General features: G+C 33.1%; 11 protein-coding genes across 23 annotated transcripts; 4 read left to right on the forward strand and 7 right to left on the reverse strand.

The window, feature by feature from the left end:
- Positions 1 to 2,434: 2,434 nt before the first annotated feature.
- On the reverse strand, positions 2,435 to 16,482 carry LOC140432307 (charged multivesicular body protein 7). Its single transcript, XM_072520134.1, has 5 exons — positions 16,150 to 16,482; positions 15,769 to 15,925; positions 7,762 to 8,180; positions 5,070 to 5,294; positions 2,435 to 3,190 (listed from the first exon to the last, which is right to left on the reverse strand). The coding sequence occupies exons 1-5, from the start codon at positions 16,387 to 16,389 to the stop codon at positions 2,936 to 2,938; spliced, it is 1,296 nt and encodes a 431-aa protein (XP_072376235.1). The 5' UTR covers positions 16,390 to 16,482; the 3' UTR covers positions 2,435 to 2,935.
- Positions 16,483 to 18,497: 2,015 nt separating this feature from the next.
- Positions 18,498 to 140,173, reverse strand: fbl (pantothenate kinase 3 fbl). 5 transcript variants are annotated; one of them, XM_072520137.1, is made up of 9 exons: positions 115,947 to 116,073; positions 113,332 to 113,651; positions 105,875 to 106,016; positions 77,033 to 77,211; positions 47,180 to 47,353; positions 37,847 to 38,091; positions 35,867 to 36,043; positions 32,056 to 32,209; positions 18,498 to 27,341 (listed from the first exon to the last, which is right to left on the reverse strand). In XM_072520137.1, exons 3-9 carry the CDS (start codon positions 105,996 to 105,998, stop codon positions 27,171 to 27,173), a joined length of 1,224 nt encoding a protein of 407 aa, XP_072376238.1. In that variant the 5' UTR covers positions 105,999 to 106,016; positions 113,332 to 113,651; positions 115,947 to 116,073; the 3' UTR covers positions 18,498 to 27,170. The 5 variants fall into 5 exon arrangements, with proteins under 5 accessions (XP_072376238.1, XP_072376237.1, XP_072376239.1 ...); XM_072520136.1 differs by lacking the exons at positions 113,332 to 113,651; positions 115,947 to 116,073 and adding an exon at positions 140,002 to 140,173; XM_072520138.1 differs by lacking the exon at positions 113,332 to 113,651 and having other exon boundaries at positions 32,056 to 32,191; positions 115,947 to 116,095.
- Positions 140,174 to 140,702: 529 nt separating this feature from the next.
- On the forward strand, positions 140,703 to 145,689 carry Naxe (NAD(P)HX epimerase). Of its 3 annotated transcripts, none has more exons than XM_072520142.1 (4): positions 140,703 to 140,843; positions 140,931 to 141,123; positions 141,348 to 141,655; positions 145,362 to 145,689. In XM_072520142.1, exons 2-4 carry the CDS (start codon positions 140,959 to 140,961, stop codon positions 145,615 to 145,617), a joined length of 729 nt encoding a protein of 242 aa, XP_072376243.1. In that variant the 5' UTR covers positions 140,703 to 140,843; positions 140,931 to 140,958; the 3' UTR covers positions 145,618 to 145,689. The 3 variants fall into 3 exon arrangements, with proteins under 3 accessions (XP_072376243.1, XP_072376241.1, XP_072376242.1); XM_072520141.1 differs by having other exon boundaries at positions 140,775 to 140,843; positions 140,916 to 141,123; XM_072520140.1 differs by having other exon boundaries at positions 140,773 to 141,123.
- A 10,574-nt stretch (positions 145,690 to 156,263) lies between these two features.
- LOC140440458 (uncharacterized) lies at positions 156,264 to 168,715 on the reverse strand. Of its 3 annotated transcripts, none has more exons than XM_072530877.1 (3): positions 168,567 to 168,715; positions 160,315 to 160,741; positions 156,264 to 156,883 (listed from the first exon to the last, which is right to left on the reverse strand). In XM_072530877.1, the coding sequence occupies exons 1-3, from the start codon at positions 168,655 to 168,657 to the stop codon at positions 156,565 to 156,567; spliced, it is 837 nt and encodes a 278-aa protein (XP_072386978.1). In that variant the 5' UTR covers positions 168,658 to 168,715; the 3' UTR covers positions 156,264 to 156,564. The 3 variants fall into 3 exon arrangements, with proteins under 3 accessions (XP_072386978.1, XP_072386979.1, XP_072386980.1); XM_072530878.1 differs by lacking the exon at positions 168,567 to 168,715 and adding an exon at positions 166,104 to 166,223; XM_072530879.1 differs by lacking the exon at positions 168,567 to 168,715 and adding an exon at positions 165,884 to 165,980.
- A 6,583-nt stretch (positions 168,716 to 175,298) lies between these two features.
- On the forward strand, positions 175,299 to 255,535 carry LOC140432311 (polycystin-2-like protein 1). The gene is made up of 14 exons (XM_072520146.1): positions 175,299 to 175,474; positions 179,632 to 179,742; positions 183,199 to 183,338; positions 185,835 to 185,963; positions 186,536 to 186,660; positions 208,758 to 208,978; positions 214,409 to 214,641; positions 221,858 to 222,088; positions 225,939 to 226,028; positions 227,546 to 227,698; positions 232,017 to 232,222; positions 243,394 to 243,512; positions 246,486 to 246,528; positions 249,886 to 255,535. The coding sequence occupies exons 1-14, from the start codon at positions 175,363 to 175,365 to the stop codon at positions 250,001 to 250,003; spliced, it is 2,031 nt and encodes a 676-aa protein (XP_072376247.1). The 5' UTR covers positions 175,299 to 175,362; the 3' UTR covers positions 250,004 to 255,535.
- Positions 255,536 to 255,691: 156 nt separating this feature from the next.
- On the reverse strand, positions 255,692 to 795,659 carry jvl (javelin-like). 4 transcript variants are annotated; one of them, XM_072520143.1, is made up of 8 exons: positions 795,264 to 795,659; positions 376,110 to 376,533; positions 374,569 to 374,943; positions 368,275 to 368,564; positions 350,029 to 350,127; positions 331,799 to 332,192; positions 311,556 to 311,869; positions 255,692 to 260,740 (listed from the first exon to the last, which is right to left on the reverse strand). In XM_072520143.1, exons 1-8 carry the CDS (start codon positions 795,312 to 795,314, stop codon positions 260,402 to 260,404), a joined length of 2,286 nt encoding a protein of 761 aa, XP_072376244.1. In that variant the 5' UTR covers positions 795,315 to 795,659; the 3' UTR covers positions 255,692 to 260,401. The 4 variants fall into 4 exon arrangements, 3 of the variants coding, with proteins under 3 accessions (XP_072376244.1, XP_072376246.1, XP_072376245.1); XM_072520145.1 differs by having other exon boundaries at positions 331,838 to 332,192; positions 795,264 to 795,656; XM_072520144.1 differs by lacking the exon at positions 795,264 to 795,659 and adding an exon at positions 505,882 to 506,128.
- A 22,082-nt stretch (positions 795,660 to 817,741) lies between these two features.
- LOC140432315 (nucleoside diphosphate kinase homolog 5-like) lies at positions 817,742 to 871,399 on the forward strand. Of its 2 annotated transcripts, none has more exons than XM_072520150.1 (5): positions 817,742 to 817,961; positions 821,031 to 821,297; positions 821,840 to 822,149; positions 823,863 to 824,077; positions 871,150 to 871,399. In XM_072520150.1, exons 1-4 carry the CDS (start codon positions 817,761 to 817,763, stop codon positions 824,063 to 824,065), a joined length of 981 nt encoding a protein of 326 aa, XP_072376251.1. In that variant the 5' UTR covers positions 817,742 to 817,760; the 3' UTR covers positions 824,066 to 824,077; positions 871,150 to 871,399. The 2 variants fall into 2 exon arrangements, with proteins under 2 accessions (XP_072376251.1, XP_072376250.1); XM_072520149.1 differs by lacking the exon at positions 871,150 to 871,399 and adding an exon at positions 839,461 to 839,596 and having other exon boundaries at positions 817,743 to 817,961.
- LOC140432312 (prosaposin-like) lies at positions 829,898 to 918,051 on the reverse strand. Its single transcript, XM_072520147.1, has 14 exons — positions 917,826 to 918,051; positions 888,417 to 888,522; positions 876,424 to 876,571; positions 871,972 to 872,301; positions 867,917 to 868,119; positions 862,455 to 862,713; positions 856,785 to 857,030; positions 851,709 to 851,984; positions 847,252 to 847,474; positions 847,035 to 847,186; positions 845,888 to 846,074; positions 839,492 to 839,631; positions 833,596 to 833,765; positions 829,898 to 830,103 (listed from the first exon to the last, which is right to left on the reverse strand). The coding sequence occupies exons 1-13, from the start codon at positions 917,866 to 917,868 to the stop codon at positions 833,640 to 833,642; spliced, it is 2,439 nt and encodes an 812-aa protein (XP_072376248.1). The 5' UTR covers positions 917,869 to 918,051; the 3' UTR covers positions 829,898 to 830,103; positions 833,596 to 833,639.
- Positions 918,052 to 918,166: 115 nt separating this feature from the next.
- Positions 918,167 to 944,551, forward strand: mTerf5 (mitochondrial transcription termination factor 5). Its single transcript, XM_072520148.1, has 7 exons — positions 918,167 to 918,376; positions 918,443 to 918,671; positions 923,109 to 923,302; positions 931,450 to 931,751; positions 934,530 to 934,755; positions 935,521 to 935,773; positions 944,355 to 944,551. Exons 1-7 carry the CDS (start codon positions 918,271 to 918,273, stop codon positions 944,542 to 944,544), a joined length of 1,500 nt encoding a protein of 499 aa, XP_072376249.1. The 5' UTR covers positions 918,167 to 918,270; the 3' UTR covers positions 944,545 to 944,551.
- Positions 944,552 to 949,168: 4,617 nt separating this feature from the next.
- On the reverse strand, positions 949,169 to 963,767 carry IleRS (Isoleucyl-tRNA synthetase). Its single transcript, XM_072520151.1, has 7 exons — positions 963,487 to 963,767; positions 963,118 to 963,425; positions 957,776 to 958,000; positions 957,200 to 957,720; positions 956,145 to 956,350; positions 953,946 to 954,103; positions 949,169 to 951,359 (listed from the first exon to the last, which is right to left on the reverse strand). Exons 1-7 carry the CDS (start codon positions 963,624 to 963,626, stop codon positions 949,291 to 949,293), a joined length of 3,627 nt encoding a protein of 1,208 aa, XP_072376252.1. The 5' UTR covers positions 963,627 to 963,767; the 3' UTR covers positions 949,169 to 949,290.
- An 8,584-nt stretch (positions 963,768 to 972,351) lies between these two features.
- Positions 972,352 to 1,003,492, reverse strand: LOC140432317 (uncharacterized). Its single transcript, XM_072520152.1, has 7 exons — positions 1,003,333 to 1,003,492; positions 998,338 to 998,444; positions 996,790 to 996,850; positions 980,743 to 980,916; positions 975,331 to 975,439; positions 975,140 to 975,274; positions 972,352 to 972,528 (listed from the first exon to the last, which is right to left on the reverse strand). Coding segments are annotated over exons 1-7 (687 nt in total). The 5' UTR covers positions 1,003,335 to 1,003,492; the 3' UTR covers positions 972,352 to 972,429.
- Positions 1,003,493 to 1,044,564: the final 41,072 nt, after the last annotated feature.

The following is a 1,044,564-nucleotide window of genomic DNA, read 5'->3' on the forward strand; positions in this document are numbered from 1 at the left end:
GCCGATACGGTGTCGGTGATAAGTTCGGCCTCTTTAAGAATACAGATAGCTGGCAGTGACGTGTTTTTTTTAACATGTTACCCTGATCTGTGCAGGTTTGAAGTAGCTGATGAAATAGTTTTTATAAGTAAACAGTTTTTAATTAATTAATAGTTTGAGCTCTTAGTGTGTGGAATTCCATTACATAAAATAATACTCTCGACACCTTCAAAATTCCAGTTTATTATAAATTAACTCTCTCTCTCTCCCGATACCCATTGCAATAATGACTTGTGGCATTGTTCTTGAATGAGCTGGCTAATAGGTTTATAATTGTAGCAATTACCATTGATATTTTATGTTGTTTTAGTCGATTTTAGTCATTGTTGGAATTTGTTCCGAACAGTTTTACTTATTATTTTTTGTTGTGAATAACTAATTGTTCTATTTAATAAAAAAAATGCAGGGAAAAACGATAACAGGAGAAATGCGACAATGTGTAGTTCATTTATTGGAGTATTTTAAAAAAGAAAAAGAAAACAACGGACCTTTGCTTTCGTTATCACCGGTACATGAACGAGTAGCGGACGCTTTGAAAATCAGTCTTCGCACAGTGACAAGAATAAAGAGTGAATACAAGACAGGGGCAGCTCTTACTACACCAGGAGAGTCACGTAATGTACAAAAAAAAGACTAATGATGTCAGCGATACTATAAAAGGAGAGATTAGAAATGTACTGTATGGCATGAAAGCAAAAGGAGAGCACATTACAATTAAAGTTCTAAATACACAATTAAGAAACGAGCATGTCTATGACGGTTCTGATACAAGTTTGTGGCGTCTTATGAAAAATTGTGGGTTTTAATACAAACTAGAAAATAGTAGACGAGTGCTATGTGAGAAACCATGTATTGTCTCCAAACGACTGTATTTTTTGAGGCATTATATGAGAAATTTTTTAAGTCCAAGCCCACTTCAGTTCGTTTTTTTAGATGAAACATGGATATTCCTAAAAGGGGCATATAAACGTACTTGGCAAGATGACTGTGTGAAAAGCATCAGAAAAGGACACGAAAATACAGGTAAACGCTTTGTTGTTTTACATGCCGGAAGTGGGCAAGGATTTGTTAAAGATGTTGGATTACTGTTTTCTACGAAATCGAAGAGTGCAGACTATCATGATTCTATGGATAAAGAGTCTTTTAAAAAGTGGGTCTCCGAAAAGCTGATACCAATGTTGGAGGAACCATCTCTAATTATTATGGATAATGCCTCATACCATAGCTCTTTAATAGAAAAGTTACCGAATGCCAGTTGGAAAAAATCGGACTTACAAGAATGGTTGCGAGCGAAAAAAATAATTTTTAACGACGATTCGGGCAAGACAGAGCTATTGAGTCTTTGTCGCCAGAATAAACCACAAAATACCAGGTACGTTATAGACGAGCTACTCCAAGAACATGGGCATCAGGTTTTGACATTGCCTCCATATCACTGTCAATATAATCAGATTGAGTTGGTCTGGGGCATTTCTAAACAATACTATGATCGTCATATTGGAGAACATGGATGTGGAGATGAAACAGTGAAAAAAGTTTGGGGCGATGCATTAGCTGAGGCAACACCTGCAGTGTGGGTGAGTTGTGTTAACCATATTGAAAAATTAATTCAGGACGACTGGACAAAAATGGTCACATATGATGAAAATGAAAGTAGGATTATCATAGATTTGGCGGAAGATTCCAATGATGAAGACAGTTCCAGTGAAGACGCTGACTGATTAGCTAATTAATCAAAGTCAGTACGTTGTAACAGTTCAGAATTCGCTACAGTGCTTAAAACTTAAAAAATCTGTATTATTTTTTAATTAAAGTGGGTTAAATAATTAACACTTTTTTGGGTATATTTCAAAATCCTTTTAAAATGTACTTTTCGTTTTTCTGTCCTATTGTACTGCAAGCTAGAAAAATACTTCTTCGCAATTTATACGTATATTCCGTTATTAGAAATTTAATGAAAAATAATTTATAATTTTCTTTTATAACTATTATTTCGTTTGACATGCTACATTTTGTTCCGCCACTGGAGGGGGTAAACGAATCGAGCTTAGACAAGGAAAGACAGATGAAACAACTTATTGCAAGTGTTTTTACACGCACACGCCAAGAACGATGAAAACGATTATAAACAAGTTGGTGTTTAAATAAAGTTATTTTAAAGCGGTGTAACGATAGTGTTAGAGATTCCGACATAAACCTAAGGGACACAATTTTAGGAGAAAACTGCAAATTTATTATAATGATTAGATGCTAACAAAGGCTGAATATTTCATTACTTACAACTACAAGAGTAGAAATTTAAATTTTTTTGTAACATATCTGGCTGACATTGATTTACGTTGACATTTCTGACGTTGTTCTATCAGATAACTACGACCAGGTAATCTATGAAACGTAGGTAGACAAATATTTTTACTTGCATTTTGACAATTTTATATATAACAATTTCAACATAAAATCACAAATTCATTATACGAAAATATTAATTAATAGGAAAATTAACTTTATTACCATTTCATTTAAAACGAAACACTTTTTGAGAAAGTCTTTTTTTATTAAACTTGAATGTTTATATATTAAATATGATCACAAAAATGTGCGTTTATGCGTTTTTGGCAATCCACTCCCTCCATAGTCTCACAACGAACGAGCCCAGAAAATAATGTGTCATTACCAAACTCTCTAAAAAATATTCTGAATCTCTTATGTCAACACAGTGTAAGGACAATTAATAAAAGTTTCAATAAAAAAAAAACACGACTCTCAAGTACCGATAAAAGTCAGTCATGTTCAAAATCGTCGAAGGATATTGTATTCCCATATTCAAATTCCAGCTGCCATGATTCATTTTCCTCTAGGAACTTTTTCGTATAAACCACTCCGCATTCTAAATATTTCATTGAATTTGCAGATTACTTGCGTCAATTTCTCTTGACACATTTGGACTATCATCAGGAATTTCTGGTAAACTAATATTTAAATTCGCTAATTTATCCTCTAAATCGCTAGTGTTCACACCACCATCCGGAGGACCGCCTTCAGATTCATCTTCTTTTAATAAATCTGCTAATTCTTCTTCTAGTTCTGCTTCGTCAAATTCGTGGGTGGGTCTTGATAGAGCAGATTGTATGTCCTCGTTTTTATCCAACACCTAGAAGATAAAAATGTATTGAGAATTATTTGATAACAAATTCAAGGTGTGCAGAAAGGAATAATTGTGAATAAAATGTTTGCTACCCATTTTTTTTTCATTAAGTACGATGAGGGTTACTTCTTTGATTTTCCTCTTTTTGCTATCTGTTTCTTTCATGAGTCTTGATGCATCTTTCCATTGGACTCTGAGTTCATTATCCCAAGCATGTTTGCATATCTGAGATCTATCAAAGTCTCTGTTTTTAATGTATTATTCATGGTATAATTCATAAATGTTGTTTTTGAGGTGATGTATTTATATCCTATCATTTTTAATTTTTCTGATAAGCCTTTTACATATGGTATTATTGTTCTCTTCACATCCCTACTTGTGTGAGTATTTGATAGATCTCAGATGTGTAAACATACTTGGTATACTGAATAAAGAGTCTAATAGAAAGATGCATCAATAGTTACGAAAGAAACATATATCAAAACGAGACAAATCAAAGAAGCAGTCCTCATCCTACTAAATGAAGAGAAAAGCAGCAAAATCTGGTTACCAATGCTGAAAGAAGAAACCAACAATAAGAATATACCAACACTAACGAGTTAATAGCAGTTCATAGCCACATCATGTAGAATTAAATATATCAAGCTAAACGTAAAGATCAGAATTGAATATCAATTTGAGGGTACAACACCTTACAGAATTTTTACCTCACAACATGGCCGATGCCTATAAGATTCAGGCCAAGTAAGTCAACTGTCAAATTGGTATAGGAATTTTCATCAAAAAATAGTGTCAGCCATTTTTTTCGAACATGTTTTGGTGCCTGTACGTTGCCCATACTACCTCTCGCAGGTTTACCAGATCTACTGATTTTTCAGTAGATCTACTGATTTACTGAAACACTATATCGATCTACTAAAAAATATGTAATGATAAAATCATGTTCAAAAAGTGATCATTATGTCAGTGTTCAATTATAAATTTTGAAAAAATCTATTTATTGATATATATCCACTACCATATTAATCTACCGAAGAAATAAAATTGGACCATCAACATTTCTGGTGCCGGTTTTTCTTCAGTCAAGTCTTGTCTAAGATATAAATAATATAGATAATTAATATAAAAAATACCAAAGAAAGATATTGAAAAAAATAAAGTGCCACAATTAGCAAATCAATTTTTTTAATCGCCTATATCATGATACTTGTATGAAAAGGAACAACGGAGCGGTATTGTTATGGAATATGTAAGAGTGATACACGCTCTAAATCATTTAAATACAATACGTTATTTTATAAATTTTCTAAAGCCTTTATTTCTTTATAAACAATGCTATTTCTTTATTAAATAAAAAATATTTATTTACTAAATATTTCTTTATAAATTTATAAACTAGTACGTATAAGTCATTCAGTCATTGTAAATCTGTCTGTACGAAAAATATGGCGGCTGATGAAAAGTCCTATTACCACCTATAAAGCAATTATAAACATTTACAAGTTAAGATCATTCATCTTTTATTTCAGAATTTTTTTAAAATGATTTCCGGATCGGAAGTCGAAGAGTTAAATCAAATATATAATGTAATGTTCATTACAATTCATGTGTAAAAACAGTTTGAGAACATCGCAAAGATGAACAAAAATAAGTTACATAAGAAACTTGTGAAAGCTAAAAGAAAACGCAAAAGAAAAAGCGGATCAAGGAAAAGCTCTTGGAGCTATAAATGAAATGTTGGTGAAGAATCGTAAATACATGAATCTAACACCTTTAATGAGTAATAATAAAACGAATAATATCATATTGTCTGTCATCCAAATATCAAATAATATTAAATAATTATCAATAAATACAGTTTGCATATTATTTCGAAGCAACTTACCTCTCCTAATTTAATCATAGTATCATCTATAGTCTCTTCTGACAGTCCAGTTTCTTTGAAAGTATAATTAAAGGCTGATAGTACATTTTTATAAGATTCCCAAACATGGGCATTGCTATGAGTTTCGTGAATTTGATGCAGTAGAGTTTGGATATTGTGTAAGGCATTAGCTTTCTTTTCAAGAGATTTTTCTAGTCCATGTTTTTTCCGTAAACAACTTTTAGCCTAGAACAAAACAATACTGTAATTCAAATTTCTATTTATTTCCAAGGCAATTATCGAGTATACTTGTACACAGTACTGATCTAAATGGTTACTGGTGGATTGAACAAACTTTTACAACGTCATGTCTATTTACTTTTTTCGTTTCGCTTAACTTGAGAAAATATGATGATATTGTAAGAAAGCTCGTAAAAGCAGTTTTATTTTCATATAGAAACAGTTATATATACTGAACTATACTATATACCATAAGCTATCAACTTTTATTAGTTGTATATGGAGTATTTTAAAAAATGTAATTTTTACTCGAGAGTAAAATATTTTTATTTTTACCCGAATTATTTATGTTTAGAATTAAAAATAATTTTAAAATGTTTAACATTATTTATTTACAATAAAAAAACTATTTTTCAACATTTCCTCTGCAATAAAGTAAAAAGTTTAAGTTTTTGCATTAATTCAATATTAAAATTAAAAATTAAAAATAGTAAATTCTACTTAGATGATAATTTATTTGCAGTCGTTGCAATATTAAAATATCAAATTCAAAGCAATGATTCGAAATGAATTTCATTATTTATTGAAAATCAATCAACACTGTTTTGTGATTTTATTATTTTTGTTCATTTGATCAATACTTTATATGGTGTAAATAAATAAATTTTTATTGGCGGTAATTCGATTAATAATTAATTGACAATGTTGTTAATGAAAACGAAGCCGTAAATTATCCAACAGAGTTTTTAAATTGTCTGAATATACTAGGGATGCCACCACACAATCTTCAGTTGAAGATTAGTTCAACAATTATTCTGCTACGCAATTTGAACCCATCCAGAATATAAGTAATACGTCACAAATCACAACTACCGGTTCAATATATAACAAATCTGTGCAAATCCTAGCATATGCTGATGATATCAATATTGTTTTAAGAACGGAAAACGCAGCACGAGAGGCGTACGTAGCACTAAAGGCAGCGGCTACAAAAATGGGTTTAATAATAAACACCGATAAAACGAAATCCATGAAAATAGGTACGCAACCACAAATACTACGGTCACTTGTTATAGAAAGCGACGTCATCGAAGCACTTAACGAATTTGTATACCTGGGAACGCTCGTCAATACTGAAAATGACACTACCGCAGAATTTGCACGGCTAATAGATGCTATTTTGGGCTTAATCTCCTTTTTAAATCTACAGTTATATCAAGAAATACAAAAGTAAAACTCTACAAAACAATAATACGCCCAGTCTTAACATATGGTTCAGAAACCTGGACTTTAACAAAAATCAATGAAAACATGGTGTCTGGAGAAGACGATACAACTTCGAACTCTATAGAATATACCAGGAACCAGATATCGTAAAACACATTAAGATAGGACGTCTGAGGTGGGTAGGCCATGTAATGCGGATGGAACAAACCGACCCAGCTAGAAAAACGCTCCTTGATATACCTATTGGTCAAAAAAGAAGAGGAAGACCCAGAACAAGATTCCAAATAACATAGATCAAGATATGAGAAATATGGAAATACGTGCTTGGCAAAGGAAGGCGATGGATAGGGACGACTGGAAAAAAATTCTTGGGGAGGCTAGGACCCACACAGGGTAAAGCCAAAATGATGATGATGATACTCACATATACCACAATATCATTCAAAAGGCTTCAATTCCCTATTCGATTAGCATTTGTGATGACCATTAACAAATCTCAAGGCCAGAAAATGTCTGTTTGCGGCTTGGATTTAGAGAATCCATGTTTATCACATGGTCAATTATATGTTGCATGTTCACGTGTTACTAAAACATCAAATTTATTTAAGTATAATTAGCAAAAAACAAGTTCGAAAAATATTGTGCACCAATTAGCGGTTAATTGAATGTTAATTAATAGGTATAATTTCAGTGGTATGAACATAATATCAGTGGTATAATAACCAAGCCACTAGTATATATATATATATATATATATATATATATATATATATATATATATATATATATAAACCCATTTGCTTAGCTCGGGCACATTTTGACAGATTCATTGTCGAGACCTACAACACAACAATTCCTAGTTCTCAGTATTAATAGCTCAAGTATGCTACTATTGCAGACTTCTTTCTTTAAAAAAAAGAAGTTTATTCTAAATAGTGGAAGTGTATACTAAAGCCATCAAATTTTGGGTAGTATATATTTAAAAAATATATTTTAGTTGTTATAATTTAACATAACTATTTATTATATGGTGCAGATAAATAAATATTGATTGTCAGTAATTCGCAAAGTTCTATTTTATTTACTATTTAGTTTGTTTACTATTAATAATCACGACCAGACAACGGTATGTTAAGATATATTTGATCCAATGCCTATTTAGTCTTAATCTATATCCTAAGAGTTAAGTCACCCTATATAATTATAAAAAATAATTTTATATTTCAACTCACTGTTACTCACTTACCATTTGTCTATGATTTTTAGCTAAATGCATCTTTGCTTCTTGGGTGCATTTTTCAATGGTATCTTCCATTTCCTCTATACCTTTAAGGACCACTTTTTCATTTTGTTCTAAAGTATAGATTCCAATATCAAGTTCACTAATACTATTGTTTTTTGAACCATCGGTGAATTTGATTAAAGTGGTTTCTAACTCGTTTTCATTCTTACTTGTTAAATGTGTGATGTCAACTAAATTATTATTAGACATGTAATGGAGAATGAGTTTAACATCATCAATATATGTAGGCGATTTGTTCAAAATGTCTAATATGTCCTTTAAACTAATTAATTTGTTTTTGAAGTTGTCAGGTACAGATTTTAACAACTGATCACATTTTGATTTAATTACTTCTAGAATAACCATGGATTGCTGAGACTTATCTGAAAATAGATAACAGTAGAAATAGATAACAATAGAAAAACTTTCAAATGTATGATACCACTTGCTGGGTGTGTTACTAACAACTAAGTTATTCATTTATAATAATTAATTAAACTAGAACGAAAACATACTGTTCAGTCCTGACCTAAAGTTCCATGTGACCCATATAGTTATATATAATGCTGGTGGCATATACTGACTGAGATCAGAATGACCTGGTGTTCCCCACAACTCACTAGGATCTATCTGTTTTGATATAAAAGATCAGTTTATTTCATGTAAGGGACAGTAATTATTAGGAATAGTTGTAAGATCATAACATTTGTACAACTTAAAAAAAAATTAGTACAAATAATTCAATAATTTGAACAATGTTATAATGTGTCTATCAGGCCATCTGCTTTAAGCAGTAGTTGTCAACACTGTTGTTGTTAAATAGTTGTCGCAAATATGTTGGGATGCGTATTTATCCTTTTATTATATTTAATTCTGTAATATGTTATCACTTCTTTTATTGAACTTGACATATTTTTGATTGACGAGGATGTAACCTACCATGGAACTTAACACTTCATTCTGAAAGCGTCTGACCAATCAGCCAGTACATTCTCCTATATGTAATACCAAGTTATTTTCTTTGAATGAAGATGTGCTTCTATCAGGTTAGTCATCTATCAAGATGGGTGCCTGAATCACATTTTACATTTATTTGACAAGGGATGAATACATGGATGTTAATCCAATAATTAATTAATTTGGATGAAGACTCTATTGATCAAGGTAAATCTGAGTGGCTTTCTGAGAATGAAGGTTTTAAGAAATGTTTTCTATATAAGTTAAATGCATTCTACCAGAGGGTTAGTATCTATGATATGGAAATCATGATACCTATAAGCTATTTTCTCTAGCATGGAAATAGTGAAACCTACTAACAGATTAAGCACAATTGAGGGTTGAAGAATGAGCAGTGTTCGGAATTTATGAGAACATACATACACAAAATGTAGACGTAAGAAGGAGAAACGTGGAAGTGTAATTGGTATAACCATGACAAGACAAATACAGGACAAGATAAACGTGAGAATGAGTCGAAATGGGGACCAACTAGCACAGAAAAGGCTGTAAAGTTTAAAGGGAGAACTATATCAAGGACTGGATGTAACTAGATAAATAAGTATTGAAAAAAAAAAGAAAACAAAAATAAATAAAGTAAAAAAAAAACAATGGATGCGGAACTGAATAATACTGGAAAAACATAACCACTGGATGCATGGATATGAAACTGGATACTATTAGAAAATTGTATATGAAAAGGGATATATGATTTTTAAGTTTACCAATTAATAGAGAATTTAGGAAAGAGGTCACTGATGTCAGAGTTAAAAGAGGACCGGAAATCTATAGTGACCACTATATGGTAATGGCAAAGATAAGATTATCTCAAAAAACCCCTAAAACCACTAAACAAAGAACGAAAAATAATAAAGTGAACGAGAATATTAAAAACTATAAACTAAATGACCAAAAAGTCGCGGCCATATTCAAAAGTAAAATAGAAGAAAAACTAGCCAAATTAACGAATGCACATAGTACTGACAACTTACAGGAAACTTGGCAACAATTTAAAGAAACCATCGTGACGACAGCAAAAGAAACATGTGGAATAAACCATGTAAACAGAAATAAGAAGCAAACACGATGGTGGGACGATGAATTAAAAGCTCAAATAAAATATAAAAAACAGAAATGGAAAATATACTTAAACAAGAAAACAGAAAATAGTTACGAAGAATATAAACGACAAAGAAAGGTGGTGAAGGAAATGGTACTGAAGAAGAAGAAGAAAGCCTGGGATGAGTTTGGAATGAAGATGGAGGCAGATAGTCGTGGTAACCAAAAATTGTTTTACAAGGCACTAAAGACGCTAAGAAAAGGTAAAGAAACAACGATGAAACAGGTGAAACGTAAAGACGGCACACTGATTATCAGACCAAATGAGATTATGGAAAGATGGAGACAATACTTCAGCGAACTCCTAACAGCAAGACAACCGAAAGAGGAAACTGTAATGATAGAAGTAGAAGGAGAATATGGACAAGAAAATGATATTGAAATAGATGAAGTCAAAGAAGCAATTAATAATACAAAGAGAGGTAAATCAGCTGGTCATGACAAAATCACTGCTGAAATGTTAAAGACAATGGGACCGAAAGGAGTTGAATTTTTAACCAAAATTATGAACATGGCTTGGAACCGATGTACAGTGCCCGAAGATTGGAGAATTGGCATAATACTACCAATCTTTAAGAAAGGAGACCCAAGTTCTTGCGAAAATTATAGAGGAATTAATCTACTCAGTATCGTCTCCAAAATATATGAAAGCATCCTAGAAAAGAAATTAAGACACATCGTTGAACCACATCTGGATGAAGTACAAAGTGGGTTTAGGAAGGGACACAGTACGCAAGACGATATATTTACATTGAAACAAATAATTGAGAAAGCTAGAATAAAGAACACAGAAATATATATGGCATTTCTAGATATTGAGAAAGCATTTGACAGAGTGTCCCAGGAAGCAGTTTGGAAAAGTCTGCAAAATAGAAATATTGACCATCAACTAACAGGTGCTATCAAAAGTATGTATCAAAATAACAAGAGTTATGTGCGTAAGGATAACTTGGAATCAGAGATGTTTGCAATAAACGAGGGTCTAAGACAAGGAGGTGTTATGAGCCCCACACTGTTCATATTGATTATTGACGACATAATTAAGGAAACAAAAGCAAGTATACACAAAGTACATATCGGATATAGTAAACTACGACCGGTTGGTATAGCTGAGTGTGCATTCGCAGATGATCTCATGTTATGCGCTTCCAACGAGAGAGACCTCCAGAAAAATATAGATAGATGGAATAATGAGCTGGCAATTAGAAACATGAAGATTAATGTTAAGAAAACCAAGGTGATGCTAATAGCGAAAACTAACCGAAATGTTAACATAGAAATTAACCAACAACGCATAGAACAAGTAGATGCATTCAAATACCTAGGGGTTACAATAGACAGAGAAGGTACCATGCAGAATGAAATAACAGAAATAATAAGTAGGGCTTCAAAAGTGTACCATAATCTTAGAAGAGCATTCATAGGTAAACCTGAAATCAACAGAAGAACCAAAATGACAGTTTATAAGACAGTATTCCGACCAATCTTGATATATGGAAGCGAGAGCTGGGTTTTAACAAAGCAATTAAAAAGCAAGATACAAGCCATTGATATGAAATATCTAAGACGAGTCAAAGGAATAACACAACGAGACAAAATAAGAAATGAAGATGTTAAAGAGGAACTGGGCATAGAATCTGTACTACACGCTATTGAAATACAACAAATAAAATGGTTTGGTCATCTGTGCCGAATGAGCGACAACCGACCCGTTAAGCAAGTCTGAAAGGCTAAAGTGAAAAAGTTTAAAACCAGAGGCAGACCACGGAAAACCTGGGATGACGAAGTAGGGCAGATTTTGAAAAGTAGGGGAATGGAATGGTCAGAAGCTCAAAATAAGGCAAAAAACAAGAAAGAATGGACAAAATTCGTGCACAGAATAGAATAGAAAAAAAAAAAATTCTGTATTTTCATTGGATTTGAGATGTAATGTATATCTGTAACCTGTATTTGTATTTACCTCACACCTTAGGGTAGAGAGGTGTTCGATTATATATATATATATATATATATATATATATATATATATATATATATATATATATATAAGTTTACCAATTGTATAATGTAGAATTTTTTAACGTAGAATACTAATAATAGTAATTTCAATAATATTAATAGACTTTTTTGAATGTTTGTCTTAAGAATCAAAGTCAAATATGATTAGGCTTGGTTTCGCAGTCAACATCCCAACTACACACATACAAGGACAGGATATAAGCAGAATATGCATATATGCATGAATGTATTAAATTTCTGTAATCATATTATAACTGAACAATTTTCTAACAATATTTCTCAACAAAATGTTTTTCATTTATATGATTCATCTTTCTGGCAAGAATAAATTTAAACAAATATAAATTATGAATATAAATATTGTAAAATTAAAATAAGTTTAATTTCACAATATTAATTAAATTAATATGTGTTAAATTACAACTAATTTATATTGTATTATAATTGTATCACATAGTTAAGATTAGTCAAATTTTGATTTTATATAATTTTCAAGTTAGCATATCTCCTACTCAAGTGTTTTTTGCCATCTGCTCATATAGAATAAGGTCCGAAAAAACATGTTTTGTGCTGTTTATTTATTAAGTGGTTACATAAGACGTGTATTTTCCAAAAATCAAAAAAAAATTGACTCCATATTAAAATTTAGTACTTTAAGAGTATTCACACCAAATTTGAAGTAAATTCGAGCAATATTACCGCAGTTATAGACATTTGAATACCAGTCAGTTTAAAAACTTTTAAACACGTTTTTCTCGAAACTTTGTTTTTCCATCAGATAAGCATAATTTCTTGAGAATGAATCGACTGATATTGCTAAAACTTTACACAGTTCATATTTATACTATTTTTTTGTGATTTCTTTGATTTTTTTTCGAAGCAATTTTCAATCGGTCAACTTGTTCTTATTGTATATAAAAAAAAATCGGTTGCCTGTAAAGTCGGTTTTACGGGCGAAGATTTTACGTGACAACGTCTTTTTCTCGGTAGAATATTTATTGATATGAATATTATTAAATTGCACAATAGGAACAAGGAATTGAATGAAAATAAGAATTGCACAAATTTTAACTATAGAAATATATTTTGTTTACTAAAACATTGTACATGTAAACTTAAACTTAACTAATTTCTATTTGAGTGATTTTGTTGAGGATAGGACGATGATAGGAGAAATATGAAATAAAAGGAAGTGTTTCTGCTGTAATGTGTTTTGAACGCCAAGAACGCTCGAGAAAGACAGAGACACAAGCACGGAAGCACGCACCGATTCAACGCGCCTAATTCTCTAGTGCTGCGCGCGCAGCGGACCGATCATGTTTGAGTGGGAGAGAGACGCAAGGCATTCGCCGGTCCGGCGGGCCTCTCTCTCGTTCGGTGACTCACTGTAACAGACGTGAGCGGGCGTTACACTTTTTCATGGATGACTCCGAGCCACAACCTAATTTAAGACGTTGTCACGTCAAAAACATGTTTTAAAAACGATGAGAATCGGTAAAATGCTAAAAAATATGAGACAAAAATTTATTCAAACTTATTTCAAAACCTTAAAATTAATTTTTTTCTCAATTCCTTGGTTCAATCACGAGTCAAGGGCATAAACTATAAGAAAATTTTTGAATTCAGATGAATTTGCACCGAAATTGTCTGCATACAGCAAAAAAAGGCTGGACAAGGAACACTACAGAAAAAAATTAACAATTTTCAATATTTTTAGCTGAAATTTTTTTTACAACTTATTCAAATTTTACAATTTTCTCTGTGGAAGTTTTAAATAAAATAGATTTTTGGTTTTTAAACTAAGACAATTTTCTTTTCAAGTTACTGTTAGGTAATGGTTTTAACATAAATGTACTAATAATAACAGTAGCCAAAATGTAAATAATTTATTTTATATTTTCATGAAAGTATTTAAGATAATAAATATAAACTATACAGTCCCTGGCCAAATTATTAGATGCACTTTAAGATTTTATAAAAAATGTTAATTATGAGGTGATATTAAATAGGTTTTTTGAATGTACCAGAAACAATGTATGTTGTTTGGTTGTCCATTTAGTTGTCTATATTTTATTACAAAAAACATCATTATTAATAAAGAAATATGTATTTATTGACTCTTGAAAGAAAACAGAGATAATGACAATTAAATGTTAGTATTTTGTTGAGGCACCTTTAGCCGCTATTAGTGCTTTAATTCTGTGCAGCATACTGTCAATGCAAACCTGTACCGTCTCCTACATTTGAGGATGATGATTCCACTTGTAAATTATTTTTTTTAAGACCTGCGTTTTGTTTGTGATAATATCTTTAGCCATTTTCCTTTTCATCAACTCCCAATAATTTTCTATGAGGTTCATATCAGAGCTATTACCCGGCCAATTCAACAAAAGGATGTTTTCTTTTACCAAAAAAGCTTTGACAGACCATGCTGTATGGCAGGAAGCTCAATCTTGCATAAAAATTAATGGTTCCCCATTTGGAAACCAGTCTGGGAGCTGCACAATCAACAGCCTTTGCAAGACATCTTGTTGTCGTTGTTTGTTTGGGTTCATATGACTGTGGACACTGAATCCATTCGCCAATCTCACAAGACATCTTTGTACTGATCTGGCCACATCATTCCTTTTACCACATACAGACGTCCAGTACTCTTGCCTCTAATGACTGACCAAATTATCACTTTTGTAGGGCGCTTCACAGTCTGAACAACACAGTCAGGATGAAACTTGTCTTTATGACGACAACACACAAACTGAGCTTTGTTCTGCAAAATTTCAAATGTGCTTTCACCATTGAAGCAGTCCTTTCAACAATAGAAAAAAAATTGTGTGCTGGTCTTTCTGTTGGTTAAATTGCAATTTTATTAATTGTGTGGTAGTAAATCTGTTTTCCAGGCAAATTTTCTTTAAAGACCTTTCTGACCTCTGAGTGAAAATAGGTTTCTGCAGCATTTTTTCTTTTGTTCTGGGCTCAATTCTTCCCCTAATTTAATCTTCTCCTTTATGAGTCATACACTAGCTTCAGAAACCTTAAATCTTCGTGATATTTTGCAGTTTGAAAATAATTTAGCATTCACAATGACCTTTACTTTAGCTTTTTTACATGGTGAAAGATCATGTTTTTTATCCACGATGAAAGCGTACAAAATGGTTATTTAAACTCTGCACACGAAACAAACCAATAACTGCTAATATAAAACTGCTAAATAAACAAACACAACACATAAAGCGATAAAGACACATCTGCAATTGAAGTACCCAAGAACAAGATGGGAGCAGGTTTAGACTTGTTTATGTTCAAGCAAGAATTGATTAACACAGTGTTGCCATATGTGACAAATAAATACAAATACTAAATATATAATAAATTTCCTGAATAAAAATAGATTTCATATTTTGTATGTGAAAGTACTGCATATAAACTCATATAAAACAATAAATTATTAAACAACAGAAGTGCATGTAATAATTTGGCTGGGGGTTGTATTTGTACATGTTAGATATAAATGATATATTTCCAGCTCTGATAAATTATTTAATTATGTAAAAATATAAAAAGTATAACCTTGCTACTGTTCACCTCTATCCACCACCACATATAACAAAACTTTACATTGACAATACAAATTCATAAATGTCATGCCATTCAGGAAAATATTGGTGGTTGACTCTATTACAGACCTTCCATTATTTAAAGGTCAAATTCATATCTCCATATAATATGATCTTATCTATATATGATTAATCAATGATTATGTACTTAGTAATATAAAAAATGTCTGTAATTTTAAGTTTATTGTATAATCTGAAAATGTGTGTTCATGGTATACATTACCTTGTGTAAACATAGATGATTTTACTTTATTAAAGGACCAAATGAATGGACGTTTTACTAATAAATCTGTGGCCCAACCTGTCCATGAATGATTATTCTTTTTTAAAAATACTTCTAAAGGCTGAATATCACCAATTCTCTCCATCTCAGATAACACCTACAATATTAATAAGTACTAAATAAGTTAAAGCCAAATAAGTGTATCATTTATTAAAAACAGAATACATATGAAGGTAGGTATATAAATACAAAAGTCAATGATGACAACTTATATATTCACCTCTGGTGAACAAATTTTTCACTTCTTTGTACAATTTTTACCCCTACTAATTAAAGCCTTTACTTTACATTTATATATTTTACTAAATAAATAATAAATACCTCTGATAGACAGGAGGGTGGTCTGCCATTTCTAACAAAAACTGCATTCAAAGAAGAGAGTGTAAAAGTATAAATATCATTTGAATCACAATATGCTTTAATAATGGTCTTCCATGAAGATATTTTATTATCCCAATCTTTTGGATTGACACTTCTGTTTCTAATTGGTGCAAAAAGCACATTTAATCTGTTTTCATCTTGTAGACATTCTGGAAGATTTTCTTCGGATATATTAAACATTTTTGTAATATTTTTAGTCGTCAAACGCAATATAAATAGACATAGACATGATCAACATAACCGTCATAATGGTCATAACCTTGACTTTAAGGTTAGTTTTTTCAACAACAACAAGTCATGTTAGTTGTCATCGTATTTATAATATAATCGATTATCGAAACGAATACCTACAACTCGAAATTTCAAATAATGCTGTTTATATTTTATTACTTTAAGTTTGAACCGAGGTAACAGGTTGAGAATTTGTATAAAATGGAATTTTATCTATGTCGAGTAAATGTTTCAGTACTATATTATGTAAAGTCGGATTCACTGTGCTGTGGCTTATATTCGAACAACTAGGTGCTGCATAACCTGTAAAAACTTAGAAATTTAGTATCCGAGTTATATCAGATTAGAAAATTACTTTAAATATTTTGGGAAGATGAATTATATCCTGGCTTAAGAACTTGAGGGAATGGTTTGAATGCAGTAGTGCAGAACTATTTAGAGCGGCCTCAAACAGGGTCCGCATAGCCATGATGATATCCAACCTTCGATAGATGAAACTGATGGTTGATATCATTGATATAGTCACTTCTGTCAAACGGTCTCTTGTCGATCTTCATGTTTGGTCTGATTTGATAAGATTAGAGCTCTTGGCAGCCGTATTGCTGGCTGATCTAGTTACTTTTGTCAAAGAGTCTCGTCCAATCTTCATCTTTAAGAACTGCATACCACTACATATAAGAACTGATACCACGCTCTTCTCGGCATTATGTGCCTTCTAATCAAAACCCCTACGATTGTGCTTGTCGTGTTTTAACACCGGCATAGTTGTTACAATTTTCACCAAACTGGCATTTTCCTACCGTGGAGCTCGTCAAACTATCATGACTCCCCGGCTGTCGTCGAAGAATTTCGACGCTGCTCTTCTTGTATTTCACACCCCACGGAATTCTTATAAGAAAAGGGGCCAACGGTATTCTATTTGACACAGTGACCTCTCTAGTTGAGTAGGTTGAAAAATTCTACTGATTCGATCATATCTTCTCTTAGATTAACTCTGTGCATTTGTATCACCTTCTATTGTCACTCTCTACTCTGATTTTGAGTATTTTACTGTATCTACTTATAACTTGTGAATTCTCTTTCATTTGTTTAACAGCAATTATACCAACTTTATTTCTAGTGAAACTGTTCCCACATAACATAATTTCTTCACCTAGTTCTTTCGGCCTTTGTCCGCTTCGTCCCTTGAATCGTAGCAATTTGTACTCTCCTTCCGGAAGATCTTTCACAAGAGATATCACCATTTCAGTATAATTTTTGTTATGTTGGAGAAGGTGATTTCATTATTATTGACTGAAATTTTTTTCGAACATATTGAACTGAGTTTATTTGTCTAATTTATTAACTTTATTTATTATAAAATATTCTAACACTTAGTTTATTAAAGTCTTTATTTATACAATATTACACTAATTTATTTTACACTATAATTATATAATTTATTTACAACATTTATTATAATTTATATTCCCGACAATTCGCGCGTTACATTTCAAAACTCGAATCGATATTATTATTCAGACTAACTAACACAATAAAAATTCCTCTAATATATTTATCAACCGTTGTTCTGAAGTCCCTTCGAAGCGGGCGGATGTTGACCTGTGCTGACCCCTGAACTCTCTCGAACGGCATGGAAAGAAGACCGGTTTTATCGTAGGGGAAACTACTAGAAAATCCTTATTAGGATAATAACATGTTTACAGGTTAAATATGAGTAATATTTATCGTAACAATATGATGCCTGAATGTCTTTTCCATCAGCATCATATTCAGCACGATTTGTCAAAATACGGCTGCTACCAAAATACAGTATTACCCCGTACCTGCTTAAATTTGTCTTTAATGCCTATTCCAAGGACTGCCCTATCAGCCAATGTACTGTTGCCCGTATTCCGTCACTAGCAGGCACATGCTTTATATGAGATACACAATTGAGATATGCTTGAATAAATATTCAGCGTAATTCCTGGATCACAATGAGAAAGTAGTCGAGAAAATAGAGAAGAAATGATGTTATACTTTCAAGGGACAAAAGAGTGATAAATAACAACATATTTAGCATAAAAACATTTATTAAAGCTATTTTCCTATTCGTATAAAATCGTATAAATATGATAGTAAATACATATAACTCTTTTTCAATAAATAATAAACATTGCTAATAATCTAAAATAAAAATATACCAACATTTCAAAAATAGTGGGTACCTGATAATTAATGTGCATTTCAGAAATCTTTCAAGAGCAGTACTTCTTAAACAATATCCTATTATTTTATAAAAAGTAGTTGCGCGTTTAATCTTATCCTTTAATTTTTTATTAATGCCATAAAAAAACGAAATTGATTCATACAATACATGGAGTAATCTAAATATACACCGGAGATGATGACAAAGAATCTTTCTCGTAAGAAATTTATTCTAGGCAACTACTTCTGTTCAATGTGTATTTGAATATAAGAAACAATTAAAATTGTTTAAGTTGTAAGTAAATTTGTGCTAGAAAAAAGTTGTACTAATATTGCTATTGTTAACCATAATGTAAATACATATGAAATGTCTTTAAACCAGTACTATGGGTAAAATAATTGAGGATTTCAAGATGTGGGCTTACCGCAGAATGTTAAAGATATTATAGACGGACAGAGTGCTGAATCAAGCAGTCTCACAATGTCTAAACAAAGAAAGAGAGGTTCTGAATACCACAAAAAGAAGAAAATTTTCTTTGCCCACGTCATGATATATTCGAAATATGAAGTAGGTTGGTTCTATTAATGTAATGTACTTATTCAGGAAAAAAATAGAAGGTCGCCAATGTTATTGGAAGACATGACACATAAAGAAGAAGTAAGTTTTCCCGAATATCACAATCTTTGAAAACTAAAAAGGACTATGCAATCAAAAAATAAAAAGAGACAAAATAGAAACACCATGAGTTGAGTTGTAGGGTAGCGAAGTATTCCCCTTAATTAATGACAATAATAAAAAACTAATTAGATTTTACTAATTCACCAAATTCAATTACAGTTATGGCTGTTAGCTGATTTGAATCTGATCTTTACAGAAACATTTTATAATATTAAAAATGTTCAACATGTTATGTACATATAACAATTTAAAAATTGCTTTACAAAATTATTTAATATAACATGTATTTTAAAAGTTCCACTTTGTACAATGCGAACATGAGTTATATGTATAGGAATTGATACAGGTATTCTTGGTCCATAAATAGCAAACAAACTTTGAGTCTAACGATGTAAATATTACATGAAAAATACGTCAATTTAAACAAAAATATCTCTGGGTGTTATAGTGACGAAAATTACGTGATTTAGGGACGAAAAATCAACGTACATATAGTAATTTTGTCTATGTCTATATATTAGCTGTTAGGTTAATAAAGTAATCTGTTTTTCAGGTATAAAAATGTAAAAATATATTATTATGGAAATATCTGATAACATTCACATAAAGTTTTGAATTAAAAAGCAACCGTTATGTTTGCCGAATGGACAATCAATAGAGTTTGTTTGTCGCTGTCTCTTGATATCATCTGATGACCAAAAATATTTACATCAGCCCTGTTTAATATTGTAAAGTAATTTATAAATTGAAACTACAAAGCTTGGATATTTACAGACATTGAACTCCGAATTTCTCGCTTATAAAGCGAGTAAGGGGAGGTGTGTCAATCGTTACAGCAAGGTAATTGTTACATATTGTTACATTGCTATCACCATGCTATCACAGGGCCATCTATGATTCACAGAAAAAAGAATTGTACATCAACTGACGACCAGTGCGATTCTGTTTTACCTACAGAGTCGCTGGGTGTGTCGCACACAAGTTGGGTCAGTCATATCACAAGAAAGAGGGACTCTGGCCACAGTTCGTTTAGCTGTTAATGCTGTACCTCCTTTCTTTGCCTTTCCCAGAAAAAAAATTCAATAGCATTTTATAAGAATTGCTCCAATCCTACTGGTTGTAACGGTTCTGCTAATAAAAGTGGCTAGATGCAGCCAGCAGATTTCTTGTTAATTATTTTACAAAGTTTGCAAAACCAACTGAAGAAAATCGTGTTTTGGTAGTAATGGATAATCATAACTATCATATTATTATGAGCTTGTTTGTGATCAATTTCTGCAGGGAAAACTTTTTGTTATATTATTATTCTCCCCACACACGTCGCACAAGCTCCAAACGCTCGACAGATCTGTATTTGGACCCTTTCAGACGAAATTTAATATTGCAGTCGATATTTGGATGCGAAACCATCAACGAATGACAATCTATGATTTACCAGAACTGGTTGAAACAGACTTATTGTCAGCTGTCATAGCATCTAACATAATTGCTGGATTTGAATGGACAGGAATATGTCCAGTTGACGATCAGATTTTCCACGATATTGGCCTCAATTGTTTATCCGAATGATAATTTTCATAATTGATTTATACGTTCAAACTTTTCTTATTTTGTGTTTTGTTCTGTTCATTAGAATTCTTTAATATATTCTAAATTTTATAACGATTTTTATTTAGTATCACTTCATTTATTGTGTAACAATGAACACTGGGAAGTGCAACAATCGACACCCTCGGTGGGACCATATTCATTCTGATTTGTTTAGTAAAATTGCAATTGTAAAAATACCTTAAAGTTATTTTATTTTTGTTTTGTTTAAGTATACCTTATTAGTATAGCTATTTTGTGCCAAAAAATGATCATTTCTTGATGAGTCAATAAAAAGTTATGTTGGTTTGAGTTTTTTTTGTAAGTATTGACACACCTCTCCCCTTCCTTTCATAGTCAGCTATCGGAATAGACTACGCTGGAATATAATTTTGTAGTAATTTTTCGTCTTATTTTCGGAATAAATACAAAGATTTAAAAATATCACCTAGTTCTCATTTTTTTCATGAGTAATTGGAAGAATTGTGGAAAACTGAAATAATTTACAAAAAAAAACAATGTAAGTTGATATGCACTTCTCCAATACTATGTAAATTAAACACTGTTAATAAATTATGAAGCAATTTCTGAAACTTGGTGATATTTTTATGTTTGGTACATAAAAACAGGCAATAGAGTTGTCTTAATTTTATTCATTTATTTTATGACTCAGGACAGTTTTAGGATAGGTAACCAACCCTCGGAGTCGTTTGAAATGAAACAGTGGCCCAAAACAGGGAGGCACACTGTTACCTCTCCTCTTTAATATATTCCTGAGAAAAGGAGTAAGAACAGCATAAATTAGAACAGATCTGTTAATCAAAAATCAGGATATGAGATGTGGACGCTGACATATACAATGGTTGAGAGAAAAATCGTCAGAAGAATCTTCGGATCTTCAGTCAGCAAAGCCTTACCTCGGGTTGTAGTGCTGGGTATATCACGAAGACATCAATGCACTATGCTTTCTGTCTAAAAGTTTCACCTTTATGGGCCTCACCAGATAGTGATAGGTTGAAAACAAACTCCAAATCAGATATGCAGGCATCTCACCCAAATTCCTCAGTCACTGAGTGAACAAAGATCGTCGGAGCCATCTACCTTGGATGGTAGAAAATAGGAACAATCCTGTGTCGCTGAACTACATACCGATCGTTAAAATTTAAAATACTGAGTGTCTAATCTTGCAAAAAGTCATGTACTTTCTGTCTAAAAGTTTGTGCTAAATCAACTGTACTACTAAATAAATAAATAAATTCTTTCAAAGGTTCTTCAAAACATAGCCTATATAACCATTTACACTTAAAAAAATGTACTAAATAACGATTTTGATTACTAATCTCCAAAAATTTAAAGAAAAAATAAAAACTGTTACAGAATTGTGTCTACAATTAAATTATTTCAAACATAAATTAATGCTTTAACACAGCAGATGAATAGCGAGGCATTTATTGATCGAATAAAAGGACTCCGGTCATTGGTTGGTACGTTCTTACTGATAAAAAACTCTTTGATCTAAAGTAGAAGTAATTTGACGATAATTATTTTCTTTGAAATAATATTATTGTATCTGCTGCATCGACTGTATATGAAAGCAGTGCTTTGCAGCCACTGTATGTGTCCAATTCACAAAATACTAAAAAAATTAAGCGTTTGTTGGTTATCGACACGTGTTCTGTTAGAAAAAGGTAGCTTTGTTGTTAGTATAAAACTTTGAAGTTATATTATTGTTTTTATTTTAAAAATATAAGATAACAACGATGCTAGACTCAAAGCTAAATTTCTAAGAGAACAGAGCTCTACAATCCAGCACATAATGATTATAGGGATGTAAATAAGAGCGGCAACGTGTGGATCAACCAAGTACATTTGGATCGTGTCAACCTGCCTTTAAAGGAAATTTAACTGCATAAAAATAGTTACAGCAACATATTGTTAACTGTAATAATTGATCACGATCGTTTCTTTCTTTGTCAAAAGTTTTGACAAATTTGATAGTATTTACATTTCTTTTTAAATTAACATGTAAAAAATTATTTTCAAAAATATAGTTTACAGAACACTGTATATTTTAGAAAGTTTTTGGTTATTATGCAACTCAAGCTCGGTTTGTTATTAAACAAACTGATAACTAAATAAACTATTAAATATCAAATTAGACATTGAACAAAAATATGTTAGATGTCCTCTATATCTTGAAGCACTTTTAGGAATGTTAATATTCTAACAACACAAAATATTTTTTAAAACTTCTTCCATAAACAAGTTCATATACCTTATCATTAATCTCTTAAGTACATCTCCTACTTACTTCGTTTAGATATTTTATTAAACAGCTAACGGTATCCAGTAGGGCACCTATCATACAAGGTTTTTTCTACATACACCCAGTATTCAATATTCGGTACCTTAATTTTTCTGTATGGCATGTCCAAAAAACTGATTGAAATATTACCGATCGTGGGACAATAAACTCTAAATAAACAAAAGACGTTTAATTGTATACAGCAGTTTACTCCTTTATCGATAACTAGATTTGTTTTCATACACATACAATTTACAGTGTAAGTCTTCGCTAAATTGAGAACATGCCAGACAGAAGAAAAGTAAGCAATTTATACACATTATAAAGTTTAGAAAAACAATTTTAACATAAAAACATTTAACAGTATCGATATTATATCGATAGAGGTACTTATTCGTTTTAAGGCAATTTTAATAAAAATTTGTTATTTTTTAAGCATAAGGCAGAGCATAGTGATATATTTTGTAACAAAAGTGATCGATATCACACTGCAGACAAAAGTAAAATTAGCAGTGTTTATATTTGGATATTCAATAAATTTAAGCTAACTGCTCTACGCCACATGCATTAAAAGTCCTTAGACTTGCTTGTTTTTGAAACAATGTGTTGAAGTATAATTCCTTAATAACATAGACAGAAATTTTTCTGAGAGATGATGAAAGTGTTTATACATTATTTTCTTTTTTCTAAGTTTTAAGTCCGCTGCACGCCATAAGTGACATTTCTACATCGTAACTTTACAATCAATTGTTTAAACATTCTCTAACGATAAATTTTTTGACTTATATAGCTGACATTCTTAATAAAACAAAAACAAAAGTTTGGTACTCAAAAAAACAATAAATATACTTTATTCACTGAACTCAGTCCCAAATGTTTAGTAAATTTAGTAATTAATTTTGCGCTAAATGCTATTTTACGTACAGGTATCAATTAAAACAAAGGTTTAGATGTTTATTTTTGAAATTTTATAGTCGTTTAATATTAATATTTACAAATAAAAAGTTTTTAATCAAAATTAATACACCTACACATCCATCATTATTCTTCTGTTTTCAATTTTTTTTTTATTTCTTGAAGTCAACAACATTAAATTGTATTCGGCTATCCAGAGTCACTATAAATTGTAACTAAAAAACAAAAAAATATTGACATGCAGTTTATAAACAAAATAAAACTGCATCAATTAAAACTAAAATTGAAATGGTTACTTTTGAATTTTTTAGCCGTTTATAGATTGGTATTTACAAATGGAAAGTTTTTAACGAAAATTAATGAATATACACTCCCAATATTCATGACTATTCATCTTTTCCAAATGAAAAAAATCTGCAACAGTAAGTTCATTTGGGTTATAGGACTATTCATCACAAAATGATGTCAGCCATTTTTTTCGTACAGTTTTTTTGTACACAAATACGTTGGTTTAGTAATATAAATAACAATAAAGTACATGTGAACACATAATTAATATTTTTGGTAATATCGTCTTTAAAATAAAATTTTGTCAAACTTCTGTGTTCCTCCTTGTACCTATAAACAAAACAACGTGTTGATGTTTTGGGGTTAGAAACAGTCAGAAACGTCCGGAAATCGTTCGCGGAGAATTGACTGTTAAAAACTAGTAACTAATCGCGCCAGCGCACCACATTAATCCCGAATCGGTCAGGGACTGTAAGTGAACAAAACTATTATACGTCATTGATAAAAAAGTATAGGAAAAAAATGGCGGGTGATGAAAAGGCCTATTAATACTGAGAAGTAGGAATTTTTGTGTTGTATGTTTCCGACAATAAATCTGTCAAAATATTCCCGAGCTGAGCTAACGGACCATATCATTGAACGCTTCAGCTACAAATGTAGCACGTGTCTTAACTCAGTCCGGCAAACTCTATATGACCCAGAGCCAGATTTCATTGAAGACGCCTCTATATTGGGCTGTTAAGTCGCATTGTAGAGGAGCCAGTAATGCAAACAACGCAAATATTGAAAAAACAGTAAGCCAACTGACCTTCCATTTATGATGTGCAAATTACAGTTAGACACTACTGAACAGAGTTTGTTGTTTATGTACTTTTATTAATATCACAAAGTTCCATATAATAAGTACCTATTGTGAATAAGCAATTATTGTATTTATATCAACAAAGTGTCAAAACAACTAAATAGTTCTGGTAAGAAACTGTGTCTTAACTAACTTAATTTTTTTTTCAAACGAGAGTGACAACGTAAGGCCTCTGATACCAGTGACTGGTGAGATAGATAAGCAGCAATACAGTCATGTTATATCAGTTTTATTATATCTTCTGGCGTTATTAGATTTGTAAATGCCACATTTTCAACAATATTTTTTTGTATCTTATTTATTATAAATGGCAATTAAACTTCCTTTATATTATTATACAACTTTTAAAGATTATATACATTTTTTTTTTATTTTTTTCCATTCTTCGTGTATTTTAGATTGTGCCAAAAATTTTTCGACCAAAAAAGAATTGACCTAGTAAGGTCCATTCGCTCAACTCGGGCATCTTTTGACAGATTCATAGCTGGAAACCTACAGCACAAAAGTTCCTAGCTCACAGTATTAACAGCTTAAATAAACTTCTATTACAGACTCCTTTCATTGAAGAAAGAAGAAATATTATAAATAGTGGAAGTGTATACTAAATATTATATATTTAAAAAATATATTTCAGTTGTTATAATTTAACATAACTATTTATTATACAGTGCAAATAAATAAATATTGATTGTCGGTTGTATAGTAATTTCCAGCCACTTCTAGTCTGTCAAAAAGTAACTAACTTCGCAAAAAAATAATTATTAAATTCACTAGACAGTTAGGACTGGGAGTAGCGAACCGACTATATGATAGCTTACCAGAAAAATAGAAAATTTTTAAAATAAAACAAAATGGCGGACATTAAAAAAAATTCTTCAAAAATTTACCTTTTTTCGGCTTTTTTCAGTCACAAAAATTAATAAAAGCCTTGATGCATTTTGTTTGTCTTGGTTTTCTCTACGATAGTGTACTACAATTTAACCAAAAAAAAAATTTTGTGACTAAAAAAAGTCGGCGATTTTGTTTCTTTTTAAGAATTTAAAATTTTTCTGGTAAACTATCACGTAAGGGCACTTCTTTTTTTAAAACCCTTGTCGAATTTTATATTTCAGTTCTGGAGATTAAATGTCCGCCATGAAGCAATAATTATTGGACGAACAATTTTTGGCGTCATCTTTAAAATACTGAACAATGAGAAAAAAAATTTGTAATCTTCAAAAGTTAAAGTATAATATAAAAAAAAGTTTGCCATATATAATAGATAAGATACAAAAAAAATTGTTGAAAATATGTCATTTTTTAGCATTCTAGACGGTAAGTTAAACCTTAAGTTTAATTCTAAAAATTCACTGTCGAAAAACTATCAATAATTTGAGAATCTGACAAATGCGGAAATGTCAACTTCAAATTGGATGACGTACAACGGATTTATAAGGAAATGGTCAATAGCTAAAAATGCAATTTACAGAAATAAATACACTTTTTTATTACTATAATATTTATACAGTATGGTTTAATATAAAATTATGATTTCAACTAATCTCATGTACTCTCAGAGATGAACACTGTCGAGCTCTATATATTGATAAATTTTTTAAATTTTTACGATGATGGGATAATGACGAATATTAACTGTAAACGTCATCACGTCGTCACTAAATATCGATAGTATTCGATTATCGATAATATATCAAAGAATCGATGTTTAAAGCAAGATTCCTGTTAGGATTATTTGTGAATTTTTTTTATACAAACAAATAGTAAACGGAATATACTTTCGACAATCTAACAATCATTACCCTCTATAACTTCCTTTCGCGAAAGAGATACATGTTATCTCACAGAAACTAATTTAAGTATTCGCATATAATTATATAATATATGTGCACAGATGATTTTGTCATTTAACTTTTTAATTCTTCATGGAACTGCAGAAGGCATCCTACTGCTCCAAAATATCCTTCGTGTTCCAAGAAAAGTGCCTTCATTGTACCGTCGGACCAGTAATCCATAGCATAAGCAAGTAGTTTCATTGCTATTGGATTTACTCTTAAAAAGTTGCCGATGAAGACCACCTAAAAATAAAAAGACTTGCTTTTAATATACAAACGTATCAATCAGTTAGTATGAAATGACTAAAAAGTAGAAATGAAAATGTCTACGTGGATGAGTGCAGTGTCAAAAAACTATGTGGAACGAAAGGGATAAAGAAATTTTTATTTTATACTTTTTGATGAAATATATAACACACTGAAAATGTATCCTACATTTTGAAATAATTTATTATAATTTATGAAATGATATATAAGTACAGATTCAGAAAAAACTTATGATTACTATTACAAAATTAGCAAGATCTTTAACAAAGATACTGAAATTATGTTTACACAAGATCACAATCATATTTTCTCCTATTTTCCCTTCCACATTGTGCATGAACGCCCATCATAGCGTTACACCGAACAATAAACTCGATTGTTTCCGATCCAATTAAACTCTTTAAAGTAAGATCTCTCATTTATTTCAGAACTAGCTAGGTGTGACAATAAAGATTCAATATGCCGACTGTTTAAACAAATGCAGAAAGAGTACAAATGATAAAATGGTACTTTGGAGGCCATTATGTACAAGAAACTATTAATTTATTCAGTACAGCTTTTGAAAGTAGGCCAATACTTGTAGAATAACTGTATTGTCCATTACTCATCAATTTGAAAAGTTTGGCTGTATTAATGTCTTCTTCTTCCTTCTTGTATGTAGTCTTTAAAGTATATTTCTTCTTCAATATTAGCCTCCTAAATTGTTTAAATTGTCGCACCATATTTTTCTTTCTTATTTGGGGATTTATCTCGTGCTATTCGTACTATCCTATCCACTATTGTTTCCGTTTTGTCACCCATCCATCTATGTCTTCTATATTGCATGCTCTTCTTATGTTTTCGCTGCTCTCCCTATCCAACAGACTTTTCTCTGATATTCGTCGGAGTATTTTCATCTCTGTTGTTTCTAATAATCGTCTGGTTTTAGATGTGTCAGGCCTTGTCTCCGCCGTGTATGTTAATATAGGTCTATTTGCTGCTTTATAGATTCTTGTTTTTGTGTCTTGTCTTAGGTGTTTGTTCTTCCAGATTGTGTCATTAAGAGATCCCGCCGCTTTACTTGCTTTGAAGCTTTGTTGTCGTACTTCTTCTACAACATCTCCGTAACTAGTTATATCTGTTTCCAGATATCTAAACCTTGTTGGCAGATGTAAAAACGGCTGCCCATCAGATCCACCTCGGGAAAAGAAAATTAGTCAAGTACGAGAAATTAGAAACCCAGGTCTGTGCATTGTCTGAGTATGAACAGTGGGGAATATTTTGAAAAAAGAACTACCATAGTTATAAAGTGCAGATCACTAAAAAAATAGTTCCTAATGATCATTTTAAACAGAAGGAATTCTGTGAAATTATGATTGAGAAATCCAATGAAAATAATAATTTTTTGAAGAATATTTTGTTTACAGACGAGTCCTCTTTCACATAATCTATCCGTTGTACGTTATTGGTCTCAGGAAAATAAGCATTTGAGTGCCTCTGTGCTTAAGAAGTATACACAAAAGTTGAATGTTTGGATTGGAATTTTGGGAGATCATATTATTTTTTTATCAAAGGAAATCTAAACGCAGTAAAATATCTTCAATTACAGCGAAATCAAATTATTCCTGCACTTCAACATCTTTAAATCAACTTAAACGAAATTTGGTTTCAACAAGACTGCTATCCTTCACATAATGCACAGACCGTTATGAGATTATTTAACATTAATTTTTCGTGAACGTGTGGTTAGTATACAAGGTACAGTAAAATGGCTCCCTTGATCACTCGACTTAACTCCCCTAGATTTATATTTTTGGGGGATGCTAAACACCAAATTGTACAGGCAAGAATTCAAGCGAGCCATCAACTTGGAACAACTGAGACAACAGATAATCGACTTAGCCAAAACATATCAGCAAAAAAAAACTGAGCGCCTTACGGAATATTAATATAATAAATAAATTATACGGAATAAATTATAATAGAAAGAATTCATAATTAATATAAAGAGAAATATGTTTAAAATTTAATCCATTAACCCGAGTTGAAAGTACGTATTGGTGGCATAGACAGTGTCTTCAGTTCATAAACAATAACATCTAAGCTGACATTGAAAATACACAACTATTTAGATATTTATAGGTATAAATACGATACATATCGGATCGTAGAGATATTATATTAGGATATTGATTCACAACTGTTAGCGTAGGTTGATTTTGTTATTTTTTATACGTTACGGCTGATATCGTAAACAATCGTTAACCTAATGTATAGAAATAAACTCAGTGTTAAAATGTAAAGTATTGGCAAAAAGGTGATAAACCCTCTAAAATCCATTCTATACCATATGGCGATCTTTTTATAATACACATTTAATAATAGATTTGGTTTCTCTTTGGCACAAGGTAGTGGTTTGCTTGACCATTTAATTCGCTAAGAATTTTATTTGGATTAGAATTTCTAACTGTTTGGAATTATTTTTAATTTAAGCAGAATTAATTTTCTTTTCACACCTACTACTTCCAAAATACTAAACAAAAACATGGATTCAAAGATATAATTTGGAAAATACCAAATACCTTAAAATATCTTATTTTTAATTAAAATACGTAATTTTTCGCTCATTTTATTCCTAACTGAGTACATCCTACCGTAAATGATAAGTTTATACGGAATTAAAATTCACTTTAGATATATACACTATATATATATATATATATATATATATATATATATATATATATATATATATATATAATATACTTTTTAGATATATACACTATAAATGGCAACAATGCGCGCCGTCGACTTTCCACGAACCTCTGTTAATCCGTCGCCAATAATTTGTCATTATACAGTGGTTGTTTAAAGCAATAACATGTCTGTTTATACGCTCGCAGAAAAGGTTCAAATAATAATGGTTTTATGGAGGTAATTCTGCATAACAGTGTGTAGATTTATTTTCTGTGTTTTTTGAGGGGAGACCAATTCCTTGCGGACAGTCAATTCATACTATTGTTAAAAATTTTGAGTGGTTTTATTGCCTCAAAAATTGCAGAAAATGTCACGCTCAATAAGTGTCACCAGAAAAAGTTGAAGAAAGAAAATCCAACAAACGAGATATGTAGATTCAACACGTTCAAGTAGAAAGATAGATGTTAGCAATGTTACTGTAACGCAAGTATGGAAAAAGCAAGGTTACAAGAATTTTAAATATTCGAAAACGCAGCAGCTTTATCCAATCCTTCCATAACGAGATATTGGGCGCGGGAAAACCAGCAAAGAAGTGTTGTTTACCGAACTCAACGTCCTCAAAAAGTTAACTTCTGGCTGGCATTTTATGAGACCACATAATAGGTCCATTTTTGATTGAGGGCAACTTGAATGGTAGAGTATATCTCGATTTGTTACAGAATCATGCTCTTCCCGATATTCTCAATCTTCCTGATGTAAATCTGGAGAATGTTTGGTTTCATCAAGACGGCTGTTCAGTTCACAACGCTCGAATAATTAGAGAGTACTTAAACAATACTTTCCCGAATCGAATTATCAGTGGAACAGGCGAAATTAAGTGGGCTGTGCGATCTCCAGATCTTACACCCATGGACTTTTTTTTTGGGGACATTTAAAAAGCAGAAACTCTTACATCTGTCCGCAGAGTTTTTATGACAGATTGGGATACTGTTCAGCCGTAAGAAGTAAAATATTTGAATCATTTTTGTAGGGCATAAAGAATTATTTCTTATTTTATTAGGAATTATTTTTTATTTTCAATAAGAGTATATTTTTTGTTTTATCTTTTTAAAGTGTCTCCGTCTCCCACCGTACGCTCTGCTCTAGGTTATTTCGTGAATTCGGTGTGCGGAACACCCTAGGCACTTATCCCTTTCTCACGTTGGGACGTTGAGAATTGTTTTCGAAGGATAATAAAATAAAACTAATTTGTATAAGACGAATACAAAGCTTCAGAGTCTAAAGTAGGTAGAGCAGAGCCCCGCTAGTCGGCTCCCTAGAGTTTAGGGCTCTAGGAGAGACCGAGGTAGACTGTCCTTTGGTTTGGAAATCAACTAATATTTATACATAATATTTTACAAGATTAAAACCAAAAGACCAATAAGAAAATAGGAAAAAGAAGGAAGGCGGCGCGATGCGCGCCAAGAGTGCTCATTGGTCACTCTGACCGAGCACTTGGTGACAAAAGAAATGCGCTTTTATTTTTATTTCAACCACAAAATTGTTCACATTATTAAAAACCCATACATATGCACCGATTTATAAAGGTCAGTGTATTTTTATCGAATTAATGATATAAAAAATGAGAGGGTATGCGTAATGAAAACAAAAATCGACAGACAGAGATGCATACCCCATGCGTTGTTATGTGTTACTAAACGGTTTTCTCGTTTTCTGTCTAGGCATCGAAGAATTACAATTAACTCGTACGAGGCAATGTTGTCGATTTTAGCGCTTTAGGTAGTGTACAATATATAATTCAAAACCTAACGTAGTATATATATATATATATATATATATATATATATATATATATATATATATATATATATATATATATATATATATATAGTTTCCAAACGAGTCACAAGTACTTCTTTTTTCTTATATATATATATATATATATATATATATATATATATATATATATATATATATATATATATATATATTATAAGTAAATAAAATTTCTTACCCTTTCAATTTTTTCCTGTATCGCACACATCCTCGCTATAGATCCGATATTGTTAGTGATCGTTACCAACGTCGCTCTGGCCAGATCCTGTTTGGAGACGTTGCTGCGCCTCTCTCTCGAATTCATTTGTCCAAAGCTACACAAGGCGGAGAAACTTCAGAGTGTGCACCAATTACGCAAAAAAGCAGAAAAAAAGAGAGAAAGACGAAAGAAAATTACAAAGCAAGCAACAGACTACTAGCAACTAAAATTAGTAAGAAAAGATTTATGACTACGGTTGCAATGTTTAAAGGGTTGTCTCTATATACATAGGTGTCAAGTGTCGAGTAAATAAACTACATTTTTATCTATAATCTAAAATAATATTTCATGCATTCACTATTGAGTTACAATCAGAGAGAAATAACTACAACGCCGCATTGAGCTAACCTGAAGAATGATAAAACGGTCGCTTATGCCGCGTTAGAAAATCAATATTTTAGAGTTTTGCTGTCACCAGTCATTAATATATTATAGTTATTTTTTCCTCTTCTTTTTTTTTCAACGTTGCTTCTTATGTTATTGAAATATTAGCCTTCTCCTCTTTCTAGGTAAACCCGTGATTCTTCTTAAGACTGGTGACTTGACTTGGGATATTCTAGCTATTATGTTTTTTGCCATAGTATTAATGTGCCTTTTCCATTCTTCCTTTCTATCTTGCACCCACTTATTTACGTGGTATATCTTTCGCATGTATCTGATCTGATTACTCCTTGTTTTGTCCATCGAAGTATCTTTGCATTATGCTAGTTTCACGTATTTTTGTTCCTAGCATATTCGCCATGGCAGGTCAGATTATATATTTGTATATGGTTCCATTTTCAGGTGTTCGTTTCACCATATTGTGCCAGTAAAGCATCCCGCGACTTTTGTTACTTGTTCCTTAACTTTATCCACAGTAGAGTTTTTGATCACCTGATATCTGAATTCTAAGGTATTTAAATTTCATTACTTGTTCTACCATTTGGTTTTCAATATCAAGGTTGCACTTTATTGGTTGGTTCTTTTGATACTACTAGACTTATTGTTTTTTTCGTGGCGTTATTTTCATGTTGAATTCCTTAGCCTTGGTATGTAACTGATTATTATTTGTAGATCGTTTCCATCTTCCACTATCAGAACTTCTTTCTTTTCTTGCGTAAATTTGAAAACAGAATGTATAGTTTTATGAGCTTGGGCACTCAGAAACAATTTCTCATGGTATATTATTCATTTTTATAAAAAAGTCATTAAGCTTATTAGATTTTGCACTTTATGAGAACGATATATTCGTAAGCTATAGAAAGCTTCAGCTTTCTAAGAAAATATTTACAATATTTACAAGATACAAATAAAACCTATATTGGCTAATAGTCAGAAGATCTCAATTAATACAACTAAATATGCTGCTAGTATAAAAAAGTGCTGAGAATTTTACAGATATGGGGAATGGAACTATAATTTCAACATACAAACCATCTAAAGGGGCTAGTGAAAAATATTAATGATTCTCAAAGTTGAAGGCTTTGAAATAACCCTCATCAAGTAAGCATTTAAGAAGCGTACAAAAAATAAAAAAAAAACACCTAGAAAAGCAGTCAGAGAAGAATACAAAAAAGGCACAAATTATACACACACCAGAGTTTTGTAGCTGGTCTAACTGTTCTTCAAAACGTATTGTCTAGTGGAGGCCAAGACAAGAAGCACTATGAAGCAAAGGACGTCCACCAACCAGATGGACTGACGACTTGAAGTGTGTTAGTTGAAAGGGCTGAGGAAGAGTCAGTATTCTGTTTTGCTACATCGATGTGCGAATTTTCTTTTTTGTGCCCATGTGTTAACTGGATCCAATGTTTTCATATAAAGTTGTGCCTGTTATTCTACTTGGTATTTTCATCTCTGTTGGGGTCATTGTTCTACGTTTATCAGACCTTGTTCCTGCAGTGCAAGACCTAATGGGATGTATTGTCTTGTATATTTTAGTTGTGATGTCAATATCAATATGTTTATTCCTAAATATTATTAGTTTTCAAGGCAATGCAAGTATGTTTGGAATATTTACAAGAGCAAGGATGTTGCCTGTCTATCATCTTCGTTAATATTTATCTAAATTCGGTCATGAAACATTTGTACAATAAATATAGCAAGCTATGAGTCTCAGTTGGGGAAGAATGTACTTCAACAATTATGTGCAGATGGCTAGTTCTACCTGAAGAAATTACTATATATTTGGTACGAAACTTAATGGAAGAATCCAACAAATGGGGACTGGAAATAAATACTAAGTAATATCCTACGTGACAATAAGCTACGTAGGATTAGATTTAAACATTGATCGGAGCGTAACAAAAAATACTACAAATACATATACCTGGAACTAGCACTGAGTGAAGACAAAAACAATGAAAAAAAAAAACACGTGGTAGATACATATGATTACAAAGATCAAGAAGCAAATAAGATACGATGGAGGAAAGATATGAAAAAAGATATAAGAAGATACAAACATGGAAAGAATCTTAAAGGTAAGAAAGAAAAAAACCATAAATTGTAAAAGAAAATTGGGAATTGACCTCCACAGGCAAATGATTTTCAAGTGAAACTATCTACCGCCTCCTCAAAAATATATAGTTTATACGACGATTATACGTGATAACGTATTTTATTCGTATTATAACTTCTACTTGACTTGTTTATAACTTTCAAGACAACCCTTTACTTAACAATAAAACACTACTATGATACATGTATTTGGTATTGCTACAGTTAAGATCTGAATTTGGAATATTTACCACATATAATCAACAAAACTAGAGTTTCTTTTAACAATATTACGAGTCAGCGAGTACAGCTAATCGATAAGATATCTAGATAAATAATTTAACCGTTTGAGAGTGTAGATCTTATAGTGTAGATAATCCAATTCTTTCTCCATTAGAGACCCTACTCCCTACACATGAAACCTGATCGAAAGCAGTCACCTTCCTTCAGGTAGTATCTTTCACCACGCTTAACCGTTTTGCTAGACGAATTTGATGGATTGATGAATGAGATGTGTTTGCTATATTCGCGTATTCATATTTGGTCTCGCTCTAACTTTTTGGCCTGCCAACATCCTTGAGTTTTTCTCCACTACTACACCAACTGGACCTGTTTATACTCTTTCAGATCTGTCTGAAGAAGCGCCTTAAAAATCCAAACGATGGTTTCGATCACATTAACGGCAGTTTGGCATCCTGCCATTGGTTAACCAGGACTCGGGAATCACCAGCATCCAGTAGAGCTAGTCGTTTTAGTAGATACTACTTTAGTTCTGAACCACGCAGAAGTTAAACGTCCCTCCAGTGCGTTGTAGGCTGTCTGGCAGGTACAGGTCCTTGGCATCATCACCATTTTTAGCGTAGAGGTCAGTGCCAGAGTGACGAATATCTCTGCTTGGAAAATCGTGGTTATTATGCTCACGTAAAAGATATCTAGTTCATTCTTCCTTAGAATGTCAATACCAGATGACCAGGTTTTTGAATAAAAACCACCAACACAAAAAGCCTCTACTCTAAATAAGATAAAATTATAAGTAGACATGATTTGTCATAGAATTTGTCAGATATATGGAGAAGGAGCAGCGGCTATATTGGTACATATACTATAAAAATTTCCAATTTCAGGTCTTAAGCGTGTTATTTATTACTGCAGATTTATTGTGTCAATGTTAAAAGAAAATTATATAGAGGAGATAGTGCAACATAACAAAAGAAAATAACATTAGAAAACATCGTACACATTTTCTACTTACCTACTAGCTACTAAATCTCCTGGAAGTCCGAATCTTGCGTAGTCACCGCCGTATATATCCCTAACGAGTTTGTCTACGTTTCGATTGTCACCTTCAGCAGCTAAACCTATTGCTTCTTCGAATGTATTACAGCCAGTTAAAAGACAACAAAGTCCTAAGAATGTACCTCCTCCTATACTGTAAGTTAAGAATATAATAGTAGTGATTAGAAAAGTGTTTGAAATTCACCAAACGTTGTATATATACAGTGCCGAAAGTAGAAGAACTGAACATGTGCGACTTAACAATACATTTAGTGATTACGTTTGCCAGCTTTTCGTCTACAATCTGTGGTAGGATTTATATAGTATTTTATTTATGGAAAACAGACGAAAATAGACCAATGAAAACACTGCAAAAAGACTACAACAAAATCAATAAAGAAATCAGAAGGTAAAAAGGGAAGAAAAAGAAGAATGCTACAGCAGCAAATGTCTTGAAATAAAAGAACTACAGAAAAGAATGACACGTTTAATATGTACCAAAAGGTGCAAGAAATAACTGGACTAAATAGGTCAACTGCAAGTAGTCTATTTAACAAACAAGGACATATTATAGTCAATGAACAACACAAAGTAGAGGTGCTGTTTGATGATGAAACAACAGAAATTAAAATGAAAAATATATCGATTGGGTCAAACATAACCTTAGATGAAATGGAAAGAACTATAAAACTTGAAAAGAATAGGCAAGCAATCGTATCAGATGAAATTGCCGAAATAATCAAACTACACGACGATAAAGGTAAATATTCTCTTCCAAACCTCTCAATTAAAAAAACTCAACCGGTTGAGGCTCAACTACTCAACTCAAAGGCTTCAAAAAGGCCTTTGACCAAGTTCCCAAGGACAAACTGATAGGTGTCTTGCAACAGGTGAGAATTGATGACCAAGACCTCCGTATTCAATCTCAGATATGCACACGACACAGTACTGATTGCTTTCAATTAAAAAGAGTTGCAACGACTTATAAACAGGTGATGAATATGAGTTAAAACTGAATACTTCAAAGACAAAACTTATGGTTTTCAGCAAAACGGAGCTACAACCAATGATCATCAGAGCAAATCGAATAAAGTTATAAAGAGTAAACATATCTACTATTTGGGTGCTAACGTTAACGATAATTGGGATAGGAGCAGGGAAATAAAAACAGGCATTAAAAAAGCCCGATCCGCCTTCTATAAACTAAAAAAAAAAGTAAAGTTCGTGTAACCTTCTGGCTAAGGTCTAGTGTTAAGGTTTTCAGGTGGCCCAAGCGCCCCTAACATGACTTAACGACTACTTTCGTAGCCGGGACTGACTGCTTTACATGTCCTCCGAAGCACGGTGGCAGCTCAGTTAAATTAGAAATTGTTTTGTCGGTGCCGGGGTTCGAATCCGGGCCCTCCAGCTTGTTAAGCCAGTAACATAACATTGCTGAATGACATGGAGAGCTGGAGCCTTACAGAGATACTAATGAAAAACTTGGAGGACTTTGAGATTCGGCTGTACCGAAGAACATTACGGATCAGTTGTGTTGATAGAAATTACATAGTTTTACGCCGAATGAAAAAGAACACAGAAATACCGAAAACGATAAAAATTCAAAAGTTGCAATATTTCAGCCATGTAATGAGATATCCAGAGAGGTATAATCTTCTACACATAATACAATATCGCCGGAAGAAGAGACCCAGGTCGAACAAGAACAGCATGGCTCCGAAATCTCGGAGACTGGTATCAAGAGACATACACTAATCTGTTTTGAGTTGCCGTAAACAAAGTTATTATTGTCAATATGATCGTCAACGTTCGATAATCGGACAGGGTACTGAAAGAAGAAGAAATAAATAAAGAAATGTAGATTACATGTAGGCAGAGACAAGTTATCCCATTTAGTTTTTGGGATTTCTCAAATTTAGTTTCCAAATCAAGAAAATATAAAAATTTTGATACCTACCTAGTACCTGAAATACGTTTATAGTTGGTTTCCGAATATACTGCTAAAACGCTAACTCCAGAACCTATATTTACAATGAGGAAGGGATAAGGCCTTGAAAAATCGTAATTCACTTTACTACACCTTTCTTCATCTGTGGAGTTCGCCCAGTAATAACACTCTGAGGGATTATTTCGATCTATGTAATGTAACCCTGCTAATAGTGAGTCAAATTCGTCGAATTTGGCAAGTTTTAAATTCACTTCCTACAAAAATAAAAATGAATAATCATTAAATCGTTAATAACAAAAAGTTGTAAAAGGAAAAAAAATCGGTAATTGTAAATCAAATAGAAAACTTAATAGTCCTCAGCGAATACATTCGGAAATTGCAATAAAAATTAAGAGGGAAATGATTTGGCTAAAGTTTGTCCAAACCTCGAATAATCCATACACATACGATAATATCAGAAGATTGAAAAACTGCAAGCAAAATGTGGGATCTATTTTAACTTTTGCCAGTTTTTGTTAACGAATATCACCGACCCCATTGACTAACCTGCGTAAATAGTATTATCAGAGATCTGAGAGTGGTATGATCTTTAGCCTGCCTGCTGTATGTTTTTCACCACGTCCATGACTGTTAGTTAAAATTACATCCTGGGTAATTGAATGCCACTTTCCAGTTTAAGCGATTCGGTATACGACTTGGTAAAACTGTTAGTCCACTGTACGTATACGAATCCTTTTATTAAAAAAATACATCTCGATCGATGAAGTCATACCAGATATTATGTACAATGCGTTTTAACTATTCAATACGCGTGCCGTATGTTCTTTACTTGGAACCTATTTAATCGTACTAGACTACAAACCCATGGGAAATTTTTAACGGATCATTTGACCTAGCATGAATCACATTTAAAACAATACTACAATATGTAATAACAACTTTAGAAATTTAGAAACTATGCCGTCAATTCTTATCGGTGAAGGTGAGTCACAGGTAAGATAAACTTACCACTTAAATGGGGGGCCGGGGGGGGGGGGGGGGACTTTTTGGTCAAAATATATTTGTACGGCACGTATAACTTGGGTAGGTAAAACAAAAATAAGTACAAAAATATTGGCACCAGGAGCAGGGAAATTTTTTATTTTCGGAAAACTTTCCAAATTTTCGTTAATTTGACATTCATACCCTTCGGCTGGAACAGAGATGAGAAATTTAATGCGCAATCCTTAATTTGAAGCTCGATGCTTTGAGTACCGATTAAAATAATTTTAATCGGTACTGTTATTATCGGTACAATACAATTATTGGAGGCATAGTTTTTAAGTTAATATTACATATTGTAGTATTGATTCATATGTGATTCATGTTGGCTCAAATGACCCCCTAAAAGTGTCCCATGGGCTTGTAGTCTATAATGTAAGCGCGTGTTTTACGTTTGTTTGTTGCGAAATTGATTGCTTGACTTATTTTAAACGCATTGTTTCTGTATAGGAAGCCACAACTTGCATTTTATTTTTGGTTTTTGACAAGTAATAAATATTATCAAATATAGATGATTCGATCCTTAATTCTTCCAAAGCTAGCGCTAAGTTTAAAACTTCTATAGCATAATAAATATGTATGTCTGGTGATTGAAGTAATTGGCTAATTTTGACAACCATTTGCAAAATTGGATGTATTTATTTCCAAGCACATAATAAAATCAAGGGATTTTATTTGACGTAGCCCTTTAAACTGATTTTTGACCAGAGCAACTGACTCAGCACAACAAGCCCAACGTGTTTCCGACAAAGATTTCAAAGATTTTAACTTATTATTTACGACCTTCACAATCTCTTCAAAAACAGCGTGCCTTTTTGGAATGCCATCAATATAAGAATAAACCAAGTGTATTACACCAAAAAAATCGAAATTTTTTGGATTTTTAATATGATTAGCGCAAGAGGCTACCAATGCTAAAGTAAGGCAATGAGCATAGCAATTAATATAGAAAAATTTTTTATCTTTACATCTTTTTTGTAAACCAATAAAGTTTCCTGACACCGCTGAAGCTCCGTCAAAGCATACAGCTACAACATCATCCCAGAATCATTCATATCATGCAATTTTGAATGTAGTTGCTAAGATAAGTGCAGTTTTTTGGGGCTGATTCTAAGTATACCTTAAATGTAAAGTCATACTTTTTGAGAAGTTGCACAATTTCGAGAAACAATCCAGTTTGTAACGATGCTTTAATCGTTTAACAGTTCGAACCGTGGGAGTGTCAATATTTGCGCATCCACTTCTACAACCTGACGGTGAAGTGGGATTCAAACGGCTATTTAAGGCGTGTGAATAGCGGAATTAGACAGTCTTGTAGCTAGCGCTCTAGGCTCCCTGACTCGCCGGTGTAGTGAACCAGCGAGACATTCTGGACAGAGATAGTTCCGTATTGAGGATCATACTCTGTCCCTAATCAAGCGGAACCCATCGGTATTGCGTATTGAGCATTACCGTGGATCTGCACAGAACCAACCGGGACAGAGATTTCCGTATTGAGGATCATACTCTGTCCTTAGCCAAGCGGAACCCGTCGGCATTGTGTATTGAACATTGCCGTGGGTCTGCACAGCTAAATATTTTGTTTGCGAGCATATACGGAGCTTTCTCTGAATTGAAGCGAAAGCGAGTATATTAGTAGTACTAATTAGTTTCTTTTTCTTTTATAGACGTTTGCCGGGGAATATTCATTCATCGCGGGACCCAGACGGAAACGCAGAATTCATTTTATTTTTGTTTTATAAATATACAACGTAGAATTTCTTTTTTTAGTTTTTTTTATTTATTGTATATATATATAATAGATTTATTTTTATTTCAAACCTGTGTTTTACTGAGTCTGTCGCCCCGAAAGAGCTACCCATCACAAACTGGCGCCCGAGCAAAAATTAATAAAATGCCGACAGATAAAGACACAGACTCAGTAACAGGTACGTCGTGGATAAACCGACTTTGCAAAGAGGAATTGCAGAGCGAGGCCGAAAAATACGGCCTAGATCCCAAGGGAACCGTCGACGAATTGAGAGCACGACTCAGAACCTATTTTAAAAATCGCGAGGAAGCTACAGGAACAATCCCAAAAGAAAAAACTTCCAAGGGAACAGAATCCGACACACTGGCCCAGGAAATTTCGGGCATTCGAAGACAATTACAGGAATTAACAATAACGAAACAAATGGGGCAACCAGAATTGCTAAATCAAGTACGAAAGTGGAACACACACTTCGATAAGAAACATTCGGATGCAATAGAATTCTTAGAGAGGATAGACGAATTAAGCTTGGCCTACGAGATCGATAAACAAGATCTACTAAGAGCATTACCAGAATTATTAGGAGACCACGCCTTGTTATGGTACAGAAACAATAACAAAAATTGGAAGTCATGGACAGATTTCAGCGAAGATTTTAAAAAAGCTTTCTATCCCAGGGGATATTTGCTACAACTAGAAGAGGAAATCCGAAACAGAAAACAGAGACAGAACGAACCAGTAGATAGATATATCACGGAGATTCAAACATTAATCAGACGAGAAGGATCTTTTTCTAAAAACCAAGAACTCGAAAGGATATACAAAAATTTGTTACCAGAATATAAGCTTTATGCTCGCCGCCGGGATTTCGGAAACTTAGCCGAATTACAGGATTTAGCCCAAGAATACGAAGCTCTAGAAGACGAAAAGACCCGAGCAAATCAGATTTGCCGTGGAAACTGGAGACGCACGGAGCAAGCAGAGTACGATGCGAAAACGGCATGCTTTAGATGCAAGATGCCAGGTCACAGCCGTAAAAACTGCAAAAACCCATGGAAAAAGTTTTGTTCGCGTTGCGGCAGAGAAGGGGTTTACAGCAGCGACTGCTGTTTCAGGCGTCAGGGAAACGAATTACAGACTGGAGAAACAAGGAGTCGTCCCAGTCTGTAAAACAAGATTCGACTCCATTCGTTTTCGCCGTTACACAGCCAGCAAGCAATGACATTCGACTGTTCGCATCACTAAAAATAGGGCAAAGAACATACAGAGCGCTCATAGACACAGGAACTACTAAAAATTACGTCGGGGATAGAATAGCTCAGATATACAAGGACTCTCTAGATAGCTACAGCGGGAGAACAAGACTAGCAAATGGAGCGTCGATTGAGCTTAACCAGAAGTTGACAATTGAATGCGAGATCGATAAGTTACAAACCCGACAAACATTCATAGTAATGCCAGGGTTGACGGAAGATGCATTAATAGGAGTGGAATTCCTCAGAAACCATTCTATCGAACTTAAATTCGATAAACATACGACCAAACAATACATAAAACATCAAGAAGAGACTTGTAACACTTTAAAAGACTCCACTCAAAATACGGAGTTAGAAAGGTTCCTAAGAAAAGAACTAAGGGAGTTTGAGAACATAACAGGACCCACCAACTTAATAAGACACGAAATAAAATTGAAGAAAAAGTGCGATCCAGTCAAGCAGCCTTACAGGCGGCACAATCCCGCAATGCTACAGATCATCAACCAAGAAGTGGACAAGATGTTAAAAGAAGGAACCATCGAACCCTCCACAAGTGGTTGGAGTTCACCGATTGTACTAGTTAGGAAAAAGGATAACTCGTACAGATTTTGCATTGACTTTAGAAAAGTCAACGAACTATCAGATAAGGACGCATATCCGTTACCCAGAATATCGGAAATTCTGGATAGACTTAAGGAAGCAAATTTTATATCGACCCTCGATTTGAAACAGGGATATTTTCAAATACCCCTAGAAGAAACAAGCCGCCCAGTAACAGCATTCAGCGTACCCGGAAAAGGCCATTTTCAGTTCAAAACCACCCCATTCGGACTGCATTCCGCAGGAGCCACTTTCCAACGCCTACTGGATAAGGTAATACCTCCCGATATGGAGTTCGCGTTTGCCTACTTGGATGATATCGTAGTAATATCTAAAACGCTCCAAGAGCATTTAAATCACCTACATGAAGTTTTCCGAAGACTGAAAGAAGCCAGATTACAGCTGAACTTCGAGAAATGCACGTTTTGCCAGTCAGAACTCAGATACTTAGGACATGTGGTTGGAGCAGAAGGAATAAAAACCGACCCGGAGAAAACCAACGCTATAACCGGACTTACAGCACCGAGAAATGTGCGTCAACTCCGCCGGTTCCTAGGAATAACATCATGGTACCGCCGATTCATAGAGAACTATTCGACAATAGCAGGACCGCTAAACATGCTTCTGAAGAAGAAGATAAGATGGAAATGGACCAATAAGCAGGAAAACGCGTTTGAAGAGCTAAAATCAAAACTTACATCGGCCCCAGTATTAGCATGCCCCGATTTTTCGAAAACATTTTACCTGCAAACAGATGCGTCGAACTGTGGACTTGGAGTTGCACTAACACAGAAATACGACGGCCAGGATAAAGTAATTGCATATGCTAGTCGAACCCTCACACCAGCCGAGACAAAATATTCCACAACGGAAAAAGAATGTCTATCCATCGTGTACGGGATAAAGCAAATGAGGCCGTATATAGAAGGATACAATTTTAAGGTCATATCAGACCATCAGTCCCTCAAATGGCTAAAGAACCTTAAAAACCCGTCAGGTCGGTTAGCCAGGTGGAGTTTAGAACTGCAACAGTACGATTTCGAGGTAATATATAGAAAGGGAGTCCTCAACAAGGTAGCAGATGCTTTGTCACGACAACCACAAGAAAACCAGAGCGAAGAACCAGAGTCGGAATTATTAGCATCAGAACTGGAATCATGCAGTTGGTACGATAATTTATATAGGAATGTACTCCAGAACCCAGACGATTTCCCGGATTTACAAATATCAAACGGGAAATTATATAAACACGTTTGGAGCAGCCGTAATTTAGCCGACCCAGAGTTTAATAACCCATGGAAATTATGCGTACCAAGATATAAAAGGAAAGATATTTTGGAGGAAAATCATGACTCGACCACAGCAGGCCACTTAGGGATTGCAAAAACAATTTGCCGAATAGCGCAAAAGTACTATTGGCCTAAGATGTTTAAACAAATTGCAGACTACGTTAGAGCCTGTACGAAGTGCCTCCAATATAAACCGTCTCAAATGCAACCAGCCGGGAAAATGCAACCGTCCACTGTAGAAAAGCCTTGGCATACTGTCTCAGTTGATTTAATGGGACCATTCCCAAGATCTGCAAAAGGAAACATTTTCTTAATAGTCGTGCAAGACCGGTTTACCAAATGGGTCGTCGCTCAGCCAATAAGAGCAGCATCTACGAACTCAATCATCGACACTCTACGATCAAAGGTAGTCATGCAATTCGGTATTCCGAAGAAAATCATCTCGGACAACGGCGCGCAATTTACAAGCGGAAATTTTAAGGCGTTCCTAAAATCCTATAACATAAATCACATTCTAACACCGCCGTACTCACCTCAATGCAATCCAGTAGAACGAATGAACAAAGTACTGAAAACGATGATAGCTACTTACGTGGAGGATAACCATAAAGACTGGGACAAATTCATACCAGAATTCTGCTACGCCATAAATTCGTCAAGACACGATTCAACAGGATTTTCACCAGCGCTTCTTAATTTCGGAAGGGAATTAGACATAACAGAGGCAACAAATGGACAAGATATACAGGGGTATGCAGAAAACTTAAACAAGTTAGAAGCGTTAAGAGAACTAGCAAAAGTGCACATGGAACACGCTTTCGAGGACCAAAAGAAACATTACGATCTAAGACGAAGAGACTGGCAGCCACATCCAGGAGATCGAGTCATGAAAAAGGAACACCATCTATCATCAGCTAGTGCAGCTTTCACCAGCAAACTAGCGCCGAAGTACTCAGGACCGTACATAGTAACGTCAGTAATATCACCAGTAATAGTAAAACTGAAATTGGCCGATAGTAGTAGCCGCAAGCAGATGACGGCGCATGTAAAAGATTTAAAACCATGGGAGGGGGGAAATGTTACTACAGAAATCCAATCCCCATCACAGCCAAACGGTATTTAAGTGGCAATGCTAGCAAGCAGAATTCAGTTCATCAACATCAAACATGGAAGACATATTAGAGATACCGGAAGAGATGACCCCTCTGGGAACGCCAGAGAGACCCGAACTACCCGTGACACCAGGAAAAGACGCGGAGAGGATCATGAAAAGGTTCCACGAACTTTTTGGGACACCACCAACCCCACCGAAGAAGAAGAGCGTACCTGATACCAAAACGGGACAAGAAGCCCAATCCGCATCCACTCCAGGAGAACCGGAACCCGGGAAACACGCCGACCTTATAGAGATCGTCCCAAAACACCTGGTCGAGAGGGGGACCAAAAGATACAGGATATGCTGTAACAATGGGAGGAAGATTGTAATAAAGATACCGAGAGGGATAGATGGCATCACGAGGCTGTAGACACCATCTACACAAAAAAAAAGGTATGTTACTTTTTTTTTTTTCTCAAAGAGAAGGGGGTGTAACGATGCTTTAATCGTTTAACAGTTCGAACCGTGGGAGTGTCAATATTTGCGCATCCACTTCTACAACCTGACGGTGAAGTGGGATTCAAACGGCTATTTAAGGCGTGTGAATAGCGGAATTAGACAGTCTTGTAGCTAGCGCTCTAGGCTCCCTGACTCGCCGGTGTAGTGAACCAGCGAGACATTCTGGACAGAGATAGTTCCGTATTGAGGATCATACTCTGTCCCTAATCAAGCGGAACCCATCGGTATTGCGTATTGAGCATTACCGTGGATCTGCACAGAACCAACCGGGACAGAGATTTCCGTATTGAGGATCATACTCTGTCCTTAGCCAAGCGGAACCCGTCGGCATTGTGTATTGAACATTGCCGTGGGTCTGCACAGCTAAATATTTTGTTTGCGAGCATATACGGAGCTTTCTCTGAATTGAAGCGAAAGCGAGTATATTAGTAGTACTAATTAGTTTCTTTTTCTTTTATAGACGTTTGCCGGGGAATATTCATTCATCGCGGGACCCAGACGGAAACGCAGAATTCATTTTATTTTTGTTTTATAAATATACAACGTAGAATTTCTTTTTTTAGTTTTTTTTATTTATTGTATATATATATAATAGATTTATTTTTATTTCAAACCTGTGTTTTACTGAGTCTGTCGCCCCGAAAGAGCTACCCATCACAAGTTTTCCACCTTTTACTAGAACTATAATTACATCTCTGCGTGTAACTGACTTATTCACGTTATAACTTGAAGTTTCTGTGGCAAATTCATGGCAATTTGTATTTTGATGCATTTTAAATCGTTCTGTAGCTTTACTCCGTGATGAAAATCCACTAAAAATAAACGCAGTCTCTATCATTTCAGGCTTAGTACTGTCGTTCATGCCAAAACATCTGCACAAAAAACAGAAAGTTGCATCTTTTGTTGTTCCAACCATTTGAAGTTGGAATACCAAGTGGGTAAAAACGACCGACTTCTAATGTTTTCCCTTTGCCTGTTATTTTGGCTGGAAACTGTTCTAGTTACGATTGGTAAATATCTCTTACTATTCTAGAAGATCTTTCTAATCTTTCTTTTGGTAATTCTAAGCAAGAGTTATCGGGTACAGTATGAGGGTTTTCAATCTTGTTTAAACGATGTTCTCTATCATTTTTTAACTTATATATGCCTATCTAATATAAATATCTGATTATAAAACACTAAATCATAAATAAATCCACAATAAAAACATTTAAAATATATTTTCTTTAAAATATATTTTCTTCGAGCAAAATTGTGTATCATTGCGTTCAATTTTAAAATACCAACGGTGGCCCGTATTACTATTAGATATATTTACCATATTTATAATTTTTAACTTATTTTTTATTACAACAGTTTTACTTTTTAGTATAACATCCCGTTTATTTATTACTTAAATTACTCAAAATGTTCACAGTTTAGTTGTTTCTAAAAGTAAATGATTCCAATTTTTGCGCCCATCGAAAGTTAATGTGGGTCCCCACGGCACCCACAGAACCCGTTGTGGCCACACCTATGTGGGCCGACAGATTTTTTATACAGATAGACGAATAAAGTTGATCATTTTTTTTGCAGCGGGCAGAAAATTGTAATAACCGTTTTGCTTGCCTGTGGCATGGAATATTTTCCACATTTTATCCAATTTTACCTCGTCATTTGTTTAAGTAACTATTAACTGATAAACATCGAAAGAAAAGTTTAACTGTATACAAAAGAAAATGTAAAGTTTTCTCAAATATTTGTTACACACTATCACTCAAAACATTTTTTCTATTATACAAACAAACTTACCCGCCTGAAATCTTCCTCAAATTTGTACGCCCCTCCACCGGTGGCCGATACTGTGGTTACTAGTTTCGCCATACCTTTGTATTTCGCCAAACTAAGAAAATTTTTCATTCCACTCGTTGGGAACCTAATAAAATGTAATGTGCCTAATATTCCTCTTATTTTTACGTTTTCCATCTAAAATAAAAAAAAACATATTTAGCCTACGTTTCAGTTTAATATAAGTATAGGTTTGCATATATAATATAAGATCTCCCAAGTAAAAAGTAAATAAATAGTTAACTGACTATTTAAGGAAAAAAAGTGCCAAAATAAAATATTTGATAATGTGATTATTATCACTTCCGACATATCAAATTAGTTGGCATTTACCATTCCTACAGTTGGCATTTAACATTCTTACAGTTGGCCTTTAACATTCCTAAAACTGTTTCGAGTAGGGACTTATGACTTATGTTCCCTGTAGGTAATCTAAGTCCATCGGCATATTGCCAGATAATTTAATAATTTCAAGGATGCTTTAATCCATTTAAATCCAACCACTGTTTGGTTTTGAGGATATTTTGCAAGTAGTACAAAGTTCGCTGAAGATGGACGGATTAGTCCGAAAACGTTTTGAACTTAATACTTTTGGATTTTTAAATTTAATTAAATATACCACTTACAACAGAAGTGTTTTATTCGATGTTCGAGTTTTTTAACTATAGTCCGACAATTTTCAAAGGTGACTAATCTACAAATTGAACTAAGAGCTAACAGCAACCATGCGAAATCTCAGAAGTAAATTCTTACCGGGGTCATTTTTATTATTGTGTATGATTCGCCCATGTAAATAAGTGAAAAAGTAAGTTAGTCCCATAAAATTTGCCCCCGTAACAATATAAATTGGTGCGATTCACGAGCGTATAGTTAGACAAGTTCATTGAATAGTTTGAAACATCGGTAAACTTATCAACATTTCGCTGGTCTATATATATTTACGTTCTTAGAAAGAATGGGAATGAGAGAAATATGATATTTTAGTTTATTCGTTCCACATTTAATATGTGCATAGGCGTAGTATGTTCTATTTCTTGGGAATATATTTATTGAATAGACTTTATTATTAACTTTAAAATAGTATTAAGGTAAGTAAAGTAAATTTGGGGTAAGTTTGTTCTTTTTATAGTATTAATCCATTAGGGCGATACAATAAACAAAGAGACAACATTTCAAAACATTCGGGGTGTAGATGCACTCTACACCTTTTACATAAATAAATAGTATTACTTTTGCACATCCGACATTCTTGCAAATTATTCATTGCAAACCAGATAATATACATATGCCAATAAATTTTTTAAATCTATGTCATTCATTTCAAAATCGTGACGGTTATTCTGCGATGCATAAATAGTTGTAAAATATAGAATGCTCTCAATTACTTGTTTATCAAAAAAGAGTGAAAAAACTTCAATATATGACTTGCCTCCATGGTTGGCTTTTATTCGCAGTCCGTTGACTGACGCGACATCTACCGCCTTCATCTTACAGTTTTGGACCTCCCAATTTGAGGTTAAACATATGTTAAATAGATACGAAATTGACAAGTATTAATAATTAGTTTTTTAATTATATTTTTTCAGTTTATGTAAAAGCCTATAAAAAACCTATAAAAGCTACACTCACTATTTTTGCTATTATTAGCACAATTAAATACGCAACATGTATTTGCACCCATTTTTGATAAAATTTATGCGTAAAAAGGTCCAAAATGTCAAATTTTGTCATATTTCGCCGCTACGCACGCTGGCATCGTTTCAAGGTACCCCTACCATGGTCACGCACGGAGCGAATATTGTCTAACTAAATATCAATCAGACTGATGTTGAATTACTACTGAATATAAAGTATAATAACTTGAGACAAATTTGTATTTACTATTTTTGCCTGGGCTGTTCTTTGGCCACGATATCATAATAGCCCTACAGCAGCTTATAAAAGAAATATGGATACAGAAGTCCCTTCCCAATGATTGGAATATTGGAATACTTTGCACCATACACAAAAAGGGTGATATCTTTGAATGCTCTAACTATCGAGGAATTACGCTCCTAAATGCAGCGTATAAAATATTCTCCAATATACTATGCCATCGTATGGCACCATATGCAGAGCGAATAATAGGACAATACCAGGCTGGTTTCAGAGGTGGTAAATCAACAATTCATCAGATTTCAACCCTAAGACAAATTCTAGAGAAAACACTGGAATACGGTGTAGACACGCACCACATATTTATAGACTACAAGGCAGCCTACGACTCTGTAAATAGAAGAGAATTGTTTAGAGCAATGATAGACCTAGGAGTACCAAATCAGTTGGTAAGTTTAACCAAACTAACCCTTGAAAAAGTTGAATGCAAAGTACGAATCCAGGGGGAACTCTCTGAACCTTTTAAAACAAATAACGGGCTACGTCAGGGAGACCCACTCTCCTGTATACTATTCAATCTAGCTCTGGAAAAAGTAATACGTACGTCACAAATCACAACTACCGGTTCAATATATAACAAATCTGTGCAAATCTTAGCATATGCTGATGATATCAATATTGTTGGGAGAACGGAAAACGCAGCACGAGAGGCGTACGTAGCATTAAAGGAAGCGGCTACAAAAATGGGTTTAATAATAAACACCAACAAAACAAAATACATGAAAATAGGTACGCAACCACAAACACTACGGCCACTTGTTATAGAAAATGACGTCATCGAAGCAGTTAACGAATTTGTATACCTGGGAACACTCGTCAATACTGAAAATGACACTACCGCAGAGATAAACCACAGAATTTGCACGGCTAATAGATGCTATTTTGGGCTTAATCTCCTTTTTAAATCTACAGTTATATCAAGAAATACAAAAGTAAAACTCTACAAAACAATAATACGCCCAGTCCTAACATATGGTTCAGAAACCTGGACTTTAACAAAAAGCAATGAAAACATGTTAGGATGTTTCGAAAGAAAAATACTAAGGCGCATCTATGGAGCGGTAAATGAAAATGGTGTCTGAAGAAGACGATACAACTTCGAACTCTATAGGATATACCAGGAACCAGATATCGTAAAACACATAAAGATAGGACGTCTGAGGTGGGTAGGCCATGTAATGCGGATGGAGCAAACTGACCCAGCTAGAAAAACGCTCCTTGATAGACCTATTGGTCAAAGAAGAAGAGGAAGACCCAGAACAAGATTCCTAGATAACATAGACCAAGATATGAGAAATATGGAAATACGTGCTTGGCGGAGGAAGGCGATGGATAGGGACGACTGGAGAAAAATTCTTGGGGAGGCTAGGACCCACACAGGGTTGTAAAGCCAAAATGATGATGATTGTTCTTTGGGCGTTTTATCTGTGGTTCAGAGGAATATCATAATCAGAATCGTCAATCACTTGTATTTCATATGTACCTGCAATATCCGATTTTATTGATTATTTACAAATAATATTATCATCAATGTCTTCTACATAGGAAACTTCATCTAATTCCGACGGCAAATAACCCACTTTAAGTGAGTCAGCATTTTCACAATCTGAGTCTTCTTCTAACAAAGCTATTAACTCTTTAGTAGTTAGTGCCATCTTCATTTCATATTTCAAAAATTTACTCAAATAAACAAATGCACTACTATATACACGCATTCACATGATAATAGTTTAGCTTACTTCATTTTAATTTATATGGAATATAAAACAAATAAACAAAAGGAAACTTTCAAATCAAGTAAAAAAAAGAACAAATTTAATGTTTACAGCACCCAGAAATTCTATAAATAGAGAATGAAGTGTAACGACAAGATCGTATGTTAAAATTTCTGATTTAGTCTAATTAAAAACTAAGTATTTTGCAAAGGTTTCTGTTTTTTTGAAGTACTGTATTAGGTACTCTATAATAACAATAAAATTTTACTTTATTTTGTTAGACAACTATAAGATACCTATCAAAGTATACATGATAATTTAATAATTATATCGGTCTTAGATTTAATTTTTACGTAATTACTTATGTGTTTAAATAAATACTTAAAATTTTTTTGGTACGCCTCTGTAAAATTGATAAGTGGAATATGATTTCGTTGCTAAGTTATCGTTAAGTGCTTCGTTAAGTGCGATGTTGCTAATTAATCGCCTTCAATTAAAAATTGTTTTAGTATATATATATATATATGGTATATACTCGTAGTATATAGCCAAACTCCTGGGAATAATCCCTTTTTAAGATTGATGATGTCTTCTTTGATCTTCATTTCCTCTTCCTTCCGGGAACAGAGATTTTACTTACTGTACAAACCTTATCATTTGTTATACTGTCATAACAATCCTCCAGACTTTCTAATTTTGATATTAATTGGTGCTACATCTAGATTTGCTCTAGTATATTAATTTTTTATTTATTTTTTTCACTTCTTTCATTCTCTTAGACGTCTTATACTAACCCTACTGCAATCAATTCCATATTTCCCATCAGTCTGTAATACCGAATTATTTTTCAAAATAATTTGATAATCGAATGTTATTTATTACTTATAAAAGTTAGTGATACAGAATTGTTTCCTATCATGAAATAATAGGAAAGAATTCCCTCTTTTTTATATAACAATATAACATTTCATAGCAATTTAGGCGACCTAGTTTTGCACTCTCGCTAGATATTTTTGCTTACATACATAGTCTTGTTATCTATAAATATGTAAAAGTGCCGCTTTTTTGTTTATTGCGAATTTTGTTTTTATAATAATGGCGTTTTATAACATCATTATTGACAGGGGATCTGCTCACATTTCCAGAGATAACGACCATAAATTTCCAGAGATATAAGGTTACATTTACTGATTATACAGTTATTTTATTACAATACACATATTCCAGGCAAATCTAAACCGTATATAAAATTGGTTAAATAAATACAAATCCCGAATAAATGGGACCAAGACTGCTTCACTAGAGGTAGAGGTAGAAGAAGTCTTAAAAAATATATATTGATCACAGATTAGTTATTTACTTTACTACTTATTCCGTGAGTTTAGACTGCATATTCTCTTTTTGCCGTTTACCACATCCCAATCGCCATTTCTTCTTGTCGTATATATTTTCTTCAGTGAGGACTCTTTTTCCATTGCTCTTTTTATTTGTCCGTTCCACTGTAACCAAATCATGTCTACTTCACATTCATTAGTCCTCTTATTGGTTCATTTCGCATTTTGTCTGTTAGTGTTAATCTTCACCAAAACATAATTTTCATTACATTTATTCGGATTTCGATTCCTTTATTTGCACCCACGTTTCTGAGCCATAAATTGAGCTTTTTCCACTATTGTTTTAAAGGTGTTTAGTTTCACTTGTAATATCGTCGCTCCATATCTTCTTAGACTTCTATCGTCAAATGTGGGAATTATGACAGTTTTATACAAAAAACAGTCATTACTTTGAAACTATTTATTATTAACTTGGGGAAGACGACAGTTCATCAGATTCTTTCTCTTTAGATGAAAATATTTATTAAAACTTTATCACGTAAGTGTTTATATCTGAATATAAATATACAATACAAAATATAGAAATATGTATTTTGTAAATATGCTTGAAATAAAAATATACTGATAATCTTCAATTGTTTTTCCATGCATTATTTAAAGATATATCGCTAATCAATCATATGGCTCGAAGGTACACAAATGTCTACCAAAAACAATACATTTATAACTGTTTATATTGTACTATGACCTTTTACATAGTGGGGAAGGCAAATAGAGAAAGCTTGGGTCGAATTGCAATGTACCTAAATGTTTATAGAAAATGTTAAAATATTTTTTCCACTATGTAAGCGTTTTGAATACATGATTGGAATTTGGTTTCAATAGCAAATAAAAAATAAAGTGTAAATAGTATACAATACGTTGAAACTGATACTTGATATGCCTGAGAATTATGGACTTTAAACAAACCAAAGATAATAAACTATATTACAGTAGTGGATATCAAAAATATAAGTATTACAATAATCTATAAAGGAAAAAGTTAACATTGTGGCAGAGGTGGCTCGTATCACTTTAGAAGGTAGTGCCACAATTCGGGCAGCTACCTAAATTTTTAGTGATGGGTTCACGATATTGCCAAAAACGGTATAAAATAGAAATTAAAAAAAAAATGGCGCGGATACTTCTACATTATGTAGGTATCTACTATTTCTGAAGTGTCAATAAGTTGTCCAAAATTTATCAAAACAGTTCAGTAAATTAATTAACAATAAAAAACCCAACTTACCACCTGCAGTATTTACTGCCGATAGCACTTGAAGTTTGTTATTACGATTGAGTCTCAAGAGTCTATTTACAAAATTATAAAATAACACTATTTCAATATGTACACACACGCACAAAGTTGTTTAATATCACGTTTGAAGTTTCCGATATATGAAGTCCATCCTTCTTTCTTTTTTGGTTGTAAAGTTTTCAATGACTTTAATATTAAAATGATCAATTTTCTGCATATAGCATACCTAAAGCACTAAATCGTTCTTCGTTCATGGTATTTTGAAGGAATGTTTAAATTCGTTTTAGGATCGATAAACATCGTTCCGCTTCAGATGCTGACATAGTAATTAAAATACTTAAGAGTTAAATAGTTTCTTCAAATGTACATTTTAAACCTTCCTCAGCTAATAAAACTGAAAGTGAAACAGCCCCAGATGTAGTACTTAATTCGTCTCTCTGATACAGTACTTGTAATTCAGTTCTAAGCCGAGTGTTACTTAAAAATTGTCTGCATTAAGAAATGATTAGGGGAACTGATACTTATCAGCAGAAAACTTCTCCGACGTAAACAAATTAGAGCCAACTAAATTTCCGGTAAACCTTGTATTTATTTGCAACAAAACTGCATCGCATATCTCTAAGGCTTCCCGTTTTCTGCTGGGCCTGTCCTCTTCAATTCGCGCTTTTTTATTGGTTCATCATTATCCGTTTCGCTCGGTGACATGTTTATTTCTGCTTGAATATTGCCAATAATAACGTCCATTTGCTCCCTTATACCTTGAATTGCTGCTTCAAAATTCTCCAAATCTTTTTTCACCTTAACAGAATCTGTGCATACTTTTTGCAATTGATGAAAAATAATTTCTACATGAGGCATTATTTTATAAAAAATAAATAACCAAAATACAAAATGTTTTTCTTGAAGCTTTACTTTATAACCATTTTCTTGATTAATGGACGACAAATCCTTGAAGTACTTTGTATTGTATAATGTCCATAACTGCATTGAGGTCTTTTCTATTTTCATAAACAGTATAAACAACCCGTGATCGAAAATTCCTACGTGTTTGGGAAGATTTTGGCAACCTGCGATTAACCATCTCATCCCAAATGTTTGTTCTTTGAGGAGACGTAGAAATGAATGAGCACAAACCAGAAAAATTAGAAAAAAATATCCTAGCCTGCGTATTGATTCATTTGGTGTGCATAGCAATGAACGTAATTTGCAAAGAGGATATGATTTCTTAATAATTTTTTGCATAACATTCAATCCACCACTCATAACAGATGGGCTATCATAACATTGAACAATTAATTTGTTCGGAGTATGTTTTAATAAGGGATTTAAAACATTTAACATGCATTCAGCGATTGATTTGCTTTATATAGCTCGATTAAACTTTATTTTTGATTATAACTCCACATATTTAAAAACAAAATATAAACATACGTAACATAACCTCATTTTTAATCTCATTTTAATATTTGATCATTTTTAGTACAAGAAATTAGAACATGCTCTAATTTTTAGTACTGAATTGGCGTGCGCATCTAATTTGTACATACAATATTTTTAGTACTAAATTCAGTACTGAATTTAGCATAATAGCAAGCAGACCTTAGACGAATAAAAGCGAAAAAGCGACAGCGAGCGCGTAAAGAAACACGAAATAAAAAATAGATTCTTGAGCTAGGCACAAATAACCTCATTTAACGTATTATTAAAAGTCCAATACAGCTCTATATGTGTCACTTACACAGAATACTCGTAAAATCTTTCTCTTTTCATCCGCGCGAGTATAATAAAGATTATCCCGTAAAATACATCACTGTGCCAGATTTTATACAATTTATGAAGATAAAAAGAAATACGCACAAAAAAATTAACAGGCATTAAGACGTTTTAAAGATAAAAAAATCTGTTTCTGTATAAAAATATGGTAGTGCCATGGCTCTATGGCACTACCTCATGGACCGTCAAGGCATTGTGGGGCTGTATGGGTAACGGATGTGGGTAAATAGTTCGATAGATGAAACATCTAGAAAGACTGGCTCAGAACAGAATGACAAAAATAGGATTTCAAAGTAAATGGCTAATTTCCGGAGAATCCTACCTAAAACTATTTTAAAGAATAAGAAAAGTTAAGAGAAAAACGCGATCTAGGACAATTATATACATTAGGAGTCCCAATTAAATTTTCAGACAAACGAAAATTGATTAGTTATGTTAATTTACACAAATCAGATACTTAAATTAAAGAACTACATTAACAATCCACTACCAATGTTGACACATATTGTCAACACAAAAACAAAATGCCAGTAAACAAAATTATTGCAAAATATCGTGACAACCAAATGTTCGCATTTATCGATTAGTGTATAAAATAAATACTTACGACATTTCATTAACATAAATTGTTAGTTACTTAGCGGTAACTTCAGTGAGTGAATTTGCCAAAAATTCTGATAAATTACATAGAATGCAGAGAAAGTACGCAAAATCTAAAAATTCGTGATAGTCCAAGATTCCACTGCAAGATCACTACGTTAATAACGTAGTGATCTTGCAATAAAACTGACATTTTTACGTACATTAGGAGAATACATTGATCCTCCTCCTAAGTGCCTTCTCTGTTGAGGTTGGCGATCAATATAGCAAATTTCTCTCTATTCTGGGCTTGATGAATTAATTCATTTCCTTCTGTGTGGGTCCAATCTCTAATGTTTCTGATATTTTTTTTTCCGTCCTATGCCCCTAAGCTTGCCTTCTAATATTACCTGGAGCTGCTCAAATTCCCTATGGCGCATTATGTGTCCTAGATATGACGTCTTTCTAATTTTGATAGTATGGACCAGATGAGGGCGTGTGTTCATTGCTCTCAGTACTTCTTCATTCGTAGTTCTGCTGGTCCAGCTTATTCCTAGCATTCGGCGGTACATCCACATTTCAAATGAATTTAATTTGTTGACGTCATACTGTTTTAATATCCAGGTCTCACAGGTATATAGTAATAGAGACCACACATAACAGTTACAGAGCATTTTACGCATATTCATGAAACCAGATCTTGCTATTTCAATGCGTCTTCTAATTTCTTTTGAGTGGTCTAGTTGACTATTTAGTTCTCTGCCCAGGTATATGAAGCTTTGGGAACTCTGAAGGGTGATACCATATTATTTGTATGTTAGGTGTAACTTGTTCATGGGGGTTTTTGTAGTAGTAGATAATAATTTTATTTCGTTCATTTATTTTTTAACTAAAATACGCTGCTCATGACGTATATCCATGCTTTTTTTATATCAAATTAAAGATATCTTTTTTTAATATGACGATATAAGGTTGCCCGAGAAAAAATGGTTGCAAATTAGGGTTGCTAGCCGTTAAAAACGCGAGATGTCAAAGATAACGTAAAATAGAGATAGCGCGCAACGCCACTGGTTTGAAGTGTCAGTTGTGTGACAAAACATTTTTAAAGCATGCGTCGATAGATAGTGTAATAATATACATATTATCACTTATCAAACCAATGTCGTTGCGCGCTACCTCTCTTTTACTTTATCTTTGATACCTCGAGCTTTTAACAGCTGGAAACCCTAATTTGCGACAGTTTTTTCTCAGGCAACCTTTTATCATCATATAAAAAAAATAGCTTTAATTTAATAAAAAAAAAACATGCATATACGTCCTGAGCGGCGTATTTTATTTAAAAAATAAATAAACGAAATAAAATTTTTGTTCAACAATTAATTACAATAATTGAATTAAAAATATTTGCGACCACTTTTTGACTGGCAACATATTTATCAATGGATTCTGCTAACTTTAAATGCATGAAAAAATGTGAGTTTGATTAACTATGTTATGAACGTAGTGATCATGCACTGGGATCTTCTACTATGAATTGGTGATTAAAAAAATATGATGAAAAGATCTCAATCTCAATGAAATTAAAATTCAAATTTTCACGTTCAGATAGAAAAAGGCGAGCAACATCCAATTGGATGGCTAAAGCAGATAGGAACCAATGGGACTCTTTTGGTGGAAGAACCAAGGATTTGGTTAACGTCATAACAATAGAAAACCACCTACGTCTCTTTTGCACATCACGCCTAAAAATCAGAAAACAGAAAATAATACACCTTGGGATCCGATTACAACCGCAATATCGGTTCCAGACCGATTAGTGTGAAATGTGGGAATGATCGCGCATGCTAGAGACCAGTTAACCCTGGAAGTATCTGTAACCGGAAGAGATCAGCTTAAACTTTGAAATCAAATACACATAGGAACATGGAATATATGAGCCCTTCTTTAATCTAGAAAATTACATATCTTGAAGAAAGATATCGATACAAAACATGACAGTGTGCAAGATCGTAGAAACACATTAGGAAAGCCACTTTCCCACACAATATAGGTTCCAGAATCTTGGAATGGGTATCATGAGAAATGAAAGATGTACAATAAGCCAACTAGTTGAGGTACGACCGGTATACAACAGGCGGATTCCAAGAAAAAAAATATCATTAACTCCAGGCTCTCCAAACTATCATTGTTAAAATATAGATGACAACTATAAGCCACTCAGATGACAAGCTGGAAACATGAACAACTAGAAAGGGTCAGCTCCAACATACTACATAAAGATATCTTAATAGTTATGGAGCCTTTAACATTAAAATAAAAAACATCAAAATGATGACCAGATACGTAATGTTCTCAGCAAACATGGTTTTGGCGAAAAAAAAAAATCAATGGTATGAACGACTCATTCAATTTTGAAGAGACAATAAAATGACTAATACAATCTTCAAACATCATCCTCGCTGTCTCTCAATATATACAACACTATCACGCCTATATAAAAACTAGATAAATTATACACAAATGAAAATTAGTTGGCTAACATATGTAACCAACACCTGTGCCCGACTGAGTGTGATATGCATTTCCGATCATAATCTACTTAAGTTTTGCCTTGCCATAATACTAAGGATAGTAAATATATCCAATAAAACAGTTTTCCAACAAAGACTACATGCCACTAGTCTATCACCAATTGAAAATGAATGCTGCGAATAAGTGTTACATGATATTTATGGAACCGTGAATCACAATCTAGAATATATTCAAACCGATATGGAACCTTCAATTCTAACAGTGGAAGTAGAAAGGGCTGTGTGGTCTAAAACCAATAAATCAGCCGGGGAAGACGGTATAGTTACGAACCGTACCAGGAAGCCTGGGTAGCTTAGTCCTCCAGAGCACACAGTTTAATGTCAGATTTTAAAAGACGGATACGGTTTGCACGAGTACTTCCAACTTACTGACAAAACCGCCATTTCACCCCCTTACCGGTTACACCAGTGCTCTGCTCACCCAAATAAGATAGCTGGATGAAGGGCATTGGAAGGCGGCATCACCACTTGGATTGTATTTCCTTGAGCAACTAAGACTCTTAAACACTACGTGATCTCATGGCCTAAGCGCACACCCGTCGCACGCATCCCGCGTTACACGTTGATAGGACGCACATGCGCAGCGGGTGGGATTCGAAGCCTGGGGAACCCAATAAAACACAGACCCCATCAAGGAATCCGTGTCAAAATGAATGAATTTTGACGCAGATTCCACCCTCTGATGTGTAAAGGCTCGGGGACCCCTAAACTCTGACAACCCAACAAATCCCGACCCCCCTGGGGTAGAGCAAGGTGTGTGAAGCGTATAGCCAATATCCAAGGGGAAGTTTATCATATTCTGGCAGAACCAATGCTCCTACGAGTCCGTCTCCCGATGAGGGTGGCACTCTGGTCATAGCGTGGGGCACCCTCCCCGCTTTATATATTGAGGATATACCATGAGAAAAGTATTGGTTAGTAAAGGAATCACGAACCTTAGATATGCGGACACAAATAATAAGCAAGCTGGACACGATGAGCAGGGAATATGGTATTACGATCACCAAGCAAAGAAAAATAGATAAATAAATGTCTTAGAGATGTGGGATGACAGAAATGCGTTGAAAATATCATACACAGAGTGATCGAAATAAATTTGTATTGAGACTTGGACATTTTTTTTAGGTGTTGTTGAGTCCAAACATAAATTATTTGTGTACGGACTTGCTTAGACGTATCTGTCTAGCCTAGCCTAGCCAATCTCATTTTTACTCTTGAAACTTGTAGAAATTGTAAATTGTAATTTAGGTGTATATTTTTCGAAGTGTTGTATCATCTCATATTTATCATCTGGGATTACTTTATCTCTACATGTTTTACATTTATTTAAGGAACTTAAAGAAAAAACAACGTACCAAATCTAAAAGTTTATTTATACAAGATCATATAATTCATAATACTGGTAAATTGTTATGTCGCTTTATAAGTTCGTTCAGAGTTTAACCTCCATCCAATACGGCCCCGTCACCTGATTAACGTACTTTGCCCAAATCAATGCATTTCTGTGCAGTAGATGGTCATCTGGTATTTGGGTATTGTAATTACATCCATACTTAAAATCTTCATCTGACAAAGTGTCTTCTTTTATTTGAAGTACACCCATACCAGAAGCTGGTATTGGTAGGTTGTAGGTTGATACCTTCTCCTCCTTCAACCCATCCTGTAAATAGAACAACAGCTGAAAACAAGGTGTCAGGTACAACACCAACAAGAACAACTGAAAATTAGTGTAGGTACACATGAAGCTCGCTAATTAATAAAACTAATATTTAATATAACAAGTTTTTTATTTATTTTAATAAGATTTAATTATTATATTATATCATTATGTTATTATATTTTAAATTTTTTATTACCATAGTCAGCATCATCATCATTATTGTCTCGTTTTCTTTTTTGGATATTGTTCAATGTTTTATTTAAATTAATTTTTTGCTTTGTTTAATTCTTTATTACAACTTTTTGTTACAGATTTATAATTAGTAGAACCTATACCCAATTTTACTTTTGCTTTCATTGCACCAGCTAACCAAGTGCAGCCAACTTTTCAGAAAATGCTGTATTTTTTGATCGAAACTGTTTAAGAGCTTTTTCAGTTAGAATCTTATCAGCCTTATGTCTTCCTGATAGATCTTTATTTTGAGAATATATAATATCATGTTCACGACACGCCTCATCTAATCCACTTATTCCCCTATCTCCTCTTGCTAGTCGTTTCTGTAATTTGTTTCCGGGTCCACAAAACCTATAACCTCCAGGGATGTGCATTTCAAACGGTAAAGTATTAATGGCAGCGTTTAACAGCTTGAGAGTGTATTTGTAGACGGTTTACAAATTACATTATTCTAAATATAAGTTCTTATATATTTTTTTCTATTCCTTAAACAATTCCACCTCAAAGTTTCGTTGATGTTGTTGTTTATTATTTTAAAAACACGATACACTGATTCTACAAACTCATAAGCAGGACTATATATTTTGTTCCACAAAGAATCTAAGTTCCTGTAGTTGGCTGTATACCATATATAACAAAAAATTTTATTAAAAATCCTTTATAAAAGGTATATAATTTAAAAACCCAATCGGGCTATATCACAAAACGTTTTCGGAATCCATATTCCATCATCAGTGCACTAGGTGGGTATACATGTATTGAGCCACTAAATATGTGGGTAAAAACCCGTTAAAAATTGTTTTTAAATTTAATTTACATTATATGGTGGTTAATGTTATGATGTTAAAGTTACCAGTGGATTTAGTAACATGGCGACGTATGACTCCACGTGAAGTTGCTGCTCCTGAGACGATGTATCTACGAGGACTTGATGAAAGCAACTCTTTCAGTTGCAATGAATATAATAATTACGCTTCTAAATGCAGCGTATAAAATATTTTCCACATTACTATGTCATCGTATGGCACCATATGCAGAACGGATAGTAGGAAAATACCAGGTTGGTTTTATAGGTGGTAAATCGATAATTCATCAGATTACAACCCTGAAACAAATTTTGGAAAAAAACTCTGGAATATAGCATTGATACTCACCAAATATTTATAGACTACAAAGTAGCCTACGACTCTGTGAATAGAAGAGAAATATTCAAAGTAATGAAAGAGTTAGGAATACCAAATCAGTTGGTAAATTTAACAAAATTAACTCTTGAAAAAGTTGAATGTAGAGTACGAATTCAGGGGGAACTGTCTGTCAAAACATTATACATGTAAACTTAAACTTAACTAATTTCTATATTTTAAAACAAATAACGGGCTGCGCCAGGGAGACTCTCTCTCCTGTATACTGTTCAATTTGACTCTGGAAAAAGTAATACGTATGTCACAAATCACAACCACTGGTTCAATATATAATAAATCAGTGCAAATCCTGGTATATGCTGATGATATCAATATTGTTGTAAGAACGGAAAACGCTGTATGAGAGGCGTATGTAGCATTAAAAGAATCAGCTACAAAAATGGGTTTAATAATAAACACCAACAAAACGAAGTATATAAAAATAAGCACGCAACCACAAAAACTGCAACCACTTGTTATACAAAACGACGTCATCGAAGCAGTGAACGAATTTGTTTACCTGGGAGTGCTCCTTAACACTGAAAATAATACTACCGCATAGATAACCGCAGAATTTGCACAGCTAACAGATGCTATTTTGGGTTCAATCTCCCCCTTAAATCCACAATTATATCGAGAAATACAAAAATTCTACAAAACAATAATACGCCCAGTCCTAACATATGGTTCAGAGACCTGGACTCTACTTAACAAAAAATAATGAAAACATGTTAGGATGTTTCGAAAGAAAAGTACTAAGGCAAATCTATGGAGCAGTGAATGACAATGAAGTGTAGAAAAGACGATACAACTTCGAACTTTATAGAATATACCAGGAACCTGATATCGTAAAACATATTAAGATAGGACGTCTGAGGTGGATAGGGCATGTAATGCGGATGGAACAAAATTACCCAGCTAGAAAAACGCTCCTTGATAGACCCATTGGTCACAGAAGAAGAGGAAGACCTAGAACAAGGTTCCTTGATAACATCGATGAAGAGATGAGGAATACGGGAATACGTGCTTGGCGGAGAAAGGCGATGGATAGGGACGACTGGAGAAAAATTCTTGAGGAAGCTAGGACCCACGTAGGGTTTTAAAGCCAGAATGATGATGATGATCTTTATTTATTTTGTAAATATGAATATTTTTAATCTGAATTTTCGAGAGTTATGAACCGAAATTATTCATCGAAAAATCCTGTATAAATGAAAGTCTGTTTTTAGTTGTAAACAAGATTTTTAGACACGAAACTTCTAGAATACAATATTAAAGGTTTTAATTTATTCGAAATTAAGTCAAGTCATAATAAATAATGTTTATTGTATATTAATTATGAGATAGACAGTAGTAATAAAACACGTGGAGATAGATTTCGTTAAAAAAAGTTGCATTTTATTTTGGTGGTAAAATATGATAATTTATTCGTAAATTAAGTTTACAATGCCATTTTTTAATGGGGCATCAGTTGACGAATTAAGTGGTTTCAATTAAGTTATACGAGTCCATTATCTTGTTATGTAAATAATATGGTGGCTTGCAAATACCTCATAGTACTAATTGAAGCCATGTGCGTTAGCGAAGCCCAGAAGTCTCTCTACCGAACCGCCGAAGTATTCCACGAGCTGATTCTATGAGAAATGACCTTTCTTATAGAATTTACAGAGTTCTCGTCGCCTGGTAAGCTGTTTTCGAGAGCATTTCGTTTTCATTATGTAATGCAGCAGAGGAGGGCTTTGATTTTATAGTATTGATATTCTACGTACGAATTGTTTTCTAAGCGATAAATATTAATGTAATTAGTAATTATTGTGATATTTAAAATTAAGTGAGTTTTTTAGTTAGTTAAACCATGTTAGTTAAACCATAAAGTTAGTTAAACCATGTCGTGCTTCACTTAATCTCTGAACCTCATAGCACAACATAATAACAAGTGTCAGAAGTTGGCATAAATGAAATAAGTTATTTTCGAGAATTTGTATGGTCAAAACGAGATCAAGATGGAGGAAATTCGTAGTATGATTGCCGCAATGGAAGAACGGCAAGAAAAAAAAAAAAAGAAATACGTAGTAAGGAAAAAAAGAAGCTAAAGAGAGATGTCGTCAGGAAGACAGAGAGTCTTATATAAAAAAAAAATCGGTTGCCTGTAAAGTCGGTTTTACGGGCGAATATTTTACGTGACAACGTCTTTTTCTCGGTAGAATATTTATTGATATGAATATTATTAAATTGCACAATAGGAACAAGGAATTGAATGAAAATAAGAATTGCACAAATTTTAACTATAGAAATATATTTTGTTTACTAAAACATTGTACATGTAAACTTAAACTTAACTAATTTCTATTTGAGTGATTTTGTTGAGGATAGGACGATGATAGGAGAAATATGAAATGAAAGGAAGTGTTTCTGCTGTAATGTGTCTTGAACGCCAAGAACGCTCGAGAAAGACAGAGACACAAGCACGGAAGCACGCACCGATTCAACGCGCCTAATTCTCTAGTGCTGCGCGCGCAGCGGACCGATCATGTTTGAGTGGGAGAGAGACGCAAGGCATTCGCCGGTCCGGCGGGCCTCTCTCTCGTTCGGTGACTCACTGTAACAGACATGAGCGAGTGTTACACTTTTTCATGAATGACTCCGAGCCACAACCTAATTTAAGACGTTGTCACGTCAATAGAGGCTTTAAAATTGAGTAAAGAAGAAAGGAAAAGAGAAATCGAAAAGATAAAAGAAGAAACGAAAAAAGAAAATGAAGAAACAAAAGAAGATATGAAAAGAGAAACCAAAGAAAAAACAAGGCTTGATTAAAAAAATTGAAGTAACAAGAGGTCTACTGAGGTAAACTGAAATGAAGGTAAACCTTCTTCTTCTTCGGGTTTCCCATTATGAGTTCGCCATTTTCGTCCTCCACAGCACTCTATTTTCCCAGTCATCTTCTCTGAGGTTTCTATCTATCATAGCATTTCCTATATATGTTTTCCATCTTGTAGCAGGTCTTCCACTCCGTCTTCTTCCCGGCGGGTCCCAGTGCAATATTATTTTCGGCCACCTGTGCTCTGGCATTCTTTATTCTTTGCTGTACCACTGCAGGGCTCTGTTTTCCAGCTTTTTTGTAATTGAGCATGCTCCCCTTTCAAAAAAACTAAGGTTTTGGCCTCCTCAAAACTATGTCGCCAACGATCTTCTTCAGATTCTCATGTCTAGCAAATTTTGCGCGTCCGCTGCTACTCATCCCACCTTTTCCATGTCCTTCCTTTTGGTATTGAGCCCTGGATTATATTATCTAAGACTCTTTTCGAAAATCTTTCGGTCTTCATTCTCACTACTTGACCAACCATCGAAGTCTCTGAGGTTTAACCAATTCTGAGATCGGTGCCTCTTTGAACAGTTGGTAGAGTTCATGGTTGTACCTGGATCTTCATACTCCGTTTTCGTTAATAGGTCCAACTATTTTCCTTGGGACTTTCCTTTCGAAGACTTCCAGCCGTTTTGTGTCTTCTGTCATCACCCATGTCTCTCATCCATAACATACTATTGGTATGATACTAGTTTTGTAGATCTTGATTTTCGATCTTCAGTATGTGTTTTTGGAGCGGAGCACATGGATGAGTGAAATATAAGCTTTGTTTCCCTTTACTTTTCTTTTTTGAATTTCTGGTTCTTCTGTTCAATCCGTGTTTAATGCAATTCCCAAATATATAAAACTTTCTACAGTTTTAATATCGTCCTTTACTTCAACTGTGCCTCTGTGTTCCTTAGCTGTTGCCTGTGTTAGCTTTTTTGTCTTTTGAATATTTATTTCTAGTCCGATCTCTTTTGTCTCTGTTTTAATTTTGAATATATTTCAGCCGCATCTTCTCTTCTACGAGATATAATACTGATGTCATCGGCATACGCGGCAATCTGTATAGGTTTATTTGTTAGAAGATTACCTCTTCCTATATTCAGCTGTCTATCACATATTCGAGAGTCAAGTTGAATCAACCTTTGCCTATCATCATCTCAATCTCCTATCAATATCCTATCTGAATCATCAACCTTTGCCTATCGAAAATTTGCCAGTGAGCTCATTTGATATTTTGATAGTTTCAAGAAGATTTTTATTACCAATAGGTAATATATTTAAAATCCACCTGGTCTATGGGCTGATAAAATTCCAATTTATTTTCCAATCGTATAGTAATTATTTTTGTAAATAGATGAAAATCACAACTGTTCTGCGACCATTATGGAGCTATGGTATCCAACTCTGGGGCAATACGAGCAATAGAAACATCGACATTCTGCAACGTTTCCAGAATAAGGCAATGCGTATCCTAGTCAACGCAACCAATTATGTTTCAAATAAAGTTATCCAGCATGATATTTCAATTGCCTCCATTAAAGAAGTAATTTCGGAAGTTGATCAGTTAACGGAAACGTGTATCAAGACATGTGACAGCTAACAAGTGTTTGTTATGAGTAATAAAATTAGAAGATTCAAGAAACGCACACCGTTGGACCTAATTAACTGTTAGTTTTATTATTAATATAGTGTTTATCAACTTAGGTTGCATTAGATAGGTGATTCATTGGATTCACTCTATACATGACAAACATTTGACAGATTTGTGAATAAAGGGATTTAAAAAAACTATAATAGACCACCATTTCTGTGTCTGAATGAGCTTAAAAAAAGCGTTTGACAGAGTAAGACTCAAAGATGTAATCCATCTTCTGTATAATAGAGAAGTTCCCCTAAATATTATAAAAATTATCGAAAACATCTACCAAAACAACAAAATGAAAGTCAGAATAGATGGACAACTTACAGAACCTATAGAAATAGGCAGCGGAATAAGACAAGGGGATTCATTGAGCCCCAATGCTCTTCAATTTTAATCATGGATGAAATAATGAAAAGCGTTAACAAAGAAGAGGATACAGAATGGGAAACAAAGAAATAAAAATACTCTGTTACGCAGACGACGCAATATTGATAGTCCAAGATGAAGATCGTCTGCAAAGACTGGTCCACAGATTTAACGTAAGAGCAAAAAAATTTAAAGACAATCTCATCTCAGAAAACTACAACAATAGTAGTCAGCAAAGAACCAACCAGATGTAAAATAGAAATTGATGGCATCAGTATTGAACAAGTAATGGAAATAAAATATTTGGGAATTACTAGTCTAGCTATGGAAACCTGGACAAAGAAGTAAGAGATCAAGTACAAAAAGCAAATGGATTGGCAGGATGCCTTAATAACACTATATGGCGAAACAGGCTCATTAACACTGAGATGAAGTCAAGAATTTATAAAGCCAGTGTAAGACCAATAATGACATATGTCTCAGAAACAAGACCAGACGCAGCCACAACGCAAAGGCTACTGGAAACATCAGAGATGAGAGTACTGAGAAGAATTACAGGAAATACGCAGAGATCGAAAGAGAAGTGAAGACATTAGAAGAAAATGTAACGTACAGTGTATAAATGAATGGACACAAAATAGAATAACCACTTAAGCAGAATGGAGGAGACCCGCGTCGTCAAAATAGCAAGAGATAAGTCACCAATCGGCGAATGAACTATCGGCCGACCAAGCAAAAGATGGAGTGAAAACCTTCCATAGAGGTATTAATCCGCTAATGAACAAGCAGAATAGCTTATACAAAGGAAGAAGCAGAATTGCTTATACAGAAGAAGCAGAAGAAAAAAAAAACTATGGCGCATTAAATATCCAAGGTCCACTGGTTTTCTAATTTTAATGCTTTTAACTTGATGCAAGCGTGTATTCATTGTGTTTAATACCTCCTTATTAGTGGTATTGTTGTCGGTACATCCACATGTCGAATGTGTTTAATGATTGCATAATCTTGGTTCAGTGTTCTTGTTTCACATCCGCATTGTTCTAGAGACCATAGCATTCTAGCACAGTTTAACTAACCTATATTCAAAAGTGCACCTATAAAACTTGCAGGGTGTTACCGAGATTCATTAATATTCATTACTGAGATTCGTGTAACTTTGCGTCTATTGATACAGGATTTTACTAATTTTGAGTTATTTTTGTCAAACTTCCGGTCAAAACTTTTTACATCCGGTTGCAACTCTAGAACCGGAAGTCCAAAGTCAAATTTCTCGCATTGAATAACATTATTTGGGGTATAAGCTCTCATTCGACACATTATTTGTCATTTTATATGTTATAATAACGAAGGAGTCGTGTTCACGGACAGACAAACATTTGCATAAAAAACTCGTGTATTGTAGACCTACTCGGTATTTCGCATTCATCAAGAAGATCTTAAGCGGCCACTACACTACTCGCGAAGTTGATCGAAGTTCAGCGAGTATGAGAGTGTAGACAGGTACTTCATGCGACTTCGCATCGCCTCATCCTACTTCCGTTCTGTGTCGGTTTTTCGCGTTCGAGTCAAAGGTTCCGAAGTTCGAATATGGACTGTCACACAGTCACACTACAATACTAGACTTCGTATGTAGAGTGTCACCTTGCCTCGATTAACTTCACTTCGACACTTCGTCCAAAGGACTTCGATCGAGAGTGTAGACGGCGTTTTACACATATGAATTAGATGACTGAAACAATGTGTTATAAATGGCAGGAAAAACATTTTCCACCATTCAAACGACACGTTTGCATTGTTAAATATATTTTAAAGGATTTAAAAAAACTGATCGACAGTATGTATCTCAATGTCAAATGTAACTCTAGTTAAAATTTATTAACATAAACGTATACACAAAAAATTTAACAAAACACCGAACAACTTATTTACGTCTTTGCAATTTAAACTAAGTACAATCTATCGAAGTAAATCTTCATGTTCTCAGAGGTCACGGTTGGATTCTAATCGTGTCTTGCAGTTCACGTGTAGCTCAAATGGTAGCATTCAAAATGATAATGAGAGACATTATTAAATGGAAATTAACACATAAAGCAATCGCATAGAATAATCACTTATGTTTAACAGTATTTTGACGTTATTCGTAGTTATTATGAAGTTATGGTTTTCCAGCGGTAAACTTGCATTATTGAAATAATAATAATTGAATTGTTTGTTGTGTTTCCTGTAATACTCATGTTTCTAGTTAACTTTAAGATAGAAATAAAAAAAAATTATCATCGAAAATAGAATTGTTTTGAAAGAGATACCACAAAAAATAAATAATTACCACTGATATACTTTAGATGGGGTTAAACCAAAATAGTACAAGATCCCACTGCAAGATCACTACGTTCAAAACGTAGTTAATAAAACTCACACTTACATACATTAAAAATTAGAAGAATACATTGATAGGTTGCCAGTCAAAAAGTGGCCGTAAATATTTTTAATTCAATTAATAGTAATTAATTTTTGAACACAAATTTTATTTCGTTCATTTATTTTTTAAATAAAATACGCTGCTCATAAAATAAAATACAGGCGGATAAGATAAGAAGTATTGATACCACACATATGCATGCTCCTCAAAACCAGTTTAGCATGGCGGGTCGTACCGGAAATATGACAAAAGGCCTAAGGTACTTAAAGTATCAGACCTAACACCAATGTCATATAGACCAATAAGTCTATTGTTTTTTCTATTAAAAGCACTGGAAAGGCTTCTGGATAGGTAAATGGATATAGCAATTGCCGCTTTTTTAGATATTGAAGGGGCATTTAATAATGTTACTACCAACTCTTTGATAAAGACAATGAGTACACAAGGCAAACCTGCAGTAATATGCAGATGTATTAGGAGAATAGAATAGTAATGTCCACTTTGGGTAAAGTAACCATCCAAGCAAGAGCAGGTAGAGGCTACCACAAGGAGGAGTTCTCTCACCTCTACCTGGGTAGATTATCTTCTCAAAAAATTTACCCAGGTGATGTCCCTAAGCAACCCTAAATATAGTTGATAATTGGTATAAACAAGATAGTCAATACACAAAAACACAAATCGCCAACTTAAAAAAAAAGAAAGCATTGCAAGGATAGGATTAAACCATCAGTGAAAGAAGTAATTCAAGCCTAGGGCTTCCCAGAGAAAAACAATTGTATCATTACAAGATACCAGTCGTGAAAGCCACTTCTTGTTCTAAGTTGTTCTAATGCTATGATGGCAATATATCCGGTTTTTGCCAGGTATCATGTGACGATCTGATTAGAAATGCTTTGTTCATGAGCGATTTTTGTTGGATTTGGTTTTGAAAGATCCTTACAATCGACTAATATTTTGTTTAGTGCTCTATATATATATATATATATATATATATATATATATATATGTCCCTATATCCATGATTCGTAATCTACGAAAGTCTGCTTCTTTGGATTTGCATGGTCTGTTGCTCTCCAGTTACTATAAACCAAGTATAAAACATTTTCCTTACATTTTCTTTGTCAGAATTGTAAAATTATGTATAATTTTTTTTTATAGTAGTCGTTTTTACTAATCCTTTATATTGTAAAATATTTTTGCAACTCGAGTGAAACTAATGCTTAAGCATACCTCAATATACAAGTAAGTCACATGATGACCTTCATGAAATTAGCACTGGTGTGAATGATTACTACGATTAAATTTGAAAAACAAGCGAAACATGACCGTACTTCGCTGTTTTTGTAAATAAAGAAGATCATAAAAAAATTATCGCATAAACAAGTTAATTCTATCACTTGGATGAGATTTGCAGTATAAACAACTCAACTAGCATCAATATGACAGAACAATCTGACATATCATTAAAATGTCAAACTTTATGATAATGGTATTTATTGTATTCTACGTCTCTACACCGCTTTCTTCTCACAAAACTTATGTAGTAGCGCTCGTAAATTTGTTATCAGTTCGCAATATTGATAAATTAATATTAAAAAGTTATTTTTAAAAATACAATGCAAACATATATATTCTATTTATGTAAGTACAATTTCACAAACGTGATAGCTAAAGATACTGTTTAAAACCTTACCGATTAAGTAGAAATTTTTATATTTGATATCTAACGCGTAATTTGATTTTTATCACACTAATAATTCTACCAATTAAGTATTTAGAAAGCTATAAATAATTCGTTATTCAGTAGATATTTGCTTTTTATATTATTAGTATGGTCTTTTTCCATTACTACTGAAAGATTTGTATTAGCAAAAAAAAAATATTTCGATAAAGTATGTTACATTTTAAACATTTTTACTTTATTTTGAACAGATTACTTGTAATAATACCTGTAATCCACTACTTGTGGATTACTACTTTGACACTAATGATGTCAAAGAATATTTCTACACTGAATTAAAAAGAACAATCGAAAGTATACCCAGATGATATAAAAATTATTCTAGGCGACGCAAATGCCAAAATAGGGAAGCACATATTTCGAAAGAAAAGAAATACACAAGGAAACATGGATATCGCCAGATAGAAAGACTAAAAACCAAATAGACCACATGCTCATCGAAAAAGAAGAACAGCAATGTATAAAGAAGATAAGAATATACAGAGGACCAGACGCTGACTCAGATCATTACATGGTGGGCATCAAAATTAAGCAACTGATACCAAAAAACAAAAACAAAATAAAAAAAAGAAATGTATACATAACTCAATTCCATTAGCAACAAAGAAAGAGTAAAAAATATACGAGGAAACAATGGAAAGAGAACTAAAAAAGATACAAATAGAAGAGCAAACTGAGAACAAATGGGAAAACATAAAGCAAATAATGAACAAAGCAGCAAAAGGCTGTAATAAACAAGAGAATAAAAAGAGGAAAGACTGGCTCGACATAGAGTGCCAAAAAGAAATAGAACTAAGAAAATCATTAAGGATGGAAATGATCACGAAAGAAACAACAGAGAAAAAGAATAGATATTGGGAGCAAAGACAAAAAGTAAAGAGGGTGCCGAAAGAAAAGAAGAGAAAACACATAGAAAATAAGCTAAAAGAAATAGAAGAGAATTACAAAAATAAAAAACCTATATCAAGGTGCTAGAAATGAAAAAAAAAGGTTTCCAACAAAAACCACCCATATTCGTTAAAAACAAAGCAGGAAATAATATAAGCGGGGAAGCAGAAATAGTCGAAAGATGGAAAGAGTATTTTGATGAATTACTAAATGGCAATAATAAGTCAAACCAAAGAGAATGTGTGGAAGCAGAAGCAAGAATCGAACACTTAGAAGACATAGAAGATAATTCACCCAGCAAAGAACAAATCGAGGAAATCATAAAAAATCTGAAAAACAACAAATCACCTGGAAGCGATAACATAACAGCAGAGATGATGAAATTTGGTGGAAAACTGTTAAATAATTGGATATACAAGATCATACAGGAGATATGGATAAAAGAACGAATATCAGAAGATTGGAAGGAAGCCATTATTTGCCCATTACACAAAAAAGGAGACAAAACAGAATGCAGTAATTACAGAGGAGTAGCGTTACTAAATACCGTATATAAAATCCTATCAAAATCCATAAAAGATAAGCTAGAAAAAGAAGTTGAAAATATAATAGGCGAATATCAGTGCGGATTTAGACGAGGGAGAAGCACAACGGACCAAGTATTCATAATCAGAGAATTACAAGCAGAAAGCTATGAACGCAACTTACCAACGATAGCGCTATTCATCGACTTCCTACCTAACATAATAGGAGTCATAAAGGCACAGAGACTAAGATGGCGAGGTCACCTAGAAAGGATGCCGAACACGAGGACTGCAAAAAGGGTACTAAACTACACTATAACTTTAAACAAGAGAAAAGGAAGGCCAAAAAATAGATGGAATCAGGAGGTAGAAAAAGATATGGAAGAAATTGGACTAGAAGGCCAGAAAAGAAAAATGAATAACAAGAAGGAATGGACAAAAATCACATATCGAGCCAGAAAAGATCTCAGTACATAAAGGAAAGCGAAAATGAAGAAAGAATAAACTTTTTATGGGCCTCTAAGGCCTTTAGTGCTATTGTATATATATATATATATATATATATATATATATATATATATATATATATATATATATATATATATATATATAATCCACTACTTTCTGGGGGCTCTTGTTAATCTCTTCAGAGACAGTTTTTTCCTGTCCGGATCTGCCGGGTTTGTGTATAAAAGCTACCATTATGAGGGTGACAATTCCATTAGAGGGAGGGATAAAAGTCACAGTTAATATAAGAAAGGGGTAAAACTGATTTTCCTTTTGTAGATGTATTCCCGTCTGGATACGGTGATGTATATGTCTTCTCCACGATTGTGTTTTTGCCCTGCTCAGTTCTTCATTATATTCAGTCAGAGCTTTACGATAATCGCTCCACTCACCTGATCTTTTGGCGAAATTAAAGTTTCGTCCGGATTCTGTCCTTTGATATGCAAAGTTGTCATTTCACCAGGAAACTTTCCTGTTGTAATTAAGATTACCTACTATTAAATTGGAATACTCCTAGTTTCTTTTAAATATGCACAGTCTATGTTGTAAATGTGTTTTATTTATGTAGAAGTGAAAAAAATGAAAATTGTTTGAAAATTGTTTCGAAACTATCTTACCGATGTTTTATGTAGAAGTATTGAGGACAAAAAAATTTTATAAACTAAAAATTAAAAAAAAAATTATTGAAAAAAACCTTTAAAAAGGTTTATTTATTTAAAAAAGTAACTCTTTCGAGCTACATCACTAAAAGTCCATCATCAGTGCTGTTACCTAAACATGTGAAGCTTTAAACATATTTACTTCATGGCAACGTAAGACTGCCAATTGCGGTTGCTGGATCTGAAACGTAGCCCTTCTCTTCTCCTCTCTTCTCTTTGGAAACTCTTCTTCGGAATATATATTGTTACGTTTTTCTGTGGGTTCAGAGAGTAAGTAAAGGAAACGGAGTATCGCGTTCAATCACACAAGTATAGTTTTACAAAAACTAGACTCGCTAAGACTAATGATCAAAGGTCGGCTCAGCACCTTAAAGAATAAAACATCTGTTCTAGAAAGAGCTAGCAGATGACGATGTGTGATAACACAAAATTCCAAAAATAACCGATAAAGAGGTTCTCGAACGTTGCTGACAAAGAGAGATTTCGGCTTCTCGAATTACTGTTACGCCAAGGCCGCAATTAGGGCGTTGTAACTCATAACAATATCATAGCGCAACAACTGCAGTAAGAATGTACTATGGCGACACACCCTCCCCTGGGAGAAGGGGATTAGGCAAGGAGATACCATCTTTCCTAAACTTCTTCAAGACCTTCAGAGCTCTTGTGCACAAGTTGGCCGTAAAATTAACTTTTTTAAAACACAATACATGACCAACTTTGTACTGGCCAAAAACGTTTCAATATATGGCACGCAAATTGAATAAGTCTATACCTATAAGTATGTGGGCCACGAGATTAAATTAGCCAACATGGGAAGATGACGGAAAACTGAGGGAAGTCTTTAAATCAGATATTCCCATGTGCTTGAAACGGAAGGTTTTTGATCAGTGTGTGCTAGCGGTTATAAAGTACGAAGCAGAATCACTTACCCTTACTAGAAAAGTAATACATAAAATACAAGTAGCACAAAGTGCAATGGGGAGTTTATGTCAATGTTTAATATATCCCTCAGAGACAGAGTTTCAAATAAAATAGGAAAAAACTGGTGTTACGGACGCAGGTAAAAGAATTACAATGCTGAAATGGAATTGTACAGGTCATGTTTTCGAATGAAGACCGAGACGCCATACTTTTCGTAATGGAGGACGCCCTCCAACAAGATAGTCGGACAAGCAATCAAGCGCATCCAACACAACTGGATTCAACGTGCTTAAGAGTGGAAGCAATGGAACTATTTACTGGAGGCTTATGTTCAGCAGTGGATTCAAAATGGCTAATGATGATGAATGATGAAGTAATTTTGCAATATTTCGTTCTTTACAAAATAAAAAATCTTTATATAGTTATTCATTTCAATAAAGAAACTGCTGAAAGCAAGAAACACGTAAATTTTCTGGATCTGGAACTCGATGGAATACTCTCCTAAGAACTTCAATGCTAAAATCTTTTCTCCAAATTAAATAGTTACTACGTATAGCAAATTATGCAATATAGATAGGAGTTCGCCGGGAAGCTCATGTAGGCCTCTGTTAAAAACGTAATCGAAACATTTTGAAGGTTATCTTTGAGCGTGTCAAATAAATTTAACATTAATTTACACAAAAAACTAAGATCTTTATAATTACAACTTAAGAAATAAATTGCAATATCTTGGAGAGAAAAGGCTTGAAACCTCACTTTACTCGTGTGGGCGTTAATATTTGTTTAGTTCTGACTATATATTACTTTATTCTTAATCCTTTCCGACTATTTTCACAAGAAACAGTAATTAAACAATCGCAAACTTATACAGTCCAGCTAAATACATTTTTGTATACACTAAAAGCTCCTTATCCGCGTTTTCACTATTTGCGGATTGAAAAAATGCGATCCAATTCCTAAATCCGCGGCCTAAGATTTCTTTATTCGCGGATCAAATCGTTATATACATATACCCAAATAAAAAACATTCGGTATCCTTTGTCAACGTGTCGGCAAGTGGACTAACAAAAAAATAAAATTGACCTTATTACAACTACGCCTAGATTGTGTTTTCTGAAGCTATCGGCGTTGTTTAGGTAAAATAAAGGTATTACTCAAAACATAAAGTATTAAATTCTGCCAATGCGTGTTTTATTGTTTTACTTTTCCATTCCACTAAAAAAAATGAAAAACGAGTTTCGATGCGAACAAATCAGTGTTACAGCTTAGAGTGAAAATAGAAATGCTTGATCGTTTACGTCTTGGAGAAAGAATGGAAGTGGCGTTATCATTATGGATCAAAGACCGCAACCAAAAAAGGGTGTCTCTAAGTGGTCCAATGGTTCGGGAGAAGGCAAAGCGTCTTTACGCCCATTAAAGAACCTGGTAGTAGTGGTGGTGGTGAATGTATAGATGGGCGATTTCAAGCATCGGAAGGTTAATTAAATAAATTTAAAGTGCAACAATAATTGCATAGCATTAAAATCGTTGGAGAGGCTGCACCAGAAAGATATCCAGAAGAATTTGCGAACCTGATAGATGGTGAAGTATATACACCTGAGCAAGTATTTAATGCAGACGAAACTGCACTGTTTTGGAAGATAATGCCAATTAAAACATTCATTTCTAAAAGCGAAAAGTGTGCCCCTGGATTTAAGACAGCAAAGGATAGAGACACTGCTGCTTTGCTCTAATACATTTGTAGATTGTGTTATTAAACCATTGATGGTTTACAGATCTTTAAATCCTCGTGCGTTAAAAAATCAAAACAAGGGCGACCTGCGAGTGTTTTGGCGTGCTAATAAGAAAGCGTGGGTTACAAGCGCTATATTTTGTGACTGGTTCCGGAATTGTTTTGTTTCTGAAGTTAAAACTTATTTGAAATTAAAGAATTTAGACTTTAAACCAGTTCTAGATTTGGACAATGCACCAGGTCATCTTCGCGAAATATAAACTATGCATCCAAATATAAGTGACATTTTTACCTCCCAATACGACGGCTTTGACTCAACCTATGGAAAAAGGAATAATCCAGGTCTTTAAGCTCTATTACATAAGATGAAAAAGAATACTGAATAATATGGAATGTGATCCTGATATGAATGTTATGGAATGTTGGAAGAAATTTGACATAGCAAAATGCATACTAAACATAAAAGAATCATTGCACGAACTGAAGCCATACACATTAAAATCGTGCTGGAAAAACCTGTTCTAATTGCGGAAAATGAGGAAGAATCTGTGCAGGTTCAAACTTAACTCAAACATTGCCGAAATTGCGAGAGAAATAGGACGAGATGGGTTCGAGCAGATAGAATGAAGTGACGTTCAGGAGTTGCTTGAATCACAAGATGAAGATTTGACTGAAACCGACTTGGAGGAAATTTTAAATTCACAACCCATTGAAGAAGAGGCTTCGAGATGCACTTGAAACGTAACATTTAATTTGAAAGTTGACCTCTTGATGGAGGTTTAAGAATGGCAAATGGGCTTTTTGATGTCTTTATGAAAACTGATCCATCTATGGAACCAAGTCTTATTTTTAAGAGGCAAATTGCTAATGCCACTGCCGAATATCGGATGGAATTGAAGGCGTATTTAAAAATTGCCAAAAAAGAGAAAATTAATAAATTCTTTAAATCATTGTGTAAACCTGAAGATAATATGTAATTAATCAACATTTATGGTCAAAAATTCAATTAAACTGATTTTTTTATGCATTTACTTTTTATTTCATCATCTAGGAACGTATACGCTATGTACGTAACCCCCTGTGAAGGTAACTTCATATAAATTACCATTCCATATTCACGGTTGCTGTATTCACAACATATTTACGGAACATAATACTCCGTGAATAAAGAGTTTCTACTGTACTATATTTGCAAACATTTAAATAATTTCACATTGAAAATAAGCGTTTTCAAACTTTTCACAAAATAATTAGAAATAACAACCTACCTGTAAATGCATGTCTCGATGACCAGTCTTTCCATATGCAGAATTCTTTGTAAGGTACCTCCTAATATTCATTAGAGTCTCTACTTGGGAAGCTGCTTCTTCCCTGGGAAGTTCCTTAGGTTCAAAATACACCAATTTGCATAGTGAGCCACCTATGTCCATACCAAACCATGGCATTGCTGTAAAAGTAACAGTGGGATAAGTAATTTAATACTAAATAATTCGTAGTGTTGGATAATGTACAATAATATTTGAATATTCATAACTTGGTGATGTATTACTCAAGGTAATAATTAACAATATTTTTGTTTTAATGAAATTAAATATTTGCGTAATGGGACAAGGAAACTTAGATAAGACTTTGTAAAAAATAAATTTTAAAAAGATTTTAGGAAACTACAAATGAGACATATAAAATAAAATCAAGAAAGCTGTATATATGCCAACCGAAAATAAAAAGATCTACTATTTATGATGATTATGATGAAAAAACTTTTGCGAAATGCATTGGGAGCGGTACGAGCGGAAGTATTTTCAGAAACTTTAGGGAATGCTAATGAAGGTTTTAGAGGTCATTAATGAAGAATTTTTTAAAAACATTTTATCTACTGATAATCGTACATTTATACATTAAATAACGAATCAAATATTGAAAATGATACAAGCTTGTTTGACAAGAAAGCTTGATTGAAGACCCAAAATAAATGTATGATACGCAATATTCAGATAATACATTACTGAATCCTCATTCTACGAGGAACGTTTAAATTCAACGAATGATAAAAAAAAATATGAATAAAAATGACCAAAACTTCTAAACGAGCCGCGTATTAATACAATTTAAAAAACACGTATTCACTCTAAACGATTGGTTACATTCCACTAACGAAGAATATAGAATGCTGGTACTTGTAGTATTGGACTCCCGCTACATTAGCCCAACTAAATTTTCATGTTGACTTCGCCCCAAAAGAAAAACGTATTGTACTTTTAATTTATTATATGACTTAAAATACGTATAACTAACCCAGGTCGGGTCTCGAAATACATTACGAATGGCGTCAGAAATACTACTAATTGAATTGTAAAATGAATCGTGTCCATTAACTTTCTTCGCTTTTAAATATGTGACTTGCGTTCCTTATACAAGGTAAGACTGAACAATTACTGGGCTTGGAGATAGGGTAAGCAAATAAATTGAAACGTTTGCGAACGGCTACTCGTGTTTTGGTTGGAGAGCTGAGTCGTGAATAAGGAATCATTTATTTGGGGAGGGCTGGAGGGCTTACTACAAAAAAGAAACACTGGGTAAACAATGTCCTGGGCAACACTACATAAGAAGATTCCTAAACCATTTAAAATAGGACGCCGTTTAAAAGATTCCTCTTGTTGGTTGGAAAGAAAATTTTTTCTCTCCTTTGGAATTGCAAAATGCACTGTTCCATACAAATTTCAAGCGATCTGGATCCATGGGAAACACAAGATGCAGGCTGACGAGCACCAAAACTGAGCCTCAGGTTATCATGGATGATAACTATATGATTCTTCAAAACTCAGCTGTTTATTTTTTACTCAAAACAATGTAGGCTCACTTAGCCCTCAGAAACGTTGTTATCAAATTCCGTGACACGGAATACAGCAACAAACCGATGATTATCTCACTTACAAAGATTGCCAAATATCATTTTGAAATTAAATCACCTCCTTCTAACGAAAACTTGCCAGTTTTTAAAACTCTCTGCGATGTTCACCGCTTAGACCCAAATTTGTTCTCGTTGACTGCTACACAAACGAATTTCCGATGACAAAAAAATCCGAACTTAAACAATGAAATCGACTGCTCTGGCAGCAGGTCCACTGAGTAATAATATCATCCTTCCAAATCAGTATAAACATAAGCGGAAAGATTCCTGTTTATTTCCTGCCTAATATCTAAGCGGAACAAAGATTAAAAGAAAAAGCAATTTGTGTTATTATAAACAGACTAAAAATGTTTATATATAGACTTAAAAATTATCTATTTCAGAGACGCAAAAAGATTAAGAATCTTTTTCGGTGTTTTATTATATAAGCGGTGAAACGAAAATGCTACAACGATAACATTTACATTTTCTTGTTTACCAATTATATTTTAATATCACGTTTAGAATTGAACTAAATTCAAATCGAACACATGTAAAATGAGTTTATTTTCAATTTCTAATATTTCTGTGTGTCATTATGTCACACACTTAAACGACAACATGTTTGAAGATATTTGAATTAAACACCGATGTTAGGGCGCCATATTTAAAGATCTTTAGCTCCCTTAGAAAGCATTTTTGGATAAGGTGATTTATTTTGTGTTTGTCATAAATTTTTCATATAAAAATGCGTGCACGTCATTCAAGATTTACGACGTCAGAACCCCACAGTGTTGCCAAAACATCAGAATAGTTAGTAAGTGAGAAATTTTTAAAATGTCAACTATTTGTCAAACTATTATATTAATAGTATTAACAGTTTTAAGATTACTGCAACACACTAAAATACATAAGAAAACATTTTAATACAAAATATTCTAAATTATTCTATATTAATAATAAAAACGTCCCGTCATTATTTCTTGTTCAAAATAATCTATGTCATATGAAAGCTTATTCGCTTTCTACAGACTATTTGGTTGTTTTGGTATAGCACACATATAATGATGAAGTTTGTAAGAAATCAAAACATACACAAAATTCTTACTCTAAAAAAGCGGAAACACTTTTCAACAATTTTACCACACGCTGAACTGTCAAAAAATTTGAAGTATTCCCATATCAGTTGCGTACAATTGTCTAATATATTTAATTAAAATTATTATTTTGTGGAATATTAGACTTAAAGAGTTATTTCATAAAATTTATATTAGTAATAATAACAAATGTTTTTGGTTATTTAATCAATATAACTCTAAAATTCCCAATATAATGATGATAACATATTATTATACCATGTTGACGCCTATGAAAGATCGAGCAGTTCCGTATGGCTTTCGTATTATTAGCTGTGTTAGGAAAATTTGAACTCTAAGGTTGACGTTCTGGAAATTTTAAATATAAGTGACGTCACTTTATATAAATTGTGACGTGCACGCATTTTTATATGAAAAATACTATACGTGGAAAATATTTGACAAATGGCTCTGGAAGGAGAAAGTAAAGGAATTAAAATTAACTGAATTCCAAAGATAATATACGATACGAAGACGAGACTGCAATTCTAGAATCAACTTTAGATGGTCTTCAGCACATATTGGACATGATTGATACCATGGGTAAACGATTTGGACTAGAGATCAACGCTACTAAGACTAAATTTATGATAGGTCGACAGTCTATCAATAAAATATTGACAGTCGACGGAAATACTATAGAGCGGGTATAACCATTTAAATATCTGAACGTCACGATCAACGAAAAATGGGACTGCGATATAGAAAATAAACTTATAACCAATTACTCAAGAACAACATTTGCGAAACTTAAAAATTCCCTAGTAGCCTGAAGCGTCCCACTTGCACTTATAACATGTTGTGAAGTACTACATTGAAGCGTAAAATGCATTGAAGCATTTGAAATGATGAGTTTATGGGGACTCTTATGAGTTACTTGGACCACACAGGCCTCGAATAAAGCAATTTTAAGAACTGCAGGCTGCGAACGAGAACTACTTAACATCGTTAAGGAAAGGACAATTTCGTACCAAAGGTCCAGGAAGAAAACAACGTTCGTGGCTAAGAAACACAAGGGACTGGTTTAACTTACAAAGACGTATCCACCATATTACAAAGAACCGAAAAAAACGGCACTCTAATCTATGACTAAGCACAAGGCACAGAAGAAGAAGTAGGTTTATAGGCGAGGAAACGAAGCACACTAAATCTACCAATTTTCCACAGCAAGATGAATCGCTGTGAAACTTTTTCCATTTAATTCGGGAAAGTGGCGGGAAAGTTTATGAACACAATTCAGGATGGTAAAATGAATATTGCATTTTGTGCATAAAAAAATGCATTTCCAAAGTGCAATTACAATTTGCAACTCAGAAAATATCGACAGGAATGAGTTTAATTTTGTCAGTCGGGAGTTTTCGAGGTCGAGGTAGTTATATGTCATTTTTATTCGAAATTAGTCAAAAGTCATTACTCGTGGGATTTTTTGATTGCTAAACACGAATATTACAACGGTGATGATCTCCAGGGTATCTGGTGGCCAGCGTAGATCTAGCCTCTTGAAGTTGTTTGTTAATTTATTATTTAAGATTTTTATTAACATAATACTCCAGCAGACTCGGTCACCCCGGGCACCAAATACCTTGGAGACCATCGATGGCGTAAAATTCGCGTTTCTTTCTTCTTCAAGTGCCGTCTCCATCAATGGAGGTTAGCGGTTATGGTGGCAAACGTTTGTCTATCTTCAGCTGTTCTTAAGAGTTCCTCAAATCCAAGTCCTGTCCAGTTTCTGATATTACGTAACCAGGACAATTTTTTTCTTCCAATTCCTCGCTTTCCTTCTTTCCAATTCGCGTTTAACGACCTGAAAACCCCCAGAATAATGACTTTTGACTGATTTCGAATGGAAATAAAATAAAACTACAGGAGACGAAGCCCACACTGGGCACCAGGAAGCTCGCGGACCATCGTCGTTATCATATTCGTATTCACCGACCTTGAAAACACCCGAATAATAAAATCGAACTCATTCCTGTCAATACTTTCTGAGTTGTAAATTTTTCATTTTCTGTGTACTTTGGAAATGCATTTTTCCTGTGCACAAAATGCAATTTTCATTATACCACCATGAATTTTGTTCACAAACTTTCCTGACCCTTTCCCGAATCCAATGCAAAAAGTTGCATAGCGATTCATCTTACTGCAGAAAATTGGTAAGTTTAGTGCTTTTTCGTGCTTTATTTACTCGCCTATTAAGAAACAATTGTAATGTAAATTAAAGTTGTAAATAAATAGGGTACATATAAAGGTTAATGTTAAATCACTATAATTAATACACTCTAAAAAATATTAAAATAAAATATACGTTACGTAACTGGAAGTACTTTACGTTGAACACTTTTTGCTGGAAGTAAATTTGATTTAGTAATTACGATTAAAATAAAATCTAGATAATCACTGTTTTTTTGGTTAAATAGTTGTATTAAGTGGTTTTTATACACCATTAAGAAAAGGTTCAATAAATAAACATTATCAAGCAATTTCAACGAGAGCCGAGATAAAAAAATATGATAATCATTTTGTAAACAATCTCTTTGAAGGCCCAAGGCAAAACGGTGCAGTTATAATAAATAATATATATTATGTGTAAATCGGAATTAAGGAGAACTTAAAGATAATATAAGGATCCTATAAGAGTTTGTCAGATAAAATAGAGAATAAAAGAAGTTTAAGAAACATGGATATTCATTAAATGACAAGAAATTGAGAAATTACAAGCATTTACATTGATAATACTTTCAAAGTTCACAAGAAGATTAAAGCATTTATCACAGGAAAGCGTAAAAAGAATTACGTGTTGTTGAAAAATGCAAGCCGAAGAAACAAAGGTAAAAAAAGAAGGAAATAATATATATAGAGTAACTAAACACTAAAAATGTTTAAGTAACACAAGTTTTTTTCTCCTATATTCATCAATTTTGCAATTTTGATTGATTTTTAAATAGTGACATACCGTTATTATAATGCCTAATTAGTCAGCAATAAATTCATCTTGATTTCAGTGTAATATGATTTATCTATGATAAAATAATTAAACAAAAGTTAAGAAGTGCACTAACTTATTTGAAATTTTTAACACAAAAATCTAACAATAAATGTGTTTAATATAATCTGTGTTTCCTCCACCAGCATTAATTATAGCTTTACATCGCCTTGGCATGCTTAAAATTAAATTATCACTTTCGTTTTGAGGCAATAGGACCCATTCTTATGTAGAAAGATCTTGAAGACCTTGTCTAGTATGAACATTGTGCAGATACGCGCCAATATCTGTCTGAAGCATATCTCATACATGTTCGATGTCATTAAGATCTGGCAACTGTACTGGCCACGATAAAAGTATAATATCCCCATTTTGAAACCACTGTATTACTGTTGCTGCAGTTTGTGTTCTTGCATTATTCTGCATGTAACGCAAATCAGGACCTGCAGCAGTGGCAAATGGAAGGACAAAAGGTTCCAAGATACGATCAATATATTGATATTGATTCAAAGTGGCTTTCACAAAAACGGGAACAGTTCGCTAATGAAAAATGTAGACCTTTATATGGACGAACACCCTGTACATGCCTGAGTCTCCCTTGTCGACCAGATCCTCTTAAAACTCTCACTCTTCTTGAATCCGGGTAGAAACAAAACCTAGCTTCATCTATAAAAAACAAAGAACTCCATTCTTGTAATTCCCGATGCACATGTAATTGTACCAACCTTAACCCTCTCAGACCCTCGGGTCGTAATTATACACAGTTATTTCAGCTAGCTCCATCTTTAAGAAATCTTGAATATTAATGTGAGAAACTTACGTAGATCACTTGTAGAAGCCTTTATTTTAAAACTGAATCATAATCGCGACGCAACAGTAGTTGTAACGAGAACTTATTTTATTGTTTATTTGCAATGGCGGACGTCGAAAACTTCCCCATGGTAAGTAAATACAAATTCAAGAAAATCCGTTTGCTTTTATATAATTTTTAACATTTTATAATTTCATTGTGTGGTAAAACGATAAAAGAATTTATGTTCATATGTATTTTGTAGAAAAAAATATTTATACCAATAAAAAATCGGTTTTTTTATTTGTTGGACATAATTATGAACATTAGAACTGGACTGAAATGGAAATGAATATATGTTCATATATAATTTTTATGAGCTAGGTGCAATAAATATACATGCACATTTCCTAAATAAAATAAAAGTTCGTGTAGGTGTCGATAAATTGGGACCTACACTTGATGAGTTATCTGACTCATACTGGAATGAGGAGAAAGATAAAGCTGAAATTTCAGAGCCCTCGTCAGGCAAGAAAAAAGAAGTTCGTGTAGGGGCTGATCACGCACAGGGCCCAGAGTCAAATCCGTGAGTCACACGAAGATGACGATAATGAATCTGGGTCACATGAGGCTGATGAAAACGATTTACCATTTGATGGACCATCTAAGTCAAAAGAAGGCAATTTTTGCTTTGTAACAACCAGAACCTCCAGATTTGGTTTGGAATAAGGAACAACAACCTACTCTTACAACGCCCCCAAGTGAAGAGCCTCATGATCCTTGTATAAATTTTTTTCTAAATATATAGACGAACAGCAGTTTGACCAAATGGCCACTTTTACCAATATGTATGCTTTTCATAACAAAAAAACTTAATATTATTCTGAAGCTATTGTCTTGTGGCATGTTAAAGTGATTACTACATCGTGTTAATACTTTGGCAATCCTCAATAACTGTACCGATAAGTTCTATAGAGCACGTCTTTTGTATGATGGTATCAGGAAACGACGTTTGAGTTAAAGTTAGAAGAAAACCTATGTATTGATGAACAAATGGTACCATTTAGGGGCCATTTTGCTGTAATTCAATACTCAAAGGGTAAACCTACACCCTGTGGGTAAAATTTTTTTCCTATGCGGAAAGTATCTTTTATGATTTGGTTTTATATCAAGGCGCTTCTACTGGCTTAGATGCTCAGTTGCTAAAACGGTTTGGATTTGGTGCTATAATAATTCTTTACCTTACAGAAAGAATAAATAATGAAGGGCACAAGTTATATTGCAATAATTACTTTTCCTCGTATCAACTTCTTCAAGTCTTAAAGTAAAAAAAAATAGCCGCTGGAACAATTCGAGGCAATATGTTCAACAATCCTCCTGTGAAAACCCATAAAGAAATGTTGAAAATGGTAGAGGAACTACAGATCAAGTAACAAGTAAAGACGGATGGATAATTGGAGTGTGCTTCTGGCTTCTAATTTTGTTAATTTACTTTGGAAATACTGATGTAGTTAAGCGGTGGGACAAGAAAGAAAAAAAGTATATGGATGTAGAAATACAGTATGACTGGTAAAATAAGTATTATCATGACAAATTCGTAAACTACATATAAGGAAGTTTTGGACTTTTATGATGAGTACAGTATTTTCTTGATGAAGGTGGATGGAAGGAAAGGATTTGGTACACAAAGGTCTCTCACCTAAATACTAGAAATATATTATTTTTTTCTTCGGTAGTAGAACTCTTCAAGAGTATCCAGTTAAAATTTGAGAGTGATTGGAGCAAAATTGATGGAGTTATAGGTATTTAGGAGTGAGTGAGGTGAGTGCGTTAGGTGTGTGAGTGGAGTGAGTGAGGTTAGTGAGTGGAGAGATTGAGTTGAGTGAGTGAGTGAGGTGAGTGATGAAGTGAGTGAATAAGTGACTGATATGAGTGAGTAAAGTGAGTGACTGTGATGAATCAGTGAGATGAGTGAGTGCGATAAGTGAGTGAAGTGGGTGAGCAATCACATGAAAATTGGAATAAGTACAGTGTCAAGTTCTCATAATGATGCACTCGCAGCAGATAACAATCAAATTACTAGATCGGTACGTCGGTATATGGTCCTGGAATGGACGATACTGTGCGAGTATGAAAAAATATGCTTTTTTAAACGCGTTTTTCTCGGAATAATTTTTTTACAAGTCGGTGTTCACTGTATCTCAAAAACTACTTGGTCGATCGGATTTTTTAACTCTTTTGAAAAAAAAAAACAATAAAATCAACAATATTTCTACGCAATAAGTTGCACTTATATAATTCATAAACTCCCTCGAAAATCTCGAAATCTTTTTGGTTAATAAAACTTGGAAAATAAAACTGTTACTAGCTGTGAAATAATGTCTGGCTAATAGGTTCTAACCAAAGCCATCAATAACATCAAAGCTATCAAGAAGAAGACTGTGAAATATCCGGAACTGGATTAACATGTTTGAGAGAATTTTATGATCAAGAAACTTTATTTAATCCAATTTTCAATTCCGTTGTACCAAGTAGAAAAACACGTCTAACTAAAATAAAAAATACTACAACTCTTACAAATCAACAACACCGTTTTTAATAAACAACTCCTTAAAAATATAAAGCTCACTTGTATTTGAATCACTCATCTTATAGTACACGCTAATGAACAACCAAACGCACAAACACTATTGAATAACACTTAAAAACACAGGTGTGTCGATATATTGCAACTAATTGAAAACACGAAAGTGCTACAATTTTATTAACCGTTAAAGGTTATTGATAAGATGAATATCAGATCAGTCAAAATGATGTCAAAATGTGATAACTTCGTTTTTAGATTAGATATATATATTTCGATGACATAATTGTATGATACCCAGTTAAGTGACAATCATATTATTCATGTTGGTAACAAGATGGCATGACAGGAGGTGACAAGACAGATTATTAGGTTAGACAGAGTTGTTAGGTTAGGTTACTGGCATGTAAAGTTAATATACTTGTTGCTTATACAATTACTCAATCTAGTATTTGTTTTATTTATTACACCTTCCATCAGACTTATACATGGTGTCAGGTGTGATAATCTGTGTGTGGTGAAACCATTTCTTGTTTGGATAGGTACTCAACTGTAACCTTGTAACACGTGAGTATCATTTTTTGGTATCATCATGGAATCCACGTTTAAGCCACCTGAATCTCTAGTATTAGATGGGAATATATCTGAAAACTGGCGCAAATTTAGCCAAAAGTTTGATCTATTTATGATAGCTACGGACCTAACCTGCAAACCAGAAAGTAAAAAGCTGGCAGTTTTCTTAAGTCTGGTGGGTGACGAGGCATTAGAGCTGTACAACACCTTCACATTTGACGAAAATGAAGACAGAACAGTAACTTGCGTAAAAAAGAAGTTTGAAGAATATTGTTCACCAAAGAAAAATGTCATTTTTGAAAGATTTAAGTTTAATAGTATTAGCCAGCAAGAAGGGCAACCATTTGACTCGTTTGTGACAGAACTACGGAAAGCCATTAAAACAACAGAGTATAGCCAACAAGACCAGATGATCAGAGATAGAATAGTAATAGGCATACAAAACAAAGCAACACAAGAAAAACTGCTCAGAGAATCAGAGTTAACGTTAATGAAAGCAGTTGACATATATGTCGAGCGATAGAAATAAGTAACGACCAGTCTAAAATGTTACAAAATGAGTCATTTATAAATGTAGTTCAAAGAAGAGAACCAAGATGTGATCGTGTGTGTACCAGACATGGATACAATGAGTTGAGAGATAATCGATGTCCTGCTTGGGGTAAAACAAGTGTCAAGGTCATAACCATTTTGCAAAAGTTTGTAGAGAAGACCATAAACCTAGTGGGAGCAATGTGAGAAGGAAACCAGAAATTCCAAGAAAGGCGATGAAAGAGCAGAAGAAGAAAGTGCATCAAGTAACAGGAGTTTTAATCCCTGATAATAATCATATACTTGAAACATCAAATCATAATAATACTTACTGCATAAGGTCAGGGAGACAAATTAAAAAACATTGTAAGCTGAACTTATAAATAAAAAGAAAAGAGGATGTATGATACCCAGTTAAGTGACAATCATATTATTCATGTTGGTAACAAGATGGCATGACAGGAGGTGACAAGACAGATTATTAGGTTAGACAGAGTTGTTAGGTTAGGTTACTGGCATGTGAAGTTAATATACTTGTTGCTTATACAATTACTCAATCTAATATTTGTTTTATTTATTACACCTTCCATCAGGCTTATACAATAATTGTTTTCCGGGCTTATAGGACGTAATCTGCAATTAGGTTTTTCCTAAGGTTTCACCTGCATTAATCACAGACAAAATAATCAACGTTGGTTTTACTTGAACATGTAGCAATTTAGTTTTGACTTTATATAAGGACAACTTTACTTAGATTAAAATAGAAAGCACGATCTCAAGCGGTTTTTAAATAAAGAAAGGATTAAGTTGCCCTTTCATGCTTATTTAAAATCTATAGTTAGCAAGTAAATACTATACACTTGGAAGTCTACAAGTAGATGACTGGAACGATCGCAAGTGTTGGAAGCTAGGTTGCGAGAAACGGCGGCAGCTGTAATAAACTCGTTATATATACATATATATATATATATATATATATATATATATATATATATATATATATATATATATATATATATATATATAGTTTTCTTTCCAAAAAGGCATCATATTGTACCGTGGATTTCTTGAAACACATGGATTATGAACTCAAACTTTATTAAAATAGTTATTTACGTAACAAGTTCCTAAAGTGATATTTTACGAGACGAGTAGGAAATTTCCAGGGCGAGCCGTAGGCGAGTCCTGGAATCCTGCGAGTCTCGTAAAATTACTTTTGGATCGTGTTACGAACAATATTTTTCATACAGCTGTTTTGTATGTTAAAAAGAATATATGGATAAACTTTACTTATGAACTTTTAATAAACATCTTAAAGTTACTCTCGTGAATTCAACATTAGAAAAATCTACTTATGAATATTAATAACACAATTGTAACAATAATTTACATTGATATTGTTAGGAATATTAACAGAAGTGGCAGTATTGAAATAAGTGTTACACACGAAAAACTGAGCGAAAATACACGAATCTTAAATGACAATCGTTGTCATAATAAAATCCAAAGTTGATGTTATTGTCAAAGCCGTTACCTAGCTACCCAAAATCGTTCCGAAAGTGAAAAAATTAGTCCCGAAAGTAGCTACTTTCGATATGAGTTGTGTAAAATGGTACTTTCGATTTAATAAATCATACCGAAAGTTTTATTTTCGGGTAGGCTGCAGAAAAATGTATAAAATACTGAACTAACTGACATTGAAAAATTAATTAATTTGACAAACCCATCGATCCTCAACTGTCCTCGTGTATATTCTATATAAATGTCATCCTATGACACTTCTCGTTTAAGGGTGATTCCAAATACCAACAGCTGCCACTTGATTATCAGTCCTAACATTGCCCCCTCCTTTAGACTGGCAACCCTGCCAGTCCACTGTCTCCTCGACACTGCGCCAAAGGTATGATCAAAGAATATAGACGCTTAAGCGTCTATATTCTTTGGTATGATACTCCCGAGTGCGAAATTGGGACGAGTTCGCGCTTGACGTCACAATGAGAGTGATTTTAAATTCCCCGTAAGAACATCGGCGCTCACAATTAATTTTTAATTGGCAACCTTGCACAAGGCCAACCGATGCAGATATACGATCTTCATTTTTGTTCTCGGTCGTTTGATTCGGTAGACAACATCATTGATTCGGGCTACCACGGAATACGGACCTTCCCATGACTTCTGTAGCTTTGGACTTCGCCCCTTATAACGTACTGGATTATATAATCACACCACATATCATTCCTTGAACCCGGTAGAGTTAGCTCGTCTGTCATATAGAGCTTTGATCCTATCGCTCTCCATTCTCAAATGTTCTCGAACCTTCACATGAACATCGTCAATTCTTTCAGTTAAGTTTTGGGTGTAGCTATCGTTATATTCGTCACGGGGTTCAGTAGTTCCAAATAATAGATCAGCAAGAAGCCTTTACTCTTTCCCAAATAAAACTTTCACTGGTGTTTCGCTTGTCGACTCATGGATGGAATTTTGATATACAAGAAGGAAGAGCTGGATATAGTTGTCCCAGTTATCTTGATGTTTATTAACAACAATTCGAGTTAAATTTAGTATTTTTCCACAAATAAGATCCCTCTTTAGTAGTGATGCTTTTTAAAAACTTGACTACAGCTCTGAGGATGGCTTTGTAAGCCAAAAGCGCTCAGCTAGGAATTAAAAAAAAATTGCACACTTCAAAAATAATTTTCTTTTTCATTAAAGTTTTGTCCAATGGCACATTTGTAAATAAACTAGTTTATCATTATCATCACACGCCTGTAGCGTGCACTGTTGAACATAAGCCTCCCTCAGTTGTCTCTTTTATTTCCGACCCTTTGCTGTGTAAATTCTGTTCGTTGTAACCCTCACCATAGTTGTAATAATTGGTCTACCATATCGGAGGTCTACCTCTACCTACCACGCCATTATATGTTTAGTCTATTTAGCGTCATTAATTCTCGCCACATGTCCGGCCTAGTTACAATTCATATTTGCTACATTTTACCACTTGCTAAACATTTATTAAATAGGACTGTGAGAGCGTAAATTAATTTTTCTTCATTTCTTTTTGAGCTCTGATTGAAAATATTGGAATATTTGTTACATTATTGTTAGTACTTGTACTTCTGTAAAAGAGGTTGTAGAAATCTTTCCCTATTTGGATTATTTATTTTTTCTTTATCGGATGTTACTGTACCTTCTGAGTCATGGAGTTTATGAATATTTTGTTCCTTTTGCTAGATTTCTCCTTAATGATTTTAAGCTTGTATTATGCTCTATTACTTCCGAAATAGTTCTTGTATTGTATTTTCTTTTTTGCTTATTCATCTCTATTCTGCTGTGTCTTTCTGTTCCGTTTTTTAATAAGATCTTTTGTGCATTTATTTATTTTGTTTACACCAATATGTTTCTACAGCGTCTCTCAAAGCACTTAGTGTTTGGTTGTATTTTTGCTCCAGGTCTGTGCACTCTAAATTTTGAAGACCGTTCTTCACATATTCATCTAATTCTTTAGCTTCTTCCTTGTTACAAGTTTGGTTCTTTCGCTATTGATATTTATTACTACTTTTACTCTTATAGCACCATGGCCACTAGCTACTAAAAACTTATTCAAGACACTCTAGGCATGTACTATATCTTTGTGATTAGATAATATGTAGCCTATTTTATTTCTAATGGCACCGTCTGGACTTATCCATGTTGATTTTATTCTTCTTCTTATTGTGCAAACCCTATAGGAGATTGGATATCACCAAGGCTATTTTGATCTTATTTAAAGCTGATCTTAAGAACTCATTCATGGTGCAACCAAACCACTATCTCAAATTTTGTAACCATGACATTCTTCTACGCCCTGGATTTCTTTTTCCTTCTATTTTTTACGGGAATATATTTTGAAGTAATGCGTATTTTTGTGCTCGGATTCTTCTTCTCTGTGTGCCATCTCCGCGACGGATGTTGGCAATCATCATGGCTATTCTGATCTTAGATGCTGCCGCTCTGAATAGTTCAATTGATGTGCATCCATACCATTCCCTCAAGTTACACAACCATGAGATTCTTCTCCTTCCTACACTTTTCTTGCCCTGGATTTTCCCTTGTATAATTAATTGAAGTATGTTGTATCTTTCATTACGTATAACATGCCCCAAGTATTGCAGCTTTCGTGTCTTAATGGTTTCCAATATTTCCATTCTTTTGTTGACTCTTCTCATGACTTCGTTTTTTGTTACATACTCGCTTCATGATATCTTCAGGAGTCTTCTATACACCCACAGTTCAAAGACTGCCAACTTTTTAGTAGTCGACGAGTTAAGTGTCCATGCTTCTATCCCGTAAAGCAGAGACGAGAAAATATAACACCTTGCCAGTCTAATTCTCATAATTTCAGTTCTCTGGCCCAAAGTACCTTTCTCATTTTATTGAAGTTTGTTCGTGTTTTCTCTCTTCGAACTTTGGTTTCTTTTGAGTAATCGTTTGTGTGATTAATTATTGTGCCAAGATAATTGTAGTTTTCAACTTGTTCTAAAGTTTTACCGTTAATTGTCAGGCTTCATCATTATTTTGGGTTTTGATATACTCAACAATTTAGTTTTCTTGATGTTTATTGATAATCCATATTCTTCTCCATACTTAACTATCTTGTTCATTGGCTTTTGAAGGTCTTGGAGATTGCCTTCTATTATGATAGTATCGTCCAAATATCTAATGTTGTTAATTGGTGCAAGAGCTCTTTTTATAATTTCTTGAGAGTATACATTGAATAGTAGTGGTGACAATACACACCCCTGTCGCACTCCCCTTTTAATTTCGAACTCTTCTAATGTGTGTTCATTAATGCGTATGTGTGCTTGCTGTTTATATTATAATAATTCGAAGGTCATTGTGTTGTAATTGTTTTGCTTTGAGGACGTTATTAGCTCTTTGTGGCGGACTTTATCGAAAGCCTTGTTGTAATCTATGAAACAGACGTACATATCTTGGTTCACATCCAAGCATCTCTGGATTAGTACGTTGAATTGCAAAGAGAGCTTCACGGGTACCTACGGTTCTATGGAATCCAAATTGGGTTTCTTCAATATCCATATCAAGTATTTGGTAAATACGTATGATCTTTAAAAACATTTTAAGTGTGTGAGACATCAGGCTTATGGTGCGGTGGTCGGTGTATTCTCTAGCATTTTTCTTTTTTGGGAGACAAATAAATGTTGAGATCAACCATTCATTGGGTTTGTCACACGACTGATAAATTTCACTAAAGAGCTTTAAGAGGACATGCATGTACTCATTTTCTATTGAATGCTCGGATTAGGAGGTCCAAATATTCGAATTTTCTTCGATCTATAGTTACCAGAACCTCCGGTTCTTTTCCTATACAACGTAGCAATTCCACGTTTGTGACTCCATCAATCCAACTTGTTTTTAGTATTGTACGGTAGCACTACATCTCGAAGTTTTCAATATATTTTATGTTGTTCTAAGAGTCCAAGTCTTTACTCCGTATAATAGGTATTTTAGATACACAACCTCTTAACATTATAAATCGTAAAGAGATACTTATGTCTCTATTGCAGAAGAATTTTTTTATCTTAGTGAAAGTGGCCAGGGCAATTTTGATACTTGCAAACCTATTTTACAATTTTTAACATAAGTTTTTTAATCGCTAAATGATTTAATTTGATAAAATAAGCCTTGTCTTCAATTTGGTGCTTTCAGAATTCACGTAGACCTAACAGTTTATGCATAATAACGTTGTAGATAAAAGCTTTCTAGGATAAACAATTTCATTTTTGCAATAAATGTTAAGGACACTTCTTGAAATTTTTATAACTGAATACATGTGATAATTTCCCTATGTCCCCATTATAACGTTAAATTAAAGTATTTTGTGCATTTTTTAAATAAGTTATTACACATTTTCAAAAAAATAGACTTTTGAAGCTATTTTTGCAATACTCAAGCAACAAATTAACAAAATAATTTCACAATCTCTTTTTATAAAGAATTTTCTATGCTTTTTCAGAAAAATATTGTCACTTTTCTCACCATTAGTATCACCTTGTAGCATTTTATATTGAAGTCCCCTCATATACGTTTGAGAGATCTAAGAATGTTTTTGATGTAATTTGTTCCTATCGTACGTGTTGGAACCCAAATATTTTCAATTCTTTCTTAGCGTCGAAAAGTGATATAAATCATTTTAGAGTTGTTTATTATTTTAAAGATGTGTACTTTCTCAGCATTTTCTTTTAATGTTTTATTTGAAGTCGCCTTATAATTTTGGTACGTCGTAGAAATAGAATCTTCTGCGTTTTAATTCCTGTCAAGTGTTTGTTTATTTTCAACTTATATGAACGAATTTTTAAATTCGTCATCGGCATTCATGCTTGGGTCGCTGTAGGTGCAAGTGTAGATCAAATTCTTACTTGGTTCGCTGTGTGGATCACAAGTATGGATCCGCAAATTCACCGTCGAATTTGTGTTTTCCTGTTTTTGGCCCCTTTTTGTAGAAGTATGGAGCAGTGAAGCCTTAAATAGTTAGTGTATCCTAATAGTTGGGGGATTTGTGCAGTACACTGATGAAATTTTGAAGCAGTATATAGGATGTCCCACCAGTTTTGTTGTCATTTTCCTGTTTGATCCAACTCCATCTACGTCAGATCTTCGTTCCAGATTATGGAAATCGTTTCCCGTTGTTCCAGTAAGTTCCTGTTTGATTTTCAGAAGTTTGAGTGCAAAATTACTAGTGAAAAATCAAGGTAACATTTAATGTTTTAAATTTTAAAATAAAGACAGACATTTTTTTGCTAAAGTAATAATTGCTTTCATTGTTTAAAAGGATAATTTTTTTATTTGTAAAAATTTTTATATTTACCACAGTTTATACGTCAGTATTATTAGTAAGTTTTTGTAGCATCTCCTAAATTTGTAAATCAGTAGAACGCATGTAGGTTTTTTGTATTTTGCGACTATTGTGGTAATATTTTGTATTTTTTTGAGCATTCTTGTGTCCTCCATGTTTTGTAACTGTTTGTGGTAAGACACAATAAATGTTAAATTTTGTTTTTTAACATTTTGTCTATTCCTTTTTAACTAACCCTTTTTGAGTTTTATTTGAAAAAGATATGTTTTTTATGTTTAATAATTATATCTCCAGTTACAACGTGATGGTTATAATTAGGCACCTCAAAGTGGCGCTCTATATAAATTACTAGAGGTGTTTCCTGTTTCTTTCTGTTTTGTTTGTCCCAAGAGATTTGTATAAGTACCCCTTTATTTCATTTTTTTGTAGTTGCCCCAATCCAACCCCCTTGTCTTTTACTTATCCACGACCCCAGCTCTCCTACCAAAACCTGAGTGCCGTTCGCATATGTTTCGATTATTTTGCTTGCCCTTCTCCACCCCCAGTAGTTTCTTCCCCCAATTTTCTACCCCTTGTATTAATGCCCCGTGTGGTAGGCAAAATATTTCGTTACAACCTTTAGTATTTAAAATTAAATAGCAATCTTACATTGTTTATATATTGTTTATAAGTAAAAAATGCCGTTTAATCTTCTGCATATTTTTTATTACACATGTTGTTATCACTAAATTTATCAAAAGCAGTTGTTAGATACCTGTATCAAAGAATGTGACGAAAAAGACTTTTTATTTTCTAATTTCTCTAGTCTAATACGTGCTTAAATCTTAATACATAGGATTTCAGTGTTCCTGCTTATTATTCTCTCTTCACAAGGTTTTTTAAAATGAAGTAGCCGCTGTTAGTACTATCTGTCATTGGATATCATTATTTACTTTATTTTTTAAAATTCTGTGTATTTGAAAAATCAAAAGATGGATATTGACGAAGAGTTTAATTTAACTCCACCAGAAGTGGCAGAAACTGCAAATGAAATATCTTTAAGTTTACTGCCTGAAAAAAGCAGACTGTTGTACAAAAAAACATACGCTGAATTTATTGCATGGTGTGACGAGAGAATATTTTTCAAACATTGCAGAAAAAGGACTAATAGCAAGTTTGTGTTCCAAATATTCGATGCTAAAATCAACCTTAAGTTTAAAATCAAACATTGATATATCTAAATATAATAAGTTAATTATGTTTATCAAGAATAAAAGAACAGGTTATGTACCAAAGAAATCAAAAACACTTGAAAAAGAACAAGTCCAGAAATTCATCTCTGATGCTCCTAACGACGTGTTTCTAATGATAAAGGTAAACCAGTAAATTAAGTTTATATATTTAATACTCGTATTTCATAACATTTCATTTTGTAGGTTGCATTGATTTTTGGAGTGGCTGGTGCGTTAAGAAAGGACGAACTATTGAAATTAGAAACAAATAACGTTCAAGACTTGGGGTCAAAGTTTCTTGTCACAATAAAAGTATCAAAAACACACACAAATAGAATATTTACCATAGTAGATAACGAAGCAAATACCATTCTCAATGCGATCAAAAACTATATTTCCTTAAGACCGGCACACACACCACATAAACGATTTTTCATTTTTTATAAAAATAAAAAATGTTCCACACAGCCAGTTGGCAGAAATACGTTTTCCAAAATTCCTTCCGTTATCGCTAAATTCTTAAAATTAGAGCACCCGCATTTCTACACTGGGCATTGTTTTAGACGTTCCTCTGCCTCAATACTGTGTGACAGTGGTGCAGACTTTTCAGATATTAACTAGGTGGCTGGAAATCGACTGCTGTAGCAGAAGGTTATATAGATAATTCTATGCAGAATAAACTTGGGATGGCTGAAAAACTATTGGGACAAAATACCACTAAACCTTGTCAAGGCACTTCCTTCAGCAACACCGCTTCTTCTTCTATCACAGAATTTACAGAGGTCCAAGAAGACTTAAATACAAATTTGTCAAAATGCTATACAGCAGATAATCATTTATCAATACCTTCCTTTAATTTCAGTAATTCTACTATTTCCAATACTAATGTTTACAATAATAAAACTACCACTAAGGAAAATTAAACTTTGAATAAAGATAGTGAAAGCTGAAAAAATTGCTCTTTATTGATAAGTAAATAAAAATTTAAACTAAGATTTTTATTTCTGAAAAGTACGGTCGACGGAAAAGTTTTGTAACGAACTCGTGAATTAAAATGGCGTCGAAGATTAACGCGCTCGCTCCGCTCACGCGATAAAATATCTCCATTGTTAATCGCCCATATTAATACACTTGTTAGTTAAATAACTATTAACCACTAACCACTGCTGTCTGTAGCTGTCTGTATCTCCAAAAAATCTAATTTACACACTTCACAATAATTTGACCTGTTTTGACTAATCCTGCATCTCGCTATTTGCATTTACATCTACATGGAACAGATATTCGATAATTTTTAGTTTTAGCTGTGTTGAATACAATTTTTAATTACTCTCTCAAAAAGCTTGTTACAAAAATATATTTAACCAAAGTTTGACAATGTCAAGCCATACGTTTGACGTCATTCAACGTAGTGACTACATTAATGTGTTATAAACAAGAGAAGCTACAGCCAACCGTATTACATTTTTTTAAAGGCTCTATATTTTACGTCTTTAAAAATTGTATGTAATTAAAGTGTCTTTGACCAGCAATATATATTGATATTTTTCCAGAACATTTTAAAAAAGTTTTTTAACTTGTCAAACTTTCATTGCCTCCTGACAAAGGCATTTCTATAGTTTCTAACTATTTCTAACGAATTTCCACTGCATTTATCGTGACAGCAAAAATAGGGAGTATGGCGGCATATCATATCACGTCAGGAAAAATGGGTATTTTGTTATATTAGTTTAAAAAAAAAAAACGATATGTGGCACTCTGGGAGTGACCGAGGAGGGAAAGCATAACTTTCTTATCGTCTACGCACAGAGCGATGGTTTTTAATTCAATTTAATTCGATTTGATTATTTTATTTTAGTTTATTATATTAAGAAACACGCATGGGACTGCGTTTGCTACTCCACGTGGTGTCTGGTCGCGCGATCTGTCGTTACATTGCGTTTACATTGTATCAATCAATACATTCCATGCGTAGCCCGCGTTAAGAAAGATATGCTTCTAAAAATCTATCAATAAAGGTTCGCAAATGGCTTTTGTTATTTTTTTGCTACTTATTACTTACGAGCATTACTTAATCCGGAGAAAGGAAATCCGAAATAAAAGAAAAAATATTAGCAGCGAATAAAGCTTATTTTGCAAACAAAAGATTACTTAAAAGCAAAACACTGACTAAGAAAATTAAGATGAGCATTTATAACACCATAATTAGGCCAATATTATTATATGCAGGAGAAACAATGACGATGGTTAAAAAAGATGAAGAAGACTTAAGAATAGCAGAGAGAAAGATTATGAGAACTATACTAGGACCAATTAGAACAGAGCTAAATGAATATAGAAGCAGAACAAATGCAGAGATTAAGGAAGAACTTAAGGAAGACACCGTAACTAAAATAAAGAAATGCAGAGTTAGATGGTTAGGTCACATTTGGCGAGCAGGCGATGAGGCAGTGACATACGCAATGATAGAATGGAATCCAGGAGGAAGAAAGGGAAAGGGAAGACCGAGATCAAAGTGGCTGCAAGAAGTTGAAGAAGACCTCCAAAGGGCAGGAGTCAGAGGATGGAGAGGAAGAACTAGAGACAGGAAAAAATGGAGAGATATTGTCAAGAAGATAAGATAAACAAAAGAGACTGATCCACTCAAGAAATAAGATCTAGAAAGCATTCGCGGTTTAACCCCACCCTGGGGTGTACAGCCATTATATATATATATATATATATATATATATATATATATATATATATACCTGGGGTGTACAGCCATTATATATATATATATATATATATATATATATATATATATATATATATATAAATATTACTTACGAGCAAATGAGAAGAGGTGGAAAATAAAATACCCAAATAATAACTTCGAGCATTGCTCTCTATCGTTACTTTGAAGATTTAGAAATAGCTCGTCCTAAGACTTTTTTGCGTTTTTTAACTCTGCCTGTGTTGGTTGTAGGAATAAATTGAGTATCTCTACTCCCGATGTAACCGGTCGTAAGTCCATATAAAAGAGGAGGGATAGAGGAGTACAACCTCTATAAAAACCAGGATTCAGCTGTCCCGGCTGATAGAACCTTGTAAGGGACCTTTACGTAGGGTTACACATGAAGACCACAACGGCGATGAAGGTGGATGAGAAGACCAATCACAACGGCAAATTCGGCGGAAGTGGCAGCCCAATTCTGGACGTAGTAGAGAATCGTTAACCGAAAGATTACCGGTATAGGTAATCCGTAGAAGAGCTAAATTAGGCAACAGCATTGAGATGTAGAAAGTCAAGGGATGACTACCACATTAAAGATCCGTAAGGATATCCCCAGGGTACCACAATAGCTGAAAATCCAAAAGAAACGAACATACAAACAAACGACAATCCAAAAGAAAGTTCCGGGTACCCCCTAAGTGGAGAGAGAGCGCTAAGAATCCCCCGGTAAGCCAATAATGTACCAACAGTGAAAAGGATTGGTAAGGCAGGAAATATTATTCAAAAAATGACACGCTTGAACATAGATATTTTAAGGTGCAGTGAATTTCGATGACCAAATTCTGGAGTAATGAACACCATATCTATTATTTGGGAAATGGCACAACAAAAAAACAGAAGCGTAGCGATAGGTCTACTAAAAAAAACATGAACTGTTATCATGGTCGATTTTAACGCCTAAATAGGACAAGGCACAGTCGGGGATGTTCTGGGGACATGTGGTCATGACACAAGAAACGAAAGAGGACAAATGCTGATATAATTCTGTCAAGAAACGGATACGGTTCTAACGAATACATTTTTTAAATTACATCCAAGACGGCTTTATACATGAAAAGCATCCAGTGATAGAAGAAACCAAATTGATTTTAACAACATAAACAAAAGGTTTCGTAATTCTATCACTTCAGAAAAAACACATCCAGGCGCAGATGTCTTCTCTGATCACAATCAATTAGTTGCAAATATCAACATACGACTCAAAATAATTGATAATAAAACGAGGCCCAAAATAGATATGAAACTACTAAAAGATAACAACACTCAGGAAAAAGTAAAAACAGAGATTAATAAGAATTTTGCTAAAATTGTTGAAAGCACTATTAGCGGAATAGAACAGCATTGGAACGAAATGAAGACACCTATTACCATACTTTCGCATGAAAATCTTAAAACAAAAAAAAAGAAGAGCAAGAATGGATGACAAATAAAATATTGCAGATGATGGAAGAGAGAAGGAATGTAAAAGGTAGAAATGTCAATCTACGGGAAATAAAAAGAGCAAAAGAAATATGGCTAATAGAAAAATGTACGGAAATTGAAACATTACAATGCAAACATGACGATTTCCATATGCACAAAAAGATTAAAGGGGTACAGAACACCAGAAAACAATACAATATAGGCATAGTTGTAGACATCGAAGGCCAGATTTTGACTAGGATTGAAGACAAATTAAGAAGATGGAAAGAATACATGCAAGAATTATTCGAGGATACCAAAGATGGGAAATCACCAGGACTTAAAGAAGTGCATGGTGAAATTTTAAAGCTATTAGAGGCACACCAAATCACAAATTCAAACAATAATTCACAAATACTAAGCTATTCAACAACATATATGAGACTGGTCACTTACCAAAAGACTGGCTACTTAAGTTCCACTTTCCAAAATAGCTAACGCTAGGAAATGTGCAGAACATGATTAATTAGTGTGATGAGCCATGTACTTAAAGTACTCCTTACTATCATTTACTGGCGCATATACACCAAATTAGAAGAACATCAAGTGAAGTTCAATTTGGATTCAGAGCACTACTCGGAACGAGGGAAGCACTTTTCAGTTTGCAAGTTTACAGAGAGCCAGGGATGTCAACTGCGATGTATATGCATTTTTCATCGATTTCGAGAAGGCATTTGACAAAGTACCACATGGTAAATTAATCGGTATCCTAAAAACATCAGGACTCGGTGATAAGGATATAAACTAATATCAAACTTGTATCTTGAACAAAAAGCAACAGTGCGATTCGAAAATGAATTTTACGAGATCTTCATAGTTAGAAAAGAAATTCGACAAGGTTGTCTACTGTCACCAGCACTATTTAACGTAATATACTCTGAAAATATCTTTAGAGAAGCCTTGGACGAAACAGAAGATAATATTACAGTAAATGGCCAACTTATATAAACAATATTAGAAATGCAGACGATACCGTATTGCTGGCACATAGTTCACAGCGGCTCCTAAGGATGATAGATAATGTTGTAGAAACATGTTATCAATAAGGCCTAAAACTAAATTTTAAAAAGACAATAATAATGATCATTAGTAAGAAAACCAACATAAACGCCCAAATTACAATTAACGATACACCGTTAAAAAAAGTGGAGAAAACAAGCTATCTGGGCTGCAATATTAAGGATACCTAGGATCATAGATGCGAAATAAGAACTCGTATTGAAAAAAACTAGAAGCTTTTTTAATGGTCTTAGGAAGATCCTGTGCAACTTATCTGTCCTCCTCTACGGAGAAGAAAGCTGGAGTCTTACAGAAGATGCCGTAAAACCGTTCGAGGCATTTGAAATATTAAGGGTCTCATATATACACACAACTACTCTTCAGAGGCTAATAAAAGACAAGGAAATTATTAACACCGTAAAGAAGAGAAAATTGGCTGGCTTCGGCCACATTATGCGTTATAATAAATACTGACTTCTACAGTTGATTCTATCAAAATTGAGGGCAAGAGAGACAATGGACTTAGACGTACATCCTGGTTAGCCAATCTTAGGAAATTTCAACTGATATATTTCGAGCTGCTGTGAATAGAATAAGATGAGTTAATGAGGTTGCCAACATCACTAGAGAGGTACCTTTAGAAGAAGAGGACTTTTATAATACCTAATATACTAGTATAAATTTTATATATCAAATATATTGATCATTATCGTAATAAATTACTAAATACTAGTTGACAACTGAGTCAGTATTTAAAAATGAATAGTTCCATATGGAGTTTCTAATTTGTATGAAATTAAATACCAATAAACGCATATGGTTAATTTCAGATTAGAAAAATATGGTAAATTGTCGACAATTACTAATTATGTTCGCTATACCTGTTATCTTAATTGTATAATTTACCTCACAGTTAAAAACGTTTTTTATAGCACATATACGTCTTTTTTTTAACAATAACACTGTAATTGTATTTTCATAAAAACAATCACTTAGTTTTTTGTTTTATTTTTTAATAGAAATCTTTCTAAATCGTTACTTAGTCGGGTAAGGTTTTTTCTTGTTTTTCGTCTATGTATTGTTATCAAAATTGTTCCAGCAGATTTGTTAAGATAGTCATTCCACCATGTCATTTGCGGCCTTCCTCTTCCTTCCTTGTATTGTCATAGTCACCAAAATATTACCTGTTTATTCAACTTCTCACCATTTTGACGAATGAATGTATGTCCTACAAACGTCTATTTACTCTATAATATCTTCCATTTTGGTTACTGTTCTAAGCCATTCTTATCTTTTTTAAAGTTTAGTTATGTATGCAAAATTTGTCATTCTATTAATATTTGCAGCATTCCGAAGAGTTATTAATAACCAACACCTTTTTACTACATTTTAATGAACAACCACTCAGAAGTTTGTTAACATTGGTAAAAAAACATACTATGGCGCGGATATCAAGTCAGATAAAAAATCCTCGTCGGCAATATTTTATATTATAATTCAAGGGAATCCACAAACCGAAATCAATAAAATACGATCTAAAACAACTAAGACATAACGACACAAAACCGGAAGTAAAAGAATATCTAAAAAACAACATATTCCTACTAGAACCAACTCATGACGTAGAAGCAGAAATACCCTAAACCAATATCTCTGACCAAAAAGAACATTGGGAAAAACAATGGATGAACGACAGTATATTAAAGTTGATAGAACTGTTTAACCCAAAAGCTCAGCAAATTAACAAAGAAATTGAAACTGCAACCAGGAAAGCTAAAAACAAAATGATGAAAAAACTAAAAAAAATGTGACGAAATCAAGATACTAGAACGTAAACACGACTCATTTAACCTACACAAAAAGATCAAAGAAGCAGCCATGTTAAAGAAACCAAAACCGTCGGACTATTTAAAAGACATTCGAGAGAATCAGATAGATACTATAGGCACTTGAGAGGCGACTTTTGTAATACAGGTACTCTTGTAAACAGTATAAACAGCAAAGAGCGTCGTCTAATCAGCAGCATATTTCGAGCAAACTGCAACTGCCAGCGTGGGGTATCAGCTCACAGAAAATATAAAGATGAAAGTGCTATGCTTATTAAGGGTTTGTAGGCAGAGTTGTGAATGAAGAGATTCTATAAAGAATGGGAAAAGATTGCCAAATAACCATACTAATAAAATGATATAAACTTGAATATCTAGGCCATCTAGGTATCATGCGCAATAATCAACGATATAACCTGATTCAAATCCTAATAAAAGGAAATAATGTATAACGAAGAAGGGATCTTGTCATGATAATTATGGACAAAAATGTAAAGCATTCAGTCGTAGTCAGCTTAACAAACAAGGCAGTGATAGTCTATTTAGAAAACATGCAAGGTGAATCTTGCATATTAAAATTGATTTCTGGTCGAAATTTGGTAGTAATCTTAGATAAGAACTTATCCCTGAATAGACAACTACTTAAAAACAATTTCAAACGTAACTACAGCTTTATAACTTCAATAAAGCATAAATTACACCATTCTTCTTCTTCTCCTTAGCCTTCTGTCGTCCATGTTTGGACATAGGCCTCTCCCAACTCCTTCCATCAGTCTCTATCCTGAGCAACATATTTCCAATTTGTTCCGGCTATTCTTTTAATGTCATCAACCCATCTCATCTGTGGTCTTCCTCTTGGTCGTTTACTTTCGTAAGGTCTCCAATGTTGTATTGTAGTATTCCAACGTTGGTCCTTTTGTCTAGCAGTGTGGCCTGCGAACTCCATTTAAGTTTGGCAATTTTTGTTGCTATGTCCTCGACTTTTGTTTTGGATCTTACCCAGTCGTTCCTCTTTTTATCTGACACTCGTATACCTAACATTGCTCTTTCCGTTGTTCTTTCTGCTGTGGCTAGTTTATTCATGTTTGCCTTGGTTAGGGTCCAGGTTTGACATCCATATGTCATGATAGGAAGGATGCATTGGTTGAACACGTTGCTCCTCAAGTATTGGGGTATTTTGCGGTTCTTAAGTATACAACTAAGTTTTCCTCCAAATCCTGCCCATGCTAGTCTTGCTCTTCTAATAATTTCCGCACTTTGGCTCTCTTTGTCAAGTCTAAGGATTTGGCCTAGGTAGATATATTCCTAGATTTGTTCTATCTCACTGCCATTTATAGTTATACGTCTGCGGTCATCTTTGTTTGTCATTATTTTTGTTTTTTTTTTACATTCATTTTCAGGCCGACGTATTGTGAGCTGGCTGCTAGTTCCCCCATCATAATTTGCAGTTTCTCGAATGTGCCCTCTATAATCACTATATCGTCAGCGAATCTGAGGTGGTTTAACTTGTTGCCATTAACGTTAATGCGAAAGGTTGACCAATAATTAACCACCCACCTGTATTATGCATCACCCTGTTTGTTTACATTAACTATAGCTTATCAACTGTTTCATATTCTGTCAAGTAGGTACGCTGGCAATTAATCAAACACTATACCCTTGTTTCCTAAATTTGTGTCACCGAAGAGTTTTTGGAATGTTTTTGCGATTGTGTTACCGCGTTAACATTTCCTGTTATTTTATGTAATAGTGTGCGAATGACGTTTAATTTGAGATTTTAGTGTTTAATTATTGTTTGTGACTAAAGAATGCCACTTGAGTTGCAAAGGGCAGTAGCTTTAGCTGATGCTGGGTACAGCCAACGTCGTATCGATGTACCCCGAACTGCGGTAGAGGATGCTATCAGATGATTTCGGGAGACAGGTTCACCCGCAGGCCAGGTCAAGGCTGACATCGAGGCACTGCAATTATAGATAACCGCTTCATCGGTAGCACCGTGTTGAGAAATTGCTTTTGCACTGCTCCTGAAGCTCGTCGGCAAGGCGAGAAATAGTAGTATAGTAAACGTACCATTGGAAGAAGACTGGCAGAAAAAAAATTGAGGGTTTTCCGTCCAGCTAGCCCCCCACAACTGTCCCCACAACACCGTACAGCTAGACTGGAAGAACATATTATTCTCAGATGAGAGCAGAATAGTTCTAAGACGTCCAGATGGACGTCAGCGTGTCTACAGACGTCAAAATGAAAGGTTTTCTCCATGCACTATAACCGAAACATTAAGACACTAATGGGCTAATCTTGCAGTATGGCAACGTGCATTTTCATGCATTAATCTAAAGTTTTCACCAATGAACGGCATGACATGGCCTTGGAGAACTTCTTCCACGTCTCTTAGAACATTCACACTGCCTCTATCGAACACAACAATATCAATACGAGCTTTGTAAGAGATACCTCCCCAAGGAGGTATCTCTTATAAAGCTCGGCTCTCTATACCTCGGCTTACCGAGCAGGGTCAATAATGATTTGAGTTATCTCTTACAAAGCTCGTAGTTGTTGTATTGTTGTGTTCGATAGGGGCAGTGTAAATGTTCAAAGAGACGTGGAAGAAGTTCTCCAAGGCCATGTCATGCCGTTCATTGGTGAAAACTTTAGATTAATGCATGAACATGCACGTTGCCATACTGCAAGATTAGCCCATTAGTATCTTAATCAGGTCAGGATTCAAGTTTTACCATGGCTGGCACACAGTCCTGACCGAAACCCGATTGAATAAATTTGGGACAAGATACTCTCCTACGGAGAGCTCAAGACGGCTGAGGTAGAGAAGTGGCATAATATCCCCCAATCACATATCCATGATATCATGAATGGATTGCCGAACCGGCTCTAGAAGTCCTAAGGGCAACACCCATTATTAATTCTCATAATTTTTTTAATTAGGCTATGAATTTCAAAATTATATTTTTGAATTTTCTTCGAACATTGGATTGTTGCTAAGCATCGCTTGATAAACGACTTTTTTTCAATAATTTTATTGTTTTCTTTTTATCAAAGGTAGTTTTCTCCGTATTTGTCATAAAATGTGGTCCAAGATTGACAATTTCTGCAAACTGAAAGAAATACAAGGTGTGCGGTTAATTGTGCCGGTGAGTGTATACTAATGCGCGACTTTGTATAAACAACGCAAGCCCATATTTAAAGCAAAAAGGTAGATAGAAAAAAATCAATTAGTCTCGCTGATACAGTTTATAATGTAGTAGCAACACGACCTGGGCCAACTTATACATATATACATATTAAGTTATAAAATGAATTAAAAAGTACAATCCGTCTTTTATTTGAAAAAGTCTACATGGAAAATCCGTTAGGCTAATGCAGCGGGAGACCGACACTACATGGCGACCCTGCCATCCCAACACCACAATTTTATGTTATATAAAGAGTAATAGTGTACTGAAAACGAGTTAGCAACCAGTGAAAGAAAGCCTACTTACACAAATTGTGGACTGTATGAGCTTCATCGACACCGTTAACTTCCATTGGTGGATCCGTGTTTTTCTTAGACATTCTAGCTGCTATTACACCTTTTAAACAACCTTTACAACTGTGTGGCGCCATTGAAAAATGTCGAAGAAACTGTAACAAAAAAAACATTGTCAATTACAAAGACTTTTGATTACCATTTACATATTTTCAACTAAACAATGAAACATGTAGTAGGTAGTATTACTAAATACAGAATATTATAATTACTCGAACAACATCGCGTCGTAATCTTTTATCACATTCGCTGCTTTTTTCTAAACATGCATTTATACGTCTTGTGTGTGTCCTAGATGTTGACTTAAGTGCAAGCCCACTTGCCACAGCTGTTTTTAATTATAAACATTTATAATTTTATGTGATCGATTACCTTTAAGAAATCGTACTCTTTGGTGCAATATGTTTATATCCGAATTGTAAGTTAAGGGAAATAAAATCTTAAGAAATTTAATAAATCCTAATAAACTAAAAGCAAATTGTTTTACATGCGTTCGAATTGAAACGAGGTTAATGCCGAACGTGATATTGGCAAAACAATCAATAAACAAATGTGAGAAATGTTATTGTAAATAGTCAAATATTTATTATAATCGGCCTTGTAAGCCACACATTTAAAAGTGACGAATTTAAATACAAAGCGTTCATATTGCAACCCAGTGAATGCTATCGCTGACCGTCGTAATAGTCGCAACCGCGACCTATATGAATTGTGTACACGTTGAAGTTTGCCATAAACAGAAATTTCAACCTAACCTCAGTAAGACCAGTGTAGTGGAAGCCCAACGCCAGAGTATTATATACAATATTATGGATATAATGCGGAGGAAAATAATTCTTTTGATTCTTTTCGATTTAAGTCGCCAAAAGATAAATTTATAAATGAAATGGCTTAATTTAAAACAAGAAGAATCTGGTAATTTCGGTTGAGTATAAAAGTATTGATAAGATAAAGTATATGGATAGGTGACTTAGGTTGGTTAGGTGGTTAAAATTAATCACATAATATCTATCGATACATGACAATATGTTGCCTTTATAATTTCCAGTTTTGCCAACTGATCGGCTTTTTAATTTTTTATCATTCTTATATGCCTTCTATCCAAACAAAAGTAATATCTATATTATTTAGGAAGTTTTTATTTAATGCCGTATATTTTGGATATTTCATCCCCTCATATTTGGTGCTCTGACGAGAAATTAATGCAATTTGCGAATTTGAAAAAAAAATTGCATTTTTAATATTTTTTTTATATCAAAATGTTAGCTTTTTGGATATCAAATAATTGTCGATACACTAGAAACACATATTTTGGGAGTTTATAAAACATGATGCAACTGACTCCATATAAATCAATATCATATCAATCGTAAATCAATCAGTGTAGTTTTTTTGCGAAAGCCGTATGCTATAAGCCGGTGGCGCTGCAGCCAATTGACTTATTTACCTGTACATCTTAGATTTATTCATGATACCCACTGCATAAGTCTGGTATTCTATACAAACTCGTAAAGGTCTAGTGGTTGGGTGCCAAATGTTTTTGGAATTTTTTGGTAAGCCCCCAAGTTTAGTCTTTATGAAATAGTCTCATTGTGTATAGGTGGTACTGACTAGCGAACATCCAGTATGGAAGCCTGTGTTTAAATCTAGGCTTTTTCCGGTCACAGATGGTGCTTTTTGGCACTTTTAAGGCCGACTCTGGACCGAATTATAGTGTAGTTAATCCTCTTCCGGCAAGCTTATCAGCTCTTTCATTGCTGTGTATTCCCCGATAACCTGGTACCCATACCAGTGTGCAACAGTGTTATGTTCCAGCACTCTATTGAGTCCTTTTTGGCATTCTTACACCAGCCTATCATTTACTTCATGAGAGAAGCTGAGAGCCCCATAGCCGTTTGACTAATGTAAATAGTAGTTATGTGCAGTGCAGACTTTGGCCTTTGTGTATCGTTTCCCAAGCTTTTTTTCGTCTGTATAGAGGGGTTCTGGAATCTTCTAAAGTTTAATACTGACCTTAGTGCAGGATTCGTTCTTCGTAGTCCTGGCGATAGTTTCCGAGGTACTTTAAAACGACCGCTCGTCGCCGAGTCTACGCCGAACGCCTACCTGCTAAACCAGACCCTCCTCTGTCATCCTCCTCAGGCCGAGCATCAGCTTCCGAAGCATTATCCACAGACTGTCAGCAAGGAGGCTCCCTGCCTCTGTTTCCCCTTTTTTTTGCTCCTAAAAACTGGCTTTTTTTTGCACGTAGAAGACCATCATCGCTCCTAGTACGGCATACCTCCCAGCCGAGCATTTTCTCCTTCCCCACAGTCTAACTCACTACATGGATATACTTGTGTACACTAGTCCAACCTGATTTATTTTCAATCATTTCTTTCACTATAACAAAATTGACACTTGTCTCTGTTTCCATTCTGTTCCTTTCTACTTTCCATCTGTTGCACTCTAAACATCGTATATGTCACAGTGTCACTCAGTATAGGCATTCATCCGTGCCATCCTTTCCGAACCTAGAGAGGTAGACTCTAAAACACCCTTGTTTTGTTAGCACCTGCATTAGGAAATAATCCAGTCGCCTGTGACCACAGTCCAGACATGTGCAGTGCAGACTAGTTCTCCAAAATCGTCTTGTTTAATTAATTATTTCGAACTCTGTGTATTATTATGGCTTTGTATTTCAATTAATTGCTTATAACCCATGCGAAACATCATTTATTTCAATCAAAGCTTCTGCAAGTAGTGAATTCTTCTTAATCCTAGAACTACACAGTGGGATCTGAGAAACCCAGACGCATAAATCGCTCAACATAAGTGGCGCATGTGTGCATTTTTTAACAATCCGTTCCACGTAATTTTAGTTTTGAGCCGACTTGGTTAAGATACACGAGCTACGCAGAATTTGGTAATTCTACACTTTGTTTTACGATTTGAGTGGAGCTATGAATACTTTAGATCCAGTGTGCAGTTAACGGTTGTTAAATTTTCTAAGTGTTTTTTTTTGTTATTTGTTAGGCTATGGCTCCACGAGCGACAGATTGTCGCTAGTAGTAGCAGTAAAATTACGGCGGCAGTAAAGCAGTAAAATCATGGCTCCACGAGCGACAGTTTACAGCGGGCATATCGCCGCGTTTTGGTCTTGTAGTGGCTCCATGAGCGTTAATATGACGCAGCTACAATCAGTGGCATCTTGTCCGTTTATATAGTGCCCGTGTATATAGCAGATAAAATAAATAAATAAATAAGTAAAATAAATTTAGACCAATAATACAATAATATAGTATGGATAATCTATCATTTCAACAAAAAGTTGTTTTAATATTGGCATTGCGCCGTCGACGTAGGGTTAAAAAAAAGGAAATGGTGGATTCACCCTGTTCTAGTGCCTAGACAGACAGAGGGAAATTTTTTTCTTTTACACAACAAATTAAAAGAATATCCTGACAAGTCTTTTGAATATCACAGGATGTCAGTGTCTTCTTTTAATTTTTTATTATGTGAAATAGAAGATATACGAAAACAGGATACATCAATGCGTGATAGCCTAAGGCCAGAAGAAAAATTAGCAATTACCTTAAAGTAAGATTTCAAATTACATATTTTATAATCCTATACGTATCTACCTAAAAATAAAATATTTAACTATTTAACTTTCATTAGAATAAAAAGGGGCCGCCACCACTTCTTACCTCTGCGTATTCTGTAATTCGCTACTGAATTATCAAGTAGATCGACGGCTCCCATATATGTCTAGTATATTAATTTATCATATTGGGTTGATGTAATGAATCTTTCTTTTCCAATATCTAACCTGCTTTTTTATGTTACAATAATTATCGTTATATTATTATGAATCACGCCAAGCTATCGAAAACGAACATTAGTACTGTAGAATAATAAAATTTTACTATAAACAATAATTATTAAAATTTTATTTATATGCCATGATTAGACAACCACTTATATAGAAATGAATCACCAGTTCGAAGAAGGAAATCCAAAAAATAGATTTTCGGGAAATCAATAAAATCTGTTTATTCTCTCTATTCAATTTTTTCTTGTTTAATAATGGCATCTACTATAAAGTACAGTTTGATACGGTTAATTGGGATCGAAAAAAAAAAACTATCCATTGATTTTTGTTATCTAGAATACCGATAAAGAAAATATTGGATTTATTTCTTCCTTAGAACTTATAATTTTTTGTTATTATTTGAGACAAAAAATTGTATGAAAAAACTGTAAAGTAATTTATAAAAACAAAGAAACAACTTAACAAACACAGAGAAATAAAAAAAACAAGAACAAAAATATCCGATTAAATGAAAATTACCGCTACAAGCGACAAATTATTGCTAGTGAAGCCACAAACGCGCTGCAAATTACTGCTAAAAAATAGGTCCGGATCTATTCGAACGCGACATGACATTGATGACGCCTCTCGGTCTCGAAACGAAGCGACAATCTACAGCGGGTGGAGCCACTCAGTATCACTGCTGTTGTTTTCATTTATCAAGCTACATTTTACTGCTACTGCTAGCGACAATCTGTCGCTCGTGGAGCCATAGCCTTAGTGTGACAAAGTTCAAGAAAGACAAATATCGTCCACTGATGGAAAAAGAGTTACAAGGGGAAGTTTTTGGAGACTCATCAGATGAAGATGATAACTATATTCCTAAAGAACATTCCAGACACTGATAATGAACTGTGTAAAGAAGATGAAGAAGGAAAAAGACACTTCTGTATCTCACAAAGAAATGTAGCCAGTATATTGGGAAAGAATAGACATCGTTGGACCATACAGGACCAGAGTGCCAAGACGCCAGGACTTTTACATTTGTCTGATTCAAGAAAAGAAGCAGGATATGTTAAAAACCCTTTTGATTTTGGACACTACTGCGCTACATAGAAATCAAGAAATTATTCGGAAAGTCAGAGTAGCTTGCCTATAGAAATCCAAGCATTTATTGTTTTGCTGTATCTCGCTGGTACATTGCGAGTTGTAATTTAGGTGAACTTAGGTCAATAAAATACGGCAGTGGACTATTTTAGCAACCAAGCCCCAACAAAGATTTCAGTTCATAGCTATGTGTTTAAGATTTGACGATAAAAAAACAGAAATGCTAGAAAATTAGTGGACAAGTTTACTCATATTCGCCAAATATGAGACATTTTTATAAATACCTGCAAGTGATGCTACACACCCTATGAACACTGTATCTATCTGCCTTTTTTCCAACAAAAACAAAAACCTAAATTATAAATTTTTTTCATAAAGTTAAATATTATTCAGCAATTTTTGAACTTATACTTCTATACGTGAAATCTGTGAAATCATTACATATGTAAGATAATGAGTAAGAGAGAGAGAGACATAAGATATATTTTCTCTCTCTTCCTCGCTCGAATATAAAAATGTTCCTTTTGTATATATATTTAATATTATATATATATGTGTTATATATATTTAATATTATATATATATAATTTAATATTTATTAATATTATTATTTATGTGATATGTTTTGTATTATTTATTAAATGTTTATAATTATATTAGTCTTTTGTATTTCAAAATATTAATCTCAATAAATCACTGTATGACCCAGAACTGTCAATTTTGAAATACGTTTGTGTCATGTCCTCGGTAGTATAGTAGTCAGTATCCCCGCCTGTCACGCGGGAGACCGGGGTTCGATTCCCAGTCGGGGAGGACATTTTTATTAATATTATTACATGGTAAATTAAACATATGCGTAAATAGAAAAGTTATGTATATTATTGTCATTTTTAAATACTTATGAATATTGCATTTTAATTTGTATTGTATTATTATATTGAATTATGTTGCAGTGTATATAAAAATATACATTTTCATCAAAATATTGATTCAATCCTTCATTTACTCTACTCCTATTACAGGTCAAATGTTGTTTATTTATTAATTGTTAGTAAGTTGTTATTAATTCTGTTATGTCTCACCTATAGCATTACATATGTAATGATTGTGCAGATTGACTCCCAAATAAATTTGTAACGGCGAATGCGTGTATAGAAGTGTAACTTCTACCGGCAGTCCCACTGGACTGCCACACCCGTTTTTTTTTTTTGACGTAAGCAATCAACTGATGGTGATATTGTATCAGTCATGTGAAAATTAATCATAGTTCGTCGAAGTAAACTCTCATCAAATGGGTCCATTGAAAAGTTAAATTAGGTTTGCAGTTTAGAAAGGAAGTAATTTTATTTTTTTTTTGATGTGATGGGGGTCGGCGGAGGGGTAAAAATAAGCTTAAATTCAAGTTTGTGGGGTCGAAACCATTGTCTCCTGGCCACCATCTTGGAAAAAGGGGTGCAAAAGGTTTTCGCACCGTATCTCGTAAACTAGCAACCCCACAGAAAATTTTATCAGCAATTATTTATTGCAAATTAAATTGTCTACAAATTTATTTAATCGTAAAATAGAAAATACCAAAGTTATAAACAAAAATAATTAAAAATTTTTGAACACATTTTCTATTGGGCTTTTTACCTTTTTTGTGGCCATTAAGGCTTAATTTGAACTTAGACTATTAGGCTTAGTTTTCTATTATATATATTTTTTATTCATATAATTTATCATTTTGTTAACATTCTTATGTTATTTTATTATTAGTTTATTATCTACCTTTTTCCCGACCACCGATGAGGTAGAGTCACTGACAATTTTCAGGTGAGATAATATTGAGCATTATATATTTAAAAAATTTTCCAGCTATTGTTTTTTCATTTTCTTTGATGGTCCAGGCTGCGGTTTAAGATCTAATTCAGTATCGAAGGTTAATGTTTACAGGAATGAAGAACGGGAGTTAGAATGGGCGTCATTGTGGGTACTAATTCATCTTTGCATTTTCCGAGTAATTTTGATATTTCCATGATGTTACTGCAGGTTTCACCAGAACAATATTGAGGCACACTGCAGAGCATTTGAGGCCTACTTTTCAGTAACCACACATACTTCCACAGTTTTCCTTGCATCTGCAGAAAATTAATTTAAGAAGTTCGGGGAGTGCTGGAGTTTTGATTGGCATTAAAATTTGTCCATGCTTTTTCCAGCCCCGATCTTCAAGGTCGCAGTGTTTCCTGGCGATAAACCCTAAGACAGTCGAAACCCATCAATCTTCAACCGGATGAGTGCCTTCTTCAAGAGCCCTAACCTTTCTCTTGGTATAAAAGTAAGAATGATGCGATGCTACGTCTTCTCTGTCCTTTTGTATGATGTTAAATCTTGGACCTTGAACGAAGATATATGCAGAAGATTGGAAGCATTTGAGATGAGGCTATATCGGAGTCCCGGAATACATTATTATATACAATACGGATACATTATGCGAAATGAATTCAGATATACCCTCCCACAAACCATCTTACCAAAAAATATTTGGAAACCTATCGGTTTCCATCGACAGATCGGCAAATCTCGAGACAGTCGTACTACAACTGGCTCGTCATTCAAGGTGAGCTTTGTGCTACGTCTACTCTGCTCCCAAATCCTGAAGTGTACCCACCACTGTATCCATGTGATGCATGTTATACGGGAAGTGGTGCCTAACCGAATTTTTAGAGATGATTTTGCAAAATCTGGAGGATTATAGACGTGGCAAGTTATGAGCGCACTGCGATGCCTGGACGTAAGGAAAAAGGTCCAGATGCTCCAGAAGAGATCTCAGAAATTAGTGAGTTTTCTCAGTCTACAAAGTAAAAGGTTTATGGTAATTTACACAAAATCTTAATGAGCTTGTAATCAGGGATCTCAATTTAAAACTGATTACTTTTAAACTTTTTCATAATTTTTGGGCGAAAACAAGTTTCTTATCACCATAAAGAATTTATGTACAAACAATAATTATCTTCTATAAGACAGCCTTATAGAAGCAATGAATGACAGCAGAATTGACCGTAGGTATAGTGAACTTTACAATATTTACACAAATGTCACTATGACTGTTAAGATACACGATAAAACCCGACCAATTAAAATAAAACAAGGGATAAGACAAGGAGATACATTGTCACCGAAATTTTTCATAAGGGCATTAGAGTATGCCTTAGGAGTAACAATAGACATTGTCCTTATCACAGATAATTTAGGAGAAGCCACATATATGTTAAATGAATTGGATTTTGCATGTTCGAAGGTGGGTCTCAGAATGAACTTGACCAAAACTAAGTTTATGACAAATATGATCCCCAATAACCATTTAACTATGCAAGATAAAGTGGTAGAACTGGTGGAGAAATATACGTATTTGGGTCATAAATAAGAATCAGCAGGGATAACCAAACATGCGAAATCCAAAGACGAATTACTTTAGCATGGGCAGCCTTTGAAAAACTGCGAGACACACTTAGGGCCAAGATACCAATTAGCGTTAAAAGAAAAGTATTTGACCAATGCGTATTACCGGTCTTGACCTATGGGGCGGAAACTATGACTCTAATAAAGACTACGGATTCGAAATTGAGAATGGCACAGAGGCGAATGGAACGGTCTATGCTGGGAGTGACGTTACGGGACCGAATAAGAAACGAAGATCTGCGAAGAAGGATGAGTATTGCTAATGTTGTGGAATGCATAGCCGAACTAAAATGGAACTGGGCAGGCCATGTAGCGAGAATGCATGACTCACTATGGACGAGCAAAATTACAAATTGGAGGCCAAGAGCAGACAAACGTAGTAGAAGAAGACCATCTCTCAGGAGTATCACCAAAAATTGGCAAAAAAGAGGAAAAGATCGTAAAGAATGGACGGGTTTACGGGGGGCTTATGTCCAGCAGTGGACATGATAAATGAAGACTTGATGATGATGACTAAGTAAAAATTAACAGGAAGCAAGATTTTCGCAAGTGTGTAAGAGTGTATTTGCGGCAATTATAAAAAGTAAGGTTTTTAAGATTTGTCAGTATAAATAGAGTGGATGAAAAACCGAGATATGCAACAATTTAATAGTAAATTAGACGAAAGAGTTAAGAAATCTAATACTCGGACGAAAGTCTACTGGCAGCACCTCCTGTTTACAATTTTTTTTCAGTTTCAGCCGCGCTTGTGACAAATAGAAAAACAAACAAAGAAAAACTGCCGGTATAGTTTCAACAACGAATATAAATTGGATTGAGCTAATAATAATAGAATAAAGAAAAAAATAATAATTAATTGAAACTTAAAAAGGCTCAAAAAGGCATAAAAGAGTATAGCATAGAAATAGATTAAGAAAAAAAAACAAAATACATTATTTGAGAAAAGCACAACAACCAATAAATGCACAGATACTCGTTGCTACAGATTCAACTTTACAACAAGCTTTTCCAATTTCACTTGAGTCCAAAACTGAATATATTTTGGAGACCAGGGACAAATGCATGAAAAAGGCTCGAAGATAAACAAATTAAACATGCAGTAAGACAAGAGCAAAAAAAAAACCAATAAATCTGGAAGAATTAAGGAGTTAATAAAATAAAAGTAAAAGTGAAAAACGATACAGCCATTTATAAAATCATCTTGAGACACTATTATATGGAACCTACTATAGTACCTTGCTAACAACTCAATTGCGATGGCTGAAACATACACGTGAATCTACATGAAAAATGAAATGTCTCAAATTGACCTAACAGAAAGGTTTAGATGCTGAAAGAAGGAAGGGAGAAGCTTCAATCATTTGATCTTTACATATACGTCTAGAGGAATTCTGGAAGCAAAGACAACATAATTAATATTAATTGTTTTGGGCAATACGTGAAGTCAAATCAAAAGAATAAGCTTTGTACATGTACATATAATAAAAAATGACAATAAATATGAAGAGATAAATAATCCTTCAAGGACAGATTCTTGAAACGAAAGGATATACAAAAATATCTTGGTTAACACTGCACAATAGTCAAAATAAGATACTTATTTATATGCTAATCATCCAGGCAATCTATGTAATCAGATTTTATGCACATCTCAAACTAGTTATACCAACAAAAATCCAAAACTTACTTGACTTCTACACGTTTTAAATGTAAGCAGCTAGTAATCCAAAATGCAGCACCTATCAATAAATTTTTATCCAAGGATAATCTACAATCACGAAAGGAAGTATAACATGTACATGACTGAGGAGTAAAAAGTTACTAAAGTCCAATATACTATTTGTCCTTATTTAAAACTTTGAAAAGCAATAATTACTGTTGCCACTTTCGACCTTGACCTTAACAATCATGTAATAAAAATGTGGCAGTTAGGCCAGGAGCTGGACAGGGAGTAATCGAGGCAAGGCAACAGCGCTGTTTTCAACCGGCGACAAATTTTTACAATTAATTTGACGATTGATTTTTACCGGGATTATTTTTATCACGGCTATTAAAAAGTTATCTTAATTAAAATTTTAGTACAGGAAGAATTTTTTACTTTCTGCTAATAAATATAATTCTAGAACAATAACTATGGAAATTTATGTTTATCGGTAGGCGTACCCTCGTAGAGTTAACCTTTCGATACTGTTGCCGTAAAAGTACGATTTTCATTTGCAGCTTTGATGAGCGAGCGCCGTACTATTACGCAAATTAATCTCCGTCGTTCAGGTTCGGTCACCGTACATTTTTAAGTATTTACATCTTTGAAGAGCTATAATCGTAATAGTACGTTCTACATTGTCCATCTTGCTTACTAGTATCGTTCATATACGTTAAGATCCACAAATACACCAGACTGATGCCGTACATACGCGGCAGCACATCACCCACCCTAGCGTCGTACTTTCTGAATACCGTTTTTTACGAAAACAAATTCCATTACTTCAATAAAACGAATATAAACAAACTGCCGACAAACGAAAAACCACTTCAATATAAAGAATGTAAACTACTGAGGGACAGTCTCAATCGCGAAGTGCAAAATTTTCCCGGCGCCGTATATGAGCAACACGCAACCGATACTTGGCCCGTAGCGAAAGGGTTAAGGCAGAAATTAGAAGCAATTTTGTATCTGACAACTATCTATATTCGATGTAATCACAATCTTTGTGTTAACAGATTTAGATTAATTATAGTGACGGTTGCTGTCTTATTCCTTTTATGCCTGGCTGTATAACAGAAAGTCTAAGCAAAAAACTACATTATATAGTTTAACTGTCCAGAAAAGTGGACCAAAAACAATTACACGTGAACAGATACCCACTTTTCCTTATTGAGACCAGGTATCACTCGCCTCCTAGGCTCGCTATCGCGATTGAACGGTACCACGGCTAATGAACATGCTGTCGGAAGATAGAAAGATGATCATGCACTTCGTATGCTATTTCTTAACTGTCAATACATTCTCTACCATCATCTGATGAGACGTAAGTAAAGCAAAACATGTCAGAGTATGTCCCGAGCACAAAACATCAGACAGAACTTTTTCTTCTTTTACATCTTAAATTTTTTGTCAACGTCTCGTATTCTCCTGGAACGCTCAATATCAAATCAGTTTATCCACGATTAAAATCGCGACAAAAACTGAGTGTCGTTCGCATGAGGTATCCTTCTGATAACTATTCGTTCCAGCTTTTAGCAGCTCCAGAAAAAGTTAGTAACAGCAGTTTTAGCTTCAAAATCTTTGTTTTGTAAATCTTATCATTATGAGCTTTAAGTTGCAATATCTGGTATATTTTCTTTAATTTATTCATTACTTGCTTATCGTACATTCATTACAGACGGACCCTAAGTTTCTTCTGTTTATTAATCTTTTCACTAAATGATATTTGTTCTTAGGAGGTTTATTTTATATCTTCTCAATATGTATTCAGACCTTACCATCTATACTTTTATTACTCTGACAACGTAGTAATTTTTCATCTAGTTTTATAATATATCACTAGAAGTTTGAGATTGTAAATAAATTAATATATCTATGGTCCATTGTGATCAATGGTATAATAACTCTACACAACGGAGGGAATATAAAAAGGGATTCTACTAGCGGACGAGTGTTTCTCGGAAACATTAAATATTTCTACTAACAGGTTCAAATAATCTAATAATCTTCGAAAAAAGAACAACATGCAACATTGTACAACATGCCACAACGCTATTTGGAGAACACGATATAACTTTAAAGTCTATAAGAAATATAAACAAATAGTAGATAGCATGTAATATCCTTCATAAAATAAATAGGCTAGGATGTACAAGACTTGTCACGAACGAATGAAAACTATCCTTTCAGACGAAACCTGTTATATTATATCTCACAATATATCTCACATTATTTCTCACAATATAACCATATTGTGAGAAATAGAAGTAGGTGCAGGCCAAGACTGAGGTCAAAGGATGGTGTATACGAAAACTTGAGCAAGATTGGCGTAACCAATTGACAATAGTTGAAAATGCACAGAAACCACTGACGAAAGAGGTCCAGGCCAACTAGAGCTATAGTATGTTATAGTATTACGGCCTAAACGGCCCAAATCTTAGTAATATAATGTAATAATAGCTATGCTATTTGTGGCCGATACCATCGAGTAAAGCTGAGAAAACACTAAGATATAAAAAAAGAAAACCCCATGGTTTAGCGAGGAACTGAAGAAAAGAAGAAAGCCTTTTTACAATATAGAACACAACAAACATAACAAGCATATAACCACTATAAACGAATCAGAAATGAAACGAATACTTTAGTCAGGCAAATAAAAAGGAAACACTGGCAGAGCTTCTCAAAACGGGATCGAACATGACTTCTGCGGAACACAAAAAGAAGTACGGAGACTGATCGGAGGATACAGAAAAGAGATAAATGAACTAATAAAAACTAAACCAATTCAGAAGGAAACATGGGCAGACTACTCTCGATCCCCATTTGCTAAAGGTGTCGATAATAAACTAGCAGCACCAGAAGTGACGACAACGAAGAAATAAACATTGAGGAGGAAGAGGCAAAGGAAGCTCTAAGGAAATTAAAAAATAGAAAATCACCAGGGGAGGTCAGAATGCCGAATGAACTCCTAAAGTACGGAGCACCAGATCTGTCAACAACTATTAGAACTGATCCAAAAAATAATAGTACAAAACAGTATACCACAAGAATCGAGATCAAGCATTCTAATACCTCTCTTCAAAAAGGGAGACAAATCGGACCCGGATAATTACAGAGCAATTAATTTATTAAACTCAAGACTAAAATTAACAACCAAAGTGATAACAAATAAAATATAATGAAATTATAACACTAGCAGAAGAACAACAGGGTTTTAAGTTGGGAAAATCATGCACCGACGCTATATTTATAATGAGGCAAGTGCAAGAGAAATCATTAAAATACAAAAAACCGGCATATTTATGTTTCGTGAACCTTAAGAAGGCATTGGACAAGGTCAAATTAAAGGACGTTAATACGAGATATACCACGAGAGATACCTCTAGGAATAATCAAAAAGGTTGGAAATATCTACCAGAACAACACAATAAAAGTAAAAGTAGTACAAGAACTAACTGACCCAATTAAAGCTAGCAATGGGATAAAACAGGGGGATTCCCTAAGTCCTCTATGGTTCAACCTGAACATGGATGAAATAATAACAAAGTAAGAACTGACAAATTATACTAAATTGGAGAAAAACAACTTAAAATAATCTGCTATGCAGATGATGCCATTATTATCTCAAAGTGAAGATGATATGAAATATACTAAGATGTAAATTAGAGCTGGAGGGTCAGCTAATAGAACAAGTGATGGAGTTTAAATATCTAGGTATCACACTATCTAGCTACGGAAAGCTCAAAACAGAAGTGAAAGATCAAGTGAATATAGCACAGAGCCGCAGGCTGCCCGAATAAAACAATATGGAGAAATAAAAATATCGGGAAAGAAATGAAAGGCAGAATTTACAAACCAATCATTAGACCAATAATGGCATACGCGGCAGAAACACGACCTGATACAGAGAGGACAACAAGGATGTTAGAAACAGCAGAAATGAAAACATTTAGAAAAATTGATTTGATTTGAATGAAAGGCATTGCTTTACAGAAAAAAATTTTTACGTTTTCTCTTCAAAATGACGTTTGGTAAAAGTATTTAGGATTTACAGTATCCAGATCCTATTTTTCAAAGTTCGCCACTCACACCATTTTTTGGCTATTTTCCCCATATTTTCGCAAACATTGTTCTATAACTTTTTTCAAAGCGGTTTTAAGTATATGCAGCGGTACATTTAATTGAAAGAAAAATCAACTAATTACCTTTAAAATAGTTTATAGTAGAAGGTTCTAGGACTAATCTTAAGCAAGATACGGTTATTCAAATTTTTCTACTTTTAACGTTTTTGTTGAATTTCACGGCTATTTTTTAAATTTCTCATAACTTTTTTTTCTTGTACATTTAGGTATAATATGTATTACTAAATAAAAAAGAATTCTTATTATAGTATATTGTAAAATATTCTAGGACTAACGGGAACCAAGGTATGGTTCGTCAAATTGTGATACTTGCAACGATTTTTACATCTATATCTAAATGTACAACGAAATAATGCTCCAGTCGCAGTCGTCATAGACCAAATTGCCACTGAACCTCTAAAAATCCCTACGCTTCCCTTAAAACAGCCCATCGAAGGGGGAGGAGAAACGGAAAACATCGATTTACCAAGAATTTGTACGCAGTAGAAAAAAATGTTTAAACAAGAAATGTAGCTGATATAACGTAGAATAAAATTGTTTATTAGCACTTTTTCTGTAGAATAAACCGTTCTCTCAGAAACAACGCTTGAAGCGACCGGCAATTTTAAATGTGTTACGCATGCGAAATCAATTTTTTAAACAAAAATTGGATATTATTTTTTCTTTCTATTTAATGTACCATTGCATATACCTAAAATTGCTCTGAAAAGAGTTATAGAACAATTTTTGCGAAAAAATATCAAAAATGGTCCAAAAATGGTGGGAGTGTTCAAAACTTTAAAGACTTCTACCAATGTAATTTTCAAGAGGAAGGATACAAGTTTTTTTTTTTGTAAAGCAATGCCTATACCTATGCTCCCGTGGAAAAGTTATGGGACAAATAAGAAAAATCGCGTGTTCCTGTTTGCTTTGTTTTTTGAATATATTTTGCCAACAAAAATTATTTTTAACTTTAAAAGGTTAACTTCGATAGGAAATTTAATTTTGAGCAACTTTTTTGTGCATAGGGACTAATTCACCCCTTTCCCAAAAACGTACCGCTTTAAATGGTAGCACCCCTATGAAACAATAAAACCCCTTTAACGTTGTAGTTCCTTTCTAAAGTAGATAATCAATAGCCTATTAAGTACGACTAGCATAAATGTGTTACTTTCAGAAAAATTTAGATATTGTAAAACCGGTGGTTATGACAACTTCATAACGAATTGATACTGTTAATCTGTTTTTATTTTTTCAGGATCTAGCTTCACTCCCTCGGCGGAAAGTGTATGGTCTAGATATAGTATCTTTTCTTAAAAAATCGCATTATTGGGATTGAACTTAAAGTATACTTTTTATTTACATACAATCCTCTTTTTGTTTTTGCCTTCGATCAAAGGTGTCAAGTTTTTCTGAAATTTCGTAATTTAACCACATACACGTGATTAGTATTTGTTAACATTAGTGTTGACACAGTACACAATCGAAGCAAGTTCATTAGTCTATTACGAAACATTTAACTAAATAAAGCATATCATAACTTAACTCAATTTACTATCATCAGACTACTGATGGTGATGATTATATTTCAGTTATTATTTATTATCTCGTTCTATATTTGTTAGATATCTTCGATGCAATTTTTCTTCTTTTTTTTTGAATATTATTAATTGTTCTACATTGAATCTGTGAGAGTGTTGTCTTTGACGTACATATTATAATGGCCGCACTCACATTGTTGTCTTGAAGGATAATAAAATTAGTTATTCTCTTACCAAGTTACTCATATTATATTTTTTAAGGCGCGTAGGTCTTGAATGAGGAAAAATAAGAAAAACGAAATAAGGTCTCAAAACTCAATTTAAAAAAATTCTTAATTATCTAATAAATGAAGTTTGAAAAAAAAACAATAATATTCAGAGTAACCTCTTCTGTTTTCGAGGCATGAATTGACTCATCTTGGCATTTAGATGATAATATTATCAATCGCTTCTTAAGGAATATTATCCCACTCTTCCTGCACCGCCACAATCAGCTCATGGAGGGTTATCGGTAGATTTGGTCTTCCGAAAACAGCTCGTTAATCCATATTCCACAGCCGGCCAGTTCATTATCTGGATATTGGTTTCAGTAAATGCATTTTCAATCCTTCTAGTGCGATGTGGACGAGCGTTGTCATCAATAGAGATAAAATTTGACCTAAATTCTTAATTCCGGGGCAAAAAATTGGCCTGGTAACATTTTTCCAGATAAATGTTTTCCGTCAGTGTAGGTACGTAAATAAGGGGAGTGCCAAATGTGTGAGTAAAACTATCCCTGAACAACTTGATGAAAGGGTAAACAACCTGACTCTATCCATACTCTTGTACGGTAGATGTCACTTACTAATAATACAAATCGAGACATTTCATTCCGAAAAAAGGACATTTCTCAGTTGGGGTTAAAGCTGTTGTAAAGTTTCTATGATTACGGCACCATGCTAAACCACCGCACTATGTTCTCTAGTGAGCCTAGGCACTCTTAAAGGTCTTCTCGATCGCAAATTGGCACGAACCAGCCTTTGCCGAATCGTAGGCCTTAAAATGAGTCTACCGTATCTTCTTATCAGTGACAGTTCTAATAACAGACGTTTTAGATGATGTGGAGTTGTTCTTCTTTTCCAACATAAGCAGGGAACCAATCTCTAAGACAGTTTGGATATGTTGGATTCTCTTCGGTAGAATTAATCAATCTTTACCGAAGCAAGGTATAATTCGATGTTGAAGAAATAGTAGACTGCGATTTAAGATTTTATTTTATTTTAGCACTGTTGATTTTAATATTTACCTTTAATATAAAGAATTTTTGTTGAAATAACTGAGTTTTAAAAAACTACTTTGAAATGTCGACGTATGTATATTTAATGCGTAGAGAGCGTTTTAGTTGTGTGTTAACTGAGAAGCACGATAAGGTTTTGTCTTGTTGCAGGAAAAGAACTGTCGTCTCGGGATAATAAGTAAGGGTCTTAAACACCTTCAGATCCTCAGACGCTCTGTAGAGGGCTTCGAATAACACTGTCGAATGCTCCTCTACCCAAGTCCATTTACTGGGTATGGACTCGTAAAAGTTTTCTTCTGGTATTTTGTCTTGAGAAAGATAAGATATTTCTTACATTGACAAGTATTAAGGCGAAATAAAAATACCAGGTTGCAGTATGAAAAATGGAGTATGGAAAACAAGTAGGAAGCAGAGCCTATAGTCAGCAGTGGCTGACTATAAATAAAAATTGCTGGGCAACGTTTATTGCCCTAATAATAATTAACATTGCACACTTAAAGCTAACTTAAGATATAATCTTAGCTAACTTAGCTTAAGCTAACTTAAGGTATAATCTTTTACGACGTCCCGCTCTTGCACCGCCTGATGTTAACTTTTTCTTCCTCTCGGATTCCTGATTTTTTGTTGTTGTCGTCATGGCTTCTTCTTTTGTAGGTACTTATTTGTGGCATCGTACCTACTTTCCTGTTTAGTTGTCTTCTGCAACCACCCGGCTAGACCCTGATCAGATGTTCGATCAGTTTGTGGATTTGTCTAATCCTCTGGACCCTGTTTTTCGCGAGGATGTCCCTGGTCTTTAGGAGTCTTCTTGTGGCTTGGTGGAAGCAGTACCTGGTCCTTTTCTCAGCCACCTCCCTCAGTGGTGTATACTGGAGCCTTTCTTTGATGGTTGCATTGATTATTCTTTCTTCCCATGTTGATCCGTCTACGATCCTGTAGCATGATGTTTCTGTGGCTTCAAGTCTCCTCCAGTTGCTCTCCGCTATTGAACTCCAAACTGGGACTGCACTTGGCTGACCTGAAAATCGCCTATATTTATACGTGCTGTTCGAACTATAAATATGGATTTCCAGGTCAATAGCCAATGGGAAAATTCGAGGAGAAGTGATGCTCATCGGAGTGCGTACTAGGCCACAAACTATTGCACTCGATGACAGAACCAGTTTTTATACCGATTATTGGGCGAGGGGTCATTTTACGACCTTTTTATGGCTTCTTAGTTTTGTAAGTTCGAAAAGCAATAAAATGTTTTACGATCGACTATTAAAATACCCCTTTAGTGAGAAGTCGTAAAATAGAACCATAGAACCAGATATGTAGAAAGATTGGTTTTTTAGAACGATAAAAGAAGCTCTGACCTAGTTTTAGTGATACCTCAGATATTATGTAAATAATATTTCGTGGAATATATCTAAAAGGGTCTGATTTATGAGGTTTAAAGTTTTTAAAAAACATTTCACGAAACTTGAATTTTTTGTGATAAGTAAACTATGTTACAGAGCCGTAACACTGGGAATGTTAAGACTTGCTGAAATCACATGATTTAATCAGTTGTGTTGATGTAAAGCGATTATTCTGGTTTATCAAAATTGGAAATTGAATGGTCAGGCATATTTGAACAATTGGAAATAAAATATAGGTTTCGATATTTACACGAAACCGACAATTTTTAATAAATGCTACAGTTTCATGACAAAACCGGTATTCTAGACGAGATTAATTTTTTAAAAGAATTATTTTAATAGATGTTTTAGATTTGGTTTTATACAGGTGATAAATTTTTTTGACGATGTATGAATTTAAAACATTCAATATCTACGAATTTTTCTTTTTCTACCGACATGTATTTGGTTGATTTTTCCTTCATTTATTTTGTGTCCCAATTTCGCTTCAGATTCAATTTCTAGTAATACTATTTTTAATGCGCTACCCACGGATGTAATTATGGAATCCTTGTTTATCGTTCCTGTATTAACCAGAAAACTGTTTTTACTATATGATTTAGCGAAACGAAAGGTTTCTTCGTTAAAACTACCTGTAGACCTTGCTGGATCCACAGCTCCATTGCCAGTTCTAAGCAATGAAGGGCTTATGTCAAGCGAAAAACATATCCCTCTTGCATATAAAAAAATTACGTATACCAATACTAACAATAATTGTAATCTACACAGTCCTGCAGAGAAGTGAACAGAACTGTAACCTAACGAGCTCTTCGCTTGTTGGAATCCCGCTGAACATGGTGTTATATTAAATAAAAGGAGAAATTCTCATCGCATCGGAATCGGATCGTTACTCGTCCGAGATGTACCGTCGCATGGTTCAGATATAATACGCAACTCTTTATAAAAACGATGAGATTTTAGTAATAAGTTATTTACTCAACACGCTTCACAAAACACAGAAGGGTTGAGGAATACGCATAGAGGACATCGATACCCTTAGAAGAATATAATATTAATTCCTAAGCAACATATTCATGCATATTTTTCCTTTATATTATTTTTACAATATATCCAATGTGATATAAAGTATTATTATTTCGAACCGCCACTGTATATCACTTAATTAAACATTAGTTAATGTACAGCAATTATTTTCCTAATTTGTTTATTAAATTTTTGTCTCCATTTTGTAAATTATTCATTAGTAGTCATTTATTATTAAAATAATTTGTATTTTAGACATTCCAGTTTGTAATTCTATAAATTCTAGACTCATCTTTATTTTTACTTTTATTCTAAGTATAGTCTGCTTAATCTCTAATACGAGTAGTACATTTGAATAGCGAACACAAGAATGCAACAAACTTTTTATTTGGCTTTGACTTGTAATATTTTCACAGTAGGCTATACTAAATTAATTTTCCCATTTCGGGCCATTTTCCACTATGTCTTTTTGGTATACAGCAGCAGAATAATTCAGGTGCGATAAAAGAAGTCTTAGCTTCATGGTACTATAATAAATTCTTGTAAAGATTAACAGTTGTTTATACAGAGTGTGTCATTAGTTTATGTATAAAATTAAATTGAATAATAGGTCTGTTCTTTTGCTTTCTAGTGTAGCACTTTCTAGTGTAGTTGAGTGTTAGCTACACTGGCTAGTGTCACACGAAAATCATGACTGTGACACTAAACAAAGGAACGTTCTAGTGTAGTTAACCTTTGAGTTGCGATTCAAGTCAGGTTATTTTATGACATAGACATAGAATACAAGATAGATCCTTGCAATACAAGTCCGTTCCCCCAGTGCGACAGAGAAAACTGACGCAAAGCAGTCCCTGCGTCTCTTTCTAATTTGCCAGGTTTATCGATCACGTTACCTAAATAATCAATGAGAAGGTCACGTGTTCGATAAATCCGGCCCATCAGACAGAGATGCATGGACTGATTTGCGTCAGTTTTCTGTCGCACTTGAGGAAGCAGGTGTAGATTTATCGACACTGGTGGTACACTTTTTTTGCTATGCTTTTCAATGGAACAGAGTGGTGTAGCACTACACCTTGCAAAGCAACGACTTAGTGTAGCATTTCTTCACTTTTCTGGAACTAGTACTACACCAGAAAACAAAGGAACATACCAGTTGAATCCCTAATAAAGTGTTATTTTTTAATTATTAATATTTAATTTCTTTTATTTTCGTGTTGTATATACGTTTATACGTATATATACATGGGGATGTTCTCAACCCCAACACAGTGCGTTCCACTGGCTGATAGGAAACGTCCTATGGATAAATAGGGCAGGTGTGAACAAGGTATAACCAAATAAACACCCACGGATCAACTGAGAACATGGTATAGGGGCTGCAGCCATATCATTAATGTTTGTCAATTGAACATGACCAACGCACACACATACACACACACACGCGCATACACACACACACACACACACACACACACACACACACACACTTTTTTACACCATGTTCAATGAGCAAATCACAGACAACTGCACCACAATTAGATCATCATATGGTCAGATTTGTTCTGCAACTACTGCGCTCCCTAATCTCTAGATGTAATACCATCGTGCCCAGGGGATGCATGAGACAGGGAAAAAAGTTGGGATGTATGCCTTAAGATAACAATTTTACAACAATTAATAAGAGCTAAATCCTATTTTAAAAAAGACTTTGGGAGAATACCATTACCTCTCCCCCGCGTTGCAACAGACGTGATGATCGACAAACTGAAACAAGTGGTGGTTGAGGCTCCAATCGTAAGTCAGAATCAATTTCTGCAATTCCATAAAACATCGTTTAGCCCAGGGGCCCAGTGAGTAAACTGTACTGACGATTATACAAAAAAATGGACTACAGGTGGTGGTGAGGAGGTGGGGAGGACTATGGAGGGTCTGTGGGAGGGAGCAGACTTAAATGTAGTCGATCGTATATGCGTCTCATAGTCCTCACCCGCGTCCCCGACAAAGGGGCTGATGAAGCAATTATCAGGACCCGTCTAAGAAAAAAAATAGAGATTAATACGGAAAACTAGTTGTTAAAAAATAGGAAAATCGGGGAGGGCGTACGAATCTACACGATCGACAAGGTCTCCCACAAAGCATGGAGGGCTGCTCATTTTAAGGCATATTACTGACTTGAAAAGGTATCCTTAAATCAATGAGAGGCCTCAATGGGTCCAATCAGAGTCGTGCAGGCAAACCTCCAACATAGTAGGCCAGCTTCGGTAGTACTTACTGTTGCTGTGAGAAGGTTGGATGTAGCTTTGATACAAGAGCCCTGGGTCTACAAGTGTAAGATAAGAGGTCTATCGGGCATTGGTTTAGAGTTTATATAGCCGATCTGCCGAAGTCCCGAGGAACTGCATAATAGTTAAACGACATATCAAAATACTGCCGTTGATAAATCTTTGTTCCAGGGATTTACTGGCGGTAAATATAAAAATCATACAGAAAGGAAGTATGAAGGAGGAACTTAACTGCAGTTGGTTAATCTCTGTTCCAGGGATTTAACGACGGTAAAGATAAAGATCATAGAGGGAGGAAGTAAGAAGGAAATAATTATCGGAGCAGTATACCTCCCATATAATGACCCCGAAAAATCACTACCAAGGGAGTTGAAACGGCTAGTGTGAGATTGCTAGGAAAAATGGACGGCAACTGAACATCGGCTGTAATGCGAATGAGCACCATCTGATCTGAGACAGTACAAACACCAATGAAAGAGGTGAGTCATTACTAGAGTTTTGTTATATAGGCATAATAAAGGTAGGAAACTAACTAGCTTTCGTAACTTCACAACGAAAGGATGTAATTGATATAACAGCAACTTAAGTATTGCAACACTCACCTCATCGGATTGAATGCTTTTCCTTTTTTTTGCCATTTGTATTGCCAGTGTAACTTTGCTGTCTGTTATTGATGGACCTGTTATGGCAATAGTTGTAAAGTGTTCTATTGTTACATCTTCAAATCTTTCAAAAATGCAGTTTTTCCATATTATCAACTGTTCCTTGATATCTAGTGACCGGTTTTTGTGTTTTTGTCTTCTAGACTTTGGGGTAGCTTTTTTCGTAGCGAGCGATCTCGTTTAATTTCTTGTGCAGGAGAAAGATATAATGTTTTTCTCATTGTTTGCAATTTCGTTGCATTCTTTTCTATGAAATTGTGTTTTCTCACATCTTGTCTTCTATCTGATTATTTCATGGAGTCTCTTGAACTTCTCTTCTTTGGCCCATGAGCTTCAGCATTTCCTCTCATCCACCCTTGTTTTCTTGTTTTTACTACACCCAATCTTGTTTTCTGCTTTAATACATATTTCATTTCTAGTTTGGCTCAATATTTTTTTTCTAACATGCTGGTTATTTTGTACTTTATCAATAGTAACTGTTTGCTTTTTCATCCTTATAACCTCTTTTACTCACAGTCAGATTTTTTTTTAACAAAATATTGTGGACTGTCGGTATAACTACACTTAGATAGGTTTGCACTTGCACTGCTATTACTGAATTTCTGTACCTTTTGTTTATACCTATGTAGTGTATTTGGTTACGGACCACTCTTCAGATATATCTGCTGGGAATTTCCACATGTACTGTCGATGATTCGGGAGTTTAAAAATTGTATTTGTGATTACTGTTGATTCTTTAAACAGAAATGCGCCAACATACCTGCTCTTTCGTTTCGTAGTCTCAGACACTCTCAGACCATGTTTTCCTATTATATCTTCCTGTTCTTCTTCACCAATTTTCGTATTAAAGTCTCCAATGACAGGGAGGCTGTTAAGGCCTTAGTTGAACACAACTCCTGCAAAATTTATATTGCAAAACCTTAAAAAGTTTTGATGAACTTTTTTTTGGAAATTAAAATTAACGTCATAATTTTATAACATAATTTTATGACATTCTTTGAATCAAGAATATTTCAAGACGTGTCTTAATTTCTTTGGTTTGGTCTACATTTAATGTTATCCACGTTCTTCTTAAGTATTTGTAGGTATCCACACTCTCAATTACAGTATCTTCAATAATTAATTTGATGTTTGCATCTGCTAATTTAATCATGATCATGCATTTAGTTTTCTTAAAATTCATCTTCTGCTCGTATTCATGACAGCATTCGTTAAGATGTTCTCTCTTCGAGATGTTTCGAATTCGTTCGATTGATAGATATACCCTCTATTGAATCTGCCAGCGCTTCTTTAAATGCCGATTCACTGTAGACATTAAAGAGCAGTGGGGACAGCATACAATCCTCGCGGACTCCTTTCTGTAGTTGGATATCTCGGGTATTCTGGTTGTTTACTGATAACTCTTAACTTGGCAGTTTAATTCCAATATAGATTAGATAATAAATGATTTTCACATCACGGTTGTCAATAATTTTGCTTTTTACAATATCTACAAGCTTTTTATGTTGAACCTTATCAAATGACTAATATTTATATTATATTTTATATGTAATCTATTTTATATCTAACAAAATCTGAATAAAAATGTTCTTCCTCTTTTTTGATCCGCATTTTTCATACGCCCGTTCTTCCATTGCCAAACCATTTGTGCATGTGTGTACTTAAACGCTGAAAAATATCTGTATACTTCGTTCAATTTCAAGATAAGCTCGAGGTAAACAGTTTCAGACACGTGATCGGTGGGTGTGTCGTGTCGTCACAGATTGTCTGAACAACCACCAGTCTGAAACTGTTTTCCTCGAGCTTATCTTTAAATTGAACGAAGTATAGTAGTACAGGAATTGCTAGTAACCTGAACCGCCAACGTACAAAATTTATCTGCACACAGCTCTTCTCTTGTATGGTGGCGCTTAGATGGCATGAATAAAATATAGTCACTTTGACGCCGATGGTACAGAATGTTTTTTTTTTCGATATTTAAAAATTACACGCGACAGCAAGAATGTTAAGGATATTAAATGTAATCCTACGGCGGGTGTAGAAATATATTTTTTTCCAAAGTCTACGCTTCTGCCGATATGTTCATTCTATTGAATTTTTTTTTTAATTCCTCAATGTTTCTTTCTAAATTATTCATTATATCACAGCGATAAATTCATAATTTTCCGAGATAATAGACATTGAAAATAGCGTTGTTCACTAATATAGCCGTAAAAAATGTAATCAGTTCAACCTGAAGTCATTATTTTAATGTAGTAGGCTAACAACAGTCGATATTATTTGTTTGCTGTAAAAATGTTATCCAGTAAACGTTCTATGTCATTATATTGTTTCATATATTATAAAATAACCGTATATACTGAGCACTCTGCACTTATCAGCAATTGGTGGGGTAAACAATGGTTCTGCAACATTTCACACAGTTTGTCACCGGTAGAAATAATCAAAATAATAATTTTGTAAAGCTAACAGTCGGGACACTAAAAATCAACATTTAGTCAGTGAGATATACAGCGAACATGAAATTAGAACAACCTAATGTGTGATGCGGATTTTTTGAGATAATTTATTGGACACATACGAGTTACCAACAGATTTGAATGGGGGAGCTTGTAACCCATAGCGAGCGCGTTTCCAAGTGGCGAATAGGACAATGAAAAATTATCCGCAAATTTACAAGCAGAGCGGATGATGTTCCTAAACTGCAGTAAAGCAACTTGTATAGACGAAATCATGCACTAAATAATGGTTCTCCAAACCATTAATCGGAACAGGGATTAAAATGTTGCAAAACCCAACAAATCGCCTAGGTATAAACTGAACAACAAAAGACGAAGTAAGTTATGAAAAAGGATCACGATTTTAACTTAAAATGTATAATACGTAAGAACTATAAGATAAGAAGACACTATTTTGTATGCGCGTTCTCTTACAAAAAGTTGTGACTTCCTAAAAAACGTTTATGTTTTTTTCATCGACTTCGAGAAGGCACTCGACCGAGACAACACGCTACACTTTTCGACTGCTGAAACACTTATATTACAATCAAGTAGCCTCTATCCAAATTGGAGATAGTCGTACTTAAAGACTACCCATCAAACATGTAGTACGACAAGGTTACGTTTTGTCACCCAGTATTTTAAGTTAAACTCTGAAGAAATCTTTAGGGAGGCTTTAGCTGACAGACAAGAGGGAGTAAGTCTGGGCGGAGAAGTAATAAACAATATCAGACATGCTGACGATACAGCCGTTCTTGCAGAAAATTTACAAGATGCCTTAAAATTAATATTTCAGAGACAAAGTGAATGGCAGTTGGAAACATTAATATATATATCAAGGTCTGCTTTCTCTTAATGGAGAGAAGATAGTACTAGTAAACAATTTTAAATACCTTGGCATCTGGTTAAACTCAATCGAGAACGCTGAGCTGAACAATTCGCCCTCTCATTCGTTAAGAGGCTATTAAATATAATTTATTGCCTTAAGCCAGACGGATTCTCATTTTACAGGTCCAACTTGTCAGTTTGTTTAAATTCAAATTGTAGCGTGTCGGTTTTTAAGTTAATATATTGTGTGTTATACGTTATAGTTATTGTTAAGTTATTTACTGGTCGTATTATTTTTTAGAGTTTAGTTTAAGTAAACTTTTAGTAAATAAAAACACGTTTTTGGACGGTTTTCCACAAATAGCTCAAAAAGTAAGTATTTTATCGAAAAACATATTCTTAGCAAAAATATAGCTTATAAAAAAGTTTAAAAAAAAATGATGTAGTTATACCTACCTATATGAAGTCTGTAGACTCAGTAAAAGCAGAGTTGTAGCTAATGAAAAGTAATTCAAATTTCAAATCGAATATTTCAACGAGAAATATCAAAAAAAAAATAAGCACTTTTCGGGGAAAACTCGCTGTCGGGGAAAGTAAAGTGCTTGTTTTTTTATTCTTTCACTTTGAAATATTCAATTTGGAATTTGACGAATAAGAACCTACTTTTCATTAGCTACAAATGTGCTTCTGGCTTTATACGTACACCATTTATTTTTGCTATTTTATAAGCTATATTTTTGCTAAGAATATTTTTTCGATAAAATACTTACTTTTTGAGTTATTTGCAAAAACCGTCTAAAACCCTTGTTTTTTTGTTGTTGAAAAATGAACATATTCACTCGCAAATAACTCAAAAAGTATTGACTCAGTGAAAAAACTCTATAGAACAAAGGTTGCTTAGAATTAGTCAGTTTATCCAATTCCTGACTTATTTTGAAAGTATGTTTTTTCACTCCTGAGAATGGGTGATATTCACCCCTAGGGCAAAAACACACATCGGCACAATATAACTTTTTTTATTTAACATGTTAGCTATGTTTATGCCAAATGTCATGTTAATCCAAGCTGTTGTTTGGGGAGGTTTTATCATGAGTGAATGGAATATTTCTGGACTTGAAAAAGTATACAGAATGCAGTTTCATAACGTTACCGATATTTGCGATGATGCTGGTTTTATTAAAATACATATTATTTTTCTCTAGGCTATTTTGACGTTCTCTCAATCAACTAAGTACATTAAGTAATTGAAGATAAATAGAATAACAAAAATGTCAAGCACTGATACAGCCGATGAACTCCTTGATATTGATTTAACCCTCACTCCACCTAAAAAAGACCAGTAAAGGGACATTTTGACGTTAAAACGAAGAAAATGATTATAAATGTATTTAAAACGGAAATGCAGGAGAACCCTACAATGTCGAAAAGTGCGATTTCTATTAGAGTAGCAGATAAAACAGGTACTGATATTGTTTCTCCATTATTTATTTTAGAGTGCGCATTTTCACTTTATTTAACAAATATTGTTACTTTTTATCTATTACAGGCGTGTGTAGCCATAGTGTACGCAATGTAGTTCATGAATATGAAATTACGGAAACATTGTCGACACCAAAATCAGTTGAGCATCGTAAAAGTATTGTTAACTCGCTGGATGAATTTGACAGAGAAACAATAAGAACAATAATCCATCAATTCTTTTTTCGAAATGAAATACCCACAATATACAAAGTTCTGAAGGTTGTTAATAAAGATCCGGTTTTGCCTAACTTCAAAAAAACTACGTTTTTAAATTATTGAAAGAAATAAATTTTAAGTTTCAACGTCGTCAGCGAAACAGCATTTTGATGGACAGGGACGAAATTGTCTTGTGGAAACGATAATTTCTGATAAAAATTAAGTCCTACAGAAATGAAAACCGCAAAATTTACTACTGAGACGAGACTTGTCACACCAAATCTAAAGTATGGATCGACAATTCGGTAACGTCTTACAAAAAAGCGTTTTTAGATGGACTTTCTATGGGATTAAAAAGTCCTGCAGGTAAATGATTATGTGCTTTTTCACTTCAAGTAAATTTTAAAATAATAAAATTTTCAAAAAAAGGAAAAAGACTAATAATCTGTCACATTGGCAGTGAACATGGGTTTGTTCCAGAAGGGCTGTGGGTGTTTGAATCAAAAAAAAAAAGTGGGACTACCATGAAGAGATGGACGAGAAATCTTTCTAAAATTGGTTCAAAAATATACTGCCCCGATTAGAAGACAACTCCATCATCGTATTGGACAACGCGTCTTATCATTCCAGAAAATTGGAAAAAATTCCAACTACTGCTTCTAGAAAAGCTGACATCCAAGAGTGGCTGAAATAAAAAAATATGGGGTTTGAGGACTCCATGTTAAAAGTGCAACTGCTGGTTATCGTTAAGGAACATAAGGGGCAATATAATAAATATATCATTGATGAGATGGCAAAAAGCCAAAACAACGTAGTGTTAAGAAGGCTGCCACCATACCATTGCGAGCTCAATCCGATTGAGCTCATCTGGGCAGAAGTAAAAAATTATGTAGCAGCCAAAAACACTACTTTTAAATTTACAATAAATAATATTAGTCCAACTATGTGGCAAAAATGTGTGCAACACGTTCAACAAAAAGTCGAGTCCAAAATGTGAAAGTTGGACAATATAATAAAGAACCATATCGAACCCATAATAATAAATCCAGCCGAAGACAGCAGCACATGAAGCTCCTCAGACTGTGAATAATTTAAATGGTATGTTTTTATGCTTTGATAAACTTATGACAATGCTACTTTATTCAAAATGTTCAATTTGTTATGTATCTCTCAGTTAACGAATATTTTCTTTTAGCACATTTTTCTTCAATGGAACATTAAATTTTGATCACAATGATTAAATTTGAAGAAATTCTTACACTAATAGTTTCAAAAGTAAATATTTTTAAAAATCATATGATACACCTCAGTACGACCCTGTTTGGTTTTCACGTGCGTTTGTTTACAGTTGGGAATTTGTAAAATGAATGTAGTTTAGTTTGTCTCCACGCTGAAACATCATTAAAATTCGTTACAGTCAATACCAATACCAATACAGTTCTGTTTGTAGTGTTAAAAATGAAAAACCATTTAAAGCACTTTAAACATGAAAATGTTAGAATTTCGACCACTTAGCGTCTGATACGTGAATGAAATGAAGAAACGGTGAAGCAAACAAAACAATCCGCAGGAAGGGTTAAAAAACTTACCAAAGAAATTCTCAATTAATCGAAAAAGATGAAATTATCTGTTGGAGGCGAAATTATTTTCGAAAAACAAGTGAATTCCACAATCAAAATAAGAAATATTATTTGGTAAATATTTAAGCCTAATTATTACTAATATTATTATTGATAAACAGCGAATATTTGAATATTAATGAAAAATCCTCTGAGCAAATGATACGAGATAATTCCCACAGATTCCGTAACTAACTTCATTTACGGAAAAATGCAAAAACTGCATACGAAAGCTGCACTCTTCACGTTAAATTCCATTTTAATTTTTGTTGCTAGTTCACTCTGATAAAAAGATATCGAATTTTTACCGTCGAGTTGATACAGATTTTATTTAAAAAATTGATCACACGCGTAATTGACTGACGTGCGTTAGTGGCAAACTTTTTTGCATCTTTTTGTCCTTTTTTTTTATCAAAATTGATATTCTCAGAAAGATTCAGCTTGTTCGCATGATTTTTAGAAGTCAAATGTCTGACGACTGGACTATAGCGCGACAAAAATAAAGAAAACTCGAAATGCATTAAAAAAATCTGTTCACTTGCAAACGTTTTGCTTATTGAGACTCTCTCTCAATATCAAATAAAGTGTGGTATTTAAATTGTGTCTAATTGGCGAATCAGTTCATTTTGAATATGTTTCAATAAAACATGCAATTTCAAACATCCCGGTAAATCATTGATATCGAAACTGAAGTAATTGAGCAATCAGTTTATTGTGAGTCATATATTTTAATAAATATCATGCAACTTCAAATTATCAGAAAATCATTGTTTTATCGCTATGATGTAAGAGTGATTTGATTTCATAAAAAACGTTGAGGTTTTTGAAAAACTAGTCAGAATGAATGAAGATGTAGTCAGAGGCGTAGAAGTAGAGGGTAGCAATTATATTTATACAACTGTCGCTATACCTATGGTAACAATAAAATATAGTTTTAACGCCATATGAGTACAGGTGAGTCCTGTAAAAAGATGAGTGAAAAAAGACACTTCACGCATGTTTCATAAATATTTTTTGTACAGTCCTATGCAAATAAAGTCAAAATTAGATTTGTGAACATTTCAATTAAAACCTTCAAAAAATTAGCAATAACGAAATTTGATTGAAAGATAATTAAATTGGAAAGTATAGGAAATCAAAAAGTAAATTACATATTTCTGTTTTATTGTGAAACACAATTTTTTTGTTAATTAATATGCATTTTGTTTTAATCATCTTAGTTTGTCATTGATTCATAGTTAATGGTTCTTTAAAATGTTCATATGTGGAATACTCAAATTCAATTTTTATATGATCTCGAAAGATAAATGCTGATAGTAGCATTGACTTTGTAAAATATATGAAAAATAGCTGTTCTTGATTTCAAGATAATTATTCAGGTAAGTTGCTCTGACAGTGATGGATTTCCACCCTCCATCTTGCTTTATACACATACCAATTTAGTTGTGTAAATTCAGTTGTGTATTTTAAGATTGGTGATGGAATTTTTGAAAAATGGAACTTGGAAAAATGGAAATTTCAACACTTGGAATTATCTCTTGCTCATGCAGATTAGGATATGAAAGATTGGAAAAACGTTCTGTTTATAGATAAGTCTCGTTTTATGAGATATTTATCTGATAGTCACCAAAGAGTGTGGAGAAGAACTGTGGCCAATGTTGCTTCCCATTTAGAGTACAGTTTGATGGTGGATGTATGGGACAGCATTTCTTTGTGAGTATATACAGATCTTCTTGTGTTAGGGGGGTGGTCTAACGTTGAGAGGTACATTAGGGAATGTCTGGAAGAACATGTGCATTTTATAGGTGAAAATTTTCTCCTAATGCAGGATAACGCTCTGTCGCACATAGTCAGGGTAACAATGCAATACTTTACAGATGTTGGTATTTAGGTACTAAGCTGGCCTCCTAGAAGCCCAAACCTTAACCACATAGATCATTTGTGGGACAACTTGGAAGAATAGTTAGACAAAATTATGGCAAGTTTAAAACTATGGTAGTGTTAGAACAGGTGCTGGTAAATGAGTGGATAAAAACACCGCAAAATGGGATTGCTGCTTTAATCCAGTCTACGCCAAAAATGATAAGAGCTGTTTTTAGTTTGAGAGTTTAATATCCACATTTTTTTCAAAAATATCTTAAATTGATAACTCAAGAATAAAAAAAATTGTGAATTTTTATTTGTTGCTAAATTAATCAACATTTTGGAACTATTTTATGGTTTGTCACTGAACACACAATAAAAAAAATTATTGGAATTTAAGTTTTTCTAATACTTTCTAATTTTACTTAAAACAGACTTAGTGTCTGGTTAATTTTGTAGGGCGTTGTATTAATAGGGCCTAAGAATGTTAGAGAAGTAATTGAAAAGCAAAGAAATACTTAAAATATTAAATTGCCTTAAACATTAAAATTGTCATCTTGAACATTCGATAAGCACTTGCCAATTTCAGGGCTTGAAAATGTTTTGAACTTGTATTCAACCCATTATCATTTTGGAAATGCTCTCAGTTTAGACTATATACAGTCTATATTATTATTGACAAGTAAAGTTTGTTTTTAATTTAGAGTAATTGGTCCACAATGTAAAAGATTTGAAGTTCTTTTATCAATGGTATCCTTATGATAAAAGAGAGAAAAAGTAGATAGCTTTATCTATTTAGGAGTCAACAACACAAAGGACAACATTCACAATGCAGAACTTAGCAGAAGAATCATCATAGCCAATATGGCATACTTTGCTATGAGTCTAATACTTAAATCATGAGACTTAAATCAAAGAACTAAGATACAAATCTATAAGACCATAATCTGACAGATAGTGAGCTATGGATGTGAAACTTGGATGTTGACTAAAAAATCTGCAAACCGAATAAACATATTTGAAAGAAAGGTACTGAAACAATATATATATATATATATATATATATATATATATATATATATATATATATATATATATATATATATATATATATATATATATATATATATATGAAGAACCACCTTTATCTCAATATGTCCACCTACAGCACCTTCAATTAGCAGGCCATGTATTTAGGATGAAAGAAAACAGACTCATAAAACAACTGTTGAATGCAAGGATGCAGGGTAAGGGACCTATTGGAAGACGGAGAAAGCAATAGGAGGATGATGAGGATGCCAGAAATCTTGGTAGTCCATCGTGGAGGAGAATGGCTTAACTGTAATTAGTGGAGAGGTTTGCTGATGGAGGCAAGGGCTCAAATTAAGCTAGAGTACAATTCCTGTAGAATCTATAATTTAATTAACTAGTAGTTTATAATAGTTAATTACCATAGTTTATTGTTTAATTTGGTAATTTTCTTTTGTTTTGTTGAACTGTTTCCATACATGTTTCTCAGAAAACTCTAGCAACTTATTTTACTGCTATTTTTGTATTTCCCCACAATTTATGCATCTTTGAAACAGTTTTCTAGATGTAATGCCTCTAATATTGTAAAATAAACAAAAAATAGGAAATCCAATTCAGTAGAAACCTTCAAACACACTTGGTAGTAATGTTTATAAATAAAAATAGATAATTTAAAATCTCAAACAGATGAATCCATGTAACCTTGATTAATTTTTATCAATAGTATTAGTTTAATGTTGAATTTATGAACAAAATTAGGTGTAACATTAGATTTGTTCCTTATCTTAATAAAATTGTTGTTACAGCATACACTATTTATTATTATTAAGAAGTACTTCTTTTATCATATTTTTAAGCAGATGTTATATCTCTCTGCAACATCTTTAAGCTATTTAAGCAGGATAAATATTTTAAATGATGGTCTGTAGGTAAAAAGTTAAATTGTGTTCTATATGAAACTGTTCTTTCCTCCTCTTTACTATGTGCTTCGGTAAATTATCAAGTTATAAATGCAACTCTTCTAGTCTTATTACCTTTAGGAGACTTAAGATATTGTGTGTCTTTGCATGCTAGAGATCTTAGTCTACCTTATGCGCCTTGTAGTACTAAAAGACAGACAAATACAGAAATAAAAATATTTTGATGTTCATAAGTTCATATTTTTTATGTTCATAAGTTCTACCTAACATTCCTTTACCTAGTTTTGTGATCAGTTTAAATATTCCTGTTTAAACTAATTTATGAATATTTTCTGTTTGTGGTTTCTAAGCACAAACAGAATTTTGATCCATTTTGTTTTTTGTATCACAAGTAAAACCAAAATGATAGGTATCAAAAGGGTTCCAGTTTACAGGAAGGAGTATTTTTGTATCTTTTTGCATTAGTTAATTATCTTTTGTGTCTAATAAGGATTATATCCCTGACCTTCCAATTAAAAAAGGAAGAAAATAGAAGTAATACTTCTTTATATAAATTAAATAAAGGATACTTCTATTAAAATGATATAAAATATATAAAAATTTGGGAATATTGTATTTTTTAAACACATTGGATGTTGGAAAACTAAATATATGTTGAAACTTAATAAACAAAGCAGTAAGTAGTTGATATTTTATGTAATGAAGCACCCAAGATTCTGAAAAAAGAGAAGGCAATAGGCAATATTTTTTTCTATTACACAAGTATAAGTAGGTCAAGACAGATAAGCTCTAAAAATGAAGTTGCTAATTTTGTTTTCAGAAAACTCAGTTCCTATTATTTTGAAAAATTTACAAATTATGTTACTTAGTTTGTTTTATTCATATAGTCTACTCATTGCTTCAGATATTGACTGCTGTAACATTTCTTGTTAATTGCTGCTAAGGTTTGTTGCATATGTCTTTAAACCAATTATCAAAAATATTATTCCAAACCACTACCAAAAAAACATGTTTGCATGTGAAAAAATCAAAAAACCTTTTTCTACCAATGCTCATTCCATAAAAGATATAGTAATGATTAAATGTTGTGTAAATGTTTTTTATAGCGTTAATTTTAATTTTTGCGGATGTGTAGTTCACAGTAAGAAAAACATAAACAAATTAAAATAACAAGTGACAACCATTGTTTATATTTTTAAAGTCAAGAAACCGGTCTAAATTATTAAAAAAACTGATTTCATTGTTTTCAACTACCTTATAATCAGTGATATTAGTAATACAAGATAACCTATTACCTTTAACCATGATGATCAGATTAGGATGAAGGAATGAATTTCGTCAAACGTTTTAGATATGACAGTCTAATAACCTTTAATCACTTGAGATTATAAGAATGTTCCACACTTATAAAACTAATTATCGCGAATGCATATATTTCAGTATTACAGAAAAACAGAGGTTTAAGTAGGTGAGTTAATCAAGGACAAGATATAACGGGAGCACTTTGAACCTTGTAGCTTATGACGTACAATCGTACGATTTTTAAACTTTGAATAATAACGAATTATTAGATATGAAATTAAACCTTTAGAAACGCAAAAGGTATTATAGGTAAAGTAACTTCAATGATTAGAATGTTCCATTTTTAGCAAAAGACATTGTGCACGTGGCTTAATAATAAAGACAAATCCCTTACTAAAAAATATTGCCAATAAAAACCAACTATTTTTTTATTCTCTATTTTAAAATAGACCTAGACAAATTTATAATCAGAAACTGACCTAATATTATTAAAAAGAATATCATTAATTTGAACTAATCGATTCAAAAACAAAATTTAGCTTATTTGAAGAAATAAATTTTTGTTTGCGACAGTAGCACAGGATTTTAAATTCCATATTTTACCGAATACTGGGAAGCTTGGCATCGGCGTGCAAAATACATCTTCCAAATCGTAGAATCGATTATGCTGGAAATCGATTGTGTGAGATATTCTTTAGATTAATCAATACCGGTAAATTAACTGTTAACCGGTAAATGACGTAAATGTGACATCTGTAACTTTGACATTAAGTAATTTGAATGTCATGTATTTGTGATTAGTTTCTGGAAATATTTTGTTTATTTTTTACATCATGTACGTTAAATGATTTTACCCAAAATGTTTTAAAATGCAATTTATGAATATTAAGCTATTGAATGTAATTAGGACAACATTTTTTAGATCTTTTAATAGTAGTCAAACATTAAGAATGGTTAAATTACTTGGACAGAAAGAAGCTCAGTCAATTGATTTGGAACTTTTTAATGACTATTCATTTTCTGTTGATCAGTTAATGGAATTAGCTGGCTTAAGCTGTGCTTCAGCTATTGCTAAGAGTTATCAACACACTGATATTGGTAGCAAGTCTATATTGGTAAGTTTAATTTACTATGATATAAAAATAAATTTAGTTTCATTATTAACAAAGTTTATACATACCTGATGCACAAACAAATTTAAGTGTCTTCTACAAACAAACTTTAACACAAAAAACATTTAAAAAATGACAATACAGTCATGTATATTGTATTAATTTTGTAATGACATAACTGGTCTAGACCAGTTGATGAAAATATCTAGTACAGACTTTTATTTTAGGTTTGTTGTGGCCCTGGTAACAATGGTGGAGATGGTTTAGTATGTGCAAGACATTTAGTACTTTTTGGATATAAACCAATTGTATACTATCCCAAAGAAACAAAAAATGATCTCTACAATAATCTTATCAGACAGTGTCAGTTAATGAATATATCCATAATTAAGAGTTTACCTGATAAATCCAGCATTGAATGTGAATTTGGTATTATAGTTGATGCTTTATTTGGATTTAGCTTTAAGCCACCTGTAAGAGAAGAATTTATACCAGTTATTAGTCTGATGAAGGAAACAAAAGTACCTATAGCAAGGTAATAATTAAAATTGACCAAGTAATAGGTTAATAATGCATTGAGAATCATTGAAATACTTTCAGTGATATTTCTATTTGACAATAACAAATATATAATATAATAAATAATAATAGGGTTCTGAAACTGTTTTCTTGTGGCATGTCTAAGTATTATGTTTATATGGGATTAAGCCAAAATTAATTGTAATGAAAATAACCTTTTTTTTTCTTGACTCTTGTGATTCCCTATAGGATGCTTTGTGCATTAACTTCAACACACAAATGTTTCTTCCTTAGAGAAATATTCTAAAATATCCAGATACTCTTATTCCAAGAACATATCCCATCAATTTTACTGAAGCAGTTGTACTTATATGGCAGCATCCCTTTTCACCACACAGTGCTAAAATAATTGCTAATTATCTTCTTACTCTCTTCAACATATATGAGGGGTGTAAAATCAAAGTCGGCAATCTCCATTTCCATAATTTTGGGAAACTGCGAAAAACTGTAGAAACTAACAAACTTAAATTAAAACAATAAAACTGATGATGAATCATATAAAATTTGGTTTGTGGTCGGATGTACACAAATAGACGCTTAAAAAATTATTTATTTTCCTTTTTTTTTTAATATTTTAGTTTGGAGATTGCTGTTTTTGTTTGCAATGCTTGGAGATTGACGGATATGAAAATGATCTATAAGGATATTGCCAGTTTTGAAACTAATAAAACGTCACTGTGCGAGTTAGATAATAAAAATATATTTTGATATTGAAAAATAATACAATATGTAAAAGTAATTTATATGCATATCACTTAAACTAAAATATCCGGAAGTTCAGGTATATATTCACAGATTTCGACAGACTCTAACTCTGAAACATGATTCTCCAGGTTCTCGTTTCCTTCTTGTTCATAATGTTGAAAAAGCTCTTTATAATAGTTAAGCTGATCAAGTTGGATCCAGTCTAAACCAAAATGTTTGGTCAAAAGATTTCGCACATCACGCAGTTTTAAATTATTTAATTTGTGAGCATCGGAGATAACTTTTTCTGGATTAATCATGCTAATCTGTTTGCCTTTTCGTGCAATACTGGCAATAGTTCCGAAATCATTTTTTAATGAAGTTCACCTCGTATTAAAAGATTTTCTGTCCTTCATCGTTTTAAAATGTGCCTTTTACAGTTGTTAAATTGAAAACCCCATGTTCCTACTGGTTTAAGAACCTCCTGAACAGCAGACTTCCAATCGTAAATACAGCTTTGCTTCATATCAACGATAGTAGAAGATTCGGAAATAATTTCCTTGTATTCGTCAGGTGCCGTTATTACTTCTCTTTTTCGTAAATTCTTCTCAATTTGACTGAAAACTCTATCAGATGGCAAGAAAGAGTAGCCAACTACAGGAAAAACTAACTCAAGTAATTTAACATTTGGTGGCGCGCTCTCGGCTAGCCATTTGCAGCACATACCAATCATGATCGAGTTTTTATTTTGACCACTGCATCCATCGGCGACCAATCGTACCATATTTGACATGTTGCCAAAATCAGTGTTATTAAGTCGATGAAAGACTGCAGAGGAAATTTCATTTGATCCTTTGCCAAAGATGTCCTCAGTCCAACAGTATGAAAATACATTTTCCTTTAAAAGTGGAGACTTTGAAGAACCTTCAACAACACTAAAGTTATAACAATAAAGCTGCCTCGAATAATAAGCACTCTGATCAGGAACTTTGGGGAGGACCAAATTTTTTTGGCAGTCAAACGACAAAGTAACTAGGTCTTCTCTGTTTTCTTGAAGAAATTGGAAAAATGCTTTGGCTCGAAGTTTGTGAAACCGTTTTTCAATCATGAGTTTAATTTTAGATTGCTTATTTTTCTCGTATTTAATGCGTTCCCTTAGCTCTAAACACTTTGAACAAACATCTGTTCTTGGGGTTTTAAAGCTCAAATTGTATTTTCTGTTAAATATATAGCGAAAATACGATCTCTTTACAGTCTCCGATGGAATTGTCTGAGCAGTGTACATTGAATACAATTTAGAGACGCTGAGTTCAGATGGAAGGTACATTTTTTTCGTCACTGAACGGCAATAATGGGATTCAGTACATTTTAAATGGTTTATAAACTCGTGCACTCCTTCCAGCTTGTCCTGATATTTCCTGATATTTTCGATCACCACCTCTGTGTTCAATCGGTATTTGGCCTGTTTCAGTAAATCGTTTTGTCACGTAGGAAGGCCTGTGTTTTGTTATCCCTAGCTCGTTCAAAAAAGCTGATTGGCACACTGGAATTTTCTCCTTGGATAAAAAATTACGGATGAAACATTTTACCTGGTGCTTCTTTGGAGAATGCTTTTCATTTTTCGGCCGACGCCGGACAGTACAATTCACAGTGCAGTACAATTCAAAATAAGGGCATCTTGAGTCGCTTTATCTTTGGTCTCATAGAATAGGCTATGAAATTTCTGTATATCGTTCATTTTCAGCAAGCAGCACTTATATGTTTTTGAATTGTACCCACATGTTGGGTATTCTGGCATATTCTTCGCAGAATATCTACAACAAAAAATAGTTATGAACATAAGTACTGAAATGGGTTTAAATCTTAACAAATTTTTAAGAAAAATGAAAAAAAAAACAAAATTCACAACGGCTTGGAAATGGAATCATAACATTCACAAAAGTACTGACCCTAGACGTTTTGCAACATTTTTCTTCCATTTTTCAGGTTGTCTTATCCGCTTCCGTGCCTTTGTTGGTGTGACAGGAGATGCATTAACTTCCATGATAAAAAATTAATACGTTTTTTGTATGTAAAACTAATTTCTTAGACACAATATAGTTTAGGAAAAGCACAAAAACAATGTAACGTCTCCCAAAACCAAAACAAACTATAATATCACGAGCACGATATTACGGCTACTCTAACCATGTGTTGATCATGTGCGAGCGCTACGTGGTTCTTATTGGCCGAAGCGGAGATTGCCGTGTTTGGTACGCACTCACTATTGCCACTTTTGATCCCAACACGAATTTTTCACTGCGATTTGTATAAAGATAAGACCGATTTTGGTTCTTACAAATAGTTTTACCTAACAGGTAATAAAAAACGCAACAGATGGCGTTCCTAACTCAAAACAAGAAAGAGTGGAGATTGCCGCCTTTGATTTTACACCCCTCATATGTTTATAATAGTTTGTTCCTAAAATAAGACTGGAGCATTTTAGTATAGTCTGGGATCCGAGGCCCATTTTCATCATTTATTACTAACAAGCTAATTTTTCTTGAGTAGCTTGATTTTGATGAGACACCCAACTTTTCTCCTTACAGCAATTTGCGTTTGTGGTAGCTAACGGGGTATCAGAGATGAAAAATGTTGATTTGCTGATTCTCAAAAATTTATTACTAACAGGGTTTTTACTTTTTTATTCTCAAGATAATTATCTAAATTAGCCTAAAAAATATTTTTTATACAAAATGCAAGTCATTAACGAGGTCATAAAAAATAATTACTAACCACCTGATATTTTTTCTCTTGGTTAGTCAATATTTATAGAATTCAACAGGGCAAAAGTTGTTGTAAGGGCAAAAGTTGGGCGTCTTGTCAAAATGAAACTACTTACGAAAAATTAGCTTCTTAGTAATAAGTTAATTAATTCTAATTTGTCATTCTACCGATGTGTTTACTTTACTCTTTTTTATTTACTATTTATATTTAAGCATTGACATACCTAGTGGATGGGATGTAAATTCGGGTCCTCCTGAAGATGGTATCAAACCAGAAATGTTGATTTCTCTTACTGCTCCCAAATTGTGTGCCAAATTTTTTAAGGGAAAATATCATTACTTAGGAGGAAGGTTTGTACCTCCAGCCTTAGAAGAAAAGTACAATCTACAGCTACCTAAATATCCTGGTACAGAATGCTGTGTATTGCTGCCAGCAGTATATGAATCTAAAGAATGTGGTAAAAACTAGGAAGTAGAAATAAGAAAAATATTTTTGTTTATTTTGTATCTCATTTTTAAATAAATAAATAAATATTAGGAATATGATCGTTTAATTTAATATAAAAAAAAGTGCACTCGTAAGTGAATGGGGTGTTTTCGGCCAATTTGGAGATAAAAAAGACAAGAGTTGTGCTACTTTATCTATTTAATGAAGACGTTTCGCCCACTGTTTAATGAGCATCATCAGTTCATCTAAAAGAGTGTTATTAGCGATACATCTAATATGAGAAACAATTAAGTAAATGATCTTACCTTTAAAAGATCTGTAGCGTTAAAATGGTGTTAATGTGAAGAAACATCAAAAAGGCAAACATCAAAAATTAATCTAATAAATACATCAGCAAATATATATATATATATATATATATATATATATATATATATATATATATATATATATATATATATATATACAGTATACTCCCTTTATAAAGAACACGGTTATTACGAGGTTTCGCTTATAACGAGGTACATTAGATGTCCCGTGAAATTTCTATTGAACTATAATCCTTTATAGCGAGGTAAATTTGCTTATAACGAGAGAAAATAAGATTGCAAAACGTGTTTTTTACGTTTTGGCCCGGCCGTAGCTATAAATAAATACCCTTTTTAACTGCGAGCCGCCCGCAATAAACTTCTTACAATTTATGATTCTTAGTCGGAAATGTAAAATTTATGATTCACAAGTGTCATTGTATTGGGTTGACCATTCACACCTAATAATATGGGTCCTAATAGATAAGATGTGGAAAGTGTTTTAAAGGTTGTCAGAAACTTTATCCAAGGACAAAACGCAAATGAAGAAGCATAAAACTGTTTCACATCTTTAGAAAATATGATAGATAGAATACTGGACAATTTAAAGCGGTCAAAAATGACAAAATAACTTTATACGCTTTATACATATTTACAGAATACAGATTTTTTGTTTTAACATATATCATTGACAGTAAAAGTAAACAACTCTTTTTTGTTTTAATGCATTTCATTGATAATAAAAGTAAACAACTTTGTTTTAAAAACGCCATTCAAACAATATTTATTAGCATCTTATATTGCTCCGAATGGCTTCACTATAGAAAGTTAATGTTTTAGAAAACTACATATTCATATGTATGCACAATATTATTGTTGTTGGATATAACGAGATCCGCTTATAACGAGGTAATTAGTCTGCCATTTCAGTTCTCGTTATAGAGAGAGTCTACTGTATATATATATATATATATATATATATATATATATATATATATATATATATATATATATATATAGTTTTGCATATTTTCAATTATTTATTGAATATTATCTCCATGTCTTATATATAAATATTTAGAAAATAGAATAAGATTAAAGATGTGATACATTCAGCCAAAATTACAGTAACAAGTTCTTAACTTACAAACAACAGGAGCAGGCAGTATATATTACAATTTCTGACGAATTTAACCCTATCAATACACCTCTCAGCAAAAGAGTTTCTACTCCAAATTTTTAATATTGTTTGGTCACAAAAATCACTTCCAAAAATCTGGAATTGTTATTCCTGTTATTAAACCAAATAAAGATAAAAACAACCAGAATCATATCGTCCTATGGTATTAACATGTTCATGTAAACTTATGGAAAAAATAGTCAACAAAAGATTAATGTGGAACCTAGAACATAATGATCAACTTACCATCGAACAAGCTGGCTTTAGACCAGGCAGATCTACAAACGACAACATTATAGATTTAGAAAACGCTATTAACGAAGCTTTTAAAAATAATCAAAAATGTATGGCAATTTTTGTAAAAAAATGGGATATCAAGGAAATATTTTGGCCTACATAAACAATTTTTTAACTCAAAGAACATTTTAAGTCCCAGCGAATGGTGCTATATCCTCTCTTAGAGAACAACAAAACGGAATTTCACAAGGATCGATTATCAGTCCTACTCTATTTTTATTAGCAATACACGATATAATAAAAATCATTGCGAAATCTGTTCGGGCAAGACTATATGCTGATGACCTAATTATTTACATGAAAGGCAAGAACGTTAATCGTATGGCGTCAATATTACAAGAACACTTAAATAAACTAGTAAATTGATCCCTAAGTACCTACCGGTTTCAGGTTTTGTTCTAATAAAACAAAATGTATAATATGTCAAAAAGACATATCGAGGATAAACCGAACCTAATACTTGAAAACTAAAATCTTTTCTACACAAACGAAATTAAATTTCTAGGTGAGATATTTGATTAACAGTTAAATTAGAAAATTGATATCCAGCAGTTAGTTCTTTTATGTCGAAATGGTCTTAATTTGTTAAAGTATCTAGCTCACAAAACTGGCGGTGCCTATGGTAAAACACTACTCATGTTATACAGATCCTTAATTCGTTCCAAAATTGATTACGGATGTGTTGCATATGCATCTTCCAACACAGTAACGTTAAAACCTTTGGATACGTTACATAACACCTCACTAAGGATTATACTTGGAGTGTACAGAACAACTCCGATAAATAGCATACAAGCTAAAATAGGTAAGTAAACACACGCTAGAGCTTTGTAATCAGCTATTAACCCTTAATTACACTTCTAGCATAACTAAATAAAAGAGTTTCAATAAATAACATTTTAGACATATCCATGGCTAACCACTCTTCGAAGTTCAATCTCCCATGTTCCCGCAAAAATTATGCAATGAACTTACTTAACTGGGAGCAATTTCCACCCTTATAACAATACAAAAACATATCTTCATCTTGGATTGTAAAAATTCCAACACTCAATTGCAGTCTATTACAATTCCAAAAAAATAGTACCAATACTAATCTTATCATACAACTCTTCAGAGATTTAATTAACTGCCATTCCGCTACCTAAAACTAAAAATGGGGTCGGAGTGGCAATAATTAACAGCACAGAGATTCTCAAACATAGAATTCCAGATTTGGGCATAATAGGAGCTTGCTCCTCTGCCCTTATTTGTAATATAATAATAATAATAATAATAATACTTCAACTATATTAACAGGAGAACTCTATGCAATTTACCAAGCGATACTACACGCAAATGCAAATAAGATGAACAAAATATTAATCGTGACAGATTATATGTTATCAATACAAATAATCAGGAAAATATACAGGCAGTATACATTAGCTTTACTAATAAATTTACAAAAATGCCAAAGAAGCTATAAAAACAGTATCCCCATATCACTCCAATCTGTAAGTATGAATCTAAACAGCTATTTCATAAAGCAGCTGTTCGAGAACTGGAACAATAAATGGAAATCCACACCATCAGAGCTTCAGGAGATAAAAAATAAGATTGGACCATGGCAACCACCCGAGGTATTCCATCGAAAGCAAATAATTATTTCCCGTTTACGACTTGGACATATAGCCCAGTCTGGTTAAAAAAGGTCGAAAAATGTTTCGCAGATATCTGAAGCTTTTAAGACATAGGTGGGGGTTATTAGATGGCGAATATATGAAAAGGTACTCGTATTTTTACCTTGCCTTTTTTTAAACAATAATTTATGGTAACATTTTGATTTTTTGTCTATAAGTTTTTTCCCTTATATTTTAAATAAACAATATTTATATCATTTTTTATATCAAGAATATCTTTATTTTTTCGTTTTTTCAATTGATAAATAATTTACGGAGATATTTGCAAACAAGCAGTTTTTTTTGCACTAATTTATAAATTTTATTAATTTTTTTATTAACAAAATAAAATGTTATTAATACATTTAAACATCGAGGAATTACCGTCTTTTAAATTTGTGCGAAATTTCGCCCCGATCAGTCAAATAGTTTAAAAGTTATTTAATTTATTTATCCCTGAGGCTAATTATTTAAACTATTGAACTTGCCCTATGAATGATGCTAGACACATTTAGCAAATTTCATAGGATTCTTTAAGACTTAAACTATCTCAGAAGTTAAATGCATATTGCGTTTTCATCGAAATTGTTTACAAAATAAACGTTTGAAAAAGGGGTATGTTTTTTACTTATAAACAATTCTAATAACTTTTATATTTTTCAAGCTACAGACTTGTACGTACAACCATTGGATAGCTGGTAGAAAATTCACATTAAAAAAAAACCTTTTATGACCAATAGGAACGAAGTTAGCGACTATTTAAAAAAAAATCGTATCTCCATTGTTTATATTAAACAGTAAGTAAAATTTGCACAAATTTTGAATGGATATCTAAACTTTATATAGAAACTTATAGCTAGCTATAAAATTCATCCAATTTTTCGAAATTTACAGCCCTTAGAAACGAAGGTACTTTCGAAAGATCGACATAGCAAAGTGGAGAGGATAACTGTTTCAGCTCCGTTTTTTTTTTGGCCATTGGAACTTCAAATTGAAACAGGTAGGAAAAATTTACATTATCTCAGCTTCTATTGCAGCTGGAAGCCTCTTTTTTATTCTGGGGTAGCTCGTCGAAATATGAATAACTACATAGTTTTCACTGGCCGGAAAATATGGGAAACCTCGGAAAAATTGAGTCCATTTGAAATTCACCGTAAAAACTTACTTTGTTTTAGTCTGTCGCAGTATTAATAATGATGACATTCCCTCCTCCACCCCGGAAATCTCGGAAAATCCCGGAAAATCAACATATATTTTTTTTCATTTTATAGCAATGATGTAATAATATATTTTATAAATTAAATTTCAGGTAATTTTTTACACATTATATTATTATATTTCTTGTATTAATTATAATTGTTTGTATTTTTATAATTAACAATATTAATTTTTATTCTATTTTTCGTACAAATATGATATACAATAGTAATCTAATCTGGGTTACTGCTTTGATAAAATAAGTCGATTTTTTCATCACCTCTCTTATTAAATTTTGCAATGTTTATTGAACTTTACTTTTTTTATTTTCTTTACATACATTGGTTTAAAAGTTAAAATTTGGTTAATTCATTCGACTTCACTGTCAACTCTGAACCTTTTTGTTGCAGGTTGTTTGTCTTCACTTATTAAATCAGTCTCTAAATATACATTTTCAGAATCACTGTCGTCGTCAAACGTAACTGTACCGAGGTTGCAGCATATTTTCTCCTCTACTTCTTCCTCAGTACAATTTATGCACAAGTTCGTACAATTCAAACCATGTTTTCTGCACCCACATCTAGTAGTTTTGCAAACTGTGGTGCATTTGCATGTAATGTGCTTTAATGTCTCTTCGTGAATTAAATTATCTAGAGAATAAATTGGTTCAAAACCAGTGGCACTTTGTCTCCAACCATAAGGACAAGCATCTAACTTATTACCTAACCACATTTGTAATTGATAGTAAACCCGAAGAACATGCTGTTTGGCTGCACCTTGAGTTGGTGGCAGAATTTTTAGTTTAAAAGATATTTACCGATATTTCTGCTGAATTGTAAGTATCTTAAATCATTTAAGGAAAATGTATCGTGTTTTTTTTTTATAATTATTTATTATAATTAATTATTCATTCAATATTTTTAAATATTACTTACAATTTTCAACCAAAAAGTAATTAAATACGTTTAGTTAAAACTTTTTTATTCAAAATACACAAAATATTTTACTCAAAGAAGTATAAGTAGGTATATTGCTTTCTGAAGCCACTACAATGAGACTGACGAAATTTTGGAGCGTGGAGCAGTTTCCCCTCCACTTTCCTATGTCGATCTTTCGAAAGTACCTTCGTTTCGAAAGGCTGTAAGTTTCGAAAAATTGGATGAATTTAATAGATATAAGTTTCAATATAAAGTTTAGATTTTCATTCAAAATTTGTGCAAATTTTACTTCTTAATGTTTATTAAGCATATTAACAATGGAGATATGATTTTTTAAAAAATAGTCGCCAACTTCGTTCCTATTGGTCATAGAAGGTTTTTTTTAATGTGAGTTTTTTTACCAGCTATCCAATTGTTGTACGTACAAGTCAGTAGCTTGAAAAATATAGAAGTTATTACAATTGTTTATAAGTAAAAAAATAAACCCTTTTTCAAACGTTTATTTTGTAAATAATTTCGATGAAAACGCAATATGCATTTAACTTCTGAGATAGTTTAAGTCTTAAAGAATCCTATGAAATTTGCTAAATGTGTCTAGCATCATTCATAGGGCAAGTTCAATAGTTTAAATAATTAGCCTCAGGGATAAATAAATTAAATGACTCTTGAAAAATAATAAAATTTATAAATTAGTGCAAAAAAAACTGCTTATTTTCAAATATCTCCGTAAATTATTTGTCAATTTTAATTGAAAAAATCGGGAAAATAAAGATATTCTTGATATAAAAAAATGATATAAATATTGTTTATTTAACATATAAGGGAAAAAAATTATAGACAAAAAATTAAATTATGACCATAAATTATTGTTTAAAAAAAAACGCAAGGTAAAAATACGAGTACCTTTTTATCTATTCGTCATCTAGTAACCCCTACCCATGTCTTAAAAGCTTCAGATATCTGCGAAAAATTTTGCCGTGAAATCGATGATTTTTGCATAACCAGACTGGGCTAATACCCAGTTTCGCCCTTACGGTAAAACATGTGCAACTGGAAAAGTGCGAAAAGTTTAATCGTCACAGAATTAAATAGCATTTACCAAACAACCTTAAAGACATTTTAAATTCAGAAAACACTATAGATAATCTACTTTTGTTTTTAAAAGACTTTAATTTACTAAGCAAAGTGTAACTTCCGTTTCGCTAATAACCTTATTAGGTTAAAATAATCAATTATATTGAAATTTAGAAGGGTAATTAGATAATAAATGAGTGAAAAACAAAATCATGTTAATAACAAAGAATAGAAGTAACCACAAGAACAGTGCAAGTTAAAAAAGTAGGTGTTTCAGGTATGTGACCATTTTTTATGTGCCTTTTGGTCTTCTGTCCTGCATTCTACCATCTGTCATCTGCAAACTTCACTATATCACCAGCCCATCGAAGTTTCTGGAGTGTATTGCATTCTGATATAAGTTTAACAGTTGGAAAAGTTCACGAATATATCTAGATCTCTATATCCCATTTTCAATGATTGGTCTTTTCTGGTTTATCTTATCAGTCTGATCTTCCTTAGAATTATTTTTTTGAAAACTATCAATCTTCTTTTTGTGTTTTCTGTCATCGCCCATCTCATATTCATAACATACTATTGCTCTCATGATGGTTTTATCGACCTTAATCTTCAATTTCCGATGTACCTTTTTGGAGAGGTATATGTCAGCCAATGTAAGACTTCAATTTTGAAAGAGTCAGAAAATTTAAATATTTTGGAGCAATATTAACAGACGATAATGACATGCAACTTTCGTATTCTGTAATAAACAGCCTTAGATCGAAATACAATTCTAGAAAAACTAAAATAAACATTTATAAAACTATCATAAGACCGATAATATTGTACGGATGCAAAACCTGGACACTAATAAAAGCTACAAAAGAAACATTACGGTGCTTCAACGGAAAGAAAAATATGTGGTTCAATAATTGATGAATGTACACAAAGACACCGGATAAGAACAAATATAGAACTTAAGGAACTATACAACCACCCAGACATTGTAAAAGGGGCCAAGGTGCAGAAGTTAAGGTGGGCCGGTCACATACAACGCGAATCAGATGGCCGAAATTAGCATGGCAGTCTAACCCAGAAGGAAGAATATAACCAAGACGACCATGCACCAGATGAGAGACAACATCACTAAAGATCTCAATACCATGGGCTTAGAGATGGAAAAAGACCTTATTATGAACTGGAAGAAATGGAGGCAGTCAGTCAAGATCCACGATGGGTTGTGGAGTTACAGAGTAAGTAAGTAAGTACATGTCAGTAAGTGAGAAATAGGATTTGTTGCCTTTCATTATTCTTGTTTGAATTTCTTCTTCTGCTCCTTTTATCATCGTCCTCTACTCTAATTTTATTTTAGTTCTCTTTGGTCTTGTCTGTGTTAAGTGTTTTTGTCCTTTGTATGTTTATTTCTAGTCTAGTCTGCTTGGTCGCTCTTTTCAATTATGAACACGTTTTTGTCGCCTCCTTCAATATACGGGACATGATGTTAATGTCATTGGCGCTTCCGTCATTCAGCTGTTTTATGGCATATTCAAGAAACAGGGGACCCATTACCTTGTTTAGGACTTTGAAAAGGAACAAGTTAAAGAGAAGTTGGAGGAGTGAAGTTTTAAATAAGTGCGAGCAACTATCACCATCAAAACGATCCGACTCATTAGGAGTAATTAGCTAGAATTAACGAAGGAAATCGTTTTCCAGCTTGTTATATCTCAATTTCTGTGATATCTCATTTGGGGTGGTAAACTATCTTTAGATAAATTATGTATGCCATCGAAAAATCGGTAACAGCTCAAAAGAGTGAAACTGTTTCAAAAATTTAAGGACAGATAATACTAACGCGCCTAAGGAAAAAAAGTACATTCTTTCCGAAAGTGAAGTATAGAGGAGAACAAATGTAGACATATTTCGGCTGTACAATTATCCAAGCATCTTGGGTACGTGAAAAGGGCAGCAAAACTTACAAAAAAAGACGGAAGTTAGAAGACCGCAGCAAAAGCGGCTTAGATATTTTTCGCCGTTCAAAGGTTACTGGACGATATGGAGCAATGTCTGTCTCTAATGTATGCGCATGAAGGGGATTGTCATGGTTGAGGTGAGTCATATCATCATCATCATCAACAACCTGTATGCGTCCACTGCTGGACATAGGTCTCCCTCAGCTCTTTCCATCTGTTTCTGTCTTGTGCGGCTTGCATCCAGTTATTCAAGTCGTCAGTCCATCTAGTTGGTGGGCGTTCTCTGCTCCGTATTGCTTCTTGTCTTGGTCTCTACTCGAAAATACGCTTTGTCCCTCAGTTGTTTGATAATCTGGCGACGTGTCCTATCCAATTCCATTTTACCGACGCGATTTTTTCGATGGACTCTGTTGTTTTTGTTCTACGACGTATTTCTTCGTTTGGGATTCGGTCTCTCAGAGAGACACGTCGCTCTTACTCACTTGTGACTGTTAATGTTTCCGCTCCATAAGTGAGTACACGTAACACACATTGGTCAAAGATTTTCCTTTTAAGGCATAGGGGTAGATCTGATTGAAATACATAGTTTAATTTACCAAACGCTGCCCAGGCTAATCCTATACGACGTGGGAGCTCATAGGTCTGGTTATCTCTGTCCAACCGAATTTCATGTCCTAAGTACCTATATGATGTAGTCTGTACAATATCCCTTCCATCAACAGCAATATTTCGATTTAGCGCCAGATTAGTCATTATTTGCGTCTTGTTCATATTAATCTTTAGTCCGACCTCCAAGGAAGCGTGATATAATGTTTCAAACATTATTATTGCATCATCCATACGATCGGCTATAGGAACGATGTCATCTGCAAATCTCAAATGACTAAGCTTCTCTCCATTTATGTTGATACCGCTAGCTGTGGCATTTTGGTAGATATATTTGATTATGTTAGTGTAGTGATGGTCTATTCGGCATTCTGTCAATGCTTTTAACATTTTCTGATGGCTTATGGTATCGAATGCTTTCTTGTAGTCGACAAATATCAGTACCACTGGAGTCATATTATAGTAAGAAGCAAAAGCTTAAATGGCTTAAGAGCGTAGGCGTAAAATTTCGGGCCAATGCTTTTTAAATGCATTAATTTTTTTCGAATCCTGAGAAAACTAATCAGTATTTTTAAAAAATTTAAACGCAGAATGAAAGAATACATTATTACTGAGGGCCGAATGTCCCTGAAAAGTTCTATAATGTTTATTTTAATAAGTTACAGGGGTGAAAAAGAAGAGAAAATTTAGTGTGATTTTTAATTTCAAATATCTTATTAAAAAAAACTTTTTGTTTATTCTAAGAGACTTTCGGCCCTCGGTAATAATGTAATCTTTCAAAAGCATTGGCCCGAAACTTGGCGCCTACGCTCTTAACAATTCTAGAGACATTTTTATCTACATCTACAATCGCAATTATTTTAATTTATAATTAATCAGAATATTTCAGCAGACAATTCGAAGGTTGGAAAATAAGGTTGCGTACATGACATTCTGAAGAAAAAGTGTACTACATATTTGAGGATACAATATTCATATTTAGTGAATCGCCAGCCAACTGGAATTCAGTTCCCAATCCATCAAGACTCCAACAAATTATACTGTGTGGTTAATAAAACAATTTGTGGCGTAGGTTTAGTTATGATTACAAAATACTACAATATTTTGGATCTTGGAACTAAAAATATAGTTTTTATTATGGTGCTGAAACGTATTGCCAAATCCTTGATGTTATCAAGAAGAATTGATAATATATTGGTCACGTTTTCTATAAATTAAAAATGGTCACCCAAAAATGGTTTTAAAGAAAACAACCAAATATTGTCATTATTATTTTCCGATTATAAAGAGTGAGTTTTCTTTCACCTTTTATTTGAGAATTTAGTGTGGTAATTAGAAAGAGTCAGTTGGAAAGATGTTGAAAATATGCACATTTCATAAAAGTTATGTTTTCAAAGCTAAAGTTTTGAAAAAGTTTTCTTCAAACGCAAGAAATAAGATAATCAGAATAAAAGTCAAAATTTTTGCAAGCAAATCATTGTAATTACTAATAAATCATTGATATAATAATAGGTATACATTTTTTATAAATTTGGGTTTTGTCCACCACTTATGTCCTAAAATATTTAACAGGAACGCTTATGGCTTGTCGCTTTAGTTTTGACGCTGCGTACGCCTGTGTAGCGAATGCATCGGTTTCATAATTAAAAAATATGAAGTAGAATACATAGCAGAAGTATTAAATAAAAGTCGAAATATACATCACTATTGATATAATTTAAAATCATGGCCCTATCAATTACTACCACACTATCAGTACTACCACACTATCATGCCCCATATTTTACTTATTATTCGAGCCACTAAAAGGTACACAGGCATAAAAATTAAGCCAATTATTAGAAAAATAATAAATAATATAACGATAATTTCTCCAGCAAAAATGGCCATTTTCATGATTTTTTCTTTCGAATCTTGTGTTTCGAATATGTTTATGAGTTTGTCGACTGCAAAACGGGCAAAGTAGACGAAACCATCAAGCAGCGGTACTAAATTCCACAACATTACTAGAATCGTAATGATTGCTGTGTAGGCGTGTGTGCAAAGGGAGGTGATGAGGTTTATGAATGATATTTGTCTGAAAAAAAAATAAGATATATTAGTATGTTTATATTTATATTTTCCTACTTAGATACATCACTGCATATTTGCACTATCTATCTATATAAAAGGCTATGATGATAGTGACAGGTCACACTGTAAGTCCAGTCAACTAACGGCGCCATCTACGAAAGAAATATGAACTACCATATTTCAATCATATTTTGTTTTTGATACGTTTAATTAATAATACTGTATTAATTATATATTAATATAATTAATAATTAATTTAAATGATATTTTTAAAGTAGAATTTAATACAAAATAATTTAAAGAAATCTCTTTAATTAATTTTTTCGAAAATTGCTTAAAATATAGGTTACTATAATTGACGTATAATATATATATTGATTATAGGTCACTGGGTAAGATAAACATACACGTACTATAAAAATAAAATGACGTTTGACAAACGTCAACGCTTTACCAAAATAAAATAAAACCAAAACTAAATAAGATTAAATAAAATTAAATTAAGGTAAATAGAACTAAATAAAATTTAATCAAGTTAAACAGGATTATGTAGAATTAAATATTTTTTTGAAAGTTTTGTGATGAGGATAGAATAGTTCGTCGGATCGTGACGTATGATACATCATTGGAAAGGAGAGGCGGTAGCGAATATGTTGTGTTTGGTCTGATTGTTGCGTGTGATACGTTAAATGAAAGGGAAGGATATCACGAATATATTAAGATAGAAAAAACAAACAAAGCGACTACCAAAAGGGCATTACACATTGTCTTCATTAATAATGAACATATAGTTACTTACGAGATGTATTAGGGCACTATGTATAAAAATAGTTTAACTAAAAGACAAATTTTGATTTATTGACTTAAAAAAAGGCCTCTGGCTGAGTACAAAATAAACAACTGAACGAATCCTAACGTGCGACATAGCAAATGAAAGGGGAGGATATAACGAATATATTTAGATAGAAAAATAAACACGGCGACTACCAAAAGGCCACTACACAGTATATTCATTATTAATGAACGTATAGCGACATACGAGATATCATGTAGGTAATATGGATAAAAATAGATTTACCAAACAAAAAGACCGCCAAAAGGGCACTACACATCGTCTTCATTTTATTTTCACATCGTAGATTTACTGTAAAACAAATTTTGATTTATTGACTTAAAGAAAGTCTCTGGCTGTATACAAAATTAACAACTCATCAAATTCTAACATGCGACATGTCAAATGAAAGGGGCGGATATGAAGAATATATTTAGATAGAAAAAATAAACAAGGCGACTATCTAAAGGCCCCCACACAGTATCTTCATTATTAATGAACGTATAGCAACATACAAGATATAGGGCACTATAGATAAAAATAGATTTACTATAAAACAAATTTTGATTTATTGACTTCAAGGCGGCCTCTAGCTGAATACAAAATAAATACCTGATCGAATCCTAACATGCGACTTAGCAAATGAAAGAAGAGGATATAACGAATATATTCAGATACAAAAAGCAAACAAGGCGACTATCAAAAGTTCACTACACAGTATCTTCATTATAAATGAACATATAGCAACATACGAGATATCATAGGGCACTATAGATAAAAATAGATTTACTATAAAAATTTTGATTTATTGACTTAAAAAAGGACTCTGGGTGTATATAAAATAAACAACTAATGGAATCCTAACATGGCAAAAAAAAACAAACAAGGCAACTACTAAAAGGGCACTACACAGTATCTTCATTATTAATGAATGTAAAGCGACATAGGAGATATAATAGGGCACTATGTATAAAAATAGATTTACCATTAGACAAATTTTGATTTATTGACTTAGAGAAGTCCTCAAACTGAGGACAAAATAAACAACTGATCTAATCCTAACATGTGACGTAGCAAATAAAAGGGGAGAATATAATGAATATATTTAGAAGGAAAAAACAATGAAATATACTACCAAAAGGGCACTACACATAGTCTTCGTTATTATTGAACGTATAGCGACATATCACATGACACTATGTATGATAATAGACATGTTTGCATTATATATAAAGCATAAGGTAAATATAAGGTAAATTCATTTTATTAACCTGAAAACGGCATCTGACTGATTAAAAATTAACAACTAGCCTAATACTAGCATGCAAATGGTATTCTTATATAATTTACGACCGTCGAAATAGTGCTATAAGGAAATTTGATAATGACGTATTACATTCAGTCAGTGACCATGGCAGGAGCACAGGAGAAACGCGTTCTAATAGAGCTATTAGAAACGCTGCCGATATCAGTGACATATTTTGCAGAAAACATAAATCGAAAGTTGTTTTACCGGGGAAATGAATTACATGTGATATCTGTTATCATCCCAGTTGTGCTAAAAGATTGGAATTACAAGTTTTTCACAAAGTTTTTATTAAAAGCTGCGAAAAAACCGTAGATAAAGCGACCGACTGTATTATATTGTGATGATAAATTTTTCAATGCCGTCGAAAAACTGCTATGACAGAAAATAAGGTAGATATACAAATCTTTAGATATATTATCAAACAAAAAGATCTCTTAAGATCTGAATTAAAAGGAAAAACATTACAATTACAATCACAAATTGACTCATTGAAACAAGTAGAACCTAACGAAGTTCCAGAAAAAACTGAGGATTCTATATTCAAAAAATCTAAACACATAACTGTGCGTGTGGATAAACAAGTCTTCAATTTACCAAATTCAAATGTAATATAACCCAAATGATTTAATTACTGCTAACGATGTCAGCAAAGCTATAAACCGAGTACAAAACATTACCTTCATCTAGTCGATCGGGAAAGACTGTAGACTTAAAATTATACAGTTAAATACAGTGTCAATCAGAAACAAACTTGAAAGATTGGAAATTCTACTTGGACAAGAAAATCTAATCGTCGTTAGTATTGCAGAACACTGGTGTAAGTAGGATGTAATATCTCTAATGGTATCTATCTCCGGGTTACGATCTGGTAACTAGTTATTGTCGATCTATCCATGAGCATGGCGGATCTGTTCTGTATGTAAAATGTGGGTATAAATCTCAAATTATCAATGTGTGTCAACTTGTTGTGGAGATGCATTATAAGTGTAGTGCGGCGAAAATAATCTTTTGTGAAAAAAAAATTGGACCTGAGACAACGCTTATTCCATAACATGACGAGAAACTTGGAACATCGGTGTGAAGTCTGTCTTGAGCGAGGAGGAGCACATTTAGAACATGTAATAAAGTGTCAATAATATGTTTTTCTTACAACAATAAAATAATTATTGTTTATACCGGGCTATTTTATTTGTAAATGTTTTAAAACATGTTAGTGTGTTTTTCTCTAGTATTTTTTGTTAACAATTTAAATAGTTTTTTTCGATCAAATGCTTATATACTTGTTAATACTTACTCATTTCTAGGAACTCCCCGACTTTCTTGATAATTAACAATAGGCGACCTCACAGAACGTAATGTATGCAAAATGGCTGATTCAGTCATGTTTAAACCTATTGTATTTCTAGTAGGATTAGAAGCTGGCTCTAAGTGTCGGGGACGATCTATAATCTGGAAATCTCGCTGATGCTGTTCACTATTAGGATTTCTTTGCTTTACGAAGCTATCGAAAGTGTTTATGTTATTATTGGAAGTTGGATTCTGCGTCGACGAAATAGGATTTCTTTGTGAATTGTGTATGGGATTGTCTAAAACGTTTTGTTGGGTGTTATAATTTCGCTGTGAAATGTTTCTGCTTCCTCTTGTAAAGTCGTCCAGATTATTGTAACTTGATGAAAATTTTTTGCAAATTCGTTCTTCGTGTTTGACTTGTGGGTTGCAACCTACAATTGTGACTGGTTAATTAAAACAAGGAAGTTAAAAATTGGAATAATAGGAAAAGCGTATTGAAGAAGTATAATAGCCTAAATTAGACAAACAGTGCACACAATGTACGAAAATGTCTTCTAATTTTTAATAAAAGCAATTTACACTCTCATTACATAGTCTTGCGTCTTCTTTTTAATACTCTGCTACCGAGAAGAAAACTTACTACTCAGTAAAGTCTTCGCTTTTTTGAGACCATTGATAATAGGTATAATTTGCTAAGGCATCCTTAAGTTTATTTATTGTTCGGATTATTAGCGTCAAGATATATGTACTTATAAAATAGTTCAAAGTACGCTTTACAACAACTATACCCTTGACGACCTTTTTTGATATTTTGTGTTTTCAATCCGCTAGAAGCTTTCTAATGTTGCTAACAACATATATCTAAATTTAAAGGGTGGTTTTCTTAGAGGTATAGAAATTAGAGGTAAGTTGGCAACACTTTTTTAACTTGCGACCATTTTGACAGCTGTCAAGTGATTTATGTTTAGTTTGGTTTGGAATTTCAGCATGAATAGACTAAAGTCCGAACAACGCTTCCAAATTGTGTAAATTTATTTTGAAAATCATGGTTCTGTTTAAAATACGTATCGTGCACTACGTCCATTTTATGGTCAACATATTGGTCCATCAGAACAATTAATTCGATTAACCATAGAACGTTTTCGCACCATGTTTACTCTAAATGATAATGCGCATCCACAGAGACATCGTACAGTGCGTATAGAAGAAGTTGTTGCTGATATAGAGCGTAGCATAAGCAAGACCAGAATCAGTCTATCTGCCATCGTGAACAGCAGTTGGATATGTGTCTATCTACTTTATAGAAGATTTTGCGGACATATCTTGGTTTGCGCGCTTACAAAATCCAACTTGTGCAAAAATTAAAGCTACACTATCATCTAGCAAGGCGTAGATTTTGTGAATGGGCCCAAAACGAGATTGGCGTTGATCCTGATTTTTATAAGCGAATTTTTTTTTAGCTATGAAGCTTACTTTTGGTTGAATGGCTATGCCAACAAACAAATCTACCTTATTTAGAACGAAGATAATCCTCAAGTGTATGTTGTGACACCATTACATCCAGAAAAACTGACTGTTTGGTGTGCTTTGTGGGCTGGTGGAATCATTGGTATGTACTTCTTAAAAAACGATGCTAACCAGAACGTTACAGTCAATGTATACAGTATACAGTGACCGCTATAGAGCTACGATTACTGACGTTGTCATTCCTCAATTGAACAACCATGATGTGCAGGAGATGTGGTTTCAAAAGATGGCGCAACATGTCACACAGCTCGTACCATAATTGCTTTATTGAAACAAACATAAAAAAAAATAAAAAATGATCACTGGGAACACTTTTTGAAAGAAATGGAATATGATTTTTACGGTCTGCAAAAGGAAATATGGCGCTTCATAAGAGGTCAAGGAACGGAGGTAAAGGAACTAATAGAACCAAAATACATAGAAAAGGATACGTATATAGGATACTATATGCAGAGTACGAACAAACGACGCTAGAGCCGGAAACATCAGAAATTACCACAAATGAAGAACTTAATACAAATGTACAGGAAGTTCGGAAAATACTTGAAAACCTGAAGAACAGAAAAGCAGGAGGTAAAGACGGGATACCAAACGAGTTACTAAAATATTGTGGAGTAGCAATGATAGAACAATTAACAACATTAATTAATAAAATTATAAAACAAAATAAAATACCGGAAGAATGGAGAACAAGCTAACTAATTCTACTATCCAAAAAAAGGAGATAAAAAACAGCCAGAAAACTACAGAGGTATAAACTTGTTAAATACTACGCTAAAACTTACAACTAAAATTTTACGAGTGCTAATAAATCAGCGGAGAAGTTTAGCAGATGAACAACATGGTTTTTGTAGTGAAAAATCGTGTACAGATGCAATATTCGTTATAAAGCAAATTACTGAGAAATCAGTAGAGTATAATAGACCAGCATATCTGTGAATGATTGACCTAAAGAAAACGTTTGACAGAGTAAGATTCAAAGATGTAATCCATCTTCTGTATAATAGAGAAGCTCCCCTAAATATTATAAAAACTATTGAAAACATCTACCAAAACAACAAAACGGAAGTCAGAATAGATGGACAACTTACATAACGTATAGAAATAGGCAGCGGAATAAGACAAGGGGATTCATTGAGCCCCATGCTCTTCAATTTGATCATGGATGAAATCATCAAAAGCGTTAACAAAGGAAAAGGATACAGAATGGGAAACAAAGAAATCAAAATACTCTGTTACGCAGACGACGCAATATTGATAGCCCAAGATGAAGATAGTCTGCAAAGACTGGTCCACAGAAGTTCCATAAGAGCAAAAGAATTTAATATGACAATCCCATCTCAGAAAACTAAAACAATAGTAGTCAGCAAAGAACCAACCAGATGTAAAATAAAAATTGATAATATCAGTATTGAACAAGTAATGGAAATCAAATACCTGGGAATTACACTGTCTAGCTATGGAGACCTGGACAAAGAAGTGAGAGATCAAGTACAAAAAGCAAATAGACTGGCCGGATGCCTTAATAACACTATATGGCGAAACAGACACATTAACACTGAGATGAAATCAAGAATTTATAAAGCCGGTATAACCGGAACTGGCATGTGCGTCAAAGTTCGTCTTTAAGCTTGTAATGTCCATAAGCTCGTTGTGAAACACCCTGTATGTCGAATTCCGTTGTTTGATCGTTGAGATGTGAACAGTGGTAACTCTGACATTTAAAAGCTTCTCTGGTTTCTTCCAATGATGTTGTCAGCGTAATGTGCCAGTCATTCGTGCAGTATTAGGGACAAAACCTTGTGTGCGATATTAAAAAGGAAAATCCTCTAAATTTTAAACAGTCGAGCACGTTTACTTCCTTGTGTATGGAGCTTATAATCCCTGTAATTAATTCTTCAGACAGAGTGCATTTTTGCCATACCTGCCTCAGTATCTTATGGAAAAGGGCTACAAACGTTTGACCGCCAAATTTAAGCAGCTTCTTTATTTAGATATTAAAACATTAAAAAAAAATTAACCTCACATGGCCATCCTGTGGTGTTTTGTTAAGTAGTTATTAACAATGTTTAATGTTAAAGGAAATAAGAATAAGAGAAACTTAAGTTGGAAAAAGTTAATCAAATTTAAAGTAAAATAATGGGAACGAAAGAATTAGAGTTGGGAAGTACCAGTGGCCAGAGGAAAAAACAACCGACTTAACATAAATCGAGAAGACGACGAATTGCAGGAAACAAACTTGCAAATTTTGTGTTTTAGTGCCCTAGAAATCATCAGGGTCTTCTAACTCTAATGCCACAAATTGGTCGCATTGCTCCTGTAGTAATCCTTTTCCAAGTTAACATGCTCCTTTTCTAACTTGGCTACACCGTACTGAACACGACTAATAGTCAGAAATACGTATACAGGGATGAGTGCCTTAAGAACTGGCAAAATAACGCAAAAGATAGAAAACATAATACGTTGTGAAATAAAAAGAGATGCAAGTAGTAGAGGTGAGAAATTATCGATATAAACCTATAATTTACTTTACATTACATTAGATCTATCGAAAGTTTCCCACCTTTAGACGTTAGCTTATGAGCTGGTTGACTTCAGTCATAGTAATACGTATCACGTAATGTAAGTAAAAACAGTTCAAGTACGAGTATGTTTTTATCCAAAATTAAAGTATTGATCAATAATAAACTGTGATTTGAGACGTCGCATACACTCTTCTCAATACAGAATTATCATAGCTTGTTATTCTGTATTCGTCAACACAGAATTAATTATCAAATTACTACTAATTAAACTGTTTACTTACATTTGCTTTATTGCCTTCAATCAGTTTTTACTTTATGCGAAATTTAAAAAATGTTAATGTTCGATGTCATACTTGTAATATTATGACTGAAGTCAACTAGCTCATAAGCTAACGTCTAAAGGTGGGAAACTATCGATAGTCCTAATGTAATGTAATGTTAATTAGAGGTTTCTATCGATAATTTCCCACCTCTACTACTTTCATCTCTTTTTATTTCACAACGTATTATGTTTTCTATCTTTTGCGTTATTTTGCCGGTTCTTAAGGCACTCATCACTGTATACGGTTGCCTTCCATCGATATACCTATTTTGTTTTCGTGTTTTGCGAGACATGCCATTACATTTTACTTTTATGTATATATATATATATATATATATATATATTTATATATATATATATATATATATATATATATATATATATACATTTAAAAAATCATCAGAGATAGTAGATATTCGTAACCACTTCATCAAAGATATCGTTGCCAAATAAATAATTGTGTGTTGTGAGTAAAATATACGTGGCCTAAAGAAAACGAAGACTGAAGTCGCTGTCAGTCATCAAGCAGAATATTTCGAGAAGAAAATTGAATTTAGAAGTTTCAATAGTTATAATTGTTACGTTAAGTATTCAAATCCGAAAATTAAGAAAGAATGATGAGATTTTGATAGGTACAATTGTATTGTCATTGTATTTTGTAACTAATAAACGTCATAAGAAGTTATTTTGAATAATATTTCGATACAATTCTAAAATTGAAACTGTTCGATGATGCTACCTCTATAATAATAGTAATTTGAGATCTAAACTATAATATATTATGAGGAGAGGCTTACAGATCACTGATAGAAAGTTAAAGTTTTTATAAAGAGTCTACATAATCTTACTGAAAGAGATTTAGAAGAGAGCTTCGAGAAAAATAAAATTTATCATATTTTGGCCTGGTGTTTGGCACATTTTCCGATGTCTTTGGATAATCTTGCTACAGAGGCGACGACGTAATCGATTCCATCGTCAACGGGTTAAGTATGTTGCAGAATAATGCTTAGGGCTAATCGATCAGGTGACAAGGATGAGACGGAAGAAACCTTACCATAGGAAACAGTATTCGTGAAATGTATGAGGGGATAAGTAAAAACAACGAATAACTTTAAGCAAAATACAATATTTAGCAATTTAAAAACTGAAATGATTATTATAATATGAATATAAATTTAAACAATATTAACATTGCTCACATGGTCTCATTTTGTTTAGCGCAGCATAATAGCATTTTTTATTGTTTTATTAATATTATATTAAATCTGTTTATATCCTTTACCGCGGCTTCCAAATCTTCTACAACAATAATAATTAGATGAGCAAAAATATGTAACCTTTGATTTTATCTATAAACTGGCGAAACCTTAAAATAAAATTATGCACCCATAGCATTATGTAAAATATATGAGTACTTACTAGCCCTGCAATTCATTCTTCTCACATACTACAAACAGTGTTCCAGGAAAAATACTACACATTTCTATTTTGAAAGGACATATTTTGACATTTATCAGAAATTTCAAAATGAACGGTAACAATTGAAAGTAAAATGTAATTAAGGCTCCTTCACATAATTTTTATGAACTATCGTTAATTTGTTCAGTAGAAATCAGCTGGATTTCAGAATTTTGAAAGCAAGTACATACTAACGTCATACAATCTATTATACAAAATAACCAATTTATTGACTTTTATATATCCATCTCTTTACTATCATATATCTATACATAAGTATTGCTAATAACACGCCATGACAATAAATTAAGCCATAATTTTTCCATCTTCCGTGCGGAAGCCATAGCAATTTATAAGGTAAAATTTGACTACAATATTTTAAAGAATTACGCCAGTAAATGACTCTTTTGGAGTGTAATTTTCCTCATCACAATGGATTTGCTTGAAAATTTGAATTAAGGTTCCTGTTACCCTCTACTTCACTTTTGACTTAAATCTAAGGTTGCTTTTCCTTGGGGTGTGAAAGGCACCTCTTCTTGGGAGTGAAAAAACATAATATGTTCAAAATAAGTCCGGAAATAGATAAATTGATTAATTCTAAGCAACTTTTGTCTTATAAAGTTTTTTCAAACAGTCAATACTTTTTGAGTTATTTGCGAGTGAAAATGTTTATTTTTCAAATTAAAAACCACGTTTTCAGTCGATTTTTTACAAATAACTCAAAAAGTAAGTACTTTATCGAAAAAATATTATTAAAAAAAAAAACTTATAGAAAAATAAAAAAAAATGGTGTACCTACTTACGAAGTCTGTAGACCCAGTAGAAGCAGAGTTGTAGCTCATGAAAAGGAGGTTTTTATTTATCAAATTCCAAATAGAATATTAAAATAGAATATTATAAAAGTGTATTCTTGTTTTGAAGTTATACTTCTATACGCGCGCTCCACGTTGGAAATTTGTATGGGAGTGAATCTGTGAAATCATTACATATGTAGGATAATGAGTAAGAGAGAGACAGAAGATATATTTTCTCTCTCTTCCTCTCTCGAATATAAAAATGTTCCTTTTGTATATATAATTTAATATTATATATATTATATAAAGATATATATACATATAATATTATACAGATAATAAAATATTTATTAATATCATTATTTATGTGATATGTTTTGTATTATTTATTAAATGTTCATAATTATATTAGTCTTTTGTATTTCAAAATAATAATCTCAATAAATCACTGTATGATCCAGAACTGTTAATTTTGAAATACGTTTGTGTGATGTCCTCGGTAGTATAGTAGTCAGTATCCCCGCCTGTCACGCGGGAGACCGGGGTTCGATTCCCAGTCGGGGAGGACTTTTTTATTAATATTATTACATTATTGTCATTATTGTCATACTTATGGATATTGCATTTTAATTTGTATTGTATTATTATATGGAATTATGTTGCACCGTATTGTAGTGTATTTTTTTTATGTATATTATTGTCATTTTTAAATATTTATGAATATTGCAGTTTAATTTGTATTGTATTATTATATTAATAACAAAATAAACAATGAATTTTACTGCAGAGTATGTGTAAAAAAAATTTTGCATTCAACTCCTTTGATACATATATAAAAATAAACATATACATTTTCATCAAAATATTGATTCAATCCTTCATTGTTAGTAAGTTGTTATTAATTCTGTTTCTCTTTCTGCTATGTCTTACCTATAAAATTACATATGTAATGATTGTGCAGATTGACTCCCAAATCAATTTGTAACGGCGAATGCGTGTATAGAAGTGTAACTTCCACCGGCAGTCCCACTGGACTGCCACACCCGTTTTTTTTTAAGTTTCTAGCATCAACACTAACCAAGTTACGCTCAAAATAAAGTTGGTCCTTTTTTTTACTTTTGGAAAAAACAAAGTTATTAACATTTATAAATTACTGTAAAATTAAGGGTTTTTTGCAACTATCCTGCTGAATTCTTTATGTATTTTAATTTGGAAACTCGCATATTGAAGAACATTTTAAGATCTACCATTTTTATTTGAATTATTTTTTTCTAAACTGCATAAGAAACGTTTTATAGGTAAAAAATGATTTTTCTCCTTTTAATATTGTTTAAAACAAAAACAAAACAAAATCAGCTATGCGTCTTCAGGGATTTTAATCTGTATAAGATTTTTATGTGAAATCAATGATTTTTTTTTACAGATAGACTGGTGTATAATAGTTGTTGTTAGTAACGACGGATTTGCTCAATTCTGGTTTCTGGATTAGTCTACCAGCAGCATCACACAAGCGTAGCATACAAATTATAACATTAAATATAGGTATTTATTATATATATATATATATATATATATATATATATATATATATATATATATATATATATATATATATATATATATATCTAACCTGCAGTTTTATTATTGTCGAGCTGTTTTTGTATACTTTTTTGTTCCTCTTCACTTTCATTTTCAATATTTTTGTTCGATGCACTGTACATTTTAATAATATTCTAAACAAATCTACTTATCACTTAAATATAGACAATTATTAAGAAAAAAAAGAAGTTTGGAAAGGAACAGTACTGCAAAGTTTTTTATCTGATAACATAGATAATGATGTCATAATGTCAATCGTTAAAATTTTTAAAACACTTATCATCAGTAAAAGTATATTATTCCTAAGGTCTGGTAGTGATAATTGATAATATGAAATTAATAACTGTATTAAAATATTCACCACACAATTTGTACGCTGCTATGTAAACTGTATATATTTGAACTCGAAAAATATTCCTTTTTTTTAATTTTAAAATTTCTGGTGTGATGTATTTTTCACTAGTTTATCCAATTTTTTCTTTCGTTCTCTCTCTTTATTACCTACTCTATCGTTTTTTCTAATCATGTTTTCAATATCCAGGTTTTTCTTCTTATGGTGCATATCCGTTACGGATGTTGGACACTAAAATGGCTATTCTGACTTTGTTGACTGCTGCTCTGAAAAGTCCGGCAGTGGTTAAGTTAAACCATTTTCGCAGGTTATGCAGCTAGGACATTCTTCGTCCTGGACCTCTTTTCCCATGCACTTTACCTAGAAGTATGGTCCGAAGTAGGTCATACCGTTGTTCATTGCGCATTATATGGCCCAGGTATTCTAGTTTGCGACGTTTTATGGTTACGACTAGTTCGCGCTCTTTACCCATTCTATGTAGTATTTCTTCGTTGGTAACTCTGTCTATGCAGGAAATCCTCAACATGCGTCTATAGCACCACATCTCAAATGCTTCGAGTCTTTTCAGTGATGCTTCAGTTAAGGTCCATGACTCCACGCCATATAAAAGAACGGAGAATACGTAGTATTTCAGTAAACGAACTTTTATTTCCAATTTTATATCGTGGCTGTTAAAGATTTTTTTCATTTTGACGAAAGCTGATCTTGCCTTCTCGATCCTTATCTTAATTTCCGTCGATTGGTCCCACTGTTTATTTAAGTTTGCACCCAAATAACAAAAGTTGGTGATTAGTGTTATAGGTTGTTGGATAACTAGTAATTGACCAGGTGATATCCTATTTTTGCTGATAACCATGTATTTGGTTTTTTTGATGTTAAAAGCCCAAACCTGCTACTTACTTCTGCCACCCTCGAGACAAGTGTCTGTAGACCTTCAAGACTGTCTGCAAAAATGACAGTACATCAGCGTATCTTATGTTGTTCAATTGTTCTCCGTTTATAAGTATTCCCTCGTCTATGTCCGTTAGCGCTAGGTTCATAATGTGCTCTTAATATGTATTGAACAATAATGGGGACAATATACATCCTTGTCGCACACCTCTTTTTATCTTTATGTTGTCTGTTAACTGATCCCCAACTCTAACAGCTGCAGTTTGTTCGTAATAGATATTGTTTATTATACGGCGATCTCTGCTGTCTAGCCCAATTGAATTTAATATTTTCATGAGTTCGTCATGTTTTATTCTATCGAACGCTTTCTGGTAATCAACAAAACACACATATATATCACAATTCACGTCTCTACATCTTTGAAAGAGAACTTGTATTGCAAAAAGTGCATGTCGAGTACCCAATGCATCCCTGAAGCCGAATTGTGTGTTTGTCATGTGTTCTTCACACTTTTTATATATTCTTTTATGTATGATTTTTAAAAAAGTTTTCAGAAGATGGCTCATAAGGCTTATTATTCGATAATCTTCACATGTTTTGGCATTGGGTTTTTTAGGGATTGTTATAAAAGTTCATCTTAGCCACCGTTGGGGTATTTTTCCACTTTGGTATATATTGTTGAAGATCAAAGTAAGTCTTTTTACTTCGTCTTTATTCATAATTTTCAAAAATTCTGAGTAAAACTCGTCTAGTCCTGCAGCTTTTCCCTCCTTAATGTTATTTATAGCAGCTTCTACTTCCTCTTCGAGAATAGGTGGTCCGGTATCGTCACTTTTATTTTGTGTGATGGTGACATACCTATCGTCTTCAAATGTTGTTGTCACATAGTTCATCCATGTTGTTTTTGTTTCTTCAATATCAACTATTGGATTTCCTTGAGCGTCTGTTAAGTGTCCCGGCCTTTTTGGTTTATAGATGCCTGCTGCCTCTTTGATCTTTTTGTGGAGGTTGAAGGAATCGTGTTTACATTCCAATCTCTCGATTTCGTCACACTGTTCTTCCAAATTTCTATTTTTAGCTTCTCGGACAGCTTTTTTTATCTCTTTGTCTAGAAATTGATATGCAACGTAGTCTTTCCGCTTGGATTCTCTTCTTCTGTCCATCATCTGTAATATACCGTCGGCCATCCATGGTTTTTTCTTTTCTGTCTTTTTTGGTCGCAGGTATTGGTCTAATATTTCCTTCCCAATGTTTTCTAAGTGGTTTATTTCTGTGTCAACATCATTAACTACTTCTGACTTATTTTGTTCTTCAGATATTCCCGTACTTCTTGCTTTATGTCATCATCTCTTAGTTGTTTGAGATCGTATTTTATAGGATTTTTTTTTAAATTTTAGACGGAACTTAGCGACAAGTGTGTTATGGTCCGACTTAATATCTGCACCAGGGTAGGCTTTCACTGATGTTATTGAGTTTTTGAATCTTTTATTTATTAAAATATAGTCAATCTGGTTTCTTATGAGATTTTCTGGCGTGTCACCGGGTGAGCGCCATGTAGACAACCTTCTGTGTGGTAATTTGAAGAGTGTAAGAGGTGATTACCAACTCTTCTTCCGTAGCAAATGTGAGTAGGCGTTTTTACGTCTTCCTGTGCTTCTTCCGGTTACTATCTGTCTGAGGCAGCACACCACGCCCAGGAGAGGGAAGAATGGATAGCAACCATTCGTCAAATACCATACATCACCACATCCTTACGAAGGCTAAAGGATAGAGGAGGAGGATGCTTCTTCCCCCCCTCATATCTTTTATCTACCTCTTGATTATATGATGATCTTCATTTATACCCACTGGTTTTGAGTCCCTTATCTCTCTTACGGATTATGTTTAATTCCTTTCTAATATGTACTTACCTATACTATAATATGTCCTTTACCTTTAATAATTAATTTTTCATTTTATCATTCATCTAATATTTCATGGGTCATTTAATGTTTTTTAATATTTTTGATACCTTTGATCTTGCAATTTTTTTTTACCTTGTACTTTACATGTAGATCTTTCCACATTACGACATGTAAGGTCCTTTATATATACCCTACATCTAAATTCAGTGACATATATCTAGCCTTCTAAGAATGCCTATTATCCGCTTAGGAAAGATATTTGTTACCTTGAAAGGATCTAAAAATGGTTCAGGTTGCAAAGGTTATAACATTGTTGCTTACCTTTCAGACCAGAGAAATTAGTAAATAAAAAGCCTTTTTCGTGACACTCTTTGATACAGATATATAACAACTGCTTTTGATAAATTTGCTGATAACAATGTAATAAACAAATATTAAACGTCACTTTTTACTTATAAACAATATATAAAAAATATAAGATCGCTATTTAATTTTAAATACTGAAGACGAAGACCGCCAAATTATATGAAAGAGTGTCACAGCTTTAATGAATAAGCATAAAAAATGCTTTAAAATGAGAGTTTGTAATTATTTTTGGTAATTTGTTGCTTAAATATTGCAAAAATAGTTGCAAAACTAGATTTTTTGAAAATTAATAATAACTTTTTTTACAAAATTCACAAAAAACTTTAATTTCGCGTGGTAATAGGGACAATATTACATGTTTAGAGGAGGAAGATATAGCACTACCTTTAATGCTGCAGAGATAAGATCTAATTACTATTTTAATGGGAATAAGCCGCAATTGAAGGTTAAAATAAGTTTATTGACGTTTGAATGTTTGATCTTTGATCTTGCACTGATAACTTGTTTATACTCCATCAATTAATAGAAAAAAGAATAGTAGTTGGTACCAAAGTACATCTAGCCTTCATAGACCTAGAAAAGGCGTATGATACAGTTCCAAGACTTAAATTGTGGCAAGCTTTACAACAACTCGATATTAGTCCATACCTTTTAGGAATAATCACAGAAGTATATAGGGATAACACTACTTACCTAAAAATCGGAAATAGACTATCAGAGCCAATAAAAGTAACTAAAGGACTAAAACAAGGATGCAGTATGTCACCCTTACTGTTTAATTTATATATTGAGGCAGCCCTCCAAAATTGGATAAACCACTGCCAGGGAATGGGAATCCCCATAGGAAATGACGTACTGTTCTCCCTGAACTTTGCGGATGACCAAGTCGTCCTAGCTCAAGATTCTTATGATCTAGAATTTATGAAGAAGCGTCTATACAGAGAATATGTAAAATGGGGGTTACAAGTCAGCATGAAGAAAACAGAATATGTAGTTATCAAATCAGATGCAAGTTTTGAAGTGTTGATCGACGAGGACGTGGAAATCATCTTTGCATTTGCAGTTAATTTGTCTCAAACTATGCATAGGTACCTTTGATCATGCTGATAAAAAGTTCTTATTGCCACAAGTCTCGGAAATCAATTGTTTCATAACAATGTATCAATCAATCAATTATATCAGTTGTTGATAAGTTATAGAGCCTTAAAATGTTGCTTTTAAGTCTATTTTTCAAAATCATTAATTTGGAAACGTACCGTCTCACTCATTCAATATACTATATTCCTATAGTTACAGTTCCAATATATTTGTACTAAAAGTGAGCTGATTTTTTCCTCTATGTATTTAAGCATAATAGTTAAAGCATATGGAATAGGTTAATTAATCAAATAATGAGAGGAACTGTAGATAACCTCTGGTTTTTTTAACGTTGAAGGCTAGTTACTTTAAAGAAGTCAGATCGTAGGTATAACGTTTTATTTTGTTAAAGAGTAAATAAGAAAGAAAGAGGCACACTTCTAAAAACGCGTTTGATACCATACAAAGCAAGAACAGAACGTAATACTTCCCAAAGTCATAAGATGTTATAAGGTCATTCTTATTCAGAAGTCGAAAATGCTTCGAATACTCGTCCGACACTTTGAAGCTCTGTAACTTAGAATTTTTTTGGTACTGTAGGATTCGATACTTGCGCAAAAATGCTTCAGCGGGGTGTACACATGCACAATAGGTATCTGTAAAACATCCACCTGCATAGAGCCTACACATGAGTACAATATTTCAGCGAGGTGTACACATGTGCATTACGTATCAGTGAAACGTATACTTCGCAGAATGCTTCATCGGGTGTACATATGCCCGTGGGGTACAGTCTGCGTCGGAAGACGATTCATGGACACCAACCTAGAGTATCGTCTGCATAGGTGTACGTTTCCGCGTATATGTCAGTTCCTACAGCGCAAGTGCACATTGCTCTGATACACTTTGGCGTCAAGCACTGAAAAGTTCTGCGTATGCATCGGTTCCTTTTGTGACTTCTGTGGATAATGGCATTGTTTTGAAAGCTTCTGCGCATATTTAGTCTTCCACGAAATTAGCTAGATGTCTATGTAGAAAAATGGGATATTTCTGTAGCACTGTCCCCGTTATTATGTGCTACATAATGGTACAGTGGGATATCATAGCCAGATATCCCACTTTTTTGACAAGAAAACAATAAGAAATGTCATTCCAATACTATATTCGTGTCTCTTGAAATCCAGATACCGTATAGTGACAAGCTATCACTTTGTGACCAAAAGATAAATCGCAAACTAAAAAAACCATAATAGATTTTTTAAAAAAGCACAAAAACTTCCAGACAACCATATCAGGCTAAGTTGCACTCGAGAAACTAAGCGTCTCTCGTACCGGTATGGTAAGGTATGAATTAACAGTGCGCAGAATTCAATTTTTAGAGGTTTATCCCAAACGAACACTTATATTTTGCTAGCGACATTTATCAATGTAAATAAATATTTGAGCCATGTTCATTATCTTCGAAGATTTTGAGATGCAATTCTAAGTGTTTTCCTTTCGAAGATTTGTAAGACGAAAATTAAAATCTTTTAGCAATTTTTTAAGATACACAGAGTGGGAAACAATGCTACATAATTACAGATTAGCAGTCTAGGAAATTATAAATAATCAATCATAAAATAAAAAATAAAGAATAGTCAAAAATACGTCAAATCATGCAATTCAAGGATAAACAAGCTGATATAATGAATAGATAGTTAGCCAGAAAGTCGTCATCTGTAATATATGACGGATTTTTATTGGATTAGGTAGGGGTAAGTGAATACTGACATATGGTAGTTTTGGTTTTATGGTAGTTCAATCATTCCAATTATGACATTCCACATACATATATCAGAGTATGCTTATACCACATATAACTTGAGCTAATTCTATACCTATTTCCTACATCGCTGTAGATTTATTCATGGTACTTTTCTCCTCAGCTATTATTGTAGAGTTATTGTAGAATCTAAAATAGTTTCTATTTAATAATTTTAAATATTCTTTAAAAGTTTAATCCTACTTTTCAGCTATAGCAAAACAGTTTCCTAATCTCATCTTTTCTTTCAACACAGACACATACACACACCGTTGAAATCTGCTCACAGTTGCAAAAAAACCTTTAAACTAATTAATATGTTTAACTCTTAACCTTTATGCTTTGTAACCATGAACAAAATGTATGTATCTGCTTGTTTTTAAACGTCACTTTCAAAACGGTGTGTCACTTTAAAATAAGTTAATCAAACTTGAAAATGGTGAATAATATAAACGGTTTAAAAAATGAAGAAAATGGTTCTATACATGAGACTGCGTTTATTGATGATGTTAAAGAGAAGAAGCATAGAACAAACAATAAAAAGAAACGTAAGTTAAATTTTTTTAACCCTGTGTCATCGTGTCAAACAAATCAATAAATTTCTTAGGATTAGAATAAGTTGTGGTATACAAGCTACCCTTATCAAGATTGAGAATACATAAATATGTATTCGATAATGATTATACAGTGGTTTGTATTTTTTTATTGATACATTAATACAGTTAATTTTTTGAAAAAGAACTAGAGGAAAGAGCAATCCCTCCAGGCCTATGGTTAAATAGAGAAGAATGGCGGTTAGGAGTCGGAAGGCGTCGGTGAACGCTGTAAACCGATAGTAGTAGTAGTATACAGTTAATTTCAATGATACTGTAAGCTAGCTTATAGTATCATTGAAATTAACTGTATAATGTATCAAAAAAAAAAAAAATACAAAACACTGTATTTAATCCGAAAATGATTAATTCACTAAATACAATATATAACATACAGTTGAGTCCATGGCTCTTTACCCGTGTGTCATTAATACTTAGCGAGATAAAACAAACAGTTGTTTTCACAACTAATTTATATTGGAGTTTGAAATTTTATGGTAAGTATATTTTATTTTGCGGGGGTTCCACGGGAGCTTTACTGAGAGAGAAAACCTTTCCTGAATTTCAGCCGCAGGTCGTCGTGTGAGTGCTCTTTCGCACCGTACATCACATGTCTGTCGTCAAACGACTGCCTGAAGCGGTCGGTGTACTTCGTGGATCGTCTTCGCAGGTTCGGTGGGTCGATTCCTGCACACTGATATAGTTTCTCTAGCGGCGTTGCTTTTAGGCACCCTGTTGCTATTCGGCGTGCTTCGTTTAGAGCCACGTCCACTTTTTTAACTTGTGCCGATCTACCCCAGACAGGACATGCATACTCGCTCGTGGGAAGCTGAGAGCCTTGGCTGTAGTTAGAAGGACGTTCGGCTGGGCACCCCATTTAGAGTAGCGAAGTTTGAGAAGTACGTTGTTACGGGATGCTACCTTCAGAGCGGTCTTTTGGCAGTGTGCTTTATATATGATTGTTCTGTCCAGCTTTGCTTCAAGGTATATTGGATGCTCCGCGTGTGTTCCAGTTGGTATCCGTACAATCTTATCTTCATCTTTCCATTGCCTATTTCGATATTAGGTGGAATGAGCAGACTTGGGTTCTGGTGAGGTTAGGCTTTGAAAAGTTCCTATCATAGTAAATTGTAAGGTCTCGAGTCTGGTTTCGACTTCTTCGAAGCGGCTTCGCCAGCGGCTTTTCTTTCCCTTAAAAGACACATAGAACTCGACGATTATAAATTATAAATGTTTCATCTTATATTAATGCTCCGACCTTTTCAACGAGTTGTCTATAACTGACAATGTCATACGCTGCGGTTCTATGTGTTCAGTGAGTTGCATAACTTGGCTGGTACAGTTCTTTCCCGGTCTAAACCCAGTGTGTTCAGGAATCAGACGAGGCTCAAGAATTTACTTCACCTTCTCTAGTAAAATTCTTTCATAAAGTTTGTACAGGTGGCATAATAAAGATATTGGCGTATAACTACTGGCTCATCGGAAGGTTTACCTAGTTTCAGCAAGGCAATATTTTTTGTTTTCCTTCAGATTTTGGGTATGTGGAGTGACGACACACATTGGTTCTTCATGCTTTCGATACCAACGTTTAGTTCTTTCAATGTGAAAGGGCAAGCAAGTACACTTTGAGGGCTAGTTGTTAGCACGGCAGCATTTTTGGTGTTCCTAGACATGATCTCCGGCTGGGTTTTTCATTGATTAGTATTTGATGGGCGATTTGGTCTTATGTCACTTAATTAGAGGTTGTCACAGCTTTTTTATCGCAGTTTAATTTCGTGACAAGATTTTACGTGATCTTACTACTATGTAACATATCCATCTTCTCCAATGCCTCTATCCACTTTCGCTGTCTCCTCTCACTCATAATCTTTATAAGTTCTTCTCCGCAATCTATTGTTTCCTCGCTAAAGGAGTCGGTTTCGAACAGTCTATGATATTTACTTAGTAGGTTACGTCCTTCGCCGTTAAGGACTTTCGGAAGAATTTTCGTACTATTTAGAAGAAACCATCGCAATTTGCTGGGGTAGCTTCGAAGTCTTCTAGTTCGCGGTCTATCTCGGCAACGTATTTGTCGTATTTGGCTTTTTTAAAATTGAACCTACATCGAAACGGGATTTCTGTCCATGGGAATTATAAACTGTCCAGCTATCGTTTTGGGTCGCCCAAAAGTCTTTCATCATCATCATCATCAATCAGCCCTGAGTTGTCCATTGTTGAACATAGGCCTCCTCTAGACTTTTCCATCTGCTTCTGTTCTGCGCCTCTGCTATCCAATTGGTCACAATTCTTTTGAGGTCGTCGGTCCATCGAGTTGGGAGTCTTCCTCGGCCGAGGAAGACCCCCAAAAGTCTTTAACGTGTTGTAATTATGTTGAAAATTGTATCTGTGGCGATTCTGCTCATATGCTGTTTTTATTGTCTTTAACTTTTTCTTATCAATCTCATTATGTCATTGGTTTAGAACTTGTATTTTTTGTATATTTCTGTTTTTGTCTGTCTTTATTTTTATGTCATTATTGGTTTTATAAATTCTAGACTTACGACGTATACTAAGTCGTATATTTTTTCAGATAGACTGATAGGCTGCTTAAGATGTTATCATATTGTAGCAGCTTTATTTGGTTATCTTCACGCACTTTGTGTCCAAAGCACTCCTGTTAGTCTTCTTTTCCAATCTTTTGGTATTTTTCTGTATTAAATTATAATGTTAAACCTTTTGTATGTTCCTCTATGAATAGCGTACGTTTTTTAGCACATTTAATTAGCTCATAATATAATATGTTATCTTAAATTTGGGGTTTTCCATTTGTAAGCTTTATTTATTACCTGTCCATCTATTGTGACATTTTAAATGACTTCTATCTTGGAATGATTGTTCTTGGTTTTCTGTGTTAGTGTAAAGATTTTTCAATATTTTTCCATGCTTATTTGGCAATTAATTGGAATTTTAGTTGTATGCTTTCATTCGTGTCCCTTTTGATGTGACTTATAAATTTTCAAATTCGTTTTTGTTTGTCATATCTACATATCTTTTCTCATTTGGTTACTAAATCTGTCAGTACATATTTAATTTATTTGTTCAATGGTGTTCAGTTTTAGGTATTTTATTTTCATGCATTTCTAAGTCGATTTTTTTACTTTTATGGCTAATTCTGTAATGAGGTAAAATGGGGTAATAATAATTCTATAACGAGGTAAAAATTTGCACTTTTTCTAGCACAAGCTTGGTTATCGTTCTAGGTTAAAATAAGTTCATGATATTGATGATAAAGTTGTTTATATGTACATGTTTTTCAAACTTTTTGAATCAGTCATAGAAAATTGTATTATAATCCAGTCGTTAGAGATTCGATCTCTAAAAATCATACAAACAAGCTGAATTTTGCTAAGAATGTCAATTTAGGCTTCCCCCTTACAATCATCGTATGAAGAAAACCAGAGAAATTGATTTACAATTAATCTGTACGCTGTAGAAAAAATTGTTTCAAATAAAAAATGTAATTGAGATAATTTTTATAAGTACTTTTTGTGTCGAATGAATCGTTCTCTCAGAAACAACGCTAGAACAGACCGGTGATTTTCAATGTCAGATACGCGCGCGAAATCAATTTTGAATAAAAAATTTTTTAACTAGACGGTAAAAATTCGATATTTTTTGATAGGATTGTCCTAACGACAAAAATCAAAATGCGTTTTAAAGGTGAAAAGAGCAGCTTTATTATAAAATTTTTACCATTTTTTACGATTCTCATGAGGTTAATAAAATTTATCACTTCCATTGACCAGTCAATATGGAATTTTCATTATAGCCTGAAATTACGGCTTTGAGTTTTGACAACAAATGTGAGGCAATTGAAATATACCCAAAAAAACGCAAAAATCACAAACGATCGCACGCCACAGGAAATGTTTCCGCGTAAAGGTTATTAGGTGGAATTTGTAGTTAAAGTTGTGTCGTTTTGAAATACGTACTTGTGTAATAAAAAAAGCAGTTTAAGACGTTTTAGATCGTTTGTATCAGCGAAATTCAGCTTGTTTGTATGATATTAGAGGTTCAGTGGCATTTTCGTCTCTAAGTAGTAGTTGACTTACTAACAATATATATTATTTTAGCTAAATGGATAACCAGATCAATTGCAGAAGAAGTAGGAAGAGAAGAAGTATTGAAGAGAACGCTTTTTGAACTATTACTCTATGTAATATTTACAATTTTTGTAACAATATGTAAGTTAGGAAACAATTGTGTTATAAAAAGTATAGTTAATTATCCTTATATCAAAATTTCTGTCGAAAGATGAAAAAATATTGTGAAAATTACAGTTATCTATCGACGATAAATTTTAATATTGTTTAATTTTTGCGAAAGAAGGAAATTTCAAGATTATTGTTCAGTGAGCACTTAAGTAGCAACGTGTAAGCTTCCCTCAACATTAGATGTGGTATACTTTCAATGCTGTGAATAAGCTGTTCTATTAATTTTTAATTATAGTATAATATAATTTTTTTGAACTTGTCTTGAAGCGGATTTAGCATTTTCAAAATTTATAACTAAATGACAAACAATTAAAACATATGAGGACCCTCGAAGTAAAGGGGTATAAGTGACATTTTTGTAAATATTGAGAAAACTGCATCACTGAACTGTAAATCTTTCATTCTGTTTGGAGGTAAAGATATCTAAACGATAAGTCAAACAGGTGCTGCTTTTCAGCGACAAATTACTTAGCCTCCAAGCCAACTATGAGTAGGGCTTGGAAGAGAAGATATACAAGTGCACTGGTACCCCTTTTCCACTGTGTCAGACTGTTGGTTGAGTTTGTTATCATTTTGGATGGGTAGTGGTATAGCTCCTCTAAAGCAATATTATTTTGTTGTTAAAGTAATACTTTAATGTAAACTGTAGCGTTTTAGTTATTATAAACTACATTGTTGTTAAGAAGAGTTCGTTTCGGATTCGGAGGCCAGATAAGTGACAAAAAAATAGGGCTAAAATAGCAAGAAATTCAGGTAAGCTTATATGGTCAAAAAATACAATATTCATAAAGCAAATAAGTTACGATAACTTAAAAATCATCATTGTAGGAATAATATTTCCAATGTAGCAATAATATTTCACAAGAACAAAGACTTTCAATTTTAAAGAGTATTGAGCATTGCGCACTGGAATCTCAAAACAGCTTTTCTAAATAGATCCATACAGACTGAGCCTATAAAAAGAAAACACTAAAAATGCAGTTAGCAACCAATGTCTCCTTAGGCGTGTCATGTCTAGACAAAAGAGGAAAGAAATCACCCCGAACAAAATTTCTGAAAGGGCAATTGAAATCATAAAAGAGCATATTAATAACTTCCCTAGATACACAAGTCAGTACACTAGAAATAAGATTCCGAATAGAAGGTATCTTCCTCAGGAGTGGAATTTGAAAATAATGTACAAACTTCGTGATTTCGCGAGGAAAACAGGAAGAAGAACTGGTAAAGGAAAGCTTTTACAGGAATATTTTTAATACTCAGTTCAACCTTAGTTTCAAAAGGGCAAGTCCAGACAACTGTGATAAATGTAACAAATTTTAGATAAAAATAAATCATGGTTAGGCAGAAGAAAACGCTTTAGCTCAGACAGAAATAGACTTTTGCTTGCGCAAGGCGGAAGGCTAGCTCATGACCTAAAGGATGCTAGCAAAGTTGCGATCATTTTTCACTTGCTAAAAACTATGCCAAGTCCTGGTGTGTCAATTCTAAAGCATATTATCCAAGGCAGCTATGGACGTATAACCTAGGGGTCCATAACCTACAGATTAAAACTTCTTATTTCTTAATGTGTCACGAAGGTCAGGCGTCACGTGGATGTCAGAAAATGTCATCTTGTCTCCTAAAATATATTAGAAGCCTTCCGCCGTCTGTAAAACACATAACTGCATTTAGCAACAATTGTGGAGGCAAAGTCATCTGACAGTCAAATTTTAGTTCTACATTGTCAGAAACACTAATATTCAAACAGTAGATCATCGCTCCTTTATTTATAAGTGGTCATTCTTATAATGAGTGTGGCCAAGACTTTGGTTTGATAGAGCTAAACAAAAGAACCAAAAAAATTTGTTTTCAAAATAGACATAGAACATCTTCAGCGAAAAGTACGAACATACCTCACAAAGGCACAAAAACACCATATACGAAGTGCAGTAAAAAGAACGACATTACCGCGGTATTTAGGAGGACGAGGACTTATGGATATTAGTGAGCAACTAGAAAAACAAATTACTAATTTAAGAACTTTTTTTCAGGTGGAGGCTGAGACATCTACTCTACATCGCGCGATTTGTGCAGTAGATGATACAACACCTATCAAACTGAGGGAACCAGAAATGCGCATAAACCATCTTACTAAGGACGAAAAAATGCGCACCTGGATGGGTGAACCTCTGCACGGGCGACATCCCAATGAGGCCAGTCAAGACCATGTCGACAATATAGCGTCGAACTATTGGCTGACATCAGGAAAAATGTTCCCTGAAACAAAAGGTTCACTACTGGCCATTCAGGATCAGGTTATACCAACCAAAAATTACCTGAAATATATCGTCAAATACCCTCAGGTCCAAAATGACAAATGCCGATATGGATGTCAAGCTCACGAAACCATCCAACATCTTACCGAGGGCTGTCAGGCATTTGATGCAACTGAATATAAGGAACGGCTCCTTCATCAAGAGATAGCTATCAAACTGGGACTTCTTCAAACAGAACAATCTTTCATATTATCAATACGTTCCTGAAAGTATACTTGAGAATGACAACTACAAGCTATACTGGGACCGCACTGTGCTCACAGACCAAACAGTGGCACATAATAGAACAGATCTCATACTAGTTAATAAACTAAAGAGATAAACAATATTAATTGATGTGGCGATACCCAACAACAATAATCTTCGTCTTCTACTGGAGTCATTCCAAAGAACCTTCTAGAAAACATAAAAAAGCTAGGTCGGAATGAACATCTTTACAAGACCATGCAGAAAGCTGTACTACTCTCAACGTCCAGATGTGTACAAAAATTTTCGGGGTACACTCCAACATACCAAGTCACCTAGGGCTCGATAACACGGAAAGTGTCCCACCAGAGCTCAATCCTTTTGATACCGTATGTATCTGGGATGAGTGAATTTTTCCCTTAGAGGGAGTGTGAGCCGTATGGCTAAATCTGAATAATAACAAGGAAACTAAATTCCTGTAGCTGGCTGTATACCATGTATTACAAAAAAATTATTTAAAAATTCCTTTATAAAAGGAATTTTCTTTTAATATTATACCCTTTTTAAAAGAATTTTTAAATAATTTTTTTTAAAACCAAATTTGTTTAATTTATTAATGTTTTGTATGTTAAAAACGATTTCCGAAGTGGAAATCGAAAAGTCAAAAATAAACTTATTTTAAATTTAAATTGTGGGTTATTCTCAACAAAGATGGTAATTACATTAAGACGCCACAAGAAATAGCTTCAGAACAGTATATAGTAGAGGACATAGGAGACATTTTATGCTTTTTATTATGTTTTTCTTCACTAAGTCATACATAAATATTCCTTCGTCCGAATATAATGAGTTAAGATCATATCCTTCATGTTGCATCAAAACATTATACTAATAAATCTATAATATAGAGTTATATATTTTTTAGATGTTATTGGATTTAACAGTACATCGATGTATTATATGACTAGAGGTTTGAGAGAACAGTTTTTGGAACACGAATTCAGTACCTCGAATGATGAAACTATTACGTTCGACAAGATAAGAACTGCAGCAGATTTTTGGTCTGTAAGTACCATTTAGTTTCATCCTTTCTTATTTATTACACAAATATAGAAGTAAATTGACATTTCTAAGGTTATGGCCTTGACACAGTCAATCATAGACATATAATACAAGATAGGCTGACTGCTGCCATACTTTCCACCAGTGTGACAGAGAAAACTGACGCAAAACAGTTCCTGCATCTATGTCTAATGGGCCAGGTTTATTGAACACGTGACCTTCTCATTGGATTTAGGTGTCGTGGTCGATAAACCTGGTAAATTAGAAAGAGATGCAGGGACTGCTATACGTCAGTTTTCACTGTCGCACTGGGGGGAATGGGCTTGTATTCTAACGATCAGTCTATCTTGTATTATATTATGTCTATGTAGCCAATAGACCACACTACTTTTGTGTTTTTTGTTCACAGAACAACATTTAGGGTTTGTGTTAGTGTAAAATGTTTAACTTTTTATTTGTTTTTGTTTTAATATATTTTTATTTAGTTATTTTTTGAATTTTTGGCGTTAATTTCTTTATTTAATGTTTTTTTTAGTTTTTAATGTTTTTTTTAATTATTTTTATTTGCTTATTTTTTCTTTAAAACACAAATTATAGTGATGGATTCGACCGGTACTTGATGGAAATTTATTTTATATACTAATAAAACACTGAAAACTTTGTTTTCAAAACTTTCACAAAATTTATTATATCTTATCACTACAGCTGTTTTGGCAGAGTGCCTTTCTCAAGTGATCTATTTTTGGTATGCGTTTACACTTACACAGCCTTTGACTGAATAGGTTGACTAAGGGAGAACTGTTTGTCTCAAGTTGGTCATTCAGAATTATATCTGTGTTTTTTAATTGGTTAATTTCCATAGATTCTAATAAAGATAACTTAAGGCCTTTATTTTGGATGTGAAGAATTTGAAATTCGTCAAAAAGAATGATTATGATCTAGAAGGTGAAGTGCGTATGTATAATCTGATTTTCTATTATTGAAAGCCCTTTTATATTCTGCTATACGTTTGTTAAAAGTTCTACCGGTTTGAACGATGTAAGTTTTTAGGCAGTCGCCACATTTAAGTTTGTATACACCACTGTGTGCTTTTTTTTTATCTCATGTTGTTTTTAATATATTTGCATAAGTTGTTGTTTGTTCTAGAAGCTGGTGTTATTCCTTTCTTTTTTATGTGTTTGGCTATTTTTGTTGATATCTTGCCTGTATATGTAATCCAGCAGAAGGTACTGGGTTTTTTCTGTGGTAGTGGATATACTAATTTCAGGGCTTTCTTATGTAGTTTTTGATTTAAAATTTTATTAATTGTTTGTTTGTTGTACACATTGTTTACTGATATTTGCTTAATGATATTTAGTTCCATCTGAAAGTTGTATTTTGTCTTGTCAGTATGGGTAGGTTTATGAAATATGGAGACCTCATGTTTGTTTTTAAGTGTGATAATTTTTAAATCTAAAAAATTTATGGATTGATTTTAGTCTGTTTCTATTGTAAATTCAATATGACTACGGAATGAAATTAACATACGATAAAAATTGGTCAAGGTGTCCACCAATATAAAAGCTGTTTGAATGCGGGATGTTTTGAACTATTTGTCTCTAGATGATCCATAAAAATATCTGATACCAATGAATCTAGAGGATTACCCATTATAAGTCCTGTACTGTTATTTGTATATATTTGATTATTAAATTCAAAGTAGTTCTGGCTTATGCAAATTTCAAGAAAATGTAACATTTCAGATGTAATGATTGGATTTGTAATATTATTAAAAAAAATCTAAATAATCTAATTTGCAATAGTAAAAAACCAAATGTTTTTATACAAAAAGTTTTTCGAACCACAATTTTTTTAATAGATTTACAAATTTTTACAGATACTAAATTCAGTAATAGTTATTCCAGTCTTCAGTTGACACCTGCAAAATCGCCGTTTTAAAGGCAGCGATGGCTTCTTCTGGTGACTGGAATCGCTGTCCACGCATTGAATTCCTGATCTTTGGGAACGTGAAAAAGTCGCTGGGACTTGGGTCTGGGTTGTACGGTGGATGTTTTAACAATTCAATGTTTTGTAGCTCCAAAAATCCTATTGTCTTTTGGGCAGCGTGAGCATTTGAATTGTCCTGATGTAGAATGATTCGCCGTTGTATGTTGCTTGTTAAAGCTTCGCGATAACTGATGGTAAACAAACAGTTATATACCAATCAGAAGTAACCGTTCTTCGATCTTCTAAAGCAACTGTTGCCACGTGACCAGATTTTGACATAAAAGTTGCGACCATTTTCTTTGACACACTTTCAGAACGGATCACTTTTGTTGGTTTTTCCTTATGATGCAACACCCACACGTCGGATTGGCGTTTATTTTCTAGTTTTTAGGAGTAAATCCAATATTCATCACCACTAACAATACTATAATATTGTAAAATCAGATCAAAATGAGAACTAAATTCTCTATAAGTATTATTATATTTCTAAACAAACTTCTCTTATTTTATTAGTATGCAGAAGGCCATATGATCAACAGTTTCTTTTGGGAGTCAACATTTGGCGCTGGTGAAGCAAAGGATCCAGATGCTATGAATATTCTTCACGAAAACAAAGTTTTAGGAGTACCAAGAATCAGACAGGTATATTAGTCAGAGTCCCCATCGACCAAAAAGGTTATGAAAATACTCTCTCCATACTTTGGGTATCGCTTCATTAGGCTGAGTCTGGTATGATTTACCTGACTTTTTTTTGGTTCTGGGGCGTTTTCCTCTAATTTTCCCGAAAATTTTCACCCGTTAGACAGGAAAATCGGAAAATAATTTTCGTCAGACAATATGAAAAGTTGTTTTTGCTACTGTTTGAATATATTCTGAAAAAATTACCTGCTTATCTATAAATTTTGTCAAAGAAGTTTTTCCGACCGACATGTTCGAGCCGTCAGACGCGTTGAATGACCTATATTTATCATCAGACAATTTTATTTTTATGCTTTTCTTAATTAATTTTTAATCTATTTAATTAAAAGATAATATTGTCTGACGGAACTTGTTTTCCAATTTTCCTGTCTGACGGGTGAAAATTTTTGGGAAAATTAGAGGAAAAACGCCGCAAAACCATAAAAGAGGGAAACCGTGTCAGACTCGGCCAAAGTTTCTAGATAGTGTCTATCATAAACTTTAAACTGTAAACTGTAATATTTTTCATTCATTAGGTTAAAGTACGTAATGACTCATGTGTTGTTCACGAATATTTTCTGAAATTTTTTCTTGAGTGTTATAACGAATACTCAGAGGATGCAGAAGACAAAGAAACGTTTGGACTAGGAAGAATAATAGCGTAAGGTTTTTATTTAAAAATTATTAGTGCTTTTTGATTAATCGTACCGTTCGCGTCATAAAAAACTGGTACAACTCTTATAACCAAAAACCGTGTTTTTTAAGTTGTGTACGTTGGTCTTGTCACATGTGTGATTCTAATTTCTAGGACACCGTTGCCAGTTCAACGAAAATATTATATGAAACCAGCTAAAAGCAGGGCTGTGCGACAGACCGCCAGTTTTGAGTATACTAAAAACTAAAACATTATCGAACATTCTCTATCAGTCAGTCACATTTATTTAAACATGCATCCTAAAAAATTCTCCTATTACTATTGTAATTTTCCATAATCTCAATTGAGTACCCACCCATTGATTTGTGTTTTATTATAATTTATGAAAATATTTCAATTCAAAAATAATGATAGATAATCAATCTAGACATAACTTTAAATTACAGTAGACTCCCTCTATAACGAGAACTGAAATGACAGACTAATTACATCGTTATAAGCCGATCTCGTTATATCAGACAATCACAATACTGTCCATACATATGAATCTGTAGTTTTCTAAACCATTAACTTCCTATAGTGAAGCCATTCGGAGCAATATAAGATGCTAATAAATATTGTTTGAATGGCGTTTTTGAAAAAAAGTTATTTACTTTTATTGTCAATGAAATATATTAAAACATAAAAGAGTTGTTTACTTTTATTATCAATGATATACGTTAAAACAAAAAAGCTGTACATATTTTTTTCCAACTACATTATGTATAAATCGTATTTTCAAGGATAACATAAACTATTGCTTCTGCAATTTTAAGAACTCTGTTATTTTTAACTGCTTTAAATGGTCCAGTCTCATTCTATCATATATTTTCTAAAGATGTGAAACAGTCGTATTTATTCATTGTAAAGAAGTTTATTGCGGGCTGCAGTTAAGTTTATTGAGGGGCTGTTTGAAAAGGTATTTATTTGTACCCACGACCGGACTAAAAACGTAAAAATCACGTTTTTGGATCTTATTTTCTCTCGTTATAACCAAATTTGCCTCGCTATAGACGGTTATAGTTCAATAGAAATTTCACGGGACATCTAATGTATCTCGTTATAAGCGAAACCTCGTAATAACCGTGTTCGTTATAGAGGGAGTATACTGTATTATAATAAAACATTACAGTGAGATATTGGATTGTAAATTGTAACTGTCACGTTTTGAAAAGCGTTTTTTCGTCCCGGATATTTTATAGTTAATAATACGTAGGATAAAGTATAATGTTAGTTTTTCACATTTATTGTTCTTGTAATAAATAATAATTTAATTTTTGGTAGTTTGCCAGTTACTAAACTTATTGACACAAAATACAATTCGTGTTCGGTAGGTAATTGAACTATAAAATTACAGTATATGCATTCCAATGTTCCCTGTGCCAATACCATAGGTTTAAAGATCCTTCAAACATTTTGGATATTAGCTCAACCCTATCTCTGGTTTTTAAATTTATTAGATACAGTTTTTTGTTGTTAATGATAAAAATAATACCTATCTAAAAACTTTATACATTTTTGAACGTTATTGTTTATATATTTAGATTTTGTGCAATTCCGTTATCTGTGATGGCAACAACGAATTGATTCACGGACCATTGTTTCCAGTCTGAGAGTCACAGTCTGAGTGTCACAGGTTTACATTGGGAAAAAAAGTGTACCAGTTTTATATGACGAGAAGTGTACAATGGATATAGGAGAAGCCTGCTTAAATTCATTGAAAAGGAAACAAATTTTTTTTATTTCAATTTTAACCCATTTGATCCCACGACATTTTTTTTTGATAATGTAAGATTTTTTGAATTTCCTTGTTGGATCTGGGTTAAATAGTAACAATTCATTATTATTTGACATAAAAAGTTAAACTTTTAGCAAAATGGGCTGACCGGGAGTCAAAAATATAAAACATTGTGTAAAAATGAAAATATTTTATTTTCTTACAATATAGGTACATACTAGAAGAAAAAGAACAATTTTATGAATAACTGGAAAATATCATACAACATTGTCCTAGAAATGACGTAAAGGTCTTAATAGGAGATTTTAATGCAAAGATAGGTAAGGAGAGGGAATACACGCCAACCATTGGAATTCACAGTTTGCATTAAGAGTTAAACAACAACGGAACTCGACTAATACACTTAGCCTCCTCAATGAACATGGTGATTGTCAGCACATGTTTCAGGCACAAAGATATACATAAGGGAACATGGAGAAGTCCAGATGGGGATACAGTAAACCAAATCGACCATGTGGTGGCTGATTCAGCGACGTGATAGACGTACGTGCAAGACGCGGGGCGAACATAGACACGGACCATTACCTCCTACAAGCTAAACTAAGAGCTAGAATCTCAAATGCAAAGAAAGAAAAAGGAGTTGAAGAGGAAAGGTTTAAAGTAGAAGCGTTGAAGAAACCTGAGATAGCTAAGAGATTCGAGGAAAGTCTTGAAAGCAAGCTGGACGGCTGCACGGATGATATAGTTGAAGATATTAACACCTATCGGAGGCAGTGTAGAGCCATATTGGAAGAAGTGGCAACTGAAGTTATCGGAAAACAAAAATGTAAAAAATTAAGGTCAGACTGGTACGATGAGGAATGCGCACAAGCAACGCAAAGAAAAAATCAGGCATATAGAAGACTTCAAGACTCCAAGACTCCAAGAACGAGACAAACAGAGGAAGAGTATAGGCAGCTGAGACGAGAAGAAAAACGAATACTTAAAAAAAAAGAAGAGCATATAGAGAGCTAACTAAAAGAACTAGAGAGCTATAAGGCACAAGCAGAAACGCGAAAGTTCTACAAGAGGATTAACCAGAACAGGAAAGAATTCAAACCAAGATTATCAATCGTTAGAAATAGAACAGGGGAGATCATTGGTGATCAGGACCAGATACTAGAAAGGTGGGCAGAAAACTTCGAGGAAAGGTTAAATATAAGAGGTGAGACAGGGCTCCACGAATCAGAAATTCAACTCGAGGACATTGACGACGAAAGAGAGAAAGATAACATCCCAACAGAGGTAGAAGTCATCCAAGCTATACAAAAATTGAAAGAAAACAAAGCTCCTGGGGTAGATGGCATTCCTTCAGAACTTTTAAAGTATGGAAAAAACCTGACATACTGTATATGTAGACAGGTAGAACTGATCTGGAAGCAGATAAAGTTGCCAGAAGACTGGAATATAGGTATAATTGTACCTATCCACAAGAAAGGAGATCAAACAATATGTGACAACTACAGAGGAATAACCCTCCTAAACGTAACATACAAAATATTGGCATATATTCTTTACGACCGACTATCGGGATATTGTGAAGACATAATAGGTAAATATCAGTGTGGGTTTCTTAAAGAAAGATCAACGACCGATCAAATATTCCTTCTAAGGCAAGCTCTGGAAAAAACATATGAGTATGGCATTGATACTCATCACCTGTTTATTGATTTTAGATGCGCCTATGATAGTGTTGAAAGAAACGCACTGTACAAGGCCATGATAGAATTCAGCATACCAGTACACTTAGTAAAATTGGTGAAAGCGACCCTCTCAAGAGTCGAGTGTAAAGTTGGAGTGCAGAACGGAGTTTCCAGAAAGTTTCAGTCTCAGATAGGACTTAGACAAGGAGACAGCTTATCATGCCTTCTATTTAATATTGCACTAGAGAAAACGATAAGGGAATCTGGAATAACAATCAGATGAACTATAATTAATCGCAGTGTACAACTACTAGCGTACGCCGATGACATCGACATTATTGCAAGAAGAAAGGCGGACGTGGTCGAATCAAAAAGAATGGGACTAGATTTTAACACTAGTAAGACGAAGTATATGAAAATATCAAATTATATACAAGCAGCACAACCCGAAGGTCTAACGATCGGAACATATACTTTCGAAGGAGTAAGAGAATTTATATACCTAGGCTCACAAATTAATCAGAATAATGCAGTAAGTGCAGAAATTAACTGACGGATATATCTGGCAAATAGAGTCTATTATGGATTAAAAAATTTTTTTAACAACAAGCCTAGTTACAAAAAGAACGAAACTAGTGATATGCAGAACTCTTATCATTGGTGACTATATGTGACAGCCGTTCGAGTATTCTACTCTCGGAATCTTTTGGAACCTTTATTGCGAGCTTATTGGGCTTTCTCAGAAAGCTGCCCAATTGGTGGAAGAGCCGATTGAATAACATCTACACTGTGCACCAGAATGGTTTGCTTAGTAACAGACATATAGTACCATGAATACAGACTCAAATACAATTCTGATGATTGGTTGCTGATACTTGTGCAACAACCACTAACTCCGTTATACCACGCTCTTTAACTACGTCATCAACTCGTCTCTTTTTATTTTTGTCGCTGAACTCGTCAAACTGTTTCCGTAGCCGCTCGGGGTGGTAAGCATACCAGATATAGATGACTCAGAATGGTAAAAGGAGATACCCAAGTGTAAATCTCCTGACATCCAATCTGAATTATTTGACAGGAAGCGTTCTAGGCTCTTTCCCGAATTTGCTCATTTTTTGGACAAATTTGATAAAAATCTGCAAATAGAATTTTTTGTTTCTCTCAGTAATGCCTCCGTGATGCCCAAGAAATAATTCTTTGATAACAACAACTTGTATAACATGCAGTTTCGCTCAACGTTTTTTTCCACGTTTAAGCTCAACTTTTGAAAAAGAGTACATTTATGCTGAAAAATATTAAAAAAAAATAGTTGTACAAAAATGTGCTAATAAAAGGTCAGCATCACATGAATAAATTGGTCAGCATCACATTGAATCAATAACTGACCAGTGTATATATATATATATATATATATATATATATATATATATATATTTTGTTATGATATGCAAAATCGAGAAAAATATTGGGTTGATTAAAATATTTCAAAGTTCAAAAACATTAAAATAATTCAGATAAGTAGGATAATATCCAACAAACATTTCTAAGAAGGAAAGTTATTAAATTCTTGGATTACCTGTACTAAACAAAATGTAAGCTTTATGTTATACTTGCTTCAAAGACAATTGAAATACATTAATGCAGTGATTAAAGACAATAGAAGGGATTATAGAAAGAGGTTTTTGTTAGTTTTTAAGAATTATAGAAAAATATTATTTGTAAATAAGTTTTAGGAAATTTATAATTATAGGTAAAAATTTGTTTGTTATCGAAATGAAAAAATGGGGGAATTGTGACGAGTTTTGATTGGCGGAGATTGAAAAAGGGGGGATAAGTATGTAGGAAAAAGTTTAGCGAGATTGAGGAGAGAGAAGGGAGAATGAGTTGGTTTCCAAGTCTGTAAGACGAACGGTGATTGTTCTCTGGCGGTTCGTGAAATGTAGCAAGCAGTAGTGTTGAATGTTAGTGAGTTTTTGTGGAGTTAGTGTATCTGACAGAAGCTGAAGCAGCAAAATATTGTAAGTCATATTTCTCTACTTATATTCCAAGAGTCACTGTTCAGGCCAACGAGAGATTCAGTTTATCGTAAAGAGAAGATATTCCAAGAGTCATTTTTCACTCGGGCCAACGAGAGATTCAGTTTATCGAGAGGAGAAAGGCTATCATAATTTGAATGATTTGTGCTTTTGAAGGAGATCATTAAGGACGATATACTTGCAACAATCTGTGTAAGATTGCTGATTACATAGGGAGCGGTTGAGAGGAGATAATATAGTCTACAAGGAACAAGGATTTGGACCACTCATCATCAGAGAGAGATATTTTTGTTTTCTGCAGTTTTTTTTTTCTTTTATTGATAACACAATTTTTACACGTAATTTAGAAAGGATATAAATATTTTGATTAGGAGAGTTAGAATAGTTTGGGATTTTGAGTTTTCAATGAATATTGTTTGTACCATTAATTTTGATTGTTCACGTACGGAGAACAAAATTTTGAGAATCCTTATATGAGATTTGTTTATTGAAAACTTTTGAGTGTGAATTATTTCATTATTTTTATTTCAATATATAGTGTTAGATCATCTGTGTTTTTTATTATTCCGGTATTCTCTGGACCTTACCTTTCACATGTAATAGCTTGGATATTGAAGCACGAATTTAACCCTGAGATAAAAGAATTAAAAATTGTGATAGAGTCATAGTCATATCATTTAAATAATTTTAATTATTCAAAAAAATTAATTAGCTAATTATTGCTTGGCGCACCAAGACTTTAAATATCACAATAATATATATATATATATATATATATATATATATATATATATATATATATATATATATATATATATATATATATATATATATATATATATATATTGTGACGATTAGGGTTTATAGAAAATAATTTATAAGTTATATACTACATAATATTAGATATTTGGTTGTTTTAAATAAGTTATATACTAGAGAATTTAATAAAAATATATTTATGTGAGGGCATTTTTAATAAATTAGCATATAATAATTATAAAAAGTTGTATTTTAATATTGTAAATATATATAAGTGAGCCATGTGCCTAGGCAACCAACTATACATACTCCAAGTGTCAAATTAAGAATCATAATACGAATATAAGTGGGGTTATTATAATAATATATTGTTTGAAATGTGTATTTTATTAAATTAGAGTGTTAGTTACTAATTTAATTATATATTCTGATCTGAAAAGCCTAAATGTCAACAAAATTATTAATAGAAAAGAATGGAATTCTCTGGATCTCCGGAGATGGCCATGTTTGCGAAATGGTTTGTTCCAGAAAATTCAGACATGTATTAAATAGAACTGAATAGAACATGATATCTTACGAGATGGTTCTAGAATGTCCAAAAGATATAAATACCCGTGATTTGGATTCAAGATGGCAGTTTTTGGCAGTTTTTAGTTAGAAGTCAAGCAGTTTATTATGAAAGGCAGTTTTTAGAAGTTTTTAGTTAGAAGTCAAGCAGTTTATTATGAAAGTTAGTAGAAGATAGACACAATTAATTAGTGAAGTCAATTGTTCACAGTTTTAGTAAATCAGTCAAGCAGTTTTATAAGAAATATGAAAGTTAGTTGGAGATAGTCCAATTGTTTAATATAGTGAGTTAAATGAAGATTAAAAATTATGCATATAATTTAATGCACATTTATAATTATACACAAATAATTATTGAAGATTAAAAAAAGTATATTGGAAGAAATTAAATTATATTATGGTTGGAGATTAGTATAAATCAACTTATAATAATTGGATATTGGTATATTGAAAAGAAGAATAAATATAAATGGTGTTTGCTGGTTTGGTTGGTGGTATATAAATGCTGGTGAAGAAAAATATATCTTAAATTGGTAGAAGCTGATAATTAAAAAAAGAAATTTCACAAAAACAAGGATAACCGAAGTACAAAGACTTTCAGTGGTGATTAGAATATATATAGTGGAAAACAGTTCATTTAGGCATTCAGTGAAAGAAAGGTACAAAATTTTGTTAATATAATTTAGTTAGTGTCATAACAATTTCAATTTTGAAGATAGTTTTGTTTAAATTTTAGATTGTCTATAGAATTTAATTAGTTTTATAAGAGTATCAATTTAAAGATAGTTTATTTTAAATTTACATTGGCTAGGTTAGATATATATGTGTGTTTCATAATAGTTATAATAAAGATAATTTAAAAAAGTACTTACAAGCTAATTCTTTGAGAACCGCGATAAAAACCCTATATTATTAAAAATACTCATTGCTCATCATTCAAAACAAAAAACACATCATAACAATTTGGCACCCAACGCGGTGGCTCTCTATTTAAAAGAATTAGTTTGGGAAGATAAGTGCTCTCATATAACTAAATTAATTATCAGTAGAAAGGAAAAATAATAGATTTTATTATTAATTATATTTGAACAAGTAAAGTCTCAAAATGTCTCAAGGAAAGAAAGGTACAAGAAGCAAAAAGAATGAAGAAGATGTGGAAGTAGAAACACAACCTATACAAGAGGAGAGTTTAGTTCAAGTTCCACAAGATACTGCAGAAATGAATCCAGAAAGAGAGGAAAATGTCAATATGGCAGCTTTGATGTCATTAATGATGCAGATGAACAAGACAATAGAAGAGAATTCAAAAGAAATCAAAGAAGACATAAAAAAATTGGAAGAGAATTCAAAAGAAGTCAAAGAAGACATAAAAAAATTGGAAGAGAATTCAAAAGAAGTCAAAGAAGACATGAAAAAAATAGAACAAAAAATGGAACAGAATTCACAAGAAGTCAAAGAAGACATGAAAAAAATGGAACAGAAATTGGAAGAGAATTATAGAAAATTAGAAAAGAAAATAGAAGATAATAATAATAAAATTGTAAAACAAATGGAAAAACAAATGGATAAAAAACTTGAAGCTGCAGAGAAAAAAGTAGCAAATGAAATAAAAAGTATACGGAATGACTACAAGAAAAGGATAGACAATGAGAGGACAGAAGTAAAGAGGATTATTCAAGATAATAAAATAGATATAGAACAGAAAATAGAGTTACAGAAATGTAACTTAGAAGTAAAAATTAACGAAGACAGGAGAAACACAGAAGAAAAATTAGACGATATACAACAAAATATCCAAATAAATAGTAATCAAATAAGAAATGTGGAACAGAGAATAGATGATATTTCACAAATGAGAGACATAGGGAGACCTTACTTAAATTTAACAAATGAGACTGGGATTAAATTCTCTGGTAATATAAAAAATTTGCATCCTAGAGTATACATAAATAGTTTAAAACATAAATTAAGATTTGTGAATAATATTAATGATATTAAAGATTATATTAGAGTGACATTAAATGACAATGCAGCAACTTGGTTTGCTAGTATTGAAAATGATTTAGATAACTTTCAAACATTTGAAAATAAATTTTTAAATTATTATTGGGGTGAATTAGAGCAAGCAAAGTTTAGAGAAATTCTATATTTTGGAAAGTATAATCAAAATTTAAAATCAAATATGGTAGATTATGCATTGAAATTGATAACAGTTGCAAAATATTTAGAACCACCACTTAGAGAGGATGAAACAGTCTTAAATGTATCTAGACATTTTGATGCTGATGTTGTGCAAACGGTAACTGTACAAAATATTCAAACAATAGATAGTTTTATTAATTTTATTCAAAGAATACAAAGAGGCAATATGACAAGTAATAATAACAACAGAAAAAACAATAATAACTTTCAATATAATAAAAATGATATTCAACAATATAGACAATCATATAACATTAATACTAGGTATGGTAATAATTTACAAAATTTTAATAATAATAACAGTAATCCAAATAGACAGAACTTTAATAATAATACTAGTTATAATAGACAAAATTTTAATAATAATACTAATTATAATAGACAACATTTTAATGACAGTACTAATAATAATAGACAAGATTTTAATAATAGAAGAAATACAGAGCGACCTAACTATAACAGACAGGTAAATTGTGTTCGAAGGAATAGAAGCTGCGAAGACAGGGAACGAAATAGTACAAGGCAAGAAAATGTGAGTAGAAGTCATAGTAGGGAAAGACATAGGACATCAGATCCAAGTGGTCAGATACAATCTGACAATTCTAATAATCAAAATTTTGTGCAGTAAACTTTCTGAATTACAAGTTAGGCCATTGCTATTATGAAAAACCTTCTGAATTTATTTCTTTAGATGAAGAGAAAATTATTGAATCTATTAATTTAATTTATATAAATGCTTTGGCCAAAAATAAAATGATTAAGATTATGATAGATACTGGTTCAGAAAGTACTTTAGTCTCGGAGAATTTTATTTTTAATACATTAAAACTATCAGATATAATAAAGATTCCAAAAATTAAAATTATTGGTGCAAATAATAAGAAGTTGGGTGAAATTGATAAACTAGCCAATTTTAAAATTAATATTCTTAATAAAGAAATTAATATGCAAGGATTTATTGTCAAGGATTTATGTGTTGATATATTAATGGGAAATGATGAATTGGAAAAGAAGAAAGTAAAGATAGATTTTGAAGAAAAAATGGTAACTTTGGAAGGGCAAATAATTAAATTTATGCAGAAAGATGAGGTAGAAGAAGGAATAAGAGTTGATAGGATATTATTAAAAGAAAATAATGATGTTTATGAAGAAGAAATGTATTTTGATGATAGGGAAATGTCCCAAAAGAATGTAAAGAATAATTATTGTAGTGAATATTTAAGGAATGGAAATTTTAAGCAGATGGATGCCTACGAGGCGGAGTGCGTAAAATTGGAAGCAAGGAATAATGAGTACATAATGAAGAATAATGTTATTTGTAAAGAAGAAGATATGATGAAAGTTTTAAATTGCCCTGAAGAATATAAATCAATAGTCATTTCCATATTGCAGCAACACAAGGGACTTGTCAATAAAGAAAATAGAATTGCACAAAATTATATCCATAGTATAAAAGTTAAAGAAGAAAAAGATTTTAAAACAAAATCATACCCAATACCATATAAATACAGAGAAGAAGTAAACAAAACAATTAATAATATGTTAGAAGATGGGATCATTGAGAAGGCAGACACACGTTTTATTAACCCCATAGTAGTAGTACGAAAAAGATCAGGTGAAATCAGGTTATGTTTGGATGCAAGGAATATTAACAAGATTACTGAAAAGCAATTTGAAGCACCAATGAGTATAGATGGAATATTAGGAAGAATTACAGGAATGTCATTTTTCACTAAAATCGATTTACAGCATAGTTTCTGGTTAATACCTCTAGAAAGAAAAAGTAGACAGTATACAGGATTTCAGATAGATGGAGTAGTATATCAATTCAAAGTAGTACCATTTGGACTTCAATCATCTTGCAGTGCTCTATGTAGATGTCTTCATGATATTTTGGATCAATATGAACATTTTGTAATTCACTACATTGATGATATATTAATTTTTTCTAAAACGGCTGAAGATCATGAGAAACACCTAAAAATTATAATAAATAGATTAGACAAAGTTGGACTAAAAATAAATCAAGAAAAATGTACATTTTTTCAAAAAGAAGTCATATATCTAGGTTATAAACTTAACACTAAGGGAATCGAAATGGATCCAGAACGGACACAAGTCATTCAGGAATATAAAACACCACACAATTTAAGAACTTTAAGAGGATTTATTGGAATAATTAATTATTATAAAAGGATGATACCAGATCTAAGTATAAAAGAAATTCCATTACTTGAACTACTGAGAAAAGGTGTAAAATGGAGATGGGATCAGAGAAGAGAACTAGCATTCCAAGAAATTAAAAACATTTTTCTGTCAAATTTGAAAATATACTATCCTGACTATACACAGCCATTCATACTAAGAACAGATGCATCAATAGAGAGATTATCAGGGGTATTATTACAAATACATGATGGGGTCGAATACCCAATACAATTCATTTCAAGAATCACAAAGCCACATGAAAAGGGTTACTCAGTTTCAGAATTAGAACTAGCAAGTATAATACACTGTGTCACAAAATTAAGATTTTATTTGTTGGGTAATGAATTTACAATAGAAACAGATCACCAAGCTTTAACGTCTATATTAAATAACAAATATGGAAACAGTAGAATACATCGGTGGAGTCTAATATTGAGTGAATACTCATTTGAAATCAAATACATTTCTGGAAAATCCAATATAGTGGCAGATGCTTTATCAAGGTTAGAAAATATATCACAAAAAGGGCAGCGAACAATAAAAATTGGATTAAATCAATTAGTAGACAGTACTGGATTATATTCTAAAGAAGAAATTATAAGAGATCAGATCAATTTGAGTGAAGAAAAAAAAGTCCTTAGGAAAGATGGGGTATATTATAAAATAATAAATGGCATAGAAGTATATGTAATAACTAGAACTTTAGCAAAGAAAATATTGAAAAATTTACATAACAACTATATGCATATTGGTTCAAGAAAGCTATGGATGCTATTTAGGGACAATTATTTTGCAAAGAATGACATAAGTATAGCAAAAGAAATTACTACCCAATGCCCAATATGTCAACTAAACAAAGAATTTCAAAAAAAAAAAAAACTTACTGATAGATCCATTTCATAGATAGATGGTAGATTTCTTTGTTGTGAATAAATTTGACATCATACTTGTTGAATTTTGTACATATGGAAATTGTTTGGTACCCTAAAAATCATAATTTGGGGTTAGATACAGAATTGATTATGTAAATGTCTTTATAAAAAGTGTAAAACTTACCAATTTATATTGATGAAAGTTATTTTGAATGGAAATAATTCCTAGATTTTGTCTATAAACAAACAGAACACAATATAGATTATATTTTTAATTAAGGTTATATTTTATTCTCTGATAAAATCCATTCTCCAATTGACATGACAGTTTGACCATAGAATAGCCGAACTGTGCAGCGTTGTTCTCTGTTTTGACATAGACAGCGAACAGGGATGTATTTAACACATTTTAAATAAATAAAAAAAAATTTGATTTATTAAATTTAATAAGGTATGAGAAAATTAATATTTAAAAAAATAATAAGTAAATTATTTATTTTAAATATTATTTTTGGGGTATTGTGACGATTAGGGTTTATAGAAAATAATTTATAAGTTATATACTACATAATATTAGATATTTGGTTGTTTTAAATAAGTTATATACTAGAGAATTTAATAAAAATATATTTATGTGAGGGCATTTTTAATAAATTAGCATATAATAATTATAAAAAGTTGTATTTTAATATTGTAAATATATATAAGTGAGCCATGTGCCTAGGCAACCAACTATACATACTCCAAGTGTCAAATTAAGAATCATAATACGAATATAAGTGGGGTTATTATAATAATATATTGTTTGAAATGTGTATTTTATTAAATTAGAGTGTTAGTTACTAATTTAATTATATATTCTGATCTGAAAAGCCTAAATGTCAACAAAATTATTAATAGAAAAGAATGGAATTCTCTGGATCTCCGGAGATGGCCATGTTTGCGAAATGGTTTGTTCCAGAAAATTCAGACATGTATTAAATAGAACTGAATAGAACATGATATCTTACGAGATGGTTCTAGAATGTCCAAAAGATATAAATACCCGTGATTTGGATTCAAGATGGCAGTTTTTGGCAGTTTTTAGTTAGAAGTCAAGCAGTTTATTATGAAAGGCAGTTTTTAGAAGTTTTTAGTTAGAAGTCAAGCAGTTTATTATGAAAGTTAGTAGAAGATAGACACAATTAATTAGTGAAGTCAATTGTTCACAGTTTTAGTAAATCAGTCAAGCAGTTTTATAAGAAATATGAAAGTTAGTTGGAGATAGTCCAATTGTTTAATATAGTGAGTTAAATGAAGATTAAAAATTATGCATATAATTTAATGCACATTTATAATTATACACAAATAATTATTGAAGATTAAAAAAAGTATATTGGAAGAAATTAAATTATATTATGGTTGGAGATTAGTATAAATCAACTTATAATAATTGGATATTGGTATATTGAAAAGAAGAATAAATATAAATGGTGTTTGCTGGTTTGGTTGGTGGTATATAAATGCTGGTGAAGAAAAATATATCTTAAATTGGTAGAAGCTGATAATTAAAAAAAGAAATTTCACAAAAACAAGGATAACCGAAGTACAAAGACTTTCAGTGGTGATTAGAATATATATAGTGGAAAACAGTTCATTTAGGCATTCAGTGAAAGAAAGGTACAAAATTTTGTTAATATAATTTAGTTAGTGTCATAACAATTTCAATTTTGAAGATAGTTTTGTTTAAATTTTAGATTGTCTATAGAATTTAATTAGTTTTATAAGAGTATCAATTTAAAGATAGTTTATTTTAAATTTACATTGGCTAGGTTAGATATATATGTGTGTTTCATAATAGTTATAATAAAGATAATTTAAAAAAGTACTTACAAGCTAATTCTTTGAGAACCGCGATAAAAACCCTATATTATTAAAAATACTCATTGCTCATCATTCAAAACAAAAAACACATCATAACAATATATATATATATATATATATATATATATATATATATATATATATATATATATATATATATCGTCGGTATACTGCGAAAACCAGATAAATGACAAATTTTAAAATATTGAGTTAAGTATACCAAAATTCTCAGCTTTTTCCGCTCTACATAATACAGGTAAAACCCAATAAATGATACGACTTACCATTCAGCAGATAATTTGTGTAATAAACAAATAAGTTACACCTAATCAACTTTTCATTTTCAAATAAAACAATATATCGCTACTTACTTCCATAAAATTAAAGTTCTGTTGCATGTAAAACAAAGTAAGCCCACATATATTATTATGCCGGACAACAATATATTTCTACTACTTCAAACCATATTCAGTAAAAAGGTGATAAGTGTCATTAATACATTTTACGTGTATGATTTATTAAAATTTCTCTTTCATATCGACTAGTAAAAACCTTTAAGTACACTTACTTCATTCTACCTGAAAACGGGTTGAGTTAAAATTTAGAAATGGTTACTAAGCTAAACCCATAAATGATCTTTATAACACATACACAGATAGAATAACTGAAGACAGCAGCTCAATTCTTGATGATTCTGAGAACAATATAGTTTCTATAGTTTTCTATAGTTTCTATAGTTTTCTATAGTTTCTATAGTTTTTACAAAGTATGGAAAGACGTACGTCCACTAAAACGTTGGAGAAAAGTTAACCCCAAAGATTGGGTAATAAAGGTCGCAAAAAGGAGGCGTGCTGAGGGTTTGCCTTATGAGATAAAAAAATACCATAGACCAGCAAAATTGCCAAAACCAGTTAATTGTTCTGAGTGCTTTTACATATGTGCCAGTTATTTCAGCGAAGATTACAGACAAAGACTATGTCGTGATTATTGAAAGTTAGAATATGTAGGCCTGAAACATTTTCTTATTGCACGTATTAAAACGGAGCCACCAAAGAGAGTCGTTGCAGTTCGTTGAAGTTTAAAAAACCACGTGCATTTTCCAAAAAGTGTTACTTTTCTTTGAATGGTCAAGACATACAGGTAAGTGAGAAATTTTTTTGTAAGACACTTTGTATATCAGCGTCTTTAATACAGGATGTTGTAGGAAAAACTGATATTCTAAGCTGTTATGCAGATACGGATAAAAGAGGCAAGCATACACCGCCAAATAAAACAAGCAGTAAAACCCGAAAAATCGTGAAGGCTCATATTGAGTCTTTTCCAACCATGGGCCCACATTATATTCGCCAAAGTTCAAAGCGTAGATATTTGGACAAAAATTTAAGTATAAGAAAAATGTACCAACTTTTTATAAATGTTTGTGAGCAGAAGAAACTGGAAGGTGTTAGCGAAATTACATATCAAAGAATATTTTCTAACGACTATAATTTAAGCTTTTTGTTGCTAAAAAAAATCAATGTTTAGTTTGTAATACATATGATAGGGCTAATCCAATTGACAAATCGGATTTAGAATACAGTTACAGAGAACATCAGAGAAGAAAAGAAGTATGTAATCTTAAAAAACAAAATGATAAGAAAAGATCTAATGAACAACGGGATTTTGTTTCAATTACTTTCGATCTACAGGCCGTACTACAGATTCCAAGTGGATTGACTGGAAAACTATATTATTCTCGAAAATTATGTGTCTACAATTTGTGTGTATATGAAGCCGCATTACCAAATGCAGCTTACTGTTTTGACTGGTCAGAAATTAACGGTAGACAAGGAAGTTCTGAAATAGGAAGCATTATACTCCACTACTTATCAAAATGTGTTCCAGAATATGTAAGTGAAATAAGTTTATTTTCTGATACCTGCAGAAGACAGAATCGTAATCAGCATATTGCAGCCTTACTATTATGGGATGTTCAAAACATAGACCATTTAAATATTATTGAACACAAATTTTTAGAGTCTGGACATTCCTATATGGAAGTTGACTTTATGCAGAGTAATATCGAAACCGCTAAAAAACACAGATCTATCTATGTGATGCCAGATTACTTGTCTGTTTTTCAAAATGCAAGAGGAACTAAAAATATCAAGGTTGATGATAAAAAAGTATGTATAGAACCATACAAATGTAAAGAAGTTAAATACTACGACTTTTATGATTTAAAAAATTTGTCACACACTTTAATTAAAAACCGGACAAAAGACCAAAACAGCGAAAAAATAATGTGGTTGAAGATAGAAATAATGAGATGCGTGAAAGGAGGGACAAACAGAATCTATTTTAATTATGACATGTCAACAAGCTTCAATTATTTCCTTACTGATACTGCACGGCAGTCAAAAAGAAAAAAGCACGCCAAGTTATGAACTAATACAAGCAATCTTGAAGAACTTAAACGACTTTATGATGCACATTTGCCAATTGGCATAGCAAAAAAGAGAGATTTGGTACAGCTATGGGATAAGGGAGTGATACCAGAGGAATATCACGGGTGATATCGTAATTTGACAACTGGAAATGATGTAACAGACATCTTGCCAGAGCCTGCTTTTAGTGACGAATCGGACGAGGAAGCCTCATAATAATAATATTGTTATTATTATATTCGAAATAAATTTGATTTTTTCTATAAAACTGCCTATCATTCATATAAATAATAACTATAACTACACACAGATGTTAACAAAATTTTCAGGGAAAACCAGTTAAATGTCATAAATATCGACTAATATTTGTGTTAAATATGTTATTTGAAGAGTAATTGATTTATTTAGATTTACAGGTAAAACCAGGTAAATGATAGCATTTCCAACTTAAATTTATAATTAGTCAGATAGGTGCCTTAACTTTTTCAAACTAATGATAGAATATCATTTCAGATATATGCATCTTTCACTAGAATACCTAATATCAAAAACAGGCTGACTGCTTAATTCACAATAAAAAACTAAACTTTAAAAACGTTTTTTCTCGATTTCGGTATTCCGACATTTACCTGGTTTTCGCAGTATACCGACGATATATACTATATACATATAGTAAGGTCTCGTTTTATGTGGATGATACGTTACATAGAAAAGCAGATATAAAAAAATCGCATAAAAAAAAGACATTACTTGCCTTGAAAAAGTAAGGATACGTTCCCTAGCCTTCTAAAATTACATAAAACCAAGACAAAAAATAAAAAATTTTGCAGAAAAAAAAGTAATAGGCTGCATGATAAATTACTTCGAATATCTGAAAGAAATTCATACAAAAGCTTAAAAAACTTAAAACTTTTATTTTATTATTAATAAAATTGATTTTATTTTATGGGAAAGTAATAGGTACGTACAGTTTTACATTTACATTTTTAATCATTATCGCTATCTGATAATGGTTTGCACCGTCTCATCTTCATCGTTAGAAGAAACTGTCTCTTCAATAGATATTTGTGGTAAAGGCGATGGATTTTCACAAACTTCATTCTCGTTCTATGTAGCTCTTCCTTTTCTGACAATGTAATCAGTAATTAAACTTTGCGATGAGGATGCGATATATTTCTTATGCAGCTTACGATATCCTGACATGCATGTTCTACAGCTCACGTTGTAATTTAAAGGCTCGGTCAGAATTGGGGTCATTAATAAAAAAATGATTTTCTAATTTACTGCAAAGTTAAAGACTTTCTCTAATTAATTTGGCAGAGAGGGGATTGTTTTATCTTCCTCATCATTATCATCTTCTAGACTCACGACGCCATCTAAAGTTAGTTCCAATGATTGATAAATTATATCATGGTCACTTAATACGTCATTCACAAGCAATTAATCTACGTGGTTGAATGTATTAAAACCATCTCCGCCAATTTCATGTGCCAAATTAATTATTTCATCTGATAGTGTCGATGTTTGAATGGTTGCATTGACTGTTACACATGCTGGCCAAACCTTTTTCCAACAGGCATTTAAAGTTCTTGGTCTTATTTGAGCGAAAGCAGATGTAACATGAATCCAACAATCAAAAATAGAATATGGCTTCCTCACGTCTTTTACTATTAAGGGCTCACTTTCTAGTTTACTCACGATGTATTTCGAAGTTACCTTTATGTAATATTTTTTAAACGTTTCAATTACGATTTGATCTAATGGCTAAATAAAACTTGTTGTATTGGGCGGAAGAAATACTATTTGAACGTTTGGATGTTCTAAGTGTGGATAACCTGCTGCATTGTCAGTAATTAATAAAACTTAAAAAACGAGAGATTTTTTCTTCATATAGGCTTCTACTTCTGGCACGAAGCAATTATTGAACCGTTCTGTGAAGATAGCTGTTGTCACCCAGGCTATCTTATTAGCCATTCAATGCACTGGCAGTTGTTTTAAATCTTTGCCTTTTAAAGCAGGTGGTCTGAGAGATTTGTTTATTAAGAGTGGTTTCAACATCCGATCTCCTGATGCATTGCTCCAAAGTAATACTGTTACCCGATCTTTACTTGCTTTATGTCTACTTATAGTTTTTTCATCCTTTGCGATCTAAGTACGGTTAGCAGTCCCGTTTCATCAGCGTTAAATACTTGATTGGCACAATAGTCCCCATATTCAATAATTTTCGCTAGCTCCTGTAGAAATATTTTTGTTGCTGTAGCACTCTCTCCTCTAATTTTGATATTATGAAACGCATTTCTTTTTATAAACCCGGTTAGCCATCATTTGCTATCTGAAAATTCTTTACCAGCTTGGGAAGTGGAAGTTGGTGGCTCTGACTGTTACATTAACTCATAAAACTGAAGAGCTTTTTCCTGGATTAAATAACCACTTACAGGAATTCTTCTTTGAATTAGTTCCTCAATCCGAATTGCGATGGCTCTTTCTGTTCTTTCTAATAATACATCCCTTGAGTAAGATGAAAATTTCGCGCTTAATTTTTCTTCTTCTTCTACTTTATAAATAGACTTAATGCCTGTTTTACTTCGGTTTTTAGCCTCAATTGACGTTGTCTGACCATGTTTTCCTCGGTCGTCCCAATGATTTTCTTCCATTTGGCGATTTGTCTCTTGCTATTTGTACTATTCTATTTTCTGTCATTCTTTCGATGTGTTGATTCCATTCCACTTTTCTTCTTCTGGTCCACGCGTTTATTTCCTCTATACCACATCTCGCTCATATTTCCTCACTTCTTACTCTGTCTCTTAGAGTTTGGTTTGTTATTTTTCGTAAGACTTTCATTTCTGTTGTTTCCAGTAGTCTTTGTGTTTTCGCCGTATCTGCTCTTGTTTCCGCTGTGTACGTCATTATCGGTCTTAATGTTGATTTATATATCCTGGTTTTCGTTTCCGTTGTGAAGTATTTGTTTCTCCAGATTGTGTTGTTGAGACATCCTGCTGCTCTGTTTGCCATGTTCACTTGTTTTTGTACTTCTTCCACTTTTCCGTAGCTTGACAGTTTTATTCCCAAGTATTCAGTTTCCATTACTTGTTCTATTATTTTGTTATTTATGACTAGTTTACATCGTCTCGGTTCCGCTGATATCACTATCGGTTTAGTTTTTTCTGTTGAGATCTCCATGTTGTATATGAGCGCCTTATCTTCGAATTCTTTAATTAATCTTTGTAGGTCATCTTCATTTTCGGCTGTTATTATGGCGTCGTCGGCGTAGCATATTATCCTTATTTCCTTTTCTCCCATTCCATACCCTCTTCTTTTTTTTAACTTTCTTTATGATTTTATCCATTATCAGATTAAATATTAATGGGCTCAGCGAATCTCCTTGTCTAATGCCAGTGTCATATTTGATAGGTTGCGATAGTTTTCCTTTACATCTTACCATAGCTATGTTATCTTTATATATATTCTCAATGGTTGTTACTAAATCCAGTGATATTCCCTTTTCATATAATAAATGTATCGCGTCCCGAATTCTCACTCTATCAAACGCTTTCTTCAAATCTATCAGACACATATATGCTGGTTTGTTGTTTTCCAGCGACTTTTCTTTTATTTGTCTTATTACAAAAACTGCATCCGTGCATGATCTTCCTGACCGAAATCCTTGCTGTTTCTCTTGCAGAGATATTTGTTCGTTTATTTTTGTCGCTATTATTCTTGTTGTCAATCTGAGTGTTGTATTTTTTAGATTTATTGCTCGATAATTATTGGGGTCTTTCTTATCTCCTTTTTTGAAGAACATCACCATGATCGCTCTTCTCCATTCATCTGGTATTCTGTTCGTGGTGATTATTTTATTATTAAGAAGTTGCAGTTGTTGTACAAGGTGATAACTTCCATATTTTAAGAGTTCATTTGGTATTTGATCTTCTCCTGGTGACTTTCTGTTTTTTAATTTGTTTATTCCTTCTTTCACATCGTTTCGGGAGATTTCGGTCTTTTCCTCTATTATTATATTTGGCGTTTCTGGTAAAGGTTCTTCGTTTTGTTTTTTAAACATTTCTGCCAGGAAGGCCATCCATGTATCCTCTTCTATGTGTTCTATTTCAACTAGTTCTTTCATTTCGCTTCTTTGTTGTCTTATGAAGCGCCATACTTGTTTCTGTTGTCCATAGAAATCCATCTCTAGTCCTTTTGTGAATCTTTCCCAGTAATATGTTTTTGTTTTTCTTACCATTTGATGAGTTTCAGTTCTTATTCTTTTATATTCTTCATATCATATGATTCATTCGTTTTTTCTTACTTATATTTTAGGAAAGCTTTCTTTTTTTGGTGACATTTTTGTTTAACCTCTAGTGTAAACCATGGTGTTTTCGTTGACCACTTTTTGTTTATTAATTTCGTTCCAAGTGCTTCTCGGCAGCATCCAGAATATTTTTCTTGAGTTATCTCCAGCTAGTCTCTACATTTCTTTCATTTTCGATATTCTCCATTTGTTTTTTCTGTTTTAGCCTTTTTTGATATAATGATTTTATGGAGTCATCTCTATTTTCTATTTTTATTATTTCCTCTGAATTGGTTTGTTTAAGCTTCTCTTTCCATCTTTCATTGAATCTAATTTTACCAAGTACCAAATAGTGATCGCTTCCCACATTGGGTGACGTCAAACTTCTCACATCCACTATCTGTTTATGGTGAATATTTCTGTTTGTGACCACATAATCTATCATTGATCTATGTCCTCTTGTATTTTCAAACGTATATTTGTGTTGAATTTTATCATCAAAAAATGTGTTGGTTAGCCTTAGTTCGTTTGATGTGCAGAATTCCACCATTCTCTTTCCGTTTTCATTAATAACTCTTTCATTATACCTTTGTTTTATTCCTGGTATTACTTCGTCTCCTAATCTGGCATTAAAATCTCCCAATAATATAAGTAGTTCATTTTGCTTCACTTCTCTTTCCACTAATGTTTGTAGCTCATCATAGAATTCTTCTTTATCGCTGTCTGGTTTTCAGTCTTCTAATGCATATATCCCTGGCGCTTAATTTTGTACCAGAAATTATAGATTTTCTTATAGCAACTTCATTCTTCTTAATTGCTCTTCAGTTGATTCGTCTATACTAAAATATTTTCCAATTTGCCGTAGATCCTTCTCCTTTTTCTAAGCGATCTAAAATTTCAATTTTTTTGTTTCCAACGAAAATAATTGTCTTTGGTGTTTTTTTTTTTCTCCATTCGGCCAAATAAAATCTTAAAAAAAGAAATAAAAAAAATAGACTTACGATATTGAGATGACAAAAACCTAATAAAAAATAAAACTTTACGACACTCACTTGAAACGTTTTAATCCGAAAACCGTGCTGACTCAAAAGTAGTCACCTTTTAGTTCAAAATCCATCATCAAAATATATTAGGCACAGATATCGCAAGAATAGCCAAATTACAATTATTTTCAAATGCCTTTACTCATTTCCTTTTATACTAACTTTAATAATACATTATAAATTAATTTAAGGAAAAACAATTTTTGAATTAGGACACAGAAGGGGTTTTTTACACTTATAGAAAATATTTCCCAGAAAATAATTCCTGCTTTTTGTCCACCTACCGTCTTATGATGGCACACTGTGCATTTGTATACAAAATATTGTATTTATGTTTCTTATAATATTAACTCCAAGTCTTCTCTTATTCTATCTATATATAGGTGGACCTACAAGAGTGATACGGTAACAAAAAGTTTAAAATATCGGGGTAAAATCGCTACTTATGGTGGAGGCGGCTTTTACACCGATTTAGCAACTTCGAAATTTGAAACACAGGCAACAATAAAAAAGTTGAAGGATAATCTTTGGATCAGAAGAGGGACGAGAGCAGTATTTGTGGATTTTAGCGTATATAACGCAAATTTAAATATTTTTGGAGTTGGTGAGTATAGGCATATTATATTAGCATATATAAGAATGGATCTATCTATCTTATCATTTGGGAAGTAATAATTTAATAATTTATTTATTTTTATTTATTTGTCAACGAGCAATTGTTCAATTTAAATACAATATTATCATACTAAAATATAAAATTTTCAAATCCTAATTTATTACATGTCAAAAAATTTTAAAATAACATAGACAAGAAAGAAAAAAAACAAAACAAAACAAAAACCAGGTCACAATTTAAAATCGATTAAGGCTACGGCTCCACGAGCGACAGATTGTCGCTAGCAGTTGCAGTAAAATGTAGCTTGATAAATGAAAACAACAGCAGTGATACTGAGTGCTGAGTGGCTCCACGCGCTGCAGATTGTCGCTTTGTTTCGAGACCGAGACGCGTCGTCAAGGTCGTGTCGCGTTCGAATAGATCCGGACCTATTTTTTAGCAGTAATTTGTAGCGCGTTCATGGCTCCACTAGCAGTAATTTGTCGCTTGTAGCGGTAATTTCCATTTAATCGGATATTTTTGTTCTTGTTTGTTTATTTCTTTGTGTTTGTTAAGTTGTTTCTTTGTTTTTATAAATTACTTTAAAGTTTTTTCATACAGTTTTGTGTCTCAAATCGTAACAAAAAATTATAAGTTCTAAGAAAGAAATAAATCCAATATTTTCTTTAATTTGTTGTTGTTGTTTTTTCAATCCCAATTAACCTTATCAAACTGTACTTAATAATAGATGCCATTATTAAACAAGAAAAAGTTGAATAGAGAGAATAAACAGTTTTTATTGATTTCCCGAAAATCTATTTTTTGGATTTCCTTCTTCGAACTGGTGATTCATTTCTATATAAGTGGTTGTCTAATCATGTCATATAAATAAAATTTTAATAATTATTGTTTATGCGCGCTGTAAACTGTCGCTCGTGGAGCCATGACTTTACTGCTTTACTGCCGCCGTAATTTTACAGCTACTGCTAGTGACAATCTCTCGCTCGTGGAGCCGTAGCCTAAACTAAATTATACAGCTAGTAGCATCAAAGAACCACGTGTAAGGCTATGGCTCCATTGTCGCTAGCAGTTGCAGTAAAATGTAGCTTGATAAATGAAAACAACAGCAGTGATACTGAGTGGCTCCACCCGCTGTAGATTGTCGCTTCGTTTCGAGACCGAGACACTTGGATCTAGGGATCCCACCTTAAATTTTTACCTTTACCATGCGATCTGCGCGATGCTCCATTACGCATATTAGGATTTTAAAATTTTGGCCTGTGATTTCAAGAAATAATCAATTGACAATTTATTTGAAAACTAGATTTAAGCTAGATATTTAATTAACCAATTATAATCTTTTATTTATGTAGTCTTATCGAAATTATGATTAAAATGATGACTAGCAAATCTCATAAATAAAAAACTTACAACTAATTCTTAATTTAAAAGAAAATTTTATCCTTCATATCATTCATAATATATTATCTTAATTTCCAAAATTCTTTCTTTCCTCTTTCAAAAAGCCTATTTCTTGTTTTATTTGACAAACATTGAGTACTTCTCCTGGTGTTTTGTATGTTTCTTTACATTTTATTCCCACTACTAAATAGCAAAATCTTTTACAAAGAAACTTTTTTAAACTTCTTTTTTAATTTAAATATTATGTTTATATGGGATTAAGCCACAATTTATTGGTTGTAACGAAAATCACATTTTTTAACTAACCAAAGTTTGACGTTTTGAAATCGTTCTCAAAATATTTATAGAAATTTTGAACAATCTAAGAAAACGGCCAAGGATGGACCAAGGTTATCTTTATTGGTTATAATTATGATGAGCATTGATCTCCTTTTTTAATCGGTAAAAGATACAGGTTAGGTTAGGAGAAACAAAAATGTCAAAGTCTTAAAATCATCTGCGCAATGGTGCATGGCGCATCTCGCATGGTAAAGGTGAAAATTTAAGGTGGGATCCCTAGATCCTTGTGACCGAGACGCGTCGTCAAGGCCGTGTCGCGTTCGAATAGATCCGGACCTATTTTTTAACAGTAATTTGTAGCGCGTTTGTGGCTCCACTAGCAGTAATTTGTCGCTTGTAGCGGTAATTGCCATTTAATCGGATATTTTTGTTCTTGTTTGTTTATTTCTCTGTGTTTGTTAAGTTGTTTCTTTGTTTTTATAAATTACTTTAAAGTTTTTTCATACAATTTTGTGTCTCAAATCGTAACAAAAAATTATAAGTTCTAAGAAAGAAATAAATCCAATATTTTCTTTATCGATATTCTAGATAACAAAAATCAATGGATGGTTTTTTTTCAATCCCAATTAACCTTATCAAAGTGTACTTAATAATAGATGCCATTATTAAACAAGAAAAAGTTGAATAGACAGAATAAACAGTTTTTATTGATTTCCCGAAAATCTATTTTTTGGATTTCCTTCTTCGAACTGGTGATTCATTTCTATATAAGTGGTTGTCTAATCATGGCATATAAATAAACTTTTAATAATTATTGTTTATAGTAAAATTTTATTATCCTTTAGTACTAATGTTTCGTTTTCGATAGCTTGGCGTGATTCATAAATAAAAGAATGCAACAAAGCAGATTTTATGTCGCATCAGAATTTTTTAAATTATTGTAACATATTAAAGGCGCGTACACATATGCGAGCAGAACCGTTCGCGAACCGTTTGTGAACGCTCTATTTGTACGACGGGACGAACCGCTTGCGAGCTGTTCGTTCGTTGCTCGTCAGGAACCACGGCCTGTCGGTTTTTATGACAAACCCAAAGAATGTTCGCAGTTAAATTTCTACGGTGTTCGAGACTATAAATTGTTTCTGCTAAGTGTGCGATGAGATCATTCGGTTAAACAAAATTGCTGAACGAGCGCGGCTTATTCAAAAGTAACTAGAGAAATTAATAACAGATAATGTAAACAAAATACCGAAATATTTAGAATAACGAAGTAAATTAATTCTCGGTGTTATTAGATACTTAGGGTATTTTTAGGTAGATACATGTATAGGATTATAAAATATGTAATTTGAAATCTTACTTTAAGGTAGGTAATTGCTAATTTTTCTTCTGAGCTTAGGCTACATCTTCTATTTCACATAATAAAAAATTAAAAGAAGACACTGACATCCTGTAATATTCAAAAAACTTGTCAGGATATTCTTTTAATTTGTTGTGTAAAAGAAAACATTTTCCCTCTGTCTGTTTAGGCACTAGAACAGGGTGAATCTACCATTTCCGTTGTTTTTTAACCCTACGCCGACGGCACAATGCCAATATTAAAGCAACTTTTTGTTGAAATGATAGATTATCTATACTATATTATTGTATTATCGGTGTGAATTTATTTTACTTATTTATTTATTTATTTTATCTGCTATATACACGGACATTATATAAACGGACAAGATACCACTGATTGTAGCTGCGTCATATTAACGCTCATGGTGCCACTACAAGACCATAAAGCGGCGATATGCGCGCTGTAAACTGTCGCTCGTGGAGCCATGATTTTACTGCTTTACTGCCGCCGTAATTTTACTGCTACTGCTAGCGACAGTCTGTCGCTTGTGGAGCCATAGATTAAGACTGCACTTTAAACAAAGTATGGGACTGCAATAAATTGTACAGTATAGTTACATCCTTGTGCATGCGTCTGGCCTGAAGAGTTGTGATGTTGGTGATCCAACAGTATGTTGATTCTTAAATGAAATAAATCTTAGCAATTTATGTTGAATTATAATGGGTAACTTTAGGTTACCTTATGGGTTTAATAATGGGTAATTTTACGTAGATATAAAAATTTGACTTCCTTTTTTGTTTTTTACCTTAATCACTGGACACTAATTTGACAGTTCTTCTCTCTCTTTTCTACACCAAAATTCGTTGATATATATATATATATATATATATATATATATATATATATATATATATACACTTTATAGATAACTGGAGTCTTGTAATTTCAGATATATATTTTGTTCTTAGAATATTTGGCCTTCAACTTGGCTACCATTTTTTTATTGATTTCTACTCACTTCCTATATTTACCAATATGACACTTAGATATTCTTCTTTTTGATTGCCTTCTTCATTTCAAAGCTTGGTTATCATCATAAATAGATGATTTTGGATACAGCTGCACACAATCAGATCTATTCTGTAACTTTTAACAAATCAAATAGAAATGACTAAGTCGAATCGTAATTACCCGAAATCGGAATGTTGGATATCTATCGCGTCGTTTTTGTGTTTGGATTGGAATTCTGTAACTCACATCGTAATCGGTGCAAATCGAAAGCGCCAGCTTCTACTTGACGCGCTCAGAAGTTGGTGGCAACCCCGCACTAAAAAGAGATATAAGTGTTCTGTGACGTTATGTTACTGGAAAGGCTTCATCAAAAAATTCATAAAAAAAGAAGATTATATTTCAAGCTTGTCGTCAAGTAGTTTTGATTTGTTTTGGTTAAGTTAAAAAAGTAAGTTCGTTACAAGAATACAAAACGGCAAGCGGAAAACCGAAGAAAAAGACATCTGCTGAGCAGTTAAATTATTTAGTAAACTTTATTTAAATAAATCTACATAAATAACACCACAGACTAAAAAATGAAGCAGCTACAAAAATGAATCAACCGCTAATTTATATCAACAAGTCAAAAAATAGGAATGTCAATGTCAAAACAATAATGATACCAATGCGCAAGCGTCAAGACCAATTTCGATGTCGAAACTTGATCTCGACAGAGCTTGTCAAGTCGAAATCAATTTCTACACAACATTCCGAGAGTAGAGGTCGAGATGAGTTACAGAATACCGATTCCTACAATTCCGATCCGACTTGCTGACCTCTATTCGATTTGACTCATTTCTATTCGATTTGTCGTTACAGAATAGGGCTGAATATGTGATTAGAGCTACAATTTAACTGTCTTTTAAGTTTTGAAATTATGACAATTTATTTTTTGCCAACAACCTTTCTTAATCATTAACAGTAATTTCCTCTTTTTTTTTTCATTTTATTAAGGCAATAGCAGCTTTTGCTAAAAGATTTAACTTTTGGCACATTTCCTATAGCCCAGAGGACAGAAAACAATTTTAGTACATCGTTTTAATATTTTACCAAATCGTTTTCGTTCATGGCCATCAAAGTAGATGGCACCTCTGTACGCTAACCACTGGAGTGGCAAATATTCAGAAGACATTCGTTGGACTTTCCGAGTTAGAATTTGTATCAGCCCAAGTGTCTGACGAAGCAGAGATGCTAGTTCCGTGACCTGCACCTCATCGTTTTACTGTAGAGAAAAAAGTAATACGACGCCAATATAGAAGCTTCGCTTCAAAAAATTAAGTTAATACTATTAAATTAAAAAAAAAATACTTCAAATATTGCAACTAATTTAGCTTTAATACTTTTAGCAAAACTTGTTTTTGAGTTTCCCTCAACAGGAGGAGTCATTCCGTCAGATCATATACGGACTATTAGCCTTATACAATTCCAAACAAAATGGGACTTAGTCATTTTGATATGCAAAGTGTTTTCTTATATATTTATATTTTATTATATTTTGGAGGAAATACGGGAGATGATGTATTTTCGAAGACGTTACTTTTTTAAATTCTGGAATTACGTGGATCTAGCAATTATAGCCGTAAGTATCCAAACATTAAGCCATACAAAAAAAATACATTATTTGGCATATTTAGCATTTAAAACAAGATATCTTTAGATACTTTACCCTGTTCTCTTTTCATCTGTAGTTCATAATTAGTTTTTGCCACTGTACCTCACTGATTATTCTTTCTACATAATAGCTGTTATTTTTCTAGTTATTTAAACAAAACTAAACTAAAAAATGTTTTTACAGAAATAGCATTTAGCTAAGAACGATAAAGTATAATTATTAATGAAGTTCTCTAGAAAAGCCAAATTCCGCCCTACTACGGTGAAATGACAAAAACACTATTTTCCAGAAAGGTTAAAATATGTTACTTAAACTCATATTGGCTCCCAAATATGATTAATATTATAGATATGATGATGGATATGAAAGAATAATGGACAAATTATCAGTACATCTTTGCTAATCGGTCAAAAGATGCAAATGGAACGGACCGTGCAGAAAATAAAAATTACCATGACCAGTATAGCTTATCCAGTGAATGCTCAATATACACAGCAAAAATGATGGCAGTAATGTTTGCTCTTCAGTATGTACTACTGAATCCGACTAAAACTAGTCGACTTTTAGCAACTATGTTATATTTACTGATAGTAAAAGCGTGGTCCACAGATTAAACAGTCAAACACATAAACCACATTGAACTGAAAATTATTAAAATTCTTTTTGAATCTATATAATTAGGATTAAATATAACAATTACATGGCTCAAGGGCCATTTGAAAGTAAAAGGCAATGAAATCGTTGACAATTTGACTAAATCAGCATGTATGCAAGTATGCGAAGAAAAAGTAAACAAAAATTTAATTCCAGCCACAGATATTAATACTGTTAGTAGATAAAATTTTAACAATAATTGGCATTCACATTACAGAAAATGTAAGATTGGCATAACCTTCTATCATTGTAACCCCAGAATACCCTCAAGAATATTATTTTACAGATAATCTAATCGACATTTTATACAGACCATTAATCGGCTGAGAGCAAATCATGCTCTTACGCCATCTTACATGCATGTAATCGGCTTATCAAATACTCCCAATTGTACTTGTGACAAAATAGGCAATCTAACACATATATTAGAATAAGTTTTACAAATTAATAATATAAACGAACTTAATAAGGAATTAATAAATTCTTCTTCTTCTTCTTCTACTTCTTGGAGATCTTTCGATCTGTTTAATTCTGAAGCTGCCTCTGGTTAATTTCCTGGAAGAGAGATTGCCAACTATCCCTCCATCTTTTAGGTGGTCTTCCGGGAGGTCTTGAACCGGGCGAGTTGTTTTCTAAGGCAATTTTTGGAAGTCTATTCTCATTTATTCGTCTTACATGATTGTACCACATCCTCTTACGCTGCGTTCCCCATCTTACAATATCTTGAATTTTGCACTTCTCTCTGACGTATGTATTTCTCACCCTGTCTCTTCTTGTTTTGCCCATTATTGTTCTTAGGGTTTTTATTTCGGCAACTCTTAGCATCTGTTTCATATTACGAAACATATTATGAGACAAACACCAGTAGGAAGAAGGTCAAAGGGAAGACCCAAACTTAGATACATGGAACAAGTGGAGCAAGATCTGAAAACACTTAAGATTACCAACTGGAAAAACAAAGCAAGGAACAGAACAGAATGGCGGAAAATCCTAGAACAAGCCAGGACCCATAAAGGGTTGTCGAGCTACTGATGATGATGATGATGATTTGACAGAGTAAAACATGACAAATTAATGACTCTAATGCAAGAAATTGGAATTGACAACAAAGATCTTAGAATTATCAGAAACATTTACTACAATCAAACGGCCAAAATCAAAATAGAAGACCAGTTAACTGATAAAATTGTAATAGAACGTGGAGTACGACAGGGCTGTATTTTGTCTCCATTGTTGTTCAACATTTATTCTGAATGGGTATTTAAGGAAGCTTTAGACGGTTGTGCGAAAGGAATACTAATAAACGGTGAATGGTTGAATAACATTAGATATGCAGATGACACTATAGTTTTTGCCGATAATCTGAATGACTTACAGATATTAACAAATCGCATAACAGAAGTCAGCAACAGATACGGACTAGCTCTTAACATAAAGAAAACCAAATTTATGACAATTAGTAAAAAACCAATACTAAACGCTCATCTTACAATCAACCAACAGAATATCGAAAGAGTCGAGCAATATACATATCTAGGCACCAATTTAAATAGCCAATGGGACCACTCAACAGAAATTAAACAGCGAATAATAAAAGCAAAAGCAGCATTCGTTAGAATGAGAACCATTTTCAACAGTCGAGACATATCATTAAAAACAAAATGCCGTCTATTGAACTGCTACATATTCACAGTTCTGCTCTACGGAATGGAAGCATGGACACTGACTGTTGCATCTATGAATCGGCTCGAAGCTTTCGAAATGTGGTGTTATAGGCGCATCTTACGTATATCCTGGGTTGACAAAGTTACTAATGTGGAGGTCCTGCGTAGAATGGGGAAAGAATGTGAAATTCTCATGACCGTCAAAACTAAAAAGTTAGAATATCTAGGACATGTAATGAGAAATCAAGAACGTTACGGCCTTCTCCAGCTGATTCTCCAAGGGAAAGTAAATGGTAAGAGAGGACCCGGAAGAAGACGCATTTCCTGGCTTCAAAATTTACGAAAGTGGTATAACACGACTACCACTGAACTGTTCCGCGCTGCAATAAATAAAGTAAAGATAGCCGTGATGATCGCCAACATCCGGAACGGATAGGCACTTTAAGAAGAAGAAGATTCCTCTGTAGTTTTATGGGCAAGTTTTTTGTCCTTTTTTAAATATGGGGATTGTGATGCTCTTATGCCGTTACTCTGGTGTTTCTGTGTCGTTTAAGATTTTGTTGTAAATAGTTGTAACAGTTTACTTGCAAGTATACTGTATACCATCTGTTCCAGGTGATTTTCTGCTTTTTAGCTTCTTGATCTTTGCTTCTACCTCTTCGTCATTGATTTTAGCACTTATATCTGCTTCGTATTCGTTTATATTCAGCGTTTCTTCAGCATCATATAGCTCCTCCACCTAATAAATTCCAAGTGTTGTTTTCCAATAAACCTTAGTCTTTTAATATTTTCAAATATGGAAATTCTTCATTGCCTTTACGTACTTATTAAAATATGTAAATACAAGTTATAAATAGTACATAGGCATAATCTGTTAATATGGTTTGAAAATATAAAAAAATATACCACAAATTAATAGACAAAATAAGATATAAAGGAGTTAAAAACAAAATAAAAAAATTAAAAAAGAACAAAACAAAAATAAAAAAATATATAACCCAAATTAATATATTAAAAAAAAAGATCTACAAATCTAATGACATCACGGACGAGGACAAAATTCAGATAAGCTTGGAAACATATGTCACCATATGGAAACATATATTCCAGGCTAAAATTGCCACTATACAAAGGTGTACTAAGGAACTAATAGGTCGAAAGTAGGAGAATGATTGCATCGTGATCTACTCCAATATACAAGCTACTTGAAAGACCCTCAGTTCTATTATGAGGTTAATAATAATATTTTAAAGCAGGGTAATTAAATCTTGTGTGGAACTATTTGTTTTCTAACTTTACAAGGTTAGATCCTAAAATATATTGACACTAGCCTGTATTTCAGGGTATAAGAACTAGAAGATCTATTAATCTTTATAATGGTAAAGAAATGCACCAGAATAAAGATAAGCTAAAAAGTTCATTATGGAACATTCAACCAAACTCACAGTCGACTTACTAACTCAAAATCGAAGGATTATCAGGATGATATTAGTACTGCTGACTGGACATTGTAGGCTTAATAAGCATTTGAATCGTATGAGCTTGACAGAAGAAAGTACTTGTCTGTTCTGTACGGTAGAAGAGGAGACACATATTAAAATAAGAAAACAATTAAAAAACAAAATAAAACAAAACAAAATTTATGTAGCTATAAAAACAATATATGTGTAGTAATATATATTGTTTTGCCCTATTTGCTGATAATAAGAAAATTTTGACTATGAATCTGCAATCAATAATAATTAGAATTCAGTTGACTTTAAAAACAAACAAAAATAAGTCTGGCTGATTGGCTCTGCCAAAGCCATTTTTCAGGAAACAAAATCAATTATCTAATAATAACATGTTAAGCTTAAATATAAAGATGGAAATTTACAAATGACATTAAGGTCAATAGTCAACTTCTCGTAAAGAAAGTGGCTATATGAGAGAGAGTGAGATTACAGAAATAACAAAACACGGGTCTAAAACCTACATTAGGTTAGGTTAGGTTGGTAAGGTTAGGTTAGGCTATATGAGTGGACGCTTAACCACCCTTCCACTCGACCTCAGAGGTCTACTGTGCCTCATCTCTAGGTTAAAGTGGGTCTAAAACCTAAAATGATTTATTGATTATATATACCGTCTGTCAGATCCACAAATATTTATGTCGCTTTGATTTGGTGGAAGAAAACACCGCAACAAAAGACAATATCAACTTTGCAAAAAGTTTAAAGTCATACCATCTCTCTATAAATCTACAATAAGAACAATTAATGGGATCGAATGATAATGATAAGTCACATTTCCACAATTATTCAGAAACAGAACTTAAAAGTTTACCTATTACATACTGTACTGCAATTACATTTCTCAGAGCAGGAGAATGGATTTAAGTTTTACAAGTAAAATGATAATTATAATAAAAATACTATAGTTTGAAATACAAATAAAGTGTAAAAATAAAACAAATTTGTTAAAGATCATTATTAGACGCAAACACAACCAAAATAATAGAAACAAGGCATACATTACCTGGAATTATCAAAATAATGACCTGTAAAACTCCATTCCAATGTGCTGGGAATCCATTCCAACATGAAAGTACATGCTCCAAGTTTATTAGGTTCAATACCAAGCCCTGTAGTATATTTTTCCAAAGATTTCGAATAAAGTTTTCTTTTTATTTTAATATGTTTAAAGTTCTCAGCAGAGAAGTGCATTTGCACAACATTTCTAATATTACATGAATTAACAGGTGTAGACTTGGGTAGTACAAAATGGTTTCTCATTTTAGAAGCTTTTACAAAATCTTCTTGATTCTTCTTGCAAACGAAGAATGAATTTTTCTTTTAGCATGTTCTCAGCATGTTTTCCCAGTTACCTGGGGAATATACATATTGATATTGAGTGTCCAATCTGTGGAAATATATGTATTATTTCCTTAAAATTTCCTAGAGCTAGTAAACGAAGCCACACTTCATTTAAACACCAGTTTTTATTTTTCCCTATTGATGTATGTTCTTTAAAGACATACATCAATCGCTAATAGACAGATATTGCAAGAAAAAAGTTTCTTTTTGTAAAAAGTAGGACCAGTATAGACTTTGGGGATTGGAAGTGCTTCTTCCTCTTATTTTAGTACCCTGTCCGATTATCGAATGTTGGCGATCATATTGACAATAATAATTTTGTTTAGGCAGAAGAGATTTCCGAGATTTCGAAGCCAGGATGTTCTTCTTCGGCCTTATTCCATACGCTCTTTTGTTCATTGGTTGTAACTCTGTTTTGCTATGTAACTGTTTATAAGTATTTGCAACTCTTTTTATTGGATTCAATCAGTACCGTGTCGTCTGTGTATCTGAGATTTTTTATATTAATCCGGTTGAATTTAATGCCAGCATCTTCATCTAAGGCTTCTTTGAAAATAAATTCGGAGTAGATATTAAAAAGTAGAGGCGATAAAATACTCGCTTGCCTCACTCCACGTCTTATTTCCACTCCTTCCGCCGTATTCTGACTAATTCGTTTGCACATTGATGTTAATACAAATTTTTAATAATACGTAGGTCTTGGTCATCAATTCCCACCTTTTTCACAACACCTATCAGTTTGCCGTGTGCAACCCGGTCAAAGGCTTTTTTGAAGTCGATAAAACATATATACCGGTTGTTATGTATCCCTACATCTTTGAACCAGGACCTTCAAACTTAATAATGTTTTTCTGGTTCCCAGGGTGTTTCTGAAACCAAACTGTCTTTCGCTTAGTTATACTTCTATTTTGTTGTAAATTCTCGAGTGCAGTATTCTTAAGAAAATTTTCAGTACATGGCTCCTTAGACTAATAGTGCGATGATCGCTACATTTTTTTAGTATGATTACAAATGTTGACAGTAGCCAGTCTGTTAGTATATGCCCTATTTCGTATATTTTATTGAAGAGGTTTAAAAGAAAATATTTGCCTTTATTGTGAAGTAGTTTGATTATTTCGCTGGGAATTTCATCTGGACCAGTTGCTTTCCTATTCTTTAATCGTTGTATAGCTGTTTCCATTTCATCGAAGGTTATGCTTGGACCAGTCAATCTATTTTCGATTTGTATTTATATTCTTTCATCACCAAACAATTCCTTAATATATTCCCTCCACCTCTCCAGTTTGTCTTGTTCATTGACTATGATACTTCCTTGTTGACTACTTGAAGTTTACCTATATGGTCCAGTTATCTCTTGCATCTTTTTGTACATATTAAACGTGTCATTATTTTTCTGTAGTTCTTCTATTTTAATACATATGCTGCTGTATCATTTTTCTTAGAAAGGCTGGAGATAAAGTTAAAAAGTGGAAGTGTAATTAAACGCCTACTAATATTAAACCTAACCTGACCTAACCTAAAGTCCAAACAGTGCTGATGATTACCAAGTTCGATAGGAGATGGTATGCTAAAAAGAAGAAATTTATGAATATGGAAGGACATAAAGATATAAGAAAAATAAGTAGAAAATATGCCTGATTGGATATTAAATAAAAAAATGGAATTAGAATAAAAGACATAAAGGTGATCAAGGCCAAGAGGAGACAAATCTTTAAAAAGCCGAAGAAGCATTGGACGTCTGCGGAAAATGTGGACATTTTCCGCAGACAACAACGCAAAACAACCGTAACATTGCTTATTACAAAAAAAGGAAGGAGAAAATAATTTTTATCTACATAATTTGTTGTTACATGTCGTTTACCTACTAATTTGTTTTTATTATTTTATTAATTTACTTTTAAATTATTTTTATAAATTTTATTTAAAAAAAGGAAATACTTAATCCTACATAGTTTTGTTACATGACATGATTTAAAAAATATTTATTTTTGTAATAAATATGTTTTATTCCAGCTAATGCTTATTGGATTAATTTTATATCTAATTATTATGTTGAAAGTACCTTCTGCTATTGAAAAAATCAAAAAAAGTCCTAAGGAGTACGGTAACTTGGAGTTTGTCAACGATCTTGAACAAAAACGGACCAACATTCTTGCTATTGCCTTATGTTTAATATATTTAAAGGCGTTTAAATTTTTGAACTTTAACAGAACTATGGGACAGCTAAATAATACATTGAACAGGGTAAGTAATTGTTTATATTTTTTAAAATAGGAAGCTATAGGTATTCGACTTGTTGTGTGTTGTGGTAATTTCGATTTCCAATAGTGTTTGTAAACCTTATAATTTCTAGATACTTATATAAAATTGGTTAGTTTTTGTTTGTAACAAGCGCCGCCACAAATAAAATTATTGATAACAGCTCTAAATAGTGATGTAGTCGATTTTCCGTACCAATGTCTTAGATTTTTCAGCCATGATGTTCTTCTTCTACCAGGACCACGTTTACCTTGGATCTTTCCCTGAATGATCAGATGTAAAAGTTCATATTTTTCAGCTTGTCTCACAATATGACCGAAGTATTCCAACTTGCGTCTCTTTATTATATTTACCAGTTGTGTTGTTTGGTTCAGGCGTCTAAGGACCTCCTCAGTTCTAACTATGTCGATCCAGTTTATTCGTATTAGTCGTCTATATAACCATATCTCAAAGGCTTGCAGGCGTTTAAGCATCGCCTCACTTCGGGTCCACGCTTCCACTTCATACTGAAAAAATATAGCAATATGTCATTCGAACGCGAAGGTCAATACTAAGATCGTGACTGTAAAGTACGTTCCTTATTTTTACAAGAGTGCCTCGGGCTTATTCTATGCCACTTGTAATTTCTACGGTTGAATCCCAACTGACATTGATATTACTGCCGAGATACATGAGTTTATCTACTCTGTCCAGTACGGCATCTCCGACTTTTATACCGTCATACTGTATATAGTTTTGTTTGCTAACTCTCATATATTTAGTCTTTTTAACATTGAGTTTTAATCCATACTGATCACATGTTTGTTTTATTTTGTTCATTAGATGTTGAATGCCTTCTTCGCAATTAGTCAACACTAAGGTATCGTCGTCATATCTTATATTGTTTACGGTTACATATTTAACAATAATACCTTCTGTTGTCTCCATTAGGGCTTCCTTAAATATTTCTTCAAAATACAAGTTACAGAGTAAAGGCGATAGTATACAGCCTTGTCCCACTCCTCTTTTTATATTTATTTCATCTGATAGTTCTTGTTCAAATTTTATTCTTATCAATTTATTTTTACTTTATCGTCCAATACAGCTGTTTTCAATATTTCTAGCATTTATAAAATGGTTCGTATAATATAATGTCGCCTAAAATCGACACCTATCGAAAATATCTACTCCATAGTTGGAATCGCTCCACCACCTATCAAAAGACAGGTAACGTCAGAGGTAGAAAAAGACAAGCAGGAGACGGATACAAGACACCCCTTGTATGACCACCTGACTTCGCCAAGTAGACTAATATCGCAGAAAAGCTTTTTGAAAAAATCAATATCTATACCCGAAGCGAAAAAGATGCACCAAATACACCTAAGGCAAGCACAACACATTTTGTTCCCTCAGAGGAAATGGCTGATGGATACAATTTGCCGTATTCGACATGAAAAGTGCTAAACAGACTAAGAACCGGCGTTTCACGTTATGCTAGTAACCTGAAAAATTGAAGATATCAGAAGGACGATACCTGCGACTGTGGCTCAGTTCAGGATAGTCATCATCTACTATGCTGCACAGAGATAAGAGGGACGTGCACAAGAGAAGAAATAATTTAAGAAAATGACAGAGCCACCTATGGGGCCAGCCAGTGGAAGTACAGAATTTAAAATTGTTGGTGTGTAGCATTTCCGTTTCACCCCGTATATAATAAAAACCAAAAATGATTTTTAATTATTTCAATTAAACATTTTGTATTCTGTTTATAATAAACAAATTGCTCTTTTGTTTGATCTTGGTTCCGCCTAGATAATTGCTAATTAAGCAGTTAATATTGAAGCAGATTTATTAATAAGCTTTGTATAAATAATGAAGGTTTCATCTTCTCGTTGGAGACTGGAGATCAATGTAGCAATTTTGATCTGATTTGTAACAGGTCGAAATAGTTAAATTAATGAAAATCCAAACCAGTCTCTAGTTTGTGCAGTTTTTTCTTCACAAAATGTCCAATATATTTTTTTGGTGTTAAGGGTATTATTTTTTTATCTAATTATGCATGGTTGCCATAAATTGCAGCGATTATTTGACAAGGTTAGCAAAAATTCAGTAGGCTTAAGATTACCATTAACAGTGGCTGCATAATGTTCCTTATTTTTTGTAGTAATCTTTTTTTGTAATATTAAGGTTTTTATTTGTCACAGTAGTAGTTCAGAAAGGCATATGAAGAACTCAGAAAAGATGCAAAGAAAATATGCAGAAGGAAAAAGAGAGAAATGTTGAATAGAAAAATACAACAAATTACAGATTATAATAACAGAAGAGAGACTAGAAAATTTTACAAGGAAGCCAAGCAATGCACCCAAGGATACATGACAAGATCAACAGTTTGCAAGGACAAAAACGGGGCAATTATCAGCAAGAAAGAGGAAATATTGAAAAGGTGGAAAGTGCATTTTCAAGAGCTGTTATTAAACCCAGAAAAATAACAACACGAAGATGAAGAGATAATTCACCACACAGCAGAACAACTAGTTGAGCAACCAACATTGGAAGAAACGATAAATGTCATAAAACATCTAAAAAATAACAAAGCACCTGGCACAGATGGAATAACTGCAGAACTGATAAAGAATGGTGGACATGCGCTATGGAGGCGTATCCATAAACTAATCGACCGCAAAAGATGTTAAAGCAACTATCTATATTAGGGATACCCAATAAGTTGGTTAAACTTATACGAATGACTCTGGAGGGTTTCAAAGCTAGCTATGGTGAGAATAGATGGAGATATGACGCAGGCCTTTGATATTGAAAATGGAGTTAGACAAGGGGATGCCTTATCAACAACACTTTTTAATCTAATTTTAGAAGCTGTTATTGAAAACTGGATATAAACGGCTGTATTAATACAAGATCTATGCAAATATGCGCATATGCGGATGATGTTGCCATAATAAGCCGCAACAAAAGGGTATTAAGCGAAAAAGTTATAGAACTGAATGAAAGCAAAACAAAATATATGGAGTACACAAAATCGAATGAACATGAGAATCTGAAGGTAGACAACCATACCTACAAATATGCCTCCACTTTTCCCTACCTAGGCTCAATAATAAATGACAACAACATCAGTCAAGAAATACAAGCACGGATTCTTAGTGGTAATAAGTGCTTTTATGCATACAAAGACTTAATGAAAACTTAAGTTACTGAATCATGAGTCTAAGCTGAGAATCTACAAAACAGTAATTAGACGAGTGGTCACATATGGATGTGAAACGTGGACCCTCTCAACCACTGATGAAAATCAACTGAGAATATTTGAGCGCAAAATACTAAGGAAAATATTTGGACCAACCCAATGCAGCGATGGTTCGTGGAGAATTAAAATGAACCACGAGCTGGATGAACTAATGCAGAGCGCAGATATTGTCAGATTTGTAAAGTCACAAAGACTAAACTGGCTTGGTCACCTAGAAAGAATGCCAGATACTCGAGCTGTAAAAGTAGTCCAGAGATGGAAGCCCCAAGGAAACAGAACAAGAGGAAGGCCCCGTAAAAGATGGATAGACGACGTAGAGAGGGATCTTAAAACCATGAACATCAGGCAGTGGCGAAGGAAAGTATCCGACAGGGCAGAATGGAAGAACATTGTTAAGCAGGCCAAGACTCACAAAGGGTTGTAGCGCCATTAGAAGAAGAAGAAGTAGTTCAGTCTACTGACTCAATTAACTACCAACGTTCATTAAATTCTTACCATTCAATTCTTTTTTAACACAAAATGTTTTTAAAACATTTGTTAAATAATTGTTTCCATTCTAACTATTTAACTAATGAACAATTTATTTTTTAGTGCGCTTTGGATATTCTAGGATTTTCAATGATGTTTTTTATTATATTTTTTGCTTATGCCGAACTTGGATATTTACTATTTGGACATCAGGTATGCAATCATTAGTACGTCTCTGTACTATATATTTTTTTTTTGTAAATATATTTACTTAACCGCAAAAAAGGTCTGGTTAAATGTCTTCTTCTCATACATTACAGACCTTTTCATATATATAAGAAAGATTATTTACATAATATCTGTAGCACTTAAATATTATTAAGAGGCGTAAACTAGAATATCTTGGACATATAATCAGAGGACCAAGATATGAGTTCCTTCGGCTAATTCTCAACGGTAAAATCGAAGGAAAGAAATGGATAGGACGGAAGAAACTCTCTTGGTTGAGGAATTTGCGGCAGTGGACAGGTTTGACAGCGGACCAATTGCTACACGTAGCGCAAGACCGAGATCTGTATAAAAATATTATAAGCATGGTAGTCGCCGACGTTCCGTAGGAATATGGCACTCTAAGAAGAAGATCTGTAGCACCGACCCGTTGCTACAATACAACCAATTTAAATAGACCCTTCTTTACACCTGCATATAAATCAGACCCTTATTATTTACGTAATACCCAAAGTGCTAATTTTAGGCGTCAGTAATTGAACAGAAAACATTGTCCCACAAACTTCAAACAATCAAAACCTGACCTTTGAAAGAAACAAAATGGAGGCTGGACAAATCCTGGGAGAAATCAAATCAAATACCAAAACTGAACTTCTGGTTATCCTGGATGTTTACATTATGTGATCCTTCAAACTCGGCTGCTATCAAATCGCTTGTCACAAGATACAGCTTACAAAAAGCGGAGATTAGCTCACTTTAAAAAGATTGCCATACTGCATTTTAAGCTCAAATTACCTTCTTCTCACACACACACACACACATGGAATTTGCCGTGAAAACTTTGCCAGTTTTTCCAAAACTCCACGAAAACGAATTTCACTACTCAGTCGCTGCCGTTGCTCTTCTTTGACTGCTAACATCGAAGCCCCGATGACCAAATTCGGACTTCTACAATGAAAGCGTCCGTTTCTTACAGCGCTCCACCGCGAAGTGACCTCATTCTCAAAAATCGGTAGTCGAAAATTTGTGAATACACTATAAAATGAAAATAAGTGCAGCCTGATACATCCAGTAGAACGTTCGAGATAGTTATTTTTTAAAACCCAACGGCCTTGTAGGTTTGATTGAATAGGGTACAATTCGTCATTTCTTGCGCGTTGCTATTGTCTTGATACCCCGACAGCAGTTTTTTCGGATTAAGGTACTGTGAACGTAATGAACAGTTGTGCATCTTAAGTGAAGCAAAAACAAAGAGACTGGAGGTTTTTCGAGATGTATGGAGAGATATAATATCAAATAACAGAATACTTCAAGAATGAATAGATACGTTATTAGAAAAACGTAAATTATTTGAGATTTAAAATCGCCATTGCCAGAATGATTGATAATATTCAGTAACAAATAGACCCAAAGAAGAGGACAGTGATAGTACACGAAACACACATTTATGTGTCTATATTTTATTCACAAAACCATAATCATAATGCATTTTTCAATTTTAGGTTGAAAACTTCAGCACATTCTCTATTTCAATGTTTACTTTACTTCGAACAATTTTGGGCGACTTCAATTATCCAGAAATCGAAGAAGCTAATAGGATTTTAGCACCGATATATTTTGTAACTTATATATTTCTAGTTTTCTTTGTGTTATTGGTAAGTATATCTTTTAACTTTGCTTATTTATTTATTTGGCGTACGGGGGTATGGGATACCTACAATAAGAATACATAATTAAAAATAACAGAAAACGTTAAATGGAGCCGCTTTCGGGGGCATTCTTTAGTAATGTGACGGACAGTCTGTCGTTGTGCACCACAGTCACGTTCAGGAGTAAGGGCTTTCCCCATCTGTGTTAGCTGTCAACACATCTACCGCTGTTTGTTCTTATTCTGTTAAGCGTTGTTTACGTATTACAGACCATTTGGTATACTTCCTATGTTAAGTCGCTCTCCCAATGTCTTCTCTAGATGTTGGTAAGGCTATTTATTTCGATATTAAGCGTGTCATGGTGGATGGGTAGTTGATGGCTAGTCTGGATTTTTCTATATTCAAGAGAAAATAATAACTTTTTCGTAGTTTTGGCGGTGGGATGTGACTCAGAATAGGAAGCCAATAGTTCGGCGTTGGTCTAATTGTACCTGAGATCATTCGCATTGTCTGGTTTAATTAGGTATTAACAATCTTCGTGTGTTTACTATTGAGCTATACCATAGAAACATATTGAGCTACCGAGATTGAGATACAAGTCCGAGAGCGGATAATCTGAGTACGGAGGTTGAGGAACCCCATGTGGTGCATAGCTCTTGAATAATATTATTTCGCGGTTTTAGCTTTGCTGCCATTCTGTATAGGTGTTCTTTAAAAAAACAGATTCTCCAAGATATTTTGGTGTTGAGTTATGAGCCAGTAGTGTATTTTCAAAGTAAACGGAGAGTTTTTTGTTAGTTTGGGTATTATTTAGATGGAAACAGCACACTTTGGTTGTGGTTGCATTAGGCCTTAGCCTCCATTTGCGGAAATATTCTCCTATACTGTCAAGATTATGCGATAGTACTGTTTCTATAATATCCATGTTATTGTGTCTTGCTGCATGGCCCCGTCATCAGCGTAGCCAAATTTCTGGAAAGTTTTTGTAGGCAGGTCCACGATATATAAATTAAACAGTAAGATTACCAAAACATATTCCTGCGACAGTCCAGTACTAAGTTTTATTTTGAGATTTAAAATTGCCCATTATGACTTGAAAGAGCCTGTCGGTGAGCATGCTATCAATGAGTTTAGTCATTTTTTGACATGGAATGTATCTAGAAGGTATCGTATGCAGCTGATAAGTCAGTAAAAGCAACGAATGTCTTAAGCTTTATTTGAAAACTTGTCTGATCTGTTTAACTGCGGTTAAGTTTGAACCCTGCTTGCTCAACGGGTACTAATTTAAATTTTTCTACCAATTATTTTGTGGTTAAATCTTTGTAAATGGGTATATTTAAAAAACCCTTAAAAGGGCTACATCAAATAACACGAACGTTTTCGGAACAACAGTTCCATCATCAGGTTAAAAATACAGGTTAATATGCCTGAGCCACCAAAATATTGGGGTAAAAACCCTTTAAAATATATAAAGTTACCAAAGATTGTACATAAGTAACTTTTGGCTGTAGTAATGCTATGTTTAACTAATATTGTTTCATGGTACATTGAGATTTTGTTCATGACACCGTTCATGGGTATCTTGTCAATCAGTTACCAGCTGAAGTCCGTTTGAAGAGGTTTACTCTCCGGACGCTGGAACTCACTTAAGGCATGGGTGTATGTTACCTGAAGTAAAATTTAATTAAATATTAAACATCAAATAATAATAATAACATTATGTACAATCTTTGTTAACTTTATATATTTTAAAGGGTTTTTACCCTAATATTTTGGTGGCTCAGGCATGTTAACCTGTAAGTATAACCATTTTGCTTTTTTAACCTTAGTCAAAATTTTAAACCACGTTTGCTTTAATTAAATGGTTTATACTTATTTTAGGTATTTTTAACCTGATGATGGAACTGTTGTTCCGAAAACGTTCGTGTTATTTGATGTAACCCTTTTAAGGGTTTTTTAAATATACCCATTTATAAAGATTTAACCTCTTTTTTGTGATACGTGGTATACAGCCAGCTGCAGGAATTATTTTCCTTGTGGATTTTAATTCTTTTGTAGATTAGGCGTTTCAACAGCATGTAGATACAGCTTAGCAGTGCAATCGGTCGGTAGTTTTGAAGCTGATGTCATTGAAACCATTGTTTTAAATATTCGAATGAACTATGTAAACTAACGGACCACATCAAACCAAAAACTTCTGCCTATCATATCCCATACATGTTCAATGGGAGAAAGATCTGGTAATCTTGCTAACGAATAAATATAAGACTTTTGTATCAAACCTTGTTTTTTTTTTCATTAGACTCCAATAAGTCCTGTGGTCCCACCAAAGGTCAATAGTTGTCTCATTGGTAGTTTAAGAATCTCTTCTAGTTCAAGCCTCAGATCACAAGTGAATTACTGCAATTCATATCACTTAAGCACGTTACAATTGCACAGGATGTGTATGGTCGTCTTTTCTTCCATTTCGCATTTTCTGGACCACGGTTTATTTACCTTAGTCTATTTGGTATAGGTTTTGCCTTTAATGACAATGTCCAGTCATCATTTCGGTATTTGGTGACAATTTAATCTCTCGTTATTGAGGTTTATCAAATTATCCAAGAGTTTATCTATGTTTTTCATTATTTTCTTAATTTTAATTTACCTTACAGTAAACTCTTCTTCTGAACCTCGTTTCTTGCAGCATCTTTCATGATGCCACATAATGGTCCTAGGCCTACAAAGGTAACGGGTTTAAAGCTATTATAAATGTAACCAGAGCGTTAGTTTATTTTCAGAAATATCAGAGGTTTACTCGTACCATGTTATAGCACAGCATCTGAGTTCCACGCAAAAGTCAATGTCTCGCCTTTTTTCGCGTTTTCGGCGAACTCGTCTTCGGCTATCGTTGACTTATAAACAGGATCGAGATTTATCCTGAAATACAACCCGGTTACATTCTTGATCCTACCTGTCCCGTTCTTGGTACCCCTACAGTCTTTCTTACCCATGTCTTTCGCTTAACGACAACATAACGTATGGTTTGAAGAGCAAAACAGTTTATTCTCCGGTAAGATTCTATTGATTTAGTAATGCTGAAGCGGTTCCTTTTGGGAGCATCTGTTTTTAGTACACATAGAAACACGCGGTCACCGTCTCTATTAGTGATTTTCCGACGAATAATTCCAGTTTCTTGTATTCCTATTAGATTAGTCGTCCTGTCAGATTCACCTAATTTAAAAAAAAATATAGCGTTGACATGCATAAGACTTTTAACGCAGTATCAAGAATATAACTCACCATAAAAGTTAAACTTTAAAATAAAAGGAATAATAAACAGTAATTATTTTTTAATTAACAGCAGCTACTAAATTCCTTTTCAGATTATTATGAAACTATTTTTCCTTGTTGATTCAACGCCGCGGCCGTCGGATTTCTAATCTCCTTACGTTATCCTGCACACCATCTATCTATCTAAGTCGGGGTCTTTCTCTACTCCTTCTTCCTTCCTGAGCCACCCAGAAAAATTTTCTTTCTGATTCTTTACTCCTCCGCTCTCTGTACGTGACCAGCTCAACTTAGTCGTTCTGTCTTTATTTCAGTCACCAAGTCTGGTTTTTTCCTTACGCCCTTGACCAATTTTTTAGTTCATCGGCCTTTAGGACCAGTTTCCCAACCCCTGGACAAAAGAGTACACTTCCACGTACTAAATCACTCATCCGTCCGAAGCTGTTGGTCAGTAAGTGGGGGATTGCTTATACCGGCAATCATCGGTGAATTACCTGTTGGTCCACGGGAGGTATTTTATTTCCCCCTTACCTACCGGTTAACAGGATCGGACATCCCTCTATCCGCCACCTGAGAACGCGCTCTCCAGGGGTTACAGGTTCCCCTGAGATGACCTAATATACATCCCTTTAAATATTAGCATTTTGCTCAATAAAACTGTTAATATTTCGAAAAGTTTTAACTTTATATTGCTTTAATATACAGGGTGTTCGATTTAAAAACACAACTTTGGTTCATTCTGTTGTTTGGACTGACCCTATATAATATATAATAATGTATAATCGAAAATAATTTTAAATTATAGACGTCTTTGATATACATCAGTTTCGTTATAAACATTTTTTATATACTCCATAATTTAGCCGTAATAAAAGAAAGCCGGAGGTTTGGCGCACTCTGTATATATAATACCCATTTTCAAGCTGGAAGTCGAAACGTTAAATAAAATATTTCTAATTACATCTGTGGTTAATTTCCATAAATATAAATTTTTAATAATAATATGAAATGCCACAAGACACTAGTTTCAGAATAGCATTATTTTATTTTTCAGAATATGTTTTTGGCTATTATCAACGACACTTACTCCGATGTTAAAACAGAAATAGCTTTAGCACCAGATGAGCTTCAAATGACAGAATATGTAGGAGAAAAACTCGGAAAATTTATGAGAAAATTGGGCTTCGAACGATACTTTCCAAAGAAGCCCTCAAGAGGAATTAAAACAACGTTGAGAGAAATCAGAGAAGTTTTAAAAAAGTAATTATACATAAACTAGCTATACTCCATTCCACGAATATACGACTGTTTTAAATTCGGTTTAAGGTATCGACTTAAATGGTCCAATGTGCTGAATTGTATAATAGTAAATTCTCCCCATTTTTAAAATACTTTTATGGTAGATATTTTATAAACCTTAGATTTAAATATGAAGTCATGATATAAATATAGAGTTGATAGTTTATAGAACAGTTGTAATTCAGATTTTGAATTTTATAATTACTATCATTGAGTTTAGTATTGTAAACAAGTTAGTTTTTGAATTAAATGATTTAAACGAAGTGTAACAATACTTAAGTGATTAAATAGTGTACTTTATTTAGTCGAATATTCAATTAGTATTAAAAAAAAACAAAAAACTTACTTATTCTCTTATTCTCCCAATCTCCTAAAACTATCATCAACTATCAGATTCACAGCCATAATCACTGTCGTCGCTATCCTCATTTGGATGGTAAATTATAACAGGATTAACTGCTTCGATGTGACCTTCACGGATCCATCATTCTTCAATTAAGTCTTCACATTTTTTTACACTTTTTGCCCAAATTTCAGGAGTGGCAATATCCAATGCTTGTTGCCATGTTTCCAAGACTGCCTCGTCACTGTAACCCTTGTATCCGATATGGTTATCATAATATGTTTTGCATATCCCCCAAATATATTCAATTGGATAGAATTGGCAATGATAGTCTTAACACACGATGTCCAAAGCTATGTATAATTTCGTCTACTATATATATTTTTGGTTGTGCATGACTTTTAGCTAACGTTAGTAATTGAGGGTTAAAACAGTATTAAGGAAATGTAATATTTTTATTCGTTAACTATTCTTTTATTTTATCTACGGTCCAGGTGTTTGTTGGTTGCTTATTTAAAATTTCCGAATGGTACGGAGCATTATCCAGTACTATAGCGGATGGTTCATGTAAACTTGGCAACAGTTTTTCTTTCAACCATTTCACAAACATCTCCGTATTCATATTGTCATGATAATCGGCTGATTTTGATTTTGATGAAAACACAAGATCTGCTCCCTCAATAAAACCATGTTTTCCACCTGCATGCACTATAATATATCTCTTTCCCTCGTTATCGATGTGTTTTATGGATTTTATGCTCTCGTCCTGCCAAATTCGTTTGATACCGCCTTTAGCAAAAATCCATGTTTCGTCTAAATAAACGAAGGAAGAACATTATTTTTTAAATTTGTTATAATTTCTTAAAAATTTTATTCTTTTGTGAACGACACTAGCTCTTTCACACAAAGCCTTTCTATTGTCTTCCTTTTTGAACTTAAAGCCAGTTTGTCTTAAAACTCTCCAGAGACTTGTCCTGGAAATTTCAAATATATTTCTGTCTTTTAATTTTTGTAGCACTGAATCTAAAGAAACATGTTCTTTCTTTTCGCGCATTTTATATATTGTCTCACGGATTTCAAATTTGTAACCTTCGGGAAGATCTATAGTCTTTGGTTGTCGGCGAGATTTATATTGTGCGACATTTTGTTCACTTTGTCCACTTTTTTTTGTTTTTTGCAAAACCGACTTTAGTTTTGTTTCACTAATACAGAGTGCATCACACACACGTTTATGTATGGACTGAACAGGTCGCAAAGGGCCCCCGTTTGATTTCTCAGCAGTAAAATAAGAAAGTACATTAAATATAAAGTTGCCTACATCTAAAACACGTCTCGGCATTTTTGACTTCAATAAACAAATACACTACACTAAACTCTCTCTTAACGGACACCTCTCTTCACCGGAAACCTCTATACGGACGGTTTTTAAAATAAAATCAGTCGGCGATATATGAAACTGTATGCAAATTTTCGTTACTTTTTAATATCCGTAACGACTCGGTACTTTAACTATCAATAGCCGGTATGTTATACCCGTTACTTCCGGAACTTTTAAGAGTACATCCACTCAAAGCAAACAAATATTTAAAACTAACAAAGTGAAATATTATAAAGATTCTTTTTCTGGTTTCTGAACCATCGTTCTGCCAATTTATTTTCATTTATATTAAAAATAGTACATTTATTTTTATTACAGTTGTAGTACCTTCTTCTTCTTCTTCTTTTGGCATCATAACCCTGGATGGGTCTTTGCCTGTCTGGCTATGTCCTTCCATTCAGATCTCTCTTGTGCCCTTCTTCTCCATTGTCTTATGTTCATTGTTTTCAGGTCGTCTTCCACGTCATCCAACCATCTCGTTCTGGGCCTTCCTTTTTTTCGCCTTCCTATGGGCTTCCATTGCAACATTTTCTTTGTTGTTTTTTCATCGTTTTGTCTCTGCACATGTCCCAGCCATGACAGTCTTTGACTTTTCACAAATCTTACAATGTCATAAGTGTCATAACCTTCATTTAACTCATTAACCTCGTCGTTTCTCCTGATTCTCCATGTGCCATCTTCCTCTTGTACCGGGCCATATACTTTCCTCAGTATTTTTCTCTCGAATCTCCTGAGTTGGGCTTCATCTTTTTTCGTCATTACCCAAGTTTCACATCCATAGGTTAGTACGGGTCTAATCAGTGTTCTGTAGATAGTCATTTTGGTTCTTTTGTCTAATAATTTCGATGTCATCAATCTTTTATTAGCATAGAATGTACGATTCCCGCTGGAAATACGTGCATTAATTTCGCTACTTACGGAGTTATTCTGATTGATTTCTGTGCCGAGATATGTAAAGGCATCCACTCGTTCGATAGTATAGTTGTCTATTGTGATATTATTTTCATTGTCAGTTATTCTTTTGACTGTCATATACTTCGTTTTTGCTTCGTTTATTTTGAGACCTCTTTTTCTTGCTACAGGATCAATTTGTTTGAACACTTCCATTAGTCGTGGCTTATTCCTACTAATGATGGCTACATCGTCTGCATATGCAGTAATTTGTACTGATTTGGTGTTTATATGGCCGGTTATATTGGTTTTTCTGATGACTGCCTCAAGAACTAGGTTGAATAGCATGGTTGATAGGGCATCTCCCTGTCTTACTCCCATGTTGATGTTAAACAAGGGAGTCAGTTCTCCATCTACTCTGACTGCGCCTTTTGAACCTTGCTAAGTTGTAGTACCTAAAGTAATAAAATAGTGTAATATCAAAGAAACCCGGTACGCCTCTTTGGTGTATACATTTCACCGAAATCCAACCCAAATGTCTGATGAACACATTTGCGTAAAAATGAGCGTTTGCGTAAAAATTTTTGTTATTTTCGGATTATATTTCACAATAAATTTTGCGTCTATCTGAACATCTATTAACTGAAATAATGTTAGTTCATATGTCATACTAACAGTAGACCCTTTTTATTGGAATAATAATTAGACCAATTTACTTTCATACTTCTACTTGCACAGTAAAATATTTGTTGTCGCAATAATCCCAAACAGTCGTATATTCGTGGAATAACCTATATATACATCTTTTTCTAAAGGTGCCTATCTTCTAGTGATGTTGGCGATCACATTGACCTATCTTATTCTATTCACAGCAGCTCGAAAGAGATCACTTGAGGTTAGATCAGTCCATGTCCTAAAATTGGCCAGTCAGATATACGACTGCGTCCAGGCTACATATTGTCCACAATCTTGCCTTGTAGAATCAACTGTAGAAGTCAGTATTTATTATTACGTCAAATATGGCCACAGTAAGCCAATTTTCTGTTCTTTAATATGTGTTATATTTTAATATGTATTAATATTTTCTTTGTCTTTTCTTAGTCTCTGGAGAATAGTTATTTTAGTTGAGTGGTGTATATATGAGACCCTTATAATATGCCAGTAGCACTATATTTCAAATGACTCTAACTTTCTACTTCGTAGTTATGATCCAAATATCCTTAATATTGCAGCCCAGATAGCATTTTTTCCAATTTCTAAAGGTGTATGGTTTATTGTAATTTGGGCGTTTATGTTCGTGTTCTGTCGAACTCCCTCTTCGACTGTAAAGATCTCGGATTTTCGAATCGCATTGCTATTTTTTGTTGGAAATATAAGTTTGGAATTAATCTTATATTGTTACCATCGAGTCCTGATGTTTTTAGGTTTAGTTCCCCATGTGGTACTTTGTCAAATGCCTTCTCGAAATCAATGAAGCATTATTGTACATAGCAGTTGACATCCTCGACTCTTTGTATTACGTACTTGTATGTAGCATAATAAACGCCACTTAATTGGGTAACAATGGAAGTAGTTACTACGGTTGGGCTGGGGAGAAGTGTGCATAAGGGAATATGGAAAATGCTCTGATCATTGGCAACATGGCTACACAAATAAGAATACTACTTCCGGGCTTCAGTCTGGTAGAGGTGTCTTGGTCGGGGTTCGACAGAGCCAGACTACAAGAGATTTGCAAGTGAGGTAAATAAGGCAACACGTAAGAGAAGAAAATTTTGGGCACCTAGAGGCGAAACAGGGACCCTCTCAGCTTGCTGGGGGCCCCAATATATCAGCGGCCTCATCTTGTCGTCTAAAAGATGTAAAAATGTGTTATTGTTATATTATTTTATGCATGCATACGCAACGTTTTTTAAGCGGTGCCTGAAAATCTTCAAAAACTTCCCTCGATTTATCAAAAACGCGCACCGTTCTCGTAACCCTAGCACTTTTTTGTCATACAATAGCTGTAAGCTTAAATGACGGTTATAAACTATAATGCTTTGTACGTGACTATTGAAAGGTTTGAGAATTGTAATTTTTAGAATTGTAGAACAATATTTTAAGATCTAGAAATGCGTTTAGAATTTCGATAGGATATTTGGTAGTAGTTTCTTATATCCTTACATTGTTTGGTTGTTTACATTTTGTGTAATTTGTGTTGTTTTACGCTCACAGTTGAATCAATTTGATACGCACTTATTTATCAATTATTGACGACTTTTCTTGTGTAATCATTGGACAATCTCTTAACAGATAAACGGTAAGATAAGGGAATTATAACACACCCTTGTAATAACGCCCTCATTGTAATATATTTGCAGGAGACAGAATGAGTTCTAAGGAGGAATGTAAAAGTGGTTCAGAAAAGCGAAAGCTACGTGTTAAAAATTTGAACAAAAACAAAAATTACCAAAAATTTTTTAATTTTTTGTGACAACTGCTGAATTAAAACAGCAGTCTAATGAAGCTGGTGAAGCATCAATAGATATAGTTGGTCTTAGTCAAGAAACAATAATTACTATCCTTACTTAATCCTACTCAAAATAAAAAAAATGACAACCTAGAAGTAGAGTTGAACTTCGAGCAGATTAATTAGGCCCATTGTAATTCCAGATAACGTTTTATTTTTATTTGGATATATAGACTAATTTAAAATATGCTTTTTAATTCCCATTAAGTTTATCACTGTTCCGATAAGGAGTTGTATAATGACAATATTGAAGATTTTGCTATAAAATAAAAACAAATACTACAGCAAGGACCATCTAAACCTAAAAGGCCATTCCCAAAACACGCAAATAAACGTTCTTTTTCGGAAAATTTTTATTGTTTAAATCTCCTACTGGAACTGAATTACCGCGTTATTGGTTCTGCTACTCGCAAAAAACTGATGTTGCATATTCCCAGCCTTGCTGGCTTTTTTTCCATAGAACAGCACAGTCATCTAATTCCGCATGGATTAAAGGAGTGAACGATTGGCAGGGTCTTAAAAAATTAAGGTTCATGAAAAATTTTTAATTCACCTCAACGCCTCGGTTGCTTCTTATGACATGAACAAAAATAGCAAATCTTATTTATATAATAGAGTATTGTACGAAGAGTCAATTTAGAAGAAAAAAATCTTTTTGGAGAAACATTATAATTAGGATAGAAGATATAATTTTAAATTTAGCGCTTATGAATATACCATTTAGAGAACATTGGGAAATAGTAATGCAAATAGTGGCAATTTTCTAGGAATAGTTAATTTATTGTCTAAATACGACAATTTCTTAGGCGAATTAAGACAAAAACCGAAATATCAAAAAATATATTTAAGTCAAAAAATTTAAAATGAATTATTAACTTTATTAGGAAAAGTAATATTCAAAAGAGCTTATTTTTTTTCTATGTTATTGGATATAACACAGGACATTTCTAAAACAGACCAATTATCAATCATAGTTAGGTACGTTTCTATTGAAAGAGATCCAATTACTGATGTTCCTAGTAATATAAAAATTATTGAATCATTCTTAGGTTTTTGTGATATACATAGCCAAACTGGAGAAGATATTTCAAGTTTAATTTTATCCTTCTAAAAGGAACATACATAGTACCTATATCAGTTGTAAAGTGTCGCGGACAAGGTTATGACGGTGCAGCAACTATGAGTGGCAATGACTCCGGAGTGCAAAAGAAAATTAAAACCGTCCAACCCCAGACTTTCGTTCACCTTTACACATCCATTGTGCATCTCATAATTTAAATTTGGTGTTGCAGGACGCAAGCAATAATATATTAGAAGTCAGCGATAATTACGATACCATACAAAGTATTTATAATTTTTTCAGCAAAAGCTTTAAAAGATGGGATCATTTGCTAGCAATGCAAAAAAACGTCCAACCAAAATCGCTTACTCTAAAAACGTTATCGGTGATTTTGTGCTCATTCAGATTTCAAACTGTGGTTGGTGTAAACTAGAACTACATGACAATTTTAAAAACACTGTCTAAAATAATATTAAGTACTACAGATTCGTGAGGGTAGAATGACAGCTAATAATTTAAAAAGTAAAATGGATCAGTTTGAATTTGTCTTTTAAAGTACTTACTGACAGTACTTTTACATAACTGTAAAGAATTTTTATCAAATCTTGGGCAAAACTATACGTCATTTTCACAAGAATCCAAGTATTTTGCTACTAATTTTGGCTTGCACTGTACTTTTAAAATTAAATGGTTTGGTACAGTTAAGAAGCATTTTGATGAACTATTACAAGATCAACGCATCTCAAACTCTAAAGAAAGATATAGAGTAGACGTGTTTTTTATAAATCTCGATGCAATTATTCAACAAATTCAAGTAATAAAGTGAACGACGATTTGGAAGTCTTATATTCTTAGAAGCGGATATCTTTTCAAATCGGATCCAGAATTTTTTTCAGAAGCCAGGAAATTAGTCGCTGCATACCCGTCAGATTTAAGTAATTACTTTTTGAAGCAACTGCAATTTGTTAGAAAATCGTTAGGGACACAGTTGGCGAGCTCTACATATGATGCAGCCAAAATTATTCTTATACCTAGATTTTCATTGCACTAGTACTAGCATACCAGAATTGTGTCATGAGTACATCTTGTTTGTAACTTTACCCTTCATGACCGCTAGTTCAGAGAGATATTTTTCTTAACATAAATTCTAGCAAATTGATGCTAAATTAAACCTAAATTCTAGCTAAACAAATATTGATGAAGTTGCCTGTCAGATAGATAGATATTAATAAAATTGTATATATATTCGCTGATAGTAATGCACGAAGAAAGTTGTTCATCTCATAGCATAATACTATGTAATAATGTAATCATTTATTAATTTTTGTCCTATTCTATTCTATACCAATAAAGATAAAATATGTAAGCTGTTATAAACAGTGCATGAATACAGTAGCATATATAAGTTATTGTTACACAACTCGCATTTAGTATTTTTTTAAAGGGGGCCCCATTTCTAATTCTGGAGGGGAGCGACATAGTTTTTAATGCCGCTGTGGGCACCACCCTATTTTTGAAGGAATAGAGAACCCTATTAAATAGGAGAATGGAAAGAAAATAAGATAAGAACGATAACGGGAAAGACAATGCCAAATACGGTAAAACAACTAATTAACTACCTATGTTTTGAAATAAAAGAATAAATATTTGCTCTAACAGAGTTGTATTGATAACAAAAAAAAAAAAAATAAGATTGAACAAAGTTAATTATAAATTATATGTTGTATGTCCACAAGAAGTAATATACGTAAATAGATTATATAACAAAATTTATGACATAAATGAAGATATTGAAAAGCAATATTTGAAAATTAATTAAGTGAATGGTTACTTTAAAAAATTTTCTGATAATTTTTCGACTGTTCTAACAACTATTCAAATTTCGTCATTTTGTGTCATGTGGAACAATTTCACCCAATCATGTCAACATTAGACTGATAATTGCATTCAGTGCAATTTTCAATCCCTATGACAACACGATCGAGTTTGGCACGTTTCGGCAATGAGAATATTCAAAGTATAAATTTTAATAATTGTACTTTCACTAACTGTACTTTTAATAAATAAATGCTTCGTTATGTTGAGTTATGATTTTTTTTTTTTTTTCGAAAAATTATCCGCCGAATATCCCTCGGACATTGATGAATGCCTCATAATTTCATGACAAATTTCTCAAGCTCGTTGCTTGGTAACAGCACTCAGCCTTCGGCTTCGTGCTGTTACCAAGGAACGAGCTTTCGATTGTCATGAAATTATCTCATCTGTTATCAATGTCCTAGGGATATTACTACTGAAAATGAATTACTAATAAGTTATTGAAATTAATAAATTTAAAAATTGTTGCACTTGATTACATGTAATAAAATTTAGTAATCACTATATATTCTTTTAAAACAATAAACGCTAATGGTATTTAAATACAAGTAAAGTTTGTTTAGCAGTAAATGGTTAACTTCAATTAGTACCGACTACAAACATCCTGGGTTAACTGACAATAGTATAAAAGGACCGGTTTCAGGTAAACTTTAAATATGTTTCCTGGTAAAATTTGTCATTCTTCATTTCTTAATGTTGATTTAATTGCGTACAATCCAAACTCATTATAATTTCATTAATACAGATATGGCTTATATTGACGAAACTGTACTGAAAAGAGGGTGTTTCGAATTCAATGGTAGTGCTCGACGGGTTTGCTAATCACCTGTTAAGTGGCTTTCAGGTATTTATACAATAAGTTTATGGAACTGAACACCAACCAGTATTTAAATACGAGTTCTTGGTAAAATTTGTTTGTCTTTATGTATCACGGGAAGTGTTAAGTAGTATTACTCATTTTATTCATTACGTTTTCTATCATTATGTGGCGTCCGTGGGATAATAATAATGGGGCTTCTTCTAGTGTTCCGGTAAAGAAGAAACATTTATCTGTAGATGCAAAACAAATTGTAAAAACTATATACAGTACCTTACTTTTTGAAGAATGGTTCAAAAATAATCTTATGCCAAATATTCCTCAGAATAGCGTGATAGTAATGGACAATGCAAGCTAGCACAGTGGCCAACTAAGTAAGGCTCCAAACTCGAATAATACTAAATTGGAAATTCAAAATTACATGGAGACGAATGATATGTATTTTGAAGAATGTTACACCAAACAAGAGCTTTTAGAAGTTTTAAAGGCATTTTCTATAAAAAAAAGTATATGTTTGTGATACATTGGCAGAGGAAATGGAACATACAGTGCTGCGGCTTCCACCCTATTATTGTATGTTTAATCCCATAGAACATATGTGGCACGAATTGAAGTCTAAGGTTAAGTCACAAAATATTTCTCCAACGTTAAGTAGTACTGTTGTAGAGTTAATAAGAAAATGTGTCAATGATATTCTTCCAAGTAGTTGGAGAAATTTAGTCTGACACGTAATAAGTAGAGAAAATTCATATGTTCATGTAGATCATAATATAATTGAACCGATCATAATTAATTTAAATGAGGATAGCGATAGCGAAACAGAACTATGTGTGAAGTGATACTGTCATCAAATCTACAAATCTTACGATTAAAAAAAAACCACAAATTATTATTAATATTTGTCTTTCTATAATCTTGGCAAATAAAATAGATTTAATTTATTTTAAAACTCATTTGAAAACATTAATTTCGGGTATATAAAGCAAAACAATATATTTTACATCCGTTTTTTGTTTTTTTCGTCTTAATTATTGTAAAATTTGTGGATCCTTTGCTTTATTATAGGAGTACCGTCGAGTCAGTGTTAATTGTCAAAAGACCAACTCTGTCTACCTCGTTTGCTTATCGCTCCGGACCGGTCTTACCAATGGGCCAAGTCTGATAAATTTAATAATATTTACGACTGCACTAATTAAAGTGCACATATAAACTATTCAGAAATATTTTGACCGTACTTATAATTTGAATTGTCCTTGGTCATAAAGAAAAATAAGATATTGCAAAGTGATCAATCACTCTGGTTGTAAAAGGTTAAGCCTTACTTACAGTTTCACTATGCCACCCTTCACCATTTCACATCAGCACGAGTTAGAGAGGTGTGCACGTGTAGAGATGCTGCCATGGTAATGTGGAGGATTGGCCAATAACCAAATGGAGGTTGTGTTAACCTTAACACACTGCATGGCATAGTCCAAAGATAATATAGCGGCAAAATTTAACTAATCACCGAAAGAATGTAGGATGCAAGATGCAATGGCAAACAGAAGTGACGTCCAAGTCTATAATTAATAATAAAGAACCGGCATTAGTGGGACAGTTACGCGAAATGATTTGAATAAACGACTTATCGCCAAGTTGATCTGCTTCACTCGAAGGCTGGTACATAAGTAAAGTAACACTTTGCGATATTCATATGAGAGCTTAAATTTTCTCTAAAGAGGTGATTTTTTTTTCTAGCCCTAATTATACTTTAGGAGAGAGGACCGATTCGGGTAAAAAGAACTTTTTCTTAGGAATTTGGTATCTGGGCTAGAGAACGCGGCATGTGATTGGGCTTAGGGAATGTCTTCCTAAATGACCAAAAGCTCAAAAGGTCATTAAAAGCGAAGGTTTGGTAAGTCAACAAAATACACAAGCTACTGAGTTATTTCTAAGGAGAAAAAGCTCGTGTGAACACAATGACTTCTCCTCTATATCTCCATTAATTCGTTTAATGGCCATAGTTACTTCTTCGTTTGTTATTTCTGGGCCGTAGGGATTGTCTATTTATTCATTTATTCGCTAATAGTCTATTTGATCTGATATAGAACGCAAACCATTGCAATATTCATTATAAATTATACGACTTTTAATCGATTATTAATGTACTATTTTAACTTATTATAAGTTAGTTTATATAAATTAACATTTCGAATAAATTTTTATTTATTCGAACAGTCAATCGTTAGAACTGGTATTTTTGAAAATTTTATCTTTTAGATGCGGTTTTACCGATGTGGAGATAGAAATGTTTTTCGTGAGATTTAACATAGATCCGTTTACAAATATGGACCTGAATGATTCTGAACAGTTTCTCCAAGAACTAAATGTAGTTTTAAGTAAGTATATGATAGGAAAATAGGGAACTGAGGTGACATTTCTATTATACAAAAGTCTTCTAACTGTTTTGCTTGACAATGTTGTAATTTTAATAAAATGTACCTTTGTAATTTTCCTCTCTTTCCCTTTCTATCGCGTTTGTTGCAAAACTATACAAATTGATGATTTTTCTCTTTGATATATTCAACATGTTTCTTAAGAAACTTTCTTTTCAAATATTACCAGGAAAATTCTTGGGAGCTCAAGTTATATTGGGCAAGTAGAAAATTACAGTAACAAAAAGTGCAAGCACAATATGCACAGTTGTATTTTCTGTAGCATTTGCTAGTATGCACAATTGCATAGAATATTCTGGTTCATTATTTCCCACCATGTTAAATATTTTATTCCTATTTATAGAAATATGTCTACTCAAAGTATTTACAATGGTTTTGCTCGAACCTTCTTTCTCATCCATATTATTTCGATAGCTTTAGTTATATGTCCTCGTGTTGCTCTTGGTTTTCTTTTGTTTATTTTGTTTAATGTCAATTATAATATCCGAATGTTATAATATCCGGATCCTGGTATATTTTGTATAGTTCAGAGTTGTATCGTCTTCGCCATATTCCGTTTTCTTTTGTACCCTTATATATGTGTCGCAAGATTTTTCTTTCGAAGGTGGCTAACAACGTTTCCTTTCTTTTAGTAAGTGTCCAGGTTTCTGAGCCATATGTGAGTACCGGTCTTATTAGGGTTTTATATATTTGGCATTTTGTCTTTCTTGCGACGTTATCTGATCTTAGGTGTCTAATTAAGCCATGGTAACATTTATTTGTAATAAATATTCGCCTCTTCACTTCCTCCGTAACGTTATTATCAGACGTGACTAGGGATCCCAAGTATATAAAGTTTTTTACCTCCTCTATGTTGTATTCTCCTATTGTTATATTTTGTGGCTGCCTTATTTCTGCGTTTTTTCTTACCTGCATATATTTTGTTTTGGTCTGATTGATTTTAAGACCACTATTTTGTGCAGCTCGTTCTATTTGGTTGTATGCCTCTATCATTTCTCTTCTTGATCTTGCGATTATGTCAACATCATCTGCAAATGCTAGTATTTGCACGCTTTTATTAATGATTGTTCCTCGTGTATTGACTGTTGTGTCCCTCAGTATTTTCTCGAGCACGATGTTGAACAAGATGCATGATAGAGCGTCTCCCTGGCGTAGTCCCTTTTTCACATCTATTGTTTCCGTTAATTCATTTTGTATCCGGATTCTACTTTCTACTTTTAGAGATTCTTTTATCAGTTCTATTAGTTGTGTTGGTATATTAAATTCTTTCATTGCTTTTATTAAGAATTCTCGGTTTATATTGTCATATGCGCTTTCAAAGTCTATGAAGAGATGATGGGTGTCGATGTTATATTCACTTGTTTTTTCGAGGATCTGTCGCAGAACAAATATCTGGTCTATTGTTGACTTCTGTCTACAGAAGCCACTTTGGTATTTGCCAACTATTTTTTCAGCGTGTGGTCTAAGTCTTTCATAAATGACATTGGACATTATTTTTTATGCTGCATTCAGTAGCGTGATTCCACGGTAGTTTCCACATTCTAACTGATTTCCTTTTTTATGTAGTGGTACAATAATACCGCTATTCCACTCCGTTGGTAGCTATTTATTCGACCATATCTTTGTTATCAATTCATGTATTGTTTTTTTGTAGTGCGTCTCCTCCTTCCTTTAGTAACTCCGATGCTATTTGATCCGATCCCGGTGCTTTATTGTTCTTTAATTTTTCTACTGCTGCTCTAATCTCGGCTATTGTTGGTGAAGTCTTTTCTCTGTTGTCTGCTTGGTCTAATGGTATGTCAGGGGTCGTCTCTCTCCGATCTCCTTCAAACTTTTCCATAAAATGTTCTGTCCATCTACTTAGTATCTCTTGCTGTTCTGTCAATATATTACCTTCCTTATCTCTACACATCGTTGTTCTCGGTTTGAAGTCTTTTCTGCTTTTGTTTAGTCTCTGATAAAATTTTTTTGTCTCTGTTGATTTACTTAGTTCTTGTAGTTCTTGAAGTTCTTTGTTCATATATTCTCTCTTTTTTCTTCGGTGAGTTTTCTTTTCTTCTTTGCGTAGTCGTTTATATTCTTCCTCTGCTTGTCGGGTTCTGTGCCCCTGTTGCATCAGTAAATATGTTCTGTTTTTTTTTGTCTGTGATGATCTGACATTCTTCGTCAAACCAGTCATTCGTTCTTGTTTTTCTTTCTCTACCTTTTATGCCTAGTACTTCTTTAGCTGCCTCTTTTATGATGTCTCTGCATTCTTCCCACTCTTTATTTAGGTTTTCATGTGTTATTCTGTTTTCTAGTTTGTTGTTTATCTTTTCTTTATACTCTTTATTTTTGTTTGTTTCTTTGAGTCTTTCTACCTTGTATCGTTCATGTTTAGAGCCTCTTTCCTTTTTGATGTTTGAAATTCTAGCCCTTACCCTACTTTCGACCAGGTAGTGATCAGAATCCGCATTTGCCCCTCTTCTAGTGCGGACGTTTATTATATTCGATTGGTGTCTCGAGTCTACAATAACATGATCCCGTTTTTCATTCTACCTTCTGTTTAAGTTTAAGTATCCAACCCATCTCCATTTTAACGTAATTATTCGATTCCTTATATTTGTCATATTACGAATCTACATGTTTATTTACTTGTTTGTAACTAGTCCAAAAAAATTATTGGCAAATATATCTGAAAATAATTACCACTACAATAAGGCATAGTTATTTTGTGTTGTTTGTTTTTTTTTGTTATCTTAGTAAATGGTTAGTTTAAATAAATAAAGATGTTTGTTCGATTTTTATTTATAAATAAAACTCTACTTAAGTACACATTAATATTAAAAAAACGTTCTTTTAAAAAAAGTGATCAAAACAGTTCACAGATTAATTTTTTATATCCTTAAAAAAATACTTAAATAGAAATATTTTTAGGTTGTGAAAGTAATAATGGTGTACGTTTGGAGGACTTTATAAGGTAATAGTTTTTAACGATATGTTTCTTCCTTCTGAAAATGTTATATCCATTTTCTATACAAACCTACCATATATCATGACAAAATTAATAATTTATCATTAATCGTCATTTAATCAAACGAAACGGTGTGATCATTTACTTTCGATGTTTATAATTTAAAAATGGTTAGTAATTCGACCGTGATTGTAAAGAAACCACGATGAAATAATATTACTTAATACAAATTTTATAAAAATACAGCCGATATTCTTTTAACCTACACCTGAATCAGAAATATTCTTGGGATTCCAAAGCATATTTTTTTAATTAACTACTTGTTAAGATGAAACAATTAATGGAGAAATTAGAGAGAAAAGGCAGTTTTCAGAAAAATATAAGTTTCAAAATAGACATACTCTTTTACTAGGGCATTGTGTCAGCACACCATTGTAAATATTTTTGAAATAGTTTTCAGAATACAAAATTAAAGTAAATTTTCAAAACGATTTTGGAAGGAAAATCTGCATATAGACACCTGTGACTCACTCAGGTAGTGTTGGGTTCCTAATATTTAATAATTCCCTGTACAGCCTGGAAATTTGCATCTTGTCATAGTGCTCTCATCCTAATAGGGAAAATGATCAAACCCATGTTTGCGGATGTCTTCTTTAAGTATTTCTTTAATTGGCCTTTTTTCGTATATACTCGTACATCTGCTGAAGGCTACTACTCGGCAGTCTTCCTACTGTTCTTGTAGTTGGTTTTCTTGCTTTACACAGAGCATTGGCTATTGCCAGTTTGGTATCCAAAAGGAGTCAATCAAATTTCTTCGCTGTTCTGGCTTATAACCAACAGTTTACGGCTATCATATCAATGAAATAAAAAAAATCGTAAATAATATTTCTCCGACCTGATTTTTATACGATAAAATCCTAATATTGTTCTGAAGCTATTTTCTTGTGGCATTTTAAATTAATTACTATTTAACTGGGAATAAGCCACAATTAAAGGTTAAAATACGTTTATTGACGTTTCAATTTCCACTTCGGAAATCGTTCTCAAAATACAAACATTAGTAAATTACACAAAATTTGTTTAATTTACTAATGTTTGTATTTTGAGAACGATTTCCGAAGTGGAAATTGAAACGTCAATAAACGTATTTTAACCTTTAATTGTGGCTTATTCCCAGTTAAATAGTAATTAAGATAAAATCCTAACATGGAATCAAGGAGATCTACACCTCCCATGTAGTTGTTGTAGGTAAGGACACTCTTAGGACAAGCTATCATTTTATGTGTACTTTCTTGTTTGAAAAATATTCTTTTTTCTCCCTTTGGTTTACTTCCAGCATATATTGACATTGTAGTAACTATTTCAATATCAAACCAGGACACGATATTGACATCCACATTGTCTATATTAGTTACTTTCTTTACCATATGACCTCTGCCGCGATTCTTTATTTCTTTCTTAGCTGGCATCACAACTCCAGAAAGACGATTTAGTCTTACTGTTCCCAAAGGTAAAATGCCCTATTTGGTCAGATATATCATAAGAGGTATGCTGGTAAACCAATTGTCAAAAAACAACTTGTTATGTTGATGTTTTGGTATCGAAGCTGCTAATTTGACAACCACATTGCTGCTCATACTAAGATTTGGTGCTCCTGGAGGTACAATATTACTTTGGAAACCAGCAAACAAATCAAAGTCATAGTTGAATCCCGAAATACCACTTAGTACAACGTTTTTGAAGCCTCACTTACGTGTTTTTTTTTGGGTTATACTGCTTTAGCTGACTTCACGCTTTTGTTGGTAAAATCTGTTCATCTACCGCTAGAAATTGTTCTTTCGAAACCATGAGTAGCTGTTCTTTGATTTGGCTCAGAATAGGTATGATTTTGAATAATCTGTCATCAGGCTGATCATTTTCAATCATGTCATCCTTGATATTAAAGTGCTAGAAACATTGTATTTCTTCGAATCTGTTACTGCTTATCACATCGCTAACGGCTCGGTGACCAATATTGGCATTTCAATAGTGTCTTGTTGATGGAAGTTGATTTATCGACATGTAAATAGTAATTCCTAGAAAACTGTTCTATTTCGTATTTTTTTCTATTAGCTCGTTTATCTGGACGTTGTTGCACTTAGAAAAATTTGATTGTTCTGTGATATGCTCTAATCAGACTATCAGGTAAGAGAAATTTAAAAAATTGGACCGCAGTTCCAATTTTAAAATCGAGGAAGGAAAATTTTCAGAACCAGTAAATTTTGTATCATTTTCTGATATTCTCAGAAATTATGAAATTTCTCACGAAATTATGAAATTTCTTCCTTTTATATCGCAGTCTTTCAGACAAGGGGGCATCATCATCTGAAGAATCTGAGGATGTGGCAGGAATAACAGTGACATTTCCTTGACATTGCTTCACACAATATCATCCCATTTGTGCCATCTTCATCCGATTCTTCACTATTAGTACTATCTGATATTCGAACTGCGCTAATTGTATCATAAAAGAGTTTCGGATTCATTTCTACAAAAACAATCAATAGTGTACCATATATAGGACAAACCCTTTTTGGTGTTTTCGAGAAACTTTCAACATTCATAGTTTTTAGTACTCACCTAAGAAGACATCACAATAAAATTAATTACAATTTTTTCTCGCCGTAAAAAACGTTTTTTTTTTCATGGAAAATAACCACTTCGAACACTGTTTCACGTGGTTCAGAATTCAACAGGAATGAACTTGAAACTGCACACGGCTGCCTATCTTGCACTCAGAACTATACCACATATCTCGCGTATACTATTAGTACGTGCCAGATATGGGCTGCCATAGAGCTACGACAAAAATTGAGTTAAAACAGTAAAATTTTTTTTTTATTTGTGCCAGTTAAACGCCATTACATTTTACTTTTATTATTCACTCGCATTAACATTTTCTATTTGTTTTAAACGTTTGGCATTCCTTTCCTCAGGTAGCTGTAGCTTCCTCCGTGGTTTCTGTTAGTTGCCCTGGAAACCATCAGGGTCTTCTCACTCTAATGCCACAAATTGGTCGTATTGCTCCTGTAGTGATCCTTTTCCAAGTTAACCTGCTTCTTTTCTAACATCTGCACCGTACTGAAGACGATCAATAGTCAGAAATACGTATATACGGTTGCCTTCCATCAATATACCTATTTTATTTTTTGTTTTTCTGTTTTTCGAGAAACGCCATTACATTTTACATTTATTATTCACTCGCGTTAACCTTTGCTATATATAACCTTTGTTTTTTTGTCGATTTTTTGAGGGTATATATATATTTTTTAAATGTGTTATTGCTACTTTGGACTTTGATCAATAACTGTATCAACATTTCAGACAACAAGAAAGACTACAACAAATCGAAAATGCAATCGGTCGATTGGTTGATCAAGTAAAAACATTATTACAAAGACTAGAATTAATGGAAAACGTAATTAAAGAAAGGAGACGTTAACAAAGAAAGTTCATAAAATGTAACATTGTATTTATTTATAATAAGTGATTTTTTTATAATATATAATACAAACAGAAAATATGTACAAATATTTTTCTAATTCAACAGATTTATAAAACGTTTTCAGTCAAGAAATTCTTAAAAATAATAACAAATTAGGTATTAGTTTTATAAATCTGTCTTACTCATACAGAGTGGTCCATAAATAATTAAATAGTAAAGAAAGTGTGACAATTTATTTACCGTTTCTTTGGAACACAATATGTTGCTTGCTTCTCTTCTAGAGGTGTAAAGATTGTATCATCTGGTGGCAGATATGAGATGATGGGACAGTGCTACTTATAGGAAGTATCGGATGACATCTGAAGATAGATCTAAAAATTTAAGATGCACGCTATATATTGTTTACTACTATAGATGACTTTTAGATGAGATTTACATACAAAAAGTTTATCATTTCTATTGTTCTGATACTGGGATACTTATAAGAGGGTTGTTGGTCACAATTCGGAAGAAAAAGAAATTGACACTTGCTACTTCATCCTTTATTGAAGACGTTTCGTATATGAATCCATGGAAGTGAAGCAAAAATTTAACTCAGAAACCAAGAAAATTAAAAGTTTCTTTTTATTTATAAGATAAAACAGAACTAAAGGTCGAGGGATATTATCATGCACGTTGCGTTTCCAGCACGTAACGTTTAGTTTGCGAAAAATACAATTTAAATGGTTTTAAATATAAACAATTCACACTGTCAGGAACGTAGCGTATCAGACACCTTATGTATCCGTTCAGTATATTCGAAAACAATATTTTACGGATGCTAACGGCTACGTAACGAGTCGTAACCTGTTGGTACGGATAATGTGACTTAAAAGTCCGTCGTTTTCCCCTCGATGTTTATTTAGGTATTTGTTTGATTTTAATACAGAGTATTGAAAAAAAAATAATAATTTTCGAGTTTATCATTTATGCATGTGTTTTCATTGCTTTGTGACAATTAAACACGGAAGTGATAAACAATTAGGACTTTTGCACGGAAGTGATACCTCTTCTTTTTTTTTTAATCTTTGTTTTGATATTTACAGTTTGATAGTACAAGTTAAAATGGATTTCGAAAGATTAATTGAACTCGTACGCGTTGAAGAAATTATATATAACTACAATGATAAATGCTGCAAATAAAAAAGAAAATATTTGGAGGAAAATCGCATGCAAATTAGGTCAAAATGGTAAGTAGGTATCAAATAATACCACAAATATTTAATCCGTCTAAAATGTATTAATTACACGAAATACATAGGAATTATTGTTGCGTCAAGTTTTCCAGCAGCAGATTGAAAAAATGTTTTAAAGTTCTCACTTATTGTGAATACTAATAAGGAATTTTTGTCGCGAAAAGCGAGAACACAGCTTCACCGCACCATACTGAAATGTTCTATGTATGAAAATGTGAACGGGCAGTCCGATTGCTGGACTGGAAACGCTACGTGCCGGAAACTATACGTGCATGATAATATGCCGCGACCTTAAGTCAGTTTTATATAAAATATGCCAAGAACTGAAGTTATAAAAAGTTGTGTAATAAAACAGAATACTTTTTAACATGAAGGGCAAACAGAATACCAAAACCATTGATATTCATTATGTTGAATAAGCTTTATATTTCATTATAGGTAGCATTATTTGGCCATGTGGTTTTAAATTAAATAAAGGAGAATCTTTTTTACCAACGAAATCACCAATCTAACACTTGAAAGGGCTACCAACCTCTTTCGTTGACAGCAATTTAAATTCACAAGATTCCTAAGGATGTTGTTGGTCACAATTCGGAAGAAAAAGAAATTGATACTTGCTACTTCATCCTTTATTGAAGACGTTTCGTATATGAATCCATGGAAGTGAAGCAACTTTCACAAGTGAAGTTTGGCTTTGAACGTAAATACCATGAATAAAGTGGGTTCATTCGAAATGAGGTTGTATTGAAAAATACTCCAAATACCATTGACCAGCAGAACCAAAAACGAAGAAGTTCTTTGAAGAATACGTAAACTGGAATATCTTGGACATATAATAAGAGGATCAAGATGAGTTCCTTCAGCTAATTCTCAACATTAAAAATCAAGGAAAGAATAAAATTAGGGCAGAAGAAACTCTCCTGGTTGAGAAATTTACGACAGTAGACATGATAGTTACACGTAGCCCAAGACTTTTTAACAGATCAATATAAAAATATTATATGCATAGTAGTCGCCAACGTTCCCTAGGAACATGGAACCCTAAGAAAAGAAGACCATACAAAAGCAAAATACGCAATATAATGCAAGGTATCCGTTCTTGTCTGTCCAATCAATTATAAAACACTCTGTATAAATGGTAAATTCCTATATTGTTGCCTAATAATTACATAGTGAAAAAAGTTCATAATTTATAGTTGATATATTCAAGTTCACGAAAATCTCAATTGAGTTAAAAGAGAATATACATGTGATGAGCATTTCAATACATATCACAAAGTTTGTGGCAATTGGTGGACAAACATAAAAATGCGTGCATTTTCGTCAAAGAAATTATTAAAATTCAAAAAATATACGATTTGCAAAAATGTAATATCCATTATTGGTTTAAAACCAAGCAAAAAATAAAAATATAAAAACTAAATTTGTCTTAAAAGTAAAATTTAAAATGTGTACACTAGAGATCGTATATCTTTACCTGCATGTCATTAATACACGACGAGATACAATACATACTGATAATATACCATCACTGCTCCTCAGAGATAAAAAGTTAAGACAATATAGTATACTTCAAAGAAAATAAATATTTTTTATGAACATTTGCGACTCAGTACATCGAAAAACTATATATAAAAGACACTCGTATACGAAAACATTTTATTTCAACATTAAAACACATAACACAATTTTAAACTCGATGGAAGAGCTTAAGAACAGATTTGTGAAACATTAAGTAATAGTTAAAAAAAAAACAAAATCTGATGGCGATGAAAATTGTAGAAATTTTTTATATAGGTATAGCAAATAATTGAAAATAAACTTTAGTTTGAGTTTCCGAACTTTAAGTTGTATGAATTTCGTTAATAAATATTGTGTTTATACAATTTTGGGTCATAACTACTTGCGAGACATTCTGTATCCAAGCAATTTTTTAATAAAAATCCCAGCAATAAAATTTTTTTAATTTTAGATTACGAAAAAGTACCGTAGTATGGCTTGGAATATGTAATTAATATTCTAAGGGTTGTCCAGCAGTTTGTTTTTTTACTTAATACTAATAATTTTAAATAATTATATCTTAATCTGTTAATAATTTTACAGGGACGTTTTAATCTAAATAGATTACATTGTATATAATAAATTTGATAAAAAGGATAAAAATTGACACAATATAAAACGAGATTAACAGAAACCATTACAAAAAACTTACAATAATAAAAAGAAATAATTTGAATTCAAATATTAAAAGCATAATTTCTTTAAGAAAATGCACCAAAAATTGTTGACAGATATGCAGCAGTTAAATTTAATGGAGAAAAAATATAGACTCACACCTTTTCTACAACTGTTTTATACATTTAGTAAATACTTAATGTGTAAGAATTTAGGAATAGCTTGGCTCCATAGACAGAATATGAATAGACTAGGAAGGTATGGGTCGCTCTGTGAATAGAGGTGAAACACTAATAATCACTTTGAGTAGTCTAGGTATCTTTGTCTGTCTGTCATACGCGCCTGTTCTAGCAAACTAATATTCTAGACATAATGGACATAATAAGAATTTTCTTACTATGTATATGACTAAAATTCGTAATAAGCTTTGACTCTAGCGGTAGAAAACTTGAAATAGCCGGTGAACCTATAGTACGGGAGGTAGTGTTTTCGCAAAAATTTGATACTGAATAAATTTTATGTGTTGCAGTTGAATAGTGTTGTATAGTCAGCAAAAAGGGCATACCTTCGGTGAAGTTAGAGGTGACAGCATCTAAAAGTCGTACATAAAATTTTGTCTTAATAGTCCAGTTGGGATGGCAAGGTCAACACCTTGCATAGTGGGTTACCCTAAATTTTACTATTCTAACCTTTAGGGGGTGGGGAGGGGTCAATAATAGTGTAAATTTAAAATCGCGGCTGAATTCCGACGTTGGGGTAGCCGCCATCTTAAATTTAAAGGAGAACCGTTTTTGTTCAGTATTTACGCTATTTTCAACTTTTTGACTAAAATGGTAGGTACTGAAATTATTACCAATGCGATTTTGCTGAACGAACACTATTCAACTGCTACAAATAAAATTTATTGGGTATACAATTCCTAAGAACACACAACGCTACCTCCCGTACTATTATATATTTGAACAGAGTACAGCAGCATATGCGTAATGTGCAAGCGTTGCTAAAGAGAGATAGAGAGACTACCGATAGAGTGCTCCGCATTTCACTATAGTCTATATCTATGTTTGGTTCATACTGGTATAGAGTGGACTTTTAAAAAAAATATATAATTATATTATTATAAATATAATTCAAATTATACCAAATATTATTATTGATATTTGCTTCTGTATATAATTATACATTCTTATAACCTAACCTAATCTGTGCAAGGCGAAATATGTATGTTTACAATTTTTTGCAAAAACACCAATTATTTTAAAAAGTTTGATTACGTGTAACTTTGGCAACAAACCTGCTAAAAACTATGTTCAAATATTTCCTTGTATATATTTTTATCTATTTTTAAGTACCACTCTATTTATTTTTACTGTTGGCTGTGCTGCTACAACGACTACAATCACCGTCAACTTGTTTCGACTCTCCAGCAATTGAAGTATTTATACTGCTGAACTGTATGGAATACTACAAGCGGTGAAAACTCCACTCAACGATGATAAAACTATAGCAATCTGTACGGACTCTCTGTCCTCCATGCAGTCCATAAGAAACGTACATTCTATCCACCCAATAGTTCAAGAAATCCAGAGTATATGTAATCGCCTTCAAACTAATGGAATTACAGTAACAATATTGTGGGTCCCATCACACGTTGGTATTCCAGGTAACGAAAAAGCCGATCAAGCAGCAAAACAAGCATGTTCTCTTAACGTAACAACAGACATTCAAATATCATCAGAATTAAAAAGAATAATCAAACATAAAATAATGGACCTTTGGAATGATCATTGGAAAAGAAACAATACCAAGTTAAGCGTTCTACAACCAAATATTTTCTACCACCAGCTCCCACCAATGAAAAGAAAGGACAAATCTATCATTCGAAGATTGAGAATAGGGCACACACGCCTTACACATGGACACCTAATGAATTCCAGTAATCAGATTTTGTGCCAGTACTGCAAGAGCACGACTTCCGTAACACATGTACTTCTTGACTGTCAACACTACCTAGCGGCCAGAAGAAAATACAATCTTGGTAACAACCTAAAAGACATACTTATCTCAAACAGCAGCAACTATGAAAATGTATTAACCGTTTTAAAAAACACACAGTTATACAATTTAATATAAAACAAAATGTATTATAAAAAATGTATTGTAACTAATTTGTACCCAATGTAAAGTATTAACCATGTAAACGTGAATGTAAATTGTACCTGTGTCAATAACTATTAGCAAGCTGTCGAGACACATATTTTTCGAAATAAAAAAAAAGTACCACTCAGAGCCGATTTTTTTTTTTGGAAAAAATAGAACATCCTTGGCAATTTTTTTGGACGGTCATATCTCCTTTTGCATAGAAGTTAAAGTTTTAGAAATGCCTATTTATATCATCCATCAATTTTGATAGATGCATCAGAAATGGATAATCTAATGTAAATTTACAAAGCTCTCCTATGCAAACAATGAATGGTCAAAAAAATGAGGCTTTGATTTTCCTCTGTAGTGCGCCACCTCATGAAAAAAAATTAGCTCTGACTGGTTATTAAAACTAGATAAACTAATATAAAAAAAGATCCTATTTATTGTCAAAGTTACCGGTAATAATTTTTTTTAAAATAACTTTTTTGCAAAAAACTGTGCGAAAGAAGAGAATTAGGTTAGATCATTAAACATAAATATTTCTATACAGTTACAAATCTCAATATTAATATTGGGATAAATATAAACAACTCGCATTTAGTATAATAAAACCTTTTCGTTGCGCGCTACTTTATTTGAACCAGGAGCAAGTTTTTGATTTTATAACACATCTCTCTTATAGAAAATGTTTATTTCATATTTTAAAAATACTATTTTTCCCTAAAATCAATAGTTTTCGTGATAAATGACAACATAAGAGAACAACGTGGTTTCTGTTCCTTTTGGTTTCTATACTACAAAGGGGTGTGTACACAATAAATTCTTGACAAGATTACTCCCTTATTATTGTTCTAAATATGTATGACATGCAGCATTAAAACCGCACGCACGAATTATTTTTTGATATCGTTATTTTTGAGTATTAATAGTGTTAAGAAAAATATTGATGAGTAAAATACGTGTAAATAGATTGTAACATAGTACGTTAAACAGAATTTTAGTCTTATGGAAATATGATACATACAGTGACCAAACGTCCTAGACAACCAATTCTTAAAAACTGATGCAGCGATCCCTTAGATAAATTCAAAATGTGGAAGGATAAGAAAGTCGCCTCGCACTACTTGGGCAGGTTTGAATAATTTCAGTGAGTATAACAGATGCTTCGCGATGACATAAATGATAATTAATGCATATATACAAAAAGATCCGTAAAGAAAAAAGAAATAATATCCTTTATAACAACTAAAATGATAAATCGGTAAGGTGGCGTTGCAGCGTATTATTGGTTGCATAATTAATAAGAAAAAATTTACAATTAATATGGAGAATTTTAATTTTTAAAGAAATATATATTTCGAAATTGTATTTAATATCTGATATCATTTTTTAACACCTACTATACAGGGATAAAACGTTTTTAACTGACTAAATATTTAAAAACATCTAGGATATGATGCTCCTATGCGACTCTACACAGTTTGTTGCCAAGGGATGTGAATTAATTACTGACGTTGAAAATATAATATGTCAGACAAAAATACAAATGTAAACAGGTATAAACAATAGGAAAATATTTTTGTTATCTGAATTGTTCAATAATAGATTGTAATTTTGAAATGCTGTCATTTATCGTAATTCATAAAATTATCTTATAATTTATTTTATAACTTCTGAATCTTGGCCTCATGTCCAGCGCGTAAGAACTGTAGATGTCTATTGCCAGTGTGATGATATACATTGTGTATATTGTATATTATATACCTTGTATATAATATACACAAAGCCAAAGAACGTAATGTTTAACAGTTGTAGAAAGGATTAATACTGCTATTATAATCTAATTTAATAAAGCTTGCCACTCGGAGACATCCACATCTGCATATTACTTATCACAGTTCTACACAGCAAACAAAACAAAATTGATTTTTTATATTTTCAATGGACACATAAACACCTTGAATAGCTAAGTAAATACTGATAGAGTAAGTAGTGAAATATAAATCCATATAAAACGTAAAATCCAAATCTAAGTAAAATATAAATAATCAATGTGATTTAAAATTCAATATGTCATTGTTAAAAGTGCTGAAAAAAATGGTGAGAATGAGAAATATATCAATTCGCACTAGACTTTTTAGACCATAAATTAAATTATAGATAGAAAAAATAAATAAGAAACAATAAGATACATAATTATTTTCATACTTATCAAAAAGTAGACATTTTTTGCCATAAAAAGTTTACAACTTGGTCTACTTCTTGCCAAATGTGTTTAAAATTACCGATTACCTACATAATATCTTACAAAAAAGTTATATACTTTTAAATGGTATTAGTGACATATTACATGCTATAATACAAGTCAAAATATCAGTTCAGTGATATATACAAGCACCAAATCTATAAATTCATTCTTGAAATCGCCATATTATTGTTGACGTCACACTCTCATGTTATGTTGAGGTTAGATACAATTGTTTTTCACTACATTAAATTGCCGAGGTTATAACCTTAGCTGATTATTTTAAACCAATTTTGTAAATTTATTTGAAATATTTTATTAAGAAAAATAAGATTTAGAATCGAAACTAAATAATTTCTTAATCAAAGTTCTTTGGAAATAATTGCAAGCTATATAACAGCTCTCAGATTATTTATACCTCACAGTGAATTACTAACTAGATAAAATGTGAATAAATAGTTTGAAATGAATAGAAATGGAAATAATCTCACAAAAACTGATGTGCCACGTCATCTTAATGTAGCGTATATTTTCATTTCACCGTATTAAAAATACAACAAGTGGAATGTTTGTTGCCTCGTAATCGTACACAAATTTGTATGCTATTTAAGTAAAAAATGGATTTTTTTTATATACTTGTCTAAGGAACAACCTCCTGCATAAAATTTCATCTACAAACACGTTAAAGGATGTCACTGGATATCAAATTTGAATTAGGTCGCACAAAAGTGTATAACTCTTTAAATTCCATACCATTACTCAATGATATGGTATCTTTATACTGTTATTACTGTTGGGTGATGTATTGCCTTAACTTTTAATAACTACTGGCCCATTACACATGACACAAATCGAATAAAAATGTTTAGTGCAACTAAAAATTGATTTTAATAGAACACCAGCCCTTGATGGCAACATTAACTAAATTAGTCTACAAGTTTATGCAATGGGTTGTACTTGTTGGGCGTATTTCAGTCAACGTTTAGAGTTCGCTAAAGTTACTACATAAGTTATTTTACCTTGTTATAAAATATCAAATTCATAGTCCATGCATGTTTTAGTTAAATATACTGATCAAAAATTTAACTAGGTGTACATTTACTACGTAATATGTAATATTTTAAGTACTTGTTTTAAAAAATACTTCAATATAAACCAGTCAGGTAGAAGTGAAAATTAAAACTTTTCTGTGTGGAATTACATTATAAATATTGAAAAATCGGCCTAGCTAGTGATCAAAGTAATTATTTATAATTAATAAAAAGTAAAAAGATAAAAAAATGCGACACCTTTTACCATTCGAGACTTTAAAGCTGAAGTAGACAAACGAGTTATTGACACTACTGTAGGACAGTTTGGGACTACTGTAGGACTGTGAATAAAAATTTCAAGAGAAGATCGAATTACTCAGTTGCTACCAAGAAGTAGACACTGTGTTAATGAATACCTTTATCCAGTTGCCTCCGGGAAGAATTTATATCTGGCCATCGGACTGTCCCCAAAAAGTTATCACAAACAAAACTAAACAGATAAAAGAGTCTAAAATTCCGTAATATCTATAAAACATACCACGAAGCGAATGTTGCTTCATGCGATAATCTTTTAAGAATGGTTTAAGCTACATATGAAAAACGTCTGCAAACAAAAGGACGAAAAACGACCGGACATACAGAGATCAAAAAATATCTGTAAATTTAGTAACAGACAGTAAAAGCAGGAAAAAATGTATTAACCAGAAACCGTGAATGAGAAGAAATAATGCAAAATCGAAGAAAATACACAAACACAAATGAAGGAACCTATAAAGACAAACAGAATCAATAAAGAGATCAAAGAAGCAATAGAGTTGAGGCTGATTAACGAATACATAGAAATAACGTCTGTAGAACAGCAAGAAAAAAGAATAATTTTAATCTACATACAAAGATAACAGCCTTAGCGAAAAAAACTCTCGAAGAAATAATGCAATAAATAAAATAAAACGACTACAGAATAAAACGGCTGGGCCAATAACCTAAGCTCTTAGCAAGTCTGCTTAATAAAATTTGTGAAACAGTTGAGTTGCCTGAGTACTGATAATGAAACACACCTACTCAAAATTCACGATGCTTTAAGGATGGATGCTATTAATTACCATAACTGATTGGCTTATGATTCATTATTATCCGGTGAAAATAAATAAATTTAACCATGGCTTTCTGTTTGCAGTATTTTTAAAAGTTATAAAATAGTTTTAGGATATTTCAAATTTGTTATCACTAGTCAAATAGATTGTCTGAAGTTGATGCCTCGATAACTAATGTTTACATTATCATATTTGTTGCTAGTTCTACAATTACAATAAACTTTAATATTTTGTAAGTTCTATACTGGACTAATTCATTGATAAAATTCTTAGTCTTTTCTCATGAGTCATGGAACTGGTTTAAGAGGAACATCAATTTAATCTTAAAGTTAAATTGCCCAAAACCAACTAAATATTTCGCATATTCAACATTGCTGGACAGAATTCTACTTAATGGTTTTAGATAAACCAATACCATTTTGTCTATTCTTGTAGCGACAAAAAGCAAATAAAAAAAATCCATAAATAAATTAGTTTTTTCCTAAAAAATCCGAGAGCTGCCTTTCAAGTGAGTCACATTCGGCCATATCTTCTCCGTTGTGGAACATGCTGGAAGCCATGTTGGTGTCTATGCTATCGTAGAATTCGTCGTCGCCCCGAGCACGGCCTGTATTCCACATAAAGGTATTGGCGGTGTGGAAGCGGAAGCTCGTGGAACTATCGGTGACGGACTGTTGAACGTAATTGTTTTTGTCCAATGAGTCCGGGAACGCTATTTCGAGATCTGGATCTAGGCCCGGGTCACTACTATATGAAGAGAGAATCCATTGAGACGGAGATTTTTCTTTTGCTAGGTTTGAGTCTTGAATCTGCAAAAATACAATTTCGAGTTATACTTTAATATTTATTGTAATTATTGGAAACTATAGACTACAGGAAATCTAATTTTCGATAACTTTTAATTAAATCGCTTAGCTGAAGAGTGACCCAACCCATAAAAATGTAAGAATGCACACAAATCTAAATTTTTATTATTTAAATGATAGAAATATCTTCAAGTGTTTAATTAATATTATTTATTACATATACTATTGAAGTGACAAACGAGAACAAGTAAAAACACAAATAACCACAGACTTCAGTTTTAGGACAAAATATTTAAGAAACATGAATTATTGATATCACTCTGGTCCTTACAGTCATTAACACTGCTTTTGTATTTATTCGTTTCTAAATATTGCCGGACACAGTGCGTTAATATCATAATTAGGAATTAGCCATTGAAATGAAACGTTGTTTGACTCGTGCCGCCAATGTGAGTAAGAATACGTTTAAGATGGGCGTGCATTAAGATGGGCGTGCATATGAATATTTTAAAAATTATTTTCTAATAATTATTTTGAATATTACGAGACAAAAAAATTTAAACATATTAACCACTGTCAAAGGTACAAAATTTTACGCGTAATAGACAATAGATCAATTATTATGTACAATCGCTATCAGACTTCGTCACTCTTGTGAGTGTTACCGACTTTATCATTTATATACAATGTGCTTTGCCTAATTAAAAAATTAACGCCATATATATCGTATATAAGATAAAACTTTATAGATTTTCCTATACTAGATATTAGACTATAACGATTAAAAAATCTTAGTTTTAATTTACGTATTTGAAACTTCATTTAATTCAGAAAGCAGTAACTTTTATGCTACCCTGTATAAGGTTATAATATGCGTTTTAAAAAATCTTGCGTCTCTTGAAATGAAATAAACATACAATGTTTGTTTTACTCAGCCCAAATTGCGTATATCGAAGTTGTCCATTAAGACCGGCCTAAGAATAGAAGAAATAAAGCGCTGATCAAGGATTCTGCGTTCAGTTTCTTAGCCCGCGGGGAATGTTTTCGACTGAAATTGCGATGATGTGTAAGAAATATTGATCATTCCCGAATCAAACCGCTAGCGGCGGTACCAGCTTTTTAGCCAGTATGGGCTATTGTTTATTGTTTGAGTATTTGAAAATATCTTTGGAGATCAAGTAATCTTTGGCAGTAGTGTTGTTTGGTCATAGTAAGCAGTAAATGTAATAGTATGAGGCAAGTGAGTATTTGCCGGCAAGTTATTTTTCAGAGGTCTTAGTTACAGTAATCCTCTTAAAAAGTGTTTTTACTGTCTACGAAGTTTTTGGTGAAAGGAGGACAATCTATAATATTCTTTTGTCCCGTTTTTCTTTTTGATGAAACAAATTAATAGAAGCTGAATATTTCCGTATTGTGGTCAATATAAAAAAGAAAATATACCAGTCTATTTTTAAATTTTTTTCTATATTGTATATATTGTATATATTACATATATTGTATATATTGTATATATTCTATATATTTACCAATTGCAGTGTAGTGTTACAGTGTTTTTGAATGGTCGGCATAAGCCAGGCAACAAATTTGAATTAAGACAAAAATGCATCGTCAAAATGAATTTATTCAAAGAAATTACAAACGGGTTTCATAAGGGTTACTATAAGTGTCCAAATTGATGGTGCACTGCAGATGTGTACTGTGATCTGCACTGCAGATTGGTTCGGGTGCTCAAAAAACGCCAGCGCACTTGTTTCCATATTTTCGTTAGTTGTCGTCTAGTAGAACATGTCGGTATAAAAATTTCTTGTACAATCTTTTTCGACAGCGTTGCCAGACTTATGAGCGTTGCCGGACTTATGCCGATTTTTCGAGAGCGTTTCCTGACTTATGGCGACCCCCATATGTAGAGTAAGACAGTAATAAGAGAAAAAATTTCTACATACATAGCATGATATGACAATGACTGAGGTAAATTCTAATTTTTTAATTGTTTTTAAATAACATTCAATATTATTCTTTATTTATCAGGTCATCGATAGATATATTTTAAACTTTTTATAAAGACGTAAGGAGGTATTAATTTGTAATTGACATTCCTCTTGTAAGATCTAAATTAATATGTCCAGCCAAATCTACGTTTTGGTTAATAATAAATATGGCTTGTACGTGACAATATTATATTTTTTATTTCTTTTAACAATCTTCTTTTCTATTGAAGCACAAATAAATAATTGCTAACAGGTTTGCTGAACGAACATACGAGGTAAGTGTGATTGTTTCCTATCCACAAGGAAAATAAAATTCCTGTAGTTGGCTATATATCATCAATAACAAAAGTTTATTTAAAATCCTTTATAAAAGTTATATAATTTAAAATCCCTTTCGGGCTACATCACAGAACGTTTTCGGGCTAAAAAGCGCAATCATGAGTGTTTTGTTACTAGGTGCACATGTTTAGTTTATTTAAAAAGAAGTGATGTTTGAGTATTTCTCAGTCACGATAATAATATATATACTCAAACATCACAACATATTTTTAAATAAAATGTAATAAGACATATTAAATTTTGTACCATCTAAAGGGTTTTTACCCAGATATTTAGTATGTTGACTCATGTGCAACTTGTAGCAAAACACAGATGATGCTCTTTTTAGCCCGAAAACGTTCTGTGATATAGTCCGAAAGGGGTTTTAAATTATTTACCGTTTATAAAGGATTTTAAATAAACCTTTGTGATTGTTTCCTGTCATTTGGCTATTTATGTATTTTGGTGATTGCTTGCTATTTGATTGTACTTTGGCGCCAATTTGTCAAAGACAAAGTGGCACCCTTTGTGGCAACTTATTTATGATGTTTGTTTGTATTGTTTATCCAATATTTCTGGTTTAGCTCTAGTAGCTATCATCTAATTTTTCTTCTATGCAATTTATCTTTTGATTATGTGCTAGAAAAATGATCCAAAGAACAACGGCCAAATCTCTTATCCGATTCTAAGCAACGCAGCCCCGTTCGTTTTGTGTGCCTTAAACACTCTCCATCGTTTGTTGTGTTAGGGACTTACATCAAATCTATTCAATTTTTATTGACGTTTCTTTATGTTTGTCAATTTCAATTTTAAAATTTATAAACGTTCTTTGTACAAAAAATTTGGAATAATATTTATGTTAGCAAGCTCCTGATTTTTTGTTATCTAGTTTATATATTTTTTTACTCAGTTTTACAAAACATATAACTATATTCCTTTACTTTCTTACTAATATCTTTACTACATTTAAACAAGTTTGTGTCAATCAGTAAAACACTTTGTAATAAATATTTAATATCATTTATTATTCCTAACGACGTTGCCGATCGATTTATAGAATTGCAAATAAAACATTTACTGTCGCTAAGAAAATTGGTAAATATGATAGAAATTAGTGATCAGCAGCAGAGAAAACTCCTGACTTTTCGGACCATATATTGGAATAAATTGTCATCTGCCCCAAGATATGTAACTGATTTTTTAAACAAGTGAAAACACTGATTTTTAGTTGTCCCCGCACCCTTGCCGGACTTAAAACACTTCATCAAATTATGCGAGCGTCGAACCCTCAAAAAGTGCTTTAAATTATAAATTAACTCGATAAAGCCATAACTCGCTGGCAACCGGGCAAGGGGCATATTCGGATAAGAATGTCAAAATTGCTCCAGAGGCAACTTGACCCCAAATTTTGAGGTATTGTTCGGCATCACAAAAGACGAAGATTTACCCAATTTTAGCACAAAATATTAACACACAACCTCAATATTCCATAAAACGTCAAAAATCGTGTTTTGGTCATAACTTTCTTAATTTTTTACCAAAATAGATCTCTTTTTTTAATTAAATGTTTTTTTGTATTGTTTGTACAAAAATAAGTATTGGCAGGAAATTCAAATTGATTTTAGCGTTTGAAAATTTTAAATGCCTTGATATGATGTATGATCACCAAAACTATGTTTCAGAAATTTTGAGGGCGTACAAGGCAGTTTAAAATCGAAAAAACCGGATTTTGCCGTTTATTGAGTTATATTTTTAGTAAGAGATGCTCTACTCTTTTGAAAGTTATTTTAGTAAATAGCTGACATAAAATATCTTTAATTTGTAACCCCATATAAACCATTTTGGTCTCTTAGAACCAGAGTTATGTTCATTTAAAAGACAAAAATTTGATTAGAAATATTGCGTCGGTTCACCGGCGTTTTCACTGTTTTTTCGCCGTTTTTGAGTTATACCTTTAGTTAGAGAGACGCTAATCTTTTGAAAATTATTTGAGCCATCAGTTGACATCAATATCTACTCCGAATGAACCATTTGACTCTCATAATAAGAGTTATGACAATTAAAAGACGAAAATCTGGTTAAAATGTTCGGTTTTCGGGATATTTCGCTAATTGATATTCAACTAACTTTTTTCAAAAACTGAAATTAAGACCTTAAGTTGAACCCTAGATTTGGCCCTGTGAACCTCTTATGCTAAGCAAAATATATCAAAAATTGATAATTAAATAAATTAATAAAAAGGTTTTGCCATTTTTTTTGCATTTTTCATGGCATTTAAAGTCTGAAATATATTTATCATATGGAGATTATATGAAAATATTTTCGATTTTTCGCTAAAGACTTTCAGTTCCGAGGCAGTAGTCTTTAGTAGTCAAAAAACATAAGCGTTGATGAGGTATCTAAAAGAAACACACACAAGTGCCTATTCCTAAAGGTAATTTCCAGACTTCATTTCAGACACAGTTTTTAATTTAAAAATATTTTTAAGCAATGTTAAAGTGAGAAATAGCAATGTTAAAAGAGAGAGAAAGATAAGACCTTTCATGTTAGTATTCATTAAGTGATAAATTCATATGTAGGAATACTATAGTAAATATCGTACATTACAGATGTTGAAAAATGTAATATTATTTATTAAGTATTAAGTATATTATTATTTATTAAGTAGAGCAAGTATCGATAAAGGTATACTGCGCATGAGCGTTCAATGTATATGTATAATACTGTATGTGTGAGTAAGCGCTTGTGCGAGACAAGAGCAAAGATTTGTGAGACGCTGTAAGAGTAGCACAGCACCGTAGTATGTAATTATAATTATGTATTTTTGAAGACAATAAACATCTTTATTATTTTAAATATATAAGGTCTTCTCGTTTTACTTCAAACCTTAACAACAGATAAAGTGTTACTTGGTGACAATATTCTTATTATTTTAGCGAAAATACCTACAATGTATTTAAGCCTTATTACTTTATGATTTAATTGATAAACCCATCGAAGATGTTGATCTAGTAATTTGCCTAGATATTTAAATCTAATGAATGACTAGAATAAACTCATGAAATGCTTCTTTTTAATATTTTTTTTTTTTCATTTTTTTATTAAAACTACATATTTTAGGGTAAGAAAAATAAATTTATTATTTATTAATGTATCTTGCATAGTATATTTTATAAAGGTTTACTCTTAATTGTTTTAATGCTAATTTTAGATTTCCGCTGCATTTGATTTATGTAAACATGTTTCATTGCAGACTCACAATAATCATAACTAAAGATATTGATGTCAACTGATGCTCAAATAATTTTAAAAATACTAGTGTCTTTCTAACTAAAGGTATAACTCAAAAACTGCAAAAAAAAACGGTTAAAACGCCGGAAAACCGACGCCACGGTTCTAATTAGATTTTTGTCTTTTAAATCACTATAACTCTGGTTCCAAGAGTCCAAAATGGTTTATCCGGTGTCCAAATTAAAGGTATTGATCTCAGCTATTTACTAAAATAACTTTTGAAAGATTAGCGCATCTTTAACTAAAAATGTAACTTAATAAACAGCGAAAAACGGAAAAAAATGGAGCTTTCAATTTTTAACTGCCTTGTACTACTTTAAAAGGAAGTCATATTTACGATCAAAAAACGAAAACTGCAATACTTGGGACACATTACAAGAGGCGAAAGATATGAACTGCTTCGAATAATTATGCAAGGGAAAATAGCAGGAAAAAGGTCCATAGGAAGAAGACGAAGCTCCTGTCTAAAGAATCTACGGGAATGGTATAGCTGTAGCAGCAACGAATTGTTTCGGTCAGCAGTTTCGAAAATACGTATAGCCCTGATGATCGCCAACCTTCGGAACGAAGATGGCCCTTGAAGAAGAAGACTACTTTAAAAACTCTAAAAGAAAGAAAAACTGTGAAACATAGTTTTGGTGATCGTACATCATAAATATATTTTTTTTGAGCGATCGATATTTTTTGTTATTTTTTTATAGGCGTTTACAATATTTTCAAACGCTCACATTAATTTGAATTTCCCATCAACTCTCATTTTCGTTTAAATAATTTTGTAGAGCATAAAAAAGCCTTTAATTGCAAAAAAAATCCATTTTGGTAAAAATTAAGCGAGTTACGACCAAAAAACGTTTTTTGACGTTTTATGAAATTCTGAGGTTATGTGTCAATATTTTGGGCTGAAATTTGGAGAATTTTCATTTTTTGTAATGCCGAATTTTACCTTAAAATTTGGGGTTGTTTCCGTTGAAAAAATTTTGACATTCTTATCCGGCTATGCCTTTTGGTACCACAATGTCCGTAACAAAAATCTGCAAAATTTTTCTACTTAAATAATTTTTTTAGTTGGTGTAAAGAAAATTTAAATATTTTAACATCGACCTCATGTCGCTTTAATTTTAATTTTTAAGACATTTAATATTATACCAATATGTAACCTTTTTTATTTTGGTGTAGATAGAAAGGTCACCGCTTTGATATAATGCCACCAACAGTTAGATGGTTGGTGAAGAGCGAGTCGTGGGTTTGGAACTAGCTTTTAAAATTGGTATCTGGTTCAACAGAACAAATTACCACAGATAAAAAGAAAAATATAGAAAAAGGGCGCCACATAACTTTTTGTAAAGTAATTCATCAGGTGAACAAAGATATGATCTTGAATTTGCCAAAGATCCAGCAACTCTCAAGCTTGTCTAGGTAACATAAAGGTGTAATATAACATAACTTACAGTAGTTAATGGTGTGCATCTTGAAAATTCAAACACTGATGTATTTACCTTTGAGATTGATATTATATTATTACGATCATATATTTCTTAATAGAAATACTTGTAGTAAGATTGCTGCACTTTGCTCGCAAACGACCCACACAGTGCTCTTTTCTCTTCAGAAAGTTACCAGCTCGAACACATGCCAACTTTCTAGCCCCATCGATACCCATTAATTTTTAAAAAGGCACTAAGATTTATGGGAGAAAGTCGTGTATGTCTAATCGGGAGTTAACTCCCGTCATTTTTAAAGATGCACTTTTCTATAGTTCTGACCCTGGACGGAGGCATGTGATGCTCTTAAAAGTTAGCAAATAAGCAGTAAAAATATCTCAAAGTGCCATGGACACTCAGTAGTATGTTGGAGAATAAAATAAAAAAAATGTTTAATATGCAATGTAGAAAATATTAAAGATATTACACCTTTTCAAGTTACTAGTCTCAAGATGCAAGTGCTCTTTCAAGTGCCTAGTTTCAAAAGATTTGTAATACAATTTGTAATACAATTAATATTTAATAATACAATTTGTAATGCAATTAATATTTGTAATACAATTAATTGATTAAGTTATTTTGTTTCTAATAAATTAAGAGTTTGGACATATTTCATTTTTTTGCGAAATGTTTACAGTATATTGTGTCAAAATTAGAAATTGCAATATCTTAATTGAGCCGAGATAACGCGACAATATAAAATTTCATTAAAATTATAAAATAAAAATGTTTGCATTTTGCTTGGTTATTAACTTGTTCCCCCACCCCAATCAAAATATTTTATTTAAAAACGTGTCAACGAGCTATAGATCACGGTCATCTTTTTGGGGATTCGCTGTTCGCCAAAATCTAGCACATATTTTGGAGATTTTATATCAAAATTTTCAGCTTTACAAAATTTTAAACACAAGCTGCTCTATAAAAAATTGGCAGTCATAAGTCATATATGGAGTTTCCATCAAATCTATTTTGTAATTCATAATAAATTAGTACAGTACCCTAAAATTGATTAAGCTCCTTATTACTCTTGAACCACTCTTCTACTAAGCTACGTTTTAACAGTAGTAAAAATTACTCTAAAAAATAAAGAAAATATTCGTGTTTCATGTTGCTATTTTTCCAATACTGAGTTAAATATTGCAAAAATGTTCTAGCTTACAGTGCTGCTACAAGACAACATAATATAAACAGTACAAGCTAACAATCGAAAAATATTTTCAATATATACAATGTTTTAAACAGATATTTCCCATTGTCCAACATACAAAATAACCTGTTTCGAAAACTTTGGTAGTTCTTAATCACAAAATAAGTAATGGTTTTAGCTTCCGAGAATAAAAAGCTATCAAATATTACGAAATGTAAAAAAATGGGGAATAGATATTATTTGGATTGACGGCGTCACGAAAAAAAACATACTTATGTAAATTATAATAAATACCTTGACCTCATACTAACATATTTTTTGCAATGCCACTACTACTGTTAATAGATATTAATATAGAAAAATATTTCTTTTACTTTTACAAATTTTCTCAGATCTCAAAAAGAATACTAAATATAAAATTGCTAGGGACAACCAAACTGCTGAACTGCAAAGAAGAATCACTTTAGCATAGGTCGCATATGGAGCTTTATCAGACATCATCAATAGCTACATGTCAAATTATTTGAAAAAGAAGACGTTCGAACAATCTGTACTTTCAGACATGACTTGGACGTCGAAACACTTTCCTTAACCCAGGCTACAGCAACCAAACTCAGAGTAGCCCAAAGACGAATGTAACGCTCGCTAGGTGGACTGACTTTCCGAGACAGAGTTAGAAACGAAGAAACAAGAAAGACTGGCGTCACAGATGTCATAGAGCGTATAGCATGGCTGAAGTGGAACTGGGCAGACCATATGGCCAGCATGAATGATGGGAGGATCCAAAAAATTACAGTGTGGAGACCACAAACAGGCAGAAGAAGCAGATGTAGACCACCTGCACGATGGACAAACGACGTCAAAAGAATCTAGGAATTGGCTGCAGGCATGTCAAGGCCGACAAAACTGCAAAAATTAGGGGAGACATATGTTCAACTTTGGACGCAGAAGGCTAGATGATGACATAATGTTGCTCTTTTTTATGTTAATAAAAACGTGTCTCAAATATACATAAAAAATGTTGGCTTATATTTAATTAATTCTTCTATCTAATTAAGTCTAAAGACCTAGCACGAAATCGATATCGGAAAAGTACTTTTCGATATTAATTTTCTTTCTAATTATTTTGATTGCTACTTTTAAAATGAGCAGGTTATTTGATACAATACTACTTGTAGATCTATAACTGCATTATTATTAATAATTTTTTACTAATTTAATTAGTTTTTTTCTTAAGAAGTGTACCAAAAACACCATTTTTAATTTGGCTGTTCCTGTTAAAACCAACAATCTGATTTAAATAAAACCAACTAACCAACTGTTTGTTCTATAATTAAAAATATTAAGTATGCAAGGCATACAAACAAATTACCGATATATTTGTGCCCGTGACCGTAACGTATATGATTTTCATGAAGCAATACAGCGGGCAATTTGGACATGCGATCATTAATTACTAATAATTTATTTAATCCATACAATGATCAGTAAATTAACTATCTTCTAGTTCTAGAATATAGAATACTTAGTTGGTTAGAGTTGGTTAAATCTTAAGTATTATATAAAAATAATGCATATTGAAACACACGCGAACTGTTAATGTTTATTTATGTTTTTCGACCAAAGTTGAAAAAGTGGTTAAAGAAGCGAAAGAATAGGGATGTTCACTAATTTTTAAATATTGTTAAATTCAATAGGTTATAATATATATAAAAGCATTGCAAACATATAATTGTTTAAAAATATATATTTCTTAAGATAAATCAATTCTTAATTTCAATTCTGATGGAGGCTAGAAAAACGGCTCCTCGCAGCGAGGCTACGGTGTGTGACGTCAGCAGTCGTATCGACAACTTGTTTTGTATACGTATTTACGAAGTGTGACCAGTTCTTTAAGTATTTAATCACTCATAATGAAGCCAAATAAGTGGTGTTTTGTTCCTGGGTGTCTAAATACATCTAAAAACAATTCTGAGAAGATTTTTATTACAGTTCCAAACAATTTAACACCATATTCACTTAAAATTGTCAAACCACAGGTTTTTATATCTGTACCTCGGAGGGATACAACACTATGTCCATTTTTTCAATTTTGACCCTTTTATAGACTAATAATTAAATCGGTAAGATAGTTTCGAAACAAATTCAGATTTCTGCTTTAATCTGGAGCCTTCTAAAACTTGCAAGACATGACCAGACGATGATAAAAGATGTTAAAGAAGACATGGGGAATCTAAAATTTGCATTCCACGACATGTCTATTCATCTAGGCAGAAATCCTAACGAATTTGTTTCTCGTACTCACACAGAGTAGATCCGAAGAAAATGAAAAAGACAGAAAAGATTTTATTTCACGTCCAAAGCGTCTATGTATCTATTGATACGTATTTCGCTTTAATAAAGCTCATCAGAATAGTTATTCATAGCCGTTCTTAACGTGAAAAATAAAATTCTCTGTCTTATTAGAAGTAACAATAACATGACTTCGTTATGGACGCAATAGCGACATCTGATAGAAAAATCGGTAAGATAGTTTCGAAACAAATTCAGATTTCTGCTTTAATCTGGAGCCTTCTAAAACTTGCAAGACATGACCAGACGATGATAAAAGATGTTAAAGAAGACATGGGGAATCTAAAATTTGCATTCCACGACATGTCTATTCATCTAGGCAGAAATCCTAACGAATTTGTTTCTCGTACTCACACAGAGTAGATCCGAAGAAAATGAAAAAGACAGAAAAGATTTTATTTCACGTCCAAAGCGTCTATGTATCTATTGATACGTATTTCGCTTTAATAAAGCTCATCAGAATAGTTATTCATAGCCGTTCTTAACGTGAAAAATAAAATTCTCTGTCTTATTAGAAGTAACAATAACATGACTTCGTTATGGACGCAATAGCGACATCTGATAGAAAAATCGGTAAGATAGTTTCGAAACAAATTCAGATTTCTGCTTTAATCTGGAGCCTTCTAAAACTTGCAAGACATGACCAGACGATGATAAAAGATGTTAAAGAAGACATGGGGAATCTAAAATTTGCATTCCACGACATGTCTATTCATCTAGGCAGAAATCCTAACGAATTTGTTTCTCGTACTCACACAGAGTAGATCCGAAGAAAATGAAAAAGACAGAAAAGATTTTATTTCACGTCCAAAGCGTCTATGTATCTATTGATACGTATTTCGCTTTAATAAAGCTCATCAGAATAGTTATTCATAGCCGTTCTTAACGTGAAAAATAAAATAAATAAAAAAAAATAAAACTTATTAAAGCGAAATACGTATCAATAGATACATAGACGCTTTGGACGTGAAATAAAATCTTTTCTGTCTTTTTCATTTTCTTCGGATCTACTCTGTGTGAGTACGAGAAACAAATTCGTTAGGATTTCTGCCTAGATGAATAGACATGTCGTGGAATGCAAATTTTAGATTCCCCATGTCTTCTTTAACATCTTTTATCATCGTCTGGTCATGTCTTGCAAGTTTTAGAAGGCTCCAGATTAAAGCAGAAATCTGAATTTGTTTCGAAACTATCTTACCGATTTTTCTATCAGATGTCGCTATTGCGTCCATAACGAAGTCATGTTATTGTTACTTCTAATAAGACAGAGAATTTTATTTTTCACGTTAAGAACGGCTATGAATAACTATTCTGATGAGCTTTATTAAAGCGAAATACGTATCAATAGATACATAGACGCTTTGGACGTGAAATAAAATCTTTTCTGTCTTTTTCATCAACTAATAATTAACTTTTATAACTTTATTTAAAGAAATAGAGCACTAGATCCTAAACCATTTGCTGATAAAGAAAGTGACCTTTAAAAGAACACCAAGTCCATTTTTACTTAGAGGGATAAAACACCATGTGGACTTAATGGTTTGTCCCTCTACGCATGTGAATTACCGCCGCGCATATCTCTATGCTGAGAAGTAGACTGTTAGTGATCTAATAATAATACTTTTGCTATTTATGGTGTGTTTACAGTAGTTTGTTACTAATAATAAGAACAATGAACCACAATTCTCGTAGGAGAAAGATTCTTGAAGTACCTACTAAAAAGTTCTGCGAATTCTTCTACTGCATTTACAGGTAAGCTACCTTTTTGCTCATTATTTGTAAATTATTAAAAAACATAACCTCAAAAGGATAATGTAGTGATTTGATACCAACCTTATGACTAGCAATATTATTAAATTTTTTACAACCAATATTATACGCCTTGTTTAATTTCAGAATCAAATAATACACCAAGCAATGATGTTTTAAATGAAATGCATATTATTAGAGATGCCTTGAGTTTTGATAACGAAGATCAGTCTGATATAGACAAAAGTTCTGATAAACTATTCGTAGTGGAAATGAAATAAGATCTGCATTACTAAAATGGGCAGATACCTTCATTCCTGACAGTAACATAGAAGAAATCATACTATGGTCTTACAAATGTTACAGCCAGAATAAAAATGTTAGCATTAATACTTGTTTAAACAAGTAAAAATTATCATCCGGAAGTTTCTACTAAAGAGTAATACCCACAGGGAGGCGGACACTGTTCATGCGCTGATAGAGCGAAAGAGAAAAAACTTAACATTTCTATTTACACGCCCTGGGACTGGCAGCACTTAGTCAGACAAACCTCAATGAAATATACCGTAGATAATATGGAACTAGAAGATTTTAAAAATTTAAGGTCTTTGTATGATGTCAAAACATCTTAAAATCCGCTTTTGATTAATAGAAAAGAGACGTTAACAAACAACAAGTTCTGCTGTCAAACTGTGTTTAACTGCAAGTTAAACAAAATAGCAAAAATAGCATTGGAACTCTGTTTTTAAAAAGTAATTTTCATGACGAAAACCAGGAGATTGACCTTGTTAGGTTTCGAAGCGACACCTTACATTGCCAAAAGATTTGCAACTGGTATCACAAAGTCCAATACTTATATCACAACAAAAGTATAACGATCTATTGGCATTACTGTCATATGTTTCTACATTTTGCCATGATTTTTATCAAAACTTAAAGCATACCTACTAGTAATACTAATAGTGACTATCCAGAAGGAGACTTACTTGGGGATGACTGAGTGGTTTGTACCTAAAATGCCATTTTGGTTAAATACATAGATGTATTATTTGTATTTGTAAAGGTAAATTGTATGGTTAAATAAATTTTGTCAGTAAAAGTCAAATATGATTGTAGTTGTTATTGAATACCCCATACTAATTCTTACAGTACAATAACTTTATTAGATGGATACAACACCATGTCCGTTAAAAGGGTTAAAAAACACAGGAACAAATTTGTTTTTAATTATAACAAAATGTATTATGTAAATAACAATAAACAGAATGTTCTATTAAAATATTGTTTCGATATCTCAATAAATAGCTGCAGCAATAATACTTTTTGGTGAAAAAAAGTTTAAAACTGCTCTCCTGTAAAGTTTTAAAAATGAACATAGTGTTGATTCCTTCCGAGGTACATTTCTATATTTGCATTTATTTTTTTTCTAAATTGCATAATAACTGCCTTTTCTAGTTTTTCCCTCTCTTTGTAGCAAACACCACTTATTTGGCTTCATTATCACTGTATAAATACTTAAAGAACTGGTTACACTTCGTAAATACGTATACACAACAAGTTGTTGATACGACTGCTGACGTCACACACCGTAGCCTCACTGCGAGGAGCCGTTTTTCTAGCCTCCATCAAAATTTAAATTGAGAATTGATTTATCTTAAAAAATATATATTTTTAAACAATTTCATGTTTACTATATTTTTATATATTTTATAATCTATTGAGTTTAATTGAATTTAACTATATTTAAAAATTAGTGAACATCCCTATTGACAAAACTCAACAGATAAGCAGCATGATTTATATGAAGGGCAGGAAAGGTGTGTGGAAATGTTACTGACACAGCAAAAAAGCAGTAAATGTAAAGATACAAAGCAATAAGATATCAAATATACAAAGCGTCACATTAAGAATCGGACATAGAATAACTAAAGACTTCAAAATAAGACGTTTCAATAGCAAATGTTTAGGTAAAACTGCTTGTTTTCGAAATAAAAGGTGTCAAACTGGAAAATTAAAAAAATATTGATTGAAAATATCATATTTTTTTGATTATACGGTATAACCTTTCTAAATTTGATAAATGTTTTTTGTTAGACAGAAAAATAGCTATTATTCTACAGTGCACATGAAACGAATGCTATTTTATTGAAAAATAATCAATTAAAATATCAATGTGTCCACCACTCACTTCTACACGCTCTTTTAGACGTTTAAGTAAAAATTGCATAATAAATGCGAGAAGAGAAGAAGTAAATATTGTCTTATTCTAAAATCTAAACAACTGAAGAGCTTGTAATAATTTAAAAAGAGCCATATTGGGACTTCGAAAGAATTCTGGTATTTCGCGGTATCGAAAGTTTTTGGACATCCTACAAAATAGTGCATATAGCTTCGAATAGTAGTGAATATAGCTTCGAATTAACCTCCACGGAACAAAATATTGGTATTTGGCAGTTTTGTTATGTTCTTATAATGTATATGATGTATGCTTCAAATATATTCAAAATCTAGGAAGAGCCTGTGATATATTCACATGTCTTATGTGGTATATTAATTAATTAATTAAAACGCAAATTATGTGGACAAGCACGCTGCCAAACTGCAAGTTACTAAGAGTACAATTGCAGGTGCATTCCAAAATCACAGAATAAGAAAGGAAGAAATTCTTATTTGTTTTGTGCCAAAATGATGGACAAAGAAATTGCCATAAAATTTTCATCTACTGAACATCTGTTGCGATCTGGCAACTGGTGGTTTGAGACTTATGACTCGATTGCCAAATCTATCCCCTAATTTATCCAAGAGGAATTGCCAAAAAAATTTCTAATAATTAACTGAAATTAATCTCGAAAGAAACTAAATAATATAAATTAAACAATTGCAAAATCGATAAAATAATATAATAAAAATGACTTTAAAGCTTTCCCTCTTTATATATATATATATATATATATATATATATATATATATATATATATATATATATATACAGTGTGCCCGTAAAGTATGGAATAAATTCGATATTTCCTAAATGAAAAGCCTTTTTAAAAAAATCTAAGACACGACAATTTTTAAATTAAATGTTCTACATTTTACAATAAAATTTAATTATACGAGGTGATACACATTACAGTGATGACGTCATCGGCTCTTTTTTAAATGTAACACCCTGTATTTTGGGACATTTTTAGATCGATAAAAAAAAGCTAATTTCAAAAAAGTATAATACTGGGGGGTCTAACGTATATAATTTGAAAGATATGCGCTTAGAAAATTAATTTTTATTGATTTATAATATTAATAAATTATAAATAAATTATAATAAATAACTTGAAAGTAATCCAGTAATTAATACATGACTTAATCTTAAATGTTCGAATTGTAGCGCTTGTTGTATTTGACAGTAACCCAAACGTTGTACAAATTCTTGTAGAACCTTGTTTATGCTTTCTTGAGAAATACTGATTATTTCTTTACGAATTCTTGTTTTTAAGTCTCCAATATTTGCAGGTTCGTTTTATAAACAACGGATTGAGGTCTGGCGACCTCGCTGGCCATTCAATATGTCCACGTCTTCCAATCCACCTGTTGAAAAATTTCGTTTAGGTACCTTCGAACATTTAAAGCATAATGCGGAGGCGCACCATCCGGTTGAAACCATAAACTTTTATCAAAACCTCCTAGATTTATTGTACTGGGGAATAAATTGACTAAAGTAGGTACGAGATACCCACTTAAAAACTGAAGGTATGCTGGCCCGTTTAAATTACCTTCGAAATAGTAGGGTCCAATGATTTTATTTCTTACAATGCCAGCCCATACGTTTACCTTTTGCGGGTATTGTGTATGATGTCCCGCATCCGTTTGGAGTTTTGTTTTGCCCAGTATCTACAATTCTGACCGTTGACCTTGCCATTTAATTTGAATGTAGCCTCATCAGAAAAAATAATATTTTGAACCAAGAGAGGGTTTCGGTGGCTGTTATCCATCATTATTTCGCAAAATTTTATTCTTATATCTGGATCATCCTCGTTTAATTCTTGTACAACTGTGCATTTTACTTACTTTACTTACTTTTACGTACCGTTGTTTTGCAAACATCGAGATCACTACTAACCTTACGAACAGAAGTGTGGGCATCTTCTTCAAAAGCAAGTAGAACATCTAATGTTGTAACATAATTTACAGAGGGACGACCTGATTTGCGTGCATTTTCAACCGTACCAGTTTCTCGAAATTTCTGTTCAATCTTACTTACTGTTGACTTCGTGATGGGTATTTCTGGATATTTATCATTAAATAAATTACACACTTCCATCTGAGTTCGCGATTTGTCTCCATACCCAATCATCATGAGTATTTCAATTCTTTGATTTACACTCAAATTCATTTGTACTTAAAATTAATTCTAAGCAATAATACAGAACATTTACGAATTAATACAATTATTGTACTACTTAATTATTATTGAACGTTACTAAAAATAATTACAGTTTACCAAAAACTAGAAGTAGGCTGCTAAATGGTACACAACCATCTGTTTGCCAAAAATGATTGAATATCTCCGCAAAAATAGCCGGAATCGTTGTATCCTCTTAAATCAGGACAATGTCAAATCTAACAAGGCTTGTAAACACTAGATTATTTGAAAACAAAAGACATCGATTGGGTGACCATTCTGCATACAGTCTTAACTTGGTATTGTGTGATTTCATCGAATTCCCGAGAATTAACAACAAAGAATGCAGTAAACGTTTTAAGATGCCAGATGAGACGATCGAATCATACAAAAATCTCATTTCTGGGATACCTATTTTTGGCTGGCGTACTTGCTTTGACGATTGGGTTCTGCGAATTGCAAAAGTATATTTATTGATCAAATACTTTGAAAAACAATAAAGCTAATTTTTTGCAAAACTTCGTTTTCCTTCTATTATTTTTACAAAACTTTTAGTGTACACCTTGTAATATGTGCAGGTTACAATTAAAAAAAAATGTATATTTTCTCAGATTTTTATTTTTAGTTGTACTGGTTTCTGTTTGTGGAAATTTTTTTAACACCCCCAGAGTATAAAATAGTTTATTGATGTACATAACTAAACAAAAAATCTATAGTCGTCTCTTTTAACTGACTTATATAATACTAATCTTCTTTACTCGTAGTCTCATTTATCTGCAGCACTATAATTTAATCGAGAAATGCCCGAGTTATCGATTTGTTGCATATGTGTATTCACCTACTTTTTACGACGTTATGAAATGCCTTGCTTAATTTTTTAAATGGAATCATTCCGAACCGTAACGCTCGATGCTTTACAGAAAAAAATTAGAAAGTGGCTAGATTGCAGCAAAACATAGAGGAAGAAGCAATTGCTGCATATTATTGTTGTAATAAAGAGACTTTTTATATTATGTCATTAGTTAATTAATTAGTAATCGTGAATCTTTGGAAATCAATAAAAACAAATACTCGTACAGAACATGAACCAACAGACAATACTAGAATGGAGAAGAAAACCTGAAATAAAAATGAACGAGGCCAAAGTGAACTACTACTCGTGGATAATTGAAGAAATATTAGATTAAAAACATAGCAACACCAACAATCATAAAGCAGTATTCTTCTACTTTAATTAAAGACAATATGTGTAGCATTTATTTCAAACCTACCTGATTGGAGATAATCTTATCGTTTTGTATAAATAGTATAGTACTTATTGCAAATAACTAATTTTATCACTCAATCGCAAACTTATTAGCCGATACGTGTGTATATTAGTAGAGTTAAACATTTTGCACGATAACAAATCATGCAAAGGAACTCTTCTGTTCTATCTTTTTGTATATCTTATACAGATTTTTGAAAGTTCTGAAAGATATATGAGGGATAGCTGATGAAAAGCTGAGAAGACGTACAGTTGATATTGCTTTGTTTTGTTTTAAACAATCTTAAAAACTGAAAAAGTTATTTTTTTACCTATAAAACGTTTCTTATGCAGTCTCGTGAAAAATAGTTCAAATAAAAATTGTAGATCTTAAAATTTTCTTCAATTTGCGAATTTCTAAATTAAAATACATAAAGAATTCTCCAAGATGCAAAAAACCCTTAATTTTGCAGTAATTTATAAATGTTAATAACTTTGTTTTTTTTTGCATCATGACATGTAATAAAACTATTTAAAATTGTGGCTGCTAAAAGTCTGCTAAATTTCAAATAGATCGATCGAATAGTTTATCAGTTATTCAATCTGTTTATCGCCGAGTGTGTTAAACAACTATTCTTGCCTAGACACTCACTCTAGAGTGCAACTGCACTCCAAAAAAAACTGCAACATTTTATTAAATTTGTTATTAAAAGATAGTTTGAAAAAGGACTGACTTTCAGCTTATAAACAATTGTAATACCTTTGACATTTTTTATGTCACACGCTTGTTATTAAGCTCTCCCCCCTTAACTTTTCCGTGGCGGTATTTTACGAGTACAACTTTTTACTCTTTCACTGTACATGTACATGCCATCTATAAGTTGGATCACAAAATTTAGATCTTCCTTTAGAATCCTTTCAATTTTAGGCTCTTAATGTTAATAAACAATGGAAGTATAATTTTAAGGACAAAATTTTGGGAAAATGTATTTTTTCACCAGCTTTTGATTAAGCCTACATATAAGCGTGTGGCATAAACAATATCAAAGTTATTATAAATGTTTATAAAATAAAAAGACAACCTTTTTTCAAACTATTTTTTAATAAAAAATTTAATAAAATGTTTTAATATACCCTTAAACTGCAGATACAAAATACCTATAGAGTCCTAAATTAAATATCTTATAAACTATTTGCTCTGTATAACTCAATAATTGCCGTAATTTCAAGTAGCTATATTAGGTACATGTCATTATGTAAAAAAAACAAAGTTATTAATTTATAAATTCCTGCAAAAATAATGTTTTTTTTTTCAATTATATCGGTCAATTGTTTATGTATTTTAATTTTTATACTCTCGAAATTACATAACTTTTTATGGTCTACAACTTTTATTTAAACCATTTTACTCTAAAATGTATATATTTTGTATATGTTTTATAGGCAAACAATATTTTTTCACTTTTTAAGTAAAAAAAACACAAGCAGTACCAACTGTACGTCTCCACGGATTTCTGATCAGCTACCCCTGATATACCTTTTAAAACCTTCTAATATCTGTATAAGATTTTTACGTGAAATCAGTGATTTTTTCACAGTTTTTCACATTAGGCTGGTCTACCTTTGTCAAAAAAAAAAAGCTGATAAAATCTCATACAGGTATTTAAATGATTCTAAAAGGTACATGAGGGATAGCTCACAACAGAGAGAAAACAAAACACCAGAGATAAAACACTTAAAAAAACAACAACAACGCACAATAAAGATAGTTTGTAGCTCATAAAACTCGTGGACAATCGCTAAATACAACGTGGGCCCAGTTGCCTTAAGTGGACAAACTCTATATTGTTATGTTGTCACATATTTGTATATATTTTTCAATGTTATAATATAGATATTGTACTAATTATGACTTTTTGTTTCAGGGCTACCTACAGAAAAAATCAAAAAACACACAAAAAACGGCCTCGGCCACCAACAAAATTAAAAAATACTAACAAAAACCGGCGCAAGCCAACAAAAAAAAAACTAACAAAAAACCCCAAAAACCCGAGCACGTAGGGCCCAACCCCTTGGGCACCAAGTTGCCGAACTGAGCCTAGCTCAGAGCGGAGACTTGAGGCCCGAGTAAGCGATTTTAGTTCGCGGATAAGCCATAGTAAGATAACAGTAAGATAACTGAGTTTTGAATTCGGTTAGGAAACCATGTTGGGGTTCTATTACCCAGGTCTCCCACATGAAGAGCACTTGGGTGATAGTTGTGCCCCTATCGCGCATCAGAGTGCTATAGGGGAGAAAGGTACACCTCGCTCCAATGAATTGTTACACCCGAACGTAATTCTTAGGGGTGAACATATCTCACAGGCTGGGTTTAATTAAATTGCTTGCTTGCTTGATGAGGGGTAGCTAATGACAATTATGTGACGTACTGCTAACTTTACTGTGTTTTTTTTTTAATAAACAATCGAAAAAAAGTAAAAAAAAAATAGTTTTGGCGTAAAAAACGTTTCTTATACATTTTAGAATGTATAAAAATGGTTCAAATGAAAGTTATAGATCAGAAGAAGTTCTTTAATGTCGAGAGTTTCAAAATTCAAATACATAAACAATTGGCCGAGATAATTTCAAAAAAACTCTTATTTTAGCAGTCAATTATAAATGTTAATAACTTTGTTTTTTGCATAATGAAATGTAATATAACTATTGAACATTATGACAGTCAATGAGTTAATAAAGTGTGCTAAATTTCAAACGGATCAACTAAATAGCTTTTAAGTTATTCAATTTGTTTATCCCAGAGAGCGATTATTTAAACAACTGTACTAGCCCAAACAGTCACTCTACAGGTATTTGGCAAATAGCAATCGATTCTTTAAGGCTTCTATTTGAAGCAATATTTAAAAAATCTCATGATTTTATTTATTTTGTTATTAAAAAACAGTTTGAAAAAGGAATGACTTTTTGGCTTATAAACTTTTATAATAATTCTGACATTTTTTATGTCATACACTTGTATGCAGGCTCAATGAAAAGCTGGTGAAAAACAACACTTAAAAGAAACAGAACGTTCTATGACCAATAGGAAACCAGATAGTATTTTTTTTTAAAACCATATTTCCATTGTTTATTAACATTAAGAGCTAAAACTTAAACAAATCGTAAAAGGGGATCTAAATTTTATGATCCAACTGATAGATGGCATACACAGTGAAGAAATAAAAAGTTATAAGCCGTTAAAATGATGGTACTCGTAAAATACCGTCACCGAAAAGTGGAGTTGGTTAAATAATCGCACAGTTGTTTAAATAATCGCTCTCCAGGATAAACAATTTGAATAACATAAACTATTTTGTCGATCTGTTTGAAATTTGGGATACTTTAATAATTCACGAACTGCCACAATTGTGCCGACTGCCGACCATATTACCTCTATTTGTAAACGTGCGAACTTCAGACTGTATCTTATTCGGAGGTGTTTTTCGAGAGTTTCAATGCAATCATTCTGTAAACTTTACACTCTTTACGTAAGACCCATACTTGAATACGCTGAACCAACGTGGTATCCTGATCTGGTTCGAGACAAGACTATGTTGGAAAACGTCCAAAGAAAAGCCACCCGAATTTCTTTGGGACCGAGAAGACCTTCCTATGCAGAAAGACTTAGTATGGCTAACCTAACTTCCTTTGAACTTCGCCGACAACGTGGAGACTCAATTACAACTTTTAAAATATTAAAATTCAATTTTGGAAATCTCGATGAAATTTTTATCATTAATCAAGATGAACGCCTCAGAGGTCATCAGTTCAAACTGAAGAAAGAAAATTTTTCTACAAGATCAAGGCATAACTTTTTACCAAATAGAGTTTTTGAGTGCTGGAATAACCTTAACGATAACATTGTCTCTGCTCCCTCTACCAATTCGTTCAAAAACAGACTTGACCGTTTTACATTATAGTTAAAATATTGTTTTTCCTTTAAACCAAAAATTGTAATTTCATTTCTTTTATTTGTAATTTTTGTTTTTTTTACTAGTAGGTCATTAATGAAATTTCTTTGTTTTTGGGCATAATAGGGACTTAGTTCCTCTGCCCTCGCTTATGTATAATAATAATAATAATAATTTTTAGTATTTATATTACTACTACATCTGGTTATGCAAAAAACAAAGTGATTAACATTTATAAATTACTACAAAAATGACGAGTAACGTAATGGTTAGATCACGATCCATTATCATCGCACACAAAATTAGAGATACCCTGTGGATAATTACTTCTGACTATATGGTAGCGGTATGGGGGCTCTCAGACGCCTTAAGGTACACTCTCGACTCATATGAAAATGCCGACAAGAACTCGAGAGACTGGCGGAATATGACAGTGTCACACTAGTATAGGAGCCAGATTATCTGGAAATACATGGCAATGATTGAGCCGATGAAATTGCCAAAAGAGGATCAACTACAAAATACTTTGTTCCAGAGCTCGCCTTAGGAGTAAGAAAGCTTGAATTTGAACAAAACATAATTCTCACTGAGAAAATCTACCGGTCGAGCATATGGCAAAATTTATATTGGACGGACGTGCGCTAAGAGGGCTAAAGTACTGCGGAAAACAAGTAGTAACCACAATTATTCAAAATTTGTAACCGTTTCAAAAGATTTAAAAGAAAATCATTATAAATTTCAATAATTTTTTTTAAATAAAACTTCTAACCCCATCTATCTGTCAAGTACCTACTTGTAGCCGACTATCAAGGATTCTTCTGTAATTCCTAAATATCTCCGGTAGATGAGCCTATTCATCAACTTGTCACTCACGCCCAATTTCCAGAGAGCGCAAGAATAGCGTTTCGCTCTTTTCTGTTAAGACCGTCCAACCGTTAAGACGTGTTTCCAAAGTGGGTCTCAATTCAGAGGTGAGCTAATAAATCCTTTTCTTGTCCATATTTCAGATAGATATTTATTTTTTTAGACCCTTATTGGAGAGACTATAATGCTGATATTATATTTCTAATACTCGTCGCAAGATAGTATTGCTATGGAGTTATTCCAGATCATGGCCCAGTAGCAGTATCTTTTTATGGAATCCCTAACCCCTCTTATCTAGGATGGTGGTGATTTGATATAGTACGTAGCTGAATCAATGGTTTATTTGGTGACTGATTAAATAAGAAGAGAAACAGAGCAGATTAAGGTTGTACCAATTTTTATTATACCTACTTTCAAGACAACAGAAATGATTATGAACTCAAAAAAAATGAAAATATAGTGAAGTGTTCTAATTTAATTTAAAGGTTTATTTTCTTCATTGTTCCTAGTTGATAAATAACTATATTATTTTCAATGTAAACAAATTTCGAAATTTGGGGTTAATATATATACAGTGTGGCGCACCGAAAACGAAACAGAGGCATTTACTGGAAGATGATTCCTTTTTTGAAAAAACGCTCGGACCCGTCGATTTTGTTTTCGAGGGGGACACAAAATTGGCATAAAATCACTTTAACATTTGCAGCCCCTTAAGTGGGGGTGGCATCATCCCTAAAATCTTAAATGAAAATGGGGGTCGAATGATCGATTATTTGAAAGGTCTTCCAACTTTTTTTATAATGATGTAAAATTCATGTATTCAATTCAGTAGTTTTGGAGATTTATTGATTTAAAGTTTAAAGTAGACTTTAATAGGTACATCAAATTAGTTTGTTCTTCTTTCAGAAAAAATTTGAGTAAAAGCATTTTCTTGATAAGTAAATGCTTTTATTTACTATGCCCATGGTTTATTAATAATAAAAATAGCAATTGAAGTGTCCTTTGTGACAAAAAAAGTTGTTTCTTGAAGAAAGATAAGTAGAGAATGCCACGTACTTATTTTAAATAGGAAATAGTACATTAGCTTGCGATTGATTTGACCAATCTTTGTTGTTAAAATATCATTTATTGCTTTATACATAAATTAACCATGGTTTATTCCACGGCAGAAAGGGTTGAAATTATTGAAATATTTTTCGGAAATAATCAGTGCGCTAATAGAACAGCACAAATTTTTAATGAGCGACATGAGAACAATAATGTGCACCGAAAATATGTTCTAGAACTTGTAGCTAAATTTCGGGAAACTGGATCAGTCGCCAATAAAAAACGTAATATTGAAAATCCTATAAGGAACGAAGCAACAGAAGTGGGGGTTTTAGGGCAAGTTATTGTAGATCCTACATTAAGTACCCGCAAATTGCAAACTTCGTGTGGTGTTAGTCGACGTACTATCCAACGGATTCTAAAGGCCCATAATCATCATCCGTATAAAATTCACCTTGTACAAGAACTTAATGAAGACGATTTTGATAAGCGATTAGAATTTTGTGAAGTTATGAGTGAACGAATTATCAACGATGAACAATTTTTATTTAACATTTGCTTTTCCGACGAATGTTCCTTTTTTTTAAATGGCGAAGTAAATCGTCATAATTGTCGATATTGGTCGGACTCCTATCCCAGAATTTACCATGAGGTACACACACAGCAGCCACAAAAATTAAATGTTTGGGCTGGCATTTTTGGCCATCATTTGGTTGGTCCTTTTTTCTTACCTGGAAATTTGACTGGTGAAATGTATTTGGAATTACTGCAAAATACCATAGATCCTGCGCTAACAGATATAATTGAAAATCAGAATGATGGTCGATACGTTGAGAATATGTTGATGTTCCAACAGGATGGTGCCCCACCACATTACGCATTAAGAGTTCGGCATTATTTAGATCAGACCTTTCGAGGTCAATGGATTGGTAGAAGAGGTGCCGTTGAATGGCCCCCAAGATCGCCAGATTTATCACCTTTGGATATCTTTTTGTGGGGTTACTTAAAAAGCAAAATCTATGCTACTCAGCCAACATCCTTAGAAGATTTACGACAAAGAATTGTGAATGAGTGCCATCAAATTACTCCTCAAATATTGCAAAATGTCCGGCAACGTTTTCAGCAAAATCTTTATTATTGCATGGAAAGTAATGGTGGTCATTTTCAACATTTACTCGGCTGATAGGTCAGTTCATTCTTTATTTTTTAACAACTTTGCTGCTATGTATTGATCTCCTCTTACGATGATGTATTTAAACTTTAAATCAATAAATCTCCAAAACTACTGAATTGAAGTACATGAATTTTACATCATTGTTAAGGGAGTTGAAAGACCTTTTAAATGATGGATCATTCGACCCCCCTTTCCATTTAAGATTTTAGGAATGGTGCCCCCCCGCTTAGGGGGCTGTAAATGGTAATGTGATCTTATGCCAATTTTGTTTCCCCCTCGATAACAAAATCGACGGGTCCAAGCGTTTTTTTTTTTAAAAGGAATCATCTGCCAGTAAATGCATCTGTTTCGTTTTCGGTGCGCCACCCTGTATATATATATATATATATATATATATATATATATATATACATTCATTTTCTTTATAACCAATTCTTAATTTAATACGATACAAAGATTTTTTGTTTATGATAATGTTAACATAAAATAATATTTTGGAATCCCTTTGGGATGACGTAACTTTTAATGTTTTCTTTTTGTTCATTACTAAGAAATAATAAAGAATAGTTTTCTTGTAAACTTTCAATAAATCTTAACTTTTTTTTTTGCTCTTCCCCTTCGAGGATAAACCAGGGGTGGCGTCCAATAATAAATTATAATTTCATATTATCTAATTGTGCTTGAATTTAAGATACGATATAGTTTCTATATGTTTAAGAAAACCCCGCCCAATTCTCTTCGACAGTGAGCGATTCAGGCCTTGTATATATTATTGTAGCACGGCAAGTGTTACAAATTATATCAGGTTTCCTTACTGGACAGTCAAGATACACCTGCATACAATGGGTCTGTTTCATGGAGACTTAAACTGCACCTAGCAGAGAACCTAAAACAGTCAACCACGGCTGCATGACTGCGAGGTACTAGATCGCAGATGACCAAGCCTATTTGGAGACTACCAAGTGACTCCAAAAACATATTGAACCCATTTATTAGATCTGTGCAAGCTGGTGCAGAATTCCAGAATAGCGAAATGGGTATAATAAATAAAAGGAAGATGTAGAATTAGCCAATTGGCTGTACTACGACAGGATTATTATACAGCTTCCGAAAAAAATTATAGAAGCAGAGTTTTTAAATCAAACCCCTAAATGCTATTCATATATTTTTATAACACAGTTGATTGCTAACAAGCAGTGACCTGGTATACACAATAAAAAGCGTTGGGCTAAAGATGAAACTTACAACACATGTGACGGTTAATTTGTAAGTCTCCCAGAGGAAGGCGTAAAAAGGAGGAGAGTGGAGCAGACCTTCTTTGATAAATATGGGATAAACTTTTTTATCATGTGTTTTCACCTAGAAGTAAAAGAACTGATTACTAAGTGAAACCACTGAATGCAAGTCAAAAATCGTGTGCGCTTATGCGAGAGGCATTGGACTAGTTACTCGAGCTCTAGTATCGCTAAAACAAACGCTATTTGAGATTGATTAATGTAAAGCTATCCTAAAGTTTACATTGCTATTCACAGAAACTAAAACTAATTTGTACAAGACTTTCATAAGCGCAGTTGTCACTTTATGTAGAGTACAATGTACAAAAGAATGGCAAGGAGCAGATGTAGACCAAAGATACAATGGCCAGACTGATGCAGGTCAGGCAGTGGAGAGATTTGACGTAGAAAAGAGCAAACTGGCGACGGATTTAGTTCAAGACCCACCATGGGTCATAGAAGAGGATGATGATGAATTATTAAGGAATGTACATAGTTAATAAAATAAATATGCAATACAATTCGGGCTCAACCGCCTCTGATTAAAATAATTACGAATCTAGAACTGCAGAAATCACGAAACTTTCGAATCATTTATGAACGCACAAGGATTAAAAAATAAATAATTAAATATTATGGTTTTACGGCTGTTTCACAAAATTGGAAAATTATTCAGACGTTACCGTTAGCTTCTTTTAAAGAGAAATGTTTATTTCTTTATTTAAATTGGAGAAACTCTAATGCACATCTCGAGAATTATAATCTCGTAAAAATTTGTATGCGTGAAATATTATTTTTTGGTATATTTTGTTTTGTTTTGTATTGCTACGGAATGTTTAAAAAATAAAAAAATAGACTTAAAAGCTGGCTTTACACAAAAAAGTTTTGTGTAAAATTTAAAAAGATTTACTTTTAAGTCACTAGATACTGCAGTAATTTATTTTTATCAACGTGTCATCATCAGGTCACATATATGTACAAAAAACTAAAATTCCGCTTTTTTATTTATATTTTATTAAATTTCAGTTAAAATATATAAATTATGTATTACAACGAGCCATCAAAAAAAGTAATCTAACAAATTATGGCTCATTTGAGTAGCAACCTCCAGCAGAGAGTTTAAGTTTCAAGAATTATTTTTACATAAAAATTGTACACCCTCGATATAAACACCGACCGGATTTTGAATTTTTGCCAAAATATTTATTTTTCCGAGTTTTAGGGAATATATAGTTTCGTTGAGACGCGGTGTATATATTTGCAAAGTGATGTACGATATCTTTAATCTTTAGATCGAGAATAAAAAACAACGCTGTCGCTGTCAACTCTCAAAACTTAACCTAACAATAATCGTCGATCCTAATGAGAACTGAATTTATGTTTAAACTTAAATAATACAGTTCTATGGCTTGTTTTCTAATTTAATTCAAATTTAGTAAATTTTAAAATTCAAAATTTAGTGTTAAGACAATAATAAGGATTCAATGCCAAGTAATAGTGGTAATTATCCTTCTCCACCTAAAAAACGCCGAGTAGATTTGAGTCATTTATCATCAAATGAAAAACAATGCATTATAAACATGTACAAACAAATAACAATTGATAATCCTGGAATGAAAATAAAAGCCATGGTAGCAAAAATAAAACATGCAACAGGTCAGTTTTGCAGAATAGTTATTATTAAAATCAAGACTTACTAAAGTAATTTGCTAATTTTAGGTGTTGCGAATTTTTTAACTATTTACAGAACGATTAAGGAATATAAGAAGACTGGAACAGTAAGATGTCCTAAAAATATGGCGGTCGCCTTTCTATCCTTGCAACATACGATGAAAGAGTTAAAACATCTATACGCCAGATAGTACACAGCTTCTTTTTCAAGAATGAAATGCCCACTTTTAAAATTTTAAGTGAAATTAACAACCGCCCAGATCTTCCAAATATTTGTCGTTCATTATTATATAAATTCTTGAAGCAAATCAATTTTAGGTAAGTCAATATGGCTTAGCCACAATTATATGGTAAATTATATTATATATTAAATATGGTTATATTCCTATAGCAGCATACTTGTTCATATTTGTTGTTTAAGTTAATGCGCTGATGAAATATTGTAAAATTCTATTGGATTTTAGATACATTTTATCACGAATATATCGCTTTCGTATACGTTCCGGACGATTTTCTTCTACAATGTGATAAATAAACTCTAAAAATTCTTCAACTTCTTCATAATAATTCAACATTTTTTTATTGCAATCAGAAAAACGAAAAAAATATATATTGGAAGTGAATTAGAAAAAATTATTAGTCAAACATAAACAAACAAGAATCGATGTGTGAGGTTGTCCGATACTGATTACTGGATTACCGCAAGGCCGAGATAATCAACCTAAAAAGTAGATGTATTTGGTGACTTTCTAGTAACTTTCTTGGGTGTGAATCTGTCTTTTTAGTTTACTCCTCCTGGTCAAAAAACAAACCGTAGTAATAGTAACTTAGTTTATAAAAATATTAAAAACGAGAATAAAAAAAGCAAAATAAAATTGGCGGTATAATTTCAATAAGGGCCTAAATTTTCAATAAAAAATGGTTAAGTAAGGGCAATAAAGCTAAGACATATTGAGACCAGTAGAAGACTCCTTCAGGAACCTGTAGTCCTCAACACAAGGAGTTCCAAGAGTCGAAGGGCTCAAAACAATGTGACTTTTGTAAGCAATTATTGGAGTTTGTTATGATTGTACAGACGAATATGAGTATTATAATATTTTTGATGTTGCCAAAGCTTAGGGATTCATCTTGTCGGTTAGATGAATCACCTGGTATATATTTAACAATAAAGCCTAGTAATATATGTACCTCTGTACATGGCATTCGTATATTTCGAGAAAGCGTTCGATACAGTGAAAACGTGGCGACTTTTTGAATGATTTTATGAAATTTTGCGATATGCAAATTAATTTTTGTAATAAATATTATTTCTTGCACATCAAACCATCTTATCCATATATGAACTGAAAACGAAAAGGCCACTTTTCATCTAATTACATTGTTATTCCATTCAGTTTCAAGCTATTTTTTTAACATATGAACACTGTAATTTTCTTCACGGTTGCGTCAATAGTTGCGGTCTGGTTACACTCTAATTTTGAATTTTCTACGCGTTTACATTGTTATTACTTACAATCAGTGGTGGTGCGTGAAAATTCACTTACAGTATAATATTTAAAAATATTACTTTTTGAACGATTTGAAGCGAAATAAGTAAAACTGAAATAATAAATAAGCGGGCATACTTAATTAGATGAACGCGCAGAACGTAGTTATAACCCTCAACTGGTTAAGTAAAAACTTCATTGCATAACTGGTAAGGTGGGGTCTCCAATGCCCATTATACAAATTTCTGCACATTAACATCATTCTCCTGTTTTTTTCCAAATTAGCAAAGACTAGAATTCAGGTTAGTTAAAAACAATGTGCAAAGAGGCGAATGAGGTCAAATATCTAAGAGAAATACTAGATAATCGCTTACATGGAACGCCCATCTGGAAAGAATATCCAACAAAGCAAAGCTTTCCCTTTGGACATGTCGAAGGATGTGTGGGAAATCATGGGGTATGGAACCCAAACAGATATATTGGCTATATGGGATTGTAGTCAGACCTATTATTACGAATGGGGTACTAAAATGGTGGTCTAAACGCAAAGAAAATACCACCAGAGAGGAGCTGGATAAGGACATGGAAGTCATACTTTACCTTCATCACTACATATTGGATGAAGTAGCAGCTGAAGGAAGACGCATACGGAAGGCAGATAAGACACCAGGAAGCAGGGCGGAAGGATACCGGGATCAAATCTAGATAGATATTATAATTAATAAACTTCCAGAGTTGGAAATGATACCTAATGTAATGCAACCTAAATATAATTTCAAAAAGCCATTTACTATCGTCTTTTCAGGAAGGGAAGAATGGAAGTAGAATAAAACGAATCTCATAATACTGGAATACTGATCACGGTAGATCAATACTGGTATACCGACGGCTCCAAAACCGATGAAGGTGTTAGAGCTGGACTATACGGACGAAAACCAAGGCTACGCCTTAGTGAAAGCCTAGGCAATCAATCACTCCACTATCTTCCAAGCAGAAATTTATGTTATAAATATGTGGCTGCAGGAACTAATAAAGAGGAACTGTAGGAACAGAGGAATCGAATCGGATTGACTCCAAGTTAGTTTAAAACTGTCTTCAGAATTAGATTCGGATCGGAAAAGGTAACAAAGGAAGATTATTTTAGGTGCCTGGACATACTGGTATTGAAGGGAACCTACTTGCCAGGGTAGACGCAAAAGAAATTTTCATATATCTAGAACCTTTCGTTGGCATAGCTAGGAGCACAGTCAAAAGAACGATATAGAACTGGGTGGAAAGGATGACACGATCACGCAAATTCAATAAAAAGTTAGCGTATATCAGGACCGAACTTTCTGGAGCCTTGCAAATACCAATAGCGACGTACTAGAACAGCAAATTTTGCAAATGTCTTTATAAATAAAGCATCGCCAAACCTCCTTTTTTCAGTCTCAATATTATATGTTAAATTGTAACTTAAACCTTTGCTACTGTAAATAAAAGTTTATTTTGAGTGTTTCTGCTTTTTAAAAAACTGTTTTCCAAAAGAACAGAGGCAGTAAGGAAGTGAAAAAGTCTTTGAAGATCCTGGCTACTTTTAAGTGTTTGTCCACTATTCCAATTCAGGACTGTAAGCACTATGGCGGGATAAAGTTATTGCAGCACACAATGAAAATTGGAGGGAAGGTTAAGAAGGTAGACAGCGATAGCAGAAGAATAGTTTGGGTTTATACCAGGGAGTAGGACAACACATGACTTGTTTGCTTTGAGACAGTTGATAGAGAAATACGACAAGAAAAAAAGAGAGCTACACTTAGTATTTATATATATATATCTTAAGATGACGTACGACAAAGTTTCTAAATAAGAGCGGTGGAGATGTATGAGAGAGAAATGGGTTCCTGAGAAGTACGTAAGGCTTATGAAGGATATTTATAAGGGTGCGTGCACCAAAGTAAGGACTTGTGTCGGACTGATCCATTGGTTTGTATCAGGGATCTTCAGTGAGCCCCTACCTTAATAGTGAAGGAGTATATGTGGTTGGAAGGAAAAGAAATCGTTGGGCACATTGAATTGCTTGGGAGAAAACTAGGACGAGTAGGAGAATTTAAATAATTTAACTCCTAAATAACGAAAAATGGGACACTAGATCGAGAAATTGCCCACAGGATACAGGCTGGTTGGTTTAACTGGAAGCGAATGAGCAGGGTTCTTTGTGATAAAAGAAATCGGCGAAGGGTTTAAAGGAAAGATATAAAAGAGTGTGGTGAGGCTTGCGTTGGTGTACAGTGGTGAACTGTGGCAAGTAGACGTAAAGAGGATTCAGGAAAAGACGATAGAGGTAACCGAAATAAAAATGTCATGGTGGATGTTGGGTAAAACTAGAAGAGACAAGATCGGAAACGGCGTGATTACCGAAAGAGCCGGGGTGACTACAGTCTCCAAAAAGGTACAAGAACAAAAATTACAATGGTTTAGTCACGTCAGACGAAGAAATGAGAACTATGTGGGAAGAAGGAGAGAGCTGTTAGAAGTTGAGAGAAAGAGAGGTAGAGGATAACTGAGGAGAAGATGAAAGAACTGCGTGGCAGAGGACTTAGAGAGAAAGCTTTAAATGAAGAAGACACGGTTTAGAGGAATGAGTGGCGAAGAAGATTAAGTACCGAAAAGGGAAAAGCTGAGAACGAAAAAGAAGTAGACAGTATAATAGGCCCAGTAATTCTGACAAGACAAAGTAGAATTATGTAAAATATGTTTGATTTCTATGGCTGTCTTACGTAAGCATTTGTATACGTTTTTGACGAAATGAATAAAAGTGAATACGCTTAGTTGAATTTTTTTCGATCTGGATGATTTATTGCTAACTAAAATTCATCCGGTTGATGACAGAGTAAAAAAAGTCTACAACTTCATTATTGTCAAAAAATAAGCAGCGGTTTTTAAAAGGTAGTCTTAGACGTATACGATGGCCAAAAGAGCAACTACTGGAAACATCGAAAAGACACAAAATACGACTCTAGCTAATCAAGGATCCAAAATCTATGAGTACAATTTGCGAAGAAAAGAAATGAAAGATTTGGAAAGGTTATGCTAGTGTCTTTTTTATTCTAATGGGATCCTTTTAATTGCCTACTGGTCAAACAGTTATTGAATAATACTAATCACGCTTTCCTAGTCAGCTAAATAAAACAGTGCATGGTTTACAACAGAAAGAATACTCTTTGCATCCGTGCATAAATGTCTCGTTCATTTAGTGATGTACTGCATGTTTTTACAGCATTCGGTCATATCATATAAATAATGGTACATCTATTCTTTACATGAGGCTTTTCCTACAAAAAACACGACGCACTTGAACTTGTCAAGTAAATTGAATTAACTGTAACCTGTTCGGTTTACAACAGCCTATATAGTATTACATGATCTGAACGATCATCTAGTATTGATCACTGTTCAGAGGAACTACATGTGCCAATTTTATTATAACAAAATGACAGACGAAACTTTAACTAGATTTATTCTTTAGTGAATCAAAAGCCCGTTTTGTAGGAAAAAACTATGGTTAAGTACAAAAACCTTATTATTTCTTCCTTTCTTAGCTTTTCGTAAAAATGTTTGCAAGTACTGGCTTCACGATTTATTGCATGAAACTATAATATTTAGTTATATCTGAAAAGAAGTCGTTGGCATTTTCGATTACAAAAAAAAAGTTCAATAGTACGTGGATCCTTCACATATGTCTATATTAATTTTTTGTCCAAATGAAGGATGCGTGAACACTGATTTTTTAAGAGTAAAAAATCGCGCAGTTGTACAGTGTCATGTAAACGTGACCCAAGGAACTTTTGTATTAATATAATTGAGATGTTTCAAGTATGAGTTATTGGAGTTATTATTCTCCAGAATACGAGCTTCATCGATTTTCTTTTTAAAAAATATCCCTCTAACAATATTTGTCATTAAAACTGTACCTACCGAGAATTACAATACAGTAATAACCTAGTCCGAGCAACAATAAATACGTACATTCTGTTCTGATCGAATCGGATGTACAAATTACCTACCGGATGTAACCGTGGGAATTCTAATTCAGATATATACAGCTGAAAACAAAAGTGTTCTACCATATTTCCTACAGGAAATAGTTTAACATACACCCAATGTTTGTAGTTTGAGCAAGATTTTGATTTAACTGTACTTAATTTTAATTGACATTCAAAGATATAAATTGACTACAAAATTTAATATGAAGAGCTTAAATACGGACTTAAAGTAATATTTGTATCAGAAATATAACGCCAAATGAAAGTATCTATTGAAAAATAACCAAATGCATCGCTTTTTTATGAACGGGGACTTGTTATTATTGAAAGCGCGCAAGCTCTACTTTTTAGAAACTTTTGAATCAAATCCCAACAATATTGTGCATTTCTCCACAGCTAAGCTCTGGTCAATATAACTAGAATATCATAAAGAAAATCATAAACAATTTTAAAGAGTAAATCTTTTTACCTAAACCTTTACCTGTACTTTTTTCTACATAGAAAACGAAGAAAAAAAGGAGGAATAAACATTATCAACCGCACAGCAGGTAGATATAAGTCAAAGATGATGTCGACCTCATCGAAGATCCAAATATACAGAACAGTGATTGGACGAGTCGTACCATACGCCTCAGAAACAAGGACGATTACAAAACAAAATGAACCATTGTTAAGGCGTTTTTAACGCAAAATACCACAAAAAATATATGGCGCCACAGTTGGTAGGAAATTTAACATGTTAATTTCCCCAAAAAAGACAAAATGCATGGTTACAACAGCAAATTTACTAAGATGTAAATTGGAGCTAGAAGGTCAGATAATAGAACAAGTGATTGAGTTTAAATATCTAGGCATCATATTATCTAGCTACGGAAACTCGAAACTGAAGTGGAAGTGAAGAGAGCAAGTGAAAGGTAGAATTTATAAAACAGTCATCAGACTAACAATGACATACGCGGCAGAAACACGACCTGACACAGAGAGGACAAAAAGGATGTTAGAAATAGCAGAGATGAAAACACTTAAAAAAATTGATGGTAAGACGCTAAGGGAAAGAGCTAGAAGTACAGATATACGACGTAGATGCAAGGTGGAGAACATCATGAACTGGGTAAGAAATAGAAAAGTAGAATGGAATGATCATATAAGTCGAATGATAACAAATAGAGTAGTAAAGACGGCAAGAGACGGTTCACCAATAGAAAGACGATCAGTAGGAAGACCACGAAAACGATGGAACGACAACTTACAGGAGGCACATTAAAAAACAGACAGAGTCATGTCTACATAAAAAAAGAGGAAGAGAGTTGATAGGATAACCGGACACTATATAATTAGAAAAAATGAAGAACTGGAAACCGTGTATAACCAACCAAACTTTATCAACGAGATAAAAGCCAAGAGACTGAGGTGAACATGACATGCGTATAAAGCCAATGAAGAACGGCTCATCAAACAGATATGGGAGAAAAATCCATAGGCAGACCTAGACTCAGGTAGAGGGATGACATTCTGAGTCACAGCTTGCTCCACACTTTCTTTTTACATCTACTTTACTTTTCACTATTATTTTCACCCAATACATGTAGACCAATCAAGTTATTTGACAGTTTAATCTAGGGATTCATAATATTCACATTTTATTTTATTATTATTATTATTTAATAAAGGATATGTACAATAATAATACAAATACGGTGAGAACCAACAACGAGGAATCCGAAGAATTTACTACAAGTCAAGGCGTCAAAGAGGGATGCGTGTTGAGCCCACTGCTGTTGTCAGTGGTACTGGATGAAGCAATAAAGAAAGCCAAGAAAAGAATGAGAAAACTAACATTAGGATATTGGCAAATGAAACAGACTCAACTATCAGAGCATCTATTTGCAGACGACATGGTTTTGATAGCAGAAAACAGAGAAGACCTACGGAACAACCTTAAAATCCTAGAAGAAGAATTGTTAAACATAAATATGAAAATATACAGAGAAAACAAAAACAATGATAATTTCAAATAAAAAGACACACGCAATACAATTAAACGGAAAACAACTAGAACAAGTGGAACATTTTAAATACCTAGGAGTAATAATTGAAGCAAATGGTAAACAAGATATGGAAATAAATGAGAGAATGGGACGAACAGGAAGCTTATTTAACACTATGAAAACAACATTTTTGGGGAAAAAAGAAATACTGGAGAAGGTAAAAACGGCAGTGGTTAAATCAGTAGTGAGACCTACAATCATATATAATAGCGAGTCATGGACATTGACTGGGAGACAAAAATCTCGAGTCAATGCTATGGAAATGAGGTTCCTGAGGAAAATAGCAAACAGAAAGAGGACAGACAAAATACGTAACGAAACAATCAGACAAAACCTAAAACTAGAACCAATAAACGAAAAAATAGTAGAGGGGCAACTAAGATGGTTCAGGCACGTGTGTAGAATGTCGAATGACAGATTAACAAAACGAGTGTTTGAAACGAGAGTGCAAGAGAAAAACAAACGAGGAAGACCAAGAGTTAGGTGGGTAGACGAAATCAGAAAAGAAGTTGAGAAGAAAAAATTGACATGGGAAAGTGCACGAAATCTAACACAAGACCGGAGAGCATGGAGACAACAGTGCAAAACTTAACTCCACCTGCCTTACACCTAACGGTAGAAAGGCTTAGGACTAAGTAAGTTATTATTATTTAAATTGTTTAAAAAAAATTATGAATCCCTAGATAAAATTCATTTTGTAATTTCTCATACTACACATTTCAACTGTCAAACCTATCTATACAGTTGTATCGAGTAAAAATTTAACTCAATTGGCCTAATGGTATATTTGGTGGAGTGTGTTTCCGTCAGGCGATATCCAAGTGCCCTTATGAATGTCCCGATTTGAAAAGCATCTCGAACTGATATTCCCAGTTTCAAACCATATTCTCACCAGCTGCGAAGTCTATTAGAAACTGACCATTCTCATTGGTCTCTCTGCACATACTGTTTTCCTATTACCTCTAGATACTCTTCCTCTTGTCAGATTTGGATGTTTGAGTTAAATATCACTATTAATCTCACTAATTAATTAATCACAATTAATTGTGATTAATTAATTAGTGAGAGCTCTGTCTGGGCTAAAGAATTGTGGGATGAATATAAAACACATTATATTATAATCGTTTCCAAACGCATGCTTATTTGTACAGTCACTTCCAGTTCATGTCAAAATATATAAAACAAAAATAAATACTAGTGGACGATACACTTCCGAAAAAATCAACTAACCATATAGCTTATAATTAAGTTCTTGTATTACAACACACTTAACTGAGGGTTAAACATTTTGCTCTTTGAACGCTTCTTTCTTTCAAAAACTCGGATTAAAACGATGAATGCGTTAAAAATACATCAAAATTGGTATACAAATCACAGACGTTTTACACAAAAATACCATCACTAAAGTGATAAAACATGTTAAATCTATGGTTTAATGTTAGTTCTACGTATTTTATACAAGGCGTAAAAAGAATATTTTAACTTTAAAACATTGATTTTATTCAGTTTGTTAATGTAGGCAAATAAATTCGTAAAGCAAAAAATCAAGACATTAGAAAAAAGGGACAGGAACAATTCAGAAAACAGAAGAAAAACAATACACAGTAGACAGGAAGGAACATATCCGGTAATTTCTGCCTGCTTCTGCAATGTCCGATTATTTCTTTGATATTCTTATGTATATCAAAATAATATATATTATTAACTATAACATATATTGTCTGACAGTCAAGCGGCACTGAAGGCACTGGCGTATCTGGAAGTGACGTCTAGGTTGGTGTGGGACTGCATCAAAGAACTGAATGAATTTGGAGACCGGAACAAGGTTGAGCTTGTCTGCAAAAAACTTGCAAAGAGAGGATTGAACGAATCAAACAAACCGGTTGTAACTCTGGGAATACCAAAGACTACAGTTAGCGGGACTGTAGAGGACTGGATCAGAGGGAGTTATGAGCCATATTGGGGGAGTCCCAAAACAAACACATGTAAAAATCTTCATTGGTGGACCACGTAGAAAATGACCAGAGTAAGTGTTTCATATAGGCAGGAACAAATAGAGAACAGTAACAGGAATGGCGACCGGGCATGCACCAATATGAGAATTCCTGAATAAAAGAGGCATTTACAATGGAGACTTTAACTGCAGAATCTGTGATAAGGAATTGGAAACTGTAAAACATGTATTATGTAAAAGACAAAAACTGTATGGACAACCAAGAGGAGACCCTGATATATTTAGAAAACACCAAGCAAAAGACCTATACAAACTTCTACAGGGTACAAAAATTCTGGGTGCACAAGGGTCTACAAGACTGGGTGTAGGAAACAACAATGGGTAGCAAACATAATAAGCTTCAGCTTCAGTGATAACGGAGATGATTTTTTTTTATCAAACGGATCGAGGCAGAAAAAAAAATGTATATGAAAGGAGTCGTATAATTCCTGTGTTTCAATTTCAAAGCAATTTTTCATTCAGCTCATTTTCTGTTGCTTCTACAATGTGGAGAATATCAAGGACTGGGTAAAAAATAGAAGAGTAGAATGGAACGATCATATAAGCAAAATGACATAAAAATAGAGTAGTAAAGACGGCAAGAGACGGTTGCCCAATAGGAAGACGAATGAAAGCATTTTGAAAAACAGATAGATAATGTCTACATAACAAGAAGATTTTTGCTGTTTACTCGTATTATGGCTTTCCGATATCGGTATAAATTGATAATTATTCTCACATTCTGATTATCTACTTCTGAACTAGACATAGGAATACGTCAGGGTTGACATTTCGACACCGTTCTATGAGTGTTCTTCTTCTTCTTCTGCACTACAAGTATTACGCTTTCAGCTTATTCCGTCTTCTTTCTAGCCATATTCTTCTCGTTTGATTAATATGTATTCGTTCATTCTTTCAATGTATTATTTTCATTTTCTTTTCATATATGAGTGTGTACAGTAAATAATGCCTATTTAGTGCCAAAGCCTTTTCTAAATTCCAGTTGGTTTCCTCTTATTCTATCGTCTAGGTTTTTGTAGATACATTCATGTATCACTCGCCACATTTCATTGCCTTGGGTTTCTTGGATATTAGAATGAACACATATATTAGCCATTCTTTCGGAGTTCCTCCGGTATCATAGATTTCATTGAATAATGCTACTAGTATATCAATGTGTTTCACTGTTAGTAGTCTTAAGATTTCTGTAGGTATTTCATCCAGTCCCATGGCTTTATCATTGTTATACGTTTAAGTGCTTTTTGAACTTCGCCTTTTTTAATTGCAGTTCCATTTCTTCCTCTTGGTTCTATTATCTCCATTTTTCGTCGTGTTCAAAAAGTTCTTTTATATATTCTTCCTCTCTATTTATTTTCTCTGGACTTTCAATTAAGATTTTGTTATTTTTGTCCATTATGTTTCCAATACCTTTTTTCTGGCAAATGCCAGTTACTTCATTAATTTTCCTGTATGTATATCTCTGTATATATTATAGCTGGCATGTTGTCGTTATAATTTTTCTATTTCTGCACATTTTTCTAATAGCCAAAGTATGCAAAAAAAGATCTAACAGTTGCTGCTGAAAATCTGAACGGATTCGTATTTGACATGAAAAGCACGATCCAAAACTTTGAGAGTTACTTTAAATGGTTTACGGAAAAACTCTAAATAAATTTACCTATAAACATTTTGACAATATTACCCACATAACGCACGTGTCATAATAACTACACGCACCATGTCATGGAAAATAAAAAAAATTCATAACATCTAGAAAAGCAAATATCCAAATGTGACTTAAGGAGAGAAAACAGGATAAAATCAATGAAGAAATGCTTAAAGCTAAATATAGTTAATCATATTATTAGAAGTATTGGACAGGTGGTATCAGGATCACATTTTCGTTTAGATCTAAATCCAATTAAATCGGTTTGTGCTGCAGCTAAATAGGTTTTGTTAGTGTAATAAATATCAGCTTCAAATTACATGAGCCCATTTAATTTGAAACCCAAACCAGAAACCCAAACAGATGTACTGACTATATGTGACTGTAGTCAGACCTATGATTACGTATGGTGCACTAATTTCCACTTCTAAATGCCAACAAAAGACCACCAAAAGAAGCTGAATAAGCTTCAACAATCATGTTTAATCATAACATGTCGAATATCCTAACCGCCTCCATTGAGGTCATGCTTGACCTCCGTCCATTACATATATGGATGGGGAAGGAGCAGAAGGTAGGACTATACAGAAGGTGGATAAGAAGGTGTCAGGAAAAGCAGAGCAAAAGGATACTGGATATAATACAAAGGATATAATATATATGTCCGAATTGTCAACATAAATGAGTACCTAAGATAAAATTAAGGTAGAAGAATTTTTTACCAAGTAACAAAAACAAAATTTGTTTAATTTATTAATGTTTTGTATGTTGATTTCCGAAGTGAAATAAACTTATTTTAAAGTAAAATTGTAACTTATTCACAGCTAAGAACAATGTCGGACTAGGTGGAACCGATGAAACGTAACCACTGGTATGAAGAAACCGGTCTCAAATATTAGAAGACTTTTGTAGCTAAATCTTCAAAGAGATCCAAAGATTTACTAGATATAAATATGAATTATGTACGAATTATCATGGGTCTCCTAACAGGATACGGTCGCCTCAAAGGATACATGAACAAAATCGGACTCACAGAAAGTGCGTATTGCAGATTCTGTCAAGCTGATGACAAGACGGCGGAACACGTTCTGTGCAACTGCTCAGGGTTGGATAAGATAAGACTCAATACATTTGAGCATTATCAACTAGAGCCCTACTACTTCGTAGAAGTGACACCAAAATGCATAATAGACTATTAAAAAGGATGGACTGAAGAGAGAACTTTAACCTAGGGATGAACCATAATAGCGAGTGGAAGGGTGACATTTTTGACACATTTCCTTTGTATCCCAGGTGGTATCCCAGCTATTTGTATCTGGTTAGGGTTGGTTGATGTGAGTCAAACCTTAAATTTAATTGAGTTTTAATTGAAATATACTCGTTATGTTATATATATATATATATATATATATATATATATATATATATATATATATATATATATATATATATATATATATTATATATAACATAAAATTTTAATTGAAATATACTCGAAAATAGAAAAAAAAAGGAGAAAACATTTTAGAAATAAAAATAGAGTTACAGACCCGATTTTTCATTCTTTCATTCTGAATATCGCGATAAGTATCACAACAGCGACAAAAGGGGATGTAAGTCAATTTATTCGCAATTAGGTAGTAAACAAAATTGTAAGCACATGAAAGTTTTTAAAGGGGCTGTTAAAGTATTTTTTTATTTGATCAAATTTGTTTGTACGACCAAATAATTCATCATTTAAAATAATAATTGTCTATAGAAACATTGATACAAAATATTTAGTGTAGGGGCAAACGGGGGGGTTTCGTGTCAGATTGAGGTCCATGAGATTTTATAAGTGATTTTTATGTATTTTGATCTGCTAAATCCGAATATTCAACACGATAGTCGGTAATTGTGAGCAGGAATTTGTAATAACCCCTACACCACTATGTGGTATAAGGATTTATATATATATATATATATATATATATATATATATATATATATATATATATATATATATATATGTATATATATATATAGACATATATATATATATATATATATATATATATATATATATATATATATAGACATATATATATATATATATATAATTTTTTATTAACGAATTTAATTGTTTAAATTCTTATGACTTATAAACTATATAAACTAATGAAAACATACCCTTTTTTCAAATCTCGTTTTGTTTCTTTTAAAGAAACAAACTTTGAAAAATTAAAATCGGTCAACTAGAAGCTGAGATGTTGTAAATTTATTATTAAAAAATAACAAACTATGGAGTATATCAGACATTTTTCTTATAACTTTGCTTTTGTTCACGTAAAAAGATTTAAAGCACCTCATTTTGATATGATCATAAGCTTTAAAATGAATTTTGAAAAATTAAATTTTATCAGTTTTTGACGAAAGTATGTAAGTTTAAAGTATACAATTTAGGTGTAAAAATACAATCGAATAGGTTTGTAACGATTTGTCGGTGGTATGAGATCAAAAAATTTACAATCATGTTAATGAGGACTTGAGTAGTACAATGTAAAACGAACATTTTGAGCTTTACAAAACTCATTTTGATGCAGTTTTCATTAAAATACAGTAACTTGAAATTGCATTAAAATTTTCATTAAAATACAGTAACTTGAGCGCAAGTGTACTCGCACTTTGTAGTATTAATATCTTTACAAAAAAAAAATAACTTCTGCGTTCTCGTAACTCTGAAATTGTTGTATTGTTTCTAGAATAATAATTAAATATTTCATTTATTTATCATTAATAACAAAACTATACATCATCATTTCCTTCATCTTCATCATCATCACTTGCATTGTAAATGTTTTTGCATATATTTCTTGTTGCGTTTGAAAAAGGAGCAATATTTAACTCCTGTAGAAATGCACATACCTACCTACAAGCATTTGTTGTACATCCAGTATTTGTACAATATGGGACCAATTCATACACTGGCGGTAAAAGTATTTCAACTTTCTTGGGCATTATTATTATTTAAAGTTAAATGTAAACTATATTATTTGTAATTTATATTATATTACCATGAAAACTGTTACAGTTTGAGATTTACGAGATGAGTTATTTTTTTTGTAGATATATTAATATTACAAAGTGCGAGTACAGTTGCGCTCGAGCGACGCATCGGGTGCGAGTTAAGCGCATCAGCTTGGTCAATTTCAAATTACTGTATTTTAGCGAATACTGCAAAAAAATAAGTTTAGTAAAGCTCAAAATGTTCGTTTTCCATTGTACTATAGTCCTCATTAATATGAAAGTAAATTTTTTGATCTCATACCATCAAAAAATCGTTATAAACAAATTCGATTGTTTTTTACACCTAAATTTTTTACTTTAAACCTACATACTCCCAATTGTACTTGTGGCAAAATAGGCGATCTAACACATATTATATTAGAATGTGATTTACAAATTAATAATATAAACGAACTTTATAAGGAATTAATAAATTCTAAGTGTCGTTTTCCACTAAACTTTAATCTTTTAATATTTTCAAATAATATGGAAATTCTTCATTGCATTTACAAACATGTTAAAATATGTAAATACAAGTTGTAAATAGTATATAGGCATAATCTGTTAATATTGTTTGAAAAAAAAAAATAAAAAAAAACAAAAAAATAGTATACCACAAATTAATAAAAAAAAGACATAAAAGAATTAAGAAAATAGAAATAGAACTAAAAACAAAAAAAAAAATAAATACAAAAAAAAAACAAAAAAAAAACAAAAAAAAAACAAAAAACAAAAAAAAGCAACAAAACAAAAAAAAAACAAAAAAAAAACAAAAAAAAACACGAAGATATTAAAAGAATAAAAAAACAAAATAAAAATATATCAAAACAAAATTTATGTATCCATAAAAATATTAGGTGTATGTAGTACTAACATTAATAACTGATAACCAGAAAATTTTGAATATGAATCTACAATCAATAATAATTAAAATTCAGTCAATTTTAACAATAAATACAAGCAAGTCTGGCTAATTGGCTCTGCCAAAGCCATTTTTTAGGAAAAAAAAAACCTACATATACCTTCGTCAAAAACTGATCAAATTTAATTTTTCAAGGGTGCTTTAAATATTTTTACGTTAAGCAAAAGCAAAGGTTTATGCAAAAATGTCTGATATAGTTATTTGTATAGGTATTTGCAATATCTCGGCTTCTAATGGACCGACTTTAATTTAAAAAGTTTTTTTGGTTCGTTTTTTAAAAGCAACAAAACATGATTTGACAAATGGTATATCTTCATTAGTTTATTAATTATACTTATTTAAACAATTATATTGTTAATAACAAATTCCTGCCCAAAAAATTCGGATTATCATCTTGAGGATTCGAATTCAGTGGGTCGAAATAAATAAAAATCAGTTGTAAAATCTCATGGACTTCAGTCGGCCAAGAAACCTGAGTTCTTTTTCCCCAGACTATATAGAAAAACGGCCATTAATTTATATTATATGAATTTTTTAAAATGAAAAACGATTATTTTTGATTTCTATTGCGATACAACCCAAAATTATAATTTAACAATAAACCAATAATTGTCTTTAAATGTATGTATATGTACTCCAAAAAAAATCATTATAATAAAAAAATACATAATCAAAAGTGCAAATACAGTTTTGTTGAAATAAGTTTTAAACAAAGAAAATTAGTGTATATGCAGAGCTGCAATTATTATTTAAACTTAATCAAGCGCTTTTTACTGCATAATATTTGCAACTTAAAAATATATTGGACAGTATATCTGAAAAATTATTCTTAAGCTGCCAAAACAATTCAACGATAGCATGAACAATTGGATAGTCACATAATCCATTTTTTATACATACCGACTATCAACAAATATCTCGCTGAGAATAAACATGAGTTATAAAATAAGCTTTTTCTGATGTTTACAAAATTGGGTCGGTCAAATCCTATGGTAAGACCCGAGGTCTCATGTCTTGATGACCCTTATTCATTGTCCCTATCGAAAATGTGCAAGACGCTAAAACACCGTTTAATAATGCTTTTTTAATTTGGCGTTTATTCCCACAGGGGTATTAAACCAAGCTGAGATGTCACAAAGAAACAATTTAATAGTAATATTATTAGATCTACTGGTCAGTTTAAAATATTGTAAACTTAATATTTTTTAAAGCTGTAAGATAACATTACGACCATATTAAGACGTTGCCGAAAGCAAAATATTAGTACTTATACTTCAAGATGTAAACAGAGACATAAAGTCTAAACATTGACAATGAACAGGATGAGACAACATCCTACATAATACAATAGCATAAAACCTTAGTTATCAAGCAATGAAAAAAAAATAACAAAACTAAAGTCATAAGGACCCATAGAATTACAGGAATACCAAAAGAATCCATTATCGAATGACACCTATGTGGACAAAAAAGAGTTACAGCCGGTTTCCGAAAGGCTGATCATTATCAAAATTAGGTAATCTACTGTTAACAGTCGATTAAATGCATTTTGAGTTGCAGAAACATCGATCAAACTTCAATCACATAACACACATTAACTAATCTAACAAGCAAATAATCGATGATTAACAGCCTGTCAGAAGTATTTTAAACTTTTGTCATACTAGCTTGTCAGGTAATCTGAGATTTTTGACGATTAATCTTATAATCTTTGGTTATGTACCAATGGTTGTAAGTAAATAAAATTAAATCTTTGGTTACGTTGTAAGATACATAAACCTAAGATGTTTTATAAAAAGCTGTTGTTTAGAAAGAACCCAAAAATATTGTTACAAAGGTTCAGTTTAAGAATTAAAGATGATAAATGACAAATTGGTAAACATTAACGAACGACACAAAATTATTAGTTAGTTAGGTTATGTTTGTTTGTTGATTTTCAGAATGCAGATTACACATAAACAGGAATGATGGTAAAGTGAAACAGCAACATTACTTTCTTAATTTAGAGCAAGATAAAGAACAATTCGTACAGAAATAATAAACGATTACAATCGATTCTACTGTTTCCATGTAAAATCGTATGTCAAATAATCTATAATCGGTGATCACGTAATTTTACCATAATTTTCGTTTCGGAAACCTGTCGCTTGTTAACAATTGATCAAATTTGATACTTGCTTACATGATTGGAGATTTGAATAACGTTTCGGAAACCGGCCGTTAATGCCACATAAACAGGTTATTAGCATTACTAAGAAATTTATATAAAGAAAGGAGATAAGATTCAATGCTAGATCAACAGATAAATTGCTAAATGTCTCAATATCCATTCATGTAACATGTTGGTTCCATTTCCGTCTTCTCTATGCTCCTCATCATACAATATTCTGTATTTTACAGAGATGCCTCTGTCTCTGTATCTGCTCTCGTTTCTATCGCATACGTCATTTTTGGTCTTATACATGATTTATATAAACGTACTTCATCTAATCTCACATCCTTATTTAGCCATATGAGATCCTTTAGAAATCTCGATATACAGGGTGTTTCAAGACGACTTTATACTATGTATATATCGGAAACTACTAACAAGATATTTATGAACATTGGTTTATGGAGATTTCAAGTTATGACGAACTTAAGGAAAATATTTTGACAGACATGCCACTTTGAGAAGCAACTTTGGTATTTTAAATGGAACGCCCTGTATATTATTGTATTTTTAGATTTTACGTAAGATTCTAGATAACATTTATACAAGGTAGTTCATAACTTCATATTTTTTAAGTTATTCATCTTTTTTAAAAATTTTGACAGACAAACTTGAAAGTTAATATCTCATCCATTTACAATCATAATATTTTGAAAACCTTTGCACACAAAGAATAGGTAACGCTACTTCAGGCATTTAAATCGAAATAGAATTTCTAAATACAGGGTGTTCAAAAATGATAAGCCATTTCTTGAAACTTCAAGCTACAGTCAATAATTTTAAACGAAACACTATATTTTATAATTTTAATGAAAGAAAAAATAAATTGTCTCTCAAATAGTATTAGGGATCCCTATACGTAAAGTTAATACTTTTGGAGATAATTGGCATTTAATGTTAAATGTAAGATATTTATTGTTTTATTTTAGCAGACCGTGTATGAAGGTATGATAATTGTCATTACTTGTTATTATTGTCACTCTTACAGTGATAAAAATGGTTGGTTTAGAATTAAACAATGATAATTGCTTAAATTTACTTTATATATATTAAGATATATCATATACACATAACATAGTTATTTTGATAACATAGTTATTTTGATAACTATTGTCTAGGACGGGAAAGATTTTTGTTTTGGTTCAGAGCAGTGGCTATACCGCTCTGAGGAGACCTAAAGAGGTCGAAATACGTATAAGCGGCTTGTTGCTGCCCTGTATCGAAACAAAAATCTAATACCGTCATTATGTTTTATTACTTTACTCCGTTTGGAGTACCAGAAACTGAATTCACTACGAATTTTGACCACGATGAACGGTACGTGGAATGCAATTTTAGATTCCCTTGCCGAGTAATTTATCAAGCTGTTTGCTTTACAAGTTTTAGAAGGCACAGTGGTAAAAATTTGAATTTGGTTTCGCCAGGTAGAAATCGTTTGATTTCTCTTTTTGTTTATATTAAGATATTTTTCATTTTAAAAAAGTCGTTTAAGTTACCATCATAAAATTGGAGAGCTACAACCTGGTTGTCTCTGATCGCTCCTGAAACCCACGTACTCTTGTTAAAAGTTGATTTACTTCACTCCAGTAATGCAAATTGTGTCTATTAAACATTCCATTTTTTGTAAATTTTGATTCGTCATACAATTTAACATTCTTTAAGAATTCCTTATCTTTTTGACATTAAATCGTTACAAATTCTATTGTTTTATTATAGTCTCTGTGTTGAAAACAACCAAAATGTGTTAAATTTTTAAGTAATTTCTTTACAGTGTCACGGGGAGTTCGTGGTCGATCTGGATATCTTTTTGCAAATAAAGCACATGTTCTAGTAATAACTCTGTCACATTCCCCATGTATTAAAAGTAAATTTACGCATTCTTTATTGTTTAATTCTAAACGAGCCATTTCTGACACATTCCAAAAGTACCAATAACCACAAATAATGACAATTATGGCATATTCATACACGGCCTGCTAGAATAAAATAATAATTATCTTATAACATTAAACCACAATTATCTCAACAGTATTAACTTTAGGTATAGGAAATTCTAATAATATTTGAAAGACAACTGATTTTTCATTAAAATTATAAAATACAGGGAGTTTCATTTAAAATTATTGACTTACTTAAAGTTTAAAGAAATGGGGTATCAATTGTGAACCCTATATTTAGAAATTGGATTTCGATGCCAATTCTTGAAAGAACGTTACCCATTATTTGTGTTCAATGATGTTCAAGACATTATGTTTGTTAATGAATAAGCTATTAACTTTTAAAAGTTTGTCTCTATCTGTCAAATTTTTTGAAAAAAGATGAATAATTCAAAAATATGAAGTATTGATCTATGGTACCTCATAGAAAGTCTGTCTCATATTTTACGTAAAATATAAACATTTAATAATATACAGGGTGTTTCATTTAAAATACCAAAGTTGTTGTTCACTTCCAGTATAATCGGAAGTAGCATGTCTGTCAAAATATTTTCTTTCAGTTCTTCATAACTTGTAATCCCCATAAACCAATTTTCATAAATATCGCGTAAGTAGTTTCCGATATATAGATAGTGTAAGCTCGTCGTGAAACACCCTGTATAGTCTGCTTTATTTGTTTTATTTTACTTAAACTCTCTTTAAATTTCCGCAGCTGGATATTTCTACTCCCAGATATTCGAATATCAAGACTTGTTTGATTATTTCGTGGTTAATTAATATTGTTTAACCAGACATACAAACATTGTTTGTGTGTCTCTGAGTCTCGGCAGCTATTTTGCATGTTTGTACCACTCGCTGTCGGTTATCTTCGTTATCTGAGATCGGGATTGCGTTGTATGCATAAAAAAGGATTTTTACTTGTTTTCTGCCCAGCTTGTATCCTTGTCCTGTCTTTTTAATTTCCTCGATGATCTTATTACGTCTAATTACTAGGTTGAAGAGTAGTTGACTTAGCTTTCTACCTGTCGGATTTCCCAATTAGTATCTACTTCCGATAACAGTGTAATCTCGACATTAATTTTTGTTTTGTTGTTAGTGTTACTATATCAGTCGGTTGGATTGTTTTTTTTTCTTTTAGTAATAATTGTAACACATAGGTGTTAGTCATTTCTATAAAGCACATATAGGTAGATCTGGTATATTCCAAACATTTTTCACTAATTCGTGTGTCTAGGAATTGTTGCAGTCTGTTGCTCTTCATTGATTATCTATTTTTCCTTAATCTTGTTAAAAAATATTCTTGTTAGCAATTTAAGAGTTGTATCGAGGAGGGTGATTCTACGATAGTTGGTAGGAGTATATATAGGTTATTATTTCACTTTTTTGTTTATCGGTATGGTAACGATGGGCCTCTACTGGCTGTTACATGCTATTTAAAATTTCCTGAAGAAGTACCTCTGTGTTTTCAGTTTATCCACCGTAAAGTTCATGTGGTATGTTATCGGATCTTGGAGCTTTTCTATTTTTTATTTACATAGGCTATCCCTGACTTCATCTTTTGTGATTTTTATGTCATAATCACCATCACTTTCTTTTTCTTCTGCTTCTGTAGACCTAATACTATCCCCATTGTAAATTTCTTTTATATCAGATATCAATTGCGAAATTTACTATCTTAGGCATTAATGACACTTTCAGTTAAAAATGCCATACTGGGATTATTCTATTTTTAAGATTTTTATATTCGTTAATGGGTTTATTTCTACCTTTAGCGATTTTCCAAACTTACCTTTGTGCTCCATATAGCATATAGGTCGTGTTCAAAGTCGTTGTTCAATTTTGTCCAATAGGCTCCTTTTATGCTTATTATCTTAGAATTTGTGTTTTTTCTTGTATCTTGCTGGTACGTGTAATATATAGCTGGCACCGTTTCTCGCATCCTAATTTCTAGCGTTTTCTGTTGAAGCAATCTTCATTTTTTAAATCTCTGGCGATCATTGCATCTTCGATATCTTCTCTCTAGGACAGTCTTGGTCTACCTCGGTTTCTTCTAATAGGCTGCAGGTATCCATGCCAGTTTAGGATTTTGGCTTTGATTGGCCAGATTGATTCATTTCCATGGCCTTAATTTTTTATTTGTTTCTTTAATCTATTTCCCAGAGTTCGGCGCCGTACAACCCAATACTTTCTATTATTGTTTTAAAAATTCTTCTGTTATTTTCTTTTGTTATTTTGTTATTCCAAAATAGTCCGTATAGCCTGTCTAGTGGCTGATCTTGCTTGGCCAATCCTGGAATGTAAAACTTCGTTACTCCATGCTTTTGATGTTATTTGGACTCCCAAGTTGAAGGTTTCAGTTGATTTTATAGTTTTCATTTCAATTTGTAGGCTTTCTGGTTTTTCTCCTGCAACTAAGTACTCGGTTTTTTTATATTAATTATTGTCGTCAGGCTCCACTTGGCGTACTCCTCTTCCAGTTTTCTAAGCATATACTCTCGTCTTCAGCTAGAATGGTTTGGTCGTCAAGTGTATCGTGTACAATCTCTCGTCTTCGATTGGGAAACCTATATTGCAGCATTTTCTTCTCCACACTGAAAGCGCCTCATTCAGATAGATTTTGAAGAGTGTAGGTGCTATGCAGCAGCCTTGTTTTAGACCCTTACTAATAAAAATTTATCTAGTTAATTTGTTTCCAGTTTGAATGTCTACCGTCATATTTTTGTAAAGCTGTCCTTGTTTTTCTGTTGTAAAGATTACATGAGTTGAAAAGTTGTGCCTTACTCTTTTCTCAATAACCTGCTTTAGAGAAAATATGCTGCCCATACAGCATCTGCCTGCACGAAATGCATTCTGTTCTACATCTGTTATCTGTTTTCAATTTGATTTTTAATTATTTTTTTTGTACGTGTTATTTGTTTTATTATAAGGAAAGTACAGCACATAGGGGAAAGATGAGTTACTTTCATAATTGTGCAGTACTGCGACTGTACGTTCAGTAAATATTCGAAGGAAATCAGAGAGAAACAGGAAGGCGAAGGCGTAGGAAGATATTTATGGCATATGCAAATAGGTAATTGCTGAGGATTCGCTTCTTTATACGCCTGTAAATTAATACGAAAACCATGAATTTTAAAATAATATTAATATTATGTAATGTTATATATAAAGGAAAAATAAACAGTAGTCAATATTTTACACACTTTTTACGCCTTTGTAAATATTATCACCCAATGAACTCCATACAATGTGAGATGGTTTAATTCCCTTACAAATACTCCCAACTACAACTACTTACTATATTCCAAACGAACTACTCAAGCTCCAACCAGGAAGAACCCATAAAACGGAATCAAACCAAACCAAACCAAAAACAAAAAGCCTCTAAAGCGGAGAAGCAAATAATAAAAAATAAGCGTCACTTACTGCACTTATCCCTAACAATGAAGGCCGAGAGCGTAACTAAAAAAAATGGCAGCCTCAGCTCCTAATCACGTCTGAAGAAACTCCAGATAATGCTGGTCGTAGTTTTGGTGCGTACCTTATCACTCACGCTATTTTCCTTCTTGACGACGGTACCGCCGACGTTTTTCTTCTGAACGCTCCTCCCGAACGTGTGGCTGCCGTTCAACTTCTGGAACGACTCACTGGATCTCAGCTTTCCGGACAAGGAGTCCTTGGTCGTCACGAGGGAGCTGTTTCTCGATTTGGAAAGGGAGTTGGATTTAGAGTTGAGGCTGTTGCCTTCGGACTTATTGGACTCGCTCTTCGTCCTCCACGATTGTGCCGAGTGTGGTCTACCTGGTGAATCGCCGCTACGGCTACGAGTGCTGGATGGTGCTGGGCTGTGTTTACCTAGTAATACTTTTCTAATGAGAGAAAGTGTGTGCAAAAAGGCATGTAAGGTATATGATAACTATGAATAGTGTATACTTTGCAGAAACTAATACATTATTACGGTGCTGAAAATGTGCTTAAAATCTGGATGTCAATTTTCGATACTAACAATAACCGTTAATTAGAAAAATTAATAAAAACTAATTAACAAACTTTTTGCGAAACTGTGCAAATAATTATTTGACTTTTAACATCAAAAACTACTACCTTTAGGGCAATAGTGATACATATAATTTTTTTTTTAAGTTCTTTTTCATTCATTGTTTGAACGCTTAAATTTTTAGTTTTCCCTCCACACATCTTCATTTCAGCTACATCTTTTAACATTCACAGATAATGCAGAAAATTTGTATAATGAAACTCTAAGTCTTTATCTTTAAAATGAGTCTAATTGCGTTTTTTAATTATCATAAACTTTGCTGTGAAATAGAGCAACAAATTAGAGCAGAATACGCCATTTTGAAGGTTCTTTTATCTCTGAACAGATAAAATGTTTATACATATTTTCAAGTATAAAATAGATACCTTTTTAATGGTAAGTGAAACTGAAAAAATCTAAGTTTTCGCAATAAATTGTAAATAATTAAAAAACAAAGCCCAAATTTCTGCCAACATATAGGTTTTCTAAATACTTATAAGTATATTAACGGAAAAACTCGTCAAATACCTCGCTATTGGAAAGTCCTGAAAAAAACTTATTTACCTGGACTATCAATAAAAGACACGAGGCAGTTTAACTCCAATTCCGAACGAATATTAGTACTCGATAGTTGGCTATTGCCTTCCCACAGATGACCTCTCTCTTTTCTTTTTCTGTTTATAGTGATAATTCTACCTACAATCCATGTTGACCCCACATGATAGGATATTGAAAGCCGAGAGCTCACGGATCCTGAAGAGGCGTCCTTCGCCGGTTCAAATCGGCGAAGAGAAATAGAAAATAAATGATAGTCAAAAGACAAGAGAACACGGTTGTCACCCAACGTTACTGTGAAATTAATAAATATTTACTTTTTGATAAATTCACTCGAGCTACCCCAAAAATTTGGTCGGACCATTCCGATACTGTCGGAATAGTCCTGTCGGTTGTACGCCATCAGGGTCGGCGGTAAAAAATTTAATGATAAAAATTACAACACAACTTCGTATGACCACTCCATAGTAAAATTACCACGGCACTGACCGTACTTTCCCTTGGCCTCGTCGGAATAGTTGGAGGGGTAAGTACATGCGGTGCATCAGCTTCCGACCATCCGCCCGTCTTTTGAACCGTGTTGATTTACCATCGAATGACCGGACTGTACGCATCGATCATAAATAGACAGTTTTGCCTTATCGCAAGGATCGTAAACCACAAATATTAAAGGGAAAAATGATGTTCTACGTTGAGTTGATGCCCATCTTTAAATTTTGTCTTTTTTTATTATGTATTTTCTATTTCTCTTTGCCAACTGTGAACCGATGAAAAACGCAGCTCCACGTTCTGTGAGATCCCAGCTTAACGCGGTTATAATCACCTATGAGCTATCTTTAAAAGAATAAGGCTATTTCCAAATTATTACTTTTTAAATTCTTAGTTTAAACTTATGAAAGAGGTCTGAAACAAAACCAAAATTGTCTTTTAGTTTTTTTTTTTAAATTGTATAGTATTAACTTCTGCAAGATATACTACCTACGAAATATGATGATTTTTTAAATATATACCTATGGTTTTCTATTTTTCAACTTCTTAATTTATTTTACTGGTTTTATTTTAGTTATTATTTAATATTCAGTTAATAGCCACACTATAGCTTTAGGCATTTTAAATATGAAAAATTAAGTTCGACTAATTTCTATAAACTCAAGGTAATTCGGATAAATACAAATACAAAATACACTAATATACACGAAAAGTCATCATCCTCATCAATGGTAGTTGTAATTAGAATTATCCTAGTCTATTTCGCCAGTAGTTTCTTTCCATTTGCTAACCGTTGTCAAGTTACCGCGCCAATTGTTCTCACACTCTCGTTTACACCAATCTTTTTCCCGTCTTAGCCTTTCCAACTTCTCTTTCCCACAGTCAGAGATAATGGGGTGCGCCTGAGAGGATATTTTTCATTCGTCTTGGCAGGTATCCTTCCTATCCCAGCCTTAGCTTATTTTATATTTATTATAGATATTAGGTATATCGCCTTCTCCAGATGCAGTTTTCACATAGTATTTTAAAAATAGTCCATGTTTCTGAGCCATATGGTAGTATCGGTGTCTTCCCACATCATCTCTTTCAGTCTTCTCGAACACTATACTCAAAAGAAAACATTCGAGAGTAACTCCCTGTAGAGACAGCTTTCGTGTTTTAAATGTTAACAAAAGGTCGTTGTACCTATACGCATTCTGGAAATCATGCATGAAAGAAAAGTATTTGACAGAATGTTTAAAATATAATAAAAAAACAATGTTAGCTTAAAAGGGCCCATAATACAGCTTCAGAAATAACAGAAGCATAATATATCATCACAATAATTATACCTCTTATCAAGGAGTATAGACTTAAGGGGGCTTCTATATAAGGTTAAAGAGTGAGCCCAAACCTGCTTGTCGTAAAAAGACCTTACAAGACGCTTACAGAACTGGCATTTCAAACTCAGAAAAAAATGCATCAATGACGACGACACCTTACAAACTACTTTCGACGAAAAGATGAATTTTTTGACATCCTACAACGCACGCTAGAAGAAATATCCAATAAAGGCAAAGTATTTCAAGAATTACTCAAGGACGAAATTATCAGATACCAGATATTAAAACAGACGCAAAATATATCCAATACCCTAAGACAGTAATAGATAATGTAGAAGTCGCCTGTGAGAATGTAAAGGATACTGTAAATAACAAGGCCAAGGAAACCTTAGAGAAAATAACAATAGACACAAATAGAAAAAATAATAAACCATGGTTTAACTCAGAAATCAAGGAACTGACAAGAGAAAAGAAGAAATCGCGTGAAGAATAAGAGCGAAAAATAGTACAAATAAAGCAATTAAAAAAATATATACGTGATGGATACGATAGTTACTTGATGGAAGGTAATTTATTAAAAAATAAAACACTGACAACTTTTGTTTTCAACACTTCCACAAATTTTATTATAATTTATTATCACTACAGCTGTTTCGGCAGTGGCTTTCTTAAGATTTTGTTATGCGTCTAGCATTTTATAGTCTTTAACTGAATAAGTTGAGGATGGGAAAACCTGTTTGTTTCACGATCGTCATTCAGAATTATATATTTTTTAATTTGTTAATTTCCATAGATTCTACTAATGATAGCTTAAGGCCGAATGTAAAGAATTTGAAATTGGTTATTAAAAGAATGATTATGATCTAGAAGGTGAAGTGCGTAATTAGAATCTCTTTTTCTATTATTGAAAGCTCTTTTGTGTTCTTCTATCCGTTTGTTAGAAGTTCTACCCATTTGACCGATGTGAGTCACTTACACAGTGGGGTATGCAAACTTACATGTGGCGACCGCCCAAAAACTTTAATAATTTTATGTAATACTTGAAAATACCCTTTCTAACTGCAGCAGCCAATTTCATATCAGTAATTATATTCCCTTTATCACTTTTACGAATATTTGTATTGTGATATTTCTAGTACCTGTCATCTCTTTTTTGTACAGGTACAGGTTAATGATATCCTATTTTTATCCAGGTCTTCTACTTCAAAACACATGAACCCTAATATTCACAACTATGTGAAAAGAGAGTTAAGGTTGATCTTCACCCTCGATTAATTTGTTTCTGATCCTAGAGATGGCTCTACTGCGGCATACTACTGTGGTAATTTTTTTAACTTAATCGTAGATTTCTACATGACGACTCTGTAATATTTTCAAACCCTAATATAAATTACAGTTTTCTATAATTATATCCATTGGCTGAGGTGCCAAGTTGTGCAGACATTAATTTTATCAAATACCTAGTAGACCAAATAAGCAAAGATATCTTTAACAACATCTTTATGTATAATATTTTACTGCTCCGCTGTGTCAATCGGAATGTATTAAAGTTACGCATTTGCAAGAACATAATCCACACCATATCATTGAAAAATGACACATATTTATTATGTAAACATTTTTATCGACAAAGAGGTACTTAGCGGCGCTATCTGTGAATATCGTATTACCACTAAATTTATACATGCAATCATATATTAGATTTTTGTTGATAGAATAGTTAAAAATTAAATTATCTGGTATTATTTAATATTTTAGTGGGATTTATATGAAAAATGGTCAATCGTCAAAAATGTTAATTAAAACATGCGAACATGTCTTTCTTTTGGTGTGTTTATTACTGGTTTCAGGTTTGTTATCTTCCTTATTAGTGCGTTTCTCTTCCTTGTATGTGTCCAAACCATCTCAGTCTGTGTGGATTAATAAATTTTACTATGTCTTCCCCTTCGGTTATATTTCTATTTCTTATTTCATGCTTTATTAGTCTTCTATATTCTCCTTGTTCGGGCTTTATTGGGCTGTTTATTCTTATCATTTTGCTTTTAATAATTCTTACTTTTTTTTATATTTTACTTTTTATTTATATTTTTATTTTCTTTATATCTATTTTCGTACGACATATTACTTTCTCTACGTATGCTATCACTGGTCTAATTGCTGCTCTATATATTTTTGTGTTTGTTTTTTGCTGTTTTTTATCTTTAAGTAGTGAATGATATTTCCAAAACACGATGTTCTTCTCTCACCTTGTGTGCGTGGTAGTGTCATGCGTTGGATGTACGATTTGGGGTAGTTGATGCCTATTTAGTTATCACGGTTCTATTTGGTCTAATTAGTTCTTCAGTTTCCGTATTCGACCATTTTATAAAGCCAAATGAGTATGTGAAAAGTGGTATTGCGTATGTGTTTATTGCTTTTACTATGTGCTTGAAATTAAGTTTGCTTTTGAGTATTAGTATCCCAGATTTAGTCATACGGCTCACACTTCATCTAAGGGGAAAATTGACTCATCCCAGATACCTACGGTATCAAAAGGATTGAGCTCTGGTGGGACTTTTTCCGTGTTACAGAGCCCTAGGTGGCTTGATATGTTGGAGTATCTCCCAAAAATTTTCGTACACATCTGGACGTTGAGGGTACTACAGCTTTCTGCATAGTCTTGTAGAGATGTTCATTCAGACCTAGCTTTTTTATGTTTTCTAGGAGGTTCTTTGGAATTACTCCAGTAGTAGAGAGAATAATAGGTATTGTCTGGGTACTTTCCATTCTCCACTGTCTTCGTATTTGAATTTCCAGATCCCTGTACGTGGCGATTTTTTCGTTCTGTTTAACACGAAGATTATGGTTGTTGGGTATCGCCACATCAATTAATGTTATTTGTCTCTTTAGTTTAATAACTAGTATGAGATCTGGTCTATTATGTGCCACTGTTTGTTCTGTGAGCACAGTGCGGTCCCAGGATAGCTTGTAGTTGTCATTATCAAGTATACTCTCAGGAACGTATTGATAATATGGAAGATGGTTTGTTTGAAGAAGTCCCAGTTTGATAGCTATCTCTTGATGAATGATCTTTCTTACTGAGTCGTGCCGTTCCTTATATTCAGTTGCAGCAAATGCCTGACAGCCCCGGTAAGATGTTTGATGGTTTCCTGAGCTTAACATCCATATCGGCATTTGTCATTCTGGACCTGAGGGTCTTTGACGATATATTTCAGGTAATTTTTGGTTTGTATAACCTGATCCTGAATGGCTAGTAGTGAATCTTCTGTTTCAGGGAACATCTTTCCTGACGTCAGCCAATAGTTCGACGCTATATTGTCGACATGGTCTTGACTGACCTCATTGGGATGTCGCCCATGCAGAGGTTCACTCATCAAACAGAGAAAGAAATAGGTATGAACCCTGTGACTGTAAGAGAGATGATCGTGAAGATGACTGAAGGAAGTACGGAGGAATGGAATAGTGTTCACAATTACATCCGAGCAGTCATTAAAAAGAAAGAAGAAGAAGAGAAACACCAACCGAGCCAACGACAGAGATAAGATCTAATTACTATTTTAATGGAAATAAGCCACAATTGAAGGTTAAAATAAGTTTATTGACGTTTGAATCTTTGATCTTTGATCTTGCACTAATAACTTGTTTATACTCCAACAATTAATAGAAAAAAGAATAGTAGTTGGTACCAAAGTACATCTAGCCTTCATCGACCTAGAAAAGGCGTATTATACAGTTCCAAGACTTAAATTGTGGCAACAACTCGACATTAGTCCATACCTTTTAGGAATAATTACAGAAGTATACAGGGAGAACACTACTTACCTAAAAATCGGAAATAGACTATCAGAGCCAATAAAAGTAACTAAAGGACTAAAACAAGGGTGCATAATGTCACACTCACTGTTTAATTTATATATTGAGGCAGCCCTCCATAATTGGAAAAACCACTGCCTGGGAATGGGAATCCCCATAAGAAATGACGTACTGTTCTTCCTGAACTTTGCGGATGACCAAGTCGTCCTAGCTCAAGATTTTTATGATCTAGAATTTATGATAAAGCGTCTATACAGAGAATATGTAAAATGTGGGTTACAAGTCAGCATGAAGAAAACAGAATATTTAGTTATCAATTCAGATGCAAGGTTTGAAGTGTTGATCGACAAGGACGTGGAAATCAAACAAGTGGAAAAATTTAAATATTTAAGTGCACTCATTACTAAGAACGGCTTGGGACAAACCGAAATTAAACACCGAATTACTCAGAGACGTAAAATTGTAGGATATCTGAACTCCTTATGGTGGGATCGCAACATTTCCAAAAGGAACAAAAAAAGAATAGGGCAAACCATGGTCGAATCAGTTCTTTGTTATGGCTCTGAAGTATAAACAATTGTCAATGCAGACCTGAAGAGAAGATTGTTATCAGTTGAAATGGATTATTTGAGAAAAAGTGCTAGAACATCAAGCCAGGAAAGGAAGACCAACGCTACAGAAACGGTCATTGACAGAATAGAAAAAAAGAGGTTCAAAATGGTTTGGACACCTATTGAGAATGCCTGACGAACGTTGGCCCCAAAAACTTCACAAATGGATGCCCCCCCGGAAGAAGAAAAAGAGGTAGAACTTGACGCTCATGGAATGAAGGAATTAGAAGAGCGATGGAATCGAAAGGTTTGGAGGAGGAGCATGCCTTAAACCGGCAGAATTGGCGGAGAAGAACGGGAATACGGCGATAGCCGTCTCCAAAATAAATTGTATTTACAAGTTGGCTTATTCCCATTAAAATAGTAATTACTTTAAAAGCCACAAGAAAATAGTTTCAGAACAATAGATAAGATTTAGATAAGAGAAGTGAGTGTTCCAAAAATGTCTTCACCCCACTTTCGGAGTACGGTACATGCGACAGTCAAATGCACACAAGTAAGAGAGGGTGGTTTTAGTTGGTAGGCAGGATAATAGATACCTGAATCTTTGGCACTGCTATCTTTAGTACTTTAAATTAAACTAAAACCCAAATTTTATGGACTCAAAATGGAGGTAGCATAAAAAAATTTCAAACCCCCCCCCCCCTCAGACAAATTCTGTGTACGATACTGGTTATGCAAGAAACACTATTTTTATAAATACTAAAATAATTAACCATAAACGCCTAAATAGGTTTTTAAAACTAAATAGGTTTTTTATAGATATATTACTTATAGAGTGTAAATTTTATGATATCCTACTTTCAAAATAAAAGTTGCAGTATCTACTATTATGTAACTCTGTAAGTTTCAGCATGACCGGTTCAAAGTTCAAACCGATAACATTCCTATTAAATTTTGTTGTTATCTGCCAAAGTGTTGTACAAAGTAATTGATATGGCAACCCTGTTAGTGTGACGTTTTGCTTGAAGCGTTTCGAAGCCGAACGTAATGCTATCTATCGATGATAAATACTACCATTGCTTCAGATGGAGCCATCTCCCTACATTACGATTTGAAGGCGGCAGTTCAAGACATAATTCTTGTTTAACGAGATTTTTCATATGTTTAGGAAAAAATATTTAACTTTTTGTTGCAAATATTTTCCACTTTTACAGTTTTAAATATGTTGTTATTAAAAAATTTTCGGTTTCTTACCGGTAACTTTATTATAAGCCGAAACATATTATTTTTTCCTATTGGAACAAAACTGTAAATTCAAAAATTTTCAAAAAATTCATAAGTATTTCTTATAATCATATCTTGATGCTGTAAATAAAATAAACAAAATCCTATGTTTGGTTTTCCCGCTTTATACTTGGAAAAAAGTAGTTTTTTTGAGTTTTTTCAAAAACGAAAACATGAAGTTTGTTTAAAAGTTGTTAAAATACTTCTAGACATCACATATACCTTCTCAAATTTTTTCAAATTTTTTGAATTTGGGGTTTGTCTTTTGGGGGGTGCAGATCAACCTTAACAAGAACAATGGAAAATATATAAAATAACATGACTATGGTGATAGTACGCAATAATAAAACGCCTAGTGTGCTTCTTTATATGTATATTAAACAGTTTTATCAGCGAACAACCAAACGAATTTAAAATGTATAGAAAAATCCATAGATGTATATTTTAAAATATCATTTAAGTTTATAAATTTAATTAAGTTTAATTAAGGAACGAAAACAAAGTTTTTCATTTTATTTTCCAGTTGTTTCTATCAGAATTCACCGACCGTGATTCACCTGACTCACCAATAACAGTTCCTCGAAAGATTAATTCACTAATTTCCACAATAATCAAAAATATAACACATCAAAAAAACAAAACTTCCACGTATTTCCAAATATTTAATTTATTTTAAAGATTGAAATTTTTAGTAAGATGTATTCCATCATTTTATGACATTGAAATTAAAAATTATGGTTGCAGCATAGATGGATTATCTGTTTTCGATGAATACCTTTCGATAACCTAATGTCGGTGAACTTCCGGTAGTTGAATTGTATAGGATGGACTGTTATCGGTGGAATTTACGGTGGATGAATTCCATTCTATGAACTTACAGATTAAAATTCAATACAAATACATTCAAAAGTTCATATAAAAGTTTGTTTCCATTATTTTATTCTTAAAAATGTCATTAACTTTGCGAAACTACCAAGTTTTCGTGTAAATGAAGCATGCTATTAAAACACTCTAAATTGTAATATTGTATGACTGTTAACTATAATAACCGATGAAACTATATGAATGAAATACCAACTCCTACAAAACCAAATATGTGTTTTAAATGGAAAAAACTGAACTCTTAGTTTTCAAATGAATAACTTACGTTGCGTTAAACTCTGTACCCATATACAAATGGTTTTATTTAATATAAGATCTTTTCATCTTATACCATGATTAATAATAACTAAACAATCAAAATCCGTTACTTTTGCCAAAAAATAGTAAATTATGCAACCAGCATTTGATGGTCATTATGAAGCGAGTATGAGGGATACAACATGAGCCGCGTAGCGGCGAATGCTGTGTAGAATACGAGCATCATAATGGCAATTAAATGCAAATAGTCATGATTTTGTCTCCAATCATTCACAACAAAAAATAATAAGTATATTTAAATTTATTTATTTTGTAACACAAACAAATTAGGTAGTCTGCGAATTTCAAATATGTTAATCTTCTACCGTCAATGTTCAGGCCTTTCTCTTCCCAGTTAAGATTTTTACAAGCATATTCTAGTACTGCAGTAAACAGTTTAGGCGATAAGGTATCACTCTGCGGACTCCTCTGTCGATTAGGATATGATCCATGTTTTTATGTAGTTTCACCGACATAGTTGCGTTCTTGTATGTATTGTAAATTAACCTTGTATATCGGTAGTTAATGCGGCATATGTTTGTAATGCTTCCAGGATTTTGTCAAATTCTACTGTGTCAAGGGCTTTATGGAAATCTACAAAAGCCAGAATAGTATTTAGTATTCTATAGTCTTTTCTATTACCGTTTTAATGACTGTAGGTGATCATTTGTTCCAAATCCGGTACGAAATCCCGCTTGCTCTATTGGCTGGTAGAAATCAAGTTGTTTCTCAAGACGATTCGTTACTATTCTTGTAAGGAGTTTGTATAGGTGACTAAGAAGACTTATAGGTCTGTAGTTTTCTAATTCATGGAGATCTCCTTTTTTGTACAATAGAATTACCTCAACCTTGTGCCATTTGTCGGGTATATTACTGTCCAAAAGGGACATGTTAAAAAGGTTTTCTACTTTCTTAAGTAGGCAAGTGCCTCCGATTTTGATTGCATCAGTAACTACACAATCTTCGCCTGGAGGTTTTGTTATTCTTAGCTTTTCTTAGGGCTAGTTTTATTTCGTCTATTGTGATTTCCGGTAGTAGTTCTGATCCTTGGTTGACACTGCCCTTTTTCCTTGTTAATATTTCTGGTACTTGATCTTCTCTGCTATTTGCTTTTTGTTGGCTTGTGTACAGCAATTTGTAGAAGTCTTCAACTATTTTAAGGGTTTCCTCTCTGTTGGTTGTAAGATGACCATTTCTATCTTTCTTCTTCTTTGTCAACCATTTTCCATCCACTCCTGAATGTAGGTCTCTCCCAATTGCTTTCATCTTTCTCTATCTTGCGCCAATCTAATCCACTGTTTGCCTGCCACTGTTCTTATGTCATCTACCCATCTTTTTTGAGGTCTTCTCATGCTTCTTGTTGTCGTCTTTGGTCTCCATTCTAGAATTCTCCGTGTCCACCTGTTGTCATTATATCGGGCTACGTGACCTGCCCAGCGCCATTTCATTTTTGTAATTTCTTCCATAATATCCCTAATCTTCGTTCTACGTCTTATCTCGGTGTTTCTAATCTTGTCTCTTAGTGATATTCCAAGCATGATTCGTTCCATTGCTCTTTGCGTTGTTTCTAATTTTTTAGCAGATTTTTTGGTAAGGGCTACTGTCTCCAAGCCGTAAGTACAAACTGGTAGTATGCATGTGTTATACACCTTTTTCTTTAAGTTTACAGGAATGGAGGTGTTTTTCAAGATATATGCTAATTTGCCGAAAGCGCCCCATACCAGTTGTGTTCTTCTTTTAATTTCAGCATCTTGATTTGGTTTTCCTAGTTTGATAACATGACCTAGATATACATAATGTTCAACATTTTTTATGGTATGATTTTGTATTGTTATATTTGTCTGGTCTCGGCTCACTATTTTTGTTTTGCTGTAGTTCATTTTTAAGCCTACCGCTCCTGAAACTGCATTTAATTGTTGTAACATATCATTTAGTTCTTGGATATTATCGGCTATTAAAATTATGTCATCTACGAATCGCAGATGACATAATATATGACATATGACAATATATGACATAACCACCAAAGTGGTTTAAGTATGATCCGTCGACGTTGATACCCTTATTGTTCCATTCTAGTTTCTTAAAAATGTCTTCTAGAGCAAGGGTAAATAGTTTGGGAGAGATGGTGTCTCCTTGTCTTACTCCCCGTTGTAGTCTTATGGGATTAGTTTTTGTGCTTTCGTCCAGCTTTATCTGCATGGTGGCATTTTCATATATATTTCTATCTTTAATCTTTATTATCTGCCTTGTCCCCGTTCTTAGTCTTTTTCTCAATACTTTCATACTTCTATTGTTGTCAATGGTATGTTGGATTTGTTCTTGGTTGTATTTTCGAGTGTCTGGTTTAACAGCTTTGAATATTTCTTTATTTAATTTTTGTCGTTCGTCAAAAAGGTTATGATACAATACCCCTATGTAGACTATGGCAAGTGTTCGAAAGCTTATCTATTAATACTACACTTGTGAAAGCAATACAACGATTCTACAACCATCGTCAATCAAAAGTACAGATAATTATAACCAGTTCACCGAGAATTTTATGGTAAATAAGGAACTGGCTGGCAAGAAATGCAAAGCTGCAACTCTCTTCAAAATCTACCTGAACGAGGCACTGAAGAAATGGAGGCGATACTGTTCTGGAATAGTTATACCATTCAACGACAAAACTACCTAATATAGACTTATTTTCGCGGATGATCAAGTAGTAATCGCACAAGACCAACAAGAATACATTTGATAAAAAAGCGATTAATACAAGAGTACCAGCGATGGGGTCTAAATGTTAATTCAACACAAACGAAAGACATGTGCACAGGAGAAGTTGAAAACGATTAACTCAACTTAGAAAGAAATGGATGCACTAAACAAAAATCGAAGAACGAATTATAGAAAGAGAAAAAATAGACCCACTAAACTCACTACTCTAATCTAAAACTATCTCTAAACAGAAAAAGACAGCTAAAGAACAGTATTTTTAAAAGCATTGTACTCTACGGATGTGAAAGCTGTCAACTCACTAAGAGAACGGAACAAAAATATCCTTGTTTTGGAAAGGGATTTTTGGTGCAGATCAACAGGTACATCCAACATATTAAGTACCTTTAATTAATTAAAGAATAAGACAAATCATGGACAGAACAATCATTAGCATAGAAGATATTAACAAAAACACCTTATTTGGTAAGGACAAGTTCAGAGAATAACAGACTATCGCCTTTCGAAAATTATATTGGATTGGCAGCCACCTGAGAGAATAAAACGAAGAAGATCAAAACAACATGGTTTGATGGGAGTCCTAAATTCAATACCATCAGAGAGAGATCTATGACCAGCAGACTGATTCGAGAAATCTGAGAACCAGAATGCACAGGACGCTTTGAATGGGTCAGTATATATGGAGATATGAACATCTCAATTCCATTCTTTAAACCATCTACCATTTACTTCTCTAGTTTCTCCAGTGTTCAGATTATTCTCTCTATTATCAATTTTTTCTATATACTTTTTCTTCTTATATGTGGAGCTGTGTTTTGGTAATATCTCCGTATGCCTCTGATTTCTTAGTTTGCTGTTCTGCTTTTATATATTTCTTGTATTCGCCATTCATGTACAAATATACAATTTAACAATTAAACATTCCTGCATATTTTTTCTTTTGTATATCATTCACAGCTCCAATAATATTGTTTTTTTTTTAATTTATTATGCATTGATTGGGTTATTTTTTGCCATTTAACGTTATATTTCTTTTATTACTTTATGATTTTTTTCTTCAAAATACTGTATATCTTTTTAAGTGTCGTGCGGAGCTTGTATCTCCTCTTTTGATCAAGATTTCCTTTGCTTTCTTAATATGGTTCTGAAGCAACTTTTTTATGGCACTTTTATATTAACTACATACTATAGTTAATAGGAATAAATCAATTTAAATTAGAATATTTTATATCTGTCTATTTTTCGTCTCGGAAATCGGATTTTATGTAGTTTGTGTCGTACGGTCGGTGGATATTTTCCTCGTGGATATTTGTGCGTTCCTGTTCCACACTCGGCGAGAAGCTCACCGGTGGCTCTGTAGTCACCAAGGGCCCACCGGCAATGTAAAATACCTTAGCAGTTCAAATGTTCTTACGTGACAATAATTTTCCTCTTACATGTATAATATGTTTGGTATTCTGATCACGGTATATTATGCCTTGGATCTCCTATACCTTTTTGTGGAATAATTCGTAGCCGATACGGCTTCGTACTTATTCACTACAAAGGTGTTCGTACTCTTCTTCAGGTGAAGTCTTATTACAATGGGTTCACTCTTGGGTAATAATAATAAACGTTTATAAACGTCTACAAACAGCCAACAAGGTCTAGATGGGGTCAAGATCTGACTTGATCCCGATCGGAAGATGCGCTGCCTTTTTATATACTTCTTGTTTGCGACTCGGCAGCGATCTTCCGTCGGAAGGCCAATAACAATGCAGTTAATAAAACCGTTTGTTATTAGCCGGCCAGAGTGATAATCTTTGCTCTGATTGGCCACTCTGGCGACATTTGTTCTTTATCAACAGCAGTTTGATTTCGGCTATAAATTTTTGCCTCTTTTGCAAATGTTCTCAATAATCAACGTCACCATTTTTTTTTCGGTCTTACTTTGCATCTTGAGTGTTTTCATATCTACTCTTTGTATTTTTGATTTTCTTATTTTATTTTTTTTTTGTTTTTGTACCATCCGAAGTAATTATGTTGTTTTTATATTAAAAGTTTAATTTCCGTTACTCAATTCATTCCTTAGTGATTTTTCATCTTCTCTTTGGTTTCACTTCAGTTATTTTCTAAATAAATCACGTCTTTAGGAGTTCCTTTTAGTGCAATTTTTTATAGTCATAGATCATAAAAATCGTGTTATTGAGACATTTTTGTTTGTTGTTCAAATACCTTTAAGTAATCTATAAAGTACAGAACTACTTCATTTGTAAATAAAATATTAAAAACTACTTTTTAATTAAATCATTTCGCTTCTGGTCCAATCTTCCAGTCCAATCATAACAATCATTACAATTTTTATCACTATCTTGTTCTAAACAATTCCTTCCTCTTAAATCTGCTAACGATTATATTGATTCTTTTTATTATCTATTCTTCTTAAATCTGCTAAGGACTACATTTTTTATTCTATTTATTATCTATTTTAAGTTCTTTATCCTCCGACACCCTGTTAGGGTAAAAGGAAGGGGAGAAAGAAAGAAAGTTCTTTATTCATGAATAAGCTCATTATTCTTTTCGTTTTTTATTTTTGCGATAACAACTAATGAGTCGTTTCTGCATTAGTATCGGAGTGTAAAGTTGTTTCGAAAAGTATTTAAATCCGCTTGTATTTCACAATAACCTCTAACTAGTAACAAACAAAAACATATAAATTTTGAAGGTTTCAAAGTACCAAAATAAAAATTCGTGCTTAGGATTAGTCACTAAACGTTAGATTATTTAACAACCATGTTAACCAAACGGTATTGTCATTAATTTAGCAACAGTCATTGATTAAGGCATGACCCACTTAGAATTTTTAGTCACTATTCTATGTAACTTCGAAAATGGAAACGAAAACATAATTGTAGATAGACCAGTCAACAGATTTTGTAAAAAAATTAACTTTTTGCATAGTTATTATTGTTAACTAAAATTAATGGTTATCAGAGATGTTCTATAAATATTCAAAATGATGATGGTAGTTGTTACTATCAAAGTTTAAAGAATACTATTACTTATTGGAAGAGAAGTACTATGTTCAAAAGAGTATTACAAAGTTTGGAAAGGATGTGAGAACAAATTGAAGGACATTTACAGTTTTTTGGTAGTTCTCTATCACAGGAGAATAAACCGAACGCCTAGATTTAATGCGTTGTTAATGTTCTTCAATAAGTGGTCATTGTCGGATCTCTTATGCGAGATACATTCAACAAAAGGTGGCGCTGAATCTTGAGATGCGTTTTCTGTCGAAGCAATCTTCAGTTTTTAAATCTCTGGCGGTCATTGCATCTTCTCTCCATGACCGTCTTGGCCAACAATTGTTTCCTATAGTGGGCGGAATCCATTTTTCTATCTTTTTAGCCATCTATTTTCAGGAATTATCTGCAGGTGTCCATACCAGTTTAGTCTTTTGGCTTCGATGGTGTCTATTATGTCTAGGTTAATTTCCATTTCTCTCCTAATGTCTACGTTTCTCACCCTTTCAAGTCTAGTGAGCCGGTAATAACATTTCCATGGCCTTAATTTTTGATTTATTTCTTTGATTGATTTCCCAAATATCGGCGCCGTATAACCCAATACTTTCTCTTATTGTTTTAAAACTTCTTTTATTTTTTTTTGCTATTTTATTATTCCACAATAGTCTGTGTAGCTGTTTAGTGGCTGATCTTGCTTGGCCAATCCTAGAATGTATTTCTTCGTTACTCTCAGCTTTTGATGTTATTTGGACTCCTAAATATTTGATGGTTTCAGTTGATTTTATAGTTCCCATTTCAATTTGTAGGCTTTCTAGTTTTTCTCCTGTAGCTAGGTACTCAGTTTTTTGTATATTAATTGTAAGGCCCCACTTGGTGTACTCCTCTTCAAGTTTTCATGGTATATAGTCGATATCACTCTCGTCTTTAGCTAGAATGGCTTACAGATCTTGCAAATTCAGATTTATTTTGAAGAGTGTAGGTGCTATGCCTTACTTTAGACCCTTACTAATAGGAATTTCTCTAGGTTATTTTGCTTATGTTATATATATATTTTAAATTATTTCTTGTTTTTCCATCGCTACCCAGAGCAATAAAAGCGGTACACGTCGCCAGATTATCAGACAACCAATGGACAAAACGCTTTAGAGTGGAGACCAAGGTAAGAAGCAATACGGAGCAAAGGACGCCCACCAACTAGATGGACTGAAGACTTGAAGTGTGTTAGCAATAACTGGATGCAAGCCGCACAAGAGAAACACATGGAAAGAGCTGACGGAGACCTATATCCAGCAGTGGACGCATACAGGTTGATGATGATGACGATGATGATGTTATTTTTTTATTGTAAGGAAATCACAGCATAGGGGAAGATAAGTTCCTCTCATATTTGTACAGTACTGAGACTGTACATTCAGTATAAAGACGCCTTAAAGACTTGAAAGTGAATATATGACACTTGTAGTTTGAACAATTCTTTCTATCTCCTTTTTTGTAGATGTTGTTAATATGGGATTTTGTCCACTCCGGTGGAAAGTCATGTCCTTTATAGAATAAGGGGAACACATACGGTAGTAATTTCCACACTACTTGTGGGCTGTGACTTGTGTGTGACTTTTTATCGTGAATTGCAGTCTTGTTTTAGCCGGAAGTAGTGAGTAATATTCGATCCAAAATCTTTCTTCTATTAAATATATTCTACTAACTTCTTTTCTGTTTGTTCTCAGGTTTTTTTTACCGTTTTCCATGCTTCTCTTGACATTTTTGCCCCTGTATATTTGTTGAGCTCTTCGTATTTACTTTCCCAGGAAACATTTTTTGCTTAAGTTACTAGATTGTTTACTTCTCTGTTTGATCTTGCGCATGTTCGTCTATCATCTAGGTCATTTGTGTGCAGTCACTTTTGATGCTTTTTTTTTTGTTGTGTACTGCATTAACGATGTCATTTGTCCACCAACTTTAATAGAGTATTCTTATTGTTAATCTTTGGCAGAGCCGTAACTTATATAAAAATGATGTGTGTTTGTTGTTTTGTGATAACATAATCTATAATTGACTTGGTGTTTCTCGTTGGTTGGACCAAATATGTATATTTTTATGTTGGTAAATATTGTTTTATTCTAAAAAAAAAAAGAGAACAAACCATCCAATTAAATGCCCTTCCATAAGTAGAGCATCAGAGTGAAAAAAAAATGAGAATATACAGTGATATTACAAGGAGAAAAGATGTTAATACTGAGGAAAAATCATCACAAGAAGAAACTACAGGTATGAAGTATTACTACAGCAAAATCTGAACGGATTTAATAAAATGGATGACAGAATCCTTATCCAATGAAACTCCAAATGGGCTCCAAAATCACGAATAAAAATAGCAAACAGTTATTGACCACAAAAAAATAGATGTGTATCTCATCTTAGAAACACATTTTACTAGATAATCATATATCAGACTCCGAATATATAAAATATACCATACAATATACCTAGATAGTACAGCAAAAGGCGGTAGTGCTGTTATTATCAAAAAAACTATTAGACCCTAATACAGCTTTTGGATAACTGACAGCAGGGTTTCAGGCCACAGCTGTCAACATAGCCATGAAAATGACTATAACCGAAATTTAAACAGGCAAACATTTGCCATTTTGGGCGATAACCGAAGACACAGGTGAAGAAATTTAAAGGACCTGTTGCGTTCGACCACAGAAATTATGAAACTGCTTCTAAAATACTGGTTTCTAAAACTTTAACAAAACAGAATAGTAAAGGGTGTTTTTTAGAGGTATAGTAATGGAAGGTGGTAACAATTTTTTAACGGTCGGCAATTTTGACAACTGTCAAGTGATTTATGTTAAGTTGGGTTTGACATTTTAGCATAAATAGACTTGACCTGAACAACGCTTCCAAATTGTACAAATTTATTTTGAAAATTGTGGTTTTGTTCGAAATACGTATCAGGCACTATGTCCATTTTATGGTCAATGTAATAGCCCATAAGATCAAGTAATTCGATTCACCATGGAACATTTTTGCACCACGTTTACTCTAACTGATAATATGCATCTACAGAAACGTTGTACAGTGCGTACAGAAGAACTTGTTGCTGATGGAGAGCATAGTATACAGGAAGACGCGAATCAGTCTATCTGCCATCTTATATAGCAGTTGGACACTTTTTCTTTCACTTTATGGAAGATTTTGCGAAAAGATCTTACTTGCGTACTTACAAAATCCAACTTTGCAAGAATTGAAGGTACATCATCACCTAGCAAGGCTTAGATTCGTAGATTCAGTAAGTGGGTCAAAAACGAGATTGCCGTTGATTCAGATTTTCATAAGCGAATTTTGTTTAATGATGAAGCTCACTTTTGGTTAAATGGCTACGTCAAAAAACAAAACTGCCCTATTTGGAGTTAAGATAATTCTCAAATGTATGTTGAGAAACCATTACATTCAGAAAAACTATCTGTTTGGTGTACTTTATGGTCTGGTGGAATCATTGGATCGTACTTCTTTAAAAACGATGCTGGCCAGAACGTTACAGTCAATCGTGACCGCTATAGAGCCATCATTATTGCCATCTTATTAAGACGGCGCAACATGTCACACAGCTTGTGCCTCAATTGATTTATTCAAGAAAACGTTTAGTAACCACATAGTTTCGCGTTTCGGAATTGACCACTTGGAGGATAACATTTGCCCCGTTATTACCGATATACAGCGACAAATATTGGAAAAAGTGATCGAAAATTGGACCTCCAGATTAGACTACATCAGAGCCAGCCATGATGGTCACATGCCAGAAATTAACTTAACTAAAATTATAATTCCAAAAGATTATCTTTCGAATTAAGTCAATTTCATGTCAATTTAAAAAATCATCTTTGTTTTATTCCATTTTAAAGTTCTATACCTCTAAAAAAAACACCCTTTTATAACAGATCACGAAAACCTTAGAAGATACTAGTGGATACCGTAAAGCGAATTCGGAGACTTCCATGCCACGAATATTTTTGAGATAACCTTAAAAACCTTCATATGAATTCATCCTGTTTTCGGTAGAGCAATAATTACTTAAAGTTACTGAGTAAGAACACGCGTAACAGTAAAAATGTTTCCTAAGAAATTAATGAAAAGGGAGCTGGGGTCTCACGAGTATTACTGATACCACCACTGAACTATGTTAAACCAATAGTTTGTTTAAATAGACCACTTTTGAATTTTGATAATCCAAGATTACAAAAATAGAACGCTCGATACCATACTCCCAAATCTGTCTTATGGCTCCTCTACACATCCGCGGACGACATCTACGTATGCATCTGGAGATGTGTAGATGGGTTAATTTGATCATCTGTTGTTTATATATCACGTCGGCGGATGCATCTGCAAGCTATTCGATTGTTGTCGGTTTTTTTAGCACAGATCAAAGGGTTTCGGTGCGGACGTCTTACGGCTTTCCACACATCTGACTTCTGACTTTTTCTTTTCCGAATATTTCTTTTAATGATTTTATTCCAATGTACACTCAAGTAGTAGTTGAACGTTCTAAATAGGCATATAGCTGCGGCAGCTATGGTCTCAACATCCATATTTTTAATGCTCGCGTAGATATTGCATCTCCCATGAATTAACAGACTGAACGATTTACAGATATGTCCAGATGTGTGGTCAGCTTGTGATGATAGACGCGTCTACCAATGTGTAGTAGAGGCATTACAGACAACTAAGCATTAACAAGTAATACAAGTAATTGTTTTGTACGTGGAGTTAAATTCTACTCAAAATAATTAATAACTACCAATATTTCTTAAATTCAAAATACATCGTACCTATACTACTGTCAGTGAAATCTAAATACAAGTGCTCACCTCCCGGAGGTTTTGGCGCAGTATAACTCTTCAAAGGTATCTTACTCGGCCGTCTCGTTCTCGAACTGTCCTTCTTCTCCTTCTCCGTAGACTGATCGTGCGCAGATTCCGTGCTACTCGAATGATCTGTTTGAAGGTTCAGAGTCATCGCTTTCATGCTGTTCATGATAAGGGGACTCATGGCCTTCATACTCGGTGTGGATATTTCAGTGCGGGAAGGCGGTCGACCGGGAGGTGTTGACTCTAAATTTGGAATGATATCAGGTGAGCTGCTTTTCGTTAAAGGTTTTTGGAGATCTTCTAGGAGACGGATTCGTGCTCTGGTGCCTTCTAATTCAATAGTCTTGTCTTCCAGCTGAAATAAAAAGTCAGTAGATTATTTGTTTGAATATCAAAAATTGGGGTAAATGCTTACGATTTGAAAATTATAAATAAGCAGAGTATATATAGTAAACAATTAGTATAAATGAGCTATTAAAAGAAGTTCTGAAAAAGTTAAAAAATATTTAAATTTAAGCTGTATCAGATCTTCCTCTACATTGTTCAATTTAGACGGTGTTCGCCATTCCGGCTTTTGACTGTAAACCTTGTTCAAAGTCATTGTGTAAGGATAGGTTCGATGTGTCCTACCCAGTGGAGACTTGCTATTTTAACTTCTGCTCCGATGCTTGGATTGTTCAATAGCCATCGACATTCTTTGACACTTATTCTTGTCCATTTTAGGAAAATGGCCCAAATATGCGATATAGTCTTTTTCTTTTCTCAAAATATTACGGACGATTTTACTCTTCATGGCCTCTTAATATTGTTCTGAAGCTATTTTCTTGTGGCATCTTAATGCTATTACTGTTTTTCTTGGAAATACGCCACAATTTAAGTTTTAGTTTAATAAATAAAAAAATTTTGATTTTTATTTCTTGGTGAAAAATTCTTCTAATAATTTAATTTTATCTGGCTCATTCATATTGGCAATTCAGACATAATATATTATACGTTTTAACGAAGACGACTTTAAAATGATATTGCCAATATTGCTGAGTTGCGTTCCTGGGACGACTTTATTATAAGAGTTCATTACTTGAAATCAACTTTAACTTCAGAATGCCCGTCAGAAAAAATCATAGCATATGATTCGTCTTTAAAAAGACAACCACATGCAATGATAACAGTAAAATTCTCCTGTTAGTGAGTTCATACTAAATCATGTACAAAAAACCAGGACAAAAACTCATGATACTATCCCAATCTGGTAAATCTAAGTAAAGAGTAACTAAAGGCTGTAAGAACTTAAAAAAATGACGACTCCATAATTAATTATCCTACCTTTGAAGTCGTCCACTTTAAAAAGTATAATATATGTCTGAATTGCCAATATGAATGAGACGGATAAAATTAAATTAGTAGAAGAATAATTTTTCACCAAGTAACAAAAAACAAAATTTGTTTAATTTATTAATGTTATGTATTTTGAGAACGACATCCGAAGTGGAAATTTTCCTGGACATTACCAATTTCAGCTGACACAGGTTATTGGTATAGTTACTCTAGCACTCAGAAGATAGGATTTAAGATATACATTGAAGTAACAATGGTTTTCGACAGCTACCTAGCGACTAGCAAATGCTGAAAACCAAACGAGACGAATGAAGTGGGACATACTTGGTATGTGCGAGATGAGATGGAAAGGAGAAGGATATGTGGATACAGTAAATAGCAACCGTTTCTATTATGCAGGCAGAAATGATGATGCCCAGTCAGGTGTAGGAGTGTTGGTAACAGCATCCATGAAACAACACACGAAAAGTTTTCTACCAGTCAGCGACATATTAATGATTATCAAATTAAATAGACAACCAACTTGGTGGTTCTTAACATATGTTTTAAATTACGTAAAAGACGTCTATATACGTGGAGGCCTCAAGAGGAGTGGATGAAAGAAAAATGTAAAGAGGTAGAAGATTTGCAAATGAAGTATAAAGATAGAGAACTGCACAGAAAGGTTAAAGAAGTAGCTGGAATATGGAAACTCAAACACTTATCGATTGTAACAAACAAAAAAAAACCAACTGGAATTAGACCCTGAAAAACAGAAAAAATATGGGAGCAATATCTTAAAGATTTATTTGGTGAACAGAGAACAGAAGAACCCGCACAAATAGATACAGATGAACAATTAAACATTCTCACCAAAGAAGTTTTGCAGGCAATAAAAGACGCAAAGGACAACAAGGCACCCGGCGAAGACCTAATAACAGCCGAACATTTTAAACACCTAAGTGATAATGCTGTCAGGAAATTAACATACCCCTGCAACATTATATAAGAACATGGCATAATACCGCATGACTGGCTAACATCCACATATATAGCTCTTTCTAAAAAACAAAAAGCAAGGAAATGTTAAGACCATCGAACTATATCCCTAATGAGTCATGCCGCTAAGATTTTTATGCGAATAATTTATAACCGAATTCACAATAAGTGTGAAGAATACCTGAGTCGTTCTCAATATGGTTTTAGAAAGGGTACAGACACTTAAGGATTGACACTGATGGCAGAAAGGTATCTAAGGTTAAAAAATGGCTGTATGTGTGTTTTGTCGATTATAGAAAGATCTTCGACCGCATCAAACACGGAAAATTGATTGAGGTGCTAAAAGAAGTAGGGTTGGACGGACACGACATAGCTATCATAAGTAATACATACTAGAACCACACAGGATGCGTTCGAACAGAGAACGGAAACACCAAGTACATCAACATAGAACGAGGAGTGCGTCAAGGGTGCATTTTATCCCCCCTATTATTTAATGTATATGCCGAACATATAATTAGAGCTTCTCTTGAAATAGCAAGATCTGGTTTCACGAATACGCGTAAAATGCTCAGTAAACTCAAGCTATCAGTCTCAATAAGATTAAGAACACTAAAGTGTTATTTGTGGTCTCTATTACTATATGGCTGTGAGATTTGGACATTAAAACAGTATGACGTCAATAAATTAAATTCATTTGAAATGTGGATGTACCGCCGAATGCTAAGAATTGGACCAGCAGAACAGCAGAAGAAGTACTGAGCAGCTCCAGGTAATATTAGAAGGCAAGATGGAAGGTAAAAGGGGCATAGGACAAAAGAAAAAATCTTGGCTACGAAACATCAGAGATTGGAACACACAAGAGGAAATGAAATAATTCATCAAGCCCAGAACAGAGAGAAATTTGCCATATTGATCGCCAAACTCAACAGAGAAGGCACTTAGGAGGAGGAGGATCTAGCATTTTAGACTCGGATCATTATTGAAGCTTTGAAATAATAGCTTCCGTGTAATTGAAAATACTATAGATTTCAAAAACGGTACAAATGGGCTAAAAATGAAAATTTTGCAGAAATATGGTATAATTTTCATCAACACACATAGAATTTGACGAAATTTTGGGATTAACATCTATTTACATTTATGTGCTTGTTATTCTGTGGGATGGAAACTATATCTTATTGCAAAAACTCAAGAACTTGAAGCATTTACTAAGTTTAAAAACATTTATATGGTTTGAATTAAGATTGTATGATACTGTAAATTACTATTTGCGATTTGTCAACCATTATTGATTTTTTTAACTTCTATAAAGTTTCCCTTGTTAATTTACCCATTGAAAAAACAATTAAGTAAATTAGTCATATTTTATTTATATTAAATTGGCAATTTTTTAACGTGTTTAACTGAAATATTTTTACACTAAATTTTTAATCGTTAAAAATCACCCTTATTACAAAAAACTTATAAAAATCATCTACATACATACAATTTGATTACATCATTTATATACTATCTTTTTACCGAGTTAACTTTATTTAATTTTTTACACATTTTCATCTCTTATAAACTACCCTAAATGGGTAAAAAAATGTAAAAAATGAAATTAGAAAATTCGAAAGGAATATTATAATGTTATATTTTCCGTGTTATACTTTAGTCGTCAGAGACGAAAATGCCGCTGAATCTCTATAATTTATACTCATTTTCTCAAAAAAAAATCGATTTATTAAGAACCTGTACGCTGTAGAAAAAAATGTTTCAAATAAAAAATGTAGCTGAGAAAATGTTAAACAAAAATGTTTATAAGCACTTTTTCTGTAGAATGAACCGTTCTCTCAGAAACAAGACTTGAAACAATCGGCCATTTTTAATGTCTAGTTACGCGCGCGAAATCAATGCTTAATAAAATTTTCAATTTTTCAATTATACTAGTACGTTTTTCAAAACTACCAATCTGCTACAAATTACACAGAAAACCATCTTGGAGCCATTTCCCGTGATGTGCGATCGTTTGTAATGTAAAAGTTTAAATTCTGCGTTTTTTAGTCATTCATATTTGTTGCCACAACTCAAAATTCAAATTTCGTGTTATAACACCAATATTGCCCAGAACGTCCACCCCAAATTGAGCTACAAAAAAGGCCACATAATGCACCGTATCCTTTTTTGCAAGTGCAAAATATTATTTGCGATTGTTCTTGTGGTGCCGGACTGTGTTGCAGTTTGATGAGCTGCAATAAAAAATTTATTTAAAACTTCCTTTATAAAAGGTATATATTAAAACACCCTATCGGACTCCATCACAGTACGTTTTCGGAATTAAAATTCCATCATCAGTGCTATCTGGATTTACATGTTTTGAGCCACTAAATACTTGTGAAAAAACCAGATAAAGGTAAAAACCTGTACATCCAGAGAGCACTGATGAAGGAATATTAATTCCGAAAACGTTCTGTGATAGCTCGATAGGGTGTTTTAATATATACCTTTTATAAAGGAATTTTTAAATAAATTTTTTGTAATACATGGTATACAGCCAGCTACAGGAACTTAGTTTCCTTGTTTCCTTCAAGTGTAGTCCCAATGTTTTTGTTTCCAAGCCAAACTGGAATTTAATAGTAGCATTTTTTAATATATTCATTCAGATCATCCACTGAAGTAGCAAGGGATGATAATTTGACGGCATTGCTTTTACGAGTAGGCTTAAAGTTGACTTAATGAATGACTTATATCGCATTTGTTCAAGAGATACTTGTGTAAATTTAGCAGTGCCGTATAAAATGATTGAACAGTACCTAGCGGCTTCTAGAATTTTCTCTGTTTCGGAGGTACTACTGCAAAATACGGTTTCTTTTTCATTAAGTATTATCGGTCCAATCCTATAACACATTAAACAAATTTCCAAATATGGTAGATTCATTAAAAAATACTAAATTATCTGTGGCTATTTTACGACTTCTATAATCACATGTACAATTTGTAAACGATCTTGTTGAATTAAGATAAACGAGAAATGATGAAAACGGCATCGTCTAATTCAAAATAACGGCTTTCAAACTGGCAACGAAACGTTGTATTTATTTTAGTCACAGAACCGGTCTATTGACTAATTTACATTGTCTCATTAATTATATATATTCAGTAATCAACATACAATCTGGTTTTATCGATAATCGTATTGAATTACAATAAGGATATCAGTATTTACCTATGTATTAGGTAGATAAATCTACAAATATAATTGTCAATTAATTATTGTCAATCTGATTGATGAATCATATTATGTGGTGACTAGAACGAGGCTGAGAGTTTTGCTGTACATTTAAATGATAATTAGGGAGAAAAAGCAATATACGCTAGAAGAGGCAGTCCAAAAAGAAGAAATAATAATCCTAACATCGTCTACAACAGCAACATAAATAAAAATTACCAATAAAAAACAAGGTCATGACCTCATAAAACGAGGAATAATAAAAAAGACGCAGTTAAAAAACTAGCCAGAAACAAACCTCATGGAATAAATAATCTCCCAGCTGAACTATATAAAGAAGGTGGTCACGATACCATAATAGCACTACAGCAGTTCATAAAAGAAATATGGACACAGAAACCCCTTCTCATCGATTGGAATATTGGAATACTGTGCAACATACACAAAAAAGGAGATATCATTGAATGATCTAACCACAGATGAATTACGCTTTAAACTGCAGCATATAAAATAGTTTCCACAATACGGAGCACGCAACCACAAATCCTACTGTCACTTATAGAAAACGACGTCATCGAAGCAGTGAACGAATTTATATACCTGGGAGCGCTCCTTAACACTGAAAATAATACTACCACAGAGATAAACCACAGAATTTTTCACGGCCAACAGATGCTATTTTGGGCTCAATCTCCTTAAATCCTCAATTATATCGAGAAATACAAAAATAAAACTCTAAAAAACAATAATACGCCCAGTCCTAACATCTGGTTCAGAGACCTGGACACTAACCAAAAGAAATGAAAACATGTTAGGATATTTCAAAAGAAAAGTACTAAAGAGAATGACAATGAAGTGGGATAACTTCGAACTTTATATAATATCCTGGTATATTATATAACCAGATATCGCAAAACATATTAAGATAGGACGTATAAGGTGAATAGGGTATGTAATGCGGATGGAACAAAATGACCCAGCTAGAAAATTCTTGATAGGTCCATTGGTCAGAGAAGAAGAGGAAGACCCAGAACAAGGTTCCTTGATAACATCGATGAAGACATGGAAAATATGGGAATAAGTACTTGACGGAGGAAGGCAATGAATAGTGACGACTAGAGAGAAATTCTTGAGTAGGCTAGGACTCACGCAGCGTTGTAAAGCCAGAATGATGATGATAAAAAAACCCACCAAGGCCATAGTAAAGATTACAAATTTAATAAATCATGCCTTCAAGCCACGACATGTTCAACAATCTGAAGAGTGGTAGAAGCTATTATAATATTAAACACGAAAAACCTTCCCATAAAGTATCATCGTATAGACCAACAACGCTACTATCGGTGATGTTAAATTTTTTGAAAAGCTTCTCTTGAGTTTGAACTCGTATTGTTAATTTGGGTTAACCAAAGATTAGTCACCGTTACTAATGTCCGGTCATAGAGACGGACGGAACCGAAAATTAGCGTTTAAATTTGAACGAATTAATCTTGAAAGTGTACTTACCAGTAGCTTCCTAATTTGTACTTATAAATTCAGTCGGTACTCGAACATCAGTATGTAAAGAAGGATCCTTTGGAAGTTATTAATTAACAGAATCGGTGTGTGTGAACGATGTTATCAACAGTGTATCTCAAGGTTTGCTTTTTAATTTGTGTATGTTGGTTTTTTGCTAATTTGTTTTATGTACTTGCAAAATTGTTAGAATTGCTTAAAAAAAAGGCCCGAGGACAGTATGAAAAAGTTTCGACAAAGTGGAGACAGATGAAAGAACTGGAACTAGATGATGATAAATCAAGTGTAAAATATGATCAGGTAGAAAACATTTATATGAATGCGCATTCAGAACAAGAGATGCCCGATGACGATAAAACTATAACCACAGAAAGTTTATTTCGTAGGAATCCATTCTGCATCCGTAAATATAAAATAATAAAATGGTGAACTCACTCAGTGGCGCCAGCAGCTGTCCGCTACGCTCTCAACCACAATAAACGATTGGGTAAAATATGAAAAATTCATAATCGAGAATTTTTTAATAGTTTTACTGTTAATTTGACAAAACATTACTTGATGTCCCATTTTACAAAACTGGATGGAATGCTTTACGGTTTTCGTGGATAATGTTGTTTTATAGTCTACATGCCAAAAGGTAAATATGACACAAAGATATATTCTCTTGCTGAAGCTACGATGTTTTATACCTCTTCCATGGAGGTATATGTTTGAAGACAACCAGACGACCCATATCTAAATGATACACTAATATGGAATTCGATCCTTATGCCAATGTTAGTGGAGAATGTGGAGAAGACGATGCAACTTCAAAGTTTATAGAATATACCAGGAACGAGATATCGTAAAATACATTAAGATAAGACGTCGGAGTTGGGTAGGGTATCTAATGTGGATGGAACAAAGTGATCCAGCTTGATCCTTGATAGACTTTTTGGTCAGAGAAAGATAGGAAGACATTTATTTATTATATATTAAAAGACTTAAGAAGAAGAGTATTTTGTGAAGAGAAAACGCTACTCGTATCTCTTATATTCCTAGACGGAACAAAAAAAGTGTTTGTCCACGCATTTTACTGACGATATTGATGAGCTCTCTTAAAAATCAGAAATTATTGTAGACTACTGAAATGTTTTAATTATCTCTTAATTTATTTACAGTAGTTAATTTATTTATGTAAATAAAATCGTCTAACACTTATTTTATTTAGTCTTTATTTTACAGCTTTTTGACACTTTTTTTTAATTTATGTACTCTACAACGCAACTACTTAATTTATAATACAATTTATTTAATACTTGATGATATAATATTTCAGATTGATGTAGAATCTAAATTGTTCCCTATATATTTATAGTGTACTCCTATGCTTCTAGATTTCGGAGGATCCTTCTCGATGCAAGAACACCTCATGGAGTCAGTGCCGTTTATTTGGAATCTCGACCACTCGATAGTAGTTTCTAGACTCGCCTGAGCGGTTTGGTCAGGTTACTCGTAACGTCAGAATCATATAAACTAGATATCGGTCGTAAGGCAAGGAGGTGGCATAACACTACAATAAAACAAATGGAGGAGTGTCCCGACATTACGGTGACACCACCAGATGATAATACCTTTAAATCTAACTGTGAACGTGATAAATAAAAAGAACTCTCTTTCCCTTACTTTTTTCTGTGTCAGTAATTCAAAATTAATACGATTCAGAATCAAAGAAGCAGAACGGGATTTACTAAAACCGATAGGTTTCCTGAAATACTGCAAAAAGTTACAGACTTGCTAGGAGGGGAAAAGTATGTCACGCTTCCCAGTGTGGTCATATACATAAATTTATTACTCGACTACATCAACAAAAAATATTAGAAATTAATACTGACCAAAACAATGACGAGGAATTCAATTTGAAAAACTTTTTTATAGCATCAAGAAATATGATTAGAAAATACTACAATAAAACAAATTGGATGTACTGTATTTCTCAAGTAATCGATCTCCGTCACAAGTTGGAAGCTTTCGATTTTTCGGAATAGGGCTGTTTTGTATAAAACTTATGAGGTCACTGGTTAAATGAAATTAGATAAATAATAATGAAGAAAAATGCAATATTGGGTTTGTAAATAAATTAGCGAAAAATAGCAAATATAACTGTCAGTAAATTACGAAATTAACTAGCCATACTCATTATTGTTGCTTGTACAAAGAATATAGACTTATCCTCTGAAATATTGATGTCGTATTATTCTTAGCCAGTGGAATATCTTTGGTACCGCGTCGGGGCGCCCGCCGACGCTCGATGGCGAGAACCTATCACACACTAGGTCCGTTTGGTTCGATGTCTTGGGATGAAGTGTCTTGAGATTGCAGGTCAGAAAAGAACCTTCTGGCCGTTGGGTGGAAGAGGGTACATCAATAAATCACCCTATTGTATTGTGATTTTGAGTGGCGATAATTTAAGCTAATTGTGACCGTAATACAAAACCTTACACTTGTGTGTATTGGTGCCACAAACATAACAAAGGAAGTCAAATTCTCCGTACTTAAAATACCCCTTAACCTGAGAGCAACAAGGAAGTTGGATCACGATCAAGTAAAACGTGGACAACTTTTCTTGGTGGAAAAATAGCCAGAATATATTTCCCTCCATGGCTCGTTTGGCCTTTTGACGAGACACCGACATCTACACACGAGCCCATGGATAGGGTCTGCAAATGGTAACATAAAGATTAAAACTCCCGGGAATGACAAAGCAATGCCGCCATGTGCTTTCGACCATTTTTGTTTCCATGATCAACGTGTAAAGTAAGCCGTTTCCCTTATTAAGTTTTCTTGCCGTGTGGATTCCTCCAGCGGCCTACATTTTCGTTTTATGCGGCGCAAACTGGAGAAAGTGTGGCTTCCGATGTTTACATAGTTCTACTCCAAAGCGATGTTCTTTTTTGTAAGTGATTTTATGTTCACGCTTGCAAATAATATGTAATGTTTGATTGACTGAAGTCTGAAAATAATTTTTATTTAAAATAAAAGTAGCATCTATTGCCACTAACAGGTAAAAATAATAGTCAATAAAGAAAATTTTAAATTCAGTAGTATTAAATGTATGTTAATTTTTAATTGTTTTATAATGATGCATTATGTTTAATTTATTATTAAATTAATTATCCGTTAAATTAACCACACGCTCTTATACTTTTTTAGATCTACTAAAAGTGTGTGAATTAGATTCTTCTGTAGTTAGAACTTAGAACAGCTTAAAAATAATTTTTCGCTTTTGGGATCCTAAACATTTATTTTTCACTGAACCTTCCGTTTGAATTCCAAAACTTAAACATCCCGCTTTAAAGAATGTCACCAAATGGTTATTAAAATACTGTTTGCTATTCAAATGTTTAGTAATTTACTACCGGACGATTGATTTGAGAATTGTACCAACTACGTTGTGTTTTAAGTATGAACTGGGTGATTTTCAAGCAATCGGTATCGGTAATCCCTTCATCATAAGACTGTAGCCAGGTCTTGGGCCAAAGTGTGTGCTCATAACGAGACGCCGACCCTCGATCGGACCATAGGATGGTATTATATTATCATCGCCAGGTAAAATAAATGCATTATTTTAAAAATGCCAGCGTTTACCGTCAAAGCGCAGCGCCCAGCCTTAAGCCAGGTATCGGACCATAGACTTGGACCATAGTATTCGAGCTTAGTATTTTTTCGACCTCGACCCTTGTACTCTACGATCGACACTACGAGGCGCCGACCACCGACCCTCGCTCCGACCATACGATCGTATCGATCGCGAGGTAAATAATTGCATTACTTTAAATGCGAGCGTTCACTGTCAGTGCTATGATCTAGGCGAGGATACGATGCGATGGTCTCCGTTATGAACGTACCCTTAGACTGCTGGTGCTCCCATGCCGGGAGTTCTCAGCCTTATTTAGGCATAGAGCCTTACACTTAACTGTATGTTATCATTGTACATCTCTGACTTTAATTCTCAACCCTAAACACCGTTTCAGGAGGGCAAATACACCCTATTATATTAACATATAAAGGAAAAAAGCCTTTATAAAGGCCAATTTGGCATAAAAGACAGCTCCATAAATACATTACATATTATATGGATACACTTACATATTATATGGATATAGTCTACGTACAATTTAAAGATTTTTAAACCCTGAGGTGAGAAGAAATATTTAAATACTTGACAACACTGCAGTGAATTTAACGTTAGAATCTCGATCTCTTCTGCTTAACCATCAGAGAGGAAATAAATTTTTAAAATGGGATAATTTCCGGGAGCTGGCTATATACCATATTAGTTAAAAAAACTCAAACATCGAAGTGAAAAACTTCTGTTGTAAAATTAAATATACTACTTACAACCGAAATTTTTTGCTTTGAAGATTGCTTGTCAGATCTTCAGTTTTTCTGGAAATCTAATGAACTTTTTTATTTCAAATGGAACACCCTGTATATTTTTTGCCTTTTGAAGTCCTTAATAAATACTATTTTTTTATGTAATGTTCCCTATAGCTAAATACCATAATTTCGGAGTTATTGCAACATTTACATTATCTTTGCCGAAGTTAAAATAATACATTTAGATGAATGAATTAACTCGTTTAATTTAAATAACCTTCAATAATGTACATAATAATAATATCATAACAAGGTCTACTGTCAATAAATTAGTAAAACAGTTTAACGAAACAGATGCAGTAAAAGATTTATTAAAATCATAGCGCAGAAAACCTACAGCAGCTGAAAACAAATTCATGTTACAGGTATATCAATATTTAAGTAGTAGAAAAATTAGGAATTTTAGAAAACCAGCAAAGGCGATTCCCAGCAGATTCTCAAAATGTTATCCGTTTACTTCAATACAACGTCATCATCATCATGACTTGGCGCTACAGACCTTCGTGAGCCCTGGCCTGCCTCAAAACATTCTTCCATCCTTCCCTGACGAGTGTCTGTCTTTTCCATCCCCTTACTCCAATATCCCGTAAATTGTCCAGCACATCGTCCAGATATCTAAGTTAGTTTAGGTCGCCCCCTTCTTCTTCTTTCGATAGGCCTATTTAGCATGGTTATTTTACTAAGATCAGTTTCATCCATCCGCATAACGTGGCCCACCATCTTAGGCGGTTTATTTTGATGGTTTTCACGATACCTGCATCACCAAAAAGTCTATTGAGTTCGAAATTATATCGCCTTCTCCACAGATCTTGTTCGTTAACTCCGCCATACATGGTCCTCAATACTTTTCTTTCAAAGATTCGCAGTAACTCTTCACCTCGAGTCGTCATTGCTCATGTTTCCGATCCGTAAGTGAGCACTGGGCCTATTATTGTTTTATAAAGTTTGCATTTTATTGCTCTTGACATATTTGTTGCTCTTGGTTGAAGACCTAGTCCAAAATAACAGCGGTCAGCCACGCATATTTCTGTTCTTATTTCTTTGGATGTGTTGTTTTTGCAGTCAACCAGCGGCCCTAGCAGATTTCTTTCACCATTTCTATAGTTTCGTGTTGCATTCTCGATGTAGCCAGCATATATTTTAGTTTTCTGCATGTTAATCAGAAGTCAGATGTTTTCTGAGCGTTCTTGATACGTGTGAAAGCTTCAACTGATTCATTTCGGGTTCTTCCAATGATCACGATATCAAACATATTATGCCATTATTTGTATAGTACGGGTATCTATAGTACCCGTGAAGATTATTCCTGAATCTTTCATAACTTTTTCTAACGCTAAGTTAAACAGTTTGCATATAGCATATCACCCTGGCGTATTCCTCTGTTACTTGTAAAGGGTACCTACGCCTCTACGGAATCCAAGTCTATGTCGTACTCCGTCGTTTTTTCTAATATTTGTTTGAGGCATGATAAATATGTGGTCAATGGTAGATCTGTTTTTCTAATAGCTCCTTTGGTAGGATCCTATTGTCAGTATACTGTGTCAGTCGTTCGTTAAGTATCAGAATTGAGAGATCAGGAGGCCTATCTCCGAGGCAATTCGGATTTTGCAAAGGGAAGAGCACAATAGATGCAGTTTTGAGTGTAATCGAGGCATTGCAAATATTGGGAACGAACTGCGCCGGGCAGCTCTGCTGCTCTTCGATGTTAGAAGTGCGTTCAACACTCTGCAGAGAAAATAGGTGATAGAGAATTGGAAGAGAGGGAGTGTCCTAACTATCAGATGAATGTGATGGCGGAATATTTTTCAGAGAGAGAGATCATGGTTGAGAAGGGCACGCTCGTTGACGTAACGGCTGGAGTCCCACAGGGATCGGTCTTGGGTCCAACGCTATGGAACCTGCCATATGATGGGGTCATGAACTGCTAATATGGAAAAGGTGTAACCCCCTTCCATTTTGCGGATAATTTCGCTGTGCTGATAGTAGCGCGGGACGAGCAGGATCTCCGATTTCGGGTAAGACATACGAGCAACGTCGTGAAGGACTGGATGACAGATCACGGACTAGAACTCGCAGCAGAGAAGACCGAAACCATCATTCTAAAGGGTAAACGGAAACAACAAGTGATGGAACTCCAATGTGCAGAGGTACAACTAACATAAAAAAATCCGTCAAATATTTGGGAGTGAAGAGCAGAAAGGGAATAACCATCAATAGAAAGATGGAAAGAAGATTGGAACAACACGGAAGATGTTGCTGATCCCGAGCCTAAGTGACTGGGTGGACTGTGGTGACAGGTGACTGGATTACTTCCTGACGCAAGTGCTCACAGGGCGTGGGTGTTTTAGGACACATCTTCATAGATTCAGAAAGACAGATACAGATAAATGCCTATACTGTGAATACTCTGACACTGTTAATCACACAATGCTGGAGTGTAATAGATGGACAGTGGAGAGAAACATAATGTATAGAGAAATATGTATGAATTAAAAAGAAAGAAGTCGTCAGCCTTACAGCGTCCATCCCACCTTCGGAGTACGGTACGTGTGATAGTCAACTGCGCACAAGTAGGAGAGGATGGTTTTAGTTGGTAGGCAGGATAACAGAAAGGCATCTTTTGCAGGACCTCCTTCTTCCAAGTGAAAATGGGCTCTACCCTCAATCCAACATACGCCAGCCATCCCTAGGGATGGGTTAACCTAGTACGGTTTTTAGAAATTTCCACCCTCATAGAGCAAAAAAATAAAGAAAACAGTATCAGGGACAAAATTTAAAACTTTGCAATACATTTTGCAACATCCCTGAATGCTGAATTCTTCTTGTAAACCATCTTTTAAACCATATTTTACCAAGAGTACGAAAAACGAATGGAATTTCACAAAATTAGTTTTATTCGTGAAAGTAAAGCCTAATTGAGGAAAAAATAAAACAATAAAATTTTTCATGTTGGAAACTGATGGTGATAATCAAAGTAACTATTGAGTTATCGTGCCATCTTACTAAAGAAAGATGCGGATTCTCCTCAAAGTAAGAGTCATAATAACGGCTAGGGCTTTTTTTCATAAGGTTTGTACACTTTAGAGGACACTCGTCTATCTGCTCTTATAGTGCTTGTTGCAAAAAACCCTTGTTCTTTCAGTGTTTGAAATAAACCATAGGATGAGAAGAAATTGTCGAAAAATATGTGATGATTATTCTTATTTTTTATAAGTGGTAGTAAATCCAGTACAACTCTGGTACCCAATGTTTGTTTTTTGTCCACTGGCTCAGCAGATGCACCTTCATAGGGTACAAACTTATATATATATATATATATATATATATATATATATATATATATATCCTTCACTTAAACAATATCCATCAAAGTTTAAAACCGAACCTTACTATCTTGCCTTTGATAAACATCTTACAAGAGTGTCGCCCAAAGTAAAGAACCATTTTTCATCTATAGATATACAGTGATGAGTGTCTTACCACCCGGCAAAATAGCGGAAAGGATAGGAGACAGATTAAGTTGTAAGATAGTACGAGATAAGGCTAGTTATTAGACGTGTCTATTTGACTTCAGTCATAATTATACGGATGACCTCGAAAATATTTTATTTTCATAATTTCTGATGTTGGAATAAATGATTGAATATATTAAGATATATTATAGTAAAAAACATTAATTAGTAGCGATTTTAAATTATAAATCTTTAAGTTTATTTAATAATAAAAATAACTCAACTGAAATATTTGACTAAACTAAATATGTATGATCAGTCCGAAAACAATTGTTATATGTGGAGTTGGCGTAATAGTTAGAGACGTTGTCTATTGACAAGAAGACTGGGGTTCAATTCACACCAAGGGTAAAATTTTTGTTTTACTCAATCAAAAATAATAGAAAATATGATACAAATTAGGTAACAAGTTTTCGAAAAACTCATTATTTACAATTTATTCTTATTCCAATGTTATAAAATAGAAATACAAAATATTTCAAGTTCAATTCCAGTTTTACAGTCTTCAGTTGTGAATGGAAAATAATCCATTGAAGACTGTTTAATGTCAAATCCATCACTAAATTCTCAGTGTTAATATCAATTCCTCTGTACCGGTAATGATTTTCAAAACAATTGACGACATTGGAATGGATGCGCGCGAACAGCTACCTGCTTTATAGCTAACCAAATCATCAAGCCTTCAAGTAATTCAAATAATACCACATCGAGAAGTGTTTTTTACGGTAAACAGAAACTTTTTATTGAAAAAACAATTCGTGAAAAGGAATTTAAGGGTCGAGGAAAAAGTGCAAATTGTTGTCTAGCATGTGAATGGATTATCAGACAACATGATTAGACAACAATTTGTAAATATGTTTCCAAATAGGCCGGCTCCAGCACGATTAACAATTAAGTCTATTATACGTAATTTTTTTTATCGTATTTATTTATTTTATCGTACCTCCCGACGAAGGGAGGTAAATCCAGATTTGGAACTAAGGGACACCTTGATTTGTGCAAGTATTGAGCAAAATCCTACCCAATCAACACCTCGTCTCGGAGAACAATGTGGAATTCCAAGATTTAGAGTAGGTGAAATTTTGTAAAGACATCGATACCGTCCCTATAAACTTCATAAATCCAACGAACAATTCCCTGGGGATCAATATAGACGTTTAGAATTTTGTCAAACTGCAATGGAAATGTCACATCAAGATGAACATTTTTTAGAGAACGTTTTGTTCATCGATGAATGTACGTTTTCATTGCATGGCCGTCACAATTCAATCAATGCTAGGTATTGATCTCGAGGAAATCCTCGTCAGATTTATGTCGCTCGTACCCAGCGTCTTCGAAAAGTAAATGTTTGGGGAGGCATAATAGGAAATCATGTCATTGGTCCATTTTTTATAGACGGTATGTTGACTGAGCGGAAATACTTGGAACTTCTGCAAAATGAAATTGTCCCAGCCCTTTGTAATTTACCAATACCTTTCGATTCCATATGGTTTCAACAGGATGGTTGTCCTGCACATAATTCTCGCATCGTCAGTGAATATCTCAGTGCGACTTTTCCTAATCGATTGATTAGTGGCCACGGATATTTTTTTATTTTTGTAGAATTTTTACTTATTTAAACATTCTTTAAAAGTTTTTACTTTATTTTCGAAAGTACGACGATACTGTTTTTTCAATAAGATTTTTTGTTTTAACTTTAGTTTTGTTTAGTGATTCAAAGCAAATACCTCACACATTCGACGTTACTCATAATAATTATGACCGAGGTGATTTAGTTCGAATCTAACGTCTAAAGGTGTGAGACTATCGATAGTGGTAATGTAATGTAATATAAATTATAGGTTTTTCCGATTATTTCTCACCTCTACGAGTTTCATCTCTTTTTATTTCACAAGGTAACTGTGTTTTCTATCTCTTACGATAAAAAGCCGGGTGGTAAGACACCCATCACTGTATATATATATATATATATATATATATATATATATATATATATATATATATATATATATATATATATATATATATATGTGTGTGTGTGTGTGTGTGAGAACACACCAAATTGCATAAATTTCTCATTCCTTTATGTACCCCTGTACCCCATTGTCTTCGTTAAGTGACCAATACATGTGGGTTTAAGGTGAGGTAACGTGTGTATCCTGACAAAATTAAAATTCCAATAAGTTGAGGTATTTTCTAGTTAGACGAGTTTCATGTCTGTTATTGGCATGAGGATATTGTAAAGAATATTGACCATATTGACATATCTTGAATATCTGAGTCAAAAAATAGAAAGAAAATTTCTAATGGTGTCAGTCCTTCCCAAACCTTCAGAGATTCCGTAGATGCGTCTTCATGTTCCACTTGGGACCATCTTTCACATTTTTTCGTTTACTTCTAGATTGACTTTTTGTATGTAAGGAATCCTCAGTCGGAGATTATGCTAATGTGAAAGTTAAGATTCGGCGCTTTTTAGGCATATTTCAAATGCCTGATATTTGGGGTTGCCAAAACTCAAAATCGAAATTGCATGCTATAATTTTTGAAGATTAGACTCCATAGTGACGGATCAATGTAAGTGATAAATTTTATTAATCTCATGAGAATCGTAAAAAATAACAAAAATCGCGCAACCTTTATTTATTCAACAGCTTTATAGAAACCGACTTCATTTGCGGCAAAATTCAAAAATTGAATACGAAAGCTGCACTCGTCACCTTCAACGCATTTTAATTTTTGTCGATAGGACACTCCAATTAAAACATATCGAATTATTACCGTCAAGTTGATACAAATTTTATTTAAAAAATTGATTTCGTGCGCCAAACTAACATTCAAAATCGCCAGACGCTTCAAGCGTTGTTCATTCTACACAAAAAGTGCTAATTAACATTTTTGTTCAAAATTATCTCAGCTACATTTCTTGTTTGAAACATTTTTTTCTACGGCATACAGATCCTTGGTAAATCGATGTTTTCCGTTTTCCTACCCTATGAGGATGGTTTTAGGGGGGAGCTTTGGGGTAAGAGCGACAAAGTTTTTTGCACCTTTTTGGGGTCCTAAAATTGACATTCTCAGCAAAATTCAGCTTGCTCGTCTCGCTTTTAGAGATCTCTAATGACTGACTGGACTACTATTACCGGTATTTTAAATATTTATAATTTGAATCAAAAGAACATTGCTTATAATGTATACATATAACGTACAAACATACATACCTGAAATTTTAATTCGTCGTATTCTTCTTTAAATTTATTTAATCTCTCCGTAAGTTCCATTTCGATACTAGATGCCGATTCTAGCTGTTCTTCAAGGAGCTGTAACAAAAGAAAAGTGACGTAAGTTAAGTCGGCAATCAACACAAGTTAATAAGGAAATGATTTCAAATAGTAGTTAACATCCTTCGAATGTTTACGACTAAGGTCAATACTTCCATTGATAAATTCCGTAAGATAAATATATCTGTTCTTATTTATTATGAATTCTGTTAAGCAATTAGTGGCAAAATACAGAAGCAATAATTAATATACAGGGTTCGCCACTCAAAAGAATCCACCCTATTATTCGGCAATATTCATTGGATTTTGTAAAAATGCTAAATCAGGTCGATTTTTATTCCAAAGGTCACATCTTTTATTGATATAGATGTCTGTCATTTGTCAACCACCTCCCTTTTAGTACCACACACACTTTTAATTTTAAATAGGGAGTACCATGCGTGGCACATTATTGGACATGTACTTCGCTGGAGAATTCAGGCATCCATGATTTTTTTACATATACTCAGTGACATTAGAAGTGTTACACCCAGAAGGAATAATTTCTTGAACTTAATTTTTCGGCAACATAATGACTATATTTAAAACATGCTATGATAACAATACCAATGTTTTATCTTTTCTACTTTTTGTAAAAATAAAGTTTTATCTTTAAATTTTTTTGTAAAGAGACCGATTTGTAAAAACCGGTTCGTATAGAAATTTTTAGTTATTATTCCTCAGTCTAATTGTATTCAGTGTAAGAAAATGCCTCGAGTTCGAAGACACCAAAATTACAACCATGTTAGCGATTTTGACAGGGCCAGAATTATTGCGTATAGAGATATGGGTTTGTCATATCGCAAAGTTGACCGTCGTGTTAATTGTACGGCAATGACGGTTATGCGTGTCTGCTGTGTGTGGACAAACGAAGGTAGAGGAACACGAAGAAGACCAACTGGTCAACCGAGGCGTACCACAGAGAGTGAAGATAGGCGCTTTAGATTACTGGCTCTGCGATACCGTTTTGCTACTACGCGTCAAATTGCTGACCAATGGTTTGGAGTAGTAGGTAGACCTGTTAGTATGCGTACATTATACCGTCGCATTCGAGCCTTTGGACTGGTTTCATTCCGCCCACGACTAGTCCTTCCTTTGACTGTGGACCACTGTCATCAACGTTTGAATTGGTGCAGAGAACGGCAGCATTGGGTGGCAGAATGGCGTAATATAGCATTCAGCGATGAATCACGATTCTGTTTAGGAATGCATGATGGTTAGCATGGTAAGACGCCGCCGTGGAGAACGACGAGATACCGGGTTTGCTGTTGAGAGGCATGTACACAGGACAGTTGGAGTAATGGTTTGGGGGACTATTGCCTATGGTAGCCGGTCACCACTTGCATTTATTCGAGACAATATGACAGCTGTGCGTTATGATGATGACATCTTACAAACCACTTTACTGCCTTATCTCGACGGCCGTCAAGACGTCTTTTTTCAGCAAGACAACGCGCGTCCCCATATTGCTCATCAAACAATGGACTTTCTCCAAGAAGCTGGCGTTAATGTTTTGTCGTAGCCGCCACGTGCTCCGGATTTAAATCCTATCGAATATGTATGGGATATGATGGGAAGGAGACTGTCCACTTTGCACCTTCCTCCACAGGCTTTGGCACAGTTAATACATGAAGTTCAAGTTGTTTGGAACGGGGTGCCACAAGCAGACATCGATCATCTCATTTTGTCAATGCCTAGACGTATACAGGAGTGTATTCAGCTGCGGGGTCGCCAAACACATTATTAATTTTTTTTTTGATTACTTGTTAATAAAAATTCTTGATACCGTTATCGTTTCATTCTTGATGTAAATCTACCATGTTGCCAAAAAATTAAGTTCAAGAAATTATTCCTTCTGGGTGTAACACTTCTATGTCACTAAGTATATTAATTCTATTGTTGTGAAAAAGTATCAGATTATTGAAAGTTCTACGCCTCTTAAAAACTAAACGTAACGCCTATGTTTTGCTAGTGTTGTTTAAACTTCCCGTCTTTTAAAAAATTTAAAAAGTCAGAAACTACAATAAAATGAAAGTTGCAACATTAATAGGAACTTAACTAAATTTTAAATTATTAAATTCATAATCCAAAACAGTTTAACCATTAGCTATAATTATTTAATTAAATGTTCAAAAATATATCCACCAACGTCTATATCTATACAATTATAAAATCGCTGTTCGAAATTAGGGCTAACATTTTGAAGGATTTCATGGATTACTGGACTACATTCATGCATTGGCTCTAAAAAAGATGAAGAATAACAAAGCTCCGGGGGAGGACGGTGTCGTCACGGAAGCGATAAAGATAGGAGGCTCAGTACTGATAACCAAAATTCAAAAGCTCTTTAATCTATGTCTATGGAATCAAAATATCCCAACAAAGTGGAATAATTCAATAACTGTACTCTTACACAAGAAGGGAGATATAGCAGACCTGGAAAGATACAGACCAATCAGTCTCCTTAACCATCTTTATAAATTATACACCCGAATAATAACGAACAGATTAGAGACAAAGCTGGATTTTTACCAACCTCGGGAACAAGCCGGTTTCCGCCCTAATTACGGCACAAATGATCACCTGCAGTGCCTAAAAACCCTGATAGAAAAAACTAACGAATATAACCGTCCCTTGGCATTGATATTTGTAGACTTTAAAAAGGCGTTTGATACAGTGGAATTACCGTCCATCTTAAGAGCACTACAAGATTGCAGGGTCGACCACAGATATTGTAATTTAGTTAAAAATATATATGAAAATGCTACAACAACCATAAGTCTACATTCAGCAACTAATAAGATAAAGATAAAAAGGGGAGTCAGGCAAGGGGATACCATGTCACCAAAGCTGTTCATTACCGTTCTTGAGTATGCATTTAAAAGACTAACATGGCAACAGAAAGGAATATCCATCGATGGAGAAAGATTAAACCATCTACGTTTTGCGGACGATATCGTGCTTCTGTCAGATAATCTGGGAGAGATCAAAGACATGCTCCAAGAACTGAATTACATACTACAAGAAACTGGGCTGGAGATAAATTTCGAGAAAACCAAAATGATGACCAATATGGTTCCCAGCGAAGAGATACAGATCAATAACAACAAGGTAGAATTAATCGATAAATACACATACTTGGGTCATGAAATCAGAATAACCAGAGACAACCAAACCTGCGAGCTAAATAGACGAATCACGTTGGGATGGGCGGCATATGGAAGGATGAGAGACATTTTTAAAACAAATACTCCAATTCACCTGAAAAGGAAGGCATTTAACCAATGCATCCTACCAGTCTTGACCTACGGAGCAGAGACCCTAACTTTAACGAAAGCTACTGCCGAAAAACTGAGGGTAACACAAAGGCGAATGGAGAGATCAATGCTGGGTCTGACCTTGAAAGATCGCGTGAGAAATGAGGAGATACGCCGACGAACTGGCGTTGACGATATTATACTGCGAATCAATAAACAAAAGTGGAGGTGGGCTGGACATGTTGCTGGAATGGAAGACGGGAGATGGACGAAGAGATTATTGGAGTGGAGACCAAGAGCCGACAAGCGAAGTCGAGGCAGACCACCCACCCGATGGACCGACGACCTAAGGAGAATAGAAACAAACTGGATTGCAGCAGCTAGAGATAGAGAGAACTGGAGACGTTCTATGGAAGGCCTATATCCAACAATGGATGTGAAAACGGGGCTGGATGATGATGATGATGATTCATGCATTATTTGTCGTCTTAGTTCTTCCAATAAAGCAGAAATAGTATTATAAATATTGCTTTTTAAATAACTAATAATCTCTTCGTCCAAACTATTGCATAGGAAACCGTTCAGTAAGGTATACCTTTACGTTTATGCTATAACGCGGAGGGGCGCCGTCTTGTTGAAAAAACAAATCATCTTCTGAGTCTTCTTCTTGACCGGCTTTACAACTCGGAGTGAGTCTTCGCCGCATCCACTATAGTTTTCCGTCTCTAAGATCTTGCGCTTCCATTTCACATTGTTGTATCTTCTGAGTACCTGTTATTATTTTCGATTATATCTTTCAAAATGGGATCAACTGTGTCCTATAATAATTCTAGTTCTCTGTTCAAGTTTTTGTTGCAAAAAGATTGACCCAAAAATACACTACTATCCTCCGTGACGTTAAAACCCTTCGTGGGTTTTAGCAGACTTGACAACATGCCTCCATTTCTCACTGTCTTGAGCAATCTCCATCCAATTCTCCATGCAATGCGATCCCCATAAATTCCTGTCCATACGTTTAGTTTCAATGGCTGTTGGGTACGTGTTTCGTGGAAAAATAATTTCCATCAGCTCAAAAACACATGTATAATACTACATATAAAAAAAGAAACAAGAGAATGAATGGGTCGACCTTCTTCTGTTCGCAACTATCTGCAGCCCCTCCCATTTATAACGTAGTATCGGTTCTAAAGGTGGGTCCTTTAGAACCCATACCTATGTAATTAAAAAGACAAAAATGACGAACGATCTAGTCAATTCAGCCAGAAAAAAAAGCTGGTAAAAAATAGAAAGGATCACACCATAAATGATAATAAAGAAAACCATAGTTAGCAAAGAATAGTTTAATATAAAGGTAAAGACTATCGCGGAAAATGTATGCATTTAAAGATACATAAGGGGAGAAAATATAGATATACACACGACACAAAAATAAAAGCTTGGCTGAAGCTTGTCCAATCTCGTACGTTCTTAAGCCAGGAGCACTGTCCATTTGTGTCATTACATGACCAAGATACGCAGTTTTCCACTTTTTAATGATTTAGATCAGCTCACATTATTTGTCCATTCGACGCTCAACTTCCAAGTTGGTGATGTGGGCTGTCCAACATATTTGGGCTTTTCAAGTGACTGTCAAGTGACAAAATCTCATTCAAATTATAAAAAATTGTGAACAAGTTTATGTTACAAATCTCAAAATTGCTATTAGAAACGCTTTATTGATGTTTCTCATTATAGACCAGTCTGGTTAAAAAAAAGGTCGAAAAATGTTTGGCAGATGTCTGAAGCTTTTAAGACATAGGTGAGGATTACTAAATGAAGAATATATGAAAAGGTACTCGTATTTTTACCTTGCATTTTTTTAAAACAATAATTTATGGTCACAATTTGATTTTTTGTCTATAAGTTTTTTCCCTTATATTTTAAATAAACAATATTTATATCATTTTTTTATATCAAGAATATCTTTATTTTCCCGTTTTTTCAATTAAAATTGATAAATAATTTACGAAGATATTTGCAAAAAATCAGTATTTTTGCATTAATTTATAAATTTTGTTAATTGTTTTATTAACGAAATAAAATGTTATTAATACATTTGAACATCGAGGAATTACCGTCTTTTAAATTGTTGCGAAATTTCCCCCCGATCTGTCAAATAGTTTTAAAAGTTTAAACTATTGAACTTGCCCTATGAATGATGCTAGACACATTTAGCAAATTTCATAGGATTTTTTAAGAGTTAAACTATCTCAGAAGTTAAATGCATATTGCGTTTTCATCGAAAATATTTACAAAATAAACGTTTGAAAAAGGTGTATGTTTTTTACTTATAAACAATTGTAATAACTTCTATATTTTTCAAGCTACAGACTTGTACGTACAACCATTAAATAGCTGGTAAAAAAACTCACATTAAAAAAAAAAACCTTCTATAACCAATAGAAACGAAGTTAGGGCCTATATTTAAAAAAATCATATCTCCATTGTTTATAAACATTAAGAAGTAAAATTTGCACAAATTTTGAATGAAAATCTAAACTTTATATTGAAACTTATAGCTATAAAATTCATCCAATTTTTCGAAACTTACAGCCCTTCGAAACAAAGGTACTTTCGAAAGATCGACATAGGAACTTCAAATTGAAAGACGTAGTGAACATTTACATTATCTCGGCCTTTTTCTTATTCTGGGGTAGCTCGTCGAGATATGAATAACTACATAGTTTTCACTGGCCGGAAAATATGGGAAACCTCGGAATTAAAATTTTAATTTGGCTGGAATAGTATGTCGCAGTATTAATAATGATGGCATAAATTTTCACCCCCCCCCCCCCCGGAAATCTCGGAAAATATAGGAAAATCAACATATATTTTTTTTTCATTTTATATCAATGATGTAATAATACTTATATATTTTATAAATTAAATTTCAGGTAATTTTTTACTTATAACTTATATTATTATATTCCTTATATTAATTATAATTGTTTGTAAACAATATTGATTTTTATTATATTTTTCGTGCAAATATGATATACAATATTAATCTAATCTGCGTAACTGCTTTGATAAAGTCGATTTTTTTATCACTTGTCTTATTAAATTTTGCAATGTTTATTGAACTTTACTTTTTTTATTTTCTTTACATACATTGCTTTAAAAGTTAAAATTTGGTTCATTCATTCGACTTCACTGTCAACTCTGAACCTTTTTGTTGCAGGTTGTTTGTCTTCACTTATTAAATCAGTCTCTAAATATACATCTTCAGAATCATTCTCGTCGTCAAACGTAACTGTACCGAGGTTGCAGCATATTTTCTCCTCTACTTCTTCCTTAGTACAATTTATGCACAAGTTCGTACAATTCAAACAACGTTTTCTGCACCCACATCTAGTAGTTTTGCAACCTGTGGTGCATTTGCATGTAATGTGCTTTAATGTCTCTTCGGGAATTAAATTATCTAGAGTATAAATTGGTTCAAAACCAGTGGCACTTTGTCTTCAACCATAGGCACAGGCATCTAACTTATTACCTAACCACATTTGTAATTGATAGTAAACCCGAAGAACTTGCTGTTTGGCTGCACCTTCAGTTGGTGGCAGAGTTTCTAGTTTAAAAGATATTTACCGATATTTCTGCTGAATTGTAAGTATCTTAAATCATTTAAAGAAAGTGTATCGTTGTGTTTTTTTTATAATTATTTATTATAATTGATTATTCATTCAATAGTTTTAAATATTACTTACAATTTTCAATCAAAAAGTAATTAAATACGTTTAGTTAAAACTTTTTTGTTCCAAATACACAAAATATTTTACTCAAAAAAGTATAAGTATATTGCTTTCTAAAGCCACTACACTGAGACTGAAAAATTTTGGAGCGTGGAGCTGAAACAGTTTCCCCTCCACTTTCATATGTCGATCTTTCGAAAGTACCTTCGTTTCGAAAGGCTGTAAGTTTCGAAAAATTGGATGAATATTATAGATATAAGTTTTAATATAAAGTTTAGATTTTCATTCAAAATGTGTACAAATTTTATTTCTTAATGTTTATAAATAATGGAGATATGATTTTTTTTAAAATAGTCGCTAACTTCGTTCCTATTGGTCATAGAAGGTTTTTTCTTTAAATGTGAGTTTTTTTTTACCAGCTATCCAATGGTAGTACATACAATTCTGTAGCTTGAAAAATGTAGAAGTTATTACAATTGTTTATAAGTAAAAAACATACCTCCTTTTCAAACGTATATTTTGTAAATAATTTCGATGAAAACGCAATGTACATTTAACTTCTGAGATAATTTAAGTCTTAAAGAATCCTCTGAAATTTGCTAAATGTGTCTAGCATCATTCATAGGACAAGTTCAATAGTTGAAATAATTAGCCTCAGGAATAAATAAATTAAATACCTTTTAAACTATTTGACCGATCGGGAAGAAATTTCGCACAAATTTAAAAGACGGTAATTTCTCGATGTTCAAATGTATTAATAACATTTTATTTTGTTAATAAAAAAATTAATAAAACTTATAAATTAGTGCAAAAAAACTGCTTTTTTGCAAATATCTGCGTAAATCATTTATCAATTTTAATTGAAAAAACGGGAAAGTAAAGATATTCTTGATATAAAAAAAATGATATAAATATTGTTTATTTAAAATATGGGAAAATAACTTATAAGACAAAAAATCAAATTGTGACCATAAATTATTGTTTAAAAAAAACGCAAGGTAATAATACAAGTACCGTTTCATCTATTCGTCATCTAGTAACCCCCACCTATGTCTTAAAAGCTTTAGATATCTGCGAAAAATTTTGCCGGGAAATCGATGATTTTTGCATAACCAGACTGGGTTATTATGTCACAAACGCCTCATCCCAACGTTGTTATGCATTTTTATATATTTCACACATTTAAACGAAAAGTACTAATGTGTTAACTTATTACAATGCATTAGGACAAATCATTGAAAATCACAGAATAATTATGTCATACCAACTGCTTGTTGTGTAAATAACGTAATTAACAATTACCCTATAGATCTAAAAACTCTAGACGCAATTTCCTAACATAATGACACATTTGGAAGCACACATTTCCGTTTCATAACATTTTTTTATCCATAATCATATTCTTTATGACTGTAATTTTTATTAAATTGGCTTAGTATAATACGTAATGGCGAATTTTTATTGTAAATAATGTTTACATCACCAGCAATGGGTTTCGTTACGGTAGAAGACAATCTCCACGAATAACAACCGAATAATGTTGTTCGATTCGAAATGATTTTGCGGATTTTGTAAAAACAAAATAGAAATCTACATTATTGCGATGCGGTCTAGTTATCGGTAATTTATTTCTAAATATAGAATTTTAAAATTGGGACTATGAAAGTAAAATATGGTTAACATTGAAATTGAAGTGGCCACATGGTTTTAGACTCGTTTTTACTAAGCTAAGAGATATTTCTACATAATTGGTTAAAAATAGTAGCTACTTATAAATAATATAGGTTTCGTTTTTTTTCTTTGGTTGTCAGAAACTTAATCTATCTTTTTCTGCGTCCGTATAGATTGGAATATAGGTATAAGACCATATAGAAATATAACACTAGTTGGTCTACAGTTTCAAATACTTGGGAACCCAAATATAATGATAATAGTTCCGCTGAGAAAAATAAAGATAAGAATAACAGATTCTTTCAATTCACATTAACAATTAATTCATATTAACCCTTCACCGGTAGGGTCTGCCACTCCACGCTCATCTATTATATACCACATTTGTTGTGATTTTTATAAATAAAAACTAGGAAAAACAAAAATACATGCCAATAAGTCTGACTTTCTTCATGCTGAACACCATGGAATAAATACATCAAGAAAAACAATCTTGCAATGCACCAGCGGCAATAGGCATATCAAGCAGAAGAATCAGGTGAAATCTCTCTGCACAATCTAGTGTCGGAACTCGAAAGGAATTTACACCACATTAAAGAAGTCGCACATGCTGCATTTTTAGACATCCAAGGTGCATTTGGTAATACCTCTATCGAGTGAATCTATGAGAAAGCCAATCAACAACATAACATTCAAGTGGCTTATTCAGATGCTTCAGAACAAAATAATACCCACAGATACGTATTAAAGTGCCATAAATCTGAGGACGAGTAAGTGTTGCCCTCAAATGGGGGTATTATCAGCAACATTACGGAATATAGATGCTGATGACCTGATTCATGGGCTTAGCAGCCAAGCAATCTGGGTTCAGGGTTTCGCAGACGATATTGCAATAGTGACTAGGGGAAAATTTATCAGTATTGTTACGGATCAGATGCGATATGCTCTTCATTACATAGAAAATTGGTGTCTGAAAGAGATCACCCTTACACCACACCTCTAATAGAATTATATTAAGTATTGTCTTTAAACGGGATTAAACCACAATTGATTGTAATGAGAATTACATTTTAGAATTACATTTATACATTTGATTTTGACGTATCGATTTTCAACCTCAAAATCGTTTTCAAAAATTTTTTATAAATTAAGAAATTATGTTAACCTGTAATGTCTTCAGGTGGCGCTTTGTTGCTGCTAATTTGACTGTTAAATTACTTGGCCTCGGATATTTTATGTTGGTATACTCTTATTGCTGACTTCTTCTTTCAGCATTGGTAACCTGAGCCTGCTACATCCTGTTAAAAGAGTTTGTAACGTTATAAACTATCTATAACTCTCGACTTTTGTCATCTCAGTTTTACTACAATGCAGAAGTAGGGATAACTCAATACAAAGGGAAGTAGAAAGCTGGCTTTTCTGTGCCAAATTCATTTATATTGTTAAATCTTTCTTGGGATAAATTTATATTTAATATTCAACCAGTATCCAGTGGCTTTTTTAATATTTGTTTATCTATCCTATACTTAGTTCTTTTTTCGTACATAACCAACACACCATGTGTTTCTATTAACTTTATAAATAATTCTATATGCAGTTAGTATCTTTAATACAATTTCATCAATTCATTTATTAATTACTATTTTCATTTAATTATCCTTTGCAATTATCTATCAGTTACTTTCTTTCAAAAAATTATTTTTCTATGGGAAGAAAATTGATGCAGTCGTTAACTCAAAGTTTATTATTTCAGATTTTTTTTGACCTTAATAAGTTTTTCTTGTTACCCTTGTTGGGTTGAAGTTCCTAAAGCCTCGTGGTGTACCACACATAAAGATGATAACTGCAGCAGCATAACAGCTTTCATGCAGGACTCAATAACTGCTTTAAATTACATCGGGCTCGATTCCGGCATCTCCATCAATCTATAGTCGACTCATTCAGCCACAATCTATCCAACCAACTTTGGAAGCCATTAGCAAGTTATCTTGTTAACCACATGAAGGCATAAGTATCAATTTAAAATTTTTGCAAAGCTTTAGGCAGGACTTGCTTTTGTTTTTTTATTTAATATTCAAATTTCATTTACATATATTTTTTGTACAATTAATATAATAAGTTCAAAGGAAAAGCACACAGAATGGGAAACAAAGGAGTAAAAATACTCTGTTACGCAGACGGCGCAATAAGAGGATAAGTATTTAATATGACTTTCTCATCTTAGAAAACTAAAACAATAGAAGTCAGCAAAGAACAAATCAGATGTAAAATAGAAATTGAGTTCATCAGTATTGAACAAGTAATAGAAATAAAATATCTTGTAATGTAATTACACTGTTTAGCTATGGAAATCTGGACAAAGAAGTGAGAGATCAAGTACAAAAAGCAAATATACTGGCAGGATGCCTTAATACCACTATATGGCGAAACAGACATATTAACACAGATAAAGTCAAGAATTTTAAAGTCAGTGTAAGACCAATAATGGCATATGCCTCAGAAACAAGACCCGACACAGCCACAACAGAAAGGCTACTGAAACGGCAGAGATGAGAGTACTCAGAAGAATTACAGGAATTACGATGAGATATCGAAAGTAAAGTGAAGACATTGGAAGAAAATGTAACGTAGTGTATAAACGAACACTAAATAGAAAAAAAGCCTGGAATTACCACATAAGCAGAATGGGGGAGACCTGTGTCGTCAAAATAGCAAGAGATAAATCACCAACCGGCAGAAAAAGTATCGGACGACCGCGAAAAAGATGGAGTGGCAAACTTCCACAGAGGTATTAATACGCCAATGAGGAAGCAGAATTGCTTATAAAGAGGAAGAAGAAGTTATTATCGTGGTTTGTTTGTCCCAGCCAAACTCATTTTACGGATTTACGTTTAAGATAAGACGTTCTCACAACTGAGAGACTGAGCTTGACGAGGCCTAACAATTGGCTCCCAAAGAAAGAGTTTTATTGTTATACATTGGCTTCCAACTTTCAGACGTAGTTATATTGTTATAAGTTTCATACACATTTTCTTTCATTTAGTAAGATAAGGGCTGCTTCTTTGACTTTTTTTGCTGTTTTTTTCGATGCATCTTTCCATTATAATCTGTGCTCATTGTCCCAGGTATGTTTGCATATCTGGAATATGTCAAAGTCTCTGCTTTTGATGTGTGATTCACGTTCATTTATCCTAACACTTAGTGGTCTCACGGTTTCTCCCACATAAAAATTAATTGTTGGTTGTTTTGAATCTTGTGATTTCCTATACTTCTTAATTTTTCTAATAATCTCTTCACATATGAAATTGTTGTTATCTTCAAATCTCTTCTTATGAGTACTTCTGGATTTTTTTGACGTTTTGTTGTTTCCTTTTTAAAATTTTGTAAAATTCCTTATTTATAAATGACAATACATAATCATTTTTTATTAAGACCTTTGTTAGCATGTTATTTTCCATAGTAAATTTAATTCATGTACTTTTTTTATTAAAGTTGATGTCCATCAAAAATATATTCAGGCTTCTGGACCATGAGTGGTGAAAAGATTGGTGAAAAGGCTGGTAATATTAAAACTGACTTATGAATAATAATAATTTAAAATACGAAAAGAGATACAATTTGACGATATTTCAGTAAAAAGTTTTGTTATTTATTTTGCTATGTGGCGATTTAAAATGCATCTAAAAATTTTATTAATTATACTTATTACAAAATTAACAACTAGGGATAAGAAATAAGTATGACTCAAGCTGAAGTAACACAATGCTTTGAAGTTACACAATCTGCAATATCCAAAGTTATAGCTAGATTTCGCGAAACGACCAGTAACCAGAGAAGACCTGGACAGGGACGACCAAGAAGTCCACCACGCTTACCATTACTCACCGAGGTTGTACATTGTTTCTTTGAGCAGTAATCGTTTTTACGATTGGGAGTTTCTTTGGACAGTATTCGTTTTTTATGATTGGTAGGTTAGTAACCTTGTCAATCACTCTCCACATTATATACGGGCTTTGGGCTGACTATAGTATAGTAACAGCAGAGCTCCTCAATCCACCCAGCAATTACCCCAGACTCTTAGAAAACTTGATGGTAATATACTATGGGACAGAGCTAGAAGTACAGAGATACGACGTAGATGCAAGGTGGAGAACATTAAGGACTAGGTAAGAAATAGAAGAGTAGAATGGAACGATCATATAAGCCAAATGTCAACCAATAAAGTAGACGGAAAGAGATGGTTCTCCAATAATACGAAGACGATCAGTAGGAAAACCACGAAAACGATGGAACGACAGCTTAGTAGAGGCACATTGAAAAACAGACAGAGTCATGTCTATATAAAAAGAAGAAGAAGACCTCTACTCTCCTACAACAAAAGTTTTCTCGTAATTACAACACTTTAATAAGCCAAATACGGTTAGAAGAAGGCTGACAGAATATTATATCAACCCGCGCAGAGCTGTCTATACAAAACTATACCTTTCATTACTTTTTTCTATTATAAATAAGGGCATATACAACTGTACATCTTTAATTAATTTTTGGAGTGCTTCACCTTACACTTTACTAAGCCAAAATCCAACCCTAAAACGTTTCTGATGAGTTTACAACATAATACATTTGATGAATACTTAGAAATGCGCAAATTAAAACGACATACGAACACAATGACTTTTAATTGCACGTGCATGTTTACTGACGTCGAAGAAACTTAAAGGAAACCTGAGAAAGTTTGGTTTACTTCAACACTCACGTGTACATACATTATGTGCAAATTTATAAATCGCTCAAAAGAAGCTAAACTCATCGACCTGAAAAATGACGTATTCCGTTTATATATTATACTTAAAAGAGCGTAGAAAACTGCGGTAAAACTGTAAAAATCTGCAGTTTCTGTAATAGAAATAGGTTGGAAAAATTAGTTAAGCTTTTATAGGCAAAAACTGGTTAAGATGTGTTATATGTAACGATTGTAGTCTAGTCTTCACAGACGAAATCGCCACTCAACCTCTAAAAACATACTAAAACAAGCTGAATTTTGCTGAGAATGTCAATCTTGGAATTACAAAAAAGATGCAAAAAAATTTGCTTTTCCCTACCGCCCTTCGTAGGGGGGAAAACAGAAAACATGGATTTACTAAGAATCTGTACGCCGCGTCGTAGAAAAAAATGTTTCAAACAAAAATGTAGCTGAGATAATTTTGAACAAAAATTATTATTAGCACTTTTTCGAAATCAATTTTTTACTTAAATAAAATTTGTATCAACTCGACGCACAGAGTAGTATTTTAGATAAAATGCTGGCCAAAATGGCAATTTCAAAAACTAGCATTTCGGGTGGATTCTTTTTTCTAAATTAGGTAGTTATATGTGACATCATCCCCACAACAAAGAAGGAAGCCCATAAGTAGGAGTGAAAAACTTTTTTGATCATTTTTACAGTCCCAAAATTGACATCCACAGCAAAGTCAAGCTTGTTCGCCATATATTGGAGAAATAGACATACTTCTATGACAGAAAGGTTAATTTTCTTAAATAATTATTATTTTGTATATCGGTTTCCACTTTCCAAACGAAAAAGCAAATATATAGAAAAAGAACAAGTCAATACTATTAAATTTGAAAAAGAGGATATATATATATATATATATATATATATATATATATATATATATATATATATATATAGTCAAAATATTACTTAAATATATTTAAGAAAAAAGAAGAAACCGCGAGAGAAAAACAGTTGGTTAAATCATGGATTTTCAGAATCTGAAATAAAGATAAAGACAATAATTATGCGATATGCAAACAAATCATAACATATACACTCTGAAAAACATCGTAGAAAGCAATCTAGAAACCGGAAACGAAGTAATCTAGAAATAATCTTGACATTTAGAAACTCGAAAAAAGCAATTAATTTATATGTACTGTGAACTCAATAAACCCTTTGTTTATGTGGCAATATTAAAAATGTCGTTTGGCTAAGTTTAGTTAAGTTGTTTAATACCCAGATGTCAAGATTTGAGGCATATTAGTTTTGGTGTACGATAGCGGAAGACGTGAAGTAATTAGTCCTTTAAATACAGTTTTGTGGCGATAACTCGCATTAGCGGTAAGTTATTTTAATTTTGTCTCTTTGATCACGTAAATATATAAAGAGTTATCTTTCTAGAGTCCCACCGAAAGGCTGCATTTAGCAGCCGTCTTGATTTTCATGTCATCACAATAGATTTCGACCTTTGTTTGAACTGGATGACGATATGTCACGTTAGATTTTTATGGATGAATTAGAGATATATGTGTAGAACTGATTTTACGACTAAATTTCCATTTATTTCGTTAATTATAAGGTTCATTTGTTTCGTTAAAAATTGGTTAAATAAATTGGAGTACGTTGGCGTAAAAGACATAAAAAGATGGATTTTTAACCAATTTACGTTTGTACCAATATTTTAAATATTTTAGCCTCCACTGAGCGGTAGTAGCTAATCCTGTTCCTAATGTCCTGATGGATTTAACAACACAGCGAAGGATTAATGTCGTTCAATGTGTATGCTATCTTGTATAGTATTCTTAGAATCCACAGGTATGGTAGCGTCTCTACCTTTGTACTTTGTACTTTCACTATGTCTCGACATAGGATATCTGGAGATATGAATAATCTCGTAGGCCAAACCACATCGCCGCATATTGCACATAGAATCGACATAAATCAGAGTCACAAATAATCAAATTTTGTTTATTAAGCCCTGATTAAATATTGTGCCGTTGGTTCTTCAATAACAATAAAAGCAAAAAGAAGCAAAATATATTTCAAATTGAATTTAAGGATCTCTCATTAAAACGGTAACAACCAACATCAACTTGGAATAAAACATAGATGTAGGGTATATACAAAAGATCTTTTAGGTTATTGTGTGAAAAGATTTGTGAGATCAAGCGACCTCTTTGAAATCTACAACTTCGGAAAAAAAATTATCTAAAACTGTTAGGAAAAACCGTAGGTACTTAAGAAAAATCCTAAAAGCAGATGTACATATAATACATAAAATACTGCCTAATAAAAAATCATTAAGGAAAAATTCTGCGTGATTGGCTGTACTTATACCATACTTAATTAGAAATAAAAAATGAAGTATAATTTTTTTTTTGTAAGCCAAAGTGCCATTGTGCCAAAGTGAGTTATTGACGTAGAAATGTACTATGGTTCCCGCGCGTCGTTCTAAAAAACGTTTCAAGTGCCAGCATTAAAATTAGAGTTTCAGGAGATTCTTATAGATGTCAGTGGCTGTATGTACGGCATTATTTTTCTTTAGAAAATCGTAAGTCCAACGGGACAGATGTCTCTACTTCTTTACATTTGCATATGTCAGCTTTGTGCCTTTGTTGTGAGTGATAATAGTTGATTGTATTAAGTCAATTTGGAGCGTCATACAAAACATACAAACTTACTGAAGTAGGTACCTCTAAAAAAAATATCTCAACGAACAGGTTTGAAATACAAACCTAATGATTTTCCATTATAAACTTGTGTGTTTTTTGCAGATCGCCTGTAACTGCAAGTTGAACTGTAAATATGTTACTTAGGAACGGAGACGTTTTCTTTTGAAAAGTTCCAACAAGAAAATGCTAAAATACAACGCACTTTTCTAATGGGGATTTTAAGTATTTTCGGTATTCAAAGAAGACGATATGGTTTGTATGAGGATGAGCAAGACAGCCGACGACGTCAAGCAACAATATGCTATTCATTTCCCAATGGTAATAAAAATTTGGGCGGGTATGAAAGAAAATCTTTCAAGATACTTTTGCTGTTGATGATAAAATATTGCGCATGATGGTCGAGAAGAAAAGATAGGGTGAAACGTGTTATACTGATAAACGTATCAGACATGCTGCTCCAAAGTTTTCTAAATATGATCGTAATGCTAAAAAAACACATAAACATGATCCCAAGGGATGTTGGTCAAGAACTAAATCCGCATAGGATTACATTAGCCCTGATTTATACATGCACATATTTTTCAAAGCCTTATTGTAAATACACCCAGATGCAACAGTCACCTATAAGTTTTTTATGTCTGGGTTCATCAAGGACTTTTCTAGCCTGTCTTTCCACAGACTACGAGTTGATACGTGCAGTACATGTGACACATTTCATTGTCAAATTTAAGCCAAGAATGGGTCAAGTGCATCTGCCATAACTCAACTAGAGCTTCACCGTAAAGCCAAAAGCGCTAGAGCGTTGTTAAAGTAAAGTACCATCGACTCTCAATATCCCAAAAGCACAAAGTATTGTTTATCTGTGGATCCCCAGAAGGTTATGTTTGTTCCAAGGCATACTGGTAAAACTTGGGAGTTTACATGCGTATGTATCTTCTCGTGGAGCCAACGAAATTACCACATGTCTTCTCTAGCTTGTTAATCGTGGTCTAATCTTTTAAGAAGCACTTGGTATCCTAGTGCAATGTGCGGGATGCACAATAAAAATAGAATTTTACTATGTATTGTACTTTGTATGTATTCAGTACTTTGCTTTACGTTTTTGAGGCTCTGAGACTCTTAAACAGAAGAATGTTAAAAATCTTGAAAGCTTTGAGATGTGGTGCTACCGCTGTATACTAAAAATAAGTTGGGTGGATAAAATTACAAATGAAGAGGTAATACGCAGAATAAATAACGATACAGAAGTTATACTGAATATAAAAAAGAGAAAACTTGAATACTTTGGCCACCTGATGAGAGGACAAAAGTACACATTCCTACAAAATATAATGCAAGGAACAATCGAAGGACGCAGAAATTCAGGCCGTAGAAGAATGTCCTGGATGAGAAATTTAAGAGAGTGGTTTGGCTGCACCACTAACGAATTATTCAAAACAGCAGGAAATAAAATTAGAATCGCCCTAATGATATCCAATCTCCAATAGGAGAGGCACTCAAAGAAGAAGAAGAATTAACACGCGCAAATATCCAGTTTTAAAGAGGTTTTTAAAAAGCCTTGTTTTACATATTAAAATGTGTTTAAAATTTAAAAATGATGACATAATGTCGACGACTAAAGATTTCTAGAAAAGAAAATTTTGAACAGTTTACTCGAAAATGTCGACAACTAGTGCGACTGACTAGATCAGCAATAGCCAACTTGTATATTAAAACAAACGTTTTTAAACCTCTTTATAAATGGCTATTTGCACGTGTTAACCAAGAATCACTAATAAGACCGAAAACGTTTTGATGCTGTAACTAATTATTTTGGATAATTTTAAAAGTTAAACATGCCAATAAAAAAACAAGAGTTTTTTATACTTCTATTTATGAAATATTAGTGTAATGTTCTTTACACTATTCGTCTAGTCTACACTAGTGGCATATTCGTAGAAAATCTATAAATGGACAATTCCATTATAAACTTTTTACGAATATGCGACTACATTAAAGAATTTCCTACAGCTCAAATATTACTTCAAACACCTTACCTGATTCCGTACTGTAGACGTCAACAGATGCTTTTGCAGCACCAACGAATCGTGTTCTTTCAAAATGGCGCGTATTTTTTTCGTATCCGGCACTGCTACTTTTGGTATTTTATCACTGAGCACTGAGTCAAGATCACAAACACTATTTTGACTTGTCCGTTGATGACTAGATATCGCCGTCGTCGATGACGTCGAGTCTCTACGGAGTTTGCTACTTTCCGACGGCGAAACGGTTCCACTTTTAGTCACAAATTGAAGATGTAAATCGTGAATACGCGAATTCACTTCACCTAGAACAAAAATTTAACGATATACACAATAATTCAAACGTAAAAAAGTTAAAATAACTGGAAATAGGGAACAACAAAATCATAGTTTTCAGAAGAACTTAAACCTCTAGCGAATGGGGAAAACTGGCATATATATAATATAAAAATGCTCACACATGTTCAAAAGAGAATAAGAAATAGAGGCAATCGAGCAATTAAAGAAAGTATTAGATCAAATAAATGATGAGTTTATTAAAAGAAATATCTTTGAAAAGTGTAGGGATATCGGAAAGAGAATATGCGTAGGGATACCGGTAAGAAAATGATGCGGTTTAAAGGTAGAAATAGACAAGAAAGTTCATTTAGAGATACTGCTGGAAAAATGTAAAAAAATGTCTCTTAAGATAGCGGGGGGGGGGCACATGAGCGAAAACCAATATAACATATGCAATGGTTATGGTAGATTGGGACAGGGCCCATTTATGAGCCCTTCAGACACTTAGACCTCCTAAGACGGGTTCATTGTATCACCTCCATCAAATGGAATAGGCAATCTACGCCAATCTTATGCCATATACATTTTTCCCTAAATAAGAGCGATTCTGCTGACTTAAAGTTCAAGTTAGCAGAATTAAAAAAAAACCGTTTTGGCTATGAAATATTTTTTCACCCATTTTTCACTAATTTATTACCAACCCAATAATTTTTCACCCTCAAATCCACCCCTAAGGAAGCGATTTCACTATTTAGCTTAATATTCAAGCTAGAAGAATAAAAAAATATTTTGGAAATACCACAATGTTCTGCTAGGTTTTTACGCCCTAGTAATTCTTCACTCCTAAACTACCCCTTATAAAAAGGCAATAATTATGGGTTAAAATTCAATGTAAAAAAACATCATGCGGCGCACGGCGCGGCGATCAAAGGTTTTAAACAATTAATTTCTTATGCAAGGACGCGCGCTAATGCAAAAACAAAATACGATCACAAGGCAATGATAGGTCACCTGCTGCGTCCGTGCATGAAAATGAATTGTTTGAAACTTTTGATCGCCGCAAAATTGAGAATTTTCATTATTAAATTGTTTGGGCAAAAAAAGTTCACGAGAATGGAGTAAGCGTACCTATAGACTAAAATGTAAGTCTCAAAAAATCTGTTCAAGATGCTCCAGATCTTCGATCTTGATAAAAAAAATAACGAAAAATTCTATTTCGATTTGTTTTTATGCTAAGTAAAAAATTTTTGAAGTAATTTTTAATAGTACAAAACAGTGCGAATCATTCATCTAGGTATAAATAGAGTTAATTTTCAACTCTAGAAATGCGAAGACATACATTTTTTATACCACACGAAAAACTACGACTTTACGACTCCAAAATGAAAGCGTAATTTGCCGACTTGCCCGGTGTGCTAAGGTGAAAAGTATGAAGATATTAAAAAATAGTAAAACGTTGAAGTAAAAGTACTTACAATACAGAAAAATTATCAAAAATACCTTTTTTAATTTTGTTTTGATAGCTCAAAATTAATCTAGTAGAATTATTGGCTGCTCATAACAGGTAGTTGAGTGTTAAGCAATTGAAGGGTCAGAGGGAAAACGGTTTTAGTCCATTTAGCAAAATTTTTCAGGAGACCAAAAACAAAGTATATCCTTTAAAAATAAGGTTTAATTTCTCTTCATAAAACTTAATTTTAATTTTACATCATGTCATATGTGATATCTTCTTCTTCCTTTCTATAAGCAATTCTGCTTATAAAAAGGAAGCCGAATTAATCCGCCATTGGAAGGTTGTAACGTTATAAACGTCACATCTCTATTAATTTATATTTTAATAATTATTTCATTTTAATTTCTTTATTAATTTATTAATTTCTTTATCTTCAGTTTAATTTTTACTATTTTTTATTTATAAAAATAGTTGGCGCCCCATGTTTTTCTCTTCTTCCTCTGTCTTTATTTTTTTCTCTCTTTCTGTCCCATAGAATAAATGTTCGCCCTCTCACTTTTGTTCGGCAGACTATTCTGTTCCGTGTTGACTGACAAGCTAGTTTCATGATATCTATAGCAACATCCTATGACATCTGTGCTAACTTCATTCAGTCTCCCACTTTCTGTCAAAACAACTTTTCTGTAGTGGGATTATTTTTTGCCTCTTTTTGAAATTTATAAAAGAAGGCAAAAATTATTATAAGACTCATTTTTATGGTCTACAAATTCTCTTGGGGTAAGTACTTTCATTGTGATATTTATTCTATAATTCTGACCACATTTCCAATATTTGTAACCTTACTTTCTTTCGAAAGCACATTTTTTTTCTGATATATGCATTAGGACTCTTTAACAGAATTTAACTAAGTAGTAACATTCATATTTCATTTTATCCTTGCCATATGCTATTTGTTTAAGTGTAATTTTGTAAGATGGCAAGGAAGTTAAACCTTTCTTTTTGATGTGTTTCTAACGCAAGTTGTTTCTTATCCTTTTAGTTTATTGGAGATATCAAAACTTTATTGGTTTACTGGATATTTTATTGGGTTTGTTGGACACATCAAAACTTAATTGGATTTATTGAATTTATTGGTTTCTTGGACACCAAAACTTAGTCAGGACATACAGCCACGTGTGATTGCAGCTCTCCAGAAGCCACAATTTCGAATTGGAGGACCCAACAGCTAGAACACACAAGCAGCCCATCGAAGCAATAAGTAACACTTACTAACTGTTAAGCTTTGGCAGGGTTAATTATTGTTTTTTTATTCATTTCAATAAATATGTTTGGTTAAAATTTGTCTTATTTGCTATCAACTGAGAACTCAGGTTCAATCCCTAGTTTAAGACAAGACGAACTCACCCTTGAGATACTGAGCTAGGCAAGGTATAGACGATAAGCTCCCATGGTTGATTGAGGTATTATTTTTACAATAGTACTTCAATTCTCTTTGGTAGTCTTATCGTTACAAGGTTGTCACTCCATCTTTTGCGCGGTTGTCCTATACTTCTTCTGCCGATTGGTGACTTACCTCTTGCTATTTTGACGACACGGGTCTCCCTTATTGTCTTCAACTCATAATGTCTTCACTTCACTTTCGATCTCTCAGCGTATTTCCTGTAATTCTTCTCAGTACTCTCATCTCTGCCGTTTCCAGTAGCCTTTGTGTTGTGGCTGTGTCGAGTCTTGTTTCTGAGGTATATGTCATTATTGGTCTTACACTGGCTTTATAAATTCTTGACTTCATCTCAGTGTTAATGTGTCTGTTTCCCCATATAGTGTTATTAAGGCATCCTGCCAGTCTATTTGCTTTTTGTACTTGATCTCTCATTTCCTTGTCCAGGTCTCCATAGCTTAGCAGTGAAATTCCAAGGTATTTTATTTCCATTACTTGTTCAATACTGATGCCATCAATTTCTATTTTACATCTGGTTGGTTCTTTGCTGATTACTATGTTTTAGTTTTCTGAGATGAGATTGTGATATTAACTTCTTTTGCTCTTGTGTTAAATCTGTGGAACAGTCTTTGCAGACTATCTTCATCTTGGCCTATTTTTATTTCTCTGTGATATAAAACCTAAAAAAACTATATGTGTTGGTAATATTAAAAATGGATGTAGGCTTTAAAGTTTCGTGTGGGAATTTTGTTCTTTTGTTGATGGCCCTTCATCCGTTTCTTCTTGTACTCATTGGTAATTTCATGGCTGTAATAACTACTAAAGAAACTCGAACGGTGATGAACTAACCTTGGTGTAGAACTATCTGCAAAAGACATCTGATTGGCCTTGTCAGTACTGGCAGTTTAATTAGTACATAAGCTTAAAAAAAATTAGTCCAAGACTTGACCATGCCTTGTTCAAGTCCAGTCAATTACTATGAATGACTTCGCATGCTTACTTCTTATAACTTCCCTCATTCCTCTGGAACCTCGACATAGGACTTTTAATTGATGAGACTCATGTCATGGTAACACTCTAAGTAACTGTGACCTCTACTGGGAAACATTACTTTAACATTGTCAAATCGTTTTTGCTTTGTCACTAAATAATACAGATAACGTAACGCTCTGTTTTGACCAGCACAACTATTGCAAAATATTGCAATATTGCAAGATTACGAACAGTCGTAGGCAGAATGAAAGTCACAGTTGTTCAATCATCGAGCACACTTTATCAGTTTCTCTTCTTAGCAACACTTTCTTGATTTGATCAGAAAGAACATGAATGTTAAATGTGACAAAATTTAATTGTCGCTTGTAATAAACATCGTGTGTAGTGATGTTGGGAATGTGCAAGTTCTTCCATAGCAATGGCTTCCATGTTATGAGTTTTTCTGGCTTTTCTTGTGTACTAAGTCTTTAAATCATAAAATGCAGCACTCTTACGTAAATCGAGATTTTCAATTAATAACTTATTTAAGTCTTTTTGAAGGTTAACTTTCCCTTTCACAGTTGTAGTTGCAATATAAGGCAGCTTTTTTTTTACTAGATACAGTCACATGTACTACATGTATCTTTCCGTTGCTAACCAAATGAGAAATTATAATATTGCTTTAAAATACTTCTAAACGTGTCATAGGAAACTTTGATATTGGAATTCAAACCTTTATACATTAACCACAATTATGGAATATTGAGATCTTAAGGTAAATATATTTTATCAGTGTCTTTTAGAGACTAATATGACTTTCTACCCTAAGTGATTGAAGAAATGAATTGACACAACGTTTAGTTTGGTTACTTAATTGGTGGGACTTGTTATTAAGCTTAACCCTTTCAACTGGTTTTACAGTGCCATTAGAAGCCAATGATTCTCTAATTGTTCGAATTCTTCGAGAAGTATCCCCGTGAATAGAAATAAAAGCACAGACAGATACGTCACGAAAACTGCCACTACTTTTTACTCTAATCCTGTATACAAATGAACTCTGGTTATTCTTTGTCTCCTCGTGTGGTTTTCTGCTCCTCTGCCTTTGCACCGGTAAAGTCGTAACAAGACCTCCCAAGTAACCATTATGTTTATTATACGAATCCAGTTCATTAAACTCTTTTATTATTGTTAGTCTATTATCTAATGGAATATTTTCAAAGCATTTTAATCTGTGGCACATGCAGTCGTCATCTATAGTTGGACTATTTAGCCTAATTTTCTTCATAACATCTTTTACACGGCCATAACTTTTTCTTTTCTTTGTTGTTTTTAAAACGACAACTTCGCCACCTCCATTAGAACTTTAATCACTTTCAAACTCACTATCCATTATAATACAACAATAAACTTGACTTAATAATACTTTTTTAAACTGAAACAACTCTTCAAAATACCGAACAACAGATCAGAGACCTACTAATAATTGCTACCTGACCGGGCAGTGTCCACCACCACATTCTTAGGACCCCGATCGTTCTTTCATCTGCGCGCTGTGACTAGGACTTTTTATTTTGCTGCTTTTAACATGACATAACAAGGGTTATGAGTAACAAGGTTACGAATTCATTAGGGTATTACTGCTAATAAATTGGTAAAAACCAAGTATGCCAAAAATATTTTTTTTAACTCAGCTTTTTCAAATATTAAACTAACGGTAGCGGAAACACTAAAGGTAGGTTTGAGGGTTTATTACAACAATTATTACCTTGTAATAAATTAGTGCACAATGGGTGAAAAAATATGTCATAGTCAAGTTTTTTTTTATTCTGCTAGCCTGAACTTTAAGTCAGCAAAATCGCTCCATGTGAAACATAATTAGGATGGTAATAAAGTAGTGAAGAATGGGTGAAAAATGCTCATGTGTCCCAGCTAGTTTAATAGAAATATAAAAACACGTTAATGATTCGCTATAAATACGAGATATGATAGGAACCTGTAGTAGCCTAGAACTATTTGAAATAGTTAAAACGACAGAGAATTATGTCAGGGCCATTGTTAATTTTAAGTGTAGTTGACGATGTATCGTATCTTGAAAATAACTTGACATAAAAAATGACATCGTTTAGTGGAATAGCGTCTTTCTGAAGCAACCACTAATCTACCTTACCTCTTTGTGTAACAACCGCCTTGAGCTGCTCCTCCAAATCATGCTTCGTCGTCAACAAATGCTCTAAATCCTCTTGCAATCTAGAAGTATGCACTCTCCCGGCCAGCACTTCAGCCTCCATTTCTGCCAATCGATCCAGCAGAAGATCGCGTTCCTGACGCAGTTTTCGTACGTCTGTTGATGATGTCGGACAAGAGGAAGAAAAAATAACTTGCTGAAACGAACCACCTCCATCTTGTTCGTCTTTATGCATAGCTTGTTCGCGGAGAGTGCCTTGAAGAACTTCGGCTTCATCTTTTAAACGGGTTCCTTTGCGGTGAATGATGTCTAGAAGGTTCCAAAGTTCGTCTTCGACTTCGTCAGTCTCTATTGCACCTGTAAAAAATAAATAATTACATACTAATTGCATTATATATAAAAATATAAATGTAAAAAGAAATGAAGAGTTAATACTTATGTAAATATTATAATAAATTAAATATAATAAACACGCAATTACGTAAGTTTCTATAACTATAGGGAAGTGCTATATGAAATATCTAAGGTATGGCAACACGTATAACCGTTGATATTTTAATATTGTGCCCAGAAGATCTGTCCATATGAATGCCATTTGCATTACTTACGGGTACACTACAATGATCTAAAGAATTCAGGAATTGAAAGATGTAACTAAATCGTGACTACTTTCTTGTAATCATTATTCTCTTACTCCTAGTTCGCAGCGAACGAAGTTCACACAAAGTTTTAATTCACGTATTTCAAATATACGTGTATTTAAAATTTCTACGTATCACAAATCTTCGAATGTAATGTAATAAAAACATTTGGGATGTTTCGAAAGAAAAGTAACAAGGCGAATCTATGGAGCAGTGAATGACAATGGAGTGTGGAAAAGACGATATAACTTGGAACTTTATAGAATATATCAGGAACCAGATATCGTAAAACATATTTTATTAAGATAGAACGTGAGGTGGATAGGGCATGTAATGCGAATGAAACAAAATGACCCAGCTAGAAAAATGCTCCTTGATAGACCCATTGGTCAGAGAAGAAGAGGAAGACCCAGAACAAGGATCGATGAAGACATGAGAAATATGGGAATACGTGCTTGTCGGAGGAAGGCGATGGATAGGGACGACTGAAGAGAAATTATTGAGGAGGCTAGGACCCACACAGGGTTGTAAATCCAGAATGATGATGACGATGACAAATCTTCGAAGAAAAACAGTTTAAGTAAGTATCTCTTAGAATAGAATAAACAAAAATTTAAATGTTTATTTTATTTAGCCGAAATTGCGTCTCAAGAGTGTAGAATGGAATAATACTTACATTGAAAAAAGACGATGTGGACGAGGTTAATCAAAAGTAAAGATTAATTTAGTGCAAAATGCACTACTATACAAAACTAAAGCTAGATATATCGTATATAAGAGTTTAAAAAATTCTGCCACAGCTAGCCTTTTCGTGTTTAATACATTTGACACTAAACATTAGAAATACGAGCCCTACTAAATATTATTGTATATTTCACTCACCAGCTGCAGATGAAGATGTTGCCAACGCAGTAGATGAAGCGCTATGCGTTTCCTTGCTCGAAGTTTCAGTACTGAATCCCGAATCTTGCACAGCTGTATCCCCTCCTTTCTTCCTATCATCCTTACTGCCGATTTTCTTTCTCACTCTTATCCCCGGTGTCCAATCCCCTGGTCTTATCGATACGGGAATGTTGGAATGGTGTGACGTCATCGTCGCCGGGGTGGAGGACGCCATCTTACTTCGGAGGTTTGGAAAAGTCTCGATGACGAGATCGCGGAACTCCAGGAGGGCCCCCACCTCATGCTGAAGTTCTTGAAGGGCGACCAGAGACTTGGCCTGTTCGCTGATGAGGTAATGAAACGGACCTGCTGGTTGGCGCAGCTGCAGGCAGTCCATGCCACCTGATCCCACTGGGTCGCCGCCCTGAAAATAATACACATTTATAATATAAAAATATTATAAGAAAAACAAAAATAAATAAAATTGAAGATGAAATACTTTTACACCTCAATAACACGCAGAAAAAATTAAGAATAAAGAAATTACATGAATACGAATGGATACGTTATGTTTTCAGTAAATTTTTAGTCTGCTGAAATGAGTCATAACACTCTATTGATACCGATTCGACCACGGGAAGTTTAACGAATTTGTTTGTAGCCAAATATATGGCCTCCTAGGCCATATATTTGGCTATTTAATTCAACAAAACGATAGCAGCTTTTGCTAAAAGTTTTAAGCTTTTACACATTTCGTGTAGCCCAGAGGATAGAAAATGATATTATTAAATCGTTTTCGGTCATGGCCACCAAAACAGGTGGCACCTTTGTACGCTAACCACTACAGTGGTCAAGTTTTAGGAGACATTCGTTGGACTTTCCGAGTTTGAATTTGTATCAGCCCGACTTCTGATAGATAGATAGTTTATTTGACTATAAGTTACAACAAGGTTTATAGCAAGTCAAAAGTGAAATTATAAATGGAAACATTACATTAAAAATATTTAAAACATTAAAATACATATAAAACGTACAATATAAACATCGTAATATAATTAAAATAATATTAAATTTGGTTATGTTGCAGCTTGGGCATTCACAGATACACTCTCGTAATATTCACCCAATGTATAAGGACACATGGACACTAGATACTCTTTAACTTGGTTTTATACCAGGAGAGCCACCCCAGACAGTTATACCGTAACTCACTGTCGATTGTGCTTCAGCAAAATAAAAAAGACGAAGGTGTTGTAGACTAAGTATTCTACCCAAATTTCTCAATTGATAACATTTAGAATTGAGTTTTTTACATACATTCCAACAATTAGTCTTAAAAGATAAATGAGACTCAAAAGTCACTCGAGACTCACCATTGATGGAAATACTTAGATCAGGAGCGACTGATTACTGGACCAATCAGATAACGTCTTCAGTGAGTTTGTTATTTTATCTTGTTAAAAATTTATGTCTTTATCGCGATATAGCGTTGTTGGGTAATCCACATAAACTGATACAAATGCATCACATATTAAATATGGTAGTTCATTAATATACAAAATAAATAATATCGGGCCCAATATGGAGACCTGTGATACTCCATTCTTGTTAACAATCGGACCAGATATTGACATCTTGAATCTATTTTTTATTCTAACTATTTCGTGCCGGACTTTAAGATAGGAACCAAACCAACTATGGGCAACTCCCCTAACACCATATCTGTACAATTTATCGAGGAGTACATCGTGTTGCACACAATCAAAAGCATGACTGAGGTCACAAAAATGGCAGTTGGATTTTCACTGTTTTCAATTGTGATTAAAACTTCCTCATAGAAACTGTTAATGGCTGTGGAAGTAGAAAATTTATTTTATATGATGAAGCAGGGATGCTGAAATGAGTCATATCACTCTATTGATACCGATTCGATCACGGGAAGTTTAACGAATCTGTCCTCCTAGGCCATATATTTGGCTATTTAGTTCATATATATATATATATATATATATATATATATATATATATATATATATATATATATATATATATATATAGTAGAAAAAAAATTAAAAAGACAGAGAAAAGAAAGAATAACCAAAAATAATAACAAGTGGTTATTTCTACATGTAAATTACAATAGAGGAATGAATTATATTCACATATGGTTTTTTTGTATGCGTTAAAAGTGATATGGACTTATTATAGACATATTCGTGAAATGTAAAATTTAAGATAGTATTAGATTTAAAAAAATGTATAATAAACAATTTTGTTTCGTTAGCAAATATGATGGGAGAATCATGTTTATTGACGGTTTAAATACGCAAAATATGAGCGATTAAAGGTCTCTATTGTGTTTCGTATCGGTTTTAAAAACTCTGGGAAATTTTGTAGAAAGCTAATTATGAACGTCCATTGTAAGTTTTGTTTACCGAAAACAAAAATGGGAAAGTTGAAAGTCATTTCTTGAAAACTCGGGATTTTGGGCGATTTTGAAGGATTAACAGAAGATTTGTTGAAAAAAGTGGGAGGAAGGAGAATTTTGATTTTGATAGAGATTTGGAAGAGGAGAAGGTGGTTATGTTACTGACTTTAGGTAGAAGAACATCAAATCTTAAGAAGTGAACTAGTGCCGGCAGTTTTTTTGAACGGTGTAAAAGTAATTTTCTAAGTAAGATGTTAAAAAGTGGTAACAGCTTCTGGAGTAGGAGTTCTGATTAGGAGAAGTTTGCAGTATTTGAGTTTTGCAGTATTTATAAGTACAAATATGTTTACCATTCATCGGGAGAACCATAGACAAGGACATTTTGGTTGCCAAAAGAGATAGGAAGGAAAGGATTGTTAGGACATTTGATTCAGTTTAAGCAGAACAAAGGAATAAGTTTTAGCTAGAGTTTTGATAACAGAACATCAGGGATATTTTAGAGTTAAAATAATAAGTTAACTGGTTTTCGAGAACAATATTGCAGAGGTATAACGTTTTGAAACGAGCCAATAAAATTAAATTAATTTGTATAAGTTTTCTTTGTCGACCTTCTGTAAAATAGTATCTGTTATTTGTTAAAGCTAATTTAACTTTAGGGCTGCGCAGTTTAATTTCTCAGGATAGGGAAACACTGATATGTCTAATTGATTTGTTTATACGTGTAATAATTTTTCAAGGTAATTTAACAATATATTTAATTGTATTGAACAAATTTGAATTTTATTTATTTCCTTCTACTCCTGTTTATTATTGAGAACTAGACAAAAACGAAGGTATTTCTTTCTGAACTCAAATAAAAACTCTGACATATAATAAAAAATATATAATTAATCATTTTGCTTCTGTAATTAAAATTATCCAGATAACTTAAGTACACAATTCTATACTACTTTGTTTTTTTAATTCTGATGAAATTAATTAATTTTCTAATATATGTACGTCAAAATCATAATGTATATATAGGTATGTATATAAATATACTATACTTATACTATAAAATAATACGAGATTGTTTTCCTATTTTTAATTTATTTTTTCATACAGATATCAATACAAGCTTAATCTCGTTCTACTCAGAATAAAACGTCATGTCACTGTACATTCCATTGAGAAACTAATACATACAATGGCAAACTAAGTTGACTGATACAGTTTCTACAGAAATTGAAAGCGACAACTTATTTAACGACCGCTTAAGGTATCAAACACAAAACGGTAAACACGAGTGACAAGTGACTTGTTTATGTAAAGTAAGAACAAATGTAAATACGATCCATCTGTTGTTAATGGCCGTGGAAAGTTCCTAACTCGCATTCGAACACGACGAAAAAAAGTGTAATAAACACGTAAGTCACGCAGCTTTCTTTTTGATGGTTGTTTGGACGTTGATGGGTTTTTAAAACCCATTCGTTACGTTACCGTCAAATAGGTATGTTAAGTTCAGAATACAATGATTTCCATCTCAACCTAGACACAGAAGCATTTAAGATGAAAATGTGATGAAAAAATTAAGTAATTAATTAGCAATTAATCGTTGCTCTAACACACGAAAAAACGACAATTATATATACAGAAATGAAATATTACAACTAGTGACTAAATTCTACAGCGAACTATACAAAGCCCCTGAAACACTTGAAGAAGCAATCGGTAACCAAGAGGATTTACCAGAAGTCCTTCCGGAAGAAGTAGAATCGACAATTACGAAAATAAAAAGCTGTAAAGCAGCTGTAATAGATGACATAACAGTGGAACTGCTCAAATAAGCTGACAAAAAAAACCTGGAAAATCTTAGGCTTGTTTACGTTAATCAAGATGCATACCAGTTGGCCTAAAAATGAACTTGACAAAAACAAAAACCGTCTACAACGAGCAAGTGGATGTCCAAGTGTAATAATAAACATCACTGCACTTAAGGCAGTAGACGAGTATGTATACCTGGGACAATTAATACATAAATCTGGCTCTACTCCCAGAAATTAACAGAAGAATAAAACTGACTTGTTCATCTTTGGCAGAAATGAAGAACGGCTATGTAAGGGAGGCTGCACCATAATCGGTAGACTACGCTAAAAAGGATAATGATGATGATCATTGAAGAATAAAGGGTGACCATTTGAGGGTAGATTTAACTTCACACCGAAGTGATATTAACTTTTTCAAACATTTTTGCGCCTTAGGGCAACATGCTACTTCATCTAAACACAAGGTCAATTAAAAGAATTACACTAAAAGACAGTTCTTGTAAGACAAGTTTCTTATATGCCACAAAAAATGAAAAACTCTTAAAAACAAATGGATAAAACCAACATATGTTTTAATAAATATATTTAATTATTAGAGCAATTTAATAAAACTAAGAAGAAGGATTTGAAATTTAAGAGTGAGTGAGACCAGTGTAGTTCAGAACCAATATTCAATTTTTTAATTAATGATATCTACTAATTTAAATATTTATTATCAATGATATAAATCTAATTTTTAATTTTAATTGTGACATATATGCTCGTCCACTTGGCAACAACATGAAAGAGGATCTTGACACATTCTGTCATTGAAAAAAACATAATAAATCTGAATCTTACGTTTTCATTAAAATTAATTATATATAAAACGAGGTTCTATCTGCAATAAACTACTTTTAAAAATGACATACTTTTGTAAAAAATGAATTCAGAAATGCAGAAACGAGAAAAATATGAGTTAACGTTAAGTATATAAATATTGTTCTAATACTTATTTAGTCTAGTGAGTAGCGTTTAAAACAACTTTTAATGATTTAATAACAAAATATAAGATTGAGCATAGGCTAAGATGGTTTAAGTGCGTTCAATGCGAAACCATAATCATTCACTAAGAAAAATAGCTGAGTTGCAAGTTCCTTCTGTACCCTTAACCATTGTCTAGAACTCCTATAGCGGAGGTATGATTGTACTAACTACAACCATAAGAAGGGAAGAATATCAAGTTCTAGCTGACGTTTCAGAGTATGGATGAGCAATTTTTACTGATCATTACTTGTTTTCTTGTTTCAGGCATTCCTTCTTTTCTATAAAAAATAAGAAAAGATTGCCCGGTCTAAAACTATTGCAATGAAGTGTCTCTAATTAGGGTAACGAATACAATATACCGCAAGCCTATTAAAAATATACAAGCCTGGGAAAGATTTAATAATTAAGAAACAAAGGTGTTCGCCGGTTTGATTACTAGAGAAAAAAGTACCAATAGAAACTATAACAATACTAAACAGCTGAGAGTGATAGAAATAAATTGGTGTATGATGTTATTTACACATTTAGTTCTCATAAAAATGCAATCGTATCGAGGTCATTTGAAACGACGTATTGATTCAATATTTTGATGTCAATTTAAATTTATTTTTTAATAAATTGAGAACACTATATAATATACGCTAGGCTAGGCAAAACAAAATAAATTCATATTACAATGTTAGTGGAAGTGCCTCTTTAAGATCAGAATCTCAGAATTTTATGCCAGAACTCCACACATGATTGAGGATTTGAGAACTTGGATTCGTTTAGTTTGATTCTCCACTGATTTATTTTAGTTGTTAATTTGATTCATGTAATTTTGTAACTTCTACACTGCTTCTTTGTCATTACTGTCGGTTGCCAGTGCCAGGAGTAGGGTCTCAGCCAAAGGTAGTACTGATATGTTAACTTAGTTCAGGAATATCTTGTGTCATAAAAAAACTGGTCCTAGAACATTTCTTTGTGAGACGTCAACTTTGATCTTTTGAATCCTAATCTATAACCTTTTTTTTTTCTCCTAATGCCATTTCGATCCTGATACCTGCTCTGGAAGAAAAATTTAATTTAATAACTACTGGAAGCCAATTCCACACATCAATCATATAACATCCTACACGATCTAACGATCTAACCCAAACGGAGAACTAAGAGATTTATTTAAATGAGAAACAAATTATTTATGGAGTATCATTACAAATCATCATCATCATCATCATCATCATCATCATCAGTGGCGTTACAGCTCTTTATGAGCCAAAGACTTCTTCAGAACAATCCTCCATTCGCCCCTGTCTCTTGCAACTCTTCTCCATGCTCTAATTCCGATAGACTTCAAATCATTATCATTACAAATAAATTAGCAAAACAGGAAAACAGATGTATCAGAATTTCTGAAGATCCATAGATAAAGTAATGACAACACTAACAATCGTAAAATTGCGGGAAAGTATACAGAGAAAATATTATCAAATGTAAACTAGGAAAACTAGAAAAGAAAAGTGCATCTGCTAATGGTTATGAAACGACATCTTGTTAGTGAAGGCTGTTAGCAGCGCTAAAGATGAAGAGACGATATGCGGGGCATAAAATCTGAAATGCGTTCATCATCATCCAGCCTCAAAAGTCCACTGCTGAACATAGGCCTCTTCCTCCTGTTTCCAACCCCGTCTATCTTGCGTTGCTCTCAACCTTCAGTTCTATTTAGCCTTCTTAAATCGTCAGCCCATCGTGCAGGTGGTCGACCGACGATTCTCTTGTCTTCCTTTGGTATCCATTCCAATAACCTCTTTGTCCATCGCCCATCCGTTATTCTAGCTATGTGTCCGGCCCATCTCCATTTTAGTCTGGCTATCCTTTCGAAGACGTTAGTCACCTTGGTCCTTCTACTGATCTCTTCGTTTTTTATTTTGTCTCGCACAGTTATTTCTAACATGGATCGCTCCATTCTTCTTTGTGTGACTCTCGGTTGGGAAATAGTTACATTCAGTACAAACTCTAAAGGTAAAAAAGATATTAACCATAACTATGAAACCACAAATATTCACAATGGACGAATAGACGAAAGTAAGAACAACTATAGCCCACATCGCCGTAATAACCAGAATCGCTACAAATTTTAACAGGAAATTTTAATACGACGTAAAAGTAGAAGAAATGGACATTGTGAATAATAAATGCGAATTGTGAAATAATTATAATAATAAATAATTGTGAAATAAATGACATGGGTGCTGAAGTTGTATGGTTAGCAGTAGGATTGTTGATTTAACATGGCGCCATTATTATATAAATATAATATTAAATATTATATTTATTACAATATTAAATATTTTTTAAAATTAAAGTGTTTATCTACTAGATACTACTACGTAAGTCATCTATACGTAATTATTATTTTATTATTGTGAAAAGAAAACGTCAAATAATAAATATACACTACCGTACAATCATTTTGTGAGGTTAGCTGCTATAAGTAGCTTATAATAGCATGCGGTTGGTTTTTCACTTACCAGAGTCGGAGTAAGGCCTTCGCCGCCGCAGCTTAAAATGACTTCACACAATGTAAACACACCTTCCGATCTAACCAGTCCAGTAAATCAACGTTCGAATATCACAAACAGTTATGCATCAGCCGCTTCACATTCTTTTCCAAGTAAGACCCAAGCAATTGTATTTAGTTGCAGCGATAATGCTAAACTGCAGGATTATCTCATTCCTTTGGACACAATCATCAACCCAAAAAATATTATTTTTTCATCTAGATTATCTCATAATAGAATCTGCATGTATCTGGCAATCAAAACCGTAGTAGATAACTTCATGACACAATGTGGCTCTATAGAAGTACTCGGCGAAGTTGTAACAGCACGAAGACTTGTCTCTCCAGCAGAAAGACTAGTCTTGTCTGGAGTCTACCCGTCAATTCCTCATCAAGTATTAGTTGAAGAATTACAGAATATCGGTTTAAAGCTTATTTCCCCAATAACATTTCTGAAAATTAGCTCGACTCTTACTGAATATAGTCACATATTGAGCTTTCGGAGGCAAGTTTATATAAGCCCTATAACATCACCAATTCCAGATTCTATTCTAATAAATTTCGACCAAACACCTTATCGCATATTTTTGTCACAAGGTACACTCACCTGCTTTATTTGCAAAAATACAGGACACATATCATCCCAATGCAATAACAGTTCAGTAACGGAATCAACTCATATTGAGTCAAACAATGAAGTACCAAATCAAAAAGTTTCAACAAGTATACTACACAAGGTACCAAACACCCAGCAGTCATCAAGTTATCAATTATCAAATCCGAGCATATCACCTACACCTACAAATCTCCATGACAAAGAAATTACTAATACTCCTACTCAACACTTTCAATCAACCTCATTCAGCGGCAATACCATTTTCACAAACTTCGGAAGCAATATCCTCCAATCTATCAGCTCCTTTTCCATTAGATACAACTGCAGAAAATTCTAATAAAACTGATACATCACCACAATTTTCTGAAACAACCATTTCAACCAATCTTACAAATAAAACTTCAAGCTCGACTTCTGTCACTACCAATGAGTTTGCTCCAGTACTTCCAAATGTAATAAAGCCACAGCATCTAAGTGAAAACTCTAATAGCAATTGCGAAAACGCAAGTTCTTCCATAAAACGCAGTATTGGTGAGATCGACACGCCTCCTTCAGACTCAGTAATTTGATCAGAAAATCTGTTTGCAAAACCCAAACCCCCTAAACCAAAAAAACCGAGCTCATCTAAAGTCCCATCTACACGGGAAACTCTTGAAAATTTCATTGATAATCATACCTCACCATTCGTTTTAAATTACCACCAATTGTCCTTAATGATTGATAATGTCCAAGGCTCCCCCGACACTATTAGCGTCGTTAAAGAATTTACAACTGGTTTGGCTGGTTTTACTCTAGCTTTTACAAAGCAGCTATCAATATGCAAATGATGGATCTACAAAAAGCAAGTTTACAAAACTTCAAAAGAAGCTACACAACCATTTAGGGAAAGAGATTTCTGACTTAGATAGTGACTCTTCTGTAGACAATTGTTCAGTATCATCTAACTCCGAATCTGTTAACAACATTCAACTCGATACTTCAATGGAACATTAATGGATTTTTCCATCGTCTCCCTATGCTACAGCTTCTTTTATCTGAATATTCTCCAGATATTATTTGTCTACACGAGACCAATCAGTTGTACAATTCAAAAAATTTCAAATACCCCGAGCCTTGGCTGATCGATATACCAACTTGTGATGTATCTCTAGAGTATTTAGATAAATCTAATACACACCATTCTCTGATTCGGTCAGGTTTGAGACCCTCAAATAAGTACCCCGACTACCATAAAATCTACACAGATGCATCTAAATCTGAAGACGGAGTGGGGGCATCAATCGTTTCTTCAGAAAACAATCTTCTTTTCCGTTTAGCCTCAGCATGTAGCACATATTCAGCTGAACTCTAGGCCATATACCGTGCTGTGAAACTTCTTAACGAGCTTACACTCACAAAAGCCCCGATCATAAGAGACTCCCTTAGCTCTCTAAACTCATTAAAACACACTTTTCCGAAATATCCTTTTGAAAAGTTGTTAAAATACCAGCTTTCCCAAGCTCATGAACATGGAAGAATCGTCCAATTTTTATGGGTTCCCTCACACGTCGGAATAACAGGAAATGAAGAAGCTGACAGGACTGCACGAGAGGCAATTTTAAGTGATTTGTCGGAGCCGATAGACAAGTGTGTTTCCAGTGACTTAAAACCTTATTTTAAAAATAAAGTGTTGTGTTTGTGGGGAAATGAGTGGTCTCAAACTAATTCCAATCTAAATAAAATCAAAAATAATGTGTCTCAGTGGTTTCCATCGTCGCGCAATAGACGAGAACAAATTGCGGTTGCGCGTTTACGTCTAGGACATACCAGATTAACGCACTCCTACCTTTTCACAAAGAAAAATCCACCTATATGTGATCAGTGTAACGTCCGATTAACAGTCGAACACGTTTTAACAATTTGTAGTAAATATGACCAAGAAAGACAGCGCTACAAGATCCCAAACGCTCTACCACAGGCTCTAGGTCAAAACTGTTCCTGTGACAATATAGTGAATTATCTCAGATCCATAAAGATTTTGTACAATCTGTAGGTGTTTAAGTTTGTTGTTTATATTTTGTTCCGTCGCTAATAACCTTTTGGTGGATGCGACATGTTTTTCTAATAAAAAAAAATGTATATTTCCAATTCATATGTAATTGTAATACATAGGTATATTATAGCTACGAAATTTCTGCAATACATACTCATATTTAATACTTCTTCAACCCATTGTATATAGTTAGTCACCTCCCACAGCTCTGCTTAATGTGATTACTTCTGAGATGACTAAAATTAGGTTTGAGGAGGTTAACGATCCCATGCAAACGATGTTATTATAATGCACACACATGACTAAAAAGGCGAGCTTTTATTTCCTTAATATTATAGTAAATTAACTCCTCCTACAGAATAACTGTAATATGGTATGAGTAATACTTCAAGGCAAGATCAACATTGCACTCACGTTTCAATGTAATCAACACTTAACAATAATACGAATCAAAATCAAATTATTAGAAATAATTTGCTTAAGGTAATACGAATATAACATCAAGGGTATACGAGTAGATCTGATCTCTGGTACACCAATTTTGCAACTATTACCATAATAACAACTAAAATGAGAAATTTGATTCATAAAACATGTTATACGTATTTATTTATTACAATATTTGCTTCACAAGCCCGGCAGTATACACATTTTATAAATAGAACTACGTAAACGTACATGTAACTACAGTAATGTTGGATTATTTTAATATTTGTATTACGTTCTAAAGCAGCAGTTCTCAACTCACGAAAGTCGGCAACTTCCAATGTTTCCGAGTCAAACATCAGCTGAGGCAGCTCGTAACTTATCAGTATTATATTATCAGTATTATATATCAAAATATTCTAGTTTCTAAATAGGTAAATCATACATCAGTCAAATTTTCGTGCATCACAGAAAACGTGTAAGAGAAATAAGAAGATAAACTAGTAACAGAGCTTGGACTGGTTCCACCTACTATCCAGTGAATCACAGAATACTATCAACAAAACTTTATGATACGCTCAAAGATCACTTGAGCTGGCTCAGGGTAGTAGCATGGCCCTCATCCTTTTTAATTTATATACAAACTACCAATCGAGACTACTTCAATACTATCACACAATATACAGCTACTCGAATAAAAGTGACGGTTTTTTGCTAAATACGATTTTTATAAAGCTGCACAAAGCATAAGTTCCAGCATATATAAGACAGAAGATATGTGTCAAGGCAGAAAAAAACGTTTAAAGATAAAACGCAAGGAAAAAGAAAATCACACCCGAGTATACAGGTTTAGTATAAGTGGAAGAGAAACTAGAACAGGTCCTCGATATTAGGCCGAACTATTAGAGAACTCACTTACACCAAAAGTCAAGAAGCAAGAAGCAAGTAAGATCGTTTCATCACCGTACCCACCAAGCAAACAGCAGATTCCAAGCCCGATGATCACTCTCGAACACACGAAGAAACCAATCTACATGGATGTCAAGTCTAGCCCAGATCAACACACGCCAAAATGTTGATATTATACTGAACATCCAGATTAACATCAGGCTGTATGAGCCAATTCCAATAAAAAAACTATATAAAGCCAAGGGTTTTACTAGCTCCACCTGACACAGAAAAGTACACCAATTCAAAGTACGGACCAAGCAGGCCAAACACCACTATCTTTTCGGAGCCAAATGCAAATTGAAATAATTAAAATCCCGTAGCACATTCCTCGATATAGCTCTGGACAACCCACCTGCCAACTACCCGCTCATGGAGAAGATACCAAGCAACGCAAATTCCAAGTGGCTAGTATGGAGAACACTGAACCAATAAGAATCGGCGTGGTACCAGTGAAAAACAACAAAATAATGTGGGGCCTTATATACGAAACAGACAATAAATGCTGATGCAACAATATAGAAAACATGGAACATGTATTGATCCGTAATAACTGCTTTAGTATTGTGTTTACGTTGAAACCAACGTTAATAGAGAAGAAAGTAAATACGGAAAGAAGCTTCCATTTACATATAGATTTAACGAAAGCCTATGATAAGGTACCGATAAACAAACTATAACAATTGAGAAAGACACATATAAGCAATCGATTAATTAAAACTATCAAAGAGATATTTGGACTGGAAACAAGACAATAAAAGGATTTCAAACAACTAAAGGTCTCAAACAGGGATGTTCTCTCTTACCTACCTTGTTTAAAATATGTATTGAATATTATGTAGATTGATAATAATTTGGAAAAAGAAGTGCCACGGAATGGGTATACCATTGAACAATACAGAGCTATATGCAATTGACTGATGACCATTATAATACTGGCACAGGAAAAATATAACTTAAAATATTTACTTTACTTACTTACTTAATCAGTAGACCCATTTATACCTTTCGATGTTGGGCCGTTTATAATAAAATTTATTAAATTACAATATTTTACAATCTTCTGAGGTGTCCTAGCTCTTAACGACTCTTAACATAACTTGGAATATATGGCAAGGAAATTACGAGAGGAATGCCAAAAAAATTAGAAAAGCAGTAACCGACAAGTAGGAAATTAAAAAAAGAATGACAAAAGAAAGAAAAGTTCTAACCAGATTAAATAATATGTATATAGCGCACAAGAATATCACCAAAAAAAAAAAAAAGGAAAATATATATCCAGAAACATCTCCATGTTTCTCATATATAAATACATATATATAAAACATGGAAGTATAGGGAGATCATGCAGTCACGACTTCCGAATGCAGCGTCGAATTGGAAACCAACCTTAAGTATATACAACGTGTTCAACCAAAAATTTGATTCCCCCAAGAGTTTCTTCAAAATTTAAATAAACACGCCAATTTGTATGGGGGGGGGGATGAATTTTAAAGTTCATGTCCTCAAATGTAACCCCCTACTGCTCCGCATCAACTCCCAGTTTTTTTTTAAATAGCAAGTGTGATCTAGTGGCACATCATTTGAAAGGTAATTTTTTCTCTACACATTATTTTTTTTTTAGTTTACGTAGGAACTTTTTGAATTTAACTAATTTATTGGTTGAATATCAGTAATAACAGTAAATTAAATGTTCTAAGTGACCTCCAATACAATAATTCAATCAACCTGCAAATCGATATCAACACGCCATATTAAACGCGTGAATTAATCTTAGATTTTCATTGTTTTATAACTCCCTACATTCTCTAGTATTAAAGACTATACGGCAACGCTGTGAGAAAATGACAAAGTCAAAATGAATAGTTATCAGATGACATGGAATGGGTTTAGGACAGCAACAACAATCTGTTTTTGGGAAATACCCACGGAAACCATAATTTACACTTCCAGAAGTTTTTTCAAAGATTCAAATCCGGAATATTATAAAATATCATATTAGTATTTACATAAAATTTATTGCACATTAACCTTGTATTTTTATGAACAGTTACTAAGCTCACATTTTTTTTACTTGGTTTTCGGACTTCAAAAGTTAATAAATAAAAAAAAAACACCAGACGTTAAATAATATACACATTATTTATTATTATTATTATTTATTATTATACCCATTAAAGAGGCGCAAACATAAAGAAATAAGTGATGGATTCGACCGTAACGGTGGAAATTCCTTTTATCTAACAATAATTCTTCTTTATTTCGGAGGAATTCAGTGTTCACTTTAAATTTACAATACTGTTGACCCCCCCCCCCAAAATGGAAAGTTGGAATGATAAAATTTGGGGTAGCTCGTCATGCAAGGTTAGGCCTTTTTTTCATCAAACCCGACTGGACTATTGAGCGAAAAAAAATTCTTTCGTGATTTATTTTTTTTTTATTTCGTTTTTTATATTTTATAGTCGTAGATCCAACATAGGCCTGCTGGAAAAAGAAGAAGGGGGAGACCTAAACTCAGATATCTGGACGATGTGCAGGACGATATTCCGTAAACATGGTAAAAAGAACAATAATAATAGTAAAATCATATACACATTATAAAATCCGCAAATGTCTATGTTATTCGCTAATTATAGCGTGTTTTTATCACAATTGATATTACACAATTCTTAAAGTGCCCTCTCCTCAATGGAGGTTGGCTACTACAATTTTAAACTCTTCTCTATCTTCAGCTGTTCTTATTAGCTGTTCAAAATTTAGCCCTGCCCATTGTCGGATGTTTCTGAGCCACGATAGTCTTTTCCTTCCTAGGCCTCTCTTTCCCTCGATTTTTCCTTTCACTATAAGTTGGGCATATTGGTACTTATTATTTCTCAGTATGTGGCCTAGGTATGATGTTTTTCTAACTTTTACTGTGTTAAAAAGTTCTCTTTCCTTGCCTATTTTATGCAGCACTTCCTCGTTTGAAGTATGCGATGTCCATGAAATTTTGAGTATTCTCCGGTAGATCCACATTTCAAAGGCCTCCAATTTATTTACGGTTGATGTTTTAAGGGTCCACGTTTCAACTGCATATAGAAGAGTCGACCAGACGTAGCATTTTGATAAACGTAGTCGAATTTCGAGTTTTATTCGAGAATCACAAAGCAGTTTTTTTATTTTTTCGAAAGATTTTCTGGCCTGTTCTATTCTCGATCTTATTTCTAGATCAGGATTTAGGCTGCTATCGATCCAACATCCCAGGTACTTAAATCTATTGACCTGTTCTAAAATGTGCCCATTTATTGTGCAAGGTACGTTTTGGTTTTTTCGGATTGACATCATTTTGGTTTTTTTAATGTTTATTTTCATACCAAATTGCTCACAGGTCGAGTTGGTCTTGTCGATGAGTCGTTGTAGACCTAAGTCGGAATCCGCAATTAACACTGTATCATCGGCGTATCTGATACTGTTGATATTTACGCCATTCACATTGACTCCATCCTTGGAATCCTCCAATGCTTCTTTAAATAGAAACTCGGAGTAAAGATTAAACAGCAGAGGCGACAGAACACATCCCTGTCTAACTCCCCTCCTAATTTCTACTTCTGCGGATGTGGAACCTTCGATCCTAACTCTGGCATTTTGGTTCCAGTACAAGTTTTTTAAGAATTTGATGTCTTTTCCATCTAAACCGACTTCTTGCAAACGTTCTAATAGTAGGTCGTGTCTTACTCTATCAAATGCTTTTTCGAAGTCTATAAAGCATATAAATATATCTTTCTGTTGGTCGTAGCATTTTTGGGCGAGAACTAGTAAACTGAACAGGGCTTCTCTCGTTCCCATGCCGGCTGTGAATCCGAACTGATCGTCTCCGATGATTGTTTCGCACTTTCTATAGATACGATTATGTACGATTTTTAGTAGGACTTTTACTGCATGACTCATAAGGCTTATCAGACGGAACTCATTGCAGTGTTGTGGGTTTGGCTTTTTTGGTAGTGGGATGAATATTGACTCCAGCCAATCTTGGGGTATTTTGCCTGTATCATAAATGCGATTGAATAAAAGGACAAATATTTCGATATTTTCTTCGCTGATTAATTTTAACGGTATTTATCTGAAATGATATAAATATATGCCAACACTTCAATATATTTTTATACATCTTTAAAAACATGAATGCGACTAAAATAATTGAGAACATTTTCCATTATAGGTATTTATTTAGAGTTCTACTTCAATTTTGACTAATGTATAGTTAATTTGAATAAATAAAATGTACTTTAATTGAAGAGTGCGTAAGTAATGAGTCTTTATTAATACCACACATTCCATCACAAACAGACATAACAAAATTTTTTATTTACCACTAAATTTATGGGGTGCGTTTTTCTGTGAAGAGGGATATTACGGAAATAATGTACAGAGTTGCATTATTCAAAATAAAAAATTATTTTATGCAATATGAATTTACAACCCTTCAATGTAGTCCCTTGCTTCTCAATCACGATTCCCACACCTTGGAAGGTTTGTTATGCCAGTCAGCTCACCACTTTTATTCATCTATTGAATGAGCTGAGTTAAAGATAAGAACCGTTGTCCACGCATAAGCTCTTTTAACTTAGAGAACATGTAGGAGTCTGGTGGGCCAATGTTGAGACTGTATGGGACTCACATTGCCATTACAATCAGTAAATGATTCACCACGATGTTGCGAACATTTGGTTAACAAGTTGTAAACATTGGAACCTGCATAGTGTTCTACTCTGTCATCTTCAAATAATTCAGAAATGTAGTTTTCCCATTCTTTTAACTGTTCATTGATGTCTAATATTCTGTGTCCGTTTCTGTCTTCTAAACTTTGGGATACTTGTTTCCGTTTGTTTCCAGCGACCTCTTTTAATTTCTTGTGCAGATGAAATGTATCGTGTTTCTTTTAATTGTTCAATTTCATTACATTCTTTACTATAAAATTGCGTTTTCGCGTGTCGTATCTTCTGCCTGATTATTGCGTGGATTCTCTTGTATTCGTTTTTATCTTTATTTCTGACTTCTCTTCTTTGATCCATAAGTCTCAGTATTTCTTTTGTCATCCACCCTTGTCTTTTTCTTGCTTTTAGCGCACTCAATTTTGTTTCTTGAACAGTCTTTAAGATGTCTTTAATTCTCCTCCAGTTTTCCTCGGTACTTTTCTCTTTCTCTTGGCTTGATGGTAACTTCATTTTTTGTTCTAATATACTAGTTATTTCTTGTTTTACAGTATCATTTAACATCTTTTCTCTATCAATAGTAACTGTTTGCTTATTCGTCCTTGCAACTCTTTTTAATCTGTCTTATTTTTCCTACTAAAATATTGTGATCCCAAGAATTTGTTTCAATATTATATGAATCAAATAGACTAGTTTTTATAATACAAATGTTAAAAAACTAAAGTTAAATTAATTAGTTCTAACCTCAATACTAAAGAGAAAAAATTATACAATCTACCTAACAAACTAGTGTTGTCTTTCAAAAACACATTCATGATTTTGTTAAAAGTGTGTTATTAAAAATTAATAATAAAAAAACAGTGAGGCTATACCAACGATAGTTCAAATGTACCCAAGCTAATACCTAAGAAAGCATTTCCTAGATAAGCAGTTCTTTTAGTTGTGAAACGCGATTGTTTTCAAGTATTGACTTAGAAAGTTCCTTTCGATAACAATTACTTCCGAAGACGACTGTTGTTTAGGTATCGTTATTGAAATCGGGAATAAGAGTTAATGGATTTAAAAAAATAAAATTTTCTCCTCGGCAAGGAGTCGAACTCCAGTCATTCTCATGAAAAGTAAAAAAGTAAATAGACGTGAAGATAACCACGGCTTTAGTGACGTCAATTCAAATGAGTATATATAACTGTTCATATATGTAAATAAAATTGTTTTTTGTTACTATTTTCCTTACAATTTCATCATATTTTCCCACCTTTTAAACCTTCCTTGGACTTCTACAAATATTTCAATTTAATTGTATTTCCTAGTTTAACCTTTAAGTACTTATTGTTACATAAAAATTAATATTTATGAACGCAGAGAAATGCATATTTCGACCTTTCTCATTTAAAACCACTAGTCATGTAATTACTTGTCTCCTTTTTCGTGAAAGAATAATAGCTTTCGATTATTCAAAAAAGCATAAATTAAAACAATAGTAATAACACAATTGCTAAATATTTAGGTGAAATTTGTAAAGAACAATTACCTGCCAATTACTCGTGCCCATGTTATACGTGTCCTGTCACACACGAAAAAGTAAAAGTAAGGTGAATAAAACAATCGATGGCTTTTAAAGTAATGAACAGGTTAATGTCGTAACATTCAACTAAAATCGCTGTGGCGAAACATCGATTTTACAGTGTGTTATTTTTAAATAAAATCGTTTTTGGTAATTAAGCGCAAATGCAATTAGAATCATTTTACATACTTGGCGTATCAACTTCCATTCCTAGAATCGTTTTCAGAACACAAATATTTAAAAAAATAACAAACTTTTTTATTATTGGGATTCTATCTACCTCTCACATAACGTATGGTCCTAAAGTTTTTGGAAAAATTTCACCTGGTCTGATTGAGAAGCAAAATACATTTAACAAAAAAGGCCATGGAATTGAAATGTCATCAGTTATTGACATTTAATAAACAAAGCAGAATATTTTGGTTTGTGCTCTGCAAAATGTCTTATAAAATTGATATTCGTCGAGGTGTTTATAATATGGTTGGGCGAATGTAGAAACGAGATATTGTTAATATTTATCGAGATCAAAACATAAGCAAATCGACAATTTATCGCACAATCAGAGAATGTGAAGAAGGGATACCATGTGTTAACTTGCGTAAAAGTGGCCGACCGCGGATTTTGAACCATATAAGACAGGCAAGACTGATTGAAGCAGCTAAGAACAAAATTGGGGACTCACAGCGAAAACTGGCCAGAAGATTTCATGTTGGAAAGACTACAGTATACAGGACCCTATCGAGTAACAATATTATCTACCGGAAAAGAAGGAAAGCTTAATTAGAGAGAATTCCGAGATGTTGCCGCGCGTTAAGGCGAGTGCATTTCGTCAAGAAGTTGATCGTGATGGACGATGAAAAATATTTTACTTTGTCCAACTCTGAGATGAAGGGTAACGATGGGTTTTACACGAACGATTACGAAAATGTACCTGATGAAATTACCCTTCTTCACATTGTCTGATTATGCGATAAATTGTCGATTTGCTTATGTTTTGATCTCGATAAATATTAACAATATCTCGTTTCTACATTCGCCCAACCATATTATAAACACCTCGACGAATATCAATTTTATAAGACATTTTGCAGAGCACAAACCAAAATATTCTGCTTTGTTTATTAAATCTCAATAACTGATGACGTTTCAATTCCATGGCCTTCTTTGTTAAATGCATTTTGCTTCTCAATCAGACCAGGTGAAATTTTTCCCAAAACTTTAGGACCATACGTTAATGACAACTTAAACATGTTATTAAGTCAACTTGGTTTTTAAGAATACGACCTAATCTAAAAATCTAAAAATAATAACTGAAATATTTAATGAAATATACAAGGCAGGAAAAATACCAGTAGAGTGGCCTTATAGGACCATAAGCCTACTGAGCCATCTGCTGAAGCTGTTTTTAAAAGTCATCACTAAAAGAATTTACGAGGAAAATGCAGGAACAAATTGCGCCCAATCAGTTTGGATTTGTGAACGCCATTGGTACGAGGGAAGCTTTATTTAGCGGGCAGGTATTGTTTCAGAAATGTAGAGATGTCAGCTGTAATGTTTTTACGTTTTTTTATGTCTGATTGACTACAAGAAGGCTTGTAAAATACTTAAAAATAATAGCTAACCTGTATTGGAATCAATCAGCGGTGCTCCGAATATATGGAGAATATACAGATCAGGTCAAAATCGTAAGGGGAGTGAGACAGGGGTGCATAATTTTACCACTGATATTCAATCTGTACTCGGAGCACATTTTTGAAGAGGCTCTAAAAGATATTGATGAAGGCATCTCAATAAATGGAGTAAAACTCAATAACCTGCGGTATGCAGATGATACAATAGTGTTTTCCAATACCATAGAAGGGCTGCAAATCGTAATGAACAAAATAACGGAAACAAGTAGAACATATGGACTGGATATAAACACCAGCAAAACCAAGCTAATGATCATCAGCAAGGAAAACATAACTGGAGCAAATCTCTATGTGAACCAAATGAGAATTGAACGTGTCTCACAATACAACTACTTGGGAACTATAATCAATGAGTCGTGGGACAATACCCAAGAGATTAAATGTCGCATCAGAAAGGCAAAAAGTGCATTCTTGACTGTGAGCTCTGTGTTCAAGAGCCATGACTTCACCCAAGAAACAAAAATAATTAATAAATGTTACGTGTACTCAGTGCTTCTGTACGGAGTAGAAACGTGGACATTGAAGGCGGAAACTCTATCAAAACTTCAGGCTTTTGAGCTATTGTTATACAGAAGGATCTTGAAGATACCATGGACAGACAATGTCACCAATGAAGAAGTACTGCGGAGAATGAACACAACCGCGGATTTGGTCAACTTCGTGACGGGCCGTAAGCTGCAGTATTAAACATATAATGAAAAATCAAGGCAGATACGAGCTACTTCAATGCATTTTGCAAAGTAAAATTAAAGGAAAAAAAGCCCCAGGACGAAGAAGAATATCCTGGCTTGCTAACCTGAGAGCATGGTATAGAAAGACCTCAACACAGCTATTTCGTATAGCAACCAACAAAGTCATCATAGCCAGAATGATCGCAAACGTTCGGAACAGACAGGCACCCCAAGAAGAAGAAGCCCTAATATATCCTATCGGATCATGGCATTATAATTCCATTGTTAGTCCATTGTAAATCGTGAGGAAAAACCAGGAAAGTAATTGATGATACTACACTGACATAGTAATTATTTCATCTTACATTTAGTTTACTCGCAATATTGATATCAAACTCTAATTTCTACCGCTAAAGTATATAAATGTATTATTTTAAATTATATTGCAAGCGTGGCCAAGCTCCTTGATAGCCCGAGTTTGCCTTTGTGATATTATAGGAAGATAGGAAAAACTTCTCACGTTGTCCTCCTAAAGTGTTAATCTATGCAAAATCAAAAGATAAAATCGCAAAAGTAGACATTTTTGTCTCCAAATACGCAGTTTAAAGGTGAATGGGTTTATCAAAAAACATTTTTTTATAATTCAGTAATCAGTATAAAATATATTTGAATTATGTATAAATTACTATAAATGACATCACAATCTAAATAATAAAAAAGCATTTTAGAATCAGATATCGAAATAAAATCACAAATGAGATGTTTAACTATTCCGTTTTTAATAAATTATTAAAATCATAATTTGCACAAACTTTAGATAAATAACTTGCTAAAATATAAATTCCTTACATTCCGGGATATTGGGAAAACCCATTTTCGTGACCATTTACAAGACAGTATACTCCGAAATCTCCCCAATATTGCCATAAACGCGAATGAGATGATATCATAAAGGTCAGCGACCAAGGAGGAGGGCAATGGCCATCTTAGTGTCTATTTGTTTCTCCAAATTCAACCCATACCAATTATTTAGGACCGCTTTTCATAAAATGCATTTCTGTGGCCATTGCAAAGATATGACCGATTTATATCAACGCTAAATTATTTATATTTGCTGAACGCTGAACTACTTCTCGAGTAAGGTCTCAATCTTTCTTTCTGTGGATTTATAACCAGATAAGTAGATGTAGATTCGACTATTAAACTCCGACATTATAAGAAATGTGTGTGTATTAGATAGCGTTCTATATCAAATAAAGAAATAATAACAGGGATAAATAGATATTTTCAGAATCACACTTAAAGTGTATTTGATTATATTAGAGAAATCTTGGACAATGTGTATTCGACTAGAGGAAACTGCGTTGAGACATAAATCTATTTTTATATATACCATGACAGCAACAGAAAACGAAATATGGTAGTTAAATTGTAAAATTTGATTACCTTAATTTGTAACACTACCTTAATATACAACTTTGAGAATGAAAGAATGAAAAAAAAATTGAATACAATTAGAAATTCTTTGTTTGATGTTTCGACTGTCATTTCGGAAATCGTTTTTAACTGTTATTAGGATTGTTCTAACCGACCGATTGTTCAAACGCTAATCAAAACTTGATTGTAATCAAATATTTAATTACAATCAAATACGTCACAGCAGCTGTCAAAATTATTAAAGATTGCTTATTATTATTATTGATTTGTAAATAAAAACATGAAATCATCATCAGAAAGAGTTTAATTATGGTTTATTTTAAATTAAAAGACAAAATAATAAAATTGAATAAAATAAATTAGTCAACATAACCGCAAAATGTGACGTATTTGATTTTAATTAAATATTTGATTACAATCAAGTTTTGTTACTTAGTCAGGCTCTAAAAATATACCTTTTGCTAGTATTTGTGACGTTGGCGAACAATTCCCCTACACTTGCAGACAATATGTTCGGTGGTTTCCTCTTTCGCAATATTTATATGTTACTGTGTCCAGTGAGAACACCCGTAGTAACTTTGAGTTAGGTCTTCTGAAGCTCCAAGACTACTAGAAATCTCATTACCAACAATTAATCTAGACCATGGAACCTACAGCAAAGTTACTTTGTTGCGCGCTGCCAGTAGCTTAGGGGACTGTTTTCCAAGCTGTTATTCAATTCATAAGTTGTAGACTTCAAACTCCTCGTGTGTGGTTGCTAGATCCACCATCAGGACGGGTGGCAAATGTGGGAATGCCTGTCAGATATGGGCGGTACCGAGGAATGAAATACTCGGGGTGGACCAAAACTAGCACATGGAAATAGGATGCAGCATTTTGATTACTGAGTTAAGGTGTAGAAGAATTCATCGGATCAGTTTAATACGGACACTTTTAGGCGACAATTACCATATTATATTGATACGGCTAAAACACTGCGATGGAGACGGCAAGGGGAAACCACCCCATTATAACCCGTAGTAAAGTCATCATGGCATCTATTAGTGAAACGAATAATATTACTTATCATGGGGAGCTGCGGAACTCAAGATCTGACAGGGGAAGAAATACACAATTTAATTGTTCTGTATTGTAAAAAGGCTTTCTCCTTTTTTTCCCATTTTGTCTTCACTTCCTCTCTAAACCATGGGTTTTTCTTTTTTTTATGTTAGTGTTTGTTACTTTCCTCTCTCCAAGTGATTCTGTTGCTGCGTTAATTAAGATATTTTTGAGTTTTCCCAGTTTTCCTCGATGTTATCGTTTTCTAATATTTCATTCCCAGCAATCTTCTCCGATATTCTTTTTCTGTATAAGCAGTCCGTGGATTCCGTATTTAGTCCTTAACTCTGATTTTTGTTTTGTGTTGCCGCCACTCTCTTAAGGGTGCAGGATTTCACGATGATTCTTATTTTCATGGATGTATATCTCTGTTATAACGTAATCTATCATAGATCTTTGTCTTTAAGATGTTCGTAAAATGATAAATTCAGAACGTCTGATCATAAACATCATAAAGAGGAGAAGAACATAGTACTTCGGCCATATAATTAGAGGACCCAAATACCATCTACTTCGCCTAATAATACCAGGAAAAGTGGAGGGAAAGAGATGGATTGGTCGAAAGAAACTGTCATGCGTAACATTAGACAATGGTGGGACCACAGTAGAAGAATTATTTCGCGCAGCCGATAGAAAACGGTCTCAGAAAATTGTAATTGTCTCTTAAAGAAGACTTCAAAGCCTTCAATGGAGCTTGGCTGCCTGAAGCAATAAATATTTTGGCTGAATTGAGGCATTTTCTCAGACACTCTTTAGCACATAATTAGTATTTCTGTTTGAAAGATTGTAGGAGAAATTCCGAGGCCAATTGACAGTTTGGTTAGGTCCAGTAACCCCTGCGCAATATTCTCTTACAGCACCATATCTCGAAAACTTATATGAGGTTTGTCTTTTTAGTTTTTTGCATAGGGCTGCTTAGAGGGCTTCACCAATAAAATCTTTCAATACAAATGTAACGTCAATCTTTTGTTGACATCAATCGAGAGCTTCATTGCTATACAACAAGTCGTGTAGATACAGTGAATTTTTGAAATTAGCAAGTCTGTTGAAAAATAGATCTTAGCTGAGAATATTTTTACAATTTTCGGAGAGAAATATCCCAACGTCTCGTTGCAATGTCTCGCTGAAATAGTTTCTGTGTTTGGAATAAAGCATCACACCTTCTTCTTCTTCTGGTTCCTATCCGTTACGGATGTTGGAAATCATATTGGCAATCATGACCTTGCTCGCTGCGGCTCGAAACAGCTCCGTTGAGGTTTTCTTAAACCATGTTCTTAAATTCCGCAGCCATGATATTCTCCTTCTACCGGGTCCACGCTTACCTTTGACTTTACCTTGCAATATAGACTGCAGCAGGGAGTAACGGTGCTGATTTCTCATAACGTGTCCCAGATATTGCAATTTTATGCGTTTGATCGTAAACACAATCTCTGGTTCCTTCTTCATTTTTTTTAGAACTTCCTTGTTCGTGATCCTTGCTGTCCATGATATTCTCAGCATCCTTCTATAAAGCCACATCTCAAATGCTCAAGTTTTTTAATAGTGGTGTCTGTAAGCGTCTATGCCTCCGCCCCGTACAACAACACAGAGAAAACATAGCATCTTAAATGTCTCATTTTTGTATCTAGGGATATGTTGTGACTTTTAAAGATGGCGCTCATTTTGTTAAAGACCGTTCTTGCCTTTCCTATGCGGCACTTTATTTCCTGTACATTGCTCCATCACACCAGTCAACTATTTTTAAGGATAATTAAGGACGACCGCCGTGTAATATACCGGGAGATAGAGACATCTTTGAGCATTTGAAAGACCTCGATCCAAAAGATCCTACATGAAGAACTGGGTGTTACGAAGTTGGTTTCCCGTTGGAACCCTCATTTTTCTAACAGAAGAGCAAAAAGCGGTTCGCGTCAATTGGTATCGAAAAACATACGACGGGCCAACAAAGGAAGCTCAAAAAACCGAAACGACTTCTTCAAGTTCCCAAAGATCAAGAATTCAAAGCGTGTGGTGCGATTCCAGTCGCCAGAAGAAGCCATCGATGTTTTCAAAACAGCGACTTTGCAGGTGTCAACTGAACACTGGAATAACTGTTTTACCAATTGGTTTGAACGTATGCAAAATGTATTGATCTTGGTGGAACACTTTTGAAAAGCAATAAAGTACCTTAAGTCTATTTAATTTTTGTCTTTAGAAACTAAAAATACAACCCTCGTAGCACTTTAATATTCTGGTCTACAGATCCCATTTTTTATATTGTGCCTACAAAGAATTCTTTTGCACTTAAAGAGACTTTAAACTGTTCGTACTTTTCAGCATTTTACTCTCATTTATTGATTTCTCTGGTAATTTCGTTTACATTGTTGATAATTACGATAATGGTAAGATTATTTTATCGTTTTTATTTTTTAATATTTACTGCGTCTTACTGTATTTGTCTCACGTTGTATGGTTTTTAATTTTCTCTATTTAGAGTACAAATTACAAATGTGTGTACTGCATAATCATCTGAAGCATTTAGAGGCATAAATTACATACTTACGCAACTTAAATTAACCCTAGTAAAAGTTCATTGATCTCATTGGCAAATATAATTGATTAGAAGAAACGTTTATGTCTGTTTTTCTTTTTCATAATTGGCAACAAGATAGTAACTATATATTATTAGTCATAATTTGTAGAGTATTTCATCTAATAGTAGACAAAGTTGAACAGAATAACGTAAAATTTCCTTACATCCATATAAGTATTCGTTGCACGGGAAAATTTTGTGCACGGTCGATGGAAATCGACTATACGAGTAAGTATAAACTATAAGAATTAATTCTCTTTACCTAATTTACAATAATAGAAGTGGTAATCGACAAAAATTTTCTCATCTGTACCCTATCTGTTTGCAACTGGCAGCTCATTACAAAAGTAAATCTTCAAATAGAGGTTACCATAAATCATTGCCGCACGGATTTAGTTGTAACCAATAAGGTTTTTTTTTAATTATGAGTTATGCATTAATTTGTGTAGTTACAAATACTTCAAAAACCTGCATCCGCTCTTTAATTTTTTCACGAAGCAACTTCTCTCTTTTAATAGTAGTACTATTTTTGAATTTATAAGCCATATCTACACTATTACATTCATAGAATATTTTGTCTCATTAGATATAATCCTTTATTAAGAACTTTGACAAATTATCTTTGAGCTACCTGCTGACCATCATCCTTTTCTTAATTTTTTGCTGCCAAACTTAAAAACAGCGCGTATTCTTTGAGAGAAAAAACTATTGTGTTAAATGTTCATGACTCCCTTGTTCACCAACAACCTTTAACAAAGGTTAATAATGTAGTGACTATGTACTATGACAGGTATTAGTGAAACAATCATTTAGATTTTTAACTGAAAGAAAACAAGGAAACAGTAAAAAAGACATGAAGGAAAATATCCAATGGAACTTTGATCCAATGAGACTTTTAATAGAAAGTTTCTTCGGAGAAAAATTCGTTCGTTCTGTTCAATTTTTCACAAGCAAAAAACCATGTCATTTTTCGCTGTATTAATTCCTATTATTCTCTACCTCAATTTTAAAATCATTACCCTACTCCAACCCTTCCTACTCTCACTTCAACCCCACTCCTTTAGAAATACAGACAGTTTTAAAATGGCAAACGAAAACGTACTCTGTCTTGGCTGTTGACTATCGCTAGCAACAGACGTACCCTCTCTCTCTCTCTCTCTCTCTCTCTCTCTCTCTCTCTCTCTCTCTCTTAGCTGTTGACTTTCGTTAGCAACAGACATTCTCTCTCTTTCTTTCTCTCTCTCTCTCTCTATCTCTCTCTCTCTCTCTCTATCTCTCTCTCTTTATCTGACAGTTATACGAAAAATACCCCGAATCATCATTTAAATCGTAGAGACAACAAACGCAAATGTGCTCTATCTTGTGATCTTAGTGTTGACACGTGTTAAAAAACCGGTAAAGACAGCTCCCCCCGTACGAAGACCAACCGCAAGTGAAAGCCTATAAATACCGCGAGTGTGTGTGTTGCAACATTATTGGTAAGACTTTCTATAAACTTGAGTTGTTATTATCTGTATAACCCTTTACTACCTATCCTAATTATTTCAACCAGCCCTATTTAATACAGTCCTCATACACTGAAATTAAATTCATAATTTCACATATGTACACCCTTTTTTGTACATGTTCTATTTAAACAAGGAGAATCCTACATTTTCCTCACTTTGGCCGAGATAAGTTATGAAAATAATTACTTCAAGGAATTGGTTTTTGCTATTAAAATCAAGCAAACCTTTATTGAACGATTCAGAAGAGATTGTTCGTTGACGAAGGCAATATTTCAGTACGATAAAAAGATTTAGATTAGAAGGAAGATGGACTTTCTATTTAAATGAAAGCTGACGAAACTAAAGACATACCATTTCAAAAGTATAGGTAGATAAAAATATTACGAAAATAAAAGTTTTCGCCAAGCCTTTCTAGAAGGATATTCTACTGGTGAAAAGGTGAAAGAATAATAATCACGCAAATTGATAGCGAACATGGTTTTGTGGAGAATAGTTTGAGTTTGTTTTAAAATCCATTAAAAATTACCACGAAGAAATGAACACCGACTATTACTGTAGTTTATTACTTTTACTCAGATACTAAATTTTCTACCAGTAATGCTTTTGTTGTTTTTGATAACAATAGCTATCACTCAAAATAAGTGGATAAGTTACCGACGGTCTCATGCAAAAGAGTAGGTATACTTGACTGGGTCCAGTGCAAAGTAATACTGTAAGAACAGACTATATTTAAAACGGAATTATTACGAATTGCAAGGCAACATAAATCGTACTATAAAAGAATGCCATTGACGAAATAACAAAAACAAAAGGAATAACGGAATAAGGAAGAACGTGAATTATCATTGTCGACTAAATCCATTAGAGTTAATATGAGCTCAAGTAAAAGATGAAGTGGCAAGACAAAATACAACTTTTAAAATGAAGTATTAAATTCCATAAAAAACGTAACGAAAGAAAACTGCAACAATGCCGTACACCACGTAAAAAATAGGTAGAAACATTGTCGACTGTTGATAATAAAATTAAAGAACTTTGTCAATCTAGAATCATTCCAATCGGACCGGACAACGAAGAAGAGAAAGAGATGGAAATCCATAATTTATAAGTAAATCAGTTTTTAATTTATGCCCATTGCTTAAATGTTAGATATCAATACGATGTATCCGCTTTAACATTAATTTTATTTAACATATGAATCTGTCTATTTTTGATTCTCCAACACTGACCCATGGTTTTCATATCTGTTAGGTAGATAATCTTGTATTGTTATCTCTATATGAATAGGGTGGAATCTTTGAAAAATATTATCTAAAACTACATTTCAACAGGAGAGGATATTATTTTGAGGGATTTCAGTTTGACCACTTTACCTGCTGTTTGCAAATTAGTGAAGATTTACATTTGTAATTACCTGATACTTGCAAAAAGATAGACTTTAAAAAATAGTTCTAACTATTGAATAAAAATCTAAATTTTATTTGCTTTTAACAACTTTAGGAAGATTCTCTGTAACTTATTTTTAAGTATCAATATACGCATAAGAATTCTTAAATGTTTAGTGCCCTCCTATATGGAGTAGAAAGCTGGAGCCTTACAGAAGATGCCATAAAACGACATGCAAAATCGACGGTCGCTTCAAGCGTTGTTTCTAAGACAACGGATCATTTTACACAAAAAAATGCTTATAAACATCTTTGTTTAAAATTATGCTACAGCTACATTTTTCATTTGAAAATTTTTTCTACGGTGTACAAATTCTTGGTTCAATTTTTTTGCGTTTTTAGCCACCTGCGAGGGGAGGGGAGGGGGGAGTTTTAGGGGAAAGCCCGAGGGTAAAAGTGGTAACCTTTTTTGCATCTTTTTTGGGGTCTCAAAATTAATATTCTCGGCAAAATTCAGCTTGTTCGTATGATTTTTAGAGGTTCAATGGAATTTTCGTCTCTGACGACTGGAGTATTAACGTTCTATGTACCTAAGATCATATTCCTTTTCCTAACATTTTTTAGAGTTAAATCTGTCTGATTTTCCGAGGCATTGTCTAGATTTTTTGGCAACCTCAGATTTTTTCAAGTGATAGAGGACCAGCCCGTCGCCTCAATCCTCGACCTGGCGACCAGGTACTTTATGGTCAGAGATTTCTTCACCTAGCATTTGATGACTCAATATCGATAACTACAAGGCTGCAGCAGATTCGCTTGTACGCTAGACAGGGGCCCTTACAGAGTGCTATCTATCATTCGGGCCAGATAAACTCTAGTTTTTAGCGAGATGTTACTCTTTGATCATTCCTCTTTTCTTACTTTTTGGATGGTAGGCACCCAGGCTTATGGCTGGCATAACAGAGACTGTTAATACATAAGGCTACTATCTGATGTAACGGTAATACTTAATAGTTAACAAGAAATTTTTGAATTGTCCCCTTCACTACTCCATGATTAAATAATTATCACTCTGCCAAGAACCTCACCCGATAAGGTTCTCTAAAATAGTCTAGGTTTCTCCTCGCCGGGAAAACAATTTAATTCGTGTCACAATAAATAAGAAAGTTCTGTTAGAAGTGCAAAGTATTTAGGAATTTATTCCAATTTTTAAAAAGATGGCTGGAACCGTAAGGCGACCAAAATTATATCCGGAAAGGCTTAGAATCTTAATAACAAATCGGCGACTTATTTACGAAACTCACGGGATTTCTGCAATAAAATTAACAAATTTACTATTTGCTACTAGACGAAACGTGGCTAAATGAACAGTGTACATAGCATATATATTTTGTCTATTTGCATCACTTCTTATTTTAACGGTTCTAGTTTTCTGAAAACATCTCCTTTAATAATTCAATTCTGCTGCATTCAGTTTTTGTCGCATGTTTTTATTAAGAATAGACATTTTCGGAATCGTATCTGACACAGCTTTCTACTATCCTTTTGTACATCTTTTGTTTTCTTTCCTTTATGATACCGTTATTCCACAATACTAAATATAGTTGATTCGTAATAATGCCCTTTCTGTTACTACCATATGACATATAAGCTTGGGTCAAATTGTAATGTAAATTGTAAAATTTATTAACAGAAATTTATTAAAACATTTGGTCCACTTCATACACATACTTAGAATCAATAGCTTTCTCTCAATACCAAATAAAGTGTAAATATTTTCTGTGCATCTCTGAAACTATATTCTGTATATCTCTTTGTATACATATTTGCCTCATTGTATTGTTACGTAACAGAAATTTTAATTCATGTAAAACAGACTTAATAAGTATTTAGAACAAGGAAAACGTCTTATATAAAATATTTAAATCTAACCAAATTTCTATTGTCAAGAGATAAAAGTTTCAGTTCCAACGATAAGTTCCTAGGGGAGAAAATAGCTTTGTTCTATCACGAACTTCCTTTTACTGTGAAACTCTTTATTTAATTTACGATGTTTTACATTTTGTTAGAAAAGTTGCTAAGTAATTCAGAGTCTAAAAGTAGATTTGAAAGTATAAAACAATAAAAGCTAAGCGAACGTGGTACACAAAAGTTTAAGCATATTTTAATGTATGCTCTAAGTACTAGGAAGGCCTAAAAGAAATTGTTATTAAATAATCGTTAGAAAATGTCAAATTATTTCAAAAATTAAGTTTCAAATGATAGAAAAGAGTAAGACTTTCAAGAATATCTTTTGATAATCAGTAATACCAGTCGAAGTATTTATTGCGTCATTTCGTAATCTTTGATCAAATCTGAGACCAGTATTATACTCTTGAAAACAACGAACTATTTAAAAATGGACACAAAAGGGTTTTCCGCGACCGAACAATGCAAAAATGATTTTGTTGGCAGTAAAGGTTATGCAACGGTATTTTGAGATTTTCATGGATTATGTAATAGTAATCTTTATTTCGAAAATTGTACATACATATACACATATAGCAGAGAAATACACGTGAAAACAAAAAATTACAGAAATCCTGTTAAAATCTTGAATTCATGAAGTCAATTACCTTATATGGTTCAACCTGCAATAGTAATTTATGCACAGCTTTTTTATACAGAGTTAATTTTGGCATTACTCTAATGTCACAGGGCAATTTTTAAAAAAATCTCATGCAAGCATATTTGGCACGTTTTTCTGTCATAGTCAATCTGTGAATGGGGTAAATATACTTGATCTCCCTGTTGTTATAACTATGTGTAGGTAGATTCATTTCAAACAGTTGTTTATTTCTAAAGAGGAATATTAGACATTCCTCAATATATATTGCAGGTATCGTTAAGATCTTGTTAATTTTGAAGACTCCTCTGCAAGATGCTCCAAATCTCATTTTTGTAATAATTCTGAGCGCTCGTTTGTGACAAAAAATGTTTTATTAAGTTTATTGTTTCCACCATAAAAAATTGCCCCATGCCGCACCAAAGATTCAAAGTTTAAAAAGTAAATTGTTTTTAGGTCATCTTGATTTAAATATTGTAATAATACTCTTAAGTATAGCATACTTAATTCAACCTTTTATTAAGTTGCTGTATGTGACTTTTCCATGTCAATGTAGCATCAATTGTCATGTCTAAAAATGTAGTTTTAGTGTCAATTTCAACGTTTGTATCATCTAACAGAAGATCATTTGGACATTCTAAGTTTGATCTGGTTGTTTTAAACATTAAACAATTCGTTTTTTGTTTATATATAATTAATCCTTCACCGAATAATCATTTTAACATTTCTCCATAAATACTGACAGTTTCATTTAGTAGAATCTCCAAATCTCCTTTATCGAATACTTAAGTGGGGAACAATATGGCGAATGGAATGGCAGTTTGTTGCAATCCCAACGATACACAAGAAAGATCCAAGAACTGCATCTTGTATCTTGTAAAATACCCCGTCAATGCAACAATTTCTATGTAGGAGAAACCGCAAGACCACTAAGTGTCAGGATAAACCAGCATGAAACATACATCACAAACAGAGATTTCGACAAATCTTGGATATGCAAACAAGCCTGGGATAACGAGCAGAGACCACAATGTAAAGATGCATAAATAATCATGAAAGAAACAGACATAAAAAGAGAAATGTCAAAGAAGCAGCCCTTATACTATTCAACGAAGAAAAATGGACACGTAAGTCGATGGACAAGTATCCAACCGCTGTGAACGATGGCAGATATACTGATTCGGTATGCTACGCTCTACAGCAGCAATAGTTTCTTCTGTACGCATTGTACAACGTGTCTGTGGATGCATATCCTCATTTAGAGTAAACGTGGTGCAAAAACGTTCCATGGTTTATCGAATTACTTGTTTTGATGGACTATTATGTTGACCATAAATTGGAGGTAGTGCGCGATACGGATTTTTTCAAAATATATTTGTACAATTTGGAAGCGTTGTTCAGGCTTCAAGTCTATTCATGCTGAAATGCCAAACCAAACTTAACATAAATTACTTTACAGCTGTCAAAATTGCTGACAGTTAAAAAAGTGTTACCAACTTACATTTCTATACCTCTAAAAAAACACCCTTTACATAAATATTTTGAATTTAGTATACAATGGTAAAAAACCAGCTGTTGAAAACACCTGATTTGTTTTAACTATTATATACAGGCCAACCAGTCCAAAGTCTGAATACAGTGTAACGGGAAGTTCACAAAAAGTTATCTACTTATTTTCATTACCCTTTTAATTGTGATCCGATATATCGTAAAGAACAAATCGTAGCTATAACAATTCGTCATGGTCAAATTTGTGTAAAGACAAATCAGGGGAGGAGTAAAAAATGGTTAAACGTTTAAACATATTGTGTACGGCGTTACGAAATGCATGTTAGAATATCTTACACTATCTGCATCTCCTCTAAGTTTTTATCATTACAATGATAAGCAGATTATTATTTATCGCCAATGCTCAACGGCTATAAATATTGATGAGTCTGTTAGAAAGATGGTACTACTTTATTTTCTTATAAGTTATAAGCTATTAACTTTATCATATATAACTTTCTTACTAGCCGACTATAATTATAAATGTGGCCTTGAAAGCGAATACGGTTGCATTAAAGAGGTTTCGTAGGCGATGTTAATGAAATTTACTTTGTTATAATTTAAACTACGAGGATAGATTGATATTAAACTAGCCTTTGATAGATGGCGCTACTTGATACCGAATTGGTTTCGGTGTTGACATTTGCCATTCATGACTGTCAAAATTTTAAGTTTTAAAAACAATTAGTTTGGTTTTTACAGCCGTCAAAAGCAAGCAAATTTTGTGTTTTCGGAGAAATGGAAAAAGTCGAGTATCGTTCGGTGATTAAGTTCCTCCACAAAATGGGTAAAACGATTATGCAAATCAAAGCCTACCTGGACGAAGTTTATGGGAGGGTGCACCTTCGTTAGCAAGAGTAAAATTTTGGAAAGCTGAATTTGTTCGTGGTCGTACGAGTGTTTTTGATGATAAGCGTCCCGGGAGACCAAATGAAGTCACCACGCCGGAAATGATCAACAAAGTCCATGACATGATTATGGCAGATAGTCGAATTAAGCTCCGCGAGTTAATAGAGGTCCTAAAAATTTCCTACGAACGCGTACACAACATCATTCACCATCATTTGGACATGAAACAGCTATCCGTGCGATGGGTGCCGCGTTTGCTGACAATCGATCAAATGCAAAAACGTGTGACCACTTCGGAGACGCTTTTGGCGATAATACGGCGCGATCCGAATGATTTTTTTCGCCGATTTATCACCGTTAATGAAACCTGGGTGCATTATTACTCACCGGAAACCAAAGAACAGTCGAAACAGTGGTGCAAACGCGGCGAAGGGCCGCCGAAGAAGGCAAAGAGTGCACATTCGGCCGGCAAAGTGATGGCGACTACTTGGAAAAAGGAAAAACAATCAATGGTGAGTACTACGCAGCATTATTGGATCGATTTGATGCCGAATTACGTCGAAAATGCCCCGGTTTGGAACGCAAAAAAGTGCTCTTTCACCAAGACAATGCACCGGCTCACCGATCGGCCGTCGCCACGGCAAAATTACACGAATTGGGCTATGAATTGATTGAACACCCACCGTATTCCCCAGATCTTGCCGTCAGTGATGTTTTCCTGTTTCCAAACAAAAAAATGGCTCGTAATACGCTGTTGCGCAACAAATGATGAATTCGTCAAAAAATTGGAAAAAAAATTGGAACATCGTCTTACTAAGTGTATCGAGCTAAAAGGGGACTATGTTGAGAAATAAATCGATTTAATTCCAAAAAACTTGTTTTTTCTATCAAAGGCTAGTTTTATATCAATCCACCCTCGTAAAACGAGATCCATCTTAATAAATGATGGTTAATACTTTATGTAATAATATTTGATAAGGCATGTCAGAATATTAGCATGATATTAAGAGTTTGTTTGAATTATCAAAACCTTAAGGTATTACTTATTGTTAAAAAGAAGATTTTGGCAGTTATAAAATATAATTTTGATATAAATTAGTTTCAATAAAAGACGTAAGGGAGCCACAATAGACCTCTTAGGTCCAGTGGAAGAGTAGTTAAGCGCTCACTCATATTGAACCTGAGCCTGAAAACTCGTAAGAAAATGGCAACAAATTTCTTAAGAAAATAAACATTCATTTATTGTGTTTAAAAGACCGTTGTTCTTAAAAGATCTTTTTTGTAAAATATTATGTTTGGGGCTATAGTATTCGATAAATGAATAACGTTTTCTTTTAAACCACTCCATTCAAGTATTAATTATATATAATCCTTCTTAAAATTTTATTGGTTTTTAGTTAAATGCGTTCTAAAGCGTATTATTTTCTCATGGGAACAAATATTTCGAACCAAAGTACACATCCCTTTCCCAAGAATTAATTAGCTTAGGCCTAATTTATAAAAAGCCACTATCCGATTGTTAGTTCTCAGTTGCCAGTTATTATTGGCATCAATAGCAGTCAGACGTACATCTTTGTTGTTCAGTTACCATCTAGAGAAACTCACTATTTTGTGGTAAGTTGTTCAGTTATTCGTCTTTACTTAATTGTGATAGTAAGAAATCCTTTTTTTGCCTATTTATAGAGTCCGACTGTGATAGTAAGATATCCTTTTTTTTTGTCTATTTATAGAGTCCGACTGGCAATTCATTTGTTGCCGCTTGTATTCACAGACAACCACAGATATCTCAATTTTTATAGTTTTTTGTCGATAATTTGCTAATATGTTTTCTGCCGTATGTTTTTTTGATGTATTTGAGACAAATGTTTGTTTAGTTTATTTAATCCTGAGTTCCTTTATTAGTTTCAGGTTTAAACTTATTGGCGCCCATTTTGTTTTACAGTTTAGCTGTGTTCCGTGTTTCTTGTTTATCTTTGTCAAACTGATATATTTTGTTATCTAATTAATTTTTATCGTTTATCCATCTATTTTGATCTACAATTTTTTACCATCTATATCCTTACCCACTCCAATAAAGCTGACTGACTTGAGCAACGTGGTCTTCGTTGAGTATTGTACAAGAAAAACTTTTTAATATCAACTTTTGTCAGCTTTTTCATCACAAAGTGGCTTCTACGTATTTGCTACAACTGCATGGTTTGATAATAATATAGCTTGTAGACCTTTTTTCTTTAAGATCGTTTAGTTTATTTTAATTTTATGTAAAAGCTGTTTGTTTCTCTACTAACTACAGCATCTAAATTGATTCCAAGAAGATTAATCTCCAAAATCACTTTTTATCGCACACTTCAAACAATTTTGTTACCGTATATTAAAATCTCTATTAGCATACACTTGACCTCCATAATTCAACCAAACAAGAAACTATTTTGTGGCGGAACAAAAAGAATGTCAGTTTGCCTTTGCGAACTTGTGAGTATATTTACAGTCTTGACGTAACGGTAGTTTTTCATACTTTCATATTTAAATAGCAAGTAAATATGGTTAAGCAAATATAAGATTATGACAATGTTAAATATTTATGAAGGATTATGATATGAACTATAGAAACGAATAAAAGTAACAGAAATAAACCTTAAGGTGTTGAAAATTTCAATTTTGGATAATGGTTGCGTTGAATCATTTTAAATGAAAATAACTCGACAAAATAGACGAAAAAAATGTATGAGTTTGTATTCATTCTCAACAAGATGGAATTGTGAAAAGGTCTTGTACACTTCATTACAATTATTATGTTAAAAGTCCCCACTTGTTAATAAATTTTCGTGTTTTGCGTGTACCTCTGAAACGGTGAGACCTATCTTTATCGAATAAGTGGATTAGGGTTAGATTGTGAAATTATCTACAAAAATAGGTATTAATATTTTCGCAGTAAGTACCGTTCTCGAGTTATCACATTTTCTAATCTAAATTATGCACCCACATGTGACTAATATGCATTATGGGGGCCCATTTAATAAAGGCGACAATGACAGGTGACACGCAGCAGGTGACAATCGACAATTTGACAATTTTTGGTTTATGTGACTCACACTCAAATACGTGGAATATATACAACTCTGAGTAAGATAACGTCCCATCATAATTCCATTAGTCGGTTGGCCTTGTGTAACATACTGTGATATTTCATTGTTCAAGTAGAAACTGGCGTATCCTTTCTTTTTGGCAGGGTAACACTAAGTAACCTTGAAGAGTCAACATCAAAGAAGTCCTTGGGAATGACCAGGAAAAATCTACGTTTGGCAGTTGGTTTTTTAACTGGTTATTGTCAACTAAGCAAACTACCTCCACACACTGGGGCTAGCAGACACACCTCAATGTAGGAAGTGTGAACGAGAAGACGAAACTGTAGAGCATGTCCTATGTGAATGCCCAGAGTTATCGTTAATACGAGAGTACGCGTTCGGCGAGTCCTGGCCCACACCTGCCCACATAAGAGAGATGTCTCCTGGTGACTTGTCTACCTTCCTAGAAATGGCAGGATGGACAATGAGCTAAGGGTGACAGCTCCCTGGGAGGATGCACAATGGGTCAATTGTGGTCTAAGTGCTGTGAAACTTAACTCGCCCTCCCTACTCTACAGATACAGATCCTTTCTTTTTTTCGAGGAACATAACACTGTTAAATCCGGTCAGTTTTGAACGGCTTTAATTAGTAAATATTAAGTAGTGAATAGACATGTTAGTAGATGATATTTTCGTTTTAAACTGTGCCATTATATATAATGGCAGATTATTATATGCTTATTCTATAAAAAGGTCAGAAGTTTGCTTCATTTGTAGTAAATCTTTGACTGAAGGTGAAATTGTGGTTGTGAGTTGAAAACTTTAATCAAAGTTATGAAATTAGTGATAGGCAAGCAATCTGTAATTATCTATAACAGCATTGCTGCAGCTAAAAGCGCATTTGGAGTTAGCTCTAAAGAAACTGCTGAATACAACTTTTTGTAATTGCAAGAAAGGCTGCACCATCAACTGTGGGTACAGAAAAGTTGCATTGTTTTGTTTACTGGGCCAATTGATAAAGCCACTGTTGCACTAATGCTAAAGCAAAAGCAAAAGATGAAGATTTTTTCCTCTCTCCATAGTGCAGTCAACACAAATTGAGCAAGAAGAAGAGAGCGAAGAGTGCTAAAATTCCTTTAAAAATCGCAAATGTATGACCTTTGACCTCGGATAAAAAACAATACAGAAGCGGGATCGATGGAACTAATGTAAACTGAAATGTATATTTTTCCTGGAGTAAAAAGCAAAATAAAAGCTGATAAACTCAAGTATAAAAGAAAATCAGATATGGAAATAAATTTGAGAATAAGCCTGGTCTATGTAAAATATGTTTTGATATACATCTTCAAAATTACAATGTTGTCAAAAAGGAAGAAAATCTGTAAGTAGCAAAAGCTAAAACGTCACGTCACAAACATCAAAAACAAAAAACATGTTATTTTAATTACAATTATTATGTTTTATTCCCAAAAAATCTAAAAAATTCGGAAGAAAATACTAGTACACGAAAAGGAAGCCAAGATGGATCTTGACAGTTTATTAAATAAATAATTTGACAAAAAACCAGTAGAACCCGGGTAAACAGTAACAGCAATTGTTACAAAAATATCAAACGCTCTAAATAACAACAAAAAATAAAGAGAGTTAAAGTAGTTAAAGACAAGAACAAGCTGGCTAACGGGTTTGTCTAACAGAATTATGGAAGCGAAAGAAGCAATATCGGGAAGTAGTACATGTGTACAAAACAAAGAAGATCAACAATAAACAAATTATAGAGCATTAAAACGACTTACACTATGAAATACGGAGAAAGTAATTGACAGACGTATACATAAAGAACGAAAATATTAGAAAAACAGTTTGGATTTGTGAAAGGCGGAAAAACTATTTTCTTTATCAAACGGCAAATTTAAAAACAGGAAAAAAGAAACAAACGTTCATGTCGTACTTATAAATATTGAATTAATTAGCGTATGACATTTCAACACATTTAAAAGTTTAATAAATAAAAACAACATTTACTCTATATAAAACCGACTTCTATTTTAATTTACAAACATCAATCAATATTAGATATATGTTTTGGCTCTTACGTCACAAATACAAAATCTTGAAGGTTTCGTATGATTTAATTTATAAATCACTTTGTTTTTACTAGTAAAAAGTAACGCCTCAATATTTTGATATTTTTTATGTTTAAGTAGCGTATTCTCAAAGTAGACGTTATGCGTTCCTTAAGCCTGTTTATTTAGGTGAAAGTTACTTCGGTTTTGGCAAAGTTAGATTAAAATCTCCATTTTCGAAAGTAATTTCCCATAACTTCTAGATTTGTAGTCAGAATTTCCTTTTCGGGTTTTATGATTTTTTTAGTATCTAGAGCCTAGTCGGTGTGGCCAAACTCTCGTTTCTGGAATATCCGCAATATAAAGGCTAAACATTAATTGATGCAAGTATTGATCTTTGGACGGGTCATTTTTGAGTTTTCTGGGAATGCTACTGGACCCATCATACCGTCTCACAAATTGGCTGGATATAGGATATCTTCTCACTTAATTCTCAGCTTGTGCCGTTCATGTAAAATTTCTGTGAAATGGTTGTAAAATGAACAAAGTTAGAATAGGAAGAGAGGGCTAAATATAAAAATCAAAATTCAGTAACGCTTATAGATCTTGATATGACTGAATTTTATGCTTTCACATTTGCCCCAAACGGAACCAGAAGGGAGATTATAAGATGCATTATGCCAGAAAAAAAATCCCAGATAAACCCAGGCGCTCCAATGTCAGAAATGTTCGATATTTTTATTAAAAATTACCAAACTTGTTATTCCATAAGCAAATCAGCAATACATTTATGAAATGCTTGTGAGACTTAGAGGTCGGTGCATTAAAATGTATATATCTCCAATAAGTATGTGAAGTATAGTATAAAGATAATGTGCTTACACTGAAGACAGAACCAATTACATTGTATACGTACACATTTATAAGTGCAAAAATTCGGATGAAAGTAGACAAGACGATGAAAAGAAATTCAGTAGACCAACACAGGCCGTAATGCAACTTGTGGAACCACTTTTTGGTTCAAATAGATAATAATAATGACTTTTGATAGTTTATTACATAACATTAATTAGACTCGTAGTAATCTATGGTTGCGAGACCTGGGTATTGACAAAAAAAAAAAGATTAAGCACAACTCAAGACATTCGAGAGAAAGATACTGAGAAAAGTATACGGCACTGTGCAAGAGGAAGACGGCACATGTGAGAATCAGGAGAAACGACGAGATTATTAAATTGAATGAAGAGCACGATATTGTCAGATTTGTTAAAAGTCAGAGACAGTCATGTCTCTGAAGCCATGAATGTCATGAAGCCGATAGGCAAGCGAAAAAAAGGAAGGATCAGAACGAGATGGTTGGATGACGTGGAAGACCACCTGAAAACTATTAATTTTAAGACAATGGAGGAGAAGGGCAAAAAAGAGGTATGAATGGAAGGAACCCATCAAGGGTTATGATGTCAAAAGAAGAAGGATGGATTATGCCGAAATTATAATCATCGCTAAGTGTCAAGGTCCTGTAAGTAGTACGCGACGAAGGTCAAAGAAGATCTGGTGGTAAACAAGTGGTATGACTTAAGCTAGAAATTTACACAAAAATATATTTAGATAAGCTGATCCGGTTATAGAGACAAAAGACAAAGAGGATGATGATTAAATTTTTAACTATTTTTGTCATTTTAAATTACATTTTGTTGTTAAAAACTTTGCCTATAATTAATTTATTAAATAATAAACCAAACCATTTTAATGTCACTGCTAGGTACCTTTAATTAGTAACATTTTCGACGACTCCGTATATCTCTTATGAGAAAACACCATTATATAAATGATTACTCAGTGGATTGACGATTTTATGACTAATGTATATGTACGTACTTCTTCTTCTTAAAGTGCCTATCCGTTCCGGACGTTGGCGATTATCACGGCTGTAAGTAGTATGTACGTACAATATTCCCTTATTTCTTGGAAGAGGGAGATAAATGGAATCAATAAAAAAGGTCAACTCTATTATCGCTTTGATTAAAACGCGAATGACTTGTGATACCATATATAGTTGAACTATTTTTATTTATTTATAGCTGAAATTTTAAATTTAGTACTTACTAGAAAAGTCAGTCGAGTGCTTACCTAAAACAAGAAAAGATATATTAAATAACAATAATAAACAAAAAATGCTTAAAATGCAAAACAATTTTGCTTCTTTAAAAAATAATAAATCTTCACCGTATGTTCCAAAATTATAATGTCCAGTTAAATATTATGCTTATATGGGATTATGCCACAATTGATTGTAATTAAAATTACATTTTATAATTGTTATTAGTTAAAATAAGAGGATAAGAGTATGTGGACTTACATTCAAGCATCAGGGTCTACTACAAAAGCAAGTACCATAAGGTGGAGTAGAGTTCTTAATCAACCAGAACAGAAAATCACAAATTCAAATAATTCATAGCATCTCGGACAGGGTTACATACAAGATTTTAAAACTAAATTTCCCAAACCAGAATAACGATTATGCAGGTTTATGTTCCAACTGAAAAAGCAACTGATGACGAAATAAATATTTTTTACGAAGACCTTAAAAAACTATAAACAACAACACAAACTAAAATAATAATGGGGGATTTTAACGCCAAAATTGGAAGAAAGATTGAAGATTCTGAAAACAAGATTAGAAATTTCGGATTCGGCGCAAGAAACAAAAGAGGAGAAAAACTGGAATTCCTGGAACAAGAAAACATGTGTGTTATAAATACTTTTTACAAAAAGAAACCTAACAGAAAGTGGATACTGATCGCATATCCTTGAACAGAACAGAACTACTTACCAAAAATGAAATAGACTATTTTCTCCCAAACAACAAAAAAATATTTGAAGACGACAACAATAAACAACGTAACAACTGATAGTGACCATTGTATAGCTAGATCGAAAATAAATATTAACATAAAAGAAGAGAGAAAAAGGATCTTTAAAAAAAACAACGTGGGTAGATGCCTTCAAAGTAAGAGGTCACAAATATAGAGGAATTCCAAAAGGTCTTAGTAAGTAAGTTCGAATTAAATCCTTCACATAATCAAGACCAAATTTACGACATTAACAAAAACATAAATAAAAACCTTCTCGATGCCGGACTACAGGTCGCAAAGAAAACAAGAACTATAGAAGACAAAATAAGTAACGAAACTAAACAACTAATGGGAAGAAGACAACTACTAGCGGAAAATATAGAACTTAATAAAGCAATAATGAGAAAAGAACTTAAACGCGATAAAAAAAGAATCGAGAACTTAATAGATCAAGTCATTGAAAACAACAGAGGCCTAAAATGTCTAAGATCAACACTGCGGAAATCACTAGAAGAGCAAGACTGGCATGAGCAGGATTTGGAAAACTCAGTTGGATACTCAAGATACTCAATCAAAATTACCTCAAAACTTGAGGAGGAAAGTGTTCAACCAGTTCATCCTTCCTATCATGACATTTGGGCGTCAAGTATGCCCTAACCAAGGCAAATATGAATAAACTAGCCATGGCAGAAAGGAAAATGTTAGGTATACGACGGTCAGATAAAAATAGGAAGATCTCGATCAAAAACAAAAGTAGAGGATATCACAAAAAAAATTGCAAACTCAAATGGAGCTTCGCAGGTAACACTGCTAGACAAAAAGACCAATGTTGGAACGCCAGTACAACATTGAAGACCTTGCAAAGGTCAACGACCAAGAGGAAGATGAGATGGGTAGATTACATAAAAAGAATAGCTGAAACCAAAGCTATAACATTCAAATACTTGTTTATTTGTAGTTGACGCGTAACGCGTAGTTTGTAAGTTTCAGCCGTATCAAATGTTTTGATCAGCCTATCGACTTTCTTAATTTGATAAAAAGAAGATTTAAACTAAGATGCTGGACTTTATTTTCGTGAAATTGGAAACATAGTGGTTGGAAGAATTTTCAGTATGGCGTCATATGGAATTCCGATCAGAGCCGATGAGTGGACGCACTCCGCGCGCTCTGTTAGTAATTTCGCAAGGTTGCAAGGTCCAGTGGGAACTAATCTACCGCTATTTGCATTTGACGATCGTCTTGTCAACACCTATTTTTGCATCATGGACGCATCACGATAAATTACAGTTGTGCAAGAATATAAGAGAGGTATATCTTAGCACACCCTAATTATGCGAATCAACAAAGAAGAAGAATCCATTCTATATTTTATTTTATTATTTATTGGATGTTCCGAAAAAACCAAAGTTTAAAAATGCCGATCTCCCCAGCTTTTCAATAAAAGATTTGATATTTTTAATTATTTTTAATGTATAAATTTTTGTACGTAATCAAACAAGTAAACTCAGTTTTAATTTTTATTTTATATATAGATATATTCACAAAAAATATTACATGCCATGATAAGTTGATTATGGGGATTAAAATATCATAAATATTACTCATTTTTCATGTCTATTGGTCTTCAAGATATCTTGAATATCTAACTATGAAAATTATTCTCGTTAAAAAAAAACAACACATTTTTCTAATTCTATTAGAGTTGTTGATGATGTTATGAGAGAAGTGTATCATTGAATGTTTACAAAGTGAATAAAACACGTAAATTATAAGAATTATTATTTTAATTTTACAAATTAATACTTAATAATAATAATCTATTTGTCAAATCAATTTGAAATTGGGAAAATCCGAGCGCTGTCGATACAGTGGACGCAGTATGAAAAATTAATCCGATGCGTACGATGCGTCCGAAGCGTACGACGCGGACCTATGGACGCTTAGCATTACTAGTGGTACTTAGCATGTTAGTGCCATTGTCCGGTTGGCTGATGCTAACACTCTCAGGGTCCGTAACTGAAGTCAAAAGACGACGGACGTCTGTACAGCGCTATATCGAAGAAGTTCCAAAACTTTATGAAACCTTATATCTTACTCCATTTTCATACGCTAATAATTATAACTATTTCAGTAGCAGTATTATTTTAATAAGCCTGTTTGGGACATGATGGAGGAGATTTATTATTTTGTAGCATTCTCTTCACTCTTCGAGATACAGTAGTTAGTAATTTCTTTAAATGATATATCATAAAAGGAAAACAATCACCTAATCCCAAGTAATCCAAGGTATTAGGAAGTATATATTAAACCACAGTGTATCGACCATGTGCACGATTTAACACATGTTAACACATGTTCTATACTTGTTTCGTTGTGTGAACCAACCAACCAAATTTAATCGAACTGAAAGCGTGTTTATTTGCTTATATTGTATGTTCGGATTTATATATCAATTATATAATCAAATGAGTAGAATTTTTCAACACCGATACAAACGAATCCACATAGCAACCTTAAATGCAAACGAATCGTATAAAACTCACCCGTTCACGAAAACCGGCATTCATAGCCGGCAGAGTTGCCTAGATGTGAAAACCTTCATTCCTTGATATATGGGTATATTGAAAAAATTTCATTTTAACTCAACCGATGAGCGTTATGCGGTTACAAGATTGTAATACTTTTGTAATATTTTTCAAAACAAAATTATTTACCATCCGTAAATTCTAAAGCTGTAATTAAAATTCAAGACGCATATCGTACAATTCACTTATTCAGTTTGTGCACTACTGATTAGTCTGTTGCTACTGAATCAGATTACCTAATTATAATACATCATTTTAGATTTAATTAGCTAACTCGCGGATCAAAAACTAGATAAACTACCGCATTAGATCTGTTCTATTTATTCGGTCTTTCACTGTTTCTACTCGTGAAGAAAGTGGTGTTTGTATTATACTCGAGTTGCTGTAAGTTGATCCGAGATTTGATAAAAAATAGTGTCAAGATTAATAATTATCATAACGAGGAAACGGCGTATTTGCTTTTTACTTGAAGCGAGTAAAATCAAGGACGAGCAGTGAAATAAAAAACATGCGGCAGAAGAGAAATCAGAAAAACAAAAAGGGAGTATTATAAATATACCGGATGTCTCCAAAATAATGTTGATTTGAGGAACGTTCCGGAATAGTAAGAGCAATCTCCTTCACTCTACATTTCATTACTAAAAGTCACTCAACAAATTACAGTATCACAAGTCCAATGCATTTGATTAACTAATAAAATTATGCGAAATTGAAAATAATTCGTGAATTAAAATTACGCAAACGGTTGAGAAGCGCACAAGCAAAAACAAACATGTCAACCAACCAAATACAAATTTTCAGGAAATGAGAAAAACGTTTTTTATAAAATAGTCACCAGTTTCCAATGACAGCAAATGTTACTTGTGGCATGATCCTTATATAAAAAAATAACTGCAGTTTAAATCGAAAACGTTATTTTAATTAGTTATTAAATATTTAATATTTGACATGTTTTGTTTTGGTTGGATAGGAACATTTGGTTTTGGGTAAAGAAAGTGTTAAAATAAAATTATAAAGAACACAACATTGATTTTATTGAATCAAATTTGTTAAAATAACATTGAAACCAACTTAGTTGAAAAATTCACTTACACTAGACCTTTAAAAATAATAAAACAACAGTCAAAAATTCGTATTATTAAAACATCTTTAGGCCTACCTAAAATACTGTGTCCTTTTCTGTAAAACACTGCCATTAAACTTGAAGACCTTCGTCGTCTTCTAAACAGTCACATTCCCATTTACCCTCTGTTTCTGTAGTAGGTTGGGTGTCCAGGATGTATATGTACCACTGCCGATGAAGAAATTCTTCACAGGTCCTCCACTCGTCCACAAAAAGTTCTTTTAGCAAAAAGCCACATCTTTTTCTTTGGGTCTGAAATTCCATGACGTAGATCTACATCTTATAGCTGAGCATCTCTGGCTTTTATGGATAAAACTCCGCATTTTAAGAAGTTTAACTGGTGCATTATCGTTGTCAAATCGGATGAAGAGCTGTCCTTTCACCGTTCTATGGTCCCGTTATTTTCATTAACATTTTGAATTTCTATCCCCTACAAGTTGCTGATGTTGTCTAAGTTGTTGTAAACTGCTGCTAGGGACTTTTTGTCTTTAATTAGCCAGTCTTGATCCAAAACTGTAACGGTACCAAACACTTTGCAGAAGTTAGAAACGATAGTATGATTTTTCTTTCTCTTTCAACTCTCCCTTTCAACGTTGTTTATTGCGGACGATCCTTTCGACTACCTACAAATCTTATTGTGTATTTAAAACAAAATCGTTTGAATAACATGCGAAGTTTTAAACATCAGCTGAAAACTATGGTTGTGAGTGCAATTTTATGTGGTAAGTATTATTAAATTTTATGCCTGGGATATAAGGGTACCAGAATTTGATGGTACTTAAAAGTACCGTCGGGAGACTAAGGGTTAAAGCACGCTCTGAGATAATACAAGCCATAGAATTATCAAAAAATGCCAACGCGGCAGGTACTGATGAAATTCCAAGTGAAATATACAAGTTTATAAATGATAGCAATGTTTTAGAGATTAAAACGCTTTTAGAGCAAACTTCGTTTTTCAATACCATTTATACCAGCGGGCACCTACATAATGGTTGGTCTAATTCATTGTTCATAGCTCTACCTAAGAAGACAACAGCAAAAACCTATGCAGATTATAGAACCATCAGTTTGTTATTTACTGAAATTTTTTCTAAAAGTAATACATGGCCGTATCTATAATAAATTTGAGGAATACCTGACACACAGTTTGGTTTCCCTAACGGGTTTGGAGCGAGAGGCATTATTTGGGATAAACGTACTTGCTCAAAAGTTGTCGACATTGGCTTGGATGGCAGAGACGTTCGCATAATTGCAAATTTGTATTGGAATCAAACAACATCAGTTTAAGTAGACGGTCTGGAATCACAGGCTCTTAATATTAAAAGAGGAGTACGACAGGGATGCCTCTTGTCTCCGGGTATGGATCTGAACATACGGAAAACCAAAATACTAATACTCGTAATAAATAAACAACAGAATATAAAACCGTCTATATATTATGTAAATAGTACCACACTTGAGCAAGTTGATTAAATTGTTTACCTTAGCTATCAGTCAAATTGTAAAGCAGAGAGTCAAGGTGAAATTAGATCCAGAGTTAAGCAGACCAGAGCCATTTTTAGAAGAATGTCCGTCTACTTCTCTGTACTACGTGTTCTCGGTCTGGGTTTATGGTGTCGAGTCTTGGGCTGTGAATAAAAGTAATCTAAATCGCCTTGAGGCCTTCGAAATGTGGTGCTATAGAATTTTTCTTAAGTGGAGAAGATTCGAAACACCACAATAGTAGAACGTCTCAGCAAGACTACTGAGACTATAAAAAGCATCAAGAAAAGAAAGCTTCGCAGTACTTTGAACATGTATGAGAGGTCCCAAATATAGGTTGCTACAAAATATTATGCAAGTGAAAATAACAGGCAAACGCAGTCCAGGACGAAGACGACTTAATGATTGAAGAACTTGCGAGATTGGTATGATGTTGGTATAAGCATGCTATTTAGTGTAGCAGTGAATAAAATTAAGATAGTTATGATAGTAACCAACAGACCTTCTGAAAGGACATAGTACATTAAAAAGAAGAGTTAAAACCTTTTGATCCCTTAGGTATCTGGGACGAATTAATTTTCCCCTTATAGAGAGTGTAATATAGAGAGAGTAAAGTTTTGTCAATTATTATTAGTCAGACAGGGACACAGGCTCTAATTTTGTACATGTACGCTCGAGTACTGCTGTAGCTCTACTCGTAAATCTGCCTGTCATCTTTGGTAGTTTAGGTAATAATGAGATTAATAAAAGGTCGTATCTTTACTCTTGTAAGGGAGTGAATGTTGAACATTTTTATAAAATGGAAAACGGAACAAAATACTCACTTCAATCCAAAAAAACATTAGAGATGTAGGAAGACCATAAAAAAGATGGTAAAAATACCCTTGTAAAGACAGAACAGGCAAACCCTAATTAAAGAATGATATTAAATGTACAAAAAACAAAAAAAAAAAATGACAACAAAGATCATAACTCTAATCCTTGTGGCTGAATCATGATGGGTGGTAATATCGAAAGGGTAACAACTTTGTACTTTGAATGTGTACACTGGGATATGAAAACAAATACATAATTGAGCAGGCGATTCTTGACGCGAAGCTTCTATACTGGTGTTATATTACTTTTTTTCCCTGTAGTAAAATGCTGAGGCGAACGTCATGGAACTAGCGCCATACGATGGCGTCGTCACGGATAGCGTCACAAAATAGCGGTTCTTTACATCGATTCGATCGTCAAAATTTAAAAGTCATAAATGTCATTCAATTAATAACAATCATCTGTTTAAATTTTTATGACATTTCTCGATTTAAAATAATTTCATATAAAGGAAAAGACAGTTAAGATTTGATTTCACGTACAGTGCGTCTGTGTATCCTCTTATACATATTTCGCCCTAATAGGGCTCTTCAGAGACAGGTATTCATAGTCGCTCCACTCTGAAAGTGAAACTAAATCTTTTCTGTCTTAGGAAGCAATTCTAACATGGCTTCGTATAGACGCAAATAGCGACATCTGATATTAAAATCCGTAAATAATTTTCGAAACTAAATTCAAATTTTTGCTTTAATCTGTGCCTTCTAAGAATTGCAAGGCAAAACAGACAATTATTTAATTAACAGAAAATTATTTACGGATTTTAATATCAGATGTCGCTATTTGCGTCTATACGAAACCATGTTAGAGTTGCTTCCTAAGAGAGAAAATATTTATTTTCACGTTCAGAGCGACTGTGGATAACCGTCTCTGAAGAGCCCTATTAGGGCGAAATACGTATAAGCGGATACACAGACGCACTGTACGTGAAATCAAATCTTAACTGCCTTTTACTTTTTATACCGATATACTCTGTACGAGTACTAGAAACCAATTCGCTAAGGATTTTTGCTTAGTTGAGAAGATATGTTGTGGAATGCAATTTTTAGATTCCCCATGTCTCTAATAACATCTTTATCAACGTCTGTTTTGCCACGCAATTCTTAGAAGGCACAGATTAAAGCAAAAATCAGAATTTGGTTTCGAAAATTATTTACGGATTTTAATATCAGATGTCGCTATTTGCGTCTATACGAAGCCATGTTAGAGTTGCTTCCTAAGACAGAAAATATCTATTTTCACGTTCAGAGCGACTGTGAATAACCGTCTCTGAAGAGCCCTATTAGGGCGAAATACGTATAAGCGGATACACAGACGCACTGTACGTGACATCAAATCTTAACTGCCTTTTCCTTTTTATTCCGATATACTCTGTACGAATACTAGAAACCAATTCGCTAAGGATTTTTGCTTAGTTGAGGAGATATGTTGTGGAATGCAATTTTTATATTCCCTATGTCTCTAATAACATCTTTATCAACGTCTGTTTTGCCTCGCAATTCTTATAAGGCACAGCTTAAAGCAAAAATCTGAATTTGGTTTCTAAAATTATTTACGAATTTTAATTTCATATACTTTTAAACATCTTATTTAGTTATAAGTTAATAATTTAGTTTACTATCAAATGATATTTATTTCTATTTTATTATTAATTTAATATTTCGTCTGAATTTGACAGGTTTGTCAGAAATAAGCAACATATGCTTTGTTAATACGTTACCAGGTGGCCTTAGGTACAAACTTATTAACTTATTAAATTGTTTTAATATAAGATAACGTTTTAAAATATAAAACATATAAATAAATAATAAGATTACTTTATTGAATTTGAAAATTTTTATTTAAATTTAAAAATACAGAAAACATAGTATAAAGTTTCGCGATAATCTACTGTAACGCCTACTGTATAGTCCTTTTTTCTATCCCGCGCCTTAAAAACTTCTTCTTCTTATAGTGCCGTGAACCACAGTGCGTTAGCGAATTATCTTAAGGCCAGACGTCTGTCTTTTGAGGCATGCAAAAGATCGCCAGTGTTATTTATGCTTGTCCACTTCTTTATGTTCCGTAGCCACGACATTTGTTTGCGACCTACTCCACTCTTGCCTTCAATCTTTCCCTGGATGATTAGTTGAGGGATTGCGTATTTTTTTCCTCTCAGAATATGGTCGAGGTATCCAATTTTTCGTACCTTGATCAAATTGATCTTAAAAACTACAAAAAGAAAATATTTTTAATTTTAAAACTTTTTTCCTCAATGAATTTCGTGAAAATGTTTTACACATTATAGAGAATACTCAAACATTCTCAGACAAATGCTCAGTATTAATACATATTTACATTTAAATAACCGACAGATCCATCGCACCAGTCCACCCCAAACGATCTACCAAGCAGATATAAAACTAATTACCATGCAACTTCCGTTGCTAATATACTCGGCGCGCTAAAATTATACTTTGTTGAAAATTTATTGTTGTTTGGGTGAAATATGTAATATTTTTTGTGAAAAAATGCCATTATTCATTCAAAAATAACTTTCATAGTATTTCTTAGCGGAAAAGCCATTTTCAAAGTATGAAATGTTAATTTAAATATGAAATTGAATACAGATCTTGCACAATACTTTTATAAAACATTTGAGTTTCTCCTAAAATACATATTTACACGCCCTGCACAAATTATGCATAGTTACTATAAGCTACTTGCTCATTCAAAATTGAATACAGTGTTCCCATTAGAAATCAATATGTTTTTTTTTTGCATTATTTGCTTGGCATAATTATTTGACTTGCGGTCTTCAACTTTATACTATATAAGGTTCCTCGATTACACTTCCCCATAATACGTATCTTGAGTCAAACATGATTTTGCATTATCCTACTCCTTATATTAAGTAGACAATATACTCATTATTTTTTATTCGTACTTCAAAATTTATTTTCATACACACTTGTTCCTTTACACTTTTAATAGATTACGATATAACGTCCCTACACACCTTTTATATTTTATAATTTTGTTCTGTAGGTAACTATTACTTTATTATTCATCATCCAAAGTGCTCATCCTAACTGTATAAGTGACTTGCTCTTCTAGATAACGATACCTTTGATATTTTAATTTTTAAACTGTTTTCTTAAATAATATGTCTCGGTTGTGCCCTCCGAGAGGCATGAAAACTTTTTGTGGTGAAGGAACCCTTTATGCTCTGTCGCGGTCACTAATTCTGTAAGGTGAACACGACCGAATGAAAGTTGAGGACGGCTCAGTAGCTTCAATCATCAGGAATTGTGAACCGAATTCCGTTATAAGCCATTCTTCTTCTTACGGTAAAGTAAAGTTCGTGTAACCTTCTGGCTAAGGTCTAGTGTTAGGGTTTTCAGGTCGCACAAGCGCCCCTAACATGACTTAACGACTACTTTCGTAGCCAAGACCTCTACGTGCGCTCCGAAGCACGGTGGCAGCTCAGTTAAATTAGAAATTGAAAATTTTGTCGGTGCCGGGTCCCGTTTAGGGTGCCTGTCCGTTCCGAACGTTGGCGATCATTCTGGCTATGATAACTTTGTTGGAAGTACGGAAATACGGAATAGCTGTGTTGAGGTTTTTCTATACCATGTTCTTAGGTTAGCCAGGATATTCCTCTTCGTCCTGGGGCCCTTTTTCCTTTAATTTTACCTTACAAAATACATTGAAGTAGCTCATATCTGCCTTGATTTCTCATTATATGTCCCAAGTACTGCAGCTTACGGCCCTTCACGATGTTGAACAAATCTGCAATTGTGTTCATCCTCTGTAGTACTTCATTGGTGATTTTGTCTGTCCATGGTATCTTCAGGATTCTTCTGTGTAACCATAGCTCAAATTATGAGCCATACTTCTAAAAAACAAAAGAAACTACTGAATAGTAGTCAGCAAAATCGATATTAAGCACAGCAACAACCGAAAATCAAACGAGCGGGCGTTAGCGGCGAAGCGAGAAAAAGATTTAAATACCTGATGAACTAAGGCCTTAGGCCAATATCGCCAGGCACTAAGACTATCCTAAAACCACAAACATAGATGTAGGGTATGCACAAAACTCTTTCAGATCGCGGTGAGGTTAAAACGACCACTGTTAGATCACACACAACTTAATCGACTGAATGTGTACTTTAAATTATTTTAAATAAACATTACGTTACTATAGACCATACTATTATGTATTTGAAACCATAAATTTAGCTCTTAAAAATGCGTCTGGAGGTTAATGGTAGTTAGTGATTCCTAAGAATATCCAAGAAAGGGGAACATGTCTCAGTTTTCAGTCACTTTGATTCAAAACGGTTCTCTGTCCTAATTCATAATTAGGATTAATCTTGCATGAGCATCGGAATTTCTGCTCCTTAGATGAAAATTTAAATCCTAATAAAATATGTCAATATTACTCCACTTGCGTCCCAGCTTCTGAAGTGGTAGGATGATTTACTTATATTATCCATCTATCTTGTAACCGTCCCTCTAATTTAAATTATCCATTATTATTAGATACTTTGATGTCAACTGTAAGTCTCTTGCCGCTTTTCACTGAACTCTAAGATCTTACTGATCCATATATATATATATATATATATATATATATATATATATATATATATATATATATATATATATATATATATATATATATATATATATTGTTATGATGTATTGTTTGTTTGAATGATGAGCAATGAGTATATTTAATAATATAGGGTTTTTATCGCGGTTCTCAAAGAATTAGTTTGTAAGTACTTTTTTAAATTATCTTTATTATAACTATTATAAAACACACATATATATATATCTAACCTAGCCAATGTAAATTTAAAATAAACTATCTTTAAATTGATATTCTTATAAAACTAATTAAATTCTATAGACAATGTAAAATTTAAACAAACTATCTTCAAAATTGAAATTGTTATGACACTAACTAAATTATTTTAACAAAATTTTGTACCATTCTTTCACTGAATGCCTAAATGAACTGTTTTCCACTATATAGATTCTAATCACCACTGAATGTCTTCGTACTTCGGTTATCCTTGTTTTTGTGAAATTACTTTTTCCAATTATCAGCTTCTACCAATTTAAGATATATTTTTCTTCACCAGCATTTATAAACCACCAAGCAAACCAGCAAAACAGCATTTATATTTATTCTTCTTTTCAATATACCAATATCCAATTATTATAAGTTGATTTATACTAATCTCCAATCATAATATAATTTTAATTTCTTCCAATATCCTTCTAATATACTTTTTTAATCTTCAATAATTATTTGTGTATAATTATAAATGTGCATAATTTTTAATCTTCATTTAACTCACTATATTAAACAATTGGACTATTTGTAACTGATTCACTGACTCCAACTAACTTTCATATTTCTTACTAAACTTTTCTGACTGACTTCTTGAAAATTCTGAACAATTTACTTCACTAAATGTGTCTACTAACTTTCATAATAAACTGGACTCACAGTAACTGTAACTCATAACTGATCGATTCTAATCCAAATCACCGGGTATTTATATCTTTTTTTCTGTTCTAGAATCATCTGGCAATAAATCATGTTCTATTTAGTTCTATTTCTTCTATATGGATGTTCTCGAAAAAAATATATGTTGGATCCACAGACATCACCATTATTTCCAGAATGTTCGACCGTCAACAAAGGTCAAATTCTACATTCTGGAGAATTCGTTCATTTTTTACTGATAATTTTGTTTACATTTAGGCTTTTCAGATCAGAATAAACATTTAAATCATTAAATATATATAAATTAAACATTTTAAACTAACATTATTATTATAACCCCACTTCACATTCGTATTATGATTAATTTCTGTCTGTCAATTTACTGTATAGTTGGTTGCCTATGCACATGGCTCACTTAAATATATCTACAAATTCCTAATTACTAAAATACAACTTTTTACAATTATTATATGCTAATTTATTAAAATTTCCCTCACATAAATATATTTTTATAAAATTCTCTAGTATATAACTTATAAATTAATTTTTAATCACTATTTTTCTTTCTCCTATATCATATCAATACCCCAAAATAATATTTAATATATATATATATATATATATATATATATATATATATATATATATATATATATATACGTATTCCATATGTAAATGTCACATTTTCGATTTTACTCCAGCTCTCTTATAATTTGAATCAAATATAAACATATACATCTTTTAGCATGTCTTACTTTACAGATCACCTGAGGCCACAGTTATTTTCACTAAAATACTGTAGTATTTTTAATAATTTTTATTTATTATCAAAGTCAACATTTATAACACTTACAAGTTTATTAAAGTCTTTATGACAATTCATTAATTTATTTCACAATATTTATTTATATTTATTTCCGGCTTACAATTTAAACTAGATATTCAAAACTAGAACTAATTGTTTTCAACAAAATTACCTCCTTAAATATAAAATACAGTTAATATAAAATACCCTTCGCAATTCGGACGGCGACCCTCTCGAAAAGTCAGGTTGGCAAACAGGTTTTTCAGCTGAGCGGCGAAATCACTAGAATAGAATAGAATATGAAATAATATGTTTACATTTTAATATGAATCATATATTTATCGTAACAATACCCTGCAAAACAATCATGAATATGAATATTTTCATAGAATATACAAACAGAAACATTCATTTTATCGGATATCAGAAATATTTTGCCCCCTTCGTCATCCTGTTATACATATTTCGAGCTTTTGCCTTCATTAGACAGTACTTCCAAAGAAGAAAAGAAATACATCCATCGATGAATAATCTACTTAATTAATCCAGAATGCGTTGCTCGCTTGTTACTTGAAAGGTATGAAAAAATAGTTTGTTTAGTTTGAAAAGTTGTATTTGATCTTAAAGCCTAAACGTCAAATAAAGATATTATTTTATACTTATTATTATTTTTTTATTAAAAAAATTGCAATAACAAAAAAAGTGTTTAATAAAAACGAAGAAGCAATAGCATGTTTTTAAATGCAGATAACTAGAGTGTAAAAACAAACAGGAAACAATACATAAAAACAGGAAGTATCAACTCCTGGAAGACATTTATAAATCTTCGTGATAACTGCATAATCCTCATCGGATTCTTAAAATGTTTTCAATCAATTATAGAACGTTTAGTAGCAATTAAAGCACTCGAACTAATTAAACGAGAGAACTACCAACCTGCGTTATATTTCAAAAGGTTACTTACCATTACCGCAATCAATTCTCTTTACAGATTAATAAATGGCTTAACGAACCTTAACATTTTAGTGATTATAGCCTTGAATGTAGCTACTTCGTTCGCAGGTTTCATTACATTGTGTAAAAATGTACGTGCAATAACTAAATTTAGTATTAAGTATAGGCGATGACATCAGAAATATTACGAAAATCAGTATTGCTCACAACCTTTTGTCTTTTATGATACACTATAAATATAGTATAAAATAATTGTAATTATTGTACCGTTAAGAGGAGGTGTGAAAGAAGGTGTTGAAATAGTAAGACTTTTTTTCATATGTTTATATATTTAATGGGTTTTGATTACATCACACAATGATGGAGTTGCTACGTATATATACATATATATATATATATATATATATATATATATATATATATATATATATATTATATATAAGAAATACAGGATATTCTTGACTGTCGATATAAACAAAACCACCAGTTTATTAGGGCTGCACAGTCAGAAGGTTGGCCGAGATGATAAAGAAACAGTCTTTTGACTTTTGTCTAGTTTTCGGAATTGTTTTATTCCTTCTTCAAGACACTGTAATTAGAAGAATGTGTAAATATTTAAAATATATCACAAATTGTCAGTGCAACTTACTAGTCGTTGAGATTATTTATATAAAGCTATGACACTCAACATTAATAACACACATATAAAATATAACATAAAATAATGAACAAAAATGTGTAAATGTTTAAACAAATGTTTAAACATTTACACATTTTTTTATCTATATTACAGTGTCTTAAAAAAGAAATAAAACAATTCCTAAAGCTTGACAAAAAGTCAAAAGAGTGTTTCTCTAACAACTCTTCCAACCTTCTGATTGCAGCCCTAATAAACTGGTGGTTCTGTATATATATATATATATATATATATATATATATATATATATATATATATATATATATATATATATATATATATATATATTGATCCGCAATTATAGAAAAATTAAAAAGACAGAGAAAAGAAAGAATAACCAAAAATAATAACAAGTGGTTATTTTTACATGTAAATTACAATAGAGGAATGAATTATATTCACATATGGTTTTTTTGTATGCGTTAAAAAGTGATATGGACTTATTATAGACATATTCGTGAAACGTAAAATTTAGGATAGTATTAGATTTAAAAAAATGTGTGTGTTCCGAAGAATTTCCGCGGTTCGTAGAATTAAATGTAGAGCTAAGATTAATACTATTACAAGAATTAATATTAAACTCAACAGTCTTCCGGTTTGAACCGCGTCGATTATCATTGCGCCGAGCTTTCGACATGCTCTTTGATGTCTTCTTCAGGGCTTTCGAAGTCTCAGTCTCCCGAGCCCCCAGACACTACACTGTTCACTAACTAGTATTGCATTAGTTAGTGATAATAACATCATATCATATCAGTGGTTGACATAGTTCTTTGAAAAATTGGTACTTTTGAAGTAACTAAAGTAATTAATATTATATTATACAATCTTTACAAAAAAATCATAATAGCTTTGTGCTTGTGTTTGACAAGTCACAGAATTTGATTGGTCGAAAGAGATGGTTTGGTATGCAGGATGTGTGTGTCTGATTGGTGAAAGGGAGAAGGAGGGATTGAAGTGAAGAAAGTCAGGTTTTGCCCGGGAAAAGGAAGATTACTTAAGAAGGAAGTTTTTGTTCCATATCCTGCAGTGAAAGTTAGCAGAGTTCTTGTCAAATAATAATTGTAAAAGGTGTTTGGTATGTGTGGAACGAACCCCAAGGATTGGTAGCAGTGTACACAAGTACACCCTGTAATAAAAAAACAGGTGTATAGTATATTTGGTACTAGTCGATTAAGTGAAAATCCTTTCGATTAGAAAGAAATTGGGTTCCTGTGAGATAGGAGTTTGGTCCAGGAGCTTTTGGAGAGACTATTGCGACGATAGTGTGTGCGAGAGACGTTGATAAGTAGAAGAGATAGCAGGCGTGTGTAGAGCAACTGAGAGTACGAGCAAAAGGTGGGCAAATCACAGACGTAAGAAGAAAGCCAGTAGAGATTTCTTGGAAATAAAAGGTTAGTTTGCCATATAATCAACAAAGACTTTCAACCACGATCATAATTAGATTATAATTAATTTTGTTTTTTTTAATATTTTATTCAGTGATGTCATTTCACAATAAATATACTCTTTTAATTCAGATATAAAAAAAAATTAAAAGGAATATTTCTTGAAAGAAAATTTTTGTCTTGATTTAATTAAAAAAAAAACCCAGAGAACAGATCTTTTATTTGAATACAAGTGCAAACAATTATTGATAATGTGTATAGGAATTTTAATGAATTTGTAATTTTAATTATACGGATTAGGGTATATGATATGATTTTGATTAATTGTAAAATTGTCTGACTTTAATAATTTTTTTTATTCTTTTTTAAGAAATTATTTAATAATTTAGTATCACAAAATTATTTGGTTTAATTTATTTTCCTATTGTCCATCCTTTACTCAAAGGCAACTACTTAAAAAATACTTTGAAGCCACTTATTATAATTAAAATAAATTTGTTTTTGCAAAATTAAACCTAAGGCATATTAAATCAATTAAACATATAAAAGGTCCAAATTTGCAAATCAATATATATATATATATATATATATATATATATATATATATATATATGTATATACAGGTACAGATATAGGCATAAATCTGGAATCTGGTAACTTTTGCAATATTTGGTCAAAACTGACATCGGCAATATGTTGTGGAGCTAAGCGGGCAACCGCTATTTTGTTTAGTGCTACTACTACGTCTGCTAGTAAAAACTAGCGGACCAACTCGACATCGAGTTTTTTAAATGAAATTTTTATTTTGCGAGAAAAATTAAGAGATCAATACAAACAATATAAGCAAGAATATACATAACATTCATCAATAATAATGCAAGTAAAAAGTGTATTAAATATCACGAAATATTTCGTCGAAAACAATGTTTTTTGTTACAATGTTATCATTTAGCAGTTAATTTTGCATGCTGATCACGAATCCGGTGTCAGATTTGCTCTATCTTAACGTTTTATGCGCGTTTCGGGTCACTTCCGGTGTCGGATCGCAACCGGAAGTACATATTTATATTCGTCTCGACGAGACCTTTCGATCCATATATACATTGTGGGGTCTAAAACTTAAAGTAAATTTTAACTTCCGGTCATCTCAAAACCGGAAGTGAATTTTTGTACCAAAAGTATATCTTGACAATCTCATACGTAATACTAATAATATTCCGAAAAAATATTTTAATTATCTAATATGGTTTTTGAGTAAAGTGGTGGACAAGAAAAGGGCTTAGCGTTTTAGTTTAGTATATAAGATAGTCCCTGGATAAACTTTTTTCAGAGATTTAATAACAATTTTTTTTTTTAAATAATTGATTAGCTAAGCTGTTTCTTTAATCTGATATGTTTAAATAATTTTGTTTTATTAAATGTTCGTGTAAAAATAAGTCCACTTCCCTGTTCTATAAAACGACAAGTGACTCTTGTCCAGGGAACTTATTTATACATAAATACTTAATAAGAAAAAAATTTAAATATATCAGATTAAAGAAAAAGCTGTGGCTACATACTTCTTCTTCTTCTAGTTCCATGACCGTTATCGATCGTTGGATATCATGTTGGGTACCATATTCGCTATGGTGACTTTATTGACAGCAGCTCTAAATAATGATGTAGTCGATTTTCCATTGTCTTAGATTCCACGTTTATCTTGCATCTTTCCATAATTGATCAGATGTAAAAGTTCATATTTTTTAGAGTGTCTCATAATGTGACTGAAGTATTCCAGCTAGTCTCTTTATTATGTATATTGACCAGTTGTGTTGTTTGGTTCAGGCGTCTATGGACCTAGTCATTTCTAACTCTGTCGACCCAGCTTATTCGTAGTAGTCGTCTATATAACCACATCTCAAAGGCTTCCAAGTGTATAAGCATCGCCTCACTTAGAGTCCATGCTTTCACTTCATACAGTAGCACTAGAAAAATATAGCAGTATGTTATTCGAACGCGAAGGTCAATGCTAAGATCGTGGCTGCAAAGTACGTTTCCCATTTTTACAAAAGTGGCTTGGGCTTGTTCTATAAGTATAAGTATAAATCTATTTCTACGGTTGGATCCTAGCTGACATTAATATTTTTTCCGAGATACACGAGTTTCTCTACTCTGTCGAACGTTTCCCATTTTTACAAAAGTGGCTCGGGTTTGTTCTATACGGCTTTTAATTTCTACGGTTAGATCCTAGCTGACATTGACATTACTGCCGAGATACACGAGTTCTTCCAGTGCGACATATCCGACTTTTATACCGTCATCCTGTATATAGTTTTGTTTGCTATCATATATTTAGTTTTCTTAACGTTGAGTTTTATTCCATACTGATCACTAGATCCATAGATAATCAATTATTTTAAACAAATTGTCGTTATTAAAACTCTTAAGATAGTAGAAAAGCTTACCAGGGAACTGTTTTGACTAAATGCTGAGACGCACTAAGCAAAATAGCGATTGGCCGCTTAGTTCCACAGCAGAACAAACTTCAAACCGGTTGCGTTCTGTTTCACATCTGAATGTCCCACACCAACATAAAATTTGACTTTTTTCAAATGGCGGCATTGGCGGTTTTCAAATTTTAACAGGGGAATGTTTGAATAATTTGAGCAGATCATTTACACAGAGATCTTTTGATTAAAATTATATTTTAAAAATATAATGGTGATGTCTAAAGATGCTTACCATTTTTTTATGTATACATTTTTTAAATACTTATACTTAACAAGATTTGTAATTCTGACCAATATCAGGTACCAGGGGACTGTGTTTTGAGGTGTTTAAGGATAATTGATTCAAATGTTCCATTAATAAATTACTAAATTTGTTGTGGCGTGGCAAGAATACCTAATAATATATCGTTATTGATACAAAAAACTCCATTTAGTGGAGAATTACGGCGCCATAAGGCATCCATTAAACTATAAAATTGCACAAGATAGAGCGGGAGAAAACCTCCTATTTTTGCTCGGTCAAGATAGTATCACCATACCAATTCCAGTCAATAGTTTTCATAACAATTAGTAATCTTTGTATTTTGTATTTATATCATTGATCGAAGAAAAATCAATTTTCCTGATCGTACTTTTAATGCAACCTATATCTTTTAATTTTTCAATCCTTTTAAACTATGCACATAAAAATATCAGCTGGCTTAGTCACGTTATCAAAAGATGCATTTTATTCTTCTCATTAATAGGTTATTCCCGCGATTCACGATCCAACTTGCCAATTTATAAATAGAAACTCACCTATTATAACGCTCAATAGCAGATGCCCACGCAGTACTGAATGAACTTGTAGGTCGCAGACGAGGTCGATACTTTCATATTCATCCGTTCGATTTATTCTTTTTATGGTCGAAACAGAAACAGTCACATACATACGATATATAGTAAGTAGTACAGTCTATGAACAATATTCATTAAAATAAATTTTGTCATTAAGTCTCATGATATTTTGATTTTTTTGGATCTTCTTTGAAATCATCAGTATTTGACAGAAATGACAGGAGTTACTGAAACAGCTTGTATAACTAATCCCTCCAGTAGGTACTTTGGACAAAAATTATTTGCAGGTTATGTTTTTGTTAAAAAAAGTGTTATTGCATACATTGACACAGCAGAAAAAACAGGTGAAAACAAAATAGTTTCTTCTTTTGAAACTTGAGAAGTACAACTAGAATAGAACGATTATAGAATAAATGTAAATAAAGTAAATTTTTATTTTTAAAAGTCATAATGTGTACAGTGGTCTGCAAAATGCAATTTAAAAAGTGGTTAGTCACAGGCTTTTGTATTAGACATTATCTCAATGTATCACTGTATGAAACTTAAATGTAATTAGGGAAGCCACCCCCTAATAAAGTTAAAGATGATGATGATGATGATGAGACGATATGCCAAATTTTTCTTTCCAGTTTTCTTTTTGTCTCTTCTGTCATCACCCATGTCTCGCATGCATAACATACTATTGGTCTGATAATAGTTTTGTAAACCCTGATTTTCGATCTCCAGTGTGTGTTTTTAGAGCGAAACACATGATCGAGTGAAACATAAGCTTTGTTTCCCTTTACTATTCTTCTTTGGATTTCTGGTTCTTCTGTTCCATCCGTGTTTAATGCAACTCCTAAATATGTGAAACTTTCTACCGTATTAATATCGTCCTCTAATTCAACTGTGCGTCTGTTTCCCCTAGCTCTTGCCTGTGTTAACTTTTTTGTCTTTTGAATATTTATTTCTAGTCAGGTCTCTTTTGCCTTTGATTTTAATTGTGAATATATTTGTGAATTGTGGACCACATCATTTGGCATCTAAACAGTTACCACCTGTTTCTTCAAATAAGTCCTCGATATACGGCGATCGGGGTACCTCTCATTAAAAAGTAGTTTTGCTGCATAGAAATTGTTTCTACATATATTCATCAAAATCAGCTTATACCCAAAAGTATGATTGAATAGGTATGTTCAATACCTTTCAAATCAGATATCACTTGCCATAAGGTCCCATTGAAAATTAAAATTATCGGTCACAGTGACTCTGTAACATCATATGTCACTATTACGTCACCTGCTATGACTAGTTGAGAAGCCTACATCCGTTTATTTCATCCCTCCAAATTTCACTATTATAAGTATAACTGTTCAAAAGATACGAGAGGGAAGGGGATTTTTGGCTAGCACTGTATAAAGTTTTGGTGGTTATTATTATTCGTATTATCATCTCTATTCTATCCATTATTCATTTAGTTCTACTTGTGTCAGGCCTTGTTTCTGCAGTGTATATCAAAATGGAGCGTATTTCTGTCGCCTAACTTTTGTTTTTATGCCTATATCAAGATGTTTATTTCGCCATAATAAATCGTTTCAGTAGCATGCTTCTTTATTACATTTTTAGCTATTTTTACGTTGTTGTATTTGTCTAATTAATTTAATATTTCGTAAAACAGCTTTTTACGTGAAACGTAAAATTACTAGATTGTAGTGTAGGGTAGTAAGGCTATTCAGTAGCATCTTGGCACTTTGACCTAATGAGATCTTTGTGTCTAACATTTTGTGTATTTATGCAGTGTGTGTGTGTGTGTGTGTGTGTGTGTGTGTGTGTGTGTGTGTGTGTGTGTGTGTCTGTGTGTTAAAGGCCTTGTTGCTATGCATAGTCGGCGTCATGGTGGCCGATGAGATTCGAACCCGCTACCTAAAATGCTAGCAGTCTACCCACTGTACTGCCGAGGACGTAGATAAGGTCGTGCAAAACCCTAAAAGTGCCACCTTGATTTCCAACAATGATAAAATGATTTACAATAATCAATTTATTGTTTTTTATATTTTTAATTAAAGCGAACAATATTTAGATACTAATAATCTGCGAATATTAATTAAAATACATATTGTTACTTATCTTAAATTATTAGATCAGCTAGAGATAAATTCTTCTAAACATTAAATCTTCCCACAAACAACATACTTAATAATAATAAATAACAGTTCATCTAATTACAATTGATTTATTGTTAACAGACTGAACGGAGGCTTCATGCCAACCATGAAATCCGCAGGTTTTGAATTACACCATGTTCTATCAGTATAAACTAGGTTAACTCCGGTATATTTTTATTACAACAGAGTGAATCGACAAAATCCAATCGTTTTTACCTGTAACAATAAAAAGGAAATGGCAATGTTTATTGTTGGTAGGTTTTATTATCGTTATCAGTTAATGTGTGTATAACGGAAGAAGCAACAAAAAAATAGAATCTGCAATTGTTGAAATATTCTCAATTACTTATATAATATTAATAAATAAATAAACAATAAAGCACCAGTGTATAATAGACTAAAACTTTAGTTATCGAATCGCGACCGGGGCGAGATTCTGATCCTCAAAATATAAGAACTTTTTAATTTATGTTTACGAGAAAAGTCGACACCGACTAAATGGATAAGGCTGTAACCGTACCGCTGCATAAAAAAGGAGATAAAACTAACTTAGAAAATTATCGATCCATTAGCCTGTTAAGTCATATGTACAAATCTTTCACAGGAATTATAACAGCGGGATTTCGATCAAAGTTTAGCACCAAAGACCACCTGCAAATGATAAAATAACTCATTTAAAAATCCATAGAATACCACAAACCTCTGGTATTAGTGTTCACGCCTCTATCAAATTCGAGTTTATTTTATGCATTTTTACAATCCGGCAACATAGTAGCGTAGGGAGATATATTATGCCATATGTGAAGATAAGGCGAGTCCCTTAAGGCACCCCAAAGAAGACAGAACTCAAGTACGAGACGGGATCGGTGAAACAACATTAGAGCGAGCGGACATAATACTTAATAAGCGTTATATATATTCATGTATTGTGTAATTCAAAATAAAATCAGTTTTGTTTTCGCACGGAGTTTGATTATTAACCAGCGGCACAAGCGAAGTGCATATCAAGCAAATCCATGGTCTATTCGAGCCGAATCATCAAATTTTTGTGTTGAAACAGTGTAAATTCACCGAATTCCGAACTCATATTTGTGTCATCAAATTAGCGGGCGAGATAGTGCATTCATAGTGGCCCGAGCGCGTTATAGACTGTCGAACGTTAATCTTAAGACAGTTACATAATTGGACAACTGTGGGTTTAAAATCTGTGAAGACTTAATATACGAGTTGAGGCCAAGATCCTTGGCGCCAGGAGGCTAGGGCTGTTAGAATAAACATACAATATTTTGGTGAGCATATCCATTTCACATTTCCTTTTATTTATCAGTCTTTGTACCTTTATTCTGCACATGTGATAATTCTGAGAACGTTAGGGTCGAATATCAAGCGATTTATATTCTGTTTCTGTTTACTGTATAATTCATTATAAAATTATGGAGAATTTAAAGCGAAAAAGGGGCGGTTTTAAATGCAAACTCACAATATTTTCGAAATTTATATTAGCGTTAAATGATAAAATAACTAAGGGTGAAACGATTTCAGATTTAGAAGTATTACAGGCTATTGAAATGGTAAATAATATAGAACATTTACAGGGCGAATTCGATGAAGTTCAGGGACAAATAGAAAATACGGTTCAATTTGAATTATTAGAGGATGAATATACGGAACGCGAAGAATTCTATAACAAATATTATTCACAATTAGCGGTAGCGCGAAAAATCATTCGCGATAATCAACAAGTAGCTTGTATAGAAAGCGATAAAGCAAGTGAGCGCTCTAAGAATTCATATACAGGGCATTGTATTGAACTTAAACCTATCGAGTTACCAAAATTTGATGGTAATTATAATAATTGGTTAGATTTTGCAGATCTTTTTGAATCTTTAGTTAACAGAAATGAGTACTTAGACAATATAAGGCGTTTTCATTATTTACGAAGTTCATTACAGGGCGGTGCGGCGCAGGTCATACGAACATTAGAGTTTACCGCCGAAAACTATGCAGTTGCGTGGAAATTAATTAGGGAAAGGTACGATAATAAGAGATTATTAATTTCCAATCATATTAATGCCTTATTTAATATAGAGCCAATACATAAAGAGTCATCTAATAGATTGCGGCAATTAGTTGACATTTTTTCGAAGCATTTATACGCGTTAAAGCAGCTAGGGCTACCTACTGATTCGTGGGACATACTCCTTATTCATATTATTTCTTGTAAGTTCGATACATCGACTTTACGCGCATGGGAGAATAGCAAAACACATAATGAAATTCCTAGTTTTGATGATTTTAAAACGTTTTTAAAATCAAGGGCGGACCTCTTAGAATCCCTTGAGGTAAATCAAGCTGAAAAGCAAAATACACGAAATATTTCTCAGGCGGGCGCGTATTCACGGAATACGAAATATTCACATAACATTCGCGGTCTATATTCATCACAGGTAACTTTAAATAAATCGGATAATACACAGTGTTGCCCTATTTGCAAAAGGGAACACACCATTTATCAATGCGGCGAATTTTCAAAACTTTCATCTAGGGACAGGTTTGATAAAGTAAGACAGGTCAATCTTTGCACGAATTGTCTTAAACCTGGACATTTCTATAAGCGGTGTAGACAATCAACATGCAAGAAATGTGCGTCAAAACACCATACGTTATTGCATCCAGATAGGTCAAGCGAACAGAACGCAGCTTTAGTTCATCAACCGGTAGAAAACGCGAGCGATATACGATCTGCAGATAATATACAAGGTAGTTTAAACACTACCAATTTGTCAGTTTCGGCAGTTAGCGCTGCAGATCAAACTATACTGTCCACAGTATTAGTTAATATTTTTGACGGCCAAGGTAAGGCATACATAGTGCGAGCTTTGTTAGATTGCGGTTCACAAAGCTCATTCATAACCGAAAATTTATGCGATAAACTTAGATTAAAAACGACAAGCGCGAACATATCAGTCATGGGCATAAATAATATTGCATCTCCCGTTCGATTCAAATGCGAAATAAATATACAGTCGCGTAGCGATATAACTTTTCATAAAACTTTAAATTGTTTCGTAATACCAGAAATTACGGGGTGCGTGCCGGCATCTGAAATAAACATTAGCGATTTGCAGATACCTAAACATTTAAAATTAGCGGATAATTATTTTCATAAACCACAAAGGGTCGAATTGTTGATAGGAAGTGATCTATTTTGGCAAATACTGGGCGCAAACAGAATTAGTTTAGGTAAAAATAAACCATTCATGCAAGAAACAATGTTTGGCTGGATCATAGCAGGGCCGTATATCAGCCAAAACAAAGCATCAGAAAAGCGACTAACTAAGTGTAATTTCACAAACACAATCGAAGTTACAGAACAGCTAAGTAAGTTCTGGGAACTTGAAGAGGTTTTCAATGGAAAACCTGCACTCTCGGGCGAAGAAATTGCATGCGAAAAACATTTCGAAGATACGGTGAAACGCGACGCGACAGGCAAATTCATGGTATCATTGCCATTCAAGGAACCGATAAGTTCACTCGGTGATTCATTTTGTCAAGCAAAAAATAGATTTTTTAATCTCGAGCGTAAGTTGAATAAAGATGATCTTAAAACTTTTAATAGCGAATTCAACCAGGAATATAAAGAATTAGGACATATGAAAGGTTTATGCAGAATTACGGAAGCGGCAACAGACTTTAGGGTAAATACTACATTTTATTTTATGCCACATCATCCAGTAATTAAAGAAAATTCTTTGACGACACGTTTGCGCGTTGTGTTCGATTGTAGTGCGCCAACTACAAACGGCATTTCATTAAATAGTATTCAAATGGCCGGACCAACCTTACAAAATGATTTATCTCCATTTCTTGATGATCAGGGCATCATGAGAGTAGGCGGGCGTTTAAAGCATTCCGAGTTTACGTATGACAAAAAACATCCCATCATTCTAGCGGCAGATCATATAGTTACATCGTTAATATTTAATCATTTCCACAAGGATCTTATGCATGCTGGTCCTCAGTTTTTACTTGCAACTATAAGAGAAACTTTCTGGCCGTTATCAGGAAGAAATTTAGCGCGACGTACCGTACACAAATGTGTAAAATGTTTTAGATTAAAATCTAAATCCATTCAGCCAATAATGGGTGACCTACCTGCCCAGCGTCTCGCAGGTGGCCCACCGTTTATTGTAACAGGTGTAGATTATGCGGGCCCTTTCTTAATTCGCGATAGAAAGGGTCGAGGTTGTAAACTAATAAAGAGTTACATGTGTCTTTTTATTTGTTTTTGTACGAAGGCCATACATTTAGAATTAGTTACAGAACTGTCTAAGGAATCATTTCTGTTGGCCTTTAAAAGATTTATTGCGCGAAGAGGCAAGCCTCAAAAGATGGTCTCCGACAATGAAACCAATTTTATAGCAGCTAGTTCGGAGTTAAAATTGTTAAGAAAATTTTTAGAGCAGCACACTCCCGCGATAAGAGAATCCTTGCTAAAGAATAATATTTCGTGGTCCTTCATACCTCCCTATTCTCCACATTTTGGCGGACTGTGGGAAAGCGGAGTAAGAACAGTTAAGCATCATTTGCATAGGGTTTTGGGAAACGCGCACTTAACGTTCGAGGAATTTTATTCGTTGCTTGTGCAGATTGAAGCTATAATAAATTCCCGACCGATTCATCCTTTATCCTGTGATCCAAATGATCTCTCCCCATTAACCCCTGCACATTTTCTCATCGGAAGACCACTTATTACCAATCCAGATCCAGATGTACGTCATGTTCCAGTTAATCGGCTCTCAAAATTCCAGCATATTCAGCAGCTTTCTCAGCATATATGGGAACGATGGAACAAAGAATACATCTCCGAACTACAAAAACGCACGAAATGGACTACTACTAACGGTGAAGTTGCGGAAAACACGTTAGTGCTCATAAAAGAGGACAATTTACCACCATTAAGGTGGAAGTTAGGTCGCGTAATCGAACTTTTACGCGGCAGTGATGGTGTAGCCAGAGTTTTTAGGATAAAGACAGACAATGGTATCATAACTCGTTCTTTTTCCAAGGTGTGTCCGCTACCCGTTTCGGACTAAGTGTAGTTTAAACATTTGAACATTTAGCATTAGCAGACGATTTTGTTGGCAGTGTTTGCCAAGGCGGGGGCCATGTTCACGCCTCTATCAAATTCGAGTTTATTTTATGCATTTTTACAATCCGGCAACATAGTAGCGTAGGGAGATATATTATGCCATATGTGAAGATAAGGCGAGTCCCTTAAGGCACCCCAAAGAAGACAGAACTCAAGTACGAGACGGGATCGGTGAAACAACATTAGAGCGAGCGGACATAATACTTAATAAGCGTTATATATATTCATGTATTGTGTAATTCAAAATAAAATCAGTTTTGTTTTCGCACGGAGTTTGATTATTAACCAGCGGCACAAGCGAAGTGCATATCAAGCAAATCCAATTAGTGTTTATAGATTTCCACATTAAAGCGTTTGACTCGGTAGAACTAGATAGTGTAATTGGAAAATTAAATGAGAGTTGCATTGATAGGCGTTATTCCAGATTAGTATACAATATTTATAGAAATGCAACAAACGTAATAAAGTTACACACGAAAACAGTAACGAAATAAACATTCAAAGAGTTGTCAGACAGAGTGACACACGAACACCAAAGCTTTTTATAACTGCCTTAAAACGTGCTTTTAAAACCCTTGACTGGGATCATAAAGGGATAAGTGGCGACAGGAAAATATTTCACCGAATTATGCTGATGACATAGTTTTGATAGGACATGACCTAGGTGAAATAAACACCATGTTAGAAGAACTGGAAGGAGATTGCAGGAAAATCAGTTTAAAAATAAATATCTCTAAAACAACATACATGACGAACCAACCTCGTGCACAGTAACAATTTAAAAATTCAGAAAGACAAAGTAGAACTTGTTGATAACTACATATACCTTGAACACGAAATTAGAATAGGCAAGGACAACAAAACAGGTGAGGTATCATGTAAAAACGTATTTAAAAACAGCAACATACCAATTAATCTGAAGCGGAAAGTCTTCGATCAGTATGTTCTGCCAGCAATCACCTACGGTGCGGAAACACTCCCTAATAAAAAACAAAGCTTGAGACGAAGAGTTCAATGATAGGAGTAATAATAAAAGTCAATATCACAAACGAAGACTAAACGAAGATTTAACGAAGTTAAAATGGGCTGATGATGATGAATATAAATAAAATATTTTAAAATTTTACAATTTAAACACTGTGTAGCTCAGAAACGAGCAATATTAGCCTTATCATTATTAAATACAATATTTTTGAGGATTCTGAAGATACAGCTACAATTTGACCAATTCTTTATGACTTGCCTTGTTCAGTTGTATGAAAAAACATTAATCCTTTCTGCGATTTAAACACAACCTAGTCGTTTGTGAAAAAAAGCATCAAATGTTTTGTACTAATTTATGGTGTTCCCGAGGTTTAAGTTATTTCTCTTCATTGCAGTAAAGTACACTAAAGTACATTACAGTGGTCCGAACATTACAGTGGTTGCGAACGGGGGCTCGTTGGAAAGGGGAGGAGATATCGAATATGTCATCCAATAGAAACGAAGAACGGTATAGTGCCGTTTTGGCAATGTCTTTGTCTTTGTTTTTTGTGTTAACGTATTCTATATCCCCTCCTCTTTTATTTAACGTGTTACACGTAGTAATCTGACCAATAACAATAGAGATACGATATAGGGCCGTTTTGGAATTGTCTTTGCGTTTGTTTTTTTCTTAACATATTCGTTACCACCTCCCCTTTTCATCGATACCTCGCACGTTGTTATACGTTGAGCTGTTTAGACGTTACAAGCTTAGTGTCCTTCTGGCAATGCCGCCATCTTTGTTTTTGTGTTAACGTATTCGTTACCCCTCCCCTTTCCGACGATACCTCCACGTCACAATCTAACGAGCCGTTGCGCCTCCACCACAAAACGAGACAAAAATGACCAGAATGGACCTTAGCGATTTCTTATGGGATTTAACATGAGGAAATATCCCGAACTCTTCTAGCCCCTTTACTCTCCACCGCCGCAGTAATCCACGATGTGATATTTACTGGTCGACTTAGATGGCAGAAGTAACTCCAATGACATTATATGAGAAACAGTCAAATAATTTGTTTAATTAAAAGGACATTACAGAACAGCCGAAGTGTTATTGATTCGTCAAAATCATAGGAAAGTATAAAGACATTACCTTGCCAGAAAACAGGAACGAAAACAACTTATCACGCATTATGTTACAAAACTTACCCACAGCTGTCCAAAGCTTACCAAAATTTTTTTTAATTATAGACAAATTGAAGTAAGAGCAAATGGTTATAATTCTAGTCCAATGTATTTTGAAAATGAAATTCCGCAAGACTCCAAAATTATCTCTGTTAAAACTTTTGAAACCTATCTACCAGCTCTCCATATATCTACAGAATGACACTCAATCTTGTAAAAGCTCCTTCGTAAATGAGCATTACTGACGTGGCATGGCACAGTTGCCGATATAAAATAAGCTCTCTGCCTCTCCTATTTGAAACAATAACATTAAGTCTAATATTAAATGATACATGTGCAATGTAGAGAATTTCTCTTCGAAAAAGAGCGTCAAATACCAAATCGATATTACGGCAAATTACGTGTGAAGTCACCGATTTATAATTTAAACTAAACTTTTGACGTAATTTTATCTGAATTACTAATTAGGCGCTTGGTTCTTTTTCGAAAAAATATACCCAACTATATTTAGAGAACAAGGGGCTGTACACAAGAAAAAAGAAAAAACAGTGGTGCTATTATAATGCAGGTTTACTACTTCCTATTAGAATCATAAACAAGGGACTTGTATATGATTTAGACAGTTCGATTTCTTAAAGTTTAGTACTGCAAAATGAACATCCTAAAGAATTTGATTACTAGGCTACTAGGCTAAAATACTTCAGCCGTATTTACACCTATACACGATTACCCCACGGCTAATTTATAAGATAAGTACTAAATTAATTAAAAAAAAGGTGGGCCCGTCGGTAAGTAGTCACTGGCAACGCACACTTACTATAAACACATGTGATAGGAAGTGGGTCAAAATGAAAGCCAAAACATGATAAACGTTATGTGGAGGTTTGGGTGAGGATTAACACGATCGTTTAGCAAACTTTACAAAATTCCGTCTTATACGTACGTTTTAAACCAACTCGTGGAAACTGATAAGCAGAAATCTGCGACACGTGTGGTTTTGAACATCAATAAAATGACATATTTGTCCCAACAAAACCTATTTCGTTATAAATATATTTTTAATTTCATTACACATTCTATAACTATAACTAATTATACCAGATTGTATAATCGTTATTAATTTGAAAAGTAATCATGGGATTCAACGATTCAAGTAAGGAATGAAGTTCAAATATTTGGTAGTGCACACTAGAAGTCATGATACCGTAAGCAAAATAAAATATCAAATAAATAAAGTTGCAGCGGTGTGGGGAGGCCTAAGAAAAATTATCTGGAAAAATAAAAATTGGATAACAGAGAGAAAGGTAAAAATATACAAAACGTGTGTAAGAATTATTATACTCACGTATAATACGTTGTTGAAACCAGAGTCGTTAAAAATCGAACCAAAAGCATATTATCTGTTGAGATATCATATATCTGTTGAGATGAAGACTATGAATAATAGCGGGCTAGATTCTTATGGGTAGACTAAAGAACCAGAAAATCAAAAATACATGTGAAATTGACGACATCGTTAGATGGGGAAGACAACGACATCGTTTCTGGTACGGCCATATAAAAAATTTATAGGAAAAAATTATGCAAGTAGTAGTCAAAGATAAAACTCACTAGTACTCAGCAATTAGGAAGACCTCCCATGCTTCCTTTGAGAATAGGCGAGATAGAAGAATAGTAGATTAGATTTGTTCATTACCTTTATTTCTTTTTTCCTTTTGTTTATTTAATCTCCGTTGATTAGCCCAATAGAAACATCATTGTTGCGGTTTCGCAACTTTGTACATTAAATATTAAATGGGAAGTACCTCTAATTCGTACTTAGCCACCCTATCTAGCGTAGACTAAATGTCGGAAGTACAAATCGAAGGAGAACACACCACCATTGTTTAAGGATTAAGCGACTTGGAAAAGCTACCGTCTTTTTATATCAATTTGATCCTGTCTACCGCCGAAGAAGCCACTTGTGCTCTTTACCAATGCCACCAGGTTACTATATACAACATTACACATTTGCTGATACACACGTACGTTTACCTATCTAAAATCGTTACAATATTATATTATTTGATGCAAGTTGCAATAATTGTTTGTGTAGAACTATATAACTTATTGTGGGACGTATTGAATATTTTAACGGTTTGAGAATATTTTACGTTTGTAATTAACTCTATCGTGTCTACGAAATACTATTGATTCTATTTTATTTGCTTTCATTAATAATTGTATTAATTTCACTATTATTAGCACTATATTAACGTGTTTCTTTGATTAACTGTATCAATTTCATTATGGACAAATTGGCAAATGGCAACAAAAAATCATATAAAAAATTCAGCGTATATGCACATTACTCACATATAAGACATAAATCCGGTATCTTCTCCCTCTTTGTTTGTTGTCAATAAACTGCCCTTGCTTCTACGCAAAAAAATTTGATTCCTTTAACAACACAGCCCTGGCGAACATCAAGCTAATAGATTGCTTATTTGTAAATCCTTGTACCATTATGTAAATATACTTGCAATATAATTACCTATATTCTATTATTTTTTTTATTATATTCGGAGTTTTAGCGTAATTTATACTTTAATAAACTACAACAATTGTAGCATTCTCTGTTTTTTCTTCTATTTTTAAGTCGTTAAGTAACTTGTAACGTGGACCTGATGACGGGCTAAATTAAATAACGCCAATTGTGAGTATTTATTATTTTTTACTTTTCAACAGACAAAGAATATAATGAACTATGCGGGAATAAAGATATGGCACACAATTTGGATATCGACATTCAGTGGGCACAAGAGAAGCCTTGCTCAGTATAGGAGTATTGTTTTAAAGAAGCAAAGACGTGAACAGTGACACCCATGCATCATTTATTGGTTATCCCAAAGCATTTAACACTGTAAAACACGAGAAAATAATGAAAATACTAGTACAGATTGGATAAAATTCTTATGATGTGAGCGTTATAAGTAACTTGTATATTTCCCTGCAAACCGTTTGTTATATACCTTTTGTATTGTGGTAAATTGGCTGATTTATTTACTAGATCTGTATAGACCTATATAGATCTGGTGGATAGATACCAGATGTTTGTGGAGTCACTTGGGTGGTTTCCAAATAGTGCAACCTACTGCAACATAGCTTACGTCTCCATAAATCAGCTTTATTTTGTCTAAGTGTCCCTGGTCTGGACCATTCAGATATGATTCCTGCATGTTTTCTGCTGTACTCTGCACCGCTGTACTATGTCTTATTATACTGTGTCCTATTAGCCAATGTAAAGTCTTTTAATGAATTTTTCATATATACTAAGGCATACGAACATTTAGTCCAGGCAATAAATTTTTTTTTGCAACAAATTCTGAGCTAATTCTTGCCTGTTCTCCACAGTACTTCAGGCTTATTGGCACATGTTCGTCTAATATACATTTTGCTATGTGATTGACATGCTACTATGTAACTAATTCTTTTTTTTTTAACAAGTTTACCAGCTCTTTCGATGTCGAAAACTTCCGATCATCTGTCAGCCATAGCTGCGTAACTATTTGTGCATATATTCATCCGTTGAATTTCAAAAGCCTTCCTGTTAAATTCTCTTGTACAACGCCAGATTCCACAAATCTATCGGGAATGTAGAGGTTTATTCTACTAAAGGGATACAAATGTTTACATTTCCAACAATACTATAATTTCTCGCACCCGATCATGCTGCAGTTTTAGACTTATCTGTGTAAGTTTGTCGAACAGGAGTTACCTTGCAGCTGGGTTGAATATTTCCTCTGCCTCATGGTGTCATGGGGGGAGGTCCAGTTAATAACTTATGATCCAGAAACCATATGCTCAGAAGTTATTACTATTACAGTTTTTACAATTTCGTTTACAATATTGCTATGTGCTGATCTAACCATTACCAGGGTTTCTCGTAGTCTATAATATAACTGTTTCCTTACAAAGCTGTGCAGAGGAGGGAGCTCCACTAGGGCCTTGATAGGAAGCTGCTGTTAGTGTGCTCCTTAGAGCCCCTGTAATTTAAAGCCAAAAAAGTCTTTTCACCTTGCTTAATTTGGGGATGGCAGTTTTTTAAAATGTTCTGAAACTTTTTTCGTGTGGCATGTCTAAGTTAAATATTGTGTTTATATGGGATAAGCACATTAACAATATCCATCCAAAAATACAGTTTACCATGGAACGAGAGAATAACCAACAACTGCCATTCCTAGATGTGTTGGTTATTAAGAAAGAAGACGGAAGCATAGGACATACAGAATACCGAAAACCAACCCATACTGACAGGTACTTATACGCAGACTTACACCATCATCCTGCACAATTAAATTCGGTAATAAAAACCTTAATAACAAGATCTCAGAAACTGGCAGATGAGGACCATAAGAACGAAGAAATGCACAAAGTCAAAACAGCTCTAAGAAAAAAGGGTTTCTCCATGTCCACGATTGAAAAAGCACAGAAATCCCGAAACAACAGAAAAGATCCGGAAAAAGAAGAAAAACCAGTCAGAAAAACTATCCTGCCCTATATAAAGGGTACGACAGACAAAATCAACAGAGTTCTAAGAAAAAACGAAATAGACACTATTTTTAACACCGACAGAAAAATCGCAACCATATTACCATCAGCAAAAACAAAAGTTACATTGGAAAATCAAGGCGTATACAGAATCCCGTGTGAAGACTGCGATAAATCGTACATCGGACAAACAAATCAAAGGATACAGGTTAGACGCGAAGAACATCGAAACGCCATCGAAAGAAAAGAGAAAACTTCATCCCTAGCACATGTCATAATTTATTATAATGAATTTATTATAATGAAAATTACATTTTTAACTGATGTTTGACATTTCGATTTCCACTGCGAAAATCGTTAAAAAAATTATTTTAAAAAATAATAAATAAAAACGGTTTCTCTTTAATGTTTTTAATAATCGCGTCGTAAATGGTTTTCAAAAAAAAAACAGGAGCTAACAGGATGATATTTACGAATGATCACAGAGTCTGGATTGTTCAGCAATGGAGTGTCATAATATTTTATTTACTACACTCCCGGAGAACGATTTGCACCTTGCTGTACAAACAACGTCGTTTGGTGGCGGAGGTGTTGTGGTAGGGACGGGTATTTCTTTCAACGGACTCACCGAATTAATTTTCATCGACCATGGAACTCTAACAGCAGACAGATACAGACGACAGAGTCTGGAGGACAATGTTGTCCCCTACGCCACTTTCGTTGGGGTCTTATTTATGCAGGATAATCCGCGTCCACATACTGCGCGAATACTGTTGGAATTCCCGTTTGGGATTGGCCCGCTTGTAGTGCTGACCTGACTCCATCAGAACATTTGTGGGACACTTTGGAGAAAAGATTAAAAAGGGGCAACCATTGCCAGACACGATTGAGGAGCTGAAAATATAGCGTTGAATTAAGAATAGGAACATATAGAGCAAGAACAGATTCAGAAACGTATGCAAGTATGTCTAGACGTATTGAAATCCTTCGCAGATGTAGGAGAGGCAATACCCGACACTAAACCTAAAGGAACAACCAATTAAAATTTTATTTTTTCTCTTTGTTTAATTTTCCGAACAATGTTAGGAATTTGTTTGCGTTACTTATTACCTTCTTGTGGGTTACTTATTTTTCCTATTATTTCTTTTTTAGTGTTTTAAATAAACGATTTATATTATTAATCTTTACTTCCTCCCCATTTAAACTACTTAACACCTACAGAATTTAAAAAGACATACAAAATGCAAGTGTCCGGATTTTTTTGATCAGAAGTGTCAGTAGGTTGTGTTTTTCAAAATTGACTTTGACAGTTGTCAAAATTAACTTACTTGGCCTCGATCTTATAGCCAATAGCCTTCAACCTTTAAGTTGAAAAAAATTCTGAGGGTGATGTTTTCAACCTAGGAATATCAAATTTTGACTGCGTTATGTGTTTTTGTATTGTTTGTTTATTTAATGTGTTTACGCAGATTATATGTTTGTGAATTGTGTGTTGCTTGCATATGTATTATGTATAAATTTTAGATTATATGTTTCCGGCTTCCTATTAATCCGCTATTGTTGGTACGTTCTTATTGTTGACTTCTTTTTTCAGTATTGGAAACCAAAGCCTGCTACATTTTACTGATGGGTTTGCTACACATTTTTCCTCGTTAACTAGGATGAGAACTGCTTCTTTGACTTTTCTCTTTTTCGTGTCTTTTTCTATCATGATTATTGACGCATCTTTCCATTGTACTCTGTGTTCGTTGTTCCAGGTATGTTTGCATATTTGAGAATTGTCGAAGTCTCTATTCTTGATGTATGTTTTATGTTTATTTATCCTGACAGTGGCCTTGCGTTAATTAATTAGTAATGTCAAAATGATAACGGGTTCCGCAATCTAGCTTTAAACACAAACCTTAAGACTGTTCAGATGCAATGTTTTCCGATCATCATCATTCTGGCTTTACAACCCTACATGGGTCCTAGCCTCCTCAAGAATTTCTCTTCAGTCGTCCCTATCCATCGACTTATTCCCATATTTCTCATGTCTCCATCGATGTTATCAAGGAACCTTGTTCTGTTGTCTTGTTTGCGATGCTTCTGTGTAAAGTAGAATATTGGACTCTCACCGATGCGGCAAGGAGATAGCAGCTTTTGATGTAACAAACCTAAGAAATAATCAAATATATGGTGTACTTTATTCAATATTAATATTAAAAGAAAATGTAGCTGAGAGACGAAGTACTGGAAAGCCTGATCTACCGGCATAATTTCATGGTTTAAAAATCTGGGTGTACGGTTTAAAAGATTAACGGTGGGCCTCTTTCGTGCAACCGTCAACAAGATACAAATTGCTATGATAATTGCCAACAATTATAACGAATAGATGCTCTGAGAATAGAACCTCTGTATATTATATATGTAATATATTTATCTGTATCTATCTATTTTTACAAATGTTAGTATACATTTATACAGATAGATATAAAGTATAGACTATACAAAGATTTATAATCTGCGTTTCTAAATATAAGCCAATTTGCGAAATCAGTTAAACAGTATTTTGCGAATAATTGGAATCATTGTGACATTTTTCAATATTCATAGTTCGCAACACTGTATTGAAAACATGACCGTACTTTTCTCTGCCTTTTATTTGAGGGTGTTAGGACATGTCCCACTAAGTTTGTGTTGTTTTTTAATATTTTGTGTTGTTTTCGGTAATTAGTGAGTTTGTTTCGTTTAATTCCATCGTGGATATTACGCCTAGGAAGCGTGAAATGATTATCACGTTAAGTGAACCCACTTATTTGTCACAAAGAGAAATCGCAAGAACGTGTGGAATGAGTCAATGGGTAGTAAGCAAGATTTTGAAGCGTAAACGAGAAACGGGATCAATGGATGTAAAAAGGTTAGGAAAATGCGGAAAGAGAAAAACAACACCTGCAGATGAGAGATTTTTACTTCGAAAGAGCCAAGAAAAACAACCCAAGAGCACCAACAAGATCTAGCAGCATCATGATTCATGACTCAACTGTTCGGAAAAGACTTTTGGGGAATGGTAGAACGGCAACGCGTACACAGAAAAAGCAACTTCTAACTGAACGAATGAAGAAACAAAAGCTAGTGGACCAAAAAAATACCCTAATTGTACTGTAAACGACTGGAAAAAAGTCCTATTTACAGAAGAAACTCACTTTGTAGTTCGGGGACACCGGTCGAAATTCGTCAGGAAGTCTGACAATGAAATTCTTACACCATCTCATATTAATCAAACCGTAAAACATCCAGTCAAAAAAATGTTTTGGGGGTGTTTTTCATACATGGGGGTTGCATCTTTGGTATCAATCGAAGGCATGATGAATACCCAAAAATACAAATCCATGTTGGAACATCGTTTGGACACAGATCTCCAAAAATGTCAGTCCCAAGAAGGAGCGATTCTTCAACAGGACTCTGCTCCCTGTCACAAGTAAAAGCAAATGATGGAATTTTTCAAAAATAAGAAGAATAATGTTTTAGATTGGCCCGGTAATTCGCCAGACCTTAACCCCATTGAAAATATGGGCTATTTGCAAAGCTAGACTGGGAATCTGAAAGAAGCCCGTAGAATCTATGGAAAAACGTGTAAAAGCAGTAATTGCAGCCAATAGTTTTGTCAAAATATAATTTTTTTCCAAATAAATTGTTTTTTTTATTAAATTAGCCCATGATTCCAGTAATTTGCACAAACTGTACATGCGCCTTTACAATAAGAAACACCCGTTAATTCGGTAACGATTTCCCGCATTTGTCCTATTCCAATTGTATATGAGATACATTGACCCCGATCTACAATTGATTATCAACTCTTTGGTAAGAATAACTACATTGAATTTACTAACATTTGACCTCTATTCAACGATTTAACGGCAGTTGCCCTGGTGCAGACAGACAAAGGATTTATTATGTCTGGAAGCCACGCAAACATTCAAAGTTTTATTAAATTGTAAATAAATATCCCACGGTAATCTGTTCAGCGGCTATTAGTTTTGCTGTCAAATGTATTTTATGTTTTACGTTATTTACCTCGTTTCCGTCTTTACTAATAAGGTTGAAACAAATCTGTAATATATACTAATATTCATTATCGTAGAAGATCTACGCTCACATGGAAATTGTAGGTGGCTCACTTATAAAGTCTTACTATTTACATATTGTGTAATGCCGTATACGAGAGTCGAAGTAGCAAACAAAAAACATGAACATTTAACATTCGATATAAATAGATATAATACAATGACGGCCACTCTCATTGTGACGTCAAGAGTAGGGGATCTGCTGACAGTGGCCTGCGCAATATCATACCTCATATTCTTTGTATCATTGAGCAAAAGTAGCATTATCTGTTAGACAATAGTTTTTATAGTGAAAAGTTGTTATCAAAAAATGGAAAAAGGAAAGTATTTTTGAAGTGTGTAAACAATATAATTCCTAGAGTGCTTCCCAGCCTGAGTTGCTGTTGAGGACCTATAGGGATACATTCTCTTGGGTTGGCAACCCCTGGCAGTCTTGCGTCGCCATGCTGTAAGTGAATCTGTTTAAAACTATAACATTATTTAAATTTTACAAAAAATATGTATTAATTAACAGAGCTAACATCATTTAAAGGGATTTTACCCTCATATTTAGTGGCTTCCCCCATATATACCTGGTAACTGCACTGATGATGGACTTTCACTGTAACCAAGTGTGGAACCAACTACAAGAATTTCATTTTTCTTGTGGATTTAAAATTAAAATTCATAAACTCATAATAACAAAAGCTGACAAAGGAAATTATCTTCTGATCATGAACAATATAGATTATGTTAACAAAGTAGAATATTTTCTATCCAAAAACTCATTTATTCCACTTAAAAAAATCCAATGAACAAACTTATAAGTGACCTAAAATCTAACATTTCTAATGCTACAAATTTGTTTCAAGATCTTAAAATTAACCCCAAAACATTTATTTCCAGCAATCCCTTGATGCCGAGACTACATGGTCTTCCAAAAATTCATAAAGTTGATGTTCCAATAAGACCGGTAGTTAATTTTGTCAATGGTCCACTAGCTTCACTAGCAAAAGTTATCAACACCCTTCTCCAACATCTAATTAATTACACTCCCAAATATACTGTCACTAACACTTTAGATTTAACTTCCAAAATTTCTTCAACTACTCTTCCAAATAACTTTACTATGGTCTCTTTCGATGTAACAAATCTTTTCACTAATGTTCCCATATTAGACACCATTCCATTCATCAATAACCTTACTCGTAAAAACCATTGACCCTAGTAAATGTTCTCAAATTACCTCTCTACTCCAATTCTGCATTCAAAGAACATCTCAATAACACAGATAAATCAAACTTTGTGTGACTTCGCTGTTTCCACTATTTTCTCCTTTCTTCTCTGTTTGCCTCTCAGGCCTGGAACTTAACTGTGCGGACGACATAAGTGCGCGGTGGCTAAAGGAGGTGATTCCAACCCTGAAGCCTTGGGAGAGTGCATCTCTCAGGGCTGTGGAGGGGGAAGATATACCCAAGACGCACTCATGCACTGTCTTTGTACAGGACGAGCATGGGGAAAGTCTTGAGTCCAAAAGGATCCTTAATAGATTAAGTATAAGTAACTATGGGCTCAGGACACATATATGGATAGTCTGGTGTAGTAAACCTTCAGACAAAGGGGTGTTATGGACCTTCTCGATGGATTCTGAATCTCGAGAAGAACACCAGAAATCCCTCCAAAGAAGGGAAGACAAAAACACGGAATGAAAAGCCAGTAGCAACTCGTTCCAGTGAAACAGGAGAAACTTCCCTACATATGCAGGTTCAGGAAGAGGAACAGTCTTCGGGTGGAGCTATCACACTCATAAGAACTTATGTCCAAGTGTGTGTCGGACCCACGGAAGAAGGAATGTCCACAGATCTAGAACCGGCCATCTCTTCGCAATAAAGAGAGAAATAAGGCTCCTGCAGGCCAATATTCAACATGCAAAAGCCGCATCGACAACGCTAGTTAGAAGAGTGGAAGAAGAAGGCATTGATGTGGCCCTCCTGCAGGAGCCTTGGAGGAGAGGTGAGAAGATTTCTGACCTATCAACCAAACAAGGTAAGGTTTTATACACACCCAAAGCTATAAGGCCAAGGTCGTGTATAATTCACAGTAATACAGTAGATTTTACACTAATTCCTGTGATCTGCACCGATGATATTGTTACAGCTGTTCTAACTATAACCACGAAAGTAGGAGAGAAGAAACTGGTGGTGTGTTCAGCCTACTTTCCAGATGATGAGGCTCGGTGTCCACCAAGCATTATAAGCGACATAGTTGCATATTGTCTAGGAAAAGGATTACAGCTCATTATAGGATGTGATGCCAACGCACATCACACCATAGAGGCAGCACAAACATCAATGCAAGGGGTGAGTCAATTTTGAATTTCATCTTATTTGAAGTTTTGGTTATATCCAATATAGGAAACAACCCAAGTGATATAATAACACATTGGGTTGTGTCTGACGAACTGACTTTAGGAAACTGACGTTTCCTAAAGAAAGCTAATGGTAAATTTACGGACACCAAAGAGGAAAGTCTTAGAGAACTGATAAACACGCACTTTCCGGGCTCAACAATTCTGGATGATGCAGATAGGCAAACCATGCAGATGATGATGCAGATAAGCAAAAAGCTCACTAGGCCAAGGTCTACAGATTGGGAAATACCCACAGCAATCACAAGACCAAACAGAATTAGATGGGCTATAAATAAGTTTCGGCCATATAAGTCTCCAGGGAAAGATGGCATATATCCAATACTGTTGCATATGGGATTAGAGGTATTGATACCACACCTATGCAATCTCGTCAAAGCCAGTTTAGCATGCATGGGCGGTCCCACCGGAAATATGGCAAAAAGTTAAAGTCATATACTTGGCTAAGGTAGGTAAAGTCTCAGACCTAACACCAAAGTCATATAGACTGATAAGCTTATCTTGTAAGTGCTAAGGACTCTGCATTGGATGATCTAAATAGGCTTATCTCAAAGTCAATGGAAAACAAAGAGATAGCAATGGCCGCTTTTTTAGATATAGGAGGGGCATTTAATAATGTTACCACCAGCTCTTTGATAGGAGCTATAAGTAGACGAGGCGCACCTGCGGTAATATGCAGATGGATAAGGGCATCTCTGGAGAATAGGACAGTAATGTCCACTCTGGGTAAAGCAACCATCAAATCAAAAGTAGGTGGAGGCTGTCCACAAGGAGGAGTTCTGTCCCCTCTACTTTAGGCAACCTTGGTAGATGATCTCCTCAGAAATCTGTCCACAGAAGGCTTTTATTGTCTAGGATATGCTGACGATACAGCAATCGTTGTCAGAGGCAGGTTTGCTCAGGTGGTGTCTGAGAGAATGCAAGCAGCCCTAAATATAGTTGACGACTGGTGTAAACAAGAGAGACTGATAGTCAATGCTCAGAAAACACAAATCGTCGACTTCGCCAAAAAGACAGCACAAGGCCTAAAACCACCGGTGCTGGGAAGAACAAAGATTTCATTTGCCGAAGAAACAAAATACTTTGGGGTATATTTTGATCATAGGCTTACATGAAATACATTCTGAAAACCACACAGAAAGCTACTATGTCCCTGGGCAGATGTAGAAAAATGTGCGGTAAGAATTGGGGACTGGAGAGTCATTTTGGAGACCCCAAAATGACTATGGTTATACACAAGGGTTATTACACCCATGATAACCTATGGCTCGGTGACGTGGTGGACAAAGACGCAGCAAGTGGGAGCAATAAGGCTGCTAGGTAATACACAAAGACTAGCATGTCTGTGTATTACGGAGGTCATAAAAACAACTCCTACTGCATCGTTGGAAGTCCTGTTGAATCTACCACCACTTCATATCTTTATACAGGGTGAAAGCCAGATCAGTGATGCACAGATTAATCCATAGTCAGCGACATATAAGCCAGATGCATGGTGCTGAGAACAGAAAGCTAGTCGAGGAGCTAAAAGCCATAATGTGATACCTATGGATGCAACAGCTACGAGATAGAGCTTTAACAATAAGTTCATAATTAGGATACCAGGCAGGGAAGATTGGAATAAAGGTGTTACCCATATAAGCTGCTGCTACCTGGTACACGGATGGCTCAAAAACATCGAAGGCTGTGGGAGCCGCCCTTAGATTAAAGGAGCCGGCATAGTAGGGACAAATCAAGGGATACATTTCCCGGTAAGTCTATCTAAGGATGTGACAGTTTTCCAGGAGGAAATAACGGCAATCCATCACTGTGTAGAAGAAAGAGAAAAGCAGGAAAAAACGTTCTGTTCAGTTACCATCTTCACAGATAGTCAGGCAGCGCTTAGTATGGGATTCAGTTCTATCATTTGTGCCTTCTTTTTCTTGCTTACGTTGATGTATTTTCTTTTATTTTCATTTTTTTCCAGTCCTCTCCGTTTTTCTTCGTTTGATATTTCTTGGAAGGTTTTCTTTAATGCCCTTTTATCTGTTGCTACTATGGCTATACTGTCTGCATATCCTATTATTTGGAATAAAGAAAATAACGTAGAAAAAAAGAGTTGCGATAAATTTTATTTTAGTTTAAAGAAAAATGAATAACGTCAATGATAAATGTCTAAATTGAGATCCAATTAATATTGACATACAAATAGCGACACCTGTTTGAATATGTAATTAATTTTTTAATGACTGACCATGGGTGTCTAATGAATCGTTAAATAAGGTTTCTTGTTTCAAACTGAACGACTAATTGTATTTTTTAATAATTATAGAGGACAAAATATTAACCTTGGATAAGGATAATAGATTAATTTGAAATTGCACCGCATAACTACGGTATAAAATACTTTTATTAGGGAATGAATAGGGATAATATTTTTTAATTCCGAACAACCACCACCAAGGGAGTTGTAACATCTGTTTTAGAGAGACATTGCAGGATAAATGGAATGAAATTGATCATCGACTGTAATGCGAATGCGCACCATCTGATCTGGGGCAGTACAAACATCAATGAACGATATGAGTCATTACTACAATTTGTTATGGAACAGGATTTAGAGAAGATACTAAACTGACGTAATAAGTCAACTTTTGTAATTCACAACGAAAGAAGGTAATATATTTATAAAAGTGGTCACGACTCTCGTGGCTAAAACTGTTAAAAATAGAATGTGTTAAATGAGGTATCTTGTTCAGACCATCGACAAATTTGTATTGAAATAACAAGTAATGAGCCTATCAACGAAACTTATCGTAATGTTCGTACAACAGACTGGGAAGCATATGAAGAAGACCTAGAATATTGTTTAGGCAGGTTTCATATAATCTCGTAGATAACTGGAGATCTTTTAAAGACTGTCCCCCAAAGATGATAATAAAAAGAAAATAATTGAGGGTATCTTATTCTATACATACCTATAGTTCAGTTATACATGTTAGTAGTGTTTATCGGACATCTCAACAGTGTACACTTACCTGAAATAAAAATATATTTTAGTAAATTTCATACGTAAAACTAGGTTTTGAAAGTAAAAATTTCATAGGACATAAGTTAGTGCTCTACCAATAAACAGATAAGTAACGTGTATTAGCTTCACAGAAAACGTTGTTTAGCTACAAATTTATTAAGATTTCGGAATAATTTAAAGTCAAATACAGCTTTCGAGTGGGGAGAAAATATTAGCAGTATCTCTAATTACGTTTGATTCTTTGACACAGTCAAAGATTAAGATTAAGAAATATTTTTGAAATATATGAAAGTACATGATGGCATTACTTTTCAATTCGAGCACCACCATTCTCCTACACGTATTTCGAGGTTTCACCTCTCATTAGGAAGACTTGTGGTAAATAGCTCGATTTCAAATGAAATACTTTTTATCTATATAGCCGTGTAAGTTAGTACGACCCATATATGAGGCAAAAGCAGTCAGAAGACTTCTCTTCGATAAAGATTGCAAAAAGAAACAGTTTCAGAATAAAATATTCAAATAAATTACACGTTGCAATATATATTTTAAGTTAGGTTCGACGAGAACTTCATTCATATTGATCTAGAACTAACTTCTATATTAAATAGCGTCAATAGTTGGTAATAAATTATGAATACCACCTCGAAACGGCACTGTTTCAATACAGTACAACTAAAATAATTACTCATAGAAACTTTTCAGAAAGTTGAACGAACCAAGTATCTATCTAATACATTATTTATTTGTACTTTAATAATAATTAACATTTCACCTACGTTCGCCTACAAATACGTTTTCTAAAAACAAACTTTTATTTATGGTAACCATATTTGTAAACCTCAAAGAGAAAATATCGCGGAACAGACCACTTCATACTTATTTTGTTTTGCCTTTTTTCTTTCACGCCTAACGAACAATTATTGTTTTACAGTTTTGATTAATTTCATTTTACTATTTTGGCAACACGGCATGTATCTTTTAATCATTAGTTACAGTGCGTTCATGCCTACAAGGTTGGTGGAGTTGAGGAGGTATTTATAGCTGCTTGTTACCTTCAGATAATGTTCAGTGAATAGGTATTGAATTTAACTTTAACAGAAGAAAATAACTTTTTGATAAATAAGTAATAAATAAACAGAAGAAAGAAATATGTCTAAGGGGATGTTTACATAATTATTATCAGTCGTAGTCGAACCGGATGTCGCCAATATATGCAATATTTATCAATAACACAAAGAAAATTACTGTTTTTTAAATTTTAAATTTTTTTAAAATTTACTATTAATTCCTCAACGAGACTTATGGACAAATATTGGTTAGAATAATTAAAAACGAGTAATAAAACACCAGTTAATTTGAACATTAAATAATATACTCCGAACAAACTTGTGTAGTTTTTTTTCTAATATTTAAAATTGATTAATTTTATTGTTTCACAAACAGTCATGTCATCATCATCGAGACCTTCTATTCCTGGTGGAATGTTTGCTGCTCTGACTTAGATCTTTTTCTAATCGCGGTAAATCACTTCGCATTCTTCATATGTATTGCCAAAGTTTGTTATATGACATGGCTTTCGTTACAATTTTCTTCCACTCATTTCGATCTGTCCAGTTTCAGGTTTTCTAACTTTCAGGATCTGTCTCTTATGGTCCTCCCATTTCTTTCTAGGTCTTCCCATCGATCTTTCAGTTTCTGGCTTTCATCTAGCGACCTTAATAGGACGTTTTCCCCTTTCCCTATGTCCCAGACTTCTCAGTTTCTACTTTTTAATAAATCTAACTACATATATCTGCTTCTTTCATCATGTCTCTTATTTCATGGTTCATTCTTGTTCTCATTTCTTAATTTTCCATTCTGATCGGGCCCATAATTCTTCTAAGGATATTTCTTTCGAATAATCTTAATCTTTCTTTCATCTTAATATTGTTCTGAAGCTATTTTCTTGTGACATCTTAATAGAATTTACTATTCTTACTTAGAATTGCCATAATTTTAGTTTTAAATATGTTTACTTTGACGTTTCGATTTTCACTTCGGAAATTGTTGTCCAAATACAAAAACAAAATCTGTTCCTCAGAATCGTGTTCCTTATTAGTAAAAACTATTTTTGTTGAATTTAAATTGTGTTTGAGTTTATGGCGAAATTAGGTGTAACGCTCGAGTAGCACCTCTGAAAAATACCCTGAAAAATTTCGCAATCATGATTCTACTCACTCAATGTTTATAGCTCTTCATCAACGATTAAGAGAAACAGGTTCAGTGGTCCCAAAAAATAATGAAACAGGTCGACACGATGATGTAACAGCAGCACATGAAGATGTTATTTTAATAGAAGTTAAGGAAAATCCAGAAATTAGCGTTCGAAGACTATCTGCCAAGTGTCCCACAATTTCAAAATCTTTAATAGGAAATATCTTACACAACGAAAATTTATATCCTTTTTATTTTACAAAGCACTGCTACAAGGAGATTTTCCTGCTCGTGAAGAATACTCTAAATGGTTTCAAAATGAAGGTTTTTTCAAATACATTTTGTTTTGCTACCATGTTACATTTACAAAAAATGGAATTTTTAATGTGCATAATGCACAATATTATTCGTACGTTGGTGACAATACCCACGTTGTTCAAGAATATAAGCATCAGGTTTAGCATAAACGTCTGAATAGGAGTAGTTAACGACTATCTACTTAGGCCTTTGGAATTGCCTGCTCATTTAAATGATGCTGATTACTTATGTTTTCTGCAAAATATTTTCTGATTTGTTAGATGATCTGCCTTTAAATATTCGGCAAAACTTATGGTTTCTACATGACGGCTGTCGAGCCCACTTTAGCAGGAATGTACGAGACTTTATTGATAATAACTACGCAGACCACTGGATTGGAAGAGGCTATCCAGTTACTTGGCCAGCAAGGTCGCCGGATTTTAATCCTTGTGATAATTGTGTTTATTCCGTTCCGATTCAAAAACATGCACAATTCTGGTTAAGGATACAAGATGCTTGCAACCAATTAAGAAATAACTTTGGAATTTTTGTCCTTTGGAATAATTGTCTTAAAATTATCAGAGGAATCTCCGGTCTTCGTTTGTCAGGAGAGGTTCTGGACACCCTGTATACAATTATTTTAATGCGATTATCTTAATGTATCGATAGCAATTCAAATAAACAATCCATTAGAAAACCTTGTGAAAGTTCCGATAATACCCATGCAAATCTAAATGCCCATTATTACAAACAGATCTATTCTTAAATAAATCAGCGTGAAGAAGGTCAATGCACGGCTAATTATAAACTGCAAGATCAAATAGGATAATGAAGACGGCTGTGTTACAGAGTTTTATCTTAATTTCTCGTAAGTATTGAATTGTATGTCGTTGTCGTAGAGTATACATTAATTTCAATATCAACGATTTTGTTGTGTAGAAGGTGTTTATAGTATTATAGCAGTATTCAAACTTGAAATGAATCTTTGGATGTGTTATTAGTGAGTATAGACCCATATCTAAAGATACATTTTCGTGAAGATTGTTTTCTACGTACCTAGAATATCTTCAGCGATCATTTTTATAATAATTTCTACTGATAAATCAACCACCTTATAACAAAAAGATGCTAAATTTATGAAAATATATAGGCCAGTTAATAATACATCAATAACGTGATACCCGGTGAATATGGGGTCATACTAGACTCAAACTAGGAAAGGAGGCCGTATTCTTGTAGAAAAAATAAATATTATATTAAAGTTATGTCTCCATTATACCTGAAAAATATAACATTGTACATAAGAAAGGAAATAAAACGGACTTAGAGAAAATAGTGACATTAAGACTAGAGAAGAAGCTGGATTTCATACAAACTTTAGAAAAAAATACCCTTGGCAGGACTTTGTGGACTTTCATAAATCCACTGACAAGAGAGTTATCATTTTTAACATCATCAAAGTTTTGAATCTTTTGGCTGTAGTGATGCTATGTTTAACTAATATTGTTTCATGGTACATTGACATTTTGTTTTCGACACCGTTCATGGGTATCTTTTCAATCAGTTACCAGCTGAAGTCCGTTTGAAGAGGTTTACTCTCCGGACGCTGGAACTCACTTAAGGCATGGGTGTATGTTACCTGAAGTAAAATTTAATTAAATATTAAACATCAAATATTAATAACAACATTATGTACAATCTTTGTTAACCTTATATATTTTAAACGGTTTTTACGCTAATATTTTGGTGGCTCAGGCATGTTAACCTGTAAGTATAACCATTTTGCTTTTTTAACCTTAGTCAAATTTTAAGCCACGTTTGCTTTAATTAAATGGTTTATACTTATTTTAGGTATTTTTAACCTGATGATGGAACTGTTGTTCCGAAAACGTTCGTGCTATTTGATGTAGCCCTTTTAAGGGTTTTTAAATATACCCATTTACAAAGATTTAACCTCTTTTTTTAGTGTTAATGATATTTCTGACGCAAAAACCATTATTACTGATCATAATACTGATCGTTATTCTGAACTTAGTTATAATGACCTAGGCGATACTGTGAAGAATGATCAAATACTGGCCAGTGATTTGAGTAGTGAGGACGAAAATGTTGATAATGAAGAGGGAACTGAGAGAAACTATTAAGGAAGAAAAAAATGGCCGAAAATAGCTCCTGCCTCAAGCAGGATATCGTATCAGATCATATAGTGCATCAGATATAATATCACATCTAACAGGGCTTTCCGGGTCAGAACGAATACATAAGTCTGCAACGCCTGCTGAAGCCGTCAAGCTGTTACTCGATGACACAATTATTGACCAGATTATTGAGAAGACAAACGAAAAAATTTAGTTTTATACCAAATACCAGAAATAAGCGTAATGAAGACGGAGACAAATTGGCAGCTATTTCTGAAATTTTTAATCGTTTCGTAAATAACTGTTATACTAACCATTCATATGGAGAATATGTAACCGTAGATGAAATGTTGGTTGGTTTCCGTGGTAAGTACAAATGTAGAATGTTATCTATACCAACTCTCAATGTTCTTTCGTTAGTTACTCCAATAGTGAATTATAACCGCAATGTGACTGGGGATAACTTACTTATATAGTCACTAACAGAAGAAACAAAAGAGAGTTACCAAACGAGTTTTTGCCGAATAATCAACGCGAGGTTTATTCTTCACTCTTTGATTTTACTAAAGATGTAACCTTGCTGTCTTACGTACCAAAAAAAAATCCTTTTATTTGTTTGTCTCATTTACAGTTTCTATCATGATGATAAAATTTTGCAAACTGCCAGATATGACACATTTTTACAATGTTACTAAAGTGGAAGTGGCTGTAGGAAATCATCGCTTTAGGAAAAGAACTAGTACAGGACCACTTGTTCAACTGGTATACTCCCAGGGACTTGAGAGAAATTATTGAGTTGGCCACATCCAACACGATAACCAAGACCAAGATAGGCCCGTTGAAAGAGCATCTAAACGTGTAAGGTGTTATATTTGTCCACGTAATGATAACAATCACTTGTATGTACCAAATGCCAAAAACAGGTTTGTAAAAATCATTGTATCAAAACAAATACTTTTGTTTGTTGATTTTGTTATATTAGCCAATTAACTTTCGATTTTAATTTTTTCAATATATTTGAACATTATTTCTAATGAGAATTCTTTATTTTTGACACGATAATGTGTAATTTTTTTTGTTTGTTTTAAGAGTTTAAACATTAACCTAGTTTTGTTATTGACTCTGTATATTTTGTTCCTGAAACATTCTTAGTAATATATGTTTTTATAGCTTTATTATTAGCAATATACTACTTTTTTCACTTTTGTACATTTATTTTTTGTTTTATTTACACAAAAAATTCAAAGGTCTAATTTGACCCCGTCATACCTTAAACGTTTTCTTTTTTCACCAAACCAGGGTTTGGAAGATCTCAATAATTTATAGTTGCGCTCAACATATTGCAACCAACTCATCGCATCGTTTCTTATCTGCGCCTGACAGATCCCGGTAGAACTGAAAGGCGACTGATTTCAATGAAATATTACAGCGAAGAGAAATACCGTAATACATCTGTTGTTTTCAATCGGTATATTCGTTGTAAAGACAGCTATCGGTTATACCACATCTTTATTGTTACTTGCAGTAAATTGAATCTGAAAATAGCAACATGTGCCTCTCGTTTGTGCGAATACGAAGACACATGGCGAACGAATTGCGGGTATTGTGCAAGAGCTATGTGAGTCAGTGAAAAATGTTGAACAAAAGACGTTGACTATGAATCATTGAATGTCGTGACTAGAAATATTACTACGAATACTATAAACTTTTATTAACAACTAGACATTGTTAATGGTATTGTTATGTGTTCCTTGGTGTAAAGAAAAGCATACGACTTTAATGATTTTCAAAGAACGCTTCAGCGTCATTCATTCCCTTTTTATTCTTAAGCTTCCTTCTACTAAAGGTTGCTGGAATGCATCATAGTTTTTTTGCCTAGTTGATTGTTTTTCAAACGTAGTTTGTAACATGCTCGGAAGATATAAAGATCATGAGGAATAAATGCGTTGAATAGGTAGTTAAGGACTTATAGAGAGACTTAGGATAGACTTAAGAGATAAACCACAAATGAATCATCCTCAAAAAGATATTGTATATAGTACCAGAAGAAGTAAAAAGGGTGATTCCTAATTTAAAGAGAGAAAAGCTGCAGAATCGGGCAAAATATAAGGAGAAATGTAGAAATTTTTGAGCAAATGTGTACCTTACTGATGAACAAAACATATACAGATAATAAGTATACTTAAATACAAAAGCTACTTTTAGAATTATTGCATGCACGTCTTGACAGTAGTCAGAATTATACTCAAGTAAATGTGAAAATTTTATAGAATTAACGTGTTATTTTATTGCAATAGTGGACTTAAAAAAATAAAGTTTCTGTTTTTAAAAAGGAAAAGACAGTTAAGATTTGATTTCACGTACAGGGCGCCTGCGCATCCGCTGATACGTATTTCGGCCTAATAGGCCTCATCAGAACGGCTTTCGCAATCGCTCTGAACGTGAAAATAAATCTTTTCTGTCTTAGGAAGCATCTCTAACACGGCTTCGTATAGACGCAAATAGCGACATCTGGTAATAATTTTCTGTTTTTACTTACTTTTGTATAAACTATTTTAAATTAGTTTATTTGAAAATAAAAAGTAGTCATTCAAATTTTTAATTACACAGAGAAAATCACCAATAACGTTACAATTTAGGTTAAATATTCTCATGGGTTATATACTAAAAGTGTTGATCAAATGCATTATATAATAAGTCTAAATGAAGCATAACGATAATCAGTTTTGATTAGAGATAATATTAGGTCTTCAAGTACTGCTTGAAATACAAACGTTAGAGAGCAGTGCAAAATTCAAGATATTGTAAGATGGGGAAGGCAGCGTAAAAGGATGTGGTACAGTCATGTTAGACGAATGGATGAGAATAGACTCCCAAAAATTACCGTAGAAAATAACCCGCCCGGTTTAAGACCTCCAGGAAGACCACCTAAAAGATGGAAGGATAGTTGGCAATCTACCTCCCAGGAAATTAACCAGAGGCAGCTTCAGAATTAAACAGATCGAAAGATCTCCAAAAAGTAGTAGAAGAAGAAGAAGAAGAAGAAGTACTGCTTAAAAAATTTCATGGGTTCATACCTAACATGTGGGATACCGATTAAACAGAGAGTAGATCAAGGTGGTGTTCAAGACTATACTTCTGTAGAACAAATTTTTTAAACAGCCCTTCACAATATGTTCTATCCATCTGGAAGAATACACTGGATGTTCGATAGCTGTTCGAAGAAACTTGTTTTGAAAAAATATTTATTCTGCAAGGATCTTTCTTTAAATACTAGCCACCCTATTTTCTCGAGACCCCTATAATATTCGTCGTTAGATAAATGAAAGTAAGCTAAAGCCGGGATCTGACAGAAGGTGGAGCGGCGTTCTTCATCGGCGAAAAGAAATAGAAAATTCACACTAAAAAAAGACAAAACCTAAGAACCAACGCAACATGGAATACAGTTTTTACCCTCAGTATTTGTTTATTTAGAATGTATTTATTCTCAATATTAGAACGCCACATTTCTGTTTGGTCATCATCAAAAAAAGAATGCAGCTTTCCAACTTCGTCTTCTGAACTAGGAGAATACGTTACAAGCCTGTTTACTGCAGAGGAATTGAGAAAGTATTCTAAATTATTAGGCCTAGATCTGGGTTAGTCACGATCGAAGTAAGGATCTATGTCTAGATCGTCAACAAATTCAGGTGAATCTCAGTGTTTATTTTAACTGTTATCATAAACTCTCAAAATAAACATTATTATATCCAGTATTCATTGATATAACCTCAACTTTTAGTAAGGTAGTTATGAAAAGACTCACAGAAGTTTTTCTGTTATTAATGATCAAAACTACACATAACTGGGGTTTACACAACAACAAACAGTGAATTTTTTAAATTTTATGACTTATGCCACTTTCATTCTCAGTACGCAGCTTCTGCTCATGAAGTACGAGTACATATATTCGTATAACCTTTATAAAATCTTAAGACACATAAAAAATACTCTTACATACTGTTTTCATTTCTGTTGAATATTGTATTTAATTTTGAATTTTGTTCTTTTATCATTACCATAAACGTAATTTCTAGATTAGCCACGATCCTACATTATACAACAACGGTTGGAAAATAATATTTACAATATTAATCATGTTCTGTGCTGTCATATTAAAGTTGTTTCAACGATAAAACATAAATATTTTTATTTCTAGTGTGTCGTCATTTGCGTATATATAATACGGTGCAATAAACATTATTTGTGTTTTTACCAAAATATTAATGGCTCCATATACATAAAATTTTCTAAAACCATTTTCACCAGATGAGCACCCCAACACTATGATCACAGGAATAAGAGTATAAAGATCGCATGAACAGTTACCGGCAAAAAAAGTTCGAAATCGTAATACTGGCGGAAGGATACTTCCTAGATGTTAGGATTACTAGGAAAACCAACGTAGCGGCAGAACAAGCGTACTCCCTAGATTTTAAGATTACTATAAAATCCAGCTAAAGTGTCTTCCGTCTCATGTTAAAGGCAGCTTCAAACAAGAAACGTAGCTTAGATAATGTTGAACAAAAATGGTTATTAGCACTTTTCTGTAGTATAAACCATTCTCTAAGAAACAATGCTTGAAGCGACCGGCGATTTTAAATAAGTTACACGTGCAAAATAAATTTTTTTAAATAAAATTTGTATCAACTCAACGGTAAAAATTTGATAGCTTTTAATCAGAGTGTCCTATCGACAAAAATTAAAATGGGTTTTAAAGATGAACGTGCAGCTTTTGTACGTAATTTGTGCATTCTGCCATAAATAGCAAAAAATCGTTAAAAGTAGAAAACTTTGAAGAACCGTATCTTGATTAAAATTAGCCCTAGAACCTTCTACATGAGAACATTTTAAAGGTAATTATTTTTTCTTTCTATTTAATATATCATTGCATATACCTGATATTGCGTAGTTATAGAACAATATGTGAGAAAAAATAGGGAAAAGGCTCAAAAATGGTGTGAGTGAAAACATTGAAAAATAGCATTTTGATATGATTGTGAATCACTAAAGACTTACCAAATATCATTTTAAAGGGGAAGGATAAATAAACATTTTTTTTTTCTGTAAAACAATGCCCATACCCATACCCCTTGTGGAAAAAAGTTATGGGACAAAAAAGAAAAATAACCTGTGCTTCTGTTTTTTGAATATATTTTTGTCAAAAAAATATGTTTAACTTTAAAAGGTGACATTTTGATAGGAAATTTATTTTCGAACTACTTTTCTGTAGATATTAATGTACTAAAACTGCATAGAATTCACCCAAATCCACTCTCGTGCATAGGGACAATCTGTATCTGCATCTGTAGAGTAGGGAGATCGAGTTAAGTTCCACAGCACTTAGGCCACAATTGACCCATGTGCATAGGGGCAAACTCACCCCTTTCTCAAAAACGCACCCCTTAAAATGGTAGCACTCCACGGTTTTTTCACATTTGGGGGTCCATTGACCATATAAATTAGTAAAACCCCTTTATAGTTATAGTTCCTTTCCAAAGTACATAATCAATAGCCTAATGCATGACTACGAAAAACAAGCACATCAAAGGAGGAGGAAGTCAAAGTCTTGTATGAATATGTCATAAAATTGTAGATTTTAAGGTCAGGATGGCTGAAAAAGGACAAGATAACATTTTCAAGTAGGGAATGTGTTTTTATGAATATCTTTCCTCTATTTAAAGATTTCCTCTTCAGTCCAAACATTCATTTATATTATTTAAATATCTTTTAAGGTTAGTACATATTGATATTATTTCTACACACAATGTAGGTACAAGAGGTTTTTTATTTAAGTTTTTTGGTCTAATAGTACAGGCGCGATCTGTTTTGAATTGGACCGATATGCGCCAGTCGCAAACCTTGTGCTTAATTTTTTATTTAACAAAATCTGAAAAAAAAAATCGAAAATTTTTGCTTTTTGCGCCCATATTTTCGCCTACTCGAGATATTGCTCCTACAAAACATATCTCAAAAGTAAAAGTTTCGTTTTTCAATTTTAGGTAATATTTGGCTAGCTATAAATTGAAAATTTAATGTTTATTGTTTAAAAAAAAAGTGCAAAAAAATGAAGTAATTTTTTAATGTTTTCGATCCCTTAAACATAACTTACATCGTCTATATTCCTTCTAGAAAAATTATATATAAAACGACCAAAAAGTGTGCTAAAATTCAGTAGGATCGGTTTAATAATTTTCCAATCCAGAGCCCGCAAAAAGAAATTGCAAAATTACGCTAGGCCCAAAATTTAAATAGTGAAAATTTTTTTACATATAAAGAAAAAACCAAGCTTTCAAACGCACTTTGAAACATTATAATTGCTTAACTAGAAGAGCCTAGGGAATTTTTTAAAGTTTTCGAAAAGATCACAAGTCCATTAATTAAAACTTCCGTTCCGTTTCATTAGAAAGGAGCACAAGTTCAGTTCAGGACAGGATTCTCAAACAGATTTCAATTTTTGTTTGCCTTTGTATATGTACTATTTTTAGTGTCATCTACACACGACTTTATCTAGCTAAAGTTCGAATGCGAACCGTTATTTTGTAAACTACATGTTATTGAATCTTTTTCTTTAAAAAATCAATTTACTCGGACCTGGTTTTTGTAGCATTCTTTTAAAATAAACACTTCCATTTTATTCCGAAAAAATTTGAATTCAAATTGAGTTTCATCAAGATCTTCAGATGTTATATCCATTCTATTCTGTATAATCGTATAATGTAGAAAGCAGTAGTAATTAACAAAATTATATCGACATTAATGATTACGAAATTAAGTCCAATCATTTTTAGTAATACCAATATTGTTATACAACAAAGCAGGTACTTGTCAAATTAAATTACAATATAAACCACTACGATTGCTTTTATATAATAAATAACAATAGACAAGTAATAACTTTATTGCCAAAATTAAAGTAACAGTAACTACTGGCCCAGATACTATTTCGGCTGTAGTAATAAATGAAGTTACGTCTGCGGCGTTTGTTCTTATGATTGCAATAATCATCGCATTAAGATTATTTCCTGATGTTGAAATCTGATTCGGACAATATAATTGGTGTGGGGAATCAGAATAGTACGTTTCCGGTGTACTGTAATGGTCCCAGTTTTGTGTACTTACTTTTTCCTTACTAGATAAAAAAAAAAATTATGATTTACTGTTTACTCACAAATGGTTTGTAGTTTATTACTTTTTTATTATTACTCTTTCAAAAAAATTACGAAGCGACAGAAAACGAGAGAACCACAGGTAGAGGGGATTCGGATTTATTTAATCTTGCTTTATTTACTACATAACAATCTCTTGGGAGTATAGAAACGGTCACAAACGACAAAGGTAGATATAATAGTCTCCCTTTATACCGCTAGTGCAGTTTAGAAGTATAACAAGGTAGTCTGCTATTTATTGGGTTTACGGTATAATGAAGGTAACAAGGCCAGTTCTATGCTTTAACTGCTTATTATTTTAAACAACTAGATATTTTAAAAAATATCTAAATGTTGAGCGCCTTGTTTACATAATTATTCACGCAGTCAGTAGCGCAGCGATAACTATTAGGTGCTGTTAATTAATTAAAAAGCACAATCACGCCACTGTCCACATCTTCGGATACAGTCTGCACATGCCACATGCGCGAAGTTGGATCTTCCTATATATTGTTTACAGTAGCAGACATTCTACCGTATAAGCTATCCGGCCCTAAAATTACATCTTAATCCTAAAATAATAAAACTTTCCAAAGTAGACGCGACATTTTTACGATTTACTAGTATAAGTAAAGACAGTTTTTACTAATATTTTTAATTTAAACTTTATCAATCTTATATACTAAAAGGCTAAGCCCTTTTCTTGTGCGCAATACTCCTCCTAATCGGTGATAGATAGGAGAATAATTTTTTCGAATAATTAAACAGATTGTTGAGTAGATTCCCCTTAAGGTTTAAAATTTAAAAAATTCGAACCGGTTTAAAAATGGCGGCCATAAAATGAATTTTTCCTATAGTAAAGTATAGGAATTTAACAGGTTTCATTCTTCAAAATTTGCGTGTGTGAGGTATTGTGATTGATATTTAGAGATTTAGACTACGTTTTGAGTTTAATACTTGAAGAATTAAATAATGAGGTAATCATTACTTTGTTTTTAATTTATTAGTTAGAAATATATTATTAATTTTGTTGGGAATAAGCCACAATTTTACTTTAAATTAGGTTTATTTTAAATAAATAAATAAAAAATAAACTTATTATAAAGTAAAATTGTGGCGTATTCTCAAAAAAGTGGGACAGTAGGCGGTAGTGTAGACTAGCGCGGAGCATCATACTGTTTTCTGTATTTTTTAAATTTAAATAATATTTAAATATAAATTTAGTTAGTTAGTTAGTTAGAGTTCTCAAACCGACTTCTTTTTCTTAAACGTGGCATTTTACAATCTAAAATATACAAAAAAAAGTTACTTCCGGTTTTAGTTCCGTTTTTTATTTAAGAGGGGCGGAGTCTAACAATCATATTGTTTCCTTTTCCTAATGTAAATCTTCCTGAAAATCCTAAAAAACTACTGTATCGATTTTCAATTTAAAAAAATTGGCGTCGATACAGTTTATTTTTAGGATTTTTGGAACATTTACACCAGGCGACGGAAACGATGGATCGTTAGACTCCGCCCCTCTTAAATATCAGCAAAACTTACATCAAAACTCGATGTCGAGTTGGTCCGCTAGTTTATCAATTTATCATCTAGTTTGCTCTTTACCTTTTTCTTTAATTTGTAACGCTATAAAAGTCACATGTTTGGTCTTCTTCTTCTTCTAAAGGTGCTTATATTCTAGTGATGTTGGCGATCACATTAATCCATCTTATTCTGTTCATACAGATCGAAATAGATCAGTTGACGTTAGACCAGTCCATTTCCTAAGATTGGCCAGACAGGATATACGTCTACGTCCAGGGCCTCCCTTGCCTTTATTCTTGCCTTGTAGAAACAGCTGTAGGAGTCGGTATTTACTTTTATGCATAATGTGGCCGAAGTAAGCCAATTTTCTATTCTTTACGGTGTTAATAACTTCTTTGTCTTTTTTTTTAGCCTCTGTAGAATAGTTATATTAGTTGTGTTAGTGTATATATGAGACCCTTAACATACGTCAAATCGTGTTGGTTATTTTTCTTTAAATAATTATTTTATACCGATATCTATTTCATAGACATATAAAATGTCTATGTTATACTCCGAAGTCGACATAAAAATTTATTTGTCAGTTGGCAACTTTGAATCCTCTTCTGTCATGTCATTTTCGCAATGGAAGAGCAATGTCCTCTCTGCACCTTTTCATCTATTTAAAGTGGTGTTTTAGTTCATAAACCCATTTTTTATTCTTCAATCTCATCCTGGGTTGTTTTTGTCTAATTGGCAATTTTTCTTTTCCTCCTATTTGGTGGGACTTCCCAAACCACATGGTGCATCATAAAGGAAACACACATGGGACATAACTCCGCTACTATAAAGAACTACATTCAACTACTAAATTTAAACGAATTCATCTACGTTCTACTACAACCACACTACAACTACAATAGGTTATTTTTTTTCAATTGCATGAAGCCTACAATCCATTTAACTACAACAAGCCAACCATACATTTTGCCATAAGTATCATTTTCACACATATATCTCGGAGCAACAATCACTGCAGATAACGATATCGCGGAAGGGATTAAAGGAAGAATTCAGGCAGCAAACTGATGTATGTACAGCTTCCACAATACTATTAAATCTAAAAGCCTAACACGAACATCAAAAATTAGAATATATAAAACGGTGATTAGACCGGTGCTCATGTATGGGTGAGAGACGTGGACCCTGATCAAAGAAACCGAAAGAAAACTTAGATGTTTTGAGAGGAAAATCCTCAGAAGAATCTTTGGGCCTTATCACGACATTAATAGCAACCAATACCGAATGAGAACAAATGCTGAAGTCAAGCAGATGTATAGAGCGAGCGATATAGTCCAAGAGATTAAATCCCAACGTCAAAGATAGGCTGGCCATGTCCATAGACTCCCTAATAACCGCCTTGCCCAGCTAATATGGGAGGAAGCCCCCACAGGAAGAAAGCCCTTAGGACGTCCACGAATGCGATGGAGAGACAATATACGGTCAGATCTAAGAACAATGGGGCCCACTGACCCAACTATTATGGTCGACCGTTCAAGATGGAAGCAAGTTGTGCAGTTAGCCAAAACCCACCCCGGGTTGTAGTGCTACGAGAAGAAGAAGATCATTTTCACATTTTATACAGCTTTAGGCAGAATTTGTTTTTTTAATAATATTCAAATTCGTTTTTTTAATGTATAATAAATATGATTAGTTAATTCTTCTTCTAGTGCCATCTCCACTAATGAAGGTTGGCTATAACCATTGCAAATTCGTTTCTAACTTCAGCTTTTCTTACGAGCGTCTGTGTGTTTAACCCGGTCCAGTCGCGAATGTTTATCAGCCAGGATATTTGTCGTCTACCAGGACCCTTTTGTCCTTCGATTTTACCCTTCAAATATGCTGTCTTTCGCGTTTTAATGGTGGTCAAAAGTTCTCTGTCTCTTCCCATTCTGTGCAACACCATTTAGTTCGTAATATGATCGGTCCATGATATCTTCAAAATTCTCCTAAAAAGCCACATCTCAAAAGCTTCCAGTTTTCTCATTAAGTCCACATTAACAGTTCAGGCTTCGACACCATAAAGAAGAATAGAGTGGATATAACATTTTACCATCCGATATCGGATTTGCAGATTGAGTCTTTGGTTACTCAGAAATTTCCTCATTTTCAAAAAAATTTCCTGCTCTTGATTGCTCTATTCTTGAGCGAATTTCTGATTTCGGATTCAGATCTTCCGTAATCCAGACTCCTAAGTATTTCATTTTGGCCACTTGCTTAATATCTTCATTTTTTATCTGGATCCTTGTAATGACTTTGCCTCTCTTACTGATAACCATGGTTTTGTTTTCTTTATGTTTATTGTTAAAGATTAGTTAATAGATTAGATTAGTTAATATCATCTTTAATTTGGTCCTGCCTTTTCTCTTTGTTCAGATTTGCGTTTAAGATAAGAAGTGAAAAACAATTGGCTCCCAACGTTAGTTGAAGTTTTATTGATATAAATTCATTACGACCTCTATTAGTATTAAGAATAAAATATGAAGATATTTTAGACGCCTATATCGATATTACATACATTCGGACTGTTCACTTATAATATATAGCTTATAACTTTGTCCAAATCTTTGATTTATTAGGACCAGAACGGATTTTAGAAGGATTTAGAATTGGAATTTGGCTGTAGCATAGGATCGTTGGATAGTATCCAATTAAGATGTTTTGTATTTAACAATTAATATTATTTTGTAAATTTCAATAATATATTCTGTTCTGATTTATTGCTTTGTCATTGAAAACAATTATCAATAACCAAGTATATTACGAATATTAATGACGTAAAATTTTTTTATATTAAAATATAGAATCATTGGTAAACTTTAATAAGTACTGATCATAGCAAATATATTGGAATATTTCTCGTAGTTGATAACTAAACTTGTTAAAAATCTATAATTATATATGAATTCTCGTGTCAGTGTTAGTCGCCATACTTCAGCGAAACGGCTGAACCGATTTTTATGAAATTTTATATGTATTAGGAAGGTGTGTGAAGAGGTTGTAATCTATTTTTCATACCTCTAAATGATAACGGTGATCCACACCAAACATTTTTTATTTTTTAAACACAATTTTTTATTTTTATTTTTTTCTGGTGTGGCATGAAAAAATACCACAACTTTTACCCTTCTACCACCAACCCCTATTTTTAAATAGCCATATTAGTGATACAGAGTTAGTTGCCATACTTCTCCGAAACGGTTAGACCGACTTTTATAAAATTTTACATAATTCCGTAGGTCTAAGAGTCGATCGTAATCTATTTTTCATATCCTTATATAGTAAGGGTGGTCCACCCCAAACATTTTTCTTTTATTTTCTTTTTACAACATTTTTTATTTTTATTTTTTTATAATGTGTCACTAAACAATACATACAACTCTCAATTTTCACCCTTCTATCACCAACCCCTATTTTTTAATAGCCATATGAGTTAGTTGCCATATTTATTCGAAACGGCTTAAACGATTTTTATGAAATTTTATATGTATATTCACTAGGTCTGAGAATCGGTCGTAATATATTTTTCATACCCGAAGTGATAAGGGTGATCCGCCCCAAACATTTTTTTTTATTTTTTGGGCAATTTTTTTTATTTTTAATTTTGTTTATGATGTGGCATTTTAAATCTTCTCCCTCCGACATACATGTACGCCATCCGTTTCTGCAAGTACCTTTATCTTATAGCTGGTGGCATACATGTGAGCCATACAAAAATTTTGTGTTGTTTCACTATAATTATGATTAATAATTATTATTAAATTAATTATAATTTAATAATATTATTAAATTAATTAAATATTAAATTAAATTATTATTAAATAATTACTCTGACCGGCAAAAAAAAGTAGCCACCCTATAAATTTCCAAAAATGAAAATTCATTGAAAGTTTTATGCACTTTTTCATGTTGTATACTCAACATCGTTCATTTTTAAAACAAAAAATAGCCATTACTGCTTGATTCCTTAGCATAATTTATGGCTACAAAAGAAAATAGTGTAATACCGAAACGAATTACAAACAATAAAAATTACGAGTGAACTTTAACAAAATTGTCTAACGTCGGATATCATGCCCTAAAACACCAATAACCGTTTGCATACAATTTGGAAGAGAAAGGAACAAATTTTGAATAAAAACTTGGGGAATACATTTGTATACTTCACGAAGCATGTTTTGAAGTTCTGCAAGACTTTCTGGCTGGCCTGGTTAACTTCTAACCTTACGATGAAGTTCATCTCAAAGATTTTTAATGATATTCGTATCAGGGATGCAGGCTAGCCATTCTAGAGTATTAATTTCCACTTCCCCAAAGTAATTTTTCACGATTCTTGCAGTATGCGGCCGTGCATTATCATCCATAAAGACGAAATTGTCCCCAATAAATGGACCAAATGGAACTACTGCTTCTGCCAAAACATCCTCTATATACCGGTGAGCATTCAGAAATTGATGAAAATAAGTCCAGTTTAAGCTTCAAATGAGATTCCAGCCTAAACCATGATACCACACCCGCCAAACTTTCTTCTCTAGGACATACAAGTTTGGGCATATTTTTCATTTTTTCGTCTCCAAAGCCTCTCTCGGCCATCGCAAAACATCAAACAGAACCGCAATTCATCAGTAAAGAGAATTCGGCTCCAATCCTGTATATCCTAGTGTTGATGTTGTCCAGCAAAAATTAATCGAATCCTAAAATGTCTGGGTTGTAATTCGGAAATATATACGCGGCCTTCTTTCCATTTGCCTTCTTTCAATGAGGCGTCTTCTAACTGTTCTATCACTTCATTCACATTTCGAACCTCCTGCAGGCGGTTTCTTGCAGCAATTGCAGTGAAATGGCGATTTCTTAAAAGTTTCATCACAATAAAACAATCTTTGCGAGGTAACTCTTCTATGACCGAAATAAGGTCGACGTGAGTATGTACCACTCTCTATAAAGCGATGGAAAGCTCTTCGTACTGTAGTTCTCGGAATACCTAAAGTTTCGGATACATAAACCTGACTTCTTTCGTCTTTTAGCAATGCAATAATTCGAGCAACATCACGGTAGATAACACCATATTTTTATTATTCACTTAGTCGAAAGCCACGTTTAAAAAGCTAAATTACTGTTTAATTAAACATTTTCAACTTAGAAGATAAACGGCGACTACAGACTACAACAACATAAACGTCAAAACTGTCAAAAACAACTAAACATAATCGCAATAAATATTTAAATAGAGACACAACATGAAACAGTGCATAAAACTTCCAATCAATTTTGTTTTTCGGAAACCTATAGGGTGGCCCACCTTTTTGCCGTTCAGTGTACTAATAAACATTTATTAATTATCTTATAGGAGTTTTATTAATAAGTAAGTTATAATATTCGCAAATTCATGAAATACAGTATACGTGTAGCTACAATTTATACTCATAAAATGGAACAATTACCAATTAACACAGATTGGACGATTTTTAATGGGAGATATTAAATTTTAGCACCCTATATTCTGCAATGCACTACATCTGATGTCGGTAGGTCATCTCACACCCCAGGAAGGGAACTTTATAACAATACATAGCAATACATCGTATAAGGTGTGTTCAAAGGCAACGCACTGGAAATTAAACATGAGTCAACTTCACGATAACTCTCGAGTACATTACATTTGACTTGAATAGGTAAAAATCGGAAGGAACAAATTATACAGACAAAGGTTTATCGCTTCCTCTGTGTGTCGTACAATCAGCGATGTGGTGACAATTTTAATGTCTTCGTCTGGTGCGATATACCCAAAATAAATAATTTATTTCCAATTCACGTACATAAACATATTCAAAGTTGGTTGAACTTTGACGGGCATAAATATTTACTTATAGGTAAAATCAGTATTGACTTTAAAAGTTTGGATTCTAATAATAGAATTTATGTATTTACGTCTAGGCGAAAAATATTTTAAAATACGGTTTACTAAACAGTAAGGTAAAGAAACGTCTCTTTCTCAAAAAAATAAGCAACTTCTGTAATTACCATAGAGTGACAATTGTAAAATTGGAACACTTCTGTTTTTGTTTTATTGAAAACAAAATTCTCGTAATTGAATTATATCTGCTTCAGTTGTAATGACAAATTAGAAATATGCATTTAAAAGTAGATTTTAAAATCGTATTATCAGTATGTTTGAAGTGCATTCCTTTATTATTGAAAAATAAAAATATTTTACTGAATAAAATGCTGGAATTTGGATCATATTAAAAATGAGAAAGTACTAAAAAACCAAAATTGATTTCACGCAACCAAATCTTAAACTATCCTTCTCAGTGGCGTAACTACAATTCAGGAGGCCCGGGGCGAAAGTAACCGAAGATCTGCCCAATATAAGAAAAAGCCAAGACTTACCTACATATAGGAACTACCTAAATACAACATGTTTGAAATTTAAAGATAAATATATAATAAAATTTATAACTATGCTATGCTAAAAATTACTTTTAATTGAATTAATCTGGTTTGGTTTTATTCATTTTCCAGACATTAAAGCAAGGGTTAACATTGATAGCACAAGATTATTTTTTTAATATTCATATTTTAATTTATTTTAAAGAGTTTTTACTTACAAACATTTTTTTTTTATTTCTGAAAATTGTTTGATTACGTTATCGAAGTTGATGTTGTTTGCTACTTCAAGTTTAATCGAGAGCATTGTCAAACTATTTTTCCGGGTCTGGCTCTTAGTGGATCGTAAATAGGTTTTTATGAGTTTCAATTTTGAAAAACTCCATTCATTACAAATCATATTATTCCAAAGACATTTGGAAAGAGATTACATCAGGTCCATATCAAGAATAAACTGTGCCATCTTCAATGTAGTCCAATTACTGACCTCTTAATTTATTCTTGCAGCTTTTATATGGTGGCGAAGTCTTTTGATTTTATTAAAAATTTCTTGCTTATCGAATTCTGTGTCAGAATCATTGAGTAAATACTCAATCTGAACGATTTTGAATTTTTCGATTACAATCTCCTTTACATTCTAGATTGAAGTTCTTGGTGTAGCTTGTCTAAACATTCAAGCATACATCTTTTAGTTTCATCTTCGAGAGATAGTCCGGCATTTTCGGCTGGTTTTCCAGGCATTATCTTTTTTAAATGTCTCCTACACTTTTTTCAAGGGAGATTCCCATTTTATCACATTTCTCCGAAGCAAACTGGAGAGCCTTCGTGACCAACTCATATCGACTGTCTTCCAAAAAGACTTTCAAACTTCGGAGTTTTATTACGATGTTTTCTAGGCTTAAACACTCCGTCTGTAAATACCTCTCTGGACTGTTTATTTCTTGCAAAATGTACTCCCATAAATGAAGGAATCCAAGAAATTTGAAATCACAAATATTCGAGAGTAAAATTTCACCAGAGCCCTGTGTTATATTTTCCTTGGCGTTACACAATTTTTCTGTAACTTGAACCAATTTATCAAAATGTTTTAAAATAGGTTTCACAGCTTCGTGCTTGGCACTCCATCTAGTGTCAGATAGCTGTTTAACAGATACACCTATAATTCCATTAAAATCTTACATCTATGTGGAGAGGCCGAGAAGAAATTATATACACTTTCTAAAGTTGCAAAAAACGTCACACAGCTAGGGTTGATTGCAAATGTATGAGCTCCACACAAATTGAGAGATTGGTTTGCACAAGGCACAGAATTTTGCTATTTTTTCCTTGATCCTTGCTTGGACACCCGTATGGATGCCTGACATAGTGAATTTCATTATAATAGCCTTGACTCCTACACAATTGTAGATCCAATCCATCATTTTCCAGTGCATTTATAATATCATTGCTTATTCTATATTTAAATAAACTTTTTATGTGACTGCAACGTGTATTACAATGCCTACATTTTTTTTAAAAAGAAAACAAAAAGTAAACATTAAAACTATTTTATCTTATGTACCAGAGTGCAGTTTTATGTTTAAATTTTTTTTTTTCGTTATTTTCTTAATTTTTATTTTAATATTTTTGTGCCAATTTGGCGGACCTACATATCAGAGGCCCGGGGCGGACCGTTCCCCCGCCCCCTCCTAGTTACGAAACGTATCCTCCTATAAAATCATCCCAGAACAGCATAAGCAAAGGCTTCTGCTTTAAAATGTATACAGAGTTGTGATAAAGTATAGACGGATACCACACATGCCAGTAAATTGGGAAAGTAGGTGGCATGCCAATTGCTGCCGTAGGCCAGTAACTGTCAAGCACAAAACACATTTGCTAGTTATTGGCATGCCAGTGTCTCGCATGCCTATACTGGCAAGGCGAAAAAGCAGGGTATATTTTTACACATGCTTTTTGTTGTTGCAGTACCGTCTCCTATCGGAGGTTGGCTACCATCACAGCAATCTTTACTTTGTTGGCTGGAGCTCTGAACAACTGTATTGAACTGCACCCATACCACTCCCTTAAATTAGAGAGTACTTTTCTCCTCTCATTATGTGGCCCAGATATTCCAGTTTTTTCGTTCGTATGGTTTTTATGACTTCGCATTCCTTCCCCATCTTCAGCCGAATATCTTGATTTGTTACTCTTTCTGTCCATGGTATTTTCCACATTCTCCTGTAACACCACATCTCGAATGCCTCAATGTTTTTGATGTTTATCTTTTTCAGTGTCCAGGCTTCCATGCTGTACAGCAGAACGGAGAAAACATAGCACGTTAACATTCTCGTTCTTAAGTTTATATTTATGTCCCGGCTGCATAGGAATTGCAAACGATTGTCTCGCTATCTCTATTCGCCTCTTGATTTCTCTTGTCTGGTCATTAGTATCAGTGAAGCAAACCCCTAAATATTTGTAGGACGTAACTCTTTCAACTGGCTGATTATTTACGGTTAAATTCACATTGGTGTATAGCTTCTTTGTTACAATCATGAATTTAGTCTTTTTGATGTTCAGATTTAGACCATACTTTTTGGTATGGGTGTTATGTTTTCCATCAAAAACTGTAAATTTGCTAGGTTATCTGTTACTATTAGCGTTACTATATTTACACATGCCAGTGCTAGTAAACAATCGAGTGGTGTTCATCTCAAAACTAAAGTACTTGTTTTGTAATTAAAAGTTTTTGAGTTTCCAAAAAAAAAAAAGGGAACCATGGAAGGTATTCGGAATGAATTCAACAAGCAATTATTGCTGATGATCACAGATATTGTTTAGAAATTTAATAATTAATTCGAAGCGGAACTCAAAAAAGATAAAAATTTGGGTGAGAAATTGGATTGGTAGACGAGAAAATCTTGGAGCATTTTTTTATTTTGGCCTTTACCTCCTTTATAGTAATACCTTCGCCCATTTCTTCTTGAATTTTTGTGTAAGCATTGTCACGGGCTATTTTATTTTTATATAGAGATTATTTAGAATTCAAAAGACACTCCAATTCTCTATATATAGCAATAAATTTGATGGTTTTTCATCACTCCACCGAAACATTTTTTAAATTAACAAGTTTAAAAATAAAACGATTAATTTTTATCACCAGCACAACAAATCTGACAATTCTCTGCTAGCTACTGGCATGCCCGTAGCGGTAGTACGCGTTCAGACATGCCAGTGACACTCCACGCATGCGCCTTGCATCTCACAGCATGCTACTAGCAAGAAAAATCAAATTCTTTGCGATTAGCTAGCATGCCAGGAACTAGCATGCCAGTTAAAGTACACACTTGCCAGTTTGGGAACGGTAGCTGGTGCTTGCTAGGTACTGGTATGCCATTGTGCTAGTAACAGACATGTGTATCTCCGGCTTTAGGGACCAACTAAATATCTTTGAAAGGAAAAAGACGCTATCCATGAAACTTTGCATCCAAGCACAATGATACATAATGCATATGATGCCATATTTTTTGTTACTATTCTACTTCTGTAGAGTAGTAACAAACACCGTCAACTTATTTGATTTAAATGGCATACCTTGTATGTTTTTGCAGATTTTAAAAGTTATTCCCAAGTCTTCCGTACCAAGTTCGGTAGAAAAAAAAGATAAAACGATAAATATATCACTGTACAGTTAACTAATTAATAAACAAATTTAACATCATTAATAACAAAACCTGATATTCAAACCAAATTGCAATAAAATACCACTTTAATTCCATAATATTTTACAGTTTGCCTGGCAAACTGCCAAGTTTGTCTAGAATTGCATGCAATCAGTCAAAACTGAAATAAGGCCTTGTAAACAAACATTCGTTTGAAAATTCGGCATTGCCTTCTGACTCCTGCCTCATGATCAACACAATAATGTTGACCATTCCTTGAGAAACATGTTTACAAGTTAAAAATAAGTACTGATAGAAGCGTAGTAACTTCAAAATTATTATCACTTCTATATTTTGGCACAAGCCAAATGTTTTGATATTTACTAATTTAATTTAGCGTAGTAAATGAATTTGTTTTCTGGTTTAAAAATAGAAAATTATCGAGGTTTCTTCCAAATAACAATAAACATGTGTGTATGTCACTGGATTTATTATCGAGATAAGTTATCTATAAGAATTCTTGATAAGGTAAAAAATAACGTAAAAATAATTTATGGTTTTACTGTATGTAAATAAAAAGAATTTTATGTGATCAAATTATTCTATGATTCAGACAGGATATTTCAAAATCGAGCATTCTCCGTGATTATTTGAAATTAAATTCAATTGTCTGTTTATTTATTGACCTCTTCCACTTTCCGTAAATTATAGTTTTAGTTAGTTGTAATTGTTAAGGATACGACAGGTCTTGGTTAAAATCGTGTTGTTATCTGCCCGTCCGTACCCCTGTCTATCGCCCTTCGATATATATACAGTATACTCCCTCTATAACGAACACGGTTATTACCAGGTTTCGCTTATAACGAGGTACATTAGATGTCCCGTAAAATTTCTATTGAACTATGACTCTCTATAGCGAGGCAAATTTGGTTATAACGAGAGAAAATAAAATTGAAAAACGTGTTTTTTTACGTTTTTGGTGAGGACGTGGTTATAAATGGACCTTTTTAAACGGCCCCGCAATAAATATAACTGCCGCCCGCAATAAACTTCTTTACAATAAATACAACTGTTTCACATCTATAGAAAATATGATAGATAGAATAATACTGGACAATTTAAAGCAGTCAAAAATGACAGAATTCTTCCAATTGCAGAAGCAATAGTTTATGTTATCCTTGAAAATGGGCTTTATACATTATGTAGTTGGGAAAAATGCAAGTACAGATTTTTTGTTTTAACTTATATCATTGACAATAAAAGTAAACAACTTTTTTTCAAAAACGCCATTCAAACAATATTTATTAGCATCTTATATTGCTCCGAATGGTTTCATTATAGGAAATTAATGTTTTAGAAAACTACATATTCATATGTATGCACAGTATTATTGTTGTCTGATATAACGAGATCGGCTTACAACGAGGTAATTAGTCTGCCATTGCAGTTCTCGTTATAGAGGGAGTCTACTGTATTTGTATCGTTTTGTTAACATAAACTTTAAATGACTAAATTATTAATATTTTAAAAGAAATATACTTTTTACAATAATAAGATGAGCAGAGTAAGAATTTTGAGATTAAGTGACAATAAATATTTTTTTGAATATTTAAAGGATGTTTTCCAAGTCTGTCTATAAAAGGTTTCACGTTTGTAGGCAGTTCGGCACTCCGCCAAGCGCAACATTATTTTTTTTTAATAATAAGTCTAACAATGCCAACTATTGCCACTTTTATAAAAGCCATTTGTAGGTCACTTCTTTAGTCAATGAAATGATAATAAAAAATTAGAGTATTCTAGAAACTTATAGTAACTCTAAAGCGAACATCGCTTTCGCTACCAAAATTTCGCTTTGAAATTGCTATAACGGTTCTAGTTGGATTTTAATTTTGCTTTTCAAACTAAAAAAAAAAAGACTCATCAATCCCACATGAGCAAAAACTCTGAAATTATCTATTCAACTTAGTTAAGGTTTTCCAAATTAAATTTTACAAACCCCGTTGTGTTTATAACTGTCGAATTTTTATACCTGCATATATCACATATAAATTGTTCAATATATACAGGGTGGTCCTCAAGTAATTGCACAAAAAGAAACAGTAGATTCTACAATTTAAAATATTATGATTTAAACCAACTTGCTTTAATAAAATGTTGATATTAAGAAAGATACAGGGTGTTAAATTGGAAATTTAAAATTTTATTTTTCGCTATAACTTTCATGTTTGTGAACATTTATGTACAACAATTTACAACTGGGTGCTTTTCAGTATGAAAAATTATAATTTAATGCAACCATTAATGTAGTTAATAGAGGGGGCCACATAATTATGTGGCATAAATTTGCGCTTAACTTTTTTGCTCTTTAAGCGCTATTTCTGTTAAAAAATATTAAATATTCATTATTCTAACAAAAAGAGATATACTTATTATTAATTTTAAAACTCAACAGTTTTCGATATAATCGCATTTTACAAATTAGATGCATAATTCTGATTTAACGCAATTACTACAGGCAACGAAGGAAAAATAGACAAAAACATCAATACTTCTGAATTTTGGTATACAATACCTTTAACTAAAGTTAATAGTTAACGAAATATTAAAGGAAATAAATATATCAGTAGAATAATTATTAATAGGATTTGACAAAATAATAGGAGAATACATCAAACATTTTACGTTCTACTTATATTAAATTGAAGTCATAATCAAAAATTTTATTTACAAACCATATTAACAAATAGTTAAACTAGACGTTAAACTTTTTGTCAAAGTAAGTCTTCGATATGTCCATCATTTTCTTCAATACAGTTATCAATACGTTCTCAAGATCGTCTCATATTAAATAGCATCATTGGTTAAAAAGAAACTACTGCAGTATTTATTCCTTCCCAAAGTTGGTTGCGAATGTTACGGGGTTCTTATAGACAAGCTGTTTCATTGTGTTCTATACACCAAAATCCAAATGATTAAATTCTGGGGTACGTGGTGGCCAAAGAAAATCACTATCATGACCAATGTTCAGGAAAGTCGGTATTTAAGTATATTCTCACTGTCCTCGTATAATGTGGTGGTGCACTATCTTTCATAAACCACATATTTTGTCTTCAGTTAAATAGCAATTCTTCCAACCAATCAATAAAATCATTTTGTAAAAAATGTAAATAGTTTTCACCATTCAAATTACGAGGTAACTCACATGGCCCTAAAAAATGATTAATTTACCAATGATTCGACACTATACGTTTATTTTAAATTCATGTTGAAAATACCTTTCCCTCTTAAGATGAGGATATTCAGTATCCAAAAAATGATTGTTCATTAAATTAAAAACAACAGATGTAATGTTTTTCGGTCGGCATATAAATATAAATATAAATTTGATTTTTGATCATTAATTTGATAGTAAATTAAATTATTATATAAAATAAATAAGATGTTTAAATAAAATTTGATTATAATTTGAAAGGAATTTATTAACAACTAACGTTAAAAAATATATGATGACTAGAAACTAATCCAAGGATGGATGTGAAGACCGTTATTTCCTGACGCTACTCGTGACGCCGTCTCGTGGCGCTTCTTCTGTGACGCTCGCCTCAGCATTTCACTATAGAGAAAAAGTTATACAACGCCAGTATAGAAGCTTATAGAAGCGAAACAGAAAAGTTTCAGTAAATTGTAAACATGATGACGGCCAACGTCTGAATACGGACACGGCACCTAAAGAAAAAGATAGAAGCTTCGCTTCAATAAGACATTTAGCAGTTATAACAAAGCAATTTGTGATGTTACATTACGATTTGTGAGTTGTTTTTATAAGAATAAACTATTATTTATGTGTATCCACAGGTATTCAGAGCTTTATCGAGCAAATATTACAACTAAGAATTATTATGCAGTTAATTTATAAAATGCGATGATCTCGAAAACTATTGAGTTTTAAAGTTATTAACAAATATACCTTTTTTGTGTTAAAATAATGTAATAATTTTTAAGACAAATAGGGCTAACTTAAAAAGCAAATAAGTTAAGCGCAAATTTATGCCACATTTGTGGCATATGTGGTGCCCTCTATCAGCTACATCAAATTATAATTTCTCATACACAAGAGCACTCAGTTGTAAATTTTTATATGTCAATGTTTACAAACATAAAAGTTATAGCGAAAAATAAAATTTTAAATTTCCACCCTGTATCTTTCATAATATCAACATTTTATTAAAGCAAGTTGGCTTAAATCGTAATGTTTAAAGTGTAGAATTTACTGTTTTTCTTTGTACAATTACTTAAGGACCACCCTGTATATGTATATTATATATATATATATATATATATATATATATATATATATATATATATATACATACATATATATATATATATATATACTGTGACGATTAGGGTTTATAGAAAATAATTTATAAGTTATATACTACATAATATTAGATATTTGGTTGTTTTAAATAAGTTATATACTAGAGAATTTAATAAAAATATATTTATGTGAGGGCATTTTTAATAAATTAGCATATAATAATTGTAAAAAGTTGTATTTTAATATTGTAAATATATATAAGTGAGCCATGTGCTTAGGCAACCAAAAATACTCTCGGAGATTGACAGATATTTATACTCTGAAGTGACGTTTAAGAATATTTACGAATATAAAGTGGGTTATAATAATATATTGTTTGAAATGTGTATTTTATTAAATTAGAATGTTAAGTTACTAATTTAATTATATATTCTGATCTGAAAAGCCTAAATGTAAACAAAATTATTAATAGAAAAGAATGGAATTCTCTGGATCTCCGGAGATGGCCATGTTTGCGAAATGGTTTGTTCCAGAAAATTCAGACAAGTAGTTAATAGAACAAAATAGAACATGATATCTTACGAGATGGTTCTAGAAATCCAAAAACATATAAATACCCGTGATTTGGATTCAAGATGGCAGTTTTTAGAAGTTTTTAGTCAGAAGTCAAGCAGTTTATTATGAAAGTTAGTTAGAGTCAGTGAATCAAGTACAAATAGTCCAATAGTTTAATATAGTGAGTTAAATGAAGATTAAAAATTATGCATATAATTTAATGCACATTTATAATTATACACAAATAATTATTGAAGATAAAAAAGGTATATTGGAAGAAATTAAATTATATTATGGTAGGAGATTAGTATAAATCAACTTATAATAATTGGATATTGGTATATTGAAAAGAAGAATAAATATAAATGCTGTTTGCTGGTTTGGTTGGTGGTGTATAAATGCTGGTGAAGAAAACTATATCTTAAATTGGTAGAAGCTGATAATTGAAAAAAGTAATTTCACAAAAAACAAGGATAACCGAAGTACGAAGACTTTCAGTGGTGATTAGAATATATATAGTGGAAAACAATTCATTTAGGCATTCAGTGAAAGAAAGGTACAAAATTTTGTTAATATAATTTAGTTAGTGTCATAACAATTTCAATTTTGAAGATAGTTTTGTTTAAATTTTAGATTGTCTATAGAATTTAATTAGTTTTATAAGAATATCAATTTAAAGATAGTTTATTTTAAATTTACATTGACTAGGTTAGATATATATGTGTGTTTCATAATAGTTATAATAAAGATAATTTAAAAAAGTACTTACAAGCTAATTCTTTGAGAACCGCGATAAAAACCCTATATATTATATTATTAAAAATACTCATTGCTCATCATTCAAACAAAAAAAACACATCATAACAATTTGGCACCCAACGCGGTGGCTCTCTATTTAAAAGAATTAGTTTGGGAAGATAAGTGCTCTCATATAATTAAATTAATTATCAGTAGAAAGGAAAAATTATAGAATTTATTTTTAATTATATTTGAACAAGTAAAGTCTCAAAATGTCTCAAGGAAAGAAAGGTACAAGAAGCAAAAAGAATGAAGAAGATGTGGAAGTAGAAACACAACCTATACAAGAGGAGAGTTTAGTTCAAGTTCCACAAGATACTGCAGAAATGAATCCAGAAAGAGAGGAAAATGTCAATATGGCAGCTTTGATGTCATTAATGATGCAGATGAACAAGACAATAGAAGAGAATTCAAAAGAAATCAAAGAAGACATAAAAAAATTGGAAGAGAATTCAAAAGAAGTCAAAGAAGACATGAAAAAAATGGAACAGAAATTGGAAGAGAATTATAGAAAATTAGAAAAGAAAATAGAAGATAATAATAATAAAATTGTAAAACAAATGGAAAAACAAATGGATAAAAAACTTGAAGCTGCAGAAAAAAAAGTTGCAAATGAAATAAAAAGTATACGGAATGACTACAAGAAAAGGATAGACAATGAGAGGACAGAAGTAAAGAGGATTATTCAAGATAATAAAATAGATATAGAACAGAAAATAGAGTTACAGAAATGTAACTTAGAAGTAAAAATTAACGAAGACAGGAGAAACACAGAAGAAAAATTAGACGATATACAAAAAAATATCCAAATAAATTGTAATCAAATAAGAAATGTGGAACAGAGAATAGATGATATTTCACAAATGAGAGACATAGGGAGACCTTACTTAAATTTAACAAATGAGACTGGGATTAAATTCTCTGGTAATATAAAAAATTTGCATCCTAGAGTATACATAAATAGTTTAAAACATAAATTAAGATTTGTGAATAATATTAATGATATTAAAGATTATATTAGAATGACATTAAATGACAATGCAGCAACTTGGTTTGCTAGTATTGAGAATGATTTAGATAATTTTCAAACATTTGAAAATAAATTTTTAAATTATTATTGGGGTGAATTAGAGCAAGCCAAGTTTAGAGAAATTCTATATTTTGGAAAGTATAATCAAAATTTAAAATCAAATATGGTAGATTATGCATTGAAATTGATAACAGTTGCAAAATATTTAGAACCACCACTTAGAGAGGATGAAACAGTCTTAAATGTATCTAGACATTTTGATGCTGATGTTGTGCAAACCGTAACTGTACAAAATATTCAAACAATAGATAGTTTTATTAATTTTATTCAAAGAATACAAAGAGGCAATATGACAAGTAATAATAACAACAGAAAAAACAATAATAACTTTCAATATAATAAAAATGATAATCAACAATATAGACAATCATATAACAATAATACTAGGTATGGTGATAATTTACAAAATTTTAATAATACTAACACTAATCCAAATAGACAGAACTTTAATAATAATACTAGTTATAATAGACAAAATTTTAATAATAATACTAATTATAATAGACAACATTTTAATAACAGTACTAATAATAATAGACAAGATTTTAACAATAGAAGAAATACAGAGCGACCTAACTATAACAGACAGGTAAATTGTGTTCGAAGGAATAGGAGCTGCGAAGACAGGGAACGAAATCGTACAAGGCAAGAAAATGTGAGTAGAAGTCATAGTAGAGAAAGACATAGTACATCAGATCCAAGTGGTCAGATACAATCTGACAATTCTAATAATCAAAATTTTGTGCAGTAAACTTTCTGAATTACAAGTTAGGCCATTGCTATTATGAAAAACCTTCTGAATTTATTTCTTTAGATGAAGAGAAAATTATTGAATCTATTAATTTAATTTATATAAATGCTTTGGCCAAAAATAAAATGATTAAGATTATGATAGATACTGGTTCAGAAAGTACTTTAGTCTCGGAGAATTTTATTTTTAATACATTAAAATTATCAGATATAATAAAGATTCCAAAAATTAAAATTGTTGGTGCAAATAATAAGAAGTTGGGTGAAATTGATAAACTAGCCAATTTTAAAATTAATATTCTTAATAAAGAAATTAATATGCAAGGATTTATTGTCAAGGATTTATGTGTTGATATATTAATAGGAAATGATGAATTGGAAAAGAAGAAAGTAAAGATAGATTTTGAAGAAAAAATGGTAACTTTAGAAGGGCAAATAATTAAATTTATGCAGAAAGATGAGGTGGAAGAAGGAATAAGAGTTGATAGGATATTATTAAAAGAAAATAGTGATGTTTATGTAGAAGAAATGTATTTTGATGATAGGGATATGTCCCAAAAGAACGTAAAGAATAATTATTGTAGTGAATATTTAAGGAATGGAAATTTTAAGCAGATGGATGCCTACGAGGCGGAGTGCGTAAAATTGGAAGCAAGGAATAATGAGTACATAATGAAGAATAATGTTATTTGTAAAGAAGAAGATATGATGAAAGTTTTAAATTGCCCTGAAGAATATAAATCAATAGTCATTTCCATATTGCAGCAACACAAGGGACTTGTCAATAAAGAAAATAGAATTGCACAAAATTATATCCATAGTATAAAAGTTAAAGAAGAAAAAGATTTTAAAACAAAATCATACCCAATACCATATAAATACAGAGAAGAAGTAAACAAAACAATTAATAATATGTTAGAAGATGGGATCATTGAGAAGGCAGACACACGTTTTATTAACCCCATACTAGTAGTACGAAAAAGATCAGGTGAAATCAGGTTATGTTTGGATGCAAGGAATATTAACAAGATTACTGAAAAGCAATTTGAAGCACCAATGAGTATAGATGGAATATTAGGAAGAATTACAGGAATGGCATTTTTCACTAAAATTGATTTACAGCATAGTTTCTGGTTAATACCTCTAGAAAGAAAAAGTAGACAGTATACAGGATTTCAGATAGATGGAGTAGTATATCAATTCAAAGTAGTACCATTTGGACTTCAATCATCTTGCAGTGCTCTATGTAGATGTCTTCATGATATTCTGGATCAATATGAACATTTTGTAATTCACTACATTGATGATATATTAATTTTTTCTAAAACGGCTGAAGATCATGAGAAACACCTAAAAATTATAATAAATAGATTAGACAAAGTTGGACTAAAAATAAATCAAGAAAAATGTACATTTTTTCAAAAAGAAGTCATATATCTAGGTTATAAACTTAACACTAAGGGAATCGAAATGGATCCAGAACGGACACAAGTCATTCAGGAATATAAAACACCACACAATTTAAGAACTTTAAGAGGATTTATTGGAATAATTAATTATTATAAAAGGATGATACCAGATCTAAGTATAAAAGAAATTCCATTACTTGAACTACTGAGAAAAGGTGTAAAATGGAGATGGGATCAGAGAAGAGAACTAGCATTCCAAGAAATTAAAAACATTTTTCTGTCAAATTTGAAAATATACTATCCTGACTACACACAGCCATTCATATTAAGAACAGATGCATCAATAGAGAGATTATCAGGGGTATTATTACAAATACATGATGGGGTCGAATACCCAATACAATTCATTTCAAGAATCACAAAGCCACATGAAAAGGGTTACTCAGTTTCAGAATTAGAACTAGCAAGTATAATACACTGTGTCACAAAATTAAGATTTTATTTGTTGGGTAATGAATTTACTATAGAAACAGATCACCAAGCTTTAACGTCTATATTAAATAACAAATATGGAAACAGTAGAATACATCGGTGGAGTCTAATACTTAGTGAATACTGCTTTGAAATCAAATACATTTCTGGAAAATCCAATATAGTGGCAGATGCTTTATCAAGGTTAGAAAATACATCACAAAAAGGGCAGCGAACAATAAAAATTGGATTAAATCAATTAGTAGACAGTACTGGATTATATTCTAAAGAAGAAATTATAAGAGATCAGATCAATTTGAGTGAAAAACAAAAAGTCCTTAGGAAAGATGGAGTATATTATAAAATAATAAATGGCATAGAAGTATATGTAATAACTAGAACTTTAGCAAAGAAAATATTGAAAAATTTACATAACAATTATATGCATATTGGTTCAAGAAAGCTATGGATGCTATTTAGGGATAATTATTTTGCAAAGAATGACATAAGTATAGCAAAAGAAATTACTACCCAATGCCCGATATGTCAACTAAACAAAGAAAAGAATTTCAAAAACCAGAACACATATAAATCTAATGTTGTATATGAAAAACTAAATACAGTTTCCATGGATTTTATTTCAAATTTAGTTCTCAGTCCAACAGGAAAAAAGCATATACTAGTGATAGTTGATTTATATACAAAATTTATTAAACTATATCCCTGCTCTAGAACAAATATTAAAACATTAAAATTATATATTAATCAATTTTTCGAAGAAATAGGACCATTTAGAAATTGCATAATAGATAATGCTACATATTTTAACAACCAAAAATTTCGGGCATTTTGTGAGAAAAAGGGAATCAACATTCATTTTACAAGTATCAGACATCCTCAGGCAAATCCTGCAGAAAGATATATTAAAGAAGTTATAAAATATTTAAGGATACTGTGTCAAAATCAACACGAAACTTGGCAGCAACATATACCACAAGTAGAATATTTTTTAAATAATACACATAATTTGAATACAGAGGAAGTACCAGAATATTTAATGTTTGGCCATATAGGAAACAGAAAGTGGATTAGTGAATATAATCAGGATATGTTAGAACAAGTAATGCAGAAAGTGAATAACCGAATTAGGAGGAAAGCTGAAAAATATATCAGAAGACAAAATCGAAATATAAAAAAACCAATCACATTTCAAAAAGGAGACCTAGTGTTAATTCGTTCACTTAGAAAAAGTAATGTTAAAGAAAACCGTTGTAAGAAATTACAACCAATGTTTGAAGGTCCATATACAATTGAAAATCAGAATGGACTAAATAGTTATGTGTTAATAGATGCAGAGAACAGACTAAGAGGCATATTTCATATCAACGACATTTTTCAATATCATGAAGAGATTGAATAATGATTTCTATACCTTTAACACAAATATAATAACACTAATAACTTACTGATAGATCCATTTCATAGATAGATGGTAGATTTCTTTGTTGTGAATAAATTTGACATCATACTTGTTGAATTTTGTACATATGGAAATTGTTTGATACCCTAAAAATCATAATTTGGGGTTCGATACTATAATTGCTATAAAAATGTCTTTCTAATATAATAAAGTGGAAAAACTTACCAATTTATATTGATGAAAGTTATTTTGAATGGAAATAATTCCTAGATTTTGTCTATAAATAAACAGAACACAATATCCATTATATTTTTAATTAAGGTTATATTTTATTCTCTCCATTTGACATGACAGTTTGACCATAGAATAGCCGAACTGTGCTCCGTTGTTCTCTGCTTTGACATAGACAGCGAACAGGGATGTATTTAACACACTTTAAATAATAAAAAAAAATTGAATTATTAATTTATTAAATTTAATAAGGTATGAGAAAATTAATATTTAAAAAAATAATAAGTAAATTATTTATTTTAAATATTATTTTTGGGGTATTGTGACGATTAGGGTTTATAGAAAATAATTTATAAGTTATATACTACATAATATTAGATATTTGGTTGTTTTAAATAAGTTATATACTAGAGAATTTAATAAAAATATATTTATGTGAGGGCATTTTTAATAAATTAGCATATAATAATTGTAAAAAGTTGTATTTTAATATTGTAAATATATATAAGTGAGCCATGTGCTTAGGCAACCAAAAATACTCTCGGAGATTGACAGATATTTATACTCTGAAGTGACGTTTAAGAATATTTACGAATATAAAGTGGGTTATAATAATATATTGTTTGAAATGTGTATTTTATTAAATTAGAATGTTAAGTTACTAATTTAATTATATATTCTGATCTGAAAAGCCTAAATGTAAACAAAATTATTAATAGAAAAGAATGGAATTCTCTGGATCTCCGGAGATGGCCATGTTTGCGAAATGGTTTGTTCCAGAAAATTCAGACAAGTAGTTAATAGAACAAAATAGAACATGATATCTTACGAGATGGTTCTAGAAATCCAAAAACATATAAATACCCGTGATTTGGATTCAAGATGGCAGTTTTTAGAAGTTTTTAGTCAGAAGTCAAGCAGTTTATTATGAAAGTTAGTTAGAGTCAGTGAATCAAGTACAAATAGTCCAATAGTTTAATATAGTGAGTTAAATGAAGATTAAAAATTATGCATATAATTTAATGCACATTTATAATTATACACAAATAATTATTGAAGATAAAAAAGGTATATTGGAAGAAATTAAATTATATTATGGTAGGAGATTAGTATAAATCAACTTATAATAATTGGATATTGGTATATTGAAAAGAAGAATAAATATAAATGCTGTTTGCTGGTTTGGTTGGTGGTGTATAAATGCTGGTGAAGAAAACTATATCTTAAATTGGTAGAAGCTGATAATTGAAAAAAGTAATTTCACAAAAAACAAGGATAACCGAAGTACGAAGACTTTCAGTGGTGATTAGAATATATATAGTGGAAAACAATTCATTTAGGCATTCAGTGAAAGAAAGGTACAAAATTTTGTTAATATAATTTAGTTAGTGTCATAACAATTTCAATTTTGAAGATAGTTTTGTTTAAATTTTAGATTGTCTATAGAATTTAATTAGTTTTATAAGAATATCAATTTAAAGATAGTTTATTTTAAATTTACATTGACTAGGTTAGATATATATGTGTGTTTCATAATAGTTATAATAAAGATAATTTAAAAAAGTACTTACAAGCTAATTCTTTGAGAACCGCGATAAAAACCCTATATATTATATTATTAAAAATACTCATTGCTCATCATTCAAACAAAAAAAACACATCATAACAATACATATATATACATATATATACATATATATATATATATATATATATATATATATATATATATATATATATATATACATATTGATTTAGAGTATCAGCAATCGGTCAGGAAATAAAACTCTATTTGTTCAGTCTCAATATTTCGTCACGATTTTGTGACTTCTTCAGGAGAAAACTGTAAATTTATTAGAATAATTAATGATTATATGTAAACAATATTTAAAATAATAATAAATCAATATTTAAAACAGTACGGTCGAAAAAATCATTTGAAAAATATATATACATATATATATATATATACATATATATACATATATATATATATATATATATATATATATATATATATATACATATATATACATATATATATATATATATATATATATATATATATATATATATATATATACAACGCAAAAGTCTAAGGATGTTTTAATAATTTGACAATACCAATGACAGAAATTTCATGACCATATAAATTTGCTTGTACTATAATTGTTGATACAGACATTCACTTCTTATCAAAAAAAAATTGAAAAACTGATAGCAATACGTATTTTAGAATGTTTTTTTATAAGGGACAAAAAAAATCGACATTTTTATGTTTTGTTTATTTTTAATTTTAGTCACTTTATATCATTCTTGCTTAATAGGTGAGTTAAAGATATTGTCTTTTTACCATGCAACGACAACATTTAACGTTGGACGAGATGAATAGAGCCGTGGGCCTCCTTCAAGCTGGTATGCGACAAACTCAAGTTTGTATTTGTATTTTCGTCTAGTTGTACTATCATAGTTACGATTTCATATATTATATTATTATGTATTAGTTGCCTATATCTCGAATCTATTCTACAGTTATTAATAGGTTGTTCTATAGCCCACATCTCGATACTACTATCAAATGCCTTTTTATAGTCTATCAACGCAAGAAATACGGGTAAATGGTACTCATTTGCCTTCTCCATTAATGTTCTCATTGTCAGCAGATGGTCTGATGTACTATATTATTTGCGAAAGCCAGCCTGCTCAACCGGTTGGTAATTATCCATTGCCGCATTTATTTTGCCCTTTAAGGGAAAAGGCAAAACGCATAGGTCTATATCAGAACCCCCAGTTAAGTCCACTTCTATAACCAAAGTTATATATGTGACGGCCGTAGCTCAGCGGTTAAGGATTTAAGTATATCATTTGTGTAAAAATATAATAAATCTTATGTTAGTTATTATTTATTATACTATTTAGTATAATTAGTGATATTTGTTAAAGCAGTTATACTAATTAAGCAAGGAAACAGTCTAATCATATTAAATTGTAAACATCTCTTACGAAAATGACTATTTGGAAAAGACTAGTCAGTCATCTGATTATTATGTCACACTTTTGAAATAACCATTGAGATTTTGATTTAACGTCCAAACTGTTAGTGTAAAACCTTTTAAAGAAAATTTATTAATGAACATATTTTTCTTACTGTTATAACCTATAATTACACCACATTTACCTAATAAAAAACGGCCTTTAAGTAATTTTGTTAAACTGATTTTTTGATTTTATTTACAATTTCAGCTCAAATACAAATTTCGTTCAAAGATCACTCTTTACAAGCTAGTAAGTAGTGTTTCAGAATTCTGGTATGAGTATCACGAAGGAATGGAACATGTAAGTAGCCAATTACAGTATCCAAAAATAGCTTATAGTAGCCAATTGGCTGCAGTACAACCTGTTTATTTCGGACAGGCGACTTCAGGAAAAAAAAACAGAAATGGCGAGAATCCGAGGTATATTATTTACCACTCTACAGAATCATCCGTTATTAGATGTATAAAATAGTGGGCATACTAGATACCTCAAACTACAGTGTGTACACATGATTTTAACGGAAGAATTGGAAAGGAAAAATATTGGTCGCATTGAGTGTCACGGTTGCTTACACTGGAGACAAAATTGAATGGATGTTGGTGTTTCTAATAATGTTTTAGCACATTTTCGTCACGATCGGAAATAATGTACACTATTTTATAAGCGCCGATGAAAATGGATCCAGACTTATATTCCAGAAACCAAAAAACACTACAAACAATAGATGTTGAAAGGTTCTCCGAAAATAACTTGTAATTTCTGTGTTAGCTCAGTACTTTTCGAACGATGTTTAAAAAACTATGTAAAAATGTTTTTATTTATTAGGTAGTAGCTATTTTAACAATAACATGATATAGTTGAGATATATAGTTATGAGTGGTGAGAATCAACCTTTAACCCTATCTATAAAAAGGATCACTAACCGTATGCAGCAATTTCAGAACCATTGCCCTTACTCCTCTTGAAAGCAAAATCCTACTACATATTATCAATAAACGGCTAAAGAACTTTCTACTTAACAATAAAAACATTTTCAATATGAAATAAACCACTAAATACATTCCACAATGGTGCATTTCGAATCGTTCTCGGAGCTTCTCACACTTCACCCATAGAAAGCTTATATTCTGAAATTGGAGAAGCAGCATTGCAGGACAGACGGACACTTCCAATAATTTCGAATGCTTCTTCTGTAGCTGCCAATAAGGATCATCCACACAGTATTCGAAAATACATTTTCCGAAAATAAACTCTACCTTTTCTCTAATAGACTTCGTACTGGAAAACCTGATTACATACGAGTAAGATCAATTTTGAATAAATTTTACGCAACAATCCTGGAAGTATTTCACTGTAACATCCAACATCCGACTTCGTGGCTAATAGATAGCCCTAATTGCAACACCTTTTTTAACGTTCTCAAAAAATACACCAATGAATTAAACGAGACTACCTTAACTGCACAAACATCTGCACCCGTGCCTCTAAATCTAATGATGGCATTGGTTGTGCATTTGTTAGTCCAACGTCTACTTTCCAATTTAAACGATCACCTCGTTCAAGTGTTTTCACAGCTGAACTTTTTGCTCTCTACAGCGCTCTTCTTCTTAGCCTTCTGTCGTCCATTTTTGGACATAGGTCTCTCTCAACTCCTTACATCGGTCTCTATACTAAGCAACATACTTCCGATTTGTTCCAGCTACTCTTTTTATATCATCTACCCATCTCATCTGTGGCCTTCCCCTTGGTCGTCTACCTTTGTAATGTCTCCAGCGCGCTCTAAAACATGCAAATCTCTCAAATATTTAAAAACCGTTTATTATCGACTCGCTCAGCTCTCTTGCAAAGCAGCATATATATCCCAAGCATCCTTTAGAGAAGCTAATAAAAACTGAACTAAAAATTTCCCAAGACAAACTCCTAAATTTATATGGATCCCATCGCATAAAGGAATTATCGGCAATGAAGACTCAGATAGAAGTGCTCGGGATGCAGCAACAAGTGCGGAATATGAATTAGTGTATGAGAGTGTATCGAAAGATCTCAACACGTTTTTTAAACAAAAACTGATTGGTCAGTGACAGCGCGAGCAATCTAAACTAAGGTCGCTAAAACCAGATACATGGCAGTGGAAAATTAGTGCCAGTTCACGGTTTATTCAAACGGTTTTAACGCGCCTACGTCTAAGATCACACACTCATATCTACTTTCGGCAGTGAATGCCCCTTGTGTGACTTATTTGCTACGTCTCTTATCGTCATCCATTTGTTAATAGAGTACCTAAAATACCAAAGAGAACGTTCAATAAACAATATAGCAATATACCGAACACTCTACCAGCTCTTATTTGAAACGAACGAAAGGTATGCTCGGTAACAACTGAAAAAATTATGTAGAATATCATAACATGAGATGAATAAGAACTTTTCACATTGAACATTCTTATAGATCAATTTATATTGGTCAAAAATCCAATGCAACTGCAGAAAAATTTGAATATATGAAATCATACTTTAAGATTTCTTCTTACTGTTCTTTTTAGGCATATATAATACGCTTTGGTCTTCGTTCCGAACTTTTCCTCTTAATGTTTTATTTGGTATTCTCCGAAATACTTTCATATCCGTTGTTTCTTTGGATTAGGTTCGTATTAGCTCGGGTTTCAGAAGTGTAGACCACTACTAGTTTATCACTTTTTTACAGTTGTCTGATCTCCTCAAATAGGGTCCCAACAGATGTGGTCTTTTAAAATTACTATAGTTTTCGTTTTTTTTATCAAAATTTTTATGTTGTACTGTAAAGCTTTGGTGTAACATTGGTCCAGCATTCTCTGAAGATCGTTCTTATTTTCTTTGATATGATTTTTACGGCTTTAATGATGTCCACTAGTTTACTTCTGTCATATATAATACATCTAATGAATATTTTTGTCGAGAGTTACATTGTTGCTGGTTTATTCCAATGTAGATCAACCTGTTCGGAACTCTTGCTGCTCTTTTTCTAGTGTTGTTCTTTCGTTAATTTTCTTTGTTAGTAATTCATGTTGTTGGCTTTATAGTGGCGTTTAATATGTTTACTCATCGCTGTTTTTTTCGATCTCTTTTCTTAAACAACATTAAAAGTATCATCATCATTTACTTCATTCGTTCACCATTAACTTCATTATTCGTCAGGGTTGATATTTTGTACAATGATTTTCTATACTAACTTTTGAAGTTATTTAAGTAATATAATTTTTCTTCCATATTCTTCCATATTTGTGCAGCTTATTTACTATTTTATCTTTAAATGACCTTTGACCTCTAAAAATTATACGAACAACCAGGAGTGTCAATTTTGGAACCCCAAAAAAGATGCAACCAAGTTTACCACTTTTACCACGTGCTTCCCTGTAAAACCTTTCCTTGTAAGGGGGAAAAACGGAAAAAATCGATTTACCAAGAATCTGTACGCCGTAGTCTGACTGTCAGATTACATACTAACAGTAATCGCATAAAAATAGAACGAGGGGTTAGACAAGGAGACCCAATGTCACCTAAACTTTTTAATAAGGTGCTAGAACATGCTTTTAAGAATTTGGATTGGATGACAAAGGGAATAAAAATAGATAAAGAATATCTAAACAACTTACGTTTCGCCGATGATATACTTATAATAGCTGAAGATCTAGGTATGGCAAGAGAGATGGTACAGGAACTCGTTGTGGCTACAGAAAGTGTAGGTTTAAATATAAATATCTCGAAAACAAAAATTATGACCAATTTGGTACCCAACCAGAACATCAGTATTGGTGGGAAAGAAATAGAACTCGTAGATAGATATAAATACCTGGGACATGAAATTATGATTGGCAGGGATAACCAGACTCATGGACTGAAGAGAAGAATCGGCCTTGGGTGGGCAGCATTTGGAAAACTGAGAGAAACTTTTAAAAGTGAGCTGCCCACATGCCTAAAGAGAAAGGTATTTGATCAGTGCGTCCTCCCAGTCTTGACGTACGGAGCAGAAACACTTACCTTAACAAAAGCAGCAGCTACCAAACTGAGAGTCACGCAGAGAAAAATGGAGCGGTCCATGTTAGGAATAACTCTGCGAGACAGAATAACCAACGAAGACATCAGGAGAAGAACCGGAGTGACTGACATCATCGAGAAGATAGCCAGACTAAAATGGAGATGGGCAGGACACATAGCCAGAATGACAGATGGGCGATGGACACAGAGGTTATTGGAATGGAGGCCAAGGGGAGACAAGAGAAGCGTCGGTCGACCACCTACAAGATGGACTGACGATTTAAGAAGACTCAATAAAAACTGGATGAGAGCGGCGCAAGATAGACGGGGTTGGAAACATGAGAAAGAGGCCTATGTTCAGCAGTGGACTCTTGACGCTGGATAATGATGATGTACGCCGTAGAAAAAAAATGTTTCAAATAATAAATGTAGCTGAGATAATTTTGAACAAAAATGTTTAGTAGCACTTTTTGTATAGAATGAACCGTTCTCTCAAAAACAATGCTTAATGCGACCGGCGATTTTAAATGTCATGTCATGCGGACGAAATTATTGTTAAATAAAATTTGTATTAATTAATTCGACGGTAAAATATCTTTTGATCAGAGTATCGAGTATCTTATCGAAAAAAATCAAAATGCGTTTTAAAGGTAAAAACTGTAGGTTTGGTATGTAATTTTTGCATTTTGCCGCAAATGAAGTTTGTTTCTATAAATCTGTTCAATAAATAAACGTTGCGCAATTTTTGACATTTTTTATGATACTCATGATATCAACAAAATGTATTACTTTCATTGACAGGTCGTAGTGGTAATTCCATTGATAGGACCCAATCTTCAAAACCTACAACATGAAATTTCGATTTTGAGTTTTGGCAAAAAATATGAGGCATTTGAAATATGACTAAAAAACGCAGAATTAAGATTTTTCATTAAACGCCCCCAAGAAGACGGTATTGGGTGGAATTTGTAGATGAGGTTGTGTAGTTTTGAAAAACGTAGTAGCGTAATTAAAAAAAAAGTTTTAAATGTTTTTGATCGTTTTTAATGTGAAAGTTTAAATTCAGCGATTTTCAGGCATATTTAAAATGCTTCACAGTTGTTGCCAAACCTTAAAAAATTGCATGCTATAGGTTTTGAATATTAGGCCATAATGGAAACCCTGTAATGACCGGTCAATGAAAGTGATAAATTGTATTGATCTCATGAGAATCACAAAAAATGGCCAAAATCGCACTACGTTTATTTATTTAACACCTTTATCAACACTGAATTCCTTTTCGGCAACATAAAAAATTTCATACGAAAACTTTTTCGCCTTTAAAACGCATTTTGATTTTTGTCGATTGTAATGTGGAATTTTTACCGTCAAATGGATACAAATTTTATTTAACATTGATTTTGCCCGTGTAACTGACATTCAAAATCGCTGGTCGTTTTCACCTAAAAAGTGTTACTAAACAATTTTGTTCGAAATAATCTCAGCTACATTTTTTGTTTACTTACCAATTTTTTTCTCCATACAGATTCTTGGTAAATCGACTTTTTCTGTTTTTCCCCCCTACGAGGGGGCTTTAAGGAGGAAGCCCGGGAGTAAAACTGGTAAACATTTTTGCATCTTTTTGAGGTCCTAAAATTGACATTCTCGGCAAAATTCAGCTTGTTCGTATGATTTTTAGAGATTCGGTGGCATTTTCGTCGTTAAGAATGAAATAAACGAGAAGGATAAAAACAAAAAAGAGAGCTCAATAATAAACGACAAGTATCGCTAAAATTGTAGCGTGCTGATCACGGGTACATAACTTTCGGTCTTCAGATTGGGAAACGGCTTCTGATCTGGATGTAGAAACGTCAAATAAACAATTTGTAATTACTTTGTATTCGCTATCTGGTTCTGCAGTTGAATTATCATAAAATATTTAAGCAAATATTGCTTTTTTGTAGAATAATTTTATTAGATTCGGCTCATATGCTGATATGGCTCAGAAGGTACTTGCTTGCGTCATGTTCTGTATGTATCTGTGCAAAAATGAGTGAAAGCAAGGCCAAAAATAATATTTTAAACCAGCAGTTTATAAGGACAGATTTGATTATTTTTCTTAATTTCCTTAATGTCCTATCGGAGGTTGTATGTATTATTTCTTTAGTATCCAACCTTTCAATCTGTAGATCAAGGTAAAATATATAACATCTGAGAACTATTAATCTGAGGTGTATAGAAAGGCGTTTATTAGTACTTTTTTTACATTGTTTGTCTTGCAATTTTAATTCGAACTTTATCTTGGTTATTGTTGTTTACAAGCCAGATATTTGTAAGCATTAAACTTTTGTATTTAGGTTTGTTCTATCATTAGGATTTCGTCTGCATTTTGTGCTTTTAGAACAGTCATTTTGGTTTTTTTTTTCTTGTTTACTTTGACTCCAAATTCATGTTGTGTACAAGTCGTTATAGATATTCCGTGGCTAAGCACTGATATCAGTTTTTGAAATATAGCTTCACTATAGTTATATGGATATTATCTGACCTCTGATTTTTCATCTTTATATCGGCCTTTTGATTCCAATACAGTTGGTTGATAATTTGGAAATCGACTGCCTATATTTTTGTTCTCTAGTCTTGCCATTAATTTTTCATTGAGTACTCGATCAAATGCATTTGAAATCGTTGAAATAGCAATCAATATTCTAGTTTTTATGTAAGTCCTGTACGGAAACCAAATATTATGTCATCATATTTCTCTATATTTTCATACAGTCTTCCATAAATTAATTTTAGAAATATTTTCATACTATGACTTAAGAGAACATTTTTCTATAATTGATATAAGTCTAGCGGTACTGTTTTTCAAATTACTATAAAAGTGGATAACAATCAGCACTATTACCTGCTGCATTTCTGTCATTATAATTCCGGTTTTGTTTCGTTGTCAATTTTTTCTAGTTGCTATCGGTTCGATTTCCTTCGATTTCCTTCTTCGTCAACCATTTTCCATCCATTCCTGAATATAGGTCTCTCACAATCGCTTCCACCATTCTTTATCTTACGCTAATATAATCCATTGTTTGCCTGCCACTGCTATTATGTCAGCTACTCATCTCTTTTGAGGTCTTATCATGCTTCTTGTCGTCCTCCTTGGTCTCCATTCTAGGGTTCTCCTTGTCCACCTGTTATCGTCATATCTGGCTATGTGACAGGCCCAGCACATTTCATTTTTTAAATTTCTTCCACGATATCCCTGATTTTCGTTCTACGTCTCAACTCTGTGTTTCTAATCATGTCTCTCAGTGATATTCCAAGCGTGGTTCGTTCCATTGCCCTTTGCGTTGTTTCTAGTTTTTTAGCAGATTTTCTGGTAAGGGTTACGGTCTCCAAGATATAGATACAAACTGGTAGTATGCATGTGTTATACACCTTTTTCTTTAAGTTCATAGGAATGCAGGTGTTTTTCATGATAGTTCAAGTAAAATCAATGTACATTTTTTTTAGCGTTATTCTTCGAGTTCTCTGCATTTATTTACTAGCCTCATTGACCTTAAGTACATCTTTTTTCTTATTCTGATATGCATTTCTTTGTATTTTGTCTAAATTTCTTCCTTATATTTCGTTCTTTCTATTCAAGTCAATTGATTCGTTTGACGACGATTGTTAAGAAAGAAAATCATAATATAAACGAACACAGTTCAGTGCTGGCAAATATTCTGTAACTGACTGGGTCTATAAAATGAAAAAGAAAAAATGGTGACCATAAACAGTGTAATGTTATCAGAATGAATATGATACCTTCACTAAGGTGGAATTTAAAGCAGCCGGCCAGCCGGTGAAGCAAAAAATGCCAAAAGCGTGCAGTAACAGGCAGTTATATAAAAAGAGTATTTCAAAGCTTATGGTAAGTACATAATTGTGAGGGAGAAGCGCCTGGTGGTTTGCAAAAAGGTATTTTTTGTTTTGCCATACGAATAAGCACCGAGAGGAAAGTTATATATTTAACTTTTTAAGAAAAATATTGATAACACACAAAATTGAAGGTATAAGTAATTAATAGACGAGTACAATCTAATATTTTTGATAAAACAGAGCAAGGAGGACAAATCTTATGCTCGTCCAAATAGCTAATAAAAGTCAAACATAACCCGTATCCAGTAATGTTGTGCAAAAGGTTCTTTATAAGAGAAAATACATAAATACAACATGCCAGTCAATTTAATTTAATTTAAGTTAGTTTAGTATAAATGCTAAACATTGATATTAAAAAAGTTCAGAAAAGTTTGTAAAAATCCACCACTTCAAACTTGTGGAAGATAAAAATAGATAAACCATATGTGTGAAATGATTCAAATGATACATGCCCTAGGATATGCACATCATAAAGCTTTTGCAAAATGCTTTCCTGTAGGTTATGTTTATGTCTCACATATTTACTATTTCATCACATGACTCATTAAATCAATGAATAGATAATATACAGTTATATCAATACAATCAATTACACGCTTTTTAGAGCTTTCATTGTCACATCATCCTTGATAATAATTTATTCCCAGAACACTGTAGGTACATAAAAAAATTAACCTCCAAATCCTCAGCAAAACAAACACTATGCAATTATATTGCTAAACAACTTACCTCATTCCACATCCATACACGAAATTTTTCACCGTTCCGACTTAATCCAAATAAGAGAAAATAGTACCATCACCATGCACTTAAATAATATCCACCCTTTTATAAATTAAAACTCACTGGGTAACAATAAAAACAGTCACACATCACTTAGAACTTTCGGCTCTGCGAAAAGATGAAGGTTGTTGGCCTCGAATTGTCAATACACTAACGTTGAGCATAACCTACCCTCACAGCGGGTGAGCGACTACTAAACCGTCGGAATCGGACGGAGTTGTGCCGAACCGTTGACGATGGAATCGGGGATATACGTGATCGGCGAGGCATAGCGATCTCTCCGTGGTGGCACCGTCGCGTCGATGAGTGAGAATTTAGCCATAGTCCGAGAGATCGCGACCACGATATGTCAGGTAAGGTGTTGTCTAATGGGATGGGCGCTCCTTCTAACTAGTCTAAATATCAACTTTCTTCTAAAAGTATGGAAAAATACTAAACATTCCTAAAGATTCCACTACCCATAGTTGTTCGTGTAATTTAAATAACATATTTTATATAATGTAAGATTCATGTTCTAAACAGCATAAATCTAATTATATCTTAAATAAATCAAGAATTTAGTTACCTGTAAATATAACTTCGCTTCTACGTACTTCTAATAAAATGAATGAATTATTTTCCTTGATATTTTGATAAAAGATAATTGTTACGACAGTGTCGTGAGATTTATTCCATATAGAAAAAATCGCTTGACGAAAAATAAGTATAATCTAGAATGTTATAGATGTCATCAAAAAATTCCGAAATGTCTAGTAATGTCTGAAGCGTCAGAAAATTTATATAAACACAGAAAGTTGACAGTTTAGGTAACAATAGTATTTTGAATAGTTGTGATTGTGTAGATAATTAACAAACTATTTTAATCCAGATGTTAAACATACTGCAAAATATTCAACAAAAATCTCAACAGAAGATGTTTTATTTGCGGAAGAATGAGAATATTTGTAAATAATTGCAGAAACCGATCCCAGGCAAGGAAAGAAAGAAGGTCAGAAGGTCGACTAGATCAACTTCCAGAAGCCCGTCACATAGTGCTACTAGAAATACTACTAGATAATATAGACCTCTAAGAAATCGTTCTCCCACAACTGACAACAGGAAGACAAAAGATACTTTGGAATATAAAGTTGCTCATTTGAAGGCTCAACTAGAGATTAGTAAAAATGAAATAAAAAAATTAAGAGAACAAGTGTCAATTTTGCTTCTTCTTCTTTACGTGCCATCTCCGCGACGAAGGTTGGCAATCATCACTGCTATTCTAACTTTTGACACTACAACCCGAAAGAGTTCAGTTGAGCTGCATCCAAACCATTCTCTGAGGTTTCTCAGCCAGGACATTCTTCCTCTACCTATGCTGAGCTTTCCTTGAATCTTTCCCTGCATTATTGGTTTTAGGCATTCATATCTGTCGCCATGTGTTATATGACCCAGATATTGTAGTTTTCCTATTTTGATGGAATCCAGTATCTCCCTGCTGCTCTCTATTCTTCTTAGTACTTCTTCATTGGTTATTCTGTCTGTCCAGGAGATTCTCAGCATTCTTCGATATGTCCACATTTCAAATGATTCCAATTGATTGAGACATTGTTTATTTAAACCTCACCGTACAAAAGAACAGAAAATACATAACACTTTAGTACTCATTTTCTAAGATTTAGGCTGAGGTCTCTACAACATAATATTTGTTTCATATTATTGAATGCACTTCTAGCCTTTTCTATTCTAACTCTAATTTCTTTGGTATAATCGTTTATTTTATTAATGTTTCTCCCTAAATAGTTATAATTCTGAACTCGTTCTATCGTCTTATTATTTACGTGTACATTAATTTTCTTTGATATAACCATGAATTTTGTTTTCTTTATGTTTAGTGACAAACCAAATTCTTCACTCGCTTCAACAACCTTATCTAAAATTCTTTGTAGATCTGTAATATTTTCTGCTATTAGTATTGTATCATCAGCATACCTAATTTCATGTATGGGTAGTCATTTATTTTTATGCGTGCTACTTCATCTTCTAATGCTTTTTTGAATATTTCCTCTGAGTATGCATTAAACAGTGATGGCGACAAGACACAAGACAAGACAATTTTTCAGAATACGTTAAATAAAAAATTACAAGAATTCCAAGATGCTTTAAGCGCAAAACAGCTTCAAAGCCATTGGCAGCTTGAAGAAAAAAAATTTAACCGAAGAACTAAGTCTCCGGATGATCACGGTTAATCAGGAAGAAGATAATGATCAGACCTCCCTCGAAAACCTTAAAAATGGTCTACTATAAAGGCTCACTGGGCTCAATCAGGAATCTCTGTATTTTTCCAAAGGTCTACTATATCGGAAGCGGGAAAGTCACAATGGAGTACGTCTAGTTCAACAAGTGGTACTGCCAAAATTAAATATTAAAAGTGAGTTATAAGAACTTCATAGCAGCCTTTCTGGAAGACATTTTGCAGTTAAAAGAACACTTGCCAGAATTCGAGACAAAGTTTACTGGATCAACATTGTCGCCGAGATGTTGAAGATTGGTGTAAGAAATGCGAATTATGTAACGGTAGACAAGGCCCTAAAACAAGAAGAAGTAAAATGGCACAATATCTTTCCGGAGAGCCTTTTGAACGACTTGCAGTGGATATTCTCGGTCGACTTCCGATGAAAGAGAGAGGAAACAAGTACTTAATGGTTGCAATAGATAATTTTTTTTAAATTGCCTGAAATTACACCCCTTCCTAATCAATATTTTTCTGAAGTTATTTATTAATGTTTTATATTTTAAGAATGATTTCCAAAGTGGAAATCCAAGGCTCAAAAAAAATTAGCTTAAAGTAGAATTTTAGCTCATTCCCAACAAAAAATAGTAAATTTTCTAATTAAGAAGCGACTACAGTAGCAGAAGCATTCATAACCTACGTCGTTTCAAGACACGGAGTTACTTGAGAGTTACATTCTCATTAAAGACGAAATTTTGAGTCACAATCATGGCAAGAAATAATGAAAATCTTGGGTATTAAGAAAACTCGCATTACACCCCTCCATCCGCAATCAGACGGAATGGTGGAAAGACGGAATAGAACTGTTTGTCAATATTTTTCAATGTTTGCCGCTGATTATCAAAAAGATTGGGATACTTTAATTTCTCTATTCCTGTTAGCTATAGAAGTTCCGAACATGAAGCAACCAGTGATTCTCTATTGATGATAATCACCGGAAGAGAAATAAAACTTCCTCAAGATCTTATTTTAAGAAGATTGCCTCCTTGCGAAGAAGAACGTTGAGATTTGACGTACATCGAAAATTTGAAAGAAAAATTGGAAAAAGTACGAATTTGCTCGTAAAAGTTTGAAGCTTCAAAGTGATAAAGCCAAGACCAGACTCAGCATGCATGCTACTAGGACAACTTTCAAAAGAGTTGAAACAGTATGGTTATACAATTCCAAACGTGAGAAAGTGCTTTGTCCGAATCTTTGTTCTTTGCCCAAGATAGTTAATATCAAGAGATTAGCTCCATACTATGGACCATATACTGTTGGCTTCAATTGGTGAGTTGGTTTTAACAGCACTACCCACGTAGATTGTATACATGACGTAGCCCAGATTAAACAGATTACATTCTAATAAGATTAACATGGACATTCTCGGGCATCAGCTTTAAAACATAACCGAGCACAGATTGTAGAAGTGACCATTAACTCCTAGTATTAAACGTCCTACTTCGCTTTAAAGTCCTTAAAAGGAGAACCCTAAGAAAAATCATGCATCTAAACTTCTAAAAAATCATGTCTGTATAGTTAGCATATCCATTTTATAAGGCCGAATTTAGACCAACACTTAAATGTATTGCTAATTTATTACCGAGACACAAAAATTATTGCTATAGCCGTTTCCGAGAAACAGTGGGTATGCTAACTTCACAGTAAAGCCTGCATAGCCATAGCTATATCTCGACAAGGAAAAGGGGTACAGGGCCCATCTTGGCATCATATTTTATTGCTAATTAATTGCTGTTGATTGGTACATTAACCAATCCCCAAAAAATAGCCCATTATTCCCTAGCCATACCCAATTATTATTCTAACTTTACGGTAAAGTTTTTTTTAGTTACTATCAAATAAATAAATTAAATCATTGCTTATTCATTAAATTCGCTTTAACATATAACATTGTCCACGTATATTAGGAATTAATATTAAATATAGCTTTCTGAACGATTTTTGTCAGTAAATAATTTAAAAATTATAAAAATATACAAAAAATGGAACAATATATTATATTAGTTCAAGAGCCAGCTACAAATTGACCAGTTACGTATACTCGTCGTTAGTGTGAGGGAAACAACAAATATTGTGGTATTAACGGTATGTGCCGAGCGCTCAATGTTAACAATTTTGAAAAACACATCGGAATCTTGTACATGGATATTTAAACTTTACTTTTACTTTCTAACTTCAAAAATTATTTTTTACTGAGTTTCAGAGCTTTAAAAATGACCGATTTGGCGTTTTTCAAAATTTCAAACTTACTTACTTACTTACTCCTTGGCGTAACAACCCTTCGTGGGTTTTAGCCGGCTCGACAACATGCCTCCACTGTTTTCTGTCTTGAGCAACCTCCATCAAATTCTCCACGAACATAGTGCTTAGGTCTCTTGCTATATTATCTCGCCACCGGAGACGAGGGCGTCAAAATTTCAAACGCTTATTTATAACTCGAGAACGATCAACTTTAAGAAAAGTTACTACGGACCTTTTTTGTTCAGAATCACCAAAAATCTTTGTCCCGGGCGGAAAAGTTAATTTTTGAAATTTGTATGAAAAAATTGTTCAACAAAATCTTGACCGAGGTGGCCCATGTTTTCTTGCGGGTTTAATATTAGGGTGTAATTTTTGATAAGCTTGTGCAAAGAAACCCAGTTCGAATAATTTTTTATCGCCACAATTTAATAATGTCCGGATTTGACAAATAACCCCGTACTATGGGTATAGATTTTAAGAAATTTATAAATAAATCAGCACGTTGCATTTCGTATAATATTTTTATCCATTTTTCCCACCAATCACTACGTTTCTCACGACAGCATTCAGCTAATCCATATCTTGTCAAAACGTGGATGTTCTGTAACGCGAAATTCAGCTGTTTGTATAGTTCAGCACCCTCCCGCACTACCATACTGAAAAATTATCATCCATGGTATGATGGCATGCTAGCACCCAGCTTGTTTACGCCTCACCTAGTCAATCTTTAGCGTTTCCTCGGCAAAATAAAATAAAACATGCCGCCAAGACGGGCTCTGTAGCCTTTTTCATCGCCGAGGTATAGCTATGGCTATGCTAGCTTTACCGTAAAGTCAGCAGAACTATAGTTTCTCGGAAACGGTTGCAGCAATAAATTGTTTCTTGGCGTAAATAAAACTAGATTTGGAACAAACGATAACTACAGAGCGTTATTGAAAGAAATAAGAAGACAATGCCACAAAGACAAGGCAGATTATATCTCCCAAATATGCAGAGAAATAGAAGAACATGGTTGTTGAAATAAACCGAGAGATTTACTTCAAAAGGCCAACCTCCTTACCAGAGAGTTTAAACCTCAAACGTGGTCTGTGATGGATACGGAAAGTAATCTAAGGACCAATACTGACGAAATATTGGAGACGTGGCGAAACTATTGTAGCGATTTACATAGAAATAACGAGAGTGCAGCATAAAATGTATGGCCCTCCGACTACCTAGATAACCTAATGTCTTGCTCTCTGAAGTAAAAAATGCGATTAAATTGCTAAAGAGAAATAAATCCCCAGAAATTAACACAATACCAAGAGAAATACTGTAGTCATTAGGTGACAAAAATTGACATATTACCCATTCTATCAGTGTCTGGAATACCGCAGAAACAACAGGGTTTGTAAAGAGAAATGGTACACGTGAGCAAATACTGAACCTGAGACAACTCATTGAAAATTCGAGAGAATTTCAAGTACCTATGATAATATAATTATCTACCTATGATAATATAGTTAACTTCTACAAGGCAATCGATTGTGTAAGCTGAATAAATCTTTGGTCCATATTAACAGAGATGGGAGCACCGACACACCTCGTGACACTTCAGAAGAGAGATTGAGGGGTTAGACAAGGATTCGTTTTATCACCTGACTTACTCAATATTTATGGTCAACATGTCGAAAGGATGGCTTTAGAAGGATGGGTACATGGAGTAACGGTAGCTGGTATAAAAATCTTCAATTTAAGATTTCCTTAACCTTAAAAAATGCTAGATCTCCTACGAAGACTTGAGTTGAAAAGCATTAAAGTTGGTCTTAAAACTAATAGAGACAATACGAAAATAATGGTGATAGACTATCAGCACTATTCAGCTGAATAACCGCTTACAGGAATAACAAATAGTAGACAGCTTTAACTATCTCGGATCTAGTATAACTAACGATGGCAACTGTGCAGCAGAAGTTCGGAGATGCATTTGTATAGCAAAAATTCGATGAGTCACTTAACTAAAGTTTGCAAAGACAGACTATCTCTCAAAAAATCAAGATAAGATTGGTAAATGCACTTGTATTCTCAATAGTTCTATACGGGGCAGTAACTTGGACTCTTCGCGTACAAGAACGCCAAAATTGATGTCTTTAAGATCTGGTATTGGAGAAGAATGCTGCGCTTACCTTGGACAGCTCATCGGACAAATGTTTCATTAACCAACGTGAATGTCTTCAAGTACACGTCTGCAGCGAATTCTAGAGTTATTTGGTCATGTGATTTAGAGAGATTAATAGTTTCTGGAAACGTTCCGGGTAGAAGACCAAGAGGACGGTTACCAACCAGATGGTTCGACCAAATTCAGAATTCAGCAGCCACTCATTGTGGCTGCTGAAACGCTTAAAGCAGCTGAGGATAGAGACCAAGGAAGAAAATTTGTTAGGAGTATTGGAAGAAATCATAATCCTCAGTAATAGGGTAACGACAAAAGAGAGATGGAAAAATGGATAAAAAAGAAATATTTTGTTAGTGCTCAAAAAATTAAGCATTAGTGATTAGAAACTCATGATTAGAAAACACTAAATAGTTAGTATAGGATAACCCTTAACTTTAAATTACTAATATTTTCAACTAGTCAACATTACTCATTAGTTTATCAGCAATAATTTGAATTTCATAAAAAATTAATAACCTTCAAATGTGCTAATAATTAAACCATTGCGAGTTATAATAATTTTCATTACAGTTATTAAGTGAAATGAAATCATAATTGCAATTAAGAGATTATATCTAACAATCAGAAGTAAAGGAATTTTATCAATTTACTCGAAGTATCCTGTAAGCAATAAAAAATGGGAAACGATTAATTTTAAAACAATGCAAACGGTGAAAGTATCGAAACAATTTTCAGCACGCACGTTAGGAATGCACTTGCATATATTCCCGAAAGGGATAATCTTCACTGTAAGCAAATAAGGATGTTAAGACTATTGTTATTTAAATAAAAGCTTCCTTGTTCAGTGATTTAAGTTCCGGGAAAAAGAATAGATTATACAAGAGTACTCGTGATTAGGCAAGTTTGTGATTTCAACTTTATTCTAGTTAAAAACTTTAAATATGCAATATTAAAAGTGTATCAATCTATATATTTAATCATTCATATTCGTTAATTTCATTTCTTCTTCTTCTTCGCGCGACTAGGATTACTCCTGTTTGCCTGCCTCTTATTCTGTTTCAGTCGTTGTTGGCTGTACATCATCTTTCCACCTTTTTGGCGGCCTTCCAACGGGTCTTCTGCTATACGGCTTGTTGTTTTTACAGATGTTCGCTAATCTATCTGGTCCCATTCGGTTTACATGTTCGTTCCAGTTTTTTTTGCTTGTTTTTATCCACCTGTTAATATTTTGAATTTTGCATTGTTCGCGTACACTTCTGTTGGTTTTTCTGTCTCTTAATGATATGCCCGCTATTGATCTTAATACTTTCATTTCCATATTGTTGATTTGTTGTTTCGTCTTTCTTGTATCGGTCCTTGTCTCCGTTGCATATGCTAGGATCGGTCTTACTGTTATCTTGTATACTTTCATTTTGCTTTCCGTGGTCAGATATTTGTTTCTTCATATGGTTTCTCGGAGGCAACCACTTACTCTTACCGCTTTTGATGCTTGCCTTGTGGTCTCTGTTCTTATATCCCTGTCACTAGTGATCTCTACTCCTAGGTAATTGAATTTCATTATTTGTTCTACAATTTTGCCGTCTATTTCTAGTTTGCATCTACGCGGCTCTTTACTGATCACTATACATTTGGTTTTTTCTACTGATATTCTCATATTATTCATAATTTCTCATTTCTCTCATTTCTCTCTCATTTCATAATTTCATTTCTATATATCTAATATTTCGAGTCTATTTGTGATAATATGTAAAATACCACTTATGTTACTTTACTTCAGTCGTCAGGGATGAAAATCCACTGAACCTCTAAAAATCATGCGAACAAGCTGAATTTTGCTTCTTCTTCTTCTAAGGAAGTTGATATACGAGCACTAATGTCGTCGCGTTGATAACGCGGAAAATAGGACGCATAATATCCAAGTTATACATGACAGTAGTTGCGTCGCGTTGATATCACTTTGTCCGCGTTGGCAGCGTTACGTATAACTTAATACACGCTATGTGCAACGCGTGAACTGTCTGCTGCTAACGCGACCGGGTGCACTAGCAACGCTTGCCGTTAGGATAACGAGGACTCGCCGACGGCAATATCGTTCGTATAATTTACTCCATGGTAGTGCCATTGTCCGTTTTGGCCGACGCTAACGCGGTGTTGCTAACACGACAACATTAGCGCTCGTATAACAGGGCCCTCATAGTGCCGTGCACCCATAGTGCGTTGACTAATTATTTTCAGGTCAGACGTCTGTCTTTTGCGGCGTGCAAAAGCTCGCCAGAGTAATTTATGCCTGTTTAGTTCTTTATATTCTGTAGCCAAGACATTCGTCTGCGACCTACTCCGCTTCTGTACTCAATCTTCTCTTAGATAATTAATTGAGGGATTGTGTATTTTTTTTCCTCTCAGGATATGGCCCAGGTATCCTTGATTAAGTTAATTAACTCTCTCTCAGTATTTGCCCTTCCTAAGACTTCCTCGTTTCTCACCCTATCTGTCCATGATATGCGGAACATTATTTGCAAGGTCAGCATTTCGAAGATCTCTAACATGTTAATGGAGGATATTTTTAACGTCCATGTCTCCATGCCGTATAATAATATGGACCATACACAGTATTTAACTATCCTGTAGCGGAGATTGAAGGAAAGATTGCGGTTACATAGTAGAGGTTTAAATTTCACAAAAGCTTATCTTGCTTGTCCGGTACGGCATTTTATTTCTTGTTGAGGATCCCATTGGTCTTTCATTATCATTCCCAAATATTTGAATGTTTTCACTTGCTCGATTGAAGCATTATCTAACTGCAGTAGTACTCTTAAAAGAGCGTTTTTTCTTATTGCCATGCGTTTAGTTTTCCCAGCATTTATCTTCAAGCCATGTATTTTCTTACGGTATTTATTTTATTTAGCATCCTTTGCATCATGTTCTTTGTCTGTGATTATAGCGGTATCGTCGGCGTAACGAATATTATTTATTAGGTGCCCGTTGACCTTTATACCACACTCAGCGCCTTCGAGTGCCTCTGCAAAAACATTCTCCACATAGAGGGTGACAAAATACACCCCTGTGGCATCCCTCTTAAAATTTCAAATTCCCTTGTGTTCTTTGATTTGTTCAGCCTCGCTCGTGCTTTTTGATTCCAATAGAAATTCTAGATAATTCTTACATCTTTCTCGTCAATATTAGCGTTGTGGAACATTTTTATCATTGCACCGTGTTTTACGGTGTCAAACGCTTTTTCATATTCGAGAAATGTCATGAATATATCTTTAGTTGGCCCACACAGTTTCGTACAAGCGTATTCAAGCAAAAGCTGCCTAACGAGTATCCAGTCCGTTCTTGAACCCAAATTGTGTCTGGTCGCTTAGTTCTTCCAGCTTTCTGTATGGAGGTATATTCTTGAACATTCTTGTATGGAGGATGAGAAGAAATATTACGCATTTACGCAAATAGTTCATTACTCTGATCAGTTTGTGATTTAGGGATCATTATAAAGGTTGAATAAAGCCAATCTATTGAAATGTGGCCGATGTTATATGTGACATTGAAAATTGTTACTAGCATGTCACCTACCAACAGCTTTATGGCTACCGCAGTAATGCCATCCGGTCCAGGGACTTTGCCCAGTTTTGCTGTGACTGTTCATTTTAGGACCGCAAAAAAGTTTACCTCCGGACCTATCCCCTAAAACTCCCCTCAGGAGGGAAAAACGGAAAACATCGATTTAAGAAGAATCTGGACGCCATAGAAAAAAATGTTTTAAACAACAAAAATGTAGCTAAGGTTTCGATTTTTGTTGATAGGGTACTCTGATGAAAAGATATCGAATTTTTAGTGTCGAGTTGATACAAATTTTATTTTAAAAAATGATTTCGTTCGCGTAACTGATATGTAAATCACCTGTCGCTTCAAACGTTGTTTCTGAGATAAAGGTTCATTTTACAGAAAAAGTGCCAATAAACAGTTTTGTTCAAAATTATCTCAGCTACATTTCTTGTTTGAAAAATTTTTTTACGGCGTACAGATTCTTGGTAAATTGATGTTTTCCGTTTTCCATCCTACGAGACATGGTTTTAGGGGGAAGTCCGGGGGTAAGAGCGGCAAACATTTTTGCATCTTTTTTGGGGCCCCAAAATTGATATTCTCAGCAATATTCAGCTTGCTCATTTCATTTTTAGAAATTAAATCTCTGATGACTGGACTAAGTTGGCAATAATAGGATTGTAACATAACAGTATTCAATATATAAAATGAATGGCAGAAAACAAATTTGACTTACGAACCTTGTGTAATCATTATAATTGAGATACCTTTGATAATAATCACACACCAACACATGAAAGTAGTGTAAATCGCCCAGTAAATATTTCAGTTTTAATATTGATCAAGAAATGTTGAAAATGTTTTGACAACAGAGTCTGGACGAAAAGGGTGTTTTGAAAATTATCTAATAGCATCAGAAGTTTTAAAAAAGAGTCAAGATTTTCAATGTGCACTTACATTATAATGGTTAAGAATTCAAAATACCTTGTTCAATTGGACCCTCTTTGGTCCAAAAAAAATTATTGGCAAATATATCTACAAATAATTACCAATACAATTAAGGCACGTATCCCATTGTTTCACCAACCGATGTATACTATGCTTAAAGAATTCTGTGGCTGTGAAATTTTACCGCCTTTTTCAGTAGCCCAAAGATGTGATACTATAGGGTGGATACTCTAATATCCTCCATTTCTTTCGTTGTAGATTTTCTTTCCTTACTTTGGCAACACGAGGTCGAGCATTGTCGAGCAGAAGAATGATATCACGCGAGAGCTACCTTGGATGTTTATGTCTTACTTTTTGAGGTACTCAATAACTTTTAGATATTTGGTGTCCAAACTTTTTCTTTTTAGAATATTAACATGCTACTATGTTTGACACAGTCAAATGCTTTAGTATTTTCTATGATATATGGATAAACTTCTTTTCGTTGGTCTGTGCACTTCTGTAATAAAACTAATAGCCCAAACAAAGTCTGTCTAGTATCTAATCTTTTTCGAAAACGCATGTGTAGTTCATTCAGATCTTGATAGCATTTTTTACGGATTCGATTATGTAGAATCTTCAGAAAAAACCTTATGTTCGGCTAAAGGTAAACCAGATAAATGAAAATTATTAAGTTCTCGAGAAGAACCGTGTTGAGAATTTAAAACTGGACGTTTCGGCACCCATGTTTGAGCCATTATCAAGAGAGATATAGTTCCGTTCGAGTTCGGATCTCAATTTTCTTGATCAAAAACAAAATAGCTGCTTTGAATATTGTTAATAACCTTTTAATTATTTATTAAAATGTGTTTAAATGTACCTGAACTTGAGGGTCTTATTTTGTTTGAATGGTGTGCAAAAGAAGGGCAAGATCGGTTGAATAGTTTTTGCAACATTGAATTTTTTTATGAGATTGTTTGCAAAATGAGCTTATTTCTAAGGCTGGTGCAGATAATTTGACTGAATGGATCTCAATAATCCGGGGCTTATTTTCTTCTTTAAGACGTATATTAATAACCTTAATAAAAATTACATTTATGTATACAAAATGATTTAATAATAAATAGCACTTTTTAAGCTTATAAACATTTAGAATATCACCGTAGAATTTAGTTAAAAATAAATGGCTTAAAAATATTTGGAAGACTGGTTAAAAAACTTTTAAAACCAAAAAAAATGTTCTAGGACCTGTAGGAACCAAGATTGCCCCTTTTTTTAAATTACTGTTACGGTAATTAACAACATTAATGGCTGAAAGTAATCAATCTTCTATAAGAAAAGTCAAAGTTTTCAACAAAACTTTTAGCAAACAAAATTATTAAAAATTGTTTAAATAGGAGTGTTGTAAACAAAGAGTACTTTGCGTTCCGACTAAAGTAAAAGGAGTGAGGGTAAGCGATAGTAAATTCCAAGGAGTTATTGTAAATATTTATCAGCTTAAAAAGTGCTATTTATTATTAAATCATATTGTGTACATAAATGTAATTTTTTTAAACTTTTTTGTTCTAAATTTCTTTAATACTAAATATTTTACTAAATTTCGCAAAAAGTATTCAACCTATCTGGCCCATTTTTTGCACACAATTTAATCATAATAGTACCCTAAAGTTCAGATACATTTAAACAAATTTTATAAATAATAATAAAGGTATTACCTTTTTTTATTTAAAATCCGATTTTAATTTAGCATATCTCATTTTGTGTATGATTTTTTCTGAAAAGGTCTGTCAACTCTCTAAATTTCTAAATAGACAAGTTTTTAAGTTATAACCAAAATATTGAGTTTGACGTTTTGATTGTCTGCAACATTTTTTTTATAATTAATTTATTAAATAATTTTTAATCCTTTTACCCCTGTTGCTGAGACGCCGATGGCCGTATTTGCAAATAATATATACGCGGTTGGTCGAAATTCCATTGAAAGCTACCGACTATCTCAAAACACGGAAGGTCCGACTTATTATTCTCGTTAATCCACGGTTAATTCTTTGCGGTCAGGCGGGTTCTTTTTTGATAAATTTGATAAACATCGTCGCACGTTACAGTAATTTTCTGAGAGAACTTAATCCAAAAGTATTTACCTTTCATCACGTTTCTAGCTAGAAGAGTACCGTTATTTTCGATATCGTTAGAACTTTTTACATTCTTAGAAATACATACCGGCTGACCTGGCATTTTTAAGTGGGGGATATGCCACCTATTTTTGGGGAAGCTTGTGAAATTTTGAGAGAAAGAAAGGCACTTCTGGCAGGGCGATCTTTGCGTAAAGTCGCTTGCTGATATTACCGTCTCTGTGAATTTTTTCTTTAAGTGTGTATACACTTAAATGTTTCAGTTCTTAATATAATACCATATTCGATTAAAGATTGGTATAAACTACCTTTAAGTTAATTGACTTCAGTGTTTAATATAAGTAAAGTATTTAGCTTCAGTGAAGAGTGCAGCAGTCATCAAGACTTATCGTAAGTTATCATAATCATTTTATCTTCAACTATCTGGGCGAATCTCCGTCGAATATTTCTTCTCCTCTAGTTAAGGTTAACTACTGAGTTAACATTCAGTCAAGGAACATTTAATATTTTCATACGAACTTTCAATTAGCTATTAAGAACTTCTAAATTACGAACATTTAATTTTAATTCTCAGTTAATCATTAAACAACAGTGCGATATAGATAATTATCTTGAAACCAAGTGCGGGTGGTTTATTTTTATAATACAGAATTCTTGAAACCTTTTTGTATTCTTTAGAATTTAAATTTAATCATTTTGTTATTTGCTATAATTGTTATACATTTTTAACCCATTATCTCGAGGTAAGCCCATAAACAGCAAAGAGAGATTTATATCAGCTTTAGTTGAATACTATTAAATACGATCAGGCTCTCTTCGCTGAGAATTTAAACTGTGTATGATTTTATTATATTATACAGCATTTGTAAAGGTATTCCCTAATTATAATACTGTTTATTGTTATATGTATACCACCATTCAAATTTGATGGTGCATTTTTTTTACATGTGTGGTCACATGTGTGGTTTACATCATAGTGGTGTTGAATATATTGTTTGTTTTATCAATGAATTTTATTTCTCGACTAATAATAAGTTTCCTGATATAACAATACCTCTGAATGTTTGTTTATTATATTAAATAATTATTATACCTTCGACCAGAAGAAAGATCAGGCTGATTAAGTATTGTAGGTAAGTAGGTGGACGGAGTCCACCTAATATATTTAATATTTGTTTATATAGTGTGTTGACCGAATTTATTTAATAATTAACTGTCGATATCTTTCCTTGGATTTGGTCTCAGAACCTAAATATCTTTCTTACCTCTTTTCTTTTCTAAGGTTTCTTAATTTTCTCCTTGAACCCAAAAAGTTAAGTGGCGCCCTGTTTCTATCTTATCTTATTTTTGGTAATTTTACCCGTCTATCTTTTTGTTTATTTCTATATCTTTTTTAATATCTATTATTCTGTTCTACCTTTACTTATTTCGTCCGTTGGACCCATTCTCGGTTCGAAAAGCTAGTTTCGAACCCACGACTCGCTCTTCACCAACCATCTGGCTGCCGTTCGCAGTGTCTCCATTGGTGACCTTTCTAGCACCATCTAAAAAAGGTTTCCGAGGTTACATGTTTATTTAAACATATTTCCACTAAAACATTGATGAGAGTCTCAAGAGTTTTGTAATATCTCATACTACATACTTATTTCAACTGTCAAAACTGTCTATACAATTGTATCGAGTAAAAAACTAACTTAATTGGCCTAAAATATGTATTTGCAAAATAATAATCCGGGTAGCTTCCATAACAGTTTTGCTATTTCAATTGTTATCAGGAAACAAGTATAACTTGTAACTCATCTTAGAAATTTAATGTCTTGTCCCTGTCAACACTTTCTTATCTTTTTGTAGTAGTCCGTACCTCTCTTCGGAATAATTTTATGTTGTTATAAATATAGATTATGTTGATATAAATAAATGTAATATTTATTTTCTAATATGTAAAATATATCAAATGAGCGGCACCTAATCCAGAATGGCGAAAAAAAAAATAAAAAAAAATCAATAACTTATATACAAATAAGCCCACATATACGGTCACATAATTACAGTTCCTAAACTGACAACTGGTTGCATTGTTTTGTTTATCACCCACTTGGATCTTTGCGTATTAGCAACGTGAATTGTTCCCGACCAGGTGTTTTAAATTTACACACATACACACCAACGCCATGCTTGCTCAACCGTTGTATCATCAGTCAGAGCAAAAAAACTAAAAGGGTAGAGCGGAGTAAACAACGCTACTTTACCTTTAGCTACAAACGTATTTAATGTACAGTTATATCTTTTAACAATAAAAATACCTAATTGTTTTACGAGGAGAATTCAAGAAATAGGCAGCAAAACAATGGCGGCAGTACCATTAAGCCGCAAAATCGTTGGCTTCGGGCCACGAAACTATCGCGCGTCTAGCTAGTAAACATGAAATACACCAAACACAAACATATTAGCAAATGACAAACTAATTGAACAGTTTAAAAAGTTTAAATATATGAGATGCTGGATACATCAGATCTTGGGCTCAGACCAGGAAGTAAAGTGTAAAATAGAACAGGTCAAACAAGCATTTCTAAAAATAAAACAATTTTTCACCAACTGAAATCTTAATCTAACTCTACGATATCTAACTCTACGATATTTAAAGCATGTTTCTTTTTCAATATTCTTCTTCTTAACGTGCCCCATCCCTAAGGACATTGGCGATCATCATGGCCCATTTGACTCTATCTGCCTCCTATATTGTTTAAATTATCGCACCATCTTTTTCTTGGTCTGCTAATACTTCTTCATCCATTTGGTGACTTATCTCATGCTATTCGTACTATCCTATCCTCTGCCATTCTACTAATGTGTTTGTTCCACTCCTGTTTCCGTTTTGTCACCCATCCATTTATGTCTTCTATATTGTATGTTCTTCTTATGTTTTCGCTTCTCTCCCTATCCAACATACTTTTCCCTGATATTCGTCGGAGTATTTTCATCTCTGTTATTTCTAGTAGTCGTTTCACTTTAGATGTACCAGATCTTCTCCACCGTGTATGTCAATATAGTTCTAATTGCTGCTTTATAGATTCCTGTTTTTGTGTCTTGTATTGGGTGTTTGTTCTTCCAGATTGTGTCATTAAGAGATTCCGCCGTTTTACTTGCTTTTAAGCTTTGTTGTCGTACTTCTTTTTCATTATCTCCGTAACTAGTTATACCTATTCCCAGATATCTAAACCTTGCTTCCTGCTTTATTATTTTCTCATCAGTTTCGATTTTATATCATAGTGGGTATTTAGATGTTGTTATACATTTGGTTTCTTCTGCTGATGTTATCATATTGTATTTCTTGGCTGTGGTATTGAAGATATGTGTTAATCTTTAGAATACGTCTTCTGTCTCGGCGATTAATGCGGCGTCGTCTGCATGACATAATATTTGGATTTCTTTGTTCCCCATTCTGTAACCATGACCTTAACGTACTGCTTGTATTATTTCGTCGATTATTATATTAAAGAGAAGTGGGCTTAACGAGTCACCCTGTCTGACTCCACTTTGTACTATTTTATTTCATTTAATTTTATTCTATTTTATTGTATTTCGATTCGATTCAATAATTAATTCGATTCGATGCCACATTCGATTCAATTTAATTCGATAATCGATTCTATTTGATGTGATAATGGATTTGATTCGATAATCGAGTCGATTTGATAATCGCTTCAATTCGATAAAATGGATTCGATTCGATAATTAATTCAATTCGATAATCGATTCGATAATCGATTAGATTCGATAATCAATTGGATATTTGATTCGATTCGATTCGGTAATCGATTCTATTTTATTTTATTTTATTGTATTTTGAATCGATGCAATAATTGATTCGATTCGATAATTGTTTTGATTCGATAATTTATTCGATTCGATATTTGATTCGATTCGATAATCGATTCGATTCGATAATCGATTCGATTGTATTTTATTTTATTGTATTTAAATTTATTTAATTTTATTCTATTTTATTGTATTTAGATTCAATTCAATAATTGATTTGATTCGATAATTACTTCCATTCGATTCAATAATCTAGTCAATTCGATAATTGATTCGACTTGATTTAGTAATAGATTTAATTCGATAATCGAGTTACTCCTGCCTTTCTATCAAAAATATCATAAAATATTTTAACTAACATTTACTAAACATTCTGTATATTTACTAAACATTCTGTATACACGAGTCCTGATGGCATGTTCGCATTTATTTATTTATTAAAAATTTAGGTTCAAGACTAGTGATTCGCTCATTGTGATGGAATAATCAGAATCCTTTTGGATACCTTCATTTGCCAATCGTCTTACAGTTGGCAAAGAAATTCCTAACGCCTCAGCAAAACGCTGAAATAAACAGTAGGTAAAACAATTTTATTTTCAGCATAATTTTAAACTTACTTCACGAACAGCAGAAATTGGTAATAAAGTTTGTCCAGCTTTCTTTTCTTATTGAAAATAGTTCAGTAATTTCGGTATCAGTACTTGTTCCTATTCCGTATATTTTGGCATTTTTAAAATATTTTAATGAACAAATAAACAAAACACTAATTAATGCACAGCGCTGTGAAATAATGTCAAATACTGACCTGAACGACATCGACCACTTCACTCTTTGACACTTCAAAAGGATGGCAAACATGCGTGAAGTTTTAAGCGCAAAATGTTTGTAATTCGCGTAATTGATTGGCTTTAGAAAGCGCGCATTTTAAATATCAACGAATCAAACGTAGGTTAGGAATAAACCACCTATGTATGTAACGCTACAATATTTTTGTATTTAATCACGGAACTACTGTTTTTTTCCGTCACATCCAACTTAATGGGTTAGAAAGAATTCGAAAAACTGTGACGCAATGAAAGAAGGTTCTGAGAAGAACTTTATACAGATAGATAAAAGGGGAACACGAAAATAGTTGAGATAGTTAAGAACTCTATAAGAAAACGAAAAAATGCAAGTTCCCAGGTTTAGAAAGAATCATCGCTAAATTATTTAAAAATGGAACAGATACGTTATTTGAATTCCACGCTTATATTTTACCAAATACATCAATTGTATCAACATCCCAGAAAAAACGGCATGCATTACTTCCATACACAAAAAGGGCAATATATTGAGATACCAGCAAATATAGAGTAATATTTGTTAATATTTTATGTCTTGAAAATTATTGGTGGTCAAGAATAATTTACTCATGTTCTATATCATTGTAATTATTAAAAGTTAAAAAACGAGCTACCACGTAGACATTTACCAACTGGATATTTAAATCTATTATAGTGGTATTTTAACATAATGTGCTTGAGCAATAATTGCATTAGTATAATGAACAATATGAAATAGCCAGTGACTAATATGGTTTGTTCCGAAACATAAAAATTTAATGTATATTCTGCGATTGTGTAAAGGATTAAATGCAAATTAAGTACCATAAATGATATCTCCACATTAACTCAGAAGGAATCGTTTTATCAAGGTTAATTTGGACGATGCTATAAAAAGATTTTATTTAAGAATTTAGAAATTATGTTCTATGTGTAAGGGTAATATTAAAAATTTCACTTCCTGTCTACTTAAATAATTTAGTTCATATAAAGTTTTTGAAAGTGTTTAGATAATATTCTTTTATATTAGTTGACATTTGAAAACAATAGTGTCGTACAAAATAGAAACTTCATCTACTTTGCACATCCTTTATACAAGAAGTGTCCTAGCTAATAAACTAGCATATAAACTTTATTTGAGATTGAGGAGGAGAACTATAAATGACTGTCACGTGACAATTCCTGAGACGTACCTGTTTATACGAGTAAGCGTACCGTTTATTATATTATTTTTTTATCACTAATATTTATATCACTGGAGCACTAAATAATAAACTGACGCTTTCAGGATAAAAGTACCCAAGAATATACCTTATAAAAAATGGTTGGAATTTCTGCGAAATGTCCTATACAAAGATTTGAAGAACAAACATGTGTCATGAAAAAAAACTAGCTATTATCTTAATTTGATATGCAAATTGCAGGATTCGAAGATCATCCAGTGGGAAACTAATATTCATTATTTAAAATTATTCTTGGAAAAGAGAATCCTTTAATTCTCCCAACCAAAGGAGGATCCTCGGGATTTTAAATCAATTTGCTCTTCTTAACGAAATTTTTAATTTTGAACTTGCATCCCTACTCTACTCTGTAATTATCTAATTATCATCATACAAAGCAACCCACCCAAGAACACTTTTTAAGTCATTTGTCTATTCGCCAAGAATACATTCTAATTCGTGTATTAATGAATATAAAACTTCTATAAAATTCTTTTTGTAGTGTTAAAAATGGAAAGTATTTTGGAATTACACAAAAAAACTAAATTCCTGTAGTTGGCTGTATACCATATATCAGAAAAAAATTATTTAAAAATTCCTTTATAAAAGGTATAATTTTAAAAATAAAAAATTAGTTTAAAATCCAAAATGCATCTTCGACTTTGAATTGGCAAAAAGTCTCGGTATTATTCATGTACTGATGCATATCCGAAAGTATTAAGACGCTAGAAAACCGCAATATATGTATGTAGATTTAAGTACCATTAAACAATTTCTAGATAATATAATCTGGGTATCCCGATAAATAAAACCGACGAATTTAAGGAAAAAATAATGTTCAATAATGTTATAAAATCAATTTGACAGATGACCGGAAAGGACCGGAACGACTGTTACTCATAATTATAGTTTTGTAAGGAGATCATTAATACACTCCGGTGCAGAATTTGTGGCATGAAAGAAGTCTATCATGCTACCAGAGTATGCCGTCAGAGAACATTCCTTCACTATGTACTCAATGGTTTGGCTAGATTCTCCACAGTAGCATGATTGTATCTGGCTCAGTCCCCATTTGGATAGTGAGTTTATTGCTATCTGTGGTGGGGCTACCGTTTCCCAGTATCCCTTCCATTTTACGTGGGCACTGAAATCTTCCTCATGTAGTGGCCTTATGGTAAGGAGTGGGGGAGATCTGGATTTAAGCCGGTTTAGTGCAATATATGGGACATCTAGATGTATCGGTAGCTGGGGGTTTGCAATTATGTTTCTATTTTCTCTTAGGAGACTCTCTTGCCTACGGATGTCTGGAGGGTACTTTTAATACATTCGCTGATAATCCTCATCGTTTGATTGAGTTTGATGTCGATCTTTGTTACATGGGTACTGGTCAGTTACACTAGAGCGCAGTCTTCAGCAACTGAGTAGATCAGATATAGAGCTGCTGTTCTGAGAGTGGTGGCATTTGCTCCCCAAGATGTTTCGCATAATTTCTGAATAATGTTACTTCGAGTGTTTATTTTGGTGGGCGTGTTTTCTAGATGTTTTTTAAATGACAGCGTTCTATCCATTGTAATATCCAGATACTTTGGCTATGGGTTAAAACGTAGCAGGTTTTTATTAAAATCTATTTCAAGCTTGTTATTTGCTTACTTGTTATTCAGATAGAAGCAGGCAACCTCTGTTTTATTTGTATTTAGAATAAGCCTTCAGCCACTAAACTATTTACCGAGAACTATCAAATCTTCTGTCAGTATGTTGCTTGAGCCTTCCATTGTGTTATGGCGAGCGGCTAGTGCTAAATCATCAGAATATGTATATTGTTTTGCCATCGTTAGAGGGATGTCAGATATAACCAGAATGAAGAGGCTATGATGGGTAAGCACGGATCCTTGAGGGTGCCAATTTTGCAATTTCCTTACCCTGGTCTTACTGCCTCCAGTTATTATTTGCATTGACCTATCGCACAGTATATTGTTTAGTAGGGTAGCAACTCCGTTATACGGTATAGTATTGAGAAATTTAAAAATAAGTCCGTCCCTCTATACGGTATCAACAGTTATATCAATTTAAGCTACCGTAGTTTTAAAGGTCGTTGAAAACCAGATTATATATATACGGTAAGACTTAAGCAATTGATCTGTGCAGCTGCGATAGGGACGAAACCCAGCTTGTTCTATTGGTACGCTCTGCAGAATTACTGAACTGAGTCTGTTCACGAGTAGCTTCTTTAGTAATTTGCCACCAATCGCTAGCTCGATAGAATTCGTGATGAAGGCGGGAAGTTTTGTTTTACCGGCAAAAATCATACATGTGTAAGACAAGCCAAAGTTGCCAGGTACTGGGTCTTTGTGTCCTAGTATCAAAAATTTCCAGTTCAGTCGATTAAAAGTTAAATAAAAATTTCTGTCTTCGTTCACTCACCAGAGAGTGAGAGGAAACATAAGTTTTTTTGGTTTTTTATTGCTCAGAAACCTACCATGGTTTAATTAATATTGAGAGACAGTCTTTTTTTTATTAAAAAAACCCGCAAGTCTACAGTAAAAAAAGGATGGAGAAACAAAAAATAAGTTTTTACCATTTTTATACTGCTTTGGCAGATAATTATTACATTCAATACTTGTTTGGTGGTCAATATGAAAAAGGAAACATATCTCATTATTTTTATTTTTCTTCCACATGTACCCACTGCGATACAGTGTTAGTGTTTTTTGAATGGATACATCCCGTATTTTTTTGCATGCTAGGTTTTGTGTGTAAATTGTAAAAAGTGAAAATTCTAAGTATAATGATATAATAAAGACCAAGGTAAATTTTAAATTTTCGTTTTTTTAAATAACCTTCAATATTAAGATCATTTTTAAATATGTTTATTAGGTCATTGAGAGAAATTTATATTTAACTTTCTATAAAGATTTAAAAAGGTATTAATATGTAATGGACACTTTTCGCTTGTATGTAACAATATTGTATTTTTGATTTCTTTAATAATCTTCTTTTCTCTTAGACTACTTATAAATAATTGCTAACAGCTTTACTGAGCAAGTATACAAGGTAGGTGCGATTTTTTCTTGTTATTTTGTGTAAATATGTATTTTGGTTTTAATGAGTTTTCTTTGTCTCTTAAATAAAAGACAAAGTAGCGCCCTTATAGAAAATTATTTATAATTTTTGTGTTTATTCAATATTTCTGGTTTAGCTCTAGTAGCTATTATCTCCCAATTCTTCTTTTGTTTATGTGCTAGTAAGAATGATCCAAAGAACCACACCCACATCTCTTCCGATTTTGAGCAACGCGGTCCCGTTTATTTTGAATGCCTCAAACACTGTCCGTAGTTTAATGCGTTACAGTGGGGCTTTGGAGAGCTTTACAACCCGCGCAGCTATATGGTCGGCTGTAACTTTCTGCTGTTCATGAGTCGGAGGGTTGGAGCTGCCAAATTTCTTTAGGAGACTCCACACTTTCCTACTTAATTTTTTGACGTCGATAGCTTTCGATGCGGAACAAATTCTGTCTGACGGGTAGCGACTAAAAACTTTATGAAACACATAGTATAAGTTTTAATAACATTTTATTTTTTTTTTAACTTCTAGTAATTCCAATTTCATGATGGGCTGCAAATAGTAGACCCCGAACCCGGTAGCCTAATGTTTATTAAACAATTGTAATTGAATTGTAATAATAATATCTTATTATTTTTTATTTAAGTGGTGCCACTACGTAATTTGGAATTAGAAATCGAAAAAAAAAATTGTAGAAAACAACCTTTTTTTTTTACCTTTTTTATACTGCTTCAGCAGATAATTATTACATTCAATACTTGTTTGGTGGTCAATATGAAAAAGGAAACATATCTCATTATTTTTATTTTTCTTCCACATGTACCCACTGCGGTGCAGTGTAAGTGTTTTTTGAAGGGATACATCCCGTATTTTTTTTGCATGTTTTGATCACTATTGTTTTTTTGTATATAACGCTAGGTTTTGTGTGTAGATTGTAAAAAGCGAAAATTCTACATATAATGATAAAATAAAGACCCAGAAAAATTTTAAATTTTCGTTTTTTTACATAACCTTCAATATTAAGATCATTTTTAAATATGTTTATTAGGTCATTGAGAGAAATTTATATTGAACTTTCTATAAAGATTTAAAAAGGTATTAATATGTAATGGACACTTTTCGCTTGTATGTAACAATATTGTATTTTTGATTTCTTTAATAATCTTCTTTTCTCTTAGACTACTTATAAATAATTGCTAACAGCTTTGCTGAGCGAGTATACAAGGTAGGTGCGATTTTTTCTTGTTATTTTGTGTAAATATGTATTTTGGTTTTAATGAGTTTTCTTTGTCTCTTAAATAAAAGACAAAGTAGCGCCCTTATAGAAAATTATTTATGATTTTTGTGTTTATTCAATATTTCTGGTTTAGCTCTAGTAGCTATTATCTCCCAATTCTTCTTTTGTTTATGTGCTAGTAAGAATGATCCAAAGAACCACACCCACATCTCTTCCGATTTTGAGCAACGCGGTCCCGTTTATTTTGAATGCCTCAAACACTGTCCGTAGTTTAATGCGTTACAGTGGGGCTTTGGAGAGCTTTACAACCCGCGCAGCTATATGGTCGGCTGTAACTTTCTGCTGTTCATGAGTCGGAGGGTTGGAGCTGCCAAATTTCTTTAGGAGACTCCACACTTTCCTACTTAATTTTTTGACGTCGATAGCTTTCGATGCGGAACAAATTCTGTCTGACGGGTAGCGACTAAAAACTTTATGAAACACATAGTATAAGTTTTAATAACATTTTATTTTTTTTTTAACTTCTAGTAATTCCAATTTCATGATGGGCTGCAAATAGTAGACCCCGAACCCGGTAGCCTAATGTTTATTAAACAATTGTAATTGAATTGTAATAATAATATCTTATTATTTTTTATTTAAGTGGTGCCACTACGTAATTTGGAATTAGAAATCGAAAAAAAAAATTGTAGAAAACAACCTTTTTTTTTTACCTTTTTTATACTGCTTCAGCAGATAATTATTACATTCAATACTTGTTTGGTGGTCAATATGAAAAAGGAAACATATCTCATTATTTTTATTTTTCTTCCACATGTACCCACTGCGGTGCAGTGTAAGTGTTTTTTGAAGGGATACATCCCGTATTTTTTTTGCATGTTTTGATCACTATTGTTTTTTTGTATATAACGCTAGGTTTTGTGTGTAGATTGTAAAAAGCGAAAATTCTACATATAATGATAAAATAAAGACCCAGAAAAATTTTAAATTTTCGTTTTTTTACATAACCTTCAATATTAAGATCATTTTTAAATATGTTTATTAGGTCATTGAGAGAAATTTATATTGAACTTTCTATAAAGATTTAAAAAGGTATTAATATGTAATGGACACTTTTCGCTTGTATGTAACAATATTGTATTTTTGATTTCTTTAATAATCTTCTTTTCTCTTAGACTACTTATAAATAATTGCTAACAGCTTTGCTGAGCGAGTATACAAGGTAGGTGCGATTTTTTCTTGTTATTTTGTGTAAATATGTATTTTGGTTTTAATGAGTTTTCTTTGTCTCTTAAATAAAAGACAAAGTAGCGCCCTTATAGAAAATTATTTATGATTTTTGTGTTTATTCAATATTTCTGGTTTAGCTCTAGTAGCTATTATCTCCCAATTCTTCTTTTGTTTATGTGCTAGTAAGAATGATCCAAAGAACCACACCCACATCTCTTCAGATTTTGAGCAATGCGGTCCCGTTCATTTTGAATGCCTCAAACACTTTCCGTAGTTTAATGCGTTACAGTGGGGCTTTGGAGAGCTTTACAACCCGCGCAGCTATTTGGTCGGCTGTAACTTTCTGCTGTCACGAGTCGGAGGGTTGGAGCTGCCAAATTTCTTTAGAAGACTCCACACTTTCCTACTTAATTTTTTGACGTCGATAGCTTTCGATCCGGAACAAATTCTGTCTGACGGGTAGCGACTAAAAACTTTATGAAACACATAGTATAAGTTTTAACAACATTTTATTTTTTTATTTAACTTCCAGTACTTCCAATTTCATGATGGGCTGCAAATAGTAGACCCCGAACCCGATAGCCTAATGTTTATTAAAAAATTATAATTAAAGACCATTTTTATTTTGGCCTAACGCAAAATGAAATAAGGCACGTAAGTTGTTCATTATTATGGAAAGTGTTCATTCTTCATTATTCATGTTGTGCATATTTGAGATCGATATAATTAAAACTATTGCTACTTATTCACAGAATGCAGTACGACTTTTATCAGTTTCTTCTACCAGGTGAAGAAGAATCAAATGTGCATATTTATATCTTATTATCATTTTTTAAGTGGTGCCATTACGTCGTTTGGAATTAGAGATCGACAAGAAAAAATTGTAGAAACCAAAGATAAAATTCTAGAGACTAATAGTTGGGGTCTATTACACAGAGAAAGATACTGAATTCCATACATTGCTGAAGAAAAATGTTAGATGCAATGACTGCATAAACAATTTGCATATAAAGCGCTAGCATCTAGAGAATATCGTAACAGAACAGAAAATAAAAAACACGTCGAAATAGTCACAAAGTAACTAACCAAATGTTAAATAAACTGTTAATATGAAAAAGTTAAGTCACGAAAGTGAGAAAGCAGGGAAATAGGTAATTTACCAAACATAAAAATAATTAACAGAAAGGGCCAAGATCCACATCAAAGGATTATCTGGACTCAAAACATGGAGCTCATGAAAACCTGGTACATAGCGCGAACGGAAAGTAGTAAAGTATATCATTAAATGTAATAATCTCACAATAAGACGTGATATTAGGCTGAATGGCAATAAATGCTTTTATTTTTATATTTTAACATATTTTAGAGACTTGTAAGCATACGTTTCACAAGTTTTCCTTTCTAAAGTAATTACCAACTACGAGTTTACAATTATATCAAAGATTAAGCAAGACTGATAGAAATAAAAGTTTCAATTTGTTGTTCGGTAAGACCTTCTTATAGTCAATTTGAAATTAAAACAAATCTTCCAGTGATTTACTTTTATAGTTTTTGTGTACTGAAATTACACAATTTGTCATGCAACGTTTGCATTGAAGTAGTAGAAAGTAAACGTTTTTAACATTTATATTTGTTTATATGATATAATTTCTAGATACTTTCGATTATTTCTTTTCTGTCGAGTGTAGATCGGTTTCACTTATAAATTTTAAAATTTTACGACGGAAAATGAATGTTATTGCCATGCTTTAGTTATATAACTATCTAGTCTAACTAATCCAAAATTTTAACATGTTCGGACAAACAAAAGATTTACCACAAATGTTTTTTTATAAAAACTAAATGATTAAATTAAACACCATTAACAATATATTAAAGTCTATAGTTTATTCTTCTTATTAAGATGTCCCTTTCAAAAGTTGGCGGTCATTATTATTATTTAGATCCTGTTTACTGCTGTTCTGATCTAAAGACCTGGTTAGAGGTTAGATGATATACATATAGGAAGCAAAGGAATAGTCTCTGAAATTGTGCAGCCTAGAAATTAGTTTCGCCGAGCAATCCGTTTTTCCATTATTTTATTCTGTATAATAACTTGTAGGAACTGGTATTAATTGTGGTCCTCTCATTACGTGGCTAAGATACATACGCATATTTATTTCGTCATCTAGCTCTATTTCTTTTCCTCGACGATTTCATCACTCATAATGTTTTCCCATACATTTCACTTATATGGCGATGCATTTCAGCTGATTTGGGGCCTTTAACATTGAAAACACGAATAATAGCACGCACTTCGCAGGTCTCATTGGGCGGTATGGCGGTAAGACAGCATTTTAAAAACATACAACCATTGTAAATACAGTCGACAATCTGTGTATACTATGCGTTTAATACTGAGAATGGAATTTAATCAAATAAAATCAAATTGAATCGGATGTTTTATCTTCCACCGGGTTCGTAATCAACTGTACGGAACATCCTCCGTAAATTAAATTTCCCGACAAAAACTTTTAGCTGCCGCAGCAAGAACAAAGCAACCTATTGACAGAACATGCTATGGCACGTAGTACTTGTCAACCACTGCTAGTTATAGCAATATGATTGGTAGAGAGCAACCCCAACCCCCAATAGATGTCAAGCTCCTTTACTTCTTTTACTAGTTTTTGTGGAGGCGAAAAAAAACAGGTAGCTTTGTCGTGCATTATGGAAAACACTCCGTGTTCGCACGAGACACAGACATCCACATTACGGATCCCTGGGTCACTGGGTGACACATACCATTGGTAATATAAAATTATTTATAATATCTGGAAACACTAAGTAGTGTTACTACGTGATTGAACCATTTTTTGTTTCTTTGATGGGTATAAAGTAAGCGTATCCATTAGTATATTTTCTTGTCGTATGGATTTCTCCAGCGGCCTAAGTTTTCATTTTCGGGTGAGGCCCTAAATATTTACGTTGTTTTACCTTCCAAACAGTTAAGTATAACTTTTTAATATAGATAACAAATAATATTGATAAATGCTTAATTTTTTCTTATACTATTTAAATCATTATGGTGCATTTTAAAATATAGTCCTGTTTTACTACGTAAGGCGTATTAAATGTAATATCTAATTTTATTTGTAAATACTATTGTAGCATTTTTAAATTCCTTGGTAGATATTAAAACCCCCTCGTATATGTAATAAAAAACCGAAGAATAATCTCAGTGTTTTTCTATTTCCTTCCGTATAAGTTAAAACACAGAAATATTCTTTCAATTCCTCTTTGCGTCGTCGAGTCGATAATAAACCGTTTTAAAGTTTGTTTATATTTCACAGATGTGTATTTCCTCGGTATTCTTTGATCGAAGCCGATTTGTGATATTTTGCGCGTTGCAAATAGACATAAATATTCCAGTTTATATGTTTTGTTTATACCAAGATTGGGAAAATGAATTTTAAAAATAATTCCTCACTCTCGCTGAGGTCGCTGTCGGTTGTAGATGCTTACAGTGTTGGTCAAAATTTTTCTTCAAATTTGTAATATCTTCGTTTTTCGTCCTTTGTCATGTGTTTTGTATAAAACTTAATGAGGTCGCTGGTTAAATGATATTCGATAAATAATAATAACGAAAAAAGCAAATGAAATAATTTGTTTGTAAATCAATTAGCGAAAAATAGCAAATATACCTGTCAATAAATTAAGAAATTAACTGGTCTTACTCAGTATTGATGTTTGTACAAAGAAAGACTTACCCTTCGAAATATTTTAGTCGTTGCCAAGGAAATCTCGTTGGTACGTCGGGACGTCCGCCGACGCGGCTCTATGGCATGAGAGCCACAAACTTCGTGTGTTTCGTTCGCTGTCTTGTCAGGAAGTGTGTTGAGTTGAGACTTAAGACGGTCAGAAACAACCCTCTGACCACGCTTCGAGGTGGCAAAAGGACAAACCCATAAATCACCCTATTGTATTGTAATTGAGACCGTAATACGAAACCGTACTTGTACACTTGTGTGTATTGGCGACACAAGACAAAAGAGAAGTCAAATTCTCCGCACTTAAACATAATACATGAGACGACCAGGTTTTACAGGAAGCAATATATTTACCAAAGTCGTTAGGATACATAGCATTGAATTTAGATCACACTACAGTACCGTAACAGAAATATTAATAGTAAAAATATGAAAAGAAATAGTACATACTTTCCCAAACATCATGTATTGTGGCAGATAATAGTTACAGTTAAAGTGAGGTTTTGAAAGATATCCATATGTTTCATTATCCTGTTTTTTAAGAAGCCGAGTCTAAAGTTTGTGTTCCAGTGCCCCAATTCCAACCTCAAATTTGTATGTCCTTTGTATACAATCACACAATATGTTTGTGATTGTGAGTTTTGTAAAGTCAAACTTATCTGTAATCTTACGACTAATAAGTAAGAAAATAATAATTATAACTACATAATTTTTATATTTATTTGTTATCAACAGATGTCTTGAAAAAGAATTGAAAATAAATTCGAAAGCTTGAGAGTAAGTCTAAGAAAATCCACAAGGAAAATAATTCCTGCAGCTGGCTGTATACCACGTAAGATATCAGGTTTCTGGAGATATCAGATATATCCTAAAAAGATCTGTTGAGAATACCCACATTTCTTTTAAAGTCCTGAACAATCTAGGACAATGTTTAACCAATTCAAAAGATCACATCAACTACATGGATCGTAGTGGTGTTTACAAACTACAGTGCTCTGATTGTGATGCTACATATATAGGTAGAACCTGTAGATCACTAACTTCCCGTTCCCTAGAACACACTAAAAAAGAGAACACTTCCACCTTCTCACAACATCTCGCACAACATAAACATACCCTCAACATACCAGAAGACGTCTCTTTGTTACATAATATACCTCAAATTTTTTTTCTAAAATTAGATCTATATAAGACTTGGAAATAGTCAAAGAAAAGCAAAGAAGCCCCAACTGCGTTAATCGCCATGTATCTTTCAACCGTGACTTTCAACCCTTACACCGACAACTCTTCTCATAGCCCACGCTTCTCAAATTCGCCTCATCTTCTTTACCTGACCTTCCTCTATAAACGTCAACACTTTAATCCTTTTCAACAATTGTTGCTTTTAAACAACCATTCTCTTTACACTATTGTCACAACCCTCCCTCCCAATTTTTCCGACCCTATTGTTAACTTCATAACCATCCATATCTATCATACCCATCGAGCAAAAAGACAAAAGAGGGAATGTAAAGGTAGTGGGGGCAAAAATATTGTTAGACAGAAAGTGCCATCTTGAGAGGCCAAATTAAACAAGGAAAGAGAGTCTTTCCTTGTTTAAGAAATCAAATTTAGTTGGGTTATGTTATTATTTGTCCCAACTGTCACATGAAATCTTATTTATATTGAAGTTTTTTAACAATTGTTTCACATTTTAGACTGTTATCGTTAATTTTTAATTAAAATTTTCTCGTCTAAGACACATTCTGAAAACTATTTTATAGCTACTGTTAATAAGTGTCGGAAAATTTAAATTTGGCGCATTCGCATTTCTGGATATGTCCGCCATCAGAGGCCACTTTTTTGGTCGCCTTTTCATAACGATTAGATTCCCTCTTTTGTCTTTTTGCTCGATGATCATACCTCACTATTTCATCATTTTTACACTCTTCACGTTTACATCATATTCCTGTCCATTCTTTTTCTTTTGCTAGTTCTCTGTCATTTCATATATCTACCATCCACTCATTAGTTCTAAACCCAGTAACCATTTAAACATAACAAAACAATTTATCAGAATTCACTATTTCCCACTTTACAAAAACCCTTAATCAACCATTGCTTCCCTCTCTTAGTCAACAACTTAGTACAGCACACTCACAAATAAAATTTCAGGCTTTTATGTACCGAATTTAATACAACCAAAATATATTTTGTTCAGGGTGCTAGATGCTTTAAGCATGAAGGACCTCTATTATCTCTAATTTGTTGATCAACTCATTTATTTTGCTTTAACCCCCTCTCCTTTATTCTTTAGTCATTTCCTTTACTTTTATTCTTATCAAGTCTCTGAGGAGCTTAGCCTTTGCAATTTTAAATTAATTCCATATGTTATAACTTTAATTCCTTCAGCCGGAAGATTTTAAATCCCTTTTCTCAATTTATTGGACTCACTTATATTAACCTTTTGTACCATATGAGCAGTATTAAACAATTTCATTTAAATACGAAGTCTTACATTAGCTACAAATATATACTATCCAATTTTACCTTGTACTAGATGTGAACAACATAAAAGGACAATTCCATATATCTAAGCTAATTTGTCACAAATTACACTTTTTAGACCACACTCCATACGACAAAGAGTAATATAAGCTGACTAATGCATACGTCATTCTCTTAAACATGACCTTTAACAACATCAGTAATTTTCTGTATCCAATATTAAATAATCAAAAATTTTTAAATCCCAACACCTGGATTGCTGTTATCATTTTTAACATCATCAAAGTTTTGAATCTTTTGGCTGTAGTAATGCTATGTTTAACAAATATTGTTTCATGGTACATTGACATTTTGTTTTCGACACCGTTCATGGGTATCTTGTCAATCAGTTACCAGCTGAAGTCCGTTTGAAGAGGTTTACTCTCCGGACACTGGAACTCACTTAAAGCATGGGTGTATGTTACCAGAAGTAAAATTTAATTAAAATATTAAACATTAAATAATATTAACAACATCATGTACAATCTTTGGTAACGTAATATATTTTAAAGGGTTTTTACCCAAATATTTTGGTGGCTCAGGCATGGTAACCTGTAAGTATAACCATTTTGCTTTTTTAACCTTAGTCAAAATTTTAAACCACGTTTGCTTTAATTAAATGGTTTATACTTATTTTAGGTAATTTTAACCTGATGATGGAACTGTTGTTCCGAAAACGTTTGTGTTTTTAATGTAGCCCTTTTAAGGGTTTTTATAAAATATACCCATTTACAAAGATTAACCTCTTTTTTTTTAAGTCTAAGAGTTTTTTTTGTCTTGTGGTCCAAATAGACAGCATCCTCAAGAATCACCACCAATATATAATATGTATATATATATATATATATATATATATATATATATATATATATATATATATATATATATATATATATATATATATATATATATGTATAATAAAAGAAACACCCGTGGATCAGCTAAGAAGCATAAAAGCAGCAACTATGTTATTAATGTAGATTTGTTGATTGAACATGGCCAACACAACACAGATACACAAACACATACACATAAACACACACACACACACACACACACTCACACACACACACACAGACACACACACACACACACACACACACACACACACACACACACACACACACACACACACACACACACACACACACACACACACACACACACACACACACACACACACACACACACACACACACACACACACACACACACACACACACACACACACACACACACACACACACACACACACACACACACACACACACACACACACACACACACACACACACACACACACACACACACACACACACACACACACACACACACACACACACACACACACACACACACACACACACACACACACACACACACACACACACACACACACACACACACACACACACACACACACACACACACACACACACACACACACACACACACACACACACACACACACACACACACACACACACACACACACACACACACACACACACACACACACACACACACACACACACACACACACACACACACACACACTAACACACATACACTAACACTAATTTATATCATGGTCAGTGCTCAAATTACAGATGGCTCACTATACGGTCAAATTTGTTCTAAGACTACTGCGCTCCCAATCACGAGGTGTAACACGATCGGGCGTAGGGAATACATGGTATAGGGGAAAAGTTTTGCCTTAAGTGATGGAGTGCCTCTCTTCCTGGAGAGCTGAGGAACTCTGGAGGATTATAGCCTTAGCACAGTAAGGGCACGCTACCGTGCACCCTATCGCGTGGGAACAAAACAGCCGGTTTAGATTAAAAGGGAGAATGAGTGACACTCTTGCCCTTAAAAATATGAATACAACGTGAACGATCAGGCAGGCGACTCCTGTCGCGGATAACATATCATTTGTAAGAAAATAGTTTACTAATTCTATAATGTAGATTTTTATTATATCGATATTGTGTTTATAACTAATTTTCTTTTTTTTATCAGGCGAATTTTTGAAAAATTAAAATTTTTTTAAATCGATATCAATATCCCAACCACACACACACATCGGACACGGATTCTATCCAGATTTTAATAAATTTAAAAAATTAAAATATTTAAAATTAAAAAACTCAGGCAGTTAAAATTTTACAGCTATTATTAGACAGATAATAAAAAAATGCTTCTACTTGACTTATTTCCATAGTAGTTTTGTTTTTGTTTTTTTAGAGCTTTAAATAATATTAAATCATTTTTCCACTACGAAAATAGAAATATAGACAAAAATAGATTATTTTAATAAGGAATTCTCTATCATTGCACAAATATTTTCTTTTAATAAGGTGTTGTAAAACGAGGTTGATGAGCTGATTCTTGATCAGATATCCATTGAAGAACGTGTTGGAGGATTGCGTGGTATACTGAGGCGAATTTTATGAAGGCGTACGACAAACTAACTTTATAATATATTTATAACTGACATTTGTTAAATACACCTTTTATTTTACAATAATTGTTTTATAATCACCCGGCATCCTTTAATATACCTTATTATTATTATTGTAATGACTTTTTTTTCTTAAACTTTACGACGTAAATGATAAGTTATATAATCAAGGACTCCGCATTAAAAAAATAAAGGTATATATAATAACGTAGTAATTATTAAAATACCACACATACATTTTAAAAAATTAAGTAATTGTCAACGACTGTCAATGACTAGCAACATACGCCTTTTCATATTCAATCATGATAGCCAAACTCGCCTGGTAATAATTCCATTAAAATCGTTAGGCACTTACAATAATCACAAGGAAAAAATAGAGGAAACATTAAAAATGTACTTTAAGAGTAAATATAAATTAATACTTTAAAAGTATATATATATATATATATATATATATATATATATATATATATATATATTAGTGATTCTACAGTATTCACTGCCTTTCCTCGCTCAACCGTTTCCATCTCTCTCTGTTGCCCCATTCTCCATCCTTTAGGCCTCTCTTACTCATGGCGTCGTCTACTCCGTTCCTCCAGGATTTTCAGGGTCGTCCTCTTTTCCTCCTTCCTATGGGGCTCCAGTCGGTTATTCTCTTTATCCATCTGCTGTCGCTAGTTCTTCTTACATGTCCATACCACATTAGTCTTTTTTGTTCTATATATGTTAGTATGTCTGTTTCTATTGATGTTCTTTGCTTTATTTCGTCATTACTTCTCCTATCTATTCTTGTTACTCTGCGGCATCTTTGCAGGCATTCCATCTCTGTTGCTACTATCTTACTGCTGTTTTTCTTGTTTATGATCCAATTTTCAGCCCCATATGTCATAATACTTCGCACTAATGTTTTATAAATCTGTGTTTTTGTCTTTATATTTAGGTGTCTATCCCACCATATTGAGTTAAGTTGTCGGATTGCTGTTCTTGTTTGTCCTAATCTTTGTGTAATTTCTTCCTCTGTTGTTGCCTTTTTCATGATTATAAACCCCAAGTATTTGAATTTATCCTTTCCTTTGATTGTTACGTTGTCATAAATCTGTAGATCTTTTATGTCTTCTTCACTTGTAGATAGATACTCTGTTTTCGCGAGGTTAATATCTAGGCCAGCCTTGATATATTCTTCTTGTAGTTTCTTCATCATGTAGCTGAGGTCGTCTTGGTCTTGTGCAATCACTACTTCTTCTTCTTCTCGTGCCACTCCTATCGAAATCATCAAGGCTATCCTAACCTTGTTTACAGCTGACCTAAAGAAATCATTAGTGGTACAGCCAAACCACTCTATCAAATTACGCAACCATGACATTCTTCTACGGCCTGGACTCCGTTTTCCTTCTATTTTTCCTTGCATTATATTTTGATGTAATGCGTATTGATCGTCTGTCATTTCTTTGGGAGCTGTTCTCCATTTATCGCTTTCTGAAATATCCATTGTATCATCCGGTGTAATTTTTTTTATCCGTATTTTATAAGCTAAGGTGAGATGCCTCCAGGTCCCGGTGCTTTCTTATTTTTGATTGCTTTTATGGCCGTTCTCATTTCCCTATCTTTTATTTCTATTTCTTGTTGTGGGGATCTGCTTCGTCTTCGCCTGTTTTCTTTTCCAATGAATTGTGGTCTTTGTTCTGTTAACAGTTCCTTGTAATAGTCCTTCCATTCTTTGTCCTGTATATTTCCCAAGTTAATTTTTTCTTTTGAGTTTTGTTTCAATCCTCTCAGTACTTTCCATGACTCCGAAGTTCTTGTACCTCCTATGTATGTGTCAATATTTAAGCAGGTTCTTTCCCATTCTTCATTCTTTTGTTGTGTCATTTGTTTTTTCGCTTCTCTATCTTTTTCTCTATATTATTTATAAACTTCATCGTTGTTTGTAGTCAGCCATTTTCTGTATAGTTGCTTTTTTTCTTCAATTATTCTTTTTGTTGGTTCATTTATTTCATAATAGCGATAACACGCATTTGCTGAAATGTAAACTTTGCAATTTTCGAACAGCTCAAAATGATAAATAGGATTTTATTAAATCGGATTTCGTCCATGGCCATCAGAATAGATGGTACCTCTTGCAGCTACCACTACAAATGGAAAATAAGCAGAGACATTCGCTGATACGTTTTTGCAACTGACGGAAAATTAGCTAACCTTGAAAAAACTCGAAGTTGAAGATTGATAAAAAAAATTTTATATAATATCTTGGCTCTCCAGCACGTCAATGAATATTATATACATTAAATAAATTTACACAATAACTAACACTAGACAAAGGACAAACAGTTTAAAATTATTTCCAGGCTACATTGCGGGCAAAGGTAGAAAACAGAATGGCTCCTGGTCAATGTTAAAGAGACATTTGACATATTTTAACTTAGTTGGGCAGTCACAATTATGGTGATCTGCACATTTTAAAATTTCTATGGTAAACTGAACGTTGACCAAAAATCCAACTGACCACTAAATTGAAAATGTCAACGCAATACTTTAGACCAACTGACCGACAGTGTGAGATGTTAAAATATACAACTGTGGAAATGGTATATCTAAATTACAAAAATATATATGGAGAGTGTAATTCACGCCAACTGTAGATCAATTGATCACGAACAAGCTTGTTTAGCAAGTTATTGATGATTGAAATGTTAATATTAATTAAAGTATGAAATTCTTAAAGTATGAAACTTTTAATGGATATACTCAGTGTAGGAAATCTAAAACGTCGAGCTGGGTTCGTTACGAGGTGAAGCTGCAATAAATTTTTTTAAAATTAGTTTAAATTTAGTATAATTTAAATCAATTTGAGTATTAAGACAGTGAGAGTTTTCATTTGTTTCTTTTGTAATTTCCAAATCTTCTAATAAGTCCAACTCCAAGTATTTTTACTTCCTACTAATGTCATGTACAATACATGAACCAAATTTGAATTGAAATTATGTTTACTTGACAGTAAATGGTGACCAAAACTTGAAGAGATTGGTCTGTCCAAATGTTCTGTGATTTTAGTAGACAACTTTCGAATGGTTCCGCCTACATAAGAGGCAACGCAATCATCATATCTCAATTTATAAATACTCTTATCCAGAATGTTTATCCTATCTTTGGTGTTAATTAAAAAGGAACCTAAAGTGTTGCTTGACATAAAAGATATTTTAAATGTATCAAAATGAATTCGCTTTAATAAACGACCTATACTACTTTACAGAACATATATAAAAAAACAACTTTATACATTTAAATATTTACTGTTCCGTTTCAAAAATTTATATCTCTGTAATATTGTTCGCAGTCACTCCGAACGTGAAAATAAATCTTTTCTGTCTTAGGAAGCAACTCTAACATGGCTTCGTATAGAAGCAAATAGCGACATCTGATAATAAAGGCACAGATTAAAGCGAAATTCTGAATTTTGTTTCGAAAATTAGTTTACGGATTTTATTATCAGATGTCGCTATTTGCGTCTATACGAAGCCATGTTAGAGTTGCTTCCTAAGACAGAAAAGATTTATTTTCACGTTCAGAGCGACTGCGAAAGCCGTTTTGATGAGGCCTATTAGGCCGAAATACGTACAAGCGGATGCGCAGGCGCCCTGTACGTGAAATCAAATCTTAACTGTCTTTTCCTTTTTATTCCGATATACTCTGTACGAGTACAAGAAACCAATTCGCTAAGAATTTTGCTTAGTTGAGGAGATATGTTGTGGAACGCAATTTTTAGATTCCCCATGTCTCTAATAACATCTTTATCAACGTCTGTTTTGCCTTGCACTTCTAAGGATAATTCATCTTCAATATTCAGTTCACACTCTAAAAACCCCTCCAGGGCTCAATCCTTTTGATACCATAGATATTTGGTATAAGTGAATTTTATCTTTAGAGGAAGTTTGAGTCTTCTTCTTTTATGTAGACCTGACTCTGTCTGTTTTTCAATGTGCCTCCAGTAAGTTGTCGTTTCATCGTTTTCGTGGTCTCCCTACTGATTATCTTCCTATTGGGAAACCGTCTCTTGCCGTCTTTACTAATCTATTTGTTGTAATTCGGCTTATATGATCGTGTCATTCTCCTCTTCTATTTTTTACCCAGTTTTTGATGTTCTCCACCATGCATCTACGTCGTATATCTGTACTTCTAGCTCTGCCCCATAGTGTCTTACCATCAAGTTTTTTAACTGTTTACATCTCTGCTGTTTCTAACATCCTTTTTGTATTCTCTGTGTCAGGTCGTATTTCTGCCGCGTGTGTCATTATTGGTCTGTTGGACGGTTTTGTAAATTCTGCCTTTCATTTCGTTCCCGATATTTTTATTTCTCCATATGCATTTAGGCAGCCTGCGACTCTGTTTGCTCTATTGACTTGATCTTCCACTTCAGTTTCAAACTTTCAGTAGCTAGATAATGTGATGCCTAGATATTTAAACTCCATCACTTGTTCTATAATCTGACCTTCCAGCTCCAATTTACATCTTAGTAAATTTGCTGTTGTAACCATGCATTTTGTCTTTTTTTGGGGAAATTAACATGTTAAATTTTCTGGGGGTTATTTAAATTGGTGCAGCATACGTTGTAAATCATCTTCACTTTGATAGAGTATTGCGTCGTCTGCATAGCAGATTATTTTAAGTTGTTTTTCTCCTGTTTGGTATCCTTTTTTGGTTCTTATTATCTCATCCATAATCAGGTTGTGAACAATAGAGAACTCAGGGAATCCCCCTGTCTTATCCCATTGCCAGCTTTAATAGGGTCGGTTAGTTCTTCTATTTTTACTTTAACTGTGATGTTTTGGTAGATATTTTCGATCATTTTGATTATTCCTAGAGGTATCTCTCGTGCGTTCAATAAGTGGATAACGTCCTATAATTTGACCCGGTCAAATGCCTTCTTAAGATCCACGAAACATAGATATATTATAAGAGTGAGTCGTACGACTTAAATCTGGATCGTATGACACTTTTGCCTTGTATATCCTTTCGGATTATTCGGGTGCCAACCGCATCTTTAACCCTGTTTCAAGTAATTAGTCTTGATGCACATTAGCCCAGGAGACCGACGGCTTTACGTGTCCTCCGAAGTATAATGGCGGCGAGTTATCATTTGTAAAACAAAATTTTCTATACTTCAAAAGCTTTCTACAGTTTGCTTTCCAGCAGTAAAAAAAGTTCTGGAGATTCTTTCTTATCTATGTTCCGTTCGTATGTTTGTGGTATTAAGACTATTGTATTCTATGACTAAATTTGTATACTTTTTATAAAGCTCAATCTAATAAAGGTGGTGATCGACGTACAAGTTTATAACGCGGTTTTATTCGCGGCCCGTTGGTGATAATAGGTGCTAAAACAGTCGTGTTTGAATGAAAGATAAAGTAACAGGTCTTGCTCGGAGTCTGAAGTTGTGTGTTATCTCTCTATAGCACACCGCGGAACAATCAAAAAAAGAAGCGAAAATGCCCTAGAACTTGGGTTAAAAAGAAAAATGTCAAAAATTGTTAGTAGAACCATTTGATTACAGAAATTATCTGAGAATGACTGAAGAATCATACAATGAATGGTTGTCTTTAGTGACAGCCCTACAAAAATAAAATATTATTATGGGAGAAGTGAAAAATCTGACAAAAACTGTCGACTTGGCTCGCCAGCCGTGATCTATAAAGTTTTATATGATGAGTCAAGCAAAAGATATGACGAGCTGCAAAACAGGCTCGTCGGTATATAAAACCGCTGTATTGCAATGATACACTGGCGAGTTTTAAGGCTCAAGTAAATGGGCTGAATTAAAAAGATAACAAACCGGCGAATGAGCTAGTACTCTAATACACACATAATGCACTACTTATTGAGTAGTTAAATCAGTAGCTGGCGTGTGGTAAACATGTGATAATCTGTTGTTATAAGATAAGGTATGCGTAAGTCACCGAACGTCATTTATTATCGAATTTTTAAGCTATCAGGATTTACAATTAAGTAAAATTAAAAATAGCTTTGTCAATCTATAAACTTAATATGTGTTTAACATAACATACCAATATCTTAACGTAAATACGCAGACAGTGCTTCTAAAAGCATGATACTTCAAAAAGTGGTTATTATGAAAATTGCTAAAGTATTTGTGGTTTCCCTACTTAGATTCTGTTATAAAAAAAGTGGAACACGAGTAATACTTCGTTGTTTTTACAAGTATTCTAAGTATTTTTATAAGCCGCCGGATCTTCGTTCTTCAGCTCTTTCAGTAAAGTATTTGATGCACCATAATTAGTACGCCGCCTATTCACGGTTTCACCCACACTTTTCTCTTATGCACTTTTTGTTTCGCATTTTGTCGTCTAATTAATTCATTTTTAATCATTACAGTTACAACCGAAAATCCCGCTCGAACCAGGTTGTCCGACATCTTGCCACTTGTGAATAAGATACTGTGAGTACACATGGCTAATTTATAAGCTAGCTAGCTCAAAAGCCGGTGAGTAGCATGTAAAGCTTCCAGCAGTTCAACTTTTTCCGGAGCGTTTTTACAATCAGCTAACAGAGCGAGTGCATCGATTACACTGTAGTAATTTACGAGATGTTTGTGAAAAAGCCGACGAATGGCTTGTAAACTCGCCCCGTGTGCTTGGGCCTTTACCGACGAGCCATAAAACGGCGGTTTTACTCGCTGTCGATCAGGGCCAAGCTTATGTATTTTCCTGTATTATTTTTACCAAATATCTTCATCAATAATTTTGTAATAGCATCTAAATAAACTTTATTATACAGCCACTTTTAATTATTTGCCTAAGGTTACACATTATGCAGTGTTTCTTGTCCTCATCAACTGTGTTGGTGTTTGAATTAGTAGCATATGTTCGTCTGTCTAAACAACTAATTACCCAGCACTTCCGGTATCACAATAAACGTTCGAACGTACTTCGATATGTCTCTCGGCTAAAAATAACAATAGTCATCTGTTTTAGTAGTTTCATTGTTTTCTTTTTATCGTAAACAATTCCGGTTATATATTGACGTTTAGTAAACGTACCCAAAATAGCAAACATGACTATTGTTATTATAAAATAATAACATATATCTTATTAATTATCGTATTTATTATCTTATTTGATGTTTTGGCCTACATATCCGGATCCTCAGCCTCATTATAGGAGAGGTAAAAACCATAAAGAGCTTCGTTGTTGAGATAGAGAGGGATACAATTTTAAAATCAAAATTGAAAATTTATTGCATATCAAAAATGCTTACAAGCAAATAAAAATTTAATCAGTGTCGCGCTATCAGTATTTTTCTAAAATTGTTGGTCGTTTTTGGTTTAAAAAGCACTTTTATTGCGCTATAATGAAGTGTCGGAGTTATTTGCTTTCAAACAAAAGTCTACATTGTTTAGATATTTTACAAATTACCTTTTGTAGTATTATTTGAACGTAGGTGTTTTGATAAATAATTATTTGCTTTAGTTTGTATTAATAATTAGATTTTTAATAATAATTAAGCGCAAATAGTGGGAAAAACAAAAAATATTTATGACTTTAAATTATAGAAACAGTTCCTGTAATTCAGTTATAATCTTTATGGCAACTTTCTTATTTTTGAAGAGCTTATAGCGGCAATTTCTTTATTATAAATTGGTAAAGCAGTTGGCTTGGATAACATTAGAACGAAATAGATTAAGAACTTTGGGAAAAATGTTTTCAAATACTTAACCTGTGACGTAAATCCACAGTAGTGGCACTATTTAAGCCAGGAAAAATGCCAACCAAAGCTAAAAACTTTCGACCAATTTCTTCACTTATACCACATTTTGAAAGTTTTTAAATGAACGACACCCAATTGAATCCCTGTCACCAACGATTTGAAATTGATATCTGAACGAGCTGGATTTAGAGCTGGGAAATCTTGCTATAGTCAAATATTAAACTTAGTCAAATATACAGGATATTGAAAATGGGTTGGAACGAAAGGAAATGGAGTCACTTACGTTGACTTAACTGCTGCTTATGACACTTGCAACCACCAAATACTGTTAGTAAAAGTATACAATACGACCAGGGGTTTCATATTTTTAATCTGTTTTTAGAATTCATTCTGTAAAGTTCTCGATTCTACTTCTTTACATTGCAATCTAAGAAAAACTGGTAAACCTGTTGACAATTGAATCGGTGAGTTCGAAAACCGTACATACCCAAAATCTGCGTTCCGAGAAAATCAATAAAAACATTATAACACTGAAACCAAAATAGACTATCGGCATGCATAGACAAGTTTTAGGTCTCTTACTTTGCAATGTGTTTTTAATGGTAGTTTTTTCAGAAAATAAAATGGACTACCAAAGACAGATCAAAATGAAGGATAGACTTGTATGGTTTAACTCAGCCCTATATACGAAAAAAAAAAATAGGTAAACATTTCTTGATTTAAAAAAGGTAAAAGAAATAATAAATTAGACTTACTCACAATCAATTTAATTTAACTATCCAGACGACAGGTTTCGCTTTCTACAATATGCAAAGCATCTTCAGGTCTCGATACAAAGTTAAATAAATGCTGAAATAATAAACCCATATTAGGGTGTTGTCTAATAAAGATCAACAAAGATAGATGATATAAATTATATAAATTACAGTAATTAAGCCAAGATTGTGTGGGTGTGCAATTCTATTCTATTCTATTTGTACATCTATTCTCATTCATTGTCTCACAACTGTCACCTTCAAAAATAAAAATCTCAATAAATAACACACATTTCATAAATATATCTCCAGAATAAATATAAATAACTTTAAATAACTTAATGGTATAGAACATTACTTTCATCAAACAAACAATTACATTACACCCATCTCTACTTCATTGGATAAAATCTGTCTCCTCAAGAACTTCCCCGTTTACTGTCAAACAATTAAAATAGCAGACTTGAGTTCTCCAATCAACAATACAGGATAGTTTGAACCATGTTCTTTCAACCATCAATTAATAGAGTACCGGCATGTAAGTAATGTTTTATTTATTTGTTCATTTATTAATTTATTACAGTTTAATAGACTATTTTACCAGTTTGTTGGTCTTACCTTGTCTGCTCAAACATTTTATTCATTTTGAAAAACCACAGACATGTAATATTGGCATAATTACTGTAATTTATATAATTTATATCATCTATCTTTGTTTATCTTTATTAGACAACACCCTAATATGGGTTTATTATTTCAGCATTTATTTAACTTTGTATCGAGACCTGAAGATGCTTTGCATATTGTAGAAAGCGAAACCTGTTGTCTGGATAGTTAAATTAAATTGATTGTGAGTAAGTCTAATTTATTATTTCTTTTACATTTTCAAATGGACTCAAACAAGCAACACATTAATGATTTCTTGATTTATTTACCATTTATTCAATACATAATATCAAAACTGTTATCTCAATCACTTAATAAATATTTTCAGAATTTGTGGTTTTCCATGAAGCGATGCGGTAATAGAATTCCAATGCTTCACCTTGGGTATAAGTCATTACCTTCTTGATGTCCAGGATTTTTTTTTCATTAATTGGAACGGGTTCTTTATATGCCTTACTAGTGGACAAAGGTGGACTGTCCTTATGTTCTTTAAGCAATTTAAAAGTATGGGAGTGTAAACGATCTGTATACTCCTACGTTTTAACATATCCCGGCTTTGAACTGTCATACAGGAACTCTCTATAGTTTGACACAGCAAATGTTTCTTTGTTGGAACTAGTATCTCGAGAGCTACACATTGTTTTATAGTAATCAGGCCACCAGTTCTTAAAATCAGTAATATCAGTGTATCGGATTTGCTTCACAGTAAATGGTTGTCTTGTTCTTGAAGTCCTTATTAAGTCCTCGTATTCTTCTGGAGTATAAATTCGATCATGTTTTCTGAAATTCTGTTTTGCAGAACCAAAATCCCGGTCACAAGGCAAGAACGAATAGCTTCTTATTGAAAAATAATGATATATTTTGTTGAATCTTTTGGTTGCCTGTAATGCTAAGAGGAAACGAACATTTGTTTGGTTTGGTTTCTGCCCTGCACATCCATCGGAAAACAAATGTAGTTCAGTGATTTCAGGGGGTATATGTTTCATAATGTAGTCCTTAAGGAATGTGCACACTTCATTAGGTCCCTTCTGACCTTGACCTTCATGGTAGGTATAAAAATGACCAGTATTCTCTTTGCTAATCCCATCACTTCTGGTCTCTCAGTATAGCGTTTGCACGTCTTTAATTTTATTATAAAACTTCTTTGCTCGCCTTTTGTGAACCATTAGTTCCACTGCAACTGCTCTCTTTGCGTTATCGTTAAGATTAACATCTCCAAGTCTCGTTTAATGCCTTTCACACTCCGAACATACATCAATCTGTGGTCTCCCAAACTTAAGATTGAAGTTTTCGTTAAAGTATTTTAAATAAAATTCGTATTTAACTAAGTTTTCCAACCTTGGATATTTTGGATTTGGACAAAAAGGCTATGAATTTTCTTTACATTCAAAGATGCATTTAAATACAATACCGAATGGTTTTGGAGGAATAATGTGAAACTTTGACCGGAAACGTTTGAATGTGCTTTTTAATTTTCTCAGTCCATTCATCGCATAATGTACGAGGTCTATTATTATGTCTGCCTCTAAGATCGTTTGGTGATTTACCTGTCAAAAGTAGGATGTTCAGTCACTGAACTTGCCAGTGAGATATGGCATAAATACTTATAAATGCCTGTTTATATACAGAAATTCTATTTGAACCTTTCAAAACTAAGTGTGAAGTTAAAAAGTAATACCTTGTTGAAAAAAGGTAATCTAAATGAACATCTCTATAAGACCATGCAGAAAGCTGTATTACTCTCAACGTCCAGATGTATACGAAAATTTTTGGAAGATACTCCAGCATACCTAGTCACCTAGGTCTCGATAACACGGAAAGAGCTCCACCAGAGCTCAATCCTTTTCATACCGTAGGGATGAGTGAATTACTATTAAATTTTTGTGTAAACCTAACTTATATTCAGGTGATTAGAAATATTGTTCAAGTATATGCCTTATTAATTTATTATTTTCATTGTATATAAAAAATGTTTGCCTTGTGCTATCGAATTCTAAATTTTCTAAATTATTTATCTACCTTCTGCATTTTTGTCTTTGCGACGTCAAGAACAGGACATTTATTATATCGGTGTAAACTAATATTGGCTGTTAATTTCTTATAGTTCGTTCCGGGAACTTTAACTGAAATCTATACAATATGTAAGAAACCATTCAACACGTAGAGATAAAAACTTACAATTCTGAGAACTTATTTTTATTGACAATATTTAAGCCAGGGGGTGATTATAGGTCATAATATCTAGCACTTGACTAAATTGAGAGGAGTCTCTCTCTTCGTCAGGAGTCAGATTCGTATTTTTGGGCCCTAATGATTGCCGTTTATTTTTATGTATGTAGTTTATTCTGCTTTAAAGATATTGGAGGTCCTGTAAATTATCCGCCAGTAGGTTGTGCCATCAGCAAAACGTAGATTAATTATTGGTATGCCGTTCAGTTTGAGTTTCGTTGTTTAAAGCGTGTTCGGAAATATTTGCTACGTATATATTAAATAACATAGGGGTTAGTATACATCCGTGTCAGACACCTTTTGTTATTTGTATTTATCATGTTGGTTGATTTGTATTACTAACGATAATTTTTCTGTTTAGTCCCAATATAAGTTCTCTTATTTTCCTTTATATAATAAGATTATAGCCCAAGATCAAATTCACAATAATTAACTCGATTTCTAGTTTTTAATTGTTTTAATAATATAGTTTATAATTAAATTAAATGTAGCAAAAGGGCTTACACGTGTTTTCATTCCGCACACTTTGTCTAAAAGTTGTAATGAACTTAACCGTCATCTACTATAAATGGCATCCACCTCACAAGAATTCGCCCAATCACGATCGTTTTAATCTTTAGATAATTTGATAATTCATTAGTCATGAATATTCTCAAGGAAATTATCGTTACATTTTAATGCTTATAAAAGAAACAAAGAAGTAATTACTGATATCGTCATTTAAAATCACGTTTTTTATTTCAAGAGTTTCGCAGACGAGGTAATTCGATTTCAACTCAAGGTTTGGAGGTAATGAATTTTTTAATATATAGTTAGGTAGGTACAATACTTCAATAGATATAAACTTCTGCACAAAACTAACATTTTGATTGAGTAACATTTTTTAAAAAATTATTCGGAGGCCTCTCATGTTTCAACCAAATAATATTTTATTTTAAAATTTCAAAAAGTCTTTTAGTTACCAAGGTTCTGAAACTACTTTCTTGTGGCTTGTCTAATAATTCAAATATTATGTTTTTATGGAAATAAGCGATAGCTTTAAGGGCGTTTGAAAAAGTAGTACCTTTGTAGCGGGTTGACTGGACACTGGCTCTCCCAAACACCCAGAGCTTATAGATGTTAATAAAGGTCTTTAAAGTGGATCCTTAACCTTTAACTAACTCTGTTGACATAAACTATTACGGGTCTATACCCTGTAGGTTTGAAGCCTTGAAGCGTAGATTGGAAGCCTTCGTGTTATGAGCCTACAGAAGGATATTAATAATAAGTTGGATGGATAGAGTCACGAATGTCGAGGTGTTGAGAAGAATGGGAAAAGATAAAGAGGTTTTAAATACAATTAAAGTCAGAAAACTGCAATATCTGGGACATGTCATGAGGGGCGAGCTTTATAACTTGGTGCAATTAATAATGCAAGGAAGAATACAGGGTAGAAGGAGTCGCGGAAGAAGACGCATCTCCTGGTTGAATAATTTGAGAGCTTGGTTTAACTGCACTTCTGCTGACCTTTTTAGAGCAGCAGCGTCGAAAGTGCGAATTGCCATGATTGTTGTCAACCTTCTTAGAGGAGATGACACGTGAAGAAGAAGAACCCTGTAGGCCGATAAATATATCTAGATGTGGTAACCAGCGTGTCCATTATCAAGATGAGTTGTAAAAGAAACGATCTTGGATTAGCTCATTATTGGAAATCCGCAGGCGACGACAAATTATGATTAACTGGCTGCGGTTCTGCGATCAGGCAGGCAAAGGAAAACTAACTGATTATTTCCCCGTGACTACATCATCATGGATCGAAAAAGTTAGGGGGGCTTAGCGATCGGGGACCGACGCTTAGTTGGATCTACGCCAATTATCGTGAAATCGAATATTTCAGGATTATTAAAATCAGGAAAATTACATATAGCACAAAGAAAAGTCATAAAAGAGGACATAGAAATATGCGGATTCTTAGAGACCCATTGGAAAGGACAAATAATATAGGAAGAAATGGAGTTTCCATTATGGTAACTAAAAAATTTTTACAGTACGTCTATGACAACCAACCAATAAATGATAGAGTAATAAAAACAATCTTACATGCATCTCGAAACAAAATGTATATTCTTCAATTTTACATGCCAACCTTAGACGCGTTAGACAAAGTGAAAGACGTATACTCCTCTATAGAAGACGCAATAAGCAATATTCCATTTAAAGAACCTATCATAATCATGGGTAATTTCAACTCTAAGGTAGAAAATACAAGAAACGATATCATCCAAAATATAGGAAAATATGGATTAGGTATTAGAAACAACTGAGGATAACGTTTAATATATTTTGCAACCGTAAACACTATGGCCATTACAAAACACCATATTCAAACATGCTACTCACTGTTTATCGACGTAGACCAGCCCAAATGGACAATAAAAAAACCCAATCGACTACATACTGATTGTAAACAGATGGAAGACATGCTTTACAAACGTAAAAGCAAGATCAAGAGCAGAGTGTGGATCTGATCATAAATTATTATTTGCTAGCTTAAGCTGAGTCTAAAAATAACCAAGTCGCATTAAAGAAAACTAGCATTTTAGAGACATAAGATAGCCAAGAAGAAATGTGAAAAGCATTCAGAAATGTGATAGAAACCACTATAGAAAGAACCAGGATAGAAAAGAAGACCGTTAAGAAAAAGCACTGGATGGCAAACAGAACTCTGAAACTTCTTGAAGATCGAAGTAGAATAAAATCTCTCATACATTCGAAGGACAACGATAAAATAGGAATGTATAGGTAAAATAGAGAAATAAAAAGAGCATATTGGAAGGACAAATATAAACACGTAAATGAAGAATGCGAAGAACTGGAGAGACATGCAAAACCGTTATAAATCCCATGAGCTTTGTAACGAAGTCCGATATCTAACTAGATAATTTAAACCAATCAAAAAGTAAAAAAAAAACTGTCAAAGAATACATGCGGGTGATCCTCAGGATACAAATCGCGACCAGTTCACTGCAGAGAGAAAATCCAACATTTTAAAGTTGGAAAGAGAACAAGCAATTTAAACGCTAACGAATCGAAAACCTCCTGGGGCAGAGCAGATCACAGAAGAGGTTTTAAAAGAGACTGGAGGTTGGAGTAATTCTTATGCACCTGATCTGCTCAAAGATTTGGGAAACTGGAGAGTAGACCGACGACTGGACAACGTCAACTTTCATTCCTATGTTCAAAAAAAACTCTGTTAAACTGCAGAAACCACAGAACGGTAACCCTAACATCACACGCAAGCAAGGTTCTATTTCATGTAACACAGGAACGATTAAAAGCTTTTGTATTGCCCCAGATATCAGAAGAACAAGCAGGATTTGTCCCCGGAAAGTCACAAGACAACGCATCCTTAATGTTTAGACAGATAATCGAAAAAAAGTCGTCAATTTATTAACCCTATCCTTATACGTGGATTACACAAAAGTTTTTGATAAAGTAAAATGGCAACATCTACAAACAAATGGATCAAACAATAATACTGATTAACAGAAGTTTACAATAAGCCGAACAACTAGCCCAGGATAGGGAAGGATGGAAGGCAATTGTAAAAAAAAATGTAAAAAATTATAAATATTTTATGGTGTCACCACATCCCTATAAGGGATTAGGACTGAGGAAGAGGATTGTGTGGATCTGGAAATTTCTGAAATTTGATTTTCATTTGTGTCGGATTTACAAAATAACAGTTATTGGATGCATTTATCACTCTATATGATACAATCTAATCTAATAAAAGGCTAGGATGACGCGTCACGCAGTTTGTCCGGGACAATAACTCCTAGCGTTACCTTGGAAAGAAATCTGAACTTTCAACTGACATTTCAACCTACTAACTCAATATTTTGTTCTTGAAACAATACGTTTAATTAATATTACTAATAATATTAATGACGTATATTAATACATATTAATAATTAATAATACGATTATTTTTTTCGCAAAATTGACAAAAATATTGGTTGCTATAATTTTAAGGTAAGATTTATCTAGCAAAATCACTTAAAGCTTTATGTTAGTTTATATTTATTTGGTTTACAAGCAAAAAGGTACATATGCTGGTTAAGTGCGTCACTTGTTTGTTGAAAATGTCATTTTATTTTTTTTTAAACTTTCTTATAACAACTCGAGAACTACTGGATAGATTTAAATTAACAAAATAAAATACAATTAAATATAACTAAAATTAAATATAATTATTTAATTATTTATCTAAGTTACGACATCATTAAATACCTCCTGATATTGTATGCAGCGACTGCATTGTGACTGATGTTTTTGGAAACAACTTTTCTATGAATCCTCAAGAGGCTGACGTACTAACAAGGATTTTCAAGCGTGCAATACTATGAAGATCGATGATAAGGTTTTATAATTTTTTCAACTAAATGAACCTAAATGACAAGGTTTTAGAGCGTCTTAATGGGGAATTTCATATTTATCTCAGTGACGATTCCGTGGATGAAGATAACGAGGAGGAACGAACTAATTATACGGTCGAATTCTTAAATTCCTTGACACCCTCCGGAATGCCACGGCACCGCCTTCGTCTCAAGGTTGGCGCCGTTTTCCATCTCATTGCAACTGCTTTGGAGAATAATGTTATCAAAGTATCGGTTTTGTTTGAATCAGAAGAAGGAGAAGATGCGTTTGTTCCCAGGATTAACCTTTGCCCTTCTGAAACTGGACTTCCATTCAAGCTTCGTAGGCGTCAGTTTTCGATTAAAGTCGCTTTTGCCATAACAATGAACAAATCCCAAGGTCATATATTGAAACGCGTTGGAATCTGCTTGCTTGAACCCGTTTTTGGTCATGGAAAGTTGTACGTAAGTCAAACGTAAGCCTCAAAAGTTGTGGATATACCGTCGCTAGGAAAATTAATTCACGGAAGTGATAAAGTTTTTGCTAAGAAAATATAGTTTTTAAAAATGTTTTGTAAAATTCTTGTTCTTTTTCTTCCTTTTGTATAGACATGATTCTGTCTGTTTTTCAATAGGCCTGTCCAGTTGTTGTATCCAGAAGTTGTCGTTCCATCATTTTCGTGGTCTTTCTACTGGGGAACCGTATCTCGCCGTCTTTACTACTATATGTGTTGTCATTCGGCTTATATTATTGTTCCATTCTACTCTTCTATTTTTTACCCAGTCCCTGATATTCTCCACCTTGCATTTATACCGTATATCTGTACCTCTATCCCTGTCCCATAGTGTCTTACCATCAAAGTTTTATAAAATTGTATGCAAAATTTATTAGGTAATTATTAGAAATTAAAATGAGATGACACGAATGAAAAAATCAATATACTGAAGTAATTTTTATTTTCCATGTTTGTTTCATTTTTGAATATGATCTGCATTTTACACATGCTACATACAAAGTACAATGAGCTTGCTCATGTAAGTGGGTTTACTCCCTTGAATGGGTTACTCTCGAATGGAGAAATTATTGGAAAAGAATGAGGAATTTACACCCGTTTACTAAAAAAATTAGAGGGAGTCGCGAAAAATTAGAGGGAGACACGATAATAAAATTGGAGGGAGTCAAAAAAAAATTGGAGGGAGTCGGAAAAAGAGTGGAGTGGCTGTTGACTGTTGATGACAGTTGATTGGATCCCCCGTCGCATGGTGAAGGGCAAAATCACCAGTTCTACATATTTATTTTCGTATGATGTGATAACGTACTCAAGTGTACATTTTCACTAAAAATATGTGAGTTAGGAAGTAATAATTCCATTTTTAAATCGAGAAGACATGCATACGAAATAAATTTAAATACGAACTTTTTTTCCGTATACGTCGTCAATATAGTAGAGTTGTTAGAAATAGTATATCATTAATCAGAACTTATTAAATAACTGCAGCCTTCACAGTCTTAATGTATCGTTAAAGGTCAATCATATCGAGTCATGTTGGATACTATTACAACTATTTCGTATATCAAAGTCACTTGAAAGACTATTTTCAGGCATCTAGATAGTGGATGATTAAATATACAATTTTCTAAATGCATTATATTCTTAGTCACTGCTAGGGAGTGTTTGTTTAAATTAAAGACTAGAAATCAATAACGGCTTGAGTACGAAAAAAAAATATTTTTATTGATCCATTTTTTTCTTTTGGAAATGAACACCTTAAATAACACAACTATTTAACTAAATTATCACTATTTCATTTTTTTAATATCCATCCTATTATGAATAAAAATTTTGATTCTTTAGAACTAAATGCAACGTGATAGTGCTATATATTTTTCAGCGGTAAGTACCAGTTTAACCAGATTGATTACGTATTGATGGAAAGAAAACACATGAAATTTATAAGAAATATTAGAAGTATAAGATGAGCCGAAATGGATTCGGACCATTTTATATGGAGTGGTGCAAAAAGTTAAAAAAGTGCTGAAAACAAATTCAAAGAGGAAAAATCGGTATGATATAGAAAAGCTACACGAAGTCGAAATAAAAAAAAAAAAGAATATCAATGAGATTGAAACGACTGTGGCAAACTACAAGAGAGGAGATTACTATAGCAAATGATAAAAGTATTTCACAAAAGGACCAAATAAAAACAAGGAAGAATTGGTTTGATGAAAAATGAGATAATGATAAAAAAAGAATAATGAGAAAGGTATGTAGAGGAAAGAAAAGAGAATATAAGGAAAAATAATACAAGAAATGGATCAATAGAGGGAATATTTTGAAAAAGAATACGGTCGCTTTATCAAAAGGTTAAAAAAACTAAAAGGGGATACCAGAATTACAGTTCATACATGAAAAAGGAAGATGAAAAACTCAAGAGTAAAAAAGAATCAGTGATAAGTATATGGAAGACACATTTTAGTGAACTACTAAAGGGGCAAAGTTCAGATAAGAGTGAAAATTTCCTTATAAAGGATGATGGCATAATAGAACTGTCTAGTAAAGGAGAGATTAAAAGTATAATCAGTTAGCTCAAAAATCACAAAAGCTGAGGAAATGCTAAAAAATGTAGGAAAAGGAACTACAAAAAGTATGTATAACGTTGTCAAGCGGATATAGGAAGAGGAAAATATGCCCAAAGATTGGACCAAAGCTTTATATATGCCTCATATACAAAAAGGGGAATAGATTGGCATGTGAAAATTACAGACGTGTTGCTCTGTTGGATACTTGTTAGAAGATGTTAGTCAGGATAAGAGAGCCATTTTTGGAGTCAATAGATCAGTGACAGATCAGACTTTTACACTAAAAGAAATCCAGACTAGCTGCTATAAACACAAGGTAACACTTCATGCGTTGTTAATAGATTTTAAACAAACGTATCCTAGGGTAAGAAGAAATAAAATGTATGAAGCATTGTATTGGGCGTACCCGAAAAACTGGTAAGGTTAGTAAGAATGACTCTGAATGAATAGTATACGAAACCATGTAGAATGGAGAAGATTCTCATCAGATGAAATTGAAGTGAACAGAGGTCTTAGACAAAAAGATCCGTTTTCCAGGTAATTTGCCTAGATAGCCAATACCCAATTTGGTATTGGAAACAGTAATCAGCAATAGTTGAGTTAAAATGACTAAATCCATCTTCAACAATGAACATCAATCTCTGACCTTCGATAATGATCGTACTATTCTAACAAAAAGAAGAAAATAATTAACAAATGTTATAAAAGGATTAGAAAAGGAGGTAAAATATTTTGATCTAGAAATAAACCAGTAAAAGTCAAAGTAGATGATACTCGAAAATTCAGAGCAAAGAAAGAGGGACAGTTTACTTTTATATCTAATAAATCAATGGAATATATGTAATTTCGATACAGTGGTCTATTTTACCTATCTGAAAGTTATTATAGAAGAGAAAGGTCAGGAAGAATGGGAAGCGAATGCCAGATTGGCAAAGGGAAATAAAAGATGGGAAGCCTAAGACCACTGATGAAATTCAAATATGTATAGAGAAAAATAAAGTTAAGGATATATACACACAACGCAAAAGTCTAGGGATATTTTCATAAATAGACGTATTTTTTTTATCTGTAATCAACTTAAAAAAAGTAATACAAAATTTGTAGTATAAATTGTTGTTTAATATGTCAAAAACCATAAATTGCAAAAAAAAAGAGAAAATTGGAGCAAAAAAAATTATTGCAAATCACCCATGTGTCACATATTTTTGACATAAAATGTCAAAAATACGAAATGTAAACTTAAAATGAAGTGTGGCCACCACGTTGGCTCTACATCTACTGTTCATGCTCCGAATCACATTGTTAATGTCTGCTTGAGGTAGTTGTGTCCATTGTTCTCTCAGAAGCTCTTTTATTTGAAACTCATTGTAGATATTCCCATATGTGGAGTAATTCTTCGTTGAGCATGTCCCATACATGCTCAATGGGATTCAAGTCCGGTGATTGTGCTGGCCACGGCAATACATCAATACCCTTGTTATCCAACCAGTTTGTTACAATATGCGCAACATGTGGTCGAGCGTTATCATGCATAAAGTTTTTTCTCCAACAGCAGCAGCAAACGGGCGCACGACAGGTTCAAGAAGAGTGTCCAAATATTGCTGACTTATGAGAAAAGTTCGTGGAAAAATGAGGTCAGTTCTTCCGTCAATCATGATTTCGCACCATACTATTAATGTACCACCTCTGTATGCTTACACTTCTTGAAGTTGTCGTAATTGTTCTCCATTTCCGGGTCGTCTCTAAACTCTTGTCCGACGAGAATCTGGATGAAATCCATATCTAGACTCGTCTAAACAAAACTGTGGCCCAGTCACTGTCAGTCCAATTCTGAAACTCTTGACACCAGGTTATTCTTGCAGCGCGATTGCCTCTAGATAGAGGTGGACATCTCAGTGGTCGCCGACTACGAAGATTGGCGTCATGGAGACGATTCCTCACAGTAATGCTGCTAATTGTTACATTATGTGCAAGCTGTAATTCATTAACCAGTTCGGGTGATGTGATTGTGGCTGCCTTCTGGCATTTAAAATTAAATATTGGTCTTGAGCAACGGTTGTAGAGCGACCACGTCCTGGATGTTGCCCGGCTGGACTCCCAGTGTCTCTAAACCGACGCCACAAACGACTTACGACGCTTTAAGGAGGCCAGCTTGAAGGAGGCCTTACCAGCTTGAAGGAGGCCCACGGCTCTATTCATCTCGTCCAACGTTAAATGTTGTCGTTGCATGGTAAACATATGTAGTAGACAATATGTTTAACTCATCTATTAAGCAAGAATGGTATAATGTGACTAAAATTAAAAATAAACAAAACTTAAAAATGTCGATTTTTTTGTCCCTTATAAAAAACAATCTAAAACACGTATTGCTATCAGTTTTACAATTTTTTTTTGATAAGAAGTGAGTGTTTGTATTAACAATTATAGTACAAGCAAATTTTATGGTCATGAAATTTCTGTCATTGGTATTGTCAAATTATTAAAATATCCTTAGATTTTTGTGTTGTGTGTAAATGGGTAATACGGACGACGCATGGTAGTGAAGTATGAACAAAGAAAAAAGCAAATACGCGGAAATTGAAAAGATGGGAAAGAAAATGCTCAGAGCTATATGTGGAGGCAAAAATACGGTGGAAGGTTGGATGCAACGAACAGAGAGCTAGAGAAACTGTATAACGAACCAAGCATCAGTCGCTTCATAAAGGCACAGACAGTGGTAGGTAATTACTTTTGAACTCAAGCCAATTGTCATAATCACCCTTAAACATTTAAAATTTAATCTTAGGTAAAATATTTGGTAATGGATCTTTATTATAACTTAATGAATTGTTACTAGTTGGATTTGCAGACATGCTTTCTATAGATGTCTTAAGAAAACTAAGAGTTTCATAATAGCGCATTTTAAATTGTTGTCTCTCCTTATAATGTTCCTCTAGTTTTTTTTTCAGGACAATTTACCTCTATTTCCAATTGAATGTTTTTAAATACTTTATCTATTGAATCTATTTCATTACCTCTATTTGTAGCATCATTTAATGAAGGTTTTCTATTTGGGTCTGATGTTTTTATAAGATCTACAAACCTTTATAAAAAAGTTAACCTCTTTTTAATTGGGTCTCTAATTCTAATACATTTTACTAAATCAGACATGATTATTGATTAAAGCCTCTAAATTGTGATTACTAGGTTAGACAATCAGTAAGGTTTAAAATAGGAAATAGAGTGGATGACTTACGAAGACCTCCTGTGTAGTATGTAGAAGACTTCAATCTGAATATCTTTTGGGTATTTTTAGAGAATAGCTGTTTTTGAATATATCTTGCTTGAAGGATCAACAAATGTTGTGTTTTTTATTTTCCATAGAGTGGTGGAAAAATGATGATTATAGATTTTGCTTATGTTTATTTTTTTTCACATTGTTACATGGATGGATCGTGGATATAAATAGGATATGGTTATATGTCAATATGTCATGTCAAAAAATTCCGTTGTACCAACTACTCAGTACAAAACAAAACTACTTATTAAAATATAAAATATCCTTGCAATACATATAACATGAAATTTCGATTTTAAGTCTTGGCTACAAATATGAGGCATTTTAAATGTGCCTAAAAACGCTGAATTTAAATTTTCACATAACAAACGATCTCACATCAAGAGAAATGCTTCCACGAAGGCGGCATTAACTGGTATTTGTAGCTGAAATTGTGCAGTTTCAAAAAACGTACTAGAGCAATCAAAAAGGAGTTTTAAACCTTTTAGATCGTTTTTAAGCATATTTCAAATGCTTCACATTTGGTGCCAAAACACAAAATAGAAATTTCATGCTATCGGTTTTGAAGGTTGGGCTATAAAAATAGAAATTCCATAGTGGCCGGTCAATTGAAGTGATACATTTTATTGATCTCATAAAAATTGTAAAAAAATGCCAAAAATCGCGAAACGTTTATTTATTTAACAGCTTTATAGAAACTGACTTCATTTGCGGAAAATGTATAAATTGCAAAAGAAAGCTGCACCCTTCACCTTTAAAACACATTTTGATTTTTGTCGATAGAACACTCTGTTCGAAAGATATTATTGAATTTTTACCGTCGAATTGATACAAATTTTATTTAAAAAATTAATTTCGCGCGCGGACCTGTTATTCAAAATGGCTGTTCGTTTTAAGCGTTGTTTCTGAGAGAACGGTTTATTTCACACAAAAAGTGCAAACAAACATTTTTGTTCAAAATTATCTCATCTACATTTCTTGTTTAAAATATTTTTTTCTACGCCGTACAGATTCTTGATAAATCGATGTTTTCCGTTCTTCCTCCCCTACGAGGGAAGCCCGGGGGTAGGAGTGGCAAATTGTTTTGCATCTTTTTTGGGGTAACAAAATTGACATTCTCAGCGCAATTCAGCTTGTCCGTATGATTTTTAGAGGTTCAGTGGCATTTTCGTCCTTGACGACTGGATTACTATAATAAAATGAAAAATAATATTCCTTGCTCAAATGCCTTTGTGTCAATTTTAATAATAATTTATAAATGTACAGTAAAATTATTAGCAACAACCTAAAAAAGAATTTCAGCTTTCGAGACACTTAAACCTTTGCATATGGATATATTTCATCCAATTTACATTTGTTGGTCTAATTAACCTGATTCTAATCTAAAGTAGATATACCTTACCCTATATAAAGCATATGTTCAAAGATAACATTCTTAATTATAGTTCAAGTTCGTCCAAAGATCTCTTAACCATTTAAATCACACTGTTGAAAAAACACTCCTTTTTGCTTTGGCTTTGGATGTATTTATTATGTGTTGTTATGCAAATATTTTGTAGCTTATGCTTTGGTAGATACTAAGGACCCTTAAGCTAGCGGGAACAAATGAGCGGAATCCAATTTAACCTACGTAATATTTTTCACCAATTTTCCACTAATTTATTACCACCCTAATAATTTTGGCTTAAGGTTCAAGCTAGCAGAATTCGAAAAAAAAAAACCTTTTTGCCTATGGCATATTTTTTTACCAATTTTTCACTAATTTATTACCACCCTAATAATTTTTCACCACCAAACCATCCTTAAGGGGAGCGATTCTGCTGGCTTAAGGTTCAAGCTAGCAGAATTAATAAAAAAAAACTTTTTGCCGATGGCATATTTTTTTACCCATTTTTCACTAATTTATTACCACCCAACCATCCTTAAGGAGTGCTAAATTCGTAAAAACCTAGCAGAACACTGTGTAATTTCAAATATAATTTTGATTAATTCCGCTGGTTCGAATATTAAGCTAGCAGGAAAGCTGCAAAGCTCTTTCCAAATAAGATTAGTTTAGGGGTGAAAAATTATGATGGTGATCAAAGTTTAGTATAAACTTAGCAGAACACTTTTTTATTTCAGTTATAAGTACAGGAGAGATAGGGCGATAATAAATTCGTGAAAACCTAGCAGAACACTGTGGTATTTCAAAAATATTCTTTTTTTCTAATTTCGCTCGCTCAAATATTAAGCTAGCAGGAACGTTTCCAAATAAGATTGGTTTACGGGTGCAAAATTATCAGTGTAGGGTTAAAGTTTAGTAAAAACTTAAAAAACACTTTTTTATTTCAGTTATAAGCAGAGGACAGTGAATTTGAAAAAAAAAATTTCTCCTTAAATTTTAATCTAACAGAATTATTGACTTTCCATAATAGGTAGTTAATTAGTAGAGGGGTGAAAAATTACTTAGGTAGTAATAAATTCGTAAAAACCTAGCAGAATACTGTTGTGTATCATAAATATATATTTTTTAATTCTGCTAGTTTTAACCGTAAGCCAACATAATCGCTCCCTTAAATGGTGGTTTGGTGGCGAAAAATTTTTAGGGTGGTAATAAATTAGTAAAAATGGGTGAAAAAATTGCCATCGGCAAAAAGTTTTTTTTTAAATTTTGCTAGCTTGAACCTTAAGCCAGCAGAATTGCTCTCATTAATGGTGGTTTGGTGGTGAAAAATTATTAGGGTGGTAATTAATTAGTGAAAAATGGGTGAAAATATATGTCATAGACAAAAAGCTGTTTTTCTGAATTCTGCTAGCTTGAACCTTAAGCCAGCAGAATCGCTCTGCTTAAGGCTGGTTTGGTGGTGAAAAATTATTAGGGTGGTAATAAATTAGTGAAAAATGGGTGAAAAAATATTCTTCTTTTTCTTATAATTGTGCTACAACCCTTTGTGAGTCTTGGCCTGCTTAACAATGATTAAAAAATATTACGTAGGTTAAATTGGATTCCGCCCATTTGTCCCCGCTAGCTTAAAGGTCCTGATACTATACTAATCACTCAAGATCAGCTATAAAAGATCATTGCACTCGACCAATGTACCGGTAGATTTTTCTGAGGTCACATTGTGTTAATTGGTTACGAATTTATTTTACTTTTTTCAATTAACACAATATATTTTTTTATACTTTTTTGCCGTTATTGATGTCTTAATTATCAATTTAGTTCAGATATTTTACTGGTAAATATTTGATTTCTAATTCGTTTTGAATGAAGACTGCAAATTAAGATATCGGCACAATATGAACAAACATTCTTGTAATTTAATTGGAGAATATCGATTAAAGGCAATTTAATTGGAATGCTAATGCCTAGTCAAATTACTAACAATATTATCTGCGATTCCACATAGCGGTGTTATTGAACATATTCCTTCCTAAGATTTAATTGCCAAGTTTTTAGTTCTTCGGTATTTAATAACCTATAAAGTTAGTAATAACAATAAAGTTTAATATTAAATTTTATTGTAACTATCTCTAAAATGAAAGTTGTTTTCACTGTCAGTTTATTGAGCATAATATTCTTATTGTATATTTTTTATATTTATCACCGTAGGATTGTCTTTATTTATCAGCATCGCATTTTTAAATAAAAAAGAAGAAGATAATAAATAGTAAAAAACAAATTCAGATACCTAGAGAATACAGTCAAGTAAGGAGAAACAACTGATATTAAAGTAATACTTAAGCCAGTGTAATGGATTGCATGAGTAGTCAAAAAAATAAAACGACAATTTATTTGATTTTTGTAATTTTCCATTGTGATTGTATACTAAAACCTAAATAAATAATATTTAAATTAGAGTTTTTTGTATCCCACTTTCCAAATTCATAAAAGCTGTATGTGGTCTTGAGATTCGGAACATCTTTTTATACAAATTCACTTGAGGTGGCTATTGAAGGATCGAGTAACATTAGTCATTCTTGTCGATCCCAAGCCAGGATAAAGGAGAAGCATTGTCAGTAAATACGTAAAAAACATATCTGCTAATAGTATAGGCGGGATCTGTCTTGGATTGGACATTTTCTATAGGAAGCTATTTTTTTGCTGGAATCCCTTCAGGATGTGCCCAATATCGATAATCACGATATGCGCCAGTCGCAAAACCTGTGCTAAAATTTTTTATTTAACATTATACAGATCCCGCCTAGTCTATAAAGCATCTAACCCAAAATATCGGATTGGACAAGAAAGTAAGTCGAATTAAGCTACAAATTGGAAAACATATGGCATTAGCGTTAATAGAAACAAGTTGAACCACCTCAGATTCTATGAGGACATCGTAATTACGCCAATACGTTAGCCTTAAAATAAATATTACAAAACAAAAACAATGACCAATACAGACGATCCTAGACGTATAACTATGACTGGCAGTGAGAAAGAACAAGTCCAGGAATACATCTACCTAGGCCAAATTCTGAAACTTGACAAAGAAAACCAAAGTGCGAAAATCACTAGAAAAGGAAGACTGGCATGAGCATGATTTTGAAATCTCAGTTCGATACTGAAGAACCGCAAAATAACTCAATACTTGAGGAGCAAAGTGTTCAACCAATGCATCCTTCCTATCATAACATATGGATGTCAAGCCTGGATCCTAACCAAAGCAAATATGAATAAACTAGCCACAACAGAAAGAGCAATGGAAAGAACAATGTTGGGTATACGACTGTCTAAAAGAGGAACGATTAGCTAAGATCAAAAACAAAAGTTGGGATATTACAACAAAAATGGCCAAACTCAAATGGAGCTTAGCAGATCACACTGCTAGACAAAAAGACCAACGTTGGAACGTCACAATACAACATTGGAGACCTTACAAAGGTAGACGACCAAGAGGAAGATCACAGATAAGACGGGTGGACGACATAAAAAGAACAGCCGAAACAAATTGGAAGTATGTTTCTCAGGAGAAAGATCGATGGAAGGAGTTGGGAGAGGTCTATGTCCAAAAATGGTCGAGTGACGGCTATGAAGAAGAAGCTACGGAAAAAAACTATGAATTAGTTTTGTGTATTAGTATTAGTGAATTAGTATTAAAAGATAAAACATTCAAGGTGTCTCAAAGAAACTAGATGAATTGATAAATGAAGTACAAACAAAATGAAATCAAACAAGGAGTATCAATCAATAAACACAGAAGCATATAACAATGTGAAACCAACTAGTGAGATAGTTATAAAATAAATAAATTCTGTCTGTCGCCTCAACTCTATCCAGATGGATGGATGCTTGCATCCAAAGTTTTTTAATGCGTTTTTGAATGTGCTATCTTTTTAATGACCTTATGGAAGCTTTCAAAGATTTTCAATTTTGAAAAAAAAAATTCCGCTTTTTGAACAATGGGATCCCTCTTCTGTAGTGGTACTTTTAAATATTGACAATAGCTCTGAAGATGGCTTTTTGCGTTAAAAGCGCTTAGCTAGGAATTATTTTTTTTAATAAACATTTTATTTGCTTTGCAATCTGTAAAATTTTACAATTGCCAAATGTTAATGACAGTAACAAAACATTTAGGAAAACTGTCCAGTGACAGTTCTCTCCCATTCAAGACAAGACCTCTCATTCTGTATTGCGAGGAAGATGGAAGGATCAGGGGTATAAATAGTAGAATTACGTTTTTTTTTGCAATTTCTATCACATCGTGTATGTTGTTATTTTCGTTCTAGGTATAGCCGACTCAAGAAAACGTTGTGTTATTTCCAAATTCAAAGTCATCGATACATAATTTAAAGGTAGGCGCGCATTTGACCGCATCGACCGGCAACGGAACACACCGCTACAGTCTGGAAGTACCTACTACTACTATTATGGTAACAACTGAAAAATGAAAAGAAACAAAAATGAGTTAATACAGTTTTCGTTGAAAGGATCGATGTTTAACTGATATTAGTGAATATTAAGATTGGTATCCACATATCAAAAGCAGATAATATAAAAAATATAGATAATTTGTGAAAAACATTAGTTATTTTTGTTTTTTGAAATTTTTTACTTCTGGTCCTGAGAGGCCTCACCCGAATGTTCATATAATTTTATTTCACCTATCCCCTGCAGAGAAATAACTAAAATAGTTCAAGAAAACAAAAGTTTAAAAGTTTTGTGACGAAATACGAACAACATAGGCAACAAAAATATGTACAACATAAAAAACAAAGATGGAAACATTACTTCTGATAGAACCAAAATCCTTGAGGTTGTCGAATCCTTTTATCGCGAAATATATGAGAGCACTGACGAAAGGCAAGATCAGCCCCTACACAAACACTTTTAGAAATGAAAAATAACAAATCCCTTGACGATGACGGAGTAGTGATCGAAGCGATCAAACTAAATGAAAATAAAATTTTCCAGGCTTTTTCCAAGCTTTTCATCGAATGCATCTGCCAAGCAAAAATTTCCTTCTCAATGGAATAATGCAGTCATTACTTTATTACACAAGCAAGGAGACATAACAGATTTAAAAAACTACCGTCCTATCAGTTTGCGTTCACACATATATAAACTTTTCACAAAAATTATCAAAAAAGACTGAACGCTAAATTAGACTTCTATCAGCCTAGAGAACAAGCTGGATTTAGATCGGGATACAGCACTAACGACCACCTACTAGTGATAAGGAACCTGATAGAGAAGTCTGCAGAATACAACAAACCATTGGCACTGATATTTGTCGACTACGAGAAAGCATTTGATACCATAAGCCATTAGAAAATGTTAAAAGCATTGATAGAATGCCGAATAGACCATCGCTACACTAACACTGAAATATATCTACCAAAATGCCATAGCTAGCGTAAGACTATCTGAACACGAAACAAATAAATCCTGTATACAGCGAGGAGTACGGCAAGGAGACACAGTCTCTCCAAAGCTATTCACGACGCTTTTAGAACATACTTGTAAGAAGGCACATCTAAACGCGCATAGTATCAACATAAATGGAGATAAGCTCAGTTATTTGAGATTTGCAGATGACATCGTCCTTATAGCCGATCGTATGGATGATGCAATATGTATTAATATTTGAAAAATTATATCACGCTTCCTTGGAGGTCGGACTAAAAATTAATATGAACAAGACGCAAATAATGTTGATGGAAAGGATATTGTACAGACTACATCGTATAAGTACCTAGGACATGAAATTCGGTTGGGCAGAGATAACCAGACATGTGAGTTCCCACGCCGCATAGGATTAGCCTGGGCAGCGTTTGGTAAATTAAACTATGTATTTAAATCGGATCTACCCATATGCCTCAAAAGGAAAATCTTTGACCAATGTGTGTTACCAGGAACTCACTTATGGAGCGGAAACATTAACACTCACAAAAAAGGTAGTTAATAAGATTCGCGTGACTGAGATGGCTATGGAGCGCAAGATGTTGGGTGTCTCTCTAAGAGACCGAATCCCAAACGAAGAAATACGTCGTAGAACAAAAACAACAGACGCTATCGAAAAAATCGCATCGTTAAAATGGAATTAAGCAGGACACGTCGCCAGATTATCAGACAACCGATGTACAAAACGTATTTTAGAGTGGAGACCAAGGCAAGAAGCAATACGGAGCAGAGGACGCCCACGCACAAGCCGCATAAGAGACACACATGGAAAGAGCTGAGGGAGACCTATGTCCAGCAGTGGACGCATACAGGTTGATGATGATGGTAACGATCCGCTGCAGTAATAGAAATAACGTTTTGTTTTATGTTATATTATTATCATTTAACATTTTTATTGAGTAACTGCCAGTTGAGCAACTGCTAAAAAGTTTGAACAGATATCTTTTAAAATATGTTCTAAATCATTATTCGTAATTTATCGGTTACCAAACGAATATAAACATCCTTTACATAAATAAAATTAAAATCCAGCCATTACACAAATTATTTCGTTTGACCTTCATACCAGAAAATGCTCGAACCCATTGTTGTGTAAAAATGAGTTTCGTGAGTTAGAACTAGTCGTCGTCGAGGTTTATAAAGCTTTAGTAATCCCAATCCTAGTCCTAATTGTTATATAATTCGTTATACGATCGCACTCGCTTCTTCCTCCTACAAAGGTTTTATAGCTCAAGGCGCACAGGTCTAGGTCAAAAGGTAAAAATAAAACACCTACTCGCTCACAACATTTAACTACGGATGTGAATCGAACATGCTAAAGTGCCGGTTATCGCGAAATTTTTACACCAAGTGCAACAGGATATGTTGTCAGAAAAGTTTAAAATTACGAGTTTTATATATATATAGTCTGCCCAGAAAGTAACCAAAAATGAGAGAGAATAAAATTATAATTTTTCTATATATATTTTAATTATTTTAGATATAAAAATACCATAAATAATTAATGTACTTGTATGTACATGAAAAAGCTGGAAAAAATTTTCGTTAGTTATAAAAATATTACTAAAATTTCCTTTGGATATGTCTTAGTGCATTGATTTTTTTTGTTCCCTTGTAATGTAAACTTGTGTTTTAGAACAGTTTCAGAACTGATGCATAGCTACTTTAGCTTCCTTTGGGACAACCTTATAATTTTGAAGATATCTGTTAGATTTGAGTTTCTTCCGGTCTTTATACAATTTTCTCTTCTCCTTTATTTTTTAAATTTACATTGGATCAACAAACTGGAAAACACGTGATTAATACATGTGTTTTTCAGTATTTTGATCCAATGTAAATTTTGCAAAATCTTCAACCGTCCCGTCCCTTTTGGCACATGTATATATATATATATATATATATATATATATATATATATATATATATATATATATATATATATATATATATATATATATATATATATATATATATATATATGTGTGTGTGTAATAACTACACAGACATTAATCTGTTAGCTTCTGCGTATAAAATCTTCGGCAATGTATTGTTTGAAAGACTTAAACATTTTACAAAAGATATTGTTGGTCAATATTGAGCGAAGATGTAGGTGTTTGTCCTTACACCTTTGTCCTGATGGCTTTGTTTCACGCACCAGTAATAGGTCGCTGGTTTTTTCCCTTGGGGAACAAGGTTTTTCCTTAGGGAAATAGGTTCACTTTATATATATATTTCTTTGAAGGACCACCCAGAAAACTGGGAAAAATGAAGATTTGAAAAGAACGTTTGAACAAATATATTTAAACAAATACAATGTATTTTAAACGCCGATAACTTGCATATGATACACACTTGTCGGTGATACAATATTGACACGAACTTATTAATATACCGACTGGTTTAAAACACTAATATGCCGCTAGGGCGAGTAGAGCCTGACGCTCCTTCAGTGCTGGAATTTGAACTGATACTGATGTCCACTCTCGCCCCTCAATCACAAACATTCCCAAATCTCCCCCCTGACCCCTCGACATATTAAAAGATATGTTTATTTTTCAAATACCTTTAACTTTCAAATCATTGATAAAAACTACCTGATAAGGGTATTTGTCTCAACTTGCGGAATTTTGGAATGCGTCAGAGGGTAATTTGGAAAATACTAATCCTTTCATTGTTACGATTCTATGAAGGTTTTAGAAACTTGTGTAGAAAGTTATTTAAATGCAAGATAAAGGCGCTTTACAGATTATTAGTTAGTACAAAGAAATTTTATATATCTAAACTAATATACAGTATGATACAAAAATAAACTAAATAATATGATACAAAAATAGACTAAAAATATTAAGTATTGTTGTTACGCAACAAATATCAATGCGGATTTACTGCTGGAAAGTCAAATACACATCAAATTCAAGCATACAGGCAGATTCTAGAAAAATCGCTAGAATATAACATAAATACACACAATCTTTTCGTCGACTTCAAAGCAGCCTATGACAGTGTGAAAAGAACTGCATTATATAATGCAATGATAGACTTTGTGATCCCACCTAAGTTAGTTAAGTTGACCCAACTAACAATGCAAAACGTAAGTTATGCGTTAGAATTAAAGGGGAAAGTTTTTTGACATTAATAATGGTCTAAGACAGGGGGACGCGCTAGCGTGTCTCCTCTTTAATATTGCCTTGGAAACGGCAATCAGACAATTAAATATTCGAATGAATTGAACTATTTTTAATAGATCGACGCAAATTCTCGCATTCGTTAATGATATAGTTGGGCTAGATAAATAATTCTGAAGGAGTGGACTAGAATTACCATCAAACTTACTGCTTTACACAATCAGAAGACCTTTTTATTGGAGCGTAGATCTAATGGATGTTTCCTTGGACATGTTATACGCTATTCTAACTTATTTATAAATTCAATTGTTTTTGTGTTAAGAAAATGTTTTCAAAATTATATTAAAATTTCAGAGAAACATTTATTAGATAAGGACATTTTTGTAGTAATTCTTTTTGAAATATATTAGCAGCAATTTTATTTTTTATTAACCAAACTAATTTTATTTGGTGAGTTAACAAAAAATTTTTTCTTTCTAGTTCAACTTTGTAAGATATTTTGTCTTTTTTAGCAGCTCTTGATAATAATTGTAAACACAATTGAAAGCTCGAGATAATAAATAGTTAACCTATATCCCCTTTTATTGACTCTAACCCATCTAAAACATTTATATATATATATATATATATATATATATATATATATATATATATATATATATAAATATATACACATATATTATCTCTCCATGAAAGTACTGTAATTCCTTTCCTATTGAGGAGTCAACCAAAAGAAGATGCACGAGATGTTCTGAAGGAAAAACGCAAAAAAAGAACAAAAAATCTTTGCCAAGAGTGTAATATTCCGGATGTAAAAACTATTCTTTATTATATACCAAGTAGTTATAAATTCATTTTCTGCCTCAGAATATGTTTCCTTGTATTTGCTTGTATTTGTTTGACTAAATAATCTTAGATGTAGCACATTTTATGGATATATTAAAAATGCCTAGTTATAGTGGTACACAAATGTATCACTATAAGTACCTGCTGGTATATATATGTACCACCCCTTCACTATATTCTATGCAATAGAGAAATTATGTAATATAAAATCTTATTAATACATACCCACACATTAACACTATATAATATTTTTGATTTAAATTGAAATATTTGAATTCAGGGACGAAAGGGTTAACTCGTAAAAAGAAGAGTAGAAAGGCTTCAAAAACACATTTTTGAGTTAATGAGGTAATAAATGTGAAAAGCTCAGTAAAATTGATTAATATAGTGTGCCAGAAAAATGTGATTTACCGGTTTTACAGTAAGAGACCAACGATATACATAGAGTTTGTATAGTGTAAAACTTTTTTTAATTAAAATTATTAATATCATTATTTCTTCAGGGACATTTTCCAAACAAATTCATTTTACGATTTACTGACTTCCCCTATCCTGCACATTCTCCAGACTTAACATCTCCAGACGCATACATTTGTGGCATGGCTAAAACTGCCGTTTTTAAACGGGCACCACAAACCATCAATGAGTTAAAGGATGCCGTTAGAGCCTTCTTCGCGGACTTGAGACAACCTTTATTCCATAACATTACGAGAAATCTGGAATATCGGTATGAAGTCTGTCTTGAGAGAGGAGGAGCTCATTTAGAACGTGTTATAAAGTATCAATAATATGTATTTTTTAAAACAATAAAATAATTACAAGTTCAGTACTGTTTATTTTGGGCTATACTGTATTATTATTTTAACTTAGAATAAAGTTCACCATTATGTTCAAGCTAGATTTTAATTTAATTTCATAGTAAAAAAATGTTATCTATCGATTAATTTTTACCCTGTATAAAATTAAAGATTTTCAAAATAAATCTGAAAGGTCCGTAAACCGGTGACATGGAGTCTGAACTATACTTGCGATAATATTCGAAATTTTGAGAAGGGTTGCTATGGATATTCAATTACTAACCACCCTCCGTAGTTCACAAACAAAGTCGTGTGTATGTTTATCCCTTCGCGAACAGACATTATTGCAATCTGTCAGACTCATCGTTACCGTTAGGGTAACTTTTTAATATGAACGCAAACAATTTTACTTCTTTTTGTATAAAATCTAATGGATAATCAATTGAGTACACACCAAAGTTCTCCAAAGTTTAGAGAATAATTATTACGTTGTCCAATAGCGAAATATAAAATATTAGAAACGGGTACAATCAAAGCTCTCGGTATGAAGTGTTTAATTCATCAAATAATGATTTTTATAGATATATGCTACTTCCAATATTACAAATTACAAATAAAATATGTATTAATTAAGGTGACAAGTATATAATATATATATATATATATATATATATATATATATATATATATATACATATATATATATATATATATATATATATATATATATATATATATATATATATATATATATATATATATATATATAGGTATAGTGTTGCAAAGAACAGAGTTAAAAAAAATTGAAGTGTAAGAAACAGAAAACTTTGTAACATGGAGGAAAAAAAAAGCACTGACACTATTTAATAATTAACATTATTAGGGTTTATGTTTTATTATTCGACAAGGTATTAAATGAGAATTTGATTTAGTATCACCAACGAGATACCAAGCAAACACTTCAACGGTTTATTTCGGAAGAGGCTTGTCAACAAGGAACTTATTTGAAAGTTTTGTATCAGCCACTTACGAATGCACCCGATTAAGAATGACATTTGATATTTAATGACAATTGTATTTAAGATGACTCTCGGATACTTTACCTCACTGATTACGTTCCGCACGCACAACTGGTTACGGTTTAATTTAATCTATCGAATTAAAATCTTCGTAAGAAACACTTATTGTCACCATAGACGGATTGTGAGAATTAAATTCTTGAAAAAAATTAAAACGTTTATTATCCATATTGTATAAGAACGGGTTTTCTCTATCAATTAGTAGCAATAACTTTTTCGTTTCTTCGCTTCACAGCTTTAGTTTAATTGCATAAAAATGAAATATAATAAAAATGCAAATCCTTGAACAGCTTCCAGTGAATCAAGGAAGTAATTAACCCAGATAAACAATAATTTTCAAAACGAGTTACAAAGTGTGACAAATTGGTTGCAAAGCAGAAGAGTCATATGGTTAGCAGTAAAGCATTATATATTATAAACAAATATTCCACTTATTTTTTAATAGATTTCATTATTATTTATCTTGGTACTTTGATTGTAAATATCAATGAGACAATGATTCGATTAGTCTGCTATAATATATAAATATATATATATATATATATATATATATATATATATATATATATATATATATATATATATATATATATATATATATATATATATTATTATCTGCTTTTTCTTACTTCTTTTATATTAACTTTGTATTTATTTAATTACTTTAATTAATTATTTAACTAATTATCTAAGTGTCGCAAATCATACATAAAAAAAGCAATCTCAGGGTGCCATTTCATTATACAAAAAAAATAAATCAGCTTAGGTTATACTCATCTTTTCTCGTGGCTTCCAGTATCTCTTAGTTGTTCCTTATCGGGATAAAATGGGAAGAGGAAATAAATAGAAATAACATAAATAATCAAATACAAATATCTTTTATTATCAAAAAAAATAATATGAAAATTTATCAAATAAATTCCATGGGATTAACTGTCCCAATGAAAATTGTACCACATAAAATAATTTTAATCTTCCAAATATTTTAATCGGTTTGTTTTTTTATAACATTGATAAAACAACATAAACAAGAAATTTGGATATACGTAAAATAATTACACTTCCTATGAAAATTTTGAAATACTGGAATCTTTGTTCATATGTTTTTGTACTACTCAAAAAAAAAATAAAATTCTGAATATTATAAAAAGAAACTTTTTAAATTTATTAAGCAATATTAATAATTATCCTTTGACGTTAAAAAAACTTTATGATATTTGCAAAGTGAATCAGAAAACTTTAATTAATTTTTATTAATTAAAACCTTTAAAGAATTTATTACAACTAGAAAAAAAATTATATTATCTTACCAAATAAAATTAGTTTTGTTAATAAATTTATGCCGCTAATCATATTTCAAAAAACTATTCTAAATTTTTTTTTCCTCTCTAATAAAGGTTTCTCTTAAATTTTGTAATATAATTTTGATAAACTTTTTTAACACAAAAACAATTGAATTTATAAATAAGTTAGAATAGCGACCAATTACAAATAAGCCTCAATGTCATGAATGCCAACCTACAATTTTCATTTTTGACAATTATATTGCCAAATACTAAAATTTTGTTTAAAAATTCTTTTTTATTTAGTAATAAAAAAGAAGATTTATTCATTATTGATAGATGCCTGAAAAAATGTAACAAGTATATGGAAATTTAAATTAAAATGTGATATTTTAATGGTTTTATAAATAAACTATAGAGAAATAATATAATTATAAATTTTGCTTATATTTTGAATTTATGATCTTGTTTAAATTATTATCACTTCTGCTAATACAAACCGTTTCTAAAAAAGTCCTTTTGAATTTATTATTTTCATTACACAAAATTTTAATGATTTCAAAATTCATAATATGGTAATAATAAATTATATTATTTCGCTCTACCTTTATTTTATATACCATCTTCATATATTATTTTATGACATGCGCATCTCCATTTAAATTGTAGAGCGTGTTTGACAGCGCCTTATTGAAGCGAAGCTTCTATACTGGCGTTGTATTACTTTTTCTCTATAGTAAAATCCTAAGATGGGCGTCACAGAAGTAGCGCCACGAAATAGCGGTCTTCACATCGATTTACTACTCTCCATCAATTCGTTTCTAGTCATCAGGTATTTATTCTAGAGCAGGTTTATTTTAAAACCGATTTTATTTCCGATGGTTTCGGTATTGATTTGGGGAGGGGGAACACCTATGAAAACTGTGTATAGTGTGGGTACTAGAAAATTAATTGAGCCCTGGGGTACTCCAGCTTGTGAAGTGAATTAGAGCGTGTGGAGAATTTATCAGTGATTTTAACGCGGATGGTCCGATTGAAGAGATAGGAATATATTGTTTTTAAAATTGTGGTTGGCAGTCCAGTACAACGGAGTTTTTCGATCAAACCTGCATACCAGACTCGATCGAATGCCTTCTGGTCGTCTAAGAATATGCCAATAACTATTGTGCCTTTTTTGTTTATTGTGCGTAAAATGAAGGTTGTTGCTTCAATCAATTTATTTTGAGAGGAGTGTCTCTGAATCCGAATTGAAATTTTGAGATGAAGTTTTCTTCTAGGAATTCTACGAGTCTTAAGGATCCTCTCGTAGACTTTTCCTAGAGTGTTTAGTAAAGGTTTGGTCTATATGATTCAGTGTTGGTTAGGAGTTTCGCTGGTTTGGGAATCATGATTGTACTAGATACTTTCCATAGAGTAGGAAAGTAATTCAGTAAGAGGCATGCATTGATTATGTTGGTAAGTAGCGGGATGATACTCTCTGGGAGTTTTTTAGGCATCTCCTATGTATGCTATCTGGACCAGGAGCTTGTTTTTACCGTAGTTACACATCTGTCTGACGGTGTCGTTCTGCACAGGAGCCATAATCGGATGTTGAATGGTATAGTCTCCAAAGTGCTGTGAAGGGCAGTAAGTGCTGTGGAGGGCAGTAGACTATATCTTCCAGTCTCCTCTCGGTATTATGTTTAAACCACTTTGTGAAATTTGAGTTGTCTGGGGTGACAACAGTTGCCCGGAGTGTATTTTTAAAATCTTCGGCTTTATCTTGAAGATAGGATATTATGATATTATTTACTTTGAGATGAGAGTGATGCTTTGAATTTTGTTTGGTTAGGGTTTTGAATTTGTTCCAGAATTTTGAACCTTCTCTGTGGTCTAGTCGAGAGGTAACTCGTCTCCACTCTTTTTGTTTAAAATTGTTAACTTCTAGTCTTGTAGATGTTGAGAGTCGGTTGTATTCTGTTTTGATGTGTGGATCTCGAAATCCTTTATACTCTCGGATTAATTTGCGCTTTATTTAGATTTTAGCGAGTATTCATTGTGGAAAGATTGGAGTATACGGATTGATTTTTATTATTGAAATGATAAAATGAAATAAATGAAATGAATAGAGCAACTCTTTAGAATAGCTCAAGACAGAGACAGTTTCGCCATGTTAATCGCCAACGTCAAGCGGACTTGATAGGAGGAACGATAGCAAGTTAAGAAGAAGAAGAAGAGCTTCTCGGAGAAGACTTTCGACTTTAGAAATCTCCGTGTCAATCTGGTTGGTTGTTGACATGTTAACTCTTGGAAAAGTTCCCAGTTAGCTTTACGATAACCTGGTCTGTATATAGCAGCTGTTGTTTGCAAGAAAGAATTAAAGTCAGTTTTGACTAGTATAGGTAGGTGGCCATAGGTTATCGAATCACCTATGACATATTCCTCGTCGAATCTATCCAGCACACTAGCTGTACAGAGGATATGGTCAACGATAGATGGTCCATTGTGATTGAAAAACGTGACTTCTGTACTGGTAGTTCTTGAGATGAACAGCTGTAGAAGGTCTGAGAGCATTCTGCCTGGAATATTTGTAGAAGTGTCGCCAAATTGGGTGTGTCTGCTATTGAGGTCGCCCATTAAAATCGCCCTATCGAGCGATAAAAAGTACTCGATCAGCGGTTCGGAGAGGGGCTGGTTTGGATGTTTGTAGTACCAGATTATCGTAATATTGATGTTGTTTAGGTGAAAGTAAACTGCCAGGTAGGCTGTATCCGTTCGTGATTGAATAATGTAAGCGAATGGACCTTGATACGAGAGTCCAACAACTGTTCAAAATAGCTCAAGGTAGAGATATTCTTGTTGTAGTAATCGCCTACGTCATTGGACTTTGATAAGACACGTTAAAAAGAAGAAATACCAAAGATTAAGAGAAGGTTACCAAGATATTGTAGTAACCCATATTACCAAAACTTTATATAAATACGACTATGAGGCATTTCATGTAGCAAAATAAGCATAAACTAGAAAGATCAACCGAATAGTGTCATCGCACGTTTGTAGGATAATAAATATTTGTCAGAAAATGGATATTCTTATAATTATCGATCTTATTTAAAACAAGTATATTTAAAAAATAAATAACGTAACCTTGATATAGTTTCTTCCTGATTAAAATGGATATGTCTTACAAAATTAAATACCTCACTTCACGAAAATAATAATATACCTTTATATAAAGGTATTAATTTTTGTGATTTAACCGTGCTTTATATACAAGTCAACCTGTTATTAAAAAATGGCAAATTTTGAGTTTGTTAAATTAGCTAGTCATGATATTTTACCTTCGGGCAAGGCCAACTCGATGCGATGTGCCAACGACTTTACCAAGGTCCACAAAAAAATTAAATCAAGATTTAGGAATGTGTTTTACACTTAACTAGACTATTCAGTAGTATTCAGTCATTATAATATGAACAATGGCGGGAGCAATACTTTTTAACAAATATGTCATATTTTGTTCAAAATCTGTACGTTTCTGTAAACAAATAGAAACTACGGTTAACAAACAGGTACAATTTAAATATATTATCAATTTTAAAAATAGAATCGTCAGTATATGAAACTATCACAATAAGATTATAGTCCCTACCACGGTAAAAATATGGTAGGTATAACCTCCGATTTCCATCAACAAGCATAGATTTTTAAGACATTTTGAAAATAACCTCTATTTACCCTTAACTTCAAAATTCAAAAGTAAGTAAAAAATGTCCTAAAGAGTTTTTTTTTCGAAAAATCAATACTTTTAGATTTATTAGTGATTAAAAATTTTAATGTTTTTTATGTTTTCAATCGATTTTTCACAACTCAAAAACATTCTCTGTAGCACTTGAATTAAGGGAATTATGATAAAATAGATTTCTACTTTTTTCATAAGAAAAAAACAACAATACTACTTTTGCTATTTCTAGCCTAATTATTGAACTTTAAACGTTATACATTTCAAATTCACTTTATTTAAGCATCATTAATGGCATCCAATGGTTTGAACAATTTAAAATGACTAATTTTGAAAAAAATGTTTATAGTGAAAGAAATATTTTTCACATTTTTAAATATACCATATTCTTTTTAAAATAAGTACAAAACTATTGAAGATACGTAAAATGCTGTAGAAATTCTTGCTGTAGAACGGTATTTTCTGTAAAAAAAATTAAACTTTGTGTTAAAAACAAATTTGATATATTTACCGTTTATTTTTATATCAATTTCGGCGCGGTCTAGTGCTTGTTTTTATATGCATTCAGACTACGTTTTTATATGCATTATAAGTTAAAGAGCAATGGATACATGACAGAGCTTTGTCTGACACGTCTTTATATTATACAGACGTTTTTTAGTAGTGTGGTTGGAATATTTTAAAGTTCTTCTTGGTTTCAATAAAGGTTTTGAATAATGCTAAGGTATTTTCCATCTAGCTTCATTTTCTGTAGTTCACACAACAATTTTTCATGTACTCTATCAAAAGTCTTCTGGTAGTCGATGAAACAGAGGTATACTTTTTTCTGGAGATCGAGGCATTTTTGAATGAGGGTTTGAGTGACAAACAGCGCCTCTCTTGTTCCCAAGGCCTTTCTAAATCCCAACTAATTGACTTATTAAGCTAATGAGCCTAAATTCAACGGATTTGAGGGAACTGGATTTCTTTGGTATAGCTACAAATTCTGAGTTGTCATTCCCTTGGTATTACACCACTTTCATATATGTTGTTAAAAAGATATGTTTGTAGTTTTATGTTGTTATCATCTATTAGTTTCATTACATCTATTTCTATTTAGTCTGGTCCACAAGCTTTCATATTCGTTGCACATTGGATCGCATGTTTTACCTCTACGTCTAGGATTGGGGATCCTTTCATCTTCCACGTCGATGTCTGTTGCAATTCAGGTCTGTCATCCGCAAAGGATTTTTCGATAAATTCCTCACTTACTTGAATTTGTTCGCTTCTTTCTATAATTATTCTTCCTTTATTGTCAGCTATAGTGGGTATATTATGTTCCTTGTTATTATTGGAGGTTTCTTTTAATTTTTTGTAGAGGTTGAATGTATCATGTTTGTTGTCTATGTTTGCTATTTTGTCACAAATTTCATTTATCCACTTTTCCTTTTCTTCTCTGTCCATTCTTAATGTTTATGTAGCCAGATCACTTGCCGTCTGCCAGAATCATGTCTGTCTTCTGTCTTTCCTTCTTTTTCTATTTCTATTGATGGTAATTACTAGGTTGAGGGAACTATGCAAATAAAAACGATAAAAATATGCACACAAATATGTCGTCCTCTAGGTTAAGTTCATATTTATAAGATTCGCGAAAGATGTTTGAAGATTGTCTTTAGTATACTGAGTTCGGAGCCGGTTGTGAACTAAAATCTATAACTGTTTTGTCTGTCGCCTAATCCATACTTTACAATGTTCCCTTGAAATGCTCTTCTATTTTTGCATTCCAATCCTCTGAAGAGTATGATTGGTTATTTCTTGGCAATGTTAGACATAGTTTCTGTTGCCTACATGCATCTATCCGGTAGCTAATTTCGTACGCTCCATCCGGAATCGATATAACCTTGGCTCGCAATCGATCATATGTGGCTAAATATTAAGTAAATAAAATAGAAAACATTGACAATTTGATAGATCTCATACATACAACTATTCATGTAATTTTGAACATATATTGTAATGGAAAGACGAACATGAAATAATATCCTCTGTCAATCCTAGTAAAATAGTAGTAGTTAGTTTCACGGATTTGGAAATTAGACAAATGAAAAGGTGCTACGAATACAAATATTTGGGAAGTATTATCTGCAGTAAAGGAACAACGGAACGAGATATAGACTATAGAGTGCAACAAGGCAGGAAGAGTGTTCAAATTCTGAATTCGATACTTTGGTCCAACAAAGCTACTATGAGAACTAAAATGACTATCTACAAAGTAATTGTAGAGCCCATTCTTACATATGGAGCAGAATGTTGGCAAATGACAGTAAAAGGAAAGAAAAAAGTTGACACGGTTGAAATGGACTACCTAAGAAGAGCTTGCCGTATATCAAGAGTAGAACGTATACCTAATTCTGAAATTAGAAGAAAAACAGATAGAGTACATACAACTTCTGAAAGAATAGAAACTAGACAGTTAATATGGTATGGACACGTACAGAGGATGGACGACAACAGATGGCCAAAAAGAGCTATGGAATACAATCCAAGTAATAGAAGGAAACGAGGAAGACCAGCCAAGTCTTGGATACAAGGTGTTATGGAAACCATGAAAGATAGAGCCATTGATGAAGACACCTGGAGAGATAGAAAAAGATGGCGATCGAAATGCGGGAAGCGGCAGAAGCTGTAGGATCCCCGCTTATATATATATATATATATATATATATATATATATATATATATATATATATATATATATATAGTTTCACAAGGAGATGTAACCTAGATAACATCTGGATGTCCACTCTGTATGGAGAAACTGTCGAGGCGATTGAGGTAAATATCTGGGAGCAATACTAGATAAGCGGCTTATATGGAACGTCCATCTGGAAAGAATATCTAACAAAGCAAAGCTTTCCCTTAGACATGTAGAAGGATATATGGAAAATCATAAGGTATGGAATCCAAACAGATGTAGTGGCTATTTATGACTGTAGTCAGACCAGTTAAGCATAACAGGAGCGATGATGACTACAACAACCGCCTCAATGGATTCCATACTTGACCTCCCTTCATTACATAATATATGGATGAAGAAGAAGGCGAAAGTTGGGGCGTACAAAAGGCGGATAAGACGCCAGGTAGCAAGGCGAAAGGATACCAGGATAAAATCTGGAGAGGTAATAAAAAATCATCCAGAATTGCAATGCAACCTAAATACAATTTTGAAAAGCCGTTTACCGCCGTCTTTTAAGGAAGAAACGAATGGGAGTCGAATAAAACCAATCTCATATGACAAATCATGGACAGAACAACCACCATCGTAGAGGAAATACAGCAAAAACAGCATATTTGGTACGGACGTATGTATAGAGGATGACAAACCGTCGCATACAGAAGGTAATGCAATATGGCTTGGTGGAGTTCAAAAGGCAATGTCATAGAGTCACACCAGGAGACTGGAACGATAGACGCGAATGGTGACTGGTAACCTGAAGATGCAGGACACTATAAACCCGGACATTCTATATAATGGCAGATCAATGCTGGCATACAGGCGCTGTAAAACCAATTAAAGTGTTGTAGCTGGAGTATACGGAGAGAAACCAAGGCTAACCTTTAGTGAAAATCTAGATAATCACTCCACTATCTGGTATTGATAGGCACAGAAACTGTCATTCATAAGAACAGCCTAAAGAACGATATAGGACTGGTAGAAACAAATGAAGGTTAACCACTGGTACTAACAAATGGGTCTTAAATATTCAAAGGCTTTTATCCATGAACCTTCGAACAAGAGATCCAGAAATTTACTAGATATGAATCTGAATGATCTGCGGATTATCTTAGGTCTTCTAACAGAACACTGTCGTCTCAAGAGTCACATGCATAAAATCGGACTTATAAAAAGTGCGAATTGCAGATTGTGTCAGGCTGATGAGGAGACGGCAGAACACTTTCTGTGTAACTGCCCAGGATTGGATAGAATAAGACTCTGTCAAAAGGGCTGGGCTGAAAGGACAATTTTAACCTAGGAATGTGCCACAATAGACCTCTTAGGCCGAGTAGAAAAATTGTAAAGGGCCCACTCATATTGAACCTAATCTAATGTAAAGACTCATTTATAGTTATTAACAAATATAAACTTAATTGAAAAAAATGCATCATATTGAAAAAAGGACTTTTTGAAAAGAAAATACCATCTTTGACAGGTTAATAAAAATAAATGGATGCATCCTACATAATAAGCTATCAAAATATTTACCGTTTATTACCTGTTTGTTTACAAATTATAGTCGATACTAGTTTTTCTATACAATTATTAGTAAATAAACCATATTAGTATATGGACACCCTTTATAACAATACGCTTGAATGCCACATCCTCTTTTATTAAAATTTGCTTTTAATGAGCAAAGGAAGCAACCAAATAAAGGAATCGCAATGTATAATCATCACAGGTAAATAATGGTTAATTTTTTTTTGGGAGTAGCTTATTTTATTACAAGGTTACAGTGTTTACCTATTACATTGTCTTCTGATGCGAAAAATTGTTTAGAAACAGCAAAACATTTATTATAATTAATGTAAGCTGCTCTATTTTTATATTTTTGTAACATTAGATTCTTTAAAGGAATACAATAGTAGTTTATACAAAACGAATAGTTACTAATGTCTAATGATTATACTATTATTTCCAAGTTTTTCTGTGTTTACTGTGTTTCTTATTTAAGAGTGAAAGTGGGAGTAAGAAAATGGTGAATCACTTATCAAGTATCTGAATCATGTAAACATTTGCAAGAGGTTCTGAAACTGTTTTCTTGTGGCATGTTTACAAATTATATACAACCATGACCAAAAACCCACAATATGGTGAGGATATGTAGATGACGTGTGCTCCATTTGGCCTCATGGACCAGATGCAATGAATAAATTTTTAATGGACATTAACTGTAAAGAAAAATCAATCAAATTCACCATGAAAAAGGAAAACAACAACTCACTACCATTTCTGGAAGTGTTAGTCACAAAGGAGGATATAGAATATGTAACTAGAGTCTCAAATAACCAACCCACATCATCAACAGATATTTGAATTATAAGTCAAACTACAACATAAATATTAAAAAGGGAATCATTAAATCTTCTTCTTCCTCCTATGCCATCCCCATTAACGGAGATTGGCGACCACATTTCTAAAAGTTTCTCTGTCTTTCGCAACATGGAATAATTCGTCTACAGTCATGTTTGTCCAGTGGAACATTTCGCAGCCATGAGTTCCTCTTTCTGTCTATTCTCTTTTTGCCATCGACTCTACCCTGCATGATGACCTGCAGAAGACTATATTTATCATTCCTCAGTATGTGTCCAAGGTATGCAGTCTTGCGTACTTTTATTGTTCTCAACAATTTTTTGTCTCGACCCTTCTCAGCCTTCTCAGCACTTCCTCATTGGTGATCCTGGCAGTCCATGGAATTCTCAACATTCTCCGGTATATCCAAAGTTCAAAGATATCAAGCTTCTTAATTATTTGCGCTTTTAACGTCCATGTTTCTACCCCGTACAATAGTTTGGACCAGACGTAACATTCAACAAACCTCAGTCTCTGCGCAGTATTCAGATTTTTGTCACAAAACAATTGCTTGAATTTTAAGAACGCTACCCTTGCCATTTCTATTCGTACCCTGATCTCTTGGTCTGGATCTAATTCTGTGTTGATGTAAGCTCCCAGATATTTATATTTTGTCACTCTCTCTATTTGCTGCTCACCAAGGGTTAGTTGTTCATTATTTATTGGACTCCTTGATACTATCATAAATTTGGTCTTATCTGTGTCGATGTCAAGTCCCATTTGAATGCATTCACTATTTATTGCATCTAGTAAAGTTTGTAGTTCTTCTATACTCTCAGCCATAATTACAGTGTCATCTGCAAATCTCATGGTGTTTACGATTTCTCCACCAATTCTTATTCCCTCTTTTCTTTCCCATAAGGCTTTTCTGAATATGACCTGTGAGTACACGTTGAAAAGCGTCGGAGACAAGACGCATTCTTGCCTGACTCCTCTCGCAATCGGTATATTATTTGTTTCTATATCGTTCACGATATAGAAACAAATCGTTATATAGATATCGAATCGAAATATAGACAAATCATTAAATAATTATACACTCGCGATCATAAAATCCGGGTCACCTTGAAAATCGCCGTTATTTCATTTTTAACGAGCTTTATCGTAAATAATAATGACACAAATACAAACTAATGCATGTTTCTGAGAATTGTTGTCGGCTTAGCAGTTTCCTTTGTAACAAAGAATTCCAATAACGCCTATTTCGCGGAAAACTATACACTTCCCAAAATGAACGGTACCTGTAACTGTCGCTTGTTTTAAATGTCTCATTTGTGCTTCGACTTTCTGTTCAAACGCAAGAAACAAACGTTTATTAGTGCCATTATTAGTGTTTATTATTGTTTATATCATGCGAAAAATGCCTTGACTACTGTTGAAACAGCACTCATTGTTGCGTTTGTGGAAGGCGGTCACACTCAACGGCAAGTCGCAAGAACTGTTGGCGTAAGCCTTTCTAAGGTTCAACGAGTGCTTCAACGCTTTCAGAAGACGAGTTTGCTAACCGGACGACCTGGCTCTGGACGAATAAGAACGACCACGGCACGAGATGACCGTTTCCTTATGTTTCAGGCTTTACGAAACCGGACCTCAACTGCGGTTATGCATCGAAATTGCCTACAGGAAGTACGAAATTGTAATGTTAGCGTTGCAACAGTCAGGAGAAGACTTCGTTCTTCTGGACTATCTTCTCGAGTAATGGCTACAGGACCGCCACTTGGCCAGGCGCATCGAGTTGCACGACTAGCTTTTGCTCGACGATACGCGCATTGGGGAATTAATGATTGGAGCAAAGTGTTATTCTCAGATGAATCCCGTTTCTACCTAACTGGATCCAATGGACGTGTAAGAGTTTGGAGGAGAACTGGTGAACGATTTTCACAAGCTTGCATTGCTCCAAGAATGCCATTTGGTGGAGGCTCGGTCATGGCTTGGGGAGGTGTATCTTCTGACTTCCGCACAGAATTACCCTTCATCGAAAATGGGTCCTTAACTGCACGAAGGTACATTACGGAGATTCTGGAAGAACATGTTATGCCCACCATGGCAGGGCTTGGGGAAGATGCCGTTTTTATGCAGGAAATGCGCGACCGCGCGTTGCCAGGATCAGTATGAAATACTTGGACGAGGTTAGAATTACGAGGTTACCCTGGCCAGCTAGGTCTCCGGACCTGAATCCCATCAAACGTCTCTGGGACGATTTAAAAAAACGTATTTAAACCCATACACTTCCTCCTAACAACGCACAGGAGCTTAAGGATCTGTTAGTGAGAGAGTGGAGTAACAGACCACAACATGTAATCCGGAGAAAAATTGAGAATATGCCCCGTCGTCTGCAAGAGGTTATTAGAGCAAGGGGAGGCAATACACGATATTAGTCATTGAAATTCCACTGATGTTTTACCATATTCTGTATTTTTCATTTTTTCTTTCGTATGTCTGTTTCAACAATTTGGTTTGTTTTCTGCTTTTTCAATAAAAACAATAAAAAAACCGTTACAAAACGTTGTCTTTCAAAACAAACATTGATGACAAATAAAAAATACATTAGTTTAAAAAAAAGGTTATTACTGCACTAGATGCAAAAATATCCAAGAAACTTAAAATTTTCAAGGTGACCCGGATTTTATGATCGCGAGTGTAGTATAATGATCGTATTATGATAGAGCCCAAAACACCTGCTCTAACGAAAATTCGTATCTATCTCCTTCTCCTCATTCCTTGAGCCCTTGTCAGGGCGTGGTGACACTTCAAATATTATTGGCTTGCTGCCTCCATTGGCTGCGATCCTGTGCCATATGGGTTTCATGTAGGGTTTTAGGTCTTTTATATGAAGCTCTTCCAGAATTGAGAGGTTGGTTCTATGTTCTGTCCAGGACACGCGTAGAGTTCTTCTATAGACCCATTTCGAAAGCTTCGATCTTATTCCTTTCGATTTTTTTTTTGAGATTCCATGTTTGAGCTGCGCATGTAGCAATGGGAAAAATAAGGGCATTAACCAACCTGAGCTTAGTATTTCTTGTTATTGTTCGGTCTTTCCATATTTTAATCAGTTTAGCTGTTGCGGTTCGAACCATTGCTAGTCTACGCTTAATTTCTGAGAAGTAATCGCCATTGTTGGTTATCAGGGAGTCCAAGTATATAAATCTGTCTACTACTTGGTGTATGTTCGGTAGATTATTATTTGCTTTGTCCACGATTATTATTTTTGTTTTTCCGGTGTTGATCTGAAGTTCGAATTCTTCGCTTATCTGGCTTAGCCGTTCAGTGATGGTAGTCATTTCGACTTCATTCGCTGCTAGTATAAGTGTATTATCTGCGTATCGCAGGTTGCTGATTTTTCTGCCTTCTATAGTGGTTCCTCCATCCCATTCGTCAAGTACTTTTCTCATTATATATTTAGAATATAATGGTGATAGTATGCAGCCCTGTCTAGTTCCTTTCTTTGTTTTGAACGCATCTGAATATATTCCGTGTATTTTTTGGCTGAGTTTTTATCATACAGATTTCTTATTAGGTTAACTAGGTGGTTAATTTTTTTCCTGGGTGGTTTCCCATATTTTTCATTATACTCCAGAGAGAATCCCATTTTACTGAATCGAAAGTCTTTGTGGAATCTACAAAACAGGGCAGGATTGGTATGTTGTGTTCTCTCGCTTTTTCTATTACCTGTCTGGTGTTCTATTATATATTCTATATATATTCTATTCTATATTTATAAGTATGGCTACTCCATTGTATCCTATGTTTTTAGATCCTGATATATATGTAGATAGTGTGGTTTTTTATATCGATCTACTCGACTGTATATTGTGTAGTCGTCCAAATTTTTAATTCTTGGAAGTTTCCTTATTGTTATGACGGCTATGTTCGTTGTTTATTTCTTGCTCCTTTGATCCTAATTCTCTACAATTCCAACCAGCTTTCTTTAATATATATGTTATTTTGAATCGTTTAACTTTACCTTGCCTGGTTCGTCGTAATTTTAATTCCTGCGGGCGTTCAATTTGACGCGTTTGATGGGTATGTGTAATTCTCGCAGTACAGTTTATCAATCTGAAGAGTAAGTCGCCACCTCGGTGCCTTCCGACCTGCCTGGTTTTCTGTAAGAGTTTTCGATTTATTAGTTGATCTTTTCCAGTTATTTTATAGGAAACTCGCCTTTCCCCCTTCTAGTCAGTTGTATAACGTACATCCACTGTACTTAATGCATCTAGTGGTTACGCGGCACTGAGCCTTCCGAGAAGTAAGAGTGGTATTTGTTGGCAGAGCTGCATTCTATTTTCAGAACCTCCGACTTATTGGTCGAGATCAGTAGATACTGCTCAGATTTTTGTTTCAAAGTGAGCATCCACAACCTACACTGCCTAGAGGATCCATTACCGGTAATTGAAAGCTCCAGGATTCATAGTCGTAGGGGCGGAACATTTGAGAGCGAGAGGTGAGTAAGATAAGGCGGGTCAAGAGATTAGTTGCAATCGGCCAGTGGCAGCAAGAGTGAGAGGCAATACGTTATGTGGCGGAGTTGACGAAGTCACTAATACCAAACCTTCGAAGCTACGTGGACTGTGGGCATAGGCAGCTGAATTATTATCTATCTTATAAATGCTCATATGTCATGGCTGCTTTCGTAGCTACCTTTTCAGGTTTAGGAGGGCACAGTACAATCAGTGCCTTTACTGTGGTCTTTCGGGTACTGTGACACACACAATGTTGGAGTGTGTGCGTTGGGCGAATGAAGTTGTGTGAGCGTTGAGAGAAGTTTGTACGAGAGTGTAACTGCACAATGTTTGATTCAATCATTTCTTCTCTGTTTCAGTTTTGATATTTTCCCCGCTCTTCTGAGAAATTATATTTTCACTGTCTCAATTTTTTCCTTATCTGTCTTGCTAAGTTGGTAACACTCTGTATACTTTGTATCGATAATTTAGTTTCCCCTCTAATTTTTGTCGACCAAAGTATTGAATTAAGTCTTTGGATTGCCGCTTTTCAACCACTTTCAACGTCTTGCGTTACGAGCCAAATTTCATGCACTCTTTTTTATCTTTTACTAACGAGTTGAGATTATCGTCAAATCATTCCGGTTTCGAAGTTTCCCTTTGTCAACTTTACCCAATGCTTCTTTTGCTGCGTTATGAATATGTAGCTTTATTTGTTCGTACAGATACTCAACCCTACCATCTTATACAGACTGTAGTTACCGATGGTTGTCTTAAATTTGTTAGATTATACCTAGTAGTATTAACCCAAAAAATTACAACTGCAAACTATAATATATTAAAAAAACGCAAAAACATTATAAAAAATACAAATTATTTCTACAGTATCATTGAAACAATTGATTAAGTTTGTATCGATCCCATCTAAAGACACGAACGACTAAGCCTTCAGACGCACCTCTCGGCTTCGCATAAACATCCGTCGATTGATGCTATCTTTGAAATTATTAAGGAAACAACGCGATAACCCTAAAGCCTTCCAAACAAAGATAATTAATTTTCGCGCTAATAAGAGAGAAAACGTGCAACACTTGTTGCACAATTACCTGTAATTGGAAATCAGATTTGTTTTTAATTGCTACCTAAGATGTAGCAATAATGTAATGAATAGATAGGTTTTGATTATAAGTGTTCGGTATTAGAAAAAGGTTTTCAAACGTTGTAAAGGCCAGTGAATGTTTGATACGTTAGGTATTAATTAAATAAGTGCGTTATTATAGATATAACTCCATATCTTTAAATTTGTGGGGCTATACAGGAGGAATAGAAAACATGATAACCAAAGACATAACCATACCCCAATAAAAATTATTATATTACTTCAGTACAGATATGAAGGGCATCATGTAAATGATATAAGAGTTATGGACATTTATGTCAACACAAACAAATGTACGGATGGATGCACTTATGGATGCTGATAAGCAGGAAGCAACAGCCTGCTCGACAGTTACGGATAAGTAACATACTAATTGACCATGTAGAATCTTATGTGTACCTTGGCACCAACGTAAATGCAAAATGGGAACAGGCCACAGAAATTAAGGCGAGAATAGAACGAGCTAGAGCAGCATTTAGCAAGATGAAAAAGCTCCTCATAAGCAGGGATTTGTCTCTTCCCCTAAAACTACGTCTAGTTAAATGCACATTTTTCCGATCTTACTGTATGGTGTGGAGGCCTGGACGCTGACGGAGACGCTCACGAGAAAACTAGAAGCATTCGAAATGTGGGTGTACCGACGCATTCTTCGTATATCCTGGACCGAACATGTCACCAACATAGAGGTAATCCAAAGAATCGGAAAGGAGAAAGAAATCGTGAATACAATTAAACAAAGAAAGCTCCAATATCTAGGCCACATATTGAGACACGATAAGTACCGTCTACTGCAATTGATTGTCCAGGGAAAAATAGACAGTAAGCGAGGGCCAGGCAGGAGAAGACACTCGTGGCTCCAAAATCTGAGGAAGTGGTTCGGGCTCACATCGGTCGAACTATTCAGAAGCGCCGCAAACAAGATCAGAATTGCCATGTTAATAGCCAACATTCGCAACGGACAGGGCACTTGAAGAAGAAGAAACAAATGTACCTTGTCCATATTAACTTCTATAAGGAAATATGGAATCTGTATACCACATATGAGAAATGTTTACTAAAAATCCTTTATAAAAGGTATATTTATTTAAAAGAACCCTTACGGACTAAATCATAGAACATTTTCGGACTAAATAGGTCATCTTTAGTGCTAGCTAAAATAAGTATAACCACTTTAATTAAGAAAAACGTCAAAATTCAAATGTTGACCAAGGTTAAAGCAAATGTGTTTGATACATAATAGGTATACATGCTTATAGTCACCAAATATATGGGTGAAAACTTTTTAAATATTATTTAATTGGTAATAGATTACATTGTTGCTGATCATTAGGTAGGATGTTAAAATTTTAAGTAAATTTACTTCATGGCAACGTACGCTCTCAACGAGAGTTACTAGTCCTGAGACGTAGTCTTTAAACTGACTTTACGTAGCAACTTATCAAACTGATATTGTAGAACGGATGTATTGTAACCGTTTAAAAAGTTAACCCTTTATAATTCATTCAAATTATAATTCCTAATAAATATTTAAATTAATATTAACATCGCCACCTATCCAAGTACGGAAACATCTAAATTAACTCTCAAGAATCCAACTGCAGATCATTCCGATTTCGGCCTCATAAATCTGCTGCTTATCTCCCCGCAAATTCTTTCTCTTTCTGAATGTCCAGCATAAAGAACGCATATTTTGAGTGATCTTGACGAGGTAAGCCGAAAAATCCTTTTCATATTTTAAATAAATATTTATTTTAGACCCACACCGGGAGCATTAGCTATTGTCCAGTCCATGTTAGTTGGCCCGATGTGAATTTAATTACGGAATAAAGTACGATTTGTTTTGAAGCCAGACTGTATAATTAGCCGCCATGACATGACACTCCCAGCATTTACCGGCTTACTGTTATTTGATGTTATATTTCATCATCTTATATAAGTGCCTTTTGTGGAAAATCCCGTTTGTTTAGCCACCCCATCCTAACAACAAACAAACTTGCAACTTTATATCACGTGCTGCAAAGCCTGCGAAATTCCAAAATCATGAAGGAAATCTAAAGTAAGAGCCTTGTTGATACCAGGAAAGCACCCAGAAAATCCCAGTATCTACAGATCTATTTCGATGCTCGCTTTTTCAAACTATACGAGAGACTCATACTCGCCAGAATAGAAAAAAATATCGACAAGCACCTCATCGCACAACAAGGGGGATTCAGACACGGCAAATCTTACACTGGTCAAGTCCTCGCACCAAACACATTGAAGAGGTCTTTGAAGAAAAACTTATAACAATTGCTGCTTTCGTAGATTTGACAGCAGACTATGATACAGTAAGGCACAAAACATTGCTCCGCAAATTATACGACACTCTCAATGACCACCATCTGGGTAAGGTCGTATATTCCTTACTGCAAAAAGAACAGACGTTTTTTTGTTATGCTGGAGAGTAAAGTAAGTAGGTGGAGAGTTCAAAAAAACGGCCTACCACAGGGAAGTGTTTTAGCACCAATGCTCTTCAATATATACACAAACGACCAACCTACGCCGACCGAAACCAAGCACTTCCTCTATGCTGACGATCTTGCAATATGTGCTCAAGGAAATAGTTTTGAAGAACTGGAGGAAAAACTCGAAACTACCTGAAAAACAATGACAGCGTACTACCTGCAGAATTCCCTGAGACCCAATCCCTCTAAAACCCAAGTCTGCGCTTTCCACCTTCGCGCAAAGGAAGCCAAGCGAAAACTCCAAATTGCGTGGAATGGTAATACATTAGAACACACAAACCAACCTATATATCCTGGAGTAACTCTGGACCGGTCACTCACCTACAGACAACATTGCATAAAATCGAGAGGGAAAGTAACAACTGGAAACAACATACTCAGAAAGCTAATGGGAAGTAAATGAGGTGCACGTCCTGACGTTTTAAGAACAACGGCACAGGCACTGTGTTTCTCAACTGCTGAATATGCGTGCCCGTTTGGGGCAGATCTGCCCACACCAAACAAGTTGATACTGCGCTAAATGAGACATGCAGGATAGTAACGGGGTGCATGAAACCAACGCCACTCTCAAATCTATATAAAGCAGCGGGTTTTGCAGAATCCTCAACACGAAGAGGCGTTGCAGAGCACATAGAGAAAATTAAACAGATCACGGACGAGCGGCATGCTTTAGACAAAGCTCGAACACCCCGAAAGCGACTAAAATTCAGGAAAAGCTTCCTTGGAACAGTGCAGGATGAACCGCCTGAGTATTTTCCTCTTCCCCAGGTTCAATTGACCGGCCAGTCACTAGACTTTAAAACGTGGAAAACTATGAATAGGATAAGAACATGGCAAAATGGGGGAAAATAGACCAAGATGATATGAACTGTGACTGTGGAGAAACACAGAATATGAAACATCTTCTTACATGCAGAAACTGTCCTCATCGATGTACCCTCGAAGATTTGTGGCTCGCCAACAAAGATATAACCGACCGAAATTTTATGAATAACATGTCCGGACACGATAAAGTAAAGTAGTCCGATTTTAACATTAATTCCCTGTAAATGTCAACGTATTACCTACAGCAGTATCGTCGAAAGTCTGTGCAATTAATTTCTCGGGCAAGTCTTTTAAAATAAGATTAATTCGTTTCAAAATACAGGTCGATATCCCAACAGCATCTTTACTTTTCGGACTTAAAAAACCCCAAAATCGCTCATGTATTTTATTTAACGGCAAAAAAGTAACGATCTAATACCGTCTGAGAAATACCGTCTGTTGTATCGTCTGCCATTAGTGCAAGAAATGAAGACTATTTTATTTCATTTAATTATAAAATCAGCACCTAATATAGTGAGGACGCTTAAAATAAATGTAATTATTGTAAAATTTAATTCGGATAGGTAAATATATTTTAATGGAATAAAGTTTCAACAGGAAAGCGAATGAAGTTTCAACAGAAAAATGTGAATATCAAAATATTGAAATACAACTAATTGCTTGTACGTTTTTGTACGTGGTGCTCCCCACCAGCAGCCAGTGGTTATACATTTAGCTAAAAAATTTTAAAAGTAGCTAGACCAAATGACATCTCAATAAAGAAATTGATACTTCTAAAGTAATACAGAACTAAGGGAAAAAACTGCTTTTTACGATGTTTTTTAACATCTAAAACAGTGACCAAATACCTGAAGATTCAGATTCTCATTAAATTTCATTTTATGAGAAATGCAATTTCAAATACATCCGAATAGACTATGTCTATAATACAAAATGGATGAGTATATCCCGATCGAAAGTCTAGAATAATTTCTATTTTATATTTTATGGTATTTAATATTATATTTCATTTATATAGTACTATTTTTCATACAATATTTAAAAAAAAATTAGATGCTACTCATAACAGCTCTTTCTTCCAATAAATCAAGTTTTATACAATTTAAAAAGCTTTTTTATCACGACCTAATCACAACTCTGCAGATTCGAGCCTATTTACCTAAAAATCGATTATCTATTAATAGTTCATAAACAATATCTGACGTGACACAAAACAGAACTTCCGTTTCGTCGCACTCCTCACTTTGGCGTGATTGTTATTTAGAACGATAAAGGGCTTGTATTTGAACATATTTCCGTTTCTGTCTCTTCTACGTTATCGAGTACATTAAAACCCAAACACCTTAACCATACACCAATTTAAAAATAGCCGTCTACCCTTCCGAATATAGGTGTGTAGGGCGTCTATCAGGTATTATTGAGGGCATAAAAGGAAATTTGTAACATATACGTTCTTAACCTTCAAATGGATTAATTCCGTCGGCAAATTAGGGCTTAGGCAAAAATTATAAGAAAACTAGATTTATGAACACAAGAAATGCATATTATGCATTATACAAGTTGGCAATTTGAAAACTTTTCACTGTTAATATCTTCATTCAAGATATTAGTCTCCCTGGCAATTATTGTATCATTGTACGCTTACAGCCCTCTCTATGCGAAGAAACATGAAGTTAAAAGACTTCTTATCGATGGCGATTTAAGTAAAAAATTAGAAGTTATAAGAACTTCTAGAATTAACTTCAATGGAACAATATTTATAAACAACCTCTTACTCTTTGCATATGCAGATTACATAGATAGACTACACCAAATCTATAGTTAAAAGGATTCTCGTAGCTACGAGATACTTCAAAAACAATTGAGCTTATTTGATAAACATCTAGAAAACAAAATATATGGCAGTACTAGAAAAATTCTCAAAGAAAAATGCGAAAATTTATAATTATAAATGGACAAATCATCGAAACTCAAGAGCATTCAAGAATTTATATATCTTGGCTCACCTGTCGATACAAAAAATAATATAGAAAACGAAATCATGAGACGAATACTTTTCACCTTCCTCCTAATAGATAATTCGATCTACCGAAACAAGTTAAATCAAAAGTACAAAAACCGAATGTATAAAACTTTAATAACACATATTGGCAACATATGGCTGAGAGAGTATGTGGCAAACGTTTTAATTTTGAACTGTATCACCTATACAGAGTACCAAACATCGTTAAAACAATTAAAATCAACATATTGACATGGATTGGACATGTCTTAAAGATGAAAAATATTTGTAAAAGACACGGTCTGCGAATATTTGTATAATTTGAAAAACCTATGAAATATACACTCTAGAAATATAGTATCTCTGGTTTTTATTAATGGATTTCGACGTTTCTTTTTTAATTTGTATTTACTTTTTCCTACATTATAAATATACATTATTTAAATTAATGCATTGTTAAATAAACCATCTAATTTGTTTATCTATCTATTTGATATACCATCTAACATTTTTTTTTATTTTTACGTTTTTTAGTAACAATTGAGGTAATTTTAATTGTAAAACATAAATATTTATGATTAATATATACTTCTTCAATAAACTTCGTAAATAATTTATTTATAATATATTTTATGGAAAAAACAAATTATCCTATTTAATTGTTTCTAAAAATAGTATTGGTGTATGTATTGGTTTGGAAATAAAAGATCTCAAATAAATTAGGTTTTATTTCTTGCTAAACATACTATCACATGAATGAAAAATTAAAGTTACAAAAACATTTGTATAAATTATATAAGTTATATAAAAAACATAGATAGTACTACTGTGAGTAACATACAACAAAAGTTCTTGAAAATGACAAACACTATAAAGGAAGCTACGTCGAAGAACATACCAAGAGCAAAAAGATTTAGAAAAAACCACTGGTTCAATGACGAATGCAGAACAGAGTTAAAAAAAAGATCAGATTTGAGATTAAAAAGTTTACGTTCGCAAAAACAAGACGACCTAGAAAGGTATGCCGTACAACGAAAAAAAGTAAAGAGAATCCTAAGGGAGCGGAAACGAAAGTATATGGAGAATAAAATTAAGCGCATTGAAGAAAATTACAAGAAAAATGAAATAAAAAATTTTTATAAAGAAGTAAAATACATTAAAACTGGGTACCAGGGAAGAACGATGAATGTAAAAGATAAGCAAGGAAACCTGATAGTGGATGAAGACCAAATATGTGAAAGGTGGAAAGAATATTTCGAAGAGATACTAAATGACGAAGTGACTACTGAAGAAAATTGTTATGTTCCTAGACCTCAAATAGTAATAGAAGAAATACCAAAGCCCACAAGAGAAGAAATTGAAGAAATAATAAAAGATATGAAAAACCAAAAAAGTCCCGGGGAGAGCGGCATTGTGGCAGAGAACATAAAATATGGAGGAGAGGTCTTAATAAACAAACTTGGTGAGCTAATACTAGAAGTATGGGATGCCGAAGAAATGCCTCAAGAATGGAATAAGTCGATTATAATTCCTATACACAAAAAGGGAGATAAAACTGAATGCACAAACTATAGAGGAATATCCTTATTAGAAGTAATGTATAAAGTACTCGCCATACTAATTAAAAAACGATTAGAAATATATATAGAGAAGAATCTAGGAGAATACCAGGGAGGATTTCGGAAAGGAAGATCAACAACCGATCAAATTTTTATGCTAAAACAAATCCTGACCAATTGCTATGAATACAACATTTCAGCACAAGTACTTTTTATTGATTACAAAGCTGCCTACGATACAATAATCAGAAACAAGTTAATAGAAACACTAAAAGAATTCCAAGTGCCAGAAAAAATAATAAGATTGGTAAAAATGACAATTAGACAATTCATTTGTGCTGTGAGATGCAACGGTACAGTCTCAGAAGAATTCGAAGTGAAAAAAGGTGTTCGCCAAGGAGACCCGTTATCTACATTGCTATTCAATATAGTTCTAGAAAAAATTGTAAGGATTAGTGGGATAAATAGGTCCGGTACTATTTTATACAAGGAGCACCAATGCTTAGCATACGCTGATGATGTGGTTCTCATTGCAAGAAATGGAAAAGAACTATCAAATATAACAAAAAGACTGATTCGGGAAAGCTCTAAAATGGGACTGAAAGTTAATATTAATAAATCGAAGTACATGGAGATCTCGAGCAAAAAAGGAATAAGCACCAGGGGATCCTTTAAATTGGAGGTGGAGAATGGATCAGTTGTAGAATTCGAGAAGGTGGATGAATATATGTACTTAGGTACTCTTATTGATCAGACATGTAAAGAAGAAACTGAAATCAACCTGAGACTGACCAAGAGCAACAGGTGTGCTGGAGCCATGAGCAAAATAATTAAGGCCAAAGATATATCTCGTAATACAAAAATAAGAGTATACAAAACTATAATTAGACCCACAATGCTATACGCTGCCGAGACATGGACTATGAACAAAACCGTACAGAACACATTGGAAGCATGGGAAAGAAAGATACTTCGCAGAATATTTGGTGGAAAAGTAGTAGAAGGAGAATGGAGAAGACGAACTAATGCAGAAGTGTATCAGTTGTATGCTAACCCTACAATAACAAATGTGGTGAAAAAACGTAGACTAGAATGGCTCGGCCATCTAGAAAGAATGCAAGGTAATAGACTAGTCAAGAATATTGCTTGGAGAGTACCTGAGGGCAAAAAAAAGAGAAGAAGACCAAGAAAGAAATGGAGAGATGCAGTGATGGAAGATGTCAGAGAGATGGAAATCAGAGATTGGAAGCTGTTAGCTAAGAATAGAAAACGATGGAAATTATCCATCCAGCAATGGGCCTAAAAGGCCTGTTAACGCTGTACATACATACATATAAAAAACATATAAAACGCCATTTTGAAGGTTTGTAGAAGACTTACTCTCAAATTTGTTTTAAATACTTTACTTTTTGCTAATAGAGGAAAAAAGCGAAAATTGACCATCATTTGACCTTAATTTGTTAATAACTAAGATAAAAAAATAGATTACAGGAAACATATTCTTGTTATAGAGATCCATATTACTCAAAACAACTATCGTTTGCCTGGAGGGGTCGGTGTCACAAACAGGGTACTTTTTTTGCTAATTTCCCTGAACTATTTCTGGACAATGTGGAAGCAGATTTACATGTCTTGAAAGACTGGCCCTATATAGAAAACGCTAAAAGGACATTTTAAGGGAAGCTAATGCTGTTCGACGGCTGTAGAAATATAAAAATATTTCTACAGCCGAAAAAGAAATCGTCAGTCACGTTAGTTATTTTTCTTATATCCTTGTTTTTTAATTATGTCCCGTAGAGTTATTCTCACCAAGATCGTTTCATTCTTCTTTCTGTGTAACTCTTGTTTTATTAGCTGAAGCTTTTGTTAGGGTGAGTGGTTCTGCTACGTACGTTAGTACCGGCAAAATGCACTGATTATACACTTTTCTTTTCAGAGATATGGACAGAAAAGTTCAGTTGACACTGGATCCCCTTGTCTTATTTCTCGTTCTATTTTTGTATGATTATCGTTTCTATGTAATTTAACAGTGCTTCAGTATTTTCATTGGAAATAAGCCACAATTTTAATTTAAAATAAGTTATTTTGACGTTTCGATATCCACTTATATATCGATATAGTTCTCAAAATACAAAACATTAAACATATTAAGATGCCACAAGAAAATAGGTTCAGAACAATAATAACAGTGCTTGTTGCTTGCTGTTATATACTGTATAGTAAACAAATGAAAAATATCTAAGGGTCACAAAGTTTTTTACCCATATATGCAATAATTTTGCTTAAATTTTAAAAATTGATATACCGGTATAGTGTCTGATGTGTGGCATGATTTCTTCTTTTTCTTCTATTTATGTAGACATGACTCAGTCTGTTTTTCAATGTGCCTCCAGTACGTTGTCGTTTCGTCATTTTCGTGGTCCTCCTACTGATCGTCTTCTTATTAGGGAACCGTCTCTTGCCGTCTTTACTACTCTATTTGTTGTCTTCGGCTTATATGATTGTTCCATTCTACTATTCTATTTCTTACCCAGGTCTTGATGTTCTCCACCTTTGGTCTACGTTGTATATCTGTACTTCTAGCTCTGTCCCATAGTGCCTTACCATAAATTTTTCCAAGTGTTTTCATCTGTGCTGTTTCTAACATCCTTTTTATCCTCTCTGCGTCATGTCGTGTTTTTGGCAAGTGTGTCATTGTTGGTCTAATAAATGTTTTGTAAATTATGCCTTTTATTTCTTCCTCGCTGAAGCTCTGTTTGCTCTATTCACTTGACTTCAGTTTCGAGCTTTCCGTAGCTAGATAATGTGATACCTAGATATTTAAACTCCTTCATTTGTTCTATTATCTGACATTCCAGCTCCAATTTACATATTAGTAAATTTGAAATCATCTTCACTTTGAGAGAGTACTATTGCGGCGTCTGCATAGCAGATTATTTTGAGTTGTTTTAATCCGTTTTTGTGATAGATATTTTTTTGGTAGATTGTTTTGGTAAATATTTTCGATCGTTTTGATTATTACTAGAGGTATCTCTCTTGCGTAAATAAGTGGATAACGTCCTTTAATTGGACCCGGTCAAATGCCTTCTTAAGGTCCACGAAACATAGATATATCGGTGATTTGATAATATAGATGTGCCGGTGATATAATTTCTCTATGATGAAATAATCAAACAAAAGTTGGGAAGTTTACTAATTTACTGGAAATTTTTAACATAAATGTCAATATAAAACATTAAAATCTAACACCAAATGAGTTTAATAATCTGTGTTTCCTCCAGCAGCATTAATTTTAATTTTAAGCTTGACACAGCTTTGGCATGTTTAATATTAAATTATCAATTTCGTTTTGAGGCAACAGTATCCATCGTTACGTAAAAAGATCTTAAATACCTTGTCTAGTATGAACATTTTGAGGACCAATCCGTCTCTGAAGCATACCGCATACATAATCGACGGGATTAAGATCTGTATTATCTGTATTTATTAAAAGTGTATTATCCTCATTAAGAAACTAATATCTTACTGTTGTTGCAGTATGTGGTCTTGGATTATCCTGTATGTAACGCAAATCAAGTTACGGTCAATATAGTGATATTGACTTAAAGTACCTTCCGCAAAAACGGGAACAGTTCGATGATAAAAAATTATTTCAGCTCATATCATAACTTGTAGACAACTGTACATACCTAAGTCTCTCTTGTCAATCTGGTCCTCTCCAAACTATTTGTAAATAACAAATAACTCCATTCTTGTAAGCCCTAATGCACATGTTTTGTGTTAATCTTAATCTGAGTCCACGATTTGCATGAAGTTACATGGGAAACCTCAATGAATGTCTGAAATGCAGGTCAGATTCATGTCATCTATTCTTTAAAGTTTGGTCAACTTTGCAGTATGTTGAGAGTATTTTCTTAAGCCCCACAGAGTTCATGTGCAGTTTTCTACGAGCTAATTCTACCACATACCGATCCTGTCGAAGAGTAGTTGCACGTTGACGACCTCCATGTCTTTATATTCTTGTTTTAGTAAAATTTTAAGTAACTACAGACTATCTTTCAAATTTGAACCACTTTTCTTTATAATTTGAAGCAATTAATAGTACTAGTTTAAGGTGCTGTCACTTTTGCCTTAATAAAACAGTGCAATTGACAGATTAATATTCATAGTATACGAGAACTTTACGAACAAGTATTAAAAAAGTATAATATGTATTAAAAAATGATTTATTGAAAAAAGTGGAATATTATTGTTGTTTAGACATTTTTGATGTGAGTAGTTTGGTATATCTATAATCTAACCTGCATTTCTTCGCCTAAGTATTTTGCTTAAGGCTTATCCTCGAAAATCCTAACGATAAAATTCAGTGCGATATCTATTTCAAAAATATCTTTCTTTGCGAAAACAAAATCCATTCACGAAGAATATTCTAAACGTCATCTTGTACTAAAGTTGGGCTTTTTACCTACTTACAACCGGACACCCACCCCCTGTAGTGAAAAGTCTTGGGTCATACAATAAAGCGAGCGGGAGGTCTACTATTCAGTGCGGTTATGGGGTAATTAGAATAATACGAGTATACCAGAGTAATATTATTTATTAAATAATTAATTCACAACTTAGCAAAGGTACATACAGGTATGTATAACAAGATATTTTGAGGTCACAGTATTGCCGAATTCGTTTTTTTATGTCTTATATTTTCTTTTGTTTTTTTTTGTTACTTTTTTACTGACAAATTGGCTTTTAACGTAGAATTACAGTTTGATGATAAATATTCTGAAATGGAAAATGTTGAGATGTGGCGAATAAAAACATTCATGAAATTAAAATGAAAGGATTTACGTCTATTAATAGTGCGATTTATAAAATTAGTACTTGAAGCCCAAATCGCGGGAGGAATAGATGCATCAGTTTTCAAATATTTATTATTTACTATATAATTTCTAAATTGAACCACTTTTACTTCTTTAGGTAATAATGTATCTGTTTTGACAACTAAATAATTATTTTCAGTTAATAATAATAATAAAAATTATTAATTTCAAAACAGGAGTTTAAAGAATTAGAAGGAGGTAGTCCGGGCCCAGTTGAACGGTCAAGCTTATTCCAGTGGAAGCAATAAGGAGGATTGTTTTTCATTTTGGCTCAGCTGACATGCTCTCTCTAGCACTACAACCCATGAAACTGTGGTAAAAAGCATGCTTTTATTTACACGGTTGTGAAACGAGACGATTAACAGAGACATCGAAGAAAGATATGAAGCAGAACTGGATGCAATAAAGTATGAGAATAGTAGGTACAGTCATGGATGGCATACAACGAAAGCAGCTCAAATGGTACGGACTTGTCCAATGAATGAAAGACAGTACCTGTATGAACACCTACAGGAATTCAGAAGAGAGGACTACCTTAGAAAACACGGATGGAAGGAATAAGAAACTCAATGAGCTCGAAAGAACTTAAAAATTTTTTTATTTGAAAATGGGGTGAAAATACTAGCTTTTCGAATGTAAAAAAAGATTTTTTCTAGCGACAATATTTTTAAAGTTATTCTAAATGTTTATAAACTACATAATTTCAAAAATTTGACATCAGGGTTTTTGACTATAATAAATTATTCTTTTATTTTTTTTTTAATGCATATTGAGAGTATACGTCTTTTGCTTTCATTTGTCACCCACAGAATTACCCTATCTTTATTATTTTCTATCTTATGTTATTATAAAAAAAAACTCTGAGATAAACAAATACAATAACTTTTAAACTGATTAATATATCGGTCCCAAATTTTGAGGGTTTGTTAAGTACCCCAATACCTAACTTTGGGTGGAACTCTAAAAGTCTAGGGTTTTCATACTTTGTAGATAGTTGTTGTTGGTTTCATAACCTGAATTCTGCCTGTTCTCTAGATTAATAGATTCCTAGTTTTCTTTCTATTCTTCTAACTATAAATTATTGGAATGCTGATTATGACTGACAGGAGCTTTTAAGCTCGTTTTGGAATAACTGAATCGTACACATTAATCTCTATCTATCACAGATACCTAACAACAAAATTTATTTATACATTATTCTGGTAAACAACTTGTGGAGATGGCGTAAAAGACTAATTTGCCGATAATTTTCTAAATTTGTTCTTGTTTCCCTTTTTATGAAATAAAAGTATTATGGCGTTGTTCCATTGTGCTGTGAAGATAGAGACGTTAAAAAATAGTTTAATTTTTTCAATTAATTTTTGTCCTCTAGGCTTTATTGCTTAATTTGCTCAAACATGAACTTCGAAGAAAAAACATCACACAAATGGCACAATTTAAAAGTGACAATAAAAACAAACGTTAAAAAAATGGTCAAATTTAGACCTATAAAGGATTAATAAAAAAATCTTCAAACCATTTACATTATGTTTTATTGTTTGCAGGATTTTTATTTTTTTTTCTTTTTGTGCTGAAATAGAAAATGCTTTATTAAATAATTAAGCCTTTCACAACAGCCTTTCACAAGTAAATAATGGATTAATCGTTAAATAAAATAATAATAATTTCGATCAATTTACTTACTACTTTTGCCACATGTTTCCACTTACCTGTAAAGGACAAACACTATTAACAATCAATAAAATAAACACTAAAAATAAATTGGATTTATATTTTATGGAAAAGTAATTAACAAATTATGTAATAAAACAATAGTTTATTGTTACGAATATATTTTCTTATTGTAAAATAAAATTTTATGTATCATTTGTAACATTGATTAAAAGAATTGGTCCTATAATTTTTTAAACAGGTGACCTATTTGTTACTTTCCTTGCCAATTGTAAAACTGATAAAGGAATATTGACATGATGGTACCTCTTATGTCCCTCGTTTTTACCATTATTGTTCAAAAATTCTAAAACATACAGAGATTTAATAATACATTTATACTGTAACAAACTTGTTTGGGAATATGACTCATAACTCCACGATGCGCAATGAATCGTGTAACATGGAAACGACCAGTGTACTGCTTGGCAGTGTCGCAGTCTGAGAAGTACGTATCGCGTATCGCAGAGAGGGTTTGACTTGTTGATTTGATCGTGTTGTATATTTTATTCATTTTTTCTAGATTAGTGCTTAGTATATTGGTAGTAGTAATGTTCATTCGTTTACCAAATTCCCATCAGTAAACATGAGCACGTGTTGATATTCGCCGTCTCATTCGTCAAGAGGCTATTAAATATAATTTATTACCTTAAGCGAGACAGATTCTCATGTTACAGATCCCAACCTGCCAGCATTTTAAATTCAAATTGTATCGTGTTGATTTTTAAGTTAATATATTGTGTTATATTTATGTTATAGTTATTGTTAAGTTATTTACTGGTCGTGTTATTTTTTAGAGTTTAGTTTAATTGTGATATAATGATTAAATTTCAAGAAATTCTTACACTAACTGTTTGGCTTACACGTGGCTCTATTGACGATTGGGAATTTGTAAAATAAATAGGGTTTAGTAGTTATTAATAATAGTTATTTAACAATGTGGTTCCTAAAAAGATAGGAACAAAATTAAACCATCATACTTTTGAAAAGATACTCCTCAAATCATCTCGAACAAATTGCAGGTGGCGAAAAACCGGAGACAATAGGTGTGTCCTAATGGAAAGTTAAGATATTCGTTTAAAATGAATAGAATATTTAAAATAGCTAATTCAATTTCAATCTCAGGGTACAACCACAATTTATACCGACGAAACATATATACACAGTAGCCATACTCCACCATATCACTGGGCACATCAAAGTAGAAAAACTTTAAAGAAACCGTTTTCTAAAGCCCGCCACTCACGTTACAATGGCGCAGTACGATTTTGTCGAATGCAATTGCAGTACAATAAATGTTGAAAATCGGATGGGAACACACAAGTACCGATTTTGCAGTATGAGTTTTACTTTCAAATCAGAAACATATCAGATAACGATATACTTTTAGCGGCTCTTGCTCTTTTTATAAACGAAAAAATACAAGAAACGTGGTGGTGCAAAGATTGTTTGCTGAAAAGACATACATACTGTCAAGTACATTTATTAGAAGAATTGCGATTATATTAAGATAATCTTAATTTCCTTTTGTAACATGTTCGAAAATTATTAATCTTATTTTTCATCAACTCTTCGTTAGTCTCCGCTTTCACTTCTTGAAATTTAGCAACCAAAACATTTACAGTTTTTTTCTAGCGGTTTTATCAGGATATGATGTCAATTTTATTTTCCAAAAACACTCTTGTTCTTTATAAATGTTAAATAAATATCTTAAAAACTTCTAGCTATAAGCCGTTTTCGAAATTTACCAGCAAATGATTTTTTTTGCAGTCGTACGATTTTGTCGTAGCAAATTTACGACCCAACCAACTCTGTCGTACTGCTGCAGACTTGCTTGTTTGTCTGCCGTCAAATCGCGCCGATTTGGTCGAATGGTGCAAGCAAATACACGATCAAATTACGTTCAATTTTGTTGCATTCGAACAAAATCGAACTGCGGCGTTGGAACGTGAGTGGCGGTGTTGGGCAAAAGGCTGCTTATTGTTAAGACTGGCTTTGTACCTAACGCTGTGTTAATTTTTAAATCAGGTGCATGTTTATAATTAAAAAGTCAATTTTAATAACAATAACAGTAATATAAGCCATAATTACTTTTAAAGTATCATAATAAGTCAAATTCTATTGTTGAGAAAAAATTCGTAAAAAGCTTATTAACGACTGTCTACGAAACTAAGAACGAGGCAAAGGTCGTTCGGCAAAAAGTTTTTGATAAACATTTAGTAAAAATAATAATATACAATGATTATTTTAATTCGCCGAAAAATCCTCTAAAATAATTTGTACGATAATTTTATGACATTTATTCTTTCAGGATCCAAGAGTGGCGACTATCATGACGATATGAACCACCTTCATTTTATGAAGCGGGTCAGAATTCACAAATCAGCTATTAGGTATCTAAATTGCCCAAAAATTTAAAAAAGATATTATGGTAAAATGGTTACAGGAAAAAATATTCCTTTTCAACAAACACTAACTAAACCAGAGTTAAACTCTTTTACTTAGCATTCATCTCCTTTTAATAAGTCTGTTAGGTATTCTGCATATGTATTGTGCTTATATGACTGTGTACTTGCAACTTCTTAACTTGTGTACACTGACTTCCTTGTTCCACCAAGGGCCATCTATATTGACGGCTTTATTCTTGATATGATGGGTTCCTTCATAAAGGTTACATCTAACTAAAACGCATTAGTTCCGTAAAAATAGATTGAACTTTCGTCATATTCGTCAGCATAAATGATGTTAAAAGAGATATAGACTGTAATTTCAACTTTTTTTCCATTTTAGTTTAGTTTAAATTAATTAGTTATTAATGTAATTAATACATTTTTTTAAAATATTTTTTTGACAAACAACATACTGCGTGATTATAATAAATTATACTCCGTGAAACATAAACTTATAATCAATAAGAAAGAAAAGTTGATAATTAAAACTAATGGTATACCGTTACCGTCAGAACGATTACATATGTTTTAAATATGTTTAACAAAAAAACTGTATATGATCATTATATCCTACATGGTTTTTCAATTTTGTGATTTTTAGATTTGATACATACCTTAAAAGAGGTTAAAAACGGAAAAGCCGCAGGGCCTGGAGACATTCTCATAGAGCTGGTTAAATATGGGCCGACTGCACTTTTAGAATTTTTTAGAATTTTTTAGACCTTTTCAATAAATGTATGTGTGGAGACCAGGAAATTCCTAAAGATTGGAATAAATCTTATATAAGCTCCATATATAAGAGAGGGAATAAAAGAGACTGTTCCAATTATAGAGGTATTAGTGTGACGAGCTCTGTGGGCCGGTTGTACGGCAGAATATTAAAGAAGAGGGTTGAAAGACAGATACAAGATATTGAAGAACAAAGCAGCTTTCGTACCGGGAGATCCTGCCTTGATAATATATTTATCCTACGACAAATAATTAAAAAGCGTGTCGAAAGAAGTAGAGAGACCCATTTGGTATTTATAAACCTTGAGAAAGCATATGATAGTGTCCCGTTAAAGAAAATGTTTGAGGTCCTCGAAAGGTCCGGATTGGATTTGACGTATATCCGAGCGATATATAAATTGTACGAAAATGCAGTTAGTTGTGTAAAAATTGGAACCACAACCTCAAATGAATTTAAAGTCACTAAAGGCCTAAAACAAGGATGCTGTTTGTCACCGACACTCTTTAAAATATACGTCCAAGAATCATTGAGGAATTGGAGAAATAAATGTAGATTTATGGACATCGAAGTGGGACTCTGTATACATTGTTGTTTGCAGATGATCAGGTTGCAACCGATGAGGAAGATATAAATTATATAAATCGAAAATTATTTGAGGAATATGCCAAATGGGGGCTTACTGTAAACATAAGCAAAACAGAATATTTAAAAATTGGAGGAAATACCACAGATCTGAGGCTTGAAAACGCAGTCATAAAAGGCTGCAACCAGTATAAATATCTAGGAAGCATCATATCAGCAGATGGCAGAGTTAAAATAGATGTACAAAACCGAATAGCCCAAGGGAAAAAATGCATACGAATACTGAATTCATTACTGTGGTCTAATAAAATAAAGATGCATACCAAACTTCGCGTATACAGAGCAATTGTAGAACCAATTACCACATATGGTGCCCAATGTTGGACGATGACAAAGAATGAACGAGATAAAGTAGACGTTGTGGAAATGGATTATCTTAGAAGGTCATGTCGAGTATCGAGAATGGAAAGAATCAGAAATGAGGAAATACGAAACCGTACAGGAATTAGAGATACTCTTTCAGATAGAATACAAGGAAGGCAATTACAATGGTATGGTCACGTGATAAGAATGGAGGAGGAGCGGTGGCCAAAGAAAGCCTTAATGTATGTTCCGCCAGAAAGAAGGAAAAGACCACCAAATTCCTGGAGAAGAGAAATTACAAAAACAATGCAATCTAGAGGCTTAGAAGAGGGAGATTGGAGAGATAGGAAAAGATGGAGGCTGAAATGCGGGAAGCGGCAATTGCCGTAGGACCCCCGTTATATGATGATGATGAGATTTGATACATTATAAACTAGGGCAGTTTTCAGCCTGACGCACTGCAACCTTTACATATCTATTGTGTTTTCTTTGTCACTTAAAGCCCCTCATCCAGCCCTATCCTCTTAATGAGCTTCCACGGCCTTCCGAGAGAAGTCCTTTCATATAGATGGATGATTTTGGGTTTTCCTCTCCAAGTTCTAGATAATGCAGTCTTTTGAGTCGTTTACACTGACTTGACATGCAGAGCGGTTTTCGCTTCTTCTAGATAGAACCGACAAGTATGCTTTTTCTGCAAGCCCATACGACTTAAATGCTTGTTGAGACTATAGTGTCTAATCAGCAGCTTCCACTCCTCACAGTCTTTCGATTGTGGGCTAGTGAGTTAGCTGTGCATTTGGCTGAATGCTGTAACCTCGGAAAACTTTTTTTGGATGGTGCTAAAGGTTACCAATGGAGACACTGCGGACGGTTGACGGCAGATGATTGGTGAAGAGCGAGCCGTGGGTTCGAAACTAGCTTTTGGAACCGGGAATGGGTCCAACGGACGAAATAAGTAAAGATAGGACAGGATAAGATGTATTAGAAATGATACAGCAATAAACAAAAAGATAGATGGGTAAAATTACCAAAGATAAGATAGAAAAGGCGCCACTTAATTTTTGGGGTACAAGGGGAAAATTAAGAAACCCTAGAAACGAAAAGAGATAAGGAAAGATATTTAGGTTCTGAGACCAAATCCCAGGAAAGAAAATATTCACAGAGAACGGTAAGAGAAGCAAGCGCCTTTACTTAAAGACTACCCTGCCAGAAATGATATTCTTCCTCTCAAAATTTCACAAGCTTCTCAAAAAAAAGGTAGGTAAGGTTAACCCCCACTTAAAAACGACAGGCCGACTGTATCCATTTCTAGGAAGACAAAAAGATTCTAACGAACATAGGAAGTAACGGGAAGATACGTGAGAAGAGATAAAACCTTCTGAATTACGTTCTCTCAGAAAAATACTAGAAACTGCTTTACTACGATGTTTACTAAATTTATCAAAAAGAAGCCGCCTGGACCCGAAAAGGATTAATCCAAGCCCTACCATAAAGTATACTACTTCGCCGTCTTTTGATAAGTATGACCTATCGTACTCTGAGAATTCCGTGGTTCGGAAAGTCGGTAGGTTCCAATAAAACTTTCACAAGGGTGAGCGAGCCCACCCGCATATCGATTTGCGAATACGGCGATGGGTGTCCCAGCAACAGGGGTAAAGGGATTATAAATTGTTTAATATTTTAATTATAAAAAAAATGTTACAATGTCCCTTCATGAACTCTTTAGCCTGTATTTGTCCTTGTTGATTTCTTCACTATTTTAAAGACTTGTCCCCTTTATCAATGGCCTCTGTTTTGTGTGTTCGTAACATCAAATCAGGGTCCGGGCCAATTAATGATGCACAAGCGCCTTTTCGAGCCAGATTATCAGTCTGTAACAACAAATGTGGTATTAAATGGGAATGGGCCGTTGGTGTACTAATATAGCAAACTATAAAATGTATTTTAATGCACCAAGGTAACAAACAAATAACAAAAAGTATAAACTAGGAAAGTAATAGAATGGAGCAATGTAATAAAAATGTGTAAATATATCAAAATAGGAATATAGAAATGTAACAAAATTGAAGGTGAGCTAGCAGGCTATGTCGGAAAATAACCACTTAATACTCAAGGAAGGATTTGGCCAATTTGCATGCCCTTCAGTGACAGTTAAATGAGAATAAATGTGGAAAATAGATTAAAAATCTATACATCGATGAGAATATCTTATATACTAAAACGCTAAGCCCTTTTCTTGTCCACCACTTTACTCAAAAACCATATTAGATAATTAAAATATTTTTTCGGAATATTATTAGTATTACGTATGAGATTGTCAAGATATACTTTTGGTACAAAATTCACTTCCGGTTTTGAGATGACCGGAAGTTAAAATTTACTTTTAAGTTTTAGACCCCACAATGTATATATGGATCGAAAGGTCTCGTCGAGACGAATCTAAATATGTACTTCCGGTTGCGATCCGACACCGGAAGTGACCCGAAACGCGCATAAAACGCGCATATTGTTTGTATTGAACTCTTAATTTTTCTCGCAAAATAAAAATTTCATTTAAAAAACTCGATGTCGAGTTGGTCCGCTAGTGAATAATGAAATCAGGAAGTGTTTCTAATGAATGGATGGGCGCAGGAAAGTATCAACGGATACTTTCTGAAGTATCTTCTACTGCTGTAAGGGTTGTTCAACTTCTGAACACTAAAAAAAGGTACTAATAAAACATCAAGTATGTACAACCTAATTTAATCCCTACCTAACCTTAATAATATTTACAGATACAAAGTAAAATTAGCCTATGTTACCCTACACCTATATGTACAGTTGGTTTAATAATAGTAATGGAATCCCAAAATTCTTATACATATAACGCTAAACTTCTCCCAATAATGAATACCCTAACTTTAAATTGTACTAATTATATGAACGAAAAGAGAAAAAACACTAATAATGAACATATATTCTACTAACCTACTAGAAAGACTATTTCTGTAACTTCGGCATTCGATCTAAGAAATATCAGCAAGTAAAATGGACATTGATCCTGCCATGGCGGAGTAAATTCCAAGTATATTAATATTTTAAAACAAAAAACAATCTAAGACTCCCTACGTACACAGTCCTTCTATTTATGTACACAGTTACCTGGCAGGTGAGGACTTATTCATAGCAACTGAAGTCTCGTAGACACTTCGTCTTAGGACTAGCAACCTCCAGTGGAGTCTTACGTTGCCATGTTATCTATACCTGTTGTAACTTAAACATCATAGTTTCAAAAAGTTAAGAAATGTAACTCAAAGTTAATTTAACAACATTTAAAGGATTTTTACCCATATATTTAGTGGCTTCAAACATGTACATCCAGATAGCACTGATGATGGAATAGTAATTCCGAAAACGTTCTGTGATGTAGCCCGATATGGTTTTTAATATTATACCTTTTATAAAGGAATTTTTAAATAAATTTTTTGTGATACATGGTATACAGCCACCTACCAGAATTTAGTGTCCTTGTGGATATTAAAGTAAATGTTAAATTAGCAAATATATTAAAAAGTTAAGTGAATAAATAACTTTTGAATTACTAAGTGAATGACACCAACTGAAGAATGGAGCTTCTATTGCCAGTTCCAAGGTGTATTCTTGCATCTAGGACGGACCAGCAGAGGAAGAACTAACACGTTAATTTCTATTCTTGAAATGGAAGAAGAATAAAAAAAAACAATCCTTGGCGGAAGTGTCCAAAAAGGAAACAGAAAATCCAGCCCCAAAATTAAATAAATTTCTTCTTCTGGTGTATGTGATAACGTGCTTTTTATTTAGGGGAACCAGTTAAAAAATATATAACTCATATTAATTCCCGTTCTCGTTACGCAGGAAAAGGGAAGAGAAAAACAAACCAAGGATTTTTAAACTTGCAGAAAGTGATAAAAGTTCGCACAAGAAATTAGTTTGGTGGTAACAAAAACTTGCTACGACCTGAAATTTGCTACGATCTTGGGTCAATTGGAATAATTAGATCGTTTTCTGAATCGAAAATCGAAATAAAGTTACTAGAGAATAATTTATTATCAATATTTTGTTGTGCTTAGATTTGCAGAAAGACCTTCTCTGAAGAGTTCAAAAAGTTAAAAACGTATATATGGATTTTTCAGAACAGAAGACAAAAAGGTTGGTCGTGTTAGTATTAACTAATATTTAAATTATTTTGTAAAGATAATATCAGATCGTTACTAACATTTGAAGATGCTGTGCTAGCGAAATCCGAAATTTTAGAACTAGATCAGAAAATATATCTACCCTTGACATACACATTTTTAGTGGGTATTATTTTATTTTTACATTTTTTGTGGTATACCAAACCCAGTATTCTATTTACTATTATAATAATAAATAACATAATAACATTATAATAATAAATACGCTCAAAAAACAAATCGTGCCCGCTATGTTCAGTATAAAAGATATTTGGAAAGTGCAGATAGAAATTAGTAAATAAATGCATTTCCTTATATTGTATATCGCTTCATCCATCACCATTAACGATACAAGAGGTCAAAAGTTATTTCAACTCCTCTACGCTACGTTTAACAAAGTCCACATCGAAATATATACATATGTAAGAATTGCATAACGATTGCGAATAAAACAATTAAGTTGTAGGTTTAATTTCTCGAAAGCGTCAAGATGTGGCAGAATGGATATGTTAAACATTTGTTGAGCAAGGGGCACGACCTGAAAGTAACATGGTGTTAAAAATACATAACAATATCGTTGAGACGAAGACGTTAACGTCACACGAAAGCCGTTTGCATGATATTTATATTTCTAACAATACTGTACATTTTCGCCATTACTCTACAATGTTTTAATTATATATGCATAGTGGAGATGTTTGTCGCCAAGTATTATACTTGTAAAACTGGCGATATGATTCATTACAAAATGTCTCACTATGTTGGTTAGAGTGCATTATGTTAAAGAATGTACATCATCACATGATATGACATCAAAAACGTAACCAAATACGATGGACCAGAGGTTCCCATTTTTTTTATGTTTTAACTGCGGTGCCCTTAATATACAATCATGGACAAAAATATCGAATATTTTGGAATTTTCAATTTTTTGTTTTTTCAAAATAAATTCTTTTCAATCACGTCGTTTATTGTAAAATAGAGTTTATTTTAACAATGTTTAATAAACAATTTTAAGTTTTTATGCGAAAAAAAATTGTGAAAAAAATAAATGTTTAATATTAGGTTAATAAGATTATTTTACTCTAAACTTAAATGATAATTTAAATTGCTTAAACAAGTCATTTTAACCGAAAGAAGTGCATGATGAGTAACGAGTATTCCCCCCTCTAGCTCTTAGTACTGCTTGCATCTTTCTCAGCATGCTTGCAAGTAAATTTTGGACATATCCTTGGGAAATTGCATTCCATTATTCATCCTGTGCAGCAAGCCGAAGCTGCTCTTTCGTATTTGGAATGGGATTTCTTTGTCGTATGCTGCGTTTTAGGTGATCCCACATGTGCTCTATTGGATTTAAATCCGGGCTAAACAGTAGCCAATCCAATCTTCGAATTTGGACCTCATCAAGATAATTACTCACTATGGCAGCGGCATGTGGTCGAGCATTATCGTGCATTAACGTTAATCTTTCATATCCAATGTAACCAATATATGACAAAACATGATCTTGCAGGATGTTTTAAAAGTAAGAATCACCAGTCATCCGTCCAATCACTTCCACAAGTGCGGTACGTCCCTCCCAACTAATACCTTCCCAAAGAATTATGCCATCAACTCCAAAACTAACGGTCTGGGTGAGACTACAGCTGGCGAATCGTTCTCTAACTCTTCTCTAGACGTAGTTTTGACCATCTGGCTTCCATAATGGGATTCTGGTCTCATCAGTGAAAAGAACGTTTTTCCACTTGTCGATATTCCACTAAATATGTGTTTTTGCAAATTCCAAACGACGAGCTTTATGATTTTGGAGAAGACGTGGAACTTTGGCGGGGCGTCTTAGCTTGAAGTTTGCTTTTTTTGATTTTTGTCTAACTGTTTGTGAATTCACATTAACTTTTCTAACATTTAATAGCTCATTTCTGAGGTGCATCAATGTCAATGAAAGATTTCGTGTAAAATTAAGAACCAAAAAACGGTCATCAATTACGGTTGTGCACCTTAGGCGTCCTTGACCAGGCCTTCGTACAAAATTTCCTGTTTCGCGGTACTTTTTTAGAGTATTCGAAACTACAGATTCAGTTATTGTTCTGAAGCTATTTTCTTGTGGCATTTTAAATTAATTACTATTTAACTGGGAATAAGCCACAATTAAAGGTTAAAATACGTTTATTGACGTTTCAATTTCCACTTCGGAAATCGTTCTCAAAATACAAACATTAGTAAATTAAACAAATTTTGTTTTTGTTACTTAGTGAAAAATTCTTCTATTAATTTATTTTATCTTTCAGACGGTCTTTCGCATATAATCCAAAAAGTAAGTATTTTATCGAAAAAAATGTTCCTAGCAAAAATGTAGCTCATAAAAAACAAAAAAATTATGTACTTACGAAGTCTGTAAACCCAGTAGAAGCAGAGTTGTAGCTCATGAAAAGTAGGTTCTTATTTATCAAATTCCAAATGGAATATTTCAACGTGAAATAACTAAAAAATTTAGCACTTTTCGGGAAAAACTCCTCCAAACTTTTTGAATGTGTTTAAAAAAAGCTTTATTTTTGATTTTTTTCGTAGCATCAAAACTAAGCGAGTTACGCTCAATTTACTTTATTTATTTATTGTTTATATGATCTATAAGTTGACTGGTTCAAAGGCTTATTTTTGAAAATTTGGTTTTAAAGTAATATTTTTTTTATTTTGAAAAAAATGCCTTCTTTTCAAAAGTATCAGTGACACGAAAAGTCTTGAAGAGTGAAAAATTGTAGATTTTACCTTTCTGAACATTTTGGTTTTTTGTTTTTCTATAAGACAAAAATTGATTAAGATATGGCTGTTCAAAGTTTGCATACACTCGTGATTAGTGACTCGTTCAAGCCGTTTTAACTACAACCCTTTCAAAAATAAGGGTTTAAAAAATAGTTTAAATGATCCTATTGCCCTTAAAAAAACCAACAAAATGGTTTTGTTTAAGTACATCATAGCTTAAAGCAAACAGGGTTATGAGTAAAAAACCAATCACATATTTTAGGAGATATCAGAACGCGTATACTGAAGCATTCTAATACAGTGATGAGTGTCTTACAACCCGGCATAATAGCGGAAAGGATAGAAGACAGATTAAGTTGTGAGATAGTACGAGATAAAGCTAGTTCTTAGACGTGGCTATTTGACTTCAGTCATAATTATACGGATGACCTCGAAAATATTTTATTTTAATAATTTCTGATGTTAGAATAAATGATTGAATAAATTAAGATATATTATAGTAAAAACCATTAATTAGTAGCGATTTTAAATTATAAATCTTTAAGTTTATTTAATAATTAAAATAACTCAACTGAAATATTTGACTAAACTAAAGGTAAGTATGTTCTGTCCGAAAACAATTATTGTATGTGGAATTGGTGTAATAGTTAGAGACGAGGTCTAGTGACAAGAAGATTGAGGTTCAATTCACACCAAGGATAAAATTTTTGTTTTACTCAAACAAAAAATAATAGAAAATATGATACATATTCGGTAACAAGTTTTCGAAAAACTCATTATTTACAATTTATTCTTATTCCAATGTTCCAAAATAGAAATACAAAATATTTCAAATTCAATTCCAGTTTTACAGTCTTCAGTTGTGAGTGCAAAATAATCCGGTGAAGACTGTTTAATGTCAAATCCATCACGCGATGGATGCGCGCGAACAGCTGCCTGCTTTACAGCTAACCAAATCATAAAGCCTTCAAGCCATCAAATAATAACATATCGAGAAGTGTTTTTGCACGGTAAACAAAAACTTTTTATTGAAAAAACAATTCGTGAAAATGGTTTTAACGGTCGAGGAAAAAGTGCAAATTGTTGTCTGGCATGTGAATGGATTATCAGACAACATGATTAGACAACAATTTGTAAATATGTTTCCAAATAGGCCGGCTCTCTGAGAGATCTCTGATTCAATGAGAGGTATTAGTCCAGAAACATAAACTAATGTTAGACGAAACTTTTATAATAGATTGGGTTATTGTTCTGCTGATAATGGAGGCTTATTCGAACATTTTTTGTAAATACATTTTATTAGAATAAAATACGTTTACTTAAATATTTTTATAGAATTTTTACCTATTTAAACATTTTTTGTAAGTACATTTATTTAGAACGTTCTTTTATGTTTGCAGAATTTTTACTTTATTTTCGAAAGTACGACATTGTTTTTTCAATAAGATTTTCATGTTTTACTATAAACACTTCTAATAAAGACTGAAATAAATGTTTAGTGATTTAAAGCAAAACGATATAATATTTGCAGAATTTCAAATTTTAATTTTTAAAAAAGTATAACCTTCATGTGGGATTCGAACCCTGAGCGCCTGCATGAGAACATCGTGCCTTGAACTCTGATCCATCAGACTTTTATAATTCTTTAGTGACAGTTTGGGTTATTGTTCTGCTGCTAATGAAGGCTTATTTGAACATATTGTAAATACGTTTATTTACAATATTTCTTTTATTTTTGTAGAATTTTTACTTATTTTAAAATTCTTTAAACGTTCTTTTAATTTTGAAGAATTTTTACTTTATTTTCGAAAGTACGACGATACTGTTTTTTCAATGAGATATTTATGTTTAACTTTAAACACTTCTAATACTAGTAACAACTGACATAAATGTTTGCATAATTTCAAATTATTAAAAAAAAAAAGAAAACCACATGTGGGTTTTGAACTCTAATCGTCTGCCACGTCTGTGTCGCAGTGTCAAATTCTTACCACTAATCCACGAACGATTGATAATTATTCCGTGACAAGAGTGTATGAAACTCCCTCAAATCATAGTAGAAATTATTCTTGGTTAATAATTTAAAACTTTAGATTAAATAATCACTATTAATTAAATTATTTTATTTACATTTTTGCTTTATTGTGGTCAATCAGTTTTTACTTTATGCGAAATTAAAAAATGGAAATACGTCACACATACGACGTTACACATAATAATTATGACCGAGGTGATTTAGCTGGAAGCTAACGTCTAAAGGTTTGAGACTATCGATAGTGGTAATGTAATGTAATGTAAATTATAGGTTTCTATAGACTATTTCCCACCTTTACGAGTTTCATCTCTTTTTATTTCACAAGGTAACAGCGTTTTCTATCTCTTACGTTAAAAAGCCGGGTGGTAAGACACTCATCACTGTATTCACAGAATGTGTTATTAAGGCACATACGTATTTTCACCCATCCTTACAAACTAAGAAGGGTTGTTTTTAAGTTAAAATAAAATAAATTCTTCGCAAGGGTAGCAATTATGTGGTAAAATTTGTTTTTTATTATTTTTTTTTTATTTAAATTAATGTGTCTCGGCTGCAATGACCATTGATACAAACAATATTGTGTACAATAATTACATTAAGCACATGTAACTAATTAGTTAATCTATAAGCTTAGAACCTATGACTAAATAATATAATATAAGTAAAGTACATGGAAAAAAAGGGGTCATATTCTGTTGAACAATTGAATGTCTTTCAAGAAACAAATTAGGTTAAAGACTTGATCGAGTGAGTTTAAAACGTCTTTGATATTAGACTTAAGTTTATGTTGCACTCTGTGTTTTGCGTACCGGGGACATTCGATCAGGATGTGTTTGTTTCACAGTTAATACAATTGAGCAGATTTGGCAATTCGGCTTCGGCTCGGACTTCATGAAGTATTCTGTGTGAATCGGGTATGTCCTATTCTTAACCTTCGGATGACAGCTTTTTCGTTTCTAGAGATTGTTGGAAATTAAAATTTCCAACAGTCTGCCGGGTCTCATGTCTCTTGATTGTGTTCCAGTGGGTTTGCCAGGTATGATACTGTTGTTGCTTGAAAATTTGCTTTAGGTCATTATGCAATGTAATTAGGACATTATGCCAATGCAAGAAGCTTGCTTGGCTGTTTGGTCTGCTTTTTCATTACCGGGGATGCCGATATGAGATGGTAGCCAGATGATCGTGACATTTACACCTTAAAAAGCGAGTGCACTATAAGTATTATGGATTTCTTGAAATAAGGGATGCTGAGACTATAGACTTTTTATCGATTGTAGTGACGACAGGGAGTTTGTGCATATTGCTTGGGTTTTATCATCTGTTTTTAGTTTTTTAAAAGCTTCTAGTATCGCATAAAGACCTCCAGTGTATACGCTGCATAATTTCGGTAAAAAAGATGATTTTATTATTTCATCATATGTGGTAACCGCACATCCAACTAGATTTGAAAGCGCCTAAGCAAAGACGAATAGAAGTGTTATGCACAGAGTACAGTAGCTTTAAGTCAGATTTTGATGCAGACATGTATATGAAGCTGCCGTAGTCCAGTTTTGAGCGGATTAATGATCTATATATATATATATATATATATATATATATATATATATATATATATATATATATATATATATATATATATATATATATATATATATATATATATATATATATATATATATTAGTAAGATGGTTTCGTCCGCACCCCATGTGTACTTTGATAGTGCCTTGATGATATTGAGTATCTTCATTGCATTGCCCTTTAAAACACTAATATGCTGTTTCCAAGTTAGCCTACTGTCAAGCGTTAAACCACGTATTTTGTGGTGAGTAACTAGTTGCAATGGAGTTTCATTAAGGTTGGACTTTGGCTGCAGGGTCTTCTGCTAAACAGTATTAATTTTGATTTAGTCGTCGAAAGAGCTAATCTGTTTTTTTTTGGACCATTCGCTAAGTTGATTTACAGCGGTTTAGAGTACGTTGCATGTGGCAATTGTACTTTTTCCTTGACAATATAAAATAAGGTCATCTGCGTATATTAAGTGCTTGACTGGTGGACAAATACTGGAACAAATATCATTTATAGCAAGAATAAACAGTGTTTTACTGAGTACTGAGCCTTGTGGGACTTCATTATTTTGTTCGAATGTCGCCGAAATTTCCCCATTTGTTTTTACTTTGAACGTTCTTTGTTGTAAAAGGAAAAAATTAAAACAGTAAAGAAATGTAATTTTAATGTCACTATATAATTAAATAATTCCAAATTGATTAAATTTACAATTATATGATTTTTTTCTAATAGGGGTCATTTTCACCCCTAAAAAATAAAAAGCAACCAACGGCACAAGTCCAATATTGAAGTGAAGGGTGAGTATAACGTAAATCCAAATTTCCATGCAAGTCAGTAAAGACAAGGTATTCAATGACATTGTTTTAATTATAACTAATTTAGAGGGTGAGATTTAAGGGTTAAACTGTGATAAAATCTTAAATTATGTTATTTAATATTAATTGACATTCATTCATTACTCGCTTTAATTTACAATTATACTATTTTGTTCTAATAGGGATAGTTTTCACCCCTAAAAAATAAATGGCAACAACTGCACAAGTCCAAAATTGAAGTGGAGGTTAAGTAGAACCTAAATCAAAAGTTTCATGCAATTCGGGGGTAACACAGAAATTTCACGTTCATCGACTTGCCTAATTGAGACTTGACAACCACCATGTGGTTAAGTTAGTTGAAAAATAAATTAAACACGAATTTTAAATTTACAATGGAATAAACGTCCATTGAACATTTTTAAAATTATTAATTGGATGAATGAATGTTCACTATGCAAATTCTCAAATCTCGGATTAAAATTGGATATGGTGACCAGCATTTCTTGTTCAACGTTCATTTTCGAGCGATATTTTTTTTAATACCGCGACCGCCGCGTCTCTTTTACTGATGTCTAAAAATTAGATAGTTCCATGCTACCAAATTTTATCTTTAAAAGTATTATCGCAAGACAAGTCAATAAGAGATTCTTCTTTTAAAGAAGTAAATTATGACGGAACCTTGGCACTAAATGAGTCTTGAATCCATGTAAATTTATTATTATCCGCTTCAAAGTATTTTCGAACTTTTTATAAACTCTGATAGGCGATCAACAAAAATGGATTTTATATTGCAAGACAAATTAATTTCATTGGAGGTTACAAACCGGCGGGAAAATAATCACTGATACACTCTTCATTAATTTTATTTTCCATAGCTGTAATTTTTTCTGTTTGCTTTAAAATGTACATATTGTGTCCTTGTAAGGAGAGATTCAACCCATTAATAATTTTCAAAAATATTACATATGTATGCAAGTTTAATGAAAACGTCTGCAATCCTCCATAAGAGCCGGACATCAAACGGCCACCGTCAGTAGAAATACCAACGCACTTCGTCCATTTTAAATTATTTTCAACCTAAATATATTCAGAATCTTAAACAAATCCTGAGCCTTTATACTTCCAGTAATACTCTTACAAAAGAGAAGGTCCTCAGGAAGGGATTGAATTATCTAAGAACCATATTAATTTTGAATTAGTATCAAATTCACTTACTTTGAATTTTCCAATTCGCCGAATTGCCAATCATAATGTTCACTAAATCTACAGCAGCCGGTAGAATGGTATGGGTCTTTTTACACTTAGCAACTCTATATGCAATTTGGTATTGACGTTTGTTTATAAATGCTGCCTTTTTTGTCTTAATTTCGGGCCAATGATTTTTAAATGCATTAATTTTTTTTTTCGAATCTTTAGAAAACTAGTAAATATTTTTGAAAAATTTAAACGCAGAATGAAAGATTACATTATTACCGAGGGCCGAAATTTCCTTAGAATAAACAAAAAGTTTCTTTTGAATAAGATATTTGAAATTAAAAATCACACTTAATTTTCTCTTTTTTTACCCCTGTAACTTACTAAAATAAACATTATGGAAGTTTTCAGGAACTTTCGGCCCTCGGTAATAATATAATCTTTCATTCTGCGTTTAAATTTTTCAAAAATACTTATTACTTTTCTCAGGATTCGAAAAATATTAATGCATTTAAAAAGCATTGGCCCGAAATTTTGCGCTTACACTCTTAATTCAATTAGCCTCACGCTGTCCTGCATAATAAGGAGAAGATTTCATATGGGGATCGTTCTAACCAGGCTCCCATATGGAAAGCATTTTGATGTTGGTTGCCTCCACAGCACATCATCGTGCTATAGGGAGCAGCCTTGAGGAGCATTGGGGCTTGGAGAAGTGGTCCCTAATTTACTAGGATCAATCCTCTTCACCCCAATGAATTGTATGTCCGAATGACCTGATGCACATGCACGTTTCTATAGGTTGGGTTAACTACTACTGTTTCCTTGCTTGACAAGCAGGTCTAAAGATATCTAAAAAAACACGCTTAATGACAAACTTGATTCTTAGATAAATATGTTGGCCACGAAATGGTAGAGATAATCAAGAATGCGAACTCCACTGGAGAATCCTGCGAGACACACTAAAATCAGATCTTTTCATGAGTCGTGAACAAAAGGTTTTTAATCAATGTGTCCTGCCTGTTCTCACGTATGGTGCAGAGACTCGTAACTCTGACAAAAAGAACAGTTAATAAAATATGAACTACACAATATGAATCTAGGTACTCTATAGGACAAAGTACTTGTAGTTCGTTGAAATGATGAGCTCTGAATCCTCATTATGCTTTTGGAATTAATCGTAGCCGGTCTGTCTCTGATGTCTGGTTTGAATGACTCTTTCTACTACCTTTTTGACTGCTGGAAGTAAGCTAACGGCCTGTAATTTTGCGGAAATGTGTTGTTCTTTCCTCACACAGTCACAATGCCTGGCTTCATGTAGTCTCCCCGCATTTTCTTCGGATTATTGATTCTGGTAGTTAAGATTAAAGCATGAGATAAAATTGTTTTGTTTTCTTTTTGGCATTATGATACAGGGAATTTTTAAACGCAACGATTTTGAATTTTAATTATATGTACAAAACAGTATACTTTACCATTGTTTAAAAAAGTTAACAACTTTTTGCCCTGGTGGTTTTCCCCCGTTTTATGGATAATCTAATAAATAAATAATATGGTCATTTTAAATTGCATTTTAGTAAGATTATTTCCTCTTTGAAAACATATTATGTGTAATTACTTTTGCGGTATGAAACAATTACACTTTTACTTTCTAATATGAACATAAAATTATTAATTTTTATCACTAAATGTTGACATATGTTGGAATATGATAATTTTGATTGCTGGTGCGTGAAGTTTAATTTTAACTTTTGGCTGAAATGATCGTAAACACAAATATGGTGGTAGGTAAAGGTATTTCAAACCATACATTTCTATTGTTGATTTTTATTCCACATTTGATTGATTTTGCTTGCGGCAATAATTATCTTGAAAGTAATAATAGAGCAGTTGTATTTTGCTATATGTTTAGGAGCAGATATGAATAAATATTTATTACCAAAAGTAGCTTTATAGTATTTATATAGAGATTAGCAAAGAAAGTTTTGCATTCTTTAGTAGAATAATTATTTGTTTGGCAACCAACAGGGTAACTCAAAAAAATTCCTAATTCCTAATAATACTAATTTAGGTTCAAAGATTTCAAAGATAGTTTCAAATAGTTTCTATTGTTGCAAGAAAATTTTTCACGTACCCTTCGGCAGCTTCGGTGACCTTCCATCCTTTGCATTGTTTTATTTGACGAATCTTTCGACCCGAATAAATAAGAAGGGATGCTGAAGTATGCCTAATAGTCCAGTCAATGAGGGTATTTGGCTCCCAATTCCGTCCTAAAGCATCAATTTACTTAATATTTTCACAGTAAGTAGCGAATAGGGAGTTTTTAAGCCCCTTATTTCGGTGATGTTAAACGTTATACGTTATTCTGCTCATGCGCATTAATAGAAAAATAACGGATTACTTTATTAGCGGATAAGGCATTCCCTTATTTAGGTAGAAATAAGGGTCACGTTATTAAGGAATTACGTATTTGTAATGTGGAACTCGTGGATCCCCCCTCGGTAGATGAAGTGAAAATATCTATAGAAAAACTAAGGAACCATAGGTCCCCAGGTAGCGATGGCATCCCAGCAGAGTTATTTAAGCACGGTGGAGAGCAGCTCACCAAGGTGATGCGAGAAATTGTTTGTAGAATTTGGTCTGAGGAGCAAATGCCCGAAGAATGGAGCTTAGGCTTAATTTGCCCGTTACACAAAAAGGGAAACCAACTGGAATGCAGTAATTACCGCGGAATAACTCTCCTGAATACAGCATACAAGATATTGTCAAATATTTTGCACGAGAGATTAAAGCCTTATACTGAAATGTTTCTAGGAGAATATCAAGCAGGATTCAGGCGTGGACGTTCAACCATTAACCAGATCTTTACACTACGACAGATCCTCGAAAAAGCGCAAGAGTTTAACATAGATATGTATCATATTTTTGTCGATTTTAAAGCGGCATATGACAGTGTCTTAAGACCAAGTCTTTACAACGCTAGGAATGAGTTAGGAATTCCAAAAAAATTCATATTTTTGATAAAAGTGACAATGGCGAAGATGCTATCAGCAGTAAAAATTCAAAACGACTCGTCAACCCCATTTCAAATACATAGGGGGTTAAGGCAGGGAGATGCGCTGGCGTGTCAGCTTTTTAATGTCGCCTTAGAAAAAGTTGTACGAGACGCTAATTTAGATAGCAGAGGAACAATATTTAATAGATCAGTCCAAATTCTAGCATATGCAGACGACGTGGACATTATAACAAGAACTAGGGCGAGAACTGCGGAAATCCTAACCGAGCTAGTAGCAGCAGCAGAACGAATGGGGTTACAGATAAATCAAAATAAAACCAAATTCATGGCGACTAACACAAACACAAGAGCTGGAAATGTTGACGTAGATATAACTTTGAACTGCAGAATATCTACAAGCATACGTTTGGTGGTAAAGATATTGCCACTATAATTAAGCGAAACCGCCTGCAGTGGGCAGGACATGTAGCCCGGGCCCTGAATCGAATATGATAAAAAAGATTCTAACAGCGCAACCCGTGGGAATGAGAAGACGGAGTAGATCAAAGCTGAGGTGGATGGATGGGGTAACACAAGATGCGGAGAAGATCGGAGTCGGCAACTGGAAAATGCAAGCAAGGGACAGAACAGAATGGCGTAGAAAGCTTGAGAAGGTCGAGGCCCTCTAAGGGCTGTAGCACCAAGATGATGATGATGATGATGATGTATTTGTAATGTTGTCAAATGCCATATATCAAAATCGTAAAAAAACGAAAAAAAAGTCATATGAGCTGAATGTCATAAGATTTGCAATACTTAAAGACCGAGTTAGTCGAGGAATATCCCTTTTCTTACATCGAAAATTTATTTCAGCATATTTGTCTTTAATTGTTTCCAACAGAAAATGTGGTTTTGGTGCATCAGGTATTACAGGATCAAAAATATGATGAAGAATTAAGCCTCTTATCAAATTATTCTCCGTGTTTTCGTCGTTTTAATATATTTTCAATATATTCGTCCTTTATGGCAAATAATTGAAATAAAATAGGTTATAGAACTTAGGTCGTTTTATAGGTTACGTTTGTCAAATGTCAATTAACGTTAATTTGTGTTAGCGTAATTTCTGAAGCGATTCAAAAACGATTTTAATTAAGTAAAAATGTTATCCCTTATTTATTATTCAAGGCGGATGACAAGTATAACGTTTTACGTTTAACGTGCATCAAAAAGTAAAGAGCCCAAAAACTCTCTAATAGCTTAATAAATAAAGTCTATAAAGTTATATGGGTTCCCACCCCTCCTTGAGGGTAGAATTTGTTTTCTTCCGGGAGTTAGGGGACCTAATTCTAAGAAAAAAATGTTGTATAATTTTTTTTAAACTCAATAGTTTTTGAATTATTCTTGATTAAAAATTTGCTATTTTCATTGAAAAATGACACCTTTTCGGACAGTTTTTTGCGAATAACTTAAAAACTATATATTTAACGAAAACAGTGTAACTAACATTTTTATAGCTTATGAAAAAATAAAGAGATCTGTTTTTTCAGAAATCTGCTAGTTGCAATACCCAGCGAGATATGGTAGATGAAATAAGACATTTTTTTTGAATGCTCGAATCGGTGCATTCAACTAAAAATAACAAAACAATTATCGACTTTACGAATGATCGAAAAACACTTTTTGTAGTGCTTTTAAAATACCTTGAAATGCGCACTGTTAAATGTCGATTGTATTCAACCTAAGTGAGATATGGTGCAAAAAAGATTGATCACTCATATATTTTAAGAAAAAATGATCAGTATATTTAGCCCGCATCTTAAATACATCCTTTTCTTCTACAATACCTTTTATTTTAGTATTATTTCTATGCTTAAAAAGTTGGACTAGTTGAAAATGCATGATGTTTCAAGAAAATAAGATCGAATTATAAAGCGCATTTTAAAATTTTCTTAAAAATCTGCCTTTTTCTCCGTGGAACTCGAAAATGATAAGAGATACAAAAAAAAATCACTCTTATCACTTCCATTAATTCGCTGGAATTCCGTGGAATTTACACTGTTACAGCATAATCTTCAAAATTTATAACATCAAATTTAAATTTTAAGTTTAAATTTAAAGTTTTGACAAAAAATATGAGGCATGTGGAATATGCCTAAAAAATGCTAAATTTAAACTTTCACATTACAAACGATCTCACTTCGCGGGAAAAGCTTCCACGAAGACGGCATAGGTGGAATTTGTTGCTGAAGTTTTGAAGTTTCGAAAAGCGTACTTATGTAATCGAAAAGAAGCAATTGTAAACGTTTTAGGTCGTTTTTAATGTGAAAGTTTAAATTCAGCGTTTTTTTAGACACATTTTAAATGCCTCATCTCAAAATCGAAATTTGAAAGGACTCCTAAGCTAGTGTTATGATAAATATTATGACGCATAATACTGTAAACATATTAACCCCTTCGTCTTTTCTAGATCATAAATATACCTGCCGGCAGAAATTTCTAGGAGTCCCCCTCCGATATAGAAAGACCTGTTTACCTGAATTCTGATGAGTCACCCACGATTTCCAGAAGCAGACCGAATAAAACCAGAATGAGCGACCTTCTCGGCTCTTCGATGGGGAATCGCCGGAATTCCGGAACTAACGGCATTTTATATTTAAAGAAGGAACTCTGCTGAAAACAGTTAGTTAGTTTTTGAACATCGCGTCGAGTTTTTAAAATGTAACGCACGTAGATAAATTATATAATTCTTAGTGTAAAATAAATTAATTATAATGTACAAATAAAGACTTTAAATAAACTTGTATGTGTTATAAGTGTAGAACCTTTGATAATAAATAAAAAAACAATATATTAGATTAATAAAAATATTACACTAGCAAGGACACATGAGGGTATCCAATTTAACCTACGCCATATTTTTTCAGCTAAGCAGAAGGTTCAAGCTAGCAGAATTCAAAACAAACTTTTTGCGTATGGCATATTTTTCACCCATTTTTCACTAATTTATTACCACCCTAATAATTTTTCACCACCAAACCTACCCTTAATGGGAGCGAATCCGCTAGCTTAATATTCAAGCTAGCAGAATTTCAAAAAAAAAAAAACATTTATGATATACCACAGTGTTCTGCTAGGTTTTTACGAATTTCTATGGATGGATATCTTATATCCAATCAGATTTCCCGATAAAATCTAAATTGTTTGAGTTATTCGCAAAAAAATCCTTTAAAAACGTTTTTTTTACGTGAAATTTGAGAACTTTCTGTCACAAATAACTCCAAAAATATTGACTTTTCGAAACAAAAACTCTAAAGAACATTTTTGTCTTAGAATTCACTATTCTAGCAACTGCCATAATTTATTTTTATAAACTTTTTCACCCCCCGAGTTGTGGTGATAACCACCCCCAGAGGAAAAGCACATATTACCATAGGATAGAGTTTGAGCTATGTTCTACTTACTGTCAAAATTTCAAGCAAATCCATACATATAAAATGAATTCTGAGCAGAAAACCATCATATCCTGGACTGCAACGTGTTAATAAACATTTTTATTCAAAATTATCTCAGGTACATTTCTTATTAGAAACATTTTTGCTGCGGTGTACAGATTTTTGGTAAATCAATGTTTTCCGTTTTCTCCCCTTCCAAGGGGGTTTTAGGGGGAAGCCCATTCTCAACAAAATTTTTAGAGGTTCAGTGACATTTTCGTCTCTGAAGACTAGAGTAATTTGTTATTATCGAATAAACTTAATATTAGCAAAAATTATACACGCAAGTTGTTGAAAATTTCTATACAAGCGAGTTCTCATGTTAAAAAGTGAGCTGGAGTCCTCGTGGGTTAAATATCTTCCGCCTTTTTGTACCTGTAACTTGTGTATTCCATTTAACCATATTTATTGTTACGTATAAAATACGTATGAAAAATAAGACAAATATAAAATTCCGAATACTTTCTGGACTATACGAACATGTATATTAATTTATAAGTGTAGGCGGAATCTAGATATATTTTTTAATATTCGACTTACTAGTCTAATAATTTGATCCTCCACTGCACTACATCTTTGTTCTATTTTACTAAAAGAGTATCGCATATGTCAGTTGATTTCTAAAATGCTATTTCAGATAAACTCTACTTCAGGTAAGTAGATAATGTGTGGTTTTCTTTCTTTTTATTCAAGCGATATTGCATTAAGATAACGTCACGTCCTGTAACTCGTGTATAAAAAATACTTCGAGAAAGGTACAGAGCAAGAAGTCATTCTGCAATTTGCGAAACAAGATTGCAGTGAAAACTTCTACTAACTTATTTATTAAAATCAGTCGCTCCATGTTTGCAACAAAAACCGGTTTTTCTATTTTATGTAGTTCAAGTTCTACTTATTGACGATATCAAGATACAAGGTTGGAGTACTTGATGACTCTGAACTAAATCGGAGATTTATCGGACCAGTACCATATTTAGCTCTTTTTTTTGAGAATTCTTGTCAATATTTATTGTTCGAGTAATACTAACTCTTCAGGGTGGCTTTTAACCATGCGATGTGTACATGGTCATGAACGTTCGGTTTTAAATTTCAAAATTATTTTTAAGAGAGTTTCACAGAGTTTTATTTAAATTATTGGTATACCTGAAAAGATTTTGTTAAACTGCATGATTATGTAATATCTCTCATCATTTTGTCAAAGAGTATTGCCTGCAAATTTCGATTTAAATTTTTTCATTGCATATGTAACGTTTGTCAGTATAGTTATTTATCTAATCCTTTCGTTTCTTTTTCGATCTTAATGTTTCATATAATATGTAAAATGTACCTTCCCAGTCTCACTGTTACCATTATGATTTTGTGTGTATTTACCTCTGTAAATATTTGTTCTATTGTGCTTTGCTTGATTTTAATCGAGGCATTTTTATCTGTGATTGTTATTGTCTTCGTTTTACCGAGATGCATTATTACTCTTAGCTAACTAATTAATTCTTCAACCATCATCTTTAGATCTGTGTTTGTATCAACTAATAGTATTATAGACAATAAGAATAGAGACTTAAAATGTCTATATGATCAACACTGGGTGTTCAGAAAATTATCAAAATTAAAGATACCAATACTTCTACTTCTACAAAACCTTGTACAGCTCGCAAAGTAAACCTAATGAATCAACAAAAGAGAACGTCAAAAGAAAAAAGAAAACGTGAGATCAGAGGTACTATCAAAAATATAGAGGGATTCGAAATAGAAAGATCTTGGGAAGAGCTAAAAAATAAAGCTCCAGGACACGAGAATTGCCCGAATTGCCGAGCTTTTGAAAACAAGTAAGATAATAACAATCCCACTACTAAGAGAACTGTTTAATATATGTCTCTATAATAACAAAATCTCAAGACTGGAACGAGAGTCTAGTAAAACTCCTACACAAAAAAGGCGACAAATGCGACCTAAAGAATTATAGACCTATACCGTTGCTCAGTCAAGTGTACAAACTGTTTATGAGAATTATTAATAACCGGTTGACTTATAAAATGGATAATTACCAACAGGTAGAACAGGTTGGCTTCAGCAAAATATATAGTACATCAGACCATCTTCTCACAATGAGAACATTGGTAGAGAAGGCATATGAATACCAACTATCTGTATTTCTTGCCTTCGTACACTATAAAAGTCATTGACAGTATCGAGATGTGGGTCATATAACAAGTATTAATAATTGTGGAATATATTCGAAATACACGCAACTAATACATAACATATTTATGAACACGCAACACGTAATATCATTAGAGCTGTTTAATCTAGCCTTAAAAGATTTCTTTAAAACTACAAATCACAATATAAATAAATATTTGGCATCAACGTTAATGGTAACAAGTTAAACCACCTCAGAATAGCAGACGACATCGTGATTATAGCGAGCACATTCGAAGATCAACAAAATATTTCGGAGGAACTCGCAGACAGCTACCAATACGTCGACCTAAAAATGAATATGACAAAAACAGAAAGAATGACTAACACAGAAGACCTAGACAAATCGCAAGATCGCTTAAGAACCGCAAAATACCGCAATACTTGAGAACCAAAATGTTTAACCAGTGCATCCTTCTTATCATGACATCGTGGACCCTAACAAAGGCAAATACGAACAAACTCGCCACAACAGAAAGAGTAACGTTAGGTATACAACTGTCAGACAAAAAGAGGAACGACCACACTGGTTCGCAGTCCACACTGCTAGACAAAACGACCAAAGTTGGAATGCGACAATACAGCATTGGAGACCTTACAAAAGAGGACGAGGAAAATAGTCGAAACAAATTGAACGTATGTTGGTCATGATAGAGATCGATGGAAGGAATTGGGAGAGGCCAATGTCCAAAAATGGATGATAGAAGACTAAGAAGCCAAAAAAGAACAGTATAATGTCGTCAGCATATCACAAATGATACTACTGTCCATTTTATATCTTCTGGAAGACATCTTTCAGACGAATTCAATTTTGGAGATATTGTTCTCTGTCTAACTACACTTCCCAATTTAACTGATTACCTTTCTATAGTTTCGTTGAAGTTGGGGTATCTCTATAAAGGGTGAGTCATACCTATTGGGATATAAACGACGATCCTGTTCCTTAGACCAAAATACTGCTATTGTATCAAATATGCCCTAATAAAATGTTGCTGTGGAACAATACCTTGAATGTAGAACGTCTTAGCAAGACTACTGAGATTATAAAAAGCATCAAGAAGAAGTTCTGACCAAGGTCAGAACTATGGGAGGCAATGTACAAATTAGAAATACAGACGGAACTCATAGAAGCTACAAAAGCTCTGTATAAAGAAAATAAAGTGTCCATTAAAATGGAAACAAGAATCATAGGAGACTTCACCACAACAAAAGGGCTCCTGCAGGGTTGTTCCACATCTCCAACCCTATTCAAAATATACTTAGAGAAAGCCTTGACTACATGGAAAAGAAAATGCGAAGGCATGGGAGTACCGGTACGGAACGAATACCTATATACATTAAGTTTTGCAGACGATCAAGTAGTGATTGCACAAGACCAAGACGACCTCAGCTACATGATGAAGAAACTACAAGCAGAATATACCAAGGCTGGCCTAGATATTAACCTCGCGAAAACAGAGTACCTATCTACAAGTGAAGAAGACATAGAAGATCTACAGATTGATGACAACGTAACAATCAAAGGAAAGGATAAATTCAAATACCTGGGGTTTATAATCACGAAAAAGGCAACAACAGAGGAAGAAATTACACAAAGATTAGGACAAACAAGAACAGCAATCCGACAACTTAACTCAGTATGGTGGGATAGACACTTAAATATGAAGACAAAAACGCAGATTTATAAAACATTAGTGCGAAGTATTATGACATATGGGGCTGAAAATTGGATCATAAACAAGAAAACCAGCAGTAAGATAGTAGCAACAGAGATGGAATGCCTGCGAAGATGCTGCAGAGTAACAAGAATGGATAGGAGAAGTAATGACGAAATAAAGCAAAGAACATCAATAGAAACAGACATACTAACATATATAGAACAAAAAAGACTAAAGTGGTATGGACATATAAGAAGAACTAGCGACAGCAGATGGATAAAGAGAATAACCGAATGGAGCCCCATAGGAAGGAGGAAAAGAGGACGACCCCGAAAATCCTGGAGGAACGAAGTAGACGACGCCATGAGTAAGAGAGGACTAAACGATGGAGAATGGAACAACAGAGAGAGATGGAAACGGTTGAGCGAGGGAAGGCAGTGAATACTGTAGAATCCCTAAATATATATATATATATATATATATATATATATATCAAGAAGAATAAGCTGGAGTACTTCGTCATGTAATGAGAGGTCCCAAATATAGATTGCTACAAAATATTATGCAAGGAAAAATAGCAGGCAAACGCAGGCGCAGTCCAGGGCAAAGAAAGACTTCATGGTTGATGATCTTGCGAGATTGGTATGGTATTGATACAAGCATGGTCTTTAGGGTGGCAGCAAATAAAATTACGATAGATATGATGGTAACACGTGTGTTTAAGTTGATTTTTTTGCTAATGAGTTCACTGAGTATACATAAATTGTTATCAAAATCGACATAGCGGCATAACTTTAGACGATAATTATCTCCTCTCGTCTTTATATTTATTATATTTATTTTTCATATTCTTCTGTAAGTCCACATCTCAAATGCTATCATTAGTCTTTTCTTCTTGAAGGTCATGATCTCCATTCCATATAGCAACTCTAAAAATACATATGAGTGGAAGATTCTTACTTTCAGTTGTTCAAAGCTACTGCACGGCACTTTTCTCATTTTTTTAAAATATTGCTTGTCCAATTCTGATCCTAATTTCTGCTGTATAGTCGTTATTTTTATTAACAATCGTAACCAGACATTTGTATATGTTACCTTTTTCTACCGGCACTCCTTTTGCATATACTATTTCTTATTGTTGTGGTTTCACAATTCACAAATTTTATTTTTTAACGTTCAGTGTAAGTCCACTTTCTTCGTTAGCATATATTACTCGATCCAGGAGTATCTGTATAATCAGTTTTGTATACAGTATCCGCGATTAGAATAGTGTTATCTGCAAATCTGATACTGTTAATTAATTTTCCGTTGGCTTTGATTTCGATTGTTGTTCCTTCTAGGGATTCTTGAATTATTTCTTCTAAGTATAAGTTGAACCATACTGGTCTCCTCAACCTAACTCATCTTTTTACCTCTATATGCCCAGAAAATTATTTTCCCAATTTGACGTTAACAGTCTCATTAAAATACAGATGATGAGTCTTATCTCTAAGTATGGATGAGTTAATTATGGCGGATCTTATGAAAGAACTTATTGTAGTCAATAAAACAAACATGGAGTGGTTTAGCGGTTAGTGGTTTAAAAAATAATAGCAACAAGAATTGTTTAAAAAACTTTCTAGTTCTTTTTTCATTATTTGTAGTGCAATGTTTGTGGTTACATATGTCCATGAGATACATATGTCCCGGATAAGTCACTAAAATCTAGTTACCTAGTTATTGCATGAATATAAGTATATATTTATTACAAAATACCAAGTTTATCGTTTTGAAATGAAGATCATAATAACACTGATTATCAATAAACATATTTCTTTGTTAATCTTTTATACCTAGTGTACAAAAGAATAACGATTTAGTGCCAGTAAAGCTAGACCGAACACCAGATGTTTCGGAGATCAGCCTACGGGATGAAGAATTATCTCAAATTTATGGACAGAACGCTGTGGCTAGAAATCATTAATTATTATAAATAGCTGTAGCATGAAAATCATCACACACTGATTACCTTACAAAAATGCACCTGTAGATTTACTTTAATAATTTATAGACTATTGTAATATCAGACAAAAATAATGTACACTGCTCAAAAAAAATTGAAAACCACTTTTTTATGCCTTTATGGTTTTTTAGTAAAAAGGATATAGAATTTAAACATCCAAATTTTTTAAAATACTTATTTTCTCGTAATATATTGAGGCTAACTATTTAAATACACTACAAAAAACAATTTGAAGGCAAAATAACATACAAGTAATGGATTAGACCGTTACTTGATGGAAATTCACTTTATCTAACAAAAAAACACTGAAAGCTTTTGTTTTCAAAACTTTATTTTTTACAAAAAAAAAAATTATTATAATATCACTACCGACGTTTTGGCAGAGTGTCTTTCTCAAGTGATCTATTTTTGGCATGCCTTTACGCTTTATAGTCTTTAACTGAATAAGTTGAGGAAAGGAGAACTGTTTGTCTCAAGTTGATCATTCAGAACGATGTCTGTCTTTTTAATTTGTTAATTTCCATAGATTCTAATAAAGAATGTGAAGAATTTTAAATTGGTTATTAAAATAATGATTATGGTCTAGAGTCTAGAAGGTGAAGTGCGTACGTAGAATCTGTTTTTCTATTATCGAAAGCCCCTTTGTGTTCTGCTATCCGTTTGTTAAAGGTTCTACCCGTTTGACCCATGTAAGTTTTTGGGCAGTCGTCACATGTAAGTTTGTATACACCACTGTGTAAGTGATGTATCGAAATTATAAAATTATACTCCTAAATACTTACTTATTTATCTACATATTTACTTATATACCTAAATTATACTCTTTTACTAACCTACACAAACCTGATTACCCAATAATTCCTGTAGTTTTTTACTTATAAGAAATCACTCTACCTATATAACGTACTTTATAGAATTGAAATCGCATTGTTTGGGAAGCCTCAGGAATGTTTTAAAATTATAAACAATTTTTTGATTATAAACTAATAGAATATCTCGGTAACTATTAGTTTAAATTAAATTCAGAAAACGGCGTTGGAAAAGACTCGGCAAATGTCTGAATTTTTACCGTCGAGTTGATACAAATTCTGCGTAAAATTGATTTCGCGCGCGTAACTGACATTCAAATTCGCCGGTTCCTTCAAGCGTTGTTTTTTAGAGAACGGTTCATTCTACACAAAAAGTGGTAATAAACATTTTTTTTTCAAAATTACCTCAGCTACATTTTTTATTTAAAACAGTTTTTTGTTTTTGTACGACGTACAGATTCTTGGTAAACCGATTCTTTCCGTCCCCACCCCCTACGAGGGGTTTTTAGGGGAAAGACGGGGATATGAGTAGTAAACTTTTTTGCATACTTTTTGGGATCCCAAAATTAACATTCTCAGCAAAATTCAGTAGTTGGTATAATTTTTAGCGATTCACTACAATTTTCGTCTCTGAAGACTAGAGTATAAATAAATTTATTTATTTATAACAAATCTAAGCATTCTTGGGATTTGGTAATGCGTTTTTTAGGTGTCTCTATTTGAGTTACATTAGATTAAAAAAAGAAAAAAATTGCTCCATCGGAAGCCGAGAAAGTACATTTTTTTACGTATACTGATTTTGAACTATGAAATTTAATTTTTAGTTTAGTTTTTTTGGTACTTTTCACGCGCAATACCGATCGTTTTCATTATTATGATATATGTTATACCTATCTTCAAAATATGAAAATTTTTATCGACAAAGAGCTCCGAAAGAAAAAGATTCATTCAAATTCTAAGATTATTATTCTATTGTTTATAACTTCGTCAAAAATGCCGGTTAACTTTGACCGATTGTATCTTAGGAACCACTGTTCGTAATTTAACTTTTTTTCTTTTAAACAAAACGTCTTGCCGAGTCTTTTTATACGCTGTTTTCTGAATTTAATCCGAGATATTATATTTATTTTATAAGCTAAAAAATAGTTTATGATTTGAAAATATTAATGAGGCCGCCCAAATTATCCGATTTCAATTCCACAAAATACGTTTGATAGATAGAGTGCTGTTTCATAAGTAAAAAAATTGGAAAACTTCTAAATGGTCTAGTTTTTGTTGTGTAAGAATTTGTTTTTTTTAAAATTTAGATTGCAAAATTATTATGCGAAATCTATTAAATCGATTTTAATGAAATTTAGTGGGCTTTTCTCTAATGTTATAAAGATGTTCTTGCGATTAATGAAGGTCGTAAGTAGTTGAAAAACATTGGATAAGAAAATACTTGTTTCCCCCTCTTTATTTATATTTATTGCTATTTTGCATCAAGGATAATAAATTGAAATATTTGTAACCAGTCGTATCTTATAGAAAATTCAATGTTGTCAACGCTATTTTATTTTATTCGTTTATAATCGTTTTAAAGTTGTAAACAAAGAAAGTAGAAAACAATCGATGTTTTTAGTAATTTTTAAATATTTTAATTTTTTTATAAATATTCCCGGTCTATTTGAGAGTGAGGATAAGTCAATTATTATTACTGAAGTTATCACACAACTTTATCTGCAAAAATCCGAATGTCACCTCTCACATTCACCTCAAAACAGATCCGCCCTGGTCTGTTAGGACATATTTTGCAGTTATACAAAAAAATGCTACAGTACCATTTATTTAAAACCTACTATTGCTACAAATATTCGGAAAAACCATCGACTATTATTTGTTAAACAAATTACCACTTTGTGCCAATGTCTCACGTTGTTAAAATAGAAAATAATTTCACATCTGAAACATGCGCGACATAATAATAGCAATAAAAGTAGTACTGATACTAATATCAGAGTAGTTGCGAATATTTAATAGTCTGCATTCACTTTCAATCGTGTTGCTTTAATTTCAAATCGATTTTCAGAATGAATAAATCACCGTGATTAGTGTTAATTGTTTGGAAAATGATGAAAAAACTAGGAGAAATCAAGAGACATTGTTTACGTGAAATAAAACAAATTGTAATAACTTATTTCCTGTCGACTTTCTCTCATATACACTATATCTGTTAATCATTCGGTAAGGTTCATTAAGATCTGGTAATGTCTTCAGCCTACATAAACTATCTGACAAAAATAAACACACCTCGATCTTCTGAGGGATTATGAATTCGGAATACTAAAGCCATTTCACACACGTATTTAAACTTATTGTATAATTGCTAAAATCTTTATTTTAAAAAGTTTCTTTTATTTATTCATAGATATTACAGTTTTGTACTTTGTATTGTCAGCTCCGACTCAACATCTTCACTCTATCTCCATTTATTTCGTTCCATTTTCCGTTTTCTTATACTAATTTTTACTACGTCTACTTCGTTTCTCCAGGATCTTCAACACCTCGCTTCTTTTTCCTCTTTCTTAAGGAAGAGAAGTCTTCTACTTGTTATATTGTTTATCCATCTTCTGTCACTGACCCTTCTTACGTGTCCGTATCACCTTAATCTGTCCTATACTATATGTTATATATATATATATATATATATATATATATATATATACATATATATATATATATTCAGGGATTCTACAGTATTCACTGCCTTCCCTCGCTCAACCGTTTCCATCTCTCTCTGTTGTTCCATTCTCCATCGTTTAGGCCTCTCTTACTCATGGCGTCGTCTACTTCGTTCCTCCAGGATTTTCGGGATCGTTCTCTTTTCCTCCTTCCTATGGGTCTCCATTCGGTTATTCTCTTTATCCATCTGCTGTCACTAGTTCTTCTTACATGTCCATACCACTTTAGTCTTTTTTGTTCTATGTATGTTAGTATGTCTGTTTCTATTGATGTTCTTTGCTTTATTTCGTCATTACTTCTCCTATCCATTCTTGTTACTCTACAGCATCTTCGCAGGCACTCCATCTCTGTTGCTACTATCTTACTGCTGTTTTTCTTGTTTATGATCCAATTTTCTGCCCCATATGTCATAATACTTCGCACTAATGTTTTATAAATCTGTGTTTTGTCTTCATATTTACGTGTCTATCCCACCATACTGAGTTAAGTTGTCGGATTGCTGTTCTTGTTTGTCCTAATCTTTGTGTAATTTCTTCCTCTGTTGTTGCCTTTTTCGTGATTATAAACCCCAAGTATTTGAATTTATCCTTTCCTTTGATTGTTACGTTGTCATCAATCTGTAGATCTATGTCTTCTTCACTTGTAGATAGGTACTCTGTTTTCACGAGGTTAATATCTAGGCCAGCCTTGGTATATTCTTCTTGAAGTTTCTTTATCATGTAGATGATATGTTTTATAATATGTATAAATACAGACAAAGAATTGTAAAACTGGAAAACACACAGAAACACTTTTACAGTCTATAAAAAAATAATAAGACGAACGTAAAGTGAATCTTGTAGAAGGTTCTGTCAGAGTATTTCAGATACACCTGTCAGCACTAGAATTCAAAAAATTCTTTCCTAAGATCCTGCACAGGGACCAGGCCGACTTAAAAGACCTGATGGCACCCTTTACCGAATCTAAAAGAGAAACTTTAGAGTTCTTATTGCAGAACCACTTCCCGGGATCAACAATTATTGATGAGCAAACTCAGGCTGGAAACCTAGGACTACCTAAGCGTTCTTAAAAAGGAAACTGAGAATTCTCCGTACAAAACATCAAAGTGGAGAATATAAAGTGGGCCATAAACCATTTGACTCCATTTAAATCTCCAGGGAAGGATGGAATACTTCCTGCCCTACTACAAAAAGGATTGCACATTTTATTGCTTATCCTAACAAAGACCTTTAAAGCTAGAATAGCACTAGGTCATATACCAACATCTTGCACAACCGTAAGGGTGGTGCACACACACAAAATAGGACGACAACACAACGCCCTACCTAAATCCTATAGGCCGACCAATCTTACATTAGCTCTGTTGAAGGTAAGAGACAAAATTCTTGATATACATATTAAGGAGAATATATTGAGGGATCATCCTCTCAAAAGCAACCAGCAAGCCTATCAAAAAGTAAAATCAACAGAAACGGCACTGAACGAGGTTGTTCAGAAAATCAATCAATTCATTAATAATAGGGAGATTGCATTAACCGCCTTTCTAGATATAAAAGACGCATTTATTAATGTACTTTTACCAAATTCTCTTTATGATGCAGCTGCACAAAAGGGATATTCACTACCATATGCAATTGGATGAAATCAATGCTAGAAAATAGGCTGATTCCGACAGACCTGCAAAGCGAGGAGGTTGTAGCCAAATCAGCTAAAGTGTGAGTGTTTTCTGTCCTCATGTGGTCACTCCTGGTGGATGACCTGATTTCGTTCCTTAACGCAGAAGGGCAGGAGTGCAGGTCTATACAGATGATCTAGTAATTATGGTAAAATGAAAATACGGAAATGTTCTATCGAGCACACTCCAATGAACATTAAATATCCTTACTAGCTGCTGCTATAAAGTAAAAAATCTCTGCGAGTACTAGTAAAACAGTAGTAGTCAGTTTCACGATGAACCTAGGTAACATCTGGATGGAGAAACTGTCAAAGAAGCGAATGGGGTCAAATATCTCGAAGTAATACTAGATAAGCGGCTTACATGAAACGCCCATCTGGAAAGATTACAACAAAGAGAAGCTTTGCCTTCTGACAGATCGAAGGATATGTGGGAAATCGTGAGGTAAGGAACTCAAACAGATATACTAGTTATATATGACTCTAGTCAGACCTATGATTACGTATAAAGCACTAGGTATAGTGGTCTAAATGCCAACAAAAGACCTTCAGAGAGAAGCTGAATAAGCTTGAACAACATGCTTAATCACTTAATCATAAGAGGAAATATGTCGACCTTCCTCCATTATATATATATATATATATATATGAATGGAGAAGGAGGCAAATGTAGATATCAGAGCGAAAGGATATCGGCATCAAATTTGGAGAAATAACAAAGAATCATCCAGAGTTGGAAATGGTACCAGATAGAATGCTACCTAAATATAATTTCGAAAAGGCGTTCACCGTCTTTCCAAGAAAGGATGAATGGAAGTCAAATAAAACAAATCTTATAATGGTAGATCAATGATAGTACACCTACAGTTCTAAAACCGATGAAGGAGTTTGGGTATATGGATGGGAACCAAGGCAAACCTTAGTGAAAGCCTAGATAATCACTCCGTTATCTTTCAAGCAGATATTTATGCTATGGAGATGTGCCTGCAAGAACTAATAAAGAGGAACTGCATGGACAGATCTATAAACATACCTATCGGATAGCCAGGTGGCATTAAAGGCACTGGAATCGAATCGATTGACACCAAGTTAGTTTGAAACTGTCTTCAGGATCTAATTTGGATCAGAAAAAATACCAAGCTAAGTTTACTTGGTTACCTGAATATACTGGTATTAAGAAGAACGAAAAAGCGGACCTACATGTCACAAGAGGGAAAATAGAAACATTCATAGCACCTTGGGTCGTTGGAATAACAAGAAGCAGAGCCAAAAGAAAGATATCGGACTGTGGAATGGATGAAACGTAATCACTGGTACAAATAAATGTGTCTTTAACATTCGAATAGGAATGATCTCTGAAGATATTTTAATAACTAAAAAGCAAAAATTTAATTTGGTTTAATGGATTTTTTTCAGTAATATTTTGATTTTTATACATGATTTTTAGTATTCTATTTTGTAATTGTTGCAACAATGAGAGGTTTTTTCAGTAGGCACGACTTCATGCTATATTTTCATAAGTAATGATGTTTTGAAATAATGCATAGTATAAAATCATCAGAGCAAGGAAAAACAAGTATTTTGTTTTGTTTAAAATATACTTAATATTTTTCCCAATTTATTCTGTAGTCACATATAGATTTGCCAAATTAAGAAACTAAATAGATTTCATAACGATAAACAAAAAGTTTAGAAATGGAGTACAAACTTCAAAAACTTATTAAGCGCAGATGTAGATACGGACCATAATGTATTTCTAACAAACGTCAGCATAAAACTCGGAAACTCAAAAAAAAAAAAGTTAAAACCACCAAAATAAACATTAAAAAAATAAAAGATGACAATTAAACAATTATCCGCCCGTCATTCTTTCTGGTCACATGGCCTGCTCAGTTCCACTTCAGCCATGCTATGCGCTCTATGACATTTGTGACGCCTGTCCTTCTTATTTCTTCGTTTCTAACTCTGCCTTTTAGAGTCAGACCAAGTAGCGAGCGTTCCATTCGTATTTGGGCTACTCTGAGTTTGGCTGCTGTAGCCTGGGTTAAGGAAAGTGTTTCGACGCTGTAAGTCATGACTGGAAGAACACATTGGTCAAACTTTTCAAATGATTTGGCATGTTGCTCTTGAAGATGTCTGATAAAGATTCTTCTTTGCATTCCAGCAGGTTGGTTGTCCCTGGCAATTTGGAATCCATGACCTCATTACTTATATTTATGAACTATTCCTATTTCATTGCAGTCGACTTTTGGATTTTCGCTTGGTACCAGATTTGTTATGTATTGTGTCTTTCCAAAATTTATGTTCAAACCAACTTCATTACAGACGGCATCTAACTCAGTAAGCATACTCCAAGCATGTCATACAGAATGTAAAATCAGAAAAGGCACCAGTCTAAATGAAATTCCAGTTGAATTGTTAAAGGCCTTGGATGATTGTAATATAGAGAGACTCTCGAATTCTCAAACACATATACGAACAGTCGACATCCCAGAGCCATGACTTAAACCAATATTTATACCTCTACCAAAAAATAATAATCCGTCTATAAATTGATAAGCATTATGTGCTATCCTTTAAAAATTCTATTAAAAATTGTTCAAAATAGAATAAACAAGAAATGTGAGAAGCAGACAGACAAAACGCAATTTGGTTTCAGAGGTGCCATGGGACAAGAGAGGCATTATTTTCAATGATAGTCCTTTGGCAGAAATGTCCTGAGTATAACAAGAGTGCATATGTATGCTTCATATACTTTCGAAACGCCTTTGACCAAGTACAGGATATGAAACTACAAGATGAACTAAAAAACATCAATTTAGACAAAAAAAAAACATTGAAATCAAAAAGTGTAGGTATATATTGGAATCAGAAAGTAATATGTAGTAAGGGTGAACCGAGATATAATAATATACCGATTGCGTGAGTCAGACAAGGATGCGAATTGTCTCTGACGTTTTTCAACGTATACTCGCTGGTCATCTTTAGAAAAGGCTTATGGGAACAAAAAGAGGGAATAAGAATTGGCAACAAACACCATAAAATTTGCAGACGGCACGGTAATTATGGCTGAGAGTATGGAAGAGCTACAAACTTTACAAGATGCAGTAAATAGCAAATGCATCGAAATGTAACTTGACACTGATAAGACCAAGTTTATCATAATATCAAAGGGTCTTATAAATAATAAACAACTAACCCTATGTAGACGGCAAATAGAGAGAGTGGAAAAATACAAATATCTGGGTGCGTATATCAACTCTGAATTGGATCCAGACGAGAAGATCATGTTACGAATAGAAATGGCAAGGTCAGCCTTCATAAAATTCAAAAATTTGAATACTGCGCTGAGACTGAGGTTTGTTGAATGTTACATCCGGTACCACCTACTGTACGGAGTACATGGACGTTAAAAGCACAAATAGTTAAAAAGATCGAAACATTTTAACTTTGAATAAACCGGAGAATGCTGAGAATTCCATGGATTCAAAGCCACCAACGAGAAAGTGCTGAGAAGGATGGGTCGAGACAAAAAATTGGTATGTACAATACAAGTATGCAAGATCGCATAACTTGGACACACACCGCAGAATGAAAAATATAGTCTATCAAAGTATATGCAGCGTAGAGTACATGGGAAAAGGTAATATGTCCAGACTGGGCAAACGTGGATGTAAAAGAATTATTCCTTGCTGCTAAGGGCAGAGAAAGTTTGAGAAATGTGCTCGACAACCTCTGTTGTTGGGGACGGCATAGGAAGAGAAGAATACAATAATAGTAAATATTTACATATGTTGTAAATATTTACACTTTCTTCTAATTACAGTGTCTTGAAGAAGGAATAAAAGAATTCCGAAAGCTCGACCAAAAGTCGTCAAAAGAGTGTTTCTATAACATCCCGGCCAAACCTACTGACTGCAGCCCTAATAAACTGTGTTGTTTGTTTATATCGACAGTCAATAATATCCAGTATTTCTTATATATATATATATATATATATATATATATATATATATATATATATACCCCAGCCAGAAAATGTTCATTTCTACTTTTCATTTTTTTTTAACTCAAATTATGTAACTCAAATTAGAAAAAAATGGTCTCCAGTAACATACTACGACACGCAGATGATACCGTTCTTCTATCGAGAAGCGACAATGACTTGCCATTAACTCAAATTATGTAACTTAAATTGGAAAAAAATCAATGGTGTCTCCAGTAACAACCTACAACACGCAGATGATACCGTTCTACTAGCGAGTAGCGACAATGACTTGTAATATTTATTAGATTAAGTACTAAGAGCATGCGACGAATATGGGCTGAAATGAAAAATGAAAAAAAATAAATAAAATATAAGCTATGGTCAACCACTTCAAAAGAATTGGCCAAAATACAATAAACTTTGGGGCTCAGTTTCAGAAACTCGTGGTCTCATTGCACTTTAAGTACAAAAGAATACTTTGTGTATACGATATAAATCTGAATCTGAAGATCAGAATATTGAAGGGCTATATGCATTCCGTGCTCCTTTACGGTTTAGAAGCTTGGGCCGTAATAGATGCCTTGCTTATTGCTTATAAGGCCGGCTCCACACATGGGATCCAACGTTGGTGCGAACATTGGAGCCAACGTTGGGTCAACTGTGTTCCCACGTTCGGTGAGGTATCCACACATTGGGTTGAGTATTGGGGCGATATCAGTATGTTCCCTCTAGAGCCAACGTCAACATGTCCGACATGGAAATTGCAGCGGCTGCGACTGTCGTGATAATGAGTGCGTATGATTATGTTTTGCTACAAAAAAGGCGAATTTTACGTCATTTTGTTCTACAGCGTTACTTAAAGCTACTAGTTCTTTAGAGATGACGTATTTGGCAACTGCAAACTGAATATATGAGTTTAAACCTGACATCGGGGCTCTGAATCCCATTTATTCTTTTATTAACTCAATTACCAAATTTCTTAGCCTTCTATATTGGCTATATTCTGCATCAAACGTGACTTTAATTAACAGCCGATATATGAAAGTACATATTTTAAAAGTTACATGACCATACGACGCGGTGATCTATTAGGACTAAATGATCTATATTTCAAAATTAAAAGCATATACTTTTGTAAAATATTTAGATAAGTACATTTTTTGGGTGCCTGAAAGGTACTGAAAAAACCAGATATGTATATTATTTATTTATGTAAGAAATAGCCTTTTCCAGTATTGGCGCCAATGCCTTTGATGTGTACGCAAAAACCGACAGTCCACGGAAAACTCCCAACGTTGGAGCAAGTCATAAAAACGTTGGCGCCAACATTGGCTCAACACAGTTTTGTCGGTACACACATTAGACGAACGCTGTTGGGGCCAACGTTGGCCCCCATGTGTATAGCCGGCGTAAAACTCGAAGCTTTCCAGATGTATTGCTACGTGTTAATTACAATGAAGAAAAATAAATAAATCGTAAAAACCATTAAAACCATAAAAGTAACGTATTTTGCACACGCAATGCACAAACAACTAAATTTATTTTCCGGGTAGCAGTTAATAAGGTGATCGCCAACATGACAGCTAACGTCCGCGAAGCAGGTACAGCCAAATACAAAGCAGCCAAAATTCCACGCGGTCCAAAGCAGAAACTGATGTTAAAGTATTTTACCTATTGCTTATGTTATTTATGAGATCAAAGTTTGAGTTTAATAACCGCGGAAACCTTCTTGTTACAAGTATAGGATAATTATTCGATACTTGTTATACATTTACGCCTATCGCCATATTTCCTGATGATTTATATAGCGAGTTTCATAGAAGCTTACACTCTATTTGCACAATTATCTCCACTCAGAACATATTTCAAGAATGGATGCAAAAATCAACCTCGTAGCTTTCTGACAAACTAATAACAAACGGTATAATTTGAAATAAAAACAGATTTAATGTATTCCGCCTCGCTGACTATATCAAAGATCAAGAGAGTCAGTAATCATGAGAATTTATGAACACCACATGAAGGATTGCATCCGATAAAATCATAATTAGCATGTATAGAAAATGAATTAAACGCTAATTTCGCAGCGTGAAGTGTAAAGTAGCTTTATATCAGTTTTTAGTAATATATCGGGTATCTGATTATTTTTTACATCTTTTTGAAATTTTTTAATTTTTTCGTAAAAGATGCTTTGTTGCTTTAAAAGTTATTTTTATTAAGGACCGTCACTTTATTGCTCTAGCGCTTGTTATCAATAAAAACCGCTGCTATCCTTTATGTTAACATTTAAACCGACATCGACATATTTAAAAGATTCAATTAATTTTTGGTCGTTTGTGAATTCACCGAGGGGAAAGCTTTCCTTGCCCGCTGTGTTGAGTTATGGTGGTGTTGAATCCAGTCACGGACCATATATGGTAAATCTTTTTGCAGAATATTTTTCTACAGTCTATTCCACTCAAATATGTGACATATCCAGTGATTCACCTTCACTTGGTCTGACTAACTTGAATGGTTTTAAGATAAATATATCTGATATTTATTTAAAATTATCAGAACTGGATGTGAATAAGGGTCCTGGTCCTGATGGATTGCCTACCAGTGTTCTCAAGAATTGTTGTTTTATATTATCCAGACCTATTTTTCACATTTTTAATTTATCGTATTTTAATACCACAGATATTTGAACGTTTTGTATGTGACTATCGTAAAGCATCCCTTAAAAACAGCTAGTAGACCAACAATTTGGATTTCGAAATAGCAGAATAACTGAATGTAATTGTTTGTGGACTTCCTGAGGAAGGCCATGTAGAGGGGCTGTAGCATACATGCACTGTACACTGATTTATCCAGGGTCTTTGATCGGGTCAACCATAATATTTTAATAGATAAACTTAAGAAAATGGGTGTTGATGGGCCACTTCTTAGATGGCTGAGAACGTACTTGACTGACCGAGTTCCGATGGTGCGTATCAGGGATTTTGTTTCCAGTGAGATTAAGGTTCATTCTGCTTCCAGCACAGTTCACCTCTTCTTTTTGCGGACGATTTAAAGTTCTACACAATTATCAATAATACAGAAACTTGTGTTAATCTTCAACACGATCTCGATCGGTTGAGTGAGTGGTGTGTGTTGAATGCCATGGCCCTGAACGCATCCAAGTATCATGCTGTTTCTTTTGGACGATCGAGAGACCCAATGGAATATAATTATAATATACAGAACTTTCCTGTTGACTGGGTTACGGAAATTCGTGATCTGGGAATTAATTTAGACTGTAAACTTTTATTTGAAACGCATTATATGTCAATAATTTCCAAGTCTTTACAAATGCTTGGCTTTATAAAAAGATTCACTAGAGACTTTCAGAATATTGAAGCAATTAAATTACTATATTGTTCTTTAGTCAGACCCCATTTAGAGTATTGTTCTTGTGTATGGTCTCCATCTTATAATATTTACATATCAAAAATTGAGACAGTTCACCACAAGTTCTTGAAATATGTAGCATATAAACAGGGTATACCTTTTGAATTAAATCAAGTAAATTATGATCAAATTGAAACCCAACTTGGTATTCTCTCGTTATACGACCGACGATTAATTAAAGTTGCAAAGATGCTTTATGGCATAATAAATTCTACAGTGTTGTGTCCTCAGCTACTTGAGCAGGTTGGTCTGCATGTACCTTTATGTAGAACACGATTCAACCAAACTTTTTATGTCCCTCTTCACAGAAACAACTATGCATAATATGATAATTTTTTATCTCGAGCACTAAGATGGGCAAATATTCACCCAGATCTAGATTTCTTTGCACAGAAGGCCGAATTTATTTCTGGTCTCAGGCTTGTGTTTATTTGAGTGGCTGGAATAGGTAATCATCATTTTGATCTGTAAAACTAAATTACGTGATTAAGTTTGTGATATTTATACTTATATTTTTTGTTTTATTGTATAAATTGTAAACATTGTTAATCTTATTGGCAGCAGCCCGTTGAAAATAAATAAATTAAATTTTCTCGTGATTTACTCGAGCTTGCTTATACACTCAGATGCAAAAAAAAACGCAACGGAGAAAATTTTGGTCAAAATCAAAGTATTTTAGTTTTTTTTTTATTTTTAGCCCTATTTTGATGATTTTTTTAGCACACTGTTTAAAAATTTATAAATTTAATTTAGTATAGTGAGTTAAAAAAAATGTATTTGACTTATTGTACGGGGTTAATCGAAAGTTGGTTTTTTATCCTAACTTTGAAACATCCTGTGGAATAATTCCGTTAGCGGATTTTCGTAACACCTTGTTTTTCGTTTACAACCATGTCTTCTAAGTATTATGTTTTTTGTTTTATGTGAAAATATGGACCATTACCATTATCTTTTGAATTAATTTGTAATGCGACGATGGGGGCTTTGGTGACTGATATCGAAGGAATGTCTCATATCGACATCCCAGAAACACTGTATTTAAATAATGATTAAAAGCAACGACATTATCTTGGTTTTAATAAACAATGATAACAATAACAAAACATAAAAAAACAACTTAAATGTAACTTAACCTAAGTACGCAAATAACAAAGAAAAACTACTAACAAATAACTTAATACTTTGTATTGCCTCCCCTATCCTCTATAACTGCCTGTACACGTCGGCTCATGCTGTTTATGAGGTTGCGAATATCATCTTGCTGGATGTTTTGCCATTCCTCTTCTAGAACAAAGCGAAGTTCGTTAATTAAGGCTGGTACGACTTCGCGACCTCTAATATTTCTACCAAGAAATTTCATCTACCAAGCATGTCCCAAACGTGTTCTATTGGGTTCAGATTTGGCGAACACGCCATTTTATTAATACCAACTTCCCCTAAATATTGCGTGACACACATTGCAGAGTGGGGTCGCGTATTATCTTGTATTAATAGAAAATCATCGCCGATATATTGAGAAAATGGTACTACGTGATTCGCTAAAATTTCCTCAATATACCGGTGTGCAGTCAAAGAACTCTCAATAAATACCAATTCAGTGTGCGCCTCTCGGGATATTCCTGCCCATACCATCCCGAACCCCCTCCATGGCTAAGGCGGGGACTGAAAGCGCACTCCGCAAATCTCTCTCCAGTTCGACGCCATACTCGTTCTCTCCCATCTGATGAGTGGAGACAGTATCTCGACTCATCCGTAAAAAGAACATTAGTCCATTGTCCTAAATTCCAATGTAAATGTTTATTGAAATTGTAGTCAAGCCACTCTGCGCCGTGGAAGTAATTTGGGCCCAGTTTCTGGTCTGCAACTTTGCAAACCAAATTCATGTAATCTTCAACGAACTGTAAATACACTTACACCATTGCCTCGAACCTCTTGAAGCTGATTTCTTGTTTGTACCGATGTTAAACGACGATCCCGCAAAGCGTTGACTCGTATAAAACGATCATCTAAGGCGGAAGTTTTGTGCCTCCTGTCGCTTTATGCTTGTTTGTTCCAGTTCGTATCAAACGTTCCACTACCCTTTGGATGGTAAAGCGATGAGTGTGTAGTACTCTAGCCACATATTCATAATTTCGCCCATCTTCAACAAGAGCAACGGCTTTCGCACAATCTTCGACACTAAAAACCATGACCAATCATAGGTAAACAAAATGTAAGTGTCAATATAACATAATGATAATTCGGTCTCATTCAGGAATTCCATCTTCTTAGTTTTTCTTGCTATTCTGTCAATATATTACCCTCCTTATCTCTTCTTTTGTTTAAATTCCTTTTTGGTTTTTGGTTACTTAGACCTTGTAGTGCCTGAAGTTCTCTATTCACAGTTTCCCTCTTCTTTCTGCGGTGGATTTTCTTTTCTTCCTTGCGTAGTTATTTATATTCCTCCTCTGCTTGTCGGGTTCTGTACCTACGTTGCATCATTAAATATGCTCCGTTTTTTTCTCTATTATAATCTAATATTCCTCGTCAAAACTTCGTCATTCCTTCTTGTTCTTTTTTGTTTACCTGTCATGCCTAGTAATTCATCAACTGCTTCTTTCATGATGTTTCTGCACCCTTCCACTCTTCATTTGTTTTCATATTTTAGTCTGTTTTCTAGTTTGATGTTTATATTTTGTTTATATTCTCTATATTTGTTTGTATTTTTAAGTCCTTCTACATTGTATCGTTCATGTTTAGAACCCATTTCCTTTTTTTAAATGTTTAAAATTCTGGCCCTCACCCTACTTTCGATCCAGTAGTGATCACAACCTGCATTTGCTCCTCTTCTGTTGCGAAAGTTTATTATATTGGATTGGTGTTTTGAATCGATAGTAGAATGATGTATCATATTTACTGTTTTCTTTCCGAGCCAAGTTAAAAGTATACAATCGATTTCAAAGAAAACTACTATGAAAAAGAAATCAGAGCATCAAAAGTATTTAAAATTCGTTATTGCTTAAGCACCAAATTTTTTTATTTTGTTGGGCTGTGTTATCATTTCTGTTCCATACCATGCAAGTTAAACGTTTATTTTGTATTCCAGTTCTTTCTTTGACGGAATTTTTAGTTTTTTATTGACGCTTATAAAATGAAAGTATTTACTTCGTTGTGTAGTTGCACCAATCTGCTGATTAAGCTGTTAATTCATTTGTTGTGTCTCTATTTTGCTGTGCAAACATATTTCGACATAATGTCAGAACATTGATTAATTCCGGTAATAAATAGATTTCTCGATTATTTGACACTAAAGAGAATTAAATTTTTCTCAGACATAAACTTCGAATCTCTATAATTGCGTTTCGTTCTGTTTACTGCCGTAAACGCAATACGTATAATTAATTGCGGGGAGTATTATATTTGAAATAGTATAATTCGTGTCAAGCATGATTCGATGTATAACTTCTCCCAAATAAATACGTTTTGGCATTTTTTTAAAAGACATTATGTACATAGAAACCAAACAAGCATCTGCAGTTGCTAGCACTCTTTCTATTGACAGACTAGACAACTGAATACCGTTCTAAAATAAAAAGAATATTGTAATTTGAGTATTTTACATCTTTAGGTATATAGTCGAGTTCCGCACATTCGCTCACTCTACACATTATTAATGTGAATGAAAACTTATTTTATAATCTAGATCTAATGTATTATTTTTATTATTACAAGCAGAAATATAATATTCTATTGTTACAATGTAAAGTGACCAGCAAGGAAACATATTTTCTTATGGGCCGCCAATAATCGAAGTCAAAATTTCCGAGAATGCATGATAGACACGTGATTTCGGCTACTTTTGATCACTTACGGCGCCTGATTTGTGATTTATAGTTTGATTTAATATTTGCCAGGCACATCATATCAGAAGGCGCGAAAGATAACTTAATTTATTGCCGGAAAATCAAGGACATTATATTATGCGTATTGTAGCATTTAATTCACCGTATACTCGAATTTTTTTAGAACTTTTCAGTACCCTGGTATATATACCCAAACACAAATTGCTAGCGTGTAATTCAACCATAATGCACTTAAGCCATAGTTTTTATCTGAAAAAACCCGTTCTCAGGCTGCCGCAGAGTAGAATGTTAAGTCACGTAGAGAGCTGTCTCCCTCTCTCTTCCCGAGAAGATACTTACCGTAGGGCCATCATTAGCTCTCGTTTAAACCCTTGAATGTTTGACCTGAAATTCATTTGTGCTAGAGTAGCTATGGTTCGAAGCAGATGAGTTTGCTCCTTGACTGTTTGGTATGCCCAACAAGATTTCTTTATGAAAGCTGTGTTGGATCGATTCCAAAAACGGTACTATGATGGTGTGATCCAGCATCTAATGTTAGATCATACACCTTTTTTTTTGTTACTTTGATGTATAGGACCTGGAACTGGCAGACTTAAATAACTGTAAGTTATAGTTTTTCCAGTTCTATTTTGTCTGACAACAGAACCTGCAGATGGTGCGTGTACTTGTGTGTAACCTGTTTAAGCCAAAGGCAGTAAGTCAGTACTGTTTTGAATAGGTAAATGTTTAAAATACTCTAATTCTATAAGTTAATAATTTATAACATCGTCTTTTTATTAATTTTATTTAAAATTATATTATACCTTCTCTTGATGAAGCTAATAAGCAATTAGCGAAATAGACCTAAAGAAAAAAATTTTATTTACAAATATACAACATATGTGATGGATTAGACCGACATTTGATGGAAGATCATTTTAGCAATAAAACACCTAAAACTTTTGTTTTCAACACTTGTCGGCAATGTCGGCAGCGTATTTATAATAAAACAGACAACTTATCTTATATTAATTCACTCGATAGTTATATTGAATTTACAATAGAAACAGAACAGAATCAATCCATAAATTTTCTAGATTTAAACATTATTAGACTTGAAAACAAACATAAGTTTTCCATATTCCATAAACCTACCCGTACTGACACGACTATACACAACTCATCATTCCATCTTATACAACATAAACTGGCAGCTTATCATAGCATGTTACATCATCATCATCATAGAATTGAATATCATTAGACAAATAGCAGTAAAGCCAAGACTACATAAGCAAGCTGTGAAATTAGTCTTTCCACCAACAGAAAAAAACCCAGTACTTTCTTCTCGATTACATATGCAAAATATCATCAAAAATAGCAAAACACATAACTGGAATAACGCCAGCTTTCAGAACAAACAGCAACTTAAGCAAATATATTAAGAACAACAAGAGCCAAAATAAAAAGTACTTACACAGTGGTGTATACAAATTTACATGTGGCGACTGCTCAAAAACTTACATCGGTCATACGGGTAGAACCTTTAACAAACAGATAGCAGAACGCAAAAGGGCTTTCAATAATAGAAAAACAGATTTTACGTACGCATTTCGCCTACTAAATCATAATCAATCTTTTAATAACCAATTTCAAATTCTTCACATTCAAAATAAAGGCCTTACAGCTCTCCTCTCCTTAACATAGTCAGTTAAAGACTATACAGTGTTGGCCGCATAACAAAAATGGCTCACTTGAGAAAAGCACTCTGCCGAAACAGCTGTAGTGATAATAAATTTTGTGGAAGTGTTGAAAACAAAAGTTTTCAGTGTTTTATTGCTTGAAATATACAACAGACCCCATACCCGATAATTCACTACAAAATTATTTATTCAAGTATATATATATATATATATATATATATATATATATATATATACATATAAATATATATATATATACATATAAATATATATATATATATATATATATATATATATATATATATATATATATATATATATATATATATATAACCACAATAAATAAAGTAAGAGAAGAAAAAGTGATATAAAAATAAAAATTGGAGATTGTTTAATAACGGGGTGATATCGTAGAATATTTGCGACAAAAAGCAGCAAATTTTTTCTGTTCTTACACAATTTATCGTTAAATTTTGTTAAGTGAGAGTGAAACAATTATACAGATATTAAGATCAATCGAACGTTAGAAGAAGTACGGTCAATATACGCTTGATTAGCTGAAACCAGATCTAATGAAATTTGTATTTATGTTACAAGGTAGTGAAAATGTTGCTAATTTTAAAAGGCGGTGTTTAGAATATTCTGCGTTTTATTAATGGGAAAAAAGATGATGAATAAAAGAGTAACATAAAAACCAGGGTACATCTGGCCCAGCTGATAGCAGCCTTGTATAGGTATACGGATGAAGACCACAACGACGATGAAGACAGACAAGAGAAGCATAATGGCATTGGAAAGAAGCTATGTGATTACTGTGGTACGGCTGTGAAAAATTACATATTCTGTAGGTTTGATTCCAGACAGCCACAGGCGGGAGTAACATACTGATTAAACAGTTTGTGATACTGCGGTGCGAAAGTCGATGGGAAATCACTGCATAACAATTTCTAAGGATAGCACTATGCTCAAAAACGAACAAAAATCGCCCTAGCCCCGGGCAATTCATAGAACAGCCGTTTTGCAACAGATAAACTCGATACCTTAGAGAAGGAAATAGAGGGGCTGAAAATAAACATCATCCACATTAGCGAACTGAAATGGCCCGGATTAGGAACATATGACAGAGACAATGGAACACTGTATTATTCTGGTAATTGCTTTAATGACAGCAACCACAGAAATGGTGTTGAAATATTAGTTGAATATTGCAAAAATGTTTCACACTATGTCCCTATTTCCGACAGAAAAGTCCCAAGGACACCATGGATTTTCTTTAAATAGTTGATTATGTCATGGACCAAATGTACACTGATAAGGAAATTAAACATAGAATAGAGTTAGCTCATTCAACCTTCATCAAAGTAAAATCCCCCTCCTGCAATAACAATATCAATCTGATATTGTTCTGAAGCTATTTTCTTGTAGCATCTCAATGCAATTACCACTTTTAATGAGAATAAGCCACAATTCAAGTCGATAATAAGTTTATTTTTGATGTTTCTATTTCCACTTCGGAAATCGTTTTCAAAATAAATTTTTGAACAATTATAAATTATAAACGATAATAATTACCAGAACGATTTCCGAAGTGGAAATCGAAACGTCAAAAATAAACTTATTTTAGACTTGAATTCTGGCTTATTCCCATTAAAGTGGTAATTGCCATATCAATCTGAAGCTAGGAAAAAGGATAGTAAAATTTTACATATGGTCAATGCTCTTGCGTGGCACTGAAACCTGAACTGTGAATGTGGATTCGCACAAGAATGCTACGGATACCATGGATGGAAAAAGATCAAACGATGAAGTTTTACAAAGGGCTAATACTATTTAAAACCGCTTAATAGCCATAAAATGCCAAGAAATTTACTATATAGGTCACATTATCCGAGATGACTAATACAGTATCTTAATTAATAATAAAGGGCAAAATAGAAGCACGAAGAGGAGTTGGTAGATAACAAGCATCATCGCTGAAGAACATTCACGACTAGACAAGTAGACGTAGTGTCAACCAACTTTTTAAATTTGTGCAGAATCGAGAAAAATTCACCAACATGATCAGAGAAAGAAGATTACTAATGTTTCCGGGTGTGTTTTAACTGCTAGAATGTTGTTCTTATATCCCTTGTTAATGAAAATGTAATCTATCTGATTTCCTATACTTTTATCTTTCTTACTTCTATACATAGACCCTTAGCATTACGAGTTCGCACATTTTACCCATTCATTTATCCGGCTCATTTCGCGTGCTTACCGTTATTCACCTATTATTACAAAAACTTACCATACTATTGTTCTTAGAAATCTTCGATTTTTTGTTCCCAAGTTGTAGCATTTGTATTTTCTTTCGCATGTATTAAAAATCACCCTGTACGTATTAAAACACCGAAATATTATTTCAACCCTTTTTGCGTTGCTAAGATTTATAAAAAACACATTTTAAAGTTTGTTTATATAACACTTGGGTATTTCTTCGGTATTTATTTGATCGAGAGCCGCTTTAGGATATTTTGCGCGTCAAATAAACAGAAATATTTCCGTTTACGTTTGGTTTTTATCGAGTTGGGCGAATGATGTCACTGTACAATGGATCGCCGAAGTTGTCACTTCATTGTTTAGTCCGGATTTAGCTTCAAATTCGTTATTGTTTTTCGTTTTTCCTTTTTTGTCATGGAAATATAGTGTAAAGTGACAGTAGCAGTTCACTGTGTAGTTACACTTAGGTTGTAAGAAGATTTTAAAGAGAGAAGACGCGGCGTGGATGGCCTGAAGGAACCGGTAAATTTTGTTTGTAAAAATTTGAATTATACTCAAATGTAATGTGTCAGTTTTTGTCTGAGTAATCACTGTTTTGATTCGTGCTGTGTTTCACCTGAGTGAATTATAACACGGCGTTCCAAACAATTTTATAGATGTCCACATGGTTCCAAGCAAAAGCTTGAGTTTTTTAAAAAGCCAAGCTTTGAAGATTTCATAATCCAGTGCCCAGCTTCCATCCTCATTTTGTTATCCCTGGCCATTCCAGAGCAATTTTACAGCTTGTGAGACGCATTTGTGTTTTTTTAAATCCAGTTCTAGCCCCAAAACTTTTGAAGGAAATATAATAGTCAGTGATACCAGGTTCCTTTTTTTGTTAAATTTTTTTCGAAGTAACAATAGACATTTTTCAAATATAATTGCTTTCATGACAAGTTAAGAAATTGTAATATGTAAAATTATAAATATTAGGGATTGGCTAACTGTCATATTAATTATTCTTATAAAGTTTTAAAATTTAATCTTGACATATGACAGTTAGCATTATTTTCTTGACATTTGGTACATACCTAACCGTAAATTTTGAATTTGTTTTGTTCTGTTTTAGAAAGGTTAAGCTCAGTAAGTAAACTCAATTTAAAAAGATATTTTTCATTTGTAATTATTTATTTCCGCTACAAATTGTCGCCCCGCCAGTAATTTGTTTTTTAAATGTTTATTATTATTCTTTGTATTTGTAACTGCTTATGGTAAAATAATAATAAATATGTAATGTTTCTCCCTAAACCAAGAGTATTATTTCCTTTAAAAAGATTCTAACCCTTTTGATGTATTTTTTAGGAAAGAAAAGCCTATCTTTCCACCCAGCAGGAAGATTATTGTAATTGGCGTCCATTTTAAATAGCTTAGAAACCTTCTTGTGTTGGTTTGTCCAGGAAATCCATGTAAGTACTTTTGTTATTTTCTTCCTTTGTAGTAACCCCATTCCAGTCCCCTGTTTATTCACTTTCTCACGACCCAGCTCTCCAAACAAACCAAGAGTAGCCATTCGCAAACGTTCGGGTTTGTTTTGCTTACCTTATCTCCAGCCCCGCAATTTCTGTCCCCAGTTTTCAACCCCCTATAAGTAATACCCTATGTGGTAGGCAATATAACCGCAACAAAGTTGGTCTTAATTTTTAACATTATAATGCAGTTCGCAAGAGGAGTGAAATCAGATACTGATTTTTCTATTTTCTTGCCTACTATTCTAGCCACACCATATCACTATATAGCCACATTATATCGTTCTATTAAAATTTCCAGTGCCACTTGTTATTGGGATCTGTTATTAATGCCAGTCTCTGCAATTGCTACTTTAAAGGAATATACCAAAAAAAAATGAATTCTGAACTCCTGGCCAACACATAGGGCCAATAGTAACGTATGCTTCAAAGATAAGCAATCTCATTGTCAAAGGTTATTAAACCCACTACCATTATAGCCACCAAATTTACCAAATGAAAATAATTCTTTCCTGTAGTAAATGTTATGGGTAGATGCTAAATAGAGAGAAACAGAGTCCTTTAATAGTTTTTTAGTGGGATCTAGTTTTGTATCTAAATAAAGAGATCTTTATTGAATAAAAAACTTTTCACAACTTTAGCCTAAACAGTGAAAATTGAAATAGTTCAAAAATAATTTAACAATAAAAACTTTATACAATTTACTCACTATTCCTTCAGAATATTCCCGCTTACCTGAAAACGAAAAAAGCTATTAAAAATCAATCAAATAAATAATAAAAGGAAATTAGTTTTATTATTAATGAAAAATAAATCAACAAATGATATCATAAAAGAAAAAGTTTACGGCGGTAGAGTGTCCGACTTTCACGTAGAAGACCGGGGATCCATTAGTGCCGGCGAGAACATCTATAGATTTTTAAAAATATTTTCAGGCCACACGTCGACTCAGCCTGAATAAAATGAATACCTTGGGTTGTATACCGTAGGTCCAAAAGATAACAGACTACCCTGCTATAATCTCAAAGCTGCATTAGCGGTATAAAGGGAGACTATTATTATTATTTAGCTATCTAGCATCTCTTATTAATCGGAATATCCGTCTTGCTTTAAATGTGTAAATAGTATGATATGAAGAAAAGTGAAATATACTATAATACAGATGGGTATGGTTCAGCATAGGTCAGTTAGCATTGTCAGAAATCAGTGCTGAGCGATGGCAAGCCACATGTTAGTTTTCGTTATTATGGCGGCAAAACTTCGTATACTTAAGAAGAACATATGAAAGACTGATTATGACACGATCTTCAAGGAGTTTCTGGAACTTTATACAAAAATAAAGTTTTGCCATTTCATTACGTGAGTACGCGGTACAGTTTATACATTGACGAAGGTGATCGGCAGTTTGAACACACAATGTATCCTTAATTTTGTATCTAACTAAACAGCATTCTTTTTGCCTTTATCCCTATTCTCTACGATCGAGTCTTCTTTGGTCTTCCTCTCATAATACTTTCAGTAACGTACAAGTCAACAGTTTTTCGTATTTTGGGTAATTATAATTGAATGTTCTAACCATCCTAACCTATGCTCTTTCATCTTGACATAAATTGGTGCATTATTTAGACTTTCCTAATAAATTTATTCTTAATTTTATTCCTTTTTGTCACCGCATTCATTCATCTAAAAATTCTCATATCTACAACATCCAATCGTTGTTCTTTCTTTTTTTAACGGACCAACATTTGGTTCAATAATTTATGGTTGGTCTCATCGCAGTTTTATAGAATTTTCCTTACAGTTTCATTGAATCTTTCAATAAATCTAAATAATCAATGCAATAAACCTTGTTTTCGTATACTGTTCTTTTCTTTATGCTCGGTATGCACATCGGTTAACAACTTGCTGTATTCTGAATTTATTTTCTATCGGTCAAATATTTATTGTAGTATTTTAAGTAACTGCTTCTGTTTTTTTATTTTAAATATTGTTTATAGAACACAAATTAAAGTAAACTATGTTAGCAAAATTCTTCTTCTGGTGCAGTATGTTAATAATCGTGTTAATGATCGAGTTCTACTTCTCTTTTGTTAATCTTTTAATCTTTTGTTAACATAAATCGAGAGTTTCATTGCGATACAACAAGTCGTGTAGATACACCGAATTTCTAAATTTAGCAAGAATGAAGGATAACACAGCCTGAGGTGATTACGGGTGGATTGAGTAGCTCTGCGCTTACCACAGCCGGTCCCAAGCCCGGATACAATGTGGATGGTGATTGGCAAGGTTAGCACCCTACCAATCGTAAAAACAATACTGCTCAAAAAACAATTCAAAGCCTCGGAACCGGATTGATACTATGAAGACGACTACGGCAAGAAATAAGGACAAGCGAAAAACATCCAAATCCCAGATGAGAATTACTGCTTGGAATATCAGATCACTCAACTCAAGGAACCAAGAAATAATCCAAGTGCTAAAAGAGAAAGAAATAGACATTTGTGCTTTACAGGAAACAAAAAAGAAAGGAAAAGGTCAATCAAAATTAGGTGAATACATACTAATCTACAGTGGAGTAGCAAAAGAAAACAGGGCCAAAGAAGGTGTATCCTTACTAATACATCAAAGGTACCAAAATCCCATCAAAGAGTGCCAGTATATATCAGAAAGAATAGTAATAGCAAAGATAAGAATGGAGAAGGAAGACCTGAACATCATCGGAGTATACGGTTCAGAAAATAACAAGCCTCAAACAACAAGGGAAGCGTTTTATGACCAATTACAACAATTAGTAGATCAAGTCAGAGGAAAGATGATAATATTGGGGGATTTTAACGCTCGAATAGGCAATCAAGTAATACCCGGCATTAAACAAAAACATAACGAGAATGTTAAAAACGAAAATGGAGAACTGATGATAAACTTCTGCACGAATAACGAACTAAGAATAAACAACACATTTTTTGACCACAACGACCAACACAAATATACATTTAATAACACCCGTGGACAAAGATCTATGTTAAATTAGGTTATAACCAACAGAGATATACATTCATCAAAAATAATCGACGTAAGATGCCTCAACTCAGCAGATGTAGGTAGCGACCATAGCCTAGTATCATGTAAAATAATAATCATTCTGAAATACTTCCCACCCAAGAGAGCAGCGCCAACAGAAACAAAAATCAAAGTCGAAGGAGCAAATACGGAATCCACGGAATATTTATACAAGAAAAGAATATCAGAGAAGATCGCTGGGAAAAAAATATTAGAAAATGATAACATCGATAAAAGCTAGGAAAAACTCAAAAATAACATAATTACCGCAGCAACAGAATCACTTGGAGAGAGGAAAGTAACGAACACTAACCTATCAAAAAAGAAAACACCATGGTTTAGAGAGGAAGTGAAGACAAAATGTGAAGAAAAGAAGAAAGCCTTTTTACAATACAGAACACAACAAATACAACAGGCATACAACCACTATAAACGAATCAGAAATGAAACGAATACTTTAGTTAGACAAATAAAAAAGGAACACTGGCAGAGTTTCTCAAAACAGATGGAACACGATTTCTACGGAACACAAAAAGAACTATGGAGAATGATCAGAGGAGAAAGAAAAGAGATGAACGAACTAATAAAAACGAAACACATTCAGAAGGAAACATGGGTAGACTACTTTCGATCCCTATTTGCTAAAGCTGACGATAATGAACCACAAACACCAAAGGTGACGACAAACGAAGAAATAAATATTGACGAGGAAGAGGTAAAGAAAGCATTAAGGAAATTAAAAAATAGAAAATCACCAGGAGAGGACAGAATACCGAACGAACTCCTAAAGTACGGAGGATCAGATCTGACCAAACAACTACTAAAACTAATCCAAAAAATAATAGAACAAAACCGAATTCCTCAAGAACGGAGATCAAACATCCTAATACCTCTCTTCAAAAAGGGAGACAAATCGGACCCGGAAAATTACAGAGGAATTAATTTATTAAACACTAAAATTAACAACCAAAGTGATAACAAATAAATTAAATAAAATTATAACACTAGCAGAAGAACAACCAGGTTTTAGGTCGGGAAGATCATGCACCGACGCTATATTTAAAATGAGGCAAGTGCTAGAGAAATCATTAGAATACAACAAACAGGTATATCAATGTTTCGTGGACCTTACAAATGCATTTGACTGGGTCAAATTAAAAGGCGTTATCCACTTACTGTATGCAAGAGAGATACCTGAGAATAATCAAAACGATCGAAAATATCTACCAAAACAACACAATAAAAGTAAAAGTAGAAGTGAAGTGTAACCGACCCTATTGAAGCTGGCAATGGGATAAGACAGCCAATAATTAATATAACCGCCAGAAAATTTAACATGTTAATTTCCCCAAAAAAGACAAAATGCATGGTTACAACAGCAAATTTACTAAGATGTAAATTGGAGCTGGAAGGTCAGATAACAGAACAAGTGATGCAGTTTAAATATCTAGGCATCACATTATCTAGCTACGGAAAGCTCGAAACCGAAGTGGAAGATCAAGTGAATAAAGCAAACAGAGCCGCAGGCTGGATAAATATAACAATATGGAGAAATAAAAATATCGGGAAAGAAATGAAAGGCAGAATTTAAAAAACAGTCATCAGACCAATAATGACATACGTGGCAGAAACAAGAGAGGACAAAAAGGATGTTAAAAACAGCAGAGATGAAAAATTGATGGTGACACTATGGGACAGAACTAGAAGTACAGATATACGACGTAGATGCAAGGTGGAGAACATCAAGAACTGGGTAAGAAATAGAAGAGTAGAATGGAACGATTATATAAGCCGAATGACAACAAATAGTGTAGTAAAGACAGCAAGATACGGTTCCCCAATAGGAAGACGATCAAGGAAGACCACGAAAACGATGGAACGACAACTTACTGGAGGCACATTGAAAAACAGACAGAGTCATGTCTATATAAAAAGAAAAAGAATAAGAAGGAATGAAGCATCACACCAGTCAATTATTTTCCACTGGTATTGCGAATTTCAATGTGGTCTCAGCGACGAATCCAGCCAAGTCCACCCAAAACAGCTGTTACACAGCAAAACATTAATGCGGTTCGTCAGCTAATTAATGATGACCGGGAGATAGAACCATCTTTCGGCATTTCAAAGACCTCGATCCAAAAGATCCTACATGAAGCACTGGGTGATACGAAGTTGGTTTCCCGTCGGATCTCTCATTTGCTCATAGAAGAGCAAAAAGCGGTTCTCGTCAATTTGTGTGAAAAAACATTGGAACGGCTCAACAAAGGAAGCTCAAAAAACGTTTAAAGTATGGTTAGTGGCGATGAATCTTGGATTTACTCCTACGAACCGGAAAAGAAACGCCAATCTGCTGTGTGGGTGTTTCACGATGAGGAAAAACCAACATGAGTGATCCGTTCTCGAAGTGTGTCAAAGAAAATGGTCGCAACTTTTTTGTCAAAATCTGTTCATGTGGCAAAAATTGATTTAAAAGACCGAAGAACGGTTACTTCTGATTGATATATAACCGTTTGTTTACCAGAAGTAATCGCGAAACTCCTACAAAGCAAAACACAACGGCGAATCATCCTACATCCGGACAATGCAAAAGACCATAGAGTTTTTTGAGCTTCAAAACATCCCAACGACTTCTTCACGTTCCCAAAGATCAAGAATTCAATTTTGAACGTATGCAAAAGTAAATATATTATATATATATATATATATATATATATATATATATATATATATATATATATATATAATATATTTATACCTAAAATACATAAACCAACTCTTAGTATGAGACTTATTGTTTCTTCTATTAATTCACCAAATATACACATCGCTAAATTTCTAACTGATATTCTATCTAAATCCTATGATTATCACAATTCTTATAATATTTTTGATTCTTTTCAATTTAGTGCATTTATTAACAATTTTAAACTACCACTTAATTACATTTTGGTGAGCTTTGATGTAGTATCACTTTTCACTAACCTTCCTTTTTCTAGTGTTCTCACTTCTTTAAGGAATCATTGGAACACTATCCAACCAAACTCCCCCGTTTCCTGGGACGTTGTTGCAGAGCTTTTGCAATTAGTGTTTGACACTAATTATTACTAATATTACTTACAAATCTTTGATACACCAATGGGTTCATCCATATCTCCCATCCTTGTTAACTTTGTCCTTGATGACTTGATATCTGAATGTTTGGGTCTTATAGATTTCCATATCCCTTTTGTTAAACGGTATGTTGATGACCTTTTGTTAGCCTTACCCTTTGACAAAGTAGAGTCTACCTTATCGATTTTTAATGATTTTGATCCTCACTTACAGTTTACTTATGAACTTGAGGATCCTTCTAACAATAGTATTCCTTTCTTAGACATGCGTGTCTTTAGAAATAATAACAATACACTAACTACAAGTTGGTACAGGAAACCTATGGCTAGTAATAGGTTCCTTAACTATCATTCTTGCCATCCGTTCAAATACAAAATAAATCTTATAGAAGCACTCAGCTGTAGGCTACATAGGTTAACACATCCTGATAACAAAAGGGATTCTCTTTTGTTACTCAGAAGTATACTATCTGACAATTCTTACCCTACATCTCTCATAAATAAATACCTTTTTTCAACAAGTTTTGGGTCTTCTATTGATGATTTACCTAATGGCGATCAACTTAGAATGATTTCTAATAATATTATGAACAACAATACTCTACTTTCTCCTAACATTGCAACTTCCACCACCCATTACTCTTCACTACCCTATTTCCCATATGTTACTGAAAAGCTTATTAAATTGTACAAACAGAACAATATCCCGGTTAAGATTGCTATTAATAATTCTAAGACTGTCAGGAACTTGTTTTCTAAAATTAAAACACCTCTTTCCCTTTTGGAACAAGTGAATGTAGTCTATCACATACCCTGTTCTGAATGTGATGCATGTTATATTGGTCAAACTGGCCGTTCCCTTAAAGGACGTCTTACTTCACATCGTAGTGACATTAAACTTTCTAAGCATACTTGTGCCCTTGCAGAACATGCAATCAACACCAAACATACTGTGAATTTTGATGATGTTAGAATTCTCTGTAGAGAACGTAACCTTAATAAGAGACAGTTTATGGAGATGTGTCATATTTTGAAACAACCTAATGCATTAAATAAGAGAACTGATATCAGCAACTTAAGCCAAATTTACCATGCACTAATACTACAAAATTGATTCTTCCGTATTCTACTTTTAAATTATTGGTTTCTTCTTCAACTTCTTTTATTATATCATAACATTTACGTTGACATCTACAAAACTTTTCCTTCAATCTCACCATCTGATTGTCAGTTCTGACATTCGAACTTTCAAATACTTTATTGTTGCCTTGCCGTTGTTAATATAATATTTGAAAATTGACAATTACATTTTTTTGATAGATTTTAGAATCCATCAATGTTTTCAAAAGTTAAATTATAAAACAAATTAATATAAAATTACTTAAATTGGGAATCTTCCGGCATTCTGTGTTTTTGCTGATTTATTTAGTAAATTAATATTTGATGTGTCTTCACCATAATAATATCTTAATGCTACAGATTTTTTAAAGGTAAGATCGTTTACTTAATTGTTTTTTATATTAGATGTATCGCTAATACCATTCTTTTAGATGAACTGATGATGCCCATTGAACAGTGGGCGAAACGTATTCAATAAAAAGATAAAGTAGCACAACTCTTTTCTTTTTTTATCTCCAAATTGACCGAAAATATCCCATTCACTTACGAGTGCACATTTATATATATATATATATATATATATATATATATATATATATATATATATATATATATATATATATATATATATATATATATATATATATATATATAAAATTTAAAAAAAATTCTGAATGATCGAAAGTCCGTAAATATAGGAAAACATTTTCTCCCATTCGTGGAACCATCAAACTAATTATGTATTGCGTTACATTATGTATGCATCGTCAATCTCATGATGTATACATATATGTGCAGATCGACATTTAATGAAGTGATTTTGATTTTATTATACAAAACGCACGAAGTAGAGTGACTATTGTTTTGATCCAGTCATTATATTATTATAACTTATATAATATTAGAAAGTTAATTGTTGGGCGATTAAAAATAAATAAAAGTCATCCACTGTAAAAATCAAAACAATAATTAATAGCTAAGACCAAATATCATTTTATAGATAGATTGAATCTAACATCAAAACGCACTACGTAAAAAATAAACTAGTGAATAATGTAATAAGTTTATGAAAAATCAAATTATTTTTATATTTATTAACTTTGAAAATGTCCATCGTAGTCGCAGAAATAACTATAAGAAGGAAAATTTTAGACAAAATCCCTCAAGCCCGAAAACAGTTTTATATTATTTACCCAGATACTATTGAAGCAATATTTATAGATATTATTGAAGCAATACCGATCATTTTCCGTGATATCCAGTTTTAGTTGATACGGCATGCTCGAGTACCTCCCAAAAATTTTCGTACACATGTATCAGACATTTATTATTATCATCCAAAATTTCCCCTTGCAAAGGGGAAAATTCATTATTAACAGTTTCTGTGAGTTTTCAAACAATATTAACAATTTCTGTGAGTTTCCAGACCATATGAAGGACCAGGTAATGTATGTTAACCTCTTCAAGGACATAAACACATTTGTGTACGGTTCGTTTAAAATATTGTAATAATACTTTAAAATGGGTTCTAATTTGCGTGGTGGCAACCGTTGTGGACGTCTACAATCCCCCCCTCCAGTTTCAGCCAAATTGAGATCAGAATCGCTTGACTTTTGTATCTCATCGTATTTTTATATTCGTGACTCTTCTTGACAGTGTTTTGAGGTTATAAGAAGAAATACAGGTATTGTATTTTTTTATTTGACATAATTTTGTTCGACAAATTTGGTGAGTACTAATAATAATTATCTAATACACAATATCGTACAATAAAATCAAAAATATTATTTTGTGTGTGGAGTAAATTACGTGAAAATAACCGTACACCTTTGTGTACCTGGTGCAGAAATGTTAAAATCATTTGGTTTTTATTTTCATTTTAGAATAAGGTACCATGTTTAGAGAGATACCTACATCATAATTTTATAGCAGAAATACAGAGTTAATACACATTCAACAATTCAGATTTGGATGAAATTGAAATTGAGAATGATGACCAATCAGAAGAAGCAATGGATTTCTTATTGGAACTGCCAAATAACAGAGATACCATGGAAGAACTCTCCGAATCAAATGGTAGCTCTGATACTGATAGTGACTATGATGATATTCCTCTGACTTTGAGATGCAGACAACAAAAATAGAGTAAGAGAGTAACCGGTCCAACATTGACATCTGAGCCTCCTATTCCAATACAGAGTTCCGAAATCTGGTATTCAGAAAAGGATAATGCCTTTATAAATAATCCACGAATTTTTCAAGGTATCCATCATGTCAATATAAATGAAGATAAGCTTTATTCTTTCTTTGTGAAACTATTTCCTGATAAAATTTTTGAGCTAATTACTTCAGAAACCATGCGTTATGCGGTTTAATCTGGAAAACATTCATTTTCGGTTAGCATTGCTGAAATGAAACAATTTTTTGCTATCAACATCATGATGACGCATATAAAACTATCGGATGAATTGCTCATCTATTCTAGATCTGAGTTTTATCAAATTGCTAACAGTATGCCCCTAAAAAGATATGAAGAGATAAAAAGATATTTACACTTCAACAAGAATGATTAAATTTCTGAGAATAATAATGATCCATTTATAAAAGTACGACGTTTTCTTGATTTACTGAGTAGAATATTTGCTGATGCTGCAACATTAACTGAGTATATAGCTATCGATGAAATGATTATTTCATTCAAAGGAAGAAGTAGAAATAAGCAAAACTATATTAAATCTAAACCCAAGAAATGCGGATTTAAATTATGGGTACGAGTTTCGGCAAATGGCTATGTATCAAAATTTGAGATGTACCAGTCCTCAAAAAATCAAAATAAATCAGAATTAGGTATCATTGGTGATATAGTTGTGAGGTTGTATTCAGGATTAGAAGGTCTCAATCAAGAATTTTTTTCCACAATCTGTTCCCTTCTATACCATTAGTCATCTACCTAAAAGATGCATATATACATGTAGGTAGTAGGAACTGTCAGGGCTAACAGAATCCACAAAGCTAGCGAAAAACTGACAGATGCTAAGATTCTTTAGAAAAAAAAAAGGTACATGTTCATGTTCCGTGACAACATCTAAAAACAATATATTACAGTGCTACGATGATGGGCAGACAACAACTTTGTTCATTCGTTGGTAAGGAGCCTCAAGACACTGTAAGGAGATAGAATAGGAAAACGAAGACTTACATTGAGGTTCAAAGACCACATCTATTAATCAATACTATCGGTTCATGGGTGGCGTAGATTTATCAGATAAAATGATTGCCCATTATCCACATGCCACCAAAAACAAGAAGTTCTATCTGAGAATTGTTTTCCATTGCATGAATGTTGCAACTATAAATGCTTGGTTGTTGTTCAGAGAAGTCAAATCATCAAATATATCTCTACTGGAATTCACAGCATCGATCGCTTCAACTTTAATTGAATTAAATGGAGATGGAGAAAACGAGGAAAAGCATCATCAGAAAATTCTTCTCCAAAAAAAGACGTGGACTAAAGTTGCACCTGAAGTTCGCTTGAATGGAGTGGAAGTATTTAATTAAAATGGACTACAAAAATCCATCACGATGTCATGACAGAAATTGTAAACACACAACAGGATACAGATGCAAGCAGCGTCAGGATAGTCTGTCCAGAATGCATGAAATCATTTCATCAATGAATCATCTGCCCATATTCCACATATGTGTACGTTTTTATTCTTGACTTTTACCATGTCAAATTTGACAATAATTTTTTTAAATTTTTTTCAGGTATTCGGATGTTAAAAATTTAAATTTAGAAAAATATTGGATTTTTTTTATTCAAAGAATTAATCCGTCCCTGAAGAGGTTAAAATGTTTTTCCTTTACACTGGTTATTTTTTCTTCACTCTCGAGACCTATCCTTAATTTGTTTGGCATTGCCAGTTTGGGTCCCTACCTTTATTTCATTTTCCCGGTATCTCCATATATCCTTCACATAGGGACGCACTCGATGGAGGACCAACAACCACACTTAGTGCTCCTTTAATATACAAATACACAGATTCTGATTTACCAAAAACCCTTATATTTTCAGAAACCAATAGAAATCACACAAATCAGAGGATTATTCTAACGCAGGATTTTCTTATTTTTCAGCTTTTAATATTTTTAGGTTTCGTTTTTTTTTGCCGAACTGAGGGTTACATAAATCTCAAAGACTTGCCTGCTTCATCAGTCACACATTTTCACCTTTATTTAACTAAACAAAACGCTACTTAATCACGTATTAATACAACACATTAATACACAATAATGATCTGAGGAGTACTTATTGGTCTGTGAAATGCATCTCCCTTTTAATTACCGATGGGCGAATAAAAGAGAAAATTTAATCTAATACATGATGACTTTGTTTTGACTTGCAAATTTGGATTTAGGATGAACTTTACATACAGTGCTCAACAATTGATAAGGATTAAAGTAATATTTTACGCCATAAATGGTCGAAGTTTGTAAAAATTAATATAATTAAGATAATATTAATACCCAGGCTTTATCAATTTTAAACGAAAATAAAAAAATAAAATATCCATCTGTTTTTTTCTCTTTTTTACTATCATCAGCAAAAAGTTGAATATTAAAGTCATATATTTTTATTTGGCAAAACAGTTTGAGTTGGGTTATTTTAAATAGTGGAGTATTTTTATTAATTAGTTATATACTATGCTTCTCCAAATGCAACAGATTGTGAGCTGGATCAACGAAGGGTTAACGCAACGTGAAGTGGCTCAACGTTTGGGATTTTCACAAAGTGTTGTAAATAGAGCTTGGAATTATTATATCACAAATAGTGTAGCCTCATATATTCATGGTGGAGGGCGACCACGGACTACAACCCTGTCGATGACTGATTTTGCGAATTATTTCTAGATAGGACCCAATATATAATACTGCTTCTTGCATCAACAGAACATTGCGTAACGCCACTGGAAGAATAATTTCAAATCAAACCGTTAAAAGAATGTATATGACTGGCTTAAGAGCAAGAAGACGTTCATCTCATTCAGTACTAACCAGGGAACATCGGATTAAGAAGACTATTGGCTGAAGAATATCGCAACTGGACAATCAACGAATGGAGAAACTATTTATTTACAGATGAGTTTAGATTTCATATAAACAATTGTGGTCGTATTTTGGTTTAGAGGGAACGAGGAAAGAGGTTAATGAACATAATAGGGTGCCTAAAACTGCTTTTGGAGAAGGCTCTATTTGCGTTTGAGGTGGTATTTGTTTTGATGACCGCACTGACTTAGTGGTTCTGACAAATGCTACGATGACGGCTAGTAGTAGAAGAAGAAATAGAAAGTAGAAAGAAAAGTAGAAGAAATATAGAGATATGGTTGTAGAACCAATTATTGTACCATTTGCGGGTGCAATCGGAGAAAGTTTTGTCCTTATTGACGACAATGCCCGTCCCCACCGTGCAACAATTGTGAACGAAAGATTACATTATGACGGTATTGACAGAATGGAGTGGCCAGCTAGGTCACCAGATATGAAATGCATAAAACATGTATGGGCCACTATAACACGACAACTACTTGTGTTAAGTAATCCTCTGTATACGCTTCAACAGTTAGGTGTAGCTGTGAAGCACATACAACTTTGGATTAAAATTGTGTGTATGCAATAATTGAGAGTATACCTAATAGAGTAAGAAGTTTAATTCGTTCATGAGGAATTCCAACAAAATATCAATTTTTTATTTAGGTTTTCTGGTCCAAATGTCTCGTTATTTTGGATTTAGTAGAACACAATTTTATGTTACTTTATTTCAATAAATTGTTTTTTTGCTTTTTATTATTTATATTCCAATATATATATATATATATATATATATATATATATATATATATATATATATATATATATATATATATATATATATATATACTAACTATAACCAACGAAAAAATACTACAATGTTAACAAACTTTTAAAATATTTGAAATAATAATTATGATCCTTATCAATTGTTGAGCAGTGTACATGTTTGTTTTATTTTAATGTTTAATTTCTTAGTTTGTTGTATCTTAATTATTATTATTAACTTTTAAACTACGTGATAGATCAAACTGTTTTAACAGTTTGGTAAGTACTAAAAGACCCCCGTTTTTGATCATTTTAGTTTTTGCTCGGTTTACATGCCGAGCTGCTTCAAATTTTATTATTCTAACCTTTAGGGGGGGGGTCAATAGTAATGTAAATACTGAATTCAACCGTTACGTTTGCCGCCATCTTGAATTTAAAGGAGATGAGAAGAGAGAACTGTTTTGCTAAATATCTCCGCCATTTTTAATTTTTCGACAAAAATGGTAAGAACTGAAGTATAATTGTCGAATTATCTCGTTTATTATTAAGTTTACGGCATGAATGCACATAGACAAAAATGGAAATGATTATATTTTATACAATTTTGATCTCTTTCATTTGTTTACTCTAATCAATATTTGTGGTCGTACGTATGAGGTAAAGGCGCGAGCGTAATACGTGGATTGGTTATATATTAATTGTTTTTCGCCAATATCTCGGCCATTTTTCGACAAAATAGTAAGGACTTAGATTGTTTTTATTGCGATTTCCTACAATTTCTTTTTTGCAAATTTTTTTCGTGCGGTCCATATTTTCTAAGTTATGGGGGGAAATAGTGGAAGGGAGAGGGAGACATAATTATTGAATTATCTCGTTCGTTATTAACTTTACGACACAAATTTAAATAAACAAAAGTCGAGAGAATTATTTTTTTACAATTTTGATCTTTTTCATTTTTTCTGAAATCAATATTTGAGGTCGTAGGTATGGTGGTAAAGGCGCAAGGTATTTCACTTTGCAGGGATTGGTTTTATAGGAATTATTTTTATTTAATATCTCGGCCATTTTCATCTTTTGGGCAAAATCGTAAGGACATAAATTGTTGCAATTACAATTTTTTTTTTGCAATATTTTTCCTAATATTTTCCAAGTTAAGGGGGAAAATAGTGACTAAGTATAATTATTGAATTATCTCGTTTATTATTAACTTTACTACATAAATGTACATTAACAAAAATGGAGAGAGCTATATTATATACAATTTTGATTTCTTTGATTTTTTGTGCTAAAATCAATTACGCATATCGAACAATAAACGGTGAGGTCATTAACAGCAAACCATAAACAGGAACAAACCTACGATCTTAAATTTTGATTTTAGCAAAAAAATGAAAGAGATCAAAATTGTATAAAATATAATTCTCTTCATTTTTGCTTAGCTACAGTCATGTTGTAAAGTTAATAATAAACCAGATAATTCAATAATAATGGTGTAAACCCCTGCCACTATTTTCTCCCTTAATTCGGAAAATACCGACCGCACGAAAAAATTTGTAAAAGAGAAATTATACGAAATCGCATTTGCAACAATTTAGATTCTTTAGTGTTACTCAAAAATATAAATTTATATGGAAATATGTGCTGCATCCAAATATAAATATTTATTGTCAATTAAACGTTTGGTCCCGCTCTAGCTTTGTTTAAAAGTCGTAACTGCCTACTAACTATTAACAACACAAGCTAAAGCAATCGCTGGGGCCCGATAGAATATTTTCCAATTCCAATACTTCCGGTCTGTAGCTAAGTTCCTGCCTTGCACGCATTCAAACGAACGCATTCAGCCGATTGGTCTTCGTTGCAAGTTAGGAACGACCGAGGACCGAAAGTAATGAGGGAATTGGCTGTGGGGTTTTGTTTTCGATGAATCGATTTTTGTCACCGCACGACCGAATCGTTATGAACTAGCGAGATTCGGTCGTTCAATACTTTGAAGTGATTGAATCAAAACGGACAAATCAATCGCGATTGATACAACACTAGGTAAACAGCTCAAGGTCGACGTTTAGTCTGGTGACAACCCAACGCAGAGGCAAGATATTTATTTAGTGCATGTTTAGAATTTGCTGAGAGAGCACGTGTTCTTTTTCTTGCCTATTAGGTACGTAATTGTGTTTTATATTAGTCAAAATGGTTTCGGATTCAATGTGACAATTGACATTGACACACAACAGATCAGTGATACCATCTAAAATAACTTACGGTTGCCTACCCTACATTCCAGTTCTGACACCGAAGCTAATGAACATCTTCAAAAATAAACACAAAAACAAAAGATGCTTTCACAATACAGGAGTCATCGAATGTTGTTTATTCTATACCGTGTACCAATTGTAACAAAATATATATTATATGAGAATCATCTCGTAATTTTCACAGTAGGGTGATCGCACATCGTAGCGATATAAAAACCAAAAAAATAAATGCATGTGCATTGACAGGACATGCATTAAACATGCATTAACGTTGAAACATTAATTTAATTTCGAGGATTCCTGTATTTTGGCAAAGGAAAAGAACCATTTAAACGGTGTTTTCTTGGAAATGTGTTCCATAAAATCTAGTACATCCGCATCAATAAAAAGTCAGACATAGATAAACTGAGCAACATTTATTGTTACTTACTGGAAAAACATCCAAAATAAAATTAATATCTACGTGTATCTACATAAATTACACTTACATGCATAACATGTTGTATACAATTAAGACAGGTTTAAAAATTAAAATCACCTAAGATGGGCCTCTAGTATTTCTTAAAAAGAAATATAATATTAAGTACACCTAATTACTTTTTAATCATAGGGTTTTTTCTTTTTGTTCCCTATGTGTCAGAGTTAAAACACACCAGTAAAAGATGACAAACTAAGTTTTACTATCTGTACCTAAAATCTATAAAGAATTTTAGAATGTATTTTGTCCATTATTTTATATTTTATATGTGTGTTATTAATGTTGAGTGTCTATGCTTTTACAAATAATCTCAACGACTAGTAAGTTGCACTGAAGAATTGTGATATTTGATAAATATTTACATTTTTTTCTTATTACAGTGTCTCGAAAAAAGAATAAAACCATTCCGAAAGCTAGACAAAAAGTCAAAAGAGTGTTTCATTAACATCTCGGCCAATTTTCTGACTGCAACCCTAATAAACTGTGTTGTTTGTATATATATATATATATATATATATATATATATATATATATATATATATATATATATATATATATACATTTATTATTATATATTACGATTTGTTTTATTGACGTTGAACTCTTTATTAACATCAATTTAATTTTTAGCTTTATTAATTTTTATGACAAATTTGTTGTGCTGAAGCGTCTTTTCAAAGACTTTTCCAAGTATAAGATTAGTTAGTATATATGAGCGGATATAAAATATATCCTCGATCGACTTTTTTGAGCAACTCTAATTTGATAACTGAAAAAATAACAGAAAGCTATATCTCTTACCCTTCGATACAGATTTCAGAACAACTTAATCATGGTTTCCTATGGTGAGGAGGTTAAAAAGGGGAAAGACGTGCAAAAACCAGTTCAATTCTCTCGTGTTGCAGAAAAAGGTGACAATATCATAAAGTTGGTAAAGATCAAAATCATGTAGGAGACGACAAAAACTATCAGATAAATAAAGCTACACTAGTGTCGGGATACGTGTGGGAGATTATGAGGAGAAATAAATGCATAAGCACCGAATGTATGTACTTTCCTAACAAATACATAAACGGTTATTTCTTTAAGTGATGGATTCGACCGTTACTTGATGGAAATTCAGTTTATATAACAATAAAAGACTGAAAACTTTGTTTTCAAAATTTCCACAAAATTTATTATAATATTTTATCACTACAGCTGTTTCGGCAGACTGCCTTTCTCAAGTGATCTATTTGTGGTATGTGTTTACATTATATAGACTTTAACTGAATAGGTTGAAGAGGGGCGAAATGTTTGTCTCAAGTTGGTCATTCAGAATTATGTCTGTATTTTTTGTTAGTTTCCATAGATTCTAATAAAGATAGCTTAAGGCCTTAATTTTGAAAGTGAAGAATTTGAAATTCGTCATTAAAAGAATGATTATGATCTAGAAGGTGAAGTGCGTATGTAGAATCTGTTTTTTTATTATTGAAAGCCCTTTTATGTTTTGCTACACGTTTGTTAAAAGTTCTGCCAGTTTGACCGATGTAAGTTTTCGGGCAGTCGCCACATTTAAGTTTGTATACACCTCTGTGTAAATGCTTTTTATTTTGGCTCTTGTTGTTTTTAATATATTTGCCCAAGTTGTTGTTTATTCTAAAAGCTGGTAGTTATTTCTTTATTTCCACATTTTTCCATGGGCTGCCTTATAATGAAAATTGTAGCTGATATGCCTTGCATAAATCCCAACTGATTTTCTGTTACTTGACTTATATATTTCTCTCCAATGGGGTTTCAAGTCGGGTCTCCCACAGTATTCGCCTAGAAGCATCTCTTTTCTCAGCTGCTCTCCTTCGGTCATCCACTTTCTAGCATCGGTTCTAACTTCGTCTATCCACCTCTTACTTGGTCTTCCTACTGGCCGACGTTCCACCATAGTTCCACTTAGCCTTCTACTAGGTGTTCTGATATTATCCTCTCATAAGGTAAACTGCCCGATGCAATCTTTATATTTTTGCAGAATTTGCTATAGAGGGTCCTTTGTAATATCGATTCAACTCGTAATTGAACATTTTTCTACAAATACCCTTGTCGCAAATGGTTTCTAATAACGTTCTCAATATTGTTCTTTCAAAAGTACTAATAAGGTTTATTGTTTTCTCTGTCATGATCCATATTTCTGCGCCATATGTGGCTGTTGGTCGTTTGATGGTTTTATTTATTTTGAAGTTTATATTCCCTATGGATGTCTTTTGATCTAAACACCTGCGATAGAGAGAAGTATGTTCTGTTATCGTTCTCTTTCCTCTTCCTCGCTGCTGTTTTTATCTATAATTTCAGATATGTGAGCTGGTTTAAAACTTCAATATTTGCGTCGTTTATTGACAAATTTTGCAAGGTTCATTGTTTCCTTATTTGTATTAGAGCTTTACGTTGACGACTCGACCTATTTCTTTCAGATCTTCTTCAAATTCCACATAGTTCTATGTGATGTCGCTTACGGTATCGCTCATCAAGTTTTTTATCCATATCTTTCACCAATCAGACATTTCTCTTATAACATATTCCATGCATATATTAAACAGAGTCGGAGCCAGACCATCTCCTTGTTTTAGCCGTTTAGTTATCTGGAAAGGGTCTATTTGGTTTTGGACGCGTACTTGCGCTTCTGTGTGAATAATGGTGGCTTGAACTAATTTTACCAATTTCCTTGATATAGCAAATTCTCGTAAAATTATCTGATCTCATCTTAACTTATCTACAAATATCAAATACTTTCTCTTATATTTTTATGGTGTGATCAAAACTTTTACGACCTTATAGGTTTATATTGTTGATGTTATATTTCTTTTATTTTTGGACAGATATATTTTGCAAAGATGAAGAAATGAGATACAAAGTCACGATACTTTTTAGAGAGTACACGAAATGAACTGATATTTTTGTTTTTCGTACTTTTTTTTTCTTTTGTTGTTCCCTAGTGTGAAAATCCTGTTATCCGCATCCACAACTAACGTATATTCGCTGACATCATTGTTAACTAATTAGTGCCTTTAAACACATATCTAATGTTGTTAATGCAGTAAATACCTAATTGCGCAAAGAGTACAACTGTAATTAATAATTTATATAACTCCATAGAAAATTATAACTTTCACGTCTGTACTTCGTCTTCATTGCGTTCGGATACATAATATGTCGTGTTTAATTTGAAACAACAGCATAAAAGAACGTTAGTTATTAGATCTCGAACGCACCCGGAAACCGAACACTGCATACGTTATGGCAATTCGTTGGGGTAATTCAACCGAAACACTTGGTATATGGTAACGCTAATTACGGAAGTATATCTTGCATTTCTTTAATTACTATCAGTATTTTGTTTAAATAGTAAAATATTCAAATAATTGTTTAATATGGATTAGGAAAAGCAAGCTACTGGACAAAATGTATACAGTATTTTAATACCATTAAATAATTGAAGGGCACAGGCAAAGAAGGTGCTATGTCAAAAAAACAAGTTTCGAGAAAAACGGTTTTAAAGGTTTATCCTCTCTGGTGTTTGTTTATTATGGGAAAATAAAAGGTGACAAATTTTTTAATAATGTATTGGAATGTTACCTATTAGACAAATAAATGTGAATAGCCAAAATACAAATGCATAAAAAGTAATTGCATGAAAAACATTTTGTAGAAAATTGCAATTTTTACAGGGCAAAAAGGTGTTTTGTCAAATAACTTAATATTATAGACTACTTATATAATAGTCTCCCGTTTTATACCGCTGTCGCGGCTTTGGGAGTATAGCAGGGTAGTCTGCTATATCTAGGGCCTACGGTATACAAGGAAGGTAACATGGCCAGTGCTACGCTTCAACCGTCTATTATTACCCCTGGTTTTACCCAAGGTACTCATTTTTATTCAGGCTGAGTCGACCTTCGACTTACTACTATAGACTACTTACTAAACATAATATTTTTATTGTAACAGTAAACTTAAAATCTATATAAATAAAACTAAAAGCGTTTCCTTATGAAAAAAGAGGATTTGGTAAAATTTTTCAGGTGTTGAGTGCTTTATTGATCCTAGAACAGAAAAAAAAATTGGGGTCAATTCGTATACAGATGAGGTTATCTAGCTTACCGCAATAGATAATCATAAAGCTCAAAGTTTGTCTTCGACAAATATGGCAACTGGTTAAAGTAGTTTTGAGCCGCTAAGCCGCAAAATATCTTCAGCTCTTGGAGATTCTTCCATTTCATCTTACTAATGGGTAAAAGCGCTAAAAGAAATTTTCCTGTTACAGTAATATTTCAAAGGTAAAAATGTGTATCTTACTTTTATACAAGTGATCAGGCAGTTCAAACTGGTTGCCTTCTAATTTGATTTTAGTTTTAAATTTGGGATCAGTAACAGCAGTAGTTTCCCACGCACCATTGTAGCTGTCTCGGTGAAGTATCATCCTTGGATGTTCTTTTTCTATTTTCATTTCCCTAATCGGCCTAGAAGGAAATGGACATGTTCCTCTATAACGTCTATTCAAGAATGTTGTCCAGGTTCTGAAGTACGTTTGGTTAACGTTTTCTACTTGAAAAAGAGAGGGTTTCTTTCTAGCCATTCGGAATACTTCCTGCCATTGTTCTGGGAGTTCCACTCGTGTTTTTTGATTTATTAATCCATAATCGTTATCATACTTCATGTACGAATGCCCTCTAATTGGAAAAGTAACCTTAATTAAATCTAGTCTTTTTTCTACATGCACTACATAGTGTAGAAAACGAAACATAGTGTAATTTTTGTTCTGTCCTCCACAGGAATCGCAGAATATTTCTAGTTCACAAACTTCAGGGTTAAGATAATTATATTTATACAAAATGATGTAGCAAAAATCAGACATCATCACTTCCTTTTTTCCAACTGTTTGGGATACATGTAAAATATGCTTTGTGATGTAGACAGAACATGGATATTGAATGCATATGTAGACAACTGCCTTTTATAATAGACGTCACTCGTACTAATATTCGAACTCGGAAGATTTTTTGCAAAATCGATGCAGATTGTTTCCGTGAAAATCAACTTCTGGCTACGTGTTCTTGCGTCCCTCTTTCTTTTATAAAATTGTTCTGCTTTCGTTTTGTGTAATTTATTCTCTATGTTTAATCGGTTTATATCTGCCTCTAGTTTACGGTGAGTCAGATTTTCAATTTGCGATAAATTGAGTTTTTCAGCTTCTAGACTTTTAATCTTGGCTAAATATTCGTTGCATTGACTACATGTGTCAGATCTAGGGTATCCAAATGATATGTTGAACTCGGTTGAAAAAATGGTCCTATACGTTTCATATGACACATGCTCATTTGGAAACTTTTCACAGAACATATTAAACGTTTTTTTAATATTCAGTTCTTCTGCTAAGTATACCTTAGCCGTATCATGCATACTGTAATGACTTTTACGAGCTCTAAACGATCCAATATGACTTTTTATCTTACTTTTTGCTTCAATAGAGAGCTTGTGTGGCCGATTAGTGTGCTTACCTCTACGATCTTTTGGTGCATCTCCTGTTAGTTTCAATGATTGCTGTAGTACGGCTAACTTTCTTCGACCTATTCCATGTATAGATATAAATGCTTTTTTACATATTTCAACATCTTCAGTATGCACATTTATATTGTTTACAACTCTTACACGGTACCGGAAGGAAGCATCGTGAAGAAGAGCATCTTGTTCTTGTTGCCTTGGTCTTCGTTGTTTGATCGGAAAGGTCGTTATCAAACCACACAGATATATATTCTGGTCATCAACTGAGGTGAGTAGATTAAAACTCTGGATGATTTTGTTCCTAGCATTTTCTGGTATACGCTCAAAACACTTTAATCTCTCACACCTACAGTCCTCACCCATAGTATGGCTTCTCAAATTTAATAACTTATTTACATCACTCAATTTTCCACACTTCTTTCTTTTTTTACTATTTCTATTTGAAGGTGAAATGTCGTTATCAACGATTTCAGGGTCAATTTACTCAGTTTTTGTAATAAACACAAGTTTACTGACGAAAACACGTTTGTTTACTAAATTTGCTGGAATTTGCCGATGCAATAGCATCAGCCGACGCTTAAGTGTACAACCTGATAAAGCACTTTTTTCGCCGGGACCGCGCGGACTTGCCACCTTCTTAGCCTGACTAGAGAAATTAAAATATGTTATTATTCATGACTGAAAACGTTCATAGCGGTGATTGATTTATAGAATGGTAGTCTAGATCACTGGCTAACAGAGGGGACCAGAAACTCATTTTCTGAAAAAATTGACATAACACCTTCTTTGCCTGTACCCTTCAATTATATTTTTGTACTTCTATGCAAAAAACTATATTAAATTATATTTAATGAAGAAACTGTCATCTGTCATTCTGCTACAGCGTTTCGTGATCATAAGAATGCCTCGTCGGGTTGGTCTGTGTACTTAATAGTGAGAGTGCCTTTCATCAAACGAAATTACTGATAATAACAATTATATGATGAATCTGAGAGAAAACTCTCAGATCACTTAGAATAGATGCTACTCTTCAAAAATTCTCATGACAAGTGTTGGGCAAAGGAAAGAGATTATAGAGAGTATAAAGAGAGGTAGAGAAACAACCCTGTCGAACTCTTTGCTGTGTATCAATATCGCCTGCTGCTGTAGAGTGTCCTAGTCTTACCCGTGCCTTTTGCCTCCAATAAAATTCTTTATGATTCGGATATCCTTTTCATCTGATTTTGTAAAGTATTTCTATCAACTTCTCCTATCGAATATCGGAACAATTTGGGTAAACTTTTCTCTGTCTTGAGACAGCAAATTTTCTTTCCTCAGCAAATCGTTTTAACCCAGGACCCCCTATATTCGTAAACTAGGAACACTGTCTGCTTCCTAGTCCACGTCTATTTTCGATTTTAGGTTGAAGGAAGTAGTATCTATTATGCCTCATTCTCATTACATGAGAAAGATATTCAGTTTTCCGCTTTTTAATGATTTCGATCAGCTCATGTTTTCTGCCCATTCGACGTAAAACTTCCAAGTGGGTGGTTTGGGGAGTCCAAGGTATCCGTCGATATAATCACAACTCAAATGCTCCTAGTCTATTCAGGCTGCTGACTTTTAGCTTCCACGCTTCAACTCCATACAAAAGTGCGAAATATAGGTAGCACTTTACAAAATCATCAAAATAAAATTGTTCATTTGGACCTTTCCGCTATTTGGCCACCTGGTTTCATTATGCCTAAGATATTTAGCTATTTATTTCCAGCCTGCACATTTCTTGGTTTATATTCGCTCTGTGCGTAACTATGGTAGGAGTACCTTGAAACGATGCCAACGTGCATAGCGGCGAAATATGGCAAAATTGGACGTATCTTTTTACGCATAAATTTTATCAAAAATGGGTGCAAATACATGTTGCGTATTTAATTGTGCTAATAATAACAAAAATAGTGAGAGTAGTTTTTATAGGTTTCCAATGGTTACATATAAATTAGAGAAAAGAAAAAGATGGATTCGTGCTATTAATATGAAAAAATAAATATCACATAATCTCATTTTTATGCAATTGAAATAGGAAAAATTTAAATAATACAGGCACCTTTAATGATATTTCATAAGGCTTCAAGCTAACTGCAGCCTGCCTGATGACTTTAGCTTTTATATCTTAACTTTTACTATTATTGTGTTTTATTACATGTTCTTCCACATGACAAACGTGATTTGCCGGTACTAGATTATTCCCTCTCTTTTCCGTTTGAAGTTGAAAAGATAAATTATGATGAATTTTTAGAAACCCAGTTCTTAATACTATATCCATTTTGTACATAAACTGGAAAAATATAATTAAAAAACTAATTATTAATAATTGTCAATTTCGTATGTATTTAATATATGTTTAATCTCAAATTGGGAGGTGAAAAACTGTCAGATGAAGGCGGTAGGTGTCACTTCAGTCACGCACGGAGCGAATAGTGTATTTTGCACGGCATATACATGCTTTTAACATTCCATGTGCCAATTTTTATTGCCGAAGGATGGAACAGCTGCAGGAAAACGAGCTTAAGAAACTATCTAAATAATCATTAATAGGAAGAAGAAAAAATGTAAAAACCACATTCAAAAAATTTGGATAAGTGAAAAAAGACCTAAATATTCTGAAAATAAACAACTGGAAAAACACAGCTCATAAGAGATTAAAACAAAAGAATTCCTTGGAGGAAGCAAAGAGAGGATTATGGATGAAGATTCATCTTCAATGAAGATGATGACACACTGTGTAAAATAAAACAACAGAGGGCAAAGCAGTTAGAACATATCAGGCTATATTTAACATATCATGGCTCGAAGAGCACCATCAACTATAATAATATTCTTAGTACTAGAATGAATACGTTGGCAAATGAGTGAAAGACCAATGTCCACAGACCTGTAATAAATGACGAAGAACACTAATAACGCTGGTAGACGACAATAGAAAGAAAAAACCAGATACTGGTAACTTAAGAAAATAACTAGGAAAATTATATAAGCAAATGAGGACCTATCCATCTTATTAACACAGGACTAGAGAACTTAAAAAGCGTTTAGGAGTTTGAGTCACCTTTTAAAACTGAAGATGGAAACGATTCAATAGACGTACTGTTGTAAATAGTTAGAAGGCGCTCGATCAAGTACCCACATAGACGCTTTAGCAATAAAAAGATTGGGGGAATTGTTGAAACATTCTCTATTCCCTAGATTTATCTCCTACTGTTTTTTATCTGTTTCCGAATTTAAACAAAATTGTTAGTAGAAAATATGGGTCCATCAAATTCTGAAGTTTTCGAAGACCTATTATAATTACATTTCAAAAACAAAATTAGGTTATTGGAGAAACACTGTGATAATTTTATTGAACTATAAAAATTCATTAAAAAACGAATGCATTTTTTAAATAAGGAAAAGAAAAGACAATTATATTATTTATGCCGTAGATTACGATAATTGACAATCTAATATAGTAAATTGTTGAGATGTTGTGCCAATATTTCTTTTTATCTAAAAAATGCCAGTTATAACAGACTTTCCGCTCACGATTTGGCCACTTTTATAACTTTGCGAAACAATAAACTTGAAACACAACTGTCTCGGTTACAACATCTTCTTTTTCCGGTTTACACAAACTAAGCTCGTTACCAATTATTGCCAACTAAAAGTAAATCTAATTGTGCAAACTACTGTATATCGTATTTTATGTACACATTTAACAGTTCCTAACTTTTGAACCGAATAAGACACTGACATGCAGTTTACATTACAAGATTTATATACCGTTTTTATAAATTTTTCTTTCTGGTAATTACATAACGGAATGGCAAGTAAATATTTAAACAATAGCCAATTAGTGTACAATTATTGTTTAAATAATTTACTTAATTGAATAGTTTATTTTAGAAACAAGTTAAGCGCCAAAATATTAATTTTCGAAAAACTAAGAAAAACTTAATTACGAAGAAAGAAATGATTTTAAAATTTTGTTAATTATTTTCGTTTAAATATACTATTTACCTTAACAGGTGCAAATATTTTGTTATTTTTAAAAAATTTAACGAATGCACAAAAAAAATAAAAAGTTCGCTTGACTGGTTTCTGCAATAAAAAAACATTTTTTTCATTTACATTTTTTTTTATAAATATATCAAAACTGGGACTTTTTTTATAGAAAACTCATCTACAGTAATCTGCTTATTTTTTATCTTGAACACCAACCATCTCATACATAGATCCCTCGAAGATGGGATTGTAAAAATCTTAGCACACAACCAAATCATAGTCCTTTAATTTCTTCAAATCTGGAATATTTTTCACATTTATAGGACCTGATACATTAAAATTATAAGTATCTTTAGACATATTTTTGTGAGATTACTTACCTTGTCTACAGGGTAGGCCGTCTCATTTGATAATACTGGAGGTCGGTTCACTTCAGGGAAAAAGTTCATTGAATAAATCCATCACTATACTGCTTAGCTGTGACTTTCCCAGGAGTTGCTTTGTTGAAGACGAACTGTTTGAAAGTTGACACCTTAAAAGTCAATTTACCCTCCTTTCATACATTCCTGCCAAAGGTTTCATCAGATACGGTTAGCTTTTTGTAATATGTTGACCACCGTTGTTTAAAGTTGAAGATCATTTCTGGCATTACGTTTTGAACAGTAAAGTTTTTGCTTGCCTTCAGTATAAAATTCGCATATTGCTCTCGAGAATAGATATGACCGAGCTTTTTCACAAGACGTTTTATTGGACCGAGAATCCTGGACAAAACAACATTTTTGCCTATAATTTAATTTCAAATGGCAAAAATAAGATTTGAATTTATCGTGAAGGCATTAGCGAGTGATAATAAAATAAATGAGCATCACCATAAACTCAATTGAGACCGAGAAAAATGAAATCTTTATAATGCCAATTGATATGCAAAGTATTTCCAATTATAAAAAGCGGTTTTTCAAAAATAAAAAAGCTCTAACAAAAAGGGGTACTACAAGAAAAGTGTCGATCACGTTAGATGAAGATACTTTAAAGATTTATATGGATGAATATGGAAATATACACTTCAAGGATTTTTTTATTGGAATAGCAAAGGACTCACACTGAAGAATCTCAAATGTCCACAAATGAGGTTTCAATGGACGTTTTAGAACAAATCTTAGAGAAGGTAACTACATCAAATGAGAAAAAAAAAATCTGAAACCTGTAGTAAAAAACAAATACATATCAGAAAAAATAGTAATAGAAAAATTCACAGGTAAAAATGTGAACGTTTTACAGTGGATGGAAACATTTGAAAGTGAACGTCATCATCATCATTTTTGGCTCGACAATCCTCTGTGGATCTTGCCTGCTCTAAGATTAGTCGCCATTCTGTTCGGTTTCTATCTTCTGATGTCTGGTATCCTTAAGTCGGTCTCAACTCCATTTAACCACCTAATTTGTGGTCGGCCTCTGTTTCTTCTTCCTATAGGTGTTCCTATCGTTAGATTTTTAGCAATCATGTTGTCAGGCATTCGTATTATGTGTCCATGTATCCAGTCCATCTAAGTCGCTGTTATGACATCTAAGTCTGTGTTATGACATCTGGTTCATTAAAGAGTTGGTATAATTCGAAATTAAATCTTTTGCGCCACTGCCCTTGATCGTTTGTAGCTCCAAATATTTTGCGGATTATCTTATGCTCGAATATTCCGAGAAGTACTTCATCCTTCTGCGATAGAGTCCATATTTCCGCCCCGTATGTGAGGGCCGGCCCCTCTAAAAGTGAATGTACTTTTGAAGATGAAAAATCGATCAAACCACCGATAAAATGTTCAATGGAAAACTCTAGTTACATGCTTATATATATACACATATATATATATATATATATATATATATATATATATATATATATATATATATAAATATATATATAGACTGGCAGAATAGACAGGCTTGGCGAACGGGAACCCAAAGGCGCCAAGCCTGTCTATTCTGCCAGTCTTCTTCAGATAGATTTCTTGCTGACATTGCTTTTGAAATTTCTTGCATCCATGTTGTTGGTGGTCGTCCTCGTTTTCTTTTCTCTGGAGGTATCCATTCTAATATTTTTTTGGTAGTCTTTCTTCCCACATGCTTATAAAATATACAATAAATTCTGATTGGGAAGAATTGAAAAAAAAGTTTTGTGACAAATTTGCAGACAAAGGGCTGACTCCAGTGAGGTATGCCATTGAGTTCAGATACATAAATGGTTCTTTATTAGAATATGCTCTTAAGAAAGAGAGGCTTCTGCTTCAAATAAAAGTCAGTAGATACAAAAATTATTATTGATTTGGTTAGATGTCGGACTTCCAAATTATATAGCTGACAGAATTGATAGAGACACTTTAGAAGAAGCCGAAGATGTCTTTAATGAACTAAGAGGTCTATAATGAAATAAGAGGTCTAGAACACTCTTTTTGCTTTTCTTTAATTTATTTAATTTAGGTTTTAATAGTTTGTCATATTAATTAAAAACTTCAAATGTTGTTTCTTTTTGCAGGTAATGTAATTTTAATTTAATATTGTACAATTAATAATAAAGTTGTTCGTTTTTTTGCGAGAAAACTTATTAGAAGCAAAAAAACTCTGTAAAATACTTCACGCAATAAAAAATAATTATATCAAACCTGTAGAAGATTATCTGATTACCTTGAAAAAGTTTCCTGTTCCACAAACAAGAAAGAATGTACGTCAATTATTGGGGTGAACAAATTATTATCATAGGTTTGTTCGAGATATTGCAATCAATTTAGACCCACTACACAACCTATTACAAAAATATGTGGAATTCATCTGGTCGAACGAATGTCAAAAATCTCGATAAAAATAAAGTAATTACTTTGTTCGAAACCAATTATTAGAATTTTCAACCCCGATTTACCAATGGATATATATATATATATATATATATATATATATATATATATATATATATATATATATATATATATATATATATATATATATGCATGCATCAAAGGAATAGGAGCTGTGTTGAAACAAAATGATGAAGATGGATATAGTAAGCCAGCGGCATATTTTTCAAAAAAATGAACAGAAAGTCAAAAGAGAAAAAACTAGAATATTTAGAAAATATTGGCAACATTTACTTCTTGGAAAAGAGTTCTTACTATAATTTAGATCACAAACCTTTAGAAACTTTAAACATAAAAGCTAGAACTGACAAAGAATTCGGAGACTTGACATTCTACTTATCTCAATAAAATTTTAAAGTAAAATATAATCCAGGAAAATATAACTAAGAAACAGACTGTTTAAGTAAAAATCCAGTTCTAGCATCTCACGAAAATACAGATGAAATATTAAAAGTAGTATAATAGTAACTCAATTAATCTGGAAGATATAAAAAATGATCAACGCTCAAAAAACAAAATTATTTTATCAGAAAATTTAAGTAAAGCCTCAATTAAACATATACAGTCCATCTAATTTACAAACCGTTGCACGTCATCGGCGTCATAGCCCGTGACGTCACATGATACCAACACCAAATATTTAGGCGGTAGGTGTGTTCTTTTTTAGAATCACTTTGCCGAGTACACTGGCATTACAGCCACTAGACATATTTTATTATATACGCGTAGAACTAATATTTAAAGATTTCTATTAATGTTAACTTAAAGAAATAGACAACAATATGTTTCATTTAATTTATAATGCATTATAAAGCGTTTTTATGAAGAACATTTGTTCAGAACACACTGTAACTGTAATCGAACGAAGGTGAAATTTTGGCATAAATTGGTAACACTTATTTGACAGTTGCGGTGTTGACACTTTTTGTACTTTATTATTTTAAATTTTAAAGTGAATACCTCTTGTTTTATATTTTTACCTATTTAATAAAATCTGTTTTTTTTTAGAACAAAATTATTGTGTTTTATTTCAAAAATGTCACGTAAGAATTTAAATAGTCGTTGTAAAGAGTATAATAATAATTATGTGACCTATTTGATTTAAAATGGATTCAGGATTTTTTTATACTTTGGCAACTATGTCAACTTCAATCTCTGACGTAGATAATGACGTGCAACGGTTTGTAAATTAGATGGACTGTACACGATATTTACTTGCCACCTGTGTGATAATTGTGATAGCTGCAAAAAAACAATTCAATAAGTAAATCTAAATATGGTTTAATGTCGCAGTTCGACAAATTCATTTGAAATTGTTTCGATTTATTCATATATTGGTTCATACGTATTGCTTCATTGCTTCCATACCATTGGTGGTTATGGAAGATCTCGATCAACCAAAAAATATTTATTTACACCTTTTCGTAGACCATTTCTCAAGATATGCTTATATTTTGACATCGAAAACACAAAATTCTAACGACTTCTTAAAATAAATTAAAAAGGTGAAGCAAGATCACGAAATTAAAACTGTGTTTGCTGATCAATATCCTGGCATAAATTCCAAAGAATTCAAAATTTTTTTACGGAATAATCAAGTTAAAATGATATTCACTGCTGTTAATGCAGCATTTTTAAACGGTATCAATGAAAGACTAAACCAAACATTGGTTAATAAAATAAGATGCAAAATAAATGAAAGTGATAAGACACATGGAAAACAAGTCAAAACAACCCAAAAATGTGTACAAAAATATAATGGTATTTAACTAAAACGTGTTTTCGATAGTATAAAGTTACATTTAAACAAATATTCAGAGGAATATTTTGCTGAAATTATAAGCAGTTAGTGAGTGATCTCAGCTGAACATTGGCTCATCAGGTGTTGTGGAACAAGGTACGTTGTTGTTTATAACATATAACTTTTGATACTTTTTTAGAATGGTAAATTTCAAAATAATGTACAACAGCATACAGTGAGACAAGTATTACTCATACACAGTGCAAATGAGTAGTGTCATTTTAAAAATTTCAATGTTTTACTAACAAAATCAAGATAATTAAATTTAGTTAAAATCTTTTTTGGTAACTTGCCGTGTAAGATATTAGATGCTCATACAATTTAATTTAATCGCTTAATTTCTGATCCTATGCAATTACCTGAATAAAATGAAACCGTTTTGTTGCAGATGCCTAGAAGACTGAAAAATGAGCAACGCTTCTGCTGAACAGATGTTTAATGCTGTTAGTGATGTCATTGATGGAATATGTTAATTAAGACAAGCCGCACAACAATTTTATGTCAAATTTCAAACCATTTAGAGATATTTGCAGAAGAATAGAAATAATCCTGAAAATTTACCAATTATTATGCAACCAAATTATTCGGTGACCAAAATTTTTACAGATAAACAGGAAGCTATTCTGTGTAATTACATTAAAACCTGCAGCACTATGGCTTACGGCCTAACCACAGTAACTGTAACACTGTAAGACATATCGCATTTGATGTAGATAAAGTAAACAAATTGGAGATACCAAAATCATGGACAGAACGTAGAATGGCCGGTATCGACTGGCTTCGTGCATTTTTAAAAAGAAAAAAGTTGCGCTTACGACAACCTGAGTCATGTGGCTTGGTACGTTTAACTTCTTTCAACCGACACACCGTTCAGCTATTTTTTGATAATCTTCAAAACATCCTAAACAAATATCCTATTTTAGTTGACCCCACAACCCCAAAAAAGTTGTAGCTGAAAAGGCATTGAGAAAGTGAATAGCTGCACTAGTGGTGAACATGGTGTACTAGTTACCACCTGCTGTATAATATTCACCCTTGCCACATACTGTCCACCAGTGATGGTATTTCCACGTAAATTCTTTTAAGAGCATATGCTTAATGGAGCACGTCGTGGTACCTTGGTACTAGCTAACCCGTCAGGCTGGATGAGAGCAGAACTTTTTTTACAAGTATTAGAACATTTTATCAATACAGCAGCAGTTCCAAAAAAAAATCCGTCGCTGCCAATATTTGATAATCACGAGAGCCACGTCACAATGGAAGTATTCATAAAGGCTCGAAAAGCAGGTGTCCATATTTTGACGTTACCCCCACATTGTAGCAACAAACTCCAGCCCTTAGATGTGGCTGTCTTTGGGCCTTTCAAGTCATATTATAATGCATCATGTGAGGCTTGCTTGTTGAATCATTCAGGAATGCCTATCACAATATACAATATCGCTGAATTGATTGGTACAGCACACGATAAAGCTCTCGTACCTCAAAATATTCGGTCAGGCTTTGAAAAAACAGGAATATGTCCCTTCAATTCAAATGTTTCTAGAGATAGCTACTTTCTTGGATCGTTGTGACAGATCGTCCTATAGAAATTTTAGAAGAGGAGTCCATCAATAACATCATCCCAGGACCATCGGCTTTAAACTCTGTTCCTCTAGACCCAAGTCCTGAAACACCCGCTACAACTACCAAAGAAAATAAAAATTTTATTTCACCAGAGATGTTGCAAGGATATCCTACGACCAAGGCAAGAACAGTTAACAGGAAGATGAGAGAGAAGAAGAAAAGTAGAATCCTCACGAGCACACCTGAGAAAGATGTGCTCGAAGCAAAACGGAACCAGTTGGTTTCTTCGACAGTAAAACAGAAAGTTACCCGTGTTGTGGAGATTGAGAGTTCTTCGGATGAAAGCGAACCAGTTTTAAATTTGGGAGTAATGATAATGATTCTTGGATAGGACCAGTGGGTGATGAAGCATGTGACTGCAATCAAGACCCCGTAGAGGGTGACAATGTTTTAGTGAGATTTTAACAAAAATTCCAAAAATATATTTTACGTGGAACTTGTTGTATCGTGCAACAATTCAGAATTAAATGTTAATTTTATGTGCAAAACCAACAAAATAGTTGCCTCGTGTTTCGTATTTCCCACTGTCCATGATATTGCTTTCGTGAAGAAAAAAGATACCAGATTTGTTCTTCCAAATCCTCCACCATTTCACAATATCAAGAGGCTGATTGCATCTTACAATAAATTTTGGTCATCTAGACGTTCGCTAATTAGCCTTCATTTCAGATACCAGCTCTACCAGATTATTTTTTTATTTTTCTTATCGCACTATGGAATATATTATGTGTCTCACCGTGTACCAGTAACATGTCTCAATGTGTACCAGGGGTGGTACACAAAGAGACATGTGCAAGGTTATTTTTAAAGTTACATAACTTTTTTAAATTAAAACTACAGGCCTTTATATTTGTGAAAGTAATATATAAAATATCAAAAATCATTGAGGCTGGAGCTGTCAGTTCTTATTGATGATTAAAAAATTAAATCGCTAATAATTCATTTTTCGTCTCACTCTATACCATCTTCCCTTATATATATATATATATATATATATATATATATATATATATATATATATATATATATATATATATGTATATATACATATACAAGGTGGTCCAGAATTATGTACATTAATTTCTAGAGCTCATAGTACGTCCAAAAATAAGGGTACTTCTTTATGTACTTTTTTATAAAACTGGATAATAAGGGAGATACAACCCTTTAAAGGGGTGAATTGAAATTCTTATTTTTTCAAATATCTTCCAAACGGTTTTGAATACGGAGTTCATATTTTGGGAGTGATTATAAGACATTAGGATAATTAATTTCATGTCACCACCTACCACATCCTATATTAATACAGGGTAGTTTTGGAGGGTAAGTGGGGGTTATTGCGTCACATGTTTTTTAATTTTTACATATTTTAAAAAAATATTTTAAAAATAGTTTACTTAGACTTTTCTACGCAAAAAAGGCTGTTGTAATATTTCGATAGATATCACCGTTTTCGATTTATTTAAACTCGAAGGTATACATGTATTTTATTGTAATCGTTACATTTCTTAATATTCATCAAGTATGCTTTGGAATTGACACTTGTGTTAGCAACAACACTTTAATCTCAAGTAGTCTATGAATTGTCAGTGACGTTTAATAACAATTAAATTATTTTATCTATACTTTTATTGTACTCGACAGTGAAATTGGTTTAACACGTCTCTTTTGCTATATTTTTAAATTTGTTTGCCCGCAATATGGCACACTATTCAAATTCTGAGATGACAGACATACTTTTAGTATTAGGGGAATGTTCGGGAAATGCTGCTGCCGCTGTAAGACGCTACAGAGAAAAGTATCCGAACAGAAATATTCCCAATGCCAGGACTTTTGTAAGTACTGAACGACGACTGAGAGAAACCGGTTGTCTTCAAAGAAGGAATACAGATGCTGGTCGTCGTAGAGAAGCAAGAAATGTTCGCGTTGAACAGCAAATATTGGATGCTGTAATAAAGGACCCCACAATAAGTACACGCAGGTTAGGATTAAGAACGAATATTTTTCATCAAAGTGTTTTAAGAGTTCTGCATGAAGAACAATTACATCCTTACCACTATCTACAGGTGCAGGAATTGTTACCTGACGATATGCCACTTAGAGTTGATTTTTGTGAAGTATTGCAAAATAAAGTTCAAACTGCACCAAATTTTTTAAGCAACATTCTGTTTACAGACGAGGCCACATTTACAAGACAAGGTATGTTCAATTCTAGAAATATGCACTTCTGGGCTAAAGAAAATCCAAGGGCTACAATGGAAACTCACTTCCAACACACGTTCAAGATAAACGTTTGGGCAGCTACTTTAGGAAATAGTTTCATAGGATACCACATCTTTCCCGAAAATTTAAATGGTAACATGTATTACAATTTTCTAGACAATATTTTACATGATATTTTGGAAGATATTCCATTACAAATACGAAGAAACATGTTTTTCATGCATGATGGTGCTACACCACATTACACAAGAATTTGTAGAAGGTGGTTACATGAACATTTCCCTGATAGGTGGATAGGCCAGGGTGCGGATGCACCGATTCATTGGCCTGCTCGTAGTTGTGATCTTAATCCAATGGACTTTACAGTATGGAGTTATTTAAAATCAAAAGTGTATAACACTCCAATTAATACAGTAAATGAGTTAAGAGACAAAATTGAACAAGTATTTACCGATTTACAAAACGACCCAGTAACATTAAATGGATTAATGCGTTCGCTAAATAAAAGAATTAGATTATGTATTTAACAAAATGGAGGACATTTTGAACAGTTGTTGTGAAATATTATTTTCGCCATTAATTAAATGTTAAGTTTTAATTAAGTTTTCCATTAATTTGTAATATTATTGCTAACACAAGTGTCAATTCCAAAGCATACTTGATGAATATTAAGAAATGTAACGATTACAATAAAATACATGTATACCTTCGAGTTTAAATAATAATAATAATAATATTAATAATAATAATATATATAATAATATATATATATATAATATATATATAATAATAATAAAAGAACGATATTACCGCGGTATTTAGGAGGACGAGGACTTATGGATATAAGTGAGCAACTAGAAAAACAAATGACTAATTTAAGAACTTATTTTCAGGTGCAGGCTGAGACATCTACTCTACATCGCGCGATTTGCGCAGTAGATGATACAACACCGATCAAACTGAGGGAACCAGAAATGCGCATAAACCATCTTACTAAGGACGAAAAAATGCGCACCTGGATGGGTAAACCTCTGCACGGGCGACATCCCCATGAGGTCAGTCAAGACCATGTCGACAATATAGCGTCGAACTATTGGCTGACATCAGGAAAGATGTTCCCTGAAACAGAAGGTTCACTACTGGCCATTCAGGATCAGGTTATACCAACAAAAAATTACCTGAAATATATCGTCAAAGACCCTCAGGTCCAAAACGACAAATGCCGATACGGATGTCAAGCCCAAGAAACCATCCAACATCTTACCGGGGGCTGCCAGGCATTTGCTGCAACTGACTATAAGGAACGGCATGACTCAGTAGGAAAGATCCTCCATCAAGAGATAGCTTTTAAACTGGGACTTCTACAAACAAACCATCTCCCATATTATCAATACGTTCCTGAGAGTATGCTTGAGAATGACAACTACAAGCTATACTGGGATCGCACTGTGCTCACAGACCAAACTGTAGCACATAACAGACCAGATCTCGTGCTAGTTAATAAACTTACAAGACAAACAACACTAATCGATGTGGCGACACCTAACAACAATAATCTGCGTGTTAAGTACAACGAAAAGATCGCCAAGTACAGAGATCTGGAAATACAAATAAGGAGACAATGGAGAATGGAAAGTACCCAGACGATACCTATTATTCTTTCTACCACTGGAGTCATCCCGAAGAACCTTCTAGAAAACATAAGAAAGCTGGGTCTTAATGAACATCTATATAGGATCATGCAGAAAGCTGTGCTACTTTCGACGTCCAGATGCGTTCGAAAATTTTTGGGAGATACACCGATGTACCAAGTCACCTAGGACTCGATAACATGGAAAGAGTCCCACCAGAGCTCAATCCTTTTGATACCGTAGGTATCTGGGATGAGTGAATTTTCCCCTTAGAGGGAGTGTGAGCCGTATGGCTAAATCTGGATAATAATAATTTATTCAACAATCATACAAAATTTGTTTCAATAATTAAAAATTAATAAACAATACAATGTATACAATACAATAATATATACTGCTTTTTGAATCATAAATAACCATAATTAAAATTTTAGTATGAATACAGTACTTATGTATTAATCAAATAATATCAAAAAATAAATCGAAAACGGTGATATCTATCGAAATATTACAAGAGCACCTTTTTTGCGTAGAAAAGTCTAAGGAAACTATTTTTAAAATATTTTTTTAAAATATGTTAAAATTAAAAAACATGTGACGCAATAACCCCCACTTACCCTCCAAAACTACCCTGTATTAATATAGGATGTGGTAGGTGGTGACATGAAATTAATTATTATAATGTCTTATAATTACTCCCAAAATATAAACTCCGTATTCAAAACCGTTTGGAAGATATTTGAAAAAATAAGAATTTCAATTCACCCCTTTAAAGGGTTGTATCTCCCTTATTATTCAGTTTTATAAAAAAGTGTACATAAAGAAGTACACTTATTTTTGGACGTACTATGAGCTCTAAAAATTAATGTACATAATTCTGGACCACATATATATACATATATATATATATATATATATATATATATATATATATATATATATATATATATATATATATATATATATATATATATATATATCTCATATATATATTTCTCAAAAGGAAAATCAATAAATTTTATTACTTTTTGCCATAAATATAAAACTATTAACTGCTGAAATTATTTCGTTAAATTGCTTCAATATATTTTGTCATTTAGTACATTAATTACACATTTTATTAGAAACTATCTAGCAAATGTTTTGAAATATCTGGAGATTGTTCGAAAGCTCGTATCCGTATGTCTAGGTATTAATGAACAATGATTAATCGGCAATTAACCGCAAGAAGTATGTAATAATTGGAGATACGATCTCAAAAAAGACTATGATATTAAATTTAATTTCTAATATAATTGAAATGTAAAAGTACAATCACGGATACATACATAGACGACTCGTCTGTCGAAATGATACATAGATGTTAAAGATACTATGAGTAGTATGTAATTAATTGTAACAAAAGCGTAATGATATAGAAAAGGTTTACATGTTTTAACTTTTTCCCTTTGTGGAGATTTTAGTTTACGTATTATAATAATTTTTTATTTCTACAATTACTCATAATTAACACGAAGATATTCTAAAACTAACAGCAAAAACATTCAAAATATACATCACAAAAGAGTAATTGGAAAATTTTTGGTGCAATAGAGAAGACCAATAGTCTGGTGGAACAAAGGTATAGAAGAGCTGATCACCCAGAAGAATCAATTGTACTTAAAATTCGGTAACACACAAACACAATGACAGCGACCAGTGATCAGTAATTACTATTTAAATGGGAATAAGCCAGAATTAAAGGTTAAAGTACGTTTATTGACGTTTCAATTTCCACTTTGGAAATCGTTCTCAAAATACAAACATTAGTAAATTGTTTACTAATTAATTTACTAATATTTGTATTTTGAGAACGATTTTCGAAGTGGAAATTGAAACGTCAATAAACGTACTTTAACCTTTAATTGTGGCTTATTCCCATTTAAATAGTAATTACTTTAAAATGCCACAAGAAAATAGTGATCAGTAATGTCGAGATTGATTAAACTTAAATATATGCTCCAAGTGTGTTCCCTATGATTAAGACAATCGAAAAATAAGTGATTCAAATCCTTGATAGATTTATTATTAAACGGACAGAAGGGAGTTTCATAGATTCCAATCCTATGCAGATACTCTGGAAAGATGCCATGGATTTAGCCGGGTTGTCAACGAGAAGTGTACTTTATTATAGTTAAAATAAAAATGGGGAATATTTTTTGGTAATCATGGATGAATAGAAAAGCAAGTTTCTTGAAGTCTTCTGAATCTCTTCATATTTTGACATCCATCTTTCCCTGCCAATACTCCTGATAATAGAAAAAAGATCTTTAAAGTAGTAAACGTTTGTAATTTCAGATATATCAGATGTATTTTTTTCCATACTGTCCACTAATTCGTTTCTAAGGACTCCACTGTGTCCTTTAACCCAGAGTAAAGTAACTTTTTTTGTGAATTTTAGTTCATGTAATAATTTTTTGATATCAAGGATAATGGGGTTTTGAAAACTATCTAATGGATGGCTACGAATAGCTTCTAATACTGCCTGAGTATCTGCTACTATTACGATGTTCTCACAATAATTAGTGACACGCCAAGTTAGTGCTTTCTGTATAGCAGCAGCCTTGGTTGTAAAAATAAAACAACATCTAGGAATTCGATATTTCTCAACATAATTGCTGTTTGAAACAAAAAATGCGAAACCAGCACTTTCATCAGTTTTTGATCCATCTGTATAAATTATTGTTAAATCTGCCCCCAAGATTAGTTAAAATTTGCAAGTCTAAATAAGAGGGCAATATATCATGGTAGACAGATTCTAGGGGTTAGAAGATGGACGGAAGTTGCCAGGAATCGACAAGAGTGGCGACTTGTTTGTGAGCAGGCCAAGATCCACAACGGATTGTCGAGCCACTTATGATGATGATGATATAATGGTAGGTTTGTCTATCAGAACTTCAAGGTCTTGTTCGTAAAAAGGAAACTTTGGCAGCTGTAATATAAAAGATTGAAATGAATTCGTATCAATAAAAGATTCAGCAAGAGGAGGAGAATTTTTTATTCTCCAATAAGAATTTGTTAAATTTTCTGTCAAAAGTACTTATTTTGTGAACCATAGTTGTAATAAACGATCTGTATGTTATTAGACGTTTGTTGGCTAACATTTGCCTACTTATGTGTAAAGGTGGTTCTTGGGCTTCTGCTAGAACTGCTTGGTTTGGTGAAGACATCATAGCTTCTAGACAAATTTTTATTGATTTAAATTGTATTCTGTCAAATGTTAAAAGATTTGTTTTGTATTGTAATTTTTTGGGCACACTTTCATTAAAATTAACATTTATGTATAACTAGATGACCGTATGAATAAAGAATTATGAAAATAAGGCAATTAATAACGATATTATGTCATAACAAACCGATAAAAAGAATAGGACTACCAAAATCTTAAAAATTTAAGGGTAGCGTGCGCTATCCTACTATTAGTATTTTTAAATTATAAACACAGAATTCGCATCAAGCAGTAATTTATGGTACGTCAAAAGTTTTTATTAAAATGAAAATTTACACTGTTGAAACATATTTGAAAGCTAGTCTTCGTTCTGTTTTACTAGCAATACGGTCAATAACTCGTTTATTAAAGTCTTCAATGTTGTTGAGAACCACTTTTGCAGCTGATAACATTCCCAATGCACTTGGTCAGTTTAACAGTTTCTTTGAAAGTAGATATCATTTCTTCCTTTAAAAGTAATGATAAAAGAGGAACAGCTTCAGAAATGGTTTGCAGTTCTGTTTTTAAAAGTTTTTTTCTAGAAATGGATAAACGTCTACAGTACCAGAAAGCAATTTGTCTCAAAAGTCTTTTATTATATATTCGTTAAAATGTTCTTCTATAAATAATACGATAGCTACCAAATGTCATGTAAAAGTAAATCAAGCCCCAATTTGTTGCAAAATGGAATCGCAAACTGCCAATGCTTCTATTTTTTTTTTTTTTTTTTCATTGAAACAGATATATCGGAATGAGGACAACTTCGCCTTTTGTGAGGAATAGGTTCATCAGTTTCTACTAGCGCCCAATCTAGTTGATCAATAACTGTATCCATTTCATCACAAATTTCTTGCATTGTCTTTTAAAATGTTTGCGCAGATCTTGGTTAGCCTTAATGGGGTCAGTATGAATCATCTGCAGTTGCTGAAAAATTATTTTTACATGTGGCATTATTTAATGAAAAACCAGAATATGAAATCTTTATTCAGTACCTAATCTAAGTTTATATGCACCGCGGCTTGCTCAATAATTGAATTCATTTTAATACTTTCGTCATTCTCTAAAATATCCATGACTTGTATCAGCTCATTTCGGTATTGATAAATTGTATTGACTCCACGTGATTGAAAATTCAATCTAGTTTACGATCATTGTGGTAATCGTTTATAAGCTATATCATCTAATAACTTTGTTCTCTGGGGTGATGTAAACGTTGCGGGATTTTTGTCATTTCTACGATTCTCATGAGATCAATAAAATGTATCACTTTTCCATTAACTGGTCACTTAGGAATTTCGATTCTTAAAGTCCAATCTTCAAAACCTATGGCATGAAATTTCGGTTTTGATTTTAGGCAACAAATGTGAAGCATTTGAAATGTGCCAAAAAATGCCTAATTTAAACGTTTATTTATTTTAAACTTTAATAGAAACTGACTTAAATTGCAAAATACAAACATCGCATACGAAAGCTGCATCTTTGAATCGGTTTTTGATTTTTGTGGTTTGGACACTCTGATTAAAAGATATCGAATTTTTACCGTCGAATTGATACAAATTTTATTTAAAATTGATTTCGCGCGCGTAGCCGCGTCTGTTCCAGCGATCTTTTTGAGCGAATGGTTTATTTTACATAAAAAGTGCCAATGAACATGTTTATTCAAAATTGTATTAGCTACATTTTTTATTTAAAATATTTTTTTCTACGACGCTCTGATTCTTGGTAAATCGATTTTTCCCCTACGAGGGGAGCTGGTTTTAAGGGTAAAGTAGGTGGTAGAAATAGTAAAATAGAAACTTTCTTGCATATTTTTTGGGGTACCAAAATTAACATTCTCAGAAAAATTCAGCTTGTTCGTATGATTTTTAGGGTTCAGTTGCATTTTCGTCTCTGACGACGAGTATAAATATGACCATAAAGTACGTTAGACAGATTAATGCGTTTTTATAAGTAAAAAATCGGTTGCCTGTAAAGTCGGTTTTACGGGCGAAGATTTTACGTGACAACGTCTTTTTCTCGGTAGAATATTTATTGATATGAATATTATTAAATTGCACAATAGGAACAAGGAATTGCCGCAATAAACTCAGTTTCTCAACTTTTGTGTCAATCTAACAATTAATCAATCAATCATAGTTTACGATAATGAAATATTAGTGTACAATTATTTACCTTTATTGTTGTAGTTGTTGTAAATGACGAATCTACTCACGAATTGAAGACAAATCTCACGATCTCACGATTAAGGTCTTACATCTTACGATTTTTAAATTTTTTTTAAATTTCAAGTGTTTCTAATAAAATGCATGGGAGGAAATCAGCTTTTTTTAGATTGTCACCTTGAAATATCCATAAATTGACTGTATTTTTGTATCAAAGTGGGCTACTCCAATTAACTCAATTAATATACACAAAATAATATAAACAAAGCTTAAAAGGTTCTTTATGCTTTGAAAGTGGTTTATAAACAACTGAATTGTAATGTATATTTTACCGCCTTTAATAAATATGAAGTATAGACTAAATTTTGTGTAAAGAACAAACATTCAACAGACCTAATAGTAAAAACATATTGATTTAAGTGTGAATTTGAGATAATGTGCTGACAAAATGTTAAATCCTAAGAAAACAAAATTATGTTTTTATGTATATTCATTATACTTAATACTCTTGGGTAAAATACCTCATATCATATATGTCTTTACACACAGTTAATAATTTTCATTGAAGTTTAAACTATAAAGAATGTTTACAATCATTGCTCAATATTAAATGGATAAATCCATAGCAATATTATAAAAGAATATAGGTCCCTAGGTAATTTCCTAAAATTATATCTGATACTGGTGGTTCCCCCTAAAATAGGACACTGTAAGCACTCCACATTTTCACTACAGACACAGCTGACGATACTTTCAACGATTTTCAACTTTAGCGATTCAACGCGCCTAATTCTCTAGTGCCGCGCGCAGCGGACCGATCATGTTTGAGTGGGAGAGAGACGCAAGGCATTCGCCGGTCCGGCGGGCCTCTCTCTCGTTCGGTGACTCACTGTAACAGACGTGAGCGGGCGTTACACTTTTTCTTAAATGACTCCGAGCCACAACCTAATTTAAGACGTTGTCACGTCAAAAAATTGGCAAACTTCTATATGGTCTAGTTTTTGTTGTGCAGGATTTTAAAAAAATATTCAATGACAAAAAAATTAGATTACAAAATTATTATGCGAAATCTATTAAATCGATTTTAATGAAATTTTTGGGCTGTTTTATTATGTATGTTATAAAGATTTTCCAGATGAATTATGAAGTTTAAATTCAATTTAAGTAGTCAAAAATTAATGAACGAGAAAAGGCATGTTTGCCCCTCTTTTTTGTACTTATTGCTATTTTTCAGCAAGGGCAATAAATTAAAATATTATTATCCAGCCGTACTTTGCTTTAAATTGAATTATTTTAAAGTTATAAGCAAGGAAAGAGAAAAAAATCAATGTTTTTAATATTTTTTAAATACTTTAATTTTTCTATTAATGTTCTCGGCATATTTGGGAGGGAGGATAAGTCAATTATTATTAGTGAAGTTATCACCTAACTATTTCTGCAAAAATCCGAATGCCACCTCTCACATCCACATCAAAACAGATTCGCCCTGCTCTATAAGACCAAAGAAAATAGGGAAGACTTGGAGTTGTATCAGAGGAAATTGCGAATAACACGGGTTATCTACCTACACCACCAACTATGTAGTATGTGCCAAAAATGGATGAACAAAAGCTCACTGAAAACATAAACAGCGAGAAACTGCATATTCAGTCATTTAAGGAGACTAATATTAGTCTCATATTAGTTATTAGTATTTTTATTAACCCATTTAAGGCCACCGTCCTATTAAACGACCTCGGTAAAAATATGCCTGTATTCGTGTAACAAAAAGCCATTTTATTAAAAAAAATTTACAATCGTTATATATATCTGGTGTTTTCAGCAGAATTTTCGAGGTTACCTGAAAGACTGTTTATAGTTTCCAAACATGACTGATAAAAGGTGAGTAAAATATATTGTTTAAATCCTTTAATTTCAAAGATATTTTATGTATGTATTTAAAATGCCTTTAATATTATATGTAAAAAGTTATATAATAGAAAAACTATTATTATTTTTGTATATTGGCTCTCAAAGTTTCGTATTTTTTATAAAAAACGGTGACGTTTTTCGCTATACTAAGTATGAATATTTTTTTAGGGACTGTACAAAACCTTTGACTTTAAGTGAGTTAATGGACGAGATAGAAAATCTGTCACAAAATGAACTTCCTGATGACATAATTTATTTTCCACCCAAAGATGGGGAAGAGACTGACGAAGACAGCGGTAATAAAGAGGCTGTGGAAATAAGTAACAGAAAATCAACTAGTGGAACCTTGGGACCTAGTATTGCACAATTTGTTGATGCCCTAGAAGACAAGGCTTTCAAATTACCCTATGATATATATTTTGACAACTATTTTACCACGATGCTGCTTTAAGATTTAAGGTAAAAAAAAAGAAAAGGTTCGTTTGACTACTGTACGGCAAAGGAAAGTGAAATAGTAGTTTGCAAATGGAATGACAATAATGTTGTTTCCATATTATCCAATCACAATCAGATATATCCAACAAAGCAAGTACAACGGTATTCTCAAAAAGAAGAAAAGAATGTGCTCATTGATCAACCTAATACTATAAAACAGTATAATGAAAACATGGATGTCGTCGATGAAATGGTATTTTCCCATAATAATCCACATAGTGGATCTAGCAGAACAAAATGCCTGGCAACTGCATAGAATTAGTGGTGGTAAAATGGATCATTTACAGCATCGTCGCACAATAACAGTAGGCACTCTTGAATCTTTTAAAAAGACAACAAAAAGAGGACCCAGCAAACCTTCAGCCAATTTGCATAGTCACTCAAGATACGATCGGATGGACCACCGTATTGTCTATAAGGACACTCAAACTCATTGTGCTGCTTGTCAAAAACAATTTAATTTTTGCTACAATAAATGTAATGTAGCACTACATCCAAAACAATTATGATTATTATTATTATTAAATTTTTTGAAAAATATACCGCATTCTTGGCAAAATTTCTTCTATTCTTTACTTTTGTCAACCTTAATAAGCCTAAAAATTAAATATCTTATCAATATAAGGTAGACAAAGGTTTAGGCCTTAAATTTGTTAAAGTAACGATATATTATAAAGCACGATGGATTGTGCTTCCGAGGCTTCTGGTCGGTTCTCTGTGTCATTGTGCTTACGCGAACAATGCAAAATTCAAAATATTAACAGGTGGATAAAAACAAGAAAAAAAACTGGAACGAACATGTAAACCGAATGGGACCAGATAGATTAGCGAACATCTGTAAAAACAACAAGCCGTATAGCAGAAGACCCGTTGGAAAGCCGCCAAAAAGGTGGAAAGATATTGTACAGTCAACAACGATTGAAACAGAATAAGAGGCAGACAAACATTGCTTAAGTGCGTGCCCTCCAAGTAAAAACCTGGCAGGACCCTGGGCTACCTGGCCTTTCGGCATACGCCCGTTAGTGAAACCTCTGCCCCTACGAGTCCGACACCAAAGTGAAGGTGCCACGGGGCGCGTACCAAAAACGTCCCGTGGGTCCCCCCGTGGGGGTACCCTGTAGGGTTACCACGACACGTCTACTATACGCGACCCGCGGGGGCTCCACCTTCCCCGTAGTACCTGTGTTGTGAGTACCTTGCCTACCCGTTACTCCCACACTACGGGCGGGTAGGTTCGGCAGGTGGAGGAATTTCCACCTCACACGAAGACAGGTCGCCGCCGAGGATCTCTCCTCTACCACTCTTGGATCTCCCGGTGGGTACGTGCCGGGGCACCCACACCACGCCTGACCGAAGTCAGGAGAGGTATATACGGGCCCAGCTCGTTCAACCTCACCAGGCTCTTTTGGAATGGGAGAAGAGTGGTCCCACGAGAGTCTCGTCTCGGATACTAGGAATGTAGACCGGTGACCGTGTCGCCGAAGCGACCGTGTGCGTTTCTACCAACCCGACACCTCGAGCGACGGCTCTCCACCTCCCTATTCCTACCCATTAGTCGCCTCTTACGACAGGCAGGGCTTTCTGACCCCGGTCGTATTCTTATCTCAGGAGGAATCCTAGTCGCGCGAAAAAGAAGAAGAAGAAGAAGATGGATTGTGCCTTCATTTACAATAATGATAAATGCATCAAATCGCGAAATTAACATTTTTCTTAGTTGGAAATTTTCCACCCCTCTTAAAATATTCCCTTTTGTACCGCTTATGAATATAACCATTACAATAACTTTTACTTCAATTAGTAAAAAAAATGTAGATTTTTATTAAAAAATACCTCGGTCAATTTTATTTTTAAATCATAGACCACCTGTCGGTTTTTTTACTTAAGAAAGCGTATAAAGGCTGTCAAGTAAAATTATTTATATCACAGAGTTAATAATTGGTTTTCGATTTTTGGGTAATTCTTAGCGAGTCTTAGAAATGTCTTTCACCGTAATAACGAGTTATTATTATTTTCTCCAATTAGAAGACGTCTAATAACAAATTAGAGTTAAAACGATGACCTCAAGTGAAGGTGAATTCGAATAGATTCACAGAAAGTAATAGAATAAGTAGGTACCAGCCCATTGCGTAAGCATACCATACAAGTTAAAATTAAGATTTATATGAATGTTTTTGCAATATTACTGAAAATACTGGATTGTTTATATCAAAGCACTTTCATTTTAATTATATTATACTAATAAATTATTACAATATCGAGTAGTAAAGAGATATTTAAGGGAAGCAAAATATTAAGTTTCCTTGACATGTTGGAAGGACTATAAGCAGGGTATTAACAAGGTGGTAGTTCATAGCGAAACGATAAAAGCTTTTAACTTTAGATAGATAAATAGATAGATAGATAGATAGATCTTTATTTAAATAGGAAACCTAATATACATACAATATTGATAAAAATATACTATAAATTTTGATATGTTGTTTGAGCAACGTGTTAAAATTAATGAGAGTAGGTAGTATATTTTTTTATAGATGCAGGTAACTGATGAAACTTAAAGAAGCTTTTAAAAAAGAGCGAATTCATCGTACTTTTATACATAGTTCTAGTACTCCAGTCACTGTGGATGAAAAGAGGTCAATACCTTTAAATTTTTTATAACTGAATCTATTTTGCTAAAAATTTGGAATTGGGCTTATCTTACCTCCCTCTTCACAAGTTATATATGCGCTAGGTGAGCTTTTTATTTTTAAGGGGTGAAATCACCCCTTATTGAAAATAATGAAAAAAATTTATCTTAAAGCATTTTATGGATTTAAATCATGTTAAATTGGGTAATTGAAATATTGTCAATTATAATAATGGATATTGTGTACATTCTCAACCCTTAAAAACCACCCCTTTTAATAAAAATAATTGTAAAAAATCGTTTAACAGGTTCAAACGCTTTTGTAGTGCATTTATATCATCTACAATGTAATTCTCTGCTTATATTAAATAATTTTGGTTGATTGCAACACTTCAACCCTTAAAAACTGCCCCCTATGTCAAAATATATAAAAAATCTTTTTAAACAACTTCAAAAGTTTTTCAAGTACATTTATATTCAAAAATTCCTTTCTTATCAATAAAATATTTTTTGATTGGTTGCTTATTTTCAACCCTTAAAAACCACCTCTATGCTCACGAAACAAATTTCCCTTTGGTAAATGTCTAAATAAAAAAATTAAGTATACTCATGATGTTTTTATTATAAACATTATATATATATATATATATATATATATATATATATATATATATATATATATATATATATGTATGTATGTATGTATTATATACATAACATATATATGTATGTATGTATGTATGTATTATATACATATTTGTATGAGTGTTAGTGTGTCTGTTACCAATTTTTCGAATATACTTGAATAAAGCATTTATATATACAGAAAATAAGTTGATGCTCCAAAATATAAATAACATGCTCCAAAATTTTTTTAAAATAACTCCGTTAATTTTTAAGCTACAGTGTCCATTAAAAAAATATTTTGAAGGTAATTTCAAAAGCTACAAGACTAAGTAGATTAAAATATGTTAAAATTCTTTCTTTTTAAATAGTAAAGGGCCAAAGTGCTGATTACAGGTGTGTCAGCCGCTGTATCTCAAATTTCAATTGGCTATATCTCTATTATTTTTCGAGCTACAACAAAAATAAAAAAATCCAAATTTTTGTTAAGAAAAAAACTACATTGGTATAGAACGATTTTTCACATATCCCTTATAGTTTTAGATTTATTTTGAAAAAATGTAAATTTTTAGATAATTAAAAAAAAGATTTTTTAATTTAAACATGATTTTTTCAAAAATTCGCATTTTAAACAGGCTTTTAAAACTTATAATATATATATATATATATATATATATATATATATATATATATACGTTTATAACACTAAAAAACAATGAATTGTAGAAGATATACGTTTAATTTCAATTCTGATCGAAATAGTGTTACTTATACTGCTCGTTTTTTTTTTAAACGCTAGAGTAATTCAAATTCTTTCCTTCGTATTTCGCTTTATTTCAATCGAAATGGCTTTTAACATAGCATATTTTAAAGGTTTTTTCTAGCTCTTTAAAAAGTGTTGTATGAGCTTTTATCAAAAAAGATGTCCATTTTCCGATATTTGATGTTAAATGCATCTAGTATAGTATCCCAAAAAAAAAGTCATCTTCAATCAATTATAAATCGCTAAGTATTGTACTTATAAAACTTAATAAAAAACAATCTCTTTGTTTTTTTATAAGCTTTATTTTTGTTTATTACAGATTTTTCAATAAAACGCTTTGTTTTTGAGTTATTCGTACAAAATCATTGGAAAACATGTTTTTTTTTGCGAAAAGTTTACTTTTTCAAGTGCGTATAACTCAAAAAGTATTGATTTAGAAAGATTTAGATAAAAAAATTATATGACATTTTTATTTAGAATTTGATTCTCTATCAATTCCCGGGGTTATTTTGAGTGTAAAAAGTTCAACCCCCTAGATGGGGTGCCAACCACCCCAGGGGTAGAAACACACATCGGCACCATATAACTTATGTTTTTTGAGTAATTTACTACCCACTGTAAAAATTTCAGCTAAATCGGTGCAGTTATAAAAAATTTAAAGGGAAAATGCCACAGTAACTGGACTATAGGTATATATTTTCTATTCATCTCAATTGGGCTACAGCGATTTGTTTTAAGAATTATTCTCTATCACCGATTATGTAATTTTTGCAACGTTTTAATTTTTTAAGATTAAATAAAAATAAAATTGATAAGCAATAGTCAAAATGAGGTTGAATAATTATTGTGTTATATACCATGATTTTGGTCTCCATTGACAAATTTTGAGATATGAAATATAGCTCAGAAAGTATATATTTTTTTATGGATTTACTCGAAGTGACTAGCAAAACTCAAAACATTGTCAAGCTGGAATCCCAAATATTTAACTGATGTAACTACTTCAATTTTTTCAGTATTAATTTTTTGAATAGCTACATCAAAATGTTCATCCCTACAACAAATTAGAGTATCATCAGAAAAAAGATTAATAAATTGACAGGTTACAAAAATATCCGATAACACAATAAATAAAAGGTGGCCTAATCCACTGCCTTGAGGAATTCCTGTATTACTATTCTATTTCTCATCTATTTCAGATGACAATTGAAACGCACTTTCTGTTGGCGATGTTCTAAATAATTTTCGAACCACACAATTACTGTACCTCCTATACCATATTCTTTAAGTTTAGAAATCACTATTGTCCTGTCGATGGTCTCAAAAGCTCTTTTTAAATCGAGAAATACACCGACTACGTACTTATTTTTATCTAAATTACTCTTTATGTGACATAATGTAGCTTGTACCGCTGTTTCACAAGAGAATTTTTGTGACTTTAGAGAAAGACTGGAACTGGAATCCAACATCGTCTATCCATATAGAGGCAGGAGAATCTGATGATATCAAAATCAAACGTTGGTCCGACAGGGATATATACTATCACCCTTGCTGTTTAACATATACTCTGAGAAAATAGAAGCAGTACACAAGCTAATGTTTGTATTTTGAGAACGATTTCCGAAGTGGAAATTGAAACGTCAATAAACGTATTTTAACCTTTAATTGTGGATTATTCCCATTTAAATAGTAATTAATTTAAAATGCCACAAGAAAATAGCTTCAGAACAATGTTTTGGCTAAGTTCGACTATCTTTTCGTACCGAGGGAGTTTTTTTTGTAGCTTGTGTACTAATCACACGTTCAGGAAAAATTAAATCTAAATAGCCTCTGACGGCCTGTGTATTATATCAAGCACAGCCGTCTTGTTGAAACCAAATTTCGTTTAAATTAATTAGAAGATGCTAAAGTTCTGGAATAATTTTATTTCGTAGTAATTCAAAATATTTTACTGAGCTTAGATTTCCTTCAGCCAGATTAACTTCATCGGCAATTTATTAACTTGAACACGTCCTCGCTGTAGTCAATGTACAGAGTTGGGTTTCTCTATTTTCTCGTTCTTGACTTTGATTTTTCTTTTCCCTAGGTTGATCTGATGGGCAGAAGTTTTTACACTGCCGTTAGTACAGCGAAACTTTTCAAATTGACGAATAATGGCCACTGTAGTTTTGTCTGCGGGTACTGGTCTATTTTGAAAAGCTGTAATAAATAAATTAATAGTTTCTTGTCTAGAATGGCCCACAAAGTACCATTTTATTATTTGTATTATTTCTGCGGTGGTGTACACAATTGGCATATTGAATTATTATTGCCACACCTGGTAACTACTTCTGAAATAAATGAGAAGCCGTGTTAAATTCGATCGGAATAAATCTGGTTAATCACTCGGTCTCCCTCCTCATGGTGGACGTTCATGCACAATGTGGAGGGGAGACTAACGGCAAATATGATTGTGATCTCTGTATATTAAGTGGAAACATAATCTTAGTATCTCTATTAATTACACCGCTAATTTTGTAATACTAACTATAAATTTTTCCGTATCTTTTCCGTATAAGTTGTCATCCCGACACGGCACGTCCCAATAGCTAATAGAGAACGCCATATGTGTATATAATACTATAGGACTTCTTCTTCTAAAGGTACATATCTCCTTATGATAGGGCCTCTCTTGCCCTCAATCTTGCCTTGTAGAACTAACTGTAGAAATAAGTTATTTGCTGTTCTTTACGGTGCTGATAATTTCTTTGGATTTTCTTAGCCTCTCGAGAACAGTTAGATTAGTTGTATGGTGTATATACCATAGGAGAGCTATGACAAAAACGCAGATCAACTGACAACATGACATAGTGGCTGCAGCTATGCCATTAATTATAGATTTGCTGACTAAGCTAAAAAACTCTGGGGGATTATAGCCTTGGCACGCTACGAGCGTACTGTCGCGCTTAACAGTATTTCGCTCTAATTTATGGAATAAAATGAACACGAGGCAAAACGAGATGGCCCAAAAGAGAACTCAGAAATTAGTGACTTTTCTGGATCTATTGTAAATGGAACGAGCAGAGAGGTGACCGATCGTATACTCTGTATCTGTCCCAAATCGGTCTTAATGACCCTAATCAGGAGCGAAACAGTAAAGGCGAACATTTAGCACAATAAGGCTGCTTCAGCAGAACTTACTGTTGCTAAAGGAGGGTTCGATGTTGCATTGCTACAAGAGCCTTGAGGCCAAATAAAAGGTTCATCAGGTATTGGCGGAGAGGTTATGTATAGCAGGTGTGCAGAGGTGTGTTCCGAGGACTTGTAGAATAGTTGATGAGGAAGACATCTTCTTCTTCAGGTTCCTTCTCCTATCGGAGGTTGGAAATCATCATCGCTATCTTAATTTTATTGGCCGCGCTTCTGAATAATTCTAATGAGCTGCAACCGAACCACTCTCTCAAATTTCTTAGCCAGGATATTTTGCGTCGTCCTGGGTTTCTCTTTCCTTGTATCTTCCCTTGCATAATTAATCTAAGTAATACGTACTTCTCGCCCCTCATTATATGACCCAGATATTGAATCTTTCTAATTTTAACAGTTTTTATGACTTCACATTCTTTCTTCATTCTTTGTAACACCTCTATATTAGTTACTTTTTCAGTCCACGATATTCTGTGGATTCTCCTGTAGCACCACATCTCAAAGGAGGAAGACATACAATAAGCCAATTAGCTACAGTACAACCAGTGCAGGACTGATTGTTTTTTTTTGTTTGACTGCATTTGAATCGTAATATTTGTATTTCTGTATTTTCTTCTTCTTCTTCCTCCTCTTTTAAGCAATTCTGCTTGTTCATTGGCGGATTAATACCTTTATGGAAGATTGTCACTCGATCTTTGGTGACTTATCTCTTGCTATTTTAATTTTTGACGACACGGGCCTCCTCCATTCTGCTTATGTGGTTACTCCATTCTTTTTTCTATTTTGTGTCCATTCATTTATACACTGTACGTTACATTTTCTTCCAACGTCTTCACTTCTCTTTCGATCTCTCAGCGTATTTACTGTAATTCTCTCAGTACTCTCATCTCTGCCGTTTCCAGTAGCCTTTGCGTTGTGGCTGTGTCAGGTCTTGTTTCTGAGGCATACGTCATTATTGGTCTTACACTTGCTTTATAAATTCTAGATTTCATCTCAGTGTTAATGTGTCTGTTTCGCCATATAGTGTTATTAAGGCATTCTGCCAGTCTATTTGACTTTTGTACTTGATCTCTCACTTCGTTGTCCAGGTCTCCATAGCTAGACAGTGTAATTCCCAGGTATTTTATTTTCTTTACTTGTTCATTCTGATGCCATCAATTTCTATTTTACATCTGGTTGGTTCTTTGCTGACTACTATTGTTTTAGTTTTCTGAGATTTAGTTTCTGTATTTTGATTATACTAATCGAGTGTATTGGATATCTTCTTTTTTCCATAATTTCAAATATGTAGTTGGTTAATTTACCAGGTTGAAACCTTTCCAAATTTATAAATGCAATATGCGTTTCTAAATTCTTTCGTTATTAAATGGTATTTCACAGTATTGATTAAATTACGTGTTAAGTACTTCAATTTTAGCTAAATATGTTAAATTCACTTAAATAAATCTTAAAGCAAGTTTGATTAATTTTTAGTCTACTTGTTACACCCAGTTTCATAATCATGGCGATACATTATAAGGAAATAATGGTTTCTAATACATTTTATGAAATCATAAATCAACCACTCACTTTGCAAACATACATCATCGTTAATGTTTTATCACAAAAGTTAATCAAAGAAGGCTCGGCATCCAAACGGAATTCTGTAGACGAGGCAGTTTGCTTCTTTTTTTGGAAGATTTTATATAATCGTGCAGTCACATTAGAAGTATAATGAAACAAATAAAATCTTATAGTTACTATATTAGAAAAATATTTTTTATAAATCAATGTTTTGCTATAATAATATAAATTTTGAGTTTGAGTACGGCCGAGTAACTGTAGCTGATTCAACTTACTGAGGGTTATAAACTCAGGAATAGTGGGATCTAATCTGAACGAGACGAGAATTTTTATTTACAAAAATCTCTTCTTTGTTAGATCCCTACCCACCTGGAATATTTCACTCGTTCGGATATACTTTACTTAGTAACAACGCAATTACTTAACATAGATACTTATATTGTTCGGAAGCTATTTTGTTGTGTAATCTTAATGTAATTTTGCTGGGAATAAGCCAAAATTTTATTTTAGAATTATCGTTATTTAAATATAAGCCATTAATATTTTGTATTTTGAGAACGATTTCTGAAGTGAAAATCGAAACGTCAAATAAACTTAATTTCAAAGTAAAATTCTGGCCTATTCCCAGTACAACTAGTAAATACACACAAAAGATACTTGAGATATTACAAAAAGACTCACATCTAGGGACTCATCAATTTTTTAGTGGAATTATTTTTAAATAAACAATCAAAACGTCAAACTCATTGTTTTGCTCATAACTTAAAAACTTGTCTATTTAGGGATTTGACGTCAAAAGACAACTTTTTCAGTAAAAAAGATACACAAAATGAGATATTTATGCTAAATTAAAATCGCTTAATGCACATAACAGATATCGCAAAATGGCCAACAAAATCACTTTTTTTGTATACTGTTAATAACTTGTTTATTAAAATTTGTTTAACTGTACCTAAAATTGAGGGTCTTATTGTGTTTAAATTGTGCGCAAAGGGCCAGATTGGTTAAATAGTAATTGCGAAATTTAATTGGTTAAATTTTTTTTGAAAAAAAAAACGCCAATTTCGATGGCTGGTTTAGATAATTTGACTGAATGGATCTCAATAATCCAGGGCAAATTTTCTTTTTTAAGACGTATACAAGGGCTTCCCAAACTATGCGTCGCGACGCCTTGGGAATAACATATTTTTCTCTTCATTTTTACATTTCACAACAATAGACGATAACAAACATGTATAATACTTATAGCCTAAATTAATTGATTTGTGAATTACAGACAAATGTTATATTAGAAATTTTAAATCTAAAATTTTATTGAAAGGACTGGACTAATTCATTTTTAGATTTCTATTAGCTGGAATAATTAATATGATTGAATACCTATCCATCTGTTGGGTAAAATATTATCTAAATAATCACGCACTTCCCGCGCATAATGTGGTGGTGCGCTATCTTGTTGAAACCGTATTAAATTACTAGGCACTTGTGGATTTTGGTTATCTGTATATAACGCGGCAATAGCTGGAATAATGTCATTCTTTAGTATACCTAAATATTTTTGAGCTGTCAACGTTCCTTTAATTAAAAATTGACCGACAATGTTGTTGCCAACAATTCCTGTCCAAACATTAACTTTTTCAGGATACTGAGTATGGGGATTGGTATCTGACCAGTACCTACAGTTTTGACTGTTAACAGTTCTATTTAAATAAAATGATGATTCATCTGAAAATACTACATGATCTACAAATTGTGGGTCATTATTACATCGCTCTATTATCACTTTGCTAAATTCAATCCTTCGATCAAAATCATCCTCACTGAGCTTCTGAAGCATATTAACTTTATACGGATGAAACTTTTATTTTTCAAATATTTTAAAACTATAGATTTACTCAGTGAATTTTTCGTTGCAACTTGTCTACTGGATATTAGTAACAAATTCAATTTTTCATCATCACCCATTGTAGAACGACCTTTATAATTATCTCTCACGTGACCGAATTCTCTAAAAAAAATTTTCTATGTTCGATACAGTGGATTGACAAATAGGACGATTTGGATACTTATCATTCCATAAATTACAAACTTTTTGTTGGGTTCGGCACTTGTTACCATATCCACACATCATTAAAATTTCAATTTTTTCTTTTTCATTTAATCGTACCATTATTTATGAAAGTTCAAAACTACGGTATTTATTGTTTGACACTAGTATTGTAAACAAAAGCAATACATGTCAAAAAAACAATATCAATAAAAGCCAAAGTCCAGTCCTTTCAATAAAAGATTTAAAATATCTTAACATTTGACTGTAATTCACAAAGTAATTATTTTAGACTATAAGTATTATACATTTTTGTAATCGTCCATTGTTGTGAAATGTAAAAATAAAGACAAAAATATGTTATTCTAAAAAAAATCAATAGCGTCATTGACACGAAAGTGGTGACGTCAATAGTATATTCAATTGTAGCTTAACGGCCCGTTCACACATGGGAGTCCGTTTTACTGGTTCCTTAATATGTGAACAGAAAACTCGCAGTGTATACGTCGCTATTCTACAGGGATGGACGCTGTCGTGTTGTATTGGTACTATCGTCGGAGAAGGAAGATTCGACGTTATTGACAGCATCCACTTATGTCCCAAAGATCTAGAGAGGGTGCTTACAGTTTACTTATGAGTCAGTTACGAAGTGATGAATCGAAATTTTACAATTACTTTCGTATGTCAATGTCTACTTTTGATGAACTTCTTAAACTATTGGGAAAGGATTTAAAAAAGCAAGATACTTGATGGAGGAAAAGTATCTGCCCAGAAGAAAAACTAGCGATATTTTTAAGGTTGTACTTTTATTTTTAAAACTCAGACAGATTTACTAACGTAGCATCACTGTATACAGATTGTACTGGCGATAGTGCACTATCAGTAAGCTGTGGTCTGCTAAAATAGCCCTCGGATTGATAGTGACTAGCACCAGATGTTTGTGTATAGGTTGACCACTCATAAGTTGACTGGCCAACTCTCCTATGTTTAATATTTTGTAGTAGGTTTATCACCCCTGATTGGAATCCCAAAGTTTGGTCATCATCAAGCAAAGCCAAGGACGGCAAAATACCTTTGAAGGACGATAAATTACGACCATCCTGCTCAATTTTCTTCGGTTTTATCTGATAGTCAATGTAGGACATCATTTTGGCATCAATCTCATTAAAATTTTTTTTTTGCTGGTGCTCTGCGTTTTGACAGGGGAGCTAGATTTTGTTTGTCCTTTTGACTGTCATTGTCAAGTTGTGTCATTGTAGTCACACTGTTATCTTCGTTTGTAGGTTCATTCGATGTCGTGGTGTCATCTTCGGTGTGTTCTTCAGTTTGTTTAGCAGAGACGCTTTCGTGCGTTTCACCAGCAGCAATCATTTTTTTCAAAAACAGCATCTGATTATGGTATTTGTAGGGCTTAGTGTTTGAGACAGCGGAACCAGACGTCTTGCAATTCTTTTTATCTTTTAGTGTTCTCACCCAGGCATCTCTCATCTGTCTCCACTTTTTCATAACAAGTTTTCCTAAAACAAGTATAAAACAATTTTATTTTCAGGTATGCAGCATCCGGGTGTTCATTTAAAGATCTTCATTACACCTATCGCGTTGGTGTATCGACTGTTTATTATTAAAGAAGTTTCAAGATGCATATGGAACAATTTAAGTGACAAATTTATGCGACTTCCTATATCAATCGATGAATGGGAACAGATAGCAAGTGGATTTAACAAAAAAGCTAATTTTCCCCACTGTCTCGGAGCTGTCGACGGAAAACATACTCAAACCACTAAATAGCGGTGCACTGTATATCAATTTCAAGGATTTTTTTCCGTCATATTATTAGCGATCGTAGACTCCGACTATCGCTTTGTATACGTCAGTGTCGGATCTTATGGAAAAGAATATGATTCATCAATATTCAAGGAGACAACATTTTGGAAGATTATGCTAGATGGCAGTCTACAAATACCAGCAACATGCCCATTCACAAGAGACTCAGAAACGAGAGTTCTTTATGTGGTCATTGGAGACGAAGGTTTCGGATTACAAGAAAATTTACTAAGGCCGTTTGGCGGGACGCATCTGGATAAAAATAAGCGAATATTCAACTATCGTTTGACTAGAGCTAGGAGATATGTTGAATGTGCCTTCGGTATCTTAGCTAATAAGTGGAGAATATTCCATCGGACTCTAGACATCGATAAAACAATAGCTGTATGGACTGTAAAAGCATGTACTATTCTACACAACTTTATAAGAGACAAGGAGGGCTTAAAGAGTGATAATAACGTATCTGAAGAATTTAGTTACGAAAACCTAACCCATGAAGTAAGAACACGAGGTGGTAATACTGCCAATTTAGTTCGAACATAATTCGTGAACTATTTCATGTCAGAAGCTGGATCATTTCCATGACAGAATGAAGCTATTTAGAATGTAATTAAATAATAAAACAGACACTTACCGAACTCTTGTCTTTGTCTTTGTTCCATAGCCTCAAAATCCTCCATTAAAATAACGCATGTCGCGCCAACCTGCATACTTGCAGCATTGTCTTTGTATTTATCCAGCGTCTTGTCCCAAAGGAGTGGCCTAGCTTACACCAAACTAATTAACATATCCTTGTCTATTAACTTTTCCCACTCCTTGGTTGACATGGTTGATCTGTGATTATAATAATTATTACACACAATGCACGCGCGCGTTCTCTATGAATTTACAATAGAAACTATGAGTCAAAACCTTTCGCATCACTCTCTTTCCTACACACCGCGCCCGCCATGGACACAGTATTTATCCGTTAAAATTCTACGTATCCGTATATTTTTAACTGTTCCGTCGTCCAGTATTCGATGACAAAACTGAATGTCATTTTTTAACGGAACGATATTTTTTACTGTATACGGAATACTGTGCGATGTGTGAAGTCGCTAAGACGATTACATACGCCAACGACGAAAAAAACACTTACACGATAAGACGGAACAGTAAAACGGAGACATGTGTGAACAAGATGCGCATTTGAAAATAAAAATTGAAGTGTAAAAGCATTTTGTTAAAATACTGTTAGACCTAGAAATATTGAATTTATTAAAACCTAAACGTCCTCACTGTATGTGACAGTATCTACGATTACAGTCCTGTAAATTCTTGCATGGATTATTCTTGAGATATACTTTGATTTTATTAATTATCTCATTAATCCGTATTTCCAAATTCCTTTGGCAAGTCTAGCTTTTATTTCATGACCAACTCAACTTTTAATTCGTAAAAACCAAATAATTCTTCGTCTTATTAGCCGAAGCATATTTGCATCTAACTTCGTAAGTATTACATGAGAGCTAAGCAACACATGTAATAAATTCTTGAGTTGCGTTTAAGATGTTACTCTGAGATATCAGTAATATATGCACATTCTAGATAATCTAAAATTTATTAGTATTCCATCACCGTTTAGTTTCATCAGAAGCACACATATATAGGCAATCGCTCGTTTTTTAAACCATCATTATTTCCATGCTCTGTAAAAAACAAAGAATCCGTTATGTGTTAATTTTATGGAGCATGCTCCAGATTTTATTTAATAAACAAATTGCGGATATTATTTATTGTATCATAAAAGGCAATTTTTTCGTGATAAAAACATTGAAAATAAGGTTGCTTCGGTCTGTTGGAATTATTTTGTCGTTGCGCTTCAATTGATTTTTGATAGTTTATTTGGCACTGTTTTTAGTACCGATTGCAATAAAAAAAGATTGGATTATGTTTAATTCTTTTTTCGTTATCAGTTGTAATTTAGAGAAGGATTTTATTTAACCCTTCACTGCATCATGTTGTTTAAAAACAACATACTAAAAATAAACATTTATTTTAATAGCAGATAAAGATGAATCAATTTGTGCATGACGTTGTTCACTAACAATGCAGTATTAATCAGTGTATGTAGACTAAATAATCATAGATGGTATTGGTTACCAATATTTTGTCTTCTTAGTTAGGTAGTGTACACGATTAGACACTGACACGTGCTTCAGATTATTTTTGTTAGCTTTACCTAAGTAATTTGAATAAATATATTTTACGTGTTATTAATAAGGTAAGTAAAATGCATGATGTCTTGCGGTATACAGTACTGCGCATATTTTTCTCATAATGATGTTTTTTGTTGTTGTTGTTTACAAACAACATCATGCATATCTAGTAAATTTTATCTTTTAGATAAAACATCATGAGTTGGGAAGATAAAAGGCCGCTGACTGACAAGGAACTTGCCGATATAATAGATAGGTTTTGGGATAGCGAAGATGGGTTTGATGATGATGATGATGATATTGTCGATCCAGATTTCTTACCTGACGAACAAGTTGGTACATATGATGAGTCTGATAATGAAGATTCTGAATCAGTGAACGAAATGGATGAGAATGCTGATATAGTTAATCGCACTGTAGAGGAGGAGCCTCCAGAAACTCTGGTTTACTCCAAGGGCAAAGGTATAATTATTTTACAATCAATTTGTAATCAAAAATACTAGATGTTTTTCTTAGATACTTAGAAGGAATAAAAAAATGGTATTTTAGAATATTTTACCATCTACTAGATCTAACCGTTGCTAACAGTTGGATTCTTTACAAGAATTCAGCTGAACATAGATATATATATATATATATATATATATATATATATATATATATATATATATATATATTCTATTATATTTTTTATTATTTTTTCCAGCAAAAATAACGAAAATCCAGTCTGCAAACTTTTTTATAACGAAAAATAAAAAATCATGCAGTGAATGGTTAAAATATTACAAATATTTATTTTGATTTTTATTTTAACGTATGTAACAAGAGTTTTCGAAAAAATATTAATAAGGGATTTAAAGAATACGGAAAATACTCTACTGCCCAAAATTAGCGCACCACCTTAAATGTACCATAAGTTTGGAGCTATTTTTTTTAAACGGATTATTGGATTTTAATGATTTTTTCTCACACTATAGGTCTATTTCTAATAAATCACGGTATTAATATTTTCTGAAAAATTATACACCCAGTATACGGGGTAAAGTTGTGTTTTTTCATCTTATTTTGCAACACCCTGTGGAATTTGCCATTTAAGCGATCCATTATTGTGTTTAACGGTATTTAGTATTTTTTGCTTGCCCTGTAGGTATTCATGCGTCCTGCACTAATTTCTATCAATACTTCTTCAAATGTTTCTTGAATATGCTGTTCGGTTCGTTTTTCAAACAAAATTTCGAACCATTTTGGATCTAAAAAAAGTTATAAATAAATAAAATCCGGAAACTAATTTTCGAAACCAAATTCAGATTTTTGCTTTAAGCTGTGCCTTCTAAAAATTGAAAGGCAAAACAGACGTTGATAAAGATGTTATTAGAGACATGGGGAATCTAAAAATTGTATTCCACAACATATCTCCTCAACTAAGCAAAAATCCTTAGCGAATTGGTTTCTAGTACTCGTACAGAGTATATCGGAATAAAACGAAAAAGACAGTTAAGATTTGATTTCACGTATAGTGCGTCTGTGTATCCGCTTATACGTATTTCGCCCTAAAAGGGCTCTTCAGAACGACTATTCACAGTCGCTCTGAACGTGAAAATAAATCTTTTCTGTCGTAGGACGCAACTCTAACATGGCTTCGTAAGGACGCAAATAGCGACATCTGATATTGAAATCCGGAAACTAATTTTCGAAACCAAATTCAGATTAGTTCAGTTTATCAATGTCTGTTTTGACTTGAAATTCTTAGAGGGCACAGATTAAAACAAAAATCTGAATCTTACCTATCTATACCTAATTCGTTGTTCAGGAGTGCTCAGAAACGAATATCTAATTGTGGCGTGGGTACCAGCCATGCTAATTTGCATTCAGTTCCGCTTCATCGGTCAGAGTGGGAGCACGTTCGATTATTTTATTTTTGGCATCGAAAAGTTTTTGGCGCGAAATATTAAAATCTGCTGTATGTTTTTAGTGCGATAAACCGATAAGTTTAAATATTTATGATACATTATAAGGATTATTGTTTTCCTATTTCAAATTTAGTAAATAAGTTATTGTTTTGTCAAAATTTGTATTTCTTTAAATTAAGTTCATGTGGGGTAAAATAACATAGGGGTGTAGAGCCGGTCGCAAACAAGTAGGTGTAATTACCAGCGCCGAACGAGGTTCCCACGTGACAGTTGTTTGTTGTATGTGCACTAACGGGAGCTATATTCCACCTACTCTAATATTTCCACGAAAAAATATGAGAAAGAAATTAGCTGACCATACACCAGCAAGAACTTTATGTATTCCCCAGGAGACTGGCTGGATGACGGGTCCAGTGTTTTTACAATGGTTGCAGCATTTCCAAAAATATACCAAGGTATCTTCCACCGAGAAGGTTTTGTTAATTGTGGATGGACATTCAAGTCATAAATATCTTGACGCTCTTTTGTACGCCAAAGAAAGTGGCATTGTACTTTTATATTTTCTTTGGTCCACTCAAAACCTATTATTACCAAGAAACAAACAAATTGCTCAAAGCTCATCCTGATCGAGTTGTGACTCAGTTCCAAATTGGTGGTCTGTTAAATGAAGACTATGGAAAAGTAGCTAATGTCCAGAATGCTGCTCATGGATTTTCCAAAACTGGTATCTACCCAATAAACCCCGATGTATTCTCCGATTACATGTTTCAAGCATCTGAAACTACAAATATTGTAGTAAATAGTGTCAAACCTGCTGTAAACGTTTATGATAATAATGAAGAACGTGGACCTTCCTCTTTTACCATAGAAGTCCATAATGTGATGACAGCGAAGTCAAACTTGCAAAATCCAACAAGTGGCATTTTACTATTGATTACTCCGGCAGATTTAAGTCCAGTTCCAGTCGGACCATTTGTTTCCGGCCAGGAAAAAAGAAAGGCGAGCAAACGTCAAGGCACTTCTATTCTTAACTCAACTCCAAATTTAGAGGAGGCTAAAGAAAGAAGCAAACCGAAACCAGAGATCCCTCCAAAAATAAAAAGAGCAGTAAAAAGGAATGTTTTTATAGAATGCGAGTCGGAAAACGAAAGAGAACTTTTCTCTGCTGACGAAGAAAATGATGATGCTGCTTGCATTTACTGTACAGAACTGTACAAGTTATCTAAAAAAGGTGAGCTATGGCTATGCTCTTGTTCGTGTGGGCACATGCTGAGTGTGACGGACTAGACAAAAAAAAAAACAAAAATGTTTGTTTGCGAGCTTTGTATCGACTGAAGCATATCAATCACTATTAATGTGTCATTTTGCCCGCCAGGTGGGGTAAAATGAACTTTTCTTGTTCATTTTTATATGTTTGGCTAAAAGTTTATATTTTCTCCTACTTTGTTAAAAACTTGCCTGAAGTGTTTCAAATACTTTAGTTTGTGTTCTATCCAAGTTTTGTTTAAAAAAATGTTTTCTTTAAGTAAAATTTTCGGCTTTTTAAAAATGAATGTCATTTTGTCCACCCTTCCCCTAAGTATGCATATAAGTGTGTTTTTTCACTCATGCAAGTCTGAATCCTGTCAAATTTATATTCGCGAAAAAGTACCAATTTTTTCATATTTATGTTGCATAAATTATTTACTGTCTTAATTCAGTTGTTATAACCACAGTAAAAGTTTTTTTCTTTAATGGTTATTTTACTTAAAACTTATTTTATAGTTCACGCTTTCTTGTAACGGTTTCCCCTCGCCTCTTGTATACTATGTCAGTCATTTATAGCTATTTTATTAAAACAGTCATAAACTATACAAAATAAATATGCAGGTCAACGTTACACACAATTGTAGTGTTCAATTTCTCATCAACGGTGTTTATTATGGAAACATCTCGGCAAATTATACCTACGCATTTCATTATTACGACATTCGTAGAAGTCAAGAACAAGATGATGAGATGAGGCTGCAGCTTGAGGAGACAATTAGTCAGTGTAGGATGACCTTTGACAATCATTGTGAACGCTAACAGCTGCCTTTCCTTTAATTTCTTAATTTTTTGTCTTGTTTCATAATAATAGAATATTAATTTCACCTCTACACAGTCCTAATTTAGCATTGCTGACAGGAATAAAAAATTATTGAAATAGGTAGGTTTTAGATCTTTTTAGAATTTATAAAATATTTTCCTTTCAGATCTATTAAGGAAATTAAATAAACAAATAAATTAGCATAGTTCACCAAAGGTTAAACATACTTAATTCTGTACCATTAATTTTTTTTATTTTATTGATAATAGCATTAACCACTTTAGAATATTAGCTGTACTATAATTAATACACATATATATACTTGAATCTAAGCAGTATTTTTGATTAATTATTAGGTTCATAATTAGGTAAGAATTCATACTTTACAATTTGTAAATAGGGTTTACAAATCATTAACAGTTACAGTTTGTATAAAGCATCAATAACTTTTAAGTAATTAAACATATTTGTAACAATGTACTCCTAAGACCGCTTTTATATCATAAGGTATTGAGTGTTTTTGTGTTTCACTAATATATTTAGGATACTCTATTAACCCTTTCGCCACTGCGGGAAACTTACTTCCCGGCCGCTAGTTCATGTTTACTGATAGATTTAAATATAACCGCTTTTACGTACAAATGAAATATTTCAGTAATTTGTAGTCTACTCTCGTCAATCGGCAACACTGGTGTCATTACATGATTGAATTTCCTAACCTAACATCGATGTATTGTGGCACGTGCATGGCTGTCTGAGTTATTATTTATGAAATTACAAACAATAATCTAGTGGGATCGTTTGTTCCCTACAGTAATTTTATACGGGATCAAAATTACCCATCAGTAATAAACTTTTTCTCTTTCATATATGAGACGAAACCAGCCTCTGAAAAAGAGTTAGAAGAAGCTATAAATAATATAATTGACTCAGAAAAAGAACCAGTTTCAGATTCTGATGAGTCTGACTATATTCCTGGAGACAGCGAAGATGGAAGTGAAGGAGGAGTTCAAATGAGCGACGAAGAAGAGGAAGGTAACAGCAGTACTGAACCACATATAAGCAGCGATGATGAACGCCAGTCAATGAACGAAGAAAACGGTAATAATGGCAGTGGTGAAGCTACTGATGTAAAGCCTAATGTAAACACGCATGTTGTAACTTCGAAAAATTTTATGCCTAGAAGAGAATTGCCTAAGGAAACGAAGGGTGTCAATCTTTTGGAATTCAACGGACAGTGTTCTGAGCTAGATGTGTTTCTAAAATTATTTCCTAGAAGCTTGTTTACACATATTGCTGAATTGCTGATAGTACTAATAAACGTATAAAGCTATTAAAAAGTAAAAAGAATTTTAAACTTAACTGCGAGGAGACCGACATGTATGAAATTATGATAGTACTTGATTGCACTCTTGTGATGTCCTATAACAGGGAGCCGAGTTTTTATCATTACTGGTCTAACAATGGACCATTGTCAAATAGTATAATAAAAAATGCTATCGGCAGAGATCGATGTACTTTCCTACTTCCTAAAATGTATTATACTAACCCAACAAAACCTCAAAATTGTTCTAAAACATACTATTTAGAAGACATCGTAAACTGTTTAAAAACACGATTTCAAAAGACAAGATCTGAATCTTCTTACCAATCCATTGATGAGACAATGGTAAAATTCAAAGAACGATCATCTCTCAAAAGTTCTCAAACAATACATACCTAACAAACTAATCAAGAGACGTATTAAATTATGGCAATTTTGCGATTCCATGATTGGTTACATATACGACTTTAACATCTACTCCGGTAAGGAAATCGCAGCACTAGAGGCGACTCTTGGAGAGAGGGTGGTAGCGACACTATGTCAAAACACTTCAATCCAAAGGCGTATCTTTGTGTATTGATCGTTTTTTTACCCCTGTTGATTACATGAATAATCTTGAGTTTCCATGCGTTGGTACATACATGAAGCGCAAAAAGAATACGCCACAATTTATTGATAAGAAGCTATCTAGAATGAATCTGATTCATTGGTAAATGATAAAGGCGTAATGGCAGTTAGATGGCAGGACACTAAAGAAGTTTTACTTTTATCAAACTGCCACTCGTCATTACAGATTGAAAGAAAACTAAAAACAGGCGAAAAAAAAAATGCACTTTTGATTGCCCTAAAGGTATAATATTTTACAATAAATATATGGGAGGGGTTGATTTGGCTGATCAAAAGATTGCCATCTATGATTTAGACAGAAAATCTACTAAATAGTGGCGTAAAGTTTTGTACAAATTGTAAATGGCATCTGTAATCAATTCATGGATAATATTTTCGGAAATTCAAAACAAAAGGAAGCAAGCTCCTCTTCTTCATTATTTAGTACCTGCAGCTGAGCATTTGATAAGTTTGAAAAGAAGAAGGAAAGCCGTACAAAAATTTTATATGTTGGATGCAATGCCCATTATGCAAAAAGTGTTTTTTAACATTCCACTCATAAGGTTTCATTTATTCCTTATTTTTTATTAAAATTTTTTTTTGTAATTGTTCTTTTTATTACTGATGGGACCTTAAAATCCCAGTCAAAACTACTGTTGGGGCCAAAAGTTCCCATCTCCTTAGAACGGACAAATGTGAATTTTATGACTAATTGTACACACAATTTGTTTAAATTACTTATTCTGATTATAAAACTGAATAGTTTGTCTCTTACATGTAAAACTAAATTCAGTGGTGAAAGGGTTAAGATATATGTTACATTAATATCGCAGTTACATAAGTCACAAATAGGGCGATTTGATTAGGAGATTAGGTAGCTGTGAGGTAATTTTTTACCTGGTGCTTAATTTATGTTATGATGCAGTAGGAAATAGTGAAAGTGAGTTGAAACAAAAACTGGAACAGTGGAGACAAACTCTTGAGGAAAAAGGTTTAAAACTTAGTACGACAAAAACGAGTATTTGGAATGTTCATTTGAAGAAGGAGTTACTACAAATACGATGATATTTTTGGATGTTGAAATGAGTGTGAAAAGTAATAGTTTCAGATACAGATTAGCATGAAACGGAAGGAAGCCAGTGATGTGTTGTGTGAGACAAAAATTCTTATGAAGCTGAGGGGAAAATTTTATAAAACAAAAATTTTTTGTTAAAATCCTTTATAAAAGGTATATAAATTTAAAAAACCCAAACGAGCTATGTCATGAAGACAAAACATTTTCGGAATCCATATTCCATCATCAGTGTCTAGGTGTGCATGTTTTGAGCCACTAAAACGTTAGTTAGAGCCACGTTAAAAGTTATATGTTACAATTTAGTTTACATTATTTAATCTTATAGATAAGGATGTTAAAGTTACCAGTGGATATGATAACGTGGCAACGTAAGACTCCACATGAAATTGCTGGTCCTGAGACGAAGTGTCTACGAGGAGTTGATGATAACAACTTATAAAACACTTATAAAGTATATATAAAGATAAAACTTATAAAACAGTTAAAGACCAGCTATGATATATGGAACTGAATTTTGGGTAGTTAAAAAGAGGTACAACGAATGCATGTGGCGGAAATGAGAATGCTTAGATGGATGACTGGAGTGATAAAAAGGGATAAAATTAAGAATGAATATATTAGGCGAAATCTAGGGGTGCCACCAATTGATACCACATTTAGAGAGTGTAGATTGAGATGGTTAGGTCATGTTCAACGTCGAAAAGTTAATCATCCAATACGACAAATTGCTGATATAAAGGTAGACCAAAAAAGATCTGGGGGAGACGTTTAGGCAGAAAACGTCGGTAAAGGGGATTAATATTGATATGACCCAAGATAGAAACCTATGGAACAATGTAATTAGGGAAGCCGATCTCGCACAAAGATAATGATGATAATTCAAAATTTACCCAAATAAAATAATTATTTATCACCATTTTTTATTTCCCATCCACTTTCTCTAGATATACTACACTAAGAAAATATTTAAATGTCTGTGCTGTTCATTGAATTTTTATAAAATCAAATGGCATGTGTTGCATGGTTTGCGGTAAATAATTGTCAACTATTGTATGCAATCCAATATGCAATAGAAACCCATGCAAAGATGAAAACGATATAATATGAAGACATACATGTCAGTGCCGTACCTAGTATAGAAGTAAGTTCTGCGGGATATGCTTTTCTATAATTTATCCGCAATCAGAGTCTTACTAAAATACAAGCCTTGCCCGCTACCATTTTTAAAATGTTTACCAATCTCAAAATATTTATCTTATATAGATTTTACTAGTAACAAAATTGACATCAATACAATATCTATAATGGGTACGAAATGCTATATAAGCCAATTCAGTTTTTGAAGTTATACTTCTATACGCACGGTCGGCGTTGGAAATTTGCACGGGAGTGAATCTGTGAAACCATTACATATGTAAGATAATGAGGAAGAGAGAGACATAAGATATATTTTCTCTCTCTTCCTCTCTCGAGAATAAAAATGTTCCTTTTGTATATATATTTAATATTATAAATATATTATATTATATATAATATTATATATATAATATAATACATATTAATATTATTATTTATGTGATATGTTTTGTATTATTTATTAAATGTTCATAATTATTTTAGGCTTTTGTATTTCAAAATAATCACTGTATGACAGACAACTGTCAATTTTAAAATCCGTTAGTATCATGTCTAATTGGCAAATTTTTTACGTGTTTGGTTCAACGCTGGTGTACGTGAGTTCGAATCCCAATATGAATTTCCTTTTTTATTTTTGAAATATTTAAAAACCTCACGTTAATGTTATTAAATATATGTAATATACGCAAAAATGCTAAATTTTAAAATAAAATGAAAATTTACAACATAATCCGAGTTGTTGGTTTTTTATTTTTATCTTCGTAAAGTAAGTTATGTATATTGGCAGTTTTAAATACTTATGAATATTGCATTTTAATTTGTATTGTATTATTATATTAAATTATGTTGCAGTGTATTGTATTTTAATTTTTATATTAATAACAAAATAAACAATGAATTTTACTGCAGAGCATGTGTAAAAAATTTTTTTTGCATTCAACTCCTTTTATACATATATGAAACTAAAAACATATATTTTCATTAAAATATTGATACAATCCTTCATTTACTATACTCCTATTACAGGTCAAATGTTAATATACAGCAAACGATGCACCATATACCTATATACCTAATTCTTTTTCTCTTTCTGCTCTCTCTCTCTCTCTCTTACCTATAGCATTAAATATGTAATGATTGTGCAGATTGACTCCCATATAAATTTGTAACGGCGAACGCGTGTATAGAAGTATAACTTCTACCGGCAGTCCCACTGGACTGCCACACCCGTTTTTTTAATTGACACAACTGTATATGCAGGTTTGATAGTTGAAATGTGTAGTATATGAGATATTACAAAAATACTCTCATGTAGGGATTCATCAATGTTTTATTGGAACTATTTTTAAATATACAATCAAAATGTCAAACTCGTTATTTTACCCATAACTTAAAAACTTGTCTATTTAGATATTTGATACCAAGAGACAACTTTTTTAGAAAAATAAGATATACAAAATGACATGCTAAATTAAAATCGGATGAAAAACAAAAAAGTTATTGCAAAATGAACAACGAAATCGCTGTTTTTGAATATTGTTAATAGCTTTTTTAATATCTATTAAAATTTGTTCAAATACCTGAACTTGTACCTGGGTCTTTACATATATTTGAATTGTGTTTTGCAAAATTTAATTTGTTTATTAGGTTTTGTCAAAAATGAGCTAATTTCTAAGGCTGGTATAGATAATTTGATTGAATGGATCTCAATAATCCGGGGCTTATTTTCTTTGTTACGACGGATACTACTAACCTATGGAAAAAAATTAACAATACGTTTATATACACAAAAGGATTTAATAATAAATGCACTTTTTAAGCTTTTAAACATTTACAATAATTCTATACAATTTAGTTCAAATTAAATGGCTACAAAATATTTGGAAGGCTGGTTAAAAAATACAACTTTTAAAACAAAAAAAAAATGGGCTAGGACCTTTAGGAGCCAAGATCGTCCCTTTTTAATCACTGTTACGTTAATTAACAACATTAGGGGCTGAAATTAACCAATCTTTTATAAGAAAACTCTAAGTTTTTAACAAAAACGTTAGCAAAGAAAATTTTTGGAATTGTTTAAATAGGAGTTTTGTAAAAAAAACTTACTTTGCGTTCTGACTAGAATAAAAGGAGTGGGGGTAAACACTGAAATCCCAGCCGCGTTCTTCAAAAAATCCAACACAGATATGAACAGTTATAAAAATGACATATTTTGGGTTATATTGGACAAAATTTGCTATTTCTTAATACTATTGTTTATTTTAAACTGAGGTTCAACGTTAAAATAATTTTCGTAACGTTTATCGTATTTTCATTTCAAAATTATACAAATTTTTTTTGAGTCGCTGTTTAATGTTATTTTTTTACTTATTTATTTAAAATAGTAATTTAAAATATTGAATAAATGTTATTTATAAACGTTATTTATAAATAATTTTTCCATATACTCTGATTAAATTGGAACAAATCAGTCTTTTAGTATTTAAGAAATTATTTTTAGAACAAACAATTGAATATATTATGAAAAATTCTTCTTAAATAGATATCTTATATGTGGTTTTAAGTTTTTGACACCGTATATATATACATAGCAGTCGCGAAACTCTGCGCGGTACGAAAATAACAAATAAAAAACAATGGGTCACTATAAAGTTACTGTTAAAAAATCTTCAGGATCTTGTAAAATGGACTTTATGTTTAATTTGATAATAGATAATTTTAATATATTTTCACGAGTTTATTTACGAAAAAAGGTTTATTTTTTACTAAGCTGATTGGTCTAATAAGACAACATGATGAAGCTAAACTTAAAAAAGAGAACGTGGATATAATATATAAAACTAAACAAATAATAAACTTCAGGCGCAAATTTTATAACTCTTGTGGTTTTATGGTGTATTATGTAATATCATAACAGAATCATTGCTATAAAACATAGATACTACGAAAATATGAAAGATACAACTATAACTAGCTTCGAAAGTGGGAAGTCAATGTAGAATAATAAAACTCACAACTTTCTTTGGGAGCCAATTGTTAGGCCTCGTTTAGCTCAGTCCCCCAGGTTGTCCCCCATTACCTTACAAGTAAATCTGAAAAATAAGTGGCTAGGACAAATAAACAAAAGATATTAATTAATCATATTTATTGTACATAAATAAATACAAAATTAAAATTGTATTATTAAATTAAAATCAAACAAAGCAAATGTAAGCAACATTCTGCAATCCTATTTTTGTTGGTTGCTAGTTAGTATGTTCATATGGGGATTAATCTCCAGGGATATGTTGATTTCCCATAGCAGTGGCCACTTAATACAGTATATTATTCCAATGGTCGACCATGTGGGTCAGGAATTCTTCAAAAAAAGGTGAGTAAAAATTGGTATAGACCAAAAATAAAAAAAATAATGAACCTTGTGTTAGTTAGAACTGCATAAGTTTTAAAATATTTCCTTACCAAACGAAGATTGAAAATACTTCAATAGAAAATAAAAAATAGCAAATTGACAAAGATAAAATGAATGTAATTATTATTAAACAAATTGGTTAATGCACATGGTTTGAAAAAAGCACATGGTTTGTAGATTAGATATGTATAAAAAGTCAAAAATGAAATTATAAGAGAATGATAAAAAATGATCAACTAGAAAAGTTAGTAAGAGACACACCAGGAAAAGATTTAATATATAAAATTAATTTCGAACTAAAGATTTAGCTTAAATAAGCAAAAGGGAATATAAAAACTAATATAATCTACCTTTACAGAATTGAAATGTCATGGCAGAGCGAGTTGCAAAATAACAGATATACTTTGTCGACTGAAGTGAGGCATAGAGATTTTTATGTTCTATGTCTGCGACATAGAACAGATTGGAGTCAAATACAGGAAATATAACTGAAATAAATGAACATTGAAAATGAAAAATAAAGATTAGGATCCTCCTCCTAAGTGCCTTCTCTGTTGACGTTGGCGATCAATATGGCAAATTTCTCTCTGTTCTGGGCTTGATGAATTAATTCATTTCCTTTTGTGTGGGTCCAATCTCTGATGTTTTTTACCTTCAATCTTGCCTGCTAATATTTAAGATTAGGATATTTAATAGAAATTGATATTGACAGAGAGAAAACAAACGACAGACAAAAAAATAGCAATAACAAAATCCGAAAAAATTTCTCAAAAATTGAAAACTAGATCATAAAATATAAATTATGAATTATAACCACCAACAAAAGATAGAGATTACTAAATCAGAAAGAAAGCACTTAAAGTAATGAAGATCAACAAATCATCAGGAATAGATGGGATTAAAATTGAAATAATTCAGAACAGTGGAAAACTCAGAAGTGATCGATTGCATATTTTAATGAATAAAAATATTAAACACAAAAAGCGCATCCAGTAACTGAAGTAAAGAAATTACGTTATCATTGGAGACATAAAAACTATAGAAACAGCAAATAAATAGGATGTACCTTTGTAGCTAATACAAAGAAGCTCTCATGGGGAGGTATGGATACGCATTAGTATAGGAACTCAACAAAAATACATCGATGAGTCTATAATCAAAGAAATGCATTTATTTTTGTATGTAGTCAGAGATAGTTAAATTTGGTGGAAGGAGGTAGGATGTTTAAGAAAATCATATCGTTGATCAAACCCACAATGCGAGTAACCATTAGTATGAATAATTTCATGACTTTAGTAATTTTGTAAATATACCATTTAACAAGAAGTGTTTACTTCACTGTAAGTTTAATTAAAATATAGTATACAGCTAACCACTGGGAAAATTGATCATCTAGAATCATATTGTATTACTTTACAATATTTTCCGCGACAAATGCAGTTTTTTATCACTTTACTTGAAGATTGGAATACTGGAATTATATACCATATACATAAACAGAAACAAAAGAGTAAATAAACTTGTTAATGACAACGCAGAGGTAATCGTGAACAAAGAGAGTATTGATAATACCTGGAAAAATTAGATACGAAATTTATTTTTTGATGAGAGGGAGAACCAGTCCCCAATACCTACGGAAACAGGACCATCTATATTAGTGGCAGAAATAAGTTCAGCCATAATATCACTAAAAGAAGGGAGAGCTCCAGGATCAGATGGAGTACAGTCTGAATTTCTTAAACTTCTTGATGATGAATCTTTAAGAATACTATGTAAAATCTTCAATAATATCTATGACACAGGCAATATTCCAAACGATTGGCTAGTTTCAGAATTTATTACTTTACCAAAGAAACAGGGAGCGAAAAAGTGCGGAGAATATAGGCTAATAAGTCTAATGAGCCATACACTAAAATTTTTTCTTAAAATTATAAATCGCAGAATATACAAGCTATGCGAAAACAGAATACAAGGCACAGTTTGGATTATTGAAAGGCGTAGGTACGAAAGATGCATTGTTTGGTCTACAGGTATTATTCCAAAGATGCTCATGTAACGAAATAGCCCATCTCCGATACGTCATAATTCTTAGAAGGACGAATCTAGAAAACGTAAGAATCGGCATGTCAATAGCGCCCGTCTTTCGGACGGGTGATCTCGATGAAAGAATTAGAGGTGGGATAACGCCAGAATGTTCTCGAACAGTAACTTTATTATATATATGTAACGTTGTTAGGAGTGAGTTAGTTGATAAGAGAGTACCGAACTGTAAACTTATAAATAAATATAGTTATATAAATTCGAACTGCTCGTTTTATTTAATCTCGCTACACTCAGATACGACTCGATATTTAAAGAGCATTTGACACAGTTCAACACCGAAAAATGATAGATGTTCTAACAAAAGCCCAAATAGATGATAAAGACCGGCGTATAATACAAAATTTATACTGGAACCAATCAGACACAATAAAAGCAAATCTTGGAGATAAACCGACGGAAGCGATCCAGATTCTACGAGGCGTTAGGCAAGGATGTATACTTTCACTTATATTGTTCAACCTACATTCAGAGGAAATATTTAGTGAAGCCAGAAAATTGCGAACATGGAATCTTTTTAAATGGAGAACGCCTAAACAACATCCGCTATGCAGAAGACATCGTTATTTTTGCAGACAGTTTAAACAGTTTACAGCAACTAATAAACAAAGTAAATGAAGTAAGTAAACATATCAAAAACTAAATTTATGATCACCAGCAAAAATAAAATTAGAGACGTCCAAATGCTTATCAAGAATACACCAGTTGACCGAGTAAAACAGTTTACCTATCTTGGAACAATAGTAAACGAACAATGGGATCACTCACAAGCAGTAAAATGTAGAATGGAGAAGGCTAGAAGGGCATTCAACAACATAGCCAAACTCTTTAAAAGCCACAACCTTAATCTGGAGATAAAAGTAAGGCTCCTACGATGTTATATCTTCTCGATATTATACTACGAAGTTGAATCCTGGACACTCACTGAAGCGATGGAGAAAAAACTTGAAGACTTCGAGATGTGGCTATACAAAAGAATCCTAAGGATATCATGGACGGACAAGATAACCAACGAGACTGTACTACGAAGAATGGGAAAAGATAGAGAGGTGATGTATACCATCAAAAGGAGAGCATCTAGGTTAGAAGAGAATTAGAATATCTAGCACATATAATGAGAAATGACAATAAATACAGATAAGAGAAAATAATCCTTCAAGGCAAAGTATTCGGAAAGCGGGGAATTGGAAGAAGACGAATATCATGGAAAAAACCTGAGGAAATGGCACAACAACAACTAATCTATTTAAAGCCTCAGTTAATGAAATAATTATAGCCAGAATGATTACCAATATTGGAAACGAATAGGCACCAAAAGAAGAAGATATATAAAAAGGAAACTTGCTTGACTGTTCTAACTAAAAAGGGGTTTCCCTTCTTAATACGGCATAGAACGACTGGCACAGTATACTGACAATGTAACAGGATCTTACCAAAGAGGCGTTTTGAAAAACAGATCTACCATTGATCACATATCATTTATCAGACAAATATTAGAAAAATCTACGGAGTGCGACATAAACTACCAATAAGTCTCCGTAGATTTTAAGGCAGCGTACGATACTGTTGACAGACCCCAATTATTTTAGGTTATGATTGAATTTGGAATACCAAAAGGATTGGTAGAATTAACTAAAATGATAATGAAGAAATTTGAATGTAAGTACGTGTACAAGGGGATCTTTCAGAACCATTTACAACTAACAGAGGACTGCGCAAGGGAGATGCGCTATCATGCACGCTATTTAACTTAGCGTTAGAAAAAGTTATGAGAGATTTTGGAATAAACTTAAGGGGTACGATATATACCCGCAGTATAGAAATGATGGCATATGCTGATGTTATCGTGAACACGAAACTATAGATACGGTGGAAGAATTCTGCTACTTAGGTCACTGGTAGACTGCAAAAACAACACATCCAAAGAAATAAAAAAAAAGAATATACGTGGCTAACCGCTGTTATTTTGGCCCAAGAGGCCCACAGCGCAAACTTTAGAAAATAATCATATGCCCAGTGCTTACGCATCGTACACATGGGCAATGACGATTCGACTTGAAGAGCTACTACGAATCTTTTAAAGAAAAGTATTGAAGACCATATACGGCGGAGTTAACAAACAGGGCTTGTGGAGAAGGCGATATAATTTCTAACTCTATGGACTTTTTGGTGATGCAGATGTAAAAACCATCAAAATAAACCGCCTAAGATTAGTGGGCCACGTTATGCGGATGTATGAAAGTGATCTTTCTAAAGTAACCATGCTAAATAGGCCGGTCGGAAGAAGAAGCTGGTGACCCAAACTCAGGTATCTGGACGATGTGCAAGACGATTTAAGGGAGATTGGAGTAAGGTGATGGAAAAGACAGACACTCGACAGGGAATGACGGAAGAATGTTTTGAGGCAGGCCAGGGCTCACGAAGGGTTGTAGCGCCAACTGATGATGATGATAAATTTGGTTTAAAACAAAACTCATAGTGGGCATTTACTAATTGAGTAACAATTAAAAATAGACTAACACCTGTCTGGATGGTTTTGTCAATTGTGATTAATTTAACTTTCTGATCTTACAGTCAGTTGACTGGTAACTTCCTAAGGACACGTACGTCCTTGTTTCAGGGATCAGTGTTCCCTTAAAATGGAATCTTTTAACTTCGGCCTCGTGTCCCAATAATTAACCGACACCTTGTGTAGGTAACCAATTTTAAAATTTAATAAGTTCAATATGTAATATATATATATATAAGCGGGGATCCTACAGCTTCTGCCGCTTCCCGCATTTCGATCGCCATCTTTTTCTATCTCTCCAGGTGTCTTCATCAATGGCTCTATCTCTCATGGTTTCCATAACACCTTGTATCCAAGACTTGGCTGGTCTTCCTCGTTTCCTTCTATTACTTGGATTGTATTCCATAGCTCTTTTTGGCCATCTGTTGTCGTCCATCCTCTGTACGTGTCCATACCATATTAACTGTCTAGTTTCTATTCTTTCAGAAGTTGTATGTACTCTATCTGTTTTTCTTCTAATTTCAGAATTAGGTATACGTTCTACTCTTGATATACGGCAAGCTCTTCTTAGGTAGTCCATTTCAACCGTGTCAACTTTTTTCTTTCCTTTTACTGTCATTTGCCAACATTCTGCTCCATATGTAAGAATGGGCTCTACAATTACTTTGTAGATAGTCATTTTAGTTCTCATAGTAGCTTTGTTGGACCAAAGTATCGAATTCAGAATTTGAACACTCTTCCTGCCTTGTTGCACTCTATAGTCTATATCTCGTTCCGTTGTTCCTTTACTGCAGATAATACTTCCCAAATATTTGTATTCGTAGCACCTTTTCATTTGTCTAATTTCCAAATCCGGGTCTTCGTCTTCATTGCCTATTCGCATATATTCTGTTTTAGACATATTCATACTCATCCCCCATTTTTCGTATTCATCTTTGAGCTTTCTAAGCATATAATCTGCATCTTCTTCACAGCTTGCAATTAGTACTTGATCATCTGCAAAGAACAGCGTTGTCAGATAATGGTTGTTAAGCTTCAACCCCATTCCCGCACATTTTTGTCTCCACTGGTGCAGTGCTTCTTGGATATATATTTTGAATAGGGTGGGGGAAAGACAACATCCTTGTCTCAAGCCTTTCGTTACTGTAAATACCCTTGAGAAAGTATTTCCTGTTTTTACAGTGCTTTGAGGACATTTATAGATGTTCAGTATTGCTTTTAGATATGTTTTACTAAGGTCCGTTTTCGTCAAGACACTAAATAAGAGTTTTAAAGGAACTGTATCATAAGCCTTCTCCAGATCTATAAATACCAGATGCGTAGGGAGGTTTCGAGCTGTTCGTTTTTCAATTACTTGTTGAAGGGTAAATGTGTTGTCCACGCACGATCTTCCTGCTCTGAAGCCGCTTTGTTCTTCAATTTCTTTATACTCCTCTTCTATTCTTCTTTTCAATATACGACCATATAACCTTCCCAGCGAGCTAGTTACGCTAATGCCTCTATAATTTCCGCATTCTTTTCTGTCTCCCTTTTTATAAATGGGGCTAATATGGGCCAAATTCCAATCGTCTGGAATCGTTTGGCCTTCAATTAAGCATTTATTAAAAATATTCACTATGCTTTCCAAAAGAGCATCTGGTCCATGTTTCACCAACTCGATGGGAATTGGCTGCTGTTATAAATTACTAATGATGTAAGTATTTACCATATTTTTTCAGTTTAACAGTTAACATTTTACCTCTTTGTATTAATTATATTAACGTGGAAATACTTACTTTTAGGTTTTCACTTTCACTTTTCACAGAAAAACGTTCTGAAATTTGTTATCCGTTAGGATGATTTCAATTTTATTAAAAAAAATTTAAATATATACCATGACACATTAGAAATTGTTTACTTCATTGTAAGTTTTTTAAACTAGGGTATAAAGCCAACTAGTGCGATTTTCGCTTTTATTAGTTAGTTACGGAAATATTATGTCAGGGCATATAGTCCAATTACTGAGGCTTAAAATATGGTAATACCTCCGAATTTTTTATAACTGCATTGATTTCTTTGAAAATTTCAAATTAAGCTTATCTTACCCTCCACTTCAAAAATTATATACGCTCTAGGTGCGCTTTTTGTTTTTAAGGGGTGAAAACTACCCCTTATTGAAGAAACTGGGAAAAACACGGATTTAATTATTTTATGCACTTAAATCTTGTTTATTCGCATAAGATAAATATTGTAATGTGTTCTCTAATATGAAAATTAATTATTCACAATTTTCAACCCTTAAAACCCTTTAAAAACCCTTAAAAGCTAATACTTTTTATAAAAATAATATGAAAAAAAAAGTCGTAGCAGCTTGAGACATTTCAATTATGTATTTAAATACAAATAAAAATTAATACCCTAGCTATACAATAATATTTTATTTATTGGAAATTTTCAACCTTTACAACCACCCTTATGACAAAAATGAATTAAAAAATATTTTTATCGGTTTGAAACATTTCTTGAGTGCATTTTATTTAACGAAAATTAATTTTTTGCATATAAAATAACTTTTTATTATAATTTCAATATTTCAACCCTCACAATTTAACCAACCCCTTTTTTAAAAAATTAATTTAATATATTTTTATTGGTCTGAAACATTTCTTGAGTGCATTTTATTAAACAAAAATTAATTTCTTGCTTATAAAATAACATTTTATTATAATTTCAACATTTTAACCCTCACAACCACCCCCTTTGTCAAAATTGAATTAAAAAATATTTTTAACGATTTGAAACATTTTTAGAGTGCATTGTTTGTAGACAAAAATTAATTTTTTACTTATAAAATGAGATTACTTTTTTTAACCCTTACAAGCACCCCTTTTTATGAAAATAAAATCCTTAAATCCTTAACTTAGACATGGACATAAATAGAAAAAATTTAGTTTACAATATATTACAATTTTTTTATTTTCCAAAAAACTAAAAATAAATATTATTTATATAAAACGAGGTATAAAATAAATGAATATCTATTCATCATAATTTTCACCGTCCAATTGGTCTTCGTTTACTGGAGGACAATTTTGGCAATTGTCACCACAGCACACCATCGAAATGCTCCAATGCTCCAAATTATAAAATTTTTCCATGCTCCAAAATTTATTCTAAAAAGTACTATTGGTTTTTTTACAATAATTCGGTTAATTTTGATGCTACAACATGCATAAACAAAACAATTTTACAGGTAATTTAACGGGCTATAAGCATAGGAATGTTAAAACATTCTAAAGTCCTTCATGTTTAAAGGGTGAAGGGTCAAAGGGTCGGAGACTAGTGGTTCATGCGCTATAAAGCAAACTTCAACCAACTATATCTCCGTTATTTTTTAAGCTACAAAAAAAATTAAAAAATGAAAATTTTTGTTGAAAAAAAAACCAATTTTTTTGTATTTTGTCATCTTTTACGTATCTTTTATAGTTTTGAAGTTATAATAAAAAAAAGTAAAATTGTAAATTAATATTTACAAAAAAAAAATGTAATCATACTTTTTCAAAAACTGGGTATTCTAAAGTAGCTAAACTTTTGAATCATATAAAAAACACTAAAATAAAGTGAATTCTATAAGGAAAACAATTTATTTCAATCCTAGTGAACATGACATTAGTTTTATTGCGTTTTTTTTTTACAAAAATTTGAGAAACCTACGTTTTTTTGATCGTATCTCACGTACAGTTGGTGCAAAGGACTTTTGCCACCACTCATTTTAAAGGTCTTTTCAAGTTCTTTTAAAAATATTATATGAGTTTTTGTCGAAAAATGTACCCGTTTTCCGTTATTTAACGTTAAATACTCGTATTGAAAGACAAAAACAAAAACAAACCTTTGAACAGCCATAACTCAGTTAATATTAAACTGAAAATATTCATTAAAAAGCCAATCTTTTTGTTTTTTTATGAGATTTAATTTTAGTCGTTACACTTTTTTTGATAAAACTCTTAGTTTCAGAGCTATTCTTAAAAAACCTTTGAAAAACATGTTTTTTTTAACGAAAAATGACACTTTTCAACAGCGAATAACTCAAAAAGTATTGATCTAGCGAAAAAAATGTTTACTACATTTTTTGTTTGAAATTTGTCCTTCTATCGAATAGCGTGGTTATTTTAAGTGAAAAGATTTCCACCCTCGAAAAGGGGTGGCAAACACCCCCAGGGTGGAAGCGCACATCGGCACTATATAACTTTTGTTCCTTGAGTAATTATTTACCAGCACACAAAATTTCAAATGAATCGATTCAGTTATAAAGAATTCGGAGGTAAAAACCCTCAGTAACTGATCTAATAAAGGACCAACTGGTAACGGCATCGATTATCGAAGACATATCAAAAAGTATGCTAAAATATGTCCGAGCATAGAAAAAGAACAAGGCCAAAGGCAAGCAAAATGGGCATTGAAACCTCACGTTATGTTATTAAAATTTATTATTTTCTTTAAAAACATCAAATCTGTTTAAAGACAGTAATTCCATTCGGAGCTGTGTCGTAACTTACCCTAGTATAGCGGTATTTTACGGTCACCCTCGTAGAAAAGATTCGTGCTATCGTATCTCCAGTGTGCAATGAACCTAGCGCTGATGAATATTTATTTCTATGAGCGAATTTACTTAAAAATGTAGTGAAACGTTCAATCTTCTCAGAGAAATAAACCATTTTCTACGGTATCCACACTATCATTATTTTAGTTGTCATATTTACTTATTTTCACTTTCTCTTGAAATAAACACTAACAAATATATTACAATAAGCTTTCAATAATAAATTGATTTTATTTAATGATCAAAGAACACACTGAGGTATAATTAAAATAAGTAGAACATAACTCTCCACAATGGACAAAAACAAACGAGTGAAATTTTCTGTTTTAAGAAATTTACCCGAAGTGTGGTGGTTATTCACAGTAATAAAGTCATTACCTGTCGACAATTGTGTAATTAGTATACATATATAATTAGGATTACTATTATTAACTATGAATACAAAATATACATACCAAAATATTACATAAAATTTCATCACAAAAAATATCGCATAAGTGGATTAAATAGAAAAGTGTATAAATTGGTATTTTTATTAAAATTAATCTCACAGTTGATGATCTGATAATAGTAGGGGAGCCAAGCGGGAATTTTGAGCGTTACTGGAGCGCGTCAGAAAATCCTATGGGGAGAAACCTTGTACCCTGTAATGTACCCCTACCATTTATGAACCCTGAGGGCAGCTCGTCAAATTAGTAAAAAAAATCCATCCTCAGAAAAACTCAAGCGCGCCAGATTAAGACAAGGCAAGCTAAGTACATGAAGGACAGTGTATATTTCAATAATTTGGCGATTTGACCGTGGCGTAAGAAAATGGGCCAGAGACCAAGTTGTAAAAAAAGCCATCTTGAAATACTCAGGCGTGATTTAATTTTTTTTTTTTTTTGTTTTAAAGGAAATTTTTTAAGGATTACGGGAAAAAATATAATCTGACAATTTTAATGAGGCGATGTAGCTAAAACCATAAATGAAGTGTGACCGTACAACTGCTGAGAACTGTATTTCCCTCTCCGCGTCTCTCTTTCCTTATCACTCTTTCTCTATCTCTCACTCTCTCGCGCCATCCCCACACTATCAGACACTATCGTCTTCCGCGATGATGCCATCTCAGCTGATCACAATAATAACGTGTTTGCTGTTGTAGATATGCGATGCTTTGATTTGCTTGTGCCTTAAAACAATTTTGAATTTAATGCAATAAGTTTTACATGCATTATAATAATTAGTAATGTAAGTGTGAAATGTGTATTTTGTGGAGAAGAAACGTGTTAAAAAATTTAAAAGTTTACATCGGAAACTTAGAAAATTGTATAGGTAACTATTTTGAACTATCGCAAAGTGAAACCGGTTCGAAGAAAATCTAGCAACCCTTATGCTACGGTCGAAATTTCTAATGAAACATCTTTGAACGGTGGCTATCATACCCAGTGTTACAAATTTTTTAGAGCTATAAAAAGACCGTCCGATTTTCAAAGAGAAAATAAAATTACACCGGAAAGTGCACAGAAATGTGATGATGCACAAACAAAACTTGCTCAAGAGACTCCCGAATTATCTATTTCTAGCACTTACAAAATGCAGAACGCTGATACAACAATAGACGCTCTTTCTGCTAAAGGCCTACTTGCTTTACAAGCACTACCAGATTACAGCCCAGCTTTTTACAGGCGAGGTTAAAAAAGGCCTTTTGACATTTTGAAGGATCTGCTACTTTCCAAGAAGCATTTGGAAACGTGCGATCGGAAGCTTATGATATTGAAAAATTATTTCCTATCATGCAATCTTTTATTTGCCGTTTGTACCGATTAAAAAACTAGCTGATGTCAACCGTGCTAGGATGGAAATATTCAATAACACATATAAAGTATTCGCATCGTTACTGAGATGTCACCAACAAACTGCGTATGGAAAAATGTGGATGGAAAATTAGAACCGACTTGGTTCGTTGGTAACTTCCAGATGAATTCGAAGATATCGTCATAACACCTGACATTTTAGAAGATGCTTTACATTCAGGTACGTTTTCCTTTTAATACTATAATATAAAATAAATAAAAAATTGTAAAGTTCATAACCATTCTTGCTTACAGAAACACGTGTTGACGAAGAAATTGATCAAGTGGAAACCAATTTCGAAGACGAATGCAGTGAGGATGAATATTAAGATACTTTTAAGATACCTAAGATATTTTTTTATCTAGTTTTATATCAAAAAATTATAGAATCATACACATATATGTATATTGTTTTATTATATCCAATAATGAAACAAAAAAATCTCATTGTCAGGTTACCAATGATCCTCCATATAATTGTCAGGTTATCAGTTAGGATGACCAGGACATCAAGTTGAACCTTATAATTCTCTCTGATTATCTGACATTGACTGATTTTTTTCCTAACTCTTTTTTGTTTATATATTGTTTATATAAAAAAAAATAATTTTTATATTTCTGTAGTAGATCCTTAATAAAGATAAGAAGATAAGAAAACAAATCAAATATAAACGTAAATAATAGTGATATTTATATCAATGTTTAAAATTACTGTTTTATCCACTTGATATTCGATATATCTAGAATGACACCAGGAAATCAAGAAGTTTTCAATCTCCTTTGCTTTTTATCCAGCCTATTTGGATAATACGTAAAGTATCCGGGCAAAACTAATTTTACCCAATTTCGGGATTTACCCGTAAGAATATGTTACGGTTAAAACGCGAATATAGGATAATACTAGAGTTACCCGGATAAAGTAAGGAATATCCAAGCATAGTAGATAAAGCTACATATTTGTGTAAATTTCGTTGTATTCTGGATTTATCTGGTTAATAATATATTATCCTGTTCAAATAAATACTATTTCTAATTTGGAGCAAAAATGAAATGATTTGTATCGCTGTTTTAGTTATATCAAGTTCTCAATGCTTAGTTATACCTTTTGGATAATAATTCTGTGGTGATTCTAAATAAACAAATAAAATTTAAACGTAATTAATGTTATTTATACGCAAGTTTAAAATGTACTGCTTTATCTAAAATTAGTTTCAATTCAATTCAATTCAATTTCAGGGTTTACCCGTAACGATGTGTTACCTGGTACCTCTGTGTGAGAACCACTGAAGGTGGAAGTATTTTGGAGATATTAAGGAAAGTTGGACTTTTCGCGAATTAATCTGAATCAGCTAGAGGGTCTGACGAGGTAGAGATACCGAAATATAGTTATATCGTTCTATTGATTCCGATTCAGACGTCAAAAGTTTGACTAATTTATACTCCAACGCTAATGGTTATTATTTTATAAAATTTTATCACTGTATCGTTTCTTAGAGGAGGCTTAACAATCAACGCAAAAAAAACAAAATGGATGGTGGTCGGAAAAATTAATATCGAAGACTCAGTGCTAAGATTAGATAACAAAATCCTGGAAAGGGTGGAACACTTTAGATATCTGGGTAGCTGGATTGACTGCAGGGTTGCAAGTGACGAGGAAATTTCGACCAGAATAGAACTCGCACGGAAAAACTTTATTAACTGGCGTTCTGTATTATGCAGTAGAAGTCTGTCGTTGACTACACGTCTAAGAGTATTGAAGTGCTACGTCTGGTCCACTTTGTTCTATGGATGTGAAACCTGGACAACAAAAATAAAAAATCTCAACAAATTAGAAGCGTTTGAGTTATGGTGTTACCGTCGCATGCTCAGAATCCCATGGACAGCACACATATCTAACGAACGCGTGCTAGAGACCGTGCACAAAGAGCGAAAATTGATCAACATCATCAAAATGAGAAAGGTCTAATACTTCGATCATATAATGAGGGGACCTAAATATCGCTTGGACAGGTCGAACGGTCGAGGAACTGTTTCATCTAGCTGCCGACCGAGAATCATTTCATCAGCTTGTCAATATGACGATAGCCAACGCTTGAATACAGGCACGGCATACAAAGAAGAAGAAGATCGTTTCTTTATTTGGTTCTTCAAAGTTCTGTGAATTGTTTCGCATTCAAGCTGTCAATTCTGTGATCAATGTCTTTATCGTTCTCGAAGTTTAGTTAACAGCCCGAGTAATTGAAATTTTTTTTAAAAGAATAGTGTAGAATCTTCATATTGTAATTCGTACAATCATTTTGGATTATCAGCTTATCATCGACAAAAAGTGTTATTTTTATTTTTTTTTAGGTATATTTACGTATTTATGGTTGCCTTTGGCGGTTGACACGCCGATAATCTTTAGATTAGTTTGTTACTATTTACTCGGGATATTTTTGTCTTGTTTTAAACGTTCTGAACATTTTGGCTTTCCTTTTCTCATGTAGCTGTAGCCTTCCTACGAGGACGGGTTAGTTGTTGCTTTGAGATACAGGATCTCTGACATTATTTCCACACCAGTGATTGCATTGATTATGTAGTGATCCTTTCTCGAGTTAGCTTTTTCCTGTTACTTCCTATCTGAGCTGTAATGAAAACGACCAACTACTCAGAAATACGTATTCACGGCTGCCTTCCACATTTTTTAACGTTGTTGGGAGATACGCCAATAATCTTTACTGTTGTTTGTGACTATTTACTCGCATTAACCTTTCCGATTTGTTTTAAACGTTCCTAACGTTTTTTTTACTTTTGTTTTATCCGGCAGCTGCAGGTTCTTCCATGGATGTGTTAATTGTTGCTCTTAGATACCAGGTATTCTGATATTCTTGCCACAAATTGTTTCACTACATACTTATGATTTATCTATTCAGGTGTATTGGATATCCCGTTTTTTTTACAATTTTATATAGTTTGTGCCTATCGACCCGGTCGCAAAATTTCTCATAATCTTTAAATGCAATATGCATTTCTAAATTCAACTTTCTTAGTTTTTCGATAATTTGTTTTAGAATAAAAACCTTGTCGTTAGCAGTCACCTGCCAAAGACTAAGAATAATAAAAACATTATATACTCTCATAAATTAAAATGATCACAATGGTATTGAGTATTGATATATGTCTGCAAACTAGATGAGTGAAAGCTAGTATACATATTGCACTAACTATAAAAAAACTAATGGCTTTTTAATTGCCACTTGAAAGCATATTAAAATTATTTAAAAGTCATTGTAATATAAATGTACTCCGGCAGATATTTCACTAAAATAAGTAAAAAAGGGCTATTATAAAAATATCGTTTTTAAGTTAATAACTGAAATCGCTTTGATGGTAAAACAGGCCATTCACGTTCCGATTTTTAGTCCGACTACTGGTCCAACTTCCGTAGTTGGATCTAAAATCGGACCGTGAGTGGGCTGGTTGGATTAGTTGGACAACTAGTGGTGTACGAGTCGGAACATCTAGCGGGACGACTTGAAGGTCCGACTTCCGACTTGCAACGAAGTGGGAGCGTGAATGGTGAAGTTGGAAGTCGGATCACAGGTCGAATCGAAAATTTCCTCAGTCAGTTGACCCTCAGCACCTGTTACGTATGAGATTTCTATGAATTACTTTACACAACCATCCCTAAGTCGGAGCGTGAGTGGAGACGAATATCCAACTAGTAGTCCTACTAAGTGGGACCGCAAGTTGGAACGTGAATGCCCAGCTTAAAGTATAAACGATGGCATGGATTTATAAAATTAAGCTAGGCATTCACGTTCCGACTTGCGGCCACACTTAGTAGGAGTACTAGTTTGATATTCGTCTCTACTCACGCTCCAACTTGCTATCCAACTAGCGGTCCAACTTCAGTTTCAGTTCTAGTTTGTTTTCGCGACAGTGTACATCGCTTAACCAAAAAATGTATCGAGTAAACACTATGCAAAATATAATTAGGAGGAGGAAAATGGCAGCATTGTGCTTGTTATCCTTATCATTTGAAAAAAAGAAGAAAAAATGTTGGATGAAGAAATTATTTGTTGTATGTACACCGTCGTGAAAACAAACTAGAAGTGAAACTGAAGTTGGACCGCTAGTTGGATAGCAAGTCGGAGCGTGAGTATAGACGAATATCAAACTAGTACTCCTACTAAGTGGGACCGCAAGTCGGAACGTGAATGCCTAGCTTAATTTTATAAATCCATGCCATCGTTTATACTTTAAGCTGGGCATTCACGTTCCAACTTGCGGTCCCACTTAGTAGGACTACTAGTTGGATATTCGTCTCCACTCACGATCCGACTTGCTATCCAACTAGCGGTCCAACTTCAGTTCTAGTTTGTTTTCACGACGGTGTACATCGCTCAACCAAAAAATGTATCGAGTAAACAGTACGCAAAATATAATTAGGAGGATAGTTGGGAATAAGCCACAATATGAGTTAGAAATTAAATGTATTTGACGTTTGGCTAATACATTTGACAATTTAGGAGAAGCCAGAGTTATGCTACAACAACAACAGCAGGTAACACAAAGAGTCGGTTTAAAAATAAACTATGGGAAAACAAAAATGATGAAGACGTTTGTCCCCAAAGAGCTAATAAAAATTGACAAATCGCCCATAGAAGATGTAGAAAGATATGTGTATTTGGGCCATGACATAAGTTTGGGTTGGGCTGCATTCAGAAAAATCAAATACATGTTTAAAGCAAATGACCCAATCCATTTAAAAAGGACAGCTTTCAACCAGTGCGTTATACCGGTCCACACTTACGGAACAGAAACCTTAACTCTCGCAAAAATATCAGCGGAATAATTGAGTAAAACGTACAATGGAGAGATCAACGCTTCAATTGAATTGCGGGGCGCATGTTGGGGTGTGTGCAGCGGTGTAGTGTGCGATTCCTCGTATTTCAAATCTTGCTCTCATCTCAAAGCAAAATATTGCTCGCTCGGTGGCTCATATATCAAAAAACTCTTACATTAGGGCACTTGTATGGCTACATATGTCCAAACTGAAGAAAACATTCGGGATTTTGAGTCTGGCACAGTTTTTTTACAAACATTTCAAAGGTTCCCTCAACATGTTCTGTTGCTTTTCCAATATAACGTTTATTTCATAAGCACAGTCTGTTGTTGCATCAGATCTTATCCACAGCTGGTTTCCTCATTTTATGGGTTATAACGTATCGTTTTAGAGCTGGCCTACTTTTAAACTTTACCATTGCTTCATCTATAGATTGAAATTGACTGTCTGAACGGCATTTTAAAATAGTGTGTTTCAGACAAGATAGAAGCTTATCGACATAATAATAATACAATCAACATAATCTAATAAGAACATGAGGCTAGATTAAAAGTAAACGAGTACATTGTATCTCTTATCGTTACTATTAGGTACATTTTCAGGTATTGATGAAGTACATGAAATCAAAGCCACCCTCTTAGCAACTCTCTTCGTGTTTGTTATTATTTTGGTTTTATCGAAATTCATTTTTAAACATATTCCTCTTACTTCCTCTAATTACCTAGCATATCCAATTCTAAAAACACGTGCTAAACTAAATAAAATTCATTATACCGTAATAATGATTATATAAGTTTAGGATAAACCTCTTGCAAGTAATAATTAGAAATTGGTGTCTCTTCAGAGTTAAATTGTACGCATAAGTGCTCATCAAGGAAGAACAATAGAAGGGTATGTCAGTTCACTTATCACATACCTGTTATTTGTTTGTTGCAAACGGAAAATCAGGTATTTCAAGTCAGGAAATGGGTAATGGGGATCTTTGTGCATGTACAGTCGACATGCACCGTGAAAAAGAAACCGTAATTGTTACGTCGGAAGTAGGTGATGTGACTTTTATATAAAAGATCAGTGGTGTAGAAGATATAAAGTACTGAAAAAAATTAACGCAAACTTTTACGCACAACTTTAGTGTGCATATACTTAGTTATCACCATATTCATTAGGAACGAAATTTACCATAACAACCAGAAGCAAGTGTCTTAAATCAGACAGTAGAGCTAACTAAGTCGAGTTTTTTACTCTGTCTACTGTATCTTTAAAGAATAACTTTTGATTGCATTTGCTGTCTTGTTCTAATTTTGCTATCACAATTTTTTTTCAAGATTCTGTTTACCTTCTTTGACTAATTTTTTTACTTTTCTATTTTGTTTTTTATATAGCTCACGTTAATTCTTTGTTAATTACTGTTTCCACAGGTTCTTTTTTTATTCTTATTGTTGTTTTATTTCATTTGTCCACCACGCTGTTTTATGATTTTGTCTGTTCTATACGTGTAACATACTTCTTTCGTTTCTTCTTCTTCTTCTTCTTTTTATATAGACATGACTGTCTATTTTTCAATGTATCTTCAGTACGTTGAACTCCTCAAAAACCCGCAAACGGTAGAAAGGTTTCAAAACTATATCGAAACTAAATACATAACTAAAGAGAATCTAACAATTAGTGAACAATGGGAAATGTGTAAAAATTACATTAAAGACGCAGCAAATAACATTCTAGGGCCGCAAAGACCACCACCACGCAATGAGTGGTTCGATGCTGAGTGCGAGGACATTACAAGAAGAAAGAACAATGCATATAAACTGATGCAGCAAAGAAGAACCCGAGAAAAAGAACAAAAATATAAAGATCTCAGAAGAGAAGAGAAGTACATCCATCGGAGAAAAAAGCGAAGTTATGAAAATAGAATATTGGAAGAACTTGAGGCATTAAAAAAGGAAAATCAAACAAGAAAATTCTATAAAAATCTAAATAAAGCAAGAAAAGAATTTAAACCAAGGATCGGACTATGTAAGGATAAGGAGGGGCATATACTCAATACAAAAGAAGAAGTATTGAAAAGGTGGGTGGAACACTATAAAGAACTGCTTACTATCGAAGTAGAAGATCCAAATCAACCACCCCCAGGAGCAAACAACAATACACCATTGGAGCCTCCATCAATTCAGGAAGTACGGGATGCAATAAAACACCTAAAAAATAATAAATCTCCAGGAAGTGATGGTATACCCGCGGAACTTATGAAATGTGGAGGTGCTACTCTGACTAATCATATATATAAAATCATACTGAGAGCCTGGAATGAGGAACAAATCCCAGAAGAGTAGTGTATTGGTATCGTTTGCCCGCTACACAAAAAAGGCGATGAATTAGAATGTAGAAACTATAGGGGAATAACCCTCCTTAATACAGCATACAAAATATTTTCGAGTATTTTATATGGTCGCCTGAGTGAATATTCAGAGGAGCTTCTTGGCGAATATCAAAGTGGTTTTAGGCCTGGTCGATCAACAACAGACCAGATCTTTGTGCTAAGGCAAATACTGGAAAAAACCAATGAATTTAATATCGACACATACCATCTTTTCGTAGATTTTAAATCGGCCTATGATAGTGTCCTAAGAAATAAATTGTATGAAGCCATGGATGAATTCCACATCCCCGATAAACTGATAAGATTGGTTAAGGCTACAATGCGTAAAGTTGTTTGCAAAGTCGAAATACAGGGCGAACAATCACAGGCATTTGAAACGCATGTTGGGCTGCGACAGGGAGATGCGCTGGCGTGTCTGCTTTTCAACATAGCTTTGGAAAAGGCGGTCAGGGATGCCCAAATAGACAGCAGAGGAAACATTTTTAATAAATCATCCCAAATTTTGGCATATGCAGATGATGTTGATCTAGTTGCCCGCACAACACGCAAGCTAGAAGAAATGTATACCACCTTGTCACACGCCTCAAAAAATATGGGCCTGCAAGTAAATGAAAATAAAACTAAGATAATGGCATCAACACCCAACAATAGAGCCGGAAACATCGGCCACCAATTCACGGTTGATAATTCTACCTTTGAAGTGGTGGACAAATTCACATACTTAGGCTCCCTGGTCACCAAGGAGAACGTCATGACGGAAGAAATCAAGCGAAGAATAATCCTAGCAAACAAATGCTATTTTGGACTGAGTAGACATATGAGAAGCAGAAACTTAAGCCAAAAAACAAAAATAACCATATACAAAACTCTTATACAACCAGTGTTGACATATGGGTCGGAGGCATGGACCATTTCCAAGGCAGATGAAAATCTCCTGCTTATATTTGAACGAAGGATCCTGAGAAGAATATTTGGTGGCATCTGTGAAAATGGTGTTTGGAGAAGGAGGTACAACTACGAGATATATCACAGATATAAACATATATTTGGTGGTAAAGACGTAGTATCCTTTATAAAAATAGGAAGACTAAGATGAGCAGGACATCTGGCAAGATCACAGCAGAACAACCCTCCTAGAAGAATCCTTATGTCACAACCTGTGGGAAGTAGAAAAAGGGGTAGACCAAAACTCAGATGGAGGGATGGTGTAGATGAGGATGGTAGACAAATAGGCGCAGCAAACTGGCAACAGTTGGCAATGGATAGAACTGACTGGCGCAATAGACTTGGGAAGGTCGAGGCTCTTTTATAGGGCTGTAGCACCAATGATGATGATGATCTTCAGTAAGTTGTCGTTCCATCGCTTTCGTTTTTCTTCCTACTTGGGAAGGTCTTGTTTCTGCCGCGTGTGTCATTATGGGTCTGATGACTGTTTTATAAATTCTGCCTTTCGTTTCTTTCCCGATATTTTTATTTCTCCATATTGTTTCCTTCAGGCAGCCTGCAGCTCTGTTTACTCTACTCACTTGATCTTCCACTTCAGTTTCGAGCTTTCCGTAGCTAGATATGATGTCTAAATATTTAAACGCCATCACTTGTTCTATTATCTGACCTTCCAGCTCCTTTACATCGTAGCTATTTACATCTTAGTAGATTTGCTGTTGTAACCATGCATTTTGTCTTTTTTGGGGAAATTATCTTTCGTTTTTTGAATAAGGATATTTTGAAATATTTCCCAAAGGCAGGCAAGCCAGCAGTCAATAATAAAATCGAACCCAGCCTGTGCGATTGATTTAGGGATGTTGGATGTTTTAGAATTTGGCATATTTCAAGGAGGGATATCTTTTATTTTGTTGTTTGCAAAGTATTTTGACACTAGTTAAATCAATTAGGTGTTTGGTTCAAATGGCAGGTTGTGCAAGAGCACAAGAAGGTTTGGAAATCCCAATGACGCTTTGATGGAACGTTGTTCGATCTTGAAGAGAGCGGCTGCTCCGGCCAGTGTAGCAGAAGTTCCACTCTGCACAGGGTATATGATAGACGACATTAGTTTATTCTAAACGGGACAATGGAGTTTTAGTCTTCAAAAACAACTTTCCAACAGTTCTAGTATTTTCAAGGCTATTTTAACCGGTAAGTTATTGAAGGGTTTAGTAAGCTTATTCGTGAAACTTTGTGGTTCGTGCAGGAGTGAACGAGAATTTGTTTATCTGTATGTTGTTAGAAATGGACGCTAATTTTAACCCGAAACCGGCCCGACACTACGAAACACCCAATGGCTGCAAAAATGTTTTTTATTACAAAATACGTTTTATTCTGTGGATGAATATTTTAATAATTAATAAGAACTATGCTTATAAGTTTATATTTTGTATTTGGGTTTGTCTTTAATTGTGTAATCTTAGGTTTATCGTATTTTTGCATTTACATTTAGATAATTTTCTTTTCTGTACTGACTAATCCTATACAAATTCTGTTTGTCAAAAATGAAATGAGGTCAAAAATTGTGGGAGATTTATCGGTCAACTGAAGTAGACGTGGAAAACAAAGAACATTGCTACTTCATCATTTTTATGCAAAACGTTTCATATGTGAATCTATTCTAAGAAACAGAAATAGAGAATATGACATAAACTTACAAGAATATTTTGCTGAGCTAATCAGCGTTAACATCACTGTTAAAATAACTTATGTGAGACAATTATAAAACATATTTTTTCCCGATATTATTTGGACACACCGAGCTTTCGATTTCCTCTGTGTCTTCAATGGGGCTTCTGAGAGTTCTTCTGAGTCTTCATCAGTAGTGCAGTGAACAGTGAACAATGTGCTAGTGAAGTGATCTGGTGGATCAACAGATTAAGACTTCGGAAACTCTGATGAATACTTTAGGGCTTAGGGAGAAAGTCGAAAGGTCGGTGTAGCCAAATTCGACGCAGTTCAACCCGGAAAATAGATAAATTTAATATTAATTTTTTGTATTAAAATTAAACTTATATAAGGCTGGAAATTATCCTCAATGTTATATCAGTGATTATCCTCAACCGTTAAGTGAAACCAGTTATTATCAAGGAATATTGAACCGGTTTTAGATAAGTAAGATCTACAATAGATCAGCACGATATTGATGTTCATAATATATTCGTCAAACAAGCCTATGACTTAACAAAGCGGAGCATAAGATCTTGGAAAACTTCAACATACTCTCGAAATATATTCGACCAGTAAAAAGCAACATTCTTTGGAAGGATGGATGATGACAGATTTCAAAGAGTGACGGCGGACCCGCAAAATTGTACTGTATTGGTCTGCCGATACCTACAACTTTCACAAGGTATCATTGTAATGTATTATAGTTGGAAACAAAAAGAACCTGAAGTCTTGAAATCCATTAAAGAAAGAAAGTTAGCATACTTCGGATATATAGTGAGAAATGAAAATAAATACAGAATACTACTATTGATATTAGAAGGGAAAATAGAAGGAAATAGAGGACCAGGACGCCGCCGAATATCCTGACTTAAGAATTTGAGACAGTGGACAGGTATGACCACCTCAGACCTATTTCGAACAGCTGCTAATAAAATACGATGGGTCATTGTGGTAGCCAACATCCATAGAGGATAGGCACTGGCAGAAGAAGAATAGTTGGAAAATTGGAATACAGTAGTCTCTCTCTATAACGATTCTCTCTATAACAATAATTCCTCTATAACGATGAATTTATCAAAATGCTACGTCTGGTCGACTCTTCTATATGCAGTTGAAACGTGGACCCTAAAAACATCAACCGTAAATAAATTGGAGGCCTTTGAAATGTGGATCTACCGGAGAATGCTCAAAATTTCATGGACATCGCATACCTCAAACGAAGAAGTGCTGCATAGAATAGGCAAGGAAAGAGAACTTTTTAACACAGTAAAAGTTAGAAAAACATCATACCTAGGCCACATACTGAGAAATAATAAGTACCAATATGCCCAACTTATAGTGAAAGGAAAAATCGAGGGAAAGAGAGGCCTAGGAAGGAAAAGACTATCGTGGCTCAGAAACATCCGACAATGGACAGGGCTAAATTTTGAACAGCTAATAAGAACAGCTGAAGATAGAGAAGATTTTAAAATTGTAGTAGCCAACCTCCATTGAGGAGAGGGCACTTTAAGAAGAAGAAGAAGATAACGATGAAAATAGTAAATGTTGGTTGGTTCGTCATAAGAACAATGTATTAATTCTTTCTCTACACCGATATCGTTCTGTCTTTATAGCGATAATTTTTTAGCATTCAATAGTTGATGACAAATGTGTTTAAAGTTCAGACTACCTGAGTCACGAGTGGCAAGGTCATTGTCCAGCGTTTGTTTTGTTTTGCACTTAAGGAATGCGGCCACCCATTCTACTCTTTCTTATCAGAGAATTAAGTGACTCACGTTTATTGTTCGGGCGGCGTACCTAACTGGTATCACACAGATGTTGTCATCTATTGACGACTTTTCATTTCCAGTTTGAGTTGTGTCTTAATGTGTCAACAGCCAACATGTTTTCGAAAAAGCATAAAGTGCTCTCGGTGGAGGAAAAGTTATCGATAACTCGAGCAATAGAGAAAGGTGAAAAGCAATCGGATGTTGTTTGCCGGACGGGGCTGTCCGGGAGGACAGAAAAAAGTGGCTTAAAGCTTAGATGGAGGGCGGTAGCAGGAAGAAGTTGCGGAAACCTCAGTACGAAGATTTAGATCGCGCTATGCTTCAGTGGTTCCAGCATCAGCGTATGAACTATATTCCACTTTCTGGGCCTGTGGTCAGGACAAAAGCTAAGTTTTTTGCAACTGAACTTGGAATTGAGAATTTCAAGGCATCTGAGGGTTGGCTGAGCGAGTGGAAGCTGCGGCACAAGATCAACTACATGCAAATCAGCGGAGAGGCTCGCGATGTTAACAAAAACGTAACAATAACACAACGAGTGTCCTTCAGCCCATGGACCAAAGTGTCATCAAGAGTTTGAAAAGCCATTACAGGAGAAGACTTTTGATGGAATTGGTTGAGAATAATGGCGATCTTAAACTAAACATTCTTGACACCATTCTAATGATTAGTAAATTCTGGGACGTGACGAGCAATACAATAAAACATTCCTTCAAACACGCAGGATGGCTGGAAGATCAAGGATTGACTGATGATGAAGATGACCTGCCATTAGATGTTGGGCCAGACAGTTTGAACTTACTGTCATCTACGGACCGAAAGAGCTAACAGATTTTGAAGAAGTTGATGAAAATGTAGCTACAACATCTGGACTTTCTGACGAGGACATCCTGCAATCAGTTCGTGTAGAAGAAGAAGAAAACAGTGACTCGGAAGTGGAAGCAGAGCCAGAACCAGTTCCAACCCCTCAGCAGACATTGGATGCGGCAAAAGTACTGCATCGATTCTTCATCCACCAGGAAGACGATATGAGTGCTGTGGAAGATTCGATGCGTCTTCAGGACAAGGTCAGGTCAGTTCTGTGGAAAGGGAAAAGAAGACAGATTTGGCAATGTAGGCTAAATATATTTTACAGTAGCATATTATTTTTTTTATTGTAGAGTATTCATTTATATTAGTTTTGATAATTTTTTTAAATTAAAATTGGTTATTTAGTACAGTATTATTAATATTACAGTACCGAATTTTGTCTCTATTTGTATAATGATCTCTCCTTATAACGATGAAAATACCCGGTCCCTTGCATATCGTTATAGAGAGAGAGGACTGTATTTTATACTAATCGGTTCACGTAAATGCCAATAAATAAATACATAAATCTCGCAAAAAAAAACTACATAGCCTGATAGGTAGATTGTCGTATATATTTTTTTAATATAATGTTTTTAAGTTGCATATTTTTATTCTTTCTTTCCTGCATGTTGCTAAACGTTAATAACACTTATATGATCTATTAAAGGTTATATCTCATAGTATATTATATTATTTATTATAAAGGATTTCCGGCATTCGGAAGTGAAAGCTTTTGTTGAACTTAATGACAACGTATTTTATGAGAAAAATTAACAATTACAAGGAAATTTATCACGTACAATTCTATCAAAAGCATATTGCGATGAACTACATTGATATTATTAGCTGCTATGTTGAAGAAATAAAATAAATGCCCTTACTTACTAGACTTAGATGCCTAAACGGTGAATTGAAAGAACTTTTTAGTTGGTTGAGGAATAATATGGTTCGTTGTTTCTTCTTGGCACATTATAGGACATTATTCACGAATTAAGTTTTATATAACGTCTCTTTTTTAGTCACAAAATATTAAACTAAGAAATTAAGCCACTTGCACATTCACTATAAAATACATCAAACAAATATATAAATATGATGAAGGGTTGTGATTGATACTAGTAATTTCGAGTTTCAACAATGCAATTCAACAAAATTACAGCGTTCTTGTTTATAGCTAGTTTTTTTTTTTATTTTGATGCCATGAAGTTGTATACAAAAAAGAATTACAATAATGATTAACCAATGCATATTGCCTTGGTGTTCGATTTCATGGGGTATTAATTAATATTCGAACTTCTAATTTATTTGTCGTATATCTTAATGCACGCATCGACGAGATACGTTTGACTTCCAAATTTTTTATTTAATTCGTATACATTGCATAATAGCGCATAAGCAACAAGTTTGAGCTTGTCTGGGTACCAGGACATCAGGGCATCGATGGCAAAGAAAACGCAGATAAACTTGCTAAAAGTGGATCAAACGGATCAAACGGACCGGCTAGGACTCTGTGAGTTCAAGAGGCAGCAGTACGTAGTGCTGTACAGGACTGAAACCAAAACAAACACATGGAAAAGTCTTTATTGGTGGACCATGTACAAAAAGGACAGAGGAGCTGCTCAATAGGGGCAGGAACAAACTGAGAACAGTAACAGGAATGTTGATTGATGACCGGGCATGCACCAGTAAGATAATTCCTAAATAAAATAGGCATTTACAATGCAGACCTTAACTGTAGACTCTGCGATAAGGAATCAGAAACTGTAAAAGATGCGCTGGGCTGCAAAAGACAAAATTTATATGGGCAACCAAGAGGAAACCCTGGTATATTTAGGACACACCAAGCAAAAGACCTGCACAAACTTCAACAGGGCACAAAATTTCTAGAATGGGTGAAGAAAAAACAATAGACAGCAAACACAATAAGCTTCAGCTTCAGTGATGACGAAGATTTTTTAGATCAGACGGGGAAGAAAAAAAGAACAAGATGTGGAACGTTATCAATAAATAGCAATAGAAGACAAATTATAACGGCAAAAATAGCCTATTTGAAACAAATCGGCGCATATATCGAATCTTAAAAGGTTCAGAAATGAACAAAAAACATGGAATGAAATATCCAAATACTTATAAGGAGGAGAAATAAAAAAGTATGATAGCATCGTTTAGGCATATGTATAAAGACCGTGACGGAAAACAGATGGCCCCGTAGGATATTATAGTGGATATTCCGACAAAAAAAGGAATGATGCCGTTGAAATAGGAGTCGTGGCGATATCAATGAAGTAAGGCAAGGAACTTGATGTATAATCGTTACTGAATTGATGAAAAAACAGATACACTTACGTGTTTTCCCCTAATTATGATAATTGGTATACGGAAATACTAAAGAAATAAAAATTGTTTTATAATAAGTTTTGTTAGAATAAGTTGTTTTAATTTGCGTCTTACAAATTTTCGAAAGAGAAACATTCAGAATTTCGAACGACAAGGCATCCTCTTAAATGTTGATGTACACAGCCCAAATTGCACATTTTAAAAGAACTTGTTATTCCGAATTCATACATACTAGCTTGGTAAAAAAAATTGTTAAAACGGGAAATAAATAATTTTACATGTAAAACATAAGTATATTTATTTACTAACACCAATAAGAACAATAATTTCAAAAAAATTACTTCAAAAGTTCAAAATGCTCGCAAAAATTCACATCCTCACATCCCTAATATGGATAAAAACGTAAGTTCGCGTCTTAGGTTTTTTTTATTAATATAATGTATTAAGAAATAATCGAGTACTTCATAGTAGGTAACCATTGACAAACCAATTCACAGTAATAAGTTTTAAACTAAAAATTGTTCATTTAAGTGAAAAAGATCGTAATGAAATATTAATAATGATCGGTTATGGCCATCGTATTAGAACAGCATCCAAAAAAGTTGAATGTTTGGATGGAAAGTGAAAGACCCATTTTTCATAGACAGAAACTTGACTGGCGAGAAGTATTTAGATTTACTTAATAACCACTACTTTATTATTATACTTCAACAGAATGGCCAGTTACAAATTTCTGGTTTCAACAAGATGGAGCGCTTCCCCATTATTATCGATGGATTGGACGTAGGACGTACATTGGACGGAGGATCACAGAGTGGCTTGCTCGTTCTCCGACCCTTAATCCATTAGATTTTTTTCGTTGGGGTTATCTAAAATCACGTGTTCACATAAGGTAATCAACGTGTTTGCAGGCTTTGAAACAAAGAATTATTGATGAATAATGGTGTACTAATACGTGAAGAAGTCTTGGAAATAGTGACTCATGAGTTTAATAATAATAACATTGTCAGGAGGTGGACAGCGAGCATTTTAAACATTTGAAGTGATTTTTTTAAAGTACTATTATTTATATAAGATCTTACTTGCCATTGTGAAATCAGATTAGTTCTGCTTCTTAAATTATGTTCAAAGACAACTGATTCTCATATTTAAAAAATAATGAAAAGAATACAAGAATACAAACCAGAAATAAATTTAATTCAAAGGTAAATAAGAGGTTGACCAGGTAACTAAAAATTGTGAAAAAGTAGAACTGTTACTTCCAAGATACGACTCTTTCAACTTCCATAAAAAACGTAGGGAAATAACAAACATTATCAGGAAAACAGACTTGTCAAAAGAAATGAAAAACACATAATAGACCACGAAGAGCTATGCAAACTTTGGCTAATATATGTACGAGATCTTTTTGCTAAAGATCTTAACTTAGATGCTAACAATCAAAACATATACTTAACTGGATCACCAAGAATCTGAATCAGAAGTGGAATATGTATGTCAAAATTAAAATTAATAAAGCTATCGGACTCTACAACGTAAATGCGGAAATACATATTAGAACTCAATGCCCTTCACATAATTATAATACTGAGAAAATACATTGGCTGAAATTGGTAAAATCAGTTTAATGAGCCACGTACTCAAGATGTACCCAAAGATAATTCACAGACGGACTTGCAATAAAGGCGAAGCGAGAATGGTATACATTCAGTTTGTGTGTATATACTATAAAAAGAAAAATACTGAACATCCGAACTCTTATTCTTCTTCTTCTTAGTCGGTAGCTTGTTTTCAAGCATCATTATTTCGTAAAATCTATTCTGTCAGTGTCCATTTATCCCGATATTCGCTATTTTTATTGATTGTGTAGAGTCTTACCTGTGAGTTTCATAAGATCTATATATCTGGTTAGCGATCTTACTCGACTTGTTTTCCTGTGGTCCATTCCTCCCACTGTAAGTCTTTTAAAGCCATTTCTTCTAATAACGTGGCCGAAGAATTTGGCCATATTTTCAGCTACTATGGAACGTAGTCTCTTCTATATTTGGATCTGTAGGAGGATTGATAAATTAGTTCTTTTCGCAGTCCAAAACAGTCTTAGCATTCAACGCCAGTAATACATCTCAAAGATATCTATTTTCTTTTTGTCCAATATACAGATGCGTATAGGAATATAGAGAATACCATACTTTTAACTATTCGTACTTTGGTGTTAAGTATTATACAATGACTTTCCCACATCTTTGTCAGTTTTGTCATGGCTTGCTTGACCAGTGTAATTGTTCTTCTAATTTCTTCACTGCATCCCCTTGGTATTAAGGAGCCGAGATAAGTAAAAGTGTTAACTGTTTCGATGTTATAGATTTTCTTTACACTTAAATTATTTGAATTATGTCGATAATGATAGTGATATTATCATTATTTTGGTTTTTTGTTTGTTAATCTGGACACCGACTCCCAAACTTTTTTCTTCAACTCGTACGAGTTCTAATTCTTCTTTAAATGCAGCGATGAGGGTGGTTACTAATAATTTTGGTGCCATTGATGGTGATTCCTGCTTCCCAGTTCTCTAAAGCATGTCTCATAATCCTCTTGTTGTATAATATGTTGAAGAGCATGGACCTTAGTACATATTGCTGTCACACACCCTTTCTGAATGAAAAACACTCAGGAAGTTCACTTGAATTGACTGCTGCTATTGTTGTATAGATCTTTTATTAGGTAGATCAAATGATGGGGTATACCCATTTCTTCAATGATGTTTCATAATAGCTTCCAACACGCGCAGTCGAATGCTTTGGTAATGGTGTAGTCAATATAGCATAAATAGATTGGTATATTAATTTCTCCGGCTTTTTCTACAATTTGTCTTATGTTTAAAATATGTTTTTTCATGCCTCTATTAGGAACAAAGCCCGCTTGATTCGGTGCTAGTTGTGGTAATGTAAAATTTGAGACGCTCTGATATAATCTGTAGCATCACCTTGCTGACATGTAAAATAAGCGCTATGGTGCGTTAATTTTCGCATATATCTTTCGGACCTTTTTTGCGAGTAGGGATGTATATTTATTTAGTCCAGTTCTCAGGTCAGATTCTATTGCTCGAAATTAGGTGCCACAAGAATTGCCGTTGTTTGCTCTAGGTGATTTGTGAGTTTTCGGCTTTCTTAGTGCAGACGTCACTTCTCTCAATATCGGTGGTTTCAGTTTTGGGCCTTCAAGTTGCAAATTATATTCTGGATCTGTGGTGTCTTTCATTAAATTTTGTCATCTTCCTGTCGTATTGCTAAGCATCTTGAAGAAAAGTAACGAGTAATTAGTTCTATTTTTTTTAAACATATCTATTGTTTCATTTTCATGTATATGCTGTTCGACATCGTTGCACAGATCGTTTAGATATTCATTTTGATCTTTCCTACATATCTACTTGATTTATTTACTAAGAAGAGTATTCTGAATGTGCTTCAAGTGTTTTGAGCCCTTGGATTGAAGTTCTTTTCGGGTTTTAATTTTACTCTATGTGTTCTCGTAGATCCAACTTTTATTGGGCTTACTCTTAGTGCTTTTTTGTTATTTCTTGGCAAGAAACAACAAATACTACATCAAAAATGTCATCTTAATGAGCGAAAATGAAGGTGAACGTGGACCAAGTGGTAAAAACACTTGCACAGAAAACTTGTGCAAAAAACACAGAAGAGCAGAAGGATCTCTGTGCGTTCTGTAACCAACATGATCGCTTACACGCTGCATAATGTACGGCACCAGAACAAGAATATGATCTTTTGGACATGTAAACTGCTAATATCACGGTTTTTGTTTAATGGGTATAATACAGTAGTATAAGTATGGATCCATTTGGACCTCTAACAATCATTAAAATTTTGATGTCCATCATATAAATGTTAAGAGCAGTTGCGGTCCAAACAAGGGTTTCCTCCAATGGATTCCGAAATCCAGCACTGCCGATCTATTCCAAAATTTGTCTTAAGATTGTCGCCAAATTTGATCTTCCTGTCTTGCATTTTCTTGATGAAGTATCAGAACTAGATCGCCAGGATATCGCAGATCATTCAGGTGTTGTCCATACCTAATAATTGTTGTTCATTCGTTTAGTGACCAACTTGTACATATGCGTTATTGAGCGATAGGTTTCCATATCTTATCTTTTAGCTTTAGAGTAATGACTAGAGTAAAGTAACTCACAGCCCGTTTAAATGCTGTTTATTGTGCGATTAGTTTCGGAGTGAACAATTTGCACTCCATCATCAAGCCGATACAAATAAAACCAATGATTATAAACAACACAAATATACCAATAAGTAACCGATATTATGGCAATACACCAATTGATGAGTCATGCTTGTTAAGATAGATAGATAGATAGATAGATGGTTTATTGGTAATACATCAATACAAAAGTATTTTTTACAAGTCAAAGATAAAATATGTCAATATAGTTAATAAACACATAAATATAAACACAAAACATAAATACAGTGTTTTAAAATATACTTACAACAATTACAACAAATTAAAATTGGAGGTGAAATACTCCTCATACGTAAAAAAGGCATTCACTATAAGGTAACTCTTAATTTTCGCCTTAAACTGATGAAAATTAAGAGCTTTTATTCTAGCTGGCACTAAGTTATAGAATTTTATGGATAAATACCTTGAACCATTTCTGGATCTCTCAAGACGGCTAAATTCTGGTATACGATTATTATTAAATCTGGTGGGATACTTGTGAAAATCTACATGCGCATTGTATTGACTAAGATTTTGTTTAATGTGCAACAGACACTGCATAATATATACACAAGGTAAAGTCAAAATTTGTAAAGCTCTAAAGGAGTTTCTACAATCTGCTCTATAACAGAGCCCAGAGATAATACGAACACACTTTCTTTGTTGTGCAAACACTTTATCAATGTGACAAGAGTGACCCCAGGAGAGAATAGCATATGTCAGATGAGAATGAAAATTACTATGATAGGCTGTTAAAATAGTTTCCCTGGAAGTCACCTGTACAAGGTTCCTAAAGAGGAAAAGTTGTCGGGAAAGCTTTTTCGATAGAATAACTATATGTTGTTCCCAAGTTAATCCTGCATCCAAATATATCCCCAGAAACTTCGCTCCGGTTACACATTGTGGTAGAGCAGCGTTTTCAACGCAAGTGTTATTTCTTAAAGTAAAATTAACACTTTGTGATTTAGAGTTGTTCAAAGAAAGACGGTTAGTTAAAAACCAATTGAATAAGTTTTTTTCAGATGTTTGGTAATCAAGGATGTCGAATTCAGAATGGTGATAGCTTGTATAGAAAGTAGTGTCATCAGCAAATAAAACAGTGTTAACTGTTTCATTTTGAGAGTACACTAGATCATTAATATAGATAAGAAATAATACTGGACCCAAAACCGAGCCTTGAGGGACACCAAACAACAGAGATTGTTTTTGAGAATCACACTGGTTGAAGTCAACATATTGATCACGATTTGATAGATATGAATCAATTAGTTGAATAGCATCACTATGAAAATTATAATAAGGAAGTTTTCTAAGCAAAATACTATGTGTGACACAATCGAAAGCCTTAGTAAGATCTAAAAACGATGCAAGAGTATCAAGATATTTTTCAAACCCTTCCAAAACATTACTAGTGAAATGATCAATAGCTAAAGTTGTTGTTTTATTTTTTCAGAATCCGTACTGGTTTATGACAAACAGTTTATTAGATTCAAAATGTAGAATAATTTGATTTTTTAAAATTCGTTCATAAACTTTTGATAAAATGGGCAACAAAGAAATGGGTCGATAGTTGTTATAATCGTCAATAGAGCCTTTATTCTTAAACAGAGGTACTACCTTTGCAGTTTTGAAAACTTGAGGATAAGTATTACAAGATATTGATTGATTTATTAAAGTTGTTAGAGGTTGAACAATTATATCTTTTATTGTTTTAATAATTTTTGTGTTAAACCCATCAGGATCTTTGCTGTTACTATTTTTTATTTCTGTAACAGCTAAGTCAACTTCACTAAAGTTCACTGGCTGAAAGCTAAAACACGGGATATTTTTCTGTGGTATACACTTTAAATAGTCATCAAGAGTTAGCTGAGGAACCTCAAGTTCATTTATTACTCTCTCAGCAGTTGAGCAGAAGTGGCTATTAAAACTATCTGCATTGAGTTTAGAATTATCAGTGAAGAAAACATTTTAATGTTTGTTACCATTAATTAGTTTCCACATAGCTTGTTGAGAGTTGCCAGAATTTTTTATAAACCTATCATTTGCATTAATTTTTGCAAGTTTGATGGCTTCCCTGTACTCTTTTCTAAGTTTGATAATGGTACTTCTAGGTGCAGCAATGGGATCGTTTCTATTTATTGCTATAATAAATTGAAGTCTCTCACGCATTTTTCTCAAAGTGTCATTGAACCAGTTTACTTTTTTACCTGGATTGTTTTTATTCAGCAATTTCGATTTTTCTGGAAAAGAGATATTTATGGAATTTAATAACACATCAATTAGCATTTTAAATTTTAAATTAATATCCAAATTATCATTGTATACAAAATTAAAGTTGCAATTTAGCAGAATCTGGTTCAGATTGAAGAGTCCTTCATCTGTGATAGGTCTATAACAAACTCTGGTTGCACAATTTGTGGATGAGTAAGCTATCTGAAAGGAAATACCTCTGTGGTCAGATGTGTGAGTGAGATCCACAGGTTTTGTGGTACCATCAATATTTGTGAAAATATTATCAAGACATCTATTACCTCGAGTATTAAATTTAACTTTTTTTGTAATATTGTAAGATCTAAAAAAATTACAGAGTTTTAAAGCTCTGATATCTGTTTCATTAAAATGGACATTAAAGTCACCCGGAATTATAACAGGATTATGGACATTAATTTTTTTAAGAGCTTTAGCCATAATGGTAAAGAATTTGTCTAAATCACCATCTGGAGTACGATAGACAGTGATAAGCTGCACATTAGATTTATTCAATAAAATACCTGTAATCTCACAATGCTGTTCAGAAGAGAGATTTTCAAGATTCAAATGATTAAAACTTACGTTATTCCTAGTATATATACCTACACCTCCATGAGACTTGACCGTCCTGCAAAATCCAGAAACCATACGATAGCCTTTAATATTGACAGTATGTAGCTCATCAGGTAAAAGCCAGTGCTCATTAAGACACAAACAATCAGCTGAAATATCATTAAGCAGAACTTCAAAATCTAGAAAAGAGTTACGTAACGATTGAGCATTATAGTGAATGACATTTAAACAATTTTTAAATTTAATAATACTTTTTGAAGAGGATCCAGTTACATTGGCATCCTCCTCTTCACAAAAAACTTAGATACCACTGCACCCTTTGGCCAAACATCTTTGTTCCAAGCTCTCTTTAGGTTTTCTTGATTAATGGTGACCTTCATGGAACTATATGCTTCAGGCATTTTTGATTTGTGTACCATACATTGGACTTCAGGAAATGATACAGCTAACATTTTATGTAAATCATCAGGGGTTGTTTGCGGTTTAAGACGTGTGACATGCAGAGACACAAATTGTGGAACGGACTCCACCGACTTTTCCATCTCATTTCCACCAATTAAATATTGACGTCTACGTTTACGACGATTCTGAGTCAACCACTCATCTCTCTTAATTTCACCATCAGTTTCTTTTAAATTTTGTATATCTAAATTTTTTTGTTGATTAACGGCATCGTGAATAGCGCGGCTAACACCTTTCTTGTTAAATATATGATTTTTATTATTGTTTACAATTTGGTTGTTATTAGCTGTTTTAAATTGACTTTTAACCACACCAGTATTATCACTAATGACAGTCAGGCCAGGTGAAGGGGACTTCGAATGACTGGGTTTTGCATCCACCTCTGACACATTCGTATTATTTTCAGCTACTTTAACATTCATTGACCTTAAGCTTAAGCTTGGTTCGAGGTCGCTTAAATTACCATCAGATGTTTCGCTCGGCAAATGGTATAGAGGAAACTGGTTGTTTACGTTTTTTACTCCATTATTTCTGATTAATTTAATTTTTTCTTGGAGTTCGCGAATTATAAAATTTTTGTGATTAAGTATAATTTTTAAATATTCTACTTCCCTTTTTAAGACATCTTCTTCAATAATATTCACATCTTCAGTAATTACGAGTTCAGCACTAGTCATATCACAACAGATCATGCCTTGATCGACAATTTTTACATTTTTTATTCTTTTAGCACAGCTGGGGTGAGCTAATAAGGAGCAATTTACACATTTTAGCCCATTACTCACTTTTTTAACACAGTGAATACACAAACAACTTAACACGTCCTTCTCAGTCGACGCCATCTTGGAATATGTTAAGTTTAATATACCTACATATCAGTACTAGATGGCGTTGATTCTAGAAGTTAACTTAACCAGTTCATTTATGTTGCTTGTTCAATTCATAAAATAAAAATAAACTGTTGTTGTATAAGGTTTTTGTGTCAAAGAAAGTAAAATTAAAGTTGAAACTTAAAACCCGATCCGAAAATGGATGTTTGATAAATCTCTGAGAGAGACACAACGCGGAAAACAAAAAAATGCTTCCTGGACGATGTGGAAGCAGATTTAAAGGTACTGGAAATAATGACAGAAAAAACTGGCCCTGAATAGAAAATGCTGGATGGATATTTTAAGAAAACTACAGAGTATAGAAAATAATTATGCCTGTCTACTATTATCTTATTAGGTCCAAATACTTGCTATATTCTAGCCATTTTAACTTATGTATCGGTAATTGTCTATAATGGTTCATTTGCGGCTCTTATCTACAGACGACAGAAATCGCTACATAACAATCCACTATACAGGTATAATCTTTCGGTTCTTCGGTATGAAAGTGGCGACGTACTAACTTAGATAATATCGTAAAACGCAGATACAATCAAGTGATGTAACAGATTTTATAACAATGATTAATTTTGTTTTTTTTTTAACATTAAAAAGATCACCTCTAATAACATGTTATTAAAAATAAATAATGACACGGACCAGTGAAGATGGAACCAGCTGAGTGGTAATGGTGAAACCTTAAATCACATAAGTTGTCAATGTAGCGAAGTTTAGACTACACTTCACTTAATTATATAATAACCAAGAATCTAGGTTGACAATAAAAACTAATTAATATTGAAACAGGAAATTATTGTTATGAAACAGAATCATAAATAATAAGGAAATTAAATTTAACACATGAACACATTAAACATATTAATGTGTTAATACACTGAACAATTCTATGATGTTTTACCAGTCCACTGTCTTTAACATTTTTCAGCCATGAGATTCGTCGTGTACCCGGCGCTCTGCTGGCTTATAATTGAAGACATTTAAGCAATAACGGTACAAGCCACATTTATTCAAACAATGAGTTATACATATTTTTAATACGAATAGGCACCTAATAACTTACCCTATAAAAATTATCACTATTGCTCTATAGATGACGCCACAAATTGGAAAAACCGTTGTTCATTCAAAAGAAAAAACGATTCAGTAGGCGGTACTGTAGACTAGCGCCAAGCTTTATATTAATCAACAAAATTGCCGTTTTTACTTCTTCTTCCTTTGCCCTATCCGTTTCGGACGTTGGCTATTAACAAGGCTATTTTGACTTTGTTTACGGCACCTCTGAACAGTTCGGTCGATGTTAGTCCGAACCATTGTCGCAGGTTATGCATCCATGAGTGTCGTCTTCTTCCCGGTCCCCTCCTACTGTCGATTCTTCCTTGGACTATTAACTGTAGCAGCCGGTACTTAGTATACCTCATGACATGTCCGAAGTCCTCAAGCTTGCGTTTCTTTACGGTGAAGATTATTTCTTTGCTTTTGCCTATTCTCTGCATTACTTCCACGTTAGTGATGTGGTCTGTCCAGGATATCCGAAAAATACGGCGATATATCCACAGCTCAAAGGATTCTAGTTTCTTCAGGGTGGCTTCCGTTGTGGTCCATGCCTCTGCTCCATAGAACAAGACCGGGAAGACATAACACTTGACCAGTCTTAATTTTAGTTCCATTGAGATTTTGCTTGTGAACCACTTTTTCATATTGTTGAACGCGTTTCGCGCTTTTTTAATTCGTGATCTTATTTCTGTTGACTGGTCCCATTTTGTGTTGACTGTGGTTCCAAGGTATGTGTATGTCTCCACTTGTTCTATTTTTCGGTTGTTTAATGTCAATTGCATCGGAGGTTGTTGTGTTCTGCTGATGAGCATGTATTTTACTATTCTCTACAATTTCATAATATTTTCAATCAAATTTCTATTCAGCAACAGTTTTTGTAGGCATTTTTTCACGCTTTATCGCATTCGTTATAAGATCTTTACGTTTCCTTTAAAAAAATGGCCAACCCCTCGTTAGGTGCACAAATGGACTGTTCCGCTGTGACTGTATAAAATATGAAAATGTTTTACTAATAACTCTTTTATCGCACTTTAATGCAATAGTTGCACTGATGCAAAAATCCAACATTGTATTTATATGAAATTATGCAAATATAAATAAATATCATTTGATAGTAAATTTAATTATTACATAAACTAATAAGATATTTAAAAATAACAAGTTGTATTAAAAAATATTTTTTTAAATTTAAATAATATATTTAAAATTAAATAAAATTAATTTATTATTTATTTATTTTTGACTTATATTAAATTTTGACAATCGTTACGAATCGAATCTTTTAGTGACTTTTAGTAATGTAAAACGACGGGAATAATTATCAGATTTTGTAATACATATGAAGTTTAAAGCCTCGTACATTTACACGCTCATGTAATTAGAGTACATTGTTAACGTAGTTTTTTTTCAGGCAAATCATTTTTCTTTTCTGTAATCATAGAAACACAAAACGATTCAGTTGAAAGAAGATGTTTTTTCCAACATCAGAAAGATATTCTTCTTCAAGGTGACGCGAAGCAAATCTGGAGAGGCGGCCGAAAAATAAAAGAAAAATCATCCAAAACCTGGGCGACAATTATGTAAATAAATCACAAAAACAAGTTAAGGACAGAAAGATATGACCATCATGTCACTGTTGCCAAAATTTTCGGAACGCTTTGCAAGGAAAAGAAGTGCACATATTTAATGCTTTTTGGAACTTGGCGGAAAAACTATAACAAAAGAATATTCACTTTTATATATATATATATATTTAGGGATTCTACAGTATTCACTGCCTTCCCTCGCTCAACCGTTTCCATCTCTCTCTGTTGTTCCATTCTCCATCGTTTAGTCCTCTCTTACTCATGGCGTCGTCTACTTCGTTCCACCAGGATTTTCGGGGTCGTCCTCTTTTCCTCCTTCCTATGGGGCTCCATTCGGTTATTCTCTTTATCCATCTGCTGTCGCTAGTTCTTCTTATATGTCCATACCACTTTAGTCTTTTTTGTTCTATATATGTTAGTATGTCTGTTTCTATTGATGTTCTTTGCTTTATTTCGTCATTACTTCTCCTATCCATTTTTGTTACTCTGCAGCATCTTCGCAGGCATTCCATCTCTGTTGCTACTATCTTACTGCTGTTTTTCTTGTTTATGATCCAATTTTCAGCCCCATATGTCATAATACTTCGCACTAATGTTTTATAAATCTGCGTTTTTGTCTTCATATTTAGGTGTCTATCCCACCATACTGAGTTAAGTTGTCGGATTGCTGTTCTTGTTTGTCCTAATCTTTGTGTAATTTCTTCCTCTGTTGTTGCCTTTTTCGTGATTATAAACCCCAGGTATTTGAATTTATCCTTTCCTTTGATTGTTACGTTGTCATCAATCTGTAGATCTTCTATGTCTTCTTCACTTGTAGATAGGTACTCTGTTTTCGCAAGGTTAATATCTAGGCCAGCCTTGGTATATTCTTCTTGTAGTTTCTTCATCATGTAGCTGAGGTCGTCTTGGTCTTGTGCAATCACTACTTGATCGTCTGCAAAACTTAATGTATATAGGTATTTGTTCCGTACCGGTACTCCCATGCCTTCGCATTTTCTTTTCCATGTAGTCAAGGCTTTCTCTAAGTATATTTTGAATAGGGTTGGAGATGTGGAACAACCCTGCAGGAGCCCTTTTGTTGTGGTGAAGTCTCCTATGATTCTTGTTCCCATTTTAATGGACACTTTATTTTCTTTATACAGAGCTTTTGTAGCTTCTATGAGTTCCGTCTTTGTACATTGCCTCCCATAGTTCTGATCTTGGTACAGAGTCATACGCCTTTCTCAGGTCCACAAATGCCAAGTGTATATCTCTATTTTTTGCTTTTTTCTTTTCCAACAGTTGTTCCAGTGTGTATATGTGGTCTATGCATGATCTTCCTGCCGTGAAGCCTGCCTGATCCTCTCCGATTTTGCCTTTTATCGCTTGCTCTATCTTTTCTCGCAGTATCTTCCCATATAATCTTCCTATTGATGATATTACGCTTATTCCTCTGTAGTTTTCGCATCGTTTTCTATCTCCTTTCTTAAATATAGATGTCATATATGCCGCCGTCCATTCCTTTGGGAGCTGTTCTCCATTTTTCACTTCACTTTTCTACATATAAATTATGTTCGAAAAAAAAAAGAAAATATCCAAAGAAAACTAAAAGAGATGTATCATCACGAAAAGTTTTACTACCATGCTCTGTAAAAATTAATGGTATTGATGTAAAGATATACAAGAAAGAGTTTCTTGCAATTCATGGACTGTACAATTCAAAAAAGGGAATTCAGCTTCTGTGTGAACAAATAAAGGAAGGTGATAGTATCCCAAAATCCAATAAACGTGGCAAACACCAGAACAGGAGAAATAAGATCAGTGAATGTGAAAATATAAAGACGCATATCAAACCCATACCAAAGTACACGAGTCATTATAACCGTCAAAAAAATTCTAATAAAGTATATAGAGTTCATGATCTATACAATTCTTTTCTGTACAATGACTACTATCTTGAATGGTGCAAAGAAAACATTTTAAATCTTGTGAAAAAAAACTATCATCGAAACATGTTTTGCAAGTAGTGTAACATTGGATTCAATCTACCCAAAACAGATACTTGCAAAACATGTGACTTTGCGAAACATCCAAATTTGACATGATGTGAATAAAGGAGGCCCAGCAGACAGTTTTGCTCCATAGAAGAGTGGAAGCATTGCAACAGTGCCTAGATCATCATGCTATGTCATGACACATCATGCTACTCTGTTGTCAATTTTGACTTACAACAAGTTCTTCCTGTGCCATCTTTGACAGTCGGTTCTGCTTTTTATTTACGAAAAGCATGAACATAATATAATCTAGGCATACATGATTGTATTGAAGAAACAAGATACATGTATACGTAACGCCACGTGATGAGATTGCCAGTATATTTGGTATTTAAACATTTTATAGGAAATAGCCACAAATATAGGAAACTGGCTATAATAGAGACAATTGCGAGGGACATAATAAATATTAGACTATAGTATGCTTATAGCAACAACTAATAAACGAATGTATTTTTATACCATAAAACACAGATTTATAGTAGTGGGACACTACTTTCATCTGATCGTGACTTATTCGAGATTATAAAATAATATAAACGTTACAATGTAAAATAAGTTTAAACTCCTCATGACTGGTAACAAGCTGTTTTAAAATCGAAAAGAAAAAATCTTTTTAAGGTAATGGTTCTAAACCAGCAAGATATTTTGTCATTCAAGGATTTACAGATACAAAATATTACTAAAAAACTCATACTAACAACAAAGAAAAAGTTCATTTTAGTCAAATATGTAATTCTAAATTTGTGAAAGACAGACAAAATGTTACTTATGTTTATTAAACATTTACGGAATGAAGAATTTAAATCTCTAAACATTGGTAGAAAAGGCGTCTGCTGTAGGAAAGCTACAATTCCGTTAAATTAAAAAAACTCTCTAATCTTTCAACATTTCTAGGGTGTATACCTCCAAATTATCAGAACCATTACAGAAGCATTGGGATTGTTGAAAATATGAGCATGGATAATACTACAGAAGATGGTACAGAACATTTGGATGACGTAAGCAACCTTGAGCAGGAAAACTAAAGTTCTTTGAAACCATTTTTCTAATAAAATTTTGTATTTATACTTTTTTGGAGTTTTTTTACTATATACGATTCTTTTAGTTATCACACCTCTTAAATGGCCATCTAGGGCCCGTACAGAGACATTGTCTCTGGGGGGTCAGCATCCCCCAATCGGGAGTCTTACGTTGCCACTCAGGATATCTGTTAAGAACATCACACCAACTTTTTAACAAAGATGTAACAAATAACAAATTGTGTACTATTTTAAGGGTTTTTATCCAAATATTTAGTGGATTGACTCATGTACATCTAGTAAATACTGTGATGATGGACTTGTTAGTCCGAAAGAGTTCTGTGATGTAGCCCGAAAGGGTCTTTTAATTATATATCTTTTATAAACGATTTTTAAATAAAACTTTTAAACCGTTAAAGTATCACCAGTATATCCCTCATATACTGATTCACTTGAGTATTTAGACCATTGAAGAAAATCATCAACTGAATTTGTAATACAAAAAATTGGTTAAAAAGCAAACTAAAGTATAGTAAAGTATAGTATATAAAGTATATTAATGGAAAATTATTTTAAAAAACAATTCATTTTGTACGGTAAATACTTTCTTTTATTTATCTATCATAAACTTTAAATACTAACTTATATGTAGAAAATAAGTTATCTTTCTTTACTATGAGAATTACAACTAATTATTCTCTCAAACACAACCAACCATGTTTTTAACAAAAACCGTGTAATAAATATATGTATGTACACAATATTTTAACGGTTATTGAATTACACGCACATTACGACTACCAGTAATATAACATAGTAGCATTTTCTTCTTCCTATAAGAGTAAATAGAAATAAAACAGAAAGATAAACATGCATCTATTTAAATCGTTCTCATTTCAGAGAAGAAATTCTCTTACGTAACGTGACAAGAATTTCGCACATCGTGAACACGGTTACTTCCTTATTTTGTGTGCAACGAACAGCTCAAATTATGGTTGAAAAAATCGTTATGATACCTTCTAGCTTAAACCAACGATAAATAGAAGAGCGTACAAGGTGCACAAGAAGTCCACATGACAAATTTTGTAGTTACTTCAAAAATAACATTATCTTTTTTTTATCTACTCCTGCTTTTAAATCAATCAAGATTAGTGATGTTTGAATTCAAAGATTCACATTTTTTCTTTACGTAACAATAAAACACTGAAAACTTTGTTTTCAAAACTTCCACAAAATTTATTTTAAATTCTTATCACTACAGCTGTTTCGGCTGATTGCCTTTCTCAAGTGCGGCTGATTGCCTTTCTCACTTGAGAAAGGCATTTTTTGCCTTCTCTAAAGTGAGAAAGGCAATCAGCCGAAACAGCTGTAGTGATAAGAATTTAAAATAAATTTTGTGGAAGTTTTGAAAACAAAGTTTTCAGTGTTTTATTGTTACATAAAATGAATTTCCATCAAGTAACGGTCGAATCCATCAATTTTTTCTTTACGTTTTATAAGTATGTCTTTCACTTACAAAACTAAAAACTTTCGAGGAACTAGATAAAGAAAGGTGAAATATTATTTGAAAAGTCTTCTCTTTCTTCTTCAGCCCATGTTCGTCCACTGCTGGACATCGGCCTTTTCCATTTGTTTCTATTGATGTCTACTCTTAGCAAATCCCATTCACTGCTTTCTCACGATATGTTTGATATCATCCGTCCACCTTTTCTGCGGTCTGCCCACTCCTCACGTGTTTTCTCTTGGTATCCAGTCTGTAATTCTCTGCGTCCATTTTTCAGGATTATCTTGAGCAACATGCCCGACCCATTGCCACTTGAGCGTCGCTATACGTTCAACGACATCGATAATTTTTTTCTGTCAAGAATTTGATAGTGAGTATATTCAAGCATCCATCAGGGCTGATAAAAAGGACAAAATTTCAATATTCTATGCATCAGGTTTTGATGAATCAGGAAATCAGTAGTACCAAAACCTTTTCTAAATCCCGCCTGCTCAACCAGATGGTATAACTCAAGTTTTTGTGTAATACGGTTGGTTATTATTCTTGTTAACAATTTAAATGTGACAACAGGCTTATAAATCTGTAGTATTCAATATTAGCGATGTACCCTTTTTGTCTTAAAGTATGACACCAAATGTACAACAATGTTGGCGCACAGTTTTACGTTATACGATCCTCGCCAAGAGCTTTTTTGTTTTTGATTTGTTGTAAGTCATGCCTGATTTCCGAAGGAGATATTTTTGGAGGAGTTTCCGAGTCGAAGTTTAGAACAGTTCTATGATCTGTTCTGGGGTTGCGTCTTTTCGCATGGTGGATGTGTAAAGATTCTTATAAATGTTTGTACTTCACTAATGAAGTCACCTTATTCCTGTTAGTCTTTAATTTTAGTTATTTTTATTTCCCTTTGGTTAATTTTGGTCTCTGTACTCTCATGTTTATACTGTTTTCGATGGTCTGTAATATTTGTTGTGTTTCATAAGCCCGTAAGTCTGACCTTATGCTCTTTATAACTTTATTGTTGACAGCCTTATAATCTCTCGATGATGTTTATCTTTCTTCCATTAATTCCAATGTTTCTTTTTCCGGTTTCGTTTTTATCGTGTTGAAGTGAATTTCAAGTGAATATAAAGATGATAACACAGACACAAAGAATCCACATTTAAAGTTTAAAATGTTAGTAGTAGCTATAACAGAAACAAAAAGAAAAGGAAGGGGAACCACGTCTTTGGAAAACGGAAACTTACTAATATACAGTAAAGAAGAAGAGAAAAAGAGAGCTCATGCTGTGGTAGCGTGCATTGTAAAGAAAAATATCATCAATAAAGTAAGGAATTAGATATAGTTTAATGATTTAATATACTTGGAGTTGATATAGAGATGGGCACAAAGAAAGCAATTACAAACCTAATTAGGCGTTATGGACCTGATAAAGAAGCAACAAAAAACGAAAAAAATCAGTTCTGAGACAAACTGCGATAAGTAATAAATGATTGCACAGCAAAAACAGCAATCACAGGAGATATAAATGCTAGAGTGGGAAAAGAAGTACAAAAATAGAACGATGCACTTCTACCCCCTGTGCTTCAAGGAGTAAGATCAAGTCATCCACTAGAAGTGACCACAGGAGGGGAGAAAGCACTCTCCCTGTGAGTACCCCCTAGCTGCTTTGGCCAAAATCTCCTATTCTTGCAAGTCTGTTCGAATAAATCATACGTGGATCAGTCTTCAAGATACGTAGAAATGTTAGCATCAACAAATGTACGAAAAAAATTATAAGTGTAAGGAGAAAGATGCGAAGAAGATACAGAAGGAAATAATTGATGGTGTGAATGCAGATCTATAAAATTTGTTATTGGAAATAAACAATAAAATTCATAAGAAGGAATGCGCAATATATCCAACCAAGAGTTTGACTTGTGTTGCTAATATAATCTAACGGCTTAAATTATTTAAAACGTAAAGGTAAAATTTTTTAAATCGAGATAGTGATTGTAAGATAGAGAAATTAAATAAGTATGGAAAATGTATGCACACAAATGGATGATGTAATACCGATGAGTTACTGAACAAATAGCGTGTGATATACTTTATGACCTAAATATACTATCTAGTCTATATCGATATGTACTCCCCAAAAACATCATCATATTAACTCGAAATGAAGGCGTTAACAAAGTAGCATTAATTAATTGGCAATTTTTTATCGTAAAAATTATCCGTTGCGTGCATTTCCATCGTTTGCGGTATGGAATCAACAAAACGAAAGTTCAGGTTAAACTTCGCGATAGGAAAAATGAAAATTCCCGCAGTTCGGTGATGGCACGACGAATCTTTTGGCCTCCATTTCTATTCTTTGATATTCATCGGTCGATAAGAAACAGTAGCGCTTTTAAGGGTAAAGGATGATCGGTTAATCCTTACGTATATGTTTTTAGCAGGTGATATTATATATTTATAACATTAACAGTTATAAAAAAATTTATTAAAATCCTTTGTAAAAGGTATATATTTAAAAACCCAAACGGGCTGTGTTAGACAGAACGTTTTCGGAATACATCATTCCATCATCGGTGTCCTAGAAAATATATAACCACTTAATTAAAAAGAACATGAAGTTAAAATTTTGACCAAGGTTAAAGAAAAGTGTGGTTAATACTTACTAGAAGTACATGAATGTAGCCACTAAATATATGGGTAAAACCCATATATTTAGCCCCATATATTTTTACCCATATATTTAGTGGCTACATTCATGTACTCCTAGTAAGTATTAACCACACTTTTCTTTAACCTTGGTCAAAATTTTAACTTCATGTTCTTTTTAATTTAAGTGGTTATATATTTTCTAGGACACCGATGATGGAATGATGTATTCCGAAAACGTTCTGTCTAACACAGCCCGTTTGGGTTTTTAAATATATACCTTTTACAAAGGATTTTAATAAATTTTTTTATTATATGGTATACAGCCAAATACAAGAACGTAGATTCCTTGTGGATATTAACAGTTATGTCAATCATCCAATTTTGTTAATCTTTATTCACAATATAATTTTTTTTGTCTTCTTAGAGCGCCGTCTAGTTACGGAGGTTGGCAATCATAATGGCTATTTTTATTTTTGAACTTGCTGCTCTAAACAAACCAATCGGTCTGCATTGATATCAATCACGTAGATTCTTCAACCAAGAATTCTGCTTTCGGCCAACAGATCTTCCTTGAATGTTTCCCTGTTTTATGAGTCTCAAAATTTCATATTTTGGTCCTATCATCACGTGGCCTAGGTATTCCAGTCTTCTTGTTTGTATAGTGGTGATTAGTTCTGTTTCTTTACCAACCTTCTCCAGTACATCTTTATTTGTAATTCTCTCAGACCACGATATTTTTAATACTGTGCGGTATCACCAGAGTTCGAAAGCTTTTTTGTCTAATTAAATTTTTATTGTGCTATGCTCTATAGTAATAAAAAATTCGTTAGCTGATCCTCTACACAGGAATTTCGAATATTAGACCGTCGGATTTTAAGAGAAGTTCAGCCACGATTTTATCCCTTATACCTTTGACAGTACGCAAAGTACGGAGAGTAAAATATGTGAAAACTGTGGGGTTTCCTAGGAAAATCTGCGTGAAAATTGAATTTTCTTTTATTAAGAAAATCGCATGTGCTTTGACGATTTTCTTCCTTATGCCATTTTACAAATCGCTAAAGAAGTATTGATTATAGGAAGTGATTCAATGAAACGGTACGATATCAAACAAACAAAAAAAACTGAAAAAGTCCTATTTTTATTTTTAATAAAAAAAACGTATACTACACAGCTGGAAATTAATTTGAAAGTAAAGAAATATTAAGTTTTTGAAGATGATATTGGAAAGGTGGCAGTACAAAGGTGTAAAGTACAAAGCTGTACAAAGTGTACGAAATTGAATAACATTTCTTGAGGTATTGCTTCCACTTTTTCGTGTATCCGTTCTTTCAACGGGTATTGCTTCCACTTCTTCACGTATTCGTTCTTTCAGTCCTTTCATAGTTCTTGGGGGGTTACTTTGAAACACTTTCGTGATACCACAAAAGAAAGTTGTCGCATAGGGAAAAGTCCGGACTACGAGGTGGCCAGGGGATACCGCCGTTTTTACTCATAAGACGACCGGAGAACGATCTTCTTGGTAAATTCATTGACACCTGTGATGTGTGACATGTTGCACCATCCTGTTGAAAGGTCATGTGTTCATTTCTGTAATTCTTGGTGGCCGGAAGAAAAAACCATTTAACATGTGTACGTAACGATCAGAGTTTACTTTTACTGCGAGTCTATCCTGGTCATAAAAAAATAAGGTCCGATGATCTCTAACCTTTTTTCAATATAGGGGTCTTTCGTACAATTGCCGCGGATTATTGTCGGACCTATAGCGGAAATTTTGTTTGTTTACATATATCCGCTTCATCACCCATCCAAAGATTATGCAGCAAGTTGTCGTTTTCATCAATACTCTCCAACATTTGTTCACAAAACCCTAGTCGGATATAATAATCTCGAACGTTAAGGGCTTGCACAATCTAGATTTTGTGTAATTTCGCACTGCTTGGATATTCTGTGGTGTGCGAGTAGTTCTGACACTACCACCTCTTTTCTGTGATGTTAAACCACAACTTTCAAAGTTCCTAACCCTGGTCTGAATAGCCTTGTTAGACGAAACTAAAGAGCGCGGCGGCAAGTGGTAGTGTAAACGAAACGCTCGTTGTACACGCACAAAACTTTTACCATTTGTGTAATAAGTTTTTACAGCAAATGCGCGTTGTTCACCCGACTACTTATCCACGATCACTAAACTTTTCACTCTCTAGATTCACGTTTACGTCGCAAGCCCGCGGCTCCTCTATTTTTTCGCCAGCAGCGTTGGAAAATCGTGCCGTTTCACTGAATCACCGATAATTTTAAAAAATTTTGGCATAAGGGCTACTAGGACTCTGAATGTGTAATATATTGAGTACACATGTAGGTGAGAGTTGCCAATATTGTACCACTTAACATAATTCGAATTTTACTGATATGAATATACGTCATATTTAACTAAATGATGCGATGTATAAGGATAATTAATAAACATTTACACACACATGATAATTTTTTTAACTTGATATCATTGATTTTACTGTTAAAAAAGTATGTTTTCCTGGTAGGTTGCAAGTGGTACAATTTAGAAATTAGTTGTCTTTATTCTACCATGGGTTTCCTTAATTGTACCCGTAGTAACCTACATAGAGGGATCAGTGTATAGTAAAATAAATTTTAGTATGAATACCATTAATCATGTTTTGTTTAATACAATTTATTTTCCAATATCAGAAATTATTTAGTTTGAGCGTACATATTTTTATTGACATTCAAAGCCAGAAAATTTCTCGAAAATTGAACAGAACCACTCAACACACATCTCTATAACAACGTCATATTGATTTGAGCTTGACGCGGCATTTAGAAGAACAGACTCTGTATCAGATTTTCACATTTCTTTTTTGCTAAGTTTTGCTTGGCAGCATCTTTGTTCCTTGTAAGACTAGTTTTACCTTCTAGTTTTATTTTTGGAGCACTTACAAGTTTCTTGGACGATTTCGGTTTAACCTTCCCAACTTCATTTTTATTTGTTTTATCTGTTCCTGTGCTAATAGTAGCTGATTAGCTAATTCTAATTCATTTTTATAGGGACTTCCCGTCAAAACCACTGCCCTTTGTGCAGTTCCCTAGATTATTTCGTACTCTACATTAGCTCCTGTTGTAGACCTAAGTGGTTGCTTGTTTGTCTCATCAGACTCTTTATTTTCACCATCTTCCCGAGTTTCACTGCCTTTATGGTCATTTAAATTTACAGCCGCACAAAAGTCATGATCTTTGAAGACCATGCGATTAACAGGCCATCCTCAACTAGTTCGAAAACCATTGACTGCAATTTCAATGCTTGCTGCTCTCCCATAAGCTTCAGAAATCAAGTCAGCTACGTGAAGTTGTGTAACAAATAATCCGGGGTTAGAACGAAGCCACTTTTCAACCGATTGAGTGTAGTAGCCTTTGAAAGACTTAAAGAATGATCTATCCAAAGGCTGCACGCGATGGGTCGTATGCCCAGGCAATTTTAGCATTATTACACCGTGCTCTCCAAGATTCCTGGAGTGCGTTGTATGCTCATCCAGTACCGAAAGAACTTTTTTATACTGTTGGGTTTACAGAATCAATAAAATGCTGGAGTCATTTTACAAACAGATCACTAGTCATGTAGTCTTATTCTGGTATCTCAACCATACTCCTTGATGGAGAACCAACCCTCAAATCATTGTTCATTCGCATACGCCTAAATATAAGCATATGTGGAACGTAAATTCTTGAAGCACTAGCACACCAAACAACTGTTGTGTTGACTCCACGTTCTCCACTGGACACTGAATCAACTTGCCTTTTACCTTTTTGTCCGAGAACCTTTGGGCATTTGTTCTGCACAATGCTGACACCCGTTTCGTCAACGTTAAATATGCGAGTTGCATCAATATTATTCTCATCAATAATTTTTTCCAGAAGGTGGAAAACAACGTAAACATTCTTTTTATTGAATCCTTTTGTGCGCATCATGGACGTTGCTTAAGGTTCTCTCTGTGAGATTATGTCCTTATAACGATCTTTGAAAGCATAAAACCACTTCTGTCATCCAATTTGGGATTCTTTATTAAAATTATATGGTATTTGATTTCTCTCGACGATTTAAAGTCTTGTCATTGTCGTGACAGGGTCCCCTTTAGGTGACGGAACAAGGTAGACTTAGGGACTCCATACTGCCTACGGCATTCATTTAATCCCATGTCTACATTATGAAATGTTTGAAGAGCCCGGCTCATATCGGCCACATTTCAAGTCCCATATTTTCCTTTGGGCATCTAAAGTACGCAAGAACGGTGTGTGTTTAGATACCCAATGGTATCGTAAATTGTACCTGTACAATATAGGCAACTGACATGGTACAATATGGGAAACTTGCACTTTATGTAAATAAACTACGATTCCTAAATGAAAAATGGTCCGGCAAAGGGAAACAACTCAGTTTTATACACCTTAATACATGCTTTTCTTGTATTTATGAATCAAAATGGTTTGCACATATCTTTACAGATGCTGTAACCTTACGTATGGAACTAGAAAACTATACTGAAACACCATGAAATACAAAAAATTTGATAAAATTAAAAACATTGTAAAACTTCAGCACTCAACTCTAGGTGGTAACTAGTTCCACTAAACGACATATAAAATTCCACTAAATAAAAAATGTCATTATGACATTTAGTTTGTATATCAAAATTTTCCGTTAAGATCTTATAAATATCCAATTTTTAAGGTAAAAATGAACAAAATAGCAACAGAAAATCACTTTTCATTATTTAATAGATCATGAATAATAGCAAGCTGAAGAAGATCTGAATAAATTGGATATTTCTGTAAAGACTTACAAAAAGATGTTACCACATAATTGGATGCTGTCGGATGTAGAAATTAGTAGTGCAACAAACTTTATTGCTAATCTGTTTAAATAATTTACTTCCAGTACAACTGATTTAAGTGAAGACGAAATTATTTCCACATCGAAAGCATATCACGCAATGACACTAATTATCAACGGTAAGATAAGAACCGGGATTATAGTGTTTTTGACAATTACTTATGAACATTTTAATCACGTTTTGTATATGTGCCAGTTTGTGGGTTTATTTACGGTGCCCCCAAGTACCTTTTTCATGAAAATGCATCCAGTTGATTATTTATATAACAAAACTGTCAAAATGACAATATATGAAAAATTCCGTTAAGATCTCATATATATTAAAATTTGAAATTTGGTTAAGGAAATGGATAAAATAGCAACAGAAAATCTCATTTTGTTACAGTTTTTATGGATAATATGACTTTTGATCCAAAATACAACAACAATGATGATAATTTTGATGAAAAATGTGTAACATTCAATTTTTTAGATATTGCTCCCCTCGATGTATGGGAAACTGATTTTAATCATCTAATTGCCCAAAATTTACCATTATAAAAAATGGAAAGTCTCTTTTTTGCCTGTTTTCTCTGTATCCTGAGTAAGCTGAAGAAGCTTTGAATAAATTTCACATTTTTTTAAAGATTTACACAAAGATGCTACCAGCATAACTGATTCAACTGAAGATGAAGAAAATGTTCTCACGACACAATTTTTAAGAGGCAAATTTATATAACATCTCCCAATAGATGTCTACATCAGGATGTCCTGTTTTGGCAAGCTTATAGTGACGCATTTCCAAATGAATCTAAACGAAAAGTCTATTAGTTAAAATCAAAGAAAGAAAATCTTTGTATAGATACAAGAAGGCTGGTAAAGGTTTTAAAATTAGCAAATATACACCAAAATCCGATAAAACAATGTATAGAAATCCCTACGACTACGAACCTACGATGGCTAAAAACTCATCACCTAAAGACGATTCGTTGTTTTCAAAAACAGATCAATGTACATACAGACTGCTGTCCATTTAAGCCCCGATTCATAGAACAACAAGGCGATTGTCTAGGTCTTGCATACCCAGGTAGATAAATTATACCTCCATATCCTGGCGTTTTTCCATTCGACATCGAAGCGGCTGCATTGCATACAATTCACTTCTTTCAGGAATATTCAGGGAAGAAATTACAGTCTAGGTGTAAAAATGTGTACATATGGTATAGTTTTATCAGAAAACGTGGTACTCATTGTAGTGAATGCAATAATAAACCAAATCCCCCATAAAAAACAATACATGGTAAAGGATTTACTAAATTTAGTGATTTGCCCGGATATCCTACAGGTATACCAATGCAAATCGATATGCTTATATGCAGGCTTATATGGACCCTTTGCAAACGAACTATTATATGCCACACTGGCCAAGATCCTTAAAGAAGTCCAGAATAAAACCAGACTTGTTATGAGTATTTTCTAGTCCGTATGATAAAGAAAAACTACTCAAAGTAGATGGTTCTCAAAAGGCTATTGACAACATTGTTAAGCTTATGTGGTAGTATCGACATCTCCAGGGATTAACAGATAGTTAGAAAAATAAAACGAAGATTTCCAAATAGAAGTTTGAAGTGTTGAAATCCAAGAAGCAATGGTAACGAGAAAATTAGGTCAAAATGGGGATGAAACTCAAGGGAAGAAAAACTGGAGAAGAGAAGTGGAAGAAATTGTAGATAGAAATAAAACAAACAGAAATAGTGGGAAGGATGGGGAAGAAAGGGAAAATCAGCAAACCAAGAGAGAGGAAGAAATAAAGGGAGGAGAAAAAGAGAAAGGGGAAAACAGGCAGAAGGAAGAAAAAAATAAAATGAGGGAGGGGATTTTAAGGAAAGAAAACGAAAGAAAGGAAGACGAAGCAGCAAGCAGCTCAGACAGCAGATGCAGCTTTGACGATGAATGGAAAAAAAGGAGGTCAAGAAAAAGAAAACCAAGCAACAGGACAGAAACGTCCAGTTTAGAGGAAGAGGGGAAGCCACTGAACTACAAAACTAGATCAAAGTTGGAGCGTCTCCAGGACAGCGTAGCGGAACTCGGGAAACTTATGAGAAAGGTGCCAAATACAAGGCTATCCATAAAGAGGGAGGTCGACATCTTGAGAAATCGGATGCTCGATTATATCGAGGAAGTGGAGGAAAATAATGAAGAAGAGGCTCCAAGAAAGTCTGTATGCATGACATCCAGAGGTGTGCAGATTAACATGGAACCCTTGAAAGTTAAGAAGTTGGCGACAATGGGGGTTCAAGTGGATCTAGAGAATCCAGAAGCCATTAAACGAAGGGTAGACGCTATCACAAATAAGATGACAAATTGTAAGGAAGAGAATGAAACAATAGAATTTCTAAATGAAGACTGGCCAGAGGAGGTCTTCACTAGGACTATAGTGAAAGAAGGTAACATCTCAGAATTAACAGGAGACGTGGCAGTCTTTGTCACCAACAATGACGAGGACAACAAAGCCATGGAAAAGGCCAAAGCTATGTTTCCACAGCTACCAGGTGCTCCAGCGGAGGTGGATGAGGAGGGCGGCCTGGGAACTACGAAAGTCACGATGTCTGTTCATAAAGATGGAACGTGGATCCACAAGGAGAAGTATGGATTTAAACTTCTCCCAAACAAAAAGGAAGAACCTGTGCCGGTTAAGTTCCTGAAAACATGCAGGAAACTGGTACAGAAGATGGAGGAGCTGGGAAGAGAAAACCTGGGATTCCACACACCGGCAGCACTGGGAGTTGAGACATCGAGAAAAATTATGGAATGGGCTGTAAGAGGAAGAGATGTAACGATCACGCTCCTAGGTAAAAAACAACAAGAAGGTGGACCAATATCAACACCAAGTCCAAAGAACAAAATGGAGTCGTAATCATCAATAAAACCAAAGAAAAATCCTTTGTGGATTTAATGACAGAGGTAAAAAACAAGCTGACAGGAAGAAAGGACATTGACATTAAAAGGATCAGACAGACTAGAGACCAAGGAATATCACTGGAGTTGGTCGGAGGACGGGAAAAGGCAGAGGAAGTGATGAAACTTCTCTCTGATAATACATGCGTGTCGAGAGCAGTGGCAAAAGGAGGCATCGTGAAGAAAAGACTCTTAATACAGGAAATCCCACCCAATACAACAAAGGAAGAGATCCAAAAGGCCACAGAGGAAGCAGCTGGAAAAGAGCGGGTCTGTGACATTATAAAAATTTGGACCGAGACACGAGGCGCAGTAAGAGGGATGATGAGTGCCGTGATCGATGTGGATGAAGATGTTGCCAAAAAGATCTTGCAAATGAAAAGAATAAAAGTAGACTACACATCCTGCCGAGTGATAAAATCAAGGTTAGAAATACCGAGATGCTTGAGATGTCTTGCCTTTGGACACAAACAATGGCACTGCAAGGGGCAGAACAGAAGAGGATGTTGCTTCCGATGTGGCAAAGAGGGTCACATAGCGCTGGAATGCAAGGAAGAAACAACCAGATGCCTCAACTGCGACGTGAATGGGCATGTGGCAAATTCAAGAATATGCCCAAAGTTCAACCGACTGGTTGAAAATAGAAATAACTGAGGACTAGTCCCAAGAGTATGAGAGTGTAAAAGAGAGCGCGAAAGAAATCCAAGGTTTAGAAATGACAAACAAAGAAAACATGACTCGAGAGCTGAGAGTGCTCCAAACTAATGTGGGAACGGCAAGACTAGCACATGATCTTGCTGAGACTGCCGCAGTAGAAAAGAACATCGATGTGCTGGTGACGGCGGAACCAAATCCAACAGCGGTGAAAAGAAGAGGATGGTTTGTAGATACGACCGGGAGAGCTGCTGTACGAATCTACAATAGGAAACTGCGAGTGTATGAAATTAAGCCGAAAGAAGGATATGTGATTGTTCGGATGGAGGGGGTGCGACTGGTCTGCTGTTATATTTCTCCAAACGTGACGGTGGGCGAGTACGAGATGAAGATAGACGAGATCATGCAGGAAGTGGGAAACACAGGAGGAGAATACGTAGTGCTGGGGGATTTTAACGCAAAAGCAGCGGACTGGGGATCTCCCATCACCGATGCTCGCGGCAGGATACTAACTGACTGGGTGGGTGCTCTAGACCTAGTGGTTCTGAACACAGGTCTGGAACCTACGTTTGTTAGGAGAGGTACAGGTACGTACATCGACGTGACCATGGCGACACAAGAAATAGCGGCGAAAGCAGTAGGTTGGAAGGTTTTGCCAGACTACACTGGAACTGAACATCAATACATTGAGTTCTCGATAACTGGAAAGGGGACCACTAACACGGTCCGTGCATCCGGGACGTCGATGGGCAGATGCGGCGATGGGAATGACTGGAAAGTATACGAGGAACTAATTAAATGGAGAGTGAGCATAATGCAGGATCAATCACCGACAGTGGAAAGCCTGGAGAGAGTCATTAAAGAAGCGATGGAGGGAAGCAAGATTGGTCGCCAAGATGTCAACAGGATGCCATATTGGTGGAATCCGGACATCGAGGCACTAAGAAATGTGTGTATAGCGATGAGAAGAAGGTTAACAAGAGCAAGAGGTAGAGCAGGAATCAACCCTGAGATCATCGAGGAGATCGAGGAAGAGTACCGCGCAAGGAAGAGGGAACTGTACAGGAAAATCCGTACAGAAAAAAGAAGGCACTGGAAAGAGTTGTGTGAACAGCTGGATGAGGACATCTGGGGTCAGGGGTACAAGATCGTCATGAAGAAGTTCCATGCGTATTCTCCTTACGAAATGCCTATGGATAAGAAGCTTGAGGTAACAAGAGAGCTCTTTCCGGACGGCAGATGTCATGGTGTATGGAGGGATGAAGGAGCTGAGCGAGCTGTACCCTTTACCATGGATGAACTTATCGAGGCATTGGGTTCACTGAAGACTCGTAGGTCCCCAGGACTAGATCAGATACCACCTGAGGCGGTGAAGGGTCTAGGACGGGTGGAACCTGCGTGGCTTCTGGAACATATGAATGCACTGCTGGAAGCACAAACTTTTCCTGAGCCTTGGTGGACATCGAGGTTAATACTGCTTCCCAAAGCTAGGGAAAAGTATCGCCCCATCTGTCTGCTTCCATGCATCAGTAAGCTGTATGAAAGGATGCTGCGAGTACGCATAGACGACATGATTGAGAGGTCACGTGGTTTATCAAGGAGGCAATTTGGTTTTTGTAAAGGGAAAAGCACGATTGATGCAATCATGAGTGTACTCGAAGCATTGCGCAACAGAGGGGATGAACATCGCTGGGCGGCTCTGCTGTTGTTTGATGTTAAGAATGCATTCAATACGTTGCAGTGGAACGAGGTAATGAAGGCAATGGAGGAGAGAGAATGTCCTGGTTACCTGATGAATGTGGTGGCGGAGTATCTGTCCGAAAGAAGGATTATGGTGGAAAAGGGCACGATCGTGGACGTGACGGCCGGGGTACCCCAGGGATCTGTCTTGGGCCCGACGCTATGGAATCTGGCATATGACGGGGTTATGCACTGTGAATACGGAGAGGGTACAACCCCCTTCGCATTCGCGGATGACCTCGCTGTACTGGTAGTGGCTCGGGATGAGCCAGATCTCAAATACCGGGTTAGAAACGCAGGCGGCGTCGTAAAGAAATGGATGACGCAGCACGGACTGAAACTTGCGACAGAGAAAACCGAAGCCATCATTCTGAAGGGGACAAGGAATAGGCAAAATATTGAATTAAAATGTGCGGGAGCATGTCTAACACCTAAGAAACATGTAAAGTATCTAGGAGTGACATTGCACCAGAATGGAAAATGGGGAGAGCACGTGCGGGAGGTGGTCCGGAAGGCTGCGAATAGTACGGCTGCGTTGGGGAGGGTGATGCCGAACATTGGAGGACCCAAATCCGAAAGGAGGAGGGTCTTACACGGTGTTGTACAATCGATCGTCCTCTACGCGGCACCAGTCTGGAGCGAGGCCGTAGAGATAACTGCCTGTAGGAGTCTCATGACACGAGTAGACAGAACAAGTCTGTTGCGAGTGGCATGCGCCTACAGGACTGTGTCTGCGGCAGCCTTATGGACCATCACTGGATTTGTTCCGTTGCATGTTTTGGCGGTGGAAAGAAAAGAGCTGTATGAGAGAAGAGGTCCAAACCTTACTGTGGCCGAGAAAAGACAGGAAAGGGAAAGGTCAGTTGAAAGATGGCAAGAAGAATGGAACAACACGGAAGATGTGGCACAGTGGACGAAAATGCTGATCCCAAACATAAGAGATTGGGTGGACTGTGGCCACAGGCGACTGGATTATTTCCTGGCGCAGGTGCTCACAGGACACGGGTGTTTTAGGGCCTACCTCTATAGGATCGGAAAGGCTGATACAGATGAATGCCTATACTGTGGATACTCGGACACTGTGACACATACGATGTTAGATTGCAGCAGATGGATAGTGGAAAGGAACAGAATGGAGAGAGAGACAGGTGTGAATTTTGTTACAGTGAGAGAAATGATTGAGAGAATGATTGAAAATAAATTAGTTTGGACTAGTATACACAGCTATATCCGTGCAGTAATCAAGAAAAAGGAAGAGGAAGAAAGACTGCTAAACCAACGTTAAAGGTAAGAGTGAATGATGCTGAAAGGTGAAGCTAGAAAAGTGGGTCACACTGTGTGAGTTGGAATGCGTGAGTCAGACTGTGGGGAAGGAGGAAATGCCCATCTGGAAATAATGCCGAACTAGGAGCGATGAGTGTCTTCTACGCGCTACCTGGAACGAGACAGGGAACCTCCTTGCTGATGAATAGAGTGTGGATGTGTATGAATGGAGAATGAATGAATGAAGGTAGTGATTCGGAAGTGATGCCGGCCTTACAGCGGCCATTCCGCTTCCGGATCGCTGGATGACAGAGGAGGGTCTGGTTTAGCAGGTAGGCGTTCGGCGTAGACTCGGCGACGAGAGGGCATTTTAAAGTACCTCGGGAACTATCGCCGGGAGTACGAAGAACGAATCCTGCACTAAAGTTAGTCAGGCGGCGCCCTGGACTAAGATGTCTTTTGAAGATTCCAGACCCCCCCTCTATAAAGACGAAAAAAAAAAAAAAAAAAAGTTCCACTAAACGACATAAGAGCGCTGTGGCTTCCTCATAAAGGATAAATACAGCGTTGGTGCAATATTGGCGCCGGTACAATTTCGGCTACTTTCCCATAATGTTAATAGGTTAGTGTCTGTGTCCGTGATTTTCTCCTTTATGCCCCTTAAAAGTTAGTTAATTTTCACGATAAGGGACCTGCAAAAAAGGCATACCGGCAGGTCGTGAAAACGAAAAATTTTACCTTGGAATAATTGCGAAAAATGAGATAAATTCGATTTTCAGAAAAACAAACCGGTTCAACTCCATTTCTTTTTCTTTTTAATTGTCGCATATTGCCATTCTCAGTACACAAAAAGGCATAAAGGATAAAGTTTTGGTTGAACTCTGCGGTTGAAATCCGATGGCCTATATTGTTGCTGCTGTTTTTAATAGTAAAATTCAGCGACAGTGTACGCCAATGCAGGAAAGGTAAGGCACGGCAAACCTGGGCGGTGACAGTAACAGATGTAATAAAAGTATTGTGATAGACTCTGCGGAAAAGCGAAAAACACTCAAATAAATTTAGTCGTATTTTTAGATAAAGGGCTATTTCCCATAAAAAGCGATATTTTTATATAGAGATATAATCTAATGTGACAATATTTTAAATGAAAATTAAAAGTTACGTTTGAAGGTTAAAATAAAAATCGAAATATTTAATATTTAGGTTTGTCCAATACAAAAAATATTCTGCAGTCAAGACGACAATTTGGAAATAAAAACCTTATAGGCCAGACGGTATCTGTTTAAAATAACGATTTTTGGGTGTGAAGCATATAAACGCAGTTTTTTGCATAGATCGCTTCAAAATATCACTATAAATGATAATTTCACTATGCGTGATTGTAAAATTTGGGCTTAACTTTTATTAAACAAAATATGAAAAAAGTTCAAAAAATTCTATATTTCTCCTCAATTTTTTGCATATATCTCAAGAACTATTGGTTTTAAACTAATTTGGTGTCAGATGTAAAAGTTTTATAATTAAATTTTACATAAGATAATGCTAGTTTCAAATCTTAAGAATTATTATTATTATTAAAAAAATACTAAAAAACAAAAACACAGTTTAAGAAAAGGGTTTTTTTTGTGAATTTATTTTTTATACTCAAATCAACCATAGGATCTCGTATTCCGAGAAAGAAAACTTTTTAATATGTTTAATCATTACACAAAATTTTTAATATGATTTGATATTAATAATTTAAATCCATACTGATAAAAGTGAAGTACACTGATGGCCAAAAAAAAATGCAGTACTTTGTATACAATTGTTTATTTGGATCAAAAGAATTTCTTTGCAAGTCTTATCTAAATATATATTATATGACACAGTTTTTACCTCGCTATCTTTCCTTTAACTGAAGTTTTTTTTTTTTTTTTTCGCAAAACAAAAAGATAATTAAGTTTATTTCGGTGTATTTAACTTTAGTTTATTTGTAATTTTTAGTCATTTTGGATTGGTTTTGATTTACTTTGCTTTTTTGATTAAATTTAAAATGCCAAGAGTTCGAGGTCGTCGGAAATTTCGTCACTTACGCGAAAAAGGGCGCATTGTAGGCATAAAAGAAACAGGCCGGTTTTGGTTTACGGGAAATTTCACGAAGAGTTGAAGCTGAAACGGTGTTAAGAGTTTGGATAAGGTGGTCCAATGAAGAGACTTATTGACGTCGTGGAGGTCTGGACGTCCTAGAATATTGCGAGGCCGTGATTTGCATCATCTTAAACTTCTTGCTCTCAGAAATAGACGGGACAGTGTACATCAAGTAAGAGATGATTTAGTTGCAGCTACAGGAAGGGTAGTCTCAATAAGAACAGTTAATCAAAGATTACTTAGAATGGGACTGAGAGCTTACCGTCTGCTTTTGGTGTTACCTTTGGCACCACAACATAACGCTCGACGTTTAGAATAGTGCAAAGCACGGCAAAACTGGAATGGCCAATGGAATTTTGTCGGCTTCAGTGGTGAATCTAGGTTTTGTTTGGGTGCCTCTGATGGGCGCATAAGGGTAAGACGTTTTCGAGGTGAGAGACGAAATATCGACTTGGCTGTTGAACGTCATGCAGAAAGACAACCAAGCATTATTCTTGGTTGCCGTTATTAAGACCTAGAAGCATATCACTTCTAGTTCTTAATAATGGCACCTCATATTGCACGTTAAACCAAGGAGTTCATACAAGAATATAGTATAAGGACTTTAAAGTGGCCATCAAGATCCCACCGAACATGTGTGAAATATGGTAGTTCGAAAACTAAATCGATTGCCACGTCTTTCAGCAAACTTATAAGACCTATAGCATGCCATAAGAAGAACCTGGATGAGTATTCATAAGGGCGTTACTCAGCGGAATACTCTCTAGTTCTATACCCTGATCAGTTTTTCGCACCTTTATCAATATTTTTTCAACATCTAGAAGACTTTCATATCGAAAATTTTGGTGTAATAAAAAAAACACCAAACCTTTGGTGTATTATCTTGTAGTTTTTTTATTGAATTCTTTTTAAATCGAATATTCCACCAATTTTTTGTAAGTTGTTTTGAAGAGATATAAAGGAACCAGTATGTTCCAAGATTCTCCACTAAACCGAACTATTGATAAATGCTTATGTATTACTCTTTTGTTTTTACAACATATTGTTTTCTTAGGCATTTCACTACCCTGCCAAACACCCTATCTGCTGGCAAAAAATTGTGGCCACGTACCGGAAAAGTTATTCTAATTTCTTTTAATTCTGGAGGTTCCTTGACTTTAAGCCAATAATATAACGCATGGATTATGTGTGAGTTCTTATTTTATCCTCTGCACCCGTCACAAAAAAGTCGCACTAGATTGAGTGAGTCCAAATGATGCAGAAGAGTAGACTCTACTTGCACAGAACCCCGTCCAGCTTGATCCTCGATCCACCAGAAAACATAAAAACTTACTTGGTGTGCATAAAATGCGTCAGATATGGGGGTCTTAGGCAATGGCTGTACCTGCTGCAAGTCAAAACAAAAACTTAGTGAAAATTCTAGGCGGTCTTTACATAACTCGTAGAATGTTTTAGCTCATTTGTTGTGAATGCGCTTTTGTACAATTAATTCTCTTCTTTTTTCTGTATTTTTTTCTATCTTAATTTGGTTCGTAATTTTCATGCATGCGACACATATACATCTGAAGCAGGTAAAGCCTAAATTAAAATCCTTTCTGAAGATTCTTGAAATGAATTTCTAGTGAATCTTGTTTTGTCTCGAACTTTGTGTTATATAGCTTATGTAACTTTGCAATACTTAAATCGCTGTCTAAATAAAATTTTTGAGACTCTGATCTATCGTAATGGCTTTCTCGTCCTCTCAAATTGCCGATAAACTCTCTAACGCAATTCTTATAAGTTATTGTTTTTTTGGACTTTTGATCTCTTCTCTTGTCTTTTGGTACTTCCCTTGCATGAATGGTATATGCAACTCTCTTTACGAGCCGTGCTGATAGAAGCCATAGCTGAGGTAAAAAAAAATTTGACAAACTCTTAATGGATGTTTAGAATTGATTTTTTTAAGTAGTATGTTACTGCTAACTTACCCAGTCACCTTAATATCACCCAGTGTAATATTATTACACTGATAACTACGGCCGTCATTATTACATTGTCTTTTGAAATTTGTCAAAGCTACATCTGAATCACCATATCTAAAAATGCAAAAAAATAACTCCAAAGTGGACATCTCATGTAATAAAAAAACATTTACCTTAGGCGTTTCCTACTCGCATGTTTAGAAACATTGTCACTCATTATCCTAACACCCTTTTCTTTAGGAGATACATTTAACTCCTCAGAATCGCTCATTTACATACAAAATGAAACTACAAAAATAATATTAACACCACTTAGGTTTATTATACAGACAGAATATCGCCACAAGTTATTAGGGAGTACTTGCCCTATCTATTAGACAAATGCCAGATTATTGTATATTACTTTCTTTAAATATAGGCACCTATGGTGGATTTATGGCACTTGGATTGACGCTAGGAACACAAATGGATTTATTGCGTTTTGATTAATTTGCACACTTTCGATAGCTATTTTCTATTGGAAATATTGCGTTTGGAAGGACTTGGCTGTGACCACTGGATATATTTCATGACAAAGCTATTAATTTACCTCGATTTCTGAAAAAACAGCATTTATATCATTTTACTTGATCACTCCTCAAGTACTGTAAGATCCGTAGACTACCCTTGATAGATTATGTACTAAGTAACGATGAGAGAGATACGAAAATCATCTCTACGGCACATATATTACGGCTATAGGAAGGCGCCCACCAGGTCATCCTCGACAGAGATTGAGTAACAATATAAAGAGAGAGTTGAAGGGGATAAATGTTAATACACCTCCACAGCAACACAGGATAGAAAGAAAATAAATGGCAAGGCTTTGTAAAGGAGGTTAAAACCCTCAATGGGTTATTCGACCATCGAACGTAAGTATTATGTGGCTGAAGTATTGGACTTTTCTCATTTAATTAGTGTTAATCAATTTTCGTTGTTTGTGTATGGATTCTAGCAGACATTCTTGGATATGTGTGCTGTAAACAAGATTTTCAGCGTGCAACAGTAATACCACAACTGTAAACACTTATCTAGGCTTCATATTCATATGCAAAAGGAGCAGCCGTTCTTTAGTACTCTTAGATGCGTGTTAAACAAGAGATTTCTATTGCATAATAAAGAACTCCAGTTAATGAATATTTTCGGTGCCAGCTCCATCAGGCCCGTCGAAAATCCTAGCTGTTGCAATTCCCGAGAACGGATCTAGTTTATTGAGATGTGAATTTTTATGGGAAGGAAAAAGACAGAATTTTTACCGGAAGATTTGTAAACTGAGGTTAAAGTACAGGCTTCTAATTAGACAGTCAAAATTTCGATATCGTTCTGGCATTTTATCAGCTAATATTACATCAATATTCTTTTTGCCTAGAATGGTGCTTCTATGGTGCGCATTTGGAACATATAGGATAAGATGCATTCCTTCATTATTTGTAGCAAAGACATGCGAAAAGTTTTGTCATTCCTCTAAGAAAATATTTGGCAGTAAAAGTCGTGATTTAGTCAGAAGGACAATGTCAATAAAAGTTATATTTGTTGCACAATGGCATTTATCAAGTAAAAATTTCAGATAATAGTTCTCACTAAGAATTATTTTGAGTAAGTCAATTCATTTTCTTCGGTACGAATGATAAATCAACCTTAACACTAAGGCCTATAGGAGATAGTATTTGTATGTAATCTTTACGTAATATACCTACAATTTGGTGTATTTGCCGTTTATCAATACATGTTATTGCCACGAATTGCTCTTACTATCGATTTTATATTTGAATTTTACGCTACTACGGACAATACTGAATAGATCACGAAGGAAAATGGTTTAGTGAGAAACAGTACCAGTTACCTACAAAATACAACTTTTCCGACACGCAATACTTTCAGAATTCTCCAAGAACAATCCATATAATATAAAACACAACGGAAACTCTGTACTGGAGTTTGCTTCGATAGCCTTGTGTTCATTTATTTCTAAAAGGTGCTTGTTTATAAAAATTCATGTTTACCTCATAAAAAAGTTAATTTATTCGGTAAATTTTGCGCTTAACATTTTTAATGTAAAAAAGAGGTGGGTCTATGGCTCTATCTAATTGATAAATTCTGATATAGGACCATTAAAACAATGTTTTTTTTTTAAACCAAAGTTATTTCAAAGCTGAGTCATACCTGGAAACCACAGAAATCACATATAGCAACCACGAAAACCTCAAATTCAGTATATACAAATATATATAATCAGGAAAGCAGGAATTCAACAGTTTAGAATTTCCCATTAAATTTCCTAGTTTGACGACTCTAAACTGTTGAATTCCTCCTTCCCTGATTATTTTACATCAAAAGTCATGAGATACTATTTGTAGAGAACTGAAATCTGTATTTAAAACAACTGTTAAAATTGTTTTACGAATACACATTCCAAAATTTTGAAAAAATATAATAAATTTACCAGAGTATTGTTGTAAAAGTTAGGCCACACATAATGCAGTATATGTATAACGGGTTGCGTGTTAGATTCAAAGGATTTTAAAAAGATTGAAAATACTAAAACCGTGATTTCTAATTGTAACTAAGTATACATTTTTATTATTTTAAAGAACGAATAAAAAATAATTTGAAAATAATGATAATTTCTAAACATAATATACAAATATTTGTCAATTTTTGAAATGGCATAACCAATAACAAAAACTTTGGTTATACATTTTTCAGAATTTGTATAAAAAACGTTTTTTGAAAACGATTTCAAAAATGTGATTTTCATCACAATCACAAACAATAATAATTCTGGCTTAGACGGATAAAAACATAATATTTAACTTAGACATGCCACAAGAAAGTATAGTATTTTTCATATAAAGATGCGTGCACGTCATTGAAGATTTACGACGTCAGAACCCCTCAGCGTTGCCAAAACATCAGAATAGTTATGATTTGTTTTTTAACCAGGAGGAGTAAACTAAAAAGACAGATTTACACCCAAGAAAGTTACTAGAAAAGTCACCAAATACATCTTCTTTTTTGGTTGATTATCTTGGTCTTGCGGTAATCCAGTAATCAATTGCGAACTTTGTTTGTTTATGTTTGAATAATAATTCTTTAATAATTTTTTTCAATTCACTTCCAATATATTTTTTTTTTCTAATCACAATAAAAAAAATGTCGGATTGTTATGAAGAAGTTGAAGAATTTTCCTAAATTCCAATGGAAGTTTACAATATTTCATCATCGCATTAACTTAAACAACCAATATTGTATGCTACTTTATAGGAATATAAAATATAACCAGTTTTTATGGGATTGCCCATTTTTCAAATATACAGGTATAGACTTATGTTCATACATATTGTTTAGAATTTATAGGACATCTTTTTCATCACTGTTGCAGTCGGCTTATATTCCTTAATTGTTTTGTAAATAGTTGAATTCGCAATACCTTAAATTACCACATTACTAAGTCTTGATTTTAACAATAACTATTCTGCAAAACTAACCTGTTGCCTATTTTATTTTTTCTACCATGGCTGTTATTTTTTTCCAGGATTATCAATTTTGATTTGTTTGTATTACATGTTTACAGTCTGTCCCAAACCCTTCTTTCAGTGCGTCACTAATTTTGACGTCATATAGGATTTTAAGAATGTCGAGAATTATTGCTTGACAGTTTAGTTAAATTTGACAGTTGCAGGATGGTAATCTGTCTTTTTCTAATTGAAAATAATTTAATAATTTTAATATTAGTATTTGTTCTTTTTCGATATATCTCGGCATATTTAAAATATTTTTATGACAATAAATACAAAATTAAATTTTCACTGTAAAATGTCTGATAATACTAACCTGGAATGAAAATTATCATTTTATCAGTTGACATTGTGAAAGTACTCTCACGATCGAGACAATCTGCGTCAAATTATATTTATGCGCAACATTGATTGGATATCTATTTAGCGTATTCTAAACTCCAACCAATTATACATCCGTAAGTAGAATTAGCTTTACAATAAATAATTTTCTAAGTTCTATGTATAATAATCACAGACTCACGTTTTTTTCTGTCACTTCTAGCTTAATGTGTTAGAGAGAATTCGATCAACTATGACGCACTGAAAGAAGGGTTTGAGACGAACTATATAATACATTGTTTTTCATTTGATGATAAATGACCCAAATCTACTCGGCGTTTTTTAAGTGGGGAAGGATAATGACCACTAGTAGGTACTTGGCATTGAATCCATATTGTTATCTTAATAGCACTAATACGTCGCTAAATCGTTCTAAAAATAATTGTTTTTTATATAAATGCAAACAAAAATTTAAAAATTAAAGGAATAACGCAGAAAATACAAAAAATTGTCGATATAAATTTTGAATTTTAAAATTTCATAAATGTCATTAGTGTCAAAATGTCATAATTTAGTGGAGTAAACTTGCCTGTGGTTAGACCAATTACAAACAAGCATTACGGCGCGGTAAATTTGAATTACTCCTCCTGGTTAAAAAACAAACCATAGTAAGTGAGGAATTTTTAAAATGTCAACTATTTGTCAAACTATTATATTAACAGTAAATACACGTTACTAATAACGCATTATAATAAATAAATAATAAAAACGTCCCGCCATTATTTCTTGTTCAAAATAATCTACCTTATATGAAAACCTATCAGATTTCTACAGACTATTTAGTTGTTGTGGCATAGCACAATCACAATACACAACAATAATTAGTTTTTAACGCTACTAATCTAAATTTAATATGTATTTATTAATACAATTTATTAATATATAATATATTATGATCAAATTGTGTAAGAAATCAAAACATAAACAAAATTCGTACTCTAAAAAAGCGGCAACACTTTAAACAATTTTACCACACGCTGAACTGTCAAAAAATTTGAAGGATTTTCGTACCAGTTGCGTACAATTGTCTAATATATTTAATTAAAATTATTATTTTGTGGAATATTAGACTTGAGTTATTTCATAGAATTTATATTATTAATAATAACAAATGTTTTTGGTTATTTAATCAATATAATTCTAAAATTCCCAATATAATGATGATTACATTTTTCTGATTATTATACCATGTTGACGCCTATGAAAGATCGAGCAGTTCCGTATGGGTTTCGTATTATTAGCTGTATTAGGAAAATTTAAACTCTAACGTTGACGTTCTGGAAATTTTAAATATAAGTGACGTCACTTTATATAAATTGTGACGTGCACGCATTTTTATATGAAAAATACTATAGTTTCAGAATATCGCATTTTTAATGCTTCAATATCTGGTTTGAGCAAAGGTTTGAGCACAATAAATTTTGGATTTTAGATGCTAATTGTTTGTAATCTTCCGATCTCGAAGGCCACCTAATGTTACAGTTAGGTCTAATCAAAAAATTATTATTAATACTGTTTTTGAGGAATTCCTTACCTCCCGGTTATTGTGAGCGAGGCACCCATCCATTTGAAACTAAATTTCTTCTTCGGTTGGAGTTACTTTTGCAAATCTTGGTAAAATCTCTTCTTGTAGCAAGTTCAAAAACTTTTCTGAATTTAAATTTTCCTATTGGAAATCATCCTCATCCAAAAATATTGTGTCTAAATATACCTAAGCAGATATTTATATAAGATTAGGTATTTTTTTTTCAATAATATCCTCAGGCTTTCTTGTCGCCAAATCTTATAATTTTAAGCATTAGGTTCATTATTTAATGGAAATGTACATTCATCGCTAAACAAAACGTTTTTTAAAAATTGTCTGTCTGCGTTAGCCCTTTCTAAAATTTCATAACAAATTTCCGCTAGTCTCTCAGCATCTCCTTATCTTTATCTTATTATCAAATTTTTACAATAATAAATATTAGATATTTACAAAATTACTACCTTTAAGTAATTTAGCATATTTGAGAAGAAACAATTTGCACCAAGTGCTTTCTCTATAATTGCTTCTGGATAATTGCTTCTTGCGATGGAGAAAACTGGACACTGCACAGTCATATAATATTTGTTTCACCACTGCTCACATTTTGGTACCGATTCTTTTGTAATTAAAAACTTATGTGTAGCACTGGTATGACCTAATCTAAGACGGATTATTGTCACTTGATCTCTTCTTTTGGTGGGGAAACATCTTCAAGGTTTAATGTTCGGTTTAATATTCAGAACATTGGACACTAAAAATTGCCACCGGTTTTGCCACGCACACAGTTGAGATCCGTGATTTGGTAACACTTGAAACATCATTCTTCTTCTTTAGGTACCGTCTCCTCTAAGGAGGTTGGTAATCATCACAGCTATTTTCACGTTTGAGATTGCAGCTCTGAACAAGTCGACGGAATTGCAATTATACCGCTTTCTCAGATTGTTTAGCCAGGAGATGTATCTTCTTCCAATACTTCGTTTTCCCTGTATTTTTCTCTGCATTATGGTTTGTAGCAACACATATTTATCCAGTCTCATAACGTGGCCGAGATATTGTAACTTTCTTATCTTAATTGGATTCATGATTTTCATTTTGTCATCTTTCTGAGGACCTCAACATTTGTTATTCAGTCTACCCAACTAATTTTTAATATTCTTCGGTAGGTCCACATCTCGAATGCTTCAAGTCGATCGTTCACCTCTTTCGTTAAGGTCCAGGCCTCCACCCCATACAGCAGCACCGAAAACACATATGAACGTAATATTCTTATTTTGAGTTGCAAACTAAGGTCTCTATTGCACAATACTTTTCTCATTTTATTAAATGTTGCTCTAGCTTGTCCAATTCTCATTTCTATTTCTTCTGTATACTCGTCATTTTCATTAATAATTGTACCAAGATATCTGTATTTTTTTTACTTTTTCTATTGGAACCCCTCTTATGTTTAAAATGTCTTGTTGTGTTTTGGAAATTGTCATAAATTTTGTTTTATTAGCATTAAGCGTTAGTCCGCTTGCCTCACTAGCATTTACTACATTATCTAAAAGTGTTTGTAACTCTTGTATGTTCTCTGCAATTAGTATAGTATCATTGGCATATCTGATATTGTTGATGGATCTGCCGTTGACTTTTATTCCAATTGATACATTTTCATGTGATTTTTTAATTATTTCTTCCTAATATAGATTGAACAATAAGGGGGAGAGTATGCAACCTTGCGTTACGCCTCTTTTTATCTCTACTTCCTTCGAAAGTTCTTTGCCTACTCTGACTTTTTCTATTTAGTTAAAGTAGAGATGAGTTATTATTCTTAAGTCTTTTTTGTCAATGTGTTTATCTTTAAGTAACTGTATAAGACGGTTGTGTCGGACCTTATCGAACGCCTTATTTTAATCAATAAAACAAACATAGAGTGGTTGGTTTACATCCATACATCTTTGCAGGAGGACGTTAAATCCAAATAATGCCTCTCGTGTACCCATCGTATTCCTAAATCCAAATTGGGTTTCAGTGATGTCTTGTTCCACTTTTCTGAAAATTCTTAAATGGATAATTTTTAAGAATACCACCATTAGTTATCACATATTTCATGATCATAAAGTCATCTGAGTTGACGGCTTCACACGCACACTTTTCTGCTTATTCATTACCTCTAATTCTGATATGTGATCCAAATCAAGATTATTGTATCAGATTTTGTTGAATTTTTTCTACAATATGATTCTCTGGGTTTATTTTTCCTATATATTCCTGTTGTGGTGAAGATAAAATACATGTGAGTGCCCTATATAAGGCATATAATTCTGCATTAAGAATACTGTAGTGTATTGGCAACTTTATTTTTAGCACATATTAGAAGATATAACTGCTGCTCCCATGCCATCTGTTGAATTTGAAGCATCTTATATATATATATATATATATATATATATATATTGATACGATTAGGGTTTATAGAAAATAATTTATAAGTTATATACTACATAATATTAGATATTTGGTTGTTTTAAATAAGTTATATACTAGAGAATTTAATAAAAATATATTTATGTGAGGGCATTTTTAATAAATTAGCATATAATAATTGTAAAAAGTTGTATTTAGTAATTTTAATGTTGTAAATAGATTTAAGTGAGCCATGTGCCTAGGCAACCAACTATACATACTCCAAGTGTCAAATTAAGAATCATAATTACGAATAAAAGTGGGGTTATATAATATATTGTTTGAAATGTGTATTTTATTAAATTAGAGTGTTAGTTACTAATTTAATTATATATTCTGATCTGAAAAGCCTAAATGTAAACAAAATTATTAATAGAAAAGAATGGAATTCTCTGGATCTCCGGAGATGGCCATGTTTGCGAAATGGTTTGTTCCAGAAAATTCAGACATGTATTAAATAGAACTGAATAGAACATGATATCTTACGAGATGGTTCTAGAAATCCAAAAACATATAAATACCCGTGATTTGGATTCAAGATGGCAGTTTTTGGAAGTTTTTTAGTCTGAAGTCAAGCAGTCAGCAGTTTTTAGAAGTTTTTAGTCAGAAGTCAAGCAGTTTATTATGAAAGTTAGTTAGAGTCAGTGAATCAAGTACAAATAGTCCAATAGTTTAATATAGTGAGTTAAATGAAGATTAAAAATTATGCATATAATTTAATGCACATTTATAATTATACACAAATAATTATTGAAGATAAAAAAAGGTATATTGGAAGAAATTAAATTATATTATGGTTGGAGATTAGTATAAATCAACTTATAATAATTGGATATTGGTATATTGAAAAGAAGAATAAATATAAATGCTGTTTGCTGGTTTGGTTGGTGGTGTATAGATGCTGGTGAAGAAAAATATATCTTAAATTGGTAGAAGCTGATAATTGAAAAAAGTAATTTCACAAAAAACAAGGATAACTGAAGTACGAAGACATTCAGTGGTGATTAGAATCTATATACTTAGTGGAAAACAGTTCATTTAGGCATTCAGTGAAAGAAAGGTACAAAATTTTGTTAATATAATTTAGTTAGTGTCATAACAATTTCAATTTTGAAGATAGTTTGTTTAAATTTTAGATTGTCTATAGAATTTAATTAGTTTTATAAGAATATCAGTTTAAAGATAGTTTATTTTAAATTTACATTGACTAGGTTAGATATATATGTGTGTTTCATAATAGTTATAATAAAGATAATTTAAAAAAGTACTTCCAAGCTAATTCTTTGAGAACCGCGATAAAAACCCTATATATTATATTATTAAAAATACTCATTGCTCATCATTCAAACAAAAAACACATCATAACAATATATATATATATATATATATATATATATATATATATATATATATATATATATATATATATATATATATATATGAGAGAAATTTGTATACTTTGACAATAAGTTTTGCAGATTTTGATGTATTATATTATAGTTAGTAGTAGTATGTTCGTCCAATGAAGTTAAGGTAGTTATTATTTTAGATACTCCCAATGTCCATGGTTCAATAGGTTCAAAACTAACGGGAAAGTAAGGAGGTGAGGTGGTGTTAAGAGATGAGAGATCCATTTTTATTCGGTGGTAGAAAGGTTTGTGTATACATGGTTTATTGGAGAAAAATGTTGATAATCCATTAAGGTGATCATATTTGAAGGTGTGGTTGTTAGGATTTTTATTTTAATTAATTGCATAGGTTAATTTTAAGTACATTCATCTGTAATAGAGTGATGGTTCAGCTGCTTTGCAATACAGGCTTTCTATTGGTGTGGTTCTGAAAGCTCCCAAGATAGGGAGCCTCCCTGCAGGGTGCAGTATTGTGGATTGTATCTAAAATTTTAAGGGAAGACTCATTAGACGATGAATATGCTATTGCACCATAGTCTAATGTAGATCTGAGTAGTTTTCTGTAGAGGGAGAGCATAGTTTCTCTATGCTCTCCAGGATCCAGGATATTTTTAAGAGTCTTCAATACACCCACATTTCAAAGGCTTTTAAGCATCTTAAAGTGTTTACTTTGAGTTTCTAGGTTTTACAGCCAAATAAGAGAACCGAGTAAACATAGCAATGAACATACATGTAAATTGATGTTGGGTAACTGGTTATGTATGACTCATTAATGGATTTATAGCAACAGCTAAAGTATACCCCTTCTTCTACTGAAGAAGAGAGAACAACACCCAACATGGCTTTGGAATACTTTTAAAATCTTCAATGGTACAATATGTAAAAGGTTGTGTGACAGTTAATGGCAGAGTAAATGTTCTTAAATGGATCTACAGCAGAAAAAAGAAGACTTTACACCTGGAAATCCCCCAGATACTGAATAACATGCAATTAGAAACCAAATGGATTATATTATGATCAACAGAAGATTTAGAAATCTGGTGATCAGCTCCAAAGTGTATCAAGGTTGTGACATTATTTCTAATAGAAAAAAGCAATATCAGACATACCTTCACACAAAACTTGCTGCACTATAGGCAATCCATTAGGGAACAGACAAACGAAGATACAAGCAAACTAAAAGGAAAAAAACTGATGGGATAAATGAGCAAAAAAAGACCAGGAAGAAATAAATACAATTGAACAGGGAGAACCATAAACAAATTAAACAAGCAAAGTATAAGGAAATAGAGCTATACAGAAAAATTAAAAGTTGTGGCAGGAATTTGAAAATCTAAAATGCAAATACTGATGAAATATAAAAACAATGAAATAGAAGCCAATCCGGATACAACCTTTACAAAGTAGACCAACAAAATATCCTAAACTAAATATGACTGAAAATTTTTCCATATATTATCAATGGAAGTTGTTAGTGCATTAAAGATACAAAATGTAAATAAAATACCATTCAGCCAAAGTTCAATATTTCTGACATTCGATGAGTGATGAATGTCAGAAGTAACAAAATTAATATGGTTCTTTAACATTATATATGGAACTGGACAACAATCGGAAGATTGGCTTATACCAACATATATATACCTCTACCAAAAAAATCAAAGGCATACCAATGGCATGATCAGCACAATACACAATTATCTTAAGATTCATAGCACAAGATATTTCTATGAATAATATTCAATAAAATCAAACCAGAATATGACGAATATCTTAGCAGATCTCAATGTGCAGTTACAAAAGATACAGGCAAGCAATGCTCCACCTCACATTGATAGTAGAGATATACTTGATCTGATCATGTGTTTTATAGACTATACTATAATCATTTGGCCACATACAGCATGATAAACTAATTTAAATACTTAAAATACATATATGTTAAAATACATAAATACATAAAATAGTATCAAATGAAAGCATATCACTATTTTCTGAAACACATACTGGAACCATAAAGGGTGTGTTTGTACCAACTCAGAAAATTCAAAGTATAGTAGTATAAAAAGGTGAGTTAGGAAGATATGATATGTTTTGTGTTTTGTTTTTTGTTTGTGTTAACAAGTTACACATTGTTTTAGTGTTTCTAGGCTTGATGCTATATTTGGTATAGTTAGCATACTTTATTGGTAGTAATAAAGTGCTAGATGTTTTACATATCTAAAAATACCTTAAATCTAAAAAGATAAAGCATAGTTCTTTGTTTAATTGCATTTTCCTTCTGTAAACTTCATTTTACATCTTTATATATTAATTGTTGTTCTAATATATTTTATTGGCACTTCCAATAAAATGTATATGAATTAATAGTGCATTAGTGTTTGCATTCATTTTTATTCTCTTTTATTCAACTTTACTCCTTCACTTACAATTTTAAAGCAAACACCTTCAAAATAGATAAAAATTTAAGGAACAATGTTTGAGTTTTTGCCACATTTCATCAGACAAAATCAAAATGTAACAACTTTTATACTTAAGGGTGAGTAACTAGAATCATAATTATTACTAAATGGATCAATTTCATATGATTGTGTGTTCGATAATGTTTTAGCATATTGATTAGTAAAGTCATATAATATAAAATATAGGTATAAAACAAAAATTCCTCTACAAGGAAATATAAACTTACCCTATTGTATAAGAATGGGGTGTCTTCATTAAGATAATTACTGCTACTCATCGTGAGATTCAATTATTAGTCTCTACATAAAACTAACACTAGATTATTGTCACCATACGTAAAGTAATTTAAATAAGTAAGTAAAATAAATGCATATATTCACTGTGATCCATTTGAACACTCAGTTTTTCTAGTCCATTTAAGTTCAAATAAAAGTTGACAGTCCGTTATGTACAAATAAAATGGATAATCATTTTGTTTTTAAAGCTTCCGAAGAGATAGATGTCAGTAAAAATCTTAAAAACACAATTTAAAATTGATTATTTTAATTTTCTTCATCATTCTTCACTTTAGTCAGAAAATTGTTGACATCAATAAACAGACGTCAATCACGTCAACAGTCACCGTGTCAGCTGTTAACGTAAAAAAATGTTGCATATTATTTAGGACAAAGATTTTCTTATACCAGAAATATGTTAATAAATCTGTAATATACGTTAATTAGTAAATGTGTTTAAATTAAAAATTTCATTTAAATGTTTGTGCTGCTTCAGTCATCTAGTTTCATTATGAAGTGAATAGATACACACGCTAGACATAGGCAACATTAATTACATTAAAAGTTAAGAACATGGCATGACAAAGGGCAAATAATGAATATGAATAATAAAAGTGTATATTCATTAATTTTGATAAAAATATTTTTAAATATTGTTCTAAAGCTATTTTCTTGATAAAGCTATTCTTGATTTCTCAAAATACAAACATTAGTGAAACTAATGTTTGTATTTTGAGAACGATTTCCGAAGTGGAAATTGAAACGTCAATAAACGTACTTTAACCTTTAATTGCGGCTTATTCCCATTTAAATAGTAATTAAATATTTCTTTTTTTTTTTTTTTTATTTCGAATTAACGTGTCTCAACATCTTAGGTCATTGACACGGGAGCAAAGGTTTACAATAGTACTTACAAAGTTATGATACAAAGTTTACAATTGTGAAGAATAAAAATATTATGTAAATTATATTTTGTTAAACAATTGAGAAGTCTTTAAAAAGTCTATTAGGCTCTTGAGTCGGCTTGAACAGTTCAGAAGTTCTTCTAGACTATGGGTTATATTGTTGGCAATGCGGGTGGCCTGGTAGTGCTGACATTCTGTGAGGATGTGTTTGACGGTGATAGGAATATCGTTACAGTGAGAGCATAACTGTTGGTCTGTAGAGGACATAAGATGACCGTGTGTTAAACGTGTGTGTCCTATTCTCAATCTTCGTATTGCTATCTTTTCTTTTCTGTTCAGAGATGCTAGGGATAAATAGCTGTAAACATTAGGTTGTATTTCTCTGAGCTTTGTGTTTTTGGTGATCCAAAGTTTCTGCCACTTGTCTTGGATATTCCTTTTGAATTTTGATTTTAAGTCTTCTTGGAGCTGTATGTTGTAGACAGGTAAGTTGGATGTAGATGCTTCTTTTGCAGCGCTGTCAGCCATCTCATTTCCTTGGATGCCGATATGAGAAGGCACCCATATTATTGTTATTGAAGTCCCTCGGGAAGTGAGGAGATGGATCGATTCTAATATTTTTTGTACTAAATGATGTTGATTGTAAATATTTTTTAACGAATGAATTGCGGATAAGGAATCGGTACATAGAGCTACACTTTGATGATTGTCAAAAGGGAACTCGAGAGCTTTTGAAATACTAAAGAGTTCTCCTGAAAATACGCTACATTCGTTTGATATTCGGTATTGTCGCAGCACTGTATCAACTGTAGTGACAGAACAGCCAACTCCATCTGCGTTTCTGGATGCATCGGTATAAAGCACCTTATCATAGTGGGATGTATTCACAATATCTTTGAAAGCTTGTCGAAAAAAGATATTATTTGTTTGTTGTTTATTAAATTTACAGAGAGAAGTGTTTATAAAAGGAGGTGTTCTAGACCATGGCGGGGATTCTGATTTTATAGATGCAATTGTTTGAGATAATTTTGTGTCTTGGCACAAGGGTTGTAGGATCTGTGGGATTGAAAGTATACATCTGGACGAGATTACGAGTCCAGGTTTTGGCGAAGTCAGAAGATTAAATACAGGGTTAGTCGGATTCGACGAAATTCTGCTAGCATAAGATAGGAGTAGTTGCTGCCTCCGGAGGTAAAGGGGGAGTTCATGAGATTCACAATAGAGACTTTCAGCGGGACTGGATCGAAAAGCTCCTAAGCAAATTCGGAGAGCAGTGTTGTGAACAGAGTTTAAAGATTGTAATAAATTATTGGATGCAGACAAGTAAACTATACAACCATAGTCTAATTTGGATCGAATTATAGCTCGATATATTTTGAGTAGTACACTTTCATCGGCACCCCATTGATGGTGGGACAATGTCTTTAACAAATTCATTCTGCTTAAACAGATGCCTTTTATTTCATCGATATGCCGTCGCCAGGTGAGTTTGTTATCGACAGTTAGTCCTAAAAACTTGTAATGATCAATTGACTCTAAACTTACTCCGTTTAGTGTTATTTTGGGTATTTCTGTGCTGTTGTATCTCCTGGTGAATTTAATTATTTTGGATTTATTGGAAGAGAACCTGAAGCCAGTTTTTTCGGACCATGTAGTAAGGGACTCAACAGAATTTTGTAATAAAGATGAGGTTGCAGCTGTGGATTTTCCTTGGCAGTATACAATAAGGTCGTCTGCGTATAGGGCAAATTTAACAGGAGATTTTATATGAGAGCAAATATCATTGATGGCTAGCAGAAAAAGGGTAGAACTCAAAGTAGAACCTTGAGGTACACCATTTTCAGTGACATATTTGTCGGATAATACTCCGTTAACTGTGATTCTGAAATTTCTGTTATTTAAAAAGTTGTTTATAAAGCAAAATATGTTGCCCGTAAGATCATTTTCTACCAATTTTTTAAGGATAACCGACTTACATGTTGTATCGAAAGCACTTTCTATATCAAAAATTACTGCAATTACGTCTTGCTTGGAGGCCATAGCATTTGCTATATCTGTTTGTAGGATCACTAAATTATCAGTGGTGCTTCTATTAGGTCTAAAACCTGATTGAGCAGGGTTAAGGATATTGTTTTTTTCTAGATACCAGATTAATCGCTTATTGATCATTTTTTCCAATAATTTACAAAGGGTACATGTTAGGGAGATTGGCCTAAACGAGTTTGGAGAGTTGGGAAGAGAGCTGCTTTTTTTGATAGGAAATATAATGGATTCCCTCCATTTGGAAGGAAATTCTTGTCGGGACCAGATTAGGTTGTACAACTCAAGCAATTTGTTTATGGTTTCTTCATGAAGATATTTGAGGAAAATTGAGGGGATGTCATCAGGGCCAGCAGCTGAGTTTTTTGTAGTGAATAGAGCTAGAGTCAATTCTTGTTTAGAAAAGGGTAGGTTTATTGGGTTGGAAATATCGTTAGTTTTACCATTTGCGATGTTAAAAGAGTGTAAAGGAGACTTATTTTGGTTTAGCGTTTTCGATTGAAAATGATGCGCAAAGATCTTGGCAATACTTTGACTTTGAGTCACTATTTTGTTGTCATGAATTAAGGCGGGGATTTTGTAGGCGGTGCTTTGACCTTTCATATGTTTAATTTTGTTCCAAACTTGGCTTGGAGGTGTGTCGGAAGAAATAGAATTAATATAAAGGTTCCATGAAGTCTTTTTGCTTTCCTTTATGATACGTTTTGATTTAGCTTTAGCTAATTTGAACTTGATAAGATTTTCATTAGTCCTTGTTCGTCTATATTTATTCAGAGCTTTCTTGCATACACGAACTGCCACAGCACAGGAGTCATTCCACCAAGGAACTGATTTTCGTGTAGGTTTAATAGAATATTTTCCTATATATTTTTGAGCGGAGTTAATTATGCAATTAGTGAACTGATCAACTAAGTGGTCTATGTTATGTTCATATTTAATTGAATTGACTTGATCTCGGACGTTTAGACTGAAATTCATCCAGTCCGCTTGTGCAATACGCCATTTACTTATTGGGTTGTACGATTTGGGTTTATTGTCTGAGATTAATATAGGGAAATGATCACTATCGAAAAGACTATCTAGTGGACACCATGTTAGAGATGGACCTAGTTTTGGATCACAAAGGCTGAGATCGATATTTGAGAAAGTTCCTGAAGATATATTGAAGTGGGTGCTACAACCAGTATTGAGTAGAAATATATCTTCATTGCTAATTATGTTTTCTATAATTTTTCCTCTGCCAAATGTGCTGTTAGATCCCCACATTGTGCTATGAGCATTAAAATCTCCTACGAGGATGAATGGGGGTGGGAGTTCTGCTATTAATTTAGAAATTTCTGTATGATTTATCCCCTTATTAGGTGGTAAATATATATTGCAAATAGTGATTTTATGAGGACACCAGAAAGAAACAGCTACTACCTCTAAACTAGAAGTGATGTTAAATTTTTCGGAATATATATCTGACGATATAAAAATAGAAGTACCGCCACTTGCGCGTAGGGGTGTCTATAATAATATAATGTCTATAATGTGTCTATATATAATATTTCTAAATTGGTCTAAAAGTTTAAAATAAACTAATTTAAATAAACTTTAATTGATTCAGTTTTATTTTGTTGATAAACGGCATGTGAATACCTAACTGCTTACTAACAGTTAATATTGGTTATGTTATGAGTTCATATTCTTGATGGTATGGTATCTTTCACTTCAAGTCGAAGTTAAATTTGACCAATACAGCATCAAATTAATTACTAAATTTACTAGACAGTGGGGACTGGTTTCAGTGAATAGTGTGTAGGCCCTTAGGTATACCAATTATATAAAGATATAATATTTTGAGATACCCTTGCAAGGGTGTTGTCTTGTAACGTTTGATTTCAGTTATATAGTTTTAAAACGAAATATTTGAGCAGCGAAAAATATTTTAAAGGACTTCTACTGCTTCGCTATTATCCTCCACTCTAATTTGACTTCAATTCCCCATTCCCAATTCCATTCTTCGATTTTTGAATTTTAGCGTTAACCTATTATAAGATCATAGCATGAGTCTTTGAATCACATGAAGTATGTAATGGTTATTGTAACAGATTCAATTGGTAAACAAGGGTTCAATTGATAAACAAGTGCCAGACCTGGCCTTATTAGGGCCAGCCCTGGCCTTATTAGGGAAATGGCTTAATACAGATTTTATTCTCTTAAGTAACCTTTAAACGTTGTGATTGCGTAGAACTATCTCACTATTTATAAATGAAAGCTAATTACTTTGTTGAATTTGCACTGAACTAACGATTTTTGTTTAAATGTTTTAGACAAGATGCAGTTAAGAAAAAGTGAGCTAAATGGACCGAAGAGTAAATGGAGCAGGCCTTAAATACTGTTGGAAACGGAATGTCTGTCAACCAGACTTCCAAGGAATTCCCGATACCTAGAGGGTCTTTCTAAACCATTTGACAACAGGTATACCAACTAGAAAATTAGGTAGAAATACTATTTTATCATCTGATCCACAAACTGAACTTTGCTCAAGAATATTTCGTCTTGCTGACGTTGAAATGCCTATTACTAGCAAGATAATTAAAAGAAGTTTATTTTGTTTTTGTGAGGAAAACTTTCACATAACTTTAACCCAATGAAACAAAAACCTGGGCATAGGTGGTTGAGACTATTTTTGGGTCGCCACCCTGATGTAGCTAGGCGTAAAATACAAAATTTGAATCCAGCTAGAGCAAGTAAACTTAACAAAGTGATTACCACTGATTACTTTGACAAATTGAACGTAGTCATGAAAGAATTGGATGTTGCCGGAAAGCCTCAGAATATTCTCAACATTGATGAAAAGGGTTGCCGTTTGACACTGCACCACCAACAGGAAGTTTTTGCCTAAAAAGGGACGAAGATAGTGCATATAGTAGTACCTCAGGAAGCTGAAAACGCGACAATCGTGTCGTGTGCCAATGCTAGAATTAGTACATACCACCAATGATATTATTTAAGGGTCAAAGGCTCAAACCAAAATGGGAAGAAAATCTTCCTCCTGGAACCAAGGTAGTTATGATACCTAAAGGAAGTGTGGCACATGATGTTTTTGTGAAGTGGATCAAACATTTTTAACAGTTTCGAGTTAAAGGTAAAAATACTTTGTTAATTTTTGATGGTGTAAGTCTCATTTAGATACAAACATCGTTAAAGCTCCTGAAAAGTACGGCATTACTGTTTTGTCTTCCAAGCAATACAAGCCATGAGCTACAACCTGTAGATAAGTCTGTTTTTAAATCTTTCAAATCATTTTGGGATGATGAGGTTCTTCGTTTTTGGATGAATAATCCTGAACGCTCGATAAGACGCACACTCTTTGGATAAATATTTTCTAAAGTTTTGGGCTAAACCTGGACACCAGTAAATATTATTTTCAGATTTAAAGCTACGGGAATTTACCCTTTCAATCCATCAGTAATTCCAGAGAGCACTTATGCACTTTCATGCCTAACCGAGCTTGAAAATCCCAATGATAAAAATGAAAATAGGCAAGACTCAAACACTTCCACAAATCATAAGAAAAGTACAGAAACTGAACAAAGTACTTCTTCAGAATTGATGAATAAATTTTCAGCTAAAGGGATCAAAACTTTACTTATTGAACATTCATCCAAATACCAAGATGTTAGCTCTGAAAGTGATGATTCTTCAAATTACTCGATTCATGACACATCAGACAATGAAGATATGGAACATCTAAGCTAAATATGTTCTTCGCAGGAATGTTGTCCACTCCCAATATTACAACTAAAAGGATTCAAAGAAAAAATCCATTAATTCATGAGCCCAAGAGCTAGTGGGTGGTTAACTTTGATGCTCCTTCTGATAAAGGCGACGCTGCACCGAAAACTTTTAATAAGAAAAATGAAGAGCCCAAATTTCAAATGAAAATAAAAAAGAATCTTTAAGAAGTGAAATTGCTGATCCGTCACTACCATGTACAAGTGGTACAATTAAAAAGCCATTAACAAAGTCTTCACAGCGAGGAATGTCCCATACGAAAGCATGATACTGCTTCGCTTGTGACGGGGATCAGATCAGAGACATGAGGATGTGCTCAGCCTGTGGACGGAATGATGTGGACTTACACAATTTGACAAAGATGCATTTATCTACCCAAAATGTACTTTTTGAAAAATATTTACTTTGTAAATAAGTAGGTAATTAAAAATTTTATTGTTTTATTTTCCAATATATATATATATATATATATATATATATATATATATATATATATATATATATATATATATATATATTCAAATATACGGAACACCTGGCCCCAATAAGGCCAATTTGTAAAAATTAAAAACAATTAATATTTATTACAATATACCACTAAAAACTAAAGTAGTATAGGTGGTCGGTAAGTTAACTGATATTTAAAGCTACTTTATTATTTTCTAATTCAAATATGTACCTACTTCCTTTTAAAAAAATTTTAAACGTTAATGTGGCCGTATTTGGGTTACCCAACCTTATTATTTTTAATTGGGTTAATTTTTTACTTTTTTTAAATGATAGCTTTATGTCAATATTTGAATATTTTTTATTTCAATCCGTTGAATGACTAACTATATTTCGTTAATGGTATAATTACGGTTTAAATATACAAATAATGAAGAATGTTTAGGTTTAGCTATTGTTTTTGTTTTGCCCATGACAACTAACTGGTAAAGTTTGTGTTGCTTTGGTATCTGAAACAAGAGCTATATCTTGGTCTTCCAAAATGTGAGGATGCACCAGTACATCAGTTTGAGTTTGGCTGTCCGAAAAATGTTGTCTTTGTTCGGTTTTTCGTCGCCTTAATATTTCTGCGCATATATATCCCACCCCGTCGTCATCGGCAAGAGTTAGTTCTCGTATATGCTCGTCGATTTCTGAAGAGGTGGGTAAAGAACGAAACGTTAACTTCTTTTTTCTTGGTATGTCTATTATCTAGAAGTTAGTGTATTAGTGAGGCTATAAACTACATTTTATTAGATAGAACACTTACTCTTATATTGTTCTCTATGATATCCGAATATGGGGTATATTTAAGCAGCGAATAAAAATGTTCGCTGTCTTTTGGAGATTCCGATAATACTGTCTGAAGTCTTTTATCCGTTGTTATTTTTGGCAAGTCACTGCCTTCCAGTATATGGGGGTACACTCTGATAACAGTCTGAACATATACATCTGCTGTATCAATTTGTTTTTTAAACATTATTTAACCCCACAATACTATTGAGTTCTTATTATACCTATATTAATTCCAGACACTAGAAAATGGTCGAGAAAAGTCACTTTCGATATTGTCAAAAATTAAATATAAACCAATAAGGTTAGATTTTCACTGATATGTCTATATTGTCTATACAGTAACTTAAACTTAATTTTATATTTTATATTCTTCGTATCCACCTATTACCGTTAGTTTTCAACAGTGAACACAAATTAAATTAATTTTTTTTTCATTTACCTAAGACTTGGTATTTCTAGAATTAGTGATGAGCTAATTCAGAGTTCGAGATTTTATACCACGAAGTGCAACTCAGATAAATTAAATAAGGAAACCATGATAAATACTACTATTTAAATTAAAACAGTAACTATCCATATAACTTCTTCTTTTTCTTCTTCTTCAGCCTTAAGTAATCCAACTTTAGACATAGGCTTCCCCCAAATCAATCCAGTGTCTTCTATTTTGCGCCACTTGCTTCCAGTTGTGTCCTCCGATCTTCTTAATGTCATCAGCCCATCTCATTTGTGGTCTTCCTCTGCTTCTCTTTCCTAACCATGGCCTCCACTGTTGTATTTCGTGGTTCCATCTCTTATCCTTTAGTCGGGCATTGTGTCCTGCGAAGCTCCATTTTAATTTGGCGGCATGTTCTCCTGCGTCTTTTACTTTGGTTTTGCTTCTAATCCAGTTGTTTGTTTTTTTGTCTATAAGTCTCACCCCAAGCATTGATCTATCTATCGCTCTTTGTGCTTGTACTATTTTATCCATATTGGACTTGGCGAGTATCCACGTCTGTCAACCATACGTGAGTATAGGGAGGATACACTGATCGTAAATCGTAAATTTACGATCAGTGTATCCATATTCGCTCCGTGAGTGACCACGGTAGGGGTACCTTGAAACGATGCCAGCGTGCGTATCGGCGAAATATGACAAAATTAGACACTATCGTTTTACGCATAAATTTTATCAAAAATGTGTGCAAATACATGTTGCGTATTTAATTGTGCTAATAATAGCAAAAATAGTAAGTGTAGTTTTTATAGGTTCCCAAAGATTACATATAAATTAGAGAAAAGAAAAAGATGGATCCGTGCTATTAATATGAAAAAGGAAATATCACATAACCTCATTTTTATGCAATTGAAATAGGAAATATTTAAATAATTTACCTTAAATGATATTTTATAAGGCTTCAAGCTAACTGCAGAGTGCCTGATGACTTTAGCTTTTATATCATATTTTTTACTATTACTGTTTTTAATTATATGCTCATTCACGTGAAAAACTTGATTTGCCAGTACTAGATTTTTAACTTTTCTTTTCCGTTTGGGGTTAAAAAGATATATTATGATATATTTTGAGAAACCCAGTTTTTAATACTACATTTATTTTGTACATAAACTGAAAAAATATAATTAAAAAGTTAATTATTAATAATTGTCAATTTCGCCTATATTTAACAATGTCAAACATATGTCATATGTTTAACCTGAAAATTGGTAGGTCCAAAACTGTCAGATGAAGGCGGTAGGTGTCGCGTCAGTCACGCACGGAGCGAATAACAGTGTTTCTAAATTGAGTCGCTCAGAAGCAGAGTGGCCTAAGTGTAAAATTGATGTTTTGAGATATCGGCAAATAAAGAATTGAGCTAAAAATAAAACCAGTTTTTTTTATTAACCAGTATTATTTTATTCACTTACACAAACATTTCTGGAACCTAATACATTATATGAGTAGAATGCGCAAAAAATTAACAAAAAAAATCTTTTTTTCTACAAAAAAAAGTCAGTTGGGCCACTATGTCAAATATTAAGCTTTTACGAAAAAACATAAAACTTTCACTTGGGTCACCTATTCATCTGTTTCCGATCCATTATCATTATCTACTGCCTCCACGTTTGTCTTCAGGTTTAAGTAAAATTCATGATAGACCGGCGGAATGCAAGGAAGAAGACTCTGAAAGTCTTTATACTTTAGTTGCTCTATGGGTCTTCCAGCAGGATAGAGGATGTCCAAGTAGAAGTCTTCTCTTTTTATCTGAAAGACGTCTGTTCTTTTTTTGTGACGTCAACACAATTAAATAATACACTCTCGTTATTAGAATACTTAAAATAAATTTTGAATGGCTCTTCTGATTTGAACATTAGCCACTGTATTTTAAGCCATTCTACTTTTATATCTTGCTCTCCTCTTTTTTCGGTTTGTAAGTAACTTCTCTAGTTTTTCAGTACACTTAAAATTTTCAGAGGTCATTTTAAATACCTGAAATTTGTTCTTCTTTTTGGAACTGGAAATAACTTTCACCCAATCGTCTGGCAAAAAAATGTCTTTAAAATATCGTTTTTGTTTTTCGATCACTCCAAAGTCTCTGTCACATGGCAAAAAGGAGTGACCGGAAACTAGAAACTTGTGATGTATGACTGTGGGACTGAAAGTATTGGAGACACTCATGTATGTACAAATAGATGCCAGTTTAATATTTCGATTCTGACCTACGCATTGGTCGCTGTACAAGATCAAAACTGGTGTGTTAATATGTGTTTTTACGTAGTGTAAAATGCAAGAACCAATTTCTTGCGGACCACGTGAGGCTATGCCTTCATGCCATACATACATGTGTATCTGTCCTGTCGTTAGATTGTGGATGCCAAAACAATACGTCCACAACTGTCTCTTGTAATAAGCCACTCCCGTAGAAATACTAGGAGTAGCTAAAGTTTTCATCAAATCAAATGTAATTACTGTTGTGGTATCTTTATTCTTGGCTGCATCTTCCTTCATTCCACTTCGAGCTGCTTCTGCCTTCCGCAGGTGTAACTCTTTCTCTGTTTCCATTCTGCTTTTTTCTACACCTACACAGCTTTTTATTTTCATGTTATAAGCGTCACATCGTTTGCAAGTGTCAGTGAGAGGATAACAGAAATGAAGATTAAAATCTTCATTAAATATTTTCGAAAAGATGAATTTGGATACCTTCACTTCTGGTTCTTCACCTTGCACATACAAATCATAAAGTTTTGAGATATTTAAATTAGGTGACAGATACTCTCGATTAGGATTTTTGTTGCGGCTATAGTGTGATGTATATTTGGCAAATTTGTTAATGAAATCTTTTATATTTTGAATATCGGTTTCCCTTGTCTTATTCTTAGGGGGTGCTTGCCTCTTTTATCTAGTGGCCGAGTCATTAATTCGCCACCTATTGATTTGTTTATTAAAGCTCTGGTGAGCCTTCCATCTGAAACTTGTAGAGCTTTTTTGAAAAATGATTTACAAACAGTTACCATATCACCTGATTGTTTCGGTAATGTATAAATTCGTGTCTTAGAACCTTTATTATGGTTTTGAGCTGCTGTATGTCGACCTTTATTGACAACATTTACTTGTATATTAATGTAAGTAGTCTGTAAATTAAAATCAGATAAGTTGTAGAAACTTTGGAAAATATTTTTTCTTTCTTCAAGAGATAACAACAAATGACACTTTCGTGGACAGCTGCAAACTCCATGAAAAAATTGTTTCTTGGACACAATTCTACCACGAGAATTCAAATATGATTTTCCTGAATTTCTTTCCAACTTAGACTTGAATCTTTTCCAAACTGAATTTTTTTTCTTACGTTTTTTACCCCTACTTGATCCAGGTTCCACAAGTCCATCTTCTGTGAAGCTTTCCCTAGTTGTAGAAGACTCAGAATTAGAAGGTGGATGGAAGTCAGAGCCAGAATCTGTTTCAAATTCACTGGGTTCACGAGTACTGGATGTATCCGACAACGGCATTTCCAAACTATGACAAAAATATTCTCTATTAATTATTAATTCAAGTGATCAAATGTCTTTAAAAAAAACTTTTGAATAAAATCCTTTACAAATGTCTTTAAGTTAAAGACTAACCTATACTTTTGGCAACATCGCTTAGAAAACCATAAACATACCATAGATATTATAAAAATACGTCTAAGTAGAAAACTAGCCTGCTTTCTTCATTTTAAGGTTATAATCTTAAAAAATTTAGAATCCTAATTTAAATTTTGAGCCGAGATATTTACAATCACTATTAATTTACACTAAAATACAATAATTTACTCACCGTTGCTCAAGATTGCACAAACATAAACCGTATAAAAGGCTGATAGTACTTTAAAGAACGAATTAACGCTAGACAAGACTGATACAAACACACAAGGCAAGAGTGACAATGTCTAAAATATCATACTGCACACTGGCCCAACTGTCACTTGGGCCACGTTTCCATAACTAGATCATGTGAAATGTTTACGTAGCCTAACTGTACAAGTCGCGCCATCTCTTGGTATACAACGAAATGTTAGTTGAGCCACTCTGAAATGAAAGATATGATAAAATGCCACCTATTTTACTACCTACCTGAATTATACAAAAAAATCAGTTGGGCCACTCTGCTTCTGAGCGACTCAATTTTACAGTTAGTTTCGTATTACAGATAAGAAACATACAGTGAACATCTAAATTATGGAATATTATCATTATTTCGAGAACCGTCGAGTTTTGAGGAAAATCCCGAAACAGGTCGATTTTGGTTACAAAATACCCATGTTATAACGTACATGGAGTAGGGATTATGTCACCGGTGTAGGTGTAGTGACGTAATCGTTAATTTTTTTAAATAGAAATCGGTATAAGTAATGCGAGACCTCATTTAAACGAGAATTTAATTCTTTATTTAATGACATTACATTTTTAACTAAAATATTTTTTTAAGGGTACAAAAACAATTTTTTTTATTTTAAATTCAACTAAATTACAACTAATGATTTAATTCATAATGTACTTTAAAGTAATTAAATTATGCGTAATAATTATTTTAAATTAAATGTTCGAAATGCCATCCATCGGTTTCTTGACAATATGCGAATCTATGGACACATTCATCAAATACATTGCGGATGACTTCTGGAGTAATTAGAGTCATTTCATGCCTAATTCTATCTTTCAAGTTCTGTAAGTTTTGGGGTCTATTGACAAAAACTTTTGATTTTATGTAACCCCACAGGAAAAAGTCTAGAGGTGTAAGATCTGGCGACCTTGCTGGCCACTCTAAAAAACCTTCTCTTCCGATCCACCTCCTGGGAAAGCAATGATTTAAAAATTGACGTACTTCACGTGCGTAATGCGAAGGGGTTCCATCTTGTTGAAACCAGATATTTTCACTAGGTAAATTTGGATTATTGGCATTTGGATACATGTTAGCAAGGACAGGTATAAGTTGATTTCCCAAAAAAGTTAAATAACGTTCTCCTGTTAGATTTTCTTCAAAGAAAAAAGGGCCAATGATTCTGTCATTAATGATCCCTGCCCATACATTTACTTTCTGAGGATATTCCGTGTGTAACTCAGTCATCCAATGTGGGTTTTCTTTACTACAATATCTGCAATTTTGACGATTCACAGTACCATGTATAAAAAATGTGGCTTCATCGGAAAAAAAGGATTTGATTGATGAAATGTGGATTGCGGATACATAAATCCTGCATAATTTCAGAAAATTGAAGCCGGCGATCGGGACCGTCGTTGTTTAATTCCTGATAGTTGAATTTTGTAGGGATGGTATTTTTTTTTTTTAAATACGTAATACCGATCGTTGGGAAACTACAGCATATTCACCCATTTGTGTTGAACTACTATGAGGATTGTCATGTACATTTAATAAAATATCAAGTTTCACATTGCCTCCAATTTTAGGACGCCCAGCGTTTGGAATATGTTTAACGTGCCCAGTTTCTCCAAATTTTCGGACTATTTTACTTACTGTTGATTGGCTGATGGGTCTGTCTCTATATTTTGCGTTGAATAAATTGCATACCTCGTTCTGTGTTCCTTTTTTTTTATCTCCGCATCTGCTAAGAATTAATATTTCTATGCGTTGTGTTTCATTTAGGTGAGCCATAATTTAGTATTCAACAGTAAAAATTACAATTGACAACTGATGACAATTCACAAAATCAAAACATTTACGTCAATAAATATTACAGTAACTATGCCACTATCGCTTGCTTGAATTAATATTTGACAAAAAGTTTCAATGTCTATGAGATAACTTTTTGTGTCCATTATTATTTTTACTTATTTTTGCTTTTTTAAGTATTTACTCCAGAAAGTCATGACAGGAACCGATGGATGGGATTTCGAACATTTAATTTAAAATAATTGTTATGCATAATTTGGTTACTTTAAAGTACATTATAAATTAAATCATTAGTTGTAATTTAGTTGAATTTAAATTAAAAAAATGTTTTTGTACCCTTAAAAAAATATTTTAGTTAAAAATGTAATGTTAAATAGAGAATTAAATTTTCCTTTCAAATGAGGTGTCGCATTATACCAATCTCTATTTAAAAAAATGAACGGTTATGTCACTACACCCACACCGGTGACGTCATCCCTACTCCATGTACGTTATAAGATGGGTATTTTATAACAAAAATCGACCTGTTTCGGGATTTCCCTCAAAACTCGACGGTTCTCGAAATAATGGTAATATTCCATAATTTAGCCGTTCACTGTATATACAGTGGGTACCTAAAATATAAATAAAAACGTGGTGCAAGCATGGTCTCCACCTACTCCAGATTATATAGAAGCCTATAGATAGATAGAATAGAACAAACAAATTCTATATATCGACACCTCCTACGTAGAATATCGTAAGTGCATTCGGCCAACTTTACAGTACAGCTTATGAGTACAGCTGTTTAAAGGTTCGCTCATTGTTTATTGATGATTGTTCAGTGAAGGAATAACCAATATATTTGAAAATTTGCATAATAATTACGAAATAGGTGGGTAATAATCCTGTGTAGTACTTGAATTAACATTATATCTTGTTTTAGAGAAAAACCACTTACCATATTTTACGCGTTGACTAACATAAAAAGTAAATTATAGTATGTAACACTTACTATAAATTACATTGGACACTATACAAAACTATTTGTCGTATGTCTTAGATACTATATTCTTTTTTGTAAAAAATGATAAAAAATTATTGTAAGTAGTAGATAATATATTCTACTACGATAAAATTTAAAATAATAATCTCGTAAGTTAATTAACCTCAATGTAATAAATACCTATAGGGGGTATTTTTAGGAAAGTAGGCAATGAACAAGCATGAAATTATTATTGATAGAATCACGCCATCATATTTTATTGATAAAATTATCGTTATTTGTAATATAAATTCAAAAAGTAGTACCTTATTGTAATTATTTTAAGGTACAGTAGTCTAATTAAATCATGCAATATTTTTTACTAACCCTTATTTTAAGATCCACCAACGTAACGTAAATTTTCACTATAAATATAACTCACTATCACCCTCATTCTGAGTGTTTCCAACTTCTAAAAAGCAATAACGAATAGAGACTTTTAAAATGAATACAACATAAAAATGCATGGCTATGTGATTGTGGTTTTGGCCCACGCAATTAATAATAATAATAGTCTCCCGTTTTTCCGACCAAAATGTAAATTCATTTGTGCCTAGGTCCTTATGTTTTGAAATAAATTTCATCTAACACGTAGAAACCTCATTACCGCCCCTTTTGCCCTGCCCTTCATGCCACATGAAGTAAGTAACTTCTTTATCCACGACATTGAAAACAGTGAAGTTGAATATTGATAATTTACGTTTATAATAAAGATAATAAATTACCGTGTGGATCATTAAGTATTTTCTGAAAATTGAATTGTAGCTGTTAATATTTTTCTCTTAGAGGTTTTAGCATAGTTTTTATCAAAGCACTTTCTTTCACGTGTGAGATTTTTACTATGCAGATGTGATTGATAAATCTGTGTTTCACACACACACACACACACACACACACACACACACACACACACACACACACACATATATATATATATATATATATATATATATATATATATATATATATATATAGGAATTAAACGTTGGTATAGGTATCGGAGGGATTGTTCTTTTGCTAGTAAGAGCAAACCATTAAAATCTTCGGTAAATGCTTAAGTAATAGTTACGAATGGGTCACAGCTGATCTAAAAAGTCAGCCAGCTCTGGCAACTAATCCTACTTCCTACGTCCACGAAGACATAAGTCGCGTAATAACCGACAATGTATGGCGTATTATGGGAGTACGATATATAGCAAACGAAGGAGGGTGAAAGGCGGGTTTCGGCGTCTTATAATCGGAACACACTAGCGAACCCTTTCCACTATGAACTGAGGCAGCGTAGTAAGATACGCCTCACAACCCCTAACATGAACGACATGTTCAAATCTCCGTAGGCCCAAATGTCCCTGAACTAGGTAGCTTTCGAGATCAAGCTAGAAAGGCAAAGGGTGCTAAGAATCTGCTGAGTCTAAACCGTTAGCCAAATAAAACAACAACGCTTTATACAGCGACATATAACTACCGCTTGCTATCAAATAAATCCAGAATTGTGGAACTAGAAAAAGAAACTGAAACTATAAAATAGGACGTCGTAGGAATCAGCGAAGTAAGACGGAAAGATGAAGAGCTTATGGAATTAGCGTGAGAAAAGACATTCTACTACCGAGGAACATCAACGGGCAGAACAGGCAGTATTGGTTTCCTAATCAACAAGAAATGGAAACGAAGAGTAGTATAAATAACCAGTATCTCAGATCGAGTAGCCAGTTTAACCATACAACTATCAAAGAGATACAATATACAAATTATACAAGTACCCAACCACTACTCATACTGACGAAGAAATAGAGGAACTCTACAATAACATAACTGAAGCACTAAATAACAATAAAAGTCACTTCAAGTATTTAATTGGTGACTTTAATGCCAAAGTGGGAAAGAGAAACGACAAGTAACAAGTCATTGAAAAGTATGGAGTCGGTGAGAGAAATGAAAGGGGAGAACGACTTATTCAGTTTGCACATTACCAAAATATGCCTATTGCAAATACATTCTTTAAAAAGAAATCGAACAAAAATGGTCTTGGGTAGCACCAAATAAAATGAACGAAATGAACTTCATTCTGACTAACAAGATTGCTACAAAAAAAGATGAAGTTGACTTCAGAAGTGGATTCAGTATCCTGGATCATATCTATACGCTTTGAGAACTAATGAGTAGAGCTAAAGAATATGAAATGCCGCTGGCATTAACCTTCATAGATTTCGAGAAGGCTTTCGATTCTATATATGCCAAGGCAGTAGTAGAAGCTTTGATTATTTAAGACATTGACAAACCGTACAAAGACACTTTTTCAAATATTTATATACAGACAAGCACAAACTAAGGTATGAAAACACTCCAGAATTTCCCACTACCAAAGGCGTCCTATAAGGAGATGCAATATTACCAAAGCTCTTCACTGCAACTCTAGAAAATATCTTCAGCAAAATGAACTGGCAGAACAAAGGCATATCCATTGATGGAGAATACCTCAGCTATCTAAGATTTGCAGACGACATCGTTCTGATTGCTAATAATCCTGCAGAGCTACAAGAACTTATATGCGACCTAAATGCAACTAGCATAGAAGTTAGCCTAAAAAGGAACTTGAGAAAAACAAAAACCATGTACACACATGCTAGTGAATGTATAAGATGTAAGATGGCTCCTTACTCCCATAACTCAACAGAAGAGTGAAACTGGCTTGGGCATGTTCCACTAGACAAGCTGTGGTAGGTGCTAGAAAGCAACAAAATTCCACGATTTACATTACCAAGTACTACTTGCAGAATATCAAGGTGATATTCACTACATGTTGCGAAAAATAGATGAAGAATATACTAAGTGGAGTCTACGAATCAATCCATCAAAAACAGAGTATGTCGTAGTGGGAGGTGAAAGAATAGCACTTAGAACTAAGAGGTACACAAATCGAAAATACTGATAGGTATGAATGTCTCGGTGTAAGCTACAAACGATGGTCGGAATACAAAAGAAATAGCTACTAGATTTGTAGTACTAGATTACTTGATAATAGTCAAGGTAATTCAGCAATACATCAACTGAATAGTATGCTCTGGAATAACCACTCGAAACACAAAAATTATCATATGAACTGTTGATGTTAGTGTTTTTACATCCAAAATTTGAGAGGGGTGTAACTCCCTATTTTACAGACTATTGAACAGAATAAGTGTATTTGTATTGTTCTGTTCTTTGTGAGAGAAAAATGTATTATTAATACGTATCTCGTTTATGCTGCAGAGGTCCGTCAGAAGGTCTCCGTTTTCGTTTCTGATATTTTCATTATATCTCTGTTTTATTCCTGGAACTATATCAATAATGCCATTATTACTCGTTTATTTTAAAGTCATCTTCTTTCTAAAATATCTGAATGAGCCGGATACAATTAAATTATTAGAAGATTTTTGCACAAAGTAACAAAAATAAAAATTTGTTTAATTTATTAATGTTTTGTTTTTGAGAACGATTTCCGAACTGGAAAACGAAACGTCAAAATAAACTTATTTTAAAATAAATTTTGGCTTATTCCCAATAAAAATAGCAAATTCCATTGAGTTATATTTAGCCTGTAGTTGTTTATAAATTGGCGCTTTATTTCTGCCAATTTGACAGGTATCTTACTTGGTCCCGATCTTGTAGGCAAATAGCCATGTTTTGAGTTGAATGATCTTGAAACATCTACCTCCAGCTTAAAATAACTGCTTATTTAAACAATCTTTTTTAAAAACGATTTTCGGATTGGAGACTGAAATGCCAAAAAAATATAAAATGTAATTTTTTATTATAATAAATTATAGTTTAATCCCATATAAATACAATATTAAACTTAAACATGTCACAAGGCAACAGTTGCAGAACCTATTTAAAGCTGCTCTACGGCCTAAACAATAATTGTTATTAAAAAAAACTGGAAACCCAGTAACAAATGTTATGTCATACAGATATATTATTTAACGCTCTACAATTTCCAAATTACTAAAAAAAATAATATTACACCATATTGATCATATTTTGCAAGTAATTTCCCCACCAGTTTGGATGTTTCCAGCAAGTTTTCCACCATTCAACAGTGCCACAGAGTAAAGCAGGTTATTATATAGCTCTAGAAAATAAAAGCTTTTATTCAGTCGTGTTTTTGGATGTGAGTCGAACATTTGAAAAGGTATGGCATGATCGTCTATTGCATAAAATTATACAAGGCTTCTGTTTATCCTTCTACCAATTTAATATAACATATTTTGTAGAAAGGCCATTCAGAACAAAACTTAAAGGACAAACTTCAAAACTATATCACATTAAGTCAGATATTCCTAAAGATAACGTACTGAGGGTAGTACTCCAGTTGATTTATACTTCTCTTCATTTTTCGTAGATTTTGTCTTGGCCGATATGTTTTAGGTTGTGAAATTTTAGGAAACTTAAGAAATTTTACGTAATTTTAAAAAATACTTAGTTCATGAAATTCAAATTGCCAGAGACAACCTAACTGCTGAACTACAAAGAAGAATCACTTTAGCGTGGACCGTATATAAAGGTATATCAGACATCTTCAAGAGCAAGATGTCGATATTTGAAAACGAAGAGGTTCGACCAATGTTTACTACCAGCCATGACTTACGACGCTGAAGTACTTTCCATAACCCAGACAGCAACCTAACTCAGAGTAGCCCAAAGAAGAATGGAACGGTCGTTACTTGGACTTACTCTCAGAGTTAGAAACAAGGAAATAAGAAGAAGGCGTCACAGATGTCATAGAGCACATAGCGTGGGTAAAGTGGAACTGGAAGGGTCATGTGGCCAGAATGAATGACCAGCGGTAGACCCAAAAAAATATAGTGGTACACCACGAGTAGACAAAAGAAGCAGAGGTAGACCACCTACACGAAGGACAGACAACGCCAAAAGAATCGCTGAGACTTGGCTGCAGGCAGCTCATGACCGACTGAGCTAGAAGGAAATAGGGGAAGCATATGTTTAACTTTAGACGCAGACGGCTGGATAATATGTTTTAAGAACCATTGCTGCATAAAAGGTTAATATATTCATCAATAAAAACCAGGCAGGACAAAAACTAGGGGAAATGTGCCTATGATGGACCCATAAAGGAAAAAGCTCCATAATAATTTTAATTATTTACTTAGAAGGCTTTAAATATGACCATATAACGTCTTGTTATTTGTATAATATGAAAGTGTTTCAAATTTTGATAAAAATTAAGATGACAAAAGTTATTCATAGTTTACTAAAATCCTGTTAAGGGTCCATCATGGGCATATATCGTAAATGCGAAAATAGTTAATTACAGTAAATGCAAGCTGCATCGTCCGAGTCGTCTTCTTCAAAAGAAGATTCACAATCGTCTCCAGAACTGTTTGTAGTTGAAACACGAACTTGCCTTCACTTTTCTACCCAATTTCTGAGTAACTTCTGAGTAACTATTTTTGATAAACCTTCAATCGAAGAAACATTTTGGTTCCGATGTTCCGGTAGTGAGTTCTCGTCAGAACATCCTGGTAGTGGGTTTTGTTCATAATTTTCTCTATCTGTTGTTATAGACGGCAAAAATTACCAATCCTCGAATACATCTGGATTGAACGGTTCTATTCCTGTCTTCTTAAATGCATTTATTGCATTTGATGGAAGAGCACTTTTTAAATATGCTATGCATTCTATTAAAGATACTGGCTACTTTAAATTGGGTAACTGTTTTACCTGGATTCTGTCGCAGCCATAATTGAATTTCTTGGCCGTAGTAAGTTTGAAGTGGTCTAAAAAATCCTACGTCCAAGGGTTGAACGTGATGAGAGCAGTGAGCAGGAAAACAAAACATAATAATACCGTTTTCTTTTGCAAACTGGAAAGCTTCAAAACTTTTATGACTACCATGACCATCGAGTAACAACAAAACTTGGTTGGTTTTAGAAGCCTTTGAATACCTTCAAAAATGTTGCAGCCAGAGACAGAACATGTCGGAAGTCATCCATCCTTTTTCTTGAGCGAAGGCTACACTTCCAGTAGGTGCATCGATCATAAGTTCGTCTTTCTTTCTTTGTCGAGGAAAAATCAAAGCAAGAGGAACATATGTTCCAATTGCATTCATTGCACATACGACCGTAACATGTAGACTGCGCTCTGCACTACTTAAAGCACCAACTTGTTTGCGACCTTTACTAGCATAAATCTTCTGCGATCTCTCTTGCACAGTTGTCAAACCGGACTCGTCCATGTTAGAAATGTTTTCCGGTGGAAATTGAAACCCGTCTAATATATGTGCTAATACTGTAAAATAGGCACATATATTTGGTTTATTAAAAGCTTGAGCCCTTGCCAACGTATTTTCTGAAGTTCGTAATGATATTCGAGGGTTTCACTTTAAAAAGCCTCTGGCCCGTTTCCAGCCTGCCATCTTGGTTTCCTTGTTAAAACTGTGGCTAATATTGTTTCTTCCAGCTACTTCGTATACAAGTTTTCGTAAATTTTTACTGGTCAGGCCAAAAAAACGAGCTTCCATAATAATGCTTCGATAATATGGTCAGCAATTTCCGTTTCAATAGCAGTGAAAAATATTGGTCTTCGTCCTCCCAAATCAACTTTGGTACGTCCTTGTTGCTTATCAAAGCGCCTTTTCAAAGTCGTTTTTGGGACGTTAAATATTTTTGCTGCCAGCTTAAACCCCATAGTTTTTTCTTGTATGCTTTTTAAAGCTTGCTGATCCATCACTGTAAAATGTATTATGTTAATCCTTAAGTAGCAACTTATTTCCTTTTTTCTATGATGGACCCCTAGTCCGTCATAGGTAACGACAAAGGGGTCCATCATAAGCAAATAGACAAGACAGTAAATTTAATTATTTGTTTATGTATTTTGTTTTGACCATTCTAACCTAAAACAAAATATAGTATTTGATAAAGAAAATGTAGTCATTTTATACAAAACAAAAGCAACACTTAGCTTAACGTATGTTACCAGTAAAATATTACCAAAAAATTTTATTAGATCAGCAACGTCAAATTTTAATTTTATTTCACAAATTTACTGTTATAACCGCCACGGGTCTGAAACTTTGCTAATACTCAACTCAAGGTTAACTTCTACTAACCTTGGCTAATACTAAACTACAAACTTCATGCGCAAGCGGCAACCGGCGATGTGCATGTAACCGCGCCATATTTGAAATTAAAGCAGGGGGTCCATCATAGGCAGGGGTCCTACATAGGCACACTTCCCCTACAGTCTTTTTTTATAAAAGTGATATAAAAATATGTCAAAGTCAAATTTTAATAGTTCAAAAGTATTTTTTATCTGTCAATTTTTTAAAATGTCGAATTATAAAGATGTACAAGCAAATTCAAGAGATAGAATACGTTTATTAAATCAAGAATCTGTCAAGACGGGGGCGCCGTTCAATCTAAATACACAAAGAACCCATACGCCTTTCAGTACTTCGGATTCGTCATGTCACGTAAGACTGTATACATATAACCTGTTTCGAAAGAAATTATTTTATCTCAGCTTATATTTTTGATAATTTCTTGAAAACATTTGGACAAATTACTTGGATTTTTTAAGTTTATTTTTTTGAAAACAATTTATCCTGATATGAATATTGTTGACCTAAGACACGTAACTTACAGTTGGTGTAACTTTGTAGCTCATCTTTTTCTTCAGTGCCTTATCCGGTCCGGATGTTGGCGATCATCAAGGCTATCATGGTTTTGTTGACTGCTCTGCGAAACAGCTCCGCTGAGGTCATCCCAAACCATTGTCGGAGATTTTTCAACCACGAGATACGACGGCGTCCCGGTCCTCTTCTGCCAAATACTTTACCCTGCATAACAAGTTGAAGAATTCGATATTTTTCTTCGTTCCGCATCACGTGGCCGAGGTACTCAAGCTTGCGTTGTTTAATTAAATTAAGCACTTCTTTTTCTTTTGTCATGCGCTGTAGGACCTCAACGTTGGTGACATGGTCCACATAAGATATTTTTAGTATCCTTCTGTATATCCACATCTCGAAGGCTTCGATTCGTTTTTCAGTGGCTTGCGTCAGTGTCCAGGCTTCAACTCCATACAGTAACACTGGAAGAACGTAGCACCTCACTATTCGCATCTTGGTTCCCAAACTGAGATCACTGCAGCACAGCAAGGATCTCAACTTAATAAATGTAGACCGTGCCATTTCAATTCTGGATCGAATCTCTTGAGCGTAGTCCCATTGTACGTTGAGGGTAGTTCCGAGGTAAGTAAATCTGTCGACTCTCTGGATCTCTTCGCTACCTGCCATTAGTGTCCCGGGATCTAAATTTGTACGGCTGACAACCATGAATTTAGTTTTCTCAATATTAAGGTTCAGTCCGTATGTTACGCTCACAGTTCGCACTCGGTCTAGTAAGGCCTGCAGATCGTTTAGGCTGGTTGCTAGTAACACAGTGTCATCGGCGTAGCGGATATTATTGATGTATTCACCGTTCACTCGGATTCCCATGTCTAGGTTTGTGAGGGCTTCATTAAAAATCTCCTCAGAGTATATATTGAAAAGAGTCGGCGATAGCACACATCCTTGTCTTACTCCTCGCATGATCTTCACTTGGTCGGTCAGCTGGTCTTCGACCTTGACTTGAGCACGTTGGTTCCAGTATAAATTCATGATGATCCGAATGTCCTTCTCATCCAATCCAACTCTTTGTAGTGCGGTGACCATCTTCTGGTGCTGACAACGGTCAAATGCCTTGGCGTAGTCAATAAAACAAATATAGACATCACAACTGACATCGCGGCATCTCTGAAGTAGGACTTGTAAGGTGAAAAGTGCTTCACGTGTACCCATAGAATTGCGGAAGCCGAATTGCATTTCACCTACATTTTCACCTACATTGTAGCTCATACACCTTGGTAAAGCTTCGCCAAATAATGAACATATTTAATACACTTGCCCTATTATTGGTATTTGGTCAGTTCTCATAATTACTTTATCGAATCCAAAACAGGACATCCTGGCATACAGTCAGTCACAACTTAACACTTTTTAAAAGAAAATAAATGATTATAGTAAAAATGTAATAGTCAAAGTAAATTCATATACTAAGAGGGCATGGTCATTTGCTTTCTGTCTACAGATCTATTGAGACGCTTTTTAAAGAGAGTAGAATATTTTACCGATATGGTCCAGTCGAGTTAGACGAAAAACAGGCTCAACCTTGCATGCCGAGCTACCTCAAATTTTATTATTCTAACCTTTAGGGGGGATCAATAGTAGTGTAAATTTAAAATCGCGACTGAATTCCGCCGTTGGGTTAGCCGCCATCTTGAATTTAAAAATGAAAAAAAAAAACCGGTTTTGATCAATATCTCCGAAATTTTCAACTTTTAGTCAAAAAGGGTAGGAACTAAAATTGTGGCGAATGCGATTTCCTATAATTTGTTTTATACAAATTGTTTTGCGAGGTCGATATTTTCCAAGTTAAGAGAGAAAATGGAAACTAAGTATAATGGTTGAATTATCTCGTTTATTAATAACTACGACATAAATGTACATTAACTAAAATGGAGAGAACTATAATTTTAATCAATTTTTATTTCTTTGATCTTTGCGCTACAATCAAGATTTAAGGTCCTAAGTCTAACGAACCCTACACGGTGACGTCATCAGCAGCAAACTATAAACAGGAACAAACCTACGAGCTTAAATATTGATTTTAGCAAAAAAATGAGAGAGGTCAAAATTGTATAAAATATAATTCTCTTCATTTTTGTTTAGATATATTTATTTCGTTTGGTTAATAATAATAAACCAGATAATTTAAATAGTTATGCTTCGTCACCATTTTTCTAAGCCCCCCTCCCTTAACTCCGAAAATATATACCGCATGAAAAAATTTGCATGAAAATAGCAAATCGCAAATGCAACAATGCTAGTCCTACCATTTTGTTTAAAAGTTGAAAATGGCCGAGATAACGAACAAAAACAATTCCTATAAGCCCAATCCATACAAGGTCTTAAGCTCGATCATTATCGAAGCATACATACGAACTTAAATATTGATTTTAGCAAAAAAATGAAATCCAATTTGTTGCTATTCAAAACCAGATCAAAACCATCAGCAAAGGGTACGTCTTAAAAAGTATCGAAAGCTCGAACATCAGAGCAAAAGAGATTAAAATACGCCACAGCCCTACAAAAGGTCAATTCTTTACCCCAATCCAAACTCCCAAAAAAAAAGGGAGCAACCATTTCTTGGGTAGACACACATCTGCTGCTTTTGCAGATGAATCATCAGAAACACAAAATGCCAGCCCAAGGCGTATAAACTCCCAAGATAATGTACCCTCACCGAATTTACAGAAAGACTACACTCCCATAGATTCTAAATATTATACTGCATTCTACAAACCTCCGTTTTAAAGTAGAGATGCTGAAATATATTTCCTTAAAACTCGTAAAAATGTTATTAGTTATTTAAAAAATGTTTATTAAACCTCTCTATATAATTGGTAATATATAGTATTATTATTTATAGTATTATTTTTTCAGTCATATCAAGCAAAAGACACTGTTCATTATCTCTCACCAGCAACAACCCCAGCAGTAACAGATCTGGAAGGCGATATTTACTATCAACAATTCGCTGATTATGAGCTACCGCCACAAGTTGATCACTACGGGAGTTCTTCTACTTCTACCTTATCTTGTAAAGAACCTGACTTGCAAAGAACATTGGCGATAGTTAAACCGGATGGCATGAAATATAAAGATGTCATTGTTAGAGCTATAAAAGGGGCTGGAATCAAAATGTTGCAGGTAATTCATTAAAATCTAGACAATGAAAGGATATCTGTAATGGTTTGCGTTTTCGCAGAGCTATCTGCTTTTAATCTTTTGTAAGCAATATATCTTTATAATCTGTAATCATTTCGCTGTGGAAATTTGTAATAACTACTTTATCACTTTGAAAAAGTTTATTTAATTCCACAAACTTTGGTAAAATCCATTCCAAAAACAGGTAAAAAGTTCCCATCTCAATTCATCCACTAATTTTAATTTTATTTTACTTACGTTGCTTTAAGATTTTGAAATTTAGTGCCCGAGAAATGTTTGTTTTTATTTAATCGTTTGTAGCTGTTACATGAGATACTCGAGATAAAAATTTAAAGAGGATGATCATAGCATTAACTGAAATTTTCGTATAATAAGTGTCTGTCTAATAAGTGAAAACATAATGCTATTATAGTATCGCTATTGTATCTCACGCTAATTTTGTAATACCCACCATAATTTTTCCCTATCTGTATATATATAGTTAAGTTAGATGTTTACAAGGGATTCAATCGTTTAATTTTTAGGAAAGAATCGTCCATCTATCACCCGAACAAGTTTCAGAAATTTACGCTAAGCAATATGGCACCCCCTCATTTCCTCACGTTGTAATATCAGTGAGTATTTCACCGATATTAGTACTGTCGCTTGCAGGTAAAAACGTGGTGGAAAAATGGAAAACTATGGTTGGACCGTACGGACTCTTAAGAGAGGAATGGTTTTTTCCCTATAGTATTCGAACTCGGTTCGGAATTCAGTCAGATATTCCGGACGTTCTACATGCTTCGGAAAACATTACAGAAGCTAAATGGGAAAACAGATACTTTTTTCCAAGAAGTAAGTCTTTTATAAATAGCCATCTAGAACAAAACGGAAATATTTGAAATAAAATGATTAACTCATGCAAGATTTCATCGTATATAATATGATAAGAGAGAAAATTTTGCCGGCAATATGTTCGACTGGTATAAAAGTTTGTTGATTGGCAATTTTCGCGAATTAAATTTTGGCAGTTAAATTACGAGACGTTAGTCGAGTGATTTTGTCAAAATTTCATTCTCAATTTCTCATTTAATTTTCAATTTCAAAGGCAAAATTTTGCCGTTAAATAATTGTCTCTCGAATGATATTCGACTAGACTATTTCACGAGACAATTAATGCACCATATTAACGACTTTTACGTGATTTTTACTTTTTCAGTTTCAAGTAGAATATACCTAAAATGAATAAATTTTCATTATTTTAAAAAATACACATTAAGGTGACTTTTACTTTCTAAATTGAAAAAAAAAGGAAATTTTTAAATATTAGACAAAAAAACTATTTAATTTATGATCATATTTTTTTTCTATTCATTCTTAAGGAGGATTTGAGGTATATAAAATTTTTTTTTTGGCATTTTTTGTTGCTTTTCACCACTGCAGAGAGGGTCTCCCAAATGATGCATTTTAATTGAGGAGACATTCTGCCCTCATGTAACAATTTGTTTTTAAATTCCAACGGAATTCAATTCGTGAGATTAAAAACTAATAAATAAACCTTTAATAAATTAATTTTTAATGAGTTTATACGCAATTTTATAAAAACTTCGAAAATATGTCTGTTTTGGGGAGAATTTACCCCTATACTGAAAAGGTAACGTAGTTTTTTTTTAACTTAGAGGGTTTATTTAGTAGTCGTATATATAAAATACCAAAAACAATTTGGTTTACTGAGATTTGTATAGTAGAATTTGAGAAAAAAGTAGAAGTTTGGAAAAATGTGACGTATTTTTACTGTAATTTTATGAAATAAAATAGCCATATTTATTTTTTATCTCTAATCAGTGATTTTTGGTGCATATTGGGTGCTCTCACTCTCAAAAGCTGTAAATGGTTAGTCTAAGCTTTTTTTTTATATAACTTTGCCCTCTTTTGATTAATCGCTGCTCCGTCAGTATACTATTCAATTTTTATTTTTATCCAATTTTACTGAGGAACTGTAGAATTCAGAATTGTTTTCTATAGTAAACTGATTAACTTTGAATTTTCTTTTCATATTATGCATATTTTCATGCGTCTCCTTACTTCGACCGCCTTTTAAAAGACTACCAGATCCAGGCCTTTTTTCCGATTTTCAAAACAATAATAATTTTCGATCAATTTTCAACAATATAAAACAAGTTTTGGAAAGCAATTATCGAGTTGCAGGTATACAGATGAAGCGGGGCAAGCGGTGTTGTATACAAAATTAGTTTTAGCTAATGTGCATACCGTTATAAATACAACTATAACTTCGTTTCTATTTCGAATTTCTTCTCGAATAAAATTTTAGGACAGTATTTCCATGATACTAAGGAATGTTTTACGTAAACAAAGCCCGATTTTTTGAAAATTTAGAAAGTTGGTATAAGTCACAATGTATTGTGTCATTAATAGAAAGTGGCAAAAGCTACCATATTTATTAAATTTTAAAAGACTGTTTCAAAGTTTTGTGAAAGGTTTTATTAAAGATAGGCCATTTTAAGCTAGTTCGCCCTATTATTTTTTCTTATATTGTTTACATTGTAGATATTTTGGAGCCCATACCTATATATGAAGAAAAGGTTTCGGATTATATACAGAATCGTATAGCTTCTATATTAATGGAAGGCTTAGTAAATGTGGTTAAAAACAAACCAGTTGATCCTGTCCTCTCTTTAGCGGAATGGCTTCTGCTAAATAACCCATACCAACCGAAGTTTCCCGAAAAAATAGCTCTCAGTCCTCTTTAACCTCATCAATAGGTATAGAATAAATTTTTATATAGAACTTATTTTAAGTTTATTTTTACCTATTTTTTAAATATATTTGTATTGATTTTAAGAGATTGGCTGAACAGTTAATGTTTTTATAAACATACGATATTATTGGCCAGAAAGTGATAGCTAGTACAGTCTATTCTTCCTCATTTTGGTCATACCACTGTTTGGTAAGTCTTTGAATATGCGGCCATTTATATCCTTTTAAGCCTGTCATGTGCTCTTCTTTACCATCCTGATATGTTCATCATTCTAAGGTCGTCCATCCTGTTATGTGTGTTCAGCTATGTGTCTTTTGCTTTTCCATATCATTTTTTGTAGTATATCTTCATTTCTTCTGCCACACTAACCGTAGATACTGTCTTTAACTTTGCCTTTGTCTAAAACTGCCTTTTTCTTTGATGGTTTCTCATTATTGGTTGCTTATTGGGGAAATCGGTCGTATTCGTAACAGATCATCAGTAGCTATCTTGAGTCCACTGCTGAAGATAGACCTTCCGTATCCACTCCATTGATCTCTGTTCCATTTGTAGTTCCAATTCTCATCCAGATAATTATAGGTATATACTGTTACGTTTTAAAAATTCAACCAATCTAAATAAAATATTATTTCTGTCAATAAGATTACTCCACTTTACCATAATATGCAAAAGTCATTGTAGTAAACAGATTGTGTCCCAATTTGCATATTAGTGATATTTGGGTAGTAGCCTTTTTAATCTGACTAGGGTTGTTTTGCGGTACGTCATCTTGACAGTCGTTTTTGGTATATGATGGTGTCGTTGCAACAAGAGTGGACCTCTCAAATTAACCACTCCGCTGTACGCTCTGCTTAGGGGCTTCGTGTATAGTGTACGAAGTAGCCCCAAGCATTTATCCAATTTAACTTCTGGATGCTGTGGTTTCTACCAAGTCTTGATAAAGACAAAGTATGAAATTTCTTATATGAACAATAAGGTAGACCATTATTTGAAATAAAACAACTTTTGAAGTGTGAAGACTAGCTACAGAGTCTAAAATTGCGGTAGCATGGAGCAGATCCAGGACCGGTGACCCCCTAGAGCGTACTATGTTCTAGGTGAGGCCGTGGTCTAACGACAGATCCTAACTGCAAGCAAGCAATTTAATTAAACCCAGCCTGTGAGACATGTTCACCACTAAGAATTACGTTCGGGTGTAACAATTCATTGGAGCGAGGTGTATTAACTCGAGTAAAAACAGGAGTCATTCCACCGCGCTCCAATGCTCCAGACCATCAATTTCCCCCCTAGCACTCTGATGCGCGATAGGGGCACAACTATCGCCAAATGCTCTTCATGTGGGAGTCCTGGGTAATAGAACATGGTTTCACAACCGAATTCAAGACTCAGGACAGCGCATTGTCGCTATAATCCTATCTTACTGTGGCTTATCCGCGAACTAAAATTGCTTACTTGGGCCTCAAGTCTCCGCTCTGAGCTAGGCTCAGTTCGGCGACTTGGTGCTCAAGGGGTTGGGCCCTACGTGTCCGGGTTTTTTGTTAATTTTTTTGTTGGTGGCTTGCGTCGGTTTTTTAATTTTTTTTTTAATATATGCAAATATGTGACAATATAGAGTTTGTCCAATTACGACTGGGCCCACGTTGTATTTTGCGATTGTTTTGAGCTACGAACTATCTTCTTTGTGCGTTGTTGTTGTTATTTTTTGTAGTGTTTTCTCTCTGATGTGACTCATCCTGACTCGAAGATTGTGTAATTTATTATACAAAATCTCCGCACAAGTCGAGGTAGGCGGGGCGATGCGCATCAAGTGCGTGCTATTGGTCGACAGACTAGGGCACTTGATGACATCCGCCCCCTTTAGAGACTCTGTAGGTAGGTGAATTTTTATTAAAAAGTTACAATTTATGAAATAGGTAGAAACATATGACGAAAAAAGTATTACAAAATATAATTAAATGTTCGTAAACACAACACTATTACCTCGATTCCAGGGGGTGGTGGTGGTGACAGCATCTCCATCCTCGGCAGGTTCCATCCTCCTTCGATGCACTAGTACCCCCGACGGGTTCGTCTCCTTCTCAGCTCTCCGGTTCCCTTCTGCATTGTCCATGGTGTTTCGTAGGCAAGTTTGCCCGAGCCTCCGTGGTGACGCGGACCACATATTGTTAGGGCAGGCAGGGACTGTAGCTACTCTGGGAATGCCATAGCTTCCGGGACATCAAACTTTGAAGAATGCTGGCTCCTCTCAGGCATCTGGTACACAGAAGGAGTCAGGTCTGCTTAGGGCCTCGATGGCGGAATGTTAGGTTTTAACGTCCTAACATCCGGTGACTCTCCCTCTGTCATCTTGGATCCAGCATGGATTCATTAGGCTTATGTGTAGCAGCGGCTTCTCATCGGATGGGTGGGTTCGAAAAAACCGTTTTGGCGCCATGTTGTCGCAGCAAGAGTGGACCTCTCAAATTATCCACTCCGGTGTACGCTCTGCTTAGGGGCTTCGTGTATAGTGTACTAAGAATTTATCCAATTTAACTTCTGGATGTTGTGGTTTCTACCAACTATTGATAAAGAATTTCTTATATGAACAATAAGGTAGACCATTGTTTGAAATAAAACACTTTTTAAAGTGTGAAGACTAGCTACTTAGGCTAAAATTGCGGTAGCCTGGAGCAGAGCCCCGACCGGTGACCCCCTAGAGCGTACTATGCTCAAGGTGAGGCCGTAGTCTAACGACTCATCCTGACTCGAAGATTGTGCAATTATTTATAAACAATCTTTAAGTCGAGGTAGGCGGGGCAATGCGCATCAAGTGCGTGCTATTGGTCGACAGACTAGGGCACTTGATGACAGTGGAAAGTTATCAGGTAATTGTTTCCGTATAGATCACCCTCGTTGGGGATATCAGCCTGAACTTGTGTTATAGATCTTGGGCCGATTGTAGTGTTGCTGTAGGCATATTTTGTGTGATTGTCAAGTTCATGCTGTATTTTACGGGACACAGACAGACGGTAATGATTCCTGAAGCCACCGTGAAAGAATATAACATCAGGTATGTAAAATACATTTTCTTTTGCAGTACAATAAGCCTATTGTTGATTGTTTAAGTGTAATTTTTAGGCCTTGAACGACCTAATCGATAGGGGTAGCCAGTATTTATTGGGGAGAAATACGTTGTAGAAAAGTAGATATTTCAACCTGTACCCTAATTAAAACCCTTCTGGCCAATGGTTACTACGTAGTTATACTGCAAGAGCAGAGTATAGGACACACTGTAAACCTATATTTATGGATTTAGGTATTATGCCACTACGTTCACTCTTTATATATTAAAACGCTGATTGAAATTCATGCCAACAAAGCTAAATTTAAGATAAACTCCAACTTCCATGATTACGATACAAGATCTAGAGATGCTATCAGAGCACAACGTTTTAGGTTGACAAAGAGCATAAAAATTCGACTGATGTTAGTTTGTATAACTTTTTGCCAGATGAAATAAAAAGTCTTAACTTGTTATCGTTTAAGACTAAAATCAAATCACACTTTTTGAAACATTGTTTCTAATTAAAAACAGAGTACCTGAGTACAGCTTTTACTTAAAGTACTAGTTTGGTCAGGGTATTTGCCTATGATAATATTTCATGTTTTTATATTTTTATTTAGTGTGTTTATCGTTTCTTAAATTTTTAATATTAAATATCTTTTTGTAATGTTTAAATTCGCAAAAATTTTTTTATATGTATTGTCATTGTTACTTTGACTTGTCAAAAACAAAACTATTTTTGATTATTGATCAAATAAATTTTATTCTATTGTAGTTTCAATTTTTGTTTATTTGTAGTTGCTATAAAAATTCAATTATGCAACCTAAGTAATTTTAATTTTAGTTGCTATAGAAATTGAATTATGCTCTTACGTAGTTTTGATTTTTGTTGCTATAGAAATTGATTTATTCCTCTTACGTAATTTTGAGATAGTTTACGTTAATTTATTAGTTTTAGATTTAACTTTATGTGTTAGTGTAATCTACAGGGAGACATTCTAATATGTTTTTCATTGTAGGGTTTTCTTTTCATTTCATTCAATTTTTTTACTACGTTGTTCTTCGTGGTTACCTACTTCACCATTGATTTCCTCCACGTTATGGACTTCGTCACATATTCCCACGTTCGAGGGAACACATCGCTGGATACCTCCACTAGTTTTATTATAAGCAGTTTTTTATTGTTTTATGTTCTACAGCCAGCGTTTACTCTCAAGCTCACTCGACGCATATAACTTGCGAATAATTTTTTGTGGACAAGAAGCCGTATTTGTTTTGGTTTATCCTAGTGTTTGTTAAGTAGTGTTACATTTGTATGGCTTATTTTATTATTCAATATTTCATATTTATTTACGGGCTAAATTTATTTTTGGTTGACTTATTATTAATATATAATTTATAAGTGAGGTGTCGTTTTATTTCCCTTGCTCCATATATCATTGATTTAGTACTGCAACAATTGATAGGTTTGGAGTTGTAGTCTACTTTAGGCGTGAGCCGTGGGGCAAATCTGCCTGTTTTTCGTTTACCATCAATGTTCTTGTGTTATATGTTGCCCTAAGCCATATTCTTTGCCGTTGTCGTCTGTGATGGTAGACACTGGAAATTCTTAAAACCATGTGTCCCTCTACCTCTTGGTTTCAAAGAACTACCGAAGACTGAGGGAGAGCCTTACAATTTCTTTGTTTCTCATTTTACGGGGAATCCTGGCAGATAAATATTTACAAATGAGGGTTGCTAGCCATCGATCAATCCTCATACTTATAGGATTAGGGAGTCGAAGGTATCATATGTTGTAATAACCATCTGTTTTCTCCATTTTAACACCAAAATTGTTGCTTGCCCACTTGTTTATAATAATTAATAGATAGATAAATTCATATACTGTTATTTTACTCGTAGTTCTTATCAATGTATTACTTCAACCGTTGGAATTTTAAAGCTATTCACATAATTTTTAAAATTTATTTTTTTCTATTTTTAAGAGTTGTTCTTATACTTATGTTCTTCTTGTTTCAGCAGTTGATTGTTTTTGTTTACACAATAAAAAAAGTAAAACAATTTACATTTTATATTATAACATAAATTATCAATTATATAATTATTGCTATTGAGGGTTCTTCTTTTCTCAAGTACATTTATTAATAAAATAATAAGTAAGTATTTTAATAGGGAAATAAGTGAAAACATTTCTAATTAATATTTGCGTCTGTTCGCTACCCCCTGCTGTTTATTCAGCTAACTATTATTGGAGTCTGAATGCAGTGGTGACTACACTTTTCGTCGATTGTTACATATAAAAATAGGTTTCACAATGGCATGTTCATCCTAAATGATTAATTCACGGCTTTCTGATATCTTTTAACTTATCTGCTATCCTAAAATGGTATCTTCTAATTTTCTACTAGATTTTGTGGACTATTTAGTATGTTTTGTGTGTGTACGATCTCATTTAAAGCCAGTAAGCGTACAACCAATAATTAACCGTTAATTTCGACAGAACAGATTTAAAATAACACCTTATCCAGCCATTACTTTGCTTGATTTTTTCCATTGGGAAGTTCTGTATTATCCACAGAAAATTTAGATTTTTTTTTATCGTTTTATAATTATAAACAGCGTCACTTATACCACTGTATTTTGAAAACAATGATGAAATTGAATTAAATTTTGATAGGTGATTTTTGAATATCGTCACTTTCTATAGCATATGATCATCTGCTATTAATGGCACCATGTAGTTTGGTACAAAATTTATTTAAATAAATAAAACAACAATGCTACAAACGAAATTTTATTAGATTCCAAATTATCCAGCGGTATCACAGAATCCAGTCAAGTAACAAAATAATCTCCCAAGTAATACAACTGTCTACTAAAGATAATTCCTAAATAACTACATATTTCCATATTTTTATTTTAAAGTACTTAAGATTAAGTTTACAAATAAATCTACTTTGGTAATTTATGACACAAAATAATTTTGCCTGAAACAGAAAAGACATTATTTAATTATAGAAAAATTTATTATGTGTTGCAAATAAACTTCTTTTTATTAAAAGCGAAATTAAGTTTTTGTTCCGTTCTAAGGAAAAATATTACCTTCCCAAAAAAATTCTACACCTAATATTTAAGTGTCTTTAATACTTAAGTATTTTATTTAAAAGAAATTTTATCGTAAAATAATGAAACAACACATTTCATGAGAAATACAATAGTTGATTGAAGATATATTCAATCATCAAGGCTGAGAGTATTGAAAATTAACTAAGGCTGACATGCAAAACGGACTATGAACGAATAGACTACTAGAAATCAAAAGTCCATGACTATGGAACATTGCACATTACACACATTAGAGAATGAGGAGATTCCTGTTAGCTTAAAAGTGTACATATAACATAATTTTTCTGGTTTTTTTGTAGTATGGATTAAAGCTTGTGTCACTTGATGAATACTATGCGAGAAGCTTAGAGCGAATAAAAGAAAAGGGAACATCTACAGAAACCATTAGAATCAATAAAAGAATTCTATATAAACAAAGAGAATAAAGAAATTTTACTTAAAAGTAAAACAAAACAGAGGGAGCACCACCAGGAATAAAATAAAATGCGTTAGAAGTATGTAGTCTACTTTTAGGAGAAACAAAGAAAAAATTAAACGTATGTTCGGAGGTCGAACAAAGTAAATACAGACAAAGAGGTAGAACCAGAGAAAAAAGATAAACGATAAAAAAAGACAGATAAGTTCTATGCTGATGAAGTAGTGCTGCTAGTTGGAAGAAAAAAACATCTTGAAAAAGTCTTCCAAAAATTTGAACGAGAAAAACCAGACAAAGAAGACACAATATATACAAATGAGAGAAGATATAACGAAAGAACACATAAACATTAAACAATGTAAATTGAAGTGATCGACTTCAAATTTGAAAAAGTAACTGAGTTAGATTATCCAGGAATATAATTATTACATAATAACAAATATTGAAAGTGAAGGAAAATAGGAAGGACTCATGCAAAGCATACACACAGCAAGTAAGTCAAGAATATGGTTTAGAACTCAATACAACCAAAACTAAATGCATGCTCATCAGCAGAACACAACAACCTCCGATGCAATTGACATTAAACAACCGAAAAATAGAACAAGTGGAGACATACACATACCTTGGAACCACAGTCCACACAAAATGGGACCAGTCAACAGAAATAAGATCACGAATTGAAAAAGCGCGAAACGCGTTCAACAATATGAAAAAGTGGTTCACAATCAAAATCTCAATGGAACTAAAATTAAGACTGGTCAAGTGTTATGTCTTCCCGGTCTTGTTCTATGGAGCAGAGGCATGGACCACAACGGAAGCCACCCTGAAGAAACTAGAATCCTTTGAGCTGTGGATATATCGCCGTATTCTTCGGATATCCTGGACAGACCACATCACTAACGTGGAAGTAATGCAGAGAATAGGCAAAAGCAAAGAAATAATCTTCACCGTAAAGAAACGGAAGCTTGAGTACTTCGGACATATCATGAGGCATACTAAGTACCGGCTGCTACAGTTAATAGTCTAAGGAAGAATCGACAGTAGGAGAGGACCGGGAAGAAGACGACACTCATGGATGCATAACCTGCGACAATGGTTCGGACTAACATCGACCGAACTGTTCAGAGGTGCCGTAAACAAAGTCAAAATAGCCTTGTTAATAGCCAACGTCCGAAACGGATAGGGCAAAGGAAGAAGAAGAAGGAAAATAAACACACAGTGTGAAAACCACTTATGGAATAATAGTTATTCATGTACCAAGGATATTAAGTAGATGTTTATGACCGATGGCAACTATCTTAAGTAAGTCGCCCGAGGGTATACACATTTATTAATGTTCACCGTGCATACAACCTTTTATATCATACTATGGACTCTGGATGGACTCTGTTAGAGTTGCGTGAATCATCCTGAACATTCAAATTTATATTCAAAATTGCACCCTGTACTATGTATAATATACCATATATAAAAGGTGTTCCATAATGAAATTTAGTTTTCAAATGAGCCTTATGCCGACCCTATGCAATTGTACGAAGTCGTACCACTACCGTCGCCACGTAGAATCGTGCGGATTTGTAGAGAATTCATTGTGTGTTCGTAGTTCTCTGCCTGCCATAGCCATGGCGCAGTGGTCGGGTGAACAACGTGCTTATATGCTGGAGGCATACTTTAAAGGCGATGATTCATTCACCATAGCTCGTCGTCGGTTTTGTGAACACTATAACCTTCGCCGCTTAGCTGATGCACCATCAGCTCCCTTCAGTTTCCTAGATGGAAACGTCAATAAGCAGGATTTGCTATACTGGGCTAACGAGAATCCACGACAATTACCCCAGAAGCAACTCCATTCTAAAAAAGAGACCGCGTGGTGTGGCATGTCTGCACACGGAATAATTGGGCCATATTTCTTTGAAAATCCAAGTGAACTTAATGTAAGTGTAACCAGCCAGTATGTCGACATGGTAAGAAATTTTTTGCGTCCCGAACTATAGACTTTTCCGGGTTATAATGAAGACAGCACCTGGTTCCAACAAGATGGTGCCACACCACATACAGCCATTCTTTCGATGGACGCGGTTAGAGAATTGTTTCCAAGCACCGTCATCGCATTAAGCGGTGATATCCCCTTTCCGCCACGATCGACAGATCTAACTCCGCTGGACTTTTTTTTTGTGGGTACCTAAAGAGTGTGGTATACACTGACCCCCCAGCAATCACAGCACAGTTAAAACAACGTATTCGAGACGCTATTGGGAACATTCCTGTGAATATGTGTCAACGAGTTTTTGCTAGCTTAAGATCTAGATTGGAGCAGTGCAAGGAACAAGACGGTCAACATTTAAAAGACATTTTATTTAAACATTAAAATCCGCATGTCTTTTGATTTTAAATTTTTAATTAAACTTATTTTAACATATAGGGTAACGGAGTTTCATTTATTCAAAAACTAAATTCCATTACGGAACACCCTTTATATGGTTCGTAAAGATCAGGTTGTAAAGGAGCTTTAAAATGATAAGAATATACAGGGCATTTCATTAAAAGTAAAGATTATAGATTGTGCTAGACTTGCGTGAATCACCCTGTGTATTTATATTTATAATTAAAAAGCGCACATCTATATTAAAGAGTTGACAGGACTCTGCGTTTTTTATACATATTTTTTTATTTTTTAAATTTTATTCCATAAGTATTTTCCACACTGCATAAAAGTTATGGAATCGGAGCGGAGCGCCGGGATCACTATCTACGATAATAACAGCATAAATATGCCAAAGAAACCAAAACTTCACTTCCGTGAAACAATAATATGAGCTCGTTACATACGAGTGAAACAAGGTTAATAAGTAATAAGTAACTGGAGATACCAAAGTGTTAGAATCATTTATTTTGAAAACCGTTACAATCATTTAAATTGATATTAGACTCTTACCTTTGCTTAACATGTAACACTAATTTATTAAAGTATCTGTAACTTTAATCTATCACAACTTCCCCAAGTGAAGATTTGCAATATCCCAATTTTCGGCACACAGTTTTACCACCCTGGTGGACGATCAAATCGATCATTTCTTCACCGTAAGCGTCTACTATTGTGACACACTAAAAAAAGTATACATAAATAAACTATGCAATCATAAACTATACAATAATAAAATATATAAGAGTAGTATATAGTATTTAATTATAAAACTTCTTCTCAAAATTCTTCTAACATTTTAATTTGACGCAATTTGCTTTGTACAGTGTAAGCGACGAAGAATCAAAACAGTTTCACAATTGACTATTCCAGAGTTATTAAAAATGAAGGGTACCAAGAAAGAAAAACGCGTTTTAAACAACAAAAAATCAAGGCGTATTTTATAAACAAGTTTTGTAAGTAGTATCTCGCAATCTTGGTATATAATATGCTTGCAAAAAACAGTTAACTTTAATAATTTATAAAGATATAACTAAAAAAATATCAGTAACAACGAATCAATTAGTGATATTGGCATAGTGGAAATAATTTCTACTTCGGATTTTATTAATCCTAAGTGAAAATCAAAAAGTCAAAATAAACTTATTTTTAAGTAAAATTGTAGCTTATTCCTAATGAAAATATAAATTGTATTAAGATGCTACAAAAAAATTGCTTCAGAACAATATCATGTATGCGATATCAATTATGTAATATATGCATTTAAAACAGTATTGAACAACACAAAAAAACATATAGGAATCTTAAAAAATAAGAAATAATTATTTAACTAATAATAAAACAGACTTAGCATGTTCTAACTTTTTTGTTAGAAATATTAATATATTTAATAAAAAGTTCAAAGTAGTCTGTTAAGAGTTTTTAGAAATAAGCAGACATATTCAAAAGATTAGACAAATTTAATAATTTTATTAATGTGTGTAACAATCTAATGTGGTTTTTAATGATTCCGATTGAGCTCATTATAATGCAATTTACCAAATATACAGTGAAAATATATAAATATGAAAACATATTAGACATTCTAAATTGACATATTAGACAGTTTTGATTTTGTGAATTGCCATCAGTTGTCAATTGTAATTGTTTACTTTTGAATACTAAATTATGGCTCACCTAAATGAAACACAACGCATAGAAATATTAATTCTTAGCGGATGCGGAGATAAAAAAAGAACACAGAACGAGGTATGCAATTTATTCAACGCAAAATATCCAGACAGACCCATCAGCCAATCAACAGTAAGTAAAATAGTCCGAAAATTTGGAGAAACTGGGCACGTTAAACATATTACAAACGCTGGGCGTCCTAAAATTGAAGACAATGTGAAACTTGATATTTTATTAAATGTACATGACAATCCTCACAGTAGTTCAACACAAATGGGTGAATATGCTGGAGTTTCCCAACGATCGGTATTACGTATTTAAAAAAAGAAAAATACCATCCCTATAAAATTCAATTACATCAGGAATTAAACGACGACTATCCCGATCGCCGGCTTCAATTTTCTGAAATTATGCAGGATTTATGTATCCGCAATCCACATTTCATCAATCAAATCCTTTTTTCCGATGAAGCCACATTTTTTATACATGGGACCGTGAATCGTCAAAATTGCAGATATTGGAGTCAAGAAAATCCACATTGGATGACTGAGTCACACACGCAATATCCTCAGAAAGTAAATGTATGGGCCGGGATCATTAATGACAGAATCATTGGTCCTTTTTTCTTTGAAGAAAATCTAACAGGAGAACGTTATTTAACTTTTTTGAGAATGAGAAATCAACTTATACCTGTCCTTGCTAACATGTATCCAAATGCCAATAATCCAAATTTACCTAGTGAAAATATCTGGTTTCAACAAGATAGAGGGAGCCCCTTCGCATTACGCACGTGAAGTACGTCAATTTTTAAATCATTGCTTTCCCAAAACTTACAGGACTTGAAAGATAGAATTAGGCACGAAATGAGTCTAATTACTCCAGAAGTTATCCGCAATGTACTTGATGAATGTGTCCATAGATTCGCATATTGTCAAGAAACCGATGGATGGCATTTCGAACATTTAATTTAAAATAATTATTATGCATAATTTGGTTACTTTAAAGTACATTATTAATTAAATCATTAGTTGTAATTTAGTTGAATTTAAATTAAAAAAATTGTTTTTGTACCCTTAAAAAAATATAGTTAATAGTTAAAAATGTAATGTCATTAAATAGAGAATTAAATTCTCGTTTAAATGAGGTGTCACAATATACCGATTTCTATTTAAAAAAATTAACGATTACGTCAGTACACCTACACCGGTGACATCATCCTTACTTCGTGTACGTTATAACATGTTTCTCCCAAAATTCGACGGTTCTCGAAATAATGATAATATTCCATAATTAAGCCGTTCACTGTATATATATATATATATATATATATATATATATATATATATATATATATATATATATATATATATATATCAATAGATTTTTTTTCAAAAGTATCATTAATTTAATTATTGTTTTAATTTTTAAACATTATTCTAAAAATATAAGCTAAATATACTTTTACGTTAAAATGTAAGTTTTTGAATAGGACTGTCATTCATTATGAAAAAATAAGTTATTTTAATGCAGCAATTTTAAAATTACTTTTAGCAAAGTTGTAAACATGGTTTTGAAACTGACTTTTTCGTCATAAATTAATACGTTATTTTTTTACGATAAAATGTGACATTTTACTAAAACCTCTGATATTTTCAAGAAAAATTCTACGTTCAAAACTCAAAAAATAGTTTATATAGGAGAGACTTCGGGAAACAATTGCAGTGTGCTTAATTAATGTTTTTTGTTCGTTTAAAATTGACTAAAGAAAACACCCTTTGTCTTAATATCTTGTATATAAAATTTTAATAGAGGTGAAAGCCAATTAAATTATATTAATTATATTATATTATAATATAGTATAATATAGTATAATATTATAAATTAATATAAGTATATTATATTAATTTTAAAGTGGCGAAGCACTACAAGTTTGTTGGTTAACTTTTTTATTTATAATTGAACACTGACATAATGATCACTTTTTGAACATGATTTTGAACATTTTTGAAATTGAAGTTGAAATCAGTAGATCTACTGAAAAATCAATAGACCTGGTAATCCTGCGAGAGGTAGTAATGGGCGACGTACAGGGGGTCCTCTCTCTTTCTTTGTCTAAGATATTACATATTTCAATTTCTTTTTTTTTCTATAATATTGGTCGTGCTTGATAGATCCTTTTTAGTTTAGGCGACCAACCACTCTCTAGCATATTGTTTTAGTCTAGTTCTTGCATTCACAGTCTGTGCCCACTATATTTGCACCCAAACTAACACCTTAGTTATTGTTGACAGGTTTGAGTGTGAAATCTGGATTACACAGTCTATATCTAGTAATTAACATAACTTCATAATTTCATATTTTATCTGTTGCCTTCTCCTATATTACTGTTTGGTTGTACTTGTGGCCAATGTTCAATTTATCATAGAGTTTTGAATTTTAATGGTGACTGTCCATAATTTTAGACAAAGTCGTCTTGATTGTCATATGTCAGATATCACTTTTAACATTTCGGTTAAATCTGAACGCTCAGGAATCATTATGTCTCCTGCCATTGCCCATAATGTAGCATCTTAAACAATTACTTTAAACTGTTTGTCCTTTTGCCTGGTGTTCAATATTTGTATAAGTGTATTTAAATGTTTATAACATTCCTAAATGTTTTAAGGAAATTGTCCCTTAAATTCCCAATGTTTTTGTGGAAGTTATTCTATCATATATATGCAAAACATGGCAATATATGCTTTAACGTAGAATTTCACTATTTGGGAGAGTGATTCATCGTTTAAACGCTGAATATCCTCAAATTTAAATGTACACAGCGGCCCTCGAAAACTACCCGTTTTCTCAATTGCAATTTACTTTTTCTCATAAGAAATTACACAATATATAAGTAGTATATTTATTTGTGCTTCTCTATAGAAAAACTGACCAGGAGTTGTCGTACAGTGTAGCCAATTCTTGTTCACAAGTAGTAATTATGGTCATACAAAACCTGTATTCTTCCACGCAGTGATTATTACCGTCATAAAAATACCAAAAAAACATGATTTTTTCGATAGTAAAAATTAAGCACAAAATTGTACTTAAATAAATTTTATTTATATGTTCCGTTTCGTTACATATTTAAATTAATAAAATAAAAATCGATATTTTAAAACAATATTTTTCAATCGTTTGGCAACTTTGGAATTAGCGACGGAACTCTCTTTCAATTCAGATCCACAGAAAGCCGTAAAACTAGTTTTTGTCGAGCAAGTGCCCATCAACAATAGTTCATTTACATTGGCGTTTCCGATGGTAGGGCATGTGTTGCATTTTGTGAATATATTTTATGCGATAAGTTTGTGTTATTGATAAAACGTGTTATTGATAATACGAGTGTTATAGTTTGTCGTTTTATAGTAAATTTTTAGTTATATTCTGTGATTATTTGGTTTGAGTTTTATTGGAGTTGGAGGAAAAACCGAGTTGTTCCAAGAGAAGACAGCAAAATTCTGATGTTGATTCCAAAATTGAAATGCCGCAAAGGAGACGGAAAATGTTAACGTCCGAAGAGAAGGTAATAATACGAAACGTTTATGAAGGAATTGTCGGCAGAAAAATGGAATTAAATGGAAAAAGGAAAAGCATTGTTTTGGATGACGAGACAAGGAATATTATACGTCGAAAAATTCATTCATTTTATTTTCGGAGTGAAATTCCAACACTGAAAAATATTTCCCAAGTGCTCGAAAACGATGACTCCTTACCCAAGATATCTCGTAGAGTCTTAACCAGGACCATGCGTGAAATGAACTTTCGATATGTAAAACTCAACAGAAAAAGTATGCTATTGGAAAAAAATAAAATTATTGTGTGGAGAAGAAAATATTTAGAAGAAATACGCAAAATTCGCAGCACTGGACGCAAAATATGTTATTTGGATGAAACCTGGATTAACGAAGGTTGGAGAAGGTCATATAGTTGGAAAAGTTTGGCAAGATTTAAATGTCAAACGTAAACGCGAAGCATTTATAGAAGGCTAAAATACAGGATTAAAAGCTCCATCAGGAAAGGGACGGCGTTTAACCGTCACCCATATAGGAAGTGATACAGGGTTTCTTGATGATGGTTTTCTTCAATTTGAGTCGAAAAAACAGGTGATTATGAAAGAAATTGAAAGGGAGGATTCAAGAATGGCTTACAGAAAAGGGGATTGCATACGAAGAATCAATGCTCAAAATTCAGCTACTTGAAGTTGGGAAGGCTGAGAAGGTTGGAAATAAGCCACAATATATCTATTTACATGTTTAATACACTGACGTTTCGATCTCTATTCCGTTTTTAAAGATAGAAAAAAAAAGAAAATAAACAATATAAGATTATAAAAATATATAATAATAAACAAATAAAATAAATATAACTATCATTTATATCTTTGAAAGCTGTCTTTGGATATAGAGATCGAAACGTCAGTAAAAACTTGTAAATAAATATATTGTGGCCTATTTCAAACATTAATATTTGAAAAATAAAATATAATTAACATTAAAATAAAAGTAAGTGTACGTCACTGGATTTCCAAACGGCTTTCTGCATTTCTGGGCCTTTAAACGATGAATCACTCTCTCAAATAGTAAAATTATACCATAGAAACTTTGAAAAAATTTATTGGTAATTAGCAACCTGCGCTACCATCTAAATAATTAAATTTTGTATATATTTTAGGACACCCCATATGTACCATGAAATTACTTACTTGGGATCTGTATTGCACAGGAAGGCCTCTGCAAGTTTTTTCAATTACATGAGTAATCTCGTGATCTATGTTTGGATTGGACAAAATCTTTTCCATCACTTCCACGGCCATTTCGCAAACAGGACACTCCAAAATTTGAACTAAAAATATAAATAATAGAAATATATCAGTCTGTAATAAAAAACAAAATTTCAAAGTCTGGTTCAACTCGATTAGGTCGTGTCAACTGTGATCTGCAACTTTATTTTAAATGGAACACCCTGTATATTATTGCATTTTTATATTCTTCGTAAGATTCTAGATAAAATTTGTAAAAGGTATTATGCATCAAAACTTTATATTTTTTGAGTTATTCATCTTTTTTCAAAAATTTTTACAGGCAAACTTTTTAAAGTTAATATCTCACCCATTTACAATCATAATGTCTTGAAAACCTTTGCACACAAACGTTCTTTCAGGATTTTACATCGAAATTTAATTTCTAAATAAGGTGTTCAGAAATGATACGCCATTTTTTTAAACTTCAAACTACAAAAGTTAATAAATACTTTTGGAGATAATTGTGGTTAAGGATTCATTTAATAATGTAATAGGGTTAATTTGGAGATAATGTTAAAGGTAAGATATTTATTATTTTATTTTAGCAGACCGTGTATTATTTGTGATTACTGTCACTTTTACAAAGTGATAGAAGTGTCTTTTTAGAATTAAACAATGAAGATTGCGTAAATTTACTTTAAATATATCAAGATATATTTCACCTAACAAAGTAATATCAGTATCAATCATAAAACTGAAGAGCTACAACCTGGTTGTCTCTGATGGCACAAAAGACATTAAACTTCCATCGCTCCTGAAAACAACATACTCTTGTTAAATGTTGATTTACTTGGCTACAGCAATGCGAATTGTGTCTATGTGTTATCTAACTATTAACATTCCGTTTTTGTAATTTTGATTCGTCACACCATATACTATTCTTCAAAAATTCATTATCTTCTTGAAATTTTATCGTTACAAATTTTATTCTTGAACAGCGCGATCTGCAAGAGCAGGTCAGCGCGAACATTTCTGACAGTAAGATTTTGATTGGCAGGTAGAGCGGAAGATCCACCCGTCAATCAAAATCTTACATCAGAAATGTTCGCGCCAATTCCCACGCTAACCCCAACGCAAATCTCCACCCAAACCACGTCACCATCAACGGTTTAAATGAACCGTGCTCTGTTCCCACTACCAGTAACGCATTGGTTAGTGATCAGGGTAGTAGTGTCTGGGGGCTCGGAAGACTAAGACTTTTGACGCCCCGAAGAAGACATCTAAGATGATGTCGAAAGCTCGGCGCAATGATAATCGACGCGGTTCAACCCGAAAGACTGTTAAGTTTAATATTAATTTCTGTAACAGTATTATTAATCTTGGCCCTAGGTTATATATATATATATATATATATATATATATATATATATATATATATATATATATATATATATATATATATATATATATATATATATATATATATATATATATATATATATATATATATATATATATATATATATATAAGGTGATATATCGTTAATTTAAATGTAGACAGCAGTGTACTAAAAAACCTGCAAACAAATCCCTACTACTTAAGAAAATGTTCATGATTTCGCAGGATGGTCACTACCTACGAAGGTTAAAAGATACTCACAAGGAAAAGATATTTGTAAACATCTTTTAAACAATGAATGCGTCCTGAATCACTCACTACGATATATCGATCACAATACAAAGTAAGTAGTCGACAAATGGGGCGCCGAAAAAATTAATGATTCAACCTTCAAAGGCAAATCACAATTATTTCAGGTGCTTATTATGGCACTTTAATTACAAAATTATGTGACATAAAAGAAAAACGTAAGGAGAGGTACAAATGTATATTGCAAATGTCAAATTTTATCAGGTTAATGCACAAAGTCACATATTTGTCACAGCAATAGCTGCAGTCACCCAAGCTGGCCTAGAATTCGTTGAGCATTCTCCAGATTTGGTCGTTAGAGATTATCAACTGTTTGTAAAACTTAAAGAACACTTACATAGTAAAGATTTTCTTCAGATATTGATGTCATACATGCGGTAAATCAGTGGTTTTTAGAGGTCGAATGACCTTTGTTTAAGATACATTAGAAATTATATAACACAAATAGGAGACATGAATCTTACCAGAGACTACGTTGAACAATAAAAGTGAGATATTTGGCATTTTTTAATTTAAATGTGTCGGGAATGGAGCAAAGAACTCAATACTACAATCAATCACTAAGGGTAACAGTATTATAAAAATTAAATAGCATAACCAAGGTTTTCATAAACTAGGAGCGTCCGAGAAACTATTGATATAAACGCCATAATTATCTCACAAATGAGATAACGTCATCCAGTTTTCAATCACAACAAACTGTTATCCATTTCTTTCGCCAATCCAGTTCTCCATGTCAAGAATTTTCACCTCTCTTTCGATCCAGTTGGGTGTGTCGAAAAACAGTAATGAAGTTTGTGGTGGCAGTAAGTGTAATAGAACTGATATGGGGACTTAAAAGACATACGGAATACCTTCTGTTAAAACTTCAGAGAGGAAGTCGAAACCTCTGGATGTAGGCAAATTAGAAGCTGTACAATCAGGAAACTGAATAAGTTCAGTATTACTTTTATAATAATATTAACCTTAGTTATAATTTTGATATCCGATATATCCGATATATTATCTTTAACCTATTCTTCACAACAAGTCGTTTAGCCCAATATTTCTAGATGCTAGATGCAGAAATATTAACATGCTTTATAATAATAACAATGGTATACATAGATGATCAGCTCCTAATCTCAACAAAGTCAGCAATTTTGACAAATCAACCGCGTGCAAAGACTACTGGACGTCACTGAACCATTTCAGCGATCATTTATTACCAAACGAGGTCTTTTAATCTCGATGCTTATATAACTATTGAAAGAAGGCCTAAATTTTTGTTATCTCTTGTTATCATTATTTGTTAAATTGATCCTCTAATCTAACCCACTGTTTTCTATTGTTAGTAATGCCAGCTCGCCTGCGTATACTCTAATTTGTGTAGAACTCAGTATAAACATCTGGTATATTTACTAAAACGTATTCCAATGATACATACATTAACACATTGCCTGTAACGTCACCCAAAAACGACTGACAGTGACTTTTTGCCGGAGGCCATGTCGGTCATTTATAACTAACAGCAGTTTTTACGTTAACGCCACATCATGTTAACGGGAACAGTATACTGTTATTACGATAAAATTATTGCTTAAAAAAGATTTTGTAAATATAAATTCGACAGTCAGTTTTGTCTACTAACAAACCTATAAAGAAGGCAGGACATGCATATTAAAGTTATTATAAATAATGGCAAATAATTCTTCGTGCGTGCAAGTCTTGTTACAAAAATTTAATGGCTACTATCAGAAAAAAAAGTAGATACTTATTGCTTTGTTTGTACTGGTCAACCTTATATGTATATAGAATGCTTAAAAATATTTATACTTGCTGAATTTACGTGTTTTTGTTCGGAATTTATTTTTTGGATTGGAAAAATAATAAAAAGTATTTTTGTATTGTAATGTTCCATTATTTTTTTTTGGAGCGCCAAGTTTTTATATGAAGTTTAACTGACACCCCACTAAAAAACTCGCATATATACTAAAACAATTTTTAATTGAAGGTGATTACTTGGCAACATCGCACTTAAGGAAGCCCTTAACGATAACTTTTTAACGAAATCATATTCCACTTAGCAATTTTGCAGAGGCGTACCAAAAAAAAATTTAATTATTTATTTAAACACATAAGTAATTATGTAAAAATTAAATCTAAGACCGATATAATTATTAAATTATCATGAGTGTCTTTTAACAGGTATCTTATAGTTGTCTAACAAAATAAAGTAAAATTTTATTGTTATTATAGAGTCAGCGGCGGCCGGCCAGGTGAAGTAGGTGAAGGTGAGGTTCACCAAAAAAATATAATTAAAATGAGACAAATAAATAAAAAATGAAAGCAACATTATTATATTTAAATTCTGAAATCAATTATTTATTCTCTTTTAATTAATCTAAAAATTAAAAAGACAACTAGCTTTATTAGCGGTACGTACTTGACGGTCAAGTCCTGACCTGTGTCACTAGCCGTGTACTGAATCTTCAGGAATAGGTATTCAGGAATAGGTGAATATAATTTTTGAAATTCGGAATGCATCTGCATGAGCGTTCACGGTTGCCATGGCAACGTGACGTCAGCCTATCCTTAGTGATAGCTGAGAAAACTGGTGAGTGCAGTTCCGACTATAAATATATTATTCGTCTTCACCCACTGTTGGATGTGTATTTGGTATTCCTATTTTTCGGAAATTTCTCTCAGCGACAATATTTTGAAATTTAGTCTATATAGATATTTTTTATATAGTATAGTGTATAGTATAGTATTTATTAGTTTAGTTTAGTCACAGTATTAATTTTATTTGTTTAGTCACTTTATTAATACATTTCTCTGTGGTTTGTTTCGGATTTCGGATATAAAGTGTTCTCGTGGATTTCGTTTGAACAAAAATAATTTTAGACAGACATAAATCCAATTAATGACTTCTTCTTCTTCTTCCTATGCCGTCTCCATTAACGGAGGTTGGCGACCACGTTTCTAAAAGTTTCTCTGTCTTTTGTAACGTGGAATAATTCGTCTACAGTCATGTTTGTCCAGTCTCGAATATTTCGCAGCCATGATTTCCTCTTTCTACTTATTCCCTTTTTGCCATCGACTCTATCCTGCATGATGACCTGCAGAAGACTACATTAAATGGTGGCTAAATTAACGACTTGGTATGTAATATATTAGAGACTCCGTTTAGGCATTGGAAAAATGAAGATAAAAGGGATGTTCTTTTACATGGTCGACCAACCAGTATTTTAAACGTCTGCGTCTGATCCAGAGTGGTCGGCTGCAATCAGCATCTGACTCAGAGTGGGCGGCTGAATCGAAACTCACCAACCCGTTTAAGCAGGCGTGGTGATTTAATCGCCAAAAAACCCTCAATGAAATGTCAAGGTTCAGAACTAAAATACCCCAGGCAAGCAGAACGAATCGTATCTAGTATAAGTGCCCTAAAAAACTGTTTTCAAGTTATTAGGGCCCTAAACTCTATACATTTTAGCATATGTATATTATCTCGTTCACAATCTGCTTCAAGTTGATATGCATTGGTCAAAGGATGAGGATAAAGAAGTGCACATTATAAGAAAAAACATGAGCCGACATAGATTTATAATTTACAATAGTGAAGAAACCGCTACATCAGTGTCAAACTTAGTACATGGACGTCAATCTAAATTTGCTTTACCAGATGAAACCAAATTCGACAATATTGGCCACATTAAAAAAAGAGACGATAGTGCAAGAATGTAGGATATGCAAAGGTAATACTATTTATTTATGTAAAAGGTGTAGAATGCATCTACACCCCGAATGTTTCGAAAATTTTCACCTTAAAATTTAATTTACATTTAAGATACTATATGTTCCTTTATTAAAAATTGTACCGTTTTCCTTGAAAATGAGAAAAACAATCTTTTTGGTTGTAAATTAGTCTTAATTTATGCGTTTTTAGTCTAATCTAATAAATTAATTGTCAAATTTCTCTTTGTATATTGAGCGCCGTTAATGGGTTAATACTATGTAAAGAATAAACTTGCCTCAAATTTACTTTACTTACCTCAAAACTATTTTAAAGTTAATAATAAAGTCTATTTAATAAATATATTCCCAAGAAATAGAACACACTACGCCTATGCACACATATAATGAGGAACAAATAAACTAAAGTATCATATTTCTCTCATTCCCATTCGGCCCAAGAACGTAAATATATATGGACCAGCAAATTATTGAAAGTTTACCGATGTTTCAAACTATTCAATGAACTTGTCTCAGTATACACCCGTGAATCGCACCAATTTATATTGTTACGGGGGCAAATCTTTATAAGACTATATTACTTTTGTAACTAATTTACATTGGCGAAGCATACACAATAAAAATGACCCCGGTAAGAATTTACTGCTGGCATTTCACATTGCCGCTACCGTTTAGTTCAATTTCTAGATTAGTCACCTTTAATTGAAAATTGTCCGACTACAAAAGCCCATATACAGTCACATAATTTGAACTGACAAAAGTGGCCTCATTTAGCGTGGCGCCCTATGACATTTCTTACAAAAGATATACGTGGCAGGCAATGTGTTAAGTAAATATTCTATATGATGTTTATTAAATAGAACCAGACAAAAATTAGGTACACTTACAAATATTTTCAAGTAGTTTTTATTTACCTTTAATCATGTCCATTTGTGATGATTGGCACAATTTTATGTATGGACATATTTTCGATGGTTCAAGAGCAGCAATCAATAATTGAATGACAGTGTCTGCATATTGATCAACAAACTTGTTACAATCTTGTTTTACGGATGATGGCATAATCTTGCAAATATCTTTAACTACAGTTTCAATTTCAGCCTGAAAAAGAAAATAATACAAAAACTTACTAGGAAGTCAGAACGTTTTCAGTCCTACCGGACCATCATCAGTGAAAAAGGTCTATATAGTAACTAAAACTAGCCACATATCGAGGTCAGAAATAGTTTAACTACTTCTTAATTTGGTTTGTAAATAAAATGTATTTTAGGTAGAGAGAAATAAGAATAAGACTTACTCACAATCAATTTATTTTAATTAGCCAGTTCTTCCATCACATAAGTAATGTAGTGCACAACCTACAACCTACCCCATTTTTTAAATGAAATGTCTATTTTGTCTTTTGACTGTGTTCTGTTTGTCCCTTAAATCTTTTTAAATTTTTTAATATTCTTGGAAATTTATTTCTATTTTTACTATCTGACATCACAATAATTTCTTTCTGTCATAAAAGACCAAGATTGGATCTTTATTTACTTAAAAAATATACCTTTGATCAATTGCACATCCAAAACTAAGATCAAAAAACATCTATCTTATTATACCTTGTTACAGTGCTGTCTGTTGAAGGTTAATAATTTAAGTAAATAACACACATTTCAAAATATATCTCTACAATAAATATAAATAACTTTTAAATAGTATAACATCACACTTAATTTTCAACAAACAATTTACTTTAATAACCACATTCCTATCCTAGTTGTTAATATATTCTTCCCTTCAAGAACTTTCCCCTTATTCGTTAAATAATTGCAGTAAAATCGATGATCACCTGTCACCAGATTACCATAATGAATTTTTAAATGTTTTCTCAAATATTTAATAATGATCCTTATATCGGCATCATTTAGTTTGCCATGTACTGTTGACCCGAGGATGCATAGAAAATTATAGTACATGAAACCAGTCGTCGATGGTAGAATAAATTGATTGTGAGTAAAATGAGATTATCTAAAAACTATTGAGTTTTGAAGTTATATATAAAAAATATTGACTTACATCAGTCGACTTATCTTTCAATTGATCTTCTATTTCCTTCATCACAAATTCGCATAATATACACTCTGGTTTGGATCCAACAGAACCAGTATGGATCTTATCCTTAATGACTATTTGACCATTGACAGTATTATCTGGTATAACGTTAGTTTCTAAAAAAATATATCACATAATAGTTGGAAGAGGTTTCTATAAAAAAAGTCAAAAATCCACTTACCAATATTTCCACCTATTTGCCTGACTACATATGGTGGTAAGGGATTAGCTGGTCTATTATCAGTGCATAGATGTAATGCCACACACACTTCTTCAGGAGTCAAATCGGCGAGTAACATTTCGACGATATGATCTGTGTATTTCTCAACAAATGTTTCGCATTGGTTGTCGATCGTTTGTGGAAGAACCTTGCACAATTTTTCAAGCGCAGCCTTGATTTGAGCCTATAAAAAAAATCGAAAGATTTATACATATGATTATACATTGGTCGTCCAGCAAATAAAAACGTTTTGGCATAAAAAATTATTAAAAACAAAAGATATCAACACAAAACTATACCTACGAAGTCACAATACCTTACGAACTCCATGGTTTTGTACAGGCGTGAAGGAAAAATGTAAAGAAAAGAAAGAAGCTTACCTGAAATACTTGTCAACTAAGATATAGGAGGTACACGATAATTATTACAAGACAATAAGAAACAAAACACATGCATTTATAAGAAAAATAAAAAATAATCACCCGGAACGTTTTTCGAAAGAAATCGAACATGATTTTTATGGTCTTCAAAAGTAAATAGGGCGCTTTATAAGAGATCAAAATGAAACTAGAACCGGAAACACCAGAAACTATCACAAATGAAGAAGTTAATATAAATACATAGGAAGTTCGAAAAAACTGAAGAACAGACGCAGGTAAAGGCGGAATACCAAATGAATTACTGAAATATTGTGGAGCAGCAATGCCAGAACAATTTCTTCTCCTTGTAGTGCCTATCCGTTTCGGATGTTAGCGAACAACACTAATTACCAAAAATAAAACACAATAAAATACCGTAAGCATGGAGAACTAGAGAACTAATTCTACTATTCAAAAAAGGAGATAGATGACCAGACCAATCAGACCAATAATGACATACACGGCAAAAACAAGACCTGACACAGAGAGAACAAAATGGATGTTAGAAACAGCAGAGATGAAAACACTTAGAACAATTGATGGTAAGATACCATGGGACAGAGCTAGAAGTACAGATATACGACGTAGATGCAAGGTGGAGAACATAAGAACTGGGTAAAAAATAGAAGAGTAAAATGGAACGATGTTATAAGCCGAATGACAACAAATAGAGTAGTAAAGAAGCAAGAGACGGTTCCCAATAGAAAGACGATCAGTAGGAAGACCACGAAAACAGACAGAGTCATGTCTATATAAAAAGAAGAAGAAGAAAACGGTGATAAAAATAGCGAGAAAACTACGGTGGTATATACTTATTAAATACTAACCTAAAACTTACAACTAAATTTTACAAGAACTGATGAATCAGAGGATAAGTTTAACAGAACAACAACAGGATTTTGTGTATAGATGTAATATTCATTATAAAGCAAATTACTGAAAAATCACTAGAGTATAATAGACCAGCATTTCTGTTTCTAAAACTATTGAAAACATCTATCAAAATAAAAAAAATACCAATCAGAATAGATGGACTACTTACAGAACATAGAGACAAAGACAGAGGGAGTCATTGAGCCCTATGCTCTTCAATTTAATCATGAATAAAATCACCATAAGTGTTAACAAAGAAAGAAGATACAGAATGGGAAACAAAGAGGTACAAATACTCTGTTACGCAGAAGACGCAATATTAATAGACCAAGATGAAGATAGTCTGCAAAGACTAGTCCACAGATTTAACATAAGAGCAAAAGAATTTAAGATGACAATCTCAGCTCAGAAAACTAAAACAATAATCATCAGCAAAGAACCGATCAGACGTAAAATTGAAATTGATGGCATTTTGGAATACCTTGGAATTACACTGTCCACCTATGTAGACCTGAACAAAGAAGTGAGAGATCAAGTACAAAAACCAAATAGACTGGCAGGATGCTTTAATAAGACTATATAGCGAAACCGACATAGTAACACAGATAAAGTCAAGAATTTATAAAGCCAGCGTAAGACCAATAATGACATATGCATCAGGAACAAGACCCACACAGCCACAACATAAACATTACTGGAGACAGCAGAGATGAGAGTACCGAGAAGAATTACAGGAAATACGCCGAGAGATCGAAACCAATGTTTATCGTTAGAACATAGAACATTCATAGAACAACATGAGGTTGTATCCGCTCCGGGATATGCCTTTACTGGATCGCATTTCGATAGAGGAGTGAAAACATTAGAAGAAACTGTAATGTACAGTTTCAGACACTAAACAGAAAAAAGAATCGAATAACTAATAAGTAGAATGGGGAAGACCCGTGTGATCAAAATAGTAGGAGATAAATCACCAATCGCTAGAAGTATCGGATGACCGCGCCAAACATGGAGGTATCAATCTGCCACTGAACAAGCAGAATTGTTATAAAGAGGAAGGAGAAGATCAATCTCTTATCTTCACGGGATCTCCAGCCCAACAATGTCAGTCCATTTATCACAGCTATTCTACATGTCTTGCAAATATCCATTTTAGCCTTGATTTCTTCTATATCTTCTATTCCCGTTCTGCGAATCTCTTCGTTTTTAACGGAGTATATTATAAAAACTGGAACCACTCATTCATTGCGTGCGTGAAATCCTCAGAGTGATTTCACTACAGAATGTGTCCTTCAATCTACCGTATGCAGCCCAACCTAGACAAACGCTTCTTTGTATTTCTTGTGTCTGGTTGTCTTTGGCGAATTTTAAGTCATGACCAAAACATTTGTAATGTATAAACTCTTCTATGGTGTTGTTTTCTGTTGTTGTTATTGTTCCTCCGATGACCAAGATTGTCATAAAATTCATGTCATGTTTTACTTTATTTGGAATCCCACTTCTTGGGTTGCCTGTGAAAGTTGATTAAGCATTACTTCGGCTTTGTGTAAATCATAGGCAATGAGGACAATAACGTCGGCAAATCGAAGATTGTTGTTTGAAGCATTTTCCGTCGGCATTTATCACGGTCTTGTACCAATTGAGTTTTTTTGAAAACATATTCCAGAACTGCTGTGAAAACATTGGGTGACATCGTGTCTCCTTGTCTAACACCTCTCTTTAATGGAAATTCGTTAGTTTGTTTTTGGAGTTGCACACTTGCTGTTGATTTTTTATAGATGTTATAAATTATGCTCGTGTATCTGTTCTCCACACGGCATTGGCCTCTCTTTGGACTCTCACGATTCTGGACTCTCTCTCACGACACTGGACACAACTATCTCTCTTAATAACAAGTAAATGTAGAAGATGTGAGGTTTCATAAAAAAATCCTTAGTCAGTACCTTTTCGGACTGAATTCCAATGCAAAATATAAATAAAAACTCATGAGAATTCAAATACGAAGGGATTAATTATGACGATCTTATTTAGGCTTTCGACTTTTCAAGGGTTCCCACACGTACTATAAGATATACAAGTTATTGGGCACGGCTCTTGGATTCAGCTTTTTTGGCAATGCAGTTATGTTATCTGCCATTTTTAAGACAGGCGTTTCTAGAGTGTCACAGTTATCACCAGGAAGTTCGTTGCATGCTAACTTAAAGAAACTTAGCTGACGGGAATGGAGTTTTTTGTTTGGGAAACTCTAGTGAGCACTTGCCCTTGGTGGTAGGGCGTCCAAGAACATCTTTCTTGGATGTTAGAGTATTTGATGGATTCCAGGACGTATCTTTTGCCATGTGTCTTTTAACACCAAATAGAGGCGCGCTTTATACCCAACAACAGGTCTTATGTACGTTTTATACGTATGAAGAATATTCCGATATCAAGTGATCTTAGTACTCCTAGGAGATTGACACTTCTCGCCCTGTATATTGTAAAGGTCTCGTTAAAATTCGATGCCCAAATAGGACATAAGCGGTCTGCAGGCCTTTCTCTAAGAATTACTCTTTGGGTTTCATCCTCGAGATGAACGCGGGATGAATTAGTCTGTCTTAACAGTATTAGCTGTGTTTTAATGGGGCTTAGTGTGACTCTCCATTTACTGCACCATTTTACAATTGAGTTAAGCAGTGCGATGAGAAGTACCTGCGGAGAATAGAGCAGTGGTATCAGCATACAGGAGTATGTTGTCGGATCGACTATTGGGCTGGGGAAGGTCGCTGTTGTATGCTGTGTATAGTATTGGCGCTGATATAGAGGGCTGTGGAACTCCTGCTTAAAAGTAATGGATATCGAGAGTGTCTCAGCGACTTCGACACGAACTATCCAGTCAGGGAGGTAGGAATTTATGATTCTCAGAAATGGAATCGGTAGTCCAAAACATGCAACTCCTAACAAAGCTGTTTAGAATCAGTACCAGTTTTTACCGATACTTATGATTAATTCTGTGTATTCCCAATCAAATTAAGAAATGAACTAATTTAGATTGCCAAGATAAATTATTTTTTTATAGTTTTGATATATATATATATATATATATATATATATATATATATATAATGGTAATGGGAAATAAAATCTTACCTCAGACTTGTTATTAGACACCATCTCTTCCAACTTGGTAACAGCAACAAGACACAAAGGACATTTGGAATCGCTCTTAGCTTCCATAAACACTTCGATACCACTCTTCGAAGAAGGGCAAACTCTTATCATGGGACATACTTGAGAAGGATCGATGGCCTGATCTAACAGAGCAACTAGAGCTGGTTCATACATATCTACAAAGCTGATACAAGTAGCGTTGACTGAAATTGGTAGTTCTTTGCAAGCTTTTTCTATTACTGTCTTAATTTCTTTCTGTAAAGGAATTAATATAATTTGTTAAATCATTTGTAACTATTTACTGGATGGTGGATTCATAACTGTTATACACTTACGTGCATATAAATCAGCCCATTTCACAATCAATTATTTATTATTATTAATAAATTATACTTCAAATCAAAGTACAACTTTAAAAGTGTAATAAATGATTTATTTTACTTTAACGTGAGCATAAAATAAAGAATGTCTATTGCATATGAAATGTAGAGAGCGAAAATACAAGAATGGCATATCAAGTTAAGAATTGTCATAGGTATAAGCAACATTCCGACAGCTTTAAAGTATTAGCCGAGCAATATTTTGAGTATAATTAAGGATTGTAACAAACCGTACCCTCTCGGATCGTGAAGCCTATGGCGTGCGGGGATGTAATAGCCACCTAGGAGTTAGGAGAATTTTAAGTAGTTGACGTTAATGTGTTTGTGATCCAAGATCTTATACACATACTGTATAAATTCAAAACAGTATCAGTTAGTTGGTTTTAAGAAGTTTTAATTTAACCTTTAAAAGACACATTTTTTATCCATGGTTATAATTTGCTAGTAAAAACCCTAAAATCCCTGAGAATAACCACTATGTTCAAACTATAGGCTTTATAATTGAATCGGTAAACGTTTATTTGCTAGAAGAGTTGCTGTGACACATGAAGCGGATCGAAGAGTCTGCAATATAGCGAAACTCAATCTAAGAACACGAACAGACAGAAAGTTTTGTATAACCGAATGTGACCGCCGCTTCATTGTATTGAGGTCATTAAGAAACCGTCACCTTAATTCAGTTAATGAGCTCTACAGAACCGTGAGGTCTAAACAGTAAATGTTAGCGAGTGGATAGTAAGAAAACAAGAAACCTCCAAGAAACCCTGCAACTGATCCAACACTTACTCTAGCTCACTTCCATGTACGTCTGAATTTTTCACAATTACAACATTCAGACAATACAATGACCGTATGTTTTCCAATAAGACCAGAATATCTTTATGGCAATGACCTAAGAAAAAAAGTATATAGAACACAAGATGAAAGGTTTGCAGAGTAATGCAGAGCGTATTGGGTACGGTGGCGGTTCATGTATGATGTGCTTTGTTTAAATAATCAATCAAATCAGGAAAGCAATTTAATAACTGAATCGGTCATTTTAAAAACCACATATATCCACATTTTATCAAAAATAACTTTTTCAACCTTATCATGTAGTTTGTACCAGCCTCTATCATTTCGTGAACAAATCACACTAATCCCATCCTTAGTTAGTGATATAAGCATTCCAAAAATATTCAGTTCATTTGAAAACCACATATATCCGGGATATATGTTGTTTTTTAAATGACCCGTTAGGAAGCGCGCTCATCTTAATGTTGACATTACTATTTAAAAGTAACAATAATTCTGTGAAAATGGATACCGACGTACGCGAATCAAAAGAAAGGCGTAAAAAATGTTACCTTCAAGTGTGAAATAGTTAAAAAAGGTCGGGTGCAAGGTATAAAGTATATAGATTATAAAGGAAATATGGTTCCCAAAATTGAACAAGGCAAAAGTTGCAAGTAAGTATTTCTTATTTCATAACCTCAAATAGTCGATTATAAAATGTTACTTTTAGATGCAGGAAGAAGTGTATTGCTCAACTCTCAGATGAAATAAAGTTAGAAGTGCATGCAAAATTTAGAGGATTTACCACAAAAGTTGAACAAGATACGTATTTACAAAATCTTATTACACCTGAAATTGTTGTTCGGAGACGTCCAGTACAGGGAGAAAATGTAAAACGAAAACCTCGTTGCTTCTCATATACATATTCAATATTGTTTTCTTCTGGCAGAAAATATGTGTGTAAAGAAGCTTTTGTGAAATTACACGGGATAACAGACAACAGAGTACGTCGTATTTGTAACTTATTAGTTATTGGTAAATCGCCAAAAGATTTACGTGGCAAAAGAACACCAGCTATTGCCAAGCCGGTTTCTACTATTATAAAAATTCAAGAAGATATTGAGTCTTTTCCCAGGAAAAAAGGGCATTATACCAGTGGAGAATATGAATATTTAAATGAAAAATTAAATGTGAAAATCATGCATGAAATGTTTGTGGCGTTACATCCTGACTTTACAGTTAAATATAAATTTTACTTAAAAGTGTTCAAGCAGAATTATAATTTTTCATTTGGGAGACCACAAGTGGATATATGCTGTAAATGTGAAGAGGTAGACTTAAAATTCAAATCAAAAACCCTCAATGATACTGCAAAACGAGTAGCTATAGCAGAAAAAATCGTCCATTTGCGTAGAGCAAAAAATTTTTATAATAAAATGAAAGAAATCACAGAACTATGTCAAAATGATCGTTCTGTTAGAGGTATTTGTGTAGATTATATGCATTTTTAAACGATGGTATACAGCAAACTACTGGGATTTTCTCATTAATTTTTATATGCAAAATCTGATGCTCCCGGGCATTCCAGTACAGGAAACTTTTTAACTGCAACAATTAACTATCAACGTATTTAATATACATGATATGAAAACTGGAAAATATTTGTTGTGCCTATATCATGAAGGGGTAGGAAGAAAATGTCCTAACGAGGTTTGTTCTTTTATTGTTGATTTCATTATGAAACAGAAAATTCTGTCTACAGAGGTAAAACATCTTCATATTTTCATGGATGGATGTCCGGGTCAAAACAAAAACCACACTACGGTAAGAATGTGTTCTGCTTTTGTTCAACTTGGTATATTTCACACCATGGATCAATACTTTCCTGTTCCTGGACATTCATATATACAATGTGACCGCGATTTTGCTCTTATTAAGCGAAAATTAAAGAAATTTGACCGAATTTATACACCATTTCAGTATGTGGCACTAGTACTGTCATCGAGTCAGAAAAATAATTTTACCGTATTTTTAATTGAAAATAACAGCCTCATAAAGGATTTTAAACGATGGTGGCCTAAATATTATAAAAAAACGTGCTTATCCGTGGAAAATTCTAGCAGAGATGTACCAACAGATCAAAAGCAAGCATTCACCATTGCATCGTTTAATCACTTTTCTTACTCTAATACAACAAAAGGATATGTGATCGCACGTGACTTCATAGATGGTTTTACACAACATTCGTTGAAACTTTCAATAACAGATACTGTTTCTGGTTTTCCTTTAGAGAAAGCTTACCCTGACCAAAAAATTTGTATTAAAGACAAGAAAATGATAAATTTACGCAAGTTTAAGCCTTACGTAGAAAATGAAGAAGTAGAAGACTGTAAAGAGTTTTATTCCGAAATTTTTGACTGGCCTACAACAGCAGAGTACACAGATGATTAGTAAAATTATTATTTTTTGTATACATACTGTTTACGACAATTTCTTTCTATTGTTCTATTCAAAGTTTAATATGTAAAATATATTATTAAGTTGACATTGCGAAAACGTAGATTTATTTTAGAAAATTTTCGAAAAATAGCAGTAATTTTAAAAACCACATATATCCATCGACTTTAATGGTGTTTTATAAATAAAGTATTATGTCAAAATCTGCAATATATGATAGAAAGCATTGCATATATTATGTACATTAGTACCAAGCCACAATAATTGGTCTCTCAAACAATATATTGCGTTAAAACAGTTTTTCTCAAAAGCACTACTACTGGATATATGTGGTTTTTAAAATGACCGATTCAACTATAACAATATTTAAAAACAAATTTAGTGAATATTGTGATATATTGACTCAACAAGATGGTGTCCAGTACAACTGGATTCAAGATACTCAAGACTGACAAATGCCGATAATAACTTCGCCACATCTAAAGGTGAACGCGTTCGAAAAACAGATATCATAAGGCAAATTTGGATTATTGAACAGTTGTTAGTGTCTAACTCTTAAACTTATTTCATTTTGTAAGGATGAACTATAGGTACGTTTTATTAAAATCCTATGACGTCATTTTCGTAAAACACCAGAAGCTTCAGATATTTTTCTGATAGGCTGAGTGGGACCTATTTCTACGTGACCTAAAACTGCAACTTTAATACCTTCATTTCGACGACTTAGTTTTAGGTTAATGTTGTTGACTGAACCCGTACTTCGAAACATGTCAATTAAGTGTTGTACGTATTGGTAGCTCGCATTATTGTTTGGATGATTTTGATTAAAATTTCTTGTTGTGGCTTTGGCACAATCATTATTACGAAAGTAAATAGCAACTATTTTGATTCTTTCCTTGGTATAAACGATTTTGAGAGTAGGTGAACACCAACTGCTAACTGTGGCGAAGTTTACTTTGAGACATTCTCACCGATTTTGTTTTGTTTCTACTTTGTATTCTTATTAATTTACTTCATTTTTAAACTTAGAAACTTTAAAATTCGAATTGTCGGTAACTAATCAATCGACAAAAAAAATAGATAAAAACGGTTGAGCAAGTAATGAAAACTCTTTCCAAATTATGGGTCATTTGTTCTCATGGTGCTATCGAACAATTTGTAGCACCCCTCGACACAAAAATCGACTGGTATTTGGATCAAAACATTTATTTTATAGAGTTTTAGATGGGTAACAATTTTCGTTGGGATACCGTGTCACACCGATTTCAAAATTAATTTAGAAACTGTCTTATAGAATTTTAATGTTATTTTTAAATCATTTGTAATGATATTATTATGCTTTAATGGGGTATATGAAATAATTATATTAAAAATAATATTTTTATGAATCAATTTACAAAAAAATGGTCCATCTACTTATTATAAATGTAAATATTATACTTACTTCAGTTTTAGGATCTGTAAGTGCAATCTGGACATAATGTAAGAAATATTCACAAAATTCGCAGAGTTCCTTGTTGTAAAGAACTTGAGTATGCGGTGGCATCAAAAGATCAATAGGTAATTGTTGTTCCAAGTTAACTTCGGACAATGCACTTGTATCAATTTTTTCCGGTTTCCTTTCAGAAGAAATCTCTAATGCTTTTTCTGCATTATGTTTTTCCAAAAGTGGTGCAATGTAAAGTTCTTCCTAAAAAAGAAAATTTACCATAATATCGAATGGCATCAATAGTAGGCTAACTGCTTAAAAAGGTAATGTTTGGGTATTCATTTGTATGCATTTTATGTATTTTCAAGTTTAATATTATATATTGAAGAATCTTTTATAATAACACCAAATTTTGTTGAATTAGCTTTATGGAAAATTATTTTTTTACCTATTGGCGTAATACCTGACGAGATCCAATAAGCAAAGAAATATGTTCTATATGATGAACGCTTACAAAATCGGTGTATTGAAAAGAGACAGCTATATAAAAGACAATCTGAGGCCAACATTAACCTTCTTTTTATCACAATTCGTGACATTTCTTGTTTATATTTTGTCAATGAATTAGTCTATAGAGCGTTTCACGTTAAGAAAATAACATTGCGGAGATAGGGCCATGAATTTCTTATGGACAATAGAAGCGCAGCGATGCCACGATGAACACAAGCGCGATTCAGGGTTGTATAATTTGTATTTTCGTTTTCACAGACATGAATTAAATTAATGTTTTTTAACGTAATTGACCAAAAGTGCCCATTCGAAACAAGAGATGAAAAGTAGGGAAAATGATTTTAATTAAATAAATAGTATTTACAAAAGATAATTTTATTTTATCTTATTTTAATTATAGTAACGACAGTTTATTTGTTTTTCGCTAAGAATATCATATACCATGAATCATAGAAATCAGTAGAAAATATTGCTTAGTTAAATCATACACTTTGCCGGCTATTAAAGATTTAAAAGCAAATAAACGGACCGCTTGGAATGCATATATCTAATTACTAATTGCAACTTAAAATAATACGGTGTGCGTATGTCAGCGATTTTATGTCGTGCTCTGAGACTACATAATGACAATAAGGCTTTGTGGTTCTTCAGTTGTTATTCTTTACAGTTAAATGTTAATTGAAAATGGAAATTCGAAAAATATATCGACAGTCTAGTAAACCGCATGCCTGAGAGTTTTGGCAACACTGATCTCCATAAGCCTAATGTTATTTTCTTAACGTGGAACGCTGTATAGTCTTGTACTGTTTTTGCTTTGTTTAAAGATAGATTTTATACATACTATTAAAAAAGTTACTATACTTCCAGAAGCTGATATTGGATAAAAACATCAATATCAAAGCAATTTGCGTAAATGATTAAATTAGTGATAGAATTCAATAAAATAAATACATGACAGAGGATATCTTAAAGCTAATGGAACATCATAGTATAGGTAAATCAAATAACGGGAAATGTAGTTAGGGGACATCCATAAATTACCTCATAAAGTCATTTGGACTTTTTAATACCCTCCCCATTTGTCGTAACACGAGGTTTACAGTCGAGGTCCTCCCTCATGTCGACGTTTTACGTTTTTATTCTTTTTAGAGGCAATACCGACAAATTGAAATATACCAAACGAAGTCGGATGTGCATTCATGACTTCCCTACCGCCTGTCTTATACCATCGTAATAAGCATAGTCCCCCCTTCATTTTCTCTACGACGTAGTTTATACGTGTTCCATTTGTAAGCAAAAATTAAAAGAGAAATATAAACAGCCAAAGAAAAATGAATGAAAAATGCGAGGAAATGTAGACTATATAATAATTAAACATAATTTCTTTTATATTCTTCTTTTTATTAAGCCATCTTCTAAAGAAGGTTAGCGATCACTTCTTTAAACGCTTTCATATCTTTTGCAATGCGAAATATCTGTTCAACACTGAGGGAAGTCCAATCTCTGATATTCCTCAGTCAATATTTCTTCTTTCTTCTCAAGCCTTTTCTTCGCTCTACCCTTCCTTGCATGATGACGTGTAGCAAAGAGTATTTATCGCTTCGAAGTGTGTGGCCGAGATACCATGTTTTTCTTATTTTAATTGTGTTCATAAGCTTTCTGCCATTTCCAATTCCTCTTGACACTTCTTCGTTTAAGACTTTTGCAGTCCAAGGAATTTTAAGAATTTGCCTATATAGGCACATTTCAAATACCTCCAATTTTTCTACGGATTGGGCTTTGAGAGTCCAAGTTTCTACTTCATATAGCAGGTGCTCTCACGAACCTCAATCTGAGACCCACACTCAATTTCTTATTTATAACATTGACTTGTATTTTATAAATCCTTTTCGAGCTATTTCAATTCTGACCTTTATCTCCTCACCTTGATCTAACTCTGAGTTTATAATTGCTCCGAGGTATTTATACTTGTCGACCCTCTCTCAACTGTTTACCCTCCAATGTCAGATGTATATTGTCAACAGGGGTTTTCGAGATCACCATGTATCTGGTTCTATCTTTATTCATTGTTAGCCCCATCTTTTTTACTTTCCCTGTTAATGATTTCTACAAGTATTTGTTAATCGTCTATATTTTCTGCCATGATTGCGGTATCGTCTGCAAATCTTGTTATTAAAGATGCTCCCTCCAATTCTTACACCATCAGCTCTTTTCCATAGTGTCTCCTCAAATATTAGTTGGGAGTACACAATAATAATTGTGGAGACAGCATACATCACTGTCTAACTTCTCTTTTAATTTCTACTTGATTTGTCTCATTATCTTCTACCCTTACGACCGCTGTTTAATTGTAGTATATATTTTTGATTAAATTAATATCCTTGGGATCTAGGTGTATGTGTTAGTGTTTCAATTCAATGTTTGTATGAGTTTACCATGTTAAACTCTGTCAAACGCTTTTTGGAAATCTATATAACGTATGAATATGTTTTTATTATACTTTCTGCATTTTTGTAATAGTACCGTCATTGTGAACAATGCCTCTTGTTCCCATTCCACCCCTAATCCAAACCGTGTGTTGTCTAATTGTTCTTCACTTTTTTTATATATACGCGGTTGAATAACTGAGTACTAAAAATTAATGGAAAAATCCCAGTAGTTGGCTGTATACCATCGTTTAAAAAACTTATACAGAAGTAAAACACTTCACTTCGTATGATAGAAATTCGTGGAAATTAGGCATCGGACAACGACGCAAGACGTTTTGAAACCGATATATGTATATATATATATATATATATATATATATATATATATATATATATATATAAAACACTTCACATTTGTATTTAGGTATAAAACATATAATTAAAACTTTTTAAAAAAGTGTCGTGAAAATTTATACAGGAGCATAACGTGACGTTTTCGATCTAGATCAGATCATCTTCAGTGCCTTCTTTTGTAATTGAAGCTAACACTAAACTTGTAGCTGTGACATCAATATATGGTTTTACATTGTTCCAAATTTAAATTCTAATGTGACTCTAGGTCGATGACATTGGATAAAATTTTTTTTGTGTGTCTTGTCGTTGGTCTGTGTCGTTTTAACTGACAAGAACCACGTGTTAAATTCTAGTAAAGAAACATGTTGCTCTTTAAGTATTAAATTTTTATCCAATGTCAAATTGCTGATGGAAACTCAAAAAAGAAATCGTTACATTTGAGCTAAATAAAAATTTTCGTGGACCAAACATAACTGGGACAAAGTTATTTATAGCGACGAAAGCAAAGTTGATGTCTGTGTGGAAGATTATCATGTGATTAGGGAAAATGTGTGATTCGAGAAGCATTCCAGAGAAGGATTTTCTCAAAAGAACTGTAAAGTTTCCACAGGGCATCCTGGTGTGGGGTTGTATGTCGGCCAAAGGGTTGGAAACTACATTTTATTTAGGCCATAGTAAACGCAGCCAAATATCAAGGCATCCTTGAATATTCGTTTCTACCAACTGCGACAAAGTTATACTCATCTGGAGATTTTATCTTCAGGACGGAGCCTCATGCCATACGGCTAAATCTACCAAAAAATGGATGGGATAACATGACGTTAAAGTTTTGTCACATCCTTCTAGCAGCCCGGACCCTTAATCCAATAGATACACTCGGGCACACAAATAACTCCTAAAAAATAACCCTCAGGGTACTGTGCCACAACTACGTGCTAAATTTCAAGAAATATGGCATAGTTTCACCCCTGAATTCTGTGAAGGCCTAGTTGATACAACCCCTAATAGAGTTCACGCTGTTATTCAAGCTAAGGGCGACGTTACGCCTAATTAATTTTTATTTTAATTTGTTAAAATCCTCTTGTTTCAATAATTAGTTGTAGGCATTTTTTGGCTATCAAACAATTAATTAAATAGTAATCAACATAAAATATATAGGTAAACGGCCGGTTTCGCTTTCTACACTTTGCAAAGCATCTTCAGGTCAAACGGTACAAAGTAAATTAAATGATTCCGGTACAAGAAGTTTTAGTTATTGATTCGTGTGTCTTATCTTATAAAAAAAATTTCGGTAAATTGGTATTTTATTCGCAAAATAACTGCTTGTTCCAACATATAGTTGATACGGCTCGTATGTCTGTTTAATTTGATAATTTCCTTAGATTCTAATAAATATAGCTTAAAGACTTTATTCTGGACGTGAAGAATTTGAAATTTGTCATTAAAAGAATGATTATGGTCTAGAAGGTGAAGTGCGGACGTAGAAGATCTGTTTTTTTATGCTCTGCTATACGTTTGTTAAAAGTTCTACCAGTTTGACCGATGTAATTTTTGGGCTAGTCGCCACATTTAAGTTTGTATACACTACTGTGTAAGTGCTTTTTATTTTGGCTATTCCTATTCCTTTTTTATGTCACCAAAAATCGCTGTAACACAGAATATCAAGTATATAGACCACTAGTTCACATCACAATCGAGATTTATATACTTCAATTTTATCAGGATTGCTGAGTTTGGTCCAAAAATATCGAATTCATCAATCTTACAAACCAAATCTGACACCGTGAACTGCTGAAGTCCACAATTTCAGCGACGTCATTATTTAATTATTTGTTTTTTGGGATTGAATTATTTTATTAGAAATTAATTTCATCGTAAAAATATGATTTATGAAAATTATAGTAGATTTAAAGATTATTGTAAATACTGATAGTACATAATAAACAGAAGTGTAATTATAGTATGTCTACTATAATTATAATATGGTTGCTAACACTGGTGTTAAGCCAGATAATTTTCACTACAATTAACATATAACATTATTTTAAACCATTAACATTATTTTTAACACTGTTGTTAAGCCAGATAATTTTCACTACAATTAACATACATTATTTTAAACCATTATAAAAAATGAACAAAAATAATTCAACTAACTTCAACTATAAAATGATTTTTACCTTTGTGTCAACTAATTTTCACAGTAACTATGTTTTGATATAATAAAAGATTTATTTTTCTAATAAAATCTTCAAGAAAAATAAGAACTACGATATTGCATTTTTGTGTACATCTAATTTAGAGGTTAAATTTAGAACATATAATTCTAACAGATTGAACATTTCACCCTTTTTAAAATTGTTCCAAATCATAATATTCCACGAGGACATACCTTTTCCTTAGTCACTTTGCAAATTCCAATCTCGTCACAGACTTCGGTTGCATTCAGATGATCTACTAAGTATGTGTATACTTCGCCGTAATATTGGTCTACAAGCTCAACGCATTCTTCGGAAAATTTACCAGTTTGTTTGCAAAGACCTTCCAGTACTCGTTTAAATTCATCTTCGGTGGTATTAGCTACCAATAAATTTCTGAGATGGTCGACTAATTGTTCGCAAAGTTGGCACGGAACGTCATCTTTAACATCTCTGAAAATAACACGTTTTATTTACAAAAAGAAGTAAAAAAAATGTTTAAGATCTATTCTAATCCAAATTTATATTTGAGGAAGTGATAGTATAACAAATACCTAAAAAATGTTTAAATTTTGTACAAGATGCAAGTGAAGATTAAAATCTTCTATCTAAATAATATCAAAATCGAAGAAATACGCTGGGTCGGAAGAAAACAACTGTCATGGCTGCGTAATATTAGACAATGGACAGATCGAACAGTCAAGGAATTGTTTTATCTAGCTGCCGATCGAGGACAACCAACCAATGCTTGAAAAAAAGCACAGCACACAAAGAAGAAGATGTAGAATATAAAACTGTCTGTCATAACTTTAAATTGTTGTGATTTGACGTTAATTTTACGTGTACGTGGACGTTGAATAAAGGAGATTTATAAGCAATCTCTAATTTGTTCAGTTCTGTGAGACAATGTTAGAAGAAACGAGCTTTTATTATTACATTACTATTTTTCGTTATACAATTTTTTTAAATAATTACACAATTATTAATTCTTTAAACATGCTTATTTAGGGCGGATAGCTCAGGCGGTACAGTGTCTGACTTCCACGCAAAAGGCCGGGGATCGATCCCCAGAGCCGGCGAGAATATCTAGATATTTTTAAGTATCTAAAAGCTCCAGTTCGACTCAGCCTGAATAAAATTTGTATCTTGGGTAAAATCACGGTAATAACAGGCGGTTGAAACCTTAGATTAACGAAACTATGGTTTCTTTAATCTAAGGTTGAAACGTAGCACTGGTCCTGTTAGCGGTATAATTTCAAATATAAAGCGAGACCATTATTATAAAAAAGACCTTCGCATAATTCAGACCTTTTACTGGACCAGCAAACTTAAAATATTCCAACTATACCCTAAAAACGTTCATATACAAAGAGGTGCCCGACAAGGTTGTTTCATGTCTCCATTGCTCTTCAATTGCTACTCTGAATGTATACTCAAATACTAGACGACGCCAAAATTGGTAAAAAAATAAACGGTATATATGTAACCATGGACCAACAATATGGAATATTTTGAAATTATCGTAAATATGTTTAATATGATGGGTTCAAGTTACCAAAACACTGTTTTATGAAAAGAAAACTTTATTTATTACGTTTTAAGTGAATAATTAAAAAATTACACGCATTGTAAACAAATAATTTTAAAAAATTAAACATTTAAAAAAAAATGAAACCACTAGGTATTATCGAAGACGTTACATTTTAAGGTTTTGTAAAAAAAAAACAAAATTAATAGCTAGTCCTATCGACTACAGCTTGTAACCGTCTTGGAATGCTCTGAATTAAATCTTGAGTATATATGCTTTAGGAATTGAATTTCATTCTTCTTTTGTTACAATCCTTAGCCCACTCTAGCCAGTGTCAGAGGAACACGATTTCTTTTACGAATGCGACATTTTTAAAGTGTCCCACAAATGCTAGATAGGATTGAAACCCGGGCTATATGATGGCCAATATAATCTTTCAAATTAAACCTCATCAAGGTAACTATTTACTATTCTAGCGAGAAGAGGCCGTACGTTATCTTGCATTAGCTATCTATCATATCCAATATAGTCGAAAAATGGCAAAACATGATCTAAAATGTTTTTAATGTAAATGCTGCCATCTCCCCATGTTTGGTATGTCCTTCCCAAGCAATACCACCCCATAGTATTATTCCGCCACCATTAAAACTAACGCTCTGTATGAGGTTTTAACTGGCATACCGTTCGCCAACTCTTCTGTAGACAAAGTTTCGTCCACCTGGCTTCCATAACTGAATTCGGATCTCATATGTGAACAAAACATTTTACCACTGCTCGATAGTCCAATTACCGTGTGCTCTGGCAAATTATAGTTGAGCTAGTCTAGACTTTTGTCATTTTAAGGACGTCGTGTGACTTTCGACAGGACGTCTTGGTTTTAGGTTAGTATCTTTTAACCTTCGTCTAACTATTTTAGTGCTAACATTAACCTGTCAATCCGTTTTCAAGATGTGTAGATATCAATGAATAATTTCGTAAGCTCTGAAGAAATAAAAAGCGGTCGTCTGTGGCACTTCTACACTATTTTCTTCCCTACCTAAGTCTGCTTATAATATAAGTCTGTCATAACATAAATATTCCATGTTTCTGGTCCATGGGTGTACTATCAATATCAGGTATGCAGAAGACACCGTTCTGTAGAAAGAATAGAAGACTTACAAAATATACTAGACAGAGTTAATAATGCAAGTGCAGCAATGGGACAGATAATAAATCTTCAAAAAACTAAAGCAATGGTAACTAGCAAAACCGATCAAATCTGTCGCATTGACCTAAATAAAACCCAGTTAGAAGAAGTTCACAAATTTAAATACTTGGAGTAAGTAGACTTGGTGCAAAACCTCATGAACCTTGGAAATACACATGCTTTGCAAAAATGAATCCTACAAATATTGACTTGTTTAATTTCATACTGAACTGCGCGACAGGGTTGGATCTGCGCGTAGTGTAAAGTAAGCTCACTTGAACTGAAAAATTTTACGTTCGAATTCTGGATTTACATAATTCCAGTTGTCAGAGACAAAAATGCCACTGAAAATGTCAATTTTTCCCCTGAAAGACCGCCGGAGGGGGCGGAAAACATCGATTTACCAAGAACATTTAACATTTAACCCGTAGAAAAAAATATTTCAAACAAGAAATGTAGCTGAGATAATTTTGAATAAAAATGTTTATTAGCACATTTTCTGTAGCATGAACCATTGTCTCAGAAAAGACGCTTGAAACGACCAGCAATTTTGAATGTCAGTTATGCTCGCGAAATCAACCTTTTTAATAAAAATTGTACTAATTCGACGGTAAAACTTCGATATCTTTTGTTCTATCGACAAAAATCAAAATGCATTTTAAAGTTAAAGAGTGCAGCTTTCGTATGCAATTCTTGTATTTGGCCGCAAATGAAGTCAGTTTCAATAAAGCTGTTAAATAAATAAAACGGGAATTTTTTGCCATTTTTTATGATTCTCATGAGATCAATAAAATTTATTACTTCCATCGACCGATCACTATGGCATTTCCATTAGTAGCGCCTAATCTTCAAAACAGTTTTGGAAACAAATATGAGGTATTTAAGATATGCCTAAAAAACGCTGAATTTCAATAAAACTGCTTTATTTCGATTGCACAAGTACGTTTTTCAAAACTACTCAGCTTCAGCTACAATTCCACCAAATGCCGTTTTCGTGGAAGCATTTCTCGTCCCGTGAGATCGTTTTTAATGTGAAAGTTTAAATTCAGCGTTTTTAGGCGTTAGCGTTCCTCTAACATGAAATCCAAATTTCATGCTAGAGGTTTTGAAGATTAGCATCTAACAATGGAAATTTCGCAACGGCCGGTCAATAGAAGTGATAAATTTTATAAATCTCATGATAATCGTATAAGATAGAAAAAATCGCCAAAATTTATTCATTTAACAACTTTAGAGAAATTGACTTCATTTGCGGCGAAATTAAAAAATTGCATACGAAAGCTGCACGTTTTACCTATAAAACACTTTTTGATTTTTGTCGATAGGACACTGATTGAGTTTTTACCGTCGAGTTGATACAAGTTTTATTTAAAAAATCGATTGCGAGCGTAACTGACAAGTAAGAGTGGTAAGAGTAGCAAACTTTTTTGCATCTTTTTGGGTACCAAAACTGGCATTCTCAGCAAAATTCAGCTTGTTCGTCTAGCTTTTAGAGATCAAATCTCTGATGACTGGACTAATTAAATAGTATAATTTAATAAAAGTAGTATATAATTAAATACGATCACACATAAATTTTAAATAATTTGCGACAAAATCTTTCTATAAAATAGGTTATTTTTGAATATAGAAAAACTATCTATAATGCACAAATTATGATTATAAATAAATCTTTACAAAACTAAAAAATTCTTAGAGGGAAAATAAATAACAAATCAGCGTATGACGGAAAAAGATTAGGATTATGATTTAAAATTCGCACACGTACACAGTATTATTCTAGGCCTCGGGAGGTATGTGCGTCTATATTGGACGCCCATGTCGTGACGCATGGTGACGTACGCACCAAAATTGTAAAAGGGGATAGTTGCCTTCTCTCGCCGAGTTTGTCTTGGGATTCACACAATGTGGCCCTGGCATTCCCACAGTGTGGCCCTAGGATTTCTTCACTTTACACTGGTTGAATATTGAAACGTCCTCTTATTTTGAAGGATTGTGCAGTACCTACTGACGAAACTTAACTGAAAGTGAAAAACTCATTTAAACTGATTTGAAATTCAGCCAAATGTATTTGCATTTAAATGTCGTTGTTGTCGTTGTCAATCTAGTTCTGTTTCACACTTGTTATCAACTTCTAAATTTATGATAAATTCATGCGCTTAATCCATAATGAATTCTCGGCTGATACCCTTCTTCAGTTTTTTCAATATGCCTGCAAGTATTTGTCCATATCACTGGCGTGATCTGATTTAGCCTGGTGTTTGGTATCTCTTGACAATCTGCTAATTTAAAAGTGGTGTTTCTTGACACCACTTCATTTTTTAAAATCGTTTAAATATCTTTTCAATTTGGTTCAGTTCCGGATAATACGGTAGTAAACGTAAAACTTGTGTTTCTTGCCACCACTTCATTTTTTAAAATCGCTTAAATATCTTTTCAATTTGGTTCAGTTCCGGATAATACGGTAGTAAACGTAAAACTGAGTGGCCTTACTTGCTAGTAATTGGTGTGCAACATACACAGGGTTTTTCGGTTTAGCTCAAGTATCTTATTTTAGAGCTCCGGTTTTGTTTCACTTTCCTTGAAAAATATTTTCTTTTCTGTCAGCCATTTTCTCATGACAACTTCTTTCGAAGCTGAGGTAGAACATTGTTCAAAAGTCACATTATGATAGAAAGCCTATGATGTCTATTACCAAAACTTGCATAAAACTGGATTGGGAAGAAGTTTTTCAAAAATTACTACAAACGGTGCAGAATAGACAAGATTTTGATGTAGTGATCGCAAACCTATAGTAATGGAGTGCACCAGAAGAAGAAAAAGATTACTTCTGTAGATAACCGAGCAAACAAAATAATTTGTATACAAAGATTTCAAATTCAGACAAATTCAATTTTACAGTATCAGAGAAAACAAATGTCAGCTTAAACTTATGCACTTACCCCACGGGAACGTAGCCAATATGAGAATTGGGTGTAATTTCAACTCTAGCTCTGTGGGCATGGAACTGAGCACTACATTCTCCAGAGAAGAGACAAACTTCCTCGGAATTCAAATGTTGTTGAAGATGGTTGTATATTTCGGTGAAATAAGTGATAACGAGATTACTGCATCCATCCGAAAAACTGCTGAATTTACCACAGAACTGAAACAATCAAATAAAAATAATAATACAGCTGTAAAATTTTTTAAATAAAACCATAGAAAATCCACTATTTCACAATGAAGTAGATATATGTTTTTAATAGTACTATACTAAAATTCAATAAGCTATGCAAGAGACGTAAACATTAGCAGATATAGGCCTCTAACTGCACCGCATTTAGGATTATCTTTTCGTTTGGCGAGAAGTATTATCTTGTAAAATACGAAATTTATAATTTGGTTTTGCAAAAATGCGGGACAAAGAACCTGCTTGTTTTAAGTTGAGATCCGACAATAGGAACCATTGACATAGGGCGAAAAAACCAAGAAATATTTTTTTTATCTCAAAAACGGCCAAAAAATTTTATATACCGGGTGTTTTCAAAAAATATAAGTTTTATTTATATCTTTTGTTATAGTTGTTTGTATGATTCCAAACCGTTTAAATATTACAAAACGGTGAGTTTTTGGAATAAAAATACAAAATAATTCATAATTCGTTTGAGTTCGGCGTAAATATATGGCAGTGATTGAGATCTCGGCTACTTTTAAATATTATTCTCATAAACTGGATAACATGTCACTATCATCAACGTTTATAACAAGTGGTTCAACATGTGTTTCAATTATACTGTTCAGCCGCCAAATTTCCTTTTCTACTTTTTCTTGAACATGTAAAATGCAGTTCTTCCATGTTTCTCAATTACGTATCTATCATAAAATTTTTTGTTCTTTTTTTACGATTGAAAGAAGCTGTACTTATGTTAGTATGAAGCATATTTTCATCAAATTTTAGATTGTTGGAACGGAGCCAATTCTGGATATTGCTTTTTTAGATGCACTTGTTGGTATTTTCTCTATTTTACGAGAATGGTACGGTGCGTTGTCAAGAACAATGATAGATTTGTCTTCTAATACTGGTAAGACATTGGAAAACTCATTTTTAAAAGATTAACCTGTCATCTCATCATAGTAATCACCAGACTTATTTGACTTAAATACCCAGAGGGCACTTGGAACAAATCCATTCTCGCTGCAAATGTGTTAAATAATAAGTGTTTTACCTTTTCCTAAAAATTTAAAATATTTATAAGTTTTGAGATTCGAAATATGTAGAATGTAATAAATTACGTGAAGGATTTTTTAATCCCGTTGTTAATCCGTCCAAAAAAGCTTGTTTAGATGATTTGACTGTAGCGTTTACCCATACTTTAGATTTTTTTATGCGCAGCGTTCAACCATGTCTCATTCAGATAATAAATTCTGCGCTTCTCTTCTCTATAAGTCCTTATCTGTTGAAGATTTTCTCGTTGCCACACCAAAATGTCGTCTCTGTCTAATAAAAGGGTGTTTCTTCCCTGCGTTGACATTGAAAGTTTTTTTAATATTCTATAAAATGTGGTTACGTAAAATTTGGCAAATCAGGGCCATCGTTCACCTTCTTTAAAACTCCATATACGGTTGAAAAAATATGAAATGAACCTGTCTTCTAATTGCATTTACGTCAAAATCATCTATTTTATCAAACTTTTTTTTCCGATTCAGATATACTTTTGGTCCAGCGAACTGATGATAAGTTTTATATTCCTTAATCGCCGTAAGTAAATACCTTTCGATCACAAACTCCATTCTTTAACAATATCTTCAACCAATAATCTGTGATTTTCTACTGTTTCATATTTCAATACATTTAAAATTATTTCTTTTCCTTCAGCGCTAAGAGAACTTCTTGTAGTTCGCTTTCGAAGAGGACTCGATGTATTTTCAATTAAATCATCAGCAGAATTACTGGACGACATTTTTGTTTTCAACAACTGTAATTATGTATACAGTTTAAAGTCGTTCTACAGATAAAAATAAATACTTAAGTAGTTTTAAAACGTGCAAAAAAAATTATTACTAGTTCAATATTAACAGCATAAACATAAATTGCCATTTAATCATCAAAACGACAAAATCATCAAAACGACAAACAAATCGATTCAAAAATACAACACTTCAATACCAAAATAGTAAATCTAATCCGAGCCGTATTAGTTGCCGACTACGTCGAGTAGCAATAATTGTTCCATCAAAATAGAGATGGTTATCTCGTTTAGTTTTTGAATATTCCTGGACAATCGTTACTTACATAATTGTTTAAATTATTCATTAATTTAATTAATACATATGATTAATTTTTCACTAACTATGTATTCAGTGATTACAATAATTTATATACTATGCAATAAAAACTAATATTCAAAAAAAAAAAGAAAAACTGATAGTTATTCTAATAATATACTGTTACTATCGGTACGAGTAGATAAATTTGGAACATCTTTAACAGTTAAAAGGCAATTATATCGTTGTTTACATTGTAACGTTATAAACGTCACATCTTTATTAATTTATATTTGCATAATTATTTTATTTTAATTTCTTTATTAATTTATTAATTTCTTAACCTTTAGTTTCTTTTTTACTATTTTTTCTTCAAAAAGTAGTTGGCGCCCTCTGTCTTTCGTTTCTTTCTCTTTCTGTCCCGTAGAATTAATATTTGCCTTCTCTCTCTGTCCGGCAGACTAAATATTCTGTTCTATATTGACAGAAGAGATAATTCCATCATACGCATACGTCCTATGTCATCTGTGTAAACTTCATTTTAGTCTCCTTACTTTCTGTCAATCAACTTTTCTAACGTAGTATGAATACAATTTTTTGTCCGTTTTTGAAATTTATAAAAGAAATCAAAAATTATTATAAGCTTCATTTTATGGTCTGCAGAATTCTCTTGGGGTGAGTACTTTCACTGTAATCTATATTCTATAATTCTGAGAGCATTTTCAATAACGTAACCTCACTTCTTGTAAAGTCACGTTTTTTAATTTTGTGCAGTAGGAATCCAACTGAATTTAACTAAGTTCAATAGTAATTCTATTTTATTTTATCCTTGCCATCTGCTATTTGTTTCATTGTAATTTTGTAAAATGGCAAGGAAATTAAACCCCCTTTGATGTATCTCTAATACAAGCTGTTCCTTATATTTTAGTTTATTGGCAGTATTATGAACTTATTGGCTGTATAGAAGACTTTATTGGAGAATATTGTATAGAATGTATTAAATAACATGCTCTGGAGGACCTAACTGCAGCTGTTAGAAGGACCTAATTATCTAATTGGAAGGTCACAGATAATTGGTAGCAAGTAGCCCATCGATGCCATGATACCATAAGTATCGTCCAAATTTTATTTACTGTAAAGCAATGGCAGAGTTGTTTTTAGCTACTTAAGTAAATATTATTTTTTTTATCTTAAATAAATATGTCCAGTTAAATAATTGTTATAATTGTGAAGATAGCTGGCCAAAGAAAGCTTTAAGTTACATACCACAACAAAGAAGAAGAAGGGGAAGGCCTTCAGTTGCCTGGGAAGAAAATGTACGGCACATAATGAGAGATAGAGCCATCAAAGAAGACGAATGGATAGACAGAAAACGATGGCGGTCGAAATGCGAGAAGCGGCAGAGGCTGTAGGAACCTCGCTATATATATATATATATATATATATATATATATATATATATATATATATATATATAAATAATTGTTTTATTTGCTTTTGCTATCAGCTAAGGGTTCATGGTTTAATTCCTAGTTTAAGACAATAAATTCCTGAATTCATACTTGACATACTGAGCTAGGCGAAGCATAGACGATAAGCTCACATGGTTGATTGAGGTATTATTTTTATAATAGTATTTCAATTCTCTTGGGTAGTCTTATCGTTAAAACATGCCCTGCACCGCTTATTAAATTTAGTATAGATTTTCGATACAAATGCCAAATATACATTATATAAAAATAATACTCACATTTAAGAGTCCGTGCAAAAATTCATCCCTCGACATCTTGTTAAATTTGTTGTCCAAAATATCAACCACTTGGTGACACCCCTTGCATTTATCTACTTTACCTGGTACTACTTCAGGTGTTGGTTCTTCATCAGCTTCCTCGAGTAATTTTTTAACTCTCTCGTTGTTGCAAAGTCCGGCTACAGAGCAGACGACTTGGGGATTCATTTGAGATGCCAAAGTATCGATCAAATCGGGAATATAATCGTCGGCAATTTTGTCACATTCTTTTACAATGGGTTTGACATGAAGCAAGGCACAAGAGCCTTCAAAAACTTCTTTAATCAATTCCTATAATAAAAAATAATAACATGAGTACTTATATAAAATAAATAAGTATTATGATTAAATCAATATTTGTACAACCAGTTTTGTGTATTGAAATAATACGAAATCTATAATTAGATACAATTGTAACTGGAAATACTTTATTGATGTTTTGACTTCCTGGTCGGAAGTTAAAAAAAATTGCTACTGACCTGGAGGTCGAAGAAAACCTTTCGATAGGCGCGAGTATATGGTACATACTGTCACTTACAGTTCCACCCTTGTATTTGAAAATTTGAGGGAGTGATGGCTCATGCTTTGATCTATTTGCCTATTTTAGTTATACTAATCCGTTATCAATTTTTTTCGCTTGAGGTCAGTGTATTTAAGTAGTTATAACGCCTATCGTATGCGATATATACGCGCGACCTTTTATGTAACTTTTTACTTTTATTGTTTCAAACGATATTATTACGAGTATATTGTAAATTTAATTTATTTCACATGTTTAATGCAACGGTTTCAAAAATGGTCTTTTTTGGCAATAGGGCTACCAGAAAAAATTATATTAAATTCTATAATCCAGAAGATGTCGAAGCACTTAAAAATATGATTATAGGTAATGATTCGAGCGAAAAAGAAAATTTTATAGACGAAAGTGACATCAATAAAGTTGAGGATATGCAGGAATGTGAAGGGGATTCTGAATCAGAATAAAATGCAATAGAATCTGGGAACGAAGATGACATTAAAAACTTACAATTTTGGCTTTATGAAGCATTTAAGAAAAAAAAAAGGTTAAATCATTTTTTTTTTCTTGGTGATGGCATAAAACTCAATTATACCAATACAATGACAAAATTTAATATAAATTTTTATTTTTAAGCTACCGAAATTGAATTTATTTTAAAATTATTAAATTTGAAATTTAACTTATATTTTTACTTCTATAATGATTTCTTGTCTTTTAGAATAGCTCTATGTAGATTTAAATAAATATTATATATTAATATTCTAGTTACTTTGGTGAGCTCGTCTATCGGAAAGTTAAATCAAGTAGTTCTAATTTTATAAGAGCGTTATGCTATTGCGTATTTAAATCACAAAGACCAAGTCTGAATTTGAGTAATAATGATGAAAACTGGAAACTCAGAAGACTGCGATCAAGACCAATTCGTGTTGCTGACCAAAAAATGTCGCTGATTGGAATGAGACTTTATTATTCTTCAGTAATCTGCAACTGATGAGTACGGACACAAAAATGGCTTCAACAAAGCAAAAATGGTTCTCCATTGAAGAAAAAGGGTTTATAATACAACGTTTAGAAGCTGTCGAGTCAAATGTAAGGATTACGAAGGAATTCGGTCTAAATTATTCGACAATATCCCCAATTAAGAAAAATAAACCCAATATAGAAACTTTGTTCAATGCGAATGCTTTAAAACCCAAAACATGTGACAGTGTCGTCTGACACAGCTGACACACAAGCTGACTGTGCGCTTTTAGAGTGGTTTAAGCTTCAAACTAACCAGGGAATATCTGTAAATGGGCCTATGCATAAAAAAGGCACATTTTTTGCCAAAGAGCTAAATATTCTTAAGTCTGATTCAGTAGCGGCAGTAATTGTTAAGTACAACGTTTAGAAGCTGCCGAGTCAAATGTAAGGATTACGAAGAAATTCGGTCTAAATTATTCGACAATATCCCCAATTAAGAAAAATAAACCCAATATAGAAACTTTGTTCAATGCGAATGCTTTAAAACCCAAAACATGTGACAGTGTCGTCTGACACAGCTGGCACACAAGCTGACTATGCGCTTTTAGAGTGGTTTAAGCTTCAAACTAACCAGGGAATATCTGTAAATGGGCCTATGCATAAAAAAGGCACATTTTTTGCCAAAGAGCTAAATATTCTTAAGTCTGATTCAGTGGAGGCAGTAATTGTTAAGAGAGGGGGGCGATAGACTAAATAAGTTCATATTGTATTTACTTAATTCATAATAACACATTAATAAAATGAATAAAAAATTTAGAAAATAATATTTATTTTGGTGAAAAAAATAGAAAAGTGAAAAATTTATTTGGTTTATTTATAGGTGAAAAATACTCGGGAGGAAAACTTTTGAAAGACAGAATAACTGTCATGGTTGCAGCTAACAATTATCGGCAAGTTAAAGAACCCAACATATTTTAAAAATTTACGATCTTTGGCGGTAGACTACGGGAGCAATTGCAAGGTCTGATAATTTTATCAAATGGATACACGATTGAGATCGTGAACTGATTAAAAAGAAGAAACATATTGAAGAGCGTAAGTTTACTTTTATTGCCTCTTAATAAACGTCCAGTATTGCAACCAAAGGACCAAGGAATAATTCGAGTGTTAAAATCAAACTTTCTTAAAAGGCCTGGTTCTAAAAATTGTCATCAGCCTTAATGTAAATGAAGACACCAGTGCCAAACAGCTGAAAATCACAATACTGGATGTCTTTCTAATAATTTATAACACTTGGGACAAGCATGTCCCCTTTACATGCAGCTCACTTCCGCGGTAGTGAGCAGGGAATTGAGCAGGAAAGTTGGCAGCTTGAGTATGTAAATACGTCGCTCGCGCTGTCATTACTCATGCCACTGCCGCTGTCGTACGCTCCCTTCGTTGGCGGTTTTTTGGCGGAAATCAAAGGACTTGCAGTGCGAGTAATAGTGACTGTTTACATGCTGCTCGCTATCTTCTCGGTGCACGGACTTATTTGTTTATTGTTTGGTAAATTTTTCGTTAACTGTGGTTGAGTGGAGCAAAGACCAACTGCTGAAGTTTTTAGAGCTATATGCTAGTGAGAGATTACCTTCACATAAAGACCACGAAAAAAGGCACAATGTACCCTATGCGGTTTGTCTTTTAAATTTAAATTTGGTATTTTAAAACGATATTAATTGCTTCACAACCTTCCGGCACAATCAACGAAATTGCTGGTGATGATACTTTAAATAAATAATGCAAACTTTGGTAACAGTCTCCAGTGGCCAAATATCGTAATGTTATTGCCAAGCGTATTTTTGGTGGTATTGGAATTCTTACTTTAGTATGTTTTTTAATCATGGGCTCAATTTTCTGAAGGAAAAATTTAAAATCTATGCGTGACATCCTGCAAAAGTTAAAAAATTCTCCGGATTCCTCAAAAGTCAGTTCATTGAAAAAGTTTGTCATATTTCCTCTGTAAAAAAATGTTTGAAGCCATTTTCAGATTATTATCCAAATAAAAGCTGTCGCCCCAGTAATTTCTATGCCCTCCATTGCTGATGGTACACTGATGTAGCACTGTGGTAGCTGTATGTAAACAGTCATTTGCCTTAAATGTTGCCGTGGAATTATTTCGGACAGGACAGTGGGCAACGCGAGTAGCAGCAGCAATGGCTGCATGTAAAGGTGATACTATTACGTCAGCGACGATTTTCAACTGTTACAAATACGTTGGATTTATTCGAGATAGTCCCAGTGTCCCTGCAGCTGCCGACAATGATTATGATTATGTGTCTGCCTGGACAAGAGCTCTGAATAAAAGACTACCTATAGGAAATGAAGAACTTAAACAATATTCTGCTGTTGATGACGATCTGGCAACGTATGAGGTGCCTAGTTACGAAAATATTCTACAAAATAATATTAACGTCGACATCGAAGATAGCGACGATAAGGACTGCCTGGAAAAAAATTGTACCACTGAGTATAAATGAATGACAGACTTTTTTCACTAGATATATACAAATAAATAATTTTTTTCTCTGATCGTCACATAAATATTAATATTTAAATATATACCTCACGTATGTCATTATTTTAGTAAGTAAAGCACAAAAATGAAAATTGTTAGTTCCTTTAGAAAGACTTCCTTTTCTTGAAAGAACAATATTACCGGTCTCTTAGCCGTTGTTATAACCGGATTTTACTGTACTTTTTGTTCTTTTAAAGTTAGTTTTACGATATATTTTTGTTAGTTCCGTTTATACTTGATATTGTACCGAAATTGTAAAACTCCGACAATCATTTTTGGTTGTTTTAGATTAGATTGTAAAAAAGTGAACAAATTAATAAAACTTCTCAAAAGTGGATCCTAAAAAGATAATTTTGTTTTTTTTAATACTAACTTGTGTTTCATTACTCTCCAGCTGATCCCGCGCCTGTTTTACCATATCCAAACAAATTTGACAGATGCTGCTGTCATCTGGTGGCAACGTCTGATGAATCCAAACGGTCTGAATGCAGTGTTTAGTGGCATGGCAGTCAGCAGCAGTACTATAAAATAAAAATAAGCAATTTAGTAAGAAAAACCAATCTTCTAACGTGATATTAGAATAAAAATAAATAACGTCAGACACAAAAAACTACACATTCTAAATTGTAAATGCATTTGAACTAAATATATCCTACCAATGGTGTAGTAAATGGCTATTTGTTAAAAATTGATTTTGAGTTATTCAGATTTTTTATTTTGACAAAATTGTGTGACAAAACCTGAACCAAATGTTTTTGTGAACTAAGAAACAGCTTATATCGTCGATATTTTGGTGCAATGCCACATCAAACCATAAGATGGAACTGACAATGAGCAATTGGAAAGGCAAAGATCCCCAGAACATTTGAGGGAATTACAAAACACGCTTTGTCAGTGAAATATTATAATCAGAAACGTGCATGGATGAGCAGTGACATTTTTTAAAGATTGGTTCTTCATGGATTTCGTATCATCAACAGAGAAGTTTATAACAGACAATAATCTACCCAGAAAAACGGTTTTACTGTTAGATAATGCGCCGACTCCTCTTGATGAAAGTGAACTTAAAGATTGGGATATAAAGGACATGTTCCTCCCTCCGAATATCATAGCTATCTGTCAACCTATGGACCAGGGTGTTTTGGAGACGCTGAAAAGAAACTATCGGAGAATCCTTCTCCCAACCATGATACAAGAAGTGAACGATGGCCCAGACTTAATCCCACCATTGAAAGCTATCAATTTGAAAGATGTTTCTATCTACTACCTACATGTTCCGATGTAAGTCAATGTTAAACTGATTCTAGTTTTATTTTAATCTTTTTTACATTAATATGTACCGGGTGGTCCAATAAGCCGATCTCTCGGCTATATATCAGAAACTATTCATGTTATAACTTTAGGAGAAAAAATTCCTTAGTAAAAGTGGCCAAGAGAAATCGCTGGAAATAACTTTCAAGTTTCTGGGTTAACCGCTAGGGGGCGTAACCTGTGAAGAAAACTTTGAAAACAAGTTTTTTGGGAAATATGCTCAATTATACCAAGTGTTAAATAAGTAAACTAGAAAGAGGCCTAAAATTGTTTAAGTACTTTTTTTTATTTTTTCAAATAAAGGGTGGGGGAGAGTGGGACAGTATTTGTGGATAAATACCTATAACTTTGATTTGGATTAACCGATTTTAACGAAATTAGTGTCATTAGAAAGAGTGTGGATGAATTAATTTGCATCCACTATAAAATATTTGCATTTAGTTTTAATTGTCATAGGTAGAGGGAGGATACTTTCGAATAGAAAAAATTAAAATTTGTTTTTCTTCAAAATATTTAATGGAAACACCGATTTATTGTAAATTATAATGGAACTGGATTAAATTCGTAACAAAATGGCGCAAACCGCATATTAATAGCTTTTGTCGAACTCGAGATATGAATAAAAACGTATAAACATAAGTAAGTATAGTATTGACTCACCCTGTATTATAAATTAAATTAAAAAATAAGTCAGTAGGTACTTTTAAATTTTTTGTAGCAGAAGAATCTTAATGTTGATACCTATTTTGAACATTGTTATTTCATGTGATTAAAAATAGTTTTTTCGAAACTAAGTAGGCTACGACAATGAATTTGACGGGGAGTTCATATTGTTTATTTATTGGCAGCAGTTAAAACATTGTTAAGAAGTGTTATATTATAATTCGAATTGAAGATTGCACTTTTTTGAATAGATATTAATATTGGTAATATTAGTAATTAATTATCAGTACTAATAATTCGTGATGAGTATATCAAATGCAGAATTGTATGATATGATTGGAGTTTATTTCGAATGTCACCAAAATGCCGCTATTGCCTCACTTATATATTCTCTAAGATATCCTGACAAGAGACATTATGGCAAAAAAGTATTTGAAAGAAAGGCAAGAAGATTAAGAGAAACTGGTAGTTTTCACCGTCCTTGTTTTAAATGACGTAGTAGAGGTATGATCGTAGATAATTCAATCAATGTTCTTGCTTTAATTCAACAGAATCCACATATAAGTAGTCGGCAAATCTATATAGAATTAAACATACCCAAAACTACTGTTCTAAGGATTTTAAAACATCACAGGTTGGTTTTTCATATTATAAAGTGAACGTTTAGTACAGAAACTTGAAATTCCCTTTAAACTTTAGATTCAACTGTTATTTTAATATTCCGATAAAAACGGCAACACGGCGCTTTTATCCTTTTATCCGTTTCTTAAAAATACTTATGCACCATTTATCTTGTGAAACAATTGTGGATTTTTCAAGATTTTTTGAGTTTTAGTAAATATAGTGGTTTCTTTTTCACCAATATTTGTTGTTCTGTTTTTTAGACTGCATCCTTATCATGTAGTTCTCCACCAAGCTTTACATGAGAGAGATTTTGATGCAAGGCTGGATTACTGCAATTGGATGTTAAGTCTGCTAGAAGAACAACCGCATATCATGTCAAAGATTTTGTGAACAGACGAGGCTACGTTTAATAGTGCGAGTGGTGTTAATCTGCATAATATGCATTATTGGGCTGAAGAAAATCCGCACTGGATACATGAGGTGCAAGTTCAAGGTAGATGGAGTCTTAATGTTTGGTGTCGTATAGTTAGTATGGAAAGATCGTAGGTCCATATTTCTTTGATAGAACTTTAAATGGCGAAACATATTTGGATTTTCTGGAAAATCAGTTGCCTGTTTTATTGGAAGATATTTCCTTACACACAAGTAGAGATATGATATTACAACATGACGGGTGTCCTGCGCACTTTTCCAAACGAGTTCGAGATTATTTGTATACAAGTTATCCAAATAAATGGATTGGAAGGAGAAGTATATTTTCATGGCCAGCTAGATCTCCAGACTTAACATGTCTGGACTTTTATCTGTGGGAAAGATTGAAGGACTTAGTGTACCAAACTCGACCAACCACGCGAGACGACATGAAACAGCGCATTATAAACGCAATAAATAGTATATCAAAAGCTGAGATTGAAGCAGCTGTTATGTCTACGCGCGAAAGATTACATGTTTGTGTGGACAACGATGGAAAACAATTTGAACATTTAATTGGACATTAAGTTTTAATGATCGAGATATTTGTATGATCTTTACATATTTAATTTTAATAAAGGGTGAGTCAATACTCAAATCTCGAGTTCGACAAAAGCTATCAACATGCGGTTTGCGCCATTTTGTTACGAATTTAATCCAGTTCCATTATAGTTTACAATAAATAGGTGTTTCCATTAAACATTTTGAAGAAAAACAAATTTTAATTTTTTCTATTCGAAAGTACCCTCTACCCATGACAATTAAAACTAAATGCAATTGTTTTATAGTAGATGTAAATTAAATCATCCACACTCTTTCTAATGACACTAATTTCGTTAAAATCGGTTAATCCAAACCAAAGATATAGGTATTTATCCACAAATACTTTCCCACCCTCCCCCACCCTTTATTTGAAAAAATAAAAAAAAGTACTTGAACAACTTTGTGCGGAATTTAGGCCTCTTTCTAGTTTACTTATTTAACACTTGGTATAATTGGGCATATTTTACAAAAAACGGGTTTTCAAATTTTTCTTCACAGGTTACGCCCCCTAGCGGTTAACCCAGAAACTTGAAAGTTATTTCCAGCGATTTCTCTTGACCACTTTTACTAAGGAATTTTTTCTCCTAAAGTTATAACATAAATAGTTTCTGATATATAGCCGAGAGATCGGCTGATTGGACCACCCGGTACATACAGTATACAGTACATATTGACACAGCAATTTTAAGAGTAAAGTCCCTTGCAATTATATTACAATAGGCCTAAACTTATGTTTCATTTAACCCTCCCTATTATCCTCCATTTTAGCTTTTCCATCGGCCCGTTTATGGCGGATTACTACTGTAAAGCTACCATTCTAAGAAATAAAGTTTTTTACTTTTTTTTCAATAGTAAATTCTCCAAAATAGGTTTAAACTTTTTATTAATGTCCAGCTTTTAGAGAAATATGCACCATGTAAAAAGTTATGAACACTCAAAGTTAGACTAAATCTTAGATTTCTCGACTTATAAATTTTTAATATCTTTTAAACTATAAAGTTTTTATACATAACATATGTCTAGATTGTCAATCTAATTTACAAACCGTTGCACGTCATCGGCGTCATAGCCCATGATACACACGTGACGTCACCATGATACCAACACTAAATATTTAGGCGGTAGGTGTGTTCTTTTTTAGAATCACTTTGCCGAGTACACTGGCATTACAGCCACTAGACATATTTTATTATATAATATTTAAAGAACTAATATTTAAAGATTTCTATTAATGTTAACTTAAAGAAATAGACAACAATATGTTTCATTTAATTTGTATAAATGCATTATAAAGCGTTTTTATGAAGAACATTTTTTCGGAACACACTGTAATCGAATGAAGGTGAAATTTTGGCATAAATTGGTAACACTTATTTGACAGTTGCGGTGTTGACACTTTTTGTACTTTATTATTTTAAATTTTAAAGTGAATACCTCTTGTTTTATATTTTTACCTATTTAATAAAATCTGTTCTTTTTAGAACAAAATTAGTGTGTTTTATTTCAAAAATGTCACGTAAGAATTTAAATAGTCGTTGTAAAGAGTATAATAATAATTATGTGACCTATTTGATTTAAAATGGATTCAGGATTTTTTTATACTTTGGCAACTATGTCAACTTCGATCTCTGACGTAGATAATGACGTGCAACGGTTTGTAAATTAGATGGACTGTATATGTACATCTTTAATGTAACAATTTTTTGACCTACATATTCGTACTTAGCGAAAAATTTTACATAAGATAGAATAGTTTTCGACTATCCACATTTTCATGCATACAGAAAGGTCCCGAGGTGGCGGATTATATGCGATTTAAATAAATTCACAAAAAGTACTACCATGAAAATAATTTAGAATAAAGACCTCAACAAAACATGACGCACTAATGTAGTATACCAGAATGTCCAAAGAACAAACGGGCTACACGGTATTTGTTTGTATTATCTTGACAAGAAGTACACTAAAAGAAAATAAGCCTTCTCTTTGTTTTCTTTCTGTTTTCTTTTATGTCTATATAGACTCTTATACTATGTGTATCCAATGGTTTTATCTGTTTATAGATTTTTTTGAGGTTTCTTGACTGCCTCGCTTGACCGGTATTACTTTTTCTTCTTCTATTCTTCTGAATTGCCATTCCGCTCACGTTTTCGTTTTGTCATCACTCATTTATTTCTTTTGTCTCACGTTCCCTTTACTGTTCTGTTTATACTGTTTACTTCTGTTCATTAAAGTTTTCCTACTATTTTCCGAAAATTTTGTTTTAAATTACGGCTAGACATTCATTTTGTACTTTAAAAATCCTGATTGTAAAGCAGCAGGTATACGAAATTGTAATTATGACGACAAATAAGTTAAAATGATTTCGATATAGAATGATTCATGAACTAATATTACGTTGAAAAATAATCAACAGCATTGTTGTAGGTAGTAGTATCGAGTTTGTTTCAACTTTTATTACTTTAAACATTGCGATTACTCATTTTCCTATTATTTAATTTTATAACTCGGTATTTCTCTTATTTTAATGAGGTATTTTTATGTCAAATAAAGATATTGTTTCCACAAACAAGATAATTCGATATAATAATATACAAAATGTCATGTTTGTTGAATGCTATGAAGTTCATGTAGTACTTATAGCAAATTTTGAATCTTCTTGGTTGTGGCTTTTCCTATTGGGGTTGCCGAGCAGTATGGCAATTCTAACTTTAGTGCGGAATTTTTTTTCTGACAATCATGACAAAACATTCTCGCAGATTGCATGACAGGATATGAACCTCGCGTCGTCCTAAACTTTTTCGGTCCATGATTTTCCCCTTCATTATAATTTGAAGCATTTCATCTTTTACATTACCGAAAATATGAACTAGCAACTCGACATCGAAAAAGCCGTTATCAGGACTCTGCGTCAACTTTAAAAAACAGACTCGATTTTTGTTTAAAGGGCTACACTTTTTTCCAGTATAACTCCATAAATTTCACTCTCAAGCGAAATAGGAATCCCTAAATTTTTAAGTGGCATTGGAGGTCAAATAAGACGTTGTAAATATATTGATCTCTTTACAAATATCTTGTCAATTTTAAAATTGTGCCTAAGAACTTTTGGTAAGCAAATTTTTTTAAATTTTAATGATATCTAGATGTTTACTTATGTATCATTCAAACGATTAAATGTTGACCACTCGCGTTAATACATTAAAAAAGATATGTTCTAATGCTCTCGTATATTCCGAATTATTTCCGAACTGATTCGATGGCACTGGCCTACAATTATTGGACAAAAATCTTCTATCAGTCATCAAGAGTCGACAAACCTAATGATCGAGGAGAGAATTCAATACAGCTTATTCCTCCAATCCAGTGCAGAGGAAAATGTTAAAGCATAAAATGGCATAAGCATAAAATCACCGTACTGATGAAAATCAAATCATCGTCATCATAATGTTCATTATTTTCAATAATATTATTCAAGGCGGGATCAAGACCGTCTTTTAGCACGCTTTTGTTCGATCGTCTTCACATTTATGTATAGTTAATATCTATTACTTTTTTTACAAATATTACTATTTTTTGCATTTTTGCTAAGGCTATATTTCTTACTGATTTGTGTTACTTTATTTGCAAATTTCCGAAGATTTTCTACAGTGTTTGTAATTAAAACCGCAACGTCAGCGTACCTTAGGTTAGTTATGGCATATGCTTAGGATTGAAATTCCATTTGACTCATAAATCTTTCCGAAATAGGTTTTCGGAGTATATGTATAGACTATATATACACATTTACTGATGCTAGTCCACTAGCGTTGTCATTGAATAGAGGGAGTAATGGCGTATTGTGGCGAAAAATTGTCAGTGAGCTATGGTTAGTAGCGCTCTATGACGGTGTTGTCGGTTTTTTGAGGTACTTGGAAGGAATCATAGGGTAAAGTGGCTAGTGGTGTTGACACATATTGTTGATCTACCGTAAATGCTTTATCAGGCAACACTTAGTCACGCACCTCTGCGTAAATACCTGCTCGCAGATGATCGATGCCGGTCTACGGTGGTACATGATCCCATCATGTACCATCCAAGACCACCCCGACATCAAAGACGGGGTGTGTTGTCGATCCCGAAAAGTGCGTGTTAGGTGAGTGATAGATGCATTTATTTAATATCTTTCCTTTTCCGGCCTATTTCTCTGTGCTTATCACGTCCTCTTTCAAAAAGTTTTATAAGAAAACAGAAGAGTTGCTATGAACAAAAAAAATATCCACCACACCAGACAGGCTGACGATACTGTAATATTTAGATACACTGGCAACTTATGCAAAAAAAAGTTTAAAGTAAAACGTAAATTGCGCGCAAAATATTCAGACTCAGAAATTTGACAAAACAGCAGGTTCTCAACAGAGGTCTTTTGAAATGAGTTATCCAAGTCAAAATAATTATGATAATCGTAGGAGTAATGAATCTGGGGAGGAAAAAAACTTATATACACGACATCTAATATCGTAATATTTATTTATCAAAACTTCTTACGGTTTACGGAAAAAATATTTTCCTGTTGATTAATCTACTTATCAGTATTTGTGATTACCAATAAATTAAAATAACTCCAATCAATATGTTTTTATAAATAAATAATGACGCATGAAAAATATTTTATGTTTGCAATTTGTTCTTATCATTGTTTGATCTTTAAGACGAAAACTAAATATATACTTATGAATTAAAATTAAATATACTTATTAAGTATACTTAAAATTCAATATAAATATATTTATGAATTAAAATAATGAGTTTACTTTCCCATTTCTCTCAATTTATTGTCTTTATTGTATAGTAAATGGTGCTAATATTTTCACGCCAAACGAAAGTCATAACAAAACATTCGCGAAACTTAAATTGAAGTTTGACAATAGGCTATTAACTGATGTTCTGTTCTCGATTTTTCAAACTCCGAACAGATTCACTGATCTCTACAACTATCTGTAATTACTTCCGCATTCATAGATCATTATTATTGCAGTATATTTTTATGCGATTGAGAATTAAGGACTGTACACTGTATTCAATATTTCTGTGAAAAGAAAAAAAGAAAAAAAGAAAAAAAGGTTATAACAGGAAGTTTTTGGACTAACAAGTCCATCATCATTGCAATTACCAGATAAACATGATTGAAGGCACTAAATATACTGCCGAGCATAAAATTAGGGTCACCCCGTAATTTGAATTTATTTTAGAAATTATTATGTTTTTTTTAACTATTTTCGGTTGTAACATACAATGTAATTTACCAATAGATTGCTTGAAAGAAATTGTTGTTGCTGTTTCGATAAGCATTTGAGATAAAAAAAGGCCCTTTACCCTAATTTCTGAAAACCATTATCAGCATAGTTTTTGTTTCAATGGTTTTAACGTCAATTGTAAATTGTTTGTGTAGTGTTGTCACTGTCAGTGTATTGCAATGAGTGTGAGTTCTGTTGTGGCGGCGTTAGAAGAGTGTCCCAGTCAGCGCGCAACTGCGAGAAATGTTGGTGTAAGTCTCTCGAGTGTGCAACGAATATAACGACGGTACCAAGACAGTCTGCTTGCTCGAAGACCTGTTTCAGGTCGAGGCAGAATTACAACAACTACTGACATATTGCTTTGTCGTTTCTAGTACTTTGAGAAACCGAACGGTCATGACAGTTTACCCTCGAAAGCACCTGAAGAAATGAGAAATGTAAACGTAAGTGAATGGACAGTAAGAAGGCGACCTCATGCTGCTGATTTATATTCTCGAACTAGACTAACTGAATCACCGCTTTCCCGTAAACACCGAATTGTCAAATTGAATTTTGCAGAAGAACAGTTTATTTGGATAATACAGGATTGGAGTTGTATATTGTTTTCCGATAAATCGAGATTCTGCCTTACGAGCTCAGACAAACATGTAAGAGTGTGGCGACATCCAGGCGAAAGATATGCTCAAGCATGTAATGCCGAGCGACTTCCATTTTGTGGAGGATCAGTTATGGCATGGGGAGGCATATGGTTTGACGCTCGAACGGAGTTAGTCTTTATCGAGAATGGAACATAGACTGCGCATAGGTAGCTGACACAGGTTCTAGAATATCATGTTTTACTGTTTATAGTTATTCTTAGGGATAACGTAACATTTATGCAGGATATTGTACGGCCCCACATTGCTCGGATGGTTACTGAGTATTTTGACCAGGTTCCAATCACATGATTTGTTTGGTCTGCTCGTAGTCCAAATAAGAATTATATAGAACATGTTGGGGATGAGACTAAGAGACGTTTACGGAGTCATGGTGCCGGTCGCCAGAAATTCAAGAGAGTTTCGTGACATATTGGTGCAGGAATCGAACAATCTTCCGCAAAATGTGATCTAAAATCTGATCCAAAGTATGCCTCTTCGTTTGCCAGAGGAGCAAATACTCGTTACTGTTACTAAGTGCTTAAAATATATTTTGTTTCAACAAAAATCACATCCAATTAAAATTGTCCCTTTTCGATATTTAGTATAGCAAAGGAAAATTGTTAATTTTCACTACTTTCAACAAAATTTACAAGAAAAAACATTGTTTTCTTTAAGGGATCTGTTAGTAAACTATATTACAACCGAAAATAGTTCAAAAAGAAGAATAATGTTTTAAAATAAATTCAAATTACGGGGTGACCCTAATTTTATGCTCGGCAGTGTATGTGGGTAAAATCCTTTAAATGATATTAACTTGGTAAATTAATTACATTTATCTGTTGATAAATTTAAATGATGTTTTAGTTATATGTAACTGAAAGTAACTGAAAAGTTCTGTGATGGAACCCAAAAGGGCATTTTAGAATATATTTACCATTTATAAAGGCTTTTTTAAATAAAAGTTTTTATGATTCATGGTATACAGCCAACTACAGGAACTTCATTTTCCTTGTGGAAAAGACGAATACTACAAGTTTTCTATTCAATAATGGAAGCCGGCTTTGCGAAATTATCAACAAGGTCCGAAATGCAGGTATAGCTTGAAGAATCTCTCCCTCTCTCTTTATCTAATAACTTCTAAACCCTTCGTCTTCGCATATTATTTAAACCTTTTACCATGTTATCTATCCATCTGAATTTGAGTTTACCTAAGGGTCTCTTGTCGACTAGGTTATCCTACTATGAGAAGAACCCAGACAAATAGATGAGCTGTACGTCCTGTCTCTGAAAATATATGTCGTACCATCTGCGCCTCTGGGTTTTTATCTCGTTGAGTATACTTGGAGTGTATTATGCTTTCCAATTCTTCATTTGTTTTAATTTGATATTGTCCAGTTGTGATATTATAGTTATATTTTGCCCTATTCTGTTCTACGGCTGATATTTGTATGTATTTCGTCTTCCCTTCATTATTGATGTTTAGTCCTCCTTATTTTGCTTCCTTTTCTATTTTCACAAACACATCCTTTGTATTGGTGGAACTACTGCCTACGGTGTCTATGTCGTCAGTTTATGCCAGAATAATTAGGAAGCCCTGATCTGAGAATACCTCGCGTTAAGTTGCGAGCTTATTTGATGGCCATACGTACCAAAATCTTAAAAGGTAGTGGTGATAGTTCGTAGCTACTTTTAAAGCACTGATAATAGAGAAACTTTCTGTGGTTTTTCTCTACTTTGATCTTAGCCATTGAATTCTCAATACATATTTTAGTTAAATTAATAATCTTACTTCGTACCCCTATACTTTCCGTGGCCATCCACACTCACACAATCCCTTACGATGTTGTCATAAACTTATCGGAAATCTATAAACAACTGATTCACATCTTTATTAAATTCCTAACTCTTTTCCAGAAGTGTCTAATAATGAAAATCTGATCTAATGTTGATCTTCATGGCCAAAAGCCGCACTCATAATCCTCGACGTTCTCTTCTGCGTATGGGGTTATTCTCGTTCAGTATAATGTGATAGAACCTTGTGTGTTATGTTTAGCAGCGTGGTACCTATGTAATTCTTGTACACAGTTCTGTCATCAGTTTTATAAATGGGGATTTATATTATGGGGGGAGAGGATAATTATACCTTCGTTCAATTACTTCGGCAGTTTTTCCAATTCCCATGTCTTCCTTCCCCACCAAAGATTATATCACCTCATGCAGCTGTTCTCTAGCATATTTTCTGATTGTGACGTTATGTTGCCACTAATAGATTGTTAAAATATTCTTACCATGTCTTAAAAATGTCTCTTGTTTCAAAATATTTTTGATCTTTTAGAAATTCCAGCTTTTGTTAAATGTTGCACCTATTTCCATGTCTGTTAGGATCTTGTTATATATAGGCTTCCCTCGTTTTCCTTCTTAACGAGCTTGATGTCTTCGCTCTGCGTATGTATACTTGTTGCCTGTTTTCATCATTCTGGGGTACTGTAACATCTTTAATCTGGTTTTGTTCTTAGTATCTTGTGCTATTATAGTTGAATTTCTTGCCATACCAGTGGTTTCTTTTTAATTTTGTTTCAACATTTTTTAATGCGGCCTTTGATATTGAAAACTCAATCTTGTTGCAGCACTCTTCAATCCCATTTTCCTTATTTTTTCCTAATTGTGCTGCTATTTCTGTCCGGTATTTCTGCGCGTTTCATTCCTATTCAATATCTTGGTATTCCGACTCTTCCTTTCCGTTTGTTCCCGCGTCCTTCCACCCTAGCGGAATCTAAACAACTGGATACTCCAGTCGTTAAAGTTTCACTATTATTATAAAGAGATCATATTTAGATACTTACGTCAGATTTTGGCACCAATGTCCCGGTCCTCGTGTACATAAATCCGTGCCCAACAGATGTTTTTTGTGTCCTGGTTTCGGTGGGACGAATACCCCGCTGGCAAATGCTGAAACAATAGAATAATTATTACCATACAACTACCATACCATAGTGAACAGATATCAACTCCTCGAATACATTATTTTATTTAAAAATATTAAATACGAATTAATAATGTTATTAGCCGCTGTTCCTGGATTAAATAATGATAAAAACAATTGTTTTATATTATATAATAAAATAACAAATAAAATAACAGTTGAAAAACAAATATTTTTAAATAATGTAATATTGACACAACTTATTTGTCTGTGAGGTATTTAGAAATAACTTATTTACAAACCAAATTTTGATAATTTTTTTAACATGAAAATGAATATCGTACCAGATTAATTCACGTCAATAAGCCCTGATTTAATACATATACGAAGAAAATAAAATTGTTTCTATCATTTAAGTTAGAAAGACACAAAAGACCAACTACGAACAAAAATGAAAATAGTTTTGCTCTTATAGAGCCTTATAATAACAATTAGTCGATATAAATCTAGATATCCATATATAAATAAGGAGTTAATTATAAAAAATATTACTATTAATGAAAACGGAGTATGGAGATCCAGGTACAACCATGAATTCTACCAACTGTTCAAAGATTCACCGTTCTCAGAAGTCGTTAAACTTCAGAGACTTCGATGGGCTGGTCATGTAGTGAGAATGGAGGTGAAAAAAAATCATAGACAGTAAAATGCAGGGCACAAGACTAAACGGAAGACTACGGAAAATGTGAGAGAATGAAGTGGCAACAGACGCGCAAAATTTGCTAGACGTGAGAACCTGGAAAAGATCGGCGCGGGACCGGCAAGGTTGGAGGCACAGTTTGGAAGAGGCCAAGGCTCGATTTGGGCTATAATGCCATTGAAGAGAGAGATATATAGAAGGTAAACATAGTAATCTGTGGTATTTTAAAATTCTATGCTTTGGTTTAAATTCGGATGAAGATACTGGTAATATTAGCTTCCACTTAACACAGAGCAGACTGTGTCAATAAAGTATAACCAAATAAACAAATATCTAACAAACGAATCTCTAGATATAACTGAAAATATACTCTGGATAATAATAATATAGAAAAGGTTAAGTCGTATATATACTTAGGACAAAAATCAATTTAACAAAGCCTAACTTAAAGACTGACTTAAATAGATGTTCCTTAGTATGTGCAGCATTCGAAAGATTACAAACAGTATTTAAATCAAACTTACCAAATACTTTAAAGGCAAAAACTTTGGATCAGTACGTGTTGCCGGTATTGAGTTATGGAACTGAAACGTGAGCTTTTAACAAGAATATAGTCCACAAACTCCAAGTGACTCGGAGAGCTATGGAAAGGAGAATGATTAACATTAAGCTCAGCGATCGCAAGTCCAATGAAAAACTAAGAAGGCGAACAAAAGTTACAGACGTAATCCAAAACATTGCCATGTTAAAATGGAACTGGGCAGGATACATAAGAATGGAAGACAACAGTTGAACGAAGCGAATTATTGAATGGCGACCAAGAGCAAACCAGAGAAGTAGAGGCAGACCTCAAACCAGATGGACTGATGACATCAAGCAAATGGCTGGTCATGAATGGATGCAAAAAACAACAAACAAAAATGAATGGACACACCTAAGGGAGGCTTATATCTGAAGATGGATGGAACAGCTGTTGAGGATGAAATAAACGCACCATACTGTAGATTTGTTGATTGAGCATTACATACAAAAATTACACACTCACAAAATATACATACACACATGCACACCTAGACCTAGAAAATTTGTATTCATAGTATAATAGATATTATAATACAAAATTTGCTTAGATTTGAAGAATGGTATTTGTTCCTCTGCTTTAATCTATTTTCTACTTTGCAGTGTTTGCTTTTATTGCATTTCAACTTTTTCTTTGATGTAACGCCATAACTTTTCCTTCCTTCTTTTAGCAAGTTATACAGAAACCAGTTTAGTCATTGTACCAGATTTGCTATAGTACATTTGAAAATGATTGATAGCACAAATTTTATTGCACGTGAGATAAAACTCTATATAAAATCACAAAACAGTGACGGAGATTTTTTTAAATAAAATATTCAGCGTTGTTCTGAAAATGTTTGGGTTTTACCTAAAATTATTAAACTTACAAAATTATTTCAATTCTTGTCTTAAATTTTGTAGTAATTTTAATCAACAAATGATATAAGTACGTAATCTCTACAGGTAAAAAATATTTATAATTTCCAAAAAGAAGAGGGTTAATCTATAAGCCCTCAACTTTCTTAGAAAGGATTAAAATTTCCAAGCGGCAGAACGTGTTTTGCGATTGTGAAGGATTTTAGTTAAGATTAACAGGTTGTGTTTGTGAAGTCCTGTGATTATAACAAGCAGAATTGTTAGTTCTAAGTGAAATTGTGTAGTAAAAATGTCACAAACGTCTAATTTTACTCATGTGAAATTAAAGTGTCATTTCACCGTGAGAATGAAAACTTTAGTCTTAAATTTACATTATGCTTTTGTACTAGTTTCTAAGTGTTCATATATGACCGGAGTTGGAGAAGCAACTATATCGTGAGAAATAATACAACACTTAAACTTCAAGATGTTCGACAGCTATTATCTAACTCCATATATAACAACTATATCTAGGCTAAAATTTGGACATGCTTGTTTTCCTGCTCATCTTACAAGAATTCATGTGATTTAAAGTAAAAACTGTGTGGAATGTGGAGTAGAAGGCGACCTAGATCATGTAATTTTTGGTTGTGCCAAATATAATTTGGAATCCACCTTATTATATAATAATATAGTTCATATTACCGGTAAATCACCGGTAAACTCTCCCTAGCGACTCAAAATAGATTAATTTACGATTGCATATTTTATTAAAAAAAAAGCAAGCTGATGTGGGTCAAGCTATCTTCAATCGGTTTTGTAAGGCTTGAAACATGAACCCAAATCTGAATCAAACCAAAGCCCTCGAAGTTGCGCAATGCCTAGGACTAAGTGACTTCAAGGCATCAAATGGTTGGTTAGAAATATTTCGCCGTCGACACCATATTACTTTCAAGACAATATGTGGCGGATCCGCTGATGATAATGTTGAAAATGTGAAATCTTTAAAAGAAAAACTGTTTGTTATTTTAAAGGATTATGTCCCAAAAGATGCAGACGAGAAGGGTCTCTACAATTGTGCGTTGAACAAGAAATATGTATTGAAAAAAGAGACAAGTGTCCTGAAAGAAAAACTGCAAAACAACGAATTACAATTTTGTTCTGTGCAAATATGGAAGGTAAAAATGAGAAACCATTTGTCATAGACAAATGCAATAATCTCGATGTTTTAAGGGGCACACATCGATAAGTTCCTCTTGAATACGACTACATGGCTCCACAAATTTGACACGAAGATGAAAAAGTAGAATAGAAAAGTGGTATTCTTTCTGGATAATACTACATATCACTCCAAAATTGCACTGGATAATGTTAAAATTATTTTTCTTCCACCCAATAGGTACTACCTCACGTTGTCAATCCTTGCACCAAGACATTATCCAGAATTTTAAAATGAATCTGCAGTTTTTCCAGCGTCAAATATATCAAGCCTACGTAAGCTTTTATATTAATAAGATAATGAGAACAATAATTATGACATGTCCACAAATATTTCTAAGCTTTTACTAAAATGTGAATCTGATTTTTTAAAAATAAATTAAAAAGTATAAAGCAATCAATAATTTGAGATTAAAAAAAAATCAAAATTTTACTATACATCATCAGTTGGCGCTACAGCCCTTCGTGAGCCTTGGCCTGCTTCAAAACATTCTTCCATCCTTTCCTATCGTTCCCTCCATCCCTCATTTTACTATATAGTGTGTCCAAAAAAAGTATGCAACCTATCCTTAAATTGATCATTGTGTTGATTTGTTTCTGATAAATTGAAATTACAATTAATTAAAATTATATTTAATCTGTAAATAAACAACGTAAAATATAGATCATTTGTTTTAATTTTCCTACGTTCTCTCTTAAACGACCGCTCCTATTTAGCGACCAGCTTTTGATTCCACGAGTGTGGTAGCTATTGAAAGGTTTTACTGTACTTAATTTACTCCTCCTAAGTGCCTTCTCTGTTGAGGTTGGCGATCAATATGGCAAATTTCTCTCTGTTCTGGGCTTGATGAATTAATTCATTTCCTCTTGTGTGGGTAAAATCTCTGATGTTTCGTAGCCAAGATTTTTTCTTTCGTCCTATGCCCCTTTTACCTTCAATCTTGCCTTCTAATATTACCTGGAGCTGCTCAAATTCCCTATGGCGCATTATGTGTCCTAGATATGACGTCTTTCTAATTTTAATAGTATTGACCAGATGAGGGCGTGTGTTCATTGCTCTCAGTACTTCTTCATTCGTAGTTCTGCTGGTCCAGATTATTCTTAGCATTCGGCGGTACATCCACATTTCAAATGAATTTAATTTGTTGACGTCACGTTTAAAGCTGAAGCAACGTAATTTTCATAGATATACCACTTGATTTTTTCTCAACAATATTATATATTCTATAATATATGGACTTGTCTCAAAAGACAGTTTTAGAAATATGTCTTTTTAAGTTATGGATTTTGAATGTGATTTAATATTTGACAATGTTAATCAAACTATAAATAATACACTGTGTGCATTTAAATTGTTTATGATTTCTATTAAACTAAGCGATAAATTGAAGGTCAACGTTTAAAACTTGTTCGGAAAGGTAAGTGAGAGGTTTTAACATCTTTCGTGATTGTTACAGATCGAACAAGGATATCTAATAATTATTTAATATCAAGTATGTTCGAACTCTGGTCAAGATATGTAATGAATTTTCGTTAAAAATATTGTTCCCGAACTGATTACTAATTTTAGGTTACTTCAATTTAAAATAATTATCGGTAAGATAGTTTCGAAACAAATTCAGATTTCTGCTTTAATCTGGAGCCTTCTAAAAATTACAAGGCATAGCCAGACGTTGATAAAGATGTTAATAGAGACATGGGCAATCTAAAATTTGCATTCCACGACATGTCTCCTCAACTAAGCAGAAATCTTTAACGAATTTGTTTCTTGTACTCATACAGAGTAGATCCGAATAAAATGAAAAAGACAGACAAGATTTGATTTCACGTACAAAGCGTCTATGTATCTGTTGATACGTATTTCGACTTAATAAGTCTCATCAGAACAGTTATTCATAGCCGTTCTTAAGTGAAAAATAATCTTCTCTGTCTTATTAGGAAGCAACAATAAAATGGCTTCGTTATGGACGCAATAGCGACATCTGATAGAAAAATCGGTAAGATAGTTTCGAAACAAATTCAGATTTCTGCTTTAATCTGAAGCCTTCTAAAAATTGCAAGGCATAGCCAGACGTTGATAAAGATGTTAATAGGTGTTATTTTATTGTTGCTTCCTAATAAGACAGAGAAGATTATTTTTCACGTTAAGAACGGCTATGAATAACTGTTTTGATGAGACTTATTAAGTCGAAATACGTATCAACAGATACATAGACGCTTTGTACGTGAAATCAAATCTTTTCTGTCTTTTTCATTTTATTCGGATCTACTCTGTATGAGTACAAGAAACAAATTCGTTAAAGATTTCTGCTTAGTTGAGGAGACATGTCGTGGAATGCAAATTTTAGATTCCCCATGTCTCTATTAACATCTTTATCAACGTCTGGCTATGCCTTGCAATTTTTAGAAGGCTCTAGATTAAAGCAGAAATCTGAATTTGTTTCGAAACATCTTACCGATTGTTCTATCAGATGTCGCTATTCCGTCCATAACGAAGCCATTTTATTGTTGCTTCCTAATAAGACAGAGAAGATTATTTTTCACGTTAAGAACGGCTATGAATAACTGTTCTGATGAGACTTATAAGTCGAAATACGTATCAACAGATACATAGACGCTTTGTACGTGAAATCAAATCTTTTCTGTCTTTTTCATTTTAAAATAATTACTTGAAATAACACATTTTTTATCATCCTCTCTTTACCTTTATTATTGGGAAAAAACAAGATGTTATGTAAGAAAACAAAACAGTTTACCTTTCTGTGGCAAAAGTGTACTAAGAAAAAGAACATAGGTACATAAAATTGGATTATACCAATTATATAAAAAGTAAACATCTGTATTACCGACATTATCTCCTGCTATGTATATGCTAGATAGAAAAACGACTAAATTTGGATGTGAGAGTGCATTCCGATTTTTGCAGAAAAAGTTGCGTGATAACTTTATTAATAAGAATGGACTTATCCTCCCTCTCAAATAGGTCGAGAACGTTAATAAAAAAATTAAAATATTTAGAAATTACCTACTATAAACATCGATTTTTTTCTAGTTTCCTTGCTTTAAAACGATTCATTTGGGAGAGAAAGTCGTAATGAAGTAAAATAGTGAAAATTAAATTTTCTATAAGATACACAGCTGGTTAAAAAAGTTTTAATTTATTACCCTTGATGCAAAATAGAAATAAACACAAAAAAGAGAGGGGGAAACAAGCCTTTTCTTATTCAATGTTTTCAACCACTTAGGACCTTCATAATTCGTCTGGAAAATTTTTGTAATATAATAAAACCAACTTTGATTAAAATCGATTTAATAGATTTCGCATAATAATTTTTCAATCTATTTTTTTTAAATTGAATTTATTTTAAATCTTGCATATATTATAATAATAAAAAAAATCGACATTGCACGTGAAAAATAACCAAAAAAATTAGGTTGAAGAAAATTGAATTTCAAAGGTCAAAATCGGTATACGTAAAAAAATGTATTTTCTCGGCTTCCAATAAGGCGATTTTCTTCCTTCTTTTTTTAATCCGATGTGACTTGAATAGAGACACCAGAAAAACGCATTACCAAATCCCAAGGATGCCCAAAGGTTAATATCTCGTATTAATGTAAAATTAAAGGAAAATATTTATAAAAACACTAACAGTGTTGAATGATAATTTACCGGACGGTTATTAATATTTTACTGATAAAATAGTTTGTTTAAAATAAAATGAATCATATAGATTAGAACTGAAATTATCTAGTTCCTTGAATTAATATCATTATGCCAAAAATTATCAACAGTTGACACATCTATTACCAATCCAAAGAATATTTTTAATATGAATTCAAGGATCAAAGTCTCGATATGTTTCATTTGTTTTGGTTCATATTTTTGTTTTTTAAAGACGAGTAAGCTGTTACTCGTTGTTTGCCGAGTAATTTTTGTATAAAGTATATTGGTTTTGTTTAGCTTTTTATTGAAACATGTATTAATGCGATATTGATATTTTTTATGTTATTTGCACAATATGTTCTGTTTATATTATACAAAAACTTGTATTAGTCCTAATAGTTACAAATAAGGACATATATAATATATTGCATAACTACGAATAAGGACATATTGCACACGACTTCGCTATGATCTTTATGATTATTTATGATCTCTCTCTATAATCTCAATTGTGCTTTTGACTTAGCAGATCACAAACTCCTGAGATCATAAATTCCTACTGATAGTTGGAAGGCATGGGGATGCGCAGTGAACCATATGACTGGGGGAAATCCTATTTATATAAACGCTCTCATATCATTGTTTTTGAGAATGTACAATCAGATCCACTTACCTCTACTATTGGAGTATCACAGGGCTCAGTCCTTGTAAGACTCCTGATAAGATCATTGAATGTGCCGTCTCACCACAGCTTTGAAGAACTCGTAGACAACTTTAATAGAGTTTCTTGTGAACTTAACGAATAGTGTACAGAAAATAGCAATGAAAACGTGCTTCATTGCAATCAAACGATGCATCTATTCTCTATCTAATGGAACTATTCAAAACATCCATTCTTGGGAGTAATATTGGATATAAAACTAACTTGGGAACCACATGTAAATAAAGTGAGTTCAAAATTAAGTACACTCTGTTACATCATAAGAAATCTAAGAGAAACTATCATTTGATGTTCTGAAACTGTTATACTTTGGTTTAGTGCAGTCAACCATTCAAAATGGGTTAATTTTCTGGTGTTCTTGCGTCCTTCGTCTTTTTGGAACCCACTTCTACATTCGCATAATAATGCACCATTTTATTTTCATTAATTACTGCAGAACTATACCGTTTCTCAAAACTGTTGCAAACATTCGTAAATATTTTAAACAAGTCTATGAAAATCATCGCACAAATGTTTTTGAAACTGAAATGATTTAGTAAAAGAAACATTAAAATGCGTTCTTGGATGACTAAAATGCATGACAGTGAGAACTGTTGATTCTACAGAAAAGAAAAAGAAAGGGGCGTAACAGATCGGACATCACAACATTCCAACTTAATTGTAAACCTCACATAAAGTTAAAAAATAGAATAGCAACTTGGAATGTCCGCAAGATATATGCAGCAGAAAACCAGTAATACCATAAAAGGAATAAATATCGACATTATTGAAATGATTGAAACAAAATGGCCTGGGAATGGGTACATGCCAACATAACGGGGCAACTTCATACTGCTCGGCCGAAATCGATAATGATTCCCAGTTCATTGATAACATAAGTCTGTAACCACAGAACTGTTTAAATAAGTTTAACTAATTCTTATGTAATTTGATGTGCGGAAAACGAAAATGATTTTAGAAAATGTCTAAAACGTCGGGCCAGGATATTTTTCCTTGCCTATGCTATGAGATATTGTACTTAGCGTTCTAAAACAGAACATATGTGGCTATATAAACTACATATTATACCATATGTACTCTGCCTACTCAGTTTTGTTCCTAACCTTGATGAGGTATCAACTCAGTTTCTTTTCGACAATTTATTCTACCTTGTGTAATGTGACTTACCACGTTGGCATTATTATAATTTTGTTTAAATAATAATTTCGTAACATGGTCTAGCGAAGATGCAGAAATTGTCTGACTCTTTTTGTTTTATCTGTGGGGAATATACAGTGTTAAAGCAACAACTCAATATAACAGACTTACCGAAGAAAATGTTCTTTGCACATTTTGGACGAAAACTTGGAGATCAAGACAAAGTTGAGGTTCTTCATAACGTTTACAAAAGATGTGTGAAGGACCTTCGAAACTAATTTAAGGATAAAAAGAAAAGTTAAACTAAAAATCAAACATGCTGCTTTGGATCCCTACTCAATATTAAAGTTATTACTACATGGAGTGTCTTTCTCGTTGGCTCCTTACTTATGGCTCACTTAACCCAAGAAAGAAATCTAGTTTGTAATAGTAACATTGAAAGTTTGGTAATTCGATTCAAAAACGAGTATGAATCCACGTATTGGCGTATCTTTATCGACTCATCGAAGTGCAGCTTAAAAGAGTTTTACTACATAACGGTGTTTTTTATGCTTCTAATCCTGTTGAACATTCTGTGTTCTTGAAAGATACCTAGGAGAACTTCTTCAAAAACTCAAATATGAAAATCAAAGATCACGGTTGACAAATGTGCGGTAGTTTGAATATGCTGCTGAAACAGAGTTCATTTTTAGATTCAGTGCATCACAAACCATATATAAATCAGTTAAAATTATCAAAACAGTTTGTCAAAATTTTTTTGCAGACCTGTATTATTGTTTTCTGTCTTTTGTGCTAGTGGAAATGTGTCTCGTTACGTTTATGTTAAACCATTTGTGCAATTGTCTTTCTTTCTGTGACCTCGTTATATACTTCGTTTATAAAACAATGCCTTGGTGTGTCCCTAGCTAAGAAGAGTGTCTTTATGCTTCTAATGTAGATTAACTCACAACCAACTTAGGGGTTTTGGACCAGTAATACCATAAAAGGAATAAATATCGACATTATTGAAATGATTGAAACAAAATGGCCTGTTAATGGGTACATGCCAACATAACGGAGCAACTTCATACTGCTGGGCCGAAATCGATAACGATTATATGATAGTTGTGTCTTATTCATTTTGCGTCTGACTGTATGACGAAAAAGCTCTATGTCATTAAAAAAAACTTTCGAAAAACTTCGTTTTTCTTTCTATTGCATAGCTTTTTTAACAATAACCTTTATAAACCCCCTGTACACTTGATCAATGAACTAACATACAATCATCATTATTACACTTTGAGTGTTATAAAATCACAATTTCACACTTTCGGTTAGACCATTAATAGATACAACTCGTGTGGAACGGACCTGACTTAAAATAAACTATTTAAACTATAATTTGCATTGAAAAAAATAATTATTATTCATTCAATTGTATTTGTAGTCAACAGCGAAAACAAATTTCGTGCAAAACTATGTTGGAAATTGCGAAATTTTTAAATATGAATAATTTCATAGCAAGGTTTACCTAGATTTCATTAATATATCATGCTTTAATAAGTAAACAATAATAATAGGATGTCCAGCTGATATGAAATATCGTGGTAACGTTCTTTTGAAATCAATATTATTAAAAAAAGATACTGTGGATATAAGCTACACCAACGCCTCAATTATGCTTAGTGGAATAGTCACATAAAATACAAATTCACAAAACTAAAAGGGCGCATGACTATAAATATACAAGATATTACGCCGTTTGTCGTCACGGCGTAAGAGCCGTTCTTACCTCCACGACGCGGCATTACACGATTCGCATCAAAAATCATTATAACATAATTCTGCATTCGAGAATTGCTTGGAAATTATTTTCGATTCAGTGAAAAACTAGGCTTTCTTTCGTGTTTTTATTCTCTAAAATTAATACAGCTGTTCAACAATTAAATTACCTCTACTTTAACGATTTTCTGATTTTATGAATTTTAGTTTGGATGGTGACTTGTTTCTTTATCTTCATGTTTTCATGGGTTTAGTTTTTTGGTTATTGGTCTTCATCTTGTTTTCATCCGATGGCTTACTTAAAAAAGTTATCTAGTTATTCCTGTTTTCATTCCTGTTTTTTTTTTACTAATGACACAGAAGTGTACTTACATTAAAATCTGGTCAGTAAGACCAATTATCAATTTGTTTCTAACTTAAATTATTAATGAAATCTTAAAATTAGGTGTCTACTCACTAGTATCTTTCCTATTATTTCTAATAACTAGCATTAAATTTAGCATGCATACTCGCACAACACTTTACTCTGCTTTTCACTCACTCATTTTTCACTTTTCCTGTGGTATGTCAAATGTTTTGGTAAATTCTGTTTCACGGTTTTTTTGAAAGAAATAAAAATCTTGTGTTATACCTACGGTATTTTCAGAACCAGTATAGTCCAAGCTGTAGAAACCAAAATGAATGACTTTGAGCATTAATTAGTGAATTTTTGAAAATAGCAGAGTGTTATGAAGGGCAATATCTGGAGTAACCTCCAAGTGTTTGCAACTCCAAACTGACTGTTATATTTTTTTTATAACCAACTTTTAAGGTTTTTTGATTAAGATTAAAATGAGTACAATATTATGAAATTACATAAAAAAAGCTTTGATTTGAAGTATACTATATTAAATTTTTGCGTTATAAATTAACTAATTTACAGCACCCCTAGACACTACGCACATTTTTAACTTATTAATTATTAACTACGACTGTATAGAATTCATACTGTTTTTAGACTTTCATACTACACTTTTGTGTCACTTGATACTATATATATATATATATATATATATACACATATATATATAAATATATATATATATATATATATATATACACATATATATATATATATATATATATATATATATATATATATATATATATATATATATATATTGCTGACCACCTTTATATTTTTTATGTTTTTATGTAACTGATTGTTGACTATAATCTGTCTACCGAAAAGACGGAGTAATAAAAATGCATGATCTGCACGTGATCGTGAAGAAATATTGTGCTTTGTATTGTGTTATTGTGTTAATTGTATTTATTTTATATGTTAAGACTTATATTGTGTATTGTACATTATTGTGTTTTGTAAAGAAATTAGGTAAATACATATACTAATACAGATATTGGTCAAAAAAGTATTGTGGATGTAATCACGCAGTATAAATATGTATAAATTATTTTATAAGAAACAGGGACGCGCCAAGTAACTTCCAGTAAAATTACCAGGGTAGAACTATTATAATCAATCACTCCTTTACATTTCAACGTGGAAAACTATGAAATTTTTTCTACATCTACCTAGATTTTTTTAAGGACAATCAGTACACAGTACACTTACCCAGAAAACGAAGACGAAAATGGGTAAATGCAGGTCAAACTACCAGCAAAATATGGGTGGATGAAAATATTAAAAATCACAGACAAGCCTTTTTGGAGGGTCTGTCAACTGGGTTAAAATCTCCCTCTGGTAAAGGTAAACGTATAATTATATTACATATTGGATCAGAGGATGGATTTGTAGCAAATAATAGTTTGTTGGTATTTGAATCAAAAAAGAATGGCGATTACCATGCAGATATGAATGCTGAGGTGTTCGAAAACTGGTTCAGAAATATTTTGCCACAATTAGCAAAAAACTCTGTAATAGTTATGGACAACGCTTCGTACCACAGTAGGCGTATTGATAAATCCCCTACATCAGCTACAAAAAAGGCGGAAATACAAGCATGGTTGAATAGACACGGCATAGCCTTTACGGAAAATATGGTAAAAGCCGAATTACTAACATTAGTAAAGGCCAATAAACCAGCTGACCGATATGTTACAGACAAAATGCAAGAAAAGAACATTATGTTTTACGTTTGCCACCTTACCATTGTGAGTTTAACCCAATTGAGTTGATCTGGGCCCAAATCAAGGGAGAAGTGGCAAGAAACAACACCTCATTTAAAATTGCTGATGTCAAACAGTGTTTTTATGGAGCAGTGCAAAATGTAACAGCACATAATTGGCAAAAGGCAATTGAGCACGTTAAGAAAGAGGAATCAAAAATGTGGGAAACTGATAGACTAATGGAAATTACCGTCGAACCATTAATTATTAATCTTAATAATGATTCCGAAACTTCCACTTCCGACAGCGAATAAAATTCCTTGAAATCGCAATTAATCGAGACCAAACATTCTTGCCCTTTGACAAGTGAAGAAATAGAGATCGCCCTTAAAGACGTTTCACTGGGAAAAGACCCATATTTCGACGGCATACACCACGAATACATACTCAATTGCATTCAGAATCCCACGAGAATTTAAACATTCAAAATTCATAGCAATACTAAAACCAGATAAACCAGCTGATCACCCAAAAAGCTATCGACCAATTTCTTATAATATAAATCTTATAGTATAAACTACTTAAAACAGTAATGTTTAAAAGAATCAGCCCAATGATCTGCAGCTTTCAACACAGTCTGACCAGAAGGAATGATTTATAGACTCTTACGTACTCTGCCTTGCAAATTCACCGCTAGACTAATAGAAAATATGCTCATCGACAAAGTATTTCAAGTAACTATGGGATCCGAAATAAGCACCCCAAGAAAACTCAAAAATAGTCTACCACAAGGCTCGGTACTCGCAATATTGCTTTATAGCCTTTATATCGCAGACATACCGACAACATCAACAAAGTTTGACTATGCTGATGACTGGGCTTTATTAACAACAAGAAAATCACAAAAGAAACTGAAGTAACCTACTTTCACCTAAACAGCAATCTGGAGTCCAGAATACTACTTAACGTTCTTTTGATAACACATAAATCAACCACAATAAACATCCAAAATACCTAGGCGTGGTTTTGGGCAGAACGGTAAGATTTAGAAAACATTAGTACAGTTGCTAAAAAACTAAAAACCAAAAATAACATAATTCAGAAGCTCTGCGGCACAAAATGGAGGCATCGTTATCCAGACTCACGTCTTCAGGCTTAGCTCTTGTTTATTCTATAGCTAAATATTGCATACCAATATGGATCAACAGTACTTACGTTCAAAAGATTGATATCCAGCTCAATAACAGCATGAGAATGATAGCTGGTGTAATCAAACCTAAACCAACCCATTGGCTACCAATGCTGAGCGACATTACATCATCACACCTTCAATCACATCACACCTTCACGACTCAATCTGCTGACCAAAGAATATAACAAGATCCTTAGCAACATGGCGCTGCCGATTCATAACTATATAAAAGATGCAAACCAAGGTCTACTGCGCTCCAGAAAATCTCCAATACAAACCGCAGAATTAGCTGCAGCTACCGAATAACTTGTAAATAGCGAAACTGATCGCCTAATCTTTATCTTAATAAATATCTACCACAACTTAACACCGATTGTGAGTATAAGACCCTAGTCCCTAACATTAAAGAATATGTGCTCACACCAGCAACCTTTTCATTATCACTTTATTATTTACTTCTTAAGCTATCCTCTTTCCAACGACCCCTCATACGTCACGATCCTACCAGCCGTTCTCGAACTAAACGACGTCAGAGTGGGAGCGAAGGGGGTAGCTCAACTGCCCCAACCTCTACTACAATTTAAACAAATTACGTTAACTCCACTTCTACTGGCCGTAGAAGAATTTTTTTTAATCTTTGTATTAACTTCAGCTATAAAAATCAATAAGTTAAAAATGTGTGTAACGTATAGGGAGAGCTGTAGCTTATTTAATTTATAACAAAAAGTCGTCCTTATTTCAAATCAATAAATAAGGGGTAGAACATTTTTGAGCAAATATTTTTATTCCTACATAAAAATATAAACGACCAAGAAGAGAATCCGTTTAGAATTAGATCTTTATTTTAAGAATTTTCATAAACAATTAAACGTTTCTCGAAAAGAAATTGACCGATCGCATCTTACGAAGTCTCATTCGATTTGTAATTAGAAGAGCTACAATATAATCTTTTTGTATATAAAAAAATAATGTTTACAAAAGTAATTTCAAAAATATAAAATAGAGAAAAATTGACATTTTTGTACTTTCAATCGTATATTTGTATTATGTCAAATTTAATGTAACGGAGCTCAAATTAAAGCTTTTTATATATGTACTTTTACAATATTGTATTAATTTTACCCTAAAAGGTTGATTTGATACAATAAAAATAATCAATATACACGTTTTTGCACATCAAGTGTCATAAAAAAATTATAAGCAACAGTTTAAGAGTTGCAAATACTTCAGGCATTACCCTTCATAACACTGTATTGGTTTCAAAAATTCACTAATTTTTGTTTTTTCTCTAGAGTTTTTTTCTCTACAGTTGGGCTAAGATTAGAGTGAATAATGCGTGAATATGTCAAACATTCTGTAGAAAAACAGTTAGTAGTTTTTGTTCTCATGAAAGCTGTTTGTGAGAATAAACTGCTTTAACTTAACTGAATAACTGCTTAGCTATGTTTAAAATCGAATACTGTAAAAATCGTGGAGTCCGCCTGTTTGTAAAAGACGCTTTAACCGTCTTTGCATGGTGAGATTTGTAAATAGTGTTCTCCAAATAAGATGTTCAAAACATGAAAGGAGAAATTACAATAAATACTGGTGAGAAGAAACACAAAAAAAATCTAGAAGAAACAAAACATTGTTAAGTTTAACGAAATACGAAAAAAAATATCTCATCAAATCAAAAAAACACTATACTTTTATTAGCTTCTATAACTATTATTTCTATTAATGTTGTCAAAAATGGATATTTTTGCTTAATGTTATTTATTTATCAAATAATATAATTTATTCAAAGAAAACTGGAATAGTAGAATGTACTTGACAACATATCTATATGATAACAAATACGATTAACGAATAACTGTGTTATCAATCGGTACGTGTTTGTGTCAAATATCTCTACCTCCAGTCCAACTAAAATTAATGTTTTTCTTTCAACACTTCTCAAAACTCTAATTAAGACTTATCAGCATAGCATATTATGAAACATGATATCAAGTAACTGACTACTAAATGAGGCAATTTCCCTTTAATTTTGTTGCTGAATTGTTTTTGAAAAATTGGCATAATATTCGCCATCGCCATTTGTAGTTTTCCGCTTGCTAAGTAGCCGCTCAAGATAATTCTACAAAATTCCAAAACAGAGTTGCCATAAACTTTCCTTATATATCAATTAAAACAAGTTTCTCACCTTGTGGGAATAGCAATATTCCGTCGTCTATACAACAGAGTATTTTCATTTCTTTGTCCTCCATTCTGTATAATTTTTTTAGTTGATGTTCTTGATGACTTCATTAATGATTACATTGAAGAGCATAGGGCTTAATGAATCCCCCTGTCGTATTTCGTTGCCTATATAGGTTCTGTAAGCCTGTATAGCCTCTTATTCTTGTTGTTTTCTTCTTCTTTCCATCTTCTATCGAAGGTTGGAAATCATAATGGCTATGCGGACTCTGTTGACTACGGCTCTAAAAAGTTCTGCACTACTGCATTCAAACCATTCCCTTAAGTTCTTAAGCTAGGATATTCTTCGTCTTCCCACATTTCGCTTTCCTTGGATTTTGCCTTGCATAATAAGTTGTAATAATGCGTATTTTTGCCCTCTCATCACATGTCCTAAGTACTCAAGTTTTCGTCTTTTGATAGTTAATATTATTTCCGCCTCATTTCCTATCCTTCTAGTTACTTCCATGTTTGACATTTTTTGAATCCATGATATTCGTAGGATTCTTCTGTAACACCAAAATTCAAAGGCGGCCAACTTATTCAGATGGACTTGTTTTAGTGTTCACGCTTCCAAGCCATAAAGAAGACTAGAGAATACGTAACATAGAAGCGTTCTCAGGCTGTTGTTTTAGTAGGTCTTTTCAATAGTTATGACATCCAAGTGAACTTCTCTATTATATAAAGATAAATTACATCTTTGACTCTTACTTTATCAAATGCGTTCTTCAAGTCAATCAGACATACACACGCTGGTCTATTAAACTGCTTTATGACGAATACTGTAATCTGTATGAGTTTTCCTCTGATTTATCCATTCATGCAGAATTTATTTTTGTAAGTTTTGGGGTATTATTTAACCCAGTTACTTCTGTAGTTTTCTGGTAGTTTTTTATCACCTTTGTTTAATAGGCGAATTAGTTCTGAAGAAGAATTATGAAGTCTGTAAACCCAGTAGAAGCAAAGTTGTAGCTCATGAAAAATAGGTTATTATTTGTCAAATTCTAAGTCGAATATTTCAACGTGAAAAACAAATGAAGCACTTTTTGGAGAAAACTCATCAAACCCTTTGTAAGTGTTTAAAAAAGTTTCATTTTTGTTTTTTTAAGTCCCTAGCATCAAAATTAAGCGAGTTACGCGGACAAAGTAAAGTTGGCCCATTTTTTTAAACATCGTGTACATCCCCCCTAATTAACACCATAAATAAAATTAAGTTACCGCTTTACAATTCACTTTATTTATGTATTGATTATATGATCTGTAAGTTTAACCGGTTCAAACTTCTTATTTTTGACAAAATTTGGTTTAAAGTTAAAAAAAATTTTTTTTAAATTTTGATAAAAATGCATTTTTTTAAAAATAACTTAAAAAATATAGGTTTTGCTTTTCTAAACATTTTGGTTTTTTTTTGTTTTTCTGTAAAGCTACGGTTTATTAGAACAGTGCGCAGCGCACAGCATACACGTACAGCAGAATCTGTTGTACTCGACTCACGGCAGTTTTGGATGAGTCGGTTTGTTAGATTAGTTCGCATACATATTATATTCTGTCGCGCTCAAAACTAGTTTCAAGTTTGTTCTCTTAAAGGTTGTACGTTTAGAAAAATGAATTCTCCCAAACTTAACGCAATAATTTTATTACTCCAAGAAGAAGAGGAAGAAGAAGAGTTGATAATGTCAAATCTAAATTAAAGAAATAAAAATGTAAACGAAATTTTTTCATGTCGTAATACAGAAGGTGCTTTTAAATTAACAGTCGAAATAAGATTGCTTCAAAACGAGGAAAAATTTCGAGAATATTTAAGACTTTCCAGGGATTTATTTGGAACTCTTACAATTTATAAGGGATGATATTTCTAAAATTCCCTATAACAGAAGACATCACCTAATTATTACAATATTAATAACTATATAAAAGTACAATCATAATTTCGGTATAAATGTGTAAGCTGTGAGCTCAGCTAAACGTTTGCGTCCAAATCAAATCGCAATTGATTCCGGCGCACACCGTTGACGTACACTGCTATCGCTCTGCAGAGCGCTCAACTAAGCAGAACCAGAACCTAACAAACCGTTATCTATAAAGAACCATTTCTTTGATTTTGACGAACGTGCGCGGCGTTCGACTGGCTGTGAGTTATACGTCGCTCACTGCCTCACTGTTCTAACAAACCATAGATATTGCTGTTCAAAGTTTACATAATATACTCGTGATTAATGACTCGTTCAAGCCCTTTCAACGACAACCCTTTTAAAAATAAGGGTTTAAAAAAATTAGAATTTTACTCTAGAATTTTTCATTTTTAGAGTCTTTCATTCTTCTTCTTTTGGCATCATAAAGCTGCACGAGTCTTTGCTGTCTTATTATCTTTCCCTCGAATGCTCTTAGTTCATCGTCATCTTTTTTTGCCATTACCCAGGTCTCACATCCAAAGGTTACTACAGGTCTAATTAATGTTCTATAGTCCTTTTGTGTTCTTTTGTCTAATAATTTCGACGTCATCAATATTTTATTAGCATAGTATATGATTCTTCTTCTTCATGTACCATGTCCTTTCAGAACGTTGTTTATCATCATAGTTACCTTAATTTTAGTCACTGCCGCCCTTATCATACCAATCTCGCAAGTTCTTCAACCATAAAGTCTTTCTTCGTCCTGGACTGCGTTTGCCTGTTATTTTCACTTGCATAATATTTTGTAGCAATATGTATGATTCCCACTGCAACAAAAATTAATGCACATGGGTTGAATTTAGCTACTTGTGGAATACTATTGATTGATCTGTGCTAAAATATGTAAAGGTATCCACACGCTTGATGGTATAGTTTTCTATTGTGATATCATTTTCATTTTCAAGTGGCCTTTTGACATGCCATGTACTTGGTTTTTGTTACACTTATTTTAAGCCCCCTTTTCGGGATCAATTTCCCTGAGCACTTCCATTAGCGGTTGCTGAGTACTTCTAATGATAGCTACATCATCTGCATATGCAGTAATTTGTACTGATTTATGTACCTGGCTGGTTACATTGGTTTTTCTGATGACTTCCTTAAGAACTAGGTTGAATAGCATGGTTGATGGTGTGTCTTTGTCCCACTCCCATCATTTGATGTCAAATAGGAGAGTCAGTACTTGATCTAATCTTACTGCGGTTTTTGAATCCTGCAACGTCATTTTTATGGGGTTAATATATTTGTTAAGTATACCCAGGTTTCGAATATCTCCCAGCATCTTGTTTCTTTGTTGTACAATATGTTGTAAGCCATTAACAATCTTTTTTCTGGTTAATTTGTCAAATTTGTTTAAACGTTTGTTTGTCTTTTCCACAATCTGTTTTGGCATATAATTGGGGTCTTTGGCGGGTAACGATAAAAAATGCACAGGAACGGGGACGACCGACGAAACATACTAGGCAAGATTGAAGCTAACTAGGACTGTAGTAGCACTGAGAATGATGATCATGATGAAGTACATTTTTTTGCAATGACTTCCCACATCCCGACAAGATCTCCAACTTGACTCAGACGAGTTGCACAAAAATGAAAATAATTTTGTAACTACAAATTTGAATTAAACAACAAAATATCAATAAAAAACATAATTATTATGTTATTAATTTTAAAAGCACTTGTTCTATTTTATCAATAAAAAGTGATATTAGATCTGATATTATTTACAGAAGGTTGTTTTTATTAATTTAAAGAAACTTAGATTACAACAAAACAATAAATAAAAAAACAGTAAAATATTTACAACCATCATGATGAACTGATAAAAGTAATTTAAATAGATACCAGAACTACAATATCTAAGAAAGATTTATTCCAATAACAAATATCTAACGAGCAAAGATTTTTTGATTAGATCAGTTTGTTTGTTACAAGTTCATCTGCATATCAATACTTTTTTAATATCAATTACCATAACTATCACAAAAAATAATTTAATTAATAATGCTCTTTTGTTTTGGTATGGTATTTTTGCATAAACATTTTTTGCCCTAAATGTTTCTCAAACATCTGGATTTTATCTTTTCCTTAATATATTAGACACAATAACTACATAATTTGTCAAATAGCCTTTATTTAGTGTCCATTTCGTTCTAATAGATGTTGTAGCAGCAGCACGAAATATGACAGTCGCTAGCATCTATTTTAAACACAAGAACGTACACAAGGTAACCTGGACCTCTCCTGATGGAAGAACCACGAGTCAGATTCATCACATCTTGATAGATTCAATACATGGAACAGACGTAATAAACTGCAGAAGTTATAGAGGCCCTAACATAGACTCAGAGCATTGCCTAGTGATCTCAACATTGAGGGCTAGAATTTAAACACCAGTGAAGAAAATAAAATGCATAGAAAAAAAAACTGAATGTGCAAAAGCTGAGAGATGCGACAATTGCAGAACGGTACTCGGAAAACATCACCAACAGGCTAAAGAATCAAAATGTAAATAAATAAGGCCAGACAGATATACTACTGGACCGGAATAAAGGAAGAAAGACATTGAAGCAGCAGCAAAAGATAAAATAGGAACAGAAATTTGTGCTCGTAAAAATCATTGGTTTGACGATGAGAATGACTATGAAACCAAAGAGAAGAGAAGAAAAGAGGACACAAAAAAACCTCAACAGAGAGAAATAATTCATAGCATTCTATAAGAAAGTTAACATCAACAGAAAAGAATTCAAGGCAATCACAAGTTAATGCAGAAGTCAGAATGGCGACCTATTAACAACAAGGAAAGATTAATTGAATAGATGGGTGAAACACTTTAATCAGGCACTTAATATAGAGGAAGAAGAAGAAAACCTGGGAGACGAGAGAGATATGGTAAGGGGAACAAACGAGAGGGAAGAGGAACCACCAATGATTGTTAAAGTTAAAGATGCAGTTAAAAAGCTATCCAGAAACAAATCACACGGAATAGATAATCTCCCAGCTGAACTATATAAAGGTGGCCACGATACCATAATGGCATTACAGCAGTTTATAAAAGAAATATGGACACAGAAATCCCTCCCCATTGATTGGAATATTGGAATACTTTGCAGCATACACAAAAAAAGAAGATATCTTTGAATGCTCTAACCACAGAGGAATTACCCTTCTAAATGCAGCATATAAAATATTTTTCACAGTACTAAATCACGTATGGCAACATATAGAACGGATAGTAGGAAAATACCAGGCTGGTTTCAGAGGTGGTAAATCTACAATTCATCAGATTACAACCCTGAGACAAATTTTAGAAAAAACACTGGAATATGGCATAGATACTCATCTTATATTTATAGGCTACAAAGCAGCCTATGACTATGTGAATAGAAATAAAATATTCAAAGCAATAAGACAACTAGGAATACCAAACCAGTTGGTAAATTTAACAAAACTAACTCTTGAAAAAGTTGAATGTAGAGTACGAATTCAGGGAAAACTGTCTAAGCCTTTTAAAACGCATAACGGGCTGCGCCAGGGAGACCCTCTCTCCTGTATACTGTTCAATCTGGCCCTGGAAATAATAATATGTATGTCACAAATCACAACCATTGTTTCAATATATAATAAATCAGTGCAAATCCTTGCCTATGCTGACGATATCAATACTAGGAAGAACGGAAAACGCTGTACAACATGTAACTGTAACTATTAAATGAATCAGCTACAAAAATGAGAAAATAAGCACGCAACCACAAATCCTACGTCCACTTGTTATAGAAAACGACGTCGTCGAAGCAATAAATAAATTTGTATACCTTGGAGCTCTCCTAACACTGAAAATAATACTACTGTTAAGATAAGATAAACCACAGAATTTGCATGGCCAACAGATACTATTTTGGGCTCAATCTCCTCCTTAAATCCACAATTATATCAAGAAAAAAAAATATACCTTTATAGAATATACCAGGAACCAGATAGAAAAACGCTCCTTGATAAACCCATTGGTCAGAGAACAAGAGGAAGCCCAGAGCAAGCTTCCTTGATAACATCGATGAAGACATGAGAGAAATTCTTGAGGAGACTAGGACCCACGCAGGGTTGTAAAGCCAGAATAATGATGAGATGTTGTAGACAGAGACAAAAACTGTTTATGTCCGTGATTATTTCTGTAAGAAACACAACAGAGTGCATCATCCAAATGTGTTCATATATTCAGAAACCATATTTTTTGGTTGGCATTTAAAATACATTGGTCCCTAACCAATTGAATCGTGTGACTATTCAAATTAGAAACTTTCGTTCCATGAGTGAAAGACTGTCAAAGTAGTCCAGGATATAACATAGAGAAAATATTTTGAATTTAAAGTGTGTTCTGAATAAATGTATGTAATAAGTACATTAATCTTAGTTCTCTTTTCTTTCATAAGTCAAGTATTTATTTCTTCCAGCAGTCTGCCTTATTGTGTCTATTACTTTTTTTATTTCTTTTGTATTCTGGGTGTTTCTATTATTATTTGTTCTATGTCATTCTATAAGTTTTTGAAATCTTTTGCTTATCTGTTCAATTCATCTGCTATATCCCACAAAAGTAACTATTCTTTTATTTCTTCAAAAATTTGTTCTGAAACTATTTCCTTGTGGCATCTTGCTTGACTTCAATGCTTAACAATAGTTTCAGAACCGTCTTAATGCAATTAAGTAAAAAAAATTCTGAAGTGGAAATTTCCAATAAAAATAGTAAATTGCTTCAAAAATTTGTATAACTCTTTGATGCTCATCTTGTTTCTTTTTAACTTCTTTGTTTTTAAAAATGTTTTTGATTATTTCTAGGTTTTTTCCAGTTCTATTCCCTTTTTGTCTTCATATTTAATCTATTAATAACTAACTTCCATGTTTTCATGGTGTGGCTAAGTAGTTTATGGCTGTGTAGTTTGTACTTTGTGCGTCTTCCTGGTTTTTGTAAACATGTACTAATATACTGCTTCTCCGTTCATCTGGCATTTCTATTCTAGTAAATAGACTTGTAAGCCAATTTGTTCCTGTCTGTCCTAATGCTGTCCACACTTCCTCAGAAATATCATCTGGTTCAATTGCTTTACCTTTCTTTATTTTTTGTGCTTGAACCACTTTCTTGTGTTGTTAACTCAATTAGTTTTCTGTCAAATTCTTCATTTAGTAAACTGTCAAAGTTCTTATTCCATCCCGGATACATATTATAATCTGATTAAAATCTTTTACTCTCTTTTCCCTAAAATTCTCCCTAAAATCCTTTTCACTTGCACACTTCCTAATTTTTTTTCTAAGAAATCACCCAAATTTTGTGTACCTAACCACTATCTAAAAGTATTTCTCATCATTTTAGTTCCTCAAAATTTTTATCTGTTTTTACTCCAAAATTTACCCAAGTAGAGAAAAAATCCCCCAAACCTGGTTCACATGTTCAGGATGTTTTTGTACTCCTGGTCTAAGGAAGACATTAATCTGTTATTTGGTCAGTAAAACTGAATCTAGAGTTGTCTAAGAAGTATATCTGTTACTTCCATGACTCTGCCCTGAATATTAATACATAAAAACTAAAATATCCCAATATCCTTATATTCTAAGACAGTTAGGCCCCAACTGCTTAGAACTTACATCATTAATAATAAATAAATCTATTTGTTCTTTCCATTATTTACTTTTCGATTATAATATTAGTAATCATTATCATTATATTAAACATTAGTTTCCATATAATTTTATTAATAGTCCCATAAGAAGACAAGTAGACAGAATGGAATGGTAAAATACACAGAAATATACTGGAAAATACAAAATAATATACTAGAAACGTTATCTATAGACTAATATGACCTGTGACTAATATATAAGCTATTTACACTGACTCAAGTTAAAAATTCCAAATATTTAAAAACAAGTAGCTATTAATCATACCATATTTATTTATTTATTTATTTAACAATATATTGTAACCCAAGGACAGATAAAGCACAAATAACAATTTTCTGGGCAAGTTAAGAAACTACAGAGAATAAAATAGGTACTAAAATTTAATACAAGCAGACCTTTAAAATATGAATCTATTGTTTCCACAGTAAAATTCTTCTGACAGATTCAGTACCAGGCTTATGGCAGGCTGCTAGGTTAACTTTCCTAAGACAGGGCCATATTCGCTCTTAAGAATACATATCCATTATACATACTAATAATGTGGCAATTAAAAACAAAAAGTCAAGAATAGACGGAGTGTTACACAAAAAGATTGGCCATAAATTATACCACAATTTTTAAGGATGGAAATAAGTTGATTTGGACGAACTTATCTATATGCAAAAGTGTACCCAACAAAAGTTAAAGGGTGTTACAGTTACAAAATAAAACGTAAATTTTTTAATATTACTCCAAAATAGCTTCAAACTTTTTTATGAAAATTTATATTATAGTGAATATATTTTTTTCTCGATTTTTCTAGATGTTTAGAGAGGATCTCCAAACTTTTTTCCCCAACTTGTTTGTATGATAACATTGGATAAAAAAGGGTCGTCAATACTATGAAATACCTATTTTTTTAGTATTTGTTTGTAAAATCATAAATTTAGAAGATACAGCCACTTTTTTAAATGTCAAGCTAAAATAACACAATATTAATTTTCTTAAATATCAACTTTATTATTCAAGTATGTAATTTTTATTACATATTAATTACAACTCTATTATAGAGTTTTATTTTTGGTATAGCTTAGAATTGAGGAAAACTCAAACTCAAAACTCTTCCACCATTGTGCATAACAATTGGATTTTGTCCATGCATCTTATGGAAAATTTTGCAGAAAGATTTTGGTTTGTGAGCTCACAAAATACAACTTTTACATAAATGAAAGACTTATAACTGCTGAACACTATACTAATTCAGTAGATAGGACCAAAATGAGGTTAGTATGGATTTTGAAAATTTTGAAAACTGTCAATAAGCAAAACTGCTGCATGGAAATGAGAACAAACATCAATTAAATATTGAAACAGCTTTTCATCCAGACAACTGACTGTTTAGTGCGCTTTATAAACTGGTGGAATCATTGATATCCACTTTTGCAAAAATGAAAGTGAACAGAATGTTACAGACAAGTAATAACTGCTATAGAACCATAATCATTGACTTTTTTATTGCTAAATTTTATTATCTTGGTGCTTCAATAAAGATGGTAAAATTGCTAAAGAGCTCAATCATTGCTTGAGAAGATATATGAAATCACTAGTCTATGCCGATAAGCCAGAGACAATTAATGACTTGGGAGCCAAAATTTGCCTTGTTATTACTGACAGATTACTCTAAATGCCGCAAAAAATGATCAACAATTGAAGACCTTGGGACTAGAAGCGGACAAGCCATAATTTCATCAAAAATGAGTTAAAGTTGAAATTGCACATTGTAAGACCATAATATAATGTCACAAACAGAAAAGTTCAGCTTCCTAGATGGCGCTGCTGTAGGAAGTCCTGTTGTGTCACATTTACTTTATACTGCAACAAAAGGGGACAAGCCACAGTAATAATCAACATGACTGTGGAACATTCCAGTGCATGTAAATAGAAAAAGAGACAGTACATTTATTAAATGTGCAGAGCTGAAAGTATCTTTAGTAAAAAGATAAAAAAAGTATCTAAGATACTAAAAGTATCTTAGATACTTTTATTTAAGATACTTTTTGGTTCATTTAAAAGTTACTTTTACTTTAGATACTTCTTAAAAGTATCTAGTATCTTTTATCTTTAAAAGTATCTTTAGATACTAAAAGTATCTTAGATACAAAAAAGTATCTTAGATACAAAAAAGTATCTTAGATAGTGATACAGAGACGATGTGTATTGTTCTTTGCATCCGGCCCGCAGCATTATCCGTTTATCTCGTTGGGTGTGACTCGTTGGAATTCCATGTTCGATGCTCTGAACTAGATTCTTAAGTCTAAAGAAAAACTGAAATCTCTATACGAAAAATTAAATTTTGCAAAACAAGATCGGCTCAGAGATACTGATATAAATTATTTAGCAGAATTATGCCAAATACTAAAACCGTTTGCTTTGGCACTTGACATTCTTCAAGGCGAACAAAATATGTACTACGGTTTCCTTCTACCATCAATCGTAAGCTTGTTTGTTAAAATTGAAAAGCTTAAAACCAATAAGTTTAAATATGTGGAACCTATTTTGAACGCTCCGACAGTATCTTTAAACTCCAAATTTGAAAAACTTCTTAAGTTGACTAACCAATCTGCAATAATTGCTGCAGTTACTAATCCTTTATTTAAAACACGTTGGCTTACTGCATTTCGAGGAATCAGGAATATCGAAAATGACCTTAGTGAAATTAAGGATTTGGTAATTACAGAAGCTATAAAAATTATGAAGGAAAATGAGGAACAATTAAAACAATTTGATGTAAGTACAAATAACATTACTACTGTAATGAAAAGTAACAAAATGCAAAACGACTTCTTTGAATTTGATATTAACTCCGAATACTCCGATCTTCAAACGCAAAACGAAAACACTGACTATACTGATTTAGATTATAAACCACAAGCTGAGCTGCAACTATTACAATATTTGGCCGATTCTGAAACCAACATACAAATGTTAAAAAAATATAATATTATAGAACAATTATTTAAAAAGTTCAATACGCCATTACCTTCTTCTGCAGCTGTTGAAAGAATGTTTTCTTTTGCAACTTTTATTAATTCACCCCGACGTCATGCCCTGTCTGATCATACTTTTGAAAATTTAGTTTTACTAAAAGCTAGTGGTTATACTAACTAGTTATTAGCTACCAAAATGTTACTATTTTTTTTATCCTATCCTATTGTGTTTAAAAATTGAATTATGTTGAATGTTCTGTTTTTAATGCATAATGCATCTTATGCTGTTTTTAACACACGAATTTATGTTTATTTTATATTATTTTGAAAATTTAATGTTGGATTTTTGTTTTCAATACAAAGTTATTAGTTTGTAATAACTTAACGTCTTTTATTTCCTATCTACTCCAAAGCCCAAAGTATACCATTTCAAAGTACCTGCTGGCTTAAACTAAAATTGTATAATAATTTAAAGGGTTAAAATGATGTTTTTAAAACAAAAGTATCGACAATCTACTGTAGAGCAGTAAAGTACCAGGTACCTTTATATTATACCCTAAAAGTATCTTAGTTACTACAAAAGTATCTAAGTATCTTAGATACTAGAAAAGAATCTAAGTATCTTTGATACATAAAAGTATCTTACATACTTAAAAGTATCTTAGATACTTAAAAGTATCTTAGATACTCAAAAGTATCTTAGATACTTGAAAGTATCTAAGATATTTTTACTCTAAATACTTTTCCGGTATTTTGTATCTTTAGATACTTTCACAAAAAAGTATCTTAGATACTTAGTATCTTAAGATACTTTTTGCCTCAAGTATCTTAAAAGTATCTAGATACTTTTAAAAAGTATCTTTTACAGCTCTGTAAATGTGTCACTTGTACCCTTATGTTATATTTTGTGAACCTAAAATATTAGGTTTTTTTTGAAGGTTTTTTTGTGGCTTATCCCTTTTTAGTAAAGTACCTGTTTGATTGTAGAAAAATGAAAATGCTATTACTCCACAGACTTCTTGAGGTGCCTTGTCAACTCCAGAAAAGAAGGGGTACACAAGAATACCCAATGGAATACAAAATTAAGCATAAGACTAAAAGAAATGTAGGTTATGGTTATGAAAATACAAAAGGGAAGAAAAAAGAACAAACAAAATTAGATACCTTGTGGGTGCACAAAACAGTGTAGACAGCTTTTGGCAGTAATGAAATTAATACATTTAATGCCTTTTGGAACCTGGGTAATTATGATAATAAAATATTTACCTATTCTCAAGTATGAAGGTCCAAAGGAATTCCAAAGAAGCGAAGTTACCCAAAGAAAACAAAATGAGTTCATTCATTTAGAAATGTATCAGTTATATATAGAGTTAAAGTAAATGGTGAAAGTTGAAATTTGTAAAAAAGAGTTTCTTGTCATGCACAGCATTTCAAAAAACGTATTGAAAGACTGATTAACCAAAACAAAGAAGGCATTTTTACTCCAAAGTCAGATGAAAGTCGAATTATTTTATATAAGTAAAAGGGGATAAGCCCTAGATTTTTTCAAAAATTATTAAAAAACTCAAAAACAAAAATATACAAACTGGATTTCATGAGTTAGAAATAAGTTAAAAATGATGCTTTCTTCAAAATATTGTTTGGTGGCATGTCCACTTCTGGTCTCAAGGTCTCCAATTGGACTGTCTAATTTGACCTTTCAAATAAAGCCAATTGAATGCTATTTAATATAATTTATTTGCATTTTAATTCATTTTAAAGTTATGTTTATGTACCCTTAAAAAACAAAACAAAAGACTGAAGAATTAAAAAAATTGGAAAAGAAAAATAAAACTAAGAAACACAAGGATATATAAAGTGAAATATTATGTAGAAGAACAATTAATATAAAGATGGTAGGAAAAAAACACAACAAAAAAAGGGAGAAAAATATTATGCCATGGTCACAAAAATCTAACATTAAAACTAATTATTTGTTTTTTCTTCTTTCTACTGCTATTAGGACTTCATAAAGAATATGAAAAGATTGGTAACAAAAAAACATTCTTCCATTTCTCAACTTCCTAAGTACTGCAGCAATTGTAAATAAAAGCATATACTCAAATTATTGATATATTTGGACTTTATATTAATACCAATTTTTAAACACTATATAAACAAAGAAACTCTAAAGCTCGCATTTTCTATGTAAATGCCAATAACAAACCAACCAAAATTAGACACTTATCTTGGCAAAGGCAAGAGGTCACATTATTTTTGTAAACAACTGAGAAAACTATAAAAATATCTCCTTAATTATCTGGATAATAGAATAATATATGAACTATCAACAATAAATCAGAAACATCTATAATGTGGATGTGGATCCCCCATCTTTTCATGAGGTGCACAATGGTTAACATAGGGGTGACTCACATATTAAAGAAAATATTTCTCAAATATTAAAGTAACTATAATTGTTAAATGTACTTTATAACCATAGCTGTTACAGAGACATTAGTTGTTTTGCATTTTAAAGCAACAAAGCTTGTCTCAAATTATTCCAAATTAAAATTCATCATTAGTATAAAAATAAATTACAAACAAAAATACAATGCAAAAAATCTTACCCGCAAACACCGCTACAATTATTAAAATCTTCATTTTAACCATACAATGCCGCTATCAACAAAATCACTATATATTTCAAACTTATAATAAACTTTTTGCGTTGTCAGTGAAGTGAAATATAAATTTAGGTGCTTTGTTCTATCGTAATTACTTTGAACTAATCGTATATCGTATGATTCTTTCGTCTATTTCTTCCAGAACAAGACTCACAGCACTCACTGTCTTTTTTTATTTGTTCAATGGAAATAAACAAAACAGCTGTGTGTCAAATGTCATTGTTACAGTCATGTTCTACAGTCACCCAACGGTACATGACCACCAAAAATAAGAAGACGATTCGTTCCCTGAAATTAACCTCTGTTATTTGTCTACTCTGAAGTTATATCATAACAAATGTCTTTTATTTTTAATAAATATTATTTTTATGTATAATTATATTTTAAGATGTTTAAATCAACTAGTACCATATGCGGATGTAAAAATATAAAGTATTTTAAACTGTTGTCAACCCAGGCTGAAGTCAATTGCCAAATAATATCAGATTTAATAGGTATCTATTGATTTTATTCTAATATTCTTTAAAATGCATATAAAAAATAAAATATTTAACTTTTAGGTGTTTCAAGAAAGGAAGCACTAATGTGTGTTGAAAAAAATAAGTTGCAGAACAAAGATGGAGAGTTTTTAATTCAGAGTATAAATTTTTGTAAAAGTTTAGGTTACTCAGAGTTTGATATCTTAAAAGTGCCTAACTTATTGACAATTTATCCTATTGAGCTTGAACAACATTATTATTCGCTTAAAGAGGGAGGATTTCATGATATAACACCACAAGTTTTATCCAAGTAAGTATGATGCCAAGTGTTTATTAGTTCTAGAATGATAAACACAATTCCTGTAAAGTCCTTTTACCCTATGACGGTCGATATGCAATTCAGATATGATTAGTGGGCCTCAAACAGTGAGGCATTAATATTTAATTCCGATCGCTTGAAAAGTAAAAATATTTCATTTCCTGTATTTTATGTTCAGTAATAATACTGGATTTTACTGTATCAAAGGCAAATAAAATGAATATAATATGTATATACAGGGCATTTTAAAAGAAGTGGGACGGAATATTTCAAATACTCGAAATTATTTGCTAACATCAAATGTTCATCAAGATCTATATAACTAACTATAAGTCTCTATTTTGCATAGAGTAAAAATTAAACCTATGGTTTTACATGCAGTAAAATTGGAAAATACTTGCCAAGTTGCTGGTATGTCCAAATTTGAATAAAACACATCCAATACTTTACTTTCTGCAGACACTGTAATAAATGTAACCTTGAAACAAATTGGCACTAAATCACTTTTGAGTTTTCAGCAAAACAAAAGGTTTAAACATGTGTAGTCCAGTAATTAATACCAAAGCTATTGAGAGTATGCAGTCCAGTAATTAGACAGAAGGTACTTTATAGTTTAACTAAAAGACACCACAAAGTGCGAATTGAATTCCTGAAACACTTTTTTGTTACTTCTTTTTAGCAAACGATTTGTCTTATTCACTGTCTAATATTTCACTATCAGAGTCGTCACTATCTGAATTTTTTTTCTATCCGAATAATTAGAAGCCGGACCTCATCTATAACTTGTTCAGTTTGAAAAGACTTAACAATTATGTCTTCCGTATGTCTAATACAATTTTGCCATTGTTCTGCCTTTATTTGTTCTAGCGATTCTTTCCATAAACTAAGAATGCTAGCGTCATCTGTTGTTTTGGATGCATGTTTATCATAAACCAACCCAATGCAGCGATGGTTCATGGAGAATTAAAATGAACCACGAGCTGGATGAACTAATGCAGAGCGCAGATATTGTCAGATTTGTAAAGTCACAAAGACTAAACTGGCTTGGTCACCTAGAAAGAATGCCAGATAATCGAGCTTTAAAAGTAGTCCAGAGATGGAAGCCCCAAGGAAACAGAACAAGAGGAAGGCCCTGTAAAAGATGGATAGACTACATAGAGAGGGATCTTAAAACCATGAACATCAGGCAGTGGCGAAGGAAAGTATCCAACAGGGCAGAATGGAAGAACATTGTTAAGCAGGCCAAGACTCACAAAGGGTTGTAGTGCCATTAGAAGAAGAAGAAATTTATCATAAAAATTTTTGGCTATACCCCAAACTAACTCAATTGCATTATAGTGGCAATGGTAGGGAGGAAGTCGAAAAACTTTATGGCCATATTTAAGAGCCATTTGGTCAGTAACAAATTTCTTTTGAATTTTGTTCTCTCCATACCTTTAAAGTAAATCGACTTTTAAAAATATGTCACTGTGATAAATTTTCTTTTCTGTCAACCACAACTTTATTTATTTATTCTTTTTTCCAGCTGCTTGAAGGAAATCTCTCTTCTACTTTTGAGTGGTAGGATGCATTATCCAACACTATTATGGATGGCCGCTCAAATTTTTTTAACAAATTTTCTTCAAACCATTCTTCAAAAACATTTGCATCCATATTTCCATGGTAATTACCTGTATTCTTTGTAGACGAAATAATTAAACTAGCGTCGGGAATAAAACCCTCATCATTTCCAGCATGAAGTAGAAATGTAGCTTTTACCATTAATGGAAAGACTAGAAGAATAATATTTTGTGGTGCCATCTTGCTAGGATGATTTTGACATATTTCCTTTAGCGAAAATCAATCCAAGTTTCATCTAAAAAATTACAACTTGCCTCGGACTATTAGACATTTTATTGTTCATGTATTTTCTTAAAAAATGCCACCGTTATGAAACAACATTAGAGAGTTCACACAATACTTGTCTATTATTTGTCTTTTTATATCGAAAACCTAAATGTTTCAGCATTCTCCACAAACTTGTTAAACTAATATCACACAGTTCCTTGTCTTTTATTTTTTGTAACACAGCACTAATTGTTACATGTTTTTTGGCTTTATACATATTATATTATAATATTTTGAATTGCAAGTTTAATTGACTGGTGCAAATCTAAAGTTTTTGGATGTGGACGATTTCTCTTGCTTACTTTATTTATTTCATCCTCACTCATGTTATTAATTCTTCGGAATGTCCTCTCTGAGATACCGCAAGCATCGAATGTGCGTTTCTGAACTGCCACAATAGATGTCAATGGACCCATTTCAGAACTAAACGCCGTTCTTCTCTACGTTTCGACTGTATTTTATTTTCTTCAAAATTACTCATTTTACTTTAAAATACTGCTTCACTACACTATAGTGCTAATAGTTGTATATAGGTACTTATATACAATTACTACAGCCTAAAAAGGTCGAGGGTTGTACAACAGACGAAACAATTGAACACAAATTATTTAACAGCCAATGCTAAACAAGCATAAACACTGCATTGATTGTGATTGCAAAAACCGTTCGCATGTTTTAAATAAGATTTTTGCTGATTATGTATTTTGCTAAATTATTAAATAACACCAATACAACGCACGACCATCAATTAATTTTTAGCGATAAACAGAAGTGTAATATGATGACAAGTTTGAATTTGATCTACTTTGTCGATAATAGTGTCGTTAACAGAAAGATATTTTTACTTAAATAGCATGAATAATTTTTTAATGATTGTGTGGATTTAAGAAATACATTACTAAACAAATGTTTAAAGTGTGTATAAAGGAGATTACAATTATTATGACACATGGTACTCCTTATTTTTCAAATAATATGTTCTTGTAAAGGCATGACTTTGATTATTGGGCAAACCTACATTATATGATACGTCAGAAGAAAATTAAAAAAAATTAACATGTAATAAATTCACTGTTTAAATAAATCTTCTGTACTCGTACTATTGCAATAAAATATTAAAACCAATAAACGATAACTTGTTGAGCAGTGCTGATTGAAACAACAGAGCAGTAAAATGTTATTACATAAAAGTAGTGTAAAATATATCGCCGCTTATCTGGTCCGCTAGTAATAAAGTTACCAGCATTTAATTGCAAAGTGGTCTTCTTAGGTGGAAAATACTTTAACAAGTTGTACTTGTGAAAGAAGTTTTTCTAAAACGAGCCTAATAAAATCGATACTTCAATTGAAAATGCTGCAAAACTGTTTGGAATATCTAATGGTGCCTTCTGTTAAACAAGAACTTGTACTAAATATTGATAAATATACTGTAGGTGATGAATTTTAAAAAATGATACCATTTTAGCAAAGAGTGGTATTGTAATGTGTGTGTAATTTTTAATGTATTTTTTATTTATGTGACTGTGACCATCCATATTTTTCTTATCATCACGCAATAATTTAATACAGTATACTCCCTCTATAACGAACACGGTTATTACGAGGTTTCGCTTATAACGAGATACATTAGATGTCCCGTGAAATTTCTATTGAACTATAACCGTTTATAGCGAGGCAAATTTGGTTATAACGAGAGAAAATAAGATCCAAAAACGTGTTTTTTACGTTTTTGGTCCGGTCGTGGCTATAAATAAATACCTTTTCAAACAGCCACTCAATAAACTTAACTGCAGTCCGCAATAAACTTCTTTACAATGAATAAATACAACTGTTTCACATCTTTAGAAAATATATATGATAGAATGATACTGGACCATTTAAAGCAGTTAAAAATGACAGAGCTCTTAAAATTGCAGAAGCAATAGTTTATGTTATCCTTGAAAATACGCTTTATACATTATGTAGTTGGAAAAAAATATAAGTACAGATTTTTTGTTTTAACGTATATCATTGATAATAAAAGTAAACAACTCTTTTATGTTTTAATATATTTCATTGACAATAAAAGTAAATAACTTTTTTTCAAAAACGCCATTCAAACAATATTTATTAGCATCTTATATTGCTCCGAATGGCTTCACTATAGGAAGTTAATGGTTTAGAAAACTACAGATTCATATGTATTCACAGTATTATTATTGTCTGATATAACGAGATCGTTTATAACGAGGTAATTAGTCTGTCATTTCAGTTCTCGTTATAGAGGGAGTCTACTGTATAACAAACGCCTTTCCAAAATTTACTATTCAAACAAATATATTTTGAATTTAAAAAATTATTTAAAAAAATTGTAAACTATTTTTCATATATGAATATATCATTGTTGCAAATTAATAAAAAGTATATGGGGGGTGCGATTTTCAGCATTGGAACCTACACTAAAAAAACCTGGTCACGCCTATGACTAGTCTAATTCAAGGGTATGCTGTGCCCATTTTGGCTGTGTAATTTTTGTTTATACATATTTATGTTTATTTTTAGGGCCAGAACATACATGAAAAGAATTGTTCACTACTTGAAATCTATAAAACTAATACCTTTAACTGTAGATGTACAAGAAAACTTGTGTTCCTCTATAGAAGATAATAGTATTTCTTCTAGAATACCAAAACTAATGCACAGTGAAGAACAAAAATGGACTGATATTCATTTACATACTTTGAAAACATTCTTAAGTAAGTATTTACCTTACATTTAAACTACTATTTTACTTGCTATTTATCATACAGGTTGTCCAATAACATCTAAATAAATATTTAAACTGAGTAATTAGAAATTGAAGCGTTTTCATTGCATATAAGCAAATAGATGGGATAGGAACTTTTCCAAAAAAAACAAGGCTGCTTAGCTCAGATAGTAGAGTGTCTCTAACTTCTAGACATTTAAGATTTTTAACATCTAGATATTTTTAAAATATCTACAGGCCCCAGGCACTCATCCTGAATAAGCTGAGTACATCTGGTAAAACCAGAGGTAATAGTAGACAGTTGAGGCATAGCACTGGTCCTGTTACCTTCCTTGTATACTATAGGCCCAAGGGAGAGCAGACTACCCTGCTATAATGCCAAAATCACACTAGCTGTATAAAGAGAGAATATTAACTATTAAGATCCAAAAACTGAATAGAAATCTACCTTGGACCCCATCGTCTTTATCATTCTATTTATTTAGTGTTAACTATAGTTTTCAGAACTAATTAATGACTTAAGAGTCCCATAACTGATATTATTCATACAAAATGACTAAAACTATAATAAACATAATAAGACTAGATGCAGTTTACACATGGTATCAAACTAGATTAAAAAAAGGAACCTACAAAAATTCACATAACAACAAAATGCAAATAAAGAACCAATGTAAAATAAATTGAAAAATAGAAAACTTTTGAAATGGGTAAAAAAATATTTGAAATATTGATTTAAGCTCAGTATACAATCATAAATTTAAAATTTCTTCACTGGATATTACCAGTGTCTATTATGATTGGTTGAATGTTAATGTTAACCATACTTTTGTCTCAGATATACCACTTTTTAATAATTTCATGAGTATGTCTCACACATTTTTCACAAATTTCTGTGTTACATTGATTTAGTGCCTCTTTCCACACATGTATAACAGCACAATCAGAATGTCCATCTCTACCAATATATTTATTATAATATGACTTACAGTTTGCCAAAATTAATTCAATAGCGTTGAATACTCAGTGATAAGGAGGTAGTCTCAACACTTCATGGCTGTGTTCTCTGAGTATCAATTATATACACATTCTGTTTTCTGTTCATTTTTGCAATTTGTAATAATTCAAGTTTTGTGATTTTTGTGTCACACTTAATGTTGTTTGTTGTCAACCAGGTAATAATTTGCAATCTCATTGAAACAGTGGGAGGTTGCTTTTCTAAAAGAATACTGTGATATGGAGCATTATCCATCAAAATTAATGATTGCTCATGGCTCTTATAAATTGGGAATTATTTGTTCAAATATCGATTTAGTGAAAATTTCATTGTTCATTTCCACATTATAATCAGCGATTTTAAATTTTGAGCAAAATAATAAACTTGCTATAGTAACAAATCCTTTCGTAGAACCAGTGTGAACAATTATAAAACGTTGTCTTGCCAGGAAATTGTTTTATTTCACTTTGAATAAATCCATGTTTCTTCCAAAAAACAAGGTCTCTGGGATGCACACTATTAAGATTTTGCATATATTTACGAAGGAACTTTGTTTAAAGCAGCAGTACCGGTGTGCTCCTTTTCATAAATTAAATCCCAATTATTTTAAAAAAATATTAACAGATGTTTTGCCTATAAATACAACTTTTGATCCCTTATTCATTACTAGACTTCGGCAAATATGCATATTGCATATTTTGCATATTGTGCATATTTTATGCAAATATTTCATATTTTGGCATATTTGTATAAAAGTTTGCATAAAGTGCATAACAGTTCAGATTTTTATACTGTATTTGAAAATTTTTAAACATACCAATTTATTTCAATTCTTGTATAAAATTTTGTAGTCATTTTAATCAAGAAATGATCTAAGTACGTAATCTCTACAGGTACAAAACATTTACAATTTCAAAGAAGATCAATTTAAGTAGCCCTCAACATTCTTAGAAAGTCTCGGTCACTGAGGCATTCAGTTATTGGATAATCGCTAAGGGTTCGCTCATTTGCATTTTATGATCTAATCCCCAAATCTATCTACAATTTATTGTATCTTAACAGCAGGTAAACGGCTAATAGTTTTGTTCCTAATTTATTGATTTTTCAAAATCTCCCAGTTTATTGAATTAGGTACCTAAACATTTCTAATTTGATGCTCAGATTTGTAAATCATTTTTGTTTTGATATTCAAAGCGTAAACACTCGTTGTGCGTAACAAAAAGGAAGATTGTGATTTTATAATGCCTAAAACAACCAGTGCTTCAACTTGGATTAAACCTTATAAAGAGCTGTCTATGGATATGGGAAAAATCTACTGTTCAGTCTGTGGCAAAATTGTAAGTATCTAATATTTTCTATTAAATATCTAATATTTCATACATACAGGGTGTTTCCAAATGACACTTACAACGTTTGACTGTAGATACTTCTCGAAAAATTGAACAAAACGATATAGTTAATGAGGGGTCAAACTTATTTACTTTTCGAGATACAGGGTGTTAAAATTAAAAAAAAATTAAATTCTTTTAGTTAATAACAACAATAACTTTAAAACCAATAAACGTATTTACTTGAAATTTAGTACTCGTAGGTTGTTTTTAAATGAAAAATAGCTTCCTTTAGTGAGAAAAAATTGTCCATGGTACAATACAATGGTGTGTATTTAGAAAAATTTTTCACCTTTACTTTTTTTATGAAGTCAGCTATTCTAAAACACAATTATTTTTATTGTAATTGAATTAACAAAAAAAACCTTTTGTTGAATTTTAAAATAAGTTATATGATGTACTAATGGTTAGTAACAAAAACTAATTTGTGGATTAATACTGCATTTAAAACACTTAGCGAGTGTTTTTTTTTCCAAACCAGTTATTTGATTAACCAAAAACACCTTGTATATTTTTATATTTTAAAGGTTGGGTTAAAATAATGGTTTTTATTTTTATTTATAGATAGCATGTGAGAAGAAATTTCAGATAGACCAACATGTGAGAACTGCTTCACACATTGCAAAAAAAGGAAAAATAGGAGGAAAACATCAAACTTCAATGGCTAAATGTTTCCAATCTACTTCAAAAAAATTAGATGAGCAAGAAACTTTTAATGAAGACTTGTGTCGCGCATTAGTGTCTGCACACATACCGTTTTCAAAATTAGCAAATGTAAATTTTAGTTCGTTTCTAAAAAAATATTGCAAACTTAATGTTCCAAGTGATCGGTCTCTAAGAAGAAATAATGTGAACGGGCTATACTCGTCGGTGTTAATTAATATTAAGGAAGAAATTGCAGATAATTATTTTTACATATCTGTAGACGAAACCACTGATTCCTCAGGAAAGTATATTGCTCATTTATTGATTGGTGTTCTTAAAGAAGATACCTTACCAAAATCTCATCTTATTTCATGCCAGCAACTTGAGAAAACAAATGCTTTAACAATTTCGCGTTTTATACAAGAAACATTAGCAACTTTTTTTCTTCCGACAACTATTCCTTCTAATAAATTACTGCTTATTTTATCGGATGCTGCTCCTTATATGGTGAAAGCAGGACAAAATTTAAAAATATTTTTCCCAGATTTAATACATGTTACTTGTGTAGCGCATGGATTAAACAGAGTTGCAGAGGAAATACGAAAAAAGTTTCCTCTTGTAAATACCATGATATCCAGTGTCAAAAAAGTATTTCTTAAATCTCCTATAAGAATTCAACTTTATAAAGAAATGCTACCTAACATTCCTCTTCCACCACAACCTATTTTAACGCGATGGGGAACATGGTTAGAAGCAGCTAATTTTTATGCAGATCATTTTGTTAAAATAAAGAACATAATTGATACGTTAACAGATGAAAGTTCCCAATCTCTTTTGGATTCTAAACAAACTTTTCAGAGTAACTTGCTTCAACAAGAACTTTCATTTATAAAATCAAATTTTAGTTTTGTTCAAAAAACAATTACTCAGTTAGAATCACCAAAACTGTCATTGTTCGAAAGTACAGCATTAATAAAAGAATTTGCGTCATGTTGTCGGAACGTTAGAGGTAATATTGGAAAAGATATTTTAAAAAAATTTGAAGCTACTATGGAAAAAAATAAAGGTTACCATATTCTTTCTGAAGTAGTCAGTGTTCTAGCTGGAAATATTTCGGAAACAATTAATTTAGAACCAAATGTTTTGGTTAGTTTGAAAAATGCTCCCGTTACATCAGTTGATGTTGAAGTTTTTCCATATATAAATATATGTACTCAGACAGAAGCCACAAGTTTTTGTTAGAAAATTTTGAACACCACTTGGTCATTTATTGTTACCATAATTCTAAATAAGTTTATTCATACTTAAAAATGATGTAGTTACTTAAAATAAATGTAAATCTTAATGAATAGTAGGAAATATTTAGTTATGTACACTTTTTTTTTTAATAAAATTGTTACTATTTTACGATTTTTTTATTTATTTGTATGCATATTTTGTAAAATATTTGCATATTTTCGGGTAAACACGTGCATATTTATGCGCATATTTTCTACATTTTTATTTGCATATTTGCCGAAGTCTATTCATTACTTATACTGTACAGAGCAACAAGTTCCTCTAAAAAAAAACAGTTACGTACAGAATAAATCGCACTGTTCTCACTAGTTTAATGTAAAGAAAATAAATACTACTTTGTTTTCAAAAAACTAGAAATAATTTAAAATTAAAAAAATTCACATGAAACTTGACTTCATCATACATCAATCAATGTATTCAGCACAAATTTCCTGCTGGAATATGCTAGCTCAAAATATACTGAGCATATAACAAGTATGTCTTTGGATTAGACACACTAACTAAAATGCGAAAAGTTTGCTTCATAAAATACCTATTTGCAAACATTTTTGTACTGATGTGAATATTCCTTTCACATTTAATTTTTTAGATCTAAATGCTTAGTCTTGTTTTGATGCTTACATTATTATAATTGTAATAATGCCAGCAAGCTGTTGTGACCAAAGAACAATAGGCCATTATTGTGGTTGCAATAGAGAAAAACTAGAATTTCTAGTAATATAGCCCAGCATTTTTGACCTCCTAATTGATATATAATTAATATGATCGACAAAAGTTAATTTCTCATCAAAAATTACACCCAGAAACTTATAAAATTGCATTGATATTCAAATATAGCTTAATTTTTTGGCACCACTCTGATAAACGATTTAAGTCCCCCTGAAGCAGTTCCTCTCTGCTTCACAACACTGGACTGCTGTCCCATACTTATCATTGGACTCATCAACGCCTTCGGCATATTGTAATCACCTAACAGGTAAACATTCGTAGATAAACATTTCTTGACTAGCTTGGGGAATATATTCAATTACACTTTAAAACTCCTGATATAAACCAAAATATCATAGATTACTTGATTTTTTTCCTGGAGTTTAAGTTTCAATTTATTAATGCGACTGAGATATAGTAAGCCATACAATATCTTTCAAATGTTTACCCTCGTCCATTCCTTTTTCTTCCGTGAAAGAGATTATTTTATCTTTTAGATCCCAATCTCGTTCGAAAACCCGTTTTGCACTGAGCCATGTTGCTTTAGTATAGTAACGTATGTACATCAGAATATTCAGGCTGAAATGAGTCAAGAAACTTACGAAATTGTTTATGCTTACGTGCTCATGAGCGAATGCTATTAACAAGCTTAATAACAACATCAAATACATGTTTCATGTCTAACAGATTTACACACAGCTTCTCGATGTATGGTACAATGTACAAATGCCACTTTGTTCCCAGAAAATGATTCCTTAAATATGACTAAAAACCAGATTTCGTCCCTATCTTATTCTGTGCTACATGAGTAGTAATTTTAAAAATATTAATCAAAGGTAATTTCAAAAACGTGGTAGTTTTTTGAAATTCTTGAAAAATGTTTGATCCTTTTATATAATGAACTTATGTAAGCTAATTTTTTAGTAACACAAAAATTGTCATTTTTTACAACTATCAGTAACTGAGCTGTGTCAGTTATGTCCATACTCTCATTCAATGCAAAAGAACAGAATCTAAACTAGTTTAACTTTGACTCTAGTTGTGAGAAAAACGGCTTTTAATTCTAGAAGTAATTGTTTTTCGAGACAAATTTACTGTCTCAAAATCTGGGATGTGTAGCTTTTGAGAATAACTTTTTTTTAATATTATACTGACCTGATATTTCTTTACTTAGAGTTCCTGCTTTATCCTTTTTTTTATCTGGCCATAGTTTCATAAGTGACGTTATTATGCTTTTTGATTAAGTGTCATAAGAAGTTGAATTCTTTGAACAACTACAACTTCGTTACAAACATTTATCCTTAATAAAGCATGAAATAGTATTTCCAAGTCCACTCATCTTTAAAAACATGACATTCTGAATTAGCTAAAAAAACTGATAACTGAACAAAAAAACTATTAACAAACCATAACTATACAAGCACAAACCTGGCACACAGCCGAAGAGGTGTCTTGACACTTACTACACTACAAAAATGGTAGCAACTGCTTCGATCCGAACTTAGCCGAGCAACACATGCATTGTACTCCACATCGTCATGCCACTGTACTATATACATCTACTACGCTACATGAGATTGTATGCAAACTCAGTCAATATTAGATGCGATAATACCCTACTTACAACAGAAATAGAACACACAAATCAACCTATATATCTTGGAGTAACTCTGGACCAGTCTTTCACCTACAGATAATATTGCATAAAAACGAGAGGAAAGGTAACAATTAGGAACAGCATACTCAGAAAGCTAACAGGAAGTAAATGGGGTGCACGTCCTGGCGTTTTAAGAACAACGGCACAGGTACTGTGTTTCTCAACTGCTTAATATGTGTGCCCCGTTTGGGACAGATCTGCCCATACCAAACAAGTTGATACTGCGCTAAATGAGACATGCAGGATAGTAACGGGGTGCATGAAACCAACGCCACTCTCAAATACATGCCTTATACAAAGCTCGAACACCATGAAAGCGACTAAAATCTAGGAAAAGCTTCCTTGGAACAGTGCAGGATGAACCGCCTGAGTATTTTCCTCTTCTCCAGGTTCAATGGACCGGCCAGTCCCTAGACTTTAAAACGTGGAAAATTATGAATAGGATAAGAACTGGGGTTGCCCCAGTAAAATCAAAATGGTAAAATGGGGAAAAATAGACATAGATGATGTGAACTGTGGAGAAACACAGAATATGGAACATCTTCGTACATGCGGAAACTGTCCTCATCGATGTACCCTCGAAGATTTGTGGCTCGCCAACAAAAATGGAACCGACGTAGCCCATACTGAGCCGAAATTTTATGAATGATATGTCCGGACACGATAAAGTAAAGTAAGTAACAGGAATAGAAGGAAACAGTTATTACCTTGCTACGTAGAAAACACAAGACTTAATACAAATATTCTTCTTCTTCTTCCTCTTTATAAGCAATTCTGATTGTTCATTGGCGGATTAATACCTCTATGGAAGGTTGTCACTCCATCTTTTGCGCGGTCGTCCGATACTTCTGCCGATTGGTGACTTATCTCTTGCTATTTTGACGACACCGGTCTCCCCCATTCTGCTATGTGGTTATTCCATTCTTTTTTTTGTGTCTATTCATTTATACACTGTACGTTACATTTTCTTCTAATGACTTCACTTCTCTTTCGATCTCTCAGCGTATTTTGGGTAATTCTTCTCAGTACTCTCATCTCTGCCGTTTCCAGTTGCCTTTGTGTTGTGGCTGTGTCGTGTCTTGTTTCTGAGGCATATGTCATTATTGGTCTTACACTGGCGTTATAAATTCTTGACTTCATCTCAGTGTTAATGTGTTTGTTTCGCCATATAGTGTTATTAAGGTATCCTGCCAGTCTATTGGCTTTTTGTATTTTTCCTCTCACTTATTTGTCCAGGTCTTTATAGCTGGACAGTGTACAAATATTCTGATTACAAATATTCAGACCCATCTTTGAGTTCCCTATCTCAAATTGCAGCCAATAATGTGCCTAAACCATAAGTGTTTGTCACGGTTCAAAGAAGAGTATGGGTAGGCCGATATTTTTATAAAATTTAGTACAATCAAAACATAAAATTGTTTTATGTTTCTTACTATTTTTAGTGTTGAGATTAGACATAACTAAAGAGGAAGTTGAGAATCTCTTCCGTGTTCACAAAATGATAAGAAACAAAAGTTTTAAAGTAATACAACAAAACATTAGATTAGCTGAAGAGTTAGGCATTGGACCTAAAAAAATTATAAAGTATGGATATTTGCTTAGTAACTATCCGACTTATCCAGAAACAACTCTTCGTGATTTATCGAATTTAGCCGGAATGGATATGAGAATAGAGATGAGGAGGTATCCAAAATTAATTACGTCTTCTCCAAAAAATATTATAAAAATTTATGGTATCTTAAAGGTAAGTTTTGTATATATTTTTATATTTTTCAGTATAGGCTATTCAGTATAGGTGGTTGGTATTTTGTAAAATTTTAGGGGTTTAGAGGTTGCAATCTGAAATTATTGTTTTTTAACGTTTCCTATGCAACTGTGGTAGATAATACGATTACGATGGTGACTGTTTTTCGCTCACTGATGAGCAGTCAGTTAGCGAAAGATGGTTGCTGCATCGCCTTTGATAATCCCTGCCCTGTTGAGGAAAAGTCAGGTAGAAATAATTCCTTTATGTTTATGTTTCTTTATATAACAATAAAACACTGAAAACTTCTGTTTTCAACTCCTACACAAAATTTATTATAACTTGTTATGACTACGCTGTTTCGGCAGAGTGCCTTTCTCAACTGATCTATTTTTGGTATGCGTTTACACTTTATTGTCTTTAACTGAATAAGTTAAGGATGGGGAGAACTGTTTGTCTCAAGTTGGTCATTCAGAATTATATATATTTTTTAATTTGTTGATTCTCATAGATTCTAATAAAGATACCTTAAGGCCTTTATTTTGAATGTGAATTATTTGGTCATTAAAATAATGATTATGGTCTAGAAGGAAGTGCGTACGTAGAATTGGTTTTTCTATTATTGAAAGCCCTTTTGTGTTCTGCTATACGTTTGTTAAAAATTCTACCAGTTTGACCGATGTAAGTTTTTAGACAGTCGCTACATGTAAGTTTCTATACACCACTGTGTAAGTGTTTTTTTTCTTTTGGCCCTTGTTCTTAATATATTTGCTTAAGTTGTTGTTTGTTCTAAAAGCTGGTGTTATTCCTTTCTTTTTTATGTGTTTGGCTATTTTTGTTGATATCTTGCCTGTATATGTAATCGAGCTGAATGTACTGGGTTTTTTCTTTGGTGGTGGAAATATTAATTTCAGGGCTTTCTTATGTAGTTTTTGTTTTAAAATTTTGTTGATTGTTTGTTCGTTGTACCCATTATTTACTGTTATTTCTGAATCATCAGTATTACTGAATTTCTATTAATCTATGTAACATGCTATGGTAGGCTGCCAATTTATGTTGCGTAGGATGGGATGATGAATTGTGTATAGTTGTGTCAGTATGGGTAGGTTTATGAAATACGGAGCACTCGTGTTTGTGCATAATTTTTAAATCTAGAACATTTATGGATTGATTTTATTCTAATTCTATTGTGAATTCAATATGACCATGGAGCGAATTAATATACGATAAGAATTTGTCAAGTTACCTGTTAGTTCCTTAAAGCATACCAGTATATCGTTCACGTATCTCCACCAATATAAAAACTGTTTGAATACAATTTGAATACATGCATACTGATGATATTAGTTGCTATTAACTCCTCATAAACACTTGGTCTAAGGACTAGCAACCCCAGTGGACTCCTACGTTACCATGTGATCAATTTTTTTTATAACTTAAACATCATTTGCCCACATATTTAATGGCTTTAAACATGTAAATCCAGATAACACTGATGATGGAATAGTTATTCCGAAAACGTTCTGTGATGTAGCCCGATAGGGTTTTTATATTAATATACCTTTTATAAACGAATTTTTTTAAATAAAATTTTTTTAGATATATTTATTTTCCATCCCCCTTCTAGCGAGGAAAGGTAGAGTTGATTTAAAAGTTCTTTGGCCTCATCTGTGGGCTGATAAAATTCCAATTTATTTTCTAATCGTTTCGTGATTATTTTTGTAAATAGTTCATAAATATTGGTAAGTTGACTTATGGGTCTGTAGTTTCTGAGGTCGGTAGCAATGCCTTTTTTATGAAGTAAGATAATTTTTGCGTTATGCCACTGAGTTGGTGTTACTGCTTCCTGTAGACATCTACCGAATAGTTTAGCAAATACCTACCATAATCCTTTTCCAGCCACTTTCAAGGCATCTGCCACTATTTCGTCGCCTCCAGGGAACTTATTGTTTTTCATTTATTGCACTAACCTTCGAACTTTATTGGCTGGTATGTTCGGTAAAATGTCAGATCTCTGATTAATTATCTTAATGATCCACTCGAGCCTTAAAAATTTGTGTGGATGTTTTTTCTTCCAATGTACATATTCTGTCTGAGTACTTTCAAGCTTATGTTTTCTTCTATTAATGTAGTTATTTTCATCGTATTATATCGTCTCAGGTCCTTTCTAACCTCATTTTTAATTTTCTTATTCAAGATTCTTAGTTCATTTTTGTTATAATTCTGATTTTCTCTAAGTTTTATTCTTTCCTCTAGAAGATGTTTTGTGCTGTGGCTTAATTTTTGTTTTTGTTTTTAGCACTAGGACAGTATATCCTTTCAGATTCTTTCAATATCTGAATAATTTTATTATTTATTTGCATTTAGTAAACAATTTATCGAATCCGTGCACAATAAAACAAATAATCGTCACCTTTGACGTTACTGCATGTACAAAGATTTTCATGTTAAAATTTTGTGGAAGTTCAAGCTGTCAAACTATTTATATAACAAAGATATTTAGAAATCGAGATACTCAATTTTTCGCCATCTTTAACAACGACCATACCACTTATCTAAAGGAGGGCAATATCAAAGTGTAACCTTTAGCGAGATCTTTCAAGTAATTATTTCTACCTCTTCCTACTTTCAATACGTTTCATCCATTTATTCCTAAATGTCGTTTCTCCCTCTTTCTCAATATCGTTTGCATTCATTTATTATTTTTACAAGTCTTGTTGGTTCTATCTTAATATTGTATCAGTCTCTAATTTAGCTAATGTTCTTTAATGTTTTTAGGAATTTGATATACCAGATGAGACAATAAGGAAACGACCGAATGTTTTCCAGTTATCGCCCGAAACCGTAAAACTTAGACTTCAGGAAATCGAAAAACACCCCGATCTTAAAATTTTACTAACTCACCCAAATGTGCTTTCTTTAATAATTCATCATAATAGAGCGAAAACTAGACTATCATTTTTACATCAAATGCAGTTGCGATGCGTTCCATTGACCATTTTAAGTAAGTTATTTAGATTTTGTAACTAATTTTTTGTGCAAAGCAAAAAAGCGATAAGAAGGTATACTGTGTTGAGCATTTAAAGATTGTCGCATGGGGCTAGGGCATCAATATAACATGCTTTTCTGCCGCGGTTTGTAAGCCTTTTTAACAATTAAACTTTTCAGTAACATATAAATCTCTATGTGTTCCTTGGTGTCTGTATGCCAACGAATAAACAATTTTCGGTACTTATGAAACAACTTCGATTACATTCGTATGCAAACAAGATTTTTTCATCACTCCGAGAGGCGTGACGCCTTGTCGTAATGTAAAGGCTTTTCATGCTCGGTGTGGTCGGTTATTCTGTGAGGTGAGCACGACTGGGTGGAGCTAAGGACGGCCTAACTCCTGGTACTAGCCGTTTTCATTAGACTTCTCTCGATAAGGGAATTCTGCAGTGAGACACCAGTCATTCATTAGCTTTTCGTGGGATAATAATGAACCAAGAACGAACAAAAAAATCGAACTAGGAAGAAAAACAACGTAGCTTCAAACATCTGGAAACTTTGGACAGTTAAAGCAAGTCCTGTATCCAAAACGGGCTCGACAGCAGGCTTTAAAGCCTATCCTAAAATCATAAACACAGATATAAGGTATAGAAAAAATTTTAAGTTGCTGTGTGATCAAAATAACCTTTTATCTAGTCTACATGTGTTTTCCCTAAAAATACGAAAAAGAAGGTATCCTAATAATATACTTTGTAATCATTTCCTTTTTCATTTACAGAAAGTGATGTAGACGATGCTTTCGAGGAATATGTAAAAGAAGGTAAGGACATAAATAAGCAAAGGGATTTATTCCAATATTTGAGGAAGCTGTTTTCTGTCTCTATGAAAGAAGTGAAAATGAAGATACAATGCCATCCTTTTTACCTACAAGTACCACTGATAGACATGCAGGAAACTTACGATTATTTGAAATCTGAAAAGTTTTCTAAAGAACATATATACAACGTTTTATACATTATTCTCTATCCAAAGTAAGTTATTTTACATAAAAATAAATCAATCTCTCAGGGAATTTAATGTCATATATATATATATATATCTTAAACCTAAATTAATATTATTACAAAACGAATAATAAACTAACGAGGCTTCCGGGTTGAACTGCGTCGATTTTCGCCATGCCGAGCTTTCGACATCCTGCCTGATGTCTTCTTCAGGACTTCCGGGGTCTTAGTCTCCTGAGTCCCCAGACTCTATACGGTTTACTACTGCTGCTAAGGAGGTCGGACGGTTCATTTATACCGTCGATGATGACGTGGTTCACTGATGTGGCGCTTGGGTGGAGGTTGGCGTGAATATTCCTAACGGTGGGATTTTGATTGATAGGTGGAGTGAACGATGTTTTATTTAGGAGATCTCTCCATGTCGAAGGTTACCGGGTGCCGTCATCTCTTTTATTAAGACAATTCGGCCGTGTTTCAATCTCTATGGCTTCTTGGATAATTCTCGGTTTATAGAAGAGGATGGGGTTTATGATTCTGGAGTTTTCGAAATCAACTTTGTAACCTGTATGAAGATGGTGTTGACTTAGAGATGAAATTATATCGGAATTGGGGACAGAGAAGAAATGTTCATACATAATATTTTGGATTCTTCGATTGTTTTGGCCTATGTAAGATCGGAGGCAGACTCATAAGAAATTTCACAAACTCCGTGTTGTTCATTTGGAATGTTGTCTTTGATTAATCGGACAAGAGATGAGAGTTTTTGTCGGGGGGTAAATATTGTCTTTATTCTTCTTGATATGAGGATTTTGGCGAGTTTGTCCGTGAAACCTTTGATGTGAGGAAGTAAAGCTTTCATATGATGAGAGTCTGAATCTTGGGGTTGAGATTGAGCGGGAGATTGAAGCCTTTGTGCACTGCTTTACTAAACAATCCTATTTTTTCAAAGGAATTGACCATAGTAGGCAAAAACTTAGACTACGTTGCTCTCTTCCATAAAACTGAAGTAATAATACCCACATATAGTGAAAACAACAGTATCAGCAGCAATATTCTTAGTTCCTTATCTGTTTTGAACTTCTACAGTGATGGCACAGGTATATACACAGATGCCTCTAAATCGATAGAAAGGACTGGCTGTGCTTATTTTTTGCCCTCAGCAGGTTCGGAATTCAAGTAAAAACTTCTCAGTGAGTTCTCAATTTTTCCGGCGGAATTATTGGCCATACTCGAAGTGTTGAAATATTTTAAAAACACTTATATTAAAAAAAAACATCAATTCTTTCGTTAGAACATAAAAAATACTTTTTGTCCAAAACATTTAGTAATCCTTCTATATTTTTAATAAAGGATCAATTCCAGCATTTAGCAGACTCTGGCTTCAATATAAAATTTATTTGGGTTAAGGCACATATTGGACTGAAAGATAATGAATATGTAGACTATTTAGCTAAGATCAGTGTAACATAAGGCACTTTATTGTCATATTCTTTGTGTATCAGATGCCATTTCGATTAAAAAAAACAGCTATCGACATGGAAACATCAATGGAATTTTTACTGCTTCACAAACCATACAAGATACACCACTTTACAACGTGTTATTCCACAAACTATTTGGTTTAAGAGTTTTAAAGCTCCAGAGTAAATATATAACCACCATAAAGCGAATATAATTTCGTATTTTTTTCTTATTTGTTGAACTGGCCAGCCAAATTTCTGATTCGTTACTTTAATCCATGTTTCTAAGCTAAATAATTAATCAGTATCAGAAGATTTGATTAATATTTTGATCCTGGTGTAATTTTGGAAGCGTGGAAAACCCTCCTGGTGTCCGCCTCTTCGTGATGACTTCGTATTCAACTTCTCATCTTGCTGCATTTGATAAGAGTAACAGCCTTTTTAAACAGTTAAAAACCAAAAAAAAAAATTTTTTTGGTTTTAATTATTTGTACTAAATTGTCATTTTCTTAATAAGTTGATAAGAATTGAACCAAGACCTCTTTGAATCTGTAATTCTTTAGACTTTTTAAGAAGTCTCTTGGCCTAGTTTGTTGACGTCCAGCAATATTATAGGCAATATCAAACTTTTGACGGTTTTGGCGTTCAGAATCTTTTATTGATGACATTAAATACTCGTCAAAAACTAAATATATCTCTGCTGGATTTGTTAAAAACAAAGTTTAATGTAGTAAGTACATACTCTGAAAATTTTTCGAAAGTCTGAGGCAGTGAGGATCCTATTGCAAATAATAAAAACCATCAATATATACCGGCTGGCCTATTTCAATTCATGATTTCAACGATTTTGATAACGTCGACATCTCTGTTTTATACATTGGGACCAGCATACGAAAAGAGAGTAGGAGGTATTGGTGCCAGCAGAAAAGTTAAACAATACTCAATATTTATTTTATTATTAATAATAATAACTAATTATTAGTCTTGCAGTTGTTTGTATTATCTCCAAAATGGCTGGTGTTAAAGGTTGTTGTGGATATTTTAAGACCGAGAAGAACCAGTGAATGCAGTTTGTCTGTGTTATTGCACGGGTTGCTAAGGTCCACCTGCTCTTTGTCTTTTCACGTAAAAGATACAAATGAAAACTATGTCACAGAGACAACTGTCTTGGAGTTAGTCACAGCCCTTTAAAAAATATGGGACTCCATATTCTGAAAAAGAAAGAACTGCAGCTACAATCATATATCATATCTTCTTCTTCTTCAAGTGCCATCTCCGCGGCGGAGGTCGGCAATCATCATAGCTATTCCGAGTTTTGAGACGGCTGCTCTGAAAAGTTCATTTGATGTACATCCGTACCACTCTCTTAGGTTGCGCAGCCATGACATTCTACGCCTCCCTATGCTTCTCTTTCCTTGGATCTTTCCCTGCATAATCAGTTGGAGCAAGGTGTATTTCTCTCCACGTGTAATATGTCCGAGATTTTCCAATTTTCTTGTTTTAATTGTATTTAACATTTTTATTTCTTTATTCATCCTTCTCATAATCTCTTTGTTTGTGACGTGTTCTGTCCACGATATTTTCAGAATTCTTCTATACACCCACAGCTCGAATGATTTCAGTTTTTTCATTGATGTCGCATTCAAGGTCCAAGATTCCATTCCATAAAACAAAGTCGAAAAAACATAGCACCTCGCCAACCTAACTCTTAGTTCCAATTTTAAATCCATTGTACATAGCACTCTTCTCATTTTGTTGAAATTTGCTCTATTCTGGTTTTAATCTCCTGAATGTAATCATTTGTGGAGTTAATCATTGTTCCCAGATATGCATATTTGTCCACTTTTTCGACGTTGGTTCCAATTATTAGAAGATTCTCGTTATTTCTTCGAGTTTTCGATATTCTCATAAATTTCGTCTTCTTGACGTTCATTGTTAGACCGTACTCTTCCATACTCCGCTAGACTGGTCACCAGTCTCTGAAGATCTTTAATATTTTCGGCTAAGATCACAGTGTCGTCCGCATATCTAATGTTGTTAATGGGAACTCCATTTACCTTTATTCCAGCTGTTTCACCCTCAAGAGCTTTTTTCAGGATCTCTTCGGAGTAGGCATTAAAAAGAATTGGCGACAATACGCATCCCTGTCTCACTCCATGTCTAATTTCAATTTCTTCTGACAGCTGTTCGTTAACACGTACTTTTGCTCGCTGTTTGTAGTATAAATTTGATATGATCCTGAGGTCGTTGTAGTCAATCTTCTTTGATTTCAGGACATTCATTAATTGTTCATGTCGTACTTTATCGAATGCTTTATTATAGTCAATAAAACATGCGTATATATCTTGATTGACGTCCAGGCATTTCATTAACGTCTATGTCCAGTTTGTGATATATTCGGTTATGGATGACTTTTAGTAGTAACTTTAGCACATGAGACATCAAGTTAATGGTGCGGTAATCGCTGCATTCTCTTGCGTTTTTCTTTTTGGTGAGACAAACAAAAATCGACGTTAACCACTCTTTGGGTAATACGCTTGAACTATAAATTTGGTTTAAGAGTGTCACTAAAACATCAATGTGCTTCTCATCTAGAATTTTTAGGATTTCTATAGAAGCATGTCAGGTCCAGGGCTTTTCCCACTCTTCATTGTTTTTAATGCGTCTAATATTTCTTCTTTTGTAATATATGGACCTATTGCTTCTGACGTAAGTTCTATGTGCTCCAGATCTCCTCTTTCATCATTGAACAGTTCGTCGATAAATTCTGCTCATCTTTGTACTTTCTCGGCCGTCTGTATTATAGTAGTCCCGTGTTTATCCAGAAGTGCACCAGTGGGATTTTGTTTTCTTAGTCCTGCCAGTTCTTTAACTTTTTTGTGTAGGTTAAACAGATCATATTTATTTTGAAGGTCTTCGATCTCTTTGCTTTCTCTTTAAAATATTTTTCTTTTGCCTGCTTTATCATCTTCCTGATCTCGTTGTTTATCTCTCTGTATTTATTGTCTTTGTTTTTAAATTGTCTTCATCCATTCTTCTTTTCTCCTTGAGGAAGTCTTTAGTATAACATATGGTACATTGTTAATAATTAAATACTGCTGTTGTAAAGGTATAATTTTGTTGTCTTTACTGCATTATGCTCGCCATAAACTACAACTCCTTGGTATTTTTCGGACAAATGAAAAAGTTACTGTCGGAAAAATATGATCGGTGGGTACTTGCATTTTTCTTCTTGTAAGCCTTCTATCGTCCATTTTTGGACACAGGCCTCTTCCATCTTAGTCTATCGATCTCTATCCTGAGAAGCATACTTCCAATTTGTTCCAACTTATTTTTTAATGTTATCTATTCATCTCATCTGCAGTCTTCCTCTTGGTCGTCTCCAATGTTGTATTGTGGTGTTTCAACATTGGTCTGTTTTCTAGCAGTATGGTCTGCGAAGATCCATTTGAGTTTGGCAATTTTGGTTGTGATATTATCGACTTTTGTTTTTGATCTTACCCAGTCGTTCCTATTTCTATCTGAAAGTCGTATACCTAAGATTGCCCTTTCTGTTGTGGCTAGTTTATTCATATTTGCCTTAGTTAGGGCCCAAGTTTGACATCCATATGTCATGATAGGAAGGATGCACTGGTTGAACACTTTGCTCCTCAAATATTGAGGTATTTTGCAGTTCTTAAGTATCCAACTGAGTTTTCCAAATCCTGCCCATGCGTCTTGCCCTTCTACTGATTTCCGCACTTTGGATCTTTTTTGTCATATTTATTTTTAGGCTGACGTATTGGGAGCTGTCCGCGAGTTAATCCATCATAGTTTGTAGTTTTTCGAATGTGCTCGCTATATTCACGATGTCGTCAGCGAATCTGAGGTACTTTAACTTATTGCTATTAAGGTTGTGTTGACCAAAAGACCAAAAATACGGGTAGTTGGTATTCAATTTTATTTTGATCTGTAAGAATTTATTAAGTGGATGAGGTTGTTGCTGCGCCTACTCCAAGTCTGCTTCTAGACGTAGACATCGCGTCGTCATTATAGTGCACTAGAATATTCCCAAACATGCTTCAGTTCAAGAAACCAAGTGAATTACAAGATCAAAATTAATATAAAATCTGCCGAAATACTGCCAAAAAAGAAACCAAAGAGATATGCTTTGACAAAATTCGACGTCATCTCTAGTTTTTTTAGTGCGTATTCTTGGTAGTGCCCTTGGTAGGTATGTGGTAAAGAAGAGTAAGAGTAGCAGTCGGTTAAGAGTATGCACTGAACAACAGTGCAGAAATTTCGCGTATCGTTTTAGTATGTATTCAACTAAAGAAGAAGACGTCATACTATCCTTGCTACTTTGCGATTGGTCTGATTATTATCAGGTAAGATATACTTTAAATACTTTTGTATGTCAAAAATTGACACTAGTGTAAAGTTTTAAGAGTAGTTAAAGTATTTTTTCTTAATATAATCGTAAATTGCAATACATTAGCTAACCGATGAGGTGAGCTAGAGAGTTATGTATGTGTGGTACTAAAATCTAGTGGCAATTCCGTAAAACAGGTTCTGACAAAAGTACGTAGTCCTTCTTACTCTTTCTCGAGCAGAAATTACTTATCTTTTTGTTAAATAAATTAAATCATCATCATTATCGTTGCCTTCATCGCTATGCTGTGTCGGGTTTTTATCTTGGGTCATACCAATATCAATTTCCTTTACCGACATCCCCATGTCTCCCTTGGTCTTCCTCTCCCATTTCTCCCAAAACCCTACAGATCAGTACTTCTTCGTATTGTATGATTAACGTCTCGACGTTGAACATGCGCAAACCATCTAGAACTATGTTCATTCTTAATTTTATCTTTTTTTTTGTCACTTTACTCATCCGTCTAAGCATTTTCATTTCCGACACATGCATTCGTTGTTCGCCTTTCTTTTTAATTGCCCAACGTTCAGTCCCGTACATCATAGCTGGTCTTATGGAAGTTTCACTTCAGCAGTACTGAAATTTTTCTGTCACACAATACACTATTAAATAAACTTATTAACCAACTTGTTCCTGTCTCTCCCATTGCTGTTCACCCTTCCCCGGAATATTATATGATGCAACTGCTTTACTTTTCTTTATTTTTTGAAGTGCACCACTTCCTCGTTTGTTATTTTGGTGACCATTGCTGTTACCGTCTTCGTTAACTCGACTGGTTTTCTGTCAAATTCTTCATTTAATAAACTGTCAAAGTATTTTTTCCATCTGTTTTTGATAACCCTTTCGTAAATTATTATTTTAATGTTTTCATTTTCTTCTTAAAGTGCTGTCTCCCTACGGAGGTTGGCAATAAAAATGGCTATTTTTATTTTTGAACTTGCTCTAAACAAATCAATCTATCCATATTGATACCACTCACGTAGATTCTTCAACCACGAATTATGCCTTCGGCCAACTGATCTTCCTTGAATCTTTCCCTGTATTATGAGTCTCAAAGTTTCATACATATTTGGTCCTCTCATCATGCGGCCTAGGTATTCCCGTTTTCTTGTTTGTATAGTGATGATTAGTTCTGTTTCTTTACCAACCCTCTCCAGTACTTTTTTTATTTGTAATTTCATCAGTCCATGCTATTTTTAATACTCTGTGGTATAAACAGAGTTCGAAAACCTCTATTGTTTTTATATGCATTTGGGATACATATAATCTGATTAAAACCTTTTGCTTTCTGTGCCTTATGTCTTGGCTTTTTTTTTATCTGTGTTTCTCCTTTCCTGGTATCAAGTGGATCGTATACGCTTCTGCTTTAGCTTTTGCTACTTTGGCTTCCTTTTTGGCGAGCCTATAGTTTTAAAGAGCATATATTTTCTAAGTATTTCAATAGTAAAATCTCTAATGGTACTGCCTATCTTCTTCCAAATTGTATTAGGACTTCCTTCCATGTTACAACACATTTTTTTCTACTATTTTGGCCCTGCATTGACCTTCTTTTTTATCTTTTAACATGCACCTCCTGATTTCTTGTGGTCCTTCCCGATATTTTGGTTTAGTTTCATTTCTTACTTCGATGTCCAGCAACTTATGTTGTTGGCTACAGTATTTACCTTCACCTATGTTATATTAATTATTAGATTCATAAAGTTTGTAAACGTCTAATTAGTTAAATTTTAGTAGTTTCTTTTATATTGGGAAATATTATAAAATCCTGAAATGTAAAATGGTTAATTCAATTTCAGGATTGCTGTTTATTGAACGACATGGTCCAATATAAAGGAAAAACGAAAAGGTAGAATATCACTGCAGAACAGGTATGAGAGGTTAGTAGAAAATTACATGAAGAGAAGACTAATAGGAGAGTTGCAAGAAACATGGGATAAATGAATACCTTACGCAAAATAATAAAACGTGTGAGTAGAATGTTTATTCTGTTATATTTTATTATACATTATTTTTATCATGAATTGTGTTTATTATAGGGTACCACACCAGTATAGCTTGGACACTTTAAGAAGGTGTTGACATAATGGAACATTCAATGTACCTATTGAAAAATAAGAACAAAGAACTATATGTCCAGGATGTGAACAGCTGTTTGATGATAGTTGGATCCAGTGTGAGTTTTGTAAGGAATCTTGGCATGAGGCTTCTTCAGCATATAAAGGCATTTATAGGTGACTTTATTGGTATCTTTAGAAGATTTTTGGTGCGTACTCTTAACCTACTATATGCACACTCTTAACCATCATGGAGCTCAAGAGTACGCAAATGACATTTTTTTCCATGTTAGATAATAGTAAAGTATTTTGATGTTAGTTAACCAAACTTTGTTTGTCGGATGAATAAAGAGTGCTATTGGAAAATTTTGAGTTTGTTTGTTTTTAACTTTGTGATACAACCCTTGATCGACTAGGTCCGCACTCTTACCGGCCCTTACCCTACTCTTGGGAAGTTATTTTTCTGATAGTCTACATTTTCATAACTTACTAAATTAAGCCTGTTATTTAAACTAGTCTGTTGTTTCTATTATTGTCTTTAATACCATTGTTTTATTAACTTTATAAGAAAGATATTAAGTTAAACTCTCCAACTCTAATTTTTTTAAAGTTAAAAGAATTTTCAAATAAATAAGTTCATTGTTTTAAGCTCTCTTACCTTATATAAATATTTTTATTTTCAGAAATAAAGTCCAAAGCGCACATGCTACGATAAAATACGATTTAAACTACAAGTATAAATCATTGAGTCAGGTTAAAAAATTAAATCTTATGTTATATCTGATAGAAAAAGAACATCACTTTACAGGAAATGGAATATGGACGCATGGCAAAAAAAATGAATCTGTGGAAAAAAGTACAAATACAGAATAGCAAATAACTGATTGTGTTTTTATTAAATCTAACCAACAATTACTGTTTTTTATGATTCTGATATTTGTCAGAATAATATTTAGTTTTACCTTGGAGTTTTACTTACGCTGTCTTTAATAATTTTTATCTCTTTTCTATTTGTTAGTGATTCTACAATATATAACATAATCTGTTTTATTGCTGTTATGTTCCCATGCGCCGGCTCCTGTTGTGGACATCAACCTAGATCAAATATTCCAACCACTTTATTCAATGTCTATACCGGACTCATTCTGCTCTCACCAGAATTACACTCTGTTCACTTCTAAAGTGATCGTTGTATGGATGTACAGACGATATATTTATGTGTTCGTTCTTCTCACTACTCACTCAGATGTTTCGAGCAGCTATGATGACTTTCATTTTATTTTGCCGAAATATGTCTCTTAGTCAAACGATACTTCAGTATATTGGAGCGAAGCTTCTATACTGGCATTTTATTTTACTTTTTTTCTAAGTGATATGCTGAGGCAAGCGTCACGGAACTAGCGCCACAAGATGCAGTCGCCACGAGTAACGTCATGGAATAGCGGGTCGATTCACTACTTTGGATCAATTCGTTTCTAGTCATCATATATTTATTCTAAGCAGGTTTAAATTAAAAACTAGCTGAAAGATAACTATCAAAATACATACATTAAATGAAAAGTAAAAAATTAAAAGTATATTTGTCAACAAAAAAAGTAAAACAAACAGAAAAATTCGATTCGTAACGATTTTCGAACGTCCAAATTCAACATAAATGTCAAAAGTCATAAATATCATCTAATCCAGTTAATAACAATATAAAATCGCCTGTTTAATAACGCCCGATATCATAATCAATTTTAAGTGAACATTAAATAAGTCCACTTTAAGTGTAAATTTCAGTTTTTTTCTAGTAAAGTTCGAATTAATCCAAAAATGAATTTTTATATGTACGCCACTTAAAAGTTTACAGCGAAAGACTGAATTGTTTAAAAGAATAAAGAATTGATTCTTATGGAGGTGCAAATGTAGAAATATATTGTCCAGAAAAAGAATTATTGCATCAAATTTCCAAAAAATCAGTGACTATTTTAAAAATTAGAAATATTGCAAAATGGCTAAGCTCTGTACATGATCAAACAACATTTAGTAATAGCAATAGTGGTATACAAAGATTTGAAGTTGGAAACTTTGTTAGGTTTATCCCATTTTTTATAGTTGGCCAGTGTGGTTAGTTTGAAATTATATTTGATGACACGGCTAGAGAAGATGCTAGAACAGAAACAGAGAATCTTTATAATGAATCTCCCATTCTTCTTCAAGTGCCCTGTCCGTTGCGAACATTGGCTATCAACATGGCAATTCTGATCTTGTTTGCGGCGCTTCTGAATAGTTCGACAGATGTGAGCCCGAACCACTTCCGCAGATTTTGGAGCCACGAGTGTCTTCTCCTACCTGGCCCTCGCTTACTGTCTACTTTCCCCTGGACAATCAATTGCAGTAGACGGTACTTATCGTGTCACAATATGTGGTCTAGATATTCAAGCTTTCTTTGTTTGATTGTGCTCACGATTCCTTTCTCCTTTCTGATTCTTTAGAGTACCTCTATGTTGGTGACATGTTCGGTCTAGGATATACGAAAAATGCGTCGGTACACCCACATTTCGAATGCTTTCTCCCATATGAACTAGAAATGTTGTGGAAAGGCAATACAGGGTATGGAAACAATGATTATCAATTCTTTAAAGTCGTACGAGATTAAATTTGAAAGTGACTATGAATGTAATAGTAGCAAAAGCAGTATCTCATAACATCACCATATAAAATGGAGTCTTGTTTTAAGTAGATTATAATCTAGATCAACAAGAAATTCATTTAATTAAAGCCATAAAAGGGAAACAAAGAGAATACAATTTTAAGGTGAAATTGTGGGAAAATTATTGTGAATTATGTATTAGATAACATTTTGCAGAACTCTATTCACAATTTCTAAAAAAATATTTTCTATTAAACAAATTCTTTTGTTTCCGAGATAATTTACAATGTATACTTACTTATTATGATGCTTATATTTCAGTAATTAGATTTTTTATAATTGTACATAGTATATTAATCATAAATATATTAGTTCAGCAATTTCTGTACTGTGTTTTTAAAATTTGTGTATAGTTTAAATTTACTTTTTTTAATGCAAATGACATTAAAAGACAATAATTTTTGTACAGTATATTTATTATAAATTTGAGCATAGTTTTGTTTTAATTATAATTCAATTTTTAATATTTTGATGTTTAATTCTTGTTCCTTAAATCTCTCATGATTGGCCTTTCTCTCTCTCTCTCCTTTGTCCTCTTAATCGATCATTCTCTTCATTTAAAACTTTCATTTTTTCTTGGTTTCTATACTTAATTGAATTATATTTGGATACTTATCCAATAAGTAAAAGTTCCCCTTTTTTTTGTAAAATTTACAAAATTACTTGTTTTTGATACAGACATAATTAACATAAATTAACAATTTTACAAACAAATTAACATACAAGAAAAATAAAGCAAAATTGATAGAAACACAATAATTTCTTCAGGCAATGATTAGTTTAGAACACTCAACATAACCAACCAAATATATTTTCCTCCAGGCACCGCGTCACAGCTTGCCTAAGTTTTCCGACTGTATGACCTTCGTTAATCTAGAATCTAGGTTTCATCCAAATAATATATTTTCCATCCAATGCTGCGAATTTTGCCTATTTCTTTTAAATATTTTCTACTCCACACAATAATTTTTTTTTCTAATAACATTCTACTTCTAGTTTTACCTTTTTCTTGTTTTTTATTCTCCAATGTATTTTTGAGCACATGATAAATGCAGAATATAGCCAACGGAGACTTTGGTTAAACTGCTACAAATCATGATGGCTACAAAAATGTCGATCGCTTGGCTAATATTTGATGCCATTTTTCTGCTGACCTTCACTTCTGACGTTAACATTTTCCGTCTTTTCATTTTTGGAATCAACATCAGAATTTTGCTGTCTTATCTTAAAACAACTTGGTTGTTTGTCCATTGTATATCACAGAATATATAGCATTTTTCATATAAATATGGTTACACGTCATAATTTATGTAAAGTGACGTCACTTATATTTAAAATTTCCAGAACGTCAACCTTAGAGTTCAAATTTTCCTAACACAGCTAATAATACGAAACCCATACGGAACTACTCGATCTTTCATAGGCGTCAACATGGTATAATAATTAGAAAAATTTAATCATCAATATATTGGGAATTTTAGAATTATATTGATTAAATAACCAAAAACATTTGTTATTATTAATAATATAAATTTTATGAAATAACCCTTTAAGTCTAATATTCCACAAAATAATAATTTTAATTAAATATATTAGATAATTGTACGCAACTTACTGATAAAGGGAATACTTCAACTTTTTTGACAGTTAAGCGTGTGGCAAAATTGTTTAAAGTGTTGCCACTTTTTTAGAGTAAGAATTTTGTTTATGTTTTGATTTCTTACACAATTTGATCATAATATATTACACATTAATAAATTGTATTTATAAATACATATTAAATTTAGATTAATAGCTTTAAAAACTAATAATTATTGTTGTGTATTGTGATTGTGCTATGCCAAAACAACTAAATAGTCTATAGAAAGCTGATAAGCTTTCATATAAGATATATTATTTTGAACAAGAAATAATGGCAGGACGTTTTTACTATCAATGCTATAAATAGAGGTAAGTTTAAAATTTAGAATATATAATTTTGTATTAAAATGTTTTCTTATGTATTTTAGTGTATTGCAGTAGTCTTAAAACTAAGTGTATTTACTGTTATATAATAGTTTGACAAATAGTTGACATTTTAAAAATTCGTCCTTACTAACTATTCGGACGTTTTGGCAACGCTGTGGGGTTCTGATGTCGTAAATCTTGAATGACGTGAAAGCATTTTTATACGAAAAATGCTATAACTAAAAATTTAGTTATAAAACGACAATCTCCAATAACACTCGGTTTATCATCACAAACGGAATATGTAAATAAAATTTATTTCATTACAATTTTATGCTCAATTTTTTACTATTGAAAAAAACTAATATTTTTTGGAATTTTATGAGGGTAATAGCCGTGTCGAAGAATTCAGGTTTTTATAACCATAACTGCTGCTTGTGAACAAGAATCGGCTACACTGTACGGCAGCTCGAGGTCAAGTCTGCTATAGAGAAGCACAAATAAATGTACTAATTATACATTCTGTGATTTCTTATGAGACAACGCAAATTAAACGGGTAGTTTTCGACGGCCGCTGTGTACATTTAAATTTGAGGATATTCGGCGTTTAAACGATGAAATCAGTTCCAAATAGTGGATTTCTACTATAAGTTGTATTGTGATAATGATGTAGAAATATATAATAGCATAGCATTACCATCTTTCACTGTTTTGTCATTACTTCTGTTCCCATACTTTTTTAACAATGTCGATATTTATTTCAAAAATCCCTACCTTTCGTATCTTATCACTGGTGCTGTTATCTGCTTAATTGGTCAAGAAAAGTATTGGTTTTTGATATTAAATAAAAAAATATAAGAACACAAGTCGTATTTATTTTTTTTAGATCTTATTACACAATAAATTATCAAAATGAGAAAAAATGGATATCATCACTCTCGACATAACTAACAACAACCCGAGATTAATATACCTTTTTATGCTTTTTTACCCCAAAGTTTTAACACATCCTGATAAACATACTTCGTTGGGTTTCCTACGGGATTTTCTAAGATAATAGTTCCTTTTACACCCTTTTCCTCGAAATTTAAAAACTTACAGAAAGGTGCCGATGATCCACTAGGCAACTCTGGCTTTTGGTCCACCGGAACAACAAAAACAACTTGACTGCTTAGCGTATCGATGTTTTGTCCATTAACGGGAGATCCGTCCTTTAAAACCAAACTGAAATGGTCGACGTTAAACAGCCGGGAGGCTTCTTCTTTAAGGTTTTCAGAACTTAAAGATTTACTTCCAGCTTCTAATAAAACTAATCCCTTTGTAGCATCTTTACAGTACTTGGATTTTAGTCCAACTAATTGAAGATTTACCCATTTAACAACAGGCAGCTGAATATTACTGTTTTTAGTTAGAAGTATTTGAATATCAAAGTCTTTTAACTTTTGTTTTTCGTCTATGATAGTTTCATCTGTAGCCTTTTTGCTTTCGAGACTTTTGAATGGTGTTTTGAGTGTATTTTCTATAAACTCTGTATATTCTGTAGCAACTCTGGTTAAGTCACCGGATGTTTTATAAAATACCGCAATTTCGTCAGTGGGAACCAAATGTGCCTTCTTTCTCAGTTTTTGTACTCTATTAATAATTTCTCTTGCGATACCTTCGTCTTGCATAGAAGAATCCGGGGTAACGTCCATTAACACCAGCACATCGTTATCGCTATTTACTTCGTACTGGTCGCTATTTAAACTCTCGGATTTAAATATTAATCTAACTTCCGAAATGTCAACGTGTTGTCCGGCGATATCCCGATGTCCTTTTTCCACCATTTCATTAATTTCAGCATCAGTTAACGACTTAAGTCCTTGTGTCACAGCCTTGAACTCTTGCTTCAGTCTAGCACCCAGCACTTTATGATCAGGTTCAGCTCTAAGAGTGATGCCAAATTTACTTTTATCAGTAGTTGTGCTTATTTTCCTTACATTTAATTCTGATAAAATATAGTCTTGTAATTGTATAATGTCATCTAAATACTGTTGATCTCGGTGTACTACGATGATTTCTGGTAAAGGATACTTTATTGGTATTGTTTTTCTGTCCCTGATTACTCTTCCCAATTCTATAACACTCTGCATATGAGCAACAGCTCGTTCTATATCTACGTGTATTAAAGTTTGATTTGGTTGTGGTAACATTAAATAGTGGATGCTGTCCGCTTTAGAATCTAGAAGTTGCTTCAAATACTGATACATAGTTTCGGTGAGGAACGGTGAGAAAGGTGCCATCATCTTGATTATGTTTAGAAGGATGTTGAACAAAGTCGTTAGCGCTGCGTAGCAATCTTCCTCGCCGTTTTCTCCTTTTAGACGTTTCCTGTTCATTCTAACGTACCAGTTGGTAAGATAATCAAAGAATTTTGTTAATCTTGGAATAACATTGTACAAGTGATACAACTCCATTTCCTTTCTGATGTAGAGAAGCAGAGACTGGGTAAATGATAATACCCATTTGTCCATTACATTGTCACTTTTAACATTGTTTTCGTCGTATACGAAATCTTTATTGTAATTTTGAACGTATATCTCAATGTTCTGAAGCAGGAATCTAAAAGCATTGTACCACGGCAAAAATACATCTTTTATAACATCTCTTACACCTTCTTCTTTAAAACGTAAATTTTCAGCTCTAACTACCGGAGAATTGATTAAGTACAATCTTAAAGCATCCGCCCCGAATTTATTAACTATATCCATCGGATCTGGATAGTTCTTTTTGCTTTTTGACATCTTAAACCCATCGGCAGCCAAAACTAAGCCGTTGCAAACTAAATTTTTGAACGGAGCCTTGCCAAAGAGAGCTGTTGATATCACGGTAAGAGTGTAGAACCATCCTCTGGTTTGATCGATACCTTCTGCTATAAAGTTTGCTGGGAAATTATCTTCAAATTCTTTTACATTTTCAAACGGATAATGAACTTGGGCGTAAGGCATGGAGCCAGATTCAAACCAACAATCAAAAACTTCAGATATTCTTTTCAATGGAGGGTTTCCTGGAATTAAAAAGGAAAAATAATTAGTATTATGTTATTTAGTATAAAAAGTGCGCCTTAAGTATGGAGTAACTGACCTCAGGCACCTGTACGGTTGCGGTCATTGAATAGTTTACACCCTGGCATATCTAGTAGTTTAAACGCACATTACTTCAAAGTGACATTCATTACAAGTGGCGGACCCAGAATAGGTTGATTGAAATTAAAAAATAAAAATAAAATAAATCTCTTGTACAAATATATGAGTATGTTCTTAATAACGAAAATATAGAAGTCTGGGTTAAAAATATCCATTTTATTTTAAATCTATTTTATATTAAATAGTGATAAACAGTAACACAATTACTATTTGGTGGAGGCCACATTATTGTCAATACAACTTTGTAATCTTCTGTTCATAGATAGCACCAATCTCATGTTATATTCAACAAGCTCCTCACATGCCTGCGCAATTGCTTTCCATAGTTCAATTATATTCCGTAGCCTATTATTTAATTTCTTTGCCAACTCTGTCCATACATTTTCGATGACGTTAAAATCTGGACTCCGGGAAGGTCACAGAAGAACATTAACATGAGTTTCTTCCAACCATTCTAGAACAATTCTACTCGTAATCACCGGGCCATTGTCATGTTGCAACATGAAGTGGTTATTGGGGAATCTCTGGAATCACTCATGGCAACATTATGTTCTCAATAATGTGTATAATACAATCCTGCTAATTTTTCTTCTATATGAGAACAAACGCACAAGCCTTCAGCACATATCCATCTCCATACGTTGACCGAGAATCCTCCACTATTTGTTAAATAGTAAGTATACCGTTCATCCAACCTATGATTTCTCGGCCTATAAACTCTTATTCGACCATTGCTATATGGTTGAAGCACTTTTTCATCGGAAAATGTACGTTAGACCAAAAGTTGTCTTCACGGTTTATGAAATCATTACAAAATGCAATTCGTCTCCTCTTGTGATCCTCAGCCAAAAAAGGTTTCCTGACAGCTGTACAATTTATCCATTCACATGCTTTAATTCTTCTACATGGAGTGCGAATGCTGCCAGGAAACGCTGTCTCTTCGCTAGCTTTTCCAGCTGTGGCTAAAGGAACTTCTCTCAGATAATCTTATAACACCTCATCTTGTTGCTCTGTGGAGATCTATCCTCTTGAACCACACAACCGTGCTATAGAGTGAAAATAATCCCAACTTGGTTTGATTTTCCATATGCAAATATGGCTGACGTCCAAATCTTCAGTAACTTGTCTTAGCGACCTACCTTTTTTGACTTTGGCAATTGCTCTTGTGTTTTGCGTGTCATTCAAATGCATTCTAGACATTTTGGACGCGTTGAATAGCTTTTTATTTTATTTTTCAATACGCGTGAAATTTTTGACAAGCACTTTGACATTTAGCAAATCCGTAAAAAACTGCAATTTTACAGTATTACAATGTAAAAATGAAGGTGTAAACTATTCAGTGGCCGCAGTTGTACACTGTTGGCGGACTGACGTTATTTTGTAAAATTTTAAATAATTGTATACAACAACTATGTAAAAGTGTAAACTACTACGATAAAGATCTGTATGGTCTTTATTTTTTATGGAAAACGCTTGAACAGGCCATTTTTTTCCAGTTGTACACATTTTAATAGAATTCATTTATTTTGCATTGCTGTGAAACATCATTTGAAAGCTTTTGCGTCGCTTAGCATGATTTTAAAATCAAAAAAGTTTTTCTCTTTAACTAGGAGTAAATTTAAGAAAATTTTTCAATTTAACAGTCTCTATTTTGAAACGGCGCGACAGAATTGCACAAAAATCTAGACGCAGACTGAATGACACAATTTAATGTAGCATATGCCATATATTGTCATTTAAGAAAAACATAACGTCATATTGTTGACAGATACCGATATTCTGCAAAAACATCTTTTCATCATTAGGCTCATAAGCCTAATGAACCATCTTTTAAAACTTTCCTTGAAAATATTGCGCCAGTTTGGATTCAAAAATGGATTTGACACGAGGGATGCCATCTTTAGCTTGAAACCGCTAGTGCAGAATTTTACAGATAAAAGAAAGGATGTTTTTCTTCGTTTCATTGATTATGAAAAGACATTCGATAACGTTAAACTGTACCGTATACCGATAACGTATCTAAATTGAAACCAGCCAGCAACAGCAGGTCTTCAAAATCAAAACGGAACAGAAAATTTCTCAATAAAATAGAGAATGAGAGACGGATGTATACTTTCTCCGATGTTGTTTAACTTATACACGAGAGAGCATTCACAGAAGAAGCTGAAGACTCTAGTAATCATATTAAAATTTAGAGATTATTATTGACAACATTAACTATACCTGTAAATATCAACTGATTTATTTCTGTAAATGTCAACATTTCCTTAATCTCGGCAGTTATTCGTGTGATTTTGAGCAAAAGTAAAAAACTCAATAAATATTTATTGAATTGAACAAAACATATATCAGGAAAAACAATTCTGACTTGAACAACCAAACTGGAGATATATAATGAAATGATCAATAAAGTATTTGAGTAGAGTTTATACTATTTGCAGTATTACCTGGTATACGACTTGGAATTTCAATGGTATCCACAGTTTCCCTGTGCAAATCAGCAACTTTCTTTCCACTAAGTTCTTCCAATTCAGCTATACTACCAATGCAAACAACTTCACTGCCATCAGCAGACATCCAGATAGGAATGGGTGTACCCCAATACCTGTATTAAAATTAAACAATAAAAAAATTAAATTATTTAATTAAATTAAAAAATTAATTAAATTAAAAATTAAGTAAACACTTTGTTAATAAATATAAAAACTTTTATTTTTATTCCTATCCTCCTCGATAGCATATTTGACTATTTCTTCTTTGTTTGTTATAAGTTTTTTCAGTTCAATTTAGTGGTATTCTCTGCACAATATCTGGCTTGGTGTTTCCTGGCTTAATCTTTTTTGACATATCTATCTGCTTTTTCTTCTGTTACTGGTTTAACTAAAATATTTCATCTTTTTGTTCAATAGGATATCATTGACCCAATTTTTAAAAATTTTAAAAAGTGCAGAATCCACAGCGAAGCGACACTGACAGCATAAAGCAGGGGTCAGCAACCTTTTTCGGACGGCGATTATTTTCAAAATAAAATATTTATCCGGAATGTCCGGAAGAGACCATAAATTTTAAAATGCTTAAAAAAAAGAAAATACAATTCCAATAAGATATTGTATAAATATGTAACTATTCTTCTTCTTCTGGTTCCTATCCGTTTCGGATGTTGGAAATCATATTGGCAATCATGACCTTGCTCGCTGCGGCTCGAAACAGCTCCGTTGAGGTTTTCTTAAACCATGTTCTTAAATTCCGCAGCCATGATATTCTCCTTCTACCGGGTCCTCGCTTACCTTTGACTTTACCTTGCAATATAGACTGCAGCAGGGAGTAACGGTGCTGATTTCTCATAACGTGTCCCAGATATTGCAATTTTATGCGTTTGATCGTAAACACAATCTCTGGTTCCTTCTTCATTTTTTCTAGAACTTCCTTGTTCGTGATCCTTGCTGTCCATGATATTCTCAGCATTCTTCTATAAAGCCACATCTCAAATGCTTCAAGTTTTTTAATAGTGGTGTCTGTAAGCGTCCATGCCTCCGCCCCGTACAACAACACAGAGAAAACAGCATGTAACTAACATAGCTAACATAGCTATGTAACTATATAGATATGTAAATATAAAAAATATTAAGGAAAATAGTTTATCTTTCATTTTATTCATTCATTAAAATTCAATGCGCCTTTTATATTGTTTGACAATTCATTTAAGTCCGTTCATACTGAGATCCTCAACAAGTTTTGTAAATTTTCATCATATATTTTGATTTTGTGAAATTCATTCATGAAAATGTTTGTTCACATAAAATAGGTGTTGGAAAAAATAAAGTCATTGATTTTGCAAAATTTCTTACATTTGGAAATTTGTTTTCTGGTAGATTTGAATAAAATGCAATTAAATTATTTTCCTTAAAATTAGTTTTAGATACATTGTTAAATTGCAAATCAATTAACTCCAGTTGTAAATTGTCTGGTGCTTAACATTTCTTTTGCACAAAAATCTTGAAACCTATGACGAAAATTTTCATCCATAGTGATTCAATAAAAATATTCGAAGGACACTGCTTTTCGTTTTTATTCGATTTTTTTTAATTTCTTATTAATCATGCCTACCAAACGAGTATTGTGACCCGTCGTGTTCTTTGCACCGTCAGTTGTCACATTTTTTAATTTTTTCAACTTGGGATAGTACATATTGAAAACATCTAATAGTTGCAAAATCTATCTTCCCCTCTTGTATTCCCATGGAGGCTTTTTAATGCAACAAGTTCTTCTGTTACACAAATTTTTTTATCAATTCCACGGATAAAAATCAATAATTGTGTCCTGCTAGTTATTATATATATATATATATATATATATATATATATATATATATATATATATATATATATACATACATATTATTATTATTATTATATATATATATATATATATATATATAGTATATTATTGTATCGTTGCGCATTTTTGTCACTGACCATATTTTGGCACGCTCACGCTATAAGTTTGTTGATTTTTCTTAAAATTATATTTGTGCTTTTATTAAAAAGTTGCAAAAAGATGCAAGCCGTCGGTTGCCGACCCTGGTCTAAAGGATATGCTATCCACTAATATAGACATTACTTTAATTTTAAAAGTAAAACCCTTACCTGTTCCTGCTGACAGCCCAATCTCTGGCTTCTTTTAACCAATTGGCGAATCTCTTATCCCTAACAAACTCTGGAACCCAATAGGTATCAGATACAACTTCCTGAAGTTGATCCCTCATATGCTCAACTCTTATAAACCAAGATGGAATTGCACGATATATGAGAGGAGTATCAGACCTCCAACAAAATGGATAACTATGTTTAATCTGAAAATATAAGAAAAAATACAGTGTACAATAAAGCATTTAAGGTTTATGAAAAGAAAAAATAATAGTCTGTGTTTATACCATTAGTGCAGTTTTGTGAACCAACTGGGTAGCCTACTAACCTAAGGTATACAACGAAGGTAACAGGGTTATTGCTATGCTTCAACTGCCTATTATTATACTGCTACGTTAAAATATGAGTCATATTAAAAACCTGTAAACATGTGTTTATTCACTAATATGTTTTAAATTGTATGAGACCCTTCGATCAGCTGGCAGAAATCTACCTGAACGGAACCTTCCAGAAAACGGTCGAAACGATGACCCGGATTTAGCTTCTAGTATAATCACCTGAATTCTCGACCGGCTGTATTTTTATATATAATAACGGAGCTCTCATGGAAGAGGACAGTTAATTTTGAAGATCGCGCGCCGCGTTTTAATTGTTACGCATAGTTTGATAAACTGATATAAATTACCGTGTGTTTTAATAAATTAAAATAGGAACAATATAATAAATTAGTAAAGAAATTATAAATTAAATAAAGATATGATAGTTAAATAAAATCACAATAATACCCTGGTTGTACCCAATATACTCATTTTATTCAGGCCAAGTCGACCTAAATCTGTATATATTTTAAAAATATCTAGACATTTTTGCTGGTGCTGGGCCATGGTCCAGAATAAAAAAAAAAATAAAAATAAATGGGAAAACAACAATTATTGGATAAAATAATTAGTAATATATAAAGAAGAGTAGAAACATTTGTAAAAGAGAATTAAAAAAACCTAAATTCATGTGTGAAAAGCAAATAAGGAATCAATAGTCAGATAACAGTAAATTACCTGAGATTGATGTACCAGTCTTCCGGTTTCTTTGAGCTTAGCAATGATATTCTTATCAGCATCTTTTACATATTGTCCCAAAAATTCCTTTACAGGTTCGACAAAACACCCATTAGCATCAATAGGGCAAATTGGTTCTTGATCTCTAGTTATAGCACCATTTGCTAAACAAACTCTATTATCATCTTCTCCAAAATATGGTGCCTGGTGTACAATGCCCGTACCTGACTCTGATGTCACATAATCATCTACAAATACTCTAAATGCTTTATCTTTCAAGTGAGTAAAGTAGTTGAATATAGGTTCATAGCAGAGTCCTCCCAGTTCTTTACCAGGAAAATTTTTAATAACTTTAACATCATCAGCTGCAAAGATAGATTCTATGCGGCATTCCATCATTATATAAATCTTTTGAGTGCTAACTTGCAGAAGTCTGGCATATATTAAGTCTGGATGGACACAAGCTGCCAAATTACTTGGTAGAGTCCAAGGGGTTGTGGTCCATACTAATAAGGCAGCACCTAAAATGTATTTATTTTAAATTTACCATAGTACAAACTTTATTTTGTTTTTTACCTTCTTTATCACCTAAAATTGGCAGGCTCACTGTCACCGCAGGATCAACAACATCCTTGTAGTTTTGTCCAGTTTCGAAATTTGATAAAGGTGTATTACATGTTGTAGAGTATGGCATTACTTTGTTGCCTTTGTAAACTAAACCTTTGACATACAGTTGCTTAAATACCCACCAAACAGTTTCCATAAACCAGGGATATAATGTCTTATAATCATTTTTAAAATCTAAAATAAAACCAAATTTGTTTAAAGTATCATTTTACTAATTAGGAGCAAAAATTTGAAATTATCAAATAATCCTACAGCTGTTATTAATTTTATTGTTTAACATTACCCAAATATATATATAGTGTGCCTAACATATGAAACAAATTCATTATTTTGCAAATAATTTACTTTTTACAAAAATCTTGAAATAGGTTGAGTTTTAATTTTAAATGCCAATTTTCTAAATAATATGCAAACATGGCGATGCCACCAGCTTTGACGTGGAAACATAATTGTTCATTTTTTCTTAAATTGAAATATCTGTCCTGTAATATCTCATTTAAAAGATCTTGCGTACTACCTGCAGAATTCCCTGAGACCCAATCCCTCTAAAACCCAAGTCTGCGCTTTCCACCTTCGTGCAAAGGAAGCCAAGAGAAAACTCCAAATTGTGTGGAATGGTAATACATTAGAACACACAAACCAACCTATATATCTTGGAGTAACTCTGGACCGGTCCCTCACCTAAAGACAAAATTGCATAAAAACGAAAGGGAAAGTAACAACTAGGAACAGCATACTCAGAAAGCTAACGGGAAGTAAATGGGGCGCACGTCCTGGCGTTTTAAGAACAACGGCACAGGCACTGTGTTCCTCAACTGCTGAATATCCGTGCCCCGTTTGGGGAAGATCTGCCCACACCAAACAAGTTGATACTGCGCTAAATGAGACATGCAGGAAAGTAACGGGGTGCATGAAGCCAACGCCACTCTCAAATCTATATAAAGCAGCGGGTTTTGCAGAACCCTCAACCGTTGCAGAGCACATAGGAGAAAATTAAACAGATCGCGGACGAGCGGCATGCCCTATACAAAGCTCGAACACCACGAAAGCAACTAAAATCTAGGAAAAGCTTCCTTGGAACAGTGCAGGATAAACCGCCTGGTATTTTCCTCTTCCCCAGGTTCAATGGACCGGCCAGTCCCTAGACTTTAAAACGTGAAAAACTATGAATCGGATAAGAACGGGGGTCGCTCCAGTAAAATCAAACATGGCAAAATGGGGAAAAATCAACCAAGATGATGTGAACTGTGACTGTGGAGAAACACAAAATATGGAACATCTTCTTACATGCAGAAACTGTCCTCATCGATGTACCCTCGAAGATTTGTGGCTCGCCAACAAAGATGGAACCGACGTAGCCCAATACTGGGCCGAAATTTTATGAATGACATGTCCGGACACGATAAAGTAAAGTAAAGATCTTATAAGATTGTATTTAGTAATAGCATAGTTGGTCAATTACTATTTCTATGGAGTGAACAAAAATTTATTTTATTTAAATTTGCTACTACTGTTAAAAATTATTAACAGTAAGCTGTTGTAGTGCAATACTTTAGGTGACATACCCGATATCTAATAAACTTTATCTTTTAGTAGATAAATGACAAAGCTGAAGAAATACACAAAAACACAACAGCAATTAATTGCCAAAAATGAAGTTGCTATTAACTGATACAAATCAAGTTGCCTGCCTAATATCAATTAAAATATCAGTTGATGTTTTGTCAGATACATCAAATTTCAAGTAAATACATCAAGTGACTTGTTTAATACAAAGTATCTAGACATACCTTTCAGCCGATCTATCCTATTCAAAATGCTGGACATCCTAAAGTATCGAAGTTAATAGTTCATGTTAAATTGCAAAGGACAGTCAGTATTACATGTTTTGAGAAAAGTACCATCCATACATCAAGAACTCAACGAAGATTATCCCAATCACTGTATGCAGTTTTGTGACATTTTGCAGGATTTATATATAACCACACTCGACATTTTATTAAACAAAGTATGTTCTCCAATTTTTTGGCTACATTTTGTCCAAATGATTCAGTCAATTGTCAAAATTGCAGATACTTTAGTAAGGTTAATGAAACACCTTGAAACACCACTCACTGGGTGTCAAGGATGTACTCAACACCATCAGAGAATAAATGTCTGTGTGTTATCAAATTATACCAGTCCTTGCCAATATGGTTTCAAATGCCAACAATCCTAACCTACCAGACAATAGTATTTGGTTACAAAATGGTACACCCCACTTTATGCATGTGCTGTTCGCAAGAACCACTAGAATGGCCCCCAAGATCTTTAGATCTTACACCTCTAGATTTTTTCTATGAGATTATTTAAAAGCAAAGATTTATGTAGATAAACTGCAACATCCACAGGAGTTTCTAAACCGAATTAGAGACGAAGTTAATAGGATTAATTCTGAAGTTACTTGTAATGCGCAAGAAGATAGTAATGGATGGTATTTTCAGTATTTCATTTGGCTGAAAAATATTATGTAATAATTAATTTAATATTAGTTCGTTTATTGTAAAATTATTCTCTGATTAAATTAAATTACTTTTAATTTTTCCTGTATAAGCATTAATCAGTTAAGTATGATACTGCCAAATACATTATTAAAAGACCTTTTAAATGACATATTACAAGTGACATAATCATTTTCCCACGTTATTAAAAAAATAGCATTTAAAATTAAAAATCGAACTATTTCAGGATTTTTGTTTAACACGTTGCCTGCCGCAAAAAAGTTGTTCAATTCTTGGAGGCCATGTCAGACACATATGACTGACAGAAATTTTTATGGTGAGGCCATGTCAGTCATATATGACTGACACGATAGCTTTTAAATACCCTTCTATCACTCAAAATTCAAAACTCATGGTTTAATGAAGTATCATTCATTGATACTTAATTAAAACATTGGTGGCGCTCCAAGAAAAAATAATGAAAAATTAAAAGAAAAAAATAGTTTTTATTTTTGACATACAAAAGTGAAACAAAAACAGGAAAATATAAATTTATTAAGTATGAATATTTTTAAAGCAGTCCATGCACATATAAGGTTGATCAGGACAACCACAGCAATAAGTTATTACTTTTTTCACTTTCTTTCTGACTTCCAATCTTGCTAGAGAAGCAATCAAATGTCTGTAACAAGGCTTGCAAATATGACGAATTTTTTGTCTTTCGTCAATGCATGTCCCGTTTGTTTTATGGGTTCTTCTCTTGTTTCTATGTCTAAAATTTGCTGAAGCAGCTGTTCTCTGAACCTTCGTATTTGCATCTTCTTTTTCTTTGAAACAATTTTCATTACTAGGTAAGCATTGACAACACTAATGCCGAGGAGATATTCCATGGCCAGCTTCCTGAACCACTTTACCCCTTTTCTTAAAGTTGTTGCATAAAAAGACATTTAGTCAGATATGTCTATGCCAGATTTTCCTCGATTGTAAGCTACTACTATACTTGGTTTTATCTGCTAATGACATGGCCTCTACCAAAATAAGTTTTCGGGCAGGCCACATCAGTCACAATTGGGTGACGATTTTGAATAAACAAAACTAATGTTTTTTATTATGCAATAATTTTTTGCTGAAAACATGATAATCTAGACATAAAAACCTTTTCCTATATCTTCTTTTTTTGCTGTGGCCTCCCACGACCTTTATTAGAAAATGCCTGTGGCCCCCCAGTGAAACAATGTTGTCACTCATATATGACTGACAAGGCCTACAGCAAAAAATTTCTGTCAAACAATTTTGGGTGACATGGAAAGCAATGTGTTAAAATAAATTGTTTGCAAAAGAATGAATTTGTTCCATGCTTTATCCATGATCTGTATTATAGAGCCATTTAAAAATATATAATTAGAGGAGACTGTCAAATTACTTATGAAGAGATGTAGGTACATTGGTCACCATCAAATTTGGCTGAGTTACATGACAATTAAGACTTGACATTGTTAATGTAAAGCAGAGTTGGCAAAAACCAAGGTTTTAAAAAAAAACCAAAAAAGCCAGGTTTTTTGGTTTAAATCAGGTTTATTTGGTTTAAACCAGATTTATTTGATACAACCTTTTAAACCAACTGGGTTTTTTTTAAGAAAAAAGAATAGTTCGTTTAAACCTTGTTGGTTTAAACCTGCCAACCGTGAGTAAAGTTTGTATAAAGAGGCTTTTTTAAACATTTTTTTTAAATTAAAAAAAAATGGTATTTAAAATTAAAAAATATAATGTATTAAATATTATTCCATACAGATGTCAAAGTATTGCTGCACAATATCAAAGTCATATACTTCATTTATTTAACACCAATTCACAATCTGGAAAAACTCAAAAATCCATAACAGAAAAGTATGAAGATCAATGACCCCCTAGAAATTTTATAAGTTTTATTTTGATTGTGACAGAGAAAAGATAAATGTGTCTTTAGACTTGAATAAACAACATTTTCAACAACTGTTATAGTTTTATCTAAAATTTGAATATAATTTTTCTATTAAAAAAAATTTTTCATTTTCTAAGGTAACATTTTGGGGCTATGATATCATAAAGTATCATTTAATAAAGTAAAGTTCATGTAACCTTCTGGCTAAGGTCTAATGTTGGAGATTTCAGATCCCACAAGTGCGCCTAACATAACTTCACTTATGTAGACAGTACCGACAGCTTTTACATGCCCTCCAAAGCATGGTGGCAGTTCAGTTAAATAGAAATAGAAAAATTAGTCAGTGCCATAATCAAATCTGGGTCCTCCAGCTTGTTAAGCCAGTAACATAGCAACTGCATTATGGCTACCACCCCACTATATTTTTAATAAAAGTATCAAGTAAATAATCATTATTTTGTATAACCAAAATATAAGAAATATGAAATACATATGACAAGTATAGCTATGCATATTTTAATATCCACCACAATAAAATGAAATATTTTCAAAACAGAAAGAAAAATTATTTTACATATTTCCTTTTTTCTTTTGGCAACTTATTTTACGATATAAAACTTAAAAAAAAAAGACAATAAGTATTTAGCAAAACTCTTCAGAAATTCAGTTCTATGCAGGGACACTGAAAATATTTTTTTAAACAAATAATATATGGTGTAATTGAAAAAGATAAATTATTTTATGAAAAGTTTTTGACTAATATGGTCTTTTACTGATAAAGTTACTATTGTAAGGAAGTCCTCTAATTATTTTTTTAATGTTCCTTAAAATAGAGCACAGTAATAATGATATAACATACAAATGAAAAATGATTTATAACATTAACATACCAATCCAACGCCCAATCCTACCAACAATTTTTTCCCAATCACCACTGTACCTCATTACAATCTTTCTACATTCTTCATTGTATTTTGCAATACCCATTTTCATTACATCATCAGGTCCTTTTATTCCTAGTTTTTTGTCAATTTCATATTCCACTGGTAAACCATGTGTATCCCATCCAAACCGTCTTTCTACATGAAAGCCTTGTTGATGGGCATACCTGGTAACTACATCTTTAATAGTACCAGCTAGTATATGGCCATAATGTGGTAAACCAGTAGCAAAGGGAGGGCCATCATAAAATGTGTATCTACAAAATATAATTTACTTTGAAATGGATCAAATACATACATGTTTTGCAATTAACTTACCTTGGTTTTCCTTTTGATTGTTTCAGACATGTTTTAAAGGCATCTATTTGTTTCCAGTAGGCAAGGATTTTAACTTCTTCATCAGGAAAATTTACCGACTCCGGAACTCTCGGTATTTGTTGAAATTTCTTTTCTGTCATTTTTATATTTGTATCCAATATCAAAGTAATTCACAATACTTTTAATATTGCATCAGGAATACATACGGTAAAAATTCATAACCTACAAATAAGAGAATGATAATTTTATTGACAGTGACAGACCATATCAACACCAACGTGAACACCAACTGTCAAGTGTCAAATGCTGTCAACGTTGCGATAATCATGATTGGATCGGTGATAGGTGATTGGATCATGTGTAAAATGACATTTTATGTGTTTGTGTGATCAATCTCAAAGTGGAATATTCAATATTCTTTGGTGGAAATTTTAAGCATACTCGTCAGTAATTGATATTTTTTTACATTATAAAAATACAAATTATTACAGTAGAAAACAACTTAATATTATAGGTATAAGTACTGTTTTAAAGTTTTTATGTTATTTTCGACAAAGATAGCCTTACATCTAGGCCACAAGGCTACAGAATAAATATCAATCAGAATGCCCACTCTTAGATGACGCCTTTGAAGTGTGTCAGCCAGTGGCGGCTGGTGTGGTAAAATTTTGGATAGGCCAAGCCAGCAAATTACATATTAATAGCTATGTGTAATCAGTGACGGATTCAAAAGGAAAGGTCACGGGGTCATGACCCTCCCCTAACTAATTTTTTAATGATTTTTCTGTTCATTTTAACTTCTGCGTTGTATCTAATTTTTGCGATTTTTGATTTTTTATCTAGCAAATCGCGAACAGAAAATGCCCTCTTCTGTACATCCTTAAAGGACAGGAAATTACTTAAATGTTCCTTGCAACTGGAATGTTTTAAGGAGGCAGACATATTTTTTAAATCAAAGTATCCTTCACAATTCCATACACATTTCTTATTAGAAAATAACAAACACGGCCAACAATATAGTCTGTTTTTCGTAATACTTCCAGACAATCATTTGTAGACATCATACCAAGAGCAATTAAAAGTATTACATTACTATTACTGCAACCTGGTAAAGCGTCATAAAAACTCATTTTTATGTATCAGTTATAAAACAATCTCACATATAGAAGTTGCATACAATCAGGCGAAATAGAAATCATGCAAATGTGATTTTTTTTCTTAAAATTTTACGAATTTTTTAAAATTTATTTGGGCAACCATGCACTTGCTTGCAATTGTGATGTTTGTTTAAAAATATGTTACAATTATAGATTATGTTACATATTTTTTATCATAATTTAAAAGAAAATTTATATTACAATTCGATAATTACGTACAAGTGACAACGATGGTCGTCGTAGGCCCGATCTTCTGGTGCCTAAACAGCAAGCATAAACACGACAATATAAATCGTTGTCCGGCAAGCTGCTTAACCTCAAACGCTTTTTGTACGGGGATCTTATGTGAGCTGGGTCGGCCAGTTCCGATCGGGCCTATTAGTGATATTTAAAATGCCTGAATACGATTCGATACTTTCTGTGGTAATATAATAATATAGTTGTTTTAACGGACGCTAATGTATTGAGTGATTTAGTACATTTAAAAGTTATTTACATGCATTAACATAATTTTTGAATATATGTTTTTCAATTTTAAAGCTCTTAAAATTATTGGGTAGGCCCGGCCTATCCTGCCTACCCCCAAAAGCCGCCACTGGTGTCAGCATCAGCACGCGATCGCCATATTTTAAACGGAAACATAGACTGGGATTGAGAAATTTGTGACAAGCTACGACAGAGTTCATTTAAGTTTTTAGGGATTAATAATTTAGTAAATTTAAAATAATTTAATCTATTCTTCAACTACAAGCACGAATAAAATAGTGCATATTATGTCTATGGTTGCCGTAAGTTAATTAAACCGGGTTAATTTTTCTATTTACACCAGATAAAATTTCACTGAACAGCACTGGTTCCGTTTTTTTCAATTTTTCAAAAAATATTAAAACGTTTGGCTTATTGAAACAGGCCATGCGACCTAAGCTTGTAGCTTCAGGCTTCCGAAGAGATATTTTGTTAATATAAGAAGCTCTAAAACATCGGTACCATTGTTTACCAGTAGTTTTATTATTATCCCATGATTCAGGGTAGTTCACATTGTTGAACTTGGCATACTGATATGCTAGTTTTCGCATTTCTTCAACAGTGACGAAATAATTCCACTGTGCAGCTTTTATAATGTATGTGAGTTTTCTTGTTCAGTACTGAAGACTTTGCGTGTTGAATTATTCGCTTTATACTTGAAAGTCGCTTTCATAGATACTTTATGTTTTTAAATATGCCCATTCGAGAATAGAATAGGCCAGAAAATCTTTCGAAAAAATAAAAAAACTGCTTTGTGATTCTCGAATAAAACTCGAAATTCGACTACGTTTATCAAAATGCTACGTCTGGTCGACTCTTCTATATGCAGTTGAAACGTGGACCCTTAAAACATCAACCTTAAATAAATTGGAGGGCTTTGAAAAATGTGGATCTACCGGAGAATACTCAAAATTTCATGGACATCGCATACCTCAAACGAAGAAGTGCTGCATAGAATAGGCAAGGAAAGAGAACTTTTTAACACAGTAAAAGTTAGAAAAACATCATACCTAGACCACATACTGAGAAATAATCAGTACCAATATGCCCAACTTATAGTGAAAGGAAAAATCGAGGGAAAGAGAGGCCTAGGAAGGAAAAGACTATCGTGGCTCAGAAACATCCGACAATGGACAGGGCTAAATTTTGAACAGCTAATAAGAACAGCTGAAAATAGAGAAGAGTTTAAAATTGTAGTAGCCAACCTCCATTGAGGAGAGGGCACTTTAAGAAGAGAAGAAATATGCCCAACAAGAGTACTTTTTGAAACACCATACAGATTAGATATTTCTCTCAAAGGTCGACCATGCGCCAGTATCTCAGTGGTAGCTGCTTCTAATGCTTCTGCATCTGGTTTTATCCTTTTTTTCCTGTAGCACTTCTTCCTATCTGCAACAATACGATTAACATTAACGCACTGCAGAAAAATATCTGGTTGTACCTTGGGACAAGTCCCTACGTACAACCATAACAACGCCCCAAGGTACCACCAGGCACATGTTTTACTAAATCTAACCTCATCAATTTAAACTACAGTTTTTTCCCATACCATATAGTTTAAAGTAAGCATTAAATATATACCGACAAAATACGCCGAAAAAATTCAACTAATAGCTTTTACCATGCTTTTCCTATTATTTTAAAAAGATGAATAAAATTTACTTGACAGACACCAAAATGTTTTACACCTATCAGTCACATCAAATGGCTGCTGACAAAAACGCGAATGTTTGACGTAAGTGGAGACGGTGTTGCCATCATTATTACAAATTTCTCAGATTTTTTGCTACAACGGTTACATTTTTACAATGATTGTCGCAAGGTAAAACCGTCCCAAGGTACACAGTACACGCCTTTCCCTGATATTGGATGTAAAGTGTCACACAAAGAAACCGTATCGTGTTTGCAAGATGGACAGAAATAATTTTGTATGCTCACAAAACCCAGAAGCAGCTGTTACCAGACGAAAAAAAAATAAAGATAATGTGCCAATATGATGGCCTAAACCTCAATAGCTACAATTTCGAAAAAGTGGTCCTTATTAAAATATTTTATAAAGAAACACCAAATGAAGAGCTTCCTTTTGATGCTATAAACTTGCAACTTAACAAAAAGGATGTATTGACATTATCAAAAGATAGAATTTTCAAAACTGTATAAAGCTTGAATACCAGTTACTAGTCAGAAAAAAAGGATATAGAAGATCTTTTGGTGTTTATACCGCCCATTCATTACTTTTTCAAAAATTTATCCCCCCATGGATACACCACAGCAGAAGTAGGGTCACTGGAAAAATTTGTTGAATGGAACTTTAGATGACGACGTTCTATACGAATAAGAATTTAATTTGTATATCATACACTAAAATACACGATTGTTTGTGATTCTATTTTTTGCCTTTACTCCAAAATATTGAACATATTGAAAACCAGAGTCTAAGTCAATATATTAACAAAAAATATATAAATTTGGAGTGCTAGCTCATTGTTACGCTGGAATGGCTGAATTGTTGAATTATTGAAAATAAATTTGATCACAGTCAGTCTCTATGTTCCCATTTAACGCTAACATATTATGTTTAAATCGTCGTTTCTAGAATACCAGTATTTCTGACTTGGACCATTCTGGTTTTCAACGGCTCAATTATTACCTACAATATTATCATATAATTAATTTTTCAAAATTGGCTAAAAATTGAAAGGTAGATGAGGTGGTGATATTGAAACTTCTGGATAATTAATAATAATATAGCATTACTTACGAAATTTTTTAACAGCGCCTATAAAACCGGTCAGATATTAATACCAGAAGATTAGCTAACCTCTACATTTGTTTGATTTGTTACATTACCAAAGAAACTCAACGCTAAATATAGATAAATATAACGCTAAAAATAGAGATATTAATTGTGCCCTATATATTTATTTTCTTTGTTTCGCAAAATATTTCTACATGTGAAATCACGAAAGGATGGTTCATACCATAAAAAGCGCAAGAGTAGATGAAAAGGATATAAGTCCAGGATGTGCTCCGCGAACAAAGCTCAATAATAATCAATTTATATTGGAGACAAAAAACAAAAGTACGACTGGATGGACACTATACTAGTTCAATTCATATCCAGAAAGGAGTCAGGGTTGCGTGCTGTCCTCATTGTTTTTCAATCTATACCCAGAACAGATTTTTGGAAAGGCGGTCGAAGATCTAACAGAGAGAATCAAAGTAAATACTGAAAAATATTTTTCAGGGGGGTTGCTTATAGGAGATGATTCAGTATCAAGTATTTCCTAGGTATTTGAGATAGTTACTATTTGTGTATAGGAAGAGATATATAATATGCTAATTGAGGTATAAAGATCGAAAATAACGGACATGAGAAATAGGCCTTGGAGTCCATTGTTCAGTTTTATTTCATTACTTATATTATTTCATAATAACTCGAAATCTACTGCCATACAGCCTCTAGATCATTAATAGAGCAGCTGTTTATAACGAATTACTGCCAGACACTTATATATCTCTACAGTCTACCATAAACTTCTGTCAGATTTATAAACACCAAGCATGTAAAGGAAATTCTAGGAGACGGCTGTAATATAGTTGTGTAAGCAAATACCTTGTCGCAACAACTTCGATTGGATCTAAAATCAGCTTTTTCTACTGCAAATTGTTTCTCCATAAATTCAGATCTTTGAAGGTATCAATTTAGATTATTCTATAACGTTGAATTTGCCAACTTTTAAAATGGTGATTATCTTTTTGAATTCCTTGCAAAGATAACCAATATACAAAAAACCTTACTTTACTACTTCTTTGCTTGGTGTCCCATATTAATTAAGAATCGGTACTTAGTCAGACTTCATTTTTTTGTTTATGTCTAATTTGATTTAAGCAATCGAGGTAATTTTCAAAGTATACAGCAAGGAGAAGCGGTTCCTGATCATCCGGATATGCTTTTTACTAATGCTTTTGGTTGCATTTACACAATTAATTCTATTAGAGGCAAATGCTAATTGCGGTTGTTGATGTTGACTGTTCGTGTGTCGATCTGATTTCAATTATTTCAAACTGTCAAAAATGTCCATCGCTAAAGCAATTGTTTCCGGATCTCTAAGTCAGATAGGTACGCTCATTGTTAACCATCATTATTTCGTCATGCTTCCCATCAAATATACGTAAACTGTGAAGCAAGTACAAGGATGACATGTCAGATGACATTTTACATTGAATTCGTGCTAGTTCAAGAAATCTTGATCTACAGTTGAACGAGGAGATAGGTACATAATCAGGCTTTGCTTTTGATCGAAGACATGTATTACATCATGTGCGGATTGTTAGTCAAGTAAGGAATGCCATCGCCAAATCATGAATTGAGCGACGCTTGCAATCGAGAATTAGAATGTGAAAGAAAGTGAGTATGAGAAGGATGCATTGAAGCATTTAGTTCGAACTAATATAGCAATATTGACTACAAACAAGTAAGTTATTGCCCAATGATATTTTGTCGAAGAGTTCTCCAAGCAAACTATGGCTATCGGTATTGGCTGTATTCCTGTCAACAAATCGAATGGTTTGATTTCGTTTTCGCCGAATTTTTGATGTTTTGCCCCAAAGAAGGACGAGCTCCTTAATAAAGTGTTCCCGAACAACAACATTGCTAACCATATTCAAAATCTTTTAAAAGAGCTGAGTAGAGAGCAAAGAGCTATTAACTACAATAAAAACAGCCAAAATCGAATACCTCGGTCATATCATGGGGAACAGCGAAATATGTGTTTAACATAACAACCACAAACCTTTTCAGAGTCGTAGTGCGCAAAGTACAGATTGCCATGATGGTCGCCAACATCCGGAACGGATAGGCATAAGATGAAGAAGAATTTAAAATCAAATCGTTAGGTACTCCATTGCATTTCGTTAAATCTATCGACTATGTAACGAACGAAGACATGTGCTTGGTTTACCAACGTACAATTTACAATTAAAGGTTAGCTCGATCGACATCATAAATACAAATCTGAAACAAATAACGGTACGCGTTTTTGAAAAACAGGCAGAGTCATGTCTACATTAAAAGAAGAAGAAGAAGATACTCAAAGAAAAATTTAAGAATGAGGAAGATCTCATTCTGATGATAGCAATCGAGATGCCATTCGGATTTAAACGAATTTAGTATACGACTCGTCTTACGATAAAAAACGACCATAAGATCAAAGGCCATAGAATGTGGACTAAATATAGAAAATAATTGTTTCTCTCATAGTCAAATAAACGTAGTATGTTGACGTCTAGGCAAAACATCCACTGTTCATTCTCGCGCCTGGCAATACAACGAAAAATATAGTATATCACAAGGTCCTTTAATTCAAAAATAAATCCGAATGCAACCCATTCAGCAAATGATTACTTTGTACTACATGAATTAGTTATTTTATTGAACTTAATTAATTTAATCTTAATATAAAAAAGTTAATTGAACTCAGCTAATAATTCGCTTTAAAACAGTTCTGAATTATCATCCAATGCTGGTAATTATTATATTCTAGTCTTTTCAACTTTTCAAAATTCCATGGACTAGCAGAACTAGAAACGAAGAAGTTCTTCGGAGAATGGGACATCAACGAACTCTATTAAATATTATTAAGAGGCGTAAACTAGAATATCTTGGACATATAATCAGAGGACCAAGATATGAGTTCCTTCGGCTAATTCTCAACGGTAAAATCGAAGGAAAGAAATGGATAGGACGGAAGAAACTCTCTTAGTTGAGGAATTTGCGGCAGTGGACAGGTTTCACAGCGGACCAATTGCTACACGTAGCGCAAGACCGAGATCAGTATAAAAATATTATAAGCATGGTAGTCGCCGACGTTCCGTAGGGATATGGCACTCTAAGAAGAAGAAGTCTTTTCAGTCTACTGCAGTTTTTTGCAGCACATCTTATATTAGCGCCAAATAGATTTCAAATATTTACTCGATTCTCGAAATACTGGATGCCAGATATCACTTCTGTTTCTATTTAGAGGTTGATTTTGTTAAGTCTTATTATATATGAACTTCTTCTCTTCTTTCAGTACCCTGTCCGATTATCGAACATTGGCGATCATATTAGCAATAATTACTTTGTTTACGGTGGCTCTAAATAAATTAGCGGTGGTCTCTTGATACCATTCCCGGAGATTTCGGAGCCAGAATGTTCTTCGTCGGCCTGGGCCTCTCCTTCCGGCGATCTTACCCTGTATTATAAGGTGTAGAAGGTTATACCTCTCTGGATGTCTCATTACGTGACCGAAATATTGTAACTTTCGAATTTTTATCGTTTTTGTTATTTCTGTGCTCTTTTTCATTCGATGTAAAACTATTTCATTTCTTATTCGATCAACCCAACTTATCCGCAATACTCGTCACTAAATCCACATCTCAAAGGCCTCTAATTTTTTCATTAATGTCTCTGTAAGGGTCCAACTCTCCATACCATACAGCAATGTGGAGAATATGTAGCAGCGTATTAATCTGACTTTAAGGTTTAACGTAATATCTCTATTAATTAGAATTTTCTTTAATTTATAGAAGGCGGCTCTGGCTTTTTCAATGCGTATTCTTATTTCTTTATTTATATCCCAGTTATCGTTAACGTTTGCACCCAAGTAGGTAATATTGTGGACTCTTTCTAACTCTATTCCATACGCTCTGATGAAGAAGTATTAAGTTTTAGCCCATATTCATTACATGCTTTGGTTACCCTGTTTATAAGTCGTTGCAGGTCTTCTTCATTGGAGGCAATAAGTACCGTGTCATCTGCATATATGAGATTGTTGACATTAATTCCGTTAATTTTAATGCCTGTATCTTCAACTAAGGCTTCTTTGAAAATAAGTTCGGAGTAGATATTAAAAAGTAGAGGCGATAGAACACATCCTTGCCTCACTCCACGTCGTCTTTCCACTGCTTCCGTCGTGTTGTGTCCAGCTCGTAGGTTAGCACATTGATGCCAATACAAATTTTTGATAATACGGACGTCTCGGTCATCAATTCCCACCTGTTGCAAGATACCTATAAGTTTGACATGGTTTACTCGGTCTATATATGTACTTACCAAACATATATCAAAAGTTTATTTTTGCGAATAAACTATTGTTTTTGTTTAATCAAAAATGAGGAAGGAAAAAGAAGGTAGCAATAATTTTAGTCTTAGAAATGTATATTTACAATAATATGCATTTAACTATTCCAAATTCCTTTACAAACATAACTTTTTCTCTTACGTTATTAAATTCACCTCTGGAGTTGTTTTATTGGCCAGTTTTTCTAAATCATACAATATATCATGTCCGAAAATATTAATTAGATCATTTATAAGCTAAAAAATAAAAACACTAGTTATTATATCCTTTTTGAATCATTATAGGTATATATACAGTTGAGTCCATGGTTCTTTACCCGTGATTCATTAATACCTGGCGAGATAAAACACATACCTTTGTTCTAGCATCATTGTCTTTCACGCTTGAAACTAAAGACAAACTAGCTACCGCCTGTTATTAAGTAAAGACACGTGTTATTTTTATGAACGCTCTAGACTCAGTACATCGAAAAGAGATAGGTACAAAAAAGACGCTTGGGGACGTTTTTAAATTTTAAATACAATTATTGTGACGTTTGTGGTTTGTTTACTTTTGGCTGTCAGTTTGTTGGATTTTTTGCTGTTTTTTGTCCTGTTTTTGCATTTAGAAGTTATTTATATTATACAAACACTTGTTTTCACAACTAATTTTATGTTGGAGTTTAAAATTTGATGGTAAGTGTATTTCATTTTGCCACTTTACTCCAGTGACGTGACTAGTGAGTGTAGTAGTGTCTGGGGGCTCGGGAGACTGAGACCTCGGAAGCCCTGAAGAAGACATCAGAGAGAATGTCGAAAGCTCGGACCAATGGATATCGACGCGGTTCAACCCGGAAGACTGGTGAGTTTATTATTAAATTTTATAATAGTATTATTCTTAGCTCTAAGTTTAATATATATATATATATATATATATATATATATATATATATATATATATACATTTATATATATATATATATATATATATATATATATATATATATATATATATATTGTAGATGAATTAATACGTGAACATGGACACGAAGTGCTTAGATTGTCACCGTATCACCCAGATTTTAATGCTATCGAATTAATATCGGAAGATTACAAGACGTACTACACAGAACTATGCATATTATAATAATTTTTATCTCGAGCACTAAGATGGGCAAATATTGGCTAAGAATTGAAAGAAAAGATGGCAAGAAAATAAAAGGCGATGTGGGAGATTCTTAAGTTATAACCACTAAGATTTGACTTAGTGGATATATTCTAATAAATTTTTAAATTTACTGCAGCTTAGTAATACTAACCCTAAACATTTTGGGTATCCTAGAGGCATAAACACCTTCTTCCAAATATGGTTCTAATACCCTTATTAAATAATTTGGAGCTTGTTTATTAGGCCGGAATTGCTGCCTAAATTGAGCATCACTTAGTGAAAAAGAATTTTGAGTATCCCGTAACATTCTTCTTATCCTCCGTTATTCTTCTTCTTCAGTGCCTTATCCGGTCCGGATGTTGGCGATCATCAAGGCTATCATGGTTTTGTTGACTGCTCTGCGAAACAGCTCCGCTGAGGTCATCCCAAACCATTGTCGGAGATTTTTCAACCACGAGATACGACGGCGTCCCGGTCCTCTTCTGCCAAATACTTTACCCTGCATAACAAGTTGAAGAATTCGATATTTTTCTTCGTTCAAATATAGACATCACAACTGACATCGCGGCATCTCTGAAGTAGGACTTGTAAGGTGAAAAGTGCTTCACGTGTACCCATAGAATTGCGGAATCCGAATTGCATTTCACCGACATTTTCTTCGCATTTCTTGTAAATTCTGGCATGTATGATTTTAAGAAAAATTTTAAGTGCATGACTCATAAGACTGATAGTTCGGAAATCTTCGCACGTTTTCGCAGATCGTTTTTTTGGTAGCGTTACAAATGTTGACAATAGCCATTCCTCTGGGATATTACCTGAATCGTATATGGCGTTGAACAGTTCAGTTAACTCCTTCGTGCTCACTTCACTCATCACCTTAATAAGTTCAACGGGTATTTCGTCCGGACCTGTAGCCTTACCATTCTTAGACTGTTGTAAAGCAGCCTTTACCTCGCTTTCTAGAATTGACGGCCCTGTCATGCAATTTATTTGGGGAAGGTTGCCGCGGTCGTCCCAGAAAAGTTCTTCGATATATATTTTCCAGGTAACCAACTTCTCATTCACTGTCGTCGCCAGATTACCGTCTTTATTTATGAGGAGGTGTGTGTTTCTCCTCTTGTATTGACGCTCATAACCTCCGTTATGAGCGTCGGATATCTATCCTCTCTAATTCCTCCAAAACTAGCAAATGTAGGTAAAACATAGCCATATTAATACTTTTTGCCTCAGTTTTCCTTACAAGGATCAAAACACAACACCGCCTACCTAAACTGAACCTAAGTTCACTTCTCCCAGTCCAGTCAGTCATGTCAGATTAATTTCGACTCGAAATGAAATTTCAACCACTTTCTTGAAGTTGAAATTAATTTCGATAAGTCGAAAATTAGTGACGTCGTTTGGTTAGTTCAGCTGAAATTCACAAGGTTCGCAAAGTCGCATTTCGACGTCGCCATATTAATTTCGACATGTTTTGAGTCGAAATCTCAATTAGAATCAGGGCCCAGATCTTGATTTTTTTGCACCAAAGACCGAATTCATCTCTGGTCTCAGGCATGCTTGAGTGGCTGTGGAATACATAGCCATCATTTTAATATGTAAAACTTGTAATATGTAAAATATATATATATATATATATATATATATATATATATATATATATATATATATATATAGATTTTTAAGAAACCGTTTAAACATTACCTTCTCAATCATTGGCTCACTTTCATTTTGTGCTCTTCGCCACAAATCTTTTACAACTTCTGGAAACATTGCAACAAAAGCTTTATTAAACAGGTCCTCTAATTCTTGATCACCCATTAAACCATGAAATTCGACCTAAACATAGAAAATCATTAAAGAATATCAACATATTATAAAGATTAGAATATTACCGGAACGGATTGGACATCCACGTCTATTGACACCCGTGTACAGATTGAAGTTGTATTTACGTCAAACTCGGTAATGCTAATTGCAAGTGAGAAATCTAGCAGACTTAATCTAAAAAATTAAAAATAATAAAGTTTAATCATGAAATAAATTCAAAGGAACCTTACAGAAAAAATCCCAATAATTTACGACGGAAAAGATTACGTCTTCATTGCGTACGACAACTCTTACTATACATTTAATGTTATGATATCCTATTCTATCCTTTTTTGATCACATCTCATTACATGTTAATTTGACCCATCTTGTTCAATGATGTTGTAGCATTTTTTCTTCTACTCTGTACGAGGTTTTAATTTCATCATCATCATCCTGGCTTTACAACCCTGCGTGGGTCCTAGCCTCCCCAATAATTTCTCTCCAGTTATCCCTCTCTATCGCCTTTCTCCGCCAAGCACGTATTCCCATATTTCTCATGTCTTCATCGATGTTATCAAGCAACGCTGTTCTGAGTCTTACTCTTCATCTCTGAACAATAGGCCTATCAAGGAGCGTTTTTCTAGCTGGGTCATTATGTTCGATCCGCAATACATGTCCTATCCACCTCAGACGTCCTATCTTAATATTTTTTACGATGTCTTGTTCCTGGATAGTATTCCTAGCTTTTTCATTGCTTCGAAAATTTCTCTTATATTTACGGAGTCGTAGGCTCATTCGTAGTCTATAAATATGTGATGAGTATCTATGCCATATTCCAGTGTTTTTTCTAAAATTTGTCTCAGCTTAGCAGTCTGATAAATTGTCGATTTTCCACCTCTGAAACTAGCCTACCGGGTATTTTCCTACTATCTGTTCTGCATATGGTGCCATAAGGTGGCATAGTACCATGGAAAATATTTTATATACTGCATTTAGAAGAGTAATTCCTTTGTGGTTAGAACATTCAAAGATATCTCCTTTTTTGTGTATGGTGCAAAGTATTTCAATATTCCGATCACTGGGGAGAGAGATTTCTGTGTCCATATATCTTTTATGAGCTGCTATAGTATCATTATGGTATCGTGGCCAAATTCTTTATATAGATCAGTTGGGGGATTATCTATTCCGGGTGATTTGTTTCTGGCTAGTTTTTTAACTGCATATTTAACTTCAAGAATCATTGGTGGTTTCTCTTCCCTCTCGTCTGTCCCGCTTACATTATCTCTTTCTTCTTTCAGGTTTTCTTCTTTTTCTTCTGTATTAAGTACCTGGTTAAAGTATTCCACCCATCTACTCAATACATTTTTTCTTGTTGTTAATGAATTGTCTTGCCTTGAATTATTTTCTGTTGATGTTAACTTTGTTATATCCATCCATCCAATGGCGCTACAGCCCAAATCGGGCCTTGGCCTCCTTCAACAGGCTTCTCCAATCATCTCGATTTGCCGCTGTTCTTTTCCATGAACGCGTTCCCAGGCAGTTCCTGGCATCCTCATCGACTTCATCTTCCCATCTCTTTTTAGGTCTTCCAACAGGTCTTTTTCCCCGCATTCTTGCATTTAATAATTTTCTGGGAAGGGATTCTATTCTCATGCATGCGGACCACGTGCCCTGCCTATCGTAATCTCTGCAGTTTAGTATGTTGTGCTAGAGTTGGTTCGCTATATTGGTCGTATATTTCTCTATTATACCTAATTCGCCAGTTGTTGTTTTCACTTATTGGGCCCAGGATCCTACGTAATATTTTTCTTTCAAACACATCTAATGCATTGGCAGATTTCTGTGTCACCACCCATGTTTCACAACCATAACTTACTATGGGCCTGATTATTGTTTTATAAACCCGGAGTTTTGTTTTCCGGTGTACGTCTCGCGATTTGAATATGTGGTCCATCGCAAAATAGGCTTTATTTGCCAGCACAAGCCTTCTATTTATTTCCGGTTCTTCTTCATTGCTTGCGACCAGATCCGTTCCTAGGTATGTGAATCTATTTACATGTTCTATATCGTTAATAAAGTGTTGTTGCACCGGTCTATTTGATCTGGTTTGTATGAGTAGTTTTGTTTTATTTGTATTTATTGCTAGCCCTACTGCTTCTGCACTCTGTTTCAACTCAACGTAGGTTTCTTCCGCTGCATTCACTGTTCTGCTCATTATGTTTATATCATCTGCGTATGCTGCTATTTGGGTAGACTTGTTTGTAAGTATGTTATTTCCGCTCACCGTCAACCGTCTAATTACATATTCAAGAACAAGATTTAAGAGCGTTGGAGCTAGTCCGTCGCTTTGTTTCAGTCCTTGAATCTCATAACTTTGATATATAATGCTCTGAATTCTTTCCCCCTGTTGAGGTTTTCTATATATTTAAGTTCCATATTTTTAAGTGGTTTTATTTTTTCCTTTTGTGTATCCTCTTTTCTTCCCTTCTCTTTGTCTGGTAATTCTCTACAACTATTCTCGTTCGTCAGGTAAGCATCTTTCCGTAGGTATTTTTTTTCTTTTGTTGCACTTTTGCATTCATCGTCACACCAATGATTTTTACACGCACAATTTTCTGTTCGTATTTTATTTTTTTCTTCAATATCAACCTTTACTCTGGTCCAGAGTAAATGTTGATATCTCCAGAGGTCCTCTCTGGAGATGTCCAGATTTTAATTTCCAACTTACAAATATTCGAAAAAAAAAAACACTTAAAATCTTAGAATGAGAAGGCATAGGTACCCTTAATAATGAGAATGAGAATAAGGATAAGCATAATAAGTGTTTGTTGCTTCTACAAGATAGCTACTGTCTTTTTCACATTTCGCTATTCTAGTCAGTCTCAGTTAAACTACCATGGAGCGAAGTTGAGGTCTTGGCCTGAAATTTTGACTTGTTCCAGTACTTTAAGTCTCATTTATATTGTCTGGAAGTGAAGTATACGTTTAGGTCATTGGTCGCCAGCCATATATAGGAGTAGAATTAGAAGAACTACTTTTGAGAAATCTATTACGATTTCTTTGATTTCCCATTTATCTGAAGATGAAGCAGTGTCCGTAATTCATCAAGTTGTTAGCTGGAAAGCAGTTCCTCAAACTATTCTTTATTAAAATAATCTGCAAATTATGCAATCAAAGTGTGTATAGTGAAACAAAGAAAAATTAACTGTAAGTTTTTACCCTTTTTCATATCCTGCTACAGTAAATTCAGTTAGAGAGCTGTAATTTTGTTGGTACATCTAGTAATGTGAACATAAATGCTTGTAAATTTTAGATAATAGTGAACAGTGAACATGACCAAGGTAAATTCCAAATTTTTGCTATTCATTTTCATTATTTTCTTAATATAAAAATAACTCGTATTATTGAGAGTTGCAAAGAAAAAAATTGCAATTTTTTGCTTATAAACAATTTGAATCACTTTTTAGAAAAAAAAAAATAAAGACAGACTTACTCGCAATCAATTTATTCTACTTTAAATGACTGGAATACTGTAATTTGCTATACATCGTCAGGTCTCCGGAAAGGTGACTAAATGATACCGATACAAGCAATATTGTAATATTTATGTGGAAACTTAAAGCTTTGTTATTGTTGACTGGTGTTTGCTAGTCGTCGGCATTACTGCAGTTTGAGATAAATATAGGAATTTTCTTGAGAAAAAACGTTAAGTAACTGGTACTGGTACAACCAGTATAATTATAATGAAAATACTTACTTTAATTATTGGCAACTAGACATGTTCTAATGCCATCCACCATCTACACACACACACACACACACACACACACACACACACACACACACACACACACACACACACACACACACACACACACACACACACACACACACACACACACACACACACACACACACACACACATACACACACTCGCACACACACACACAGACACACTCGCACACACACACACACACACACACACACACACACACACACACACACACACACACACTTACTTTAATATGGTGTCTAAGTCCGCTGTAGATCGCACGACACACTTCTGACAAGAACTTTGATATTGTACTCTTAAACACACGGTACAAATATTGCAGTGATGCAAAGGAATCGCCACTGGCTAAATATCTTAATGTTAATTACAATTTAAGATCGGCAGATAAAGCGTCCTTCATGGCGGTATTCGTTTTTTCAATATATGGTGTTACAAGTTGTAAAAGATGATCAAAATGTTCCTTCATCACATGTAAAAGGTTCCTGAACGACGCAGGGTCTTCCATTGAACGTACTCTGACAAGATTCTGCGAAGCACCTAACGTTTGCCTCTGAATAATCTATGATTTTATCCATATACGACCTTTACGTTTATAATTATATTATTTCCATTGCAAATCATGCATGACATCGTTAAGCACCAGATTTGCTACTATTCAACAATTTCTACGAACCAGTTTATAAGTTATATAATATATAACTATACTCTCTACTACTTTCATCTCTTTTTATTTCACAACGTATTATGTTTTCTATCTTTTGCGTTATTTTGCCGGTTCTTAAGGCACTCATCCCTGTATATAATTTTTTATAGTTGACATTTTAATTTAACATCGTTTAAAAAAGGAGCTCCATACAACCACAATACGTTGCACTTAACAAATGAGACTGGCGAGACAAAATGTAATTGTGTGTGTAAACCTTTGTTGGCGTGAAAGTTCAACTGGCGTAAGTACTGGCACCAGCAAATCATTGCATGTGTAAACCCAGTATTACAGACGACTCTGTTCAAAGGCAATCTTTTTTAAACTTTGTACAATAAAACCTCAGTGCTTGGTCATTCAAATGCCGCTAATTAGGTTTAGCAGTGACAAATAAGCAGTGAATTAAAAAATAAAGTGTCTTAAATATCGAAACTTAATAAGTATCGTAGGGCAACTCTTTTTTTAATATATGAAAAAATGCCGTTTTTCGAATATGAAATAATATCTTTTCCCGGGCAATAGCAAAAAAGTTATTCTAAATGTTTATAAGCAAACAGTTGTAATGTATTTAAAATCAAATTTTGAAATGTTGAAAATGTTTTTCTAACTCTTTTTAAACCATCGTGAGTTCATTTTTTCTGACTTTATTGTTATTGAAAAAAAAGTTATTTGGAATAAATAAACTGAGTAATTTTTAAACTAATTCATGCATTACTCTGAAATTTTAAACACCTGTTTAATACTAGAAGAGACAACTTTCTACGCAATGTCAAGGTTGTGGATTCATTTTTTACAATAGTTATTAACATTTATTAAAACTTAAGAATTTTTAAGTTTTAATCAATGTTACGTTAAAATATTCTTGATGAATCACGTGTACTAGATTATTTGCAACCAAAAAAATATGAGCTATATTTGCCTGAATCTAAAATTTACAACTTTATTTCCAACACCCTTTATTGTTAAAATTCCAGCATTAAAATATCATCAAATCTTACGAGAAATCTCCGTTTCCAAATATATCAAACAGCTCTCCAATATTACCGGACATGTTATATTCTCCCATGACAGTGATATTTGGGAACGTCACGTTTAGAATTTGTAGATTTTCTAATATAGCATTATGGGGATGAGAAATCCAAATTGATAGATTTTTAAAATGAGCATCTAGCCTAAAATAAAATAAATTTGTAATATTGTAAAATAAATTTTTGTAATATATTATTTTATTTGAAGTATGTTAATTTTTGATAAAACTTCTTAGTTTATCTGCTCTGATAAGGTTAATATTATATTTTACATTATTTGTGCAATTGTTCCCTTGTACTTTTGACTCGTTTTAGTATAAAAATTAACCGTTTTTAAATTCTAAATCACGTTTATTTTTTTTCATTCGTGTAAATACAATAGTATACGAAAACATATAGAATACAAAACCATATAATATGTGCACGCTAAATATTTAGTTGTATAACGGCTCCAAATTAGATGTGTTTGAACCAGTAGCGAGCGTATTAATTTTATCACGGGTTGCATCCATTAAATCTTCAAGGCTGCATTTTCTGGAACACTCTGGACATGAATACATATGCACTATCGACTGGAACTTCCCACAGTCAGACAGGTTTAATAGTACGTGGTACCCCCATCTTCGTCAGTTGTCTTTACATCTGGCAGTTCCAGTCAATAGACCATAGTTCGATGGACATAGTCCTCGGTTGTTCTTAGTAAATTACACCAAGAGGAATTCAGACTTCGTCGACTTTATTTTCTCTTTATAGGCGTTCGCTTCCCGCCCAACAGCGCTTTAAGTAAAATGGTAGATTTTATCATTTCATGCTAAGTCTACTTGTCTGGTATGGGCAGACTTAAACTAGAACACTTAAACACTTTCCAGAAAAAAAGACACTGCCAGTACTGTTATTCTCAGTAGGCGGAAGTGTAGCATCATAGTTCAGACATTATAAGTATATTATATCTGTGTACAGACTTTGAAAAGTTTTCTTCAAAATTATCAGCGGCTTCGATGGTTTTAATCAGAGTCCTTTACCACAATAAGGCAGCTTCGGCAGAACTTATTGTTGCTGTTAGAAGGTTCGATGTATGTTTGATATAAGAGCCTAATATATTAGAGAATAGAGCCCTCTATTGGGCATTGTAAAGGCATAAAGATAAAGATTATAGAGGGAGAAAGTATGAAGAATATTCTCGGAATAGAAAACCTCCTATATGATGATCTCAAACAATCACTACCAAGGTTTGGAACAGATAGTGAGTTTGAGTTTCAGGAAAAATGGACTGCAATTAATCATTGACTGCGATGCGAATAAGCGCCATCTGACCTGGGCTAGTACAAACACCAATGAAAGAGGTGAGTTATTACAACAGTTTGTTATGGAACATCATTTAGACACACTACTAAACGTAAGAAACGGAACTTTCGTATCTTCACAACGAAATGAGGTAATTAATATAACACTTTCCTCGACTCACGTGATTAGAACTGTTAAAAAATGGCATGTCTTAGATGAGATGTCTTGTTAAGATCGTCAGCACATCTCTTTTGAAATTACAGGTAATGAACCTATCAGGGAAACTTATCGTAACGCTTGTACAACAAACTGAAAAGCGTATAAAGCAGACCTGGAATTCTAACAGGAAAAAACCCTTGTGAAATAAAATCCCAAGTTTGCAAATCAAAAGACAACAGTCAGACTAAATTTTAATTTTGACAAAAAAACAGATGAGAACAAAAAGAGAGCCGTGGAGAAGTCATGCGAGGAGATATAATAGAGTACAGAATTGGTATGTCTTCGTAAACTTCTTCAAAGAACCATTATATAAGTATTCCTCCGTTCCAAAAGGAGTTAGGTTAGGTTAGGTTAGGTTAGGTTAGGTCATTTGTACTGTAGACTTTAAAAACTGCTCGATATTAGGGATTATGCATATTAGATATGGTATATTGGTTGAAAGTACGATACATTAAGGATATTATGTGTATCAAGCAGGACTCTCTACGAAAACAGCACTGTACCATCTCGTACAGAAGGTGAAGTACAGCAAACCAAGAGGTGATATGTGCGTTTGTCGATACAGAGGAAGTTTAAATTCTCCACCAGGCCCTCATGCTTTGCATAAAAAACCTTTCTATGGAACTTTTGGGCGGACTATGGACATATAGGCATTTCTTCTGTTTCTCGCTCTATAATATTTTTTTGCTGCTTAGTTCCAGCCTGTGTGATATTTTTAACTGGATAGTAAACTGAGAAATATATCACAACAGAGGAAATAAATAAAGCTCTTGCGGACATGAAAAAAAAAACAATAAATCACCTAGAGAAGATGGGATAGGTATAGAACACATCAAAAAAGGAGGAGGAACATTATTAAATATGTTGAAAAAAATGTTCAATGTTTGTTTGACAAGAGGTATCAGCCCCTCCCAATGGCATAATACAATAAATAACCATAATGCACAAAAAGGTGACATCTCAGACCTAAAGTACTACAGACCTATTAGTTTTATCTCCCGTACATACAAACTATTCATGAAGATAATAACAAAATCTATAAGTTATTAAAACGCTAATAGGAAAGTGCACAGAATACAACAATTTTATCTTATATTCGTAGACTGTGAAAAGGCGTTTGATACTGTAGATCATCATAAAATGCTTCAAGCATTGGCTGCCTGCCGCATCGTCTACCGATATATTGCATAGCTTAAGAGAATCTATAAAACTGGTACAGCTTGTGCCCGATTTCATGAAAATACCAAAAAGTTCCGAATAGAACGCGGAATTAGACAAGGTGATACTATCTTCCCAAAAATGTCCGAAAATGTTGTACTCCCGAAAATGTTGAAATCGAGTACAGCTGTACTCGAATATATCGCATCTTTAAGAAGGTGTTTCTTGCCTGTTCTATTCTACATTTAACCTCTTGTTTTTGGTCTAAGGTTTCATGTATTCAACAGCCTAGATACTTAAACTTTTTCACTTGTTCAACTAGATTGTTATTGACTAGTATGTTTATAACTGGGGTGTGTTTTTTTGAAATTACCATTGTTTTGGTTTTTTTTACATTCACCTTAATGCCGTATAGTTCTCCTTCTCGCGCTACTTTGGTTAACAGAATTTGTAATTCTTCTTCACTGCCAGCAATCAGTACTGTATCATCGGTATACCTGATATTGTCACGATTTTTCTATTGACTTTTATTCCTTCTTGTGCTTCATCTAGAGCATGTGCAAAGATGTCCTCTAAGTACAAGTTGAATAATAATGGTGATAGTATATAACCTTGTTTAACCCCTCTTTGGATGTTAATAGTTTCAGAATCACCCATTTTAGTTCTGACAGAGGCGTTTTGGTTCCAGTAGAGTTCACGTATTGTATTAATGTCGTTTGGATTAATGTCGTAAGGTTCTTTTTTTGCAAGCATTCTATTAGCTGATCGTGTTTGATTTTGTCAAAAGCCTTTTGATAATCTATAAAGCACAAGTAGACATTTTTTTGCGTAGTTTGATTTGGGTATAGGCACAAACGTAGACGTTAACCAATCTTGTGGAATTGTGCCAGTCTTGTATATATCGTTGAAGAGTCTTGATAATAGTTCTAAATTGTCTTCTTCCAAAAGTTGTATAATTTCACTATAAACCACTAGTATTACCATTAGAGATAAAGTACCAAACCTAGAAATAAGAAGAGGAACAGGAGACACGGATGTAGTTGAAAAATTAGCCATAGCTAAATGGGCTTGGGTCGGATGGACCAGAAAGATTCTTTAATGGCGACCAAGACAAGATGCATATCAAAACAGAGGACGACCACCGACTAGGACTAGATGGACGGATGATACAAAGCCAATCGCCACAAATTGGAAGCAAAAAGCTCAAGTAAGGAAAAGAAAGGAAAATAAAGAAAGACAAGGAAAATTTTACGGGAGGCCTACGCTCAGCAGTGAACAAATATAGCCTAGTTGATAAAACGAAAAAAAAAAAGAGTGACATAAATAGATTAACAGAATTAAAGGAGCAATAGTGGTGAGAAGCGTCCGAGATAAACCATTGGAATATTAGAGAGTGGGTTATATATGAAAAGGTCATATATATTTTTTATAATCGTCACATAAATGTTTAATGGAATTTAGATTAAAACTTTAAGGTAGCTGTTCATTTAATGGATTTTTTTGTAACATTTTACAAATCGGTCGTACTGTAGCCACTTGGCTAGATGTATGCCGCCTGTGATCTAATGCCTCGCAATCACACAAGATGTGGTAACTATTTCAGGTTTTCTGCTACATATTCTACAACTTAAGTATCTATGAAACAGCCTTATTGTATACAGGAGTCCCCTGAGTATTTTCAGTAAGGAAGCTTGTTGTGATTCTGAACTAATTATTTGCTAAACTTACAATGGTATCCTCTTTAATGCTTTAATAATAGCATGTAATTACTCAATAAACTGCACATGTATGTGAAGACGTACGTTATCTTGCATGAATAAAAATCAGATGAACTAAGAATAAACAAAATCTATAAACAACAGAGACTTATAACAATAAAGTTAAAACCTTTAACATTTATTCTAATATACAACGTAGTATATAGTCCAGATTGTGAGGCCGCTCCCTTAAGAAAAATTTTTCTGATTCGATTTCTTTACAAACTTCTTTTCAAAAATATCCCCTTTAAACAAATCTGAAGGGTGCCGACCGAAATTTTTGGGCACAATTTGTTTAAACAAATTTTTTAAACAAATTCCAAAAATCATCTTTTTTTGCCCCGAAACATATTTCTTTAGATTTTTTGGGTTTTCTGTTATTTTTTTCTTAGTTATAAGCGATTTAAAATCTGAAAAATTCGAAAATACGCATTTTCGTGGCTTAAAAATTCATATATGATTATTTTTGAGGTTGCCAAGTGCCTAAATTGAAGTTTAAACATTCAATTCAAATATATGATGCGTATCTGTCATACTACTTATACTTGTTATAAGTACTTACGCGAAAAATTCCTAACAAATACTTGACATTTATTAAAATTTTAATTTAAAATAAAAAAAATAGGAAAAAATAGAAAACAACAAAACGTTTATTATATTGTGATTATTAGCGTATTTAATTAGCACATTGGCAATAATTAATTTAATAAATAAATAAATAAATTATTAAAAAAACTATGTTAATAAAATACAAAACTTTAATAAATGTCAAATATGTGTTGGGAATTTTTCGCGTAAGTACGTATAATGACTTGTATAAGTGCGATATAGGCATACCTGCGGATGCGAATAATTAACAATTAAAAAACAAAGGTCTAAATTTGAACAAGCCCGATTACTCTTTAGAATCTTGAAACTGGATGTTTAAACTTCAATTTACACATTTTGCAACCTCAAAAATAATTATTTACATATGAGTTTTCAAACCTCGAAAATGCGTATTTTCGCATTTTTAGAACTCTGTACCCTGTATTGCCTCTTGTAACTCTTAAGTTACATAGTGAATAAGAGATATAAAATACTTTCGAAACCTGCATCTTGATTCTATTTCATTTCGATGTCGAAATTTAAAAGCGACTACGCCATGACAGTCACAATCGCTAGCGATTCTCATTCATTTCGATTGTAGTTAAAACTGGGATATTTACTTTATCATTTTGACACTGCTGAAAATTTGAGTTGGCCCTGTTGTTTATTGGCTGCACTACGCACTACGCTTGTTGAATGTTTGTTTTGTTTACGTTACGTGAACGTCTTTTTTTTTTCTTGTTTGAGTTGTTAAAACATAAATAGTGGCCATTCTCAATTATATTTTGAATTGAAAGAAAAGATGGCAAGAAAAAAAAAACGATATGGGAGATCCTTAAGTTATAACCACTAAGATTTGACTTAGTGGTTATATTCTAATATATTTTTAAATTTACTGCAGCTTAGTAATACTAACCCTAATCATTTTGGGTATCCTAGAGGCATAAACACCTTCTTCCAAATATGCTTCTAATACCCTTATTAAATAATTTGCAGCTTGTTTATTAAGCCGGAATTGCTGCCTAATTTTAGCATCACTTAGTGAAAAAGAATTTTGAGTATCCCGTAACATTCTTCTTATCCTCCGTTGTGAGCGTCGGATATCTATCCTCTCTAATTTCTCCAAAACTAGCAAATGTCCGTAAAACACAGCCATATTAATACTTTTTGCCTCAGTTTTCCTTGCAAGGATCAAAACACAACACCGCCTACCTAAACTGAACCTAAGTTCACTTCTCCGTTCTCCCAGTCCAGCCAGTCATGTCAGATTAATTTCGACTCGAAATGAAATTTCAACCACTTTCTTGAAGTTGAAATTAATTTCGATAAATCGAAAATTAGTGACGTCGTTTGGTTAGTTCAGCTGAAATCCACAAGGTTCGCAAAGTCGCATTTCGACGTCGCCATATTAATTTCGACATGTTTTGAGTCGAAATCTCAATTAGAATCAGGGCCCTGATATTTCCGTAAACGTCCGCTGTTTCGTGGTTGTTTCTATAAGGTTACAGACAGCTGTCTACCACAGAACATTTTAATCATATACAAGGTCATATTGTCGTGTGTTGTCATTAGTAATGTTGCAGACTTGTAATAGATCACTTTGATCATAATTTCAAGTACTTTCTATACTAGATGACGAAATAAAAAAAAACTAAAAGTAAGTACATTCTGGCTCTTTTTGTAGCAAATATATGGTCTGATAATAAAATATTAAGTATTTTGTGAGTAAAAAATGTTGTGTAACTTTAAAGTTACACTGGTCCATAATGTATAACATAATTTTTTTTGCAGATGGTAACAGAAATGGAACCTATTTGTGTAAAATTATTTTATGACAAGAAAGAACTAAATAATGTTCAAATTAGAGGCATTTGAGGATATGACTCTGAAGATTTCAGTCTAGAAAACGACAGTGACGATGAGGAATTATTACATATTTCAGAAAAGGTTTGTTCGGAAGAAGTGAGCGTGGGAGGTATGAAAGACAATAATGAGAACCAGGAACATGATACTGAAAAAGAGGATGACAATGATGACGAAAATGACGTGCCTAATCATCAGAATATTACATGTAAACGAATTGCTACTCTTTCTGCACACTCAATTCAACCTAGGAAAGGCAGTTTACGGCCAGGATCTGAAAACCCAGAAACTCCAATCAGGTATATTAGAACGCTGATAGATGACAATATTTTGGAAAATATTTTGAACAATAATTATACAAAATCAAAACGGTTTTAGAACCAGTTATAACAAATTTCCGGAAAATTCAAATGACAGAAAAATATCAAAGGATGAACAGGTTATTCTTTTTAAAGGAAAACAAGTTTAAAAATGTATATAAAAAACAAACCAAAAAAGTGGCTATAAAGCGTTTCTCCTATGCCATACCAACTGAATTGTATATAATTTTGAACTATTTACTGGTAAAGAAGAGCATCCAGAATATTTAACAAATGTTGGAGTCAGCGGAAATGTGGTTCTTCGATTGGCCACAATAATTCCAAGAAATGTTTACCATACGATATATTTTGCTAACTGGTTTACAAGTATGCAATTGCAAATTGAACTGGACAAGTTGGGTATTCCCTCTGTAGGTACAGTACATCCTAACAAATTCTTCTTCTTCAATCGTCGGCAATCATCATAGCTATTCGGACTTTTGAGACGGCTGCTTTGAAAAGTTCATTTCATGTACATCCATACCACTCTCTCAGGTCGCGCAGCCATGACATTCTACGGCTCCCTATGCTTCTCTTTCCTTGGATCTTTCCCTGCATAATCGGTTGAAGCAAGGTGTATTTCTCTCCACGTTTAATATGTACGAGATATTCTAATTTTCTTGTTTTTATTGTATTTAAAATTTCCATTTCTTGGTTCATCCTTCCTAGAACCTCTTTGTTTGTGACGTGTTCTGTCAATGATATTTTCAGAATTCTTCTATACACTCACAGCTCGAATGATTCCAGTTTTTTCATTGATGTCGCATCTAAGGTCCAAGATTCTATTTCATAAAGTAAAGTCGAAAAAACATAGCACCTCGCCAACCTAACTCTTAGTTCTAGTTTTAAATCTCTGGTACATAGTACTCTTCTCATTTTGTTGAAATTTGCTCTAGCCTTTTCTATTCTTATTTTGATCTCCTGATTGTAATCATTTGTGGAGTTAATCATTGTTCCCAGGTATGCATATTTGTCCACTTGTTCGACGTTGGTTCCGTTTATTAGAAGATTCTCGTTATTTCTTTGAGTTTTCGATATTCTCATAAATTTCGTCTTCTTGACATTAATTGTTAGACCATACTCTTTTCCATACTCTGCTATCCTGGTCACCAGTCTCTGAAGATCTTCAATGTTTTCGGCTAAGATCACAGCGTCGTCCGCATATCTAATGTTGTTAATGGGAACTCCATTTACCTTTATTCCAGCTGTTTCACCCTCAAGAGCTTTTTTCAGGACCTCTTCGGAGTAGGAATTAAAAAGAATTGGTGACAATACGCATCCCTGTCTCACTCCACATCTAATTTCAATTTCTTCTGACAGCTGTTCGTTAACACGTACTTTTGCTCGCTGTTTATAGTATCAATTTGATATGATCCTGAGGTCCTTGTAGTCAATCTTCTTTGATTTCAGGACATTTATTAATTGTTTGTGTCGTACTTTATCGAATGCTTTATTATAGTCAATAAAACATGAGTATATATCTTGATTGACGTCCAGGCATCTTTGTATTAGTATATTAAGTGAAAAAAGAGCTTCACGTGTTCCTAGGCCTTTGCGAAAATCAAATTGTGTATGCTAATGGTGCGATAATCGTTGCATTCTCTTGCGTTTTTCTTTTTAGGGAGACAAATAAAAATAGATGTTAACCACTCTTTGGGTAATACGCCTGAACTATAAATTTGGTTCAAGAGTGTCACTAAAACATCAATGTGCTTCTCATCTAGAACTTTTAGGATTTCTATAGGAAGCATATCAGATCCAGGGCTTTTCCCACTTTTCATTGTTTTTAATGCGTGCAATATTTTTTCTTTTGTAATATATAGACCTATTTCTTCTGACGTAAGTTCTATGTGCTCCAGATCTCCTCTTTCATCATCGAACAATTCGTCGATATATTCTGGCCATCTTTGTACTTTCTCGTCCGTATGTGTTATAGCAGTCCCGTGTCTATCCAGAATTGCACAAGTGGGATTTTGTTTTCTTAGTCCTGCAAGTTCTTTGACTCTTTGACTTTCTTGTGTAGGTTAAACAGATCATATTTATTTTGAAGGTCTTCGATCGCTTTGCATTGCTCTTCAAAGTATTTTTCTTTTGTCTGCTTTATTGTCTTCCTGATCTCGTGGTTTATCTCTTTGTATTTATTGTTCTCCTTGTTTTTAAATTGTCTCCGTTGTTCCATTCTTATTGAGTATCTCGTCATGCATCCATTCCTGTTTTCTCCTTGCGGAAGTCTTTCGTATTTCTGTACAGGGTTCCAGTAGACAATCTTTTAGTCGATTCCACTACTCGTCAATATCATTGGTGTTTGTGTTCAATTTGTTGCAATTCACATGCAGTTCATGTTAGAGGCATTCTTTTACTTTAGGTTCTTTAAGTTTTCTTGTGTCTATTGTACGGATTCTTTGACGTCTTTTAATATTTTTAACGGTGAGTGTAATCTTGGCTATAAGTGGATTGTGATCTGAGACCACGTCTGATCCAGGATATGCTTTCACGGCTTTAACAACGTTACGGTAACTTTCATTGATCATATTGTAGTCTATTTGGTTCCCTAACAGATTTAAAAGATGTAATTAATTTCTCTACCGACAAAGATATGAAGGGAGAGTTTCGAAGAACTTGTCTACAAGAAAGAAGGAATAACCCTTAGAGCAGTAAAATGGTACGACAACAAGCCGGTGTATTTACTGAGTTAGTTTGTAGACACGTATCCTACAAGTCAAGTTAAATATTGGACAAAGCAAAGGAAGAAGGATAACAGAAGGTCAACTCTACGTCAACCAATACCATGTAGAAAAAGTGACGCACTACAACTACCTCGGCACCATAATAAATGAAGAATGGACCAACAACCAGGAGATTAAAGCACGCATAAAAAAAGCTAGATCCACCTTCAATCGGATGGGGGCCTTCTTCAAGAGTCACAACCTCTCTGTTGATACAAAAGTAAGAATGCTGCGATGCTACGTCTTCTCTCTCCTTTTTTATGGTGTTGAATCGTGGACCTTGAACGAACATATGTGCAAAAACTGGAAGCATTTGAGATGTGGCTATATCGGATAATACTTAAGATACCGTGGACTGACCGAGTCACAAATGAGGAAGTCCTCAGAAGAATGAATAAGAGCCGAGAGGTATTGACCAGCATCAAATCTCGAAAGTTACAATTTTTCGGACACATTATGCGAAATGAATAAAGATATGCTCTGCTTCAAGCCAGCCTGCAAGGAAAAATATTTGGAAAACGAGGTTCAGGAAGAAGAAGAACATCTTGGTTAAAGAACCTCAGAATCTGGTTCAATACAACATCTGTGCAGCTTTTCCGCGCTGCTGCAGATAAGATAAAGATTGCCATGATGATCGCCAACATTCGTAACGGAGGCACATCAAGAAGAAGAAGAAAGGAAGAAAGCATTCTTGTGGCATGTCCTAACATTGTAACATTTTACAATAAATGTATAGACGGAGTGGACTTAATGGACTCGTTAATGGCTTTATATAGAACTAGGATTCGTTCTAAAAAGTGGTTGGTACCTCCGCATTATGTTCCATATATTTGATTTAGTAGATGTGAATGCTTGGTTACTTTATATAAGAGACACATAGTTACTTGGTGTAGGAAAAACTAAGTGTTTTAGAATTCAAGGCATCTGTTACCACTTGTCTTTGTTAAGAGGGTAAAGAGACGCTCAAGAAGAGAGGAAGGCCCAGTCTATCTATAATAGAACTAGAAATGGAGGAGAAAAGGGAAAGAGAACCTATCGCTTCTCTACCTGGAGAAAAACATATGGAAAGACGGAATAGGTCATTGGCCCAAATTTTCAGAAAAGCGCGGTCGTTGCAAGAAACCGAGATGCCTAGGCGTGCATAAGTACTATGTGAAAAATGTAATGTAATTCTAATTGCTTTGTGGACATTCATAAAAATGAACTTTTTTCCCATTGTAACTTGAGAGGCATAAATCGTATTAAAAAAAAAGGAAATATAGAATTAAAAAATCTTCAAAAATGTTTTAATTTGATCTTATCCTGGAAGTATGTACCTAACAGTAGACATTTTTTTTGCAGTAAAAAAAATTGGGCAGTACATGATTAAACAATTTCTACCTAAAAATTTCGCCCGCCATTCTTCAGATCTGTTTAAAGGAAATATTTTTAAACATGAATCCACAAAGAAACCAAATCAGAAACATTTTTCTTACAGGGCGGCCTCACAACCTGGTCCAATGGGAATGCCCGAATTTAGAACGTTTTCGGTCAATGAGTCATGGCAAGGCAGTAACGAAGAATAAACTGCCTAAGTTTGACGTCACAATGGGCGGGGATTTTAAAAACCTTTCGAAACATTTCTAATTTGTGTCATTTGTCCCATAAGAAAATGGAAATATTATTTTTTTAATTGCTTAAAGAATAAATAAAGACTTTTGATTAGGAACCTTAATTTGTGAGATTGGTATTATTTTTTGTTCCCTAATTTGCGAGGTAAGAATAACAAAGTATTAAGATATTTACTATGAATGCTCATATTTTAAGGGTATGTATTGCAGGATTAAAATTTTAATTATTTATTTATTATTTTTTTTACCTTATTTCAAGGTATTTTGTTGTTGTTTTTATCAGGGTTATTGCAAAATAAATCAATAAATCATTGAATTTATTTACGAAGTTGAAAAATATTTGAATTATTGTTTGATTCTTTTTTCTTTCGTTGCCAATGATTTTATCCTGCTAATACTAAAGATATTCTGGTAGTTTAAGTTGTAACATAACATTCTGTGGAAATTATTTCTATCAAACTGCCATAATAAATATTAAAAAAAATGTTTTTTGAATGTTGTCATAATTTTTTACTTTATTTTTTAGATGTGGGCATACAATGTCTAGTAAACATGTGTTGACAAGATATCCAGTATTACTGAATTATTCAGTAATGACAACAAAACTACTATTAACTATTTAAACTAGAAGAAAACGAATATATTTAGTCTTTTAGGGGATAAAATCACTAGCGCTTGAAAAACATTAAAACATTAATTTAAATATTTTTGAACTTCATAAATAAATTCAATGATTTATTGATTAATTTTGAAATAACCCCGATAAAAACAACAACAAAATACCTTGAAATACAGTAAAAAATAATTAAAGTTTGAATCAAACCATAACATAACCTTAAATATGAACATTTATAGTAAATATCTTAATCCTTTGATATTCTTACCTCACAAATTTACGAACAACAAATAATACCAATCGCATATAATGAATGTTTATAACCAAAAGCCTTATTTATTCTTCAAACAATTAAAAAAACAATAATTGTAACATCTTATGGGACACAAATACGCACAAATTAGAAATGTTTGGAAAGGTTTTTAAAACTCCCACCCATTGTGACGTCAGAGCTTAGGTAGTCCATTACTACGATGCTTCGACCGGTACAAAACTCTAGAGATTGTATGGGCACATTAAACCGTTTTTTATTGTTGTAAAGCTAGTCTGTAAATATAAACTTCTCCAAGAAATTAACGCACCACTTTGAAATATTAAAATATTTTATTTTTTTTTGTAACAAAACCAAAAGAAGCAAAAAATGTACTAATTATATAAATATACTGTGTCCATAAAGTATGAAACAAATTCTTTTTTAGCTAAACAGATGATTTTAAGAAATAATCCTAAAACACGTCGATTTTTGATTTTAATTTACCTTTTAATTTAAATTTTAAAATAATATTCTAATATACAGGGTGGATTACTTTTGAGTAATGACGCCACCGTCATTTTTTTTTAAATGGAACACCCCCATTTTGTCTCAATTTTCGGATTACTCTAGCTGAGCTGATTCCAAAAATGTATCACATGTTGATTCAAATTGGTACAGGGTGGACAAAAATACAATAGTTTTGTGTGTGCTCATAAAGTAACGCGTTAGTTAAATTAACAATATCAAAAATACTTATTGTCTAGCAGACAGAATATGAAAGAAATTATTTGTTATCAATTTAAAAGGCTAATTTTTTGTTAAATGTCATTATTTGTTTAGTAATTTATTTGTGTTCATTGGCAGTTTAGTACTACAATATTTTTGGTATTGTGAATGTTTTAATTATTGCTTAGATTTAATTTGAAGTAGAAATGGAGTTAAGTGTAAAGCAAGGAATTGAAATACTTGAAAAATAATGATTGGGGATGGAGACAGATCGCGAACTCAGATGGAACTGTGCAATTTGTTTAATGATAAATATCAAGAAAGACCTATAACGCGTTCAACAGTCAGTAAGATTGAAAAGAAATTTCGAGAAACTGGTACGGTTGAAAATGCACGGAAATCAGGTCGTCGCTCTGCAAATGCTGATACAGCATTCGATGTTTTCTGTGCGTAAAGTTAGTCGCAATATCGGTGTTAGCAAAACAACGGTACACAAACTATTAAAGCTTGAAAAATGGCATCCTTATAAAATCAAAATTGTGCAGGAATTAAACGAAGATGATCCCGATAGAAGAATGCAATTTTGCGAAGCAATGATGGATAACTGCCACCGAGAACAAAACATTATTTTTTCACTTTTGTTCTCTCTCTTGGAACAAAATATTATTTTTTCTGATGAGGCCACTTTCACGTTAAACGGCGAGGTTAACCGTCAGAATTGTAGATACTGGTCAAAAGAAAACCCCCACTGATACTCACAAAAGGTAAATGTATGGACTGCAATTGTAAAAAATCGAATCATCGGACCCTACTTTTTCGAAGGTAATTTAAACGGGACAACGTACCTTGAGATTTTAAGGGGATATCTCGTACCTACTTTACGTAATTTGTTTCCCAGCAGACGTAATCCTGAAGGTTTTGATGATAGTTTATGGTTTCAACAGGATGGTGCACCTCCACATTATGCTGTAGATGTTAGAAGGTATATTCTGTCCGCTATAAGTATTTTTGATAATATTGTTAATTTAACTAACCCGTTACTTTATGAACACACACAAAACTATTGTATTTTTGTCCACCCTGTACCAGTTTGAATAAACATGTGATACATTTTTGGAATCAGCTCAGCTAGAGTAATCCGAAAATTAAGACAAATGGGGGTGTGCTATTAAAAAAAAAACGACGGTAACGTCATTACTCGAAAGCAGTTCACCCTGTATATTAGAATATTATTTTAAAATACGGCAAATTAAAATAAAAAATCGACGTGTTTCAGGATTATTTCTTAAAATGCTCTGTTTAGCTAAAAAATAATTTGTTCCATACTTTACGGACACAGTGTATACTAATTTCCAAGTGTTCACGAATTTTATTCGGCTACTGTTTAATTGTTGATTATTGTTAATTGTGTTTATTATGGAGCGTCAGTCACGTAATTTAACCCGAGATGAACAAGCAGTGATACTGTCGGAAGAAGGTTGGGGTTACCAAAGAATTGGTCGTCGGTTTAATGTGTCCCACACATCCGTCTCACGGGTGTTCAAAGATTCCTCGAAACAGGGGATCATACTCGCAGACCAGGACAAGGACGAAACCGGGCAACTACCCCTATTCAAGATCGATTTTTAAGAATTTCTGCTCTTCGACAACGTTTTGTAATACATCGAAGTCTACAAATTCAGCTTCCAGACGTGCATGCTATACAAATTAGTACTGAAACTATTTGCTAGTGACTTAGGGAATACAACTTATCACCTAGGATTGCCGCCCGAGGTCCTCTATTAACTGCAGAGCATCGAAATGGAAGACTACATTTTACCAGAGAACACGTTAATCAGTTAGAGGCTGACTGGGAACGAGTGCTATTTACTGATGAATCCCGATTTTGTTTGTATAATAACGACAACGTTTGTGTTGGTGTGTTGCGACGACCCAACGAACGATATGCTCAGTGTAACTTCTCACACACCACATTTTTTGGTGGAGGATCAGTTGTTATGGTGTGGGGTGGTATTTCTTTGACCGCACGTACGGACCTAGTGGTTTTACAAAATGGAACTGTTACAGCTAAAAGGTACATATTGGAGATCCTGGAGCAACATATAGTACCATTCGCTCCTTATGTCGGTGAAAATTTCTTACTAATGCAAGATAATGCCAGACCTCACGCTGCACAGATCGTCAGAAATTATCTAAAAGAGGTAGAAATTAACACTATGGAACGGCCAGCACATAGTCCGGATTTAAATCCCATTGAAAATCTCTGGGATATCCTTGGTAGGCGATTAAGAGCGACACCGATCCAACCAAACAACTTACAGGAAGTGGAAGAGAGGCGGATCCAGATTTGGAGAGAACTAGACCAAAATGAAATACGGCAATTAATTTTAAATATGGGCTAACGATGTGAGGCTGTTATACGTAGTAGAAGTGGAAACACTCGTTATTAAGACTTTTTTCATATTTTAGTTTACTTTTCTTATCATTATTTTTTTAGAATTTTCCGTTTTATTTTTTTTCTCCTGTACTTCAATATTTTCTGATGATTAGACAAATTGTTAAAATTATTACTAATAAAATTAGAATAAATCTGGTGAAGTTTTATTTTTTATTCTTTGCCTGTTTACAAATAAAATTTATTTATTGAAGTGGTGCGTTAATTTTATTTTGAAAAACAATTGTACAAACAGATAGAACAGTTCTGACAGTTTGTACATAAAACGGAGTGTGCGATTTAATTTAACGTTATAGAATTGTTTCTTGTGGGAATTTAAGAATTTGTAAAATGACGAAAATATATAAGCTAATTGTATGTAGTATTTTAATAGGATATTGTTAAGTAATAATTATGTACTTACGTAATTGCTGGATGAACAAGATATGTATCATATTTGTCTACTTGAAAGAAATAAGGGTCATCTAAAAATAATTCATATAAAAATATTTGTACCCTAAATTAAAAAGTTATGCACAGTACAAAGCAAAAATGAGTCCGATGAGAAGTGAATGATTATAAGAGTGATACATTCTCACAGCAAACATCATATTTTTTCCAAAGCTTTAAATATGTAGATGTTCTTCAGTTTCACTCAAATATTCCTCAAATCTGATCCGTTTTCGTCTATCTTCAATGCTCTTAAACATTTATTTCACTTTTAAACGTATATATTCCTTGAGACTTCTATAATATTCTCAATCATTTTCTTAATGTTCTATTAGGCTGAATTTTGCTGAGAATGTCGATTTTGGGACACTAAAAAGATGAATGAAAAGTTTACCACTCCTACCCTTATGTCTTTCGAAGGCTTTCTTCCGGTAGTTCTACACTTTTATTCATAGAATACATGTTTCAACTCCACATAGTAATAAATATGAGTATTTACGTTCATTGAAAGACTGATTTTTTGGCTTTTTCAATTCGCGATCGTATTTCAAAGTCATGGCCAATATCGATTGTAATCCAGCAGCCTGAAAACTGGAACTTGGGTACGAACTTTAGTTGATTCTTGTATGCAAATTGTATTATATACACTCTTCTAGATTAGTGTGACTATCAATATTTTGTTGTTACACCATTATTTTCGTAAATAATTTTATTTTCAAATTATTTTAAAACTCTCTCCGTTTTCAGTCTCGAATGATTGGAGAGAGTGTAGTGCTCATTGTAATGCCCTGTATTGTCCGTCTCCAAAGATCTCTGTTTATGATCATTTCTTTTACCTTATGCATATATTTTTTGCATATTCCTGTATTTTGGTCGATCTATCTTGTTGAGGATCTTCTTTATGATCTTCGGCTGTCTGGATAATCAGATTTTCCATTTTTTGTGTTTCTGCTCTCATAACATGTCCAAAGTTTTTAATTGTTGTAGATTTACTTTGATGGAGAGCCGTTTTCTAACCTTTAGCTCATTTAAAATTGAATTATTTATCGTTTAGTCGGTCCACGGAATTTGTAATATTCTTTCTGCTTGCCTTAGGGTCAACGATTCACATTCCTACGTATTGGAAATATTAAGCAGTTAATCAACCTCATTTTTAGAGTTCTTAAAATGTGTAAGTTTTTCCACATTTTGACCATCTTTCCTACGGAAATATGGTCAAAAAATGTTATTTAACGCTTCCAAAATGCGTTTTATTTCTTTCTGTCGTGACTGTGTGATACTTTTTATTTAGTCTATCACTATCATGATCTTTGTCTTTAAAAGGTTGCACTGCAGAATTATTTGTCATTCGTTTTCAACCAGTCATATGAGATCAATTAACTCTTCTTGACTATTTGCAAGAAGGGCTATGTCATGGTGTAAAACGTAGGTTGTTTATTTTTCGACCATTTATTGGGACGCGTATGTGATGCGAGGTAAGATGCATATTTAAAAATTAAAACAAATATATTTAACCACTTACCATCAGTTTCTTTCAATGCCTTATCCACATATCGGTAGCATATATTAATAGACGAAGTCACTAATATTACATTTGTCAAGCAAATTAGTAGAAATATGCAAGACTTCCTAAAAAATAAATGAGTGAAATAATAATAGGCCAAGTTTTTGTATTTTCTTAAGTATAATACATCGTATTAAGAAAACATAGATACGGATAATGTTCATTTACTCAAAATAATAATTAATGCAGACTGTTGGAAAATCAACTACAATGTTATAAATTTGTAGTATCTTAAATTAAATTACAGCGACCACTCAATCTTGCCAGATGTCCGAATACCTTATGTTGTCAAAGGCTACTCCTCCTTGATATGCAGATAGCTTCCTCTTCCACGAAAAATCACTTCCCGATTTCGGTCTTCCAAATAAAGCATATTTCCAAAGTTGAAAACAAAGTGTGTAAATCGAGTATAATACCACTAGTTCAGTTTTTTCCACAGTCAATGGGACTGACTAACAGTGGGCGATGTTAAAATATACAACTGTGGAGATGTAATTTCTAAATTATGAAAGATATAGAGAGTGTAATAAACGCCAACTATAGATCAGTTGATCACGAACAAGCTTGTTTTAAAACTTCAAGTAGTTTTTCTACTAATGTCATCTGAAATAGATGAAACAGTATTGATATTAAAATTATGTTTACTGGACAATTAATGGTGACCAAAACTTGACGAGTTTGGTCTGTTTAAATGTTTTGTGATTCTAATAGATCGAAGCTCTAAAAGACATTGGCGTGGACGGCAGAGACGTTCGAATAATTGCAAATTTATATTGAAATTAAATAACACCAGTTTTAGTAGATGGTGTGGAATCACAGGCTCTTAATATTATTAATATTATTTATAATAATAAATAATTTTCAGAAAAGCACTTTCTGAAAAACAAGAAGGAATACTTGTGAACGGTGAAGTCATCAATAATTTGCGATATGCGGACGATACAGTACTTCTAGCTTCTAGTCAAGAAGATCTGCAAACACTACTTGATAGTGTCGTTGAGAGTTGTAGGGAGGCAGGTCTGGATCTGAACATACGGAAAACTAAAATACTCGTAATAATAAACAACAGCATATAAAAGCGTCTATATATGTAAATAATACCAAACTTGGGCAAATTGATAAAATCGTTTATCTTGGACAGCAATTAAATTGTAAAGCAGAAAGTTACGGCCAAATTAGATCTAGGATAGAGCAGGATAGAGCGGCTTTTAGAAGGATGTCCAAGGTGTTATGTAACAGAGCCCTAAAATTGGCATTGAGGATCCGTCTACTTCGCTGCTACGTGTTCTCGGTTTTACTTTATGGTGTCGAGTCCTGGACTGTGAATAAAATCGATCTAAATCGCCTTGAGGCTTTCGAAATGTGGTGCTATAGAAGAATTTTAAAAGATTCCTGGGTGAAGAATATTCAAAATCCACTATACTAGAACGTCTCAGCAAGACTACTGAGATCATAAAAAGCATCAAGCAGAGAAAGCTGGAGTATTTCGGACATGTAATGAGAGGTCCCAAATATAGGTTGCTACAAAATATCATGCAAGGAAAAATAGCAGGCGAACGCAGTCCAGGACGAAGAAGAACCTCATGGTTGAAGAACTTGCGAGATTGATATGGTGTTGATACAAGCATGCTATTTAGGGTGGCTGTGAATAAAATTAAGATAGCTATGATGGTAACCAATGTTCTCAAAGGACATGGTACATGAAGAAGAAATAGATAACTTTCGAATGGTTCTACCTACATAAGAGGCATGACAATCATCACATCGTAATTTATAAATACCACTTTTGTCAAGAGTGTTCATCCTATCTTTGGTGTTAATTTAAAAGGTTTAACAAAAAATCTGCTAAAAAATTATAAACAACGCAAAGAGAAATGGAACGAATCATGCTTGGAATATCACTAAGAGACAAGATTAGAAACACCGAGATAAGACGTAGAACGAAGATTAGGGATATTGTGGAAGAAATTGCAAAAATGAAATGGCGCTGGGCAGGTCACGTAGCCCGATATAATGACAACAGGTGGACACGGAGAATTCTAGAATGAAGACCAAGGACGACAACAAGAAGCACGGGAAGACCTCAAAAAAGATGGGTAGATGACATAAGAACAGTGGCAGGCAAACAGTGGATTAGATTGGCGCAAGATAGAGAAAGATGGAAGCAATTGGGAGAGACCTACATTCAGGAGTGGATGGAAAATGGTTGACAAAGAAGAAGAAGAATTTAAAAGGAACCTTAAGTGTTGTGTCACTTGAAAGATATTTTGATGTCTTCAATTGTAGAAGTAAAAAGTTATGACATTTCCAAAAAAGTATAAGTTTGTCTTATTCCTTCTTTTACACAGCGTTTTAACAATAGAGACAATTTTGAAGAAATAACTCTTAAATTCTTGGTTGTGGGTCACACGCAAAATGAAAGTGATGCATGCTTTAATTGAAAAGAAAAATAAGTTGGCCCTGTATATTTTTGCACAGTTAATTAAAATAATACAGCTAGGTAAAAAGAGAGGAAACCCTATCAAAATTTATGAACAACACTTCGATCGTTTCCCTGATATAAAAGTTCTATAAGCAGAGTAGAGATACGCAAGAATTTTATACTAAACACAAACCATAATTAAGTAATTTGGAACGAAGTTAACTAATGTTGATCCGTATACTGTTTTTTAAATTGTAACTAACACTCTGATAAATAATTTATAAAAATTAATATAGGTACAACACTGGAGGTCTTTTCATTATTTCTCAATTAAAAAAAAACATTCACTATCTGTCCAGAGATATCTATTAAAAAAAAGTTATGGTAGATTTATTTGTCACTAATGTGGTCACTCAAAAATACTGAGCTTTTTTTAATAAAGTCAATTCTTCAGAGATTTAACCCCTAAAAATCATATGAACATGCTGAATTTTGCCGAAAATATCAATTTTGGGACCCCAAAAAGTTGCAAAAAGGTTTACCACTTTAACTCCTGGGCTTCCCGCTAAAACCTCCCTCGTAGGGGTAAAACGCAAAAAAAATCGATTTACCAAGAATCTGTACGCCGTAGAAAAAATATTTCAAATAAAAAACGTAGCTGAGATAATTCTAAACAAAAATGTTTATTAGCACTTTTTGCTTACAATGAATCATTCTCTCAAAACAACGCTTGAAGCGACCGACGATTTTAAATGTCAGTTCCGTATTCGAAATCAATGTTAAATAAAATTAGTATCGACTCGATGTTAAAAATTGGATATCTTTTGATCAGAGTGTCCTATCAACAATAATCAAAATGAGCTTTAAAGGTGAAGATTGCCTCTTTCATATGCAATTTTTGTATTTTCCCGCAAATAAAGTCAGTTTCTCTAAAGCTGTTCAATAAATAAACTTTGCGTGATTTTCGCCATTTTTTATGTGAGATCAATAAAATTTATTACCTTCATTGACCAGTCATAGTGACATTTTCATTGATGGAGATCAGTCTTCAAAAGCCATAATATAAATATTCGATTTTGATCGGAGGAAATGCCTCCAAAAAGACAGTTTTGGGTGTAATTTATAGCATAAGTTAAGTTCTTTTAAAAGAACAAACTAGTGTAATTAAAAAAGAGCAGTTTTGTAAAGTTTATCGAGCCATTATTCAGTATGTTTGTAAAGTGAAAGTTTAAATTCAGCGTTTTTTAAGCATAATTTAAATGCCCCACATTTGGTGCCAAAACTCAAAACTAAAATTTCATGCTATAGTCTTTGAAGATTAGGTTCTAGTTATGGAGGCTCCCTAGTGGCCGATTAATGAAAGGGATACATTGTATTGATCTTATGAGAATCATAATAATGACAAAAATTGCATACAAAAGCTGCACTTTTTACCTTTAAAACGATGATTTTTGTCGATAGGAGACTCGTATCAAAAGATATTGAATTTTTACCGTCGAGCTGATACAAATTCGCGGGTAACTGGCATTCAAAATCTCCGATCGCTTTAATAGTTGTTTCTGAGAGAACAGTTCATTCTACACAAAAATGCTTATAAACGTTTGTGTTCAAAATTATCTTAGCTACATTTTTATTTGAAATATTTTTCTATGGCGTGCAGATTCTTGGTAAATCGATTTTTTCCGTTTTTTTTTTATTGGAAAGCCTAGGGGTAAAAGTGTTAAACCATTTTGCGTCTTTTTTATCGTCCTTAAATTGAAAAAAAAAATTTCGGCAAAATTCAGCTTGTTCGTATCATTTTTAGTCATCTTTTGATTTGACATTTTCGTCTCTGACGACGGGAGTAATAATCTTGCATCAACAAGTGCACAGGACGATAATATGGATTCTAAATGAAGTTTAAATAAATTTTAGTTTTTACATTTTTTATATTATTAATCAAATACTTGTATTAAATAAATTAATACCCAACTAGTGAATTCCTTGCTATACGCGAAGAATTAAATCAAAACATCTGTAACACCTGATCACATTACAAGATTCATAAAGTAACAAAATAAAATAATACTCAGAAGCAAAAGTAGCAACTATAAGAGTGTTAATTTCATAAATAACTTGATCATTTAAATCTGAGTTTTAACACACTTATGAAATCTTTGATTACGAATTTCTCAAAACTCTAAATTTTGACTTTTTTCTTACTTATTTATGGAGATAGATTAGTTTACGATTAGATGAAATCAACGTTAATTTAAAAGTCTTTATCAGATAAAAAATGACAGCATGTCAGATAGATAATCAGAACTGTATTTAAATACTTGTATCTATATAACACTAAAAGAGCATAAGGTATTGCGTTTGATGCTCACAACCATTATTATGTTGTATTGCAGTATAAATAAAAACCTTTCTATATGACGTCAGTACGTCTGTTATAATAACTATCAAATACTAAAATATTTTATTCACGTTCTGACTAAAATAGTTTGACTTCCACATTGGAAAATTTACGCGTATTTATATCTACTTACATTTTTTTTTAATTATAACACAACACAATACGTTCTATATCAAAAGAAACAACAATCCCAACTGGATAAAGCGTATCTATCTACTAATTAAAATATGTATCTATAGATAGTCAATCTACCATTTTACGTAAATTAGTAACGAACAATATGTGCACAGAAAGACCAAGTGGTTTTTAAAGGATGTGTTAGATTGTAGACTAGATTAGTATTATCAAATTTCCGAAAATAACGTGCACAATAACAGGTCCTACTTATAAATTACTTTAAAATGTGTTTGATAAAATCTGTAAAATAAACGATCATTTTTTGACTTTTAATTTGAGACTGTCTACTATTCTAATTAAAAAAAAAAAGAATTAAATTATTCGATATGTTATCGAAAAAATAAATCTAATTATTGATAATTACTCTCCAGACAGATTGGTAAAAACAAATAATCTCTATTATCAATAAGATTTATTTTTTATTCTCATATCTCCTCACGTTTATGTGATATATATATATATATATATATATATATATATATATATATATATATTAGAAGTGATTATTTCGACCAAAAAATAATTTATAAATACGTTCAAATTATCGGGTATAGTGGTCTATAATAAAAATCTTTCTTTTTTCTAAATTACTCAATATTTCGCTATTTATTTAAAAGCTTCCTCAGGAGTAAATTGTTCAAATTGTTTTTAGTTTACTCCTGAGGAAGCTTTTAAATAAATAGCGAAATATTGAGTAATTTAGAAAAAAGAAAGATTTTTATTATAGACCACTATACCCGATAATTTGAACGTATATATATATATATATATATATATATATATATATATATATATATATATGCAGTTATATTCAAATCAAAGATGGATGCCAATACATTCTGAATGGAACAAGCATTCGATCAGTGTATACTGCCAATCATGATATACGGTTGCGAAGCTTGGACACCAAAGAAAGAGATAATATCGAAACTCAAATGTTAAAGGTTAATGGAGCGATGCATGCTAGGTTTAACAAAGAGAGATCGAAAAAGAATAGAATGGATTAGACAGAAAACCAAGGCTACTGATCAATAGGTAATCCATAGAATTAAATCTTTAAAATGGCAGTAGGCGGCACATTTAGCGAAAAGAACTGACAATAGGTGGTCTACTAGAATTACACTGTGGTACCCAAGAGGCGTCAAGAGACCAAGGAGACGTCCAAATTTAAGATGGGATTATGACATAAGGAGATGAGCCGGTACAACATAGCACAGAAAAGCGAATTTTAGACAATCGTGGGCAGATACGAAGAATGAATATGTAAGGGAGGCTACACATATATATATATATATATATATATATATATATATATATATATATATATATATATATACAGTAAAACCTCCGTTAACCGAAATAATTGGGTAGGCCGTTTCGGATAACGAGAATTTCGGTTAAAAATAATATTGTTTTTTATTTGACAACGATGTTTTGCAGCTATATCTCTCCATCGTTCATTTGCAGAGCAGAACGTCATGAGTTTGCCTCATTCGCTTGTTCGACGAAACGTAAAGCATTCTGACAAGGACAAAACTTTATGCAATGACAACAAAAATTAAGAACCTAGTCGTGTCCCTAACTAATTAGGCCTACTGTATAAAATTCTTACCTCTAAGGCATTGAAAATCATTGAAGACAGCATGACTCCGCCGACCGCGAGTCGGCGGTCTCGTGCAGCCTGTTGTCTGTTGGGTCGTCATCTTCGTCGTCTGATACGCTCAGGTTGTCTGGATGAAGAACCATATCAATGATGTCCTGGTCGATAAATTCACTTTCTGAGTCATCGTCTGCTAACTACTCACGTATCTCTTCTTGGTTATTTTCGTCAGATCCCGGCAAAATTTTTTATTATAAATGTTAAATTTTTTCTGTCGTTTCTTTACCATTTTCTTCTTCAAGATCGTCAATCAAAATCCCATCAAAAAGTTTGTTCCAGCATTTGAAGATTTGATCTTGGCCCATGACTCAGCACACCAATAAGCAACATGTTTCATTGTTAAAGATTTGAGAATCAACACTTTTGGATTCATTTGTCTTCTGTAATAACAGATGTCTTAAGAATGTTCCTTTATAATGTCTGTTGAATGTCTCTATTACTCCCTGGTCTAACGGCTGAATTAGGCTCGTGACATTTGGTGGCAAAAATCTGACAATTGTCACCTTTTTGTAGATTTTGTGGGTGAGTTGGTGCATTGTCATCAAGCAACAATGCTTTGATGGGAACGTTTTTGATTTTAAAAAGGATTTTACACATGGAACGAATTCAAGTTAGAACCATTCTGAAAATAAAGTGGTCGACATCCATGAGCTTTTTTGGCCTCTATAAAAAGCTGGAAGTGCTTTTTCAGAAATATCTTTTAGAGCTCTTGGTTTTTTTGAATTTCAAACACACATTGGCATCAATAGGTGAGTGAAATAAATGGAACTGTTTACGTTTTGTGATAAAAATTTACTTTTTATTGACGAAATTATTGAAACTTAGCCGTTTCGGTTAAACGAGGTTTCAGTTAAAAAGGTTTCGGTTAAGGGAGGTTTTACTGTATATATATATATACATACATATATATTTGTATATATATATTTATATATATATATATATATATATATATATATACATGTATATATATACATATATATATATATATATATATACATATATATATATATATATATATATATATTATATATATATATATATATATATATATATATATATATATATATATATATATATATATATTTGAAATAGATTCAATGGTTGAATTTTTTGCTATATATATATATATATATATATATATATATATATATATATATATATATATATATATGTATGTATAGCATACACAGCTTGTCTATACTACGTTGGCAACACATGAAAAACTTTTTTATTATCAATTTGACGAAAAATATCAGAGCCGATAAGAGTAACTAAAGGACTAAGACAAGGATGCAGTATGTCCAAATTAGTCCTTACCTCCAAATTTGGAAAAACTACTGCCAGGGAATGGGAATCCCCATAGGAAATGACGTACTGTTCTCCCTGAACTTTGCGGATGACCAAGTTGTCCTAGGGCAAGATTCTTATGATCTAGAATTTATGATAAAGTGTCTATACAGAGAATATGTAAAATGGAGATTACAAGTCAGCATGAAAAAAACAGAATATTTAATTATCAATTCAGATGCAAGGTTTGAAGTGTTGATAGACGAGGACGTGGAAATCAAACAAGTAAAAAAATTTAAATATTTAGGTGCACACATAAGAATTGCTTGGGAGAAATCGAAATTAAACACCGAATTAATCAGGGACACAAAATTGTAGGATGTCTGAACTCCTTATGGTGGGAGTGCAATGTTTCCACAAAGAACAAAAGAAGAATAGGGCAAACCATAGTTGAATCAGTTCTTTGTTATAACTCTAAAGTATGGACAATTAACGCAGACCTGAAGAGAAGATTGTTGGCAGTTGAAATGGATTATTTGAGAAGAAATGCTAGAACATTATAGCTGAAAAGGAAAACCAACGATTCTATAAGAAATAACATGAATGCTACAGAAACGGTCATTGACAGAATAGAAAGAAGAGGTTTAAAATGGTTTGGAAACGTATTGAGAATGCCTGACGAACGTTGGTCCCAAAAACTTCACAGATGGAAACCCCTGGAAGAAGAAAAAGAGGTAGACCTCGACGCTTATGAAATGAAGGAATTAGAAGAGCGATGCAATTGAGAGGTTTAGAGGAGGAGCATACCTTGGACCGGAAAGATTTTCGGAGGAGAATAGGGAATACGGCGATAGCCGTCTTCAAAATGTATTGTGTTTACAAGTAGGATCCTGTAATATATATATATATATATATATATATTTATATATATATGTATATATATATATATATATATATTTATATATATATATATATATAATTATATATATATGTATATATATATACTTATATATATATATATATATATATATATATATATATATATATATATATATATATATATATATATATATATATATATTGTTATGATGTGTTTTTTGTTTGAATGATGAGCAATGAGTATTTTTAATAATATAATATATAGGGTTTTTATCGCGGTTCTCAAAGAATTAGCTTGTAAGTACTTTTTTAAATTATCTTTATTATAACTATTATGAAACACACATATATATCTAACCTAGTCAATGTAAATTTAAAATAAACTATCTTTAAACTGATATTCTTATAAAACTAATTAAATTCTATAGACAATCTAAAATTTAAACAAACTATCTTCAAAATTGAAATTGTTATGACACTAACTAAATTATATTAACAAAATTTTGTACCTTTCTTTCACTGAATGCCTAAATGAACTATTTTCCACTAAGTATATAGATTCTAATCACCACTGAATGTCTTCGTACTTCAGTTATCCTTGTTTTTTAGTGAAATTACTTTTTTCAATTATCAGCTTCTACCAATTTAAGATATATTTTTCTTCACCAGCATCTATACACCACCAACCAAACCAGCAAACAGCATTTATATTTATTCTTCTTTTCAATATACCAATATCCAATTATTATAAGTTGATTTATACTAATCTCCAACCATAATATAATTTAATTTCTTCCAATATACCTTTTTTTATCTTCAATAATTATTTGTGTATAATTATAAATGTGCATTAAATTATATGCATAATTTTTAATCTTCATTTAACTCACTATATTAAACTATTGGACTATTTGTACTTGATTCACTGACTCTAACTAACTTTCATAATAAACTGCTTGACTTCTGACTAAAAAAACTTAAAAACTTCTAAAAACTGCCATCTTGAATCCAAATCACGGGTATTTATATCTTTTGGACATTCTAGAACCATCTCGTAAGAGATCATGTTCCAATTTGTTCTATTTCATACTTGTATGAATTTTCTGGAACAAACCATCTCGCAAACATGGCCATCTCCGGAGATCCAGAGAATTCCATTCTTTTCTATTAATAATTTTGTTTACATTTAGGCTTTTCAGATCAGAATATATAATTAAATTAGTAACTTAACATTCTAATTTAATAAAATACACATTTCAAACAATATATTATTATAACCCACTTTATATTCGTAAATATTCTTAAACGTCACTTCAGAGTATAAATATCTGTCAATCTCCGAGAGTATTTTTGGTTGCCTAAGCACATGGCTCACTTATATATATTTACAATATTAAAATACAACTTTTTACAATTATTATATGCTAATTTCTTAAAATGCCCTCACATAAATATATTTTTATAAAATTCTCTAGTATATAACTTATTTAAAATAATCAAATATCTAATATTATGTAGTATATAACTTATAAATTATTTTCTATAAACCCTAATCGTATCAATACCCCAAAATAATATTTAAAATAAATAATTTACTTATTATTTTTTTAAATATTAATTTTCTCATACCTTATTAAATTTAATAAATTAATTTTTTCAATTTTTTTTTATTATTTAAAGTGTGTTAAATACATCCCTGTTCGCTGTCTATGTCAAAGCAGAGAACAACGGAGCACAGTTCGGCTATTCTATGGTCAAACTGTCATGTCAAATGGAGAGAATAAAATATAACCTTAATTAAAAATATAATGGATATTGTGTTCTGTTTATTTATAGACAAAATCTAGGAATTATTTCCATTCAAAATAACTTTCATCAATATAAATTGGTAAGTTTTTCCACTTTATTATATTAGAAAGACATTTTTATAGCAATTATAGTATCGAACCCCAAATTATGATTTTTAGGGTATCAAACAATTTCCATATGTACAAAATTCAACAAGTATGATGTCAAATTTATTCACAACAAAGAAATCTACCATCTATCTATGAAATGGATCTATCAGTAAGTTATTAGTGTTATTATATTTGTGTTAAAGGTATAGAAATCATTATTCAATCTCTTCATGATATTGAAAAATGTCGTTGATATGAAATATGCCTCTTAGTCTGTTCTCTGCATCTATTAACACATAACTATTTAGTCCATTCTGATTTTCAATTGTATATGGACCTTCAAACATTGGTTGTAATTTCTTACAACGGTTTTCTTTAACATTACTTTTTCTAAGTGAACGAATTAACACTAGGTCTCCTTTTTGAAATGTGATTGGTTTTTTTATATTTCGATTTTGTCTTCTGATATATTTTTCAGCTTTCCTCCTAATTCGGTTATTCACTTTCTGCATTACTTGTTCTAACATATCCTGATTATATTCACTAATCCACTTTCTGTTTCCTATATGGCCAAACATTAAATATTCTGGTACTTCCTCTGTATTCAAATTATGTATATTATTTAAAAAATACTCTACTTGTGGTATATGTTGCTGCCAAGTTTCGTGTTGATTTTGGCACAGTATCCTTAAATATTTTATAACTTCTTTAATATATCTTTCTGCAGGATTTGCCTGAGGATGTCTGATACTTGTAAAATGAATTTTGATTCCCTTTTTCTCACAAAATGTCCGAAATTTTTGGTTGTTAAAATATGTAGCATTATCTATTATGCAATTTCTAAATGGTCCTATTTCTTCGAAAAATTGATTAATATATAATTTTAATGTTTTAACATTTGTTCTGGAGCAGGGATATAGTTTAATAAATTTTGTATATAAATCAACTATCACTAGTATATGCTTTTTTCCTGTTGGACTGAGAACTAAATTTGAAATAAAATCCATGGAAACTGTATTTAGTTTTTCATATACAACATTAGATTTATATGTGTTCTGGTTTTTGAAATTCTTTTCTTTGTTTAGTTGACATATTGGGCATTGGTTAGTAATTTCTTTTGCTATACTTATGTCATTCTTTGCAAAATAATTGTCCCTAAATAGCATCCATAGCTTTCTTGAACCAATATGCATATAATTGTTATGTAAATTTTTCAATATTTTCTTTGCTAAAGTTCTAGTTATTACATATATTTCTATGCCATTTATTATTTTATAATATACCCCATCTTTCCTAAGGACTTTTTGTTTTTCACTCAAATTGATCTGATCTCTTATAATTTCTTCTTTAGAATATAATCCTGTACTTTCTACTAATTGATTTAATCCAATTTTTATTGTTCGCTGCCCTTTTTGTGGTGTATTTTCTAACCTTGATAAAGCATCTGCCACTATATTGTATTTTCCAGAAATGTATTTGATTTCAAAGCAGTATTCACTAAGTATTAGACTCCACCGATGTATTCTACTGTTTCCATATTTGTTATTTAATATAGACGTTAAAGCTTGGTGATCTGTTTCTATTGTAAATTCATTACCCAACAAATAAAATCTTAATTTTGTGACACAGTGTATTATACTTGCTAGTTCTAATTCTGAAACTGAGTAACCCTTTTCATGTGGCTTTGTAATTCTTGAAATGAATTGTATTGGGTATTCGACCCCATCATGTATTTGTAATAATACCCCTGATAATCTCTCTATTGATGCATCTGTTCTTAATATGAATGGCTGTGTGTAGTCAGGATAGTATATTTTCAAATTTGACAGAAAAATTTTTATAATTTCTTGGAATGCTAGTTCTCTTCTCTGATCCCATCTCCATTTTACACCTTTTCTCAGTAGTTCAAGTAATGGAATTTCTTTTATACTTAGATCTGGTATCATCCTTTTATAATAATTAATTATTCCAATAAATCCTCTTAAAGTTCTTAAATTGTGTGGTGTTTTATATTCCTGAATGACTTGTGTCCGTTCTGGATCCATTTCGATTCCCTTAGTGTTAAGTTTATAACCTAGATATATGACTTCTTTTTGAAAAAATGTACATTTTTCTTGATTTATTTTTAGTCCAACTTTGTCTAATTTGTTTATTATAATTTTTAGGTGTTTCTCATGATCTTCAGCCGTTTTAGAAAAAATTAATATATCATCAATGTAGTGAATTACAAAATGTTCATATTGATCCAAAATATCATGAAGACATCTACATAGAGCACTGCAAGATGATTGAAGTCCAAATGGTACTACTTTGAATTGATATACTACTCCATCTATCTGAAATCCTGTATACTGTCTACTTTTTCTTTCTAGAGGTATTAACCAAAAACTATGCTGTAAATCGATTTTAGTGAAAAATGACATTCCTGTAATTCTTCCTAGTATTCCATCTATACTGATTGGTGCTTCAAATTGCTTTTCAGTGATCTTGTTAATATTCCTTGCATCCAAACATAACCTGATTTCACCTGATCTTTTTCGTACTACTACTATGGGGTTAATAAAACATGTGTCTGCCTTCTCAATGATCCCATCTTCTAACATATTATTAATTGTTTTGTTTACTTCTTCTCTGTATTTATATGGTATTGGGTATGATTTTGTTTTAAAATCTTTTTCTTCTTTAACTTTTATACTATGGATATAATTTTGTGCAATTCTATTTTCTTTATTGACAAGTCCCTTGTGTTGCTGCAATATGGAAATGACTATTGATTTATATTCTTCAGGGCAATTTAAAACTTTCATCATATCTTCTTCTTTACAAATAACATTATTCTTCATTATGTACTCATTATTCCTTGCTTCCAATTTTACGCACTCCGCCTCGTAGGCATCCATCTGCTTAAAATTTCCATTCCTTAAATATTCACTACAATAATTATTCTTTACATTCTTCTGGGACATTTCCCTATCATCAAAATACATTTCTTCTTCATAAACATCATTATTTTCTTTTAATAATATCCTATCAACTCTTATTCCTTCTTCTACCTCATCTTTCTGCATAAATTTAATTATTTGCCCTTCCAAAGTTACCATTTTTTCTTCAAAATCTATCTTTACTTTCTTCTTTTCCAATTCATCATTTCCCATTAATATATCAACACATAAATCCTTGACAATAAATCCTTGCATATTAATTTCTTTATTAAGAATATTAATTTTAAAATTGGCTAGTTTATCAATTTCACCCAACTTCTTATTATTTGCACCAATAATTTTAATTTTTGGAATCTTTATTATATCTGATAGTTTTAATGTATTAAAAATAAAATTCTCCGAGACTAAAGTACTTTATGAACCAGTATCTATCATAATCTTAATCATTTTATTTTTGGCCAAAGCATTTATATAAATTAAATTAATAGATTCAATAATTTTCTCTTCATCTAAAGAAATAAATTCAGAAGGTTTTTCATAATAGCAATGGCCTAACTTGTAATTCAGAAAGTTTACTGCACAAAATTTTGATTATTAGAATTGTCAGATTGTATCTGACCACTTGGATCTGATGTCCTATGTCTTTCCCTACTATGACTTCTACTCACATTCTCCTGCCTTGTAGTACTTCGTTCCCTGCCTTCGCAGCTTCTATTCCTTCGAACACAATTTACCTGTCTGTTATAGTTAGGTCGTTCTGTATTTCTTCTATTGTTAAAATCTTGTCTATTATTATTAGTACTGTTATTAAAATGTTGTCTATTATAACTAGTATTGTTATTACAATTTTGTCTAATTTGATTACTGTTAGTATTATTAAAATTTTGTAAACTATCACCATATCTATTATTATTGTTTTTCCTGTTGTTATTATTACTTGTCATATTTCCTCTTTGTATTCTTTGAATAAAATTAATAAAACTATCTATTGTTTGAATATTTTGTACAGTTACGGTTTGCACAACATCAGCATCAAAATGTCTAGATACATTTAAGACTGTTTCATCCTCTCTAAGTGGTGGTTCTAAATATTTTGCAACTGTTATCAATTTCAATGCATAATCTACCATATTTGATTTTAAATTTTGATTATACTTTCCAAAATATAGAATTTCTCTAAACTTTGCTTGCTCTAATTCACCCCAATAATAATTTAAAAATTTATTTTCAAATGTTTGAAAGTTATCTAAATCATTTTCAATACTAGCAAACCAAGTTGCTGCATTGTCATTTAATGTCATTCTAATATAATCTTTAATATCATTAATATTATTCACAAATCTTAATTTATGTTTTAAACTATTTATGTATACTCTAGGATGCAAATTTTTTATATTACCAGAGAATTTAATCCCAGTCTCATTTGTTAAATTTAAGTAAGGTCTCCCTATGTCTCTCATTTGTGAAATATCATCTATTCTCTGTTCCACATTTCTTATTTGATTACTATTTATTTGGATATTTTGTTGTATATCGTCTAATTTTTCTTCTGTGTTTCTCCTGTCTTCGTTAATTTTTACTTCTAAGTTACATTTCTGTAACTCTATTTTCTGTTCTATATCTATCTTATTATCTTGAATAATCCTCTTTACTTCTGTCCTCTCATTGTCTATCCTTTTCTTGTAGTCATTCCGTATACTTTTTATTTCATTTGCTACTTTTTTCTCTGCAGCTTCAAGTTTTTTATCCATTTGTTTTTCCATTTGTTTTATAATTTTATTATTATTATCTTCTATTTTCTTTTCTAATTTTCTATAATTCTCTTCCAATTTCTGTTCCATTTTTTTCATGTCTTCTTTGACTTCTTTTGAATTCTCTTCCAATTTTTTTATGTCTTCTTTGATTTCTTTTGAATTCTCTTCTATTGTCTTGTTCATCTGCATCATTAATGACATCAAAGCTGCCATATTGACATTTTCCTCTCTTTCTGGATTCATTTCTGCAGTATCTTGTGGAACTTGAACTAAACTCTCCTCTTGTATAGGTTGTGTTTCTACTTCCACATCTTCTTCATTCTTTTTGCTTCTTGTACCTTTCTTTCCTTGAGACATTTTGAGACTTTACTTGTTCAAATATAATTAAAATTAAAATCTATACTTTTTCTTTCTACTGATAATTAATTTAATTATATGAGAGCACTTATCTTCCCAAACTAATTCTTTTAAATAGAGAGCCACCGCGTTGGGTGCCAAATTGTTATGATGTGTTTTTTGTTTGAATGATGAGCAATGAGTATTTTTAATAATATAATATATAGGGTTTTTATCGCGGTTCTCAAAGAATTAGCTTGTAAGTACTTTTTTAAATTATCTTTATTATAACTATTATGAAACACACATATATATCTAACCTAGTCAATGTAAATTTAAAATAAACTATCTTTAAACTGATATTCTTATAAAACTAATTAAATTCTATAGACAATCTAAAATTTAAACAAACTATCTTCAAAATTGAAATTGTTATGACACTAACTAAATTATATTAACAAAATTTTGTACCTTTCTTTCACTGAATGCCTAAATGAACTATTTTCCACTAAGTATATAGATTCTAATCACCACTGAATGTCTTCGTACTTCAGTTATCCTTGTTTTTTAGTGAAATTACTTTTTTCAATTATCAGCTTCTACCAATTTAAGATATATTTTTCTTCACCAGCATCTATACACCACCAACCAAACCAGCAAACAGCATTTATATTTATTCTTCTTTTCAATATACCAATATCCAATTATTATAAGTTGATTTATACTAATCTCCAACCATAATATAATTTAATTTCTTCCAATATACCTTTTTTTATCTTCAATAATTATTTGTGTATAATTATAAATGTGCATTAAATTATATGCATAATTTTTAATCTTCATTTAACTCACTATATTAAACTATTGGACTATTTGTACTTGATTCACTGACTCTAACTAACTTTCATAATAAACTGCTTGACTTCTGACTAAAAAAACTTAAAAACTTCTAAAAACTGCCATCTTGAATCCAAATCACGGGTATTTATATCTTTTGGACATTCTAGAACCATCTCGTAAGAGATCATGTTCCAATTTGTTCTATTTCATACTTGTATGAATTTTCTGGAACAAACCATCTCGCAAACATGGCCATCTCCGGAGATCCAGAGAATTCCATTCTTTTCTATTAATAATTTTGTTTACATTTAGGCTTTTCAGATCAGAATATATAATTAAATTAGTAACTTAACATTCTAATTTAATAAAATACACATTTCAAACAATATATTATTATAACCCACTTTATATTCGTAAATATTCTTAAACGTCACTTCAGAGTATAAATATCTGTCAATCTCCGAGAGTATTTTTGGTTGCCTAAGCACATGGCTCACTTATATATATTTACAATATTAAAATACAACTTTTTACAATTATTATATGCTAATTTCTTAAAATGCCCTCACATAAATATATTTTTATAAAATTCTCTAGTATATAACTTATTTAAAATAATCAAATATCTAATATTATGTAGTATATAACTTATAAATTATTTTCTATAAACCCTAATCGTATCAATATATATATATATATATATATATATATATATATATAATTTTAGGAAAAAAATTAAACTTTATACAAAGTTCTGCATGATCTAAAACCTAGGATGCAACCATCAGATATAAAATTTTATCAATATTATACGAAGTATATAAAAAACTATGAATTTCGCCCAAAAGTAAAACACCATTATATTTCACAATATCAAAAATTGTTATTATGTTCTTCGGAATTAAAAACTACATGCAATTACATCATTTTAATTGAAAAAAACAAAATTTTTCACAAATTACCGATACCGAACATCAATTTTATTTTTTACAAATATTATAACTCTTCCGTCTTAATAAAAATAACAACATTTTCACAAAACATAATTGTTTAAAAATCTAATGAACATTGAAGAGTAAATATTCTTTCAATTAGTTAGCAACGCATTTAAGTATTAAATATGTAACAGTAGGTTAGATCTAAGGCAATACCTTGAAAATTGTTTTAATGGAAGAGTTATACATCGGTTTTCCTGTCTCCTCTGTCACAAGATTTGGCGCCATCCGATTTTTTGTGATGTTGCCTACAGGAAAAGATGTATTTTAGAAATCCATTTACCGATGTTGCTCATTTGGAAAGAGTCATTAAATAATTGTGTTCAGAATATTACTCTGGCTATGGTTAGAAGTGCATTGAAAAACTTTGGTTATAGAGCAATTACCTGTACTGAAAGAGAAGGCAACTCCGCCTGCAGTTTTGTTAGGTAGATCGAGTAGCTCGACAGAACTTTTGCCGGTCCCAAGCCCGGATAAAGGAGGAGAGGGTCTACAGCCAGGTTAGCACCCTACTGATAGACTTTAAAACGATACAGCTCATAGAAACCGAATTATGCCTCGGAACAGGAATAGTTTCATTACGATGACGAACAAGAGAAAGAAGACAAGAATTTATGAAATAAAAAAAAACAAATATACTTCGCATCGGTACTTGGAAGAACGTAAAGTCCCTAAACACAAGAGCACAGGAAATTACAAAAAAGCTAGTAGAAAAAATTAGACATATGTACATTATAAGAAACAAAGAAAAAATAAAAAGGTCAAATTATGCTGGAAGACTCTCTGATGATTAACAGTGGTATTGCGAAAGAAACCAGAGCCAAAGAAGGAGTTACCCTGTTAGTACACAGAAATTTTTTAAGTTATACTTCTATACGCACGGTCGGCGTTGGAAATTTGCACGGGAGTGAATCTGTGAAACCATTACATATGTAAGATAATGAGTAAGAGAGAGACATAAGATATATTTTCTCTCTCTTCCTCTCTCGAGAATAAAAATGTTCCTTTTGTATATATATTTAATATTATAACTATAATATATTATATATAATATTATATATATATATATATATATATATATATATATATATATATATATATAATATATATTAATATTATTATTTATGTGATATGTTTTGTATTATTTATTAAATGTTCATAATTATTTTAGGCTTTTGTATTTCAAAATAATCACTGTATGACAGACAACTGTCAATTTTGAAACCCGTTAGTATCTTGTCTAATTGGCAAATCTTTTACGTGTTTGGTTCATACGCTGGTGTACGTGAGTTCGAATCCCAATATGAATTTCCTTTTTTATTTTTGAAATATTTAAAAACCTCACGTTAATGTTATTAAATATATATAATATACGCAAAAATACTAAATTTTAAAATAAAATGAAAATTTACAACATAATCCGAGTTGTTGGTTTTTTATTCTTATCTTCGTAAAGTAAGTTATGTATATTGGCAGTTTTAAATACTTATGAATATTTCATTTTAATTTTTATTGTATAATTATATTGAATTATGTTGCAGTGTATTGTATTGTAATTTTTATATTAATAACAAAATAAACAATAAATTTTACTGCAGAGCATGTGTAAAAAATTTTTTTTGCATTCAACTCCTTTTATACATGTTTGAAAATAAAAATATATATTTTCAATAAAATATTGAAAATTATTACAGGTCAAATGTTTGTATACAGCAAACGATGCACCATAAATCTATATACCTAATTCTTTTTCTCGTTCTGCTCTCTCTTACCTATAGCATTAAATATGTAATTATTGTGCAGATTGACTCCCATATAAATTTGTAACGGCGAACAAGTGTATAGAAGTATAACTTCTACCGGCAGTCCCACTGGACTGCCACACCCGTTTTTTTTTACACCAAATACAAGAATGTAAATATATCTCTGAAATATTAGTAAGTGTACAAGTTAAATTGGATGTCAAACCCTGAATGTGATAGCAATATATGCACCAAAGAACAACAGAATTACCACCACAAGGGAAAACTTTTACAATTACCTGCAGACTGTAATAAACGAGACCCCAACTGATGAATATATAATTATTATGGGTAATTTTAATGCCCTTGTTGGCAATTATATAGTTTCAGGAATAAAACAGCGATATAATGAAAATATCAGAAATGAAAACAGAGACCTTCTGACGGACCTCTGCAGCATAAACGAAATACGTATTAATAGTACATTTTTTCCTCACAATGTAAATACATTTTGGAAACACTAGAGGACAAAGATCTATGATAAACTGTATTCCGTCGAATAGAGAGTTACACCTTTCTCAAATCATGGATGTAAGAGAACTAATATCAACATAAATAGGAAGCGATCATAAGTTAGTATTGTGCAAAATCTGAATAAATACACAAATATGTGATAACAAAATACCAGAATATACCACAAGGCGGAAGGTAACAGGAGGACTCCAGAAGATATCTATTCCAAAAAATAATAAACAAAAAAGTAGAAACACATATATCACAGAAAGTGATGGAGTCGAAGAAAGCTGGGCAAAAATTAAGTTTAATATCTTAGCCTCGGCCAAAGAAGTTCTTGGTGAAAGAAATATAAATAAAAATAAATCGTTCCCAACGCGAAAAACTTCATAGTTTTGTACAGAAGTGAAGGAAAAATGTAAAGAAAAGAAAAAATCTTACTTAAAATACATGCCAACCTAAACGCAAGAGGCATACCATAATTACAAGACAATTAGAAACGAAACACATGCAATTGTAAGAAAAATAAAAAATGATCACTGTGAACGTTTTTTGAAAGAAATAAAACATCATTTTTATGGTCTATAAAAGAGAGGTCAAAGAACGGAGGCAAAAGAACTAATAGAATCAAAACACATAGAAAAAGATACATGTATTGACTACATAAAAAAAGCTCTATGCAGAGGAAGCAAAAATGACGCTAGAACCGGAGACACCAGAAATTACCAAAAATGAACTTAATATAAATATAATGCAACTAAGAAAAATTATTTGTGATGTTTTTCTGGAATATATTAAAATATCGCATAATTTGAACAAATTGTTAAAATGTCAATTATTTACAATTATCTGCATTACATAGGTAGTTTACAGTGGAAATTAAATACAACAGACGTTTAATAGTTCTAATTTCTTTTTTTACATTATGCTCGGACTATCAGTAATTTGTTTACTTGTGAACTAAAATTAAATTAGATACTTATACTTACTTGACAATAATTATTAAAATAAATGTTTAAAGTGACCTCCAGCTTGCATTGATACGAAGAATCCAAATGTTAGTAATTTCATAGTTAACTAAGTTATGCAGGGCCGTCGCTAAGGTATTGGCCGCCCGTGTGCAACTTAATATTTGCCGCCCCCTTCCTACACTTTGACATACATACTATTATTTAAAGAAATGTGCAGAAGATGCATAATATAACAATAATAATTTGTAAATAGATAAATACTTACTTGAATATTTAGACTAATCTCCATGATCAAACGTCCATATATTACCCTAATGCATATCCTAATATCCCATCCTAATATCCTAATTTAAACGTCCTTTATCCTCCTAAGTTAATAACCATGATCCAACGTCCAGAATATGTATATCCTAATATCCTAATTTAAACGTCCATAAAAACGTACTTTTCGGACTTTCGTCTCGGTCCAATATCTATCCAATGTCGCACACACTTCATGTTCTATAGATAACATTGCTAAAGCAGAAAGTCTATCTGCTTCATTGAGGATCGCAAATAGTTTTTAATAATCTTAAGTTTTGAATACAAAACCTGGACACAAAAATGAGACATTTGAGATGCTATGTTTTCTCTGTGTTGTTGTACGGGGCGGAGGCATGGACGCTTACAGACACCACTATTAAAAAACTTGAAGCATTTGAAATGTGGCTTTATAGAAGAATGCTGAGAATATCATGGACAGCAAGGATCACGAACAAGGAAGTTCTAGAAAAAATGAAGAAGGAACCAGAGATTGTGTTTACGATCAAACGCATAAAATTGCAATATCTGGGACACGTTATGAGAAATCAGCACCGTTACTCCCTGCTGCAGTCTATATTGCAAGGTAAAGTCAAAGGTAAGCGAGGACCCGGTAGAAGGAGAATATCATGGCTGCGGAATTTAAGAACATGGTTTAAGAAAACCTCAACGGAGCTGTTTCGAGCCGCAGCGAGCAAGGTCATGATTGCCAATATGATTTCCAACATCCGAGACGGATAGGAACCAGAAGAAGAAGAAGAAGTTTTGAAAACGAGCGCTCAGCCGTAGCTACAGTAACAGGTAGAGTTAGGAATATACGTACTATTATAGTTAAGTTGGGAAATGTTGATACAAGATTATTTTCGTAAATATATTCAAGAATATCACTAGGACTTTTTTCTGCGAAAAAAATGGTTGAATAGATTTAATTTCTTCATATAAATCGGTTCCACTAATGTCAGTCGCTGAGCTGTTTATGTCTGTAAGGGCTCAGAGAGTTTTCTTCTGCAATCCGATGTGTTTACCACGCATATTGGCTCCATTATCGTAACCCTGTCCACGCAAATTATAAATATTTTTTATTTAATTTATTCAGTTTATTTTCTATAAATTCAAACAGACCTTGTCCAGTTACGTCAGTTAGAGGAGAAAAGTCCAAGAAGTATTCAAATATCTGAACTGGTGTTGAAGTTGAAACACATCTTACTACAATTGTTATTTGTTTTACGTGCGTTATATCTGGGGTACAATCTAATATGATAGAAAAACATTTAGATTCTCGAATTTGTTTTAGGATAACGTCCTGAACAGAGTTTGCCAATAAAACAATCAATTCATTTTGATGTTGCCATCCTAAATAATGTTGTATCTTTGTACTCTTTGATTCCACACGACGAAGATGCTCTGATAATACAGCGTCAAACTTGGAAATCATTTCAACTAACTGCAAATAATTTCCATTATTTGGTTCAAATAACTTATTGGATGATCCTCTAAAAGCTAAACATTGTTTAGATAAAAATTTTACAATTGATAATAATCTTTCAACAACAGCGTCCCAATCTTTTTTCTCCATTTCATATAATTTTGGATGAGCAGAGTCAACTGTTAATCCTTCTTTTAACGCTGTAGATAGTTCAAACAGTTTTTGAGAATACTTTATATGAGCTGCACCGGATTCATATCTTTTTAAAATAATAGCTAAATGTTGCCAGATACTTACCCCATTAATTCCACTAAGTAATTGTCGGCTGCTTTCATCACAACAAAACAGTTTACAAGGTGCACAAAAAACACTATTTAGTGATAATGAGTAAAGTAACCACGGGCGATGAATTTGGTCTTGATTAGGTAATATGCGATAATAAAAAGTTTCTGAAAATTTCCTAATATTTGTATCTCTGGGGAAGTTAATTTTTGTAATGTGCTAAGGAAAATTTTCAACAACAAATTGAACTTAACTTGAATTCATATTTGCAGGCCATTTTCCGGGATCATCTGAAACCAATTATATGCTGGAGCTTCCAGCAAACCAGATTAACTGGAACATTAATTGTTTTGTCTTGGTTGGTGGTTTCACGTTTAGGCGTTTCAGCATCAGCACTCGCTGGACCGCTAAGTTTTTTTTTTCTCCTCAGTTTTTGCCTCTTTTATTTTTCTATATTGAAAGCCTGAAAGTCATTTTCTTTTTTTTTCGGACATTTTGAAATTATCACTTAAGAACAAAGCCGGGCAAATTTAACAAAATAAATCCAAAAACACTTCAACTGAGTTGTCCAAATAATGTTTCTCCAAATAATATCTAGCCGTAACGCGTATACGAATAAAATTGTTCTGATCTCGACGTTACTTCGAAATACAGTACCTACTGTGCAAAAGAAACGGGTACACTACTATATTTTACAAACAAAATCGTTTATCAAAAGCGTGTCTAAATTGATCGAATTCTCAACTAAGACTGAATCTAAGACGTAATAACCCATCTATAAACATAACCGTAGGAACAATATTATAACAGAAACTTTACAACCACTTGCCTAAATTCTTGTAAAGTATCTACGTGTAGAATCCCAAATAACTGAAGTCCGAAAGCCGCCAGCCGCTTTGAATTAAAAAGTATTTCCGAAACTGCTTTATGACTGTACCTGCAAAAGGGCGGCAGTTCATACAATAAATAATATTTTCTGACATTTTTCATAGATTAGGATGAAAAAAAGAAGTATACATGATAAATGAAACGCATTTGAGTATTATCACGTACTGAACAATTATTATTGTTTGGAATATTAGAGTTCACAGAATTACCTGAATCATTACTATTTAATATTTTTGTTTTAAAAAAGTATTATCATCAGTGGACTGCTTTTGGCCGCCCCTATTGTTGGCCGCCCGTGTGCGATGCACACTTGGCACACATGGTAGCGGCGGCCCTGAAGTTATGTTGAATAGTTTTTACAGCTTAAAAAATTCGTTCCCGTAATTCACTGTAATTCAGCTTCTGTTTCGATTTCGTCTCGATTATCGTGATGTCTACAGAATGGATCCATTCCTACCAATTCAAGGCCGAGGATAAGTGGTATTAAAAATATTTTTACCAGCTCTGGTAAAATGTGCTGTGGCTCCGGCGTGAAGAAACCATATTTCACGGTTGCACGTTTTCAAGAAGTACTTTTGCAAGACATTTTGCAAGAAATTATAGAATGCCTCTCCATTTAGTGTTCTCGGTAATTCATATGGTCCTATCAAACGATTGTTAATTATTCCAGCCCATAAATTTATGCTAAATTTTTGTTGAAAATTTGTCCTATTTATTAAATAAGGGTTCTCGTCACCCCATATGCGGCAATCAATTGTCGTTTATTATACCATATGAAGCAATTGTGAAAATTATACACACCGTTTCTCGTGAACCATGCTGTATCAGAACATAACACTTTAGATGGACATTCAGGTTATCTGACGAGTTTATCTTGAAACCACCTACAAAATTTTAATCTTAGAGGAAGATCACTTTAGTGTAAATCTTGTACTCCTTGATAGTGGTATGGATATAGAAGTTATTTCCTAAACGTTCTATGAGCAACGTTTTTTGACATTCTAATATACATAACTTTCCGACATAAATTTGGACAGCTAAATTACTGTTATACTGCGCTTCTCTATAAATAATGAACATAATATCCTGAACTCACGATTAAAAAACATTTTCGAGGTAACACTAAAGACTATTGTTCCAAAAATATCTGTTTACTAAAGTTACGACTGTCGTTTAGATTTTCATACTGTACGTAGTTGACAGATTTCTTTTTTTTTTACATATCAAAATGTATTTTCGTTTTTTGGTCAAATGGTTTGAATGCAGTAGTAAAAAAAATGTTATAAGACTTTTTTGCTCTACATGGTGCCATTTATCTATCCTTTTAAGGAACGCACTATTTTTAAAACACCCTATATATATATATATATATATATATATATATATATATGTATATATATATATATATATATATATATATATATATATATATATATATATAACTAAGGTACACTCGAAGAGTGGTGGGTTTTTCGGTCAAAGTGGAGAAATAAAAGACAAAGAAGGTGGCTACTTCATCTATTTATTGAAGACGTTTCGCTTTCTGCTCAGAAAGCATCATCAGTTCATCTAAAAAGAACAATATGAAACCAAACATCCATGGAGAAGTTACAACAAAAGTGTGTTACCTTACAAAGACATGTAGCAGTCAATGATGTTAAAAATATGAAAAAGCTTACGAAACTGGACATTCAGAGTTAACGTTGTATAAAACAATTAATTGAAACTAGGTATAGTTTGCAATTTAACAAAATTAGAACAGCAAAAGAACATGTGATAAACATACATGTATAAAAAAGTTGTTATAAAAACTTAAGTAAAACACATTAAGGTTTATTTTAAAGTGTACTAGAAAGATCATAAGAATGCACTTTCAACAAATTTATTTAATAAATTAGATTTTAATTTTAACTTTAGGTAACATTATAAGTTATTTAAGATTAATAGTAATAAGATAAAATGAAGTTACCAGTCTTTAGCTTACTGAGTCTCGCCGATAAATGAATTTACAGGTTTAACACTCAAGGCCACTTCTCTTCACGTTGTTTGCGTGGGTCGTACCTTAGTTTATTTTGGATTGACGGTCGTACTCCTTTTCTCGATATATATATATATATATATATATATATATATATATATATATATATATATATATATATCTTGCTACTGAGTGTTATGTCGAGTCGCTCCACTTTTTCTCCCCATTTCCTTTATCTGGATTTACTGACTTGTTGAAGCCATATTGAACCGCATTTGATTATGCCTTCACTAAATGGACCTTTCCCGTACAGTCAGCTGTACTCTTTTAGGAGGCTTTGGGATCCATCAGATAGATCGGGGATAGAATGCTGCAAGTAACCTCTTTAAATTGTTTTAAGACGTATCTCAGTGCGGCAACAAATAATTCGTAATTTCTTGGGTCTGGTCCAAGATCTGCAATAGCTAGAACTAATTGCGCTGAAAAATCTGACCATTATGCCCGTTTACGGAAACCAACATGGCGATATTTTGATTTGGCCACTGGCGCAACATATTCTAGGGTTTTCACCTTTAGGGTTAAATACCTTGCAATGTGGAGACACAACGTTCATTTCTGCAATAACAACGATTTGCTGTTAACTGTAATCGATGGCCGCCTTATAATAATTAAAAGCTGCTTAATACGGATTAAACGCGACATTTGTACGTTGTGGATTTCGAATGGATAGTGCACAAAAACAATATATTTGACCTACAGTAATGTTCTGCGGCTACACAAATACCCACTCTGGCGTTCGACATTTATCAAACTTTTTATAGGAATACCCCCACCTCCACTTTAAACGAAACTGAAAATATTTGAATAAAATTAAAAGTAATAATAAAATTGCAAGTACTGATTTTTTAAAATAAAAATACGGCCCTTCAAGTTTTTTTAAGTATTAATTCAAAAAATCATAATTTACATTACTTCCGCCATCTATTGACATCATAAATTGAAGAAAAAAACATTTAAACACTTAAACAGATATCGTCGTTCAGATGTCAAAACCTTGTATCTCAAAATTAGTGTATTTTGGGAAATCACCAAAATAAAATAAACATAACTATTTTCCATATTTTGAAAACAAAAAAAAAATTAGTGCTTCAATGAGTCATAAAAACCATGATAATCTGGGTGAATAACAGTCTTAAGAGACTGCATGTGATTAAATTTGTCTTCTGTAATGGGCAAACGGTCATTATACATTAACGGTCCTGCATTATTCGTATTTTTGCGAACTGGTAAAAACTGCCACTCCTCATCAAAGTTTAGTTTGAATTGGACAGGCAAATCTCTGGAATACCTTAGAGCCCTCAGATTATTCACGCATGCATCTCCCACTTTTTTCCCTGGACGAATGGATGAATAATACTTAATTTCGGAATAGTCATTAAAAAATTTGTGATCAATGTATTTAACTTTGTATGGATTTTTGGAATTTTTACGGGCCTCTTTAATTATTTCCACATAATTGGATGCTGAATAAATGCATTTATTTTTTTTCTCTCTTTCAATGGTGGAGTGCACACTATCGCACTACATTTGCAAGTGACCCTAAACTAAATATTTCTGTATAATTACTGTATCATTTTCGTTGCAGAAATGCTGAAGTGCATTAGCCAATGTCACGTTGCAATTTTGTGCAGAACATCCATCGCTATAAAAAGTTTTTGGTTTGTCCTTTTCTCGGGCATCTAACTCTTTATTTAAACAATTAATTATACAAGATGTAAAGGAGTTGAGATCTGTTTTGCCCTCTCTCGTGCCATACATAACAAACTACCTTAGTATTTGTTAAATTATAGATGGTAAAGTTATGGCATGCTAGTTTCTGTTTAAAGTATACCATGCCTGCTGGGACGACAGGGACAAGTTGGACCGCTTGTACATCCATCGTAAATACGCACACTTTTCCTTCCAACGCATCTTCTTAATCCTTGATTTTTTCCTTTCTAGCGTGATCTTTTTGGCTAATGTGCGATTCATAATCGTCTTGCTCTACATTGCCCAGTTTATGCGAAAAACATAAATCACACTGGTCCTTCCTTGGATGATACACATCAATGTTTGTGTTTTTCATTTCTTTTAAGAAAACATCATATCCGACAGCAAATTGTGGTTTATAATTTTTGTATACGTCATTCACTTCCTTAATATGATTAAAAAGTTGTTTCCGTTTACTCGTTGATGAACGGCAATAATGGAAGGGCATCTTTGGCAGTTTTTCAAGGAATGCTTTAATTTTATTTCTGCGTTCAATATTGACAGCTTTGCCTTTTTTGCTACGCCTTTTCTTCTCATTTTTCTCTTCTCGGACAGCGCCTACTTCTTTAGGCATCGCTTTAATTTTTTGCGTCTGGCGACATTTACAGCTTCATCTTCAGAATCCGACGAAGTATTTGGATGATAACTTGACTCTGATTCTTAGAAAGGTTCTTCAAATTCAATGTCGGTGTTATAGTGTCGATTTTCCGCAGCTTCATTGATATTTTCTACGTTCAAAGTTAGATCCCTACTGACATTCTCCACCTGAATACTGTCCTTTACATCAACATTCATACCATTATCTTCTGTATTAATACTAGCCAGGCATCTGCTTTGGGTGTCATTTTTTAAATGAGATCCTGTTTGAATAGCAGTACTCTTTGGTTTCAAAATAATACAGGGATGCACTTGAATGTTTTGTGAAGAGAGTGATGAAGAAGCAATGAGCTGGAAACTGGAGGATTCTTCTCGAAAGGTCTCATAAACTTGTTCAAAACCTGTATTTGCTTTTTTTCAATCTTCTGTATGACGGCTCTTAAGTTCTGCGACTTCCTCTTTAGAATGTGAAATTTGATTGGTAGTACTTTCATTCTGGTCAATATCAGAATTCGCTTTTAGACTTTCTAGTGCTGATTTGACCTTTCTCGAAGCCCGGCTTGCCTAAAAATAAAACAAAAAAACACTTATTTTGTTTCCAAAGAAACCTCGTAAATCAATATTGTAAATGCTTGATTATATTTTGGTAGGTAACAAAACCTCGTATCACAATTTTTTTCACTTAAAAATTCACTATAATACATTATTTTGGAAATTCTTGTACCAACTTACAAGTTTTTGCTTTTCCTTAATTGATTTATATAATTTGTTTTAGTTGATCAATTGAAATATAATAATTGAGTCATCATAACCTCAAATTTTTTGGAATAATAATAGTTATGTTTCTGTTTAACGCAAAACAATGCATCTACGTATTATTAAAACAAAGTAATAAGTTGTCTTCACTTACCATAGCTTCTAATAAACAGTTATAATTCTTATAAAGCTATATAACTGCACAAAAATATTCAGTATTTAACAATTTTTCAGACACGTGTTGACTTACGTGGTTTCGTGTACAATATGTGAGATACAAGGTTTCTGAATTCGAGTGACGGAGGTGCAATTTCACATGCTTTGTAATAAGAGGTTTCTCAATCGATGCAGCTCGATTTTCTAATATAGGCCATACAAAAAACGCAAAACCATCGAAAATTGAGATACGTGGTTTTGACATCTTATCGAGATATGTAAGTAAAAAAAGTAAATCTCTATACAATTATCTTTCTTTATTAAGTCGTCAAATTCCCTTTTGTACTTTTATTGCCACGTCTATTTCAGTACCCTGAAACCTTTTTATAATTATTAAGTTATAAAATATACTACAAAAGATTAATTTTGTTCCTATAATTTAGTAGCAAATAAATTTAGAATTTCTACTAATTATGTAAATCTCCATTAAAATCTTAGGAACTTGGCCGATAAATGGCAATATTGTATAAATTAAATAAGTACTTACTGAAAACAAAAATTATTTTGTGCTTAACACGGCAATATCTCTTATTTTGATGCAAAAAACCCTTCCTCATTTGCTTTCAAAAATCTCTCAAAAGGCATAATTTCTCTCAAAGAACATCACCGTTCTGACCCACCAGTGCGGCTGTTCGACATTTACAAAAAAAAAATCGTTAATACATATAAAAATAGTATACATTTTAGAAATTTAAATAATCGTTAATTTTTCTGAAATTTGTCAATTTTAGGCGAAATTTTCTTATTTTTTTTTTAGTAAGAACCTTCGAAATAGTATTAGAAAACCAACAAAAAAAAGTTAAACATTAATAAAGTGGTTCTTATTTAAGGTAGAGACCTTTAGTTAATATTTTTAACCCTTAAACCCCCTAGCAAGAGTAAATGTTACCCTTAAAATTTTAAACATAGTGGAGGGTTACGTGATCATTTTAAAGGGTGTTTCATTTTCTATACAATGGTACATTTTTACTTGCTGCCAAAAAATCATGTTTAAAAGTTACAGAAGTAACCAGAACTTCCCTGCACATAAGATTGAGTAAAGTTATTATGTAAATAAAAATTATTTTATTGAGGTTTCTCTCAGTCAAAAGACCATTAGTTACTACTATTTCAACCATCAAATAATAGGAAAACATACAGTCTACATGCTAGATGTTCGATTTTGGTTATTTTACTTTTATAACAATAACTTCATTAACAAAAAAAAAAAAAAAATCAAAAATAAAATACAACGCAATATATTCGTCATTCCATCGTGTTCGTGGTGTTCCCACTGATCGTTGTCCTATTGGGGAACAGTCTCTTGCAGTCTTTAGTACTCTACTTGTTGTCATTCGGCAGATATGATCGTTCCAATCTACTCTTCTACTTTTTACCCATTACGCCGTAAAAACAGCATCCACACAGTAAAGTAAAGAAAACAATATTACTGCGGTATCAAGGGGGAAGAAGACTTATGGACATAGGTAAGCAATTGGATAAACAAGTTGCTAATTTAAGAACCTATTTGCAGACGCAGGCTGAGACATCTACTTTACATCGAGCAATTTGCGCAATAGATGATACAACACTGCTCAAACTGAAGAAACAATAAATGTGCATAAACCACTTGATTAAGCAAGAAAAAATGCTCACCTGGATGAGTAAACCTCTGCATGGACGACATCTCAATTTGTAGCGGTTATATTGCCTATCACATGTTGATCACTTATAGGGGGTTGAAAATTGGGAACAGAAATTGCTGGGCTGGGGATAGGGTAAGCAAAACAAACCGGAACGTTTGCGAACGGCTACTCTTGGTTTGTTTGGAGAGTTGGGTCGTGAGAAAGTGAATAACAAGACGACTGGAATGGGATGACTACAAAAAGTGAATCAAAAGAGTACTTACATGGATTTCCTGGACAAAACAACACAAGAAGGTTCCTAAGCTATTTAAATCATCCGCCGCTTACAATAATATTTCTGCTGGGTGGAAAGATACGCTTTTTCTCTCCTAAAAAATACATATATAAATACATCAAAAGGGTTAGATTCTTTTTAAAGGAAATAATACTCTTGGTTTAGGGAGAAAAATTACATATTTATTATTATCTCACCATAAACAGTTACAAATGTAAATAATAATAACAAAATAACAAAAACGATTTACAATGGTGCTATCGGTTTACAAAAAAGTCGTTGGGGACACTATAAGAATTTAAATTATTGTTGGGCGACATTTTGTAGCGGAAATATACAAATGAAAAATATCTTTTTAAATATGAAACAAAACAAATTCAAAATTTATGGTTAGGTATGTACCAAATGTCAAGAAAATAATCCTAACTGTCATATGTCAATATTAAATTTTAAAACTTTATAAGAATAATAATTAATATGACAGTTAGCCACTCCCTAATATTTATAATTTTACTTATTACAATTTCTTAACTTGCCATGAAAGCAATTATTGATGAAATGTCTATTTTTACTTTAAAAAAATTTAACAAAAAACTGCACCTGATTTCACTGAATGTTATATCTTCTTTAAAATTTTGGGGTTGGAACTGGACTCAAAACTCACTGCAAAACAAACAAATGCGTACCACTAGCTGCAAAACGGTCTGGAATGACCAGTGACAACAAATAGATGATGGGCTGGGCACTGGATCATCAGGCTTCTGGCTAATTAGCTGCAATCTTCAAAGCTTGGCTTTTCAAAACTTCATCGAAAATATGTGGACCCCTTATATTGTTGTAACACGTTACAAATCTTCCAGTTAGGACATAATACAACACATATAACTTTCCACAAAACCAGATCTGCCGGCTTTCTGAAGATTACACGCAGAGCTCCTTGCCCGTCAAAGTTTCAATCCCAACTTCTAAACTGTAACTACACATTGAACTGCTACTGTCATTTTATACTATGTTTCCATGACAAAGCAGGAAAAACGAAAAACAATAACGAATTTGAACCTAAATCCGGACTAAACAATGAAGTGACCACTTCGGCGATCTATTGTACAGTGACATCATTCGCCCAACTGGATAAAAACTAAACGTAAACGAACATATTCCTGTCTATTCGACGGGCAAAATATCCTAAAGCGGCTCGCGATCAAAGAAATACCAAGGAAATACGCATCTGTGATATATAAACAAACTTTAAACAGGGTGATTTTTAATACATACGAAAGAAAATACAAATGCTACAAATGAGGTCAGCCAAGAATATGTCGGCAATACAGCGTCGAACTATTGGTTGACATAAGGAAAATGTTTCCCGAGACAGATGGTTTCCTACTTGCCATTCAGCATCAGGTTATTCTAACTAAAAAGTACCTGAAATATATTGTCAAATAATTCAGGTCCAAAACGACATATGCCGTAATGGAAGTCAAGCCCAAGAAGAACCATCCAACATCCTTTGGGGGGCTGCCAAGTGTTTGTTGGAACTGATTACAAAGAACGCCATGACTCAGTAGGAAATATTGTTCACCAAGAGCTTGCTAGAAAATAGGGACTTCTCCTAATATTATTATCAATATGTCTCTAACAGAATTCTTAAAAACGACAACTATAAACTTTACTGGGACCACACTATGTACACAGACCAACCAGTCGCACATAATAGACCGGATCTCATAATAGACCTAGTTAATAAACACTAGACAGACAACACTAATAGATTATAGAAGTGGCGATACCTAACAATAACAACCTGCGTGTTAAATTCAACGAAAAAATCGATAAGTACAGAGATCTGTACTTGAGAGATCAAAGAATAGAGAATAGAAAGTACTCAGACGATACTTATTCTTCTCTCTACTACTGGAAATATTCCGAAGAGCCTTTTAGAGAACATAAAAAAGCTGGGTCTTCATGATCATCTCTATAAGACCATGCAAAAAGCAGTATTGCTCTCAATATCTAGATGCGTAAGAACCTTTTTGGGAGATACTCTGACGTACCAAGTCACCTAGGGCTCGACAACACGGAAAGAGTCCCAGTAGAGCTCAATCCTTTTGATACCGTAGGTATCTGGGATGAGTGAATTTTCCCCTTAGAGGGAGTGTGAGCCATATGGCTAAATCTGGTTAAACTATTTTTTTATAATTAATTAATTTTTAAAATTAAGTAATAACAGATTAATAATATTATAATTAATTAAAATATCGCTAAGTACAGAGATTTGAATTCATTTTGTGTGTCTGATAACCTGAAAATTAAATGATTTATTAAAAAATGGAACTTTCCAATTTGCTGCGAAGCAATGGACAATAAACATAGAAATTGTACAGTATGGTTGTTGTTTTGTATGACAGCTAGTTCTTTTTTAATTAGAAGAGCAATTGGATGTGTTGTGTAAAACTGGTTAATGGTATTGATGGAACTGAGGGAATCGGTAATTATAAGAGCTTTGCATCTATTACCGGAGTTAATGTAAGTGAGAGCTTGGTAGATGGCATATGGCTCGCCGGTATGTATGCAGCTTAAGGATGGTAGTTTATACTCAAGTGTAATATTTGAAGTAACGACAGCTGCTCCAGTTCCGGTAGATATTTTAGAGGCATCTGTGTATACGTGATAGAAGTTAGAAAATTTTGTAGTAATTTTAAAGTAAGTTTTTGAATGAAGGTATTTTTTATTAAGGAGTAGGGAGTATCGTTCTTTCTAAAAATATTTAAGGATGTGTCGGATTGAGAAATGCTTATTGTCGAAGGAGGAGGAATTCCTATGAAGTTGAAATAGGTATTTGGTATCGGAATTTGCAAAGCCATAATAGTTTGCCTAACTCTTTCGTAGAATGGTGGTTTCACATTCCTGTTTTCAGTATATAAATTTTTAAAACGATCAGTAAATATGTTGTATCTAGTTGGATTGTTCGGATTAGAATTAGCATCAAATGCATATTTGAGAGTTAAATGCATCCTTCTATATTTAAATGGTGCCTCTCCAGTTTCTGCTCTCAAACTTTTTGTTGAGCTGGTCCGGAATGTTCCTGTGGCTATTGTTAATGCTGTAATTTGAATAACGTCTAGGTGATGTAATATAGATTCTTTGGCAGATGCATATACTATGAAACCCTAGTCTATTTTAGATCTCATAGAGTTTTATAAACATGGATTAAGCAGTTATAGTCCACTCCATAGTTTTTATTAGAGAGAGAGTTTTCATAATATTGATTTCATTTTGGCACGTTTTTTTGCATTATATATTTTTTCCATGTTAGTTTCGTATCAAAGATCATTCCTAAAAACCTAAAGTCATCACGTTTCTTTGCAAATAACAAGCACTTTGGATTTGCTGAGTGAAAACTAAAATCCTGTTTTCTTAGACCAGTTTTCGAGTTCGTGAAGTGTGGTTTGTACGTGACGCTAAACTGAGAATATATTTTTCTCTGAAGATCTTAACACCAGATCATCTCCATATAATCTGTCACGAACCAAGTTAGATTTTGATGGTATAATATTCATGGCAATTAAAAATAGTGTTGCACTTATTACAGATCCTTGAGGGGTGCCATTTGCTTGATGTCTCATTGAAGATGTGCAGTGGTTAACCCTCACTTGAAAATTCCGTTGTTTAAGAAAATTGTAAATGTAATTAATGATATAACCTCTAAAATTACATGTATAAAGTGTTCTAATAATATCAAAATACCATACCGTATCAAATGCTTTGGTAATATCTATGAACACTGCAATAACTTCTTGTTTGTTTGCAAAATATTCCAGAATTTCATACTCTAAATCAATGAGGTTATCAGTAGTAGTTCGGTTTAGTCGAAATCCACTTTGCTCGTTTACCAGGAGGTAATTTTCTGCTAGCATCCGTAGCAATGTTTTGTTAACTATTTTTTCTATGACTTTGCACATTATATTGGTGAGTGAGATGGGTCTGTATGAGGAAATTTCAGTTCGTGCGTTGTTAGGCGTTTGAGAATAGGTATAATTCTTGAGTTGCCCCAGGAAGTTGAAAAGACATTATTTTACCCACAAAGAAACTTAATTCCTGTAGCTGACTGTATATCATGTATCACAAAAAATTTATTTAACAATTTCTTTATAAAAGGTATAACTTAAAACCCTATCGAGCTACATCACAGAACATTTTCGGAATTAATATTCAATCATCAGTGCTAGCTGGATGTACATGTATTAAGCCACTAAATAATTGGGTAAAAACCGTTTAAATGTTGTTAAATTCACTTTGAGTAACATTATTTAACATTATAAACTAAGAGATTTAAGTTACAAGAGGACTATATAACATGGCAACGTAAGACTCCACTGGAGGTGTCTACGAGGACTTGTTGATAGCAACTGAGTTGCTATTAACAAGCAACAAGCGATGCTATTCGATATCGGTGCCGAACCTCCTGAATATATATATATATATATATATATATATATATATATATATATATATATATATATATATATATATATATATATATATATATATATATGATACAGTAGACTAGCGCAAAGCCTCGTACTATGTTTTCTGTATTTTATAAAATTTAAATAATATTTTTAAAATTAAATAAACTAACCTTATTATTTAATTATGATTTATATTTTAAACTAATTATATTATATTAAAAAATTTCAATAAAATATTATGTTTGCTTCTAACGCCACCTGCTAACGTATTAACAAAGTATACGTTGTTTACTTCTGATAGACCTGTCAAATTCAGACGAGGTATTAAATTAAAAATAAAAAATTTATATATAAATATGATTTTATAGTAAATTTGATAATTGTATAAACTTTGTAAGATGTTTAAAAATAATAATTATACTTATATAAAATTATTTTAAAACGAGAAGTGTTATAAAAATTTAAACAGATGATTCAATATTGTCATTAATTGGATGACATATACTTCATCTAATTTACTTACCGTTGTACGTCATCCGCGTCATAGCCCGTGAGGTGATATGATACCAACACGAAATATTTAGGCGGGAGGTGTGTTCTTTTTTAGAATCACTTTACCGAGTACACTGGCATTACAGCCACTAGACGTATTTTATTATATACGCGTAAAAATAATATTTAAAGATTTCTATCAACGTTAACTTAAAGAAATACACAATAATATGTTTCATTTAATTTGTATAAATGCATTATGAAGCGTTTTTATGAACAAAATTTGTTCGGAACATCCTGTAACTGTAATCGAACGAAGGTAATGTTTTGGCATATATTGGTAACACTTATTTGACAGTTGCGGTGTTGACTAATGTTAATAAGTAATGAAAAAAGTGTTGTTTTGTTTAAGTATTCCATTTTACATTCAAGCGGCTCAAATTGTTTTTATCAAGATTATTTTTAACTCTTGTTTTGTTTCTATTTATTTACACTAAATATTAATTTGTTTTGTTGTATAATCCACTTTTGCAATAATTATCTGACCTATTTGATTTAAAATGGATTCAGGATTTTTTTATACTTTGGCAACTATGTCAACTTCGATCTCTGTCAATGATAATGACGTGCAACGGTATTCGATCGCAATCGAATCTTTCATTGATACGATATTCTTTTATTTTTTTATTGTTCATTTAATGTATGCATTTTGTTAGTTATTTTCATGCTGTTTTTAATTTAAACCTTCTTCTTTTTGTCGTGCCTATCCATTTCGGATGTTGGCGACCAACATGGCAATCTGTATTTTGGATATACAGAAAAAAACGACTAGTAGTCGTCTACTTTAAAATGTATAATGTATGTCTGAATTGCCAATATAGATGAGTCAGATAAAATTAAATTATTAGAAGAATTGTTCACTAAATAATAAAAAAAAAACAAAATTTGTTTAATTTACTAATGTTTGTATTTTGAGAAAGATTTCCGAAGTGGAAACTGAAACGTCAATAAACGTACTTTTACCTTTAATTGTGGCTTATTCCCATTTAAATAGTAATTACTTTAAAATTCCACAAGAAAAAAGATTCAGAACAATATAAATTGATCGAGACTAGTGAATCGATGTTAGGAACGTTATTTTGTGACGCTACCCATGACACCTTCTTCTCGTGGCGCTAGTTCCGTGACGCTCGGTTTAGCATTTTATTATAGGTAGAGAAAAAAGTAATACAACGCCAGTACAGAGGCTTCATTTTAAAAATACAAACAAACATTTTATAATGTCATGACCCGACCGATTTGAAGAACGCTAGAGATTAAAAGTTAAATTTTAAAAGCAAGTATAATAATTATTATTAAAGTAAAATAATCCTTAAAAATTGTTATGTCATGATACCATGACTTTAAACATTGAAAAAGTTTTCTTAAATGGGAGAAGAACTAATTTCATTTTAAACAAGTTTTTATAGAATATATAAAAAACAAATTTCTGCGAATTTTTTTAAATATTTAATATCAACCATGATGATGCTTTAAAACAATAATATTAGAATAAATACAAATCAAGGTCGAACAAAGTTTAAATAATTAGTCACTAATTCCTTGCTATTCAATAGCGCGGTACCGCTTTCAAAAAATAAATAACTTAATTGCCTTACTGTAATGCGGACATATATGAAGTAAAATGTAGAATAAAGTACACGCATTTGATCATTAATTTCATCAGTTAATCCAAGAATAGTACAAGAGAAAAATAATAAATTTTTAGAAGTAAAAAATATCCTTTTAACGATCCAACCTAGTCTTTTTCTTTCATAGAACTATTATAATAATTTGTATTTGGAGAACGTAAAAGCAAAAACGAGAAAGGAGAAACTTAAAAATAAACATATCTTAACATAAAATTTCCAGAAAAAATAGTTAATATACTTTACTGCTATAAAACTATCGAAAACAGTCCTAATTAGAGGAGTCTGTGATATAAAATGACCAGTTTTCGGATTTTAGCCACTTTCATTTTCACTCCATTATATATGATCGCGTATTCTGTCACCAAAAGTAGTTCGATTGAATCTAACTTACCTTAGTACAAATGTGCAGATAAAAAAATTACAGTCCTTTGAAGTTAGAAAATGAAAATTGATTTTTCCAGTATATCGGAAACTGTTAGAGATTTTATATTGAAAATATACATGTGACTTTCTTATGGCAGGAATATCTTAAAAAAAAATAACAGTAAAATTTGTACACCCCATAAAACTTTTATTGGGGTCACACCCCATAAAACTTTTATTGGGGTCTTGTTCCCTTAAATCCTCCCCAAATGTTTTTATACGTTAAAATTAAATTATTATTGTGGTACCATTAGTTAAAGTACATTTTATGTGCTTCTTAAAGTTGTGGTCAAGCAAAATTAAATTCCAAACAATTCATGGCAATGTATAACCTCTTAGGATGTATTTAAAGAAGTTGTTATCTATTAAAAGGTTGTTTGCTATACAGAGAATCGCATAAGCATAATTAAATACCATGAGTTTAAATTGGATTAAGGTTGATCATGATATTTCGAAAAAAAATATAGTGGCATGTGCTACTATTAGAATTTTAAAATATAAACTATAGTAAAAATGTACGCATAGGTTTGATAAAACATCGAACATTGGTATATAGAACATTAATAAAACTATTGATGCACATAGAAACTAATTCCAAAAATATTAAAAATTTTCTTCGTCATTTTAGTATTTATTATGATTTAAACAGTTGATTTTTATTCAAAGATCGCATAATTGATATATTTTTAAAATGCAAATTTTTATACGTTCAGACACCAAATTTGCTCACCGATTGAAAAACTTTTACTACTATAGATGAAAGGTCAAAAACATTTGGCAAAGTTCTCTAATCATGCATACACAATCTGGAATTTCCGAATCTTTTATTAACAAAAAACAGTAAAAAAAATGCGATCATGATATTTCAGTTTCTTACAATATGTATTCTTATTGCATGTATTCTACATATATATATATATATATATATATATATATATATATTTATATATATATATAATATATAATATATATATATATATATATATATATATATATATATATATATATAATATATAATATATAATGTATAATATATAATATATAATATATAATATATAATATATAATATATAATATATAATATATAATATATATATATATATATATATATATATATATATATATATGTAGAATACATGCAATAAGAATACATATTGTAAGAAACTGAAATATGATGATTGCATCATATTTCTTTTGCCTAATGTTTTCTCTAAAAGAGAACTTTGCCAAATGTTTTTGACCTTTCATCTATAGTAGTAAAAGTTTTTCAATCGGTGAGCAAATTTGGTGTCTGAACGTATAAAAATTTGCATTTTAAAAATATATCAATTATGCGATCTTTGAATAAAAATAAACTGTTATAAATACTAAAATGACGAAGAAAATTTTTAATATTTTTGGAATTAGTTCCTATGTGCATCAATAGTTTTATTAATGTTCTATATACCAATGTTCGATGTTTTATCAAACCTATGCGTACATTTTTACTATGGTTTATATTTTAAAATTCTAATAGTAGCACATGCCACTATATTTTTTTTCGAAATATCATGATCAACCTTAATCCAATTTAAACTCATGGTATTTAATTATGCTGATGCGATTCTCTGTATAGCAAACAACCTTTTAATAGATAACAACTTCTTTAAATACATCCTAAGAGGTTATACATTGCCATGAATTGTTTGGAATTTAATTTTGCTTGACCACAACTTTAAGAAGCACATAAAATGTACTAAAACTTACACTGGAACTGACATTCACAGCGGTCACAACCTCATTTTAGTAGATTTTAGACTAAAAAGATTTATAAAAGTAAAAAGAGAAAAGGTGGCAAGAAAAAGAGACATCGCACAACTGAACAACCCTGAAAGGAAAAAAGAAATCGATACCTCAAAGTAACAGTGAGATAAGTCCCAAATTTTAGTTTTTTTAAGTACAGTATTTACATAGAATTGCTTAAACTCTATATTGGTAACACGGATATATATATATATATATATATATATATATATATATATATATATATATATATATATATATATATAGTGATATTTAAAGTCTTGGTGCGCCAAGCAATAATTAGCTAATTAATTTTTTTGATTAATTAAAATTATTTAAATTAGCAATAAGCAATAATAAAAGCAATAATTAGCTAATTAATTTTTTTGATTAATTAAAATTATTTAAATGATATGATTATGACTCTATCACAATTTTTAATTCTTTTATCTCAGGGTTAATTCGTGCTTCAATATCTATGCTATTACATGTGAAAGGTAAGGTCCAAAGAATACCGGAATAATAAAAAACACATATGATCTAACACTATATATTGAAATAAAAATAATAAAATAAATTCACACTCAAAAGTTTTCAATAAACAAATCTCATATAACGATTCTCAAAATTTTGTTCTACTTACGTGAACAATCAAAATTAATGGTACAAACAATATTAATTGAAATCTCAAAATTCCAAACTATTCTAACTCTCCTAATCAAAATATTTATATCCTTTCTAAATTAAGTGTAAAAATTGTGTTATCAATAAAAGAAAAAACTGCAGAAAACAAAAATATCTCTCTCTGATGATGAGTGGTCCAAATCCTTGTTCCTTGTAGACTATATTATCTCCTCTCAACCGCTCCCTATGTAATCAGCAATCTTACAACAGATTGTTGCAAGTATATCGTCCTTAATGATCTCCTTCAAAAGCATAAATCATTCAAATTATGATAGCCTTTCTCCTCTCGATAGACTGAATCTCTCGTTGGCCCGAGTGAAAAATGACTCTTGGAATATCTTCTCTTTACGATAAAACTGAATCTCTCGTTGGCCTGAACAGTGACTCTTGGAATATAAGTAGAAAAATATGACTTACAATATTTTGCTGCTTCAGCTTCTGTCAGATACACTAACTCCACAAAAACTCACTAACATTCAACACTACTGCTTGCTACTTCTCGGGAACCGCCAGAGAACAATCTCTGTTCGTCTTACAGACTTGAAAAACCAACTGATTATCTTTTCTCTCTCCTCAATCTAGCTAAACTTTCATTCCTACATACCTATCCCACCTTTTTCAATCTCCGCCAATCAAAACTCGTCACAATTCCCCCATTTTTTCATTTCGATAACAAACAAATTTGTACCTATAATTATAAAATTTCCTAAAACTTATTTACAAATAATATTTTTCTATAATTCTTAAAAACTAACAAAAACCTCTTTCTAAAATCTCTTCTATTGTCTTTAATCACTGCATTAATGTATTTGGAAAACCCGGTTCAATTGTCTTTTGGATTTCACTTAAAATTATGCGGGTCACTCAAGTATAACAAAGAAATAATTTATGTATAGCTTACATTTTGTTTAGTACAGGTAATCCAAGAATTTAATAACTTTCCTTCTTCGAAATGTTTGTTGTTTATTATCCTACTTATCTGAATTATTTTAATGTTTTTGAACTTTGAAATATTTTAATCAGCCCAATATTTTTTCTCGATTTTACATATCATAACAATATATATATATATATATATATATATATATATATATATATATATATATATATATATGTCAAATTTTGCACTGCAACGATTAAACTACTGTATTCCTTTTAAAAATCATACGCAGTGAAAACAACAACATTTTCGATGTCACAGTGATACTGGGAAATCTTGCCAATGCCACACAGTCAGATTAACAATGTTTAACATATGAATAACCGAATCTGAAAAAGTAACGTGTTTGTGTGAATGGTTTTCTCATTGGTTAAGTATGGTGAGCAAATTTAGAAGTAGGCACGCAAAAATTCTTAAGAGATATAATAATTTGGTTTTCAGGTAATGTAGAAGAGCAAGAGTTTGGCCTTGCTGAAACTGCTTGCAAATCTATAGCGGAATATACTGCAGAAGACATGGTTTCAATCCAAGTAACTCAAAAGATGTGGATGGTACAGATGAGAATCGTGATTACAATTTACTTGATGAAAAATCAAGTAAGATTTATTCTTTACTAAAAAATGTTTTTTATAAAAATGAATATCCGCATACACTCGATAAATTGAAGCTACCTTCCACTCAAGCTGATGATTTGAGCTACACCGATGAGTCAAATGAGATGTGTGGAGTAGAAATAATAGATCCGGGTCTACATGAAAAAAACTTTTAGAAAAAGGATGATTCATTTAGAGAAGTGAAAGAGACATGTAAAGAAGCATACGATTGCAACAGGGCAGAGCTATTTGTCGAGACTGGGCAGGTTACATGAAGTGCAGGAATAAAAGTGGAGAAAAGTGCTGGAGTATACACGTTATACTAAATTGTTCTGGGATACTAGGAACACTAATAAGGTTAACTGGTTTTGTGTGTTATATTAGGTGAAGTAAAATTAAAATTGTAAATGACCATGAAAGACCAGATTGTAATAAAGTACATCAAGCTGATGTAATTTAATAAAAAAATATTTTGATGACCATGAGTTTAAACCATCAATATCTATCAATCAATAGTAAATAAAGTACATTACCGATATCTTTTAAGGATAATTTAATTATCATTATCACGCACTCTTCACCGTTTGTTATTGATAAAAAAATTCCGTTCTAAAAATATTTTTCCAATATTTAAATACTTTTTGACCCTAAGTACAAAATAATATTTTTTTCCATCGACACGCAAATTTAAATTTAAAAAGATAAGTTAAAGTTAAGTCTCAAAATTTGCGTTTTGAAGAGTATGGATTGGTTGGTCGCCCATTTAATAAAAATACACTGTAATGGATAAACGATGAGAGGTATTTTTTAAACTTTTATATTCTGTCCTAACGTGATTATCCATATTTGTAAAAAGTATGCATTTGTATTATGGATCGTATTGAACATTTTTGTTAGTAGCACATGCACTTACACAGTCAAAAAAATTATAGACGAAGCCATTTTATTCATGTTGCCTGCCTTAAGCGGTGCCCTAGGGAGCTAGTGAAATCTGGAGATATCTAAGGAGCACGCTAAGGGCGCACTGCCGCGCCTGACAGTACTTTTTTTTTAAAATAAAAAAAGATTTCTCAGAAGAACTTTCAGAAATTAGTAATTTATAAATATAAACACAACGGAAATTATCAGAAATGCGACTCCATTCGCGGATTCTGTCTACTCCCCAAAATGCTGAGCCAGAAGATGTTTCGAGTGTAAGAGGCTCTGAGTCAGTTATCAAAAAAGTTCCCTCTGGAGCTATACATAGGAGTATAAAGGAGGTGACAAAAATAGCTGTGGGGCATAGATCACAGCAAATCCATATAAAACCAATGCAGGGGTATCGGCAAAACCCGAAGATAAAAAGATACCTTGAGCAAGTACCATTACCCCTCTGCAACAAAGAGTCGCTAAAAAACCTAGGATCTAAGTAAGTTATATACCAATGTCACAAAAGTATTCAAGAGGGCGACACATGTTCCACCCTGATATTGATGAGGAAGTAAATAGAAGGAGGAGATAAATAGAAGTAGATGAGGCTTCTATCGAAAGTAAGAATCATAAGTCATTATTTTCATAAAAAATGTTAAGTGCAGTGACCCTGTGCGTAAACTGTGCTCACAGGTATAAAAAAGATAGACTACTAAGGTAGTGCTGACTATGGAGGACTTGTGGGAGGAAGCATATTTAAATTTAGTCGATCCCAAAATGATCCATGGTCTTCACTCGAGTCGCTTAAAACGGGCTGAAACAATATCATGACTTGTGTATGAAAACAAAATCAAGACCTAAATACAGAACACTGGTTATTAAAAAAATTATAAGATCGTGAAGAACGTACAAATATTGGTCTACACGATCAACAAGGTCATCTCCAAAGCATTAAGGTCTTCTAATTTCTAGGCACATTATAGACTTTGACAGATCCTTCAAAACCACCAGACTCCTGCGGGCGAATCTCCAGAATATTAGGCGGAACCTACTGTTGCTTAGAGAAGGTTCGATATAGGTTTGATTAAAAAGCACATGGTGTTTACAAGGAAGAAATAAGAAGTCTATTGGACATTAGTAGAGAGCTTATATATAGCCGATCTGCCAAAGTTTCGAGGATCTCTATAAAATTCAAATGGCGTATCAAAACACTGTCGTTGAAAAATATCTATCTTGAAATACTATAAACACCAATGAAAGAGGTGAGTCATTACTACAGTGTTTTATGGAACATGATTGAGGTTGAGAGATACTAAAATAGGAAATAAACTAGCTTTCGCAATCTCACAAGCAACTTATAATATAAGTACATTATAAGTACTATAATTACTATAAGTACCTATATATTAGTATAGCCACTGTCTTGTTTAAACCATCGATACATATGTTTTGAAGTAACAGGTAATAAGCCTATCATGAAAACTCATCGTAATTCTCATTAAAAAACTGAAAAGCATATGAAGCAGATCTAGAATTTTGTTTAGGCAGTGTAAGCAGGGACGATAAGGCATACAAAGGACCTAGATGTGACCGTTAAACAATTCCAAGAGGTTGTCATCTCAGTGTTTAAAGATAACTTTTCGAAACTAGTGAGGAATTCCAATACGAAAGTACTCTTCAGACGTAAATTTAATTTTGCCAAAAGATTAGGGAGTAAGGTAATTCTCGTAGAGTTCTGACCGAATATAATAGGGATAAAGAAAAACAAAAAGATAACCATGGAAGAAGCGTTGTTGGGATATAAAACTCAAAAAATCTCTAAAGAAAACTGGCGCGTGACAGAAGAAGTGATAAAGCAACACAAATTTAAATGGAAAATAAAATTATTTAACCTATATAAATCACCTGATCGGGGGATTTATCTAATACTTCTAAAGAAAGAAAATGACCTTGTGTACAAAAAATTATGTATAATACAGGATGGTTTAGGATGGCTTTTATAATCCAAACCTGACAAAACAGGAAAGGAAAAAGCTAAATACTTGAGACCAAGTTTGATATCATTTGTATGAGTCCATGACTCAGTCAAATATGACTGATTATATGATTATTCCAATACATCAGGGATAGTATGAGGATGGAATAGGATTTTCTACGGAAACAGCACTATAACGTCTATATAGACAGCATTCGGTAAAATATATATTAACTTAGAACTCGTCAGATTGCAAATCTCCGAAAGTGAAAATTGAGCATTGCAAGCTACACCCACTTTAAAGAGTTTTCAGGCTGATTCTGATGACTCACTTAAAGACCCTGACGTTTTGCAGTCTAGTTCAGAAGGTAGCGTTGAATCAGAATCAGATGACAGTTCCTGAGCTTTTACTAAGAGTTGTAACAATAAGAACATTACTACAGCTGCTTCAATAGGTGCTATAGCTTCAACAAGTTCTGCAGTGAAAATTCCGATGAAACTTATAATGTTAAAAAAGGAAGATTTGGGATGCTCAGAAGCAACGAAACAAACACTAAAAACACTTTTATATTCGACCTAAGTGCGATGTGTGCCATAGGAAATGTAAAACATTGTTTAATGAGAATCAGCGGATATCGATAAACAAGCAGTACTGGTCGATGAATTGGCTCGAAAGAAGGATTTTTGTTTTATCAAATGTAACTGTTCATGATGTGAAAAGTAGGCGCGGTAGTGTAGAAAACACTCGAAAAAGGACATTTCATTATTTTTTAAAAAGAAATGGTAAAATCACAAAGTGTGCAAAAAAATTTTTCTGTGCACTCTAGGATATCATTCAAAGAACGACAAAATCATCACAAATGTTATGGTGGAAGAAGACCTTGAGAATATCGTACCTTTATTTGACAGAAGAGAAAAACATACAAAACACCTTGTTGTAGACGGAATTAATACAAAAACATGTTGAATCTTTTAACCCTTCTGTGTCCCATTATCGCAGAGAACATGCTCCTCTCAAGAGATATCTTCCGAGTAATATCACCATTCGAAGTATGCGTAGAGATTTTATTACAGTTCATCCAAATATAAAGTATTCGTATGAACTGTACAGAAAATGTGTATCTAAGGATTTAAATATTTCCTTTGCATCGTTGGGCTATGAGGAGTGTGAATTCTGCGAGTGTTTGAGAAAGCGGGAGTGCGAGAGTGGAGAAGGTCGTCCATTTTTCTTAGTTATATTCTCTTTTTGTTCCTATGTTT

The sequence above is a fragment of the Diabrotica undecimpunctata genome, chromosome 1 (genome assembly GCF_040954645.1).
Source record: "Diabrotica undecimpunctata isolate CICGRU chromosome 1, icDiaUnde3, whole genome shotgun sequence".
NCBI classification, from domain to species: domain Eukaryota; kingdom Metazoa; phylum Arthropoda; class Insecta; order Coleoptera; family Chrysomelidae; genus Diabrotica; species Diabrotica undecimpunctata.

What these genes read in the sequence shown, in the direction of transcription:
- LOC140432307 (XM_072520134.1), bottom strand. Translation starts at nt 16,389, where the DNA reads ATGTTTAATATATCCGAAGAAAATCTTCCAGAATGTCTACAAGATGAA. An exon ending in CACCCTCCTGTCTATCAGAG is followed by an intron (nt 15,926 to 16,149) that starts GTATTTATTATT and finishes TTAATATTGTAG; the next exon opens with GTGTTATCTGAGATGGAGAG. An exon ending in ATCATCTATGTTTACACAAG is followed by an intron (nt 8,181 to 15,768) that starts GTAATGTATACC and finishes ATCTATTTTCAG; the next exon opens with ATAAGTCTCAGCAATCCATG.
- fbl (XM_072520136.1), bottom strand. Translation starts at nt 105,998, where the DNA reads ATGGCGCCACACAGTTGTAAAGGTTGTTTAAAAGGTGTAATAGCAGCT. An exon ending in TCATACAGTCCACAATTTGT is followed by an intron (nt 77,212 to 105,874) that starts GTAAGTAGGCTT and finishes TTACTTTTACAG; the next exon opens with CAATGCCATGGTTTGGTATG. An exon ending in TTGAGGAAGATTTCAGGCGG is followed by an intron (nt 38,092 to 47,179) that starts GTAAGTTTGTTT and finishes TTATTTTTGTAG; the next exon opens with GAAGTGAATTTAAAACTTGC.
- LOC140432311 (XM_072520146.1), top strand. Translation starts at nt 175,363, where the DNA reads ATGGTGAATAATATAAACGGTTTAAAAAATGAAGAAAATGGTTCTATA. An exon ending in TAAATAATACATTGAACAGG is followed by an intron (nt 222,089 to 225,938) that starts GTAAGTAATTGT and finishes TTTATTTTTTAG; the next exon opens with TGCGCTTTGGATATTCTAGG. An exon ending in ATTTACTATTTGGACATCAG is followed by an intron (nt 226,029 to 227,545) that starts GTATGCAATCAT and finishes TTTCAATTTTAG; the next exon opens with GTTGAAAACTTCAGCACATT.
- IleRS (XM_072520151.1), bottom strand. Translation starts at nt 963,626, where the DNA reads ATGACAGAAAAGAAATTTCAACAAATACCGAGAGTTCCGGAGTCGGTA. An exon ending in AATTTTAGGTGATAAAGAAG is followed by an intron (nt 957,721 to 957,775) that starts GTAAAAAACAAA and finishes AATACATTTTAG; the next exon opens with GTGCTGCCTTATTAGTATGG. An exon ending in TGGGCTGTCAGCAGGAACAG is followed by an intron (nt 954,104 to 956,144) that starts GTAAGGGTTTTA and finishes ATTTTAATACAG; the next exon opens with GTATTGGGGTACACCCATTC.
- jvl (XM_072520143.1), bottom strand. Translation starts at nt 795,314, where the DNA reads ATGAGTAGCAGTAATTATCTTAATGAAGACACCCCATTCTTATACAAT. An exon ending in CGTCTACAGTACGGAATCAG is followed by an intron (nt 350,128 to 368,274) that starts GTAAGGTGTTTG and finishes CTTTTGTTACAG; the next exon opens with CTCCTTGAAGAACAGCTAGA. An exon ending in AAAATAGCGTGAGTGATAAG is followed by an intron (nt 260,741 to 311,555) that starts GTACGCACCAAA and finishes GTATTTTTGCAG; the next exon opens with ATTCAAGACTCAAACCTAGC.
- Naxe (XM_072520140.1), top strand. Translation starts at nt 140,878, where the DNA reads ATGCAATTTATGAATATTAAGCTATTGAATGTAATTAGGACAACATTT. An exon ending in TTGGTAGCAAGTCTATATTG is followed by an intron (nt 141,124 to 141,347) that starts GTAAGTTTAATT and finishes CTTTTATTTTAG; the next exon opens with GTTTGTTGTGGCCCTGGTAA. An exon ending in ACAAAAGTACCTATAGCAAG is followed by an intron (nt 141,656 to 145,361) that starts GTAATAATTAAA and finishes TTTATATTTAAG; the next exon opens with CATTGACATACCTAGTGGAT.
- LOC140432317 (XM_072520152.1), bottom strand. An exon ending in GGCATTGAAAGAAACTGATG is followed by an intron (nt 996,851 to 998,337) that starts GTAAGTGGTTAA and finishes AATTATTTTTAG; the next exon opens with ATGACCCTTATTTCTTTCAA. An exon ending in GTGAGCCAATGATTGAGAAG is followed by an intron (nt 972,529 to 975,139) that starts GTAATGTTTAAA and finishes TTTATTTTTTAG; the next exon opens with CTTATAAATGATCTAATTAA.
- LOC140440458 (XM_072530877.1), bottom strand. Translation starts at nt 168,657, where the DNA reads ATGTACAGTGCATCGAACAAAAATATTGAAAATGAAAGTGAAGAGGAA. An exon ending in CGACAATAATAAAACTGCAG is followed by an intron (nt 160,742 to 168,566) that starts GTTAGATATATA and finishes TCACAATTGTAG; the next exon opens with GTTGCAACCCACAAGTCAAA. An exon ending in CGGGGAGTTCCTAGAAATGA is followed by an intron (nt 156,884 to 160,314) that starts GTAAGTATTAAC and finishes TTTTTTTTTCAG; the next exon opens with ACAAATATCATTCATAAACC.
- mTerf5 (XM_072520148.1), top strand. Translation starts at nt 918,271, where the DNA reads ATGTTTAAATCAACTAGTACCATATGCGGATGTAAAAATATAAAGTAT. An exon ending in AATAATATCAGATTTAATAG is followed by an intron (nt 918,377 to 918,442) that starts GTATCTATTGAT and finishes TTTAACTTTTAG; the next exon opens with GTGTTTCAAGAAAGGAAGCA. An exon ending in CGTTCCATTGACCATTTTAA is followed by an intron (nt 934,756 to 935,520) that starts GTAAGTTATTTA and finishes TTTCATTTACAG; the next exon opens with AAAGTGATGTAGACGATGCT.
- LOC140432315 (XM_072520150.1), top strand. Translation starts at nt 817,761, where the DNA reads ATGTCAAAGTCAAATTTTAATAGTTCAAAAGTATTTTTTATCTGTCAA. An exon ending in CTTCGGATTCGTCATGTCAC is followed by an intron (nt 817,962 to 821,030) that starts GTAAGACTGTAT and finishes TTATTTTTTCAG; the next exon opens with TCATATCAAGCAAAAGACAC. An exon ending in CTGGAATCAAAATGTTGCAG is followed by an intron (nt 821,298 to 821,839) that starts GTAATTCATTAA and finishes TTTAATTTTTAG; the next exon opens with GAAAGAATCGTCCATCTATC.
- LOC140432312 (XM_072520147.1), bottom strand. Translation starts at nt 917,868, where the DNA reads ATGGTTAAAATGAAGATTTTAATAATTGTAGCGGTGTTTGCGG. An exon ending in CATTGGTGCCAAAATCTGAC is followed by an intron (nt 876,572 to 888,416) that starts GTAAGTATCTAA and finishes TTTATTTTATAG; the next exon opens with TACTGCTGCTGACTGCCATG. An exon ending in GCAAAGTGACTAAGGAAAAG is followed by an intron (nt 857,031 to 862,454) that starts GTATGTCCTCGT and finishes TTTCTTTTTTAG; the next exon opens with GAAGAACTTTACATTGCACC.